The sequence below is a fragment of the Neocloeon triangulifer genome, unplaced genomic scaffold, assembly GCF_031216515.1.
Source record: "Neocloeon triangulifer isolate White Clay Creek 2 clone unplaced genomic scaffold, ASM3121651v1 ptg000008l, whole genome shotgun sequence".
Classification (NCBI taxonomy): domain Eukaryota; kingdom Metazoa; phylum Arthropoda; class Insecta; order Ephemeroptera; family Baetidae; genus Neocloeon; species Neocloeon triangulifer.
The window spans coordinates 2,451,022-3,604,454 of record NW_026775550.1 but is presented as its reverse complement, the minus strand read 5'-3'; the positions used below and the strand labels follow the sequence as shown (position 1 = coordinate 3,604,454).

Here is a 1,153,433-nt window from a genome sequence, read left to right as displayed (position 1 = left end):
TATAGTGAAAAATTTGGACTTTATTTTTGTGATTCAAAAAAGTAATAATAATTATTATTCAACATTGGTATAATTACAAATTTATAAAATTAATTAAAAAAAAATTAATAAATTGTTAAAAATATTAATAAGAATAAAATATTAACTTTAAAGACTTAATTAGTAATTTAAAAAGCTTATAACTATTTTGTTTTATTTTATTTTTAATTAATTTATATTTAAGCTAGATAAATGAAATAATCTTAATATATTTTTAAAAGCTATCTAAACAGCATCCAAATTATAATGACAAAACCAACGTGCATTGAGTTCCATAAATTATTTTTTTTATATTATGATATGATTTAAAACTAATTATAATTCTGCATATCATGTGAAAGTATATTTATTTGCAAAAAATTTAATTATAATTAAATTTAGAACGTTTCTTATTCCATAATTATCTTATGATAATGAAAATCCTATAAGTACCTCTTGAAGAATCACCTGCTTTTTAAATTAATATGTATAAATGGTAAATGTAAAAAAAACTGTGCCATTTATTCAAATCTAAGTTTTTAATTATATCCTCAATCTTCATATACAAAAATTTATTTGATTTTATTTTGGCCGAATAGACGAGCGTAAATACGATCTGACTTATTTCTTTCATCTATAGGAAAAGTGAGCACACAATATGAGAAATGTGAGTACATTGATTTTTATTCACAATACAAACACACCCTTGTGCACACATTAACAATACAAAACATTTGTATGTATCTTGAGCGCAGTCAGCTTCCCAATACCTTCTTCCTTCGCATGCGTTTTGCATTATGCGCCGAGTCACCGCGCGCCATATCGATGTGCGTGGCCGGCGTTTGAAGCCTCTAATATTCCGTGCTTGATAATTTTTATTACAAAAGATTAAAGCCAAGCCCTGCAAACACCTCGCCCTTCCGCCAATACACCGACCGTATAATAATGTGGAATATTATTATTATTAAACACGGCCGAGGAGCCAATGGGAATTGTGCCGAGTCACACATGCTGCGGGAAAAATATATTCATCGGAAGCTCCTTTCCTTTTTGTGCCGCAATGCATCACGCGCGCGAATGGAATAAGAAAGGCTCTCGTTCTGCCCTTTAATTTTGACGCCTTATTGAAAAATGCTCGTGAGCGATTTTCGCGTGTGTGAGGCGAGCCAGCGAGAGGATCTGACTCGGCGGAAGGAAATAATCGTGGCAGGCTCAGCGTTTCACATAATTCACAAAATCCCTTATCGCTTTTTGTGCAGGGGCCTTTTGCTGATGCGCTCGATTTTTTCCCCTTTTGCACTGCCGCTGTCATATAAAATAAAGCAGATATTTCATAGGGGAATCAATAGATCGGCAGACCTTGGTCTATAACTGCAGTTTCCACGCAATGCACACTCGAGCACCGCCACGCCTCATGTTTACACAAAAAAAAAGTGGAGGTTTTACGATTAAATAATAAATGAAAATCAATTATGATTTTCTTGTAAATCATTTATTCAATTAATATATTTATTCTCACTCAACAAAAATGAGATTGAAAATATGCTTTAATAAAATAAAAAATAAAAGAAAATAAATTTATTGATGAGTTTATAAAAAACAGATTTTTTTAATTGAAAGTTCGAAAAATGAATGTTTTGATTTGAATTGAAAATCGACTTTTCCTCGATGGGTTTTTGTGAGTTGTTTATTGCTTCAGAAAAACAATATCCTGCTCTACATGTTTCAGCTGCGGGCTGCAGCCATAATTCATGAGCTGCGAAAACATTTTGACAAAAATAAATCTTTTTTCAAAAATGATTTTTCTTTCAAATTGACAATTTTCTGCGAAGAATTATTTAAATTAACATTTCTTCACAAAATAAATTCTGAAACAATAAATAACTCACAAAAGCCCATTGAGGAAAAGCCGATTTTATAAAATTCAAATCAACATGAATCAACCCTCTATCGTGAAATTCTACCACAAAAAAAAAATGATAAATGAAGTTAAGAAATAAAATTACATGAAAATAAAAAATATACCAAATAAAATGATTAGAGCTAGTAGATTTAGCTTACAGTTGAGAAGCATTTTTGTCCCTGAAGAAATTGTGGCTTTTCTGAGAGCGCCTGGAAGTTAGGCAGCCTTGTGAAACATCCATGCAGTTCTGTTGCATAAAACTTAAAACGGAGGACATAAAAAATAAAGAGGAAATTACTAAATTAAATTGTCTGTTGTAAACTTCACAGGGCTGATTTTAATGTTGAACATTTCAATGGATGATGGATTTTTCCAAACCTGTCAAGGCAGACAACGAATGTAATCACGTGTCCAGCCAAATTGATGATGCACACGCACCATTATCTATTCCGAAGACATAATACTCCGGGAGGCAAAAACGCGTCAAGCGAAAATGCAGAGCTGGGGATTAAAGGATCGGGTTTCACGTTAGGAAAACATCCCAAAACCATATCCTCGTCTATTCCTTCTCGCAGCCACACATGCTGCTTTTATATAAAATATAAGGGAATGAGCGAGAGTTCCATATACCGTGCGAGATGCTGATGAGGCGGGCGGGCGGGCGAGCGTGGCAACAAAGGCAGTAGAGATCTAATGTTACCAAACCGCCCCCAATAAGAGGGCTCTTGCCATGCTTCGGAAATTTGACACTTTTTAAACATCGCGTTTTACACACATAGAGGAAAAAGAGGAACGTCACTCAGCCGGGCCTCTCACAAATTATGCGCCCATTTCATATATTCGACGAGGGGCTCAATTAATCGAGTTTTTTTTTTAATTTGTGATAAAAAAAATGAAATGAATTTTATCTGCACTCCTCGTTTGAATTCACCTTCGTTAACAGTACGCGCGACGCAAAGAATCATTAAAAAAGCCGCGGCGGGGGGTGCAAAGCCGTATACCTGCGCGTGGCTCCTCTGTTTGTTGATGAATAAGTTTGCCAATAATTAATTTAATTAAAGCGGGGATAATAATCATCATCTTGCCGTGGCCGTGCGTTTTATTAATTTAGGAGAGAGAGAAAGGAGAAAATAAAGAATATCGGTTTTCAACTCATTTTTGTTTGGTAAGCAAAAATCGTCATTAGCGCAGCCAGAGACTTTTCATTCCGGTGAGTGTCAAGTTTCCAAATATTTTGCTCAGATGCTCTTGAGGTGCTTTTTAAAATGGGAAAGAATCAAAACATAAATTACAACGAGCATATTTTAAGGAATTAAATATGAGAATAATGACAATAATAATGAAAAATCTGCGCAACTTTTCAATGATGTATTTTTATTACTATTTAATATTTAATATAATATGCATTAATTACCTGCTATAAAGTGAATATAAAAATTCTAAATTAATTTATTTCAAAATAAATACAACTGTAGAGATTTAATTTTTTAATTTAAAATAGTAAAAAAAATACATAATATTAATATCATATTTAATTAATATTTAATAAAAGTGAAAATAATAATTATTAAAATCAAAATGGAATGACAACACGATAAAATTATTTTATTTATATATACATTTTAATAAAAAGATAACGCGTTAGCTTTTGAAAGTATATAAAGCAGCATAAAGGTTCTTTGATTTGCCGCAAACGGATGTATGAACGGGTGGACAATAACCTCAAAGAATATATATAAAAATATTTAAAAACCTAAACCAGGAGTCACACCTGAGCATATAACACGCAGCGAGTATTAAATTTTTCGACTCGGAGAGATGACGTTTGGCCGCCGCCGCCGCCGCAGCCTCCAATGAACACGGTTTGGCTTTTAGCAAACAAATGGCTGGTGGTCCAGCTACCTTTGTTCTAACTTAATGGCGTTATCGATCAACGTGCCACGCATTGCGGCACAATATCAATTCGAATTCCCTCTCGCCCGGCAGCACCGCCTGTAATACACCTCGGCGGATCGAGGAAAATTATATTCGTAGGCAGCTCTTTTAATTTCACGCCGAGGTCAGCCTCCGCGCGACCCTGCCAACGATTTCACGATCGGCTCGCGGAATCCAGCTCCATTGTCTTCTTATCGGCAGACGACACGCGATTGATGCTGCATTACCTCGCGAATAAAGTTTTGAAAAAAAGAAAACGACTCCAGCTGCTGCGCCTAGAATACATTTTAAGCCAGCTTTAATTCTTTCTTGGTTTTTTCAAATTCAAATAATGTTTTTGGTTAAACCATTCAATTTTTGATTAAATATTGATTATTGGTGTGTGTAATGCAAATTGCTCAGCAGCAAAATTAAATTATTTACTAAATTTCACCCTCTAATTTTTAATTAGTTTCTAACCATCAGGTTGTGCCAATAAAACATTTTCTCAAAGAAAAATCCTTCCAAAATTATCAAAACCCATAAAAAATTAAATCATATCAATGTTCTCCATGCTGAGTGAAGATTTTAAGAATTTGCGTCACAGGTTGCATATCCAATCCAAAATCAAAAATGTAGAGAAAAATTAGACTTTGAAAGTGAAAAAAAAATAAACAATTTTCTTAATTCTCAGATAATTGTTGTTCGTGAGTGCGGAGGTGCAGACGAAACATTCAGGTCTGCTGATGAGCCCTGGAATTGGGCGAAATCGCGATCCAGACCAGTTATGTTGCTCTGTTTACCCTAATTTTCCGAGTTTTAATTGAAATTTTGAATTTTTGTGACTCAAAAATATTACTTTTTGGGAAATTTTTAAAAATTAATTTTGCAATTTAAAATCAAAATTTTGGTTTGTATATTCCATTCTTTAAAGCCAAGTGTTTCTCGCACAGTTTCAGTAAATCCACGGAAAAACCTCTTAAAAACTTTTCTTAATGTTGAGATGGTTGCATAAAACTATTCAAAATGCAATTCAAAATTGTTCCAGATATAAAAGTTATATATATATTATATTAAATCAAATTATGTTGATTAATTACAAACAGGTTCTAAAAAGATAAAAATTAAATAAAATTTAAAAAAAAAATCATATTTTCTCCTCGTCAAATTAGTTTTTATAGAAATCTAGACCGAATTCAACATAATTTTCATCTTTAAACATTCAATTTTTGTATTTGATTCTCTGTTCCTCATTTGAATCAAACTTTTTGTTATTTTGAGGAAAGAATTGCACGCAAGGGTTCTGTATTTCTGTAAGTTCTGTTCCAGCTGGAGAGATGCGAGCAGCAAATTTCGATTTGCTCGTCGGCAGCCCCCAAGGCAAACTTTGGCTGTGTTTGTTTTGCTGCAGCCATGGCGATGGGGTGAATGATATAGACGGGGTGGATGGTGCGGGGGTGGCGAGGGAGGCTCTTCCCATTTACTGGTGTCGGGTTACCATCATCATAACAGCAGCCCTGACTCTTTACATGCTTTTGTCTTTATGTATACCTTGCCTATGTATGTTTTCTCTCCGCGGGCATTAAAAGGGAAATGAAAACTGCAAAATGCGCGGCCTAAAAGAATATAATAAGTGCTGAGTAATACAAAAATTAAAGAGAGCAAAAAATGTTGAAATTCAATTTAATTCAACTTTCATCGGAGAGATCAATGATGGAAAAATTATTTCATAAAATCATTAAAATTCATTTTTTTATGAAATTTTCTTATAGTTTTATATTTATGATGAATGTAATTTTATATAATTAATTACATATTTACATACAAAAATTTAATTTCAATACATCTGACAAGATCATTTTGGAATGATAATTCATTTTCACCCAAAGTCCGCCCTTAAAACCATCAAAACCATTCAAGGTGTGTTGTAACGAAAATATGAATTTTTAAATATTCTATTGGTTCTCAGAAAGGGGAAGTCGTCCCTGCGCGTTTTTAATGACTCTCTTTGTTGAAACAAATTCACTGCTGTGTTGGATGGCCATTAAAATGCGGCGGCGGCGGCCCCATTAAATTATTACATTATCCTGTGTGCGCCATGCCGCGGATAAAGAAATTGCCATAATTGATAGCTCATGGGTACGAGGCGGAACCGCGCAGCACAAGAAAATAATACACGTCATTATTACCGTCATTACTCGCTTCGGATGTGTGTGTGTTTGCAGCTAGTGCGCGCACGCCTGCCTCGCCGAACCGAAAAAGCAAAGGGGAATAGATAATTAGAAAAGGAAAATGGGTTGTTCCAAAAAGGCACCTCTCAATTCGAAATTTAAATAAATGAATTTAATATCGATTTATACATTCAGTTGTCCAAAACCATTAACAATTTTCTTTCTATACTAAACGAATCAAGCTATAGACAAAATTAGCAAGATATTAAATATTAATATTTCAATCCCATTGTTTAAATTCAGTTACTGAGAGCTCATAAAATAGAAACAAACTGCAGGACTTTTGTGAGTTAATTGGAAACCAATTAAAAAATAATAATAATAATGATAGGAATTACAAGACTGTTGCAGCAGAAAATTGCGAAAATTGCTCCTTGCATGTGAGCTAGGGTTGTTAAAATAATAATTGCAAGATTTGCAGGATCCATATTTTTAATCAAAAAATCATTGAACGCCATAATCAAATAAGTTGTAAACAATTCAATATCTTTATTATTTAATGTGAATAAAATTTTATTTGTTAGTGCTAGGCCATATCTCAGGACATTTAATAAATAGCCAGTCAAATTATTGAAAATGCATGTAAAACTTACAGACATCAAAAAAAGGGGTTTGTTTTTAAAAAACGTTTAAAATTAGAAATAAACAAAATAATGAAAATAAAATTTAAATAAAAGTTTATTTAAAAATTTAAAGAATATTTTAAAAAATGTGTTAAATTAAAATAAAAACGTATAATATTTTATTCTCTGCCATCAAAACGTCCTCTTTCTATAAAATTTTTGCCCATTCTTATTCGTCTCTCACTCCTCTTCGCTTCTGCTGCGACTTCCTTTTATTAACAATGTTTGCCAGAGCAGATTTGACACAAAAGGCGGCACAATGGTCATTGAAAGAGAGAGTCAGCTTTGATAAATAATAAACTCGCGCCGCTTCACAAAGGTGAGCTGCTGACTGCCAGCAGCATCAAAGAGAGGAGCTGCAGCGCATTGTGTGATATTACACGCTTGTCATCTCGCCATTTATTATCGAGCGCTGCGAGCACAGCAGAATAGGCCTAATTTCCACAGCTTCGCACTAACTCCTGTCATGATGCAGGGAAGCTGCGCACCCCAAGTTTCCGCTCTTGTTTCAATTGTGTCTTCCAAAAGTCTGTTCTTCAGATAAGTGGATTTGATGCAACTATATTAAGATGCCCTATATTTACAAAAATACACTTTGAACGCTTTGACGCGATTTTAATGTTTAAATTTCAATTATTTTAAAATTTAATACCAGTCAATTGAAGATCATAGACGTACAACACTTTTATATCAAATAACATTTTAATTAAGAAAAGTTTATATGATCTCAAATATTATTTATACATTAAGTTAATTAGAATTAATTTTTTTCTCCTTTCTATTTATTTATTATTTAGTTGGTTTTATATTTTAGTTCTGATTTCTTGGTGGATAGCTTAAAAAAAACTAATTGTCATGATAAAAGTAAAATTTCAGATTAATTAATTTATATTATTATTTATATATTGTGAGAATTACCATATGGCTCATATTATGTTGAAAGAAAATTCGTAAGCTACGGTATCTTGAAAAATTGTGTAATTAAAATCACCAATAATTAGGTAGTTTAATTATTTGATTATATGAAACCTGATGTAACAAAAATTATAAAAATATTAAAGACCCGAGTTTATATTCAGCAACCCCAAATCACTCGGAGAGGAGCAAATTTTCTGCCTTAATTCCAGTAAAAAAAAATCTGAACAGATATTATAAGGAAACAACGATTGTGTATGGCAGCCAAGTTGAATAATCTCTCTCCATTTCTGTCACTCGCGGAGTCAATTAACCGCTCCATTCAACGATCCGCGCACAGATGCGCGAGTCAATAAAACGAGAAACTGCACGCGCGTACCTGGAGGGGTCTTTGGCGCGAACAAAAGTATCTATTTTGTGTGTTTTGTCCGCTGCTTTTCGGAGTGATTTTCCACAAAAATATTTATGACTTGCCTCTTTCCCCAAAGCTGCGCTAACAAGATTGTGGTTTGTCAAAAGAAACGCGGAGGGACACGTTGTATTATGTTATAAAAGTTGTACTTTCGTGTGAAATGATCTCTGCTCTCACGCCTATTTTGCACCACTTGACAGCTCGGTTTGAGGTTTTCATTTGGAAATGATTAAGTGAGAAAAATATACACGCAAAAGTTTTGAAATTTCATCTCATTAAAAACAAAAAAAATGCAGTGAGTTCTCAGCTTTTCGCAATTCGTTGGACGATCAAACTCGCCTCATTCAACTGCGATTATTAATAAAGCTATTAACTTTAAACAAAAACTGACTTCAGATTCGTGTTCCTGGATGTCAAAAACATAGGAAACGACATCAATAACACAAACATTGGACATATTTAAAATTAACCCCAAAACCCACCCCCAGGGGTAGGGGTGGATTTCAAAATCGACTCTGATCGTAGAATTGCATTATATATGATAGTACCTCATTCCTGAAGTGTATTTGCTTAATTTTATGGTATATCTAGCAAAATTAGAGGCGTTTAAAATTTTACGACCTCAAAAGAGGGCCAAAAAACTACGTTTTTTTAACTTCCCCTGTAGATATCTCAAAAACAAAGAAAAAACATGTCACCAAAATTTGTACACCAAAGTAAAATTAAATTTGGAACATTTTTCCTGTGAAAAAAATTTAAATATTTTTGGTCCTTCAATATCTGGTGGCGTTTTTAAAATTTCATCAAAATTTTAGTGACCTTGAACTTTGACCTGCGACCTTGACGCTTATATCCGAATTCAAGTTCATTTAATTGGCTTTCAAACGATGTCAATTTTTTTGAAATTGTTTCACTAGAACCCAAGATAATTGAGATTAAAGGAAACTTTATTTTTGCGAAAATCGCCACTTTGAGCCCCTGTAAAATAGGCAATGTTGGGATACTGGACTAACGATATACCTTAGGTTGACCACCTACCCTAAGAGTATCACCATGCCAAGTTTCATCCAAATCCAACAACCCATGCCAAACACTGGTCAGATTGATTTGGAAATGGCCATTATTATATTATTTTTGGACTTCATCACGACGTTGAAATACTCACTGTGACATGATTAAAGGAAGGCAAAGAAAGAGAAAAACAAAGATTATTACAAAAAAAAATCACGAATTGAAAAAAACTTTAACAAAAAGATGTATTAAAAATTGAACTGAATAAAGCTGCAGTCATCAAAAAACATGTTGATATTTTTTTGTTTAAAACAGAAGATCGCATGATCAATGTTGTTTTCTACGGTTTCCTGTATTAGTTGATTTTTTGTTGTTTTTTTTTACACGATATCACTTTTTAGATTTATTCGTAGGCACACACCGCATATATATACATTTATGGTTAGTCCGTAAAAGTAGCCACGTTGTTCCGCCTCATGAGTGAACACATTAGTCAAGCACAATGCTTTTAAGATAACCAATCCAGCGGCAGCCACAGAGAGAATCTCCTTTCTTTTTATTCACAAACAGAGCACAATTTATTTCATCCAGCAGCACGACAGATGCTGCGCGCGCGTTAAGCACATAAATTTGTCTCCGCTTTTTGCTCAGCAAATTCCATATAATAAAATATCAAGTGTGCATAAGGACACGAGTTTTCACAAATGTTGTTTGCGAGGAAAGAAGCTTTATTTTCATATAATTGAGATTAATTTTGTACGCATACTTTTCATTGAGAGGAATTCCATCATGACTTCACTTGAGAGTATAAATAGTAGATAAAGTTCAGTTGTATCAAGTGAATTACACAGAATCAATTTGCAAATTAATTTCAAAATGCAATCTTAGTACTGCTGAAACTGTCCACTGAGGTTTTTTTCCAAATTTTCACCAAGACAAAAACTCCTCTGCAATCTGAATATAATAATGATAATTTATTTGCGAGTAAGAATTTCACAATTGCGAAAACCTCTTGAAGCGGAAAATATGTTAATTTTTAACCACATCAAAAATGGGAAAATGCAACCTGCATGACTTTCGTGTCTATAAAATTGCATAATACGAAAAAAAGTCTCACTTTTTTTATTAATTTGTAATTGAATGCAAATCGCATGTTTTGATTCTCATGAACAAGTTGTTCTACAATTTTTTCATCCTAAATCAATTACTTGCTAAAATTAAAAATCACAAAAAAAAATTTGCAAAATTTACGCATATTGTTACTGTCATCATTTTGAGGGATGAACTACAACATTATTATTTTTAATAATTAAAATAAATTAGTCAAATTAACCCAGTGTTTTATTTTTTATAATATTTATGTTGGCACAAACCTTATTTTATTAAAAATTTCTTAATTATTTAAAAAATAATAAATTATAATTTTATTTTAATTTAATTAATTTGTTTTACTATATTTTTTTCCATTTTTTATTTTATGCCATTCTATTGTATTCTGTTTTATTTTTATAAATTGTTTAAATATATTTATTTTTCATCCTGTTATATTTAATTTTGCTTTAACTATTTCATTTTATTTTCCCTTTCAACTCGCTACACAAAAAATGAAAAATAGGGCAATATTTTTTTTTAATTTACATTAACCAAAAAGACCTTGGGAAAATGTCACATGGCAGCAGTATAAGTAGTCAAGAGTGTAAGGCCATCCACTGGGTATAAAGTAATCTTGCGGTTAGACCGACAAACATCGCGCGCGGTGCATGAGCGCTCGATTTATCGGCGGCAGCCAACTTTCAGCGCTTTTCCTCCCGTGCCCTATAATTCGCATCTCTTTCACTCTCTCTGTAAATAAATTCAATTATTGAAGCTACCGCCGAGACTGTGTGGAGAGAGAGAGAGGCGGAAAAAATCATTCAGGAGACAAATGGTGGTTGCAATTAATTCTTGCTCTGATTACTTTTCCACCGCATCGCGCGCAGAGGTGGTTTCGGCCCGCTGGAATGCATGGGAACTGTGTTTGCTCAACTGTCTGTGCAGCCGGCGCGCGAGATTTGATACGTGTGTGTGCGCAGTGCATCCAAAGGCTTCACTGCCGCCGCCGCCGCCTCCGATCTCAACCCACGAACACTGCCTCATTTCACTTCGCATATTTGCACGAAGGGGCTGCGAACAATGAATATGTGTATAAAAAAAAATCAAAATTGATCTGTCACACAATTATACATTAATTATACTCATTTTTGTTGTTTACTTGTCCAAATTTTTACAAAAAAAAAACTTTCATGTTGAAAGAAAAATTTTTTTTGATGGCAGCATTGCAATGCTGGAAAAAATGCAAATCAATAATAATTTTCTATTAAATTCACATTTTTTAGTGTTTTTTAGGGTCAGGTCAATTCAAAGTCTCGTTGGCCTATGTGCTCTTTAGTGAATGGGTGTGCAGAAGGCACAACCCCCCATATTTTATTCAATTTCGTTTCAAAATCATCATTTTCGCTGGCCTATCCTTTTTTGATGATTTACGCGATGATGACGAATAAAGGAGAGAAAAAATATTAAAAATTGCGATGATTGGAGTTGGGAAAATTCGGATTTTGATCATTTTGATGTTTAAAAAGAAATTAACTGCATATTTTTGTTGTGCTCAGTTTTATTGTATGTGCTATGTAAATTAAAAATAATTTTTCTTTTAAATACATTTTTTAGTATTTATTTTTGCTAAAACTTCCAAGATGAAACAGATTCAAATCCGTTGCAGCGATCAGCCTTGATTATCGACTTCTGAAAATTTCATATTTTTTTTTATCCAATTCTAGCGAGAATGTTCTAAATGAAAAATTTAAATGCAGCAAATCCTATTTTTAGTATATTGAATAAATTTTATAATGTACTTTTATGAATTCTTATTGCGTTGTTAAGAAATATTGTAAAATAATAAAAGATGTTTATAGTAAAGTTTTTATTTTATAAAAATTATTTTTTTACAGTCATTATTCTTATATTAATTTAAATTTTAAATTTATTTATAATACTTTTTATCAGAATTTTAATTTTAAAACACTAAATTTTAATTATTCTAAATAAACATTTTTTTAATATTATTTAATCAAATTGTTTTTAAACAGCAAGAATATAAATTCTGAGCGCTCGTCTGATAATTGAATTGAATTTTCATTACTCAGAATCCATCACCGATTTGCATTTCATCTTTAAATACCTAATTATTGAATTATTATAAAAAAAAAAGTCGCAAAATCCTCCCCCTGACGGTTCATTGTGATGCACAATGAAACGCGCTGTGCTCTCTCATCGAGTTACACTAAACAGACTGCAGCAGTCCCAGATGGACGGCAGTGACGAAACGCGATCCCCGGCCGCGCTGGCGACATTAAAAAACCACAACATTAAACCTAATACTCATTTGGACGAGCTGCTGTTGATTCATTCTCGTCTCTGCGATGATAATATCGAGGGGCGTTTTATACCATTTAGTGTGAGGCCCGCTGGTGTGTTGCATTGTGTGAAAAGCATTCGGCAGATCTCGTGTATCACAAATGAAACTGAAGTCTGGGCTATTAGTTCGTGATTGTGATACCTTTTCATAGCAAGAGTGAGAGAAAGAGAACGTGACACCTCTCGTTCGTACCACTCTTTTTCCTCTAATTAATTCCGATTAATTCACAAACCACCTGAATGATATTGCTTCTGCCATCGATTTTGTTTTGCCTTTGGCTACTTTTATAGAGAGTGACAGAGATAATTCCAAATTATAATTTAATTTTAAAGATCCTCTTCGGGCAAGTGTATTGCTCTCTATTTTGAAAGATTGCTAAATTTCGAGTATATCTTATGAAAACACTATTTGAATATTCCAAACCGTTGCGTCTCAATCAAAAGAAAACCTAAATACGAGTGATTCGCGCGAAAAACGTGTGAGAATTGAGTAGCCAATCATATCCATCAGTTTTGTACAAAAACTACAGAATTTGGTCCCATTGGCGCTGCGATCGCTGATTTTTCCAAGTTTTCCGCAGCGCCGTGGGGCATTAGTGGCAAAATCAGCGATCGCAGCGCCAATGTGACCAAATCCTGCAGTTTTTTTAACAAACTGATGGATCTGATTGGCTTCTCAATTCTCACACGTTTTTTGCGCGAATCACTCGTTTTTAGGTTTTCTTTTGACTGAGACGCAACGGTTTGGAATTTTCAATTAGTGTTTTCACAAGATATGCTCGAAATATAGCAATATTTCAGAATAAAGAGCAATACACTTTACCGGAGAGGATCTTTAAGTTGCTCTTCATCTTTTTCCATTCAGTGAATTTTAGATTTTCTCTAATTGTTTTTTTTTTTTTTGATAAAATAATAAATATTTTTATATTTTACTTCATTTTTCATGTTTTTTTTTCCTTTTAAAGTAAACCATTTTTATTTCTAACCAAATGAAAACGTGAAATCATAATTTGAATTCTCAAAAGACATTTTTTTTTCTTTTTTTTTTCATTAAATTTGTCAAATTCATGAGTTTTTTGCTCCTGTTTTGGATAAACTTGATTTCCAGTTTCCAAGGGTATAGAATAATGGATGGGCGTCGCAGCTGAATTAATAATAGCGAAACCGGCCTAGGGGGACCACCCACATCAGGTGGCAGCAACATTGTGGTCTAAACTGTGTCAAAAATAATTTACAAGGAAATTTCTGCGCTCCATGAGACATTTTCCTTTGTTTTTCTCACACGAGAAGAGGCATATAGTGGGTTGCCTGTGATCTGGTTTTTGACTTGGCAGCCACACTACACATATTTCCGGTTGAGAGAGACACAAACTGGGATGACGAGTTGACGAGAGCGCGGAGGTGTCGAGTTTCCAGGGGTGGCTTCAAATTACAATTCTTTTTACCACCTCCCTCGACGCGTCTCTCTCTTTTTTCTCCGCCAGAGAGAATAAAGAATACTCACGCTTTCAGAGAGTCGAGAGCTCATTCAATTTGCCTGGACCAATATAATGTTATTGCATGGCTAATGAGTAAATTATGCACCACTGATTGTCCCCAACACCCCTCTCGATAAATTCATTGCAATGGTTCGAAGCTTAAATTGCTCGCATTTTGATAAGGTTAACATGAGTTTTAAACATAAAATGGTTGTTAAATAAAAATTGGAATTCTTAACTCTACCATTATTTTCAATTTTATGTAAAATAACAAGAAAAAAATTAAAATAGCTGTACAAAAAATATCAGTTCATTTCAGTGTTTTTACAGGATTTGCAGTTTTAAATAATTATACATTTTTTTTTCAATTTTGAATCTGGCATGTTCAAGTGCTCAATACGATTTGTTAACGCAAACCTGCTCACGGCTTCTAAAAATAAATATATATTTTGATATAATTTCACCCAAGCACCGACTTTCTGATTAGTTTCGTTATTATTTGCCACCGCCATCAGATCAGCGGGCACGTCAGTCATCACCGCTCGGCTGAAACCACCCTCAAAACCACCAGTCAGGATCAGGTTTCCCGGGCGCGTCGAAGGATTCTTTTTGTTATTATTACTTTTCCAGAGCAGCAAACTCGCGCCCACTGTTTTTGCTCACTTTCGAATACATTCAGGGAGAAGGTTTTGAATTTAAGTGAAATTTCTCGCACTAATCTTATAGTTTTTTCCCTTTGCCCTAAGCAACGGGTTTTTTTCTAAATTTTAATCTTAGACCTGACATGTTCTTGTCTAACAGAACAACAATAAAATTGAATTGAATTGTTTTGAGAGTGAAAAATATGATCACATTTTCAAATTGTGATAGAAAATGAGTGAAAAATTAAATGTGCCAATCTTTTGATTTGTAAGAGAAAATGCGGTATCAAAACAAGTGTATTGGCAACTTTTATAAACTTAAAAACGAAAAAAAAATTGTAAAAACCTTTTTTAATACAAATTTTTTCTCCACTTTATCAAGAACGCCTTCTTGAGTGACAACATTTTCTACTCTAGTATTAAAATTTATTTCAATAGTTATGTTTATGTGGAAATATCAATTTTGAACATCTCGGGATATTTCTTGATGCCTTTTTGAAGTTGCAACTCGGAGTGATAATTGAACTGTTTCTCTTTCCTGAGCTCAACAAAAGCACCCCCGCAGGAGATTTGGCTTTTAAAAGTCATTGTAAGAAAATGAGCACGAGCAGATGATTTTGTTCAATAGTGCAGCGTACAATGCACCAGACGCTCTGCGGAAAGCAGCTGCATCGATTTTCAGTTGGGAAAAAGTTGCGCACATCACGGTCTTGTTATAAAGTCTTTTTGTCTGTTCTGTCGTCACTGCATTTTTAATAAATAAAAAATGAAATTATCATATTGTTTAAAATATTGAACAATAAATTCTCTAAGGAAATTAGTTGCAAATTGTGTTTATTGATATTTCACAAAGGCAATTGCTACCCATAACGGGATACATCATTCATACATTCAAAATTATACAAATTCAATACAATTGAGAGAAAAGATGAGAGTTTTAAAAACAAAGTTTAACATGCGAAATTTCACAAACAAAATTTTCCAATTACAAATTATGCAGTCAATATGGTCTGAATTATTTTTGAAAATTAAAAATAATTAACCATTAAAAAAAAGACAATGATATAAAATTGAGTTGATAGAACCTTGAATTGTAACTTTAAAAACTAATTAAAACATATTATGATTTATTTTGTTTTTGAATATTTTTTATTTTTTTATAGCTTAATATTACAAATAAAATTAATTTATTTTAATTACCAAACTATTTTTTATTGCCACAATCTGAAAAAATAAACTCATGCATAAATGGCCTGTTTTAATTTTATTAATAAGAAAATACAAAATTATATAATGTCCACTATGCTGGATGATGGAGACCATTACTTTGTTTAAGAATTTATAACTGGGGCGATCGAAGTGGTATTTTTTATACACTTATATTAATTGTTATGTAGTTTCCATTGAATATAATGAAAATGTTTTTGAATTTTAAAAAAATCCTATCTGAAATTTGCATTAAAAATTATAGACCAGTTGAACAATAAAAGGACATTTTAGGAAATTGGCTGGTACCTTGAAAACCTGTTTCGTGTGCATTTGCGAATGTTTTATTTTCCTCTTACCCAAATTCCCTCTAGAAAACCTTTTACGTGTCACTTTTTATGAGTCACTTGACATTTTCATAAAATATCCATGATATTTTATACATCATTTCGTTTTTGTTAATTATTTTTTATTATTGTTTTAGAGTTTCACCACTTTTCACTCGATAGGTTCAGGGCTGTTGAAGAAAGTATAAAACAATGGCCAAAATTATGGCCTAACAGTCTCTGAAAGTGCAGAAAGATTGGTATCTGCATAATTATTCGCATAACACAATGTGTACTTTGTACTAAATGCAGTGCGCGGTCTCTGTTTATTTTGCGGTGCTTTATCGAGAAGCGGGCAGCGTGCATATCCGAAAAACGCGACCGTGCATTCCGAACAATGGCCAAATAATGAAAATATTAATCAGCACTGATCATTAATTATAAACGAGGAGGCAGAGCGCGAGGTGTTACACGCAGAGAGCGGCGTGTTTTGCGCCTCGCTCGACCATTGTTCCATTGAGACTATTAGGATGCGATCACTTATCTCTCTCTCTCTCGGCTGTGTACAGGCCCACACCAATGTATTCACATTTATTTGATGCTAATGTTTCCTGGCGTGCACGCCGCGAACTCCCATACGGCAGCTGCATTAGCATAAGCAGTTGCGACTTTTTCACTGGTATTCATGCGTCTACAATAATTTAATACAAAACAAAATAAGTAAATTTTTAATTTTTAGGTTTTCTGTTTGCATTTTATAAGTAATATTATAATTATATTTTAAAATTTTTATTTATTGATTTATATATATTGAGAATTTATAAATATTTGTGTGAATTTTATAAGCTTTTCATATTATATTATTCTACTTTCTTATTGTTAGTGTTATTATATTATGAATCATTTTAATTTTACAATAAAAAATATTATATAATTTTATGACACATAGCAAAATATAATCCTATAAATAGACATAAATCATCGAGCATATCTGGTCCCTATTTTAATTTATTATTCACATTTACACAATCCTTGGCCATCCTCATACAAATTTTGTAGTAATTGTATAATAATATGTCAAATATAACACAAAAACAAAAGTATTAAAAATTATAAAAGCAGCACAAATTGCAGCCAATCCCAAACAACCAAAAGTCATCACAATCTGAACTTCCCCGACCCAAAATTGAATTAAAAATCTCTGAATTTCTGAATTTATTTTTCCTTTGCTTGCCATGCAGACCCTCTACAAAAATAACAAATAATAGAAATTAATAATTTGTATGGTAAACGTTGGAACGCAATCCATCTTTAAACAGTCTAAATTTATAAACAAATTTGTAATCAAAATTTAAAATTTCTGTTTTAGCAGAAACGTGTGCTTTTTCCATCACAAGTGGGCTCGGGTGCAAGTTTTATGAAATACGAATTCTATTAGCTTGTCCATATTTCATCGCACAACAATGAGAGACCGATAAAAACACACATATATTTCCAACACCTCCGAACAAGGCGCGATAAAGCCGGAGCACAACGAACGGTGTTCCGCTCTCTTATTTAATTATCACACGGCAAACAATTCGTTCGTAATTTATCATCTCTCGTGCGCCGAAAGGTGCGGGCAAAGACTTGGTCTGAATTAATATTCAAATTGAGTCGACGAGTTTTCTTTCGAGAGAGGCGCGAGATTCGGCTCGTTAATAATTATTGACGCCGCGTGAAGGATAATTATCCCTCTTGGTTTTCCTTTCAAAAATATGCCATTTTCCGCCGAGCTCGATTATTCAAGCCACAGGCGCTCAATCAATCTGCTTATTATGCGCTCTCGAATTTGCACGCCTCTTAACAATTCAATCGCTGTCGCGTTAAATCATCTCTCTGGCTTTGACCGTCGCAGCCAGCAGATTATGGCAGCAATTTTTCTCGACAGGACGTGATGAAAATTTTTGATTTGTTATTAAAAATAATTGTTTTAAATAAAGAAGTGGTGGCAAAAAAAAATTTGAATTTAAAAACTAGTTATACTCTGATTACAAATTTTGATGCGCAGGAATTATTTCAATTCATAATCGCAAAAATAAAATTATTTTGTAGCAAAATTTTTCCAGATCAAATAGAAATCAAATTATGAAAATTGTAAATAAATAAAACTTTGACTGTCTGAAATTTCTAAAACGCTTCTTTTATCCATAATTTGGTTAAAAATTAATGTGGATTATAAAAATAATCCTTTTTGGAGAAAATCATTCGGCGCAACAATATTTAGATCTTTGATTTTTGATCGCAAAATCGAATACTATTATTCTGATCACCAAATATCACGCAAACAAAATGTTGAATCATTTTTTTCCCTCGTTTGCATCACGTCGTCATGATGTCTGTGGGGGATTCCACCCCCTACACAATACCCTCTATAATAGCAATAACTATTATCTTGATATATTTTTATAAACGTTCCGGAAAAGAGAGATTTCATGGTTTTTCCTCGGTCGTGAGCGGGAGTGTCTCTATACATCAAATGAGACTTTTTCTGCCTAGATGAAATTACATTTTCTCCATTTCTTTGGCTTTTATTATATAAAGTTGTGCCAACATTCTTTTAAATTGCATTGCCATGACGCACGCGAACTCGTTTCCCGCTGCTCTTTTCTGAAGGAGAAAAAGTCCGGGGAAAATGCCATCTTTTAATCTCTCCGAAAAGTCGTAAAACGCAATTTGAAGCAGCCATAATTCTTTTTGCTATTTTTCTGCATTCACGCCACCTATATAAAATAACTTTTCTCTGCAGCTTTTGTAACGTCCTCCTAAGAAACTATGGTAAATTTGTTTTTCTTGAAAAAAATCATGCTAATTTTGAATTTAAATTCATTCCAAAAGAGCACAAATTATGGTGTAATGATTTTATTTTGATAAAAATAAAATTTACTATGATTATTTTGCCAGAATTGTGAAATTTATTTACCACTTGAATTAAAAAATTTGCAAAGAAAAACTGAAGTGAAATTAAATAAATGAAATAAAAAATTCTTCTTGTCTATGAATAAGCTTGTGACACAATTTTTTTGTAATAATTCTGTACTGTGTATGTTATTTGCATAGCTGGCGAGCCTACCATTGATAAATTTATAAACAAGACAAAAATATTTAAGCGTTTTATGAAATTTATATATTTTGAATACAATTATCAAATTATTTTTAAATACTTTTATTTTTTAACTTTATTTAATTTTTATAATAAATATTATTTTTCAAAAAGATTGATCAACTTTATATTTTTGTTTGCCAAAGTACTCTAAAAAAATTATGGCTAAAATAGATCATAATATAATTAATTTAATCTCATGATCTAAATAACCTTCAATAATTCTTATCATAAGATTCTTCTTCATGTCTGCTTGTTGTTATTAGGTTACTAAATTATAAAAATGCAATGCGGTCATCACAATTATAAATATGGAATAAATCTACTAATATTAAAAAGGCAATCCTGCAAGTTATTTAATCACGTTTGAAACATGCCCTTAGCAAATATTTATATATTTAAAAGCGACGCCGCTTTTTTCTTGGACTCGAAGCGAAATAATTGAGCCGGGCGATAGCGGCCCCATTTGCTTTGCTAATAAGGCATCACTCTCGCGCGCAGGAGGTGTGTGTTTGTACCAACAGCAATATTATTTTTATCCGCGCTCACCATCTCTGTTTATAGAAAAATCCGAGAGCCGAGGCCCGTTATTAAATACGAACAAGATCGTGAGTGCGCGTATGAATGGCCGCCGCCGCCGCAGCCGAAAGATTAAAAAATTAATAACGCGCGCGGCGAGGAGAGCAGCGGTCGTGTGTGTTATTAGCAGCAGTTTAAAAAAACTACACGCCGCCAGACAAGATATCAAAATTTATTTGCGCTGTTAAAATATTTTCGCACCTTTTAATAAAAACCCGACGAACCACTTGACGGTCCCGAGCAGATAATCGCCAGGGTGACTGACAGGGCATCCATCATCGTCGCGCGGCGCGTGAAAATTCATATTTTATTTCTCGCTAAACACATCATAGCTCGTGCAGCGCCACGGTGAAAGCTATATGCATTTTTTTTTTGCAATAATCGGACAGACCCGCGGCGGCTAATTTTTAGAGAGATGCGCGCTCTCGTCAACCAATCAATTCAATTTATTCAGCGCTCTCCTAATCTAAGAGATCGATGCTTAATAAGACTCTCGACGACCAGATGGGAAACTAGCCGATTATTTACAGGATGGGCCACCTGCGTGTTTATTATAGAAATTGTAGCCTACTTTGAAAAGAGGATTTATTATTTTTTATTGCAAAAATATAAAAATTTCAGACGCTAGAGGAAATTTTGATACATGAATTTTATTGATAAAACGATAATTTTTGGTATTTAATGTTATGAATTTAGTAAACTTCAGATAACTACAATTAAAAATCAACTTGTATATTTTTTCTTAATTAATTATAAGCATTTAACTTTTATTTTATTATTAAATCTATTTTATTTATTAATAAAATAGTTAACCTGTTATTAATTTTTAGTTAAATATTTATTAAAATAATAACTGTTTTATTAATAAAATAATAAGAATTATGTTTGACTGGGAACAAAGTAAATATTTTTCGAAAAGAATAATACTAATGTCACTTCTGGTACGTCGTAATTGTTTGCATAGTCAATCATTCAATTTATTAATTTGATTAATATCATAACTATAGCGTAGGGGCTATGATGACTTCTGTAAACGGCTCCAGCTCGGCGATTAGGTTAATTTGGAAATACTTTTGCTTTCAAAATTGGGCCTATTTACGTTTTTGCCCATTTGTAACCTTTCCATTTCTTGGAAGATTTGTTGCGCGAGAGAGTAAAAATGAATTGAATTTCCGAAAATGGAAGTGCGGTTCTCTTCAAAAACATATTGAAGAAAATTAACATTTATACTTCATGACTTAATTTAACATTGACCCATAACATTATTTATTTAATTTAAAAACAAATCTAACAATTAAATCACCTTAGAATTTGGCTAATTGATAATTCCAATTTTTCATGAAATCCACCTCGAGTGTTGGTATTCAATTTCAGATTATTGTTTAAATTTTTTTAAATAATTTCCATTGGAACCAAAATATCATTATTTTCTTTATATAAAAACTCTCTAAACATTATGATAAATATCTCTCTCAATTCACCGTTTTTGAAGGGCTCTTTTATAATTTTCTTCTCTTATTAAAAAATTTACCTACATTCTTAAAAAACTTTTAGTTCAAAAGCTTTAAATATATATTGTAAATAAAAAATTTCATAGGTTTTCTAGCCAATATATTTTGCATCAGTTGCACCTCAACAATGTTGGAAACGAATTTATGTATCGCACTTTCATGGGTGAAACGCGGCATAAGTTTTGAGCTATTGTTTTTGGATGCCACGCCGCGCTTTTGTTTTACTCGTGATTTGTCACCTGACAGGACGCTTGGCAGGCGTAATCCTCGCGCGGTGGCACCGCCAGGGTGCGGGTCCCTGTGGGGGTTCGTCGCCATGCAGGGAGCCCCGCGAGAACTCAGGGTGTCCACGCCTCGCATTGTCTTGCTCGCTGCCATGAGTAAGCACCTTCAGGTGGGAGCTCCTTTGGCTGCTCCCCTGCCCTTGCAGGCCCACGCTGCTGATCTTGCACCGCGTCTCAGCTGTATTTTATATCTTTTCAAATTGTAGTCCGACTATTTGCATCAATCAAATGATGCTATTTTTTATTTTGATTCATTTAAAGTATTATCTAAAATATTTTTGTGTATATTTATATTATTATGTTATTAAAATAAACTTCTAATTTACTTTAAAATAAATTATAATATATTTAGTTTAATTTTTTATAATTATATATTTTACGTATTTCAGAAATTTATATTTGTTTATACCAATTTTTACATATTAAACTATTATTTGTGTTTATTTGGTTATTACAATTTAAAATAAGAATTGTAATTAAGAATGAATTTAAATGCAATTTACAATCTACTTTTTTTTAATAAAATAATATTTTTTTAAATAGAGCATGCTCTAGATTTAGCATACAGATTATTAAATGGTAAATTCATCCTCGTGAACCGGCTCACGTTTTTGTCAACTAATAATTTAGGTTCAAAAGTTATTCAATTCTGATATTAATTCAACATAAATCTATTGTGTAGTCATTAATTCTTCATTCCTATTTGCATATAGCAAAAATAATGAATAGATCATGAACCATGATGGTATTTTAAAACATGTACAAATATAAAACAATAAATTAATAATTAGTACTGAGACTAATCGCCTTGACGTGGAATTACGTTCCGAGACATAGAGATATTTTGAGACAAAGCCGGTGTAAAAAGTTAGAAAATTCCTGTTGTGATAATAAACAATTTTAATTGAGGGCGAGGAATTTGATTTGCTAGGCAAAGTGCTGCTGATGAGGCTTCAATAGCCGAAACAGCTGTCCAGGCACAAAACAATAGGAACAGATTGGGGTGGTTTTGAAGAAATTTAATTTTGGAAAATTTTCGCCCTCAATTAAAATTGTTTATTATCACAACAGGAATTTTTCTAACTTTTTTACACCGGCTTTGTCTCAAAATATCTCGTTGTCTCGGAAAGTAATTCCACGTCAAGGCGATTAGTCTCAGTACTAATTAATTATTTCCCGTTTCGAGTGGTTTTTTTGGGTTTTAAATTCTCAAAAAATAAAATAATAACTTATTCCTTATTTCATTTTAAATTTATTTATTCTGCATAAGATCAAAATATTTAGTGATCCTTGAAATGAGTAAAATTGTAAATCTATTAAATTAAAATAGCGCCCTCAAAATTACGTAAATTCTCATTTTTTTTTTAGCTTTATAATAGAGCTTCTTACATTGAATACATAACCTTTCATTATTTGTAAACGTATAAAAGTATTTATTTATGTTCTCCAAAAAATGGACGCATCTTGCAGCACGCAGAGAGAAAATAAATCGCGTTTGCGGCGAGCGAAAATAGTTCTGCTCCATTAATTTCGAGCATGGCGCGCGCGCTGCTGACAATGGGCCGCCGGCGTTCAGCCTTGCGAGTTATGCACCCCGCTGGGCAGGGTGGTTGGTGACACGGGAGACATCCCCTTATTTAATGACATGCTCCTCGAGCAGCGGGGCGCGTAATTCGTGGAAATTTAGAGGCTGCGCTCTGCCGTTTATATGTGACGCGCGTAATTCGCCGCTTTGTCCGCGGACAAACTTCGCTGGCCGCCCCCGCGCCCCCCCGCGGCCTCCGCCCGTCTTTGTGTCCGGTCTTCCTTTTTCGCCGCTCCGACGACATACGTTTGTGCACACTTTTGTGTCGCACGAGTTGGTGAGAAAATTTAAGCTGTGTGTTGAGTTTTTCTTGGCTTTTCGATTGGCAAAGGGGTGCGGACAGGTGGAAAATTAATACGTTTCGTTTCCAGGAACGTGCCCTTTCGTCAAAGGGGTTTGTTGGTTAATCTATTTGGTTTCTGGGAAGCGTCCTTTGAAATTCGAGTTTTCGTCGAGCTTTCACTTATTTCGACCTGCCTCTTTTTTTGTTAATTCTTCAAAAGAAAGTCGAATTAATGAATTTCAAATTTGTTTAGCGTTCACATGAATTTAAAGGCAAATAAATTGATTGAGTTAAAAACGCATTCAAGGTGTTAAAAATACTTATCTTTAGAATGTCAAATTGAAAATTTTAAGAAATTCCCAGTTTTCGTGTCAAAATTTGAAATCAGTTTAAAGTGAGAAATGGCCACATTTCACCAACCATTTTACCATTTTTAAATTCTTTTTCAATAACCAAATTATATCAATGCGATGAATCTACTGCAACAATTTATTGTTCAAATGGAGTTCAATGAATTTTTCAGGTCAAAAACGGTAAATTAAATTTTGCCATCAGAAAATAAAATGATGGTTAAAATGTAGACGAATTTATAATGTTGTTTGACAGAAGTGAGCGATGAAATTTCCATAACAAAAAAAATGCCACGTGCAGACACACCGTCGGCGTGACCAATGCAAAATGCGCGTGAAATGAGGGCGTATTCATCCTCAACTTCACCTGCCGCGAACATCCAAAGCGAATCGCGAATGACCTGATAAGTGAGACCGGTAGCCGCCGTGGCAAATCATGCTTTTTTTCAATGACTGCAATGTCGTTTTACAACCATTAAAATGCAAATGATGTTTATTATAATAATATTCAACAAAGTAATAAAAATTAATTGTATTAATTAAAATTGATATGAAGAAAATCTCGTGGTGATAGATGCACGCCTGGCTAACTCTCCTAATTGTTGCTAAAAGTGCGGCGATTTTTCCCACGGTATTTTACAGGTAAATATAATAAAGAGGTGCGACAGACACAGCCGCGTAATCCTCTCGACAAAAGCTGATTAGCGGCGAGCTCGCTCGGTCAAAATAAAATCGGAGCGTGTCGGCTTGTGTTGGGGTCATCATGTTTTGTTTGATTGAGCCGCAGCAGGGATTAACACCAGCAATTTCGGGAAGTTATAAACTTACAAATTTTGCCACGGTTGTGGAATTTATTGCCACTCGAATTAAAAAATTTACAAAGCAAGACGGAAGTGAAATTGAAAATAAAAAAAATTGTACTTGTCCATGGATTAGCTTGTGACACACTTGTTTGTAATAATTCTGTGCATATTTTGTTAGTTGTATTGCTGGCGAGCAAATTGCTCGTCAATTAGCGTGAGCACCAGCCGATAAGCTTTCGAGCTTGGTTGGACTTGTATCATAAAAAAAAAATACCTTTAATAAAAATAAAAAAAGTCGAAGCTTGTTATAATTCTAGTATAGAAAATTTGGTAAAATGAGAAATTGGTATTGATTTCGGAATTATAAACGGTGGAAATTCCCTTTGATTTTGCATCGATTTTTTTCTGGGTATACCATTTGTATTCTTCTTCAAAGTATCATATCCGCAGCATTACGCAACAAAAGCCACAACTTAATTGAGTTTGTAATCCATTAAATTTTATTATTTCGTCAAACTTTTTACGATTATCGTTTAAAACTTTTAACTTTTCAAGCACAAAAATGTTTATTGGAATCACATCATTTTGTTTTCATTTACATATATAGGATTTCTAATCTTTTTATATAATTTTTCTTGGTCTCAATCAAATTTTTTCCATACTAAAAATTATGTACACGTGTTGACCGAGTCGCTGCTCAGCATAGGCCGCCAGAGATGAATGTTATTCATCTGAAGATTAATGCATAATGATGTTGGTTGTTATCAATATATATATTTTAACTAAAACTATTAAATAATTTACAAATTCCAACGCGTGTTTTAATTTTGAATATTTATTTATAATATTACATTAATATCAAAAATTATAAAAATTATACTTTAAAACATAAATTATAAACTTTAAATAAAATTTAATATTCGTATTAAATTTAAGTTTTTAGATTTAAAAAATTTTAAAAAGTTAATAAGATCAATTGCCAATTTAAATTATACTTGCTATAAAAAAATTATTGAAAAACACCAAGAAATAAATTATAATTATGTATTTATGCTTCATTATTGGCTTTGAGAGACATGTTATATTACAAACACCCCACGGCTTTGTGTTTTGAACACAGCGGGGGAGTTTTTGCCATTGTTACTCCCTCCTTGCTGATGGATGAATAATCAACACACCACCGCTGTATAATACGCCGTGCATGTGATAATTTCGTATTGAATTAATGTGCACGCGGCGGCGGCGGCGAAACGAGCCGGGCCGTTCTCGGTGTCGCGTTTCAATTGACAAAATAATACGCCTCCTCGCGCAAATCCACTCGACGCGCGATACCTTTGACGCTGCATTCGGCTTGGTTTTCAACGAGCAACCCCCTCCGACGCGGTTGGAAATTGAAAAGACCAACAGCCGAAAGTAGAGTTGTTTGGCGGAAAATCAATCCGCTGGTGTGTGTGTGCGTGAAACGCGACTCCTTGATACGGTATTCGTTTCCTTTCGTACAAAACACCACCATAGTCAACATTGTGTGGCAACAACGAAACCCGTGTCCTGGTGAGAGAGGTCTTAATTAATCGCTTTTGGGAAATAGGAGCGAGCGGCGCTTATTGAGTTTCTTCTCTTTAGCAAAGTTTTCCGAGAACCCGTTCAATCCCACGTCAAATTTAATACATCTTGAACGGGAAATTGCGACTTGGTGATTGATTTTTTCCTTTAATTGATTGAAACAAAACAATTTTATGTAATGTTTATTCTATTTTATTGATTTATGATTTTATGGAAATTAACATTATATTTTAAATAAAAAATTGACCTGAATGTTTTTCATGATCTTATTAGAATAAACAATAAAAAAAAATAGTAGCATTTGCCCTTATCATCGGCGTCTAAGGAATCGTTAATTGCTATTCAAAACCACTCTAAAACCTTCACAAATAAATAATAACAAGAAATTTAAAGAAGGCTGTTAAAAAAAAATATTCAAAAAAATGAATTTAACAAGAGCAATCCCAATAATGCTCCCTGACTGTTTATTCTATTTAAATCAAGATTTTTTGTTTACTTTTATCTTCATGACTCACTTTTTCTATCAAAAAATAATAATGTTTAAGACTTGACAATACAGATAAATAAAAAGCAAATGCATGATTTTATTTCATATAATATAATATATTTTTTTTAATTTAAGCTATTAGCCTCAATCCATACTTGAAAACCTTTTTCTTAAACATTTCCTATCTAGAAATGAAAATTGCGCTCTTATATTTATGAACTCGAGTTTGGTTGGTAAATAGCACGTCTTTATGGCTTATAATTAAAATTAAATCATGCCGCGGCCTCGATTAAGCATATGTGTGGAAACGTGCTGATATAAAAAAAAATGAATACTTAATAGACCCACCAGAATATTTTTAATCAAGCTTGGCCGTTACTTTTGACTTTTAAGTTTGGCGAGAGTGAGAAAAAAAATCATCACCTGCTCTTTTACCTCACACCTCGTTTTCTTGTTACGAGTGCCGCGGGGGTCACGCGGCTGCTTTTCAATTTGGGAATTAAGCCGTGCTGACAGCCGAGAATATAAGAACTATGAATCCATATTCCAGAGCCTCCTCCTCCTCGACTGCACATATAAATGCACACCCTATCATTAACGCAGAGAGAGCCTCAAAGATCTCTCAACTCTCCTCATTTCAAATCACTTAAATTATTATCAGCCGCAAGCCAAATTTCGAAAAAAAAGTATGAGAAATTTTTTACATAATACGCTACTTTAGAGAGAATTTAAGAATTGATTAATTAATTAATTAATTATCTAAATATTTTTTAAAACAAATTCTAACTGCGTTTAATTATTTATGCTAAATATTCTTTTGTGTCTCAAGATTATCTTTATAGTAACAAAATCAAAAATTTATGCAATGCAGATTTTTTCACCGTACTAAAAATTATTAATATACAAAAGAATTAAAGAGATAACTTCCAATTGACAAATCCGAGCAACGTCAACAAATAATTCATCAACTCTAAACCAATTAAGCTAATTCTCTCAAAAAATTTGAAATAATTCTTCCTCAAAATTTCAGTAGTTGTAAATCATCCACAATCGGCATGATTCTTATAAACATAATTTGAAGAATAGATTAATATGTCCATGTTGAGAATTACAGTGTGTTTAAAAGTTAAAAATCTTCTTGGAATGTGCATGTCGCTAGTCATGGACCACAGTGAATAAGGATGTTTTTATTCCTTTGAAGAATACATAATGTAAACATATCTTTTAAAATAAAAACGTTAGCAATGAAAGACAATAATAAATGAATGCCAAGTTGGAAATTTAAGAAGACGTTTTGAACTGTCGTCGAGAAAAAGAATCAAACTTAATTACAATCGACAATCAGTTGGTTTTGATTGCGCCGAGAGACGGGGTCTGCGGAGACGAAAGAAGGCAGTTTGCGTGATATGCGTGCGGTAGCTTTGTTGGCTGAAATCAATTAGCTCTTGTGGCTGGTATTGTTATTTATGGACGGGCCTCCCACCCAGCATGCTAATGTATTCCGGCACGATGACGGTGCTAACTAGAGAAGAGGTTGTGCTGTATCACCGACCATATTATATACAATTTTTTTTTTATTTTAACAGGGTGTCGAACACCTCTCTCGCCCGGCGTACAAATATCATCCGCGATACCTGTCCGTGATAAATGAATAGCTTTCATGGTAATTAAAAGAGAAACAGATACACACCACCGACAAAAAAGCTGCATGCTTCTTTTTCCACCAGCGTTTTTCTTTTTTTCGCTCCCCCTCTGCTTTTCATAATAATAATTCTTTCCTTCGCATGCGGCGGCGGCACCAGACAAGCGATCGCTTATCTTTTAAATTAACCAGGCGAAATTACATACAATAATAATCTGGCCGGGCGCCCATTTATTTTATCTATCGCGACCGTTTACGCGTAAAATCTTGTTCGTCACGCAGTCTCTCGTTTCTCGACTGTGCAGCTTCCATACCGACGGGTGTGTAGGCAACCTGCGCGGCTTGTGTGTCGCCGGAACAGCATAAATACGTGATTCCTGAATCACTGAATTTTCATGCTCTTGATCGCGTGCACCGCCATTTAAATGATAATTTTGGAGACTAAATTTTGTTTAAAAAATCGCTTCGGATTTCCACATTCAATCTGGATTAATGATAAAAAAAATTTTCAAATATATCTTCGTGTACTTTTGAGCGCCGGCAGAAACATTTATGCAAATCATCGACCAGCTTATTCCGAAACTCAATTTAAATTTCACTCGTTTTCCTAATCCAATTTCAACGAGACCGCATCGTACACATAATTTATAGTGATTTTATTCATTACAATCACTTAACCGAGCGCCGAGCCGAGCTGAGCCAAATTGAAAGCCATTTTCCCATCAGTGGTTGGTGTTAGTTTAAAATATTGCCTGGCGCATCCCGCCGCAGAGAACAACAATTATACCGATTATTTATTATCGAGCGTCCATAATTCATGGGCCAAAATCGTTAATTAAGCGCAAAACCTGCCGAGCCGGTACAGAGAGCGGCGCACTGACAGAATACACGTTAAAATTCGAAGAGGTCACTGAGAGAGAAGAATTCAATACTTGTGTATATAATTTTCCGAGACGTGTGGGATTTCAAAGATTTGTCCAAACTTTTTAATTCACGAGTTTTCACTCTTTGTATAATGTGAAGTGTGTGAGAGAGAGATGCGCCGGGTGTGATGTGCGCCCGGCTCTCTCGTTGAGGGCGGTCCTAATAAATAAATACATGAGAGAGGTGTTTGGTTATTATTTTATATGCCCGCGCGCGGTGTGAGATATTTATCCGAGATGCTGTTGTGAGGTCTCTCGCCTTGTATCTTACAATATGACTAAACATGGAGAGAGATATGCACACGTGGTTGTTTATTAAAGAGATCTTTTGCCGTCAAAATAAAACCCCGAGGCGCCACTTTTGAGAGGAAAAAAATGGTAATTTGAGCAAAGCCGTTTGTATTCAAGTATTTAATTTAGTAAATGCGCAGTCAAATATAATTCCCGGTGCCCGATTGTTTGAAAGTTTGTTTATTTTTCTTACAAAATATTAAAACACTTTTAGATAAGAAAACAATTGAGACTAAATAAAATAAATTTAAAAAATTATTCAAATTTTTAGAAAATTTAAAAATAAAACACTTCATTTAGTTAAAAAAAAATAAAAATCAAGAACTAGTTTAGGTCCCTAAATATTTTACTTTGATAATTTTTTGAAGATTTTGAATGAAGAAGGAAAAAAAGTCTTGCAATAAGCAAAGCACAACGTTAATATATAAGTTAAATTTATTAAATTAAATTCAAAATTAAGTTAAGATTGCCCATGATAATTTTTAAGGCTATTGACAATTTAAGCAGTTTTTTTATAAATATATTTTATTTGATGCGATTTAATTAAAGGAGTGAAGAATTAATTAATTAAATCAAGCAGTTTTAACAAAAAAGGATATGTTTTTAAAGATTTAAAAAACTCCTATTTTTTTAAACAAATTCTGGATCCGTCAATTGTCATGTTAAATTTTAAGATCGATTTTAGTGCTGAAAGTAACATTTAAAAATTGAATTTAAATCACGTACATGCTCTTTTTTAGCTCTATTATGATCTATACAGCTGCGAGATATTGATTTTTGATATTTCTTTTAGTGTGAGGAAAACGTGCAGCTAATCTCAAATTTTGATTGTTTGGGAAACGAAAAGCGAGGAAAATTGCCGAGCAGCATGAGTGAGAGATCGGAGCTCTTTATTTATAAGTTAAGGTGTCGATTATTGCGCCGTTTACTCGAAGATGAATACTCGCGATAAGTGGAACACACAGCGCGAGGCTGACCGAAATCTGTGTTTGTTGAGCTCTGCAATTATGGGTGGCAACACCGAAATATCAAAAACGGAGAAGAGAACTCGCATTAAAAAAGCATCAATTGAAATGTGCTTCAATGGAAAGACGAGGAACGGCGAGACGGATGAGGTGTTGATTTTTCACCTGATGATGATAAAAGAGTCGCGGGAGTAAAAGTATTTATATGATGTGAGGAATAACTAATAACTTTTGAACAATAAAAAGAAGATCAAATCTCTCGGACTCATGCTTTTAGAAAAAAGAGGGGCGTAAGAAAACGTGCATCTCGGAATTGTAAAATGTATGGAGGTGTTTATGTTGGAACACATCAGATTAATTCTAAAAGTGGAGATTAATTCATTAGTCGTTTAATACCGACAGAATTTTTAATTTTAAATATGAAAACTCATTATACAGCTTCATTGATCTTGCATGATAATCTTTGCAATGTTCATAAAATTAAATATTTGCCCGCCGTCTAGAGGAATTTATATTATTTTAGTTAAATCAAATCTTTCTCTTTGAAGATTCGGGCTTTTCCTCGTTGCAAAAAATTGTTTTTATTAAAAAAACAAACGGCTCTACCAGTTTCGGTCACGGTCTGCGACCCTATTTCATGGTAGAGCCGTTTGTTTTTTTAATAAAAACAATTTTTTGCAACGAGGAAAAGCCCGAATCTTCATTTCCATGATCATCTCCTCGAGTGTCAACTTCTTCAAACTTTCTCTTTAAGTATGATAAATCGGAAAAAATAAAATGATTTTTTGAATGAATAAATAAATTTGTCGAAATATGTTTAAATACAATTAAACATTAACTTAATCTGTTTTGAAAAGAATTAAAGTTGAAATTTGGACATTTTAAATCGTTTTCATGAGCATTGGTTTTCTCGCTCAGTTTCTGAATCCACGTAAAAAATTTTGAAAAAAGTTAAAATTTTTGTGAAAATTTTAAAAGCCTTATTATATTTTCAAGGCAGAAATTGACGGGAAACCAGGAAAGTGTGCATGGATCGTGTAATAGTCAAGCAAGCGGTGCATTGCAGGTAATCAGTATTTAGGCGTCGGGTGTGCGCGGACGTGATCTCGAGTCGGTCAGCGATCGAGCTTTACTATATTTAATTCTTCTCGTGGCGCAAAAACACAAAAGGACGCGCGGTCGGCGGCTTTTAATAACAATGATCAGTGCGCGGCTAAACAATGGAGGTGTGATAATAACAGCAGCGCCGGCCGGGACAACCCTTTGCTTTGTATTTTGATTCCAAATTACAGACTCGAGCTTGTTTGCTTCGATCGGGCTCTTCGTGCACCGCGTGTATGAAATTCCCATCGCTCTCAGCATTGGAATTTAATAATAAAATTGTTTGCTTCTTGTTATTTGTCCCGTAAGCTCTACACGTCAAATTAGGGATTATACCTGCGTTCAGGTATTCGTTATCTGCAGGCAGGTGCCATTTAATAATCATAACAAATCGAACTGAAATTTTAGGGAAAAACCTGTGAGATCGAAGATCACATTTTTTATGCTATTTTTTTCAATCAGCTTAAATATTGTAAAATTATTCCCTATTTAAAATTAAAGTTTCGAGTAAATATTTAAAAATAAAAAATTTATTGAATAAAGGAACGGGGGTCTTTCAAAATGTTTTTGCCTGAGATTTGTTAATATTAAAAATTTGCATAAAAAAGAGGAAGAATAATTTTGATATAACAAGTTTAAAAATTATATTACAGCGCAGATCGAACTCACGTTTAGTCAATTGAAATTCAATTACAAGCTATGAGGTTTTTTTATAGCTATGGCTTCACAAAATATGTCGGTCTCATTATAAATATGGTTATGCGGATGGTGGATAATTTTGGCTCGCACCAGTGCGAATAACGAGTGTGTGCATCACGCCGGGTAATAAATCGCAGTGCTAATTGCAGTAATGGTGCTCGCAAGGGTCACGACCGGCCGGCACACTCACATGCTTATTTTATGCTTGTATTATTTATTGATGAATATATATGCAGGCGCGAGGAGAGAGCAGAGGAGAGTGTTTTATAATTCGGAGATGAGATTCTCTCTCGCGCGCAGCCCTTAATAGCCCCCGCGCTCTGTATTTACATGTGCCGTGGGGCGGTGCTCGATCACAAGACCAATTGATTTATTTGACGTAAATTACGACCATCTTCGCGTTTGTACGCTCTCTGTAATTTACAAAAAAAAAGGTGCATGAATAATGCCCGTGACCGTCGCCACTTTTTCGCACCCACAGAGACAGCGGCACATATCTAAACAGGAAGTGGAACCAAAACATTTAGAAATTCTCATTGCACTTGTAGTTTTGTAGTGTCTCAATACTCTCAATATATATTTGAATTTTTATTTTTCATTTGGAAACTTGAGCATAAAAAATGGCAAAATTTCAAATGAATCCTGCGAAGCAATTAGCGCATGGAAGCTGACATTTAAAACATTTTAAAACTTTTCACGAATTGTAAGTAATTTGATCAGCGCGTGAGAAGCTAAATATTTTACTTTTTATAATTTTTCATTCCGAAACTTGATCGAGCTCAGAAAATATGGCCAAATTTCAAATTAATCCAGCGAAGCAATTAACGCATGCTGGAAACTGATATTTATAAAAATTTAAGATATTTCAGCATTCAGCACCAACACCAAGTGATATGATCACACTCAAGGAGAGGAGATGATGATCATGGAAGTGTAGAACTCAGGCTTTTTCCTCTTTGTTCAATATGGAAAAGCCCAAATTCTTCAAATGAATAATTTGCTGTATAATAAATAATTTTTAATTTTTTTATATTATGTAAATAATATAAATTAGTATGAATCGTCAGAAATATTAATACTTAAGCTAACTTATTGGCTAATTTTTTATTAAAGAGCTTTTCTTGACATTCGGCTTTGGCCCAGGCCCCAAATGCTAAAAAGAGGATTTTGTATTAACAATCTGGGCCAATCTAGTCTGGGCGTACAACTGGGCTTAGTGGGATTAAATTGTTTTGTTCTTGTTGATATAAATTTAGGCTCTGGTGTAGACTGTAGACCATCCAGTGTAGCTGTTATGTTATCTATGAGATGAGATATCTAAATTTTCAGATAAAACAACCGCAACTTGGCCTGTAGCTGCCAAAAAAATTCAAATTCCGACGGCCGACCAATCATATTGCATCATAGAGAAAGGCATAGGCAACAGGCCACGCCCCCCTTGAATTTGGCTCTGCTGCCTAAAACTAGAGTCCTAAAACAAAAGACGCCATCCTTACATAAATGAACGCCGATCGAGAAAAATGTTGCGAATTTTCGGTTTTGTAAAGAAATAAGAAGACAATTTGGAAAAAGAGGTGAGTCCTGAGAGCGAGAAAACGTCAGGTACCAGCAGCTCATCGCAAGGAAGACAAATATCTAATCAAATTCTCGCATGAATACGGCAAGAATTTTGAAAACCGCATTGGTTTTGTCGTCTTTGAATGTTCCATGCATTGCTAATTATGCATCATTCTTTTATTACGGGTGAAAGAAGTGAAACTCGCTGAAATTTCGTAAGAATATTGGTTGATGAATTCTTTACAAGTATAATATAATTCTTGAAAGTTGCATCCGCGGGCAAGAATTGCACACAGAATTCTTCAAAAGACGGAGGATGACCGAGCCGACGCCGACATAATGGGCAGAGATTTCTTGGTTTTAAAATCGCTAAATAATGATAGTTCTTTTAAATTTTCATTTCCTCGGATAATAAATTTCTTATTTTTACTAAACTGCATAAATTTCGATCAGAAAATTCGCCCGAAATTCGTCATAAAGCCACGTCGTGTGTTTCAGCCCCACCAGGCCCACGGAAACGCATAATTATTTAGAATTCGATCCGATCTTTAATTGTTTCGGAAATCGTCGTCTAGCTGTTCTCAGTGGCATGTTAAGACGGAGAATCAAGATTCTCTTTGATCTGGATTTTATTGGTGTTTAAAAGTTTCATTTTGCAGACACGTCAACCAACGGAGAGAGTTTTTCGTGCCGAAGTTCGCCCTGGTTGACGTGGTAATCACAGTTGAGGAACTTGCTGAATGAGAAATCGAGGACCCAGCAAGCGCCGAAAACTGGCTGAAAATGTTGAACATTTCATGTTCGGACATTCCGTTTTTAGCTTATTCGGACAAAATGTGGGACCCCGTTTTATATTTTAAAAATGAAACCCAACAATTTTATGAATTTCTTCGAGCAGTGGCGTCTGCAATGACTTCTTTTGCTCAAAGCCACTAGAAATTTAAGTATGGAGTGAAGATCCATTTAAAACTTTTTATTTCTTCAGATGATTTTCAAATTTGAACCCAAAAGAGATTCATGCCAATCCCTCATATGTACACAATATGAGATTTTCTATAACAGATGTTGCTGAAAAAAATCCTTTTTCAAAATCTGATGCACGAATATTTACTTTTTGTCTTTTATTACAATGGGGGCTATTCTCTTGACTTAGTTCTACCGGTCTAAAAGTTATCCCGGGATAAATCCAAAGGGATAAATTTTAACCCCCTGACCCGGACTAAATATTTTTTTTATCCCGCCTTAAATTTTTTGATCGAGATAACTTTTTCTTAACCCCGCGTCGGCGGGATAAATATTTAGCCCGCGCTATAATCGAATCAGCTGTTTTTATTAAACGACTCGTGAACTTTTTAAATTTTGGCCTATTGCAACAAACAAAAAACTTTCTCAGATCAGAATTTTGCGAGGATCATGAAAATGATGGCAAAATTGATATCCAAAGCGAACATAAAAATCTGTGTGCAATTGAATTTGAAATTTTGTTCATAACAAACAAATATTTAATGAACTTTTCATCAAAGCAAAAAGAGGTGAATTAATTTATTTTTACTTTGAAATTTTATGAGTGTAAAATTTCCGGACTCGATCAAATAATGAAACTCTCAAGTTTTCATTCGTAAGATGTAAAGAAAGAAGTTTGCACTCGTTCGGTGTAATGTGTGTGTGTGTGTGTGTGTTTTTTTTAATTAGTTAATTTTTTTATAGTTTTGTGACACCCAATAGTCTAAAAAAAAATTAGAATGTAAAATATCAAATTAAAAAAAAACTCAAGAATTTGATTTCATTTTCCAACAATCTTCACGATATTTTGCGTTAAAAAAAAATGAATGATCAAAGTGGGGTTTTTTTTTTTAATTTAGGGTTGATTGAGTACTTACGAGAAGTATTTTATGGGTGGGTCCGAATATCAGAGAAACGATTCTAGAAACGATTCTAGAGAAACGTTTCTCGAGGAAAGATTCTCGCGCAAAGATTCTCCAGGATCGTGTCTGCCTTTAAAATTCAACTAAAGAATCGTTCCTTGAGAATCCTGCGCGAGAATCTTTTCTCGAGAAACGTTTCTCAAGAATCGTTTCTAGAATCGTTTCTCTGATATTCGGACCCACCCTATGTTTGTGTTGTTGAGTGTAATTTCAGTTTCAGGGTTTATTTTTTAAAGAACGATTTTTACTTGGAACATTGAAAATGTGCGAGAGAACCAAGAAAAATTTTGCGTCCACTTACCTCCCTCGGCACCTTTGTCTAATTACTGAGAGGTACACGCGAGTAAATAACAAGAAAAGCACGAATCGCTTTTCTTGGTTCTCTTCTTGAAATTTTACATGAACAGGAAATCTTGATCAAAAGGGGGGGGGGGAATTGCAAAACTTCAGTTTTTTACTAATTTGTATATATCTATTTTATGATGATTAAAAAATTTTTGATGTGAAGTATTTATAAAAAGATTTATATAAGACGTAAAATTTAAAGCGGTGGGGGGGGGGGGGGGGCGAAACATCTTGAAGATGGGTGGAGATCAAAAACTTGTTTTCTTCTTCTTCTTCTTTTATTTAATTTGTTACGTTATAATTTTTGTTGACTCTTTTGGTTTTGGAAAGCAATTAAAAAAAATTAGCTTATTAAATTTCACTACAAAAAAAAAATAAACTTGAGAATTTTTTTGGAGCCCGGAAATTTTACAAGCATAAAATTTTGAAGAAAAAATAAATTAATTCACCTATTTTCGCTTTGATGAAAAGTTCATTAAATATTTGTTAGTAAAATATGAACAAAATTTTAAATTCAATTGCAAACAGATTTTTATGTTCGCTTTGGATATCAATTTTGCCATCATTTTCATGATCCTCGCAAAATTCTGATCTGAGAAAGTTTTTTGTTTGTTGCAATAGGCCAAAATTTAAAAAGTTCACGAGTCGTTTAATAAAAACAGCTGATTCGATTATAGCGCGGGCTAAATATTTATCCCGCCGACGCGGGGTTAAGAAAAAGTTATCTCGATCAAAAAATTTAAGGCGGGATAAAAAAAATATTTAGTCCGGGTCAGGGGGTTAAAATTTATCCCTTTGGATTTATCCCGGGATAACTTTTAGACCGGGAGAACTAAGTCAAGAGAATAGCGCCCAATGTGTTTTGATGACAGTGTGTGCCGCAAAAGACTCCACTGCCGCTGCTGTTCGTCCATCGCAAACTCAAGGATCAGCGGGCCCTGCCGGCCCTGTGACCAATTTGCACTTTGCACTTGCCAAACCTGCAGCTTCAAGGCACTAGTCAAGGTACTAAAATTCATATTATATTGTTTTTCTTGAGATTTCAGCTAGACGAGCTGGGTATTTATAAAAACAAAGTGGTCCTGAAATGCGCTTGGCTATCCGAGCCAAATTTCTCTTTCAAGCCTCTGAGAATTTATGCGATTGAAATGCAGACTTTGGGCCTTTTATCTCCTTATGCATTTTCTTTGATCTTTCAAAAGAATATTCAACAGTGAAATTTTATTTTTATCATCTTGACAGACCTAAGATTCCAGATTCTTTTTGTAAAGAGGACAATTTTTATATTAATAAACGATTGCCAGGGCTTCAAATTTTATTTATTTAAATCTATTGCTATTATCATTTTACCATTTGAAAAACTCTCCTTGGTAATAATTCAAAAGCTGGCGTTTTTTGTACATCTTCATTCCGAACACAAAGTCAAAGAAAATCCCATTTTTTACTCCTTTTGGAGCAATAAATAATTTTTAAATTCTTTAAAATAATCTTGTCTTTTGGTTAAAAAGGTTAAATATAATATGGCAGATTAACAAACAAAGGTAATATTTACCTTGTGTTCAGCAGCAGGTGGGGCGGCTGCTGGGAGGAGTAGATTTGGTTCAGACCAAAAAGCCACTGAAAACGAACAAAAATCCAATCAATTTTAATTTTATTCTAATATAAAAAGCAGATAAAAAAAATAAAACAATGGTCTTCTTGCAATGAAGCAAATTTGGTGTAATATTTCCAAACAGATCTCACTTATACCTGTCTGGAATTTTTTTCACAACTGAAACAATCTGCGTGATAGTAATAATAATTATTCATTCTTGGCAGTTGTTTTCCGAGGCTGCCAATGACAAATTAAAAAAAGTAAAATAATTTTTTTCTTATCTCCACTTCCTTTCTGTGGCTCTGTTTGTTAATCTGCCATATTATATTTAACCTTTTTAACCAAAAGGCAAGATTATTTTAAAGAATTTAAAAATTATTTTTTGCTCCACTTTTGCCCTACTTTTGTTGAATCTGCATCCATTTTGCATGATTTAAAATTTTTCAAATAATATTTTAACTGATATATTTCATTGGCTTTTTTTAGCGAATCAGAGTCAAAGATTTGCCATCTGATCTGAGACGTGCTCTTTTGGACCCGAAATGTGGCCGAGAATTCTACCAAAAGCAGAGTGTGGCCAAATTATTGCAAATCTTGGAGGTCAACAAAGTGGAAGTGCCGCGGCACGCAAGTGAGTTCTTAGACATTGCATTATTATTAAAAATATACCATGGAACCATTTAATTGTTACAGGCAAGGCCATCTTGGTCCAAATGGTGCTGGACCTTGTTTCGTCGTGTGTCCGCGAGCCAGTTCAGGAGGATGACCGAAGATGCCTTGCCAGAGGCTGCAGGAACCTCTCGAAGATCATGCACACCCACTGCCAGCACAGCATCATGTGCAAGCCATGCTGGGAAGAGACCCTCTGGCACGAGCGTGTCATCCCGTGCCCTGTTTGCTGCTTCCACCTCTATCAGGAAGAAGTCATGGAAATTTTGTACCGAAAATGCCTTGCCTGGGCCTTAGCACTTCCTGCCAACCGCCTGAGTCGTTTCCCCCCCCGTTAGATGTTACAACCAAGTGCGCCCCTCACTAAAAGCACATAATTTGACATTGATTGTTTAAAATATTCCCTATTCATTATTATTCTTCATAATTATCAATTGTTCGCATGATTATAACTGTGTATGCTTAATTAAGAACTTGTAGCTAAACTTTAAAATTAAAAACCTTAAAAGCAGCTTTAAAGTTTTCCCCTTTGAATTATTTTTGCTCTGACAATTGTTTTCACCTGAATTTGATAGAATGAATCTGAACTTGTTTGAAACCCTTGCTTTTGGTCAAGAGTATGTTGCCTGCGCTCCTTTTTATCTTGCTGTCCCGATGCAGCTCATGTCGACCGCCGAGCAGCGACAGCAATTTAAAGACCAAATTTTCCGCAACGGCCGCCTGTGACAAAAATGCCCTGTTGGCCCTGCTGGATCTCGTGTTTTGCTGACCTAGTTCACCTTATCCAGCTGCTTCACCCCTACCCTCCCCAGGTGACTGAACAAACCCTTGCCCAGGAGAGCGGAAGAGGTAGACGAGCAGCCCTCAGGGTGGAGAGATTCAAAATACGGAGCTGAAAATGAAGCAGTACCATCTGGAGTGGCAGCGCTCCCTTTTTAATTGTGACTATTTTCATATAAATTAGTGGATTTTTTGGTGGCTCTTTAACAACCAACCGCGGGGGCTGACATAGGTTATTGGTGGGCTTCACTAAGTTCACAACTTATTTAAAAAATAATATCCATATCCCTTAATTTCCGTCAATCTGATTTTTTTATCTGCCAAGCTCCAATATTATCATCAATAATTCGCGCATTATTTTATCAAAATGAATTTTAGATGTGAAAAGTTCTTATTGTAGCCGCAGGAGGCTCTTCTAAGCGGAAACTCTAGTCGAAGGGGCTATTTTATTTTTTGCTCAACAGATGTCGCGGTCGCTGCATTTTTGCACGCATGGCGTACTTTGTGTTGTTTTAGATTTTAGAGTTGTTTACTGCTCTTCACATACCGGCTTTCTCACTGAATTTCCTCTTCTGCATGGTGATTTCGTGATTACGGCTTCGCAATGACTGCTGGGAAGCAGCAGACGGACAAAAATGCCACCCCGGCGAAAGGAAAAGGCCCAGCGCCCACTGTGGAGCAAATCAACGCCGACAGAATCACACAGGTTTGATCTTTGCTAAAATGCCCTGTAAACGTGATTTTCCTCATTTTTATTTTCCAGCTGGCAAATCAGTACTGGGCACCGTATGCGGCGGAAAAAAGACTTCCTTTTGACCCCAAGGTTGTGGACGAAATTTACTCCAAAGAAATCAAAGAATCCAAGTTCGTACATAAAATACAGTTTTAGTTTTTCTCATTAAATAGTAACTTTCTCCGTCATGTTACAGCTTCGCTGTGAGGCGAATCATGATGTTGGAGTTCAGTCAGTACGTGGAGAATTTTCTTTGGCCCAACTTCACTCCGCAGACCAAAAGTTTAGCCCACATCATGTCAATAGTGGTCATGATCAATGAGAAGTTTCGAGAACGAGTACCGGCTTGGGAGGTGCGGTTAAATTAATGCATTATTTCCAAATAATTATAAGCTCAAATCTTTCAGAGTTTCAAGTCAAAACCTGAGCACTTTCCTGCATTCTTCCGAGCGCTCCTCGAAGCCTGTTTGTCCGACAACGCTTCTCTGAAAGAGCAAACCTCTCTGCTTGTGTTTCTGAACCACTGCTTCAACAGCATGGAGGAGGACCTCATCCGAGACCAGGCCAAGAGACTAGTTTCACTCTCCATGTGGGTCTCACTTCAACCAGTACGTAATTTCAACTCCAAACCCACTCTTTGATAATCATAAATTTTGTTGTCATTCAGGATCGCCGAGAGCGAGAGTTGAAACAAAACTCAAAGTGGCGCAAATACTGGAAATCGCTGCAGAAAAAAGAGACTCCGGAGCAACGACAAGCGCAGCAGTGGGATCGAACCTTCCTGCATAACCTCATGATAAAGTTCTTCAGATTGTTGGACACCATCACTGACAACGGTGACGTGTCCCAGGACAAAGTTCACTACTGTGAGCGTTTTCTCGAGCTCATGATCGACCTCGAGGCCCTGCTGCCGACAAGGCGCTTTTTCAACACAGTCTTGGACGACTGTCATCTCGTCACGAGGTGCAAACTGTCCAACCTTTGCAGGCGAGAGGACGGCCAGCTCTTTTCGCAGGTAGGGAAAAAATTTGACAACTCTTATTTTTAATCTTTACTAAAGAAAAAAGCTTGATTTTACTGTGACAAATTTATCGGTCCAATTTCTTATGATTTTATGTCGCATCATTCAGAGTTTTTTTTTTTAATTTATTGCATAGTATAATGGCCTAATATTTTTAACAATATTCGCTCAATTAAATTTTAAAAAACTTGCAAAATATGAAATCATTTTCATCAATATTATTTTGATTAATTTGTATTTGAATCTAATCTATTAAAAATTTAAAAAAAAATTACCGTAATTGCCAATCTCACCAGGCAGAACGAGATTAAGTCTAAGAAAATTAAATTGGAGTCCTTAAAATAGCCTTTTCATAGGAATAATTTGTCAACAACTCTTTGCTTTTAAAATAATAGTCTGCAGTCAAAATCAATTAATTTAGGCCAAGGTAAACGAGATTATTTTATCAAAGACTAAATTTAACTGCACTGATCTGAGCCTTTCGATTGATAATGAGGAAAATTTTAAGTTATACACAGTCTGGAACTTCCAATAATGATGATAAATATCATTTTTATTCGGCCAAGAATGAAGGAAAAAATATCACTATCTTTTTCCTAGAAAGATGTCATCTCTTCTTTGATATGCTTAGTACAATGAAACAATCAAATTTTAACAACTCTAAATAAAATTGATTGCTTTTGGCCTAAGTAAAAAAAAAAATGAGTCGCAGAATATTAAAATTATTTCGCATCATCAAGCGCAGCGAAGAGAAATACAATCATATTTTGTATGGGTGTCAAGGCATGACACAGATTTTATTTTTAAATCGCCACTGTAGGAATTTTAATTTACTCGGTTTGGAAATTTCGGTGTGCCCAGTAATGGAGCTCCTTCGTCATTATAACATTTATAACCGACACAACAGGATTGAACCTTAAAACCATTGACGTCATTCAAGGAAGGTCAGAGACACTCGATAAAATCAGGTTTCAAACTGGTCGGACGGGCTGAAAGAGGAACGGCAGCTCCCACTGTGAAAAGCACACATTTTACTAAATAATTCACAAGTATTTTTATTCAAAAAATTTTACTCGACACGAGAGTGAGATTCCGACACTGCTGTAAGAAGTTTTTTTGTTACGATCCTATCAAGTAGCAACACTAATGACGCAGCACACTAGTCGTGACGCAAACAAAGGTTCAGGGAAACCCGCGGCACATTTAACACTAAAAGAGGAACGAGCATTTCAAGACTTAGCATTAATTTGACTGCACCAACGCGCGGTTCCGTTGAACGACCAAGACCTCGAATTTGTTGTCCGGGGGAAATTTATGCAAAGGTGAATCGCGCAGGAGCTTTTGAAGTGCAGTTGTGGATTAAAATGTCCTGCGTCATGGCAGCACTAATTCCAGCTTAAGGCTCCGAAATCACAGCAGATATTATTTAAAATATATATATATATATATATATATATATATATATATATTTGAATTAATTCTAATTTCTCTTTCACACAGTTTAATGAGTTTAATACTTGGTAGTAATTTCCTGAACTAAATGAACATCATTTCTGCTGCATATAATAACTTGTGCGACCTAGATTCGCTATAATCTCATAATATTATGGAGGCTCTTTCAATATGGGCCCAGATAAGCTCTATTTGCCGCACAAACGCGCTCGACTGACTCAGTTGACATTGATTGAATCGCAGAATTTCCAACTCATTTCACGGCGGAGTTTGCAAGTTCGGCGACTTCGGCGTTGTCCACCACCTCGTTGTCCGAGTCGAGCTCTTCGGGCGTGCCTTGGAAGCGATCGCCGAACATTTTGTAGCCCCAAGGCCGCGCGCAAATAATTCGCAGCACTCGCTGCCGGCAAATCAAAATGAGGAAGAAGAAAAGTCCCTGAAGACAGTTCAGGACGTCCGTTATGTACCTGAAAATGTTTTGAGCATTTTGAATGAAAATAGCGTGCGAAATTTACCAAAACCAAGACTTGCTGCCCTCGGCGAACGAGGCCACCTCGAAAATCCAGGTTATGCCCATGACAATGAACAGTTTCAGGTAAAGCATCCATCTGAAATATTAGCACGGAATTATTTTGAAAAAAAAAGATCGTCCGAATAATTACTTGAACCTTCTCGATTGGAATTGCGTTCCGTTGTTGCCGTCTTGGATGCGCCAAATGTGCAGGGCAGAAGAAACGAAGAAGTAAATGTTTGCACAAATTATCAGGGAAATGGGCCCGTAGAAGTAAAGCCACGTCTCCTCGGGGCCTGAAATATGTGCACAATTTACTGTTGACTTGCATAATTAGCATTATTGGAGGCGACGCTGAGTCAGGCTCGAAATGTTTGCGTGACACAACACCATCAATAATCCACGCCGTCACGTCTTAATTGAACAAAAAGTATCTGCAAAGCCCTTGTAAATGTGAATTTATGGTGTCTTTATTGGCTCGCATCTGTTTTGTTTGCAGTGGGCCTAGAAAAATGCGTTGCAATAAAAAAGACTGAGCAGCTAAAGTTTGCAAAACGCGCCTCTGTATTAATGAACTTTTCAGACACATTGCCGCTCGTTAAAATTTCTGCCGCCATTAAAAAAACGGAGGAAAACGCGATGATTGGAGTGCATTGGAGAGGCTCAACGCACTTTCCCATTGAGTTTTACGAGCGTTCCGAAATTAAAGCTCTGAGATCAGCAACTCTGCATAATATAGTGTTGCAAAATAGACAGAGTGATCCAAATCTAGAAATAGAATATATGCTCGTGTGAAAATGTGTTGTTTTAGGAGGCGTAAGTGAATGAATCAGGGTGGTCTGTTTATTTGAAAGTGGAATTCAACAGCGCCCACTTATTATTATTATATTATGAAATATCCCCAGTTTTAAATTTACAGCTGTATTGATTTTTCAGTCATTCGAAAACAATTTTTTCAATTATGTATGTGTTGCTAACGGCTCAGCCAAAAATTTTAAAAATATAAACATTGAATCTTCAAAATTTCAGTTTTTTGTTCAGATCGCACATTTTTAAAGGGCAGATTAATTTACTTTTTAACTTTTGCTTAACTGAAACTTTTGATTATCTCAGAAACGAGCGAAATGCAAAAAAAAACGCGTTTTCTAACTTTCAATTTAACTCTTAAAAATGTAGCTGCTGAAATCCTCTTAAACCCTTTGAAAAAATTACAATGTGGCCAATCTGCTTGATTGAAAAGTCTTACATATTCATTGATTACTCCAACTTTTGCCAAGCTTACTGCGCATTAATGCCAAGCCCATTGTCTGAGCAATCAAGGTTGGTGCACCTTCACCGACTCCACCCCGAATGCAAGTTAGTTTTGCGTCCACGCCCACGCTCAGTATAATATTTGAATTCTTAATTGAGGAAAGCAAAAGTTATTTATACATATTTACCGTGGAACCAGCAACTGCTATGGCCAAATCTAGGTCTGTAAAGGGACTTGTAGTCTTCGGGCGCATAATGGGCCGCGACGATCACCAAAAGCAAAATTAGCGGACCTCCCCATCCGTAGAGTGTGTAGGCGATGAACTTGCGTTTACCACTTGGATTGCAGCAGCCTCGGGACGAATTCCTTGAAAAAATTCCAAAATTTTCTTATAAATAATTGTATTAATTATGCGTATATCATCATTATTTTATTTGAACTCGATTTGATTTATTTATTTATCTTCAAAATTTTCCTTGCATCAAAAATTGCTTTACCGTGCACAAAATTGCGGATTTGAATTTTTAATAATTTAATTAATTGCTTGAATTACTCAAAATTTATATTTTTATTATTTTAATTTGGGCCAAAAATATTTTCCAAATTTCAAGGAAGGACAAAATCGCAAAAAGGAAGTCGATCTCGTGCGATCACAGAAAACAAGTTTTATGCTAAATCTGCTGTCATTTTTAGATAAATAAATTTCTTAAACAAAGTACATTTTTGTTAGGACTCTTCGTTCTGAAACCCGAATTGGTTAATAATAAAAAATCGTTCCGAAATTTGAGATCGCGTGCATTCCTGTAAAATTTTACGCAGTTTTTCGTTGGTTCGAAAGATTGGGTTACGTAAGCTATTTTGATATTCCAAGCATTTGCGAAAGTCGTGGTTGGAATTTAAATTTTTGCTGACTCGTGATAAATGAGATGGTTTGTAATTTCCCACATGCTGGTGTTTAAAATTCCAGACGTTTTCCGCGCAACATTATATTTGACGCTCGTCTGAGAGTCACAAAAGTGCTGCGTTGCATTTTCAAAAGCAGCTTGATCCCTTTCTCACATTTCACTCAGCGTTCATGTACGGTACTTTTGACACAAACAAACTCCCATTGTGATGGTTTCAGACCAAGCCTCTTTCCATTCCAAGTTTTTATTGTTTGTGAATCTAAATTACTTGCATACTCAATAAATTCTTGGAAAATACGTCTACGCGATAATATGTCGTTTTCCTGTCCTTAATTGCACTTCAGGTATGAGAAGGAAAAACGCCATAAAAACTGCGTAATTCTTCTATCGCGTCTCATTTTCATTAAAATGCTTGTGCAAACTGCAAAGCAATCTTGTGGTCGCACGTGAGATGCAATTCGAATTTGCTTTGCATCAGACCAAACTGCGGTATTATCTGAACTGAATCCATATATTAAAAAAATAAACTTTGAAAGTTTTCTTCAGCTCAATTAATAAAAAAAAATATAATTCTTGAAAATAGTAATTTTTGGTACTCAAATTTTTATCTAATAATTTGACGTTTAAAATGCGATTGAATTTCTATATATAGAGATTTTGATTTTTAATACTTACACAATATTCCTCCAGACGTTGAAAGAGACAACGCCGAGCCAAAAGAAGGCAGACAACAGCCAGTAATACAAAAAGAACGCTGAAATTTTAAAAGAAATTTTAAAATATCCTCCGCATTTCTTTTAAAATAATTATCCCAGCATTATTTTGCATGTTGTTGAATAAAGTGGTTTTTGCGTGGGAATTTATATAAAAATTTATAAAAAAATCTTCACTCTTAAAGAGAAATGAAGACCTTTCTCATGAGCTTGAAATAAAACGCTCTTCTCGTAAACTTTGAAGCAAATTTCCGTCAGAAGCAAGCCATGCTAATTACCTGAAAAGACGCAAGCATCGTCGTCCATGCTTTCGCCAAATAGTTGTATAATGGACAGCATAAAATAGCCAAAGATCAAGCTGAGGATGTTTGCCATCAGACAGAGGCCTTGTGTGTCCCGCAGTTCGGGCAGAACGACGTAAACTGCCAGGGTCAGTGCGAAAAAAATGCACGAAATGAAAATGCAAATTCCGTAAACAACGTGGACTGCTCCAGATGAGTATTCAGTTTCATCCTCGAAACACACGAGAGCCACTGTCAAATTGCCAAGCCTGGGAAGCGGGTTTGCGGCACACCATCTGCAAATAATGAATGCCATTTTTTTTCAGAACTGTTGGCTTGGGACTTTTTTTTAATTGCACTGGTATCAAAACCATTAATACGATTTATCATTTCCGAGCGAGATTGAGAGGGCACTGGACAAAAAAATTAACCTTATCTTATTTTACAAAGGTGGATGTCTAGAGTGACCTCCTCGCCTTGAGACCTCAAAAAAGACGATGATGGCCCCCTCCGATTTTTTTGGTGGTACAGGAAAAAATGTAGCCCGTCAAATTTTACGTCATCCCTGTCATTTTCAGAATTGCTATTTTTGCCGTTTTTGAGAAAATACTGGTTTAATAAAAAAAAGTGATTTTCGTCGGTATTGTCAAAAATTTTAAAAACCTGAAACATCAATCAAAACCATGATATGTCCTACAATCAAGTTATTTTGCCCCGAAGAAACATAAATAACTTCATGTTAATGGTTTTTTTAGTAAATTAATTGAACAAAGAAACTTAAGTAACAATTTATTTGCAATTTAAGAAAACGTAATAAGCAAATTTTAATATTTTGCTGTACATTTTTTTCCTACGATTAATTCAACAATATCGCAAGTAACTAACTTACTAAGTGCAATTTTCTGTCGAAGTAAATTGTTGCTTCTTTTTTCAAGTTATTCTGATTAGATTAAAATGAAATATGTAAGCGTCGAGCATGCAAATGGACTAATTGATGGAACAAAATATTAAAAACATCTCAAACAAATGATGTTAATTGCTAAGGAAAGACACTCAAGGCTCTTATCAACGTATCACTTGAAGATCTTCTTTGTTTGCTAACACTTTTATCTTTTTGCAAGGCTCAAACACCATAAAAGCTCAATAAATTATGTTCATTTTGTAAAACTTTCCGTGTGGAATTACCATTACAGAAGTTTAAAAAATGGAGCACGCGTGCTTTTGAACCCTATCAAAATTGAATTCAACTTGAGCCTTGAACCCAATCTGACTCTCGATCAATTTTATCAATTGCAAAAATTGATCCAATCCATTTCCCATTAGCTTTGACCGTAAAACTTTTCCTTCCTCTTGTCAATAAATACATACGTCCCATTCATGACCGGGTCGTCGACCTCTTCGGACAGAAGCTCCAAAAGCTCCAGATCCCCCGTTTCACTTCTCTCGGTAAATAAGTCTTCCAAGTTGACGTTTGGGTTCAATAAATACATTCCGTGGTTGCAATCCGGTCTGTAAATTTTTGTCCCGGTCTCTGTCTCATCCGCTCGAACGCATTTTGTATTGTCGTGTCCGAGGTACTCGCCGATCGGACAGCACCTCGAGCTAAAATGCTCCAGTGGATCTTGAGATAATGAATTTGCCGCCAACAAGGTGAGCACGCCGACTAAACACAGCAACCTCATGTCCTTAAATTTCACGCTCACTTTACACACACGCAAGAAAACGACGCATCGAGCTAACTGTCCTTTACGAGTGCTGAAAGCAAACTGATGAATTGTATTGTAGTGGCGCTCAAAGCAGGCTTACGGTTATTTGAGTTTGCTTGTAGATCTTGGTAGCAGAGGGCGCGTTAGACCATGCTGAAGAATAAATTTAAAAAAAAAGTATTTAATATTTAATATTAAATTAAAAAAAAACTTTTGTATCTTTTCGGTTTGAATGCCAAATTTCAATTAATTTTTTTGCTGGTTCTTGTTATACTTTTTTTTTATAATTTGTTGGTTTTTGCAATAATCTTATGATGGGTTAATTTTTAATGTTTCAGTTGCTGGAGATGCTGGAATTCTACGCCAACTTTGAGATAAACGATGAAACCGGAGACCCGTTAACAGACCACGATATGACCCAAATTCACTACTCCAGAATTACCTCATTGCAGGTATTATTATTTTGGTTTTGATTTATTCAATTTTTTTCATTTTATTTTTGAAAATAATTTTAGTCTCCGAATTTCAATTACATAAAAATGAATTGTTTGCAGAAAGCCGCTTTTGCCAAATTCCCAGATCTACGGGACTTTGCTCTGTCCAATGTTGCAAATGTGGACACAAGAGAGGCGCTCCTGAAGCACTTCAAACCTCTTGAGTAAGCAAACTTTGATCAATTGAGTTGGCTCAAAATAACAAATATGCCTAACAAATATTTATTTTCTTACAGGGAAAACATGTTGCAGCAAATTGCAAACCACTTGAACCTGACCCCAATAAAGTTGACCGGTGATAATGACTGGATGCGATTAGATCAAAAGTTTCTTCTTGAGCTTCTTGTGAGTAGTAAAGATGACTTTGATTCATACAAGGTTACATTCTGAGCTAAATTTAGGTCTCGCGCAATGAGCGACGTTCTTCTCAACTTCAAGCGCTAAATGAAATGCCGCTTTACCCAACCGAAGATGTGATCTGGAATGAAAACATCGTTCCGACGGAATACTTCTCCGGAGAGGGCTGCTTAGCCTTGCCAAAGCTAAACTTGCAATTTCTTACGCTGCATGACTATTTGCTGAGGAATTTTAATCTATTCCGTCTTGAGTCAACATGTGAGAAACTAATCCTGATGAAATTAAAATAACACATGTTAATGAAAGAACTGTTTGTAGATGAGATCAGACAAGACATTGAGGATGCCGTGTCAAGACTTAGTCCATGGTAATCTTATCAAATGATTTTATTAGAGCTTAAGCTTACAGATATTTTATTTGTTAACCAGGCAATCGGAAGATGGCGGAGTGTATTTTGGTGGCTGGGCTCGAATGGCACAACCAATCATTGGCTTTACTGTAGTTGAAGTTGCCAGACCAAATATAGGTAAACAGCGTTGTTTGCACAATTGCGCTTTCTCTTAATAAGTATTGATTATAGGCGAGAAACGACCAGCCCGTGTCCGAGCTGATGTGACGGTTCATTTGAACGTCAGGCGCGAGATCAAAAGCGAATGGGAAAATCTGAGGAAGCACGATGCTTGCTTCTTGGTCTGTGTGCAGCCAACAAATACAATTGGTTTGTTCAAGTTTCTCTTTCAATAATTATTTACCATGGACAACACAGGTACAAAAATAACACACACTCAACCATTTATTCCGCAAGTTGGATTGAAATATGTGAGAGGCTGCGAGATAGAAGGCATGCTCGATGAAAACGGACGAATCATCGAGGATGGGCCAGAACCGAAACCTGAACTACAGGGTGACAAAAGAACCTTCAGAGTGTGGCTCGACTGCAATCAGTACCGCATCGATACTGATGTTGCAAACGATAATGAGGAGGTGAAAACAAAATCATTTATTTATTAATAATCAAATTATAATTCATTCATATGTAGGACGTATATCAGTGTTTCAATATTTTAATGAGAAGAAAACCAAAAGAGAACAACTTCAAAGCAGTACTGGAGACAATCCGCGAGTTGATGAACACAGAATGTGTAGTGCCAGACTGGCTGCATGACATTATTCTCGGCTATGGCGACCCTGGTGCTGCTCACTACTCCAGAATGCCCAACGAGATACCAACTTTGGACTTCAACGATACATTCCTCGACATGGATCACTTGAAATCCAGCTTTCCCGACTATACAATCAAAGTCAAGACGGACGAACCTCAAAAATTAGTTCCTCCTTTTAAGTAAGCAATCTTCAAAAATTGTATATCAGATAGGAAAACGTCTTTTCTATTGACAGATTAACATTTGAGGATGTGAATATTAAGAGACAGGCATTAGAGAAAGACGAAGAGCCACCACGCAAAAGGAGCAATGTCGTCACCGTCGAGCCACACAAAATTCCGAACAGAGGACCTTACCCCTCCAGCAAAGTTAAAAAGTATTTGGAGTTTTGGTATTTGATGTGAATAATTACCTAATATAAAATTTAAGAAATGCGATTCCATTCACTGCCACACAAGTAGAAGCAATTCGCTCGGGAATGCAACCAGGTTTGACTATGGTGGTCGGACCTCCTGGCACGGGCAAAACGGACGTTGCAGTGCAGATCATCTCCAATATTTACCACAACTTCCCATCACAACGCACTCTCATCGTCACCCACTCTAACCAGGCGTTGAATCAGCTGTTTGAAAAAATCATGGCCCTCGACGTTGACGAAAGACATCTTCTTCGTCTTGGTCACGGTGAAGAGGCTCTTGAAACGGAAAAAGATTTCAGCAGGTAATTTGAAATTTAAACTTTATTAGTTCCACTTTGAAAAATTATTCTTGCAGATATGGTCGTGTAAATTACGTGCTGGCAAAGAGATTGGAGCTATTGAAGGATGTGCAGATGCTGCAAGAGAGCTTGAATGTTCCTGGTGACGTAGCGTACACTTGTGAGACTGCTGGGTATTTCTTTTTGTACCACGTCCTGGCTCGTTGGGAGGAGTTTCTCAGCAAAGTCAAGCACACTGATGGAAAAGTATTAATGGTTTAATCTGTCAAGCAAACTCTTCGAATGAAAAGTTTCAGGTTGTTGCTGTTGGCGCAATCAAGGACGAGTTTCCTTTCACCAGGTTTTTCCACGATGTTCCAAATTTATTCAAGGGAGAGTCGTACGAAGAGGACATGGACATAGCTGAGGGCTGCTTCAGATACATTGAGAAGATCTTTACCCAACTCGACGAGTTCCGGGCATTTGAGTTGCTGAGAAGTGGATTGGACCGTTCAAAATATTTGCTCGTCAAGGAGGCAAAAATTATTGCCATGACTTGTACTCATGCTGCCCTCAAACGAAAAGAGCTTGTGGATTTAGGTAAAATTTAAATACCTTTTTTAACTCTCAGGGTTAAATCATAAATTAATATTTTTCCCAGGCTTCAAGTATGATAACATTTTGATGGAGGAGTCTGCTCAAATCTTGGAGATCGAGACTTTCATTCCGCTGCTTCTGCAGAATCCAGCTGATGGCTTTAGCCGATTGAAACGTTGGATCATGATTGGTGATCACCATCAGCTGCCCCCTGTCATCAAGAACATGGCGTTCCAGAAGTATTCAAACATGGAGCAGTCTCTGTTTACCAGAATAGTCCGACTTGGGGTGCCCACAGTTGACTTGGATGGCCAGGGTCGCTCAAGACCGAGGTAAGAATTGCCAGGCAAAATTTAACTTGTTTTCAATGATGTTTTGTTTCAGCATTTGTAATTTGTACAACTGGAGGTACAAAAAACTTGGAAACCTTCCTCATGTCCTGAACTCTAAAGAGTACAAATTGGCAAACCCTGGCTTTTATTACGACTTCCAACTCATCAACGTTGACGACTTCAATGGTGTTGGAGAATCAGAACCAAGCCCATATTTCTACCAGGTATTTTTTAAATTTTGACTTTTTTATAATTACTTTCAAATTAACTAAGTTATTAATTTAATGTCAACTAATTCACAGAATTTGGCTGAGGCTGAATACGTCGTGGCCACATACATGTACATGCGCCTGATTGGATACCCTGCTGAAAAAATCTCCATCCTAACCACCTACAATGGACAAAAGCACTTGATTCGAGATGTTATCAATCAACGATGTGCTGATAATCCATTGATTGGACGTCCTTACAAGGTATGAATTTATTTTTTAGAGAATTAAATAATATCATCTTTTTTAAACAGGTGACAACAGTGGACAAGTATCAGGGACAACAGAACGACTTCATTTTACTTTCGTTGGTTCGGACAAAGGCTGTGGGCCACTTGAGGGACGTCCGCCGTCTGGTCGTCGCCATGTCCAGAGCTCGGCTTGGCCTCTACGTCTTTGCTCGCGTTTCTCTGTTCAGGAATTGCTTCGAACTTGCACCGGCGTTCAAACAAGTATGAGGTTCTATGAAAATATTTAAGCAGTTAATGAAATTGTCATTTGTAGCTGATGGCCAGGCCGCAGCAGTTGTATCTCGCTCCTCAAGAGACCTACAAAACAGAGCGTCCGGCTGACCAGCAACCAGAAGGATCGGCGCAGCTTGCAGAGGACATGCCTCAAATGGCTGCATTCGTCTATGACTTCTACATCCACAAAGTGCAGCAACTTAAGTCAGCCATGGAGGTAGCATTATTACGTTTTAAACCATGAAGATTTTTAACATGAATTATTTTAACAGGAGGCCCAGAAAGAGTGGCAGAAACCAGGAACTGTGGTGGGTCACACGCCTGACCACTTTGTGCCGGCACACCCTGGAGGGGAGTCTGATAGTGAGGAGGAGGTTGCAGAGGAGGAAAGCGAGGCTGAAAGTCGGAAAAGAAAGCTTGAAGCTGACCTGTTGCCTGCCAAGAAAGTGGCAAAAAAAGATGATGATGATGTTGATACGGATGACGAGATGGCAGCAACCGAAGACAAACCTGTCAAAGAAGATTCAGACTAGGAATTTATGGAAGTAACCACTTTTATTTAAAATTAAAACAACTTTTATAATTATAAACCTGTTTGCTTTCTTAATCTCATCATCTGTGTGGTTATTATATTATCAGAAAATGATAAAAATCTTCTATTTATCATTAAAAAGCTAATTTTGTGCAATTGAAATAGGATGGATAATTAATTTAAAAGGCAATTCTTTGCAATACAAATTTATTTATTCATCAATCGTAAAAATTATGACAGAATGTAAAAAGCTTATTTGATCATACAGGTCAGTTTCAATTATACTTGATTGGTCGTGAGGTCTTGACCCTGCCCTTTGAGTTGTACTGCTTGGAAGGGTCCAGATCAGGGAACAAGGGTGGAACAATTGTTAGGGTTGCATCACACTCGCTACATATTTTGGTTGTATTCTGTGGGCCAAATTCCAAGTTTCCACACTTTCCACATTTCTGCCAAAGCAACCTTTGCCTTGCCATAATATCCTCAGGGAGATTGACCTCTTTTGAAGACTCAACCTTCCTTTTCAAGTCAAGCAGAAGGGCTGCAAAGTCCCTGATATTCTGGTTACATAATTTTGAATATCCCCCAAGCATTTTAATGATGAAATCAACTTCAGACTTTACAGCAGCAAAACTTTTGCGGGACGCTGATTTGAAAATTTCTAGCATGGCTTCAAAAATATCCACCTTTTTCTTAATCACAGGCAATTGATGGCTGACAAACATGTAACTTGGTCCAGTTTGACGACTTCCACTTTTGTTGTTTCTACTTCCTCCTTCTAGGCCTCTAAGTAATTCCAAGTGCATTTGCCTCCCAAAATCAAACAATGGGCCAGCTGCAACTAAATGATTGAACAATAATTATACAAAATAAACTTTTTATTTCAAAAAGAGCATTATTTACTTTCAACACATTGGTCCCCCAGTCGGTAGGATCGTTCCATCAATTCCTTGGCGTCAATGTGGTCTTCTTTGTTCGATTCATCACAAATTCTGATAAAGTCCACAAATGGTTCCCAAATTTCCTTCTTGTACTGCACAAGTCGTGCCGAAATCTTTTCCTTGCACAAGGGGCAACTTTTTATTTCAAGCTGTGACGACTGCCACTTTAACCACGCTTCCAGGGCTCCTGCCTCAATAGTATGATGGCAATCGGGGAGTAAAACAAATCTTAAATCAAATCAAATACACGAGTGAAGTATTTCTATTAAAATATTAAAAAAATATGGCATACTTTGCATTCTCAGGAATCTCGGCTCCCAACGGGAATGCATGCTGAAGCAATTCTTCCTTGTCGCACTCCCAACACAGGCCAGGGCAAGGGCTTCCACAGAATCCGCAGCAAGGGTGCTTGCATGGCAGTGTTTTGGTGCACTTTTTCTCACACCTGCTGTAATTGCAATCCAATCCACACTTCCTGGTACATTTATTTCCATGGTCGCATTTAGCAGAACATATTTGCTGGAAAAATTTTAATGAGCATTTCGTAAATAACTAGTCTGTTAAGATCAATACAATACCTTGCAGAATTTATTTCTTAGCTTTCCACAAGTAATCTCATGAGATTCATTGTGGTCACAGACAATGTGGTTCTTCATTTGGCATGGTGGACATGGCTCACTGCACTTGGAAGGACACCTATGAATAATAAGAAATTATCAACTGTTGCACAGTACACTCAATTATAAATTACTTATGACCACAAATGAACTCTTTGGAGCACTTCTGCTTGCAAGGCACGTGGAATCTGCCTTGGAGACAAGTCCTGCACGTTCCTCCGCATGTGTGTCCGCATTCTAGCACAGTATTGCATTTAGCTGTGCATCTCATCACATCAGCCTTCAAACCTGTGTGTAATAAGAAAATTTAATAATTGAATTCAAAGTAAATAAGCATTGCTAGCCTTTAGTCTTCTCCAGACAGAGCGTTTTGATTTTATGTCCACACCCTCCAACACTCGGTTCCACAACCTCCCGGCAATTGGGGGTGCATTCTTCGGAGCACTTGGCTTTGCAAGCGTGTCCGCAAGAAAGAAGCTTCTTGCACTGCTCTGCGCAATCTTCTTTGGTTGCTTCTCGACCGCAAGGCACCTTTGCAGAGTGGCCACACTCTGAAATGACCTTTCCCACTAGCTGAGTGCAGGGCGAGCATTCAATGTTGCACTTTTTTAAGCAATGGTGTCCACAGTCGAGCATTTTTGCACACCATTCGCGACACTTAATTCTCTCGGGGTCAATGTGACATTTTAAGTTAAACTGATGGCCACAGCTCCTCTTTGCTAACACCTGATAAAAGATTATTTTTTTTTCATTACAATTATTATTTATATTATTTTTTTCAAATATTTTAAAATGGCAACTAATCAGGTTTAATTCATGTAAACCCTGATATTAAATGCAAGATATTAACAATAAATGCACTCAAGATCGCAATACCTGGATTTCGCAAACACTGCATTCCTCCCAGCATTTCTTATTGCACGGATGATTTGATCTGCAGTCCTTGTTCATCTTTATGCATGGCTTGGTACAATTGTATTGAAGGTGGTCGGGATCAGAGTCCGTGTGGCACTTCCTGGTGCAGCTGTGACCGCAAGGTGCCTGCATGTCGCAGGGTTGAGGACACCTCTTGCAAGAACATGCAACCTCTGCCTCGTGGTTGCACTCAGGGAATTTCTTTGTCACGATTTCTGTGCAGGAGAAATGTTCTTCATCCGCATGACATCTCAACATTGCCTGGTGACCGCACGGAAGGTTCTTTTGAACCATTTCCATGCAACTTGATCCACACTTAACGAAGCACTTTTGCTTGCATGAGTGAAGCCCAGCGTCACATTTCCTCTCACAGGGTTCATCGCACTTGATTTCTTCATGCTTGATTTGCATCAAGTGACAAACAGTCTTGCAAGGATGACCACAGTTAAGCTGGCCCTCGCAAATCTGGTTGCAGCCGCCATAAGGAGAAAGTGTTTGGAAGTCTATTGCGCTTGACACTTTGAATTTTTTATCTGGATGAACCTCACACCTATAATTATTATTCGAAGATTATTCAGTATTTTTTCCAATTTATTTTCCATTTAACATTTAAAAGTCACAATTTCATTATATTTAATAAAGCGTATTTCCTGAATTATATTGTTAAGCTCATAGTAGAAGACTGGAAAAAATGTACCTGATGTTCAGAAAGGAATGTAAAGCACACTGTTCCTCAATGGATCTGCGTACAGCTGTCCAGATTTGACTTTTTTCTGAGAGAATTTCCATGTTTCCAATCATGACAAAGCCTTGTTTGGCCCTCGACAAAGCTACGCAGACTCTGTTCTCAGTTGCTAAAAATCCAATTCTTCCCTCTGCATTGCTCCTGACAAGGGAGAGGAGGATGATGTCATTTTCTTCGCCTTGAAAGTCATCCACCACAGACACTCTCACATCAATCAATCCTTTCTCTTTAGAGGAATCAGTTTTAATTGATTTGATCATCTAAATTTAAGCTCATTAATAATTTTTCTTTGTGATGTGATTTATACAAGGGTACCTGTTTGATCAGAAACATTTGTCCCTTGTATGTAGCCAAGATGGTGATTTGATTTGCTGTGTATCCTTGTTTCAGCAAATGTTGGCAAAGAGAAATTAGATAGGAAGCTTCATGTGGATTTGTTCTACTAAAGTTTTCCCTGTCCTGAAAAATCTTTGATAGAGGCATATAGTTTGTATTTTGTATAAAATACTTGATGTTCAGGTTCAGAATGGGTGACAAATGAAAGCCTTTGTGTCAAGCTTTTCAATTTGGGCCTGTCAAAGACACTTTGGTGGTTCTCAAGGGTTTTGTAGATTGTTGGCACAATGAGTTTGGCCATCTCGGGTGCCATTCTGTGTTGAACTTGCAAGGTGATGCACCCTTCTCTGTTGATGACCATTCTTTCGAAGAGAGACACGTCAAAATTGTAGAACTTTCCCAGCTCGTACTCAGAAATCTTAGGACGCAGCTGCTTGTGGTCACCTTTAATTGTTAAAAAATGCAGGAAAAATAAAATTTTTATATTTACAAACATTTTACCAATCAAAATTAGATGTTTGCATCTTTTAGAGAGACAGGACACAATGTGTGGTTCCATTACTTCAGCTGCTTCTTCAATGATAGCTAAAAAAAAATCACTTCAATTTTAGTAGATAAAAAAAATTGTCTTAACAAATTTTACCAATTTCACAACCCAAAGAATTTAGCATGGAATGAAGCCTTGCAGCACCATTGGTTGTAAGACCAATAACATCCTTAGTTCTCAATTCATTAACATTTTCCATGCTCCTCAACTCTTCCAGCATTTTGCTCTTCTCAGTGATCTCATCAACAAGCATTCCTCTTTTCCTCTTGTGTTTCAACAACTCATTTTGCAGCTCAAAGTAATGAAGCTCTAATAGGTCAACCATGTTCATGTTGTTCCATTTCCTCCAATCTTCTGCAAGTTCCTTTCCTCGATGCAAACCAACAACCTCTACTTCAGCAGCACTGAACTCCAAATTCTCAATCTCATCGGTAAAGTACCGGCCTTTTTCTCTGATAAACTGAACGTGGAACTGTTTTTCCTCCCAAGAAAGATCCTTGTATGCTTCATGTTTTTCAATATCTCTCAAGTTTCCATCAATCCAGTGCCAAACTCTTTCTCGTATGTCCTTGAATGAAACATATTTTAAGCTTTCAGAGAACTCGTCCAACATGAGATCTCTTGCAGTACTAGAATTCAGTACACTGGGAATCGCTCGGGTATTATTTGTAGGAATGACAAATCCTTTCCTCAATTCAATGGCCACATTCAAGTCAGCAATTTCCTTGTCAAGTTCAGCCAGCTTTAAGTAAGCCTTAGAGAGAGCATCTCGAATGTCATATTGCTTTTGCGAACGTGGGAGGCGCATTTTCTTCATATTGTATGCATCCAACTCTTCACATTTTGATTGACCACCAATGCGCACCAAACGCTTGGTAAACTTCAGCATTCCAACCAAAAACTGGTCAAGCGCGTGATTTGTGAGACAAACGACTAGAATGGGAGTTTTTCTATTCATGACCTTTCTGTTCTGGATCAGGATTTCCGCAATTTTCAGAGCCATAAAAGTCTTGCCAGTGCCAGGCGGTCCTTGGATTACTGCAAACTCTTTTGTCAAAGCGGCTTTCAAAGCATTGTACTGGGAGTTATCCAAACCCAGTTGGTCGGAACTTGGCCAAGTTGCTTCCTTCAAGATGGTTAGCTTGCATGAACCTTTCATGCCTTTAACTTCAATCTCCACAGGTTTTTCACCATCAAGCAAATATGCTGGAGGTGCATCATCTTTTTGCACATCAATGAAGTATTTTGGGAATGGAAAGTTCAGATCATTCAGATTCTTCAGAGTTCCAAGAACCTGTAAAATATTTAATTTTACATTTACACAAAAAATAATACAAATGTTATTGCAAGTCACCTGGTAATAAGGCTCAAAGAAAACTTCACTCTCAATCATGGTGTATTTGGCATTCTTATCGTAAATGTTTTCATCGTACTTCTCGCAAAAGGTCACCAAGATTTGCTTCTGCCTAAGAAACTTCACATCTCGGCTGCTGACTGTGGCAAAGAGAAGTGTCTGGAAGCAGTTTCGAGTGAAACAGAGCAGGGCGCCGTGCATGAACTTCTTGGTTTGCTCCCAGTTGGTCCTCTCGAAACGTCTGCTATTTGTTGATGTATCAAAACACAGCAAAGTGCCTTCATTCAGCACTCTTGTGCCATCAATTTCCTTCACATATTTGATGAACTGCACATCCTTGTATACTCTGACCGACAGTGACTCGCACTTCTTGCTGTCGGTGCCTTTGAGAATGTCCTGCACTCCCTCTCGAAGAGGCCGGACAAAATCTTCTCGCAGCAGACGGTACTGTGTGTCCAGGTAGTGTTCAACATCAAAGTACGGACCGTTGATCACGTTCGGCCTCAGGAAGGGCCGCTGAGGGTTGATGACATCTTCAAAGGTGGGATAAATGCTGATTTCCCTGAAGTCGTTCGGCGGCTGCTCGTACTTCATTTTCTCCACTTGTTCCATTCGCCGGTCGTGCCAAGTTGGCTTCTTTGGGGCGTTCACCTGCAGAGCTTCTACGTGACCGACCAAACCCTGGTATTTTTGCAGCAACTCGGGTGCAACCTGGACACAGTCTTGACTACTGCTGATGCCATTCAGACTGACAAAGCAGCATTCGACGGTTTTCTTCAGCCCTGCTGCTGTGATTGGCAACATCTCCACCAAGGTTGTGAAGAACAGCGCAATGTTTTCTGCCACTTGAGTAAAGGTTGCGTGGTCTTTCATCGAACCGTTCAGCAGCATTGTTGGAAAGCAATTCATGAAGTCAGGGTGGCATGTTTGGTTGACCAGCATGGCCTTGTGTTGGTCAAAATCTGATTCGCAGACCTTTCGAATGATGCGAAGAACAAGTTGAAAGTCAGAAAGATTCATCTCACTCTTGACAAAGGCATCCCACTGGTCACTTCTCTCAGCAAGCTGTTTTACAACCTGAAGTATAAAACATAAGAATCATGCATTATAAAACCCATTGCAAGCATAAAATAAAAAATTAAAAAATTGCTAAATTTTGTAATATTTTAAACCCCTGTCAAAATAATTAATACAAACCCGCACAACACATGTGCCTAGCAGGTTGCATGATTTACAGTTTACAATCAATATTTACCTGAAAGCTCTGTAGATCCACTAGTTCCTGCAGAGTTTCAGCAAAGTTTTTTTCCTTCTGCCTTGCCTCCTGAACATTGTGTCTCCCAACATCAGATCTGTTTCTTGACATTGATCCACTAACTAAAAAAAGTGTGGAGTGTGAATATTTTAAGCTGAATTATTACAAAATTTGTGATTATTCCTTTAAATTTTAATAAATATCACTTTCACATGCTATTATTTTTAATTCGCATCTGTATAAAAGTTACTATGCCAGTTTTTACGCAGGAAGCTCCACAACTTAATAATAATGTTGGTACAAAACATACTTCAGTGGCTCTTTTTATACTAAAATTGAAGTTGCTCTAAAATACCAATATATTTGTGAAAACATTTGCTAAGTTTTGCTTTATTTTCAAATTTAATTTACCATTAAATTCAAAATGCAATGTTTAAGTAATTCAGACAGCTTCCTTTTACTATAAGACATGTGATCGTTCATCATATATCAAATTATTTTTCTGTTTATATTTTTAAAGTTTTTTCATAACATTTTACAAATATATGTTTTCATTTTATTCTTACCTAATCCTCCAGAACTGCGAGCAGACTGGTGAGGGCGACTGGATGCGGATGCTCCACTCCAGGGTGTTGATGTTTTCAGATTGTGAGCAGCCAGAGCTGCTGCCTGAGTTTTCCAAACTGCTGATGAATTATTTCTTTCCACCCGGCGCCGCTTGGCCGGCGGTGGCAAATTCGGCTTCTCACTTTCCTCCATTGTCAATCTGTTGGAATAAAATATTTTACATTCTGTCTGCCATGAAGGTTATTATTAGAAAAATTATTGTGCTCCTGATTGTGGAGCTCAAGTTTTAAAGAATATTAGAAAAAGAAAATATTATGGAGAAAAACTAAATACACATCGACAACGCATGACAAATTTGTTATTTATTTCATAAATTTGCATTCTAAAATTTATAAAGGGGAGAATGGAAAATTGATTATTACTAAAATATATTTGCATGAAATTATAGATTTTTTTTGTAATAAAATGGATGAATAAAGAGTTTAAATTGCCAATTTGCCAGACGATGGTCCAAATTTGGGAGAGCGATGGGATATGGGATGGGATAGCATTTTGGTGAAAAACCAACTTTGTAGTTTGTAAACAACATGCTAGGCATCAATGAACGAGGCATCCAAGAACGAGGAAACCACTTTCTTGAGGTTTCGATACAATAAATAAAACGTAATTGCACATAATTCCTCTAATATCAACTCTAAATTAGTAAAATTAATGCAATTCTCTTGTGCACGCGCTCCAAGCAATAATTAAAACATATATGGAGTGACGTTTAGATGCGGATTAAGATCGTGAAATAACCTGATGTGTCGAACACGAGAGGTCGAGCATAATTTCAGTGAAAAAAAGTTACAACCACATTATTTATGTAAATTGGATGTATGATGTATGTACAATTTGTACGAGGTACATACTAGCTCTAGCTCGCCTTAACGTTTGAATATAATATTAGTCCAAATTAGAAAGAATTCAGTCTAAACGATTCTCACGCACCTCTTTATTTTTGCAAATTATCTTTAATGGTAGAGTTTAAATTTGATATGTATGAATTAATTACCTGAAATCCTAGCTATAGAGCGCTCGTCTGTTGATATGCTCAATTGTTTTCTACAAACTGCAGCATTTTGCTTGATGATCGCGGCAGCTCGGCACTTTTTACGTCTTTCTATGTACTTCCCTGCTAAAAATGGATGAACGCAATAATATAAAATGAAGAGAGAACGCTTTGTTTTGCTTTTTCTTGGGGCGCTATAAGGTTGTCGACTGTCGATTCTGGTCGCAATAAATCCAACTCCGTGAGTCCGTGTCGAATGCCGAGTTACTGGAGACGGCTTTTGACGATTTTTGCCAGAGTCCGGCGTCGCAGATCAGCAGAGAGTGGAGCTCGGGTTGCGGGACGCGATGTTGCCAATGTCAGGTCGACGTTGCATTTTTCTGATCGATCTTCTATCTCGGCATTTTTTTGTTTTACTATTGTTTTGTTTGTGTTCATGGAAGTGAAGAGATCGGGCTTTTCTTCGTTTTAAAAATTCTTACTATATGTATTAACAATGCAAAAAAATTTATTAAACCATTAAACGGCTCTACCTTGCAAATTATGCATGTCGGTCTGCGATCTGCGACCCCATTTCTAAAAATGTTTTTTCAGCCAGGTATGTAATTTGAGATTGAAACTTTATTAGTTCCACTTATCCACTTTGAAAAAATATTCTTGCAGATATGGTCGCGTGAATTACGTGCTGGCAAAGAGATTGGAGCTATTGAAGGATGTGCAGATGCTGCAAGAGAGCTTGAATGTTCCTGGTGACGTAGCGTACACTTGTGAGACTGCTGGGTATTTCTTTTTGTACCACGTCCTGGCTCGTTGGGAGGAGTTTCTCAGCAAAGTCAAGCACACTGACGGAAAAGTATGAATGGTTTAATCTGTCAAGCAAACTCTTCGAATGAAAATTTCAGGTTGTTGCTGTTGGCGCAATCAAGGACGAGTTTCCTTTCACCAGGTTTTTCAACGACGTTCCAAATTTATTCAAGGGAGAGTCGTACGAAGAGGACATGGACATAGCTGAGGGCTGCTTCAGATACATTGAGAAGATCTTTACTCAACTCGACGAGTTCCGGGCATTTGAGTTGCTGAGAAGTGGATTAGACCGTTCAAAATATTTGCTCGTCAAGGAGGCAAAAATTATTGCCATGACTTGTACTCATGCTGCCCTCAAACGAAAAGAGCTTGTGGATTTAGGTAAAATTTAAATACCTTTTTTAACTCTCAGGGTTAAATCATAAATTAATATTTTTCCCAGGCTTCAAGTATGATAACATTTTGATGGAGGAGTCTGCTCAAATCTTGGAAATCGAGACTTTCATTCCGCTGCTTCTGCAGAATCCAGCTGATGGCTTTAGCCGTCTGAAACGTTGGATCATGATCGGTGATCACCATCAGCTGCCCCCTGTCATCAAGAACATGGCGTTCCAGAAGTATTCAAACATGGAGCAGTCTCTGTTTACCAGAATAGTCCGACTTGGAGTGCCCACAGTTGACTTGGATGGCCAGGGTCGCTCAAGACCGAGGTAAGAATTGCCAGGCAAAATTTAACTTGTTTTCAATGATGTTTTGTTTCAGCATTTGTAATTTGTACAACTGGAGGTACAAAAAACTTGGAAACCTTCCTCATGTCCTGAACTCTAAAGAGTATAAATTGGCAAACCCTGGCTTCTATTACGTCTTCCTACTCATCAACGTTGACGACTTCAATGGTGTTGGAGAATCAGAACCAAGCCCATATTTCTACCAGGTATTTTTTAAATTTTGACTTTTTTATAATCGAATTAACTAAGTTATTAATTTAATGTCAACTAATTCACAGAATTTGGCTGAGGCTGAATACGTCGTGGCCACATACATGTACATGCGCCTGATTGGATACCCAGCTGAAAAAATCTCCATCCTAACCACCTACAATGGACAAAAGCACTTGATTCGAGATGTTATCAATCAACGATGTGCTGATAATCCATTGATTGGACGTCCTTACAAGGTATGAATTTATTTTTTAGAGAATTAAATAATATCATCTTTTTTAAACAGGTGACAACAGTGGACAAGTATCAGGGACAACAGAACAACTTCATTTTACTCTCCTTGGTTCGGACAAAGGCTGTGGGCCACTTGAGGGACGTCCGCCGTCTGGTCGTCGCCATGTCCAGAGCTCGGCTTGGCCTCTACGTCTTTGCACGCGTTTCTCTGTTCAGGAATTGCTTCGAACTTGCACCGGCGTTCAAACAAGTATGTGGTTCTATGAAAATATTTGATCAGTTAATGAAATTGTCATTTGTAGCTGATGGCCAGGCCACAGCAGTTGTATCTCGCTCCTCAAGAGACCTACAAAACAGAGCGTCCGGCTGACCAGCAACCAGAAGGATCGGCGCAGCTTGCAGAGGACATGCCTCAAATGGCTGCATTCGTCTACGACTTCTACATCCACAAAGTGCAGCAACTTAAGTCAGCCATGGAGGTAGCATTATTACTTTTAAACCATGAAGATTTTTAACATTATTTTAACAGGAGGCCCAGAAAGAGTGGCAGAAACCAGGCACTGTCGTGGGTCACACGCCTGACCACTTTGTGCCGGCACACCCTGGAGGGGAGTCTGATAGTGAGGAGGAAGTTGCGGAGGAGGAAAGCGAGGCTGAAAGTCGGAAAAGAAAGCTTGAAGCTGACCTGTTGCCTGCCAAGAAAGTGGCAAAAAAAGATGATGATGATGTTGATACGGATGACGAGATGGCAGCAACCGAAGACAAGCCCGTCAAAGAAGATTCAGACTAAGAATTTCTGGAAGTAACCACTCCTATTTAAAATTAAAACAACTTTTATAAATATAAATCTGTTTGCTTTCTAAATCCCATCATGTTTTATTGTTATATGATCAGAAAATGATGAAAATCTTCTTTTTTTCATTGAAAAGCAATTTTGGTGCAATTGAAATAGGATGGATAATTAATTTAAAAGGCACTTCTTTGCATTACAAATTTATTTATTCATCAATCATAAAAATTATGACAGAATGTAGAACAAAAGCTTATTTGATCATACAGGTCAGTTTAAATTATACTTAATTGGTCGTGAGGTCTTGACCCTGCCCTTTGAGTTGTACTGCTTGGAAGGGTCCAGATCAGGAAACAAGGGTGGATCTATTTTCAGGGTGGCATCACACTCGCTACATATTTTGGTTGTATTCTGTGGGCCAAATTCCAAGTTTCCACACTTTCCACATTTCTGCCAAAGCAACCTTTGCCTTGCCATAATATCCTCAGGGAGATTGACCTCTTTTGAAGACTCAACCTTCCTTTTCAAGTCAAGCAGAAGGGCTGCAAAGTCCCTGATATTCTGGTTACATAATTTTGAATATCCCTCGAGCATTTTAATGATGAAATCAACTTCAGACTTCACAGCAGCAAAATTTTTGCAGGACGCTGAATTGAAAATTTCTAACATGGCTTCAAAAACATCCATCTTTTTCTTAATCACAGGCAATTGATGGCTGATGAACATGTAGCTTGGTCCAGTTTGACGACTTCCACTTTTATTTGCTTCTACTTCCTCCCTCTAGGCCTCTAAGTAATTCCAAGTGCATTTGCCTCCCAAAATCAAACAATGGGCCAGCTGCAACTAAATGATTGAACAATAATTATAAATAATATACTTTCTATTTCAAAAAGAGCATTATTTACTTTCAACACATTGGTCCCCCAGTCGGTAGGATCATTCCATCAATTCCTTGGCGTCAATGTGGTCTTCTTTGTTTGATTTATCACAAATTCTGATAAAGTCCACAAATGATTCCCAAATTTCCTTCTTGTACTGCACAAGTTGTGCCGAAATCTTTTTCTTGCACAAGGGGCAACTTTTTATTTCAAGCTGTGACGACTGCCACTTGAACCACGCTTCCAGGGCTCCTGCCTCAATAGTATGATGGCAATCGGGGAGTAAAACAAATCTTAAATCAAATCAAATACACGAGTGAAGTATTTCTATTAAAATATTAAAAAAATATGGCATACTTTGCATTCTCAGGAATCTCGGCTCCAAAAGGGAATGCGTGCTGAAGCAATTCTTCCTTGTCACACTCCCAACACAGGCCAGGGCAAGGGCTTCCACAGAATCCGCAGCAAGGGTGCTTGCATGGCAGTGTTTTGGTGCACTTTTCCTCACACCTGCTGTAGTTGCAATCCAATCCACACTTCCTGGTACATTTATTTCCATGGTCACATTTAGCAGAACATTTTTGCTGGAAAAATTAAGTTTCAATGAGCATTTTTTTAAATAATTAGTCTGTTAAGATCAATACAATACCTTGCAGAATTTATTTCTTGGCTGTCCGCAAGTAATTTCATGAGATTCATTATGGTCACAGACAATATGGTACTTCTTTTGGCATGGTGGACATGGCTCACTGCACTCAGAAGGAAACCTAAGAAAAATGAGAAAAATTATCACTTGCAATTTCAATGCACAAAACTCAATTATAAATTACTTATGACCACAAAGGAATTCTTTGGTGCACTTCTGCTTACACGGCACGTGGAATCTACCTTGGAGACAAGTCCTGCACGTTCCTCCGCATGTGTGTCCGCATTCTAGCACTGTATTGCATTTGGCTGTGCATCTCATCACATCAGCCTTCAAACCTGTGTGTGTAATAAGAAAATTTAATAACTGAATTCAAAGTAAATAAGCATTGCTAGCCTTTAGTCTTCTCCAGACAGAGCGTTTTGATTTTATGTCCACACCCTCCAACACTCGGTTCCACAACCTCCCGGCAATTGGGGGTGCATTCTTCGGAGCACTTGGCTTTGCAAGCGTGTCCGCAAGAAAGAAGCTTCTTGCACTGCTCTGCGCAATCTTCTTTGGTTGCTTCTCGACCGCAAGGCACCTTTGCAGAGTGGCCACACTCCGAAATGACCTTTCCCACTAGCTGAGTGCAGGGCAAGCATTCAATGTTGCACTTCTTTAGGCAACGATGACCACAGTCAAGCAATTTTGCACACTTGTTGCGACATTCGATTCCTTCTGGATCGATGTAGCATTTTAAAACAAATTGATGGCCACAGCTCCTCTTTACCTTCACCTGATAAAAGATCATTATCAATCATTATTTTTTACATTAATATTATCTTTTACTCATAATGACAAAACCAAAATAAGGTTTAATTTAAATTAATTAACCTTTTAATTAAATGCAAGATACTAACAATAAATGCACTCAAGATCGCAATACCTGGATTTCGCAAACACTGCATTCCTCCCAGCATTTCTTATTGCACGGATGATTTGATTGGCAGTCCTTGTTCATCTTTATGCATGGCTTGGTACAATTGTATTGAAGGTGGTCGGGATCAGAGTCCGTGTGGCACTTCCTGGTGCAGCTGTGACCGCAAGGTGCCTTCATATCGCAGGGTTGAGGACACCTCTTGCAAGAACATGCAACCTCTGCCTCGTGGTTGCACTCGGGGAATTTCTTTGTCACGATTTCTGTGCAGAAGAAATGTTCTTCATCGGCGTGACACCTCATCATTGCCTGGTGACCGCAGGGAAGGTTCTTTTGCACCATTTCCATGCAACTTGATCCACACTTAACGAAGCACTTTTGCTTGCATGAGTGAAGCCCAGCGTCACATTTCCTCTCACAGGGTTCATTGCACTTGATTTTTGTATGCTCGATTTGCATCAAGTGACAAACAGTCTTGCAAGGGTGACCACAGCTGAGCTGGTCTTCACAAATCTGGTTGCAGCCGCCATAAGGAGAAACTGTTTGGAAGTCTATTGGGCTTGACACTTTAAATTTGTAGTCAGCATGACCTTCACTGCCTTCACATCTGAATTAAAAGCATTTAAGTGAAATTTAGGCATGTGTTATATAAAGAGGTACATAATGTCTTTACGTTACAAAAAAAAAGAGGTTTAGAGCATTCACTAAATGCATGATTTAAAATAAATATTTGCATTTACCTGAGAGTTAGAGAAGAATCCAGTGCGTTCCGATCTTCGATTTGGTGGTTCCCAAGGGTTTTGTAGATTGTTGGAACAATGAGTTTGGCCATCTCAGGTGCCATTCTGTGTTGAACTTGCAAGGTGATGCACCCTTCTCTGTTGATGACCATTCTTTCAAAGAGAGATACATCAGTCATTTTATCACGCAGCGGCAACTTCTTTTTAACAACTGTTGAATCGGAAGAGGATTTTGTGGTCAACGTTCTTGATCTTGTCTCTCTTCTTTCAGGTGTTTGTTCCTTCAGATCCTTCTTTTTTTGACCTCCCTTTTCATCAGTTCGAGCTTAACAAGAAGGCATAATTTTAACCATTTTATTATTTGGATCTATATCCTTGCAAAAAGTAAACTGTTTCTAAGGAAAATTTTAACAGCTAAATGTAAAATAAAATGTAGTAAATTTTTAATCGCGCCTGCTTTACAAGCTTACTATTAGATTGTTACTTACGTTTCTCATCTTCTATCTTGCCTTGTTCATCTTTGCTTTCTGAAATCGCACTTTTTGGAACGAAGTAAAGGTACTGAATTGTGTATCTAGTTCCCTGTGTCTCAACAAACTCTTTCTCGTCAAAGCTGGTGCTTACGGATGCGTCACAGATTCTTCTGTCTTTTCCGTCTTTACTTAAGATAAAGAAGTTGTGTGAAGAGGCGCGGCTCTGTTGGCATGCTTCTTCTTCCTCTTCTTTGCTCTCGTTGCGTAAGGGAGGCTCTCCAATGTTATATTTGACGGCGGAAACCAATTTCGCCTCGTTGTATTGAGAGGAAACATGGTCATCCGGCCACCCATCTCTAATGTACGGTTCAGTTTCCGCGATTTCGTCAACCACTACAATGCAATTTTTTCAATAAAAAATGGCATTTAATCCTGTTAAATTTTAAATTACCAGCTCCAAACTTCACATATTCCTGATCATGCATCCAGAAGTTGTCTCGGAGAAGTCCTTTCTGTGTGGCCTCCTGGAGTGTCGGTAACCCCATTGAACTTCCAGGGTGGCTGAAGTCCAACGCAATAACAGATTCCGACAGGACAATTCTGGCTTTAATTTGGCCTTTCGCCTGCATTGGAAGTCGGATCAAAAATTTGAAATAGTAAATGCACGCAAAAAAAATTCTTACGCCGCATTCTCGGCAAGTCTTTGAAGGGTCCAGTCCAGCCTTTTCTCCCGCCACAACTACTAATGCCTCTTCTGGACTGAGGTGCGGTGGCCCAGACGAAATTTGTTGAACATCCTCACACATGACACAAACCTCTTCTCTTAGAAGGACGGTCTGGGAAGAAAAAAAAATCTCCTCCCAGGCCGCATTCGTGTCCCAGTTGTTTAAATAGACATGTGGATAACTGGGAAAATAATGTCTCTTGTGAAAAAAATCGCTGAATTGAATTAAGATTTTACCTGCAAAAGATTGTCCAATGGCGCAAGTTCTCTGCTTCTTGGGACCATTTTCCATTCGTGAGCACAAGACATTCAAGGAGGTCTCTCAGGGGACCAAACATTGCCTTGTATGCCAGGAGAGTGGCTGCCTTGATGTGCTAAAAAATATTTCAGTCAATGCTTTTCAAAAAATGTCCTCGCTAAAAATGTTGCAACAGGAAATGGCTTGCCATTTAAAAGGATCACTACAAATAAAAAAATATAATACGTATTTAAATAATCATAAAAATTTCATGCTAATTAAATATCTGAATAGGAATAATGGAATATGTAAAACAGAAAATCTGCATTTACCCCCTCCTTGCACAGGGCTTGAATTAAGAAGAGCTTCGCATTCAGAGCGCAATTTCCTTTCGACCAGGTTTCATCAGGATAGGGAAAACCCTCGATCTTCTTGCAAGTATTCAAAGGCTTTAGCTTTTCTTTGCCTGATTTGGTAAGTAGAGCTAGAAATCAAAAGAAATGAGATATTTTCATTTGAATAGTTGAAAAAAAAAATTTAAAAAATTATTATTCGTCAAGTGAGGTATTGGACAATCATTAAAACTTTTAAGAATAAAATTTTTAAATTAAACTTACAGGTAACTCTGACTGGTTTCTCTGGCTTCAGGTTGTTCATTGCAGGGTAAAGAAAAACTGGAGAGGAATAGATAAAATGCATTGAGACAATATATCAATCAATGAATCAATGTACGTTTTGAACAATAAATATGTTTAACTATGGCAAATTGTAAACAGCCAAGGAGCGTTAATTAATTATCTTAATTTATGAAGGAGACACATGGATACCTGTTAAAGAAGGGTATTCAATTTGTCTGTCAGAAAAGGCAGGTTGATCAAATACTCTGTACACAGAGTGTCTTGCGGCAGCTTGAATCACATGCTTGAACTTAAGAACAGCACTTTTGAATTCAGCAGCAGCTAGTGATAAATTAAAATTAATGAAGTCAGTCAAAATAACCTTTGAAATATAATACCATAATGGGCACCTGCATAAAAGTTAGGGATGCTGACGTGCGCCGTCTCGACCAAATTTTCAGCTTCTTCATGTGTCAACAGAGGCCTTAGCTCAGACACAAGGCTTTTTAATTCTATGGGTGACAAAATTTCTGCAACCTTTGGCTTCTTTTGAAATAATTGCTCGATAACCGTTGACGGCTGCATTCGCAAGGCGTCTCCTACAGCAGCAACGATTGTTGCTTTTGCCTCTAGGGATAAAAGCTGTTGATTTTCCGTCATCCTGTAAAAAATAAAAATAAATGAATTTTTTATAGTATTTCAGGACAATGTACTCAAAAGATCTTATGTAAAATTTAAATATTTAATTAGTCCTTCACAACATAGTTTCTATCAATATAATTCCATAAGCAACATTTGTATAACAAATATATGCAAGCTGAATGGCGTGCAGTGGCTTCTAAACTCAAATTAAAGAACAAGCCCGCTTTTTTTTCAATTCAATGATCGTCTCTACATGTGAGTTGTTGAGTATTCATTTCATTGTTATTTTTCTGTCGACTGCAGCCAGCAAATTTCCCTTAAATTATACGCCCGAAAATTGCTGTGCTTCGAGTCAAACTTTGGAAAACTGCATTTTCACGGATTGATATGAAAAAGTAGGCAACCGTGTGGACGCCAGAGACACGCAGGTTGCGTCGCAACGAGACCAAGCGAAATGCGACTCGCACATGTCGGTTTTATGAGAGAACAGAAAGAACGCTGTCGACGAACTTTGCGATTCAAGCGATTTATTTAAAGAATTTTGGTTTTTTGTATCTACTTTCATATCTTTCGTGCAATAAAGTACAGAATAAAGTACAAGATTCAAGGACAAATTAGCTGCCATTTTTGAACCGGTGAAGATATTACGAGTTTTCTTGACGGCAGAATGAAGTTTGTTGGGGTCTAATTCTGCTAGAATGGTTCAATTTCCATTTCTTTTTATTTAAGCCGTTGGCTGCCGCGAATCGTGACCTTGATTATCATGTTAATTGTATTCTGCGACTCATCATTTTCTTTGGAAAGGGAAATTTGAATTTATTAAATTGTCGTGTGTTAATTTTTGCTATGATCGAGTGTTCCACACTGATTTTAGCGAAACAAATCATGCATGTTTTAATTTTTCACAAAATTATCAAATTTAACAGGGTTTTGATAAATTTGCCAAAAGGAAGACACAAATTTTTGTTCTCGCTCTCGGTCTTGAAGACATCAACTACTTATTTTATTTTCAAGAGAATTCTTAAATAAATTTAAATATCCGTGCATGAAAAAGGGGAAATTTACTTCTTTTTTATTGTGAATTTGGAAATGTAGCATAAATTGTTGTATTTTAATAAATTAACCGTTATTTTCATCGTTTTCAATTTTGGTATAATTTTGAAAGTCACAATTGTCTCTGTGTAAAATTCTCATTGTTTATTTAAGAACTCTAGTGAGCAGTATTGTTGGCACAAGTTTTTTTACTGCAACAATGCAAAATTTGGCAAACGGTAAAGACAAGGGTTCACTAGAGTGCAACAAGAAGCCACGACATTCCCATTGTTGATTTGAAATCGAAGCCATGACCAGATCGATCAAGTCGCAAGCTCCGAAACTCAGAAGGATGACCGGGTACAATTTGTACATCAAGATTATGCGGCGAAAGATTTTTGGTTTGAGCCCTCAGGAGCACTTCAGAATCATCAGCAGGTCCTGGAGAGCGCTGACACCGCAAGAGAAAGAGAATTACAACAATTCGGCGGCGAAGTACATAAAAAGGGTGAGTTGAAGCTTTATCGAAAATCGGTTTTATCAAGTTGCGACAGGAAATTTAGCATCAAAAATTAATATTTTAGCGAACGTTTAAAGTAAATTGTCAAAATGATTAGATTAGATTAGATGGGTACAAAAATGCCCTAAAGATGGTCGCCAGATTTACTTAATTAGTAAATCTAAAGACTTATTTCGGTTCAAATAATTTCAAGTGTAATATCTCAAAAACAATCGACAAATATCTTTTTTTATTTATGATATATTCAAGCTTAAAAAACTCTTTTAAAAAGTCGGGACAGTGGTGGCCCATGACCAACAATAAAAAAAAATCATGAATTTTTCGGAGAAAATTCTTATTATTGCATCAACTACAGTTTAGCAATAATGCAATGAGAACTTAAATAACTACTTTGGCAACGAAAGAACGCAGGTTCCTATAATGATAATCAATTCAGTTATGAATTTCACGCCTAACATGTTGGTTGAATACTTTGATAATTTTTCTGCTTGCTTTTTTTATTAAGAACATTTGAGTCTTGAGCTTATGGAGTGTCACCGGGAATCGCGAGTTGCCCCCCGATCGAGATGCACCCATTTGCAAGACAGTCAGAGCGTGTTTGCCTCGCCACTGAGGACTCGCAATTGCAACGCTGTGCATTCGCCACATACCAATATGCCCGGCTGGAAAGGTTGAAACCAGCCGGCAGCGAGTCGACGCAGATTGCTCTGCATCTCCCGGATTCCACTGGCGAGTGTCCGGCTCACACACAACTTTTTGCTATCGCAATGCAAACAAATTTCAAGGCTCGAACACACGCCAGCCGAGCTCAGAATGCAAGCACACTAACCACTCTGCCACTGGCGCCGGTTCTATGTTCTAAAAAAAATCTATGCTGTCGCTGTTAGAACATTTATTTCTATTGTGGAAAAGCGATTTTTCAGTGTTTTTTAATATCCGTTAAAATTTTACTCAAAATTTTCCCCGACTACTTTTTTTGAACAAATAAACTTCAAAACCTATTCCATATTATTTGAAAATGTAGCCTGAATTATACCATACTTTGGTAATTTGAGGTTGATTTTCTTTGACACTTCAGAATGGCCCACCTCCTGGCGTGAAAGCTGTGTGCCGAACGAGCGGCCTCAATTTGTTTGTGCAAGAGAGCTTTGAGAAGGCAAAGGTAGCTGGGGTCACCCCTCAAGCGACCTTCTCAAAGCTCATCAAGAAGTGGAAGAGGCTGGAGAAGAAGAAGAAGGAAAGCTACAAGGGACGAGCCAAAGAAATCCGCCGGCGCTTTAGAGATGAAAACTAAGTTGTATACCATAGCATGTTGACATATTATTAACCGTTTATATTTCTTTTTGCCTTTATTGCTAATTCTTTTCTTATTTAATGTGGCCGCCTGACCCTTGGGTTCGTCGCCTTCCTGGAAGACGGTCGCTCCAACTTCAAGACTCTTGGACAAAAACGGCCCTTTTCAGGGCCAAAAACCGGCCCTTTTCAGGGCCAAAAACCGGCCCTTTTCAGGGCCACCCAAAATTGATCAAGTTTGATCGCGAGCAATGTTGAAAAAAAAATTTAAGTTTGGGACCAGTTTACGGCTGCAAAATTTTTAAGCATTTTAAAGTAAGAAATAAAAGCAGCAACTTTCAGGGCCACCAACGTGGGAATTTAAAATTAAGTAAAAGAGAAAATTCTTCGTTAAGGGCTCACGAGAGGTTATATTAACTGATAAATGAAAAAAGTTGTTCACCTTTGATTACTTAAGAAAGAAAAAAGGAAAGTTAAAGTTAAGACTTTTTTATATTTAATTAATAGATAATTAGAAAAGTAGCGTTTCATTATATATTATATTTTTTTTTACGTTTTTATTCGAGAGACCTCTGTAAAAATTATGGTTACAATGCAATGTAAAACACTCTTTGCTTTTTAAGGCTTACGAGAGGAAATATTATTCGCCCTTTTTCACGGCAACGCACGTGAGGAATTCATTAAGGCTTTCACTCTTTTGGGCATTTTCCATGAATAAAATTAAATAGAGGGAATTTGGCTGGAGGCGCAGCGAGGTCGATGACGGACGTGGGGAAGGCCCCGCGCGCAGCGCGAGGGCAATAGGGCGGCTCATTTACTTTGACACCGTCATTAATCAATTGCCTGAGGTTGAAGGTTTCACACTTTTGTCAGCTTAACCAAAAGAAGCGACAACTCGGCAGGTCCTATCAAGGGTCCGATAGGCCCCTCAGCATTAAAGGACGAGCGGTTCTTTCTCAATCTGCCCAACTTGCAGTGGCAGTAGAAAATGCACAAGGGCCAGAAATTGCCCTTTCAATATTGTTTCTCTCTGCAGGCAACGATTCCGACAACTGAGAAGGTGGTTGACTGTGAGAGGGAAGTGGGCCATGCCTTAAAAAGGCAGTAACTTTTGTGATAAATCATATCAAATTTTCAGAGACTCGATCCACGATAATAAAAAAAACAGAAGATATATATTTAAAAATAAAATTGTGAATTGTGGAATTAAAATGCCACTTTGCCACTTTCAATTTTACATGATCTGACTGATTGTGAATAAATTAATTGGTGATTATTTTTTAAATCAAATTTAACAAATGTGGACGAACTTCAAAATTATAGAGTTTCAAAGTCTTGCAATGAGGTCAAAGTTTAACGTTATATAGCTTCTATTGAAAGGTTTATAAAGTTTGTCGCCGAGAGGAATATTTTCATTAAAACCCTGCGAATTTTGGATTCGGTGAAGTTTGATATAAGAAAATTTGCAAAATTTATTTCTGGGCCGATTGCATTCATCATGAATCAAATATCACAAGGAAATCGAAACTTGTAGCAAACAAAATTGCATTCCGCCTGGCCACGGCTTCTTGCCCACATCACTTGGTTAATGGACAACATTTCATAAAATAATATCATTGCCCCTTTCCCATGCTATTCCGATTTAGATGGTGAGCAACGAGTAAAAATAAAATAAAAATACTGGCCGCAGTGTTAGCCAACTCAGGTGAGCATCTCGAGAGGTAAGATCTTGCTCGTATAACTTTGATTGGTCTGTTCCATTGACTAAATGTAAGCATAAATGCACTTGAAAATAATTATACGCACATAACTATATTCGACTGTTTTCTTCATAAAATTTTACAAAAAAAGAATAATTATTTTAATGATCTATTTCTTCAACGGTTTTTGGAACAATTGGAAATTCGGCCAAAATTAATCGTTTTCGACGCTTGAGTACATTGTCAGTGAGTGTAATCCACGTTAATTTGTCATGATTCACAAAAAAATTTAAATATAAAATGATAATTTGCGGCGCCATAGAATTTAAATTTCCAATTCCAAAATTACTTAGAGTACATATCAAGGCAAATAAATAATAAGAAAAAACTTACGTTTTGCCGCAATTATACTCAAAGCCGAGGAGTGTGAGCTCGTATTTGGCTTTCAGACTTTCCAGAGGCACTCAATCGTGACGGTGTAGGTCGTCCATACAAAAGACACCTGCAAAAGAATCATTTCAGCTTTGAGTATTACCGTATTACAAAAATATCTGAAAATGGAAAATGGAAATCGGTGAAGTTTTATATAAGAAAATATGCAAAATTTATTTCTGGGCAGATTGCATTCGTCATGAATCAAATATCACAAGAAAATTGAAAGTTGCAGCAAACAAAATTGCATTCCGCTTCTTGCCCGCATCACTTGGTTAATGGACAACATTTCTTAAAATAATATCATTATTGTTTCATTAGTTGGAAGGCTAGGCGCGTTTAAAAGCCTGCACGAGGCACGTAAGCCGCCTGCCCGCTTAGAAACAAACGCCGCACTAGCCCGGCCGTTTCGCCCACCTTTCTTATATTTCAGAGTTCCCGAATCATACGGCTGCAGCCGCAGCGGCCGTCGAGTAATTCGACCGCGAATTATTAATTAATTCAGAATAAAGTTCATCTTTTTCGCCAACCCTTAAAACCCTAGACACACCCCAGATCCAGCGTTTCATTGTCCCAAGGCCAATCATTTTAAGGGCCAGACAACTTTTGAAAATTTAAGATTTAATTCGCGGCGTTCAGTGGGTTAGCCGTAACGAAAATAAAACGGTTTTTAGAAATTGTTCTTCATTTAATAAAATTAACTTGCTATTTTTTTATTGCATGGTGTGCAAAATAATATTATTCTTTTTTTCCAGAAAATACTGATATGAAATATGAGTAAACCACACTTGTGCAGAGCAGTGCATTTTCGTCAAATAACCAGGTTTTTTCTGATCCCCATCGGAATTTAATTCAAATTAAATTTGTCAATAAAATGTAAAGTTTATTTCAATTTAGGTAATTTATAGTACCTGTGGTATCGAATTCAGCAAGTTTTATTTTTGTAATTTGTAAAAATCTAAAATTATTATTATTATTGTGAGAAAGCTTTATGACTGCTCTGCCCAGCATCGTATGGCAAAAAAAAAATGTAGATTTTTTTTCTCTTCGGAGTAAAATTGATTTCAGAAAAGAAACGGGCAGAAAGTTCAAGAGAAATGAAAAAGCTGACCGCGACTTATTGTTGTGAGGAGATCAGGGTGCGAGCAGCAGTGGTGGCCGAGAGCCGCGAGATGCGTAAACAATTATGAGTAAAAATAGAGCTGACAAATTTCTGAATGCGCAGCCAGTATTTCTAAAGAAAAATGATAATTTTATGCATGAGTGAGCAGCCAAACACAAAAGGTCCCTCTTGAGCCGCAGTAGCCAAAATTCTGCGATCACAGACAATAACTCGACTGGTTGGAATTTATAATTTTTCGTTTTTTCAAATGGATATTTGGCCGCAGAGAATTATTTGTCTTTTGCATGTTTAATTTGAACCTTGTAATTAAAGGAGACGTTTAATGAATGTAAATAAATTCACGTGAAAATAATTGTCTGGCTAAATTAGGAAAAAATAAGCTTGAATTGTGGCATTTTAATAAGAAATAAATCAAGATGAGAAAATTAAGATCAATTGTAGAATTTTGAAGATCAATTTAAAGTAACAAATGTGGAAATTAAAGTTGATTATTGTAATTGAAAACAGGGGAAATTTAGCCACAGAAATCGCCGCGCGGGCCTGTTGCTTGTGGGCCAGCAAAGAACACGGCCGCGACACACACACGTGTGTGCCCGTGTGTCTCTTTCTCTCGTTCGCCTGATCAAATGCAGCGGCTGCCGCGCTCACGCTCTTCTTGTAATTATTTAAAAAGGGTGATTGGACTTTTAGAACTAGAAAAATGGAATGAAGATTGCATTAATAATTTAATAATTAGGTGTTTATATCAGATTGTTCTTTTTTTTACGATAGTGTGGGTTCACGCGGTGGCCTATCTCTTTTTGATGTCGGGCGTTTTAGCAGACCTCTGCTAGTTGTGATACCCTTTCTGCTCATTTTTTTTTTTTTTTTGAAATCAATTATTTTTTCATGTATGACTTGAGTAGAATAAACAACAATAAGATGCGGAAAATTCGGAAAATCTCACAAGCAAACCAATGTTTTTCATGAAATAAAACGTTTCTTCATTTCAAGTTTTTTTTTTAAATGAAGTATATTTATTTGAAAGAAGTTACAAGTCCAGCCAACTCCAAACGGAGTTATCGGCCGGTGATTTCTATCAATTTAGATTTGAGCCTCCAAGTGAAATTAGGAATCAATCAATTTTGTTCCAAGTCTTAAAGTTAATTACAAAGAGAGGAATTAATTAAAAAATGCGAATATAAGATCTGCACTGGAGTCACCTGGTGTTCGTTATAATGCACCTGACGTATTAGATTTTTGCATCTAAATAATTCAGAGGAAAATAACTCAAATCAAAGACGAAGCCCGTTTTTTTTTCAATTCAATGATCGTCTCTTCATGTGCCAATTTCTTTTGTTGAGTATTCATTTCATTGTTATTTTTCTGTCGACAGCAGCCAGCAAATTTCCCATCAATTATTCGCCCGAAAATTGCTGTGCTTCCAGTCAAAGGGTCGCCGGATTTAGTCCGAAAGGAATTAGTCCGAAAGGAATTAGTTCGAAAGTGCCTTTTTGGACTTTATCCGAAAATTTGGAAATAGTCCGAAAAAATCGGAATTAATCCGAAAACCGGCTATGAAAATAATATACCGTTTTTTTTTTATCAATCAACTGTATTAGGAGTTGAACATAAACAAGTTTGAGATAAACGGAAATGGCACTTCTTATACCTGGCAAAAAGTTTGGAAAAACTGTGTGGTTTTGTGATGCGGCAACAAGTTACAGCAGACAAAACTTACCGGACAAAGCGACACAAGCGCACGTCACGTGACACATTTTTCTCAGCATATATTGGGACACAAGTTACACGTGGAAATTTTCAATTTTCAGTAAGTCATTCCTAAGGTAATTGGCATTTTTAAGGCATTGTTATAAAATAATTATAATTTTTAATTATCCAACTAAAACTTTGCCAACATCAAGCTCAATGCCATAATTTAAAAAGAATCTTATATATTACCATTTTTATTTTTATGCCACAAATTTATCAGATGGAACAGAATTTATACTTTTCTAATCACATTAATAAAAGAACATATGAAAATATCAAAAATTTATTTAATTCCCCAGTGACGGATAACTCGGATGAAGTCCGAAAAGGCATTTTCGGCCTATTTCCTTTCCGATGAATTCCGATTTTTTTCGGCCTATTTCCTTTCGGATAAATTCCGATTTTTTTCGGACTATTTCCAAATTTTCGGATGAAGTCCGAAAAGGCATTTTCGGACAAATTCCTTTCGGATGAAAGGCGGTCCACCCAGTCAAAGTTTGGAAAACTGCATTTTAACGGATTGAAATGAAAAAGTAGGCAACCGTGTGGACGCCAGAGACACGCAGGTTGCGTCGCAACGAGACCAAAGCGAAATGCGACTCGCACATGTCGGTTTTATGAGAGAACAGAAAGAACGCTGTCGACGAACTTTGCGATTCAAGCGATTTCTTTAAAGAATTTTGGTTTTTTGTTTCTACTTTCATATCTTTCGTGCAATAAAGTACAGAATAAAGTACAAGATTCAAGGACAAATTAGCTGCCATTTTTGAACCGGTGAAGATATTACGAGTTTTCTTGACGGCAGAATGAAGTTTGTTGGGGTCTAATTCTGCTAGAATGGTTCAATTTCCATTTCTTTTTATTTAAGCCGTTGGCTGCCGCGAATCGTGACCTTGATTATCATGTTAATTGTATTCTGCGACTCATCATTTTCTTTGGAAAGGGAAATTTGAATTTATTAAATTGTCGTGTGTTAATTTTTGCTATGATCGAGTGTTCCACACTGATTTTAGCGAAACAAATCATGCATGTTTTAATTTTTCACAAAATTATCAAATTTAACAGGGTTTTGATAAATTTGCCAAAAGGAAGACACAAATTTTTGTTCTCGCTCTCGGTCTTGAAGACATCAACTACTTATTTTATTTTCAAGAGAATTCTTAAATAAATTTAAATATCCGTGCATGAAAAAGGGGAAATTTACTTCTTTTTTATTGTGAATTTGGAAATGTAGCATAAATTGTTGTATTTTAATAAATTAACCGTTATTTTCATCGTTTTCAATTTTGGTATAATTTTGAAAGTCACAATTGTCTCTGTGTAAAATTCTCATTGTTTATTTAAGAACTCTAGTGAGCAGTATTGTTGGCACAAGTTTTTTTACTGCAACAATGCAAAATTTGGCAAACGGTAAAGACAAGGGTTCACTAGAGTGCAACAAGAAGCCACGACATTCCCATTGTTGATTTGAAATCGAAGCCATGACCAGATCGATCAAGTCGCAAGCTCCGAAACTCAGAAGGATGACCGGGTACAATTTGTACATCAAGATTATGCGGCGAAAGATTTTTGGTTTGAGCCCTCAGGAGCACTTCAGAATCATCAGCAGGTCCTGGAGAGCGCTGACACCGCAAGAGAAAGAGAATTACAACAATTCGGCGGCGAAGTACATAAAAAGGGTGAGTTGAAGCTTTATCGAAAATCGGTTTTATCAAGTTGCGACAGGAAATTTAGCATCAAAAATTAATATTTTAGCGAACGTTTAAAGTAAATTGTCAAAATGATTAGATTAGATTAGATGGGTACAAAAATGCCCTAAAGATGGTCGCCAGATTTACTTAATTAGTAAATCTAAAGACTTATTTCGGTTCAAATAATTTCAAGTGTAATATCTCAAAAACAATCGACAAATATCTTTTTTTATTTATGATATATTCAAGCTTAAAAAACTCTTTTAAAAAGTCGGGACAGTGGTGGCCCATGACCAACAATAAAAAAAAATCATGAATTTTTCGGAGAAAATTCTTATTATTGCATCAACTACAGTTTAGCAATAATGCAATGAGAACTTAAATAACTACTTTGGCAACGAAAGAACGCAGGTTCCTATAATGATAATCAATTCAGTTATGAATTTCACGCCTAACATGTTGGTTGAATACTTTGATAATTTTTCTGCTTGCTTTTTTTATTAAGAACATTTGAGTCTTGAGCTTATGGAGTGTCACCGGGAATCGCGAGTTGCCCCCCGATCGAGATGCACCCATTTGCAAGACAGTCAGAGCGTGTTTGCCTCGCCACTGAGGACTCGCAATTGCAACGCTGTGCATTCGCCACATACCAATATGCCCGGCTGGAAAGGTTGAAACCAGCCGGCAGCGAGTCGACGCAGATTGCTCTGCATCTCCCGGATTCCACTGGCGAGTGTCCGGCTCACACACAACTTTTTGCTATCGCAATGCAAACAAATTTCAAGGCTCGAACACACGCCAGCCGAGCTCAGAATGCAAGCACACTAACCACTCTGCCACTGGCGCCGGTTCTATGTTCTAAAAAAAATCTATGCTGTCGCTGTTAGAACATTTATTTCTATTGTGGAAAAGCGATTTTTCAGTGTTTTTTAATATCCGTTAAAATTTTACTCAAAATTTTCCCCGACTACTTTTTTTGAACAAATAAACTTCAAAACCTATTCCATATTATTTGAAAATGTAGCCTGAATTATACCATACTTTGGTAATTTGAGGTTGATTTTCTTTGACACTTCAGAATGGCCCACCTCCTGGCGTGAAAGCTGTGTGCCGAACGAGCGGCCTCAATTTGTTTGTGCAAGAGAGCTTTGAGAAGGCAAAGGTAGCTGGGGTCACCCCTCAAGCGACCTTCTCAAAGCTCATCAAGAAGTGGAAGAGGCTGGAGAAGAAGAAGAAGGAAAGCTACAAGGGACGAGCCAAAGAAATCCGCCGGCGCTTTAGAGATGAAAACTAAGTTGTATACCATAGCATGTTGACATATTATTAACCGTTTATATTTCTTTTTGCCTTTATTGCTAATTCTTTTCTTATTTAATGTGGCCGCCTGACCCTTGGGTTCGTCGCCTTCCTGGAAGACGGTCGCTCCAACTTCAAGACTCTTGGACAAAAACGGCCCTTTTCAGGGCCAAAAACCGGCCCTTTTCAGGGCCACCCAAAATTGATCAAGTTTGATCGCGAGCAATGTTGAAAAAAAAATTTAAGTTTGGGACCAGTTTACGGCTGCAAAATTTTTAAGCATTTTAAAGTAAGAAATAAAAGCAGCAACTTTCAGGGCCACCAACGTGGGAATTTAAAATTAAGTAAAAGAGAAAATTCTTCGTTAAGGGCTCACGAGAGGTTATATTAACTGATAAATGAAAAAAGTTGTTCACCTTTGATTACTTAAGAAAGAAAAAAGGAAAGTTAAAGTTAAGACTTTTTTATATTTAATTAATAGATAATTAGAAAAGTAGCGTTTCATTATATATTATATTTTTTTTTACGTTTTTATTCGAGAGACCTCTGTAAAAATTATGGTTACAATGCAATGTAAAACACTCTTTGCTTTTTAAGGCTTACGAGAGGAAATATTATTCGCCCTTTTTCACGGCAACGCACGTGAGGAATTCATTAAGGCTTTCACTCTTTTGGGCATTTTCCATGAATAAAATTAAATAGAGGGAATTTGGCTGGAGGCGCAGCGAGGTCGATGACGGACGTGGGGAAGGCCCCGCGCGCAGCGCGAGGGCAATAGGGCGGCTCATTTACTTTGACACCGTCATTAATCAATTGCCTGAGGTTGAAGGTTTCACACTTTTGTCAGCTTAACCAAAAGAAGCGACAACTCGGCAGGTCCTATCAAGGGTCCGATAGGCCCCTCAGCATTAAAGGACGAGCGGTTCTTTCTCAATCTGCCCAACTTGCAGTGGCAGTAGAAAATGCACAAGGGCCAGAAATTGCCCTTTCAATATTGTTTCTCTCTGCAGGCAACGATTCCGACAACTGAGAAGGTGGTTGACTGTGAGAGGGAAGTGGGCCATGCCTTAAAAAGGCAGTAACTTTTGTGATAAATCATATCAAATTTTCAGAGACTCGATCCACGATAATAAAAAAAACAGAAGATATATATTTAAAAATAAAATTGTGAATTGTGGAATTAAAATGCCACTTTGCCACTTTCAATTTTACATGATCTGACTGATTGTGAATAAATTAATTGGTGATTATTTTTTAAATCAAATTTAACAAATGTGGACGAACTTCAAAATTATAGAGTTTCAAAGTCTTGCAATGAGGTCAAAGTTTAACGTTATATAGCTTCTATTGAAAGGTTTATAAAGTTTGTCGCCGAGAGGAATATTTTCATTAAAACCCTGCGAATTTTGGATTCGGTGAAGTTTGATATAAGAAAATTTGCAAAATTTATTTCTGGGCCGATTGCATTCATCATGAATCAAATATCACAAGGAAATCGAAACTTGTAGCAAACAAAATTGCATTCCGCCTGGCCACGGCTTCTTGCCCACATCACTTGGTTAATGGACAACATTTCATAAAATAATATCATTGCCCCTTTCCCATGCTATTCCGATTTAGATGGTGAGCAACGAGTAAAAATAAAATAAAAATACTGGCCGCAGTGTTAGCCAACTCAGGTGAGCATCTCGAGAGGTAAGATCTTGCTCGTATAACTTTGATTGGTCTGTTCCATTGACTAAATGTAAGCATAAATGCACTTGAAAATAATTATACGCACATAACTATATTCGACTGTTTTCTTCATAAAATTTTACAAAAAAAGAATAATTATTTTAATGATCTATTTCTTCAACGGTTTTTGGAACAATTGGAAATTCGGCCAAAATTAATCGTTTTCGACGCTTGAGTACATTGTCAGTGAGTGTAATCCACGTTAATTTGTCATGATTCACAAAAAAATTTAAATATAAAATGATAATTTGCGGCGCCATAGAATTTAAATTTCCAATTCCAAAATTACTTAGAGTACATATCAAGGCAAATAAATAATAAGAAAAAACTTACGTTTTGCCGCAATTATACTCAAAGCCGAGGAGTGTGAGCTCGTATTTGGCTTTCAGACTTTCCAGAGGCACTCAATCGTGACGGTGTAGGTCGTCCATACAAAAGACACCTGCAAAAGAATCATTTCAGCTTTGAGTATTACCGTATTACAAAAATATCTGAAAATGGAAAATGGAAATCGGTGAAGTTTTATATAAGAAAATATGCAAAATTTATTTCTGGGCAGATTGCATTCGTCATGAATCAAATATCACAAGAAAATTGAAAGTTGCAGCAAACAAAATTGCATTCCGCTTCTTGCCCGCATCACTTGGTTAATGGACAACATTTCTTAAAATAATATCATTATTGTTTCATTAGTTGGAAGGCTAGGCGCGTTTAAAAGCCTGCACGAGGCACGTAAGCCGCCTGCCCGCTTAGAAACAAACGCCGCACTAGCCCGGCCGTTTCGCCCACCTTTCTTATATTTCAGAGTTCCCGAATCATACGGCTGCAGCCGCAGCGGCCGTCGAGTAATTCGACCGCGAATTATTAATTAATTCAGAATAAAGTTCATCTTTTTCGCCAACCCTTAAAACCCTAGACACACCCCAGATCCAGCGTTTCATTGTCCCAAGGCCAATCATTTTAAGGGCCAGACAACTTTTGAAAATTTAAGATTTAATTCGCGGCGTTCAGTGGGTTAGCCGTAACGAAAATAAAACGGTTTTTAGAAATTGTTCTTCATTTAATAAAATTAACTTGCTATTTTTTTATTGCATGGTGTGCAAAATAATATTATTCTTTTTTTCCAGAAAATACTGATATGAAATATGAGTAAACCACACTTGTGCAGAGCAGTGCATTTTCGTCAAATAACCAGGTTTTTTCTGATCCCCATCGGAATTTAATTCAAATTAAATTTGTCAATAAAATGTAAAGTTTATTTCAATTTAGGTAATTTATAGTACCTGTGGTATCGAATTCAGCAAGTTTTATTTTTGTAATTTGTAAAAATCTAAAATTATTATTATTATTGTGAGAAAGCTTTATGACTGCTCTGCCCAGCATCGTATGGCAAAAAAAAAATGTAGATTTTTTTTCTCTTCGGAGTAAAATTGATTTCAGAAAAGAAACGGGCAGAAAGTTCAAGAGAAATGAAAAAGCTGACCGCGACTTATTGTTGTGAGGAGATCAGGGTGCGAGCAGCAGTGGTGGCCGAGAGCCGCGAGATGCGTAAACAATTATGAGTAAAAATAGAGCTGACAAATTTCTGAATGCGCAGCCAGTATTTCTAAAGAAAAATGATAATTTTATGCATGAGTGAGCAGCCAAACACAAAAGGTCCCTCTTGAGCCGCAGTAGCCAAAATTCTGCGATCACAGACAATAACTCGACTGGTTGGAATTTATAATTTTTCGTTTTTTCAAATGGATATTTGGCCGCAGAGAATTATTTGTCTTTTGCATGTTTAATTTGAACCTTGTAATTAAAGGAGACGTTTAATGAATGTAAATAATTTCACGTGAAAATAATTGTCTGGCTAAATTAGGAAAAAATAAGCTTGAATTGTGGCATTTTAATAAGAAATAAATCAAGATGAGAAAATTAAGATCAATTGTAGAATTTTGAAGATCAATTTAAAGTAACAAATGTGGAAATTAAAGTTGATTATTGTAATTGAAAACAGGGGAAATTTAGCCACAGAAATCGCCGCGCGGGCCTGTTGCTTGTGGGCCAGCAAAGAACACGGCCGCGACACACACACGTGTGTGCCCGTGTGTCTCTTTCTCTCGTTCGCCTGATCAAATGCAGCGGCTGCCGCGCTCACGCTCTTCTTGTAATTATTTAAAAAGGGTGATTGGACTTTTAGAACTAGAAAAATGGAATGAAGATTGCATTAATAATTTAATAATTAGGTGTTTATATCAGATTGTTCTTTTTTTTACGATAGTGTGGGTTCACGCGGTGGCCTATCTCTTTTTGATGTCGGGCGTTTTAGCAGACCTCTGCTAGTTGTGATACCCTTTCTGCTCATTTTTTTTTTTTTTTTGAAATCAATTATTTTTTCATGTATGACTTGAGTAGAATAAACAACAATAAGATGCGGAAAATTCGGAAAATCTCACAAGCAAACCAATGTTTTTCATGAAATAAAACGTTTCTTCATTTCAAGTTTTTTTTTTAAATGAAGTATATTTATTTGAAAGAAGTTACAAGTCCAGCCAACTCCAAACGGAGTTATCGGCCGGTGATTTCTATCAATTTAGATTTGAGCCTCCAAGTGAAATTAGGAATCAATCAATTTTGTTCCAAGTCTTAAAGTTAATTACAAAGAGAGGAATTAATTAAAAAATGCGAATATAAGATCTGCACTGGAGTCACCTGGTGTTCGTTATAATGCACCTGACGTATTAGATTTTTGCATCTAAATAATTCAGAGGAAAATAACTCAAATCAAAGACGAAGCCCGTTTTTTTTTCAATTCAATGATCGTCTCTTCATGTGCCAATTTCTTTTGTTGAGTATTCATTTCATTGTTATTTTTCTGTCGACAGCAGCCAGCAAATTTCCCATCAATTATTCGCCCGAAAATTGCTGTGCTTCCAGTCAAAGGGTCGCCGGATTTAGTCCGAAAGGAATTAGTCCGAAAGGAATTAGTTCGAAAGTGCCTTTTTGGACTTTATCCGAAAATTTGGAAATAGTCCGAAAAAATCGGAATTAATCCGAAAACCGGCTATGAAAATAATATACCGTTTTTTTTTTATCAATCAACTGTATTAGGAGTTGAACATAAACAAGTTTGAGATAAACGGAAATGGCACTTCTTATACCTGGCAAAAAGTTTGGAAAAACTGTGTGGTTTTGTGATGCGGCAACAAGTTACAGCAGACAAAACTTACCGGACAAAGCGACACAAGCGCACGTCACGTGACACATTTTTCTCAGCATATATTGGGACACAAGTTACACGTGGAAATTTTCAATTTTCAGTAAGTCATTCCTAAGGTAATTGGCATTTTTAAGGCATTGTTATAAAATAATTATAATTTTTAATTATCCAACTAAAACTTTGCCAACATCAAGCTCAATGCCATAATTTAAAAAGAATCTTATATATTACCATTTTTATTTTTATGCCACAAATTTATCAGATGGAACAGAATTTATACTTTTCTAATCACATTAATAAAAGAACATATGAAAATATCAAAAATTTATTTAATTCCCCAGTGACGGATAACTCGGATGAAGTCCGAAAAGGCATTTTCGGCCTATTTCCTTTCCGATGAATTCCGATTTTTTTCGGCCTATTTCCTTTCGGATAAATTCCGATTTTTTTCGGACTATTTCCAAATTTTCGGATGAAGTCCGAAAAGGCATTTTCGGACAAATTCCTTTCGGATGAAAGGCGGTCCACCCAGTCAAAGTTTGGAAAACTGCATTTTAACGGATTGAAATGAAAAAGTAGGCAACCGTGTGGACGCCAGAGACACGCAGGTTGCGTCGCAACGAGACCAAAGCGAAATGCGACTCGCACATGTCGGTTTTATGAGAGAACAGAAAGAACGCTGTCGACGAACTTTGCGATTCAAGCGATTTCTTTAAAGAATTTTGGTTTTTTGTTTCTACTTTCATATCTTTCGTGCAATAAAGTACAGAATAAAGTACAAGATTCAAGGACAAATTAGCTGCCATTTTTGAACCGGTGAAGATATTACGAGTTTTCTTGACGGCAGAATGAAGTTTGTTGGGGTCTAATTCTGCTAGAATGGTTCAATTTCCATTTCTTTTTATTTAAGCCGTTGGCTGCCGCGAATCGTGACCTTGATTATCATGTTAATTGTATTCTGCGACTCATCATTTTCTTTGGAAAGGGAAATTTGAATTTATTAAATTGTCGTGTGTTAATTTTTGCTATGATCGAGTGTTCCACACTGATTTTAGCGAAACAAATCATGCATGTTTTAATTTTTCACAAAATTATCAAATTTAACAGGGTTTTGATAAATTTGCCAAAAGGAAGACACAAATTTTTGTTCTCGCTCTCGGTCTTGAAGACATCAACTACTTATTTTATTTTCAAGAGAATTCTTAAATAAATTTAAATATCCGTGCATGAAAAAGGGGAAATTTACTTCTTTTTTATTGTGAATTTGGAAATGTAGCATAAATTGTTGTATTTTAATAAATTAACCGTTATTTTCATCGTTTTCAATTTTGGTATAATTTTGAAAGTCACAATTGTCTCTGTGTAAAATTCTCATTGTTTATTTAAGAACTCTAGTGAGCAGTATTGTTGGCACAAGTTTTTTTACTGCAACAATGCAAAATTTGGCAAACGGTAAAGACAAGGGTTCACTAGAGTGCAACAAGAAGCCACGACATTCCCATTGTTGATTTGAAATCGAAGCCATGACCAGATCGATCAAGTCGCAAGCTCCGAAACTCAGAAGGATGACCGGGTACAATTTGTACATCAAGATTATGCGGCGAAAGATTTTTGGTTTGAGCCCTCAGGAGCACTTCAGAATCATCAGCAGGTCCTGGAGAGCGCTGACACCGCAAGAGAAAGAGAATTACAACAATTCGGCGGCGAAGTACATAAAAAGGGTGAGTTGAAGCTTTATCGAAAATCGGTTTTATCAAGTTGCGACAGGAAATTTAGCATCAAAAATTAATATTTTAGCGAACGTTTAAAGTAAATTGTCAAAATGATTAGATTAGATTAGATGGGTACAAAAATGCCCTAAAGATGGTCGCCAGATTTACTTAATTAGTAAATCTAAAGACTTATTTCGGTTCAAATAATTTCAAGTGTAATATCTCAAAAACAATCGACAAATATCTTTTTTTATTTATGATATATTCAAGCTTAAAAAACTCTTTTAAAAAGTCGGGACAGTGGTGGCCCATGACCAACAATAAAAAAAAATCATGAATTTTTCGGAGAAAATTCTTATTATTGCATCAACTACAGTTTAGCAATAATGCAATGAGAACTTAAATAACTACTTTGGCAACGAAAGAACGCAGGTTCCTATAATGATAATCAATTCAGTTATGAATTTCACGCCTAACATGTTGGTTGAATACTTTGATAATTTTTCTGCTTGCTTTTTTTATTAAGAACATTTGAGTCTTGAGCTTATGGAGTGTCACCGGGAATCGCGAGTTGCCCCCCGATCGAGATGCACCCATTTGCAAGACAGTCAGAGCGTGTTTGCCTCGCCACCGAGGACTCGCAATTGCAACGCTGTGCATTCGCCACATACCAATATGCCCGGCTGGAAAGGTTGAAACCAGCCGGCAGCGAGTCGACGCAGATTGCTCTGCATCTCCCGGATTCCACTGGCGAGTGTCCGGCTCACACACAACTTTTTGCTATCGCAATGCAAACAAATTTCAAGGCTCGAACACACGCCAGCCGAGCTCAGAATGCAAGCACACTAACCACTCTGCCACTGGCGCCGGTTCTATGTTCTAAAAAAAATCTATGCTGTCGCTGTTAGAACATTTATTTCTATTGTGGAAAAGCGATTTTTCAGTGTTTTTTAATATCCGTTAAAATTTTACTCAAAATTTTCCCCGACTACTTTTTTTGAACAAATAAACTTCAAAACCTATTCCATATTATTTGAAAATGTAGCCTGAATTATACCATACTTTGGTAATTTGAGGTTGATTTTCTTTGACACTTCAGAATGGCCCACCTCCTGGCGTGAAAGCTGTGTGCCGAACGAGCGGCCTCAATTTGTTTGTGCAAGAGAGCTTTGAGAAGGCAAAGGTAGCTGGGGTCACCCCTCAAGCGACCTTCTCAAAGCTCATCAAGAAGTGGAAGAGGCTGGAGAAGAAGAAGAAGGAAAGCTACAAGGGACGAGCCAAAGAAATCCGCCGGCGCTTTAGAGATGAAAACTAAGTTGTATACCATAGCATGTTGACATATTATTAACCGTTTATATTTCTTTTTGCCTTTATTGCTAATTCTTTTCTTATTTAATGTGGCCGCCTGACCCTTGGGTTCGTCGCCTTCCTGGAAGACGGTCGCTCCAACTTCAAGACTCTTGGACAAAAACGGCCCTTTTCAGGGCCAAAAACCGGCCCTTTTCAGGGCCACCCAAAATTGATCAAGTTTGATCGCGAGCAATGTTGAAAAAAAAATTTAAGTTTGGGACCAGTTTACGGCTGCAAAATTTTTAAGCATTTTAAAGTAAGAAATAAAAGCAGCAACTTTCAGGGCCACCAACGTGGGAATTTAAAATTAAGTAAAAGAGAAAATTCTTCGTTAAGGGCTCACGAGAGGTTATATTAACTGATAAATGAAAAAAGTTGTTCACCTTTGATTACTTAAGAAAGAAAAAAGGAAAGTTAAAGTTAAGACTTTTTTATATTTAATTAATAGATAATTAGAAAAGTAGCGTTTCATTATATATTATATTTTTTTTTACGTTTTTATTCGAGAGACCTCTGTAAAAATTATGGTTACAATGCAATGTAAAACACTCTTTGCTTTTTAAGGCTTACGAGAGGAAATATTATTCGCCCTTTTTCACGGCAACGCACGTGAGGAATTCATTAAGGCTTTCACTCTTTTGGGCATTTTCCATGAATAAAATTAATAGAGGGAATTTGGCTGGAGGCGCAGCGAGGTCGATGACGGACGTGGGGAAGGCCCCGCGCGCAGCGCGAGGGCAATAGGGCGGCTCATTTACTTTGACACCGTCATTAATCAATTGCCTGAGGTTGAAGGTTTCACACTTTTGTCAGCTTAACCAAAAGAAGCGACAACTCGGCAGGTCCTATCAAGGGTCCGATAGGCCCCTCAGCATTAAAGGACGAGCGGTTCTTTCTCAATCTGCCCAACTTGCAGTGGCAGTAGAAAATGCACAAGGGCCAGAAATTGCCCTTTCAATATTGTTTCTCTCTGCAGGCAACGATTCCGACAACTGAGAAGGTGGTTGACTGTGAGAGGGAAGTGGGCCATGCCTTAAAAAGGCAGTAACTTTTGTGATAAATCATATCAAATTTTCAGAGACTCGATCCACGATAATAAAAAAAACAGAAGATATATATTTAAAAATAAAATTGTGAATTGTGGAATTAAAATGCCACTTTGCCACTTTCAATTTTACATGATCTGACTGATTGTGAATAAATTAATTGGTGATTATTTTTTAAATCAAATTTAACAAATGTGGACGAACTTCAAAATTATAGAGTTTCAAAGTCTTGCAATGAGGTCAAAGTTTAACGTTATATAGCTTCTATTGAAAGGTTTATAAAGTTTGTCGCCGAGAGGAATATTTTCATTAAAACCCTGCGAATTTTGGATTCGGTGAAGTTTGATATAAGAAAATTTGCAAAATTTATTTCTGGGCCGATTGCATTCATCATGAATCAAATATCACAAGGAAATCGAAACTTGTAGCAAACAAAATTGCATTCCGCCTGGCCACGGCTTCTTGCCCACATCACTTGGTTAATGGACAACATTTCATAAAATAATATCATTGCCCCTTTCCCATGCTATTCCGATTTAGATGGTGAGCAACGAGTAAAAATAAAATAAAAATACTGGCCGCAGTGTTAGCCAACTCAGGTGAGCATCTCGAGAGGTAAGATCTTGCTCGTATAACTTTGATTGGTCTGTTCCATTGACTAAATGTAAGCATAAATGCACTTGAAAATAATTATACGCACATAACTATATTCGACTGTTTTCTTCATAAAATTTTACAAAAAAAGAATAATTATTTTAATGATCTATTTCTTCAACGGTTTTTGGAACAATTGGAAATTCGGCCAAAATTAATCGTTTTCGACGCTTGAGTACATTGTCAGTGAGTGTAATCCACGTTAATTTGTCATGATTCACAAAAAAATTTAAATATAAAATGATAATTTGCGGCGCCATAGAATTTAAATTTCCAATTCCAAAATTACTTAGAGTACATATCAAGGCAAATAAATAATAAGAAAAAACTTACGTTTTGCCGCAATTATACTCAAAGCCGAGGAGTGTGAGCTCGTATTTGGCTTTCAGACTTTCCAGAGGCACTCAATCGTGACGGTGTAGGTCGTCCATACAAAAGACACCTGCAAAAGAATCATTTCAGCTTTGAGTATTACCGTATTACAAAAATATCTGAAAATGGAAAATGGAAATCGGTGAAGTTTTATATAAGAAAATATGCAAAATTTATTTCTGGGCAGATTGCATTCGTCATGAATCAAATATCACAAGAAAATTGAAAGTTGCAGCAAACAAAATTGCATTCCGCTTCTTGCCCGCATCACTTGGTTAATGGACAACATTTCTTAAAATAATATCATTATTGTTTCATTAGTTGGAAGGCTAGGCGCGTTTAAAAGCCTGCACGAGGCACGTAAGCCGCCTGCCCGCTTAGAAACAAACGCCGCACTAGCCCGGCCGTTTCGCCCACCTTTCTTATATTTCAGAGTTCCCGAATCATACGGCTGCAGCCGCAGCGGCCGTCGAGTAATTCGACCGCGAATTATTAATTAATTCAGAATAAAGTTCATCTTTTTCGCCAACCCTTAAAACCCTAGACACACCCCAGATCCAGCGTTTCATTGTCCCAAGGCCAATCATTTTAAGGGCCAGACAACTTTTGAAAATTTAAGATTTAATTCGCGGCGTTCAGTGGGTTAGCCGTAACGAAAATAAAACGGTTTTTAGAAATTGTTCTTCATTTAATAAAATTAACTTGCTATTTTTTTATTGCATGGTGTGCAAAATAATATTATTCTTTTTTTCCAGAAAATACTGATATGAAATATGAGTAAACCACACTTGTGCAGAGCAGTGCATTTTCGTCAAATAACCAGGTTTTTTCTGATCCCCATCGGAATTTAATTCAAATTAAATTTGTCAATAAAATGTAAAGTTTATTTCAATTTAGGTAATTTATAGTACCTGTGGTATCGAATTCAGCAAGTTTTATTTTTGTAATTTGTAAAAATCTAAAATTATTATTATTATTGTGAGAAAGCTTTATGACTGCTCTGCCCAGCATCGTATGGCAAAAAAAAAATGTAGATTTTTTTTCTCTTCGGAGTAAAATTGATTTCAGAAAAGAAACGGGCAGAAAGTTCAAGAGAAATGAAAAAGCTGACCGCGACTTATTGTTGTGAGGAGATCAGGGTGCGAGCAGCAGTGGTGGCCGAGAGCCGCGAGATGCGTAAACAATTATGAGTAAAAATAGAGCTGACAAATTTCTGAATGCGCAGCCAGTATTTCTAAAGAAAAATGATAATTTTATGCATGAGTGAGCAGCCAAACACAAAAGGTCCCTCTTGAGCCGCAGTAGCCAAAATTCTGCGATCACAGACAATAACTCGACTGGTTGGAATTTATAATTTTTCGTTTTTTCAAATGGATATTTGGCCGCAGAGAATTATTTGTCTTTTGCATGTTTAATTTGAACCTTGTAATTAAAGGAGACGTTTAATGAATGTAAATAATTTCACGTGAAAATAATTGTCTGGCTAAATTAGGAAAAAATAAGCTTGAATTGTGGCATTTTAATAAGAAATAAATCAAGATGAGAAAATTAAGATCAATTGTAGAATTTTGAAGATCAATTTAAAGTAACAAATGTGGAAATTAAAGTTGATTATTGTAATTGAAAACAGGGGAAATTTAGCCACAGAAATCGCCGCGCGGGCCTGTTGCTTGTGGGCCAGCAAAGAACACGGCCGCGACACACACACGTGTGTGCCCGTGTGTCTCTTTCTCTCGTTCGCCTGATCAAATGCAGCGGCTGCCGCGCTCACGCTCTTCTTGTAATTATTTAAAAAGGGTGATTGGACTTTTAGAACTAGAAAAATGGAATGAAGATTGCATTAATAATTTAATAATTAGGTGTTTATATCAGATTGTTCTTTTTTTTACGATAGTGTGGGTTCACGCGGTGGCCTATCTCTTTTTGATGTCGGGCGTTTTAGCAGACCTCTGCTAGTTGTGATACCCTTTCTGCTCATTTTTTTTTTTTTTTTGAAATCAATTATTTTTTCATGTATGACTTGAGTAGAATAAACAACAATAAGATGCGGAAAATTCGGAAAATCTCACAAGCAAACCAATGTTTTTCATGAAATAAAACGTTTCTTCATTTCAAGTTTTTTTTTTAAATGAAGTATATTTATTTGAAAGAAGTTACAAGTCCAGCCAACTCCAAACGGAGTTATCGGCCGGTGATTTCTATCAATTTAGATTTGAGCCTCCAAGTGAAATTAGGAATCAATCAATTTTGTTCCAAGTCTTAAAGTTAATTACAAAGAGAGGAATTAATTAAAAAATGCGAATATAAGATCTGCACTGGAGTCACCTGGTGTTCGTTATAATGCACCTGACGTATTAGATTTTTGCATCTAAATAATTCAGAGGAAAATAACTCAAATCAAAGACGAAGCCCGTTTTTTTTTCAATTCAATGATCGTCTCTTCATGTGCCAATTTCTTTTGTTGAGTATTCATTTCATTGTTATTTTTCTGTCGACAGCAGCCAGCAAATTTCCCATCAATTATTCGCCCGAAAATTGCTGTGCTTCCAGTCAAAGGGTCGCCGGATTTAGTCCGAAAGGAATTAGTCCGAAAGGAATTAGTTCGAAAGTGCCTTTTTGGACTTTATCCGAAAATTTGGAAATAGTCCGAAAAAATCGGAATTAATCCGAAAACCGGCTATGAAAATAATATACCGTTTTTTTTTTATCAATCAACTGTATTAGGAGTTGAACATAAACAAGTTTGAGATAAACGGAAATGGCACTTCTTATACCTGGCAAAAAGTTTGGAAAAACTGTGTGGTTTTGTGATGCGGCAACAAGTTACAGCAGACAAAACTTACCGGACAAAGCGACACAAGCGCACGTCACGTGACACATTTTTCTCAGCATATATTGGGACACAAGTTACACGTGGAAATTTTCAATTTTCAGTAAGTCATTCCTAAGGTAATTGGCATTTTTAAGGCATTGTTATAAAATAATTATAATTTTTAATTATCCAACTAAAACTTTGCCAACATCAAGCTCAATGCCATAATTTAAAAAGAATCTTATATATTACCATTTTTATTTTTATGCCACAAATTTATCAGATGGAACAGAATTTATACTTTTCTAATCACATTAATAAAAGAACATATGAAAATATCAAAAATTTATTTAATTCCCCAGTGACGGATAACTCGGATGAAGTCCGAAAAGGCATTTTCGGCCTATTTCCTTTCCGATGAATTCCGATTTTTTTCGGCCTATTTCCTTTCGGATAAATTCCGATTTTTTTCGGACTATTTCCAAATTTTCGGATGAAGTCCGAAAAGGCATTTTCGGACAAATTCCTTTCGGATGAAAGGCGGTCCACCCAGTCAAAGTTTGGAAAACTGCATTTTAACGGATTGAAATGAAAAAGTAGGCAACCGTGTGGACGCCAGAGACACGCAGGTTGCGTCGCAACGAGACCAAAGCGAAATGCGACTCGCACATGTCGGTTTTATGAGAGAACAGAAAGAACGCTGTCGACGAACTTTGCGATTCAAGCGATTTCTTTAAAGAATTTTGGTTTTTTGTTTCTACTTTCATATCTTTCGTGCAATAAAGTACAGAATAAAGTACAAGATTCAAGGACAAATTAGCTGCCATTTTTGAACCGGTGAAGATATTACGAGTTTTCTTGACGGCAGAATGAAGTTTGTTGGGGTCTAATTCTGCTAGAATGGTTCAATTTCCATTTCTTTTTATTTAAGCCGTTGGCTGCCGCGAATCGTGACCTTGATTATCATGTTAATTGTATTCTGCGACTCATCATTTTCTTTGGAAAGGGAAATTTGAATTTATTAAATTGTCGTGTGTTAATTTTTGCTATGATCGAGTGTTCCACACTGATTTTAGCGAAACAAATCATGCATGTTTTAATTTTTCACAAAATTATCAAATTTAACAGGGTTTTGATAAATTTGCCAAAAGGAAGACACAAATTTTTGTTCTCGCTCTCGGTCTTGAAGACATCAACTACTTATTTTATTTTCAAGAGAATTCTTAAATAAATTTAAATATCCGTGCATGAAAAAGGGGAAATTTACTTCTTTTTTATTGTGAATTTGGAAATGTAGCATAAATTGTTGTATTTTAATAAATTAACCGTTATTTTCATCGTTTTCAATTTTGGTATAATTTTGAAAGTCACAATTGTCTCTGTGTAAAATTCTCATTGTTTATTTAAGAACTCTAGTGAGCAGTATTGTTGGCACAAGTTTTTTTACTGCAACAATGCAAAATTTGGCAAACGGTAAAGACAAGGGTTCACTAGAGTGCAACAAGAAGCCACGACATTCCCATTGTTGATTTGAAATCGAAGCCATGACCAGATCGATCAAGTCGCAAGCTCCGAAACTCAGAAGGATGACCGGGTACAATTTGTACATCAAGATTATGCGGCGAAAGATTTTTGGTTTGAGCCCTCAGGAGCACTTCAGAATCATCAGCAGGTCCTGGAGAGCGCTGACACCGCAAGAGAAAGAGAATTACAACAATTCGGCGGCGAAGTACATAAAAAGGGTGAGTTGAAGCTTTATCGAAAATCGGTTTTATCAAGTTGCGACAGGAAATTTAGCATCAAAAATTAATATTTTAGCGAACGTTTAAAGTAAATTGTCAAAATGATTAGATTAGATTAGATGGGTACAAAAATGCCCTAAAGATGGTCGCCAGATTTACTTAATTAGTAAATCTAAAGACTTATTTCGGTTCAAATAATTTCAAGTGTAATATCTCAAAAACAATCGACAAATATCTTTTTTTATTTATGATATATTCAAGCTTAAAAAACTCTTTTAAAAAGTCGGGACAGTGGTGGCCCATGACCAACAATAAAAAAAAAATCATGAATTTTTCGGAGAAAATTCTTATTATTGCATCAACTACAGTTTAGCAATAATGCAATGAGAACTTAAATAACTACTTTGGCAACGAAAGAACGCAGGTTCCTATAATGATAATCAATTCAGTTATGAATTTCACGCCTAACATGTTGGTTGAATACTTTGATAATTTTTCTGCTTGCTTTTTTTATTAAGAACATTTGAGTCTTGAGCTTATGGAGTGTCACCGGGAATCGCGAGTTGCCCCCCGATCGAGATGCACCCATTTGCAAGACAGTCAGAGCGTGTTTGCCTCGCCACTGAGGACTCGCAATTGCAACGCTGTGCATTCGCCACATACCAATATGCCCGGCTGGAAAGGTTGAAACCAGCCGGCAGCGAGTCGACGCAGATTGCTCTGCATCTCCCGGATTCCACTGGCGAGTGTCCGGCTCACACACAACTTTTTGCTATCGCAATGCAAACAAATTTCAAGGCTCGAACACACGCCAGCCGAGCTCAGAATGCAAGCACACTAACCACTCTGCCACTGGCGCCGGTTCTATGTTCTAAAAAAAATCTATGCTATCGCTGTTAGAACATTTATTTCTATTGTGGAAAAGCGATTTTTCAGTGTTTTTTAATATTCGTTAAAATTTTACTCAAAATTTTCCCCGACTACTTTTTTTGAACAAATAAACTTCAAAACCTATTCCATATTATTTGAAAATGTAGCCTGAATTATACCATACTTTGGTAATTTGAGGTTGATTTTCTTTGACACTTCAGAATGGCCCACCTCCTGGCGTGAAAGCTGTGTGCCGAACGAGCGGCCTCAATTTGTTTGTGCAAGAGAGCTTTGAGAAGGCAAAGGTAGCTGGGGTCACCCCTCAAGCGACCTTCTCAAAGCTCATCAAGAAGTGGAAGAGGCTGGAGAAGAAGAAGAAGGAAAGCTACAAGGGACGAGCCAAAGAAATCCGCCGGCGCTTTAGAGATGAAAACTAAGTTGTATACCATAGCATGTTGACATATTATTAACCGTTTATATTTCTTTTTGCCTTTATTGCTAATTCTTTTCTTATTTAATGTGGCCGCCTGACCCTTGGGTTCGTCGCCTTCCTGGAAGACGGTCGCTCCAACTTCAAGACTCTTGGACAAAAACGGCCCTTTTCAGGGCCAAAAACCGGCCCTTTTCAGGGCCAAAAACCGGCCCTTTTCAGGGCCACCCAAAATTGATCAAGTTTGATCGCGAGCAATGTTGAAAAAAAAATTTAAGTTTGGGACCAGTTTACGGCTGCAAAATTTTTAAGCATTTTAAAGTAAGAAATAAAAGCAGCAACTTTCAGGGCCACCAACGTGGGAATTTAAAATTAAGTAAAAGAGAAAATTCTTCGTTAAGGGCTCACGAGAGGTTATATTAACTGATAAATGAAAAAAGTTGTTCACCTTTGATTACTTAAGAAAGAAAAAAGGAAAGTTAAAGTTAAGACTTTTTTATATTTAATTAATAGATAATTAGAAAAGTAGCGTTTCATTATATATTATATTTTTTTTTACGTTTTTATTCGAGAGACCTCTGTAAAAATTATGGTTACAATGCAATGTAAAACACTCTTTGCTTTTTAAGGCTTACGAGAGGAAATATTATTCGCCCTTTTTCACGGCAACGCACGTGAGGAATTCATTAAGGCTTTCACTCTTTTGGGCATTTTCCATGAATAAAATTAAATAGAGGGAATTTGGCTGGAGGCGCAGCGAGGTCGATGACGGACGTGGGGAAGGCCCCGCGCGCAGCGCGAGGGCAATAGGGCGGCTCATTTACTTTGACACCGTCATTAATCAATTGCCTGAGGTTGAAGGTTTCACACTTTTGTCAGCTTAACCAAAAGAAGCGACAACTCGGCAGGTCCTATCAAGGGTCCGATAGGCCCCTCAGCATTAAAGGACGAGCGGTTCTTTCTCAATCTGCCCAACTTGCAGTGGCAGTAGAAAATGCACAAGGGCCAGAAATTGCCCTTTCAATATTGTTTCTCTCTGCAGGCAACGATTCCGACAACTGAGAAGGTGGTTGACTGTGAGAGGGAAGTGGGCCATGCCTTAAAAAGGCAGTAACTTTTGTGATAAATCATATCAAATTTTCAGAGACTCGATCCACGATAATAAAAAAAACAGAAGATATATATTTAAAAATAAAATTGTGAATTGTGGAATTAAAATGCCACTTTGCCACTTTCAATTTTACATGATCTGACTGATTGTGAATAAATTAATTGGTGATTATTTTTTAAATCAAATTTAACAAATGTGGACGAACTTCAAAATTATAGAGTTTCAAAGTCTTGCAATGAGGTCAAAGTTTAACGTTATATAGCTTCTATTGAAAGGTTTATAAAGTTTGTCGCCGAGAGGAATATTTTCATTAAAACCCTGCGAATTTTGGATTCGGTGAAGTTTGATATAAGAAAATTTGCAAAATTTATTTCTGGGCCGATTGCATTCATCATGAATCAAATATCACAAGGAAATCGAAACTTGTAGCAAACAAAATTGCATTCCGCCTGGCCACGGCTTCTTGCCCACATCACTTGGTTAATGGACAACATTTCATAAAATAATATCATTGCCCCTTTCCCATGCTATTCCGATTTAGATGGTGAGCAACGAGTAAAAATAAAATAAAAATACTGGCCGCAGTGTTAGCCAACTCAGGTGAGCATCTCGAGAGGTAAGATCTTGCTCGTATAACTTTGATTGGTCTGTTCCATTGACTAAATGTAAGCATAAATGCACTTGAAAATAATTATACGCACATAACTATATTCGACTGTTTTCTTCATAAAATTTTACAAAAAAAGAATAATTATTTTAATGATCTATTTCTTCAACGGTTTTTGGAACAATTGGAAATTCGGCCAAAATTAATCGTTTTCGACGCTTGAGTACATTGTCAGTGAGTGTAATCCACGTTAATTTGTCATGATTCACAAAAAAATTTAAATATAAAATGATAATTTGCGGCGCCATAGAATTTAAATTTCCAATTCCAAAATTACTTAGAGTACATATCAAGGCAAATAAATAATAAGAAAAAACTTACGTTTTGCCGCAATTATACTCAAAGCCGAGGAGTGTGAGCTCGTATTTGGCTTTCAGACTTTCCAGAGGCACTCAATCGTGACGGTGTAGGTCGTCCATACAAAAGACACCTGCAAAAGAATCATTTCAGCTTTGAGTATTACCGTATTACAAAAATATCTGTTTACTTTCAATTCTAGAACAAACTTGCAAATAATTGGTCAAATATTTTTAATTTGAGAACTACTCTTGTTATCCGTTATTTGGTTTTGCATGCAGACTGTTATTTTACTTAGTGCTGAGGATGCTGAAATCGGAAAAATGAGCAGAAAGGGTATCACGACTAGCAGAGGTCTGCTAAAACGCCTGACATCAAAAGAGACGCGGCCGCTGCGGCGAACCCACACTAAGACCAATGAATTAAAAAAAAATTTAAAATACTATATAAAACCTTGAAAGTAAAAATTACACAATTTAATATTTGCAAACGTTTTTAAATTGTTTAAAAATCTTTTTATAGCACAAAAAAAATTAAAATTTCAAAACAGTTTCATAATATTAGCTCCAGTGATGCTCTCATTAAATTAAATTATAATTACAAAAACTTTAATTACATTGGGTCTTATGGGAAAATGGGGTGATATGGTGAGAAGTCGCCCGAGACCGTCCGAGGTTGATGGACACATTCAAGGCCAATCGAGACCGAGGGGCAACCGTTACCCTTAAATATGTAGCCATTATGTCAAAATATGAGGTCGTCGGTTTGAGACCGTCGGAGGTCGTACTTGAGGTCGTTCGCGACCATGCATGGTCTCGTTTTTAGAAAAGTATTTCCTTGCGATTCTGGGATTTATTAAATTTATTATGAATATATTATGATATTCTCAGACCTCAGGCTCGTTCAAAGGATTTTGAAACGCGATACAGCGGTCACATAACCGACCCCTGCCTAATAACATTTTAACCACGGATTTCTTGTTATAATAAAAAAGCGTTGTGCACATTTTGAGTCAAAATGATGACAATACCAGACCAAACAAACCGGCAATCGAGTTCATTTAAATTATATTGACTACATAGTGGTCTCGCGGTGCCCTTTTTCCTTTTTTGGCTGAATTCATTTTAAGGCGTTATGGTCCGCCATGTTGATTTAATTGAAATTTAGATGAATTTTTAACATAAATCTAAAATAAATGGAGAAGACGTAAAATCACAAGAAAGTAATACCTCTGAGATATAGCTGCTATGAATGAGTTCGACTTTCCGCGATCAAACTTCCGCAAACTTCACCAAAGTGTCTGGATTTTGTTCTGGCTGCTCAAATGTCTTGGAGTCTCGGTGGTGCGGCCACATCGAAGGCCATCCAACGTTCTTGATCGGTCGAACGGCTCTGAACAGAGAGTTTCGCGAACTGATTAGAAAACGCACTTCGGGGGGTACTTCACAGAGTTCACAGTTTTATGTCTGCAAAAGTGCAGTGTCCGAAAATTGCATCCACTAGTCACGTCACAATTTTTGCGAATCACCCCGACACACGTTCTTCGCTGCCTTGTTTGTTGTGACTGACTGGACACTGGACTTTGGCCGCCAGTGGCGCCAGTGATCCAAGATCCAATCAGAAGAGGCAAATGGGCAAATCGCTTCCCAACCGCATTTGATTGGCGCTTACCGAGGAATTATTTGAATTGTTCGCGCGAAAACTCAGCAGTGTTGAGCAAAATAATTCCAATATTCCAAGACTTCCAAGAGGCCGAAATGAAATATTATATTAGTATGCCGTGATACTGTCGCTGTCTGATATTATTTCATTGCTATACTCAAAATAATTATGTAGATTAATCTACATAATTACATCATATCAAATATGAAAGATCCAAAAAACAGAAATAATAATTGCAATAATTGATCATATTTATTGAAACATTTTGCAACCTGCAAAATTCCCAAAATTCAAAGTATAAAATTAAATATATTTTCTTCTTGTTAATATTAAATTTGTTTAATTTATCAAATCGGTAAATTCGTCTTGCATTTATTGGTCGTTTTTAGTTTTTCACTACTCTTTTTATTTTCTTGACGTCTTGGGCTTTTTATAACAAATATAATATTTTGAAATTTTTATTACAGAGCACTTACTCTACTATGGTTCCACTCAATCCACCCCTGCAATTAGATTGAAATTATAAAACAGCATTATGTTTTGCAAACGCCTAATACCTTTATATGAATCCTCCTTTAATAAAACAGATAATACACACAATTAAAAATCAGATAAATAACTTATGGATAGTGTTGCACGATTTTTGAATTCAAAGAGTGTAACATTTTCGTCATGAATCGTTTGGAATTCACAAGCCGTGGTGGCCAGGTTGAGGGACCCAAGACCCAACCGACCTGCAACTGGCTCAAAAAGTCAAAATATAATTTTTTTCTCAACGATCAAGATTTTTTAGAATTAATTCAAGGTAGCTTATCCAAAAGAAAATCAAGCCGTTTTCAAATTGTAAATTATTCTTTAATGTGCTTTAATGGTACCATAAACTTTCAACATTGACAAGAAGTGCGCTTATTAGAAATCAAGCAATCATTTCAAAATTAACATCCAGCAGTAACATTTTTTGATGGAAAATTATTTTTGGAATCAAAATTAAAGTTCCAGTTCCCATTGGCTATTTTGAAAAGAAAAAATATATAGTAAAATTTAAATCTAAAGGTAATAGACATTCAGCATTAAGTAAGTAGTTTAAAAATAAATTATGAAGTCGTCACAGTAATGAAAGAAATTATAGTGCATTTAATTGGCTACATTTTTCCTAAAAGTTTTTCTTTTAGATATATATATTTTCTACATTGATAATGAAATGAAAAAAATACCAAAATATGATTTTATCCATAAGAAAATAAAATTTTAAGATTATTTCCCAAGATGTCCCTTGACAGTGTGCAGAATTACGGTGGACCACAGCCCTCGGCCGCCATCGAATGAACGACTTGCACTGCCGTTCATACTTTTGTTGTTTTTTCCAAAAAAGATGCTAATCTCCCATGATTCCAAAAATAAAAATTTCCATCTAACATCCTGATCAAAAATTAAGAGAAGGGATGAAGCAAAGCCATTCTTTGAGCTACAGCAGTGCAAATATCTTACAGATCTATATACAAAAGTGGTAGGTGAATGAGAGAAGGTCAATTGGCCTTCGTGTGGGGGCAAGGGTTATCGTTGTGGTGCTCAAACTGCTTCAATCAGTCCACTACAGAGCACCGTTAGGATCTCGGATGACGTTGACGAACCACTTGATGCAGCTTTTACTCAACCACTTTAAATTAATTGCACTCTGTCTATGACATTAAGAATGTCTTGTACTCGATCACTCTCAAGTTGGACAGGTAGTGTTCAACATCAAAGTACGGACCGTTGATCACGTTCGGCCTCAGAAAGGGCCGCTGAGGGTTGACGACATCTTCAAAGGTGGGATAAATGCTGATTTCCCGGAAGTCGTTCGGCGGCTGCTCGTACTTCATTTTCTCCACTTGTTCCATCCGCCGGTCATGCCAAGTTGGCTTCTTCGGGGCATTCACCTGCAGAGCTTCTACGTGGCCAACCAAACTCTTGTATTTTTGCAGCAACTCAGGTGCAACCTGGACACAGTCTTGACTACTGCTGATGCCATTCAGACTGACAAAGCAGCATTCGACGGTTTTCTTCAGCCCTGCTGCTGTGATTGGCAACATCTCCACCAAGGTTGTGAAGAACAGCGCAATGTTTTCTGCCACTTGAGTAAAGGTTGCGTGGTCTTTCATCGAACCGTTCAGCAGCATTGTTGGAAAGCAGTTCATGAAGTCAGGGTGGCATGTTTGATTGACCAGCATGGCCTTGTGCTTGTCGTATTCCGACTCGCAGACTTTCCGCAGAACGCAAAGAACAAGTTGAAAGTCGGAAAGATTTAACTCGCCCTTCACAAGTTCATCCCACTGGTCGCTTCTCGCAGCAAGCTGTTTTACCATCTGAAATAGAAAAAATGTAAAAAAAACATGTGTTCATAAATAAAAACAAATAAAAAATTGCAAGAATAACATATAGCTGTGTTGGTTAATTAAGATAATTAAATCCAACGTAATAAATATTACCATGAGCCCACACAACACAAGCACCAAGCAAGTTGCATAATTTACAGTTTTAAATCGATATTTACCTGAAAGCTCTGTAGATCCACCAGTTGCTAGAGAGTTTCAGCAAAGATTTTTCCCTGTTTTCTTGCCTTTGAAAATAGAGTCTCCCAACATGATTGCCATGAGAACCACCTCTTGGAACTGATCTGCTACTTGACATTGATCCACCTAACTAAAAAAAGTATGAATTATGTTATACTAAATTATTACATATAACTAAATTCCTGATATTTTTTTATTTTGTATAATTAGCAACAATATATGTTATTATATTAAACTTATATGTCAAATTGAAATGCTAATTTTAACTATCCATTTTTGGGCAGGAGAAGCACCACAATGAAGTTTTATATAATAAAAACAGATTCAAGTGGCTTGTGCTATTTGCGAATGATGAAGGTGTTCTTAAAATATCAAGTACTATTTTTTTTTTTTAAATATGTAATTTTCATTTTTTTTCTAATTCACGAAAACTGCCCTAAAAATTGGAAAATTGATCCGATTATGGTAAAAATTTATTTCTAGCACCTCCTTGATGTGTCTACTCGAATGATGTATCGCACATACATGCCTTTCCGGAATAGTTTTGTTTTTCTCAAAAGGGGTCGGGAAAATCGGCGATTGCGGAAAAACGGCTGAAGGAAAAGTTTTGAAATTTTAGGGGTGTCTTGCCAAAGAACCAAGCTACATTTTGGCTATTCAGACTTTCTTTTGCGGGTTAAAATCCCTGTGAAAAATAATAAGGCAATTTTTTACTTCACTTTGCCGGAAAATCAGCTAGTGTTGGAAAGTTAATATCCACAAAATAAAGATAGGAAATTTAATCGGCTTTTAGAATCACTTCAAGTTTTGTTACTAGCTCCCATAGAAGTTGAGAAATGGACCAAAATGTGGACCCCTTGTGAAAATGGGCAATTTTCCAGAAAATAACAAGTTTGAAAAAATTACGCTGTTGTTATGTTCAAGATCCACCCCTCCAGCAATTTGCAGATTTTTATCTTCAAGCGATCATTTTTTTGATCACTTTTTGCAAATAATAAATTGGTCAAGAAAAAAATTAGAAGGAAGCAAAATTTTGAGAATCTGGCCACGTCACGGTGTTCAGGGAGGTCGTTTACCCCTAAAAACATGTTTCACACTTCTACCCTCGAACACTCATTTTCCACTACATGGGAGCTCCCATAAAAGGCAACTTGGCACTATTTAGTTTTCCTGTAAAATCTATTGGATTTTCAAATATGCGAAAGTTCTCATTGTGCCCGCCAAAAACTTGTGAAGTTGGGCTTTCAGAATCTGCCGAGAAAATTAAATTTCGTCCAGCCGTTCGTTCGTGGCGGGCGTTTAAAAACCACGGATTACTTATGGGCCACCATGTGTGTTCATCTTTTCTCTATTCATATACTCTTAATTTATTTTTTAATTCATACATTTTTTGTTTCCATCCTCCAGAACTGCCAGCAGACTGGTGAGGGCGACTGGATCCATCTCTCCAAGATGTGGAAGCTATCAGATTGCGAGCAATTAACCAGAGCTCCATCCTGCTGAAATTATTTCTTTCCGCTTGGCCGGTGGCAAAATCTCCTTGGCATGAGTGTCCGCATTTCTAGCTGTGTGTATCTCATGACAAGCCTGTGTGCAATAAGAAAATTAAATTATTGCAATCAAAATACATACCAATTTCAGCTAGCCATTGGTTTTTTCCAAACAGAGCCATTTGATTTCGTGTCCACACTCTCCAACTTGCAATTCCACTACCTCCCGGCACTTTGTCGTGCATCCACAGGAGCACTTGGCTTTGCAAGTGTGTCCACAAGAAAGAAGCTTCTTGCACTGCTCTGCACAATCTTCCTTGGTTGCTTCTCGGCCGCAAGGCACCTTTGCAGAGTGGCCACACTCCGAAATGACCTTTTCCACCAACTGAGTGCAAGGAGAGCATTCGGTGGTGCACTTCTTTAAGCAACGGTGACCACAGACGAGCATTTTGGCACACATGTTGCGACACTCGATTCCCTCAGGGTCGATGTGACATTTTAAGTCAAATTGATGGCCACAGCTCCTCTTTACCTTCACCTGATAAAAGATCATTATTTTTTACATTAATTTTATCTATTAAATGACGAAACATAAATAAGGTTTAATTTAAATTAATTAACCTTTAAATTAAATGCAAGATACTAACAATAAATGCACTCAAGATCGCAATACCTGGATTTCGCAAACACCACATTCCTCCCAGCATTTCTTATTGCACGGATGATTTGATTGGCAGTCCTTGTTCATCTTTATGCATGGCTTGGTACAATTGTATTGAAGGTGGTCGGGATCAGAGTCCGTGTGGCACTTGCTGGTGCAGCTGTGACCGCAAGGTGCCTGCATGTCGCAGGGTTGAGGACACCTCTTGCAAGAACATGCAACCTCTGCCTCGTGGTTGCACTCGGGGAATTTCTTTGTCACGAATTCTGTGCAGGAGAAATGTTCTTCATCCGCATGACATCTCAACATTGCCTGGTGACCGCAGGGAAGATTTTTTTGCACCATTTCCATGCAACTTGATCCACACTTAACGAAGCACTTTTGCTTGCATGAGTGAAGCCCAGCGTCACATTTCCTCTCACAGGGTTCATCGCACTTGATTTCTTCATGCTTGATTTGCATCAAGTGGAAAAAATGCTTGCAAGTGTGGCCACAGTTGAGCAGGTTTTCACAAATCTTGTTGCAGCCGCCTTAAGGAGAAGGTGTCCTTTAGGCTCGACACTTTAAATTTTTATTCAGGATGAACTTCACATCTGAATTAAAAGTATATTGAAATTTAGGCTTATTTAAGATATTAAGAGGTTAATAATGTGATACTCTTTAAGTTGCAATAAAAAAAAGAGATTTAAAGCATTCTCCAAATGTATGATTTAAAATAATTATTTGCATATTTACCTATGAGTTAGAGAGGAATCCAGTGCGTTCTGATCTTCGATTGATTTTCGAACAGCCTTCCATGTCGAATTGATTGCAGAAAGAATTTCCGTGTCTCCCTAATCCAACTCTTCACATATTGATTGACCACCAATGCGCACTAAACTCTTGGTAAACCAGCATATTCCAACCAAAAACTGGTCCAGCCCGTGATTTGTGAGACAAACGACAAGAATGGGAGTTTTTCTTTTCATAGCTTGTTGGTTTCCGATCAGGATTTATGCAATTTTCAAAGCCATGAAAGTCTTGCCAGTGCCAGGCGGTCCTTGGATAACAGCAAGTTCTTTGGTCAAAGCAGCTTTCAGGGCTTTGTACTGAGAGCTATCTAGGCCCAGTTGTTCAGCATCAGGCCACGATGCATCATTCAAGATTGTCAGCTGGTATGAACCTCTTGTTCCTTTGATTTTAATCTGCACAGGTCCAGCATCGAGCAAATATGCTGGAGGTGCATCATCCTTTTGCACATCGATGAAGTATTTTGGGAATGGAAAGTTCCGATCATTCAAATTCTTCAGAGACCTGCGAAAAATTTAATTTTACATTACACAAAAATAATACAAATAGCTAATGCAAGTCACCTGGTTATAGGGATCAAAGAAAACTTCACTCTCAATCATGGTGTATTTGGCATTCTTATCGTAAATGTTTTCATCGTACTTCTCGCAAAAGGTCACCAAGATTTGCTTCTGCCTAAGAAACTTCACATCTCGGCTGCTGACTGTGGCAAAGAGAAGTGTCTGGAAGCAGTTTCGAGTGAAACAGAGCAGGGCGCCGTGCATGAACTTCTTGGTTTGCTCCCAGTTGGTCCTCTGGAATCGTCTGCTATTTGTTGACGTATCAAAACACAGCAATGTGCCTTCGTTCAGCACTCTTGTGCCTTCAATTTCCCTCACATATTTGATGAACTGCACATCGTTGTATACTCTGACTGACAGCGACTCGCACTTCTTGCTGTCGGTGCCCTTGAGAATGTCCTGCACTCCTTCTCGAAGAGGTCGAACAAAATCTTCTCGCAGCAGACGGTACTGCGTGTCCAGGTTGTGTTCAACATCAAAGTACGGACCGTTGATCACGTTGGGCCTCAGAAAGGGCCGCTGAGGGTTGACAACATCTTCAAAGGTGGGATAAATGCTGATTTCCCTGAAGTCGTTCGGCGGCTGCTCATACTTCATTTTCTCCACTTGTTCCATTCGCCGGTCGTGCCAAGTTGGCTTCTTCGGGGCATTCACCTGCAGAGCTTCTACGTGTCCGACCAAACCCTGGTATTTTTGCAGCAACTCGGGTGCAACCTGGACACAGTCTTGACTACTGCTGATGCCATTCAGACTGACAAAGCAGCATTCGACGGTTTTCTTCAGCCCTGCTGCTGTGATTGGCAACATCTCCACCAAGGTTGTGAAGAACAGCGCAATGTTTTCCGCCACTTGAGTAAATGTCGAGTGGTCTTTCATCGAACCGTTCAGCAGCATTGTTGGAACGCAGTTCATGAAGTCAGGGTGGCATGTTTGGTTGACCAGCATGGCCTTGTGTTGGTCAAAATCTGATTCGCAGACCTTTCGAATGATGCGAAGAACAAGTTGAAAGTCGGAAAGATTCAACTCACTCTTGACAAAGGCATCCCACTGGTCACTTCTCTCAGCAAGCTGTTTTACAACCTGAAGTATAAAAAAAAAGAATTCATGCATTAATATTTAAAACCCATTGCAAGAAATAGTTGTGTTGGTAAATTAAGATATTAAACCCCTGACATAATAAAGAATACAAACCCGCACAACATAAGCACCAAGCGAGTTGCATAATTTACAGTTTTAAATTGATAATTATTTACCTGAAAGCTCTGTAGATCCACCAGTTCCTGCAGAGTTTCAGCAAAGTTTTTTCCCTGTTTTGCCTTCTGAAATTTGTGTTTTCGAACATCATTGCCATAATTGAGTGTAGTCTGCTTGCCACGTGAATCACCTCTTGGAACTGATCTGCTACTCGGCATTGATCCAGTAACTATAAAAAAAAGTATGAATTACGTCAAATCAAATTCTGAAATTTTTAATTTTTATAACTAGCAAAGATGTTATTTTATTAAATTTAAATGTCCATAAAAGTACCTATCACTGTGTCTTTTCAATTTGGCTAAATACCTGGTTGGTCAGCGTGCAAAGTAGCTAAATGCCAAAATGTCCAAATGCCATACTTTTTTTGAGAATTTTAAAACCCAAAGAAACCACTCAAAAGGCGTTTAGTCATAAGTACTAAATGCCATACTGATTTGACCAAAATCAATCCCGCCGTGAAAATGGGCTCCTGGTGAGTTATTTCAACCCAAGAAAATGTGGCATAAATATATTTTTGTGGAAAAGTTATTTAAATTTTTCATTAATATAATGTAGCCCTGCAAGCAAAGGCATCTTAACACTGCATATGGATATATTAGGAAATAATCAGAATTGATGATGAAACCAATTTGAATTTTTTTAAAAATTTTGTTCATGATGGGGCTTTTTTCCATTAAACATGCATTTTCAGGGTCAAAAAAATTTTAAATCAATTATATGAAGTTGAATACAAGGGTTTATTTCGAGACCCATATCCCACATCTCAGCAGCAGATCAAATATTTAAAAAATTGCTCAAAAGTCAATTTTCGTTTTTTAAGTTAAAAAATCAATTAATAACACGTTTTGTTTGAATTTTATATTTTTTTTATGAATTTTTTTCAAGTAGATATTTAGAAAACCAATAAATTTTGAATTCAAACAACTCATTTTTCTAAAAGAACATATTTTGGCGGTCATTTTCACTATTTAGTTTTTGATTTTGGACTTTTAGTTACCGAGACACAGACCTAATTACAATACTTCACTCAACATAAACTTTCGGCAAAAGAACATTAATTTTGGCCTAGAAAATTAAATTTTCATATATTTATATTTTCAAAATCAAATTCTTGCGTCATAAATATGAACAAAGGTATTTTTTTAAATTATTTTTTATTTTGATGATATTTTTGTATCCTAAAAATATTAGTTTCTCTTCACTTTCATTGGCTTTAACATATTAAAGTTTAATTTAAGTATCCATTAGTAATTTTTCATCAGCATTTTTTCAATAGGCAAGCGCCAGACACTCAAAATTAAGTTTAAGGATCTCGCTCCGCATTTTCCCTCTCCTGTAAAATCGAGTTTGATGTATTTAGGCAATTTGCACGCTGACCAGCCAGGTATTTAGCTATTTTGCTTTTGCCAAACTAAGTATTTAGCCAGATTGAAAGGACTTCCAGCGCTTTCCATTTTAGGGCACGAAGCACCACAATGAAGTTTTAATATAAACATATTTGAGTGGCTCGTGCTATTTGCGAATTATGAAGTTGTTCTTAAAATACAACAATTTTTTTTTTTTAAATATGTTGTTGATTATTTGCCAACATTTTTATTACCAACATAGTTAAATTTTTATGTAAATTTTCACAACGCTTTCCTAATAAGTGTGTTCATCTCTTTCTCTATTTAAAATCTTAATATTTTTCTTTAATTCATACATTTTTTTTGTATCCATCATATTCATACCTAATCCTCCAGAAATACGAGTAGACTGGTGAGGGCGACTGGATGCTCCACTCCAGGGTGTTGATGTATTCAGATTGCGAGCAGCCAGAGCTGCTGCCTGAGTTTTCCACGAGCCCGCTGATGAATTATTTCTTTCCGCCCGGGGCCGCTTGGCCGGTGGCAAAATCTTTGGCTTCTCACCTTCCTCCATAGTCAATCTGTGGAAGGAATTGATTTTTTTTTATAATTTTAATCAAAATATTTTATATTATCAGAAAAATTATTACTGATTTTTGAACCAAAGTTGTAAAAAATAGAAGAAACAGTAAATATGGAGAATATAACTACATTATTATCTCTGGACAACGCAAAACGTTGAAAAATATGTTATTTATTTCATAAATTAGCATCGCTATATTTAGACTATTTTGTTAAAAAAAAGGGGGGAAATATAATTATCAATATTTCAAAGGCCGCGCATCAGCTCTATTATGTTGGCCAAAAAAAAGATGTCTTCAGCCCGAGCCATAAGGCCCCATGGCTCTGACGGCAGCCGTGTACCAACATAATTTTGGGATGCGCGGCCTTTGCAATATTTTAGCAAAATATAATCTTGCATAAAAGAAATAAAATTATAAAAATTTATTGAGATAAAATGGATGAATTACGAGTTAGAATTTCCTGACGATGGATCAAAATTAGGAGGCACATGTGATCGCGCATTTGGTGAAAAACCAATTTTTAAGTTATGGTGCGGGGTCACATTCTAGAGCGTTTGATACAAAATTACAAATTTGCCGCCAACCGGACATTAAATAAAACGTAATTGCACAAATAATTACTCTATTATTCACTCTAAATAGCATAATTAATGCAATTCTCTACGCTCAAGCAAAATTTAATACATAATTATGGTGCGACACGTTAGATGCGGATAAGGAAATGTTCGCAAACCCTGTGTCGACTCGTCGACTACTGAGAGGGCGAGTGTAATTTCAATTTCAGTGAAAATTACAATTAAAATTATGTACATTTTACAAGGTACTGCGGCTTAGCTCACGCCTTAAAACGTTGAATAATAAGTTCAAATTAGAAAGAATTTATAGTCTAAAAGATTCTCACGCACTTCTTTGCAAATAAAATCTTTGACGGCAGAGTTTAAATTTGATATGCATGAAATTAATTACCCCTACGAAATCCTAGCTAGAGCTCTCGTCCGTTCTGCTCAAGTGTTTTCTGCAGACTGCATTGCTTGATGATCGGCTCGTCGCCAATTCTTACGTCCCTTTCTTGCTACTTTCCTGCTAAAAACGGGGATGAACGGAGTAGAGATAGAGAATGATTGTTTTGCTTTTCCTTGGGGCGCTATTTGGCTGTCGAGTCTGGTCTGGTCGCAATCCCCAATCCCGAGTCGAGACACTGGAGACGCAGGCAGATTTGCCGCCGCCCGGCGAGATCAACGAGAGTGGGGGGTCGGGTTGCGGGACGCGCTGTTGCCTATGTCAGGTCGACGTTGCATTTTGCATTTTTTTTCTGCTCGATCTCGGTTTTGTATTGTTTTGTCGTCGTTTTAAAATTTGTTTCTATTGAAAAAAAATGTAACGGCTCTACTATTCATTATGTCTATTCGGGCACGGTCTGCGTCTGCGACCCCATTTCATGAAAGGAAAAATACAAAATATGCAAAATATTGCTTTAGGCCAATAAATACCACCACATTGATATTATCATGTTAAATTATTTACATAAATATTAATACATAATATTATACATACTAATGTTTTCTTTTTATTCCGGGTTTTCTTCCTTATCATCATGAGAATAAATCTACAAAATCTTGATGGAAATTTATTTTATTTTTTAGGCTAAATATATTTGTAAATCAACACCAGCGTGTTCATAGACGTAAGGCAAAAAAACTATTTAAAATGAAATTAATCTTTGAAATTATCAAACAATTTGGTTCAAAACACAGCGTATAATTCATGAGATAAGACAGAGTTCCGCAAATTTTAGTCTATCCTGATAAATACTACCTAATTATCAATTTTTAGCGTGTTGATAGACGAGAAGTAAAAACCCAAAAAAATTATTATTAAGAAAACAATAATATTGAATATTATTGTACCGAACAGTCATGTATCGCTTGCTAATACGCAAGAGCCTAAAACATAGCAATATTTCTGATTAAAAGTTTAAAAAAATGATAATTCTATCACAGGTCTAATCAACACCAGCGTGTTTATAGACGTAAGGCAAAAAAACTATTTAAAATCAAACAAATCTTTGAAATTATCAAACAGTTTGGTTAAAAACACAGCGTATAATTCATGGGAGAAGAAATTGTTCCGCAAATTTTAGTCTATCCTGATAAATACAACCTAATTATCAATTTTTAGCGTGTTGATAGACGAGAAGAAAAAACCCTCACCCCTAATTATCAATTTTTAACGTGTTGATAGACAAGAAGCAAAACCCCTAAAATTTCATTATAAAGAAAACAATAATATTGAATATTATTGTACCAAACAGTCATGTATCGCTTGCAAATACGCAAGAGCCTAAAACATAGCAATATTTCTGATTAAAAGTTTAAAAAAATGATAATTCTATCACAGGTCTAATCAACACCAGCGTGTTCATAGACGTAAGGCAAAAAAACTATTTAAAATCAAATAAATCTTTGCAATTATCAATTAGTTTGGTTAAAAACACAGCGTATAATTCATGAGAGAAGAAATAGTTCCGCAAATTTTAGTCTATCCTGATAAATACAACCTAATTTTCAATTTTTAGCGTGTTGATAGACGAGAAGCAAAAACCCAAAAAATTATTATTAAGAAAACAATAATATTGAATATTATTGTACCGAAAAGTCATGTATCGCTTGCAAATACGCAAGAGCCCATAATAGAGCAATATTTCTGATTAAAAGTGTAAAAAAATGATAATTCTATCACAGGTCTAATCAACACCAGCGTGTTCATAGACGTAAGGCAAAAAAACTATTTAAAATCAAATAAATCTTTGAAATTATCAATTAGTTTGGTTCAAAACACAGCGTATAATTCATGAGAGAAGAAATAGTTCCGCAAATTTTAGTCTATCCTGATAAATAAAACCTAATTATCAATTTTTAGCGTGTTGATAGACGAGAAGCAAAAACCCTAAAATTGCATTATTAAGAAAGCAATAATATTGAATATTATTGTACCGAACAGTCATGTATCGCTTGCAAATACGCAAGAGCCTAAAACATAGCAATATTTCTGATTAAAAGTTTAAAAAAATGATAATTCTATCACAGGTCTAATCAACACCAGCGTGTTCATAGACGTAAGGCAAAAAAACTCTTTAAGATCAAATAAATCTTTGAAATTATCAAACAGTTTGGTTAAAAACACAGCGTATAAGTCTTGAGAGAAGGAATTGTTCCGCAAATTTTAGTCTTTCCTGATAAATACAACCTAATTATCAATTTTTAGCGTGTTGATAGACGAGAAAATAAAACCCAAAAATATTATTATTAAGAAAACAAAAATATTGAATTTTAATTTACCGAACAGTCATGTATCGCTTGCTTATACGCAAGAGCCCATAATAGAGCAATATTTCTGATTAAATTTTAAAAAAATGATAATTCTAACACAGGTCAAATCAACCCCAGCGTGTTCATAGACGTGAGGCCAAAAAACTATTTAAATTCAAGAAAATCTTGAAAAATATCAAAGAGTTTGGTTCAAATTACAGCGTGTAATTCATAAAAGAAGAAAAAGTTCCGCAAATTTTAAAGACAAACCTTTAATATCCGGATAAATTTGACCTAATCATCAATTTTTAGCTTGTTAATAGACGAGAAAATAAAACTGCACAAATATTTAATAAGAAAAACTTAAAATTAAAAATTATCGTACCGAACTGTCACGGATCGCTTGCAAATACACAAGAGCCTAAAATATAGCAAAAATTCTAACAAAAAGTTAATAAAACTGATCAATCTAACACAGGTCAAATCAACCCCAGCGTGTTTTTAGACGTAACGCATAAAATCTATTTAAAATCAAATAAATCTTTGAAATTATCAAACAGTTTGGTTCAAAACACAGCGTATAATTCATAAGAGAAGAAAAAGTTCCGCAAATTTTAATGAAAAACCTTTAATATTCGGATAAATTTGACCTAATCATCAATTTTTAGCTTGTTAATAGACGAGAAAATAAAACCGCACAAATATTTAATAAGAAAAACTTTACATTAAAAATTATCGTACCGAACTGTCACGGATCGCTTGCAAATACAAAAGAGCCTAAAATATAGCAAAAATTCTAACTAAAAGTTAATAAAACTGATCAATCTAACACAGGTCAAATCAACCCCAGCGTGTTCATAGACGTGAGGCAAAAAACTATTTAAATTCAAGAAAATCTTTAAAAATATCAAAGAGTTTGGTTCAAATTACAGCGTGTAATTCATAAAAGAAGAAAAAGTTCCGCAAATTTTAAAGACAAACCTTTAATATCCGGATAAATTTGACCTAATCATCAATTTTTAGCTTGTTAATAGACGAGAAAATAAAACCGCACAAATATTTAATAAGAAAAACTTCACATTAAAAATTATCGTACCGAACTGTCACGGATCGCTTGCAAATACACAAGAGCCTAAAATATAGCAAAAAATTTAACTAAAAGTTAATAAAACTGATCAATCTAACACAGGTCAAATCAACCCCAGCGTGATCATAGACGTGAGGCAAAAAAACTATTAAAATTCAAGAAAATCTTTAATAATATCAAACAGTTTGGTTCAAAACACAGCGTATAATTCATGAGAGAAGAAATATTTCCGCAAATTTTAGTCTATCCTGATAAATACAACCTAATTATCAATTTTTAACGTGTTGATAGACGAGAAGCAAAAACCCAAAAAATTATTATTAAGAAAACAATAATATTGAATATTATTGTACCGAAAAGTCATGTATCGCTTGCAAATACGCAAGAGCCCATAATAGAGCAATATTTCTGATTAAAAGTGTAAAAAAATGATAATTCTATCACAGGTCTAATCAACACCAGCGTGTTCATAGACGTAAGGCAAAAAAACTATTTAAAATCAAATAAATCTTTGAAATTATCAATTAGTTTGGTTCAAAACACAGCGTATAATTCATGAGAGAAGAAATAGTTCCGCAAATTTTAGTCTATCCTGATAAATAAAACCTAATTATCAATTTTTAGCGTGTTGATAGACGAGAAGCAAAAACCCTAAAATTGCATTATTAAGAAAGCAATAATATTGAATATTATTGTACCGAACAGTCATGTATCGCTTGCAAATACGCAAGAGCCTAAAACATAGCAATATTTCTGATTAAAAGTTTAAAAAAATGATAATTCTATCACAGGTCTAATCAACACCAGCGTGTTCATAGACGTAAGGCAAAAAAACTCGTTAAGATCAAATAAATCTTTGAAATTATCAAACAGTTTGGTTAAAAACACAGCGTATAAGTCTTGAGAGAAGGAATTGTTCCGCAAATTTTAGTCTTTCCTGATAAATACAACCTAATTATCAATTTTTAGCGTGTTGATAGACGAGAAAATAAAACCCAAAAATATTATTATTAAGAAAACAAAAATATTGAATTTTATTGTACCGAACAGTCATGTATCGCTTGCTTATACGCAAGAGCCCATAATAGAGCAATATTTCTGATTAAATTTAAAAAAAATGATAATTCTAACACAGGTCAAATCAACCCCAGCGTGTTCATAGACGTGAGGCCAAAAAACTATTTAAATTCAAGAAAATCTTTAAAAATATCAAAGAGTTTGGTTCAAATTACAGCGTGTAATTCATAAAAGAAGAAAAAGTTCCGCAAATTTTAAAGACAAACCTTTAATATCCGGATAAATTTGACCTAATCATCAATTTTTAGCTTGTTAATAGACGAGAAAATAAAACTGCACAAATATTTAATAAGAAAAACTTAAAATTAAAAATTATCGTACCGAACTGTCACGGATCGCTTGCAAATACACAAGAGCCTAAAATATAGCAAAAATTCTAACAAAAAGTTAATAAAACTGATCAATCTAACACAGGTCAAATCAACCCCAGCGTGTTCATAGACGTGAGGCAAAAAAACTATTTAAATTCAAGAAAATCTTTAAAAATATCAAAGAGTTTGGTTCAAATTACAGCGTGTAATTCATAAAAGAAGAAAAAGTTCCGCAAATTTTAAAGACAAACCTTTAATATCCGGATAAATTTGACCTAATCATCAATTTTTAGCTTGTTAATAGACGAGAAAATAAAACCGCACAAATATTTAATAAGAAAAACTTTACATTAAAAATTATCGTACCGAACTGTCACGGATCGCTTGCAAATACACAAGAGCCTAAAATATAGCAAAAAATTTAACTAAAAGTTAATAAAACTGATCAATCTAACACAGGTCAAATCAACCCCAGCGTGTTCATAGACGTGAGGCAAAAAAACTATTAAAATTCAAGAAAATCTTTAATAATATCAAACAGTTTGGTTCAAAACACAGCGTATAATTCATGAGAGAAGAAATAGTTCCGCAAATTTTAGTCTATCCTGATAAATACAACCTAATTATCAATTTTTAACGTGTTGATAGACAAGAAGCAAAACCCCTAAAATTTCATTATAAAGAAAACAATAATATTGAATATTATTGTACCGAACAGTCATGTATCGCTTGCAAATACGCAAGAGCCTAAAACATAGCAATATTTCTGATTAAAAGTTTAAAAAAATGATAATTCTATCACAGGTCTAATCAACACCAGCGTGTTCATAGACGTAAGGCAAAAAAACTATTTAAAATCAAATAAATCTTTGCAATTATCAATTAGTTTGGTTAAAAACACAGCGTATAATTCATGAGAGAAGAAATAGTTCCGCAAATTTTAGTCTATCCTGATAAATACAACCTAATTTTCAATTTTTAGCGTGTTGATAGACGAGAAGCAAAAACCCAAAAAATTATTATTAAGAAAACAATAATATTGAATATTATTGTACCGAACAGTCATGTATCGCTTGCAAATACGCAAGAGCCCATAATAGAGCAATATTTCTGATTAAAAGTGTAAAAAAATGATAATTCTATCACAGGTCTAATCAACACCAGCGTGTTCATAGACGTAAGGCAAAAAAAACTATTTAAAATCAAATAAATCTTTGAAATTATCAAACAGTTTGGTTCAAAACACAGCGTATAATTCATGAGAGAAGAAATAGTTCCGCAAATTTTAGTCTATCCTGATAAATACAACCTAATTATCAATTTTTAGCGTGTTGATAGACGAGAAAATAAAACCCAAAAATATTATTATTAAGAAAACAAAAATATTGAATTTTATTGTACCGAACAGTCATGTATCGCTTGCTAATACGCAAGAGCCCATAATAGAGCAATATTTCTGATTAAAAGTTTAAAAAAATGATAAATCTATCACAGGTCTAATCAACACCAGCGTGTTCATAGACGTAAGGCATAAAATCTATTTAAAATCAAATAAATCTTTGAAATTATCAAACAGTTTGGTTCAAAACACAGCGTATAATTCATGAGAGAAGAAAAAGTTCCGCAAATTTTAATGAAAAACCTTTAATATCCGGATAAATTTGACCTAATCATCAATTTTTAGCTTGTTAATAGACGAGAAAATAAACCGCACAAATTTTTAATAAGAAAAACCTTACATTAAAAATTATCGTACCGAACTGTCACGGATCGCTTGCAAATACACAAGAGCCTAAAATATAGCAAAAATTCTAACTAAAAGTTAATAAAACTGATCAATCTAACACAGGTCAAATCAACCCCAGCGTGTTCATAGACGTGAGGCCAAAAAACTATTTAAATTCAAGAAAATCTTTAAAAATATCAAATAGTTTGGTTCAAATTACAGCGTGTAATTCATAAGAGAAGAAAAAGTTCCGCAAATTTTAATGAAAAATCTTTAATATCCGGATAAATTTGACCTAATCATCAATTTTTAGCTTGTTAATAGACGAGAAAATAAAACCGCACAAATATTTCATAAGAAAAACTTTACATTAAAAATTATCGTACCGAACTGTCACGGATCGCTTGCAAATACAAAAGAGCCTAAAATATAGCAAAAATTCTAACTAAAAGTTAATAAAACTGATCAATCTAACACAGGTCAAATCAACCCCAGCGTGTTCATAGACGTGAGGCAAAAAAACTATTTAAATTCAAGAAAATCTTTAATAATATCAAACAGTTTGGTTCAAAACACAGCGTATAATTCATGAGAGAAGAAATAGTTCCGCAAATTTTAGTCTATCCTGATAAATACAACCTAATTATAAATTTTTAACGTGTTGATAGACAAGAAGCAAAACCCCTAAAATTTCATTATAAAGAAAACAATAATATTGATTATTATTGTACCAAACAGTCATGTATCGCTTGCAAATACGCAAGAGCCTAAAACATAGCAATATTTCTGATTAAAAGTTTAAAAAAATGATAATTCTCTCACAGGTCTAATCAACACCAGCGTGTTCATAGACGTAAGGCAAAAAAACTATTTAAAATCAAATAAATCTTTGCAATTATCAATTAGTTTGGTTAAAAACACAGCGTATAATTCATGAGAGAAGAAATAGTTCCGCAAATTTTAGTCTATCCTGATAAATACAACCTAATTTTCAATTTTTAGCGTGTTGATAGACGAGAAGCAAAAACCCAAAAAATTATTATTAAGAAAACAATAATATTGAATATTATTGTACCGAAAAGTCATGTATCGCTTGCAAATACGCAAGAGCCCATAATAGAGCAATATTTCTGATTAAAAGTGTAAAAAAATGATAATTCTATCACAGGTCTAATCAACACCAGCGTGTTCATAGACGTAAGGCAAAAAAACTATTTAAAATCAAATAAATCTTTGAAATTATCAATTAGTTTGGTTCAAAACACAGCGTATAATTCATGAGAGAAGAAATAGTTCCGCAAATTTTAGTCTATCCTGATAAATAAAACCTAATTATCAATTTTTAGCGTGTTGATAGACGAGAAGCAAAAACCCTAAAATTGCATTATTAAGAAAGCAATAATATTGAATATTATTGTACCGAACAGTCATGTATCGCTTGCAAATACGCAAGAGCCTAAAACATAGCAATATTTCTGATTAAAAGTTTAAAAAAATGATAATTCTATCACAGGTCTAATCAACACCAGCGTGTTCATAGACGTAAGGCAAAAAAACTCGTTAAGATCAAATAAATCTTTGAAATTATCAAACAGTTTGGTTAAAAACACAGCGTATAAGTCTTGAGAGAAGGAATTGTTCCGCAAATTTTAGTCTTTCCTGATAAATACAACCTAATTATCAATTTTTAGCGTGTTGATAGACGAGAAAATAAAACCCAAAAATATTATTATTAAGAAAACAAAAATATTGAATTTTATTGTACCGAACAGTCATGTATCGCTTGCTTATACGCAAGAGCCCATAATAGAGCAATATTTCTGATTAAATTTAAAAAAAATGATAATTCTAACACAGGTCAAATCAACCCCAGCGTGTTCATAGACGTGAGGCCAAAAAACTATTTAAATTCAAGAAAATCTTTAAAAATATCAAAGAGTTTGGTTCAAATTACAGCGTGTAATTCATAAAAGAAGAAAAAGTTCCGCAAATTTTAAAGACAAACCTTTAATATCCGGATAAATTTGACCTAATCATCAATTTTTAGCTTGTTAATAGACGAGAAAATAAAACTGCACAAATATTTAATAAGAAAAACTTAAAATTAAAAATTATCGTACCGAACTGTCACGGATCGCTTGCAAATACACAAGAGCCTAAAATATAGCAAAAATTCTAACAAAAAGTTAATAAAACTGATCAATCTAACACAGGTCAAATCAACCCCAGCGTGTTCATAGACGTGAGGCAAAAAAACTATTTAAATTCAAGAAAATCTTTAAAAATATCAAAGAGTTTGGTTCAAATTACAGCGTGTAATTCATAAAAGAAGAAAAAGTTCCGCAAATTTTAAAGACAAACCTTTAATATCCGGATAAATTTGACCTAATCATCAATTTTTAGCTTGTTAATAGACGAGAAAATAAAACCGCACAAATATTTAATAAGAAAAACTTTACATTAAAAATTATCGTACCGAACTGTCACGGATCGCTTGCAAATACACAAGAGCCTAAAATATAGCAAAAAATTTAACTAAAAGTTAATAAAACTGATCAATCTAACACAGGTCAAATCAACCCCAGCGTGTTCATAGACGTGAGGCAAAAAAACTATTAAAATTCAAGAAAATCTTTAATAATATCAAACAGTTTGGTTCAAAACACAGCGTATAATTCATGAGAGAAGAAATAGTTCCGCAAATTTTAGTCTATCCTGATAAATACAACCTAATTATCAATTTTTAACGTGTTGATAGACAAGAAGCAAAACCTTTAAAATTTCATTATAAAGAAAACAATAATATTGAATATTATTGTACCGAACAGTCATGTATCGCTTGCAAATACGCAAGAGCCTAAAACATAGCAATATTTCTGATTAAAAGTTTAAAAAAATGATAATTCTATCACAGGTCTAATCAACACCAGCGTGTTCATAGACGTAAGGCAAAAAAACTATTTAAAATCAAATAAATCTTTGCAATTATCAATTAGTTTGGTTAAAAACACAGCGTATAATTCATGAGAGAAGAAATAGTTCCGCAAATTTTAGTCTATCCTGATAAATACAACCTAATTTTCAATTTTTAGCGTGTTGATAGACGAGAAGCAAAAACCCAAAAAATTATTATTAAGAAAACAATAATATTGAATATTATTGTACCGAACAGTCATGTATCGCTTGCAAATACGCAAGAGCCCATAATAGAGCAATATTTCTGATTAAAAGTGTAAAAAAATTATAATTCTATCACAGGTCTAATCAACACCAGCGTGTTCATAGACGTAAGGCAAAAAAAACTATTTAAAATCAAATAAATCTTTGAAATTATCAAACAGTTTGGTTCAAAACACAGCGTATAATTCATGAGAGAAGAAATAGTTCCGCAAATTTTAGTCTATCCTGATAAATACAACCTAATTATCAATTTTTAGCGTGTTGATAGACGAGAAAATAAAACCCAAAAATATTATTATTAAGAAAACAAAAATATTGAATTTTATTGTACCGAACAGTCATGTATCGCTTGCTAATACGCAAGAGCCCATAATAGAGCAATATTTCTGATTAAAAGTTTAAAAAAATGATAATTCTATCACAGGTCTAATCAACACCAGCGTGTTCATAGACGTAAGGCATAAAATCTATTTAAAATCAAATAAATCTTTGAAATTATCAAACAGTTTGGTTCAAAACACAGCGTATAATTCATGAGAGAAGAAAAAGTTCCGCAAATTTTAATGAAAAACCTTTAATATCCGGATAAATTTGACCTAATCATCAATTTTTAGCTTGTTAATAGACGAGAAAATAAACCGCACAAATTTTTAATAAGAAAAACCTTACATTAAAAATTATCGTACCGAACTGTCACGGATCGCTTGCAAATACACAAGAGCCTAAAATATAGCAAAAATTCTAACTAAAAGTTAATAAAACTGATCAATCTAACACAGGTCAAATCAACCCCAGCGTGTTCATAGACGTGAGGCCAAAAAACTATTTAAATTCAAGAAAATCTTTAAAAATATCAAATAGTTTGGTTCAAATTACAGCGTGTAATTCATAAGAGAAGAAAAAGTTCCGCAAATTTTAATGAAAAATCTTTAATATCCGGATAAATTTGACCTAATCATCAATTTTTAGCTTGTTAATAGACGAGAAAATAAAACCGCACAAATATTTCATAAGAAAAACTTTACATTAAAAATTATCGTACCGAACTGTCACGGATCGCTTGCAAATACAAAAGAGCCTAAAATATAGCAAAAATTCTAACTAAAAGTTAATAAAACTGATCAATCTAACACAGGTCAAATCAACCCCAGCGTGTTCATAGACGTGAGGCAAAAAAACTATTTAAATTCAAGAAAATCTTTAATAATATCAAACAGTTTGGTTCAAAACACAGCGTATAATTCATGAGAGAAGAAATAGTTCCGCAAATTTTAGTCTATCCTGATAAATACAACCTAATTATCAATTTTTAACGTGTTGATAGACAAGAAGCAAAACCCCTAAAATTTCATTATAAAGAAAACAATAATATTGATTATTATTGTACCGAACAGTCATGTATCGCTTGCAAATACGCAAGAGCCTAAAACATAGCAATATTTCTGATTAAAAGTTTAAAAAAATGATAATTCTCTCACAGGTCTAATCAACACCAGCGTGTTCATAGACGTAAGGCAAAAAAACTATTTAAAATCAAATAAATCTTTGCAATTATCAATTAGTTTGGTTAAAAACACAGCGTATAATTCATGAGAGAAGAAATAGTTCCGCAAATTTTAGTCTATCCTGATAAATACAACCTAATTTTCAATTTTTAGCGTGTTGATAGACGAGAAGCAAAAACCCAAAAAATTATTATTAAGAAAACAATAATATTGAATATTATTGTACCGAAAAGTCATGTATCGCTTGCAAATACGCAAGAGCCCATAATAGAGCAATATTTCTGATTAAAAGTGTAAAAAAATGATAATTCTATCACAGGTCTAATCAACACCAGCGTGTTCATAGACGTAAGGCAAAAAAACTATTTAAAATCAAATAAATCTTTGAAATTATCAATTAGTTTGGTTCAAAACACAGCGTATAATTCATGAGAGAAGAAATATTTCCGCAAATTTTAGTCTATCCTGATAAATACAACCTAATTATCAATTTTTAACGTGTTGATAGACGAGAAGCAAAACCCCTAAAATTTCATTATTAAGAAAACAATAATATTGAATATTATTGTACCGAACAGTCATGTATCGCTTGCAAATACGCAAGAGCCTAAAACATAGCAATATTTCTGATTAAAAGTTTAAAAAAATGATAATTCTATCACAGGTCTAATCAACACCAGCGTGTTCATAGACGTAAGGCAAAAAAACTCTTTAAGATCAAATAAATCTTTGAAATTATCAAACAGTTTGGTTAAAAACACAGCGTATAAGTCATGAGAGAAGAAATTGTTCCGCAAATTTTAGTCTATCCTGATAAATACAACCTAATTATCAATTTTTAGCGTGTTGATAGACGAGAAAATAAAACCCAAAAATATTATTATTAAGAAAACAAAAATATTGAATTTTATTGTACCGAACAGTCATGTATCGCTTGCAAATACGCAAGAGCCCATAATAGAGCAATATTTCTGATTAAAAGTTTAAAAAAATGTTAATTCTATCACAGGTCTAATCAACACCAGCGTGTTCATAGACGTAAGGGATAAAATCTATTTAAAATCAAATATATCTTTGAAATTATCAAACAGTTTGGTTCAAAACACAGCGTATAATTCATGAGAGAAGAAAAAGTTCCGCAAATTTTAATGAAAAACCTTTAATATCCGGATAAATTTGACCTAATCATCAATTTTTAGCTTGTTAATAGACGAGAAAATAAACCGCACAAATTTTTAATAAGAAAAACTTTACATTAAAAATTATCGTACCGAACTGTCACGGATCGCTTGCAAATACACAAGAGCCTAAAATATAGCAAAAATTCTAACTAAAAGTTAATAAAACTGATCAATCTAACACAGGTCAAATCAACCCCAGCGTGTTCATAGACGTGAGGCCAAAAAACTATTTAAATTCAAGAAAATCTTTAAAAATATCAAATACTTTGGTTCAAATTACAGCGTGTAATTCATAAGAGAAGAAAAAGTTCCGCAAATTTTAATGAAAAACCTTTAATATCCGGATAAATTTGACCTAATCATCAATTTTTAGCTTGTTAATAGACGAGAAAATAAAACCGCACAAATATTTAATAAGAAAAACTTTACATTAAAAATTATCGTACCGAACTGTCACGGATCGCTTGCAAATACACAAGAGCCTAAAATATAGCAAAAAATTTAACTAAAAGTTAATAAAACTGATCAATCTAACACAGGTCAAATCAACCCCAGCGTGTTCATAGACGTGAGGCAAAAAAACTATTTAAATTCAAGAAAATCTTTAATAATATCAAACAGTTTGGTTCAAAACACAGCGTATAATTCATGAGAGAAGAAATAGTTCCGCAAATTTTAGTCTATCCTGATAAATACAACCTAATTATCAATTTTTAACGTGTTGATAGACAAGAAGCAAAACCCCTAAAATTTCATTATTAAGAAAACAATAATATTGAATATTATTGTACCGAACAGTCATGTAGAGCTTGCTTATACGCAAGAGCCCATAATAGAGCAATATTTCTGATTAAAAGTGTAAAAAAATGATAATTCTATCACAGGTCTAATCAACACCAGTGTGTTCATAGACGTAAGGCAAAAAAACTATTTAAAATCAAATAAATCTTTGAAATTATCAAACAGTTTGGTTCAAAACACAGCGTATAATTCATGAGAGAAGAAATAGTTCCGCAAATTTTAGTCTATCCTGATAAATAAAACCTAATTATCAATTTTTAGCGTGTTGATAGACGAGAAGCAAAAACCCTAAAATTTCATTATTAAGAAAACAATAATATTGAATATTATTGTACTGAACAGTCATGTATCGCTTGCAAATACGCAAGAGCCTAAAACATAGCAATATTTCTGATTAAAAGTTTAAAAAAATGATAATTCTATCACAGGTCTAATCAACACCAGCGTGTTCATAGACGTAAGGCAAAAAAACTCTTTAAGATCAAATAAATCTTTGAAATTATCAAACAGTTTGGTTAAAAACACAGCGTATAATTCATGAGAGAAGAAATTGTTCCGCAAATTTTAGTCTTTCCTGATAAATACAACCTAATTATCAATTTTTAGCGTGTTGATAGACGAGAAGAAAAAACCCAAAAATATTATTATTAAGAAAACAAAAATATTGAATTTTATTGTACCGAACAGTCATGTATCGCTTGCCCTAAATATTTAATATCCGGATAAATTTGACCTAATCATCAATTTTTAGCTTGTTAATAGACGAGAAAATAAAACCGCACAAATATTTAATAAGAAAAACTTTACATTAAAAATTATCGTACCGAAATGTCACGGATCGCTTGCAAATACACAAGAGCCTAAAATATAGCAAAAATTCTAGCTAAAAGTTAATAAACCTGATCAATCTAACACAGGTCAAATCAACCCCAGCGTGTTCATAGACGTGAGGCAAAAAAACTATTTAAATTCAAGAAAATCTTTAAAAATATCAAAGAGTTTGGTTCAAATAACAGCGTATAATTCATGAGAGAAGGAAAAGTTCCGCAAATTTTAATGAAAAACCCTTAATATCCGGATAAATTGGACCTAATCATCAATTTTTAGCTTGTTAATAGACGAGAAAATAAAACCGCACAAATTTTTAATAAGAAAAACTTTACATTAAAAATTATCGTACCGAACTGTCACGGATCGCTTGCAAATACACAAGAGCCTAAAATATAGCAAAAATTCTAACTAAAAGTTAATAAAACTGATCAATCTAACACAGGTCAAATCAACCCCAGCGTGTTAATAGACGTGAGGCAAAAAAACCATTTAAAATATAATAAATCTATAAAATTATCAAACAGTTTGATTCAAGTTACAGCGTGTAATTCATAAGAGAAGAAAAAGTTCCGCAAATTTTATAGACAGACCCTTAATATCCGGATAAATATGACCTAATCATCAATTTTTAGCGTGTTGATAGACGATAAACAAAAACCGCGCAAATGTTTAATAAGAAAAACATAATATTGAAAGTTATCGTTCCGAACAGTCATGTATCGCTTGCAAATACGCAAGAGCATAAAATATAGCAATAATTCTGATTAAAAATTTTAAAAAATGATAAATCTTTCGCAGGTCAAATCATTACCAGCGTGTTCATAGTCCTGAGGCAAAAAACCATTTAAATTCAAGATAATCTTAAAAAATATTAAGCAGTTTGGTTCAAAACACAGTGTATAGTACATGAGAAGAGAAATAGTTCCGCAAAATTTAGTCTCTAGGCCTAAATATCTGGATAAATTCAACCTAGTCAGCTAATTTTAGCGTCATGATAGACGATTAACTTTAACCGCACAAATTTTTAATTAGTTAAACTTAGAAACAAATAATGAAGGACAGGACTGTTAAACACCGGACGCAAAAACACGAGAGCCGAAAATAATGTTTTTTTTTCTAATAAGAAGTTAATTAAACTGAAGATTCTAACACCGGTCAAATCAATACAGCGTGTTGATAGACGTTACGCGAAAAAACCATTTAAAGTCTAATAATATTAAAAAACATCAATCAATTAGGTTCAAAATACAACAGTTATCTCAGGAGAGAAGTTTAATCTCCGTAAATTTTATATACAAGCTTCTTATATCCCGATAAATACAACATAATCAGATAATTTTAGCGTTATGATAGACGATAAACTTTAACCGCACAAATTTATAATCAGTTAAACTTAGAAACAAATAATGAAGGACAGGACTGTTAAACACCGGACGCAAAAACACGAGAGCCAAAAATAATATGTTTTTTCTAATAAGAAGTTAATTAAACTGATGATTCTAACACCGGTCAAATCAATACAGCGTGTTGATAGACGTTATGCGAAAAAACCATTTAAAGTCTCAAAAATATTAAAAAACATCAATCAATTAGGTTCAAAATACAACAGGTATCTCAGGAGAGAAGTTTAATCTCCGTAAATTTTATATACAAGCTTCTTACATCCCGATAAATACAACATAATCAGCTAATTTTAGCGTCATGATAGACGATAAACATTAACCGCACAAATTTATAATTAGTTAAACTTAGAAACAAATAATGAAGAATAGGAATGATTAACACCGGACGCAAAAACACGAGAGCCAAAAATAATGTGTTTTTTTAAAAAGAAGTTAATTAAACTGATGATTCTAACACCGGTCAAACGAATACAGCGAGTTGATAGACGTTACGCGAAAAAACCATTTAAAGTCTCAATAATAATAAAAAACATCAATCAATTCGGTTCAAAATACAACAGTTATCTCAGGAGAGAAGTTTAATCTCCGAAAATTTTATATACAAGCTTCTTATATCCCGATAAATACAACATAATCAGTTAATTTTAGCGTCATGATAGACGATAAACTTTAACCGCACAAATTTATAATTAGTTAAACTTAGAAACAAATAATGAAGGAGGGGAATGTTAAACACCGGACGCAAAAACACGAGAGCCGAAAATAATGTGTTTTTTTAATAAGAAGTTAATTAAACTGATGATTACACCGGTCAAATCAATGCAGCGAGTTGATAGACGTTACGCGAAAAAACCATTTAAAGTCTCAATAATATTAAAAAACATCAATCAATTAGGTTCAAAATACAACAGGTATCTCAGGAGAGAAGTTTAATCTCCGAAAATTTTATATACAAGCTTCTTATATCCCGATAAATACAACATAATCAGTTAATTTTAGCGTCATGATAGACGATAAACTTTAACCGCACAAATTTATAATTATTTAAACTTAGAAACAAATAATGAAGGACAGGACTGTTAAACACTGGACGCAAATACACGAGAGCCGAAAATAATGTGTTTTTTTTAATAAGAAGTTAATTAAACTGATGATTCTAACACCGGTCAAATCAATACAGCGTGTTGATAGACGTTACGCGAAAAAATCATTTAAAGTCTCAATAATATTAAAAAACATCAATCAATTAGGTTCAAAATACAACAGGTATCTCAGGAGAGAAGTTTAATCTCCGTAAATTTTATATACAAGCTTCTTACATCCCGATAAATACAACATAATCAGCTAATTTTAGCGTCATGATAGACGATAAACTTTAACCGCACAAATTTATAATTAGTTAAACATAGAAACCAATAATGATGGACAGGACTGTTAAACACCGGACGCAAAAACACGAGAGCCGAAAATAATGTGTTTTTTCTAATAAGAAGTTAATTAAACTGATGATTCTACCACCGGTCAAATCAATACAGCGAGTTGATAGACGTTACGCGAAAAAACCATTTAAAGTCTCAATAATATTTACAAACATCAATCAATTCGGTTCAAAATACAACAGTTATCTCAGGAGAGAAGTTAAATCTCCGTAAATTTTATATACAAGCTTCTTATATCCCGATAAATACAACATAATCAGATAATTTTAGCGTCATGATAGACGATAAACTTTAACCGCACAAATTTATAATCAGTTAAACTTAGAAACAAATAATGAAGGACAGGACTGTTAAACACTGGACGCAAATACACGAGAGCCGAAAATAATGTGTTTTTTTTTAATAAGAAGTTAATTAAACTGATGATTCTAACACCGGTCAAATCAATACAGCGTGTTGATAGACGTTACGCGAAAAAACCATTTAAAGTCTAATAATATTAAAAAACATCAATCAATTAGGTTCAAAATACAACAGTTATCTCAGGAGAGAAGTTTAATCTCCGTAAATTTTATATACAAGCTTCTTATATCCCGATAAATACAACATAATCAGCTAATTTTAGCGTCATGATGGACGATAAACTTTAACCGCACAAATTTATAATTAGTTAAACTTAGAAACAAATAATGAAGGATAGGACTGTTTAACACCGGACGCAAAAACACGAGAGCCGAAAATAATGTGTTTTTTTTAATAAGAAGTTAATTAAACTGATGATTCTACCACCGGTCAAATCAATACAGTGAGTTGATAGACGTTACGCGAAAAAACCATTTAAAGTCTCAATAATATTTAAAAACATCAATCAATTCGGTTCAAAATACAACAGTTATCTCAGGAGAGAAGTTTAATCTCCGTAAATTTTATATACAAGCTTCTTATATCCCGATAAATACAACATAATCAGATAATTTTAGCGTCATGATAGACGATAAACTTTAACCGCACAAATTTATAATTAGTTAAACATAGAAACAAATAATGAAGGACAGGACTGTTAAACACCGGACGCCAAAACACGAGAGCCGAAAAAAATGTGTTTTTTCTAATAAGAAGTTGATTAAACTGATGATTCTAACACCGGTCAAATCAATACAGCGTGTTGATAGACGTTACGCGAAAAAACCATTTAAAGTCTCAATAATATTAAAAAACATCAATCAATTAGGTTCAAAATACAACAGGTATCTCAGGAGAGAAGTTTAATCTCCGTAAATTTTATATATAAGCTTCTTATATCCCGATAAATACAACATAATCAGATAATTTTAGCGTCATGATAGACGATAAACTTTAACCGCACAAATTTAGAATTATTTAAACTTAGAAACAAACTATGAAGGACAGGACTGTTAAACACCGGACGCAAAAACACGAGAGCCGAAAATAATGTTTTTTTTTAATAAGAAGTTAATTAAACTGATGATTCTAACACCGGTCAAATCAATACAGCGTGTTGATAGACGTTACGCGAAAAAACCATTTAAAGTCTCAATAATATTAAAAAACATCAATCAATTAGGTTCAAAATACAACAGGTATCTCAGGAGAGAAGTATAATCTCCGTAAATTTTATATACAAGCTTCTTACATCCCGATAAATACAACATAATCAGCTAATTTTAGCGTCATGAGAGACGATAAACATTAACCGCACAAATTTATAATTAGTTTAACTTAGAAACAAATAATGAAGAACAGGACTGTTAAACACCGGACGCCAAAACACGAGAGCCGAAAAAAATGTGTTTTTTCTAATAAGAAGTTGATTAAACTGATGATTCTAACACCGGTCAAATCAATACAGCGTGTTGATAGACGTTACGCGAAAAAACCATTTAAAGTCTCAATAATATTAAAAAACATCAATCAATTAGGTTCAAAATACAACAGGTATCTCAGGAGAGAAGTTTAATCTCCGTAAATTTTATATATAAGCTTCTTATATCCCGATAAATACAACATAATCAGATAATTTTAGCGTCATGATAGACGATAAACTTTAACCGCACAAATTTATAATTAGTTAATTTTAGAAACAAATAATGAAGGACAGGAATGTTAAACACCGGAAGCAAAAATACGAGAGCGAAAAATAATGTGTTTTTTTAATAAGAAGTTAATTAAACTGATGATTCTAACACCGGTCAAATCAATACAGCGTGTTGATAGACGTTACGCGAAAAAACCATTTAAAGTCTCAATAATATTAAAAAACATCAATCAATTAGGTTCAAAATACAACAGGTATCTCAGGAGAGAAGTTTAATCTCCGTAAATTTTATATACAAGGTTCTTATATCCCGATAAATACAACATAATCTGATAATTTTAGCGTTATGATAGACGATAAACTTTAACCGCACAAATTTATAATTAGTTAAACTTAGAAACAAATAATGAAGGACAGGACTGTTAAACACCGGACGCAAAAACACGAGAGCCGAAAATAATGTTTTTTTTTCTAATAAGAAGTTAATTAAACTGAAGATTCTAACACCGGTCAAATCAATACAGCGTGTTGATAGACGTTACGCGAAAAAACCATTTAAAGTCTCAATAATATTAAAAAACATCAATCAATTAGGTTCAAAATACAACAGGTATCTCAGGAGAGAAGTTTAATCTCCGTAAATTTTATATACAAGCTTCTTACATCCCGATAAATACAACATAATCAGCTAATTTTAGCGTCATGATAGACGATAAACTTTAACCGCACAAATTTATAATTAGTTAAACATAGAAACAAATAATGAAGGACAGGACTGTTATACACCGGACGCAAAAACACGAGAGCCGAAAATAATGTTTTTTTTTCTAATAAGAAGTTAATTAAACTGAAGATTCTAACACCGGTCAAATCAATACAGCGTGTTGATAGACGTTACGCGAAAAAACCGATTAAAGTCTCAATAATATTAAAAAACATCAATCAATTAGGTTCAAAATACAACAGGTATCTCAGGAGAGAAGTTTAATCTCCGTAAATTTTATATACAAGCTTCTTACATCCCGATAAATACAACATAATCAGCTAATTTTAGCGTCATGATAGACGATAAACTTTAACCGCACAAATTTATAATTAGTTAAACATAGAAACAAATAATGAAGGACAGGACTGTTAAACACCGGACGCAAAAACACGAGAGCCGAAAATAATGTTTTTTTTTTAATAAGAAGTTAATTAAACTGATGATTCTAACACCGGTCAAATCAATACAGCGTGTTGATAGACGTTACGCGAAAAAACCATTTAAAGTCTCAATAATATTAAAAAACATCAATCAATTAGGTTCAAAATACAACAGGTATCTCAGGAGAGAAGTTTAATCTCCGTAAATTTTATATACAAGCTTCTTATATCCCGATAAATACAACATAATCAGATAATTTTAGCGTCATGATAGACGATAAACTTTAACCGCACAAATTTATAATAAGTTAATTTTAGAAACAAATAATGAAGGATAGGAATGTTAAACACCGGAAGCAAAAATACGAGAGCGAAAAATAATGTGTTTTTTTAATAAGAAGTTAATTAAACTGATGATTCTAACACCGGTCAAATCAATACAGCGTGTTGATAGACGTTACGCGAAAAAACCATTTAAAGTCTCAATAATAATAAAAAACATCAATCAATTAGGTTCAAAATACAACAGGTATCTCAGGAGAGAAGTTTAATCTCCGTAAATTTTATATACAAGGTTCTTATATCCCGATAAATACAACATAATCTGATAATTTTAGCGTTATGATAGACGATAAACTTTAACCGCACAAATTTAGAATTATTTAAACTTAGAAACAAATAATGAAGGACAGGACTGTTAAACACCGGACGCAAAAACACGAGAGCCGAAAATAATGTTTTTTTTCTAATAAGAAGTTAATTAAACTGAAGATTCTAACACCGGTCAAATCAATACAGCGTGTTGATAGACGTTACGCGAAAAAACCATTTAAAGTCTCAATAATATTAAAAAACATCAATCAATTAGGTTCAAAATACAACAGGTATCTCAGGAGAGAAGTTTAATCTCCGTAAATTTTATATACAAGCTTCTAACATCCCGATAAATACAACATAATCAGCTAATTTTAGCGTCATGATAGACGATAAACTTTAACCGCACAAATTTATAATTAGTTAAACATAGAAACAAATAATGAAGAACAGGACTGTTAAACACCGGACGCCAAAACACGAGAGCCGAAAAAAATGTGTTTTTTCTAATAAGAAGTTGATTAAACTGATGATTCTAACACCGGTCAAATCAATACAGCGTGTTGATAGACGTTACGCGAAAAAACCATTTAAAGTCTCAATAATATTAAAAAACATCAATCAATTAGGTTCAAAATACAACAGGTATCTCAGGAGAGAAGTTTAATCTCCGTAAATTTTATATACAAGCTTCTTATATCCCGATAAATACAACATAATCAGATAATTTTAGCGTCATGATAGACGATAAACTTTAACCGCACAAATTTATAATTAGTTAATTTTAGAAACAAATAATGAAGGATAGGAATGTTAAACACCGGAAGCAAAAATACGAGAGCGAAAAATAATGTGTTTTTTTAATAAGAAGTTAATTAAACTGATGATACTAACACCGGTCAAATCAATACAGCGTGTTGATAGACGTTACGCGAAAAAACCATTTAAAGTCTCAATAATATTAAAAAACATCAATCAATTAGGTTCAAAATACAACAGGTATCTCAGGAGAGAAGTTTAATCTCCGTAAATTTTATATACAAGGTTCTTATATCCCGATAAATACAACATAATCTGATAATTTTAGCGTTATGATAGACGATAAACTTTAACCGCACAAATTTAGAATTATTTAAACTTAGAAACAAATAATGAAGGACAGGACTGTTAAACACCGGACGCAAAAACACGAGAGCCGAAAATAATGTTTTTTTTCTAATAAGAAGTTAATTAAACTGAAGATTCTAACACCGGTCAAATCAATACAGCGTGTTGATAGACGTTACGCGAAAAAACCATTTAAAGTCTCAATAATATTAAAAAACATCAATCAATTAGGTTCAAAATACAACAGGTATCTCAGGAGAGAAGTTTAATCTCCGTAAATTTTATATACAAGCTTCTAACATCCCGATAAATACAACATAATCAGCTAATTTTAGCGTCATGATAGACGATAAACTTTAACCGCACAAATTTATAATTAGTTAAACATAGAAACAAATAATGAAGGAGAGGACTGTTAAACACCGGACGCAAAAACACGAGAGCCGAAAATAATGTTTTTTTTTTAATAAGAAGTTAATTAAACTGATGATTCTAACACCGGTCAAATCAATACAGCGTGTTGATAGACGTTACGCGAAAAAACCATTTAAAGTCTCAATAATATTAAAAAACATCAATCAATTAGGTTCAAAATACAACAGGTATCTCAGGAGAGAAGTATAATCTCCGTAAATTTTATATACAAGCTTCTTACATCCCGATAAATACAACATAATCAGCTAATTTTAGCGTCATGAGAGACGATAAACATTAACCGCACAAATTTATAATTAGTTTAACTTAGAAACAAATAATGAAGAACAGGACTGTTAAACACCGGACGCCAAAACACGAGAGCCGAAAAAAATGTGTTTTTTCTAATAAGAAGTTGATTAAACTGATGATTCTAACACCGGTCAAATCAATACAGCGTGTTGATAGACGTTACGCGAAAAAACCATTTAAAGTCTCAATAATATTAAAAAACATCAATCAATTAGGTTCAAAATACAACAGGTATCTCAGGAGAGAAGTTTAATCTCCGTAAATTTTATATATAAGCTTCTTATATCCCGATAAATACAACATAATCAGATAATTTTAGCGTCATGATAGACGATAAACTTTAACCGCACAAATTTATAATTAGTTAATTTTAGAAACAAATAATGAAGGATAGGAATGTTAAACACCGGAAGCAAAAATACGAGAGCGAAAAATAATGTGTTTTTTTAATAAGAAGTTAATTAAACTGATGATTCTAACACCGGTCAAATCAATACAGCGTGTTGATAGACGTTACGCGAAAAAACCATTTAAAGTCTCAATAATATTAAAAAACATCAATCAATTAGGTTCAAAATACAACAGGTATCTCAGGAGAGAAGTTTAATCTCCGTAAATTTTATATACAAGGTTCTTATATCCCGATAAATACAACATAATCTGATAATTTTAGCGTTATGATAGACGATAAACTTTAACCGCACAAATTTATAATTAGTTAAACTTAGAAACAAATAATGAAGGACAGGACTGTTAAACACCGGACGCAAAAACACGAGAGCCGAAAATAATGTTTTTTTTCTAATAAGAAGTTAATTAAACTGATAGATTCTAACACCGGTCAAATCAATACAGCGTGTTGATAGACGTTACGCGAAAAAACCATTTAAAGTCTCAATAATATTAAAAAACATCAATCAATTAGGTTCAAAATACAACAGGTATCTCAGGAGAGAAGTTTAATCTCCGTAAATTTTATATACAAGCTTCTTATATCCCGATAAATACAACATAATCAGCTAATTTTAGCGTCATGATAGACGATAAACTTTAACCGCACAAATTTATAATTAGTTAAACATAGAAACAAATAATGAAGGACAGGACTGTTAAACACCGGACGCAAAAACACGAGAGCCGAAAATAATGTTTTTTTTTTAATAAGAAGTTAATTAAACTGATGATTCTAACACCGGTCAAATCAATACAGCGTGTTGATAGACGTTACGCGAAAAAACCATTTAAAGTCTCAATAATATTAAAAAACATCAATCAATTAGGTTCAAAATACAACAGGTATCTCAGGAGAGAAGTATAATCTCCGTAAATTTTATATACAAGCTTCTTACATCCCGATAAATACAACATAATCAGCTAATTTTAGCGTCATGAGAGACGATAAACATTAACCGCACAAATTTATAATTAGTTTAACTTAGAAACAAATAATGAAGAACAGGACTGTTAAACACCGGACGCCAAAACACGAGAGCCGAAAAAAATGTGTTTTTTCTAATAAGAAGTTGATTAAACTGATGATTCTAACACCGGTCAAATCAATACAGCGTGTTGATAGACGTTACGCGAAAAAACCATTTAAAGTCTCAATAATATTAAAAAACATCAATCAATTAGGTTCAAAATACAACAGGTATCTCAGGAGAGAAGTTTAATCTCCGTAAATTTTATATATAAGCTTCTTATATCCCGATAAATACAACATAATCAGATAATTTTAGCGTCATGATAGACGATAAACTTTAACCGCACAAATTTAGAATTATTTAAACTTAGAAACAAACTATGAAGGACAGGACTGTTAAACACCGGACGCAAAAACACGAGAGCCGAAAATAATGTTTTTTTTTAATAAGAAGTTAATTAAACTGATGATTCTAACACCGGTCAAATCAATACAGCGTGTTGATAGACGTTACGCGAAAAAACCATTTAAAGTCTCAATAATATTAAAAAACATCAATCAATTAGGTTCAAAATACAACAGGTATCTCAGGAGAGAAGTATAATCTCCGTAAATTTTATATACAAGCTTCTTACATCCCGATAAATACAACATAATCAGCTAATTTTAGCGTCATGAGAGACGATAAACATTAACCGCACAAATTTATAATTAGTTTAACTTAGAAACAAATAATGAAGAACAGGACTGTTAAACACCGGACGCCAAAACACGAGAGCCGAAAAAAATGTGTTTTTTCTAATAAGAAGTTGATTAAACTGATGATTCTAACACCGGTCAAATCAATACAGCGTGTTGATAGACGTTACGCGAAAAAACCATTTAAAGTCTCAATAATATTAAAAAACATCAATCAATTAGGTTCAAAATACAACAGGTATCTCAGGAGAGAAGTTTAATCTCCGTAAATTTTATATATAAGCTTCTTATATCCCGATAAATACAACATAATCAGATAATTTTAGCGTCATGATAGACGATAAACTTTAACCGCACAAATTTATAATTAGTTAATTTTAGAAACAAATAATGAAGGACAGGAATGTTAAACACCGGAAGCAAAAATACGAGAGCGAAAAATAATGTGTTTTTTTAATAAGAAGTTAATTAAACTGATGATTCTAACACCGGTCAAATCAATACAGCGTGTTGATAGACGTTACGCGAAAAAACCATTTAAAGTCTCAATAATATTAAAAAACATCAATCAATTAGGTTCAAAATACAACAGGTATCTCAGGAGAGAAGTTTAATCTCCGTAAATTTTATATACAAGGTTCTTATATCCCGATAAATACAACATAATCTGATAATTTTAGCGTTATGATAGACGATAAACTTTAACCGCACAAATTTATAATTAGTTAAACTTAGAAACAAATAATGAAGGACAGGACTGTTAAACACCGGACGCAAAAACACGAGAGCCGAAAATAATGTTTTTTTTTCTAATAAGAAGTTAATTAAACTGAAGATTCTAACACCGGTCAAATCAATACAGCGTGTTGATAGACGTTACGCGAAAAAACCATTTAAAGTCTCAATAATATTAAAAAACATCAATCAATTAGGTTCAAAATACAACAGGTATCTCAGGAGAGAAGTTTAATCTCCGTAAATTTTATATACAAGCTTCTTACATCCCGATAAATACAACATAATCAGCTAATTTTAGCGTCATGATAGACGATAAACTTTAACCGCACAAATTTATAATTAGTTAAACATAGAAACAAATAATGAAGGACAGGACTGTTATACACCGGACGCAAAAACACGAGAGCCGAAAATAATGTTTTTTTTTCTAATAAGAAGTTAATTAAACTGAAGATTCTAACACCGGTCAAATCAATACAGCGTGTTGATAGACGTTACGCGAAAAAACCGATTAAAGTCTCAATAATATTAAAAAACATCAATCAATTAGGTTCAAAATACAACAGGTATCTCAGGAGAGAAGTTTAATCTCCGTAAATTTTATATACAAGCTTCTTACATCCCGATAAATACAACATAATCAGCTAATTTTAGCGTCATGATAGACGATAAACTTTAACCGCACAAATTTATAATTAGTTAAACATAGAAACAAATAATGAAGGACAGGACTGTTAAACACCGGACGCAAAAACACGAGAGCCGAAAATAATGTTTTTTTTTTAATAAGAAGTTAATTAAACTGATGATTCTAACACCGGTCAAATCAATACAGCGTGTTGATAGACGTTACGCGAAAAAACCATTTAAAGTCTCAATAATATTAAAAAACATCAATCAATTAGGTTCAAAATACAACAGGTATCTCAGGAGAGAAGTTTAATCTCCGTAAATTTTATATACAAGCTTCTTATATCCCGATAAATACAACATAATCAGATAATTTTAGCGTCATGATAGACGATAAACTTTAACCGCACAAATTTATAATAAGTTAATTTTAGAAACAAATAATGAAGGATAGGAATGTTAAACACCGGAAGCAAAAATACGAGAGCGAAAAATAATGTGTTTTTTTAATAAGAAGTTAATTAAACTGATGATTCTAACACCGGTCAAATCAATACAGCGTGTTGATAGACGTTACGCGAAAAAACCATTTAAAGTCTCAATAATAATAAAAAACATCAATCAATTAGGTTCAAAATACAACAGGTATCTCAGGAGAGAAGTTTAATCTCCGTAAATTTTATATACAAGGTTCTTATATCCCGATAAATACAACATAATCTGATAATTTTAGCGTTATGATAGACGATAAACTTTAACCGCACAAATTTAGAATTATTTAAACTTAGAAACAAATAATGAAGGACAGGACTGTTAAACACCGGACGCAAAAACACGAGAGCCGAAAATAATGTTTTTTTTCTAATAAGAAGTTAATTAAACTGAAGATTCTAACACCGGTCAAATCAATACAGCGTGTTGATAGACGTTACGCGAAAAAACCATTTAAAGTCTCAATAATATTAAAAAACATCAATCAATTAGGTTCAAAATACAACAGGTATCTCAGGAGAGAAGTTTAATCTCCGTAAATTTTATATACAAGCTTCTAACATCCCGATAAATACAACATAATCAGCTAATTTTAGCGTCATGATAGACGATAAACTTTAACCGCACAAATTTATAATTAGTTAAACATAGAAACAAATAATGAAGAACAGGACTGTTAAACACCGGACGCCAAAACACGAGAGCCGAAAAAAATGTGTTTTTTCTAATAAGAAGTTGATTAAACTGATGATTCTAACACCGGTCAAATCAATACAGCGTGTTGATAGACGTTACGCGAAAAAACCATTTAAAGTCTCAATAATATTAAAAAACATCAATCAATTAGGTTCAAAATACAACAGGTATCTCAGGAGAGAAGTTTAATCTCCGTAAATTTTATATACAAGCTTCTTATATCCCGATAAATACAACATAATCAGATAATTTTAGCGTCATGATAGACGATAAACTTTAACCGCACAAATTTATAATTAGTTAATTTTAGAAACAAATAATGAAGGATAGGAATGTTAAACACCGGAAGCAAAAATACGAGAGCGAAAAATAATGTGTTTTTTTAATAAGAAGTTAATTAAACTGATGATTCTAACACCGGTCAAATCAATACAGCGTGTTGATAGACGTTACGCGAAAAAACCATTTAAAGTCTCAATAATATTAAAAAACATCAATCAATTAGGTTCAAAATACAACAGGTATCTCAGGAGAGAAGTTTAATCTCCGTAAATTTTATATACAAGGTTCTTATATCCCGATAACAAATTTATAATTAGTTTAACTTAGAAACAAATAATGAAGAACAGGACTGTTAAACACCGGACGCCAAAACACGAGAGCCGAAAAAAATGTGTTTTTTCTAATAAGAAGTTGATTAAACTGATGATTCTAACACCGGTCAAATCAATACAGCGTGTTGATAGACGTTACGCGAAAAAACCATTTAAAGTCTCAATAATATTAAAAAACATCAATCAATTAGGTTCAAAATACAACAGGTATCTCAGGAGAGAAGTTTAATCTCCGTAAATTTTATATATAAGCTTCTTATATCCCGATAAATACAACATAATCAGATAATTTTAGCGTCATGATAGACGATAAACTTTAACCGCACAAATTTATAATTAGTTAATTTTAGAAACAAATAATGAAGGACAGGAATGTTAAACACCGGAAGCAAAAATACGAGAGCGAAAAATAATGTGTTTTTTTAATAAGAAGTTAATTAAACTGATGATTCTAACACCGGTCAAATCAATACAGCGTGTTGATAGACGTTACGCGAAAAAACCATTTAAAGTCTCAATAATATTAAAAAACATCAATCAATTAGGTTCAAAATACAACAGGTATCTCAGGAGAGAAGTTTAATCTCCGTAAATTTTATATACAAGGTTCTTATATCCCGATAAATACAACATAATCTGATAATTTTAGCGTTATGATAGACGATAAACTTTAACCGCACAAATTTATAATTAGTTAAACTTAGAAACAAATAATGAAGGACAGGACTGTTAAACACCGGACGCAAAAACACGAGAGCCGAAAATAATGTTTTTTTTTCTAATAAGAAGTTAATTAAACTGAAGATTCTAACACCGGTCAAATCAATACAGCGTGTTGATAGACGTTACGCGAAAAAACCATTTAAAGTCTCAATAATATTAAAAAACATCAATCAATTAGGTTCAAAATACAACAGGTATCTCAGGAGAGAAGTTTAATCTCCGTAAATTTTATATACAAGCTTCTTACATCCCGATAAATACAACATAATCAGCTAATTTTAGCGTCATGATAGACGATAAACTTTAACCGCACAAATTTATAATTAGTTAAACATAGAAACAAATAATGAAGGACAGGACTGTTATACACCGGACGCAAAAACACGAGAGCCGAAAATAATGTTTTTTTTTCTAATAAGAAGTTAATTAAACTGAAGATTCTAACACCGGTCAAATCAATACAGCGTGTTGATAGACGTTACGCGAAAAAACCGATTAAAGTCTCAATAATATTAAAAAACATCAATCAATTAGGTTCAAAATACAACAGGTATCTCAGGAGAGAAGTTTAATCTCCGTAAATTTTATATACAAGCTTCTTACATCCCGATAAATACAACATAATCAGCTAATTTTAGCGTCATGATAGACGATAAACTTTAACCGCACAAATTTATAATTAGTTAAACATAGAAACAAATAATGAAGGACAGGACTGTTAAACACCGGACGCAAAAACACGAGAGCCGAAAATAATGTTTTTTTTTTAATAAGAAGTTAATTAAACTGATGATTCTAACACCGGTCAAATCAATACAGCGTGTTGATAGACGTTACGCGAAAAAACCATTTAAAGTCTCAATAATATTAAAAAACATCAATCAATTAGGTTCAAAATACAACAGGTATCTCAGGAGAGAAGTTTAATCTCCGTAAATTTTATATACAAGCTTCTTATATCCCGATAAATACAACATAATCAGATAATTTTAGCGTCATGATAGACGATAAACTTTAACCGCACAAATTTATAATAAGTTAATTTTAGAAACAAATAATGAAGGATAGGAATGTTAAACACCGGAAGCAAAAATACGAGAGCGAAAAATAATGTGTTTTTTTAATAAGAAGTTAATTAAACTGATGATTCTAACACCGGTCAAATCAATACAGCGTGTTGATAGACGTTACGCGAAAAAACCATTTAAAGTCTCAATAATAATAAAAAACATCAATCAATTAGGTTCAAAATACAACAGGTATCTCAGGAGAGAAGTTTAATCTCCGTAAATTTTATATACAAGGTTCTTATATCCCGATAAATACAACATAATCTGATAATTTTAGCGTTATGATAGACGATAAACTTTAACCGCACAAATTTAGAATTATTTAAACTTAGAAACAAATAATGAAGGACAGGACTGTTAAACACCGGACGCAAAAACACGAGAGCCGAAAATAATGTTTTTTTTCTAATAAGAAGTTAATTAAACTGAAGATTCTAACACCGGTCAAATCAATACAGCGTGTTGATAGACGTTACGCGAAAAAACCATTTAAAGTCTCAATAATATTAAAAAACATCAATCAATTAGGTTCAAAATACAACAGGTATCTCAGGAGAGAAGTTTAATCTCCGTAAATTTTATATACAAGCTTCTAACATCCCGATAAATACAACATAATCAGCTAATTTTAGCGTCATGATAGACGATAAACTTTAACCGCACAAATTTATAATTAGTTAAACATAGAAACAAATAATGAAGAACAGGACTGTTAAACACCGGACGCCAAAACACGAGAGCCGAAAAAAATGTGTTTTTTCTAATAAGAAGTTGATTAAACTGATGATTCTAACACCGGTCAAATCAATACAGCGTGTTGATAGACGTTACGCGAAAAAACCATTTAAAGTCTCAATAATATTAAAAAACATCAATCAATTAGGTTCAAAATACAACAGGTATCTCAGGAGAGAAGTTTAATCTCCGTAAATTTTATATACAAGCTTCTTATATCCCGATAAATACAACATAATCAGATAATTTTAGCGTCATGATAGACGATAAACTTTAACCGCACAAATTTATAATTAGTTAATTTTAGAAACAAATAATGAAGGATAGGAATGTTAAACACCGGAAGCAAAAATACGAGAGCGAAAAATAATGTGTTTTTTTAATAAGAAGTTAATTAAACTGATGATACTAACACCGGTCAAATCAATACAGCGTGTTGATAGACGTTACGCGAAAAAACCATTTAAAGTCTCAATAATATTAAAAAACATCAATCAATTAGGTTCAAAATACAACAGGTATCTCAGGAGAGAAGTTTAATCTCCGTAAATTTTATATACAAGGTTCTTATATCCCGATAAATACAACATAATCTGATAATTTTAGCGTTATGATAGACGATAAACTTTAACCGCACAAATTTAGAATTATTTAAACTTAGAAACAAATAATGAAGGACAGGACTGTTAAACACCGGACGCAAAAACACGAGAGCCGAAAATAATGTTTTTTTTCTAATAAGAAGTTAATTAAACTGAAGATTCTAACACCGGTCAAATCAATACAGCGTGTTGATAGACGTTACGCGAAAAAACCATTTAAAGTCTCAATAATATTAAAAAACATCAATCAATTAGGTTCAAAATACAACAGGTATCTCAGGAGAGAAGTTTAATCTCCGTAAATTTTATATACAAGCTTCTAACATCCCGATAAATACAACATAATCAGCTAATTTTAGCGTCATGATAGACGATAAACTTTAACCGCACAAATTTATAATTAGTTAAACATAGAAACAAATAATGAAGGAGAGGACTGTTAAACACCGGACGCAAAAACACGAGAGCCGAAAATAATGTTTTTTTTTTAATAAGAAGTTAATTAAACTGATGATTCTAACACCGGTCAAATCAATACAGCGTGTTGATAGACGTTACGCGAAAAAACCATTTAAAGTCTCAATAATATTAAAAAACATCAATCAATTAGGTTCAAAATACAACAGGTATCTCAGGAGAGAAGTTTAATCTCCGTAAATTTTATATACAAGCTTCTTATATCCCGATAAATACAACATAATCAGCTAATTTTAGCGTCATGATAGACGATAAACTTTAACCGCACAAATTTATAATTAGTTAAACATAGAAACAAATAATGAAGGACAGGACTGTTAAACACCGGACGCAAAAACACGAGAGCCGAAAATAATGTTTTTTTTTTAATAAGAAGTTAATTAAACTGATGATTCTAACACCGGTCAAATCAATACAGCGTGTTGATAGACGTTACGCGAAAAAACCATTTAAAGTCTCAATAATATTAAAAAACATCAATCAATTAGGTTCAAAATACAACAGGTATCTCAGGAGAGAAGTATAATCTCCGTAAATTTTATATACAAGCTTCTTACATCCCGATAAATACAACATAATCAGCTAATTTTAGCGTCATGAGAGACGATAAACATTAACCGCACAAATTTATAATTAGTTTAACTTAGAAACAAATAATGAAGAACAGGACTGTTAAACACCGGACGCCAAAACACGAGAGCCGAAAAAAATGTGTTTTTTCTAATAAGAAGTTGATTAAACTGATGATTCTAACACCGGTCAAATCAATACAGCGTGTTGATAGACGTTACGCGAAAAAACCATTTAAAGTCTCAATAATATTAAAAAACATCAATCAATTAGGTTCAAAATACAACAGGTATCTCAGGAGAGAAGTTTAATCTCCGTAAATTTTATATATAAGCTTCTTATATCCCGATAAATACAACATAATCAGATAATTTTAGCGTCATGATAGACGATAAACTTTAACCGCACAAATTTAGAATTATTTAAACTTAGAAACAAACTATGAAGGACAGGACTGTTAAACACCGGACGCAAAAACACGAGAGCCGAAAATAATGTTTTTTTTTAATAAGAAGTTAATTAAACTGATGATTCTAACACCGGTCAAATCAATACAGCGTGTTGATAGACGTTACGCGAAAAAACCATTTAAAGTCTCAATAATATTAAAAAACATCAATCAATTAGGTTCAAAATACAACAGGTATCTCAGGAGAGAAGTATAATCTCCGTAAATTTTATATACAAGCTTCTTACATCCCGATAAATACAACATAATCAGCTAATTTTAGCGTCATGAGAGACGATAAACATTAACCGCACAAATTTATAATTAGTTTAACTTAGAAACAAATAATGAAGAACAGGACTGTTAAACACCGGACGCCAAAACACGAGAGCCGAAAAAAATGTGTTTTTTCTAATAAGAAGTTGATTAAACTGATGATTCTAACACCGGTCAAATCAATACAGCGTGTTGATAGACGTTACGCGAAAAAACCATTTAAAGTCTCAATAATATTAAAAAACATCAATCAATTAGGTTCAAAATACAACAGGTATCTCAGGAGAGAAGTTTAATCTCCGTAAATTTTATATATAAGCTTCTTATATCCCGATAAATACAACATAATCAGATAATTTTAGCGTCATGATAGACGATAAACTTTAACCGCACAAATTTATAATTAGTTAATTTTAGAAACAAATAATGAAGGACAGGAATGTTAAACACCGGAAGCAAAAATACGAGAGCGAAAAATAATGTGTTTTTTTAATAAGAAGTTAATTAAACTGATGATTCTAACACCGGTCAAATCAATACAGCGTGTTGATAGACGTTACGCGAAAAAACCATTTAAAGTCTCAATAATATTAAAAAACATCAATCAATTAGGTTCAAAATACAACAGGTATCTCAGGAGAGAAGTTTAATCTCCGTAAATTTTATATACAAGGTTCTTATATCCCGATAAATACAACATAATCTGATAATTTTAGCGTTATGATAGACGATAAACTTTAACCGCACAAATTTATAATTAGTTAAACTTAGAAACAAATAATGAAGGACAGGACTGTTAAACACCGGACGCAAAAACACGAGAGCCGAAAATAATGTTTTTTTTTCTAATAAGAAGTTAATTAAACTGAAGATTCTAACACCGGTCAAATCAATACAGCGTGTTGATAGACGTTACGCGAAAAAACCATTTAAAGTCTCAATAATATTAAAAAACATCAATCAATTAGGTTCAAAATACAACAGGTATCTCAGGAGAGAAGTTTAATCTCCGTAAATTTTATATACAAGCTTCTTACATCCCGATAAATACAACATAATCAGCTAATTTTAGCGTCATGATAGACGATAAACTTTAACCGCACAAATTTATAATTAGTTAAACATAGAAACAAATAATGAAGGACAGGACTGTTATACACCGGACGCAAAAACACGAGAGCCGAAAATAATGTTTTTTTTTCTAATAAGAAGTTAATTAAACTGAAGATTCTAACACCGGTCAAATCAATACAGCGTGTTGATAGACGTTACGCGAAAAAACCGATTAAAGTCTCAATAATATTAAAAAACATCAATCAATTAGGTTCAAAATACAACAGGTATCTCAGGAGAGAAGTTTAATCTCCGTAAATTTTATATACAAGCTTCTTACATCCCGATAAATACAACATAATCAGCTAATTTTAGCGTCATGATAGACGATAAACTTTAACCGCACAAATTTATAATTAGTTAAACATAGAAACAAATAATGAAGGACAGGACTGTTAAACACCGGACGCAAAAACACGAGAGCCGAAAATAATGTTTTTTTTTTAATAAGAAGTTAATTAAACTGATGATTCTAACACCGGTCAAATCAATACAGCGTGTTGATAGACGTTACGCGAAAAAACCATTTAAAGTCTCAATAATATTAAAAAACATCAATCAATTAGGTTCAAAATACAACAGGTATCTCAGGAGAGAAGTTTAATCTCCGTAAATTTTATATACAAGCTTCTTATATCCCGATAAATACAACATAATCAGATAATTTTAGCGTCATGATAGACGATAAACTTTAACCGCACAAATTTATAATAAGTTAATTTTAGAAACAAATAATGAAGGATAGGAATGTTAAACACCGGAAGCAAAAATACGAGAGCGAAAAATAATGTGTTTTTTTAATAAGAAGTTAATTAAACTGATGATTCTAACACCGGTCAAATCAATACAGCGTGTTGATAGACGTTACGCGAAAAAACCATTTAAAGTCTCAATAATAATAAAAAACATCAATCAATTAGGTTCAAAATACAACAGGTATCTCAGGAGAGAAGTTTAATCTCCGTAAATTTTATATACAAGGTTCTTATATCCCGATAAATACAACATAATCTGATAATTTTAGCGTTATGATAGACGATAAACTTTAACCGCACAAATTTAGAATTATTTAAACTTAGAAACAAATAATGAAGGACAGGACTGTTAAACACCGGACGCAAAAACACGAGAGCCGAAAATAATGTTTTTTTTCTAATAAGAAGTTAATTAAACTGAAGATTCTAACACCGGTCAAATCAATACAGCGTGTTGATAGACGTTACGCGAAAAAACCATTTAAAGTCTCAATAATATTAAAAAACATCAATCAATTAGGTTCAAAATACAACAGGTATCTCAGGAGAGAAGTTTAATCTCCGTAAATTTTATATACAAGCTTCTAACATCCCGATAAATACAACATAATCAGCTAATTTTAGCGTCATGATAGACGATAAACTTTAACCGCACAAATTTATAATTAGTTAAACATAGAAACAAATAATGAAGAACAGGACTGTTAAACACCGGACGCCAAAACACGAGAGCCGAAAAAAATGTGTTTTTTCTAATAAGAAGTTGATTAAACTGATGATTCTAACACCGGTCAAATCAATACAGCGTGTTGATAGACGTTACGCGAAAAAACCATTTAAAGTCTCAATAATATTAAAAAACATCAATCAATTAGGTTCAAAATACAACAGGTATCTCAGGAGAGAAGTTTAATCTCCGTAAATTTTATATACAAGCTTCTTATATCCCGATAAATACAACATAATCAGATAATTTTAGCGTCATGATAGACGATAAACTTTAACCGCACAAATTTATAATTAGTTAATTTTAGAAACAAATAATGAAGGATAGGAATGTTAAACACCGGAAGCAAAAATACGAGAGCGAAAAATAATGTGTTTTTTTAATAAGAAGTTAATTAAACTGATGATTCTAACACCGGTCAAATCAATACAGCGTGTTGATAGACGTTACGCGAAAAAACCATTTAAAGTCTCAATAATATTAAAAAACATCAATCAATTAGGTTCAAAATACAACAGGTATCTCAGGAGAGAAGTTTAATCTCCGTAAATTTTATATACAAGGTTCTTATATCCCGATAAATACAACATAATCTGATAATTTTAGCGTTATGATAGACGATAAACTTTAACCGCACAAATTTAGAATTATTTAAACTTAGAAACAAATAATGAAGGACAGGACTGTTAAACACCGGACGCAAAAACACGAGAGCCGAAAATAATGTTTTTTTTCTAATAAGAAGTTAATTAAACTGAAGATTCTAACACCGGTCAAATCAATACAGCGTGTTGATAGACGTTACGCGAAAAAACCATTTAAAGTCTCAATAATATTAAAAAACATCAATCAATTAGGTTCAAAATACAACAGGTATCTCAGGAGAGAAGTTTAATCTCCGTAAATTTTATATACAAGCTTCTAACATCCCGATAAATACAACATAATCAGCTAATTTTAGCGTCATGATAGACGATAAACTTTAACCGCACAAATTTATAATTAGTTAAACATAGAAACAAATAATGAAGGAGAGGACTGTTAAACACCGGACGCAAAAACACGAGAGCCGAAAATAATGTTTTTTTTTTAATAAGAAGTTAATTAAACTGATGATTCTAACACCGGTCAAATCAATACAGCGTGTTGATAGACGTTACGCGAAAAAACCATTTAAAGTCTCAATAATATTAAAAAACATCAATCAATTAGGTTCAAAATACAACAGGTATCTCAGGAGAGAAGTATAATCTCCGTAAATTTTATATACAAGCTTCTTACATCCCGATAAATACAACATAATCAGCTAATTTTAGCGTCATGAGAGACGATAAACATTAACCGCACAAATTTATAATTAGTTTAACTTAGAAACAAATAATGAAGAACAGGACTGTTAAACACCGGACGCCAAAACACGAGAGCCGAAAAAAATGTGTTTTTTCTAATAAGAAGTTGATTAAACTGATGATTCTAACACCGGTCAAATCAATACAGCGTGTTGATAGACGTTACGCGAAAAAACCATTTAAAGTCTCAATAATATTAAAAAACATCAATCAATTAGGTTCAAAATACAACAGGTATCTCAGGAGAGAAGTTTAATCTCCGTAAATTTTATATATAAGCTTCTTATATCCCGATAAATACAACATAATCAGATAATTTTAGCGTCATGATAGACGATAAACTTTAACCGCACAAATTTATAATTAGTTAATTTTAGAAACAAATAATGAAGGATAGGAATGTTAAACACCGGAAGCAAAAATACGAGAGCGAAAAATAATGTGTTTTTTTAATAAGAAGTTAATTAAACTGATGATTCTAACACCGGTCAAATCAATACAGCGTGTTGATAGACGTTACGCGAAAAAACCATTTAAAGTCTCAATAATATTAAAAAACATCAATCAATTAGGTTCAAAATACAACAGGTATCTCAGGAGAGAAGTTTAATCTCCGTAAATTTTATATACAAGGTTCTTATATCCCGATAAATACAACATAATCTGATAATTTTAGCGTTATGATAGACGATAAACTTTAACCGCACAAATTTATAATTAGTTAAACTTAGAAACAAATAATGAAGGACAGGACTGTTAAACACCGGACGCAAAAACACGAGAGCCGAAAATAATGTTTTTTTTCTAATAAGAAGTTAATTAAACTGATAGATTCTAACACCGGTCAAATCAATACAGCGTGTTGATAGACGTTACGCGAAAAAACCATTTAAAGTCTCAATAATATTAAAAAACATCAATCAATTAGGTTCAAAATACAACAGGTATCTCAGGAGAGAAGTTTAATCTCCGTAAATTTTATATACAAGCTTCTTATATCCCGATAAATACAACATAATCAGCTAATTTTAGCGTCATGATAGACGATAAACTTTAACCGCACAAATTTATAATTAGTTAAACATAGAAACAAATAATGAAGGACAGGACTGTTAAACACCGGACGCAAAAACACGAGAGCCGAAAATAATGTTTTTTTTTTAATAAGAAGTTAATTAAACTGATGATTCTAACACCGGTCAAATCAATACAGCGTGTTGATAGACGTTACGCGAAAAAACCATTTAAAGTCTCAATAATATTAAAAAACATCAATCAATTAGGTTCAAAATACAACAGGTATCTCAGGAGAGAAGTTTAATCTCCGTAAATTTTATATACAAGCTTCTAACATCCCGATAAATACAACATAATCAGCTAATTTTAGCGTCATGATAGACGATAAACTTTAACCGCACAAATTTATAATTAGTTAAACATAGAAACAAATAATGAAGAACAGGACTGTTAAACACCGGACGCCAAAACACGAGAGCCGAAAAAAATGTGTTTTTTCTAATAAGAAGTTGATTAAACTGATGATTCTAACACCGGTCAAATCAATACAGCGTGTTGATAGACGTTACGCGAAAAAACCATTTAAAGTCTCAATAATATTAAAAAACATCAATCAATTAGGTTCAAAATACAACAGGTATCTCAGGAGAGAAGTTTAATCTCCGTAAATTTTATATACAAGCTTCTTATATCCCGATAAATACAACATAATCAGATAATTTTAGCGTCATGATAGACGATAAACTTTAACCGCACAAATTTATAATTAGTTAATTTTAGAAACAAATAATGAAGGATAGGAATGTTAAACACCGGAAGCAAAAATACGAGAGCGAAAAATAATGTGTTTTTTTAATAAGAAGTTAATTAAACTGATGATTCTAACACCGGTCAAATCAATACAGCGTGTTGATAGACGTTACGCGAAAAAACCATTTAAAGTCTCAATAATATTAAAAAACATCAATCAATTAGGTTCAAAATACAACAGGTATCTCAGGAGAGAAGTTTAATCTCCGTAAATTTTATATACAAGGTTCTTATATCCCGATAAATACAACATAATCTGATAATTTTAGCGTTATGATAGACGATAAACTTTAACCGCACAAATTTAGAATTATTTAAACTTAGAAACAAATAATGAAGGACAGGACTGTTAAACACCGGACGCAAAAACACGAGAGCCGAAAATAATGTTTTTTTTCTAATAAGAAGTTAATTAAACTGAAGATTCTAACACCGGTCAAATCAATACAGCGTGTTGATAGACGTTACGCGAAAAAACCATTTAAAGTCTCAATAATATTAAAAAACATCAATCAATTAGGTTCAAAATACAACAGGTATCTCAGGAGAGAAGTTTAATCTCCGTAAATTTTATATACAAGCTTCTAACATCCCGATAAATACAACATAATCAGCTAATTTTAGCGTCATGATAGACGATAAACTTTAACCGCACAAATTTATAATTAGTTAAACATAGAAACAAATAATGAAGGAGAGGACTGTTAAACACCGGACGCAAAAACACGAGAGCCGAAAATAATGTTTTTTTTTTAATAAGAAGTTAATTAAACTGATGATTCTAACACCGGTCAAATCAATACAGCGTGTTGATAGACGTTACGCGAAAAAACCATTTAAAGTCTCAATAATATTAAAAAACATCAATCAATTAGGTTCAAAATACAACAGGTATCTCAGGAGAGAAGTATAATCTCCGTAAATTTTATATACAAGCTTCTTACATCCCGATAAATACAACATAATCAGCTAATTTTAGCGTCATGAGAGACGATAAACATTAACCGCACAAATTTATAATTAGTTTAACTTAGAAACAAATAATGAAGAACAGGACTGTTAAACACCGGACGCCAAAACACGAGAGCCGAAAAAAATGTGTTTTTTCTAATAAGAAGTTGATTAAACTGATGATTCTAACACCGGTCAAATCAATACAGCGTGTTGATAGACGTTACGCGAAAAAACCATTTAAAGTCTCAATAATATTAAAAAACATCAATCAATTAGGTTCAAAATACAACAGGTATCTCAGGAGAGAAGTTTAATCTCCGTAAATTTTATATATAAGCTTCTTATATCCCGATAAATACAACATAATCAGATAATTTTAGCGTCATGATAGACGATAAACTTTAACCGCACAAATTTATAATTAGTTAATTTTAGAAACAAATAATGAAGGATAGGAATGTTAAACACCGGAAGCAAAAATACGAGAGCGAAAAATAATGTGTTTTTTTAATAAGAAGTTAATTAAACTGATGATTCTAACACCGGTCAAATCAATACAGCGTGTTGATAGACGTTACGCGAAAAAACCATTTAAAGTCTCAATAATATTAAAAAACATCAATCAATTAGGTTCAAAATACAACAGGTATCTCAGGAGAGAAGTTTAATCTCCGTAAATTTTATATACAAGGTTCTTATATCCCGATAAATACAACATAATCTGATAATTTTAGCGTTATGATAGACGATAAACTTTAACCGCACAAATTTATAATTAGTTAAACTTAGAAACAAATAATGAAGGACAGGACTGTTAAACACCGGACGCTAAAACACGAGAGCCGAAAATAATGTTTTTTTTCTAATAAGAAGTTAATTAAACTGATAGATTCTAACACCGGTCAAATCAATACAGCGTGTTGATAGACGTTACGCGAAAAAACCATTTAAAGTCTCAATAATATTAAAAAACATCAATCAATTAGGTTCAAAATACAACAGGTATCTCAGGAGAGAAGTTTAATCTCCGTAAATTTTATATACAAGCTTCTTATATCCCGATAAATACAACATAATCAGCTAATTTTAGCGTCATGATAGACGATAAACTTTAACCGCACAAATTTATAATTAGTTAAACATAGAAACAAATAATGAAGGACAGGACTGTTAAACACCGGACGCAAAAACACGAGAGCCGAAAATAATGTTTTTTTTTTAATAAGAAGTTAATTAAACTGATGATTCTAACACCGGTCAAATCAATACAGCGTGTTGATAGACGTTACGCGAAAAAACCATTTAAAGTCTCAATAATATTAAAAAACATCAATCAATTAGGTTCAAAATACAACAGGTATCTCAGGAGAGAAGTATAATCTCCGTAAATTTTATATACAAGCTTCTTACATCCCGATAAATACAACATAATCAGCTAATTTTAGCGTCATGAGAGACGATAAACATTAACCGCACAAATTTATAATTAGTTTAACTTAGAAACAAATAATGAAGAACAGGACTGTTAAACACCGGACGCCAAAACACGAGAGCCGAAAAAAATGTGTTTTTTCTAATAAGAAGTTGATTAAACTGATGATTCTAACACCGGTCAAATCAATACAGCGTGTTGATAGACGTTACGCGAAAAAACCATTTAAAGTCTCAATAATATTAAAAAACATCAATCAATTAGGTTCAAAATACAACAGGTATCTCAGGAGAGAAGTTTAATCTCCGTAAATTTTATATACAAGCTTCTAACATCCCGATAAATACAACATAATCAGCTAATTTTAGCGTCATGATAGACGATAAACTTTAACCGCACAAATTTATAATTAGTTAAACATAGAAACAAATAATGAAGAACAGGACTGTTAAACACCGGACGCCAAAACACGAGAGCCGAAAAAAATGTGTTTTTTCTAATAAGAAGTTGATTAAACTGATGATTCTAACACCGGTCAAATCAATACAGCGTGTTGATAGACGTTACGCGAAAAAACCATTTAAAGTCTCAATAATATTAAAAAACATCAATCAATTAGGTTCAAAATACAACAGGTATCTCAGGAGAGAAGTTTAATCTCCGTAAATTTTATATACAAGCTTCTTATATCCCGATAAATACAACATAATCAGATAATTTTAGCGTCATGATAGACGATAAACTTTAACCGCACAAATTTATAATTAGTTAATTTTAGAAACAAATAATGAAGGATAGGAATGTTAAACACCGGAAGCAAAAATACGAGAGCGAAAAATAATGTGTTTTTTTAATAAGAAGTTAATTAAACTGATGATTCTAACACCGGTCAAATCAATACAGCGTGTTGATAGACGTTACGCGAAAAAACCATTTAAAGTCTCAATAATATTAAAAAACATCAATCAATTAGGTTCAAAATACAACAGGTATCTCAGGAGAGAAGTTTAATCTCCGTAAATTTTATATACAAGGTTCTTATATCCCGATAAATACAACATAATCTGATAATTTTAGCGTTATGATAGACGATAAACTTTAACCGCACAAATTTAGAATTATTTAAACTTAGAAACAAATAATGAAGGACAGGACTGTTAAACACCAGACGCAAAAACACGAGAGCCGAAAATAATGTTTTTTTTCTAATAAGAAGTTAATTAAACTGAAGATTCTAACACCGGTCAAATCAATACAGCGTGTTGATAGACGTTACGCGAAAAAACCATTTAAAGTCTCAATAATATTAAAAAACATCAATCAATTAGGTTCAAAATACAACAGGTATCTCAGGAGAGAAGTTTAATCTCCGTAAATTTTATATACAAGCTTCTAACATCCCGATAAATACAACATAATCAGCTAATTTTAGCGTCATGATAGACGATAAACTTTAACCGCACAAATTTATAATTAGTTAAACATAGAAACAAATAATGAAGGACAGGACTGTTAAACACCGGACGCCAAAACACGAGAGCCGAAAAAAATGTGTTTTTTCTAATAAGAAGTTGATTAAACTGATGATTCTAACACCGGTCAAATCAATACAGCGTGTTGATAGACGTTACGCGAAAAAACCATTTAAAGTCTCAATAATATTAAAAAACATCAATCAATTAGGTTCAAAATACAACAGGTATCTCAGGAGAGAAGTATAATCTCCGTAAATTTTATATACAAGCTTCTAACATCCCGATAAATACAACATAATCAGCTAATTTTAGCGTCATGATAGACGATAAACTTTAACCGCACAAATTTATAATTAGTTAAACATAGAAACAAATAATGAAGGACAGGACTGTTAAACACCGGACGCAAAAACACGAGAGCCGAAAATAATGTTTTTTTTTTAATAAGAAGTTGATTAAACTGATGATTCTAACACCGGTCAAATCAATACAGCGTGTTGATAGACGTTACGCGAAAAAACCATTTAAAGTCTCAATAATATTAAAAAACATCAATCAATTAGGTTCAAAATACAACAGGTATCTCAGGAGAGAAGTATAATCTCCGTAAATTTTATATACAAGCTTCTTACATCCCGATAAATACAACATAATCAGCTAATTTTAGCGTCATGAAGGACGATAAACATTAACCGCACAAATTTATAATTAGTTTAACTTAGAAACAAATAATGAAGAACAGGACTGTTAAACACCGGACGCCAAAACACGAGAGCCGAAAAAAATGTGTTTTTTCTAATAAGAAGTTGATTAAACTGATGATTCTAACACCGGTCAAATCAATACAGCGTGTTGATAGACGTTACGCGAAAAAACCATTTAAAGTCTCAATAATATTAAAAAACATCAATCAATTAGGTTCAAAATACAACAGGTATCTCAGGAGAGAAGTTTAATCTCCGTAAATTTTATATATAAGCTTCTTATATCCCGATAAATACAACATAATCAGATAATTTTAGCGTCATGATAGACGATAAACTTTAACCGCACAAATTTATAATTAGTTAATTTTAGAAACAAATAATGAAGGACAGGACTGTTAAACACCGGACGCAAAAACACGAGAGCCGAAAATAATGTTTTTTTTCTAATAAGAAGTTAATTAAACTGATAGATTCTAACACCGGTCAAATCAATACAGCGTGTTGATAGACGTTACGCGAAAAAACCATTTAAAGTCTCAATAATATTAAAAAACATCAATCAATTAGGTTCAAAATACAACAGGTATCTCAGGAGAGAAGTTTAATCTCCGTAAATTTTATATACAAGGTTCTTATATCCCGATAAATACAACATAATCTGATAATTTTAGCGTTATGATAGACGATAAACTTTAACCGCACAAATTTATAATTAGTTAAACTTAGAAACAAATAATGAAGGACAGGACTGTTAAACACCGGACGCAAAAACACGAGAGCCGAAAATAATGTTTTTTTTCTAATAAGAAGTTAATTAAACTGATAGATTCTAACACCGGTCAAATTAATACAGCGTGTTGATAGACGTTACGCGAAAAAACCATTTAAAGTCTCAATAATATTAAAAAACATCAATCAATTAGGTTCAAAATACAACAGGTATCTCAGGAGAGAAGTTTAATCTCCGTAAATTTTATATACAAGCTTCTTACATCCCGATAAATACAACATAATCAGCTAATTTTAGCGTCATGATAGACGATAAACTTTAACCGCACAAATTTATAATTAGTTAAACATAGAAACAAATAATGAAGGACAGGACTGTTAAACACCGGACGCAAAAACACGAGAGCCGAAAATAATGTTTTTTTTTTAATAAGAAGTTAATTAAACTGATGATTCTAACACCGGTCAAATCAATACAGCGTGTTGATAGACGTTACGCGAAAAAACCATTTAAAGTCTCAATAATATTAAAAAACATCAATCAATTAGGTTCAAAATACAACAGGTATCTCAGGAGAGAAGTATAATCTCCGTAAATTTTATATACAAGCTTCTTACATCCCGATAAATACAACATAATCAGCTAATTTTAGCGTCATGAGAGACGATAAACATTAACCGCACAAATTTATAATTAGTTTAACTTAGAAACAAATAATGAAGAACAGGACTGTTAAACACCGGACGCCAAAACACGAGAGCCGAAAAAAATGTGTTTTTTCTAATAAGAAGTTGATTAAACTGATGATTCTAACACCGGTCAAATCAATACAGCGTGTTGATAGACGTTACGCGAAAAAACCATTTAAAGTCTCAATAATATTAAAAAACATCAATCAATTAGGTTCAAAATACAACAGGTATCTCAGGAGAGAAGTTTAATCTCCGTAAATTTTATATATAAGCTTCTTATATCCCGATAAATACAACATAATCAGATAATTTTAGCGTCATGATAGACGATAAACTTTAACCGCACAAATTTATAATTAGTTAATTTTAGAAACAAATAATGAAGGATAGGAATGTTAAACACCGGAAGCAAAAATACGAGAGCGAAAAATAATGTGTTTTTTTAATAAGAAGTTAATTAAACTGATGATTCTAACACCGGTCAAATCAATACAGCGTGTTGATAGACGTTACGCGAAAAAACCATTTAAAGTCTCAATAATATTAAAAAACATCAATCAATTAGGTTCAAAATACAACAGGTATCTCAGGAGAGAAGTTTAATCTCCGTAAATTTTATATACAAGGTTCTTATATCCCGATAAATACAACATAATCTGATAATTTTAGCGTTATGATAGACGATAAACTTTAACCGCACAAATTTATAATTAGTTAAACTTAGAAACAAATAATGAAGGACAGGACTGTTAAACACCGGACGCAAAAACACGAGAGCCGAAAATAATGTTTTTTTTCTAATAAGAAGTTAATTTAACTGATAGATTCTAACACCGGTCAAATCAATACAGCGTGTTGATAGACGTTACGCGAAAAAACCATTTAAAGTCTCAATAATATTAAAAAACATCAATCAATTAGGTTCAAAATACAACAGGTATCTCAGGAGAGAAGTTTAATCTCCGTAAATTTTATATACAAGCTTCTTACATCCCGATAAATACAACATAATCAGCTAATTTTAGCGTCATGATAGACGATAAACTTTAACCGCACAAATTTATAATTAGTTAAACATAGAAACAAATAATGAAGGACAGGACAGTTAAACACCGGACGCAAAAACACGAGAGCCGAAAATAATGTTTTTTTTTTAATAAGAAGTTAATTAAACTGATGATTCTAACACCGGTCAAATCAATACAGCGTGTTGATCGACGTTACGCGAAAAAACCATTTAAAGTCTCAATAATATTAAAATCATCAATCAATTAGGTTCAAAATACAACAGGTATCTCAGGAGAGAAGTTTAATCTCCGTAAATTTTATATACAAGCTTCTTACATCCCGATAAATACAACATAATCAGCTAATTTTAGCGTCATGATAGACGATAAACTTTAACCGCACAAATTTATAATTAGATAAACATAGAAACAAATAATGAAGGACAGGACTGTTAAACACCGGACGCAAAAACACGAGAGCCGAAAATAATGTTTTTTTTTTAATAAGAAGTTAATTAAACTGATGATTCTAACACCGGTCAAATCAATGCAGCGTGTTGATAGACGTTACGCGAAAAAACCATTTAAAGTCTCAATAATATTAAAAAACATCAATCAATTAGGTTCAAAATACAACAGGTATCTCAGGAGAGAAGTTTAATCTCCGTAAATTTTATATACAAGCTTCTTACATCCCGATAAATACAACATAATCAGCTAATTTTAGCGTCATGATAGACGATAAACATTAACCGCACAAATTTATAATTAGTTTAACTTAGAAACAAATAATGAAGGACAGGACTGTTAAACATCGGACGCAAAAACACGAGAGCCGAAAATAATGTGTTTTTTCTAATAAGAAGTTGATTAAACTGATGATTCTAACACCTGTCAAATCAATACAGCGTGTTGATAGACGTTACGCGAAAAAACCATTTAAAGTCTCAATAATATTAAAAAACATCAATCAATTAGGTTCAAAATACAACAGGTATCTCAGGAGAGAAGTTTAATCTCCGTAAATTTTATATACAAGCTTCTTACATCCCGATAAATACAACATAATCAGCTAATTTTAACGTCATGATAGACGATAAACTTTAACCGCACAAATTTATAATTAGTTAAACTTAGAAACAAATAATGAAGGACAGGACTGTTAAACACCGGACGCAAAAACACGAGAGCCGAAAATAATGTTTTTTTTCTAATAAGAAGTTAATTAAACTGAAGATTCTAACACCGGTCAAATCAATACAGCGTGTTGATAGACGTTACGCGAAAAAACCATTTAAAGTCTCAATAATATTAAAAAACATCAATCAATTAGGTTCAAAATACAACAGGTATCTCAGGAGAGAAGTTTAATCTCCGTAAATTTTATATACAAGCTTCTTATATCCCGATAAATACAACATAATAAGCTAATTTTAGCGTCATGATAGACGATAAACTTTAACCGCACAAATTTATAATTAGTTAAACTTAGAAACAAATAATGAAGGACAGGACTGTTAAACACCGGACGCAAAAACACGAGAGCCGAAAATAATGTTTTTTTTCTAATAAGAAGTTAATTAAACTGAAGATTCTAACACCGGTCAAATCAATACAGCGTGTTGATAGACGTTACGCGAAAAAACCATTTAAAGTCTCAATAATATTAAAAAACATCAATCAATTAGGTTCAAAATACAACAGGTATCTCAGGAGAGAAGTTTAATCTCCGTAAATTTTATATACAAGCTTCTAACATCCCGATAAATACAACATAATCAGCTAATTTTAGCGTCATGATAGACGATAAACTTTAACCGCACAAATTTATAATTAGTTAAACATAGAAACAAATAATGAAGAACAGGACTGTTAAACACCGGACGCCAAAACACGAGAGCCGAAAAAAATGTGTTTTTTCTAATAAGAAGTTGATTAAACTGATGATTCTAACACCGGTCAAATCAATACAGCGTGTTGATAGACGTTACGCGAAAAAACCATTTAAAGTCTCAATAATATTAAAAAACATCAATCAATTAGGTTCAAAATACAACAGGTATCTCAGGAGAGAAGTTTAATCTCCGTAAATTTTATATACAAGCTTCTTATATCCCGATAAATACAACATAATCAGATAATTTTAGCGTCATGATAGACGATAAACTTTAACCGCACAAATTTATAATTAGTTAATTTTAGAAACAAATAATGAAGGATAGGAATGTTAAACACCGGAAGCAAAAATACGAGAGCGAAAAATAATGTGTTTTTTTAATAAGAAGTTAATTAAACTGATGATTCTAACACCGGTCAAATCAATACAGCGTGTTGATAGACGTTACGCGAAAAAACCATTTAAAGTCTCAATAATATTAAAAAACATCAATCAATTAGGTTCAAAATACAACAGGTATCTCAGGAGAGAAGTTTAATCTCCGTAAATTTTATATACAAGGTTCTTATATCCCGATAAATACAACATAATCTGATAATTTTAGCGTTATGATAGACGATAAACTTTAACCGCACAAATTTAGAATTATTTAAACTTAGAAACAAATAATGAAGGACAGGACTGTTAAACACCAGACGCAAAAACACGAGAGCCGAAAATAATGTTTTTTTTCTAATAAGAAGTTAATTAAACTGAAGATTCTAACACCGGTCAAATCAATACAGCGTGTTGATAGACGTTACGCGAAAAAACCATTTAAAGTCTCAATAATATTAAAAAACATCAATCAATTAGGTTCAAAATACAACAGGTATCTCAGGAGAGAAGTTTAATCTCCGTAAATTTTATATACAAGCTTCTAACATCCCGATAAATACAACATAATCAGCTAATTTTAGCGTCATGATAGACGATAAACTTTAACCGCACAAATTTATAATTAGTTAAACATAGAAACAAATAATGAAGGACAGGACTGTTAAACACCGGACGCCAAAACACGAGAGCCGAAAAAAATGTGTTTTTTCTAATAAGAAGTTGATTAAACTGATGATTCTAACACCGGTCAAATCAATACAGCGTGTTGATAGACGTTACGCGAAAAAACCATTTAAAGTCTCAATAATATTAAAAAACATCAATCAATTAGGTTCAAAATACAACAGGTATCTCAGGAGAGAAGTATAATCTCCGTAAATTTTATATACAAGCTTCTAACATCCCGATAAATACAACATAATCAGCTAATTTTAGCGTCATGATAGACGATAAACTTTAACCGCACAAATTTATAATTAGTTAAACATAGAAACAAATAATGAAGGACAGGACTGTTAAACACCGGACGCAAAAACACGAGAGCCGAAAATAATGTTTTTTTTTTAATAAGAAGTTGATTAAACTGATGATTCTAACACCGGTCAAATCAATACAGCGTGTTGATAGACGTTACGCGAAAAAACCATTTAAAGTCTCAATAATATTAAAAAACATCAATCAATTAGGTTCAAAATACAACAGGTATCTCAGGAGAGAAGTATAATCTCCGTAAATTTTATATACAAGCTTCTTACATCCCGATAAATACAACATAATCAGCTAATTTTAGCGTCATGAAGGACGATAAACATTAACCGCACAAATTTATAATTAGTTTAACTTAGAAACAAATAATGAAGAACAGGACTGTTAAACACCGGACGCCAAAACACGAGAGCCGAAAAAAATGTGTTTTTTCTAATAAGAAGTTGATTAAACTGATGATTCTAACACCGGTCAAATCAATACAGCGTGTTGATAGACGTTACGCGAAAAAACCATTTAAAGTCTCAATAATATTAAAAAACATCAATCAATTAGGTTCAAAATACAACAGGTATCTCAGGAGAGAAGTTTAATCTCCGTAAATTTTATATATAAGCTTCTTATATCCCGATAAATACAACATAATCAGATAATTTTAGCGTCATGATAGACGATAAACTTTAACCGCACAAATTTATAATTAGTTAATTTTAGAAACAAATAATGAAGGACAGGACTGTTAAACACCGGACGCAAAAACACGAGAGCCGAAAATAATGTTTTTTTTCTAATAAGAAGTTAATTAAACTGATAGATTCTAACACCGGTCAAATCAATACAGCGTGTTGATAGACGTTACGCGAAAAAACCATTTAAAGTCTCAATAATATTAAAAAACATCAATCAATTAGGTTCAAAATACAACAGGTATCTCAGGAGAGAAGTTTAATCTCCGTAAATTTTATATACAAGGTTCTTATATCCCGATAAATACAACATAATCTGATAATTTTAGCGTTATGATAGACGATAAACTTTAACCGCACAAATTTATAATTAGTTAAACTTAGAAACAAATAATGAAGGACAGGACTGTTAAACACCGGACGCAAAAACACGAGAGCCGAAAATAATGTTTTTTTTCTAATAAGAAGTTAATTAAACTGATAGATTCTAACACCGGTCAAATTAATACAGCGTGTTGATAGACGTTACGCGAAAAAACCATTTAAAGTCTCAATAATATTAAAAAACATCAATCAATTAGGTTCAAAATACAACAGGTATCTCAGGAGAGAAGTTTAATCTCCGTAAATTTTATATACAAGCTTCTTACATCCCGATAAATACAACATAATCAGCTAATTTTAGCGTCATGATAGACGATAAACTTTAACCGCACAAATTTATAATTAGTTAAACATAGAAACAAATAATGAAGGACAGGACTGTTAAACACCGGACGCAAAAACACGAGAGCCGAAAATAATGTTTTTTTTTTAATAAGAAGTTAATTAAACTGATGATTCTAACACCGGTCAAATCAATACAGCGTGTTGATAGACGTTACGCGAAAAAACCATTTAAAGTCTCAATAATATTAAAAAACATCAATCAATTAGGTTCAAAATACAACAGGTATCTCAGGAGAGAAGTATAATCTCCGTAAATTTTATATACAAGCTTCTTACATCCCGATAAATACAACATAATCAGCTAATTTTAGCGTCATGAGAGACGATAAACATTAACCGCACAAATTTATAATTAGTTTAACTTAGAAACAAATAATGAAGAACAGGACTGTTAAACACCGGACGCCAAAACACGAGAGCCGAAAAAAATGTGTTTTTTCTAATAAGAAGTTGATTAAACTGATGATTCTAACACCGGTCAAATCAATACAGCGTGTTGATAGACGTTACGCGAAAAAACCATTTAAAGTCTCAATAATATTAAAAAACATCAATCAATTAGGTTCAAAATACAACAGGTATCTCAGGAGAGAAGTTTAATCTCCGTAAATTTTATATATAAGCTTCTTATATCCCGATAAATACAACATAATCAGATAATTTTAGCGTCATGATAGACGATAAACTTTAACCGCACAAATTTATAATTAGTTAATTTTAGAAACAAATAATGAAGGATAGGAATGTTAAACACCGGAAGCAAAAATACGAGAGCGAAAAATAATGTGTTTTTTTAATAAGAAGTTAATTAAACTGATGATTCTAACACCGGTCAAATCAATACAGCGTGTTGATAGACGTTACGCGAAAAAACCATTTAAAGTCTCAATAATATTAAAAAACATCAATCAATTAGGTTCAAAATACAACAGGTATCTCAGGAGAGAAGTTTAATCTCCGTAAATTTTATATACAAGGTTCTTATATCCCGATAAATACAACATAATCTGATAATTTTAGCGTTATGATAGACGATAAACTTTAACCGCACAAATTTATAATTAGTTAAACTTAGAAACAAATAATGAAGGACAGGACTGTTAAACACCGGACGCAAAAACACGAGAGCCGAAAATAATGTTTTTTTTCTAATAAGAAGTTAATTTAACTGATAGATTCTAACACCGGTCAAATCAATACAGCGTGTTGATAGACGTTACGCGAAAAAACCATTTAAAGTCTCAATAATATTAAAAAACATCAATCAATTAGGTTCAAAATACAACAGGTATCTCAGGAGAGAAGTTTAATCTCCGTAAATTTTATATACAAGCTTCTTACATCCCGATAAATACAACATAATCAGCTAATTTTAGCGTCATGATAGACGATAAACTTTAACCGCACAAATTTATAATTAGTTAAACATAGAAACAAATAATGAAGGACAGGACAGTTAAACACCGGACGCAAAAACACGAGAGCCGAAAATAATGTTTTTTTTTTAATAAGAAGTTAATTAAACTGATGATTCTAACACCGGTCAAATCAATACAGCGTGTTGATCGACGTTACGCGAAAAAACCATTTAAAGTCTCAATAATATTAAAATCATCAATCAATTAGGTTCAAAATACAACAGGTATCTCAGGAGAGAAGTTTAATCTCCGTAAATTTTATATACAAGCTTCTTACATCCCGATAAATACAACATAATCAGCTAATTTTAGCGTCATGATAGACGATAAACTTTAACCGCACAAATTTATAATTAGATAAACATAGAAACAAATAATGAAGGACAGGACTGTTAAACACCGGACGCAAAAACACGAGAGCCGAAAATAATGTTTTTTTTTTAATAAGAAGTTAATTAAACTGATGATTCTAACACCGGTCAAATCAATGCAGCGTGTTGATAGACGTTACGCGAAAAAACCATTTAAAGTCTCAATAATATTAAAAAACATCAATCAATTAGGTTCAAAATACAACAGGTATCTCAGGAGAGAAGTTTAATCTCCGTAAATTTTATATACAAGCTTCTTACATCCCGATAAATACAACATAATCAGCTAATTTTAGCGTCATGATAGACGATAAACATTAACCGCACAAATTTATAATTAGTTTAACTTAGAAACAAATAATGAAGGACAGGACTGTTAAACATCGGACGCAAAAACACGAGAGCCGAAAATAATGTGTTTTTTCTAATAAGAAGTTGATTAAACTGATGATTCTAACACCTGTCAAATCAATACAGCGTGTTGATAGACGTTACGCGAAAAAACCATTTAAAGTCTCAATAATATTAAAAAACATCAATCAATTAGGTTCAAAATACAACAGGTATCTCAGGAGAGAAGTTTAATCTCCGTAAATTTTATATACAAGCTTCTTACATCCCGATAAATACAACATAATCAGCTAATTTTAACGTCATGATAGACGATAAACTTTAACCGCACAAATTTATAATTAGTTAAACTTAGAAACAAATAATGAAGGACAGGACTGTTAAACACCGGACGCAAAAACACGAGAGCCGAAAATAATGTTTTTTTTCTAATAAGAAGTTAATTAAACTGAAGATTCTAACACCGGTCAAATCAATACAGCGTGTTGATAGACGTTACGCGAAAAAACCATTTAAAGTCTCAATAATATTAAAAAACATCAATCAATTAGGTTCAAAATACAACAGGTATCTCAGGAGAGAAGTTTAATCTCCGTAAATTTTATATACAAGCTTCTTATATCCCGATAAATACAACATAATAAGCTAATTTTAGCGTCATGATAGACGATAAACTTTAACCGCACAAATTTATAATTAGTTAAACTTAGAAACAAATAATGAAGGACAGGACTGTTAAACACCGGACGCAAAAACACGAGAGCCGAAAATAATGTTTTTTTTCTAATAAGAAGTTAATTAAACTGAAGATTCTAACACCGGTCAAATCAATACAGCGTGTTGATAGACGTTACGCGAAAAAACCATTTAAAGTCTCAATAATATTAAAAAACATCAATCAATTAGGTTCAAAATACAACAGGTATCTCAGGAGAGAAGTTTAATCTCCGTAAATTTTATATACAAGCTTCTTACATCCCGATAAATACAACATAATCAGCTAATTTTAGCGTCATGATAGACGATAAACTTTAACCGCACAAATTTATAATTAGTTAAACATAGAAACAAATAATGAAGGACAGGACTGTTATACACCGGACGCAAAAACACGAGAGCCGAAAATAATGTTTTTTTTCTAATAAGAAGTTAATTAAACTGAAGATTCTAACACCGGTCAAATCAATACAGCGTGTTGATAGACGTTACGCGAAAAAACCGATTAAAGTCTCAATAATATTAAAAAACATCAATCAATTAGGTTCAAAATACAACAGGTATCTCAGGAGAGAAGTTTAATCTCCGTAAATTTTATATACAAGCTTCTTACATCCCGATAAATACAACATAATCAGATAATTTTAGCGTCATGATAGACGATAAACTTTAACCGCACAAATTTATAATTAGTTAATTTTAGAAACAAATAATGAAGGATAGGAATGTTAAACACCGGAAGCAAAAATACGAGAGCGAAAAATAATGTGTTTTTTTAATAAGAAGTTAATTAAACTGATGATTCTAACACCGGTCAAATCAATACAGCGTGTTGATAGACGTTACGCGAAAAAACCATTTAAAGTCTCAATAATATTAAAAAACATCAATCAATTAGGTTCAAAATACAACAGGTATCTCAGGAGAGAAGTTTAATCTCCGTAAATTTTATATACAAGGTTCTTATATCCCGATAAATACAACATAATCTGATAATTTTAGCGTTATGATAGACGATAAACTTTAACCGCACAAATTTATAATTAGTTAAACTTAGAAACAAATAATGAAGGACAGGACTGTTAAACACCGGACGCAAAAACACGAGAGCCGAAAATAATGTTTTTTTTCTAATAAGAAGTTAATTAAACTGATAGATTCTAACACCGGTCAAATCAATACAGCGTGTTGATAGACGTTACGCGAAAAAACCATTTAAAGTCTCAATAATATTAAAAAACATCAATCAATTAGGTTCAAAATACAACAGGTATCTCAGGAGAGAAGTTTAATCTCCGTAAATTTTATATACAAGCTTCTTACATCCCGATAAATACAACATAATCAGATAATTTTAGCGTCATGATAGACGATAAACTTTAACCGCACAAATTTATAATTAGTTAATTTTAGAAACAAATAATGAAGGATAGGAATGTTAAACACCGGAAGCAAAAATACGAGAGCGAAAAATAATGTGTTTTTTTAATAAGAAGTTAATTAAACTGATGATTCTAACACCGGTCAAATCAATACAGCGTGTTGATAGACGTTACGCGAAAAAACCATTTAAAGTCTCAATAATATTAAAAAACATCAATCAATTAGGTTCAAAATACAACAGGTATCTCAGGAGAGAAGTTTAATCTCCGTAAATTTTATATACAAGGTTCTTATATCCCGATAAATACAACATAATCTGATAATTTTAGCGTTATGATAGACGATAAACTTTAACCGCACAAATTTATAATTAGTTAAACTTAGAAACAAATAATGAAGGACAGGACTGTTAAACACCGGACGCAAAAACACGAGAGCCGAAAATAATGTTTTTTTTCTAATAAGAAGTTAATTAAACTGATAGATTCTAACACCGGTCAAATCAATACAGCGTGTTGATAGACGTTACGCGAAAAAACCATTTAAAGTCTCAATAATATTAAAAAACATCAATCAATTAGGTTCAAAATACAACAGGTATCTCAGGAGAGAAGTTTAATCTCCGTAAATTTTATATACAAGCTTCTTACATCCCGATAAATACAACATAATCAGCTAATTTTAGCGTCATGATAGACGATAAACTTTAACCGCACAAATTTATAATTAGTTAAACATAGAAACAAATAATGAAGGACAGGACTGTTAAACACCGGACGCAAAAACACGAGAGCCGAAAATAATGTTTTTTTTTTAATAAGAAGTTAATTAAACTGATGATTCTAACACCGGTCAAATCAATACAGCGTGTTGATCGACGTTACGCGAAAAAACCATTTAAAGTCTCAATAATATTAAAATCATCAATCAATTAGGTTCAAAATACAACAGGTATCTCAGGAGAGAAGTTTAATCTCCGTAAATTTTATATACAAGCTTCTTACATCCCGATAAATACAACATAATCAGCTAATTTTAGCGTCATGATAGACGATAAACTTTAACCGCACAAATTTATAATTAGATAAACATAGAAACAAATAATGAAGGACAGGACTGTTAAACATCGGACGCAAAAACACGAGAGCCGAAAATAATGTGTTTTTTCTAATAAGAAGTTGATTAAACTGATGATTCTAACACCGGTCAAATCAATACAGCGTGTTGATAGACGTTACGCGAAAAAACCATTTAAAGTCTCAATAATATTAAAAAACATCAATCAATTAGGTTCAAAATACAACAGGTATCTCAGGAGAGAAGTTTAATCTCCGTAAATTTTATATACAAGCTTCTTACATCCCGATAAATACAACATAATCAGCTAATTTTAACGTCATGATAGACGATAAACTTTAACCGCACAAATTTATAATTAGTTAAACTTAGAAACAAATAATGAAGGACAGGACTGTTAAACACCGGACGCAAAAACACGAGAGCCGAAAATAATGTTTTTTTTCTAATAAGAAGTTAATTAAACTGAAGATTCTAACACCGGTCAAATCAATACAGCGTGTTGATAGACGTTACGCGAAAAAACCATTTAAAGTCTCAATAATATTAAAAAACATCAATCAATTAGGTTCAAAATACAACAGGTATCTCAGGAGAGAAGTTTAATCTCCGTAAATTTTATATACAAGCTTCTTATATCCCGATAAATACAACATAATAAGCTAATTTTAGCGTCATGATAGACGATAAACTTTAACCGCACAAATTTATAATTAGTTAAACTTAGAAACAAATAATGAAGGACAGGACTGTTAAACACCGGACGCAAAAACACGAGAGCCGAAAATAATGTTTTTTTTCTAATAAGAAGTTAATTAAACTGAAGATTCTAACACCGGTCAAATCAATACAGCGTGTTGATAGACGTTACGCGAAAAAACCATTTAAAGTCTCAATAATATTAAAAAACATCAATCAATTAGGTTCAAAATACAACAGGTATCTCAGGAGAGAAGTTTAATCTCCGTAAATTTTATATACAAGCTTCTTATATCCCGATAAATACAACATAATAAGCTAATTTTAGCGTCATGATAGACGATAAACTTTAACCGCACAAATTTATAATTAGTTAAACTTAGAAACAAATAATGAAGGACAGGACTGTTAAACACCGGACGCAAAAACACGAGAGCCGAAAATAATGTTTTTTTTCTAATAAGAAGTTAATTAAACTGAAGATTCTAACACCGGTCAAATCAATACAGCGTGTTGATAGACGTTACGCGAAAAAACCATTTAAAGTCTCAATAATATTAAAAAACATCAATCAATTAGGTTCAAAATACAACAGGTATCTCAGGAGAGAAGTTTAATCTCCGTAAATTTTATATACAAGCTTCTTACATCCCGATAAATACAACATAATCAGCTAATTTTAGCGTCATGATAGACGATAAACTTTAACCGCACAAATTTATAATTAGTTAAACATAGAAACAAATAATGAAGGACAGGACTGTTATACACCGGACGCAAAAACACGAGAGCCGAAAATAATGTTTTTTTTCTAATAAGAAGTTAATTAAACTGAAGATTCTAACACCGGTCAAATCAATACAGCGTGTTGATAGACGTTACGCGAAAAAACCGATTAAAGTCTCAATAATATTAAAAAACATCAATCAATTAGGTTCAAAATACAACAGGTATCTCAGGAGAGAAGTTTAATCTCCGTAAATTTTATATACAAGCTTCTTACATCCCGATAAATACAACATAATCAGCTAATTTTAGCGTCATGATAGACGATAAACTTTAACCGCACAAATTTTTAATTAGTTAAACATAGAAACAAATAATGAAGGACAGGACTGTTAAACACCGGACGCAAAAACACGAGAGCCGAAAATAATGTTTTTTTTTTAATAAGAAGTTAATTAAACTGATGATTCTAACACCGGTCAAATCAATACAGCGTGTTGATAGACGTTACGCGAAAAAACCATTTAAAGTCTCAATAATATTAAAAAACATCAATCAATTAGGTTCAAAATACAACAGGTATCTCAGGAGAGAAGTTTAATCTCCGTAAATTTTATATACAAGCTTCTTATATCCCGATAAATACAACATAATCAGATAATTTTAGCGTCATGATAGACGATAAACTTTAACCGCAAAAATTTATAATAAGTTAATTTTAGAAACAAATAATGAAGGATAGGAATGTTAAACACCGGAAGCAAAAATACGAGAGCGAAAAATAATGTGTTTTTTTAATAAGAAGTTAATTAAACTGATGATTCTAACACCGGTCAAATCAATACAGCGTGTTGATAGACGTTACGCGAAAAAACCATTTAAAGTCTCAATAATAATAAAAAACATCAATCAATTAGGTTCAAAATACAACAGGTATCTCAGGAGAGAAGTTTAATCTCCGTAAATTTTATATACAAGGTTCTTATATCCCGATAAATACAACATAATCTGATAATTTTAGCGTTATGATAGACGATAAACTTTAACCGCACAAATTTAGAATTATTTAAACTTAGAAACAAATAATGAAGGACAGGACTGTTAAACACCGGACGCAAAAACACGAGAGCCAAAAATAATGTGTTTTTTCTAATAGGAAGTTAATTAAACTGATGATTCTAACACCGGTCAAATCAATACAGCGTGTTGATAGACGTTACGCGAAAAAACCATTTAAAGTCTCAATTATATTAAAAAACATCAATCAATTAGGTTCAAAATACAACAGGTATCTCAGGAGAGAAGTTTAATCTCCGTAAATTTTATATACAAGCTTCTTACATCCCGATAAATACAACATAATCAGCTAATTTTAGCGTCATGATAGACGATAAACATTAACCGCACAAATTTATAATTAGTTTAACTTAGAAACAAATAATGAAGGACAGGACTGTTAAACACCGGACGCAAAAACACGAGAGCCGAAAATAAAGTGTTTTTTCTAATAAGAAGTTGATTAAACTGATGATTCTAACACCGGTCAAATCAATACAGCGTGTTGATAGACGTCACGCGAAAAAACCATTTCAAGTCTCAATAATATTAAAAAACATCAATCAATTAGGTTCAAAATACAACAGGTATCTCAGGAGAGAAGTTTAATCTCCGTAAATTTTATACACAAGCTTCTTACATCCCGATAAATACAACATAATCAGCTAATTTTAGCGTCATGATAGACGATAAACATTAACCGCACAAATTTATAATTAGTTTAACTTAGAAACAAATAATGAAGGACAGGACTGTTAAACACCGGACGCAAAAACACGAGAGCCGAAAATAAAGTGTTTTTTCTAATAAGAAGTTAATTAAACTGAAGATTCTAACACCGGTCAAATCAATACAGCGTGTTGATAGACGTTACGCGAAAAAACCATTTAAAGTCTCAATAATATTAAAAAACATCAATCAATTAGGTTCAAAATACAACAGGTATCTCAGGAGAGAAGTTTAATCTCCGTAAATTTTATATAGAAGCTTCTTACATCCCGATAAATACAACATAATCAGATAATTTTAGCGTCATGATAGACGATAAACTTTAACCGCACAAATTTATAATTAGTTTAACTTAGAAACAAATAATGAAGGACAGGACTGTTAAACACCGGACGCAAAAACACGAGAGCCGAAAATAATGTTTTTTTTCTAATAAGAAGTTAATTAAACTGAAGATTCTAACACCGGTCAAATCAATACAGCGTGTTGATAGACGTTACGCGAAAAAACCATTTAAAGTCTCAATAATATTAAAAAACATCAATCAATTAGGTTCAAAATACAACAGTTATCTCAGGAGAGAAGTTTATACTCCGTAAATTTTATATACAAGCTTCTTATATCCCGATAAATACAACATAATCAGCTAATTTTAGCGTCATGATAGACGATAAACTTTAACCGCACAAATTTATAATTAGTTAAACTTAGAAACAAATAATGAAGGACAGGACTGTTAAACACCGGACGCAAAAACACGAGAGCCGAAAATAATGTGTTTTTTCTAATAAGAAGTTAATTAAACTGATGATTCTAACACCGGTCAAATCAATACAGCGTGTTGATCGACGTTACGCGAAAAAACCATTTAAAGTCTCAATAATATTAAAATCATCAATCAATTAGGTTCAAAATACAACAGGTATCTCAGGAGAGAAGTTTAATCTCCGTAAATTTTATATACAAGCTTCTTACATCCCGATAAATACAACATAATCAGCTAATTTTAGCGTCATGATAGACGATAAACTTTAACCGCACAAATTTATAATTAGATAAACATAGAAACAAATAATGAAGGACAGGACTGTTAAACACCGGACGCAAAAACACGAGAGCCGAAAATAATGTTTTTTTTTTAATAAGAAGTTAATTAAACTGATGATTCTAACACCGGTCAAATCAATACAGCGTGTTGATAGACGTTACGCGAAAAAACCATTTAAAGTCTCAATAATATTAAAAAACATCAATCAATTAGGTTCAAAATACAACAGGTATCTCAGGAGAGAAGTTTAATCTCCGTAAATTTTATATACAAGCTTCTTACATCCCGATAAATACAACATAATCAGCTTATTTTAGCGTCATGATAGACGATAAACATTAACCGCACAAATTTATAATTAGTTTAACTTAGAAACAAATAATGAAGGACAGGACTGTTAAACATCGGACGCAAAAACACGAGAGCCGAAAATAATGTGTTTTTTCTAATAAGAAGTTGATTAAACTGATGATTCTAACACCGGTCAAATCAATACAGCGTGTTGATAGACGTTACGCGAAAAAACCATTTAAAGTCTCAATAATATTAAAAAACATCAATCAATTAGGTTCAAAATACAACAGGTATCTCAGGAGAGAAGTTTAATCTCCGTAAATTTTATATACAAGCTTCTTACATCCCGATAAATACAACATAATCAGCTAATTTTAACGTCATGATAGACGATAAACTTTAACCGCACAAATTTATAATTAGTTAAACTTAGAAACAAATAATGAAGGACAGGACTGTTAAACACCGGACGCAAAAACACGAGAGCCGAAAATAATGTTTTTTTTCTAATAAGAAGTTAATTAAACTGAAGATTCTAACACCGGTCAAATCAATACAGCGTGTTGATAGACGTTACGCGAAAAAACCATTTAAAGTCTCAATAATATTAAAAAACATCAATCAATTAGGTTCAAAATACAACAGGTATCTCAGGAGAGAAGTTTAATCTCCGTAAATTTTATATACAAGCTTCTTATATCCCGATAAATACAACATAATAAGCTAATTTTAGCGTCATGATAGACGATAAACTTTAACCGCACAAATTTATAATTAGTTAAACTTAGAAACAAATAATGAAGGACAGGACTGTTAAACACCGGACGCAAAAACACGAGAGCCGAAAATAATGTTTTTTTTCTAATAAGAAGTTAATTAAACTGAAGATTCTAACACCGGTCAAATCAATACAGCGTGTTGATAGACGTTACGCGAAAAAACCATTTAAAGTCTCAATAATATTAAAAAACATCAATCAATTAGGTTCAAAATACAACAGGTATCTCAGGAGAGAAGTTTAATCTCCGTAAATTTTATATACAAGCTTCTTATATCCCGATAAATACAACATAATAAGCTAATTTTAGCGTCATGATAGACGATAAACTTTAACCGCACAAATTTATAATTAGTTAAACTTAGAAACAAATAATGAAGGACAGGACTGTTAAACACCGGACGCAAAAACACGAGAGCCGAAAATAATGTTTTTTTTCTAATAAGAAGTTAATTAAACTGAAGATTCTAACACCGGTCAAATCAATACAGCGTGTTGATAGACGTTACGCGAAAAAACCATTTAAAGTCTCAATAATATTAAAAAACATCAATCAATTAGGTTCAAAATACAACAGGTATCTCAGGAGAGAAGTTTAATCTCCGTAAATTTTATATACAAGCTTCTTACATCCCGATAAATACAACATAATCAGCTAATTTTAGCGTCATGATAGACGATAAACTTTAACCGCACAAATTTATAATTAGTTAAACATAGAAACAAATAATGAAGGACAGGACTGTTATACACCGGACGCAAAAACACGAGAGCCGAAAATAATGTTTTTTTTCTAATAAGAAGTTAATTAAACTGAAGATTCTAACACCGGTCAAATCAATACAGCGTGTTGATAGACGTTACGCGAAAAAACCGATTAAAGTCTCAATAATATTAAAAAACATCAATCAATTAGGTTCAAAATACAACAGGTATCTCAGGAGAGAAGTTTAATCTCCGTAAATTTTATATACAAGCTTCTTACATCCCGATAAATACAACATAATCAGCTAATTTTAGCGTCATGATAGACGATAAACTTTAACCGCACAAATTTTTAATTAGTTAAACATAGAAACAAATAATGAAGGACAGGACTGTTAAACACCGGACGCAAAAACACGAGAGCCGAAAATAATGTTTTTTTTTTAATAAGAAGTTAATTAAACTGATGATTCTAACACCGGTCAAATCAATACAGCGTGTTGATAGACGTTACGCGAAAAAACCATTTAAAGTCTCAATAATATTAAAAAACATCAATCAATTAGGTTCAAAATACAACAGGTATCTCAGGAGAGAAGTTTAATCTCCGTAAATTTTATATACAAGCTTCTTATATCCCGATAAATACAACATAATCAGATAATTTTAGCGTCATGATAGACGATAAACTTTAACCGCAAAAATTTATAATAAGTTAATTTTAGAAACAAATAATGAAGGATAGGAATGTTAAACACCGGAAGCAAAAATACGAGAGCGAAAAATAATGTGTTTTTTTAATAAGAAGTTAATTAAACTGATGATTCTAACACCGGTCAAATCAATACAGCGTGTTGATAGACGTTACGCGAAAAAACCATTTAAAGTCTCAATAATAATAAAAAACATCAATCAATTAGGTTCAAAATACAACAGGTATCTCAGGAGAGAAGTTTAATCTCCGTAAATTTTATATACAAGGTTCTTATATCCCGATAAATACAACATAATCTGATAATTTTAGCGTTATGATAGACGATAAACTTTAACCGCACAAATTTAGAATTATTTAAACTTAGAAACAAATAATGAAGGACAGGACTGTTAAACACCGGACGCAAAAACACGAGAGCCAAAAATAATGTGTTTTTTCTAATAGGAAGTTAATTAAACTGATGATTCTAACACCGGTCAAATCAATACAGCGTGTTGATAGACGTTACGCGAAAAAACCATTTAAAGTCTCAATTATATTAAAAAACATCAATCAATTAGGTTCAAAATACAACAGGTATCTCAGGAGAGAAGTTTAATCTCCGTAAATTTTATATACAAGCTTCTTACATCCCGATAAATACAACATAATCAGCTAATTTTAGCGTCATGATAGACGATAAACATTAACCGCACAAATTTATAATTAGTTTAACTTAGAAACAAATAATGAAGGACAGGACTGTTAAACACCGGACGCAAAAACACGAGAGCCGAAAATAAAGTGTTTTTTCTAATAAGAAGTTGATTAAACTGATGATTCTAACACCGGTCAAATCAATACAGCGTGTTGATAGACGTCACGCGAAAAAACCATTTCAAGTCTCAATAATATTAAAAAACATCAATCAATTAGGTTCAAAATACAACAGGTATCTCAGGAGAGAAGTTTAATCTCCGTAAATTTTATACACAAGCTTCTTACATCCCGATAAATACAACATAATCAGCTAATTTTAGCGTCATGATAGACGATAAACATTAACCGCACAAATTTATAATTAGTTTAACTTAGAAACAAATAATGAAGGACAGGACTGTTAAACACCGGACGCAAAAACACGAGAGCCGAAAATAAAGTGTTTTTTCTAATAAGAAGTTGATTAAACTGATGATTCTAACACCGGTCAAATCAATACAGCGTGTTGATAGACGTCACGCGAAAAAACCATTTCAAGTCTCAATAATATAAAAAAACATCAATCAATTAGGTTCAAAATACAACAGGTATCTCAGGAGAGAAGTTTAATCTCCGTAAATTTTATATACAAGCTTCTTACATCCCGATAAATACAACATAATCAGCTAATTTTAGCGTCATGATAGACGATAAACTTTAACCGCACAAATTTATAATTAGTTAAACATAGAAACAAATAATGAAGGACAGGACTGTTAAACACCGGACGCAAAAACACGAGAGCCGAAAATAATGTTTTTTTTCTAATAAGAAGTTAATTAAACTGAAGATTCTAACACCGGTCAAATCAATACAGCGTGTTGATAGACGTTACGCGAAAAAACCATTTAAAGTCTCAATAATATTAAAAAACATCAATCAATTAGGTTCAAAATACAACAGGTATCTCAGGAGAGAAGTTTAATCTCCGTAAATTTTATATAGAAGCTTCTTACATCCCGATAAATACAACATAATCAGATAATTTTAGCGTCATGATAGACGATAAACTTTAACCGCACAAATTTATAATTAGTTTAACTTAGAAACAAATAATGAAGGACAGGACTGTTAAACACCGGACGCAAAAACACGAGAGCCGAAAATAATGTTTTTTTTCTAATAAGAAGTTAATTAAACTGAAGATTCTAACACCGGTCAAATCAATACAGCGTGTTGATAGACGTTACGCGAAAAAACCATTTAAAGTCTCAATAATATTAAAAAACATCAATCAATTAGGTTCAAAATACAACAGTTATCTCAGGAGAGAAGTTTATACTCCGTAAATTTTATATACAAGCTTCTTATATCCCGATAAATACAACATAATCAGCTAATTTTAGCGTCATGATAGACGATAAACTTTAACCGCACAAATTTATAATTAGTTAAACTTAGAAACAAATAATGAAGAACAAGACTGTTAAACACCGGACGCAAAAACACGAGAGCCAAAAATAATGTGTTTTTTTAATAAGAAGTTAATTAAACTGATGATTACACTGGTTAAATCAATACAGCGAGTTGATAGACGTTACGCGAAAAAACCATTTAAAGTCTCAATTATATTAAAAAACATCAATCAATTAGGTTCAAAATACAACAGGTATCTCAGGAGAGAAGTTTAATCTCCGTAAATTTTATATACAAGCTTCTTATATCCCGATAAATACAACATAATCAGATAATTTTAGCGTTATGATAGACGATTAACTTTAACCGCACAAATTTATAATTAGTTAAACTTAGAAACAAATAATGAAGGACAGGACTGTTAAACACCGGACGCAAAAACACGAGAGCCGAAAATAATGTGTTTTTTCTAATAAGAAGTTAATTAAACTGATGATTCTAACACCGGTCAAATCAATACAGCGTGTTGATAGACGTTACGCGAAAAAACCATTTAAAGTCTCAATAATATTAAAAAACATCAATCAATTAGCTTCAAAATACAACAGGTATCTCAGGAGAGAAGTTTAATCTCCGTAAATTTTATATACAAGCTTCTTATATCCCGATAAATACAACATAATCAGATAATTTTAGCGTTATGATAGACGATAAACTTTAACCGCACAAATTTATAATTAGTTAAACTTAGAAACAAATAATGAAGGACAGGACTGTTAAACACCGGACGCAAAAACACGAGAGCCAAAAATAATGTGTTTTTTCTAATAAGTAGTTAATTAAACTGATGATTCTAACACCGGTCAAATCAATACAGCGTGTTGATAGACGTTACGCGAAATAACCATTTAAAGTCTCAATAATATTAAAAAATATCAATCAATTAGGTTCAAAATACAACAGGTATCTCAGGAGAGAAGTTTAATCTCCGTAAATTTTATATACAAGCTTCTTATATCCCGATAAATACAACATAATCAGATAATTTTAGCGTTATGATAGACGATAAACTTTAACCGCACAAATTTATAATTAGTTAAACTTAGAAACAAATAATGAAGGACAGGACTGTTAAACACCGGACGCAAAAACACGAGAGCGGAAAATAATGTGTTTTTTCTAATAAGAAGTTAATTAAACTGATGATTCTAACACCGGTCAAATCAATACAGCGTGTTGATAGACGTTACGCGAAAAAACCATTTAAAGTCTCAATTATATTAAAAAACATCAATCAATTAGGTTCAAAATACAACAGGTATCTCAGGAGAGAAGTTTAATCTCCGTAAATTTTATATACAAGCTTCTTATATCCCGATAAATACAACATAATCAGATAATTTTAGCGTTATGATAGACGATTAACTTTAACCGCACAAATTTATAATTAGTTAAACTTAGAAACAAATAATGAAGGACAGGACTGTTAAACACCGGACGCAAAAACACGACAGCCGAAAATAATGTGTTTTTTCTAATAAGAAGTTAATTAAACTGATGATTCTAACACCGGTCAAATCAATACAGCGTGTTGATAGACGTTACGCGAAAAAACCATTTAAAGTCTCAATAATATTAAAAAACATCAATCAATTAGCTTCAAAATACAACAGGTATCTCAGGAGAGAAGTTTAATCTCCGTAAATTTTATATACAAGCTTCTTATATCCCGATAAATACAACATAATCAGATAATTTTAGCGTCATGATAGACGATAAACTTTAACCGCACAAATTTATAATTAGTTAAACTTAGAAACAAATAATGAAGGACAGGACTGTTAAACACCGGACGCAAAAACACGAGAGCCAAAAATAATGTGTTTTTTCTAATAAGTAGTTAATTAAACTGATGATTCTAACACCGGTCAAATCAATACAGCGTGTTGATAGACGTTACGCGAAATAACCATTTAAAGTCTCAATAATATTAAAAAACATCAATCAATTAGGTTCAAAATACAACAGGTATCTCAGGAGAAAAGTTTAATCTCCGTAAATTTTATATACAAGCTTCTTATATCCCGATAAATACAACATAATCAGATAATTTTAGCGTTATGATAGACGATAAACTTTAACCGCACAAATTTATAATTAGTTAAACTTAGAAACAAATAATGAAGGACAGGACTGTTAAACACCGGACGCAAAAACACGAGAGCGGAAAATAATGTGTTTTTTCTAATAAGAAGTTAATTAAACTGATGATTCTAACACCGGTCAAATCAATACAGCGTGTTGATAGACGTTACGCGAAAAAACCATTTAAAGTCTCAATAATAATAATAAACATCAATCAATTAGGTTCAAAATACAACAGGTATCTCAGGAGAGAAGTTTAATCTCCGTAAATTTTATATACAAGGTTCTTTTATCCCGATAAATACAACATAATCTGATAATTTTAGCGTTATGATAGACGATAAACTTTAACCGCACAAATTTAGAATTATTTAAACTTAGAAACAAATAATGAAGGACAGGACTGTTAAACACCGGACGCAAAAACACGAGAGCCAAAAATAATGTGTTTTTTCTAATAGGAAGTTAATTAAACTGATGATTCTAACACCGGTCAAATCAATACAGCGTGTTGATAGACGTTACGCGAAAAAACCATTTAAAGTCTCAATTATATTAAAAAACATCAATCAATTAGGTTCAAAATACAACAGGTATCTCAGGAGAGAAGTTTAATCTCCGTAAATTTTATATACAAGCTTCTTACATCCCGATAAATACAACATAATCAGCTAATTTTAGCGTCATGATAGACGATAAACATTAACCGCACAAATTTATAATTAGTTTAACTTAGAAACAAATAATGAAGGACAGGACTGTTAAACACCGGACGCAAAAACACGAGAGCCGAAAATAAAGTGTTTTTTTAATAAGAAGTTAATTAAACTGATGATTCTAACACCGGTCAAATCAATACAGCGTGTTGATAGACGTTACGCGAAATAACCATTTAAAGTCTCAATAATATTAAAAAATATCAATCAATTAGGTTCAAAATACAACAGGTATCTCAGGAGAGAAGTTTAATCTCCGTAAATTTTATATACAAGCTTCTTATATCCCGATAAATACAACATAATCAGATAATTTTAGCGTTATGATAGACGATAAACTTTAACCGCACAAATTTATAATTAGTTAAACTTAGAAACAAATAATGAAGGACAGGACTGTTAAACACCGGACGCAAAAACACGAGAGCGGAAAATAATGTGTTTTTTCTAATAAGAAGTTAATTAAACTGATGATTCTAACACCGGTCAAATCAATACAGCGTGTTGATAGACGTTACGCGAAAAAACCATTTAAAGTCTCAATTATATTAAAAAACATCAATCAATTAGGTTCAAAATACAACAGGTATCTCAGGAGAGAAGTTTAATCTCCGTAAATTTTATATACAAGCTTCTTATATCCCGATAAATACAACATAATCAGCTAATTTTAGCGTCATGATAGACGATAAACTTTAACCGCACAAATTTATAATTAGTTAAACTTAGAAACAAATAATGAAGAACAAGACTGTTAAACACCGGACGCAAAAACACGAGAGCCAAAAATAATGTGTTTTTTTAATAAGAAGTTAATTAAACTGATGATTACACTGGTTAAATCAATACAGCGAGTTGATAGACGTTACGCGAAAAAACCATTTAAAGTCTCAATTATATTAAAAAACATCAATCAATTAGGTTCAAAATACAACAGGTATCCCAGGAGAGAAGTTTAATCTCCGTAAATTTTATATACAAGCTTCTTATATCCCGATAAATACAACATAATCAGATAATTTTAGCGTTATGATAGACGATTAACTTTAACCGCACAAATTTATAATTAGTTAGACTTAGAAACAAATAATGAAGGACAGGACTGTTAAACACCGGACGCAAAAACACGAGAGCCGAAAATAATGTGTTTTTTCTAATAAGAAGTTAATTAAACTGATGATTCTAACACCGGTCAAATCAATACAGCGTGTTGATAGACGTTACGCGAAAAAACCATTTAAAGTCTCAATAATATTAAAAAACATCAATCAATTAGCTTCAAAATACAACAGGTATCTCAGGAGAGAAGTTTAATCTCCGTAAATTTTATATACAAGCTTCTTATATCCCGATAAATACAACATAATCAGATAATTTTAGCGTTATGATAGACGATAAACTTTAACCGCACAAATTTATAATTAGTTAAACTTAGAAACAAATAATGAAGGACAGGACTGTTAAACACCGGACGCAAAAACACGAGAGCCAAAAATAATGTGTTTTTTCTAATAAGTAGTTAATTAAACTGATGATTCTAACACCGGTCAAATCAATACAGCGTGTTGATAGACGTTACGCGAAATAACCATTTAAAGTCTCAATAATATTAAAAAATATCAATCAATTAGGTTCAAAATACAACAGGTATCTCAGGAGAGAAGTTTAATCTCCGTAAATTTTATATACAAGCTTCTTATATCCCGATAAATACAACATAATCAGATAATTTTAGCGTTATGATAGACGATAAACTTTAACCGCACAAATTTATAATTAGTTAAACTTAGAAACAAATAATGAAGGACAGGACTGTTAAACACCGGACGCAAAAACACGAGAGCGGAAAATAATGTGTTTTTTCTAATAAGAAGTTAATTAAACTGATGATTCTAACACCGGTCAAATCAATACAGCGTGTTGATAGACGTTACGCGAAAAAACCATTTAAAGTCTCAATTATATTAAAAAACATCAATCAATTAGGTTCAAAATACAACAGGTATCTCAGGAGAGAAGTTTAATCTCCGTAAATTTTATATACAAGCTTCTTATATCCCGATAAATACAACATAATCAGATAATTTTAGCGTTATGATAGACGATTAACTTTAACCGCACAAATTTATAATTAGTTAAACTTAGAAACAAATAATGAAGGACAGGACTGTTAAACACCGGACGCAAAAACACGAGAGCCGAAAATAATGTGTTTTTTCTAATAAGAAGTTAATTAAACTGATGATTCTAACACCGGTCAAATCAATACAGCGTGTTGATAGACGTTACGCGAAAAAACCATTTAAAGTCTCAATAATATTAAAAAACATCAATCAATTAGCTTCAAAATACAACAGGTATCTCAGGAGAGAAGTTTAATCTCCGTAAATTTTATATACAAGCTTCTTATATCCCGATAAATACAACATAATCAGATAATTTTAGCGTTATGATAGACGATAAACTTTAACCGCACAAATTTATAATTAGTTAAACTTAGAAACAAATAATGAAGGACAGGACTGTTAAACACCGGACGCAAAAACACGAGAGCCAAAAATAATGTGTTTTTTCTAATAAGTAGTTAATTAAACTGATGATTCTAACACCGGTCAAATCAATACAGCGTGTTGATAGACGTTACGCGAAATAACCATTTAAAGTCTCAATAATATTAAAAAACATCAATCAATTAGGTTCAAAATACAACAGGTATCTCAGGAGAAAAGTTTAATCTCCGTAAATTTTATATACAAGCTTCTTATATCCCGATAAATACAACATAATCAGATAATTTTAGCGTTATGATAGACGATAAACTTTAACCGCACAAATTTATAATTAGTTAAACTTAGAAACAAATAATGAAGGACAGGACTGTTAAACACCGGACGCAAAAACACGAGAGCGGAAAATAATGTGTTTTTTCTAATAAGAAGTTAATTAAACTGATGATTCTAACACCGGTCAAATCAATACAGCGTGTTGATAGACGTTACGCGAAAAAACCATTTAAAGTCTCAATAATAATAAAAAACATCAATCAATTAGGTTCAAAATACAACAGGTATCTCAGGAGAGAAGTTTAATCTCCGTAAATTTTATATACAAGGTTCTTTTATCCCGATAAATACAACATAATCTGATAATTTTAGCGTTATGATAGACGATAAACTTTAACCGCACAAATTTAGAATTATTTAAACTTAGAAACAAATAATGAAGGACAGGACTGTTAAACACCGGACGCAAAAACACGAGAGCCAAAAATAATGTGTTTTTTCTAATAGGAAGTTAATTAAACTGATGATTCTAACACCGGTCAAATCAATACAGCGTGTTGATAGACGTTACGCGAAAAAACCATTTAAAGTCTCAATTATATTAAAAAACATCAATCAATTAGGTTCAAAATACAACAGGTATCTCAGGAGAGAAGTTTAATCTCCGTAAATTTTATATACAAGCTTCTTACATCCCGATAAATACAACATAATCAGCTAATTTTAGCGTCATGATAGACGATAAACATTAACCGCACAAATTTATAATTAGTTTAACTTAGAAACAAATAATGAAGGACAGGACTGTTAAACACCGGACGCAAAAACACGAGAGCCGAAAATAAAGTGTTTTTTCTAATAAGAAGTTGATTAAACTGATGATTCTAACACCGGTCAAATCAATACAGCGTGTTGATAGACGTCACGCGAAAAAACCATTTCAAGTCTCAATAATATTAAAAAACATCAATCAATTAGGTTCAAAATACAACAGGTATCTCAGGAGAGAAGTTTAATCTCCGTAAATTTTATATACAAGCTTCTTACATCCCGATAAATACAACATAATCAGCTAATTTTAGCGTCATGATAGACGATAAACATTAACCGCACAAATTTATAATTAGTTTAACTTAGAAACAAATAATGAAGGACAGGACTGTTAAACACCGGACGCAAAAACACGAGAGCCGAAAATAAAGTGTTTTTTCTAATAAGAAGTTGATTAAACTGATGATTCTAACACCGGTCAAATCAATACAGCGTGTTGATAGACGTCACGCGAAAAAACCATTTCAAGTCTCAATAATATAAAAAAACATCAATCAATTAGGTTCAAAATACAACAGGTATCTCAGGAGAGAAGTTTAATCTCCGTAAATTTTATATACAAGCTTCTTACATCCCGATAAATACAACATAATCAGCTAATTTTAGCGTCATGATAGACGATAAACTTTAACCGCACAAATTTATAATTAGTTAAACATAGAAACAAATAATGAAGGACAGGACTGTTAAACACCGGACGCAAAAACACGAGAGCCGAAAATAATGTTTTTTTTCTAATAAGAAGTTAATTAAACTGAAGATTCTAACACCGGTCAAATCAATACAGCGTGTTGATAGACGTTACGCGAAAAAACCATTTAAAGTCTCAATAATATTAAAAAACATCAATCAATTAGGTTCAAAATACAACAGGTATCTCAGGAGAGAAGTTTAATCTCCGTAAATTTTATATAGAAGCTTCTTACATCCCGATAAATACAACATAATCAGATAATTTTAGCGTCATGATAGACGATAAACTTTAACCGCACAAATTTATAATTAGTTTAACTTAGAAACAAATAATGAAGGACAGGACTGTTAAACACCGGACGCAAAAACACGAGAGCCGAAAATAATGTTTTTTTTTCTAATAAGAAGTTAATTAAACTGAAGATTCTAACACCGGTCAAATCAATACAGCGTGTTGATAGACGTTACGCGAAAAAACCATTTAAAGTCTCAATAATATTAAAAAACATCAATCAATTAGGTTCAAAATACAACAGTTATCTCAGGAGAGAAGTTTATACTCCGTAAATTTTATATACAAGCTTCTTATATCCCGATAAATACAACATAATCAGCTAATTTTAGCGTCATGATAGACGATAAACTTTAACCGCACAAATTTATAATTAGTTAAACTTAGAAACAAATAATGAAGAACAAGACTGTTAAACACCGGACGCAAAAACACGAGAGCCAAAAATAATGTGTTTTTTTAATAAGAAGTTAATTAAACTGATGATTACACCGGTTAAATCAATACAGCGAGTTGATAGACGTTACGCGAAAAAACCATTTAAAGTCTCAATTATATTAAAAAACATCAATCAATTAGGTTCAAAATACAACAGGTATCTCAGGAGAGAAGTTTAATCTCCGTAAATTTTATATACAAGCTTCTTATATCCCGATAAATACAACATAATCAGCTAATTTTAGCGTCATGATAGACGATAAACTTTAACCGCACAAATTTATAATTAGTTAAACTTAGAAACAAATAATGAAGAACAAGACTGTTAAACACCGGACGCAAAAACACGAGAGCCGAAAATAATGTGTTTTTTCTAATAAGAAGTTAATTAAACTGATGATTCTAACACCGGTCAAATCAATACAGCGTGTTGATAGACGTTACGCGAAAAAACCATTTAAAGTCTCAATAATATTAAAAAACATCAATCAATTAGCTTCAAAATACAACAGGTATCTCAGGAGAGAAGTTTAATCTCCGTAAATTTTATATACAAGCTTCTTATATCCCGATAAATACAACATAATCAGATAATTTTAGCGTTATGATAGACGATAAACTTTAACCGCACAAATTTATAATTAGTTAAACTTAGAAACAAATAATGAAGGACAGGACTGTTAAACACCGGACGCAAAAACACGAGAGCCAAAAATAATGTGTTTTTTCTAATAAGTAGTTAATTAAACTGATGATTCTAACACCGGTCAAATCAATACAGCGTGTTGATAGACGTTACGCGAAATAACCATTTAAAGTCTCAATAATATTAAAAAACATCAATCAATTAGGTTCAAAATACAACAGGTATCTCAGGAGAGAAGTTTATACTCCGTAAATTTTATATACAAGCTTCTTATATCCCGATAAATACAACATAATCAGCTAATTTTAGCGTCATGATAGACGATAAACTTTAACCGCACAAATTTATAATTAGTTAAACTTAGAAACAAATAATGAAGAACAAGACTGTTAAACACCGGACGCAAAAACACGAGAGCCAAAAATAATGTGTTTTTTTAATAAGAAGTTAATTAAACTGATGATTACACCGGTTAAATCAATACAGCGAGTTGATAGACGTTACGCGAAAAAACCATTTAAAGTCTCAATTATATTAAAAAACATCAATCAATTAGGTTCAAAATACAACAGGTATCTCAGGAGAGAAGTTTAATCTCCGTAAATTTTATATACAAGCTTCTTATATCCCGATAAATACAACATAATCAGCTAATTTTAGCGTCATGATAGACGATAAACTTTAACCGCACAAATTTATAATTAGTTAAACTTAGAAACAAATAATGAAGAACAAGACTGTTAAACACCGGACGCAAAAACACGAGAGCCGAAAATAATGTGTTTTTTCTAATAAGAAGTTAATTAAACTGATGATTCTAACACCGGTCAAATCAATACAGCGTGTTGATAGACGTTACGCGAAAAAACCATTTAAAGTCTCAATAATATTAAAAAACATCAATCAATTAGCTTCAAAATACAACAGGTATCTCAGGAGAGAAGTTTAATCTCCGTAAATTTTATATACAAGCTTCTTATATCCCGATAAATACAACATAATCAGATAATTTTAGCGTTATGATAGACGATAAACTTTAACCGCACAAATTTATAATTAGTTAAACTTAGAAACAAATAATGAAGGACAGGACTGTTAAACACCGGACGCAAAAACACGAGAGCCAAAAATAATGTGTTTTTTCTAATAAGTAGTTAATTAAACTGATGATTCTAACACCGGTCAAATCAATACAGCGTGTTGATAGACGTTACGCGAAATAACCATTTAAAGTCTCAATAATATTAAAAAACATCAATCAATTAGGTTCAAAATACAACAGGTATCTCAGGAGAGAAGTTTAATCTCCGTAAATTTTATATACAAGCTTCTTATATCCCGATAAATACAACATAATCAGATAATTTTAGCGTTATGATAGACGATAAACTTTAACCGCACAAATTTATAATTAGTTAAACTTAGAAACAAATAATGAAGGACAGGACTGTTAAACACCGGACGCAAAAACACGAGAGCGGAAAATAATGTGTTTTTTCTAATAAGAAGTTAATTAAACTGATGATTCTAACACCGGTCAAATCAATACAGCGTGTTGATAGACGTTACGCGAAAAAACCATTTAAAGTCTCAATTATATTAAAAAACATCAATCAATTAGGTTCAAAATACAACAGGTATCTCAGGAGAGAAGTTTAATCTCCGTAAATTTTATATACAAGCTTCTTATATCCCGATAAATACAACATAATCAGATAATTTTAGCGTTATGATAGACGATTAACTTTAACCGCACAAATTTATAATTAGTTAAACTTAGAAACAAATAATGAAGGACAGGACTGTTAAACACCGGACGCAAAAACACGAGAGCCGAAAATAATGTGTTTTTTCTAATAAGAAGTTAATTAAACTGATGATTCTAACACCGGTCAAATCAATACAGCGTGTTGATAGACGTTACGCGAAAAAACCATTTAAAGTCTCAATAATATTAAAAAACATCAATCAATTAGCTTCAAAATACAACAGGTATCTCAGGAGAGAAGTTTAATCTCCGTAAATTTTATATACAAGCTTCTTATATCCCGATAAATACAACATAATCAGATAATTTTAGCGTTATGATAGACGATAAACTTTAACCGCACAAATTTATAATTAGTTAAACTTAGAAACAAATAATGAAGGACAGGACTGTTAAACACCGGACGCAAAAACACGAGAGCCAAAAATAATGTGTTTTTTCTAATAAGTAGTTAATTAAACTGATGATTCTAACACCGGTCAAATCAATACAGCGTGTTGATAGACGTTACGCGAAATAACCATTTAAAGTCTCAATAATATTAAAAAACATCAATCAATTAGGTTCAAAATACAACAGGTATCTCAGGAGAGAAGTTTAATCTCCGTAAATTTTATATACAAGCTTCTTACATCCCGATAAATACAACATAATCAGCTAATTTTAGCGTCATGATAGACGATAAACATTAACCGCACAAATTTATAATTAGTTTAACTTAGAAACAAATAATGAAGGACAGGACTGTTAAACACCGGACGCAAAAACACGAGAGCCGAAAATAAAGTGTTTTTTCTAATAAGAAGTTGATTAAACTGATGATTCTAACACCGGTCAAATCAATACAGCGTGTTGATAGACGTCACGCGAAAAAACCATTTCAAGTCTCAATAATATTAAAAAACATCAATCAATTAGGTTCAAAATACAACAGGTATCTCAGGAGAGAAGTTTAATCTCCGTAAATTTTATATACAAGCTTCTTACATCCCGATAAATACAACATAATCAGCTAATTTTAGCGTCATGATAGACGATAAACATTAACCGCACAAATTTATAATTAGTTTAACTTAGAAACAAATAATGAAGGACAGGACTGTTAAACACCGGACGCAAAAACACGAGAGCCGAAAATAAAGTGTTTTTTCTAATAAGAAGTTGATTAAACTGATGATTCTAACACCGGTCAAATCAATACAGCGTGTTGATAGACGTCACGCGAAAAAACCATTTCAAGTCTCAATAATATAAAAAAACATCAATCAATTAGGTTCAAAATACAACAGGTATCTCAGGAGAGAAGTTTAATCTCCGTAAATTTTATATACAAGCTTCTTACATCCCGATAAATACAACATAATCAGCTAATTTTAGCGTCATGATAGACGATAAACTTTAACCGCACAAATTTATAATTAGTTAAACATAGAAACAAATAATGAAGGACAGGACTGTTAAACACCGGACGCAAAAACACGAGAGCCGAAAATAATGTTTTTTTTCTAATAAGAAGTTAATTAAACTGAAGATTCTAACACCGGTCAAATCAATACAGCGTGTTGATAGACGTTACGCGAAAAAACCATTTAAAGTCTCAATAATATTAAAAAACATCAATCAATTAGGTTCAAAATACAACAGGTATCTCAGGAGAGAAGTTTAATCTCCGTAAATTTTATATAGAAGCTTCTTACATCCCGATAAATACAACATAATCAGATAATTTTAGCGTCATGATAGACGATAAACTTTAACCGCACAAATTTATAATTAGTTTAACTTAGAAACAAATAATGAAGGACAGGACTGTTAAACACCGGACGCAAAAACACGAGAGCCGAAAATAATGTTTTTTTTTCTAATAAGAAGTTAATTAAACTGAAGATTCTAACACCGGTCAAATCAATACAGCGTGTTGATAGACGTTACGCGAAAAAACCATTTAAAGTCTCAATAATATTAAAAAACATCAATCAATTAGGTTCAAAATACAACAGTTATCTCAGGAGAGAAGTTTATACTCCGTAAATTTTATATACAAGCTTCTTATATCCCGATAAATACAACATAATCAGCTAATTTTAGCGTCATGATAGACGATAAACTTTAACCGCACAAATTTATAATTAGTTAAACTTAGAAACAAATAATGAAGAACAAGACTGTTAAACACCGGACGCAAAAACACGAGAGCCAAAAATAATGTGTTTTTTTAATAAGAAGTTAATTAAACTGATGATTACACCGGTTAAATCAATACAGCGAGTTGATAGACGTTACGCGAAAAAACCATTTAAAGTCTCAATTATATTAAAAAACATCAATCAATTAGGTTCAAAATACAACAGGTATCTCAGGAGAGAAGTTTAATCTCCGTAAATTTTATATACAAGCTTCTTATATCCCGATAAATACAACATAATCAGATAATTTTAGCGTTATGATAGACGATAAACTTTAACCGCACAAATTTATAATTAGTTAAACTTAGAAACAAATAATGAAGGACAAGACTGTTAAACACCGGACGCAAAAACACGAGAGCCAAAAATAATGTGTTTTTTCTAATAAGTAGTTAATTAAACTGATGATTCTAACACCGGTCAAATCAATACAGCGTGTTGATAGACGTTACGCGAAATAACCATTTAAAGTCTCAATAATATTAAAAAACATCAATCAATTAGGTTCAAAATACAACAGTTATCTCAGGAGAGAAGTTTATACTCCGTAAATTTTATATACAAGCTTCTTATATCCCGATAAATACAACATAATCAGCTAATTTTAGCGTCATGATAGACGATAAACTTTAACCGCACAAATTTATAATTAGTTAAACTTAGAAACAAATAATGAAGAACAAGACTGTTAAACACCGGACGCAAAAACACGAGAGCCAAAAATAATGTGTTTTTTTAATAAGAAGTTAATTAAACTGATGATTACACCGGTTAAATCAATACAGCGAGTTGATAGACGTTACGCGAAAAAACCATTTAAAGTCTCAATTATATTAAAAAACATCAATCAATTAGGTTCAAAATACAACAGGTATCTCAGGAGAGAAGTTTAATCTCCGTAAATTTTATATACAAGCTTCTTATATCCCGATAAATACAACATAATCAGCTAATTTTAGCGTCATGATAGACGATAAACTTTAACCGCACAAATTTATAATTAGTTAAACTTAGAAACAAATAATGAAGAACAAGACTGTTAAACACCGGACGCAAAAACACGAGAGCCGAAAATAATGTGTTTTTTCTAATAAGAAGTTAATTAAACTGATGATTCTAACACCGGTCAAATCAATACAGCGTGTTGATAGACGTTACGCGAAAAAACCATTTAAAGTCTCAATAATATTAAAAAACATCAATCAATTAGCTTCAAAATACAACAGGTATCTCAGGAGAGAAGTTTAATCTCCGTAAATTTTATATACAAGCTTCTTATATCCCGATAAATACAACATAATCAGATAATTTTAGCGTTATGATAGACGATAAACTTTAACCGCACAAATTTATAATTAGTTAAACTTAGAAACAAATAATGAAGAACAAGACTGTTAAACACCGGACGCAAAAACACGAGAGCCGAAAATAATGTGTTTTTTCTAATAAGAAGTTAATTAAACTGATGATTCTAACACCGGTCAAATCAATACAGCGTGTTGATAGACGTTACGCGAAAAAACCATTTAAAGTCTCAATAATATTAAAAAACATCAATCAATTAGCTTCAAAATACAACAGGTATCTCAGGAGAGAAGTTTAATCTCCGTAAATTTTATATACAAGCTTCTTATATCCCGATAAATACAACATAATCAGATAATTTTAGCGTTATGATAGACGATAAACTTTAACCGCACAAATTTATAATTAGTTAAACTTAGAAACAAATAATGAAGGACAGGACTGTTAAACACCGGACGCAAAAACACGAGAGCCAAAAATAATGTGTTTTTTCTAATAAGTAGTTAATTAAACTGATGATTCTAACACCGGTCAAATCAATACAGCGTGTTGATAGACGTTACGCGAAAAAACCATTTAAAGTCTCAATTATATTAAAAAACATCAATCAATTAGGTTCAAAATACAACAGGTATCTCAGGAGAGAAGTTTAATCTCCGTAAATTTTATATACAAGCTTCTTATATCCCGATAAATACAACATAATCAGCTAATTTTAGCGTCATGATAGACGATAAACTTTAACCGCACAAATTTATAATTAGTTAAACTTAGAAACAAATAATGAAGAACAAGACTGTTAAACACCGGACGCAAAAACACGAGAGCCGAAAATAATGTGTTTTTTCTAATAAGAAGTTAATTAAACTGATGATTCTAACACCGGTCAAATCAATACAGCGTGTTGATAGACGTTACGCGAAAAAACCATTTAAAGTCTCAATAATATTAAAAAACATCAATCAATTAGCTTCAAAATACAACAGGTATCTCAGGAGAGAAGTTTAATCTCCGTAAATTTTATATACAAGCTTCTTATATCCCGATAAATACAACATAATCAGATAATTTTAGCGTTATGATAGACGATAAACTTTAACCGCACAAATTTATAATTAGTTAAACTTAGAAACAAATAATGAAGGACAGGACTGTTAAACACCGGACGCAAAAACACGAGAGCCAAAAATAATGTGTTTTTTCTAATAAGTAGTTAATTAAACTGATGATTCTAACACCGGTCAAATCAATACAGCGTGTTGATAGACGTTACGCGAAATAACCATTTAAAGTCTCAATAATATTAAAAAACATCAATCAATTAGGTTCAAAATACAACAGGTATCTCAGGAGAGAAGTTTATACTCCGTAAATTTTATATACAAGCTTCTTATATCCCGATAAATACAACATAATCAGCTAATTTTAGCGTCATGATAGACGATAAACTTTAACCGCACAAATTTATAATTAGTTAAACTTAGAAACAAATAATGAAGAACAAGACTGTTAAACACCGGACGCAAAAACACGAGAGCCAAAAATAATGTGTTTTTTTAATAAGAAGTTAATTAAACTGATGATTACACCGGTTAAATCAATACAGCGAGTTGATAGACGTTACGCGAAAAAACCATTTAAAGTCTCAATTATATTAAAAAACATCAATCAATTAGGTTCAAAATACAACAGGTATCTCAGGAGAGAAGTTTAATCTCCGTAAATTTTATATACAAGCTTCTTATATCCCGATAAATACAACATAATCAGCTAATTTTAGCGTCATGATAGACGATAAACTTTAACCGCACAAATTTATAATTAGTTAAACTTAGAAACAAATAATGAAGAACAAGACTGTTAAACACCGGACGCAAAAACACGAGAGCCGAAAATAATGTGTTTTTTCTAATAAGAAGTTAATTAAACTGATGATTCTAACACCGGTCAAATCAATACAGCGTGTTGATAGACGTTACGCGAAAAAACCATTTAAAGTCTCAATAATATTAAAAAACATCAATCAATTAGCTTCAAAATACAACAGGTATCTCAGGAGAGAAGTTTAATCTCCGTAAATTTTATATACAAGCTTCTTATATCCCGATAAATACAACATAATCAGATAATTTTAGCGTTATGATAGACGATAAACTTTAACCGCACAAATTTATAATTAGTTAAACTTAGAAACAAATAATGAAGGACAGGACTGTTAAACACCGGACGCAAAAACACGAGAGCCAAAAATAATGTGTTTTTTCTAATAAGTAGTTAATTAAACTGATGATTCTAACACCGGTCAAATCAATACAGCGTGTTGATAGACGTTACGCGAAATAACCATTTAAAGTCTCAATAATATTAAAAAACATCAATCAATTAGGTTCAAAATACAACAGGTATCTCAGGAGAGAAGTTTAATCTCCGTAAATTTTATATACAAGCTTCTTATATCCCGATAAATACAACATAATCAGATAATTTTAGCGTTATGATAGACGATAAACTTTAACCGCACAAATTTATAATTAGTTAAACTTAGAAACAAATAATGAAGGACAGGACTGTTAAACACCGGACGCAAAAACACGAGAGCGGAAAATAATGTGTTTTTTCTAATAAGAAGTTAATTAAACTGATGATTCTAACACCGGTCAAATCAATACAGCGTGTTGATAGACGTTACGCGAAAAAACCATTTAAAGTCTCAATTATATTAAAAAACATCAATCAATTAGGTTCAAAATACAACAGGTATCTCAGGAGAGAAGTTTAATCTCCGTAAATTTTATATACAAGCTTCTTATATCCCGATAAATACAACATAATCAGATAATTTTAGCGTTATGATAGACGATTAACTTTAACCGCACAAATTTATAATTAGTTAAACTTAGAAACAAATAATGAAGGACAGGACTGTTAAACACCGGACGCAAAAACACGAGAGCCGAAAATAATGTGTTTTTTCTAATAAGAAGTTAATTAAACTGATGATTCTAACACCGGTCAAATCAATACAGCGTGTTGATAGACGTTACGCGAAAAAACCATTTAAAGTCTCAATAATATTAAAAAACATCAATCAATTAGCTTCAAAATACAACAGGTATCTCAGGAGAGAAGTTTAATCTCCGTAAATTTTATATACAAGCTTCTTATATCCCGATAAATACAACATAATCAGATAATTTTAGCGTTATGATAGACGATAAACTTTAACCGCACAAATTTATAATTAGTTAAACTTAGAAACAAATAATGAAGGACAGGACTGTTAAACACCGGACGCAAAAACACGAGAGCCAAAAATAATGTGTTTTTTCTAATAAGTAGTTAATTAAACTGATGATTCTAACACCGGTCAAATCAATACAGCGTGTTGATAGACGTTACGCGAAATAACCATTTAAAGTCTCAATAATATTAAAAAACATCAATCAATTAGGTTCAAAATACAACAGGTATCTCAGGAGAGAAGTTTAATCTCCGTAAATTTTATATACAAGCTTCTTACATCCCGATAAATACAACATAATCAGCTAATTTTAGCGTCATGATAGACGATAAACATTAACCGCACAAATTTATAATTAGTTTAACTTAGAAACAAATAATGAAGGACAGGACTGTTAAACACCGGACGCAAAAACACGAGAGCCGAAAATAAAGTGTTTTTTCTAATAAGAAGTTGATTAAACTGATGATTCTAACACCGGTCAAATCAATACAGCGTGTTGATAGACGTCACGCGAAAAAACCATTTCAAGTCTCAATAATATTAAAAAACATCAATCAATTAGGTTCAAAATACAACAGGTATCTCAGGAGAGAAGTTTAATCTCCGTAAATTTTATATACAAGCTTCTTACATCCCGATAAATACAACATAATCAGCTAATTTTAGCGTCATGATAGACGATAAACATTAACCGCACAAATTTATAATTAGTTTAACTTAGAAACAAATAATGAAGGACAGGACTGTTAAACACCGGACGCAAAAACACGAGAGCCGAAAATAAAGTGTTTTTTCTAATAAGAAGTTGATTAAACTGATGATTCTAACACCGGTCAAATCAATACAGCGTGTTGATAGACGTCACGCGAAAAAACCATTTCAAGTCTCAATAATATAAAAAAACATCAATCAATTAGGTTCAAAATACAACAGGTATCTCAGGAGAGAAGTTTAATCTCCGTAAATTTTATATACAAGCTTCTTACATCCCGATAAATACAACATAATCAGCTAATTTTAGCGTCATGATAGACGATAAACTTTAACCGCACAAATTTATAATTAGTTAAACATAGAAACAAATAATGAAGGACAGGACTGTTAAACACCGGACGCAAAAACACGAGAGCCGAAAATAATGTTTTTTTTCTAATAAGAAGTTAATTAAACTGAAGATTCTAACACCGGTCAAATCAATACAGCGTGTTGATAGACGTTACGCGAAAAAACCATTTAAAGTCTCAATAATATTAAAAAACATCAATCAATTAGGTTCAAAATACAACAGGTATCTCAGGAGAGAAGTTTAATCTCCGTAAATTTTATATAGAAGCTTCTTACATCCCGATAAATACAACATAATCAGATAATTTTAGCGTCATGATAGACGATAAACTTTAACCGCACAAATTTATAATTAGTTTAACTTAGAAACAAATAATGAAGGACAGGACTGTTAAACACCGGACGCAAAAACACGAGAGCCGAAAATAATGTTTTTTTTTCTAATAAGAAGTTAATTAAACTGAAGATTCTAACACCGGTCAAATCAATACAGCGTGTTGATAGACGTTACGCGAAAAAACCATTTAAAGTCTCAATAATATTAAAAAACATCAATCAATTAGGTTCAAAATACAACAGTTATCTCAGGAGAGAAGTTTATACTCCGTAAATTTTATATACAAGCTTCTTATATCCCGATAAATACAACATAATCAGCTAATTTTAGCGTCATGATAGACGATAAACTTTAACCGCACAAATTTATAATTAGTTAAACTTAGAAACAAATAATGAAGAACAAGACTGTTAAACACCGGACGCAAAAACACGAGAGCCAAAAATAATGTGTTTTTTTAATAAGAAGTTAATTAAACTGATGATTACACCGGTTAAATCAATACAGCGAGTTGATAGACGTTACGCGAAAAAACCATTTAAAGTCTCAATTATATTAAAAAACATCAATCAATTAGGTTCAAAATACAACAGGTATCTCAGGAGAGAAGTTTAATCTCCGTAAATTTTATATACAAGCTTCTTATATCCCGATAAATACAACATAATCAGATAATTTTAGCGTTATGATAGACGATAAACTTTAACCGCACAAATTTATAATTAGTTAAACTTAGAAACAAATAATGAAGGACAAGACTGTTAAACACCGGACGCAAAAACACGAGAGCCAAAAATAATGTGTTTTTTCTAATAAGTAGTTAATTAAACTGATGATTCTAACACCGGTCAAATCAATACAGCGTGTTGATAGACGTTACGCGAAATAACCATTTAAAGTCTCAATAATATTAAAAAACATCAATCAATTAGGTTCAAAATACAACAGTTATCTCAGGAGAGAAGTTTATACTCCGTAAATTTTATATACAAGCTTCTTATATCCCGATAAATACAACATAATCAGCTAATTTTAGCGTCATGATAGACGATAAACTTTAACCGCACAAATTTATAATTAGTTAAACTTAGAAACAAATAATGAAGAACAAGACTGTTAAACACCGGACGCAAAAACACGAGAGCCAAAAATAATGTGTTTTTTTAATAAGAAGTTAATTAAACTGATGATTACACCGGTTAAATCAATACAGCGAGTTGATAGACGTTACGCGAAAAAACCATTTAAAGTCTCAATTATATTAAAAAACATCAATCAATTAGGTTCAAAATACAACAGGTATCTCAGGAGAGAAGTTTAATCTCCGTAAATTTTATATACAAGCTTCTTATATCCCGATAAATACAACATAATCAGCTAATTTTAGCGTCATGATAGACGATAAACTTTAACCGCACAAATTTATAATTAGTTAAACTTAGAAACAAATAATGAAGAACAAGACTGTTAAACACCGGACGCAAAAACACGAGAGCCGAAAATAATGTGTTTTTTCTAATAAGAAGTTAATTAAACTGATGATTCTAACACCGGTCAAATCAATACAGCGTGTTGATAGACGTTACGCGAAAAAACCATTTAAAGTCTCAATAATATTAAAAAACATCAATCAATTAGCTTCAAAATACAACAGGTATCTCAGGAGAGAAGTTTAATCTCCGTAAATTTTATATACAAGCTTCTTATATCCCGATAAATACAACATAATCAGATAATTTTAGCGTTATGATAGACGATAAACTTTAACCGCACAAATTTATAATTAGTTAAACTTAGAAACAAATAATGAAGGACAGGACTGTTAAACACCGGACGCAAAAACACGAGAGCCAAAAATAATGTGTTTTTTCTAATAAGTAGTTAATTAAACTGATGATTCTAACACCGGTCAAATCAATACAGCGTGTTGATAGACGTTACGCGAAAAAACCATTTAAAGTCTCAATAATATTAAAAAACATCAATCAATTAGGTTCAAAATACAACAGGTATCTCAGGAGAGAAGTTTAATCTCCGTAAATTTTATATACAAGCTTCTTATATCCCGATAAATACAACATAATCAGATAATTTTAGCGTTATGATAGACGATAAACTTTAACCGCACAAATTTATAATTAGTTAAACTTAGAAACAAATAATGAAGGACAGGACTGTTAAACACCGGACGCAAAAACACGAGAGCGGAAAATAATGTGTTTTTTCTAATAAGAAGTTAATTAAACTGATGATTCTAACACCGGTCAAATCAATACAGCGTGTTGATAGACGTTACGCGAAAAAACCATTTAAAGTCTCAATTATATTAAAAAACATCAATCAATTAGGTTCAAAATACAACAGGTATCTCAGGAGAGAAGTTTAATCTCCGTAAATTTTATATACAAGCTTCTTATATCCCGATAAATACAACATAATCAGATAATTTTAGCGTTATGATAGACGATTAACTTTAACCGCACAAATTTATAATTAGTTAAACTTAGAAACAAATAATGAAGGACAGGACTGTTAAACACCGGACGCAAAAACACGAGAGCCGAAAATAATGTGTTTTTTCTAATAAGAAGTTAATTAAACTGATGATTCTAACACCGGTCAAATCAATACAGCGTGTTGATAGACGTTACGCGAAAAAACCATTTAAAGTCTCAATAATATTAAAAAACATCAATCAATTAGCTTCAAAATACAACAGGTATCTCAGGAGAGAAGTTTAATCTCCGTAAATTTTATATACAAGCTTCTTATATCCCGATAAATACAACATAATCAGATAATTTTAGCGTTATGATAGACGATAAACTTTAACCGCACAAATTTATAATTAGTTAAACTTAGAAACAAATAATGAAGGACAGGACTGTTAAACACCGGACGCAAAAACACGAGAGCCAAAAATAATGTGTTTTTTCTAATAAGTAGTTAATTAAACTGATGATTCTAACACCGGTCAAATCAATACAGCGTGTTGATAGACGTTACGCGAAATAACCATTTAAAGTCTCAATAATATTAAAAAACATCAATCAATTAGGTTCAAAATACAACAGGTATCTCAGGAGAGAAGTTTAATCTCCGTAAATTTTATATACAAGCTTCTTATATCCCGATAAATACAACATAATCAGATAATTTTAGCGTTATGATAGACGATAAACTTTAACCGCACAAATTTATAATTAGTTAAACTTAGAAACAAATAATGAAGGACAGGACTGTTAAACACCGGACGCAAAAACACGAGAGCGGAAAATAATGTGTTTTTTCTAATAAGAAGTTAATTAAACTGATGATTCTAACACCGGTCAAATCAATACAGCGTGTTGATAGACGTTACGCGAAAAAACCATTTAAAGTCTCAATTATATTAAAAAACATCAATCAATTAGGTTCAAAATACAACAGGTATCTCAGGAGAGAAGTTTAATCTCCGTAAATTTTATATACAAGCTTCTTATATCCCGATAAATACAACATAATCAGATAATTTTAGCGTTATGATAGACGATAAACTTTAACCGCACAAATTTATAATTAGTTAAACTTAGAAACAAATAATGAAGGACAAGACTGTTAAACACCGGACGCAAAAACACGAGAGCCAAAAATAATGTGTTTTTTCTAATAAGTAGTTAATTAAACTGATGATTCTAACACCGGTCAAATCAATACAGCGTGTTGATAGACGTTACGCGAAATAACCATTTAAAGTCTCAATAATATTAAAAAACATCAATCAATTAGGTTCAAAATACAACAGTTATCTCAGGAGAGAAGTTTATACTCCGTAAATTTTATATACAAGCTTCTTATATCCCGATAAATACAACATAATCAGCTAATTTTAGCGTCATGATAGACGATAAACTTTAACCGCACAAATTTATAATTAGTTAAACTTAGAAACAAATAATGAAGAACAAGACTGTTAAACACCGGACGCAAAAACACGAGAGCCAAAAATAATGTGTTTTTTTAATAAGAAGTTAATTAAACTGATGATTACACCGGTTAAATCAATACAGCGAGTTGATAGACGTTACGCGAAAAAACCATTTAAAGTCTCAATTATATTAAAAAACATCAATCAATTAGGTTCAAAATACAACAGGTATCTCAGGAGAGAAGTTTAATCTCCGTAAATTTTATATACAAGCTTCTTATATCCCGATAAATACAACATAATCAGCTAATTTTAGCGTCATGATAGACGATAAACTTTAACCGCACAAATTTATAATTAGTTAAACTTAGAAACAAATAATGAAGAACAAGACTGTTAAACACCGGACGCAAAAACACGAGAGCCGAAAATAATGTGTTTTTTCTAATAAGAAGTTAATTAAACTGATGATTCTAACACCGGTCAAATCAATACAGCGTGTTGATAGACGTTACGCGAAAAAACCATTTAAAGTCTCAATAATATTAAAAAACATCAATCAATTAGCTTCAAAATACAACAGGTATCTCAGGAGAGAAGTTTAATCTCCGTAAATTTTATATACAAGCTTCTTATATCCCGATAAATACAACATAATCAGATAATTTTAGCGTTATGATAGACGATAAACTTTAACCGCACAAATTTATAATTAGTTAAACTTAGAAACAAATAATGAAGGACAGGACTGTTAAACACCGGACGCAAAAACACGAGAGCCAAAAATAATGTGTTTTTTCTAATAAGTAGTTAATTAAACTGATGATTCTAACACCGGTCAAATCAATACAGCGTGTTGATAGACGTTACGCGAAAAAACCATTTAAAGTCTCAATAATATTAAAAAACATCAATCAATTAGGTTCAAAATACAACAGGTATCTCAGGAGAGAAGTTTAATCTCCGTAAATTTTATATACAAGCTTCTTATATCCCGATAAATACAACATAATCAGATAATTTTAGCGTTATGATAGACGATAAACTTTAACCGCACAAATTTATAATTAGTTAAACTTAGAAACAAATAATGAAGGACAGGACTGTTAAACACCGGACGCAAAAACACGAGAGCGGAAAATAATGTGTTTTTTCTAATAAGAAGTTAATTAAACTGATGATTCTAACACCGGTCAAATCAATACAGCGTGTTGATAGACGTTACGCGAAAAAACCATTTAAAGTCTCAATTATATTAAAAAACATCAATCAATTAGGTTCAAAATACAACAGGTATCTCAGGAGAGAAGTTTAATCTCCGTAAATTTTATATACAAGCTTCTTATATCCCGATAAATACAACATAATCAGATAATTTTAGCGTTATGATAGACGATTAACTTTAACCGCACAAATTTATAATTAGTTAAACTTAGAAACAAATAATGAAGGACAGGACTGTTAAACACCGGACGCAAAAACACGAGAGCCGAAAATAATGTGTTTTTTCTAATAAGAAGTTAATTAAACTGATGATTCTAACACCGGTCAAATCAATACAGCGTGTTGATAGACGTTACGCGAAAAAACCATTTAAAGTCTCAATAATATTAAAAAACATCAATCAATTAGCTTCAAAATACAACAGGTATCTCAGGAGAGAAGTTTAATCTCCGTAAATTTTATATACAAGCTTCTTATATCCCGATAAATACAACATAATCAGATAATTTTAGCGTTATGATAGACGATAAACTTTAACCGCACAAATTTATAATTAGTTAAACTTAGAAACAAATAATGAAGGACAGGACTGTTAAACACCGGACGCAAAAACACGAGAGCCAAAAATAATGTGTTTTTTCTAATAAGTAGTTAATTAAACTGATGATTCTAACACCGGTCAAATCAATACAGCGTGTTGATAGACGTTACGCGAAATAACCATTTAAAGTCTCAATAATATTAAAAAACATCAATCAATTAGGTTCAAAATACAACAGGTATCTCAGGAGAGAAGTTTAATCTCCGTAAATTTTATATACAAGCTTCTTATATCCCGATAAATACAACATAATCAGATAATTTTAGCGTTATGATAGACGATAAACTTTAACCGCACAAATTTATAATTAGTTAAACTTAGAAACAAATAATGAAGGACAGGACTGTTAAACACCGGACGCAAAAACACGAGAGCGGAAAATAATGTGTTTTTTCTAATAAGAAGTTAATTAAACTGATGATTCTAACACCGGTCAAATCAATACAGCGTGTTGATAGACGTTACGCGAAAAAACCATTTAAAGTCTCAATAATATTAAAAAACATCAATCAATTAGGTTCAAAATACAACAGGTATCTCAGGAGAGAAGTTTAATCTCCGTAAATTTTATATACAAGCTTCTTATATCCCGATAAATACAACATAATCAGATAATTTTAGCGTTATGATAGACGATTAACTTTAACCGCACAAATTTATAATTAGTTAAACTTAGAAACAAATAATGAAGGACAGGACTGTTAAACACCGGACGCAAAAACACGAGAGCCGAAAATAATGTGTTTTTTCTAATAAGAAGTTAATTAAACTGATGATTCTAACACCGGTCAAATCAATACAGCGTGTTGATAGACGTTACGCGAAAAAACCATTTAAAGTCTCAATAATATTAAAAAACATCAATCAATTAGCTTCAAAATACAACAGGTATCTCAGGAGAGAAGTTTAATCTCCGTAAATTTTATATACAAGCTTCTTATATCCCGATAAATACAACATAATCAGATAATTTTAGCGTTATGATAGACGATAAACTTTAACCGCACAAATTTATAATTAGTTAAACTTAGAAACAAATAATGAAGGACAGGACTGTTAAACACCGGACGCAAAAACACGAGAGCCAAAAATAATGTGTTTTTTCTAATAAGTAGTTAATTAAACTGATGATTCTAACACCGGTCAAATCAATACAGCGTGTTGATAGACGTTACGCGAAATAACCATTTAAAGTCTCAATAATATTAAAAAACATCAATCAATTAGGTTCAAAATACAACAGGTATCTCAGGAGAGAAGTTTAATCTCCGTAAATTTTATATACAAGCTTCTTATATCCCGATAAATACAACATAATCAGATAATTTTAGCGTTATGATAGACGATAAACTTTAACCGCACAAATTTATAATTAGTTAAACTTAGAAACAAATAATGAAGGACAGGACTGTTAAACACCGGACGCAAAAACACGAGAGCGGAAAATAATGTGTTTTTTCTAATAAGAAGTTAATTAAACTGATGATTCTAACACCGGTCAAATCAATACAGCGTGTTGATAGACGTTACGCGAAAAAACCATTTAAAGTCTCAATTATATTAAAAAACATCAATCAATTAGGTTCAAAATACAACAGGTATCTCAGGAGAGAAGTTTAATCTCCGTAAATTTTATATACAAGCTTCTTATATCCCGATAAATACAACATAATCAGATAATTTTAGCGTTATGATAGACGATTAACTTTAACCGCACAAATTTATAATTAGTTAAACTTAGAAACAAATAATGAAGGACAGGACTGTTAAACACCGGACGCAAAAACACGAGAGCCAAAAATAATGTGTTTTTTCTAATAAGTAGTTAATTAAACTGATGATTCTAACACCGGTCAAATCAATACAGCGTGTTGATAGACGTTACGCGAAATAACCATTTAAAGTCTCAATAATATTAAAAAACATCAATCAATTAGGTTCAAAATACAACAGGTATCTCAGGAGAGAAGTTTAATCTCCGTAAATTTTATATACAAGCTTCTTATATCCCGATAAATACAACATAATCAGATAATTTTAGCGTTATGATAGACGATAAACTTTAACCGCACAAATTTATAATTAGTTAAACTTAGAAACAAATAATGAAGGACAGGACTGTTAAACACCGGACGCAAAAACACGAGAGCGGAAAATAATGTGTTTTTTCTAATAAGAAGTTAATTAAACTGATGATTCTAACACCGGTCAAATCAATACAGCGTGTTGATAGACGTTACGCGAAAAAACCATTTAAAGTCTCAATAATATTAAAAAACATCAATCAATTAGGTTCAAAATACAACAGGTATCTCAGGAGAGAAGTTTAATCTCCGTAAATTTTATATACAAGCTTCTTACATCCCGATAAATACAACATAATCAGCTAATTTTAGCGTCATGATAGACGATAAACTTTAACCGCACAAATTTATAATTAGTTAAACTTAGAAACAAATAATGAAGGACAGGACTGTTAAACACCGGACGCAAAAACACGAGAGCCGAAAATAATGTGTTTTTTCTAATAAGAAGTTAATTAAACTGATGATTCTAACACCGGTCAAATCAATACAGCGTGTTGATAGACGTTACGCGAAAAAACCATTTAAAGTCTCAATAATATTAAAAAACATCAATCAATTAGCTTCAAAATACAACAGGTATCTCAGGAGAGAAGTTTAATCTCCGTAAATTTTATATACAAGCTTCTTATATCCCGATAAATACAACATAATCAGATAATTTTAGCGTTATGATAGACGATAAACTTTAACCGCACAAATTTATAATTAGTTAAACTTAGAAACAAATAATGAAGGACAGGACTGTTAAACACCGGACGCAAAAACACGAGAGCGGAAAATAATGTGTTTTTTCTAATAAGAAGTTAATTAAACTGATGATTCTAACACCGGTCAAATCAATACAGCGTGTTGATAGACGTTACGCGAAAAAACCATTTAAAGTCTCAATAATATTAAAAAACATCAATCAATTAGGTTCAAAATACAACAGGTATCTCAGGAGAGAAGTTAAATCTCCGTAAATTTTATATACAAGCTTCTTACATCCCGATAAATACAACATAATCAGCTAATTTTAGCGTCATGATAGACGATAAACTTTAACCGCACAAATTTATAATTAGTTAAACATAGAAACAAATAATGAAGGACAGGACTGTTAAACACCGGACGCAAAAACACGAGAGCCGAAAATAATGTTTTTTTTCTAATAAGAAGTTAATTAAACTGAAGATTCTAACACCGGTCAAATCAATACAGCGTGTTGATAGACGTTACGCGAAAAAACCATTTAAAGTCTCAATAATATTAAAAAACATCAATCAATTAGGTTCAAAATACAACAGGTATCTCAGGAGAGAAGTTTAATCTCCGTAAATTTTATATACAAGCTTCTTACATCCCGATAAATACAACATAATCAGCTAATTTTAGCGTCATGATAGACGATAAACATTAACCGCACAAATTTATAATTAGTTTAACTTAGAAACAAATAATGAAGGACAGGACTGTTAAACACCGGACGCAAAAACACGAGAGCCGAAAATAAAGTGTTTTTTCTAATAAGAAGTTGATTAAACTGATGATTCTAACACCGGTCAAATCAATACAGCGTGTTGATAGACGTCACGCGAAAAAACCATTTAAAGTCTCAATAATATTAAAAAACATCAATCAATTAGGTTCAAAATACAACAGGTATCTCAGGAGAGAAGTTTAATCTCCGTAAATTTTATATACAAGCTTCTTACATCCCGATAAATACAACATAATCAGCTAATTTTAGCGTCATGATAGACGATAAACTTTAACCGCACAAATTTATAATTAGTTAAACATAGAAACAAATAATGAAGGACAGGACTGTTAAACACCGGACGCAAAAACACGAGAGCCGAAAATAATGTTTTTTTTCTAATAAGAAGTTAATTAAACTGAAGATTCTAACACCGGTCAAATCAATACAGCGTGTTGATAGACGTTACGCGAAAAAACCATTTAAAGTCTCAATAATATTAAAAATCAATCAATTAGGTTCAAAATACAACAGGTATCTCAGGAGAGAAGTTTAATCTCCGTAAATTTTATATACAAGCTTCTTACATCCCGATAAATACAACATAATCAGCTAATTTTAGCGTCATGATAGACGATAAACATTAACCGCACAAATTTATAATTAGTTTAACTTAGAAACAAATAATGAAGGACAGGACTGTTAAACACCGGACGCAAAAACACGAGAGCCGAAAATAAAGTGTTTTTTCTAATAAGAAGTTGATTAAACTGATGATTCTAACACCGGTCAAATCAATACAGCGTGTTGATAGACGTCACGCGAAAAAACCATTTCAAGTCTCAATAATATTAAAAAACATCAATCAATTAGGTTCAAAATACAACAGGTATCTCAGGAGAGAAGTTTAATCTCCGTAAATTTTGTACACAAGCTTCTTACATCCCGATAAATACAACATAATCAGCTAATTTTAGCGTCATGATAGACGATAAACATTAACCGCACAAATTTATAATTAGTTTAACTTAGAAACAAATAATGAAGGACAGGACTGTTAAACACCGGACGCAAAAACACGAGAGCCGAAAATAATGTTTTTTTTCTAATAAGAAGATAATTAAACTTAAGATTCTAACACCGGTCAAATCAATACAGCGTGTTGATAGACGTTACGCGAAAAAACCATTTAAAGTCTCAATAATATTAAAAAACATCAATCAATTGAGTTCAAAATACAACAGGTATCTCAGGAGAGAAGTTTAATCTCCGTAAATTTTATATACAAGCTTCTTACATCCGGATAAATACAACATAATCAGCTAATTTAAGCGTCATGATAGACGATAAACTTTAACCGCACAAATTTATAATTAGTTAAACATAGAAACAAATAATGAAGGACAGGACTGTTAAACACCGGACGCAAAAACACGAGAGCCGAAAATAATGTTTTTTTTCTAATAAGAAGTTAATTAAACTGAAGATTCTAACACCGGTCAAATCAATACAGCGTGTTGATAGACGTTACGCGAAAAAACCATTTAAAGTCTCAATTATATTAAAAAACATCAATCAATTAGGTTCAAAATACAACAGGTATCTCAGGAGAGAAGTTTAATCTCCGTAAATTTTATATACAAGCTTCTTACATCCCGATAAATACAACATAATCAGCTAATTTTAGCGTCATGATAGACGATAAACATTAACCGCACAAATTTATAATTAGTTTAACTTAGAAACAAATAATGAAGGACAGGACTGTTAAACACCGGACGCAAAAACACGAGAGCCGAAAATAAAGTGTTTTTTCTAATAAGAAGTTGATTAAACTGATGATTCTAACACCGGTCAAATCAATACAGCGTGTTGATAGACGTCACGCGAAAAAACCATTTAAAGTCTCAATAATATTAAAAAACATCAATCAATTAGGTTCAAAATACAACAGGTATCTCAGGAGAGAAGTTTAATCTCCGTAAATTTTATATACAAGCTTCTTACATCCCGATAAATACAACATAATCAGCTAATTTTAGCGTCATGATAGACGATAAACTTTAACCGCACAAATTTATAATTAGTTAAACATAGAAACAAATAATGAAGGACAGGACTGTTAAACACCGGACGCAAAAACACGAGAGCCGAAAATAATGTTTTTTTTCTAATAAGAAGTTAATTAAACTGAAGATTCTAACACCGGTCAAATCAATACAGCGTGTTGATAGACGTTACGCGAAAAAACCATTTAAAGTCTCAATAATATTAAAAATCAATCAATTAGGTTCAAAATACAACAGGTATCTCAGGAGAGAAGTTTAATCTCCGTAAATTTTATATACAAGCTTCTTACATCCCGATAAATACAACATAATCAGCTAATTTTAGCGTCATGATAGACGATAAACATTAACCGCACAAATTTATAATTAGTTTAACTTAGAAACAAATAATGAAGGACAGGACTGTTAAACACCGGACGCAAAAACACGAGAGCCGAAAATAAAGTGTTTTTTCTAATAAGAAGTTGATTAAACTGATGATTCTAACACCGGTCAAATCAATACAGCGTGTTGATAGACGTCACGCGAAAAAACCATTTCAAGTCTCAATAATATTAAAAAACATCAATCAATTAGGTTCAAAATACAACAGGTATCTCAGGAGAGAAGTTTAATCTCCGTAAATTTTGTATACAAGCTTCTTACATCCCGATAAATACAACATAATCAGCTAATTTTAGCGTCATGATAGACGATAAACATTAACCGCACAAATTTATAATTAGTTTAACTTAGAAACAAATAATGAAGGACAGGACTGTTAAACACCGGACGCAAAAACACGAGAGCCGAAAATAATGTTTTTTTTCTAATAAGAAGATAATTAAACTGAAGATTCTAACACCGGTCAAATCAATACAGCGTGTTGATAGACGTTACGCGAAAAAACCATTTAAAGTCTCAATAATATTAAAAAACATCAATCAATTGAGTTCAAAATACAACAGGTATCTCAGGAGAGAAGTTTAATCTCCGTAAATTTTATATACAAGCTTCTTACATCCGGATATATACAACATAATCAGCTAATTTTAGCGTCATGATAGACGATAAACTTTAACCGCACAAATTAATAATTAGTTAAACATAGAAACAAATAATGAAGGACAGGACTGTTAAACACCGGACGCAAAAACACGAGAGCCGAAAATAATGTGTTTTTTCTAATAAGAAGTTGATTAAACTGATGATTCTAACACCGGTCAAAACAATACAGCGTGTTCATAGACGTTACGCGAAAAAACCATTTAAAGTCTCAATAATATTAAAAAACATCAATCAATTAGGTTCAAAATACAACAGGTATCTCAGGAGAGAAGTTTAATCTCCGTAAATTTTATATACAAGCTTCTTATATCCCGATAAATACAACATAATCAAATAATTTTAGCGTCATGATAGACGCTAAACATTAACCGCACAAATTTATAATTAGTTTAACTTAGAAACAAATAATGAAGGACAGGACTGTTAAACACCGGACGCAAAAACACGAGAGCCAAAAATAATGTTATTTTTTCTAATAAGAAGTTAATTAAACCTAAGATTCTAACACCGGTCAAATCAATACAGCGTGTTGATAGACGTTACGCGAAAAAACCATTTAAAGTCTCAATAATATTAAAAAAAATCAATCAATTCGGTTCAAAATACAACAGGTATCTCAGGAGAGAAGTTTAATCTCCGTAAATTTTATATACAAGCTTCTTATATCCCGATAAATACAACATAATCAGATAATTTTAGCGTCATGATAGACGATAAACTTTAACCGCACAAATTTATAATTAGTTAATTTTAGAAACAAATAATGAAGGATAGGAATGTTAAACACCGGACGCAAAAACACGAGAGCCGAAAATAATGTTTTTTTTCTAATAAGAAGTTAATTAAACTGAAGATTCTAACACCGGTCAAATCAATACAGCGTGTTGATAGACGTTACGCGAAAAAACCATTTAAAGTCTCAATAATATTAAAAAACATCAATCAATTAGGTTCAAAATACAACAGGTATCTCAGGAGAGAAGTTTAATCTCCGTAAATTTTATATACAAGCTTCTTACATCCCGATAAATACAACATAATCAGCTAATTTTAGCGTCATGATAGACGATAAACTTTAACCGCACAAATTTATAATTAGTTAAACATAGAAACAAATAATGAAGGACAGGACTGTTAAACACCGGACGAAAAAACACGAGAGCCGAAAATAATGTTTTTTTTTTAATAAGAAGTTAATTAAACTGAAGATTCTAACACCGGTCAAATCAATACAGCGTGTTGATAGACGTTACGCGAAAAAACCATTTAAAGTCTCAATAATATTAAAAAACATCAATCAATTAGGTTCAAAATACAACAGGTATCTCAGGAGAGAAGTTTAATCTCCGTAAATTTTATATACAAGCTTCTTACATCCCGATAAATACAACATAATCAGCTAATTTTAGCGTCATGATAGACGATAAACATTAACCGCACAAATTTATAATTAGTTTAACTTAGAAACAAATAATGAAGGACAGGACTGTTAAACACCGGACGCAAAAACACGAGAGCCGAAAATAAAGTGTTTTTTCTAATAAGAAGTTGATTAAACTGATGATTCTAACACCGGTCAAATCAATACAGCGTGTTGATAGACGTCACGCGAAAAAACCATTTAAAGTCTCAATAATATTAAAAAACATCAATCAATTAGGTTCAAAATACAACAGGTATCTCAGGAGAGAAGTTTAATCTCCGTAAATTTTATATACAAGCTTCTTACATCCCGATAAATACAACATAATCAGCTAATTTTAGCGTCATGATAGACGATAAACATTAACCGCACAAATTTAAAATTAGTTTAACTTAGAAACAAATAATGAAGGACAGGACTGTTAAACACCGGACGCAAAGACACGAGAGCCAAAAATAAAGTGTTTTTTCTAATAAGAAGTTGATTAAACTGATGATTCTAACACCGGTCAAATCAATACAGCGTGTTGATAGACGTCACGCGAAAAAACCATTTAAAGTCTCAATAATATTAAAAAACATCAATCAATTAGGTTCAAAATACAACAGGTATCTCAGGAGAGAAGTTTAATCTCCGTAAATTTTATATACAAGCTTCTTACATCCCGATAAATACAACATAATCAGCTAATTTTAGCGTCATGATAGACGATAAACTTTAACCGCACAAATTTATAATTAGTTAAACTTAGAAACAAATAATGAAGAACAAGACTGTTAAACACCGGACGCAAAAACACGAGAGCCGAAAATAAAGTGTTTTTTCTAATAAGAAGTTGATTAAACTGATGATTCTAACACCGGTCAAATCAATACAGCGTGTTGATAGACGTTACGCGAAAAAACCATTTAAAGTCTCAATAATATTAAAAAACATCAATCAATTAGGTTCAAAATACAACAGGTATCTCAGGAGAGAAGTTTAATCTCCGTAAATTTTATATACAAGCTTCTTACATCCCGATAAATACAACATAATCAGCTAATTTTAGCGTCATGATAGACGATAAACTTTAACCGCACAAATTTATAATTAGTTAAACATAGAAACAAATAATGAAGGACAGGACTGTTAAACACCGGACGCAAAAACACGAGAGCCGAAAATAATGTTTTTTTTTAATAAGAAGTTAATTAAACTGAAGATTCTAACACCGGTCAAATCAATACAGCGTGTTGATAGACGTTACGCGAAAAAACCATTTAAAGTCTCAATAATATTAAAAAACATCAATCAATTAGGTTCAAAATACAACAGGTATCTCAGGAGAGAAGTTTAATCTCCGTAAATTTTATATACAAGCTTCTTACATCCCGATAAATACAACATAATCAGCTAATTTTAGCGTCATGATAGACGATAAACTTTAACCGCACAAATTTATAATTAGATAAACTTAGAAACAAATAATGAAGAACAAGACTGTTAAACACCGGACGCAAAAACACGAGAGCCAAAAATAATGTGTTTTTTTTAATAAGAAGTTAATTAAACTGATGATTACACCGGTTAAATCAATACAGCGAGTTGATAGACGTTACGCGAAAAAACCATTTAAAGTCTCAATTATATTAAAAAACATCAATCAATTAGGTTCAAAATACAACAGGTATCTCAGGAGAGAAGTTTAATCTCCGTAAATTTTATATACAAGCTTCTTATATCCCGATAAATACAACATAATCAGATAATTTTAGCGTTATGATAGACGATAAACTTTAACCGCACAAATTTATAATTAGTTAAACTTAGAAACAAATAATGAAGGACAGGACTGTTAAACACCGGACGCAAAAACACGAGAGCGGAAAATAATGTGTTTTTTCTAATAAGAAGTTAATTAAACTGATGATTCTAACACCGGTCAAATCAATACAGCGTGTTGATAGACGTTACGCAAAAAAACCATTTAAAGTCTCAATAATATTAAAAAACATCAATCAATTAGGTTCAAAATACAACAGGTATCTCAGGAGAGAAGTTAAATCTCCGTAAATTTTATATACAAGCTTCTTACATCCCGATAAATACAACATAATCAGCTAATTTTAGCGTCATGATAGACGATAAACTTTAACCGCACAAATTTATAATTAGTTAAACATAGAAACAAATAATGAAGGACAGGACTGTTAAACACCGGACGCAAAAACACGAGAGCCGAAAATAATGTTTTTTTTTTAATAAGAAGTTAATTAAACTGATGATTCTAACACCGGTCAAATCAATACAGCGTGTTGATCGACGTTACGCGAAAAAACCATTTAAAGTCTCAATAATATTAAAATCATCAATCAATTAGGTTCAAAATACAACAGGTATCTCAGGAGAGAAGTTTAATCTCCGTAAATTTTATATACAAGCTTCTTACATCCCGATAAATACAACATAATCAGCTAATTTTAGCGTCATGATAGACGATAAACTTTAACCGCACAAATTTATAATTAGATAAACTTAGAAACAAATAATGAAGAACAAGACTGTTAAACACCGGACGCAAAAACACGAGAGCCAAAAATAATGTGTTTTTTTTAATAAGAAGTTAATTAAACTGATGATTACACCGGTTAAATCAATACAGCGAGTTGATAGACGTTACGCGAAAAAACCATTTAAAGTCTCAATTATATTAAAAAACATCAATCAATTAGGTTCAAAATACAACAGGTATCTCAGGAGAGAAGTTTAATCTCCGTAAATTTTATATACAAGCTTCTTATATCCCGATAAATACAACATAATCAGATAATTTTAGCGTTATGATAGACGATAAACTTTAACCGCACAAATTTATAATTAGTTAAACTTAGAAACAAATAATGAAGGACAGGACTGTTAAACACCGGACGCAAAAACACGAGAGCCAAAAATAATGTGTTTTTTCTAATAAGTGTAGTAAATTAAACTGATGATTCTAACACCGGTCAAATCAATACAGCGTGTTGATAGACGTTACGCGAAATAACCATTTAAAGTCTCAATAATATTAAAAAACATCAATCAATTAGGTTCAAAATACAACAGGTATCTCAGGAGAGAAGTTTAATCTCCGTAAATTTTATATACAAGCTTCTTATATCCCGATAAATACAACATATTCAGCTAATTTTAGCGTCATGATAGACGATAAACTTTAACCGCACAAATTTATAATTAGTTAAACTTAGAAACAAATAATGAAGAACAAGACTGTTAAACACCGGACGCAAAAACACGAGAGCCGAAAATAAAGTGTTTTTTCTAATAAGAAGTTGATTAAACTGATGATTCTAACACCGGTCAAATCAATACAGCGTGTTGATAGACGTCACGCGAAAAAACCATTTAAAGTCTCAATAATATTAAAAAACATCAATCAATTAGGTTCAAAATACAACAGGTATCTCAGGAGAGAAGTTTAATCTCCGTAAATTTTATATACAAGCTTCTTACATCCCGATAAATACAACATAATCAGCTAATTTTAGCGTCATGATAGACGATAAACTTTAACCGCACAAATTTATAATTAGATAAACTTAGAAACAAATAATGAAGAACAAGACTGTTAAACACCGGACGCAAAAACACGAGAGCCAAAAATAATGTGTTTTTTTTAATAAGAAGTTAATTAAACTGATGATTACACCGGTTAAATCAATACAGCGAGTTGATAGACGTTACGCGAAAAAACCATTTAAAGTCTCAATTATATTAAAAAACATCAATCAATTAGGTTCAAAATACAACAGGTATCTCAGGAGAGAAGTTTAATCTCCGTAAATTTTATATACAAGCTTCTTACATCCCGATAAATACAACATAATCAGCTAATTTTAGCGTCATGATAGACGATAAACATTAACCGCACAAATTTAAAATTAGTTTAACTTAGAAACAAATAATGAAGGACAGGACTGTTAAACACCGGACGCAAAAACACGAGAGCCGAAAATAAAGTGTTTTTTCTAATAAGAAGTTGATTAAACTGATGATTCTAACACCGGTCAAATCAATACAGCGTGTTGATAGACGTCACGCGAAAAAACCATTTAAAGTCTCAATAATATTAAAAAACATCAATCAATTAGGTTCAAAATACAACAGGTATCTCAGGAGAGAAGTTTAATCTCCGTAAATTTTATATACAAGCTTCTTACATCCCGATAAATACAACATAATCAGCTAATTTTAGCGTCATGATAGACGATAAACATTAACCGCACAAATTTAAAATTAGTTTAACTTAGAAACAAATAATGAAGGACAGGACTGTTAAACACCGGACGCAAAAACACGAGAGCCGAAAATAAAGTGTTTTTTCTAATAAGAAGTTGATTAAACTGATGATTCTAACACCGGTCAAATCAATACAGCGTGTTGATAGACGTCACGCGAAAAAACCATTTAAAGTCTCAATAATATTAAAAAACATCAATCAATTAGGTTCAAAATACAACAGGTATCTCAGGAGAGAAGTTTAATCTCCGTAAATTTTATATACAAGCTTCTTACATCCCGATAAATACAACATAATCAGCTAATTTTAGCGTCATGATAGACGATAAACTTTAACCGCACAAATTTATAATTAGATAAACTTAGAAACAAATAATGAAGAACAAGACTGTTAAACACCGGACGCAAAAACACGAGAGCCAAAAATAATGTGTTTTTTTTAATAAGAAGTTAATTAAACTGATGATTACACCGGTTAAATCAATACAGCGAGTTGATAGACGTTACGCGAAAAAACCATTTAAAGTCTCAATTATATTAAAAAACATCAATCAATTAGGTTCAAAATACAACAGGTATCTCAGGAGAGAAGTTTAATCTCCGTAAATTTTATATACAAGCTTCTTATATCCCGATAAATACAACATAATCAGATAATTTTAGCGTTATGATAGACGATAAACTTTAACCGCACAAATTTATAATTAGTTAAACTTAGAAACAAATAATGAAGGACAGGACTGTTAAACACCGGACGCAAAAACACGAGAGCCAAAAATAATGTGTTTTTTCTAATAAGTGTATTTAATTAAACTGATGATTCTAACACCGGTCAAATCAATACAGCGTGTTGATAGACGTTACGCGAAATAACCATTTAAAGTCTCAATAATATTAAAAAACATCAATCAATTAGGTTCAAAATACAACAGGTATCTCAGGAGAGAAGTTTAATCTCCGTAAATTTTATATACAAGCTTCTTACATCCCGATAAATACAACATAATCAGCTAATTTTAGCGTCATGATAGACGATAAACTTTAACCGCACAAATTTATAATTAGTTAAACTTAGAAACAAATAATGAAGAACAAGACTGTTAAACACCGGACGCAAAAACACGAGAGCCGAAAATAAAGTGTTTTTTCTAATAAGAAGTTGATTAAACTGATGATTCTAACACCGGTCAAATCAATACAGCGTGTTGATAGACGTCACGCGAAAAAACCATTTAAAGTCTCAATAATATTAAAAAACATCAATCAATTAGGTTCAAAATACAACAGGTATCTCAGGAGAGAAGTTTAATCTCCGTAAATTTTATATACAAGCTTCTTACATCCCGATAAATACAACATAATCAGCTAATTTTAGCGTCATGATAGACGATAAACATTAACCGCACAAATTTAAAATTAGTTTAACTTAGAAACAAATAATGAAGGACAGGACTGTTAAACACCGGACGCAAAAACACGAGAGCCGAAAATAAAGTGTTTTTTCTAATAAGAAGTTGATTAAACTGATGATTCTAACACCGGTCAAATCAATACAGCGTGTTGATAGACGTCACGCGAAAAAACCATTTAAAGTCTCAATAATATTAAAAAACATCAATCAATTAGGTTCAAAATACAACAGGTATCTCAGGAGAGAAGTTTAATCTCCGTAAATTTTATATACAAGCTTCTTACATCCCGATAAATACAACATAATCAGCTAATTTTAGCGTCATGATAGACGATAAACTTTAACCGCACAAATTTATAATTAGTTAAACATAGAAACAAATAATGAAGGACAGGACTGTTAAACACCGGACGCAAAAACACGAGAGCCGAAAATAATGTTTTTTTTCTAATAAGAAGTTAATTAAACTGAAGATTCTAACACCGATCAAATCAATACAGCGTGTTGATAGACGTTACGCGAAAAAACCATTTAAAGTCTCAATAATATTAAAAAACATCAATCAATTAGGTTCAAAATACAACAGGTATCTCAGGAGAGAAGTTTAATCTCCGTAAATTTTATATACAAGCTTCTTACATCCCGATAAATACAACATAATCAGCTAATTTTAGCGTCATGATAGACGATAAACTTTAACCGCACAAATTTATAATTAGTTAAACATAGAAACAAATAATGAAGGACAGGACTGTTAAACACCGGACGCAAAAACACGAGAGCCGAAAATAATGTTTTTTTTTTAATAAGAAGTTAATTAACCTGATGATTCTAACACCGGTCAAATCAATACAGCGTGTTGATCGACGTTACGCGAAAAAACCATTTAAAGTCTCAATAATATTAAAATCATCAATCAATTAGGTTCAAAATACAACAGGTATCTCAGGAGAGAAGTTTAATCTCCGTAAATTTTATATACAAGCTTCTTACATCCCGATAAATACAACATAATCAGCTAATTTTAGCGTCATGATAGACGATAAACATTAACCGCACAAATTTATGATTAGTGTAACTTAGAAACAAATAATGAAGGACAGGACTGTTAAACACCGGACGCAAAAACACGAGAGCCGAAAATAAAGTGTTTTTTCTAATAAGAAGTTGATTAAACTGATGATTCTAACACCGGTCAAATCAATACAGCGTGTTGATAGACGTCACGCGAAAAAACCATTTAAAGTCTCAATAATATTAAAAAACATCAATCAATTAGGTTCAAAATACAACAGGTATCTCAGGAGAGAAGTTTAATCTCCGTAAATTAAATATACAAGCTTCTTACATCCCGATAAATACAACATAATCAGCTAATTTTAGCGTCATGATAGACGATAAACATTAACCGCACAAATTTATAATTAGTTTAACTTAGAAACAAATAATGAAGGACAGGACTGTTAAACACCGGACGCAAAAACACGAGAGCCGAAAATAATGTGATTTTTCTAATAAGAAGTTGATTAAACTGATGATTCTAACACCGGTCAAATCAATACAGCGTGTTGAAAGACGTTACGCGAAAAAACCATTTAAAGTCTCAATAATATTAAAAAACATCAATCAATTAGGTTCAAAATACAACAGGTATCTCAGGAGAGACGTTTAATCTCCGTAAATTTTATATACAAGCTTCTTATATCCCGATAAATACAACATAATCAGCTAATTTTAGCGTCATGATAGACGATAAACTTTAACCGCACAAATTTATAATAAGTTAAACATAGAAACAAATAATGAAGGACAGGACTGTTAAACACCGGACGCAAAAACACGAGAGCCGAAAATAATGTTTTTTTTCTAATAAGAAGTTAATTAAACTGATGATTCTAACACCGGTCAAATCAATACAGCGTGTTGATAGACGTTACGCGAAAAAACCATTTAAAGTCTCAATAATATTAAAAAACATCAATCAATTAGGTTCAAAATACAACAGGTATCTCAGGAGAGAAGTTTAATCTCCGTAAATTTTATATACAAGCTTCTTACATCCCGATAAATACAACATAATCAGCTAATTTTAGCGTCATGATAGACGATAAACTTTAACCGCACAAATTTATAATTAGTTAAACATAGAAACAAATAATGAAGGACAGGACTGTTAAACACCGGACGCAAAAACAAGAGAGCCGAAAATAATGTTTTTTTTTTTTAATAAGAAGTTAATTAAACTGATGATTCTAACACCGGTCAAATCAATACAGCGTGTTGATAGACGTTACGCGAAAAAACCATTTAAAGTCTCAATAATATTAAAAAACATCAATCAATTAGGTTCAAAATACAACAGGTATCTCAGGAGAGAAGTTTAATCTCCGTAAATTTTATATACAAGCTTCTTACATCCCGATAAATACAACATAATCAGCTAATTTTAGCGTCATGATAGACGATAAACATTAACCGCACAAATTTATAATTAGTTTAACTTAGAAACAAATAATGAAGGACAGGACTGTTAAACACCGGACGCAAAAACACGAGAGCCGAAAATAATGTTTTTTTTTCTAATAAGAAGTTAATTAAACTGAAGATTCTAACACCGGTCAAATCAATACAGCGTGTTGATAGACGTTACGCGAAAAAACCATTTAAAGTCTCAATAATATTAAAAAACATCAATCAATTAGGTTCAAAATACAACAGGTATCACAGGAGAGAAGTTTAATCTCCGTAAATTTTATATACAAGCTTCTTACATCCCGATAAATACAACATAATCAGCTAATTTTAGCGTCATGATAGACGATAAACTTTAACCGCACAAATTTATAAATAGTTAAACATAGAAACAAATAATGAAGGACAGGACTGTTAAACACCGGACGCAAAAACACGAGAGCCGAAAATAATGTTTTTTTTCTAATAAGAAGTTAATTAAACTGAAGATTCTAACACCGGTCAAATCAATACAGCGTGTTGATAGACGTTACGCGAAAAAACCATTTAAAGTCTCAATAATATTAAAAAACATCAATCAATTAGGTTCAAAATACAACAGGTATCTCAGGAGAGAAGTTTAATCTCCGTAAATTTTATATACAAGCTTCTTACATCCCGATAAATACAACATAATCAGCTAATTTTAGCGTCATGATAGACGATAAACTTTAACCGCACAAATTTATAATTAGTTAAACATAGAAACAATTAATGAAGGACAGGACTGTTAAACACCGGACGCAAAAACACGAGAGCCGAAAATAATGTGTTTTTTCTAATAAGAAGTTGATTAAACTGATGATTCTAACACCGGTCAAATCAATACAGCGTGTTGATAGACGTTACGCGAAAAAACCATTTAAAGTCTCAATAATATTAAAAAACATCAATCAATTAGGTTCAAAATACAACAGGTATCTCAGGAGAGAAGTTTAATCTCCGTAAATTTTATATACAAGCTTCTTACATCCCGATAAATACAACATAATCAGCTAATTTTAGCGTCATGATAGACGATAAACATTAACCGCACAAATTTATAATTAGTTTAACTTAGAAACAAATAATGAAGGACAGGACTGTTAAACACCGGACGCAAAAACACGAGAGCCGAAAATAATGTGTTTTTTCTAATAAGAAGTTGATTAAACTGATGATTCTAACACCGGTCAAATCAATACAGCGTGTTGATAGACGTTACGCGAAAAAACCATTTAAAGTCTCAATAATATTAAAAAACATCAATCAATTAGGTTCAAAATACAACAGGTATCTCAGGAGAGAAGTTTAATCTCCGTAAATTTTATATACAAGCTTCTTATATCCCGATAAATACAACATAATCAGATAATTTTAGCGTCATGATAGACGATAAACTTTAACCGCACAAATTTATAATTATTTAATTTTAGAAACAAATAATGAAGGATAGGAATGTTAAGCACCGGAAGCAAAAATACGAGAGCGAAAAATAATGTGTTTTTTTAATAAGAAGTTAATTAAACTGATGATTCTAACACCGGTCAAATCAATACAGCGTGTTGATAGACGTTACGCGAAAAAACCATTTAAAGTCTCAATAATATTAAAAAACATATATCAATTAGGTTCAAAATACAACAGGTATCTCAGGAGAGAAGTTTAATCTCCGTAAATTTTATATACAAGCTTCTTACATCCCGATAAATACAACATAATCAGCTAATTTTAGCGTCATGATAGACGATAAACATTAACCGCACAAATTTATAATTAGTTTAACTTAGAAACAAATAATGAAGGACAGGACTGTTAAACACCGGACGCAAAAACACGAGAGCCGAAAATAATGTGTTTTTTCTAATAAGAAGTTGATTAAACTGATGATTCTAACACCGGTCAAATCAATACAGCGTGTTGATAGACGTTACGCGAAAAAACCATTTAAAGTCTCAATAATATTAAAAAACATCAATCAATTAGGTTCAAAATACAACAGGTATCTCAGGAGAGAAGTTTAATCTCCGTAAATTTTATATACAAGCTTCTTACATCCCGATAAATACAACATAATCAGCTAATTTTAGCCTCATGATAGACGATAAACTTTAACCGCACAAATTTATAATAAGTTAAACATAGAAACAAATAATGAAGGACAGGACTGTTAAACACCGGACGCAAAAACACGAGAGCCGAAAATAATGTTTTTTTTCTAATAAGAAGATAATTAAACTGAAGATTCTAACACCGGTCAAATCAATACAGCGTGTTGATAGACGTTACGCGAAAAAACCATTTAAAGTCTCAATAATATTAAAAAACATCAATCAATTAGGTTCAAAATACAACAGGTATCTCAGGAGAGAAGTTTAATCTCCGTAAAATTTATATACAAGCTTCTTACATCCCGATAAATACAACATAATTAGCTAATTTTAGCGTCATGATAGACGATAAACTTTAACCGCACAAATTTATAATTAGTTAAACATAGAAACAAATAATGAAGGACAGGACTGTTAAACACCGGACGCAAAAACACGAGAGCCGAAAATAATGTTTTTTTTCTAATAAGAAGTTAATTAAACTGAAGATTCTAACACCGGTCAAATCAATACAGCGTGTTGATAGACGTTACGCGAAAAAACCATTTAAAGTCTCAATAATATTAAAAAACATCAATCAATTAGGTTCAAAATACAACAGGTATCTCAGGAGAGAAGTTTAATCTCCGTAAATTTTATATACAAGCTTCTTACATCCCGATAAATACAACATAATCAGCTAATTTTAGCGTCATGATAGACGATAAACTTTAACCGCACAAATTTATAATTAGTTAAACATAGAAACAAATAATGAAGGACAGGACTGTTAAACACCGGACGCAAAAACACGAGAGCCGAAAATAATGTTTTTTTTCTAATAAGAAGTTAATTAAACTGAAGATTCTAACACCGGTCAAATCAATACAGCGTGTTGATAGACGTTACGCGAAAAAACCATTTAAAGTCTCAATAATATTAAAAAACATCAATCAATTAGGTTCAAAATACAACAGGTATCTCAGGAGAGAAGTTTAATCTCCGTAAATTTTATATACAAGCTTATTACATCCCGATAAATACAACATAATCAGCTAATTTTAGCGTCATGATAGACGATAAACATTAACCGCACAAATTTATAATTAGTTTAACTTAGAAACAAATAATGAAGGACAGGACTGTTAAACACCGGACGCAAAAACACGAGAGCCGAAAATAATGTTTTTTTTCTAATAAGAAGTTAATTAAACTGAAGATTATAACACCGGTCAAATCAATACAGCGTGTTGATAGACGTTACGCGAAAAAACCATTTAAAGTCTCAATAATATTAAAAAACATCAATCAATTAGGTTCAAAATACAACAGGTATCACAGGAGAGAAGTTTAATCTCCGTAAATTTTATATACAAGCTTCTTACATCCCGATAAATACAACATAATCAGCTAATTTTAGCGTCATGATAGACGATAAACTTTAACCGCACAAATTTATAAATAGTTAAACATAGAAACAAATAATGAAGGACAGGACTGTTAAACACCGGACGCAAAAACACGAGAGCCGAAAATAATGTTTTTTTTCAAATAAGAAGTTAATTAAACTGAAGATTCTAACACCGGTCAAATCAATACACCGTGTTGATAGACGTTACGCGAAAAAACCATTAAAAGTCTCAATAATATTAAAAAACATCAATCAATTAGGTTCAAAATACAACAGGTATCTCAGGAGAGAAGTTTAATCTCCGTAAATTTTATATACAAGCTTCTTACATCCCGATAAATACAACATAATCAGCTAATTTTAGCGTCATGATAGACGATAAACTTTAACCGCACAAATTTATAATTAGTTAAACATAGAAACAAATAATGAAGGACAGGACTGTTAAACACCGGACGCAAAAACACGAGAGCCGAAAATAATGTTTTTTTTTTAATAAGAAGTTAATTAAACTGATGATTCTAACACCGGTCAAATCAATACAGCGTGTTGATAGACGTTACGCGAAAAAACCATTTAAAGTCTCAATAATATTAAAAAACATCAATCAATTAGGTTCAAAATACAACAGGTATCTCAGGAGAGAAGTTTAATCTCCGTAAATTTTATATACAAGCTTCTTACATCCCGATAAATACAACATAATCAGCTAATTTTAGCGTCATGATAGACGATAAACATTAACCGCACAAATTTATAATTAGTTTAACTTAGAAACAAATAATGAAGGACAGGACTGTTAAACACCGGACGCAAAAACACGAAAGCCGAAAATAATGTTTTTTTTCTAATAAGAAGTTAATTAAACTGAAGATTCTAACACCGGTCAAATCAATACAGCGTGTTGATAGACGTTACGCGAAAAAACCATTTAAAGTCTCAATAATATTAAAAAGCATCAATCAATTAGGTTCAAAATACAACAGGTATCACAGGAGAGAAGTTTAATCTCCGTAAATTTTATATACAAGCTTCTTACATCCCGACAAATACAACATAATCAGCTAATTTTAGCGTCATGATAGACGATAAACTTTAACCGCACAAATTTATAAATAGTTAAACATAGAAACAAATAATGAAGGACAGGACTGTTAAACACCGGACGCAAAAACACGAGAGCCAAAAATAATGTTTTTTTTCTAATAAGAAGTTAATTAAACTGAAGATTCTAACACCGGTCAAATCAATACAGCGTGTTGATAGACGTTACGCGAAAAAACCATTTAAAGTCTCAATAATATTAAAAAACATCAATCAATTAGGTTCAAAATACAACAGGTATCTCAGGAGAGAACTTTTATCTCCGTAAATTTTATATACAAGCTTCTTACATCCCGATAAATACAACATAATCAGCTAATTTTAGCGTCATGATAGACGATAAACATTAACCGCACAAATTTATAATTAGTTAAACATAAAAACAAATAATGAAGGACAGGACTGTTAAACACCGGACGCAAAAACAGGAGAGCCGAAAATAATGTTTATTTTTTAATAAGAAGTTAATTAAACTGAAGATTATAACACCGGTCAAATCAATACAGCGTGTTGATAGACGTTACGCGAAAAAACCATTTAAAGTCTCAATAATATTAAAAAACATCAATCAATTAGGTTCAAAATACAACAGGTATCACAGGAGAGAAGTTTAATCTCCGTAAATTTTATATACAAGCTTCTTACATCCCGATAAATACAACATAATCAGCTAATTTTAGCGTCATGATAGACGATAAACTTTAACCGCACAAATTTATAAATAGTTAAACACAGAAACAAATAATGAAGGACAGGACTGTTAAACACCGGACGCAAAACCACGAGAGCCGAAAATAATGTTTTTTTTCAAATAAGAAGTTAATTAAACTGAAGATTCTAACACCGGTCAAATCAATACACCGTGTTGATAGACGTTACGCGAAAAAACCATTAAAAGTCTCAATAATATTAAAAAACATCAATCAATTAGGTTCAAAATACAACAGGTATCTCAGGAGAGAAGTTTAATCTCCGTAAATTTTATATACAAGCTTCTTACATCCCGATAAATACAACATAATCAGCTAATTTTAGCGTCATGATAGACGATAAACTTTAACCGCACAAATTTATAATTAGTTAAACATAGAAACAAATAATGAAGGACAGGACTGTTAAACACCGGACGCAAAAACACGAGAGCCGAAAATAATGTTTTTTTTTTAATAAGAAGTTAATTAAACTGATGATTCTAACACCGGTCAAATCAATACAGCGTGTTGATAGACGTTACGCGAAAAAACCATTTAAAGTCTCAATAATATTAAAAAACATCAATCAATTAGGTTCAAAATACAACAGGTATCTCAGGAGAGAAGTTTAATCTCCGTAAATTTTATATACAAGCTTCTTACATCCCGATAAATACAACATAATCAGCTAATTTTAGCGTCATGATAGACGATAAACATTAACCGCACAAATTTATAATTAGTTTAACTTAGAAACAAATAATGAAGGACAGGACTGTTAAACACCGGACGCAAAAACACGAAAGCCGAAAATAATGTTTTTTTTCTAATAAGAAGTTAATTAAACTGAAGATTCTAACACCGGTCAAATCAATACAGCGTGTTGATAGACGTTACGCGAAAAAACCATTTAAAGTCTCAATAATATTAAAAAGCATCAATCAATTAGGTTCAAAATACAACAGGTATCACAGGAGAGAAGTTTAATCTCCGTAAATTTTATATACAAGCTTCTTACATCCCGACAAATACAACATAATCAGCTAATTTTAGCGTCATGATAGACGATAAACTTTAACCGCACAAATTTATAAATAGTTAAACATAGAAACAAATAATGAAGGACAGGACTGTTAAACACCGGACGCAAAAACACGAGAGCCAAAAATAATGTTTTTTTTCTAATAAGAAGTTAATTAAACTGAAGATTCTAACACCGGTCAAATCAATACAGCGTGTTGATAGACGTTACGCGAAAAAACCATTTAAAGTCTCAATAATATTAAAAAACATCAATCAATTAGGTTCAAAATACAACAGGTATCTCAGGAGAGAACTTTTATCTCCGTAAATTTTATATACAAGCTTCTTACATCCCGATAAATACAACATAATCAGCTAATTTTAGCGTCATGATAGACGATAAACATTAACCGCACAAATTTATAATTAGTTAAACATAAAAACAAATAATGAAGGACAGGACTGTTAAACACCGGACGCAAAAACAGGAGAGCCGAAAATAATGTTTATTTTTTAATAAGAAGTTAATTAAACTGATGATTCTAACACCGGTCAAATCAATACAGCGTGTTGATAGACGTTACGCGAAAAAACCATTTAAAGTCTCAATAATATTAAAAAACATCAATCAATTAGGTTCAAAATACAACAGGTATCTCAGGAGAGAAGTTTAATCTCCGTAAATTTTATATACAAGCTTCTTACATCTGGATAAATACAACATAATCAGCTAATTTTAGCGTCATGATAGACGAAAAACTTGAACCGCACAAATTAATAATTATTTAAACTTAGAAACAAATAATGAAGGACAGGACTGTTAAACACCGGACGCAAAAACACGAGAGCCGAAAATAATGTTTTTTTTCTAATAAGAAGTTAATTAAACTGATGATTCTAACACCGGTCAAATCAATACAGCGTGTTGATAGACGCTACGCGAAAAAACCATTTAAAGTCTCAATAATATTAAAAAACATCAATCAATTAGGTTCAAAATACAACAGGTATCTCAGGAGAGAAGTTTAATCTCCGTAAATTTTATATACAGGTTGGCCCATAAGTAGTCCGTGATCTTTGACAGCTCGCCACGGGCGAACCGTTGGTCGAATTTGAAAAATCTGCACAGATTCTGAAAGCCCAACTTTCTACAAATTTGCCTGGCATAGTAAGAATTTTGCCAGAGTTGAAATTGTAATTGTTTTAAAAGGAAAACTAAAAAATGAGAAAGTGCCTTATGGGACTTCCCATATAGCAGCATTATGAGTGTCGGAAGTTCAAAGTGAAAATCATGTTTTTTAGGTAAATCGACCCTCCTGAACACGAATCCGTGGTCGGTTTTTTGAAATTCTCATTATTTCTAATTTTTTCCCTCAATTTGCAAATATTTGCAAAATGTGCCAAAAAAACTAACACGTGGAGATAAAAATCTGAAAATTGCTGGAGGGGTGCATCTTGAACATAACAACAACGTAATTTTTCCATACTTGCTATTTTCCGGAAAATTGACCATTTTCACAAGGGGTCCACGTTTTGGTCTATTTCTCGATTTCTATGGGAGTTAAAAACAAAAGTTAAAGTGATTCTGAAAGCTGATTAAATTTCCTATCTTTCCTCTGTGAACATTAACTTTTCAACACTGGCTGCTTTTCCGGAAAATTGAAGGAAAAAATTAACTTATTTTTCCCCGAGAGTATGCAACCCGCAACAGAAAGTCTAAATAGCCAAAATGTAGCTTGGTTCTTTGGCAAGACACCCCTAAAATTTCAAAACTTTTCCTCCAGCCGTTTTTCCGCAATCGCCGATTTTCCCGACCTCTTTTGGGAAAAATAAAACTTTTCCGGAAAGGCATGTGTGATGAATCATTCGATTAGGCACGTCAAGGAGATGCTAGAAATGAATTTTTATCAAAATCGGATCATTTTTCAAATTTTCAGAGCAGTTTTTGTAAATTAAAAAAAGTTCATTTTTCAAACTGCTCTGAAAATTTGAAAAATGATCCGATTTTGATAAAAATTCATTTCTAGCATCTCCTTGACGTGCCTAATCGAATGATTCATCACACATGCCTTTCCGGAAAAGTTTTATTTTTCCCAAAAGGGGTCGGGAAAATCGGCGATTGCGGAAAAACGGCTGGAGGAAAAGTTTTGAAATTTTAGGGGTGTCTTGCCAAAGAACCAAGCTACATTTTGGCTATTTAGACTTTCTGTTGCGGGTTGCATACTCTCGGGGAAAAATAAGTTAATTTTTTCCTTCAATTTTCCGGAAAAGCAGCCAGTGTTGGAAAGTTAATGTTCACAGAGGAAAGATAGGAAAATTAATCAGCTTTCAGAATCACTTTAACTTTTGTTTTTAACTCCCATAGAAATCGAGAAATCGACCAAAATGTGGACCCCTTGTGAAAATGGTCAATTTTCCGGAAAATAGCAAGTATGGAAAAATTACGTTGTTGTTATGTTCAAGATGCACCCCTCCAGCAATTTTCAGATTTCTATCTCCACGTGTTAGTTTTTTTGGCACATTTTGCAAATATTTGCAAATTGAGGGAAAAAATTAGAAATAATGAGAATTTCAAAAAACCGACCACGGATTCGTGTTCAGGAGGGTCGATTTACCTAAAAAACATGATTTTCACTTTGAACTTCCGACACTCATAATGCTGCTATATGGGAAGTCCCATAAGGCACTTTCTCATTTTTTAGTTTTCCTTTTAAAACAATTACAATTTCAACTCTGGCAAAATTCTTACTATGCCAGGCAAATTTGTAGAAAGTTGGGCTTTCAGAATCTGTGCAGATTTTTCAAATTCGACCAACGGTTCGCCCGTGGCGAGCTGTCAAAGATCACGGACTACTTATGGGCCAACCTGTACAAGCTTCTTACATCCCGATAAATACAACATAATCAGCTAATTTTAGCGTCATGATAGACGATAAACTTTAACCGCACAAATTTATAATTAGTTAAACATAGAAACAAATAATGAAGGACAGGACTGTTAAACACCGGACGCAAAAACACGAGAGCCGAAAATAATGTTTTTTTTTTAATAAGAAGTTAATTAAACTGATGATTCTAACACCGGTCAAATCAATACAGCGTGTTGATAGACGTTACGCGAAAAAACCATTTAAAGTCTCAATAATATTAAAAAACATCAATCAATTAGGTTCAAAATACAACAGGTATCTCAGGAGAGAAGTTTAATCTCCGTAAATTTTATATACAAGCTTCTTATATCCCGATAAATACAAAATAATCAGATAATTTTAGCGTCATGATAGACGATAAACTTTAACCGCACAAATTTATAATTAGTTAATTTTAGAAACAAATAATGAAGGATAGGAATGTTAAACACCGGAAGCAAAAATACGAGAGCGAAAAATGATGTGTTTTTTTAATAAGAAGTTAATTAAACTGATGATTCTAACACCGGTCAAATCAATACAGCGTGTTGATAGACGTTACGCGAAAAAACCATTTAAAGTCTCAATAATATTTAAAAACATCAATCAATTCGGTTCAAAATACAACAGTTATCTCAGGAGAGAAGTTTAATCTCCGTAAATTTTATATACAAGCTTCTTATATCCCGATAAATACAACATAAATCAGCAAATATTTTTGATGTTGCTGATTAAAGATCTTTAGATATCTATATCTTCATTCTTTAAGATCAACTTCTATGTAAGTACATTTTTATCACAAAACGTCCAGATTCCAGCGGGTGAACTAAATTTGCATATGAATTTTACCACAGCCAACAGCGTTATTATTTTTTATTACATGGATTGATATGAACAAGACGGGTTTTAGCAATTTAACAACACTGAAAACTTTAGGAAGCTATAAAAAAAATAATAAAACCCTAATTTTTTTCTGTGAAAATGTTTTTGGCATTCAATAATAGTAATTATTAAATTGAAAATGGAAAAATATGGTTAAGGACTAAGGCCAAATTTCAAGCTCGGAGAATTTCATTTTGACTTATAAACACATTTTGTTAACGAATTTTGCTCAATAGAACAATTCACAAAATTGCTTCTAGCCGCGTTTCAATCAGAATTCATGGAATCTCAAAAATTACGCTGAATCAAGTTAGACACTTTTGCTTGATTTCATGGTTTGGTTATTTTGCTCCGATCATTTGTTCGATTAGGTTTAAAAGTAAAATAAACTGAATGAATTGAGGCGGACGCCGGTACAAGTAAGCCCTTAGATGGCCAATTTAGGTAACCGGCACAACGGGAGCGTCTAATTTCTTCCAAAGATAGCAGTCAATAATACAAGTTCAAATTTTCTGTAGTATTGAGAAAATGAAGTTGCCATAAAATGATCGCGTATCGCCAGGAGAGGAGAAACATTGGAACAAACTGCTTTGAATTTGTGACAATAGAAAAAAAAATATATTTTGGAAGGCAACGAATTGCTTAAAAATTGAACTTTGGCACTCACCTCAGTCGGCGTTCTCGAAAGTGACCAGGTTTGCTGGTTACAGCGGTGGATCATGGCCTTGGCAACTCTGCCTGGGCTGCGGGAGGGACTCCGTGGCTGGGGGGACCTTGCACTGGCGCCTCAGCCGACTCACAAGAGGATGCAGGGGCGGCCAACAACTAAAAGAAGACAAATGTTCACATTCATTTTTTCCTATCAATGAGTGAATTCAACCGAGTCTTGACTTTTTCACCACAATAAATACAAATTTAGCCACAAATTCCATACAATTCAACATTTATGTTTATAATGAAATATCACCCACCATGAATTGATTCCAATTGTGCAAAGAGGGTTGAAAAATTTATCGGTCCAACTAGCTGTGCTCATTTCTCTTCTGAACCAAGGTAAAATAAAAAGGTTCAGCTTATTTGCGGCAATAACATGATGGCGGTGTTTGAAAAACCAAGAAGGTGTGCAGGAGTAGAAAACCTTCTTACAATTTGAATGTGGGATATGTAAAATGCTGATGCAGATAGTGCTTAATCAGCCTCGCAATTTGATGAACAAGTTCATATACAGAATAGCTCTTCACTGCAGCAAAGCAGAGGCAAAAAAACTATTACAAAAAATTTAAAGTAACTTGTTTCAAAATATAATAACAGTAAACTGAATTGGAGTTTATTCATTAAAATCTAATTAAAATTTAATTGCAACCATGGTTAAGCTTAGTGAACAAGTTTAACTCGCTGGTCACTCTGGCTCGATAAAATCACAGAGACGACCTGCAAACTTATCAACAATTTTCAATTTTTCTGACACTTTTGGACTTGGTTGCAGCTGCAGTCATTCAAAGAGCTTAGTAAGACTTTTACTAATGCAAAGTGACTGATTAAGACACAAACTAATATTTTTTCCACTTGAACCTAACTTCTTCATTCCAACATTTGGTTTTTACTCTCAACAAATAACTAGTTGCATTTTTCCTTCCAAAACTCTACTGCTTATGATATTTCCAGTTATTAACAGTAGCAAATTTTTTTAAATAAAATATTCACAAGCAATTGAATAAAGCTAATTTGGCATTCACAGATATTTGTCAGGTGTCATTAGATAAAAGCAACCCAACCCCACCAATTGTCATTTAATTTCCGACAAGAGCGCACAAATTTTGATATACTTCAAATCACATTCTTAACTGTCAATTTTCTGTCCGGTGATTAAATTCAGTATGGAATTGCTTGAAATATAATTTTTGTCTTTGTTGAAATAATCAAATTTTATATATTGTTAAGGATGTGTATCGCTCCATCCGGTGAGATAATTTTTTTAATTGGAATTTTAATTAAGGAAAAAAAGATTCTGCAGGAATAATTATATACTTTCTATTGAATATTCCCCAAGAAGTGCCAGCAAAGCCTCCAGAGGAAAAACGTGTACATTGGTCCTTGGAAATTATATCCATGTTTCCACTTCTAGAACAAGAGAAGAATTAATTATTCTAGATTTGCGCATACCACCTTATTGGTATATTGTGTGAGATTCATAATCGACAAGAATTGACTTCCAAAGTGGTTTCTTTTTCAAAATTGTTTCACTTTCAAAAGTAAAAAATGATTAATGTGAAAATCGCTATTGATTATTAGACTGTTTTATCTCTTTGAAAAGGGCAACTTTTTTGGTGCCGAAATCTAGTTGAATTAATCCAAGTATAATTTTGAAGTGTAATTTAAAATTATATCAATACAGTACACAGCAACGCAATTAATATGAAGAAAATTTTTTCCTTGATATTAATATTCAAAATTAAATCTAAGGTTTTAAATGATTTAATTTTTATTTGAGCAAAAAAAAAATTAAAAAAATAAATTCCACAACCAGATTGAGCATATTTTGCTCATGAGCACCCCTGGGCAAAGGTCCATTGAGCATGAGCACATGCAAGTGAGCATGCACCCTCCGACGTCAGCATGCTCACGAGCAGACGTAGTCGAGCACTAAAAAGGTGATCATGCTCACGACCAAAATTAGATGAGCAGATGAAAATGCCCAGCTTTAAAAAAGAAATGTAAATTTTGGTAGCGAATTTTATTATCGAAAGGTGGCTATTGCAGAGCAAATTCTCATCGTTTCATACAACTTTAGCCAACAACAACATCAGTAAACTGTCGAAAAGAACTAGAATTTAAAATTGAGACGCATTACGGCAACACGTGATACTCACCATTTTAAAATGCGTTGTTTCTCCGATTAAGTCGATCATGCTCTCACCAAATTTCACAAAATTTAAGCCTCGTCGGTCATCGAGGCGAGAAGGGCCATCCATATATGTGCACATCGGCAGCTTGTTGTCGCGGGCGCGTACGACATGAAACAACAAACATATTCAAATACATTAACGGGGATGATAAACTACTCAGGGACATGCTGGGAGAAATTATTTAAAATAAATATAATCAACAATAAATTGTTTAAAGTGACAGAGAAAAACTGGCAAAATTTATATAGCAAAACCTTGCACCAAATGGTAACGTGGGAATTAAGGGAGAGGGAAAAAGACAAAATCTATACTTGTCAAGTCCGATTGGGCCCGGACACGAGGGCTCTGGTCCCTTAAAAGAAGCTAGCCCAGCACAAATACATATTGAATAACGCTTTTCTGTATTGCGGAAGGACAAGCCACACCGCAGTCAGAGAAAGCTAGCAACTCTGGTATGGCAATTAGTTCACATCGGGAGGCCGAAGCCAAACCGATGAGAAAAAGAGCGACCAGACCCGTGGCTTCTTCAAAAGAAGCCCCCGCCCACGTGCAAAAAAGGGCCCTTATTCTCGCGTTCAAGCCCGATCTCTACACATGTTTGGCCCCCCGGCTGTGATTAGTGCAGTTAATTATTCCCTTCGGAGTCAGAACGCCAAAAGAAAAAAAAACAAGGAATGGCGTAAAATGTGGTGGTTCTACATACTTGTGACGTCCGATTGGGCCCGAACACGAGGTCTCTCTCTGGTTCCCTTTGAAAACTAGCCCAGTATGAATATTTGCATATCGCTTTTCTGCATTGCGGAAGGACAAGCCACACCGCAGTCAGAGAAAGCTAGCAACTCTGGTGTGGCAATTAGTTCACATCGGGAGGCCGAAGCCAAACCGATGAGAAAAAGAGCGACCAGACCCGTGGCTTCTTCAAAAGAAGCCCCCGCCCACGTGCAAAAAAGGGCCCTTATTCTCGCGTTCAAGCCCGATCTCTACACATGTTTGGCCCCCCGGCTGTGATTAGTGCAGTTAATTATTCCCTTCATAATCAGAACGCCAAAAAAAAAAAAAAAAAAAAAAACAAGGAATGGTGTAAAATGTGGTGGTTCTACTTGTGACGTCCGATTGGGCCCGAACACGAGGGCTCTGGTCCCTTAAAAGAAGCTAGCCCAGCACGAATATTGAATATCGCTTTTCTGCATTGCGGAAGGACAAGCCACACCGCAGTCAGAGAAAGCTATAGCAACTCTGGTATGGCAATTAGTTCACATCGGGAGGCCGAAGCCAAACCGACGAGAAAAAGAGCGACCAGACCCGTGGCTTTCAAAAGAAGCCCCCGCCCACGTGTAAAAAAAGGACCCTTCTCGCGTTCAAGCCCGATTTCTACACATGTTTGGCCCCCCGGCTGTGATTAGTGCAGTTAATTATTCCCTTCATAGTCAGAACGCCAAAAGAAAAAAAAAAAAACAAGGAATATATGGCGTAAAATGTGGTGGTTCTACATACTTGTGACGTCCGATTGGGCCCGAACACGAGGTCTCTCTCTGGTTCCCTTTGAAAACTAGCCCAGTATGAATGTTGCATAACGCTTTTCTGCATTGCGGAAGGACAAGCCACACCGCAGAGCAGAGAAAGCGAGCAATTAACTGGTACGACATATCATCGGGAGGCCGAAGCCAAACCGATGAGAAAAAGATCGACCAGCCCCGTGGCTTTCAAAAGAAGCCCCGGCCCACGTGTAAAAAAGGGCCCTTCTCTCGCGTTCAAGCCTAATTGCACGTTTGGAACTCCCCGGCTACATTTTCTCTTCGGTTGAACTAAAAAAGAACTCACCCCCAAGAAGTCTCACCCCTTTCAAGGTTTCGTGTTAGCCTGTTGGGTCGCGTCTTCGTTGTCGGCGTCGCGTCCTTTCCCCAGATCACGAGAGGTGACCCTTGCCGCTGCCCGTCAAAACCAACATGGCCATCATTAAGGATAGTAATACATATAGCTAGAATATTCTACGGCATGTCCATTTTCACAAAGCGAGGAGAATCGGGCCGGGTGCAACAAATTGCTAAGAATGCTAAGGTGGATTTGGATTGGGTGGTTTCATGTTTTGATAATCATTGCGGGTGGGAGTGGATCATTCAAATCTGCTTTGAACTTCGCCCTCTTTGGTTCCCATTTTAAACCAAACAGCGCCACAAGAACACTTTGGCTTATTTCATGCATTTTAATGGCATGTGAATCAGCCAAGCCAGCCAATAAGTCTTCAGCCTTCTTGAGCCAGGCTGCTGCCTCTCTGTTATAATTATATTAAATTTCGCTGTCTGACCAGACCAAAGGAACCTAGCTTTTCCTCACTGATATAGTCAGCCTATAAAAATTGAAAAGTTTTGCTTCTCTACTCGGCGTCCGCATGCTGACTTAAAATTCATATTCACAAGTTTTAGGTTTTTATTTTTTTTATCACAGTGTACATACAATAATTATTTATCATACTTAACTTGTTTAATCTCGATCGTTTTAATTTTCGTTCAATATGATATATTGGAATTGTAAATCTAAAAATTACAGGGCACCAGAAAAATAATTCTTAAAAGTAAAAAGGGTTAAGAGAAATGAAATTAAAAAGTAAAACCCAAAGAAACCACTTGAAACAGGAAAAAATAATCAGTTTCTCCCGTCTCGAAACGTATTTCCACGTAAGAGGCGATTGGTCAAAAGTTACTAATTAAAAATTAAAGATTATCTCTACCCAATAAAGTTTTATAATAGATTTTTATTAATTCTTACAGAACAATAATATGCAATATTCATAATAATGTAGAAAAGCAAAAAACCAGAGCAAAATTAACAAATCTTTATGTTTTAGTCTCATGATGTGCATCAATTGAATGCCCATACAAAATTTTCAATTTAAGTGGCACTGATGACTCTGCCCTTATTATCGTGTTGTTTAGCATGGTCCAGGTCAGGAAACTGGATTGGGCCATCCGACAGAGCTGCTTGACACTTGCTGCATACCTTGGTTACCTTCTTAGAGCCATATTCAAAGTTTTTACACTCGCCACATTTCTGCCAGAGTGACTTAAGCCTCAGCAAAGTATCATCAGGAAGTTTAACTTCCCTTATTCTGCTGGTGGGGTTGATTTTCAAATTCAGGGCAGAGAGAAGACGCTCAAAATCTCTGGTATGCTGAGTCGACATTGATCTGCACCCTTTCAGCATTTCAACGATAAAATCAACTTCACTCTTCTTGTCATTGATTTGGAGAGCCTTATATCCAAACATCAATTTTGACTCCAATAGTTCTATTAGAACTTGAACAACGTCCATCTTTTTCTTCATCAAAGGCACTTGATTGATGAAAGCAAAACTTGGTCCACTCGTACGATTTCGTCCTTTCCGGCCTCTTCCAGCCTGGTTGGCACCTGCTTGAGCGTCTCCTTCATAGCCTTTTCTGGTTTCCAGGCACATCCTTGTCATAAAATCGGTCAATGAGTCAATTCCAACTAAAAAAGAATAATATATTATTTGAGAGGGTTGAAAAGAATAAAAAAATATAATACATTTTTCACACAATGGACCATGTCTAAGTGTTTGGGACATCAATTCCTTGGCCATCAGGTTTCCATTTGGTTGGGTTTTGTTGCGAATCTCTTTGAAGTCGTCAAATGGCTCCAAGATTTCTTTCTTATAACGCAATAGTTTGGCTGAAATTTGTTTCAGGCACAGTGGACATCTCTTGATTTCCAGTTGTGAAGATTGCCACTTAAACCATGCTTCCAGAGCACTTGCCTCAACTGTGTGGTGGCAGTCTGGGAGAAGGATGAACCTAGGAATTAAAAATGTATGCATATTTTTTTGAAGATTTTTAGACATTTTATTTCATACCTTGGGTCCTCTGGAATGTCAGCCAATGTGGGAAATGCATGATGCAGCAACTCTTCCTTATCACATTCCCAACATAGGCCAGGGCAAGGGCTGCCACAGAACCCAGCACAAGGGTGCGTGCATTTTAATGTTTTGGAGCATTTTTCGTCACATCTGGTAAAATTGCACTTCATTTCGCACTGGTTCGTGCATTTTCCATGCTCACATTTTACACTGCACTTTTTCTGCACATAGTTTAATATAAATATAAGAATTAAATTTTTCAATTCATGAATGTTATACCTTGCAAATGCTTTTATTCATTCCGCAAGGAAATTCTTGGGTTTCATGGGCACATGAAATGCTGGACTTCTGTGTGCATGGTGGACATGGTTCACTGCATTGAGAGGGGCACCTGTCAAATTTGAAGTGCACAAAATTAGCAAATAAATAAATTTCCTTCTCAACAAAAATTACCTGTGGCCGCAAATTAACTCCTTAAAGCACTTCTGCTTGCAAGGCACATGGAACCTTCCTTGGTGACAAGTCCTGCACGTTCCTCCGCATGCGTGTCCGCATTCTAGCAATGTATTGCATTTGGCTGTGCATCTCATCACATCAGCCTTTATCCCTGAGTAACAAGAAAATGTAATTATTGTATTAAAAATAGATAATCATTTTTGCTTGCCTTTGGTCTTCTCCAGACAGAGCCTTTTGATTTCATGTCCACACATTCCTATTTGCAGTTCCACAACCTCCCGGCAATTGGGGGTGCATTCTTCGGAGCACTTGGCTTTGCAAGTGTGTCCGCAAGAAAGAAGCTTCTTGCACTGCTCTGCACAATCTTCCTTGGTTGCTTCTCGGCCGCAAGGCACCTTTGCAGAGTGGCCACACTCCAAAATGACCTTTTCCACCAACTGAATGCAAGGAGAGCATTCAGTGTTGCACTTCTTTAAGCAACGGTGACCACAGTCGAGCATTTTGGCACACATGTTGCGACACTCGATTCCCTCAGGGTCGATGTGACATTTTAAGTCAAATTGATGGCCACAGCTCCTCTTAACTTTCACCTGATAAAAGACCAGCATTTTATTGTTATTAGTTTAAAAAAATATTTTTTCATTATTTTTCAATTATTTTACAATGACAAAACTAATCATGTTTAAAGTTTAATTCAATTTTACCATCAAATTAAATGCAAGATATAAACAATGAATGCACTCAAGAATGGATTATACCTTGACTTCGCAAACATCACATTCCTCCCAGCATTTCTTATTGCATGGATGATTTGATCGGCAGTCCTTGTTCATCTTTATGCATGACTTCGTACACTTGTATTGAAGGTGGTCGGGATCAGAGTCCGTGTGGCACTTGCTGGTGCAGCTGTGACCGCAAGGTGCCTGCATGTCGCAGGGTTGAGGACACCTCTTGCAAGAACATGCAACCTCTGCCTCGTGGTTGCACTCAGTGAATTTCTTTTTCACGATTTCTGTGCAGAAGAAATGTTCTTCGTCGGCGTGACATCTCATCATTGCCTGGTGACTGCAGGGAAGGTTCTTTTGCACCATTTCCATGCAATTCCAGCCACACTTGACGAAGCACTTTTGTTTGCACCTGTGAAGCCCAGCATTGCATTTTCTCTCGCAAGGTGCATTGCACTGAATTTCAGCATGCTTGATTTGCATCAAGTGGCAAACAGTCTTGCAAGGATGACCACAGTTGAGCTGGTCCTCACAAATCAGGTTGCAGCCACCATAAGGAGAAAGCGTTTGGAAGTCTTTTGGGGTCGACACTTTAAATTTGTAGTGAGGATGAACTTCACATCTAAATAAAAAGTATAGTGAAATTTAGGTGTGATAAAAGATGCCAAGTAAAAAACGTGAACTCTTTAGGTTACAATAAAAAGGAGATCAAGGCTTTCTCCAATTCTCTTTAATTAAAAATAATTATTTGCATTTACCTGAGGGTTAGAGAAGAATCCAGAGCGTTCTGATCTTCGATTGATTTTCGAACAGCCTTCCACGTCGAATTGTTTGCAGAAAGAATTCCCATATCTCCGATAATGATGAAGCCTTGCTTGGCTCTGGACAAAGCTACGCAGACTCTGTTCTCAGTTGCTAAAAATCCAATTCTTCCCTCTGCATTGCTCCTGACGAGGGAGAGGAGAATGATGTCATTTTCTTCACCTTGAAAGTCATCCACCACAGACACTCTCACACCTGCCAGTTCTTTTTCATCTTTTGATGAATTGGATAAGATGGATTTGAGCTTCTGAAAATAAAAATCGTATTTATTGTCTGTAATATTTCTCAATCAAAATAAATTACAAAATACAATATTTAAAATTAATAATACTCGTCTGAGATTTTTTAGTCTTTTTTACCTGTTTTATAAGAAACATTTGTCCCTTGTAAGTAGTCAGGATGGTGATTTGATTTGCTGTGTATCCTTGTTTCAACAAATGTTGACAAAGAGAAATCAAAAAGGATGCTTCGTGTGGATTAGTTCTGCTTGAGTTTTCTTTGTCCTGAAACAATAAGAATCAAATTGCATTATTTGCCTGAACGTGATTTAAAATATATTCCAATAAATTCATTTTAATCAAACATTAATAATATTTCTATTACCTGCTGCTCTGGTTCAGAATGTGTAACAAATGAAAGCCTTTGTGTCAAGCTTTTCAATTTGGGTCTCTCGAACACACTTTGATGGTTCTCAAGGGTTTTGTAGATTGTTGGCACAATGAGTTTGGCCATCTCGGGTGCCATTCTGTGTTGAACTTGCAAGGTGATGCACCCTTCTCTGTTGATGACCATTCTTTCGAAGAGAGACACGTCAAAATTGTAGAACTTTCCCAGCTCATACTCAGAAATCTTAGGACGCAGCTGCTTGTGGTCACCTACATGATAGATGCAAGAAATTGTTAATTGTTTAAAGAACATGCGCAAAGTTTAACATCATTACCAATCAAAATCAGATGTTTGCAACTTTTAGAGATGCAGGCCACAATGTGCGCTTCCATAACTTCAGCTGCTTCTTCAATGATAGCTGAAATTATTTCATTAATACTAAGCAACGTACGACAAGAAAATATTAGATATACCGATTTCACAGCCCAAAATGCTCAGCATAGAATGCAGTCTTGCTGCTCCATTTGTTGTTAAACCAATGACATCCTTTGATCTCAGTTCACTAACATTTTCCATGCTAAGGAGTTCATCCAAAGTTTTCTTCATCTGGATGATTTCTCCCATTATCAATTGCCTTTTCTCTTCAAGCTCCACCAAGTCCTTGCGAAGAATATAATAGTGAAGCTCTAGAAGATCAGCCATGTTCATGTTGCTGCGTCTTTTCCAAGTTTTTTCAAGAACCTCTCCTTGACTCAAATCAGCATCTACTTCAGCAGCGATTATCTCTAAACCTTCTATCACATTGGAAAAGTATGTGCCTTGCTCTTTGATCTGATAGGAAAAAAGCTGTTTCTCTTCAGGAGAAAGATGCTCATCCTCTTTAATATCTTCTAGATTGTCGAATGTCCAACGCCGAATCTTGTCTTCCAACTCTTTGAATGTAACAAAAATTTTATCAATGCGCCCTGTGAAGGGGTCAGAGGGCACATCCTGATCATGTAATTGAAGTGCTGAAGCAATGCTAGCATCGAGAACTGGTGGGATTGAGTGATCTCCAGGATTTGTAAGGAAAAACCCTTGCCTCAAATTGACGGCTTGATTCAGGGGAGCAATTTGTCGGTCAATTACCACAAGTCGATCGTAAGCTTCTCTGAGAGCATCTCGAACTTTATACTGTGCCTTCGACCGCTTGACATTAAGCTTCCTCAAATTGTATGCATCCAACTCTTCACATCTTGATTGACCACCAATGCGCACTAAACTCTCGGTAAAATTCAGCATTCCAACCAAAAATTGGTCCAGTGCGTGATTTGTGAGACAAACGACAAGAATGGGAGTTTTTCTTTTCATAGCTTGTTGGTTTCGGATCAGGATTTCTGCAATTTTCAAAGCCATGAAAGTCTTGCCAGTGCCAGGCGGTCCTTGGATAACAGCAAGTTCTTTGGTCAAAGCAGCTTTCAGGGCTTTGTACTGGGAGTTATCTAGGCCCAGTTGTTCAGCATCAGGCCACGATGCATCATTCAAGATTGTCAGCTGATATGAACCTCTTGTTCCTTTGATTTTAATCTGCACAGGTTCAACATCAAGCAAATATGCTGGAGGTTCATCATCCTTTTGCACGTTAATGAAGTATTTTGGGAAAGGAAAGTTCCGATCATTTAGATTCTTCAGTGTTCCAAGAACCTGTGAAATAAATTATTTTATATTATAATACAAATATAATGCAAACATTAATGCAAGTCACCTGGTAATAAGGCTCAAAGAAAACTTCACTCTCAATCATGGTGTATTTGGCATTCTTATCGTAAATGTTTTCATCATACTTCTCGCAAAAGGTCACCAAGATTTGCTTCTGCCTAAGATATTTCACATCTCGGCTGCTAACTGTGGCAAAGAGAAGTGTCTGGAAGCAGTTTCGAGTGAAACAGAGCAGGGCGCCGTGCATGAACTTCTTGGTTTGCTCCCAGTTGGTCCTCTGGAATCGTCTGCTATTTGTTGATGTATCAAAACACAGCAATGTGCCTTCGTTCAGCACTCTTGCGCCTTCAATTTCCCTCACATATTTGATGAACTGCACATCCTTGTATACTCTGACTGACAGCGACTCGCACTTCTTGCTGTCGGTGCCTTTGAGAATGTCCTGCACTCCTTCTCGAAGAGGTCGAACAAAATCTTCTCGCAGCAGACGGTACTGAGTGTCCAGGTAGTGTTCAACATCAAAGTAGGGACCGTTGATCACGTTCGGCCTCAGAAAGGGCCGCTGAGGGTTGACGACATCTTCAAAGGTGGGATAAATGCTGATTTCCCTGAAGTCGTTCGGCGGCTGCTCGTACTTCATTTTCTCCACTTGTTCCATTCGCCGGTCGTGCCAAGTTGGCTTCTTCGGGGCATTCACCTGCAGAGCTTCTACGTGGCCAACCAAACTCTTGTATTTTTGCAGCAACTCAGGTGCAACCTGCACACAGTCTTGACTACTGCTGATGCCATTCAGACTGACAAAGCAGCATTCGACGGTTTTCTTCAGCCCTGCTGCTGTGATTGGCAACATCTCCACCAAGGTTGTGAAGAACAGCGCAATGTTTTCTGCCACTTGAGTAAAGGTCAAGTGGTCTTTCATCGAACTGTTCAGCAGCATTGTTGGAAAACAATTCATGAAGTCAGGGTGGCATGTTTGATTGACCAGCATGGCCTTGTGCTTGTCGTATTCCGACTCGCAGACTTTCCGCAGAACGCAAAGAACAAGTTGAAAGTCTGACAGATTTAACTCGCCCTTCACAAGTTCATCCCACTGGTCGCTTCTCTCAGCAAGCTGTTTCACAACCTAAAAACAAAAGGATCGCTATTTTACTTAATTTAACAACCTTCAAATTTATTATCAGCCCCTGCTGAGCACGGCATACATACCCGCAAGGCAGAAGTGCTTTGCAGGTTGCATAATTCATTTCTCCACAAGTCGATGTTTCAAAAGAGTTGTATTTACCTGAAAGGGGTCTTCATCAACCAATCTTTGAAGAGCTGCGACAAAATTTAGATTCTTTTTGGCCTGATAGAAGTTGCCTCTACCATTTTGATTGGTCACATTAATGTGTGAATTTCCTCTTGGCACTGATGGTTCTCTGCAGAGTCTCCAGTTATCTCCATTAATATTTGCTATAAATAATAAATGAAAACAATACTTTGAAGAAGGAATAATGAAAAATATAGATTTTTTTAGAATTATTTCGCTTGTTGGAAAATTATTGTTTGTAATTCCACACCATGAATAAATAGCAATAATAATTAATTAAAAATGGTCATAGCATAGTTAATCGTTCTAAATTAATTTAATTATTGAATCAAAATTTGTACATAATTTTACAATTCATTCAGTTTCAAATTTCAATTTTCAGAGAATCCAATTTGTATAAGAAAAAAAATTACTAAATTATTTTCTGCTAGTATTTCCATTAGATAGATTAATAATCACAAATCACACAATTGTGGATTTATTTCGAAATTAAAAGAATTAACTTATAATTTTTGAAAATACCTCTAAATCCATGAGCAGGCTGCTGCGGGCGTCTGGACGCAGTGCCATGATGAGGGTTTTGTGTATTTTGGTTGCGAGCTGTCAAGGCTGCTGCCTGAGCTCTCCATCCTGCAGAATTATTTCCATCAATCCTCCTTCTTTGGGCTGGTGGCAAATACGTTGGCTTTTCATGCTCCTCCATTATCTATCTCTGCTGTCAAAACACCAACAAAAATTATCAATTAAGCGGGATTTTCATTAAAAAAATATTTCTGAAATCTTTTTTATATGAAATTGTTTTTTGCAAACCAAAATTGAAATGCTGCTTATATTGTAAAAAATATTAATTTAAATTTCAATATCAAAATTATTACTGTAAAAACTAACAATTCACAAAACAAAATCTTTTTTTTAATTAATTTTCTATTTATTATCTTCATGAAATGTAAACTGTCAACATCTAATGATTAAATGTTTCTGCAAATGAGGAATTCAGAGGAATGAATCATACCATATCAGCGTTAATTAGCTTTGGACATAGATAAAAAAATAATTATCCGGAATTATCGTCACTATTTATTAAGTGTCTGCTCATATACTCAATACGCCCAGAATACGCCCGACCAAAATTAATTTTAAATTTATGATACGCTTGGTTTTTGACTGGAACATAGAACATTAAATTTCTTATAATTAATGGATAATGAATAAAAATTAATGAGAATTTTATATTAAACGAAAATTGCTGTCAATCGCACCGAAATGATATTTTTTGGCAACGAAGAATAAGAAACAAAAGCTTCATACAAAATTATAATCATTTTCCTTACAGGACAACGTTTATTGGTTTTCCGGATTTTTTTAAGAATAGAATTTAAATCAATTTAATTTTAACTACGCGAAAATCCAAATTTAAAATATTCACATAATACATATATACGAAAAGAAAGGCAGCAAAGTGCAAAAATTCCATGTAATCTCCTTGCTCTCATGTTTAAAACTTAAAACAATGGAAGAAAGACCGCGCCTATTTTGTCCACGTTTAGGTTCAGCTTAGGTTAATTTGGGGAAGAACCAAAATGTGCGGTACACATTATTTCAATTTAAATTATTCTTCTAGGGCTTGGCAGAGCTTCACGTAGCATAATTTACAATTAAATTCGATGAAAACTTAAAAAAGTATCAGAATATCAAATGACAAAAACAATACCGACCAGGCTAGCTTGTGAGAAATGCAAACAAGATGCGACTTTTCTCTCGCGATCTCCAACCGGCAAAGCCGGCGCGCGCGTTTTCACTCTCGCTCTCAACGCAAAATCGCAAGCCAAACAAATTAATCGAACCTCAATAATTAAGAGAGCGTCAGAAACTTCGTGATCCATACCTTTTGCACTCGAATCATCCAGCGCAGACTGAAACTCAGTGCCTTTTAAATTTCCTCGTCGAAAAGAGAAGTACAGAAGTCTAGTCGACTTTTTTCGCTCGTACTCGTAACCCCTCCGGCCGCAGGCCGCATTCGGCGTTCTTTTTCCTTCTCCTCCCGCCGTGCTCTCGCTGCGCCACCGCACTTGTATGTACGTGTTGGTACTTGTATTAGCCTGCAAACGAGGAAAATATTATGTATATGTAGTGCGCCGTGCGGTGAGTCATCTTCCTACTCATCTTCTGCGAATTCTTCCTTCTTCCCACCCTCTGGCGGTGCTTGACAAAAATTATACAAAACCCTGCCGAATATTTCTCCTTTTGTTACGTCAAAACGTGAAGGTGAAGAACTATTATGTATCAAATTATTAATTTATTGCGGCTCACAATTAACAATCACAAGACAAAGTGGCATTTTGGTAAGAGCTGCATTTTGAACTTGTTTAGTCGGGAGATAATTTTGTGGTTTGATTAATTTTAATTTATGAATAAAAAATTTGCGGAAAAATTCATTGATACTTGTATGTGTACGAAATTAATTATGAATGGCTAATTTTTACAAAGGAGTCAAATTACAATTGATTTAAATTATTTATCTTTAAATTATAAATAGCTCTATTTTTCGCTATTTTTATTAATCAACATGAGATAATTATGTGATATATATCTATGGACATAAACGGTTTTGCACTATGTATTTATTATTTTACAAAATAACTTCAATTTGGACGTAAGCCTTTTTTTCTTTCCTTTTTCCCCGCAAAACATTTGGAAATAAAAAAATTGATCAAAGGTAATTTTTTGTTTATTTTGAAATAAATTTTCTAAATAATTATAAATTATGCTTCTTGTTATATCAGTTCATTTTTATTTTTATGCTACCTTTCTTTAGCACAAATTTGTACAAAGATTATTGGCGTCAAAAAATTGTAACTTCTAATAAAATGCAAAATGCAGTGATCTTATAGTGATGATTTAAAAAAAAATAATGATAAATAAAGTAATTAATTTTGGTCATTATATGATATAGATTAAAAACAAAAATTCAGAATTTTCTTCCGTATCAATTGTCAAATTAAAGCTTGCTTGAATTATGACTTCAACATGAATGCAGAAAAGGATTTTGCTTTTCTATAATAAATCACATAAATGCATGGTAAATTTATTTCAATTTGTCTTTAACTTAAGGGAAATAATTAATAAATTTAACGTAAAAGTGCTTCTATTCACCCTAATCATAAAATTAACATATTTAAAAACAAATTAGGAATGGACTAAAACAAATTAAATATATTTAATAAAACATGTAAATTTCCACAGTGGACATACACTTCGAAACGCCACCACTGGCAAAGACACAGCCTAGAATTATAAAATACTTTTCGGGGAAATGATTTAGGATAAATGCATTTTATGAAAATGAAAAAATTAATTTAGGACAAATATAGGGAAATATTTTAGGGCAAAGAATTTTTGAAACATTTAGGAGGTTTGAAATTAGGGGCAACGCGGGTCTCCGCATAAAACGCACTAAAAGAAAATAAAATATTACACAAAAATTTAAATTCATTGAAAAAACCAAACAATTTTTTCCTTGCAAAACAAAATTCAATTATTTTTTAATTATACATTATTATCATTGTGTCCCATGGGTCTTTGGTTTTCATGTTTTAAATTACTTTTTAAATAATATTTTCTTGATTTTCTCATATTTTAATTATTTATCAGAAAAAAAAACAGTTGAAAGTCTTATTAAAATTTTTAGGAATTTTTTTAAAGAAGCCCAAAATAAAAAATATTCACAATTTTTTTAAAATTTTTTGCTCAGTTTTAGATCAAAACATTATGTCATAATAATCATAATAATAATTAATAATTCTTTTTTTAAACGCGTTTGCGACATGCACTGCTGGAGCAGCACTACAAAAAGAACATTCATACACCAACTAGCGTTGGGAAGCACAAGCATACATTGGGAATGAATTAAATTTTTTACAAAGATAATTGATTATCATTCTTCATTCCACTCGCATATTATATTCATGCCGGTTTCGCGGCTCTTTTACTCAAAATCTTATTCCCCTTGCTCTCTCTTTCTCCCCCCACCCCCGCAGGAAATTAATCTCTCTCCCAACAAGCTCTCTCCTCTCCTGCTGTCCGTCGTCGACTCGCGACTCGCAATTGGAGAGAAAACGAAAACATCACATCAGGTCATCAGGTGCCAAAAGTTGCTTTGCCTGTCAAGTGGTCATCGTCGGAGCGGATTTGGGACGCGCGTCGCGGCCGATCAGGCGTCACGAGCCACCGGATTTGGCGGCCGAATTGCTGCGGACGACGAGTGTTCGGCCAGGCCGACTTGTTACCCATGTTATTATGCAGAAACCGAGCCCGAAAGTGGTGTCATGGCCGCTGAGATAATAAGCGATTCGTCGGGACACGAGAAAGAGTACGACTATCTGCTCAAATTCCTGCTCGTCGGCGACAGCGACGTCGGCAAGCAGGAAATCATCAGCGGACTCGAGGACGGCTCCACCGAGTCGCCCTATTGGAACGGATACGGTGAGCCCTATTTTCGGCCGGACCGAACGGCGCTTTGTTTACGCTCTGATATGCTCAAATGAGTCATAAATAACGCGCTTTGTCCACTTGTACCAAGTCGAGAGCCGAGAGAAATTTTAATTGTGTCTTCTCCGGTCACTGGACTTTTTGTTTTCCTTGCATCTGAGGCTCACTGCGGCGGATGGTGTTTTTTTTATAACATCGGAAGTCGTACTCAAATCTTTGCCAATTTTGGGGGTGTCTTTTTTTTATTCCCCACTTAACTTTTTTCGATTTCATAAAATTTTTGAATTTAAACAATTTGGATAAATTAAAACTAAAATAATCAAACCAATAGCAAAGTTTAAAAGAAAAAAACTTTTTTACAATTTTAATGTAAAATATTACACAAATTTTTTGTTTCTTTTATTTATTTATTTTGTCATTTTAGCCTACAAGACAACGACAATCCTGCTGGACGGAAAGCGAGTGAGGCTTCAAGTATGGGACACCTCCGGACAGGGTCGGTTCTGCACAATCATTCGATCCTACTCGAGAGGCGCCCAAGGAGTGCTTCTGGTCTACGATATTACCAGCAAGTGGTCATTTGATGGCATTGATCGATGGGTCAAAGAAGTGGAGGAGGTAATTAATTTCCTAAATTTTTTCCCCATACAATTAGTATTTTTTTTTTGTCATAATTATTTTCGCATTGCCACAAACTTAAGACACAACATAAATTTTGCAAGTTGAGGTAAAATAATGCTCTTTTATCCTCCTAATTATTTCCATTTGAATGTCTTATATTGGCATGTGGTATGTGTCAAAACAAGGGATTGTTTTTTTCCATCGTATTTTGTAGAACTTTCAACTAACACCTCATCTACAATTACAGCATGCGCCTGGAGTTCCAAAAGTTCTTGTAGGCAACAGACTGCACTTGGCATTCAAGCGGCAGGTCGGCCAGCGCGAGGCTGAGATGTACGCTGCCAAGAACCGGATGGCATTCTTCGAAGTCAGCCCACTGTGCAACTTTAATATAAGGGAGAGTTTTAGTGAATTGTCAAGAATGGCTCTTCACAGAAATGGGCTGGAAAGGCTGTGGAGATCAAATAAAGGTATATTATTGTTTAAATTTTAATCAAATTAATCAATTAAGTGAATCTATTTTTTGTTTCAGTTTTGAGTCTGCAAGAGTTGTGTTGTCGAGCCATTGTGCCTCGGACGACTGTCTATGGAATTGAGCAGCTACCATTGCCACCACCTATCAAGTCTCACCTCAAATCGTACGCCATGACGAGCTACACGGCTCGCTATGTTGCTGGTACATTATTGCGTCCGAGTACCGCTTCGCACAAGAAGCCAAAACTGATAGTTCCAACAGACGCATCACGTTCGAGCTGCGTCGGCAGGAACTCCTGCTCGATCTCCTGATAAGTCAAACCTTAGTGATAACAGAGAACTGATCATGCTTCCAGTAGAGGACACCTACTCACAGCCTCGACCAAGTTTTTGAACCCAAGTAATCAAAATCAATACTCTTGTGGTGCAATCTGTGACTTTCATTATTATTAACTAATCTACGGGCCACGAGCTGTTATTCACCTTTTTTGTTCTTTGCACAAATAATTTTCCAGTTTTTTTTCCCAATCCACTTATAAATTGTCAGTTATGTTGGCCCGTGACGAAAGATCTGGTGTTCGTAATGGACATTGTGATGGATTCAATATAATGCACTAACCTCTTTTAGGTTATCATTATTCTTTGCATTGCTTTCTTTCCGAGATTGGTAAAAAAAATACTCTTGAAGAAATACCTTTCAACAGATTCCCTTTGACATATATATGGCAATTCCAGTAGGATATTCATTTTGATCATGTATGTGGGCTCACGCACTGAAGCTTTTAAATGTGTTGTCCCTCCGTTCTTTGTGTAGAGTAGGTGATTTTGTAAGTGTTAATTCAAAATAATAATGTATAGCTGGATATTTTGACTGTATATTCCAATAAAAAAAATTGGAGAATAAATATTTGTTTTTAAGGAAATAAATCGAAGTAAAATCATTTACCCTACGTACCATAGTTTGACATTAAATAATAGTTGATTTCAGAATCAGCTTTAGTCAATCTTGCTGTAATGAGTTCCTTTTATTTCAAACAGGTCGTAATTTACAGATACAAATAGTTTCGAGCAAAAATAAAATTATCTTGCATCAGACAGCAGGTGTTCAGATCTGATACAGATGAAAAAATTTATAAGGTAAGGCAAGAAAGTCAAAATTTGAAATATGTCCACAATGGACCAGGGACAATTGCAGCTTTCCTGGTGGAAACTTAGGAGCAATCGCAAGAATTCAGCATCTTAATTAACTATTTCTTTATCATTTTATTCCAGTACAATGAGTTTACAAAACAGTTAATTTTATATGCCATATACATTATTTAACGCAATTTACTACGCGCCATGTTCTAACTTGACATCGGGATAAAAATATCTTCAATTAATCCAAAGTAAAGAAACATAATTATGTTACCTGCGGTAATATTTTGCAGCAACTTGCCAATCGATCAATTATTATTAGGCTATAATGGCATATTATTTGCTTAAAAGCATACAAAAATTATGAGTCTAAACCAGTGAGCATAAATAAGCATTAACCTTTAAAATGCCAACACCAAAACACTCAGTCCAATTGTGTCCAGTAATGATCGCATATCATATCATTTGGCGGTACAATATAATATTTGGCCATTTAAAAGCAAGGAGGTTGCTGGTATTACCTCAATTCTTTTCATATTTGTAGGCCAATCATTAACCAAACATGCTGATTTTTAATCTCATGTTGCATTGATATTTTTGAAACCTTACAAAAATATTTTAATTACAAGTACTCAAGATAACGTCATTAACACAACCGGCAGCACAAACCAACTGCGCTGAACAGAAAAATGTCAAACTAACAAAAAGATAAAACATAATTTTCTGTGTAAACTGTATAAGTCTACACATAACAATAATGATGTTTTGATAAAAAAAGACTTTACAATCAATCAAGATGTATAAAGGTTTTGCAAATAAAAGAACAATTTTCATAACTCTCGTTGTGTTGATCAACATTTGAAAATGAAAAAATAAAGCACAGCTCCAATCATGTTATTATGGTATTTAAATTTCTTGTTTTGTTGCAATCAGAGAAGGTGACCAGACTTTCTGCTGTGACACGAGGGCCAGTGCGGGCAGCAGACCCGCCCCCCGCTTTATCTTCACCTGAACTCATAAATTTGAATGCTGTGCTCGGGAACATGCTTTAGGGTCAAGGACTGGAACCTGAAAAAGAGTAATGGAAATTGTCAACTTTTTGGCTCATAGAAACAAAACAAAAAAATCAGTTACTTCTACAGAATTTTATACGCAGCTTTACAGCTAATCCTGTTCTGGCAAAGAACCAAGTCACAAATGCTTTGCTTTGAAACCAAAGAGAGCTATTTTGCAACTAGAAATTGCAAAATTCCCTTTGACGTAAATGCATGCTTAGATGTTTTGCAACGTTTTCCACAAATGCAGTAGTGTACACTTTACAAGATTTGCATTAGTAGAGAATCTTACCATTCCGAACTTCGGTGATAATAGTAGCCCTCGATGGTTGCTGTCGATTTTTGGAAGCAAATATAGTAAAAGCCAGCAAACGAGGCTCCATTGATATCCTTAATGGTGTGGTCAGGGACAAGGAAGTGCTCTTTCCAACGCATAAAAACATAATCAGTATCTTTCAGGCCTTCATAATCAAAATTATCCGAGTTGAAAGTCTTGGCATATTGCAGGAAGGAAGAAAATTTACTCTGTAAAAAAAAATTCATTAATCAGTAAAACATGAAAGACTTGTGAGGAAAAGTGTATATGTAATTCACGTTGAATTAATCTTAAAAAGCGATTTTAACAAAAAATCTGATGAAACAAAAAATAAAATATTATTCTTAACTCCTTGCAATTTGTATGTTTGCGATTATTAAGAATTTTGGACTGGATTATGTGCATAACATACCCAGTGCTTTTTATCGACATCTTCATCAGCATCCCATTTTCTGGTCAGAAATGGGTACTTCCTGCTGATGATTTCCCCGTCGAAAAAGGTGGTCATTGTTGGGAATTCTTCCGTGAGGCCCTTGATCTTGAGATAACCGCATAAGTAGGAGTTTTCCTCGTCAACGTGCTGTTCATGAAAAAATTGCACCGTATGCAATTAGCATGTAGGTGAAATTGAACTAATGATGTACCTGAAGGACAACCTCGACCTCGTAGCTGTTGCCCTTGGACTTCTGGTGGCCCTGGAATTTGGAGCCATTGTAAAGCAGCGAACCGGCGATTCCCGGTTGCCGAGAATTTGCAGGCAACGGCGGAACGACGTCAATCTTGACTGGCATCACTCAAGCGCGAATCAACATTAATTCTATGTTTGATTCTATCGAGAAAATTGTTGCTGAAGGCAAATTTGACGACGCAGTGACCAGTGCGGACCACACCTCCCTTTCTAAAAATAAAAATTTGGGAAATAATGGCGCACGAATCACAATAGGAAACCAAACTAATTTTAACTTTTTATATTTGGCGCCAAATTCAGTGTAAATAGTATGGGATAAAAGCTCTTTTTAGATAAATAATGCTAATTAAAATTTAAATTTTTTATATAATTGCATTGTAAGTAAAATATTAGAATTACCAAATAAACAATATGTAATCATTTTGTTTTGGTGGTAAAACAAGACGAATGATTGTGAATGTGAACCACAGACGTCACAGTAATGGCGGCTGTTTTGTGATTCATTGTTTTGTTTACTGAGGAAAATAATTCACACATTTCACCTTAAGAATGGCAAGTTCTGCAGGTGATGCAAAAATCGAATGCGACGAGACGATGAACTCGTGCAACCTTAGGACCACAAATCAGTGGGTGCGACTGAACGTGGGCGGCACATATTTCCTCACAACCAAGACCACACTTTGTCGAGATCCCAATTCATTTTTATTCCGGCTTTGCCAGGAAGACTCGGAGCTCATTTCTGACAGAGTATGCCATCTCGCTTCTTCTCAGGCAATAGATAACTTTTAATAATTCCCTTGTGGTGGTTTTTACAGGATGAAACTGGTGCATATCTCATTGACAGAGACCCGACCTATTTCAGTCCTGTTCTCAACTACCTGCGCCACGGCAAGCTGGTCATTAATAATGGTTTGGCCGAAGAAGGTAAGTTTTTTCTTCAAATGATTTATTTCAAGTCGATTTAAATTGACACTTTTAAAATCAGGAGTTTTGGAGGAAGCAGAATTTTACAACATCACTGAGCTGATAAGGCTGACAAAAGAGAGGATTTGCCAAAGAGACTCTCGACCACAGAGGGAGGCTAGGAAACATGTTTTCCGGGTTCTACAATGCCATGAAGATGAGCTAACACAAATGGTATCCACTCTCTCCGACGGCTGGAAATTCGAGCAGGTTTGAAGAATTATGTTCTTGTATAAAATGAGTTTAAATTTTAGTTCTTTATCAATGATTGTGGGCTCAAAAATAAAATTGATGTATGATTTATGATTTGATTTAGAGATCTAAATATATATTTCATATTTTTTGTTAGATGCAATTTTTTTAATACTACTTTTTAATTTTTTATTAAACAAACCTCTACTCATGTTGCAGCTCATTAACATCGGGTCTCAATACACATACGGCCATGACGAGCATGCTGAATTCCTTTGTGTCGTTTCCCGAGAATATGGTGCGACACTGAACAGCATGGAGACCGAACCAACAGACAGAGCAAAGGTAAGTTTAGTGTGACTTTTGATCTGCTCTACCGATGTTCCCCTTTGAAGTAACATCTACCTTGGCCCAAATGCATCCTTCTGTTCTCTCACATTAATTTTGAATGCTTTAGGTTCTGCAGCAGAAAGGCTCGCGGATGTGAACAAAAACACTCACTTGGGGATCTGTGGATCCACCAACTCTCTACTCCAGCATGAGTGAATCTCATTTTATGTTCTTTTGTACTGCGGCGCCTTGGAGCTGTCATCGTGATCTTGATGCAAAAAGGGGCCTTTTTGAACAGAGCCAGTTTGTATCGCAATTTCTACACCTCTCTACTCTCTTTTAAACCCCGTGACAAAACAATTAAACTATATAAACTGAAAACAACTTAATTCACTGTGGATATCTTTAGAAATATTTAGAGGTGCTGCACTGTGGTATTTATACGACGTTTATCAATCATTGAATCGGTCACTACGCCAGAATGCATATATTGTTAGCAGAGTAACTCGTGAAATTAATGGTGCCTGATAATAATTATTTCTGTCCCAAAGGGCGTGCAGCAGCAATTATTATACTCACTGTTCTCTGAACTGAAATCAGACTGTCTATTAAGAAAAGTATATAAAGGCATTTATGTGTATGTGTGTGTGTTTCGCATAGTCTGCGCTCGCTCGCACGCCCTTGCTCCTTTGACTGTTGTGGGATCACCAGCAATACACCAGTCATCACGTTTTTTATTGAACTCCCCTGGTCACGCATCAAATTGATAATCTGAATGAGTCTTACATGTTTTGATATTATTGACTATGAAAAAAATTATGAATGTGAAAAATTTAAATAAATGTTTAGCATCTTGAAAAATATGCATCAATTATTTACCTCGGTTTTTTTCCAATACGATAAAATAATAGTTCAAATATTAATTTAATTTGAGAAAAATATTGAAAGGTGCAGCATAATCATATTTTTGCATGCAATCATATTTTTACTTCCTCATTCGTGAACCAATCGTGACAGCCGCAGGCCATTCAACGAACCAATGGGAGATGGTGAAAGGGAAGGGGTATCCAGCTGTTGTGGGAGCCTTGCTCCGCCTGAAGAGAAAGAAACAAGGGCGAGGCGAGCATCTTTTCGTCGCCTCTCCTCGTTATGAAAAGTGAAATTTATTTTTGAAGATGCGTTCTGGTGAGTGTCCAAAGAGAAAAGATGCAGACCTCTCGGTGCAGGTGCACCTGCGACGATAAACATCTTCCCAAATTATTAGTCCGACGCCTACGTACATACTTGAGTAAAAACCGTGCACTTTATAATTTTGCAGGAGGCGCTCCAAGCTCAATGTGATTCAACCGTAGGATATCTGGTGGTGTGAAGCGGCAGCCTGTGACCCCAATGAAGCTGTAGAAGTGTCGGTGACCAGTGATAATAGCAATTGAGCAACGTATCAATAACACGATTGTCACTGGCCGAGCTGAGAAAAATGGCAAGCTTAATCATGAGCTCTCTCACCTCGTTCAACTGGAGGCAGATTTTTGATGTTATTAAGCAGTAAGTACATTTAAATTTCATACTGAACTGTAAAATCTAAAAAATGGACCATATTAAAAATTTTTAGGTGCCACTGGATGAACGAACGAGCGCCTCCAAATCGACCTTACACACCTACCACTGTGGAACACATAGCTAATGTTATAACTCATGGGGTAAAAAAAAAATTAGTTAAATTAGTTTTTAAATTAAATATATTATTTTTAAATTTTAAAAACCTGGCATGATTCTAATGTATTATTATTGTTTTTTATTTTTAGTTATGGATCCCTCCAAGTATCTGGGGTGCTGTCTCGTTGGTGCAACGATCTTCGAATTGGCAGCAATTTTGGTCTGGACTTATATACAGTGGATCTCTCATCTTGCTCTTCACTGTCTCAACTATTTTTCATTGCGTCTTTTTTTGCCATGGCCACGCGTGAGTGTATTAAAAATAGCTAAATTAGAATTTGGCACAGGGACCCCTTTACGTTGATATTCTTGGCCCCAAGTGCAATATTCCAACTGCATACCTTTTGCTTTATTAAATTTGATTCACCTGCACTTCAACTGTATTGTTGAAAAAAGTATTTTATCCTGTTTAAGGTAATGAATATCTGATGATGCAATCGGTGTCTCAAGCTGTATTGCTCGCTGATGATAAAAAATTATTTCGTCTTGATGATTAAAAATAAATCAGAGTCCAAGGTCCAAAGTTTTTTTTTATATTTATTGATTTAACTCCAATAGGAAAATAGTGCAAAAAAAAATTTTAAGCATATTTTCATTGATCTAATTTAATTTTCTGTTTTCCCTCTTTATTATTGAAATAAAATACCGTTTTCTCACTATTTTTTAGACCAATCAAAGATGTTCTGCATAGAAGCGACAGAGCCATGATCTACATCTTCATAGCCTCGTCTTACTTCCCATGGCTGACGTTAACTCCACTACCTGCAGACGGCTGGGCAGCTGAGCTATGGTGGCTCATTTGGATCCTTGCTTCAATGGGCATACTTTACCAACAAGCATTCCACGAACGATTCAAGTGGCTCGAAACTACCTTTTACTTATTTATCGGAGTTGCACCTGCTCTTGCCATAGTTTCCATTGTAAGTAATACCCTACCTGGAGTGACGGGTATAAATTTTAATTTAATCTTCGTTAGGACATTCCTGGGCTGTACGAGTTACAGCTCGGAGGAGTATGTTACCTAGCCGGAGTGATCTTTTTCAAGATGGATGGCAGGATCCCCTTTGCTCACGCAATCTGGCACCTCTTTGTGGCTTTTGCCGCCAGTGTTCACTACTTCGCCATCCTCGACAACTTGTACCCTGACAAGCCTCGTGACTCCATGTCTGGCATCACACTTAAGCATGACGACCTGTAGATTTTTGAAGATTTTTCTCGAACCGATTGATGCGATAGGTTTTGTGATTGCGTATTTTAAAAGTCTCGAACACTCAACAAGATGATACTCCAGTTGGTTGTGTCAAATTAGATGGAGAAGTTGCCAAACTTATTTATTGAAATTGTCAAATTGTTGCCAAGCATTGTGATAGATTGCTCTATTTTTGTTTTTGATTTGTGATTGTAATTTTTTTCAGAGTGTTTGGGAGACTAGGTCTTGTAGCTGTATCCCATGTTACCTCATTAATTTTTATGTTTAGATTTTCCCTTTCTCTGGAAGTATCAACTTATGCCACTCTATTTTATTAAGGTGCATATTGACTTTATTCCATTGTGAACAAAGTTGACAAATCCCCCATTTACAAATTTAATGTCTGCAGCTAGGAGGCGTAATTTTAATTTTGGACGACAAAAAATATGGGCTTGAAATGGCCCATAGGCAACTCACAAGGCTCTCAAGTCAAGGGATTGCCCCTTGTATCTTGAATCAAGATACTCGCCACTGCAGCGAAGACAAATTTTTATTGCAATTTTTTTTTAAACCTGAGAAAATTTGATTGCTCTCGTCAACCCGAAATGTACCTGGAATCATTTTAGTTTCCTGAGCTCTTGAACTCCACTACTATGATGCCTCCTTTACAGGGTTTACTTACATTACCAAACAATATTGGTAAAAAAAAATCAGTCATTGCCTTATTGAAGTCACAAAAATATGAATTCATTTGTTCTTAATTTTATTGTTTTAGACGCGCTGCTGGCAGCTAACATAAAATAAAGCTATTGTTAGTTGGTGTTTTATATATTAAGGATGCTAAAATGTTTTTAAATTGATATTTTGACACTTTTCATTTTGTTCTTGCGTTTTTGTTCAGGACTTCTTACATTTCTTGTTTATTAAATAATTTAGTTGTTCAAATGGTGTAGTAAAAATGAATTGTGTAAAACTGCCCTTTTATTCTTAACAAGGATGTAACGTGTGTTCAGCATAAAGTATTGTATGCTTTCCCCTTTTTGAATTTAAGAATCAAAATAGGCAGTTCAGATCAAATGTATTCAATAAAATACCTGAAAGATATCCAAGATATTATATTGAATTATCTTGTCAAAATAATACTATTTTCACCGATAACAAAGTAATATAAAATATTATTATACGTTTTCGTCTATGCATCTGTTTAGAAGTAAATCAAGGAAGTTTTTTTCGTCACAAACTTTTGGTTCAAAATGAAAAAAATTATTTTATATTTTAACATGTTTAAAACCGGGAGGGTAAAATTATGGATCGAGTTTTTATAATTATATTCTTGACACTTAAGGATGGATTCGAGCGTGTGTAATTTTATTAACCTGGATTTACTATTAAGTAATAAAAATTGATCACTGAAAGTTTTTTGTCCATCATCTAAAAATCCATCATCCATTATCTTCAATCTTACAGTCGGAAATCATATAAAACATAAAATTATAACAAACACTATTATTGAAGTTAGTTAAAACGCAAAATTTTGCATAATTAAATTGAGAAAAATTGATATTAATAATATGAATTATTTCTCCCAAACTTACAATATTTTTTTTTACCTAAGTATGTCAATATAAAATTTTCAAAAAAATCATAAGCATTAACAGTAAAAATTTTAAGAACGCAAGAGGAAATTTTTCAAGTTTTACTATCTATGTAATAATATTTTTTCTTAAATAAACGCGCATTTGTGTTACAGCATGCGCTGCTGGCATATCTCGCGCTTTTCGCGGGCTAACATTTCAAATGAAAAGTGAGTAGGGAGAGAGAACGCGAGAACGGGCAATGATTGGCTCCCCACAGTCCCCACCACGCAAACAGATTATTATTTTTGTTTACATCACATTTGCTCGAATGTTTTGCTTTGGTTTTGCTGCGCTTTTCGGACCAAAGAAAGCTAAAACAAACAGTTTTTGCAAAACATTTGAGCAAATTTAAGCGTTAATTAGAAGGTTAAAGTTTAGCATAACGCCAAGGTTATATTTAAGTATTGAATAAGCCTCCACTTAAAAGGAAAATGACCGTAGAAGATATGAAGGTGCTTGAAGCGGATCTTGAAAGAGAAGAGTTGGAGGTATGTTTATGGCTAATTATTCTAATTATTATCTTATTTTAGGTATTTAAACGTCCGATGTAATTATTTAATGAACATATGATATGTACACATACATACATTAAAACCCATTAATTTACGTAATAAGTTACTAACATGGCATTTAAATTATAATTGCAGGCTGCAATTGGAACTCCACTGCAGGCTCAGAAATACACACAACTTCTGGCCATATATCTTTACCACAATGACTTGTAAGTTTTTTTTATTATTGTTTGGAAAAAGACATTCATTGTTCTTCTGAAACAGATGCAATGCCAAAATGTTGTGGAAAAGGATTCCCGAGGCAGTCAAACTTGCAGACGAAGAATTGAATGCTGTGTGGAGAATAGGCCAGAGAATGTGGCAAAGGGACTTCTACTTGATGCATTTGGCTTTAGCCCAGACAGACAGCTGGACAGAGCCCGTCGCTCCTATCATGGATGCGTTGAAAGGTAATGTTTTGACTGCCCTTTTTTGCGAAAATAATAATGGAACTTGATTATTTTAAAGGTCAAGTCCGAAGCCGTGCGCTGGAGTTGATTGGTTCTGCTTACTCTTCCATCACAATCGAGTCACTGGCCAGACTTTTGGGCGAGACGCCTGCCCAAGCTGTGGCCTCTGCTGCTTCTCAACCTGGCTGGCAGATCGTGGAAGGAAACATGGTGTTGCCCAAGAAGCCGGCTCCAGCTCCAGGGCCACCTCTGACCAGCGAAGACCAACTAGACAAACTTACTGAATTTGTTTCTTTCCTTGAAAACTAAGCTTAATAATTCTATCATTAACAAAGGTATGTCAAATAAATTAAAAGTCAACAACGGAAACCTTAAGTTTTACATCTACGAAACCTCTACATGTTAATCTGATCTTACTATAATTTTATATTTTTTCCTTTGAGTTTCTAGAAAAATTATTCTTCGAAATATACAAATTGATATTAATTTGCATCAAGCTCTCCTTTTATAACGTGGATAATAAATAATAAACTCTCAAGGACTGAAACAAAGAACAACAGTAGACAGACATGTAATAAATGGATTAAGCTTTAAAACTTTGATAATATATAAGATAATGTAAGATTCTGGTAAAAAAAGTCCCAATCAAGGTCTCCTTAAGAGCTTAACTGAAGGTAGATATAGCCGAGCATTATTCTTTTCACGTACGCAGTCAACGTTGTTCTCAAGCACCTTCAGCTCTGAAAAAGACTTGAATCTGAAAATATTTTAAACATGGGGAAGAAGAAGGAACTAGGGAAAGAATCTGCAGATGGTATAATTATTTTTCATTTTATTGTTGCTGTAAAAAAATAAATAATTTTAGAGCCACATCTTGAGGCAATGCAGGGTCCGGTAAAAATTTAAAGTATAATTTTGAAACTTGCTGTGCTTATGTAAAATTTTTGTTAGACTTTGAAGTATCCAAAGGCTGTGTTCTTCATCATTTCAAATGAGTTTTGCGAGCGATTTTGTTACTACGGCATGAGAAGTAAAAATTAAATTTATCAATATATCATTTGACATGAAAAATTATCAGCAATTCTTTCTCTGTACTTGGTGCAATGGTTGATGTACTCGGAGGACACGGCTACTGTTGTGTACCACGCTTTTGCAGCATTCTGCTACTTCACTCCTATTATAGGAGCAATCATTGCAGACAGCTGGCTTGGAAGATTCAAGTTTGACAAAATAATTTTATTAATAATTGCAAAATCAACTATTTAAATTTGACAGGACGATATTGATTTTATCCATTGTCTATGCAATCGGCAGCATCTCCATCGCTTTGTCAGCCATACCTGATTTCATTCCTCCTGAGTATAATTGATACTTAATTTTATATTTAAAAATCAAAAAAGAAACTTTGCAGAGCTTTTACTTTCGTTGGCTTAGTGTTGATCGGACTTGGTACAGGAGGAATCAAGCCATGCGTCTCGGCATTTGGTGGCGACCAGTTCATTGTGCCAGCTCAGGAGGCTCAATTGCAGAAGTATTTCTCCGTCTTCTACCTATCGATCAATGGAGGCAGTCTCGTGTCCACTTTCATCACACCCATCCTTCGAGAAGATGTAAAATGTTTTGGACAAAACGGGTGCTATTCACTTGCTTTCGGAGTCCCTGCCATACTTATGGTTCTGTCGATTGGTAAATTAATATTCAACTTATTATATAAATTTCTTTAATAAAATTTTACCCAGTAATCTTCGTGGCTGGCAAGCCATTGTACAAAAGCAAGAAGCCTGAAGGAAATATTGTGCTCAGGGTGTGTCAATGCATTGGGGTAAAACAAGTTTTTTTTTTTAATTTTAATTTCATTATATTGAAATTAATCATTAAATCGACAGCGGGGCATAGTGATGAGGGTGAAAAACCGCAAGGGAGAGAAAAGAGAGCACTGGCTGGACCACGCTGAAGACAAATATGACAAGAAGTTAATTGCTGATGTAAAGATAACGCTGAACGTTTTGACAATGTTCTTGACAGTTCCAATTTTCTGGGCTTTGTACGACCAACAAGTATGCAAAATTTTGATACTTTTCGGCATTAATCGGAACAAAAATTCAGGGGTCCAGGTGGACGTTTCAGGCCACTCGAATGACAGGAGACATGGGAGGGTGGACCATCAAACCTGACCAAATGCAAGTCGTCAACCCCCTTTTGATTGTGATCATGATTCCCGTGTTTGAAGCCGTCATCTACCCTCTCTTCAAAAAGATCAATATTTTGCAAAAACCACTGACGAAAATGGGTGTTGGTGGAGTTTTAGCTGGCCTGTCCTTCGTCCTTTCAGCCCTCGTAGAGCTCTTCATCAAACCGACAGAGGCCATCATTCCCATGGGGGGAGAGGCGCAGCTCAGGGTGTTCAACACTTTGAACTGTCCTATTATAATATCAGCTACGGGCGATGTTGAAATTGACGCATTTGAAATCGAACCTCTACAAGCCTGGGAGAATTTGCACATCGCGGCTCAAAACAGCAAAACATTTAAAATAAAGGCCAAGCCAGGAGAGCGCTGCGACCCTCGCTTGTTGGAAACGGAGCTTGACGTCGGAGTCATCGAATGGACTGTGAGAATTATTTGACTTTTATAGACAAAAACTAAACCCCCGTGATATCTTTTACTAACAGGCCCAAAGTTACGCTCTACACGATGGTGTAGGGTCTTCTCCAATTATAAAAATATCCGAAACATCTATTGACTCACCACAAAAGTCTCAAAATGGAAATGGCAAAGTCAAGTAGGGCTGGTTAAAAATAATTAATTTTGGAGAAAATATTTGACCTAGGTTTTCTTTTCCAGAGTTTTAGTTAATGCGAAAGATGATGGAGATAATGTGGTGGAATTCAAAGGGAAAACTGCGCATACTTTTACTGTTACTGGCGAGGCGGCATTTTCGGACATATTTGAGTTTGAACCGGACAAGTAAAATCACTAAAATATGTTAATTGTTCCTAGAAATATAAAATTTTGCTGTTTCAGTTACGAGATTTTGCTGAATGGGCAAATTATTGACTCGAAATACGCGATTAAAGTTGGTGGCGTTTACACTTTTGTTATCAACGAAATGAACAATGAGGTGTGAAAAAGCGCAAGAGGAATAAGAAATTTAAATAAAATATTTTGCAGGTTTTTCAAATGACCATCACACCTGAGAGCTCGCTTAACATTCTGTGGCAGATACCTCAGTATTTTGTAATGACAGCTGGAGAAATTTTGTTTTCAGTGACGGGCCTAGAATTTGCATTTACACAAGTGATATTTTATAAAATTGATAAAAACGAGTTTTAAATAACAATAAATTTTCAGGCACCACTGAGTATGAAATCAGTTTTGGTTGCTGGGTGGTACATAGCTGTGGCTGTTGGTAACATGGTGGTGATCTTCGTGGCAGAGGCCAAAATTTTTAACGAACAAGTAATTTAAATTATTTTATAATGTTTTAACATAATCTCATTGTTGCTTTTTTATACAGATTTGGGAATACTTGTTATTTGCAGGCCTCGAGTTCATTGCTATGATTATATTATTCTTGCAAGCTTTGCTGTACAAATATGTCACTATAGCATCAGATGAAGATGCGGAAGAAGCGAAGCAGGAAAAAGTAATTTTAGAGAGCGAAAGATTATAAAGCAAAATAAATTTAAAAGTAATATATATTTTTAATTTGTTTAATATCACTGATAATAATATAATTTATTTTCGTAACAAAGATTTTATTTAATTGTTATTAAAATATCAGGTCCCAAGTTATTTTTGTCTCAAATTAAAAAATATTAAAGAAAAAAAAATAACCACGAATCTTGTTAAACGCAAAAGCGTCAACGCCGTCAGCGGTCCGAATTTTTTAATTCCTGCATTTTACCGAGGTAATAATATTATTCTTGCAATGCAAAATTTTTAGAGCTAGCCAAAGTAAAAAAAGCAAATTTTCTCTAAAAAAAACGTGTAATTAATAAAAATTACCGCATCTTCAATTGAAAACTTAAATCATCAAATTTAGAAACAGTTATTAAGTTTTTGATTAAAATTCATGATGAAATTCGCAAATTTTTATTGATTCGAACACTGCACTTGGCAATCACTACGCTCACGCTTGCCAATTCCAAAAATTGCCGTTATGAGCGCTTAACATGCTTGCTCTAGTATGAACATTTTGTTATCTACTGTTGCATATAAAATAACCAACAAAAGAAGTACTTAGATATTGAAAATTATATATTTTTATGTAAAAAAAGCAAATTTGTCATTGAATAGATTCTCAAAGGATTCAATCAAAAATCTTCTTACGCTTAGTCGGAAGAGTCACTATCAGCAAGGGCTTTCAGACGAGAGAACTTCTTCTTGACCTTTTCATCCTCGGATCCTGACGACTCTGCCTTACGCTTGACTGGTTCCACTTTGGGCTTGGTGGCAGGAGGAGCTTTGGACCTTGAGCTACGTGACGTTTTGCCTGGATAAAAATTAACATTAAGTTATTCACTTTGTTAACTGTTTTAAAAATATACCGTCATCAATAATATTGTCTAGATCAAGGGCCTCAACATCTTTCTTGATTTCCAGTTTCTTTTTTAGTTTCTGGCATTTTTTCAGAGTTGGGTTTCCTATAAATCATTAATGCTATTATTATTTGTAGTTGGAAATTAATTTAAATTTTGCCTTTCAGTCCTTTGTCATGTAACATTTTCAAAAGCTCATCAGCAAATTTTCTCTCATTTCCATTGCATTGCTGCAAAATCTTGCTGTAGTGTACAAAATTGAAGCCAGCCTCTTTTAAATATTTCTTGAGTTTGTCGATCTTCTTGGAGTACCTTGAAGGCTGTAAATATGCAACAATTTATATGGTTGAAAAAAATAAATCAAAGTATATATTTATTACCTTTTTACTTTCAGCAGCTTTGCCCTTTCCTTTTGATACTTCTCTTAGTGGTTTATCTTCTTCTGAATCAGATGAAGAATCACTACTTGACTGTTTCTCTGATTTTGTTCTTGGCTTCAGGGGCTTCTCGTCCTCCGAATCAGATGCATTTTTGCCGGCCTTGTTTTTTATCTTAGGCTTCAGGGGTTTGTCATCTTCAGAATCTGATGAGCTTTTTTCTGGTTTGACAGATTTCTTGGGAATCTTTAGCTTCTTTAAAGGTTTCTCGTCCTCTGAGCTGCTATCTCTATCTGCAATCTTTTCTGAGCTGCTCGACAAATTTTTCTTCACCGCAGACAAGGGCTTTTCATCATCAGAGTCACAACTTTTATTTTCATCAGTATCACTATCACTGTGCAACTTCCCTACCTCAGGAGTTTTGCTTTTCTTTGCAGGGCTGATTTTGGGAGAGGGTTTTCTCTTTCCAGCTGCACTTGTATTTGGCTTTTTCTTTTCTGCCGGTTTACTTTCTGATCCCGAGGAGCTGGTTTGCTTTCTAGCCTTCTTCGGCGCTGGATTAGATTTCAATACTTCTGCATCACTTTCCTCAGAATCATTCAAGCCTCTTTTGGTCAACTTGTCGGGAGAGCGGCTTTGGCTTTTTTCTTTCTGGAGATTTTTTAAAGGCTTGTCGTCGTCGTCATCATCATCGGAGTCGGAAAGTGAATGACGACTTTTCTGGGCAACCTTGGACTTTTTCCTGCTCTGAGGGAGCAGCTCTTCATCATCACTTGAATCAGACTCGAGCATTTTGGTTGCCGCCGGAGGCTGGCTTTGGCGCTTCTTTGCTCTGGGAGGTTTCGTTTCCAGTTCAGAGTCAGACGACGATATGTCGGAGGAAATCTTTTTCTTCTTGGCAGATTGCTTCTTTTCCTTCCTTTTGTCCTCTTCTTCCTCAGAGCTTTCCTCATCACTAGTATCTTCTGGTTGCTTGCGCCTCTTGTCCTTTTTGTCATCCTCATCGTCTCCTTCACTGCTGGAACCACTTTTCTTCTCACTGCCTGCAGGTTCATCCGATTCATGACCACTTTGTTCTTTGTCGCTGCTGTCACTTCCAGAGTCCCTTCTGTTTCCTTTCCTTTTGCCATCAGCGCCATCAACACAATCTTTCTGCTCACCTTTGAGTTTCTCTGGCAGGTCTAGAGAAATTTTTGAGCTCTTTTTGATATTTGCAAGAGGAATGTCCTCCTCACTGCTGATGTCTCCTCCAGTATTGGTTTTGGTCTTCAATGTCGCAAGAGGAATGTCCTCCTCACTGCTGATGTCTCCTCCAGTATTGGTTTTGGCCTTCAATGTCGCAAGAGGAATGTCCTCCTCACTTTCATCACCGATAGTCTTCTTTCTCTTCAAAAGCTGCAGTGGAATATTGTCTTCGTTCTCATCTACCACCTTTTTCAACTGCTTCTTCTTGGGAGATTTTTTGCCTTCTTTGTGCTGATTTTCTTTGCAAATACTTTCCAACTTTCTCATCCTTTTCCGCTTGGGCTTGACAGTGACCGGACTTCTAACCAGTGCAACATTCTTAATGTCTTGCAAAATGTTCTTTGCCTTTGGCTGCTGAGGCGAAACTTCAGGGCTTGTTGAGTAGTACAGTTTGAATTGACATTCCTCATGGTCAGAGAGGAGTGATTTTTCAGGGGACTCTAACTTCAAGAGGTCAACTGTTGGAATGTCTTTATCATCAATATCATCATCAGCCTCTTGGATCAAATCAGGCTCGGAAAAGTCCGAGAGAGGCCGGCAGAAGTCATCATCATCCTCCTCGTCCAGAATTGAAGTTATCTTCGATGGTGTGACAACATCATTTTTGGCAGGGACCAATTTCTTCTGCTTTGGACTGACTAGCTGCTTGAGAAGATCTTCCTTCTTTATTTGTTTTATGGGCTGAAATTCGAGGATCAACGAAGAATCAGACTCGTTTCCATCGTCACCACTGTTCGGCTTCTTCTCCAAGAAAGTAGTAATGTCACTCAAGTAATTTTCCTCGGAAATCATGTTCTATCCGCACCTGAAATTAAATAGTTTTAATAAAAAGGACGAAAAAATATGGACATTATTGATATATATATTAGGACTTATTCTGAATGATGAAGTTAAAAGTTTGATCCAATTTTGATCCATTGTGAATCATTGATAATGGATAAACTAAATTTTAAATGCATAAATACCTAAAACTATGAGTTACAGTGAAGAAAGGGATCTTCTCTGCTTATTTTTCTCGTTTTCCGAAGAAACCTTTAGTTAATTTGCAGACAATCTCGTTGTGTAGACAAAGTTTCGTTCGGTTTTGTCAAAATATTGCTTGAATGATAGTCGATTCCCGGCTAACACAATGAACACAGCATACGAAAAAGAAGTTTTTAGCGAGCAACGACTCAAACGATAAGGTCTAAAATTCCCTGCTTCGTTGAAATAAGCACAAACAAGTTACAGCTGGAGATTTGGCGGTATTTTTGATTATGGGAGGGAAAATCGAATCCAACATGGCCGCTTGCAAGATCGACCAATCAACGTTGTTGTTGTCAGTGACGTCATGGAAAAATCTCCAATCAGGTTTTCTATGATAAATGTCAACAGTTTACCAAATTCAAAAACGTGCTGAACTTGCGTCTGTTCGACGAAGTTGACGAGAATTTTATAAACAACTTCGCGTTAGCAGGTTTTGACGAGAAAGTAACATGTTCGACTTCTTTAAATGAAATTGATCGTGTTTGGCACCAAAAAGCGTTTTGTATCGAGGTGAAAATAAGGCGAAGGATTCGATTTTAACCGCATCAATTTGTTTGTTTTGAAAGCAAAATGGCCAGGGTTTGTACATAAATCATCAATATTTTTTGTCTATATTAATTTTATCTTTTTATTAATTCTGTATGTAATTAATGCATGTAATTTTATACAGTCAAAGACGAGGCGCTCATTTGTTGCGAATGAAGCTCAAGAGGACGACTTGAGCCAGGAAGACCTGAACGAAGATGTATGAATATTTTTTTTCAATCCACAACTTGTTTCACTTTACACCTTTAATTAAACCATTTCAATGCTCTATAGGAACACACGGATGAACTCCAAACGAGGCGCAGTATTACCAAAGCTGATCGAGGGGCAGTATTTAAGCGACCAGCACCACCAACTGCATCCACTGGTGCTGCGAGAGATTGCAACCAGGACTTCTTTCACTGCTTGAAGTTGGCTGCTGAAAACGTAATTTTATTGATTTTATTTTCATTTCAGTGTGATAAATAATTTTTTCCCCCACAGAAAATCAGTTCTAAAAATGCATTTGGACTGCAAATGATTGATATTCTCGGAGAACAAGTGGCTCAGAAGGATTCGTTCATCAGCAAGAATTTTCAAGTAAATCATTAATACTTTGGTTTATTCTCCAAATAATTTTATTTTCTGAAGCTGGCAAGCTGTTCTCTGGACGCCGGGACAAAAATTTTTGCCGCTCGAGTCGATTGCTTGGCAAAAGAAACCGACATCTTGCAAATGGTCATGAGTAAAAAGGGTGGAAATGGCGAGGAACCTGACGATGATGAGGCTCCTGGTGACAACGAGGAGGACGTTGTGCAAGCAAAGAAAAAACGAATCAAAAAGGTACATATTTTGCTGTGGTAAAATTATTCTTTTTGTAATAATTCGCAATTTAACAGTTGAGGAGAAATCAAGTGTTTGCCAAAGACTACAAAGATTTGCAGATGGACCTGACCAAAATCCACCGGGCGAACTCTCTATTTCCCATATTAGGCAATTTAATGAACGAGGACATCAACTCGTTTAATTTTACCGAGAGGAGTGAGCAAGGCGCCACTGAGCAACTCTTGCCAAGCAAGCTTGAGCGCTCCGAACCAAATACTCTGATGAAAATTCACCTTCAGCAACTGACAAGTTAGCTTAAGTTCATTTAACGTGCTCATTGATCTGATAATGTTCGTTTTCAGAGGAAATGTCGCTATGCCCCACACTTGAAAAGTTTGCTCTGGAGTTTGACTTGTCTGAAAATGCCAATGAGCTTTTTAATTCATCTGCAGCCAGCCTAAGCGGCAGTCCATTGATTTCGCTCAGGGACTTTAATGAGTCGTCTCTTGAGGATAATCCACCCCCTGAACCAGACAACAATTTCTTTGGTAATTTTTCATCATCGTCTAGTGTGAACTGTGCAGGAATATCTCTTGAAATTTTAGATGGGACAATCGTCGAAGAAGTTGCGGCTTGTCACCAAGGATTTGTAGACAGGTCTCCTTCAATGGTGGCCGACAGATCTGTGGCCACATTATCCTCTGTGCCTCTGGGCATGGTCAACAGCGGTCGCATGATCCAGCTGCAAGGCCCAGCCTTCTGGAAGTGGAAGAAACCTAGTTTCCCAAATCGTAAATAGAGAATATGTTTAAGAATTTCTTTCACATTTGCTTCTGTAGAAATGGCCAAAGCTGCAGTGAAGAAACGAGTTAAACCTAAGCACGAGCCTATTAATTTCACTGTCCAGATTGACCTCACAAACCTGTTGAAGAAAAAGACCAGGCTTGGCCTCCAGAGAGAAACCCTGTTGAGATGGAGTACTTCAAAAATCACCTTGCCATTTGAAGTGTCTGAATTAGATCCTGACAGTTTTGAATCAAACATGGACATCACAAAGTATACAAAACAATCATAATTAGTTTTCCTGTTATAACTCTAAATATAATAGGGGTATTCTCATTCCTCAAATTGCAATTCTCGGCATGGAGAAAGTTTTTGCTCCTGCTTCTGGGAACACTGTCCAAGATGATGCAGCTCCAAGGGAAGACTTTTTCAATGACGAGCACTTCCCGATCGACAACCCACTGGTCTTAAAAGTTTTTATTGTTATCTTCTACTTTAATTAAATTGTCATCTCAAAGGAGGATGTAAATCAGAACGACGACAGTGACGATGACCATGCAGAACCTATTTTAGGAGACGAGGAGTCTTTCAATCTGGATTTGGAGAATTTGTTCAAGAACTCGAATTTGAACAATGCCTCTGGCCGTGCCAGTTACATGACATACATAGGTTTAGACGAGAGCAACCTCATTTCGGCTCCGCAGGTACTGATATCCTAAATCTGCAGCAGAATAAAATGCTTGAAAGAAATGTCCAAATGACTCTAATATTTCTCTGGTCCAGATGGTGGATACTGTGATCCCAGAATGGAAGCCTGCTAAGAGGTTCAACATGAAAAAGCTGGAAGCGTTTCTTTGGGACCAGATTCATGTTGACAAGGATGGGGAGGTGGTGGATACTCAGCCGGATTTCCACGAGCTCTACCAAAACCTTCCTCAAAAATTACGAGATTCAGCCAGTGCAACGACAGTCTACTATGCCCTGCTGAATGTTGCCAACAAGAAAGGAATCACGATCAGATCCAAGAATTTGTTCGACTGTCAGGTTGAGCACCTTGCTAACATACCTGGTAATGCTATGCCTCACCCAGCCACAGAGATGACAAGTTTTGGCGAGTAACCAAAACAGCCTTTTATGATACAAAATAAAATCTATGAAGTCTGTTTGAATGAATATCTGGTAAATTTTATGCATTTTGCAAAGCATAAGTTGTTTTAAGAACTGGCAAGTTTGATTTCAACTATAATAATAGATGAGTGTATTTATGATGCAATAAAAAATAATATACCTTTATGTACCAGAAAATATATGTAATATTGATTTCTTTTAAGGAATAAAACATTCAAATTATCCTTCCTTATATAAAAATTAGCTGTTTTTATTGTAAATATTTGGCTGTAGTTTGTTCATCAGTTATTTTGGAGTAGAACCTTAGCTACAGTTTATTCATATTATTTGGAAGATAATGCCATCAACAAAGTCAAAAGTAATTCAATTAATATGCAGGACACTCGGAGCCTATGAAATAAATACAAATGCGCACATTTCCTTTTAATTGATAATTTAAATGTTTCCTTAAGTGGAAATAAGTATCAATCAACTTAACATCTTATCAGTGATATCACAGATCAGATCAATCTTTGTGATCTTCGAAAGCATCGTTGTCGACACTCTTTTTCTTCTCCATTGCCATATCATCATTTGAATCTTCGGTGGCGATGGTTACATATTTGTATTTAAGTGACATCAACCAGAAAATGACCATGGACACAGCCATAAGAACAGCAAAAAGAACAAATTCCCACATCTATAAAAAAAGATATTCATTTACATGATTTAATTCATTTTTATAAATAAAATATATTTTACCTGGTCACTGACAAACTTCACTTCAGCAATGATAATAACGAAGAAGTTGCCAAAAGCGACGCTCAAGTACCAACCAGCAACAATGACAGATTTCATGGTTAAAGGAGCCTATGATAAGTTTAGTTTTAAAATATTGACCTTTTAAACCAGCTTGAAATGAACTAACCTGAGTGAAGGCAAATTCAAGACCAGTAATAGAGAACATCACTTCTCCAGCAGTGATGACAAAGTACTGAGGAATCAGCCAAAGCATGTTTACTGAATTTTCTGGAGTAACTAATCTTCTGACAAACTGCATTTTTAAATTAATTAGAAAAAAATTATATATTAAAAATAAAATTATACCGCTTTAGTATTCTCATTAATGACATAAGTATAGACACCTCCGGCAACCACAGTTGTTGTTCCGATTTCTTCTCCGTTCAAAAAAATAGTGTAGCTGCAGAGAATACCAAAATATTATTTACAACAAACATTTTCAGTTGAGAAATTACTCATCGACATCCATCTCAAGCAAATCAGAAACTGCTGCTTCCCCAGTGAATGTTTTGAACTCGTAGTCAATTTTTCCATTAAATACAACTCGTTTTTCTCCAGTATTCGCAGAGTTGATAATAATTCTAAGGGAAAATATTTAACAGATACAAAATATAATTAAAATTCTATAAAACTCACTTTATCTTGCCATTGCCATTGCGAGATTTTTCAGGATCGTCAATTATCCTACCAGAGAGTTTGATTGTGGGCGTTGAATTGATTCCATCGTGAATAGCGTAGCTTTGAGCCTAAAAATGTTTTATCGACTACTGCAGCAATAAAATACGAGGAAAACTTACAGTGCCTTCTCTGATTTCTACTGGTGCTGTGACATCTGCCAAACTCTGATCACAAGTAGCACCTCGACGGATGTTCAAATTGAATAGCTTGTTTCCTTGTGCAGCCAAGTATAGATTCTCGTATGCCTTCAGAGGTTCGATTTCGAATTCGCCGATTGTCACTCCGTTGTCCTGAGCGGAAATAACCATCGGGCAGTTGAAGGTGTTGAAAATCCTCAACTGCGCTTCTCCTGCAGTCGGCACAATAGCTTCAGTGGGCTTGATGGACAACTCGACCAAGGCGGAAAGTACGAAGGCCACCGCAGCCAACATTCCACCAAAAGTCATCTTGGTCAACGGCTTTTGGAGAATGTTGAGCTTTTTGAACAAGGGGTAGACGGTCGCTTCGAAAACGGGAATGAGAATGATGATCAGCAAGGGGTTGATGACCTGCATCTGGTCAGGCTTGATATTCCATGCACCGATATCACCACTCATTCTTGTCGCTTGGAAAGTCCATCGAGAACCCTACAAAAAAATTGTCAAAATTTAATCAAGAAATTAAACATTTTTATTTTACTTGTTGGTCAAACAATGCCCAGAAAAGCAGGAGTGGAATAAACATGACTAAGACGTTGAGCGCAAGTTTGATGTCGTCAATCAACTTTCGGCTATATTTTCCCTCTGCGTGCTCCAGCCAATGTTCTTTCTTGACGTCCTTGTTCGTGAACCTCATCTTAATACCGTGCTAAATTAATCGTAAAAATTAATTTAAATCTTAACTGTTTTTCATAAACTTACGCCAATGCACTTGCAAACCTCCAACATAACATTTCCACCCGGCTTTTTGCTTTTGTACATGGGCTTGCCAGCAACAAAAATGACTGTCGAAAGAAATTTTTTTTAATACAAGCAAGGAAAGAAAAATCAGGACGTACTAATGGAGACGACCATGAGGATGGCGGGCACTCCAAACGCCAGGGAATAACAGTCGTCTCTCTCAAAGCACTTGACATCCTCACGCAGAATGGGAGTGAGGAAAGTGGAAACCAAACTGCCTCCGTTGACGGCAAAGTAGAAGATGGAGAAGAATTGCTGCAGCTGCCGCTCCTGCTCAGGTACAACGAATTGATCGCCGCCAAAGGCTGAGACGCAAGGCTTGATTCCTCCTGTGCCGAATCCAATGAGGATCAAGCCGAGGTAAGTGAAAGCTCTGCAAAACATTTCAGTATAAAAACAAAACCACAGAGTTGCAAAAAAATTAATTAATTTAAATAAATCACTAATACTCACTCAGGCGGAATAAAGTTGGGTATGGCCGAGAGCGAGATCGAGACACTTCCGATGGCGTACACTAATGACAGTATCAGAATGGTCCTGAGAGAACACGAGAGCGAGCGGATTAGAGAGTGAACGGGCCACTGATCTAATTACTTACTTAAACCTGCCGAGCCAACTGTCGGCAATGACGGCTCCGATCAGGGGGGTCAAGTAACAGAAAGACACAAATGCGTGGTAAACTACGGTTGCGTTGTCTTCGTTGTAGTTCAGGTACTGCACAAGGTACAGTGCCAGGATTGCTGAAATCAACAGGAATTTCAGTTATAAAATTTTGAGCAAATTCAATATGAAGTTTAATTGATCAAGAGATTAAAAATTGTATTTAACTCACTTCGCATCCCATAGAAACAGAATCTCTCGCAGAATTCATTGGTGACGATGAAGAAGACCGATTTTGGGTATTTGAGAGGCTGCAAAACGAAAATAATTTTTAATATTTATATTGAAGTTTGTTCTAAAACAATCACAAAATATTTGTTCTGAAAAGTATTTTTTTTTATATATCAAACTTTAATTTTAAATTTTTAAAGTAAACAAAATATGAAAAATTGAGAGCAATAAAAAAGCCTACAATTTTTTTCTGTCAACCTGACTTGGCGGCAGTGGCTGGTTCAAAATTAAATGAAGTTTAATAGAGATCTTAGTGGCCTTTCGGACCAAGCGACCCCTTTTTCTCTGCCCTTAAAAAAAATTTAGATTTGGTTTGTTCAATTTTTTATGATTATTATTCTATTATCATTTTCAAATCATTATGCCTGTTGGATAATCCGAATTCACAAAAAAAGTACACGACAAATAATTTTGGAAAAGAATTTTGCGTTGAAATAATTCAATCTTGAGATGGGAAGAAGAACTTCAAGATGCGTCAACATTGAATAATAATATAATTAAGCAAAGTCAATGAGATTATCTGCCGCAGCGACGTTGTTTCGTCAAGGTTGAAAAGATTAGTACGGTAGAATTTCCTAGGGGGTGCCAAAGCCAAACACCCCACACAAGAATACTTTGTATTATTTGCTGTAAACATAAATTTTGTAATAACTAAAAAGTCTTTTAATTAAAAACTTGACTTGTAATTGAAATGATAAATTGTCAGAAACTTCTTTCGAAAGATGATAAACCGAGCGCTTGCGCCTGAGCGTGTTTTCAGACCCAGACGCTCTACCTCGTCCAAAGGATGCATCCTAATTTGCATAAATATTTCTTCTATCCAGCTTAGCATCTCAAACACAATAAAATGTATATTATGCGGCCAGACATGTTTCTCTGTATTAGAAAATGCACAACCAAGAAAGAAAATAATTCTAAGAAGAAGTGGATGAGGCAAAGTTAAATTAGAAAATCGTGTATTCGCGTTAGATGGGCGCTGTGAGCGACTACAAATGCACCTGCAGGGGCGCCGAAAATGGTACCAGGGACGGTTTTAGAGTCACATTGCGAGACTGCATTCTTTCCGTTGCAGTGTGTGATTAATTTTCCAACAATTTCTGCGTAAGACATAGTAAAAAAAATCATAATAGAATGATTTGTTTGTTTAAATAAATAAATGAATTGCAAGTAGTAAGGAATAAATTATAATTTTGAATGAACCTTTTATCAATTATAAATTTATTTAAAAGATGATTTTAATTAATAAAACGAGTGAAAAGTCACAATTTATAAGCTAGAAAATTATTTCCTTTCCTTTTTTGCTGTATATTAAAATCTGATTAATTAAAATTATAAAGTTTTCGACGAATCAAGAATGTAAAATTTTTAATATAATTATAAATTATCAATCTGGCTTAAAATTTTTGTAAATTTTATCGATTGGTTTATTTATTTGTAGCAATAATTCACTATAATTAAAATAAAAAGCTACTGAAGTGAGATAAAGTGGATTTAAGCAAATATCTAAAATGAAAATATAACTTTATTTAAATAAAAAGTTAAAAATCAAAGAGCTAATAACTGGCGGAAACACCGCGTGACGTAAAATCCAACAATAAAATTTCACTTTCTGTTCGATTAATTGTGGAATTCCGTAAACAGAATAGAAATTGCGAACTACACAGATAAGCAGTAATAATGATTTATCATGACACGCCCGCGGGAAAGAGCGCGAAACAAAGTAGGCTATCGGCTTTGCACCCCGATCATTTATAACTTCTGCAAACGCCCGAGTAGAAAGTCTCTTCGTTTGTACAAATCGTAAATGGAAAATGAGCCTATATTAATGTCATGCGTTGTTACGTAGCAACGACGATTTAATCTCGCATTCAAAACATTCGAAATTTACAAAAATAAAAAATTACCCTCTTCTCGGCAGGCGTCATTTCGAAAGTCGAGTCCGACCGCGACATGGTAAGGGTGAGGCGCACTTGCGACAGGTACACTCGCGGTCACAGTGACCTGCACCGCACTCGGCTTATTCCGCGCGCACCACAACACAAGAAAGAAAATACACGCGGAGCGATGGAATGTGCCGCGTCCACCAACAGCTCTCGCGACCGACTGACTGATCAAGCGCGAGTGGCTCTCCGCAGGTCCCACAACTGTGAACCGACCGGCGCTCCCAGTCCCTCTACCAACACCGCTCTAAATAAATTAATACTTCAATAAATGCAATTCGTCCATTTTTCTCGTTGCGGATAAATATGAATTGTTTTAACTCAGGAATAATTTAAGTTAATAATTATTATCATTAATTGCTTTCGTACAATTTTTTAGTCTTTTATTTAAAAAAACTTAGATGAAAAAAATGGTAACAACTTTGATAATGTTTTTTAGGAAAAAGCAAATGTTACTTTGGATTATTCTAATTTTACAGGCGAATCCTATTTTTTTTTTTTTTTTTTTTTTAATTAAAAAAAGATAACGTTTTTAACTATATATTATGGAAATTTTGTTTGGCGTAACTTGACAGGGGTCTTTATCATTCTTTCAACCGCAATTTCGCGAGGTTGACCGCAGATTTCAAAACATGAATGATGAACAAAACAAATAAAAAATGAACTGACAGCAAATCTCGGTATTAGGCTGTGGAAAAATGAAGTAAATTTTAGGATAAAGACGTTAAAGTTTTAAAACTGATTGAGCGCTTTTTTTTAAAGATTACATTTTTATACTCACAGGTCCATTGTAGGGCAGTTTGACGTCAGATTGGGCTTCCTTTTCCTTCTCGGCGGCCTTTTCGCCCAGCAAAGCCGACGCTGAAACCAAAATTCGCATGAGTCGCAACTCCTCGATGGACGGCATTCATGCCGGAGTCAATTGCAAATCATAGATAAAACGACTTTTGGACTTTTAAAGGCAAAAGAGTAAAAGAAGAGATAACGCGGAATTGTTTATATCAGTGACGGCTACACCCATATGTATGCGTGCAGCGGAAAACGGAAGTCCTGAAACGGGAGCACAATCGGGAAGTTATCGGGCGACCAGCTGCACACATGGAAATTTAAACATATTTTCGGTTATAGAATGGAGCCGACCGAAAAAACGCCCTGGTAATTTTCTGCTCAGTGATCCCAGTTAAAAATACAAATTAACAAAATTAAGGTGGAGCCCGATTGTGCGTTAATTGTTCTTATTTTGAATGAAAACAGATTGATATGTCGAAATACCTTCCAAATATAATTCATCTTCGTCGTCCGAAGAACTTTCCAAAATATCCATGATTTGAACAATGAGGTGATATTAGTTTGGTGCAAACATCACAGACACAGCGAGCTATTCGACGAAAAGAGAAACAGACAGAAAAAGTGGATTAGCACGAGTTAATGCTCAACAAACATGATCATGGATAGGGAATCCCCATTGATGGATAAAAAAAATTGAAAAATGGAAAATTAAAATTGCTGAAAGACAAAACAAAAAGTCCAAAACATGTTTAAATGACATAAATTCTTATGGAAACCAATAAAAAAATTAAAAAGGTTAAATTTTAAGCAAACTTATTTAAAATAATTCACAGCTTCTGCTTATATACCCAAAAAATTTAAAGAAGTTTTTCCAGTTTTTTTCCAGTGAAACAAAATCTTTTAATGAAATACAAATTTTAATTCTAACATCACAAATCAACCATTGCTTGTGAAAAATAGATAAACAATTATGAAACATTTTTATTACTAACTCTTTTTATTTACTTCTATTTTGCATTTTTGGACATTTGCCCTTTTACTTTATTAGTTTTTCTAAACGTTTTAAATAATTTATCGATAAAGAGATTTTTGGAATATCATCATACATTTTGGTTTTATAATAAAAATAAATTTAATTCGCAGTTTCTATTTTTGCAATACAAGTTCATTAGCATATCAAACGCTTCAAATCACGATATCCATCTGGAATAACATAATTGCCGTGTAATCATGTTGCTATTTAGCCGAAGCGCTCGAATGACTGGCTGACGAAAATAAATGCTCTCTCGCGGTAAAAGCCAATTAAATTAGCTGCAATTCACTCAGACGGAAAGATGCGAGCTTGACACGCAAATGAATCTCGCTTGAAAAAACACCAACTTGATCCACCGGTGCAGGAATTTTATTTGTTTTGAGAGGCGCGATGTGTATATCTGATTAATAAAGAGGCTCAATTGACAAACGGCCTAGTTTGGCCGACCTGCGTGCGCGCGTTTAATCTTGCTCGTATATTGAGAATTTACAAATATCTAGGTCTTCAGATGACCGCGTCTTCGCAACGCACGAGATTTAATTTATTTGTTTGTAACGCTTGTAATTCACGCACACCGCCGCCGCTCTGTCACTTGAGAATAACACAAATGTCCAGACACGCAAAGCTCAACAAGAATTATAATAGCGCCTCATAAGGTTTTTAACTTAATTAATGCGTATTTGTTTCAGTTGCAAAACAACAACAACAATAATAAATATAATAATAAAAAATTACAATTAAATATTTATCTCTATATTAAATTTTTTAATGTTATTTAATTTTCATAATCAGCCTATTTTGTGCACAACAAATATATAGGAAAAAATGTTCAGCCTCTTCTTCTGTTTGAACCAGGAAAATAAAATTTAAAATTTATGTCTGATGATGAAATGCATGATGTTTTTATCAAACAAAAATATCACTTAAAACGTCGCATATAATTAAACATTAAAACCGTTGTGAGCTTTAAAGTGTCAAAGACGGATTTTTCCGAGACGAAAAGATAGTTTTTATTCAAAATCAAAGCGAATTTATTTCATGAGCAAGAAAAAATACCAAAAATCTGCTAATTAAAAAAAAATTACACGATCTTTAAAAAAAACTTTCAACCAGCAAAATGCATGTACAAACTTGTTTCCGTTACTGGATTGAGAAGAAAAATTAACAAGTTTTTGCAACGAGGACTTGCATGGTTGTCTCCTCGAGAGCCAATTTCTTCACTAAAGTATATTGACTTGAAAGTTTTTCAATAGAATAAAACACAATCAAACCTAATAAATGGCTGTAATTTTGCTTGTTATTTCTTATTCCTCTTCATTAATTTGCATTTAAAATTTTTTATCAAAAATTAAGTACAAGTAAGTATTAAACAAATGAAGATTTGCATCTCAGAGAGAGCAACATTATTTCACATTATTTAATCTTTTTTCAGAGAAGGAGTCAAGGTTCTGGGGCAAGGTCACTCTCACTCGTTTTTAGAATCGCGAGATTTCACGATGAGAGCTACAAATTTTTTTCTCACAGTGCACCAAGTTCTTAGGTCAGTTTTGTTTTCTATTTTGGCACAATGAACAGAACGAACGCCTTTGTTTGCTAATGTGACGTTGTGTGAAAGTTGCGTGGGTTGCGTCGACGGCAGCAGATTTAGAATTGGATTTCCACTTCCAATTTGCTGTTTTTAAAAATGCTTCTCAATGCTAATGATGTTGTAAGATTGAACTTCACTTGTGGATAAATTTTTTTCACTGACTTAAAAAAACGAGAGTAATGATTTTTAGGATTTTTAAATAAAAATAATTTAGATTTTGCTACAAAATGCACATAAAATAATATAATTATGACAAAATTGAAGAGATTTTAGGAATAAGTAAATCACTAAAACAATTACATTAATTTATTCTCAGAGCTTCATGGCATTTTCTATTTGTAAACTTTTGAGGCTGCTTTTCTGCGTGTGGTCCGATTTGAACTTCGAGAACAGATAAACGAGGTAATTAAATTATTTAAAAAAATCTAAGCAATAAAAAATAAATATTTTTTTATGGTTAAAAAACAAACAAGGAAGGCAACATTCAAAGTGATTCAAAGAATATATTTTGCAAAATGTAATCGATAATGTTTTGTCAAGTTGAATCAAAACAAAAACTTGACCGCTCTAATTAAGAAGAACCAATTAATCATTGAAGAAATCGGCGGCGATTCCATTATAATCCGAGGCTTTCATGTCCTGCGGTGAGATCAAAATTAAAGATGATAATTGGGGTCGCCGCCAAAGTACGAGAAAAAAAAGCAGCGAGCGATAAAAGCGTGTTAATGGGTTCAAGAGAATCAAAACAAGAGACCTTGGCCATCGCAATAACGATTTCCGTCCTCAAGTGAGTTTTTGCTTTCTGAACAGGTGATTTGAATGGCCGCGGATTCCAGCCCGTTACGCGACCCACATCGCGTCCGAGATGAGGCTCGTCCGTCCGTCCGCCAAAATAATTGCATCTGCACGACTGATTGCAAACAATTTCTAAGCAATTTGCCCCAGCCAGTCTCCGGAACGACTTTGCAACTTTTCGGACAAAATTGCAGCAGCTTCACTTTATATTTTCTCGCCAAAATTTTAAGGAATCGTGAATCGCGATGCTTGACCGCGTCAATTGAGCACTACACCGGCTTCAGAGCTCTTTTGTTGGACTTTATTTTAATTGAAATCAACAACAAATAATTAATAAATGTATAAACTACACTAAAAAATGGATGGAAAAGATGGGAATTAATTTAAACAAATTTCAAAATAATTATAATTTTTCCAACTTGACTGAAAATAAAATTATAAACTAAAAATTGGAAAAAAATATAATTTTTTTAAATATTAAATAAAAAAAATATACCCATCAATAAAAAGTTCTATTAAAAATAAAATAATTACTAAGCCAATATTGTTTATTGTAGGATTCGTAACCAAATTTAAGTTAAAAATGCCTTTAAAGATGTTAAAGCAAATTAAAATTATTTTAAAATGTTACACTTTGTTAAAAATTTAAATAATTTTCTATAAAAGAAATTAATCGTTTGTTTTAATTTATGATGCTTTTATGACGTTTAAATATGGAATTATGCTTCAAATAAATAATATATCATGTTATTGGAGCTGAAGAAAACAATATCACTTAATTTAGAGTGAAATGTGACACACACAAAAATTGATTCTCCTCTCAAATTGAACTTGAATTGAGTCAATTAAGGACGATGAAATAACTGTATTTATTAAAATTAATTTCAGCACTTATAAAACACGAAAGTAGCTCTTCAAATAAAAAGTGTACAACTAACGAAAAAAGCCGTTGCAGCACAACCTTTGAAGAAGATATTGGCGCTTGCATGGAAATCTCCATACAAATCGGCCTGGCCCAGATTTGAATTTCGAATATAGTGGGCGCTTTTTGGATGAGACCGCGGCACGCACGTTTGATTTTAGCGTCGATTTACGATGTGCTCGCGTATATGATGCAATGACACATTATTTCATGTATGTATGTCATTTCATTGCGAGAGGCAAACGTGCCAGCACGAGAGTTGACACAATTTTCACTTTGACAGCAGAGAGAGGAATCAAGACAAGTCAACGAGATGCATTGACACCGGCCAAATCGCCTCACGTAAATAAACAGTAATTTCTTGTGAGATAAAAAAATAAAGGATTTCAAAGTGTGTCCCTGTTTTTTTTTATCGTCAAATTTAAGCAATAATTTGACAAAATTGCAGTGATTCGCCCTCATAAAATAATTCATAGGTTGTTATAAAATAAAAAGATTTCAATTTCTGATGGTTGATGATATTGGAAAAAAATAGAAAGAAAAAAAATATAAAATAATAAAATGAATTAATAAATAAAGGTAAATAAGTATCAAGTATTAATAAGTTAATATTAATACATAATTAAATATAATATTTTATTACTTCTGTCCGCTTCTGTCACTGAATGAATTTTTTCAAGATAGATTTTCTTGACCTCATAAAAAGGGAATTTTAGGGCGATTGCATTTATATTTAGAAAATAGGTCTGTTGGCCTGTCAATTGGAAACAATAACGTGCTGTCAATCTTGATCTTCAGCCAGGGCTAGTTTTGTAAGTCGAATTGCCCCACAGTCAAAACAATGCAATAGTTTGAGCTTATTAAAAAATAATCAATTAATAAATGGAAAAGCCCGATCACTTCATTTCCATTATCTTCTCCTCGAGTGTCAATTTCTTCTCACAATCAATTCATTAATTTGTTGAGAAAAAACTCGAAAACCAAAATGAGATTAAATCATTATTAAAAATATTTTAATTAAATTGCTCAGTATAATTGTGAGTCAAAAATTAATAAATTAACGCTCAGACATTTTTTCATAACAAAAAAAAATTTTTTTAAAAATAATAATAAATCTTTCTAAAAAAAAAATAAGCAATCAACTTTTAAAAATTTGATGGAGATTTTTGGCACCGACAGTGTTGGCAAAGACAAAAAAATCGCAACCTGTAGAAAGTGGGCGCGAAGAAAAGGGCGACTCGTTTTTATTTTATTTATAATCGAAGTCGCGGCGCACGCCCGGCGCCTTAGCCGTTTTGTTGCATCACAACACCTGTGCTGCCTACTCGCGCCTTCTGACCACTTTCTACCTCAACCGAGAACAGGTTCACCGGCTGCGAGTGACCCGCCGCAATGACCCCGCACCAATCAAGGAAAAAAAATAATGGAAAGTTTTAAATGTCGCGATTTTTCTAACAATAAAAAAATGCGCAGTCTTTCCAATAGATGAAATTATAATTTCGAATAAAGAATTAAGAAATTTTTGAAGTTTGTTTTTTTATAATTTTAGTAGATGCTTAAAAACAAGATTAATAATAATTGATGTTACATAATTAAAAACGTTTCCTACAAAATATCTTTAAATTAATTTTCTTTTAAATTTCAAACTTTTTTTAAATTAGGCTCACTTCTGTGGATTGAATATTTTGAAACTTTTGTACTTACAGAGTTTCTTTTTGCCAATGTATTTAATTTATGCAAATAAACGGAACAAAAAAGGAATTTCATCAAATTTAAGGAAATTTCCATTCGTCTCTATTTTGGGAGTTTTGACAGCCGTGAATGCGACACAGAACATTAGTTTTCACGCCGGCGACACTTTCAAATGTCGCAATTTGCATTAATCAGAGCGGCGACGCGAAGCTGTTTTGCCCACGCGATTATGCGAGTGCAGATCTCGGCAAACTTGTTAAGTTGTGCAAACAAATCCAATTGTTTGCATAAATTATTTTTGCAACTCACCGGGTGGCACCTGCTTTTTCTCCATGGCAAAATTGATTCACGAGTAGAAGGCAAATGAGTGTCAACTCGGCAGGTTTCTTATTTATTCACAAGGAGCATTAATTCTTGTTTATTCATCTGCAGGCTTATCGAAAAAGCCGAGTTGCAGTTCTCAATCTTTCTTTGTTTATTTGGATTGAGAAGCAACTCTCTCTAATGCGATAAAATGGATTTTTATCACATAATGTTGTTCTAATTTGCAGTCAAACACCGCATACTTATTATTTTCTTCGTCATTTATAGTAATTTTTTTTAAATGTTAATGAAAAAAAATTTTATATTATATAAAAAAAACATTTTTTTTTATAAAATAGGATTTTTCTCATTTATATGTTGAAAATTTTATCAGCCTGAGAATTTTCACTGCAATAAATTTATGAATATTTGATTTTTCCTCCTGTTATTCGTTCCTATTATATTATTATTATTATTATATATTTTGGGGTTTTGACAGTGTCAATTAAAATGGTTTTCTCATTTGCAGAAAAAATGACGAAGAAATGGCAATTTCAATAGTAAAACTTATTATAATGAAATTTTATTGCGCATCAAAATATACCTTTTATAATTTTTTCTCAAAATCATTAAAATTAGAAAAATAAATCTTTTTTATTCTGACCTTTTGTCATGCGAATTAATAAATTAAATCATATAATAACGTTAAAATACAAAGAGGAACATAAATTTTTCCGACTCCGAATAGATTCTGCAGCAAAAGGTGCAAATGCCACCTGTCGTCGGTAAAGCCAATCTCTCAATCCATCCTTTAACCTTTGATCTTTTATTTACTTTCTAATTTTGCTATCAAATCCATATAATATAAACGCATAAAAAATTCCAAGCAATACAAGAGTAAAATAAATCCCTTAAAATGACATAAAATTTCGACAAAAGCATAATTATTGACTATACCTGTCACTGGCAAAAGGTCTTCGAACATCCTGGACGTACATTTCAAAAAATTCTGCTGGAAAGAGTCAGAATTTTACATTTTTTTAAATGAAATTCGCATTACTTTAGCTGTTGTCGATGGATCCTCCAAACAGGTGGGCGTGGCTTCAAAGATGAAAATTCCGATCTTCGACACTCGGCAGCACTGCCTAAGTTTAAATGTCATTTTCAAATTTACGCGCCACCGCTCTAACCTCCAACGGACGGACGAACGGACAACCTTCCCGTCCAAAGTTCACGCATGGAATTTTGTCGACTTTTCACGAAAAATAGCTGGTAAGTTCTTTAAATTTCCACCAAGGCGAGATATTTGAAAACTGTGATTCTCACTTGACATTTCGGTAGGAAAAATAGACTGACTTTGTGTCACGATTTCAGAGAATTTCGCTTTAGAAAGCCGGTCGTCCATTTAACGAGAGCAGTGTGTGTCCGGGCCGAGGACGATGGCAGCGAGTCTGCGAGGGAAAGAGAACCGAATCCGCATGGGGACTTCGTCTCGGCCGTTGAGTGCGTCGGCCGAAGCGGTCTCGAGTGTCTCGACGGCTGCGGCCCAACCTGTTCCCCGTCAGGCAGCAGCAGCAGCAAGCTTGGCTAGTGTGGGCAGCAACGTGCCTCGACCCTTGCCCAGGGCGAGGCCTCTCTCGGCTCCTCTGGTCATCAAAAAGACGGCGGCCGCTCCGTTGAAAACTGGAAGCACATCGCTGGCGACTTCGAACAGACCTGCGTCGACGTCCAGCACCAAACCTTACCCAGTTCCTGCACCTCGGTAAATAAGAGATTTTAATGAAGGAGGCTTTAAATTTTTCACTAATTATTTTTTTTAAAATTCAGAATAATTCCTAATTGTTTGGAAAACTAAAATTATAGGAAAAGTGTGCCCATCGTGAGCTCTACAAAATCAGCTGAAGCTCCATGCAGTGCCCCGAAGCCTTCGCAAGCACCTGAAGTGAAGGTTGAGACTCCGGGCACATTTATAAAGCCACCTGCTCCACCTGCTAAGAAACCGATTGGCCCAGCGGGAGACGCTCCAGTCTCGACCACAGCCAAAGCCTCTACCTCACAAGAAAGCTCGAAGAATGTCGAAGCTAAAAAGGAGCAGCCAGAAACCAAAAATGGGTAAATAATTTTCATATAATTTACAAATTCGGTATCTGATTTTTTTGTTTTGTTTCTTCTTCAGGAAACGTTGGAAGTTGGAGAACTTTGACATCGGCCGAGGTTTGGGCAAAGGAAAATTTGGCCAGGTGTACTTGGCGAGAGAGAAGGTGTCTCAGTTCGTTGTTGCCATCAAAGTGCTGTTCAAGTCGCAAATCAAAGAGGCCAAAGTTGATCACCAGCTGAAAAGAGAAATTGAAATTCAAACACATCTACGGTAGAATTCAGTGATTGCAAATTGCAGTTCCTAACTTTAATTTTTTCAGGCATCCAAACATCCTTCGCATGTTCGGCTACTTCCACGATGATGCTCGGGTGTATCTCATTCTTGAATATGCTCCTGGCGGAGAGTTGTATCGGTTTATGAAAAAGCAGCCCAATCAACGTTTTGAGGAGTCAATGTGAGTTTCCAATTAATACTTGAAACAATAAATAATTAATGATTTGAATTTTAATTGATGTATCTTTAGGGCTGCTAAGCTGATTTCGCAACTTGCTGATGCCCTGATTTACTGCCACTCGAAGAATGTGATCCATAGAGACATCAAACCTGAAAACCTGTTGCTTGGGGTTGACAACTCCTTAAAAATTGCTGATTTCGGCTGGTCCGTTCATGCGCCGTCTTCAAGGTATTAAAGCTTTGCTACTCTCCATTTCTATAATAATTTAAAAGACTTGTAATAATCTTATTTTACTTTTTATTATGTCTCTTTGAGTGCCCAATTAGTTTCGCATGGTCAGATTAATTGTATTTAATTATTACTTTCAGGCGAGACACTGTTTGCGGCACTCTGGACTACCTTCCTCCGGAAATGGTGGCCGGGCACACTCACGACGAAAAGGTTGACATTTGGAGTGTTGGAATATTGTGCTTCGAGTTCTTGGTTGGAAAGCCACCTTTCGAAGCCAAAGATTACGACGCCACCTACAACAACATTCTTCAAGCTCCTGTTCATTTCCCACCCCACGTCTCCGAATCAGCTCAAGATCTCATAATTAAAGTACCGAACTAAACAGCTTTTGTCGAGAAGTTCTAACAATTCTTTTTGCCAGGTGTTGCAGAGAAAACCAAGTCGGCGTCTGCCCCTTGCCGAGATCTTGAAGCATGAGTGGGTGGTGAAATATTCTCAGGAAAACAAGTCGACCACCAAAAATCCGTCGGCCCCGACGGCTGAAAATAAGTGAGATGCATAGGAAAGCTCAGATTGTAATTTATAGTAATAAGATCTATGCTTTATTGGACAATCAATACACTTAATTACTCTTACAGCAAATCAAGGATCACAATAACAAGAAAAATTAGCCTGATGATAACACTGAATACCAATGGTTGCGATGGTGGATGTTATAATATTTCAATATACATTTTTATTTTTCCTTTTATCACTGTCGATGATGTTGATGTCAAACCAACACAGCATTCACTCTTGTGTGTTCCGAACTGCAATTGTATCTGCATTTTAGCAGCAGCGTTCTTTAAATTTGCGTTAATCGTATATCATTTTAAAACTGACTTGTTAGAGAGAAAGAGGGTCGTCGATCTGCGTGAACAATTTTCTCCTCTTACGCTATGGTAGTTACACTTATTGTACATATGAGATGAAACAATGTGAGCTACAAGTATATTTTCAATAATTAATAAGACTTCTTTCTTACTTAAGTTACACACCATTGTATTTTGCTTTGCAAATTATTTGAAAAAGATAGATCTTTGGCACTCAAAAAGTAGTTTTTAGCTTGGAAAATGATAAACAAGCGAATGAAAAGCTGCGTGAATTGAAAGTTATTTGCAGGAGAATTGTTCCACCGAGAGTTATTGGAGGGTTGTTCCAAGAATCATGTAACATGCCACGTAATACGTGGTGACTTGTTCCACGCGAGTAAAAATTTATCAAATGCATATCCATAAAAGATGTAAATTTATTTTAATATTTTGTTTATTTTATTACCTTATTTCAATATTTTTTTTTTAAAGAAATCAAGATTTTCCTTCCCTGATTTCAATTTAGTTTCTAGTAGCAAAGGAAGTTTTTAGATTGTTTAACAATCTACATTTTGACAAATCGGAAAATTAAGTATTTAATTTAAACAAAACAACTGCAAAATAAATACATTTCATTGCTATACATTTTACATTTTTTTTGCAGTATAATTTATTGGAATTAATTTAGCAATATAATGAAAATGAGCATTGGAGTTTCTCGATTTTTTGTTTTTAAATTACATTCATTGAACAAAAATTAGTAAATATTAAGTTTAAATATATTATTTTCAATCTTCCACAAAAATTTAACTTGAAAATGTTTGGGTATTGTTGCAAATTTTGATGCCTCTAAAATAAATCTTTATAAAATTTTGTTAAAAAGCATTAATATTAAAACTTGCGATGAAATTTTCCACGCTTGGAACAAGTATCCATGGAACAATTCTCCGTACATCATTCGAGATAAGGCTATTGCCTCATCTCGTCTATATCTCTGCGGAAAATGAAAACAAAAATGCAATATCAATTGGTATAATTTTGTACTTGTTGCGTTTTAAAAATTAAGATTATAAAATATTGCATTTTGTACCAGCATGATTGTTTGATAAAAAAGTGAATTACTTGCGATAATTTTTATACAACATTCTCATGGATAAAACTCGAATCTTGTGTTTTTACTTTAAATAAATTACTAATATGATTCTTCTGAGAATTATAGTCTGCCACTTATTTACACTATTTTTCCATTAGCTCTCCTTGTACTAAATCCGAATGCGCTTGACGTAAACTTTACATATTCTACGTGTAGTTTCATCGTAAAAGGGTTATAACAGTTTGATATTTCATAGAGTGTGTGTATTAAATCGTCAGCGTCAAAAACATGAAATATGCGGTGCGCGTTTTGTGTGATCGTAATTAATGGAGGAAAAAAACAGGCCTGCAAGCAGTAATAATCAAATGTGTGCGTTTTGGAATTAATTTGCCCTCAAATATAAGCGACTTCAGGTCTATTTATCAGTGAAATGACCGCTCAGCAGTTATACAATATTTTAATGGTGGCCTCAAGATTTTTATTTTTGATACGAATATGTTAAGTCCTTGATTCGTGCGTGCCGTTTTGTGCTCTTATTTTTTATTTATACGAAAGAGATGAATTTTAAAAATATCTGATTTAATCAGACTGCTTTATTTTTATCTAAATAGAAAGAGATTTCAAAAGGCACTTTACTTTTCCCTTAAATAGAATTGATTTTTCTTTACATTGAACACATTCAATCAAAAATGCCTAAATGTCTTGTTTTTGCGCCTGAAGTTTTTTTTATCATTTTCTTTTGCTCTCATGACTGGTGGTATTAAAAATTAAAATGTCTATCGATAAGAAAATCAAAATTAAATCCACCAGTCTGTTGTCAAATTGCAGGTTGAGGCACCGAGCTCGAGCAAACTCTTAAATCCGCGCTTGTCGAAGCCGAAAGATGTTTTGCAATCTCTGCTGACTGGACCTGCGTGTTTTGGGGTGTCCGAAACGCTGGAAGGCCACTTTCAACATCGAAAACTCAACTCAGGGGTTGAAATTTACACAAATATGTCGCACTATGATATTATTATACGCATGACCATCCAACATTGAAACAACACAATTACGCGCCGTAATCTTTTTATATATTTTATAATGAAGTTTTAATTTATATATATATATATATAATTTATACACATTCACACATCATGAACTGCCGCGCCTAATACGTAGACTATTCGATTTTACAAAAAATTATATATTATATATACACTGAGAGCGAGTCTAAATTCTGTATCACAGGACCAAAACGATTTCGTGACTCACTCCCATCAAAACCTGGCCTTTTCTTTTATAATTTTGACGCTTCTTTTTAAAAAAGTATTTTAAAATTATCTATTATATTATGAAATTATAAAACAAGCCGCACTAATACCTCTGAGATTTTAGGAGTCTCTATAGTGTCGCTACCTTTAAATAATATATATTTTTTCATCATTGATTGAACAAAATTATACATTCACAGCCACAAATTATATGCAAAATTAAGTAGACACACAAATTAAATATGTGTGTGAATAACAAATCATTTGGCAGAATTTGCATCCAACTGCGTCATTATTTTCTATTTTTATGTGCATAAAATTTGGAATAATCGATTACAAGGGAAACTAAAGATGATGGGCACGTCATGAATTTTTAATGCCTTTTATGTTATAAATGCTGACACTGGACAAAGAAAAATGACCGCTTCCCACAGCCAAGGCTGTTCATTTTTGAGGAATTATGACTCCAATCGTGCATCGTGCCTAACAATCTTTCACATTTTATATGATCGGCAGTGATTTTAATTGCGAAACCACGAAGCCCAGATTGATGTTTCAATTTTTTTTTGGTACCAACCAAAAACAATTGTAAATCGCAAAAATATTATATATTTTACAAAAACTGTCTGGGTTTTACAGGTCCATAAAATTTTTCACCTCTGCAGCGGAAAATTTGCCTGGCTTTAGGTATTTTTAAAATATATAAAAATTGAATAAAATATATTATAAATCTATTAAAATTTAAATAAAATTTTAAAATAGCAAAATGTGGCGGCATTTTCTGAATTTCAAAGTCTGCACAATTAAGCATCGCGGACGTTCCTCTCTCTCACACCAAAGCTCGGTCAGTGCGGGGCCATCTACAACCTCGGCCTGACGCGAATACATTTACAATATTTGACACGTGCATTTATTCAAATAAATGCTCTGAATAAAACGCTCGGAAAGTCATTCACTCGACTCGGGCGTCGAGCACGGCCGCGTTTGTGCTGTCCATGGGCTTGACCTGCTGATGGTGCAGCCCGTCGTTTTCGTCGACGCCGTCCATCGGGTGGTGCTGGTGGTGATTGCTCTTGGCCTGTTCGTCCGCCGACTCGTGCTCCTGGTACATCACCTCGGACGGCCGCGTCTGCCCGAACAACGAGTGCTGCTTGTATTGGCTCAGGTTGGTCAGGGCGGCCATGCTGGCGGGGTGGCCGCGGAGGCCGCCGCCGCCGGTGCCGTTGTTCAGCAGCGCGTTCATCGTGTTGTTGTTGAGCGCGGTGGCCGCCGCCTGGTGCATGTTGTCGGCGGCGTCGCGGCCCAGCAGCGCAGAGGCCAGCGCGGCCACGGCCGCGCTCGACGGCCCTTGCTGGCCGCCGGCCTCGCTGCCGGGCGCGGCCAGACCGCACATTTGCTGCCTCAGGCCCTGGGCCACGGCGGCCACTGCGGCGGCCGCCGCAGAACTGGGCGTGGGCGTGACCGAACGGCCGCCGCCGTCGGGCATCGAACCGTTCGGGGCCAGGTTCGGAAAGGGTTGCTGCTGCTGCTGCTGTGACTGCGCCATTGGGTCTTGCATGCAGTACTGAAAAAACAAAATCAGGCGTCGATTTATATTTATTAATAATAAAAGAAATTAAAAAAAAGGAAAATATATTTGAATTAGTAATTTACTAATTATTTTCTAAATAAATTTTTTAATATTAAAATGCTAGTATTTTTAATTAACTGAATATATAATAATATGTAACAATTATCCGCTTGCAAAACTACCAATTTTCTTTAAAATAACTGTTAAAAGTTTGGCTGCTACAAAATTATTTATAAACATATAACACCTTAAAATAGAGAATAGATTATTTTATGATATGTTAGCTATTCTAAATCTGAAGAGTGGAAATACAAGAAATAAAATAAAATTATATAATTATAATTTATAAATACTAAAAAAAGAAAGAAATGAATTAAAAAAGTAATCTCAGAGTTTCATTTAAATAAAACATATACTATTAAATAATATATGTTTATTAATATTATTAGAAACTTAAAAATGTTTGCTATTGTACCTTTTAACTGAATGAAATTGCCAAAATTAAGGATTAAGAAAAAGTATACAAACTGGGTAAAAGTAACAATAAAATAATTTATTATAATATATATAAATTATTTAAAAAAATATGAAAACCAATTATTAAAGATTCTTATCAAAAAGAAAGAAATAAAATAATGAAAATAATTTTTCAACTTTATTTTTATAGAGAATATAAATAGGTAATTTCAATTTTTCTTACACTTAAATTTAAGGTTTGGAAAGACGATTAACATGACGAAAATATAGAAATTAATTTACCAGTCTAGCTAAAGTCTGGGCTTCTTCCTTTATGTGGGCCGGGTCGCGGAAAACGACGGCGCGAATCACACCGCGGATGTGCTCTTCCGGCCAAACGCCGAGCAAAATGCGTTGAGGACGACCTCGACCTTTCGGCCGCAAATCTGCAATTGACGAAAGAATTTCGCTTGAAACAATTTATATATTTACAAAAAACTTTAAAAACGGTATAGATGGAAATGAATCAAATTATTACATGGAATGAGGCGGCAAAAGAAATAAGGAGGCGAAAAACTGAAAATAAATCCAACTTGCCTAACCGACTCTCACCTGCACCGCCGTCGGCCGACGGGCCGAGCATGTTGTGCACCCTGTTGGCGTACAAGACGAACGTCGGGTACGGGATGTCGTACTTCCTGGCCGCCTGCGACAACGACAGGCCCTCCTTCAGCACCGAGAAGATGGCCTCGGCCATCGTCTCTGGCCGCCATGACTTGAGGGGGCCGCGCTCGCGGAAACGCAGGTTGTGCACCAGGCTCTGGTTTGTGTTCCAGCATTTCTGCCACATGCTCTGCAACTGGTACTGGTAACTGTCTGCAAAACACGAGAGAAGAAACAATTTGAATAAAAAGGAACTTACACACCTGGAGTTAATATATATTTTGGGCTACTAAAATAAAATTATCAAAAACTGCCAAAAACTATCAGCATCAATAATTTAACTTTTTGCATTGCGACAATGTTAATTTTTTTTAAACATTGAAATTTTTACTGTTAATTACTTCACAAATTAGACCATGGAAATCATTAATTACTTATCAATGATATTACGAATTAAATAAATAAAAAAAAAAAAACTGAAGGCTCATTTACGTTGGGCCCATGCATTTTAGACGATTTTACGGAAATTTAGTCGACTTCTTAGTTGGTTTTTGCCATAATCATCGTTCTATTTTATATAATTGGTATTTTTTGCAATGAAATACACAAAAACATAATTCTGGCCAAATTTTTAGAGATTAAATTTTAATCAATATAATTTCAGACCTCTTGAGGTCTTTAGTCAGGATTCACGCGCTGGCGCTTTTCAAAAGGGAGGTTCTTAAATAAATGGAATGACGAATAAAATTGTTTTATTTAATTCTAATTTCATTTGCTTGGAAAAAATACTTAGATTTTTTTAAATTATATTTTTTTTCTTTTTCAATATTATATCTTTTTTAACAGAAATTCGTAGGAATTTTGTTTGAAACTCTACAAAACCTTGCTTTCCACTTCATGTAAATTTAAAAAGTTGGTCACTTCAGTCTAAAATTAAAGAAAGAGTCGGTTTTAGTCGATTTTTAAATAGGGGCCAATATGAACTTTTTCTGAAGATTTTTTTTCAGGGGCAGCGGTAGAGTGAAAGAAAAACACAAAGTGGCCCTTCTCAAGAGTTCAATTGAATAATTAAATGTGCAGCACGCGGTGGCGCTGAATTCTCGATGGCTCGGCTCGCTCTCTTCTCTATTCCATTCTTCCTTAATTAGTTAGAGTGGCGGGCCAATTTGTGTATAATTAATAATGTACAGTATACGCGGCGTGGAATATACAATATTCATGTAGCTATAGACATGAGAATGAATGTAAATCCGAATTCACGAGGCGGCGGCGGCGGATCCGATGCAGCGCAAGTCAAATAGTAATTAGAAATTAAATATTTACAGTGAGAAATGAAGCCGAGTGTGGCAGCTAGGGTTGAATTAATATTAAATTGCGCGCCTCTCTCTCGCACACATCGCCGCTCTCCTCTCTCTCTCTCGTCCGACCCAGCCGACCATAGATGTTTAATAAATAGATTTGCGTGCGCGTCCTTGTTTATTAACAGACACAAATATACCGGCAGCGTCGCATCAATAACTCGATATTGGCGAATTATTGAATTACGCTCGGGCCCTGTCTGAAAATTCTCCAGCAGATTAGCACCAATCAATTCCGACGCGTTCTTAATGATGTGGGCATTTTATCGTTTCAGTTGTTTTCAAAATCAGTTCCAAGGCCGAGCAATAAAAATATAATAAAATTAATTGGCCGCTAATAAATTTTTGTGACGACATTAATATTGGAGACAACATTACACCGACGTCACTTTTATAATTATCAATTAAGTAGATAAGGAAGTTAATCATTTAATTTTTTGTAGATTTTGTTAGTGCAACCGAGTGGTTTTTTTTCGTGTTCGTGTAGAGTTGTGCCGAGCAGTTTCATTTTTAATTTTCCGAAAGTAATTTAATGTGGATTCAGAAACTCGGCGAGAAAACCAATGTTTGTAAAACGCTGAAATTTGGACATTTTAATTCGTTTTACAAACATAATTTTATTGTTTTTTTTTTCACTTAACTTCTGCATCCAACGTTTAATTTCTTTTAAGGATCATATAATTGATTTAATTAATTTAATATAAATTTTCTTTCATTAACATTTGATTATTATTATTATAATTATTAATTTTAAAGTGTAATCCAACCTTTTTTTATATAACTGATATTTATTTTTTATTATAAAATTTAAATTTATATTTATCTGTGTATTATTTTTTAATTTAATTTTTTGATTTTAATATAATTCTTATTAACAAGTTATTTTTCTTTTAATAAAAAGCATAAAAAATTCCGTTATTTTGATTTTTTAATATTCATTATTAATATTTTTGTAATGCCATGTAATACTGAACAATCCAAGTCATAAAATGGCTATAAAAGCCTAGTAGTGTAGCCTCTGCATGGAAACAAAGAAATGATGTTTGCCATATTTAAATAATTATTCACTTGAATACAATTTTCCGCCAAGATCGGACGGCACACTTGTTTCATTTCATTGCTCATTGTTTTCACTTAATTTCATATTCAAATAAATTGATAGAATATTCCGCTAATCGAAATAAAACGAGATAAAAAGATTACGGTCTATTTTTTATATTTTAATATTGATCTTAAAATGACCCCACACATAAAAATGTAGCAAGCATTTTTTAAACCGTTAAAGCAGAATTTGTTTTACCTCTCACAAAAAGCAAACAGTCTGAATATAAATGTAAAAATATTACATGACTTCTCCACTCATCATTCCTCTCATCTTCTGTTGCACGAAAAACTTTTTTTAAATATAAAGCCGATTCCACGAATGAATTAGCCGAGTTGGAAATTTGACGACTTTAATGATCTGCCTTGCTTTGAAATCAAAATGAAAAGCAGCTGTAATTACCCGATGCGAGCAGAGAGAGCACTAAAGGCCAATAATGCAAATAATTATTACTTTTCTGCCGCGCAGTTGAATTTATTATTTTGAATTGAGCCGCGCCACTGCTCATTACTCTCGCAAACGTAATGTGTAATTTAATAATTTTACAGCGGCAAACAAAATCGTTTATTCATAAGCTTGCCCCGCAGATACGCGTTAATAGTAAATCAATAAGAAATTCCTTGCGGTTTGCCGGCAAATCAGAAAATTGAGGCGTTTTGCTCAAGAATATAATGAGAGAGCGAAAAGCCTGCAGAAATAATGCCAATTAAGAGGCTGGTCAGGGACGCGGTAAAAATTCCCAAATGAAATCTTATTATTTTTAAACCGATTATTAAATAAATTTAACAGAAAGAAGAAAAATAATTTTATTCAGACTGGGTAAAATATAATTTATTTCGGTTCTAAAAATAACATGAAAATATATTTAAAAAATTAATAAAAAACGAGTTTTAAGAACGTTTGTGAACTTTAAAACAATTCTGTAATTTTTTTTTGTTGAACTGAATAATTTGTTTTCAACAATTGAATGTAAACAAACGTATTGTTTAACAAAGAAGCTTATAATTTTTAACTGTGAAAAACTTCTCGACCTTTTCTCGAATAAGGTCGAGATCTATGCAAATTTTTTATGTAGACTAAACTAATTTATTTTTGCTTTGGGGTGATATGAACGTGATTTGATGGAATTTTTATCAATTTTGGTGGCACCAATTTTAAGAAAAAAAAATTCCCATTAGAAACAATAATAAATTATTTAAAAATTTCATTTCTCTCAATAAATTCAATTATTCTTACTATGTCTCCTTGGAACTGAAAAACCAAGCAAAATTACCATCAAAATTAATAGGGTTTATTTATTTATTTTATTTTTCTCTTTTAAATGAATAATTATTGAAATTTGCCAAAGATTCCAAACTTGCATGTAAAATTAGGCTCGATTATCAAACACGATGTTACGGTGGCGGCAAAAGTGAGCTAACAACTCCGGAGACCGCGTTTCGCTTCATTGGGCTGCTTTGCAGGTGATCAATTAGTAATTATTGTTGAAAGGGCAAACTGTGCGTGTGATTGCGCGTTCGGCGTGCGTGCGTTCGTGTGACTCGAGGCCCTGAACTTCATTGATTATTCCGAGTACACGAGAGAGAGCGAATCTTGATTAAATTAACCCGGCCAAAACCTTACTCCGCCGGCCTGATCTGCAGCGCGAAACTCGTCCGCAGCCGCCGCCGCCGCTTTGTGCATATATCGCGATGAAAACGCGGCACGTGGTGTATTTTCAATTAGCTGCTTCACTTCAAGCTCTTTAAACGGTACTTGACTTTTATTTATAACAGTTAAAATTAATTTTTTGATGTAAAATTAAAAAAATGAAATTTTTAAAATTATTTTCAATTAAATTAAATTTATAAAGGCGAAAATATTAATAATTATTTCCTTTAAAAACCGCTCATGAATAGGATATATAAATTATGGAAATACCATAATACCGTAATTTTAATTGTGACCCCGTTTGCCAAAATTTAATTTTTTTTGTATATTAACCATCTGTAATTTTAACTGATTGGAGTAAATATTGCATAAAATATAATAATTATATATAAAATCAATATGTTTAAAAAAATTTGAACTAAATTAAAGAATAATATTAATATAATAATAATATTAATTAGGGTTAAAAATATTAAAAAAAGTAATTATTTAGAATAAAAATATAAATTATACTTATAAATTATAAATTAATTACATTTTACTTTCTCAGTCGCGTCATTTCAATCTAAACAAAACCAAATGTTTGTGTAAATTTTCATGCATAAAAATTTTAATAATTTATTTTTCCACTCCATCTTTACAAAAAATAGTAAAATGTCAATTATTCTACTTTTATTGATCACTTTTACAATAAAGAAGAAAAATGTTTTTACAAATTTTTCATACTTGTGTATTCTTCATTGAATTAATCACATCATGTACAGAATACATCATTTTGTTTATTTTCGGTCGGCAACCGCTGCTCACAATCAATCATTGCCAAATTTATCGACGGGCTTTTTATTTATTTTTTATTTATTTCCTACGGCTGCCGTGGCGCAAGAAAACTAAACACGGGCATTTTTATTTTATCAATAAAATATATAGAAACAAAAATAAATAAAAAGGAGACACACGACCATGCCTGCTGTTGTTGCTCTCGGTGAAAAATTGCTGGTGTGTTTTTGCTGCTGAGCGAGAGCGCGCGTTGTTTGCTTTAAAAATTATTATTATTTTTTGCCTCGCCGCTGCCATTTATTTGTTGTATTTTCGCTTCACAGTTAATTGGAAATGAAAAATTGGTCCGCATCAAAAACAAATAATATAGCCAATTTGCCGAATTTCCTCGAACGAGATTTTTCCCGGCACGTGCGGCATCAAATCCATGAAAACAAAATTATATTACTTTTTGTGTCAACACACGGCCGTAAATTTCACATCCTTGCTGCGGAGGCAATCAAAAATTTCCCTTATTTTGGCCACGTCAGATAATTTAAAAAAATTTATTATTCAGCGGAGAGGAAATGTTAATTTTACTTGCATTTACGCCATGATAATGAGTTAGAATATGAATTTACTGATTGGCAAATATGTTTTGAATTTATGGACTACATCGGAATTAATGACATGTAAATAATAAATAATGGCGACGCGAAACCAACGGCAGCGCAATTATTTATAATAATTCGTCAGCGAAACGAATCATCAGGGTTATTAATTTAATTGATCGATGCGATACGCAGACTTGGATATTAATTATAATAACTATGCTGCTCGTTAATTTGCAAAGGATAAAGGACATGAATATGAGACTGGGACACTCTGTGGAGAGTGCAGAACTTACCATTAATTGAAGAAGTTGAAGCTCCCAGCCAGGCGTGCGATGACTCGAGAAGTTTTGCCTGAAACACGGAAGAAGATTTTCAATAATTGATTTCTCAAGGAGTTTTGGAATGTGATAAAAGAGAATTTTTAATCATAGAAACAGTGGGGAAATCAAAATCTTCAGTTGATTTTTTGAAATTTAATCACACAAAAACAACAGTTTTTTCATTTCTATTGCTTGTGAATCATATTTTTAATGCAATATGCAAATTATTGAATCAAAATCAGATTAAAATTATTAATTGAATATATTTCTCGTAACAAAATATTGATGAGGACATTTATTACGAAATAAGGCAGAAAAAATTATGGAAATGAAGAGATCAGGTTCATCCTCGTTGCGATAATATTTTTATTCAAAAACAAAACGACCAGTTTCAGTCACGGTCTGCAACCCTATTTCATGAGCAAGAAAGAATACAAAAAGTCTGCAAAATTGAAAAAAAAACCCCATTTTAGCATAAAAATTGAAATTTTATTATAATTTATGTATGTAATTAATTTGTTTTATTAAAATGTGTTTTTTCCCTCCAATTTGTTGATTTTTTTTTTTTGTATTTTTCTTGCTCATGAAATAGGGTCGCAGACGTGAACAAAACTGGTAGAGCCATTTGTTTTTAAATAAAAAAAATAAAAAAATAGTTTTTGCAATGAAGAAAATCCTGATCTTTTTATTTCCATGATCATCTCATCGAGTGTCAATTTCTCCTAATTAAATTAATTTTTACCACCAAATAAAGATGAACAAATTCACAAAATTGCTTGAGAAAGGAAGGTGTCAATTTGCAAAGCGGTAAATTCCACCCCAATTCAATGAGCAACATAAATAGGTAATTTAAGGAGAAACTTGTTCCCATAAATTTGAATTTTACTCGCAATCATCCGCCATAGACCGAACGGCGTCCTTTTATTATTTCATTCGGCGTGTCAATTTTTACACTCGCCCGTAAATAAAAACGCCAATAAAAAATATTATATGTGAGATCGTTAAAAGCGTGCCGAACGAAGAAAATATAATACATTTAATGCGTTCGGTGGGGGATGAAAAATAAAATGCATCGTTTGTATTTTGTCTTTCGTATGGGCCGGCGGCGAGAACAAGAGTTTTAGTTTCTCCAGACGGTGGTCTCAATCGATATCGTCTTTAATTCATGGCTGGCCAACGCACACACACACACAGAGCGGAGAGATATCTGTGGGCCGCCTGAATAATGGATGGGCGCGCGCGAATTGCCTCTAATATCAAATTTTAATCACAATGGCCCCTTTGCAAAAGCGCCCGCGATGAAACATTTAATAAGCACGCGCGCGTGTGCAGCCAAAGTGTAAATATCATGAAATAATAAAATGTCGCCGTTGAATAATTAAGAAAGGAGAGAGAGAGAGAACTCGGCGGTGGCGAGGGCCATTCGCAAAACTACCCCCTCGCTCTCGCCGGCCGTCCGACGCGCTCATGAATTAAGCACCCGCGCGCTGCACACGAACGGATAAATGACTTTCTTTTCACGCGCGCCATCACTAATTCACACGCGTTTGAATTTGCAAAGTGCTTCCCGGATTTCCTTTCCAATTGAACTTTAGACAAAATTTTTCTCAATGGTTTTCCGGTTTCTGGCGAATTTCAACTTAATGGTTTGAATGATGTTAATTTGTTAGTGCGAGTGTTTTTCATCACATAATTTTTCTGTGTAGAGTTGCGTCAGGTTTGTGTTGTTAAAGTGTATTCCTGTTTTCGTTTTAAATTTTCTGTGCATTGCCGTTTGTCTTAATTTTTTGAATTGAAAGTGGATTTTTTTTTATTTGGAAACATAAATCCTAACCTGTTTATGAGAAGATTTAAAATTTCCAATTAAAAGTGGAAATTTGGACATTTTAATTAGTTTTCCGAGCATTGGTTTTCTCGCCCAATTTTTGAATTCTCTTAGAAAATTTAGAAATTTGAATTTAAAGTCGGTTTTGCCTTGATGTTTTGTTTCTGTGTTTAAGAAAAAACCAATATCCTGCTCTTCATGTTTTGACTGCGGGCTGCAGTTATAATCCATGAGCTGTGAAATCATATTTCGAGAAGAATTAGTAAAAAATCAATCTGTAAAAAAATATTTTCCATTAAATTAACATTTTTTGTGTGTGAAAAATATTATTTAAAGCTGCATTTTTACTTTTTTAACAAAACATTTTGTATAAAATGGTTTAAATTTGAAATGAATTCTCCCGAAGAAATTTACCAGGGATGAATTTTAGTAATATATGAAAGTTTTTAATGATGACCTGGTATATTTGAAGTTTTCCAAGAGAAAAATCCCAATTTTGGATGAAAGATTAGGCAAAAACTTTGTAAATTTCTAATGTTACATGTTGCCAAAAAGATCGGCTTTTAGCTTTGCTTAAATTCACAAGAAAAAAACATTAAAAAATTTAATAATAAAATCATCAAATGCAAAATATTGCATTTTAAATTAATTTTACATGAAAATTTGTAGCATTTGAGGATTTTGTTTTTAATTAAATTTATCATCTATTGTAAATATTAATTATATTTCTTTTTATCTCTTTCAATTGTCAATTTTTCGGCAAATTTTTATTCAATTCTTCTTAAAAACCTTGTCATTTTTCACATTTTCCACCCTAAAATGAATTTAACCGTGCAGAAAATCGGGCCGAAAAGAGGGATCGTCGGACAGATTTTGCGAGGGCGCGCCATTCAAAAGCGCTCGCTCTCTTCCACTTTCGCACGAGAGCAAAGGAGGGTTGGCTGGTAATTGTGATTACAAATTCATGGGGTCATAAAAATTTCAAGCAAGTGTCCTCTGTTTTGTTACTTCGTATGCATGTGTGTGTGTCTCTCTCTCATGTGCATGCGAAAACGAGCGGCTCCTGCGTCACGATGTTTAGATTATATTATAGAGGTCTTAAAAGCATTTCATTTCCCTCCTTTGCAATTAGGATTCGGCAAATCTCGAATCCACGGCGTTGAAAATAACAAGCGGAGTAATCGAGAGCGTTCGGAATAAAAAAACTACAACGGCGGCGCCTCTTTTATGAAACTGCAGAGGAAAACGACAGAAATATAATGATCGGTGAGAAAGAACGCGCGAGACAAATTCCGGTACAAGAGCTCGGATGTAACTAGCAAAAAAAGAAGCTGAATGAAAATCCGAGACGAAAGAACAACATCCTTTTCACAGCCAGAGAGATTTTGTCGCTCCCTGTTTGCAGTGCGCAATAATAATAATAATACGTGACTATCAGAAAAAAAGAACAAAATAAAACTCCGTCGGATAAAAAGACAGTATTTTTTAGAGTAATGTATTAAGCTAATATTAAAAAAAAATCAATTTTAAAATTGAACACATTTTATTTAAAGACTATTTTAAAGTATTTTCTAAAACAATTATTATTATAATTTAACAAAGTATATCTATTTAATGTTTAATATTATTTTAAGTATTTTTATTATTTTAGATTTAAAAGGATGTAAAATAATAAAAAGCAGAAATAACTAAAATTAATATGAATATTCAAGATGGAACTTTATGGCGAAGAATGAAGTTATAATACTAAAGTTATAATAAAACAATGTTTTTTCTACTGGTATTGTCTGTATTCCATAATTCCCTATTTATTAGTAATTATCCTTGGAAGAAAATTTGTATCCATACCAGAAAAAATTTAACCCTAAAATATTATTTTTTAATTATTTCATAAGTAAATCAATTATGGAATTAAGAAAAATTATGAATGGTGATTTGAATTTAAAATCGGCTTTTCCTCGATGGGTTTTTGTGAGTTGTTTATTGTTTCAGAAAAAACAATATCCTGCTCTACATGTTTCGGCTGCGGGCTGCAGCCATAATTCATGAAATTCAAATCACCATGAATCAACCCTCGATTGTGAAATTCTACCACAAAAATTATGAAGTTTAAAGAATGATTAGACCAACGATGAGATTTAATCCGACTGCCTCATCAAGTTGCAAATTTTCATAATATGCTCATCCGTTTCATTTCCCTCAACTGCCCTGTATATTGAGTCATAAAAATAGAGCCGCGTCCGAAACAATGCAATTCTGCTCATCACACACGACAATTGCTCTGCACAGTGGAGAGAGAAAAATTACTATTTTTTTTCGCCGACGCAAAGCTCTGGAAATAAATAAATGCAAAAGCAGGGTGCTGCGGGTGAAATTTCCTCTGCTTGTGCACACTTTATTATCTGGGGGCGTAAACACGCGGAATGGCAGCGTATTTCCTTTATTATGTCTCGAGCTTGTGCTTTTTTACTATTTAATTTCGTGTTTCCCGGCAGCCTTTTAATTTTCTTATCATTCTCCCTGAAGTAAAAACGGAGCTCACTATAAAACCTCGCACGTTTTATTTTATTTTTATATATATAAATTTCAAACGAGAGCACAAAAGCGGCCGCAATAAGTTATGATTTAAACGGGGAAATGTGCGCGCCGCATATTGCTCTGCTTTTTATTTTATTATTTATGCTCAAAGTTTACTTCGCTGCGCATTTTTACGACGGTAAAACTTTGCGGCACCCGTCATTACGACAAGCAAGTTGCTGCACGAGTTTCTGGCAGTAAAGCACATACTCGTGTAAAGTAATGAACAGAGAATAACACAGAAAACTGCTTTGATTGGAACTTGAAATTTTCTTAATAATGTTATGTTAAGATTTTTTGTATTTAAAAATTAAATCTTATTTAAATTGATGTTTAATTTCTTATTCTTTTTCAGTTTTGTTTAAAAAATTTGGACACTTGGAATTTCTGAACATGAAAATAAAACTTTTCCTATCGATTTAGATCAAAGAGGGAATATACCTGGAAAAGTGCCATGAAAGCTGAATTTTTTATTTCCACTCAAGAAGTGCAGAACTTTTAATTTCTGAATTAAATTTAAAAAGCCATAGTTTTGGTTCTAATTAACTTAATTACACGTTTTTTTCATGGTTCTGGAATCAAAGAAATATGGCCTGCGCAGGATAAAAATAGTAAGAAATCGTTCAAATCCCATTTAAGTACAAAGTATCGGTTAATAATTCAGAATAATTAATTAAAATAAAATGTTCAGTTCAATGGATTCGCAGCCGAGGACAATTATTTCACAAAAGAAAAAGTTAATTTCAAAAGTTGTAAGGGATTTAATTTTGAAAATTATTTGCATTTGCCACTTTCTTCTAAATTCAATGAAAAAAGCGCTTGAAAAGCAGGAATGTTGGAAATTGTGGTTTTCTTCAGATTTCTTTTTGGATGAAAATCAAACACGGGACTAGAAAACTCAAAATCACGTTAGGATGGTAATTCAGAGAGAAATCTTTTATAAGGAATACATAAATAAATAAACAAGGCTTTCAAGTTGTGGGGAAAAATTTAAATCTGTGTGTACTTTTCTTTTTCAGAAAAAAACTTGCAAAATTTATGCCTCCATCTTGCTATAAGAACTGCTGCTGACGTATTAATGTGAGTATGAAAATTTTTGTAAAGAATTTTTGAGAGATTAAAGAAGTGTAACAGTTTATTTGCATGAATCAAATTACGATACAAGACTCGGAATTCAATTTGGAAATTCAAATTATTTTATTTAATTTAATTCTCCGAACGCTTTTTGATCAAAATTTGCTTTCATCCTTGTAAAGATTTTTTTTTTAATTTTTAATATTCATCATTGTGGCAAAACAAAAATCAATTAACTTATATTACAATTAAATTAGTAAAGAAATTTTTGTAAGCGTTCAGTATTTTAATAAAATATAATTATAATTATCAAAAATAAAAAATGGGTACTTATTCCATTTTCTTAAATTTCTTTTTCTGGAAAAAAGTACGCAAGGTTAAAATCCGGGCCAGAGCAAAAACCAGAACGGCGCGGCACACAAAGCGGAACATTTTTGTGTCCAGTGGCTGCTCTAAAAACGTCTCATGCCCTCTCGGGGGTGTTTGGGGGTGGCGGCGGCGGTGCCAAAGGAAAGGATCAAGTGTATGTATGTGTGTGTGCGAGGGTTTAAAACGGCAGCCGCGCCACCCCAGAGCGGGTGCGAGAGAGGGTTGAGGTGCTTGAGCAGCTTGTCTTCCTCCCTCTCACAACAAGCAGCGCCCGAGTGGCGATGATGATGACAAAAAAATCCGCTCTTCGCCTCTCGCACTTTTAAAGATGAACACCGCATCAAAAGCGCACCGCTTTGCGCGATAGGCAGTGAATGCAGCAGCCAGAAAAGCCACCCCCGGCCGCCGAACCACCCTCTTCTCATTGTTGTGCAACACTTCCGTTCTTCGCCGCGGCTAATTGGGCTCTTTTGCGCGGCGTGCGAATTATTTGGGCCACGACAAAGAAAAGAAAAATGCTTTTCCGCGTGCCTTTTGCGCGCGATTTGTCGGTCAAGATGAGATATTTATGGTAGAGAAATGGATAAATGAGATAAAACATTTGATAAGTAGGCCATGCACCTCAGAATCAGAGCACCAGTTTCTATAAAGAAGTATTCTGGAAATTGGAGCGGCGAACAGATTATTATTTATATAATGATCTAAAATTGCCAAATTGTTGTACAGGAATTATTAAATGAAATTGGATTAAATTAATAAATAATTATAAATGTTTATTAAATTTAATAAAAAAATTTAATAAAAATAATAAAAAAATAATTTAAACACTTAATTTTTAACATTAACAAAATAGAGATTTATAATATTATTAATTTTTTAAATATAAAACTAAACTTTCTTTGCGTAAATATCGCTGATGCAGTCTCTGCAGCTATTTTAACGTTCTTTGTATCAAATTTATTTCAAAATACCGTTCTGCAGTCTTTTTTTTTAAATTCTAAAAAATTTGAAATTATTTATTTTTATTTAATTATTGACAAAATTATATTACGTATTTTGCTATTGCAATTTATGTCAAAATCTGAATGATGTTTTGCCACTTTCATCTGCCACCCCACTGTTCGCGTCCCCCGTAATTTAGCAACCCTCGGCAGCGTCACGAAATAACATTTTTTACGCTTCCACCCAAGGGACGCATTTTTATCAGCTGCCTTCGCATTCCCTTTTAATTGCACTCGAATCTAAATAATTAATTTTTTGTATTCCCGGCGAATTGGCGACACCGGACGTGACACACGCGCGAACAAATGAGCCGCTCGTGTGTGTGACACGGGTGAGAAATGGCCGCGCTCCGGCGATCCATCCGTTATATCGGCCAGATTGGGCTTTGCAGGCCGTTTCGCCGGCTATTTACCCTCTTGAGACCCCGAACGTGCACAGTGGTGGCGGCGGAGGGGTGATATTAATAATTCGCAGTTCGCCTCCAGTGCCGGCTGAGTACACCCGCCAAACATCGGGGAGCGTTTTGATAAATTTTGAACTGCACCAATCTTGAAAATCAATCCAGAAGTTTGAGGTTAAAAAATTGACTTCAAAGATTATGTTTTGGAATTTTTTTCTTCTTTTATCGTGAAATAACGCTGAGTAGAAGTTTGTTTAATTTTGCTTTAATACAGTTTTGGAAATATTTTTCAAAGGGAAATTGAGTTTCACTGACGTTTTTTGTAGTTTATTCCACGAGAAAAACTTCATATAAACTGTATTTTTTAATGCAATAATTTTTAATTTAATAAATTGCTCAACTAAAATAATAATTAATTTATAATTATAGGCTCCAATCAAATGAGTTGTTTCTCAACATGCTACTTAAATGGATTACTAAATTGATAAATTATAAAATATTTGTTGTAATAAAATTTCTAAAATAAGTGCAATTGGTAACTCTCTAACAGTAAATGACAAAATTACAAGAATGCAAAATGTATTTTAAAAAAACAAAGAAATAACGAAAATTATATTATATAATTGTTTTAATAAACTATAATTTTAATAAAATAAATGTAAATAAAAACTATTAAAACAAAGTTTTGCTAAACGTATTAATTTTAAAATAACTTAATCACACAATTTCAAACAAATTTTGCATTAGCTTCAACAATTCGCATTATTACAAATTAATTTTGCAGGCGTAACTTTGCTGCTGAAGAAATTCAAAATCAAATTATATATTTGTGAATTATTTATTTGTGAATTATGTGACAATCCGTGTGACCGATACCACCTGAAAAACTGCCCAGCACGAGTGAAATCTCTTGTGGACTATGCGAAAATGAAGAAGTTATAACCACAATTTCTTTATACTATTTCTTTAAAAATTTTTGTAAAAGTGTGCTTTAACATGTATGTATGGTGAATACTCATTGAGTAATAAATAAATTTTCAATCAAATTATATATTTAACGAAAATAATTTCATCTCAAATAAAGAAAACCCATATTTAAACATTTTTTGGCACGTTTCCTGATTTCAAAGCCTTGAGGAAAGTTTACCCGATACCTTGATGCGGAGGGCCTTTTTATTAATAACCAGAATAAATTCCCCAATTTTGAAAGACGCACATAAAGGGTTCGGCGTGCGGTCGTTGTAAATAAACAAGCGCGCCGGGGATTTTTTCGAATATAAAAAGGATCAATCATAAATTACAGACGGAGCGAATTGGAATAATAAACAAGCGCGGCCTTCTTTTTTCTTTTCCCTCAAAACACAGAGCATGAAGACGTATATAAAAGATCTCTTGCAATTGCTGCCGAGCTGCGCGCGATGCCGGCGAAAAAAGGGCGTCTGTTTTTTTTAAGTGAGCGCACACGAATATTTTAAACAGCCCAATTTAACTTTAATAAATAAATCGGCCTGGAGGTCGTATCATCGCGGCCCAGAATATACACACACGCGCCGCATGAGCACCGAGAGAGAGCAAAGAGTCGGAGAACAAGTGACGTCTTGCGCCGCGCATTTATTTATGGCGCAAAAATAAATTCGCGCCCGCCGCCCCTGCTCATCCCTCAAACGCAGCACGCGCGCCTCCTTTTTTTGTAAATAAATCAGACGGTAAAGAATTGCAGACGTTTCTCGGCGAGAACTTTTTGCGAGCGCACACGTTACATTACAAGCCGGAGTCAAAACAAATTTTATTGCGGCGGCTCCAAAATTTATCTACGATTTCAACAATTTCAAAACGATGAAAAGGAAATTGAAATTCGGAATAAAATTTCTGATTGTTTCTGTGCGTAACAAACATTTATTAAATTTGCTACTTGATAGAAACGGAAAAGTGTATTTTAAATTTTATAATCCAGACAAACCATGGAATTATTGTATTTTTTGTGGTCAATGTACTGAATTTATTGTTTAGAAAAATAAAATAATAAATATCTTTTTAATATTAAATATAAAAACCTTTGTACAAATTTTAAAAGCAATTTTATTTTAAAGAAGCATTAATGATATATTTTAAGCTTATTTATATTTTTATGATATTGTTTAAATTTAGCATTAAATTTTGATTTCAGTAAAGTTTCAGTCAATTTATGAAAATTAAGTTTGGTTAGGAATTTAAAAAAATATTTACTCATTCAAACCAATTTTGCGATCTGTCTTGAGTCTTTAAAGAAAATAAAGTACGCTGCTGCAGGTGAATTAATGTTATAAAATTGAATTTATATTTAATAGAAATTTTGAGGGACAAACTTCTATTTACTTAATAAAATTATACTATTTATCAATTGAAATTAATATAATAAATCATCATGGGCTTAAGCGGGCTTAAGCAACGGTAATTTATTTATTTATTTATTTTATTTATTTATTTATTTATTAATAGGTAATTAAGAGATGAAGATTTCTAACAATTAGCTTGAATTTTTTTATCAATTAAAAACAAAGGATGATTTGCGAAGTAATGAGAAATGTTTCGAGTGTACATCGAGTTGATGTTGGAGTGATGCAACGACAGAGAGTTTCGAGCACAGCTAGAGAATGCTAATTGAAGGCAATTCAGAGGAAAAATAATAATAAATTGCGCCAGCCTGCAGCAGGCAACAATGATAAAAATAAATTGTATATGTGGCGGCCGATGATCGACGAGAGATCAGATGCTATTATCGTGTCTGCAAGATATACAAAGCGCGCACAGCCTGTTCCATTATTCATCAAATCAATTGACTCGGCCATCACTCGGATATAAAATTTATTAATATTAATTCCAGCGTCGCGCATCAACATCCATCTCTCTCTCTTTTATTTCGCTGCCCTTCGCTCTCTACACGTAACATTTTCCAGCGGCAGTAAAAATAATAATAATAATAATACAACTGCCGTTTATTAATATTATTACTACTTCTCTTCTGGGTTTATCACTCTTTCGGCCCAGTGCAGTGCTCGGGATTAATTTAAAATGATGCCAGTCGGTTCGGCGAAAGGACCACACGCGTCGATTTATTATATAAATGCGAAAGGCAGGATCAAAAGCTAATTGCTGCTGGATATAATTGAAATCATGATATTCAATTACGATGGGGATTGATGTCTAAAAATTAAAAATAATTAGGAATAATTTGAAATATTTGCATTTTTCCTTGGATTTATTTCATAATTTTTATATCCAATTATCAAAATTAAATTTTCTACATTATTTCTTGATACAACTCATTTTAATCACAAAATTTGAGAATGTTGATTATGAATATGATCTTTTTTTTAATTCACTTGACTTATAATATCTGTCGTGAAAGTTTTATTACTTTGAAACAATGTTTTTTTTTAATTTAAATTTTTCTTCTATTCCTATTCATAATAATACATTCATATTATAATATTAATATTATTTATAATACTATTAAATTATTAATTAATATTTTAATAATGTTAATACCAAAATAATATACAGTAAAATGTATAAATTATTGTTTATAAATAAACAGTAAAAACTTAAGAAATCTTAATTAATATAAAGTAAATTATTTCCAAATCAGCTCTTGAGTTTATTCAGAAATAATTTCTGCATTACAGAAACCTTAATTAATAATTAAATTATTCCTGAATCAGCTCATGAGCTGATTCAGAAATAAATTCTGTTACAATTCCTGCAGGAATTACATATAACAGACGCAGAATTTCCAAACAAGATCGACGCGCGATTCGTGTTAATCGGAATAAACATTTCGACATGCAGGAGCAAATAACTCTCTTGCAAATAACGAAATCTGACTTTCAACTTTCGCCACGCGCACTTTGCAAGTCTCGGGTGCGAGCATTAAATTCGGCACAGAGAGTAACCGCGGCAGGGCATAAATCCAAGAATAGCCGCGCGCGCGCGAATGCGAGGAACCGCAGCAAAAATTTACTTTTCGCATTTGCAGCCGCAATTTGACGGCGAGTGACGCAAGAAGTGGAAGTGAGAAGAGCCATGCAGCAGTTGAAAAAAAAATTGCAACAATTGCGTCCGACGCTAAATAAAATGTAGTGCTGCGAAAATAGCAATCTTGATGCAAAAACCGGCGGCAAACATTATTATGATAATGTAATCAGAGACGAGCAAGCGGGCGCCCGTTTTCAAATGTAACGACTTTTGGCCTCTCTTTGCAAAACCAGAGTTTTCTCGAAGAATTTTTTAGTCGTACAGTTTCCAAGAAAAAAAAAAAACACAATAAACAATGTGATTTGTAAAAAGAAAATTAAATTGTATCTAATTTTTTAAACGTTTTCTCCATTCTAAAAGTTCTAAAAGTATTATTAAATTGGACGATTTTGTTAAATTAAATAATTTAAGTTTTAAAATAATATTTTTAATCGTTTTCCCAATAAAAGTGCAATTTTTCTTAAAAAATAATTGATGAATCAGATTTTCTTTTAATAAAAACAAGAAACTGCCAATAATTTAGCTATAAATTTTTATCAAACTAATTTCACAGCTTTGAAAAGGAATGAATTTTTTTCTTCTAATCAATCGAGGACGACTTTTAATTAAAAATTAATATCACAACTCAACCTTGGATAGTAAAATTACAAAATTTTATTAAGTTACATCTTTGACACTTTCCAGCAAAAGAATTTGATCAAATTGCGCAATATTTCATTTTTCGAATACTCGGTCGGCAAATTAAAAAGCTTGGGCTGCTCGATGGTTGGCGGGGGCGATTAAATGCATAAATGCGTGCGAGTGGAATGGAGCGCAGAATTAGCGGGCAAATACACACAAAATAACACACGACATCATAATTATCACAACACCAGTCATTCCACGCTTGACAGATTATGTCCCACACCTCGGCTAATGTGCTGAAACACGGCCTCACTCTCGCTCTCTCCGGCCGGTGGATGGGCAGTATTATTATATGTATCCGCGGTGGCTATTTATTTCGCTCACTGGAGGGATTTTCATGCGCTGCCGCCAGCCTATCGTGTGATGAATAATTTGCACGTCCTCTGATATATAGATACGCGCGCAATCACAAGTGCCGGCAAATATTAATTGCGTTTCTCTGAAATGCGGAGAGAGTAATTCAAATTTCATACGATTACAGTAAAAAAAGTAAATTAAAAATCAAGTAACTTGGAATTTATCTTAAATTGCAAGCTTAAATTTTAAAATTTTATGTATTCATCGAAACTATAGGTGAATATTTTATGCAAGTGAAGAACTCGGACCTTTTCCTTGTTGTAAAAAACTGTTTTTATTAAAAATTAAAACAGTTCTACCAGTTTCGGTCACGGTTTGCAACCCTGTTTCATGAGCAAGAAAAACACACAAAATCAGCAAATTGAAAAACCACATTTTACAACAAAAAATTCAAAATCTTTACACAAATTCAAGTAAGTTTGAATATTTTTGGTTTAAAAAAATGTGAATTTTCAATTTGCTGATTTCAATTCTTTTTCTTGCTCATGAAATAGGGTCGCAGACCGTGACCAAAACTGGTAGAACCGTTTTATATTTGAATAAGAAACAATTTTTGCAACGAGGAAAAAGCCTGAGTTCTTCACTTCCATGATCATCTCCTCGAATGTCAATTTGTTCAAACATATTATATAAATTGTATTTAAGTTTCACTTTTTAAACCATTAAAATATCAGTAATATTACTGAATTAAAATGAAAAAAATTTAATAGTGATGGTGCAATTTTATCCATAAAACAATTTTTATTATAAATAGTGTAGATAATGAGATTTGAGAATAGGATCAATAAACAACAATAACAAAACAAGCAGCATATAATTGAATTAAAATTAATTGCTTGCGATTTGAAAAAAAAGACATGAATTGTGAATCTAGTCGAAAAATTATTTGATGAAATTCAATTGGCGTACTTTAACGATTTCAGCTTCAAGCTTTTTTTTATTTTTAATGCACAAGTTATTAAAAAAGAGGTTTTATTCAGAACTACCATTTCGCTTTACAACGCCGTTGAAAGGAGGCCATCACGAGTTAGCGCTCGTCATTCTCTATACAACAAATTTAATAATATGCAGCTTTATTACTGCAGCTGATAAAATAAATGCTCGCCAGACATTTGGATTTACGAGAGCAGCGCTACGTGCAGGATAATTTTTGCGAGCAAAACTTTAATGTTTCCGAGAGAAATAGCTGTGCATGCATGTATGTATTAGACAGACACTTATATACATATAATAATTGTACAGTGGCGGCGGCAGTAACGTCATTGTCGGCTCACTTTCAAAAGTTTCTAACGCGGCGCGCACAAGTCGCTCTCGGGGCTGTTTTTATTATTATTTCTTCGCCAGCCAACCGAGCGGAGAGATTTGCCCCCGACCGCCCGCTTTTTCTCTAAATTCCATGCCGGAATAATAATAATAATAATAATGGTGATGATAATATTTATAACAATAACTATTACCGTTACCATTATCGTAAAAGGAAATTACAGAAATGCAGCGTCGCTGCCTCCCCCCGGCCCGAGCCGACCTTTTTCGCTCGTTTGCCCTCTGCTCTATTTCGCGCTCTGCATCAGCGCAGCCGAGGGCGACGTATTAAAATAAAAAATTATTATTTCATCATTGTTACGAATGGCCGCGGAGAACAAACGCCTCGCAGCAGCCAAATGGAAAAATCGACCAACACCATTTTTTCCCTCCATGCCAAGAAGCTTTACAGAATTTGTTGTATTTAGAATGGAATAAAATCCAAATTTTATGATTTTTGGAAATAATTCAAGTATTTCAAACAAATATGATATTTATGAATTTTAAGGATTTTAAAAATGTACGCAAGATAAATTCTGTTTAAACAAATAGAGTTTGCAAAACCATATAATAATTGAATTTTGTTATGAACTTTTTAGTTTTCATAAAAATTTACAAATTTATATGATTTTTAATTGTTATTGTAATTTTAGTCAATTTTATTTATTATACCACTTGTACTTAATGTTTGCTAAGAAAGTTAAAACCAACTTAAATGATTTTCAAGTAAATCAATAACCACATACAGTTTTTAATTCGTTTAGTAATAACATTATGGGTTAAGTACTGGTGAAGATTATTGCACAATTATTTTCATAATTGGTGTGTTTTTTACAGTTTGAAACCACACTGCAGGTGAAATTTCTTATCTATGATCCCCTCTAAATGAGTTTTAAAAGTAAATTAAATGCAACAAACAAGTAAATTGATGAAACAAGCTGAAAAAACAAATCAACAATCTGGAATAAAACAGATAATTTTGCTGAATAATTGACTGGAAACGGAATTCTAGAAGATATATAACAGATTTTAAACCCCATGGTATGCATGTATGATCACAAACAAACAAGTATTTCACGCGTGCATGCGAAATAATTTCCCTGAGGCGTTATAGCGGCATTAATTAGCTGTCGCTTTTCTTTCAGAGGCGAGATTATTAGCACGACGCGTTCCAAAATCAGCTCATTCAACAGTGGAATCCCCGTGGAATTGATTTTTGTTTTGCGATTTTTACCTTTATAAACCGGTATAAAATATGCATTGAAATAAATTAAATTCAAGGACACTTTGGTGATTAAAATTAGTCATCAATCAATTAACAAAAGAATTGAAAATGAGCTTTTTCTCTAATCATGCGACAAACAAGAGCGATAAATTATTACATATTATTCTGAATTGTCAGCGTCGTACAGAATCGATTTCCATTCCATACTGCGCATTTGCAATCTTCCTCTCGGTGCTGCACTAGCTAATAATAATTCAAATAAACCGATGTGGAACAACAAACGGCCTGCCGAGGGGATTATTAATTTATTTATTGGAATCGTGACTGAATTAATAAATAAATAAATTACAGTTGTTGCCGGTATGGCCGCGGCGCTGCCATTATTTATAATATTATTGACCTGCGCTATTTTTATGGGCATTAGGTTTTCGAGCCGTCACGACTTTGCATATAATATCAAAATCAGTGCCGCGCTCGCGCGCCATTTTCTGCTTTTATGCAAAGCAGCCCTGATTTGCTGGCAGGCGAACTAGATATTCAATTACGGCTCTGGAAGATAATAAAAGCTGCTTGCAGGCAACTCGTTTTCCTTCGTGTTTATTTTTATGATGAACTTTTGCAAAAGTTAGTTCTTGTATTGAAATTAAATTTTGCACTAATTTACAAGTTGTCTTTATTGCTTCTTCGTTTTAACAAAAAGGCCTCTTTTAATTAAATTTAAATATTCATAACTTATTGTGAAAAAAGTACAATTGAATTTATTAGAGAAGCGTATTAATGTAAACCATGAAGTTTTCCTTGAATTCAATCTTTTCAAAATTGCAAATTTTTGGCCAGTTTCTTCAGAAGCAACACGCCGGACACGAGTTACGTGCGGGTTGCATAACTTTGCAAAGTTCACACCTTTCGTAAAGGTGCGAAAAGTGACATTCGTTCGAAAACAAGTCAAACGAAATTAGTTAATTAATATTTTTTCTACTTTCAAATAAAAATTTGACATTTTTTTTCCTTACTTGGCGGAACGGGCACTTTTTGGAAAGGATTAGTGAGCGAAAGTAACTCGCAAGAGTGAAAGCGATTCGTCGTCACCTCACCGGCTACTTTGAAGCACGTCACGTTTTTGTTTTGAAAAAAGTAATTTTTTCAAAGCGGATCCCGAATTATCCAGTACGCAATTGCGCGCAATCGACGACGCCTTTGCGGGCGCTCGGCCGGAAGGGGAAGCTTTGAAAAAAATTGGCGATTATGTGCGATGATCAGTGGAGGCGCAACATAGGCATTTTATGTGACGCGCGTGCAAAAAAGCATATATTAGGCCTACGCGTGTGCGCGGCGCGCGCAGTGAATTATGAAATCGCCGCCGCAAATCACTAGAGCGCGAATTTGCGTGTGCATTTAAGTGCGCGCACCGAAATTAGCAGCTCTATGCACAATTCACGTCACACTGAATCCAAATAATCGCACACGCAGACGTACCACCATGTATTGTACTTGGCTCTACCATTTGACACCACCGCGGTTATCGATTGCAAAGGGTTTACAATAATACTGAAAATTTCAATTTTCTTCAATGATTTGCTGATAAATTATATCGTCGGCTACGCGGCCAAATGGCCGATCTGGTAAATACCCCTGTGGGGAAAATGGCTAGTGGCCACTTTCCCCGTTGGGGAAAATGGCAGATGAGCATTTCCGGACAAATTTTTTTTATTGTTCCAATGCATTCAGTGTACAAATCTGCATCAGAAATAACCATAAAAGTATCAACTTTCTCAGTAGATGTCTCACTATCGCGAGTTTGGGGAGCAAAAGTAAGGCAGTGCCACGCCCCCTATACCAAGATCCACAGCATTCCCGCTTGCTGAATAATGCCAAAATTGTTTTAAATGCAATAAATGTTAAAAATAATGAAAATATCGAAAATAAAAAAAATATAAAAATAAAATTTTAATAAATTTAATAAAATACCTAACATAAATTAAGAAGTAAAATATCAGAATAAGCTGTAGTTTCGTCAATATTGTATTCCAAAGTGACAGCTTTTTCATGCATTTTGCATGATAATGCAAAAAATTCTTTAAAATAGATATAATTTTAAAATCAAATAGATAGTAAAATATAGATTTTATTATTAAAATATTTAACATGCAACCAGAAGCTTAATGTTGTATCCGAGCTAGATTTTACTTTACTAATTATTGCAATTTATAGTAAGTATTAGTAAAACTATTCATGAGATTATAATTAGAAGTGACGCCGGGTCATGTGAAATAAGAAAAAAATGCTTTTAATGCCAAAATGGTTTACTATTGTTCAAATAAAAGAATAAAATTTAAATTAATTTAAATAAAATAAAATAATAAAAATATTGTAAAATACGATGAATTAATATAAAATTATATTATAAAATATTATTATCAAGTTAAATTGAACAAAGAAAAGCAGGAAATAATTGCATAAGTGGTTTAATTTCGATTGTATTGTACGTTTTACTCTTTCAGTGTGGAATTAATTCCCTTTAAATTTCTTACAACAGTTGTATATTAAGGTTTAAAAGAAAATTAAGTCTACCAAATTATCTGCAATAACATTCTGAACTTTGGTTCAAATTTTGAAATCTGAACATAGAAAATTAGAGCAGATAATCAGTTTTTTGCTTCTCCTGTAAAATTTAAAAAAAGGCTCATCTGCCATTTTCCCCAACGGGGAAAGTGGCTACTAGCCATTTTCCCCACAGGGGTAATTACCAGATCGGCCATTTGGCCGCGTAGCCGACGATATATATTAATGCGATCTTATGATGTGGTTATTAACCTGAATAATTAACATAAGCCATACTACAAAAAACAAGATGAAAGCTAAAGTTTTTTATTTACCAATATTATTGATTAATGTAAATGATTCATGAGTTATTTATAATTAATAATTAATTTACTCATATTTAAACAAACAAGAGTATCAAGTTAAAAAAGTATTATTTACATTTTATATCAAGGCATAGATCATATATTATTTTAAAATTGATAATAATCAATAATAAAAACAAATATTTTATTAAAATTAAAAATTATAAATAACACGTTTTAATATTATTAAAAAAATAAACTTTTATTATTATGACAACTAAAATCCTGGCCAGACACATTAAGACATGATTTCTTTTTTTCTATTCGAGTAAGCCACGAAATTAGTTCTTCGTCCGGCGCCAGCTGATTTTATTGAGCACAAATAAAAGGGGGTTTATTTTATTATTTCAAGAGCGCGTCTAGTCGGCGAGCAATCTGTTTGTGCAGTTGGACCGACGCAGCGCAATAATGGCGAAATTGCCCTCGCAAGATACACGAAAACAAGCATCAGCATCGTTTTCGCACGCAATCGATTAAGTCAACACCATATTTCGGATACGGCGAGACCGACGCGTCCAGACGCGCGGCAGACCGCACAACGATCGGCCAATTGGAATAAATGTCTGGTCTGGCTCGTTTGGCCGTGAGGCCGATTCGAGGACGAAAAAGGACAAAATTGGGGACCAAATACGGACTTTTGAATTTTACCAATTAACATTTTTTTACTTTAGTTGCTTAATTAATTTGAAGAAGTCCTTACAAAAAAGCTAATGACATTGAGGCCGATTTTGACATTGAAAATTATTCCGTAGGAGAAAAGTGATTTCGTCGGCTCCGCAAAATCGATTTGGTGAATAAAAGGAGAGCAGGTGTTGCCTCGCCACTGGACACATCCTTCACAGCACTAAGATTTATTCAATTTATTCCCATGGCAACCGTGCAATTTAATAAAAAATGGAATCCGCGAAATGGACAGCGCCGCTCAACTGATCTCATTTGCACCCCCGGGCTGATCGGCTTCACTCTCGCTCGATCCTCAATCCCGAGTACATAATCCAATTAAATGCTACACGAGAACTAATCAGATATTTCGCGTCAAAGTACGTTTCTTGTGCAGCGTTCAAATTCCAGCGTAGGAAATATGTCGAAATTGGTTTATTTCGGTAAAAAGTATATCAATCCAAAATTTATTAGACCAAAATTAAAAGGATTCACTATTGCAGTCCAAGGAAATATGCAAATTGAGTTGTGGAATTGTCTATTTATTTAATGAATTAATTTTTTATTCGTGGTGATTTTAATTTAAAGCCGGGTTTTGTGAGTTGTTCATTGTTTAAGCAAAAACATAATAATCAGCGCTACATTATTCGGCTTCAATTAAAAAAAAAAAATGTATAAATTTTTTTCCCCAAAAATTGTGTTCAAATTATTGATAAAATTTATTTGATGAAAAATTGTAGTTGAAAAGAATTTGGAAATGAAAAACTCGGGTATTTTCAGGAAGTTTAATAAAAAAATTGATTATTTTATGAAAACACTTTTGTAAAATTAATTTATGAACTAAATTTCTTCAGAATGATTTCACAGCTAATTAATTATTGTTTGTTATATTCTTAAACAATAAACTAGTCACGAAACCCATTGAGGAAAAGCTGACTTTAAATTCAAATCACCATAAATCAATCAATCGTTAAATGCTACTTAAATTTTATGCTTTTTTATTTTTTATTTCGGATAAATCTAGCTAAATTGTCCTTACAGGCATATTGAGTGTTTGTCCATTTTTGAAAATTTAATCGGCTTTACTTGGTTTTTAAATAAGCCAAATTGATGTTTAAATGGCGAATGAAAACTTTCAAAAAATAAATTCAACAGCAACAAACAAAAAGTATAATTTAGTGACAAAATTGCTATTAGAAGTGGAATTTAATGGATAATTTTATTCAATGTAGTTAAATTTAGCCAGTTTGTATGAAAATCTCATTTTTTCCTTGGTTTTATTCGATTTTTTTTTTTATAAAACTGCAAAAAATTTCAATGTAAATGACTTCTTTGCATGTTTTTCTTTTCCTTCATAATATGTATATATAAAATACTGCCATGTTTATTCAGAAATCTACATAATTTTGTTGGTTTTTGTCATGTACTCTGTTGTAATCAATTCATTCAACATCAGAATTTCAAATTAAAATCTCAGTATTCGTGCTCATTTGATCATTTTCCAAGTCTAAAACAAGCAGGAAAACCATTAAATCCTATTTCAAATTAAAAAAAAATGATTTTAACAAATAATTTATACTTTAATGTTGTTTTCAATTGAAACATTAACAAATGATTTGCAAAACTGTCGAATTTCACCCGATTTCTGGCAAAAGGCCACGGGCGGCTATTAAAAGAGAGGGAGGGAGGCTGAATATTTAATAATTATATATTCTCGGTTTGCTGCGGGCGGACGAAGCGCGCGCGGCGGTGGGTAGGCGGGCGGGCGGGCTGTTATTTGCACAATCGCCAAACAATATGTACTAGTGAGACTGACTGCCGGTATTAACGGCCGATTGAAGAAGTTTGCAAACAATCAGGGCGCGGCTTGCACATATAATATCTCTATTGTTTCATATTATAATACCTCGGAGAGCGAGCAAGTGCGTCCTCGCTTTTGCGCGCAAAGAGTCAATCGAAATTTGATGAGCACCCGGCGGCCCGCAAAAAAAAAACTCACTCCGGAGTAGAATTCGTTATTATTATCAAATCGGCGGGGGCCAAATTTTTAATGAGCCCTTGGGCTGCTGCTGCTGCGGCCAATATTGTTTCTATTTGATGAATTAGCGGCGCAGGTCGAGCGCCTCGGGCGACCGCATTGGTGCAGAAAAAAATTGCTCGAAAATCGAGAGTGGCCGCCGACGTTGTTCAACTGGAGCCGCTTTCTGTCATATTAATTGTGGCTGCAAGGTTGAATTCATCGTTCCAATAAACACACGCGCCCGTATAAACCAAGTAATGCTCATTTTGTCCAGCTGCTCTATTTTTTTTCGGCTCATGCACGCGCCTACGTAAACACACGTCATTTTTTTTTCGTAACAGTTTTGTTTGCTTCAATTATTATTTTTTCACCCGATTTGCAAATGAGCAGGGAGGCGTAAACGAATGTCAAAGGGCATTATTTGCCGTCACCTGAGGGCTCGTGCTGTCAATTAATTCGAAATTGAGTTATCTAATAAAAAAACCTTTTGAAACGCAATAATTGATTGGATTTGTGTAACATTTTTGTTCAATTTCAATGAAGAAATTCGCTATTGATTATTATAAATTATTTCATTACTTATTTCAAGAGGATCTTTTGACACAAAATTTAAAATTCCGTCGGTTTTTGGCAGTTTTTGGGAAGTTGTTCTGTGGAACTATTTTTACAGGGCTGCTGCTCAATGTTCAAAAAAACTTTTGACAAAACTTGATTCAAAAATAAAACTGAAAGATCAAAATATTGCAAAAAAAATTGATCTCTTTTGATTGTATTTATTATTTATTTTTCGAAATTCTTTAATTACGACGTTAAAATCTTGAATCCATCAATAATATTAATTTTAATTGGAATATTTATGAAACTGTGACAACGACTATTATTTCAAACTGTGGAAACCATGTAAAAGAATTCAATACTCTGACCAAAATTATAATAAAAACTAATTTGTTGGAAAAGTTTCGAATTCAATTTGTCAAATTTTGTGTTAAAAATTTGTTTTGTGTATAGTGTATAAAATGAAACCTTTGAATAATTCTTTCACGAAAAATTGTTAATTTTAAATAAAAATATTTAAAAAAAATTTGTTTTTGTAGTAATTCTTGTCAAAATGATTTCACAGTTCTTGAATTATGGCTGCAGTCGAGATATGTAGAGCAGGATATTGTTCTTTATTAAACAATAAAAAACTCAGAGAACCCATCAAGGAAAAGACGATTTTCAATTCAAATCCCCATGAATCAATCCTCAATCGTGAAATTCTACCACAAAATTACAAATTTGTCTTTACCACTAACTGGTTTTAATTCTAAATAATGAAATTAGTTTTAAAATTTTAGTCTGTATTTGAGAAAAACTGCGAATTAAGGAAAAAATTTATAAACTGAAAGCAAACACGAGGTGGATTTCATAAAATTTTAAAATAGGTCAATTTCACCGTCTTTTGTTTGTTGCTCTTTAGTTTTATTTTTAATTTTTTCTTTGCAATAAGGTTAGCCCAGTCTCAATTTTCCACTTAATTCCTCGTTCCACAGGCTCTATCAATTAATTAAAGAAGTCAGTGCAGTTCAAAAGTCGGGACGAGTGGCGAGCGGTGTGTCCGTCCCTCCTTCTTTTATTCCCGTGGCGCTCCAACAGGTTGACCGAGCGCCGCGGCGCATTCGTTTCGGCCGCGGCGATAATAAAGGCGGCGATGGCGTCTGTGCAAACAGCGACGAGGGAGGCCCTTTCGCTCGACACCTTTTTAATTAAGCGCCACCCAAGGTCGCGGCCGGGCGAATTTTATCCACGAGGAAATAATTTCGGGAGAAGTAGTGCGTTTTCAAGTAGCACGAGGCTTTATTGCCCGGTTCAATGTTGCGCGCTCGCTCTCGACTGGCATGGCAAGTTGTAAAATTTTCATCACCCTCGGGTCCGCCGGCAACCCCTTCGCAGCAGGACCTTCTTGAGAGTGGCTTTCGGGAATTGATACAATAAAAATTGAAAATCTCAAGCAATTTTTTTATGATATATTTACTTTGATTTTCCAATTATATTATTTCAAAATTAGTAGAATAGAAAGTGACAAAAATTTGATTAAAAGATATACAAAACTGTTTCCAAACTCCTACTATAGCTACATTTTATACCTTTTTTCAATTTTTTTTATTCCTTGTCCTAAAAAACTGTTAATTTATATTTTTATCTTTCTTTTTTTTCAAAATGTTATTTATTCACTTTAAAAAGCAAGTTTTTTTTTAATTTGAACAGGCCCACCAACGATTGGAGGCCGCGATTGCAACGAATTTGTTCCGCCGAATGTATATTATGCTCGTCGGCACGGAACCATAAATCCCTAATAAGTGCGCGCTAATTTAACTTAAATTAAAAGTCGGCGGGTGAAAATCTGCGCGTCTCGTTCAACACACGCGAGCGTTAATTTTTTTCCCGCGGCGTGTTTCATAAATGGTCTCGGTGCAGAAAGCAGCCGGGAAATGCGCAAGTTATTATTTTTATTTTTCAAGCCGCCGCCGCGGTTAATATTAAAAATTTAATAATAAAAAATATATGAAAAAAGTAGCGGAAAGTGCGGCTGTTGGAGATTGAAAAGTTGATTAGATTGTGCCGAGATGTTATTTGCAGAGCTCTCAGTCTCTCTGTTCTCTTGTGGCTGCGCTGCATGCGCCGGTCTCTCTTCCGTCCAACCGACAAACCACCCTCGCTCCCTTTCTCTCACCCCGCTTTGGCAGCAGCATTAAACACCCTTTTTATTTCTGCGTGCACTGTTTATTGTTGGTATTTTGGCATCGGAGCATTTTTAATATCAAATGAAGGCATTCATTGCGGAGAAAAAGAAAGAAAGCCTCTTTGAGCTTCGTTCTTTCTCTCTTGAAAAACGTACAAGCAAAAAGCGCTCAGCGTTATAAAGAAAAGTGCCAAAGAGATTGGTTGGTATTCACAAGTTTATGGTGCGCATTCTTTAGTTTTACTTCCAAATTTCTTTAGCAAAATTTTATATTCTCTTACTGAATCATAAATTAAATTAGATCTGAATTGAAATGGATTTTATGAGATTTTTATTTAAAATATTAATGTCCTTAATTTTTATTTAGGACGTACAAAAGAAATCGAAGCTTTTTGAAATTCCAGCTGCCCGTTTTCTGCCTTTTTAGTGAGTTGTTATTTTTTTCTCTCCAAAAATCGACGTCTGTTTTTGTACATATGGACTAAAAGGATACATTTCACGGATAAGAATAATATTAATTTTTACATTGCAAAATACTTAACAATTTAATTTCTCACAATTAAACATACTTATTAAATTTTGTAATTAAATATTTATTTTGATTTATAAATACGCAAAAATTTATTTGAACGCACCAAAAAAATTGATTAAAAATAAATATTGGCAAAATAGAAACTCGCTTTCAGCAAAATTAATTAATATTTTGCTTCAATCGTCCATTTATTATGAAAGAAAACATTTTTATAATTAAAATAAATAATTCCACAAAAATTCGTTACAACAATGACGAATACGCGAATCTGGAAGTGATTGTTGGCAGAATCCTATAAAAAGCGTAACGGTTTTCAGTGAGCACTCATTGTTGAATTGAACTCCGAGTGACAAACTTCACTTCAAATTCACCATGGAACAAATTTCCGACGCAGTGGTCAAGAAATTCCGCACCTCGGCTCGCAAACCGAATCGCCGTCCTCGTTCGGCCACTCCTCACCCCCGGCGACGTCTCCCTTGCCCACCGTGTCCTAAGGTCAAGATTCTCAAGAAACCTTCCAAAGTCACCAAAGACCTGCTGAAGATGGTCCTTCGCGAGCGGCCGACGAAGGAACCGTTGCGGTTTCCTGCTTTGAAGGAGCCTGAGAGGAAAATTGATAGGAAAAGGGTCCACAAGAAACAGTCCGGAGGTGGAAGGAAGAGGAGCCCTTCCTCGGCAAAAATGGAGTGCTAGGAATTTCGGACTTGCAAATAAACCTTAAATTACTGAACTTTTTTTGAATTTTTAACGACCTTCAGCGTAAAATTCTCTTTCTAAGGATTCATTTTTTTCTCGATTCATAGGTAAAATTCCTAAGAATTTTCAGATTCTTTATCGTTGAAATTTAACAGATTAAATATAAATAAATCGCATATCATTTATGAGAAAACTCTTGTCTCGAGAGGGAAGAATATTTGATATTTAAACTAGTTTTATTGTTACAGTTCATCAACGGTTTTTACGAAACGTGTAAAAGTCATGAAATTTTAAATTCTTTGACAATGATCTTTAATTTCAGCAATAATTTATTTATTGGTTTATCAGAATTTAAATTATAATTGTTTTGAACGCAGAATATAATGCGTTATTTTATATGGAAACTCAAATATTATTTCAAAACCGTTTTAAATAACAAGAGGAAGAATTTTGAAATTTTTGAGTCTTCCATTGTTATTGTTCAACGGTCTTTTGGATTTTAAATTTTCAAAAATTCTTCATAATATTTTTATGAAAATTGTAATTTCACTGATTTGAAGAATATTTCTTTGTGGCTCTCATTAATAATGAACGCAATTTCCGGCTATTTCAATGAAAAAACAAAATATTTCAAAAGGAATCTTTACTAGCAAATTCAAATTAAGAGTCTCCAACAATAGGAGTCATTCGAAAAGAATTGGAAATTTAACCACCCATTGTTGTAAAGACTTAAATACAATTCTTTTACTCTCTGAAAAAAGTAAAATCATCTTTTATTTGGATTTTTTTTCCTGATTAAATTGGTAAATTTTCGTCACTTGCTTTTCATTTGCCATTTTGGACGCTTTGCCACAGTTCTTGGCACGACGGATTGAACTCGCCACTTCTTCTTTTTCGCAAGAAAATGCATACACATTCCGGCGGCGGCTTTCTTGTTTGTAAGTGTTGTTGTTGTTGATGTTATTGTTGGCGGCGAGCGTCCAATAAATCCGGCTCAAGTCCAGTGGCGGCGGCAAAGTAATCCACCCACCCACAATCCCAAGCAATATTTCGTGCCAAAAGTAATTCGGGCCGAGCCAAGTTTTTAAAATAATAACAATAGAGCGAGCGAGGCCCGCCGGTCATTTCGCATATAATCCGTTTTAATATTTCCCAGGGACACACCCTTGATAAGTATTGCGCGCACAGCAGGCCCATTATTTAAATAGACCTGCTTTTCCCCTCGGACGCTACTTTTTTTCTCCTTTCTCTGATTCTATATTTTTAATTAATTAGCAAGTCGGACGCACGCGGACGAGACTTAATTAAGCCGTAACACGATGATGTTTATCTAATCTGCTCGGCGAATGATAATTAAAAATGCCGCCGAGCCCGCTTTTTATTGCATGACGTGCACCTCGGGACGAGTTTTAAATTTATTTATGTTGGCCGCGCACACAGCTCGGCAGGCCGACGATTTCGCGTGCACACTGGAAAGTGAATGTGCGCTGGACATGCCTCGAAAGGGTTTGCATTTTACCCCCTCGACGCTGATTTCACTTGCTTTAACAAAGCCAAACAGATTTAAAGAAACAAACATTAAATATTTCCAACTTCAGCTTTTTTATCAATTGAAACGATTTTTCTAGTTTGATATTTTTGGAGAAATAGGAAAATATCGTATTGTTAGGTTTTAAATTATAAATTAAATCGGGGAGGAAATTATTTAATTTTAGCAACTTAAAAAATTAAGGTGGCTTTTTTCACCTCAATTTTGGTAAAAACAAGTGAATTTTACTACATAAACTTCAATAAATATAAATTCGATTGTTATTTTCTTGGAAATGAAGAGATCGGGCTTTTTACTCGTTGCAGAAATTGTTTAAAGATTTTAATTTGTTATTTTAAAATGTGGTATTTTTGTCAATTTTACTGATTTTTTTAATTTTCTTGCTCATTAAATAGGGTCGCAGACCGTGACTGAAACTGGTAGAGCCATTTGTTTTTTGAATACAATAATTTTTTGCAACGAGGAAAAGCCCGAATCTTCATTTCCATGATCATCTCCTCGAGTGTCAACTTCTTCAAACAAGTTTTTCCTGAATTCGTAATTAATTTTAATTTGAATATTTTCAAATTGTCAAAAATCGAAACAACGAAAAATTACTGCGTTCTGGGTGCTTAGGACGGTTTTTGAACTTGCATTTATAAATAATTTTGGAATATTTTATTCAAAACTATTCCATCGCTCACACACGTGGACCTGCGATCACATTTTTCTGCCGCAGCACAGCTTTTTGCTTTGATATTTCATAACATTAAAATATTCTTATCCATTTTAATATATTTTAATACATATTTCATCGTCTCTAGCCGAGAATAATAACAAATGTATGCAAAGCAAATACGCAAAGCTTGATTTATTACATTTATTTAAAAGAAATCATCTCAAAGCTATAAATAAAATGGAAGAAATTGATAAAATTATTTATTTGGATCACTTCCTGCGTGCACTCGGCGGCTTTGATCGTTTTGTTTTTGTAAGTGGCGCGGCTGCATCTCACAGAGACCATCCATCCGTATAATGTATAAATGAAACTAAAATGAAAGAGAGTCCTTTGCCGATCGAGTTGAAGGGAAAACATCTTGCGCCGCGCGGCTGGTGTTGCTTCCAACTACTTTTATTTAGTCTAGGCGGTGTCTGCGTGACGCGCCGGCTCTGTGTATATTATCGCCCGCCGAGCTCTTATTTATTTTTATAAAATACATGCTCATGCACTTTCTGTTTACTGAGAAAGACGAGAGAGCTGAGATGTGAGCTCGCAAGACGCGCGTGGTGTGTGGTTTGTATTAAATTTAATTTTGGCTCTCGCGCACCGCGTGGGCATCATTTTTTCAACGACCTCGATTCTAATAAAATTTATAAAATTTTCATTTATACAATTATTTATGAGCAAAATTTCAATACTTTGGTCTAATATGTAAGGCTTTAAGATTTATAATAAAATTTCAGTCTAACATCATTTAAATGTATGAAATTGGAATTATTTTGAAACTATATCAAAAATATAAGTTCGTAATCATTTTTCATGAAATTTGAAGTACAATTCAGGAATACAAATTGCAAATTTTTCCTTGTTTATGGGTAAATTTGTCCTATAGTCTCTTTAATTTGAGTGAATTTAATATTTGATTTTACATTTTAATTAAGGAAAATTGTATTTTTTTTATACATTGCTATGTAAACAATGTATTTATTTTGTAAAAATGTTGCAAAATAAACAAAAACAGTAAAAAAGTGCGAAACTGTTTAAAATTTTCGGTAATGTTATAGTACGCGCGACGTGTTTTTTCATAAGTTGGCAGCACTTATGCTCCCATGTAAAAGTATCACGTCGCGCGTTCGATAGTGGTTTTACGTCGCGCATACAATAATGGTTTTACGTCGCGCGTACAATACTGGTGGCGGTGTAATTTTTAAGGAAACCGATTTTATTTCCCGATAACCACGGAAACCTCTATAGCACGCGCGACGCAATACTTTTCCTACAATCTTAATTAAGGGGACTGCTAGGAAGAATAGGGGCCCTTGGGATGGGTTCAGAATGGGGCAAGACGACCTTTGGAGGGCCGTGCGCACCCTTATAGCAGGCGCGACGTATCACTATGGGACGCGCGACGGTCGAAAAGCGAACTCCGGAGGGCGCTTTTCACCATCGTCAGAGGCGCGACGCATGGTTATAGGACGCGCGACGTATGCTTATAGTACGCGCGACGCACGGTTATAGTACGCGCGACGCATGCTTATAGTACGCGCGACGCATGCTTATAGTACGCGCGACACACGATTATAGGAGGCGCGACACGCGCGGAAAATTAATTGAAAGGTGTTGCACGCGGCCGGAGTTGTGGGCGCCCCACGAACCGGCAACTCGGAGGTGGGCAACCCCCAAGATTAATTTTTGCAGAAGCCGCGAGCGAGGGGTGGAGGCGCAGCGAGGTCGAGGACGTGGGGAAGGCCGTGCGGAGGGCGAGGACAAAAGGGCGGCTGTGTTCATGAGGGGGCTCCGCAGGAGCCCCCTCACGAACCCCGCCCTTTTGTCCCGCCCGGAGCCGGCCTTCACCACGTTCTCGGGCGAGCGCGCCTCCAGCCCGAAGCTCGCAAACCCACAACGGAGTTGCCCACAAAAGGTGTTGTCTGCAAAGGGAGTTGTGGGCACCACACTTTTTGCTTTCTAAGCCCTTTTTGCAGACAATTCCTTTTGTAAGCAACTCCGTTGTGGGTTTGCGAGCTTCGGGCTGGAGGCGCGCTCGCCCGAGAACGTGGTGAAGGCCGGCTCCGGGCGGGACAAAAGGGCGGGGTTCGTGAGGGGGCTCCGCAGGAGCCCCCTCATGAACACAGCCGCCCTTTTGTCCTCGCCCTCCGCACGGCCTTCCCCACGTCCTCGACCTCGCTGCGCCTCCACCCCTCGCTCGCGGCTTCTGCAAAAATTAATCTTGGGGGTTGCCCACCTCCGAGTTGCCGGTTCGTGGGGCGCCCACAACTCCGGCCGCGTGCAACACCTTTCAATTAATTTTCCGCGCGTGTCGCGCCTCCTATAATCGTGTGTCGCGCGTACTATAAGCATACGTCGCGCGTCCTATAACCATGCGTCGCGCCTCTGACGATGGTGAAAAGCGCCCTCCGGAGTTCGCTTTTTCGACCGTCGCGCGTCCCATAGTGATACGTCGCGCCTGCTATAAGGGTGCGCACGGCCCTCCAGAGGTCGTCTTGCCCCATTCTGAACCCATCCCAAGGGCCCCTATTCTTCCTAGCAGTCCCCTTAATTAAGATTGTAGGAAAAGAAACATGTTGTGGAGGTATCGATGGAATAATCGGTTTTCTTAAAAATTTTACCGCCACCAGTATTGAGCGCGCGACGTAAAACCATTATTGTATGCGCGACGTAAAACCACTATTAAACGCGCGACGTAATGCAAGTGATGCCAACTGAAATCAGGGATTTTGGGAAACACGTCGCGCGTACTATAACATTACCAAATTTTCTTTCAATTTTTTAAATACAAAATTAAAACTTACAAAATTAATTTCATATTTCAGAATAATGAAAATTCTATTTCCTCCGACAAAGCTGGAAGGTTCTTTTTTTAAATTTTGTTTCAATCCGGCTTGAGCAGAGGCGCGAAATGGAATAAAAAGAGCGGTGCTCAAACATGAAAAGGGTGATCTAATTATCCCCTCGGTCGGTTTTTCGCTCCTCGGTGTCTGCACACGCGGTCGTTTGGCGCGCGAAAGATGCTTGTGTTCCGAGAGGTGGTGATTGGCACCACAGAGGGATGTGTGACGAGGGGTGGACACGGGGTGCGAGTGAGTGGCTTGAGGGCGAGTCAAGAGAGCGAGCCTCTTTTGATATTGATCCGGCGAGAGCGAGAGAGAAAAGCAAGCGTCCGGCGCCACGTTCCTCAAAATCCCTCTTGTAAAATATACCGTGTGCCGTGCAAAGCTTCAAAATTTATTTTTATACGCATGAAGTCCCAAGATCTTCACTCAAGTAGGAGAAAAGATAGGACTTTTTAGAGCTAAATTTTGGCTGGGAAAAAAAACTCATTTATTATAATAATAATCCATAATAAATTTTGTCTTTTATTTTTGTTGATCCGTCGAAAATGGTTCAAAAATTTAAAATTCGAAGGAAAATTAACTTTGACACAAAACGGCACCACCACTAGAGCAAATATTTTGCTGAAACTCTTGAGCTTTGGTTTTGATTTTGTATTAATTAATTTTAAATTTTAGGAACAAAACTGGCAAACAAACCTTTTGATTCATAACTTTTAGTATCAAAACTTCAAAACTTCTTTAAACTGTCTCATTCAAAATCTTTAAACAATATTGTAACAAGTTATAGATACTATTATATGGTAAAATTAAATCTAATTATCTAAATTTTTAAAAAACAGTAAGTTAAAATTTTTTAACTTTTTTTAATTCTAGCTTCATTTTTATTGTTTTTATTATTAAATTTTATTTTTGTCTAATTAAATTATATTATTTATATTGTATTATTTCTAAAAAGTGATATATTGAGAATAAAACTATTTAATAGTTATATATAATTATAGCCTGTTCTGCTAGTTTTAACAATTTATATGACAGAAATAAGTTTTGTTGCATTAGTCGTAACCGGCAGATTGGATGCTAATTTATGCACATAGTTGATTACTTTAAAATGAAGGGTTGATAGAAATTAGAAAAATATGAGTTGAGGAACCTACCAATTTTTAACAAAAATTTTTGATCAGTACCAATAAAAATTATATTAACACAAAGTGGAAAAAAAAACAATAATAACAAAACAGCAAAAATACCAATTCCTTAATTAAAATCAGCCAAATTTCCATTTCGAGTGTATCCAAATGAAGGAAGGGGATCGACGCTGCTCGCACCACAATATTCCGCAACGTTCATTATATTGAATTACGCAGAAGCCTCTGTGCGAGATTGATGTTGGCGCGCGCACATTTTTAATGCGCGCGCTCCAAATAATATTACTCGAAATTAATTAAATTTTAATCAAGCGAATACATCTAGTATGCAATTAAGTTTTGCTGCGTATAAACTATGTATGCGCGGCATTACGGCTGCTGGCATAGATGGATGCGAGAGCCGCGTGTGCTCGTATAAACCCGTTCAAGAGCATGTATTGTGCATGTAATACATATGTACGTAGGCTACTGTATGTACTTGTCAGTGGGTATCTATGTACTTCAGTGTAGGCGCTGTCGGATGTTGTCATCCGCACTTGTACCTCGCATCAAAATTTGCAAAAGCACTAAGATATTTTGAAAATTGGGAAAAAAACGTTATAATAAAATGAATTGGTTTAAATTTCAATATAAGACTGTAAAATCAATAAATCCTTATTTAGTCCAGTCAAAATTATTCAATTTTTTTTTTCAATAAAATCGTTTTAACAATGTTTGTTTTATTAATTAATTGTTATTTTCATCGTTTCCGCAAAAATTAAAATGAAAAACGATTTTTCAGGTTTGCTGAATTTAAATTTTACCAAAAAACATTTCCAAATATTAACTCTAAAAATTAAAATTAGTGCCATAATTATAAGATGTTTTTAAAAATAAATATTATGGATTCATGTATTTATTTTTGAGCCATAAAAAATTATTTAGAACGATTATATTCAATTCCTTATTATTTGCATTTACACAGAAATATAAAAGATTTTACAGATTTTCAATGCAATCAGAGTCGAGTTGGCTTTTCGGAATCAAGTGTGGACCACAACCAGGGCGTTTTACACTCTGTGGTGTTTCTGTTGCTGCCTGGATTGATTTAGTTGTGTGTGTATATGTGCGCCACCGAGCACTCCAAACTAAATAGGGGTTGTTTCGGGGGTGGGTTGGGGGCGCAAATGCATAATAATATTCTCGGCGCGCGCTATTCTATAATTAACGCTGATTCCGCATCGATTGATGCACAGAGAGAGAGCCTGGATGTGTGCGGCTCGCGCTACTGCTAACCCCATGTGCAAGTCTGGCAATTTGAGCGGCGCCTCCAGCACGACCACCCTGATGGACTCTCAGATTGCAAACCTTGAGGCTTAGCCCGATGACCGCCGCCTCTAATTACTGTCTGTGCATCGGTGCAGCTTAATTTGGATTTAATCCCGATTTCTGCATCCAGACCAGTATAATTGCAATTTGATTGATATCCAAATTCAATTTGGCACTTAATTAAAAATTTAATTTGCGCATATTCTCAAAGGTTGTAATTTTGATGTAATTTATTGGTCTTTTCTGGAACTTTCAATCAAACTTTTGAAAATTTTTGAAAGAGTTTTAGGTAAAGTTTAGTTACAAATTAATATAAAAAAAATATTATTATTTTCCTCAAATAAAAGACAATTTTGTAATAATATTTGATTAAGACTCATCTATTAAAACTATTTAAAATTTTTACTTTTTATTATTTTCCTTATTTTAGATTTTACTATTATATTTTTCATCTTTAAATTTGAATTATTAACTATTTTTTTTTAAATTATTGTATTATTCCAGGCAAAACATTTTAATCTCATAAGTTCATTTTGTTATAATATTAATAATTTCAATTAAATCACTTTATATATTAAAATAAATAATTCCCTGGCTTTAATTATTGGAATGAAATTTTAACTGATAATTATGAACTGACGAAATTGACTTAAGTTTAATTTGGATTAACGAAATCATTGTAAATCAAGCATTTTGCTTGATTATTTGTGAGTTTCACGTTAAAAGTAACTCAAATAACTACTAATTACAAATAAATGATGACTTTTTTACTCGGAAACCCATTTTCTCCATTAATTTCAGAAACAAATACACTTTTAATTACGCGAACAAATGAGTCGGAAATCAGATCGTGTCGCAATTACAAACGTGCTAATCAGATTTTATTTCGGCGCGGCCGATTTATTCTGGATGGAGTCATCAATCACGGGCAGGTAATCAGGCTGAAAAGCGGCGATCGCGGTGTCGCGATAACAATAAAGTAAGGAAAAAGCAATGCATGCGTTCGGCATTAATCACTCTTTCGCGCGCGCGGCCGCGAGGGTGTTTTGTCGCCGCGCCAAACAATTAACTAATTCATTTTCCGTACCGGTGCACCCATTTTCCACCACATCCATTCTATGATACGGCGGCGGCGAATTAAAAAGCCAGAGCACTCTCTCTGCGGCCCTTTCTCTAACAAGCACACACATTTGTAAATACAAGCTCGGTCCTGTGGTCCGGCGGGCAGTGAAAATATGCCTAAATTTTTCAATCTAAAAAATACAAAATAAATTTTTATTAATAAAGTTAGTCATTAAAATTTTAAGATATTTATTCAAAATATAAAATAATTTTAGGTTTTTAAAATAATTTATACTTTTTAATTTATTTTTTACATTAATATTATAATTCAATTTTATTATATTTTAGGACAAATTTGATTGCAATTCTGTAATTGTCAAATTTTGATTTTTTAATAATATTTTTAAAAATATTGTTATATATTGAATTGTTTATCAATGGTTTTTTAATCTAATTAATTTAAAATAAAAATATGACGCAAAAACAATGTGCTTACTACAGGAATATGAGTTATTATCGTCTTATTTACTTAAAAATAAAAACAAATTACAGAAATATGAGATTTGAATTTGTACAGTAGTGGATTGATGCACTTCCCCCTTTGTCGGTGGTCGCGTGCCTCGCGCTATCAACAGCGTCCAGTATAAAACACACCAAAAGCGTCCGTCACCTTTGTGTGCGCGCGCGGCGCAAAACAATTCCCTCCCTCTCGTGGTCGCTCGCGCAGCTTTACATTTTAATACGCGTTTTGCGAATTTTGTTGTGTGCATTATGATGCTTATTAATAATAATCATTCGAAACACCGACGGCTCTCGATTGTTTTCCATCGCACCTTTCAGTGTGAGCAGCGAGCGGCTGTGGCGAGCGCGCCGACGATTTTATTATTATTATTATAGAGAGCAGCGAGGTGTTTTGTTTGCATAAATGAGACGGATTTATGGATTATAAATTTCATCCTTATAAATAAATCGATAAAATTTTTATTAGGATTGAAAATTGATCTTTTTTATGATATTATTAAAATTTTGATTGTTTATATTAAATTTGATTTGGTTTGTGTCTCTAGGTTATGAGGAAAAGTTGATCTGTTAATTTGGAGTTCAAAAATTCTGTTTATAGATAAAAAATATTAATTGGTTTGACCAATGCTCAAATAATCCAGTTAATGATTAAACATTAAATAGTCTCATTTTGAATTTTTACTCTTTTATTTGTAAGTAATGTGATATTTGCAGGTTTTTGTTAAAAAAATTTAGCAATTAAAATAAAAATAGTTCAAAATTCTTGTCGATATAAAATCTATTTAAACAGTTAGAACAAAAAAATGTGTACGTAACTAATTTTGCAGACATTTTGGCAATCCAAAATAAAGTCTGACACAAATATTTTACAATTTAAAAATTTTGTATTCCATGAATTTTTTACACAATTCCATTTAATTAATTTTACTTCTGAATTAGAATCGGTTTTGAGGTAAAAACATGTGGATAAAAAATAATTACGCAGAGAGCAACACGGTGTTGCACTTGAATGAAGCCGGAGTGAAAAGTTGTCTGCATCAATCACATCAAATAAATGATCCACTCGTTTTTCGCACACCAACGTGGTCACAAATCAGTGAGGAAATAAAAGCACCGCGCGCATTCTATATATATTTAATGCCGGGCAAAAAGTGAATTAAATTTTGAACGAGAGTGGCTCTTGCCGCCGGGGGGTGGGTGGGGGGGGGGGGCGATGTTTGGAGTCGGACAGCGGCGTGTCATCATTATTTGTTAATAAATGAAATATTGGATTGTAATCAATCTCTGGTAATTGGAATTAGCGCAGCGGCCGCGTGACATGTGTACCGCCGCTCGCTGCGAATTAGTCATGGTAATTTATATTTGAACGCGGCAGGCGAGAGTCGAACACGGACGAGCTCGCTTCTCGCTTTATTTTTATTGTTCGCACACCGACCGGACAGACAAGAGAGTTATGCGCGATCATCAGTTTCCCTGCGCACTATTTTTCGCAAGGGCACGTCACAGACCACGCTACTATAATCACAAATCGTAAACCCTTTGCAAAGCAGAACAAATACAAGTTGCAAGGAAAATAGTGAATCATATTTAAAAATGTGCAAATTTCTTGAATTTAAAACTAAAATTAATATAAAATTATTTAAAAAAATCAAAATTACAGATACTTTTGATTTTGTTTTCATTTTTTTCTTTAAATCAAAACAATCGATTGGTTGGCTACAATTTTTAACTGACTTTTTACGCTATTTTTGTATCTCTGAATTTTTAAAACGAAAAATCCATCAAATGAAATGCCTCTTTTGGAGACTTGCATTTAACAAATTATTCCTTTTTTTAGTACTTTTCATAATGGATCACTCTTTTTTTACTGTATTTCTAATTTCATTCAATTAAATTTTCATTTTGCACAATTGTTTCTCCCGCTTCGAATAGAATCCAATTCTATTTGATCATTAACCGTACTGAATGGAACATTTTTTCAAAGGTTAAAAAAAATTGTGATGGAAAAATTGATGAAGGCAGACAATCGAGCCAAATCTAATTTTCCTCCTTTTACTTTTTCATTTCATCTGCTCGCTGCGCCCGTGTCCACTCACCCTTTCAATCAGCCAATAAAATAAATTCATTTCTTTCTTTCTCTTGCCAAATTTACGTATGGAAAAACGAAATCCATATTTTTAGAGTCAAAAGTTGGCGAAAGCTAAAATTTTAGCCGTGGGATTTGTGTGTAATTGTGGCGAGAGTAACTTTTGGGTTCCGTGAGTGTTTTGAGCTGCCTGCAGGGGCGATTTAGCCGGCAAGCGTGCGCGCACCGCTCTGTGTGTGTGTTTCTGTCTCTCTCTTTTTTGCATGCCGGTTGGATATAGAAAATATCTCTTGAGGGACACTTGTTGGCATTTGTCGCCCATGCCGACGACCTCCATCCGATATTGCCAACTAGCTGGCTTGTTTTTAAAGCTGATAGCTCAGCCAGCACTTTATTCGCAAGAGAGAGAGAGGCTCAAAGTGATGGCATCGTCGCCAATCGGCTCGCTAAGCGCCTGCTTACTTATGCAACCAGTTGGACGCGAGACCACTGAACACGCACTTTGCCTGCCATTTATTTTTTCTTTTAAAAGTTCCATTTAAAAAAAAAGGAAAATAAGGAAAAAAGTAATTTTTTTTTCAGTGAATTGACTGGAAAAAGCGTCAAAGGGTTTAATTGCAGGAATAAAAGTGCGTGCAATTACGCCAATCTTCATGTACCAGCAGGGAGAGGGAAAGAGAGAGGGTTTGCGCTTGCTCAGCTACATTTAATTCACAGCAAGATGAAAGGGTAAGGTATTATTTATAATTAAATAAAATCAATCTCCTGCTCGTGTTCTCCTCTCTCTCCTGCCGCTGTATCAATTTAGAGGCGGGCATAAAAAGGGAGACTTGATACACGCAGGGGCAGTGATCAAAGTATTATAAAATGTGTTCTAAATTCCAAATATGCAACACTTTTGAACTTGAAAGATTGAAAAAACTTTTTAACTTAATCGTTTGAGATTCTGATAAATTTCTCCAGCCCATTCAAAGTAATAATTTATCTTATTATTAAATTTGTATAATTAATTATTATTATTTTTTCATTTAATAATTAATAAAATATTGCAATTGTTCAACTTTGAACAAACTCATATTTCTTGATTATTTAAATTAATTATTAAAATTAGTAAAAACAATATTATTTATTAAGAAATTCTCTTTTAATTAGAAAAAAAAATGATTATGCTTATTAAAAAAAATGACCAAACTCGTTTTATTTTAAAATTGTTCAATAATTTTGACTTTTCCTAGACTTTTCACTGCCCTAGTGAACTCCAGCATTTCCACATTCTATATACATAGGCTGGTGTATTTTAATATTTCTCATGTATTTGTTTTATACGCGCAGGCAGCTGCGCGAGCAGCTCAAGCAGCGAACGCGAGAGCGAGGAAGGCTGAAGTTCTTACAAAGTAATTAACTGGCTCTCTCTCTGCATTGTACTAACTGAGTTATGAATTGGGTGGTGGGCTCGAGGGGGGGCGTTTGATACAGCAAGGGTGGAAAATGGAATTAGTGGAGGAGAGAGAGGCGGGCGGGCGGGGGGCGGCGAGGGGGGCTCGCACTCGCTTTCACTCCATCTCGTTCAGATTGTAATTGTATTTTGACGTCACAAATATAAAATGAAATAAAAATATTAAACAAAAAGTATAGCGAGGGAGGCGAGCAGGAATGTCAATATGCCAGAGAAATATAAAAAAGAGACAAAAAACATCGGCGGCGGCAGCGGTGGCGGAGGAATAATGAAAAAAATAATATCACATGCATCAGCGGAGTCTCGAATTTTACATCGAGGCGCAGAGTAATAAAAGGAGGATATTTTTTTCTGCGCCATGGTGCCCGCTGATAATAATGCTGAGGCATATTTTTATGAATAAAATAAAGCTTAACAAGAATTTGAATACAGAGAGTGTCGAGAGAGCGAAATTTTTCTAAAAAAAAGGAGAGCAGGCGCACGAGAGAGAGCAGCGCCTGGATAAAATAAAATTTACATATTTTTGTGAAATGACATTAGGAAATTTTATAAGGAATATTACTTTTTATTCGTCGTCGTGCCCTCTGTATAAAGATTTCATCATTTTCCATCTCCTCCACTTTTCCTCTCTCTCTCTGAGCTGCTGCTGGGCGCTCTCTCAACAATAACAAGAGAGACGAGCTGGTTTACATAATTTATAAATAAACATTCATGTTACTGTGGTGGTTGTTTTGGGTCTCTCTCTGCTCTGCTCTCTCTTCTTTTCTTTTATTTCGGCAGCGCCATTCTTGTTGTTCGCATGCTGTTTTCCTAACATTTTACAGCCCTCTCGCCGCCGCCGCCGCACTTCTTGACCTTCTTTTCGGGTTAAAGATGCCAAATGATTTAATTTTATATTTCATAAAACTTTATCTCCGCCGACAATAAAAAACATCAAGATTTTATTGCGCCTCTGAGCGAGCGCCCTCTTAATAATTCATTAACCCCGCCGAGATGAAAACGCACAGAGAGCGGCTCAGAATTTGATTCCATCAACTTATTTCGACCGCACAAAAGGATGGAAACGGCTTTCAACAGTAAATTGTATTTTGAATTCGAAACTTTCCGTTTAATTATAACCAAAATAACACGCATGGAGATTTTATATACTTTCTAAAAATGACACGCGCTTCCGAAAGGGTTGAAACGGAAATAAGAATATTTTCTACTCACGAAGTCAATCGAAATTGCTTCCTCTCTCTGAAGCACGGTCGGAAAAATGTAGAGGAAAATGACTCACCTGAAACAATAGGAAAAACATTTTTGATTAGAAAATGACACATCTTGATGGGATTTTATTCTAAACACATGCATAACAATCAAGAATCAGGCGATCTCGGAAAAGCCACGTAATTAAATCCCCGTCCGAGACGCAAATAACACATTTTTCTATTTGGATTCGATGGTATCGCTTTGATTTTCGACTGACACCGCGAGATGGAAACTATTATAAATCGCATGCAACTCTTTCCGACCAAGGAAGGGTTATCGCACTTGAAATATTCAAGGGGTGATAAGAGAGCGGGCGAGGGCCGCAGACACGCACTTGTGGTGTTTTTCCCTTTTAATATGGCGCGTTGATCCGAACACGCTCTCCTTCGCCAATAAACCAGCATAATTTAAATAAATAGCGCAGCATACCGAAATTTTATAGAATAAGTAATAAAATTCGCCTGCATTGCGTGAAAGTAGAGAAATAAAATGCAGTATAACTTTTTATGATCCTGATAAAGTAATATTTTACACAATGCCCGCCCGCCGATTTTTGCTTTCGCAAAGTTTTTTTTTCAAATTAAAGGAAATCGTCAAATATACCAAAAAGAAATATCGCTCCTTTTTCCCCAACATTAATGTTCGTGACATTTACATTTTATGTTAAAAAACTCATTTCTTTCTTCGTATAAAAAGGTGCGCGCAGAAAAAAAGGAAAGCAGTAAAATCCTCAAATGGAAATGTCGCTTATTTTTCATTTGCGGATTTCTCCTTTTCGTTTCCGTTCCCTCTCGCCGCGGCAACAACTTTTGGTAAGTTTTTAATTTGCAATGATATATTACAAGTCATTTGTCACAATGAAGATGGCGTTGCGCGAAGGGGATGAAAAACTTTTCATGTAAAATATTTTTCTCCGCTTTATATGTTTCACATAGAGAAGAAGTACGCGCGGAAAGCAAAAAAGGTGAAAATTACGTTTTGAGAAGAAAAAAATATCCAACTCGGCGGCGGAGGAGAGAAGAAGACGAAGTGTGAGCCCGGCCAGAGAGAAAATGTTTGTGTGCGCAGTGCACAGGGAGCATTTCTTCGTTAACTCTTGGCAGGCCTGAGTATAATTTATTATTTCCGCCAAGCCTTTTTCTTATTTATTTTCTTTTTCTGCGCGCTGCTTTAATTTAGTTTAATATTTTAAAGGAGTAAACGAAGAAAAACAACGCCGAGAGCAGAAAACCTGCTTACATTCTCCTCGAGAGAGTGCAGAGCAACGCAGATTTTGATTTAATTTAATAACAACAACACAAGAAGGCGCTCGCTTGTTCGGCGGAAATTTATATAAATAAGAAGAAGAAGTGTTTGCGAAACGAGAGTTGACGAAAAGAAAACACAAAAGGAAAATTGCCTTGGAGTTTTCCCGAAAAATGTTATTTATTTTTGCAACCGTGATGAAATTTTTAAATATTTTTGAGACTCGACTCACTATATCTGCAAAAGGGGGTTTTCTGCACACCCGACGGCGCTTCAAGATCTCTGCGCCGGAGAATGGTGCTCGCGAGTCATATTTCAAAGGGGATTACCCAACTGCATTACACCACTCATTTCTCTTCCGCCTTATTAATATCATTTCTGACGACGTTTCTGCTTCCGCACGCGAGCGGCCAAATGCAGCGAGATTTGTCTTAGCGCAACCCTTTGTTTGGGCTCAGAAAATGCTCATTTCATGGCTTGAGTGTAACGCAAATAATGCAAGGTAAGTAAGGAAGGGAGGGACAAACTGATTTTTGTTTTCACAATTAAGGAGAAATAAAGGAAACGTTTGGTATTCATCTCATTATTAATGAAAATCGTCTCTACAAGTGTTTAGTTTTCTTTATTTTACATATTTTATTGAATTTTTAATCTTGCTCATTTTCATTTCATTTAAAGAAATCAATCAAAATATTCATCAGAGTTTACAATAATTATTCATTAGTTGCAAATTGTGTTTATTGATATATCACAAAGGCAATTGCTGCCCATAACGGGATACATCATTCATACATTCAAAATTAGTAATTATATAATTATAAATAAGAGACACAAGCTCGTCACCACTTTCGGCTTCATACCCTAAACGTAATTTGAATTATCAAGCTCTGGACATTCATAGAAATTTAGTCGTGGCAAGAAAAATGAGTAAAATTTTAAAGTATTTTTTAATTTTTTGATCAACTTTTGTAATCCAAAAGATATAATTGAATGCAACACAACAACAAATATAAATTTTTTTTAAATATTTTATTATTATAATTATTAAAAAATTGCAAGAACTTTTAAAAACTACATTAATATGAAATTTAAAAAAATTAAATAAATAAATTTATTATTTTACATAATAATATAATTAAGCAAAACCCTTGCTACTTAGCTTTGGGATGTGTGCTGGACCCACTTCATTTGAGACAAATTAATGACAGTGGCGTTAATTCTGGATCTCGTTAATTCCAGTACTCGGCGGCGAATAAATTGAAACGCTCGCTTGCTCTCTCTCTCTCCGGCTCGCGATTATTTAGTTGGGCGCGCGACACAGGTATTAATTGAAGAGATGGCGATAAATATGAAGCTGCGAGCGACGAGTAATCAGCGAGTGCGTGGCGGCAAAACGCCGCGTGTTTGTGCAGCCAGGGTTGTTTGGTGTGATTCGCAGCGAAATTTTGTCGCCCCCATCAAAGCGCCGCCGCCACACCATCCCATCACGCCTCATCAGAATCCGGACTAATTTAGCCAAATGGCTTTAATTTTCTATTACGGCTCTGATTACCTTACCATCCGTGAATTTAAATGTAATAACTCGACGCACGACTCCTCCCGCGTCTAAATATAGAAATATATCCGGCTGCGGCGTTGACAGATAATGAAAAAAGGTTGCAATAATTTAACTATAATTTATTTTGCACGCAGCTGAGAAAGTTTTTAGCATTCTAATCAATAATGATACTAATTAATGTCGCTTAAATTTAAGCCTCTTATTTCTTACCAAAATTATTATAAATGTTAACTTGTAAAAAATTTCTGAATGAACTTCAAGTTTGTTGTTAAATTTTTTGAGAGTAAAAATGTAGCTTTATATAAATGAAAACTGGTGATACAGACGAAAAATATTATTAAAAGATTGATTTTCGTACTAATTCTTGTCAACATAATTACGCATCGCATGAATTATGGCTGCAGCCGAAACATTTAGTTAATTTAGGATATTAACAATATAAACAACTCGAAAATCCCATCGGAGAAAAGCCGACATGAAATTCATAACACTCTAAATAAATTTCATTTCTTAACCACATCATTTTTGGATTTTTTGGGCAAGAATCAATAATAACAGTTCCAGCTACACGCAAGAAGCATAAAGTACTATTAATAACATTATCTTAATATTCAAAGGTCCTTACGAAAAAATGTAATACTTAATTAAAACTTATAAATGATAATATGGATGAAGAATTTAAAAAATATTTTACAATACGCTTTAAAATATGCATATAATACATTTCAATATTAAATATAAATTTCAAAATTATTTAAATAAAAAATATATCTTGTGTAAAAATAAAAATAAAATTTATATGATAAATTATTTATATTTATAATATAATATTTTACTATTAAAAGACACTTAAATATGTCTTAAGCTCAAGTTTTTAATGTTTGAAAGTAAATATTTCAAATACAATCTGTGCTCATGCATTTTTTTTTCAAGTTGTATTATATAAATGTTTGAGTGTTGAGAGTCAATTTATAATTTTTGGAAAATAAATAGATATTGCTGCAAATAATTATGTTACAATTTTTTGCAGATAATAACAAAAAATTATGGACGGGTTGGATAATGTATCATATATTTTTTTTATTTTTATGAACTCTTCAATTTAACATAAATGCTGATAAAATTTTTTGATCTCCAACTTAAAAACTGTAAAACCCAAAGTTAATTTTCTTATTAAACCCGAAATCATCACAGCTGCAGTTTGTGCAATTTTTACTTAATTTTCCCCGAGCGACAACCGCGAAAGTGTACACACGGGGTTGACGAGTCGGGCGCTTCGTTTCCACCCTATTAGCGTGTAATTTAAATGGAAACCGGTCGGCTGAGCGGCGGCGCGCGCGTCATAATTATCGATATTTTAATAGCTTTCCTAATTGTATTAAAAGAAATTTAATTCCTCTCTCGCGCGCGCTCTTTTAATCAACGCATGTTTTAATTACTAGCAGCAAAATCACCTCTGCGCGCGACTAATCAAACATTCATTGCTCCTCGCCAGCGACACCGGCGAGAGCAGAGAGAAGCGAAATTGACATCAAATCCGCGAGACCAGGCCAATTACCATTTTCCGCATGCTCGAGCGAAGTTTCGCAATTAAAAATTTCGCCGCTGTTTGGAGAGTGCTTAGCGCGAGAATGCGCTAAATAAAATGAGACTTGCGATATGAGTTGAAAACGCACATGCATGCATGCACGCCACGCTGGAATTTAATCCTGGCCAGCTTTTTATACACATTGTATACTTTGAGAGAATTTAATCTGCGATCGCCTCTCTCGTACTTTACAGCCTCAGCAAACGTATGTAATACTTGCGGGGAAAACGACTTGCAGCTCACAAGAGAAGAGATCAAACGAGGACAGTGAAGCAAAATTAATTCACCCCGTTTTTATATAAGGAAATTTAATGCCTTTTTCAGGATAAATACATATGTGAACTTTACAATTGATTATTTATTTGATTGTCTACTTTTTATTAATTAAAGGGAAAGTTCGTTTTGTGCATATAATTGTTGTAATATGAAGTAAAATTAATTAATATCAATTTTATAGAATGCCAAAATATGACCTTGAGATAAAGCTCTAGGCTTTTAATTATCCGTAAACCGTGAAAGTGTGACTCGTGCAACAACATATATAAAATAAAATAAATGTTGTATATTGTTTTAAATTTTGAATAAATTTGTAATTAAATAAAATATTCATATAATATACAAAATAAATATATATTTATGATTTAATCATTTTTTATATTATTTAAAATACTCTAAAAATTAATTTGTAAATTATTATCTTTAAATAAACATAATTTTTATTTGCAAAATTTAATTATTTACATCAAAACAAATTTGTTAGTGTGCATAAATTGATTTCCTTTATATTTTGTAAAAAAAATATTCATGAGACATTTTAGGTTTTAAATTACATAGACAAAATTGAAATAGATTCTACAAAATTATAGATTAAGTGAGAAGATTTTGAATTTAAAGATTTCCAAACAAATCACAATCAGTGTAGTTCGTAATAATTAATATGAAGTTAATTATTATTCTTTATTTCGGTTTGATGGAAAACAGAAATGAGAAATTTATTGAAAATTTGAGCACTGCCCTCCGTAAATGCTGCAAGAACAAAGTGCGCGCGACTGTGTATTACGCTACTTTTTCAAGTACAAAAAGTGCCTCGTGAAAGAACAATGGACGCGCGGGCTAAGTAGCAAATCTGTCCGCGTGTATGACTTTGGGATTAAAGACTTTGAGCGAAATCGATGGCCACATGCATAATCCCGCGACGTGCTCTTTCATCTTCCTTTTTATACTTTTCCATTTTTCCCTCCCTCGGAAAACTTGAAACATTTTGCAGCACAACTCGCTTTCGAAACTTTCCCAGTCGAGAATAAATTTACATCACGAGCATTAAAAATATATATAAAAATTTAGTAAAAAAAAAAACCAAGCATGAATAGCCATAAATATTTGAGAGAACGGAGAGACGTGCAGCCTTAAAATCTTCTCGTAAAATTAGATTTCCCCACACAACTTTTTATGAGCGGGTATGTACGTAATATTTATTTGATTAATATTTATATATTTCGTCGGAGAGAAGGGAGAGAGAGAGAGAAAAAGAGTTTGGCGTCAGCGCGCAGCTGACTGAGAAGAAAATATGACGAGAGAGGGAATAAATAAACAGACACGGCGTCGGAATATAATGCCAGGGCGGTTTCTTTGCGCTGCACTGTACATTTTTTTATATTATTTGATACAACTTAACATCGTACATTTATAATATATGAAACTTTTTTTATATACAATAATAAAAATAAATTGCTGCAGCCGCTTCGTAGGCGTGCTCAATTTAAATTTTAAATAAATCCTAAGATGGAAGGCCAGAAAAAGAAAGAATATATAAATGCTTTGAGCATTGCTTCATCAAGCAGTCGTTTCATTCTGCCGGGGAGCATGATTTTAAATTTTCATGGAAAAAACGCGACTCACTCTAGCCTTCTCTCGCCGCCAGACTGCTGCTTTCTCGACAGTGTATTTATAAATTTTTAATGCTCAAGGCACACGAAATATGATCATTTTCGTTCGTTAAATTTTTAAATTATGCTGCAGGATCGTTAATTCGTACCATGATTGCATTTTCTTTTAAATAAAAGGCCGTATTTGGTTTAATATCGACTGCCAGTTATCACTTTTTTCGTCGAGAAATGAAGAAAATGCATAAATTCTCGATTCGCCGTTTGGCCAACACAACAAAAATGCCCAAAAGTTAGCTCGTTTTCGGAATTTGGTAAATTTAATAAACTTTTCACGCTCGTGGCTTGATGAGAAATTAACTCTTTTGTGCGGCCCCAATCATTCTGCAAACGTTTTTTTTTTTGTACTTAAGATATCATCAACAGGCATGAAAATAACAAGAAGCGGTGAAACTCTCTGCTTGCAAAATTCAGAGGGAATTCTTGTGATAAAAGGAATTTTAAGAATTAATTAATTAATTTTTATATATATGATCTATAGAGATGTTATCTTCTGAATAAAAAAATAACGGTAGAGCCACAGTAAATTTATGGGCAATTAAGTTACCTTCAGCAATTTATACTGAGATACCTTTAAGATTTTGAGATTTAACACGACGTAATAACATACATACAGACTAAAACTTATTTTACAATGTTCTTTCTTTCATAATTTTTATCAAACAATCCAGAAGCTGATTTTTAAACAATTATTTACTATACTTCTTTATCTTCCAAAAAAAAGCAACAAGCAAACTTTTAGATTTGAGGAAAGGTTTGAAATAAATCTAAATATCACCATCGCGTTAATTAGTTTGTATTATATTGTGAGAGTGGTTTTAAATTCCTGAGAAAAGGGGGCTTTGAAAATTGAAAATTTCAATTTATTCTATATTTAGCCTTTCTAATGATTGATTTTTTTTATTTAATTGAACAAATTGCATGTAAACGTAGAAATGCAACAATTAAAACGTGAATAAATGTCATTTTTTTTTTGTAATTAGCGTAAATTTTCAGTTTTAATCCCTGAAATTGACCCAGAAAGTTGAAATCATAGAAATAAATGAGAACATTTGATAAAGAAAACTCAAGTTCAATATTATTTGTTGGCAGATATCATTTTGTTCTCTATTTCACTTCTAAAATCACTCAAAATCATGTTAATTCAAGGGAGTTGGGATTAAAAAATGATATTTATTTGTTGTTTAATATTTGAGCAATTTCTGAATCACACTGTTTATTGACGAATGATCAAGAAATATTATATAACCACTTAAGTTTTCAGAGGAGTTATATAACAAAAACAAATAGACACAACTTTGTACTTTTGAATTATTTGAATATTTGAGTATTTGGGCAGCGGTGCAATGTCAATAAACGCACTTCGCAATCAAGTTCAATAAGCTTCAAGTTTTATAAATAATATATAATCAAGCCCTCATCCATCTCAATTATCTGATCCCCTCTAATAATATATAAATTTCATGCTACTCAGAGTCCAAACGGGCCAAGATACCACCGAGTAAATAGAGATAAATATTTCATAGCGTTCGGCAACAGCAGTCGGCGTTGAACAATACATTAATATCGGCCATTAATTACACGAGGTGTTTGTTATTGTGGCAGTCTCGTGAATTATTATTAACAATGGGCAGCAACATGCATTATGCTGACGCCGGCATGATTACCTGAACAAACACCTCTGGGGATCGCCGCCGCCGCCGCAATGTGATATTACGCCAAGAGAGCGCGCCAAATAGGCCTATATCTATATTTGTATTATTACCGGCCGAGCACCACAATTATTAGATATGCATGTGTGTCAGCGAAATTATGCTAGAGCCGCTCTGAATAATATTAATAATTGTATATCGGCAGGTCGTGTTTGCTCTTGGTGCTCGTCAAAATTATATATTCGTGTCTTCAATTAAAATTAACGCTCTTCCTCATTTCCATTTCCATTTCTCTCCGGATTAAAAACTAAAAAACCAAATCCGGTGCACAGGGAAAGTCGATGCACCTAGAATAATTTATCATGCATAATTTTAGTGTGGCGCCGCTGACGTTTATATACAAAATCCTCAAATTTAGGATGAATTATGCTAAGGCATTATGCAGTCCGGCCGCCGAGAAGCACAATAAGTGGTTTTCAGTTGAAAGAGAGAAAAAAATATGCCGGTCTGCGGCTATCGCATGAATTAATTTCAAAGCGCTGCAGTTGCTGCATTTTTAAAGCAGGTCAGGCTTTGAATTTTTTCCCATTATGTTGCACGAAACAACATAAAAGCGGCACAGAGCGAATTTGAATTGTTTTAAAATTTTATCTCTCGGAACTGAAATCTTAATTCGAATCCTAAACATTTTTTTTTAGATTAAATTTAAATATTTAAGAACGAAAACCGATTTAAATACATAATGAATGAATTATTGTAAGAAATTCTGATATCTCAAGCCAATATAATTTGAAATTAAAAATAATTGAGATAATTGTGTTACTTTTATAAACACAAAATTTGCAGGTGAGAATTGTGCTCCAAAATTTATAATTTAGAGATTTCTAAGTATTTAATTTTTTTTACTATAAAATTATATTGAAATTAAAGATTATTAATTTTGAAACAAGATTTAAATTTGTTTGAAGAAATTGACAAATTGACACTCGAGGAGATGATCATGGATATGAAAATATTGGGCTTAATTTTCCTCGTTTCAAAAATTGTTTTTATTCTACAACAATAAATGGTTCTGGTAGACAGAATTAGTAAGAAATAAAAACTATTAACTATACTTGACTACTTGTGACAGGACTGAAGAATAAAATTATTTAAATACTTCCATATTTTGGTTGTACGTTTTTCTTTAAATTTATGAAGTTTTATCTTACAATTGAAAGGGTAGCAAAAATAATTGAAAATAATAATAAATAAACTTTTCTCACATCTGCAGACGCAATTTGTATGTATAAAAAATTAAATGTTGCAAAGTGCAAATTGCATGCAAGTTTTCTCATCCTCAACTATTTTCAAATTTTTAAATCTTATGGATATGAATAGATCGGGTTTTTCCTCGTTACAAAAAATTGTTTTTATTCAAAAAACAAAACGGCTCTACCTTTCTCGGTCATGGTCTGCGATCCTTTATCATGAGCAAGAAAAATACAAGAAAAAAAAACAGAAAAATAGAAAAACACCACATTTTAATATAAAATTTCAAATCTTGGGACTTGCCTTTGTTAATTTTAAGATTTTAATCATGGTAAAATGGGGTGTTTTTCAATTTTTCAGATATTTTGCTCATGAAATAGGGCGGCAGACCGTGACTGAAACTCACAATCCAGTGTCTTTTCTTTCAATCGTTATCATCAAAAATCTGTAGCAAGTTGGTTGCTTTAATTTGTACATGTATTTTTGTACATTTGAGAGACGCGGACGGATAGAGGAGAGTTTGTGAGCGCGCGTGATTGCTCCCCGGGCGCGTAATTGCCAATAATATTGCCGGTGTGCCTTTTGATAATTTGATTTTTCCGGTCATGCAGTGCGGAGCGCGCGCGATTTCCATCTCTTGGCCGTGCCAATGCGACACACCAAAAGAATTACTCTCACGTCACAAACGCAGGCAAAAAATCAATCAAACGCCGTGGATTACGCTCTCTGTCGCCATACCTCATGGGGAACACATAATCCTATATGAATAAATTTGCCTTTGAATGTACCGAGCGAAATTCAATTAAATTTTTTGAATATGTCATCTGATCCGCGCCATATTTTTAGTATAATCATATCCGACTGGATTTTCGCCGAAAAAAAAATTATTACCAGCAGCTCTTGGAAATTTTTTTGATTACATAACTCGATACTTTTTGTGTGCGGAGAGAGTGAAAAGCAGGGAGACTAGAAACGAACGCTATTGAATTTTTTATTTTATTATTTCTGCTGCCGAGCAAACATTCTCTAAATATATATATTTTATATCCGTACATATAAGCTGGGGGAAAAAAATAAATATATATCGAAACGGCGCGCTCAAAGAAAATACAAGCGAGGCACACAAAAGCAAATAGACGTCGGAGAAAATTATATTTATATATTATTTTCCGGCGGAGGAATGAATAAATAATGACGCGTCGGCTCGTCATGCTGCATAGAATGTATGAGAAATATGTATAATAATAATAATATACAAGGCAGCGGCACACACACGGGTCTATCTATCTACACTCGGCGCTCTCACATGTGTGTTTCTCTCTCCGTCTGTCTGCTGTGTACAGTATATATTATAAACAGAGGAATACATTAATAAATACATCTCATTGAATAAATACATATTATATGCATTCATCTGGTGCTGCGGCCGCGATGGATATTTCGCAACGAGGGGCACCGCTGGGGTACTCGTGCACCTTTCCTCTCATGCAATTCTAATGCAATCGCCCAAATTGCGGAAATATCTGATATATTATGTAGTATTTCTTTAATTTATCTTGAAACTTTTTGTAAAATGGAAATATTGAAAAGATTTATTTTCCTCCGCAATGAATTTTTATGAGTGATGTGATGATGTGAACTTATTAAATTATTCAAATTTGCAAAAAAAAAAATTGGATCTACAAAGTGTGTATGCTTTAAATGACAATGATATTTTTATACATCTCTCGCAATGTTAAACTCACACTGAATGAGATTAAAATAAATTTTTTTATTAAAAACAAAATTTGTTCAGTGAGTGGTATCCAAATACTCGAAAAATAAAAAATGTAATTGGAAAAGTATTTTTTTCCTTTAGAAATAAATAAATTGTTTTAAAGTAATTAAATATAAATAAATAAAAAAATTTCCTGTTAAAATAAATTTATATTAAATAAGATGGTATAAATATATTTTAAAATATTAATTTGAAACGTTAAGGCGTCTACAAATATTACCATTTTGATTATTTCCCGTTTCCAGTGGTTCGTTTGTATTTTAGATTCTCAAAGAAAAAATTCCCCACCTTAAAATATAAATAATACAATCAGATGTTCGGTTCATCTTAATTAAGATTCAAACAATCAGGTTTTAACTTTTTCCTTTTTCCATGATACGAAGTTTAAAATTCAATTTAAGAATTTAATTGAATGAAAACTGAATCAAAATATAAGGCTGGCAATATTTAAATTTTGTGGTAGAAATTCACAATCAAGGGTTGATTTACGGTGATTTGAATTTAAAGATGGCTTTCCCTCGATAGTTTTTTTGGTTGTTTATTGTTGAAGAAGAAAAAAACGTTTCGTCTGCCGCCATAATTCACGAGTGAAATTATTTTCAAAAAAATTAGTACATAGATTAATTTTATAAAGGTATTTTCATCTAATAATAAATTTTTTTAGTATTTTTTTCGATTTTTGCAGCCCGCAGCTGAAACACGTAGAGCAGGATATTGTTTTTCTTAAACTCTCAAAGATCTCGAGGAATAGCCGAATTTAAATTCGAATCACCATGAATATTTAAATTTGTAAATTTACAAAGTCTCTTTCGAAATAATGTATTTTCCTGGTATTTTCCTTTTTCATTTGAATTTGGTAATTGAATTATTTTTTTATGGTTACATTTATATTGCAGCGCCGTAGTCATTAATTGGCGCGTCTAGTTTGCGACTCTAGAGTGCTGGTTGGTTGGTCTGCGTGCGTCGTGTGTCTGTGGCAATATCTAAATTTAATACAGGCTTAGAGTGGCATATAAATAATTAGTAGTCCTCTCTCTAAAATGTAATTTATGCATGCTGCTCTCTCGCGCCTCCCCCGCGCGCGCACACACACGACTGTTTTAACACGAGGAGGTAATTAGATATATGGGCGCAAAGTTGTCGCGCGCGCGTATAACTTGAGTTACAGAACAATACTTCTTTCTATACATATATACAATTATTAACTTTGTACAACGTGCGCGCCCCAGACTAACTAACACAGCAGCACACGCTGCTCTGCTCCCGAATTAATTTAATTACAAACTGCCACTTCAGTTTTACTGCCGGCTGATGACGATCATTTATTTCAATATGCCTTTGCTTGCGAAAGCTGCGCCATTTCTGTTTTACACGATGCACATTATGTGCTGGAATAAATTTGTTTGACTCGGCGATGCCGAGCACTTTATTGATTTGCACTCACAGACGTTGTGAGAAGAGAAATAATTGTGTTTAAAACTGAGAAGCCTCTCTCTCTGTTCCGAGCTAGTTAAATAAACGGGAAGCGCTCTAGATATTTTCGCTGGCCTTCAAAATGTTACTCGTGTCTTTTACAATTATTGCAACGGATTCTTGTAATTGAAGTAATTTTTTCATTTAAAAATGGAAATTATTATCAATTTCATCCTATGACTGTGAAATTTAGTCGGTCTCTTTATTTCTGAGCTTCAAATCAGCACCAAATTAAGAAAGATTGTCTGGAAAATCATTTTTAAATGATTATAATAAAAAACTTTCAAATTTGTGGACGTTCCTTTTTTGAGATTATAAAAAATCTTTATAAGCTGCCAATTCTTGCCATTTTGAACAACACAATTTGAGTGATTTTTCCCCTCCCACACCTTGCAACCTCTGAAAACAACATCATTGGATCAATAAAAATTTTTGTATTGACCGAGAAGAATAAATAATAATAATAATAGTAATATCAAACGACCAAGAAATTGAAATTGATTAACTCTCAATTCAGGCTATATTTTCTTTAGTAGCTGGGGTGCCACCATTTGTCTGAAACTGTTAAGCGTCAGAATCGGTCAGAATTTTTAATGTCAGAAATAGAAATTTCCCTGGAGTAACAGAATTTTATAGAAAATTTTGATGAAATTTAGACAATCAAAGAATATAATATGCAAGTTTTACAATTCTTAGAGCGATTGTTAAATTCCTCTTTTTACTGCTCAATGTTATTTGAATACTTTTTAAATAATGCAAATATTTTATATTTTCCTAAACGATTCAGAAGAATAAGTGAAAGTTATGTTGGGAGAATTTGCTGTTTTTAAAAGATAAAACTGCCAGAAACCACCAAAAAATCTATTTTTGTTTAAAAAAATAATCTAAATAACATAGTCCTATTTTATTATTAATTTTTAATTTTAATTCTTTAAATTATAATTAAATGTGCTCATAGAAAGAGTTTATTGCATCATTAATCACCAAATGAAGCATCTGGAAAAGTTTAAGCTAGAATGGGAAAAGTTGTTGCGTCTTTTGTCATTGAATTGGAAAAACAGAAGTTGCTTGAGAAGCGCTGCTGCCGAGATGGAAAATAAAAATTAAATCTTTACTCCAAACGACAAACAGCAGGTTTAAATGTGAATGTCACTCCGTTTTCTCTTCTTCTCCTTTTTTTTACTTCCTGGTAAATCGAATCTTCTCGGGAGAGCGGCAGAATAATGCAATTTGCAAGCTGCAGATTTGCTGCTTTTTGGCTCTTATTTTTCGTCCCTTGTTGAATGCACTAATTCTGGGCGAGGCGCGCGCGTTTATCGCTCGGGCGCAAATAATAATTTTTCCGCCGGCAGCACAGCTAAGATGGCTTCCTCTCGCTAATTGTTCGTTCCACCCTCAAACCACGCCGAGGTTGCGCTAATTAATTCTTTCTTCACGCGCGTCTTCCCCCGACGCACGACCCCTTTTGCGGCGAAAGAGTAAAAAAGCAGAGGTAAAGCAAAAAATTAAAAAGATATTCAAACAAAAAACTGACCCGGAGGAGGATTTTTAGTATAAAAAAACTAATATTTCTTTAAAATAAAAATAAAAATATAATAATAGATTTTAGTATCAAATATTTAGTTTATAAATTATTTTTTGAATTTATATGCAATGTGCATTTTATTTATATTCTATTTATTTTGGTGTTTGAAATTAATATTTCCAATAAAAATATAAAGTGTGATTATTTGATAGCAAAATTAAAATTTATTATGGCTTTACAAAAATTTATAAATAAATTGAGTTGACTATATTTACAGGCACCATACATATAATTTCTTATAATCAGTTCAACTAGAAATTTTTTTATTATTTATTGGTGAATGTGTTGAATAAATTTCATTTAATAAAACAATTTAACAAAGATATTGTGTAACACACGATCTTCGATTTTTAAGGAATCACCGGGCAATTCTCTAAATAAATTAGAAAATACTGATAGCTTGAGTCTAGTTTTGGAATGCTGAATGAGGGCTAAAAACTGCATATTTATTAAATATCTCGGATAAAATAAGAACCAGAACAAAAGTTTCAAAACCGAAAAGTACTGAAAATTTAGTCATAATATTTATCTATGAATAAAAACTTTAGTGTGATCAAACATTTTAGTTTGAAATTTTTCTTAAATTTCAGTTATGAATTTAATTGATTAATAGATGAAAAGCAATACTGACTTGATTGATTTATTGCAACAAATTTCAACGATGAACTTTCTCTGAAAATCTGTTGCAGAGGGAAACTGTTTTCAGAAATGATCCACTTCGCTATATAGACTATAATTTCCGAGATGATTTAATTAAAAGCGCTAATTAGATCCAAACATAATTAAACGCAGAGATGAGAAATGCGATTGCGTTAGTGTTGACGCAGCGTGCGTTTAATTGCTCTTTTTCGAAAAATTCGGTGATTGCATTTGGCGGCGATCGGAAAAAAGCACACATAGTCGCGAGAATAAACAAACAAAAAAAAAGTATATAATTCTCGCGCAAATTTTCGCTGGCAGTTATTGGATGCGTCGCGCGCACAGAGTTTATTTCTTTTTAAACTTGTTATCGCAATTGTTTTATCAAAATAATAACAAATCACGGCGCACGAAAAAAGCGAATGGCAGAAAAATGAAACAGCCAATCTCTCATCGCAGTGATTTGATTACATCAGCAGCAGTCGAATGACGACGAAAAAAAAACGCGCGCTCGCGGAATCGTGCATGCAAATTGGATTAAATTAAAAATTATATTTCCGATATACATTCAATTTTTCGTCCAACAACAACAACAACAATTCACCGGGCGGGTACACACGATATTGAAATAATAATAAAAATTGCTTTTCATTGTAGCCGAGTGTGTGTGCGCGGATGGGAGAGAAATCAAATCAGCCGGGAAGCGTTCGCTCGCTCTGTACGCGCGGAAAAATACATATATAATAATAAATAAATGGAAAAAATCCAATCCTCTCGGACGCTGCTGCTGCTGACAATGGAATTATTAGTACGCGGCACAATAAAACACAAATGAATCAGCTTGATTAACATTATAATGAGAAATTATTGTGTGCTGCTGCCTTTTATTGTCCATCGGTCAGTTTTGCGTTCGCAGGGATGAATTTTTCACTCGGCGCGTCCGCCATAAAAATGCGATTGCCGCGGATTTTTGCAGCCCTCGACATTTTCCGCCAAATTTTGATTGCAGGGTATTGATGATGGCGATAAATTAACAATGCATTAAGAGTCGCCAGGAAATAATACGCACGTGCACGCACACATCCGTCCGTGCTCTTGTGTTGAACTTTTTTTGCGCAATTGTTGTCGGCCACTATATCATCCCCTTTTGATGGTGCGCCAAAATTGATATGTACAGGTGACAAAATCGGAAAATATCGCCGAAAAGGGTGAAATTTGACCAAATAATCTAAAAAAAGATAAATTTATTTTTAGGACGAGTGATGTGGAATTTAAATTTTAAATGCTGTTAATTATCACTTTAAAACTTTGCAGAACTTTGGGGACAGTAAACAGCTTGATGAATAATAGTTAGATTTAAAGACCCATCATTAGTTTGGTCAATGTAATGTTGATAATTACTATTATTTTATATTTATAAAATTATAAAATAATTTTTTTATTACATGTTTTAATTCTTTTAACTAATTTATATTTCTTGTAAAAAAATAATTAACACAATTATTATTCTTTTAATTAAAGTTTAATTTTCTGCTATGGTGCTGCAAATCACAACCATCAATAGCAATAGCAAATACAGGATTCATGTTAATTGTCGCACAATTTTTTATATTTTTTTTTTCAGTTCAATTGAAAGTACTTAAAAGAAATCAGATATTAATATCAATATTACAAAGCAGCAAGGCTAGATTATAAAATGTTTAATATCATATATCTTACTGAATATGCTATTGAGATGACACACTCCAATTTCAGTGAAAATTTGTGTTCAACTTCCACTGCCCCTTAATACACCAGAGCGGCCACAGAGTTTGGCCCAATTTTCCTTGTTTTAATTTTTGCCATTTAAAGTCCACGTAATATAAATTAAATTGGAGAAATCGAAAGTAGGCAGACGCTTTTGCATACCAACTTCCATCAAAATCGGGGAGTGTCATCTCCATAACATGCCTTTTGAAGAGCAACAAATAAAAAATTTTAAATACATATCTTCTGGATTTGATCACGGTCATCTCAGGAGGATAAATATGTCTCTGGTAATAAAATTTCTTTGTTACATTTTATAGAAGTGAACATAAAGATAATGTAATCTTAAAATTAACGTCATATAAGCATTCAAAATTGAATTAATTTGAATTTCTTTGTTCAATTTCATGTAAGTAGAATTGACCTTATTTGAAATGCATCAAATTTTAATTATCTAGTATCACTACAATCCTCATTTAGTTTCATTAAATGTTTACAAACTTAGCAAGAATATATTAGACGCGGTTCAAATTTAGAATGAGATTTGGCATTTTTGTTTGTAAGAAATGCTTAAATTTTACTTGCATTTTCACAAATTTTTGAACAAATTTCAGTTGTTTTTAAATTGCTCTTTTTTAAACAAAACTGATGCTCATATTTCGAAAATAAGCTCGTTAAATTAAAAATCATGCAGCAGAGGAGGAAAAATCAGATTAATTTTTTTTATCCCTCTCGGCTTGTTTTTGTTTTTAATTCCTCGTAAAAATATTGTTTATAGGGCGCAAATTCTGAGCTCTTTTGCAAATTGCAAATTCGCGAATTTGCGTCAGAATACAATGCCCCTGATTATTGTGTGTTTATCTCATGTTTTGTTGCGCCAAATGGCAAAGAGAGCTCTTTCGAGGGAGGAAGTGATCAGAGAGCGATTGGCGGCGGCAAAATTCACATCGGAAATTTCCTTCGAGCCTCGGGGGATTTCGCTCGCCGATACGATTCTCTGCTTTATTGATAAACAGCATCCGCATAAATTTAAGCTATTTAATGCACGCGCGGCCATTTGCGAGGGTAATTAAAAATTCACGGGCCCTCCTCAATGCGCCGGCAACAAAAAGGGCTAATGAGCGCCTGCCAATTTTTTTTTGTTCATTTCATTTTTCGCCAATGCAAGCGGCGGAGAGGGAGTCTGCACAGGGCCTCGAACTAACTAACGAGAAATCAATATGATAAATATAATATCCCCGGATACACCGCGGGGGCACATGAAACCATTATTATTAACTCCCTAGGTATGCAATCTATATTTCGCAAAACGCTCCCTCGCACTCGCTCTCTCTGCACGGAATTCACTGTGCGCTGTCTAATGAATTATTTCTCGGTTCACTTTTTCACGGCGGCAAAAAAATGGACAGTGCGCGATGCTGGGGAAAAAATCATGAGGAAAAATACGCCTCGCGGGGAGCAGCATATTTATTTTTATTTTCACTCACTCCGCTGTGTGATGACCGAAGGGTTGGTTCGTTCAAATTGACATTTTGCGTTGGCGAAAAATTGAAATTACTTCTCTTTATTCCGCAAATCTACCTCTCCACCCTAAAAGAGGCCTCCTTTTGATAAACGCGCAGTTCCAATTGGCACAAACGACTTCGACTGATGTCAGTTGAAATAAATATGAGACGGTCTCAATTTGAATGTTGGAAAAAAAATGGTTTCGCATAAAAGTCAATCATAAAAATTTAATTTGCAGTAGTTTGAATAAATTATTTGAAATAATGTCAGAATTAAAAAAAAACCTAAAACGAAAACAGACCAATTTTTTATTTTTGAAAATTTGAATTTTATATAAAAACAATCATAAGAGTTAAAAAGTCTATTTAATTGGCTTCAAAGAATTAATATTAATTTGCTTACAAATTCAATCAATATTTTTTTTCTTATTCATCAAACTGAGCTGAAATAAGAAAATAAACACTTCCTCACTAATTTCTCCATTTTAATGATTTTAATATAGAACCCTCTTGAACTTCAAGAGATGGATTAATTTTATATATTAACAGAAAATTTTGGAATTCTTCTAAACGATGTTTTTTTAAATTTTATTTATCGCTTTAAATGCGAAAATTAAATTATGTCCAGTAAACCACATTTAAGAGTTTTGCAGTCTCAGGAGGTTAAGAAGGAAAAAATTTCACATTGTGGCCGTGACTAAAATATTTTGAGAGCCGCGTGCTGCTTATTTGGCTCTTTTCTCACCGCGCAAAACATTTATATTTATTCACAAAAGCATGAAAATATGTATGGATGTGCCTGCTCATGCGGTTTTGTATATTTTTATATTTAATATTTTCCATATATTTCGCACGCGGCGGCGGCGGAGCAGTTTTTTCCTCGGCGGCGAGAGAAGTGCTCGCTCCCCTTGTTTCCATCGGTATTACACGCGGCAGGGGATCCTTGGGGAATGCAGCGCGCAGCTTTTTTGCCGAGTTGAAAAACTATTTGTATGGAAAATATCGCGCCTCTCTCTCGCTTTCTCGCTCACACATACGCACGCAAGTTCGTCCGCGGAAATGCGGCCACATTTGCTGCAAAAGTGGTTCGCATTTTTACTGAATTTTGCACACAAAAAAGTGGAAGATGGCAGAGGCAAATTGAAGCAGCCACGGACAACTTTTTGATTCGAACGGAGAAGTTATTGGAATTGGCAGATGCAAGTTTACCAAAAATGTGTTTTCAGGTTGAAAAGAAAAAAAATTGATTTGAAAAAAATTGAGAAAAATTAATAATTGAAATCATTTTATGAATTGGAATTACTTTGTTTCAAATTTAGAATCATTTCACAGGCCAAATTGCAAATGAATTAAACCCTTTCTTTATCAATTTAAAATAAACGGAAATTATGTTTATAAAATAATTAAATAAAATCCAAATTTAATGAAGAAAAAGTTTACTTGGTTCAGGAAATAAAATTGTAAATTAATATAACTAAAAATTATACCGTCGCAATTCGCATATAATAATAATTCAAATTTAATACATTTCCTTCCTATTCAATGTTCTACAACAAGAAATAAATACTTAAATAATTTCCATTATTGTAAACTACATAATATATTATTGAGCTGTCTCGAGGTCTGTGTTGTGTTGAGAAGGGTCCTTTTGTGTAACACAATTATTGGCAAGTGCGGAGACGCGTCAGCCAATTGAATGGCTCCTGTATCGGTTCAAAAGATCAGCCCACGAGGCACGTCACATTAATATTTGCCAACTGAATAAATCCCTCAATTAGCCATTGTGCCTCCAGTTTTCCTCTCGGAAGTGGCGAATTTTGCGCGTCAGCACCGCCTCGGCCCAAGTATACTTTTCACTTATATATTTTTTTTTTATAATTCGCACCCACCGATTTTGTAACTTGGGTTGTGCAATGAATGCGCCCCTTACGCAAATCGGTGGATATAATCGAAATAAAAGGCCGAATAATAATTGCGTAAGCATTTTTTCGATAAAAACCTGAGAGAGGCTAAATCTGGACGTACGCGGGTTGCGCAAGGGACGAAATAAAGCGAATTTGCCCCAAAACATAATCAATAGGTATTTACGTAAGAATTGTTGGTTGTTTTTCACAGTTCAGCCAAAATAAATTTGTAGATTTGTTCGACATTAAAAGAGCTTATTATAGGAAGGAGTGGAATAAAAACAAAGGGCTTGTTAAAGTCCATCTGAATACCATTCAAATATAAGAAATAATAGTAATATTACTATATTAATATATATATATAAAATATGTTGAATTCAATATTAATTATGGGACCGTTCATGAATGATTTAAGATGAATTGGACAGATTTTTTTTGTTACGAGCACCACTCTGATTTTTAGATATGTTGTTAGGGTTGATGAGAAACTACTTTGACCAAATTTTGGGACAAAAATTTTTAATACTTTTTGAAATATTCGGGTTTTTTGAAAAACTAAAAAATGCTTATATCTTTGCTCGTATTAATTTTGAAGTCATGAATTTTCACTCTAGTAGGTAACTTTTTGTTCTGAACAACTTTGCTGTTGACCAAAATGTCGTAGGTCAAAGGTCAAGGTCACTAAAATGCATTTTGAGTTTTTAAGGCCCATTTTCTCAAAAAAGTATATTTTTGATATTTTTTGTGTAAATGCAAAAAATGTAGGCCGTTAAATTCTACATCTGGTCAGCAAAATTCGCGATGGCGTTATTTTTAGTTTTTAAGATATTTTCATGTAAAATTAAAAAGATGCGTTTTGCCGATATGCCGTATTTTGATATTTTTCTGTTTTTTTCATTTCTAGGAGGACTAGAGCAATGCGGTTTTCACTGTTATACCCAATTTTTAATTCTGAACAACTTTTCTGTTGAATAAGAATACCTAGGTCAAAGGTTAAGGTCAGTAAAATGTATTTTTATTTTTCAAGGCCATTTTTCTTAAAGAAGCATACCTCGGATTTTTTCCGTGGTATAGGAAAAAATGTAGCCCATTAAATTCTACATCTGGTAGGTAAAATTTAGAATGGCGTTATTTTTAGTTCAAAAGATATTTTAATAAGTTTTCAAAAGAGCAAAAAAAAGTTAGAATTTACTATGGAAAATATGTACGGAAACGAACTTTTTAAATACTTATTGAAATATCTTTTGAACTAAAAATAACGCCATTCTGAATTTTACCTACCAGATGTAGAATTTAATGGGCTACATTTTTTCCTATACCACGGAAAAAATCCGAGGTATTCTTCTTTAAGAAAAATGGCCTTGAAAAATAAAAATACATTTTACTGACCTTAACCTTTGACCTAGGTATTTTTATTCAACAGAAAAGTTGTTCAAAATTAAAAATTGGGTATAACAGTGAAAACCGCATTGCTCTAGTCCTCCTAGAAATGAAAAAAACAGAAAAATATCAAAATACGGCATATCGGCAAAACGCATCTTTTTAATTTTACATGAAAATATCTTAAAAACTAAAAATAACGCCATCGCGAATTTTGCTGACCAGATGTAGAATTTAACGGCCTACATTTTTTGCATTTACACAAAAAATATCAAAAATATACTTTTTTGAGAAAATGGGCCTTAAAAACTCAAAATGCATTTTAGTGACCTTGACCTTTGACCTACGACATTTTGGTCAACAGCAAAGTTGTTCAGAACAAAAAGTTACCTACTAGAGTGAAAATTCATGACTTCAAAATTAATACGAGCAAAGATATAAGCATTTTTTAGTTTTTCAAAAAACCCGAATATTTCAAAAAGTATTAAAAATTTTTGACTCAAAATTTGGTCAAAGTAGTTTCTCATCAACCCTAACAACATATCTAAAAATCAGAGTGGTGCTCGTAACAAAAAAAAATCTGTCCAATTCATCTTAAATCATTCATGAACGGTCCCTTATCTATTTATCTAGTGGAGTTATGAAGTCGAAGAATGAATGTTGCCATGTTTAACTTTCAGTGATTGATTATGCCCTTAAATAATTATAATAAACAATCAACGAAAAAAAATTGCAAATGAGCACCAATACTACTTTGATTTGCTAAGAATAATTATTTAGAAATAAAAAGTATTGTTAATAATTTTATTCATTTTTATATAATTATATTTAATAAACTTAAATATTATTAAATACTTTAAATTTAATTCATTCATTTAAACTAACAGTAAATAATGATTGAAATTACAAATGTGGACTATATTTTGTAAACAAATTATAAACGATTCCATGTATTGTGAATTTTTATACCAAATTAAACATAATTATTGAGCCACGTTTTTCTTACATTCTAACGTCTTAAATCCACGTCTCCCTTTATTAAATTGAAAATCAAAACGAAAAATCTCAAAAGATAAATTTTAAACCTTATTGGAATCAACCGCAAAATAAAGAGCAGGACATTTGTTTTTCTCACGACTTGGAAAACTTAATGTCTGAGAAAAGCCATTAAAAAATAAATCCAAAAACTAAAAATCCTGCTTTGAACTTCTGCTATAAATGCATTTTACGAAAAATACAAATCTGAATGATTTATCAGCGTGCTCGGCAAATCCGCAAGCAGTTTTGTTGATTCGAAACGAATAATCCTTTGCTTTTCTTCCGAATATGAAGCTTTATTTGCAAATCCTGAGAGCTGCGGAGGGAAAATAATTGTCGCTTTTTTAATCTAGCTAAAGGCTGTTGAATATTACATAAATGCAGGAGTACGACTTTGGAGTGTTGTTTTGTTTTTAGAGCCGCGATGCATATTTAATTGGTCGTTTAAATATTAATGGGCGCGAATAAAGACGTAGCAGTTGCTCGGCTCGCTCTGCTCTCATCAAAAAGCATGCGTGCGCGACCATTTGGGCTGAAAAGCAGCCGCCGCCGCCGGCTCTGCTCTCTAAGGGGAGCAGATTTTAGTATCTTGTCTTGCCATTTGTATAACCTTTTTATATCCTCGCAATTCAGCGCGTTAATAAATAATCCAGCGCTAGGTTCCTGTGGGATATTTTTACTTTTTCATGCTCGCGCGCCCGCAAAACCTGCGGATTATCATTTTATTTCGCCGAGCCGCTGCGCACTCGTCCATTTTTAATCACTTAATTTCGGCCTATTTTAATATTATATGCGCCGAAATTCGGTTCAGCCTGCGAGGAAAAGCAGCTTTTTCCTTTTATTAGCCACCGGCTTCATCACAATAATAATACACTCGGTGCGCACGGCTGGACCAGCCTAATGTGCTTATTTCATTCCGTTATCAACCGCTCCCGGTTTTTCCTTTCGCCTCCGGAATAATTGCAAAAATCGTCAAAATTCTCATATTATCGTTGTTGATTTTTTCAATAAGTCTCACGTATGATTGCAAGTAACCAAAATAGAATGTTTAAAGTTTTTTGAATTATTGTCATAAAAATTATTTGGAAATGAAACAGTTTCTTCTATTCAAAGTAATTTTCTATAAGATATTAAATGACTGCAGTTGATTGAATTTATTTATAATCAGTTTAATGAGTAATTTTAAGTTGTAAAATTATTATGTGAAAAAATAGGAAGAAAATTATTAAGAAATTAAAAATACTGTTATTTTAAATCTAAAAAATAACATAATATATTATAAAATGATAAAAATAAATTTAACATTTGCCAAAATTTATTTTAATTATATTAAATTTTATATTACATAATGATTTGAAAAAATAAAACTATCATAAAATGATCTCTTTTTTCTTTAAAAGCCATTTAGAAGATTAGATTAATCAGATATCGTTTTAAATTTAGTAAAATCAGTAAAAATGAGCAACATATTGTTCATAACTATTTTTTTTGTAGGTGGTTTTAGAATGAACATAATATGTAGCAAAAAAGACTAAATAAATCTCGTCATTTAAAACTTTGTCTAACAAATTTAATATTGTTTACTTTTTAATTTAATTCAAATTTCAAAAACCCCGTTATTATAATTGCATTTGATCTAAATTTGTCATCAGCTGAAATGAGGCTCAATATTCTGGCGAGCTTTGTGATTTTAATCCACAAAAAGCAGCAAAATACAATTATTTATTTGGAAATTCTCAGAGCACATTGCATGGCAAAAAGTTTGAGGTAAGTTCAATATAATTTATTCAAACTACTGATAATAATCTGCCGTTTCTGCCATCAATTACAGAGAGTCAAACAACTACTTTCGGATATAATAGTTGATGCAGCAGCAATCAATGGTCCGATTTTGAATAGAATTAATATGAACGTGGCGTTTCCGCGAAATTGCGCCGCGCCGGGTTGAATATTAAATTCAAAATAAATGAGCACCCAATTAGCGGAATCAATATTGACAGAAATAAGTAAATTTTGCGACAGACTGGCGGCGCGCGGTGCTAATAAAATATTTATCAAATAGAGACAAATGCGGCGGCCACCGCTCTATTATGTAACAAAACGATGAATAGGGCACCGGAAATTTATATGTACAATACACATTCATCAGCCTCATGCAAATATAAATGTGTCCAGTGCACATAATAACATCATAAGAGACACACAGACGGACGGTTTGTCGTTTTGCGGTACATGTGTGTGTACCTGCATTATTACTGTCCGAAGCACACATTGGTGGGTGTGGTCGTCAAATACATGCATAATTTATAATATTCTATTGAAGCGCAGGGGTCCGCGGCGGAATCTGCCAATCCACCCCTAGATTCAAATCCGTCTGCTGCTGCAACTAAATCGCCGGGTGCGTGTTAGGACGTCTTTGACTCGGCCCCCCTGTTGAATTGTTCAACGTCACGAGAAGGACGAAGGGCAAATCTGCGGCCGGACCACTTGGCCATTACCCTCGTGACCTCAACACATTTCTTCTTATAGCTCCGAAGTCTCGTGCGGACGGGCCTTGCTTTACTTTTGCCAATTGTCTGAGCCAAAAGGAAATTGCTTAAGGGTTAAGGAAATTCAGAAAATTGATTCAGGACAGCACAAATGATTCTAGAAAGTTGTTTTTGTGTCTGAAAATTTTTAATAACAGTCCTGGTTTCGTGAATTCAATTTTTTTTTTAATAATTTTGAAACATTCAAGACTCTTGTTCGATTTAAAATTTTATTTCAATTATTGTTCTTCATATCTACTTTAATTCCAATAATTTCATTTGCCTAAAATAAAAATATAATAATTATTTTGGAGAGAATTTGATTTTGATTTTCGGGTAAAATTTCATGATCAAGGCTTGATTCGTGGTGATTTTAATTTGAAATCGCCTTTTCCGACGATGTGTTTTGTGAGTTGTTTATTGTTTAAAGAACAAACAAAACGATTTCACAGCTCATGAATTATGGTTGCAGCCGAAACATGTAGAGCAGGATATTTTTTCTTTAACAATAAAAAACTCACAAAAACACATCGTCGGAAAAGTTGATTTCAAATTTATATCACCATTTTAATTTTAATTGTTCTTAGTATTTTTCAACACTTTTCAGTCTCCAAAAACCTTTAGTTCAAACCAAACGCAAACATATATTAAAATGTTTTATTTTTGAATTTTTTTAAATCCTCACACTTTTAATGAATGTATTTTTTCCCATCAACAAAAGAGGATTATGTACACTTTTTTTGTCACAGTCGAATTGGAAAATCAAATTTTATTTATTTATTGCGTTATAAGCAAGTTTGCTTTTAAAAAATTATTCCCTTGCATCAAAAATTTAAAACTTTTTATTCAAAATTGTGCTTTTAGGCAAACGTTGGGCTCTCAATCCTCTGTAATCAGCACTAATAAGGGAATAAAAAAGCAATATCGAGTTTTTGCGCTATGCGCACTCACACAAAGCCGCGGCCATTTTTTACTTTGACATTTGAAAAATTGATAAAAGAGCCCTATAAATTTAGATCCAATATGAAATTGCTCCGCTCTGCTGGTTCTCTGGCGTATGCATATATTATATACGCGCATTTTTATATACGAGAGAGCGTATATGTATTATTTGTTTTTCGGGCGCTGCAGAGAGGCGCGTATATTTTGTATAAAATGTGTTCAACAACAGCAGCATTTTTAGCATTTATACACACAAAAAACACGCACACGCCCCGATGCATATTTAATCGCATCATAATTGCTAATTCATTATTAATCCGCAAAAAACAGAGGCACAGATCAATAAAATTCTAAAAAAGCCGCCAACGTCCAGTGCACGGATGTGAAAAATTTATATTAAAATACATAAATTATAATTGGCAGCGAGAGTAGCGCACAGAGAAAAATGTATAAAATAAATTAAAAAAAATATATATCCGCCTCTTTTGTTAGAGAGGGAAAAAGGGCTTTTTCGCTCGGCGCTCTGCTCTAATTAAATAAAAAATGCCCTGATAAAATTGAATTGCCGATGTATAATTAAATTAACATGCAAAAAGTAATTTTTTGTTTGCCACCCCATCGAGAGAAAAGGCAGGGCGCGCCAAATGGAATTATTAAAAAAAAAATGAAGCGCCAGCAATGACGAGAGAGCGAGGGCGAACGACTTCACTTTTCTCTCTTTTCCTCTTTCTCTGCGCAAAAAAAAGAAAAAAAATATAACATCTGAACGTAATTTAAAACTAATCGAATCTTTTGTGAATTTTGATGAAATTTCGCCGGTCCGCCATCAAAAATTGAATGCTCTCGCTTGTAAGTCGATATTGAAATGATGACTTTTTTGATATCTCCCTGCTCTGACAGCGCGCAAAACACATTCCGACGCACCACGATAAAATAATAAAATTGAGCGGCCGCTTTGATATTATTTTTCCTTTTTTTTTTATTTTGGTCCAAAACTGCAGCGTTTGGCGTGTTATTGTTATCCGAAGTTTGCTTTTTGCGCCGCTGTTTGTGCGCGCGGAATGACCGTTTTAATGGACTTCAGATAGTATTTTTACGAGTTAAAGATATCATACCATGGCGAATATTATTACATTTAGATGAGGCGCATTGCGACAAAATCGATGCGTGTTTTGTGTGCTCTTTTTTTTCGCCATACACACACTCGCTCGTCATTATATTTTGTTTGGCAAATAAAAATTTATACATTTTCCCCATCACAATATATACAAATATACGCTCGGCCTGCTTTTTATCATTTATGGTACTTTCCATAATGCACAAAACAGCGCAATATGTATATCTTTTTATTATATTATGGTAATATATTTTAAACACAAAAACGGCAGAACAGCGCGCAATATCCTCTCTGGTATATACGGAACGTTTTATCATTTTAATGTGGCTGGCATGCAATTTTTGTTTGTGCCGTATTTTATTTTATACACCGTATATTTTATTTTGTGTAAAAAGAGCGCCGTACAAATACATATTTTACTGCATTCCATTTCTATAACAGCACTTGAGCTCTTTTATTTTCATTTTTTTTTTCGCTTGGAAATGTATTGCTTTCTCTCGAGCCGCCGTGTGTGTATTTTCGCTTATAAATATGGATATGGCCGTGCGAGATATACACACATTTTTGTAATTTCGTTCGGCCAACTTGGAATATGTTTAGAGAAATTTATGGTTTTAAGTTATTGTTGGGCCGCTATTTCTAGATTCTCTTTCTTTCTTTCTCTCTCGTCGTGTGTTTTATTTCTATTGGCTGCGCGGGTGGAGATGAAAAGTGTGCATGTTTGTGCCGGAAAAGGCTCTGCTGGCAGTTAATGTTGTTTCTCGGTTATTTCTTGCCGGCGACGATCCTCCATCCAATCCACTCCAGAAATGGAAAGAGTATGGGAATGGAGGGGTCCAAATTCACAACAAAAACTTGAGTTTTCCCAGATATTAAAAAAAAAAAAAAAAAATTATTCGTGGTTTAGTAACAAATTTAGTCTTACAAAATAACAAATGAACATTTATTTGTAAGACCTTTTCGAATTGAAATCCCCAAAATCCCCTTTGCGCTTCATTGTTTCTTCCATTCTTTAAAAAACTGGTTCAAAGGTTCAAAAGCCTTCTAATTTAAGTTGAACATTTCAATTTCAGGAATTTTTAACTTGTTTTTATTCATTTTTTCTTCTCTGATGATTGCGCTGCTTATTTCGTATTTCATTTAAGCAGTAATTGCAGCGTAATTATTGAGTTTTTTTTTTTTTTAGCGTGGAGAAGGAATTTATAATAAAGAATCCTAAGTTTTAATTCTTTGTGTGACGAGTTACGTAAAAAATTTTAAACTCATTTATATGGCATTGGAACCTATTTGAGTCCACTAAAAACATTTGTACAACCCTTTGATAGAAAATCGGTATTTTAATAGAATTACTTTTGAAGGAATTGACACTCAAGGAGTTCGTAAATTAAAAGAACCTTGGATTATATCTTGTCTCTGATTGTGGAAGATACTAAACCGTTTAATCTAAAAAAAAACTTGCAAAACACAAATTATGATGCAGTTATTAAATTACACGCGAGTAACGTATGCATTTTAAAATTAAGATTCTTCTTGCAAACAAAAGTTAATAAGAAATTAGTATTGCAATAGCGCATTTAAAAGTCATATCTGTCATTTTTTCAACATTTGAATAAACTTAAGCCGATAACTCCATATGGCTTGGCCAACGTTTGGAAAAATTAAATAAGTAAAATTTTTAAACAAAGTAAATAAAACTAGTTTTATTAAATGTATTAAAATTTAAATTCTGCTAGCCTTAAAATTTTAACTTTATTTTTTTAATATTATCATTGTTTATTGCAAATAATATAACATTTGAACATTTATTTTAATACTAATTTCATATTTTTTTACTATTCTTACTTGTTTTTAATTGGCTCAAGAATATACAACAAAAAGTGAGGTAGAAAAATCGGACTAGAAAATATAAATATCCTGTGATAAACCAACTCCTGTCAAACACAGCTAAATAGCAAATAACGAACTCCTAGGGAAGATTTTGCTTAATTATTATTATTTTATTATTCTTAATGCTATCGTAATTATTACCGCATGTCAGCTGTGAACATTATGATGTGATATCTGAAATGAAATATCGCCATAGTAATCCACCCTATTAAAAATGGGCCAAGTGAAGAAAATAATTTATTTCCTATGGCCCCCTTGAGCTTATTAAGCTATTGGGTCGGTCTCTTGCCGAAGTCCAGCACCCTTAGCACTTTTTTGCTTCCCAACCAAAACTTGACCCTCGTTCAGAGGCTTTCTAGCAGATTTGGTGGTGCTCGCATGGGTCCCCACCTCCCTGGAGACCTTAAGAAAATAAATAATTTTATGTAATAGCGAAATAAAAAATTAAAAGTTATGGTATTTAATAAATTCAGAAGTCCATGTACGCGTTGCTTATCAGAGAAACTAGAAGAACCACGATTATTTTGCCAGTCGGGAAAGCTCGCTTGATTCAAGTTTCAAATGCTTTTGAAGTAAATTTAATTCTAATGTGTTTTATATTGTGAAACTGGCGAGGGGTTTTAATATGAGGGGATTGAGAGAGAGAGCGCGGAATATTAAACCATAAAACGCGAGTGCTCGGGCGAAATCTCATTATTGCCTCGGCGCGCCATCAACTTTTAATACAACTGCCGCACAAACAGTATTAAATAATGAGAGAGAGACGACGACTGTGTGTGTATAATTATCGCAGCCGGGGCAATTCCTCATCTCGCGTTTGATTTGGCGGCGCGGCGTGCGCATCAAAACTTATCGGCCCGTGTAAAATAATAAAAGCAAACGGCGAGGAGCTCTGTATGCAAATTTTAAGTGCAATACTCGGCCGCACAATAATACACATTAATGCGCTCGCTCGTCGGCCAATGGCTCGGAAAAGGGCAAACAGCCTGTTGTGCAGCCGCGCGCCGCAGACAAAACACACTTCCGACGCCGATAATCCCAATTATAATAATAAAACGGCGACAATCATTGGCACATCCGCACCACTGCTGCGGAAACGTTTTGTCGCAAAAACGGGTCGAGCCGTTTGCAATTTATTTGTTTTGACGCTCTTTGCGTGGTTTGGTGGCGAAAAAAGCACAAGTGGATTTATGAGAATCAATCACAACAACCACCGAAAAGCATTAACCCGTTCTTTATAGGCGGTGCAGATCTGATTCTGCGATTCCTGCAAAAATGTTTGCACTTTCCTAAATTTTAATTGTTGAATAAAAATTTTTAGTGGAAATTAAGTTTCGATTAAATTCTAAATAAGTCGGAAATGTACAAAATCTGTTATTAACTGTTCTAAAAAAATTTAAATTTAATGATTTAGTGACCATCTTTGCTTTAAATATTATTTCCCTTTCTCCGCTTCTCTTAATTAACCCCGAAAATAGATTAAATTACTTTATTTACATCATTGACTCCAATTGACGTAAAATTAGTCTAATTAAATTCAATTTCTATTGTGTTGCTGATTGTTCTCTGGTCTGAGGTCAAAATAATAAATAAATGCTTACTTTTTGTACTGAAGTTTGAAAATATTATTAAATCTCCCTTGTTAAAAGTGTTTTCTCTTCAATTTGAAACCCTTCCACGTTTCATCCCCGTCGCAGAACTTACTATTCTTGTAGTAAAAATGACTCCAACAAGAACGTCAAAATAAATATTGAATTCATATTCATTCTAGAGTTTGAACTAAAGGTTAATTTAAGCGAAAACTAGAGAAATTACGTTCTAAATTAAGTGGTAATCGCGTTCGTTTGTTTTTAAATCTAATAATAACTTTATATTTTTAAAAATTGCGCTTCATTCCAAATTGTAATTTTAAATAATGAAAAATGAAGAATTTAATATTTAGTAAATTAGAAATTTATCATTTGTTTGAGTAAATTTATGTGATTTCTCTTTTTTCACCAATGGAAACCGATCTTTTTCATGAAATGGCCCTTTATAGTTAACTATTTCTTTTTTGCAAAGAGGAATAAATTTGAGATTTTCAAATAAAAAAAGAGAATAAAAAGAAATTATTTCCCACAGAAGCAACAAAAGTGAGCTCGGCTCACTGAATCGCGCAGCATCAAAAAGGGCAAAAGTTGATTTTTTCAGCGATTGGTGTTGACTGCGCGTTTGTTTAATATTCACAGCATTCAAATGATGTGAGATGAAGCAAAACAGTCTCTCTCTCCTCTCGAAAATGGCGCAAGTTTGCCAAATAGATATACGCGTGCGGCACTTTTTTCATTTCCACACAGGTACGCACATTCAGCTTTATAAAATAAAAAAGAAATAATAAAGCCAAGGAGAGGAATAATCGAGCGCGCAGACAAACGTATGTATTGAATTGTGCGCTGCTCATTCAGCTGAAAATGGATATTATTTCGCGAAAGAAGACTTCAGCGGCAGCGGCGGCGGATTCAATCAATGACAAAATGAATGATGACGATTTCGAGAGGCGGATTTATTATTTTCCTGTGCGTGCTCCACTTTTTTTTTTCTTTTTAATTTAATATATATACACGCGCAGAGGCCGAAAGAGAAAGAAGAGACACATTGTCGTGTCGTTAAAGGGCCATTATTCACAATAAAAAGCTGCTCATTGTGCGAGCTGATTTTGCGTAATGCACACTTTTCGAGAGTCGAACCGCCGGAGCAATAATTGGACCCGATCGCACCTCGAAATTCTGCAGAGTGATCAACTTTGGGGACAATGCGAGGAGACGCGAGAAAATAAACAATGAAAACAACAAAATTGGCTGTTAAATTAAGAAAAGCGTTGGGATTTTTCTTCATTTGGAGATTTTCAAAATTAGTTTCAATTCATTATCTATTAATCTACAGAAAAAATCATTTATTTTTTTGTAATAATAAGTTAATAAATTTAAAATTAATATATTTATTTATAAAAGAGATTGTAAACACTATTCTGTACAATTACTGTTAAGTTCATTTAATATCTGTTTCGATTGAAGTCAATGCTTAAATAAAATTAATTTATTTTGTTGGTCTTTGTTTTATAAAAATTTAAAAGAAAACTTCATGGAAGGGTTTAATTGTAACATGCTCAATTGTTATTAAGATGAAATAAAATAGATTAATTTTTAATATTAAAACATTAACTAAATAATTTTTAAAAAAACATTAAAAATACTCTAACTAAATAAAATTTAAATAATAATTAAAAAAAATTATTGCAAGCTACCTTTTTTTAACTGTACAGCAAATGTCACCTAAAAACCGTGCGTGCAAATCCAATTCGGCAAAGAGCATCGGCGGGTGCGAATTGTAATATCCTGTTTGAGGCTTGCAATTAGAGAATTCGCGTTCGTCCGTGCAGAGTGCAAACCTATCTATCTATCTATCTGTGCTCTCTGACAAACGTATATTTTTGCCCGCCGAGTAATTGGTGCAGAGGTGAGGGTGGCGCCGCCGCCGCCACGCATCTCTCGCCCTACCTGCCGCGCTCGACGCAAACATTAATAAATACACGCGAGCCGGTTTGTTTGAAAGTAATTAAGCATTTATCAATGTTGCAAATACGCGAGACTGATTTATCGAGTTCGACATTAAATTATAGTCGACGCGTTCGGCGTCACCATTTGGACCGCGGCATGTCACCGCAAGCGTTATACATGCATACCGGTGTTTAAAACCTGTTTGCTAAATTACAGATTTTTTTAATTTGATTACCATACAGATTTTAAAAATATCTTAATTTAGTGAAAATGTACAAAAAAAATTTGAATTCCATTAAAATGATATGATTTTATTAGAAAGCTACATTAAATTTATTCAAACTTTGCTCTTTTTCTTCATGATTTCTTTTTGCGATTTAATTAAACAATCATTTACTAATTAGGAATGTCTTTTTCATGAAAAAATAAAGCAAACATAAAAATGGGACCTTAAATAGAAATCTTTATGCCAAAATATTAAATTTCATATGATTTTGTTTAAAAGTTAAAACAAACAAGGTTTTGCAGGTACAATTTTTTTATATTTTAAGAATTTGAAGGAAATATTCAATGGTTGTCTTAGTTAGCCCAGTTACAAGTTTCTCTGGCTTGAAAAAGGAATGATTAAGTGTTTAAAAGTAAAAATTTCACCCTTAAGAGAGAATTTTTCTTTTAAAGAGAGTAAAAATACGTTCAGGAAATTAGTTGGCATCTTTTTTTCTTGAAATCAATGAAATTTGCACTGGTTTCCACCTGATTTTTCCCCATCTGCTTCCAAAAATAAGTAACAATAGCAATGAAATTCATTCTATAGAAGACGAACTCATGCTGATTTTCAAATGACCTTTTCGCACAATGGTCCTTGGCTGAAAAACGCAAACTGCGAGAAATAATAAAACAACTAGAAAGCACCCTTGATGATTTCAAAACGCTACAACCTCTCACCCTCTCTGTCTAAATTGGTTTTCCCCTCTGGTATAGAATCGCATCAGTATGTGCGGCGACTTTTAAATTTTTCTCTAAATTCGACAGCGTTTTGTCGGCGGAAAATCACCACCTGCGGCTTTTCGATTGGCGCCCCAAGATGGCTTTTTATATTTGGATATTATTAGGGAGAGAGAGGGTGGGGGATGCGACGAGAGAGCGAGGGTGAAGGCAGGCTGACAGGAATTGCTGTTCCTGCAGGAGATGAGATGCACAGACGGACCAATCGAAACCCCATTTTATCTCCATTTTGTTGCGAAATTAAAGGAAATGGGATTTGAAATGAAATAGAAACGCGCCCTAGAAATAAATTGCCGCAAGTAAACCCCGCCTCGGATTGCCTCCGCCATTGGATGTCATTTCTCAAATTTGATTTCGAGCCACCATCCAATCGGAAAACGACGCCGACCGACGTCGCAAAATCACCGACGCGCGAAACAATAATCGCGGGCGTCGCTCATTTGCTTCCGAAATGAGAAATTTCTGCATCCAGACCGACAAATGACTTTTCTCAAGCGCAAAAATAGAAAATTCCATCTTTGAGAGTGAATAATTTTTACTCGCAGGTCGAAACGCAAAGCAAGCCAGCAAGGGGGTGTCATTGTAACGCAACCTGCCTCACCAGATTGCAGAGCACGTTGCATAACTTCGCACATGCAATTGGATAAAAGCTGCAGAATTAATTTCAATTTATTTAATTAGAAAAACTGAGCTAAGAGATGTTATTTAATAGGTTTAAATTTTAGGTTTTATTTTCAAGCCAACAATTAATTCAAAAAGTTTCTTTTGAATTATCTCTTTTTAAATAAGAATGTCAGGGGAGTGTTCCTGGGTTAAAATAACAATAAATTATTATTTATTTAAATTACTGTCATTAACAATTTGCTAAAATTTTTAAAAAAAGTAGAATTGAAAGATGGAAATCTTTGAGGATTAAAATATTGAATAAAATCTTTGCCTAATTTTATAAGCTTTTAGACATTGTGTTGAATTTAAACACAAAATTTTGCTCAAACATAACAAAATTCATGAAAATTTTCAGCTTTTTTTGTTGCTCTGAATTTTTTCTTTAATATTAATTCTTCATTAAATTTCAAACTTTTCGTTACTTTTCTCCCCCAACACATTTGCATACTTGAAAAAATTTCCAGTCCATCTGTCACCCTTTTTGTTGTGTGCGAAAAAGTACGCGTTTTCCCCTTTGATGGAAGAAAAAAATTAGTCACTCGCCGCGGATTGTTTCTGGCCACGCGTGGTGCCACTTTGCCCGCTAACAAGTGTCAAAATTGAGTTTTGAGCAAAATATTTCATGGCGGGGGGCAAATAGATGAAATAATAAACGGCAACACCACAGGGCATCTCCCGCCCGCTCTCTCTTATTTCTGGCGCGCACAAGGGGCTTTAATACGGCGAGAAGCGCGCAATGGGAGTTCATTAGGACTCTATTGACGGGGCCCACCGACCTCTTCAGCCCGCGCGTCCAACTCTATCCGACGAGGGCTCTGCAAAAAACAACCTGTCTCGCTCAAAATCTTTGAAACGCCTCAACAAAATTTAAAATTTAAAAAAAAATTCAATCTATTAAAAATGGGAAATGAAAAATCTGTAAACAAAACTCAAATGCAAATGTTATAAAAATAAAAAGATTAATTCGTGGATTTTTTTAATTAATAAAAATAAACAAATTGATTTTAAAAATCCACTCTTCATAATTTTTACAACTTATTTATAAATTTTCCCAACCTATACAAAAAATACTTTATTTCTTGAGCTTCTTTGTGTGTGTGAAAATGTGAATTCCAATTTCGAGCGCAAACCGCGACTCATTAAACACGTCATAATTAAAAGAGTGAAAAATCGCAGCCGAAAGTCGCGCTTTCTCTCTTGTTAATCCGCGAGCGTTGCACGGGCATAAAAAAAAGCAGAGGGCTGTTGTGTGGCGCGCGTGAAAATATAAAATATAAGGCAATTTTTTAGTCACTCAACAATGGAGTTGCGGCGCTCGCGAGAGCGCGAATTAAAAAATAAAAACAACGCTCGCCAACAATAGGGGCGTGAAATATTATTCGCATCAAGATCTGTGCGCCGCATTATCCCGCACGCAGGTTTTGTCTGCGGTATTTATTTTTTAATATTGCCCTCCTCGCATTCACACCACTTTCCAAATGCAGGTGGGTCGCGGATTTGAAACGAAATTTTTTTTGGAGGGATGAATTATTAATATTTATAAATTATTATTCTGCACTTGTAGAATTCTATACTTGAATTTCATGCGTATCTGCAAGTTTTATTATAGATATTTTCAATAATTTAATCCATTGGAACTAAATTCCTTACTCCTTAGCACAAAATGGATCCAATGAAATTATTTGTGAATAGTTAATGTAGATATATAAAGAACAACAGACTTCTGAATATTTATTTTTAAATCATTGATTGTAGTGAGCTGTAATATTGTTTAGGATGTATTTATTCTTTTCATTGAATGATTTAAAGTATAAAATTAAAAAAAAAATTAATATAAATAATTTAAAAATTAAAAAAAAACTTTATAAGTAATTATAGAAATAACATATTATAATTTCAAGATAAAAATATATATTAAAATTTGAAACAAAGTTTTTTAAAGAACAATTTGTTTCTTTCACGGTCCATAAATTCAGTTTTTGCATACAAGTCGGATTTAAACTGTAGTTAATTTCCACGACCCTAAACGTTGGCAAAAATTTGACATTGTCGCGGGTGGCGCGAAAAGCTAGCTCGCATTCACACGCGGATCAACAATAAAATATTTTCTCGCTTTGTCACAGCTCGAGCGGCTCAGCAGCGTGCGTAGTTATTATTATTTTCAGGGGTTGCTGGCAGGGTGGCTTTTCAAGCGAGCGCGCGCGCGATTTTTTTATTTTCATTTCGGCCATCAAAACCACTATATATTCGTGTCAACATGTGTTCACTGTCAGCACCTGCCGCTATTATTATTCACATCCAGCAGCATGATGATGATGGCTCCATTGTTACGTATTACAGATAAATAACAATAAGCCTCGTGTATCACACTCGCTCTGCAACTCCCGCCGACCGACTGAATGTATTTTTTATAATAATAAGCGGCGCAGCTCGCAGCCACCCTAATATCTCGCGCCGCGTTAAGCCGCGACACCTACCCTTATTATTGTGTGTGTGTCGCCATTGTGCGCCCCGATATATATTGCACACATGCATGTTTGTGCACGTCTGAATGTGCGTGATTAGTGCCTTTTCGCGCATTGTTTTGCTTTTTCACACCGCACCTCTCACTCCGACTCTCTCGGCGCGGATATATGGAAAAAAAACGCGCGATCCCGCCGCCCGCGGCACGTAGATCCCATGCCATGATCTTTTTTTTTTTTATCTCCCGCACTCAAAAAAAATATACACACAGACCTGCCCAACAAGAAAACAACACGTGTTGAGAGCATCACCTGATAACAGATTGGGAAGATGAGAAAAGCTTATCGGCTTAATGAGAAATCTCTTGAAAAATTGGGATCCAATAATTTTTCAGAAATTAAATTGATTTTTAATGGAACAAATCGTTCAAGAATTTCATGCTAAATTTAAATCGTGTTTAATTTTTTCTTAACTTTAAAAGAAAAATACGTTGCAAAAATAATAGTGAGAAATTTGCTTATTTTAATTCTTTTGTTTTGAAGAATATGCGAAATTTCTGAATGACTATTTGCAATTTACTATAGTTTGTATTGTAAATGAGTGGCACGTGAGCTTGCAATTGAATTAGAATTTTTCAGACTTCCTGCGTATGCTGAAAAACGTGAACCATATTACCAAAATGTGTATATTTTCTGTTACATAAAAAAATTAAAGGAGACAAAAAGGTATAAATCAATAATTATGAAGTTTAGCCGTTTGCGCCATATTACAACTGCATAGCAAGTCTTGGGGCAATTACATGAATTTGATGGGAGAAATAGGCGCCAATCTTGGTGATTTTTTTTCCTTTTTTGCTGAAATAGGAGGTGAATTTTTTTACATTACAATTATGTGTAAATGAAATGCAAATTGAGATGTTTTTAATGTGAAATTAAAAAAAAATTAAGATTTTGGTGGAATTTTAAAAATGAAACTAGGCGAAAAAGTAGGAAAATTAAAATGGGTGATTAAAATTGGTTGCTCTTTTCTCAAATGGGTGAAATATGGCTAAATAGGGGATTTTTTCATCAAATAGGTGATTTTAGATGTTTCAAAAGAGTTGACTTTTACTATTTTTACATAAAAATGATCAACATATTTTGTCTCTATTTATTTGAAGAAATTGACACTCGAGATGATCATGGAAATTGTCTTTATTAAAATATATTTTAGTTCAGTATCAACAAATAGGTGAAGATTAAGTGAAATTTTTTCCCATCCCTATACCACAGCTTTAGAGTTTTTCCTTTCTTCATTTTTCCCATTTTGATACTTCATAGTTCATGCTTCATGTATGTTTCACTGTTTTTATTTTTCTCCAAGGAAAGCATACATTAAATACCAATTGTTTGAAGGAATTCCCACGCCCGTCATGCTCCCTCTACGCATTCACAACCAATGCACTCAAGAAAAGCAGCAAATCGATGGGAAAAGGCTTGGAAAATCCTTGATTTGACGGAAAATCTGCGCGGTCAGAAACAAAAGGGTTCGGCGGCCATGTTGGAGCAGAAGGCAAAAAAACCTAAATGTAATTCCCGGACTGAAAAAAAAATGAATACGAACATGGCGCTTGGCAAAACAAGAGAGAGCCAGGATACAAAGGTATTAATTATGATTTCGCAATACGGCGTGTAGCGACAATTAGAGCATATAAAATAAAATTTTTATGAATAAAATCATGTGAATGCTAATTATATATCGGGCGCCGGGCTGAAAATATAATGAATAGCACTGTTCGGATCGAAAGAGAGGATGGAATATATAAAAAGAGCCAACCAACCGACCAGTCGGGCATTTATACAAATGCGCCCGAGCAGACGGAATATTATTATTGGAATTATATATAATTATCGCAAGCAATGACTCGGAGTTCATAAATTTAACATACAAAAAGCATTAAGCACTAATTTTAAAGACGAAAAATCCAGAGAGAGAATTATTCTTTTTTTTTTACTGCCTCTCGATATTTATGTGAGTGCGTATAATTCTAAATCGTGATATAAAACAATAATAATCTAGTACTCTCGGCGGCGGCGAGGATTTTATATTTTTATTCCATTCTCTTGTTTTTGCCGGACGCGCGCGAGAGAGAGAGAGTCTAAGAACCCCGTGATTATTCTCTCCTCCTCTCTCTCTGCAGTCGCTCGACGACGGCAATATAATTCCATATAATAATATTGTTATTATTTATATATTATTATGGAAGGCCCCCCTCCATCCCTCCGCAGCCGTTCCGACGCCGCCGCCGCCACAGCTCGTCCGTCTTCTCACAAATAATTTTATATCCTCTCTCGCTCGTGAACGCCGCAGCGAGAGAGGCTTTTTCAAATATAAATATATATTAAGTATATTTTATTGTGTAAATCCTCTCAAGTGAAGGTCACTTTGGCCAGTGGCGGAACCAGCGGGGTTGCTCCACGTACAATTAGTAATTTCGAATTTGTAGCGTCATTTTGGTACACGTTGTCATCAGTATAGCCTCCTTATCATTTCAATTTAGTGAAATTTGTGGAATTTATGAAAATTTTCATTCAAGTTATTTTCCATTTTCCATATTACATTTTTATTTATTTTATTAATATTATTATGATATAAAATTAACAAGTATTATTAAGGTATGATTTATTTATATATTTTTAACTAATATTAATTAAAATTTAACCAGTTTATTCTCCATTATATAGATGTAATTATAAATATTGGTTTTACAATATTATCATGAAATATTATTGCTGTTTTGCTCATTACATTTCATGATCTCTAATTAAATTCAAACAAAAAACATTATTATTACTTCCTTCTTGCAGCATTAATCATTTATTTTATAACCTGAAAATCTGAGCCCAACTTATGTTAACACGATTTTTAATTAAATAATTATTTTTAGAAACTTTCCACATATCACTATCATACACGATAAATAATCTGACCTAATACTTTCTACATCCGGCTCGAACCGCTTCTTAATACATTGAATTATCGATTTTGTACTGAATTTATCACAGCAAAAATTTACTAAAATCACAACTGTATATAATTAACTCAGCCAACTGTTTTGTGAAATAAAAGTAAATTAATCCTTTTCCAACTTTGTTATGCGGTCTGATAATAACACATTGTCAAACATTATTATTTCTCCTCTTCGTCTTTTTCTCCGCGGCTCTCTCTGCGGCGTGGATATTATTAAATATTTTTATATATACATATGTTTCCAGCTTTATTTTATTATTACTATTTCGAAATACATTATGTACTGTTCGTGTGTGCAGGGCATATAAGCATTTTTGAACATAACATACATGCATGCATGAGCACGGAATGATAATAATAATATTTAAGCCGCGCCGTGCCGGAGAAATATTATTTATTTTTCTGACGTGCTGGCCTGTTATTATAATAATACATATTTTAAACACAGCCCAGAGAGAGAGAAAGAGGGAACGAGCAAGACTTGGTTCGGCAGGGGTCATGCCTCCGCTAATTACCCGATGACGCAACACCATTGGCGTTATTATTTAGACCGACGCTATTAATTTCTAATATAAATATTGCGCGTCAGCATTAGCATAATTAAACCGCGAGTCATGCTCTCGTTTCGATAATTATATTTATATATTACGCCAGCATTGCTCGCGGTGGAAAATTATTTATATTATACGTTATTTTTTAAACGCGCCACTTTCTGCCGCGCTGTCAAAATAATAATAATCTCCGATTTTGTTGTGTCGCCGCATTTTTTTTCCTAAGCCGGTTTATGTTTGTGGCTCCGTGCTAAATAATTGTCTTAGCTAAACATTTTTAAAGTGAAAAACAAATTCGTGTGCAACGCCCTGGAGTTGAAGAGGTGAAGAAAAAGTATTTGAAAAATATGTATTCCTAAAAGTGAGACAATTGTGGATCGAAATAATAAAAAGAAATTAGTATGTTAAAAAATAAAGTTTTTACGAAATAAAATAATCTGTTTTGATTTATATTTAACTGATTTTCAATTATTTAAAAGTATATTATTCTGAACAATTTATAAATTTTTTAATTTTTTATTGTTTTGTAAAATTTTATTTTGTTTTAACATTCGTGTACAATTTTTTAGAATATAAATTAAAATTAATTCCACATTCGGCTTAATTGAACCATACAAAGTGAAAATTAAATGATATCCCATTCCCAGGAAGTAATTTTTCAGTAAGATTAACAAAAATAGCTTAATTGTTCGTTCAAATATAATGAATGGAAAATTATTTATGATTGCAATTATCAATCTTGACTTCTAAACAAATTGGAAAAACGTCATGAAGCTCATCAAACAATTAATCCATTGCAAATGTCAATGAATTTTTCAATTTTCAAAAGTCTTTTAACTTTTATATTGAGTACTGAAAATGCGGCACTTTTCAATTCGAACACATGAGAATTTCCAACATAATTTTCGGTCGCTTTCACGCTTTGAGCGGAAATTTGCACATTTCCCATCGCACACAAAACGTGCTCTCTGATGATGCGAAAGTAGGTTCTGCGCGTTTTCATTCCAGCGTACTTTGCAAAACACAGTAATGAGCATAATTACCAAGAATAATCAACGCAAAAGAAGCGAAAAATAAAGAATTGCACGATGCGCGCGCGCGAACAGAGCTTTTTGAGCCGAGCCGGCGGCGCAAAAATAGAAAATGCATTTGTGCTGGCGAAATCAAAGGCAGCGAAATATTTTTTGATGTTTTCCAACTAAAAAGCAGCGCCGTGTGATTATTGTAAGGAGGACGGCGAAAAAAAATATGTAAAAAGCAGGGAGAGAACGGCGCTGATGAGTAATGCAGCTACTTGCAGCTAATAGAGGGGCAGACACACGTAAAGCAAAGCAAAAGAGAGACTCCTTTTGTTCTTGGCAAAATGTAAAAAAAAAAAATGTGCTGCTGCATATATACATATAAATATCTTTCTCTCTCTTTTCTCTCTCTCTGTGTAAGGAGGCTGCTTTTTATTATTGTCAGCTCGGCTAATCCACACACGTCGATTTTAATAAGCACCCCAACACTCATGCAAGACTGCTCTCTCGCGATGCGCCCGTCGCCGCCGCCGCCGCGCGCCATTCTTTCATTCACAACATCATTGTTGCCCCGCCGGTGAGCGAAGAAGCGAGAGAGACTGCAAAAGTCTCTCTCTCTGCGGCCAAATTAGCCAATGGGGTGCGCACGCATTGTACTCTTGGCACTCAACAATGGGAGTGAAATTTTCCGCTAATTGGACGATCATGCTTATAAAACTTTTAAAAGAAAAATCTTATAAAAATTTAGTAAAACATTCAAAATTCGTGATGATTTTTTTATCGAATTTGTTTAAATTAAATCTAGCTTAAATTAATTAATTTTGAAGATAATATCAAATACTTTTTCAATTTGGACGTTTTCAAAATTTCGCTTATTTCGCCAAAGAAAATCTCCTATTTTTTCAAAGCCTATAATTGCTGTGTTTCTCATTTTTTTAATTTTTTTTCACTTTAGGCATTTTTTTTATGAATATGAATTATTGCTGAATTTCTCCTGCATAATGATTATTTTTATATATTATTTGGTAGTTTAAATTTCATTGCACTCACATACGGTTTAAATCTTTTGGAAAAAGGGCTATTCAAAATATATTTTGCTTTAATTCTTCTGGCATAATTTGACTTAAAAATAAAAAATTATTTATTTTCTTCCCTTATTTTTGCCATTTTTATCATAATATGAAATAAAATTTTGACTGATTTCCTTTTTGCACTCTGACAGTAATTAAAAAATTAATTTTGATGCGGTAAAATGTGATCTCATTTCATTTTTGTTGTAATAAAAAAAAAATGAAATTCATCGCAATTTATGACTCACTGGTAATTCCAGGCGAAAAGCTTTTCAAATGGAAATGGAGATAATAATCATATTATTTATTTTTCAAGGTCCTTAAGACCAATTATAATAAAAGTTATTAATCTCTGGGTCTATCTTTATAGATATTCAGATGAATTTGTTTTCGAAATAAATAACAAAGTGACTAATTGATTGACGAAAGAGGAGGACGCAGGTGTTAAAATTTTAGAGATAATAAAATTCGAAGATGACAACATTTATAATATTTAAGAAAATAAATGAATTGCAAAATTTAATGGACTTTGCACGGCAATTTAATTGGGTATTATAAACTAATTAAGATTTCATAGATAAAAAGTTAACCAATTTTAATCGTTTCTTTCCAAAACCTTAAAATTCAGAAAAATTGAATTGAAAATCAAAGATAAAAACATCAATAAACCGCTGATGATGTGAAGGAAACACTAAAATAGGGTGTTTTTCGTCTCACCACGCGTATGGTCTATTTTCATGAGATGTTCACTTTACACTCTTGAAACGGAGCGCGTGGGTCCTCGCACGATGCATCTCGGCCCCATTCGCCTTTGGGCGAGATAAGAGTTATGGTGATAGCATTTCGATGACAAATGTTATTATTATAATAGCGCGCGCGCCTTTACGATTGTTGCACCAGCTAGGAGCATCATCATCATTACCGATTGTTGGCGGCCTATCTCGTTTTCGGCGACGGGCGTGAAAAAAAAACGAGTTATCTTTTTACGAGACTGGCAAAAATCGAAGTTTGATTTAAATAGAAAATCAATACTTTTATTTAAATAAACTGGTGCCCGTGACATTATTTTTTATATTTATAAATATAAAATCTCGTGTCCTCAACATTACCAACATTATATTATTAAATTTTATCTTACACGCATTGCTGACGTTCGTATAATTTGAGAGTGCACGGTCGTGTTGTGTGTTGGGCGCATTACCTCGATTAAAATATTATGGCTTCTGAAAATAATAATAATAAAATTATATGACCAACAATAAGAAAGCCAAGGCTGCGCTCTCTGCGCAGCCTTCTTTTTCTTTTCTTATCTGAAAGTATATGCGCGCTGATAAAAGAGCCGAAATAAAATGTAATGATTTTCGCATTAAATTTTTTAGTACTCGGCGCAGCAAAATGATTATGTTTGCGCTGGTGTAGTTGCTTCGCGGCCTCGCCGGCGAATAAAAAATAAGCAGCTCACATATCTGGCAAAATAACACAAGTTGCAAACTTGTTTCCAACTTTCTTTTATATTACAGAGTGTAACGGAGAGTGGCGCTGTAATTTCTTTTGGCTGCAGAGAGAAATCGATCTTTCATTTTTGTTTGAAAATGAGTTTTTGGAGAACATGTTTGGCTCGATCAGACTTTGCGAAACTTTTTCTTCGAGCATAAAAAAAATGCAATATGGAGATAATTAAATAAAAATGCCATTGTTTTGATACAAAACAGAGATTTTTAACGCCAAAATGTTTTGGAATGGTATTGAAAGTTCAAAACTGAATTATTTATTGTTATTGTCTTTCCTCTCTTTGCGATGTCAGAAAAGATTTTGAAACATTTTGCAACAGTAAATTTTTATTCACTTTGAGGAAATAAAAATTGAAATCATTTTCCACGTAAAATTTTATTCCATTTTTATTGAAATTTTTCCCACGATTTCCATAATATTTTTTTGTTTTATCGCAATGGCAGTCGAATAAAATTATATAAAAATGATTATATTCCAGCCGGCAGCAATGCAGAACAAAAACGGTTTGAAAACAATGGGAACTTTTGTGTACGGCGCGGGCAGGCGCAGCGCATTGTGACACATCCACAGCAGATAATCATCGAGAGAGCGATTCTCATTTTTCAGTCAAATCCGAAATATTTTTTGCAGAACTGATTATTTTTTTTTATGCAAGCGAGTTTCGGCCTCGCTGTCTTTCTTTCTTTCTTGTTTACCATGAAAAATAAAAAAAAATAAAAAACATGCGAGAGAGAGAGTGTGGGAGCATAATGGCGCGGGGCGGATCTTCATCATTTCAAATGATGGTGATGACTTTGCAAAGGGTGCGTGAAAAAATAATGACATGCCCTAGCTCAAGCATATATGGCAAGAATATATGCCACGTCTGCATTTTTTGCATACATCCTGGCAAAGGAAAAAAAACGCATCTTGACGCTTTTGTTTATTTTTCACGGAAATCATTTTTTAGTTGAATCAATTTGATCACTTGAAAGATCGATGCAATTGATTGAAGCATGCCGTGTGTGTTGCGAACTGAAAATTTTTGACGTGAGTTTGAAAATGTGAAACGTGTTCTGACGAGTACAATTATTAAAACGCCTGTCTGAGCGACGACTGAATAATTATAATATTGCGCGCGAGTGCGAAACTCACACGTGTGTTTTAAATAGAGACAGCATAAGTATCGAGCGCTGCAGAATAATTATGCAGAGATGGTATCGCAGCAGCTTCGGTACTTTTCAATCAAAGTGATGCACGAATAATATTGTGAAATATATGTATATGTGTGAATATTAATATTTGACGCGCACTTTCCTGGGCTCCATACAATGGGAGGGGAAATAAAAATTCTTCAGGAACATTTCCATACCCAGAGTTATATAATTATGTAAAAATTTGTTTTCGTATTTTAGATAAATTTTACAATTATTGTTTGTTTAAATGTAATTTTTACCCCCCCCCCCCCATTTTTTCTATTTAATATATCCAACATTTGAATGTAATATTTTTAATATTTATTTTTACAATACTTTTTTGATCCAGATGAATTTAAACAAAATATTAATTTAATATTTTAGTTTTTATTTTAAAAAGTGTTTTTGTTTAATTTTAATACATATAATATATGCTTTATTTTTGCTCTAGAGAATACAAAATTTGTGTGATTAAACATGATTTTTTAAAACAAAACAAGAGTAAAATATAAATAAATATATACAGTATTTAAGTAAACTAGAAAGATTTTATGTGAAACTTTTCTTTTGAGACCTGATCTGGTATCTTGTAATCTTGTTTGATATTTTTAAAAATGGATATAAATTTAATAAAATTGAAAGCTAACACTTGAGGTTGGATTTAATGTTAAATAGAATTTCCAAAAATTTATTCTACCAAAATTATAAATTAGAATACTTTAAATTTTAAACAAAAAAAGGATTAATCCAAATTTAATTATAGAAATCAAAAATTATATCTTTGGACAACTTTATGCAAGTCTGTACAACTTTTGAAATAGAAATAGATGTAAAAGAAACGTATGCATCTCCAAATTTTGCTCCTTTTTCCATGGATTTGCTTCCTGCCCGAGATGATATTCGTGAACCGAGGTCCTTTTTCGCAGCGAGACATGAAACATGCATTCGCCAATTTCCGACACATTTTAAATATTAAAAACGTGTCCACGAAGGAAGCAGGGCCAAACTTTTTGCTTTTCGTGCGCGCCGCTTTTATTCTTAACCAATTCATATTTCACTCGGCAGCTCTTTTCCTTTCCGACGAGAGAGCAGCAAAACTTTTTAATTCATTTTCTAACGCTGCGCGCCCAAGTTTAAGCGTCGTTCAACACAGCTTAATTAAAGTTTTAATTATTCATCAATATAATAACAGCTAAATATTCGTCCGTTTTTCATATAAATTTCCACAGCACGCCGAGTCGAATTAGTTTTCATATATTTATAAAATAAAACGCCTTTTTCGAAATTTTCACTGCGCTTGTAAAAGCATAAAACTTTTGCCTGAAATTCTCTCTCAGAAAGTTTTCCCATCATAAATATTTAAAATCTAATTATGGAATTTCACTCTGCAAAAAAAATAATCGACTCGTCCTGCACGCTGCGCTTAAAAAAGAACAAAAGTTTTGCATAGAATACCGATAATTTTTTATATATGCAAAATGAAACAGCAGCACACGAGGGGGCAGAGGGGTGTGGAGAGGAGAGGCTCGCATGCATTATTAAAAAGAATGAATTTTTATATCGGGCGCTGTGTGCAATAAGATATTTATGAAATTATTAATAATGCAATCGGCAATGTAATTCGAGCTATAAATTTTTAATGTGGCTCAGACGATATAATAAATGGAAAATGCACGTCCATACACGGCGTGGGGATGAATAATTTAATGGCAGCACATAATATTACAGCGGAAGAGGATAAAATAAGTATAAAAAGATATGGCAGAGAGAAATTGAAGCAAAAGCGGGGAGAAACGAGCACACCATCCACGATACATAGAGTGATGCAACAAAATCAATGGTGCTTCTCACATCAAACCGACTGAGAAACTATACAACTTTTTGAGTTGATAAAACAAACCAAATGCAACAATTTTGATTTCAGAGGAATATTTTTACAATAAAGTATCGCAAGATTCAAAAGACCAAAATAATAAGGAGTTAAATTTATAAATAAATTGAAAACAAATGGTGATTTACAGACATTATTATACTTAATTTGCTTCAACCTAATTGCAGATCATTTTTATCTAATATAACGGTTTTTAGGGTTTCTTTTTTAGTACTTGCTGATTTAAAAAAAAATATATAATATAATATCGAAAATGCTCTCCAAGTCAAAAAGTGGAACTACATTATATATCCAATCAAGTGTTTTATGCATTTAAAAGGAGATCAATATTAATTATCTTGACTGGAGTAAAAATCAGTTCATCTTTCATACATATTCATAGAAATTATTCAAATGAATTAATCTTAATTGGATTTTATTGAATTACATCAATTTTACCATGTAATCAACAGCAATTGAAGAAAAAAGCGAAATAAGAACATCATATTACCAACTAATGCAGAGTAATTTCAAATTAAAGTTGGTGGAGTTTCACTGCAATTATATAAAAAAAAATTTTAAATTAAAATGTAAAACTTGTGACAGTTAATAAAAAAGTGATTTAAAAAAATTGCAGGATATTCACAATTAAAATTAAATTATTAATATTATTATTCACAAATGAAAAATAAATAAATATAATAATAATTTAATAAATATATTAAATATAAATAATTTACTGTAAAATATAAATTTAAATTGTTCAATTTGCAATGTTTTAATTATTTGTTACAATTCTAAACAAAATTTGACATTGAAAAATGAACAGCGGTTTTCTATAATAATGAAAAATGATAAAAGCGCTGTCGTTTCGTCATTGCAGTTTCCATCGCTTTTTTAAAATTGATAAAAATCAAATTTCGTGTTCAAAACACCTCGCCGGACAGGTGATGTGTCCAACAAGCACAAAAACAGTCCTAAACAGGGACGAGGGGAGCGATATATTTATGCTCGTCGTCGTCATAATGATCGCAGATTCTACTAGACTGCGTTTGTCGGAACGCGGCACAGGATTCCCCTGGCCCTTCGCGGAAATAATTAACTGGCGCGTTGCCGCCGCCGCCGCCGCGCTATTTCAAAACGAGCCAAGCAGCGAATTTTCACGCGCGCAGCATTTTATTGTGCTGTCAGTAACTCTTTGTACAACTCGACTGCAGTTCAACTTGTGTTGTTTTTGCCGCCAAAGGAAAACATTCTCGTGCAAAAAAAAAAACGCCGGCACGTTCAGGAAGGATTTGATTAATTAAAGGCCTGCAACGGATTAATTCTTGCTGCGAGAGAGACGCGAACGAACACTTCCTGTTGCATCTTTCCTCTTCATTTGCAAAAAAAAATGGAATCCTTTCAATAGACATTTGCATGAATTTTATATTTTTGTAGTTTCAGATGAATTCTTCTCATGAAACGCATGAAGAAATTTACAAAACTTTAAAAATGATCTATGAAATTGAATATTTCAATGTGAAGTTCTTCATAAAAAAAAACATTCCAACATTAATTATTTAACTCCAGATTTTTAAACCGAATTGTATTTAAGAGAAAACAATTATAAAGACAAAATTAGGAGTTCTCACACTTGATTTTAAATATTTGGATGACGTAACTCGTTATAGGCAGAGATTGCCTTTTAGTACACCTAATTTGCAACGGAAGTGACAAAACACATTAAAAGTTGTATTAAAAATGACATTATTTTAAGCTTATTTTCCACCATGTGTAAATATTAGGTATTCATACCAATAATATTTAATAACAAAGATAAATAATAATAATTAAGAAAGTAATTAAAATTTCAATTTTGAGGACATAAACATTGCCATACTTCCACATTGGTTCACTTCATTCAGTTTTCACCACAATGTGTGACATGAAGTTGCACAAACTTATTAATAAATAAATTGTGTTCTATATCAATAAAACAAGGAATCAGATTGTTTGTTTTGAAATAAATGAAATAATATATAAAAAAAACTTTAAATTTGGAAAATTATACAAAATATAAATTTTCCTTAATTTTAATGAACTTTAATCCTTTTTTCTTAATAAGTAAACTTATAAAAATATGATTTTAAATACAAAATTATCTCACATTTTGTATTTTGCTCTTTTCATAAATTCCCCGGAAAACAGAGCTGAAAATTTCTGTACTCACCCTTTCTTCCTCGAGGATCATCTCGGCGATGCCCGGCTTGATCTCGAGGTCATCTGAGACGGACTGGGGCGGCGGAGGCGGGTGGAGCGCCGGGGGCGGCAGGCCGACCATGGAGTCGGGGGTGCCCGACGGCTGGCGGCAGTGCTCCTGGGGCGAGAGGCCGGCGAGGGAGGCGGCCATTGCGGCGGCCACCGACGGCTCCATCATGCCGCCGGCCATCGACTCGAGCAGCTCGAGGTGCACGGTGGGGATGGCGGCCGGGTTTGCGGGGGCGCCCATGGCCCCGTCGTCGGGGCTGCCCGAGCTGCTGCAAGAACTCTTTTCGCCGCCGGACGCGCGGCGCCGCTTCTTGGGGCGCTGCTGCTGCATTTTCAGCGCCAGCGGCTCGTCGGCGATCGACGAGTTGCCGTCGGGGCTGCCGCATTTTTTCGGGGACGACTCCAGGGTGGGTCCTGGCGAGCGCAGGGCGGCCAGAGGGGGCGCGTGGTGCCCTTCCGGCTCACCGTTCACGTCGGCCAGGCCGCGGATTTTCAGCGTTTCTGCAACCTGAACAGCGAAAAACGAATTATGCATTTGATAGATTTTTATTTTTAATTTAATTCAAAATTATACCTTTTTATTTATAACAAAACCTCTTTAAATATTGGGACAAGCATTACATTTTCAATAACTATAAATTTTAACAATCGGTTCCGTTTTTAATCAATTTAATACTCTTAATTTTATTGCAAATTCATTAATTTAATTTAAGAGGTGGGGTATTTCCAAATAAAAATTAAATTGATTGAAAATTACGATGTGACGCAGATGTGACGTTTCATGGTGTCGAAAGTTTCATAGTAATGCATAGAAACATTTTGATAGGCGATAACATTTCCAAACTGAAATTTTCCCCACTCCGGCAACTTCCTCTTCCGATTTTCTAACTTTTGTGAATTTTTAATAAAGTCTAGCTGTTTTGGACACGTGTTAGACAATTTATTTTTTATGTTCTTTTCTAGGAATTGATCATCAAAATTTTCAGTTGCTTCCGTTTCAATGTTTTGAAGCGGAAAATGATTAAAACGTTTATAATAAAATTTCTACAGATTTTTTCCTTCAATTCTTGCCATAATTAAGGGTCTCTCTGTGTATCTAAATGTAGCAATCTGGGCTTCAAAAGACAGCTCAACTTTGTGTCTAGACCATCCTTTAGGGTTTTACAACTGTCGCGGCAAGTCTAACCAGTTTAACCTTCTTAATCAAATTTATCAAATACATATTTTGATTCGCAATTATTGCCTGTCATCTTTTGCAAGAGGCTAATAAACGCAATGAAATGCAGACGTGGAATTAGTTTAAAGAAAGTAAATGATATATAAAAACGGTAATAATTAGCATAATAATGACAGTAAATTAAATATTAAATATTTTAGTATCAACACCTGAATGACATTTATATTGAAGGTACGGGCAAAGACTAGTTTTTTATATATATAATTATATTTGTCTTAGAACAATACAATTGCATATGAGAAAAAAGCAATTTCATTGTAGAGGTTGAAGAAAAATTTTGCGATAACTTGTCATGGCACTCAAAATTGGACATTTATCAAAGATATAAATTACGGAAACAAATCCATTCATATAGATTATATCAATATTAATTAAGATAAGAAAGACGCAAATGGGAATCCCCCTATGTCAAGTGTTTTTAATAATCAACATAGTTTTCTGATACATATTAAAATCTAGAAGTTTCTAATTAATGTTATTTTTAATACTTTCAACATAAAAAATATTTATTTCATTTTTATCAAAATGACTCTAAGCAATTAATTCTCAAAAATGGTTTTCCAGTGGAAGTACCTAAAATTTAATACACAATTCTTTAATTAAGACAATTGTCTTGCAACAAAAACACTTATTAGAATTGTATATAATTAATTATATTGATTCTCAAGACTGACAGTTGAATAAAAGTAAACAACCGACGTCACATGTAAGATTTCTGAAATTAAAACCAAAAAAAGAGTTACAAGTACCTTGAGGAGAGGACCGATCTGCTCCTGGAGGACGTTGATCTCGCCCCGGTACATGAACTCGACGACGGCCTTGAGTTCGGGCCACTTGATGTCCTTGAGGATGACGATGGGGTGCTTGCAGGGGTTGTCGAAGAAGAGCGACTGGAAGTAGGGGCTGCAGGCGGACAGGACCATCTTGTGCGCCTTGACGGAGTGGCCGTCGCACGCGAGGGTCACGTCGACGAACACCTCGCTCTGCAGCAGTTGGTCGAAAACGGTGGTCAAATTGGTCTGGTAGTTGTTCCAGCGCAGGCAGAACTGCTGCGGCGGCGGGCCGGCGGCTGCGGCCATCGAGGCGGCCACGGAGGCGGCGGGGGCGGCCATCACTCGCAGCTGACTGGGGTCCACGTGAGTGCGTCGACGGGTGCGGCTCGGAGGTGTGGGTGCTCGCGCCTCGCACCGCGGTGCCCTTCTGTCTGCTCGCGACTCGCCGCGGCCGCCGTCGCGCTGCCCCTCCGCCGCCGCCGCCACGACGCCCCTCCGCGACGCCCCTGCCGCGCCGCAACTCGCCGCACGCCGACCTCGCTCTCGCCGACACCGCCGCAAGGACCACTTTGCCGTGCGTGCATTAATTTTCGTCTTCCAGCCCTTCGCGCGGTCCGTCAAATTTTAAGTGCTGCTAATTACGGACGAATTGGTTACCAAAAATAATCCAAAATATAGTCCAAGTCATGACAAGTTTTGAGCCGGAACAAATTATGTGAAAGCTGAATTTTTACCAGTCAAAGTTCATATCATGAGAAGCTGAAAATCATCTAGTCAGAATCTCAATTTTAATAATTTGGAAATTTAAATTTCTGAAATATCTTGAAGTGAAGTTCGGTAATCTTACCCCACAAACCGGCAACTCGGAGGTGGGCAACCCCCCAAGATTAATTTTTGCAAAAGCCGCGAGCGAGGGGTGGAGGCGCAGCGAGGTCGAGGACGTGGGGAAGGCCGGCTCTGGGCGGGACAAAAGGGCAGGGTTCGTGAGGGGGCTCCTGTAAATTAAAAATTAAAAATAAAACCTTGAGCGTTGAATTAAATTCAAGGTTATTCATATTCAATTTTTCTTTACACTTAATTACTCTTGTGGATTCTTCATTGAATAAAAATGCTCGAATAATAAAATTTGTTTACAAAAAACTTGGAAATTTTTAATCATTGAAGTAGGTTGCATTTTAATGAGAGATACTCAATTTTATAAGCCCCAGATAGTATTTTTAAGTGGTTGCAATTCAACTCTAAATTGCTTGATTTGTGCCAAATTTGATATGTTTTAGTGTAGCTTGCATTGCATGCACAAAATAGTCCGAAAACTAAAATTCTGATACTTGAAATATAAACATTCCATAATGCAATAAAGAAACAATAATATAATATAAAATGGAAATCTCACCATTTTTTTTTTCAAAGACGTCCATCTGGCTGTCGGTCACGGCATCTCCAGAGTTGTTGGGAAAATTCGAGAGTGCGAAGATGGCAAGCGTTCTCGCAAACTGTTTTTCCAAGGAGGCATCGCGGTCCCACCATTGGTGCTGAATCCAAAACCGCCCTTCAAGTTGACAAGCTCAGGCAGGATCTGTGGAAATAAACTAAAGAACTTCCAAAATTATTATCACACTTTAACGAAAAATCTAATAATATAAATGTGTTACCCAAACACACAAACTATTTCACATGCACTACTTTCAAACTACTGAACTATTCTCACTAGCACTTTTTTTCACTTTTAAAATTCTATTTTCACTATTTATAGTAACAGCATTCATTTTACCTACTTTATCTAACAAGAAATTATATTTCAGTTCGTTTGTAGAACACTTAGCCAATTGATTTGGTCACATTTGATATTTCGTGTACAAAGCATTACTATCATTTTTTCATGCGCCGTAGCTGCTCAAAATACTTGTAATTTTTAATCCTTGCATTCATATTCTACGATACAAAAGTAATGGCCAGAAAATTTGATGATGGAATTTAAAAAAAAAAAATTTATTTTTATAGTTTGCTCCATTCAGAGTCATTCGTTAGCTTGTAAACAGAAAACTTTCTGCATTATACAGTCCTATTGTAAACCATCTAAAATCAACTTTCGGAAAAATTACAGGAAAGCAATCTATACATTTGACTTTGCCAGTTAAATTAGATTATTCAATCATAATTTTTTTGTTACAAAAAAAAAACCACTTGCACTTCACTCACTGTTCATGCAAAAGCCGTCCTTAAAGTTCAAAGAAACATGCATTTAGTTTTAATAAGTTATTTGGCCATTTTTGAATAAAGAATTTTTAAAGTGGAGTGGTTTGACATCCCTTCAAACTTAAGCAGACATCCGCGGTACTGAGACTCACTTCCGGCTATTGTTCGGGGGCAGGGGCTCCCGGTTGCGCAACGTGGAAGGTGTTCGAGGAGGCAAGCCCGGCGTGACCAAAAATACTGGACTACACAAGGGTGCCAGCAACGAACCCAACCTCTTTCACGCCCATTGCCACACTCATGACAAGTCAATCTCATGAGTGCACCACGTCAGCATCAGTGTCATATGAATTCTCCGCACCTCCCATGCGTTCACACAGGACTTTAGTCGCAACCAAGCCCTGGACACCAAATCGTGTTCCCGCATGGCGAATGCAGAAGCCCAATGGGTGGTTGTGATGCCTCGGCATTATTCACACACAAGCCATTCAGACGACGCATTGCCAGCGGTGGCGGGCAACGTCCCCTGTTAGGGGCGGCCTTCAGCTGTTGTCCGCTCCGTTGGACCGGTATCTGTTGCGGGGGTGTCGCCACTCCATTACAAAAAGATAATTGGCACAAGTGCAGTTGCTTGATTCATACATTTTTTGTAGTAATAAGGACAAAATTCAACCAGTTGCCAATTCATTAACTTTTAAATTTAAATGTATTATTCGACAGTGTAATAAAAATGGAAACATTTGGCTCTCAGGCAAAACTGGTAAAAAAAGGATGTTGCGCCTATCCTTGGCACATGCACAACTCAACCTTGTCACTTTACTTGTCTTGATCGTCGCATGCAGAATTTATTTAAACCTACTTCAGGTCATAGGAGCTCTGCCTTCTGCAGGTTTCAAAACTTGACTAGCGGTGTCTGCCAAGTCCTCAAACTGCACTGTTGACGAGTGGCGTTTCTCTTCGACCTGATTGAATTCAATAATTCTAATTAATATTCCAATTATAAAATGCCGAGGATGCTGTTCTCATAAATAATATAATAATCTTGAATGTAATAAGGCTTGCATTTATTTTGATATACAATTTAGAATTTGTTTTATGATTCAATGAGATTTTTTTAAATTAAAATAGAATTGGAATCATGAAAATCATATCTTCAAATTTGAATTAGGTTTGATTGAAGGTGTGAGACTAATCTTTGGCCAAAGCGCTTCTATAAAATTTAAAAGGCAAAAAAACTCCTAATGCACTGACCTGGCTCACTGCTCTGCAACAACCTTGGGGAGATTTCGACTGGCATTGGTTCGCCTGATGACCGAACGGTGCATGATAGGACATCACAACCTCGAAAGGTTCACATTTTTCCATTTCTGCCGCTCAATGTTGTCATTGGATTGGTTTTGAGAGGCCTAAAGAATTGAGAATTTATTAAAATAAATTCAATTTAGAGTGTAAAATTTGGGCGAGTTCCCTTTTCTTATACTTTAAAATAAATAATTGCACTATAAACTTCCATGCAAAATATTAAATCCGCTTGAAACCCTTTTTATAATAAATAAAATATTTTATTTCAATTGCAGGAAAGCTGGTTGAAGATTTATTATTGATTGGCTATGCCCATTCAACATTATGCAAGAGAAAAATAACAAAACAATTAAATGATAAAAAATGATTTCAATGATCCTGTGATAGTTAAAAGGACAAATCTCACCAAAAAAAGTATTGTCGATGACCCTGGTTGCTGCCCATGGCGTCGTCGAAGTTGTTGGACAAAGCCGTCTGCGAGCGTTTTCCGAAGAAAGCCATTTTGTTCCAGCAAGGCTGAACGCTGAACACGCGGCCGCTGCCCACTTGTTGTGTTGTGGTCCGAGTGACCTGCTTAAAATTTTCAAAAATTAAAAATTTATTTTGAAGAGGAAACTAAATATGCATTACTCTCATCTTTTTGTGTTAAAACTACATTATAATGTACTTTTTTTATATTCAAATAAAAACAAGGAGACGCGCGGAGAGGGCAGGTATTTAAAGTTTTTGAAAATTCGAATTTAACGACCAAAATCAGAACTGAAATTGCGAAATTTTTGGAATAGCCGCGCTCCGTCAACGTAAAACTGGAAGTGATTTCACGAGCAAAGTTCAGGAATGATGAAACAAAGTTGATGAATCGAAAAGCAATTTTTCAACTGACAAACGCACGCGATTTATGAGACGGGGCGCCGTTGAAACAGTACCTTGGGGTCAGGGTGGGGTCAGGCCTCAATTTCCATGCGGTGGACAGGTCTGAAAAACCCTGAGAGAGCCGCTTTCGTGGAGAAAATGCCAGCGATCACGCGGATCACACAAGCGACAGCGCCGCCATGTCTGCGACTGCGGCCGGAAGCGCGAGCACCAAGAAAGGGGCGAGAGGGGATTACAGGTGAAGTAAAGGTGATGCTAATATTAATATTTCTCCACACTTATTTAATTAATTCCCCGATATTTAACGCGCTTAAAATAAATATTTTATCTTGCGGAAAAGCAAAGTGTCTTTAGTCCCCATTTGAGCTACGTTCATAGCGGTCTCGTGTCTCGTATACGCAGATTTACAAAAAAATTATTGCTGCCTGACAAAAACACGCGCGCCGTGCACATGGAAAAATGCATGCAATTCGATTAATTATGGGCCTCAATGGGACCTACCTTGGGTGAAGTCTTGAGCGCGGACTCGTCAGCGTGGTCTCCGCGGTGAGAAAATCCATTTTTCTTCGTGATTCGGTCGGCGAATGCGGTTTGATTTCTGTCAGTTTTGCCCGATTTTTCTTCAAGCGAGACTGGATCTGGTCTGGACTGTCTGGAATCTGGAACACGCCGGCGCTTGCTCTTGGCGATCGAGAAGGAAAAGAGGGAGGGTCGGAGGCGCTCGGCCGGTCGCCCACACACTCTCTCGCTTTTTGCATTCCTCTGCCTTTGTGTGCTCAACACACGACCTTGGAAAGGAAAAATGACAAGAAAGATGAAATTATTCAGGAATAATTGTGTTTATGAAATTGGGCCCATGAATCAACGCACTAACCACTCAAAGTAGTTGTCACGTAGCTATTAAAATTTTATATTTTAAATTCAATGTAATTTTTAGTAAATTTCAACATTAAAAATAAAACTTCGAGCTTTCAATTTAATTCAAGGTTATTTACAATATAGAAAAATTTTTTCATGGTTCTGGAAAGTAAAAAATGCGGCATATAAACGGAATAGTAAAAAATTAAGAAATATAGCATTTTTGTAAAATTTTATAAAGATTTTGGAAAATTTAGAGAATATTCGTCTTTAAGTTTTACTAAAATTAATTTTCCCTCCAGGGTAATTGATTTACAAATAAATGTTTGGAACAAAGCTTGTACGAAATTTAATTTACCTAATTTGAACTACACAATTGGCTATTTTAGGATTAGCAGCCAAAAGCAAATAAATTAATGTGGAATGTTTTAAATTCTTAGGGATAAGAAAAATATTTAAAAAGTTAAATGATCATCCTCAGCACACCTTATTTTAGGCAATTTTCATTCCGGCAATACACTCACGAAGCTCGTCAATTGATTGCTGATCAGTTAAATAAAAAGTTTAGACGTTTTAATTACAATGACGAAATAATTGCATGCATGTACAAATAATTTACTGATTGCCCAGAATATTTCTTTTTTAAGCAACCGTTTTTTTTTAAAGCAAAGAACATAATTAATAAAATAAATTTTTAGTCAAATGATAAAGAAATACTAATTAAAGCCATATTATATTAATTTTTTGTTTATTTTTTTAATTTATAAACAAATAATAATCTTTTTTAAATAAAAATCAATTATTAACTTTTATGACTATTTTAACATGCTATAATTAAATAAATATAAAGAATGTGTTAACACTGACAATCATAATTTGGAAAACAGCATTGACTCATCAAAAACTCTCCTTCTCTGAAGTCGTTATTTAAGCCTAAAAATATTTGAAATAATTCTAATCTAATAATTTAAACTATAAATTTTATTTTTTCTTGTATTAGTCAGCAAGAAGCGCGTATAGGGTCGCTGACCGTGACCGAAACTGATAGAGCCGATTTGTTTTTGAATAAAAATGATTTTTGCAACCAGGAAAAGCCCGATATCTTCATTTAAAATAAATACACTTTATTAAAAATAAAATCTATAAAATTATTATCAATGATTGAGAAACTTGAAACGTGCAAATAGACATAGAACTGCGTGCACTGAAGTCACCTGATGGATATTATACTTTAAGTTAGAGTCGATCATATACTTATTTATCTAACCCTATCACTATGAACGGACAAACTCGAAAAAGTCTCTCGCCTTGATCGTGATGCGCAAGACGTACGCCATGTAGAGACGAGAAATGGTATATTTCTGGACGTTTTCCCCAGAATTGTGAAACATTCATCCCAATTTCATAGATATACATCACGCGGGTGTGAAAGGAATATGCTTTTGGATGAATATTTCACGCGCCATTGATTTATAGATGAGCGAGCGAAGGCTGGTTTTTCTGGCTTAAGGAGTGTCTGTGCGGTGTGCGAGGAGCAAGAAGAGCACAAGACGCCGATCCTCGGCTCGCGCGCGCTTTTGTGCTTCATTTTTTATGGACGAAAAAAGAGAACAGGAAGATTGAGATCCGGCAAAGCTTGAGAATACACAACTCAAGCGCGGAGAACAAACTCCGAGACTGTTTCCTGATACGCATGCCGCTTCTACTTATGTCCAAAATAAATAATAATGAATAATAACAACTATTTTTAATTCAAGCAATAGAATGTTTCATGAAATACTTTAAATAGTCAACATTTAATATTATTTTATATAAATATAGATTTAATTTAATTATTTTCCAACAGTAGTTTTTGTGTTTATTTTATATTATTTACAATTTTTAATTTGGCTTATTTAACTATTTATAAATTTTTGAAATGAACATTAATTTCTAGGTATAACATACCATATAACTCACAGAAATAAATAATTCATAAATTTCTATAACAAGCAAAGGAATATATAAGCTTTACTCTGATAATCCTGGCCAATGACTATTGTAATTATTACACATGATTCATGCTGCTCTCTTCTGATTTTATCAAATGCTAAACTTAATATCGTAATTACATAAAATGTTAGCAATCATTAAAAGTAAAAAGCAAATTGAGGTTAATTCATTAAAAAAGGATTTAATATATTAAAAATACTAATATATAAATTTTGTGCGTGTAATTAAATTCAGGAGTGTCTCGTTAAAGCCTCCAAAAATAGAGAGATTTGAAGGTAATTTTTTGAACCACTTGAGAAAGGTATTTCTTTGTGTCAAAGTGTTTGCACGTCAATTAAAAATGCAGGCAGAAAACGCGGCGGATGAATAGAAAATGTGCAGCATGTGTGCGCGCATTAATTATTTAAATCTCGAGCGAGAAAATGAATCGATAAATATTGCACACACAGCCGAGGCCGCCGCCGCCTATGATAAAACATTAAATATTAAAATAAATAGCTTGAGTATTTGTATGTGGGGTGTTTGCTGTTAAAAACTCCCCCGACCAAGCAGGAGACAGACGGGTGCGGACAAAACTCACCCCTTCAAAGAGAGACACCCGTTCTTTTTATTGGTAATATAACATTATTACATTCCCTCTCGCTTTAATGTTTATTAATAAATTTATGTATTTGGAGAGAATTTCAGCGTCATCAAAAGCAAAGTGTGAGTCACGAGTATCAAAACCCGCGCGGCGCCATCAATTTTGCATCGCACTAACTCACTCGTGATGGGCTCGCCGCGTGTATTACATTTTATCCGGCGCGCAGCGACAAAACTATGATATGCATCGTTGTCATTTATTATCTGCGACATGACGAGACCGACACCGGCGCGTCCTCTACTTTTTTCCGTTTGCTGCTTGTTCAATTTGACCGAGTTAAGCATCAATCAAATTTCGGAGGTTCATTTCGATTCGGACACACCCTGGCTTGTTGCATAAATTTGAGTAAAAACTAAATGAGAACCGAACCTGGTTCAGGCCGACTGGACCGGCATATTCAAATTGAATAGTTTTTTATTTATAAATATGTAAGTTGATCTTTTTGATCGTCGTCATTATTTCCTGGTCTTAATAATTTTACAACGCAACATTTGAATAAGAAAATGCATTAAGATACAAGAATTGCGGTCAATTTTCCTCACAGGTCAGATGAAATATTTATTAGTTGAACCCAAAAAAAAAAAAAAAAAAATTAATTGGGTGGTGCCTTCTGTACCACCAATAAAGGGCACAGGCCGACAAGACTTTGTCTTGGCCTGACCCTAAAAAAAAAAAAAAATTAAATTGTAAAAATAAAATATATTTTAAATTAATCAATAAAAAGAATTACGAAAAATATTTTGCATAATTAATTTCTTAACAATATATTGCTATTATTTTACTATTAAAACATTTGAAGTATTTTTAAATACAAAAGTTACCTAAATTTAAATTATAAAATAATATCAATTGTCTAAATTTACAATAAATAAATTAAGCTGGTTCATTACTTGTAATTAAGTGTGCAACACATGGAAACTTAAATATTTGCTGTCGTTCCCATCCTCAGTTGAATTCCTTTCAATGAAAATTATTGGAGATAATTTGATAAATAACAATTCCAATAGATACAATTTAAATAATAATTATTCGGTTGTAAATGTATCTATTCTCAACTTTAATAATCCTTTTAGAGATTTTATTTTTTAATAAGATAAAGTCTGGTCGGCCTGTGCCGTTTATTAGTGAAGCAGAAGGCACTACCCAATTATTATTGTTACTATTTTTTATGCATGTTATTAATTTCTGGTTGAAAAATAGGAGAAAGGAGATCGATAGGAATGAAATTGAGTTCATTGATAAAAAATTTAACGGCAAATTTGATGAAAAATCATTATTTCGGGCGGCTTCCAATTATTTAATACAATTTCCATAAAATATTTTATGTATTCAGAGGAAACCAAATCGTTCAAAAAAGCATGTATAGAATAACTAAAAAAAACATCAAGATTTTGACTTATGCGTGAAAATTCGTGTTTATTCTAATTATTCATCGAGTGCAATGAGCAAACATTAAAGTTTATATAATTTAATTGTATATTTTAGGGTGTTTACCAAAATTTTAGCAATCTGATTGCCCTTTAGGAAAATAAATTGAAGCAAAATCTTGCGTTTTTTTATCAGTGTTAAATCAGAGCTAAATGTTTACAGGCAGACGTGCCGAGTCATATAACCACTTGATTCAATTCTGCGTCGAAATTTGGCAGCCATAAAATTTCGGCAGGTACGCGCCGGGCGGGCGGTCTACGTTGCAGGCGCGCTGCAAGCAGGTGTTTTAGAGAAGTCGCTGTTTTGCCGCTCCATAAGACATAATTCAGGGGGGTTGCCGCTTGAAATTAGTTTTGTATAGCTCGAGAGGGGAAATTTAATCTTTTAGCTTAAAGTGTGTTGGGATTGAGAAGTATAAAGGGTTGAAGTGGAGCGTATGCGAGAGAGCGAAACTCTTGCGCGAATTAATATATACGCGGCGGCGGAACACGGCCGACTGCTTAACTATATTTCTACCCGCCAACATATTCCACTACATAGGCCATGTATTAATTTATACTTGAGTAGACCAAAGATGTACGCGCATGCATATATTAATACAACATAGCGCCGGGCCCAAGAAAACCACCGCACGAACATCCATTTCCAACCGGCTAATTGGGTTAAGAAATTGGCGAGCGGTGCGTCGTTTGATAGAAAAGTTTGCCTTTGTACCAGGCAAGCCTTCCTTTTGCCACACTAAAGTATTCCTTGTTTGACTTTATGAGGGTGAACGTCTATTTTTTTTTTTCAAATTTGAATTAATCTGTTTCTGAGCAAGTTTATAATGATACAATTTGTTTTTTTTTTTTCTAATTTAACGCCTACAGAGTACAGATCACAAAATATAATTTTAAATTTGTATTCATACATTAAATCTTCTGCCATTCATTTGGAAATTTAAAGTCTCAAAGCGTCAAATAAATGTGTCTTTTTGATATGGGGAGTTTTAACAAAATCGTTTTGTGGCCCAATAATTCAATGTTTTCCTCCCAGCAATTACTTTGAATGTTAAATGTTTTGCTGAAATTGGGTAAAATAAACAAAGAATAATAATTTTTAATAGAAAACATGGAGAACATTTTTAGATTAAAACATTTTGATATATGAATTTTGATCACAGAAATATAATTATTATATAAGAGATTTGCAGATTCAGTAAACGAGTTTCTTGATTATCTCCATAACTTACAATTTTTTTTTCTACCAATTGTTTCTATTTCCTATTCAATCTTGCATTTGACCCGGTCGTTAATGAGTTGATTACGACAGAGAGAATATTATTTAATATCACTTATTACACAGTAAAGGCGAAGGAATGATTTAACAAAAATTATTACTTAAATTAATCACATTAATAAGTGCAGGGAGCCGCAGGGAACCAACTATACATACTATGATAGATTTTCTATCTCAATTTAATCACATTGAATTATGCTGGTTGCGCATATTTTAAAAATATTTTGCATGTTTATTTGAAAATTTTCAAGAAATTTTTTTAATCTAAACTTATTGAAATCATCATAATATAAAACTATTTTTAAATAAAAATTAATAACAAAAAATAAAAATTTTAATAAATAAAATTTAAATTTGTTAATATTTAAAATAACAAAAAAAAATTAAATTATAAAATAAACGTTGTTTTATATTTAAACAGGTCATTTCAGATCATAAAATGAATAAAAATCGATAGGGATTATGCATATAACAATATCATAAGTATTTAAGGGCTTGCAGCGACTCTCAAATGGATGCAAATAAGGGTTACAAATATTCATACCATCAAATCTTGCTCTACCATGAAAATTTTGATTGTACATGATCAAAATAGTGTAAGCATGGATAAGTGGAAGATGCATGATCTAAATAATTTTTTTCTTTTTCAGAATATTTCAAATAAATGTTATGACGTGTTAAAATGAAAATTATATCTATTTTGCAGTTTTCTACATAAACTGTTACATAACATATAGGACATATAGAAAGTTCTAGTTTGACCTTCTTGATTTCCATCGCGTGTGTCATATAAAAGTCAAAGTTAAAAAGTCTATGATGAATAACTTAATTTTGTTCATAGAGTGAAAAGATATTTACAAAAATTTAACGGATAATATAGCGGGTTTTATCTTAATCTGCTTTTTAGGAAACATAGAGCCAATATAAAGAGTTATTTTTAAACAAATTTCAAGTCCTCCTAATTTTTATTACTTAGTTGCACATCTGTATCTATCCGTAAAGCAATATTTAATTAACAAAAACTATTATTATATATATTCTAAACCACATTTTTTTATAATTAAAAACTTTATTAGGGTTTATTATACTAGTTTTATTAATAAAAAAATAAAAACACAGCTCAAAGAAAAATGGAAATTTCAGCCAGAATTTTTGACTACACTATGAATTAGCACACCTGTCAGTATTACATTTACTACAAAGGTTTGACGTGTCCGCAGAGCAAATTAACTTTAAACACGCGATGAATATTACAATTTAAACAAAGAAGATTATTGGAGGAAGAAGTGGTCGTCTCCATCATTTGCTCATTTTCTTGGTTTATGTTTCCGTGCAGAATTTGTCTGATAAAATCTGAGCCCTTTTGCATGATGAGGTGTTGGCACCCCGAGTTCCACTTGGCGTGTTCCCTGAAAGGGTCATCGCCGTGCGCCCAGTCCTTCAGGCCAAGGTTGCAGTGGAAACAAACAACTCGGTTTCCAGTTTTGGTGTAATAATATCCTGAATTTGCGAGATCTTCCGGCGTTTGGGAAAGTTCTTTAGGCCAATTCTTGAAAGTTTTTAGACGATCCAAAATTAAAATTTTTCCAGGGTGCTTCGGTGAAGTGCAGTTGTGGATATTCAAATTAGAGGCCGTGATAAAATGGCTGTCCAATTTTATTGCGACGGTTCTTCCATATTTTGATATTCTTCAAGCGACTTAACGTCGATTGGGTTTGTTCCAAGTTTGATTTGTCCAATGGAGTCGCAATTTTGTTCAATTAATTCCTCGCCAATTTTTATGTTGACGACGCCGCCTGGATTTCTCAAAAAGGGGCAGTTTTCATTCCACCGTTTGTGTTCGCCGTCGGGTGTGTCTCCCTTTTCCCATCCGCGCACCTCCAAATTGCAATAAATGCAGCGACAATTATCCTCTTGGCTGCTGTAGTAAAATCCCGATTTTGCCAAATCGACGGGCGTCACAAATCTCCAATCCTTCTTTTTCAGCGTCGAATAAAGTCGGTGAGATTCATATTTGTAATTCAAAACACTTTCAATGTTTCCCAATGGGACATTTTTAGATGATCTTTTGTTGATGACGCATTTCGGCGTCATTTTCAAAATTTCGTACGCAGTCTTTCCTCTCAAGCATGTTGTATCTTTGGTTACAAACTTACAAAAGTTGCACTTGATTGCTTCTTTATCTTGATCATAAAAAAGTCCAGCTTCTGCCAGTGGTTCAGGATCGATTTCAAAGTTTAAAGGGAAAGTGAACAGGCGGTGCAGTGCGATTTTTAAAATTAACTGTAATCCATCACAAAGAAAATTTTGCTGCTTTTCTCTCGATGTAGACGCATGTTGAAATTGCCTCCTTAAAGAGTCAAGTTGTCTTTAGTTTTAATTGGAAAAAATTATTTATTCAATTTGACTAACCTTTCAGGTATATTTCCTGATTGTGAGGCGGAGTGCTTACTGTCTACGTTTTGATGCTTAAACTTTTCCATCACTAGAATATATGTTTCACAAATGGCACAGTGGTGTGCGAAGGCTTTGGCTCTCTTTGGTAGAAGCACGCTGCTGCTGCATGACGTCATCTTCATCACTCTCCCTATATATAGTCGGCAAGTGTTAGACTTTTTTAGTCTAAATCTTTATAATAGTCTATACCTTTGCTCAAAGTCTTAGCTTTTATGTCATCGGCCTATTTCTGTTTACCAGAATTTTCCCAAGGTTATCATTTATTAATTCCGTATACATCATGTCAGATAAAGACGTAAACTATATAATTTAAAAAAATCATTTGCAATTAACAATATAAAAAGTTTAAATTTGTTCCAGGTTTCAGTTTCCAGATATTTAAAAGCAAAATATTGAAAATAAGATTTGAAAATTAACCAGCAAATTGAAACATTTATACCAAATTAATAATTATGTTACATATTTTTAATTGCAACCTTATTTAAGTTTGTAAACCGCATTAAAATTATTACTCCAAAAACACTAAATAACTCTTTATTGCAGTTTATTTATCGGGATTCTCTGCCATAGACTTATTATTAATTGGTCGAGAAAAAATCCATGTATTATATAGTATTTTACAAGCTCAATATACTTTAAATTATACAAATTGAATAAAAAATTATACAAAAACGTATTGCAAATTTAATAAAGTCGCTGAAAATTAACTGAAGTTTTTAATTAAATAATTTTTAAAACTTTAATTGATTTTCCCTCCCTTGGCAATTTCGAAGTGTTGGTGCTCTTTCCATTTGGTTAATTGCGTTGATTTTCGGCGGTGGCCAATTTAAACATTGAACGTTTTTACGTGATATTTTTACCGCTTTATCGGCTTTATCTACTTCTTAAACTTTTTAAATATGATGAAATATTTGGAAATATTATTGATTCATATTGCGCTTCATTGAAATTCAAAGGACATTAGTACTTGACAAAAAATCTCTCCCCATAATTAAAAAAAAAAAAAATTGAATTATGATTGTAAATTGACCAATAAAAATTACTTTTGCACAATTAATTAAATGGAATAATAAAAAAATATTTTTTTTAACAATACCACATAAATAGTTTGACTTTTTTGAACTTGTGGAACATTCTACTTTGGCCTTGTTGATGTTAATCGCGTGTGTCATAGAAAAGTTAAAAAGTCTATACATATCATTTACAACTATATAGAGTGCGTCTTAATTTTTTTTTTTATTAAAAGATTATAAAGTTTTTGTAAAATCTTTTCACGTGATACTTTTACCGCTTTATCGGCTTTATCTACATTTTGAAATTTTTCAAGATGAAATATTTGGAAATATTTAAATGATGAAATACTGGAGAAATAATTTGAAACATAGTTAAAAGTAATTTACAGTTTTTCAACACATGTCGGACACATTTTTGTGCGTTTAATTTGTAGGTTAGGAGTCGTCGTTGCACGTTGTTTTCATCACTTCCGCCTATCCTGAGCGCGCTCTCTGATCGTTGGCAATTCTGATTTTCGAGTCATGCATAAATTTCAGAGTGCACAAAACGCGTTGAACGGCAGCAAATACATAATATAAGACATTACATATGTGCACACAAACACAAGGCAAGAGTTGAAAAGCGGAGAGCGCTTGACGAGAGCGAACCAGTGAGCGAGCGAGCGAGCATTTGGTGGATAATGCATGTACAGAATGTATGTATAGTAATGAGAAGACGGGGCCATTGTGATGAATTATAAATTAAAAGTGTATGCACATTAGTAGGCATTGATGAAATATTAATGGATATAGATTTAGACCTCACTGAATTATTTGCGCTCGGCGCAGTCAGTTGAAGGCCAGATTAATAATTTATTTATCTTTCGGAATAAATTTTGAATGCTCGCCGGCAGCGCCAGGTAGATTTTGATTCAAGATTGGATAAATTATTTATATTATCCCGAATTGGATGCGTGAAAGGGGAAATCGGTGCTGCCTGGGAATTTTATTTATTTATAGCAAAAGCAGCTCTTGATTTTAATGATTTCGGAATGGCGGGCAAAAGTTTTTCATTAAAATCATAAATCGTGATAAAACTAATAACATAAAATGTATATATATATTTTTCACGCGTGCGGCAGAGAGGCATGGGTGCCGCGGAACAAAAACAACCCCCGCCTTCCTGCTGCGCGCACCCCTTTTTTATAATTTAAAAACAAAAGCCATTGAGCAGCGCCAAGTCTCGCGTTCTTTTTCTCCCCGACCGCCGAGCCAATATTTTAAAGAAACTTTTTTAATTCAGAGACCACCGTCGTTCTCTCTCGCTTGTGCAAAAGAAAAGCAGCAGTTTTTTTTTGTATATATAATTTGAAACAAGAATAAATTCGCTCCTCTCTGCTGTGGCAGCTAATTATTGCCGTGTATTGATTTTCCACCGCCGCGTTTATTCATATTTTTGTATATTTTCCGAGCGCGACAGCCGTTGCGACACCTTTTCAACTTTTATTATTATTTGTTATTTCATTTCGCACACCGCCTTTTATTCAGCGTCACAACTTCCACCAAGTTTCTTTTCCTGTTCGCAGAGCAAAACATAACAACATGTAATATAATATTTTCTACGGACAGAATATATAATGGATTTTGTGTATCGAATTTTGTAAAAGACGATATAGTGATAATATTACAAAATATTTTTTTTATAACCAAAAAAAAACATTGATAAAATGTCAGTTTTATCGTCAAAAGTGACCTCTGGAAATTTGGTATTTCTTTTGAACCCGGGAATCGATTAAGGATCAAAGCTAAATTTATCTCAAAATAGCCCTATTGAAATAAGCATTCTTAACCATTCAATTGACTTTGCTTCTGTATTTGTGCTTCATCGTTTTTTTTTTAATTATTATTATTATTATTATTATTATTATTATTATTATTATTATTATTATAACTTTTATATTAAATGTGTTACAATTGTTAGTCTCAATTTTGTGATGAGACAATTGACATTTAACAATTGTAATTGAGGGAAGTTGAAACTTTTTGATTTCGCAAAAGCACAAAATTTTTATGAGTTTTATCTTATCAATTTTACTATTTAAAATTCCTTATGTTACGATTAATAACTGCAACAAATGATAGAAAAGTATAAAATTTATGGTGAACTATCGCGGTGGATTTCCAGAAAATTGAAACTGTTGCCAAAAAAAGGACAACTGACCTTAAAAGGCGATCTGCTATCTGCTGACATTTTGAAAACCTAGGAAAATAAAACTAAATGGAAAGAACCTATAAAGAAAATTAAATTTAATAAACAAAACAAAAATGCAGAAACTAATTATGCTGTAACTTCATACTGTGAATTTTCCAGACATTTCCAGTGCAATAAACAGAAAGATGCATTTTTTTTTTTAAATTAAATTGAAATCATCTTATTCTATTTTGTTTTGAAGAAGTTGACACTCGAGGAGATGATCATGGAAAAGCCCGAATCTTCATTTCCATCTTATTCTATTATGAGTTTTTTTTTTTATAAACTCCTCCCACTTACTTCATTTTAGTTAAACCCTAAAACCCTAGGTTTTTAAAGTATCAGCAGACAGCAGGTCACCTTTGGGGTCAGTTGTCCTTTTATATTTTCAATTTGTCTTGGCCCGATTGCAATTTAAAGTATAAAAAAGTTGTCTTAGAAGAGAATGAAAATTATCAAGTGAAATAAAAATTTATTATTATTATTTTTAACATTGTTTAAATGCTCAAACTTTGCAATAATTAAATTTTTGATTGAAACCTTGATTTAATTTTTGAACTCTTCAAAACTGTTCTGAGCAAGTTAAAATGTGAATAGAAAACATCACATTATTTATATTTATTTCATCAAAGGCGCACGTGCCAAGAGAAACTGCCGTGGAAAACGAACCTCCCGAATGTGTGTGATTTTCATGTAATTCTGCATGAAAAATGAATCAGATGAATAAATTTGAAGAGGAACTCATTACCTTATGATGTACATATGTGACAATGTTTTGCTTTTTACATTTGAAAAGCAAATTTTAGAAATAAATTTTTCCTTTCCAACCGCAAAAATATATAATTTTCGGTGCCGAGCGAATTTTTATATAATGATAATTAATTGGGAAGAGCGAGTGAGAGAGAGAGAGAAGAGTCGCCGCGTATTTCAATTAAATACCAAGCCTCAATTAAACGCCTTAATTAATTGCCACTCCCATACGTGTGTGTGCGCGTGTTTTTTTTTTTTTTTTTGCAATTTTGAAAGCCGTCTCGTTTCTCCTTGATCTTTAATGCAGAATTGACGTGTTTCGCACAAAACCGGGAAGCGTGCACAGCCGAACTTGGTATCTCTCCGACGCGAAATTTCGCAGCGCTGAATAAGTGATTAATCGAGTTGATGAAAAAACGGCGGATGATTCATTCATGAGGATTCGGTGCGGCGCGCGTCGAGCTCGTCGGAAAAGTGCAGCGCCGCCAGCAGAGAAATGTAGCTGAATAATTGACGCGGGCAATTTTTATTTTCCTTTTTGCATTATAAATTGCACGCATCCACTCTTTATATACGTACGCGGCGAGTGTGTGTGTGTGCGCAGCAGTAATAATAAAACACGGAATGAGAGCGAAACGAACCAGCAAGTTGCGCGCGAGGCAGGCAGGCAGGGGTTATAATAGAATTTATGATTAAGACTAAATTGAATTAAAATCTAATCAAAAATTCAAGCAGCCAGAAGAAAATCGTGCCTGCGAGTTGAGTGAGCGAAAAGAGAGCCTGCAAAGATGAATGTAAAATTCAGCGCGCGGCACAACGGCTCTCATTTCGCTCTCTCTCTCCTCGGAAATTTATATTTTTCCAACCTCTTTTTGTATGAAAAAGGAAATGTAAACACCAAGAGCGGCTCTCGTCATAATTAAATAAATGAGCTAATTATAACTTACAGGCGGTGCGCGCGGAATATTTTATTACGTGAGAGAGAGAACGAAATATGCACACGCGCTCTCTTGTACGTACGCTTGGCCAGTTGCAAACAAGTAAAAGAACCGACGCGCATTATACACTCTCTCCTTTCTGTTGCTGCAAGTGCGTGTGTGTTTAATTAATATTTCACCGTAGATTCTTATTGAATGTATGAATGAGTACACACACAAGTACATTATACAAGTGTGCGCTGCTTTTCCGCGAATATGTATAAATAATACCAACCTGCATTCAGCCGCACTCACCAGCCTCGCTCTTTCCCATGCGAAAATTTTAAGGAATATCATAGTGAGAGGAAACCTCAATTTGCATGATTTTATTACATTTTTCAAATTCAAATTCTAAATTTTATTTATTTTGTTAAGCATTAAATTGCAATGGCAATTAATAATTTTTAAAATAAGTCAAAATACTTACATTATTTAAACGGTAGAATTCGTTCAAGTCATAGTATTGATTTTGCAGTACAAAAGCTTGCATAATTGTATGAAGTTAATATAAAAACATCATTTTTTTTTCACAATCTTAGCATATCGTCAATTTCCTTCCACATTATTTGAATGTTTTAATTTTAATTTTGATTACACTCCTGCTAATTAAGTAATTTTCAAACTTTCAATTTTCAATTATTATCTTTTTGCTTATTTGATTGATCATTTGGACTTGTTTGGAGAAAAATGAAATGAGATTTATCCAATTCAATTACAAAATATTGCATTTTTGTTTATGATAAATTAAAAATAATTTAAGGATGTAAATACTTCTTTGCAAATTAAATTATTTTAAGCAGATTTAAATAAATATGCAATTTAGCAATAGAATCAATTAGTTTTTTGGCGCTAAATCAAATGAAATATTGTTCCCTCTGTCTCTTGAAAGGATAATTTTCAGAATTTTTTGCTCATTAATTAAAGTCTATCATACTTAATTATAAAAGCTTAAAAGCGTGGGCTCGAAGAGGATCACTATTTTTGTTTTAAAACAGAAACAGACTCAAGGAGGTTAAAAATAAGTGTATCTGTAAGTAAGTGGTATTGGCCAACTAAAGTTTTATTAGTTGTTAATTAACTTTTTTGACAAAAAGGCAAACATTAAAAAAATTGTAAGATTAACAAACACAAAATCGTAATTTTTTGTAATCGTTTCTACAAACAAACAAGCAAAAAGCTTTTTAGTTGGATATTCTTTTAAATAGGATCAAAAAATGTCTAAAATCTTCTTACAAAATAAAAAATATGGTTTAGATAAACTTATATTCTCTCTTCAAACTCTTCATTGATTTAAAAAGTTAACTCAAAATTTGTAAATCTGAAATTTTCCATTGATGCTTGGCTACATTTTGAGATAATTTCATGAAAAAATATATTGGTATAAATCTTAAGTTGCAATTCTTTTTTGATCTTCTGAAGGTTAATTTTCGTTCTCAATTTATAATAAACAATTGGTTGATAATTTTAGAGAACATCTATAAACTGTAAAAACACGGATCCACAAAATAACATGTGAATGGCTAAATAAGTAAAAAAAATTATGGCCAAATTTTATTAAAAGCCTCTTTATAGTGAAATAATAAACGAAAATTTGGTTTGGTGGATCCTTATTTAAACTTATTTTAGACATTTTAACTTTTTTATTCTTTCCAAAAAATCTCCGTACACGCCGACCTTCCGTTCATGTATATTATTCATCGCAGTCGAGTTGAGCGAAGCAAACAGCGGCACCGGGTCTCGACGGTGCATGGGTGAACGTTCCTGAATAAATGTATTTAAAATTCAGTGTGTTCATTTATAAATTCAAGTTACATTCTCCATTTAAAACAACCACGAGTGCAACGTAAGCAGCAAGCTGAAGAACAAAGTAAAAGGGAAGAAAAACAATTCAACTCGCGAGGAGAGCAAAAAGGAAAAATATTAAATAAATATACGAAATATAAATTAAACAGCTTTTAAAGCGCGGATGGTATTTTTATAATTGTGCGCATACATGGCGCGGCGGCGGGCGAAGGAAAACAAAGGAAAAGATAAACAGACGCCGCGGAAAGCACAAGAGAGGGTGGAAATAAAACGAAAAAATAAAAAGGGCTGCTGCGAGGAGAGAACGATCATTTCCCAGACGTCTATCCAACTCGCACCCATACTCAGAGAAAACTAAAATTAGTCGCTGAATAATAAAAATAAAAAGTTTTAGGGTGGAACGCGCATAATATATTTTATTCCCAGCCGAGCCGAGTGAGAAAAATGAGGGAAAAAGAAAGCCAAGTGCCTGGCAAATGGCGTCGTATAAATAACTAAAAGCATAAAATTAAAGATATAAAAGATTTATATATTCGCCGAGCCTCAACTTTAGCTATTAAAACGAAATAAGCAGCCGAGAGAGAGAAGAAGAAGATTCTGTTCGGTGTGCGATAAAAAAAAATAAACTTTGCTCGAACAAAAAAAATATAATATGAAATACATTTCCGCCGTGTTATATATAAAATACACATTGTCGTAATTTGTAATGAAAAAAGATGAGGAGTTTCGGCCAAAGTTATTTCGCGCGGCCCTGCTCACCTAAATTTATTCCCGCCGCGCTGCCGTAGGTATTGCAAAAGTTTCGCCACGAGCAGTTGATTTTCAAGTTCTGAAATGCAAAATGGCAAAGGACCAAAAATGTTTCTAAACAGGAATATTTTACTGCGTGCCAATGTAGAAGAGCGGAAATATATATGTAAATCAAATCAGAATTCGAGCAATCAAGTGGAAACAAAACGCAGGATCTATAAAAAAAAACGAAAGCAAAAATTTCTTTAATATCAGAAACTTGCATTCCTAATTTTTTAACTATTTGTTTTCGAATTTAATTATGATCTGCAAAGTTTAGTTGCGTGATTGAGTTATCAAGAATGATTAAAATTAATCCATGTAAAATTAGAAACAATATTTATTGTTAAATACTAAATTAGTTACTAATATTTATGAAATATCATATTATTATGCTATTTATATTTATTTCTTAATTCAATTTCTTTGCAATAAAAAAATTTGTTAAATGAAATCAGAGTAGACAATACTCACCCTATGAATTGATTTGATTTGTAAACATTTTCCAATGATTTTATCTGTAATCCAGGTTGAATTAATATTTTATTTATTGTAAGTTAAATTTGCATTCGTTTAATTATCGTTAAGTATTTAGAGTTTAAAAAAGTAAACTTGATATTAACTTAAATTAATTTAAAACATTAAAATTATTAAAATATAATAAAATAATAAAAAAAAATTATAATAAAAAAATAAGGTTATAAATAATATAAACTATATTTTAAAATATATTTCTTATTAATATTAAAATTTTTTTAATTTATTAAACCAAATTTCAGCATATGATTGAAGTCTTGAAGCAACACTGAATGTTTATGCCGACACGTGATTCAAGGGAGGCACGGCGATTATCAGGCTGTGAGCTGGGTGTGGATGCAAATGCAAATTCCGGCCGGGAAAGTGTAAAGCCGTGCCAAACAACAAGTCCCAACATGCATGCACCCACACAACGCGGCGGTGCTTTAATCTGGGCGGCATTTTGGTTAATCGGTGATTGATATCCCGTGCACGGTTGATCGCCTGCTTAAATCTCCAGCCATTATTCCACCCCTGCGTTTCATCATCCCCGACTGGACATCAAACCATCTCTCTCACTCACTCGGCGTGTAATGCAGGCTGCATATTATATTTTAATCAATACACCCAGGCCTATCCTCCCCCAGCAAAGCATTATATTTGCTATCACAACTAAATAGAGGATACGCCACTTTGCTACGCAAATTTATACCCCGGCTGTGAGAGAGAGAGAGACGGGGCCTGTCTGTCGTCCGCTCCAGGCTTTCGCACTAACTGAATTTGCGCTAATTCACTGCCTAACCGTTCGCACCCTCAGCACAAACTGCACCAAATAGTTTTTACGTGTCCTGCTGACGAATGACACAGAATATCACACCGCGATAGTGAGAAGCTCTCATAGAGAATTTGGAAATTTCATAAATATTATTTTAATAATTTATTTCTTTGTTGCTATTTATTCTTTGCAGAACACACGAAAAAATTTAAAATCTTAAAAAGAGAAGAAAGGGTTATAATATATTAATAATGAACCGTAAATAAATCAAATTCAGACACATAACTTATTTTTCTGTACCTTGAAATTATTCCATGTTGAATTAAAATAATTTGTAAAATTTGAAAAAATTTCTTCTGGGTCTCTTATATTTGTAAATATTTTCTTTGCAAAACGAAATGGAAAATTTTTTGCTGCTTCTCCATATAGTTACATGAAAAAATTAATCAAGTCAATGCATGGAGTTTTTATTACTTATTACTGCATCCATAAGCCAGTAGTTTTTTTTTTTAATTAAGCTCTGCAAATTTTTATAATTCCAATAAAAATTCACCGGTATTTCTACATTTTTATTTTAACTTTGAGCATTTTTATTAACTTAAAGATAAAGATGCGACTTTAATCTTTAAATTACTTTATTTTTCAACTCTTTAATTCGCGACCTTCAAATATTTACGAAATGAGAGCACATTTATATTGAGTAGTTAATTCTTAATAATAAGATTATGGCAGTGTAAAGGCTATCTTATCAAGTCAATAGTCCCGCACAACGATGAAACGACAAGAAAATGCATTTTACTTTTTAAAAAATAATTCATTTAATGGTCCAGGATTATTTAAAAATATAAAGAAAATAATAACATAAAAATATAAATTATGAATTTAAAATAAAACTTTAAACATTTTATTGGCGCCCAAAAATTATACTTTTGCAAAATACTCGATTCATTATTTTAAGTATTTTACTTTAGAGATTTGACACACATAAAGGTTGGAATATTGAAGGATATAAAAAAAAGTAGTGAAAAACATTTTTCTGTTTTCAGCCTATTTTTATACCCTTTTATACATCCATCAATTTTATTACAATTGATTTATTTAAGCATAAATTCCACAGCTAGGTCTAAACATTGCACACGATGACGAAAAGTAGGTGTTGAATTAATATTTGCATTTATTATTACGAGCAAAAATTGTGTGCTTGCAAAAGGTAAGCGCAGAGGGCAATTAATTTTTATTCCGCAGCCAACCACGTCCGCAAAATTAGCGAAAAACGCCGAGGCAACAGCGTGGTGGCAACGTGCATGAGCAGAGAGAGAAGCGCTCGCTGCTTTTATTTGAATTTCACAACTTTTCCCGCATACTTGGGCCGCCGGGTGCTGTTTGTATAAAAGTAAAGGCGGTCGTAAATAACGTAACACGGTGGTAAGAAGAGCAAATATTATAAATTAGTCCGCACGCCATACTTTGGACGCGCATGTATGTAAAATATTAAAAAAAGGAGTAAAAAAACCAAACTTGTATACGTGCATAAAACTTAAACATCTTTAGCTTTTAGGCCTTGAAAAAAAGATAGTTGGAAACGAGCAAAAATTATTATTATACACATTTTTATTAAAAAAAATGGAATTTAATATTTATGAGAATATTATTACTTTGATTTTGATCAAATGCATTTTAGGTTATTTTTTGTTTTATATAAAATTTGGACATCTTAAATTCCCTTTAATTCAAAAATTGTCAGCAACAAATATTAACTTTTGCTTCTGTGTGTGTAATTTCGAGAGAATTTTTCAACTGGCGTGACACTCATTGTCAGGTTGACGCGGATTGGCATAAAATAAACACCAAGTAAAATTTTAAACAACCCAATGCTGACGGCATGCTTTATGTTTCTTGTTCCTTGATTTTTTATTTATATTTTTATCGTATTTCGTATTTGTTCAAGCAGCGCGTGCTGGGTCGAGTCGGACCGAGTTCAAAAAGTTAAATTCAAACAGGCAATATTTTATTACTTGTGTTTGTCGAGGGGCGATTTATTTTCCACCTGCGCGTACTGCACGGTTTGTTGATTTTGGAAACACGGTAAATTTGTTATCCTTATTTATTCACAAAAGTTGAAGGTTTTACGCAATATTTAAACACACACACAAGCAAGCTTTTACAGTAATTAAGGAAACTATTTTTCATTTAGCTCATCAAGTATGAGAAAAGTTATTTGATTAAGCTAACAATCTGCGATTATGCTTGGAGCAATTAATACAGATGAAATTGTAGGTATTGAAAGAAGAAAAAATTAAAATTTTCCACTTTGTTACATGTTTTTATTTTTTTTTTGTTATATTTTTTTTTTTTTTTTTATTAAATTTAACGCTTTTTAAAGAAAAAAAGGAGTAAAATTAAGCTTGTAAATGCAAAATTAAATGAAAATAGCTGAAAAGATTCTAATAATTACCAAGATTCCCTATTTTATAGAAATTTTTCTAATAAATTTAATGTAAGTCAATTTAAAAAAATGGTTCCTTCAGTTTCTTCCAAATAAATAAAAAAAAATTTACCATCGATAGCTCACAAAGCAATTGACGACAGCCGCGGACGCAAATATTGTTTCATTTTAGCATCAGAAAAATCGAGTTTATTTCATCAGAGCAGAATAAAAAACTTTCGCGCGTTGTCGATTGGCGACGATTAATCAATCGTGACAATCATCGAAAGCTCTCATCAATTTTTCGGGGGCGCGAGCGAACGATTAATGCAATAAAGAAGGGAAACTGCACTAATCTGCACGTGGTTCGAGCACCCGAATTATTAAAAAAGTCACGCGCACAGTCGCATTTATAAATTCCTCGCTCGCTCGCTCTCTCTGACAGGTTGATCAATTTCGTGTTTTTATCCTGTAATCAGTCAAAGTATTATATTCGGGCATGAATAATGAGCCCACATGATTAATCAATGCATTTACACTCGCACGCACAAGCGCGGGCCACCGACGGACAAACGCAATGGGAAAAAAACACCTGAGCAATTTGGACTGATTTGCTCGTCGCGGCCATTTATCCTCTGCGATCCGAAGTGCTGAATGTGCGAACACTCGCTGTGTCGTGCCTGCGCATTTTATAAAATATTCGCTCAAGGGTGTTGGAATTTAAACTATGGTTTGTAATAAATATATGGGCACTAAGAATAGGATTATTTAACATGATTAAAAATTAATTTTGCAATCTTATGAATTAATTCGACGCCAAGTCATTGATAAAAATATTAAGCCATGTTATAAGTTTACAGTTTCAATACTCAATTCCCAGACAGGAAATTAATTATGATCGGATAAATCTATTTTTTAGAGACATCTTCTCTAATAAAACCCATAATATTTGAGAAAGGACATTATATTGGCATCAAATTAAAAAATTTGCAATCCATAATCAGAGATTATTTCATTCTCATTTAATTATCAGTCCTTAATACAGGTCCAATTAAAATAATTTATTAAATCAGAATTAAAAAGTTTCCAATTAAACAAAATCAAATTGTAGTTATAAGTTTATTTTGGGTGGAGAAAAATTCGAATGTTTTAGACCATCTAAATAGTTATGCTTATGCAAATTTTAAAAATTTGGTTTGTCTTGTTGTCTTATAATTATTTTCAGTTCAGTTATTATCTTAGTTAAATTCATTAAATTCTATTGAATTTTTTATTTTATGGTCTAAGGTTGATATATTTTGGCAGAGAATGCGTGGAAATATTGCAATATACGTTATTGAAACTAATTATTTTAATATTGCACCGGTTAGAAGAAAAAAAACATATGAGATTAAAAAAATCCTGGCAAAATTTTTAGTAATGTATGGAAAATAAATAAATTGTTAAATCTTTATTCCAGAACCGTTTTTTTTAAGTTGAAATATGTAATGTCGATGTTTAAAATAAAATTTAGTGATAAATTCGGCAGAATATTAAAAAATTGCTTAAAGAATTCATACGGATTCCTCCCTCTTGAGCGAATCAAATCGAATTTATGCAACACTTTTAACGTGTGAAACGAGCAGGTTGCATAATTTCCCAACGCCAGGGGTTGATATTCTGGATAGCATGAAAAATAATCTTTGTAAACTTAAATCTTATTTTATAAATTAGGAAAATATAAGACACTTTATGGTGAGAAATATTAGAGTTTTTAAATTTTTTCAACAGATTAAGCAAGCTTACAAGTCGCGTGTTTGGTTCAGGATAAGCGACTCGGCACGTATATTGTCATATTACATGTGAATGATCAAACAAAAAATAATACATTTACGCGATTAATCAAAAAGCTGAGCCGTATGCGCTCGCCATTCCGGCCGGGATTATTGACACAAACACACACACACAGAAAGCACTGCTCCCAATCACCTTTTTCACTTGTCATCGCGGACGTCCAATTTGCATGCCGATTGTTTATTGGCAGCTATGAAAATAATGCTGCGAACCCTGTTTCCATCTGCACGCCCCCGGCAGCAAATTTTTCATCTGCCCACACGCACTGGGAGGACGAAATGAGGAAAAAAGATGAACCGTTTTATCACGAATAAATATGAAATTGGACAAAGAGCTCAGGTGAGTGGCAACGGTTGTATTCGGAAACAATTCCAATTAACGAAGATACATAATATTTGTAATATTTTTCGACCTTTTTATTTTTATTATTTATTTTTTTTGTCACAAAAAAATTCGTGATCATAAACATAGATCAAATGAAAGTTAGAATTATTTAAACTATGGTGAATTTAAATTATATTTTTGAAGTATAATCTGGGAATAAGAAAATTTTACTTTTAAACAAATTTAAATTTTAAATCATAACTAAATCAGCTAAATAATTTATATTTGACACCCTGAATGATTTAAAATTAATCAAATGAAAAGGACACGACCGTTTTTCCTCACTTCCATGATCGTCCTCTTCTTCAACCTTACAGAGATTCTTAAGTTAAATAATATTACAAAGTTATAAATCGATATTAATTTCTTATATTTTGATATTGCAAAGAATTTAATTTCGAGTGGCAGCTGGCGCCGTGAAATATTATGATGGCGGCGCCGTAGCTGCTGTTGCAGGTAATTTAATAAGAATTACCCGCCTTGTATTATTGTATTACGCTTTCGAGAGCGAGCCGAGTTTCTCTCGCGCGCGCGGCGCATGCTTCATTGCTTCATATATTATGCATTAAATATGAGGCATTAATCTAATTTAGAGGCACAAGTAATTATTTCATGCGAGGCAAGGGGGAAACTCCGGCTGGCTGGCAGCGGGTGGGTGTGGGTTGGGGCAAAATCAACAAGAACTTCTCCATATGAAAATAAATTACAACCCTTCCATTATAAATGCACACTCACCATGCACAGCGCGCAGTTATATTCACTCGCTCTCTGTTTATATGTGTGTGCGCTCGCGCTGTAAATTATATATTTTAGGGCATCTACGTAATGTCTGCTGCGTTATTTCTCTCAACATTCAAAGCTAAACATAGAAAGGCTCATTTCTTAGATTTTCCCTCTCACTATTTTCTGAAGGAGGAAATTAAGAAAAATTCACAAACTTTTACCTAAAATTTGTTTAAAATACAATGTTTAAGTAGATTTTGTGAATACTCAGACTCATTAGAATCTATTTATTAAAATCTTAACTTTTCCAGTAGAAAATTTTATAATTTATCACTAAATTCCATATTATTATTTAATTTTTTTCCAATTCAGGAAATTAAATATCATTTGTTTTTCTTTTTCATCATAAACCGCTTTAAATATTTTCAATTGATTAAAATGCAAACAATATTTAATTAGTTTTCTATGCGTATTTCAAATTGAACTGTTTTTCGAAATATTACAAAAAAAAAAAAAATGCGAAGAAATGCAGCTCACGATTTAACTAGATTGAGCACCAGGAACTTAAGAACGCGCCACGCCATCCATCGGATATTTAATTTTCAGGTAGATTATTTAAAGTGAAAATTTAGCATTTTATTTTAATCCTTTTTTTATTGCAAAAGTGAGTAATTTAAATTTATGGTTTCTTAAGTGAATTTAATGTTTTCAAATCGAAAAAGCGCGAAAAAGATTTCCAATAAAACGTGGATAAGCTTTGATGTGTGCTGAAGACTGCGCCTCCGATCCGATTTAATTTGATTGAGCACCAGCGACTAAAGACCGCGCCGCGCCATCCATCGGTTATTTGGTACACTCTCGCAAAAAGTCTTACGTCTGATTTTGGTGCTTCCCAAACATTTGCTTTCTAGTCTTAAAAAGTGGTTTTCCTCCTATCTTAGATAAAATTTCTCTGTTCTCGACTGATTTGATTTCGGTGCAGTGCACCAAAATCATCGACACCTACGCAGATTAGTCAAATGTGAACGCTCGGAGAGAAGCCAGCTCAGTTCACCTTCACTTAAAATACTCGTAAGCCGAACGCAGCAAGGAAAACTTTTACAAAAATCTAAATCTGTAACACATGTTAGCAGAAACTACAGCGCAATGGCCGAAAACATGGTTGAGGAGGCCATCGCACGACTGGACAGAATGACGAACGACGTCCGACCCGTGCTGACCATGGTAAACCAGGCACTCGAGGTCATCGTCGTGGTCACGGAGAACCTCGTTCAGCAGGGCTACATCGGGGTCGAGAGCGGACTAGGGAGGCTGCTGACCTTTTTGACAGACTCGAAAATTCTCTTCGAGTTCGGAGCCACCGTGGAACAACTCATTCTCGTTTTGCGTTTGTTCCTCGAGGGAGTCCGGCAGGCCATCAAGTTGTACCACATGTTCACGGAGTCCGAGCTGGGCAAGGCCATCATCAAGTTTTTCAAGGAATTGATGTCTTCCCAGCTTCCGAGATACGCTGCCATCGGTATCTGAACTTCAATTTATTCACGGGACTCTCTACTTCACATAAAAATCTGGTTGTTTGGACTTATTACTCAGACTTTTTATATTTTGCCTAGTGTGAGATCAGCATTAATTTATTTTTAGATTAATTAACTACAAAGAAAAATTTTCTTAGCTATGTTACAAAGAAATTTCGATATCATTTTCAACATTCCATATTGGAAGAAAATTCTAAATTAAATGTTAATCTGTTTCACTAAATAGATTTTTTATATTTATTAATTTTCTTAACTACCTTTCACGTTGAAGGACAAGTTGCAGCTATTTTACAAAATTTGATGTTTTTTTTCCATCAAAATGACAGTGATCACAAAAATGAGAAACTCTTTTCAATAATTTAATTCAAGATTTTTGTTAAAAAAAAAGGAGCAGACTACTTTACTATTGACTAATTATAAAGATCATATAGATTTTTAAATAAGCATCACAGGTATTTATTTTTTTTATTTTCTTGGTAGAATTTCTTCAAGGAATTTATTTAAATTATACAGATCATTATTATGACAATGCCTTGCATAACAAAACACAAATCAAATGTGTAATTGTTGATAATAAAAATTATTTAGAAAATAACAATAAATTCTATTGAATTTTATTTGAATTTCCTTCTCTTTTTATTGTAAACAATGTTATTTTTTGTTTTTCAAATTCCTAAATAAATTTGAAATATTTGAAATTGAATTTCTAGTTAAAAAAATAATTAAAAATTTACAAATATATAATTATAATGTCCATCTCTGGTAAAGATACAAGATATTCACATTAGTTGCTGGCAAAAGGGTTGGCCCATTAAATCATCGTCAACGGATGAGACTGTCCGCATAAAAATTCCCACATTAATACTGATAATAAAAATACACATGTGGACGAGAGGTCGTAAAATTCACTCAGTCGGACACACAAAGAAAGAAAGCAAAAATTCAGAAAATACGTATTCATTAGCCGACAGGGGACGCGCCACCGCGGCTTATTAATTAATTAGTCGGCGAAGCCACGACGGCAGTATTATTAAGTTATAACTCTCGGCATCATATTTTTTCACCGGAGAGACATAAAATAAAAAAATCCCCAAACAAGGCATGCGGTTTTGCTTTTACAAGTTGGCAACTTCGTTAGCCTTTCATGCACCGTGTTCGTATGTGTATCGGACGCGAGGGCAACTTTTCTCCTCTCTTTCCCGTACGTACGTGTAATGGATTTACTTAATTTATTGTGTGCTGTGTTCTCTCTCTCCTTTTTTTATGCGATTTTATATGAAAGCTGCTTTGCTTATTCGCATGTTTGTGTGCAGAGAGGCAGGAAAGAGAGTTGCTTTCAGGCCGACTAATTTGACTTTGGCTGGCGTTCTTTGTGCGCAATATTCCCAATATCCTGTCGCTCACACACACGGCAATATTTTATTATTTAATTTACTCTTCCTCTCCATTATTAAAATTATATTTTGCACGTATACGTGAAAAGGGCCTCTTGCAAAAGGGTCGTCGCCGCGACGAACAGCTTTTATACATTTTTACCAGGCTGATGCGGGGTAATTGAGTTTTCGAAAAATATCATCAAAGGATAATTTTTAATCAAGTTATGCGTGCGCACGGCGAGCAAATTCCACGACATGTGTGTTCGCCTCAGCACCGCCTCGCTTGTCTTCCGAGAATTATTATGAAAAATTTCATTATTAAATACTTTATTGACTTGAATTTTTTATAATTTACAGTAATCGTTAGAGTGATCGTGAGATTTTAAATGTAAATATTGCTGAATTTGTAATTATGCAAAAACAAAATTTATCAGGCAATGGAACACGCAAATTGGAATAATTGTTTAAGAAAAGTCAAAGTTTCATTCAAGTGATTGAATCTGAAATTTAAGATAAAATTGGTTTGTTCAAACTTTGCATTGTTGTTTCCTTTTGCTTATCTTTAAATTTTTCTGTTTACAAATGAAACCAGAATGGTACTTGAGGTGAAAAATTTTAATTGTCATTATAATAATAAATATGCATAGCTTAGGATTTCTCTTCTCTATTTTTAATTAAATTAATGTGAGGAATTTCATGTTGGTATTTAAATTTGCCTTGAAATTCTCAATGACGTGCAATCTGAATTATTATTAATATTTCATCTTGAATATAAAATTTTCAAGAATTACGAAAAGAGATCAAAAGATCATATTATGTAGAAACACCCGACGCCATAAATCCACACAATTGATAAAAAGAGCAAAAACGCTTCAAAATTGCAAAGGGAGGGAAAATCAAGTGAAATAATTTAACATGTAACTAAAGTTTTAAAAAGATTTTATAAATGAAAACTCCAAGTTAATTTTCTACGACTGTATTAGACATTTAATGAATTCTAAGTTCTTCGCTAAATTTTTTATTCAATAATCTGAATAATCTATTTGTAAAATAAAAAATATGTTTAGCTTGTAAAATACTAAAATACACAAGGATTTTTACTCGACCAATTATTAATACAAGTACAAGTCTATCGCAGAGAATCCCGATAAATAAACTTCAATAAATAATTAATTAATGTTTTTTGAGTGATAATTTATAATTTAAATGCGGTTCACAAACTTTAATAAGGCTAAATTAAAATGATGCAACATAATTATTATTTTGGTATAAATGGTTAAATTGCTGTTTAATTTACAAATCTTATATCTTATTTTCAATATTTTGCTTTTGAATATCTGGGAACTGAAATAAATTTAAACTTTTTATATTGTTATTGCAAATGATTTTTATTTTAATTAGTTTCAGTCTTTATCTGACATGATGTTTATGGAATTAATTAATCATAACCTTGGGAAAGTTCTGGTAAACAGAAATAGGCCGATGACAGAATAGCTGATTGTGAGTAAGACTTATTGTATTTAGACTTTGACTAAAAAGTCTAACGCTTGCCGACTATATGAGAGTAAAAATGATGACGTCATTCAGCAGCAGTGTGCTTCTACCAAAGAGAGCCGCAGCCTTCGCACCGCACACCACTGTACCGTTGGTGAAACATAATATGTTATATCTATGAGATGACCACTTCTTCCTCCAATAATCTTCTTTGTTCAAATTGTAATATTCATCGCTCCGAACGAGTAAATAGAGTTTTTGAAACTGTAATGAGATGTTTTATTCAAGATGATCATAGAGAGTGGGACAAATTTTTACCCCACATAGCTTTTGCCATGAATAGCAGCCGACATGAAACTACCACTTTTTCAGCCTATTTTTTGTTTATGGGCAGACAGCCAAGTTTTTCAGGTTCAAACGCAATTTCGTCCGAGTCAAATTTTGACGACCCAAATCAAGTTAAAAAATATGTAAATCGTTTTCCGAAATTGAAAAAGATCTGATTTAGTTAAGCAAAAAATTGCAGACGCTAATCAAAGAAATAAGCATTATTATGACTTGCGTAGACGACCTGGTGATTTTAAATTAGGCGATAAAGTGATGAAAAAGAATTTTGCAATTTCAAATAAAGGCTCAGGCATATCAGCTAAGTTGTTACCCTATTTTGTAGGTCCATTCATTTTGAAAGAGCAAATCGCAGAAAATATTTTTCGATTGGCAGATGAAATTGATGAAAAGAAGGATATAGGAATTTTTTCACGTCAAAGACCTTAAAAGGTGTCCAGCACAAAAATAATTTTCCTTCGTAAAATTATTTTAGTGGCGCGGGGAGATATAAGGAATATTGGGATATTTAATTAAAATTATGAAATACACAAATATATCCATCCCTAAAACACCCTGCCTTCCTTTTATTTTGCGTGTGATTTTATCATCATTTCACTCGAGTGCCGTGTGTAACTGCGAGAGCAGCAAGCAGAGAAGAAAAAAAAGCGGAGTGTGTGTGCCGGTGAGCGCCTGCATTTATGCAACCAGCTTCACTTCCAGAGCAGCACGACACACACACACACCTCCCACCTCTCAATCAGCAATACACCCAGCTGATAACAGCAGCATAGGTGCCAAGGGCAAAGGCCATTGGCCTCGTGCGGTTTTCGTGTCAGTCGCCTTGCAGACGTCAAGTCTCAAAAGTCGGCGCCGCTCGAGGAGCGTGCGACCGAAATCCTCTCGTCAATTGGAGGTTCCAAATGAATTGTTGGAGTTTCTAACGCGCCCTGCGGGGCCGTTCGATCACCATCAACTGGTCCGGCAACGCAGAGCCGTCCCGGCGTAATTGGGAGCGAAGTGCACGTCGTCCATTGCGTGACTTCTCGCTGCTCATCGGAGTCCGTCACCCTGACTCCCGAGGTCATTCTGCTGCACCCTGTGCAACCCCAGCCTGACTGCAAGCCAACGCAGTTCAGCTCTCTGCAAGATTTCTGCTCGTCTCTTCACATCATTAAAGCAAGTACAAAACCCCGAACCGAGTGCAAGAAATCGAACTTGTAATATTCGAGTGATTTTCTCCGAGTGCATTCAACCATTATTTTCAAATAATATGTAAATCAATTATTTTCCTACCCATCCTAATTCCTACCTACACAAACAATACAAATTTATAATATTCATGATTTGAATTAATTTACCGATTTTCCATTTTCCTCTAATTAAATAATTTTTGAACTGAATTTTCATCAAATAAAATCTTTCTTTAATTCTTTTCAAACTGCCGATTTTGATTTGTTTTTCATCTTGGAAAGATCTGAAATTAGTTTTTGAAGTTGTCTGAGTTAATTAAGTTGAGGAAATTAAGCCGAACCTGCGATTAATAGGATTTGATCTAACCCTGACATAGAGTCTAACAAGTCGTTGTTTACTTCAGTAAAGAGTTAATTAGTATTTTCGGAGTGATAATTTAAATGCGGTTAACAAAAACTTTAATAAGGCTGCAATTAAAAAGATGCAACATAATTATTATTTTGGTATAAATGTTTAAATTTGCTGTTTAATTTACAAATCTTATTTTCAATATTTTGCTTTTGAATATCTGGAAACTGGAACATATAATATATACTTTTTATATTGTTATTGCAAATGATTTTTTTTAGTCAGTGTCAGTCTTTATCTGACATGATGTATACGGAATTAATAAATGATAACCTTTGGGAAAGTTCTGGAAAACAGAAATAGGTCGATGACAGAACAGCTGATTGTGAGTAAGACTTATTGAGCAAATTAAGGTATTAATTTAGACCATGGGCGGCTCGTCCATACAAGTGTTGCAAGTGCCACTTAAGAAAAAAAAAAGGGAAAAGGTTTTTTTAGCAAAATCTAATTCGTTTTTAAAATTTTTCTATCGCGTTTTATTAGCACGCTCTCGCGATGTCTCCTTATGCGCCGGCAGCCGAGCGGCAGAGGCAGGAGAGGGGCGGGCTGAGCTCAGGGGCACGAAGCGAGGATCGGGTATCATCGGCTCAAGTGCTGGCGTTCGGCACTTGCATTTTACGTCACAAAAACAGGGGAGGGTGTCGCGAAATTGTCTACTTTACAGGGGCTCCCATAAGAACAATGTCAAGTGCAGGTCGGGTGAACTTTGCATGCGTTCCCCGCTCTTCCCGTGCCTTCAGCGGGGTGGGCGACCGCAGGCGCATGAGTTGTTTTGCATCAGCTGAATGCCTACCGCCAAAATGTTTCACGTTTGTTTACATTATTTTGGGCTAACTTTTAAGCAATTTTCGTTCGTATTTTGCACTTGATTTGTCAAGTAAGGTAAGAAATAATTCATATTTTTATTCTTACTCCGCAATCATTGCTTTTTTACGTATAAATTTGGTCTCGGCACTCGAAAGTAGAGCTGAGAAAAAAAGTTGATAAATTTTGTATCTTTTCTTTTAGTTTTTCATGGCATGCAAATTTCATCTAATTTTTTTTTTTTTTTTAATTTCGACTACGACTATATAGTTCGATTTGAAATCTTAAGGAAAATTTTTCTTTATTAGTCGTTTTGACGGGAAAAAACCCTAATCGTTTTAATTTTTTCTCCGATTGCGGAGTTCCATTCAAATAAAAAATAACAAAAATAATTTTTTATCAATTTGCCACATTCAGATTCAGATACAATTTCCGAGTGCATGCAATTTTTAATGATTTTTGTTTTTTGATAGTTTCTTAAACTTCTACAATAAATTTAGCATTTTTGTTTAGTTTAGGTTATTAATATTTTTTTATTCAGTTTTTAAAGTACTGAAGATTTATTTTGCGTCAACTTTTTCTCAACTCCAATTCAGAGGTATTGTGATATTTGTTGGGAAGCGGGACAACAAGGCAGTATGAAATCTGCGATCTCCATGTTTTTATAGCAATTTCCGTAACTTCATTTCTACCGATTTCCACGATTTGGACTAAAATAATATATTTTATAACTTATTACATTATTTATTATTATTTTTGTTTTAATAAGTTTATATAAAAATTAAAAATAAAAAGATTTCAACGTTAAAACATGCTGGGTGAAAGGTGAAATTTTCACGCATTATATTTTTAAATTTGTATAATTTTTAATTTGACAAATTAAATTAAAGAATCAGTCAATATATAATATTTGTTTGAAGAAGTTGGCTCTCCAGGAGATGATCGTGGAAACGAAGAAGTCGGGCTTGTCTTCGTTGTAAAAATTTTTCATTAAAAAAACAAATGGCTCTATCAGTTTCGGTCACGGTCTGCGAACCCATTTCATGAGCAAGAAAAATACATAAAATAAGCAAAATTGAAAAACACATTTAAAATAAAAATTAAAAATAATTAAATGTGGTGTTTTTTTTATAATTTGCTGATTTTTTGTATATCTCTTGCTCATGAAATAGGGTTGCAGACAGTGACCAAAATTGGTAGAGCCATTTGTTTTTTAAATAAAAACAATTTTTACTACGAGGACAAGCCAGACTTCTTCATTTCCAATATTCAATGTTATTTGTTTTTGCCATTGAAATTGAGTATCCGATTTATCCAATAATATTCAGTATTATTTGCTCATTGAAGTAAGCTTAATAAGGTCGTGTATTTTGATTTCCAACATTTTTAACAACGATAAATTTTGAGAATTTTTTTCCTCAATATAAATCTGTATTTTTTAGTCAATTCAAATTTCACTGGCCACCGTGAAAGTTTTAATTTACGATATTTTATTTCATGATTTTCATAAAATAAAATATTGTAAATTAAATGCATTCTTACTGAAAAAAAAAAAAAATAATGATTTACGGATACCTTCCCCTTATCAATTTAAAAAAAAAATCTAATTATATGAGCATTTCCAAGTGAATCTGAGGGGCGATTGGAGGATTTTGAAAATGGAATAACCTTACTTTGATTTTTACATATGTTCAAGAAGGTGTCTAGGGGTGTCCACTCACAAATTTTCAGACCCCTAAAAAGGGGCGTTCCCAAAAATTTTGATAGGTCAAAAATGGGCAAAAAATAATTTCAATTTGATTTAACTTTGGAACGGATAAAGCTATATTAACGGTTCTAACTGATTCTAGCCTAACTTTTTACGCTGAACAACTTTGCTGTTAACACCAAAGTTGTAGGTCAAAGGTCAAGGTCACTTTTTGGTGACCCTTGGTAAAAAAGTCAATTTTTGAAGATGATGGCCACCTTCGATGTTTTTCGTGGTATAGGAAAAAATGTAGCCCGTGAAATTTTGCATCACATATGTAAAATTTGGGAGGGTGTTATTTTTTGTTTTTGAGTAATTAACCCCTAAATACAAAAAAACGTGTCCGACGAAGATATAAATTATTGCAGTAATTGCCAAAAGCAAAGGGAAACAAAAGGAATCGTGCCAGTTTGGTTTCAATGCTTAAAAAACATCATATTAGGGTGAATACAACATACTTCTGACCCCAAGGGTCTTTCAGGGGTGCTTTTTACCCTTTCGATGGTCTTTTAAGCGTTCGGAAAGTTAATTATATAATTAAACTGTGTTTGATATCAATTCCTATGTTTTCCGGTGCGGTAAAGACGAATTTTAGGTCGATTACATCTCTAATTGTCATTTTGGATAAGAATTTAACATAATCATTAATAAATTTTAATTTACTAAAAAAGATTTTTTCATAAGATTTTGAGATGTTAAAATATATGGTCTAAATGATGACTAACGATGTAATTGACCTAAAATTCGTCTTTTCCGCACCGGAAAACAAAGGAATTGATATCAAATACAGTTTAATTATATAATTAACTTTCCGAACGCTTAAAAGACCATCGAAAGGGTAAAAAGCACCCCTGAAAGACCCTTGGGGTCAGATGTATGTTGTATTCACCCTAATATGATGTTTTTTAAGCATTGGAACCAAACTGGCACGATTCCTTTTGTTTCCTTTTGCTTTTGGCAATTATTGCAATAATTTATATCCTAGTCAGACACGTTTTTTTGTATTTAGGGGTTAATTACTCAAAAACAAAAAATAACACCCTCCCAAATTTTACGTATGTGATGCAAAATTTCACGGGCTACATTTTTTCCTATACCACGAAAAACATCGAAGGTGGCCATCATCTTCAAAAATTGACTTTTTTACCAAGGGTCACCAAAAAGTGACCTTGACCTTTGACCTACAACTTTGGTGTTAACAGCAAAGTTGTTCAGCGTAAAAAGTTAGGCTAGGATCAGTTAGAACCGTTAATATAGCTTTATCCGTTCCAAAGTTAAATCAAATTGAAATTATTTTTTGCCCATTTTTGACCTATCAAAATTTTTGGGAACGCCCCTTTTTAGGGGTCTGAAAATTTGTGAATGGATACCCCTAGACACCTTCTTGAACATATGTAAAAATCAAAGTAAGGTTATTCCATTTTCAAAATCCTCCAATCGCCCCTCAGATTCACTTGGAAATGCTCATATGACATGCAAAATTCAAAAGAGAAAATTTATTAAAATTAAACATATAATTACCCTCCGTGTCACATACGCTGTGCGAATTTTAAAATAGGAATATTATTCAGCAAGCTGGAAAATCTGCCATTATTTATTAACTAACATTATTTTTTTTAAAAAAAAAAATTAAAAAAAATTTTCATAAAAGAAATTTCAAAAAAAAAAAAATTTTTCAAAAAAAATATAGCAACTTGATTTTCCGGGGGGGGGGGGGGGGGGATTCTTTGGGCTGCACTTGCATCACTTGAAAAGTCACCGGCCGCCTATGATTTAGACTTACTTAGACTAAAAAGTCTAACACTTGCCGACTATAATAGGGAGAGTGATGATGATGACGTCATGCAGCAGCAGTGTGCGAGCCAAACCTTAGCACCGCACACCACTGTACCGTTGGTGAAACATATATTCTATCTATAGTGATGGAAAATTCTAAGCATCAAAATGCAGACAGTAAGCACTCCGCCTCACAATCAGGAAATATACCTGAAAGGTTAGTCAAATTGAATTGAATTTTTTCCAATTAAAACTAAAGACAACTTAGTTTTTTAAGGAGGCCATTTCAAGATGCGTCTTCATCGAGAGAAAAGCAGCAAAATTTGCTTTGTGATGGATTACAGTTAATTTTAAAAATCGCACTGCACCGCCTGTTCACTTTCCCTTTAAACTTTGAAATCGATCCTGAACCACTGGCAGAAGCTGGACTTTTTTATGATCGAGATAAAGAAGCAATCAAGTGCAACTTTTGCAAGTTTGAAACCAAAGATACGACGTGTTTGAGAGGTAAGACTGCGTATGAAATTTTGAAAATGACGCCGAATTGTGTCATCGACAAAAGATCATCTAAAAATGTCCCATTAGGAAACATTGAAAGTGTTTTGAATTACAAATATGAATCTCACCGACTGTATTCGACGCTAAAAAAGAAGGATTGGAGATTTGTGACGCCCGTCGATTTGGCAAAATCGGGATTTTACTACAGCGGCCAAGAGGACAATTGCTGCTGCATTTTTTGCAATTTGGAGGTGCGCGGATGGGAAATGGGAGACACACCCGACGGCGAGCACAAACGGTGGAATAAAAACTGCCCCTTTTTGATAAATCCAGGTGGCGTCGTCAACATAAAAATTGGCGAGGAATTAATTGAACAAAATTGCGACTCAATTGGAACAAACCCATTCAACGTTGAGCCGCTTGAAAAATATGGAAGCAACATCGCGATAAAATTGGACAGCCATTTTATCACGGCCTCTGATTTGAATATCCACAACTGCACTTCACCGAAGCACCCTGGAAAAATTTTAATTTCGGAACGTCTAAAAACTTTCAAGAATTGGCCCAAAGGACTTTCCCAAACGCCGGAAGTTCTCGCAAATTCAGGATTTTATTACACCAATACTGGAGACCGAGTTGTTTGTTTCCACTGCAACCTTGGCCTGAAGGACTGGGCGCACGGCGACGACCCTTTCAGGGAACACGCCAAGTGGAACTCGGGGTGCCAACACCTCATCATGCAAAAGGGATCAGATTTTATCAGACAAATTCTGCATGGAAACACATACCAAGAAAATGAGCAAATGATGGAGACGACCACTTCTTCCTCCAATAATCTTCTTTGTTCAAATTGTAATATTCATCGCGTTGCTAAAGTTAATTTGCCCTGCGGACACGTCAACCTTTGTAATCAATGTAATACTGACAGATGTGCTAATTCATCTTGTAGTCAAAAAATTTTGGCTGAAATTTCCATATTTCTTTGAGCTTTACTCTTATTTTTTTAATAATAAAACTAATATAATAAACCCTAATAAAGTTTTTAATTATAAAAAATGTGGTTTAGAATATAAAAAATAGTATTGCTAATTAAATATTGCTTTACGGATAGATAAGATGAGCAACTAAGGAGTAACAATGAGGAGGACTTGAAATTTGTTTCAAAATAACTCTTTATATTGGCTTTATGTTTCCTAAAAAGCAGATTAAGATAAAATCCTCTATATTATTCGTTAAATTTTTTTATATATTTTTTTATATATCTTTTCACTTAATGAAAAAAATTAAGTTATATTCATCATAGACTTTTTTACGTAGACTTTTCTATGACACACGCGAAGAAAATCAAGAAGGTCAAACTAAAAAGATAGTAAGACAATAATTATTTTTAGTGTTTTATATTAATTTTTGCGAATTGACTTGATGTAAGATTTTTTTGTATTTCATTGTACGAATGGAGTTATATAAATGAAAAGAATAAAACTAACTAACTTCATGTTACCATATTAATTTTTTTTGTTAAATTCAATTATCTTTGAAAAAATGAATTTTTTTATTAGTCAATTTATATTCAAGCGTGTCAAATTGTTCATTAAAGTGTGGCGAGAAATTTCCTTGAAATCGATTTTGAGGGCGCCAGCATTATTCACCGCGAGAAAAATTACAAAAAGAAAGTGGTGGCAGAATCAATGGCCATGGTGGCGATCGGCAATACAATCAGCCAGCCGAGTTTGACGGTTGAAAAAAACTGGTATAGCCCCCATCAAGGCGTCCAAGAATTATTTTAAAGAAAAAAGCAAGTGTTCGTGGCCGGCGCCGCCAAGAGGGAAGAGAAGAAAATCAGTCGCGGCAGAAGCCCTTCGCTCGTCAGGAGAAAATAGGAGAAAGAAAAAGAGTGCCGGCGCGCCTACTGAAAGTGCACAAAAGAGCAATAAACCCATCCGCACCCACAGGCATCAGCTTAGGCCGCGCACAAAATAAAGAAATATGCAGTGGCGAAGTGAAGACAATGCAATCCCAAAACATAATCATTTACCCGAAAAATAATTTAGTCTTCTTTCGACCACCGCCGAGAAAGGTACGCTCAAAACACACGTTTCAATATTCTGACAAAAATTATTTTAAGAAAATTTATTTAATTGTTTTTTAAAAAATATTTTGAATTAAATGTCAAATTTTGTGTTAAAAATTATTTTGTGAAGATATGTTATTTTAAATAATTTTTCACGGACAATTGTCAATTTGAAAGAAAAATAATTTTTGAACAAAATTGAAATCATCGTGAACTGCAAAGGCTTTGAACAATGCTAGACTAAAAAAAGTCTACTGTCTTAAAAGAGAGTAACGGCTGTGATGACAATTGAAAATATAAATTTAGTCGCAAGTTGAACAATTTTGAATTCACTTTTTTAAACAGAAGTTCTTAATTATTTGTGTAAAAGAAAGCAAATACTTCATTTTCCAAGTGTTTCCAAGAAGGGTGGTATCACTGGTATCATTTTGGTCATAAAAAAGATAAGTTTGTGCGGGGTTCTTGTTAAAAACCAAATTAACGTTAAGCAGAATTAATTTTGGTCAATTTATTTCCATTTCTTTGAATATTTTAACCTTCAATATCTTGATGTTTAAGCTACGACCATTCTGAATTTTAACTTTTGTATAGAAAGCATCAATTTGAACTCATTAAATTACTGAAACAAGCAAGTTTTGGTGCTGAGGTAAAACGTTCTGTTTGATCTCAGCCGCCTTCGCAGGATCAAATTATTTTGCGTTCGGCAGTTTGCGTAATGCGGCTAACTTTTGTGTACAAGCTTGCATTCAGCATTAATAAATTCATTTGTGCGAGTTTGTATTGTGTTATTTGCCGAGTCTGTCGGTCGAAATAATTTTACGGGCTCTGGTTAAGCACAACCTTCTATAGATTAATTAAGAGACCTCAAGCAAACAAAACTTTCTTGAGTTTGTGAACGTTTGAATGTTACCCACTCTAATTATGGATATACGACTATAATCAAAACAAAAACATATTATATTCAAATTATTTATTCACAAAAGATATCAATTTAATATGAAGACGCATATAAATTTGATAAATTTTTTCAATAACTTACCTTCTAATCCATGGTGTTGGAGTTATTCAAATAGTGTTGTTGCGATAATTCTTGGTTGAGCTTTGATATGCTCCTCTGATGATCTTGTAACTCAATGATTTCTACAACGGAGTAAACCTTTGGAATATTGAATGAGATTTGGTGTTTAAATAATGGTGGGAAAGGGAAAAATAAGTTTTATTATTGAATTATTGTGAGATAATAAAAAAATGTACTTATTTCAATAATCACAATAATCAAATATTTTATTTTATTTTATTTTGTCTGAGCAAGCTGACCTTTGCCTGATCAATCCGTTTCATCTGCAAAAAAACCTTCCATGAAAATCTACTTTACGCAGACACAAATGAAATTCAAGAAACGTTTCTTCTGCTTTAGATCAATATTGTAATTGTATTTACATCGACCATATAAGCTGTGAAACTTTTATCTAAAGAAAAATATTATTTTTTTTTGAATGGTTGAATAATTAATTAAGTTTCACTATTTACTTGAATTACCATGCAATGAGGCTTAACAGTTTGCTACTCATGAAATAAATTTTATATAATTCCAATGTGGGGCAAACAATTTGCCTTCACTAATTGTAAATACGGCCGTGCTGGCGGTTATTTGTTCAATATAATTCTGATTTTGTTTCCGTAATGATTTCCCGCAGAAGGGGCGGAAGGGGTGCAAACAAAGCTAATCACGCGTGTATGCAGCGCGAATTATTCATCGGTAATGCAATTATTGCTCGAGCAAAGCGGCAAGTTTACTTTTAATCTGGAAAAAGGCTGCGAAAGTGCGAGTGAGTTATTCCCTCTCTCTCTGCGAACAAACTGCAAAAATGCGCATACAGAAAAAAAAACTATACATACACGAACGAAACAAAAGAGAGTGAATGGGTGTGCGCTGAAAAAATAACTTGGACGCGAGAGGTAATTAGGATTTATTGTCGGCGCGATGATGAAGAGCCAATTTGGTCTCTTCCCCGTCGAGGAACACGCATGTTTGTTCCGAATGTACACAAAGCACACACATTTGATTTGTTTTTAGCGGCGCGCAGCACACACGACGCATTTTTCCTTTTGTGCGCTACATTTTTTATTGTTCTATTTAAATAAAAAATGCTCGCTGACGAATATTTACGTTCGCGAGAGAGGCAACTCGCGCGCGCTAACAAATTGGGCTGAAGGTAAACATTCGCGCACTCACATTAGTCTTGATGGAAAAGTCAATATATAAATACACAACACACATGAGCAGTGTGCAAAACGCGCGGCACACACACCAAAGACTAATTCAGCAGCGGCGCTCGCCATCGTTTAATCACACTTTATACATTTCTCGTCCTCTGCTGCGAGTGCCAATCACGCCGCCAATATAAACAGCACGCGAAAAACAAAACGCGAGAGCCAACCAACACCTTTTTCGCGCCATTGTCCTAAATTATTATACAACATTCGCGCTGCCTCTCGTGAATAATACCTGCCGCGCGATTCTGAGAGCGCTTTACATTTTGCAACAACATTATTCTGCCGCTGCTGTACGATGTTTGTTTTTCGGTATAAAAACGACACCGGTTGTTCTCTTTTCTCTGCGCGTCTCTGACAATGGAATAAATACATGCAGCATCCCCGTACGCGCCGCAACTGAACAACGACATTTGCGTCTGTCGGAAAAGTTGTTTTCGATGTGTGTGTTTGTCTGTTTTCGGGCCCGTTTCGTTTGATTAGAGCTCTCATTGTGAAAGGGATTTGGCAACTTTTGATGCAGATTTGTTTTTGATGTGAATCTTTAACTAAAACTACTTGTCAACAGTCAATTAATCAAAGTGTCCTTAATTTGTTATTTCTTAATATAGAGCTTGATTTTAATTTATAATTTTCAAATTTTTATTTCAACATATTTGATTTTTGTGAAATATATATTTTATACTTAAATTTTTTATAAAAAACACCTAATTTAAAAAATTTATTATAATCTAAAAATTATACTTTATATTATACGTTATATTACTAATATGATTGCAGTATTAATTTTATTATTTTTAATTATAATTTTATTTTACTTTTTTTTATATATATTTTTAAATAATATTGTAATATCTTTGTTTATCGTTGTATATTCATGTTACTATTTCTTTTTACAATAGTTTTAATTTACAAAATATATAACGTGGTTGAAAATACAAGACACAGCTCTCACTTTATAAAATTATAGTAATATAAATGATCGAATAGCGTCGCGTTTTGCTGCATATGTATACAAATTGGAATGATAATAATGACAGTATAATTTAAAAATCCATGAAAGCCTAAATGCAATATTCGTTATGGTATGGGAGAGCAGTCACTAGACATAGATATGTGTATCGATCACTCAACTTTACAGTTTTGCCTCAATCCGTTCCTATACAGATGACGAACACTGTACGCTTTTTTCCGTGCAAACGCGAATAATTCCACCATATACATGTGCCCTTAGCTGCTTTTGGCATTGAAAACGCAAGTTATATAACTACAATAATATTTACTACACATTGAGGTTCACCCTAGCGAGTGCATTTCATCAGTTCATTCCAGAATTGCGCCCGACATTTTATTTAAGTTTTTTTTTCAGTTTTTAATTGAAGTGGCACAATTGTGAGTTATACCTGAATCCAGCACAGAAAATGTTTATTTCAAAAAATATTTCAAAAGTAACATATTTTTAAAAGAAATTGTGGGTTAATTCGGTTCATTCACTATAGTTCAAAAATAATAATAAAAGAGAATTATTTGATAATTTTGATGTAACCAGTTGTTATCCCCTCTTGAGATGCAGATTTTATTTTGAGTATCTCTTTAAAATATTACAAAATTACTATACTATTAAGTTTTACTGAATTTGCTTGCCCTTCACAGTTCCTGGCAAGGGATATGGAAATTTATTTAAATTTTTACCCAACATTTTTTTAATTGCAATAATTAGTTTAAATCACTTTCATGTTTCTCAAAAAATATTTAAAGTCAAACATTTTTCCAAGAAATTTTTTTGATATAATATGAGAATTTTTATTCGTCTATCTTATTTTTAATAATTTCTGTTTCCACCATCCATCGCAAAGAAAAACTTGTTCGTTTATTACAATTTTTTTTTAACCGTCAAATTTTTCAGCGTTTTCGGCGATGCAATGTAGTGCCTTAAAAAAAAATATGAATATTCTCCCAGAATATGAAGGCCACGCTTGTATAATACACGTAGTAGGTTTTCACATCCAACCCAGCAGCACCCATGTGTGTGCGTCTGCACATGTAACTTCCTTTAAAATTCAAAAAGATAACAAAAACGTCGGGCCTTAAATTATAAATGAATGTTTACTTTCCTACGTAGAATATGAATAATATTGCTGGAGAGAAAGAGCGGAGGGCGCACGCGGAGTCGAGCGAGTTGCCTCGGCGTTTCGGAGAGTTCCAAATATATACAGCGAATAAAATTAGTTCTTAAAGTGCACATCGGTCCTTTATATAGAGTTGATCGACCCAGATTTGCGAGGGTCGCCTCAAAAGAACCCTTTTGCTTGGCTGAGGATTTGCGAAAGGAGAGAGCGAAGAGGACGCGTGCAAAATGTGGAGAGAGAGTCCACGATATACACTCATTAATCTTGCAGAGGCCCATTATAAATAACTCAAAACAGCAGTAGCATAATGTAGCCCTCCATCTGCAAAACGTTTCGTCATGTACACACACACACAGTACACGGTGTGTGCAAGAGAGAGAATTTTGCCGAGGAAAGGAGTGGATGTGCCGTGCTCACGACGCTCTCTCCGCCAAAACACACACCTACATACTTAATGCTGTATTATGCATGATGTGCATGAATAAGGAATTACACAAGATTGCCGTGCACGTCGTATAAGTGTACGTGTGTTTTGTGCACTTCTTGAATGCCGCCCTCCAGCAGCTCACCTCTTATTCCTAATGGAGACGATGATGCCGTTTTTCACAGGTGGCGTAAAATATGCAGCCCGCATTGCACTATAAAACCTCAAAAGTGTGCGGCATTAAAAAAAAAACATGTGTCTGTCAGATTTCAGTCAGGCAAAAAAAGGGTAAATATTAAAAGAAAAAAAATATGATGCATAGTGACGCAGAAGAATTTTATTTGCTTATAAAATCAATTTTACAAATTATCGTATCAAGACTGAATTTTTTTCTAAATATATAACATTTTTTTTCCTTAAAAAACGCTTGCGTATACAAAATTAGATATTTTTTTCATATGATGCTTTTCTTCAATAAACGCTGAAGTCTTTATAAAAATATTAAATATTAGATTAAAAAAATAAATCTTTAATTATTTTTATACAATTACGGTAATTTACAAATAAATTATATATAAAAACCTATTTGCTAGGAAAGAATTACTTAAATTACAATGAATTTTAACATTAGACTAAAATAATAATCTCCCAACAACGTTTTTTCAAAATTCACATCAAATATTAAAAACTTCTAAACTACACCATATGGACTTAAACATGTTTAATCCCCAACAGTGCGGCCGTAGATGTCGGTGTATGGACTTGTAAATTACCACTCATTTTATATTATAAGTCATTTAATAAGATATTTTTCAAAATTAAAAATTTTATTCACATGTTTCAAGTATTTTTTATAAATACCTCTTTATGATACAACAATTTTTAATTCAATTTTTAATTTATCAAAAACACAAATCAACTTTAAAAAGATAAACTTTATTTATTTTGAACAAATATTAATTATGCCAAGATCTCAAGTTTTTTAATTAAAGAAACTTCTTAAAACACATTAAAAACAGTTTTTTAATTGCTGGAGAAGAATGGTATTTTTTCTTAAAAAATAAACTATTATTCTCTAACCTTTTTTGGTCTGCTCTGTGTTTCCTTTAAAATATGTACGTTTTACGCGATGAAATGAGAGCTATGCGTGCGTTTTCCAAATTAGAATTTTAGCGCATTTTTCTCGTCAGAGAGCGGGAAGGAAGCAGAGCTGCGTGAATTATTTAATTTCTGCTCTCTTTTACTGCCAATTTCATTTTGAGCTGCGCCGAATAAAAACACAATAAAAAAAATCTGCTCGCGCTACCCTCTTCTCTGTAAACTTTGTGAGCGCGCGAGAGGGGCATAAATATAAAATACATAATCTCATATTCACACGAGGTTTTGAACACTTTTTATTGTGCGGCACAAACACCCGCACACACACACACAAATATCCATCACGCGCCGCAGCGTTGCGTCGTTTGGGAAAAATTTTATAATATTAATATTATATTTTATCACGGCATACTGTCGTAAAATTAATTCAGCAGTCTCAATTTCACCGCGGCGTCATATCCATATGAATGAGCGATGAATGAATTATCGTGCATTTCAATCTCTCTCTGCGCCACACCGGTGGTCTTTGTGTATAATAAAATAGTAACACTGCAGTCGAAAAATATAAAATTATAACGACTACCTGTCCGTATTACAGCTTGTCGTATTTTTGATAAGTTTTAGCAGCAACATTAGCCATGCAACAGAGTGCCTTCTCAATTTTAAAAACGAAACGCGCATGGGACAACGAAAACACTAATTATCAGTAATTATATGCTCTAAATTTTTGTTTTGTAAATGGTTACGTGCAATTAGTATACAGACTCTTGTTAATGATATGAGTACATAAATTTATTGACGAAGAGTCGAAGAGAAATAAAAAAAATATTTAAGATAAAACAATAAACTATTTTTAATATTGTATTTCAAAATTTTTTTTTCATACTAAAAAATTTATATAAAATTGGTTTGAATTTTTTGTTACAGGAAATTTAATTTTTTTGTTTCAAAATCCTACTCTAATTATAATTTAAATTTAAAAGAGATTTAGTTGAGAATTTCAACATTAAATGTTAATATTTTTTTTAGAGTATTTCTTAGGTATTTATTTTTTTACTTTTTAACCAGTTTTCTGTAGAAAGAATTTTAATAAAGCTTCATCAGTAACTGATCAGTAAGTTCAATAAGTCAGAAACAAGCTGCGTCAATGCACAGATTTTACAAAACGTAGACACAAGAACCGATTAAATTCGCAACAATTCGCAATAAATTTTCACAATCGCAACGTCGTATAATTTCGCACATTATAATTAGAAACAAATATGATTTACTCGATACGTGAAAAAAATGAACCTAGCAATTTTTCCTTTACCTTTTGTGAAACGGCCTGCGCGCGAGCATCAGAGTAAAAAGTATATTTGTGTGGCGCACTCGATAATTATAGGCATAAGGAAAAAATATACATTCCCACCACCGAGAGAGAGTCATTCTTGTTTGTGGCAAATTACACAGAAGGAGAGAATTTATGGTCGCATTTTGATATCACCCTAACTATTAATTAAACAATTTCAGAGGCGAATAACGCAATAAATAATCAGCGGCAGTCTGCGTGCACTGCACGTATAACTATTACTTACGTGTGTGTTTGCCGCCACGGTTATAAATTAAGGTCAAGGGTCGGGGTGTGTGCGCCGGTCGGCAGGGTGAAATGTGCATCCGTCCACTCTTTGTTTGACCACCTCTTATGGCCAATTATACGCGCTCCCTTAATTAACTTTAATCGCCGCGCTTTTGTTATTTACACAACTTCACACAATTTAACCTTGCCTTTTTGGCCACATTAGGAGACTTTCAATGAAGATATTGTCAAAAAAAAGATATGATAATAATAATAATTGAGAAGCAAGCTGATCTTGATTTTAAAATAATTTTTTAAGAAGAATTACCTCTTTATTTGAATCACAAATCTCTTATTGTATGCCCATTTTCTCTCATATTTAAAAAAAGGATATTATTATACATTATTTTACTAAAATCGAAATTCAGTTAGTATAAATTATGCACTTAAAAAGTACAGATTGAAAAATTTAGAATATGAAACGCACTTTGTCTAATTTGTTGAAGTTTTGATTGTTAAAAGCAATTAACGCATAATATTCATGTTTTGTTTTTATTAAATTCAAAATAACATTTGAAATAAAAAGCATAAAACAACATAATTGATTTTACTCCAAATTACCTGAATATTTGTTGCCCAAAACTAAATTAGTCAAATGCCGATGACAGTTAATCAATTATGCTAATTAATTATTTAAAAAAAAAATAATGTTCAGTAAGTAAAACACATTCAATGTAGTTATTTTAGTGACTTTTTTGTACCATCTTTTGTATGGCACTTGACTAGTCTGACTATATTTTAATTATAGAACGTGAAATCAGCATCGTGTTTGGTTTCATCGTGAAAATCTCCAAAATATCTATTTCCCGTTTGATTTAAAATATTCTTTTAATGTATATTGCTCTTATGTTTAAATAATTTATTAAAAAAATATTTATAATAATTCTTAAAGTTCTTAACTTTTTGTTTGTTTAATTTTCAAAATAAAAATGAAACGCAGCCCTCAAACTTGTTGTTAGATTATTATCTAATTTGCCAAATTTGGTTGAAATCAATTTTCTGCTGCATTGTCCTCAGGTCTTGGAGACGAAGGAGGAGCCGCAGGAACATCGGAATCAACACCGAGCCGCGGGGCCGAAACCTCATCCTCGTCCGAACTCTCCGCGATCGGAGACAAATACAAGGGATGGACGGTCAGCTCCTCAACGTCGACCTGGGACCCTTTGTCGTTGTCATCGTTTGGTTGTGGTTCACGAAGTTCATGTGAAGATAAGCTCTTGTGGAGGACCAGAGAGTGCCAGGTCTGGCGATGTTCCCAAGGAAGGTCACTGAGGTCAGCGAGTGAAGAGGCACGGTGGCTGAAAACGTCGTCGACCGTGTTGCAACGACGACGTTCGCCATTTGGCGCCAAACTCTTTGCGTCCTCCTCAGCAACATCGAGGCAACCGTCACATCCCGGAATTTTCGGAAGCGGCTGCGAATAAAAAAAATTATTTAAATAAAAAATTTCATCCATTTTAAAGAATGCTAGAAAATAATTTATTATAATAAATAAGCAATGCTTAAATTTCTCAGCAAATTAATCAAAATAAATATATAAAAAATAAGAAATAAAAAAATAGTGGTCTTCTATAATAAAAATAAAGGTTACAGGCGGGCAAGATTATCTTGAACTAAAATAAAAATAATAAATAAAATCCGATCAATTACTTTCTTGAGGCCACTCCTGAAGTAATTATCCAGACTCTCCTTCATGTAGTAGTCCAAAATGTGAGGTTTGATTGAGCTGGAAACTCTGGCCTCGTTTCCCTGGCCTCCTTCATTTTTAGGAGAGGCCTCTGAAGATGATAATTTACAAATTAAAAATCAATAAAAAAAAGGAATACTGATGGCTTCTTCAGTCCTGATCATGGCTTCCAACAAGCGCTGAATGAATGTGTAGCAGTCAGGGCCAGGTTTGAATCTAATAACCTGAAAGAATTTTTTTTTGTAAAGATTTAATAAAATAATTGAAATTTATGCCTCTGTGGCTATAATTTCCGAAAGGGCCACCAAGTCGTCAAGTTTGGACTCAATCATGAGCCGCATGCCCTCGGAACGCTTCTGCAGAATCAGTTCCTCGTTCATCTCTTACGAAATTTGAATCATGCAAGTTAAAACCGACACTTCAACAATGGTTTTCTATAACAATATGAATTTGTTTTAAACAATTGAATGTAAATAATTTGATGTAACTATTTGGAAAGAAAACAACAAAATAATAAAAGTTGGAAAAGTTGTTACAAATAAGCTCCGAGCTTCTATATCTCGTGCCGTTGGCGCCAAATTTTGAATGCAACTCGATCGATGGAGTTCTGAGGAAACTGACCAATCGGATCGGAGAACTCCAAACTTTCCAAATGTAAATAAAAACACATGTGTTTATTTCCACGTGAAGAAAATCTACATTTTCCGTACAATCTTCAAGTAAATTCCCCGGTAAGTGTTTTTTTAATGACGCAGAACATGTTTTGTAAAAAATTAAGGCATTAAAATCACAATTTCAATGATTTCCTTTGTGAAAAATCAGTGCTTAAAAATTTTTATTTCCGTCCTCGGCCTTTTGATATTCTTTTGCATTCTCATTCTTCATATTTTTCCTTTCAAGCAACGTAAACTAGATTAAAATTTCTTAGCTAATGTGAATAATTTCACTATTTACAGAGAAATATCCTGAAAACGAGCAAACTTCCGTCATGAGTACGCAGCGAGGAAACGGGTCTCGAACGCGAGCTCAAAAGTACAAAAACACGTCGGTCTTCAAGAACGACAAGTACGACAAAACGCCCAAGAACCTGCAGATCAACAGGCTGCAGGTGGTGAACGTGTGCGAGCACTGCAAGGGCGTCATCGAGTGGAAGATCAAGTACAAGAAGTACAAGCCGCTGACGGCCCCGGCCAAGTGTCCAAAGTGCCTGGAAAAGACCGTCAAGCACTCGTACCACACCTACTGCATTCCCTGCGCCAGAGAGGCCAAGATGTGTCCCAAGTGCGGCAAGAAGACTGCAATCGAAGAGGTTGAGGAGGACCAGACCAAGCTGGACAACGAGATGCAGCAGCTCTTGAAAACCCTGCCTGAGAGGAAACGGAGAACTTTTCTCCGATACTTGGCCAATAAGAAGAAAGGTATTATTTATTTTTTTTAAGTTTTATAGATTTTTTGCTGTTTTATTGGTCTTTTTTAAATGAATGTTTTTTATTTTAGAAATATCGGACGAACCGGACAAGAAACATGAGCATGTTAAGGACGATTTAGAGGCAAAATTAAATGAGCTGAAATTGGCGGCGAATAAAGAGGACGACGAAGACTTCAGTGATGATGACTTTGACTCTGATCTTGATGACTGTGATGAGGAGGAATCGGAAGATTAATAATATTTAAATGTTTTTTAAAGGCAAAAAAAAATTAAACTTTTTTCTAACCCTTGAAAAATATGGATTCTTTTATTCTCTAAGTAATTTATTTTGCAATTTTAATTGGATAGTGCAATTTTAAATGTATTTTAATAATCATTTAATTGATAGTTCATTAATAGAAATTAAATGAATTAAAATGAAAATAAATAATGTTCAATGAAAAGAAGAGATCTTGCGACAAAAATTTCTGCCCTAATTTTAAGCATTTTACCGATTAAATTTATTTTGATAAAATAATTAAAATTATTTGCATGAAAATCTGGATAAATTTTGCAAAACCTGGTGCACGAGCCGCCCATGGGCCAGGTGGGGTACCTCGGCCTTGGTGGTGGTTCCTGCCTCAACTCACAGATGTCGCGCACGTTGAAAATAAAAATGGCAACCCTAGTGTCAAATTTTGGGGTGCGCTCCGCAAATTGCTGATTAATCGCGGATTTCTGCATCGAAGAACCTAAAACTGGGTGAGTTTTATTCTCGGAATGTGCTTTTATCACTTTTTCGCCCGAATTTCACTCGTTCCAGCGGCTCGCACGTGCCCAGGTCGGTCTGTTTTGATGGGCGAATTTCACCCTTGGTTAAGTGACCATAAAAATACTGCAGTATTGAGCCTTTTCCATTATTCACGGCCAGTTTGTGGAGAAAAGGCCTCTTTTATTAAATTCTAACACTCCTCAAAGGTTAACCGGAAGTTCGCTGCGAGAGAATGGCGAGCGTTCGTGCCAATCGAGTCACTTTGAACGAGAAAAAAGACCAATCAATAACAACGTTTCATCGGCTCGCGAGTCCTGTCACTTATCAGGGGGTTGTTATTTGTTTTTTTGGTCTGCAGACTGAACATAATTTGCAAATAAAGTGTTATTTTTGCTACAATTCTTTAAAAATTGATTTTACAGTCAATGTATTAAAATCCGATAAAATCAAAATTGAATTCTGAGATTTATTAATAATATTTTTTTGATTATTTTTTATTTTGTATTGTGAAAGTAATAAAAGAAGAGATAGAGTAAATATTTCCCTGCTTTCACCCACTGTAATTTTTTTTGAGCAATTATTGTACCCTCGGTGATCAAAGAACTTCCACTGCCGACTCTTTTTTTTGTCAGCAATTGTTTGGCTTCTTTTTACTCATGTATGTGTTTTTTCAGCCCTGCCCCAAAGGCTGGCTAGTGAATTATTTGTGGGATAGATGAGCTCGGCCCTCGTCATGGAGAACAGGAATTGGGACCCAGGTAAAAACAGAATACGATCATTAAATTTTCATGGCCAGTATTCGCTATTGATTTGCTCTAAATACTGTCATGACTATAAGATTTTCAATAAAATACGCTTATTGATCTGATTTTAATTTGTACTCTTTGATTTCATAAAACAGATCTATATAAATATTTTTATTGAATTTTTGTCAAAACTAATTATTTGTTCTGCTGCAGCATTATCAAGTTTGCTGGTCACCCTTGAAGAATCTCGTGATGACCTTCCGTGCACCGAGGAGTTTGCCTTCCTGAGTGAGCTGCTGCAGAAGCCGGAGCTGCACTCCCTCGTGCACATCCACAACAAGGTGTTGGCCAGCACCAACAGCAGGGACGGCCGTTTCATTCCCGTCGTCAACAGCTCTGTGCAGGCGGCCCTCGAGGCGCTCGCCGACGTGCTGCCCCTGATTGAGCAGCCCAAGAAGTCTTGGGACAGCCGGCAGAACAGCCAAGAGTTGCTCACTTTGCTCCAAACACCACATGTACAGGTACAAATAAATTAAACTTATTTATAAATTTCCATGAGTAAAAAACTTTTGCCGTTTCCAGGGTCTGCTGTATGCTCATGATTGCATTGCACAGAAAGATTACTATCCTATTCTACCTGAAGTGCCGTTCGACATTGACGAGGAAGAGGAAACGATAAAGATAGTTCAACTCGTGAAGAGCAACGAACCACTGGTTAGTCGATTTTTAACCTTAAACATTGCTGTGCAATTGATATTTCAATAAGATAATGCAATACGGTTAAATTTTTATGTAAATAAAATTTGATCTTTGCTTTTGCTCAGGAGGGCGCTAAAAGCGCCGAGCCAATCGTGGTAAGTGCTAGCAGAATAAAGCAAGCACCTTTTTGTTGGCATGTCTGGAAGGAATCCAATAATAGACGGATGTGATGTTAGAGCAATTTTCTTAGGAAGTTTCCGCTTCTTTTCTTTGTGATCCGCACCTCTTTCTTCCTGTTGTCTTCATAGACCATCTCTCAGCCGAGTTTCTGTTTGATTTTTTAAGCAGCTCAACAAGAACATCTGTTGCACCTTTGGCTTTGACTGTTTTTAATTTTTTTTTCCTTTTTTGTGCTAAACTTAATCTTCGAACAAATTTGCTCAACTTATTGGAATTTTAGGGTGCCACGATTAAGACGGACGAGGAAACTGGCAAGATTGTGATTGCGAGAATCATGCATGGCGGAGCAGCGGACCGCTCCGGTTTGATCCACGTTGGCGACGAGGTCATCGAGGTCAACAACATGAGCACAGAGGGAAAAACTCCGAATGACGTCCTCCAAATATTGGTTTGTGGGAATCATGGAATTAATTCTAAATCTGACTTTTGTATTTGTTTAGCAAAATTCCGAAGGTACAATCACATTTAAACTGGTTCCTGCAGACGCCAAAGGCAACTTACGGGAGAGCAAGGTCAGGGTCCGGGCTCACTTTGACTACAGAGCTGCCACCGACCCTTACATCCCCTGCAAAGAAGCAGGCCTGGATTTTGATAAAGGAGATATTTTACACATTGTCAGCCAGGATGATGCTTATTGGTACTGTCACCTAAAAAAGAAATGTTAAATATAAAATGTTAAGATTTTTTCTTTTTAACAGGTGGCAAGCTCGAAAAGAAAATGACCGCAACATGCGAGCCGGTTTGATTCCGAGCAGAGCGCTTCAAGAAAAGAGAATCGTCCACGAGAGATCCTCAAAAGGAATCGATGTTGCCAACATTGGTAAGTGGAGTTTCGAGCACTCGTCTAGATGTTCCTGACTAACGATTATTTTATCTGATGAGTCAATTTTTGAGAGCATATAATGGTGTGGTGGTGGTGCCCCTTCAGCCTGCCCCTTTTTAGCAAAAACTTCTGCTCTGATTTCAGCAGTTGCAGTTTCAGCATGTCCTATACTTGTGTGTGTATAAAAATCATAAACAGCCAGGCAAGTTGCAGTCTCAGTAAATGAATCAAAACTGCTTTTTGCCAAAGTGTAATTTTTGTTTATTTACTCCACAGTAGCTTTTTTTACAAATATTATCACTTAACTAATGTCAGGGCGAACTTGTTTTTTTTTTTGTCCAGCCCAGTCAATGGGACACAACTTGTGCCTGAAGTAAATTATTTGATCTTTGAAGCTGAGGTGCTCTGCAGCATTACAACACAAAGCTTAATGAATTTGTGGAATGTTTCCTCCTGACTCTTCTTCTCTCAAGATTATACGTATATAGCACACGAGATTGTCATTTGATCAAAAATATCATTATTCATCAAGATACATTATTTTAATTATTGTCTAAACACCATAAAATCACAGCTTTTCTGGGCCATGATACTGATTACAGACAACACAAAACTCACAGAAAATCGAATCAAAGAATTTCCAGCATTCCATTGACACATCGCACATTTTTTATACATTTTGTCTTTTTTCAAAAAGTGATACATTCCTCACCCTCACTGCACAGAATCGCATGCGTTTTTTGATCTATCTCTCACCTTTGGGAATATATTATTCTTTGTGAATCCCGTTGCTAAAAGGTCTGCTTTCTTCTAGACTAAATGAGAAAGGAAGTTGGACAGACAGCAAACCCGAGCGCCGAGACAGAGACAGACTAATTTACAATGTACTAAATTTTCTTCCACAGGTCTGTGTTCTCTTTCAGTCCTGCCAGGATGTCAGTCCCCAAAATCCCCAAGGTGTGCCTCAAAACCCAGAACTAAAAAGATAATGTATGCAACTGCAGAGAACGACGACTTTGACCGGGAAGAAATCGCCACTTACGAAGAGGTCGCAAAACTGTACCCCAGACCGGGGCTGCATAGGCCGGTCGTTCTTGTCGGGCCGCCTGGGATTGGCCGCAACGAGTTGAAACGGAGACTCATGGCCCTCGATCCTGAAAAATTCAAAACTACCATACCATGTATGAAACGCAATTTGAAAAACATCAAATAAATTTTACTTAATTGCTTTAAATTTAATTCCAGTTACAACCAGACCAATCAAACATGGAGAAATCAATGGTAAAGAATACTACTTTGTGAGTCGAGAAAAAATGGAAGAAGATATTGCTGCGGGGAAATTCCTCGAGCACGGTGAATACAAAGGCAATCTTTATGGTACTTCCGCAGATAGTGTCAAATCTATAATAAATGCTGGCTACGTTTGCATACTGAACCCTCATTATCAGGTATATTTTACGTCATTTTTTAAAACAACCAGTTTTTACTAATTAAAATCTGAATTATAGGCTCTCAAGATGTTGAGAACTGCCGAGATCAAACCGTTTGTGGTTTATATTAAACCACCTTCATTCGATGTTCTCAAAGAAACGAGACACGAAGCATACGCCAGGTCAACGTTCGACGAAGCAAATTCGAGAGGATTCACGGTAAAATTAATGGACACGAATTTGATTATGCTTTAACAAGGATAATTTATTTTATCAGGACGAAGAATTTGAAGAAATCGAGCGCAGTGCAGCTAGGATTGAATTCCTGTACGGACATTGGTTTGACGAAGTCATCGAAAACGCCGACCTTTCTGTAGCCTTCGAACAAATGGTGCGTGCAGTCCAGACGCTAGAAACAGAGCCCCTGTGGGTGCCTGCGAGCTGGGTGCAGTAGAGGTAGTTAATTTATTTTTGACTTCCTTCCCTATTTTCATTTCCTTTCTCCTCCAGACTGTTGATCTCAACCGAATTGCATCACTGCCACTGGAAGCAAATCATGGCGTGACTTTGATCCTCCATTAATCCAAAGCAAGTGTCCAAGTGCTTTTTCTCTTGGCTTTAAACTAGACTGTTTTTGTTTACAACCTGTAATCGGTTCGCTTTAATTTTTTGTATAGGGCTTCTTCACTTTTGAGTCTCTGGTGTATCAGATTGATAAAATGTAAAGTCCATCCTCAAGGAGAGCATCAATAATTGTGGAAAATAATTAAAAAGTAGTTGAAAAAAGCACCTGCCGCTGGTGCAGCAAAACATAAATGACCTTTAGAGCCATGTGTGAATAAAAATCAGCAAATTTATGAATATATTTTGTAAACTGGTGGTATCAAACTTTTTTTGTTCAATCTATAGGAAATTCGAAGAAAACTGTAAGAAAATAGATTGGATCAATTCCTGTAAATTGGATTCCGAGCACTATGTGTTGACTCTATTTTCCTGTTGCTATTTTTCAAAACCTTGAGCGCTTAAAATTTGGTGCTGTCACCATTGAAATTATACCTGAAGTGTTAAGCAGATTGAATTTTGAATGAGCGAGCTGTTTTCGAGTCTTATTTCATGTAATCAGTAGTGTCCACAATGCTGTTTGTCAGTTAGCAACTGTGAAAGAGCCCATCGATCAGCGGCGCTCATTCCCGATTCTGCCCCGTCTTCTGTCACTTCGATACCAAGTGAGTAACTCTTTTTATAAATGAGTAGTCTTCCTGTTGAAAGAAAGAGAAACTTATTCGCAGAATCCAAAAATTGTAAAATAATAAATTATATTACTCCTAGTCCAAATGAGCGCTATTTAAAAAGTATTAACCAAAGATTTTGTGCATTTTTTGTGTTGGACTTTTGTCTTTGGTTGCCATTAACTGATGATTTACTAAACTAAATGGACATTCAGGAATTATAATCAACTAAAAGCTTTCCCTGTAATGAACGCGAAAAGGTATAAAAATAACGATGAACATAAAAACTCTAACGTGTAAAAATTACCATTTTTATAATCAAGTAAGACAAGCCCTAACGATAATTTGTTGCCTAAGTGTATCATATATTTTTGAATTGTTATAACAAGTCATGTTAATTAATTGTAAAATATGTAGACCATCTATATTTTATCGACATAAAGAGAGAGAGGAACAATCGTTGCTTAACAAAAAAGAAGTTTCCACAAGTAAATCCTTCTTACTCAATGTACACTCCGGAAATTTGAGAACAATTTGCTGTTCATCTTTTTCATCAGTACTGAATTTTTAGACGAGTTCTCGAGGAAATTCTGATGGGTCTGCATATTTGGCGCAAAAGTTGTATTTTGTGGAATCAAAACCGACAGCACTTTTGATTTCCAACGGTGCATTTTCAGAATCCGAGAGCTTCCAAATTGATCGCGAAAGTTAAACAAAAATTCCCTGAACTATTAAGTCTTTGTAAGCTGGAGTTGAATTAATAATGAACCATGTATTTAAAATTCCATATTTGATTTGTATTTAACAAAAAAAGACAAATGAAGATTACATTATAATATAATGATGCCAGAATAAACAAAAAGTCTTTGAATTTAAACTTGAAGAAAGTTTGTTTTGTAATTTTATCATATTGAAACCAAATTAATTTAATTTGAATCGTTTTTTTAATCTTTTAAAGTGCAGAAAATTACATATTGTATGAAATTCAAACAAAATTCATCATTATTTTACAAAAGACATATTTTCCGATAAATTTGCCAATGCTTAAAAATAAAAACTTGCGACTAAATATTAATTGTTTTCCACTAATATAAACAATTCGAAACATTTTTCACGAGCTAAGAACAGGTTTCGCCAAGCGTTAGTTACTTTTTATCTGTGGATTTTTTTTCGGTATAGTATTTTGCATTGCAGGAAATTTGGGGTGGTAAAGAGTGCGCGCGCGCCTGCTAGGGGTGGTTCTTGGTGCTCACGCCAGCAGGGCAACTTTTCGTTCCTCTCACATGTGTGTGGCGAAACAAATTGGGCACACGCGAGAGTCGCTCGTGGCTGACGAACGTAAGCGTTTTCTCCGCAGCGAATCGTGTTTTCCACCACCTCTGGAGGGAAGAACAAACTTCGATCCCTCGCGCGTGGTCTTTGGCACCAGATGAAAGTCACGTCGACACCCCAGCAGGCCGCGAGTTCATCGTCTCGTCATCATCAGACCGGCGGCCGAACGACGGCCTCTTCTGCCGAACGAACTCAAAGTCGTCAGCGTGGCTCGCAGCACCACGCAGTCTCGACCGCCCTTTCGGTAACATTAAGAATAATTCACTCTTTCAGGTGAAATTTGCCATGTCAGAATTAATTTAAAAGCGTTGCTTGTGAATTTGTTTTACTAATATTGTTAATCAAAATTTAAATTTTATTGTTTTGTTCATTTTTACAAACTAATTAAAGAATATAAAAAAGAAAAAATTAAAATTGTAACAAAAAAGTTTGAACCTCTTTAGATATTTAACGCGTTGCCTTCAGAAATCTACATAATAATTACTGGCAATCAAAAGTGAAAAATATTTGTAGTTAGTATTAATTCTTTATAAAAAATATAAACTTAATATTTAAAATACATTTTACATTAAATTAAAAACTTTTTAATTATAATTTACTTAAAAAATTATTAATAATATTTTAATAATTGAAAATTTTTAATTTAAAACATTCAACGTGGTATTTTTTATTTTGATATTAATATAAAATACAGAAATTGTTGGATTTACTTTTAAATATTTTTTAAAATCAAATTAAAATAAATAGATACAATATATTTTTTCGATTGGGTTTGTAGTTTTGTAAATTATAATTATCAATAATACTCTCCACGCTCTGTGTTTGCTTTTTTCTCTCGATAATTACAGAAAGATTTAAAAAAGTGGAATAATTAAAAAAAAATTAAGCTATTGAGAAGTTTGTATTGTTATTTGATCACTTTTTGCTTCTTTGTATTCCTTTATTCATATTTTTCCAAAGAAAGAAAAACGTTTGCGTGATTATGACTTATGACAGGTGTCACAGTAACACTGCAGAATTCATTTTTCCATATCTGAAGACGCCACGAAAAGAATTTGGCCATCAAGAGTTAAGAGAATTTCTTTTTATCACGCCAACGCTGAAAAAGTTTGGCAAAAATATTTCTTTTTCCCGAGCCGTGGGAAAAACAGTCGATGCAAATTGAAATAACCAGAAGGCACATTCAGGAATTTTTAAGATATTTTTATAATGGAAATAATTTCTATCTTGAAACAAATTAAATATTAATGCGATTCCCAAATCACACATCATTTAGTTACCAAGGGGCGGGCGGAAGTGCGAATGGAAAAGTACGGCTGATGAAAAAGATCAACAGATATTTTGCCCAATTAGAGCTTTAGAAAATCTGGCTACTTATTTAATTTGCACCTGGCAGAGAGAACAGTCCGCGATCACGCCACACCGGCTTTGACGTGTGTGTCCGGCAATAACAATAAGGGGCCAGAAATAAACAGATTTTGACGGGAGAGAGAATTTACTAAACGATTTCTTGAAATCAACTTCAAGCTGAGAATAATTTAAAGTAATTAAAACACTTTTAATATATTTTTGTTTAAATAGACAGAAGTTAAGAAATGAACGAAGAAAGTGTTAAAATTAATAGATATGCACAAAATATGTAAACAAAATTCAAGTCAATTTCAATTCGTTAATCTCTCTATATCTGAAGTTATAATTTTTTTTTATTCATAATTTTTTTCAATGCATATATTTAAATAATGGAAAATAAATTGATACACGTTTAACAATTTCAAAGATTTTTCTTCATTAAAGATTATCATAATTCATGAAAATTATCAGTGTTTTACTTTAATTGTTGATTTAATTTAATTTCTAGAACATCAACGTTTTCTCTAATTACGTGGCAATATCATTCTGTGTGCTCATGACCCAGCAACCGCAGCGTTCATTAGACATACTAGTCAAAACTATTCTAATTAGTTCTCGTGTATGGTGGGTGCCGCTAACGCCGTATATAATTTAATTAAAACTCGAGCAATGCGGCAAACATATCCACTGCTGCTTTGCAACGCGTGAAACAAACACACGTGCAGAATTATTCCTGTAACTTCTTCGTTTAAGCTTTTAGCATAAAATAAAAACCTAATTAATCCTATTTACTGCACGCGCGCGATTGTTTATTTTCAGGGTCTTCTGCAGCGAAAGTGCATCACACAGTTGCATACAATATTAGCAAAATAATCACGTTTTCCCCTCATTTACATGTCATTTTTATCAATTCATCGTGATTTTAGTAAATTATTCACACTGCTTAGACTCAAAATCATTTCAGAAGTTCTATTAGCTCCACATTTAGATGAATTATTCATAGGAGAATTTTTAAACTGATAAAGCAGGTTTATCCACACGTTGAGAAAAGTGTATAAGAGGGTTGGTGGCGATATTGTTGTAGCACGCAGCTCGGGGAAATTGAAATTCTCATCAGACAAATTTGCATTTTCATGCAGCTCTGTATGGATTTTACTGTCCAACCTATCGCATTTATGGTCTACGTATAATTCACTTAGAAAGACTCATAAAAAATTTCAGTCACCTTACTTTTTGGATGTAAAATAATTTTTCATTTGTGGTGGTGATTTGAATTGAAAATCGGCTTTTCCTCGATGGGTTTTTGTGAGTTGTTTATTGTTTCAGAAAAACAATATCCTGCTCTACATGTTTCGGCTGCAGCCATAATTTCGTGAGCTGTGAAAACATTTTGACAAAAATTAGTACAAAAATAAATCTTTTTTCAAAAATGATTTTTCTTTCAAATTGACAATTTTCCGTGAAAAATTATCTAAACTAACATTTCTTCAGAAAATAATTTTTAACACAAAATTTGACATTTAATTCTAAAATATTTTCAAAAAACATAAATTTTCTTACAATAAATTTGGTCAGAATATTTAAACGTGTGTTTTGAGCGTACCTTTCTTGGCGGTGGTCGAGAGAAGACTAAATTATTTTTCGGTTGGTTTTTCGGGTAAATGATATGTTTTGGGATTGCATCAAATCACCTTGAATCAACCCTCGATCGTGAAATTCAACCACAAAATTTTTCATTTCTTTAGAGACTAATTTTCAAACTAAATGCAGTTCTTAAAAAAAAAGAAAACTAGCCTTTAAAAAGTAATTTTTGTCTCATGGGAAGATTTTCAAATTTCCATAAATTTTAATCTTGTATGGAATTCGGTATTATTAACTCAATTTTGGTGACCAAACCGACATATCTGAGAATAAAATTTTGGTTAAATAATATATTTTAGTAAAAATATCCCTTTTTCTTATTTAAACTCATTTTTTTTTATCAAAATGACAAAGTGAGGAATTGTAACAGCAAATAAAATCGAAATTACTTGTTACGGTTTTAATTTTGTTTTGTTTCAGTCGCTCTCATTCGCAAACACATGTGTTTGGCAGCACTACGAGAGGGCCAGGTGCATGTTACGAGTCTTTTGAAGCTTTATCTCCGATCGTCAGGTCATTCAAGGTACGAGAAAATTATCTCACTTTTTATTCCCTAACCTTCCTTCTTTGCATGCTTCTCGTCGAACAAAAGGGTCGATTAGCGATTTTGCTGTATCGAAAACATAAAAAAACTGTGTTCGCAGCCCATCACAATGTCGCCGGCACCAAATCAAAATAATTCGGTGTGGAAGGCGAGGCCACGTGGCGCCATCAGCAGCGTCCAGGTCATCAGCGAACCCGCCATCAAAGAAGTGAGCACCAATTTTGCCATTACATGTGTTAATTCTGAGAGGGTGTCAAGGGCGAAATCTATAGAAAAGCTCTTTCTTTTCATCGTACGTCTGTCGCGTGACCGCACCACAAACAACTAAGCACGTGGAAAAGTACTCAGTGTTGAAAACACCACTTGCGCTCGGAGAAAGAAAGAAAGTTTTATCAATTTATTGGATTGATTGAGTCTTTCTCCTGTGAAACTTCTTTTCAACGATATTTTTCATATAAAAATAAGGAAACGGTGAACACGAATGAGTAATAAGAGGGAAAAAAGGAGTTTCCATTAACGTCGCGTTTCCGTGATGTTTTACTGCCCATTTGCTGATTGTGGCAATAAAAGGAGGAACAGATCATAAATAGCGCACGGCCTTGACGGCTGATGGAAAAGCGGCGGGCGTGAATTTTCCGTTCCATGAATGGGTTCGAGTGGAATTAGCACCTATTTATAGCCCCCCGCGGAGAGGAAACGCGCCTTCCGAATTGCGCGATGTTTTATTCAGCAGGTGCAAAACACGAACGTCTTGGACGAGTGAGAATTAAGAATGATAAAAACCAACCCTTGTTTTGCCTGAAGACAAATTACAGCTTAGAAATGTGGCAATTTTACTTACATATTTTACAAAATTTAAGCTTCAAGGCTTTTATTTCATTGTCTTCCTCCGTTTTTCCCAGACAGTTTATAATTTTTTGAGAATTTAAAACCCAAAGAAACCACTCAAAACGGCAAATAATTAAATTATTGTAATTACTAATCGCCTTGAGGTGGAATTACGTTCCGAGACAACATATTTGAGATATTTGAGACAAAGCCGGTGTAAAAAAGTTAGAAAAATTCCTGTTGTGATAATAAACAATTTTAATTGAGGGCGAAAATTGTTTATTATCACAACAGGAATTTTTCTAACTTTTTTACACCGGCTTTTTCTCAAATATCTCGTTATCTCGGAACGTAATTCCACGTCAGGGCGATTAGTCACAAGTACTAATTTAAGTTTCTAATTTGTTTTAAAGCAAAACATATAAAATAATTAATTTAGAAGAGCTGAATTTTTTCTACAATAATAACCGTAATAGTAATATCTATTATTTTAAACATGTGGAAATTTTTGACATTATTTGACATCCATTGAAGCGTCAAAAGTTTCTTAGATGCATTTTTTTTTTATCTCAAGATCGAAAGTACATTTTAAATTCATAATTCTTATTTCTCTCTTATATCTTCATTGTCAGTTCAGCTATTTCCCCCTTTTTTTTTAGGGAAAATCAAGTAAAAGAATCCGCGCTGCAACTAGGTCAACCCTTTTTCATCCCTTTGTTTTGAAAACAACTCGTCTATCTATTATGATCTAATATTACATTTTCCCCAGAGGACTCTATTTCTTCTTAAAACACTTAATAGACGCGCAATTAATAATTCCAGAATGCTAAAAGCCAATTTTAATCAAGTACTGTGTTCACCTCGGCAGTAAATTGAGTTTGATCCGTCGCAGACTTGATTTTCCATCCATTACAGGCGCGGTTGTGCCGAGGTCGCACGCGGGACCATCACATATAATATCATGTTTTGGTCTCAAAGCAGCGGCCAAGGAGTTTCCCAACACGCGCATTTGCACAAGAGGCTGAGAGGTGCGTGCTCGAAATATTGCTCTTTTTTTCCAGCAGACACGCATATACACATCTTTTCTTCCATATCAATCAAAAGTTTCCACCCGAAAACAAGTTGTCGCTTCGTCCTTGGCCAGAGTAAAATCCTTCCTTTTTGTACAAATATTGTCGCAGCTGCTTTTTCTGACTGAAATTGATTTTTTGCTGTGAATTTTCCGTGTGTTGAATGTCACGTGGATAAAAAATACAAAAATGTAGTAATACGGCCGTGCATGCAATATCATTACTCACAAATCCTCTCCCCATTTAAATCGACGACTTCCGCGGTTATAACTATAGTTATATAATTTGAAAAAGAAGGGGGAAGAATAAATAAAACGGCGCAAAAGGAGAATTGGACTTTGTGTGCCCCAGTTTGAAAAGTTTGCATCCGAGTCGTTAATTCTTTACTTTGCATGCTGAGCCATTGTTAGCATTAATGGTATGTTAAAGTAAAGAAGACGCGCTTCTGTCTTGTTAAAAGTTTGGATTAAACATAAAAATATCCAGTTTTGGAGGTATTTTTTGTCAATATTCATTCAAAATATAAGAAAATATTGTTTTTTTATGTTAGTGGCACTTCTTATTAAAATCAAATTTTGAAATTTGAAGTTAATTTGTTTCAGCCATAAAATAAACTCAATGACAACTTAAAAATCATGTCGTATTCAAATTGAACATAACAATTTTTTTCAATTAGTTAATAATTAAGGAGTGTTAAACAAATTAAATTCAATTGGATTGAAAATTTAATTATTTTAATCATATTTTAAACTTAATTAATACTCATAAAATGAATATTCTACATCCTTATCATTAAATTTTAGAGTTTTTACTTTTACTAAACTCTCATTTCATAAATTTTTGTGGGGTGTATTGACTTTTGCGTGAGCTGATCGTCGTCGGACTCAACTTTAAAAAGACACTCGTGGTATCAATTTTCAATGCAAATAGACACTTGACTAATGAGCAACCATTATATTTCAACGTTTCGCGTCTCCGAGGCAACGCGACCCTCAGGACAAACGCCAAAGGTCGAAACTTCTAATGAGTTCAAATACATCGTAAAAGAATTGCACAATTTTCTATCATGCGAATCATTTTGAAACTTGCGTGTCTGACGAACGAGAGGGCGCCATATAATAATTCCAAACTTTAGCGGCGCAAATTAATCCCCGCGCCTGATATGTGAGCGATTCATAAAACTTTATGATTTGCATCGCTGCGAAACGCTACGGCCAGACGACGCATTAACATATCTAGATTGACGTGCGAAATGTGCATGTGCCGCGCTTATTTTACAAGTTAACAGCACAACGGGCCATACGCCGAGAACAGCTGCCTGTCAGGACAATTTTAAAACAAAAACTTTCTGGAAACGGCCATTAAAAGTTGATTGCCTGGCAAGCTTAAAAATGGAATGACATTGAAATAAAACGATTAAGGACTGGCAAAAAAAAACTGCAATTTTGTTGAGGGGGTTATTAAACTTTTTAACATCTCAAACATTTTAAATTACACTAAAAAAAACCTTTTCAGCCAGTTTAATAGTTTTGAAGGATCTCTAACAAAAAGATGTTAATGATTTCTAGATCAAATATTTTTTTAGTTGCAAATTTATTTCAAATTATTTCATAATCGTAAGGAAATGATTAAAAGTCTCTATAATTTTGGAATATTTCATACAATCTTGATTTAATAATTAAATTTAAAATTCATATTTTTATAAATTTCATACAGATTTATTGCCTATTCTATTTGTTTACAATTTTAGAAGCAAGCTTTGTTCTCTTGACCAGAAGAACTTATGCAACCTGCTCGCCGTGCGTGATGGAAAATATGCCTATCTTGAAACAAGAAAGGTCGTGCCCGTCGGGAATTCTATTTTATAACAATATAAGTCAACGAAATTACTGAAATAACAAACCACTTTGCTATTTTTATTATAAAAAAAAGATGAATAAAAAAAGCATTTTGTAATGGGAAAAAGTTCGTAGAACATTTAATTAAACACGATAGACAAAAGAGAAGCCGCTTTTAAGTTGGGCGAAAAGTATAGGTGTCCGGCTGAATGGCTCTTGGCAGAGCGTCGCGGGTTGCTCGTCTCGTATAAAAGAGGCACTCGGCTTGCACGTACACTGCGGCGTTTGGCGGCGGCGCCTCCAGGTACCAGGCGCCAATTCAAGCCTAGCACTCCTGAAAGAACAGGTGTCCATTGCCTGATAAAGGCCGCCCACCAAATCGATTCCGGCTCACCCCGCACACATAAATCAAGCGGCCTCATTACTTGCGAATTATTAAATGGCTGCGCGTATAATAGCGTGCGCGCCTGAGCTTGGCGGCAAAAGTGTCGACAGAACGGGGCTAATGACCACTTGACACAGAGCGAAACTATTTTTTCACTGTCGCACTTTCAAGGTGAATATCAACTTTGATCATTACTGTGCAATAAAACGATTGATAGCGCAATTTTTAAATCAATTTTTAACTTCAAAAATTATTCAAGATTATTAAATTTGTTTCCTCCAATTCTTTTTGAACATTCAAAATCAAAAGCGTTTTGTACCATATAATAATTAAAATAAAATTGAAAATGATTGTAAAATATATTTGAGTTTTTTCAAATTTTTTATTTTCAATTTGAATGCATTCACAATTTGAGTTTTTATGAATCTAAAAATTACCATCAGACTATTTGTAAAAAGTTTTTTTATTGATATGGCAATGGGAATTCGGTCATGTACGTTCGTCAATTTAAAAATAACAATTTCTATATGACACCTTTCAAGCCAAAGCACAGGTCGGTTGGCAAGGGGTCGTGGATTTATTTGCAAAAAATCAGGTGAAAAGAACACAAAATTTGACGGATTTTGGCGTGGAAAAAACTCGGAAAAGTCAAAAGCTTTCCCGGAAAAACGCTACTGTAGTTTCAACTTAAAAATGGAATATCTCGGGTTCTAATTGAGATACAGAAATGCGGCTAGCACCAAAAATTTTCTTTTTACCTCCTCTTCAATCTTGAGGGGTCAAATAATCCAGAGGTCAAAGGTCAAGGTCATTTTTCAGGGGTCACACGTACAAAAAAAATTCTAGCAAAAATATGCCACCTTCGATTGGGCTGAAATTTTTTTCTAAGATAGTCCTAACATGTAGAAACAACATATTAAAAATTCAGAATGGCATATTTTTTAGATTTTTTATAAAAAAATCACAAAGGTAAAAAAACGTGAATTTTTCGCATTTTGCTCATGATCAAAAATTTATTTTGAGAAAGTACGTTTCTAAAATGGGTAAATTTATTTGTTTATTGACAAAAAATTCCTAAATTTTCAAAAAATTTCTTAAAAATTCCAAAAATCAATATCCGACCATTGGCAAAATACAAAAAATTCACGTTTTTTTACCTTTGTGATTTTTTTATAAAATAACTAAAAAATATGCCATTCTGAATTTTTAATATGTTGTCCCTACATGTTAGGACTATCTTAGAAAAAAATTTCAGCCCAATCAAAGGTGGCATATTTTTGCTAGAATTTTTTTTGTACTTGTGACCCCTGAAAAATGACCTTGACCTTTGACCTCTGGATTATTTGACCCCTCAGGATTGAAGAGGAGGTAAAAAGAAAATTTTTGGTGCTAGCCGCATTTCTGTATCTCAATTAGAACCCGAGATATTCCATTTTTAAGTTGAAACTACAGTAGCGTTTTTCCGGGAAAGCTTTTGACTTTTCCGAGTTTTTTCCACGCCAAAATCCGTCAAATTTTGTGTTCTTTTCACCTGATTTTTTGCAAATAAATCCACGACCCCTTGCCAACCGACCTGTGCTTTGGCTTGAAAGGTGTCATATCTCGTTTTTTAATTACAAAGTTTTCAACTTTTTGGTTTACTGATTGCATAAAAGTTTATCTTGCCTTTAAAAATTTCAAGAGGCGTGAATGTCAATATTTGAGCAGGTCGCTGGTCAAAAATAACAACACAACGCGCGCTCGTCTCGCTTATAGATAGCGACTTTTCTAAATTCGTTTCGCACGCCTGCCTTAATTATGAATGCGATTATTTTGCGTACGTTGACGTCACTGGCCTAGCTCAAAGGCGCAATTTCTAATACACCTTCTCGGCACACCAACAGCTTGATTAACGCTGCCTCTCGACTGATTTAGTTTGGAAACATATTATACTGCGTAATTTTCATTAGGTCGTTCCGCTTTGAGACCAGACTTGCGCGTATTCCACGAACTTTTCAAATCCCGAAGCGTTTCTGCTAAACTCATTGTTGAGTGACTTTGTCACAAAGGATGAGCTGCAAATACATACAAACAGCGTTCTCAGAATCGCGTGTGCTCTGAATTATTTGTAATTGAATAATACGTACAACCATCAGGGAAAGTGGAATTCTCAGATTTGATTTAGCTCGGGCTTTTGCAATACATAAGCCCAGCCTGTGCTCCTTTTGTACGTTGAAAGCTTAACATGGAAATTGGCTCTACATTGACGCGTTGCATAACTTTCCAAATACAAAATAGAACAAAAATGATTTGAATAACTTTTTCTTTATTATTAATTTACGATTTGTAAAATTTTAATAACTATTTTTTATTAATTTTTTGGGTTTTGTTGACCTGTGCTCTTTATTTAATATGAAGAGCTCTCTTTTTTATCTTTTTCTTGTGCAACTTAATACTTAATTTGAAAAATCATCATTTTAATTTGCTAGCTTATCCCTCTAATTGTAAGTGATGATCCACGCGATGATGCCATCAAAAGTTGAAAACTAAAAATGAAAGTATTAAGAGAGAGATCAGATTTTGATTTTATTAGAAGAAAGTTAGCAGCAATTTTGTATGCAAATTATTTTATCATTTTCAGTTCATATTGAATAATTAAATTTAAATTTAAAACCACAAAATGATCAAAGGAAAATATTGAAGATTATTTCGAGGATATTGCTTGCTTTTGGATAAATTCCAAGCGAGAGTGTCGTTTTCATGATGACCACTCACTTGACCTCTTGACCCGTTTAACTGTGCGAGGAATTTTCTCCTCGAGAAAGAGAAGACGTGTCCGAGAATGAATAATGCAAAATGAGTCGGCCGCTAAATGGAATCGACAAGTGGCTTTTTCGATATTTGCATAATTGCAGATGCAAAGCAGCTGCTTCCTGGACGAGTGTTCAGGGAAAGACTCTCTGGCTGCGATCACGAAAATGAAACAGAGCAAAAGCACAACACATAAGTGAAAGCCCCTTACGCAAGGTTAATACCCGTGAAAGTACATTATGTGACTTGTGCGGACCATTAATGCGACAAAGCACGCACCTAGCACAATATTTTCTAGATCAAGTAAAAGTTTGCATAACATCCTGGAAAATTTGAAGTCAGAATTGTGAACGACGCATTAAAAGAACTCAAAGATAAAAAGAGGAAATCGTCTTAAACCATAATAAGCAGCGCCTGTGGCTTACCGAAGTTGATAAAAGAGTAATTAAAATTTTTGAAAAGCCACAAATAATCTCACTACAACGCAACTGTCGCAACTTATCTCAAGAGGTATAAAACGGAATTTGAAAGTGTGGAACCATTATTAATTTTAAGGAGGCTTGTCAATTTGATAATCAAAATTAAATAAAAAACGGTTCAAATATTTTTATAGCAATAATTTGTAACATTTTATTGCATTTTTCAGATAATATTTCATTTGTTTAAATTAATTGATTTTATATTCAAATTATTGAATATATTTATATTTATTTTCTTTATATTATGTTACTTTAAAAATATGATTCAACTAAAGCCGTTTAAATGTAAAATAAACAAATTCATTTAAATAATTATTTTAAATATTCCTTGACTTTATTTTAAAATGTGTAATTTAATTTTAAACAATCATAGCTTGATGACTATAGTATCGTTATTATGTTTGAGATCTTATTTAACTTATTGTTAATTAAAATTCAAGTTTACTCTCTGAATCACGATTGTTACATTGTTATGTAATTTTCAAGTTGCAGATTTTGTACCCGGCGCACAAGAGCCCCTCGGAAATGTTCCTGCCGCGCACCCCACTGAAGGTGGCGCCCGTCGCCCCTCGCAGGGTGTACACGCGCAGCCTGACGACGCCCCCGGGGGCCGTGTCGGCGGCGGCGGCAGCGGCCGCTGCGGCGGTGCTGCCTTCGCGGCCGCCGCGCCGAGTCACGTTCGACCTTTCGTGTGGCACCACCGGTGGGGCGGCCGGCGAACTAGGCAACCAGCAGCACAACGGAGGCGGCACGCAGCAGCAGCAGCAGCAGCAGGCCGGCGCCAACAGTGTCTCCGACATCGCCGGAGTGTCCAACTGGCTCAGGAGTCGCCGCCACAACGCCAACAAGGAGAGCTTCAGGATTAAGATCGCCGTCAACAGGTTTGTCTCGCCTCCTCGTAAATATTTTAAAACTCAATTGAAAAGAAATATTTCATCAAATATTTAGCGCTAAAAATCTTTTCGTAATTACAGTGATGAGCACAAGGAAACATCTCGGTTGAAAGAAAAGCTCATTAAATTCAGAGGCTACTTTTTAAGTTTGCAAAAATTTTAATTACTATTTCAAATGAAAATGAAATTATTATAATGTTTTGCACCATAATTGGTTGACTTGTGGTGCTAGAATTTAAATTTGGCTTTTCCGCGTTGGGTATTTTGAGTCGATTATTGTTTTCTTCGAAATATTTAGAGGACTCAAAATAATCCGTTGAGGAAAAATGGAATTTCAACTGGTACTCAGCAAATTTAAAAGTTAATTGTTCCAATCCATATTTCATATTGTAGAATTAATTATTTTTTCTATTAATTTCCCAGTAGTGATAACATTTTGATTTTATTTTAAAGTTTACACGGTTTATTGTTAGACCAAGAACATGAGACCGTGGAAAAAATCAATTATAATAAATAAAAAAGTTTATATCGCAATGACACTGCTTCCTACGCATTTCCCATCCCGGTGTTTTCAATTAACTCAGAAACATGATCACGTTCACAAATCAGCTCATGACATGACTAGACTGCGAAACAGTAATTGAGAACAGCGCATCTCTCTTGCGGGGTTTTGATTGATAAAACGCGCCAGCGGTTCTGACGGCGCGCAGCTCTGCGGAAAGATCAAATTTACTAAAATTTACTTTGGAAATTGTGTGACCAAATTTTTATAAGGCAAGTCTCATAGATTTTGTGTACTTGCTCAATCTTTATTTATGCTGTTTATTCTCAAAAATATATATTAATGTTTTTTAATACTTTTTTTTATATATAATTTTAGTGTTCTGTTTTTAATCAAAAAACATAATTGCCTTACATTGTAAAATTTATTTGACAATATTTAAATTAATTTTACAATTAAATGCGTAGTTTTTGTTTAAAAAAAAATATATAAATAAATGAATAATATAATGACTGAAAGAATATTTATTCTTTTTTCTTCATGAAGCTATTAATTAATGTTAATCAAAATAAGTAATGATCTAATTGATTTATTAATTTTAGACCGTTTATAGTACCAAATTGTTTATATATTAAATTAAATAGCTCACAATTGAACGTCAAAAGTCAAAAGTTTTATGATTTTAATTGTTATTTTTTTTTTCAATTGAAGTTTTATAATTTATTTTCCGTTTCCCAACTCAAAACAAATAAATGGTAAATTCGAACATACAACATTTAAAACCTCAGCGTTGCTGATTTGCTCCGCAGACGCTTCTCGAGCGTGCACTGCTCGTTCAACAACAACATCAACAACCACATCTTGCAGCTGAGCAACGCCAACAACAAGGTATTTTCGGGCGTCGTGCAGCAGGCGAACGGCCTCCGCCGCTTTTCGAGCATCGCTGCCATCGACGCGAAAAAACTGCCGCCGACAGTGGGGCCGCCGCCGACTGCCTCCAATGGGGGCGGTTGCTTCGCGGCCACCTCGGCGGCCGCCATCTCGCTCGTCCGGTGTTGCCGCGAGGGCGACGAGGCCGCCCTGCAGGACCTCATGACCGGCGCCAACGGCCTCCAGCTGCAGCCCTCTGACGTTAACACCTACGACAACTCCGGAAGGGTGAGTCTGCCAAGTTTCTTTTATTTATACATACATTTTTTCAAAGCACCAACGAAATATGCAAATTGAAAGCGCTGTCTGACAGTGACGCATTGAATTCGGAAACTCGACGCTGCATACAATGACCCGCGGGCACATTTTACTTTTAAATTTGTTTCGTTCTTTGCGGAAGAACAATTTTTCTTTTGCATAAAATGTGCAAAAAGGTTCTTGATAAAAATTAATTAATGCTCATTTTTTGGATCTTATGTTAATCAGAGACATTAAAATGGCCTTAATTAATAATATCATGATTTGAATTAAACACAGGCCAAATTTGGCCCAGCCACAATTCTAAAATAAGGAAAATAAAGCAAAATTAAATTACGCAAAAATCGCAACGGAAAGATTAAAAGTATCTGAAAAATAATTCTTGTTATTTTCACCACTTTTTCAAAATATTTTTAATATTTTAGACTAAATAAATGTTTCTGTTTGGAAAAAAGGAGAGAAATTTTTTTAGCAATTCGATATATTTTCAAGACTATTTATAATTATTAAATTTTATATTTTTGTATATTTTGTAACGGGCATTTACTTTGCATTGATCTTGGTTCTTTGTATCATTGTGTTTAAAATTATTGCTTTTTAAATGCAATCAAGGAGTTTTTCTATTCACACTTATCAGTGCGAAGTCTCGTTGTAACAAAATATAATTATTCAGATGGTAATCACTGGAATTATAAATGAAAAATGATATAACTTCATTATATCCATCGTTAGATTGTTAACAAATCAACTATTTTGAATCTATTTATTGATAAATTTGCATCTTCTTTTTCCATTTTGACGTCGACATTGCTTTTCCTTGGGGCCATTTTTATGTTAAATGATTTATTTTTTACTTTTTAACAGTTTAAATAAAATAATATTGTTTATTTTACCATAATTATTTAACTATAAAATATAAAACTAAAATTTTTCATTTTCATAAAATATTATTATTTATATCTGTTATTAAATATAATAAATGACCCTTTATTATTTCTGTAAAATCAATCATCCTCATTCGTCATCATCATCACTATCGATTAACATAAAAAAATCTGGGTTTTTATCACCTTATCAAACTGGGTCGCCTGCGAGCTCCTTTCTCTCCTCTTGGCTTTTTATTTCATTAATAAGATTAGACGCCGAAAAACGCGCCTATTTTCTTCCAACGCTTTTTTTTCCATTACAACTATTCCTGGAAAAACTGTCTGCGCGGTAATAAAACTAGTCATATAGTGAACGCTTGAACGGACTGCTGTGCCCGCCCGCTAAAAATACTCTGCCGAGAGTTATAAAACTTGCCCATTTCAATGGTGCACCTTTTGTTAGAGCGCGCGCACAGAAGGAGGAAAAAGAGCAAAATTCACTGAAGTTGGTGCCAAGACAAATTTTACTGCCACTCTGTTTGACTTTGCAGCACAAGCTTTTGCTCTGCGTGAGCGACTTGTTAGCACACAAAAAAAAAAAAAATTCTCTCTGGTGGTCTTTTTCAATCTCTAGAATTCCCCAACTGGAAAATGGGAAAAAATCACTAAAATAAGCGCCGTTTAAATAAGAACGGTTTTATTAATTTGAATGGGAAGGATTTTTTTTTTTAAATTATTGATGCAAATTCTTTCTATTATGGGGTGATGCTCTCTGAAGCACAGGTGAAGTAAAGGTGAAGGAGTCTCAAACTCATTTGCTTGCAAAAATTAATATGATGCCCGGACAGATTTTCAGACAATCCTGTTGATGTGAAATTTTTAGAATGAAAAATTAGGGCAATACGTTGTGCGCTGGAAAACATACTTGATTATAATTTGTTTCAATTGAACTTTGAGAATCTCTAATTTATTATTTCAATTAATTTATCAACTGTACCCTTGTGCGAGTGAATAAAAAAAGTACATTGTACTGTTGAAAAATAAATGTCTTAACAATAAGTTCGATTAATTAATTTTTAACAAACTTTGTCCCATTTCAATCACACTTTTTTGTATACTTTGCTATCATTAAATTATACTTTTTAATATAATTTTCTCATTCTCTCTGCAAAAGTCTTAAGTTGATCCATTTTACTTTTGTTTTGTAATTTAACTAAATATAAAGTTTGCAGAAGTAACCGAGTTGCAAGTTGATTAACAACATTTGTTGCACTCTTTGAGCTTCCTGTGTCGTTATGTGTTTATGGGCATAAAAAAAGAATCGGGACACACGTGCGCGGAGCACCGAGGAATTAAATTACGACATGTGAAACCGCAGGGCATTCTGCGGAGCATCAAAAGCAGCAGGTAAAAGCATTCCTTGCCGACGTCACTCGGGGGTAATTGTAAATAAAATGCAACTCCCTGACGGGCGGAATTCGTGCTTCATGTTTGCAGCCCACTTCGCCCAACACGGAAAGGCTCTGCTTATGCACTATGAAAGGGTGGTTTTTTTATGAGAGAAACACGCTTGATGATCACGCGCAGCAGGGAGAGAGAGAAAAGGGATATATTTGCGATGGAGAGACAAAAGATCCGCGCACATGAAAGAAAGAACGGATAGAGATGGATGGATGGATGGGTTTTAAATTGAATGTAATTCGACTTTTTGCCACCTCAGGCAAAATAAATGGGAATGTCAAAGGGCCAAAGGGAGCATCGGTCTGCGCACACTCGCCTCTCCAGCCGGCCGCTTTTGATTTTGCTTAATTTGATGGCGACGGAGAGAAAGAGAGCCTCTCTCAAGCTCTTTTGCCAATTTGCCACATCCAAGCACTTTTCTCCGACTCGATCGATAAATTTTCGTCCAATTTAATTAAAAATCTATAGTTTAGAAAGCATCATTTACTATAAAACACATCAAAGGAAAAAACGTACTTCACCTAAAGATTAATTCTATATTCATGCTCCTATAACTTTTAAATACGCTAGGATAAATTACTTTCTTGATATCCAACGTATTTACAAAAATTAAAAAAATATATAATTTTCAATTATGAAATAACGAGAAGTTTTGAGCCGAATAAGTCACGGGTATTAAAAATTATTTCGTTTTGAAAGAAAGATTAATTTGTTTTAAATCGACTATAAAAAAATTTACAGTTATTCGATTAAAACTCATGTATTGCTGCGAAAAAATCACTTTACGACGTCCTATAATATTTATCAATATTCCGCAAATTTTATCAAATAACAAAATGAATAATGAATTATTAACAAATAAGGCAGAAATTAAACACTGATCATTTAATTTTGATGGTATAAAACGTTCAATTCACAATCCAACTCAATCACAATGATTCCTTACAATTTTCATGTAAGCAGATTTTGAAATTTTATTACTTTTTAAATATGAATATTCGAATTATTGTTGAAAAAATCATTGATTTAACATTAAGTTTGAATATGAACAGGTAAAATAAATAAAATAAATTCCATATATTATACTTTTGCAGCTCCATCATTTTTATGTGGTTAAATTAATTGTGAAATAAAAAACTCCCAGTGGAATAAAACAGGCGTTAATGACCATTAATAAAAAATTAATTCATTAATTTGTTATTTGTCAAAATTATTTTTGACTGCTTCAATTTTTTCTACTCATTGGAAAAGAGAAAATAAAAAACCTCCTCAATTTTTTGCATTAATTATTTATACGCAACACCAGCGCTAAAATAATCTTTTTTTGCTTCTTGACAAAATTTCCCTTTAAATTTCCACCGCAGAGATGGTCTAAAAATCGTGTCCCAACTGAAAATCCACATTAATTTTCCTTCGCATAATCCAAACAATAGCCGACGGTTCCATTAAATTCGGGTGGTCCTTTCGTCGAGAGAAATCTGGCGGGCGGAAAACGCAAATGGCTTTGTCGGTGCTCCAATCCGATTTTCCCCTCAATTGGCTGAAAAGATTTTGCAGGCGCGTGACTGTGCCATGATCGTTACAAAACGCGGACATTTCGTACATATCGCTTCGCAGAAGCAGCTCCAATCAGCGCACAAAACCGACAAGAGCGAAAACCGTTCGGTCCGAGAGTTATAATTGGATCGGGGACCCCGAGTTGTTTTGTTGACCGACCGCGTGCGCGCGCGAATAAATGAATGAATAAATTATAGACGGTCTCGCTCCCGCTGGGTGAATAATTGAAAGGCTGCGCGACCCCGACACGACCAACACCATATTATGCGACTAATTTCTGCTCCGAACCTTGGCCGAGACACATTGCGCGTTACGTGCACCAGTTCTTAATCCTTTTGGCCCGCTGCGTGTCTCCCTTGTCAAGTTACGTGGGCATTAACGCACACACTTTACATGCATACATACGCACCTGTCGCGTTGTTAATGCGGAAAAACAGCCTCCTAGGTGCAGGCATATATACGTGAAATCGAGGGGGAATTGCAAACAAAGCCATGTCTGATAATGTGACGTGCTTTTAGGATGACAAATTACTTAGACAAGCCGAAAATAAAAGGAGATTATTATGATAAAAATTATATATTTAAATCATTCTCCATCTCGTTAATTAATGTTTTAAGAGAACATATTTAATTTTTCACACTGATTGAACTAGTATAAAAAAGATCAAAATTTTAAGCATATGCAAATGTTTAAATTGGACATTATCGTGAGAATGAATAAAAAAAAATCGCAGGTGTCAAATTCTACTACAAATTTTTAGTATTTTTACAAAATGTTAGTAAGTAATTTTATTGAAATTTTAAAAATTGCATTAATTTTATAATAAAAGTGTACATTTGTCAAAATTTTTTCCATTTTCCTTTCTACAACAAATAAATTTCAAGCAGTCTATTTGAAAACCAATTAAAATATTAAATTTGATTTTTAAAATTTTGATAATTTTTCACTGAAATTACAAACAGAAACCAGATTGTGTGTGTTCAATTATTGACTGCGTCATTAGGAATTATAAAAGTACAAAACTGGTTATAAAACAATTCTGCAAAAGCTTCCAATGATAAAATAACTTGTAAATTTCCACTAAATTTAATATGGTTTCTGGTAAATATTTTTGTTCCACTTGCAAATGGGCGAGTTGCAGAGAAGTAATTATTATATAATATTACATCATCAGGCAACAACAGAGGTTTAACTCGGTTTTTTCCTGTTATTAAACAGAACTAACTATTTAACCGAATTATCATATTATCATATTTTTTATAATTTACTCTATTTATGCTATTTTTATTTTGTATTTAATACTTAAAATTACTACTTTTGTTTGAAGAAGTTGACACTCGAGGAGATGATCATGGAAATGAAGTGATCGAGCTTTTCCTCGTTGCAGAAAATTGCTTTTTTTAATTCTTGTTTTCTGCAACGAGGAAAAGCCCAATCGCTTCATTTTTATTACCACTTTAGTTATTATTAAAAATAATATAATTAATTTTTATTTAATTATATTATATTTTCTTTGATATTATGTTAATTTGTCTTTCGTTTTAACTCATTAAATTTTTATTATTTTTATTAATAAATTATTTATATTGTGCTTGATGAGAAATTTAGAAACGATTTATGTGAATTTAAGTTAATCACTTCATTGCAATACATCCTAAGAATGTATATATATAACATGATTTGAAAATATCTGAAAATTTGCCGAAGAGGTACGTGAAAACTTTCTTCAAAAAAATTTTTGATTGAATAAAAAGGAATCTATCTGAATTTTGAATTAAAAAAATTAGTAATACATTTATAATGTTATTTAATCCGGGATAATTAATTCTATAATATTTATCTGCGCATGTAAGAACATTTTAAGCTCCCAGCAGCAATGTAGAAAATAGATAAAAAAAAAATCAATTAAAAGCGCGTAACACTGTGAGCTGCGTTTTAAAGGCTGCGCCGTGGGTATTTCGCAATTGGGTCGCAACCTGTGGGGCGAGAGCTCATTCAGCAGATGCAACATTTAGTTCGTCTGCGCTCTATTTGCTCGCCAATATATAATATATTATTTTGCAGCGCTCGCACAATGTGCATGAACACATTTTTAACGAGCCCCCTTCATTGCGTTCATCTGCATGCGCACACACGAACCTGCAGATAGAATTGCAACTGCGAATGTTCATATAATGGGGCGCCGAGAGAATAAAAAAAACTCTCGGTCTGCATCACAATGCGAGCAGGGAATAAAAACGTGCACGATTATATTTGTAAAGAAACCCAAGGCTTAAATTGATTTTTACTACGAGATGCCGGCGACGGAAGGAACTGATAAGAAGCCTGTGGCTTATTTGGTGTGAGTTTTCTCCTTTTAACGTCTCCGTTGTTGCTATCCAAGGAGGCTCAAGAAATATTATTATCTTATAATATTAGAAATTTCCGTGCAGTATTTAAAATATAAATGGTTTAAATTGAGCTAAAATTTAACTGTCAATTTAATTATGATTAATATTGTTGTTCATTCTTCAAATTGTTTATATTCAATTTTGAAAACCATTTATTTGAATCAAAAAATTTGTACAAAATGTCACAACCATAATATCAGCTAGAATTTTTCTAAAACTTCCGTGATTAAAGAGACTCCATCTTTTAAAGAGAGCCTTACAATTAGTAAAACTTAAAAATTTCATTAAAATATAAATTTAATAATAATATCTCCAGATAAAGCGAAAAAAAATCACGATTCACTCACAGCCTAGATAGGAGTAATTTCAATAATTAACATATTTTTCTATTTTGTAATGCAATTTTATTATTTATTTTAATGCAGCTGAACTATTGTTATCAAAATAAATAATTCAGAAATCAGCAATTAAACGAGTTTTTAATTTAAATTATGACATTCTGAGCAGCGTCAAACAAAATTAACTGCACGAGTTTCTGAGTGTTAAATATATTTATAGCCCGCAATTAGCTCCATTTTTCAAATTATGTTACAAAAAAACGAGCAAGTGTATTCTTTGCATTAATTCGTTTTCTTAATAAAAGATATTAATAAAGTAGTTTTAACTAAGTTTAAAAGTATTTGCTAGCTAAATATTTTTTTTCCTTTAATAATTTTTCAACTATTTTATAATTTTTTTAGCATTCTGCATTATATTTTTAAAAAATTTTTAAATTTTTTTTTTGTTAACATTAAAACTATGTTTCGTGTTCTTTCAAATTGCCTCAACAAACAGACTTTTAAAGAAGTGTCTAAATTATTTAAATAATTCTTCGCATTTACAACAATATCCTTGGAAATTACTTTTAATAAGACCTAGTTTATATTGGGTGATAGAATTTAGTCAAGCATTGAAAATAAATTAATTTATTCTTTTCTCGTACACTCATTTTTTACTTCTCACTTGATTCTTAAAAAAATTGATGGAAACGAATGTTAATTAGTACTAAGGAAGGGGCTATAAAAATGCACCCTTCGCTCTCCTACCCCTCACTCTACACAGCTGCCGCAGTCTTAGTTCGTGAGTGCCGAGGTGCAGTCGAAACATTCAGGTCTGCTGATGAGCCCTAGAATTGGGCGAAATCGCAATCCAGACCAGTTATGTTGCTCTGTTTACCCTAATTTTCCGAGTTTTAATTGAAATTTTGATTTTTTGTGACTCAAAAATATTACTTTTTGAGACATTTTAAAAAAATTAATTTTTCAATTAAAAGTCAAAATTTTGGTTTGTATATTCCATTCTTTAAAGCCAAGTGTTTCTCGCACAGTTTCAGTAAATCCACGGAAAAAACCTCTTAAAAAATGTTAATTAGTACTTCGACTGCGACAAAATGAAATGTCTTGCGGACAAGAACAAAAAATTCAGTCTGAATTTTGGCAGCGCGACAAGAGAGTCGGTGGTTCGATTTTGCGCGTTCAAAGCGAGATCGCGGCGACTGGTTTTCGTCAAGTATCAGGCAACCGCGATGAAGATTCGCGCCCGCGAAGCCAAACAAACAGAAAAGCTCGGCGGTGGCGCGATGCACTTGGGCCGAAATTTTGTTTACACCGCCCCGGCTGACGCTCTTTCTCTCGGGGGCTGCGGTGGCGGCGGCGGCACATTCGAAAAATAATAATCAACCGACGTATATGTGGAAGGTGCGGCACGTGTTTAATATTGGGACCAAAGATCGTGGCTGGCACGCAGATAGAAACGCGAGGGAGCATCCAACGATGGCACATGATGATTTGCGTCACCCACATGATGCTCTTCTTCGGGATCAATAATTCATTATTCTGCACTTCTGAGTCTCGCTTGCGAAATCCAATCACTTTCTTAAGAAAAGCGTGAAGTTCCCACCTTGGAATCGAGCAAAGAGCAAAATCTGCACGTTGAAATAAAACAGTTTCTTAAAAAATAGAAGATGGATTTTTATAAATATTTGATAAGTAGGCGAATTTAAATATTTAATTTGAAACTGACACATAAAAAAAGTAAAATTAATTTAAATCAAATTTCAACAAACTCTTATTTGACACAAATTTCTGATATTCTAAGTAGAATAAACGAGTTTTTTTTCCTTTGAAATATATTTTCAATTTATAAATTAGATTTTTAAAAAATTTTGTCCTGGATTCAGAAACTGAGCGAGAAAACCAATGCTTGGAAGAAGAATTAAAATGTAAAAATTTCAAATTTTAATTAGAAATTTTAAGCATTTTTAAAACAAATAAAAATTTCTGTTTTAAAAATAAAGGTGGAAAATGCTAGCTGATGAGCTTTCAATAAGCGAAATCATGATCCTGGTCATGTTCAGGGTGTTGCCGCTTGTCACAATTTTTGAGTTATAAGTAGAAATATTAATTATTATTAAAGCAGAAATTTTAATCTGTTTTAAAAACAATTTAAATTTCCTATTAAAAGTTGAAATTTGGATATTTCAATTCGTTTTCCGAGCATTGGTTTTCTCGCTCAGTTTCTGAATCCAAGAAAAAATTCTTTTGAAAATTTAAAACAGAAACTGAAATACACTTAACAACGCAAACACGACACAACTCGACACTAAAATTTACAAAAAAAAAACACACACACACTCTTACTAACAAATTAACAACATACAGATTTTTGCTTTCAAATTTCAATTTCAAGTTTGTGCCACTAATTTTAGAACTTAAAAAAACTGGACATTTCAAGTCAAAAAGCAGAATTGTTGGCAAAATAGGCTACTTTAATTAGGTTTTTTTTACAGCTTTTCGTCTTCATTTCATATTCTTTAAGTTTTCAATGTTTCCAGGCTAATTTGAACGTTTCTCCCATAGGCTTCAAAATATTCGAATTAATATCCATTCTCTCTGAGAAAAGACAAAGTTATTCCGCGAGGATGATATTCGGCTTGAAGTTTCATACGACACGAAAGCCAGCCGCAGCAGCAGCTTTTCCCGCAGAGCTTAAGTTCCTTCTCAAGGACCATTAAGATTCAAGGACGGACGCGCCAAAAGAAAAGTCGTGACAAACTTAAAGATAAAAAACAAAACGTCCTCTCTGTTCTGCCAAAGTACGTTCATCCCGCTCTGGATCGCAAACGGACTCCGTGTGTTTCGCCCTCGACGTGGAAAAAAAACGGTCACGTGTCAAACGTGCATTTTCTGTCAAACTTTTCCTCCCCTGTTGAGAAGTACAGAATGAGAGAGAACAGAGGCCTGACAAGCTTGTCAAAAATTCCTTTTATTATTTAATATTTTCCCGTCGTTGTTCAATCTTCTTTTGCAAAACCGCTGAAACTTTTCAGCTTTTATTAAAAAAGTCAATTTTTTTTAAATTTACAGAGTCTGATGAAAACTTGTGAATGCATAATTTTTATTTCATTTTTATTAAATAATTAATTTTTTTATAATAATGTCAAAGCGGTTAACAAACTCAGCATTTTCACCTTTACTGTGTGCAAAATATCTCCTAACGCCAAAGAATGAATTTGTTAGAAAAGACGTGAAATTTTTTTTATTAAATTTGTCCAGTACAATTGAATTAAGTGATGCTGTTTTCTGGATTATTGTGAGTATTAATTACTCCATTTGATGATGAACGTGGGTAAAGAAGATAAAAGTGCCTCGTATGCTCATTCTTGTTTACCCTTTCTATACTTTTTGTGTCTTTTGATTTGACCGCTAAACAAAAACAAAATGCGAGTTCTATTTAAATTCAAAGAAAAAAATAATTAGTTTGAAATAAGAGAAAAAGATAAATGTTGAAGAATCTATGGATTAAAATTAATAGAATGAAAAATATGGAAGAATAGGAAATAGAGCTGGAAAGAAGATATTCTGTTAACAATATAATTATGTCGCAGGTTTAACCTCCTTTTTTTGTAAAAGTTTAATTATCAAACTAGTGTAAATATTGAATGCATAATATATTAATATCTAAAAACTGCGAAAACAAAATTGGAATGTATCATCACCTCTTTGAAATGCACTAAAAAATAAATGAGCCTGGCGAGGCTCGCTCGAAAAAACAAGAACAAGTAAATTATGTGTAAATTTTGTAGTAATTATCTAAGTACAAAACGGTGTTTGATAAAAAGTTTATATAAAAATAGGAAACGTTACATTTATATTTTCAATGAGCAATGAGTAAAAATGCGTAAACAAATTGAATTGTTGTCCAACTTTTAATGAAGTTTTATATAGTTCATTGAAAATACCTCGTCAGAGTACAATTCTTCAATATTTAAATTAATACAAGCGAAATTTGATAACAATTAAAATTTTAATTATTTAAACAAAAAATTTTTGAATTAATATTTTTAACTTTTCTTAAATTTTAATAACAGATTATTAAGTCATGTTTTGTCTTTTCCCATACGGGCGTAGTCGTTGATGGAAAGCACTCGGTTTTCACATTTCTCAAGGTGGTATTGGTCGCAGATTTTGTCGCATAATTTGCACACGCATCCTTCTCGGGCCGTATGGAAGGTTTTGTCTTTACAAATGAAGTGGTGAAATCCGTGGACTGCGAACCTCGTGTATACGTGGCGGGTCTTAAAAAGTGGCTGCTTCCAGACCTCTGAGCACATCGCCTGCGTTAATGAAATTTTCAGTTTAAATTTTAATTCTAAAAATGCCAATGTTCCCAAAAATATTCTCATTTCATTCATAATTTTTGTCACACTTTCTATAAATTGAGCGTTTTTACCAAAAATTTCGCACGAAAGAAGCTTGTTAAACAATTTATAAAACCACTTATAAGAATTTGAAACACAGTTTATTTTGAAATACTATTTTTTAAATGAAATAACTTTTTGCACCTAAATCCAATTGCACGAATGGCCTTTTAGGTTTGAATAAATTTTGTGACCTTCCGCTCGCAGCCTTTGTCCAACTGCAAAGAGGATTGCGTTGGAGCAGGTCGGATCCAAAAGTCTCTCTCGCTTTGAGTTTGGCTTTGGCACACATCAATTGCACATCAGCTAGAAAGATCCATCGGAGAGGCGCGCTCGCTCGCTCGCTCGCGTCAGCCCTGCTTGCTATTCGCAAACGCACGCCAGAGGGTCGGAAAGTCGTCACTGGAGCCAAAAATAAAATGCGCTTGCTTTTGCACCTGTGACACCATCAGCAGCCCACACTCTCTCGAGTTGCACGGCCTCGAGGCATTCGTCAACCGCCGTCGAACACAAGCGCGCCAGTTTTGCGAATCAAACGGGACCAAGAAAAGGGTTAATTTACGTTGACTCTCAAATTGGTGTGCGCTAAAAATTCTAAAATTATATTTATCGCAATGAGAAAATTGATCACGTCATAAAATTTTAGATTTTGTTTTAATTTTGCTTTCGAATGATAAATCAAATCAAATTTCATTGATAACATGCAGTACGTTGCCTGGCCTCCCCAAACAACGTTTATTACGATTCAATAGAAACGCAAAATATAAATATAATTATAAATAATTCTAATAAATTACAATTATGTATTCTGAAACTGAGACATTATTACCAAATGTTAACTTGGCAATAAGAACTTTTAAAATTAAATTATATTAAATTTTTTAATTTAATGAAAAATATAACTAAATTGTAAAAACAAAAAGAATATGTTTACAAATTACAAATAAATAAACATGTTTTAATTTAAATAAAACTATATTCTCTCAAATTCGTGAAGGAAAAGGGATAATTTACGTTGACTCTCAAATTGGTGTGCGCTAAAAATTCTAAAATTATATTTTAAGGAGAAAATTGATCACGACATAATATTTTGGATTTTGTTTTATTTTTGCTTTCGAATGGTAAATCAAATCAAATTTCATTGATAACATGCAGTATTGCCTTGGCTCGCTCAGGGCTCGCTCATCCCGCAAGCAACGTTTATTACGATTCATTATAATGCATCTGTAGAAACGCAAATTATAAATATAATAATAAATATAATTGTGTAAATGTTCAGGATGACGAGGGGTTAATTGTCTTAATTAAGCTGATTTTTATATTGAAATAATGCTTATTCTTAAATTAATTAAATCTGCTATTTTATTAATTCAAATATGAACTATAAAATCCACTTCTTTGGACTCTATATAAGAAATATAAAGATGTCAATATTGAGTGATCAGTTATTATTTGAATTCTATAATTGATTATAAATAAAATATTAAACTATTTGAGTAAATGAAAAGTTTTGTTTGTTATTAAAATGAATGATTTAATGTTCTTAAAGCGAGCGGGTTCTTTTCTGAGATTTTGAGCATAAAAAGAATTTTCCTTGTAATATAAAAATTAAATTTATTGATAAAAAGAATAGTAACAAAGATACATAATATATTATTAATAAAATGGTTGTCTGATTTAAAGTTTATCTCAAATTATTATATTGTCCTGCCTGATTATTGCTTTGATCTAATAATGTCATTTTTTATACGGAGTACAATTGTTGCGCGCGATTTATTGAGAGAGAGAATATTTGAGTGAAGCCTTATGATTATTTGATATTACCAAATTGTGGAACAGGGCAGTTGATTTGATGCTCAAGCCAGGTGAAATAATCGCCTATCGGAGTCCTACCGCGGGCCAATTACTTTGAGTTTGGGTTCAAAGTAATAAGCCAGTACACCTCGGTGACAAGAGCAGCAAAACAAAGTCGACCGTACATCTATACAGGAGATACCAGAGTGTCCTCTTTTTCCCGCGAACGCCCTAATTTTTTAACTCCACCCTCTAAGACATGTTAAGAGAGATCAGAGGGCGCTGTTTAGGAAATTGTATAATTTCTGACTTAGACCAAAGTGGGGCGCTGCATCCCTTAATTTCTGAGTGCAACACACATCCCCACATAGCCCAAAACATGTGGCATTGTGTCTTTTAAAAGATAAATCTTTGTATGGAATACAGAAACAATGATTTTGCGTTTTTAAATTAAAATTATATATATAAAGCGGCACACGATTCACATCCCTTTTCTTAAAATCGGATTAAAGGAGATTTTCGACCTTCCACTACCACCCCAAACATTCACATCCCTTTTCTTAAGTTCAACTTATGGTGATTTTCAAGGAAGAAAAGTGTGCGAAAAAAAATACAATAATTTTTGGCTGCAACATATAAATGGTCTTCTTCTTGATCCTCAAATCGAATGGTGTCTTCTTATGATGGATATTTTTTTGCAAGCAGCCACGTTCACAGTTATGGAAAGTCAAGTGCAATTTTTTTATAATTATTATCGAAATAATTCAATTATTACTATTATTTATTTGATTCTAGTTATACAAATAAAAATTGAAATAGGAAAAAAAACATAATGGGTATTAAAACTAGCAGAGGTTTGCTAAAACGCCCGAATCAAAAGAGACTCGGCCGCCGTGGTGAACCACATTCTATATAGCGAGAAAAAAAAATTTATAAACACTTTTCTATTAACAAGAAAAAAAAACCAAAATATATTTTCTCTTTATTATATAATATTTCCAAATATTAATTTGATTCTTTTTGAAAATGTTAAATTTGCATAAAAAATTTTACATTGAAATGATATTGTTGTTTATTGATTGCGAGATGCAAGTCAGCCTCAATTTGTAATATTTTCAAAGTTTCCCAAGAAAATATCCGTCCTGAAGAGGGAATCAAACCCTCTGTCTCACTCTATTACGTGGAGTAGTGCATTCCACGATTTTTCGAAGAGCGGAAACGGCGCATTCTGCAATTAGCCAGTGTTTAAATATGTGACACTCCATGTTCTGCCCAGGCAGAGTCACTTAGCAAACCCAATATCATTAGACATGATTAGATGGAAATTTTTTATACCATATTGAGATAACATTTTCAAAAAGTAAAATATCAAATATTAACAAGTAAATAACAAAAAAAAATATTTTTAAAAAAAATGTTGAAATGAAAATAAATAATAAAAATTTTAAGAAAAATTTTAAACATTTGAAACGAAATATTGATTGGATGATTGACCTTTTTTTTTAACAAAGGGAATTTATGTAACTTATTTAATAAATGTTAAGAAAAGAAATGCACTTGGCCCCAAAGTCATTACTATGCAGCTGTTTTGCTGGCTTCTTCTTGATCCTTAAAATTTGATGATCATCAGAAAAGGAATTTGTATAGGTCCTTCTTTTTTTTACAAAATGAGCAAATTTACATATTTGGTATTGTTGTAAATGAACCAGGAAAAATACAGAATAAATTTTGAAAAATTAATTATTACTAACAATTAATTGATAAATTTCAAATTACAATCCAAATAATTTTTTGATCTAAAATAAACTTACTTTTACTGATATAGTAAACTCTCTCGTTACACATAAAGGTTTTCTTCACTCTTTGTTTAAATAATATTTGTAAGAAAAATAAAAATATTCATTTAGTTTGTATGCAGTCTCTGTGAGTGTATTTTGTTAGTTGTTGTGTATGTAGCGTTGTGTATTGTTTTGCGTTTTTAAATTTTTAAGAATTTATTAAAATTACAATCCCCTGGGTAAAAAAAAAAATTTTTCATTTGAAAATTATTATTATTATTTTTTGATTTGACATTCAAAATAAGTTGAAGTTTTTTAATAAAAATATTGATTTTGTACGCAATTTTTTTTATATTTGCCTTTTTTTAAAAAAAAATTTTATAGATAGGATGTAAAAAAAAATATATATATATATATATACTTAAAGAAATAAACGTTACCTTGCATAATTATTTGAAATGTTATTTTTTTTCAAAGACAATGAAGTAAAAATATAAAATTAATTGAATAAATGTTTGCTTAATTTTGTTTATTTATTCAACAGAATTAATAAAAATTACAATCGGCAACAATAAAAAAAAAATGTTAATTTTTTTTTTTTTTTAATTTTTATAACAAGAATCAGGGGAAAAAACTTGGCAATTTCAATTTAAAATTAATTTTTAATATTAATAGTTTAATTATGCAAGAACTTTGAATACAAAAATCTGAAATTGAAATATATAGATTAGACATAATTATAATTTTGTAGCATTCAAATGGAACACACTGTCTGAAATATGTGAAAAAATTATAATCAACAAGTTATAAACGACTTGGAACTCGGCAGAAAAATCTAAATGAAGAATAATGATTAAAGTTGATTAAAATATAGTTCATGCATTATGCATTCGGTGCAAGTAAAACTTCATGCAAGCATACAAAACATGCATAAATACATCCTACAATTCTCTTTTTTATGCACACTTGGGCTCTGTTGCCATGTGAATCCCACAGTGAAGCGTCGTGCTGGGTGTTCTGTTTCCTAAAATTTCAAAAGACGCAGGCAGCTCTAATGCCTACCGAAAGCGTCCCATCCCTATACAATTTATCACTTCATTATTAACAGGGATGCGCTTTTTAAGAGCAAGCGACTCTTGCTTGTATACGACGGCTGACCGTGCGAGCACAGCGCGAGTGCACCCTAGTGCACATGTGGTTCTGTGTTTCCGGACGTGCATCTTTTGTACCTTGAACCTAACATTCTTTTAGCTGTTGCGTTGGACCAAATTTTCTCCGATAGCTCATGGAACCGTTTCCTGTTACAGTCGCGGCGCACATCTGTTTGTGCTTTTTGGTGACGACCACCCTCGCCCCTGTCATTATCGCTGTTTTTCTGTGCTTTGGAGCTTCTGCCTCAAAAATTGTTTCCGAGCACAGCACGCAAAAGAAAGACAAGAAGACGAATCTTGTTCATATCTAGCGGCGCCAAATAAATAAAATAGAAATAAATACACAAAAATATTTTTCCCTTTTTGAATCCGCCGTTTTAGCGCGATCAAATTGGATAAAAATTGTGCACTTTTCTTTGCAGACCTACAGTGGCACGCAATATCAAACTCCCTCATGCGAGGACGTAACCGGCTCAAGTGCAAGTACGCGAAACAAAATCGAGTAAGCAATCGCGAGGTTAAATTTTTTTTGCAAAAACTTATTTTAAACTAAGGCTTCATTCTCTCTCTCTTTTATATATATATTTTTTTATATATATTCATTTTCATCAATAAGTCAAATATTATGTTCCACTCCTGCCCTTTCCAAAAGAAAGTACATTTAGCTCAAGTGATTTCACCACTTTTGCTCTTTGGCTCGTATTATATTTCCTAAACTTTCCTTCTTAAACATTCTTGTTTTTGTTTTTAATATTTTTTTTTTTTTTTTAATTTTGAACAAAAAAAATTTTTTATTCAAGCTAAGATTTCAATCAAAGCTATGCCTCTTAGTGGCTGAAGGAAATGTATGGATTCTTTAAATAACTGAAGACACCGCGTCTTCAAAATCGAAAAAAAAATTATAATAATTATAATATTAAATAAAAAAAAAAAATATAATATATTCATGGCGGACTTTTCCACGCGAATCCCAATGTGATCAATTTAGTAAATATAATAGCCAGACATACCATACTTTCATTTGACTTTAAACTTTTTAACACTATAAATGTGTGCGGCTATATTAACGGAATGATTGGTGCAATTGTTGGTATCAACCCCAAACAAAGTAACCAGAACTGATCGACATTCAATTATGCATTTTGTAAAAAATGCACAATTGAGCATGGAAGGGAACCTCCGAGTAAACTCAGTTCTGAATGGTGCTAAACCACACCTCTGCCATTAAATTCGCTCCAGAACAATGGCAAAAAAAACAAATGATTCCTCATTTGTAACCCTTGATGCAAAACGCATAAGTGCCTTGCAAGGCGCTCCAAAGAACGCCTCACGACAAATCGAGAGAGATAAACGCACAAACGCCTTGGCCGCTAAGCCGAAACACCGCATCAAGAAATTGCACCGCACATTAATTAACTGGTCGACTGAGTAAATTTTAAGTGAAAATATCCTGATCTGCCTTTCCACTTTAGACAGATTGCCGTCTTATATCATTTTAAAAAAATGATAACCTATTTATTTTTAACCAGATAAAAAAAAAAAATACTTAAACATAATAATAGGATTTTTTTATAATATTTCTTCTAGCGCGACGCTTTGTTTTTTCTTTGCTTTACTTTTCTGCAGTTAATTTTAATATGTGTTGAACTGCCACAGAAAAAACACTTTCTTTTTGTTTTATAAATATTTTGTTTACAGTTTTTGGCCTCCTTGATATTCGTAGAGGTATATTGATTTATTTTCTCCTTGTGATTATTTTGCTGACATTTAATTACATTAATAGACTTTTCGTTTTGAGATTTATTTTCAAATGCTAATAATTCTGAAGTTACCGCATTTTTTATTTCAATGAATTTAGTGAAGCGAATAGCACTTTGTTCTTTTTCTGCAAGTTTAAAAACCTCTTCAAAATTGTTATAAATGTGATGGGAAATTAAGCGTTGACGTAACTCGGGATCAAATATACCATTAATGAAATTATTTAAAATGCAAGTGTTTTGGATGTAATCAAGAATTATTTCTTTTGAAGCTTGGTATTTTTCATCAATTTTAAACACCAATGAACTAGCTTTAAAAAGACGATGGCGAAAATCAACTAATTCTTCATTTTTTTCCTGTCTCAGAAAATTGAAGTCTAATTGTGCTTGTAATTGATTAATTTTATCTGAAAAATAGTTAATTGCAAGTTTCTTAAACTCATTATAATCTGTGCAATCGCGTAAAGGGACTATGGCTACAAAAACTTTGTGGAAGAAACGAGTCTTTGCTAAACAAATTTTGGTTGCATCATCAGTTATTTTTTTATAATCAAAATATAAATCTAAATCATAAAATAATTGATCTATTGTGTATTCATCAGATCCAGTAAACTCTTTTACAAATGTTGGAAAATCAAATGCTTGTGCCATGTTGTGAATGTGTATATATTAATTTAAAAATTTTTTTTTTCGTACTTACTTTATTTAATTTTTAATGTTGAACTTAATTTCATTTTCAGAGATATATATTTTGTAAAAAATAAAAAATAAATTTTGAACTGTTATTTGAAGTTAAAATAAATTTATTAGTTGACGGTGGTGGTGATTAAAAGAAATTAATTAAAAAGAAAAAAAAGTTTTTTTTTTTTTTTTTTTTTTTTTTAATTTCAAATGCAATTTTTTTTTCTAAGTGGAATTTTCTAATTAGCTCAAAACTACTGTCAATTTTTCTGACACCATGTAAATGTTCAGGATGACGAGGGGTTAATTGTCTTAATTAAGCTGATTTTTATATTGAAATAATGCTTATTCTTAAATTAATTAAATCTGCTATTTTATTAATTCAAATATGAACTATAAAATCCACTTCTTTGGACTCTATATAAGAAATATAAAGATGTCAATATTGAGTGATCAGTTATTATTTGAATTCTATAATTGATTATAAATAAAATATTAAACTATTTGAGTAAATGAAAAGTTTTGTTTGTTATTAAAATGAATGATTTAATGTTCTTAAAGCGAGCGGGTTCTTTTCTGAGATTTTGAGCATAAAAAGAATTTTCCTTGTAATATAAAAATTAAATTTATTGATAAAAAGAATAGTAACAAAGATACATAATATATTATTAATAAAATGGTTGTCTGATTTAAAGTTTATCTCAAATTATTATATTGTCCTGCCTGATTATTGCTTTGATCTAATAATGTCATTTTTTATACGGAGTACAATTGTTGCGCGCGATTTATTGAGAGAGAGAATATTTGAGTGAAGCCTTATGATTATTTGATATTACCAAATTGTGGAACAGGGCAGTTGATTTGATGCTCAAGCCAGGTGAAATAATCGCCTATCGGAGTCCTACCGCGGGCCAATTACTTTGAGTTTGGGTTCAAAGTAATAAGCCAGTACACCTCGGTGACAAGAGCAGCAAAACAAAGTCGACCGTACATCTATACAGGAGATACCAGAGTGTCCTCTTTTTCCCGCGAACGCCCTAATTTTTTAACTCCACCCTCTAAGACATGTTAAGAGAGATCAGAGGGCGCTGTTTAGGAAATTGTATAATTTCTGACTTAGACCAAAGTGGGGCGCTGCATCCCTTAATTTCTGAGTGCAACACACATCCCCACATAGCCCAAAACATGTGGCATTGTGTCTTTTAAAAGATAAATCTTTGTATGGAATACAGAAACAATGATTTTGCGTTTTTAAATTAAAATTATATATATAAAGCGGCACACGATTCACAATTGTAATTTATTAAGTTTTTATGTATTCTGAAACTGAGACATTATTACCAAACGTTAACTTGGCAATAACAACTTTAAAAATTAAATTAAATTTTAAATTTTTTAATTTATTGAAAAATAATTACATTATTAAAACAGTCATTTGGTTTGTATATTCCATTCTTTAAAACCAAGTGTTTCTCGCACAGTTTCAGTAAATCCACGTAAAAACCTCTTCAAAAAGAATATGTATACAAAATATAAATATATAAACATGTTTAAATTTAAAGTAAATATAAATTATATTTATTTAAAGAAGTTGACACTTGAGGTGATTATTAGGCTTTCCCTCGTAAAAATTGGTTTCATTCAAAAACAAATGGATCTACCAGTTTCCCGCGCTGCTCGCTGACTAATACAAGAATCAAAACTATTATAATTTTTATTTATAACAAATTATTATGTAATTGAAACTTAACATAATAACCTTTACTAGCTAATAATTTATCTTTTCTGCATTTATTTATTTCTTGTGTTAAGCAACTCAATATTTTAGTGAAGAAATTGAGGAGACAGTAATCGTAATGATGAAAATGGGCTTTGTTCTCATATTGAAATAAAAATCGTTTTTTATGAAAACAACAAATTGGCTCTTCTACCAGTTTTGGTCACGATCTATGACCTATGACCATTTATTTCATGAGCAAGAATACAAAATAAAAAATTTGAAAAAACGAAAAGCGCTTCTAACAAGTTTTCTGTCTTTGTTTTGTTTAATACTATTTTATTCAATATTTACAGTAAGGCAATGCACGCTTTCCTCTCTCTCTCTCTTAAATATTTTACTTATTTTAAGTGTAAGACGCGAAACAAAAAGGAAGTTACGTCCGCATACTCGAAAAGAGGCCGCGACTCGCCCTTGTTGACAGCCGGGGTCCGATAAAAAGGCTGGAATGGCTAAAACAAAAGACCAGCGTGAAATTAAGAATGACAATGCGAGTTTGCGCGGCCGGCGTTGTAATTTGAAAATGAGCTGGTTGCGCTAACGATCCTATCTCAGCAAATGAAACGTGCGCCTCATTTCTTGATTAAGCAAGAAAGAATGAGAATATAAACGATTTATATAAATGAAGAGTAAAAAAAAAACACAATGCAAAATGACATTCCGATTTGCGAAACAAGGCCGACTCTCGGTATAATTATTTATGTGATTGATAAAATCCTTAAATAAAAATGACAATTGGAAAGTTCAAAAATTCATTGTGATTATGAAGAATGTTGACTGAATTAAATTAAGATTATTATTGAAGTGAATGCTAAAGAATTCAAGCTGCTTAATAAATCTAATAAATAATTGTTGACCTTCAGTTTTGCTTATTTTGTGTTAAAGACCCACTCCGGTCATTTATATTGCTCTTTATTCTGAAAGATTGCTAAATTTCGAGTATATCTTGTGAAAACACTATTTAAAAATTCCAAACCTGATTGATTAGGTCTCAATCAAAAGAAAACCTAAATACGAGTGATTCGCGCGAAAAACGTGTGAGAATTGATTAGCCAATCAGATCCATAGATTTTGTACAAAAACTGCAGGATTTGGTCACATTGGCGCTGCGATCGCTGATTTTGGCAAGTTTTCTGCAGCGCCGTGGGGCATTATTGGCAAAATCAGCGATCGCAGCGCCAATGTGACCAAATTCTGTAGTTTTTGGAACAAACTGATGGATCTGATTGGCTACTCAATTCTCACACGTTTTTCGCGCGAATCACTCTTATTTCGATATTCTTTTGATTGCGACGCAACGGTTTGGAATTTTAAAATAGTGTTTTCACAAGATATACTCGAAATTTAGCAATCTTTTAGAATAAAGAGCAATACAAATGACCGGAGTGGGTCTTTAACTGAATTTTCTTTTTATAATTAGAGTGACAAATTAATATTTAATCTCGTAAGATTATGCTAAGGTGCAGATTAATTTGAGTTAAAAATCTATTTTTTAGATTATGTAATAGAAACAAAACCAAAACTACTAATCACGTAAGCTATACCTCCGAAAATCGGAATAAATATAATCGCGTTGGGTAACCTGTTGGAACATCGGTTTGGGACTGGAAACTTGATTCTATTAATTAGCAACTGCGCGTGTAACAATCGCGCGCGCCGCCCACGCTACACATTTGTATTATATCACAAGAATTAATTGACGAGGGGCGGCTTTGCGTCGCAACGGCGGCGGCGGCGGCTCGTGTCGCAATAAAATACCGCTCCTTGGTGTTATGTGACCCGCTCACACACAAAAGGAGACACACCTTGTGACGTCAGCACGCACCCTCTCATTAAGAAAGCACACACTTTTATTATTACTCGCCCGTCTTGTCTCTCGCAGCGCGCAGATTATACGAATTGGATCCTTGCGGGCCTTTATTATTCCGGGCCTTTTTCCAATTACCGCCGCACCGCCATCATTTCCGCACTCGCGCGAGTTTAATTAGGAGGAACAAACCTTGCGTAATCAAAAACAAAATTAATCCACAGTTGAATTTTGTAATTAAATATAATTGTCTTCCAAAAGCATTTTAGCTGCAAGTTTGTCAGATTCGTATTTCCTGACAAAAGGATGTCTATGCAAAGAAGAAAAAAAAATCGTTTTCCTTTTGTGATAAAATGTCATGACGCGTTTTTCTTGCGACGACTGTTTTTCTGGCATTGCTTCTAAAAATTGAAAGCAAAAATAAATTTTTGGTATTATTTTTTTCTTTTAAATAATATAGTTGCAAATTGTGTTTATTGATATATCACAAAGGCAATTGCTGCCCATAACGGGATACATCATTAATACATTCAAAATTATACAAGTTAATATAATTGAGAGAAAAGATGATAATTTTACATACAAATTATTACAATAACAAAATACAAAACAAAAAGAAAAATTAACAGTAATAAAGTTGTTTGGACATTTTTCTTTTTTTTCTGGATGCTGAAAGCTTCCATTTAGATGACTGCCTGATACTTCCGAATGCCGCTTTCTTTGTTCTTTTTTTTGCTCTTACTCCTGGCAAAAAACTGCAGCTCAAATTATGTTTAGTAATCAGGCTTTATTTTCGTCTTTGATTTTAGCCTCGCAATTCAGCTTTTATTATTCCAGATCAGTCATAGAACATATTATTGAACGGAAGAAATGTGTACATATACTATGAGAAATATAAACATTTTAACATATTTTATAATAAAAACATGATGTCTTTTTAAAATTTTTTTTCAATATAAATTGAAATTACTGTTTATTATCTTTATTTTTATTTTAAGCATTATTTTATTTAAATTTATTATTAACTTGTTAACGTGATTACGAGTTAAAAAATGTATGTTGTAAAATTAAATAGTTGAATTTATGTTAGTAAAATTAAAGAAATATGTATTAGATTCTTTCCAGATTAGAGATGTGTAGTTAACTCAAGTAAAATCCTCATCGAAGATCTGTTGTCAAAAATTGTTGGATTTATCAATTAATCCTAAGAATTATGAATAGTTAACTCAATTTTCAATTTTATAGCGCTTCATTTCGAATGTATTTTGTTACAGTTGGTTTATTTAATCCCTTGATTAATTCACTGTAACAACACAAATTAGAATGCAAAGGTAGAATTATAGAATTAATTACATCCGTCTAAAAAACCGGTTGGAGATGAATTTAAAACGACCACTCTTCAAATCGTTCCATAGAAGTGTAGGCTGTTCTAAAAATAGTATTTTTTGTATTTATTTCGTCAGATCAAACATAAACATTATGCATTTCATCCGCCCATTCCAAACGTTTACGAATCGCGAAAAGATCATCACTCTTATAACGGAACACTTTGGATATATTTACACGCATGCAATTCTACACATTTGGAGAACAAAAAACGGCCGCTGGAGAGATTTGAGTGGGCAGCCCCTTGTTCTATTTCGGGCGCTGACAGCCCAAGAAGCCGTCTCTGTTCTGGCCGCCAGTGCTAATTTACATATTGCCTATAAATACAAGGGCGATTTCAAACAAACACACTCGCATCACTATTTCGGGGCAAGCGATTTTCTGCCTCTTTGCGTCATTCTCGCCATTATTCGGCCCGAACTTACTCGAGGCAACAAAAAAAATTGAAAAGAGCCACAATCGGGACAGCAGAACTCGGAGAAAAGCTCGCGTACTCAATTTCGTAACAGCCGAGCCAAACGAAAAAGATGCTGAGAATTTGCTTGCCTGGCGATGACGAGAGGAAAGATTGAAACCACTCCAGATCTGCCACTGAAAGCGTTTTTCGTCCACTCGACCCGGTGATAGAAAATACATATATATGAGAAACTGAGGTCTTATTTAAACACGCATCAGAACGGCCGAAAAGGATCAAAATTGAATAAATGATCCGACGGAAAAAAACTAAAATATTTAATTTGTTTGAAGAAGTTGACACTCGAGGAGATGATCATGGAAATGAAGGAGTCGGGCTTTTTCTCGTTGCAAATTTTTTTTTTTTTCAAAAACAAATGGCTCTACCAGTTTCGGTCACGGTCTGCAACCCTATTTCATTAGCAAGAAAAATACAAAAAATCAGCAAAAATTGAAAAAACCACATTTTAACATAAAAATAAAAATCTTACTTGAATTTGTTAGTTTTCAGATTTTTATTTTTATGTAAAAATGTGGTTTTTTCAATTTTTGCTGATTTTTTGTATTTTTCTTGCTCATGAAATAGGGTCGCAGACCGTTACCGAAACTGGTACAGCCATTTGTTTTTGAATAAAAACAATTTTTTGCAACGAGGAAAAGCCCAACTCCTTCATTTCCTAAAATATTGAAGTTCATGTTAAGTTTTATTATGTGCGAAGTTTGTCGCTTTTTGTTTTTAAGTAAGTGAGATGGCAAATTAATTAGTGAGCACGCGTGAAAGGAAAAGTTACAAGAGCCAAAAGAGAGTGTTGGCCGAATTCCACAATATATAGCGAACAGTTGGACACGCCAAATTAACGCCGTGCTTCACAGAGGTGTTCGACTTTGAGCCGCAAAATTCCTTCGCACTACTCTTTGCTTGTTTTATTTTTTCAGTCAAACGTGCAATTTATATTCAACCTGCGTCTGACGAGATTCTCGATGCAAATCCATGCGCATATTTTTTTTAAACAAAACAAGCTTGCAGCCTTGCACTGGAGGGAAAATGGGAAAATAAAAGAGACTTTCATGAAATTTGACTATTTTTGTTGTTGTTTATTTTTCCAAAATGTTACATCACATTGATAAATATAAAGTCTTCCAAATGACATGGTGTTATTATTTGTAAAAGTAAAAGTTTAATTGTAAAGACATATTTTACACATATTTATTAATTAATACTATGTCATATGTCATAAAGCTACAGTAATAATAACATTGTGGATGCATAATAATTTATAAAAACCATTATTAAATATTATTAAATTAATAATAAGAAAAATCATTCAAAATTTATAAATTGATTATAATTTGCTTTTAATTACAAATAATATAAAAATGGAAAAGCATAAAAATTGTAATTTAAACTAGAACTATTTATAATAACAAAAAAATTGCTCACCATCATATATAAAAGCCAGGAATGCATTAGTTTAACTTCTTCTTCTCAAATGGATTTGATCATTGAAAAAGTTTGCTGCTAAATCACTGAAATAATATCCGTTTATAAATTACTTTGTTGAGAAAGTCAAAACCCGTTTTCAACGCTTGAAGGTGCGATTTGTCAAAGTTACACCAATACAATTTTTCATCTATTTAAATTTTAAACCCAAGGAAAAGTGTCACTTTTCAAATATCAAAATAATGATTCCGTTCGTATATTTAATTGTTCCACTCAACATTTTAATTATAATTCCATGATTTTGTACTTATTTTATGCTCTCATTGTCAGTTAAATAAAATTTTTGAGGTCAAGTTGCACCATTTCCTATCTATATTGCCGCACTCTAGGTTTTAGTGTTTCAAATTAGCTTTGCAAAAGGTTCAACAATTTCATGATGTTTTGAAAACATGCTCCATAATACAAGGATCATCGTGCAAGTAATTCAACAAACTCGTTTTGACCTGCAGCTTGCAAATTAAGCATGCAATCTTTTCATTGAGACGGTTAATTAAATCAGTCAGGCATTGGAGGAATTTCTTTTGTACTCGAGAAATCAATCTCTGCTCTCTTTCTTTCCTCAAAACCAATAAAATTTGTTCTCGAATCTGTTGCGCCGGGACCAAAAAAGCAAAACACGCGTATACTGCGCGATTGCGGGTGTTCAGTTAATGACGCAGTTTTTGTCGTATCTCCCTCTCGCTTCTCTCTCTCTCTCTCTCACTCGGCGCGGTGTGTTAAAAAAGCTATTTCTGTGTTGCACTCGAGAAAGACGAGAACGACGGAGGAACAAGAGTCGCTCGCTCGCTCGCTCGCACAACACTCAAAGCAACTTGTAATTAGTCCGCTCTGACTGGGTTTTCTCTCTTTCTCGTCGCCGCACACACAATTGTTCCATCTTTTCCTCTCCACCGCGAAAATAATATTTCTCTTTCCGACCGTGCAAAAGCTCTATTACAATTGATTGAACTGGCAGGTGCAGAAATTCCCGAATCAATCTGCCGTTATTACACATATAGGCAACGTGCTTTCCTTCGACGTTCAACGGGCTGCATAAATTTTCTTATAAGGGGATTAAACCTGCGTTCTAAGCGAAATCCACTTTGATGATAAAAAGCTGAATCCTTTACACATAAATAGACAAGATGTGGTCACCCATGAATTATGCAATTTGAAGTCACATTTTGTAAAACTACAGTTTTGTAATTTCCTGAATGAGTTTTGAGTTTTTGACGAAATTTCTAAAACCAATTTTGCATCAGCCAATTTATTGGAAAATTCAATTTTTGTAGCCTTTTTATTTGCAATAATTCCACTGCATTGTGAATTAGCTCCTTTCTATGCACATTGCAGCTTATTTTTATTAAATATTTCCAATTCGAATATTTTTTTTTTTGCTCTAATAAAAAGTTATTTATAAAATTTTATGCTCTCAAATTTTAAAATAAGAAACGTAAAGTTTACTTTTTCTCCATCCATCCGTCTGTGTTTGATTTTGCTTCATTATAACGCGGAAAGGGTTGGTTTTCCGTCGAGAAAGAAGAAAAGTCCTCCTCCGCTTACAACTCCAACGTGTACATTTTGTCAGGAGATTCGCAAATATTGGAGGCACACAGCGCTGACAATGGGAGAGCCACTTTAATAATAATAATTCCTGCGGCCGGGGAGGCACACATTCGCACACCTAGCTCAAGTTTTGATTCTCTTCTGCCGCCGCCGGAGCTTTTCTGCGAAACTGGAGCACCCGGCCCCGTGCAGAGTACACTTCTCTTGCACAGTAAAAAAAAAGTAAAACAATACGTCGACAAAGGAGGAAGCTTCCCGGTCGCCTCGCTTCTCGCCCTTGTTTTTAAATCAATCGAGCCGCAATCGAATTAATCGCTAAGAATTTATTCGTGAAACAAAAACCGCCGGGTGGTCTTTCTCGTCTCAAGGATCTCGCTCTTATCTAATTAGCACCGCAGCTTTCGATTGTTCCTCACTCAGCCCTCCCCAGGCGACTCACAACTTTTCCCTGCAGCTCTTATCTCGCCGCGGGTCGGCCGACAACTTTTCGTCAAATGAGAGCAGACTTCTTATTAACTCGTCAAATCGAATCTGCGAGAGCCAAGTTTGCGCGGAGAGAGTGCAGCGCTCGAATTTTTCGCCACCAGCGTAAAGTTGTCAACAACGAGCGCGAAATTGATGCAAATTAATGTAATCGAAAACGTGCTCTCTTGAGAAGTTGGAAACTTCATCACCGAGTATGCAACGGTGCTACTTAGGAACTCAAATTAGCGTGATTTTGATTATCGCACCGGTAATTGAATCAACCTGTCATTTTATGCACCAATTCACATTATAAAATTAAATAAAAATTGAGATAAAACTTGTAATCCTTTTTGATACAGTAGAAAAAGATGGCCGCGATTTTCTGTAATTTCTTAATTCGCTGCAATCACAATTGTAAATTATCACTATCGCAATACTTAAAAATTATTAAAGGTTAGTTATAATTCAAAAATAATTAACATAATAAATTAAGCATTAATCAACTAATTTGGTTTTTCTACATTTACAAAAAAAAAAAAAACTACATACAATGTAATGAATATAAAATTTAATGTGCAGTTAAATTACAAATCATCAATCATCATATTTAGAACTATGAAGAGCAATTGAGGCGATAAAAATTATGAAAGTTAAAAGAGGGATTATTTATTTAATGTTAATAATATCAAAATTTATTTAGATTCATTCAAAAAATCAAATCTTTTAGAGAAATTAAATTGTTAATTAAAATACTTAAGAATCTAGCTTTAAATTAAATCATGAAAAGTTGTGTTATTGAGAAACTAAAAAAAAACTGACTTGGTTATGTTTTGAGTTTTTTTCCAACAAAATTAAGCAAGCGGTTTTAATTTTTCAATGATAAACAGCAAAATTATTGCCTTTTTTATTAAATAAATAGCGAGGTTGCAATGAAAATGTTTTTTTTTTAATTATCTCAATACAATTGATAACAAAAATCCTGACTCCTCTTCCAGTGCTTATTTTCTTTCATAACCCTCTTTCTTGTTTGCGAACCATCAAAGAATGTGAAACCAACCGCAGTTTTGACCAGAATTAAAATCACAATATTAAATTTTAACTTCATTTGCATACTGAAAAAAATATATTCTTAATATTAAAAATCCAGAAAGTCAGTATAAAAAGCAAACAAAAAAGTGCAGAATCCAGCTTTGCTGTTTTAGTGAGCAGAAAAAACCGCAGCTTCACAAATATTGCGTTCTAGTGGCTAGACGGCGCCAGACAAAGGATTTTATTTTCGGCTGCGCCGCGCGTTTTTCCCATAATGAGCGTCGCTTTTCATGTGGCCGCGTGTGATTGCTTAATGGCTCACGCCCATGCTCTCGCCGCGCGAACACAGAGGCCGTTTTGACGCTCAAGGAGAGCCAAAAGCAGCGACCCACCGCACAGACGTCGCTCTTTTTATAAAAGTACTTTTGCCGGTGGGCTCTGTGCCGCGGCCCCGTCGGACGCTCGACGGTCTCGCGGCCCAACAAACGCGACCTAAATTTGAAAAAAAATGCACACCCACATCAAACGAGGGCCGCCGCCTTTTTTCTTATGACCCCCCGGATTAAAGCGGCCTCAACTTTTCCATTTGGAAATTAAGGGAAAATAAATGTATTTTTCTTTTGCTTTTGATCTTCTCGTGTTTGCACAGTTGCCAGTCCAATTTATCCTTTCTCATTTTAAATGATATAAATCCTGGCTAGAAATTTTTTACTCTGTAAGCCTCTTTATACATTATATACTCTCAGGGGATATTAAAAAACTTCCTGTAATGGTATGCAAATGCCCGGCAGTTTTCTTCTCTTTTTATTACAACACGTCTTACAATACTGAAGAGAAGATTATCAAGGCTCTCGCAGACTTGTGCGTTTTTAAGTTTTGCAATCAACTTTCTGGTTAGACCGACAAGGAAAAATGACATTCCAACCATCTAAAATTAAACATCAAATTAAATCTTTACTAAAATCATAAGCCTGCATCATGAAAATTTCATTCCTTGATATTGATGAATATTTTAAAATAAAGCTTCAAGCTTGTCCGGAATTCAATAAATGGAGAAAATTTTTTTCTTTAATAACGCTGGATAAATTTTTATTATAAATCACTTTAAAACACTCTCCTTACACATATTTCTTTAAGCCGTCGAAAAATAAAAAATAAATAAAAATTAACTGAATTTATTTAAATCATTTCAAAATTTCTTTCCCATTTATCAAACAAAATTGATGATAGGTGGCAAAATAATTGCAAACGGAGCTTCTGTTATCTTGTGATATAAAAATACCTAACATTTTAATTAATTTTTCTACAATCTCTTTTAATAGAAGTATTTGAAAATCTAATTTAAAGTGAGAATTAACGTAATAACTACCAAAAAATAATAATTTTAAATATAAAAATAATAAAACATTACAAATGAATGAGTTATTAAATGCATAAAAAAAAATTAGCTGAGCCAGGATAAAAAAAAAATTATATTTTATTTTTAAACTGATATTTAATTTAAGAACTTGCGTATTTTTTTAATGAGACATTTATGGATATTGGGGGTTTCAGACTGAAGTTTAATGAAACTTGCCTTTCATGAATAATTAGGCGCCTTTTTTGTTTATTGTTATAAATTTTTATAATTTAGCAATCTATTTTTATAATCTAGAAAAACGTTATAATAATCAATTCTTTATTCAAAATTGTCCGCACAGACACCTGTGAGCTACATCGCCTCGAGCGGCTCGTTAGCCATGCTTGAGGCCCTGGCCCAGTTTCCAGCCGTGGACTTCAACTACCCGGACAACGAGGGCAACACCCCGCTGCACTTCGCCGCCCAAGCCGGTAATTACCGCCATCCTCATTTTTTTAGCTTCTCTTTTCCCTCTTCGAAAATAGCCGCGCAGTTTGGCAGTCGGTCCGATCCACAGCAACTATGCAAACATTATGAAGAAGTGCCGCGCGCTCGTAAAATTTTACCAACTGCGCGCCGACATATTAATGTGCGCTTCTGCCGGTAGTGCGTGTTTTTTTGGCACACTCGTATATTTCTCGACCTTGTCGCAAATTGGATAATTGCTCGGTTGGAAAAAAAAATGAGAGACCAAGTGGCGTTAAATTTTTGCATCGTTTGATCTCTCGCCTGGTAAAGGAATTTTCAAAATTAGGGCGGGAGGAAAATTCCGCAAACGACACACCATCAAAAAAGTTTTATATTATATCACTTGCTCATCATTTCTCTTTGGCGTTTCAGGTCACGTTGAGGTGCTAAATCTGCTGCTGAGTCGATGCTCGGGGGTTGAAGTGGACGCGCGCAACTCGCTGGGATTCACCCCACTAATGAAAGCCGCTCTGCAGGGAAGGACCAAGTGCGCCAAACTGCTGCTTTTTGCAGGTATAATTGCTACCTTCATCAAAAAAAAGGGGAAATCAATCAAAAAAATAAAATTTGCAAGTTGAAAACATAGTTATGCGAAAATTGACAAAGCAATTTTGCTAAAATAATCTAGTATTAAAAAGTTTATTAATATTTTAATTATGTCTATTTAAAATTTTAATAAGATTTTACAATAAATTTAAACTTTTGATAAAATTTTAAAATTAGAGTTTCTAAATATAATTTGAACATTTAAATAATAATTTAATTAGTTCATCCCTAATAGTAGTCCCTGTTTAGTATTTAAATAGAATAACTTTACAATGTAATTGAATTAATAAATAAATATTTACATCTTTCTCCTTCTAATATTCTTCAGTTGTGAACAAAATTTTTTGAGTGGGGCAAAATTGTGACGAAACCTGAGCAGAATTTTAAATTTTCGAATAAAAAATAATTATAAAATTACTCAGCACAGTGAGATCAAAGTGGAAATTTTTATAAACACTCTTGAGGATTGATTCTATAAATTCAATAGCATAAATTTTGCTACATTTATTTTTACTGTTGGAAATAATTTTAGCTTGATTTAATTTTTTATCAACTACTCATATGTGTTTCTGTGTGTTTCAAATTTTTAATAATAATTTGAATATATTTTAAAATCATTTTAAATTTAAATCTAAAAAAAAAAAATGCCTTGTTTTATTGATGACGTAAATATAAGCGTCCAATCTGAGAGTGCAATCTTATATGATTTTATTTTCCAGGGGCATCTCCAGCGTTGAGGGACTTGGGCCGCGGCTACCGAGCGGAGCAGTGGGCCCGGTACTGCGGCCGCCACATGTGCGCCGAAGTGATTGACAAATTCTCGCGGCACCGCCTGCTGGAGCGGGCGGGGGCCACGCACCCCGGTGCGGCCGTGGGCGGCGGCCGCTGGGGCAGCGAGCCCGAGCTGACGGCCCAGGCGTGTCCGCCGCAGGCGGCCGCGCCCTCCTCCTCCGGCGGGGGCTCCTGGCTCAAGAGCAAGTTGAAACGGGCCTTCAAGTCGTCGCCGGCGAACCAAGACTCCCCTTCGAAGGCCTCCAAGCACCCTCCGCAGGAGGCGCCGGCGCCGCCACCGGCGCCGGTCGCCTCCCCTCCCCCTCTCACGCCGCGCGTCTTCATCGTGCCCAAGGTGCAGGTGACCCCGGCCGGGTCGTCGGCGGGACCCTCGGAGGCCGACGGCGCCGACCAGACGCGGACGGCGGCCAACGCGCGCCGGAAAAAATAGCAGCAGGAGGAGGAGTTTATTCGCTACCTCTTGTACGAATAAATTCCCACTTTGCATGGACACGGCAGTGCTCCCTTTGACGCGCAGTGTACATATTTAAAAAAAAAAATTGCATACAAATTAGAGCGTTATTTCTTATTCTGGCGAGGTCGATCGCAGCATGTGATTTGTATTAATTGACACGTTGGTGGGCTGTGCGGAATAAATTTGCAGAAGAAAACAACACACTTGAATTTGTAATGCGCCCGGATAATTTGCTCTTGTGTCGGAAATTCAAAGTGTGAAAGAAGATTTTATTTGATTAAATTTCATTGATTTTCCTTTCAAAATTGGCTGTTATACGGGTTTATATATAATTGCTACAGCTTTGAATTTTTTATTAAGCGTGGATATTTTTTGTACGGATGATTTGATTGAATAAGGGTGACACAGTAAAGCAGGCGCCCTTGCATAATGTATTCCCCGTGTGTGCAGGAACTGATAAGGACGGGAGGGGGGTGGTGTGATAAGCCAGGAATAGATATTAATTATTGCTGTCGTTTCAAGTCAACAAACTGTATATATACCAGCACCTCCGATGCACCGACAAAAATATGTCATTCGATCTGTAGCAGCACTTTACGAAAACCTTTTCTACCCTTAAGCAAGAAACACCAAAAATGTGTCAAATTGATAAAGATTTAATCTAAATAAGCGCAGCTTTTATTTTTGTGAATATTAAATTTGCAGAAATTTGAAACAGTCAAAGCTTTGTGCAGCTTTTGTTCCAGTCTTTGCTTTGGAGGAACTCAAAGTGGTCGACTTGGATAAGCTTTGATCTATTAAGAATAAAAATGGAATCATTTTTTTGTTTCCTAACAATATTGTGTCTTGCTCCAGTTTCATTTAAGATCAAAGACGTTACAGTTGCAATATCAAAAATGAGACAAGCAGAAAGAACACCACCAAGATCTACTGAAATCACCAAAATAATTTTCTGATGCATTTTTATACACCTGCTGGTTTTTCAATATTTGACGCTTGTTGGCTACAGACACAACTCTGCACTTTTGTCACTAGATGTTGTAAATTTGTCTTCCTTCTCTGATTTAATTAAATCTATGGCCAATGTGATTAAAATATACACGAATCAAGGTTACAAGTTGCATATTTGCTTTTATTTATGTAATCCTTTCTCATAAAATTTTTTTTAACAATTTCTGCCTGTCGCAGATTTTCATATACTTAAGGGAATGATCTAAGTTTAGGCCCACATTGTCTAATTAAATGTGCGGTGAACGATTCCAGCACCAACTCTTGTGTCCCAGGAAGACAATTAATTTGTGCAATTTTCAAAAACATTAAAGAATTGATGCCGGAGTCTCACTTGCTTAAAGAACATTCAGGTCACCAAAGTTGTCATCAACAATAAAATAAATGAGTACAAAATTAATCAACCATACAAAAATTCAGATTTCATCTCCAACATAAACAAGTACATAAAAATATATCTGTGACAATTGGTTTGATTGAAAAAGTGGTTAAATATTCCATTGTTCATGCATAAATTTGGCCTGCTTGATTAGTCAGAAGGAACTATCACAGAATAGAACCTGCAGATCTCAGTCAGTGAAGAGAATTAATCGACAGACTTTTTGTTCTTGGCCGTTCGCTTTGATCGCATCTTGGACAGAACCTCATACGCCTGCTGGATTTCCATGAATCTCTCCTGCGCTTTCCTCCGTTCGTTCTCGTCCTTGACCTTGTCTGGATGGAATTCCTTGGACAGGGCACGCCACTTGGCAGTGATCTCCGACTGTGTCGCCGTCTGGCCAACCCCCAGCACCTGTGCAAAAAAAATTCGTTAAAAAAATTTCAAACAAAAATCAAACTATTTTCAAACCTTGTGAGCATTGATTTCTCCGTGCGGATCGGACAAGTCTATTATTTGCTTCCAGACTTCGGCCCAACCGTGGTGCTGAGCAAAGGTCCAGGTGTCAACCAATGACTGTTTCAGATCCACCCACCATGGGGATGTGAAGAAGTGGTTGACGGCGTCCTGGAACTTGACCTCGTCACCTTCGCTGTCAGTGAGTTTGGCGTTGAAGTACAGATAGCTCGAGAAGAGGCCAAGGTAGAGCACGACGCACACACTCAGCACCAAAACTCTCCTGAAAAAGTAAGAAAATTATTCAAAATTCACATCGAATTATATTCTAAAGATCCTAATAAAGGAAAAAATGTTTCCTATCAATGTTTGTCAAAATAATTTAATATTGTCACACAAATTTGTAACATTTTTACAGTTTATTTAAGTAAATTTTATTCATTTTTGTCCAAAGCTAAAAAAAAATTTTTAGAGCAACCCCTCAGGTTCTTATTGCCAAAATTGATTATAAAATCTCTGTTGGTTCATTAAAGTTGAAGAAACTTTAATTTTGTATTTTATTTTCAATAAAAAAAAAAACAATATTTGGAATTTGGCAATTATTAAATTAAAAATATTTCATAAAAATTTGGAAATTTTAGGCACAAATTCAAATTCATGAACAGAATCTGCAAATATTCCGTACTTCTTTGTGGAAGATTTCTTTGGGTAGGTTCGTTTCCACTGCTTGGCCAGAGCGTCGAAGGCGAAAGCACTGCAGAAAGTCATGGCTGTGAACCAGTTTGAGTCGTCCCACATCCAGAGGACAGGAGTTGTGGCGAAGGCGATTCCCAGAGGCCACCAAATCGAGCCCTGCTCGCGGCCAACGTTTCCGACGGCCCAAACGCCTAAAAATGAGAATTTTTTTTAATTGAGCCAAACATAAATGGAAACTCTTACCAAGAGCGCATGGAATCGGTGTGAGGTACAGAAGAGGACGGAAGTTGATTCCGAAAACTTCGTCTTCGGGAATGGCCATCCAGAAGATGCTGGACCAGATGTACGACACCAGCACACTGCTCATGAATCGGATGCTTGAGAATGGAGGCTGAAATTTTTTGTTAAATTTAAAATTCAAAGTTCAGTACAAATATTAATTTATCATTTCTTTATAAAGTTGGCATACTGCATAGTATACAATTTGGGAATAATATTACAAAAGAATAAAATGGAAAATTTTAGGGTCATTTAAGTCATTTTATTTGCAGATATTAGCACTTTGGCCCTCTTTCTATGGCTGCGCATTGTACCAACAGTGAGATTGACTTCAAAATAAAATGTTTCACTTTTAATTTTACAGCAAGAAGTGCTCTTTTCAGCTCAGGAAAGGGCTTGTGGGCCACACAACTGAACCCTTTGCCATTTTTTTCTTTAAAAAAGAAGCGCCCAAATAATTAATTCTTGGTTCGCTTCAAATATAAGATCAGGAATACGAAGCAAAATCGGAATAAATGTGCTTTTCACTGTTTAAATTTACTTAAATTTTTAATTATCGTGGTCATAGAAAGAACATGTTTATGATAATTGTGGATCTCAATCATTCCACAAAACAGATTCACTGACAATTTTTAGATTTTAATATAAATTTTTCAGTTTTTCAATTTCAGTCAATTAAATGTACCATAATTCCGTACCATCAAATGTTAATTTTTGATTTAAATTGATTATGTAAGGTTCAAACGAATATATATTGAATTGAGATGAAATTGCATTTTGATAATTCATCAAAACGAGTAAAAACAATTTAATAAAATTAAATAATAAGTTAAAATTATTAAATAATGAAAATTAAAATTTTATAAAAATTTATTTAATAAGTCCACATTATTTAATATTGTTATTAAATAAAATGACAAAATTAATAACGTATTCATTGAATTCAAGAAAAAATAAGCATTTTATTATTAAGTTTGATGGAATTAACCGGAATTAACTTTAATAAAATGCCACCACGTAATGCACAATTTGCAGTCGAGCCATTCACAGCCGGCCTAGTGTAAATTAACGGTACCCGCGTCACGCTCAACGTGCGCGTTCATAAATGAAAGGTCAATTGATGATTAAAATTAAAGTTTAAAAATAAAAATTAATGAACCTTTTCGTTGGTCTTGAGCCTCTCGATGAACTTCTTCATGTACTGCTCGTCCTCATTGCAGTCGGCGACGTACTCGGGGATGCGGACGAGGTCCCTGAGCCAGCCGACGCCGAAGTAGCCGCCCACGGTGGACCAGGTGAGGAAGGCCTGCAGGTCCCTCCGCAGGTACAGGTGGTGCAGACCGAACCATCCCCCCAGCAGCCACAGCACGTACGTCACCAACACGCTCTTCGCCTCGGCCATCAGGGCTGCATCAGATCTGGTGCAACCTGGTCGGTGTCAGGGTCAACGACTTGGCGAACAAGACGAGGCACGATCACAGAAACCTCGAAGGATGTTATCCCGTTGTTTACCTTTCGATGCTCTTGGAGGAACGCGCCTCTCGCGGCAGCAATGCGAACCCACCCGACCGGCGCAAATCTTCTCTCGATGCGCTTTTATTCTGTTTTTGATTAAAAAATAAAATTGCCTTCGTATTTAATTTAAAATGCATAATAATACTTTCAATTTTTCAAAATCCATCGGTTCCTCTTTGATATTTTAACAGAATCTTAAATTTAAAAAATAATTATTAAGTACATCAATTCTTTTGATATAAAAAAAAAATAATAATATTCGGCCTTATTTAGCTTATTTAGTCCAAAAAAATTTTTATTTATAATTTTTAATAAAATGAAAAAAAAACAAGAACAATGATTAAAAAATGAAAGGTACAGCTTGGCAAATTAAAGTTCTAGGGATTTTTAAAGGTGCAGATGGCCGCGACGACTTTTCAGTGACCTTGTAATGTTATTCATATGCCCAAGGTCGCCTTGAGTCGCAACGATCAGCCCCTAGGTGGCAGCACCTGTGTGTTACCTACCTGGAATTCCTGGAAAAAAGTTGTTGACGTAGGGAGTCGGGAGCCGGCGTATTTCTTTGAGGAAAAGAAACGGAAAAGATGGTTCGCGGCGGTCGCGGCCCGCGGCCGCACTCTTGTTGCTCGGCGTGTCCACGGACAATTCGCGCGGATGCGGCCAAATTGGCTCTGCTGAAAATCGGCCGTCATCTCGGAGGTTATGTAAGTTGATTGTCCCAAGTTTGAATTTTTGGGAATGTATTTGGTGACGATTTTCGAAAACGGATTCTCCAGCGACAATTCTCCACCGCTGGAGAGAATCGTTGCGAGATTTATTTTGAAAATCGTTGCATAAATTGATTCTCAAGCAAAATTCTTGCATTCTCAATCAGGAAGTCTTGTGCAACGATTTTCGATCCCGAAAAGAAAATCGACGCCAAGAATTCTTGTTCTAGAATCTTTGCGGAAATTATTCTTGCTCCAAAATCTTTCCGTGAATTCTTGCATGAGAACTGTTTGAAAATCGTTTGCCTGATTTGAATTTATTCAATTCTCATGAAAGCAAAGATTCTGGAGCAAGAATTTCCTCGAAGATTCTAAAACAAGAATTCTTGGCGTCGATTCTCTTCTGGGATGGAGAATAGTTGGTTGCACAAAAATTTCTGCTTAAGTGTCTGTGCAAGAAATTGTGCCTGAGAATTTCGATTTGTGCAACGATTTTCTGCAGCGGTGGGAAATCGTTGCACAGCAATCCAATTTTGAATGTTTTTTGAGCCAATCGATTCTCTAACATTCGGCCGCAGACTTTTTTTTGTATTTAATTCATGCACATTAAAAGTTTCTAATTTCAAATCAATTTTTTGCAGAACGTGCAACACTCAAGACGAGCCCCCGTGCAAGATGCGGAAGGTGGACGTGCTGCTCGGCCAAGAGGACGAATTTCCCAAGGAGATGCATCCCAAGGTCCGCACTCCGGACAAACAGCCAGAGACTGAATCTCCTGAGGAGATGGAATCTTCGAGCGGCAACAAGAAGGCTAAGGCCAAATCTCCCGAGGAGATGCACCCCACGAACGGCACTCCGGACAAAAAGGCTGAGACTGAATCTCCTGAGGAAGTTGATATTTTGAACTGCTCTGCTGAGGAGCCTGCTAACTCATCCACTGCTGTCACTGCCAGTCTGCCGGACACCCAGCACTCCCTCGACCAAGAGGAACAAGCAGGTCAAGCCCAAGGTCACCCAGCTGCCTTTCAGACCAAAACTCCAATGCCTCTTGAGGTTTGCTACAATTTTACTCATTTTACGTAGCTAATTGATATAAGAAAACGTTTAAATTGGCAGATTTAATAAGTTCCTTTTTGAAAACTGAAACGATTGTGTTTAATCATTTCAACATTTATGCTAAGAGTTTATATTTATTCAAAATTAGTGAGGAGCTCATGGCAATCACAATGCAAATAAATTTACTGGCACAAAATTTACTTTTCTCAAGATCATTGAAAATTGAGGAAAATTGTTAATTTGTGATTTAAATTGATGCCTTATTAAGCCAACTTAACTAGGGTAAATTGAACTTTACATCGGCTAGTGTAAAGATAAACTCTGCGTTCGCAAAATTGTATTAAATTCAGAAACTTTTGCCCCAAAATCAATAGTATTTAGTAGTGGCAGTATTGATAGAAGCGCGCGCCTGGTTGGCGGCAAAAGGGCGGAGGGACCCCCTTCCTTGCCTGATCTCTCTGCATTTCAGCGGCAAAGTCCGTAACTCTAAAAATTCTCTAAGTCCGATCACTCGGAGAGTACCCAAGTTAACACTAGTACATTATCCGCGCGTGGGTGTTCTGAGTAGTTACCCTGTACTTGGTGCTTCCTGGTGGCCCGTTGAAATCAGAACTTCGTGCGAAAACTCGAGTTTTATTCCCCCTTATGGAGATGCTTGTGAATAGTGTGCCGGCCGCTTCGCCCTTGCTTCTCAGCTCTTGCTCACGGCCGAGACCGCAAAATAGCAAAGTGGTGCTGATCGATGCGACCCCAGGTCATGACCTTGGGCATATGAATAACATTATAAGGTCACTAAAAAGTCGTCGCGGCGATCTGCACCCTGGAAGCCGAATTGCGCGTGTCGCGTGATAATGAGAGCAAAGGGAGCCTCAGAATCAATGTTTTGTCTTCATCTTCACTTCACCAGAGAAAACGCGGGACTCTAAAATGTATTGCTTGCTTAACCCTTTTATTAAAAAACAGCGCATTTTAAAATATTACCAAGAAGTGTGTCACCCGCGTGACACGTTTGCAACTCCGGTTGCCTATCCATTAATTTATAGATATATGTATACAATTCGGCAGAAAGATAAACTGGCTGAAAAACCCTTTATTTTAATTTTAGCCAGAAGATTTTTAATTACACTATAAAATTGAAACCCTCTTTTATTTAAATTTTAACTAAAGATATTATTATTATTATTTTAAAATTGGAAAGTCTCTTAACCATTTAACAGGATGTTTTTATTTCTCAAAAATGCATCCAGGGGATGCAGGTTAAAGGTTGAAGTACTGTCATTTTGCACAATGGAGCCCACCCTTAAGGGTCGGCGCCTCTGCGCTCAATTTCTCGGCGCCGAGGAAGAAGCTCATTTCCCTAAGCAGTGCAACCGCAGAACTTTTCTTTCTTAATTTTTTATTTAATATTATTTTTAATAATTACTTTTAACTTGACCCGAATTCGATGAATGCCCCTAAATGGATCCCAATTTTTTTGGAGGGAAAATTGTTTTGAAGTATTTATTTTCCTTTTTAAATTATTATTTTTTTAACGCATAGAATGTGCGACAAACAAGACGAGCCCCCATGCAAGATGCTCGGCTAAGAGGACAAACAGGGCAAAGCTGAATCTCCTGAGGAAATCGATATTTTGAACCGCTCTGCTGAGGAGGCTGCAAACTCATCTGCTGCCCTGGCTATAACCTCCGCTGCTGTGGAGGCCCCAAACTCTGCTGCTGCCGTGGCTCGCTCCTCCGCTGCTGAGGAGGCTTTCAACTCTGCTGCTGCCCTTGGTAGCACCTCTACTGCTCTGGCGACCAACCCCATCTCTGCAGCTCCAATTCGTCCAACGCTGGAGCAAATCCCTCTGAAGAGCAACCTGAAGCGTGCCGGGAACGCGTTCCAGCTCTTTGCGGCCTTCAAGCGGTCTTTGGGCTCTAAGCTTTCTAATGCAGAACTGGCACAGGAATATGATAACTTGGACGACGAGACTTTGGAGCACTTCTTCTATTTATTCCGTGAAGAAAAAGAAAATTTCCATTGAATTCTATACAGTGTTAATTAAAGTTAATTAATTCGACTGAATGTGTTTAAAGTAATATATTTATACTTAAAACAATATTGTAATTGAGTGCAAAACATGAAAATTTAAAATTTTTAAGAGACAATATGGTAATTTTCGTTTTGTCGTTAATAATAATAAAAATAATTCACAGTTCATGAAAGACTTTTACTTCAAAAATTGATTGATTGATTGATGATGCAATCTAATCTTGTTGTCAACATTAAATATTCGTGGTTTTTATGTACTATACTACATTAGATTGCTATTACTAGCTTATTTAGTAAAATGATGTTTGTTCACGACAATGGAATCCACCTTTTGCAATTATTGCAAAAAGATTTTAAATTTTAACCACCATAACTAAATTGACTTTGCGTATCAGAAAACTTTAATGCTGTAATATTGCCAAATATTTCGCACTTCCTGCGATATTGTATCAATCTATTTTATTATCATTTATTTGTTGAACGCACAATAATGTTTTATGTAGCTGTTTGACTCAAATGCAGTACTGAATTATGTCAGTTATTATTATTACTTGTCAGTTGTTTATATTTATCAAGGCACAAAAATATACTGAGCTTGCTAGGCCCTTTGCATTTGGATTCAAGGCTTTATGCCTCTGCAACAGACGAAGCAATTGAACGCCGTCGACATTTACAAGTATCTTATGGCTGAGCAAAGAGGCGTAGAACCAGGCGGTGGCGGCCGGGTGCCTCGTCCGGGCGCTGCCCTTGAGTCTGGTGACGCCGCAGGCTGGCATACTGGACCAGCACTCGGTCACCCTCCATCGACAGCCAGCAGGGCTCACTGCAGCACCACACGACCGCCACCACTCACTTCGTCGCTACAAAAAGGTCTTAGGAGAAGACCTACCGCGAGAGCTCCAGTCCCAGAGGCACTTCCCCGACAGCAGAAGATCTCCGCTCTCCCCCAAAGAGTCCAAAGAGCTCATTCCGCGCGCGAATTAACTTCGGCAAAATTAACTTTTCTGCTCCAGGAGTCGGCAGCATAGCCGGTCGGGTCTAGGAAAACGGTGGTTCCTTTTTTAAGTTAATAAAATTAACATGGTCTACGTTTCACAAGGAGCAAAATTTCAGCGTCTCTCGGAGAGAATTTTCAATAAGCATATCAGGGAAAGCAGTGCGTATCTAATTGATTTCTGTGATCATTGAATAGACGATTGGTCTATAGACCCCTTTGAAGAAAATGATAAAAAAAATGAGCCTTCGCATTTGCCTATAGAGGTTTAATTTTTAAATTGAGATTAATAGACCGTTTTTATTTCATTAACACCTCTAAAAGAAGAATAATAACATCATTTACTTAAAGAAAAATATACTTATTTATGCATTTGGGATTCTCTACAATAATTCGCCACTAAATATTGCACAAATTGCTGCCGAGTGTTTCTGGTTGAAACATAATAATTGCCAAAAAATTATTAATAAAACAGAACATGTCATTTACCCTTTTAATATGAAAATATATTAGAAATAAAAACAACCCTCTTTATTATGAACTGTAAAATTGTCCTTTGAAATCAATTTTTTTTTATTAATTTTTTTAGGGTCTGGCCCAGACATAGTCTTGTCGGCCAGTGCCCTTTATTAGGTGCAGAAGGCATCACCCAATTTATTTTTATTTTGGGGTTCAACTTTATTATAAAATCTACATTTTTTTCTGGCATATCCTTAATTTTGGTCCATATGATGATGACTAACAAAGCTGAAAACTGAAAAATAGAGAAAAAGATTAGGTTGGGGAAGGTCAGTTTTTTTTTTTTTTAGGTGTTGACAGGATTTTATCTGCGTATTTTGTGTTAATTTATTTGTGTTTATTTTTATTTGTGCTGCAAAGTAAAATAGACTTGGTAGATATACTTTGCAGTTAATTGTTAAAATAAGGATAATTCCCGAGGTTTTTTCCACGGTTGAACTTAATTGTTTGCCTTTTTTCCTTGCACACCGGGAACCAGCGTGGAAGACCAATTGGTGCGCGCGTTAATGGGGGTTATTTATTGTGGGTGATCTGGCGGCCGAGCAGATGAAAACGTGCGCACGGGGCGCGCGCCTGCATCCACTCTCGAGCATCCATCTGCGATCCGAGTATAAATATGTAATCGCCGCTTCCTCCTAAACATCCTGCGCGGGCGTCGCATGCCGACGAGAGCCGCGGTGGAGCATTTAATTCACAGCTGGCAGCAAATGGCACTCTTTGTGGTCGCTGAAAACGATCGCCTTTTAAAAGTAAAAGATTTTGGCACCAAAAAAATCACTGTAGCTGGAAATTATCTTTATTGGTTGGTAATTTTAAAAAGTTAATAAATAAAATTTTAATTATGTTTCTGAAAATAATAAAATTTTTAGCTTATTTACCAAAATTTCCTTCATTTAGTTGAAGAAGAAAGAATATTTTTTCATAAAATATGAGATGATAAAATCACGTCTTCTTGCTGTAAAATAATTTTCACTTTTTTTTTTAAATTATGAAAAAATACCTCGATTTCTTGGTGGTGCTATTTAAAAGTTGTCGTCCTTCAACCGCACCAAAAACCAAACGAGCGGAAGCAGCACCGGTGCACTTGACTGCAGAGAACCAGACACACATCCGACTGACTCACATTAGGTGATCATCCTCCTAGTTTTTTGCTCGGACCATATATTGCTCCTCTAGGCCACATGTTGATGATGAAACGGTAGCGCGCGCTTAATGCAGTTAGCACGAATTCCACAGGAAGTCAACTGTGCTAGGGTGAAATCCTTATTTAATATATTATTTCAGTCCAGTCTACCTTTAAAAGCTTTACCTTTTTAAAAGACCTTCCAAACTTCACCATTCAATCAAAAACTAAATAAAATCATCAATTCGTCTTTTTTTTTAAATGTTGGGATTTTAAAATTATCATCACTATTGCTTTTTTTGTAATTAAACTGTAGTTTCATAATTTAATCAATGTAAATTTAAAAAAAAATATATATATTTTCCTGGAGGAATATACATTATAGGAGAAGGAAGTTGGAGCTCACCTTTCTAATTCCTCTCTGCTCGAGCTAGTGGTGGGAAAATATCGCTCCGTATTTAGAGAGTATTGGCCTCAAAGGGGTGCTGTGAGATCATCAGCATCCACATGCCCGCGATTATTAATAAGCGTGCACGTTTAGCCAGTATTTCCGCTTCCTGCTTAATTACGTTCACACCACCCTCTCAAATCTTCTTCCTTTGGTACTCCCACGAAAACATTTCTAACATTTCTAATCATTCAAGAACTTTTAACATTTATAAATAATAAATAACATTTACTAATAAAAAAAAAATTTACCTATATTTTTAAATTTTATTCAATTATTTTTTTGTACCAAACATTCATATCAATTTTCTTTAAAATAATTCATAATTTTATATTAAAAATTTTATTTTATTTAATTAAATTGTTTAACAAAGATATGAGACACGTTGACTGTTGTTGAAAATTTTCTATTTTTTTTTAAATAATTATAAATATATTTCACATCTTCAATATTCATTAGTGAATAATTAAATCAAGAATTTATTAAACAAGATCATCTTCTTTCGTGTCCATGATATATCATTAATTAAAAACAACTACAACTCGTTAATAGTTAAATAGCACAAAACTAAAAAATAATGAAAGGTCAAAGAGGAAATGCTTGCGAAAATTAAACGAAACGAGCAGCCAAGTGATTCACCGTCTACGAATCATCGCATATGAGCTCTTGCTCTGCCAAATTTTGTAACCAAAAGAAAAAAATTATTTATACATTGCAAAAACTTATTCTATTAATTGCAAGATATTTAATAATGAATTGAAATATAATAACAAATATGTGAAATTTATTAAAAGAGAAATGTTTTTCCTTTTTAGTGAAATCTGGGGAGAAATTAACAATCAAATATATTTTAAATGCTTTAAATACACGCAGATGGGTGAAAGACAAAAATAATTATGCAAAAGCGCAACAGCTGCTCTTGCTCTCATGGGGACAAATGAAAGGGGCGAGCTCGATTCTTTCCTCGTTCGCGTCTCGGACCAAAATAAAGTTAAAATGTGCACTTGCAAGCGGCGGCAACAAGTTCATCTCTCTCTCGGAACACGTGGCCGACGGCCGCCGTCTCGGTGAACAGGGCAAGTCCCCTGCGTGTCTCCGGGGCACAAAAGTGCAGCTGCACCCCGTTCATTTACAACCCCCGCCGTTCAAACAGAGGCACGTGCCACTAATGGCCTTCTGCAAACTTTGACTTAAAATACCGGCTGCGTCTTCCCTCCTTTCTTGTGTTTTCCTTTCAATGCACGTATCCTCAAATTGGTCCATTTTTAGCGTAAATCCGCAGTCTGGGGCCGGTCTGGCTCGAAACATCTGCAAGGTGCAATGCACACCCCACATTTGCATTGAAAAAATTAAAACTTCTTAAGTATAGAAAGGGAAAATTCAATGAAGCTTATTGTTTTATTGCTGAAAATCATTATTTTGTTTCAACCTCCGCTTTAATTATTTTTCTAATGTACAATATTTTAAAATTTTTGTGAATTATTAAAAAGAATATTCATTGCATATAACTTTAAGTAAATAAATTTAAAGTAAATGATAATAAAAGTTACAATTTATTTTGTTGCTTATTGAAATATCGTCAGAATTTTTTTATGAAAATGACAAATTTGTCACAATTATTAATGATAGAATATTTTCTGTTTGGGAAGATGGAAGAAAATCCAAATATAGAAAAATTATTATTATGTTATTTTACACTTTTTTTTTTTTTGTATTTGCTTGTTTTCAAAGCTATTAAAATCCGCAGTAGAGAAATCTGCAGCAGGAAAAGGCCAAAAATAGATAATGATTCCTCACTTCTTTCCGCCATCGCTTAGGAATTCCCAGCAATTGCTGAAATTTTTTCTTAGTGATCGCGTTTTTGGCAATTTAAAACTGCGCTTTATAAATTTAATTCATCGCAATTCAACAATTTTTTTATTTAGTAATTTCAACATGGAACTTTGTTATTTTTATTATAATTTCAATTTGGAATTGAGGACTTCTTGGAGAAAATAATATAAAATCATTTTAAAATCATTTTTGAATTGGCATCTCACAATTATAGCATAAGATAATATAATTATATAGCTTCAAAAAGTGACGCGCGTTATCTAAATATCTGATTGAGGCTTTTTATATCGTCAATCCTCAGCCTAAATAGAGGGAGATCGGCTCTTCCGACAACGTGAAGCAACAACATCCTTATCGCTAATTTTCAGAATCAAAAATTAATTTGGAAATATATAATTGCACTCTTGTAAATGAAAAACATATCCGAGAAACTTTTGACCAACAACAATTCTAAGAAAAATCCTCACTCAACTCATTTCTGATTCTCATGGGCGGCGCGGTTGATTAGATAACAAAGGTGTCGCACGTTCGCCTCTACGTTATCTCATGTATATTAAACTGAACAAACCACTCTGTTGTCAAATTATTCAGCTCATTTAATTCCAGCTTTCTGTGATTGCCACGATGGGATTGGAGGAATTTAAAATTTTGTTCGACAACCCGATGGCTGCTTACTTTGCAGGACAGACCGTGTCTGGAAGGATCGTCATCAGAAATGAAAAGCCGGAAAAATATCGAGGTTTGAAGACGATTTTTATTTTCTTTAACAACAAAAGGAGTTTGCGATTAGAAAAATTAAATATTTTAAAGAACGAGATCTTGAAGCAAAAATGTTTTTATTTTATTCATTTTAACGTAATAGTGCATAATGAATTATAACTAAAAAAAAAAAGTACAATTCTCATTGTGGCATTTTATTTTACCACTTTGAAGCAATCATATTGAAGTTGGCCGGAGAAGCAAAATGTACATGGAGTCAAGCTGCCGGTCAAAACTCGACTGTTCAATACATAGGCGACGAGACATGTTTTGACCAAACAATTATCCTAGCAGGAGGAAGTAAATCTTAAACATTTGAAATATTTTTCTGAATTAAATTAAATAATATTTAAAAGTAAATACCTCCGTCGACGCCGAAACGCTTGCTCCTGGCGAACACGAGTACACTTTCAGGCTCGATCTTCCCCCTGAAATCCCCTCGTCGTACGAGGGTGTTATCGGGGCTGTCAGGTACTACGTCAGTGTCGTGGTGGAACGACCGTGGAAGTTCGACCACGTAAACATTGCGTTCTTCACCGTCATCGCCCTTGTGGACTTGAACTCCGATCCACTGCTGACGGTAAAATGAAAATATTTCTTTATTTAAAAGGACCAGGCAATTTTAAAATTTTGAAAGTAGACCAAATTTCATGAAAAGCGATACAAAAAATTGCATCCCCTATACTTTGAACCATCGGAAACTCACTTTTCCCTCAAAATGAGGGCTAAAATCACCATTTTTATTTTTGGTTGAAAACAGAATATGCAAATTTCTTAGCATTTTATAATAATATTATCCTCCTCGGAAGTTTTGGCTTAAAATAAAGGTGAAACATGACATTTTAAACGCGTAAGAGTGTATATTTTTTTATTTCTACTTTTTGATTGAAAATTTTCTCCTATCATTTTAAATAAATAAATTCACCGGTGTTTGGTCTTTAAAATTGAAAATGGAATATTTAATTCAGGCACCAGTGAATCAACCAGCGACAAAGACGTTTTCCTGCGGTTCTGGTGCGGCCAGCATTGTCCTTTCTTTGCCGACATCGGGCGCCGTTCCTGGCGAGATCATTGTTCCCACCTTGAAGGTCGAAAACGACTCCAGGGCTGACTTGAATCGCATCAAACTTAGATTAGTGCAGGTAATAAAATATTTTCGATCAAAATTAAAAACTCAAAGTGAAAATTCAAAAAATAGTTCGTCACCTACAAGGTAAAGGACCAGATGAGAATTTTCACCAAGACCGTCGTCAAGGCTAGTCTAGACTCTGTCAAGTCTGGACAGTCAACCACCTTCAATCAGTACGGTCTGAAGATCCCACCTGTGGCGCCCTCAACCCTGAACAAGTGCCAAGTCATCCAGTTGACTTACTACATAATTGTTAATGTTCCCCCTTTAAGCTTGGCCGTAAATAATTTTTATTTTTAAATCTCCAGGCTTCCTTTTCACCATCGGCCTTCTTCAGACGCAAGTTCCACGTCCAAGCTCCTCTGGTGGTGGGAACCGTTCCTCTGCGGAGAAACGTTTTCGCCCTTGGACCCTCAGCACCTGATGCAAACCAGGGTAAGTCCGTCGCTACTTTTCGAGTTTTTTTTATGCGATATTTTATTATAGCTCCTCCATCCTACGAAGAGTGTGCGTTTGGTGGTCCAAACGTTGTCAAGAAAGCCCTCCTTGGGGAGAACTTTAAGCCCAAGTACCCTGTCTACCACGGCTAAAACTCGAGTCGACATGTTTGTGAATAATTTTTTTCTAAATTGCAATTATAAAAACAGTTTCCGGTGATATTTTTCAGTTAAGTATTATCAAAAAATATCAAAAAACAATGTGGACAAATAAACAGCAATAATAATATGTGATTAAAATTACGTAAAAGGCGATTACCCTACCCTATTAATATAATCATGTTATTTCAAGCACATTATTGGGTCACTTTTGCTTCTTATAACTTTACAGTATTTGATTAGAAACTTTTATGAAATAAAATATATTTTTATTAATTTTAATGCAGCACGCAGCAACAAAAAATACAAATAATATACACACGGTAAACAGGATTTTTGTTCTTTACAAACAATTAAGGCTAATTTTGTTTAAATTACATATTATTAATATTTAAATTCTGCGTGTCACCCAAAATACACCTAAGCATTGCTGATTGTCAAGAATTTAAAGTTAAATTAGAAAAAACAAAATTTATTTGTAAGCCATGTTATTTTGGAATTTTAATTATTGAGCTTGAAAATTTTAACTCATAAATGACTAAATTTCTAAATTTCCACCGTCTGTTATTTCTCGGTGCTGTTCAATTATGTCATGGTCTGATTGTATTGTTTTCCTCTTCTAATACGCTCCGCAGACAAAGGGTTATTTTGGGGATTTCGATAATTATGGCTTTAAAAGTGCGGCGCGTGGTGAAAGGGCAACAAAGCAGCGAAAAGTGGCCACTGCTGTGCACGTGACCCCACCCGGCTCGTCTGACGTCTGCCTCGCAGGTGTTCACCACGTGTCCTGCTCGTCCACCCCCTGGACGGTTGTCATTGACGAGTCGTCCTTATTTGGCAACTGTGAACAGAGCCGATGTTTCATTCAGGCACCTAAAAATACATGAATGAAGTGCTCAGTCCACGTCTCTTAACAAGTTCTGCGCAACCCTCTTTACTTTGTTCAAATAAATTGGTTAAAAATAAAAAATTGAGCCGTGGGGATAAATGCATTTTTAGTGTAGCAAAGTCAATAATTAACTTTCAATTTACGTAAGTTGAGTCATCTGTTCGAAAAATAATATAAAAACGTCGAGAAGTTGAATATGTTTTCAAGCTCAAATTATCAAGAATTATCTTTCCTTCTTTTTCCAAAATAAAACTAAAATTTTGTGTTCAATTCGAACAATTTTGGAAGAAAACCTGCATTACTTTATTTCAATATCGTAATGTACGTTTTTAATTAAGAAAAAACAGATTTCTTTTAATATAAATTATTGTGTCAATATGTGAAAAAAGATAGATTGCAATATCTCTTTTCCTGAGAAATTTAAATGCAAATTGAGCCAGCTGGCCTCAGAATGACGTTCATCTTCTAGCTCGACTCCCGTAAAAATTTTCAGTGTTCTCTTTTTCAAAATCCAACCTTGAGCAATTTGTCTCTTCCAAACCTCTTGCCATTGTGTCAATTGGAGCAAACAACGCAGCGGTCTTTCGACTTCCTCATTTTTTCTCTCAAGTTTTTAATTTAATTCAGAACCAATTTTCAAACTTTGGAAGAAAACCAAGCTTACTCTTTTTCTAAATTTTATTCATTGTGTTTCTAGTAAAAATTTTCCAATGAGGTTATTATATAATTGTGTCTCACTTAATAATATAGCTTTAATTGCTCAATGAGTCCCTTCAATTTAATTTTTAAAACCCACTCTATATGTTTATAATATTATTTTACATAGCTTATTTTTCTTTCTAGTGTAATTAACTTCTCTCACTCTTGATGGTGACTTGATTTGAAGAAAAAAACTTTAAAAAATGTACTATATTATCGAATTATTTTATACTTTTTATAACTAGAGGCAAATATTATTAAAAACTTTACTTTACTATACCTGTAAATTGCAATATTATAGTAAATTTTTATTTCTCACAGTAAGATTATCATTGAATGTTCCTTAATTTGCCCTAATTACCAACATTTGATCAAGAATAATGATATAAACTAGATTTAGAGAGAGAGAAAATCATCTTAATAATGCATTGTTGCCAACGGATTGCGGCGACGGCGACTAAAAAGGGCTGCGATTGGATGTGGGAACGTGTGTTGGCTGCTCGCAGCCACCAGTTGGTCTGCAACCTGCCCTCCCGGCTCCGCGTCTTCCTCTTCGCATCCACCCCACCTCGCGCGAGGGAGACTTTATTTAACGCTCTTTGCATCGCGCAGCCGGCGCTGGCTCACTCAGTCGGGCTTTGTCTGCTATCTCGCCACCATCTGCACCAGCAGCGCAGAGATATGCCGCGGGCCTTTCTCATCACGCACCGCAGGTACAACAACCACCCTGTCGAACAGAAAGGTAGGCTTTGAACAGATTTAAATAATCTCAAATAATTTTGGGCAAATGCCAGACTTTTGCCAAGGCCGCTTGCAGCATTCGCCGACACACTTGTTGCTTTTGCTCGCGGAAGGAAAACAATAATTTATTTTCCTTTCGAGAAATAGGAAATGGTTTTAAACTTTTAACTTTTCTTGTGTTTTCACCTTTTCTTCTCTTACAATATTTGATGCAACCGGCTTGAGCGGGGCGCCGAGCGGGTGGCCGACTTTTTGTCTTGCAGGCGCAGTCCATGCTTTGTCTCGCCTACGTTGCTTCCCAAGCATTGATATCACGTCTCAGTTTCACTTTTTCCATTCATCATTTGTCTAGAAATTCTCGCAGACGTCATTGGAACAATTTTTTGTCATGGGTCATTCTTATTCAAACGATTTAAAACATATTTTTCAAAATATTTTGCATTTTACTTTATAGTTAATTGAGCAATGTTTAAAAATATTATTATTGAAGAACTTTTGCAGAAAATAAGGGAAGACAAAGCTAGACATAAGTACTCAGAAAATTTTCCTCAAAAATAAAAATAAAAACATCCTCTTGTAATAAATAATAAATCATTTAATGATGTAAATCAAAAAAAGAGATTTCTTCATTTAAATTTAAGCAAAATTAATGCTTATTTCGCAGATAATAAAGCAAAATTTTAAATTTAATCCCTGTTTAATTGATTTCTTCCCTCTAGCAAGTTCTATTTTTCAAGAGAGTGTGCACGATTTTAATGATCAAACATGACACATAATTTGAAATCTTTATACAGAAATACCCCCATTCAAATTTCCGCAAATTTCAAATAAGTAATAAGTTCAATACCTTTCGATGTGTTGCGATCACATTTTTTGTCAAAATCTTTGCATCAACTGAAAATTAAAACCTAACAGAAAATGCTCATATCATTTTTTTATTACCAATAAAACGCAATTAAAAAGCAGATTTTGAATTTTTTTGACAATTTTTTTTATTAATTTTTGTAGTGAAGCTCACAAGAAACTGACATGCTGCAGAGAATTTTTTAATAATAGGAATGGTGAACTGAAAATTAAAGTCGTTCAAGAAGTGCAGACTTTGTTGGTTAAAATAAGAGTATGATAAACGTGTATGAACTTTCATCCTGCACCTTAGCTGGAATTGTGCTGACAAAAGGAACATAATATTTTTCAGGGTCTCAGAACTTGAACCCTGAATAGCTTTAACCTTTAACTCTCAAAACCAGAACTATTTTTTTTTTATTCTTTTGAATGACAATTGTTTAAATTTTTATTTAGCGCTAGTAAAAGTAAATTGGGTTTACAACTGCAATTCAAAATATCATCGGCAGTCTCAGCATTTTTAAAAATAATTTATGAATGCAATTCTAAATATAAAAGGCGATTGTCAGTTTAACTCAGAAATGAAAAATCGTGTGTCTCGTCTCTCATCTCGTAAAAGTAAATGATCGCTGTGCCTCTTTGAATGAGCCCCACACGCTCGCCTCGTCGGATTTCCTCTGGGGGAAGCGCCCGGCGCGATTTCAAGCAAGGGCGCAACACAGCACCCCTTTCAAAAGCGCGCAACACCTTGACAGGACGTGCTCGTGTGGTGTGCGCGCCATTTATTTTTCCTTCCAGAGCTGAATTTTCGTGGCGGCGAGAGTGAAATTCGGGGGGCTAAAGCTGACGTCATGCAAATGCGCCGTCCATGTGCCACATGTAAATCTCCTCCGAAGCACGGGGCACATTTCGTGACACGCGTGCCTCTCGCTATTCGACTCCATGCGATTATTTTTAGATAAGCACACACACCAGTCGCGCGCCGCGTTCGCCTGCAGCACAAGAGCAAATTAAAAATTGGGGGGAAAACGAGCCCCGAGGGGTGCCCTGCACACTTCTCTTGTCATCGGCGGCTCTTAGTGAGAGACACTTGAAAAACATTCAAAATAAGGCGGCCCAAAATGGATTGCATCCACTTGTGGATAGACTCGTGGAAATGATACTCCTCTTAAAAATTTTTCTAAATAGGTCTTTAGTAAATTAATAAAAAAATTAATATATTTCAGTGCTTAATTGATTTGATATTAATGTTAGGTTATTTACTTCAGGATTTGTGGAAATTTACACTTCATAATATTAAAAACTTAATATTTCGTAAATAATTTTGCATAGTTAAAAATATATTTAAACAATTTTAAAATTTAAACAGTTACATCAAATGTTAATTTAATACTTTATTTTAAATTGTAAATAAAACGTATTTAAATTATTTTAAATATTTAATACAATTATTTTGGATATTTCTGATGATATGTTCATTGGCGAGCTTTATCAAAAATTGTAAAGAGAAGCAAAATTTTAATTAAACAATGTTACAAAATTTACACGCTACATATTTGAAAATAGGTATTTAACAATAATTAATATTTGATTCTTCTGATCTTCTCCCCCTTTTCTGAATGCCGGACCATATTATGTATAATTTTGAATTCAACTTTGAAAATTCGTTCACATCTCTGATCTTCATATTTGAAACCCACTTAACTGAATTTCTCTGAAGGAAGCTGGCGGAAACTCGAGTCTAAATTTAGCTCTCGGTCTCGCATTATTTGAGGAATCCCAGCGTTGCGCGCATATAATCGAGTGAACGACACCACTTCGCTCGTGTTTTAATGTCTAGAATAACAAATGCCATAGCCTTACTTTTTTCGTGCAGCGCGCTTTATCGCCTGCCGATGCGTTTGACGCCCGCACCACCGCTTTTATTGCACTTTTCCCAGCGCCTAAGTGACTCTCAGCAAGGGCTGCGAGCGCCCCATAAAAAGCACCGAAATTTCGAATATTAAGCGGCTCTCGCAGGGGTGTCTCTTTCTTTACAACGTGGCGCGGCACACGATTTTTCACGCGGCGTAAAATCCTTGGCTGCGAAACTAATTATTTCTAGAGAGATTAGACGAAGGCATGACACTTACAGGGGAGAAAGGATCGCGAGGACAACATTTTCGGAGCGTGAGTCAAAACATTTTTAATCTAACGAGGTCAGAGAGCAATTATTTTTATAAATTTTACTATTATTTTATCTTTCCTGAATTTATGAAAAAATAATAAATTCAAAAAAATTTAGTTTTCATTTGACTTTTACTCTAGTTTTTTGTTAGAGATATTTAGAAACATGATTTATGAAAGAATATATGGAGTTTTCAAAATAAATTCTCTTTAAGATTTTGAAAAATTTCGTATCTTCGTTACAAATCTTGTCTATGACAGAAAATTTATTTTTAATTTCTGAAATTTATTCAGGAAAACTTACTCTTTCTATAACAAATAATAAATCAAAATTATAATGTGGATAGATATTAAAATTTAACTCGGGCCAAGTCAAAATTCTTGCCATTGTCTCTAGGGACCTAATTTTTCTTTAAAAAATATAAACTTAAAGCAACTAATATTTAAAATTTTTGAAATCATTTATTATACTACAAACGCATTTTTAAATGTTTTTACTTTATTAATAAAAATTTTTATAAGTTCAATTTTTTTCAAATTAAAGTAGATTTATTTTATTTAATTCATTTTTTTGTATAGTTATAAGGTTTCAAATTTTAATAAGACAGTAAATAAAACATATAATTTTTTTATATATTGCTCGATTCAAAAGGCTTTAAAAGCTGAAAGATTAAAAATAAATGTGAAAGAGGCAACAATTGGATTTCTAGTTATAATTTTTTTGATTCTTCAACTTCGAATAAGTTAAATATAAAAGAACTGATGAAATAAACAAATCACAAAATCAGGTGCCAGCTTTGAAAAATTTATGCTGCACGGTTCATTAAATTCCCTTGATGAGGCTCATTCATTGCGAGACCGGGCAGGATGAAAATGATGATGAGAGCCGAGCGCGAGTCACAATAATAATGCGCGTCGCGGACCAACAGGTGCAGCGGACAGACTCCAAGTGCCGGCGCGGCACACACCGAGAGAAAGAGCACTCGAGATTGGCGTTCGCGTCCCGAAATATCCATCAGTGGTGCATGGCTCACCAAGGTGTATTTCTGTCCAAGAGGGAAAAGCGACGAGTCAGGTGGCCGACGCCGCCGCCGTCTCATTCCTCCGTACTCGGTGGTCTATTTTGAGGCGCCTCTGCACATGGCTGCCGCGCGCAAGAGTAAAAAAAATACGACGCGACTCATATCTTGATACAAGAAGAAAATCCTGCGGCACTCGCTCGCTGAAATTCATTAGCGCACCAGAGAGAACTGCTGCCGCGCCTATCAAGATGCGGCGGTGCATTTTAATTAAAAATTCGGGAGCCGAGGGAAACGGACTGAGAATCTCAGGCCACGACGCACATGTGCTGCTGAAATTGCTACAAAGATCTCTCCGAAGGGAAGGCCCAAGAGACAGACTTTTGAGCTGAGAAAATCTCTTAATTTTAAGGGTTATCAAGCTGCTCTAAATTTTAATGAGAATTAACAATTATAATATTAAGTGTTACATAAAAACGCAACCCGCACAACAAATAATATTAATTTTTTTAATTTAAAGATTCTTCCTTGCACTTAATCTGAAACATTGTTGAATAATTTTGTTCAAATTTGGTTGATAAAGGGGAAGAATATGATTGTTTTATTTGAATAGGGCAGAAGTTTAGGCTTGAGGTTTTTTTTAATTAATAAATTAAGTGCAATTTATTAAGAACATGTTAATTTTGGACAGTCGTTTCATTGCTAGTTTTAATTCTTGGTCATACTGATGGAAAAAAGTAAGTTAAATATTAAAAACATCTCTTAAAGAAATTATTTTAATTTGTTATTAATTCGCTTTGCGCAATCATTGAATTTTTTTAACAAAATCCAGTTTTCCTAAATTATATTTATTTCAATATTTTATCATTAGCTTGTGTATGATTTGAACTAATCTTAATTTTTTGCAAAACTGGTCTCATCAGAATGAAGTGTATCAACTTTTCTCTCAGCAATTCTCGGTTCTCTCAGAGCTAGAAATTTGCGGTGCGCTCTTTATGGTGTTTATCGGCTGAGGCCACCGGTTAGCGCGAGGGTTGTTTCAAATGGCAGCGGCCCAAAAATGTAGACGCGCTGCCTTATTTTCAATCCACTTGTTGCCCGAGACGCGCAACTTGCTAGATCTTTCGTGGCACTTTGCCCAAAAGCCACCTTGCTAACTCAACAAATTCCAATTAGCTGCCGCGCTTTGGGCTCTGCTCTTGAGAGCGCCTACTGCGCGCCGAATTCACTGAGCACATGTGCTTAATCACGCGTTCTGACGCAATTTCTTGAGTCTATATTAAAATAAATCTAGGTTCGCACTACCTTGAGTTCCTTTATACAAAAATAATTATTTGAATTTTAAAAGTATCAAAAAAAGTTATACTTCGCGTGGAGAGAAAATATTCTCAAACATGACGGTTCGGTCTTGAATTTTGAAACCAGAGCTGTCTGTTTTATTTCAGGAAATGAACAAAACGGAGAAATTTGTTTACACGCGGTTGAGGATTGTTCTGTTATTTTACAATACCTGTGAGGGGATCTGGCGTGTCTTTACCGCATTTTCTAAGAAAGTGCGAACGAACCGGCCGTCTCGTGTCTCGAGGTCGAAATTCCCAAAGTTTATATCAAGTTCTATTTTTATGCCTAAGATGTAAACTAATGAGAAATTCCTGCCGCGCGCATAGCTTTCCTCTGTGAAGTCGCGGCTGCAGCCGGTGGTCGTTTTTGTTTTAACTTCAAAGAACGCTGTTTTTATGACAGACACACGCCGAAGGCTCCATTTTTTACATCATTGTTTTAAAATATTAAATTTCATCAAAAATTGTTGCAGAGTGCAGCCCCGAACGAACTGTCAGTCTTCCTGAGCAGGCCGCCCCTCATCTGCAACAACTGCCCCAACCTCTGTACCCTGAGCAGCCAGCCACCATGCCAGTGCTCCTCACCCCCCACCAGTCCGACTCATACCCCGACCTTCCCGAAGACCTTTCCAAGAGCTCGACGACGTCGACCCCAGCACCACCCCCTTCACCACCGTGCGTCGAGATTCCAAGGGTGCCGCTGAGAGACGACCCTGACAGTCTGTACAACTTGACGCAATTAGCCGAGGTCAGCCTTCTCCACCCCGACCTCCACGGATGCCCTGATTGTGGAAAAAGGTTAATAATTTTTTTCATTTTTATTTAAAAAGTAGTTTGAAAATTACTTTTTAGTTTTTATTCATAAAAATACACAAAATATAATTTTATTATTGCTTATTTTTTTTATCAAGATTTAATTTATGAGTGTAATAGATTTTATATTTTTACTAAGTTTAATTATTTTAAATTTTATTTAACGTTTTTTTTTATTATTTGTCATTTAAATTGTTTATAATTCGTATAAACCTATTTATTTTAATTTATTTAAATTTGATTCTTGGTACTTCTTCTCCATTATTTGTATTAATATATACTTTATTTTGGACATTTTTAATGCCGAATATAATTAATTTGCATTGGCCATATAATTTTTCAATTGATTTTAATGAAATCAAGTTATAAAAAATTTGACCATTTCAGTTTGGACAAGGAAGGGGCGACCTGGTGGTTCAATTTCAAATTTTTATCCTCATATGAATAGCTTTATTTTTCATTTAATAGCTAAAATTCATTAAAATGACATTTTAAAGAGATTATTTTTATTAATTTCTTACATATCTAGTTTGCGTGTAATTATATTGTGAAACTCTTTTAAGCAATATTTCTTTTCCTTTTGTGAAGATACAGCACTTCAAGCAACCTTGCCAGGCACCGTCAGACACACCGTTCTCTCGAGGACAAGAAAGCGAGGCGCTGTCCCCACTGCGACAAGGTTTACGTCTCCATGCCAGCTTATTCAATGCACGTGCGAACCCACAACCAGGGCTGCAAGTGTCCCTACTGCGGAAAGTGCTTTTCGAGGCCCTGGCTGCTTCAGGGCCACATCAGAACTCACACAGGTATTATTTTCAACATTTTATTTTAAAATAAACAAAATTTTAATTTCATTATTTCTAATTGTAAGTTTTTTTCCTCTTATAATTGAAAAAATAAAATTTATTATTTTAGGTGAGAAACCTTTCCGGTGCAACGTGTGCAGCAAGGCCTTTGCAGACAAGTCAAATCTCCGGGCGCACGTCCAGACCCACTCGAACACCAAACCCTTCATCTGCGGCCGGTGCGGAAAGGCCTTCGCCCTCAAGTCTTATCTCTACAAACACGAGGAGTCGTCTTGCATGAAGCTGAACAGGACCCACGAAGCGTCGAGCAGCAGCAGCGGATCGTCGCCGTCGTCGCCGCGCTCCGTAGATGCGTCCGAAATCTGCAGGGGTGGCGACACCCCCAGACCACCCTTCAATCATCACATTGGTCTTCACATGGTCGGCCAGGCCAGAAATGTTGGAATCATGGCTTAACCATGGAAAAGTCAATGAATAGAATAATGGCAAAAATTATAGTAAAATTTTTGATAAATCAAAATTTTTAGTTTTTCTATTTATTTAGTCAGAAAAAAATTAAATTGTGTCATGCAATTATATGTGACCATTGATTTTTGAATAACTCAAGTCTAAATGAAGCTGACTCTTCCTAAATATATAAATATTTTGTGTGTGACTAACTGCGTAATTTTAAGGAAAGAAAATTGGAATCAGATCCATGTGATGCTGGAAGCACAATAATTATTTTAATTAGTCTTGTATTGGAGGCAATGCGCCAAGAATTATACATTTTAGTATGAAAAACTTGAAGCAGAGGTGCTCGGGGACCACGACGGGTTTATATTTTTATATAAATACGAAAATAACACTTCTTCTGATACACCTGATAGATAGTGCGAGTTCTATTTTTTGCTTTTATTTAGAGCATAGTTTTTTGAGGAAGGATGGCTAATGACCAAAAAGTGCCTTAAACATGTGCCACAGAGAGCAATTAAATTGCTTTGTGTTAGTCATGATAATTTTAGAGTGTCGAAACGTGTAGATAATTAACCGTTTTCATTTTATTTTTGTGTGTTGATTGTTTTTATTTCGAAATTTGAAATTCTCAAACCACTCGTATGAGAATATCGCGGTAAACAGGTACTTAAATACTGTAGATAGGCAATTTGGATTACGTTTAAGTCGGGAAACAAAGGAAGCTTTTGCCCCACCCTTATTTAAACCCTCCGCTGTAAATGCTTTCAAAATACTTTACGATTAAATATTCTATTGGAGAGTGTACAGCTCTAGTCTCATTAGTTATTTTGTGTGCATCACTTTTGTAGAAAATTTAATGCATGTTTTAGTTAGTTTTCGATAGTCGAGTTTTTTTTTAATGGTTTTGTTTATATTTTAGATTTGGCCTAAAAAAAGGATGATTAGTGTAGTAGCTAGTCAATTGTATCATAAAAATATTGTAGAGGTTTGTTTTGCTCAAGCAGAACAAATCCGTAATGTTTTCGTTTTATTTTTCATCCTCTTCTCCAGACTGAATTGTATTAAAATCTATAAATGCGTTTCTTTAATTTTGTAATCTTGTCAAAGTGTATATTAAATGATATTAGAATTGTCCTCGAATAAAAATTTTGGTACCTCTTGACACGAAATTTGTTTTAATTAGAAATTTAATATAAAAAAACTTTTGCCTAAAAATAAATCCTGCTTTTTCGTGCTATCCAATGCGATTGACGCGGAACGGAGAGATTAAAATCTGACCTCTTTTGAACATCCAAAGAAGTCGTTTGTTTTTGGCCTGCAGAGTAAAAACTGCGATTGAGAGCGGATCCCCAATCAATTGTCAGCCAACAGTGCGTTTGATGAAATAACAAATGAGGGGGCGCCCCTCTTGCCCTCTGCCTATTGATTCGTTAATAGAAAAATCCACTCACTTCCTGAATCGAAAACAATCTAATTAGTTTTATTTTGTGTACAAATTTAATAAATATATTAATAATTTAAAAAATATGTAACCCAAGCAAGAGAGGAACAAGAAAAAATAAAATTAATGACGCCGGGAAAATATTAATTAATCAACGAAATTAGAGCGTCTTTTGCTGATGATCTTTGAGATAATTCTTGGCTGGAGTTTTTATGCACAAAATTAATTCGGAGCGTCTGTGTGCGAATGAATGGGTCTTTGTTATTTTGTTGTGGTGCGCAGCCGACGGCGAAAGAGAAGGGGTCGCAGGGGTCGCCGAGCATCAGCGAGGATCATTATGTGGCCGGAGACGATGCCGCCAAGTGCGGCAGTTCCGCTGCTGACCATCGTCACCTTGGCCCTTGGTGCTGTTGCAGTCAGCGTGAGTACTCTCGATATTTTCGGCACGTGTCCCTCTTAATTTCGCCTATTCCTAGGCGCGCGAATGGCCGGACCTTCAGCAGCTGGCCTTCCGCACTCCGGAAATAAAGAGCAGGGGTTACCACGGAAGTCACATCCATTCCCTCAGCGACTTCAAGTTTGTAAGTGAAAAATAAACTTTTTTTTAAATTTCGATTTTTATATTTGATTCTTTAGAAAATCATTGCGCATCGCGATGGCAAAGACAAAGCGTGCTACTTGCAGAGCATTGCTCCCGGAAATCTGAGACAAAATCTTGAGCTATACAAAAATATTCTTTATGAGAAAACCAATATTAAAAGGGCGCAAAATGCGTTTGTCACTGCTCCCGGATCGCTTTCAAAATCCCAGGTAAGGCGTGAGAATAATTTTTATAATTCAAATTAAGGAATTTCATGAACAGGTTCTTCATCTGGCCGGTAACAAAATTGCACGGTTCTGCAGGGGATTCACGACCATGATTCTTCTTCCTGGTCCACCCAATGTAATTGTAAATGATTTTCCTGAATCGGAAGAAAACAAAGAGAAAGAGCCAAAGTTGCCTAAATATCTCAAGGAGCAAATATTGATGAAACGTAAAAAACTAATTAATAAAATATTTAATTAAAAAATTTGACAATAAAATTTTCAGGACGGGAAAAAAGGAGCGCAAAAGGCAAAAAGAAGTATCAGGGTCAGACGCAAGTGCAAACTATATCCACGGGCGGTGACCAGCCCAACTTAGCGGAGGGCGTTTCGCAGAAAAATACGTCTATTGCGAAAGTTTGTAAGTTTCGAAGTGATTTTCTCTGGTAAATGCTAATTATTTGTCTCACAGCTACACACAGAGGCATGAGCCAAGCCCAAAGTCAAAGTGCTTATGAAGAGGATTGCGACACGTGCGGCGACAGGCACACACCACAGCGACAACCTTACCCTGATGCATTTGCACCAGGTTCGTATTCTCCTGGAGGCATACCACCTTCCAACGTTGCACATCAACCTGGATTCCAACAACGTGGGCAAACATTTGGCCCTGGTGGCCAGATCTACGGGCCTGATGGACGCCCGACGCAGCCAGCAGGCAGTCAGGGCTTGCGGCCTGGCGAATACCTTGGCCCTGATGGACAAATTTATGGTCCCGATGGGCGGCCGCTTGGTTCTAGAGGAAATGGGCAACGACCCGGAGGACAAGGTTATGGTCAAAATGGGCAGCAGGTTAGACCTGGAGGGCCAATACTGCGACCAGGAGAATATTTTGGGCCGGGAGGTCAAATTTATGGTCCTGATGGAAGACCAATAACTCCAGGGCAAGGACTGAGACCGGGGGAAAGAGGCGGACAAATATTTGGCCCCGACGGGAGACCAATTTATCCAGGGCAAGGTCAAAGACCTGACGCTTTAGGCCCTGGAGGACAAATTTATGGACCAGATGGAAGGCCTCGCACCTCAGAAGGTCAAGGATCACGACCTGGTGGTTCAGATGGACAACAACTTGGTCCTGCCGGTCAAGTATATGGCCCAGGCGGCCGACCAGTTGTGCCTGGTGGACAATATTTGCGCCCTGGGGAAACGCTTGGCCCTGGTGGTCAAATTTATGGTCCGGATGGTAGGCCTGATGTTTCAACAGGGCAAAGACCTGGCGAGGGAATAGCTCCTGGTGGACAAAGTTATGGGCCCGACGGGCGACCTCAGGTTCCGGGCGGGCAAGCTCTACGACCTGGTGAAACATATGGAACTGGCGGACAGCTATTCAGTCCTGACGGACGACCTCTTACTTCAGGAGGGCAAGGTACAGGTGGACAACAATTTGGGCCTGGAGGGCAAATATTCCAGCCAGGACAAATCTTGCGACCAGGAGAAACACTTGGCCCTGGAGGTCAAGTTTACGGACCTGATGGACGACCAACTATTAATGGTGGAAAAAGACCTGGAGAGAGCTTTATCCCTGGAGGGCCAGGTGGAAAACCTTTTGGAGAGACATTAGGTCCTGGTGGACAGATATTATTTAGACCAAGCGGACAACCAGCCTTTCCAGGGGGGCAGCAACCTGGTGGAGCATTTGGTCCTGACGGAAGACCGACCTCCTTGGGCAATTTGGGTGCGGCAGGTGGTGAGAAAATATATGGGCCAGATAGCCGGCAAATAACTCCACAAATTCCTGGGGGGCAACGCCCTGGAGAAAATATTGGTACTGATGGCCGGCCGCTTAGTCCTGGAGAACTGCAACAACAACCTGGCTTATCACATAGCCCCAGTGGACAAATTTATGGTCCTGATGGCCGACCTATTACTCAAGGAGGGCAAAAATTCCACCCAAATGGGCAGCCTTTCGATCCACAAGGACAGAGATTTCAACCTGGAGGACAAAACTGGCGTCCTGGAGAAACTGGCGGCCAAATATACGGTCCAGATGGACGCCCCATTATTAGTGGTGCTTCTGGTGGGCAAATTTTGGGACCTGATGGGCGACCATTAAGCATTGGGAATCAAGGGCTTCAACCGGTTGGCTCCCTGGGACCTGATGGAAGGCCATATTCAAATGGCCAAAATTTGCAGCCTGGTTATACTGTAACCAACGACCCAAGAAATCCCCTGTGTTTCATATATTGCAAAACAACAGGCCCTGATGGAAGAATAGCTCCAGGACAAGGACAAAGACCGGGCGACGGGTTAGGATCTTATGGAACAAGTTATGGTCCAGATGGGAGACCTATTTACTCGGGGCAAAAACCTTTCGGATCGATTGGTTCCGCTGGGCCAGGTGGTAGACCTAGTGAATCAGGAGAACTTCACCCTAGTAGAGGGATTTATGGACCAAGCGAACAACAAATTGGAACAGGCCAAAATGCCGGATCTAGAGGACAAAATTTGCGCCCCGGAGAAACTCTGAGACCTGGTGGACAAATTTACGGTCCAGATGGCCGGCCTGTAGGATCCGGGGGACAAAATTTGCGCCCTGGAGAAACTCTGGGACCTGGAGGCCAAATTTACGGCCCAGATGGCCGGCCTATAGGAACTGGGGGACAAAATTTGCGCCCTGGAGAAACTCTGGGACCTGGAGGCCAAATTTACGGCCCAGATGGCCGGCCTATAAGAACTGGGGGACAAACATTGCGGCCTGGAGAAACTCTGGGACCTGGAGGCCAAATTTACGGCCCAGATGGCCGGCCTGTAGGAACTGGGGGACAAACTTTGCGCCCTGGAGAAACTCTAGGACCTGGAGGCCAAATCTACGGCCCAGATGGCCGGCCTGTAGGAACTGGGGGACAAACTTTGCGCCCTGGAGAAACTCTGGGACCTGGAGGCCAAATTTACGGCCCAGATGGCCGGCCTGTAGGAACTGGGGGACAAACTTTGCGCCCTGGAGAAACTCTAGGACCTGGAGGCCAAATCTACGGCCCAGATGGCCGGCCTGTAGGAACTGGGGGACAAACTTTGCGCCCTGGAGAAACTCTGGGACCTGGAGGCCAAATTTACGGCCCAGATGGCCGCCCTGTAGGAACTGGGGGACAAAATTTGCGTCCTGGAGAAACTCTGAGACCTGGTGGAGAAAGTTACGGACCAGATGGACGCCCAATTGCTCCAGGTGGACAGGTTTATGGTGCTGATGGTCGCCCCCTTACTACAGGGGTATATAATGGAGGTCAACGAAATGGGAACTTTGGAAACGAAGATGGGCAGACTTTGTACCCTGGTAATGGTAGGCAGCAGTTAACAAATGGAGCAGGTGGAACTGGAAATCAGTTTCCATACCAGCCAGGCACCGGTGGACAACAGTTTGGAGCAAACGGTGGTCGGTATGGAAACGGAGCACCACCTCAGGGCATAGGGAGCCCCTATGGGCCAAACTATGGGCAAGGACAACAAAATATATACAACCCTCAATTAACTGGTCAGCAGTATAACCCAAATGGAAATCAATATGGTCTTAATGGGCAAGGCGTAAGCAATTATCCTGGAGGAGGGCAGCCTAACGGTCTATATAACCAAAATGGATATAATAATTTATCACCAGGCCTTCCAGGTGAGGTTGGGCAAAACGTGGGTCCAGATGGCAGACCGCTGATATACGGTAGTTCTACAGGCGCCAACCTTGGAACTCCAGGGGCGCAATCAGGTGGGACAGACGGCAGCCTTACACACGGCTCTCCTCTAGATCTCAATCGTTCCATACCTGGAGTGGACGACGATGGGCATTCACAAGTAGATGTCAGCGTAGTGCAAGAAAATAATGAAACAATAGCATCTTCATTATCGCAAGGAAGATTTGGTGGCGGAAAAACGCAGACAAGTGTCTCTGGCAGTTACAAAGGCGGCGGTTCATTTTCGGCTCAAGCACAAACAATAGACGGTAAAAGAGGCGCCCAAAGCCAAGTTGTAGGAGGAGACGATGGTGCGTCCAGCTCCGGACAAGCATTCGGTGGAAAAGGCCAGTCTCAGTCTCAAATCAGCCTCTCGACCGACACCGGTCTGACGTCTGCAAGTTCACAAACAACAGGAAACAATTACGGCACTCAAAGTGAGGTTCAAGCCGGCGAAACTGGAGGAAATTCTGTTGCTCAGGCGAGTGGAATTGGGAAAACATCAAGCCAGGCGCAAGTAAAATTTAAACCGTACGACAGCGCAACCGATGATGACAGCCAGAAGATTGTATTCCGAGGAGGTGGATCGGCAAGCGCTCAAACTGGTCCCCGCACAGGTGTTTCTCAAAGCAAAATTCACGGTTCGTTCAAACACGGAATTTCCTATTCTGGTGTAGCGCAGGCGTCATCAGGATCTAAAGATGAACTGGAAAGAGACGGTTTGAAGCCCTTGGACGTCATTAATCTAAATGCCACAAGCGACGCTCCTAACAAAGTTCCAGCACGTAGACAAAATTCGCCCCCACCAGCCACATCGCCTTCGACCACTACTACAACAAACGCCCCTTTAGTAACTTCTGACGATGACGACGATGATTATGATTCTGCTGAACAAGAGAGCCTGCCAGGTACAACTGAAGTTCCACGACGCACCGAAAGAGGCGACCAGCCTTCCACTCATCTGGAAAATAGTGATGACCTGGAGACGTCTCCAAGCCAGAGCGGGGTACAACCCTATCCGTATGTAACTCGAATCGACCTGCCACCAGGCGACCTTGAGCACGGTTATTTGCGACAAAGGCAGGAATCAGATGGGCGGAGAGATCACTCAGCTTTTTCAGTAAATAATTTCAAACAAGAACAATACCAGAGCAGGTTCCAGCAACAACCTTACCAAAGACAAACAGTTACAGTCGGAAAGCCCGTAGGTTCTGTCGCAAATCCGCAGGGCCAAAGTTCAGGTGGAAATCAGCCGTCTCAGAGTCAAAGTGTAATTTTGGGCGACTTGGGCAACACAGGCGTTCGCGTGATGCAAGATGCGGACGGAATGGGTCTCTCGAATGGAGAGGTTTTGCAACCGGGACAGTCCGTCCCTGGCAGAAATGGATATTCCATTCCAAGCGGTTTCCGCGGACGAGTTGTAGGCAGCTCTGCAGGGAATAACGGAGCCCGAGCGAGCAGTGACAGAGGGGGGCAGGCGCAGACCCAGACAGTAATTTTGACCCCTGAACCAGGAAAATTCGAGTACAAGGGGCCTAACGGGCTTGAAAATAAGGCGGCCGACAATGCAGACTATGATGAATACGAAGCGTCACAGGAAAGCGAGGAGGAAGAAAGGCAACCTCTGCAACCAAGGCAGAGAAATTATGGGGCTTTTCAAGCCCCTCCAACTAGTTTCGTATCTGTAACACAAAAAGTTTCAAGCCAAGCGCCGTATTCGTCTCCTAGAGAACTTGAGCACACTTACTACACTAAAGCTTCAAAATGTGGCTACTACACTTTCTCCTGTCAAATAGTGGAAGGATCAAATGGCAGAGCTAAAGTTTGTAAGCCAAAGTTTAACATGGATGACAAGAATTGCAACTAATTCAAATTGTTTAATTGAAAGGAATTATTAACTTCTATATTCTTAATAATCGTGCAAGTTCATTTAACAGTAATGAATCATTGTGTAGGAAAGTATTCTCAATTATCACAATAAAATTATTTCATTACATATTTTATTGGTTGACTGTTTTATTTGATTTCAGAATTCAAAGTGGATGACATTTAATTAAAGATAAAATGTGGCTTTAAATTACACGGAATGTCGAGAAATACAAATATACAATAATATAAAAGCAGTTACTTCATGAATTTAAGCACAATATACTTTGATAATGACTTTCTGCCAGAGTAAAATAAAATAAACGATGCCAAAATTTAGAAACTGCTGCAGGAAATGCGAATAAATAAAAATATGACACTTTACCTTTTAAGTCGGTCTATTGCTACTAGGACGAGTTAGAATTCATTGAGGTCATCATCACTGGGCTCTTCTTGCATCAAGTCTTTAGTACGCTGACTCAAAATCCCAGATGTGGAAGTGCGACACCTTTTTGAAAAGAAAAAACAATAAGCTTGATAAAAATAAGTTAACAAAAAAATAATTACTTCAAAATTAAAAGTACAAAGCGTGCGGTGTTTTTACACTTAAAAATGGTGCAGAAAAAAATGTAATAAAAAAAATACTAAGCATTTCACTAAGATACAGTCTACATTACTTAATAGTCTGAATGGTCTTACACGTCAGGGAGTGGGTGAAGGTGTGTTAGAGGGAGGGGGAGCTGAGGGCTCGTCTAATTGTGGTCTATCGTCACTGTTGATGAGTGATATGAAAACTTTATTATTTGACTCAAATGAAAAGTTTGGTGGCATACCTTGTTTCTAGATGCCTAACCTGAACCTGCATACTTTCAATCTGCTCTTGCAACTCTTCATTGGTCCTCTGCAGCTTTCTAAGGAAGATTAAAATGTATTAATAAAAAAATTCATTAAATTCTTATTATCAAACCGTATATTATTTGTTGCTGTGTCGGCCTCATCTTCAGCTGTGGCCAACTCTTTCTTGAGCTCTTCCACTCTGGTCCGTAATCGCTTCACCTCAGCTTCGTACTGCTCGGCCCTTCGGATGGCGTGGGAAAGCTCAGTAGATTTATCTTGGAGGACTTTCTTCAGTTTTGTGTGCGAATGCTTTAAATCTGTCAGCTCCTGTAACGTAAGTTATTAGTAAATTTGATGAGGGTGTTTGAATAAAATTACTTTTCCACGGTCTGACAACTCTTGCTGCACTTGACGAAGCTCAGCGTCTGCCGAGGGCATCGGTCGACCCCTGCGTTCTAGCCGCTCTTGCAAATCTCTGATTTCAGCTCTCAACTTTTTATTTTCCCTCTCCAAGCTCAGTTTTTCAGTTTCGAGACGCTCACGTTTGCCCCATTCTGTGGCATTTTCTGCCTGGAGACGCTCAAGCTACAAATGAAGATTGAATTAAATCAATTCTAAAAATAATCATAATTAAAACTAATGCTATTCATTCAAAAAAATAATCCCAACAATGCAATCATGTTAGAAAGCAGTTTTTTCGTCTTTCAAGCTTTTTAGAAGGAATTTCAATAAATGAGTGCCAAGCATGTGAAAGTGCTCGAAGGTGGAAAGGAATTCAGTTAGTCAAGACAGATGACAGACCGATGAAGAGTCACACCTCATGTTCAGAACCAAGACCAGGGGATAAATTGGAAGCAATAGCTCCCACCTCTGCTCTGAGGCCAGCCAGTCGTCTGTCCAAAGAGTCTCTCTGAGCTGCTTCGTCCCGCTTGTCCAGCTGGGCCAGGTGAGCAGCCTGCTGCTGGTTGGCCTGCAGATTGATTATTTCTTTGGCTGCCTCATGTCGGAGTCGGCTCAAGTCCTCAGCGGTTCCTTTGACATCAGCAAGCTCCACTTGCGCTTTTTCCAAAGACACTTTCAGCTGATTTCGCTCTCTGGAGAAAAAAATATGATTTAGAATTTTTTTTCATAAATGATTTAAAAATTATTTTCTCTGCTGCAGAGCATTCATTACATTAATTAAAAAAAAAAAAAAATAAATAAATAAAAAATAACTTGAATTTAGAAATACTTTTTTAAAATAATTAATTTTAAATTCATTAACGTAAAGGAATTTTAAAATTGGCTATTTTGGAAATAAAAAATTTAAAATCAAAGAAAAAATATCATTTAATATTGAAAAAAAATTAATAAATTAGTTCAACTAAAGTAATTGATTTAAATATTAAATTTCCCATTTTCCTTCAATTTATAAATTGCAGAAAATTACATTAACTTAAATTTTTTTCCCTCTTACTCTCTTTCAGCTTGCAGCATCTTTTGAGATTCGTCAAGGCGCAGCTGCAGCATGGACATTTTTTGGTGCAGATACTCCAAATCCCCAGAGAACTCATCATCGTTGTCCCCACTGTCCGGAGCGTCCCCGATCTTGCTGATGCTGTCGTGCTCCTCGACGAGGTCGTCCCCGTCGACAGCACTGTCTTTACCGGAGCTGCTGAAGCGTTCGATGGCGTGTTTGGGCACGGCGCCCTGCAGCACATACTCCTCCACGGCAAACTCCTTGTCCATCACACTGTCCAGCTCACTGTCGTCGCGGTTAGTCCGCAGAATGTTGTACACGTCGGCACTCACCACCTCGCTCTTCTTCTCACCACCCCCTTCCCAATCACGCAAAATCAGCTGCTGCATTCGGTCCAGCTCGTCGCGCAGCTTCACATTGATCGACTCGAGCTCCACCTTGTCCCTCTTGAAGGAATTGGTGTCCTTCAGCGCCGCCTCCAGTTTCGATCTCAAAATTTTTGCTTCCTCTCTCGACTTGTTTCGCTCGTTGCGGACCTGGAATTATTCAAATTTATGAAGTTTTATATTTGGAGGAAGGTGTTCTGTTTACTTTGCTCCACTTCTCTCTCCAATTAGCTGTACAGTCCGACCACCACCTCATGGTTTTCTCCATCTGCGCTGCCCTCGCTCGAGCTTCTTCCAGTTCTCTTTGCCGAGCAGCCTTTGCAATAAAATTTTGGTTAATTCCAAAATAGACATGATTATGAATATTTAAATACTTCTCTGGCTTCCCATTCCGTGTCATATCTGCTCGATCCTAAAGTATTAGAATCGTGATGGACATCCCTGTGCCGACGGGAAGAAGTCCCGCCTCCGGTGTTGGACTGTGCCATCGTTTATCTGAAATAAAAAAAGGTTGAAATTCGCAATGCTTTTAATTGTAGATACTTGAATATCCAAATTTTTTTATTTTAATGTAGATAAGACAAAATAAAACAGAAATTTAAAATCAGGTGGATTAAATGTCTTTGATACAATCCATACATAATTTTTGTTTCAAAGATATGAAAGATCTGATTTGAATTTCAGAAAAATATTTTTGCACTTTGTATGTAAATTTTGCTCCTCATAAAAAGTTTGCAACAGTTTTATCGTGTACGGAGGGTGAATAATACATTAAAGTATTGATTAAAATTACTGTCAATCAGCGTACAAATTCACTTTGCAGAATAACATCTTCCGAAGGCTCGAAAACACGAATACAATTTTGCCGATCACATACTCAACGCTGCGGGCTTATCCGTCACATCTCTGCGCGTCAGATTTCTGCAATATTGATCCGCCGCTCAATAAAAAAGTGTAAAAACAGCGATTTTTGTGCAATTCCGGCAAAAACTCCTCGGGCCGATGATTGTTTTGCTTGTTTTTGTTGGCGACAGAGCCACCTGCCGTCGGCGCACCGCAACATCAGCCCATCCTCCTCACATTTGCCGGCCGGCAAAAAACATTATGGCGTCGTAACAACAAAATATGTGCACGTGCTAACAATATTTGCGCAGATCTTCGGTGATTTCTCGATCTAGAAACGATGGAATTCGACTCGACCGTGCTCGACTTTCAGAGGAGACTCCACAGCCTGCAAAATGAGTTCGGAAACCTGCAGGAAGCTGAAATTCCGGCAGGTAATTAGAAATGGCGCGATTCGCCGGTTCCGTTGAATCAGTTTCCCTCCAACGGAAAAAACAAAATAAATACGCTCAAACCTTTATAAAATGAGCTATTTTTAGATTATTCAATTTTCAGTAATTTTTTAATTAATCATCGGACATTTGCAGAAAAACTGGCACCGGTTTTAGAAAAATGGAGTGCCGTCATAGAGAAGAAGGAAGAAGTCCTGAGACGAAAAATTCATCTCTACCTAGTCTTGAACACCAACTTTCCCTTTTGCAGTGGCGTCGAGGTGTCCGACGACGTGGCCCACCTCACTGGATCTGCTCCTCTTCTCAGTCCAAGACTTCTGATCGCTCTCGTGCGGGGCTGCCACCTGATGCCCTACGCCTACGAGACCATCAGTTTTGCAGATCCAGTCCTCGCCCTGCATTACTCGGATGTTGTCCTCCGCGAGAACAGTGGCCTGTCGGCTCTGGACACCTTGGATGAAGTTTTTTCTGTGATGAACTCCATTTTCATCCAGCTCGGCAGTTGCCGTACCCCAAATGTCCAGAACAAACTGGCGTCGGAGTTCATCAAAGTGAACAACTCTCTGTCTCAGATTCTCGTCAAGAAGCTGAAGGACTTGTCTAGCTTGGAGAAACTGGAGGCTGCAGGAATTACGGCCAAAAAGTTGATCGAGTTGGTGCTTTTGTGCATGCAGGTCATGCTCGAGGCTCCGAAAAATCCTGACGATTTTTACCTGAGAAACTTGTTTGCCACCTTTGACTATGGACAGTGGCCTGAGAGTGGAGACTTTGACTTGATGGGATGCTTTGATCGAGTGGTTGACCAGTGCGAGCGGAGTTTCAAGGCCATCGACGTAGACCGATGGATTAGCTGGGAGGCAGTCAAAGGTCAGACTGAAGGGAAAAACTTGCAGATGGAAATTGGAGAAGCAACCTATAGGTAAATTTTATTTCTTGTATTGAAATTTATTAATTTTACATTTCGAAGATAAAAATATGTTTTTTCAAATAAATTAATAACTTGTTAATTAAATTTCAGGTGTGTTGAATTTGAGCCCAAGCCGAGCAAAAGTGTGAAACAACTCTCGGCTATTCTGCTGGGATTCCAATTGAAGCCGGTCTCAGAATTCGACCTTGCCGATCTGGATAGGGTCATTTCAAAGCTAGAGGAACGCCCAAAAAAAGAGTGGCTTTCTGCGTTGCTGACAAAGAATGACGCTTTCAAAGATTATAGAACAGTGCAGATGATTGAAAAGCACTCTGAGCTCTGGGACTTTGAGATTGTGTCAAATATTCTCAAACTGGCCACTCACCCGGAAGCTTGTGATGCTGAAAAGCTCAAATCTGTAGTTTTGGAAGCTTTCAAAACTATCAACATTGAGGAGCAGAAAACACTGATCAACAGCTACTTTAAAGAATTTGGCATTGGAACACATTTCAAGGCCTCAAACTTTGATTCTCAGGTCACAACTGTTTTGAACAGGTCATCAAATTTTGAGACAATGAGAGAAAAGGTAAATTAATTTAAAATATTATTTTTAATATTTCATTTATGGATTTTTCTAATCAAATAAATTTTCAGTGGCTTCCTGAATTTCTCATCTTGAGTCTGCAATCTCCCAAAGAGCTGGTGGAAAAGTCTGTGGTGTCAGGCTACGCGAGCCGTGGTCAAGGAACCTTAGTGGCTCTCGCTCTCTCGGAGATAGCAAGTCTTTGCACCTTTCCTTGCGATGGAACAACAGTCCTCTTGAGTGCTCTCAAGTCTGCAATCTCGGACATCGATCCGTCAACATCCCACCTCACCCATTTTGTCCAGCAGCTGGAGGAAAGGGGGCTTATCAAATCTGTGGACTTCATCAAGTGCTGTGTGTTACCCACTCTCAAATCAGACCTCGGCTCTTATCGAGTGCCATATTTGCTTTTGTGGGTTCAACTTCTCAAGGTAAATATCATTTAAAAATCAAAGTACAATTTATTTTAATTACAAAATTTTAGCGCCTGCTGAAGGTTGACAGTGCAGAGCAGGTCGATTTGGACAGTAAATTGAGTTTGGCTGTGCTGCTGGCAGTGCTGGCTGAAATTCTACAGCGAGCATCTTGGGTGCTCGGAAAGTTCAAACATGCTGAGTCCCTGCTGCGAGCAGAGACCGTACTTTTAGTTAGACCCCTGGCATGCAGGTATGCCAACAGCATCACCAACCCTGAAGGTAAACAATTTCCACAAAAATTTATTCAGTGAAAATTTAACGGAAATAAATTTTCAATTTCAGACAAGGAGTTGTTGTGGCTCCGCACAGGGCTTTTAAGACTGACCTCCCACAACCGAGCTCACTTCAGTGCCATTTGGACCCACTTCAACCTGCCAGTACCTTCCATGAACATGGGCTCCTTGCTTTTGAGCAGGGAGGCCATGCACCAGCAGTCGGGCATGCCGCCAGGAGGCCCAGACCAGCTTCTCAGTCCACTGCTAATTGTACATTTTTGCTTGAAGAATTTAGAAAAATTACTATTATTATTTTTTTTACCAGCTGCTGCCATCGTGTTGCACCCCAGAGTGGCGCCTCCTCATCACAAGTCTTGCTAAAGTCCTCTCGAGCTACAACGTGTCCGACCAAGAGGTGGAAGATGCTGAAGAGAGGGACGAGATAAAAATGCTCCCAGACGCTATCAGACTGCTGGTCACTGCTCTGATGCTGCAGGCCTTGATGCTCAGCCAGCAACAACCTCCTGACGATGCAAATTACAGCAACGAGTGTGCCCTTGCGTGCCTGGAGAACAGCATAAGGAATCTCGGAATCATCATGAAGGTAATTTTTGCTATTGATATTTTTGAAAATTACACTTATTAAAATACTTCACCTTGGAAACAATGGAAGAATTCAAAATAAAAAAATAGTTTATTTTTATTTTTAAAAAAATTGATAGAAATAGCATTTAATTTGTGCTTCCTCTCAATAATAATATATTTATAACCACACAAGTACCAATAAATCTGCTATTACAAATAACATTATCTTATAAAACATAATACAATTTATTATTTCAAGTTTTTAACAACCAATTTATTGACTTTGATTTAATATTTCTCTTTAATTCTAGGAGGAATGGTTGCCTAAGTTGACGGACACGTCCGAGGTGGAGAATGGTGCTGGAGTGGTGCGGCAAGTTGCTCTTCTCTTGCGCTCGTTGCCCTCGTCAATCTCCTCGAGCTGCTCGTTGGCCCTCAGTGGCGTCCTGCAGCAGGCACACGAGGTGCTCCTTTTGCAGGCAGGCATGCAGACAGACTTGGCCACCTGGTGTGCCCAAGAACTGGCTCTCAGCCTTGCTTTGCTGCCTGATCGAGAGGCTAGGCAGTCGTTGGCCAGGAAACTACTCATTGAACCAGCCCTGGCCCAAGTTTGAATATACCCAAAGGATTGCTACTTAATTAATTTGATTCTCGCTCAAATGTTAGTTATTACATTCCGAAACTTCTTTTCATTTGCTCAGATTTTTGACTATGTGACTCGAGAGCCAGTGGAAATGATATCAAATGACTTTTTCTGATAAATTATTTGATTTGATTAAGAGGAAACTTGATTTGTTTGCTATTTAAAATAATACATAAAAAGCTGTTTATCAAAAAATAGCAATCTGCTAGCTATTGGAAATACTCATCAAATGTATTCTAGAGGATAATCAAAATATATAAAAAATGCCCTTACTAGGAAGATCAAACCGAAATCCAAATGAACTCTGTACCAAAAATGTGAAGAACATTATAATGCAAATAAAAACAATTGATTGAAATGAAATTTTTTTATTTCTATTGTTTTCTATGTTTATTTCCATGGATTTCTAACAAATTTTTGTATTCCTGTCATGACTTAAATTTGTTTGAAGAAATTGACACACGAGGAGATGATAATGTAAGCAAATAATAGAAAATAACTCTTATTAATAACATAATAATTAATTTTTAAAAATTTTTTTTTTAAAGAATGCAATTTTAAACATTTTCACATTAAATAAATACAATAATAAATAATAGTTTTTATTATAAAAAATTTTAACAAATAAAGAAACAGAAGAAAATTTCATAAAATTAATAAATCAACAAAATTAGGAACGAATAATACACAAATTTTAATTGTGCTTCTTACAACGAAAAAAGTCTGATCTCTTTAATTTTTCTGTTAAACTTGCTCTTCAAAAGAAGAAAACTGCTGATGTTAAGTGTGATTTGCGGGGAATGAGCTACAAAAATAACTTCCAGCAGTCCAGAGGCGCAACGAGAAATTAAAAATCCACACAAGCCAAAATAGCTTCGTGTCTGAAAATACACCCACAACATTGCAAGAAAACCCGGCGTTTTGATCAAGCTCCGAACTTCCGCCAGCCGGCGCATTTTTTCATATCAGATGATTTGCAGCAGGCGGCACCCTGACCCTGAATTCTCGACTCGGTAGGTGGAAGGAGATGGCGCAGGCCCGAGCGCGTCAGGTGAAGCGGCGGCGGCGGCGGCTCCCCTCGGCCAGCGCGCCGCCGGAGTGAGTCAGTCGGCTGAGCGCCGTCGTTGCCCACACAAGCACCAACACCGTCGCCGCAGCCTCGGCGTCGCCACCGAGACGAGTCTTGGACTCGCCGCTTCGCAAAAGATGCCCTTCTGCTGATTATCGTCGCCGTCCTTCCTTCAATTCGGCCCGAATCGCGTCCACACCGTCGGAATTCGTAAATTTTTCGGTGCGAACAGAGAAGAGTCGCGGGCGGTCCACAAAACGTACACCTGCGGAGGGTGGCCTTGAAAAGGAGCATCATCTGCCGCGGAGCCTCACACAGGGAGAATATTTTCATTCCCACTGAGAGCGACGCCGACTTCTTTATAATCTCTGCCGAGAATTTTGTTTTTCGTGTGCGAGTGAATTTTTGTGTTTTTATTTCGGACAAAAAGATCGAGGGAAAAATGCCTTCGAAAAAGCAGTACAATTTGGTGCAGAACGACGACTACGACACCCGGATACCTCTCCACCCTGATGAGGCCTATCACCATGGCATCACATTCCAGGCAAAGGTAAGACTTTTTTTCAAAATTTTATAATTTTGATTAATTTAAAATTTATTGCCGGGAAATTGAATTATAAATTTTTTTCATTAAAATTTAACTGATGTTAAAATTTTCTTGACTTTTGAGTTACGGAAATCGCGGATATTGTTTTTTCCTTCTTACTTTAAAAGTCAAACACGACACAAGGTGAGACCAACCGAGAGCGTTTTAATACCTTGTTGCGTGCTTTCGGTAATTTTCATATTTTTTTTTCACTGATTCTCGGAACCGAGCCCTTCGCCATAAACTACTCATTTGTTGAAACTCTAAGATCGCCAAAAGTTATAAAATTGTTTGTTTTGATTATTCTCTCTACTTAAATGCGGAAACGAATCGCACCTGCCCTCGAAATTTCTGCCCGAAAAGTTTTAATGGAAAAGTTGATAATTTTCCCGCAGTGTCACATCTCTCGTGCAAGCAATCCGATGACACGCAGCACGTTTTTTGCATTAATAAAAGCCGTGCACGAACAAAACACGAGACTGAAAACCGAGAGTGATTCAATCATCTCTGACTGACAGCAAGAAGTGCAAAAAAAGTCACAACGCTGAATCACGCCTGCAGGGCAAATCGCCCACGTCCCAGTACATACGAGTTTCGCGATTTATTCGAGAGCAGCTGGAGTGCGTGTCAAATAAGAAAAATTATCGTCTGGGCAAATAAAAAATATTTGATCAGCCAATTTTCCATGGGGAATTATTCTCCTCAAAATATTACTAAATACAATTTAAAATTTAGTTTGTTGATCAAATGTATTGATAATAAATAATTAGGTTTGATCAGGTTTTATTATATCTTTATTTTATTTATTTATAATTATAATTTTCTTTATTTATTTATATTTATATATTTTATTATTTAATAATTTTATTTATATTTATTCTCCATTCAATACATTGAAATTACAATTTAGCACCTTCCAATAATATGGTTGGTTTTTACAATGGTTTTCATAATAATAAATTTTGTTGCAAATTGTGTTCATTGATCTATCACGGAGGCAAAATCTGCTCATATATTATTACTAAAAGCGGGGTTTACTCTTATTTACCTTGAAAATATGTCAAGAAAACATAATTATTATATTTGACAGAATTTGAATGAATAAATTAATTATAGAACCACACACGTTTGCGACCAAATTTGCATAATCATTTTTTAATTAATAATGTTTTAAACTATAAAACTGAAACAATATTCAATTTGAATCATTTATTTCTTACTTAGTACTGCTTAGTACTTTACAATAGCAAATTTTAGTAAAGTCGCAAAATAAATGAAGTTTAATGAAAAAATTATCGCAAATAGAATGTGTTGAAATTGAAAACTTTATAAACTAATACAAAGAAATTAGACTTATTGTATTTTGATGTGTTCTTTTAAATTTATAACAATTTTCTTTATATAAATAAATTGACGTGACCTCTATGAATGAACGGTGACGTGAACACCGGCGAGAAGTGCTCACAGCCAATGATTGGTCCACTTGAGACTTTAGCCGTGTATAATAATTATTCTCGTCACTTTCACCGCGCGTCTCAAAAGAATTTCCACGAATCCAAACACTAATCCGCTGCGTCTATATAAAACAACCAATGATTAACATGTTGGTCAGCACGCTTAAATTATGCAAGATGTTTTTCTGCGCGATTGATCAGCGCCAAGTGACTCACTCTCGGCAGGAAAAAAACGTAGTTTTACTTCCGAGTCGTGTTGCTCTCCACAGGTGAATCATAACGGAACCTGGGCCGAGAGGCCGAAATTGCTCACCGCGTCATTAAAAGGTCAAGCCCCTGTTATTGCATTGTATTCAAATGAGTGTGCGTACTTTTCTTTTCGTTTAATTCTAGATTCTAGACGTACGATGCGTAGGCGTGTGCGCGGTTTTTTAAACTATAAAATGCAGCCGGCAATTTGTTCCGCTTGGGGTGGAGAATCGGGGGAGCCATTGTGCCGCCTCACTGAGCACCCCCGCGTGACGATTTCCAGCTAGGGGGTTCCAGAATGTTTTACGACTCAAACAAACTAACTAACTACCGAGTTGAAAATAAATTTAAGCTAGAATTTCCAACTAGAATAATGTTTCAGTTTCTCGTTTTTCTTGTCTTCATGGTGGAAAAAAAATTTAAAAAATCCTTTTCTTATTCTGATAATTAAAAAGAGTTTCAGTTCAAATTAATGCAAATTAGCCCAATGAACCTGATAATCAAACTAAAATCAGGGTTAAAATGGCAAGAGAGTTTTGATCAGAAAATGAACAAAATCTAATGAAATTCTATAAAAAATGTCTATTGTGGTTATTTGAGCTTATTAAAGCCAAAAACGTTTTCCATTTACTGCGATACGCATAATGAGAGGAGTGAATTTTAACAGAGCTCACAACTGAGTTTAATTTATTATACAAACCTATAATTAAATTATAAATTTTTTATAGTAAAATGAATCAAAAGGGAAAATTGCAATGAAGTTATTTTACAATATTTAATTATAATGACCAGAATCGACATTTTTTTCCTCCGATGTAGTGACGCAACTTTGTTAATGAAAAGAATGCGGAGATGAGAATCAGCATCTTTTTTCAAAGGTTGCGTGCGCAACTAATGCGGCGCCTCCATTCCACTCCTGCACCCGCCGTTACCTTGCACCTGATAATGCAACTCGCTCATATAAACAATGATCAACTCGCTGATCGTGATTCATTATTCCCCCGCCTGCTGGACTTGTGCGCATTTATTTATATTTTTTATCCGCGTCCAGGTGCATCTCCTTCTCATCAGCGCGAGCAAGGCCTTCCAGCTTCTTCTTTTCTTTCCCAACACAAAACACATTATTCGCAGTAAATTGGATGTACAAAGAACGCAATATTGGAAAAACGAAGAGACTCCTTTGGTTCAATTTGATCTTGACAGCAGCCAGCGAATATTATATTCATATCAGGTGCATGCTACAGACACCTTATTGAATTCGCTTTTTCAGAAAAAAAAATGGCAACTGTTTATGCAGAAAAGAAATTGCACGTCTCAGCATAATCATGAAATAAAGTATCATTTTTATTATATTGCAAAACCGTTACTGTCCAAGTTTTTTTGAGCTTGAAATGTACATTTTTAATTTTTTTAAATATTTTGAGTCATTTAAAAATTAATTTATCAATTAAAAGTAAAATTTTTGTTTCTATTCCATTCTTTAAAGCCAAAAGTTTTTCTTGCACAATTTCAGTAAAACCACGTAAAAACCGCTTGAACATGTAAAATTTTTGTTTAAAAAAAGTAAATCTATAATTGAATCAAAAACAAAATATTGATCGATAAATCAGTAAGCGAATTATTCCGCACAACTTTCAGTAATGAAAAGAAATTAAAAAAAAGCTCAAAAAATTCTATATTTCCCTTTTGGAAGAAGCAAAAAAGTCACGCTTCAAAGGGCAGCGGCTGACAAAATGCGCAGCCCACGGCACTAAAGCATATCAGCTCTATTTCCTCAACTGTGACGGACGCGGGGACGCACGAAACATTTTGAAAAAGGTGGGACCAGCATGAGCCGAGCGATCACACACTGGACGTTAAAAGGCCCTTTGTCTGAACTTTACACGCACTTTTCTGCGTGGCACGACACCGAAAAATCGGCCAGTTTTCTGTTTTTGATTCCGCCCGTGTTTGTTTTGCGATCGAACATTTCATTGCATTTCAAACAAACACATGCGCGTCAATCAATTTTGAAACAAAAACGCCGCTGGTCCCCCGAGACCCAAATTAGCCCGTCGCAGGGGACGTTGACCGTGCGTTTGTATTTAAATTCAGCGGTGTCGAATAAAAACCGGTGGCTAAATTTAATTTTCACCACGGATGCTGACGCTTGGCGCTCTCATCTCTCGAAAAGAAAAGACGAGAGATGCATCTGCGATGTCTCGAGAGCCGCCGATGATGGACGCTTCTAATGTGACCCGGTCTTTGTTGCTCAACCGGCAAGTGCAGCTAAAGCACCAACCCAGACGCCGAGTCGGATTGCACGTTCGAATTAAGGACGCTTTTTGTCTGATTGGATTTACTCTGTTTGCGAAATCAAGTGGGTTCAGTTTGTCAAACGGATTAATTTGCTAAACCTTTTCAATCAATTTACGAAAACGAGAAAAATAAGAAGTATTGTATTGTTTAACAATTTAAAGTAATATAAACATTTTTTTTTCTATAAATAGTTTCATTGATATTTGCTTTTTTTAGTTAATTTTATTTATTAATCTTATCATATATTATCATTAAATTTATTGATTTATTTTTTACATATAAATGCGATACAAATTTTCCTGAAATTTACAATTTGTTCCAGTTTCTCAAATAATTATAACTAAAAGCAATAAATTTAAAATTATATTGTTTTTAATCAGCGTGATATAATTTAACTTGCATGTGCGAATTAACTCTCCTTTGCTAACCACTTTTTTATGTGCCGTTTGCTCATTAATTCAATATTCGTATTTTACACAAATAGTTATTAATTTTCCACAATCAAATCAAAATACTTTCAGTAAATTAATTAACAAACCACGGTAGGTGCAAAGGAACTCCGTGATGTGTGCTGGTCGGAAATAAACGTTTTTACAGGAAACCAGCAGCAGAAATGCAATCACTTTTACGCTGTGTTGCATTTTACATTCGCTCGAAATGCAGAAACGTTGCAGAGAGGAAATGGTCCAGTCGAGCACTCACACTGGGAGCGAAAAAGCAAGAATCGATCACCACTCTGCAACTCTTGGGTTGCATTTTGCATCAGAAAATAAATCGCAGGACTGCAGTTTGAAGGAGCGATGAAGTGCCGGCGAGAAACTGTGTTCGCAGCTCCGTGGCAAAATGCATTTTTGCAGAATCTCGGTGATTTTTGCGTGCCTGCTGCAATTCATTTGGCGCGCGAGTTCCACTCCATTTAACCCTGGCTGTTGTGCGCGGGGTGGCGCCATTTGTGCCTCTGATGGTTGCCATTAATATGCACGGCCGAGTCATTTTTTTCCAGTCTTTTGCAAAAAGCAAACGAGCGGTGATTACGAAACGATGGGAATGAAAAATGAATCGGACGGCGGAATAATAATACCGTGCAAAATTCATCCCTTTTTTAAAGAGGAAAAGCCGTCCGGGCTTTTGTATTTGGCAAGTTAAGCATAAAACCCTCTCCTTGCCTTGTTGATGTCTGGTCGGATCTATTTGTAAATCACATCGTTATCTTGCTGCCGCACACACAGCTTGCGTTTGTGTACCTCAAACAAGAGGCAGTGCTTAAAATGTCCACCACCAAGCTTAAAGCTTGGGAAAATAACTATTTTTTCTCCTTTCCAAAAGTCTTTGAAATTATTGATAAAATCGCAATATATTTCAATTCAATTTATGTCATTTCAAATATATTTGTTATCTTAAAAAAAAACCATGCGAATGCACCCAAACCATATTAATAAAATTAATTTCAAATTATCATACTGGGTTTGATTTTTATTATTAATTCAAACTAAGAATTTTCTCTTCAATCATATTTTGTAATGCTCAAATTAAAAATAAAATGCTATAAAAATTAAAATAAAAAGAATTATATAGTATAAATTTAAATAAATAATATTATTTGATGAATTTTTATTTTAATTTAAAAGGATAATATTTTAAAATTAATGAGAAACTATTGTTGTTTTCTTGTTTTGTTTGTTAATTTAAAATTAAACAGTTTATGAACGCAACAACTTAAAAAAAATGCTCATGATTATTAAATTACGATTAAAAAGACTCAAATTTATGTTATTTAAGGTAATTTAAACAATGGGAAATTTATGCACACATCTTCCTTTTTCATCCTCCCTCAAGAATTTGGAATATTTACATTATTTTGAGCGCGTGCCAAAACGCGAAATTTATGCGCATAAAGTAGAAGCCCTGCTGCCCTGCCGCGTATTTCTCGTGTGTCTTGTATGGTTTGGAATTTTATGCGCTTTCTCTCCGCGGACGAATGTTCACGCATGCAAATGCTGCCTTATTTATATGAAATGCGCATCGCCGACCACCCTGCACGTGAGCAGCCCCATCATCGCCAAGATTTCATCTCAAAGTGCTCGTTCACCTGAAAAATGAGTCAGGCCGATTCCAATTCGGAAAAAAAGAAAATTGAAGGGTGCAGAAAATGACGTATGCAAATCAAATATCGACGCGTGTGTACGTTTCTCCGGAAATTTATTCGGGCGTATCCTTCTCTTTGATCATAGCATAAAATGCTGCTGATGGAAATCAAAAATTGACTCGATCCTGCTCCATCAATCAGAAAAAAAAAAATAAAAAAAACCTTTTCCATTTCGATAACGGAAAATGTGAAAATGCACTGCGGATCAGATTCCCGCAAATGGCGATTTTAATCTCTTTGAGCTGGGATTTGTTCGGGAAAGTATAAAAAAGTTGGAAACAATCAAACTCTTTCGGAACATGCAGCCCGTTTTATTACTTTATCCGACTATTTTCGTTTTATTGGCCTTTCGGAATACGGAGGCAGACAAAGTGCAGAGACGCAAAGGCTCGGTGGCCGTGTATTGTGTTATGAACTATGCGAGTGGATGCTCCTCGCTCCCAGCGGAACAACGCACACCAATAAATTAATGGAGAATGGTCTAATGGTCTAATTTGGCTGCTGGGGGGCGACATACATATCAGCCGGCCCCGCGAGCCCACCCTTCTCTCTCCATGTACACGAACGCAGGTGGCCACGACGCTTTTGCGAAACTGTTGTGTGTGCACGAGAGAGGGTTTTACCAAAACACCGGTAGCGAAACCGTACTGCTCGTTTTGCGTCAAATTTATTCTGCATTAATCGTTTTCTCGTTATTCATGAATGTAAAGTCGTTACAATCTGTATTGTTTTGTCGTTTTGCTACAATCATTTTTCTTTTTTCAAATTAAAAACAGTTTATAGAAAAATTTGGTAGCAAAATTAATGAAAATAACATTTAAAACAAACGGAAATGTTTTGATTTTAATATTTAAAAAGGATTGCAAGTCAATTAAATTTTATTTGTTTCTTCTTAAATTTGCAAATGTTGCTTACAGAGCATCTTCGATTTAAAAACAGGATAAATTGTTTAGTTAAAATGCTTCATTGATAAGAAAAGGAACAGGAAATATTTAAAATGTATTTTTCATCAACAAATTTGCAAACTAGGAATTTTTGAATTAGTGCAATTCAATGAAAATCTCTAACACATTCAATCATTTAATTGCTGTGACGCAAACTAACTGGAACTATATTTATTTTTGAAATTGAATTTATTGTTAGTTTTTAATTTATTTTGCAGTCATCAATGAGGGAATAATATGAAAAGATAAAAAAATAATAATTTTAACCAGATTTTTACTACGCCAAAATTATTTATATTTACTTCAAAATTCTTCTTTGAAATACTTAACCTTCAAAATTTAGCAACTAATTCCAATATTAACAAATAAACTTTTGACAAAACAGCCATTTTCGAGAAAAGTAATAATAAAATAAGCTGCTCATACAATCTTTTTCATAAATGAAAGGGGTGCTCTTTCAGACTCTCTCTCTATCAGAAATTTGCCTTCATATGATGGAAATAACGTGCCTGTATGAAGAGCGGCTTTGATACCCGCCCTTCAAATTTGCATACCGTAATAACCCTTTTTATTGCTCAAATATGATCCAACTCGGCAAAGTATATCGCAAAGCCCCCCTCGACGTGACTTTCGCCCCTGCGCGTCAGGCGCATTTTCGTGCTAAATTTGCTTTATTGCGAATCAGAGAGTTTCATTTTATTTTATTTTTCCTAGCTGCGTAAAAAATGATATCATAATCCACCTTTCATATAACTCGGCGGGGTCCATTCTCGCTCTCTTTCACACCCGCAGGCAGCGTCGTAAAGAAGCCGGGGCCATTTTTCACACATTACACGCGAAGCCAAAAGAACTGCTCGGATTATTACTCTTTCTGCGAGCGAAAAATTGCCTCCGCATGTGGAAATTTATCACAAAGCGCGCGTGTGATATTAAAAGGGGAGTGCCCTGGAAAATTCAATACGGGGCTCTCGCTAAACTTCAAAATTGCATTTTCTGCGCGAATTTTGTGTGGGTTTCAAATAATATACTCGGCAGGGGTTATTTATCATGCGGGACATCACTGTCCACGGCCCTCATTAATCTGACAATTTTCGCTTTCATTTCACATCGCCAAATTCTATAATGTCACCAAGTTTTGATGATGAACGCAGAAATGTAGCAAAGAATTATGACACAAACACATAGTTATTATAAATATTGATTTGATTATATTAATAATATATTTGCATCAATTTTTATGGAACTCAAATCAGTTGAATTAAATTATATGTTGTTAAATCTAATAAAATTGGTTAAAAAACACATAGTTTTAATTGTAAGAGCAAAAGCTCTTGATTTAAACCCAAATATAACTGAGTAATCTCTGCGTTCTGATTTGTTGTTCAAAATTATTAAATTAATCCTCGAAAGATTGCAAAATTCGTTATTCGCGGTTCTCAATCACTGATGGAAAGGTTTTAATTTTATTTAATTAGTTTTAATTTCAAAATTGAAGCGCATCAATAAAAATAACAATTGAATTCGATATAATTGCCATAAACCTTGAGAATTTGCGCTAGGTCTAATAATTTCAAAGAAAATATGAAAATATTTTACATAAAATTTGAAATGTTTTTCTAAACCAAAATATCTAGAAATGGAAATAAGTGAAGAATTATTACATATTGTCATAAAATTAATTGAGGTTCACTTGATTTTTTTTTTATCATATCGACAGGGGATTTTAAGGCCGACAATTCATTACATGCCACTGAATTTCAGCGGCGAGACCAAGATAAACTCTCGCGCTCGAAAACTTTTGCACAGCCAAATTCGCCTGTGGCGTGTGTGCGATTTAATAATGAAATACTTTATTTGCACTAGTCTGGTGCTTGAAATTCACTCGCCTCCTTTTCCATTTCCACGCGGCTCTGTGTTTTGTTTCCGAATAAAACAAACGAAGGAAATTGCGCCGAGTGCAGCAGAAATAAAACACAAAGCTGTCTCTAAATTGTGTCTCCGTGGAGCCATTATGTGTTTGAAAAGTGGCTAATTGCGGCATAATTGGAGCCTGTTGTTCGTGGAAAAAAGCCGCAGCAGCGCGCAGAGAAGCTCCCGGAGAGTGCATTACTATTCGGCCGAAACAAAAGGTCAGAGTCCTCGCGCGGCGTTAGGAAGTGACGTCATTCGGAGCCAGTCTTTTGGTGCACCAGCGTTTCGTAATTCGCGGCTCCGCTGCTTCATTAAAAAATAGCTACGCGTCTCCTTACGGCCAAAAAGATTCTGTTAGCTTTTGACGATGAACCGCGTCGTCAGATAATTATGCTGGGTAAACAAAAGAAGAAAATAATTGACTTGTAGGATTTTTAAAGCTTGATATACAAACTTCTTGAGTTAACGTTCTATGAAATATGATAAATGAGTTAAGAAACTAAACGGTTTCGAGTAAAATTAATTAATTAATAGTTCTTTCTTAATCATTCTTTTTAATATTCCGTTTAAACTCAATATCTTTAATCGTATCTTAATTTGAATTGTTAAGATTGATCAATAATACAAAATTTAGTAAAAAGAAAGTAATTTGAGAACATTATTATTTTGTAATTGTAACTAAATATATGGTAGAGCCATTATTATTTATATGATTTTTAATTAGTTGCTAGAATATACAAAATGTAAAGATTAATCAAATTTGTTAAACGGAATAAAATAAATTTTTAAATGTAATAAATATTTATATTTAATTAAATTATTATTTTAGAAAAAAAGGATATATCTATACAAAAAAGACGAATATATCAGTAATAATATTTAATCTGTTTTTAATTTATATATTTTTTTTTAATTAAGCTTGTGTACAAATTTTTTGAAGATAAATTGTTGATATTTCCACCGAATCTAGTGAATTTCAGAAAATGAAGTCCTCGCTCTTCTCTTTTGAAACTTCGCTTCAGCTAAAAAAGTGATTTCGCATCGCAGAACACAAAAATCACGTTTCACCAGCGCAGTAAAGAAAAGTCGCCGCTTCAAAGGGAGTGGCTGCTGGCAAGAAACCAGCCGAGCAGTTCTTACGCGATCTTTTGCTAAGGGAGCATAATTTGCAATAAAAAGGGCGGACGCTCGTCGTTCTGCACAAGCTTTTGACACAAGAGAGCACCCACTTAATGCGTTGTCCTCTTTCTTTCCTAGTCGCGGAGCAAGTGTAATTCTCGTCGTAAACTGAAAGCGAGAGCAATTTGCGCGCCAGCAATCTTTAATTAAATTTCAGCTCGTCGTGCGAAATTGATTGTAATTAAGCCGGCGATGATGGAAATTGGTTTTGACTGATCGATATGCACATCGAGAGCTCTGCTTTTGGGCCGCCGTAATTTTCACATTAATAATTTGCACGGAGAAAGAAAAGGTCGGTGCTCTATGGAGCTTGTATCTAATTCGGAGTATACAAGGTGCAAATCAATAAGATGGATATCTAAAGCATAATGAGAGCGTTATCTCGTCAGGCACTGACAATGTGAGCTGAATGGGAAATCAATAACACATTCCGTGCTCCGCTGCATTTCCCGATAAATATCTTGCGATCGTATATCATCGTATTAGTGCAGAGGGAGTTTATGGACAAAGTTAGTGCTAATAAATTTAATTTAATACTCCCAGCCATTATCGGCTCTCAGCTGATTAACTTAGAAACATGGACGTAATTTACTTTAAGTATAGAAACTACCATGCTTAATATTGATTAAAGCGCTTTTATTTTAATAACAAATTTTATAATTTATGAAGAAAAACTATAGTTGCAATACATTTCTTATCTTCTTTATTTGTTTAATTTGCTATATAAAGAAAATTACAAATTTTAAGACCGAATTTCATAATAATTCATTTGGGGAAAGTTATTATAATATTTGTTTTTAACTTTCATATTGGTTTAGATTTCATTTTGCAGTTTAAAAAAATTCTAAATCGTTAAGATGAGTTAATTGCTTTCTAATTAATAACCAGGTATCAGTTGTCATAGAAATTCTAGCTAATTAGCACATTGCAAATTGCACTAACGTGACTTATGCACTCAAAAAGAATAAAAAATTAGTTTGACATTAATTATTTGATTGAGGAAGAGTTTGTTCTCTTATAATAACTGTTTGCTCATTAGTTTCCTCGTTATTCTTCCGTCAACCAATTCCACTTTTTTTTTAATTCTTCAAGTTCTCTCATAATTATTTCATTTTTTTAATTGTCTTTTCTATACCAGTGCAGTCGGCTTGACTTTCTAGCTGCACAAGGGCGCGTTAGTAATTTTTTCCGTCAAATCCCTCTCGTGGCGCGTATTATACACGTTATTACGTGAGTGGCGATTATTCTCTCATTTCAGAGAGAGGTGCGCTATTATAATACACACGTGATATATTTCAGTATCACAACGCAATTACTGTGGCCGCATTATTTATTATTATGCAGCATCTGCCATGGCACACGTAGATTTGTGCGTGCGGCAAATTATTGTGGCAGCAGAGCAACGTGAATTATGCATAATTTGCCTCATTCCGCAGTTGTGGAATTCAGAATTGTGTGAAATAGAATAATTACATGGCTTGGATTGTTTTCGAGATTCAAACTTAAATCACAAAATCACTCATGAATAATACAAAAAAACTTTTAACAGGTCAAAATATCTTCAAAGTTTAAAAATATTCACGCAAAATTAAATTAAAACATTTTGTAGTTAAAAATGATTGATCAATAATCATTAATTGAAGTAAATATGAGCTGCTCATGTGTGAAATAATTAATTTTTACTGTTCAATGAATTTTTTTTGTAAGATTTCTCATAGGAAAACCAACTCCTGATCAAAATCCTATTTACAAAGAAAATCAAATTTAAGTAGAAACTTATTGACAAAATAAATGTATATTATTTCAAATTATTAAAAAAAGCATCAAAATCAATATTTCGAAGCGTTATTTTTATTTTCACATTTCCAACGTGCACTTTTTTTGTGTTCTTTCACACGCAAAATAATCGTAATCGTCCGCTCGTACAAAAAAACAATTTCCCCTGCGGTTTTATATGTAAAAGCGGAATGGTTTTCGCTTTTGCATTTCGTGAGCAATCGCTTGGGGATTAGTTGGGCCGATCCACGGGTGTGTGTAATAATAACGCGGACCTGCCGCCGCCGATTCCCAATTCCAGCGGCGCGGATCGTGAGCGGCGGCAGTGAGAGTCATTTTGGTGCTCCCAGCATCTCCTCGCCGGTTGTTTGGTCATTCCTCCGCCTCATCTACTGACCTTGATCGCCACACACACACAAGAGCCGCCTCTCGGGTTTTTTATTGCTCGCAGACAACAACACTTGACTAACCCATTCGACTGCGCGCGAGATTTTTGTATACCTGCGCTCGCGAGAAAGGGTTAAGAAAAAAAGCGAGAAAGATGCACTCCCCAATTCCAGCTCCGGAATCTCAAACAAAAAACCGGCAGCATTGCTTAAGGTTAAACATTATAGTACACAATCCTTTTGATAACAGTTTCATGATGATTTTATTTAATTTTCCTATGTTAATTTAAAAAAAAAAAATTGAACAACAGAATAAAAAGTTTGAATTTTTAAGCATTAGTTATTAAATTTTAAAATAATAATTTAATATAATTATTAAAATAAATAATAAAGTCTAACCTGGCCAAAGTTAATTTAACTCGTCATTAAAAATGTATTGTTACTTAGCCTTTGGGCCACATTAGGCTTTTAAATCGCCTTCAATTTAAATTTTTATAAAGAAATTTATTTTTATTTTTATTCTGCAGGGTAAATTTTGTGGAAATTTTAGCAGAGCAATTTTCAATTTTCGCCGATTATATTATATGGACATTAATTTCCGTTTATTGAAATCTAAAGCAGATTATATTGCCCTTCAAAAGATAAAAGAGATATTTCGCAGGCGGGGAAAATATTCATTTGAAGAGGCAATGTGCTGAACAGATGTCCGCGGCGTAGTTGGAACGGAAAGCGAAAAGACGTGCTGGGCTCTGCCATATATTTATTGATAAATATCAAACGGCGCCCAGGCACGTCGTGCACCATTTTTCGTCGCAGCTCTGCAACGTGTTCCATAAAAAATAATGGGGAAATCACTTCTTTCTCCGAGACTGCTGTCAGGAGCAGCATCGGAAGCTGCGAAAGGGGCAGAAGAGACGAATTTTATTCTCTCCTTTCGGCGACAGCGCACTCAAAAAGCAGACCGCAAAGAGGACGTCGAAGAACAATTCGGGCATGCCAAAATGATTGGCCTTTCCAATTTCCCCGGATGGAGAGATAGAGAAAAAGTGCACCTCTCTATATATATTTCTCCACAAGGGTTAACGTATCTGGTCGTCTGTGGCAGCAGAAAAATTGCCTCTTTGATTTGAGCCGGCAAATCCCCCATAAAAGAGCGGACATGCTTTTCTGCGGCCCAGAAAATGATCTATAGAACTTGTCTCTAACAAATACCAAAGTTGTACAACTTATTTCGGGTTGAAAAATGGGCACTCAATGAAATGGAAACTGGTTTTTGATTTTGAAAACGATTTCTTAAAAAAAATTTTAGCTTCTTCAATCTCCAAACTTCTCATTTTTATGTCCTCCAAAGTAGTAAATATAAAATTAATTAAATTAACTAATAATAATAAAATAATATGTACCCAAAATTGTGGGAGATAAAGTAATTTGTCCAAAATTTTGAAGCACTGATATGAGAATTACAAAAACAACTCGAAAAAAAAACTATTTACTATTTAGATTTTCTTAAGTTTCCATTTGTTACAAATTTAATGAAAATAATCTTAAATATAATAAATAATTTAAATAATTAACAAAGTCAGAATTTATTTTTAATTAAATCTTGTGGAAATTAGTGCTAGCGCTTCAAAATTGGCAAACATTACGGTTTCAGACCTTCATTAAGTAATTAGATCCAATTTCGCTCATCCTAGTCCTAGTTTTGCGCATGTAAACAAAAATTCCTCTCACGTTTCGTTTCAAAGGAAAATTTACCGCAAGCGGAAAGCAGTGCATAATTTTCCCAACGCAAAACACACACTCTGGCGCAGTGTGTCACCAAGGAGCCATAAATAATTACGCTCGTAATCATCAGGACCGTAAAATGAGATTCACATCACGTCATACCAGAGAGGAGCTCCCGGGGGCGATCTTCGATTATTCGCTGTGCCCAGCATCTCTCCGGCAAGCAAGTGATGCAACTTCTAAAAGGCAATTACACGGTCGTCCCTTTCGATTGACTCTCGCCCATGCACTTAGGAGGAAGAGAAGAAGTTTGAAAATCGAATAATTTGGTCCAGAGAATTTTTCTGCAATTCTTTTTATAACACGCACTTCTTCTTATTCTCGCTCTAGTGGGTATTGCGAAAATTCTGAGGATATAACGATCCGGATCCGCCGGCTGCAGACGCACAAGGAAATAATAACCCCTCATACGAGTAGTCTCTCGGCTGGCCAGCATCTCAAACCATCTCTTTATCGGGTGCAGAACAAACACGACGCACAAAAAACACACGAAAGAGAGAATTGGGCTTGGGAGATGATATTGCTTCAAAGGCGAAATTTGTGCGTGATTTGATCCCTCCCCAGCGAGTTTTGTTTGCTCTTGCAGAGGGAACAAGAAATCGCTCTTGGCCCAGCTGACCCCGCAATATCCCGCGCGTAATTCAATTCTGCTGACATTCTTGGTTCTTTATATTCGCTCACTTCGCATTGTTTCTTTCCTCTCTTGTGTGTGTGCTTGACGGAAAGGGCGCAGTCAGGATATTGACCTGCACCGATCTTTCCACGCTTATATTGATATTTGTCCACCGCGTGCGCACGTTTTGTTTGACATCCTATAGCAGCCATTACAGCCGGATTCGGTTTCAAACTCCGCTAAGTGAATTAGATTCACTTCAGCTAATTATTTTTTAATAAATTTAATTATAATTTAAAAAGCTTTCAAATATAATGAGATATTTCAAACTAATTTTATATGTTGTTTATAAAATAAAATATATTTTTACTTTATCATTTTTTATTATTATTTAGTTTTAAAATATTTTTTTAAAAATATATATTTAATTCATATTATCTACTGAAATTTACTACAACTGAAAGGAACTTAATAAATAAATACTAGAATTAATAAAATTATAAATTTATTTTCGCAAACAACAATTCATGTAAATCATATATCATTTAGGAATAAGCATTTCATAGTATTGGGTCAATGTAAACCTGTGTTCAGTGAGTCAATTATACAAAATTAACATGTATGTTCGAGAACAATCATTTCCTTCCCCAATAAGATAGAATGAAAGATAAACCTGCTCACTTTTTTCCCTATCAACATCAATTTATTTTTAAAATATCAATCAGTAGATAAAATTAAATGATATTAATATTGATGTTTTTCAACAGATACCCAAAAGTTCTTTTTGCTTCAATATTGATCGCAATTATTGCAATACACTGGATGAAATTTTGATGAGAACCATTAGAGTTCTGCACAACAATGAAAGCAAATATACGAAGGAACAATATATATGGTCATTATTGCGCTGCAAGTTTTCAGCGGTAAACACAGAGAGGATCCGTCAGCAGCAGGCGAGGAACAATGAACCTGCCGAGCGATTCATTGCTCCCAAAAACAAAAGAGCACGCCGTGAATGCAATCACAGAGAGTGAAATAAAACGAGCAGAGAAACCGCAGCAGCAGCGGCGGTGGCGGCAATTTGCGGAGCAAATAATGCACTTAATGGTCCGTCTCTCTCACTCGAGCAAACTTCGCAACACCGAGATCGAGTCACGGAAAGCAGCGGCGCTGTTTTGCCCTTATAAATTCTGTTTCGCCAATTCCCTTTGGTCGCAGCAGTCGTTCGCACTTATAAAGTGGTTTCATACGTCTTGTGTGAAGTAATTGGTCATGATAAGTGCAGGGAATTGGAAGCTTTATTCATAAAGTTTGCTCTCATATTAAAAAAAAACTTGGCAGGAAAAACTTGTATAATATTAATGACACTGTCTACAGAGATTGATATATTATTTAACTAAATCTTCTACTTCTTTTGCTCAAATTTTTTCAAATATTTATAGTAAGAGCTAAATCTTGAAGGAATTAGTCCAATGAGCCAATATATTATATTCTTCAGTTGAAAGTTAAATTAACTTAAGTTTGTGAATTGTAATATAAAAAATAGTTAATTTATAAACAAAATTATAATAATTAATATTTCAGTTTCTTTCACGTAAATTTTTAATTTAAATTTATAATTTTTGTTAAATTATTTATTTACATTTAAATATATCATTAGAATTTTTAGAATTACTATGTCCGCGTTTGTTTATAAACTGTCTTTATTATAACAGTTAAACTAGTTAATATTCAAAAATAAATCCATATTTTATATTTAGGCAAGCAGCCTTGACATGAGAATCATAAATTATTTCATAATAAATGGGTTTGAACGTAAATTCTTTTTTGATGGTATAATGATTATATAAATTTAATCGGTTAAAATGAATGCAAATAATAATTAAGTAATTTTAATAAGTAAATTAGGTTTTCATTAATAATTTACTGAATTTACTTATAATAGAAAATACAGTCACAAGCACAACTAACTCAAATAAAGCTTTTCTTGTTTTGCTGATCAAATATATTTGCATAATTGACCTCTGTCGCCCCTTTTTTTCGATTATACACCCTCTCATTTGATATGCCAAGATCAAAAAACCCCTCTTGACACGCACGCAGATTATTCTCCCTCATTGTCAGTCCCAAAACTCTTGTGTATTTTTCGAGTGAGTATTGATGGTGCATTATTTATGTGTCTCGTCGTTTGAAGGAGGAAGAGTTGGTCTCGTCCTGCTCCAGATATCTCGTTGAGAGGGAGCAACATGATCCGCGAATCACACGAGTATCACTCGCTCTCGCACCTTCGTCTCTTTTCTTGACAGTCCTCGCAGATCTCTGTGGGCGGAGCGGAATCGCGTGTCGGATTCTCGTAATAGATTCGCCATAATGCAGCTGAGCGGAAATTGCTTTGTGCTTTTATAAGTTCACTCTCTCGCAACAGTCGCAGTATAATGACAGGCACATATGCGTTTATATTATTATTACAGTGTTCAACGGGAATTTGCATAATTTAATTTAAGAATATTAGATTGAAGCGCAAAAAATTAATGGATTGTATTTTAAGCAGATGGGAGTAATAATTAATCTACTTCAACCAAAGCAAATAAAGGGGAATAAAAAAGGATTTGTATTTTAAACGCTTTTGCGTACAACTGGGGTGCAAAGTGCATCCTTGTCAAGTTGTCAACACGAAATCCTGGGATTCTTCTTCAGGTACAATGAACAATAAAAATAAATAAATGTTAAAATTAAATTAAAAAACAACGAATAAAATTAAAATCTTGCTACAACGCAATCCTACTTTAGGAGCTCCTTCTCAAGATACCATGAGATGTGAAATGATGCAAGGATCAAATTTTATAAAAATTATTTACCTTTCTATAAAACACAAAAAATCAAATCAAAGAGGATTAATAAAAAAATATATTTTAAATTGTAACTTTGAAAAAATTAGAATTATACAAAATAATAATAATATTATTATTATAATTATAATAATAGGAAATAATTAAAATAATATTAATATCTTAATAAAAAATATACAATTTATAAATTAAATTTTGCAACTTATTTTTGCTTTGTCCTATCATCAGATCAGTCAATTTTAAAATTGAGCATTGTATTTAACTCTTTTGAATTGTGAAAAAATTATTATTTTTATTTTTTAACAATTCAAAATTTCTTTCGGCATCTCTTCTTATTTCTTATGCTTCTGAAATAACGTTCCGTTCATTTTCTTTAAAAGGTCACGCATTTTGCCTCTCTTCCTCTTCCTCTCTAAAAATGCTTTTGACTGAAATTCCACATCGGAGAAAAGACGTTGAGCGGCGCACGTCTCGTCTTTTTTCCAGTATAGGAAGAAGTGGAGGAGGTTGATGATGATGCTGGGTGATGAGCAGCAGCGTGTTTTGTATCTCGGCTTGCCTACAACCGACGAACACACATATTTTCCTGGGAGTTGTTATGCGTGCGTGTGTAATTTAATGAAGAATGATGCCTGCCATCATCATCTTGTGGTTTTATGCATATGTTTCTTTCTGTGGCGAGTGAAGAGGGATGACGTGGTGCATTATTATATTTACGCGTATTCAAGGAGAGTTTCTTTCATGAAGATTCACAGCAAAGCTTCAACTGCGGAAGGATATTGAGATAATTATAATATAAAATTAATAACATAAATTAGAGATTATTAATGATTTTTGTATTATTTGTAAACATTAAACTAGAAATAATTTTCCTATTTTTTGTTTGTTAAATATTGCAGTTGTTCTTTGAATTGCTCTTGAATTTCAAATAATTCAATAAATAAAAAATTTTTTGGTCCCATTGATTCCAAAATAAATCATTTAGGGGAGAGGAAAAGATTGGATTTTACCTTTTTTGTACTAAAATAATTAAAATTTATAAGCTAATATTTTCATTGGTGATCAATTTTTTGGTTTTTGGTCAATGCTCTGAAAAACAGCTATTATTGCAAAGTTTTCCTCTTTGACCCTATCCATTTTTTTTTTGCGCGCTTTTGTACTTAATCAAATTCTCTTTTAATGAGTTTCCCAGAACAAATTCAGCATTGTAATTTCCTCTCTTGCCGGCCAGAGCAGGAAAAATGGACCGACATTTTTCAAGTGTTCATAAACGCCCTCAAATAAAGTGAAGAGCAAATTTGTAAAGCACCGCCGACGCTGCAGCTGCCAGAATTTCCTCGTTCCATTTTCTCTCTCGCGGTGGCGAAAAGCATATAAAAAAATCTACAGCAATTTCGCTTCTTGTGTCTTAAAGGAAATCAATGCCTAGATGGGAAAAGTGTGTACGTCAAGGGGGTGCTTTTTTCGCCAGACTCTTTCCGGACTAATTTCCTGTCTGGAATTAAAATTTGAGAGAAAAATGCTCGCCTGGAGATAAAAATTTATCGAGAGACGCACTGAATTTTTTAGAATGTGAACCGAAGCAGCTGTGCTGAAAAATTCATCTTCAAAATTCTCAAGGGCGTTCCGTGTGTTTAATAAGGAAGCGAACAAATTCGCCTTGACGCAGAATCCACTTTAAATTTTATCCCTTGTTTGAGTGCCAAAAGCGGTGGAAAAAATCCTCTCTCTTTTCTCCATTTTTATGAAAACACAACACGGTGCTGTGTACACACGTATCCTGTATCACCACTCGACCTTTTGGTGTTAATGCAATAAAAAATGCAGGCAAATGCACACACACCGCAGAGATAACACCGGAGAGAAAAGAATGTGGCCCATTGTTGCCGCACGGCTGTCTCGGTTCCGATGATGGATGCATTAGCGGCCCCTCCTTTAAAAAGAGCGTCCCTTGCTCAGCTCGCTTATGGTGCGTGCGATGCAAAGTGCTTCTTTATTCAATGTGTGGACAGAATAAAGGAAGGTTTCCTCGGAAAAGTGTTGCGTGCATGAATAATTTAAATCGATACGAATTGCTCCTCGAGAAACTTCTAAAACTTTTCTTTTGCTTCTGTTTCAGGTGAGAAACTTCTTCATTGTTACAATTTTCAAGGAAATTTCGTTCAGCAACCGTGAGTTTGAAACGTCTTAATAGTTTTGGGACAATTTTACTCTAAGTTATAATTTAAATTCAAATTTTTTAAAATATCCAGCTGGAAATAATAAAAAGCTAAGAAAAGCGCCCCATTTTCTGTGCAACCCTTATTGTACTTACGGGGTGCGTCATTGAAACTTAATGCTGCGTTGCGTAACGGAGAATTTGGTCCGCCCATCAATTTGGCGGTACTACTATATAGAATGATGCAAATTTCCTACCTCGGGCAGCATTTGCGGCGGGAATTTTTTCCAAGGGTCCTTTCTCGTTTGACAAAGCAAACAACAAACATGCATGAGCTGGCCCATGAATGAAGGCTAGGCCATAGAAAAGCGTACAGTTTCTTCCTCCAAAGGGACATGAGGGGTGGATTATAATCAGCGATGAAAAACACTATTTGCATTATTATAAAAAATTAAGTATTATCTGAAATTATTAAAGTTTGTACGAAAATTATGGCAAAAATTGAAATAAATCTGGGGCTTGACAATAATAATCTTCAATTTAATAAAAAAAAAAAAAAATCGGAAAAGTTCACAATTTTTTATAAATTCTTCAAAGTTTTCTTTTATTCAGTCATATTTTCATGGTTAATTAAAAAATTAAATTCATAATTATGATTTTAAAGTATGCAACTTGCAGGACCAAATCTTTAGAGCAATGTATCGCAAAAATTCATTTATTAATTTGTTTTAAGCAATATTGATGCGAAAAATAACGTTAAAATGGAAATACTGGCACCACAAAAGGTTTATTCGAAATAAATGAAATAAAATTAACAAAGTTAAAATTTCTGTGTTGAGCGGGTTGCCTATCACGTGAAGGACATTGTGCAGTTCTTTAATTATTTTAATGGGATAAAGAAAGCCCTTTCCCAGGGGTTTAAACTTCGCAACCCAGATCGTCTGAGGCACTTCGCAAGCGTCCCAGTTGGGCGCGTGAACAGAAACCCGCGCGGCAGGCTGCGTCATCGTCGTGTAACAAGAAAGAGCTTTCCTATTACAAGGCATAGAAAACGGATTCTTTTGAGCGCGCAGCCCCTAGAAAATAAGAACTGGCGCTGAGTGCGGAATAGGGGCGGAATAATGTATGTGTGCTGCGCCTTTTAAAAAACGGTGGCAAGAAAGAGACCCGAATCGGTCGCTGGACCAACTAGAATCGCTCTCGGCACTCTGGGGAAAAATGCAGCAAAAGAAAAGCAAGCGGAGAAAATTGTCGACCCTCGTCTTGGGCGGTGCTGCAAACAATGACTTGCGAGAAGGTGCAATTATTCAAATGCAGGAAGCCCTTTTGTCTTTTCGCCTTTTCGCGATTCTTTATTCGGGAAGGTGCACGTTAATATATACAAAAGCTTTGCATAAAAGAGAGAAAATTTATATCTCTTAAAACAGCAAAATAAAACTTATTAATATTAATTTTGTTTTAGCAGCAAGTTTTTTCCTTTATTTTAATTTATTATTCATGATATAACAATAAATAATATTCTATTAATTATGTCTTTTAAAAATTATGCATACTTATTTATGTGACTTTTATTGTAATATTTTGTGTCTATATTTAACTTTATTTGAAATAAGTATTATATAATCAAGGAAATGAGCTGAAATGATAAACTTTCCAAAAGTCATCTCTCTGCTGATCTGATGAATGCATTTATATAATATCAAAGTTTTAAATGATTTGGCTTTAGCTGCAAACGAATTATTTAAGAATATCATTATCGTAATGAATGAAAGTATTTATTGTACACCATTGGGTGTGCTACTAACAAAAATACAAAAATACATCAATAGAGAAATAAAAGATTGAGAATATTACAGAGTTTTCCAAGCTTTTGTTAGTTTCATTCATTCATCATTATTTTAATATTAAACATAGATTTATATTAATTATGAGTTAATGTGTGATTAAAATTTATACAAATTTTAATTGTAGAATGAAATAGCTGTTGAAACTCTCAGCTTACGCAATTTTCCAATGTCAATTTGTATAGGAGCCAAAGTGAATTTATTGATTTCTGTTACTCAAACTCGCCCCTTTAAAGCTTTATTGACTTGAAAGTCAGAGCGGCAGGATGAATTGTTTTCATCGTAGATTTTTTTTCTGTTTTGAGAAGCCCAAGTGGATGCAAATTTATCAAAGTGGCATTCGTCTGTGCGAGACGTTGGAAATTTATATTTGTGCTGTGGTTGGAGAGCGTAATATAGAAAGAATGCATTGTGCGTAGGCAGCGCGGCGAAAACCTGATTGTCATCTCGCGAAACCTGTCCGTCTGTCTGTCTGCTACTCTTTTGGCGCGTCACTCGTCGCCAATAACAAACCAGGCGGAACTAAAAAATAAACAGGCTCGAAACAATAGAAATTTATTTGACGAGATGTTATAGAGCAGTTTTAATGTAACACGTCGACGCGCACTTGGAGCTTTCAAAGAAAAGAGACCGCGCCATTTATTTATATTTTTTCTGTTATAAAGTCGGGCGTAGGAAATTTGCGGAGATGGAATCTCTTCTCCCCGCAGCATCTGTTCACCGACGTGAGATAGACGCAGGTGCACGGTCTGAAATTCACCTGTCCCCTCATGAATGGATGCGGCAACTCTTTCCAGCAAAATCAGAATCCTGTGTAAATATTTCAAAAAAGTCAGAGGGATGGAAAAATTGAAGGCAGTCTGCTTCGTTTGCTCTGCTGTCAGTAAATCCACACATAGAGTCAATCCACAGGACACGGATTGCTGCAAATTGAAAGCAAAAGCTTGAAAAAGTTAAACCAAGCACAGAGGCAGATAGTTTGCATTTGAGCATATTTAAATTTTATTAGAAAGATATTAGTTTCTACAGAATCCTTATCAAATTTACTATTTATTAAAATAATCGTTTTTTTCTTTCTGATATGGAATTGGTATTAATTTCTTATATATAATGATGACTGTTAACAATGGTCCCAGTAAAGCCAGAGATGCGCATTGAATGTAAACTATTAATGTTTGATATTTAAATTGTTATTATGGAAACACTGAATTTAATGTAAAATTAAAAAATTATATGACCCAACGTTTTTATATTTGAATGGAAAGTAAACATAAAATAACTATAAAATCAAAATACAAAAAGTAGCAAAAAATATTAATTTTAAAAATATATTCATAACTGTTAAAAATATAACTTTATTATTATTTTAATTTCAACGTTTCATAATTATATTAAATAAATAGTTATTATAATACATAATATTAAGTAAACTGTTTTATGATAAAATTTTGCAATTTTTTCATCCATTCATTGAAGAAATTTTAACCTTCCCTTTCCTTGTACCGAGATTTTGCCTCACTGAAATACATTTCTCAGAGCCAAGCCACTTAAAATATAAATCCTTGAATTTAAATAGGTTTATATTTAAAAAATAAAATTATTTATTTTACACAAACTTATTTACATCAATCATTGGTATGGAATTTAAGCTTCTAGATATTTCACTGGACCAATATTTGATGTTGACCGACAATAATCATTGCGGTCGAATGCCGAAGTTAATAGAGCATCCCTGGTCCGTCGACCACCAAAACAATCAACAATGCAATCAACCAAGGAAAATATTTACTGATGAGAAGCCACAGGCTGCTAGCTGGTATAAACCTCTGATTACTTGGTTCCCTAATGTAATAGACCATCGATATTTTGGGACTAAAAATTAATTCATCCCTGATTAATTAATAAACCAGTGGAAGTCCAATTATTATAAAAAATTCCCTTTCGAAATGGATATTTTTTTGCGAAACCAGCCCTAGTAAAAATTGAATACATGGTGAAGAATAATTTTATGATACTCTACGTAATCCTCTCGCATATAACAAACACGCTATGTACACATCCTGGTGGCGCATATTAAATTTCGATGACGAGAGAAATAATTACAGCATAATACGCGGGTAGAAAATAAGGCGTCGCGCAACCAGACGACGACGTACGCGCGTGTTGTGTTATTTCTGCATGATTATTTTCCACGACTTGGACTCGAATTACAAACATCCATCACCGAGCGTGAAGTTTCGCCAGCCGACAGAGTTTGCGACACGAAATAATCACTTTTGTTGGCTCATAAGGGTGAATTTCTTTGGCCGCGCGCGCCTGTTTTTGGCACATTAGTGCGCTGAAAAGCCAAAGTGCCTTGATGAGGGTTCGGGCAATTCCTGACAATTAGTGCTGCTGAGAACCGGGTTTGTTATTTCACATAGCGAGGCCGTATTCCGATGGGAAACGGCCGGTTTATTTGGGGAAAGGTCAATTAACATTTGCATGCAAGTGGTTCTGACCGAAAAGGGAAAACATTTGAAACACTCGCGTGAAATTAACACATTTTTGTGTATTAATTGCGCTATACACGCTTTTGTAAAAGGGATGATTGCCTGCGGCGAATTTTGCTCCCTCTTGTTTTACATTAATTTGCATAAAGCGAGCAAAAAATATTAAACAGATGAGCCGGCAATTTTTTTTTCGCAAAAAGCCTCGCTGGAAAATGTAATAATTGCTATAATATTTCAATTAGGAATATGAGCATTGGATATGATCAAATATTTTGAAATTAATAAAGCAGCGTTGTGGAAAATAATATATTATTCAAAAATTGAAGTTTTGTTTATTCAATTTGTAGATATTTTGACTTGTTTTCCGCAGCAAACAATGATGTAAATTGATCTCCTCCAAAAATCACTTATTTAAACAAAACAAGATTTCAAATTCGTAAAAAAAAACCCTTATTGAATATTAAATAACCTTGGAGTAAAAATTTCAGCTCCGTTACAATTCTACTTTTGTATAATTAAAATACTAACGAATTTTAATTTCTCTTGTCCAAACTAATGAAGTCTTCAAATTTTTTGATGTTTCATGCAACGTTCTCTTTTGTTGTTCAAAGTTTTAGGTTCATAATTTGAAAGATTAAACTCTCCCTGCGCGTTTCAATCTGCTAACAGCTCCCAAAGAGACCTTTGAAAGTGTCACTTCACTTTGGACTCGGCGGGTTCGGAGAATAAAAGGAAGTCATGCAAAACGCGAGTTCCGGCGGCTCGAGGACTCTCCGTGATTGAAAAATGCACCCAAGCACCGCGTTTAATATTGCAGAAAGCATTTATCCTTTTGTTCGGCGGCGAAGGCGCGAGTTGCTTTTTGTCTCGAGCCATGAGCAAGGCACACAGCCGAAAGCCCCTTGTGACATTTGCTGTGACGTCACGCGAGCAATTAAACAATTACACAAAGCGGCCCGTTTTGTTCGGCCCGAGAAACATACCCCGTGGTGCATTTCTTGTTTCTGTTCTCTTGTGCGAGAGGGTTGTGAAGGAATTCGAAACGAACGAAATTGGTCCTGCGCTGCGGTCCAGGCGAGATTCTCGTCTCGGAGGGAAAAACTGATTCGAGCACTGCGGTCATCTACGAACTTTGTGGTGGTTTTTTGATCTAAGGGAATTGGGAACAAATTTTTTTCCCGTGCTAAGCGCCTTTGCGAGAGTTTTTGCACTGCCCGTTGTACGTATCTTTTCTCATTTTCTGGCTTACGCCTTTTTCTCTCTCTCGCGGCGACGCCCCGAGCAGTTCAAAACAACTCGGCTGCGACAGTCGAACGGGCGACACAGAAATAGAATGCACGGCGCCCAATAAAAATCCGACCAAATCATCACCCTGCTAATGTGCCAGAGATAAATAAATACCCGCCTAAGTGTTTGGAATTCAAATAACTCGGGTCATTCAACGCCGCTTTTTTGAGCCCAAACAGAACAACTGGTGATATTTGGTGTAGACGAAAGCTAGAAGAAAACGTTTACAAATTTTAAATTTATTAAAACAAGTAAGTAAAGTTAAAAACAATTAAACTTATACTTTATTAGAGTTATCATTAATTCTTTTAATTATTATATATAAATTTATTAAATTGATTTTATTGTTCTATTTTTTTAGTAAACAGTTAATTTCACGTTTAAATCTATATCAATCTTGGTGGATTTATTTGCTATTTGACAACAAGGTTATTTAAATGAAATTAAATATAACGTTAAGGAATAGATCTTGTAAAGAAAACTTGTCATAATAGATAATTCTTTCTACACCGCCAACTTTTTTGTTAGATACAGCAAAATGATTACTATGTGATAAAATATTATATGAATTTTAATTTTCTGGCCACAATGTATTGTTTATCCATAAAAAATTGTTATGCAATACAAGCTTTATAAAACTGCTTGATGCAATCTTTTATAATATAAGAAAATATAAATAGTGCTAAATAATTTCCCTAACACTTTGATAAACTATTGCTAGGAGGGAAACATAAAAAAACTTGCCAATGTTAAATAATTGAGCATTAGAAGATGTGAATTATTTTACTTTAATTTTCAATCTTGATGAGATAAATTGAAACATTATTGTTTCTGTTTATTTGTCTCAACCGTTACCACACATTTTGAATGAATACTTCGACATGTATAAAGCTCGCGGCGAATTTTCAATGGGAAACCCAGCATTTGAATAAATAATTTTGCCGGAGGTGCGCCTTTTCAGCTCTCGGAATGAATAGTGAGACGCGGAGATGAATTCAACAAATGCACCCATGAACAAGCCGCACAATTCTCTTATTATGTGTCTCCGCACAACGGATGTGTGCCCGGCTGCTTGCTTTACTCTTTACTCAACGGGACATGTATGAACGAGACTGCTCGGGTCTGTTTTGCAAAGAGACATGTGAATTAATTAATTACACCTTTACTTTATACTCGCGGCCAGGTGCTAAACGCGCCTCCTTTAAACCGAAATTGTTGGCACGTGGGCTCGAATTTGAAGAGTAAACACGCGCCGAATCGAAAAACCCATCCGAAAGGCATTTGGGCTCGTTCATTGAGTGCACCTCTTTAGACGCATACAATGCCCGCTTTTGTGCCTGTGCGGGTTAGAGAGAGGCGGAATTATCCTCCAGTGGCAGATGTGGTCCCGCAAGTGCTTAAGTCTGCACTTTTCACGACCGCCGAGGAGGAAATTTAATAAAGAAAGGAAATAAGGGACTTTCTTCGCTCCCGCGAATTGTTGACTCAATTTGAAAGAACCGAACACGTGGATTTTCCCACAAAGGAATCCGACTTACTAATAAGTCTGAAAGCCTTTATTAGGCTTTAGAAAACAGTTAAAAACCGAGATGTGATTTTTTTAATGGTATGGGCGTGAATAATGAAAAACCCACCAGAGCAAATTTTGGGATTTTTCAATGTTCAATAATTTATTAGATTAGTTTTTCGGATTTCTCTTTTTAGAAATCCAATCTTTTTTCGTTTGTTTGCTAAATCTTTAAAATTTTTAGCTCAAAAATTAAATATTTCATGGTGATTTAATTTTACAGTTGGCTTTTCCTCGATGTTGTTTATTGCTAAAGAAAAACAATATCCTAATCTGAACATTGCTTTTCTTAAACAATAAAAAAAAAACTCACAAAAAACCCCATTGGGGAAAAGCCGATCAAATCACCATGAATCAACCCTCGATCATGAACTTCTACTACAGAACTTAAAATTGTTTACATTTTGATTTCTGCCATTAAAATTAATTCTTTTTAATAAATGTTGGTGTGAGAAAATGATCACGGATTTTAAAATTTAATGAATTTAACAAAAGATCTTGTTGGTTTTATGTATTCCTGAATTAACTCTTTAGAGGGGAGAAATGAATTTATCCAGCATATTCTGTTAATTTGTTAATTTCAGAATTTATTTCTCTAAAACTATAAAACCCAATCGTCGATCTATTCAAAACTAATTTCTTGTTCAACATAAATTATTTCCATTGATTTTGACCTGCCCACATGTAAATTTTTTTCATTCTTTGTATAATGAATAAAAAAATGTCTCCTTGTCGAGTCAAGAGAAATTTCAGAGTGGGTGTGTGTGTAATTTAGAATATAACTACTCCGCAACATCAAAGAAAGGCCTCACTTAGTTAATTTACACAAAAAAGCGTGCTTTTTTTCGCATATTTGAACAAGCTAGAGTCCAATTTGCAAAGAGCACGTAGCTGCGTACAGAAGTCGCTTTATGACTTTCCCGGTACACGCAGTTAGTGGAATCCGAGACCATAAAGTTTACGATCAACAAGCACTTTGGGGTATTAAGCGCAGCGAAATGTGGCAAAATATGATCATTTGTGTTTTGTTCTGTGTTTTTGCCGCTGTTAAATGACGTATAGAATAAAGGAAAGGAAGCCCAGATATACTGACTCATAAATATGCAGACCGATATTGGATTATGTCGATTTTGCTGCATCCCTTTTCAGCGATTCATGAGCACTTCTAAGGGTTCCATCCTCGTAAAAGCAAATTCGTTTTCCAAGCGGAATTTGCATATTTTTTTATGCTCTCGCGGCTTTTCAGATCAAGGAAAGCAGTGCTTTTTACGACTTCAGCCATAATCCAGAAAGTATTATTGTCAAACTGTTATGGCTAAAAAAAAAATACAATAAATAAAATTTAGAGCAGCTCGTTTTTACTCGAAACGTTCGTCTTTTTTTTATATACGCCAAAAGCTCTCTCAAAGTTTTCCAGCCAACTTTGCTTCTTCTTATTTAATCATAAATCAATTGAGATTCAGAGCCGACAGACCGCTATATGCGAGTGTGTAACGAAAAGTAAGTGAAAAGTTTCTATGCACACAAGGAAAGGCCTCGATTTTATTATTCCGAAAGTTGGAATTTCTCTCTCTCTCCACTTTGCATTTGAATCGGCGGCTGCAAACTAATCAAATATTTGCCCAGTGTATAAAAAAAACAGAGATAACTCACTTTGGAGAGCACCTGCCGTGAACCGAAATGAACAGCACAGGTCAAAGAGGAAAATTCGCGTGGGCAAGCACGAAAAAGAGTTGGACGGCGGCGGCGTTTATAAAGTGCCTCGGCCGCGTGTCCACGGCAGCGATGCATTTGTTCGCACAAAGGGCGGAAAAACACGACCAGAGAGACCCTAAAATTCCATTTGGCTGCCGAATGCACTGACAAATCATATTAAAGGCTCACCGTGTGTTTTTGCACTCGCTGATAATGAACTACGCCATTCGGAAAAACGTTTTGACGGCGTTGACGTGCGTGGGAATGAAAATGGTTTTGGCGGTTGAATTATCCGCGTGGTTGATTCGGCCAATTACCTAATTACCTTCTGTGCCATCACATTGTTCGCATGAATTTTGGCAAAATCGTTGTTGATTCATTGCTGGGAGGCAAATATTATGTACAATAGGATGAATATTTAATTTTTTTCTTCTCGTATTTGCATTTTTTTTTTAAAGTTTTCTTTATTACTGAAATTTGCCATGTATTAGTCGTATTAGTCAATTAATTGATTCACATTCAAGGAAAATTATATAAAAGACACTATTTTTCAATTTTTTGTTATACTTTTGTAATATAATAATTCAAATTTCCAATAGTATTTTATATCATAATCGAAATCTATAATTTTCAACTCAACGTTAAATAATGAACCTGCATTACCTGCAATCTGCATTAAGGGCAACTTTCAAATAAGATTATAAAAACATGTATGGAACTTTGGTTATAAATACAAAATATATGTATATAAAAAAAAAATACCAAGGAACTGCCAGTGAAAATATATAATAATTGATAATAAATTCAGTAAACAAAATTTTTATAAATGTTATAATAGTATTTAATGTGAAAACTTGACAAATTTAAAGTAATAATAAGGTAATATAACACTTTTTATTTAAAATAAAATTGAATTAGTAAATAAAAAGTAAAAAGCATTGTCAGCGCAACGATATTTGTCAGGTTAAATTTTTACATGATATCCACGTTGAGTGTTATTATCATTGTTTTTTACTTGACCACATTGTTACAATTACTATGTGAGTTTATAAATTGTTGTCATATTGTTTTCAGACGGTCAATTAGTTTTCAAAAAAATGTTTCCATTATTCCCACCTATTGCCTGATCAAAGACTTGTCATATTTATTTTAATGTTTTTGGATAGCTTTTTAGCTCGCGTTCCTCTATAATTCAATATTTTTTTGCTAGAATTCAATGCAGTTCACTACTAATTTTCAGTTTTCAACTCTCTAATAATAATAATTCTATCATATGCAGCAATGTTTAGAACAGAACAATCTAATTTTGGCTTGTTTTTCATTTAATTTATCAAAAAAACTTTTTGTTATTTGGAAGTCGCAATTTTCATCATTTTCTCTGCAGAACAGGCGCCGAGGGCGTATTCTCAGCCGGTTCTCATTGAGAAAGGCGACTTGTGCCAAGAAAAATGCGGCGGACCTGTTAGAATGGCTCGAAAATACATCACAGCATGCACCTCATATTCCTCTTCGGCGGCATTTTAAATTTAGCACGCGACTGCTCTCGTTGCTCCGCTCGCCGCTTTATCTCATTTTTCACGCGCGCTTCTTTTTTGTTAATGGCAAAGGCGGGTGCGGCGCTCGCGAGATAAAATTTTGCAAGAAGTGGTGCGGCTATTTCGAGAGAGGGTCTCTCTTACGAGGGTATATAAATGCGCCGGGTCCTGCGTCACCCGCTCGCCGGCTGTCACACATGCTCCTTGTAATCCTCCCGCACAATACACAAACACACCGTCAGGCCAAATATCAATTTGGCTCGCATCTCTCCACCGCAGCGTTAAATGAACGCCGCACGATAATAATTTGGCCGCCGGGGACCTTTGCAAGCAAATCAACTGGAAACCGCAGCCACACAATTAGTTCGATCAGACCCTTTGAGAGGGATTTTGCCATCAAAGATGATTAATTTCTCCAACGGGGAAGGGAAGGTTCCTTCAATTCTTCTTGCCAAAGTTTGCTCCTTGGTGAAATTTCCTTTGCCAAAAGAAAAAAAAACCGCCCTAAGGCTTTCTTGTGATCAGATTTGCTTCTTTAAATTTTTATCAATTCCTTTTAAATTTTGATTCAATTCATTTTAATAATATAACATATGATTTCTTTTTAATTATAAAAAACGGAAAAGCCGAGAAAATTTTAATTGCGATTTATTGCAAGAAAAATGGGCGATTTTTTAATAATTGCAGAATAGTTTCCACTTAGAATCAGAAAATGACTTGACAAAAAATTGTCATCAAGAACAAATATTTTTGTCAATGAAATCATGATAAAATTTTCTAATATTTTTAATTTTTACAGTAATTTAATGTTGCAAAAATTTTATATTTTATAATATAATTTTTACCTGTATTGCTTCAAGATTTATTTTAAATCAAAATATTTAATTGGCAACTCTCATTGGCCATTAATGTTGGTGAAAACAAATTATTCAATTCTTCATTTTGATTAGATTCTTCGAAAAAATATTATATTTGAAACATTTGATAGCTATTAAAGTTGTTATCTCATTTTAGATTTTAGTAATTATCAAATTTTGCTAGCTCTATTTTCAAAATCGTTTATATTTTGCCACCAACTACAAGATTAATTGGTATCATTTATTCGTCCCACTTTAATATGATGAGTTATCATGGATGAGCCTTTTCTAGCATACATTACTTTATTTATTTTTGCCAATATCATTGGTATTTGCAATTACTTCACTCCCTGACAGACAATTTTCCAGTGGCAGCCTGAAAAGAACGCACCACCGCAGAAAAATCCAATTACAAAACGAAAATGAAGCTCTCCGACTCTGGAGAGATGAGAATCAGCAAAATGCAATCCCATCTTTCGCCGCTGCATAGCCAATTTAAAGATCCGCACATCTGCATGGAACGAGCAAATTTTCCCAACGCAATTTTCCGTTTTGTAAGAGGCTTTCCTTGGTCTCTCTCCCTCTTTCTCGTCAGGGTTCTTTTCGCCGGCGAAGATGATTTATATATAGAGAGAGGCCGAGTACACCAATCATTATTATTTTCTCTTCATATTGGACTCTGCAAAGAAGAGGAATTTAATTTGTTCTCTCCCCTAGTGAGTGGCAAAAAAATATCATCCAAGTTACATAATGTGGACGTGGCAAGTGAGGCGGAAGGAATGAGATTGCGATTCGTTTGTTTTTGCAGAGAGAAAAAAAAACTGAATGACTCGCTGATGAAAATTTATTATGATTTCCGCCGAGATTCCATTTTGGATGTTAAGGGAATAATGAATTTATTTTTTCCATCAATAAAAATTGCACCCTAAAAGAAAATGAAATATGATGTGAAATTGACCTTGCATCAATTCTTTTTGTTACAAAGACAAATTATTTGTTTTCTAAACGAGTTGCCATTTTTTCCCTTTCCGAGAGTAAATGAGGCTTTTTGTCGCGAAATATAGCATCGCATCAATTTTCATGTGCGGAAATCCATTTCTTTGGCCGCAGCTGGCAAAAAGTTGGCCCAAGCTGTGGCTTGCGTTGGAGGGCAATAATTGAAATGAGTCGCGGCAGGAGGACGGTGACAGCTAATTTAAAAAGTGTCACTCGGAGACAATTGATGCAGCAGCCGCCAATGGATATCGCCAGCCGTTTTCTCTGCTGTGCACGCCAATGATTGATTAAAAACAGACGCGACCAAACGCACGGCTGGTGCGGTTTAATTGTAAACTAGCCCCGCAAGCCAATTCTGCTCAGTGTTGAAATTAAATAAGCAGCCCCGATTGTTTGACAATTTGCTTTGCATGCGGAATGCGAACGGTTTACACTTTAACTTGCGGTTGGATTGGCACTAATTGAGTTGCGAATCGCTACGAGGAGCTCAAATTCTAAATCTTGATCAAACAAGCAAACAAACTTAAAGTAAAAGCTGTGTTTTTTTTGTTTTTTTTCTTCTGTACTTATGGTTACCAATGCTCAGAGATTCTGATCATTATGTATCTCCTCCTTTTATAGTTTCGAAAGGTTGAAGAAATTTTACCTTTAAAGATTTTTAAATTATAATATGAATTTATAAAGTTGATAAAAATTTATGTTACTTTCAAATTTCATTTAATTGATTTTAACACTATTAATAAATACCGTGATGCTTAAAATTTAGGTAGCGTTACAAAACACCTTTTCATTACTTATCCATGGGATGCAAATTTTTTTATAATAAAATTTTTAACAATTTTAAGCAAATAACAATTTAGATTTAAAATCAATATTTTATAGGTTGAAAATTTGATTAATATGATTTCAAATTCATAAAAAATACACTTAAAATACTAAATATGAGTATTAGATAGGCATTTCAGTAATTTATACTTTTAAAATATATATTTATAAAAGTCTACTAACAATAAAAACTAAAAAATATAATTTATGGTTTTCAGTATATTTTATTAATTTTAAGTTATGATAATGTGAAATAAACAATCGTGATTTAGACAAAGAATAAAAAATCTGGAAAAAAAATAAATCATTTGGATTATAGTTTAAATGTAAGCATTTGAAACTTGCATTTGAAAACCAAAACATATTATCCGAAAAGAAAATTAAGTAAAATTAAAAAAATTACCAAAATTTATCCAACAGAGAACACGTGAAAACAACATTTATTTTGTTTTAACCCCAAACTTTCTGTAAAGTTTAATTTTGCAAACGTAGCAATTTTCGTAGTATTGTTATTACTGCTTTTTGCTGCAATCAACACTGCATCTGTTTGCCCCTTAATGAATATGCAATGCGCAGCGCTGGCAGAATATATAAAAAACGAAAAAAAGCTGCATTGGAAACGACGACAATCAGCACCGACGCAGCAGGTACAACACAAAACAAACACAGGACACACTGTTTATTTACATACAGACTCTCATCACGCCACGTGCATCTCAATTTCCTGCAAATCAGTTGACGGTTTGCGCGTGAATAATAATGAACTTTTGCCGACTCGAATTTGCATACGAAAATGAAACGAAAACAAGCAGAGAGAGATAAAAACTCGTGTCACGTGGCCGCACTTGCAATTTTATTGGCGCGTGTGTGTTTGTCAGTGAATCAGAGACGGAAAACCTTCGCCTTGACTTCAATTGCCGAGAGTGAGTTGCGAACTCTCACGTGGACCGCCTGCAGAAAATAAGCAGCTGAATTATATCAAGCCAATGATTTTTCACTCAGAATGAATTGCGAGTATCGAGTTTCGCGAGGGGGGCAAGAAGTAAAAAATGATTGTGTTCTTTGAGACGTGTAGGTCAAATTCGTGACGCAAAGTTTAATTGCCCTAATTGAAGAGCAAGGATTAACCAGGAAATTTCTTTAATTGACTAAACTTGTGCATCAAATTAGATTTTTATTCAATTTTGAAACATTGATCAATAAATTAATTGCACAGTATGTTATTTCCTCGATTACTCATGAAATTTTGATACGGACACAAAATTGAATGTGTCAAAATAATTTCTCAACTGTGCAAATTTGAGATATTGAAATGAAAACCACGAATGTATCAAAAGTTGTACCCAGATGGGTTTAATAAATAAATAAATAAAATTAATATTTTAATCGTTGATATAATATATATTTAAATAATGACTTATAGAAGGAAGCTATTCTGATGTATCAGAACAAGGACATTGTAACGGCAAATTTTAAAACACAAAAATTTATAATAAATATTTTATTTTAATAAAAATACATTTTAAATAAAAGTAACAATTAAAAATATCATTAAGCTATTTAAACTGTTATTTAAAAATTAAATTATAATATAAAATTTAATATAATAAATTAAAAAATATAAAGTATAAATATTTTTTAAATCACTTAATTATTAATAGTTTTAGTGGTTTATTGTATTATTTATTTATTGTTAACGCTTGGTAAATTTTTAACTATCAGTTAAATTATTAAACAAACACAAATTAAATTCAAAAGATCTATCAAAACTATTCCAAATTGTGCCAGTATAAAATTAAATTATTTTTCTGAAATAAAAAACAAACAAAAGAATTGTTTAGATTAGAGGTTCACTGTCTGGAATTAATGTGCACATATTTTTATCCTAAGAATGATCTTGTTGTGCAGCTTAATCTGTTTAGAATGTGGGTTAAAACTTGGAAGTGAGTCTGTTCTTATATATTCATCCTTAAGTGAGTTGAACTTCTCCATCTAAAAGTTTCGCAGCGAGGGCTTCTGAATTGACTCGGCAATGTGAGAGAGCGAGCAGCAGCTTCGACTACAAAACTTGTTAATTAATAATGTACGGAATACATAAAATGGGCGTGGCGTCCGTTCAAAAGACGAACGTATTCAACGTGCAGCAGGGCTGAGTCGCTAATCAAAGATTTATAAGGGAGGGAACGATTTGGCCGGGCAGCTAATTTGATTGTTAAACTGAAAGCACGCTCGACTGCAGTCGGAACGACGACTTTTACAGCCGTGATTCGCCCCTTTTTCGGGCAGTGAAAAACCAATTTTCTCATTTTAATTTAAATTAAATTGATTCAAAACGATAAAAAAAATTACAAATCTATATTTTTTATTAATTTTGAAAGTGGTGAACGTTTTAAACCTAAAATAATGGTTATTCTTCTTAAAAAATAGTAAAAATCGTGTTTGTTTCACTGCCCTTATCATTAAATCTGCATTAGTGGGTTGAGGGAGGCGAAAAGAGGCGCCTCGTGCTGTTTCGAGATGAGATTCCCAAGGCCGCAGTAAATTTTTCTTTCTTTCGCACTGCGCAAGAAAAGTAGGGGTCTGCCCTGCTTTATGCTCTTCAGAGAGATATGACGTTTTTATTTTTGTCCCGCAAGATACACATTTTCCAGAGAAATTCAGAGCGCGTCCCTCGCGCGCTGCACTAGAAGAAGAAGAATAACACGGCTGAAAAACTTTCGCATTTTCCTCGCCCTTGTGCTTTTTTAGGGCACATTTTCCGCGTCTTTTATGCCGTGTCTAGGGATTGTCTCAAGAAGTTTCCGCTTGTTCTGCCAACTGATGGAAAACTCAAAAGGAGAAAAAGGGACTCAATTTTCTTCCCTAACGCATTTTGAAATGGCTTTTTTGCAAAGCTAGTCTCTTTTCGGGCTAGTTTCTTTTCTTTATAAATAAGATGGGAAAAATTTCTTCATATTTCGAGTGTTTTTAGGTAAAAAATAGCCTTTTTAATAATGAAACGTACTTGCAAATAAAGATTTTGAAAGTACAATACAATTTTAATAATGGTGTTACTGCTGTTATAAGAATTTGATTATTTTTAAGGGCAGAAGTACTATAAAAAAACAAAACAAACGTCATTTTTCCCTTAAAATTTAATTTGTTCTGAATTTCAAAATTTGTGCTCTTCGCGATTATAAATAGAGGCTTTGAAGATTTAATCACATTTCCTTCCTGATCGATCAAATTTCCTCATTTTCATCATCTTTATTAGGAATTTTTGATGACTTGAATGAACTTGAAAATTATAACAAGTCTTAAAAAAAACCCATACAGGACGAGGGGGAACCAATCATTAAATTTTTTTAATTCTTAAATTAAAACTAATGGCGTTATGATTATTTATAATATATTTTCAAAAATTTTTAAATCATAATAAAACTACATTTTAAGTTTAAGGAGTTTAAATAAAAAAAACAATGACAAAAACACTTTTAACTGTAATATTTAAAATTAATATTTAATAATACAAAATTATTAACGTTAAATTAAATTTGCATTAATTATAAAATATAACTATGCATGTATCTTAATAATTTTTAATATCAAGATATTTTTTGACATAATTTTAATTATATGTTTTTGATTCAGATAGATTCCCTACAAGAATCAATTACCTTTAAATTAACATGGCTCTTCAAAATAAAACTTCGCTGTCCACTTTTAATAATTATTTCCCTACGCTTTTGAGATGCATAAAAAAAACTCAATGTCAAATTTCTAGTATTTATCTATCTGCTATTATAGAGGCATTGTTATGAAGCTCTCTCGACTCTGGACGCGCATCCTTCCAGTGCTGATGTCACATTTCCGGCATTTGGGTGCGGCACCTCTGAAAATCACATTCATCGGCCCCACTCCGCTTCGCCAGATGAATAACCAACTACACACACAAATAGCTTTTTCGAGGGGCCTTAATGTGTCCGAAATAATTGTGTCCGAAAGTTTTTTCTGGAATTTGTCCGAAAACTTTCATCCGAAAATTTGATCCGAAGTTAAAAATATAATATGTCCGAAAAACTTTTATCCGAACCAAAATTTGTCCGAATATCTTTCCTCCGAATCTTAATTTTTCCGAAAAACTTTCTCCGAAGTAATTCACTGTAGTTAGTCTCCCTCAAACGCACCAGAAACATGCGCACTCCTTTCCACGCACTCCCACCTGCTCCCTGGCCAGCCGCTGGTTATGGGTTTGTTTTGTGTTGGTTTGAGGTGAGTGAGACTGTAAATACAAAATGTCCAAAAACATAAAAAGGAAGTTCTTCTTCACAATGGATTCCTGCTGCATATCAACAGATCAGTGAAAACCCCGAAGGTGACAACAAAGTACCTGCAGTGCTCCAAATATCCTTCATGTACAGCGAGAGGCAAAAAGGTTGATGATGGTGAACCGCAGTGCTATCGATTAGACACAACCACAAGCATAGGACTAATAACAGCTTAGAGTCTTTCCACAAAAAGCTAATAGGGATTGTGAAGACTGCCCATCCAGGAATTTGGCCATACATTGCGGCACTGAAGGCATTGACAATGAAAGCACTCTCTGATTTGGAATCATTAAACGTTGCCTGCAAGGACAAGAAAACTTAAATACTTTCACCAAGACAGATTCATCAAGGAACAAACAAACAGACTTGCTGACGGGAGCATTAGCATCAGGCTTTACCTGGAGAGGATTTCATACAGAATGTACAATCCTTTTGAGGGTTGCAGAAAGACAGGAATTTATATCTATTTATTTATATATAACTTTTACCTTTTTTTAATTTTAACAAAACCCAGTCCAACATCAGAGGTCAAAGCGGCGTCAGGAAAACCAGCACGACTCTAACTCGGACTAGAGACCCTTGAACCTCGACTGAATCTGGAACTCTGTGACAAACGTTATTTTTAACGGGCTGTGAATTAAATAAATAAGAATACTATACATTACCATACTACTCAATTTCGGACAGTTTAATTTCGGATGAACCATTTTTCGGAGAAAAAAAATTCGGATGAAGTATTTTCGGAGAAAATTTGGAAAAAAATCGGACAAAAATATTTCGGACACATTATTTTCGGACACTTTATTTTTCCGGATTCGGACACAATTATTTCGGACATATTATGGGCCCCCGCTTTTTCACTCGATTATGTCGGCCATTACGTCTCTGCTCTCCGTGCTCAGTCTTAGGTTTGGTGAAATCATCGCTTGCTGCAGCTGGACCACTTTTTACTCACTTACAGGCCGTGACGTCACGTATTAAATAATCTCACGAGAGATTCAATTCCCAACGAGAATGACTCATTTGCTCCTCGTAATGGGCTAAGTGGAGTGTTAATCAAATTTTTAAAATGTTCCAGAAAGTCTCCTTTCTAAATGTTTTTAATCAAATTGCGTTGTACGAAAAAGTTACGAAAATATTTTTCTTCGAATTGTGATTTTTGACATCACCATTGTCGCTTCGTTGGAGGTGAGCTGAGAAAATTGCCCGAAACAAAATTAGTGTCCATTCAGTGAGCGGAAATTAAATAAAAAAAAAAGTTGCTGCCGGGATGATGAAAAAGCAGCGAGATGAAAAAGTATGCGAGAATGACTTTGAGGCTGCTCGAGAGCGCCGCACTCTCTGCAGTTGCGGATTTATGAAATTTTATGGCCACGGAATTCTGCACGACGGGTTGTGTGCGTGGGAAAAACAAAACGCCGCATGCGTCTGCCATAACGCCCTGTTTTCATTTTCAAATGTTTTGTTCCCTTCGGACTGCGTTTCAAATGATTTTATTTCCACGTGTTTCTCTTGGTCTGTTAAACTTCACTATTTCTGTAATAAAAAAGATCATAAAAAATCACGGTTAAAAAGGTTGAAAGTTATATTTTATTTTCAGAATCTCTTTGGTCTGTTGAATTCCGTTTTTTATAGGAAAAATAGTTGGAAAACGAGGATTTTGTGTAATTTTTTTATTATGCTTCAAATTTGTATTAAAAGTTCTAAAATAACCCTCAATAATTTATTTACAAAATGAAAAATAAAAAGGTGAATAATTTAAACATTCTTTTCAACTCAAAATTGCCTGAGCTTAAGATACTGAATGAATAGATTTTTTGTTTAAAGTTTTGAAACACTTAGAGGTAAAAGTGGAGATGGTATTTCAAGCAAAACATCCCTTTCCTGGCTAATTAACTCTTCAGTTGGTTTATCGGCTTGATAAGCAATTTCCCAAAACTTTCTGAACTCGAGGTCTTACGCCCGAGCAGTTTTCTTCCAAAAGTGCGTTATTTTCAATCCACATCCACGTAATGACGGCGAGGAATTATCATTGCAGAAATTCCAATCTTAATTAAAACTTTATATTATATATTTAATTTTAAATTATTTTTCTACACTCGTAATGAGTAAAATTTTTTATATAACATATATTATAAATGGATTTTTTATAATGAGACAAAACTGTTATGGTTTTTGAAAGGAATTTATTTTCTATTTTTTTTTTTTACCTTGTATGAGTAATAGATTTTAGATTTTTTAAGAACATTTTGTAATTGGAAGTTAAAAAGCATACTCATTTAGAATAAAGTGTTCATTGTGCGTCATATGAATCAATATTGCTGTTATTGTTTCAACAGTGCAAAGCTTTTTAATGAACAGTATATTGCGGCTTTCATCACTTGGGTGTTGTGAGCATTCCGTTAATATTTGCTTCAAACCTTCAAAATTTTGCGGTCATGCCACACTTGCCATGCGGTTTTGCCATCCACGTTTTTCACAACAGGATCAACGCCGTTTTGTAGAAGCCACTTGAATTTTTGATCATAATTTCCTTTCATAGCTGCGATGTGCAGTGCAGTTTCGTTTCTCTTTGTCGTTTTCACTATTAGTCCGGAATTTTTAGTTTTAATAAATTCCAAAATTTCTGAAACATAACTATAATCATTATTTGCCGTGAAGTGCACAACATTCCAGCCTTTGTTGTCTTCAGATTTTATGTCCAACTCAATTTCCTCAACCAACCATTTGAAAACTTTCTCGTCACTTAATTGCGCTGCGCAGTGGAGCACCGTTTTATTTGTCTTTGTTTTCTGCTTGACCAGTTTTCCACAAAGCGCATGCAGTACTTTTAATCCACCTACATCACAAATATTTGATGCCATCAAGTGCATCGCGTTCTCGCCGTCGTTCGTCACAGATTCAATTAGACCAGGATATTTCTCGTGAATGAACTTAATCTTTCCAATCCCCCCTTCACTCGCTGCAATGTGGAGAGCGTTCCATCCTTTTCTGTTTTTGTCACTTGGGTCCAAACCCTGTGCCAACAGCCATTCAATTGTTTCCAAGTCAATTTTGTCGCTTGTGCACGCGAGATGAAGCACCGTTTCTCCATCACTCGTTTTTTGCTCGATCAGTTCAGGTTTTTCCTTGTGCAGATACATAAGTATTTTTCCTCCTTTCCCAATCCAATTTTTAGCAGCACAGTGGACTGCATTCCACCCCTTGTCATCCTCGGCGTCCAAATCAACCCCATTTTCCACGAGCCACACGCACTCATCGAGATACCCCTCCTTTGCCGCCAAATGAAGCGCCGTTTCGCCTTCCTTCGTTATTTGCTTAATCAAATCGCCGTCTCGACCGTAAAGATATTCAATCATTGCTTTTCTTCTCCAATTAACTGCACAGTGAAGGAGGTTCTGGCCTTGAGTATCATCAATAACAGATTTGATGAGCGTAGGATCCTTTTCCAGGAAGTATTTCACCAATTCCAAATTTCCTCCTACAACTGCGTAATGCAAAGCGTTCCATCCTTTATCATCCTTGTCCCCGATTTTGAAGTCGCATTCTTCCACCAGCCACTGACACATTTCCAACGCGGCAGAGTGTTTGGACATTTCGTTTATCACTGCCACCACATGAAGGGCGGTCTTGCCGTCGTAAAAAACCAACTTCTCAATCCCCCCTCTGCATTCTTTCTGCAAAAATTTAGCCGCTTCAACACTGGTCCCTACAATAGCACGTTGAAACAGTCTGGGTGCAAGTTTTTCGGGCTTCTCGCTTTTGGTCCCAAGAAGTGCTCTCGCCGTCCCTATTTCCATATAAACATTTTTGTAACGATCAAAATTCAAACAGGCAGTAGGAAAGCCGTGCTGAATGAGAAGTTTAACGCACTCGACGCTGTTGTGATCCACAGCAGTTTGAAGTGCTCCAAACAACTCTCTTTGAAATACCAGCATCTCATGGTGATTCTTGTGAGGTGCTTTCCATCCAACATTACCATTCGCTTGGTATTCGTCAATTGAACTGTGCGCGGAACACTTAATTAGGAGCGCTGAAATAACACGCACAAAATTGTTCTGAATTGCACCTTCAAGTATATCTGTGATTTTTTCTATTTTTTGAAATTCCAAACTTTCAAATGCGCCAAGATCCAAAAGTTTCAGGGCAATTTCTTCGCTTTTCCAACAAGCCTCTTTTAAAATATCATGGGTATTTTCAAAATGAAATTTGACCTTGGCACCATTCTTGCCAAAGGTGATTCGGTTTTCAAAAAGAGAAAACATCGTCGACAGGTTTTCGTGGATAAGAACTTCAACAATATTCTCTCTCGTAAGGTTTTCGCTCAGAACAAATTTGAGAGATGATTTCAAAATTGGAGCTTCTTCATCTTGTGACTTGGATATTTTCATTTCCACGAATTTTCTAACTTGCTGATATTTATGTTCTAATAAATCGAATGGCATTTCATCAATTTTACATTTTTGTTCCTTTAGGCAGTCGATGTAACTTTGAGCAACGAGAAACTCGGCAAACGTTTGGTGTACGAAAACCACTTTTTTGTCAATCAGTGTCACGATTCCATTGCGGGTATATTGCAAGTCCTTCACACTCATGTTATTTAGATAAGAAAGTGAAATATTTTGCAGTTCGCTCTCACAATTTTCCCAATTTTCCTGGTATACATTACTTCCTTTAACATAATCGAGTACCAGCATGTCGTGCACTTTTTTAGTCACAATTTTCTCGTATATGTCAAACAAGTTTTGACAATCGTTTCCTGAAAATAGTTCCTCTAATTGAGCAATCATTGTCAAGTGAAGAGGATTGCTTAAGATATCGTCAGATCGGTTATGTTTGAATTTCATGAACAAACTCTGAAAGTCTCCGACATCCCTTTTTGAAGTCATCTTCAAAAGTTCAATTTGTTGTTTTTTTTTAAGAGGCAAAATTGTGGCTGTGCAGATTTTCTGACCACCCAGTTTCTTTGTAATCGCATCTTCTTCGTGCGGTCGCGTCGAAATCCAAACAGGAATTTCTCTTTCGACCGCTTTCAGAAGCAAATTCAGCACCGCATCCCTCCGAAATGGGCAAATCTCGTCAAATCCGTCAAACATCAAGATGATTCTTTTCTCCTTGATTAAAATTTCGATTTCTTTCTCGTCAACTCGAGTTGCCAAAGAAATCACAGTGACCAGTGAGGGAGAAAATTTTTTATTTGAAAGAAGACTTCTGACGTCTTGCAAAAGGCTGATATTGAAAACTTTGACACCGCAAAGTCTTCTTCGAAGTTCAAGAGCGATTTCAATCATCACGGTCGACTTTCCTGTGCCCGGAAGGGACGACAAAAGCCAAATCTGCTCTTCCTTCATTGCCTTTTCAATTAACTTTGCAAAATTTACATGCTTCTTTTCTTCAGATTCTTGGATTTTCACTTTGAAGTTTGGTTTGACGAAATTCTGCGGGAAATGCAGGAAGTGCGGCAAAGTGGAGACGAACATCGCTCGAGGAATAATTTGTTCCCTCTGTTCTTTTGATTGAATGAGCAGGTCACCCAGGCATTCCTGAAGACTCCGCTCACCCTTGATTTCTTTGCTCTCAAAAATCTTTAAAAGTTTTAGCAGAAGATCTGAAAAGTTTAAAAAAATATTCATCGTTTGTGGATTAAATTAATAAAATTCTTTCACGTTTGTTTCGGAGAATAAAAAGCATCCAGCCGCTATGACGGGTGGCCTGTAGAACTTCTATTTTCGGTTGACTGGGAGCTTTCTGAAAGTTAAAACAGTCAATTTAAGTTATATAATCAAAATATTTAGAATCAACCCCTGAAGCATCCTCAGTCGCTGTCCCTACGTCAATCAGGAAGAAGAGCTTCGGTTTTCCTCGCCACTCTTGTGACTCGGGGCCAAGCAGCGAGTGAATCAACTCGCCGATCGGCACTGGCTCATTATTACCACTCAGGTTGACGCAAACTTGATTTTCTTCCTCTGTGACATGAGCAAAAAAGAACGCTGCGAAGCATCCGTAATCGCTCCACGATTTTCCCTCTGAAATAATTTATTTTAGAAAATCAAATGACAATTTAAAAAATTTCCCACGCAAATCCTGGAAGTAGTGCTGCACAATGTCAGGGTGTAATTTAATTTTTTTAGTTTCAAATCCAAGATTTTCAATGAGATTGAACTCTAATTTTTTAATCGCGGCATTTTCTTGGATTCCGTCGTGAAATATCGCTGCGAGTTTTCCTCTGAATCTGGACTTTGTTTGCGGATTCATCCAATCAAAGTCCAGCGTTGATTGGCTCCGGCCTGATCTGAAATCTGCTGCTTCGCCACTAAAAATACAAGAAATTTAATAAAACAATATTTTGTGATTAAAATAAATTTCTGACCAGTTCTCCACTGCGGAAAAGGTAAAGTTTCTATCCAGCGGAAAGATTTTGGTCTCCATTGTTTGCTCCGTTGGCTTTCCAGTGAGAAAACTTGGCTGTGCTTTTATCGCCCATTCGTGAATTCTATTTTGCATTCCAGTGGAGAAATGAGCGATGCTCTCGTTTTCTATCATCAGGTTGAGTTGGTCGCACAAACACTGGACAAGCCAAGTCCCCTTGTTAAAATCTCTGCTCGCGGATGTAGCTAACAAAATTATCTTGATTACGTTTAAAATTTTAGGTAAAAATCCAAGTCACTTTCAACAGTCGAGCAGAAAATAATCGTGTTGTACATTTTCGGCTCAAACGAAACTTTGCTCGAGTAGTTTTTTGCCTCATTTTGGTTTCCTGTGGGATTTGCATCTCCAATTGTGAGTTCACATCTGCACGGCTGAAAGTGGGGTTAATTAAATTTCTATATTTTTTCTAAAACTAAAAATAATGAATTGTTCAAATTACCCCAAGGAAAATGAGCCTCAAAGATTTCTGAAACGTTTTTTCCAGGTTTGCAAAAAATTGCTTGGTGTTGAAGGAGTCGTAATCATTCGGTCCAGGGCCGATCTTTGTGTCTGTGTAAATCTTTCCCTCGGAACCTCCGTGCGACAAAATGATGAAAATGAAAACCGATGGCTCTGCGTCTGTTTTTACCGTTAGACCTTTTTTTATACGAACAAAATTTCTACCTTCAGAAGAAAAGAATCTCTTTAGTTTTTGCTCGGCGGCCAGCAGAGCAAAAAGAACCTCTTTCGTTGGCGACTGCAAATCTCTGAATCGGCAGTTTCTGTTTTCACCAAATGTTTTTCTCAGGTTCTCGACATCCTCGTCGTTTCCCCTACGAGGCCACGTCCCGGCACCACCCTTGAAGTCGTAGTGGGCCACGAGCACGAACACGCTTCAGAGTGAATAAATTTATTTAAAATATTTCTTTATTATGCTTGAAAAGGGGGATGGATAATTATACTTGTCTGCATTTTTTTCCCCGTTTGTTGTTTGGATAATCCCTAGTCTCGCACGTCCTTTGTGAGAAACTTGGTTCCAACCTTTTTGTACATGGAATTTTCAATCATCTCATGAATTGATAAATAAAACAATCACTCGGACCTTTTTTGATGGCTTCAGGCAATTCTACATTTTTATGCGACATTTTTTTCAACGGCGATTTCAAAACGGTAGAATTTTTTCATCTGAAAAAATAGCAGAAATGAAAATATTCCTAAATAAAAGTTATATGAAAAAATTTAAAATTTAATCTTTTCTTATCCAAGCTTTATTGATCGATGCACTAGACTTCTGAAGATTGAAACAAAAGAAAAATGCATTTTAAGGTCCTTTCCGTGATAATATGCTGATGAAATCTTACAAAAAAAAATTTTACTTTTTGAAACTTCACATATGCGCCGAACAAAAACCAGTTTTTTATGGCCGGCATCCTTTGCATATAACCGATTACCGGCAATCAATTGATTTTCTCAAAAATGGAAAATGCAAAAATAATTTCCTTTGGGGAAGTTTGTGCCTATGAGTGACGTCAAATTGTGGCTATCTCAGATTTATTTTTCCGGTTGCATACCTTCAGAGGCAGGCATCTAAATTATTTGACCCTGATATCAGGGTACTTAACCCTTTCATAGAAAAAAATTCTCAATGCAAAAAACATAGGAAATTTAATCAGCTTTCAGAATATATGCTGTTTTTTGTTGTTAATGAGATACAAGCGGAAAAGCAAACCCCTTAATAACTCAGCCATTTTCCAGAAAAGTCGGAAAATTTTTTCATAGAAGCTCTTCTAATGGCTAATTAAAAGCAAAAAATGGGTTGGAATTATTTTGTGGTCATTTTTTCAAATATTGGCAAATTTAGTAATTTAGTAATTTTTATTGGTAATTTAGTTACCTACGATTTTCACTGAAAGGACCTTAATGTTTTAAATAATATTTTCAGTATAGGGCATTTAGTTACTAACGTTGATACATTGTTTTTACATATATTCGTTCAATTTCATTATAATATGCTTCTGCAATTTACAATTTTCGTTCTTTTCTAAATTTGCATCACATTTGATAATTTCCCTATGAAAGTGTATTTATCTTCGCCATCAGAGCATCAGAAATGGTTTTTATTTCACAAAAATCTCGTTTAATCCTTCATGGTATCTGATTGTGAGTGGATTAAAAGAGAATAATCGATTAATCCCTGAAAAAGAATGAAAATAATTATAACTAATTGAATTGTAGGACCAGATTTCACTTGGGTTATAGATTTTACTTCCTAGATTTTCCAATTGTCATATCTTTTATTATTTGCATGACGAAAGTATTAATGAAGAGTATACAAATTTATCCTCCAAAAAATAGATGTTAGATTTTTTTTTAAATTTAAAACAAGATAAAAACAACCTTTTTGTTATAGATTTTTATTTTCTGTTGGCTCATAGCAATTTTATGAATCTGAAAATTGTAATTTGTCATGGCGGTTGAAATTTTGCTAGCAATTTCAAATGAATAAAATCATCTGAAATTACAATTTTTTTTATACTTCCATGGATATAAATACTTATTTCGAGATCTCTGCTCAATAAAAAAATTTTACAGCTTGAAAAATAACAAGATCAACAAGATTTTTTTTTTTTTTAAAACTAGTCGCTTTTCAGTTTCATTGTGTAAAAGTATTGAAGTGTTTTGAAAAAGACCCTAAAATATAATAGATGAATTTCATACGAGGACGCGCTAAAACTGCCGATCGAAATACAACATGGGTCGATAATTTTTTCAATGATAACCACCTGTCCATAGGTCACCCCCATGTGGTTAAAAAAAATCTTTCAGACAAATTTTGACTTTCACTGAAATTTTCGAAATGAACGCCCCCTTGGATCTTTTTGCAGCTATAGGGAAAAATGTAGCCCATCTAATTTTGAATCGATATGGTGATTTTCAAAAATATATTATTTTTATTTTTTCTTTATTTAAAAAGTGAATAAATAAAAATATTATATTTTGGGTTTCCTAGTGAGGAGTGAAATTTCGGAAGTTGCTTCGATCGACCGATTAATTCTCGCGCTAAAAATTAACTTGAAAATAGAACTTATCTAGACGTATTTTTAGTTTTCCAACAATTTTTCAATAGTGACCAAACGTGTACATACACGTTTAAGGCCACTTTTAGACAAATTTTGACTTTGACTTAAATTTTCAAAATGAACGCCCTCTTCGATTTTTTCGGTGGTATAGGAAAAATTGTAGCCCATCTAATTTTAAATCGGTATGGTAATTTTCAAATGTATATTATTTCTTGTTAAAATTATTTTAAAATTAAAGTAAACCAACTCCGACCATGAGCGTATTTTCAGCGCTTGAAACGCACAAAACCTAATGTTTTTATTTGTTCGCCTTTTAATTAAAGAAAAAAAAATAATAATTTACTTTTGAAAATCACCATATCGATTTAAAATTAGATGGGCTACATTTTTCCCTATACCTGCAAAATAATCCAATGGGGTTCATTTCGAAAATTTCAGTCAAAGTCAAAATTTGTCTGAAAGTGACCTTAAACGTGTTTGTACACGTTTGGTCAGCATTGAAAAGTTGTCGGGCGTTGCAAAATTAGTCTAGTAAAGTTGTTTAGAAGTTTTTATCTCTCATAGAAAAATTAAAAACTCAAATTTTGAGTTTTTTGAAAAAAAATTCTAAAAATTCGAAAAAAATTTTGGGATTTTTTTTAACCACATGGGGGGACCTATGGACAGGTGGTTATCATTGAAAAAATTATCGACCCATGTTGTATTTCGATCGGCAGTTTTAGCGCGTCCTCGTATGCAATTCATCAATAATAACTTACCACGTCAGTTTGGACTGGAAACCGCGGCCATCGAGTGTTCTGATCACTTCAGAACGCAGATTTTGTGCGACGCTGCCGATAGGAAGGAGAGTCAGTTGCGTTCTGATGGCGTCACGAGTAATAATCAGAAGATGAAGCAACTCAAGATGAAGACTTTTCACAAAGTCTAACTGCTTCATTATCATATTTGAAAGACCATATAATAAAGTTTTGATCAACCAAAAAGCATAATTTGATTCAAATCTACACAAAAGTGTAATAATTATTAAACCGTTAAATAAGTTGAAAAGTATTTTTTAATTTATGCGAATTTATATAAAATATTGCTAAAAAAAAAATGAGGTTTGTCCAATTCTTTCTGTTCTCACATACCCCGCCCCAAGTTGAAGATATCAATATGAGATTTACACCACTTGATCATCTTAGTTCCAAGGCAAGTTTCCTAAATTTTTATCAAAAAATTTTCAAAATTGCGGGTTTTATGGGACATTTTGAAAAAATCAAAAAACGCAATTATCTCGGCTTCTAGTGGTCGTAGAACAATTTTCCGGGTATGGTTGAGCTCGTCTCAGCAAGTTCTACAACTATTCTATAAAAAGCAAAATTGTAGGTCAAAGGTCAAGGTCAATTTTTGTGAACGTAAATTTTCAAACTCAAAATTGAAAACCAGCCGACCATTTTAAATTAATTTTGAGATAGCCAAACGATTCCTCGTGAAATTTTACGTAATATATGTCAAAACTGCGATGAGGTTATTTTTTGTTAAATTTAAAAATAAATAAGAATATTAAAAAACATGGTTTTTTGCAACTCCGAAGGCAGGGTCAACATTATAATCGCATTTAACTTCGTCCCTGATGATTTTAGGTAAAAATTGATAATGACCAAAGTTGATCCCCACGTCAAGACCAATCGAATGTTGTATAGGTCAATGACCTTTGGTGACCTTCAGGTCAAAGGTCACCCAGGTCGGTGACCTGAGGTCACCTGACCTAGATATATGATATGTTTTTGAAAAGGCCTTGTTGAGAAGATAATTTTGGTTACCATGTTTTGGTCTGTACCTCGACTACAAACCAAATGATTGTACTTTTGTTTAATGAAATGCACAATTTTATGAGAAGTGAATTTGAAAAGTACAATTATTCGGCTTGTAGTCGATGAACAGACCAAATCATGGTAACCAAAATTATCTTCTCAACAAGACCTTTTCAAAAACATATCATACATCTAGGTCAGGTGACCTCAGGTCACCGACCTGGGTGACCTTTGACCTGAAGGTCACCAAAGGTCATTGACCTATACATCATTCGATTGGTCTTGACGTGGGGATCAACTTTGGTCATTATCAATTTTTACCTAAAATCATCAGGGACAAAGTTAAATGCGATTATAATGTTGACCCTGCCTTCGGAGTTGCAAAAAACCATGTTTTTTAATATTCTTATTTATTTTTAAATTTAACAAACAATAACCTCATCGCAGTTTTGACATATATTACGTAAAATTTCACGAGGAATCGTTTGGCTATCTCAAAATTAATTTAAAATGGTCGGCTGGTTTTCAAATTTGAGTTTTAAAATTTGAAGGTCACCAAAGGTCATTGACCTATACATCATTCGATTGGTCTTGACGTGGGGATCAACTTTGGTTATTATCAATTTTTACCTAAAATCATCAGGGACGAAGTTAAATGCGATTATAATGTTGACCCTGCCTTCGGAGTTGCAAAAAACCATGTTTTTTAATATTCTTATTTATTTTTAAATTTAACAAAAAATAACCTCATCGCAGTTTTGACATATATTACGTAAAATTTCACGAGGAATCGTTTGGCTATCTCAAAATTAATTTAAAATGGTCGGCTGGTTTTCAATTTTGAGTTTGAAAATTTACGTTCACAAAAATTGACCTTGACCTTTGACCTACAATTTTGCTTTTTATAGAATAGTTGTAGAACTTGCTGAGACGAGCTCAACCATACCCGGAAAATTGTTCTACGACCACTAGAAGCCGAGATAATTGCGTTTTTTGATTTTTTCAAAATGTCCCATAAAACCCGCAATTTTGAAAATTTTTTGATAAAAATTTAGGAAACTTGCCTTGGAACTAAGATGATCAAGTGGTGTAAATCTCATATTGATATCTTCAACTTGGGGCGGGGTATGTGAGAACAGAAAGAATTGGACGTTTTGGAATTTTTGGCATCGACGCCAAATCGACGGACACAGAAGTGATTTTATTTGTCCACGGCAGAAAGTCCAGCCAGGCCTTCAAGCCCTCGGGAGAATATTTGAGGCCCCACGCTCGAAAATAGAATCGATTTCGTCGCTCGATAAACAAAAGGGATGGATCAAAAACTGGAATAATAATTATTACTTTGACTTTGGATGCTGGAAGGGTGAAAAAACCCTCATCCATCTTCTCTCGTACTTTCTCGCCTTGATTTATAAAAAAAAACCGCAGCCAAGAATTCTCTTGGCTTTTCTCGCCGGGTATATTTGGGACGTGCGAGTGTGTGTTGTGCTCTTTATTTTGATTAGGGGCGAGAGAAGCCAGCCGAGCTCCATCTAAACAGAATTAGGCGAAGTTCGCGCCAAATGCCACTTAATCCGCACGCCACACACACGCACGCGGTGGCCCATCAATTAATTTAATCGTGGCGTGCCAAAATCCCCTTTGCAGCAATTGATTTGAAAGGAGCGGGAAAGTCGCCGGGAAAGCTATCGGCCTCCTTTTTATAACGGCGGCCGGCTGCTGTTTGATGGGTTTTTCGAGCGTGATAAAAATTAACGACGCAAATTATTTTGCCCGGGACCAGATCTCCGGCGCCCTTTTCCAATTCAATATACACTCTCGGTATATCTGCAAAAGTCAGCAGACCAAAGTCGTAAAAACTGGGTGTTTTTCGGGAAATAGTAAAAGGAATGCGCCAAGAATTATGTTCAGGAAGGCACAATTTTTTTGTTATTATTAGTGAGGTATGCACATACGAGATGGAAAAAAAAACAAGCAAAGTAAATTTTATTAGACATCATGCAAAAAACAAAAACAAATGTAGATTATTGTTTTGCGGCTACGAAATAACCAATGAATTTGTATTATTTTGAAATATTTTATTTTTAATTCAAGCCTGGACGAACTATTTTGTTACTTTTGTAAGATTTTTATTTTAATTAATTGCTTTGAAAAGAACATTCATTTGTTCATTTGTTAAACTTTTTTTAATCAATTGATTAAATTTTTATAAATGAGTTACTTTGGTTTGAGAAATGATCATTTAAAAATAATTCACATTTCTTCTTTCCGATGACAATATGATCTATCCATGAGATTTTTATCCACAGAAAATATGAATTAGGAATTATGTAAAATTAAAATTAATATTTCAATCACACATAACGAGCTGAGAAGTAATATTTTATTGAAGCTTATTATGAAATGTTTGATGCAAGATCTATATATATTTTCTAATTAATTTATTAAAACGCACATATCAAATTGCAGTATTTAAGAAAAATCTATTGAAAATTTACAAAAAAATATGTTTTTAAATTAAAAAAAAAAAAAATATAAATATTTTCCTCTTAATAATTTAAAATATAATTTTTAAAATAAAAATGTGATCTAAGATAATAATTATAAATTTTAGACTTAATAATTTTGATCTGAAATTAACTCATTTAATTTGATTAGTACAGATAAGCAACAGGATGTTTGCTAGTGAAGATCCTTTACATAGATCCCATGTTAGTCGATAAATATTATTTAATTTAATCTGTAGTTAAGTAAAACATGAATATTTTTTCATGAAAATGTGGAAATAAATTTAAATTTTTTAATTTTCAAAGCTTTTCATTAAAATTTTTGACTTAAAATGTCCACTTTGCAACTAGATCATGTTCTTGCTCAACATACAGGCCGCAGTAAACTACAAACCTAAGAATAATGTATATTGAATTTTCGATTTCAAGAAGCCGCAGTTGAGCGAATTTATAGAAACGCTTGAGACATGCTCGTACCAGTTGAATAATAACATTAGCCTCTCTCGCTCAAGTTAATTTCCGCGCACCAGATGTTTTAAGGCCTCTCTCGCTGCTGGCGGATTCCCGAAGAAAATGCACTCGGCATAAATTGCCGCATTGGATTCTCGTCTGCGAGAGTGACGCTTGCGGCAGGGGAGAACCTCGGTTCAGCGAGTTCCAGCCCGCTTGTTTACAAAGCTGATTTTGCCAATTGGAGCAAATTAATGCGACCAAAATTCGAGAGAGTGGAAAATTCCGGCGCGCACTTTTTCTTTGGGCCTCTTTTGATGTTAATTCAACCAGCTTCATCGCCAACGCAGGGCACACAAGAGCTTTTTGCCGCCTCGCTTGTTTTTAATCAGGAAAGGATCCGGTGATTAGGAAAGTTTGCCGCCTTCGTGGGAAAAAAGTTATTCTCGGCGCAAAATTAGTTTCCGAGGCGTTTTGCTTGCATTGACTGAATGAAAAAAAATTGCCGGGTAGGCAAAATCTCGACGTGAACGTCGCGGGGGTTGCATAACTCGGACGTTTGCAGACACGTTCAAGCCGACCTTGACTGGCTGGGAACTTTATATTTAAAATTCAAATGAGTTTTTATTTGGTTTTCGGTGTAATGTCATTCCAATTGTTCCGACGCCCAAATTGCAAATGTTCGTCCTCAAGGTGCCCTTTAATTTCTCAAAACGGATGAAATTAATTGTTAATTTGCTTTGCAAACTTTAATTTGAAGCTATTAAACCACCAGAAATTTCTGCACTGTTCAGAATTAATGATATTTAAATTTAATAATAATTATTTGTGAGGAATAATGAAATGTAACAAGTAGTGAATAATAATTAATTCAGAAGCTGTTTTTTTGATAGTTTTTTAAAAACCATCCATCACGTTCACCGAGTTTTGCAAACTACGTAATTTCTCTGTTAAATATTTTTTTTTTTATTAATTATCTATAGTCTTTTTTTATATTTTAATATAAATTGAATTTCTTTTGGGAGTTTTCATGATTTAATTTGGTTCAGTAGGTTTAAATTCTTATAAGTGTACGACTGTTCCAAATTAGCAATTCTTGAAAGTTAAAAATTAAAATCAGGGATCTGTAATTTAATAAACAAAAAATTAAACTACTTGCAGACTGAAGGTCGCCATTTGGGGTCAGTTGTCCTTTTATTTTGTCATTTAATTGACCAATAATTGACAGACAGTTAAGTGAAAAACTAATTTTTTGCTTTCAATTTTATGTTTATTTATAATCTTTCTCACACTGAATGAAGATCATGATAAATATTCATGGAAATCCAAACTCTTGACTTTTTTTAACTTCTTCTTTAAATATAAAATAATTAATAATTATAATAAGTCTCGTTTTAAAAAATGATTAGTTAGAAGTCCAGAAAGTGATCAAATATTCTTATAGCACATTTATTTTTCAATATGTATGACAATTTATTTTACGTACAAAACTTTTCCACTAAAGGCGGCGAAAGAAACGCATTTGCAAACTTGTCTTCTCGGAAAAGTGGCACTAGAGGAACATGCTTGGCTTGCAGCTTTTTTTGCACCATTTTTCTATTTGGCAAACGCGAAATGTAAGCGGCAGACGAAGCAAAAAGGCACAGAGAGTGTCACTCTCGGCGGCGGGCGACTATTTTCCATTATAAACTCGGTGAATTACGAGAGGAAGCCGGGCAAAGGCGAATTAGAATTCCGCACACACGGCCGGAAAGGTTCTGCGTCTTCCTGCTTATATTCGGTGAATTCGGATTTGCTACTGCGAGAGAGAGACGATTCGAGCAGCCGCACTGCAGAAAGTAAATGGCTGCTCAGAATGCGCGTCACGCCCGTCGCCGGCAACGCGAGAACCCTTCCTATGATGATTGTTTATGTTATTTCTAATCCGCCAACTAACAATGGACTATGCTGGGGTCAAGGTCGGTCCCCATTTTGGACGTCCCATTTTATATTAATCTGCTGAAAGCCGCTTTTGTGGCGTATCGCGTGCTGTTCGTGTTTCCCTTCGGTGCACGACCGCAGATTGACTCGTTTCTTTCAAAACGCGACTGGAAATTCTAGATTTCCCCCGCTTCTTCTCTTTCCGACGAAACAGAGATTCTGCGGTCGCACTATAAACTATTATATATTCGAATGTAATGATTTGTGTCTCGTGTTTCGTGCGTGAAAAGTTAATGTTCCGAGACAAATTGGGCCAGTTTATGTAACTGAAAGTTGAAAGTTTGCCGTCGGTCATTTACTGCACACCCGAGAAGTTTTGATGGCGAGAAGCCTCAAAGTTTTCCTCCACAGTTTCTTTCGGCTAACGAAACAATTATTACTTGGAACGAAGCTTGGAACGTTGTTTTGGAAATTTAGCTTATTTAGTTGCCGTCAATGGAAACTTTCAAAGGTGTTTAATTCAACGGAGAGAGAGCCAAAGTTGCTTGAAAAACAAAGTATTTTATATTTCATCCAAAATCTTTGTACAAAGAACAGTTTTTGATAACGGATCTATATTTTTTTTTCTGAATCTGCAATTATACATTCAACCTATTTTGAATAAGTGATGAAAACGCTTTAGCAGTGATAGAGGAGAAGGACTATTTTGAAATTGTAAAAAGATAAAAGTTCATTCTAAGACCCTAGTCGTGGGAGTTTAACTCAACTTTCATGCATATGTACTATTTTTTTTATTAATAATTTCATTTATCAACAATTAGTGAATTTTTTGTAATTTTTTGGAGAAGACCAACAAGGCAAGGCAGAATTGTAGGAATACTTTCATGATAACTTAAGATTGTGGTCTGAAAATTTTATATTGTATTTTTCAACATAAGATTTGCCTTTTTTAACCGTAAATCAGTTAGAAAACTGAAATAAAAAAAGAAATATATTCAATTTCAAATAAAATAAATTTTTTAATAATATTATTTAAAAAATTTAAATTAAAATTTTAATGAAAATAATGACTATTGCTGAAGTATATTAAATTTGTGTTTATTACAAAATAAATTAAATTTTAAATGCAGGTTTTCACAATGCATTTTAAAAACATCATGCAGCATTTAAGTAAAAAAAAATATTTTCAGAATTATTTCAACGTCAAATATTTGAAATTTTTGCGCCACAATATTAATATTTTGCTTTTGCTAACCAGACACCGATGGTTTTGGTCTCACTCGGTTTGAGAGATGCAACTTTTTTTTAACTTTCCTCGTCACGAAATGGGAACCGCTGATCCAAAACCACAAAACTGCGAAAAGTATAGCGAGTCTGGTCGTCTCCACTTGACGGTCGTCCCTTTTTGTTCGCTCTTCGGTCAACCGGCAAGTAATAATGAATAAAAAACTTCCAGCAGAGCACTTTCTGCGCCAATGACCTCTCCAGATAAACGTTTTACCAAAAAATAATCTCCTTTTTCCCTCGTAAGAAACCGTTAAAAACTCTTTTCTCCACCGACAAAGCAACAAGAAGGACAAAAATAGACTTGACCATTGGGTGTTAACCTTTGACCCGGGGCCATTATGTGTGCCAATGCCAGCTGGAGGTCACGGTGTGTGCAACTGTGCAGTGAATCTGGCGCTTTGCTTTTACGAGTTTACGCAACGAAACGCAGACACGTTTTCATATTAATATTATAATGCCGCTCGGTGAGCTCGGTTTGTGTTCATTGTGCTCTTTGATTTGCTCACTGCGGATATCGAAATTCACTCACATACACAGCAGGCGATTTGCGCTGCGTTGAAATTGCGATAGGCCTCAAGCCATATATCGGATGCTTTGATGAGCTCTGAGAAAACTAATGGCCTTTTCATTGGAATGCTAAGGACGATCATCAAAATTTAATTCATATCTCATTTCATTTTCATTATAACAAATTGATTTTATCACTGTTTCTTTCATAGAAAAAAGAGCTGATTTTCAAAATGCAAAACAAAGAGATTTTCAAATAGAGTGTAAAGAAGTGTTTAAATTTTTGTTAGCGAAATAATAATATTTAATATAAGTGAAAATATTATTTGAAAAAATTTTAACAAAACTCACTGTTGAGGTTGGGTCTTTTTTTACTTAAAAATTTATAGCAAATCTTTGTTTGTGGTGAAATTTTGTTCAACAATTTAATATTGTGAGAGAAAACATAAAATTTAATGATTTCCTCCCAATAATTGTGCAAGATATTTCGTTTGCAGACAACATCGCAAAATAAAAAATTTAATCAACTGACCGAAATTTTTGTAAGACGGTCATAAAATAAAAGCAAAGTGAATTCAACACGTTTTTAGGATTTAAATTCTTGAAAACAATATGAATAAATTTAAGATTGCACGTGCAGATTATGTAGAATAAATACTGCAATTTTAGGGGGAAAAAATGAAACCAAAGACATATTCATTATTCTATCCTTAAAAAACTTACAATTAAATTTGTTTAAAATAATGTTTTTGTTTTAACTTGAAGAACAAGTGTATTTTTTCCTTCTTGAACTTATTTTATCTAAATTTAAATGAAATTTTTATTACATTGCTTGCCGTTGTACACTAAATTTCAACCAAAAACGATGTGAGTCTGCCAGCGGGAAAAACAGACTCAAAATTCAAATGAGACGAGTCTGAAATAATAGATGCGAGGCGCGAATTTCCAACCTCACACGGTGCATTTATTTATGTGAAATTTACATGACAACGGGGCCGGCGCACCGTCGGTTTCAAAGGCGCGCTTTGTGCAAAAGTCGACCCCGGCTTTGCCGTGATGCAAAAATGTCACCTGCTTTTCTTTTTGGCTGCAAAAGAGAGACACTCGTTAGCATTTGCCCTTTGACGCTTCAGATCTACAGCAAAGTGTATCATTTGCACAAAGAGCGGCAGCGAGATGCGACACCATCCTCCAAACTCAATATAGTGGTCACGCTGCAAACCACACGTGCACCAACAGGGGCTTCTCTAGCGCGCGGAAATTTTAATCAAAGCCCAATTAATTTCCGTGAGGCACTCACGACTCGTCGCTTTTGGCTTCCGAAGGCAATTTCGTCGGAAGAGCCCGTCAACATCGCAACTCGAGAGAGGAATTTCGCCTCTTCAAGTGCTACTTCTCCGAAGATAGCGCCTGTCGGATGTAATGAAATGTTCGACGAGCCGAAATGGGAACAATTATCTATGGCCAATTTCTCTCTAGGTTTGTAAGTTTTCCTGGAACATTGAAGGAAAGAATCCAATCGACTAGTGTTTCTGGATATTACTTTGATATTTCTAGTTAACTAGTTTTTCTCAGTTTTTCTAATCTAATAAACATTTTTGTTTACTGCCAAAATAAAAATATTATGTACTTCAAAAAAACGGGTTTATTCTTACAATTTCTAATAAACCAGTCCTAGAGAGATTCTGTAGCTATAAAAATATTGCGGACAAGCACTCTAATGTTAATTAATTTGACAGGATTTTAAACCTACACATAATTTTTTTCATCTTTTGGACAATTTTATGAATTTTAATATATTCCAGAATTTTGGCCTTGTCTATTCAATATTTTCATATTTATATTTTTCAAAAGACTTGAGTTTAAGTTTATTAATTCAGATGAACGTTCAAAGGCAAACGCTGCAAATTATGGTCTATAGTAACTTTTTGACATAAGGCATAAGTTTTTTTTATAAATATAGATAAAAATGACTATTGTGTTTGCATTGTCATCTTGGAAAGTGAGTGCCGTTATAAATTTTAGATCATAACTATAATATAAAATAGATATTGTATCTCATAGAAACTTTTTAGCAGTCGTAAATTATGATGCAGTACACAAATTATTGGCTTCATAATCATATAAATTCTTTTTCCATTATTAATTCTTTCACAAATAATCAAAGATAACCCAGTTCTTGATCTGACAAATCGTATAAGTTATTTGAACAAATCAATGTATATTGTGTTATGGATGTGCATAAATAAATATTTACTTGACATGACACGTAATGCAAATAAATAATATAGGAAGTTACTTTAAAATAATAATCAATTTTATAAATTTGCATTTAAATAATAAAAATATTGAAATATTTTTAAAATGCTATAAAATACATAATTGTAATGTACTTAATAAGTTAATTATAATTTCTATATATTGTAAATTTTTTATTTGTAATTTTAACTCTTAATATTTATTTTGCATCGCAGTGCGTTTGTCCCAAATGGAATGACACTCGTCGCTTAATAAGATTTATCGGCTCGCTCTGCCTCTACTCACACACATACGCACATCGGGTGGAGGATTTGGGAAGCAGATTAAGTCGAGTGAAGACTTAAGTTAAAATCCATTTCCCGTTCACTGGCTGCGTTCGTCAAAATCGCGTCGTCCTCGAATGAAAGGCTTCCCGCAAAAGCCGTCGCGTTTTGATCACTTTGGCTTGCTAATCCTCGAATTAAGCAACCCTTTTCTGCGACGCAGAGGATTTCATTTTCCTCTCGAAACCGACGCGGCGTTTTTCAACGCGCGCTCTTGACACAGTTGATGAAGTGAACCCTTCATTGAAAGTAAAGAGAGCCCATTCAAAACGGATTTTTTTACGTAGATAATTTTAAGTGGAAGCTAACGAGATCTCTTTTTGAATGGACCTGATCAGATCTTTTCCAAGGAGAGAAATTTCTCCAATTTGCATACAGTGGCAGGATTGGAGTGACAAAAGCTTATCTCTCATAGGCTATGTTTTTTAATATGAAAACCCAGATTTCCCACTGATAGGAAATTTAATTAATAGTTTTTATTAAAAGCAAAATTTTGAGCCGTTTTCCCCAAAAATAACACGTAAAATTCATATTAAAATTATTATCATTAAAATTCCAATAAACCTCTATTAGTGAAATCATTCATATTTTGAAATAAATTTGAAAAATTATCAAAAGCAACTGTCAAACTCAGTCAAACTTAATAATTTAAATCCTCCTCGTATTTTTTTGTAATGAATGGCCGCTTCGAAGTTGTAAAACGTATGCAACCTGCGAAACAAACATTGCTAAGTGAATGGCATTGCTCTTTTCCAATAGGCATTATTAAAATATTTAACATTCTTTGCAAATTAGTGAACATGTTTGGAGAATCAAAAAGTTAAAAATTTAGTACATCCTGAATATTTCGATTTGTTCAAAATATTTGAAATTTACTTATCATAGTTTTTTCGGTGTTTTGTCACAATCTCATTGGTTTATATTCTGTTGAAATGAAAGGCACAATAGCAAAATATTATTTAATAAAAGTTACTTGGTCGAAATTAATTTAAAGGATTTTAAGTTCTCCTAAATTATTAGGAAAATACATATATTAAAATAAAATCCGAGAATAAAAAACTTTAACCTTTCTCTTAATTATTGGGATAGTTTTTTTTTTAGCAAATAATGATCACTTTTTCTTGCATAAAACTAGTTCCTCCACTATTTTATTTGCTATATTTCCTGTATTTGATCGAATTAAAAAAAAGCAATAAAAATAATAATTATTATTATTATTGCAACTCTTTTATTGTCTTATAGCGTGATATTACAAATAGTGCACTCAGACGTAATTCACTTATTTACAATTGGGTCAAAAGAAGATAGGAGAAAGATTAAAAGAAATTTAAACATATTTACAAAAATTTACAAGTGTGTCATGAAATCAAGAAACTCCTGTTCCGTATAAAATTTATGCATGGACACAAAAGTTTTAAGCAAACTAACAAAACGATTGTAATTAAGGTTTATAATTTAAATTTGTTTCATTTAGACAACTTAAATTAATTCCATAACATTCCTCTTCAGTCTGCAAAATGAACTAAAAAATGCAGTACTAAAAAGACTCTTTGTATTTTGTAGTGGAAAAAGCAGATTAACTTTTTATGTGTTTGTATTCACAAAGGTCTCTGACAAAAGCTGCTGAAAGCGCGACAGCAGCCTTTAAAAACGCGCGCGTATATTTTTCACGCTTTTCGTTGCAGGGTCATTAATCTGTCCTTCCTGATTGCGAGTGCACTCATTCATTATGAATTCCGTTTGTTTCAGTTTATCGGGACATTGGACATTCCCCGTCCGACCAGCCGAGCGGAAATCGTGGCCGCCATGCGCCGCATTCGGGTGAGTCTCTATGTCGACGGCAACCAAACTCATACATATGTCTGCCTACCTTTGGCAAATGTACTATATCCGCAGATTTGCTGCCGTTGCGATAAATTCAGCCGCAGGCACGTTTCTCTTTGCTCTTCTCTGCGCCGCTTTCCTCCGCCTCTTTAATTCAATCCCGGTGCGCGCAGAATGGCAAGCGCGGAATTTAATATTAATATTGGAAAAGTGGCAGACTCAAATCCTATTTCGGCCGCAACCAGGAATGTTAATATAAACTCATATCTGAAGAAATGTAAGAAGTGCTTTTTTTAGAGATCAATTTATTTTTTATTTTTTTTAAATATTTAAATTAATTTTATATTTCTGTTTCTTTTCACTAAATAATTCCAATTTCAAATATATTTCATGTTTAACCTCAATAATTTAGAAAATGGTATGGAAGACTAATTAAGAATTCAATATATATTTTTTTTAATTCAATTCAATAATAAGAATTCCGTGCGTAATTTTGAAAAAAATTAAATGACAGAAGAAGAATGATTACTTGTAACTTTTTTAACAAAAAAAGTTTCAATTTTGGATTGAATGATTTAAATTTTCCGTCAATTTTATTAAAAAATGCAAGTACATGAAACCATCCAGGACAAACACTAAAATAGCCATTAAAATTATCTTTTGATAATAAATTTCACTGTCGAGTTTTCACTCTTTGAGTCTCCCCGTTCTTATGGACCGAGAACTCTTCAATCAGCTGCCTTTTGAGTGTCGCTCGAGTGAATGTGGACGATAATTCATCGTTAATGAAGCGGAAACTTTTCCGTTTTTTCCTTTGCACTCTCTCATCGGGCTGAATCGAGAGTGGAAAGAGAAAAGTTGCCACTCGGATTTTGCTCGCAGAATTTCAAAGTGAGGAGAGGAGTAATATATTCTAATTTGATATATGTCTCTGGTGTTGACAGTACGAATTCAAAGCGAAGTCGGTGAAGAAGAAGAAAGTCAACGTCGAGGTTTCCATCGAAGGTGTCAAAGTCAGTCTCAAGAGCAAAAAGAAAAAGGTAAGGAATGAAATCTGGAAGCTGTGGTTTATTCGGATATGCATGCAACAACTAAAATTTGCCTGTTAAAAATGGAAATTGAGTGAGAATTTTATTGCAAAATTCTGAAAGAGATTAAGTAAGAAAATTCAAAAAATAAATATCAAAAGTTATTTTATTTTTAAGCAGAATTATAAATTTCACCAGAAAATTGATCATTCTCTTAATTTTTATCATCAAAGAAAATAAATCTAGATAAATCTTTGAAGTGTTGATTAGGAACAAATATTTTATGTTTTGATGCTATTTAAAAAAAATGCAAGTAATTTTAACAACTTATTAATATTATAATGAATTCTACTAAAACAATTGAATTTTATTATTTTAAATTTTATTTTATATCTTTTTAACTTTTTTGTGCATTATTATTAAATCATTTATTAATAAAATTTTCAATGGTAGTTCTTTCTTGAACGTTGGCAAGTATACGACTTGTTAGCAACTTTAAATGTATAAATATAACCTTGCGTCAAGTATCAATTAACTGCATAAAACATAGATGAATATTTGTCACGTAGTTGTGGGTTTAATTTAAATAATACAATAATGGAAAGCTATATCATAGATTGCTACTCTTAAAATTTGACTATCCTAAATCCTTGGCGTTTCCTTAAATGCAACAACAAACAAAACCCCAAAACCCTTTGAATTATTCACTTTGATGTAAAATAATCAGAATCACTCTTCGTCTGCTCTGATCTTAATTAAAGCCTTAGTGTGCGCAGGGCACACACATCCGAATTTGCATTTTAAGTGGCTCGAACCCACAGCAGCCGCGCCCCGACCTTTCATCACGGGGCTGCTGTATTATTCACGCACGCGGCGCGCATCCTCAAAATTACAGCTCAAGGGTTTACTACTTTTTCGCAAATCTCCAGAGGCAGCCGGGAAAGTCGCGCCCGGAAGAAAATTTAAGGGCGGCGAAGAGTGAGCGATTCCTCCCTGGGAGATTCACCTTGGAAACAAAGAGCAAGGGTTTCATCGCAACTCACGCTTGCCCATTCCCACAAGGTCTAACCCACGCTTGTTATTCTCGTTGCAGAAAAATCAATGGATGGACGAAAGCAAACTGGTTCTCATGCACCACCCTATCTATAGGTGAGTCGGATTTGACTTTTATATTCAATTGAATAATAAAATACTATCAATTTCTGTATAAAATATTGTGGTGTTATGGAAAATTTCGATTTAAATTCAATATTTATTCCTTCCATGCTTTAAGTAGGTATGACGCTCTTACTTTGAAAATTAATTAATTCAATTTTTTATTTTATTTAAAAAAAAGTCAATGTTTTTTTAGTCATTACCTCATTTTCTGCAAACAATTTATTTTTGATAGAAAAAAATTATTAAATTTTTTTAATGCGGAAGATTTTACGTGATAATAATTCAACTTTGATCCAAATTTTCATTTAAACTTCGATATCAGCAAATTTACCATAAAATTTCCTGGTAATTTCTGAAATAAAAGAAAAATACAGTAGAAAATCTTGCATTTGTTTCAACAACCGAATCTCATCTAAAATATCAAATAAATAAATTATGAATTATGATATTAAAACATGTATTTAAGCTATACAAACCAGGAAATTGGAAGAAAAATGTGACTCTGAGTGAGTTTGTTGCAAAATTTGAACGATTTCACATCATTTCAAGCTTCTATAAACTATAAAAATTGACAAGAATCGCAAAAGGTAACAATAAAATGTCTAAAAATCCTGAAAAAGGTAAAATATTTTGGAGCTTAAACAAAATTAAAACTCATTTTTAATCAGTTTTATAAATAATGTTTGAACTTCTTCCTCTTTTGCAATATTTTTTTTTTTGTCAAAATTGGGCGTAGAGTCTACTCGCCGTGCGTCACTTTTTGCAGGATTCGTTTCTCTAAGCCCATTTCACTTGTCACATTTTTCCCATGGATTTTCCTTGCGAGATAAGAAACACACTTTCTCATGCACTTCCTTTTTTGCGCGCACGTTTGAAAAAAAAACGTGTCGCCCAACAAACAGACACACACACACCAAATAAAATAAATGCCTGAGCCGGCTTTTGGCAGAGAATCGGGCGAAAAACGCCTTTGTGCTTTCCTTGGTTTTATATCACTGTCTCGCATTCGTGGTGCGTGTTTGTTTAGTTGGTTCCTTTGAGGCGAATAAATCTCTCACGGCCGCGAGCCGTGTTGACTCTGCATTAATGAAGCCGGTGCTTTGTTAAATTAAAACAATATTTGCCGAATGGTAGCTTAGCGCGTTCGCACCAACAGCTAGACGGTGTGGCGCACAAAACCACCAAAATTAAACGCTTGTTTTAAAACACAAGTTGCATAATTCCTTCCGCTTTTCACACGCATTGACGTCAGAAATGATGATTTAGCACTTAAATCATTCAATATTTTTCAAATGGCAGATAAGATAAAACTTTTACGTGGAAATTCTTATTTGGAAATCTGCTGTTTTGAAATATTATTATTTTGTAATAAAGTTAGAATTCTCAAATTCAATTTTAAATGTTTGTTCTCTAAAAAGAAATTTAAGTATTTTACACCATTTTTAATTATTAATATATATTTAAAAATATATTTACATTAATTTCCGAGTTTAATTATATTAATATAAATTTAAACATTAACTTTGATTATTTGCAGCATAATTAAATTAAAACTTAATTTTCGGCCATTTGTCTCATAATGTAATTTTTAACTTTAAGGGGCCGAAAATTCAATATTTATTTCTAACCGTTGATATGAGACAGATCTACATTTTGTCTTTAAAGATATTATCTCGCCAACACATATCAACATTTATTCAGCTAGTACATGTTACAATAAGTACACAAATTAATTAAAAAAGTTAATTAGGATATTTAGTTTGCCTTTCAGAATTTGCTAGAAATTTATACAGCAATAATAAAAGGCTTAAAAAATATCCAGAGTAATTATGTTGAATCAAGTAAATGTAATACGTTTATTTAAGCTATTCCTTATCATTTGATTTAATTAACTAGACTTTAAATTTCAAAATTAAATATTAATTCTTCCATGAAACAATAATAATTTTCATATTTTTCCTCTTCCCATTTTCCAGACCATAATTAATTTGTATTTATTTGATTTTATTTCATTTTCAGAATATTCTACGTGTCGCACGACTCGCAGGACCTCAAAATCTTCTCGTACATCGCGCGAGATGGTGCTAGCAACGTATTCAAATGCAACGTGTTCAAGTCGACGAAAAAAGTAAGTGAATTTTTTTATTATTCCTCGATCGTTCAAGCTATAGTTTCTTCCATTCGGTTTGCGCGTTTTATGAAATTCATTCCGACACTGATTCCATTTTCACGATTTTTCATTTCATTCGCCACGAATGTGGAGCGAGTCGCGAGCTGTGATTCATTATTTTAATTATAACTGCAAGGCAACGACTCTGTTGGTTGTTCTCGGCAAAGCCAGACTGCGAGTGTGTCTGCAGCGCGAATTTACTGCTTTTGTTATCGGCCGATGCTGACTAAGCGCTCGAGGTGCGCAGTTTTGCTTGTTTATTTGTTTGTCTGCAGATTTTCGGCTCAATATTATTTCGAGCCGCAATAACTCAAATCCGCGCAGGCGATTAAAATTTGAACGGCGGCCAAAACCAACGAGTTTGTTGTCACGAAAACTCAGTCGGGGAAATTCGTGTTGAGACAAAACACTAAAGACAAATCGCAAGGCCTGGATTTAATTGCCGGCTTAAGTCGAAAAGTGTGTCTGACAATTCTGGTTCTTAAACTATCCACAGCTAAGGGGTTCTGAAAACATTAAAGAAACTTTTAATATGTTAATTACACTGATAAATCGTTCATAAAGATACAAAAAAAAAATAAAAGTTCCATTAAATTTTTGTCCAAAATCAATATTTTATAGCTAAAATTTTTAATATTTAACATTAATTAAAAATAAATAAGAAAAATTATGACTGTGTCGTCAAAATGGTATTCCAATTCTTCTGGAAATCAAAATCTACAACTAAAAAATTACTGTTTTGGCCAAATTTACCAGGACTTTGAGATTCTTATTCATCTGGCAGGAAAATTTGATCCATAGTTTGACCCTTGATTTGAAATTTATATCATTTTTTTTTAAATTAGATCAGATTTAAAAAAAACTATTGTGTGTCTTTAAATTTCGATTCAATTGAGATTCAAATTGTTTATTTTCAAAACCGGGATTCCCGGGTGCGTTTCGAGAAACCTTGACTGTCGGTGCAATTGCAGTGCATCACCTACGACTGCTATTCTGGGCGACTTTCCGCCGAAAGAAAAGAGAGAGCATTGTGGCAATCCGTGAAACCGAGCGTGTCTGTATTAAATTTAGTGTTTAGTCTCTACTCGCGCTTCACTTTTCTTGGCAGGCACCGGCGGCAGCGCCGGCCGATTGACGTCAGACGCCGCGACTATGGTGCATCCGTGCAGTGTTTGATCGGAACAAGCGGCCCGTTTATAAATAATGAGAGCGATTTTCCGTGTTGGTATTGTACACTCGTGTGTATAAATGGCCACGCACGTGTGTTGTTGATCCGGCCCGGCTTAGCTGCGGGACACGCTCGTCTCGCAGTTGTATTGGCTCAGGCCGATCAAACTCAAACATTCGCCGGAGAAGACCAATAAATCTCAGCCAGAGAAAAACGCGAAAATATTTGACAGAGATGATATATTTCCTTTCAAAAGCAAACAAAATGCATATTTCGACTTGAAATAAATTGAGAAAGGTTATAAATACTATATCTATATTCTTGTTAGAAAAAATTCAAAATCGAGTCGTGCTTTCGTAAATGGATGAAAATTTTAGTTATTTTTACAATTCACTGAATGAATTATCTAATAAATACTAAACGCACGATCAAAACATTTAATTTACACTTTTTATTAACTTAAGGTTGAGTTGGACGTTAATTTAAATTTACTTAATTTACACAAAATTACTATTACTATCTTAATCTTGTCTATTAAATGATGTCTTTAGAAATCAGTCCATCATGATTGATTTGCAGATGTGGAATTTGCTCATATTCTTAAAGGCACTAGATAAACATTTAATCATCGCATTTTGAACTGGAAAATTTAAATTTAACAATCAGGAACTAAAATTTGGCGACATAGCGCTGGGCTTTTAGACCTTTTAGACGATAAACTAAAGCAGACTCAGCTTTAATAATGTCTTTAGAAATCAGTCCATCATGATTGATTTGCAGATTTTGAAATCGCTCATATTCTTAAAGGCACTAGATAAACATTTAATCATCGCATTTTGAACTGGAAAATTTAAATTTAACAATTAGGAACCGAAATTTGGCGACATAGCGCTGGGCTTTTAGACCTTTTAGACGATAAACTAAAGCAGACTCAGCTTTAATAATGTCTTTAGAAATCAGTCCATCATGATTGATTTGCAGATCTTGAAATCGCTCATATGCTGAAAGGCACTAGATAAACATTTAATCATCGCATTTTGAACTGGAAAATTTAAATTTAACAATTAGGAACCATAATTTGGCGACATAGCGCTGGGCTTTTAGACCTTTTAGACGATACAATAAAGCAGCCTCTGCTTTAATAATGTCTTTAGAAATCAGTCCATCATGATTGATTTGCAGATTTTGAAATCGCTCATATTCTTAAAGGCACTAGATAAACATTTAATCATCGCATTTTGAACTGGAAAATTTAAATTTAACAATTAGGAACCGAAATTTGGCGACATAGCGCTGGGCTTTTAGACCTTTTAGACGATACAATAAAGCAGCCTCTGCTTTAATAATGTCTTTAGAAATCAGTCCATCATGATTGATTTGCAGATCTTGAAATCGCTCATAAGCTGAAAGGCACTAGATAAACTTTTAATCATCGCATTTTGAACTGGAAAATTTAAATTTAACAATTAGGAACCGAAATTTGGCGACATAGCGCTGGGCTTTTAGACCTTTTAGACGATACAATAAAGCAGCCTCTGCTTTAATAATGTCTTTAGAAATCAGTCCATCATGATTGATTTGCAGATCTTGAAATCGCTCATAAGCTGAAAGGCACTAGATAAACTTTTAATCATCGCATTTTGAACTGGAAAATTTAAATTTAACAATTAGGAACCATAATTTGGCGACATAGCGCTGGGCTTTTAGACCTTTTAGACGATACAATAAAGCAGCCTCTGCTTTAATAATGTCTTTAGAAATCAGTCCATCATGATTGATTTGCAGATCTTGAAATCGCTCATAAGCTGAAAGGCACTAGATTAACATTTAATCATAACAGTTTGAACTGGAAAATTTAAATTTAACAATTAGAAACCAAAATTTGGCGACATAGCGCAGGACTTTTAGACCTTTTAGTCGATGAACTAAAGCAGACTCTGCTTTAATAATGACTTTAGAAATCAGTCCATCATGATTGATTTGCAGATGTGGAATTTGCTCATATTCTTAAAGGCACTAGATAAACTTTTAATCATCGCATTTTGAACTGGAAAATTTAAATTTAACAATTAGGAACCGAAATTTGGCGACATAGCGCTGCGCTTTTAGACCTTTTAGACGATACAATAAAGCAGCCTCTGCTTTAATAATGTCTTTAGAAATCAGTCCATCATGATTGATTTGCAGATCTTGAAATCGCTCATAAGCTGAAAGGCACTAGATAAACTTTTAATCATCGCATTTTGAACTGGAAAATTTAAATTTAACAATTAGGAACCGAAATTTGGCGACATAGCGCTGGGCTTTTAGACCTTTTAGACGATACAATAAAGCAGCCTCTGCTTTAATAATGTCTTTAGAAATCAGTCCATCATGATTGATTTGCAGATCTTGAAATCGCTCATAAGCTGAAAGGCACTAGATAAACTTTTAATCATCGCATTTTGAACTGGAAAATTTAAATTTAACAATTAGGAACCATAATTTGGCGACATAGCGCTGGGCTTTTAGACCTTTTAGACGATACAATAAAGCAGCCTCTGCTTTAATAATGTCTTTAGAAATCAGTCCATCATGATTGATTTGCAGATCTTGAAATCGCTCATAAGCTGAAAGGCACTAGATTAACATTTAATCATAACAGTTTGAACTGGAAAATTTAAATTTAACAATTAGAAACCAAAATTTGGCGACATAGCGCAGGACTTTTAGACCTTTTAGTCGATGAACTAAAGCAGACTCTGCTTTAATAATGACTTTAGAAATCAGTCCATCATGATTGATTTGCAGATGTGGAATTTGCTCATATTCTTAAAGGCACTAGATAAACATTTAATCATCGCATTTTGAACTGGAAAATTTAAATTTAACAATTAGGAACCGAAATTTGGCGACATAGCGCTGGGCTTTTAGACCTTTTAGACGATACAATAAAGCAGCCTCTGCTTTAATAATGTCTTTAGAAATCAGTCCATCATGATTGATTTGCAGATTTTGAAATCGCTCATAAGCTGAAAGGCACTAGATTAACATTTAATCATAACAGTTTGAACTGGAAAATTTAAATTTAACAATTAGGAACCATAATTTGGCGACATAGCGCTGGGCTTTTAGACCTTTTAGACGATACAATAAAGCAGCCTCTACTTTAATGATGTCTTTAGAAATCAGTCCATCAAGATTGATTTGCAGATGTGGAATTTGCTCATATTCTTAAAGGCACTAGATAAACATTTAATCATCGCATTTTGAACTGGAAAATTTAAATTTAACAATTAGAAAACAAAATTTGGCGACATAGCGCAGGACTTTTAGACCTTTTAGACGATGAACTAAAGCAGACTCTGCTTTAATAATGACTTTAGAAATCAGTCCATCATGATTGATTTGCAGATGTGGAATTTGCTCATATTCTTAAAGGCACTAGATAAACATTTAATCATCGCATTTTGAACTGGAAAATTTAAATTTAACAATTAGGAACCGAAATTTGGCGACATAGCGCTGGGCTTTTAGACCTTTTAGACGATACAATAAAGCAGCCTCTGCTTTAATAATGTCTTTAGAAATCAGTCCATCATGATTGATTTGCAGATTTTGAAATCGCTCATAAGCTGAAAGGCACTAGATTAACATTTAATCATAACAGTTTGAACTGGAAAATTTAAATTTAACAATTAGGAACCATAATTTGGCGACATAGCGCTGGGCTTTTAGACCTTTTAGACGATACAATAAAGCAGCCTCTGCTTTAATAATGTCTTTAGAAATCAGTCCATCATGATTGATTTGCAGATCTTGAAATCGCTCATAAGCTGAAAGGCACTAGATTAACATTTAATCATAACAGTTTGAACTGGAAAATTTAAATTTAACAATTAGAAACCAAAATTTGGCGACATAGCGCAGGACTTTTAGACCTTTTAGTCGATGAACTAAAGCAGACTCTGCTTTAATAATGACTTTAGAAATCAGTCCATCATGATTGATTTGCAGATGTGGAATTTGCTCATATTCTTAAAGGCACTAGATAAACATTTAATCATCGCATTTTGAACTGGAAAATTTAAATTTAACAATTAGGAACCGAAATTTGGCGACATAGCGCTGGGCTTTTAGACCTTTTAGACGATACAATAAAGCAGCCTCTGCTTTAATAATGTCTTTAGAAATCAGTCCATCATGATTGATTTGCAGATTTTGAAATCGCTCATAAGCTGAAAGGCACTAGATTAACATTTAATCATAACAGTTTGAACTGGAAAATTTAAATTTAACAATTAGGAACCATAATTTGGCGACATAGCGCTGGGCTTTTAGACCTTTTAGACGATACAATAAAGCAGCCTCTACTTTAATGATGTCTTTAGAAATCAGTCCATCAAGATTGATTTGCAGATGTGGAATTTGCTCATATTCTTAAAGGCACTAGATAAACATTTAATCATCGCATTTTGAACTGGAAAATTTAAATTTAACAATTAGGAACCATAATTTGGCGACATAGCGCTGGGCTTTTAGACCTTTTAGACGATACAATAAAGCAGCCTCTGCTTTAATAATGTCTTTAGAAATCAGTCCATCATGATTGATTTGCAGATCTTGAAATCGCTCATAAGCTGAAAGGCACTAGATTAACATTTAATCATAACAGTTTGAACTGGAAAATTTAAATTTAACAATTAGAAACCAAAATTTGGCGACATAGCGCAGGACTTTTAGACCTTTTAGTCGATGAACTAAAGCAGACTCTGCTTTAATAATGACTTTAGAAATCAGTCCATCATGATTGATTTGCAGATGTGGAATTTGCTCATATTCTTAAAGGCACTAGATAAACATTTAATCATCGCATTTTGAACTGGAAAATTTAAATTTAACAATTAGGAACCGAAATTTGGCGACATAGCGCTGGGCTTTTAGACCTTTTAGACGATACAATAAAGCAGCCTCTACTTTAATGATGTCTTTAGAAATCAGTCCATCAAGATTGATTTGCAGATGTGGAATTTGCTCATATTCTTAAAGGCACTAGATAAACATTTAATCATCGCATTTTGAACTGGAAAATTTAAATTTAACAATTAGAAACCAAAATTTGGCGACATAGCGCAGGACTTTTAGACCTTTTAGACGATGAACTAAAGCAGACTCTGCTTTAATAATGACTTTAGAAATCAGTCCATCATGATTGATTTGCAGATGTGGAATTTGCTCATATTCTTAAAGGCACTAGATAAACATTTAATCATCGCATTTTGAACTGGAAAATTTAAATTTAACAATTAGGAACCGAAATTTGGCGACATAGCGCTGGGCTTTTAGACCTTTTAGACGATACAATAAAGCAGCCTCTGCTTTAATAATGTCTTTAGAAATCAGTCCATCATGATTGATTTGCAGATGTGGAATTTGCTCATATTCTTAAAGGCACTAGATAAACATTTAATCATCGCATTTTGAACTGGAAAATTTAAATTTAACAATTAGGAACCGAAATTTGGCGACATAGCGCTGGGCTTTTAGACCTTTTAGACGATACAATAAAGCAGCCTCTGCTTTAATAATGTCTTTAGAAATCAGTCCATCATGATTGATTTGCAGATCTTGAAATCGCTCATAAGCTGAAAGGCACTAGATTAACATTTAATCATAACAGTTTGAACTGGAAAATTTAAATTTAACAATTAGGAACCATAATTTGGCGACATAGCGCTGGGCTTTTAGACCTTTTAGACGATACAATAAAGCAGCCTCTGCTTTAATAATGTCTTTAGAAATCAGTCCATCATGATTGATTTGCAGATGTGGAATTTGCTCATATTCTTAAAGGCACTAGATAAACATTTAATCATCGCATTTTGAACTGGAAAATTTAAATTTAACAATTAGGAACCGAAATTTGGCGACATAGCGCTGGGCTTTTAGACCTTTTAGACGATACAATAAAGCAGCCTCTGCTTTAATAATGTCTTTAGAAATCAGTCCATCATGATTGATTTGCAGATGTGGAATTTGCTCATATTCTTAAAGGCACTAGATAAACATTTAATCATCGCATTTTGAACTGGAAAATTTAAATTTAACAATTAGGAACCGAAATTTGGCGACATAGCGCTGGGCTTTTAGACCTTTTAGACGATACAATAAAGCAGCCTCTGCTTTAATAATGTCTTTAGAAATCAGTCCATCATGATTGATTTGCAGATCTTGAAATCGCTCATAAGCTGAAAGGCACTAGATTAACATTTAATCATAACAGTTTGAACTGGAAAATTTAAATTTAACAATTAGGAACCATAATTTGGCGACATAGCGCTGGGCTTTTAGACATTTTAGACGATACAATAAAGCAGCCTCTGCTTTAATAATGTCTTTAGAAATCAGTCCATCATGATTGATTTGCAGATCTTGAAATCGCTCATAAGCTGAAAGGCACTAGATTAACATTTAATCATAACAGTTTGAACTGGAAAATTTAAATTTAACAATTAGGAACCAAAATTTGGCGACATAGCGCTGGGCTTTTAGATCTTTTAGACGATAAACTTACGCAGCAACTACGTGTATGATGTCTTTAGAAATCAGTCCATCAAGATTGATTTGCAGAATAGATGTTGTAAAACTTGAATGGTAGAAAAATGAACTGTATAAATAATAAAAATGCAAAATATTGAGATAAAAAATGTCATACAGTGTAAAAAAGCGACATAAGTAAATTTGATTTTATTTTTATATTAAATTTTTGTATTTCTATTAAAATAAAAGTTATTTACAATTTATGGCAGCTTTGAAGAAAATTCAGTTTCATGCTATTAAAAAAATAAACTTAAAAACTTTATCAGAGCTCAAAATGAGTGCCTTACAAGGTATGTATCAACTTGCAAAGTTGTTGCTCGCTCACGCCAGCTTGCAAGTTTGGCTTGATCGACGCCTGTCCATCTCCAGGTATGCAACCTGTTGGACGTGCACAACCTGCCAGTTGCCTAACTTTTGCTCGTCGCTTCACCGCCCGCGGCGTGTGGCCCCTTTTTCTTTTCCTCTGCACGGCTCAACCACCTCGGTCGAATTTATTTTCGCGTTTATTATCACGAAAAAAGGTCGCGCCGCGAACGAGCGAGCGAACGAGAGAGTTTTCTTTCTCTCATCCACGGCGAGCGAAACCTTGAGTGGCCCGGGCCAAGACTATGTTTGTCCTCACTCAGCTACTACTAGCTATAAATGAATGTGCCGCGCCGTCTTTCTGCCAACTTTTGTGATTATGATGTCACGCGATTTACGTCACGACCAGCCTTTTGATTTATATTTCGGAATTATTTCGGAGAGACCTTTCTGCTTGTCCTCGGCCGCTCGCAATTAATTGGCTAATTACTCTGATTTACAGAAAGTGGAGGTTCTGCTTTCAACGCGGAAATCTTGAAAACAAGTTCAAGACCTTCGAGAAAAGTTTTAATATTTGCATTGATACTGAATATTTTATAACAAAAGGATAAATTTTGGAAATCAAGAGATCGTTGCGAAAATTGTTTTTATTAAAAAACAAAAGGCAGTCACATAAGCAAGAAAAAAAATACAAAAAAAAATCAGCAAAATTGGAAGAAAAAAACCACATTTTGACATAAAATCTTAAAACTAAGTTAGTTTAACTAACAAATTCAAGTTCCAACTTATTTCACTAGCAAACGCGCTGCTCGCTGACAAATTTTTTTCCATATTATTATAACACATAATTATTTCTGATCAAAACATTTTAACTTTTCACTTTCTACTTTGAAAAGCCAATATTTCAATTTAAAATGTAAACAAGTTCAAACGAAATTTGATAATTAATAACAGACTTTCATCTTGAATAACACTCAACACATGTTCTCTAAATTCTCTCTTGTTTGTTTATTCCTTCTCCATCCGTGCTAATTACAAAGTTGCGAAGTGAAATAAGGGTGCTAATCAGAGCAGAAGGGGGACGAAATTGCAAAAGTAGTCCAACCTGAAACACGACTTTTTACTTTTCTCTTGCGCACTCCATCTATCTCTTCCCACCGGCCGAGAATGGAAAAGTTTTCTCATTTTTCCAATCCGGGGTGTGCAGATCATAAAGCAGCGGCGACAAAAAGGGCTTTGAGCAAAAACTTTACGGTCCGAAAGTAGCCTGGCTCGGCGTTATTATCCGAGTTGTAATTAAGTTGCGAGGTGGAAAATAACATCGCGCGTGGAAAGTTCCGAGCAGCTGTTCTATATCTCGCAGCAAAAACAAAACGCACTTCGTGTACTCTGTGCCCTGTGTAATATAACAACAGCATTCAAAATAATAATTTTGGTCAAATTTGTATGAGACTGCTTGAATTTTATTGCCGGAAGGGTTAATTTTTATGTTATTGACATAAGAAAACGGACGTATTGAAAAAGCCGAACTATAATTTGCTAAAATTATTCAAATTATTTTTATAACTCATCATATTTATTAGAAAAAATCTATTTAAAAGAAAATATTTTGGTGTTTCCAAAGATAAAATGACAAATAGTTCAAAACATTTTATGTAAAATTATTATTTAAATATGATTTATTGTTCTTCATATTAAAAAATAAGATATAAAATATTAACATTTAATTTAAAAAGCAAAAATAGTAAATAAATTATAAAATAATTAATTTTTGCATTTGCTATTATTTAAGATTACATTTTTAGACAAAGTGCTTCTGAATTTTAGTACTAAATTTTCAAAGTCGTCAATGAAAATAAAATAAATGCACAAAATCTCTAGTTGTTATCCATAATATGTAAAGATCTTTCTGTCCTAATTTGAAGCTTTAAAACTGAAGAATTGTTTTCCAACGATATCTAAAATATTAAATTTTCCAGCCGCTAGAACCTTCTATCTGAAGAACTATTTAAATATTTAATTAAAATTAACTCATAGTCCAATTTCAGACAAAACGAAAACACAATCTGATAATATCAACTTGAAAATAATTGAATATTTTGAATTAACTTTGGCTTTTTTAATGATTATAAGCGTAATTGTCCATATAAGGTGTTGGATGGGAGAGGCGCCGCGGGTGCCACGCGTTCCTCGCGTGAATTCGCGCGTAATGTGCGTGAGGCGCGCGATTGCGGGTGTGTTTGGCGGGTGGCCACGGATCGAGAGCACCTTGGGATCTGGCAGGCGCTCCCTCGTCGCAAATATCTTTCTTTCGCCGCTCTCGCACCTGAGCGGCTTGCGAGATTAAAATCTGTCGCGTTCAAAACACTCGCGGCCAACTTTATGGCCGAGGAAAATACACACGCACGCGCTGGGAAATCCTGCCCGAGAGCTATTTGCTCCACCAGACTGCTCTGGCACGTTGCAACACACGCGCTCGCTGTATTTTCAAAATACAAAAGTGTGACGAGGAAAGTCAAACAGTGATTATGGAAAATAGAAAAATTGGTGAATGAAAATTTCAGATGCGAGAGATTATTTTAAATTTGTGAAAAGTTTTTCGATCTGTTTATGTGGAAGGATTAAATTGGCCAATTTTTTTTCTTTTATAGTCACCCTATATTATTTTCCTCAGGTAAAAGATACAAAATACAATGCAAAGCTAATTGGAAACAATAAAATTGTTTATGTTTATCATTCAATGTTTTAAGATAACTAAAATCATATTTATTCATGTTATTAGGAATTCTTCAATAAAAATAATTAGATAATAATTTTGTAAAAAGTTGAAATTAATTTATCAAACGATATAAAAATTTGGACTACGCAAATGATTAGATTCTTTGTTTGTTTGTTATAAAGACTGAATCAAATTGAACAAAAGCCAAATGTAAAACTTGGTCTTAAATGGTTTCAATCTGACCCATAGAATAATAATTCAAAAAAATTTAATTTAATTTTCATATTTCGATTTGAAATTGGATTTGGAAAACATAAAAAACCAACCTCTATTTAAAGGGGTGGAAATTTATCACTTGACTATAATTTTTTTTAACTATTTTGTCGCTCATTTAATTAAATTTTGTGTCAATTCCTTGTTTTTGGTTCGTTTTCAACTTTGGCGTCGATCGTTACGAAAGCACACGCAGAAAATTTTCGCGAGCCGTGCCTCGTTTAAGAAGTCATTATCAGCGGCCCGGGAAAAAAGAAAGTTAATAGGGCGGAAGTCTCACAATGGCAACGAGGGAAAGAAGGAGCGAGCGGAGTAATCTCTCGCTCACTCCTCTCTTTATTTGCACCGACAAAGATCTTTTAATTAAAGAGCTGCCAGCGCTGCACGCCCCGCTCGATTTTAATTGGTCGCCCAACTTATTTACCTTTAATTTAAATTAAAAACCTGGCGTACTATTTGGCGCAGTGCGGATCCGCGCCAAACCAAGGTGGCCGCTTTAAAACCCTGCATTTGTGCGTTGTTCACACAACAAAGCCGCCGCAACACACCGAGTTTGACGACCATTATGCCGATGTCTAATAGGCCATTACCCGTTTCGCGTTTACAAGCATCCATTACGGGTAATGAAAAATACATGGACCGCGCCAAGCACATTTTATAATGTAGCTTTTGACGCAGCTAATTACTCTGTTAGGCTGAAAATTTGTCACTTATTGATGAAACCGAAAATCAAAGTTCCAATTACTAGTCTGCTAATTATCTGAAGTTATAATTTAGGAAATTGTTAAAGATTTTTTATGAATATCTTTCAAAGTAAAGATTCACGCTAATTCTTTCATTCAGTTTATACATAAATTAAAACTCCATCAATGTTGATAAAATGAAGAGAGTTAAAGGGTAAAATAAGAAATATAATTATGTTAAATGGATTCAATTACACTGAGAATTATCGAGGTTTCATGAAAACTTTGTAAATGTGTGTAAATATTACGCATTTTTGTGTGCATTTTTAATTTGCTACCAACCTAAAAATCAAAGGCCGCGCATCAGCTCTATTATGTTGGCCAAAAAAAAGATGTCTTCCGCCCGAGCCATAAGGCCCCATGGCTCTGACGGCAGCCGTGTACCAACATAATTTTGGGATGCGCAGCCTTTGCTAAAAATAAGTTGAAATGCGCAGCGCAACATCTGTAAATTCATGATATAAAATTGCAGTAATTTTTTAAATTTAATTCAATTTATTTAAAAATTTTTATAATTGGGGTACCATGATCAAAATGGTTGTATTGTAAAGACCAAGAAATGCAATACAGAATAAGATGTTACAAAAACTTCGAGCAATAGTAAATATTATTAAAAATTTGATGTTTAATGTTAACTTTTTTTAAGTGTTTCATTTAAAAAAAAAATCAAAATTTATTGAAAATTAATTTAATTTTTTAAGTGCAACACAAATGCTGCATTACTTATTGTTAAAATTAATATTAAATGAAATTTTGAATGTTCCATCCACCTTATTTGGTCAAAATTGATTTTATAGAGATAAAAGTTTGATCAACTTTATAATGTTCATTTTTTATTTACAAATAACTTGCTGTTGCTTGGCTTGGCTTGTTGATCTTCTTGGAATTGATAACGTTGCAATTTTTAATCAACTCATCGACATTATGGAATCATAAGAAAAAATTCTTAAAATTTTAAAATTTAATTCGATTTATATTAAATTTTTATGATTGGGGTACCATGATCAAAATAATTGTATTACGATTTTGGTAAAGACCAAGTCATGCAACGCAAAAGAGATTGATATAAAAATGTTTTAGCAAGAATATATATTATTTAAAATTTAATGTTTTATCATATCATTTTTAAAGTGTTTATTAATTAAAAAAATAGTTTATAAATTTATTTAAAATTGATTTTAAATTTTTTTAATGATACAAAGTTGCTGCATTACATATTTTTGAAATGAAAATCAAATGAAATATTGAATTTACTATCAAACTTATTTCATAATAATTAATTTCACATTATATATATAAATTGGATCAAATTTACTACATCATTCATTAATTGGTAATAAACTACTTCCCTCCCAGCTGCTTGTTTCTAATTTATAATCAATTCATCGATTTTATCAAATTTAAAGATTAAGGTAATCAAAATTTTCTCGCAATTTCTTTGCATTATTTATATGGGCTTTGTTTTCTCGCAACTCTACTTCTCTATCTGAAATTAAACTAAACATTAAATTTTCTCTACAAATTAATCAAAATCTGTACTTTTGATTTCAATTTGAAATTGCAAATGTGATATTTCCACTCGAAAATTTGCCAACAGAGACGTGCGTCATACGTGACAAAAGAGACAATTATTCAAGGCTCGGGCAAAAAGCGATTTTTCTGTACAGAAATTGCGTCGAAATAATTCATATATTCGCAGAAAGTGGAAAGTCCCGTGTGCAGATGTGCGCGCGCGGTAGTGTTTCTCAAGTCGTGTTTCTTTTGATGGTGTCCGCGTAAAATTAATGATGATTGCGGCCGACAAAGATGAGAGCAAAACGCTGCACAGCTTTTTGGTCCAGCGGCCAAGAAGTCTGCCCGCGCTGGCGATGAGTGTTGACTCGGCCCATTACAAATGGTTACTCCATGAGATATGAAATATTGTCCAGTGCCAAGCGTGGCCACCGGAATAAATCACCCCTTCATTTGGAACACCTTTTTCCTCTCGCGCCGCCGCCGCTCCAATTAACTCAAATTAAACTGCTGGAGTTTCGCTCGCCGCCTAAGACGAACCAAAATATTTAGACTTGCCCGGTGATAAACATCCAGAAATTCGATTTAAATTGCTGCCACTTTTCATCGGCCAATAAATTAAAAAATATGCGTGAATTTTCAGCTGATTCAGATTACACGGGATTGTCCATTTGGAGCGAGGCCAAGTCATTTCGACCGAGGCATGGATGGCCAATCTTTGTTTTAATTTGCCCTCCGAAACAAAGGCGTGTGTTTATATTTAGGCCAATAAATGAGAAGGACGCACGGAAATCGTGATTCACACTGACGAAAATGACTTTTAATTTTGTTGAAATATTTGCATATGTAATGGAATATTTTTAAATATTCAGATTCCATAATTTAAATGAGTAAACATAAAACATTGCCCTTATTTTCAATTTTCTCAAATCTCTAAAATTTTTAAAGATTTGCATTGAAAGTAAACAAAGTATTATGATTCTGCTAATTTAAAAAAAAAACGTTAAAATTTTACAATTTCTAAAATTTTGTACTAAATTATTTTATTTTTGTATTTAATTTTAATCATTTTAGATTAATTTTTATGTAATTTTAATTTATTTTTAATATTCATTTTATTTTAATTTATTTAATTATTTATTTTATGTCCTTTTTTACTTTTATCTTTTACTTTTTTATTTATTATTATTATTATTATTTTTTTTTTGTTGACTTTATTATTTTCAATATTTTTCTATCCAATTGTTGCAAGCGCTCGGATGGAACGAAACTCTTGACGTTTTCTTTTTCAAAACACGTGCTGAATATTAAAATACTTTTCCCTCTCTAAAATAAAATGCAAAAATATATTCGTCTCTGTGAAAAGAGCGAGAAGAAAAGAAAAAAATAAATAATTTGCCGCCGGCCGAGACACCTGTTGGGCGTTTCGCGGCAAAAATAGAGAGTGGCCGTCGTTCGCCGCCTAAATTTAGAACTAATAATAATATTTCCATCGGCCTGACAAGCATAATAAGTCGGGCATCTTTCTTTGAACTCGAGTGAGTGCCGTGTGTGTTCCGAAGCCACTCGTGCGGCTGGCGTGGGGCGCGGCAAACTCATTTCTTTTACGGCCGCGGCCACTCGTTTTGCAAAATTCGCGCCGTGTCGTAAAATTGAGGGTGCTGCGGCGAAAACACTCACAATTGGTGCGAAAAATAGACCAAAAGACAAACAGCTCCGGGGGGAACCTCTTGTTTATTTAAATGGGCGACACCAAAAATAAACTAGATTGAATGACTGACAATTTCTAGACATCTTAAACTTTTCCACTTTTAACAAAGTCAAAAAAAGGTTATTTTATATTTATACAGAATCAATTTAATTTGTATTCTAAAACGGATTAAAATTTATAGATTTCAGTTTCAAATTTGAATTTAATTAATGATTGAAATTTAAAACTTTTGTAAAAAAAAGATGAATTAACAGATTTATTATTTGAGGAAAGTCTTTTCTTTATTAGAAAATCGGCAAAATGTGTAAATTCTCACATTTCAAAAAGTGGCTGAAAATGTTTTATTTCTCTTCGCATCAATTGCGATTATCAGTCTAATTTTTCTTTTCACCTAATAACAATCCAAAATTATATTAGCTTTCCACTAAATGCATTTGTCATTTTGATTGAAATTCCATTTTCCGAAACTGATTCATCGTCATTTATTTAATTAAAGCGTGATACTGCGTCTTTTAATTATTATTTAAGTCCTTCTCACCCATTCTCCGTGCAGCGGATCCATTTTCAACTTTCTCGAAACATAAACGAACAAAATAATGATATGTGTAATCTCAGCCACCCTTTTTGGCTTGCTGTGAAATTATGAATTACATTGGGTGGGTCCGAATATCAGAGAAACGATTCTCAAGAAAAGATTCTGGAGCAAAGTTTCTCGAGAAAAGATTCTCGCGCAAGGATTCTCAAGGAACGATTCTTTTGTTGAGTTTTAAAGGCAGAAACGATCCTGGAGAATCTTTGCGCGAGAATCATTTCTCGAGAAACGTTTATCCAGAATATTTTCTCGAGAAACGTTTCTCAAGAATCGTTTCTAGATTTGTTTCTCTGATATTCGGACCCACCCATTGTAAAATTTCACTAATTTGTAGCCTATTAGTTTAATCCAGGTTTAATAATTAATTTCAACTTGCATTACAAGCATTTTAGTAGTCGTTGATATCAGATAAAATGTAAAATTTCAATGAAAACAACCCATTGTACGGTGCTTACAATAATTTTAAAATTAGATAATTCTAACAATCGTCAAATGTCAGGATTTATAAATAATACATTGTGTGTAAAAAAATAAGGCAAAACCATTCAAATACAAAAGTTAAAACAGAAAATAGTTTAAAATTCACAAATAAAATATGTTAATATTTATAATAATATTTTAGTATTAAAAATAATTAATATTTATATTAAAAAAACTATTTAAATGTTATAATTTTTTCAAATAACACGTTTAATAAAAAAATATTATTATAAAATTGTGTAAAGAATAATAGAAATGTTGTTTTGCCAAAAATGAATACCAAACGTCACGGACTCTGCATCTTTCAATGCCAAATTTTGAATTATTTGGTCCCGTGCGTTGGATGCATCTGGTGCAGAGAGCAGAAGACAAGGGGAAGAAAAGAAGAAAAAAAAAGTGCTGCTGGCGGTCTCGCGCGCGCTCGCGGTTTGTGTCGCGCGCTTCGGCGTTTGGCGGCGGCGAGCTAAAATTGTCCCTGGCAGAATGGCCGGCCGCCACCGAAATAGCCGGACAGGAGAAAGGATCGGAGCAGTCGCGTCCGAGCGTGCGGACGATCGCGGTGCGTGTCAGTGTCCGGAGCGGGTGGCGGCGGAGGCGTGATGCGCGGCGGCCCACCATGCTGAAGGGCAAGGAGGACGCGGCGCCGCGGCCCAACGCCAATGACAAGCCCAGGAAGAAACTGTCCTTCAGGGAGCCCGAGATCGTCGGACACATTCGCAAGCGTTTCGCCCAGAACTCGTCCACGCAAATCCTCCAGCAGCAGCAGCAGCAACAGCAGCAAACCACCATGGTGGTCGAGCGCAACAACAACAGGGTCTTCGGCAGGGCCACGCTGCACCCGGTAGGCGAGGTCGGAGAGGAATCGGAACTCGAGGTATTTCGCACGGCACCAATTTTCTTGAGATTTTATTTTAAAGAAAACTGTGCAAGAAATGCTTTATTGTGCTAAAATTTTATTTTATTAAGGAATTTAAAAAAATACGTATAAAAATTAAAAATGCAAGACAAACTGTAGTCCATCGAGTTTGTCAATTTCAAAGGAATTCAACAATGAAAATTAAAATACCAATTTTCAAATCATTTAACTTAATATTGGCATCAGTTTTAATTAATTTGTATAAATTGGTGAAATTCTAAACCATAATAATTATAATTTTAGCAGGAATTACTCACGATGAAATTTTATTTGAAATCTAAATTCTTCAAATTTCAGTGGAATAGACATAATTTAAATTGATTGAAACCAAATAATTGATCTGCAATTCAAAATTTATGAATTTAAATCGCTTCAGACAGTTAAAACTTTCGTCAAATGCACCGGAACGAATTTTTTGTTATTATTTTGAAACTCAATTAACAAAAGAGTTGTGCGGAAATATGTTAGTTAATTAGTTTTCCTTCAATAATTAAATTTTCTCACAATCAGTGCTATTTACTGGTATTTTACTTAATTAATAACTACATTAATCACCTTTACATGGAATTTCTTTGGGTATTAAATAAAAAAAAGACCTTTTTCTTGTCAGAAATAATTTTGTTATTTTTTTTTTTTTTTTTTTTTTTAAGTTGGAGTTTTATTAATTGAAGGATTTTAACTATTGGGATTATTTTGTATCGGATTTTTTTGAATTTTTTGATTGAAAAATTAATTGGCAGATATGATTTTGCAGCATACTAAGCGGAATTTACAAAGTACTTTGAATATTTAATATACAAAATTCCTTGGGAAACCAAAAAATACCAATTCAAATTGACTGTAGGAATAGAAATATTCTATTATTAATAATGACAATTTCTAGAAACATTAATTATGCAGTATCAAACAGAATAATTGAGCGATTTGTGTATGAAATCACCTTGTAATAATTTAATACACATAAACAATGTCAGTCTCTTATTACAAATAAGGAAAATTTAGTAGTGAAACGAACTATTAAATCGTTATAAAAATAATTGCAGAAGTTGATGCCAACTTGAAACTGAAACGATTCTAATTATATCTATAACAGCGGCTAATATGCAAGCATAATAATCAAAGCCAGATGTGGCACTTGCGGATTTAACGATTTTCTTATCGCTCTTTCCTGTTCGTCGGACGAGCCGTGCATGTGTGTAAACCGCGATCGCTCGCTCATTGAGGCTGGAGCGAGCAATGTGCAAATCGTCACGCACCATTCACACGGCCTGAACGGGTGCACCGAAAGTAAGTTTAAGGTCAAGGCCACCCGGGAATAAAAATATGAGTCTGCGCGGCTATTTCCGGCGACAACGCACACACGTTCTTTTTCACTCGAGCTGTCAAAGGCGGCCGCTTTTGTTAATCCTAGCATTTTTTAGGCAACAAAGAAAATAAAGCAGATTGCTAAATGCACAGTTTATGACACACCGATGAATTATATCAAGTCAAATTGACTTATTATAAAAATCGTTTTAAAGTAATAATTTAAAAAAAAGAATACAATAAATTGTTTGAAGATGTTGACACTCGAGGAGATGATCATAGAAATGAAGATTTGGGCTTTGCCTCATTGCAAAAATTGTTAAAAGGCTCGCTCAGTTTTGATCACAGTCTTTGATCCGATTTCATGAGCAAGAAAAAAATACAAAAATGTTAGCAAATTGAAAGAAACATCTCATTTTAACATGAATTTCAACATGAATTTTTATATGAAATTTTTTGGTGTTTTTTTCCTCGATTTCAAAAATAAAAATTATTTTTCTTGCTCATGAAATATGGTCGCATACCGTGACCGAAACTGGTAGAGCAATTTGTTTTTGCCATTTTTGCAACAAGAAGAAATTTTTTATAGTTAGTTTTGAAAGAATAATTATTTTAAAATGAAAAAGATGAGAATGTAACATGTTTATTTTATTATTAAGCTCATATTATCCATTTTATATTTAAATTATTAAATAAATAATTTTAAATTCATTCTGCTTTGTGCTGCATGCTGCAATTTTTCTTTAATTCATTAAAATTTGACAATTTACATACATTTATTTCTGATATTTTATGATTATGTGAATTATAAATAATCACAGTTAAAGTATATATTTTATGGTTAAAATGTATCACCACATTTAATTGACGAGGTTTCTTCGCGCTACATTTTACTAATTAATTATATTATTGAGATTAATTCTTTAATTTTACCTGCAATATGATGTAATTAAATAAATTATGATCAGCTGAAGACGCAGGAAATTATCACACTAATTAAACACTTAAGTTTGAAATATCCCAAACCTAATTATCACGTTAATACTGAGCAGTGGAAATTGCAATTATTGCGGCACTCAATTTGCGCGCGTTCAAGTGCCCTCGAGTGCAGCCGTTCGCTCAAAGTTTGCTCGTCGGACTGACGAAGTGCACACGTTCGTTTGAGCCATGCAAATGATTGTGTGTCAACAGCCGTTAATTCACACGCCCCGCACCCCCCTGCCGGCTCTAATTAGCAAAGTGTGTTGTTTTCACTCGGCGGCGGCGGCGGCGCCAGCCAGAGAGGGCAAAATAAAGAAAGCAAATTAAGCCTTGCGCGAGTGGCGAAGTGTGAATCGCGTTCGATTGCGAGTAATGAGGCCGACGAGGATCGACGGACACGTCCATCCATGCACCTCTCTCGGCTGATTAATTCGCTGCACGTCCATCCACTGCGGCACGTTCACAACGAACTGCAAACAATTGCAGATTTTAAAATTAATTGCACCATCAGGGGTATGAGACCTGCAAATTGTCACGTTTTACCAAAGAGAAATGGAAATTGTTTAGGCTACAGTTTCAGGTAAAGTAGTTTTTATGCGAAAGCCTTTTTAGCAAGAACTGAATTTGAAAACATACAAGACGCTTAAATTCAAAAGTCTTGATTTCTTCACAAATTTCTCTGAAAAAATAGGGTCCCAAAATTCAAAAAGGTCCAGAAGATTGAAAGACATTCAGGATGGTGAACAATTTCCAAAAAATGTTAATTTATTTATTTATTTTGAATTTAAAAAAAATTGTTTATTGTAGTAGGTCTCAACAAGGTATTAATATTTTTGATGCGTCTTGATTTTTAAAATATGATCGCATTCTTTTCATTTTTGCATGCGTTTTCGATTTAGTTATATTCTCGATACTATTTGAAACAACACAATCATTGACAACCCCTTAATTACCACTCTTTAATTTAAGACTACGTTTTAGTCCTAATTTACCAAAATTTTAATAGACCTGCTTGAAAATTTTCAAGTAGGACTACACGTTTAACAATAAGTCCTGATTTATGAAAGTTTTCTTAGACCTGCTTGCAAATTTTCAAGCAGAAATACGTTTAAGACCTAATCAACATCACCTTTTACATCGAACATTTATAAATCTTAATCAAATAAAATAATGCAATTGAAAGAAAAGTTAAACACGTAAGAAATGTAAAATAATTTTTTTAACTTAATAATAATTGTGTTACTTTTATTTCTATTATAAAATTAGAAAATAATTTTTAAGCTATGTTATCCAGTATTCTTATACAATCCTTTGGTTTTTTTTTTCATTTTGGGGCTGCAACAATTGCGTGCCGCAGGCTTAGTAGTTGCCGCTCCACCTGCTCCATCCGCCGTGCGCAGCTCATTGTTTTAGTTGAATTAGCAACGCAAATGGTGAATAATTAACGATCCGCCGCACAATGAGCAGATTTGGCGCACAATGAGCGAACACCTTGCTCGCGCAATTCCGATTAAAAACTTGATTCGCGCACGGCAGAGAGTAGATCTTGTTTCCATTGTTGTCTGCCGGCGTTTATGAATTTTTCATCAGCCCCTCGGCGAGATGCAGACAATGACGATGAAGAGGCATTTTTGTTTCGCTTAAAAGCTCTTAATGGAATATTTAATTGCTGCAAAGAAATCTCTTGCTTAATGGACGTGAATTTTACTTTACAAGATCTAGTGTCGAAAAATTATGTTTAATTTCGCATTAAAAATGGTTTCTATCGCCATTGTATTGAAAAACTTTGTATTACAATTTAAATTTTTTTTATAAATTCACTTATAAAAATAAAATAATACATCTGCTGCTTGGTTTCGCCAGTTGCATAAGCACCGTCTAAACCGTCTTTAACTCCAAATATACTTGTAATATATTTGAAATAAATGAACTTTTTTTTAAATGGAATTTACTTTTGATTTCAGAGCCAGGCGATGCGGATAGTACGCACGGTGGGCCAGGCTTTCGAGGTGTGCCACAAATTGTCGCTGAATGGACCGCCCAAGGAGGACGAACAAGAGGCGGAGGACCAGCTGATCTCAATTGACAACGCCAGCGACAGGGACAGCACCGACGCCTCGTTGGACAAGGCACTTACCAAAGGTCAGTTAAATCTTGTTAATTAACTTGAATAGATTAATAGAAAGTTGTTTCAAAAAATAAAATTAATTAAAAACCACATTTTTCCAGTATGAAATGCGTTGATATAATTTATATTATCTACTTTTAACTCTTTTAAGTCAAAACAGAGATAGTAAAATTAAGTTGTTAAATCGTTTTTAAGTCACTTATTGAGTTTATTGATAAACCAACGGGTATAATAAAACATTAAGTTATTAAAAGAATCAGAGTTATGAAACAAACTAAAGAGGGAGAAACTCCTTATTTGTTCATATCCGATTAAAATATCAGAAAAATTACAAAACATTACTGAAAACTCATACTTATTATGCAGAATATTTAATCTAGACTCCAATTTTTACTTTTAGTTTCCATGGTTCACACTCGAAAGAGAATTCCCAGAAATCAAATTTGACATTACTAAAGAGGCTAACAAATGTTAATTCGCAAGAATTGAATGTTGAGAATTTCAATTTTGACTTCCTCTTTTATCATTGAAAAACTCTAATTTTATTTAAATTTTTGTCCTTACTAATTTGGATGAAAAAATTTTAAATTAAAATTAAATAAAATATTAATAAAAATTAAAATATACATTTTTAAAATTTATATTTAAATTTTTGTATTTCAATTTTTAAATTTTATATAATTTTCAATTTAAATTAATTCTACTTGAGAGCCAAGATTTTTATAAACTTGAAAACTCCTGGTGTGGTTTGCCTGCCAAAGCCTGGGTATGCAACCGGCGCTTCGTGCTCAGCACGCGGCTTGCATAGTTTGCGACCGCGACGGAAGGCGGGCCATTATTACCGCCAGCGCGAGTCGACTGCTTTTTAATAACGTCGTTCAAATCGCAATCATCCACTACTCCCTTGTTCTGTGGGTTAAACGGTCGCGGAATTCGCTCTCCAGAACGTCTCATGAATTATTGATTGATTCGCTCGGCGTGATTGGGAGCCGCGATTTTTCGAGCCCCTTGCTTTATTGCCTTTTCAACGTCAATCGGCGTGGTGAGGGTTAATTTTGAAAAAGAAAACGTTTCTCTTGATTTGTACGGATAGGAGCGAAAAAGTTTCCGCAAAAATTTCCATATCGATCTTTTTCTTGATAAAAAAGAAGTTTGAACGGTTGATTTATAGGAAAGTAAAAGAAGCGTCCGTCCAATGCAGATGGCGATGCAAGTTTTCCTTCTCCGTGAACCTACTTTTTTATCATCCTTCCTTTGTGTCCGCGCTTTTATACTTGTTCGGAATTGTACAAAGGCGATGGAGGAAGGGAGCAAAAAGAACGATTCCTCGCGAGAGCCGCGACACATGTTGGTCGGGAGCGAATCTGACGTCAGCGCGTCGAGCCGTGGCCTATATTTCGGCAGATATAACGAATAGGGTGTCTGGAACTCCAGCGGATCGGTGATTTATGATTTGTGACGCGGCGGGGCAAACGCGATCGGCGCGCAGTGACGTTCTTGGAGTGCATCCAGCAGCCAACATAAATTTACGCGCTGTTTTCGCTTGTTGAAATTTTTAAGGCCGAGAGTCGCGCTCTGGTGATGAATGGACTGATTGGAACACTTGTCGTTCCTCCGCTTTTTCCCAGATTTTGCCGTTTTCTGACACACTAGCAAATTTTCTTTGACAATCAGCGATAAAAAGAATGCCTTTTGAGTTTAAATATATTTTGAGGAACAATTAATTAAGTATTAAAAGTAGCAGTGCAAATTAAAGTAAAATTTTTTAGTCAATATTTAATTATTTTGTTAGGATTTACAACTATGAGAAAGCTAAGCGTAATTTAAATCAAATTAATTATTTCTCTCTCCCTTTCTCTGCCTTTGCTGAAATTCAAAAGTTCACAAAGTTTTCTCAGCTTCAATTGGAAACAAAATAATAAAACAATCTACTTGAGCTTCTATATGTTGTACAAAATGGAGGAAAACTGAATGGCCTTCTTTTTCAAATAAACGATAATCAAGCTTCTGGTTTGAAATTATTATTATTGTTATTATTTTTTTTTTTTGAATTTTTCACTTTTTAAGAATTACATAATATGCGTTAAAAAGATGGCTAGAGCAATAATGTTTTCAGTAATAATAATTTAAAATTAAATATTTAAATTTACTTTCTAGTCATTTTAAAATTTTACTTTTAAGTTTATTTAATAAATAAATTATCTCATATTAAATTTTTATCATTATTTAAATAATTTTACTGTAACAAAACTTTTTTTATAATTATGGATATGGATACAACCTTATTTCAAGTTTGATCAAATCATTTAATTCTACGTATATAATTTAAACAGTAAACGTTAGACCGGAGTTTAATTTATTCTGTGTAAATGGTATATTTTAATTTCTTGATTCGTGATTTCCAACCAAAATGGTGATTTTCATTTCAGAATAATTTATTCATGAACCCTGCACTGGCTCCTAAAAACCTTAATCTTTCTCAAAAAAATATCTTTTATGCTTCCCAATGCTTTTAAACATTCATAAATGCAAATTAATTTAAATAATGGTGTGCTGAATTTCAGCAGATTTTTTTCTCAACTTGCAAAGCGGATTTCGTGCGTAATTTTAACCAGCCCTTGGAGGCTCGCGTGCCTGATTGATCGCAAAAGTTGCAGCGTCAAATTATCACAGATAATTAGAGCCAAAAGCGGGGCCGAGCGTCGCGACAGCTTCTCTGCAATTAATCCACGTCGAGGGCTCGCGAAAAATTGATGATGAATCTCGCCACTTTGGCTGCCTCCTTGCTTCGCGTGATTGATTGGCAACTTAAATAATAAGTCGCGGGCCTGCCAGATTTCCATTAACTCTTTAATGTATTTTGTCCGACAAGACTGATTAACTTTAATTAATTCAATCTTCATTTTTTCTTTTTTGCAGACGTGACAAATATGATCGGTGACCCGGTGAGCTGCGACACCTTGGCGGCCGATTCAGGCGTCCTGACGCAACTGATGGACTCGCCGAGCGACTCGGCGCCGACCCTGTCGCCGTCCGTCATCACTTCGCCACAAACTCCTCCGGCGCCGATGGCGCCGCAGCAGCAGCAGCACCAACAACCTTCCACGGCAGGGCTGAGACTCGACCTGGCGCCGCCGCAAATGACTCCGACGAATGGAAATAGCCGGAGATCTGCCACAGTTGTGAGTTCACTTGAAATTTTTTATACAATTTACACTTTGAACTAAATTCAAAACTTTTCAGTATTGATTTTAGTTAAGTTTAAATAAATAGAAAGTAATGAACCATTTTAAATTTTGATGAAAGTGATTTTTGAGCAGGCCAAAATAAATATATACAATTTTTTTATAAACTCCACTAACTTAAGTCAATAAATATCAATAATAATAATCAAAATTTACAAAAAACAAAATATATTATTAGACACAAGTGTGTACAACATACAAAAATGGTAATACGGTTACATAATTTATACAATAATTTACTTTTTACAAATTTTCCGATCAATAATCAAAATTTGGTTAAAACAGGTGAAATATTAAAATATTTTTTTATAATCTTTGTTTATATTACTTCATTTGATGTACATTTAGACAGTTTTAGGCTTCTTTTTAAAAAACTTTTTTTACAAAGAAGATATTGATAGTGGAAATAAATTAAACTTTAATATATTCATTTTTAAATGGTTTTTTCCTGAAGAACGTAATTGTTTGATGATTTTAATCGTCGACGCAAAATTTTTATCGCTAGAATTGCAAGTAATGCGTGTTTTATTAAAAAATTTTCGCAACTTTTCTTAAAGCTGCGCAAGTTCTGCAGTCATGTGAAGCGAGTCCGCATTTTACCGCGTATGATGAAACACTTTTGCGCGTTCCTTTGGGAACTTTATAACTCTCGGAATGGGCGCAGGTAGAAAGATCTAGAAATAAAAGGGCCGTATATGGCGCACCTTTTTATTCATGGCAAATATTGCAGCTTGCGAAAGTGCTCCCTTTACGCGTTCCTTGTGCGTCCACAATTATGCGCCGGTGGCCTATTTTCCAGGAGCTGTTTCCAGCGGCGAGCGACACGTTTTTGCGGCACTTTATTGGCTCTCAAGCGCCGAGTACATTATTAACGTGGCTCTATTGATATCGGGAACTTTAATTGAAATGCTCACTTGCATGGAAATCCGCCTGAGTCCCTTTTAAAAGCTATATATTGTTTTATTATTTTCGCAACCCTTCCATTTTTTTATGGCGTAAAATATAAAAATTTTTTATAATTTATTCTCCTTAGGTCAGCAACAAAAATTTTGATAAACAAAATTAAAATTGCATATAATTTCAAACAAATTCTTTGAAAGTAAATTTTTTTTTACTTTTAACATGAATTTTTATTAATAACATTTTTTTCTTTCAAAAATTGAGATTTTCAAGTTATCTTCTATTTTATTCTTACAAGATTATTATTATTATTATTATTATTTTTTTAATTTGACACCTCCAAATTGTGTTATTTTTGTGCCTGCGATTCCCATTTTTGTTATACAATGAAAAAATCAACGTCTATTTTTAATTAATATCAGAGAGTTGAAACAACAATCGAAAGAAATTTCTCATTGTTGTGACGCGCGAACCTACATCAGCCCGTCACCTCTTAAATACTGTCCGTTTTAACTCTGATTGTTGAGGATGGCGGTAGCTCAGTTGGGTAGAGAACCCGCACCTATGGAAGTTAGAGCATAGTGTGAGGTCAGCTTGAGACCCCAGTGCCCATCAGTCACTAGACCCCAGGGCCCGGAATCAGGCCGGGTTCAAAACCCAACTGGGCCATCCTTTTTCACATCTTTTTTTACGTTCTTTGCATTTCAATGGCACATTTCTTCGTAAAAAATCTTGCAAAATTCAGTTAAAACATATACAATTAATTAAAATTGCAAAAATAAATTTGATATTAACAAAACTTTTATTCTTTGTGCCCACTTTTTTCTATTATTGAATTTTATTTTTCCTGCTGGTCAATCTTTATAAATTTTTTTTTCAAGCAAATTTCCTCCGGGATTTCAAAGTGAAATTGACATGCACACATCGTTGGAATTATGGTCTATTTTCAATACCAGAGAGCTGAAACAACAATCGAAAAAAATTCTCATTGTTGTGACGCGCAAACCTACACCGGCCAGTCACCTCTTAAATACCGTCCGTTTTCACTCTGATTGCTAGGATGGCTGTTGGGTGGAGAACCCAAGCTCACACAACAGAGGGACATTCGATAGAGGGAAGGAGACCTCGGAGCCCCGACCTGGGCCGGGATACGGCTGGGTTCAAAACCCAACCCGGCCATCCTTTTTCACATCTTTTTTTACGTTCTTTGCATTACAATGGCACATTTCTTCGTGAAAAATCTTGCAAAATTCAAATGAAACATATAAATTAATTAAAATTGCAAAAATAAATTTGAAATTAACAAAACTTTTATTCTTTGTGCCCACTTTTTCTTTTATAGATTTTTATTTTCCCTGGTCATTTCAAAAAGTCTACGTTAAAAATTAGCATTTGCATTGTTTCTTACAAGAATCTTTTTGAAAATTTTCAAACACGAATTTCCACCAGAATTTCAAAGTGACAATGACATGCACACACCGTTGGAATTATGGTCTATTTTCAATACCAGAGACCTAAAACAACAATCGAAAAAATTTCTCATTGTTGTGACGCGCGAACCTAAATCAGGCCGTCACCTCTTACATATTGTCCATTTTAACTCTGATTGTTGAGGATGGTGGTAGCTCAGTTGGGTAGAGAACCCGCACCTATGGAAGTTAGAGCATAGTGTGAGGTCAGCTTGAGACCCCAGTGCCCATCAGTCACTAGACCCCAGGGCCCGGAATCAGGCCGGGTTCAAAACCCAACTGGGCCATCCTTTTTCACGTCTTTTTTTACGTTCTTTGCATTTCAATGGCACATTTCTTCGTAAAAAATCTTGCAAAATTCAAATAAAACATATAAAATTAAATAAAATTGCAAAAATAAATTTGACCTTAATTACACTTTTTTCTGCTATCGATTTTTATTTTTCCTGATCGTTTCAAAAAAGTCTACATTTAAAAATAACAATTTCATCAGGGCAACAAAATTAAAATTATTTCTTGATCTTTGTTTCAGAGTGGAAGTGGCGACGAAAGCTTCGGCATGGCCACCCAACATGAACTTCAACTTTTGCGCGAGCAACTGGAGCAGCAAAATCAGCAAACGCACGCCGCAGTGGCGCAAGTGCACCTGCTACGTGACCAGCTGGCAGCGGAAACGGCGGCGCGTCTTGAAGCGCAGGTGAGGAAGTGGTTTTCCATGCAGAACACGCGCCAAGTTATGAACTTAATGACGCTCCAGAGAGAGAGACGCAGATTCAAATCTCTCTGTGACACGAAATCTCATTATTATTCAAAAGCCATCATTATTTGCGGAAAGCAGGGGCGGGTGGATTTGCCAGCAAGTGCAGATGCTCAACTTGTTGGAAGTGCTTGTGGATTATTATGGAAATGATGAAGTCGGTGTGGCGTTTAAGCTTCGCCACGGAATTGAAAGCCGAGCCCATGAATTTAGTTTGATGCGGGTTTTCATCATTTATATTTTCCGTGTATTTTTTATTTTATTTTTAAAACAAAATCAAATAAACATAAAGTTAAAAGTTAAAACGAATACTTTTTTTTAAAAAAAAGTTTTGATTATTTTATTACATTGCGTTATTTTATTTTATTTTTAAATGTTTTACATATTTTAATAATGCGATGTATATAATATAATTTTTAATCTAGCAACAAATATTCAAAAAATGAAATAAATAAACAAAACATAAAATTAATAAATATTGATGAATGTGGCTTAAAATCTGGTTGTAATTGTTGCAAATTCAATGTACGTTTGACTTTTTTCTCCAAAGATTTTCATGTATTATTAATTGCATTTCAATGAAATAATTAAAATATAAATAATTCAGTACATTCTCTATGAAAATTAACCTAATTGAAGTTTTTTTTTTTTTACTTTAGTCGAGAACGCACCAGCTTTTGGTTCACAATAAAGAGCTACTGGAGCACATCCAAATGTTGGTTGTGCACCTTCAAGACATGGAGCGACAACAGGGCGGCGTCCCTCAACAACAGATCACCCCCAGTTCACCCCGCGTCACAATGGTACCTCAGGTAAGCACAAAACTCTTTCCGCACCCGACACCTGACGCCAGGCCCTCCGCTTTCCCCTCTCATCACACGCTCACCACTTCTGCCCTCTCGAGGGCTCCATAGTTGCATCTTGTTGCTAGCGCGCGCCTCTCTTAATTTTCCGCAGATGGCGGTGCTGTGCGAGGCGCAGACACCTGCCCTGGCACCTGTGTACCTTCCGCACGACCTTCAGGACGCACTGCTCAGCCAGCAACGCACCTCTCAGGCTCAGGCCAATGCCCTTTACACCTCCTACCAAAGCGCAGACCTCATCCAGAGGCTGCAGGCCCTCTACCGGACCCAGTCGCCGGCCCCCGCCCCCGCCTACTACCAGCCCGCCCCCACCACCTTCCGCACCTCCCCTTACTCAGGTTCCCCCGTCATGCCGCACCGGCTCGTTCCGTACCCCCCTCCGGAAAACTCGCCCTCGGCGCTTGCGCAGTCCGACCAGCCCCACTTCACCTTCACGGCCAGGGAGTTCGCGGCGGCCGTGGCCGCCGCTCAGGCTCCCCCCACCCCTCCGAAACTCGTCCCCTCCAACACCCCTGTCACGCCTCCGCAAACCACCCCCGGCACTACTGCCGCCGCCGCCGCCGAGCAGACGCAGTTCATCCGGCCCCTGTCGCAGGTCGGCACCCTGACCACCACGGACATGGAAGGCCGGGTCAAGGTCATCGTGCCCGTCGAGGACAACGCGACCTCCGACCGGCCGCAAGACCTGGTGGCCGCATTCGGGATGATGCGCGTGGCCGCGGGGCCTTCGTCGGACGAGGCGAGCCCCGCGATGCTGCGCAGGGGCAACGTGAGTGGTGTCCCGGTCATCACGCGCTCCACCAGCGAAAAGGTGCCCAACCGAAGCGAACTGATGTCGCAAGTGACGCGGGCGGCGTGGGCGAGGCACACGACCAAGTAAAAAAGCCACACGCCGAGCACAGAATGAACTTTGTTGCGGTTTCGTTATTGAAATGAAATGATTGCTGATTGGTTGAACTCTTCTTAATTTGGAATCTATAATAGGCTAGATGTGGCTACCTCAAATAGCAGTTTTGTCATTTTGCCTGGAGTTGAAGAGGGACTCATTGATTTAAATAGCAAAAATAAAATTGGCCCAGTCTTTCAGTTAAAAATTGCCTAAATTTTGGAGCTTAAAATTTTTAAATTAGATTGGATGATGTTGCCCCTAAAAATCAAAATTTCCAAGGGAAAAAACGATATTCTGTGGAGGAGAAATATTTTCTTTACAAATGTAAAAAGACGATCTTCTCTAATTTACAAATCTAAAGAACTAAAAAAGACTTAAAAACTTTCTTTGTAATGCGTTTGGAATAAGTGGCTGCTCCTTTATTTCCTCTCTTGAAATTAAATTAATCTTTTCAAGATCAAAATCGCTTATTTCCCGAAATTTTTGGAATTTAATATCATTTCATTTTACAAAATACTTTCATTCCTATTTTCTCTCTCAATTCTGATATGTTCCTATAGTTTAGAAATTTCATTTGTTACCAGCAAGTTCAATTTAAAAAATTAATAGCACTCCCAGTTTAGTAATCAAGCCAGGAATTAATCATTGACGAGTTTGAATTGCGTCCATTAGCAAGCAATTAGCCACTCTCATTAAAATTCAAATCAATTCGTGCTTCAGTTCCAACTATTCGCTTTAACTAGACGATGAAGTATTATAAAATGAAATTTCCGCGAGTGCCCTTCTCGACTCCAGTTAATTGAGTACCTTTTTGTGATACGAAAATACTGCCACTAATAAATGGAGTGTCCCTGCATTAATCAGCAACCTCCCTTCCTCACAGACACGTAAGAGCTAGACTGATAATAATTTGCCATTTGATTGAGTTCCCGCTAATCCATCTATTTAATTAATTAAAAACTCTGATTTTTAACTTTAAGCCCCCTGTTAACTATACATAAATTAGCAAAATTATAATATGTGTAAAATTATATAATTGTTAGATCTGAAATGTTAATTGCGATCGATGAGCTCGCGATTTGTTTGCTTGCGAACAGAAAACCAATGTGTATATTGGATTTTTTTAAACAATAAAGTACAATATTTTTTATAAAGACGCAAAACTCGCATGATGTTTGACTCGATGTAAACCGATTTTTATAGATAATTTTTTTTTTATCACAATCTCTCTCCCGTTCGCTCTCGCTCATATACAAACAGTTTCGCAGAGAAGCGGCGCCTCTCGAGTTTTGGCTCCAAGGTAAAAGCAGACTTCTCTCTTTCTCTCTGTTAGAAAACTGCTGTCTTTTGTACTCTTGCCAATAATGTCGTTGTTATTTTTGTAACAAATTAGATTCCTCAGATGAAGAGCGGAATAAAAAGTAGAAGGGAAAACGAAAGATATGCGTTGGCTAAAATTATATTTTCTATTCTGCCGCCGCCACTACTGCGGATGCTGCGGGGTGCCTTTTCGAAAAGCATTAATAGCGAAAAGCGCCGCCGAAAAATTTATCGCTGTTATTGCCATAAATTATAGTTTCCCCTGTTTTTGGCATGGTGTGCTGTTGTTTTCTCTCTCTGGCTCTGTGTGTGTGTTTATTTTTACATCTCTTTTGCTCCTTGTGGTTTTTATTGTGCAGAGACACTAAAAACGGAATTTTCATTAGTGCATTTTTTCGTCGTTGTTTCGGCATGTTATTGCGTCCCGAGAGCTCTTTAGCATGTTTGATATTATTTTTCCCCTGACCAAAATGTGGCCAGCAGCAATACTGCATAGTTTATTTTGGGAAAATTATTAAACAAACGAGCTGCTGTTTTTTTTGCTTTGTCCGCTCCAGCTACATTCGCTAGTGTACAAAGTTTTCCCATTAAAATTGCCAATTTTTGTAATTCATCATTTTCATTTTCCTGGAGAATTTTATACCTTTTTACAGTAGTCGTAGTTTTTAACCCATTTGATCACATTTAAAATAAAATTACTTTTCTAATTCCTCGTCCTGGTTTTCAGCTCACTTCACACGCTAAAGTGGACAGATGGTTCCAGCTGCGCGCCGAGAGTGGTTTCGTCGACGGTGACGAATTGGCCGCCGAACCTGCTGACGTGGCCACGGCCGAGGCCCTCCTGAAGAGACACAAGCGCAAGAAGCGGCGCGCAAAACTCAGCTTCCGCTTCGGCAGGTCCACGTTTTGAGAAAAATCATTTTTTGATGAACCACCAGCCGACGTGTTTCTTTCTCTCAGCTTCGATTTCTGAGCCATTCCAACTTCTGTTCACAAAGTAAATATTATTTTATCTAAAAAAAAAATAACAGACTTTTGAGAAAGAAAATATATAAAAGTCGATTAATTGCCTGGGCTTAGCCTTTAAGGTGCCTACGATGTATATAAGTAATATTTATTAAGCCACGTGTCTCTTTAGAGCTGATCTGAATAATTTTGGCGTCCACTTGCGCATTTTCGTATTTAGAAAATGTCTACCAGCAATGTGGTTGCGCTTATTTTTTTGATAGCTGTACGAACTAATTTTGTAAAAATGCGTCGCGATTTCTTCTAGTTTGACTTAAGTAAGCCATATTATAGAAAATGAACGAGTCTTATTATGTATAATATTTAATACGCGCCGAGTTCAGGAATAGTTAATAATGTTCTAATTTTAGACGAATTAAAATAAAGCATTGTGCATTAAAGTATATAAAAATCAATCCATCAGGCTTTTTGTTTCAACCTATAAACCTATTACTAGTTCGGAAACAACAAAAAACTACAGGCCGTTTTAATTTAATTTTTTTTTCTTATCATTTGTGTTTTTAATGAAAAAATAAATTATTTTAATGTTTGAATTTCAATTTTCAATTTAAAAAAAACTTCTTAAATTTCTTTTTTATCTTGAAGATGAATTAGGATTTTTTATTAAATTTGTTAACAAAAAATTTATAAATTAATTTTCAAAATGCAAATTACTCTCTCTTGTAACTAATCTCAAAAATTGAGTGATTAATGCAGGCTGCGTCGAGGAGAAGCGACTGCTCATCTTGATCGCGTCCAATAATTCAAGTGGGTTGACGTTCCTCTTGCTTTGCTCAAAGCTGCTTGCTTTTGTCTTCCAGATTAAAACGAGAAATTTCATTTTTTATTATGGTTTACTGAAAATAGTGAGAAACTTGCCATCCACAAATCTGTGTATCTATTATTTCATAATTCATGGTTTACAGAAACCGAATTTCTATTTCAAAATATTCTTCTGAAAAACTTTGGACTTTCCATCTCTGAATGTCAAAATAATCACCATCCGATTTTCAACACCAACAATCAAAATTTCACAACCTAACGATCAATTTGATATGTACATTGTTGTCAAAAATCGTTGCAGGAACCGATGAAATTTAAATTTTTTAGAAATCTCCGAAGAAATAAATTACGTTCTAATTAGAAAATTCTTGAGCCAAAAATCCATTAAACAAAATCAAACTTGACTGATTCTTTAAATTTTTTAAATTAAGATTTAAATCAACACAAGAATTTCAAACTCATTTCTGAACGTTTTGCACAAACTAGAACCCAAATAAATAGATAAAAAGATACTGTAGGAACTTCATTAATTTGAAATTTAACATTTCTCCACACTCATATAAGAGAAATACAGTGCCTAGAAGAATTATAAAGTAGCCAAACATTTCATTCAGATTTCAGCAAAATCAAACTGATCTAAGAATTCTTTGAATTCTTAAAAAAAAAATTAAATTTTAAAAAGATAACGAAATAAATTCCATAAAGCAATAACATTATGATGAACTTGACATTTTCAAAAAATTCTCCTTCGTTTTTCTACGTGAAAAATTCTTGAGCAGGAATTCAAACCAACAATCAAAATTTTAGGTCAAAATGACCGATATCATTATTTTATTTGTAGATTGTTGTCAAAAAACCGTTGCAGGATCCGATGAAATTTAAACTGTTTTTGTAATTCTGCAAGGAATTGCGATTTTATAGAGAATTCTTGAGCAAAAAATCGTATTTTTCAAAATATATATAAAACTGCTGCGAACTTGAAGAATTCTTTGAATTTTTAAATTCAATACAGTTAAAAACAACACGAGAATATCAATCTAATTTCTGATTGATTTAATCATATACAAATTATACAATAACCAAATAAATTGATGATTATAAGCAGATAATGCAGGAAATAATTAATTCATATGGAAGAAAAAAGTACCAAGAAGAATTGTTAAGCAACCAAACATACCGACAAAATCAAACTGAATCATCTAAAAAAATTAATCTTAGTCAATTCCATGAATCAAATTAACGATTTAATTAATAACACTAATGATGAACGGCCACTTCATCCTGGAGGACCTTAGTGGCGATTCTTGTTTTTCTCCTTCGCCAGTTCCCTGAACCTGCACTTCTGCTCCAGAGGAAGCGCCTTCCACTGCTTGGCCAGCTCAGAGAAGACGCCACGGGAAGTCATCCCAGGCTTCTTGATCTTCACATAGTCGTAAGCCATCTGCACGTATACGCTGTACCCACTGAGTTTCCTCTTGTGCCTACGGTGCGGCTTGCAGGGCACGCACTTACTCATTTTGCGCAAAAGTGTGAAGAGCTCCATGATGGTCAGAATGCCAATGAATTCAAATCGCAACCGTCGCTTCTGAATTCAAAACCAACAATCAAAATTTTCGGTCAAAAGGACCGATATCATTATTTTATTTGTAGATTGTTGTCAAAAACCGTTGCAGGATCCGATGAATTTTAAACTGTTTTTGTAATTCTGCAAAGAAATAAGAAATAAATAGCGATTTATAGAGAGTTCTTGAGCAAAAAATCAAATTTTATCAAAATATATATAAAACTGCTGCGAACTTGAAGAATTCTTTGAATTTTTAAATTCAATATAGTTATGACCGTTAAAAACAACACGAGAATATCAAGCTCATTTCTGAATGATTTAAATAATTAATTCATATCTAAATGAATAGATATAGAAGAAAAAGTACCAAGAATTATTATTAAGCAACCAAACATACCGATAAAATCAATCTGATCTAAGAATTCTTGGAATTATCTTAAAAAAATTGATCTTAGTTTAAAAAGAAAACGTAGTCAATTCCATGAATCAAATTAACGATTTAATTAATAACACTAATGATGAACGGCCACTTCATCCTGGAGGACTTTAGTGGCGCTTCTTGTTTTTCTTCTTCGCCAGTTGCCTGAACTTGCACTTCTCCTCCTGAGGAAGCACCTTCCACTGCTTGGCCAGCTCAGAGAAGACGCCACGGGAAGTCATCCCTGGCTTCATGATGCAGCCGAACTTCGAGTGCACGTACATGTTGTAGCCAGTGGGTTTCCTCTTCTGCGTGCGTCTCGGCTTGCAGGACGACATCCTTCCCATTTTGCAAACTGGTGTGAAGAGTTCGGTGGTCGGAATGCAAATGAATTCAAAACGCAACCGTCGCTTCTGAATTAAAAAACCAACAATCGGAAATTCGCAGGTCTGTTAAAACAACGGTCGTTCCCATGGAAACAACTTTTGCTTGTTGCGATAATTAAAGTGAAAAGAAAAAAATTAATTATAAAAATTGAGCATGAACAAAAAAATAAATTGTTCCATTAACGGCGAGGAATTTTTATTTAAAGGGTTAATTACACAAAACAAAGGAACTTTCGCTGTCTCTCGTAAACAAGGAAGGCGTGGTTTGCGGAAGCATCAGAAAAATTAAGCAAATTAGCCGGGCTTAATTGGAGGCAGGGGCGCGAGGGTGGGGTTGTTTTTAGCCACAATATATACATATAAACACGCAATTAAGCAGAACTCGCTCATTTGGGCGCGATGGGTGACGACGAGAGCAGGCACGTCGCCGGGGGACGCAGCCGGAGCCCGTCGATGGGGGTGGCGGCCCTCGGCAGCAAAAGCCCCGACCGCAGGGGCTCCAACCTGGGCATCCTCAGGCTGGACATCAACAAGCCGCGAAGGAGTTCCGGCTCGTCGGTCGAGTTCCGAGACCTACAGGTGGGTGCGGCCGTGATTTGTCAATTATATCCGTCGCAATTAAAATCAGCAAACGATTAATTAAGGATTCTGAATAATGATAACTTTTTCAGTTTTCTCACATGCATGTTTTGATTGGAAAAATGTTTAAATTAGAAACAATATGTCAAAATAATAATACTATTTTATCGTAATAAAAAATCACAATCAGAACAGGCAGAGCAACGTTTAGTAGAAACTAACAAAAAAATTATTTATTCATTTATTCTGCATTCAGATACAATAAAAACACAACATCTTAATTACGTCATGTAAAAAAGATTACAAATTAATTTAACCATTCTTATAACATTTATAATAAAGAATAATTTGTTATTTCTGTTGTTTAAAATTAATTTAAAATATTAATTTTTAAATTATTATATAATTTTAATTAAATTTATATAAATTGAAAACAACTGCATTAGATTCCGCCAGAATGAATTAAATTTATGAGATATAAGATAATTTTTTAACCAAAAAATAAATAAATTATACCAATTTGTAAAATGAGTTACCAATCAAAATTGACTCCTCTTCTATGTTCGTGATAGGTGAACTATTTTATAACATTTATTTTCTATAGTAAAAAAAAATAGCCACATTCCTGACATTACAAATTAGATTTCAGATTGAATTAGGAAACTGTCCGAGTCAAAATTAGCAAAAACTGTTGATCGTAGTTGGCTGCTGTGGTGCAACAACGCGGGAAGAATTAAGTGTGTCAAGAAATGCGATGCACGAGCAGGATTTATGCTGGCGCGCCTTAATGGCCTTTTCCGACTTTCCAAATTAGAGAAGCGCGCGGCCGAAATTGCGGCTAATATCCGGCCTCCGTGTATGTGCACTTTGGCCATTTTTTCCTCCTCCTCCTCGGCGCCGCCAACGCACGCCATTCCGGAGATTGGAAAGTAACACGCAGGGTGTGGTGCTGCCCGCCCGCGTCCTTTCTTTCTTTTCCATTCTTTCTTGAAAGGCGCGACCCCTCCTCGCGCTCCGGCTGGCTTTTGTGTGTGTTTTTCCAATTGCTCGGCGGTGACCACACATCGGTCCCGCAGCTCCTTCTAATCGCACACCACTTGCTAAATGGACCTGTTGGGGTCACCGAGCTAACACAGAGTGCTGACCCGTCGCCAGGGGTGAGTCCAGAAGGGGGAAAAAGCCACAAGTGACAGGCCCAGTATCAAGATTGCGAGCAAATATTTGTAGGTATTTCTTTCTCCCCTTGAAAGGAAGCTAAAATTTTGTTCTTTTTTTCTATATTGTAAGAAAAAAAATTGATCTAAATCTGTACTAAAACTTATAAGATATTAATTGATTTACATAGTTTCCAATTTTTTTTAGGAAAATGTTTTTTTCTGCGCATAATTGACACATTTTTCTTTCAAGAAAAGATTAAAAATTAGCAATTTGTTGAAAAAAAATTAAAAAAAGAATAAATTCTGAATAAAATTTTTAATTTTTAGGCAATTTCTGATAAAAATTATTCATTTCTAGACTAATGAAAAAAGTCGTGAAATCAATGAAATAAAATGATGGTTTATTTCGCATTATAAATTGTATGAAAATATACATATTCAAGATGTTGAAATTCCAAAGTCGATTTAATAAGCATATTTACATGAAGTTTTGACTGTTTTGAAATAGATTAATGGTTACATATTAAAATTTACAAAATTTAAAAATTAAAACAAAATATGCATTGTATCTTAAGTTTGTGCGGAAGTTAAATTTGTGAATTATTGAAATTTAATTATTTATTTAATTTTTTCATTGATTTAATTATATTTTTCTTATATATTGGCTTATTCTCTTCCATTCAAGTAACAAAATCCAGGTGTTTAAAAAGAAATTCCAAATAGTCGATTTTAGATTTTAGTTTAAATTAAATTTTTTACTTTCAAATTTTTTATTTTTTAGATCAATCACATTTCACAAAGATCCATTGTCATTGGCACCAGATTGTAGTTAATAACAAATTACAAAAATTGAAAACAACTTTTAAAGTATTTTCCTTTGCAAAAGAATTTGTTTTCAATTTATACGTTTTTGATTAGGTTTCTTTCGACTCGTTTGATGTTTTGCCAGCTTTTGAATATTTTGGTGCTCGAGCTTACAAGGGTGATTAATTATTTTCGAAAGCAAAAGCGAGTTGTGTCGTCCGCGAGCACACGCTGATTAATCTGCAAATCACGTTGTTTGTCGGTCTTGTGCTCATGTAGCATAACTGATTGCGAATTCGGGTAGTTCTCCTGGTTGGCGTGCGCTTGCGAGACCATAAATCACTTTTCCATGCAGCTCTGATGAAATTTTAATTCCATTACGCAGCGCCGCTCGCAGCTAATTATTTGTCAGCGTCCAGCAACAGCAAAAGCCACTGCGCTTTATAATTCTCTTTCAATCCACTTTGTCCCGATTAATTGAACCACAGAAAAAGCAAAAACTCGTATTTACATCTTTCAAGTTTTTGTGTTTGTTTCAATTGAAAAACTCAATTTAATTTAATGATATTTGAATATGTCTTAATTAATGTAAGCTGCTTAATTTCAAATTGAAAAAGGTAATATCAAACTAACCCTGAAATTTTCCAATCATTGTGAAACTCTGGTTTTCTGGATTTCATAATACTAGCAATAAAGTAAAAAAATTAATTTTTTATTTGTAATAATTTATTTAAAAAAATAAAATCAGTTTAAATATAAATATCTAAACCAAAATACAAATAGTTTTATAGTTAAAAAATTTTAAAAATATCAAATAATAAAGTTAAAATTAATTCAAATTTTAAAAGATATTAATGTAAAAAATTTTTTTTATAAAAAAATATATGTATATTCTTTTTATTAGATTATTTTTTAATGAACAACTTGAAATTTCTTTTGATATGCATAATATGTATTGGAAACCATTAAGTAAACCTTGATTAAAAGCCACCTCTCGTCAAGTACCAAGCATATCAAAGGGAAATGCACGCTTGGAAAGCAAAGTTGGAACAACTCTCGTTGAGAAAATCTGCGCCCTGAAGCAAACTTTGCTTTTATGCAAGACGCGCTCTAATTGCAAGATAAGAAGTGGCTGCATTCATTTGTGCAAAGCTGATGAAATTAATCTCGTCTTCCTCCAGCATAACCTTCTTCTTCTTTGTGCTATGCAACCTGCGTGACGTTTGTGCGCCACCAGGCTGCATACATACATAGCGCGGCCGCTCATTTCATTATCTATAGCGTTTCTGTAGCGTGTGCGCCGCCTTAATAAAACGACGAAACGAAACCACCGCACCTCTATATTCCCTTCTCGTGTTTATGAGCTCACGGCAAACTTGCTCGCTCGCTCCGAACAAATTAAAATTTCTGCTCTGCGGACTGTCTATATCTCTGCCGCAGTTTTCCCGTGTTACATTTGTTTAATTCTTCTTGTTTCCTCCTCGTATGACAAATAATACAATATTTATTTGAAACCGAGAAAACTGACTGAGTTTTGTGATACAATAATTATAAAGGATGGCATTTATAATTGCAAATTATAGCCTACAATTACTTAAAAAAATTGTTAAGTGTTTTATTATATGTTCAAATTGTTTATGATCAATTTTATTTTTGATGAAAATTTCTTTACAAGAAAGGAATTTTTTTAAGAAATCGCTAACACCTCTAGTAACCTTTTTGCTAATTGTAAGACGCAAGATAGAAAGAGTCTGAAAATTTTAAATTTCGTAGTAATTTTCAAATTTTATAGCCAAATCCAAGTGATTCAATTATACGAGTGGAAAATCGAAACGAATTTTTTATTATTGGTTTTGTAGCTGGAAGAAATTTTGTCTGCTTAATTGAGAATATTGGGAAGCTGGAATGGTCTCATTGTTGAATTGCAAAGAAGTACAAATCGTTAAAATAAATTGTTAAGAAAATAATTATTATATAAGATACAAACCATGAAAACTCTGTGACAGGCAAATTGAGGAAAACATGTCGCGCTTTACATTGCGCACATGTCCAGTTCTCATTTTTAAATTATTAAATACAATGTGTTCATATACCTGCGGTTATTTTTATGACAAACACAAGAATTAAAAAAGTTACTTCTAAGAGAGGTGTTTAATATTACAAAATTTTAATTGTGTTATTTAACATTTTAATGTTTTATATATGTACATACAAGAATTTTTACATAATATGTTTTTAATAAAAAAAAAATATAATATTATTTTTATTTATTTTATTTTTTAATTGAGAAAACCATTATCATTTGCAAGAAAAAAAAAATATGTAATGACAAATGCTCTAAGCCCGTAAAAATGGAAAATAAAATTTTAAATAATTTATATATAATTAAGCCTGTTTTTATTACAAATTATTTAATGCAAAGATTACTAATCTTACTTTTCTCAACCCTTATCGGGCTTGTCATTTTTCAATTGAAAGCCAAATATATTACATGACCATTATTAATAAAATTGAGCATTTCAGCGTTTTCTCATTGAATAATTCATTAATAATCCAAAAATATTAATTGTTTCACAATTTTTCTTGCACGGAATGTGCAGGTTGGGCCTTCGTCACCGCAGCCGTCGGTGGACCGACTGTCGGTGTCTTTTGCAGTTGGCGGCGTTGATGACTCGTGCGAGCAGCGCAGCGACCGGTCCGACACCTCGATCAAAGGGTTGCGAGGCCTCAGCCCGTACGACATGACCTCCGAGAGGGTGCACTTTGACAAAGAGCGCCACGGTGCGTATAAAGACTAATTGGGGCTCTTGAGCATTTTTTACTCCGCAGAGGACGATGCGGGCGAGGAGGGCGTCGAGGAGGACGACGATTACTCGGCCAGCATGAACGCGATCATCCAGCGACGAAACTCGTCGCGGCGGCCGAGCAAACGGAAAAGCCGCAGGACGTCGTCGCCCTTCGCGGCGGCCGACGCCGACAGCGGCCAGTCGCGCCGACGCTCCTCCGTTTTCACCACCAGCTCGGTCGAGTGAGTTTTCGCTTCTTGTTGATTCGGCGAACGTAATTGTGAGGTCATTTTACATTCGGATCACTCCTAGTGAGAGAAGCAAACAACAGGGATGAAAGGGTTAACTTGCCTGTTATTTAAATGTTAAGGGGAAGAAACTACAAAAATTGCTTTTTAAATTAAACTGGTAGTTATTTCTCAGCTCAACCAAAAAAGTATAAGCTATTTATTTTTATATTGAATTAAAATATCTGATTCAATGGGCTAAATCACTCTTTTTATTTTGACAACCGGAATTAATAAAACCGTTATCTTCTTTGGGTATATTCATTGCAATTATAGATATTGTCAGAAATTCAATGGATAGTCAATTTATTTATATCTTATAAAATAAAATAAAAATGTAATAATTAAAGTATTTAATGTTATTACTTAACTCGACTAAACATATTATTATTTTTATATTTTATTTATTATTTTTTTGTAAATATAAATATAATTTATTTAATATTTTTTTATTTAAATCTTATTAACATAAAATTTATACACTGCAAAAAAATTAGTAAATATCATAATTTATACTAACAATACAAAGTCAGATTGAATATTTTGTACATATGCATTCTTACAAATATAATAGAGCACTTTCACTTGGTGTTGGCTTCAGTATATTATAATGTATCTTAATGTATCTTATTGCTCTCAATAAATGTTACGAATGAGAGAAAATTCTGTGGTCAGGAAATAATCTCTTAATTCACACGATAATGAAAGAGGAACAACACGAGTTTGTTACTTTTTTTAGTTTATAAGCCAGAAAGAAATTATATATTTTTTGCTGACTGTAGTTTGAAAACCAAAAAGATTACTTTGAATTATTCACAATGTCAAATATCGTATCATTGAAGTTCACTAAATTTAATAAAAACTCTCTCGCAATCGTGGGCAAAAATTTAAAGCTAGAAAATTTATTTTTAAACTGAATTAACATCAACAACAAATCATGATATTAATTATGAAATGTTAAATACATTTGAATGATGCATGTGACCTACATTTTATGACTTAATTTGAGGATTTAATCTGATTTAATGAAAAATCTTTGTATTAAGTTCCTCGTGTTTTTACTTCAAGTTTATTTTAAATTTAGCTTGAATCGTACCCACAAAAATTATACATAATTTTGGATTAGGAAATACAATTTTCATATTACTTTTCATCTTAAATATTTTGTATCGATTTTTTTGCAAATTTTTTTAAGGACGGGTGTGAGTGGCGAAGATGGAAGCGGCGCGAACCAAGAGCAAATTTTCGAGCGGCTTCGTTTGCACAAGGAAGTTCTGCAAAGCGCTCGACACCAGCCGTGGCCGATGCGGCGAAAGATGAAGCTCGTGCGACAGGCAAAGGGTTACATTCGGCGGCACGAAGGTGCTTTGCAGGAGCGACTGGCCCACTCGAGGAACACCAGGGATTTGGCAGCCAGGGCGCAACTCCTCCTTCTCAAAGTAGGAAACTATAAAAAAAAAAATATTTTTATACAATTAATTAATTTAATAGAGACATTTCATTTTCATTTTAAATATGTAATATAGCTAACTTTAATGTATGTATAATAAAGTTCAAAATTCTATATTATCAGGGTATCAGGGATTATTACGTAAATCATGCATAACAACCAATTCAAGACTATTAACTATTGTTAAATTCATATCCCTTCTCCTAGTGTTAGTTAAAATTATACAAAAAAAAACTTAAATATTACAAAAACTAAATTTTTTTCTAACACCATCATTCACAACGATCTTATTAAAAATATTATTAAAACAAAACTGTATATAACATTAAAAATAATTCATAAAATATACAATTTATATCTAAAAAATATAATAATATAAATTTAAGCCAAATTATATTTTAGTTAATTTAAATTTAAAGTAGGATTTCCCTCAGTGGTTTTTGTGAGATGTTTATGGTTTTTCTTACCCTTGATTGTGAAATTCTACTACAAAAATATTTATTTGATTAGTTTTGGCAACATCTAAAGCGGGAGCTTGCAAACTTGCTGAACTACTTGGTGCCGTGGGAGTCGCGAATCAAAGAAATCGAGTCTCACTTTGGCTCGGCCGTCGCTTCCTACTTCACTTTCCTGCGATGGCTTTTCTGGGTTAATCTGATGATCACCATTCTGCTCACCACTTTTGTGGCGGTGCCCGAGGTGAGCACTTTTTTTCCCCATATTCGAGCAGTTTTCCCTAAAAAAAGGAGGAAAATGTAGGTTCTGGCGGCGGACAAGCGAGACGCGTTGGACGATCGTAAGGCGATGCTGCCGGAGGAAAAAGGCAACGCGACCGACATCGCCGTTCTGTGGGACTTTGAAGGGGTTTTGCGTTACTCGCCCATGTTTTACGGCTTTTACTCGAACCGGGTGAAGCAACCGAGCGGCTACAGACTGCCGTTTGCCTACTTCATGACCAGCCTGGCCGTTTACGTTTATAGCTTCGTCGCCACACTTCGGAGGTGAGCAAAACTCTTGATAAAATTTTATCACCTGCGCGTTCGCCCGCAAAATTTCTCCATTCCTGCTGAAAAGCAGTTTTACGGACTCGATATTCTTTTTGTTATTGCAGAAGTTGAATTGAGTTTTCTCGGAAAAAAGTATTTTGTGATCAAGTTGAAAGGTTTTGTACCAATTACACGTTATTTAAGAGCAAACTCAATTTACAGCTTTTGATTTGAGCCGACATTAGTTTTTTTTCCTTTTAAATCATTTTGGGAAAAAATGGTGATTATTGATTACATATAAAATCTTCAAATTTCGTCTGCATTAAAACTTCACATAAATTTTTTGCAAATTTTAGAAATAATTTTGAAAATGTTCGATTAAATTTTCCGTCAATCTAAATTGACTCTGACAAAGAATATTATTTGCAAATTTTTCCCTTATTCAGAAAATTTGATGTAGCTCTGAAGAATATTTCACGGCAAGGATGGACGCGATCTCAAATTTTTGCGATTGCGATCGCGATCTTGAAAATTAAAAATTGTGCGATTGCGATCGCGATCATGAAATTGAAAAATCGTGCGATCGCGATCAAAAACGTTGCGATCATTTGCGATCAAATATTTTTTTTTTTAAAATACATTTCCGAACGGTTTTTTATCAATTGTGATTTCTGAACAAGGAGTCCGAACAAAAATGAACTCCATAAATGGAAAGCCTTAGTTTAAGAAATTCGTCTGTCAAATTACCTGAAATTGACATTTTTTCTTCCAGATTTAACATTAAATTCGCCCAGATTAAGCATAAAAATTGCTTTCCTCGATCGCAAACGATCGCTTGCGATCAACCACCTTTTGCGATTGCGATCGCGATCATCTTTTAAAAAAATGGTGCGATCGCAGTCGCGGATCGCAGATCGCTTTTGCGATTTTGTCCATCCTTGTTTCACGGGAATGAATCTGGAGGATTAAAATTTTTTTAATTAATGATATATTTGAACAAAAGTACACTTGACTTTTCCGCTTCTTTTCTTTGAATATCATAAAATAGTTGTTGTCAAAAATAAAAAACATATATTTTAATTTTTAAAGAATAGATTATTTAGAAAACACTTTTGATGTAAAAAATTTAAATATTAGATGAAAAATACCTTTTTTTTCAATGATCTGATGAATTAAAAATATGTATTTAAATTAACTTTCAAATTGTAAATCACTTTAAAATATGTTTTAAAGAAAATGTTTCCAAAGAATGAAGTTTCTTTTTTACTTTATTCCTGCCTGGTGTTCGTAGAATGGCCAAGAACTCTCGCATGAGCAAACTCTCGGAAAAGGCGGACGAGTGCGTTTTCACTTGGAAATTATTCACCGGCTGGGACTACATGATCGGCAACAAGGAAACTGCGCACAACAGAACGGCTTCCATTGTTCTCGGTTTCAAAGAAGCCCTGCTCGAAGAGAGGGAAAAAGTCAAGGACTCGAGAAAGTAACCATCTTAATTACAAAAGTTTAATGAAAGAAAAACCCTCCACCTAGTTTTTGCACATTTTTTTTTAACAAAAGCTTTGCCCGTTTAATTGCAGCTGGAAACTGATCGCGATCCGCGTCATGGTGAACATTTTCGTGCTGCTGCTGCTCGGCGGGTCTGCCTACGCGGTCGTCGAAATGGTCAAGCGGTCCGAGGAGGCGCACGAGATTGATTCGTGGTGGCGCCAGAACGAGGTGTCGGTCGTTCTCTCCTTAATCACCTACACTTTTCCCACGCTCTTCGAGCTGCTCGGCCTCCTCGAGAATTATCACCCGCGCAAACAGCTCCGCTTGCAATTAGCAAGGTGATAAATGGGCCCCTCGATCGTGCCCGAATTAATGCGCTCACGCCCTCCTTTTCAGGATCATGGTGCTCAACTTGATGAACCTCTACTCGCTCATTCTCGCCCTCTTCGGCAAAATCAGCAAAATGGTCAGCGATTTTGTCGCTCCAATTTTCTTAATTTAAATTGTTTCCTTTTCCAAAATCAGACCGACGAACTGCAGAGTTTGAAGAAAAATGACTCTCTGGCGACTTTTTCAATGGCGATGACGACGACCAGTCCTTTCACGCTAACACCGACTATGGTGCCAATGATGTCCGAATCTGATAGCTCAACTTTAATCTTCGCTGCAGCGAACGTGACAACTCTTTTGTCGTTTTGCCCAGTTGATCTTGTAAAGGTCAGTTTAAAAAAAGAAATACTTTTAAATTTATTTTTGTACATCAGTTAAATGTTAAATTAATTATTATTAATGTTATTGTTGTTTATTTGTCCAAATTTTTAACTTATTTTGTGCAAATTTTTAATTTTTTTTGTTGAATTTAAATCATTTTATTTAAATTTATAATTTTATTATTTCATTTATTAGTAAATATTGCAAATCCTTCTAATTTTTGCATTCAACAATAAAAAGTTATTTTAGGTTGTAAATATAATAGTTCTCTTGCTAGGTTTAATGTATCTTAACAGGAAATATGCTTGCCAAATCTCTGTAGGTAATTTTAATTAATGCACAAATTAAATATAAGAAATAATATGACATTGTAATAATAAATTCACAAAGAATTAGCAACCAGCTCTAGTGAGCAAATTACCGAAACTCTCATGCGAAATATGCAATTAGTGAAATTGCGACCTTGAAAACAAGTAACTCTTTATAGGACGATAAATAATTATAAAAAAGCAAATTATGAAAAGACATGAAGTTAAAACACAAAAATACTTCAATAAAAATATGCATTTCTTTGAAGAAGTTGACCATGATCATGGTAATTATGAAGAAAAATGAGGACAAGCCCGATTTTCTTCATTTCTATAAAAATCTGTATTACATATTAAAAGGAAAAACAAGAAAAAAATATCAAGAAATAGTACAATAATGAGGGCGATCAAAGATCAAATCTATCTTACCTCTCTCATTTTGGTTTTAGATCACCCTCAATTATTATTCTTTATTTCTTTGTGCAAATTGATGAAAAGAACGAATAGATTCGAAATTAATTGACAGATTTTCGTCTTCTGAAATTATTCTTGCTATAACTGTTGGCATTAAAATTTTAAAATTTTCAAATAAAAATAGCCTGTTCAAATTTTTCTCCTGAAATATCCACCAACGCAAAGTTTAGTTAGAAAAATTTGAAACTCTTTATATAAAAAAAAAAATTAAATAAAGTTAAAAATTTCCAAATTAAAGAGTATTTTTCTTGCTCATGAAATAGGGTCGCAGACCGTGACCAAAACTGGTAGAGCCATTTGTGTTTTTTGAAAATAAAAAACAATTTTTCTGCAACGAGGAAAAGCCCAATCTCTTCATTTTCATGATCATCTCCTTGAGTGTCATCTTCTTCAAACAAAATTAAAGAGCTTTACAAAAAATAAAATTGATAGATTTTTAACATCAGGTTTATTTGATTAAAATTTTAGTTAAGTGTGTTGTTGGTTGTATATCAGAAGGCAATTACAGTCTAAATTTAAAATTTGAAATTTACACAGTTTGGATTAATAACTTCTTTTTCACTTTTTTCACTCCGTTTTGTAAATTACTATTTTCACTTATTAATAAACTAGTTCAAATTAACTTGAATAATGTCTACACGGAATCGTGGATTATCTCGACAATCAAAATGTTGCAGGTGCTGGTGGCGTGTACGAGCGCGACGAGTGGCGAAATGCCAACGAGCACCACTCGGCCGACCTCCTCCTCAAGGGGTGGCGACGCGCAAACCACAACAGCAGCGTTTCTCGAGTTCACCCTGCCCGACTCGTTGCGCGTGACGACCGCACAAGAGGGTGGCGAGGATGAGGACCAGCAGCGTCAGACCAACGCCACCACCGACGACGACGACGCCGGCAACAATTACAACTCCACTTGGCCGCAAACCTTCGCCAAGGGGTAATGCTCGTTGATGCCCACAACGCCGGCTTTGCATTAATTGGGGCGAAGCTTTGTTACTCTCTTCATTCCACTCCAAAGTTTCGCTGCGTTTGCTATGCAGATTAAACTATAAAACTCTCTGAAATTTTAATGAAAAATCCTCACACTATACACAAACGCTCAGTAGGAACGGTCCTTGATTAAAACAGATTAAAATAGCAATATAAAAAACTATAAAATATGAAGAAGAAAAATATATTATCATAATTGAAAATAAAAAAAGAAAGTAAGTTATCACATAAGGTGGATTTTAGGAAAAAAATGGGTCAAAATTTTTTGTGTCAATGCCAAATATTAATAAACGAGGGAGTAGAATTTATAAATTTTTATTTATTTTTTATTTACTTCTTCATTTTTTCCAAGTATTGTTGGTTTAAAAAAATGCTTCTATATTTATCAATAATGTATCAAATAATGGATAAAATATAATTTATTATAATAATAAGTTGTTGCTCGCCGACGGCGTTTAATTTATATAAAAAAAGCACTAAACTTATTAATAGGCTGTAATTTGAAATTAACTGATTAACTTCTCATTAAATTTCTTAAAATTGGGATATTTATTTTTGAGAACATTCTGTGATCTATAATAAAATCATAATTGTACATCAAATTGCAAATCAATGGATTATAGGCATGCATCAGTTAAATTGCAATATTACTTAGAATCATGTTCAATATAAATTTTATTTATAATAATCACTTATAAAAATATATTTTAATATTCTCTTGTGCTTAAAGTGAAAATACTTTTTACTAAAAAAATTTAATAAATAAAAATCATTATAAATAAATTTAGTTCTTATTTATAAAAAATTAAATAAAATTGAAATATTTTGTTTTCATGTATCTTAATTAAAAATATATTATATTAATTTTTAAAGTAAATAGTTTAAATAAAAAATTTGTCTTTCTTCATTGAAGGCCTGACGATGAGGGTGACTATTACACCGATTATCACAACTCGACAGTAAATGAGTACGAAAACGGAGGCCAACAGAACACATCAAATGTCACTATAGTGAGGACGACGTCGACGACGCCTCCATCGGTGAGTAAGGTCGACGTGGAATCATTTTTGACCGGCGTTTTGACGAGCTACATGAAGGCGCTGACCACGTACAAGTCAATTAAAGCCACAACCCCCGCTCAGGAAATGACGGCAGAAAACTACGATGAACTGGAGGAGACGAGCACTGTGTCTTGGTCAACAACACTGGTAAAATAATTTGAATTAATTATTTGACCTGTACCAAAAATAAAATAATTATTAAATTTCCAAATTATTCTAATTAGTTTTTCAGTTTTCTTAGATTTAATTAATTTACGTCGTCAAATGAAATTTAATTTGTTTTTCTTACAATAGATTATTATTTTAAATTCAAACAGAACGAGTTTCAAAATTATAAACATAAAACTCTGAAACTATTCTTGTTGTTATTCGCTGCTAATTAAGTTTATGGTCTCGTCATTACAAAGTAATTGTGTGCTCGCTTTTATGCTGTTCCAGGACGACGAGTCGTCAACATGGACCACTTTCGAGAGCTCTAGTTTCTCTGATGGCGGCAACGAGGAAAATTACTGCTACGAGTGGATTTGTCCGTTCCAAGAGGCAGAAACAACCACCGAGCCAGAAGACTTTCCCGACACTCTCGAGCCCCAGCTGGAAAGTGAAACCGAGCTCGAGCCAAACGAGCATGGAACGTCTTCAACGATGCCCACCACTGATAGCGATTTTGAATGCGAGGGTAATTGAGCTTGTGATCTTTCAACCTCTCATCTTAACTGCAAGTGTTCCTTTGAATTAAGAACAAGGGTTTGCAGCAGTGCAGATAATACAAAATTTAATTCAAATAGAACTATCGAATTTCACTTCCATTTTTTACTTCTTAACACAGAAAAGAAATTAAAAAGTGTGAATAAATGTTCATATTTCTATTTTTCCTATTTCCTATTTATTTAAAAAATAAAATATTGATTAACCTTAAGTTTCGTTAAATTGGTTCATTTTAATTTGCTGGTAAGAATGTGACAAATTTAGATTGTGAATTGAGTTTTCATGTTAGCTCTATAAAATTAAACAAATGAAGCAAAAATTTAATTGATATTAGATATTTTTACTGCTCTTATCATTTTAATTGAAAAAATCGAAAAAATATTTACGTAACTTCAACTTATATACAATTGAAATTAAAAATTTCATTTTGCCAACTTTTCAAGTTTTCATCTGCTTTTCAGGATCTCTAAAATGATAACAATTTTATGGGCTTCAGTTTCAGTCAATATTAAAATTACAAGGTTGTTGGTGATTGATAGGGCTGAGCGTTTTAGTCGATCAACTATTTTTTTCTGATCTTCGCAGGATGTTAGGGTTATGAAATGAGCATGAATCATGCAATTTCGAGTTGATTGAGCTAGGGGCAAAATCGACTAAATTGACAAAAATCGACTATTTCAACTAAAAACAGAGTAAAACCGACTAAAATAGCTGAAAAGTCTAAATTTTTTTCCAGAAATTTGAGCTCCAAGACATAAAAAAAATGGTTTTTGGCAATCATCTAAAAATTTCGGACAGACCATTTGGATCATTTCAAGCAAAATGTTTTGAAAAAAAATTCCTCCTTTCCTTAATTCTTAAATTAAATAAAAATCAACTAAATCAGGCTATTTTTGCTCGAAAATCGACTAGAGTCAACTGAATTTGGCCAAAAATCGACAATAAAAGTCGTCTATTTTGACCTTATAAATGGACTAAAACGCTCAGCCCTAGTGCTTGACAATCAATAGTAAAAATGAAAATGAAATTTAAAAATAAATAATTTAACTATATAAAATAATCTTAAAGCATCAATTTATCTCTGTGAAATCCGTTGTTTTCGTCAAATAATTTTACTTGTTGTGGAGTTTTAATTCAATCTTTCTCACACTTGAATTTTTAACTGTCAGATTTTTCCACGCTCTCGCCCGGGAGCGACACTTCTCGTCTGGCCGACCGTCGGAATTTGCGGCGCCTCTGCTGGGAGACCATGTTTGGCCAGGAGCTGGTCAAGCTGACAGTGATGGACTTGGCAAGTAGCGTCCGATAATAATTAACACGTCAAACCGTAATTATAGATGCTCGCGTGTGTTGCCTAATTAGTGCTTGCCCGACGCACACCCCTCGAGATATTACAGCGCACGTGCCTCCTGCTTTAATCCATTATGCGAGAGCGCGCAATATTATCGAATTAGACGCTCGCTCGCAGACGAAAATCATCTTCCTGTAACGCAATAATAATTTGCTGTTTACCCGCGGGCGCCGCCGATAATAATTTGCTCGCGAAACGATCGATCCGTGCAACTTTTAATGAAATGCACAAAACTTTGCAAAGCCCGCATAAAGTGTAAATTGGATTTGAAACGAATTTTTCTTCCAGCTTTCATTCCGTCTAAAAGTTTGATCTACTTTTCGTTTGATGCATGAAAAAACTTCGGTTGATTTGATTTAACACTTTTCTTGACACAAATTAAGCGTAATTTTGGACTTTATTTTTATTTATAATTATTAAATTATATTATGAAAGAAAATTAGATGCAATTGTACGGAACGCTTATAAGAAATTTCATAAATTGTATTAAAAAAACTAAGCTTATTTATCAAATAATGATAAATATTCAGAAATATTCAGATTTTGATACTTCGAAAGCTATTTCACAATTTAAAGAAATCAAAGTTATTATGATAATGATTTTTCCACAATCTTTCTTTCACTAAAAAGCCCAAATGATTTAAAAAAAATTAAAACTTTAATGTTTAATAAAGGTAATGACTGTGGTCACCGTTCTTCTGATCGACTTCTTCCGCGCAATCTTCGTCCGCTTCATGAACAGCTGCTGGTGTTGGGACTTGGAAAAGCAATTTCCGCAGTACGGTGACTTCAAAATTGCAGAAAACATACTACAGCTGGTGCACAACCAAGGAATGGTTTGGTGAGTGTCTGTCTGCCTTTATTTTTAATAGCACTTCTTCTTCTCGAAGAATAATCGTTAAATTAAAGCGCGAGCATAAAATAATTGGGGCACAAACACAAATTGGATAAAGTAATTAAGGAAAATAATTGTTATTACGACATCAAAGGAAATGTAAATAATTCTATAGAGGCTGCGTTGCCCTTTTGATGCAAGGCAACAGTCAAACAGGAAGGTTATGCAACCGGCGCTACTACTATGTCCATCTGGTTGCTCGCTCGCGCACTTCTCTGGCCCGAATCATAAGTTTTTGCTTCCAAATAATTTATATTTTAGTCTTTTTTATAATGTTCATTTTGAATAATAAGGAGCCACGTCAGATACCAATTAAAATCAAAAAGCATTTATTAATGAACAATATTAAAAATGCTAAAATACTGTTTGAAATTTTTTATTAGTTTAGAGATTAAATTCACCAATTTGAAATTCATCAGGTTTAATCAATTTTTAGAAAGATTGATTTAAGTTTATTATTTTGCTTTAAAGACAAGGAAAGGAAAAAACACAAATTTTATGAATATAGAAATAAAATAAATATTTATTTAAACATTTCTTTTAATTTTTTAGTTGAGGATAAATATAAAAACTACTTTTAATCAATTATTCAAATCAGGATGGGGATGTTTTTCTCGCCCGGTTTGCCGGCCCTGAACCTGGTGAAGCTTGTGATGATATTTTACCTTCGCTCGTGGGCCGTCTTGACCTGCAACGTCCCCCACGAGGTGCTCTTCAGGGCATCCAGGTCCAACAATTTCTACCTGGCGTTGCTCCTGACAATGCTGTTCCTTTGCGTGCTGCCCGTGAGCTTTGCTATTGTGTGGCTTGAGCCGTCGTGGCACTGCGGCCCTTTTTCGCAGTACCAACGCATCTACTACATTCTCACTGAGAACATCAAAGCTGCAACGCCAACGTACGTAAAAACCACACAAACTGAATTATTTCCTTTCCTTATAAAAAAGAAGAAAAAACACGAGAAAGAAAAATTGTGATCAAAACATTAATTTAAAAGAATTATAAATTATTTATACTATCAAAAATTTTGAATTCGAATTCATTTTCTCTAAATTTCTGAATTTAATTTTAAATATCTGCTAAAAACTATAAAAGATTACAAAGAAATAGAAACTTATTTTCTGATCATTTGAAATTAAAATTGCAATCGAGCACTTAAAATAAATTACTTTTAAAATATTTCTTTTGACAAAGCAATTTATTTTCATGATAATTTTAGCTAAGAAAAGGAACAATTTAAATCTTTATTTTCAATGATATTTTACTTTTTCCAGCAAATTCACAAAAAATTAAATTTGATTTTTAAAATAAAATCTCCCCACTTATGATTTTAATTTTTGTTTAACTATCCTCTAAATAATATAATCAGAAAAAATAAAAATATTTTCAAAGTATATTCATAAGCTATAAATTAGTAAAAATATTTTCCCTCTTTTTAGGAAATTGCATTTGGTTTTGGATTACGTGGCGTCACCAGGCATTGTGATTCCGATGCTGCTGCTGTTGGTGCTGATAATTTACTACCTGATGTCGCTGACGAGCGCCCTTCGCGAGGCCAACGTCGACCTGAAGATTCAGCTGCGTCGCGAGCGGACCGAGGAGCGGCGCAAGATGTTCCAGATGGTGGACCGAAAGGGTGACGGCGCCGCGCCCAACGGCGGCAACGACGCGCTGCTCTCGCGCTGGCGCAAAATTCTACCCGCAATTCCCAAACAGGCCAATCCGTTTGTGGCCGCCGCCGCAGCGGCCGCCGCGGCCTCCAGGCCGGACACCAAGGAACAAAGTCTCCTCAATGGCGGTGTCAACAAGCAGGGCACGCCTGAGAAAAGCAGCAAAACAGCAGGTGAATTTTTTCTGACAGATAAATTTATTATTAAAATACATATACATACATTTCCTGATCGATACAGGCCTCAAATTAAAAAATTTATTATTTTATCCACCTTTATTGTATTTTATAATATATTATACGCTTATAATGAGATCAAATCTTAGACTTAATAAAATCCTTTAATATTATGTTTTATTTTATATAAGAATAAATTATGAAATTTGATGTTTTAAAGTATGAAATTATGCAGACAATTTATAACCAATGCTATATTTTGAATTTATCATTCCAATCATTTGATTTGCCTTTTGAAAGTGAATATAAATTTTTATTTCAATCAACGTATCAGATAAAAATCGTTAACTATGAGACAAAAATTATGTTTATTCTTCTCAAATAAAAGATTTAAAATAAAACAAAATATATTATTTATTTTAAATTTTTAAATTAATAAAATATCTTGTTGTTAAATATTTTAATAAAACAGAAAAATATTAATTAATAAATATAATAAATTTAAAGTTTTTTTTTTTTAAATAGACATAAAAGATGATCATGACCTATTTTTCTGCCATTCCCATTTTTACTTAATTTTTATTTTTAACTTGATATTAGTTATTATGCTAAATAATAGTAAAAATCCGCTTATAAATTTTTTTTCGTTTCTCCAGAAAAAGGTGTCAAGGCTTTTCGGTCAACCCGGCGTCCGGCAGCGCGCACCGTGTCCGACGAGCAGGACAGCCACGCAGAGGGCACGGACGCCGAGCAGCCCGAGTCTCTGCCGGAAGACCCGTCGCAACAGGGCGGGTCTCGGGCGCCGCTTCGGCACCAGTCGACGATCAAATCGACGGCTTCGACCACTTCTTCAAACCGCGCCGAAATCCCAGTCATCACCATCAGCAAGACCGAGAGCCAGGACAGGTTGCTGGACGCGGCCGCCGAGCCTGGAAAAAGCGCGACTCCCAAAAAGGGGGATGAAGATGCTGAAGCGGAAAGAGAAAACGCAGAGGTTTCCAGAAGAAAGAAAGAAAAAGCTGCAGAGGAAGATGATGAACAGAAATAAGTCTATGATAAAATTGAATTGAAAACTAATATAATCAGGATAAAATTTTCAAAAATTTGTAGTTACGAGAGAGTTTCGAGTTTTGAATTAATATTTCAGGAAGATGATTGATCGGAAGACAAATTTTATAGATTTGATTATATAATTGGATGGAACCTTCTCACTTTCAGAGCAGAAAAACGTTCTCTAAAACTAATTTACGGACAAAATTGTCTGGATCATGTTAATAAAGGACAATATTAAGTTTCTGTGTAGTTTATCTGCATATTTAAATTTGAGGTGTAAAAACAAAATTTCTTGTTTTTTCCCAGGGTTTACAAAAAAAAACTACTTTTCTTGTGCATTAATTGATGATAAATATTTGAAAATAAAACTGATATTGAATTGATAATATAAATTAGGACCAAAAGAATGGACCTTATAATTTATAATAGTAAATCGATGAATCAAACATTTTGAAGTTAAAAATTTCAGGTATATTTAATTATTGATAATAGCATTTATACAATATTTTTTGCAATATTATCTGAATATGTTTTACAAATTTTTAATATTGATTTAAAATGTTGAAAAATTTAGGGCGTTGAAAAAGATAGAAGATTGAGATTTTCGATCCACTTTGACCAAAATATTGCAAAACTTTACTGCATAAATTAGAAGGTAATTGGGTCCAATTCTATGCTACACAAATTTCATAAAACAAAATAACATATTCAAATCCATGAAAATTTGATGTATAAGGTGATTCTCGTCTTACGGGGTTTTGGCCAAAACTAGAAATGCTGCAATGGATTCCAAATGATTCAGATTATAAGATTTGAACTATTGCGTGTTAATGTTTCAAGTATAAAAATGATTTATTATCGCCCCATCGCTTCTTTACAAGGGGCCAAAGTAATGTCCGAAGGTTGAAAACGGGTAAAAATCCACGTTTTTCTACCTTCTTATGCTCGTAACTTTCCATTTTGCAAAGTGAACTATAATTTTCTAGATAGCTTTCGATTCGCCAGAAGATGCAGTATCCAAAAAAAAGCAAAAAAGTATATCTCTTCTGTCATTTTATCACACCCTGAGAAATCAAATTTTTTTAATTTTAATGGCCCATTTATAAATGCTATATCTCTGAGGGTGATAAAATGACAGAAGAGTTATAATTTTGTTGCTTTTTTTCGATATGTACTTTAACATCTTTGAATCGAAAGCTATCTAGAAAATTATAGTTTACTTTGCGAAATGAAAAGTTACGAGTATGAGAAGGTATAGAAAAACGTTGATTTTTACCCGTTTTCGACCTTCGGACATTGCTTTCGGCCCTTGTAAAGAAGCGATGGGGCGAAAATAAATCATTTTTATACTTGAAAAATTAACACACAATAGTTCAAATCTTAAAATCTGAATCATTTGGAATCCATTGCAGCATTTCTAGTTTTGCCCAAAACCCCGTAGAAGAATCACCTTAATTTGAATTCTGTTGTCATGGAAGCAAAAAACTTAAATGCAATATTTATTTTCTGCTTGGTCTCATTGTCCGCACACATAATTGTCGCATTAACATATATAAGCATTAATGTCCGGCCAAGTTGTTTAGCATTATTATCACGCCTACGTCATACACATCATGTTTATGTCTGCAGTCAGTCTCTCTGTCTTTCTATGTAATTGAAGGATGGTCTTGTGTGTTCGTGTATACGATTATTTTATGTACACTGCACAGCACATGCCTGTTGTTTCCACTTTGTATCGCGCGCAGTGAGTTGAAGCGAGAAGCGCAGGCAGATGCATCTCCGTCAGTGTAATATATATTTTCGAAAGAGCGCACATCTGGAGATCCGAGGAGCAAAAAGACCAAAACCGACAGAGAGCCGCCTTGTGTGGTGCGCGCCTTTGAAAAAAAGAAAAAAAACATGAGAGCAGATCGACCGACGTGGGAAGGAAATGCGCTCACAGCTCACAAGAAACTCTTTTAATTATGTAATATCTAAGAATTGGAATTGGCCAAGAAACGTCACTAAAAAATTTAAATTACGAATTCAAAATTAATAATTAATTCTTGTTGTATTGTGAACGAAAAATAAAAAATTTGATAATTAATTGATCATGCTTGCAAATTAATTTTGGTGGTTTTATCCTAAAGAGACAGTTTCTTTATAAATTATTTAAAAAAAAAGTTTAAAATTTTTTAAAACATCACATCTTTATACCTTATCAGAGCTAAATGCATCAGTTTGTCGAAGCCTTTGCTCGGCGCTTCCTCGAATATTGAAAGCGGAAAGGCAACATCCTTTCACTCTTGATATGGAGCCTTAATTTAGAGGCCTTGCAATAGATTTCATTAAAAATATGGAATTCAGTCAAATTTAATTCAAAACTGTTATTAAATTTATTCTTCGTGGGCAATACAAAAAAAAATATAATTTGTAAAAAATAATTAAAAGTAGCATAATGTCTGTAATAACGCCTCCTGTTTAATATGAATTGATCCTAATTTGATCGTGCTAAATTTCATTGGTAATCTTGGGCTTTTTTTAAAAAACCTGCTACAGTAAATAAAACAGTGAAAAACTTTAATGAATTGAAACATGGCAACATTATTCAATGAATACATGAAATGAGTGTTTTTATTTAAATATTTAGAGCCGATTTTTCAATATTTTGAAATAAATTTCGTCATCAAATGCACATAAGATAATAAAATACTAATAAAATAAATGTAAAATTTACAAATAAAACAAATATAAAAAAAAAATCATATGAAAAAAATTAATTTCTCAAAACTAAACGAAAATTTTTTTTTTTATTTTTGTATATAATATTTATATTAAAACAAATTATAATGATGATTTTTGAGTTGAATAGTAAATTGGTTTGCGGCGCGAGGCGCAACAAGTGTGCTGCGGGTGGCAGCAGCGTCGTCGACGCGCTCTCATCTGTGGACCTCTCGAGGCCTCCAGTCGGTGGCGGGCAGGCGAAGCATGCGGAGTAGGTGGCGAGCAAGTGATTTTCCCGGCGGGTGCCTGGCCGTGGCCCTGGTGCTATGCACGTGTTTGACCGGCCCAGATGTGGCCTGGGCCCAAGTGAGGGCGCCCGGCACCGGAGCCACCAAGTGCTACGACGACCAAGGAAAAGCGCAGGTCAGTTTGCAAAATGAATTATTTTCTAAATTCATTATTTTTTTTCAATTCATAATGTAATCAAAAACTTCGTAAATTCGATCAATTCATTTGATTTTTCTAATTTAATTGGATTTTTCTAAGTATTAAATTTTTTTTCTGTATTAATATTCTCCGTTGGTACTTTCGTATGAAAAATAGCTTTGAATAAATTCCAAAGCTTTTTGGCAATTTGTCAGGAGAGAGAAAAATATGTGCACGCCCACCCTGAAGGCAAGTAAATTGATTCGCAATTTGCAAAACGATCAGACTTGAAACTGGACCGGCAGACGGCGGGCACATAAATATTTGACCTCGCGACCCCCTGCCAGAAACGATCTCGATCCTTATCAACCGGCGTCCCAAATCACGCGCTTCCTGGCAGCTCTCCTCAATTTTTCTCTCAAAAGTCCAAAACGTAACCTTGAATTAAAGATTTTTGGCTTCATTAAAAGAGCGATAAATTTCTCTAGCTGCAAATGAAGCGTTTAAAGAAAAGTCTCGGTGAATGAAGGAGGTGTTAAAAAGAGACCACCTGTGCTCGGCGAGTGGGCGTCCGACGTGTTCTGTTCAGGGGAAGGACACTTTTATGGCTCTTCATTCACGAAAAGTGCTGCTGCCACATTTGAATACAACCTCGTAAATTATGCGTTTCGCACACAAAACGAGAGACTCTTCCTAGTAAATGCGCTCGTTTCTTTTGTTGCGAAGCGTGAAATACGGACAACAATTAACATTTGAACTTGAACTGCGATTCATTCAAAGCGAGGTCTCGTCATTTTTATTCTGATTTTAAAATATTGTAAAATAGATTCAAATTTTAAATGAAAACTTACCGAAATTATTAAAGAATTAAATTTAATTTTTATTCTCTATCCGAATAAAATAGGAATTGAGAAATCACACTTTTATAAAACTAAAAATAAAAAAATAATGCGGATTTTAGAAAAAATTTAATTGCATAAAGAAAAACATGGGATTGTTTGTGTGAATTTTATTAATAAAATAATTAATCAACTTAATCCATCCCATCCTTTAATTCAACAACTCCTTAAATCGCCTCTCTGCTCCCTTTTGCAAATTTTTTCCGGCTGCCTAAAATTAAATTTATCTCTCTTTAGAGGCGTCGAGAGGAATCCACGTGGCCTTCTCTCTCTCTCTAGGGCTCCATAAATAAATCCGTTTTTCAAAGCTCTCCGACACTTTTGACACTTATATTTGCAGTCAATTTCGAGTCCGACGCTTAAAAATCGCAGCTCGCTCTAAAAGTCGAAAGGCCCGGCTAATAAATACCGCTCTTTAGTTAGGGCATGCGCAAGTGCAAAAATTTATTCGCTCTGCAGCCGTGCGCGATCTTTTCTCATCTCTCTGCTGCCGATGCTGCGAATGAATGGGCCTGTTGTTTTACTCTCGAGAAAAATGAGTGGGAGGACTTGATTCAGAGACGCGCTCTCCGGCCTCGGATGGAGTTTCATCGCGGCACAATCAGTCAGTCAGTCACCAATGTTTGCTCCTCAAATCCAACTTTGTTTAAAATCGAACTTTGGCCACGAAAACAGAAGCACTTTTGTTATTATGGACTGATTTTTCATTCTCATTTGAAATAATTTCCACGGAAAAAAATTTATATTAAATAAAAATTGACCAGAAAAAAATATATTTTGTTTAAATTTTTGGGAATAATTTAGATTTTTTTTTATTTGCAAACAAATTAAGAAAATTTAGAACAAAACTAATCAGGACATTTTAATTACCAAAAAAGATGAATTTTAAATTTTTTAAATAAAATTTTTTATAAGCTTGTCTCAACATAAATTTTGCTCTCACTAAGAAATCTTATCACTTCTTTGCTCAAGATGTTTTGCCATGAATGAACTCGAGCAATACAAGGAATCGAACGGTTTGCTCTCAATTTTAGCGTCGGTCGGAGAAAGAAAGAGATCTCTCTGTTATCTTTCGCCTCCCCCAACCTTCCGGGAGGAGAGTTATCAAAGAACACAGTCACGGCTTCCGCCCTGAAACTTGCACTTGATTTTTCTCAAAGGCAAGCTCAAGTCGATTAGCTTTGGGAACGTAGAATTCACTGATAAAAACTTCATTTTTATGAAAATCGTCAATATTAAAATAAGGCGTCGAAAGCCTTTCTCTTCAGAGCACACGAGCATGGACTTGAATGAATTTGATTAATTAATCTTAATTTTTGTTGATTTTATAAAATTCGTAAAATTGCAGAAACAATGAACAAATTTATACGCTTAATTCTGTGATTTACGGGGATTAAATTTTTTTGTTAAATGTTTTATCTCAGCATTTTCAGAATTTCGCTAAGAAATTGACCAAATATTTTTGCAATATTTAAAAAAAAAGACTACAATAAAATAATAGTTTTTACTTCTAGATTTACATTAAGAAACTCCAAGTTTTAAAGTGCAATTTTTTTAATTTTTTAACAACTGATTTGTGTTGTGGGAAAAACGTAGTCTGGAAAACGCTCTCACATCAAGATTTACTTCTGCTGCAAGTGCGCCGAGTTTGCGATACATTCAGTGATAAATGCTTAATTTTTTCTTGGAATACTTCCAGCAAGTGTTGCCAAAATAACAGCTTTCGGGCGTGCAAGCTCTGCACAATGTCATTGTCGCCAGCGATTCCTGGAACCTTCCTAAATCATAATTTCGGACGAGCATGTGGACGCAAAATCAGCAGCAAAAGCAGACGAAAGAAATTCAAAAATTATTTCGCTGAATTCTTTTTTGAGAATTTAAAACCCAAAGAAACCACTCGAAACGGGAAATAATTAAATTAGTACTTGTGACTAATCGCCCTGACGTGGAATTACGTTCCGAGACAACGAGATATTTGAGACAAAGCCGGTGTAAAAAAGTTAGAAAAATTCCTGTTGTGATAATAAACAATTTTAATTGAGGGCGAAAATTTCCCAAAATTAAAATTCTTTAAAACCACTCGTTGTCTCGGAACGTAATTCCACGTCAGGGCGATTAGTCACAAGTACTAATTTAATGAATTCTTTTTATTTGAAATTTTCTCAAAATTCAGAGAAATTTTTTAAAATGATTTTAAATAGAGATTTATTTCCATTCCTTCGTTGAAAATGTTCGTTTCTGTGAACATAAACATTTTTTCTCCAGCTGAACTTTGAAGCTGCATTTTTGCTTTTGTTGAGGGGATGAGAAGGGATCTTGTGGCCGAGACGAGAGAGCCGAAGTGGAAAGTGGAGGCAAAAACGCACATCTTGACACCAGATGTGATCGAAATACTGCATTCACAACTTCTTCTTTAGCTCTCCAAGGGCCTCTTTCTTTTACGAACATCTTTCGAAAAGATGCACGTTATTTTAACACAACCGAATCCCTCTTTGGCCTCCCTGGAAAGTTAAGAAAGAATTAGCTCCGTATAGGTCAGCGATTTCGATCAGTTCAATTTGCCTCGTTCTTTCCAATTTCAAATCTCGAAGGCGATAAATTTCGTCGGTGCTAAAGCACACGAGTGTATTTCATCGTTTCTATTACAATAGATGACATCTTAGATCTATTAATGGTGGCCGTGAAGTCGCTCTGACGTGACTTTCCGGAGATACAGATTTATTTCAGAGTCATTGGCGTGCTGCGGCTGTCAGACGTTAATAACATTAAAATTCAAGACCGAATGTGTCTGATACAAATCCAAATTTCATTTATATGGGAGTTCTCTATCGGACCCGAACGCAGACACAAAAAAAAACGTCTTAAATAAATATTAAATCTTATTACACATTATATTCATATAAACTATAACATAAAAAATTAAGTAACAGCTTAAAATATATAATGTAAATTTGATAATATTCTATTTTATATATTTAAACTATATCAAACAATATATATTATAAATAATTTTTTTTATAATTTTTAAATAATTTTAAAATGAAATTTTCACAGTTTTAAGCATATTTTGTTTTACAGTTAAGAGAATAGTAGTCTTATTTCTTATCATTAATCATTATTTTTTTTCAATCATATTGGTGAGTTCCCTCCTTAGATATTAAGTTATTCTTAATCAAGATATTTTGTGGGTGTTTCATTGCATTCCAATAATGAGAAACTCAAATTTGTATTATAGATAGAAGAAAAAGATTAATAAATAATTAGGAAAATGGGAACATGTTCAGTGGGTTTCTAGGAGTGCCCCTGCAACTTTTTTGTAAGAAAACTTAAAGTAGATCATAAACAAATTCACGTCCCGAAACATGCAAAATAAAAAAAATCAAACGTATAATAATAAATTTATAAAATGCATCTCTTTTAGCATATTTGGATGTACTGAAATTAATCTTATTTCAAACTTTTTATTGGCACATTAACCGTTGGAAAAATGTCTAAATGCTTTTTAACATGGCGTCTGTCACTTAATGTTGAGCGCATTCCAGAGTGTGATGGAAATTTTTTAAGGGCCACAAGCTGTTGTTGAGGGCGGCCTGACAACAGCTATATGGAAAGAATAATATCACACGAGCAGCGGAGTCGGCAATTAAACTCGGTGGCAGTAGCGAAGATGACATCAGACTTACGTCATGATAATAATTTGTACGCGGATGATACACTTCAAGCTATGATTGTTATCTCTCGAGACTATTAAAATTAAATGGTCTGCTCCTTTTTATAGATGCACAAAATGCCGCCAGCCGCGTATAACGTGAATTTGTGGCAGATATTTATAGCAAAAATATAATAAATTATTTCCGAAAATCTAAATTGAAATGCAAAAATGCATTAAATATTGAAGGTTCTTGATTGAAGAAGTTTTTCATGGTGATATGAATTTTTATAATGTTTGACACAGAAAAAACATACAAAACCCATCAACTTTTCGTGTAGTTATAAAATTTTTCTTCATGAACCATGGAATTGACTAAGATAGAATAGTTTAAAAAGAAATTATTTTAGATTAAAAATTTATACTTTTAATTAATTTTTTTATATAAAAATAGTGTTTTGTATTATGCTAATTAAACAAATTCTATTATAGCGTTTTATCGAAGCAAACAATTTGAAGTCATTCATACAAATCGAGGTTTTTCTATTAGTTGGCGATCGGCGCGGAGACGAAACTCGCTGCAGGCTCGAAACACATAATACCGCCGCTTGCTTTTTTGCTGCGAGAGATGACTTATCTGATAAAGTTTCCTCTTCCTACAACATGCTAGCGAGAAACGCTCATAAAACTTTACAGACAGTGATGCTTCATTGTTTGGTCACGGCTTTTCTCTTAAGGAAATAAATCAACGTCGGCGCACGGCCAGAAACACACACCAGAACTTCCAATGGCCTTTAAACTCTTTATTTTTTCTTCGGAACTCCAAATTTAGGCCGTTTTATTGTAGCAGAGAGATTCCTTTCTTCCAAAAGCTCCTTTCCGACAAGTATTGACAGCAGCTGTTTATTTGACTTTATTTGAATTCAACAATTAATGACTCTTTTATTTTAATTTATTTAATTTTAACTTATTATAATGTTAAGTTATTTTAATTTATTTTTATTTTAATAATAATATTATTGTTATTTAATAATAATAATTTGCTAAAAAATAATATATAATAAATTTGACTTGAAGGGTAACTTCAGGAAATCAAAATAATTAGTAGATTAATTTAAACCCTATTCTATAAATTGTTTGATATTGAACAAGTAGAATTTGGTTGAATTGAGAAATTCAATTGCTTCTGCATCGTCACAATTTGTGTTCTATAAAAAAAAACGTTAATTTTGAATATTCAATTTAAAGATTTGACGGTTTCATGGATATGATTAAATTCTGCAAGTTTTTCAAAACCGTTTAATTTTCATTTCGGTCTTAGGTGGTGGTAAAAATAATTCAAAATCGGCAGAGCACACTCTACTCGAATAATATAACCATTGTGTTTGGAGATGGAATGCAAGCGGGCTATTCATTTGAAACCATAAAGTGGTCATTCGGGTGTGATGGTCATTTAATCCTCTTACCTGCTACGCCTCCTCACAACCGAAAGAAACCTGATTCAAAGAGAGTTTCTTTCTGCTTGGCTCATTCTTCTTCCATTCAACCGCACGCTAATTACACTCGTTGCCAAAAGGGCGGGAAGGAGGAACACACACGCATTTCGACAAAGCCTGTTTTGTAGAAAATTAGAACGTGGCTAAAAAAATATATTGTACTTATTTTCCGAGGAATTTCTCCAAGTTTTAATTGCTGACGGCGAAAGACGGACGACCGCAATTTCAGCGAGATTAATTACTGAATAATGAACAAGTAATTAGAATAAAATGTATGCAACCGGGCTATTAAGAGAGAGGACAAAGCAATTACCGGTGCGGTGATCGGAGAGCTTTTTACGATATTTAAATTGCCTCTCGCTCGAGCCTTTTAAATCCTTTCTGCTCTCGAACGCGAATCGAATGTGGAAAAAGCAGGCAGGCATACGCGCGGCAACTTCAAAAGCAGGTGATAATGAAGAGATTACGTAGCTTTTTAAACAGCCTGCACGAGACTGCTGGCGTATTTATTTGCTAATAGCAATTTATCAGAGCCACGAAATAATTTAAAAAAGGGTGAATTATGCGGTCATATAGTGACAAATAGTTTGTTTTCATTTTTTAAATTCATTCATGAGCAAAAAAATTGTTTACAGTGATTTATTTTAAAATAATTTGCAAATTTCCCATGAATATTTTGTCCATTATTTTGTAAAATACTTAATTTCTGAGCTATTTTATTTCAAAATTTATTAATAAATTATAAATTATGTCTAATTCTATAAATTGCTGCTGATTTAAATAATAAAATGAATGTTTTTTTTTACAGCGATGCGTTCCGCAATTCGAAAACGCGGCTTTTGGAATGCCTGTGGAGGCGACCAACACTTGCGGCGAAAACAGCCGCGAGCCGAGCGAATACTGCATCCAGTCTGGCCACGCCAACGACAAGTCGTGCTTCAACTGCACCCGCTACCCACCCCACTCGCACGGTCCCGAATATCTGACTGACCTCAACAACGCCGATGACCTCACCTGGTGGCAGTCGGACACCATGTACGAGACTCTTGAGCAGGTCAACCTCACCCTGCACCTGCGTAAGTGTGCAATTTTATTTGAAAAAATCTAGATCTTTAGTTTAATTATAACAATTTATTTTATCGATTAAGAAGTTCGTGCCACTTAAAAATTGAAACCGATTTTTTTTTTGTGGAGCATCACTTGCGTTAATATTTAAAAATTTATCTTCATTTTTTTTCACGTAAAAATCACCGGACTTAAAAAAAAGTATATTTGCAAAAACACGTACAAGTTCTTAATCCCATTTTAATTGTTTAAATTTCATCTTAGAAATTTTCACTGACCGATTTTTAACTAATTTCCCAATAAAAATGAAACGGACATTTTCTTTTTTATTTTAATGAAAATATTATTGAAATTCAAGTTGATAGGTTTCTTATGGCTTGTACTTGACGCGTCTCCCACATCTCGGAGGCTTTAAATAAAGACTATTTGGGTGGTCACGGCGCGCGTCCAACAGTTTTAAATGAGGGCCCATGCCAATCATTCTCGCGGAGTCAGAAGTCAGAATATGATTATACACTAATGAAACAAATAATAATAATGGCCACAAATCATGCAGTTTAATTGAAAAATAAGAAACTATAAAGCCAAACTTATCCTGAAAATGATCAAATTTTGGCGGACTTTTGATTTAATTTGAGGAGGTGTTTAAAATGTTGATGAAATTCAATTCAATTAGCGTTACATATGATCAAAAATATTGCTTTTGTTAGACGTTTTACATTATTAAATTAGTTTCTTTCAATAATATCCATAATATCAATAATAACCTCAATACTCGCGACTCTTCGCGTATCTGATTCTGTTGTTATAGAGCTAAGTTTTGACATTGTCGATGACCAAGAATAGTAAATGTATATTTTTTTTTAATTATTATTTTTAAATAAAAAATCAAGGTTATACAAACAAATTAAATTATGAAAAATTCCACAATGGATATTATTAAAATAATATTAATTTAATTAAATACTTTTTAAAAAGTTTAATAAAATTCTTAACCAAAAATAAATTTTATAAAAAAAATATATATTTTAATAAAATTAATTGTAAAGCATAAGATTAATTGCAGATTTTAAAGTCAAGTGAAATATTTGCCTATTGCGGCGGCCATTCCTGTACCCTGAGACCGGGGAGCACTTTGATTAAAAAGTGAAACACGTTTGGCTTCCTGGGAGAGACATAGAAATGAATCGAGATAAATTTACAGTTTAATTCAAAAAGTTACAAACATATTGCACTCATTGCCGTCAGACAAATTTTTTGAAATAATTTAATAAAATTTTATACGAATACATAAAAATATAATTAACAGAAATACATAAATAATTTTTCACATTTTTATCAATTTATCACTAAATTTTATACAATTTGTAGCTTGCACATTTCAATTATACGGTTAATTGACCTTAACAAATTACTGGAAATTGTGTTGTTGCAATAAATTGTTTACCGGCCGGTATCGAGTTTCACCGTCGTTTTTTTTTGTGCCTGCTCATCCAAGTTAATTCTCGTCCGCAACAACCTGTGCGCTCTTTACAGTTATATAATTTATGAATCCGCGCTTCTAGCTTTTCCCCTTTACTCTCTCTCTATGCTTAATAATAATAATAATAAAACGGGCCGGCGGCGATTTTGCATAAAGCGCTTCACTGATTACGCGCTTTAATGCCGCGCGGTGCAAAGATTACTGCCTTCAGCGCGCACCTAATTGCTCGATCTCTGGCATGGCCCGCAGCGTCTCTGTTTGATTTATCGACCACTCTGACTGACAACTTGTCAAACCGAAAACAATTTTCAGCCGCAATTCGATCTGCTGGGCCGTTTCAACCTTTGCAGGCCGAAACTCGATCCGAGAAACCATCTCTCCACATTTCTAAATTGAATATAAATGTCTTGCAAACGTCACTCTTTGGTATGAAAAATATTATTTCGCTCAAATGGCCTGCGAGAAATATCCGATTTCCCAGCAGCTTAGTCCATTCGGACACTCCTTTTGCGGTTTTTCATGCCTCACTTGGGTCATGGAAACGGGCTTTGGATATAAACACAACTGCGAACGTGCGCGTTTTGAGAGGCGACAGAATTTTTTGTTGATCCCATTGAGACAATTTTTAGTCAATCAGACAATCAATCGTTTTCTATTTTAAATCAAATTAAACGCCCGAAAATAAAAGTCTGCCGTTGAAGATTTTGATTATATTTCATAATGAAACGTTTGTCGGTTTGTTGTTTGAATTAACTTTTGGAATTTAAAATAATAACAATTTAACTACAAAATCAATGAGGAGCATGCAAGAACTTACGAAAATTCCACTCATACACTCAAATTTTTATCAATTTCGTTATTTGAAGTCAAACTGCCGTGGACCAAAACTGCGTCAAATTTTTACCAAAATAATTAAAAAAAATGTCCAACTAAATTTTTTCCTCACATATAGGAACGCTTTTCTTGCAGGACTCTCTTGTTAAGAAAGGTTATTTTAGGAAAATTCTGTCTATTCAAGTCTTTTATGCTGTGATGAAATATATGACGTGTTAAGTAATTCTAATTTGATATTTTCAATGTTTATTTTTTACTTTTAAAATTAATTTAGCATTATAAGGTCAGCATAAGTGTAGAAGTTATTGCTTTATGAAATTGTAAATAAAATAATTAAGCAAAATATATAATTTTCTATATTTCAACGATTATTTTAATATCTTATTAATAAATTCAAATTATAATTTTTTTTTTGAAGAAGTTGACACTCGAGGAGATGATCATGGAAATGAAGAGATCGGGCTTTTCCTCGTTGCAGAAAAATTGTTTTTTCTTGTATTAGTCAGCGAGCAGCGCGTTTGCTCATGAAATAGGGTCGCAGACCGTGACCGAAACTGGTAGAGCCATTTGTTTTTGAATAAAAACAATTTTTCTGCAACGAGGAAAAGCCCGATCTCTTCATTTCCATTATAATTTTTATTTAAAATTTATAATATTTTTTAACATTTGTATTAAATGGCTAGTTTTTAGGTTTTTATTGTAAAACTCATTTCAGTACATCATCGTTATAACGTAATTAAGGGTAAAAAAATATTATATACAAGGCAGTGCAGTTATCAATGATATGGTAATTCAATTTTGTAGAAAATCTGTAGAGAACTGATGAACTGATTCTAATGTATATTAAAATATTGCGTTTTGGCATAACAATTATTTAAAATTTATTTCCAAAGCATATATACTCATATCGTCTTACATTCTAGACAATAGAGATAGATCCATTCTTTCGTTCCGCAAATTTAAACCATTTTATATTTCTTCGAGAGGGGCGAGTCCATCACGTGATGTCACAGTTTATCGCTCTTGCACCGGCCGACGTTTTGTATGCAAAAGTTGAGAAATCCATCACGCCCCTGCCGAGAGAGCGTGCACCGGCTATTTGCATATTATTTCCCAGCACTCCTCATTGACATGTCGCTCTCTGTGTTTTTTCGCTCGTTCCACCGTGCACGGTTAATACGTTGTTTATGCAAATTGATTATAGATTGAGAGCCTTCGCTTTGCTGGCCTTTTCAGGGGGAAATAATAACGCTTTATTATATTCTACACACGAGAGTCGCCTGCGCGTACTCTACACGAGCCGAATAAATATTAAAAATTGAGCCACACACGACGAGAAAAGGTTTAACCGGCGTGTGCGTTTTTCTCGTTAAATTTATAGCGCAGCGCACGCAGTTGATGTAGAGCGACTATCAAATTTGCCGAGGTTAATAATATATATTGACATTCCTCACAAATAAACTTCCTGCCATGCAGTTTTGAATAAGAAAATTCTGATACACGATGTTTTTCAAACAGTTGTCAAAGATTTTTAACTGAGATGTTGAAATTTTTTTATTTTTTGAGCATTAATACATTATAATTTTTAATCAATTCTTGGTAAACAAAAGATGAAATTAAATAATTGGAACAGACAGGTGAAGAAAAAAAATTAGTTTAAAAATCATAAATAATAATTAAAAACATTCAATTTAATTAAAAAATTAGTATTTTTATTAGCAGTTAATTTCTCTTTCAAATTATTTGTTATTAGGTCAAATTAGTTGCAATTTGTCATTGTTGAGCCGAAATAAAATGGTCGTTATAAGTCTTCTTTCTTCAATTCTACTTGAAAACATTACGAGAATTGCAACCCATATCAAATTATGGTAAAAACTTTAATAAAACCTCAAAACAATCTTTAAAATAAAAGAATAAGATGGTAGTTAAAAAACGTACACATGTTTAATCAGGATCAGTCCAATCATATCATTATATATTCAATATTTATTTGTGTACATTTTTTTAGCAAAAATTCTTGCAAAATTCAGATTAATGAAATCATTAATCAATGGGAATTCCATAAATGCTAAATCTTCTTTTAGTCCACTTAAGAATGTGTATAAAAGTATGAAGATGTTTTCAAAAAAATTTAATTTAAATTGAAGGAAACATATCTGTCTGTGTTAGCAATAATTTTGTATTTTAAAATAAAAAATTATTGCATACAGAGACAGATATGTTTTTTTTTAGAATTTAAATTAATTTTTTTTATTTAATATTATACAATTTTCTTTTAAACATTTTAAATTAAAATAAAAACACATTTAATATTAAGTAATTTTAAAATAAATAAATTATTATAATGTGTAGTTCTTTTTACGCTTTTTTTTATGATTACCAACGATTGAATAGTCAATTTTCCGCTGTTTGCGTTTGCTAATGATGCATCATCAAATTGATTATACACCTGACGATTTCCACAAAAAATCTCATGCGAATTAATGATGCTCTCAGCAGTTTTTTCTTTCTTTTGCATGGATTTTATTTTTGACGCGTACACTTCTTCTTTGAACGAGGCATATTTCTCCAAATATTCCGCTCAATTCCACTTGTCAAGTGTTATATTTTTTGTGGTTCTCTCTCTCGGCGCGGTGTCTGTTTCATTGAGCATCACCGCGGCACACAGGCGTAGAAAAGGGTTCAGGTGGTTTGTAGAAAATCACGACCGAAAATACGAAAAGGGCGCTATTTATCTGCGAGACGAAGACAAGTAGTGTCTCGAGTTAAAATTAACGGCGTGACTCATTCATTTATAAATTTGGACGCGCCAGCGCCGGCACGTAATATTTTTGCTCCGACGACGATAATTCATTTTGATTTATCGGCGAGCATGCGGCCGACCATTAGATTTTTCACTCGTTTTTATATCGGCCGCTTTGTACAACAATAATTCATAAAAGCCCGTGTGAATTTTATGCCTTTTATTGCGCGCACACCGGACTCGCACAATTTTATTTAAATGGGCAGAGATCATTAGATCATTGCGCGCGTCCCAGCTGCATATTTTCTTCTTTTATTGCTGTGTGCAGCTCGCAAGATGAATGATAAAATAATGGAACAATAAAGAATGGCGCCATAAATCGTCAGTTGCTCGTCGGTATGTGTGCATGTGTACATTTTCAATGCGATTTTCAACTTTGACTGAATGTATGTTTTTCTTCAAACTCTGCATTCTTTGCTCAAGTCTTTGAAAGTTGAATTAATTTAAAAGGAAATATTTCCTAAACAAAGGGAAAATGACAAGGAGCTGTTTGATTATTTTGGCACAAAAATTAACCACAAACTCAGATTTTGTAAGGAGAGGTGTTTTTTAATTTCAGTTATTGTTGTTTATTTTTCCTCATTGTTACAAAACACAACAAAAATACAATTGGCCTGTATGTAAGAGAATAAAAAAAAACCAATTGAACAATAACTAAAATTACACAACGCCTCATCTCCTTACAATATCTGAGTTTGTGGTTATAATTTTGTGTCAAAATAATCAAACTGCTCCTCAATGTCCCTTTGTTCAGAAAAGAATTTGTTTTTAATTAAAGTAACTTTCAAAGATCTGATCAAAGCATGCAGAATTTGAAGAAAAACACAATCAGGTCAAGTGCCAAGCCTTGAAAATTGCCCTATTATTTGATATTATCTTTATTATAATCTTTATTATTATTATTATTATTGTTTATTTCGTGAACATGACCCATGCTTTCTTCGCTTTATTCATATGAAAATTGTGCAAAATTAATTTTGAAACAAATATTGCAATTTTGTTGTTTTTAAATCACACGATTTTTCTTCATCATCTTTTTTTTTAATAAGTAAGTTATAGTTTTAAATTGTAGTTGATCAAAATTTTCACATTATATGATGCAATTTTATTTCTAAGAAAAACAGTCTCAAAAGAACGAATTAAAGATGCAATAATGAAATAATTCTTAGTTGATTTTTTTCTCAGTGAAATTTGCTGTGCTTAATTAATATTTTTTAAATTTTCAACAAAAAATCTAAATTTTAACTCGTAATGTGCAATATTTTATTTTTGCTTCAGCGTTTATATTGTTTACAATTTTTAATTCTCTTAACTATCAATATGAAAAAAGACAAAACAAATTGGGACCCTTTTGTAATCTCAACAAGGAATAAGATAAGATAAGAAAATTTACTCTAGGATTACTAGATTTTTAGTTGCGCACCTCTGAATACATTAAATTATTCTATTTTAAACTCATCATAAGAAAAAAGGAGCGTTCCAAAATCTTTCCCACATCCCTACCGAAAACCGCTTAGAAACGTTATTTTATTATTTCCAATTAAAAAAAAAATTACACCATTTATTTTAAATTAATCGTCATTAATTCCGTGAGCTGAATTTACTGCCGATTAAAATCACTGATTCCCATCAAAGTGTGTTAAATAATCTCGAGTGGTGTTCAAGCGGAAAGAATCGGCTGCGTTGTCTTCTCTCTGGAGAGTTGTTGGCACGGCGAGGGACACTTTGTATTTTATTAGCATTTAAGACTCGGCGCGTGAAAATAAAAGCCTATACATGGATGAAGGTTGATTGCGCGGCCGGCAGCCAAACACGTCTCTTGTTTTGCTCATTAGGCGTGAAATAAACGCCGGCGATGCATTGCATAAAATAAACACACTCCTGTAGCGTCTCTTTGCTTATTCACTCCTCTTCGGTGGAATTATCGCACCTCTCTCTCGCAAGGCAAAAAGCAGCAAGGTGCATTGAATACAAACAACAAATGACCGCCGGCTGATTTAAAGCGTTTACACCTTCGCTGCTGCCGTTTTACAATATATATTATTATTTTATAAATATAAAAATATCTTCTTGCAGCTGCACGGCTGCGTAACATAAACCAGAGAGAGTTATGCTAATTGCGTGCAAAAATGCAGACTCTCAATCGGAATCCAAACTTCATCTCATTATATATATTCCAGCTTTAAAAGTTTATATATATTGAATTGTGTTTCATTTTAAATTTGCAGAAAAATCTTTTGACATCACGTACGTCCGTATTGTCTTCTACTCGCCCAAGCCCGAGAGTTTTGCAATTTTCAAGCGGACGAAGGAAGACGGTCCTTGGGTGCCCTTCCAGTATTACAGGTAATTCTTTCTGCACTCCAGAGCTTCTTTAGGAAGTTTAAAGAAAATAAGAAGAGGCTCGTCTCCTTAAGCTTGGTACGCCAGCATCTCGAGAGGGAGCGTTCGAGCCGCAGACGATTGTTCTCCAAACTCCTGATCCACGCCACAGAGGGCGACTTCCAACTTCATTCAACCTGCAATTAAATTTTGACACTTTCCCTTATTATTCTAGAAAATTGAAATTGGGACAAGATTTCTTTTTAACTGACCAAAACTCAATATTTGTAGAGATAAACAAGTAAACATTAATTATTATTATTGAGATACATTTCTCTGTAAAAACACTATAGTTTTTATAAATTATAAAAATAATTATACATTTTATTTCGCTTTAATGTTTTTCATGCAACTTAATAATTAATTTTGTTTAATTTATTTTTATTTTGTATTAAAATTTTATAACAATTTGGCAGAGCAATAATTTTAAGTCTGACATTTAAATAATAATTTAAATAGTATTTTTATATAAAATACATTAAAGTTATATATTTACATACGTTTATATTTCTATCGTTGCATTTCTCTTGACAAAAGAAATCTGGACTGGATGAACGGTTTTGGGGTTAATTAAATTTAGAATATTTATTTCTGGTATTACTTTATTTTAAAAGAACTGGAGATGTTCCTTGAGGGAATATAATTAAGGTAGTGCAGACTAACTTAAGCTACCACCCGCTATGCTTTTTCAATGGCGGGGTAAATAAACTGAATAGCCAATTGATATGCCAGAGTATTTATTAATGAAACTAAACATAAACATAATTATATTTTTTTTTTTTACATTTTTTAACATCATGGTATTCTGTCAAATTTTAGTGCCACCTGTCGTGATACGTACGGTCGGACAGACGACAACTACATCAGTCGAAACGACGAGTCGAGGGCGGTCTGCACGTCAGAGTTCAGTGACATCTCACCCTTGACGGGCGGGAACGTCGCTTTTTCAACACTCGAAGGCAGACCTTCCGCCAAAAACTTTGACAACAGTGCAGAGTTGCAGGTATGTTTAATTTCACTCATTTATGCAATTATTTATGCAAATTTATCATTATTCAGGAATGGGTCACAGCCACAGACATTCGCATTACTTTGGACCGTTTGAACACGTTCGGTGATGAGGTTTTTGGAGATGAGAAGGTCTTGAAGTCATATTTCTACGCCATTTCTGAATTTGCCGTGGGTGCAAGGTATGTATGATTTAATTGCTGAATTCAAAATTTATATTAGATTTCAAATTTTAAAAATAATTAAAAAAGTTGAAAAAATACAAATCATTTTTGATTTAAAATCAATTTTGTGTTGCTAATTCTATAAATACTAAATAATTTTTAATATTTTTTTTTATTCTTCAAATCTACATTAACAGAAAATTTCAATATAATTGTAATCAATTAAAACCTAAAATTTCCAACATACCAAAAATTAAATTAAATTGGAAACAATAAAATTAGTTGTTATTAAAATTGAACTTAATAACAAAGTTTAACATTCTTGAAAGATTTAAACCGGGTGAACCTCATTGCAAAGAAAAAATGAAAAAATAAAGGACAACTAGTGCGGCAGATTACTTGTGATTTTGCCAGAAAAGTCTTTGGGTTCATTACCCTAGAAATTTCTGCCAAAATCACAGTATGAAGCTGTTGACTGACTCTTTTGCTTAATTAATTTCTGCATTTTTTTGTTTTTTTAAAATTAAATTCTCCCATTTTATTTTTAATTTTTATTTATTCCTCCCACTTAGTTTTAGTTGGGACCCTAGGTTTAAAAGTACCAGCAGACCGCAGGTTGCCTTTGGGGTCAGTTGTCCTTAATTTTTTCATTTTTTCTTTGCAACGAGGTTCGCCCAGTTTCAATCTTTCATGAAATCCACCTAGAGTGTTACCATTCAATTCAACATTCTTTTTTAAATTATTTTCAAATTTAAATTTCAGGTGCAAGTGCAACGGCCACGCTTCAGAATGTGACATTTCGACCAGCTCGGACGGCGCACAGAGGCGCGTGTGCATTTGCCAGCACAACACAGCAGGTCCCGACTGCAACGAATGTCTGCCCTTCTACAATGACCTGCCCTGGGCCAGGGCCTCTTCCTCCAACGCCCACGAATGCAAACGTGAGTACCCTTTCTGCTTTGTACGGGGAAGCGATTCTCCGAAGCCGGCTGATTCAATCCGCGCCACTTTTTTACCTTAATAGGCCCGAGCACTCTCCGAGAGCAAAAGTAATTATTGAAATCGGGTTTGGGCGTGGATCCTTATAGGGTGCTGCTGAAACTCCTAAATGGAAGTTGACCGTCACACACATTAAAAGCAAAAAATATTTAATGTTATAAAAAATATACAATATTATATGAGGAGAAAAAAATTAATTTAATTGGAGGTAATTATGACTAAAATTTACCAGATTTTCCTTTAATAAAAAGTTCCATAGTACATTTTTCTTCTCAAATCTTCACTCTTGAATGGGTTTGTAAATTATAAATGTGAAAGGTTTAGTCCAGTTTTTGTTCTTCAATATTGTAAAATTAATACAAAAATGAGAAAACGTAATGTGCGTGACACGCCTTTCCATCTTGTGTGATAATTAATTGAGATAAAATTAATTGAGCTATTAAGCGGAAAATGTACAAGCGATGGACATGAGCAAAAAAATTCTTCGCTGGACTACTTTGGGAGGAGAAATTGTGGGACGCGTGCGGCGCTGCAAATGCGATTGTTGCAAATATTGCTTTTAAAAAGGCCGCCCGCCAGAGAAATAAAAGCAGTTGCTGCTTTTCAACCTGAAATTAGTGCCTTAAATGGAGTTCCATTATGTATTAAGGCAATTACCTTTCTTGTGAAGAGCCGCCAGCAGGGACTGCTCTCGGGTCTTAATATAGGACGCACTTTTCCTTTGCGCCTGTTAACTTTAAACTTTTACTTCCCCTCAACATTTTTTTTTTGCAAAGAACCAAAAAAATTATATAAAATGAGCCGAATTTTTATAACTTTTCGAAAGTTTTATCTGCGGGTTTAATTTAAAATTTATGAGACCCTTAAAGAAAGGTTTTCTGTACGTAATCAGATTTAATCATCCCACATTTTGGTGGACACTTTTTTTATTTCCTCGAATCCATATAGGTGCGCGTTTCGTATGGCCTGACAACGAATGGTCAAGCGATCTCTGTTTGGAAATCAGAAGCCACGTGGGCCACATGCATAAGGAAACCTAAATGGCCCCTAGGAGGTTATTAAACCGTGCCAAAATAAAAAGTCTCGCACTTTTGCGAGAGGGTGCGTAGGAGTTTCACCGCACACACTCGCGCTGACCAAAACATATACTTTTTGCAGTCCGGACACATCAACAGAACGAGCAAAACCTCAAAACACGCACAGATAATTATAATAAATCGGGCGATTACTCTTTGTAGACATTTATATTAATTGCTACAAGAGGCGCACATTCCGAGTCGTAGGGAATTTTTTAAAGGAAAACTGTGCGGATCTTTGCCCAAAAATGGCAAAATACTTTTGCGGAGATAAATTTAATTTTTCTCTGCTACTAAGCGCGCGCCTGTTGCCGAGAAGCGATTATTTATTATCCTGCGGCAATTTGCATTTCAATTTGCACCTTGATTTATTCTCATCCTTTGAAAGATGTAAGAACCGAAAAACATATGACTTGGTGAACTCAACCGGTGACAGGTCGAGATTTCAGCTGGTAACACAGTGGCCGTCTTTTATCACATGCATATAATCAGAATTAAATTTATTTGGAGAGACTCGTTCTGCGTTGAGGGCACCATAAATTTTTAAGTGCTGTTTCGCAAAGGTGTTGATTGGCCGACAATAATTATCAGGTAATAAATTTCAAATCTGTGATGAACTCTGTTGCAATTATTTTACAAGAACAGATTTTATAAAAAACCAAATAAAATGTGACAGTTCTTAAAATATTTTAAATCTTTGTACGTAGACATTCAACTACTTGCCTGGAAAGGCCTATTTTGTTAATTTTGAACATTAAAGTTATTACATAGTTTATGCATACATAAAATTTGAGAAAGAGGACAAAACCCCGATGTTCGAATAAGTGGGAGATTAAAATGAATTGTCCGTACATGAAATTTATAGCGTAAACATATATATGGTGTTGATTTCCAGGGAAGACAAAATAGTCCTAAAATGTTCATTGAAATTTATGTATACAATAAATAACAATACAATATTTCAAATATCAAGCTTACATTAAAATATGCTATTCTGGATAGAGCACCGAATGCCAGATAAGATAACTTTATTTTATTTTGATAAAACCTTATTTCACAAGGGCTTAGATCATTTCTGATGATTTATATTTCATTAGATTAATTACATATAATGATTATTTTATTTTATAGAAATAATTATTGAACATAAATTTAAAATCAAATAAAAATTTTTAATAAAATAAAATATAATAAATAATTATTTAAATTTATTATTTTTAATAATTAATATCAAAAATTTATTTAAATGATATTTAAAAACAAATTAAAAATTTTATTTTAAGTTAATATTAAATACTTTTGTTAAAATTTTACTAAATTTGCAAAAATCACCAGCAGTCTTTACTTTACACGCGTTTGATGCCGTGGGCGCGGCGTTCTCGTCTTGCAAACGGAGACTTTTGTTGCTGCCTTGCATTACAGATCGAGCAGCGAGTGAGGCGAAATTGACGAGATTGTGCCCAGCGTGGGTGCAGCTGGAAGAAAAGATAAATCTGAATAAAAGCCAAGCGGCCATACCGTGTGTCCGATCGGGATACACACGCGGCACTAAAATCGTGCTTTGGCGCCACACATAAAGAGAGAAAAAGACTGACTGACTCACTATAACCGCGGCGCGCAATAATTAAGAGACGAGGTTGAGCCGGCAGAACCTTCGAAAGGTCAAACCGAGCAGACAGACGGAGACGACGCCTCCTTGACATTATATGCTCGCACACTTTTCACACTATTCTTGTTAGCACCTTTAAATTAATTTAATCCAAAAAATTAAAGAAAAATAGAAATTAATATAGACGTGGTGACAAAGGTTATTAAATTTTTATAATAAAATTTTAAATCATTTTAATTAAAATTCGGCTCTCCTCAAGGATTATTGAGTCGTTCATTGCTTTACAGAAAAGTAATATAATTATTTAATGCTCAAAAAGCTTAAATTAGTTCAATTAAACAAATATTAATCTGATCAGCCCTGGTGAAATTCCTCTATAAAAAACTTTTTGTGATGATTATTATGGCAATAAACTAGAAATTAAAAAAAAAACAAGACAAATACTGCTGTACGTACCACTGTAGGCAATTTAAAAAAAAAAGAGGAATAAAATACAATATAGAACAATAAAAACAATCCCTATTTTCACCTGAAATTAACTATTTTAAGATTCAAAACATATGAAAAGAACACACATTTGAAATCACTGTAAAGTAAACAATTTTCAGCTAAAAACACCAAATTTTCTGAAAAAAATAATTTCCTCTTTCAAATTTATTACAAAAATTAAATTTCCAATTCATGTGCAAATATTAAATTTTTAGGAACAGGCTTCCTTTTTTGTTTTTCTCTCTTTTAATTCAGAATTCCTCCACGCATTTAGTGCCACTGGATTTAGCGTGAGCGAATATAATAATTTGTACAAACGGAAAACAGCTTGTTCCTTATTTATAAACCCAACCTTATTGAAGTGACGTCATGTCACGCACCTGTTGTGCTTGGCCATTAAAATATTGTCCAAATATGGAGTGATCTGGCACGAATATTGATTCTTCACTCTCACGACTAATCAAAAATCCGACAATAAAGCAGTTTGATTTATCGCAGACTTAAGCCGGCAGGCTAGTTTAATTGGATTTATTTGCCTTTTTGATTTATTGCGGCGATTCGAGAGGATCTCGCATTCGTTTCGGTGCGAGACCTGCACTGACTTGTGAGAGGCGCAGAGCAAACAAAAGAGAGGATCTTCATTTTTCGACAGGCGGCTCCCTCTTAAAATTTATATCCTCAAGAGTTTTATGTATGTGCAGCCCGCGGTGACATTCTTCAGTTCTTTTTGTTCTTCCCTCTCTCACGCAACATCCTCGCCGCGGTCCAGCACAATGCGAGAGTACAAACGTCTCGAGAGAGAGACGCTCTCGCATTAAAAAGCTGCAGCGCCGGCTTTTCGGCACTAATTTGAATACAAACGCACAATGCTCTTACCCCTTTAATTGTTCCTTTCTTCTTCGGTTCACTTTATAATCCGAGTCGTCAATGACGTGTTGCATTTGCAGGGCTGAACTCTAAACTCGCTGGGAAAATTTAAGAAAAAAAAAGTGTTTTTCTGAAGTTTTTTTTTAATTAAAGTGGCCAAGGGGGTTTGTTTTTACTACGAAATTAATTGTAAAAGGGCTATTTTTCAAACATATGACCTATTTCAAATTATAGAAAAAAAAGAGCAAAGCAACATAAAATATGATTGTAAGTAAACACGCTGTAAAAAAGTATTATTATTATTTATTCTTCTCGGTCAATACAAAATTTTCAATTTGGAAAAAGGAAGAAAGGGTTTAAAATATTAAAACTATTAACAAATTATTTTAATAATTTTGTTTACAATACCAAATATAAATATTTTATTGCTATTTTATAATTTATTTTCCTAATATATCTATTTTTTTATTTTTTACTTTCAAAGAAATTGACATTTAAATTGCAGCACTGTTTTTTCATACTGTATTGCACCAGTATTGCACTAATATTAAAAATTTATATTTAATATAGATTGACTTCTCAGTCATATAATGCAAGTTTTCCGACGTATGCGTAATTAAATGGATTAGAATTAGGACTGTTCATTATAATAAATTCATATTACTCATATTCAAAACATAATTTTTATATAGTTTTTAAAATCATGTTTATTAATGTATCACTGCCATCACTGGGCATTCTCTGCCCCAAAACCTCTTCATCCATAAATTCAATATTATACATTTCTTTGGTTCCATCAATATTACCATTTTTAATATTTATTTCTAGGGCACACAACCAGTAATTCAGAAAAAAAAATTCAATATCAAATTTTTAATTTTTCCAATATTTAATGATTGTTTCGATTTTTTTTAATTAAGTGATAAATTCAGGTCAATTAACTTAACAAATCTGTGCATTTGATCTCAATTTTTTTGTCTACCACTTTGTCCCAGCTCGTTTTCCAGAGAGTTGTGGTTTAACAAGCACCTTAATAATGCGTGTCAAAAGGGATTTCGAACGACACGAATGTTTACTCTTTCCACACAAATCTCTTTTGGGCTAAATTTAATATAGGAACGCGTGCTCTTGCTCACGAGGGAATTATTATTTGTCTCCATACGCTTTACTTTTTTTTTCCAAAATGGGATTAGGCTGCTTTTGAGTTGGAATATAAGAGAGCGGCTTAATTCTGGTTGCCATCTCAGAGCGAGAGAGATGAGGCTCAAGTTCTGTTACTTGTCATTCTGATCGCATCTTGGGGCAGGTCTAATGCTTGAGAAAAGTACGTCGAGCCTTGTGTGAGAGAGAGAAAGAGATGCTCAACAAAAACCACCGAGAGAGAAGTCGAGCTCTAAATTGTGTAACGCGGCGTGTTATCCCGCGGCGGCCGAAGAGAAGTTGATGGACTCAAATGTACTTATCAGAAGACTCATTTGGTTCTGTAATTACTGTGCAGCCTTAATCACTAAGTCCTCGGGCTCTTGACTTTGAAATAGGATAATTAAAAAATGTGCTGAAAAACTTGCACTTTGATCTTAATAAATTAAATAATAATTCTGACATTTTTGCAATCGATCTATTTTTCATACTTAATATAGTCAAAGCATTTCGGAGTGGAATTATATTTTCATACAATTCTGGAATGTTAAGTCAAATTGCAAGATAGAATTTATAATATTTTGTAAATCGTTTTGTATTACTAAATTTATTAAAACATTATTAAAGTTGGCAAATGGTGTACATTAAGAAAAACATTTTGCTGATTACTTGATTTAATAAAATAAAATTAAATTTAAAAATATTATGTGGTAGAATTTCACGATCGAGGGTTGATTCATGGTGATTTGAATTTAAAATCGGCTTTTCCTCGATGGGTTTTTGTGAGTTGTTTATTGTTTCAGAAAAAAACAAAATCCTGCTCTACATGTTTCGGCTGCGGGCTGCAGCCATAATTCATGAGCTGCGAAAACATTTTGACTAAAATTAGTACAAAAATAAATAATTTTTAAAAAAAGATTTATTTTTGTACTAATTTTTGTCAACATGTTTTCGCAGCTCATGAATTATGGCTGCAGCCCGCAGCCGAAACACGTAGAGCAGGATATTGTTTTTTCTGAAACAATAAACAACTCACAAAAACCCATCAAGGAAAAGCCGATTTTAAATTCAAATCACCATTAAAAATTTTAAATTATTAAAGAATAAATAATAAATTAATACTAACAAAAACTTTTTAAATTAAATAAATTTATATTTATTATTTACTGTTTTAGCAATTAACTTATGATTCCAGCATAATGAAAATTGTGCTCTTTTCAATATTTTAATTCTTAACTGTCAAATTTTCATCCTAAAGTAATTTGAAAATTCAGAAAAACAAATTGAATTTGAGGTTGGTCAAAACTGGTTGAAATACACAGGTAGCAGCGGCGGAAATTTTCAGGTAAAACCTGTGAAAGAGCGTAAAAGGTCGTTTTTTTGTGTTGGTTGGGGCGCTTGCAGTGTGCGAGTGTACCTGGGGGCCAAACCTGGCCGACCCCCCTCTCCCCTTGCGCGGCGGCAGCCTCCGCCGAGAGGACTCGCTGCTTCTTCTCTTCTGATCTCGGTCGGCGGGGCCAGTCGTGCATTCGGACTCGGAGCAGAGGTGTGCGCCTCTCGGCCGTGTGTGGGTGTTCAAGGTGTGATATGTGATGATGGGGCCCTCGCTGTGCCTGCTGCTCGCCCTCGCACGCCTCGCCACTTTGGCCGCCGCCACCAAGTGGGACGGAATAACCCCGTGGTTCTCTGGTTCTTGTAAGTCAAGTCTGATTAACACACTGTAATTATCGCCGATCGTCAATAACATCGAGTCATCCTGATTTTTAATTGCACAGAAAAAAATTTGTAATTTATGGCAGAGTTCGCTGATCAAACAAAAAAAAAATGCCGTATCCACACTTTTATGAATTCACCTAATTAAAAAAAAAATCATCTGAATATTGACATTAAATTTTATTTCTATGTATTCAAATAAAATTTTGAAGATTGAATTTAAATTTTTCAGTTTTCGAGTGATTATTTCAAAGACTGAATTAGTTGAAAGGCACTAATTGCTACACTGAAACAAATGAAACAAAAAAATTAGACTTACTTCTGAATTAATATTAAAATATTTTTAATTTTTAATTTGCTTACAATTCTACACAAATATGAGGTTCAAATTTGAAAATTTATTTTATTTTTTTAGAGTTCAGGTGGGTTTTTTTCTGAGGTGAAAACAAGTCAAGCCAGCACGTTTTCTCCCTGCCTCTCCCGAACAAAGAAACTTTCAACAAACACTTCTTGCACTCAACCACCCCCATGTGCTAATTTACCCTGCGCATTCCTCTCGATCACAAAACGCTGTTCAAGGCTGCAGCCTACCTGTCTGAACGGAGAGGGTAATAAAAGCAAGAAACTCTAATTTGAATAAAAAATTGCCGTCTCATAAACGCCGGGCTAGACTTTTCGTGCGTGATTCGTGAGCATTATAATAATATTTTCTCTGCGCTGAGTAAAAAAAATGGTAACCATATATTTAAATTACGTACGAAAGAAACTTGTCTCTCTGAATGGACAGAGCGGATTATTAAAGCAGAACGAACACAAGAGGCTCATGCTGAATTATGTTTCAATTTAGGGTAATCAGAGCTCTCCTTTTATGAAATATTATAAAAGCTAACCGTGCTGGTTAAAAAAGCAGTTTTTGTTTCGCCACTGCCGGTTTTTACATACAAAAAGTATCCATCATCGGTGCCGGCGGCTGTGCGCAAATTTGCACGCGAAATTCCTTTAATGACCGCACATCGAGCGATTTATTTTAATCTCGCTCCTCAATTAATAATAACAACTGGTCTTTTGAAATATTTTTAATTGGTCTTTTGAATTAAAATTGCAGTAATAATACCAGCATGTTTACGATAAAAAAATAAAAACACTCGACCCTGAAAACAACCAGAAACACGCCAAACCACAAAGGACAACTTTTTTAAACTAGAAAGAATGCGAAATTCGATATTAATAAAAAATATAACAGAGCAGAATGTTCGTTTATCGGCTCGCCTAATTGAGGAGCTATGGCGAGATAAAACAAAACGAGAGCAGCAAAGGAAGAATCGTCATTATTTTTTATTTGCGCGACGCCTACAAATCATTGCGACCGGCCGGCCGGCGTGTGGGATAATATAAGTGCTGCACTTAATCTGTGACGTCACACTTACTCACACAGGCTGAACTTGAAATTTATGGCCGGACGATTCGCGCACCAACTTTTATTTCCATGAATGGAACTGTGTTGGCCGCCAGAATTGGGTATGGGATTGGACAAAGAAAAAAAAAGATATCAGGATGCGATTTGTAAGTATCTGCGAGGCGATATAATTTTGATTTTCTTTTTTCCGCATCAGGAGCAACCGGTCCTCGCACTCTTCATTTTTCTAAATGAGAAGATGTCAAAGTGGCCCAGTGTGGGTTTAATGTGACGGCCTTGTTATTATTGCAACTCTGTATGGAAACCGCACCCTATGAGCGTTTCTTCAGTTCCTTTCCGTTGTGTGTTCTTTGCATAATATACTTTTATAAGCGTGTGTGCCGATGCCCCCTACGTACATTTCGCATTGTGCCAAATCCATTCATTAAACAAGTGCTCATTATTACCATGGGATGATGGTCTTATGAAGGCCCTTAAGCTCCTTAGACTGACTGAATGACCCAGACTATATCACAAGAAAATTTCTTCATAATTTTTTATTGAATTGTAGACTTCATTTTAAATTTTATATTAATTTTGATATAGAATAAATTAATTATTAATTCTTTTGAATTAATTTAATTATTATAAATCTATTTATGTTTTGTTCCAAAATTTATCAAGTCTCACGTTCAAAAAATTCAATATTTTCTCTATAATTTCTTTATAATTATGCTTTTTAACATCGTTATTATTGAAAATTTGTAACTAAATATTTAGCAGGATTTGTAAATTAATGTATTATGTTTAAAAAGTATACAAATATAGTTTACATGAAAATTGAAGATATTGGGCAGAATAATCAAGAAAATTTAGAAGTATTTCTATTATCTCAGTTATTTATAGTCTATATTTTTCTTGAAGAATTAAATAAAAAAGGCCAATAGTCCCATCAGGTATTTTAAGGATTCCTTATTGACAGTCAAATCAAGTCTTTACAACATTAGAAATCATTTTTGGCAATTATAGGGAATTTAACAAACCATTGTTGCAAAGATTTGATTTGACTTTGTCAATAAGGAGTCATTAAATCAAAATTTAAAATATTCGCAAATATTCCAGAATTTACTTCAAAGCTTGCAATTTTTCATCAATTTTGACCTCTTGAAATTAGTATTTTTTTTATTCCAAATTTAGAAAATTGCTAATAGTGGCTTCAGGCTTGCATTTATAGCGTAATTAGTCTGCACACTATGTTTATTCAAGACGCAAGTGAGTCATATTATGTGTGTCCTTTGAGTCTCAGCCAAGATTTCTTTCCCCCTTTTTATTGAAGTTAACCAGAACAAGACACAAGTCATGTGCAAGTCGTCTGTGCGTCTCACCTCAAAAGAATCGACGCGCGCGGGCAACAGAAATAAATAGCGGCGGCGTCACTCGCCAACTCTTTTCCTCCACAAATGCATCTAATTGTTCTTGACGATTGACGTAATTGATGTAAAATGCCGCGCCGACCACGGCATTTACGGGAGAAAAGGAAATTCTTGGTTGTCTCGTGATGCTTTAGTCTGCACAATGAGAGCAATATTAAAAATTTTAGCAATTTATTTATAAGTATAAATTTATTTTTATTTTCTTTGGCAGAAGCTACTTTTTTATCATATTTTTTATAATATTATAAACAATTTTAAAATTTTTATTGACATTCCTAAGTGAAGTATTGTTTTTTATTGTTGTTAATCTGCGTGACTATTGCTCCTGAAAAATTAAAAAAAATTTAAAATGATTTTAAATATTTATATTCTATTACGCAACAGACTTGCAACAGATGATGTATAATTAAAATTAAGTTTGAATAGCCTTTGCGCTGTTATGTAAATTTTGGTGGAAAATAACTAAATAGCATTAAAAATTAAAATCATAAATTATCAAAATTAAATATGAAAATAATGTATCGTGCAGTTGGTAACAAAGAGTAAGTACAAAAAAATTATTAAAAATAGCACAAAAACTATTTGTGCTTTTTGGCAAAAAGCAATGGGAACATAATATAGGGAACATTAGAAATTATGGAAAGTCTTAAGCTGACTTAAAACGTGAAATTTAATTTTAGTAACATGAATTCTTTTAATTCTCCAAAAATTAAAAAAAAAAAACCTATCTCGGCGTGGACCTCTCTTGAGGCCCCGCGTTTTAGCAACTTGTTTGCCAAAGGTGTTGCTGTGTCTTCACATTTTTTAATTTGCTCTTTTATTTAGATTTGAATTGTGAAGCGTTATAATAGCAACAAGAAACGATCAAAATGGTTTATAAAAAATAAAAACAGGCGGTTGAATCATTTTCAGAGCTCAAAACTCTGATGACCTGCGGAACTGTTGTTAACCCTGATGAGGCGAAAAAAAGCGCCGATTCCATTTTGATATGACAACAAGTTTTGTGTAACAGATCCTTTTGCCTGGTTGGCAGGATAAAATCAGAGCGTCCTATGCCGAGTGACAGCCGCGCTCAGCAGGCAAAGAAAAGAAAATCCGTGCAGTATTTCGCCTTTTCTCCTGCGCGCGATTCATTCCAGGAATTCACTCCGCGAGCCGTATTACTTAATTACATCAAATGCTTATCTGCTGCTCTGCGATGATATTGCACTTTTGCCGGCCGCGGTCCAGCATAATATATAATCTAAAACTAGACTCTCTCACAGGTGAAATTTTGCTCCGCTGCAAGACTTTTACAGTTGTACACATTTTATGTATACTTTTTGTCTGGGCCGCACAATGAATGCTCCCTTTTTGTACGTTTTTATTGCCTAGCCGCGGCGAGATCTATTCACCGTCGTTAATTAAATCTTTTTATCACTGGAAAAAGCCGAAATTGCTGCACCCGTAATTTGGACAGCCGTCAAAGAACATCTCTCTCATTTTTTTCCATCACCTGAAAAGATGTATCATTTTGTCCTCGCACGAATAATGAGAAAAATGATAGGAAATTCTATATATGGCGGCTTCTTTTTTGAATGACTCTCAAGCACAGTTGGCTTTTATTGCTTTCATTCCTTGTAATTTCGCCGAGAGAGAGAAATTTGGCCACGCATCATTATTTAGATCACGTGACCCCCAGCACGGAATACGTTTAATCAACTTTTTCTTTTATTCCTTAAATTTTATTATTCTCGATATGGAGAATTGGCGTGGGAAACCTGCAAGGTGGAATTTCGTGAATGAGCCGACTAATAAAATTCAAATAGAGTTGTTCGTGATTGAAAAAGCAAACACCCGCGCAGTCGGGAAGAAAATCTGCTGGAACTGAAGCGGGACTTCAAAAGTTTCATGAATAAGTCTTTGGCTTAAAGTTTTATGGAGGGGCGATTAGCACCTCCTGAATAAAAAAAAACCAACCCATTGAGTAAAATGAATAGTATAATTTCCAATTATCACCTCTGGATTGCAGTATAGAAGGGTTTAAAATAAAAAAAGCTTTTACAAAATAAAATTTAAAAAAATATAATATAAAGAAAATCTATTTCATATAGTTGCTAGTTTTTTATTTATTTTTATTTATTAACTTTCTATAAATCGTTCTTCTGTTTTTATTTTATAATAATTTTATTAAATTTAATGAATTTTTTTTGATCAGTAAAAATTCTTCAGTGATATTAAAAAATAAGCTGATGCTATTAAAGTAAAATCTCTCCACTGAGCCACTGTTTCATTACTACTTGTAAAGATTATTTCGTATAGCATTGAACGTGAAATTTAAAACTGTCACGCACACCAAATAAATCGTTCGTGCCGGACAAGATCAAGGCTTAACAGGTGGTGCGTCGATCACCGATAAAATCCCTGGAATTAAAATCACGAGTCGTTCAAGACTCGCGCGACAAAAAGTGATCTGCGATGAGATCAAGCGACACGTGTTGTTTGATTTCGCGTTTGTCGCGGCCGCGCCGCGCGATTGGGAATTTCGGTCACAGCGCGACGCTCTCAGGTCTGCAAAAAATTAATTTCCAGCAAAGCCTCTTCTTGCGCTTCTCTTTCTCCGCGCGCAACGAGAGACGCGGAATAAGTTACGCACAAATAAGGACATGGTGGACAAGGTTTTGTTTATTACCGCTTTTATTATATGGAACCGCATTCCGCGGCCGCTAATGTCGCAGAACAATGGAAATAAAGAAAGCTTCCTTTAAAGGGCACGCTTTTTGCACCGAGCCGCCGCCGCAAGGGTTGATCACCTTCGAGCCGTGGGAAAAATGAACCGCTTATTTTATGTGTGCCGCGGCTAATTTAATTTCGGCGTTGGCACGACAAGTATTTCTGCAAAGAGCAATAATTATTATTCCGCCAGTTTTTATCTCTCGCGAGACAGAAACGCGACATTTTTCAGCTTTTTGTCCGGCCACAGCAAAGGGGGAGGTGGAAAGAGACACAAAACGATCCTTGCGGGGCTGAAAATTCTTGTTTTCCGTGAAACCAACCAAGCGGCAGCGCAGGTCATCCTTTCCCATTATCATTGTGCGTCACTCTTTTTACCTGCATTTTCAGGTAAAATGCCAACAGTTGGTGGATTCCACTGTTGCCATGTTGCTCACGTGATTTTTTTAATGTTATTTAAAAACTAAATTTTGAAATTTTTCATCTGGGCAAATCTTGAGATTAATTTACAAAAAAATAATTAAATAAATATATAAATATGTCACCGTATATCTGATGAATGCAACCCGCAAAGCCAAAACACCTTTCCATTGGATAATTATTTCAAATTTTCAAGTAAATTCAAGTGAATATTAAATTCAAAATAAAAAATGTATATTTCATTCAATTAGATAGAATATTATTCTCGTTTTATCAATAAAATTGGTACTAGTTCCAGTTATTAGCCCGGTTGGGCAGGACAATTTTATGGACTGGGATTAAGACTTTTTGCGTGGAGGAATTTTATAAACTAAATTAATTCAAAATTAATAAATATTTCAAGAAAATCGCACATTTTTCTGTAAATCTCATAATCGGAAATATTTTGATTTAAATATTTTTTAGCTATCCCAAATAACAACGCTTTACTTATCTAAATAAAAATAAACTATACTATTTACTAATTTTTCTATCAGTTAACTCAGAATAACTATTTTTAAAGTATTGATTACAGTTTAATGCAGAATAAATTTAAATCTTAAATCATTTTGCAATTTTTATAACAGGATTTTGTAGAAAAGAATCTTATCGTTAAAAAAAAGTCAAACATAATAAAGTTGGACGAATTTTATTAATTAAAGTGTTGTGCGATGATGCTCACGGGTTTAAATTTAACCCATCTCTGTAGCAAGAAGATAATTAATGAACGCAGACCATTCACCATCCCCATTTATCTCGGCCGCCGCTCACCCGTGGCGCGGTGCATGATGTTCCATTTTCTCATTCCGTAAAATGATAACTTATAAACGCCTGAGAATGGAATTAAATAATTTCGTTTAGCTGGACCACAACCCCGCCGAGGTTTTCTGGCTATCTTCTTTCTCTTTAATGCATTTGTGGCGCTGTAATAAATTTTGAAATGAAAACTATATATTCGCCGGATCAGACACCGATTATCTTTATTTTGGTTTTATTAATGGACGCTGAGAAAGCGTGTTAAACTATAAAAGCAGCCGGAGAGCAATATTATTGCCTTTTTATTGACATAAAATAAAAAATTTGTGCTAGTTGGATGCTGCGGCAAAAGTGAGCCAAGCAACAAAATAGGAAACTGCAAGATAAGACTTTTAATGGATTTTTATATCAAAGGAAGATTTATTACCTTGACCAGTTTATATAATTTTACTCTCCTGACTTCTTTTTTCTTTTAGATTTTTATTGATCATTTTAAACTCAGTAAATCGCGTGAATTTAATTCTTCCGTCTGCTTTTGTTTCCAGCCTGTAATTGCAATGGTTTTTCGAACCGTTGTTTCTTCGACCAGGAGTTGTACGCTAGGACGGGTCACGGTGGACACTGTCTCGACTGCACTGGAAATCGCGACGGTCCGAATTGCGAGCGATGCAAGGAGAACTTTTTCCAGAGGGAGGATGGTTATTGCATTCCTTGCAACTGCAACGAAGTTGGTGAGTGACATTTTATAATACTTTTAATAATTTATGAAGAAAAATACAAACAAAGAAATAGTTAATTTTAAAATTTTCTGTTCTTTTTTTAATGAGTTGCACAATTTAATCAGGATCGCGAAGCCTGCAGTGCAACAGTGAAGGCAAATGCCAATGTAAAGCGGGCGTCACTGGTGACAAGTGTGACAGATGCGACGCCAATTTCTTCGACTTCGGGCCTTTGGGCTGCAAACCTTGCGGATGCAGCGAAGCTGGTTCTTTCAGGAACAAGCCGCGCTGTGACCCCAACAGTGGCGTCTGCCACTGCAAACTGCATGTTGAAGGAAACAGATGCGACAGGTAAATAAATTTTAACTAAATTTCAAAATGAAATACCTGTTAAAAAAAATAACAATTTAAATATAGTTTTTAAATTATTTTACTTAAATAATTTACCATGCATGTATTAATTTAAAATGTTTATTTTAATATTTGTTATTTTTTACAGTATTTTTATCTTTAAATAGCAATTATTTTATTACATTGAATATTAATTTATTAGACTTATTAAAGCTACATTTATTTTTATAAATTTGATACATAGCTGTTAAAGGTTATATTAGTGTTTAATGCAAACTCTTCCTCCCGCCCATTGGCTTTGTGTGTGAATTACATGAATTTATCATAAGAAACTAATTGCAATTTTGGTGATTTTAATTCAAATCGATTATACGCTGAAAAATAACATACAGTTTCTATTAGAATTTTTATCATAAAATGTTTCCAAATTACAGGTGCAAGCCGAGCTTTTTCAACTTGGACCTAGAAAATGACTTTGGTTGCACTCCGTGCTTCTGCTATGGTCATTCTTCTGTCTGTCAATCAGCACCTGGATACTCTCAGGGTAAGAAATAAGTGTCATTATTAATAAATAAACCAATATTAATTATAATTTTAGTAAATCTTGAGAGCATGTTTGTCCGAGGACAAGACCGCTGGACAGCTCAGGAAGCAAGTGGACAATCGACTAGTTTGCAGTACAATGCTTTGACTCAGTCCATCGCTCTGAGTGCTGTGGGAAATGCCCCTGTGTACTTCATTGCCCCAGGTATTAAATTTTATTGCAATTTAAATTAATTATTAATAATTTAATTATATATTCAGATCGTTTTTTGGGTGATATGAGAGCAAGTTACAACAGAGATTTGTCCTTTAAATTGAGAATCGGTAGCGAAGGCCCATCTTCTTCGGTTGAAGACATCATTTTGGAGGGTGATGGTGAAAAAGTTGTGCAGACCATTTTCGGACAAGGAAACGATCTTCCCAAAACCTCAGTACTTTTTAAATGATGTAATTTAATCTGAAATTAAAATTTAATAATAATATTTATAGATTCGAGAGTACACATTCAGGCTGCATGAAGATTCTGAGTATGGATGGCAGCCGAGACTTTCGGCCCGAGAGTACATGAGGATCCTCTCTAATTTGACAGCGATCAAAATCAGGGGCACATACACTTATGATGGTAAAAAGAATTTAATTTATTTTTATGGAGCAACCTTTTTAATTGATAAAAAAAAAATATTTTAGGCGTTGGATATTTGAAGGACTTCAAGCTGCAAACTGCCCGAAGAGACACAGGAGGCAAACCAGCGAACTGGATTGAAATGTGCACATGTCCTGAAGGTTATGTTGGTCAGTTCTGCGAATCCTGCGCCCCTGGCTATCGCCACGAGCCCAACTACGGCGGCCGCTTTGCCCGCTGCGTGCCCTGCAACTGCAACGGACACGCCGACATTTGCGACGCTGACACCGGAAGATGCATTTGTCAGCACAACACGGCCGGCGAAAATTGCGAGCTGTGCGCCAGAGGCTTCTACGGAAACGCCCTGGCCGGAACGGACAGCGACTGCCAGCCCTGCCCGTGTCCCAACCAAAGTGCTTGTGTACAACTTTTGGACGAGACTGTTGTCTGCCTGGAGTGCCCGAAGGGTTACGGAGGTTTGCTTTAATTATTGAAAAGTAATTTTTTTTTAATATTTGTAATTTCAGGCCCTCGTTGTGACATTTGCAGCGACGGATACTTTGGAGATCCCGAGGGCCGCTTTGGTTCCTTCAGGTCAAAGTGTGAACCCTGTGACTGCAATTCCAACGTTGACCCTAATGGAATCGGAAACTGCAACAGGACCACAGGAGAGTGCCTCAAGTGCATTTACAACACCGGTGGCAGCCACTGTGAAGTCTGCCTACCAGGTAAGATTATTATAAAATTAAAAATTATTAATAATTAAATTGCAATATTCAAATAGGCTTCTTTGGTGATGCCCTGTCCTTGCCAAAGGGAGACTGCAAGACCTGTCAGTGCAACGGACTTGGTACTGAGCGAACAAAAGAAGGTCCGTTTGCCTGTGACCAGATTTCTGGCCAGTGTAGATGTAAACCGTATGTGACTGGAAAAAATTGTGACGTTTGCGAGGATGGATTTTACAACATCAATAGCGGAGAGGTAAAAAAATTTAAATATTAAATTATAAATTAAATTATTACATTGAAAGTCTCCTGTCCCAATCAATTGAGATTCATTGGGGAGCTTTTATTGAATTTGAGTTAAAATTTAAAATGATAAATAAAAAAATTCCATTTTTTTCATAATTCATTCCTTTCATCTTAAACTCAAATTAAATTGTAAATTTTTATCGATTCCTTCCAAAGTTTTTATCAATTTTTACTTTTATGGCATAAATTTTAATTTCTATAGGGTTGCCAAGCGTGCAATTGTGATCCAATCGGCTCTTTAGACGGAACTTGTGACATGACCACTGGTCAGTGTAAGTGCCGACCTGGAGTGACTGGCCTCAGGTGTGACGTTTGTGAAACGTTCCACTTTGGATTCTCAACAACCGGCTGCAAGCACTGCAACTGCGACGAGGTCGGCTCGAGAAATCTTCAGTGTGACGAATATGGCCAGTGTCCAGTAAGCGATTTAAATTTCAATGCCAACCATCGTTTTATGATAATTTAATTTTTTAAGTGTAATGAAAACGTGGAGGGCCTGACTTGCAATCAGTGCAAGGAAAACACGCACGACAAACAAAGGGGATGTGTGGACTGCGACGATTGCTACAATCTGGTCCAGGACGCAGTCAACGACCATCGCAGCAAACTCGACAAACTTCTTGAGCTATTGGCAAATATTACTGATACGCCAACGGTCATTGATGACGTTGACTTTGAGAGAAAGTTGACTGAAGTTCAGAAAAGTGTTGACCAGTTGTGGAATGATGCCAAAAAAGGCGCTGGATGTAAGAAAAAGTAAAAAATTTGTATTTTTTTTTCTAAATTAAAAAATTAAAGCTGGTGACAAGTCTCTTCTGGAGAAGCTCAAAGATTTGAAAAACAGACTGCAGTCTATTGGTGAAATTCATAAAAACATCACAATGTTCACTGAGACGGCTAGAGTTTTTACAACCCAGGGAGAAGCCAACGCAACTCAAGTCGAGGACACCATTGAAAGGGCCAGAGAAAGTTTAAAGGTATACTTAAATTTAAAACAAAGATAATATAATATAATGTTGATATATTCAGAATGCTGTCGATTATTTGCAAACTGAGGGTGCTGAAGCTCTGAAGGAGGCTGTGCAGCGATCAGAACAATTCGGCCAGCAGAGTGAAAAAATGTCCGATATTGCTCGGCAGGCGCGCCAGCTTGCTCAGGAGTAAGCAATTCCTTTGAATATTTTAAATTTTAATTAAAATTATATTTCATTTAGACAAGAAAAAGAAGCTGAGGAAATTAAGAAAATTGCTGAGGAGGCGGTAAAAACTTCATCTGACGCTTTCGACGTCGCCAAAAACGCCATCAACGAGCAAAAAACAACGAAGGACGAGCTGGGCAGACTGAGACACGAGCTGGAGGCGGTGGCCGACAGGCTGGACAAGACCAAAATCTTGGCCCAAACTGCCAAGGACAAGGCTTCGCAAATGCTGAATGAGTCCCTCGCCATTTACGCAGTGGTCTACGGTCTGAAGTTGCCTGAACCGGACGTTCCGAAGCTCAAGTCGGACGCCGAAGTCGCAGCTGAGGAGGCCCGAAAGCTCAAGAGTGAAGCAGACAAAGTTCTGGCTGATCACGGTGATCTTCTGGGAGATCTGGCTGAGCAGAGTGCTAACTTAAAGGAGCTCCTGCGGTTGGCCCAAGAACAACAGCAGACGGTCGACGAACTTCTGGCCGACGTGGACAACGCAGATTCGGAGGCACAGGAAGCCGTCAAGCTGGGAGACAAAACTTTGGCTGAGGCTCAGGAAACTCTAAAGACACTTCAAGGTGAATAATTAAACAAAATATTAATAAAACATTTTTTTATATAAATAAAAATTAATTTCAGAGTTTGATAAGGACGTTCAAAAGAGCAAAGACAAGGCGCAAGAGGCGCTGGATAAAATTGATGAAATTGAGGAGATGATCCAAAAGGCAAGGGTAACAACAGAGCAGGCAGCTGTGGCTTTGACAGACGCTGAGGACCACGCAAAGGCGGCCAAGGATGCAGCATTTGAGGCCCAGAATGATTACGCAGCTAAAGCTTCAGATGTAATATTTTTCATGCTTTTATTTTAAATTTTTAATATAATTTATAAAAATAGGAAGCTGATGAGATCAGAAATTCTGCTGACGCAACAAGAAAGAAAGCCGAAGGTTTAAGGGACGCAGCCGACAAACTTTCTTCTCAGGTGGCAACCACTGGTGGCAAAGTGCAACAACTGGAATTGCAGGCTAACACTGATGAAACCCTGACAAACGAGGTAATTCATTGAATTAAATTAAATATCCAAGAAAACTATTATTTAATTTGTCTAAAATAGGCCAAAGAGAAGGTTGGCCAGGCAAAGAGTAATTCGGCTGAAGCATCAAAGAGAGTGGAAAAAGCGCTTCAGGAGGTTGAGGACATAATGAAGGAGTTGCAGGATGTGACTGATATTGGTAATGCTAAATTTATTTTTATTTTTTGAGACAAAAGTTAAATTTTTTGTGCAGATGAGGACCAACTGAATATACTTGAAAAGAAACTGGCAGCTGCAGAAAAAGAATTCCAGGATGCAAATCTGGACCAAAGAATGGAAGAATTAAAAATGCTTAAAAACCAACAGGTAAATTCTTTGATCAGATAAATTTTTAATATCTTTTCTGACCAAATATTAATTTCCAGACTCAATGGATAAAGGATTACTCGGAGGAAGTAGCCAGGTTGAGGATCGAAGTGGACAACATTGACGAAATCCGCAAATCTTTACCCGACGGCTGCTGGAAGAGAGTGAAACTCGAGCCTTGAACAAATCAAGTCAGAGACGTTTTTGAAGCCAGTATATATGAAATGAGAAAAAGGACCTGCCGCAGTCTTTTCAATTCCTTGCATTGCATTTGTATCACACATTGTGTTCGTCGCATTACGTTTTAATTTAAACAGTTTTGTGTGTGAACGACGAGGGCGCCTGCTTGTTTTTTGCTCCGCATCTAATTGTAATGAATAATTCCTATTAAAAATTAGCCTGTAGATCATTCTAAGTTATGTAGCATTGATAGACATGCCAAAGACGCGCACTCTCTACTAAGCATTAGTAGCGTAAGAAAAAAAATCATTCAGTGCCAAATCCTGATTCTTCCACTTGATTGCAACGAGCCATACCAAAGATGTAATTGGGAGAATCATTTTTTTTTAGATCTGATGTAGTGTTGTAAAGCGTTAAGCTAAAAATATTCAAAAAGTAAATTTAAGCGTTCTTGTTGTTTTACGTCCTAGTCCTGTAATGATTCACTCGTGTCTGCACAGCTGTCAGTCCACAATCAAATTTTTTTTTCAATAAAGAGAAAATTTCAAATAAAAATTAGAAAGAATATTTTTGTAAGAGCATTTTTAACTCCAGCTATCAATTTATAAGTGCAGATCAGATTAGTTTTAAATAGTCACTAGCCAGACACTGCCATAAAGAGCCATCATATTTTGAAATTAATGCAAAATGGTGTCATTTTTTGTAAGTGCAAAATATGTATTATTTATAATCGATGTAAATTTCAGGTGTAATAAAATAATTCATATTAAGAAAATTAAAAAAAAAAATATAACTTTCACCGTTTTAATGCCTACTGTTTCTACCAAACTCGTTTTTTTAAACGGTTGACCTGGCCGGTCAGCAAGGCCGGACTGGATGGGGCTCCGCAACCCACAGGGCGATATTCATTGACAAAGCGCGGCCCAGTTCAGCGGCGCAGTCTACCTTTCCTCATAACACCAATGTTAAATTATTGATAATAGTGCAACGCGGCCCATCGGGGTTCGGCCCGACTGCCCGTGGGCCCAGTCCGGGCCTGCGGGTCAGAATGACTGTATGCTGGTGGACGCCGAATGGCCTGCTGAAAGGAAGCTGAAAGCTGAAGCAGGTAGACTCAGGAGCCAAGGTTCTCAGATAGAAAGATGGTCCTCGGATCAGACGACCAGTACGAGAGCGAGCGGATGAGTGAGTGAGTGAGTGCGAGAGCGAGCGAAATAGTGACTGAGTGAATGAGTTAGAGAGCGAGCGAGCGAGTGAGTGATTGAGTGAGTGCGAGAGTCTCACTCACTCACACACTATTTCGCTCGCTAACTCACACACTGTTGTGCTCGCTAACTCACACACACTGTTGTGCTCGCTAACTCACTCACTCACTCACTCACTCACTCACTCACTCACTCACTCACTCACTCACTCACTCACTCACTCACTCACTCACTCACTCACTCACTCACTCACTCACTCACTCACTCACTCACTCACTCACTCACTCACTCACTCACTCACTCACTCACTCACTCACTCACTCACTCACTCACTCACTCACTCACTCACTCACTCACTCACTCACTCACTCACTCACTCACTCACTCACTCACTCACTCACTCACTCACTCACTCACTCACTCACTCACTCACTCACTCACTCACTCACTCACTCACTCACTCACTCACTCACTCACTCACTCACTCACTCACTCACTCACTCACTCACTCACTCACTCACTCACTCACTCACTCACTCACTCACTCACTCACTCACTCACTCACTCACTCACTCACTCACTCACTCACTCACTCACTCACTCACTCACTCACTCACTCACTCACTCACTCACTCACTCACTCACTCACTCACTCACTCACTCACTCACTCACTCACTCACTCACTCACTCACTCACTCACTCACTCACTCACTCACTCACTCACTCACTCACTCACTCACTCACTCACTCACTCACTCACTCACTCACTCACTCACTCTCACTCACTCACTCACTCACTCACTCACTCACTCACTCACTCACTCACTCACTCACTCACTCACTCACTCACTCACTCACTCACTCACTCACTCACTCACTCACTCACTCACTCACTCACTCACTCACTCACTCACTCACTCACTCACTCACTCACTCACTCACTCACTCACTCACTCACTCACTCACTCACTCACTCACTCATCACTCACTCACTCACTCACTCACTCACTCACTCACTCACTCACTCACTCACTCACTCACTCACTCACTCACTCACTCACACACTCACTCACTCACTCACTCACTCACTCACTCACTCACTCACTCACTCACTCACTCACTCACTCACTCACTCACTCACTCACTCACTCACTCACCCTCACTCACCTCACTCACTCACTCACTCACTCACTCACTCACCTCACTCACTCACTCACTCACCTCACTCACTCACTCACTCACTCACTCACTCACTCACTCACTCACTCACTCACTCACTCACTCACCTCACTCACTCACTCACTCACTCACTCACTCACTCACTCACTCCAATCACTCACTCACTCACTCACTCACTCACTCACTACTCACTCACTCACTCACTCACTCACTCACTCACTCACTCACTCACTCACTCACTCACTCACTCACTCACTCACTCACTCACTCACTCACTCACTCACTCACTCACTCACTCACTCACTCACTCACTCACTCACTCACTCACTCACTCACTCACTCACTCACTCACTCACTCACTCACTCACTCACTCACTCACTCACTCACTCACTCACTCACTCACTCACTCACTCACTCACTCACTCACGACTCCGCTCAACCCTCGGCCTTTCAACGCTGACCGCTCAGCCTTTCAACGACCACCGCTTGGACTTTTAACGCTCACCGCTGACCTCTCAACGTCTTCTTTCAACCCTCAGCATTTCAACGCTGACGCATCCTTCTCCTCTGCCCCAATTTGCAATCCCTAAAGTTGATGGACTCCTTAAAATAAGTGTACAAAATTTTTGCAAATCTATCTCCTGGGCTGTGAAAGTTGTTGATCAGAAATAATGTTTAACTTTGTTGAATTGGAAAAATTAAATTTGGTTATACGCTCGGTTGTCAGTATTATAAACAATTATAAATATAAACAACTTATGAAACCTCGTAACTAATGCATTTAGTATTTTGTGCAATTTTCCTTTTTCAAATTCATTCAATATAATTCCATTTCCATCTAATCTACAACTTTTTTCGTTTTTCTTTCCTTATTATCTTCAGAATTTCTCAAATTTTTATTTTTTAAGTTTTCTTTTGTTAAAAATTTTAAAATTTACGGACAGGGAGGAGGAGGACTGGCATAATTTGAGGAATTTATTTTATTAAAGCAGAAATCATTAAAAATATAAATGCATAAAAAAAATAAATGAATTTTTTTCATCATTAAATTAGAAAAATTTAAAATGTGTGTAAGGAATTAATCATAAAAATTGCAATGGTGTCTATTTTTGAAAGGGCAAAATGCATTTTTTTTTTTATAAATTTTATAATTGATATAAATCATAGATGTGCAAAATAATTCATTTAATAAAAAATTGCCCAGTGTTTCTTTGAAGCGCAACATTACACACCGCGATATTTTACAATTTTCCATCAATTTCTTTTCTATTTTTTGGATTCAATCTTGAGCAAACACAATATTATCATTGGAAGCGACTTATCTACTGCACCAATTTTATCAACCTATCTTTATCAGCAAACACGCCTCAGTCGATTGCTAACAATCTTGTTTTCATTGAGCACTCGTCGCGATCAACACATATAGCCATTGGGCTTGGCCAGCACAGAAAAAATTAAAAAGAGTTAAAATTCTCATGAATACGGCAGTGCAAGTAAAACGAGAGACGCGAGCTTCTGACAAGCGAGATGTCGCGTATATGGAAAGATAGTATCACCAAATGTAGCCACAAGTAAACAAGTTCAATGAGTTTTTAATTTCATAAAAAAATTAATTTTGAACATAAAATTTGGTAATTAAAGTAATTAATTTTATTTTCTCTAAATTAGGACCTCCTTTTTTCATGCTCTATTATATTATATGGACCATTATTGTGTATTTTTGAAATTATTAGATCACGTTAATCTGGTTAATACTAAGAAAGGGACTGAATTTATCCATCTTTTTTTCATTTCAAAAAATAAATCTTGATTTAATTAATTTGATACAGAACAGACATTCCTTTTTTCCTTTCCCCTTTTTTATTCTTATAATTCGGAGGCTTACGCGCAAATGACTCAAAATTAGAGCCCAATTTAGTCTTAAGTCTACAAAAAAGGACACTTTTTGTAGGAATCCAGACACTGCAGTCTGCAGGAGTTTTCCCTTCGCGCGCTTTCCTGCAAATCTTTGCAAAGCTGGCTGCGGCCACGCCCACTGCCGCTGACCTTTGTTTTGTTCGATCAAGGGGGCGTGACGTCAGAAATGTCGATTCGTTCATGCAAAATGCAGGCCGCCGACGGACCTCGGCTCGTTTAAAAAGTGTCCGGCTCCAGCACCCGATCCGCAGTACGTACCGGTGGTGGGCCTTGCGAGGTGATGGCCAGAGGCGGCCGGCGTTCGTGGCCGCTCCTCTTTTGAACGGCGATCGCGCGACAAAACTCGACCGCGAATTTGACCCCGAACCCGCTTTCCGATAAACGCGTATGACATGACTTACGAAGACCCGTTCTTTGTGGTCAAAGAGTAAGTAGCCGCGACGGACACGGTCGGCGTCCGAAGCACCCTTTTTTCCGGGTCGGCGTAGATTTCGAATGCGTGCGCCCAAATCCGCTCGCTTCCTTCATGATTTTGCTCGCTCCTCGTCTCGTTCGTTGTTGTTTGTCCCGTAGCACGCAATAAGTTTTCACAATTAATTATTTATTCAAAATATTTCCACCATTTAATTTGTTGGAATCGTCTTCATTTTCTATGATTTAATAAATTTCCAATTTTATTTTTTAATTTTTTTTTTTTTTTTAGGGTCAGGCCAAGACAAAGTCTTGTCGGCCTGTGCCCTTTCATTTATATGCATTTATTTTATTTTCATCAAAATTATTATTTTTTTTTTTAATTTTAGACAATATGATAAAGGTGTTTTCGTATTTTTGCTAACAAGTTGTACATAGTATGTTATTAAGATAAATTAATTATACCTATTATTTATTTAGTCAATGTCATGATTATTTATTTATTGATATGAATCCGATAAATCAATATCCGCATGAAATATTAGTGACTAGTTGACAGGTAAATCAAAATCATAAATCATAAGAATTATTTATATAATAACTTTAGCTTTAATTTTTGCTAAGAACTCAAATCCATAATGAACTTTATAAAATAAATTTGCATGGCAATTTTAAATAAAAATCAATTCAAAATATTCTAGAGAAGTTTAAAATAAATAAATACATTTTATATTCACTTTTTTGAGCAATATATTTCCTAAATTCACAAGGATATAAATCAACTTAAAAAATTAAACAAGAAATTAATTAAAATCATAACGGAACTTTTTAAGCTCAAGTAAATTCCAGCTTATTCAATTATTTAATTTCAATTCAAATTGTACATAAAATTGATTAGTTTTTTTGTCCATTAAAAAGTTCTAACACAAAGCTTGTCATTGTGAATTTTCAGTGAAGTGTGCAAAGCGTTGAACAAGACGAGGGGCCTGTATCGGCGGTGGCTCGAATTACAAGATGAGACCGACGCTATTTCCAAGGACGAACTTGAATGGACCACCACTGAGTTGCGCAACTCTTTGAGGAGCATCGAGTGGGACTTGGAGGATCTCGAAGACACAATTGATATCCTTTTCACTAAACCTACAGCTATCACAAATTTTTTACTTTGGATTTAAACATTTTTAATTTTTTTGTTTACTGAAATAATAATTCAGTTCAAGGCAGTATTACAAGTTTGGTGGTCTTTTTTGTACTGCCGCAGGCGACTATGCTTCAATTACAGCCTCCAAATCCAGTTCTGCAAATTGTGGTTAATAACAGACTTGTTGTAATTTTCTGTTGAATTCAAATATTAAATTGCGAAATTGCCGTGTACTAATTTTCCTTGACCGCTGAAATACGAATCGTAGAGAAAAATCAGTCCAAATTCAAGATCGACAACCGAGAGCTCACGTCCAGGCGGAGTTTCATTGAGCAAACCAGGGAAGAAGTGAAGGTGAGAATGTAATTTGCAAATAAATTGCTTTCCAAGTTTGATAACCCAGCAATTACTTTCAAAGTTTCCGTATTTTATGATAATTATATTTGCTTTTTCAGTTGATGAAAGATAAAATGAACATTTCTCGAGGACGAGACAGAGACAGGACTGCCAGACAGGTACGGATAATTACTATTATTTGTAATTTTATTATTTTAAAAAGAATTATAAATTTGATTGATTCAAAAGTTGATTTTATTTTCACGGTTAAAGAAAATAATGAAAGGTTTCTAAAGTGCAAATAGTTCCGAACCAATTTATATCATGCCTCTAAATATGTCACAAGTGAAATAAAGATTAACTTTTTTACAGCCTTTGTTGGAGAGCAGTCCGCCCAGGGCACCCACCTCACACGGCACTACAAAGTATTCCAAGCTGGAGAACGAAATGGACAGTCCAAACCACACTTTTATGGACTCAGCCATTCAGCAGCAACAACACATGATCCACTCGCAGGATGAGCAGCTGGACGCGATCTCGGACTCGATAGGGACACTGAAGACGGTCTCGAGGCAGATCGGATCTGAGCTGGACGAACAGGCTGTGTATGTTGTTTTTTAAATATTATCTGGGGATATTTTGCTAATTTTTTAGCTTAGGATGCTTGATGAGTTCGGGCATGAGATGGAAAATACCGAGTCAAGGATCGACTCCACAGTCAAGAAAATGGCCAAAGTATTCCGTATTTCAAATGGTAACATGAATTATAAAAATCGAGGAAGGAGAATATTAATTTATTAAATAAAAAATTACAGATCGACGGCAGTGGTATGCAATTCTGGTTCTGTCCGTGATAATCTTCTTAATTATCATCCTATTTATTATCCTCTGATTGCCCTTGGACTGTACCTTTCTTATAGCTCTTGTTAGTGTGTCAGTGGTTTTCGAATTCCAGATTCCGGAATCAAGTCCGGCTTTTTGTGCCACAAAAAGATATTTTTAAACTAATCAGTCTCCAAATTAAAAGCCATAACTAATAGCGATGAAGCATAACCATAAATGTTAATTCTTAAGAGTTATGAAATGTTCCATTTTCAGTATTTACTAAATTAAAATAAAACTTATATAAAAGCTACTCTAATTGAGCTTTCCAGCTAGCTGCTTTGATTTGTGATGTTCTTTGTAATTGAATTAATCAATAGACTTGTTGTGAGCATGCTGAGTGCAGCTGAATGATTTATTTATTTTTATCACATATTATAAATTTGTGTTTCTGTAAATTTTTGTAAAATATCAACGTGAAGAAAGACAAAGTTTTGTTTGATTTACTTTTGAATCATCTTCTTACTGCTATCGTAAATATACTTTTTGAAGTTTAATATCACTTCGACTGGCTTTGTAGACGAGGTAGACTCCTTTTTGGCTGCCAAAATTTCTAGAGTTTTTTCCAGCAGTCCACCTAATAACAAACAAATTAATTCACTTAAATTTTTACTTTTTCTACCATTACCTGGAATGTTGATTTTAACTTTTCCACTTTGGCCAAAGCCGCTTTCGATGACTCCGTCCTCTCCAGACGAAAGTTTGACTCTCATATTGGCAAAGAGTTGCAAATTAGTCTCTTTCTTGAACATATTTTTCACAATCACACTTGAATTGTTCGGAGATCTCTCCACAATTCCACGTTTGGATTTATTCTTGTAAATTTTCAGCTTAGGCAGTTCATTAGTTGAGTACGATTTATCTTCCAAGTTGAGGATCAGTTTCCCCCAAAATGCCAGTCGACAGGTGCTAGTGTGAATGTCCATATCCAGTTTAGAGGCAATGACCAGAGAGTCGGGAATCGCAGTCACAGACTTCTCGAATTCAATCAAAGCAAAGTACGAAGGACCAGCAAGCTCGGATTCCTTTTCTTCAGACTCAATTTCCTCCACATATTCAAACTCATTCTTCAGGTCAAAAGGCTGTGACCCTTTAAACAAAGTCACTTTTCCAAGCACAGTCTCGTGTCCGATGCTCATGTGATACTTTGATTTAGTCTTTATCGAGCCGTGGAAAAAGCGAATTTTATTCAGGCTGACCACAGCAGCATAGATGGTTGGAATGAAGTTGGGGACAGAGACGAGGCCACGTTCCAGAAGTTTTGGGTCAAATTGAGTCACACAGATGCCAAGCCTGTCACCCTGGGCTGCTTTTTCCACAGGCCGTCGGAACATTTGCATTGATTTCACTTTTCTGGTTTCTTTTATCGCAGGGATTTCAACAACCTACAGTTTTTATGATTTTAAGTGTGACGAAACATTAGCGAATCAAAATCTTACATCATTTATCTTGACGACACCTTGAAGAACAGTGCCTGTCATTACTGTTCCCTGACCTTTGATTCCGAAGCAGTGATCAACTGAGAAGACAAATGGCAAACTTTCACTTCTTTCAGGTACATAGGCATTATTACAAAGACAGTCAACTAAACTTTGAAGCCCTGAAACAAAATTTCCATAAGAATTCAATTATATTTATTTATATTCTTTTCAATACCATGAGGTTTTGGAGAGTCAGTCTCCTGGCCACCGGGGTTGGCTGACACAGCAACAACTTCTGCATTTTTAAACACAGTATTCTGCAATGTCGCTTTCATTTTCTTTGTCATCTAGAAAAACAATCATTCATTAAAATTTCAATTTGTAAAAAAACGAAAATGAAAGATTAACCTTTTCAATCGTTGCCTGCTTTTTTTCCACTGGCAGCAAATCTGACTTGTTGAGGACGACAATCATCTTATTGCACGTGATTTCGCCAATGACTAGGCACTCTGCCGTCTGTGTTTGCATACCCTTGGTAACGTCAAGGACCAGGATGAACATGTCGATGATCTGTGAGCCACCGATGATTGTCCTGATGAGGGACGCATGGCCAGGACAGTCAACCAAGGTGAACTGAAGAGTGCTGCAGTTGGTCTCGCTTTTCAGACGCTCCGGCATGTCGACCTGTGCAAAATTAAATTAAAGCATAGATTTTAAGAAGATTATTTTTACTTGAAAAGAGCTGAAACCGAGGTCAATGGTGATTCCGCGTTCCTTGGACTGGGGATTTTTGTCAAAACACGCGGTGCTGGCCGTGGTGCTCAAAGCCTTGGCCAGCGACGTCTTCCCCGAGTCGACGTGGCCCAGCACACCGATGTTGATGTTTAAAATCGACGACATTCGGCCCGACAAAGTACTATAATCCGCTGAGAAAAATGTAATCGCACGTGCGAGTGTTTATGTTATTGTCACGCCCCCCTCTCAGGTGGAAAATTGACGAAGGAGAATGAAGAGGTTACTTTTTACTACTAATAAATCGCTAATAAATGACTTTAACTGATAAAACGAGGCTAAAAACTTATTATTTAAGTTCTTAAAACATATTTTACCAATTTAAACAGAGTTAAATTGAATTTAAACGAGAAAATTTGAAAAAGGATTTAGCTCCTGAGTAAACACCCTACTCATTTTCAAGATTAGGCGAATATTGCGTTGCATAACAGGTAGGGGCAGCACCGTCGCCCAAGGCCAGTCATCTGGGCGAGACCGACCGTCTTGTTGTGGTTTTATCGAGTGAATTGGGTTTTCCATGCGTTTTTCTCTCAGCCAAACTCGAATTTCAGCCTCAATTTGGTGAGTAGAGCTTGCAAATTTTATAGCCTTGCCCGGTTACTTTCGATGGACGGAATTATCACTCGGTTGGGCTCGCAAAGCCGGTGTGTTTTTTGGTCCAGCGGGAGATGGGTTAACGAACTTGAGATGATCACAGTGACAAGGCGGAGGAGAAGAGCGATATAAAATAATATTAAAAGCAATGGAATTCCGGCGCTATTAAAACGCGCACCTGGTGCCTGTTTTGGTGCTTTATGAATTGCTCCGGTACGTGACGTTGGAACAACCGTTAAAAATTTATTTTCGACCAGAGATTTTTGGTCCGCAAGATTGATTCGCGGACACGTATATGATATTGCTTCAGATATATGATATATCTTCAACAGTTGGATGGTCTTGAAATATTTTCGGGCCAATTCTGATTGAACGGAATACGCGTAATTTAAACCGCTGCTCTGCCCACCATCGGAAGGAAAAAAAATAAATTCAGTAGGAGAACAACTAACTCAACTGGCTTGCTTCACGCAGAGACCGTGACGGCGAGAAACTTCTTTTTTTATATAAGAAAATTAATTATTCATTCAGAGCGTTTTGCACCTTGTTGCGCTGAAAACACAGAAGTTGTCCCCGATCGTGAACTTACTGAACTTGACCGGCGGATTAAGTGAAGCACCTCGTGCATAATTCATTTGATATGCACCTGCTGAAAAAGAAGTTTCGAAAGCTCTCAATTGCGCCGATCAATTTTATATCGTGCGGTCACTGTGGTTTCGGAAATCATTAATAATTGTCTATATCAACGTATAAAAATCATACCGAGTAGATTTTATTCAATAGTTCGCTTCGATGATAATGCTGACAATGATTGATTTGTTTGCCGTTCGGAAACCAAAGAGATGTAAACTCAAACAATTGAAAATCAATCATAAAATGCTGAAAAAAATTAATATCTTTGTCTGAAAATTTTAATTCCAGTGGAGGGGATTCCAATTTTATTGAAAACTTCAGTTGAGAAGTTTTGATTTGACATCAATAATTTTCCTTCTTTAATTGAATTTGATAAAATGATCTGGCAAGGATCAGTCATTTGATAATTGATTGTGGTTTTTGTGGAATAGGATTTAATTTCAAGCGGTTAATCAATGGCAGAATTAAAGCCACACTGAATTCGTAAATAAGCTTTAAAATCGAATTAATATCACATGATTAAATATTTTTATTTATAGATACCATAAAAATACTATCTTTTCTGATTTAAAAAAAATATATAATTATGCAAATTTCATGAATTTAGAACGCAGATTTGTTGTTATTGATTTGATGTAAAATAAATCTTACAAATGAGCAACAGTGCAAATTAATTAAAATAATTAACGATTTTTGAGCTGGAAAAAATATTTATGTATTTCCTGGGAAATTGTAAAGAGGATGACTTTATTATTATTTATTGAAGATGAAAATTGGAGTAAATTAGGATAAGTTCAATTTTCAGTAAAAAATCTACTCATTTCGTCTATTTATTTTCAGTTTTGTTTTTTCATTTCATTTTAAATTATTGATTTTACGGAATAATATATGTTGTTTATTTAAATAATAGAAAAAAAATTATAATTAAATTTGTTTTTTTTTTATGGGGAAGAAAGATTTAGCTGAATTATCAAATATTAAAAAAATAATTAATGACACCGCATTACAATTCAAATCAACGTATTATTATAAACTTGTGTCGGCGCTAAATTTAGCATTCGTTTTGTGACATATTGTTTTGACATGCGCTAACTTGAGCAACACATTAAGCAGAAACCGCCGCTAGACGCGCACCGCTGCTTACTATTCCACGCTAGTTGTCGGTTATATTCCTACTTGGAAACCTTTTCTTCTTCTTCCGTAAATAGCGAGTGTCGCGCATTAATCAAGGCAGGCGTGAACAAATAAGGACCCAAAACGGAAACGTCCCCCTAGTGTCGCCGGAGTCAATCAATGCTTAGTTAATATAGCGATGAGCCAAAAAGCAATCTCGGCTCGGCAGCTGCGTCCGTGATTCTCAGAAAGCGATGAAAAGGTCAGTGTTTTTTGCACCACATCCTTACATTTGGCTGTTTTATTCATGCAATTGAGAGGGTAAAGCATTCTATGGCCACTTTTGGGACGGGTTGAACCGCACTTTGCATACGCGGCTTTGCTGAAGATGAGCCAAACTCAAGCGGGTCCAGCTGGCACACCGACTATTTTATTATGAATCGATATTTATTTTGATGTTGAATTCATGGAAATCGTTCTTGATCTAAATCAGCATTTTATCAACAACAAAAAAAACGTATATTTTTAAAGTCTTTATAAAGTAATAAAGCTTTAAACAGTTTAAAATTTAATAATAAATGCTCATGAATAATTTTAAAGTACTTTTCGTTTTTTGAAAACTAATTAGGTTTGTAAACAAATTTGGTAACAATTGCTTTGTGCAGTTGAAGAATTTACGGAAGTTATCAATATTTTTTATTTTTTTATTATTATTGTTGTTTATTTGTCCATATTGTTACAAATACATTTTTTATATTCAATTTCTTAGATTCATAAAATTCAATCAAGTTTTTAATTGTTGATTTTATAATTCATTCCAATTAAAATTTTATTTTATATAAAAGACAATTAAAAAGATTGAAACATTGAAAGAGACTATCAAAATGCACTTTTTATTTTAAAGTTTGAAATATTTTTTATTTATAATTAATTGCAAACAATTGAATTGTGATCTACAATTTTCTAAACCTATAATATAAGACATCATGTTTTGAATGCAGTAAAATCCTAATTATAATTCATGCTTGCATGATTCTTTCTGTTCTCACACCCCATGCCCAAATTTGAAGTTAGCCGATTGAGATTTTCACAGCATAACAACCATGACTTAAAAGCAACACCCCTAAATTTTTTTGAAAAAATTTCCAAAATTGCGGGTTTTATGGGACATTTTGAAAAAATTAAAAAACCTAATTTTCTCGCGTTCTATTGATCGTAGAACAAAAATCCGGGTATGGCTGAATTTGTCTTGACGATTTCTACAAGTTTGCTGTTGAGTAAAAAGTTGTAGGTCAAAGTTCAAGGTCATTTTTCATGACCTCAAATTTTCAAATTCAAATTTGAAAATGGGCCGCACGTTTTAAAAATTTTTTGAGATTGCCATTCGATTCCTCATGAAATTTTACATAAAATATGTCAAAACTGGAGTGACGTTTTTCTTTGTTAAATTTAAAAATAAAAAAGAATATTAAAAAACGTGGTTTTTAGTGCCTCCGCAGGCAGGGCCAACATTATGATCGCTTTTAACGTCGTCCCTGATCATTTTAGGTAAAAAGTGATAATGACAAAAGTTAATGCCCACGTCAAGCCAAATCGAATGGTGTATATATTGATGGCATTTGGTGACCTTCAGGTCAAAGGTCACCCAAGTCGGTGACCTGAGGTCACCTGATCTGGATGTGTGATATGTACTTAAAAAGGTCTCGTTAAGAGGATAATTTTGGTCACCAATTTTTGGTCTGTACCTCAACCACAAGCCGATTAATTATAATTTTAAAATTAATTGTGTTGAAAATTGTGCATTGAATTAATGAAAAACACAATTAATCGGTTTGTGGTTGAGGTACAGACCAAAATTTGGTGACCAAAATTATCCTCTCAACAAGACCTTTTTAAGTTCGTATCACACATCCAGGTCAGGTGACCTCAGGTCACCGACTTGGGTGACCTTTGACCTGAAGGTCACCAAATGCCATCAATATATACACCATTCGATTTGACTTGACGTGGGCATTAACTTTTGTCATTATCACTTTTTACCTAAAATGATCAGGGACGACGTTAAAAGCGATCATAATGTTGGCCCTGCCTGCGGAGGCACTAAAAACCACGTTTTTTAATATTCTTTTTTATTTTTAAATTTAACAAAGAAAAACGTCACTCCAGTTTTGACATATTTTATGTAAAATTTCATGAGGAATCGAATGGCAATCTCAAAAATTTTTTAAAACGTGCGGCCCATTTTCAAATTTGAATTTGAAAATTTGAGGTCATGAAAAATGACCTTGAACTTTGACCTACAACTTTTTACTCAACAGCAAACTTGTAGAAATCGTCAAGACAAATTCAACCATACCCGGATTTTTGTTCTACGATCAATAGAACGCGAGAAAATTAGGTTTTTTAATTTTTTCAAAATGTCCCATAAAACCCGCAATTTTGGAAATTTTTCAAAAAAATTTAGGGGTGTTGCTTTTAAGTCATGGTTGTTATGCTGTGAAAATCTCAATCGGCTAACTTCAAATTTGGGCATGGGGTGTGAGAACAGAAAGAATCGCACGCAAATGAAAGTAATGTAGAGCATGGAATGTCCAAATCCGATTAATGCTTGTTTCTTTAAAAGATAGAAGGTCAAGTAAGAATGCAAACTGTTGCCTCGACCTTTTTACCAGAAAATTATGCAAAGAGAAGACTGACAAATGCAACATGCTTCTTATTGTTAGGAGAAATAATTATTTGCTCAAATGCAAAAAGATCCACGGATTTTAATAAACTGAAATTTCGCTGCTTTCCATTTTCAAATTGTTCTTTGATTAATTAATTTTATAATCATTTTTGTTTTAAGTTTTATTTAGAATTGTTGAATCAAGTATTTTTAACAATTTCCAATATATTTGCAAAGATTGCTAAAATTGTCTTCTTCTGCTACTGGAATTTAATTTCAATATTCTAAAAGTGTAACTTAAATTTTTGCTACATGAAACACGAGCAAAAAAAGGAGAAACTTATCAGACGTTAACTACCTAATTTTTTTATATATCCAATTTAAATATTGCCCCAGGCTGGTGTCAATTAAACCCTTTTAAAAGTCGATTTATGAAGTCAAAATATGGCTCAGAGCGTCACAAAAAGTAAACGTCCACTTTCGATTTGGAATTCTCTCCCGAGGCATGAATCCGTTGAGCTCGAAACGCTTTAATCGCCTCTTTAAAAATACTGTTGTTGTTGTCGGCGGCGGGCAGGTGAGTTTGCTTCGATTGGAGCGAAATGAATGCAAGTGAGTCAAAGGCACCAGCAGCAAGGTCGATAAACTCGTTTTCTGCTTGGCATCTGCCGGCCCCCGTTCGCCGCCGCCGCCGACCATCCTTTTCACCGCGGCCCGTGCGTCCAATTTCTTTTTATCGCACCAACAATCGCGCCATCAAGCTTGAGCTTTTGGCAAAGACCAAACACTTCCTCACAATCAGCCATGCAAGAGAACCATAATTTTTTTCCACCAAACTTTTTTGTTAAATTGATAGCAGTTAATAAGTTCAGGATTGAAGATTTTCATCTCTGCTAATTTTTTTTTAATACAACAATGCAAATAATGTAAAATAAACGCTTGATGATTTTATATTTAATTAATTGTTTACCATTAAAATTAATTATTTTTTAATAGATTTTCACTTTATGGACATTTTTAACATTTTCATCTTTCTGCGGTCTCTGTTTTTCAAGTTTAAAAGAATAAATAATCATAATAGAAATTACAAATAAAATTTCTCTAAGAAAATCTTGAGTTTCTGATTACTGATATATGAACATTCGTGATAATAATACGGCGTGAAAAAGTAGCAATTAGGAAACCACAAACATGTAATTAACTGCCTGAAAACTGTTTCTTTGAGAAACGATTTTGAACTTTGGCAGCAAATCAGAATGTCACTTCTGAGAATTTCATCATTTTGTATTAAATTTTAAAGATGATTTTGAAATTTTCCAAAAAAATCTTGAACAAAATTTTAATCATTCGTCAAGTAATGAGTATGCAAAATAAATGAAGTGAAATCCATCCTTTTTAAATATAGTTTTTTCCATACCTGGACAAATCACCAAATGAGTTTCACATCTGTGGACTTTTTTTAGTTGCATAGTGCTGTTTTCCTTGTAAATAATTTGTTGAAGTTGGTTAGCGAAAAGCACTTGCTCATGATTTATTATGCTTATGCGTACTCCATTATGCAGTATGGCATTGTAATTTGGGGTGGATCAGAGCAGGCACGAGATCTTGTTTTTATGGCACAAAAGCGCCTTGTTCGTGCGATGGCCGGCGAGCGGTATTGGCCTGGTCCGACGCCTGTTTGTTCGGCCCGGCCTCTTTTTAAAAAATTTGATGTTTTGCCACTGTTTTCCATTTACTTGATTGAGGCTTGTAAATTTGTGCGTAAATACCCTCAGTATTTTGTTAAAACGCGAGATGTGCATGCCTATGAGACGCGCGAAAAGTTCGAGTTGTACGTGCCGGTCCAGACGTGTGCTATTTCGAGACAAAATCCGCTCATTTGCTTGTCGCGCTTGTATAATAATTTGCCTGTATCTATTCGATTGGAGTTGAGATTCCCTCAGTTTGTGGGCTTGTTAAAAAAGTTTGTTAGTTTTCACAAGTTCTATACTGAGGAGGAATATGTAAATTACAAAAATAACTTGTAAATATGTTAAATTTCTTTTTTCCCTGCTGTGTGTTTCATTTGACAAAATTGTAAATGGGTGGGTCGCACGGGAGACATTACATGTGATTACATTCCATAATACAATAAAGAACAATAATAATAATAATAATAAAATTCCTTTTATCTGAAGAAAGTTTTTCTTTGCCGCGAATAACATCAGAATTCTGTATATCAAGAGGAGATTGTGAAGCCAATAATATACAAATTATCTGGATGAGCAGTCCGGCGAAATTTTTGGCCCCAGTTTTTAATAGCGCGGCGAGAGGATAATTTTATTTGCTGAAAGTTGCCGGCCTAGATGCGATTAAAGGCGAGGATTTGGAAACGAATCTCAACCAAGATGATAATCTGACGGGGTCGAGAGAAATGAAATTCCAAACAACAAATGATAAGCCGTGTGAAGTAAAACGAGCAGAATTTCTGATGAAAAAGCCACCGAATTTGGAGCGTGATTAGAATTAGAAGTTATAAATTCTGAAGAGCAATGAAAATTTCTTTTTTTGTGTGAAATAAATTTGAGAAAGACGTGCATCATAATTTAAACCTGCGGCAGACACCTTTCAAATCATCAAACTCCGGTTTAAATTTTTTGTGCCAGGCCAAATTAAAATTTGAAAGTGGTTTAGTGCACCAATTACATCTTTCGCCTGTATAGGTGCATAAAAATATACTTTTTACTTTGATCTCTTTTGCCCAGCGAGCAAAGTAGTTTTCACCGCTATATGCGCGAGGCAGCGATTTTTTCACGCGTGCAAAAAAGCAACAGTTTTTCTTCATTTTTATAACATGTCTTCATGACGCTTGCAAATAAAACACTTTTATAGGCGTGCGCGGAATAAATGTGTAAAAACGGTCGGCTACAATTTTATGGTCGTAAACAGGCTAGTTGAAAAATGGGGAAGGAAAATTGTTATTGCAAGAATGCGTGATATTCATCTGGTATTTGCTAACGTAATATTTTATTCAAACTGTTTTAAATCAACAGATAATAACATTAAAATTTCCGTTTATATATGAGTTTTTATTTTTATTTCAAAAGGAACTTTTAATGTGTCTTATAAATTGGTAAGAATAGCAAATAGTCTCTTTTATCGTTTTATCTGAGCAAATTCTGAATAATTTTGTTATAAATAATTTTTAGAATTTTTTTCGAAATTCAAATTTTCTAATTTCAAACTGCTTTAAATCAGCAGATGAAAAAATTAAAATTTCCAATTACGTTTTTTTCCAAAAAGAACTTAAATTATGTGTTATAATTTGGCAGGAGGAGGAAAATAGTCCTTTTAACGTGAACAAATTCTATACATTTTTTTAAGGGTTTTTCAGAAAAATTATTTCAAACTACTTTTTCCTCTTTTATTGATTGTAAGTTTTCAAATTAATTGGATAACATAAAAATCTGATGTTAAATTTTTCTATGGAAAATTATTATTTCATCAGATCATAATTAAATTAAATTCATTTAAACAAGCTTATGTGACCAAAATTAACTTGTATTCTATTAAAATTAAATTAAATTTAACGCAATATTTAAATCTGAAATTTTTGGTCGCCAATTCACCTCTTAATTTGGCACACGATTAAATTTATGAAAAATTGAATCCTACATCTTAGTTAGACTTGATGAAAGCTGCTGCTCCTTTCGTTTCAACGACATTTCAGATTTCAAATTCAAATTAAGAGATCAACTTTTACGCAAGCATACCACTTTTTTTGAACAAAATTTCACTTTCGTCACTTCGTAAATTGCCAACCGAAAGCAAATAAAAAGCGATGATCCCGCAACAACTGCTCCTCCTCCCAACTCTCCCGCCCCACAGATTTCACTCTTTTCTAACTAATTGTAAACGACGCGGCCGGTCGGGCCGCAGTCTGGACCTCCGACTCCTCTACTTCGGACGAGAAATTCGCACTAATCTCGAATTCCTTCCCAACTAGGCCCAGCATAGTTCAAGTGCGGTGTGTGTTTCGCAGTGTCAAACCACTAGAGTGATATGTAAATTTTGATCTGCTGGACGCGAAAATATTCTACTTTGAAGGATGGTCGCGTGGTCGAGTGGAAACACCATAGACCGGTGAGTCGAGTTGGGAGTAGGAACAGGTTTTTCGAAATATCGCATTTTCTAGCATAGTGTTTGGTTCTTTTTAATGACTCCGGCGGTCGTTGACTTATCTGTGGTGATGCTACGCGTTTGCCGGCCCAAGAAAAATCTCCGAAGTATCTCAATAGTTAGGAAATCTAGTTCACAGATTTACAAACGTTCCTTTTTTTCAACTCGTGCAGAGTTTTTATTAGTTATTATTTGCATCTCAAATTTCACTTCCAAATTACTGGAATTGATAAATAATTTATGTTGAGAGATATGTTGAGTGTTTAAAATATTATAGATGGTAATTTATGCAGGATTTCGGAATTCCGAGAAATAATGGAAAATATGATAATCAGCTTTATTCTCACTACTCTTATTCTAATGTGATTAGGTAAACATTAGCTTCTTTGACCACAGTAGTTTATCATCAAGAAATTAATAAAAATGCCCAGCAGGTTCTCAGTGCTCTACTAAATTTGATAATTCTGAAAGTCTAAATGTAAGGGCGAAAAATCTAAAATAATATTTTTCGTTAATGCAATTTTCAGCTTAACTTATATTCAAATTAATTACATTTTCAATTATTTCATCAACAAGTCAATTTAAAATTAAAAAAAGAATCTAATAACAATTAATTATGTTGCAAAGTTTAAAAAGACAGTTTTTAAAAATTTATAAAATTTTTAGGTAAAAAGTGGAAGCAAATATATTTTAAATTTAACATTTTAAAAAACTTTTTGCACCGCATCTATTTGAATTAATCTGATTTGATTGATAGACTTTTTGCATTCGCATTAATTTCGCAACGTGATTTATTCAATCTCCCGACATGTTATTACGATTCAATATACATTCATTGCGGCTCCAAGGCATTGTTTTACTTCGGCGCCGGATAAATACACAGTGGGGCGCAGACAGCGAAATGAATTGGGCGCGGCCACCCATTGTTTTCGCTCTCGCGGGATCATCTCCGTCTCATTATCTAACCGAGCGTGAAAATAATACCAAGACCGTCTCATTGATTGTTCAAACTTTGTAGACACCGCAGCGCAAAAAGTTCGAATCTCAGAGTTTTGTTTAATTGTAAAGATGTTCACCAACCATGGTGTTGCGCAGAGCGATTCTTTCTACAATACGTGAGTAGATCTTTAAAAATTCAAGGTTGGAAGTGTGAAAATTTTTAATAATTTTCTAAATTTCGGAAGTACTGAAAATTATCATTGAAGAATTAATTGAAAATTTATATAAAAAAAATAACTATTTAACTATTCTAAATATGATTATGTCGTCGAAAAATTCACTGGTTGTTGAATTCTTATCAATAAGAACAATTATTTTTAGAAAAAAACTGACAGATTTTCAATCTTTTTTCCATTCTTATTTGTCAACTTGTAGAAATAGTAGTTTGTTTGACATGGACTTAACGATTGGCAACCTATCAAGTTGTAAAAGATTGGTTTCCCTTTTGTGCCACAACATTATTTTTTTTTGCTGATCCATTCGAGGGTTGGATATCCAGAGTAATCTTTCGGGACGACGCGAAGTATTAAAAATCCCTCCACCGAGCCAAAAGTTGCAATTTGGCTTCGGTGTCAATTCAGCACATCTCTCGGAAAGAAATCGCGATTTACGGCGCGACGCGTTTTCGTTCGTTCGCCACAAGGCAAACATATTTTCCAGGAAGATACATCGTGTGTTCCGAGTGCGCCGAGCAAACACTCGTCAAAGGGAAAAACGGGACGGAGGCTCTCATCAAACTCCATAAAAACCCTAAGCGAAACGTGCCCCTGCATGAAATCCGGCTCGTAATCTCAGCCCGATGCAAAATGGTGTTTTTCATCCCGCTTGAAAGCACTCGCGTCTCAAAGGGGGCAAATAATAATAGTGAAAAACATGTCTGAGAGCTTTGCTTGCATTTTTGACGAGCCTCGTAATGGCGATTCTGCACTTTTGACCTGCTGCACGTTTCTTACGAGAAAAGAGAGAAATTGTGCCACAGGTAGATGCTGGATGGACACAAAAGTGAGAAATGCCGGCGCGTTTTCTTTCTTTATCCAGATGGCGACGCAAAAAATAACAACTCGCTGCTGCATTATTCTTAACTAATGAGTGCTTTTTCTTTTGGCCTGAAAAGCGTTTGAACGAAGATAGGTTGCCTTTGAGTCTGTCATACATTTCATTTTCTATTTTATTGTCAGTCTATTTCTGAACAAAAATCAACAAAAATTTTTGTTGATTTGTTTGATTTTAAAATTATTTATTTTTATCAATTTGAAAATTTATTCAACTTATATAACAAAAGTTGTCAATTTTTTTTGGATCATTCGATTTGAATAAATTACCTTATTAAAAGAAAAAATATTTTTAGCCAATTTTGGCCGCAGCAGATCATAATTTTTATTTTTTATGAAATGCAACCTGCACTGCATGCTTGTCAAGATATTGCCTAATATCTAATTTTGTTGTGCATTTGTATTTTTCATGATTTTCTGCGACCTAACCATAATTATGAAAGAAAAATTTGAGAAGTGTTCTTCGTTAAGGCATTTTTAGTAATTAAAAACTATCACTTTTGATCACTTGATAAATTTAACATAATCAGGTGCTGTTAATAAATTATTTTTTTAACCAGCTTCTTTTTTGCCTTTCAGCTTTCTGGAGACTAATCTATTATTCATCCTGGCAAAATTAATTGAACTGTGCTTTCGCTGTGTTTTGACATAGGATTTTTCTAAGAAGAATTTATTTTCATTAAGAAGATCTTTTAAAGAAAGAAAATAATAGAAATATTATCCCCGTCAAATATAAAACTGCCTAAACCGGTACCAGACAAGCCTACTCTATAGCATTTGTCAGATTGTCTTTTTTATGCAAAGATCTTTCTGGCAAATATATCGAATGTAAATCATTGACGTCATAGCAAGATTAAAGAAAAATTTCCAAAATAGTCGCTTCTTTTTCGACCGTTATACTTAACTGACCCAACATATAGAGAAGAAAATGTCAAAACTTATTCGCATTTATCACCGTCGGTCGAAGTGAAAGAGAAAAAGAGACTCAAACGTTCAATCGCAGTTGTTCTTCTTCGAAGCGCCCGATGCACTTTCGAGAGCATTACATGGGCAGACACCAAGCAAGTACATGAAAAAGAAAGAACCAGCGACACTTTGAGCGGCATAATGTGCTGCTCAATGAGCATCTACCAGACCTACTGACATGAATAATTATCGCAGCTTTCATGTTTTGCATGCTCACTATTGCTTTTCACGTTGGTCAAAGAAGACGAGACACGGCGGCTATGCTAATTGTAAAGCCGACTCAATTTCGAGTGCTCCAATATGCACAGTTTGAATAATTTTCAATTTCACGATTTATGAAAACCAAAGACCGAAAATTATCAGAAAATTAAATTTAAATTCACGTGATTTTAAGTTGATTTAAATGAATTAGAATAAACCTAAATAAAATACATCTTATAAAAAGATTTTCAGTTTCAACCATTAATTTATGAAAATTGTAGATTTAAAAAAATATTCATTACTCTTTTACTGCTCTTAGATTTTTCAATTAATTAGAATTTACATAAAAATACATTCATTTCAAAATGAATTGAATTGAAAAAAATAAGCAATATTAATTTCACAAATCATATGGAACTTTAAATTTAGGCTCTTTTACAATCAAAATTTAGGAAACTTAAAATCAGCAACTCAACCAAAAAAATGAAAATCAATAAAATCATTAATTTATAAAATTTCCCAGTATTTATATTTTGGCATTTGAATTTTCTACACAAATGTAAATCACACAGGTTTTGAAATCGGCGGGAAATCGGACAACTGCGTCATAAAATGCATTTCCCACGCAAGAGATTTGTGCTTTTACTCGTTCCAACTCATCCGCTTTAATCCCTCAACGAGTCTTGTTCGCGGAACATAATTCGCAGCAACCGAGTTTGCTGAAGCAAATTGCGCGGCGTCTTTGTTCATATTCCGAGAAGGTGTTTGGACGAAGGGAGGCTGGAGCGAGAGAAGGGCGGTGGCGGCAAAACACCCATGCGCTCTCGAGGGTGGTTTTCGCTGCACAGATCCATACTCGCTCCCCAAAACTGACGATCGGGGTAGTTTCTCGCGGCATGTGAAACGGAGCGGATCGCTCTGCTAGTGCGGCCACACATGTTCCAACGCGGCGGAAAGATGCAAAGACCGGTCCGGAACCGAAGGTTGGTCGTAAAACTGCATGACCATCGAAATCGAGAGTAAGAAAATAGCACTTCTGCTCTTTAGCTTTCATTTAATTCTGTATAAAAATGTTTACATAATCATCAACAATTTTACTTCATGTCGATTTGTTTTTGTGTAAAAATTATAAATAATTTAAAAAAAGTAATCGTTAGTAAAACTATATTTGTAGAAAAATTGACCCAAAAAAGGGGACCTTATGGCACTAATATCTGGGATATCTTGTTTCCAAACTATCAATTTGGATGAGAAATTAGTGAAAATAATGGGTCAGGTTGTTGACTTCTATGAGTTTTTCAATTTTTTTTCAAGCTTTCATATTTTGTGAAATTGTCGGAGCTTTTTGAAGTATCAAACTGTATTCTTAATTTTATGGAAGTAATAATATGAAATGTGTACAAATTTAAAAGTTAAAATTTGTATTCAACAAATTTTTATCTCATCTTTATAAAATTTAATTTTAATTTGATTATATATTTTGATTTTCATCTACCCTTTATTATTTATAATATAACATCTTTAAAGTTATTTCTTAATTTTGTTATAAAAAATCTTTTAAGTTTAAATTCATATAATCTTGGAACCATAATAATGAATGAATAGTATTCCTCATTGTATTAATAATAAATAAAAAATCCAGTTCTACATAACATTTATGTTTTTAAATGAAATTTAAATGGAACGCTTTCCAGTAGGTATGTGGCGTAATGACCATAAATTTATATACTATCTTAAGAGTGATATCACTGTTATCATAATTAAATATATTCCTAATTTTGTGAACTTAAAATTTTGAAATTCCTGGCATTTATTTCAAAAAAATTGTATGTTTTATTCTTAACCACAAGTTTGTATAATTTAAACAAAAACTCATTTCAATTAAAAAAAGTATTATTTCACTGCAGCACAGCAGTGCGTATTTTTCAAATTTTCCACTCGTTGACCCGCGAGCCTTTATTTAAAATTTATTGTTTGTGTCAGGCCAGTGCGCAGATTGCAGGCCCGGCTGAGAAATTGATGAGCTGTCGTGAAGGAACGGCTTTACTTCGTTTGCACTTTGTAGAGATAAAAAAGCCAACGAGCCACATCCGAACATTCTGATCGCGAGTTGCGATTTAAAAGTGGTGCCGTTTCTTGTGGTGAAATATGGAATTCTGCAAACGAAGCTTTGCGGATCCGCAGAATGAGGATGAGAAGAACATTATTCGGTGACTAATTGTTTTATTTGTAAACATTCCTTTTAGGAAATGTGATATTTTTGTCGCTGAACATAAATCTGCATATAATTTCGCATTTACCGCGATTTATCTGCGGTGTTTTGACAAATCCGCCGAGTTTCCCAGCTCGTAAATCAACAGAAATTACAATTTATCGTGGGACGGAAAATAGCCGCGACGTGTCGTTTTGCTCGCTTCTGTCAATGCCGCTCGGCCGCAGGAACAAACTTTTGTCATTTTTCCGCTCGGGCAATTCCTAACTTTTAATCTGCCCGGCTCCATTTGTAATTAGTCGCCGATGCCCTGGAGTGCATGATATATTTTTAGACTTTGAGTCTGCACACAGCCTTTTTGCCACTTCCCAGAACACGATTCGCCTTTTGTGCGCACGGTGCTGTGTTTCACTCCCGTCGCCAGAGCACACACTTTTATATACACCTGGGGAAGTGCTCGAGAGACGATCTTGTTTTGATCTATCTTCACAAATGATGCATTTTTTTGAAAAAATTTATCGAAAAATGACATTTTTCTTGAAAGCCTCTTGCAAGAATAGCTAATATTCAAGCTTTATTTAAGTATTTTGATTTCATTGAAAGGATTTTTGCTGGTAATATCGTAATATTTCGTCCTAAAAATTTAAAACTTAATTTTCATGAAAGTCACATTTTCCTTGTGTCATCATTCAAGTAAAATTTTGAAATGCAGTTTGAAATGAAACGATTGCTTTTATAAAGTTAAAAAGTGTAATTTTTAGTAACGATTTATTATTTTATTTTTAATTATATTTTTTTTGCAGTTTAAATATTTTAATTTTAACGATATTAAAAAAAATGATTTCAATAATTTGCGTAACATATTCAACAAAGATTAGAGTCTGTGAGCCGTGGTGAATTCATTCCTTGAATTAATATTTATAATTTCATGACACAATTTATCTCAAGTCGAAAGACGTATGTCATTGGTATATGTGGTTTCTTTTCAATTAATTTGGTTTAATTCGGTTTTATTAAAGAGCTACCTAAGTATTAAATTAAATTATAAAAAAAATTAAATGTTACTCTAAATATATTGTAGGTATTCCTCAATTTCCTTTTCTCTCTGCATGATATAATAAAAAATATTTTTCTCAATTGCAAATGAGAAGCTTACGCTAGTGTGAGACAACAATGTAATATTACTAGTTATAAGCAACAATTAAATAAATTGAAAATTAACTTTAATGATAATAATTAACTCAGTTAAATAATTAGAATGAAATATTTAATAAAAAAAAATATAATGTTTATAATTGTAAAAGAATAACTTGTTTGCAGAAATTTTTCTAGCTCTTTTCCAAGAATTATTATTTTTTGAATAAAAAATTTGCACTTCATTTTGGTCTCACTGACTCAATTTTTTTGCACTTCCCCTGCATGAGCGTTGCATTCATTAATTTGCTTTTGGTCTTGTCCCGCCGACGATGACATTCGGAACACCTAGGCGGTCGTAGTTCATCTCGTCTACTGCGTCGTTCGCGCGCCCCGCCCTGCCTGCTAAAATATCGCCGGTGTGACCTTTCGGAACGGGGGTTGAAATTACACGGCAAATAATAATGTGGGTCGTCAAGGGCATTGTGCCGGCGCTGATAATGCAAGAGGCGAGGCAAAGCTAGCTTGGCCCACCGCATTCTCATCAATAAATCTGATCGATCTCATTAAATAAATGCTCTCCATGCAAATAAATATGTACATACATGTACTTTTATGTGTTCCCAAGTGGGGTTCACGAGATGCGCTTAGTCAACCTGCAATTAGTCAACCTCACAAGTCACTCAAAGTCCAATGAGTAAAATCGTTTGTCAAAAAAAAAGAGATCGAAAACATCAACGACCTTTTTAAAATAGAGTGATAATTCCTTTCCAAAATCATTATAATTTTAGTATTTAAAATTATAAAAAATCTTAAGATCGTTGTGAATTTTTACAAAAATTTTATTTTAATTTATTTTTTTGTCTAATTGTCTAAAATAAAGATGGATAAGTTTTTAAAGATGAAAATTCATTAATCTGAGTGTTTTTTCTTCTTCATTTTTCCAGATTAAGGGTGCGCTACGTGATGCCGTCGGCGCACCTGTCTCTCCGCGAGGAGGACGTGGTCCGTCTGGCCCTCGAGTTTCTGCACAACAGGGAGCTGCACATCTCGCAGCTGAGCCTGGAGCGCGAGACGGGTGTCATAAACGGCGTCTACAGCGACGATCTCCTCTTCCTCAGACAGGTGAGAATTCGCTGGAATTGCATTGCTTTGCGCCCGAGAGCGTGTGTAAGTGAGAAGGGGATAGAGTGCCTCGTACTATGGGAGATGAGATGGGTTTCGAGTGAGACGTAAAGTAGAATGTGATGGAAATCGAATGGGAAATAATGGTTCATGTGTGGGCTTTTATGAGTTTGATCCGTTTTCTATTACATTGGAAATTCTGATGATTTACTATGATTAAACAGGAAAAATTGTTGATCACCTTTTTATCCTAATAGTTGTAAAAAATGAACTTAAATAATAATATGCTACTAAAGGCAAAATATGTTATTCTCAATTTAAAATTGACGATTCAGAATCTCCTAAAATCACCTTATTTGATAAAAAAAAAAAACACATATTATTAATTATTTCAAATATTTTGCACCTAATTGAGTAAATTCCAACTTATTTGCCACTAAAATCAGCAATTTACCTATTTTTGAATTCCAAATTTCACTCAACATCACATATTTTTACAAAATAGTTCATTTAAAAAATTGACTAACAAAGTTCAATAAAAACACTTAAATAAAATCATCAATTATATCAGCCGTAAAAATAATCCAAAAAGGCGCCTATTGTGCCCATAAAATCACATAATTTCCCCCAATAAAAAAAATCAAGATTTAATCTAACATCTTGGTGTTATTTCCTTCAATGTTATATTAATTTTTACAAAGCGTGCTGAAAAGTACTCATTTTGAAGTAATAGTTTAATAATTTTTGAAAAATTTTCTGTCATTTTTTTTTTTAACTCTAAAATCTAGATTTATTTTACAATGAATTTTAAAAATCTCTAATTTTTCAGCTCATTCTTGACGGTCAATGGGACGATGTAATGGAATTTGTGCAGCCCTTGGAGGCCATTGACACCTTCAACCTGAAACTCTTCCGCTGGATCGTCCTGCGGCACAAGTATGTGGAGCTCCTCTGCATCAAGTCCGAGGCGGGCGTCACCACCAGCAACATGGACACGGCCGTCCAAGAGGTGGTCAAGGCGCTGGCCGAGCTGGAGGAGTGCGCGCCCACCAAGGAGGACTACTCGAACCTTTGTCTTCTGCTGACCTTGCCCAGGTTGACGGACCACCTTGCCTACAAAGACTGGAACCCGAGTGGCGCGCGCGTCCAGTGCTTCAAAGAGGTGCTCCCTCTTGTGGAAAAGTTTTTGCCCGGAGACAGGAAGGGAATGGGCGACGAGGCGGGGCCCCTTTCTGCTAAGAACGACCGTCTCATTCAACTCGTCATCAAAGGCATCCTCTACGAAAGCTGTGTTTCCTACTGCCAACAAAAAGCCACAAGCACTGGTAATTAATAATTTATTTAAAATTGGTAATTTACTGAAAAATGAAACTTTACAGGAAAAGATTCGATGAGCAGCTCTGGCAGCGAAATGCACTTCACTAGTCTGCTCAGTGGCACAGGCTTCAGCGACTCTGATCTCAGCTTGCTGTCGTGGCTGCAAAGTATCCCTGCGGACACATTCGCTTGCCCATTCGAGCAGAGGACCTTGAACGTAGACGTCGAGCGGCTCGACAAACCCTCTCTTGAAACCTCCTGGACTGAACATATGCTGATCACCCCTATAAAGCCCAAGACATTTCCCCATTCGGCGATGCCATTCACAAGACCAAGGTCGGCGGACATCATGTCGAGGTCACTGCTGCCCTCATTGGACGGATTGCCTTTCGGGCTTTCGTCTGGCGGGCGAGGCTCGATCGGTGCCATGACCATGTCAACAGGAGACATAAACAGCATGTCAAAAAGCTTTGCTAGTTTCCATTTAAGCAATAAGGTGTGAAAAATATCTTTAATTGGAAAGTTTATTATTTATAAAATATTTTCCCAAATATTGGGATCAGTTTAATTTAATTTTAGTAAATTTAAAAGTAATGAATTAAGAAAAAAGGCAATCTAAAAGTAAAAATTGCACCATTCAATAGATTCATATTTTTAATTTTTAATTAAAAATATGACATTTTTAATTTTTAATTAAAAATATGACAGTTATCTTAAAGTTTTGAAGACTAAAAACGGATCATTAATTTCCAGGAAAAGAAAATGATGAACACAAGTGTAGATCGGCTGTTTGAAAACGACGAGAACGTCTTCATGAGCTCGAGCTACAGCGAATTGCCTGCCATCCTCGAGAAAGTGGTTGCCGACGCCAAACTGGACCATCAAACCCCCGCAAGACCCCGCTCAAAAAGTCCCGACAGAAGCAGAGTCTCGGTCGCCTCTACTCCTGAGCACCGAGGCGCAAATGGCAACAAGCAAACACACCCGCAAAGTCCTCTTGTGCAGGATTCGCCTCGGTCGTCAAGACGCGACTCTCTCAGCGACCGCTCTGATGTTTACACACTCAGCTCACCCACGGGCGAAGGGGAGCTTTTTAAAGAGTACCAACGGCAAAAGCAGCGAGTGATCCAGGACAACCGAATCACAGAGCAGCTGCAACAACAGCAGCAACAAAGTCAGCCAAGGTAGACTCATTTTAAATTTGGCTTATTTCTGCACATCCACTTTTAAATAATTTCAAATTGAAAATTTGCAATAGGTTTCTTAAAGAGGAAAAGAAAAGCTTAAAAGTGGCATGTTTTGTGCACAATTCACTTTTGCTAAAGACAAAATAATTATTATTTGCAATTTTTTCCATTATTTTCTCATTTGGAAACTTTGCTTTGAAATATAAGAAAGAAATGAAAAAAATGAGAAGAAAAAAACAAAAACAAAAGGAATAGTTTTGAACAGTCAAATTTAGAAGTTAATATTGTCACTTTTTCTCTATAAATATGAAATTTTAAAAACATAAACAAAAATTTCAATGATTTTTAATATGAAAAATCTGCCGCAGCTGGATTTCTGCCCTTAAATTCATCAATTTAGCAGAAAATAAATTTTTCAGCGTGATATTCAGGAATAAAAAAAGCCAGAATTAAATTCAACAAGATAAATATAATTAATAAAAATACACACATAGCAATTTAATTGATGGAGGCAAATTTTGACCCCGGAACGTTTGATCTGTGCAAGGGCCTCAAAAGTAATTTTTAGGTGAAAAAATGAGCGTATTCAAAGATAAGTATGGCCAATTTGGTATCTATACATAAATTAATAATCGTTTTAAAAGAGTTTTTGGTTTGCGTGACGTGTTTGCTTTACCAGGAAAACATTTTTTTTTTATAATTCAATCCATTTTATGATTTTGGTTAAAATATTTCTCTAGATTTTTTATCTAAGAGTATGATAATGAAACATATTTGATCAAAAAGAGTGTGGATGGGTCTATCCCTTATAAATAAGTGCTCCATCTTCTTTAATGTCTCCGGTATATGCAAAGTGACACGAGCCAGTGACATTTTCCAGTAAAAATGTCAAGTTGTATAATATATCTCATGCCCGTCACAAGCAAATGGTACAAACGCTTTGCCTGTTGGTGAAGCTTTCTTTAAAACTAATCATTCTGCACCAGACATACAGAAAATGAGAGTTGGTCTTTCAACAATCTGAGCCAAACTTCCATATTTGCTGCTTCAGTTTTGTTTTTTCGCTCTAAACAAAATTAGTGCAAGTTCCGCCTGCCGGGGTTCAAGCAAGTTCAGTGCCTCGTAAACGGTGTGAGCTCGGCGAATTAAAACTAATTATATCAGAATAGCGGCTGGCGCACAAATTCCAGGAAAATACGTGGCAAAGCAAGCGCGGGTTAAAAGTTAATTCGATACACAAGTAAGTAGAGAAAAGGGTGCCTCTTGGATCTTTCCAGCACCTTGTGTGTCGGAATCAATATCACTTTATGTCCGTCCCGCCTTCAATTGCGGGCGAGCGAGAGAGAAAAGTTATCGCTGTGGTGCAAATATCTAGTTGCGGAGATGCTACACATGAGATCATTTCTTTACTCAGACAAGCTGGCTAACAAGGAAATATTTACTTTAATCAGTTTAATTAACAAGTAAAGAATGCATGTGAAGCTTATTGCGCAGTTAATGTTAATTATTTATAAATTATTTTCCATGCAAAACCTAGAAAGTTCCGAACCTCAAAATTTAAACTGTTATCAAAATCCTCGATTAATTTAATATGCAAATAATTAATCTGAAGATAGAAATAGATGAAATGTAAATAATCTACAGTTTCACAATCTAATTTATATAATTCTTTCTTGTCAAGGTTCTCATCTGTCATTATTTTTTTAAAAGCTATTTTGAGAACTTCCTGCTCTTTTCTCTCACAAATTATTCCACTGCACATCAATTTTTTTGCAAAAGAAGCGAGCGAAACCATGAGCAGCAGGTGTCGCGCTGCGGTTTTGGCTTTTACGCTTGCAGCGGGTGGACATCCAACCACTCTTGGCTGGCGTGACGAAAAAAATTAACTCAGCCGCGCGTCACATCCCGCGAATATCTCACTCGCGACTGTTATCAGTAGTGAGTGTGTCTTTGCCAGCGTGGGAGGAGGACATGTCGCTGCACGTCGCGAGGACGGTGCCCCGCGCCGGCAGGGCTCCCAGGAGCTCTTTGAGCCCCTCGAGTCCCTCTGGAAACAAGAAGACGTGTCCTATGCACGGGAGAATCGCACATTCGTACCAAACTAGCAAATCTTTTCGGTAAATAGCATTGTTTGCAATTTTCTCTAACCAATTTCTTTAAGTTACCAATAATTGAAATTCAGATCCAAAGTATAAATTTTATTTTTAAATTAAAAAGTTAATTTGGGTAACACAAGGCAATATACACCCATTACAAGATATAATTAATATATCATGATTAATTTAAAAAAAAAAATTAACTTGAAAATTTAATTTTTTAAAGTTATTTACAACATGTTTTGACTCATTTTGAACTAAATCATTTAAAAATTTTCAAGTGCTTATTTATTCTTATTCAACTCACTTAAAATAATATAAGTGAAAGAAAAAAAAATAATATTGATTATATTTTAGAAGCAGTCATATTAAAAACATTAATAACTTTTTTTTTTATTCTTTTTTAAATCAACAGTCCATTGAAGATCATTTTGAATTTTTATTTTCATGCTTAAAAAAATAATTTTAAAACATTTTTCACTTTTATTTCTATTGAATTTTAACTCATATAAAAATAATCTTTTTAAAAACATTTTTAACTTCTATTTTTTATTCATTTTTAACATTTTCTTCTTTTTTATGAGATTATAAGAGATAAGGAGATAATTTTTAATTAATCGTTTGCAATTTTAAGTCAACAAGCTCTCGTTTTAAGCTGTTAATCAGAACCGTAATTGTTTTGTAAATCTGACAGTAGGATGACCTTGGAGTTTTGTCCCTCCTTATCTTCATTAAAGACGTTTCTCTCTTTTTATACCTATTGCGAGGTTTTCAAATCAAATATAGACAAAGGCATACAATCTCGGATGTGTCTCAAGTGAACTTTTTGACAAACGCTCGCAGGTCAAGTTTGTTTAGGATTTGACATAATCCGAAGCAGACGACCAAACAATGCGTCTCCGATGAATTTTTTATCACCTCTTCGGTGTGACGTCAGTATGGGTCGCTTCAACAAAACTGTCACGCACTTGAGCAGCTACTTGTTTGGTAAATAAGGAGGCTTTTTTTTAGTGTGGCGAAAGAATCCAGTTTTGTTGACCAACTTATTCTGAGAACATTCCGTAGTACGATTCGTCCTTGCTCGATTGATTCATTGAACGAGCGAGAATATAAATGAAATAATCGTGTTACTTCATTTCCCACTTAATCACAGGCAACACCTTCTGTTTCCCTTGTTTTATTGCCTTCCTTCAATTAGATTGCAAATAAATAAATCGACGAGTGGGTTGGTGAAAAGCTCTGAGAAGTGCAACTCTGTGCAACAACAATAAATAAGCCTGAGTGCACCTTCGCCATTTCTTTTTATACTCAACTACGCCCGGCTCGCTGATCGAAATCTCATCATTTGTGCAAATCGGAAACACCCTACCTTTAATTCCTTCTCTCAGCGCATTAATTATAAATTATAAGGCTTGTGCATTTTAGTCGGTTTTTAGGTGTCAAAAAGTCGTTGGCTAATTTTGGTTGATTTTTTTTACAAGATTTCACGGAAATGTTGTTTGAAAATCGGAGGAACCCACTTTTAACAAAAAAAGGTCTGTAATTTTAGTCGGTAATTGAAGAAAAAGTCGGTTTTACTCGATTTTAAATATGTGTCAATAAAAATCGTATTAAATTATTTGATTATTGCAGAAAATGTATTTTCGTAACGTTCCGAGTGATATAGAAAAATTTGATCAACTAAAATACACGAGCCGAGTAATTATTTCGACGTCAGACGGAGAAGGACAAGAGCATTATTAATTACTGGGGTGGATTGGTGTAATCTAATAGTTGGTTCTAATTCAACCTCTGCACAAGTATGGAGGACACGCACTTATATTTTTACGCAATCAGGAGTGACAACCTATATAACGCCTCTGTTCCTCCTACTATTTTGATGTATTTATTACCTTCGCAAGTTCCAGTTGTAACGAGAGCAGTAGTTTTTGCTGCCAGATTTATAAATATTTTCAACTTTTCTGCGACGTGTTTCTTTACGGTTTCTTCTTCTTTGCAGTGTTAAGTTGACGAGGAAAGTTTAACTTTTGGTGTGACACAAAATTCGTCATCTTGAGCACTTCAACATGTGCGCGTCACGTTCTCCACTCGTGGCTTTACATTTAGCTCATAAATGTAAAAACAATCTTTTTGGGCGTTCAAATTCTACTGTCATTATCTCTAGTTTCTATAACAATGAATGATATTTATTTTTATATATTGAACCCTAAATTCATACAGTTCATATGGAATAATTTCGCTTCATATTTAAATGTTTAACCATCGTTATTTTATTTATATGTAATTATTTTGACTATTCCTTCATCTAGATTCTGTTTTAGGGGGAAAATAATATTTAAACAAAAATTTCAAATCTTCTATTGTAGAATCAAAAACGTTTCTCTTCTTTAAAAAAAAAAAATGAACTACGTTTCTGTATTTTTAAACAAGGTGAAAGATGCGCGAAATTTCTCCTCCATCCGTCTCTCCGTACAAGGAGCAAAATTTGACACGCGTGCGAGGCAGAATCTGCTTAGAAACCGCGAGTGGGCAGGTTTTTCATCGCTTTGCAGCTCATCAAAAATGAGCACGAACGTGGGCTCGGACGTCAACTTTTGCATTGAGCCCACGATTTTAATTCTTTCTCCGGTAAACAAAAACAAAGTCGCCGCCACGCTTAAATGCGCTCTTTCTTGTTTTGCCCCGCCGAGAGATTTGCAACTTTCGGAATCTTTGATCAGAGTAAGATGGGTCTTCAGTGACTGGCCAGTAAATTTAATGCTTAAAATGAGCCACCACCCAAAGCTTTGAAACTCATAAAGATCCTGAACCAGAGAAAACGTTTTTTGAAAACTATTTTTTTAATATGAACATATATCTAATTTAATAATTTTTAAGCTGTCTACCTTGAAAACTAAGCCAAGGAGTCGTTTCAATATTTTATTTATCATTTTTTAATTTTTAAAGCAATATTCTTCAATATCTATTATATCTTTCATTGTTTAAAACTAAAATAGCGAGCAGATGTTTTGATTCAATATTTGAATTATCTATTTTGATAATTTATCTTTGATAGTTTTTCTTACATAATGCAAATTATAAAAATACTTATTTCCTTGTCATATCTATTAAATCTATCTATTGAATTTTGCAAATGATTTACAATTATTAGAAATAAAAAATCCCATTCTTAGAATTTTGTATTTAATGTTGTTCATTTTTGGTTATATCTGATGCTAAATCTTTACTTTCTTGTGATTTTAGATCTGGAAGTGCCAGTTCAGCAAGCTCAACACTTAACTCTCGTGCTGGAGCTTTGGGACCAGCAAATGGTGCTCAACAACACTCTAATCTCAATGGTTCAAATGAAGTCAGCAGGTACGCGTCTTCTATGTAAGATTTACAATTACTTCAAATTATTAACAAAGATAAAAGCCTCGGTGTGCTCATTTTTTCAAGTGCCGCATGATTCATTAAAATTTGCATGCAGAAACACCAGTTTGTAAATTATGGTCCAACAGTCTAATAAAAAAATAACGCTCGTAAATCTGTCCAAGTAAATATACACGAGGAGCAGCACGTTTATAATTTTGTTTCACTTTTCGCAGGGGCCCGTCCGGGTCGTACATCTCGGACGCCAACGCAGGACCCGAATCGAGATACGAGACCATCAATGTGAGTACAAACAATCTTTACAAATTTATTGCGCCGAAGGACCGATTTGGGAAAAGTTGATTATCCGTCGGGACGATTAAATGATTGATGCGACGCGTGGTAGCGAATACACACTGCGCTACTTTCGATAAATTTATTCGCACACACGCGCCTCCCGGACATTTTTCCCTTCCTTTCTTAATTTATTCAACGCCGGACGATTTCGCAACCACGCCTGTCGCTAATTTGCCGCAACATCGGCGCAACGCTCGGAAACAATCCGCAAAGTAAAAACATCAAAGCGTATGACGCAATGCACAAAGTAACATCATTATTCGTGCCTTGATATTTACAGCCAGGCTCATGGTGGCACAGAAGAATGTGCAGATAAAAGCTCAAAGGTTTTCTGCCGGTAATAACAAAAGTACAAGACCGTTGTATATCAGCAAGGCAGTAATTGTGCTGAGTCAGCATACAATTTAATCTGCCTTAAAGGGTGGACCAAGATTTCATATTTTAGCTGAAAGGGATTCTGCAATATTTAAAACACTCTTGGTAACAGTTTAAATCTCAAAGTAAAGTAATGTATTCGAATTAACAAATTTTTAAATATTTATAATAAAAATTATTATTTTATTATTGTATATATTATTATATATTTTTGGTATTATTTTTTTTATCTTTATTATAGTTATTATAATATTATAAAATATTATAAAAATAAGTAGAGAAAATTCATTATTATTCTATAAAAATAAACAAAATCAAATTTTTTTAGCTTGAAAAAAAAATAAGTTTTATTTATTGAAACCTGTCATGACTACAGATTTAAATAGAAAATTCAAATTCAAATAATTCATTTCATATTCAAATTTTGAGATGCGAGTTAAATTTCTGAAAATTTTTTTTAAATATCTTCTAACAAAAATTAAAAAATTTTATGTCAAGAATTGAAACACAAAATAACTTGAATAATGCGTCTTAAAATAATTATGTAAATCACCTTTTTAATTAAATTAAAGAACATAAAATAATTAATTATAAATAAACAACAACAAAAGCTGGACTTGCCAAAATGGGCAACTGTTGCGTGGTAAAGAAAAAATCGATCGAGGTGGTTCCAATCAATTCCGATCGACGTCCGTTGCTAATTAACACCGCTAGTCGCATACCTGTGACGCGGTCAACCTCGGAGGCTGTGACCGAGCGGCGACAAAATGACCCAGAAAAAAGCAAGAGAGACAAATTTAGTGGCGGGGGCGGCGCCTAGGATCCATCTCTATCCAAAGGCGAAATGAGAAGAGAGCCGGCGGATCGAGGCAACTCCTTCCATCGCCAAACATGACCTCGACCACAAAGGAAAGACAACTCCAAGAAGAAAGAAACCACTCGCGGCTGAGTCAGTCAGTCAGTCGGTGGACCCGAAAGCGGCTGAGAAGGAAAAAAAGCGCTTGATTTTTGCTGCGCAATGACGAGCAGACGACGTCGCTCCTCGTCGCACAAAGAGGACGTGATGCACCGCCTGGAGGAGATGTTCCGCGGCGCTACCCTCTCCACCCCCGAGTACCACCAGCCCATCAAAGTGGAGGTGATGGACCCGCGGCGGTGCTCGGTGCACCAGGCCAAGTACGGCGCGAGGAGGGGCTCGATGCCCTCGCTGGCCATCCGCAGGGACTCGCTGCTCCAGCAGGCCCAGCAGCAGGCCCTCATGAACCGAAGGTCGTCGCTCGGGCCCGCCAAGTCCCACCAACAGTTGATCGGGCCCACTTTGATCCGCCGCGACTCGCTCTCCAAATCGCAAACGCTGGTGCCGCAAAGTGCCATCATTCGAAGGGATTCATTTGGAAGGTGTGATTTTATTAAATATATTATTATTCTTTAAAGTATTATTATATATTTAAAATTTTATTATTTTATATAAATTTTATATTATTTTTTAATTATTTATTTCTTTTTCATACAATTATTTTATATTTTGATCCTCCCTCTTAATTAAATTTTACATTTTCTTTTAATTTATATTTAAAAAACTTCTATTATAGTGTATAAATTGTCACACGTCATGTGTAAGAATTGTATCTGATCTTATAAATTTGCATGTGAATCACTGAGGTCTATTGTCTTAGTGCAAAATTAAAAGTTAATGGAATATAATTGATATTATGAATTTAACAACTATTTTGTAATTATAATTTTTGAATTTAATATGGATAAGTTAAGAGTCAGAGAAAGAGTTGAAAAAATTAAGATTGAATTGAACTTGCAGATTTAATTTGAACTTTGCGATTTTAGTTGAAAAATTATAAGTATTTAAACTTTTATTTTTACCGACCAAACTTCCAGTGTAAATATTTCATTGCACATTCTAATAATCATTCAATTAATTACGGTATTGCTGAGTTCATTAATATTTAATTTGCTTAGCAAAATGATTGAGAAATATGCAAATTTAATAACATTCTATGCATGTGCGTAAATTGCACCCAAATCATTAAAAAACGCGTTCTTATTTCATTTAAAATCTTATAACCTACTAAATTCAACAAAACAATCAATCAATTTGCACTTAAATATTTTATTATTTTTACTTCCTAAGATTAGCATCAATTTAAAATCTCCTTATTGCTTTGGTCATCCAGCAGCTCGAATTTATTCAACCGGCGGTTTTCGACCGACTCGCTGAGCTACGACCGGCGCAACTCGATCGACTCGGTCGGCCGCCGCAGCTCGACGTCCAGCTCGACCGGCGCCGACGACATTTTCGAAGAGGCCACCCGCTTCAGCAGAAAGGTCGGTCAGCCTCCATTTGTCCACTAACAATAATGATTAACATTCGAGTGGAAAGAAAGTCGCTTCCCAATAAGCACAACGAACGAAATTATCATTTTCTCGTGCACGTAGAGGAACGTGCTGTTGACCTCATAAGGCTAGTTGCGTGCCATAATCTCTCTCGACTGACTCACGGAGGAATCAAGTGATCCCTTTGTAGCAAAACCCGAGCCGGTTGCGTCACCCGAATGGAAAATAAAACGCTCTGTTTTTATTCAGTCGAACGCTAAATAAGCTCATTAGGCCGTGATTGATTTGTCCAGTTTTTTTTTCAAAGTCGACGTTAAAGGTCAAATTGAAATTTCAAGTCTGAAAGGCACGTTTGTTAAAAATGCTTGCGTCTTGTTAGAGTGAATTATTACCAGCTACTCACTTAACGTTTAAAATACTTGCTGGAACACACACGTAAATTATTGTTCGTAAGTTGGAAAGAAAGGGCGTCGCTTGTGCGCAAGAACAATGCTAGGGTCAATTTAATCTGCGAAAGTCATCGCCCTGGAACTCTCTCGTGAAAATCGAGCGTGCCGAGCAGCCGGAAATGCACCGCAATGGTCACTGAGTATTTTTTGCTACAGATTTAATTAGCCTTACGCTTAGAGAGAAGGAAAAAAACAACTCCGAGCAGCTGACAGAAATCTATTTTTCACGTTAGGTGAAGGGAATTGCAATGCATTATGAAATGAAAAATAATTGTGCCTCATCAAACTTGTATCAAATTATGGAAAGTATTTTGATAATCTTAATAAAGGTAAAAACTTCAAATGTTATAATTAAAATTTTAAATAAATTTATTTAAGTCGTATTTTATAATTTTTACTTTTTAACTTTAAAGATATTTTTAATTAATAATTTATATTTTAAAAATCATTTACAAATTATTACATATTTATAAATCATGAAAGTGGACATGTATGTAATTTTTGAGCCATAATTTATTCCATTATTTATAAATTACTTACCATCCACAACTTCAGTACAATGTTATTTTATTTAATTATGTATAAATTAACTCCGATTTTTTCTTGGTTCGCGTGACTTATTTTATTTTATAAAATTTTAATATAATCCAGTTGGTAAATAACGAGTCAGAATAATTTGATGCTCATTACAGTTTGAACTTGTGCAGTTGAATGCACATTATTTAATGTAATATAATTTGCTACATCATATTCGTTTGTTTTTAAATAATAATAATTATTATTCAGTTTTTGCCAAGGTTGGAATAATTTTTTTCTGTTAATCTTTTTTTGAAAATTTTCGGATCCTTTAAATAAATGTTTGCAACTCTTAAACAACTGACCTTTTTTAATTTAATATTTTTTTCGGCCCTTCTATAAACGCCTCCTCGAGTGCAAACTAAATAAATGATTATTTTATTATATTTTCTCCAATCAATATTTCATAACTGCGAACAGTAGCCGCAATAAAACACAGCAATCAGACCTACCTGCCAATAACAATCCGCATAAAACTCGATAAAAACAACAAGTTATTTTTGACTTGTCAGGTGGCGTTCCGCGACCTACGCGGTGAAAAAATGACGAGCACAATCTTGTGCGAAGAAGTAGTTGTGCCTATGAAGAATCAAGGTTCGCGACGCCCACGTGGCTGCTCTTTTATGGCCACGCGGACGGATGAATCTTTTCCCGCAACTACTCGCAAGATCAAGGTTTTTTTTACCCTTCGATCTTACGAAATTACACACCTCTTGCATAAATATGTTTTTTTTCTCTTCTGCGTGCGCACGCATAAAATAAACGACTGTTTGTTCGCGAATCGCCCAACGCTGAATTATGATGTCACACCTCATTTTCGGCTCTAATTTGCCGCTCGCCGTGGGTTTTTGGATGGGTGCAATTTGTTATATTTCCTCTCTGTTGACTCTGGAACCGCCGCTTTAGGAAACGCCGGTAATTAAGAAAACGCACAACGCCCATCGTAATCAAGCTATGCAAATATAAACAAACCGCTTTTTGCAAACAGAAAAATTTCAACCACGGCAAACGAAAAACGACGCAAAAAGGAGATAATTAAAAATGAGATGCATGCTCTGGAAAGTTCCGGAGTCGCTCAAAAGCCTGGTCGGTATGCAGCACGCTCGACTCGCAAACAGAACAGGTTGCTGAACCAGATGAAGCTATTTAAAACGCTCTCTCCTGCGAGCTAAATAAAAGTATCACTTTTCACTTCATGCGAAAGATAGTTTTTTTTTACATATGAATACTTGAACCCGGCTAGTACGTTCTTTGAAAATGGTATTAATTTAATTTTGAATTGACTTCGATAGAAAAATAAATTGATGGTTAAAAATGATTTCAATTTTTTAGATTAAAAGATACAAATTTTACGATCATAAAATGAATGAATCAAATGACGCACGATCAAACATCATAAATTCTTCTTTAGCTGAAAATAAGTTTACTTACGTCAATTCTGTTTCTTATAATTTTATTTTTGCTATAATTTAATGCTAACGCAGAATTATTTATAATAACATTAATTATTATATTATCTTGCAATATGTTGCATTAACTTTGTAAAATAATTCTTAAAATTTTATTAAATTTATATATTAAAAGTAATGAATTTTAAAAATTTATTATATTTAATTTTAAAATAACTTATAATTAAAACAATTAAAATAGTAGTTTAGGTCAAAATAACAACTAAAATCTAAATATTTTCCAGTTCTTTTTTACGATCCGCATTTGAAAGGCCACTTAAAACCCATGACGCCTAATTAGGCATAAATTCGCTCGCGGTGAGCAATAAAATTTTGTTGCTTTCGTCTTTCTTTCTCTCTCTTATCCAGCAAAAGAGCACACCAAAGAGTGACACTTTGAATGCTCCACACGCATCTTTTCTTTCTCCCAGAGCGCAGAGCCAAAAGTGATGCTGCCGCCGAAAAAAGTGTCACGTCAAGTTCTACTCTAGTTGGCAATCAATGCCGAGAGACTTCATTTTTCACGTGACGTTACTTTTTCACTCGAAGCGACGCACACGAGAATTCACTTTTCGGTTTCATCATGATTATTTTTTATCTCTTGAAAAATTAATCATCGTCATAAAATTTTCGCAGAGGAGGATCAAAATATGAGAACCGGAGATTTTATCTCTCGCCAACTGACTTTTGCAGTGTCAGCACTAACTTGTGTCCAATTACAAGTGTGCACGCTTTTGAATTAATTCAAGATGTGTTCTGCAGATATTGTGTGAAAAAGCAAGAGTGTTGCTCAACACACGTGCAAATTTACCATAAAACTTAATTTCCGAGCTGCCAAAATAAAAAGGAAACTCGAATAATTAAAGCGGTGGGCGCGTGACATGAAAATAGACAAATACAACCGTGTTCACTCCTACTTAGGCGAGGGATTGTGTTTTTCCCTGAAATTATTATTTCTGACATTTGAATCGACTTTGGCCTTCGTGCATTAGAACAGGAAACTAGAGCTCAAATAGAAAAAGCTTGTTCTATGCAAATTGAACACTGATTTATGGCACCTTTAGCGCAAGTTTTAGAGAAGAAGACCAAATAAAATGTGCATTAAATGTGGCGGTTTTACGAGCTCCTAGCGGAATTCGACCAGTTAGTCATTTATTGCCCAGAGTGAATTTCTTCTCTCGATTTCCTTTTGCTGCGCAGCCCACGCCCGAGATGTGTTTGATTTCACACCAGGATGATTCTGATTACATTTTCAATTATGGGTCAAGTTTAAAGCGCCAATACGTCAATAGACAAGAGCTTCATCAACTCGTATATAAATACAGCAGAAAATAAATCTTTTAGCACCTTGACACTCCAAATTTGGTCACTTCAGGGTGGCCGCTCCCAAATGTGAGATGCGTTTAGCGTGTTTTTCGTTATTGAAAATAAACACTACAAGGTAAAAACTTTGGAATTATTACGAAATTTTATTGAAATTTAATAAATTAAATGTTTAAAACAGTTTAAAATTTAAATTAAATAAAATATTTCATTGCTTGCTGGAAGAAAGAAAAATTACGTACTAAAATGTTTTATTTGTTTGTTATTAAAGGGATTGAAAAAAATACTCGATTTTAAAACTATTTGTAGGAAAAAAGCAGTAACAACAATTTGCAAGCTAAAATATCGAGTTTTTTCTAATCATCTACTAATTTTGTAAAAATAAAAATAATAAAGAAAGAACAACTATTTTTTTTTTACAAGTAAAGAGCGACTTGTTTAACCTGTTTTTAAGTCACAAAATAAAAATAAAAATCTCCTGTCTTAAAGTTTTTGACTGAATTTTGTCTGATAAAGAAATTCAGCTACAGAAATTAAATATTATATTTGGACTTAATCACTTAAAATCACTTAAACAATCTTTTTCATTAATTAAATTTTGGCCAACGAATCCAATTTAATACACTGCCACGGCTCACTTTGGCAAAACAGATGCGCTGTCAACGCTCAATGACGTAATTAATCGGTCCTAATTTAATGAACACATGACGCGCTGACAGCCTCCAGGCAATCCATCCATCCTGTCTGTACTTTCCGCTTTGGGGCTTAAATTGCCCGACAGATTGGCGTGATGCATTTGCGAAAATCTTACTTCACCAACACGAACGGCGGAAGGGAAATAATATAAGAGTTCGAACCACATTTTTGTTTTAAATTGAACTGCAAACATACATTTTTATTGTGCTCTTTTTTTGCTGTTTAGACACGCACAATAAAATAGACTTTGCTCCAAAGGGCGAAGATCAAGGTTGTGTGCGAATAAAATTGCTTTTGTAATTCCGCACAGGGTGACAGGGCGTGACTGATAGTGTCAGTTTATTTCATTTTGTCCGCCGTGCCTCGCCCCTCTCCGCCAACGAAATTGTTCAGAGATAAATTAATATATTATTGGACTCTCATTTAAAAAAAATATATTTTTTTTCCTCTCTATTTCTATTTGAATTAATAAAAAAAGCGTGCAAGTAGGACAGGAATTTGACAAGACTATGATTCTCTGTCTCATTTATTATTCAAAAGGATCGTTGCTTTTAGTCGGATTAGGCGGAAGAGCAGCGCAGACCCGTGGGAAAAGTTGTCCGTGCTTTCTCACCGCACTGGGCAAAATTCGCTTTTCTTTGCGGTTTTATCGGCAGAAATGCCAAAAAAATCAAAGTTCAACTCTCGAAAGGGAAATCAAAAGCGACTCTTCCGTATATTTCAAAGAAATTCCGACCGATTGAAAATAAATGAAATTGCAAACACCATTGTTTGAGGGCGCCAACTAGGGCAGGCACCGCGCTGTATATAATCAATTTTAATTGTTTGGGAGCGTTTTTTTTTCGCGACAGTGTGAGAAAATAATCGGGCCTATATATTGTTCAAAACGCATAACCCACTCTTGTTTCCTGATAACCCAAATCGCGCGCCAGACGAAATCGAGCATTTGAATATTAAAGTAGGAAGTGGTGCCGAGCTCTCGTTAATTATTCGCTCATTACAATGAGATTATCCAGTGTGGAGCAGACGCACGAAGGTCGTTGCCTGTTTTTGGCGCTAATTCCGATCCCCTGACTGTGAGAGTCGTTGTCGCCAAATACAAGAGAACGAAATCGAGCCGGCCTTGCGACGACTTGCTCGCACTTTGAGAGCATTAACGACCCACGCATTTAGCCCGATAGCGCTCCAGTTGTGGCATCTCGTCAGGCGACGACGCCTTTTCCTTAGTCGGAGGAGAACAAAAAATATACAAGTGCGCAATTACTTGATCGCTAAATGAATTCGTGCTAATGTTATGATGGTCGCCTCGGAGTAGAAAAAGGCATAATGAAGAAAAAATAAATGTACTTGAATTATCCGGTTCAGAAGTTTTTTGATTGCTGAATTTTGAATTTATTTAAACTACATTCTTAATCATTTTATTATATGTCTTTAACCATATTTCAATTTTAATAGATAAAAATTAAATTGAAAAATTGAAACTGGGTGAACTTCGTTGCAAAGGAAAACTGACAATTGACCCCAAAAGGTGACCTGCGGTCCGCTGGTTCTTTCAAAACCTATGGTTTTGTTGTGTCCAAACTAAAATAAAGTGGGAGGAATTTATAAAAAATTAAAAATTAAATGGGGAAAATTTAATTTTAATAAACAAAAAACTTTTTTGCAACAAGTTTCGTCGGTTCAATTTTTCATGATATCCACTTCGAGTGTTTCCATTCAATTTAAAAATAAAATAGTTTGAAACTCATTCAAGTAGTTGAAATTAAAATAATAGAAAGTCGAATATTTTTATCATAAATTAGATATATTAAAAACGGCCTTTATGGGTCTTCTATTTTTTCATAGACAAACATCTATCCACAAAATCTTTTGAATTCAATCAACTTGAACCAACGAATCGACCCAGGATTGGGAATAAATCAGTCTACAAAATATATTAGAAACAATTATTTTCAATTAAACAATAAATTCGTCTTTTTTTTGCACTTCTTTTTCTTTAAAGTAATAGTGTTTGAAGCAGGTTTTGGAGAGAAATAAAACTGAAAAGTTTTTGTTCCTACAATTTCAAACTAATTTAAACGGGAAAATTTCTCATTAACAATTTTTTCCTCAATGAGAAGCTGCTATTTATAAGCCTATTGCGAGAAGTGATGTTTAATATATCGACCGCGTTTCAGTCTCTCTCGCTTTACATTTCTCTCGTGCGCGCCGCTCTTGATAAAAAAAGTGGTTCTTCAAATGAAATTCTCGCTCCATCGTTCGCAGCAGGAAGTAATTTCAAGCGCAGACTCGTGTAAGCTTATTTCCAGCCTCCCCTTTTTGTGTATGAAAATAGATTGAGAAACACAGCCGTTGTTTCAAATAATTGGAAAAGTCTGCATGTGCTTTTTTTCGCACACGTCGCTTGTTTACTTTCGGGCTCTCTCCGAAGTTGCTAATTACTTTGAGATCACGCGAGCAGTGTCAACCGAGAACACCGACACGCGATTCGGCGTTTTTGCCAACGAGATAAACCCACGTCTGCCATCAGCAGCAATTTAATTACTTGCAAATTAGTCCACCCAGCACGTCGAAAGCCACCGGCTTGATTAACAAGATAATAATCTCGAAAAATCCTGAATTTTTTGTATCAAAATTTATTACTCCTTTGGATTTTCTAACGCTCTGACCACATTTTGGTAAATTATTGAAATTATATACAAAAACTCCGCCTTTCTCTCGTAGTAAATTACTCGGTCGTGCCCGAATCGTAAATTGCCCGTTTACGTCTGCGAGAGATGCAGATGCAGATGCAAGCGCCCCAGGAGCGTGTCCCGTGAATTTCTTCGCTCTAATTTGCTCAACGGACGGTCATCCGGCGCGTGACGAGCGCGAGAAGAATAAACACTTTTACCTCGAGTCTCTGCTTCTGGGGAAAAAAACAAACTCTCAACTCGAGAGACTCGCGAAACCTTTGGAATGATAATGACCAAATAAAAATGGGATCTGAACTACGGTGGCTCTCATTTGAGCCTTTTGCCAGATTATTTTTACGACGAACCGTCCAGTGAACCTTGAAGTTTGCGCCAAAAATGGAATTTTATGAGAATCTGACCTCCTTTTAAAAGCCCAAGTTTGTTATAATAAATTACGGATGTAATGATTTGCGACTTTAAAAAAAACGGCATTTTTTTACAATGAAATATTTCATCATTTTCACCGTTTGAAATTCTAAAAAGTTAATAATAATCAAATTTGAAAAATTAATGCGTAATTTAAATTTGTTAAATGCAAATTACAGATTTCGACGAGTGGATCTTTAATGTTTTGAATAAATTACATGTTGTATCAAGAACGCGATTAACGAGTTAATTATTTAATTACGGCCCATATGCTATTGGGCTCACTTTGTTGTTTGCTCTCGGCCGGCGCGTGATTGAGTGAGGTTGCGAGCGGTCAGTCGCGTGTGAAACGCCTCTTCAGCCAGATTTAACGGGACCCGTATGCGGAGATGCACTTCTGGTCTTCGCCGTGCCTCACTTGCAACGTCTGCACCAACACTCACGATTCAAGAGAGTTGCAGAACGCACTTTTAATTTATTCTTGTCAATCTTGACATAACTGCTGATTAATAGTTTCACGCAAACGCCGTTCGCATTATTTGTATGATGGATTGAGACGTCTTCATTAAAATTACTGTTTCTGTGTGGTTCGACTGGCTCGCTTAAAATGAAATTACCCTTTAAAATACAATCGAATTGAAGTAAAACTGTAAGAAAAATATAATTATGTATACGGGCTTATTATTTATAAACTTAAATAAATATTATAATATATTTTTATTATTTCGAAATATTTGTTAAAACGTTTTTTTACAATTAATGGTTATTAAAAATATTTAAATATATTTGTGTTTAAAAAATAAGTTTTACACAAATATTATCACTTTCAAATTAGATTCTTTTAATTAGTTTTTGTAAATTAAAATTAATATTCTAGTTTACCAATCAAAGGGCAATTTTATGGTAAACGCATGTAAATGTTATAATATGGATGCTGACAATAGTTTTTATAATTAATTCTAATAATTAATTTATTGTTCCATTTTTGCTTGGAATGTAAAAAAGTTGGTCGAAAAGGAAAAAGGAAAATATATTTTTTAGAGATGATTCTCAAATCTCAAGTATTATAATCTTTTCAATATTATATTTCTATTGTATGAAATTATCATTATAATCATTAGCCACTTGTTGCTTCCAAGTAAAAATTTCCAAAGCAACCAATAATTAACGAATCAGACCAAATTGTTTGAGAGAAAAGAAATCCGCAAAGGGTTCAAAAGGTTGCTCGGAGGTTTTGGATTCGGTCCGCAGGGGCGGCTGATGCTCGGCTCCTGGCGAGGTGGGGGCCTCGTTCGGTAGCATTTCTCCTTGGATGTAGGTCGTCCCTGAGCGCGTCTGTCAGTGAGTGCTTGGTTGGCCGCGAGTGCGAACGAAGAAGGTTTTGTCAAGATGCGCCGCCGCCGAGCTGGGGTCTAACGAGAGCAGTTTGTTCCCCGAGCCGCCGGCCCTCGCCCACGACAACTTTTTCTTCTGCACGCCCGAGTGCGTGGAGATGATGCGGGGGCGCGCGCCCCCGCCCCCGACGCACCTGCGGCAGTGCTGGCCGCCGCCGTGCATCGACAAGGGTCGCGAGTACTACCTCATGGCGCCCATGTTCCGCGACGTCCTGCCGCCGCCCCCGCAACTCCGGCGCGACCCCTTGCGCAGTGCCGCCCCCGCCGCCTCCTGCCACTGCAGCAGGAACAACAGGTCGCGCTCGGTCGAGGACCAGGGCCGCGTCAGGTGGCAACAGGCAAACTCGCCCTCGCCCGATCTCACCGGCGACTTCAGCTTCAATTTGGGCGGAAACAAGGAGAATTTGTTCAGACGAAAGTCGGTGGAGGATTTGCTCGCCGCGGAGGACCCCAAGGAGTCGAGGAAAAGCAGACCAGGAAGATTTCCACCGCCCAGGAGAAGGGTCAGTGTCTCATAATTGCTTTGTCTTAATGCAGGCCGCAGGTTTAATTTTATAAGTTCAACTGATCTAGCCCGAAAGTAAATTAAATTATACAAAAAAAGTGGTGTGGATTGGTGATTTGAGACTATTTTTAGTTACAATTTTTTTTTGCTTGTAATTCATAAATTGATTTACATTTTATTTTATAATTTTTCCATTAAATATTTTTTTTTTTCAAAATAACGCAAAAGTGATATTTTTTCCAAGTCTATTCAGGCTTTAAATTATTGAAAAATACGACAGATTTTTTAAATCTGAATGATTTTAAAAATTTAAATATTAACATTTATTTAATTATTATTATATGAATCACAATTTGATGCTAATAAATTTGCAATTTTATAAAAAATCTCTAGTTAATTTGTTTTAAAAGTATGTTTATCCTTTAAATTTCATTAAAATCATGTCTTTAAATAATTCCAAGACTTTCAATCAAAACCAAGAGATTCATGAAAATAACTTATGCTACTTTTTTATACAGTCATGTTTATTTAAAAAATAAAAACTTGTTTCACCTTGAAATTATTATAATATTATTTTTATAATATTTTTTTATTTAATAATGTTTATTAATATTTTCAAATATTATTTTGGTATTTCAGTACTTAATAATATATTACTTTTTACAATAATAATAGTTAGCCAGTCTTTTCTCGAAAAATTATATATTTCAGTGCTTGTCTGTGGTTCACCTTATAGTTGAGGATGACATTTCACTTCATCCGGGTGGTATGTTGGAAATTTTAACAATTCGTTGAAAATTTATTATTAAATAAATAAGAATCTGCAAATGGAAAATTATCTGTCAATTCCTGTGGATCAAACAATTTATGAATAATATTTTAGAAAATATTTCACTCTCTTAGAAATTGATGAATTCACAATTTTTACAAAAGTTATGCTTTTACACAATCGAACGCTCCACTTCATTCCAAACTTTCTTGTTGCAACACCCATCGCGCTTAAATCATGTAAATTATCAAATCCATGGGAACCGAACTTGGCGTCCAGCGGCCGTCAATTATTGCGAATTCATTTCGGCTCAATTGGTGCTTAGCGAGGGGGAACCGCGGCCGATTGCGGAAAAGCCGTAAAAGTAAAGTTATCTCATGACACGCGAGGAATAAATTGGGTGCATGTGCGCGAATAACACACACGATTCAATTAATAACTGTTCGCCTATACCGAGCAAATTAAGTGTAGCACACAAGTTGAAAAGTTGGCTCATCCGTGATCCAAGAAAAATGCTCGCATCATGCACCACATGCAAGGAAAACTAATTTACCGTAATATGGGCAACTGTTGTCCAAACATGCATACTTTTCTCAAATTGAATCATTGTCTTATTTTGTTGCCAATTATTAGCATGACAATGCTTTCTTTCGAAGCCATCAATTTGTTATTATTTGCAAGTCACTTTTTTCGCGATATCAATTTCTCTTTTTCGCCGCTTGCATTTTTTTATTCCGTCGCTCGCCAGCCGTGTTAAACGCTCACCTTGTATTGATATTTATTGATGAAGTCGTGAATTCTCGGTTCACTCGGCAACCTAGATGATTATTCAAAAGAACTTTCGACAGGAACGATTGTTCGCTGATCCAGTCGATTGGGAAACTTTGCAGACCGAGTGTGAATTATTATTGAAATTGAAAATGAACTGCACGATTGTTGCAGAGCAGTTTGCAGTTCGCTTACCATAATTTAAAAAAATAGCACTATTTTTACAATTTCAGAAATTGTTGTTAAATACCGTGTATGTTTCGCCAATTGTGGGTAAGAATAATTAAACTAAAGACGAAGACGACAATAGCCTAGAGAAATTTGTATGCAAAGAAGATTATGCAGCTCTGAACCATACCAGAATTTATATATTAGTTTATTTCCCATAAAATTGCTTACATTTTTAATTAAAAGTTAAATCGTTGACAAAATTAAAATTAAAATATTTTTAATAAATTATATAATTGCATTAAAATTCATAAATTTTCCGAAATTCATCTTAAAATAAAACATTAATTAAAAGGATAATATTGTTATTAAAAATATCTTTTTTATAATAATTTTACTTAGTTTTATAATCTATCGGATCTATTGTAATTATTATTAATACCCAAATTGGGTGTCTGTCACGCTTATGTACTTGGCAACAAATCAAGGATTTCGCACAAACTCACTTCATCACTGGGCTTCGTTTGTCTGACCGCATTCAGGATCAGATCTTGTCAGAATATTATTCAAACTTTTATAACAGGTTTTATTCCGTCCTTATTTTTTTTATTTGTGGTAGTTGTTGCCTTTACAAATGTGTTTCACTTACTCATATACACGAACTAGCAAACATGGAAAATTCTAGCACCTGCACAAGATAATCAGAGGTCTTGAATCCGCTTCAATATTTGCCAAACTAGATTGCTTATTGAGCCATAAAATTGGCCCCGCAGGTTTATGATCGTTTGAAATCTGCACACTTTTTTTCCTACGGGCTAATAGTGATAGCGGAACATTCTTAAAAAGAACACCGGTTGTTCCAGAGAGTTTTGGTTTTATTGCGACGGGCGCTCGTTTGAGGAAAACTATATTTGCATAATAATTTGGCATGTTTCTTGAAAGACTAGGTTTGGCTTGTTAAAATCAGGTTTATCAGGCATTACTGTTTTAAAAACTAATTAGATGCCTGACGTCAAATTCATTTTATTTCATCTTGCTTATTTAGAGGGAAAAAAACGGTGATGATTTGAAAATTACAAAATACAATGGATGGAATTTCAATTCAGTTTAATTAATATATTAATATAATTTTAAATATAAATTTAGCAATCCACTCAAAAAATCATATCAATTTCAAGAATTATTGTTTGTTTGAAACAATTTTCAATTTTAAATAAAGTCGTTCCAAATTGCAATTAAATTAAACATAAAAAATTCTTAAAAAAAAACTAGAGTTAATAATTAAATAAATTGAATGAATGAAAAACCACAGTTCATTGTCGACTGGTAAATAAACCGATTGAAATCGAATCAATCCTCTTATAAGGCTTCGTGCCCTTGTCTTCCTTCCATACACGGGTACATCACTTATGGTCTAGTGAACTAGATCGACAATAAAATTGTAAACTGCAGACTATTAATTATGTGTTCGTCCGAGACGCGTGTTTTGTGCTGCAATTAGCATCGCGTGGATTACCGACCTGATGACCGCGATTCTTGGCCATTTATTCACTCAAATTCAGCGTCATGACTGCCCACTTATCGTGCAGTGCGGGATAATAATTTATTCTCTGCGAGGACAGGTGGACGCCGGCCGGGAAAAGCAGAACGCGTGCCGAAAGAAAGAAGAAACGACGACGTGACAAGCGAATTGTGTCGTTTTGCGTCAGACTGCGTTTGAAAGTGGTGGCAAATTTAATCATTCTCTATAGAAAACTCTGATTTTAACTTATAGAAAGATAATTGCCATAATTAAGTTTTTACTTTCCTGCTTTAATAAAGTTGATAACTCTTTCCTCACTTGGGAGACCTAAAAAGCCGAGTTTTCTCGCCAGATTTTTATTATAGAGGCGTGACCCAGCATCTGTCCATGTTTGCAATCAAATATAATTATTTATAGGCGAGTGTGGAAGATCGGAGAATCTGTTTTTTATGGTTTTGTGAGGAAAAGTAGTGCGAACGAGTAGTTTATAATGAAGCGAAAGATTGCTCCACATTTCTACTCTCTTCGACCCTCTGGCGCTTTTCTTATATCTGTCTAGTTCTCCAAGTCCATATCAAAGTGTCATAAAATGTAATTTGAGAAATTATTAAATAGAAGTGGAATCTTCATTTAAAATTAGCATCTATTGAGAAGAAATTCCAAGGATTTGAATGAAGTTGGAATCTCTGCGATTTCCACGAAATTAATGCAATGGAAAAATTAAACTTGATCAATTACTTGTTTTTAATTTATGCTCTATTTTTGAAGAAATTTTAACCCTAAATAATTGCCAGTCTGAAAATGACATAGACCATTAAAACTCTGTCGTAGTTAGTCTGTTTTGCTGAAAAAAATTTAAAAACAAAACTAAAACATTGAGCTTATTTTCATTTTTCATACATGATTGTAAAGTTTTCTTGCATATTTTTCTAAATTTACGTCATATTCTAACAAAAAGTGAAATTTTGTGATAATTTTCAGACACATTTTGCTTATTAAGCTCATTTCAATTTGTTTTCACTTTTTTAAATATATATTTTGGTTCAATAAAAATTATCATTTTTTGCTGGAATATCCTTATTTGATGGTCCACGCGATGATGATAAAGCTAAAACTATAAATAAAAAGGAGAGAAAGAGGTTATAAAGTTTGGTTCAATTTATTATTATTGTTGTTTATTTGTCCAAATTGTTACAACACATTGTTTACATACAAATTTAAGTTTAAGTTCGGGGAAATTCAGATTTTGAAGTTTTTGGTGTTAACAGGAGTTTCAAGAATAATTCAGCATTTTTTGTTTTTATTTTCGCTGATGTTTTGTGCTACAAGTTAAAAATTTAATTTATGTCAATTTTTTGTATATGATATTCATATAATTTTTAATATTCATTTTAAAATAAACGAATTTCCTGATTTTTAATTACCTCCTTGACGTGTCTGTTGAAAGCTTGATGAACATTCCACCGCGACAATTATAATATGAAACTCTGCGTAACTTTAATTTCCGCAACGTGAACGTCACTTACTCCCTGTCCTGTTGGTTTTTCCTGATTTATTGTGTTAAAATAACGTTCGTGGTGTCGCAGCGAGGCCCCATTGTCTCTCGCATCTGCACCGAAATCTTGATTTCATTCTGCAGAAGCCGAGGACGTTCACCGCACTCGCGGCGTAAACAGAAAGCGAGACAGGTGCTCTATTGAGCGGCTCACAGATGAATTTCGTGCCAATCGCGATTCGAGAGCGCAAACAGTTAGAGCTTTTCAGCATCGGACGCCCCGTTGCGAGGTTTGCCAATTGACCAAAAGTGTCCAGTGTCCGCACCAGACAAACAAACAAAGCCAACACGCAGCGGCGAAATTTTACCGTGAAAAAATATAAACAAAGAATGTTCAGAGAAATTTGGAATAAATTTGTTATTTTTGTTTCAAGAAGTTGACACTCGAGGAGATGATCATGGAAATGAATGAATCGGGCTTTTTCCTCGTTGCAGAAAATTTCTGTACATATGTTGATCTATACGGAATAAATATTATCTGAATCTGAATCTGAAAAAACAAATCCAACTTAACCATACTGGGATTAATTCTTAACTTTACTTTTTATTATTATTTAATGTTAAATCCATTCAAACTCTTACAAATGAATATGTTGTTCATTTATCTGACCAAAGAGCAGCCCCTAAGGTTCGTAAAAGTTGTTCGATCTGCACGTTTCTGCTTTTCTCAAGCGTGCGTTTAACCTTTTCCCCGAGACAGACTTTCTTTCCTTTTGGCAAACGTGCGCCTCTGTCTGTGTGTTTTTCTGTTAGTGCTCTCTGGAGGGGCTGGAAATGAAAACAAATCATGCAACGGGCGCCACTTTGTCACTTTGGACCGGCAAATTTGTATTCTCGGCTCGTTGGTAATTTCCCCGAGTGCTTTTTTTCCACAGCTCCCCACTTTCTTGGCACCGCGGGGTGCCTTTAATCTGTTTACCCGCCGCAAATAATAATGGATCTGGTCCAGATACTTTGTTTTATCCGATTAGCCACGGGAGATGAACTAAAAGAACCAAATCTGGAAATTACTTTCACCAGAAAATGATTCGAAATCAAAATTTTATGGAAAAAAATTCCCAAATCGGTCCTGAAATAAATATGTGTATGAATCTGAAGAAATTTTGTACTAAAATTATTTAAATTTTGTTTTAGGCTGGACCAGCGGCTCCGAGCCCGCCGAGAGATTTGGAAAATGGTGCTGGACGGCCGAAATTTGTGGCCGTCACCAGTTTGGAAGATGTCCAGGCAGTGCGGTGTGCCGAGTTTCACCCGAGCGGCAGATTCTACGCTGTCGGTTCAAATTCCAAAACCCTCAGGATCTGCGGCTACCCCAAACTCAACGATCTTAGGTAAGGAATTATTACATAATAATAATTTAAAAAAATATTGAATGATTAAATTATTATTTAAAATTTTGACTTTTAATTTCTTTTAAACAATTTTTTCTTTTTACTTTTGTATACAAAGCTTTTTTTCAGCAACTTTCAACATAATTAAAAAAGAAATACCAATGTTGTTTAAATTAATTTGATTTAAAAAAAGAGCTATTTTATAATTTCAATAAGAGGTAAATTTAGTCTACAACTTGTCAATGATTTACAACAAATTAGTTAATTTTTTTAAACCAAAAATTATATTTATAGAACTTCAATATAATTTTATTTTGATTTAATTGTATCCCCAGAGAAGGAAAATAATAATGAAAAAAATCTTTTAATTATTAATTTTGGATTCCGGCAAAGGAAATATTAAAAGAAACGTTTTTAATTATTAATAAAAAAATTGCCATTTTGATGGGACGAACTCATTTTCAATTGATACAATGAGAGGCTGAGAGCCCGTTCGTTTAGTTTTGGTGCGAGATAAAATGAGTGTGTGTTTCTTAATCTTGATTTCATTGCTGATTATTTCGGGCACACTCACTTCCGGCCTTCAATGGTGACCCTAATTCCTTCCATTCCCAGCAAGGTGGGGCTGCAGGATAATTTGATTATCTCTCTGCAGCGCGTCACACTTGGCAGGCCTGGCTGCAATTACTGCATTAGCATTTCGCTGATTATCGCCTCCCATAGCCTTTGTTTCCCGCTGTGCCCCCAAAACGCGCCTGATGCAAAATAATTGTAATTATCAAGAACTTGCAGGGGTTTTTAAATGTTTTAAGGTCAAAATGAAGATTTTTTACTAAAAAAAATGAAAATATTTAATCAGTAATAAAATAGTTATAATATTTGTTTTATTTAATAGATTTAAAATATAAATATTTTAATCTTTGATCTAATTTTATTATTTTAAAATTTATACTAAAAAATTACAGTTTTGTTGCATTTGCCTTTGTTACTTTAATTTCTGTTGTATTTTTTATCATTATCAAAAAATATATAAAAATTTAATTTATATATTAAGCTTGCATGAAGTGCTAGAAGTAAATATTTTTAAATAAAATTAACTGATCTTTGTTTGTCTGTTTCACTTTATTAATTTTTTTTAAATTATTAATAATCACATGATAATAAAATAAAGTTCAAGCGCAGAAAATATAGCATCCGCTAAATTTTACAGCTCTAATAATAATTGATAAATTTAAAAAAAAAGTATATCCCTTCTAGAAAAATGACTGATTTAAGTATTAATTTGTTTGCAGAGAGGATCATCAAACACATCAGCCAACAGTGCTGTTCAAGCGCACCAAACACCACAAGGGCTCCATCTACTGCATGGCGTGGACCCCGATGGGTGACCTGATGGCCACCGGCAGCAACGACAAGACAGTCAAACTCATGCGCTTCAATGCAGAATCGTCAAATCTAGAAGGTAATTAAATTGGATTTTTCATTTGAGATCATTTTTCAAATTTTTTTTATTTCAGGTCAAGAAATTGAGCTGACGATGCACGATGGCACCGTGCGTGACTTGTGCTTCATCGAGGACTCGAGCAACAAATCCAGCCTTCTCATCAGTGGTGGTGCTGGGGATTGCAAGATTTATGTGACTGACTGCGCCACCGGCACTCCTTTCCAGGCCCTGAGTGGACATTCAGGTAAAAAAATTACTTTAATATAAAGTATAGAAATATAGAGTCAATAATAGTTAATTAAATAAAGGGACCATTTTGACTGATTTTTCATTTTAAATGCAAGAAAATTGATTATTACACTGAAATTTCCAATTGCGGCAATTGCAAATTATGAAAATGAAGTATTTATTTGAAATTTTTAAAAACAGAGGAAAAATGACGCAATAAGTGAAATTATTTGGAATTGTTCCTACATTTTTTTAATTTTTTTTCTTCTTACATTTCAGAATGCAGAAATTTTTTTTTTTTTTTTGTATAGTTTTATAAATTTATGGAAAATAATTATTCACTTAAAAACAATTTAAAATTTAAATCTGAGTCATCTTAAGTAATTGGAATAAATATTTTTGATCTTGTTCAATTATAACTAATTTCTTGTTTTTTATAGGTCACGTTCTTTCCTTGTACACATGGGGTGGTGCCATGTTTGTCAGTGGATCCCAAGACAAGACAGTCAGATTTTGGGACCTGAGGACGAGGGGCTGCGTAAACATGGTCACTCCGGCCACTGCACCAGGAAACAGGGTAAAAACCCAACTCAAATTTTACATCTTTAAATTTTCTCTTTTATTTTATAGTATTTTTAAATTTCCTTATCTTGAGCAATTCAATTATAAAATTAATTAATGACTTCAGGGTTCTCCCGTGGCTGCCATTTGCGTCGATCCCTCTGGTCGTCTGCTGGTTTCCGGACACGAAGACGCTTCTTGCGTTTTGTACGACATCAGGGGTGGTCGAAGCGTGCAGTGCTTCAAGCCGCACACATCAGACGTGCGTTCCATCAGGTTTTCACCCAGCGCCTACTACCTTCTCACAGGCGGATACGACAACAAACTTGTGCTCACTGACTTGCAAGGTAAAAATTGTTTGTTAAAATGATATAAAATTTAAAAAATCCAAAATTTTTTTGGAACTGATTTTAATTTATTTATTATTTTATTATTACTTTCATTTTCCTTAAAAATAAAAACATTTCTTGATACAAAATATTAATATTTTTTGATAAAAATATTTCTAAAAATTGTATTTGATATCAAAATTGCACACAATTTTTAAATTTGACATTTTGTACGATCATTTATTTCAATAAATGTTATTTTAGGCGACCTGACAACTCCCCTACCCAGTGTGGTGGTCGCGCAGCACCAAGACAAAGTCATCTCTGGCCGGTGGCATCCCTCGGAGTTTTCCTTCATCAGCACTGGTGCGGATAAAATGGCCACTCTCTGGGCTCTGCCGCCTGTCTAATGATAATTTAACACTTATTCTTACTCTTCCAAAACTGCATCATGCCTGTAAATAGAACTCATTACTCGTAACCATCAAAGCTACGCAAACAACTTTATCAATGCAATGAGTTGGCGGACTTTTTAATATATCGGAAATTAATGTACCCTGAGCAAAGTGATGTTTATTATTGAGCTTGTCACATCCAATCCGATGTACTCTCTTTTCTTTTAGTTCAAATTGTCTAAATCAAACTTTATTTCAAACATATGAGATCTGATTAAGATTAATGATGTGTTATATAGTTGACGATTAAACTGTGCCTCGTTGAATTTGCAAAAGTATATATAAATGTACTCATATTCAAACCCTTATGTATAGCATTTACATAACTACAAATTAGTACTATGGTGTAAAATAAATAATTACTCACAAAATGGAGCAATTCGACGTCATCCAATGTAATGTTTAATGTAAACTGATTCTTAATTTGACTGCACTGGAACAAGACATGTATTAAAATTAGCTTCGTGCCGCTGTTTCAAGGTTTTTATAGCGAATTCGTACTAATTCTTACGTAACCCTTTTTTACTCCTTGAGTCCCTGTACGCAGCTGATTATATTTTGACATCTAGTAACAAAAAAATATCACATAAAATGACTTGTGGTAAAAGTTTTAATAAAGAAGAAGGATGAACAATTGTAATTATTTGATTGGTTTGTCCTGTAATATTTTTTAATAAATACTTACTGGAATAATCAAAACCGTGCCTTTATTAAAAATGAAAACCAATGCGAATGATTGCAACATCATCAGCGAAATTGCATACATTGAAGCGTTAAAACGAGGGCGCAGAGAGGAAATCACTCTAGAGCTTAAATATTTGCTTTGGCCTGAGGGTGCAATATCGGCTGTAGTGTTATTTGTGTGCATTCGTTTGGTGCATGCAAAGGTAATTTCTGATGGATTATTTCACCAGTCAAAGTGACCGAAAATTTAGAGTCCGAAATCCATGATGGATGTAAACCGCTCTTTCAAGCAAACAAGTCTGGCAAATTAAATTGACTCTGAGCACGTGGAATATAAAATTTTGCGAGCAATTTGCGTCTGCTTTTTGAGCGATATTTGCTGTTCAGCAGCGCTGGCGATTTATTGAATTGGCCGTTTCCTTTTCCTGCTCGTAAAACCCTCTGCGCTGCTGGTCTGTTTGCATAAAATTTAATTCATTTGCATTCGCAAAAAAAGTTACTTTTGACTTGCAAATTGAATTTCAGCCAAAAAGTGAAAACTCGCGAGACCATCAGACGCACTCCCGTTTTTATTTGAATAAATTTCCCTGTCGTGTCCTTCCTTTGATTTCGGGTGCGACTTTGTTTACTTTGTACTTTGGCGGCGATGACCCCGCACGCACTTTTTGACAGAAAAACTCTCTCACGAGCTGAACAGGAAATAAAATATGGAAAAATGCACTTCATGTGGATTGGCCAGAAATATAATTAAAGTCGAGTTACAAAACGTACAAAACAAAAGTACTATAAAAGTATTTTTTTCCAACATAACTTTGGTAAAGATAACCATATTTAGCTGTATTTTTTACTAAAAAAATTTCAATACTTATCTATATATTTTTTCTCCTCGTGTTTTTGAGGTTTGAAATTAAAATTATCAATAAAATATTGGTTTTTGAATAGAAAGCAAACTAAAAATATAAATAACCCTTGACACCTTTCAAGCCAAAGCACAGGTCGGTTGGCAAGGGGTCGTGGATTTATTTGCAAAAAATCAGGTGAAAAGAACACAAAATTTGACGGATTTTGGCGTGGAAAAAACTCGGAAAAGTCAAAAGCTTTCCCGGAAAAACGCTACTGTAGTTTCAACTTAAAAATGGAATATCTCGGGTTCTAATTGAGATACAGAAATGCGGCTAGCACCAAAAATTTTCTTTTTACCTCCTCTTCAATCTTAAGGGGTCAAATAATCCAGAGGTCAAAGGTCAAGGTCATTTTTCAGGGGTCACACGTACAAAAAAAATTCTAGCAAAAATATGCCACCTTCGATTGGGCTGAAATTTTTTTCTAAGATAGTCCTAACATGTAGAAACAACATATTAAAAATTCAGAATGGCATATTTTTTAGATTTTTTATAAAAAAATCACAAAGGTAAAAAAACGTGAATTTTTCGCATTTTGCTCATGATCAAAAATTTATTTTGAGAAAGTACGTATCTAAAATGGGTAAATTTATTTGTTTATTGACAAAAAATTCCTAAATTTTCAAAAAATTTCTTAAAAATTCCAAAAATCAATATCCGACCATTGGCAAAATACGAAAAATTCACGTTTTTTTACCTTTGTGATTTTTTTATAAAATAACTAAAAAATATGCCATTCTGAATTTTTAATATGTTGTCCCTACATGTTAGGACTATCTTAGAAAAAAATTTCAGCCCAATCAAAGGTGGCATATTTTTGCTAGAATTTTTTTTGTACTTGTGACCCCTGAAAAATGACCTTGACCTTTGACCTCTGGATTATTTGACCCCTCAGGATTGAAGAGGAGGTAAAAAGAAAATTTTTGGTGCTAGCCGCATTTCTGTATCTCAATTAGAACCCGAGATATTCCATTTTTAAGTTGAAACTACAGTAGCGTTTTTCCGGGAAAGCTTTTGACTTTTCCGAGTTTTTTCCACGCCAAAATCCGTCAAATTTTGTGTTCTTTTCACCTGATTTTTGCAAATAAATCCACGACCCCTTGCCAACCGACCTGTGCTTTGGCTTGAAAGGTGTCCCTTATTACTTTTTAAACTTTTGTTCATCGCTCAATTGTTTTCTTATTTGTGCCAGTTAATTCAGTTTCATTCTACATCGGTTTTAATATAATTTTTAGTGTTAAAAAAATGTGTGAAGAAAGTGTTGGTCATTTTTTTCACTGTCGACCAAGGATAAATTTAAGTTATTGAAATGATGTGAATCGTTCAAGTCATAAATCAGTTTCTTACTTTGTGGTCTTCAACGATGAAAATCATAACAATTAAATTGAGTTTCTTCTCAGTTCTTTCTTATCACATAGTTTTTTTTAATAGTTTTTAAACTTTGCGCCTGATTGCTCACGTGGTTTATTTCAAAAATTTCAAAGCAAGTAGTTATTAACTTAATTTTTTACATTACAATTTTTTATCGTGATAACTAAATAATAATGGTATTTATTTTTATTTCTGATTGTGAGCCGTTTTGATTCTGAGCAAAAAAAAACTATTTTTTTCCAACAAGGATAAAACTCTTTCTTCTGACTTCCAATAAATTTGATAATAATAATTTACAAAAAACTTGCGACAGCGATTTGGGGAGTAAGAAATAATATCACAATTTATATGTCCTTATTTCTTTGACATATTATTTATTATATTTAAAAATCAAAAATAATATTTTCTTTTTACAATTGATGGGTTATATAACTAAATAATTTTTAATGCTTTAAAAAATGCAAAAATTTTATTTAAATAAAATTATTAATTATTTCATAAAAAAAAGATAAATATGAAAACTAAATGGTTAAATAATAATTGTTGATATCTTTCTTTTAAAAGTTTTTAAAAGTTATTTAAAACTATATAAATTAACACAATATTTGCTCTGCTTTTTGATAATTTTTATACCGTTTCATTCTTGTTTTTGCAATTTCTATAATAATTTAAAGAAGTGGCGTTTCTGAATAATATTTAAAATACTATATAATTTATAATTCCGTTGGCTCTACTTAAAGCTATGATTATTTAGCAATCAACAAATTGAACCACTCAGGGAGTCAAACACAAAGTTTGTTTAATTTCCCATGCAATGCACTCGCGGGCTCTTGTGTAATTGTTCATGATGCATTTTACAAAAGGCCGTCTTGCTTTGGTTTTGCTTTTTAATTTGGCGAACGTGTGTTTTACAACATTACGGAGCACAAATAGTGTCTCGAGGTAAAAAGCAAACAAAGGTGTCGGCGCGCGCGCGGCGGTTTTACTTTTCATTGCACAAACGGCAACAAGCCGCGCGGTGTATGTAATAAGTAGTGTAGAATGCACAATTACAGCTGCAGGAAGTGCACCAACAACTTGCATCAGGTCTCGACTTTTGCTCGCAGACTTCAGCAGGAAGAGTAAATGAGAAATGCACACGGGATTGCGCGCCCGTGCAAAACATTCGCACGCGCCTATTCTTTTCTCGGCACAGGCAGCACTGAAAAGTGCAAGTGAAGCGCAGCCTCGCTTTCCTTGACGCGGTTTTGTCCTCGCCTGTCAATTTGTTTTGCATATAAATGTGATGAATTCAAATTTCCGGTAGAAAACGCTTGTTGTGGAAAATAATGTACGGATTTTAATGGAAATCCCTGTGTATTTAAAAAACGTAAAACTCTTCTTAAGTTTTTAGTTGGGTTGTGAAACTTAGACGATCGACTATTTTTTTCTGGGCTTTGGTTTGGCCTGAATTCATCAAATGTGCACGAATCATGAAATTCCAAGACGATTGACACCCACTTAAAGTCGTCTAAAACCGTCTAAAAGCGTCTGAAAATCGACTAAAACAGTCTAAAAGTGTCTAAAACTCACTATTTCGTCTCCTGGTGCACAAAATATTCAAAAGTGAACCGATTTTTGTTTACCGCGCATTCTCGGGAGTCGGGACTTGAAAAAAAATTTCATGGTTTCTGGCGACCATCTACAAATCTCGGACAGGTCATTCTGAGCATTTCTAGCTAGTTTTTGTGAACAGTGATTTTTACCCCCTCACCCCTAGATCCACCCTCGGCGACTTCTTTTTACAAGCCAAATTTTCAACCTTGGAAAAACAGTCTAAAACCGTCTAAATTGGATAAAAACCGTCTAAAAACAGTCTTTTTCTATGAAAAAAGTGTCTAAAAAAAGTCGACTATTTTAGGCAAAAAACGCGTCTAAGTTTCACAACCCTAGTTTTTAGGAAAAAAAAATCTCAAAGCAAACCAGAAATTTGTGATAAAATCACATAATTTAGTTTGTAAATTTGAAATGTTTTCCACCAAAAGTCAAAATTCTGTATCAGAAAGAATAAATTTGAGGATAATTTTTTGATTGAATAAGCAAATATTAATGAAAAAAAATATCAGACTAAACAATCAATTCATTATTATCTGATTTTATAAAAAATCTTAAATTTGGAAATAAATTATCCTTTGTAAGAATTATCATTGAAATGTCTAAATTTTGTAAAATAAAAAATATTAAATAGAAGTTTTTGTAAATGAAGGCATTAATGCCTTTAATTGAGTTACTGCCTGATTTGATCGCATTTGCTGGAGGCAGCGACGTAATGTTTGTCTCATTTACATATTTATAAATGTTCCTGAAGCAGCGTCTGCCGACGGCAATCGGAATATAAAGAGAAAGATTGAGTAGGTCACAAGGCTGCCGCTGGCACTGCCGCTATTTTTAATTGTGCGCGATGCAGGAAGCGCTCCGTATTATCCATTTTGCATTATTTACCCGCTGATTATGGAAGACAGTTGTAAAATACGCCTCTGTTGATTCATGTGCCTTGAAATAAAATGCACTTGAATAATGTCAATTATTGGATACATCCGTGTTTTGTTTACACGTTTTGCTGACCCAGTTATTATTTTTATCGGCGTTATTGTGTCTATTTTTGATTATGGAATTGACGCTCAGTTATGACGATTTTAATTTCATTTTAATTCAGTAAATAACGTAAATAAGTATTTGTAATAAATTTTTTAACCTTATTTTGCCAATATTTGCTGTTGTCACAATCAGATAAAATTAATCTTCAAAAGAAAGAAATGTACCAAAAAATTGTCTCTCCCAATTTCTGCAAAATTCTAATTCAACTTAAAATTCATGATATTTTTCAAGTCATCTACTTTTTTATTATTCCTTCAAGGGATTTTAAACAATACTTTCACGTGTACCAAAGAAAGGCATTAAAAATATTATTTTTGTATGTGTTAATTATGTTTGTGTGATTGTATTTTGAATCATTAAACGCATTAATTGTTGGCTGGCCGCTTAATTGTTGCTAATTTAATTTAAATAAATTAAAAACGTTTACTAACACGTAGTATTAAAGCTTTTTATAGTCTTTTACTTTCTAATTTGCATCTTCTTCCTCTTAAATATCAAGAAAATAAATAGGTTTTCCGTCACTTTTGTATTCCAAGACTTTTGTTATGTAATTTCTTACACGGCAGCAGACACACTGTTTTGGAAAAGGAGCTATTTTTTTTCTCAGCTAAGTATACGTTTCAATGTGAATAATGGAGAGTGTGAAAACAAAGCAGCCCGAAATGATTCGGCAGAATAAATAAAGGGCCGCTTTTTTGCCCTGCGAGAGGAGCCCATTCAACACGTGTAATATTTTGTATCGACAACGGAAAAGAAAATATAATTGTGTACACGTTTTTGTGTCATTCTGGCACAAGGCCAAAAAATGTTCAGAACTTGCAAGTTAATTGCTTTTCTCGTTGCTAAATCCTAACCTATCCCCTTTGCATTGATATCTATTTATCTAATTTATGCAAATTGTGCAATTAATATTGTAGAATAAATTATTGCCTAATTTATTGGTTTTAAATCTCTTTATAAAAAATTAAATTCATTGATCTAGCAGATCACAAGGTTCATTATAGAAGATAAATAATTTTTGTCACAAATTATTATTATTTTATTGTTGTTTATTTGTCCAAATTATTACATCACATTGTTTACATACGTATTGTTGAAAAACATTTATTTTGGAGCAAAAAGAGATTGTTGGACAAAACGGCACCACCACTAGCAAGAATTTGGCTAAAACTTCCGAGGCCAAAAAGACCCCATCCGCCACAGTGAGCCTCGGTTGACCTTTTTTGTTCTTATTGTTTTAATATCACTTAAAACATAAAAAAGTTATTTAATTTTTCACTTATTTAAAAGTGTTTTACTGCTTAGTTATTTTTTACCAATTTATTTTATTTCTTTAGCCTATTTTATAGTTTATTTTATTGTTTTTATTTTTTAGCTTTTTTCTAGCTAAAGTAACACTACAACGATTATTATTAATTAAATTGTTGTGTAAAACAATTTTAATTAATGATTCATTTAATCGAAGCACATTTTTGATTACATATTAAACAAAATCAACAGCATTTTCTAATCTCTATTGTAATTATGTATCTGTGTCATGATGAATCTTAATGTTAAAAAATTAATCATATTATAAGATTTGTTCAAGCTAATGTTAATTTGAATTTTGTCACTTTATTTTAAAATATTCAAGGATGTTCAAAATTAGTATTAGCAGCAAAATAAAAAGTACTTCTCACATGCAGAGTGAATGGTAAAATTTGATTGAAAGTTTTTGCTCCGTGATTAATATGTTTACGTCTCTCGTACTTGTGCAAATTTAAATGCAACGTCACACCCGGAAAGCATAAAAAAGTTCACAAATTTCTCCGGGATACAATTAATAACAGCAAAAAAACACTTTCGTCTCAAGTGGGTGCCATCTGTCCAAAGTCCAAACAATAAAATTACTCTCCGCGTCAAACTACTATGAATGCACGCAAGAGCGTGAATTATTAAATGGTGAGTTATTCGACACTTTCTTCGCCGCGCTGTTAAATAACGCATTATTATTGCCCTGTACGGAGCAGTGTTGCGAAACCGCGACAAATTGCATCAGACGTGCATCGAGTGAGTCTGATATAGAAACTCATTTTTATTATTGTCCAACAGTGTGTCTGATATTCACGCAACGACTGCGGAAGAGGGCCCAGAGGAGAGAGACGTTTTAACAGATAATAAATAATTAATTAACGCCTCGAAATTAATACCTTAAAAAGTATAGTAAATTCTAATCAAATTAATAAATAATAATAAACTTTTCAACAAAAGAAAGAAAAGGAACTTTTTTTAAGAATATTTATTTTATTGATTTGTTAATTAATAAAAAAAAATTATGAATATATTAATTTTTCCGATAAATTTCTCTATATTTAACAGTCCAGGGAAGTGTTATTTAATGATTTTTGCGAGGAGGTGCGAGTTTGTTTGGTGGTGGTGTTTGCACGTCCAGCTGGAGGGCGTGACGTCACGCGTCGCCGTCAGGGTAGGCGCACGGAGGTTGGCCGACACCTGAGTGAGCGGACGAGTCTCAGTCGCCGAGAGTGCACTCACTGCTCTTGCAGACACCACCTCAGTGCTCCCAAAATACCCCGGAATCGCATCCACGAATACGGTAAGGAACTTTTGGACATTGTTTCAATCAGCACCTAATCTTTTCAAGTCAAAATATATTTATATTTGAATTAACAATGTATTTTTTTTTTATTCAATAAATACCGATTTGATTGGATAAATTTATTCAATTCTTAAAAAAATAATATTTAATTTTTGAAATAATTTTCTAATAAAGAATTCAAATTTGTACATAATTTCAATTTTCGGCCCCTGGCGTTTTTCTGCTGCTATTGAAAATAGTTAATCTTGCCAAGGATAAATAATTTTGATGATGCGCAACTATTGTTTCTAGCCACTTTTGTGTGCTGACACGAAATCTCTCTGACGACATTGAAATTTGAAGCACAGATAAGTAAGGTCGTCTTTGTTTTAACAACACGGAGAGGACCTTGCGATTCATGCACTTTGCCACAGCTCTAGGCTTTAACATCCAATTAATAACACTCGAATGAGCAGCACTTTTTCCGACCAACTAGCACTCAGCGCAGTTCAAATAGCGTCGAGTGCATTTGATTAAAAAGCTTTTGCAGTTAATGCGGTGCAGGTCAATCGGCAGCGAAATGCCATTGCCGAGCACTTGCTGATTGATTTGCTCATTCTAATGCATTCGGGCAAATGGAAATTGTATTTAATTACAGATTTTAATTGCAAATTTTTAAGTGTGTGTTAATTTTTAACCTGAAATCAACCAAAATTATTATTTTAACGTTTTAAACTTCACAAATATTTTTCATTATTCTTATTTTTAATGCTATTTATATTTATTTTATAATTTTGTATGTTAAATAAATTCTAAGTTGTACTTCAATCAAATTGTATTTTTTAAATTGGTTTTACATTATAAATTTTAATCGTGATCTAAAAGTGAAGATGAATCTTGTATAGATAACAAAAATCTTCTAAATTGGGACGAGCAACTATAATCATAATTTCATAACTCACTGGAACTATTACATGTCTTTTACATTCGATCAGAGTGATTTTGAGTTTAATGATTTATTGTGATTTATAAATATCATATCATCGTACATACACCTTTCTTTGAGCTTCTCAGACAACCGGCTTTGTGTATTTTACTAAAACTTCTCTTGTTACTCCATATATTATCTAATATTTTAATTATTTTATCCTCTTACAACAAGGGCACAAAATATGAAAGGAAACTCAAGCCAAAGTTAAAATAAATTAAGTGGGGAAAAATAAAATTATTCTCCCCTGGGCTAAAAATTTTGTTTTTTTTTCATTTACTTATTTAGAATTTACACAATACAGTAAATTTAATATTTCAATATTTTTGTGTTTTCCGGTCTCAAATTTGAGAAGATTTTGTCTATGATTTTTTCGTATAAGAAAGATGTATCGCAAATTGGGCGGATTGATGTTCTGAGGTTCATCGGAAAATGTAAAAGTTCAGAAATTTTGAAATATTTCCTTTGCCTTATTGAAAATAAATTAAATATCCACAGAATAAGCAATTTATTGCTCATAAAAACCATGAATAGTTTTAAAAGCCGTCTGCGTGAAGCGTTGCAAATTACGTTATGCAACAATAGGAAACGCATTGAACAAGAATTGCTGCCCTTTTCCCCCCGTTGAAATTCGCACACGTGCTTCGAACTGGCACCTTGGGCGAGTGTGTCGAGCGAATGGGAACACTTGCATGGGTATTGCACTGCAGCTCATTTAACAGTTGCATTCGCAGACGACGTGGATTTGAATAAAAATGCAAATAATTGCGGCTGGTCAAGCAAGAAACAAGAGATCAACAAGTGGAGAGAAAGCAGTGAAAGTAATTGCTCCAGAGAAAGTGCATCGAGTGTATTTGCTGTGATATAACAACTCATATATGCACGCGAGATGCACTTATTCGCTTACTTAACCTCACCACAATTAGGAAAATCTGCTTCCACCTCTCAAAGGCAGGAAAATTAAAATGTGTGTTTGTGAAGCGAAGGCTACTTTTTTTTATACTCCCGCTTGCGCAACCACCGCGCTTGACTCACGCATAATAAGCTTCTCAAATAAATAGTTCGACGGATAATTAAATTAGTATGAATTGATTTTTTCATGGAAAACCACAATATTAATCAATAGAGAATAATAAAAGTTGAGTTTCAAAAGTTTGCGCTTCTTCAAACCAATTTAAATCATTGTTTCAAGCATTCATTTAACCATGAAATAGTAAAAATCTATTTAAGTTTTTTTTTTTTTTTTTGACAAGAATTTCACCATGATGTTTTTCTACTAAACACAGCTACTGCTGAAAGTCAAAAGGTGCAAATTTGTCCGTAAATGCCCGAAATTTTCAAATGAAGCAGGCGAAAATAAAAGAATTTAAAAAAAAATAAATAAATAAAAAAACAGGCAGTTTGAGCCGTCTGATTGTATTTTAATCAAAAATGTAGAATATTTTTTTTTTGAGAATTAAAAACCCAAAGAAACCACTCAGAACGGGAAATAATTTAAATTAGTACTTTTGACTAAACACCTTTTACGTGGAATTACGTTCCGAGACGCGAGATACTGCGAAATACTGAGACATCAGTATCTCGCGTCTCGGAACGTAATTCCACGTAAAAGGTGTTTAGTCAAAAGTACTAATTTAAATGTAGAATATTACCTAAATTTCAGCTTAAAAATTTCAATCACAAATGAAAAAGAAATATTTATGAGTTGTTGGGCGACAAAATTTAGCTATAAGGAAGAACTTTTGTAGAACATTTTCATAAATTCAGGCACCTCGAAATAGAAAACTTGTGTCACTAACGAAGAATGTGGTTTTAGGGCAATTTAATTAAGGGGGTGTAACGGCATCTTTTGAATTTTGGGAAACCCTGGAAAACCAGCAGTGGGATCGTAGGATGTAGAATTAATATTCTTTTCATTAGTCGGAAAGTACAGAATTTTTGCTTGTGGCCAAAACTGGCAGAGCAGAACAAAGCAATTTTGTGGGTAGTAAAATACCGGCAATAAAATTAAAAATTTTTATTCAAATTTTCTTCTCATATTAATATATTAATTAAAAGTTATTAAGCAAATAACACTTTTAATCACCTATTTAAAAAAAATATTTAAAATTTAACACATGTTTTAATTTGGTTTATTATTATTAATAATTTTCTTTATAATATAATTTAACTATTTTTTAATAAATACTTTTAAAAATTATATTTTATTTATTTATATAAATCTGTGCATGCTTAATAAATTTTAAAGAATAGACTAATAGAGTCAAAAAACTAATAGATTTGGACTGCTGCGTTCGCTCCTATGTACATATAAATATTCATATATGACATAACATGTGATGCTCAATTTATTTAAAACACAAAATCTAGGAAACGAAAACTGATCCATGGCCTCAACTCATCAGCAATAAAAATGCCATTCAAGGTTAACCAAGCCAGCAAATGTTATTCCTTGACAAAATTAACAGTTTAACTTCACATTCAAGTGACTTTTTTATGAAAGTCATATGTGCGTCAATAAATGTCAACAGAGCCTAGTCGTGGCTTTGTGTATTTGCGTAGATATCAATTGTTCATTGGCCCGTGTTTGCTCAAGCTATAGAGAGACTAGACGGTCTCGTACTTCACGAAAAGGACAAATAAAAACTCAAGTACGCGCAAGAGAAAATGTCAATTATAAATGAATTCGTCGTCCGCAGCTCCAAGAATACAAAACTAGTCTTTGGACGGATTCTGTATTTAAAGAAAACACACACATGCACTGGCTGAACTACTAACTAACTGTTATTAGTGTGTCGGCGGCCCTTTTGTCGTTCGTTCACTTTTGTCCCTTTGCTAGTCCAAGGCCGGGTCAGCGCAATAAATAGCCGAGTCGCTGCTTTTGGCTTTTCACTCCCGCGGGACACACAATGCATTTCTTCAGACCATTAATGTTGCACCAAATTCACAAAGCCTGCAAATATCGCGTGAATTAATAATGGACTATTATTGGACTTTCATATTTATCTACGCAAGAGCAATTGCAAAGTTCAATTTTCCTTACAATATTAGTGCATAGGATATTTATGTTTATAATGAAGGTGGTGAAATAAAATTCTTGAGAAGATTTTTTTATTTTAATAATTCAGTAAGACTGATTGTATTCGAGGGATAGCAGAAAAGAAAAGATAATCAAAATTCATGAATTGAAAAATTTCCACGTTCAAGTATTAATTTGTTGTATTTATCAAAAATCAAAATAAACCTCTCTGATTGCCTTTGGTTAGTAATAAAAGACAAGTGTTTAAACGGAATTATTCAAATTAATTAATCAGTCAATTAAACTTTTAATTAAAAATGCCGAAGATTTTTTTGTCATCATGATCAATTTGTTTTTAGAATTTCTATTTTTGAAAGTATAATCTTACGTTACTTAGGTAATAAGCAGAAGTCGTTGAATTATAACAAATTGATAATGTTACTAGATAACAATTATTCTAAATTATAAATTGTGAACTATAACATATTTTTTCATTAAAATGTGAATGTAACTCTTAAATAGTTAATCTGATCATCCATTTCCGCAAATAATTGCATTTTCATTTTATTTTAGATTTTCATTAAATGTTTGTTCTCTTGCAGTGATGTCGACGACGCAGGTTCTGATCAGCGGTCCGCACGTGGGGCTGGGCCGTCTGCAGAGTCAGGTGCCCGACGGTGATTTTGGAGCCGAGCTGCCCGTGGAAACCCGCAGGGTGGCCCGCAAGCAGCTCAGGGAGGACGAACACGCGCGTCAACAGGCCCTGCAGCAATTCAGGGACTGGGCCTCGAAAAGCCAGGAAGTGCAAAACTGCCGATTGGGTAATTTGTCTGAATTGAAATAAAATTTCAATTTTTATTCTTCACCGGCGTCAAATCCTCAATTGAAAAATTAGCACCCTAGAGTTGAAACGTTTTTCCTCATTTGAATTTTGGAGAGTTAAAAATTTCCATGAGAATTACTTATAAAAAGTATTATAAATTTATATGCAACCAGCTTTCCTCATTTGACCAGTTCAGCCCCTAATAGGCTCATTTTTTCACTATTTCAATGTTTGTTTTTGTACACTTCTGGAATAAATTTTAACACATTTCACAGGTTTGGATCTAAAAATACTGTTGCTGTTTTACATTTATTTAAATTTACAAACGGTATTTAAGAAGAAGTCAGACAATCGCGCCTCAAATTATTTTACTTGAAACCGGCAAGCCCATTGCGGGTAATTGCCATTTGGAAATGCTCCGCTTTGTTGCCGAGTCAGAGACAAAAGAGCTCGCTTATTTTCCCGCTTTTCATTTCTGCGAACAAAAAGTGCGCGGCCTCTTCTCTTGAGAAAGGGCGGAAATCCCATCCACGCCGCCGCAACGCGTAATTAAAAATTCCTTTTCAACCTCAGCCATTCAACAGATGGTGGCGAGCAGAAGTTTCGAATCAGAGAGAGAAAGACGAGGCTTTTGTGAAATTTCATTCAGCTGCAAAATGAAATAAAGCATTTTTTCTTTCTGAATAAATTTAAAGATTTTTGTTAATTATATAAAACGACAACTTTCAGACGCCAACTTCATGTTGCGATTCTTGCGAGTGAAGAAGTTCAGCGTGCCGATGGCTCAGCAAACCCTTCTTAAGTACCTGAGTCTGCGCCAGACCCTGCCGCACCTTTGCAAGAGGCTCGACTATCTCGAGCCGTCAGTCAATCAATTGATCGCAGCTGGGTAAGTTAAAAATAAATAATACAAATGAATGTTTAAAAAATATAAATACAAAAAGTTTACAATACAATTTAATATAACACATTTTTTTGTCTTCATTTTATTTTTATTTATTAAAATAATAAAAGATTATTTTAAATATATTCAAATTGCTATCAAAAGTTGCTCTTTTGAGTACAAGATGAAAAGCTTGAATGTTTAACCTAATTTTTAATGTGTTGCAATAATATAAAATATACTCTTTTGCCAGCTTCTAAACAACATGTTACCAAGAATTACCTCTACTTTTAGAGTTTCAATTCTCGTGTATTGTGTCGTTAAAACCAGGCAATTAAATAAATGAAAATTCAGACAATTCAGTTAATTAACAAATGCAATTAGTTTTTAGTTCATTTTCTCATAACACTTGTTATAAAATTTTTATATTGAAAAAGAAAAACCGTTGACTTCGCTGTTGGACAAAAATACAATGACTTTGCTATAATTCCGATGGTCTTGAACTTCTAATTTTAGCAGAACACACTTTAATTCTCTCATTGTGAATTTTGAATCAAAATATCAAGATAGAAACACACAATTAATGATTTTATTTTAACATTTCACACAAAAATTCAAAAAGTTCACTGCTTTTGTAAAAAATTTGGTCATTTTTTGAATCATAATTGTTTCAAATAATAAATTTTATAATAATTTCAGCGTTTGCATTTTTGAGCAGAGCTAAAATTAACTATTTTTTCTGTTTATGTTGCTATATAATAATTTAATATTTCCATTTTCAGTTACATCTTCCCCCTTCTCGAGCGGGACAGCGAAGGAAGAAAGGTCATCTTCACTGCTGCCAGTAATTGTTGAACTCAAAATCGTGGTACTTTTCAAAATCAAATTAATTTTGCAGGCAAACTGGACCCGTACAAGTTCACGTGCGCAGACATGGCCAAGGCGCACTTCATCACGTACGAGGCCCTGATGGAGGACGAGCTGAACCAGGTGCACGGATTTTGTCACGTGAGCGACCTCTCGGGCGTCTCGGCCGCGCACGTCACGTTGTGGTCACCCTCAGAGTTCACGACCGCCGTCAAATGGGGCGAGGTGTGTGTAATTGGCCCTTTGTCACTAATTCGGTGCTAATTACCTGTTGCGCCCGCAGCAATCCATTCCGATGCGCCACCGCGAAATGAACTTCATCAACCTGCCCGCACCCGTCAGACTTGTCTACGACCTCGCCAGATCGACCTTCAGTGAAAAGATGAGGAAGAGATTCAAGGTCGGAAATTTTAAAATTTTCTTCAGCTTATTTTATGCTTAATTTGTGTCTTGTAAATTTTAGTCCATCAACTATTGAAAATTCTGGTAAATGGTTTACGCGGCCACGTGTACCATAAACCATAACTAGTGCTTTCATTAAATTTTCTGCTGCTTATTCTAGACGTCCAAAATCAATAAAATAACTAAAATTAATAAATTTGAAAAACAAAAAATAGCCCGAAGTGACTAATTTGGATGTTAATTCATTTTATTTACATTTCATATTTGCATATTGAAAATTTTCTTTATTTATGAAGAAATCCACATTTTACTTTGGATATAAAAGAAGTGCAAATTTTATTAATTAAATGCCAAAAAAAAATTAGGACATTTGGCTGAAAAATAAGTTTAGTTACAAAAATGACCGATTTCAAAATTACAAATAGTATTTTAAATAATTAAAAATTTACATTGTGCCACTTTAATTTTAAAAAGCAGCGAATACCGGCAAAACATTTTTTATTAAATTTAGGAAAATAAACTGCATTTTTTTCAGTTTTAAATCAAGAAATTCTTTATTGATGTGTCAGTATAGGCAACCTGTGCGACACCCGTGTGTTTCATTTCATCCACTTTTGGCGTTTTTGAAGCAAAGTTTTCATTGCATTGCAGGTTCACTCGAATCTGAAAGAGCTGCACAACAAGGTGGACGCCCAGATTTTGCCCAAGGAATACGGCGGAAAGGTGCCCATGCAGGAGATGATAGGTGAGTGCTCCAAGTTAATGGCAGGGCCTCCGACGTTTCTCTCTCGCTAATGAACGAGGCGTCGATCGCACAAAGGCGCCAGACGCGCTTTCATTAATTCTGCTTTAAATATCGACGATCGACGTGGCCTCGATTCGTCTTCGGCCATGACTTTGCACTGAAAAATTTATGCATCGAGCTTGGCAACAAAAATTAATTTTACTACGAAAAAAAATATACTTTACAATTAAATTTTATAAGTTTAAAACATAAATAATAAATACTTTTTAAATGAAATCCTTTTTTCCTTATTTTAATTATGTGTCTTTTCTCAGTTATTAACATTATTTTATTTATTAAAAATAATTTAAGTTTTCTTGACATTAAATTTTATTTAAGAGCTGTATGTCTTTATTTAAATATTTAAATGTATTTATTATTAATTTTTTTTTTTACATTCTAGTACATGGCATGATACTATTAATATTTGAATAATAATGGAGCAAAACAATTGCAGTCGGAGATCTTTATTCGTCTATCGCATTAATTTTAGTCACATAATTTTTATTAATTTAAAATGTAGATAATTTCATATCCTCCTTAATTCAGCAATTATCTGATTTCTATATTCAATCTTTAAATTACAAATTTAAATGTGTTAATTCATTTTGTTTGAAGAAGTTGACACTGGAGGAAATGATCTTGGAAATGAAGAAATCAGGCTTATCCTCGCTGCAATAATTGTTTTTGTTAAAAAACCAATGGCTCTACTAGTTTCGGTCACGGCCGGTCTTTGACTCAATCTGGTAAAAATAATTTTTACAGCGAGGATAAGCCTGATTTCTTCATATATAATTTTAATAAATTTGAAAATAAGTTATGAATACTTATTTTGCGTCTCAAAAGACGTTTATTTCGCACTTCTCCTTTCACTGCAAGCAACATTTTAAGCAAACTTTTAAATGAGGTTTTTGCGAGCAAAATTCTTGCGTCGACTGGAACGCGCGCGCATTCTTGTTTGGTGCCAAGATCAAAGAGAGGTGCCATTATGGACCTACGGCAAAAAGTACTTTTCTTGTTAGGCAGGCAGAAAGAAACGAGAGTTTGCTCTTGGCAGCTGCGAGAAGGTGCACCAAATTTATTTACGTGCCAAGGAGTGAGAGAGAGAAAGACTCAAAGCGAAACTGAAATTCGCCCCACTCACGTTTCCGCAAATTACGTGCCTTTTCAGCGTTTTCTTCTCCTTGTATACTTTTAAATTGAGGAATATTTTATGTTTCTTTTACATTAAAAAATTTGTATCAAACAAATTTCTTTCAAGTTTTAATTGCTAATTTTTGTATTATTTTTCTATGAACGGTTTCTTAAGTTGAGAGAGCAAAACTTTTTAAAGAAAATCTCAATTCCCTCTTACGCAGAAAACAGATTTTTTCACATTATTTAATAATCGAAATTATAAAAAATGACAAATCGAACATGCTGTTTGCTTTAAATTAAATTTATTTTATAATAAATTAATTCCCTTTAGATATTATTGGGATTTCTAATTCAAATTTGAAATTTTAATTAATTTAAATTTATTTTCTCATAGAGAATCGAAAATTTAATACAAAATGCAATTAAAATTTCCTATATTTTCCCTATTTTGAATGAAAATTTATTATCTTGTCATGGAAATGTTCTTCTCAATTTGGTACTAGAAAAGACCACACCCTGACTTCGCTAAGAGATGTAACGGAAAATTGATTTTCCAGCGCCATTTAAGTAGCACTTAAGAGCGGTTAAAGTGCATTAAGGTTCTTGGCGAAAAATTCGATGCGTGGAGATTCTCGTGCACCATTAGGCGCGCACCATCTAAAATAGCTCTTGATGATTTCACAGATGCGTGGATGCGCGAGCTGAAAGGAAAACGCGAGCGGCTGATGGCCCTGGACAAAATGTCCCTCACGTGCGTCTACAAGCCGCAACGCAATCGCAAATCCGGCAGCGGCGACTCGTCCCTCAAGTCCACCATCAACAGCCTGCCCGGCAGCTTCAGACGCCTCGAGGTCGATTAGCCCCTCAAGAGCCTCACCCCTTTCACATTTTGTAATATACACGTCGTCGTGCCCTCTGAGAGGGAAATCGTTTTGCTCATACAAACTTTGCACGGTGAGAGTAAACTTCAATTTTTTTCCTCAAAAGCCCTTTTTTCGTCCCGTCCTCAAAAGATTTTCAAGCGCGCCCTTTTTTTAGAATTCGGCAGGACTTCTCTCACAAAGTGGGCGAGATTTAATGTTAATTAATTGCACTAATTCACTCGTTTTTCTTCACCTCAACCGTGTACATAGTCCGCATCACAATTGAAATGGTCGTTTTTGAAGAAATCCCATTGTCCATCCATTTATACTCGTTATTATTTTGTACTTGTTATGCTATGTAAATAATCTCTGTGAATTATTTTGAAAAATAAAATATAAGACAAATTTAGTATCTTTGTTATTTAAAATCACCCTTTTTTTATTCGAATTCAAATAATTGCACTTCTTTTTATAAGTTTTTTATTCTTACACAGCATAAATTTAATCTCGTTGGTTATTGAAAGAAGTCTAAGGGTGGGTCCGAATATCAGAGAAACGATTCTAGAAACGATTATTGAGAAACGTTTCTCGAGAAAAGATTCTCGCGCAAAGATTCTCCAGGATCGTTTCTGCCTTTAAAACTCAACTAAAGAATCGTTCCTTGAGAATCCTTGCGCGAGAATCTTTTCTCGAGAAACGTTTCTCAAGAATCGTTTTTCTAGAATCGTTTCTCTAATATTCGGACCCACCCTAAATATTTTGATTTAAAATGTGTATTTAGGAAAATAAGTTTTCTCAATTTTCTTTTCCTTAAACGTTTATGAAGTATTTATGCTTTGTGAATCCTATAATAATTAATTTTACTGAACCGCAAAGTGCGCTAAAGTACCATTTTTTAATTAAAAAGCTGGACTTAAAAGAAAATAAATTTTAATTTGAACACAAAAGAACAAAATCCGTCTTTTGTATCATTTTTTTTTTAATCATCCCTCTTCATCGTACTGTAACTCATTGTCAGGCGTATTAACCCTTTTCTTTGAAGTTCATGCAGGATGTCTGCTTTATTTTCATTATGATGAAAGACGCCGCAAGAGAACATCTTTTCCTTTTCTGTTGCGAAGAGATGCTCATTCCATTCTATCACGCATTTCTCCTGCTTCTTGTCTTTTGGTTGAAAACAAGTAATTTCCAGCCACGGTCCTTTCTTTAATTAAGTGGATTTTTAACAGACAGGCGAAATTCCTTCCGTGACAGACCTGAAGGTTGGTTTAATTGCCTTTCTCTTATTTGCTTTTAAATAGTGGTATTGTTTTTACAGAAATAAGTGATTGATTTGGACACTTTTAACAAAAACAGTAAAAACTTCTTTCAGATAATTTCGAGAAATTTATATATTTGATGTAAAAAATAAATATATGCTATGTTAGATCAATTGCGTGGCGGTATTTTAAATAAAATTTATGAAAACCTACCTTCTAAAAAAAGACACCAATTAAAGTCAATTCTGCAAAATTTTCGCTTGATATTATTTTTAAGCATCTTAATAATAAAACTTCTCTATGATATATTTTCTTGAAGGAATTGTTCTTCGTCAGTGTTTTATTTTGAATAAATCACAACCCAAAGCTGATAGTAGGTTGTTCACGTTGCTGATGCAAATTCAAAACATTTTATAACTCCCAATTCTTGTTTTATGCAAATCGTGAGGGAGCATGTTTAAATCCAGTGGCGGAGACTTACTTTCGGCGCTATAAAAACTTGCCGCAGAGAGCGCGGGAGGTGTGTGTAGTATGTATATTCAGTGGTGTGGTATTTACACTGGCGCGGCGACGTTAAATCGAGTTACTCGAAACGCGGCGACAGAAGTTTTATTCGCTTAAGCGTGCATTCGAATACGAAATTAAGTTGTAAATTTCGTTAAGCGAGTCGCAGCAGCTGTCTCCAAGTCCATGCTCGAAAATATCTCTGCAAATGCCAGAAAATAAAACAAAAAGTGTTTAATAAAAAAATTACGCCTTATTTATTAATTAATTTTGAAATATTAAAGTTTATATTTTGCTACTTACGTAATTAAAATAATTTTATTCAGTTCTTATCATCTAGAACAATAAAGATACATAAATTAAAAAAAATTTAAATGAACTTTAATAAAATCATTTTAATTTTTGTTTAAAATAAAACGTCCATTAAATTTTTTTTCTTGATATTCGAAATTGTGTGTCATTTATTATATTTGTCATTAAAATGATATGATCTGGATAGCTATGACAAAAGATTTTTATTCAATACACGCTTTCATGGTGTTCTTCTCAGCGCTCTCTTCTCTGATAGTCGCTCCATAATAATTATTCATATTTTGTGTAATAAATTCAATGGAAGGATGATTATTTCGGCAGATATGATACATCAATAAACACAATTTGCAATTTGCAACTGAATTTTGTTGCCTCCCAACTAATAGAGGAAAATGAATAAATTTAAGTTTTTTTCTATACACAAACAAACATTTCAAGTACTTCATTTCACTTAAAAAACTCTCTGAAGCTGCAGTTTATAACATTATAAGACTTCTCAGAAATGGATTTGGTCATATAAAGCGTAAGTCGCAGAAAATTCAATTTTTAATTTTTGCTACGCCTTGTTTGCAGAACATAATGTAACAAAACTTCAAGTTATTCCTGCCACTTAAAAAAACCCTTGGAAGCTGTAGTTTACATGTAATTACAGGACTTCTCAGGAAAGGATTTGATCAATGCGTGATCGAGTTGCAAAAAAATTCACTTTTTAATTTTCGATGAATTGCTTGATTGCGGAAAGTGGCAAAATTTCAAGTTTTCAACACAAACTCATTATTTAATAAATGTCACTAGAATATTGTTAAAGAACATCATAGTAGGGAATCGGTATAGAGTGGCTGAAAGAGAGTACGACTCGATATTGTCTCTCTTGAAAATCCGCTTGGTATTTACAGTGCTAATTGCGACTGTTTTTCACCAAAACAGTTTACAATCTGTGATTTTTACGTTCGGTGCGATAAAATGAGGCGTACGGTGGCGTCGTTCGAAAATACAAGAGAGCTGCTCAGAAGAGGATTGCGCCAAAAAGGGAACAAGAAAAATAGAGGAAAATTTTTATAAATGAGCACCGAGCCTGCCGCTGAGCGCATCCAGACCGGCGCAAAACGAGGCAGACCATCTAAGGTGCACATTTTAGAAAATGCGGTAGAGGAGCTGAAGGAAACCAACGAGATGAATAAAGCTGTGCACACTAAACTTTATTCGACCTTCCAAACTTTGACCAAAGATTACATAGTGAAAATGGAAATGCAAATGTTGTCAAATGAATCTCGCATGCGAGACGCGAAAGAGAAACTGTCTGGCGTAAAAAATATAAACACCACCATCGGCTCCTGCACAGTCGACGATTGCACACACCATGAGCACCACCGCTGGCGCTTCTGCCCAAGCAGGCGTCAACTTTGGCGCCGGTCGCGTTTCTCAACATAATTATGGACGCAGCGCTGACCCGGGTCCGTCAAATAAATAAATAAATAACCTCCACCGCTAACAACATGGTTATAATGGCAGAATTCACTGGAATTGCCGCCGATAAACTGGCGATGCTTCCACAGAACGCGGACAAAAGAACAATGATGTCCACGTTTAATCAGGCAAGAGCAAAAACTTGTTGATATTACCAAATTTCTTGTTTATGGTAAAATTTAATATATATTTCTTTATTTGTGTGTTAGTAAAGAAAATATTTATTTTCAGTAATACCATATTAATTTTTAAATAATATCAATTTCTGTATTAATGAATTTGGCAAATTTGTTCTTCATTTTGCTCTAAATTCTAAATTTTCAATGTTACCAAATGGGAAACAATGATCAATTACAATATAAAAATAAATAAATTATCATTATTATAACAATGGAAAACCTTAATACCAAAGAATAGAAATAAATTGAACAAGGTATGACAGTTGGGATTTGTAATTTTGAGTAAAATTATTACTGTTTGCGATTATTTAGGAGGAATGCCTGACTTTTTTAATGACCGGCGCCAAAGTTGACGGCCGCTTGGGCAGAAGCGCCAGCGGTGGTGCTCACCGTATGTGCAATCGTCGACTGTGCAGGAGCCGATGGTGGTGTTTATATTTTTTACGCCAGACAGTTTCTCTTTCGCGTCTCGCATGCGAGATTCAATTGACAACTCAGCATTTTCAGTTTAACTACTCTTTTGGTCAAAGGTTGGAAGGTCGAATAAAGTTTAGTGTGGACCGCTTTATTCATCTCGTTGGTTTCCTTCAGATCCTGTACTGCATTTTCCAGTAAATGAACCTTAGAAGGTTGGCCTCGTTTTGCGCCGGTCTGGATGCGCTCTGCGGCAGACTCGGTGCTCATTTTAATAATGTTCCGATATTTTTCTTGTTCTCTTTTTGGCGCTTTTCTCTTTTACCTAAGCAGCACTCTTGTAATTTCAAACGCCACCACCCAGAGAATGCTTCAGAATCAGAAGAATTCGAGTCGTTGATTTTGACGAGGGCCTTCTTGGCTTCGACGTCGTCTTCGTCAGCCGGATGGTAGCTTTGGTTGGCACAACTCTTTGATTTAGAAGGTGATCCCTCGAGAAGTTCTTCTCGTGTACCACTGCAGCGCGTCTCGCATTCTACAAATAGATTGTGAAATTAAATTGTGCACAGTATAAAATTAATTTAATATCCTTTTTTTTTGCTTATGGCACCCGTGAGCTTATTACATTACGCTATTGGGTCGGTCTCTTGCCGTTTTTACAATAAAAACCATTCATTAATTGAATGAAAAAATATATTGATCTTTATCAAATCCCTTATTCAAAAATGTAGAAAATTGTTATAAAAAAAAAAATAATAATTTCAGCAAAAGGTTAATTTTTTTAAACTTTTCGAGTCTTTTTTTTAAAAGTCTAAAAGAAATTAAAATAACTCACTTTAATTATTGTTGTTGTCATCGTTGTCGTCAGCAGTTTTCGGCAGAGAGTGAAGCGTCTCCACAAAGATGCGTTGCAGATGTGGCTGGCAGACTAGCAAGAAGACAATTCGGATCCGCGCACAATTAAAAAAAAAAACACGCATAAATGTCATAAGATGATATATAAATGCAAATAGAGGGGCAAAGGGTTGGATCATTGGATAGCATACTTTGTAAGCCACTAGCTGTGGTGGAGGCGGAGGGGGAGAAGGAAGGCGATGACGATGAGGCGATGCGGCGTTGACACTTTTTCTCATTATTCAAACTTGCCAATTCATTGACGGATAAGAACTTTTATTATTTAATATTAACTATTTAATGACAGAATATTTAAAAATGTATGCACCACCTAATTGGTTAATTCAACGTTAAGAATTACCTCAAATACCTGCAAATAATAATAAAATAATTCATTTAAATAAGATTCAGTTACTGAAAAAATTATTTCTTTGTGAAAAGGTGTTCAACTGTTCAGCCTTCTTAACGATGAAACTCTTTTTTTTCATGACATTTATTAAAATCTCATATATATTCAAAAGAATAATAGGCGGTCAATAGCTCGAGATAAAAGTTGCAACATTTTTTTTTATCGACGGATGCAGCAGCGAGTGCACTGCGCACTTGCGCTATTTATCTTGCATTACACTGTCTCACACTCGCTTGCGGCTCGCAAAAAAACAACAGTGAGTTGATTTATCTCCGGAAACACTCTTTCAATCGCTCAAGCTCTCACGCGAAATTGATCTGGGAGGACGTCTTGTCAAGTTATAAAATGCTCCGCGAGGAGAGTCATTGACCGCTGGCCAAAAACTGATCTCTTTTGGTCAATAAATATAGTTTAATTATTTTTTAGCAAGCACAAAATACCTCCCCCTCCCCGCGGAGCAGACGTGCACAATAATTCGGTGCTCGGCAGATGCGTGCAAAAAAAAAAAAAAAAATTAAATGATATTTTCACGTCTGGCTTTTTTTATTTGTCTGATTTATCGGCAGCCGAGTACATACATAGACAGAAAGAGAGAGTAAATCCTTGCTGGGGGTGAAGCGCAGGAAAGACGAGTGCGAATTTTAATGGACACTAATTAAATCGAATTTCGGTTGAAATAAATATATATTTTATTACATATTTATTTTGTTTTCTTTGACTTTATATTTTAAATGAATTTAAATGTGTTATTTAATTTATTTTTTTATTTTTGTTGAAATAAAATCTGGCTTCCTCAGTGAAGATGAGCAACTTTATTGTTTCTGCAAATGGTACCGAAAATCCCTGCTCTACTAGTTTCGGTTGCGGGTTGCAACCCTAATTAATGAGCTGTTTAAATTAAATAAGTCGACATTTAACCAATTTTCATTACATTTTGATAAATTAACGTGCAAATTATATATTCAAAAAATTTTATTTGAGTAAATTACAATATTTTTCTCCTTAATTTTAAAATATAGAATATTTGGTTGAATTGAATTTTAAAGAATTTTAAAGAAGAAGAAGCAAATCAACAAAACTGACAAAATTGTGAAATGTGTGTGAAAAATTTCGTACCTCTTTTCTCGTCGGAAGACAAAACAAAACTGATTTGGAAATTTAAAAGTGGAATAGTTTGCTTTATTACTCAGGGGAAGGAGGGTGAAATTTCTACCTGCCGTGCATGTTTTATTTTCGCGTTGGTGGCGGCGGCGACGGCGTTTTCATTGATGGTGCATTATTGGTTTTATTGCACCCGGCGTGCGCGTCGTTCGCACTCGTCACGGCTGATTTCGTCATTATAATGTGTAAGTTTCTTCACATTAAATTTTTTGTTATTATATATCTGTAATTTCAGTCATTTACATTATTTTTTTTCTTGTTTTATTTTAGAAGAATTAATTGACACTTTCCAGGTAGAGATATTTATTTTAATAATTCAGGTCAAAACTTGTGAAATAAATAAAATAGATTATTAACTTTCAAGATTTTAAGGAAATGAGAAAAGAAAAAGAACAATACACATAATTCTCACAGCGCATATAGGGGCAATAAGTCGAAGCAATTGAGGGGAAGAGGGGAAGAGTCGCAAATTTGAAGGGAGAGGGAAGCTCAGCGCCGCTTGGTGCCGCTGCTGACAATTAAACGTAAACAAACGAAAACAAAGGCGTGCAAGTACATAAAAGTAAGCAGAAAAGCATCCGCGGATACCTCATTGTTGCGTTTTCTTCTCGCATTCTTGAATTTGAAATCGCCAAAATTCTTTGCAAATCCGTTGCGGCTCCAATTCGCAATGGAGGATCCAACTAGGTGAGCTTCAAATTTCAAATTTTCTGTGGTTTATTCTCGCCATGCATGAATTTGCGCCTTGAGAAGATCAGTTTTATTTTTTTAATTAATTTTATCCACTATTTTGCAGCGATTTGGTCACGTTTGCGACGCTTCGCGATGCATTGGCCATTGCCAAAGCGAAGAGGTCGAGAATTCAAAACTTTTTGCCTCTGAGGGAATTGGCCATGCGGAAAATCGTCAGCTACGACGTCCGCATCGAATCGTCACCTCTGATGCTGCACTTGCGTAAGTGCTTTTCAGTTGTTTTTCTTGCAATTCTAGCTTAAATTTTGTCTTCAGCTTCATGTTTGAAGTTGGAAATCTTGGATCGCATGCATGCCAAGGGTGTTGAAATGGAGAAGAAGCTCACCATGCCTGCAGTCAAAGACTTGATTTTTGGAATGCTTTACAGCCTGTTGGACGCTTCGACAAAGAAGTTCGACTTTGTTGTCTTTTCCACCCACCACAAGTCGGACAAGCAGCGTGATCTGGACATGTGGAAGCTGCTCGTCAGGAAGTGTCCGAACTTGGAGCAAATTTCCGACTCCCGAAAGCATGCTGAACCAGGTTCATGGCAGCCTGACGGAGTGGAGAAAGGAGTGGGCAAATTCAAGCTTCAAGATGTCAAGTACTTCCTGCTCCAGTTGCCCAATCTCCAGCACATGATCCTTGAGCAGTACGGGTGTGATGAAGAAGACATGGCATGGGTCGCTCAGCACTTCCCGAATTTGATCACCCTTGGAGTGTCCCTGAGCATCGTCTCTCCCTTCTTGTTTGACAACTTATTTCATCTGCAGAGATTGGAAGTACTGAAAATTCACTTTGGTTATAGGAATTTGAGTGAGGTTAGTTTATATTTTTATAATCTTTGGCACGCTTGCTATTTATTTAAATTTATTTTTTCTTTTAATAAGGAGGACCAAACAATGCAAGAGCTCTACTGGAGAAATTTTGGACTGGAGTATGTCAAGAGGTTCCCTCGACTGCGTATCTACAATTTTCATCCTGATTACTTTGTTTACGCCCAAAGTGGTGATGCGCTCTTTACCGAAGATCCAGGACAGCCCCATCCACTCGAGCGCATAACTACTAACCATTTTTTCGACTTCCGTCACACACCTAACTTGACAAATGTCAAGTTTACTGATGGAATAATTGGAAACCCAGCCTTCTGTGTCTTCTTGACCAACCTGAGAGTTTTGGATGTGAGTGATGACAGGGGAAATCTCATTTACCACATTTTGACTCTCTGTGGCAAGCAGTTGGAGGAGCTTGAACTGAACATTTGTGAAGGGGAAGACACGATGGACGTGTGTGACATTTTCCTGCTCTGCCCACGCCTGCACAAGCTGGGTTACTATTTGCATGATCCCTTCCATGAGTCAAAGCCATTCAACGACCAACTGGACGCCAGTCACTTCCGAAGCCTGAAGGAGTTCTCCTTGAACTGGAGGCTCAGCTACACCTACGCCTCTCGATTGATGGCCCTCGTCCTGACAGCTCCACTTCTTGAGCGTTTCACAATGAAGGAAAGTTTCACCATGACCCCTGAGGTTTGCACTCGATTGCACCGACCTTTGATCGAGGGGAAGATTCTGCAGAAACTCAGGGAGTTCCAGTTTGGCTCCCACCTTGAGCATCCTGCCGATTTGCTCCAATTTCTCCTGCTGCTGCCAGTCCACGCTCCCCGACTTCAAAGGATGGAGTATTTTGGTGCTCATCCTTCCTTCTTGCAAATGATACGGAAATCGCCAATGGAAGCACTCAATGCTGTTGAAAACTTTGTGTACACTATAGCCAGGAGCTGGTGTTAATTGATTTTGGAGATGACAGCGACCTTGGCTAATCATCTAAATTAGTTATGATTTAATTTGAAAATAAAATTTTTTTCTTTATCCTGTTAATCTTTAGCATTTATTTATCTTTACTATGCAACTTACTAATTTCTCATCTTATTGAGATCACAATAATTTAATTTTAATTGCTAATTATTATCCATTGTAATTCTCGTATGGAACACAATTAGATTTAATGTAAATGAGAAGCAATGCAATTTTTAAAAGTATGCAAATTTTGACAACAATTGCAGCGTTCAGCATTCAATTTTTTTCCTAGAACTGATTGGGAAAAATTTATATTTTGAAAAATAGTCTCAAATCTATTATAGAAGGATTATGGAATCATTCGTTAAAAAAAAAATAAAGAAAGTCTCAAATGAACAAATACAACACGTAATACATTCCTAATCTTGCTCTATTTATTTTTCTTCGTAATTTTCTAAGATTAAAGAGAGACAACAAACTATTGAACATTAAAATATTAAAAAAAAAATCATTTAGCATAATTTAATAATCTTTATTTAATCTTACCTTATGAATCAATATCAGAGGATATTCTAATTTCAGCTAGGTTTAAATTTTAACCTATCTATGGTTTATTTCAGGATTATTGTTTTATTGAATATTGGCAATTTGTTTTAAATCAAGTTGATAAAACTGATCATGCAAAACACTTAAGTTTTCATCATTAAAATATTATTTGCAATCAATTTTTACTTTTCATTGAAATCTGTAGTAAAATCCGTAAAATCCTCAACCCAACTTGCTAATTGTGCATCATTTTCATCTCTGCGAAAGAAAGTATTTTGCTGGAAAACTTTTAAGATCTCCTTCTTGCCTCCCTCTAATTTATATTTTTGCATTCCACGCAGCGTCTTCTTTATTCTCATCTGGGAATGCGAATTCAAGAGCTGCTGTGAGTGCTGCTTGGGGAGGTAAAATAATAAGAAGACTAAGAAGTTGACAGCAGCGCGAAAAACCGCACGACTGAATGGCCCATTCTCACTTTTCCCTTCTTCTTTCCAGCGCACAGCTTTATTTTCCCGTCTTAATGCGACGCTCAAAAATTTAGATCCTCATTAAAAAAAAAGTACTTCTTTCCGAGTAATTTAAAAATCTGTATGCATTTTGCACCAATTTTTTATCACTCAACAACGCTTTATTTTTTATTCTTGTAAAAAAAACGAGTGTGTTGATTATGAAATAGACTGTCGAAAATATCGACTGGTTGGCGGCGGCGCTTGTAATACTGCCTGGAATATAAAGAGAGATTGAGAGGCGACGCGCGCCTCTGCCGCCAATATGCAGGGGAATTCGCGGCAACGACTGCACGAGCGCCGAGCCCGTTGGTATTCAGCGGGGACTCACGCATTCCTGCCTTTCATTATTTGCGGCGCAAAAAATAAAAATAAAACACACCCTCTATTATGTATATTTGTAGCCGTGACGCGCCAAACAGTTTTCCATGCAGGAGCTTGTTTTCCCCCAGTGCCGACACTACCGACCCAGAGCCTGAGGAAAATTTAGCCAAATGGAATTATTTCCACTTTTGCTCTTAATGTTATAAAAATTTAAGAAATTGTTTAAAATTTTTGATACTTTTCCACTTTCAATAAATATTCAATATGAAAGACCGAATTTTTACGTATAATTATGATATTATGCAACTTGCAGAACATCAGAGTAGAGCAGGTTGCTGAATTGATTATTATTTTATTCTTTCCACACGAAAACAAAAAATTTCCACAAGACTTTTTATATTTTAATTTGATAACTAATTAATGCTTAAATTCAACTGAAATCTCAAACTTTATTTGACCTGCAAACTCCAACTGGTACCAAATTTTAGCAAAATATACAGGTCAAAATTTATTTCGCAGCAACCCTGAGAGAATACTTCAATAGCCAAAACCACCCAAAGCATGGATATTAAAATTATTAAATAAATCATGTTAATTGGCTAATTTGAATTTGCACCTCACGGCTCTCTTAATTAAATTTGAAATTCGCTGCCCGTGTAGAATATTTTGCAAGAGTTTTATTACAAAACAAATTTAATTGCTGATTTTGAAATAAAATCTCCAAAATACAGGCAGTAAATCTAATTATAAATTAAGTTTCACCACCTTGTACACCTAACTAAAAAAACGATTTATCCTATTTTCCTCTATATTTTCTCTTTTTTCATAGTTGAATAATAACAATTTTTTATTTTCCACCATTTAAGTTCTAAGTTACATAAAATAATACCAAACTTCACAATTTATTTCAGTAGAAAAGCAATTTCGTTAATTGATTCCTGTGCTTACTTTTGAAGTTTTAGTAAATTCAACGAAAAGTGGAATTCATCGTGTCATCTCTTGATATTGGCGTTCCAATAAAGAAGACACGACGCAAAGATGAGAAATCTCAATAAAGTGAATTTCGCAAAGTTGATTGATTGATTTGGGCGCTGCCTGGTCCATGTACGAGAAAAGTTTGACTCTCTCTCTCTCTAGCATTGCGAGCACATTCCTCGGCGCACACCGGGCCGGCATCAATCTTCCTTTCAAAGAGGATTTCGCACTATAAAAGATATAGCGCGGCGGCAGATGAAAAAAAATCCAATCGACAAGAAGAACTTCCGCATCTGATTATGCAAAAACTTTGGTTCGCCACGTGAGTGAATTTCAGCGATTAAAAAGTGGAGAATTGAGATTGAATATGTACAAAAATATTCCAATAATTTGACTTGATTAATGGGATCCCTCTCGTAACTTGTCAGCCAAATTGACGTGATTCAATTTCCGTCTGCAGCTGCAGGGCCTGCAGGTGCCACGAAAAGAGACATGAATTCGACTTGCTAATGATGCGCATCTCAAGTTTCATCACATTTCTCTTCTCTGCCAATGCAAATGCCGCGCCATCAAATCGGGGAAGTGAAATATGGCCCGATTGGCAATTCAAAGTGATGCCCAAAGCAAATTTGAAAAAATTTATTAATCAATCAGAACGAAAAGGTTAATCAATTTCGGAGGTGAAAGGTGAAAAATTCGATTTGTCTACAGAAAAAAACGCATAATTGACAAAAATTAATTCTAAATAATTCAGCATTTTAAATTTTTTTGTGATTTAAATAAATATTTTTATAAGTTTTGAATGAAATGATGAGTCATTTTGAAATATTCATTTCATCTGGCCAATGATTTTGAATTAAAAAGTTTTGTTCGTAATTATTTCTTTCAAAAATAATGCTTACAAAAAACAAACAAATTTAAACAATTGATTTATGTATAAATAATTAATAAAAATTGGAACAAAAGTAATAAAAACCATTAATATTATATTATATTATGTGTCTGTCTTTGCATTTTCAATAAAAAGTATTTCTTATCCTATTAACAAAGTTTTTTTGCCACAGTTTTAAAACCTCCAGAACTAATTTTTTTAAATTGTTTCAAACAATCCCAGCAATACATAGAAAATTTCAAAATTTGGAACATTTATAAAAAAATTTGAAATACAAAATAAAAATTATCTTTGGCCACAGTCAATTTTTCTCTCTGTTATATTAACGCCTTTTGAGATTCCGTTTAATTAAAGCGCCTTTTTTCGGTGAAGCAGGTTTTGATTTCACGCAATAAAATTTCACTGCCCCGGCTCACATGACACATTCGCGCGCAGCCTCGTATTAAATGTTAACTAAAACACGTGCGCGGAGGAATATATTTATTTCCACGTCGGAGCTGCGAGGAAACTGAACACCTTTGCCGCGGCTCGGGTTGCAAAATCTGAAAACGACGAGCTGCTCATCGTTCGTCATTTCGCCGCCGCCGCCACCGATGAGTATATTTGCGATTGAGATTTATTGGGGGTGGAAGCGCCGACTGTTGATTCGAAAGAGAGCGAAATCGCAGAAAGATGAGAGAGATCCGAGTTTCATCGCGAAACGACAACTGGAGCAGAAGAATTTCAATATCACTGTTGCACTGATGAACTCCCCCAACTATCACCGCGGATTTATTTAGATTTTCTTTGTGTTTGAGTAACAGAAATATGAGAATGCGGAGAGCTATGAGTTTCCTCTCTTCGAGTCGACGGAATTGTTGCTTTGAAATGCGAAACAAGTAAAGTAGCAATGGTGTTGTGAAATAAAACGCCTCTCTGAATATAAAGATGGCACTTTATTTAAAAAGTTGGAGGATTTTTTATTTTGTATTTGTGATTAAAATTTAAATATAATAGTTTTTTCACAAGTCAAGCAATTTTTTATTATTTATTTTTCTCACAGTTGATACGATTTGGAAATTTCATTATAATTCTGGTTGCGCAAAATAAAATACATTATCATAGATACCGCGTTATGGACAAGAATATTATTTTTGTCCAAATTATTACAAAAAAAAAAATTCACAGCACATTCTCTGCTAAAGGAGAGTGAACCGGCTGCGACCATTGCAGGACAAAAAAACGTAAAATAAATACTTATTTACATTAAATAATAAAATTTTATACCAAAAATGTTAATATTAATATTTATTGATTAAATTTTAAAGAATTATTCATTTCATTTATTTTTATATTTAGCTTATTTAACAAATTTGTATAAAATTTGATTTATAATTAAATATTTACTTTAGATGTTATAATAGAAAATATTTTACTTTGCGATTAAGAGATATATATAATTTTCACAACCCACATACATAAGTAACATAAACTCATTTTATCAAATTCTGTATTCAGTTTGATTCTTGAAACAAAAATATGTTATTAGGACTGCAGATGCAGATGTAAATAAAAAACTAGAATGATTTGCAAGAACTGTAAAATGAGGAATAAATAAATAATTTATGAAATTAGTTCTGGTATATTTTATGTGACCGATGTAACAAGTGTTTGCGTGTAATATTATATATTTTTGCTAATTTCACATACTTGAGGTTGGGCGTAATTCCAATCAAAAATTTTCGTTGTCTGATGTTTTAATTGCTTGAACTAATTTTCATGATTTAGATGATTTTTTTGTTAGTTGTCGATTTCCCTCTCTCAGGAAAGCAGTAGCAGTCGCAGGCCTGCTAAATCTGATGGGGGCGATCAGACGGTGACCTTTGGACCCACTTGAGGGGGGGGGTCAAGGGAGAATAGGTTTGTTTGTTGGGATTTCAAGGTTGAGGAAGGTGAGCGGCTGCGGCCTATGAATGGGAACTATGCCGGCATTTGACTGGAATGTCTGATATGGAAACTGCAGAAAACTGCCTGCAAATTCTTCCAAATCTGTGGCAGTGATCAATGATTATGTTTGACATATTTTTATTTATATAAAAATTTGATAAAATATTTATTATTGTGGACAAATAACCATAGCAATATTTGTAATGTATAAATTATATAATTTATTCAATTCAATTCAATTTATTTTTCTCCAAACAATTAAGTCAGAACAATCAATAATTTAGTAGTATTTTATAATTTGTTAATTCAATTTGCACACTTTCTTCTTTCATGCGAGGAGAGTTGGATTTTTGCAGCCATAATGTGATTTTGTATCCTGTTAATTTGTTTCTATCAACCACAACCACATTGCCTAGTGCATTTATAACTTTATAAATAATAGCAGTGCCACGCCATAAACATAGGTCAATAATAATAATATTTAATTTGTTTCTTCCTCATCAACGTTTTTCCATCAAATGTTTATCATACCGATTAATACTGAAAATTGTTGTTAGTGTTTTTCTGTTCTAATAAGTGAAGAGTAGTCTTTGCATGAGTTGTCAAGTGTAATGCGCAATGTCAAAGTTTATATTTTTAGAGGTTTTTTACGCGGTTTTACTGAAAGTTTGCAAAAAAATCTTGGCTGTATAGAACATTCCACAATTTTTATTTAAAAAAAAAAAGAAATTAATTTTTAATTGCCTTTAAAAATGTATCTTTATGAGTCTCAAAAATCGAATTTAAATGTGAAAAATTAGAGCAAACATGCTTAAAAGAATCGTGATTAAATTTTGTGTGCCCTTCAAAAGTTGGGAGTTGTTGACAGGTGGGTGAGGCGCGCATGTCAGGCGCGGCGGCGGTGGCGAGTCTTCGTACCCTCGACTCGGCTCGTTCACTTCAGTCAGTGGCAAGCGAGGAAGGGCTTCTCACCATCGAGAGGGCACACCACGTTCTCCAAGCCGAGTGCAAGAGCAAGGCGCATTTTCCCATCAGCGAAATCACCAAAATTAACCACAAAGGCCGGTAAGAACCATAAATTTTGTAATTTTATCACTCTTAAAGCAAAAAACTTTAACAACTTTGGTAAACAATTTAGAAATTACGATAACAATTCTTTCCTTATGATAATTTGCACTCATATAAAATTAAATTGAATTCTCCCTGTAAAATTTAGGATTTTTGTCGAATTTTTAGTGCAAATACTAAAAATTTACAAATTAAATCTTAATTTGAAGCGTAGATAATTTTTGTTTTTTACTATAAATTTGTAATCAGAGGAGCGTAATTTGAACCGGTTGACTTTTTTTGCCAAGCTACTAGTGTGATGAAATTAGAAGCCGGCACATGAATAATGTGCCGTGCCCTCCCCAGACGCCTAATAAAAAGCGCCGTAAAAAAGCATGCAGAGCTATTTTGTCAGCCGCGCTAACGAAAGCAAATGCGAGTGACGAGTTTTCGGCTGCTCTGTTGTCGTCGCGCTGCAAATTTACAGCGCGACGATCATCGCTTTTTACGGCGCCGCACGCACTTCACTCTCGCGCGATGATAAGAAGACGTTTTGACACGCTGACGACGCGCGTTCATGTTGCACACCGCCAGGCTAATTTTGTTCAGTGCGTGCGCCGAGCACGCAGGAAAAACGACAAAATCTCATCACGCTGAGATTTGCTGCACGATGGCAAATTGGCCCATCAGGAAGCACAATTTTCATCTTCTGAATTAAGAAAGTTCAAACCTCACATTTTTTCAATTCTTTAAATTAATTTTTCTAAGTGGGACAGCAAAGTACTTTACCTTTTTTTATTTTAAATTCAAGTTATTTCTATAAAAATATCACTTTCTAGCAATTCCCATATATTATTATACACTTGTTTTGAAGGATTATCGCAAATCAGCAATGGCAAAATGCAAACTAGATTTCATTTTTAGGTTTCCTCCAAAATTTTGCTTTATATAAAATTTGTTTGGTTCATAATTATTGTAATTAATGTAAAACAAGCAACAAAACAGTGGTTGCTATATTATTTAATCTTTTTCCTGTTTTGCTGAGAAATATCATTTTAAGAGCACATAGTATGGAAAAAAAAACAGTCAAGAAAAGGAATTTTGCTATAGGGAATTTAAATTTAAAATCGGATTTTCCTCAACGGATTATGTGAGTTGCTTATTTAAGGCCTGCTTATTGACATCTACAACTCCTGTTTGCGGCAAATCGGCCCGAAATTTTTGGACCCAGATTTTTTTATAGATTCCTACCTATCAGTAGAGTTGATTGCACAAAGAAAAATGGGGGGTAGCGCCGATTATTCTTGAAATATGATTTTTTGAATTTTTACATTGCGTCTTATGGAAATTTTTGTTTTTGGTGATTAAAAAAAAACTGCCCGAAATTTTTTGCTCAAAATTTCACAAAATGATAAGCGAATGACCCTAAACAGATTAGCAGAAAAAAATTTGAGGGTTCATGGGGCAAAAAAATAACATTGGGCATATGTGCGATCAAAAAAAACCTCCTTGGTACTCTTAGCATTGCAATAAGGAGTCCTTAACAATATTATTTTTTACTTAAAAAATAAGCAAACCACAAAATCCATCGAAGATAAGCCGATTTCTAATTCATATTACCATGAATCAACCCTCCATATGGAAATTCTATCTCAAAAAAGAGTTTGATTATTGATTGATTTGTGGCCGGCTAATTTTTTTGGACAATTATCGAGGGTTTAATGACTGTTCAGATCAACGTTAATTTTTCCAGTGGTATGCAGTGCATGTTAAAGATTGTTTATTTTGTGCTGATATCAATATAAATAAAAATTATCTGAACTCAATTAGATAGATTAAAAAATAATAATGCCCCGAATACAACATAAAAGATTTACCTCTTTTTTATTACTTTTAAATTTAATCATAAGTAGTAATTATAATAAAATTTAAAAATAAATTAAAAAAAACTTTTGTTAGAAAAAAATAGAATTTATTTGTTTAATTAAATGTTTTTGCTATTTAAAATTATTATTGACATAAATTTACAAAAAAATTTATTCTTTACAAAGTTATATTAAAAATTAGAGTAATTTCAGTTTTATTTAAATACAAAATTTTCATTAACAAATATGAATAAAAATAACCTGACATCATATAAATTATTAATACATAGATAACTAAAATCATCTTGAGGTTTTAGGAATTAGAATTTTTTTTTTATTAAACAGAGATCATAGATGAAATTGAAATTAAAAAACATTTAAATTGCATTTCTTACAGTTTTTCGTGTCTCGTCCTTTACAATTTAAATTGATTGTATGTCATGGTGTGGTTTCTTTCAAATATGGAAAAAATATTATATAACGTCCTGGCTTTGAAAGGAATCTAGGAATCTGTTACCAATTTGGAATTCGTCAATGTATAGAAAACTTGAAATTGTATTTGTGCCCACAGAGGGAAGGAAATTCTGTCGTCTTTAGTCGCGAATTAATTGTTTGAAGGGCACGCGGCATCAAAATTTTGGCACGTGACATCTGGGCGGGCGCGAGAGACGAGATTTCTCGCTTTTAATCACCGCGCTCGCTCGCTCCGCACCTGCCTCGGCGCGAAACAAGTGCTTTTCTAATGAGAGTCAAACGTAACTCGCACACAGACAGTCATTATGCAAAACACGACTCGTGTGTTTGTTCCACGTGAACGTTGCCGGCGGCGCATCTTTTATTCATCTGATTTTTTTTTTCAATCGTCCGTCACTCTGCGGACCAAAGAAGAAGAAATGGACCTTCTTGGATTGCTCCGACGCCATTAATGTAATTGCCTTCCGCGTGTATTTTTTTCCTCCTTGCTCTCTATTTCCAGACCGGGTTTTTGATCAATGGCCGCACGCATCCTATTAAATTATGCAACAACTTAGTGCGCTGCAACCCACGCCGGGGATTTGTTCAAGAGAGAAGGATTGTGTCGAGTTTCTAGAGGGGTTTCCATAGCTTTCGTGCCCACGGGATTATCGTCCTCATGTCCCCGGCCGACCTAATTAAAATTGCAAATCTAATGTGCAGCGATTTTCATAATGGCCGTGATGGGATCGGAAAAATGATAATATCGTCCCAGCACAGTCGTTTAAATATTCAATATTAAAGGTTTTTACAATGTCACACAGAAAATAATAATAAAAAAAGGGGTTTTCCCCAAGAACTACCAACTTAAAAAAATTTGGTTAAGTTTAACAGTAACAATTATAATCGTAATTTAAAGTACGTTTATCAAAATTTAATAAAATTAAACATATAATATTAAATTAACAATCCATTATTTCTATTTAAAATTTTAAAAAAAATTTAAATTTATTTTAAATACATAACACTGTTTTAACTATTTTATTGGTTTTATAATTTGTTTTTAAAGTAATTTAAAAGTTTTATTTAAAATTCAATAAATTTTCTTTGTACCAATGTTTCTACATTTAAGATAATGAAACATCATACTTTTAAGTACTTATTTCCAGAAGTGCTTGAGTAAAAATTATTGATTTTTATGGCAAAATAGTTTGATAAAAATTTCTAGCCTGATTTGTGATATTAAGCTGGGAGAACAACATGTAAAAAAAGTAGAAATTACGTGAAGATAATCTAGGAAAAGTATTTAAGTGAAGATCTACTTATGTTTAAGACATATTCAGACTTTCTGACATAATTAAGCTTCACAAATATAAATTATATTCTTCAATAACGCACTGATATTATTTATCAGCGTGCCTGGAGCTCTCGGAAATCTGTTCACGTACGTAATTGTAAGCATTTCCAATCTATTTTTTTTTGTTCCTACCTGAAGCCAGCAAGGATCAAGTTTGCCTGCCTTTTAATTGAAAATCCAATCGCGTCTTTTGCTGCTTATAACAGAGGCATTCAAATTAGTTTCGCCGGTAGCACCGAAACTCCATTAAGGAGACGCGCGGACAAAAAGCTTTTGCTCGGCTAATCCCCAAAGATTTTGCCAGCGACGAGAATTTTTCCAATGGATCTGTCTGTGTTGTATTTGTTGAGCGAGCAAGCAGGAAAAAAATTATTCATTTTACAACAAGAAAAAACCAGCTAATACAATTAAACAAATTTTTAAAATTAACTAAATGATGAATCAAAAATGAAGAAATCCTATGATTCAATTAATGATTTATTAATTCCAAGCTAATGAATAATTTTAAATTGTAATCATAAATAAGAGTTTTATTTCTTTTACTTTTTACCATGACATTTTTATATTTAAAGATGAAATTTTCCTTGACGGGTTTTTTGTAGATTTCATCTGAAATTAATTCACACAATATCTTTGAAATACATCAATTCTTCCTGATTCCTTTCTCACCGAGAAGATTTATTTGCACATTTCCTTTCCATCATCGCGACGATCGAAGTTAAATTCCCATCAAAAAGATTGATGGCTGCGTTTTTTTTCCTCTGCTGCTGAGATGTTTGTGTCAGCAGAGGCGCGAAAATAGCGACGGACTTTTCTTAAGAAAAGTAGCAACCCTCGACCAAATTGGGAGAGCTCTTTTTTTTTATTTTTCACCACGTCTCTCATTCTCCAACCTGGCGAGGAGAAATAAAAAAAAAAAGCGAAGAGAGAGAAATAAGAAGGAAAACAGAGGCGGCACTTCTTCATCTCGGCGTGACACTTTCTTGCCGAGCGAGCGACACACGCCGAAAGGGTTAAAAGCTTAAAAGAGGCGGGGAAAAAAATCCGGGCTCTCCGTGTATAGTCTCAGTCAGTTGTGCACGTCCTCCGAATTATCTCGACCGCGCCGCGACTTCAAAAGATTAGACTGGCTTGCACGAGAGGAAATACGTAAACGCCGAGCTAGTCTGCCGCTTTTTATCACCGCTCTTTGCTGATGATGTGCACTTCTTGAATCGCTAAAGCTGCCGGCCGGAATGCGAGCAATTGGATTTCCTTTGAGGCTCGCACAGCAAAACCTACGTCTCTTGCACACTTTATCCGTTCGTTCTTTATTTCTCGCAACTACTTCATAATAGCAGGAAAAAGCGCACATTCTTGCAAATCATTGATCGTTGTTTGCAGCAGCGCAAAAGAAAAAAAAATTATGACGTAGAATTAATTGAAACGCAATAATCAATAATATTGTTTGCTCGTCATTGTTATTTATATTTTTAATTCATGTTTTTTAAAGCTCTTTATCTTTATTATTGGTATAAAAGGCAGCCAAAGGTAAATAAAAATTAAATTTATTTTAAAACAGAATTACACTTACAGATTATAAGAATATTAATTATATTTTTTACAATTTTTAATTTTTAAAATATTTGATTCAATTATTTTTATTAATAATTATTGTTTTTTTGTTCAAAGTAAGGTGAATTTTGTCAAAATTGCATGGCCAAATATTTTATTCAACACTTAATTATAATATATATAAAAATCAATGACGTTGGTAGGTATGTGTAGAAAATATGAGTAATTAATTTTCAGTTTGTTTGCCTCTTTTGACACATTAAAGTAAGAATTAATTCACATGCCTGGTTTAATTAATCTCTCAAAACGAAATTAAAAGAAATATTCAAGCATCTTATACCATTTTAATTAAATACTTTTAGTTGTAAAATACAAACAATAAGACAATTTATTTAATACAGAAACAATCTTCACAATTTAGTGCACAATAGACACTTTTGATTTAGATATAAAGTTTATAGATTATAATTGATTTTATTTTAAAGCCTGACATAATTTCTGGGTTCTATGAAGTCCCAAAGACTATAATTTCTTAATTTGTGAAAGCCCTTAATCTATAAACAAAGGGGATCGTTATTTATAATCGTTTTTATGAGCCAGCAGAGAAAAATCTCAACGATCGTGAGAATTCAAAGAAAACTAAACAGGTAAACTTCGTGACAAAAGTGACAGACTGGAAACTAAATTAATTCTTGATATGCAGATTGCCGACAAATTATTGACATACAAAATTTTATTTCAAAAGGAAAAAAATATTCATTCTATTTCAAGGAAGATTTTTTAAACTTTTTTAATCTGTTTGTGAAATCCGAGACGTCACAAACATGAATGGCGTAGTTTTGCTCAAAAGCGACATCCTACAAAGCCATTCAGACAGACGTAATTTCTATTCGTTTCATCGTCACGCTTTAATTAATCCGATTGCAGGTGCTCGAGCGTGTGCGCCGGCAAACGTCTTAATTAAGCAGACGGCGAGGCAGTCCGTGTGTGAGTAAAAGTGTCTGCAGGATTGATGCAATGCGGCGCAGCGTATGTGTGTGTTTTCCGCCGGTTGATGCCGAGCTGCCGGCGCGCAATTAAATATCATCTCCTGCTCCGTCAGCCAGGCGCTCTGTCTGTGTTCCTAGTTCGCTCGAACGCAATTTGATTAACATAAATTTATCGGCGCATTGCCAGTTGAGCGGCTGTTTTAATGAAAGGCTTTGCAGCGCGATCGACGAGTTTTGACAAAGCCTGCCTGCGCTTCTCTCCTGCGCCCCCGCGGCAACTCTACCGCCAAATTGCCTAGCATTTTGGCCGCACCGCCTTTTAATTGCGTTGGGAATTGAGATGACTCGCCGTGAATTTATAGTAGTTTCTAATCAAAATTCACTCACATGTGAAAATTGGTTCACCAAGATTTTTTACACTAAATTTAAGAAAATCAAGTTCTGGTTTTTTTTTCATGCTGCTATCTTAAATTTTAATTTACTATTAAAAATACCAATTTTTGAATGTAAATGGTTCGTTTCTGTGGAAGCAAATTAGAATTTAAAACCTCTCTCGTCCATTTTCACTTTTTTTGCGAGTCACTTGCACAATTTTATTTTTTATTCAATGATTTTTTAAAAAAATAATTAAGTGTAATTTGTTTGTAATCTATTAATGTAGCTATTTTATTTTTAATTATTGACGTTTATTTGTAGTTTGCTTATTTTTTTTATTTAGATTTTATTATTATATTTTTAATTTTTATTTTCTTTCTTTATACAGAAATTATAATTTAGATAGCTTACTATTTTCTTTTTTGAATTAAAATATAATTTCTTTAAGAAATGAATAAAAAGAACTCTAAACTGCCGTTTATTAATCATGAAATATCAATATCACTAAATTTCGGGTTACGTTGTCAAAGCGGATTTATATAATTATAAAATGAATTATCATCAAAAGAAATATCTTATCAGACATTTATGTGATAGTGCCTTAAAATGAAAATTTTTAAGGATTCATTTATTAATATAAATGAACAAAGACACTTCAATTTGTTATGCTTTTAAATAATAAAACAATTGAAATTTGTAATAGAGACTATTAAGTTTAATTCCAAAAACTAAATACAAAGGAAGATACATATATAGAAAAGTATTTTATTTTATTTTTGTTCAAAAGCCAACTCGTAGGAAAGCATCCCAAAACTTGTCATCCTATGGAAAATGCTCATTAACTCCTACTAATGAACCAAAAGTGCTTGTGAATGAGAAACCTGGCTTTTCGAGGGCGACAGCACTTGCTAGACTCGAATCAGCACAAAAAAGAGCCCTCGACGGCGTGCAGCGTAATTTGCGCGACGACGAAACACACAAGAGTCGCGCTAAAAGTGATGATTATGCAGCCCGCTCGCCGCCTTTGTCAGGCGTGATGCATACCTGTCTTTCTTCAACAGCCTTTGTGTGCCGGGAAACGGCCCTTGACGGCGAAATCTGGGTCAACTAGGCCGCCGATTTGCAAATGGCAAACAACTTGAAAACACATACACAACACGTTGCCTTAATTAGCCGAGTAACTAACCGAGAAAGTGGGCAGGCAACCCCTTCAGCTCCTAGAGCTGCTTCAACTTTTGCAAATTCACACTTCTTAGTCAGACAGGGACAGGTGAGCAATTTTATGGCCTACATGTCACACGCGCTCAATCATGTCACCTAATTATTCTGCAGGAATAAAGTTCAATCAAAATTTCAAAATGTATAATAATAAAATAATTTAAGACCATTAATAAGTACTGCGACTAATCGCCTTGACTTGGAATTACGTTCCGAGACAACGAGATATTTGAGACAAAGCCGGTGTAAAAAAGTTAGAAAATTCCTGTTGTGATAATAAACAATTTTAATTGAGGGCGAAAATTTCCCAAAATTATTTTTACACCGGCTTTGTCTCAAATATCTCGTTGTCTCGGAACGTAATTCCACGTCAAGGCGATTAGTCGCAGTACTAATTGATTATTTCCCGTTTCGAGTGGTCTCTTTGGGTTTTAAATTCTCAAAAAATTTAAGACCAGTAAATTTGAAAAAAAGTTTGAAGTAAAATCGGAGTCAATTATGCGATCATAGAAAATTTACATTTAACAATATTTTTTCTACATAGAAATGAATAGAGGGTCAAGTCAACTAGATTTGTCTGAATATAATTAAAAAATCTAATCAAATATTTAAAGGTCTTGTACCTAAAAATATGTGATTTTGATATTTTTTTTATTCAATTGAAAAATCAATACTAACTTGGCTTTTATGGGAACTTTATGTTCATGATTCATTGCTTTTATGCTGGAAATTATTTTCTCCTTTAATCTAAATTATCATACTAATTGAAAATGAATGGAAAAAAAGAGTTTTTTTTATCAAATCATTATAAAATTTTGTGGGGAGCGAAATGAGAGACATTGCGAGTCGTCATGAATAATTGACGGTGGTGCTATTAGCCGGCAATGCAATTACCGGCAAATATGCGGCCGCTTTTTAAACGCCTGGCGCCGCACCACTATCAAGCGCCATTAAATTTGGAGGAGGACTAAATACGTGCTGTGCTGACTCGGCCGTATTAAAGCGGGTGGAATATGGCGCGGCTGGCAGAGCGATATGCGCCGCCGGGAGAAAGAGGAGGCGGACGTCGCCGAGAGCTTTCTTATCGCCACACAAAGCTACTTAGCAGATTAGGCGCTCCCTGATATGCACCACGAAACACACACACACTTACACCCTCCGTCAGTCCTGCAAACAACCCTTCGTGCAGGCCACCCTTCTGCTGAAACCACGCCCTTGTTTACGTTCGACTCGCACTCAAACATAATTCAGATTTTTTCCCATTGCTTTAGAGTTTCTTGCATTTATATAAAAAAAAAAATAGGAATTTTGGTTTGATAAAAATTGGTTTAATTTTGGCAAATCACGCTCTAATTTTGACTTTTTTCAGCTGATTTAGTTGAAAAATAAAGGAACTTTTTATATTTAACATACGCATGAAAACCTCTAAGGAAGATTAATGAAAAAAGCGGTATAGGCAAATATTTATGCTTGACACCTGACACGTCCTTGTTAACAACTCGGTACACACTCGCTGGAAACGTTTATTCTTAGTAAAAATTCATGCTTGAACTTTTAATTCTAGAAGATGATACTGATATGGATAAAAATACAATAATAAAACATAAAAAAAAAATTTAAAAAAAAACAAATTAGTTTACAAAATTTTACTATCATTTATTTATTCAATTTTAATTTTTTATTTTACATACTTTTAGATTATTACGATATTTATCATATTTTAATCAAGTTTGATATAATTTATTTTCAAAAATCAAGTAAAGTTGAATTCCATTAAAATCAAAACCATTCATTGTATTGTAAAAAATATTATATAATATATATAAAAAAGTAGTTGAAATATTGTTGATAAAACATTACACTGTAAATCTGAAACATCTGAACGTTTTGCATGTGTATAAATTAACATAATTTTTTAACTCGCTATTTATTTATGCATGATTGTCTGAATTTTACACTTACTTAGACTTGAGAGAAAAAGAACAATTTAAAAGTTTTGTATCTCCTGTTCTAATTCCCCATGAAAAAGCCGGTTCCAATAATTGATGTTGAAGGAAGCCGAACAAAAAAACGGCAGGAATCACAACTTTTGACGAGGAAGGAGAAACTTGCTGCTGAGAATGGGGTCGGCTGCAGCAAAAGGCGTTCATTTTCTGCCAGTTAGGGCGAGAGCAGGAAAACAAGCAGCCGCGCGAGTTAATGAGTTTGCAATCACAAACACACTCTTTTTGCTGCGCTAGGCGACAATGGGCGTGTTCGTGGGAGATTGCGCCACGTTCTGTGGGTTCAGCGAACTCGTCGTCGCTTCATTAGCCGCCCTAATGGCACGTTGCCTTCGACAATCATACACACCGCATGTCTGCCTCTTTATTTCGCTCCCTTGGTATAAGTGAAGCAACTCGAAGATAAGTAGCCTCGTTTCGCAACCCTCGGGGCCAGATCCTTGTCAACATACCCTGCGGCCCGGATCAATTCAATTGATTCGAAGCCGTTCTCGGGAAACTCAATACGTTGGACGAAAGTCTTCGATGATTAAATTTCCCTGAGCAAATTCGTTATTTACGTCGCAATTTGAGAATCAATGAGACTTACCCTGGAGAAATATCAATTCTAAGAAGTCGTGAATTTTTCTCCTCAATAAATGATTAATTAAAATTCATGTATTGATGAAATCAAAAGGAATTTAAAAGAGGAAGTAAAAAATCCAAATATTGATTAAATTAGCATTAAAAAAATATCTTTATTTATTTCGTAGGATAAAAAAAATCTCCAAAATTAAATTAAATTTGTATTTGTGTTCTTTTTTCATATATCCTGTACGTCGCAAATTGTTATCAAACAAAAAAAATGAAATTGTAATTTTCATTTTCTCTTTACAATGAATATTTTGGTAGAATTATTGACATTTTTTTCTCTAATTTCTTTTAAATTACTTATATAATGTTGTAATTGATGAAATTGTCATGAATTTTGCCGAATACCGCATTTTAATTTGATCGATTTTCCGTTTTTTTTTTACCATTTAAAATGCAAGCGTTTGATCATTGGAAATATATTTGATCATCTTTCACTGTGGAACGTTCACTGACTTTGGATATGAAATCGATATCATCGTTACCGTTTTCCTTTCGCCCCGGCAAAATTTACGAACGCGCACAACATTCGCGAGAGACGCCGAAATGAACAAAGCACACAACCCTTTTGCAGAAATCGACAAGAGCAGTGCACAACGACGGACGGATTTCGTCCTCATCAAAACTCGCAGTTTTGAGATTTACAGCGCTCGGCTCGCAAAACGCAAGCATTGTTTTTCAACAACTCTTCAAACCCGCGCGAACCATTGCGCTTGCTCGTAATTTAATGACATGCACACTCGTGTTCCCAAGTTTTTTTTAACATTTTGTAAGGAAAAGTTAATCAAATCCAACTTTAGGTGCGTCCACATTTTAATGGAACAATTTTATGCTCCTTAAATTTAAATTAATTAATTAATAACTTTCATGGGAAAAGTTTTCCTACCACAAATGAGTCGAATTTTTTTTTTTTGAATATCAAAACAATTTATAATGACCCTAGTTAATATTTATCCTTGCCCAAAGCGATGTTTTGTTTTCCTCTAAATTTTAATTTTAGATCCCACATAGACTCTACTGTTAATATTCTTATCTAACAGAACAAAATTAAATAGAATTGAATTGAAATTGCATTGGAAATTAAAAACTACACGGTCATGGCTTGCTTGAAATGTGATTGCGCTAAGTAATTTAAAAATTAACTGTGGTTTAATTATTTTTTAAAACATTTTTAAATAATATTATAATTATAATTATTTATTGCTTTTTAAAAGATATAATTTTAATGTTTTTTTTGTTACTATTTTATTTAATATCAACAATTTACAACAAATTTTGATACTTGTGAATATCGCTTTTCATGCAAAATTAAAATGATTTACTTATAAATCACACTTTTCTTTATAAATTTTTCACAATCTTTATGGCTAATTAAATTTTTAACTAAAAATATAGCTTGGATTCTGGTAAGGCATATTAATAGTTTCACATTGCATGGATTAATTAAATTTTTAAGCTAAACTTTTAAATACTAAATATATGAAGTTTACCTTTGGTCAATTTAAGATCAAATTTATGCATTTAAAAAATATTTTATTTTGCAAATCCATACGTCCATAATTAAATGAGTATGTACAGGGATGTCGCTCTAAAATGCATTAAATTACAAAATAACCGTAAATGTACAAAGTAAGAATCAGAAAATACAAACCAGTTTCGTCAAAACTATTTCACACACATTTTTTACAAAGGCATTGAAATTAAAACAATTCAAAATTGCAAAATGTATTCTGGAATAAAGATACCCTTTTATTTAATTTTTAAAATCTAATCACGATAGGGAAAAGTTGATCGTTCTCTTTTCCTCCCACTCTTTTTTTTACTTGGCGACTTGTTTCACCGAAACACAAAAGAGCACGGAGGCGGCGAGAGTTGGCCTCGTTCTCGAGCACCAAAGAAAATATGAGAAGCCAATTGCTCGAGTTTTATTTTCCGTGTGTTGATGCAACTCGGAGAACTCGGCTTATTTCAATCAGTGGCGCACTTTATTTCCTCTCTTTTTCTCTGCTCCCTCGCCATTGATTTGCAGCTGATACAAACATTGAAAGTTTTTGTGCGCGGCGAGGGTTTGTATGTGCGAGATCAAATCAAAGGCGTGATGGATGCGATAGGCCCTTTTTTACAACCCATGGTGCGGCCGGGAACGAGGACTTCTTCTTTCTCTCACCTGCTCTCCCTTCTTTGTGCTTCCGAGGTGCGAATTCGCGCGGCAGACATAACTTCCACGAGCACTTTGAAAACAAACATATCCGAGCGCGCTTTATGATGTGGACGCAAAACTTTGAATAAAGAGCCGCATAAATTCGAAAGGGATGATGCGCCTCGAGAGTAGCTTGCAAATTTCACTTCCGTTTGCACAGAAATTTCCGGCGCATGCCCAATAAATATAAGAGCAAATTTTGTGAAATAATAGGCAAAATTTATAAGTCGAAGAAAACCAAGGATTTCAATTTTTGAAACAATATTTATTGACAGTAGAAATGAGAATATTTCACTTTGTTCGTCATTTCAACGAGAGGAGTAACTCTATTGGCAATATTTTTGATCAAAATTATGCTATAATAAGTTAATTTTATTCAAACAGTAAAAAATAAAAAGTTAAATTGTTAAGTAAGAGGGAAAAATGCACAATCATTGTAATTTATATGCTCTTAACGAAAAAAAAATGATGATTTATTTTTAGTCGTTTTAATTAAAGGATTTTCATTTAATAAGAAATTCCACCCCTTTTAACCCATTCGTTTGCTACATAATTACAGAATATTAAAAATAACAATTTTTTATTTTTGTTTTTAATAAAATGTGGCTAATTTGATATCAGCTAATTTAATCAGGTCACTAAGCTTAAAAGTACAACACAACCTCTATAATTAAATTATTCACGCAAGAAAGATTTGCAAAACTTATATCCTTAGAATTATTACACTGGTGCAGAAAATTCAAGCTAGAGGGAAAAAAAGAGTGCAGGAATAAGAGCATGCAAAATTTCCAATGAGCGTTGTTTCACTGCAAAACGCATGGATGGATATGCGTGCAGATGGGTCAAGTACCCTAACAATTAATTTGTGCCTCGAATGAGAAACGCTCATTGAAAATTTATGCATGGCATATTCCCTAAGTAGGTTTTTATCGTGTTTGCAATGAATTTCTACACCGGTAAATACCCTTTGGGTGAAGTTAGCGCACTTTTATGCATTAATTATTTTCAATTCAATGCTTTTTTGCTCGTAAATTTATGGAGAGACAATTACTGTCCACCAATTTTAAGGGGAGAATTAATTTATTTGTTTATTAATAAAATTTGTGTTCATTGTTACTTAATTATTTATATTTACTAAATTTTCTATTTATTAATCGATACATTTCACCACAAGAAAGTAAACTGTAAAAAAAATCAGAATCGCGCATCAAATCAAAAAAGTACGAACTCATTAAAAAAAATGTGGATTCGATAATTTATGTACAATGCTGGAAATACGTTAGAAATAATGATTGATACACATTGCAAAACATAAATAATTTAACATTCATAAAACAAATTTCAAACTTCTTGGGGACATAATTTTGCATTTCTTATTCATTTTTAGTCTGCAAATAATAAGTATTTGTTTAATAACATTAGATTCGGGATTTTTTGATAACACAAAAATGATTTTTAATTTTAATTAGATCACAATATTGTTTTGAAATTTTCCTAAGATTAGTCCAAAAATTTATGATATAATTTTTAGCTTGAAACACTACTGAACTTTCATCATCATCAATAATCAAAGCGGAAATCAGACTATCACTGCAAAGTTTTGACATGGAGCTAATTTGCATTCGGATGTTTTGGCGCAACTGTATAATATATCACAAGCATAAATTCAATTTCAAGGCTCAATTGTTGTGTACATTATATACAGAGAGCGTCTCCTCCTCTCCATTATTATCAACGAAATGATCTCTGCGCTACGTCTTAACAGTGCGCAAAGGAATTCTGTGCAGCATTAAACTGCCAGGCTGTCTCGCACTAAAGCCCACATTAACCAACGAGAGAGGGAGGGAGAGAGACGGAGAGAACAAACAAAATTTGGCCCGTGCATTATAATCTCTTGTTTTTGGTACAAAATTTTTATAAATTTCAGTGCGGAAAATAAATTGGTCGCTAAATGGTAATTTTTTCAATTGGAAATTTTCACATTAAATGAGCTGAAATAGGATTTAACCGTTTTTTATTGTGAAAAGAATTCTTGAGACTCTATTGTTTAATATCAGTGCAAACTTATTTTTATTATTCACTGTTAAATCTTTATAGACAAATTTTTATTGCTTGGAAACAATTCTTTTACTTTACTAGTTGTGTTTTGGGGAAGTCATTCGTCATTCGTAATTTTATTCAAGTCACAAAACAAAATTATTTTTTTCTTCTTCTTTCTCTTGATTTATTCAATGCATGCACAAAATATTTTTTAATTATTTTCGTTTTTAAAGGGCAATTCAAAGTTTAAATTTAGCCCCACAAATATTTTTGATTGCTTTCCATGGCAATATTAAAAAAAAAAATTGACAAAAAGTCATTGAATTTTATTTCTATTAGTTTGATGAAAATGGAAGAAATAATTTTTTTGGAAATGAAGAGATCGGGCTTTTCCTTGTTGCAAAAAATTGTTTTTATTCAAAAACAAAACAATTTTTGCAACGAGGAAAAGCCCGATCTCTTCATTTCCATGAGTGTCAACTTCTTCAAACAAATATTTTTTTTTATTTTTTTTTTTTACTTCTTTTAATCACTCAATTTTCATAGAATCTCACTTTATTTGTGAAGGAAATGAACTCATTTGATGCCAAGTGACTAAAATCCACGAGCCCAGAGGGAACATTCAGATAAATAGGGACAAAATTACAACCTGGCGAGTTAACGCGAGTTGGCATCAGAGTGTGTTAATGAGTGGCAAAGTAACTCATTTACGCGCGTACAAAGAGACCGAGTAAATGAAGTGACGAGACTTTTCAGCTCTGCGCGGCCACTCTAAATATTTGCCCGTTTAATTTGGCGTAATGGAAACGGCAAACGGGCCTCGCGTGGTTTGCTCTCGCGGTCGCCGCGCCGTGTATTCGATCTATAAATTGTCGCGTGTGCGTCGCCCGCGCCGACAATATCATCAAATCTCGCGCCACCGCAGCCTCGTTTCCCGGCCACTTTTCGATCCTTGTCTCTTGCTCTCGGCTCGTCGCGTCCATAAATGCACCGTGGCCGTCCAATTACGATCGCATGCACGATTTACGTTCGGCCGTTGACGCTGCGCATAAAGCTAAATCAAGAGAGCCTCGATCAGGCCTGAAAATTTAAATTGGCATTAGTTTTTGTTACTGAAAATGGTCCTTTTTTATGCGGTTTCTTTGTGTTTTAATTTCCAAATGTACAAAATTCAATTGATCTATATGAATAAACGCCAATGGTGTGCAAAAGTAATGTTAATATTTAATTCCAATTTTTAGTAGAATTTTATACAATCGAGGGTTCAGTTCATTAATGGTGGCTGGTGACTTAAATTTCAATTTCATGGCTCATAGGTGTGCAGCAGGATATTGTTTTTCTGAAATAATAGAATACTCAACAACAATAAAACGCCGCCGAGGAAAAACTCAAATTTCAAAATTCAATTTTATAGTTATTCTGTTAGACAAAAACATGTCAGGTTCAAAATTAGAATACAGAGAAAAAAATTCCCGTTGCTCAATGCAAAGGGACAAAAACTATAAAGTAACCGCGAGAAATTTCACCTGTCAAAACTGCACATTCATTTGACCCGGTTTTAAATAAGTTGATTACGACGGATACATTATATGTATGTAATTATATCACTTATGATACAAGAAAAGAGAAGGAATTGACAATTAGTGGATGTTTTAAAAAAGTTGTGTGCATGTAGCATTTGTTTAAGTTTCACTGTGAATTCCTTCCATGGTGTTTTCATCCAAACATGGAAGATTAAAAACATTCAGGTCCGTTTTAATATCTTTCAATTGGTTAATTATTATCGGCTTTAAATCTTTTATATCAAATATCAAGCAATCAACGACGTTGATCCGGTCGATCCAGAGCAGCCATATGTCATATGGGTCATCCCATAGGTACTGTATTTTGCGTTGTTTCAGCTGCTTTTAATACTCTATAATAATTTCTCAATCAAATTTATTATATTTTTCTGCGATATTTGTGCATTTTATAATAAAATCTTTTTTTGTTTTAAAAATTTAAAATGATAAAATAAATAATATTAAAATATTATTAAGAAAATAATTTTTTAACAAAAAAAGTATAAAAAAACTTAATGTTTATTAAATGATATTTATTTTGTACCATGTCTAAATAACTATATAACTTTTTTATGTACATTTTTTTGTAAAAATAAATCTACAGAAACATAAAAAGACTAATCCAAAAAGCTATCATAGCCCTGAATTCAAATTCCATTTCATTTAGTAAGTCCAGACCAGATGAGGCTTGCGAATTTCTCTCAATGTAATGTAATGGGAGTTGAAGAGAAATTCAACAATTTTTCGTTATGAAATTTATGAATTCACAATAATTATAAAAAATCTTACAATTTTCCGTAATTTAAATTTTTTCGTTAAAACTAATTTAATTAGTTTTGCTTGTATTAATTTAAATATTGAAGAATTGTACTCTGATGAGGTATTTTCAATAAACTATATAATTAGTTTTCAAATCGGTAATCTCCGTATGAATGTGTAACACAAAATATAACCTCAAAGGATTTGCTGGTACCAAATTAGCATGTGAAAATATATCATTATTATTCATTTCCATTATTTCTGAGATAATAAATGTTAAAAACTGCATTTTGTTTTCAGTTTGAAGAATTTATGCTATACGTAATTAAAATTAACACAAAATGGATTATTTCGGTAGAAAATAAATCAATAAATATTCTACTATAAACAATATTTGTTCCAGAAAATATTCTAAAATAGCATAAGAAAATAATAAAAGGATATTTTTGCACAGCCAATAAAATTTGATTTTTATATGATTTAAATAAAAATCGATATCAGTGTCCGTATATTGTGCATATCGAGGATGTCAGATGCATTGGGGATTTGGTCCCCTGTGCAGGTGGTGAGTCGTTTGAGTCGTTTCGCGAGTGCAATTTATCGGGCGTTCACACTCATGACTGGTTCCCTTATTCGGGGCCGGTCGAATAAAAGAGCGCATTAGTAGCGTTCGCTGGCAATAAAATGAATTTTCACGAGGGCGTCCTCATTTTATTATTGCAGGGCCATGTTCCGCGCCTCCGGGATGGAAGTAGTGGCGGTGTTGCTGTTCCTTTTTTATCACCTGGCCGCGGCCCAAGGTGGAGCAGCCCCGTGTTATGAGTGCGACGACTTCAAGCAGCCCGCCCGCTCCACTTCCTACAACCAGCAGGACGAAGAGGTAGGTGTGCTGTGTGCGGTCGCGCTTCTTTCGAGTGGCCCTTTTTTCACCCTCGGCCGAACGCAACGCCGAGGGGAGAAAAAGTGTCAAATTCAGCACCCGGTGCAAATCAAAAAGTGGCTTAATTAGGCTTCCCGTGAAGCAAACAGCAGTAATTCTATTTCCTTTTATGATTTTCACTACTTTTTTTAACGAATATGATTTAGCCATACAATTTTTATGATAAATGAGCGCAATTCGCATCTATATAAATGCAGATAATTCAATTTTATGAATTTGCAACATTTCTTTGAATCTTATCCTTGAAGAAAAGTTCGAATAAGAATATCATATGATTGTAAGTTCGATAAACCTGAAAATTGGTTGGTGCCTTCACCACCGCCATAAAAGGGTACGGGCCAAAAACTAGCAAACATAAAATAAAAATTTAAAAAAAAAATAGTACTTTAACAATAAATTAAACAAAATAAAGTATTTTTTAATAGTTCTTACACATTAACTTTTTTATTTTTTTTTGTACATTAAGATTTTTTTAATTTTATTTAAAATTATATTAAAATCAATGCTATTTTATACATTATTTTAAACAATTTTTAACAAAAATTTTTAAATAAATTAATCCCTCGGTTTAAGCAGTTTTTCTACTCTAATTTACATTAAATAGGTCATGATGCTGGGCATTGAATATGTTTATGAAATATTATTCATTGTAGAAAATATAAAAAGGACAGATCACCGAAAACAAACTATATATTTGACTGTCAAAGAAAATTGAATATTAAAATAGATATTCTGTTTGAAAACGAGATATTTCAATTTCAATCAAAATCAACAAATTAAAAGAGAAAAATTTTTGCATTGATTCAATGATTGGTCACATTGATATGATATTATTTAAATTCAAATTTCCAAATCTCTGTGGAACCACAAAAATCCTCCAATAGCCTTAAGGACTCCTTATTGACATAGTCAAATCAAGTCTTCAAAACAATGTTTTATTAAATTTCCAATAATTACCACAAATGGCTGGTTTTGTTGTAAAGACTTGATTTGACTACGTCAATAAGAAGTCCTTAATTATTAAGATAATGAATGTATAAAAAAATTTTAAACCTTGTGCTAAAAGCCCCGCGTCCTCTGAATTCATCACATTTATATCATTGAGACTTAAATAAACTTAAGATTTTTTGTACAAATGATGTTTTTTAATATTTTTTTTCTGTATTTTTATTTTATGAGCGGTATGCATCATAATAATGGAACTTTTGATTTCTGAAAAGTGTGTTTAAAAGTTTCAAAATGGTAAAAACCTAACAAAAAAACGTTCCCTTTTATGGGAAAAGCATTCACCTAAGTTAGCCTCTCAGTCAGTACTTTTAATTCAATTTGCTAACCAGAACAAGCAGTCCACCCATTTCGTGTTTTTTATTTGATTACACAACTCTTGCGAAAAAGGACAATATTGAATCCGCAGAGAACAAAAAAAAACAACTAATGGAAAAGTTCTCTTTCCCGACTGTGGAGTTTTTTCCCTTTTCTCTCTGAATAATTGCCCCGGCCAGAGTACATTTTATATAAAATCTGCCTGCGCATATCGAGAGAGAGCGCAAACAAAATGTATAATGAAGAACAACGTGGGAAATTTATTCGACGCTTCTCGTGCCAGATTGCTCTGCTAAAGCAGCCAATTTCGCCTTGATTAAACAACGGGGCTGAAATTTTAATGAGAGGCGCGTGTGTGGGACGAGAGGGCACTTGAAAACTAGTCGCATTAGAATAATCACGGGCAGGCGCGATATCATCATTAAAAGTTATAGTTTTTGCGCTGCCAAGGAAGGAACGAAACCTTCGCACCTCGAGCAATTCGGCCGTGGGTCTCGTTTATTGCCTTTTGACCCTTGCGAGTGCCAGCGAGCGGGAATGAGTTTTCCAAATGAATTCCATCAGCCATTAAAATGGAGCTGCTAAATTGGAGGGTGAAAAGCAAGAGGCGGATTAGTTGCGCCCGAGGCGCTCCAAACTAAAATTACTTGGGCGTGTCTGCGATGGAAAAACAAAATTTCCTCCGATTTGATGATGCATGCATGTTTCGCCCTTTCACTCTCAGCGATCATTAACGAACTCTCTGTTAATTAGTTCAAATCGAATGGATTTTAAGCTTCCCTTTGTCCAACTTTGCCCTTTTCATGCGTCCCGAAACATCAATTAGTGATGGCGCTGTTTTTGCATTCAGACGCGTTCCTTCGCAGAAATCGACTTTTCGAACAAGGTTGTTTTGATTTGTTCAAGCAAGCATAAAATCGCTTCCTAATTAACTAATTGGCTCAAAACGATTAGCAAGAACTTGATGGCTTTTGAAGGAAGATTCTAGATTCGCACTTATGAAAGACACTCTCCTGTTATTTTTTAAATGTCTCAAAATTCCAATTAAATTTGCAGAGATGCCGATGTTTCCCTCAATAATAGGGGTGAAATACAGATAATATTTATTTCATTTAATAGGGAATGCTATATTCAGTTTTATTATCAGATTCAACGCAACGAATTCCACATTTTACACGATCCAAACGCCTCCTTGAAAAATTAAATTTTTACATATTTATGTAAACAATTTTATATTATTAGATTTTCTTTCTAGATGACCCTTGCAAATTCAAAATGAAATGTGTTTTTTTTTATTATTTTATTGATGAAATTAAATTAAATATGATAAATTTACTGAAAAAATATATCTGTATACAAATAATACAGCCTTGCAATTTCATTAAATAAAAATTAAGAGACTTTTAAGTAGTCTAGCTTTTAAAATCTTTTCAAAGCAAATAAATCAATATTAGTGTAAATAATGTAAGCTGCATATGAACTTTTTTTTACAAAAAAATGCATATTTTTGCCTACTTTATAAATGATTATTGTCATAAATTTGTAATAATTTGTGCTTATTTTATTTTAAATAATTTATGCTAGCAAAATAATAGTCAAATTACTAGAGGCGTCAATTATTCCCTTTAAATTTATTCACATTTGTAAAGACATCTCGGTGATCTAGTTGTGATGCCTCAACGTGGACGTGCTAAAGAGGAAGGAAGGCAAATTAATCAAAAGCGCTCCGAGTGCATGTGAAGCGAAAAGGGTTAGTTTATCTGGCAGTTTACGCCTCTTATGTGACTCGCATTTTAGTACAAAAGCAACGGAACCGGGGCGCAAACAAATGTTGCGAGAGCATATTTATTCGCGTGGACCGAGAGATAAGAGCAGATGGCAATTTCATTTGTTGCTCGCAGAATAAATGTGAGCCAGAGCTGCCTGCGGTTGGAAAAAAAAACTCGGCGCCGCACATATTTTATATTTTATTTGAAAATAAAAAAGTGCTCAAGCTGCTTCAATCGACTGGAAAAAACTTTCAAGCACTTAAAAAAAAAAAAACAGTACTTTAATGATTGGTGAAGTGCTTGAGTTGAAATTGAATGTGAATTTATTTGATCGACCAGGAAATCGCCTCATTATTTCTCCAGCAAAGTTTTGATAGAAATTAATTGGACCACGTTTTATCTCCGAAATTTGAAGGCTTCATTAATCTTCCCCCCACTGCAGACCATAGAGTCAATGGCCAAGCAGTGGAAAATTGGAGAGCAAGGTCGAGTTTGTCTGCAACTCAACCTCGTCCTGACCTGATCTGCATAAATTTGTTGAGAAATACGAGGTCCGTGGGCAGTGGAAAAGAGTTTTCTGGTCGGTGCTCTGTTTGCCTGGATAATTAGGCGGTCTAGTGAGCTGCTCTCGCAACACACGCACCCACTTTGTAATTGGCCGACGGCTTTTGCAACAACTCTCTCGTTGCTGAGCAGCAAAGTGGATTTATAATTATACGCTCGTAGTTCTAGTTCCAATTAAGCTGTACGAGCAACAAATAATTAGGCGAAATTCTGCGAATCTAATAAAATAGAACTTTTGTTGATAAATTAATCAAAATGATGTTCAGTCGCTGCAATTCGATTAATTGAAGTTTCCGTTTAATTGTACGCAAGAACTATTTTTACAGAGGTTGATGCTTTTATTAATTTTCAATAGAATGTCGGTTTTTCCTTGATGAGTTTTTGAGCTTGGGACTTTACTCTTTAAACAAAATTGACACAACAAATCCAATATTAATTTTTTAGTTCAATACTAGTGAATAAAATCTTGACCATTATCAATATTCTTAACATCATTGCGAACAAAGACCACATCACGTTTTGAAAGATATTAATTGAATTATGAATATTAATTTACATCTTACTGTTGGATACTGCGTGAATATATTTATTTAAAAAGCTTGCAATACTTTAAATATGAATTAAAGTTGTATTATAAAGTATTTGATTTGGAACGATATTTAAAATAAAATTATAAAATATTTTATATAAAAATAAAATAAATATAACACAAAATTAAAACATAAAATTAATCAATTTAAAATTCTAATGAAAAATAGTACATTTTATTAATATTATTATGTATTTATTAATATGTTTTAAACAATAAGTATTTTTGAAACTTCACAAATATATTAAGCGAAAGAAAAATGTTTTTGCAGATATTCACATCGTTTACTAATGTACAAGAATAGAAAAGTTACGAAATTTGAACTTGATTTAATACCATTTCTCAATTCAATTCAATTTATTTTTCTCCAAACAAGTCAGTACAATCAATTGTGAAAAAAAATGGTTGGGAGAAAAATAGGCACACAGTGCTAGTGAACAACTCACTGAAACTCATAACCGCGTATTTACCAAGAGGCGATAAATACCCGATTACTCGCCGCACTGCTGCCTAAACTACGGGGAAAAAATCAAATTTGTTTAACATGCTCTTTGCACAATTTTGGGAAATTATTTGACGCACACGATTGTATCACAGAAGGGAGGGAGTTCCATTGGGACGCGAGGCTTATTTCTTTTATTTTTTTTAATTATTGTCATGGCTCTCAGTGTAAAAATTATTTTTTTCAGAATAAATGCCGTAGGCGTGCAGCCGTGCAAATACACAAATGTAATTACAACAAATTCCTTCAATTTTTATTAACAGCAATTTTATATTATTCACTTCACTGTACTTTTTGCCGCGTTTTCCCAACAAAATAATTTATTTGATACTGGCCAAAACTTCTCCACAGAATTTGCATGTACAGTTTCCTATAGATTACCAATAATAAGCGCTACTTTTACAATAATTAAGAAAATGAAAATTTGACTAACGAAACTCGTGAATAATTGGTTTATCTTTTTATTATTATTGATATTTATTCATTTAAATTGCGCAACTCTGCATTTTTCTTTTGTTCATTGTTTCTGTATCGCAATTTTTTTTGCAAAAAATAAGTTTCTTCAACAATTGTTCACACATAAAAATTTTTCAAGTAAACAAAATTTCGCCTTGAAATTAAGGTAAATAATAAGTAGAAATTTCTTTTTATCCAGCTATACTTTTATCCTCTGCTTATTAATATTTTGTTTTTCAATCGTTAATTGACATTTATTATGAAGTTTGTCTTTGAAATGCACGACCGAAGTGGGCCAAATTCGTTGCAGTTCCTGCTTCTCTCAGCTGGCTGCGCCAATATGCCGTGTTTATCTTGCGACGACCTCAAAGAGCTTTGTGATGCCGGCATGAGATATTTTATGCAAAGCCGCGCATACTTTCCAGCAGCGATAAAAGACGCGGGCTCGGGCTCGGGCTGGCTGGCTGGGTTATCGCCCCGCCACCCTTCCTGCCACCCCCTTGGCTGATGGGTTGGCTCGCGATTCCGCACCTGCCTCGCTCCATGTCGGGCGACAGATAATAAACACGCAGTACAGCCTTATTTGTGCACGAAACGCGACCGTTAATATGCAATTTGCAAGTTTGCTTGCGAGATGGAGAAGTTTGCCAAATGCAAATTGGCTGCCGGGAAAACACTGGTTAATTGCGAAACTTGTATGCAGAACGTCCTAATTGATGTTTGACTTTATTGAATTCAAAGTTTATTATGATTATGCTCGGCACACGGTGCAAATTAGCGCGGCGGTGAAAAGGGATGCACTCGACTTTTTACCGCTTCTTTTAATTAGGTCGTACCCGGTTGCACTGCTTCTAGGAAAGGTTTGTTTTCCCCCTGAATTAAATAGAGAAGAATATTTTATTTTACAACGTTCTGCGTTAAATTCTTTTCAAAAACGCTATTCAATTTCAAAGGAATTTCTCAAAGTGAATATGACAGAGAAGAAAATTATTTGAAAATAAAATTTAAAGCAAATTGATTGAGTGCCTGGTACTGACTGATGTATTTGTCTCAAGACATTAATCAGAAATACAAGCGGGCAATTATTGTTTTCTTCTTTGAAACACAATAAATATGACTTAGGCAACCCATAAAGCTGAATTTAGAGATGTAAATTAATCACAGCCGTTTGGAGGCAAATATAACAGCTTAGTAAACTCTCTGTTAACTTAAATTTGAATTGAATATTAAAATAAAATATTTTTTTTTTTTGTAGTGAAATAAAGGTCTGGGTATTGATCATTTCCTTGCTTATTTGCCATACTACGAACAATTTACAAAAATATATTATTAATTTTTAACTAAATGTTTCAATAAATTAGCATCATTAAAATTTTAACAATCTAGTTAACAGAAGGGTCATTAGATAAAAAAAATTTAAATAAAAGTTACGAATCATCAATAAGAAACCTGTAAATTTCAGTCTTAATTGTTTTCTTTGAATGACGTGATCATTTTTATGCTCATTCTTTTGCTTCATATTTCTTTTAAGCAATTTTTTTACCTTTATTTGATTTTACTCGAAAATTTTCATCCTCATTTAACATTTTCCTTTGTCTTTCTTGCAGTTTTTGCGTCTTCCACGAATACATAACTTGGCGCTCACCTGTATAATATAGGTTGTGAGCGCGTTCCACACGATTTCGCACTCAGAAACTTGGCCGAATTTCATATCTCGACTGAGAAATGCAGAGAGACGGAATAAAAAACTCACTTTCCTCTCTTGCCGGATAAGGAGCTGTAACAACGTTAAGAGCTTTTAAAAAGTTGTTGCAGCCAAAGAGTGTGCGGAGAACGTTCCCCTTCTTCCTTCTCCTGGCCGGCATCACGGCCGAGGGCTAATTTTAATTCCCTGCACAAGCAAATTTTCCCCATTTTTAATTTCCATCGCCTTACGTATTCGCACCAAGTGGCTGAGAACTTTTTTAACGCGTCTCATTGAATTCCAAGTTTGCCAATCTCGTTTTAATTCGACCGAAAACTTTTCCCCGACAAGTCTCTTCTAATTATCTTTTCACCCCGCGACTAGAAAATCGCTGTTATGACAACGCAATCCATCAAAACGTCGCGATGAGTGAATTTTGTCATTTGTCACATCAATCACAGTTCCAAAATTGATCTCTCGGTGAATTTCTGATTTCAGGTGCGCTCGCACTGCAGCTACCCTTGCGAATGTCCCGACGAAACTCCAACCTGTCCGCAAGGCGTGTCTTTGATCAGGGACGGGTGCGGTTGTTGCGCTGTTTGTGCCCGGCAAGTGGACGAAACTTGCGATGGCACGGCCCTTTGTGACGAGAGACGCGGTCTCGTTTGCCAATATCCCTCGTCTGAAGCTCACCATGGTGCATGTCAAGGTAAGACAATTTTTTTTTAATTAATCTTAATTAACACTGAATAACAATACAAAAAAATTTGATCATATTATATTATTTCCTCTCATTATTAAAAATTAATTAATATTTATTTTATTTCTTACCATTGATAACATTTTTAAAAATTTAATAAGCATTTATATTGATTTTTCATTTTTAACGCTGTTTTTTAATACTTCGCATTGCGCATTGCTAAAAATTAAACAATAAATTTAAATCTTATAAATAAGGTTGAATTACAGATAATACCTAAAGATAGAATGTTTGTTAAAAATAATTTGTTTGACATGTAATTATATTGTGACCATCTATAAATTAATTGAATTCGTCATTATTTAGAGACCAGCTTGAACTGCACAGAAGTATGTCTGTACAAAATCAGGGGTTTGTCCTCACCGATTCATCTTCAATTCCAAACGAAATTTCACTTTATACTTACAATTAGTGACTAAAAATAAATTTTTTAATATTTTCAAGGATGCAGCTTTATTTAACAATTTTTTTCGCGGTTTTACATTTTATTTCACTTCTAGCACCATTTGAAATAGTATCATTTTTTTTTAAAGCATAATTATTTGCCATAAACCTTCCCGTTTTCCAATGAAGGAAGTTTATATGAATATATCAACCTCTCAAATGAAAAGTCAACACTGGTTGACTCATTAGTGTAATGACGTGTAATTGAAATAGTTTCCACGCCTTTAACAGTTAAACTCATGCGACACACTTGCAGCCTTTTCATTGCTTATGCATGCGTATCGCTACCTTGCTAGGCGCTGCTTCTTTTAAATTTGAATAAGTCTTTAATGGTGACATAACATGCAGATTTGTCGAATGCACTCTTCAAGCAGGTGCATTTTATTTATAATTCTATGCAGTGCAGACCAGAGAAGGGAAAACGATAAGCGACGATGTAGGCAGGATTTACTCGAGATTGACTTGCAAATGCTGCAGGCGAGACAAGTACTTTGCATTGAATGCTACATTGAAAGCAGGGATGCTACACAGCAACTTGAGCATTCTCAGAAATGAAGGCGGACGTACTTTTCATCTAGTCAGCTGTTTTCAGCTGCCCGTTTTTATAACAATTTTCTAGTCAAGTTTAAAATAAAACGGAAATATAATATTATGCGAAAAATATTTCGGGAAGTGTTTTATCTTGAAAGGAATAATTGAAATTTTTCTTCAATCGTCAAAATAAAATGTTTTTCTAATAAAGAGAGTTGCTCTTATAAATTAATCTAGAACATTATAATTTATGATGGTGCAAATATGAATTCCTGGCTATTTTTTTAATAAAAGTTACAAATTGTTTTGTAAACTTATTATTATAATTATACAAAATTCACCTTAACCAATTTATTTTTTCAAAACGAGAATGTAAAAAGCACTTTAAATATCATTCAGCTTCATGTAAGCAGAATTCATTGCAATGCAAAACTGTTCCACTGTCATCAGCAGGCTCGTTTCATTTCCAGCTCATGTATGTATGAAAAGGCAGTTTCTTTCTCTCTCTCTTTCTCCTCGGAAAAGAGAGAAAAAGAGTACATATAGACGTAGTTTATTTCCGCGCGCCTCTGCCGTAAAATGAATTTCTCCGCGCGCTCTGCTACTGTTGTTGACTCTTTTTATTTATCCTCGGGTGTGTATGTGGAGGCTACCGCCTCTGCACGTATAAGTATACAGACGTAGGTAAGATTTCCGCTGCGAGACGCTTGGTAAATGGATTTTTCGCCTCTGTTTATACAGCGACTCGTGTTAGCAGCGCATAAAAGGACTGAAAACACGATATATGGGAAAGCGGGAACTGTTAATTTTTAAAGCTGGCTGCGACTGTGAGTTGAAGTAGAGCAGCTGAAAATTGCAAGTCTGAAAAATGAATTATTTTTATGATTGAGTAGCTAAATATTCAAAGTAAATAATAATAAAATTAATTTAAACTTAAATTTTACATAATTTTAATTTTAAATTTTCTCAAACTATCTAGTAGTGAAACCCTTTCTGCTCATTTTTCAATTTTTTTTGTGCGACGTGAGTAGAATAAATAATAATAATATCTCTTAACAAGCTTCCAAAACACTGGATCAAATGATTTTATATGAAAATTTTGATGAATTTCAATTTTTCGAAATAATTACATGCACGTTAAACTCTGATAAGTTTGAGAGCTCCCTGAAAGAAATACATTCACTACATAATAATGTTTACATTTACAAAAAATTAATTTTCTTTTGGAAGATATAATTTATAAAAAAAAAAATATTATTAAAAATTTAGTGTTTGCACTAGAGCTTCTTTTAATGGTAAAAGACTGTTCTCAAAATATTATTTAAATTTTGATTGAATTATTTTGTTAAATTTTATAATTATTTTATTAAATTAAAATTATACATCTAATTTATTGTACTAAATAAAAAATATTTTATTATAAAAACTTTTAAATTACATAATAAACTATTATTTTTTACAGATCTTTTTGGACGTGGTTTATTTTGCCTTGGTACAAAAAATGGCAAGCGGCACTACATTTTATATAAAGGCGTTATGACGTAGAGATACTGGAGATGCGATTCGCCCTCGCGAATCACGCACATTAGATTCTATTTTTACGCGCGGCGCGGCTGCCGCTCTGGGTAGATGTATCTCGCCAGCATCCTTTTTATTTCGCCATCACACTCGGCCTTTTTAACTTACGACCTCAAATCAGTTCGCGCGGCGCCACCGTTGCTGCAGCGAGTATTTTCCTGCCACTTTTATTGTGGCGAATAAAATTGTAACAGCCGCCGAGCGTGCCATTCGATTCGCCGTTTTATGGCCTTTGACATGCCGTGTGCATCGCTAACCTTATCCTGGCCCCCGAGATGAGGCGCCGATTGAAACTATTTTAAAAGCAAAAAAAAAAAAAATCATCTTTAGAAGTGAATTCGTGATTCTTTTACCAAATAACGTGCAGTGAATTTAAATCGAGATCACCGAGCGCCTGCGATTTTTCAAGTATGCAACGTGCCGAGCAGTGCTGTCGTGCACGGTTGTCTAACTTCAATTGCGACTTTCACCTCTCACGTTAAATATAAAATTAAAAAAAGACAGTTAAATTATGATTATTGCAGAGATAGAAAAAATCTGGGTTCTAGATTTACTTTGAATCATCTAATTGATAAAAAAATCTCCTACTTAAAAATTTATCTCATTAGAAGCTTATTTTAACAATTTTACATATATTTTTCTTGACAGTAAACAATTTTAATTTATTTTTAGGTAATACGTAATGTATTTCAATATTTTATAACACTTTTTAAACATTATGGTGGATCAAAATACCTTAGAAATTCATATTTTCCGGCTTTATATTTAAACAGAAAATAATTTCTTAAAGTATTATTACAAATTAACTAATTTTGAACAAATATTTTAGCAAGATAAGCAGATGGAAGTTAATGGAAAGTCTGCAGCATTTCTGAAACCCGCAAGACACATTTTCCTTGAAGGAAATTAGCCGAAAACAATGCAGTGCGACTTGAGAGTGAGATAATTGAGTTTTTGGCCAAACTTGAGACAAAACTGGGCTTCCATTAGCCAGCTGCATTATTCAGACGGCAAGCGGGGGAACCTTAAATGCTGTGTAATTAACACAGTAATTCGCCGACTCAGTCTGGAGTGCGGTGTAATTGTTTAAATTAAACTTCATGCAGCACGGGATGTAATTAGTGCGGTTGAAATGACCCAGCCGTCTTTGCGAAACTGGGGCGAATCACTCTCGCGAGAGAAAATAATAACCACCGATGCAAATGAAAGTTGCTAATTAATTTGAAACGTGGCAAAGCTAACGAGAGAAATATGAAGTTTTTGCAATTTTGCGTCAATTTCCTTTTACAATGAACGTGATATTTAAATTTATTCATAATAGGGCACCTTTCTTTGAAGACTCTTCAAGCAAAGCAATAAATTTACACAAGATAAATAAAGTCCTGCTCCAATTTCCTGTAAAGAAAAGTTGTTGAGAAAAGCAATTTTTTATTCAAACTAGTTTCCAATTAAATTTTTTTCTACTTTTATTCATTTCAGGAGCGAAGAAGAGTAATAAATAAAAATGAATGATAATAAATAATAATAATAATATACATGAAATCAGTGTTTTTTTATGTTTTATGTTTGTATAAAAACAGAAGAGACGGCCAATAATTTCAGAATGATTTTTCTCAAAGGAAAAATTCCCTTTTGAACATTAAAGGAAAATTGTCCAATTCGCTTAATATTTTTATTCATGCTGGATTGGATAATATTGTCGCATCACTTAATCTGATGTTTTTTTTTATGCGAGGATTCGAAGGGATGTTTTGAATTATACGAAACTTAAGTCTTTTTCCCTTTAATTTCGATTTTCAACAACATTATGGTTGTTAGACAAATATTTGGAACTAGATTCATTTTCAACAATAAAAGATTCTCAAATAATATTTTAAATACTCTTAATAATTCATCCAAATTATAGGTATAATAAGCTATGGTGTCTACTTTTATGAAAATCAGTGCGTCTTAAAATAATTTAAATTGTAAACAGTGAATTTGGTGTGATTTAGCATAAATTTTTAAATATTGAATGAGATTTAAGGCATTATTTTAATCTGGGATACTTATTAAAATTATATGTTACTATTGTGGGAACAATTACATTAAATTCCATAGATTAATTTCGACCTTATTTCGGAGAATTGCATTTGAAAGGAGATAAAGTGAATTCTTCGCTTCGAGCCGACAGTAAGAAGAAGAAACTGCGGTTCCATTTGTGCTCAGGTGTGTTTACACGCTTAGTTAGAGTCTTGCTCTGGATCGTTACGAGGCGGCTCTCGTGTCTAGTGCTGGTAATTTGCATGTCCGAGTGCGGCTCGGAACTTCGGTCTCTGGTTTCGCCGAAAAGACGCCTCCCTCCGGGGATTAGACGCCGCCGAGCAGAAAGTTGATATCATCTCTTGGCGAGATGGTCAAGTGGTCGCTCGCTGCGCCTTACATTCGCACTCAGTCATTGGTACTTAGTCAAGCTTGAAAACTCTCTCCGCTAAAACCGTCAGATTTCCCAAGAGACGGACGGCAAGAGCCGCTGGCCGACGCACAAAAAGCCACCCCATGAATACCGATTCAATTCTTCTTTCCTCCGACTCTGCAGTTGTCAGCTTTAATTCAGCTCTTAATAAATGTGCCTGTTTTTCCACAACAAACAACCCAGAATAACAAAGAGATTTGGGTTTCAACATAATTTTTTCCGTCCTCTTTCTTTAATTAAAATTATACAACAAGCGAGAGTTTACAAATTGATTTTTTTTACAATAGTACTTGAATCAGCGTTCTTTACATAAAAAAATGCTCATTTGGTATTTACAGAGGAAAATCTTATATAGTCAAAGGATAAAAAATATTATTTAGGATTAAGTAATAACTAAAAATTATTAATTAAATTGTAGAGTTATTTCAATTTTAAAATCTCAACCACCAAACAAATTAATTGAAAAATGGGTGTTTCAGAGGGTCGTGCACTGTGTTTGATTACACGTCATTGATGTGCAATTTGAAAATATTGAAAAATTAATTTCATTAATTTCAGACATCTAGCAGAATTGATTTTATTTCTTATGGAGATATAAATGTAAATTCAAAAAATAATAGCACCCTTTTTTAGTTTTAATCTGCGCCGTCTATTTGCATTAAAATTTGCCCCGATAGCTACGTATGGCATTGAAGCCATTTGGCCACACCTAAAGTCTTGCGACTTTTTTATTTTGGAGAAATTAATGACAACTTTTTATAAAAAAGTACTAGGAACAGGAAAATACTGCAGAAACACGTTAATCTACCATTTAATTGCCGCCGAAGAATTTTTTGTCACAAGCACCATGAACAAATACAGCTTACCCCCCACTCCGGCATACGAAGAGTTTTTAATTAATATTGAAATTAGAGCTGAAAGGGAATTTGATTTAAACTTCTTTGAAACGCCAGCTATGATAAATGACTGCTGGAAGCAACCCCTTTTCAAAAATAGACACGCTTTTACTCGATATGCAATGACTGGGTTTCATTATCTAATTTGTAAAGACAAAAGTTTTCACTCCACTGCTGACGCGGACTGTGTGTGCGAGCTATGTGATGAAAAATGCACCCAATACCACCTTGAGTTCTGCAAGAAGAGACCACTCAATAAACTTTTACGCCACGATGAAGAAGAAATAGTGCAATTTAATTACTTGAAACTTATATCTGTATGAGTGAATCAAAAGTTGTACCCAGATGGGTTTAATAAATAAATAAATAAATAATTAATTGATTTACTTAAGATAGTCGTGCACTGTGTTTGGATAGACGTCATTGACGTGCATTGTGAAAATATTGAAAAATTAAATTTCACTAATTTCAGAAATCTAGCAGAATTTATTATATATTTTATGGAGATATAAATGTTATTTTGTTACTTTAACACTTAATATTATTCCCCGTTTTAATCCCTTAAATTTAAATTTAAATGCATATTTGTTGTTCAATTCTATTTTGAATTTAAACTATGCATTATTCATACAAAATTTTCGCTACTTTTCAATTTCAATTTGTCTTTATTTACAATTACGAAGGATCAAAAATTAATTTCATTTTTTCAAGGAAAGAGTTTTGTAAATATTGTTCAATATCATCTGTAGACCCATTATAATTACATTTTCGTCATTGCTTATAACTAACTGCGTTTTGTTTTTGTTATCAGCTCTCGTCAGCCAAACAAGCAACGAACCAACTAACTAAACAAACAAATTATTTACATTCCATATATAGGAACTTTAATGGCTGTAACAATAATTGTGCCTTTGCGTGTGTTCCAGTGATCAAAGGGCTGCCGTGCAGCGTGGACAACAAAACTTTTGACAACGGCGAAACGTTCATGCTGGACTGCAGGACGCAGTGTTCCTGCCAGGTGAGTGCGCGCGCCTTTTAATTAATTACGCCGGGCGATTTCCAGTGTCAAATGGCACGAAAGCAGTCATTTGTGCAAAGTCATGCGAGTGTTGTTTTTGAGAAAAGCCAGAAAGGATAACACACAAAACCGGGGCAGCACACAGACGGGAAAATGCAAAAATTTATTACACACGTTGCACTGCGAGCGGAATCCACGGTTGCCAGCGGGCAAAAGAACAGACCTGCTCGGCGGGCTGCATCATTTCCCTTTGTCTGCCACACACGCAAGCACTGAATAAAAAGGCAGGCAGTGTAAAAAAGAAAAAGTAAATAATAACGTTTAATATTTATTAAAGAATTGAATTTATTATTTAATTTTTTATACAATTTTAAAATATTATTGTATATATTTTAAAATATTATTAATTAAAATACGAATTATGAAAAGGAAATCACGGAGCAAGTTTTATTACGCTGCTTTTATAGTAAAAAATTTTATTATTTAATAATTCACTATTATTGTAGTATGAAAAATTTTAACATTTAATATGTGCCGATTCCGGTGAGGTAGAGTAATTATTTTCAAATAAATAGTTCATTTTCTTGCTAATGATTCCAATGGAATATAGAAGAATAAAAAGGTAAATTATAATTGGCAAAAATTCCTTCAGTATGAATTCCTTTTTAAAAGCTAGTCCTCTTACTCAAAATTTAACGCAATTAGACTAGTATCAAGGAATATAATTTTGATAGATGTTTCAGAATTTTTTGATTGAGTAATAAAATAATAATTTTCAATTGCGTTTACGTGGATATAATAAATACGATAAATACATTAGCAAACAGCACAACCAACTTTTTGCAATTGAGCGATAAAATAGTTTTTTTTTTAGCTTTCTGAATAGTTTAAAAATTGATATGAAGAGATCACAAAATTCTGTTTAAAAATTGAAAAATTAGCCACAATATTTTTTCACATTCTTACATTTTCAAAGCGAAAAGTAATCCGAAGTGGATAAAGCTTTTTCTGTATATTTCTGCACTGCCCCGGGCATAAAAAGCGGATTTTAGTCTGCGGCTGAATAAAACGACGGGCTGGTTCTCCTCCTGCACTGAACATTGGCTTAATACCGGCGGATAATAAAAATTGAGATAGAGCTCTCGGTGCTCTGCAGCCTCCTTTGTGCGCGCCGCCTGAAAAGAGAATCCCATTAAGTTCTCGCTTAGTTATATCATTGCTGTTTTAATTAAACGGGGCCTTTTCTCAGCCACGATCGGATCAGATTGCGAGCGCGAGAGTTATTATTTATTATAATAATCACAAATGAGCGGAACAAGCACTTGTTAAATTTCCCACCTGGTACAAAATCATTTTTTTTATTGTATGAAGCGTTTAATTATTTAATATTTTAAGAATAATTGAGTAATGAAAACAGCAATTTTTCACTAATTATTGTTTTGAAATTACTGGTAACGATAATTTTTAGTGGCGATAAATTTTTTTGTTGTGTTTTAAATAAAAATTAAATTTTGATTATTTGAAAATTAGTTCAAATGGCGTTGAAATTATTGAACTGCGAATATTTATCCCAGGCCGGTCCTGGCTCGGTATGGTCTCCTTAGCATGTGTTGGGTTTTCTAGCCAACTGAGCTAAAACTCACCCTAAACAATCAGTGAAAAATTCTGGAGGAAACTCGCATTTGAAAGAATTATCTTAAAGATTCTATTAAGAAACAATGGAAATGTTAATTTTTTATGTAGACTTTTTGAAATGATCAGGAAAAATAAAAATCAATAGCAGAAAAAAGTGTAATTAAGGACAAATATATTTTTGCAATTTTATTTAATTTTATATGTTTCATTTGAATTTTGCAAGATTTTTTACAAAGCAATGTGCCTTTGAAATGCAAAGAACGTAAAAAAAGATGTGAAAAAGGATGGCCGAGTTGGGGTTTGAACCCGGCCTGCTCCCAGCCTGCTCCTGGCTCAGGTCCTGGCTCCAAGGTCTCCCTCCCTCTATCGATAGTCCCTCTGGATGGTCTCCGAAGTGTGTGCTCGGGTTCTCCCCCAACAGCCATCCTAGCAATCAGAGAAAAAACGGACGGTATATAAGAGGTGACGGGCCAATGTAGGTTCGCGCGACACAACAATGAGAACTTTTTTCAATTGTTGTTTCGGCTCTCTGGTATTGAAAATAGACCCGCGTGCATGTCATTGTGAATTTGAAATTCTGTAGAAAATGCGTGTTTGAAAAAATTTTCAAAAAATTCTTGTAATAAACAATGCAAATGTTAATTTTTTTACCTAGATTTTTGAGATTATCATGAAAAATTAAAATCAATTATAGAAAAAGTGGGCACAAAGAATAAAAGTTTTGTTTATTTCTAATTTATTTTTGCAATTTTAATTAATTTTATATAACAGAATTTTGCAAGATTTTTTACGAAGAAATGTGCCATTGAAATGCAAAGAACGTAAAAAAAGATTTGAAAAAGGATGGCCGGGTTGGGTTTTGAACCCAGCCGTGTCCCGGCCCAGGTCGGGGCTCCGAGGTCTCCTTCCCTCTATCGAATGTCCCACTGTTGTGTGAGCTTGGGTTCTCCACCCAACAGCCATCCTAGCAATCAGAGTGAAAACGGACGGTATTTAAGGGGTGACTGGCCGATGTAGGTTTGCGCGTCACAACAATGAGAAATTTTTTTCGATTGTTGTTTTAGGTCTCTGGTATTGAAAATAGACCATAATTCCAACGATGTGTGCATGTCAATTTCACTTTGAAATTCCGGAGGAAATTTGCTTGAAAAAAAAAATTTATAAAGATTCTTACAATGCAAATGCTAATTTTTAACGCAGACTTTTAAAAATGACCAGCAGGAAAAATAAAATTCAATAATAGAAAAAAGTGGGCACAAAGAATAAAAGTTTTGTTAATATCAAGTTTATCTTTGAAATTTTATTTAATTTGATATGTTTTAACTGAATTTTGCAAGATTTTTTACGAAGAAATGAACCATTGAAGTGCAAAGAACGTAAAAAAAGATGTGAAAAAGGATGGCCCAGTTGGGTTTTGAACCCGGCCTGATTCCGGGCCCTGGGGTCTAGTGACTGATGGGCACTGGGGTCTCAAGCTGACCTCACACTATGCTCTAACTTCCATAGGTGCGGGTTCTCTACCCAACTGAGCTACCGCCATCCTCAACAATCAGAGCTAAAACGGACGGTATTTAAGAGGTGACGGGCTGATGTAGGTTCGCGCGTCACAACAATGAGAAATTTTTTCGATTGTTGTTTTCGGTCTCTGGTATTGAAAATAGACCCTAATTCCAACGGTGTGTGCGTGTCATTGTCAATTTGAAATTCTGGAGGAGATTCGCGTTTGAAAATAGTCAAATTTTCAAAAAGATTCTTTTAAGAGAAAACAATGCAAATGTTAATTTTTAATATAGACTATTTGAAATGACCAGGAAAAAAATCTATAACAGTAAAAAGTGTTTTATTAGAATCAAATTTATTTTTGCAATTTTATTCAATTTGATGTTTTATTTGAAATTTGCAAGATTACTTTCTAAGAAAGCTGCCATTGAAATGCAAAGAACCTTGAACGAAAATTGCAAGTTAAATTTGTTGTAAATTCTCCTTCATTTTTAAAGAGACTTTTTTAACGCCAGTCTAAATATGAACCAAAGTTCTACTACTTTTGACTCCGAATCGATTTTTACATTTGGTCGAGAAATGGCCTCTTTAAATCTCGCGTGCTCAACCCCATTTCAAATAAATCAATTTTCCGGAAGCTGCCATCATTAAATCTAGCACTTAAAGCGTTTTATTGCGATTTGGCCACTCAGCAAAACGCCTGTGCCCTGCTCGCTTTTTGCCCAAGCTTTTTTAAAGGTATATCGAGCTATTGATTATCCATAAATATTTCTCGCAGAATTTCCACGACGGCAGAGACCAGCGACCAGCCGGCTGGACATTTGACTTTCAGAGATTAAATCTTCCTCTCTTTTTGCGCGCCTTTGTGAGAGAGAAAATTTTTTGCTAGCTTTGTATTGATCCTTTGGGAAATGTTGCAATCTAGATGAAACTGGAATTCTTCTCTCGCAAGGTGAAACAGGAAATAACTATATAGAAAAAGCCAAGGCAAACAAATGCGAGCTCATTTCCGATTTCTCGCCGCCCCCAAGTAAATGAGTTTCATTTATTCTGGGTTGAAGGTGCTAATTTGAACCTTTTGAATCACGCTGAAGAAGGAAACAAGATAAAAATGACAAAATCTATATTGTTTCCTTTCTTAAAGAGGATTAAGGAAAATGTTGCATTGTTTTATTGATTGAAATAGTTTTATAGGAAATTGGTGTGTTTCTGATGTTTGATCAAAATTAACTGATATCACGTTTTACTTATGAATTCAGATTAATTTAATTCGAGCCCCCACCTTCTTGGGTAACAACCTCTGCATTTATTTTAAAATACACGTGTTATTCTAAGGAACCTGATTAAAATAATAATCTTCTCAGAGTTCTGATTTACATGTTAGTGGATATTCAAAACTTTTACAGTTTGAATTTCTATTTAAAAGGTATCATCAATTTTTCTCCTTTTTTTTTAGTTTTGTATATGTTTGGAAATGCAGGAGTTTAACTAAAACCTACATTTTTTTTAAGTTGTAAATTTACCAATCTTAAACCTAACTTAAACTTTATTTATTATATTATTAATAAAAGTTAACTAAAAACTTTTTTTATTAATAATAAAAATAAATGTTTTCTTTTTATTTTCATAGAAATTTATTAATCTTTATGTATTTTTAATTAAATATATTATATTTTTAATTTAAAAGTTATTTTTTTCAATAAAGCTTATTTCAAATGGTATTCTAAATACTGTTTTTGTTTAAAAATCAAATTTATAATTGTATGTAACTTAGAGAAATATATAAATCTAAAGTCGTTTCCATAACATTAATAATGGAGCTCAAGAAATTGAGTTTCTTATAGCCTTCCAGTCCTCTTTATTATTATGCTTATTTTTTTTTTAAATAAAAATTACCAACGATAAAGTAAAATCTTAGAATATATTCAATTGATATTACTTTTCAGCAGCAAACAATCTGCTCACTGCTCTCAAATTTATGAACTAAAAAGTTTTCATCTTCTGCGATTTTAATTTCTGATAATAGTCTCTTTGAAAAGTGAATAATTAATTAAAAAAATTCTTATGTCCAATTTCTTTTGTTAATCTTGCAGAACGGGACGTACGCGTGTTCGTCGCTGTGTCCTCAGGAGGCCCTTTCGCCCGATTGCAACCACCCTCGGCTGGTGGAGGTGCCGGGTCAGTGTTGCCGCGAGTGGATGTGCGACAGTGTCGAAGGTACGTGTGCATTTAGTTTAGACGATGCGGTGCCGCACCAAAAAACCGACACGGGCCCCAAATTAAGCGAGAAGTCCGCAGCCATAAAATAATTTCCGCCGCGCCGCACGCAATAAAAAAGTTAATTAAGAACAGCCACGCGGAACAAAGCCTTTCACTCAACACACGGCGCAAAAGTTGGCTCAAACGGGCGAGAGAAAAACGCGTGTTTATGGGTAAAAAAAATAGCATCATGGTTAATTTTTTTAACATAACTTAATTTCAGGCAATTATTGAAGGTAAAGTTAAAAAAAAAATTGGGGGAAAATTCTTTCAGGGCCGAGAGAATTGTACCTACATGACAACGTCCATCCCAAATCTATATATATTCATTTTTAGGTTTTCATCATAATTAAAAAAAAAAAAATTATAAAAATATTAAATCCTATATAATATGTTCGTTGGAAAAGAATCAATTTGTTCTTAAAATTTCACTAATGGATTAAATAAGTTTATTTATTCTATTTTGATTAAGATACTAAGCAGGAAATTAATTTTTACATAGATCGACTACTTTTTTTTTTTATAAAAAAGCTTTAATTTTTAATACTATAAAGCGACTGATGCATTTTTGAATTTTTTTTTCGCGCCGATTTTTTGTGTGGTTAAGCAGCTTGAAAGGACCCATGCACGTTCTTTAATTCACACATCGGTGGTTTGTGTAAAAAACAATTTGGATACTGAAAGGATGAGCATGCGAGTGCTCGCGACGGAATCCATTTCGCAGTGCGTCGTGAAATGAGACACTTTTAGCAATTCAAGTGTGAAAAACACGCTGCCTGCGAACCCAAAAAAAAGGCGGTGGATGAATTCGTTCGCGTGTGAGTGCTGAGCTCCAAAACATTGGAGAGAATGTTGTTAAAAATTCACGTCATTCATAGAAACCGAAGCTGCAGAAACGAGCGGCTCACCGCACTTGTTTTGCTCATTAATTTATTAATTACCTCTCGATCTGGATTATTCTCTCAGAGACATTTTGCTCTACAACTTATTAAATCGGATCTGTAAATTAAATGGGACTCAACCTTCAGAGGAATTAATCGCAAATGGTTAACAAAGTAGTGAACAAAATAAATTATTTTTTTTGTTTTAACATATTTTAACTAGTAAATATAAAATATTGATTTCTTAAAAAAGTTTATATTATAGTTTATTTAAAATTAAAGATTTTAAACTAAATTTTTTAAGTTAAATAATTTATTTTTTTTACATACATTGTAACCATAGTTTTGCCCAAAATAAAAAATGTTTTAGCATTAAAAAAAAAACACCATAAAATGTTATTAAATAAATTAATCTGCTGTTACCTATTAATTATTTAGATTCATTCACCAAAAAACAAATTTAAATAAAGTCTCTCGCTGCTAGTGTTTCAAATGTTTATTAAGATTCATTTTAAATTCGTAGATTCATCTTGCTGTTAATTAAGATAAAATGAAATTCCAAAAAAATATTTGCTATTCAAGTGAAGCAAATCTATATATTAGCAATTATTAAATAAAACCGAAGTGTAATATTGCTGCTGCAAAAGTAATATTATGCAAAATGCTGATTGAAAAGAGCAGATTGATATTGATGAACTCTAATAAATTAATAGCAAAATCCAATTGATACAAATGTGCATCGAGGAATATAAACCGCTGCAAATGCAGTGCCGGACGTTTAATTTGAATCGCACATATGTGTGCCATTTGCAATGCAGATGTTGATTCACGGATGCTGTGCAAACACGGGAGGTGCGAATGCCGTCGTCAGTGAGTAATTCTGCAATCAGCCGCAGCGATATTCTGCGGATGTGCAGCGACATACCTTTGCTACATAATTGACGATGTTTGCGCCTAATGGGTTTATGCATGTGTGCAAATTTGTAAGCTGATTACGCCTCGGGCGTGCAACTCAAATGGAGCAGAAGCACGTGTGTCGCCCCCTCGTATATTCGTCTGCCTGGAAGTTGTTTACTCCTCTGTCTTCCATAATAATTTCCACGCTGCAGATCACGTGCAGAATATCAAACCATCGCTGCGAAATCCGCTTTAATCAACGCTCGATTCACACTCTGGCTCAATCCAATAACGTCTGAGAAATAAATAATTCTTCCATTGAAAGTTGATTTGGTTCAATTATGACTTGAGATATAAATTAATTCCAACGCTCTTCTGTTAAGCAAAATATTTAATTAGTATTGGAAATATAATGAAATTTTGTTAGGGATTGGAAAATTAGATGAGATTAGCCAAAAATAATATAATATTATTGAATCGTTTAAATTGCACAATGAAGTTGCCACAATAAAATATAAATTTGTAAAAATCTGCACCAAAATTAAAAGATTTGTCGAAATCATTTAAATGTGTCAATATATCTAAAAATCGATTAAGTTTTTTGATAAATTTTTGCTTGACAAAGTAATTTTATATTTTGCAATGATAATTTTTGGATGCATCCAGAATTGAAGCTTTTTGAAGTTACAATATAAATATTGCGCAAAGGGATCCTAAATTTTACAATTTTAAATTAGGTTTTTTAATGTCAGTGAAAATTCAAAAAAGTTCTAATTAAAAAAAAAAACGGTATTGTGCTTCTCTTTTCAATATAATTGAAACAAGAGAAGATCTTATTTGTTTTAACTTTTCCGTTGTATTTAACCAAACGTTTACAAAATTGATGAATACATAATTATTTGAATGATCTTGGTTGTGATTTCAGCCCAGCGTCCGCCTGAATGCGAGCACCAATCGAGCGCCTGGAGCGAGTGTTCGGCGCTCGACTGCGGCCTCGGCGTGTCCAGAAGGGTTTCGAACGAGAACCCACGTTGCGTTCCCGAGGCGGAAGGTCGTCTTTGTCAGGTCAGAGCTTGTGAAGCTGAGGATAATGAAGTGGAGGCGGGACAGCACGGACACAAAATACGGGTAATTTAATTAATTAACACGATTAGTTGTTTATGAGTTGCCTATTCGCAAAGGGAAGGAATCCGAGGGGGTTTATTAACTCGCACCGGCCGGCGTAAAGGATGAATAAAGCTAAATTAAATTAAATTGTTATTTACGAAAAATTTCCAAAGTTGAAAAGTATCAAAACGCATGTTTCCTCGATTACTTTTTCTGTCTCTTTTTTAATGCAAAACAATTATGAGCAAAAATATCTCCAATTTAAATTGTTTTTCTCTAGTTAATGCTAAAATGTTAACCAGTAAAATTGCATTTTAATTTATCTTTCAACAAATCATTTGAAGTTATTATTCTACAAACAACGAAAATATAAAATGAAACAAAATGTTTCGTCATTTTTTGTTCAAAATTTTATCAATCACACTGTTCAATGTCGATAATCTCACATAATATAAATTCGTGCTTTCGTCGAAATGAGCAGGGACGGAAAAGTGGAGAAAATTGACTCAAGCTGGTTATTTGCATCGCCCCATTTGGAACGAGCCTCTTGTTTACGTAAACAGGGCTCTCGTTCGTTTACGAGTCTCCGCGAGCCGCGCAGCAAATAAATCCACCACACACGCAAATAAGGCAATTTCTCGCGGCATGACGTGCATGCATTATCATCAGCAATGCCCAAAAAGACGAATGTGAAAAGCGAAACGTGCGCGGCCCCTAATAAAGCTGCGCCGCTCTAAACTATTTTTTTGCCCCTATTTCCACAAATACTGCTTTTGGCACTTGTATATTTGTCTTTGATGAAAATAAGAGACTACATTGATCATTACATCGCAAATTGCTACATTCTATCAAAATTTGGATTTCTTAGTGTTCAGTATGGAAGTTTTTGCGGTCTCCATCTGTTTTGACAGTTGATGCGTTACAAGTTTCAAAAAGATTATGAAGTGTAATTTTTCTGAATTTTACATATTAAATAATTTACGAATACAGTCATAAAATATTGACCAATTGTAATTTTAATATAATTCAATTTCCTAATTTTATCTCATTGAATTTAAGTAATCACTAGTCATTAAATAAACTCTGGAAAAATCCGTCCCGAGAAATGCATTTTTTAGTAAGAACGGCTCGCTGAATTATAAAACTCCTTTCAACATTAAAAATAAATGCATAATATAGTATAGTCATATTTTAAAGATTAATTTGCACGTGCATCTATTTGAAAAGATATGTATTATAATAACTCTCATTTATCAGTTATGTATTTTATGATTCGTTTGATTAATCCGATTGTTCTAATATTATAACATAATAGAAATTCTGGAACGCCTTACCAATCACTTTTAAGTTGAGTTTAATCATTGGAATTTCACTGCAATCAACATGCTATCAGTTTTAATATATGTTTATTTTTAATATGGTTGAATATAAACAAATTTCATAGGGATCTGAGAAAAATTTATTTAATTACGGATATTTCACTTATTAAAAAAAAAACATTATTTTTATTATTATTTCAAAAAAATTTTATTTGATTTTAATATATTAAAATTTCATGCAAAAAAAGTAAAATTATGTTTTGAAACTTGACTTTAAGACTTAAATATTTCTTTTTTTTAAAATAATAAACTAAATTTAGTTGCAAATCATGTTTATCACCGGATATTCTCTGCCCAAACACATCATTAATAGATTCAATATTATAAATAAGTATTGCGAAATACTGACTTGTTAACGATATATCGATATTATAAAATGGATAAATAGAAATGGCTTGATTTTCACTTAATTGTTTGGTCTCAAATTGTGAGTTGTTTCTAAAAATTTTGTTCAATTTGTTTTCAACAGAAAGGTCACGAGTGCAAGGCAACGCAGAAGGTGCACCGTGCGGTGCGTCTGCGCGTGGGCGCGTGTTGGAGCCGAAAGATGTTCTGGCCCAAGTTCTGCGGCGAGTGTCGCACGTCGTGTTGCGAGCCTCAACTGAGCACCACCAAGCAGGTCGAATTCCTGTGTCCCGTGGCCGCGGCGGCGGCCACTCAGGCCGGCCTGCTGGAGCAGGCGGCCGCGGCGGCCGGCGGCCAGCTGTGGCACCGCAAGACGCAGCACCGGCGGTGGGACGACGCCGACGAGGAGGTGGCCGAGGCGGAGGCCGTGGCGGCGGCCGCCAACGGCACGGCCGTCGTCCGCCTCGCGGTCCAGTGGATTCTCAAGTGCGCGTGCAGTGCCGAGCCGCCGTGTCCCGAGCGTCTGCACCGCGTCCACCGCACCGCCGCCCTTTTGCCTTGAACCGAAAATACATAGAAAAATCAACCGGCACCCCCGCGCACTTTCACATCAATTCAGGGCAACGTTCGCTTAAATTAAGGGCTTAGACACAAATGAATAACGTTCGCCGTCCTCGCAGGCTTATCAACGGCTACAAGAGATTTTATTTTAATAAATTTTTGACTTGCAGATGGAAATTTTGGTGTCTCAATAATATATTTTAACTTGAGTATGAATATTGACTTCATATATAAGTAATTTTTTTATAATTTCAACCCTTTGATTCTCAGAAACAAACATGAATAGATGTAAAATTGCATTTACAAATATTTTAAAAATTTAATATATTTAAAAATATATATAAATTTTTTAATTTCTAAGAAATTAATAAAATTAAAGCATTTTTTTTTTTTTGGAAATTGAAAGATTTTCATAGTTCATCCAGACTTCAATTATCACATCTTAAAATTAAATTCTCTTATTGTAAAGTTATCCAAACCCTTGGAATAAGAATGTTACTATTTTATCAGTTATATGAGTTAGACAAATTAACTATCAGTCTTTCATTTTATTACAAATTGTATTAACTTTCCTATTTGATTTTCTCCCATTCTCATTGGAATAACAAAACTTAATTTTACACTACCCACTGATATTAACGTTTGCAAATCAAATTAAGTCAAAAATGTGGGCATCAAAGATCCTCTTCTGAAAACAATTTTACGTCAAGTTAATTTCATGAAAATTCCATCTACGATAGAATTGAATTGCAAATTTTTCAATTATTTTCTTGTTTGTGCTCTTTGAGTAAGAACTTACAAAGGCAATTGGCGCTTTCAACAATTTACATAAATTATTTATCATTTAATAACATTATCAAAAATTAATGGAAGTGAGGCATTTTTTGAACAACAAAATTCTGCTTTGATGCCAAAAATGAGCCTTTTTGTGGTGGACGGTACGGGGCAGGAAGGTAGTGCAGCCCCACATGAGCGAAATTGTAGTTTGCTCGGTGAACGTTGCCCGCCCGCCACTCTGCGATTGTAACGTGGATAATGGATAACGAACGATAAGCCCGCGCCGGAGCCGTGAGCTCCAACGATTGATTACCGCGCGCGTATAACACACAAGGGGTGTTGTTAAAATGGGGCCAGCTCTCTGATTTTGTTTCAACTCGCACTATAGGTTGCTTAGGTGAAGAAAGCCGACGACGAGAGGGTGAAAAGCACAAATTATATAGAAAGTTTTTTGTTATGAAAAAAATTGAATCTTTTTACAGCTGAACGCTTGTTTAAATTTTTATTTTAATGGAGTACATTTTTGTTCTGTCAGAGCTGATAAATTAGTAAAAATTTGCGCGATGATGCTTCATATTTACACTCTCAAATGGCTGATAATAATTCAACAAGTGATTAGAGATGAGATATCATATTTTTATATAGAATCAAAGGAGACCCTAAAGAAAGCGACGCTGCTGCACTAAAATGTTGGTTGTATTAAATTTTGTATAGATTAAGTTCAAATGTAAATTAGAATTTAATCATGAGATTCATCTTCCAAGGAATCAAATGAAAAATTCAGACAGAAATTCTGGTTTGAAGGTTTAAAGTATATATTATTGTGTTATTTGTTTTAGCCAATGTTCAAAAATTATCTGCTTTAATAAAATTTGATATAATCCTAGTCCTATAATTTAACTAAATTAACAGAATATTACATATATTTTTTTATTAATTAAATATTTTTTAAATTTAATATTTATTTTTAAAAAAAAAATTTAATCATACACAGCAGATTAAACTTATCTTGTAATTTTAATAATAATTTTAGTTTTAAAACATATATATATTTTAATTCAATCCACTTTCATTAACTCCAAGAAAGTCATTCAATTGAAAGTATGCATAGTCTTCTCAAGTTGTTATTAAAGGTTTCTTATTCTGTTATTAATATTTCAATCCAATTATAAATATAGTAATTGAAAAGTGATTTAACAGTAATTTGTCTCTTATGTACTGAAGATACGACCAACTCGTTTAACTTAAGTCAGATTGCGCTTTCAAACGTAAATGAGTTTGATTATTTTTTGTATTCATTTCCGTCCATTTTAAAACCACATGTCAAACAGCAAATTCCGCAGGAATTTTGGCGAATTTTTTTTTAGCCCTTTCTGCTTATATATGAAGTTTCTCATTTGGTATTTTTTTTTTACTTTCTTCAGCAGAATAAAAAATAGTAAAAAAAGTTACAATATCAAAAATTAAAGGGAATGGGTGGAAAAAAATTTGAATTTTTTATTCTGATTGTGATGTTTTCATTTGATTCCTTGTTAGTTATAGTGAATTGGGCGCATAGGCTAATAATGGTTGTAAGTAAAAATAAGAACAAAAATTTATGTTAAAAACAATTACTTAAATTAATAAAAGGGCTCCAACAAATGTGTTAAAATTTAAATCCGTTGCCTTGACGACTTTTGGCATTGGAGTTAATTGAAATTAAACTCTGAAACAATAGGGGGAAGAGCAACTTTGCGCACATATCCAGTCAACAGGTGACGTGTTAAGTGTTAAATGTGTAAAAATTTGTGTAATGAGAAATGCATTTTTGGTGAAAATATATCAAATTTTCTCTGTAAATACGTAAATAGCAGAAAAAGGGAACTGCCTGCATTTCATTTGTATGTACCAATGGATGGAATATTGGCTTTTTTCATTTGATGGTTGTTTTGTCAGTGGAAAAGCAGGTGTGCCACTCAAAGCCAAATAACCATCGTTTCAACTGTGTGTGTTTTGCGTGAGAGCGTGTGTTGTCCGATGATTTGTTGGCAAAAATAAACATGGTGTTTTATTGGAAAATCAGCAAAGCGTGGCCGCCCGAGTTTTATTCAATTTCTCTGCACCCCGCAGCACACACGTAAACAGCTCTTTCGAAATTATTTTGGCGTCTGCCGCTGGCACCGCAAGGCTCATCTAGGGGATTTGCATAAATTGATTTGATAATAACTTCGTGATTTAATCAGCGCGACACTAAATTAAATGAGAGCCGCCCACGCATCGCCGAAAACATCAACAAATCAGAATCTCAAGTCTATACCTCTTTTATAAATGACGAGACAGATATAAAATAAAATAATTTTAAGTTGTGATGTTTACTTGTAGGCTAAAAGCCATGACCAGGCAGTTTTTTCTTAAAGCAAAAAGCAAACTGAAGTCGATAAAAAGAGTTTAACAAAAGTATCCAAATTTATATAATGTGATAATTCAGACATATTTAAATAATCAATAAATTTTCTAGCTGAAGCAAACCGACTTGAAATATGCATGTTCTCTATATTTCAATTATTAGCATTTTAATAAAACAAATCAGACGAAACAGGGGCAAAATCTCATTGGACAAAAGTCCTTAACTAAAAAAGAAAAGACTATTTTGGATTAGAATGAATATATATTATAATTTTTTTGTCGAAAATATAAAAGAAAAAGTTTAAAGTAATGAAAACTATTTATTTCAAATAATAAATAAACAAAATTTAATTTAATGTAAAATTTGTTAAAATTATTTAAGAATTAAATATAAAATTATTTTAAATATAACTTGAGAAATATTTATAGAATTATAAAAATTAATATTAATTTAGTTAAATTGAATTTGTTTAATATTATATTAATTACATCATACATCTCTTTGCATCTCTCTTTTTAAATCTCTTAACAAAAATTATAAGTCGCTTCCAAAAGTTTTGAGACTGTGTTTTGACGCGCGTTCGTTATCAATACCTGGCCGGCAGCGTGCATCGGCAGCTCCGCAGCTTCTGACTCCAGCAGATCAAATCCCGAAAGTTTGCAAACTTTCCGCTGATTAAGTTGGGCTGCTTCCCTCTCCCATTCGCTGCATGTTGGTTTAATGATCGCCGGGCTGATAAGATAGAAATGCAATAGCGAGTGTGCTGCCGGCTAATGTGATTTCTGCTGGGTCGTCTTCTTCGATATTATTGGCTTTTTTCGCTCCACAAAGAGAGGAGCAAGATGTCGTCTGCCGGCCTGGACGTGGATTTTTGCTTCGAGGTTGCGCTTCCCTTGGTGAAACAAGCCGGGCAGGTAATTGGAAATTTCATTGGAATTTATTTAATTGCTTCTCAAATATGCCGGCAAAAAATATTCGTAATATAACTTAAAAAATAAGTTCTTCTTTCTTAAATCATTCATAATTTGTGTTTGACGAAATTAAATGTCAAAATAGCGGAGATAAAATAGGATCTTCCAAATTGAGCATTTATAAGTAGGAAAAATTTTGAAACAAATTGATAGAAACTCTTGTCTGCTACTTTTGTTGATCACATTTGATGAGATCAATTTATTGCAAATTTACCTGAACTTTCTAATTTAGCTGAAATGTAATTTTCAAATATTTTCACCTCACATATTGAGAACGCTTTCAAATAAAGAATAACCTAAAACAGCATATATTGTTGGACAGTGGCTCAATTTTAATTGAAAACATTTTTGGGTAAAAATTAACTTTGTCAAATAGTCATTTGTCATTTTATTTTATTTTAATGGTTCATATCATAATTAATTGGTTTGTTGGAGGGATAAAAATATGTTAATGTACAATATTTTGGCTAAATTTGGTAATTTTAATAAAAATCAATAACAAGCAGACTTTGATGTATTCTATAAAAATTTTATTTCCATAAAGTTTCAACAAATTTATCTGCTTCTACAAAATAAGTTCAATGAAAATCAAAAATTTAGTGAGGTCATAATTTCCATAAACCTACTCCAAGCAAAGTTTGTTTGGCCCAGTCGAAAAGCGACTCGCTCCGTTTGTCTGCTTCTTTTTATTATTTTTGTACAAAGTGCCGCGTGCTTGCCTACCATAATATCAACTTTGACAACGGCACATATTTTCTGGAGCAGCCGAGGCAGCCACTCTCTCGTGCCATTAATCTTATCAGCATGAATATAAATCACGCCGCCGCAAACACATAATGCAAAATCATTTGTAACCTTGCGTTGTTTTGCACTTCTTTTTTTATAATAAATTCAGCGCCAACCGACTTGATCCTCCGGTCTTTTGTATGATGTTTACCGCGTGTATTTATAACCATCAAGTGCTGAATGTTGAGTTTTAAATTAAAGTCACATTTATTGTAATTAAAACAAACAGCTCGTGCGTAAAAGTGCAAAAAAAACGTTTTAAATCTGCTATAATTTGATTTTGATAGATTTCCAATTATTAAAAATACGTATAAAGTAAAATGTTGCACTGAATTTCTATTAAATTTTGTTTTGTTTTTGCTCCCAAACACTTCAGGCAAAAATTCATTTGTAAAGCTGGACCAATCTCTGCGTCGTCTGCAGCTGCTCGCCTGATTGATGTCGCCAATTTATTTCGCGCACAAAATAAAAAATCGGCCACCATCATTCATATTAGCTTTTCCGTGGAAAATGCGCGACTACTTTGTTTGTATCGAGATATGAATGAAATGACCAACGCTTGTGTATTTCAAATTTACTCTCATTTGTCATTTTTGCGCAGGAAATTTTGGCCGCTTTTGAGAGAAAAGACAAAAAGGTGGAGTCAAAAAGTTTTGCAGATGATTTATTGACTGAAACTGACCGACGTGTGGAGGATTTACTCATCGCTGGACTTAAAGATAAATTTCCTAACCACAGGTATGTATATTTTTAAAAGTATTATTTAAAAAAAAAAAATCATATTTGAAAATTTTTATAAATTAAAGAAATTTTTCAAACATATTATTGTTATTTTTAATTATTTTTTGGTTTAAATTTTGTTACATTAAAATTTAATGATTTAATGATTAAATAATCATTGATTATCGACGAAAAATCTTCGTCAACAACAAGTTTTTTGCAGTAAATTATCATTCATACAAATTGAACTGTTAATAGATAACCCAACAAAACTCTCTTGAGTACTCGAGAACATCAGGCTCTACAGCCAGCAATGGTTTATTTTGTACAACTTCTTGTCAAATATAATATTTAATTGATTAAATTTAAAATCTAGTCCTTCATTGTAATGGAAAAAATTGAATATCTTTTGATGTGATGAAAAATTGTCGTTAAAACTGTTAAAAAATACATTCCTCTAAAAATGTATATTTTAGGACAAATAATATTAAGGACTCCTTATTGCAATGCTAAGAGTACCAAAGAGGTTTTTTGATCTCCCATATGCGCAATGTAAAATGTTTGCCCCATGAACCCCCAATTTAATTCTGCTTATCTGTTAAGGGTCATTCAATTATCATTTTGTGCAATTTTGAGCAAAAAATTTCGGGCAGATATTTTTCAATCGCCAAAAACAAAAATCTCCATAAAATGCCATGTTAAATTTAAAAAATCATATTTCAAGATTAATCCGCGCGACCCCCCATTTTTCTTTGTGCAATCAACTCCACTGGTGGGCAGGAATCTATAAAAAAATCTGGGTCCAAAAATTTCGGGCCGATTTTCAGCAAACAGAAGTTGTAGATGTCAATAAGGAGGCCTTAAGCACTAATTTAGTAGAAAATTTCTGCTACCCCTAATGGACACCTAAATTAACCCAATACCATAAAATAAACATATTAATAGCCAACTTTAGCAGGGATATAGTAAAAAATAAATTTGAAACAGGAGATATTGGATTATAAACTCTACTTAGAGACTTCCCACATAAAAACTAGCAATATTAGTGTATAATTTTTAATTCAAATCTATGAAAACTAAAATACAAAAAGTATACAAAAGTTGGCTGGACAAATTTTGTGATTTTTTTTAATGATTTAATAGACGGTAATTTTTTCCATCTAATTGTAAATTCATTATGTAACAGTTCAAATTATTAAAATTTGATAGTTTTGACCAATTATGAGGGGCTATTTAAATTTATAAGAATTGAAAATTTTAACTTATATTTTTATACTTTTAATAGCGTTTATGTTTTATTTTTTCAAACATTTTTATCTCAAAATGTGATGCTTTTCCGCAAATAGCTATCAGCGCGTAAAATCGATTAATTATCTCATATTGTTTTCGTGCTTGCCGCAGGTTCATCGCGGAGGAGCGCGTTTCCTCCGGGGGCGAGTTCGAGGCGAGCACCGTCGAGCCGACGTGGATCATCGACCCCATCGACGGCACGACCAACTTCGTGCACGGCTACCCGCAGGTTGGTGCCGATAAATAATTAATCGCGGCGCGATCCGGCACACAATGCGGCCGCAAAATACGATACAGACGCGAGGGCTGATAATGCACTGGAGTTGCCAAACGCAGCAACCAACCCACGCACTTCATTATTCTTGTTTAAAATTAATCGCTCGTAATACGAAAAGTTTCGGCTCAAAGCTAAAGAAGAGGGCGAGAGAAAAAAAATAACGCTGCCGACGAATCTGGCGGCCAAATGAAATTTTAATGCGCAAGTTTGGCCGCGTGTGAAAATTGCATGAGCAAGAAATGCCTCTTTTCCTCTTACAAACACGACGGGGGATGAAAAGGGGTGGCGAATAATTCATATTGTTGTGAAACTAAGACCGTTTTGGTGAAATAGTTGAATATTTTTGAGCGGATTCATGAAGGAAAAAGAGAGGATTTTCTTTTCAGGAGGAATTTTAAGATTTTATTGAAATTAAAAAAAAAAAAAAAAAAAAAAAAATGAAAGATCCAAGTTTAAAAATTGAAACTATTGGTGATAGTAAAATGTTTCCTTAAAGAAAAAAATGGCCAGAATCTACAACAGATCAAAAGTTAATTACAATTTCCGATTATTTATGGAAAAAATGATTCACCCTTTTAGACTTTTTATTCCTAGGGTTGGTAAAAATCACCAATTGGAAAGAGTTTGGAAATTATTTGAATTATTTTTCTGCGATTTCCACAATTTCTCTTTGGAAACAAAATTAATCAATTTCTCAAATAATTTCTAGGAGATTATTAGGGTCTTAATAATTTAAATTAATTAATTTTTTTTAAATATTCTTGAATTTTATGAGTGCAGATTTGGCAGATATAATATCAAGATCAATTTGCAACTTTCAAAACATCTGAAATTCCATAGGTTTTCTTTGTATAAAACGTAGAAGTGAGAGTTTCTTTTTGTTTCCGCAGGTATGCGTCAGCGTCGGCTTGTGGGCGCAAAATTGTCCCCAGCTGGCGTTTGTCTTTAATCCGGTGCTGGATCAACTCTTCACTGCCAAGAGGGGCCAAGGCGCCTTTCTCAATGGACGAAAGTTGAGCGTCTCCAAAACGACTGGTCCGTGCAGTGTTTTTGTGTAAATTAATGGCCCGCCATAACTCGCCCCACGCTTATTTCCTCTTGGTACTTTTCCGCACCCAGTAATCTCTCGGCTGCCACAGAAAGCATCCGAATGAAAAATCAGCCGCCTTGGCAGCGCGTCCGCGTTTCAAATGAAAATGCTTTTCGCTGAGACGCGATTAGTGCAGAACTTGTTTGTCGGAAAAACTTTTCTTCGTCGCTTTTATAAACGACTAAAAAGTTTTCTTTTCCTTCGGAGGCATTAGTGCTGGAGATTTTTTATTTAACCTCCTCATTAGCACAAATAATTGCAAAGATTGTTCATCAAATCAACGCTTCATTAGGTTTTTCTAAACGTTTCAATTGATGTGCTTATAATCTTTAATGGAAGCGTTAAATCTTGAAGTCTTTTTTTGGTATTGATTGATTGAAAATTATAAAATTCTCAGCAGATAGCGCGGATCAATAAAATGTAATAAAATTATAAAATTGTATAAAATAATAAATTAAAACTCACAAAAAAAAGAAATATTAAAACCAGATGTTTTCAATTATTAATAAAATCAATAAAATTTAAAATTTTCTCCGATTTCAGAATTAAGCGCTGCAATTGTTGGCGGTGACATTCTGTCTTATCAGAGCCAATTTGACCGGTTGGAGGTTTCGATCGCCAATGCCAAGAGCGTCAAAGCGGTGGCAAGAGCGTAAGTCTAAATTTACAAGGTATCAGAATTTACATTTTAAACCTATTTGATATTTATGGCAAAATAATTACATTCCCAATAATGCCTTATTCATCAGTTACAATTTTGCTTATAAAGCATCATTCTAAAATCATTACCTTTCAAACAAAACTTTTTCCAAAGAGTCTCTTTCCAATAAAAAATATTTCCAATCAATTTTTCCATGCCTATTAGTTCTGATTTATTAGTGTTTTATTAATTTATATTCTTATTTCAATTGAAACAATCACTTAACAAGAGCATGTAAAACAAATTTAAACTTTTTTTCCCGTAGTTTAGGCTGCAGTGCGGCGAGTAGTCGGGTATTTATCGCCTCTTGGTAAATACTCGGCTTTGAGTTTCAGTGAGTTGTTCACTAGCACTGTGTGCCTATTTTTCTCCCAACCAATTTTTCACAATTGATTGTTTGACTTGTTTGGAGTAAAATAAAATGAATTGAATTGAAAAAAAAACATTTTATTAGGGCATTTTCGCAAATAAAACATCTTTTTCCCAAGTCTATAGTTTCTGCAGATTTCACGTTTTCCCCTTTTTATCCCACATTGTTTGAAAACAAAAAAAAAAGGAGATTTCGCAAACTCGGGTGGAAAAATCCCCACAACTAAATCTTGCGATTTATCCGGGGCGGTTGGTCGGTCGGTCGGTCTGTACGTGCGCCTTTGTGCGTGCTGCTTTCAACACACCGCCGCACACGCGTGACACATGTATAATTTATTGTTTGCAGTTTCCGCATACCTGGATCCGTGGCGATTACATTAGCATATGTGGCGATGGGCGCGCTGGACGCGTATTTCGAGCAGGGGCCCAAGAGCTGGGATTTCGCGGCCGGCGTGCTGCTGGTGACGGAGGCGGGCGGCGTCGTTCGCAGCATCCTCGGTGAGCTGAGCACTACTTCTGTTGTACTCGACTGCGGATGCAAAACCCGCTGACGAAGCTTGTTCCGTCTTAAACTGCAAATTTATGCAAATCCCGAGAAGCGCGGATTTATCGCCGGTAACGAGATGTCCTTCCGAAGTTTCGGGGAGATTTGGTTTTGTGAATTCGTTCCCACGGGCCCGTCGAAAAGCAATTTCAAAGCAAGCAAATCGCTTAAAAAGCCAGAACTATTAATATTTATTAATTTTCATTCATATTGTGAATCACTTGTAATTAATTATTTATTAACAGATAATAGATGAAAAAGTTTAATACTTTCATTTTTTAATTTTAATTTAATTAAAAGTCACATCAGCCCCAATTTTAATATTAATTTTATATTTTCTTAAAATTTGATTCTTCAATTTACTTGCATTTTTCAAAACAATCGATTGACAGGATTTATCAAAAAATTAAGGCCGTAAATATACATGAATTTAGTATTTTAATTTTAAGAAAAAAAATTAATTATAAACAAAATTTATCACTTATCACTAAATTTTTTTTTTTTAAATGTGTAGTGATTTTTTAACGATTTTTTTCGCATCCATTGATACTTCTCTGAGTGAAAAAACATTTTCCTTGTCGAGTTCTCAACATCAAAGCAAAGTCTAAAAACCACTTTGTATATTGACCGAGTTTCTGCCTTTCAATTTTTCACGTTCTGGCTCTCTTTCCAGGAGAGCCGTTCGATTTGTTTGGCAGGACCGTGCTTGCGACGTCCACGGAAAATCTGGCAAAGCAACTTGCCGACACACTTCAGCCGTTCCCGTTCGAGAGGGAAGGTGGACCAGGCCCTTATAAATTCTAGAAAGAACTTACTCCATATCAAAAATCAGAAAGCAATAATCCCTGAGTGAATTCTGACTTAAGAAAATTAATTAAAGAGTGAACCAGACAAAATTTAATCAAATCTAATTATGAAAAGAATATTAAAAAAAAAAAATCTGTAATTTTTCTCTATAATTTTATATCTTCCTCGAGAAAGGTACCGTTAAGACAGATTTCCCTAGATGATGGGTTTGGTTGTACAAAATTTCAAGGATAATGAAGGTGAGCGGCCTATGAATTGGGAACTTTATGTTGGCATTTGCCAGAAATGTCGGATGGAATCCGCAGAAGAAAGCAGGGCTGACTGCAAAATCGTATAATAATTGCAGACCCCTGCAATTTCTCCCGATATCTGCCTGTCGCAGTGATTTTATGATTTCCAAAGCCTTGTGAAATCCGACTCAATATGTGCATACAAAGTTTACTCATTGAACAATTACAAAAGACTTTTTGAGATCTATGTCAGGATCTGTCAGTTTCAATTAACTCAAACTGACAATGAGAAATTAATTATTTCACAAATCACATTGTTTCTAACTGGAGTAGAAAACATGCTTAATATTTATGTTAATTATTATCATTGCAGCTATTATGTTATGTTATGGCCAAAAATTATTAAAAAGATACTCACAATCGGTCGTATCGTAATTCAATTGGGTCAAAGAAAAGAAGATCACAGTTGTAGATATACAAACGTATTAAATTAAATAAATTTAGTAAGTTTTTATTGTTTTGTAAATTTGAATTATTATATTTCTTAATATAAATTATGATTGCTTGTAAAAAAGCAGAAAAAGAAAATCAGTTTTTTTTTTTTAATTCATTTTAGAACGAATGCACGTGTTTTTGGCGGCAAAATTGAGACGAGTTCTCTGCTTTGGCGAGTGCGAGCTGGTTTAGTCAGATGGCAGTGCGCACCGAGGCACCACTCGTTCTCCCCACTTGGGCACTCGGGTCGGTGAGCACCAAAACCCGCGTGGATCCGTCGAGTTGATATTTTATCTGCGCGCGAGTATCGCTTCGGACCGCGGGTCGAGTGCACGCCTCTGTGATCTTTCGCCTTCGGTCAGCTCGAGAAAAATTGGACTTTTTCACAATGAATTAAGGTAGGTTTATCAAAAATTTTATTTTTAAATTGCTGCTTTTGAATACAAATCGGTACGAATAATTAACATGGGAATCAAAACAATAATTGAAAGATGGAAATATTAATTTTTTGTGACAAAAAAGCGAAAAAAGCAAAGATGTTGCAAAAACTTCTGAATTAAAGAAGACATCATCTTGAAACTTAAACGATTAAAACCATTAATTTTAAATTTCGAAAATAAATATCAGATTTTTTAGCACATTTGCACAAAAAGTATATATTTGTCCGTGTTGGTCTTGTCGCTTAAGGCCTATTTAATGAAGAGCTCTTCGTGGAACGACGAGTGTAATTTTCGATCCGACCGCACACCTTGACGGTGAAAAGTGCGATTTATTCCGCATTCATTAAGACTGATTCCCAGAGGGGCACCTGGAAACAATGCCCCTCTGCGCCTCTATTGGAACTTCTAATTTACATCGGCCGCTCGCACTCAGGTGTGCATTTTTATCTTTTATCACCACCGAGCGAAGCCTCTCCAAACACTCACGTGAATAATGAGCGCAAACACGCTGCTTTTTTATTGCCGCGCCGCCTAAGTCGGCATTTTCGTCCGTGCTTTATGCCCTGGAAATGATATTTTCTTTTCTCTCCCCGCCGGCGAACGAGATCTCTATTCATTATAAAGTGAGCGCTCATCTCTGACTGTGTTTTATTGCTCACTCCCAGAGAGGTTCCGATTCCGAGTTTTATTATATTACTTCGTGCAGGGATATTGTAGCTCACTCTTTTCAGGGCAGATTGAAATTCATAATAAACATACAACCATAAGCTGAACCAGCTAGTGAAAATTTCAGTTCAGACTTAGTAAATGGTATAAAATAATTAAAATTTTATTGATTTCTTTAAAATAAAATCTTGTTTTATATTTATATACGTGTCAATGTTTGTACTTCCAAGTTCTAAGGGAATTTTGAGTCAAAAACTTGTGCCTCGCAATCTTTTAAAATTATTTTAGTTAATTTTTAGAGCAAAACAACGCTGAAATTTATTGATGCACAGTTTAAGATTCAACAGGAATATATTTTTTGTATTTAATTTTTATATTAATTTTGGGGTATCAATATTTCATTGAAACTGTAGAAAGAAAGTAATGTTAATTTCTGATTTATAAAAAAAGTCACTGAATCTTAAAAGGAATGAAAAAAAAACTTTGGTTTAATATGTTAAATATAGAATGGATATTTTTTCCAAAAATTTACAAACTAAGGCATTTAAAAAAAATTAAACATGTCCCTTGTAAAGATGCCACAAAAATATTAAAAAAATCTTTTAAATTTACTATTAATGAAGATTAATTGCTAGATTTTCCGTTTATTTTTTTAGCGTAGAAGATTTCGGACAACCTGTTTTCAGAAGCAATTCAAAAAGACAACCGCTATTCTATTATTGTCAGTGAATACCATGCTAAACACAGCGCCACTTTTTACCGTATCTCCCAATAGAGCACCACGTGATGGCGAGCGAATTGTTGTTTGCAAGAAAACTTGTCCTGCCTCTGATCTCCGCTTGAGGTCCCTTCGCAAAAAAAATGGAATTATATAAAAAAAAAAACCAGCAAAGCTTTTGCCAAAACTGGTGCATAAAAAAAAATTAAGATCACCCTGTGGCGCCTCGGACAATTTTCAATAAATTTATTACCTCAAGTATGCGATCGGCTCAGATCCTGTGAATTTGATTAGCTCGTTTTCTATTCACTCTTCTAACACGAGCATCGCTTGTCAGAGAGAGAGAGAGAAGCGCGCTCTTCTCCCTTTTTTACATTTTGTGTGTACGCGCGGCCTTTTTACACCTCCGCACATTCTTGAGGGAATCAGAGGCAGCCGCGGCTCCTTCCTTAAATGGGCTGTCGCCATGTCAGGTATTTCGAATTCAGCCCGAGATTCTTAATGAATTTGCATCGGCAGGGAAAATTGTGCGCTTTTTACGAGATTGGCGCAGACTTTGCGCGAACCCGAGATATATAAATGGGGAAAATGTGGCGTGCAGGATGTGCCGAGAGAGAGATCTCGTTTCAGACAAACAAGCAAAACGCAATCAGCGTTTTCTCCTAATAAGGAAAGGCATTTAAAGAGAGGAACGAATGGACCACCTAATGAGACTCGAGACGTCTCGCGAATTTTCCGCCACACTTTGTCCCCCGTGTCCACTTTGCGAGTGAGGAATTTGTTTCAAGTCGGTGGTCAACTTGGAGTTTCGGCCGGTCCGAGTTGAGTGCCACTGGAAAATTGGCCAATTTTGCAATCAGCTGCGATTCGCGATGTTTGGACGGAACAGGTGCGTGCGACCGGCCGACGACTCTGATTATTGTGAGTTCGTTAATCATACGGCGTGGCAACGTTGCTATGCGTTTCTTTCTTTCTTTTGAGCTGCAACTGACTATTATTACTTGTCATGGAGCATCTCAAGGAGCGAAAAGTTATATCCCGAGGAAAGTTTTTACTCAGGAACGCCCTTACCAAATAGGGTTTCTAATAAACACTGGGTTGGAGGCGCACACATACGCAAAAATCTCACGTCTGTAAGGAATAATAATAATAATAAAAATTTTAATTCAAATGGAAATTAGAAACACTAAATTTGTATGAAAAATTGAAACCGGGTGAACCTCGTTGCTAAAAAAATATAGGACAGGACAACTGACCCCATGTTTATATATTTCTGAAATTTTTTAATTAAAATTAAATTCTCCTAATTTTTTTTTAATGAATTCCTCGCACTTAGCTGCCACTTACTTTTAGTTTTGACTCTACAAAACCCTAGGTTTTTAAAGTACCAGCAGACCGCACGTGGCCTTATGGGGTGTCGTTTATTTATTTATTATTTTTTTCATTATTTCTTTATTCTTTGCAACAAAGCTCGCCCGGTCTCAATTTTTCATAAAATTCTCCTCACGTGTTACCATTCAATTTATATTAAAATGGTACCGTTGAATTAAATTACTGCGATAGATCTATTTATTACGTTTTGAAGGCTTTTGCTAACTTTCAAAAATGGTTTTATTTAATTATTTATTTTTTGAAGACAAAAATTCAATTTTTAAAGTGATATAAATTTGCCACACATAATGCACCATTCAATTTTTCAAAACAATATCAAAAAGTGCCATTTCTAACAAGCTCGTTTGGATAGTTTTTGAATTTTGAAATTTATGTCAATTAAATTAAATTAATTCAATTAAAATTTTTGTATTGACCGAGAAAAATAAATAATAATAACAATGCGAAGTGATGCCTCCTTGATTAAGGATATTAAGGTACGCAGCTTCCTGTTCTGGCATTTGTTAAAAAAAAATAGGTTGATAAATTTTAATTTCTGTTTAAAAATAAACTGCGTTTTGCAAAGTTTTTTTTTTACATATAAATTTTATTTTGCAATAATCAAACAAAACCAAATAATAAATATTTATATTTTAGAAATTCCTTAATTAGTTGTTAATATATGAAACAAAATATTCATTGAAAACGGGAAAGCAATTAATTTTTAGTAAAAAGTAGCAAAAGCAATGATGGGGATCAGCCGGTAGAGGGAGGAGAGGATTCGCAAATTTTGAAACAAGCAAGAGGGGGGAAGTGAGGGGAAGATCGTTGCCTGCTGGATAGAAACAAAAACAAAACAACAGGAGTGAAATAATCCCGACTGTTGCCAGCGTTCTTCTAATTTTGAAATCGAAAATTCGTTGCGAATCCGTTGCGGCTCCTTCGCAATGGAAGAATCTTGGTGAGTTTCAAATTTTCTGGTTATAAATGCAAATGAATATGTCTCGAGAAAATGATTATTTAATTATATTCTTAAACTTTTGTATGTATGAATGGCGTTAATTTAAAATTTTCGATAACTGGAAATTGATCTGTTTATCACAAAAAATTTCAGCGATTTTGTAACGACCGAGACGTTTCCCAGGGCATTGGCGGTTGCCAAAATAAAGAGGTCAAGAATTGAAAATCTTGTGTCCCTGAGGGAATTGGCCATGCAGAAAATCATCAGCTACGACGTCCGCATCCAGTCGTCACCTCTGCTGCCACACTTGCGTAAGTTCTTTTTTCACAGTTGTTTTTGTTGCAATTGTAACTTAATTTTTGTCTTCAGCTTGTAATTTGAAACTGGAAATTTTGGACCGGATGGAAGCCAAGGGCATTGAAAGGGAGAAGCAGCTCACCATGCCTGCGGTCAAGGACTTGATTTTCAAAATGGTCAACAGCCTGTTGGACGCTAAGACCAAGAAGTTCGACTTTGTCATTTTCTCCACCTACCACAAGTCTGACCACCAGCGCGACCTGGACACTTGGAAACTGCTTGTCAAGAAGTGTCCGAATTTGGAGAAAATTTCAGACTCTCGGAAGCATCCTGCGCCACTTTCATATGAAACTAACCAAGTAGTGAAAGGAGTGGGCAAATTCAAGCTCCAAGTTGTCAATACCTTCCTGCTCCAGTTGCCCAATCTCCAGCACATGCTCCTTGAGCAGTACCAGTGTGACGAAAAAGACATGGCTTGGATTGTGCAGCGCTTCCCGAACTTGATCACCCTCGGTGTTTCCTTCAACATGGTCTCGCCCCCCTTGTTTGCCAGCTTATTTTGTCTGCAGAGGCTGGAAGACCTAAAAATTCACTGGGAAGCAAGATTGTGTAGGAAATTGAGTCAGGTTAGTCAAAAACATTAATTTTTAAATGGTTTTTGAAATTAATATTATTTATCTTCTAATAAAAGGAGGACCGAGAGAGGCAATGGAACTTCTTGAAGAATTTTGGTTTGGAGTGTGTCAAGAACTTGCCCCAATTGCGTGTGTGCTCTATTTATCCTGATTACATGAGTAGGATTCTCAGCCATGGGCAGGATCTCCCTGACGAAGATCCAAGACTGCCGCCCCTTCAACTTGAGCATGTATCGACGAACCATTTTTTCGACTTTCGTCGCACACCCTACTTGAGGCATGTCAAGTTTGTTGGAAACATTCTTGGAGACGTCTCACCAGCGCCCTGTGCCTTCTTGACCAACCTGAGGGTTTTGGAAATGGTATATGTTGAAAATGGAATCCTCATTTTTTCCAAATTTTGACCATCTGTGGCAAGCAGTTGGTGGAACTCATACTGAAGATTGAGGAAGAGCAGGTGGATGTTTGCGACATTTTCATGCTTTGCCCGCGCCTGTCAAAGTTAAAGTACGATTTTGGCATCTACATCAATGAGACAAAGCCTTTCAACGACCAACTGGACGCCAGTCACTTCCAAAACCTGAAGGAGTTCTCTTTGGACTGGAGGCTCAGCTTCGCCTACGCCTCTCAATTGATGGCCCTCGTCCTGACAGCTCCACTTCTTGAGTGCCTCATAATGTGGAACAGCTTTACCATGACCCCTGAGGTTTGCAATCGATTGCACCGGCCCTTGATTAAGGGAAAAATTCTGCAGCAACTCAAAAAGTTCAAGTTCGGCTCCCATCTTGAGCAGCCTGCCGAGTTGCTCCAATTTCTTCTGCTGCTTCCAGTCCATGCTCCCCGACTTGAAAAGATGGTGTGCTATGGTGCTAATGCTTCATTCAAGAAACAGATCCAGGAATCCCCACTGCAAGACCTCAATGCCATTGATCACTTTGAGTACACCGAAAGCAGAATTGTGCGTGAAAACTATGTAGATGAAATCGACGGATAAATACAAATAATTTAATTATTGTTGAAATGTGATGTTTTGTTTAAAAATACATTTTCCTCTCTATCCTGCTCATCCTTTGTATATTATTGCAAATTATTTCAAATTTATTGAGATCCCATTAATTTCATTATTATGATTTGTTAATTATTATCTTAATCTTATTCTTTTATTGAGATGCAACGCAGATTAAAACTATTATAAATTTTTATAATAAAAACTGAAGCGTTCAGCATTCACTGTTTCCGAGAAGCCGATTTTGGATAAACTGATATTCTTGCATTTTATTAAAAAGCATCTGTCACATATTTTTAATCATTATATTTTAATTTTTTAAATTATTTATCATTATCAATAGAAATTTTCATAAATATAATAAAAGTTTATTTGCAAATAATAATATTTCTATAGTTAATGAACCATAATTTTTTCGCAATAATGTGCCAAGTCAATAGTCGGGTAAAATACACGAAAGCAGACTCCACCCTTAACTCGCCCTTGAACAAATAGGTCAGTCGGCGTATCTGTGTCAGCCCTTGTGTGCGCATCGCTTAATAAATCTCGCTAAGCGTTTCGGCGTTTAATTTGCGCGTGTCCACCGCACTATAAAAGGCGCATCCCACCGAGGAGCCTCAACGCGCGCCGGCACGATAAATAAATCGATCATCGCCGGCGCCAAAAGTGCGCCTCCGCCTGCTTTTTTTTCAGAGAGCGTCGCCGACCTTGACCGCACGCTGACAGCTCGTGATACTTTTTATTATGTCAAGGGTTGGAAAAGTAAGTGTCAGGAAATTGAAGACTAGATAAGACATTTTCCTTGACAGCTTATTTGTTCGAAAAGCGCAGAATCACGAGAACACTTCTTGAAAATAAAAAAATTATGTTTCACAAAATTCTGAAAATTTAAATATGCTGGATCAATTAAATTGTTAAAATTTAAGTCGATACTTACGAATTAAATCAGGTACAAATTAAAAAAATATTAACTAAGGAAAAAGAAAATCTACGACGTCTCATAAGTCAATAAAGAATAATAATAATATTAAGGACAAATCATTTTTTTTTTAACAAAATATGAATTTAAAACGGAATTTTCTATTTTTTTTATTTATTTTTTTTTTTCACTAAATAATCATTAACATTTAAAAATACCTTAACATTTAAGAGCCTAAAACAGGCTAAAACTTGCACAAAAAAGCGTGCTGCATTTCGTGAATTCCATATCATAGATCATCTCATTGTATTTTTGTTTTAAAGTCATAACCAATTCAAAATTAATTTTAATTCAAGTCTTTAATTTAGCTAACAAATAAATTAATCAAATTATGATTTTTACTATTCTAATTCAAAATTTGATAATCAGGAGACGAACTGATATATATTTTCAATGCCATCACGTAAGAAGGAAACGCGTTGTTTTGAGATTCTTTCCGGCGATTCTCAGCAAAGAGTAAAAATTTCACAGTCGTGACTCTTTTTTTTGCTGCAAGAATGAGGTGGCACTATTATAATTCAGAGATACGCTCTTTCTCCCCAGAGAACATTAACGCCCTCGGTGATGTCATTTCAGAGTCCGCGACACAACAACAACCGACTCCTTTCATCTCGCGAAGTTTATTTTCCTCCTGACTGCATTTTATACGCAGTTGAGGAAATCTGGCGGAAAAGGGCCGAATCAGAATAAAGAAGCATTGACGAGCGGCGTCTCTTTTTGTACAAGAAGAAGTTCTCTCTGCGAGATGAGAAAAAGAGGGAATGAATTATTTATATCAAAGCAAGACGGCCGGCAGCTTCTTTTCGTCTCCCCGCCATGCTCGGGCTATTCGTCAAATTTAAATACCATTTCTGTATACTGCGTTTTAAAAGATTTGATTGATGACAGCCGCGATGAATTTATATTTATGGGCGGTCTCGCGCCGCATCATTCTTCCAAACACGTCCGAGACGAGACTTAACTTAGATTGCAATGAGAAATTTTATTCCTCCTTTAATGAAAAGAAACTGCTTTTTAATTTCACCAGCATTCCTCTTGAGGAAAAATAGATGAAAATGAAATTTAAAAAAAAAGGAAAAAATTTATAAAAATTAATTTAAGTTTCCTGGTGTTTAGAAACTTTTTACATTTTACTACAGTCTACAGTTTGATATAAAAATCATGGAACTTAAAACTTATAGCATATTTTTTTTTGTTCTTTAATTAACGTGGTTTTCACCAATTCAAGTATTTTTCTACTAAATTTCAAAGCAAATTATATTTTATTTTGTGGCAGAGTTGATTAGCGGAATTTGGAGAAAAAAAATTTAATTGGTATGAAAATTTCTAGTTCAATTTATTTCATGGAATTTAATTTGTGGCTACTTTTCCTTCGTTATTTATTTACCAAATTTCTCTATGATGAACATTTTCTTAAAATTTTTGATATAAATTATAGTTCTATAGTTAAATGACTATTTTACTGATTCTCACCTTTATTTAAACATTAACAGTTATTCTGTTATTGTTACTTCAATTTCAAGGCTTCAATTTAAATTGTACATTCATTTACGCTTGGGTGATGAATCAATAGTAATTAAAAATGGTTGAACATTGGAAATCCACTTATAAAATTAATCATTAATTTTATTGCATCAGTTTTGATTAAACTTTTTTACTCTTGAGGCTCTTGATAGTTTTCAGTCAATACTAAGTAAGAATGACTAGCGGCGGCTCGTGGGCGCTGCGTGGTTTAAAAAAAGTTGCGAAGAGAGCTGCAGCCGGCCAAAGAGGATGCTAAAAATAGACCCGTGGCGTAAATTAAAAACGCGCCATGTTTTGATTTTGCTCAAGAGTGTCTGCGTGTGTGTTGTGTGTATATATGAGATCACCCGCACCGCGCCGCCAGCACTCCCACAACACATTTTTATCAATCATGGTAATCAAACCCAACAGAAAAAAATCGTAAAAAAATCCATCTGGATAGATTATGTCATTTTTGATGATTTTTGTTATGATACGATTACATACGGATGAGTGACGAGTAACTTCTAAGATTCTCTTGATTATAATGGAATGATTAAAAAAGTTCAATGGCTCTAATTGCTCATCTTCTCATATATACAACAAAGAATATATATAACATTTGCTCTTTGTTATGACAATTAAAATTTAAATAATATAAAAATTGATAAAATAAAATTTTCTCTAATTTTCATGACAAAAATGATATAAAAATAATATTGTTGCCGTGCATAAACGAAATAAAATGTAATTTTCCATAAACCAATCATTAAGACATATCCTATAGCAACTATAATTTACAGACATATTTTCTTATTTCCACGTTGATTTTGTAACGGCCGCTCTTCATAATTACGCCACAGAGTCCAAAGCTGAGCTGCTATTTCTGGAATGACGAGTCCGCGCACCGCGATGTGTATAATTTTCTCAAGTGCAGTTTATAATTAGAGATGAGGAGAGGCTGGACGCGACAGCATCTGGAATTATTTCCATCAGCAAAACAAATAAAAATTACAGAAGGACTTGGATGTTAATTGTAATCCAACGGCAAAAAGGATGAAGGTGTATTGAATACCCTTTGCAGCGAATATAAATATTAATGACGGCTCATTGAAATTCCTGCTTCGCATTCAATTGCAGTTTAATGCAGCAGATTAAGCTCAAGTGAAGTAAATGACTCTATTTCCTGCTAACAATGGGATAAGGTCAGCAAAAATGCGTGGAAAAAAGCAGCAGGATGACAGGATGTGCATAAAATTAATTTATCCTATCTGCTTGGTGAGACTTGAAATAATACAAAATTAAAATTGAACTTTAAATGATCGCTCTAAAAACAGTAAAAAACCAAATAAAGCAATCTTATTTGACTTGATATATAACTAAAAATAGAAAATAGTTTCTTTTGTGCGTCGGTTCTGGTTGTAAATGGAAGCAACATTTCTGTAATTCTGTCAATTTCTTTGACAAATCGTGCAGCAGAAAGTTTTAAAAATAAAATTTTGAATTACATAAAAGAGTGAACAACACAACTTAAAATTTCAATCTCTTTTATATAATTGAAGCTTCAATTAAATTCGCCAAATTAAAAATTTAAAAAATCAATAACGCTTCAACGTGTATGTCTGATCTGCATTGAAAATTTAACAAGTCACTTATTTTTGCATGCAAAACAACCAATTGTTTTGTTCATATTTATCGATTGTCTGCAAATAGTTCCATTTTCTACTTGGCTGCTTGAATTGGCTTGTTAGCGGTTGGAGGAGAACAATGAGTCGACAATTGGCAACAAATCATGCGAGCAATAATTGGCCGCGCGCATTGAAAAACGATACCTTAAAAGGCATGCAAATTATCATTTATACACATCACACGGAAAGGAGCTTCCACATTTGGGCGCTCACTTGCGTATAGCGCAAAAAAAACAGACATAAAATATCTCAGCTAGGGCGGATCCGCGCTCATTTCATTGTTCAGCCTTTGCTGTCACAAAAGCAGAAATAACAAAAGTCGGTCGCCTTATCCGCTCAACCCGTTTTGTCCTTTTTTTTTGTTCTCCTGACATATTTTTACCTTGAGCTGACAACAAAAAGGCGACGTTGTTTGTCATTTTTTTACATTCAAGCTCAGAAGAAATAAAAATAAAATCTCCTACGGTTTAATTTTTGAAAAGCAATTGAATTATAGTGAATTTTTCTAATTGTTACTTTGTTAATTGTAATTCTACTACATAATTTTTATTCCGAACACGCGTCGCCTGCCCTTTAATATACTCTGTGTTGATGTCGCAGAACTGGTCTGGTCGGAGCTAAAACGCAAAAAAGAGACAAAAGAAGCAGCAGTTTTCTTTTGTGAGCTTCTGGTGCAAAATAAAATCACTCGCTGGCTCTGCTGGAGCCGCAAAATAAATCGACGCACTCGCAGCGAGTGACAGCACGAGCGCGCGGCACCATTAAAGAAATCGCCCTGAACGCAGCATGAATCACTCACAGGTCCCAAATCGATTTTGCTTAAGAGGACTGACCGCTTCCTTGAATAATCGATTTGACCTCTGCGCCTTGTCGGTGGAACCTGAAACGATAAAAGACGGACGCACCAGGAATTTTAATTGAATTCAAACTTGAAGCTTCCTGACAATCACTGCGCCAAAATTGATAAAAAGTGACATTTTGTTTGAATATTAATTTATTTTTTATTAATTTTTTTTTCAATTTATACATTTTACTTGAAGCTATCTATTAAAATTATTTTTTTTAAATCAATTCGATTGTAATAGTATAATTTTTATGATTATTGATCACAATTATATGCATTGAGGACAAATCGTGATTAAGTTGCAAGTGGGCTCTTCAAAATTTTCCTAAAACACTTAATCAGGGCGTAAAAATTAAAAAAATTCCTCTGAAAGAACAAAGTGGAAGAATTTTTTATGTAACTTATAATTACTAATTAATAATTATTGGTCTTGCGTTTGTGTCCATCAATTAAATGACGATTGATTTTAATCAAAATGTAAATTTTTGCAACAATTTGGAAGAATTTCCTATTCCAAAAATAATAATATCAAATATTATCAATTAAAATAATACAAAAATCAGAATCATCATTTGTTCTTGCTATAAAACCACATAAATTTTTGTTGTAATCTTTGATTCTAGCTATAAAATATCTTCCTTTTTAATTGTGTGCAAATTTCCACCGTAATTTATGACTTATTGTGACATTATAAATAACAGAAATTGCTGAACGTGGCAAAATTACAGGCTGCGTGCCGCTGAGAAGAGCTTTTTCCACGCTATCTCTTCCATCGGCTCATAAATTAGTCGCGCTTAAGCGGTAATTATTGTAAGAAAATATACTTGATGCTGTTCGAGATTCTCATTTGTCTGCGTTCAAATGATTGAGCACAATTTCCGCGCCAACTGTTTTGTACCTTTTTGTTTTGCGCGCCGGAGAAACAAAACGATCACCTCTGAACGGTCGAGAGATAAAATTTCCTTCGGCCCAAAAAACTCGTGCCATTATTTTTGTTCGATGTTTTGAATCGCGAGTTCACAACATTGCCGCGAAGAACAAAAAAAAAATCGTGACCGTGAACATGAGTTTTGCGATTGAGGAGTCGTAGACCTGGAGAGATAAAAACGTCGACCAAATGACTTCACAATGGACTCACGAATCTTGCGGTCGGCGCTCTTTTGTGCTCACAAAAAATATCATGTTGGCTAATCACACTTTACGCTTTAATTTTAAATGCAATAACACGTTATACATATTTAAGTTCAGCCTTCTGAACTTAAACAAAAAACGTCAGCAAACAATTAAACAGTATTTAATAAATTTTTTATAAAAGCGGCGTTTTTTAAAATTATAAATTGCATTGAGTGTTACCATTCAATATAAATTGCACTGTAAATAATTTTCTAAAATAAAAATTCAATTTTCGTATCATTATTTATTAAATGAAACTTTTATCAATGCTATGAATTGAATGAAAGATTTTATTGTTAAATAAATTTAAATTTTAAAAACGCTATAAATTTATTTCTTACAATTAGCATATTTTGAGTAACATGGCTTTTCATTAGTCACCCGGCAATACTACTAAATTAAACCATTTAATATGCAAATGCGTTTGTTATACCCGTGAGCAAGAGGCGCCTGAAATGTAATAAAAAGAGGCCAGAAACTAGATTTGAAACTATCCGAGGGAACGGCCGTGTTGTGGCATTTGGGCGTTTGCTCTTTGGGTAAAGGTCCCTTTTCGGAGTGTGATTTAATGATGTGCGCGGCGGCGGCCGCGGCATTTAATTCTTGATTCTAACTATTTTGTGTCCGGCAGGTTTCACGAGTGGGCGTCTCTCCCGTAAGCACCAAAACAACGAAAGGGCACCATGGCCAACGCAGGCCCGCCGGGTCCGGCCAAGAAGCGACGCGAGTCCGACTGCTGCAGCGTCGGCTTTCTTAAAAATGTCATGCACATCTACAACGTGGTTTTCATTGTAAGTGTCAAAAATGAAATAAGCTCTCAATTATTATGCATTGAATTATTATTGTTATTTATTCTTCTGGGGAAATACAAAAACAAATTTTAAATTGGAAAAAAGAGCAGAATGGGTTCACAATTTTTGGAAAAATTTCCAGATATCTTAATTTTATAAAATCAATTAAAAGGGTGATCCAAAAGCCCTTAACCTGATTCAGGCTAAATCAACCCACCTGCAAAATTGACCGTGGCTTAAATTAAATTAGCCCAGGCCGCAAGTTTGGCTTTTTGATCGTTCTCAATAAATTAGATTTGTAGAGTAAAATATAAGAACAAAATTATATTAATCATAAGAAAATGATTTATTGTAATTTTTTTATTAATTAATATAATTTTATAGTTTTTTTCTTTGTTCCATTAATTCTCAATTAATTTCATAGATATTTTTATCTAGTTTTGCTCGACTAGGATGTTAAAAATTCAGAAGATTTAATATAGACAGCTCCTTAATCTCCTTTGCCTTGTTAGATAAACAATTTTAACTGATTATTTTGTGGATTAAGAATTAGGAAATCTCTCAATTCATTACTTTTTTTAAATAAACCAAATTCTTAGAAATTTCCAAAAATAAAAATGAATCTTTTAATATTACGGTCGATTAATAAATTTTCATTTTATGAGTGTTTTTAACAGTCAGATTTGCATTCTCGAGAATAAAAATAATCGGTAAATTTGACTTTATGCTTTTTTGTTCACGGATCATCATCATTGGATGCCCATTTTAATATTTTTTCGTTCATTGTTCGCAGATCGCAGGGCTGATTGTGTTAGGCGTGGGCGTGTGGAGCGTTGTGGCCAAACACCAGTTTGTAGCCCTTTTGGCCACTTCCACCTACGCCCTCACCGCCTACACGCTGCTGCTGGCTGGGGGTCTGGTCGTCGTTGCCGGCGTCGCTGGCTGTGTGGCTCTGTGTCAGGAGAACAGGTGCCTCCTTCTTGTGGTGAGTTACAATTTTTCCAATAAAATAATATAAGTAAAAGCTGGCAAAAGCCCAAAATTCTTTTGATTCATAGATATTTTAAATGAATAAAATTAAAAAAAAAAATATGAAGCTTTTTTGTTTAAACCAATTAATTTCTCTTTCAAATTTCCATAAAGTTACTCTAAATTTTTTGTTTCACTAATTCCTTTTTATTTGAAATATAAATCTTGCAAAATTAATCTGTAATGTCGTTTAGTACTAGAACTATTCAATTAGTTCTAGAGATCATCTCCTTATTTGAGTGTCAACTTCTTCAAAAGTATAAACTTATATAATAGTTTTAATCTTTATTTAGCATTTTAATTCAATATCTTACCTTTTGCATTTCACTAACGCAATGTATTGTTAATTTTTGGATATTTGGATACATCGTTTACTTTTGACTTGTCTCATAAATAATCACCAACCGACCACCCAAGTTGGTTTTCTCTATTAATTGAGAGATGTTAAAAACTCATCTCTTTCAAAACAATATATGAATGCACTCGGAAATATAAAGAAACTTGTGCACTGGTCTCACCCCTCGAAAAATTTCACAGCACCTTTCTCATGTTCCCTTCGTTCTCTCCACGGCCCATAAATAACTTCTTGAAAGTCGAGCGATCATAAAATAGGAAAGGCGGGCGGGCCGCAGAGAAAATTCATGCTTATTATTAAAAAAAAAGAGGGAATAACTCTGGGTGGCGCACGCGGTCCCTGTTTTTTTTTCTCCGCAGCTCTTGAGATTATGGTGGATGCTCTGATATCGCGGCTATTTGTATTAAATGCAGAGCAGAGCTAGGTTCCCAGATAAGGTGTGACAATATTAGCTTTTTGTGGAGATGAAGGGGTGCGAGAGAACATTCGGGCCTCACAAAGGTTCGGTGAACTGATATGTATAAATTGGATTGGAAGTCCCCACGAAAGAATCAAGAAATTAATACTAAAAAAATTAAAAAAACATTAGAAAAATTATGAAAACAAAACAGCCTTATTATGTACAGACACCCCTTTCTGAGAGGCTAAAAAAAAAATTTGCAAAAAAAAATTTTAAAAAATTTTAATTAAAAAATTAATTATTAGAAATCACCTAGACTTATTTATTTATAATTGCTTCAAAATTGCTGAACGTTCTTTTTTGCTCTTGCCTTGCTGATTATTGTGACTTTAGACTGGGAGACTTATTTTTTTTTTTAATCAAAACAAGTTTTCAACGTGCATTATCCTTTTCTTTTTTTCACATTATTTCTCGCATCCTATTCACTGTATGGCTATTTAAAACTTTTGATTTGAGTTCATTTTGTCGAGGGGCGGAATTTTATGTACGTTAATAAGTAGCCATGTGGCTTCTGCGATGGAATTCCACAAGGCGCTTGAAAATAATTGAGTGGTAGAATTAATTCAGATAAGCCTGCACGCTTCTCATGATTAAGACGGAAACTAATGGCGATGCAGCTCGCGGCACTTTTTTAATTTGATTATATCCTTTTCTTTCTTTTAATCTGATGACGAAATCTTTCTCACGTCGCAACGCGCCAGACTAATTTATCGAGGGCGATAAACCTGACGACACGAAAATTTTGATTCTATAAAAGACACACGTTGATGAATAAAAATCCGAGAGAATAAAAAAATCATACTGAAAATCAAAGAATTTATAAATTTTAAGTAAACAAAACACGGAAACTAGCAACTTATTTTTACTATTTTCACTAAAAGAAAAGAAAAACTTTTCTGTTATTGACACACAGAAGCTGAAACCCACCGGAGACCCTTGTTTGATCACTTCACGTTATTTATGTATGCTCAGTCAGGCCATCCGCAGGAATGTAATGATAAAAAATGCGTGCTCGTTAAACAAGTGGTCCGGCCGCAGCCTCTCTTGAAAAGTCCTGTGACGCTCTCTGTTCAAACATTAGTGGCTGAATTATGCTCTCATGGCATCCTCGTTTCGTTCTTCCGCTAATGGATTCGGAGAACGAAAAAAGATATTCCGCGTACGGCCGCTGCTTTTGTTTCGGCACACTTGTTGATGGCTAATTATTTTTGTATTCTCGACCGCCGGCCACTGGATGGGGCCGCGCTTAATTAATGGATTGTGCCGTCGAGTAGCCATTATCTGCTAATTTGTAAGTGCTTTTCATATGTGGCGCATATTAATTGTAGAGCCACTCGCGGGAGCTGAGATGAGAAAGAAAAAATAACGTTGTATGATGAGAGAAAAATTGCATTTTTTTTATCTCCTTTAAATTTTGTGTCATTTTTTTTATCAATATAAACACAAATTAGAATAATGAATAATGTTTAAGATTTTAGCTTAAAATTTGTACACAGGCCAAAAATTATTTAATTTACTAAGGTTATGACATTTTTATAGAATTAACTATAAGATTAAAAAGTCATTATTAAAAATATATTGTATTTAATAATAATGGATATTTTTTAATGATCTAATTTGATATTCTTTTAATATATAATTTTATAAATTTTTTTTTTAGAGAATTTTTATTAATTATTCTTACTTAATTTCTAATATCCATATTTAAAAAAAAAATAGTATTTAGATAAAATATTATTTAAATTTTTGGTACATACTAATATAGAGGTTATTAAGAAAATTAACAATCGTTGATTGGGTAGCGATAGCAGACAAGTCTAGAGGCCATTGTATTAATATGAAATGCAATTAATTAAAATTCTTATGTTCTGAAAGAATTCCGAAATATAATTTAAATTACAAAAAAGTTTTCTTTTAAGTAAAAGTGGCTCCTTCTCATTCCAGTACATATTCACTCTTCTGCTGATCTTCCTCCTGGAGGCGATGGTGGGCATTTTGGCCTACATCTACGAGGGCCATGTGCAGAATGAACTCAGCGTCAGCCTGAACGAGACCTTCACTGACGGCTACCAAATCAACCCCGAGGTCACCAAGGCCATAGATCAGCTGCAGCTCGAGGTGCGTTTCATTGATAACTCAATCCAGGCCATAAAAATTAAGTGCCTTCTATTTGGTCCTTTTCCTTCCTATCAATTTTGAGATGCATACAATCAAATGTTAATTTTGGTTAATTTCATAGTTTAAATGCTGCGGAGCCGTGAGGTTTGAAGATTGGAAGTTTTCGCGCTGGCTGAAGGAAAACCCGAGCGTGAAAAATTTGGTGCCCGACTCGTGTTGCATCAGCAGGATTGAAAATTGCGGAGTTCGAGACCACCCTAGCAACATCTACTACAATGTAAACAATTTCTTAATAAAGTTAAATTAAAATAAATTTTATTTTTTAAACAGGGCTGCATTTACCGATTGGCAAACGAAATGAGCGAACACCTCAACATCCTCGGCGGAGTTGGTCTCGGGTTTAGTGTGGTGCAAATTTTTGGCCTGGTGCTGGCCTGCAGTCTCTACATCAGACTCAAGGACCCGCCGAGACAATCGCAAACAAACAACACGGGAACCACCAGCAGAACCTGAAAGTGTCCCTTGGAAGAAAATCTGTTCCTAAAATTAACTACTTTTATTTGTGTGTACCGTGGGTGAGCAAAACAATAATTAACCGCGCCACCTCTGATTTAACTTTAGTCGGAGAATTACTGTAAATATTTCAGGCATTTTAATTTATTTATTGTATAACGTAATTTATTATTAATAATTTTTTTTCATTAAACAAAATTTTCATTCATGTGTTTTACAAAAAAAAATTGTTCTTGGTCACTATATATCATTAAAATGTACAGCTTGAGGGGCGAATATCAATGCAAAATGTAAGATGTGTAAATGAGAATTGAAAAAAAACAATTTAAAATAATTAATTGTCATGCACAATTTAGGATGTGAGACTAGAAGTAAAAAAATAACGTTCAAAATTGAAATTTATTAAAAAAAAAGTAAATTGTAACTTAATTAACAGATTGAACATTTATTTCAGCACATGTTACTCATGTCTTTAGTTTTCTTCAACATTTTGAGCATCTCATTCAGATCTCATTGTACTTTTCTTCTCTGACAATGAGAGGATTGAAGTTTTTGCGCTGGCTGAAGGAAAACTTTTGAATGTGACAAATTTGATGCTGCATCTAGATGAGATTAAAAATTGCCGAGATAGAGAACACCCAAGCAACATCTGCAACATACAACAACAAAATCGCTGATGAATCTAAAGAAAAATTAAAATAAATTTGAGATTTAAACCAGCAGGGTCGTATTTGCATTTACCAATTGGCAAACGAAATGAGCAACCACCTCAACTTCCACTGCAGCAGAGGCGGTCAGTGGTCATGAAGTAGGTGTATGTGTTCAGCGTTCAGCCCGAAATAAAAAAGGGGTGTGGCATTTTGAGAAATTTCTGGTATATTTTTTTTCAAACTTTTGTCGCCTTTTTTTCGTTTTCTTAATTAATTCAAATTATGTAAGGCCATTTCCAAATCAATCTGAAGTGTTTGGCGAGGGTTGTTGGATCTGGATGAAACTTGGCATGGTGATACGTGATACCCTAACCCTAAGGGTAGGTGGTCAACCTATGGTATATAGTTAGTCCAATATCCCAAGATTGCCTATTTTACAGGGGCTCATAGTGGCGATTTTTGCGAAAATAGTGTTTTCTTTAATCTTAATTATCTCGGGTTCTAGTGGAGCAATTTCAAAAAACTTGACACCGTTTGAAAGCCACTTAAATGGAATTTAATTCGGCCCCAAGGGTCAAGGTCAAAGCTCAAGGTCACTAAAAATTTTATGAAATTTGAAAAACGCCGCCAGATATTGAAGGACCAAAAATATTTTTATCTCTTTTACATGAAAAATGTTTCAAATTTAATTTTACATCAGTGTACAAATTTTGGAGATATGTAATTTCTTCGTTTTCGAGATTTCTACTGAAGAAGTTCAAAAAACGTGGTTTTTTGGCCCTTTTTTGAGGTGGTAAAATTTTTATCGCCCCTAAATTTGCTAAATTTGCCATAAAATTAAGCAAATACATTCCAGGTATTGAGGACCCATCAAATTTGAAGAATTTCTATGATCAGGATCGATTTTTGAAACCACCCCTACCCCCGGGGGTGGGTTTTGGGGAAAATTTTAAAAGTGACCAATGTTTGTGATTTTGATTGTCGTTTCCTATATTTTCGACATCCAGGAACACGAATCCGAAGTCAGTATTTGGTTTTTTAAAGTCAATAGCTTCATAAATAATCGCAGTTGAATGCAGGGAGCTCACAGGCCTCAACACCTGAGATTTATAATGCTTATAACAGAGATCAGCGATAAAAAAAAAATTACTCAGGGCGCCGTCGTAAGCCAAGGCGTTGGTAGCGGCAAGGACGTAGAGCGCATAGAGGTTTCCATCAGCAGGCCGTCTTTGGATTGGCGTCTCTTAATTTGTCTCTGGGGGAGAAACTCGTAGCTCAAAGGCCCATCGTGAGGCTCAAACGTCACCCTCCTGATTCTGGCACCATTCTCGCGGGCCTGACGACGAAGGTGCACCACTTTTTTGGCAACTGTGTGTCGACCTGAGGAAATTAAGTAAATTTTTATGTTTAGACTTAAATTCATGATTTCTTGATAAATTTTCTTACGCTCGGTGTAAGTGACGTCCTGGTGGTTAAAGGCCAGCGTCAGGTACTGGCTCGCAGTAGTGTTCACGTGAGTTTGCACCACTGCTGTCCCGATGAGCTCGTTAACCATATCACATTGTTCGATCGCTGCCTCGGCGCGATCGGTTAGGTAAATCGGGATGATGAAGTCGTCCATATCTCTTGATCGCAGCTTAAGGGACCTTGGACTCGGCGGGTTAGACGAGAACTTTAGAAAATGTTGGGGAAAGGTTTGAAAAATAACGGCTGGACTGGCTGGACTCGATGCGATTTCGGACTTGTTCGGAAGAGATTTGAATTTGAAGTTCAACAATGAACAACAAAATATACGAAAAATAAGCGTTTTTTATTGGTGAGAGGCATGGATTTGGGATTGGCCAATTAGCAGCCTGAATTCTTGCGATTTCACGTGACGTCATCATGCGACTATAGCCGCGCCCCCAAACAGCTCGTTTGTTGTTGCGAACTTTTTCATTTCTTTTTTACTTTTGTACTGTCGGATCGCACGCAAAATGTAGGAAATACGGGAAATTTGAATTTATATTAATGTCATACACGTACTTCACTTCTCTTCTATTATGGGCATGTGTAGGTATTCAGAATTTAATTCCATTTTCGTGCACTGTTGACAGAGACAAAACCTGCAGAGAGAAGACGCAGACTAGGCCGATGAGACAAAGTGTACGTGGAATCATGGAACACGACAGCGGCCGGAGGCTATGGTTCGACGATCGACGACCTTTTGAATTCACTCAATTTGACGAAGCGCAACACTGCAAAGGAATTATTGGAGTTTTGTATTATAAAAATGTAATATAATTTTTTTTTTTGTTTAACAAAAATCTGAAAAGGAAATTGTGCAGTAATTTACAGTTGCACGAATTTGAATTGGAACACTCTTCAGAGTCTTCAGTCCAAACTGGAGTCAGTTATTGGGCGTAATTTTGTTGCACGGTATAAAAGCTTTCATTTGGTTTATTTACTGTTTTAAATTTTATAATTTTATGTGATAGAAAACAATAAGATCTTGAATTTTTACAGAACAAATGCGAGAGACCTGCTCAAGAAGGAAAAGACGCAGGTGCTGGATGGAAGAAATCCTGGGGCCGATCATATGCTCCCTGGAGACGCTGAATCCGCAGCTGGTTCGTCTGAAGGTGCTTACGGGCAGGTACGAGGAGACCCTGGAGACATGGCTGGCCATGAAATTTCTTGTCATCGAGTACAAAAGCACTGTGGAAGTCCATTGATGACGAATGTCCCACTTGGGACGCTTCAAACGTTTGGGACAACTCGCAACAACTCTTGCAATAGTAAATAGGCTGATTAAAATTGCTATTAAATTGATCAACTTAAAATTTTTTATCTTCAGAGTGTGAAGATCAGCTGCTGCTGCAGATTTGAATGTCCAGTCTAGAGTGGAATCGCTGGAAAAAGGGAGGCCTCACCTTGGTGCCCCTTGGCCCAAAATTGCTGAAACTTCAGCTCTTAATCAGTAAATTGACCTAAAATCAAGTTCCAAATTGGCTGTATCTGACAAAATACAAAGTATATATATCTTTTGAAGTTATAATTAAGAAGTATATTTATCTAAAATTTAAATGCAAAATATTTCAGAATATATAAGACTGAAGTTGAAAGCCTGGAAAAAGTTGAGAAGAAGTTTGCCAAAATTTGTAAAAACCTGGAGGAAGGGGAGAAGTATAAATTGAATCTAAACTAAATTTAAGTGTTATCGAATTTCAAATAATGATTTTCCAGATTTGGAAAAAGCGATCTCTGCTTGCGTGTTGGAGCATTAAGAAACAACCGTTGACCGCTTCTAATTTGCACATCTGGGAATTCTCTCCTGACACTCTAGCATTGTCTTATCAACCCCCTGAAGTTTCCTCACAAATAAGGACCGAAGCGACTGGAGAGAGTGCCTGACGGCGAGTCAGGAGGTGTCAAGGCGCTCAACCAATTCCACCATGCATGTGTGGAGGTTCTTGGGAGAGTCCGGCTGGTGCCTTCCTGGCCAAATGGTCTAGCTGGCGCACCACTTGCAAGATGTAGAGAAAAGACTTGTCAGTATTTGTAGTTTTGTATTATAAATCAGATTTACTTAAATCAGTCTACTATAGGTAGAGAAGCAAAGCAGCTAGATGAACTGGAGTTGGTCGTGCAGCAGCTGAAAAAGGTCAAAAAAGAAAAGAACCTTTTGCACCACGAATTGGCATGTAACAGGAAGATCGATCTTCTTGCAGATCTCCTTGAGAAGCTGGTCAATGAAAACCGCAGACGCTAAAGCAGCTCATAAGGTGTCCACCCGCTATCCGCAGAGCGAGGACCCTGTTGTGCAGGAACTTTTGCAAAAAAACCTTTTGTGCTAGAGCTCCAGCACCAGGCGAAACGAGTTTATTATTATATTGAAAAATATTTTTAAAACAAAAAAATATTTTTGATAATTATAAATAGATAAAAATAAAAATGCAATAATTAATTGATCGTGGATATGAGGTCTAATTATTAAGTAATTAAATCTTTTCATACATTCAAAGGTGCAAGCGCTCGAAAGGGTCGAGAAGAGGCTGCGCAGCACAAAGAACAGTCCTGCAGCATCACCAACAACCTGAACAATGCTATCAACTCGCTGGAGCAGATCGCTGTCATGTTCATTCTGCACGAGCGTACCGAACAGCAACTTGTTCTAGCTCAGTCCTATTGTGCAGAACGACCATCTTCAGGGCCTTGTTGGGATGCTCAATAAAGAGGACCTTTCTGTAAAGACCCCACTTTTTTTTTAAATTTTCATTTTAGAATATTTTTAATTTCTAAAAGGCACTGCAAGAGTCTCTGCAGAAAGGCAATCATGTGGACCAGGTTTTGTCTGACCTCGACCGCCAGCAGAGGGCCTCACCCTGACAGTGCCTTCCGTGCCCTGTTGCAGTAACTGGGCCCTGAGGGTCTCACTTTGGCCATCAGATCAGTTGCCTGCTAGTGCTTTTGCATCTGAAAATGATAATTTTGACAAAATGATCGCGAACAAAGAAGACGAATTGAAGGTAGATAAAGAGAAGAAAAAAAGCATGTTCGCTTACTACGCAGCCTTCAATGTCTTCGTTGGTCGTGAACTGCAGACCCTGAAGGGCCTGAAGAGAAGGAAAGAAGAGAGTGAGGAGAAATTGAAAGAGTTGGACAAGTTTGAAAGCATAAAGAGAAAAAGATTGGAAAATGAACACTAGGAGTTGGAGAAGATGGAAAAGTTCCTCAAGGAAGGATAATGTTTATTAGTGGAATAATTAAACTCTTGTTTAATATGTTACTTAAGTTTAATTGCATTTTATTTTGATCAACTTACATTGTTAGTTAATGTCATTTACTTTTTGATTTGTAAAGAAATTCTTATCCTAAATTATGGTTCCAAATTATTTTAACTCATTTTTATTAATTTCTTGCAGTTGCAATGAGATTTGCCCCTCATATGCTGCAATTTTCATAGAGGCGCCATGAAATGTTTTGATAACTATAATTATTAAATTATTTAGAAAAGATTGGAAAAGGGAAGGTTTAAGAATGAAAAATATACGTAAAAAAATTATGTTGTGGAATATAAAAATTTATTTTTTAAGTGAATAAGTCAAATAAAATTAACTAAAAATACCATGTTTAGAAAAATGGTTCAAAATTGGATCTCTTCTTAAATTCTAATTTTTAGCTTTGATCATTCCACATTTTCATATCCAACGTAGATACTAAAGCTCGGGGATTTTCCTCCATGAATCATGAAAGATTCTTTTCTTGTTCATTAATTTATTCTTGAATTCTTGCGTCCTTGGAGAGAAGCAGCGTTCTCCGAGAGATGTCGGGTGCAGGTAGATCTTCACACACCAGCAGAATAGCTGCGCGGGACTGATCAAAACCCGTGCGTGGCTTCAAACAACCTGTGCCTCTTTTTATCTTGGAGATCTTAAAGCTGAAGAACAAAAGATTTTTCTCCAAGAAAATTAAAAAAAAGCCAATAATTGAAAGAGAAGCGTCTTATTTATATGAGATGATTCACATATATTTCGCAGTGAGAGCGGATGCGGCGTCGATAAATTAAAAAGCGGGGCCGGTTGTGCGGCGGCGGCAGCTGCGCAATGCGTGGAGGCGGCTTTGGCGGCGATAGCGGGTCAAAGAGTCAGGCAGTTGGTGGCGAGGCGAGCACCATGCTCAGGGCGCGACGACTCTGATCATCTAACTACCCATAAAACAACGAGGCGAGAAGCAAACCATGGCGCTCGTGGTCAGACTCAGGGAGTTCTTCCTGCCCAAATGCAAGGGCGACAAGCTCGCCAAAATCGAGTTCAGAGGTAAGTCACTTGACACTTTTATTTTTTCTAATAATTTTAAGGTTGAAATAATATATAATGTTTTCAAAATTTCTATTGAAGTGCTAAAAGAAAGATCAGCATTTTGATCAAAATTAATTTTTTTCGTTCCCTAATTAAAAAGCTCAATTTATCAAAGCTTATGGAATGAAAAATGGATCCAAATATTTTTACTGTTATGAATCAAAATAATTTTCTTGATTTTCCGTCCCCCATGTTAAGGTAAATTAATTTAATTAATTTTATGGTACGTCTTAAAAGTTTCGTAACACTTTTCAAAGTGCATATCGTTTAAATTGCTTATCAGAAAAATTGTAAATTTGAATGTTCCTTTCAAATTTTCAAAAGAAAAAAATTATTGAAATTCCGAAGTTTAAAAATGCAAAATTATTTTACATGTGAATCTATTATTCTTTTTGCCCTAAACAATAAGAAAATTAGTCACACTTACAACACATATTAATTTACTTATTTTTAAAGAATAGAAAAATTAATTCATCTATAAGACTAACTGGTATATTCATATACGTTTTGAGTTAATGTTCTTATTGGACGCAAATCTATATAGATTTGATAATAAAAAATAGGAAACAAGAATTTGTTTGCGACTGTCTATTGAGATAAAGCACAAACGCGGAAAAGCTCTTTCCGCTGCTGAGCGGATCATTAACTAGCCTTTCCCTCCATCGTCTTATCTTTAATCTTTCGAGTGCTAAGTCGATTTAGTATTGTCTCCGAATTCTGCCAGCGGGAAGAAGGACGGAATTAAACACAATTGTTCCGAACTTAAATTTCCCCCGGGTCTGTGTGATAATAATAAATTCCGTATCTAGGCAGAAATTCGCCCGACTCGCAATGTGAAGGGCTTAATTTTAAAACAAATTTAGTACCGTGGCGCCGTAAAAATTCGTCGGTACGTACGCAACGTGTAACACCCGGTGCCATATCATTCCATATACACCCTCATTAACCCCTGGCGCAGCAGGGTGCGTACGGACGGAGGGACTTGAATGGCTGTAATAAAACGTGCACGCATAGCGGCTTCATTTCTGCACTTTTATTATCACAAACTGCTGTTAATAGTGAAACTCGAAAAAAAAAACATAACGCAAAAGAAAAGCTTTGAAAAGCCAAGAAAGGCAAAACTTAATTAGATTTTGTATTAACTCAGATTGTCTATCAGTCTCGTTACCAATACAAAGAAATTTACTTATTAAAGACTTCATTCATTTAATGATGGTAATTTTGTATGTGCAATTCAAATTCATGTAAGAACGTAAGAAGACTACAAGTTTGAAAATAAAAATTTTTGCTGCCATCTGACCTTATGCAAAAGACTTAACGCGCTATCAAAATTCAGCAGACGGATGTGGGAATGTCTTTTGCTTCAAGTACGCACAGAACGTGAAAATAAAACCGCAACATCACCACTAGCAACAAAAATTAGAAAACACAAATACATGTTTTTTATTATCGATTTATCAAATTATTTTAGTCTATTTAGTCTTTTTCTTTATTAAAATTAATTTTGTAATAATTAAGAAAACATGATTTTGGAGTATTTTAATCACATTTTTCTTCCTTTCATTCAAAGTGAGTACAGTGAAGTCAAGATGTTGTTGGAGTAAATGTAAAAAATTTTCAAAGTTAAAGGGGGTCAATTATTAAGATGATTTTTAAATTTCAGCTGCTCCAAACTTTCATATTTTTTTTTTTACAACTGACATCAAATTTTGATAAAGACAAATTTACACGAGAGCGCTTACTTTGATTTTATTTTCAATTGTATTAGTGTAATTTATCAAGTGGCCCAAGTTGCCGGAAGTTCTAAATAGTTAACTTTCATAATTAATTTAATAAAAAAGCAACAACACTTATTGCTTTATGGCATTAAAAATTCATAATCGTTTGCTTGTATTTATCAGCGCTCAATGCAAATGTTTTGCAATTTACACTCATCAAAGCAAGAGGCGCTTCACTGGAGTGAAGGGATGCTCAAATTTCCGCAGTTGGATGGCTCTTATTTTAGCCGCAGTGTTGCCACAAATTGGTTCTGAATTGCGGAGGTTAAACAGTAAAATTGAAACAGTTTATTTAGGATCGAAGGATGAAATTTGAAGCACTTATTTTGAATTTAATGCTTCTAATTTATTTTCAAACAAATTTTGCACCAAACTTTTAAGACACAGGCTCGGAAAAATAATAATTTCAACAAAATTGAAAATAATACACAATTTTATTTGAACAAAAACTTTTTTCTCACATGCGTTGTGAAATCTAAAAATCTATTTTTTTTTTACCAAAAAAACCTCTCCACTGTATATTTTGTAAACTATTTATTGATAAATTTGGAAAAATAATTAATATTTAATAAAATAAGCCACATTATTGATTTTATTGCTGATTCATCTTTACTTTTGCTCGCTTTCGATTAGAAAAATTAATTTCTCCAACCCTCCAAGCTCGCTTATTAGCATAAACGCCGCGGCTTTATTATTCGCATCCCCAAGAGTGAATGCGTGCGTTTCGTGTTTCGTTTGGCCAATACACGGTATAATGATAATAATACGCCAACTCACGCAAGGAACGTGAGGAGGGACGTGTCTGTCTTTGTGTCACTCGAGCATAAAGTTACTTTCCCGCCAGCAGAACATTCGGTCTCGCAGCAGTTCCACGCACTCAGGTGACACATTCACCACTATTGATCCCGGCGCGTGCTGCGTGTGTCCGCCGTGTTGCTCTCGGCCAAATGTTGCACCCCTCGCAACAGCCGCTCGTTAATGACAATTGAAATGCACAGAGTAACGAACGAGCTGATAATGGAAGCGCATTTTCCAACATGAATGGGCGAATGGCTCTTTGTGTTAATCATGGTCCAAAAATAGGCAGACCGGGCGGTGACTATTGTTCTAGACAGGCCGTGATTGAACTGAAATATTGACTTTGCAACTGCGACTGTTGAAATACAACTAAATTTAACGTATACCAGTTAATTTCAATGCAATGAATTTCATACGGGTGGAAATCATTCAGCAAATTTAAATATTAAATTAGAGATGTTGTTTCAATTGTTAATTTGTTTTGCTAGTGAAATAATTGTTGATTCAAAATTAATTTGTTTAAGTTGGTATTTTTACGAATGGCCGGAATCATTTTAATGTAAAACTTCCACGGTTTTTAGTAAATAAATTCTCAATTCCAAATTGCATTAGATTTTTAAATGAATTATACATATAATATGGGCTTTGAAAGTAATCAAACCGTTCCGATCGATACAAAAATAATTGGAGGTTTATAAAAATTACGTTTGTTTGTCCCAAGCAAGCCCAATCTCATGTCCTTTACAACAAAACTGATTTAATGAAATCTTAAATATGGTGAATAAATGAAGAAAACCTTTTTGTTTGATTCTACTTTGGAGAAAACAAAATTATGATTTATGATTTACAAATCCTTTCTTAGTTTGTATACTGGTAGTCTCAAAAGAAATTATAATAATAATCTATTTCTATTCCTACTCCTTTCCAAGCAGAAACGCATTTCTTTGAAAATCACATTTTCTTTGATATGCTTTTTTTCAATTAATCAAATAGCACGAGGCAATCGACTTGTGCTTTTTTTCCCCTTCATTTGATTTAACTTTTCTTGTGGAGCTCTATATATTTTTATTTACATGCTCCAGATGTATTTTTCCAGAAAAGTTTCAATAAAGCTCCTGCTGGTTATACTCACCTGCAGGGCATCGGTGTTGTGCGTGTAGTATAAATCAATGCTTCCGACTTGTTTCCATAATAATATTCTGAAATATTATACAAATATTTCCGCTACCAATTAATAAAGTTACAAAAGCAAAAGGTAATTCTGCTGAAGGTCGATCGATGGTACATTGAACGCCGGGAGTGAGCTGTGATTCGTTAATGGCATGTGTACACACACTTTTCCCGAACCACAAACATTTCGCTTTTGACTGATTTAATCGCTTTTTCCAAACCGGGGCTGCATTCATGTTTGTGTGCAGCGTGTAAAGCGAACACTTTGTGTGCGCCACCGTCATAAATTATTTAAATCGCACCAAGCCCAGCTTTTTGCGAAACAGTTTGTTTGCCTGCACAGGAAATTCCCAAGGCTGTGTGGATTTTTTTTCTCTACTTTCGAGATAACTTTAAGCTTTTTTTTGTTAAATTCTGATCAATCTGGGAATTACTTGGAAAAAAAGTGTTTCTAAAGCTCCAACGAGGAAAAAGGACTGGCGGTAAAATAATGGAGACCAATTTTCGGGAATAAGTTTTGCTCTCGTCACTTCTTATTGGATTTGGAGTTCGCGGAGTGGCGGACGGAAATTTTGAATTGTGATCCGACCGATACCTTAATCAAAATTGCCTCTCGGGGGCTTTCGCTCGTCTTCCCTCTGCGGGGAATGAGATCTGTATGACATTGGAAAGTTGATATTCCTCGCCGCCTGCAGCAGTGAAAGGAAAAGCAGAACTGAGAAATCTGCGTACGATTCACCTGTCGAGATTGAGAGCCAGAATTTTGTTTGAAAGGAAAGGAAAACTCACGCACGTGTGATTCGCAACAAAGTGGGACGAAACAATAATTATAAAACCTGATTTAAAAATTTCATATTTTGTATTATTAAGTGAGTTTTATTAAAGAAATTTGAAATTTTCTCTAACAAAATGGAAATTTGAATACAAAAAAATTGGAGTAGTTTTTTGGAAGATCATTAAATTAATAAGAAATTTCATTATATTTTAAGCAATTTTACTATGTAATTATTTTTCTAATCATTTTAAAATCCAACCACCATACGAAGAATAAATTCCCTGCAATTTGGTGTCTTGAAAACTCCAGCTATTGAAGACAACATGGGTGCGCCCAATCTTTATAATTGACCATCTCATCTTTTAATATTGGGATCGCTTTTGTATGGAATTAGGTGGAATTTGTGTCTTATTTGAGTGAATTACTGCACCTGCAGAACAGGAGCAAAGTTTCTTAGCCTCTTGGGGCGTTGATGATAATTTATGTACCAACAACGGGGGCATCATAAATATCCAAATTAGCGCACGATGAATTATAATATGAATTCTCATCATAAGCAGGCTGCATTGGGGATTTATGTTCGCATGCAAATAATTTTTTATCATAAATTTCTGAAATTCCCTTTTCTACGTAAAAGTAGAGCAATTTATTAAAGATGGAAATTAAAAGAACTTAATGAAATTTCATTCATAAGTGCTTCATCCAGATTTTCATTACAAATATATGAACCGCCAACTTTTTCAATTAATATGCACCATTTCATTTCAAATGCTGAAGGACTTTTCTCGTGGCAATTCCCTGATGAGCAATTTTCCGCCCGCAATTCATCCTCTCGGCGAAAAGCGGCGAACAAAAACCGCAGCTCCTTTGATGCGAAAACGAAAGGAGGTTGCGTGCGTTCGCGACGCAACAGCGTGTGTGCGTGTGTGTACTTTTCATTGTGAATAAAGTGCGAGAGAGAGAACGGAGTATACTGCATTGACGTCACGAGACATATCTCCTGAGACTGGTGCGGCCTCTCTCGTTTTGCAACTCTGCCTGTGCATATCATTTGCTTAATCTGCAGCCGAGTGCCAATCATGCACTCTATCTCTATTTCGACTTCCACCCTGTGCCCCTTTAAAGTGTTTTGGGAACGCTTTATCTGTTGAAAACTTGAAAAGTTTTGCAATAAGATAATATAAGGAGTAAGGGAGGAGGAAAATTTAGTATACAAAATGAAAAATAAATTTTTATGTAACAATAGACAGTAATTTTTTTTTATTGTTAATATTAATTTTCATGCTCATCATATTTTATGATAAAAGAAAACATTTTTTTATTAAACAATTTAATATAACATTATAATTAATTATTATGTAACGCTTTTTTTCACTTATAAGTTTTTGATTTTAAACAATATTATTTTCATCTTTGTAAGTTTATGACAGGTTTAAAAAAAATATACGCTTGTCTTCCGTAACTGTCATTCACATTGAACGCTAATTATGCACAATGGAGCTTGCATTAGAGGCTGCAGTCTTTAAAAAAATTATATAGTATTATTATTTGGGTAATATAATAATCAAAAAATCTCATGATCCGGTGTTGCTCAAATGAGTAACTAAATTGGAAACAAAATAGAATTAGATTGTACAAATTGGTCACTTTTAATTTCATCGAATCTTTTTAACCTGAATCATTTGAATTACAATAAAATTTTTGAATTAAATGTTGACAAATGCGAAATTTCATTATTGATTTTACTCTATAAAGGCTGCAGAATTCAAATTAATTGGAAAGGAAACTCTGAAATACTATCAATTTTCTGATTAAAAAAAAAATGTACAGAACCTTGTTGAGTTGAGGAGAATAGTTGAAATATTTCTAAAAACCGTGAGAAATGAGTGGAACGTAATCCACTGCAGTGAAAAGTCGTGGAGAACAACTCAACTTTTTATGAGAAAAAATAGACAAACATTGGCTCGCTGCTTCTTTTCTCTTTTTTATGCCCTCTGATGGCATTTCCAGCGCTGCGTCATTTCTCTCTGCTTGCTCTGGGGGTATAATGGGGGAGTCTCGCTTTTTAAAAGATGAGGCCGCGTTTTGGCGAGAGCTTTTTCACATACATACATTTTCATTCAGGGGGAGATCCGGCCAGCCTCTGCGGGAGCGCTGGACCGAGAGCATCTTGAAATTGAAACGCCACGAGAAATCGTACGTTTTCTGTAAAAATTCATTTCCATCCCAAACCACTCTATCTAATCAAACACTTCCCATTCGCCTGATTTTTAAAGCAAAAAGTATAGAAAATATAATAATTATACAGTAAAAGTGAAAACTATACCTTTTATAAGAGAATAAAAGAAAACAGTTTCTCTTTCTAATAGATACATTTTTTTTTTTAAATTATTAATTGTCAATATATTTTATATTTATAAAATTAAAAAATTGCCCCAAGACTTTCAATAACTGTTTTATGAGCAAGGAAAATTGAGGACGAATTCATTAATTAAATTTCTCTTCGCGTTATATACAATAAAAAAGACTTTTATTTCTCCATCAATTTATGGTCGTTCCTCATCTCAAATGAGAAAACTTTGATAGTGGATTTTTAAAACGGTACGAATTGATTTTATAGGCTGGAAACCTTCAATTTCCCTTTCCTTCTGTTCCTTTCTTATTTGATTCAAATAACGCCGTCTTTCCAGACGAGGGCAATTTCTTGTCTTTTTGGAAAGAAGAGAGTTGCTTGTTGAAGCATGCAGAGAGAAAGAGGGAATGCGTTTTTTATTTATTTATTTTCTCGAGAGCACGTGAAACAAGTGGAAAAGTGCTGGAAATCAATAAGAGCAAATTATCTGCCTCAGCAGGGGTCTTTGAGCGATTCGGGCTATTTGCAAACTCGATTTTTGTTTTCCACTTCATCAGAGGTGTTGATGGACTGCACAAGAAAAAAAAGAAAGTGTGCTGGTGGTGTGGAAATTTATTTTTATCGGTGAGGCCCAGCATTCCGGCTCGTGGAGCAACTTGTGGAAGAAAAATGACAGAGAGAAGAAGAAGGGATGAAAAAGTTTGTCCTGGAGTGTTTTCTGGGGTTTCTTTAGGTATAGAAGAAGATCTTGATAGTAAAGCAATTTACAATTGAGGTCTAGTTTTTCTTTCAATCAGATGAAACAAATTTAATTATCAAAGCTGGTTGAATATTTTTAATTACTATATAAATAAATTTGGTTTTTCTTGTTGTATTCGGATAAAATATTTAACTACATAATATCTTTTATAGCATATTTAAAATATAAAAAATATTATTTTGCTTCATAGAATTTATACTCCATCAACAATTTGAAAATTTTATATCCTTTTTATGTGCTACCAACTTTTATTTCTTTTTACTTGAGACCCGACGGATCCACGTAACTGCTTTTGTGGTTTTCTGCCAGCAGACTTAACTTGTCATTCGCAACACGTGGTTATTACTTACGGTAACGGGCTGGAACTGGGGTGCGTGGCTGTCGCCGCATTTGCATGCATTTGTTGCTCTCGTTCTCCCTTTTCGTGTTGTTATTTCGTCGTGGCGCGAGGGGTGCAGCCCTATATACACGTACGTCAAATTCCGAGTAATTGGTTGCTACGGCCGCGAATGCATGATTAATGTAAATGCGTGTTATTGACTGACAAATTGGCGAAACGCGGGGGACGAATTTTCCACACTGACGCGCACCGTGTCACGAAAGAGAGAGCGAAAAACGACAAACGAGACGTTGAGCGTTTTTTAACGGGTTCAAATGTGAGGAGAGAAAAACGCTTGAGGAATAAATTCAAGATGAAAATGGTTTATTCAGATTAAAAGCTATTTTGAGTAAAGATAGAATTTTAATTCAAGAAGGATTGTTTATACATAATTATATAATGATTCTAATTTTATAAATTAAATTTATTGTTTTGTTATATTTTACATATTTTGATAAAAATATACTTTATGTATGTACGTATAAAAAAATTAAAAATTATTATAATTAAAAAAAACTTGTAAATAATTAAAAATTAGCAATAATAAATTTGTGAATTAAAAACATGTACCACTTTATTAAAGCAAATAAAATTTAATTAACTCTTTTAATAACTAGTCAACATTGCTATAAATTCTACTTAATTTGCCTTCTATTTAAACCAACACATTTTTATTTTGCAAGAAATTAATAAAGAATAATTAATAAATAATTAAAAACAAATTAATTTGGCTTGAAACTACAAATCTGATTTGATTGAGTGTGTTTTTTTGTTCCCAGCGGGTATGTGTAAATCGTAAGCTGATTTGAGCGAATGCTGGTTTCAAACGTGTCTAATTATTCAACGCTCTGGACCAAAACCCGGTTTAAAGCCGCTCTTGCAGCAGGTCTGCGTCACATTTGTGAACATGTTTGTTGTGCGTTCCGGCGACAAAAAAGCAAAAACCACGCACGGAGCATTAGTCAGTCTACCTTGTTAATTGACGCTCTCCTGGGGAAAACAAGCGAGCAAATTTCGTCCATCCATCACCGACGTCGAAAAAAAAAACTAAAAGGAAAATCCTTGCATAGTCGTCAAGTTGTAAAAAAACCTGCGGAAAAAGTGAAGTTTGAGTTTTTCGTGAATGGAAAGAGAAGGAAAATGTAGTTTATTTTATTATGATGCAAAAAGGAAGCTTTGCGTGATGAAGTTTTCTAGCCCAGGGCTCGGCACCTCCGTTGGATTGTGGGAGCCTGGAAAGTAGACGAAAAGCAATTTCCTATGTATTCGACGGCAGAGTCTCTTCAAACGTGCTTTATCTTCATTATTTCACCTCTGTGTCGAGAGAAGGAACCGGAAAATTCCTTAGTAGCTTTTGTGCGACTGATTAAGAGCTCAATGTGAGAACGAAAAGGGTAATAGGATGAGTGAGAGGGTGTGTGCGTTGGAAGAAGGCCAAATTTATATATATTTCTATTAAATGTATTTCTCCGGAGGGACATTCCCAGCGTACGGGGAAATTTTCACTTAGCGAACGTTCAGGGACCCTAGTGAGTTTTAAAAAATTTCAAGATAAAATAAGTGATAAATTTACTATTGAATTCAAGAACAACTTCATGAAAATCTAATAAATTTACTTTTGAATTATGAAATAATTTTCAGACTAAAATTTTGTATTATATGTAAGGTTTCGTTCAGAATTTTGTAATAATAATTATATGAAGATCTGTTGACAAAGAAGATTAAAAAAAAACTCATGTTATTTTTGTTTAAAAATTATAATTTTTCAAGAAATTTGTCTTCCCCAATAAATATTTAGACAGCAAACAGTAACAAAATAGCGTTTTCAAGTCATTTTGATCACGATTAAAGAAGATCCTCTCCGGTCATTTGTATTGCTCTCGATTCTAAAAGATTGATAAATTTTGAGTATATCTTGTGAAAACACGATGCGAAAATTCCAAAACGTTACGTCGCTATCAAAAGAAAATCGAATTACGAGTGATTCGCGCGAAAAACGTGTGAGAATTGAGTAGCCAATCAGATCCATCAGTTTTGTACAAAACCTGCAGGATTTGGTCACATTGGCGCTGCGATCGCTGATTTTACCGTTTTCTGCACAGCGCCGTGCGGCATCAGTGGCAAAATCAGCGATCGCAGCGCCAATGTGACCAAATCCTGCAGGTTTTGTACAAAACTGATGGATCTGATTGGCTACTCAATTCTCACACGTTTTTCGCGCGAATCACTAGTATTTCGATTTTCTTTTGATTGCGACGCAACGTTTTGGAATTTTCACATCGTTTTCACAAGATAAACTCAAAATTTATCAATCTTTTAGAATCGAGAGCAATACAAATGACCGGAGAGGATCTTTAAATATTGGACTTTTTGAAATTGTTTGTCAAAAAATTTGAAGTTTTGAGGGGTAAAAATGATGAACCAGCAGAGCATTGCTTATTTTCGAGCAAGACGAGCTTCTTCAAATTTACGTGAGCTCTCAAAAGTCGCAATAATTTGCTATGCTCTGGAAATCTATTTGGCTGGAAGTTTGTTGTTGCCATTCGAAACCCTCTGTGCTCGTTCCATCCCCGTTTCAATCCCCCACGGAGATGGAGCTTGCGTTTGAGGCGAGCAAATACACGCTTCGCTAGTCATTCATGCAGCGTCTCTCGTCGCAGCGACCTTTTCCCCGTTCGGGGCTTTGTGCATCGAAATTCGCGCGCAACCTGCGCATCTGCAGTCCATCGCAAAGAATTGGAGCTGAAGCGGGGCAATTTACTCTCCGCTTCAACTGCTAAGCAACGGACACACAGATGTGGCTAATTGGCTGAATATTAATTAGGCCGCTGGATTCTCTTAAGAGGAACCGACTGGCTCTCGTGAAAGAGCAAAAAGCTTCACACCTCATTAGCTTATGGCAACAGCACATTCATACCATTTAGTACAACTGTAGGATCTGACAACTCGAGTAATTCAAGACTAATTTAAGCTGTAATTAATTAAATGTCCGGAGTCTGTTTTACATTGGCTTATTTTTACACGTAATTATTAATTGAAACTCTCAGAACTAGAAAATTCTTTTGTCGTTTTAAATCAAAACTAATCTGATTTTACACTTATTATTTGGTTCAAAAGTTGAAAACCATTTTTTCTAAATGCAATAATTTCGATATTGATGGGTTCAGTATAAATTATTCTCCTCTAGATAGAGTTATTTCTATAAATAAAAAAATTCCAAGACATATTTTATTTTAATTTAAACAAAATTTCAATAAAAAAATATAATGTAAACGAACATGATATTCCATAATTTTCGTGCAGGGTCTTGGAAGAAAAGCTTTACTGATTTCAGTCTGATTGCTCAATTTTGCAATAAAATCCAACTGCAACAGGTGATAATTTTGAGTAAAATTCAATCTTTTATTATCAGCAGTGAAATTTTCCACTTATGCAACCCGCGCAACAAAGACAATTTAATTTTTGTTTCATTTACGCATATGTTAGGGTAGAATCAAGGCCCATATTGTAATAGTTGCAATTAAATTAAAATAGTCTTGAAATTCTCTGCGCGTGCTGATTCTATTTTCGCAGGTTGCATAATTACTGAAGCTCTGAACCACGAATTCTTAATGGAAGGAAATGAATGCAATACTAAAGGAAAATCAATCTTTAAAGATAAAAACTTTGTATTTCGCTGCAAATTATTCACAAATAAATTTAAAATCGGGTATAGCCGGTTGCGTGCATAATTATAAAATTTACATCAAAGCTCAATTTCCACTTTGAAATAATTTTGACACGCAAACCTACCACAAAACACAATTTACTTAATATTATTTCCCGTGACGGCCAGACTGGGGTGACGCGTTCATTTCACAAAGGCCCAAGTTCAAAGGCTCATTTTTAAGCTCTCTTTTTCCGGGGTGAAAAAATAAACAAATCCCGCGGAAAAGCGAGTTGGTTTTGTCATGATTCTGAAGCGGCGTTGGTCTTTAATTAAAAGCCTCTTTTTGTTGCAGGAGTGGCGCACACCTCACGGCTCATGACCGACTCGGGCGACCTGCAAACTTTGGACCAGGTACGTTATATTCCAGCTCGAAATATAAAGTGACGTCACATTTCATCTCGCCCGCTCGACCTCTGCGCCTCTATTATTTACGAGAATTTCCGCGCGCGCTCCCCTTCGTGAATTATGGAAGGAAAGCCGTTTTAAAATCCTTCCTTGACGTCGTCCTCATCACGGTTCATAATTTGGCTTTGTTCTCACCGCCTGTCAAAAATGAGCCAATATTTATTCAAAATCAAGTAATTTCTCCGAGGGAAGAAATTGATTATAAAATGCAGCGTTTAAATTAAATTTTTTGTTAGTGAAAACCGATTTCCAGACATAAATCAGTTAAATTTTAATATTCGCCGCTAGCATTTTCTCATTAATATGCTTTCTTTCGATTAATATTGAAGTTTCAATCTATTGAGTTTTATTAAAATTCTTTTGTTTTTGTTTCTGAAATATCCTGATTTATTTTCTTTTTTCTAATTGTAAGACAATAGCTGTCGCAGATAATAATAAATAATAAAACAATTTATGGAAATGAAGCGATCATGCTTTTCCTCGTTGCAGAAAATTGTGAGGGGCCTTAATGTGTCCGAAATAATTTTGTCCCAAAGTAATAACATCGACTGAATCTGGAACTCTGTGACAAACGTTATTTTTAACGGGCTGTGAATGAAATAAATAAGAATACTATGCATTACCATACTACTCAATTTCGGACAGTTTAATTTCGGATGAACCATTTTTCGGAGAAAAAAATTCGGATGAAGTATTTTCAGAGAAAATTTTGAAAAAATTCGGACAAAAATATTTCGGACACATTATTTTCGGACACTTTATTTTTCCGGATTCGGACACAATTATTTCAGACATATTATGGGCCCCCAAAAATTGTTTTTATCTACCAGTTTCGGTCACGGAATAAAAACAATTTTCTGCATTGAGGAAAAGCCCGATCGCTTCATTTCCATGATCATCTCCTCGAGTGTCAACTTCTTAAAAAATTTTACTATTTTATTTTAAGTAGTTTCATTTCTGAACAATTTTAACATAATCTTTTAACTTTATCAACGTCATTGACGCCGTAAAAATTGCTTGTGTGGTGTTGACGTTGACTGGATTGGATTTTTAAAGCCTTTACAAAATCTGCTCTGCTAACGTAGCTCTTTTTTTCAAGAGAGTTCTGAAGAGCTTTGGACTTTCGGCGCTCATTAACACCACCAGTGCGCAGTCTTTTCGCAAGCTTGCAAGTAACGTTTTTATTGATTTTCCTTCTGTTTTGCCAAGAACGGACTAAAGAGAGGTTTTAAATCAGAGCACGAGTAAATTTTTAACACCGAAAGAAAGTATATATGCGATGTAAATTTGTATTATGGGCGCGTTCGGAGGTTCCGTTGAAGTTAATGTCTGCAGCTAGGGTAGTGTGAGGCAAAGTGAAAAGGAAGCTTTTCGCCCAGTCCCAAGCGGCCACACGGCCTTGCAGATTCAACAGGCAGGCCACGTAATGAATGGAAAATTTGTCACTCCTCAGGGAGCGATCCAATATAAGGCGACTGTGGCGGATCAAGATATTGCTTCATTAGTTAGGAAAAGGGGTAAATCTGATTCCTCTCAACATTACAAAGGTGATTGTTGAGAATTTTTATTGAAATGAAAATTATGAAGCAGCTCAAGTATAAAAAATTTATTTAAGTTACAAACAAAAAAATAAAAATTAAATATTTTTAAAATTATTAAAAATAATTATATTTTTTATAATATACATTTTTAATATTTTAACGCATTTCATATTATATTTCTGAATTTAAAACAATTACAGAAAAACATCTTAAATAAAATTTGTAATTAATAATATTGTTGATTTAAAAACTTCAAATGCTTTCATAATCAAAAATTAAATACACAAAGCTACACACCTTAGGCGTTTTAGTGTAAATTATAAATCTTCATCAAAAGAGTTTTATTTATTGAGAGATTGAAAAGGTTCCCAATCAAGAAAGACATCCGTGTTATTATAATTGAAAAAACGGCTAAATATTTCCATTAGTTCAACATCAGATGAAACACAGTGAAATTCCGATTGCAATAAATGGAATTTAAATTACTTTGTGAGCCGACGAAATAAATTGATTTAATTATTTGAAATGTTTCCTATCCCATTGGCGTTTGCAATTAGGTTTGCAAATCGAGTTAAAAAGCAAACACACTTGGCGAATTTTGGCGCTGGAATTGAGCTCGCGGCCTCAAATTAAATATTCCACGGCGCGTGTTGGTCGGTGGTGCTGTGCGCACCGCCTCGGGCACACTTTTGCTCCAACAGAGTCGTGGCAAAGATTTCCTTCCATGTGTTGTGTAACTCGTAACTCCTCACAGGGGCTCTCTCTCGCGTTCTTAAAACGACACCTTGTGCACGCTTCACGTCAACCCTCTTGTTCTTGCGGTTCGAATTAGCAGGCACAATTACGCACAAAGTAAAGAGAATGACAGAGAGGACCATGAGGTGAACTTTACTTACTTACAGGCATTGATTTTTTTTTTTTTTATTCTCAAGAGAAAATCTAATATTTATATCAGAGAAATTTACATCGGATTATAGAGGATTAAAAACAAAATCGATAAAATCATCAAATTTTACTGAATGTTGAACCAGCTCGTTCAAACTTAAAATAAGAAGCTACAAATTTGAAATTTTTAAAAAATTTGGTGCATTTTTTACAAACACAGCAAGTCATCTTAACCCAGATCTCAATGATTCTGATGAAGTGTGATGAAGTTTCATACAAATAAAATTTTCCAATTTTTATGTCTGAGTTTATAATTTTAATATATTTTACAGAAATTGCATTACACAAAATATGCAATCTAATTTAATTGTGTGATCAATTTTTATCAACTTATAATTTATTCCTTAAATTTTCTTTATATATTTGTTCGTGTCATGCATATTTACACAACTTACAAATTAACCAAATAATTTTTTTGAAGAAGTTGACATTCGGGAAGGTGATCATGGAAATGAAGAAATCGGGCTGTCTTCATTAAGCTGGTTTATTTTTGAATAAAAACAAGTTTTGCAACGAGGACAAGCCCGATTTCTTCATTTCCATAAACAAATCATGATTTATTAATACGAAAATATAACTCTAAATAATACATTTCCGACAAATCAAGAACTCATTTTTTGTGTTCCTAACACATGCTGAAATTTGAAAGCATTTGCGTGTTATTTTAGGCTGCAGACAAGATTAATTGATATTCGCAGCGAGACACGCCATGTGACATTTAATCAAACCTTTAAATTTCCCACCACAAAGATAGCAGATAACCCTTTTTAACGCAAACTTCCCACTCTCCTACATAACGATTAATAATTACCACCTAAACCAAAAGAACAAACTTTTCACATGTATAAATTCATTTATAAAACCCAGGATAATCCCCCAAAGGGAAACATCGCCATTTCTTGATTCCGTGCTCTCGTCTCTAATCCCGAGCAAGCAACTTTCTCGAAATTTGATTTGCTACTTTTCTTTTGCAGCTGTTCGAGTGGCCGATCGGGCGACCCATCGAGCCGGACGAGACGGTGAGCGTGGCTTTGGTGCTGCACAGCCGACTTTTGCCCGACCGCTCCATCGGCCACTACATCGTGCCCCTGCAAAAAGTGGTCAAGGAGGGCAAACTCTCATTAAGGGACTCGCTGCTTGATAACAACGCCAAAACCCTACCGGTGAGTAAACATACATCCCTGTTTCTGCTTTTCCGTGTTTACTGCGAAACTTTTTAAATTGGATTCTTCGCAAGGAAGACGAAGGTCTTATGAATCATGGTGTGGGTATAATTGGGTTTATACACTTGCACCGCAAAGTTGGACGGGAGCAAAATATTTTAACTGGATTACCAAAACTTTTCTTTATTGACGAACGAGGAAAATTTTCGTCTCGCCATATAAATTTAAGGCTTGTGCTTATATCAAAAATAAATATTCCTATTAGACTGGCTAAAATTCTTATTTTGACAAGGTGAATTTTTTGAAAATCAGTTGTGGCAAAATTTGTCCTGCAGTCAATTTTTTGAGAGAAATCTCGGAATTATATAATTAAATTTTTCTTTTTTGCTCAATTATATTATTATTGTCTTTATTAAACACAAATGTGTACAACGTCATGTATTGATCGATAAGTTATACATATAAAATATACCTAAAATTAAAATTAATATTAATGAAATTGAAAATTCAAGTTTTATCTTTATCTAGTGTAGCATATTCACTTTACTCTTTTCGAACAATTAAGGAGGTGATACTGGGAAATCTCCTTTTCATCACAAAGTTTACATACACAATTTGCTCTCGCAGTATGGAAAGTTTTATCTTTACAAATACAATGATGAAATCCGTGCATCGCAAACCGGGTCTGAACATGTCTATTTTTAAACAAAGGCTTTTTCCAATTATTATTTAACATTGCTGGTGTTTGGTATATTTCTTCATTGAAATCTCGTTCTTTTCATAATTGAATATGTGTCAGGAACTCATCATAAGCTCTATTACTACTTAAATTAAATGTGTTCTTAATTTTAGTTACAAAAGGCTCTTCATCGCCAATCAAAAGATACAAATATGAGCTTCTGGAAAATTTGCTTACTCCTAGAACTTTTTTGAAATATCTGGTCATTAAATTTTCGTAATTGACCAAGTCACAAATTTTTAAATACGGCCAAACTGCCAATTATATAACATATTAAAACACAAACTTTTAATACATTTAAATTTTATAATAAGACCAAACTTAATTTTAATTTTAAATAATATAACATACTTTTTAAATAAATATGCAATTTTTATGCAATTTGTTTGTTGAACATTACCAACTAGCATTATTTTAACTGCAACTGAATTGGCGGAAGAGGTTTTTTTTCCTTAAACTATTTTATAAATTTTGCAAAGAGCACAAATGAAAATGAATTGTCATAGAAATGACGTTTTTTGTTTGGAACTGTACGTCATTTTAATTTTTATTATTTGTATTAATAATTAAATCAAGTGACTTTTTACTGGTATAAAAAATTTATCACGTTAAAGGAAATTTTTAAATTTGCTTTTTTCCAAGATCTCTTTTCCTTGGAGACTTCAAGTTAATGCAGGGGAACGAATATCTAATTTGAAATTCATGTCAGACGCGAAAGTGGACTCTTATGAAAATATTACAAGGACGGGAGGGTGATTTGCAGCCGGGATTCCATTAACACACCAACAAAAGCTGCTGCGCTCTCAGCCCTTTTGGCCTGTTGCCGAGGCACGTGACAGCGACTGCAGCGAGCAAAAATGGTAAAAATGAGGGAGCATAATGGGGAAACAAGGGTGCGGTTCATCCCCCGAGGGTCCAACATTCGCATGTGAACGTTGCATACTAATTCCAGGAGGAAAAAAAGGAACTTGGCAGACGCAAAAAAAGTAACAAAAACACGAAACAATGCCAGGTACTGCGTGGTATTTGTTTTAAAATCTATTGTTCTGTTTCTACTTTTATGGAAGGAAAGAAAATTATTTGCAAGTTTTTCAAAACTGCGCTGGCAAGGGTTTTATAAAATTACAAATTAATTTATCCTTCAAAATATGTATATAGAATAATTTTAAGTTATTTTGCTTATTATTGGAAAATTTTCTCAATTTTTTAATATTATTCCTCAAGTTATTTGGAATAAAACCGCTTGCCAAGCATTGAAAACAATGAAATTCAAGCCTAAGGGACTTCAGAGATGTGGGGACTAAAATAAACTCCGGCGAGGGCGGATGCGGGGTGGTTTTCCAGAGTTTGTGTGAGTAATGACGGTGGCTTTGTGCAAGTAGTCCTCTTGTAGGGCACCTCATTAACTCGCTGCAAAGCAACACGGGGCGAAAGAGAGCCACGAGCAATATATGCGCCAATTTGTGGAGCCCAAAGCCCCAGATTACGGAAACCAAATCCACTTTTTGTTGGATTTCGATCGCTTGTTTGTAGAGAAAGCTTTACTTCTCAATAACAAGTGGTGCAAAAAAGTAAAGTGATGAGAAGAAAGGGTGGTGCAAAATTAGTAATTCTTTTCTTTGTGTCACGCGCTTCAATATTTGCTCGTACTTCTACCTTCTGCAATCAGATTGGGCGAGAAGAAGCCGGTTTTGTTCCATTCTGACACTCGTCGGGTCTCCAGAGGAGCTGAAAGAGAAAGGAAGAGCGTGTGTGTGTGCGAAAGAGCCAGTTTGCACGGCCGGTCGATAAATTTGCCCGCTCTGCCACACCGAATGTTTTGACGTTCGTCGACGCAACACCACTCCTCGCACACGTTTATTTTTTTTTTGTCTTGGGAATCCACGGTACATAATATGAAAAGTGGTGCAAAAAAGGGCCCAAAAGATAATAACGTTATCTCTCGAAATATGTACATATTGTGATGCGTGCGGATGTGCGTTGCGAAAAACAACCGCACAAAAATTGATGGAATTGTAGCAAAAGCTCTCTCGTATTGTTATGACGTGCGCTTGTTTAATGCAAAGTGTTTTTTTTTTTTTTACCATTATTGTGCCTCGCATCACACGAGCAAAGCTCCATTCATTTTCAGTGCGTAGAAAAATTTTACTCGCTGCTGGATATTTTTACCTGTACTTGCAGAGATGGTAGAGAGAATACATTTTTTTTTTTTTTCATATTTCTGTCTGGTTTTACCAGACCGTTATTTTTATGAGGGAATGTCAATTTTTTTTTATTTACTTGCTGCAGGTGTTGTGAGCCAGGCAGCCAGATTAATTGCGTGAGTTTTAAAAACTTTTCTTTTTTTAACAACCAATAAAGCAAACTCATTAAACTGATCTTCTTTTTAGCATAAAAAATTTGGCGAAAATTTGTAAAATATGTTAAACCACGACATGAAAAAGACGAGTTTTTTCTTACACAACCGCAACATCCATATGTTTAGAATAATTATGTCTACTTAATAGGCTTAATAGTGTAAAATAAATTTTTACTTGGAGATATTTTAAATTGAGGTTAAAACATTCTGCTTATTACTATAATTTTTTTTATTAAATATATTAAAATGATTTAATTTAAATATACAATTTCATTATTTTCAAAAGAAAATTCTTGTATAATATTAAATGATTACAAATAATGCTACAGTCAATTAAATTCTTGCAAAACAATTAAAATGCGAACGCGTTCAACAATCTATGTTGTATTCCTAATTTTTACAAAGCATTTTTGTGTGTCGGTAATGGTTATTCTTATAATTAATTTCTCATAAAAATTATTTTAATTAATATTGAAATCCTGTAATAATTGATTGAAATTAAACCTCCAGAAATATCTTTAGTACATTTCGGTACATTTTATTATTAACATAAAGTCAATTTGACCCTGCATAGCGCGAAAATTTTTGCAAGTAAAGTAAATTCTGCTTGTTTTCACGCACATGCGAATTCCTTTTGGATCGCTTAAGTTTTACGCATTATATAATCGCAGTAGTTTTGCGACCGAGAAAGATCTTCTCGGGGCTTGCCGAGCAATTCAGCCAATCTCCCAGGGCGACATTAAAGCGAATTGGGGGGTGAAATTCTTCTCGCCATAAAAACTCTCTTTTCTCTCCCATTCACGGTCCTCTGCCTTTTCTAATTTCGCGTGTTTAATAAAAGCAGCAGTAGCAGCGGAAGGAACTTTGGGTTTGCCTTTTGTTGCGGGTCTGGCGCAATTCCTTTACATATGCGTTGACAAAGACCGGTTATATGGGCTGGAAGATGTACCAAGATTACGACGACGACGACGAGTTTCTGGTCCTGCTGCTCAAGAGCACTTGATAATTGCCCGGGCACATAATCTCGAGGTTAAGTGGAACCGCACGATCTCCTTCCCGATGGCAAATTTGATCCGACCCACGTTGCTGGTTTGGAACACGCTGCATGTTTCCCAATTAAACGTTCCAAAAATAGAGGAGATTATTAACACGCAGTGCGAATTCAGAGGAAAAGCGAGCACGGAAAATGCGAAATACATATATTTAGTGAAGAACGTCCGAACACTAAATATTCATTTCGCAGCCGCAGCTGCAGAGGAATGGCCGGTGTTCTCTGAATGTATAATAAATTCATCGCCACACCAAGCGAGCGCAACAAATGGAAAAGCAGAAATGGAACAAAGACTCGTACGTGAGCGTTGAATATTCAAACTTGGTCCGACGCATTTTATTAGGAACTCGCAAGTGAATGGCGTGATTGTGGCTTTTGTCAGCTGACGACGTGTTTGTTTTCCTTTTTCATTTATTTTGGGTCTCGCTTGGTTGAATGAGAGAAAATGTTTTCAAGTTGGTGAGCAAATTGACCAAATTAAATTGTAATTCATGTTTTCCGCAGTTCTCTGTGCGAAAAATATGTATGTTTGATAAATTCAAATGTTTTTTTTTCCGGTTTAATGTAGTCATATAGCCCAGAGGCACATTTGAAAGTTTGTTATTTTACATCAGACGCACTCATCAGGAAAATATATATTTGTACTTACTTAGTTAATACTATTTAAAAGCGCATCTTTATTTGCATATAATTAATGTATATGCTGGAAAAAGGTTGTTTTTCCAAATTGCAATATTCATAAAATGTGAGCAGCGTGTATTTTTTCTTCTTCCATTATTTTTAAAAAAAAAACTGAACAAGAGAAGGACTTTATTTGTAATAAAGGTATGTTTATTGAATAGAAAAAAGAAAATAAAATACCCTATTAAATCAGTAATTAATCTGCATTTTCAGTTTTTAACTTCTTTAGATTTGACAAAATTACATATTTTTATTACTAAACTTGCGTTGTTTCAAATAATTTTATAATGTAAAGATGAGTACTGATCTGAACTAACTAAAATCGGCAACTGTCTAAACATCGTTGCTCTGCGGTTTGCATACATTTCTCTCCACATAGTAGGTTCAATAATTTCTATTCTGCTTGCAAAGAACCATGAAAGATTGAGTTTTACGTGAGAAAACATTTTTTTTCCTATTCTCCAGTTTTCTTCTCTGCCTTCCTCGTGATATTATATTTACTATAAAAAATTACCAGAATTTCTCTAGGAAAGTAAAAGTAAATTGCACACCAAGCTAAATAAATAGAGAAATGGCCGCGAATTTGCATATTCAAATAAGAACAAAACACGGCCATTCTCCGAATGGTTTAGCATTCATATGAGGTCCCTCGAGAGAAATTTGCGTGTGCTTCTCACCACACACGGTGCGTGTCTTCATCCACACAACATTCGCTAATTCGCTAGTCCGTTGCACGCGCGCGCGACACTTGAGTGCAAACAATCCAGTTTCGTGCTTTATCGCCAAAGAGATTATTCCGGGCTCTGCTATTGGGACCGACGACGGATGCTTGCACCGAGCTCCACGCGAATTAATATATGTAGACCGATGCAAAAAAAAAAAAAACGCATATTACACACGAGAGAGCGTAATATAGTGGAAACTGGGCGAACAAGGAAACATGGGAAATCGATTCGCGGCTCGTTAAATGCGCGCGCTCATAAAATTAGATGTAAAAATGCCAGGGGTGCGCACAGGGTTAGAAATTGCACCTCGCCTGATTTAACAACGTGGAATGTGCAGAGTAAAATTGTTCAATATATCGGAAAAGCCGCTGGAATTTCAATTAAAAATTTGATATTATATTATTGGTAATGAAATATCTTGAAAAAATGAACCTGTTTTTCAAGTTGTAAATGGATTAGCATAGAAATGATGAGAGGGACAAATTATTTATAACTCCTGATTTATTTCTTTGGAAAACGGGAAATATTTAGAAGGGATATTTATTCAATTTTTGACCATGGGTGAGAATTATCAATTATGAAATACCATGAAAATGTACTTCGTTGCAATAATTCGTAGAAAACTAAATTTTGTTTAATTTACCACCTCTGTAGTACCGTTTTTAAGGAAGACTTATGTACAAACTTTGCGATTAATTATTTGAGAATTCTTATATATTAATGGACATTTGATGCTAAACATAATCATCCGAAAAATCAAAGCAACAAAGATAACATCTCTCAAAGTAACATTTTCAGTTCACTCGTAATTCAATCTTCATCATTCTGGTTTCAATTATAAATTTACTTATACAATCTTCTCGAGTGAGAAATAAGAAGTTTTATATGTTAATTATCACTATTCAATGAATTTTAATAATAAACTAAAATTATAAAATTTGTTTTAATAAAAATTAAAATATTAAATAAGTAAAAAAAATTTAAACCAAATTTATAAATATATAAAATTAAGCAGAATTTATAGAAACCTTTTTATTAAAAGCAAAGTTTGGGCAAAGTTGCTGTCGATCTGAACCCAATTACAAACATTTTTGCAACTAAAGCAATATTAAATGCAATCAATAATATAAAATTACAATGCAGATCAATTTTGTCTCTCAGAATAATATAATAAACAGGTTTCGTTAAACAATAATGAAAGACGTGAAGGATTTGGTCTTTAAGGCTCAAGGTGTTACAACAACCATAGATTTCCGAGCAAGTGAGGTGAACCGGCCAATTACTCAGTCTGATGAACACGTTTTGGCCTCCGTCCTGGGCTTTCGGTCGGTCCAAATCCATTAGGAAGCGGGCAAGAAGATTTAACTCTTGCCGGGCAGAAGTAACAGGTAAACTTGCAAAGCTGGCCTCGGAGGCTCAACTCGCCAGGGAATTAGATTGCGTCTCACTCTATTACTGCAAAGAAAGCAGTCGAGTTTCGCGAGGCGAGGGTTGCGTCCAATTTGCGGGTCGAGATGACGTTCCTACCGACTCGATTACCCCCGAAATATGGAGAGATAAACAAAGTTGCGCCGGCAGCAGGCGCGGCGGCGCGCCAGCTGCACTCGTTCGTTTGCTTTCCGGTGAAAAATTCATTTTCTCGCTTTCGGCTGCCCAGGCAGCAGATTTGCCACCCTCGCCAAATATCAAACCGAGTCATGCGACCCGGTCCAAATTGACCCATCTGTTGACCAACGCGATTCTCTCTCTCGCTCGCTCCATTATTGTTTTCCCTCCGCCCAACCGGTCCCTCTTCTGCGTCTTTATAAATTATTTAGGGGATGCGGTGCAGGATCTCTTCTCCTCACAACAAACCGGTAACTGGTCTGGAAATGGCGCTTCTGGATGGAAAACGAACATTTTCCGGGAATACAAATGAAACGACTAAGGAAAAAGTCACAGGGAAAAAAGGAAATTCGGATTTTTCCCTCTTTGTAAAGAGCGGCCCGGCCAATTTAGCGTCGCCGCAGCTGCAGTTGGAAGAGAGGACTGTCCTTTATTGCACTTTGTAAAATGTAAGTGTGCAAGTAAAAATCGATTCGCAGCTCCACGGCCTCCGAGAAAAAAATCTGCTAAATTTGGCACAGCTTCAGTTCCACTGGCTGTTTTATTTGAAATATTATTTATTTTATTCGGATCGTTGAGAATAATTTGCTGCATATTATATAGTTTTGTCTGTATTATGTGTTATAGTTTAAGAGATATATTTGCGATGATTAAGTGTATATTATGGAATAAACATTGTCAAAGCATTTGAATTTTTCTTAGAAATTACTTAAGATCAATTATGTTTGGGATTAAGTGAGATGGTTTTTGTTCTTTTTCTTCTGGATGAAATTTGCATATTTTCAGGCCTTTTTTAAAGTTTTTCAAGTTAATAAATCTGCCACACTTGAAGGTATAAAATTTTAAAATTGATTGCATTTTACAGTAATTCTATAGTCTATAGCTAGAATCGAGATTTTCCTCTGTCAAACAATAATATAATCACATCAAAATTTATATATATTATTATTTATTTCCGTAATAATTTTCTTTCTAAATTAATTCAAGATAATAGTGAGGGGAAATTACTGCCAGTGTTCGAAAACGATTTGCTCTGTTAAGAAAAAAAAAGACTGATCGCCAATCCTCTTTTAAATCTGAGCAATTACTCAAGCGATTATCAGATCAAAAGATGAATTGCTCCATTTACGATGAATTACGAGTGGCTTTTAAAGCTCAACGACCTCCTTTTTTCCGCCAGCAAGCGAATTAAAACGGCGGCGCCTGCCACTTCCACGCCATGCAACCGGCAGATTGGAAACGCCGTGCACGTTGCATAATATGCGAGACTCCGTTAAAACGTACTTTATAGGCACCACTTACACAGTCTCTGTGTGCTTACGTGCCAGATTAACTATGAACCAGAGAGAGAGAGGAAAGTGCACACACGTAACGCGAATTTCCGAAATGCGCGTCGCCCGATATTAATTCGGAAGACGCGGGCACGCTTGATCAAAACCATCGTCGTGATTGCAAAACGGAGGATGCCGGAGAGGGATGAGGATTATTACTTCGTTTGTTTATGATTGCTGGGGCTGCTTGTTTGCATTTTGAAGTGAGTTGGAGCGAGGAGGAGATTCGCGCTATTGATTCAAACGCGAGACGAACGTTCGCCGTCTCCGTAGAGAGAGACGTGTTTTCAGTTGCTGACTCTCACGTCGATTGGTAATTTGTGCGATTGGTGACAAACAAACAGAGAAATGTTTGTTGAGGAGGGAGGCAACTTTTCAACCCAAGGGTTTACCAACAAACTCTTTCATTGATATATTGACACACAAAAATAGACATGCAGTCGTTTTTTTTTCAATGGTAATGTAATGTCAACGTGGAATTGATTTAATCGGGGATTGCGATTGGTCACGTGTGTCTAGTTTAACAATTAGATATGATTCATTATCGAATTCGTCTAATTCGTCAACGATAATTTGATGGCCATCATGGCAACATGGACTTTTTGTATTCCTATTCACTTTAATGGGACCACTTGTTGTCTGATAATGAGATCCATGAAAGTAAATTTTTAAATTTTTACAGCAACACAAGTTTAACGTATGTAATATATTTTTTTTTTAAGGAATTTAAAATATTATAATCTTAGTATTTTCAAGCAAACTTCTAATTTATAAGTTTAAAAAAAGGTATATATTTACTAAAAATTTTAAGATTTAGAAACATTTAAAACTAATATATATTTTATATTTTATTTTAAAATTACGTTTTATTAACAATTTTTATTAAAAACACTAATTCCTTTTCGTGTTTTTATATATTATTATTATTGTTAAAAACACATAATCTATATAATTATGTATAAATTACCCCAGTCTGCACAACGTTTCTGGTATATTTTTTTTTAAATGAAGTATTATTAAGGGATATTTTCATGTTTTGATATGTTTGATTTTGATGATGTTTATTAACATAGGATATTTGAAATGAAAAAATGCGAGTTATACAAATAATTATCGGCAGTCTTTAATGAATTCAGTCACATAAATTCTAAAATTTATATTTCCTCTTTACATTTAGTTAGTAAAATTCATAAATGAGGAATTTTGAAATTTAAAACCTTAAAAAAATGGGATATTTAATTAAACAATAAGCAATAATTTTACTTTACCAGGTTAAAGGTTTCATAGCAACACATTATTCGTGATAGTGTCAGAAATGAGTTTGATGATATTAATCAAATTTCAATCTATATTATTGAATTAAAGGGAAATTTATTGTTGCAATAATTAATACAGAATCATTTTTAAATTAACTTGCCAATCTAAAAACTTTTGATCAAAATTATTTCAAGTTTAGATTGAAAAGTTTTGAAGTCCCTAAACTGTGTTATTGTAAAACTAGCGCAAAAGTATTTTTTTCTGCCGAAAGGCAATCAATCCCTGACCAAACCAATATGCAAATTCAAAATATTATAAAAATTAACTAAAAGAAAAATTGAAAACAGAAAACGCATAAATTTTTGAAAACGTTTTCCAGAAAAAAAAATCACAATTTTAAAATAAATAAAAAATACTAGTTTCCTTTACATTTACTTAACTTGCTCTGGTTGTTCTAGGCCACGATTTCTCTCGAGATGCGTTACACGGTACCTGGGACGGACGACAGTATTGACGGCTGGTCACCGGACGAGGGCATGGACGAGGAGCGGCTGCTGGTGGACATTCAACAGAACATCGCCAACCTGGAGAAAACGTTGACAAGCAACGAGCGAAGGGCCTCTTGGAGTCACGAACAGGCCTCGACGAGCAGAACAATCGACAAAAGCCCCGCGCCAGGAAGGAAACGGTAGGAATAGAAACGCTAATTAGATAAGTTGCAAACTTTGACAAGAGCTGCTGTCGAAAAAACTATAAATCCGAAGAGAACGCCGCAGAAATTTAATATAGAGCGCGTCGGGTTTCAAATTTCCTGTGTTTGCGGAGCGAGTAATTTCTGGACGTTCTCATTTTGTGTGTTCTTTGGGGTTTTGTTGGGCGCCGCATAAATTTAGATTACTCCGTCAACAAACGCAGCCTTCCTCATTCTCCGTCAATTTGACCTCAGCCGTGTATAAATCTGTGCTCTCTGCGTTATATGTCTGTGAAATAATTAGGTGGATATTCCCTTTGACTGATTAAACTCGCGTCGCGCGCCCGTCGACCTGTTTGCCCTGCACGGAAGCAAATGCACATCAAAAGCGCTGCTCAGTTCCTCTCTAGGGCATAAAAGCACTTAGGAAATATACAAACCATACACGGTGTGCTGTTCGCTCAATTGACCATACATGCCCGTTTATTTCTTTTTTTGCTTCCTGAATGGACAATTTTCAATTAGGATTTACAAATGAAATGGAAACACGACATGGTTAATCCTCACACACGTTATTAAAAGTTCACATTCATGAACATTTGTGCTGTAATATTGGTATTTGTTTAATTCTGACAAAATGATTAATTGATTACGTTTGATTAAGTTTATTTGGATATCCGGATAATTATAATGGTAAAGCAGATAAAAATAAACTTCTTCAATTAATTAAAAAAAAAATATCAAATTATACAAATAAATAGTAAAAAAAACATCCCTAAATTTTAACACCATTGATTCATAATTAATTGGTATTTTGTATCTAATTTTTTGTTAACCAATTTTGATTGATTTTTATTTTTCTTAATAAATAAGTGTCACAACTGCAGAGAAATAAGGAATAATTAATTTTATCCCACCCTAAGAGCAAAATTTAAGAAAAAAATCCCATGCGTTTAGTTAAATTTAATCAGGCATATTTAGAAAGTTAAATTCAACTCATGATGAGAAAACATGCAAAACGTTTAAAAAAAAAAAATATCAAACTAACCTCTTAATTACCGCTCAATTTGTCAAATAAAAATTTCTTTAAATTCATAAATTTTATACAATTTTAACGCAATTACAATATCCAATGTGATTTTCAGTTAAATTTCCTTTTTTTTATCTGACTTTAGTTCTGCATTGCGAAGTATGCGCAGTTTGATCCGCCTGGGAAAACAGCGGCCGCCTCGGGACGTGTCATCGGAGGACGAGGAAAGGGCCCTGTTGCAAGGAGGCCGCAGCGGCTTGGACGGAATTGGCACCCCAGTCGGCGAACAGGCCTCCTCCAGGGCCGGAAGCCAGTCTTCCCTCGAGTCGGACAACGATAGTCTGCTCGACGCCAATTCACTCGACGTCACGAAGAAAAGGTCAGTTTCTCATTTACATTCTGCAATCGCTCGTGTGAGAGAGTTTTTCTTATGAGTAGAAGAAAAAAAATTAGTTTTTTCTTCTACTTTTGGGCGCGTTTGAAGAGATAGAAAAACAAGCAGTTTTTCTTTTGCACAGCGTGGAGCGGAAGAATAAACAGAATTTTCAATGAGTTTCCTTTTTCTCTGCAATGGGATTTGAGATTTTCCAACAGTTCCAACGGAGCAGGGCTTTACCGATGCCCATAAAAAAGATCCGCTGGAACTTTTCCCTCGCCGTTGCACGCACTTCATTATATTTTCCATTACCAGACTCTGCTGCAGAGTGCGTTGTGTGGTTGTAAATTGACTTATGAATTTAAAAGTGCTCTCTGCGATTGAAGCGCGAGGTGCCATTAAAAGAGCTTACAACATCCAGTTTTATAATGCGTTGTAAAGGATTAATTTGAGCTTGTTAATTACACCTGCGACATAATTTTATTTTTTAATTTTTGCTGTGGAGCCTCAAGATACGTAAAAAGTTTAAATGGAAAGGCCCATTTTAATTATATAATTCTCAACGCTGATTAAAACATGTTAATTACGTTTTATTTAATTTAAAAGTTACAGTTACGTTTCTTACAAATAATTTGACCAATCTAGGGAGTTGAAATGATTTCATTTTTATATTTTTTTATTGTTTTCTTGACATTAGCACGTATTATGAAAATATTTGCAAAAAAAAAAAACATTGGAAAATTAAAAAGATTTTATAATTTACATCCTTTACAACTATCGAGATATTTACTTATCTTATTTAAAAATGATAATTATAATTGATTTTAGCCCCCTTAAATTCATATAATTAGACTTATTAGAACCATTTTAATTGATATGAGATGAGTCGATCGGTACCAAATTTGACCTTAAATTAGAAGCATTATGAACGAGAAATATTTTAATTTGATGGTTTGAAAATGATTTCAGGCTGCGAGCATCGCACCATCAACGAACTCCGTCAAATTTGCTCAAGTCGCAAGATTTCCAGTTGTGCATCACCATCATCGAGGCGCGTCAACTGGCCGGTCTGAACATGGACCCCGTGGTCTGCGTCCAGGTGGGCGACCAGAAGAAATACACCAGCGTCAAAGAGAGCACCAACTGCCCCTATTACAATGAGGTGAGCACAAAATATTTGGATTAATTGCAAAACCTTACAAAAGTAGGAACGAAAACTCATAAAAATTCTTTTGATCCAACCACTCTATTTCCGTCTTGGGTTGCAATTAATCTCTGCGCCCAAAGGAACGCCGAGGAAAGGGGCGAGTTCATGAAATTGCAGGCCTTTAACTCATACGAGAAGCCTTCAAGATAGAGAAAAATTCGCCACGAGCCTTTCTTGCTTTATGTTTTTCTTTTTCCTTGGAGCAAAAATTCACGATGGCTGCTGCTGGGAATCGATAAGGAAAAAGAAGGACCGGATAGAATTTTCTCAGTGTTGAGCCGGGCCCTTTATTTATTTTCTCTTCTCCAATTGCACGTCCTTAAGGCGGCCATCCGAAAATTTCACCTGCAGTGCTCAATGGCTGAAAGAGACATCAGAGTGCGGCGTTGTCTATTTCTATTGATGGGGGTAGAGGCTATTGATACTTTGAGAGATACAAAAATATGTCTATTTTCAGAAAATGACAAAAAATGAAATAGTAAATGGCAGGGAAAAAATAACGATTGTAGTAAAATATTTAAATGATTATTAGAAAAATTAATTTATTAATTTAGTTAAAAAAACAATTTTAAAATTTTGAGTATTAATTGGATTTGTTGGTCTCATAACTTAACAGCATTACGCAATTTTTTAAGCTATAAAATTTGATCCGAAATTGAAAGTCCAATATCCATGATTGGATCGTTTAGAAAATATCTTGTAAGATTAGGATATCTATTCTCAATTTTTGAAAAATTGTGCTTAAAATCATTTTGAAAGACTAGTCAATTCCAGAAATTTTGATTTTCTAACTGTAGGATAAATTCCAAAGAGGAAAAGTGAGTTCAAATTGAATCAATTATCAATTCAACGTTCTTTTATTTAGCGCTCCACTTCTCGTCCACAAGTGCTTTTGTTTGCTTCCATTAAGTCTCTGAATGAATATTTATCAGGATCAGCTCCCGCGCGCAATGGAGCTTCTGAGAGTGAATCACAAATGTCCGTTCCTCTTTTTTCCTGGCGCAGCGTGGCAGATTAAAGAGCAACTTCACAAAGCTCGAAAAGCCTTTTTGCTCGAAAATAAAAGAGCAAGTTGGTCTCTTTTTTAATAAAAGGGTAGATTTAAAGATAAATTTAATTGTCTTTGAAAGGCTCCATTTCGGAAAGGTCAATTTTGATTTGCCGATAGTGGTGAAATTTCCAGAACACGCGTTTTTTCCTTGATAGGATTAATTTCAAAATAATCTCGCACAATTTCCTATTCAATGCGGCTCGCATAAACAAACCATCAAAGGCCGAGCTAATTAATTGAATCCGCCTGGCCTCGCCTCTGCAAGCAAAACCGCAGAGCCAAATTTAGGACCGAAAAGGGTTAATTGGCAGTCGAGAGCCTCGCATAACTTTAGGGATAACGGCAACAGTTTTGTCCCTTCGGAAATTTTACGGAAATGTAAATTTTGTTCCAGTATTTTGTGTTCGACTTCCACATGCCGCCAATGATGCTGTTCGACAAAATCATCACCCTTTCGGTAAGAAATTGCATTTTTAATAAACACCCAAATTAATCCTCTCGAATTTATTTTTAAAAAAAAGTAGGAGAAAAAAATCCCGCATGTCTGTAATAGTTATAAACAAGGAAATGCCAAGATGAGAGAGGATTTGTTGCTGCAACAAATTGATGAAATAATTCATATTTTGCTCTTCTTCTCGCCTCAGGTGTTGCACTCTAGAAAAATCTTTGCCAGCGGCACTCTAGTCGGTTTGTTCAAGATAGACTTGAAGACCGTCTTTGATGCTCCCGGTACTTAAACAAAGAAACTTATAAGAGTTTTTTGCTGCATCCTTAATACACACTTCGATTTTTTGCCCTCTCCTCCACTCTCCTTACAAATCTGTCTCTCTTTCTCTCTGTCTCACCTTTTCCATTTTGAGACGGCACTTTCTTTTATTCTCCTCTTTGATATTTAATTTACAGGTGCGAAAAGAACAACTACTTTGGATAAAAAATTTCATCCCTTAAACTATTGTAATTCTCTCTCATCCGAAACAAAATGTGCACAATATACTTGACACTACTTATTCTTTTTAAATATGATTTTTTTTAAAGAAAAAAAAAAATCATAGTCTTATTCTGGCTTGGATAATTTTTGAGTGTTTCTTTTTTGTTCTCTTGGAATGCCGCTGACTTTAGGTTCTCCAATCAAGGAATATTCTCAGGCATAACAAAATGTTGGGCAGCTTTAAACTTGATGTTGCTACAGTTTGGTCGCAACCAGGTATAGTTAATATTTTCCAAAAATAAAAACTGTACCCGGAGAAAAAAAAGCATAATTAAAACTAAATAATATACAAAGTAAAAAACAAAAAAAACGTGCTTGTAATACCATTGTATAGAGCTACTTACATTTTTGTGTACGTGTCTCTCTCTTTCTTTCTCTCATATATATTTCCATATTCATGACATTTGATGTTTTCACGCCGGACTGTAGTTTTGTTAATTTCTTTTCCCATTTTCAACTGTCTCTATGCTGTACTTTTCGTGGTCATGTCGAGCTGCCCAATTCTCTCTGCCCGTGCGTGTACAAAACTATAGCTAGACGATTTTCATTTCCATCATCATATTATATATTCATAGCTAATTTCCGCTTTGTTTGCTTGTTAATATTTAAAAAAAAAAGGGAATGCTCTCTATGTTTATTTATTTAGCTGTTGAAAAATTTCTTTAATTTTGAACCTCAAGTTTCTAGGTATGTTGCAGTTCAAGCTTCACCCTGATCTCTCTTTTCATTACATTGGCACTAGTTGAGAGAAAATTACAAATGCGTAGTTCCATATTCACCATAAATTATTCGCATTCCTGATCATCTTCATTCCGCAATGAATCGACCGTCCAATATATTAATATTCAATATGTTTTCCTTCACCACTCTCTTCTTGTTGTTGTTTGCATTTTTCATTGAAAAAGTGGCGGATAAAAGAATTTTTATTTATTTCCCGACACACCGTCATGAGATGATTATATATTTGCATAACTGTTTTCATTTATCTCTCTCACCTCAACACCTGGAAATTGCATGCGTTTTCCCTCGAGAGAAAATACCAATGCACCATGCAGTTGTTTTGTTTACAGCCAGTGGCGGTTGCAAGTTTAAGAATATAATACTAACAATATTATTATTTAAACTTTGACTGTTTTAATATTTTGTTTTATTATATAAATAATATCTTAATTTTTTTCTCGAAATTTAGACATTAACTTTTATTGCTTTTATTTATTTATTTTAATTAAATTTTCCAAGTAATTAGACCAATAATGTTTGATTATTACCCTTCAGAAATTTCATTAATACCAAAATATAAATTATATTTTCTGTCTGCTCAATTAAAAATGCTACAATTATTGATAATTTAAAATCTCTAAAATTCGCGCAAGGTTTTTTTAAATAAGTATTAAAATTTCTGACACTAAAATGCAATTGGAAAAGAAGACAACAAATTTATTTTACTATTCCATTCATACGACGGATTTGACAGACATTAAAGATTTTTCAGGCTCGCTTCTGATGCTTTGAAAGGTAAATTGATAATCGCCATCAAATGCTTTTCTCAAAATTGCAGTTGAGTTTGTCAGAAGCAAAAATACATTCCTCATAGTGAATCAAGTAATACGCATGCATGCTAGTCCAATTTTTATTGGCCGTTTTTTCGTCCCAGCACCGCCACTGGTTGCGGAAGTCTAAGTCACTCAACTCTTTTCCTCTCGCCAACATCACCCTGCAAATTGCACTCTCCCGTTTCGCGCACAATTGCATGAATGAATGGCTCTCGTGGAGGCCATAAATAATTTTGACGCGCCGAGCCTAATCCAGCGCGTGTCCCGCAGACCACCAGTTCTACCACAAGTGGGCCCTGCTGAGCGACCCCGACGACTTCGCCGGCGGCCCCAAGGGCTACCTGAAATGCGATATCAGCGTCATCGGCAAGGGAGACTCGGTCAAAGTGCCGCCCAAGAGCGAAAAGGACGAGGACGACATTGAGGCGTGAGTGCACAATTTCCACACTCATGCATTATTCTAAATTATTGAAACTAAATAAACATAAAAAGAATGATGAATAAAAAATATACTGTAGAAGAATTTTGAAAATATTTAGCCATAATTTAAGTGAAATATTAATTATTGATACTGGTTTGAATTCCATAATTTAAAAACAGAGGCTGTGAGGACGTCAATTTGAAAGGAGATTTAATTTCTCAAAAAAAAAAATATAGCAAGCATAAATTGAGTTATAAAAAAAACATTTTTATAGAACTTTGTTGATCTGATTTCCTTAATTAGTAACTCATTTTCCCATATTTTTGAACACGCGTAATTTTAGTTTTTTTTTTTCGATGGATTCAATTTACTGAAGAAAAATATAACACTCATTCTTGAAGTCTTTTTGTTATAAAGTAAATGATATTGATAAAAAGATTGGAAAACAAGAATGCTAATAATTAAAATTTTCTGAATTCTAGCAATTTTTCTGGCTAGAAAAATCAACAATTGTTTTCATTTATTGCCCAAAATTTGAATAAATCAAAAAAAGTCGATTGATTTTTCCAGACTTGTTAAAAAACATTAATTTTCTTTAATATCTATAAAATAATAATTTCATTTTATCATTTGTGCGAATTAAGAAACTACTAAGGAAATTATCTAATATTGAGATCTCAAAGTAAAAAGTAATTTCAAAGATAATCAAGATCTTCGGCAAGTGCGACTGTTTGCCGAATGTAATTTAAATGTCTCTGCTGTTCTCCCTTCTATGCCAATACCAAACCCTGCGTCATATGCCTTTGATCTTTTTGCTTTCCCTTCTGGCGAGAAGATTTTACGTGGGCGCGCATGGACCAGAGTAAGAATTCTAGCTGCCGAGAGAGCGCAACTAAATTAATTTTCATCCCTCATCATTAGCTCTCACTCTCAGGCTTTCTGCTTTTATTTTCCCGGCCCGGGACGCCGGTGTAATGAGCTGCTTCAGGAATGCTGAACGCATTTTCCGCGTTCTTTCACGCAATATTATCACATTGGCATCTTCATATTGCTCGTGAAAGAACACCTTAAGTGACTTAATTAGAAAAGCAACAACTTTTGATTAAATCAGCTCATTTAATGAATATTAATTTGTGAGAAACTAATAAGATTTAATTAATTTTTGACCAAACACTTTGTTTACTGCGTTTGATGTAGTTAGACACTCGCTTATGACTTGCAAATTTGAAGAAATAATACTAAAATAATGTTTTTTCCCGTAATTTTTGATAAGTAGAAGAATTGAAAAGAATCTCATTATTTGGAGGCAGTTTAATTAAACTGGTATGGAATTTTCAAAACAAAAGGAATAAAAAAAAAATTAGTTTTCCAAAATAGAATTCATTTTCTTAAAGATCCTCTCCGGTCATTTGTATTGCTCTCGATTCTAAAAGATTGATAAATTTTGAGTATATCTTGTGAAAACACGATGTGAAAATTCCAAAACGTTACGTCGCAATCAAAAGAAAATCGAAATACGAGTGATTCGCGCGAAAAACGTGAGAATTGAGTAGCCAATCAGATCAATCAGTTTTGTACAAAAACTGCAGGATTTGGTCACATTGGCGCTGCGATCGCTGATTTTGCCACTGATGCCCCACGGCGCTGTGCAGAAAACGGTAAAATCAGCGATCGCAGCGCCAATGTGACAAAATTCTGTAATTTTTGGAACAAACTGATGGATCTGATTGGCTACTCAATTCTCACACGTTTTTCGCGCGAATCACTCTTATTTCGAATTTCTTTTGATTGCGACGCAACGTTTTGGAATTTTCACATCGTGTTTTCACAAGATAAACTCAAAATTTATCAATCTTTTAGAATCGAGAGCAATACAAATGACCGGAGAGGATCTTTAAAGCTTTTATAACTTTGCCTTAAAAAGCCTGCAAGCCAAAAAAATTGGCTAAAGAAATTTACTGTGACTTTAAAAACTCTCTATAAAAAAAGTTAAAAAACATTTGCTCAAAACGCCACAAAATTATGAATTTTTTCCCCGCCAGGATTATTCCCGCTGAAGAGAAAATTTTCTTGCCAAAAATTCTTATTTTGTTTTCAATTCAAGCGTATTTTTTAAGCATTATATTTTTACTCAATATTCCATGATTAAAAATTAATAGCAAAATTTAAAGTTGGTAGCTGAATTTTGTTTTTAATTTCCAGAATTTGCAAGTCTAGACATTTGATCTTGAGCCTGCTATGTACTGTCGCAAATTATTATTCGTCGGTGATGAACGTGCATTAATTAGAATAATATGCTTGGAAATTAGGAACCTGCTGTTGCCCGAGGGAGTGCCGGTGGAGCGGCAACGGGCGCGTTTCATCGTCCGCGTCTACAGGGCGGACGGCCTGCCGAAAATGAACTCCTCCATCATGGCCAACGTGAAAAGGGCTTTCACCGGCGAGGTGAAGGATTTGGTTGACCCCTACGTGCAGGTTTCGTTCGCAGGCCTCACGGTGAGTTGGAGAAATACAATAAGATCGCACATTCCGCCAAAATCCGGCTGTCACGAACAAAAACAATTTGCACCGCTGTCAAGTAAAAGGAAGTTTCAATAGAAAATACATTTTTCTAGCTCAAAAGTATCAATAACAATTTCTTCATAAGAAATTAATTTCTGAGATAATTCTATCGAGTGTCTCTTGCTGAGAAAGGCGTAACTTGTCAAATTAATTGAATTTCACTCAAGAATAATCCTTGCGAGCTAATGAGATTATTCAAGTGAAAACATGACGCTTAATTAATGGAGCTCATACTTAATTTATCTTCGTATTTAAAGCCGGGAAGACGCTCTACTTATTCGTCATGAATGTAGAGATGTTTTTCTTTATTGCTTTTTTCCGCTGCAGCTCAAATTTAATACAACTGAATTTAACTGCATGAAATAATTTGCAATGATAAATTTGCATAATGAAGTTTATTTTAAAATATGCAAGAATCACTTTGCTTATCAAAATAATTTTAATAAAATTATTAAAAAGAAATCCACTGACATAAAAAGAAAATACGAAAATCCTTAATAATTGCGTGTTTGCTTTTTGCTGCAAATTAATTAAATTTACTTCAGACAAAATAAATGTCAGTATTTGTGAGAGATGGAAAATTAGTTTCTTTCGCTTTTAAACTATGAACAATATGGAAGTGAAGGAGTTCATTTTCCAGTTTTCTAAACAAAAGAGTGCATTTTATTCCTTCTCCGCTAGAGTTTCAAAACAATGGAAAGTTAATCCCACGCTCCACTAAGTTATTTCTCTACTTAAGGGTTAGTTTATAATTGGAAAGTCCTGCATTGTTATTCGCCGTTTGCAGAACGGAAGAGAAAAGCGAAAATGGTTTATTTCTCTACATACTCGCGTGTATGCCATTAATAATTCCCAGTGGGTTTACGCATTGTTCATATATCTTGAGAGGCTGCACGCTCTATATTCAGAAGCTCTCAAGTATAAAAAAAGCGTCCTAGTCTCGTTACGAAGAATGATCAAGTCAGTCGGTCGAGAGTTTCGCGTGATTTGACACAATGGCCGACGGCGACGCGCAAAAAAGAAACGAGAAATCGAAACTTCCTTCAAGGCGGTGGGTGGAATTTAATCGTTTTATTGCCCTTTCAGGGTAAGACGAGCGTGAAGAAAAATTGCTACGCACCAGTGTGGAACGAGCAGATCGTTTTTTCCGAGATGTTCCCGCCGCTGTGCCAAAGAATCAAAATCCAGCTGCGGGACAACGACCAAGTCAACAACACCATCATCGGCACGCACTTCATTGATCTGAAGACCATTTCAAATGACGGAGAAAAAGGTCGGGAAAATAAAGGATTATTCATATAGAGTTTTTAAAACAAAACTTTAAACTTAAATTTAAATCATAAATAAAATAAAATTTTATATATGTTATTTAAATTTCTTTATATATTTAATATTTTTGTTTATTTAAATATAAATAATATTAAATTACATTGCTCATCAGTGTTATTATTAACATTATTTTTGTTTATTCTCATACTTTGCCATTCAAATTATTTGCAGTAGATATTTAACTATTAAATTTAATCAGCAAGCTTATTAATGTTTGTAGATAATGTTGACAAAATATTTGGTGTAGGGGCATATTCGGCTGTGGTTCTATGAATATTCAACTAATATGATTATAATCTCACTTTTGCAACAAGTTTACACATTATTGTCCCATGATTGATCGACTTACATAGTTGTACTGGTAAAAAGTATTGGAATTATTGGAGTATCATTTGTGCGATTAAGTACGGTACAAATCCAAATGAAGCCACTCTATTAAAAGTCTTTATACGCTTGAAATTCGATATTTTCTTTTAAGTCAAGCAGCATAATTTAAAGAATAAGAACATTTTCCAGAAAAGCTTGATGTATATTTTTTACCTCTTTATTTGAAGTTATTTGAGCAGATTTTGCTTATTGTTGAAAAGAAAAAATTTAAAATTTAATAATATTGAATTGGATTGTAATATAATAAAATATTCTCAAGTTCTTAGGCAAATCTTTTATATCAACACTAAAAACCCAATAAAAAAAATATGTACAAAATTTAACACTTCATGATTACTGAATGTAGAAAATTTCATTTTTTTTTAGCTTGCAATTACAACTTTGCAATATTTTAATTTTAAATTTTAATTCTCCACAAAAGGTTTTCTGCCAACCTTCGGTCCTGCCTTCATCCACCTGTACGGCTCAACCCGAGATTACAGCCTGTTGGACGAACACGCCAGTCTCAACTCGGGGCTGGGCGAAGGCGTTTCGTACCGCGCGAGGCTGTTGGTGGCAATTCGCACCGAAATCACCGACAACATCGACATCGCGCCGTCCGGAGTCGAGGTCGAGCCTTCGTACCCAATCACCGAGGTCAGTGCACATCGTCCATTGCTAACAATTGCAATGATCATTTATTTATTCTAGTCCAATTACGGGAAGAACGAGGAGTATTTCTTGTTCGGCTCAATCATGGACGCGACGATGATTGATAAGAAACTGGGCGACAAGCCGCTCTTCTTTGAACTGAGCATCGGCAACGCGGGCAATTCCTTGGACGGTCACAATTCGTCTTCACAGGAGATTGATGAAGAGGAGGGGGATGACTACCTTGGTAGGTTGAAAAAAAAATGAAAAAGGGAAAAGAATATCTGAAATTCAAGGAATTTTATAATTTGTGAACTCAGAAATTACTAAAAAGATTTAATTATTTTTGTAAAATTAAATTTTCTCAATCAAAAGAGTTTCAATTGAAATTAAAAAACTTGTAAAATTGACCTATCACCATGGATATTTTACTTTGTAAAAGAATTTACAGGAAATTTAATTAATTTTTTTTTTCTATTGGACCTTTCAATCTTTTTGCAATAAATCAATCAATGTCAATTTTTGGTTGGTTCAAAATTATGACGAATTTCTGTAATTGACGATTTGGGCAGACAACGTGTCAGCGGAGAGCGCGTGCTGGCAGAGCACCACGCCACCTGTCAAGCCGATGACCCACGACCGGCTCTATCATTTCCTGCCCTACTGGGACGACAAGCCGTGCATGTACGTGCGCTCCGTGTGGCCAGACTACAGGCGCAGGATGTACAACTCCAACCTCATCATGCGGATAATTGAAAAACTTGTAAGTGCCCTTTTATTATCCCTTGCGGTACAAGAAAATCTTATTATCCATCATTAAACGTAGTCACATTTCATTATCATATGTCACCATTTTCTTTTATCAGGTTTCGAGAGAAAATTAAAGGATTTCTTTATTAAAAAAATATTTAGGGAAATTTAAAACAAAAATAGCAATAAAAATTTCATAGAGACAAATCTACAATTAAGGCAAAATCAGCAGAGGGAAATGAGATTTTGTTTAAATATTTTGTACCTTTTTAACACTTTTTTATTTATTCATTTTCAAAGATGCTGCTTTACTCTCTCTGAAAACTATAAAAAAGAGTATGAATTGAGATAGAAAATTCCGCCATAAAAATGCGCATCTCCCATTCCTTCTTCGTGTTCATGCTGCGGCAATAAAACATCTCCTTGATGTGTATCTGAATGGTTACATATGCAATCCCGCTCGACGCACATGTTGCGAACGTTGCCTACTTAAAAAACGCTTGGCTTTGCGTTCGTGAGGGAGTAACGAGCTGAACGAATTGCAGGAGGAGGGTCTTCTGGAAAGCCACCTGCAGATTGAGGCCGACAGCCCGAACATGGAAAAAACGCTGAAGCAGACGCTGGACGATTTGGCGTTTGGGTGCGGAAAGTACTTGTCCATCTCGCGATGCTACCTGCAGGGCACGGCGGCTGGAAAAACCAAGTTGGACCGCGAGCGCATGAAACTCTGCGTCAGAGAAATAGTAAAATCTTGTTCAATTTAATTGTTTTGAGTTTACTTTTATATTTTATTATTTAAATTTTAAATATTTTTATGAAAATTATGATAAAAAATTTTAAAATTTTATATTTATAAATTTTAATTTATTTAAAAATATTATTGTAATTCTTTTTTTCAGTTTTCACATTAACCTTATTAATGTTTGATGTCTTATTGGCTTAAAACGTATTATGAATATTTTTTGTAAAGATAATTATTAATTGTATTTACAAATTATTTGAGTCCTTACATCAGGAAGTTATATTAATAGTAAATTAACATTTAATGTTCCAAAGTAAGGGATAAACAGTAAGCGTTATGATCAATACCTGCAAAAATTATATTAAATAACTTACTCCCATGCAACGAAATAGAATTAATAATTATTATTTACATTAAAATAATCACAATATTTGATCCTTCTGTTGAATTTAATATTTTGAGAACTGAATGAATCATGTATCAACACGTTATTTTAATTCCTAGTCAGTCTTATTTCTTTTGATAATTTTAAGCAACTCTTTGATCTTATTGAGCCCCCGTTTAATTATGAAATCTCAGGAGCACATTGCGTCGCTGGCAAGGAACTTGAAGGCGCTGGTCGCCAAGCACACGATCAAAGAGCGATACAAGACTGCACAATCCTATCTTCAAAGACTGCGCTACTTGGCCGAAGACGTGAGTTTGCAGGCAAAGGAACGCGCAGAGTTTCTAATTAATACACCCGCAGCCGCAACACGCGCTGCCCGATATATTTCTGTGGCTGGTGAGCGGCGGAAAGAGGGTGGCTTATCAAAGACTTCAAGCCAAAGACCTCATATTTTCCGTGGTGGGCGAGGAGAGCGGCAAAGACTGTGGAAAGGTCCAGACCCTCTTGCTCAAGGTTAAAACAGTAATTGGATTTCGTTTTTCTGTCACTTATTAACGATAATTTCTTCCTGCTAGAGCTTTAGATTTACTTGGGTTTGATCATTTTCTTTATTATTTATTAGAAAAAAATTGATTTTCTTTACAAAAAATTGCAGCTTCCTGGCAAACGGGGAATCGGAGTGAGTGGTTGGGTCATTCAGGCCAAACTGCGCATCTACCTGTGGCTCGGCTTGACCAAGCACAAGAAAAACTTCGTCTCCGGCCTTCCAGCTGGTTACGAAGTGTCGCAAGAAATCAAAAGTGCAGAACGACCGCGTGCTCTGCCCCCATCTGTGATACACTTTACTGAAAAACACGTGAGTTTTATTCCCTTGAAACAATGCATGAAAATTCATTACAAAAATTAAAACCGAGTAAATTTTGTATTTTAAATTCTGAAACGTGATTAAAACTTCAAATCAGGGGTTCATCAAATGCTCAAATTTCCCTATTGGCGCTGAATTGAAATCAATAATTTTTTAACAGCAATTTTTTTATATTTTGGGCATGAAATTTTATCTTATTCCAGTTAACATAAATTTTTTTTGGTCTTTGGTCATAAATGCCAATTTTAAAATTTTACTTTTTAATTTCTAAATTATCTTCTACATTAAAAATTTATTATTTTTTATCAAGTACTTCCAACTTCGGGCTCACATGTACCAAGCGCGGTCTCTGATCGGTTCGGACGCGTCCGGACTGTCCGACCCGTACGCGCAGGTCGTGGCCGGGGAGTGGTGCAAGACGACGCAGGTGGTTGACGAGACGTTGAGCCCCACGTGGGACGAGCTACTTGTTTTTCCAGAGCTCATGGTGTGCGGATTGGGAGAGGAGATCAAAAAGGAGCCGCCAAACATCGTCATCGAGATTTTCGATCAGGACAAAGTTGTGAGATAATTTTCATTGGATTAGATTTTCTCAGATGCATGGTAAATTATTAACTATTTATTCATAACAAACAAACAAATTTCAAATCAAGTTATGAAAAATTAAAAAATACATTTTCATTCGAAAAAATATACTCATTTTTTTCATACAGTGAAAAGTTTGATTTTACCAAATAAAATCTTAAATTTACAAACTCTATTTAAATTTTCCTTTAAATTGATTATTTACAAAAGTTAAACTTTTTTTTAACTTTTTCTTCAGGGCAAGTCCGAGTTCATCGGCCGAGCGATGGCCAAGCCGCACGTCAAGCTACTGAGCGAGCCGTACGAGCCGCCCAAGTTTCCGCCGAAACTTGAGTGGTTTGACATCAACCGAGGCGTCGACCACGCCGGCGAGTTGCTCGCCATGTTCGAAATGCTTGAGGTACGGCGTCCAGATTTTAGACCGCGAAAAAAAGGTCGACAGAACGAGGTATGGCAATTTTAGCGCGACACCCTTTTTACGCCTGCTGATTGGTGGTGTCTTCGGTGTTTCTGCCTCCTCTGCTGCTCTCAAAACTCACCCTTTATTATTATCAATTTTATCATATTTATAGGGCTAGGAAATTTAGACGGTCTTTCAAAATTGTTTTTCGATTTCAAAATTGAAATAATTTTAGTTTTTACTCCTTATTTATTTATTTATTTTTATGTTGAACGATAACAAACTGATCGATTTGTCAAATTTAAATATAAATAATAATTTGTTTTTGAGGACAATACAAAAAGTGAACAAATTTTATGTCGGTTTTTTTTCAAAATTTTTGTAAATTGCAAATAGATTTTCTTTGTTTTCAAGTCAATTCAGAACGACCAGAAAAATATATATTTGATCGTCTAAATTTCACAATCCCATTTTATATTCTATACTCTCTGCCTGTTGTGAAGGACTTTTCACCTCGCAATATTATTCAAAATAATGTAATTTAGGTGTCAACTTCGATGTTCTTAATTAATTTAACTGGAAATAATTATTTCCTTCCACCCATTTGTAAAAAATTAAATGTGCTCAAGTTCCTCGTTAAATTTAAATGTTAAAAACGTGTAAAATATAGCACAAATTTTTCTCCGCACTTGTAAAAGCACCAGCTCTACTTTTTCTATACATCTTGGTGTGTTTCTTCGTAATTGATTGTTTTTTCAGCAAACTTTTACCACCCTTTTCAAAATAATTAAAAATTAAATTAATAAGGCATGCACTCTACTGAATCAATTTCTGAGTCATGTCTAGCAAAATTTTGCACTTGATCGAAATCCAATACGATTTTATATTAAAAAAAATAATTTTCTTGTCACTCCTTTGATAAAAAGACGTTTCTTTTGAAAATTAAGGTTGATCCAGGCCAACTCGAATTCGAGCTTCCAGCATTGCCGTCGCCCAAAGACTGCCTCATTCCAATCACACAAGACACTGGGCCCATTTTGCCAGTGCCGCCAGATATTAGGCCAACTTTGTCAAAATATAGGTAAGACTTTTTTATCTTTAAGTTTTTTATTTGTATTTTAATTAGCATCATAAAATACTAAAATAAAATTTTACTAAACATTCATATATTTAATACATATTATTTTCATTATATTTACAATAAATAAATTAAAATATAATATTAATTTTATTTTATTTCTTAAATGTCGACCTTCTTAATCTATAAATATAGATTAATTTTTAAATAATTGCTTATTTATATGGCATATGCATAAATCCATATAAGTCCATTAATTGAGAAAATATTCAAATATTGAACGCTTCTGTTTGGGCTTATTATTAAAAATATTATCCTGATATATGATTGAATTAATATCTAAGATTTTGTATGACGCTTCTAATCTATAATGAAACTCATTTTTACATTTTCGCCGATTGATGGCTTTTTGCTCTCTTGTCAGAATCGAAGTTTTGTTCTGGGGCTTGCGTGACGTGAAGCGCGTCCACCTGTTGACCGTGGACAAGCCGCGCGTCGACATCGAATGTGCCGGCCACATTTTGCACTCGTCTGTGATCACAAATGCAAGGAAAAACCCCAATTTCAGCACGCCCGTCAAATTCATTGATCTGGTTTAAAATGAAAAATTAAATTTTTCTTTTGAAAATGCAAATTGTGAAATTATTAGGAGTTGCCGGAGCAGGAGTTGTACTGCCCGCCGCTCACGGTCAGGGTGGTCGACTGTCGCAGTTTCGGCAGGTACACCCTGGTGGGCACGCACATGATCAACTCGATTCACCGATATTTGTTCAACCCCGTCACCAAAAAACAGCGCGAGGTGGAAGAGAGGAAAAAATCGCAGCAGCTCCAGCCAAATCACAGTAAAAAATGTTTATATTCTTACATAAAAAAAAAAAACAAAAAACGAAAATCTAATAAAATAAAATTGTAATTTTAAATATTTTATTTTAAATAAATATATAAATTTGATCAAAATGCATTAATATTATTTATAAAATTTCTGAACGGTATTTTTAATTTTTATCTTTTTTAAGAAAAAATTTTAAATGAAATAATATTTTTTTTATAATTACAATTTTTTTTAAATATTTTTTGTATATGGTTAATTTAATCAATTCGTATAAATTGTAAATATTATTTGCATTGCGTTAGTTTATATTTTATGTTAGTAACCAAATCAGTTTTATTGGTGAAAATCATCATTTAAGTGCTAATAAGAATTATTTGCTTAATTTGCTACCAATTTTCTTTTAATTGCAGAAAAGTTGCAATCAGATGCTACACTTTTTAATATTAAATAATATTCCTCGTATTAAATTATTGATATATTTTTTTTTCTATTATTAGCTGCTGCTGACCCCTGGGCAAATTCAATTTCCACCAGCAACTATATAATTCTTGACACTGATGAAACGGATGTTCAGCTACGCAAATTAGCAAATGTGAGAAACTTGAGTTAAAAATTTTACGCAAAATTTTTTCAAATAAATTATTTCACCAGTCGGGACCAGGTACATTACAAAGTAAGAGAGAAAAGACTGAATCAAATCGCAAGAGAAAAATGAGCATGGGTCACGCGGCCGACGACGACGAGGACAGCAAGGACTGGTGGACGAAGTACTTCGCGTCCGTCGAAGCGATGATAGAGGTGCGTGTTTTTTCTAGAGAGAAAAAATAACCTCCCAAATTTTTCCGAGTGAAAAAAAATACACTTTTTTGCAACAAAGACTGTATTTTTTTAACTCGACATTTTTCTTTGCCTCCTTTTTTTGGAACCAGGAAACGAAAAAAGCGAAAAATGAGGAGCAAGACAGAGAGAACCAGCAGAACGGGGCTTGCGGCCAAATGGCGGAGGGATCGAGCGGCGGTCACGAGGAAAAGAAGAAAATTAAACTCGGCTTTAAGTCTGCGGGGAACGCGGCGAAAATAGCCAACAAGTGGAGTCCCAAGGCGGCTAAGCATTTGAAGCCAAAAACGGCTCTTTTAAAAGTTAGCAATGATAAAAAAAATTATGTTTTTCTAACTTTTAATTCCTAGATATTCCCAAGCGAACTGGAAGCGCAGCCTGAGTTCAACGCCTTCAAAGAATGGCTGCAGACCTTTGACCTTTTGAGAGGAAAGAAAACTGGGGAGGAAACCGAGGACGACAGTCGAGTCGTTGGAAAGTTCAAGGTAATTATATAAACAAATTATAAAATAAATGGTTCCTTAATTAAAATTTTTGATGCGGTCTCTTTATAAAAAGAAGTTAAAATTTACACGTTGATAAGCAAATAAAAGTACCAAAAATTGTTTTTAAAATTCAATTAAATTGAAAAATAAAAAAATAATTCCATCTTTTTATTTGCCTCCTTGCCTTTTTTTCCTTATAAAACTGTAACAGGGTAATTTTTGGTCTTCAAAATATTTTCATTAAATTCAAGATTCTAATTTATAAAAAAAAATTCTGACTTGCTATTGTCGAACTGTAAAACTATTAAAAATTTGCCGAATTAATTGCGATTTAAAACATCTGAAAATAAATTAAAATTTTTTAATAAAGTGTCAAGTTTTTGTCAAAATTCTCTATGTGAATTATTTGATGTTCAGGGGAACATTAAAGTGTACAAGTGGCCTCTGCCGAAAGACATCGACGACCACACCATCATGGGCTTTGACCCTCAGTACGGCTTTTTCCAAGGCCTGCCCTCGAGTGACCCGATCCACGTGCTGGTTCGCGTGTACGTGGTCAAGGGCACTGACCTGCACCCGATGGACCTGAACGGCAAAGCTGATCCTTATGTCGTGCTGCAACTGGGCAGCAAGAGGATCAGCGACAAGGAACATTACATTTCCAAACAGCTGAACCCCGTTTTCGGCAGGTTTGTGTGGTTTTTTTTTTTCTTCAAATAATTGAAATAATAACCATTGGCTGATTTTTTTGGAGTATCATTTGATAAATGTAAAGAGAGTTTTTCAAAAAAAAAATTTGAATCAGGTGCTTTGAGTTTGAAGCAACCTTTCCGCAAGACTCGTTGCTCACTGTGCAAGTTTGGGACTGGGACCTTGTTGGTTCTGATGACCTCATCGGAGAGACCAGAATTGATCTGGAAAACCGTTTTTACACGCGGCACAGGGCCACTTGCGGTCTTCCAAGCAAATATGAAGAGTAAGTCCAGATTTATTGCATACAAATAAATATTAAATATGTAAAAATATCATACATGGGTGCGCTCAACAATTTTGCGCTCGCGCTCGCGCTCGCGATCACTGGCAACAGTGCGCTCGCGCTCTGCGCTCGCGATCAAGATTTTGAAAATGTTGCGCTCGCGCTCTGCGCTCGCGCTCAAATTTTTAGGAAGTCTTGCGCTCACGCGTTGCGCTCAAAAATATTTTTATCCGAGGAAAAAGTGCGACTTTTTAGACAATTTTTTAATATAACAAAAAATACATCGGCAATTGGAAATGATAAAGTTGAAGTTAAATCACCAAAATTGGGATCAGTTTTAAGTTTTTGGTATAAAAACACTGTTTTTCATTACAATTTTTGATCAAATTCGGGAATTTTTACTCTTGGTTTGAGCGCAAAATGAGCGCAATTGAGCGCTGCGCTCAGCGACCAATGCGCTCGCGCTCTGCGCTCGCGCTCACGATTTTGAAAATCGTGCGATCGCGCTCTGCGCTCGCGCTCATGAGCGCAGAGCGCGAGCGCAGATCGCAGAGCGCAAAGTGCGCTCTGCCCATGTATGAAAAATATAGCTTTGATGTTAATGTTTAACTAAACTCATATTAAAAGTTATTTTGTTTAAAAAAAATTTTAATTATAAATTTTTACAATTTTTTGTTAATTACATAAAATAATTGTTTCTTTTGGTTTATTTATTATATTTTCTCCACATTTCATAATATTATATTTTTTCCATTTTTTCAGGATATATTATGCTGTTTATAAAATATATTTTATAAGCAATTGGCTATAAAGTAGAATTAATTATAGTAAATCTAACCTCACTTCCTGCACTGTAGGAACTGTAGGATAGGAACTCTTCATGGATATTCTTTTGGGAAATTTTGCTTATATGATAATAAATTCTATTAAAATGCCACCACTTATATAATAAAAATATTTTTGTTTCATTTATTAAAATAAATAAAATATAGAGTGGATTGGATCTTCAATTTGGCCATATTAATTTGATTTCATAAATTTAGAGTAAAAATTATCACTTATATTAAAGATATGGTTACAACGCGTGGCGGGACCCGATGAAGCCAACACAAATTCTGGCAAAGCTTTGCAAAGAAGGAAAACTGGAGCCCCCGTCTTACTTCAACGGCAAAGTGAAAGTGGGAAACAAAACTTTTGGCCTCAACAACGACGACGTGGCTCTCACGAGAGGAGGCAAAAGTAAGCATTATTACTTTGCAAAACTTTTGATGAACTCGAGTTGTGTTTCTCTTTATGTACGTGCAGTGCTTGAGGAATATCTGGCGCTTGCAGTTCTGAAGCGTTGGGATGAATTTCCACGCATTGGCTGCAAACTTGTGCCCGAGCACGTCGAAACGAGACCCCTTTACAATGCAGAAAAGCCGGGAATTGAACAGGTACAAAATTAATTAAATTTATTTCTTCCGAAGGCAAAAATAAGTAAAAAATCAAATGTGTTAAAAACATAATAAATTTGACTTCCGCATTACTTAAATTTTTCTCTATTTTGATTTAATTAGGGTAAATTGGAATTGTGGGTGGACATGTTTCCGATGGACATGCCGTTGCCAGGGCCACCTCTTGATATCGCGCCTCGGAAACCAAAATCCTACGAGCTCCGAATCGTGATTTGGAACACAGACGAGGTTGTTCTCGAGGACGACGCGTTCTTCACTGGCGAGAAAATGTCAGACATTTACGTCAAAGGGTAATTTAAAATTTAAAAAAAATGTTGAGATTTTTAATTTTGAAATATTAAGATGGTTGAAGGGACCAGAGGATTGTCAATATACCGACATCCACTACAGATCCCTGACCGGCGAGGGAAATTTCAACTGGCGATTTATTTTCCCATTCGATTACCTCGTAGCCGAGGAGAAAATTGTAATTTCTCGGAAGGAGTCGCTGTTTTCCTGGGACGAGACTGAAAGCAAAATACCTGCCCGGTTGGAATTGCAAGTGTGGGACGCAGATCATTTCTCTGCTGACGACTTTTTAGGTATGAAAATGTTGAGAAATAAAAATAGAAAATTAAAATGAATAACAATAGGTGCAATTACTCTTGATTTAAATCGGTTTCCTCGAGGTGCGAAAAGCTCCAAACTCTGCACCCTGGACATGCTAAAGACGGACGGTTCTGTCCCCATGGTCAATATTTTCAAGCAGAAGAGATTGAAAGGCTGGTGGCCGTTTTACATCAAAAAAGAAAACGAGGAAATGGAACTCACGGTTATTAATATTTAATATATTAAAATAATTTTTTTATCTTAATAAAATTTTAGGGAAAAGTTGAGGCAGAAATTCATCTGCTGACTCACGAGGAGGCTGAAAAGAATCCAGCTGGAATGGGAAGAAATGAGCCCGACCCTCTAGACAAACCCAAGTACTTTCCAATTTTTTTATTTTTGTCAGTTTAAATAAAATCTCAAATTTTCAGCCGTCCTGACGCATCGTTCATGTGGTTCTTGAATCCATTCAAGTCGATCCGATACATTGTTTGGCACAATTACAAATGGACCATCATCAAGGGACTCATTTTCACAGCACTGGCCATCATGTTGTTGCTTTTCTTCTATTCCGTGCCCGGTTACTCGGTGAAAAAGTTGCTCGGCGCGTAAAATACTTCAAGTCTTTCTCTCATATATGAATGTCTATTTTAAGAAAAATTTAAGCAAAATCTTACAATATGAAGCATAGGTTATTATTTAGGCATTATAAAAACTATACTCAATCTACACATCATCTCTCTCACTACATACACCAATATACATTTATAATTTAACTTGTAATCGTTGTAATGTACATAAGATGCAATTTTACTGTTAATTGTTATTCAAAGGTAAAACGTTCAATGCATATCAATTGTGTGGCCTACCTTGATATATATTGCAACCATAAGAATATTTTCAACTCTCATCAACCGACCAACTTTCCTTCAAACTTAAAAAAAAAGAAGATAAATAAATCAAAATATGCAATTTTTACTTTAGGAAATTAGAATCTTAAATAATTGTTGAAAAAATGTTAAGTTTGGAACAAAATTAATGAATATATGTTAAATTTATAATCATCGTAAACATTTGTAGTAATTAAATGCGACAGATGTTTGTAAAATCGTGCAAAAATATTAAAAAATGTACTACGCATTCCATTTAAAAATAAGACGCTCTAAAAATTGTAAATATAAAAACGAAAATACTATATTATGCACTTGGCACTTCAAATAAACAAGAAAGACATTGTTATCTAAATAAACCTCAATAGTTTTTTTTTTTATTTCTCTTGTATTTCCACAAAAGTATAGCTCATTATATTGAGGACTAATTTTCATTAGCTGCTCTTAAATCCAGGGCATGAAACGTCTGGGAAACATTGACTCTAGAAGCACAATTTGGAAAATGAACTTAGAAATGATTTCTGAATTTATCCATTTTTAGAGATATACTTGTTATTAGGAGTATTTGATATAGAAAACATTGATGGGGAAATTTTGTTAAGTGTTCTGAAATGAAATAGCAAATGACGAAATTTTTTTGTTATCTTGCCAATGATAACAATAATTAATTTTTATGAACAATGATTCAAGCAGCGATAATTGATAAAAAGCTGATAAATGGTTTGCACATACACGAGCAATCAAAAAAGTCTAGCTGTGACAAAAGTAGAAAAATTAATCTGTTGAATCATCGTTTTGTGCCATTATTTGGTATAAAAAAGGCGAATAATACAAGGATTTAAGCATTTAATAAATATTATTATTATAATATTATTAAGAGTTGCAATAATAATAATAATGTTAGGAAACTAGCAACAAAAGTCCACAACCAGGATTGCAGTGTTTGAAACTGACAGACTTCAAAAGTGGGATTTGAGCACACTACATCGCGATGATCACTATTTAGTTAATTAAACACATTTACAAAATTGAAGTGGAATGAACGAAACATCAAGTATGTAGAGCTGCGGATCGGCAGAATAATATTTCATGGATGAATTTTTATTTAATTTAGAAATTTCCTTATGGTTTTGAAATTAGAAAATTATTAAAATGTCCACGACAGCTCAAAATTTTTGATAGTATTTACTTTGAAGTAATCAAGATTTTAATATAAATTTCAAGTTATCAATAAGGAGGGTTCTCATTTTACGTTAATTTAATCGCTTGGCAGTATCTAATAATTGTCTATCGGTCTGCTGATCAGGAGATACCCTTCTTAGAATTTTAAATCTAAAAAACTTGCCTGAAATATTTTTTTTTGGGGGGGGGGGGGGCGAACAAGCTGCAACAAATTATTCCGTTTTTTGCCTTAAAATGCAGTCCGAAATTTGGTCTGAGTAGAAATTGCTAAAAAAATCATGGAGTGACTAAAAGACCAAAGGTCTAACTGATATGATTATCTTGTTCTTTCCTATATAAATGCCGGTCGACTCTCATTCACTCTCTCAATTCCATTCGCTCCCGCGCTGATGATGCCATTATTGAATTAGAGTTTATGTGGTGAGTTCAATTTTTAGTTGCTATAGTAATATTGGAACTAATTTTTCGGTTTTTGCAAAAACACATGCTTGACTGTAATTTGAAAATATATAAGGATGCCCCGGGTCATCACGCCTCACATTTTTGCTCTTCGCTCCGCATTATTCCCCTATAGGAAATTTATTTTGTTTGCTCTCGAAAACCGACCTTGCTCATTCATGTAATGTAAAAAATTAATTTTTTTTTAACTTTTTATTTATATATTTTGTGATGCTCTTTTACACCACGAAATAGATAAAAAAAATATTATTATTCTTCATAAAGAAAATTAAAATTAATTTGAATTCTAATGACCTTTAAATTTTACCTACGAAATTTTATGTAGCACAATGTTGACCAAGCAAAAACGAATAAAGCATTTGGAAGCGATTATATGTAACTTAGCTTCAAACTGAACACAGTTTTCTTTTTTGTCAAAGCATGGAATTTTCTTAGAACAGATTATTCAATTAATCAGGAATGAAAATTCCAAGGACACAATGTGTGTGTGTAATCTTATAATAATTTTTAAAGTGCTATCTTAAAAGAAAATATTATGAAAATATTTTCTCGATCATATATTTTTAAATGAAGAAATATTTTCACAATTTATTTTTGCATAGAGCATTTTAAAATTGATGAAAGATCAAACATTATGTTTTTATAAATTTTGGCATTAAATTTCAGCTGGTGTTCAACCGGAGTTCACAATGACTAACAAGGAATTTTCTGAAATTGATCAATTGCTGGAGGTAATTACTATTTGCTTAGATTTTGGGTAAAAACTTTGAAACACCAAAATAATAAATTATTTTACTTTATTTCCAGGATGGTTACAAAGTTCCTAGCTTAAGAGACAAACGCAAAGTTATTGTTTTGGTTGGCAAAACAGGGGCTGGCAAGAGTACTTTGTCCAAGTTCATACGCAATGATAAAAGCCTTAAGATTTTTATCACTATTCAAGGTATGCTTGCATTTGCGGACGAAGAGGTAACCATCAATACCGAAAACCATACCAGATCTAAAACCTACAAACCCAACATTGATATAGATAATCAATCCGGTTTCTCGATGATTGATTGCGCAGGTTTCAGAGACACGAGAGGGCATAAGAAAGATATGGCCGTAGCTTTCATCAACAAGAACATTTTTGACTCGGTGATAGAAATGAGAATCGTACTTGTCACTGATTACAGCAATCTGCTATTAACCGGAGATAGAAGCGCTTTCCGCGAAAGTTTGCAGCATTTGGCGACTCTCATCAAAGACAACATTGATTCATTTAAAAACGCAATTGGACTCATTGCCACTAAATCTCCACAAACATCTCAACGTACTGATAATGAGGTGATGAACGATATCAAAGTTTATCTTCAGGAAACCAAGCGTCGACTTGAAGATGATGAGCACGAAGCCAAGGAGGAACAAGTTAAAAAAGAAATTGGCAGGCAAATTACAATTCTAGGATTAATTTTGGAAGGTGAAGGATATATTGGCTTTTTCCGTGTGCCTGAAAAAGATGTCATTCTTCCAAACACGAACTATGAACAGCTTAGAAAACTAGTTTTTAACGATTTGGAGTCTTCCTCTTTGTTCAAAAACAAATTTCATGTTACCGTGGCCCCAGAAACAGTTATTTATGTCAAAGACGTGGTACTACCTGATGCGAAAAAGAAGAGCAACACTATCCTGAAACAAACCAAGCACGTGATCATGAAATGCATTGCAAAGGAAATCATCAACAGATACAACAATATTAGTGAAAAATACAAGCAGACGATCGATTACTGTGGATCAGTAGAAAACACACTATTGAACTTCAAAAGTTTTGAGAATTACGAGGATCTAAAAAATTTTGGAATGGACCAGAAATTATGGGACACTTTAAACTTCCAATATAAGAAACTCCATTTTTTGCACGACATCGCTAATAAGGAGAGTTTGAACAAGTTCGAGAATGACGCTGCTGGTCTCTTCGGATTGAAAGAAAACATTTTGGCTTACGTCATGAGCACTGCACGCTTCCACAAATTTTTGATCAATCTTCTGGAGGATGACCAAACCTACTGCGCCAAACTCTCTGAATTGAAGAGATTCGACGTTTACACTTTCTGTTTGTTCCAAGCTGGATTGTCTGGACTAGGATTCAACGAAAAAACAATTTCGTCGGCCGCAAATTTGATACCGAATGAAAATCTGGTTGAGGAAATGAATCAAGTGCTTAAATTATGCGCTACACCCAATCCTGAAATGAAAACTGTTGACAAAACGACGATTTTCTTTGGCCAACGCATTGTGCTGAGTCATATTATTTCCGAGATTCGAAACCAAAGTAACAAAATTCATACAATCGCTATAGTGGCTGCAAGTTCCTTTTACATCGACTGTGACGTCAACCTTCAAAACACTCATTTCACCATCCTGGCTCCGCAAGTCATCGTTCACAAAAATCGCATTCTTCGTCTTAATGGCGAAGATGGGGCATTCCACCCGAAAGAAAAAACCGATTTCAAAATTAAGGCGCTACACGGGAATCCAGGTTTCAGCTCTGGTTCGTTCAGAATGTTTGCCAACTCCATTAAAAACTCGTCGCTATTGCATATAACCAGTGTTGGTGGGAACGGAAGTGATGGGCAAAATGGAAGCGATGGAAAAAACGCGGAAATAAAATCTGCCCCACATTTTACAGATGATTACGAAGGAGAGGAAGAAACAATTAAGAGTGAAATTGAAAAGCCGGGATATGAGGTAGTTATCAATGATGGTGACAAGAAAGAACCAATGCCAACATCCGCGAAAGTAGGGATCGTCGCTGGATCAATTCTTGCAGTAAGTTTAGGTGCGTTTGCACTACCAGTCGTAGTAGCAGTTGGAGCAACAGGAATGGCATGTGGAGCAACTGCTGTAGCTTCAACTGCAGTAGTTGCTGGCTCAGCAATAATTGAGACAGAAAGAGAACATTCAAAAACTCTAGAAGCTGTCTACAAAAACAAATCTGGACCCACAAATGGAGAAGATGGTGGTGACGCCGGCTCTGGAGCAAGAGCAGGTGAAATACAGATCGTGGCTAGTCATCAACATCAAATTATACTGGACAATCGGAGCGGAATATCTGGCAAGAGGGGTTCTGGTGGTAAGGCTGGTTCAAATGCACCTATGGACTTTCGAGCAACATGTGAATTGAAGGGGAAAAAGAAAAGCAGGTTTTATGGACTCTTTGGTGATTTCAAGTACAAAGCAGCTCGTGTGAAAAAAGAAAATGGAAAATGCTTTTCTGGTCCTATAAATGGTCGAAACGGAGCTGAGAAACAAGCTGAGCTGAAATACAAGTTTCCACAATTTCCCATTTACAAACTGGTGATAGAAATTTGCAATGCATCGCTAACCATAGTAAGCAGAGAACCGTCGATAGTGTCTCTTTTGCTTTTAATTTTCCCAGAAAACAATTTAATGAGCTCCGAGGGCAAGAAGTTCTTACAAGACAAAATGCGAAATGCCGAAGGAACCCAAAAAGTCAACTTAGAATTCCTCATTCGCTTTTGTACCATTCAGGGTCGTCAACAAAATTTGCTCCGTTAATATTAATTAACACGCTCAATAGGTGATTTAAAAATCATGAACTATATGATGAAAATTATGACGCTCCATTATCTGTAAATATAAATTGAAACTACATAATATATCCACATTATGCACTTCAAATAAACAGTCAAGACATCGTTATCTAATTAAAGCACGATAATTTATTTCTTTGTCACGGTTTCATAAAAAAAAGAAGATCATTACTTTGAGGACTTTTTCGCATCAGCATCAATGTGCTTGTAAATCCAGGGCAGGTAATTTTGGACGTTGGTGTAAACGCCAGGAAATCCCTTCGTGCCGCACTTGTCCGGACCGTACGACACAACGCCGATGACAAATGCAATGTACTGCCCGCTTTCGTCCTCCAAAATGGACTGGAAGTTTTTAAATGCGTGAATTTACTTGAATATAATTTGAATTTTAAACTCACGATAAGCGGAGACCCACTGTCTCCGTAGCAAGTGTCCTGCAATTCACCACCAGCACAAATTTGCGTCTGCTCGTTTATAGGCAAAGGACTTCGGCACAAATCTTTCGGAAGAAGCGGAAGTCGCGCATATTTAAGCCCATTCTTCCCAGCACCATCTGATTTTATTTAAAAATAATTAATTATTTAAACTATGAGAGAAACAATTAATTTGTATTTGACTCATTCGGGATGTCAAAATTATTAAATAATTGATCAACTCAACCCTTTGTAAGAATTATAAATTAACCTATTTTTGGATTATTTAATTTTTACCTATATTAACAATGCCCCAGCCGAGAGCAAAAGCGTATTTTTGGAAAAGATTCTCTCTGGAAATCGTCGGTAGACAAATAGTGGACACGGTACCTAAAATAATACATAATTTTTTTCGCCGCTAAATAAATTTCAAGTAAACCGTCTTTCATGTCCGCGGGTTGTTTCAGTTTAATTAGGCCGATGTCATCCTGGTAATTATTTTTAATGCCATTGTATTTGGGATAAGCGTAACCTCTTTCAACGCCGATAACTTGGGTGTGAGGGTGAGCGTCGTCGTAACCACCAAGCATTACAGAAACTCTGCAAAGTTTAAAATTTTTTCATTAAAAAAAAGAGGTTGGAAGGGCTTCTTTATTAATTTTTCCTTTTAATTAATTAAAAAAGCAAAATAAATTTAATGATTTTGTTAAAAAAAAATTTACTCTACCAAAGGTTGAAACAGGGGAGTTCTTTTCCCCCAAAAAAAGCATTATTTTAACTCTTAGAAACGTTTGTCTTTGGATGTTGCACTAAAAAATAAATCAAATAACAAGAAACTATTGCGGTAATTTTCATAAAATTTCAATATCTTCTTGGTGGAAAAATGTGAACCTTAAACGAACCCTTGTTTCAACCCTCACCAGTGCAAATTTTTCAATAAAAATTTCAATTCGTCACTTTTCTTCCGGACATTTTTTTTAAATCACGCAAATGAGTTACTAAATAAAAACCTCTCTGTAACATTAAATTGTACTCACAATTTTCCATTATTGCTTTTGAGACAATGGCAGGCGGTCAGGACCCACGAGGGGTGGATCAAGGCACCCCCGCAAAGTCGGTCAACGTGGTTTGAGTGAGGTCGGTCTGAAATTTCACTTTTTAGGGTCAAAGCGTACTTTGGATGATAAATAAATACAGATTGAACCGTATTGCAGACGAGCCACGAAATTGAACTGTCCGTCCATAGCAATGCCGCCGTAAAAGTTGGTCTTGTTCGTGTAATCCTTGAGCTCGTTTGTTTTTTCAATGATGACTCGCTCCTCGGAGGAGGTCGTGTTGATGCCCACCAAGAGTTTGTGCAGCGGATCTTCGTCCTCGTCAAAATGCTCGCGTTCGTCTTCGATGTCGCCGCCGTTTTCCACAGACATCTCCAAGTAATTTGCCACTTTATCTTTCACCAATTTCGGTACTTCGTATTTTGTGCCCACGAGCGAAACGCGGCCGCAGGTGCCCTGGTCAGGAATGGTTTCGCTCAGTTTGCCGATTGCCTCAAGCGCCTTAACTCGCTCCCGAGGGCAGCACATCTAAAATTAAAAAAAGAAAACTAAAATTTATTTTCATTTAGTTTCGTTTTGTGCTATGTTGCAATAAGTTATTAATTTGTATTGACGTTTTAAAAGTTTGAAAAACATAAATAATAATAACTATAGTTTTATGTTACAATAAAAATTTTAGTAGTCAAATTTTAATTTATAAACTATTAACATGTATTTTATTATTTTTATAATTTTTGCAAAATTAAAGACATTTTTCTAAATAAAAATTTTAACAAAATTTGTATTTCAATTATATTGCAAATGAAAAAAAAAATTAATTTATTTTTTACTGTATATTTTTATCTTCAATGACAGTGTAAGTATTAATTTATTTAATAAAAAATCTGAGATAATTTTCTGTGGTTGTTTTTGGAAATCTATATAGTTGAATAAATTAATGACTTATATTAAATTCTATATTATATCTCTTGATGAAAATTTCTCTCGTCACTCACCATGTTTGGAGATCGGCAATCGTGAACTTTTGTGAGCAGCGAAATGATCGGTTTCAACCTGGCCCCCATCAGGTCTGCATAGCCAGTAATGCACGCTTCGATTGGCACACAAACACTTTCTTCGCCAGTTAAAAGCACCGTGCAAGTCTCGTTACTCGGATATCCTAACATTTCCAGCAAAAATTTCTCATTTGCAATTTTAAACAATTTAAAAATCTTTTTAAAAGAACAAACCGTGAGTTGCTGCACACCAAAGAGCGAAAATCAAAACCAACATCCTTCTCCCCATTACACTGGACGAGTAAACAAGCGCAACTGCGGCGTGTTGACGATTACACCGATTTTATATTATCTGAAATTTGTGTATCAAGTGGTGCGTGCCCTTACACAAAACACACGCTTTGCCAAGTGCGAGCAGCCGTTTTTGGCGGGCAGATGACGAGATGATGCTAGTCGAGCCTAGGAAAATTGACACTTGTTTCGACGCACACGTGCCACTAATTGCGAAATTTATACATGGAAAGAAAAAAATTATAAAATGTTTTTATTCCATTTCTTACAACAAATTATTATTTCAATTATTTGACCTTCAAGATGGAAACAAGTGCATCTCCAGGTGTTGAATTCAAACTTATGAACAGTGAAAACAAGAAAAGTTTAATGCCTTCAAGAGTAATAAATTAAAATCAGCCAATGATTTAAGCATTACAAAATTTACATTCTTCATAAAATAATAAAACATTTTTTTTTGACATTTCCAATTTTTTTTTTCATGAAGTGGAAAATAAATTTTTTTACTGTCTTGTAATTTCTTATGCAACATTTTGCATCTAAAATGATACAATTTTATTTATAAGACTATCGCAACTTTGATTAAGCCACTTTTCTTGCTTGTTTTGGCAACATTCTCCGTCACAATCTAAACTTTACGCGTTACACACGGCTCTGTTTGCATGCCGCTCTCCCGCCATTTGTTCAAATCCGCGCTCGTCGGCCACGCCCACCAACAGCCTGGCCTTGTTTACGTGAGACAAAAAGCAGCCTTTGGCTTTTCCTCTGCAGTTTTTCCTCAAATTCGAGTGATTTTCCGCATTTTCATCTTCGTCACTGCGTCGACACCAACAAGGACGATGACGGCGAGTGGCCCTTCGACCTCAGGGTCGGGGTTCCTCAGCCAGATGAAGGAAAAGGAGAAATACCTCGAGGACTTCGACTTTCCCTTCTGCGACGAGGTCGGAAAGTACGAAAAAGTGGCCAAAATCGGACAGGGAACCTTTGGGTAGGAACTTTAATTACACTTTTATGATTTTGAATCATTCTTCGAAATTTCAGGGAGGTTTTCAAGGCAAGAGAAAAGAAAAACGTGAAGAAATTCGTCGCCCTGAAAAAAGTGCTCATGGAAAATGAAAAGGAAGGAGTAAGTTGATTAATGATTAAAAACCGAGGAATTTGAACTTCTTCGACTGATTCGGTGTTGATTTTACAGTTTCCTATAACGGCCTTGAGAGAACTGAAAATTCTTCAGCTGCTAAAACACGACAATGTTGTGCATTTAATCGAAATTTGCCGAACAAAGGGTGAGAGCAAATTTTGTGGCATCTTTCAGTGCTATTTAGATTTTTTTTTAATAAATTATTACTTCTTTTATTTATATTTATTATTCTAACAATTACAAGCTAATTTAAAATGTCAATTTGTTCCAAGTAAATGATTAATTCTATAATTTTGCAAATTTATGTATTTTCACTTTATTTCTATTTTTCAGCATCACAGTTCAACAGGTATAAATCCACATTCTACCTGGTGTTTGACTTCTGCGAACATGACTTGGCTGGACTGCTGTCCAACGTCAACGTTAAATTTAGCTTAGGGGAAATTAAAAAAGTTATGCAGCAATTACTGAATGGACTTTACTACATTCACAGCAACAAAGTAATTTTTTCAAATGAATTTAAATAATTTTTACGGTTTATTTTACTTCCAGATTTTGCACAGAGACATGAAGGCTGCCAACGTTCTGATAACCAAAAACGGAGTTCTCAAGTTGGCTGATTTTGGTCTGGCAAGAGCGTTTAGTGTTTCCAAAAGTGGACAACCGAATAGGTGAAATTTAGCTAAATAGTAATTTAAACTAAATAAAAATCGTGGAATTTCATCAGGTACACGAACAGAGTTGTGACCTTGTGGTACCGACCACCGGAGCTTTTGCTCGGAGACAGAAATTACGGACCTCCGGTTGATCTGTGGGGTGCTGGGTGTATTATGGCTGAAATGTGGACCAGGAGTCCCATTATGCAGGTAAATTTTTTGAAAACCAGAAGGATTTGAATATTCTAAATTTGAGAGGACCTAAAGAAATGTTATGAGCAATTTTTTTTTAACTTTTCATGTAACGATTCATATCCTATGCAGAAATTAAAAAAATTTGAAGATATTTGTTAAGAATCTAAGCAATGAATATAAAAAATTACAAATTTGGAAACTATTTTTTTCTCTCTGTGGCAGGATTTCACAATGTGATTTGAATTTAAAGTCTGCTTTTCCTCCATCGGTTTTGTGAGTTGTTTATTCTTTAAGAAAAAAAAAACAATATTCTGCTCTACATGTTTCAGCAGCAGCCATAATTCATGAGCTGTGAAATCATTTTGACAGTTAAAATTAATTTTAATAAATTATGGCAGTCGAAACATGTAGAGCAGGATATTGTTTATCTTAATCAATGAACAACCCATAAAACCCATCACGGAAAAGCTGATTTTAATTTTAAATCACAGTGTTTTATGCTTTTAAAAGATATTTTTATATTTGACTTTGAAGAATAATTAAAAATTATTTTTATTGAATAATTTTTCAGGGCAACACTGAGCAGCAACAGCTGACCTACATTTCTCAGCTTTGCGGTTCGATCTCGAAAGAAGTGTGGCCCGGAGTCGAGTCGCTCGAGCTCTACAACAAAATGGAACTTCCGAAGAACCAGAAGCGGAAAGTGAAGGAGCGTTTGAAGCCGTACGTCAAAGACCCGTACGCGTGTGATCTGCTGGACAAATTGCTGATGCTCGACCCAAAGAACCGAGCAGACAGCGATTCTGCCCTGAACCACGACTTCTTCTGGACGGATCCAATGCCGAGCGAACTGTCCAAGATGCTGGCCCAGCATTCGCAGAGCATGTTTGAGTACTTGGCGCCTCCCCGCAGGCCTGGGAACATGCGGGCCGCCCACTCGCAGCAGATGGCCCAGGCCAGACCAACCAGCACCTTGGACAGCGGCTTTCAGGACAGGGTCTTCTGATATTAGAGCTTTTTTAAATAAATATTAATGTATTTTATAATTACGCTTAAATAATTGTATTGATTTTTACATTCAAATCTTGCTGTTGCGGATATTTTGAAGAAGGAGGTAGCCCGTTATGGCAAGTCCACAAGCCTGGTTGAGATAAATTCAGACTTTTTATAAACAAAATTAAATAGGATTTTGCTTACGCGCAAGAAAAATTCCAATGAAAGGGTGTAGAGACCTGCGGTTAATTTTAGAGGCTTCTGATTGGCGTTGGACATCATCAGCATCATGTCGATCTCCTCTTGCTTCCAATCCTCCCAAGGCCAAAAGTAAATTTTCTTTAAAATTTCATAAGACTGAAAATTGCACGAATATTATTTTTTGTAAAAAAAAGTATTTAACATTTATACTTTGTGAATAATCTCTCCCCCGTATCTGCAGATCAGATATAGATAGATGAACTGAGTGTAGAACCCTTGCATGTACAGCACCTTTTCTTTTAAACTCAGGCCAGGCTGTTCAAAATGAATTTTTAGTCTTGAAAAAAAAAATTGCTAACACTTACAGCGGTGGCTCGAAACGATGAAATAACAAAAGTCATAGTTGACTGTGCAAATTGCACAAAGGCCACTTTAGAGAAAATCCTTCCAACATCCCTTGTAAATCTAAAAAAATATCCAATGAAATCAAAAAACCCAACTTGAATATTCACGATTGTTTCTTTTTAAATATAAATTATTTTTAAAAAATATGTGTGTATAATTAAAAATCATTTTTTTTTTTTAATATCAAATGGAAAAGAAAAAAAGCTTTGAATATTGATAAATTTATCATTGTCTTAGAGACCTGTCAATTTTAATTTTCAGTTGTGCGCAGTCCTTGACGCTTTCTTCGATATTCTCAGTCTGCGGCACTTTTTCCAGCTTCTCGATGAAGAAGGCAAGCAAATTGCTGACGAATATGATGAACGTCAAGAAGAGCAGGTTGCATCCGTGCGAGACCGTGCCTATCAGCATCACTGAAAACAGTTGGTGGACGTAAACCAAGCGGAAATTTAGGTCGCTGTCCAGGTCGAACGGGTACCACCCGTTGAGGGGTAGTTTTGATCGCTCGGGATGAGCGTCGACGAGCTTTTGGTCGGTCACTTTGGGCTCGGTCAGCCAGAAAGATCCACTGGCGATCAGTGACAGCGCGTATGCAAAATAAACTTTGCGAATTTCAGGCAGGGCTCTTGTAATTGCCAATCGAACACCTGCAATTTTTATTAAAAAATAATTTAGAAAATAAAAAATTCTAATACGGAATTTACCCTTTTCATCGTCCCAGAAGAAGTGCAGCGCTCTGATTTCTGTTCTGTTGTTAACGATGAAAATCGACTTGAGTATCATCGAGATTACCATGAGAGTTTGCAAAACCGTCGGAACGACAGATTCAAAAGATTTCTCTTCATCGAAAATCAGACTGAGGACCTGCGCTGCCAAGGCGAGGCAGAAGTGCAGAATGGAAATCCTGAAGAGATAAGCGCTGGCCCTGCGGTGTTTTCTGCCCATGGGCCACAAGCCCGTGATCTTGAGCAGCATCAAACTGTGTTTTGTGAATATGCCGACGACGCTTTCCTCCAAGGTGCCCATCGCTAATGGACAACTTTCGGCAATGCAGCCACTAAAAATGCCCATTTTTTTCTCACTTTAAATTATTCATCAAAGGATGAGAACACGATCGCACATCTGAGTTTTTGGGAAAAACTCACACGGGAAAAGCATGTGACCGAAAAAGACACAAACAGACGGTTATGAAAAATGCACAAAGTTTAATTATAATTTTCCCTTCCATTAACATTCACAGAGAGTGAAATAGTTAATATAAATATTACCCAATAATTTTAAAATTTTCTTAAAATTGAGGCCCTAGAAATTTTAATATATTTGCTATTTGCAAGCTGCTGAAATGTGGAAAATGTTCGCGGTGATAAATTCTGCCTCCGCGTGTTATTCAATTGGAGATGAAATGCTGTCAAAAACACTCGGCTGCACCAGTGGTTGCTCGCATTGTCAGGCGACAAGCGATATATTATTCTCAATTATTGCCCTCAGCCCACTCACGTGTTTTACAAAACCAAATGAATGAAATTGTTAAAAAATAATAAATATTTCCTAGAACAAAAGCAGCAAGTTTTTATTTACTAATAATTGTGAGAGCATTTCAAAGCAGCTTTCATGCGGATCCAGATTTTTATTCCTTCATTCAAAACACCATAATTTTCGTGACTAGAGATTTTTATCTGATGCAGTAAATAAATATGGGAAAATTGCGTTTAGAATAAGATACAAGAAGTACAATAAGCTTATTGAAGAGCACACGGCGCGCGGCCGATGGGCCAATTAAAATTTAAGATTTCAGATTCAAATATGTTTAGCTTAACTAAAGTTACAATATAAAAGTTGTAGATTATAATTTTACTATTTATAATTTTTATATTTTGTTTATCAGTTCACTATAGTTAATTATGATAATAAAATTTACATTTTTCTAATTTATTTGTTATTTATATTTATTATTTAATTTACCAGTTAAAATATCATTATTAAAATCATAATTATTCCTTATAATTATTTAATAAACTATTTAATATGATATACTAATATAACAAACATTTTATAATTAATTATCAAGCTTGTCTCCAATGCTATGAATTATGTAATATACATAGATCGCACATCTAATCTTGTTTACCCTAGCTCAGTCCCAATTTAAATTTAAGAAAATCATTATGCCATTATCATATTTTAAAATTTTAAATATTTACCTCGATAAACTTGAAATGTTTTTAACTCACATTCATTTAATAAAAAATGTGAAATTTAACGAAAATAATAATGATACCGCTTTAATAACAATATTTTTCAAGCACAAATTTATCTTTTCTCTTGACTTCTATTCCTCGTTGATAAAATTTCCCCTTCTAATGGCCACCTCACGTTATATTCCACCTCGGTCGCGATAATATGTAAATTTATGCCGCCCCACCACTGTGTCGTCTGGTGAACAACGGAACCCGCAGAAGTGATAAGAATATCCCCCCTCAAAAAAATAACAAGCGCGGCCGGAAAGCAGCGGAGTTAAAGAGTGTGTTGCTCTCTCTGCGCGATTCGAGATAAAAAATCAGCTGTCGGGGCGCGTCCGAGGGAAAATCAAGCAACTTGGAAATTCGCTTTTGCACTTTGCATGTGCGGCGGGGCGGGGGTTGAAAATGGTGCAGGGCGTGTAACAAGTGGCGAACGCGAACATGAATGACGTCGGCGGGGGCGCAGAACGCGTGCGCCGGGTGGCCTAACTAACGGAGAGCGAGCAGCAGCCGAGCAAGCAAGCGAGCGAGCCCAGATTACTCGGGCAGCCCCGCATGGAATGCAGGGTACAAATTTATCGATTCGCCGACGACACCATGGAGTAGGCGGCTCGACTGGCCGACGAGTGGTGCGCGCCTTCGGCAGCATGGTCGTGTCGGCACTGGCGATGGTGCTCATCTGCACCCTCCAACTCGCCCACGCCTCCGCCAGGGACCTTTACTCAGGTGAGCAGAGAACAAAAACACGACCCCGTCAAAAAAATCAGTCACGAGACTATAATTGGCTTCCAAACTACGCCGTCATTTCTCTAGCAACTTCTTTTTCCTTTTTTTTTTAAATTTTTCTTGCTTTTTTTCACGTTAATAGTTCCAGTTTCCGTGAGCTCATTTCCAGTTTCATTGACGGAAAAATCAGCGCAATCGCAGCACGTCTGATCGGTAATTTTTAATTGAAAAATAATTTTAAAAGGGGCATTGAAAATTTGTAAAGCATAAATTGGATGAAAAAAATTATATTCAACCCAAATTTAAAAAAAAAAAATCAAAATTGCAATTTATAAAATAACATAAATAAGTAGTTTGGATCAATTTCACACCAGTTATCAATCTTAATAATTAAAATCTATTTTTAATAATCAATTTAAATAAAAAAAAACTTTTCTTTACTTGCAGGGTTGAGGGGCTAAAGATACCCGGTCGGAGAATAGGGCGTTGAAATGCATATAATCTTTCCAGGATTTCTAGATATAGAAAAAATAACTGAAAAAGCGGCGATTAATTAAAAAAAAAAACTTTCTCTCTTTTAGACCTGAATTTACAATAATTAAGGATATTTATAGACGTTTTTAAGTGGCTGTAATATTTGTTAGAAATTTCATGACTTCAGAAGATTTAGGAGGTTCAGAAAAAAGTACCGAAAATAAAGTTTTAGTTAAGATTTCTTTATATTTTTCCCCTTGGACAAACAAACAACAATAATAAAATATCCAATCGTTTAGACAACAAGGAAAAAGCGGTTGGAGAGGAATTTTCATAAGAAGCTCTTATTTGCGCAAAACACACGATGCGAATGAAAAGGGCTCTCTGCTCTGCTTTGCAAGAGCAAAGTTCCTCTATCTTCGTCCTCTCTTTCTGATGCCGACTTATTTTGCTCCTTTTGTCAGTTTGCTCTCTTGCCAGCATTTTGCCGGTTCGAGTTTTCCCTTTTTGCTCGTCTGCGAATAATATGGGAGTGTTTTTTGAGTTGGGCTGCAGATGTTCCTTTAACTGGAAATGGCCGATACATCAAAACTGTCAACTTATGACTTTGAGTACATTACGTATTTTTCTGTTTTCATAAGAGACTTCTTATGTTTCCTGCCCACGCTTTGACATAATACATTTGACGGTGGTGATAAAAACGTTATTGAGGTTATCGCTCAGAGTGGAAAGAATAAAGAAAGCGCGACGCCTTGACTTTCTTCCCCGCAGCATTTCTCATGCATGCAATTTCAAAAAGCAAATTAGGTTGGATATTAACTAATTTTCCTTTTGTGCAAAGTAGAACGGCTTGTGAAAGAAGAAGTTTTAATGTTTCTCTTGACGAGAAGTTTACAATTTCCTGCTACGCATGCATATTTAAACTCTGGGAAAAACTTCGGAAAACAATCTCTCGGGGATATTCCATGAATGTTTATAATTATAATTAAATATTCATTCAATTCAAATTACGTACAAGGAAAAAACAGGTTTTTAATTACATCAGATAAATAAAGGATAATGTAAATTTATGACGTAACATCAATTTTCACACTGGCCTGTTCACAAACAAATTAAAAAAAGGTTTATTCAGCTTAAACAGCCCTAAAAGGTTTAATGTATTTTTCTTTATACAATTATAGTTTTGAATTTAATAATTAAAAATACACTAATTTGGCTCACAAACCTTACAAATGTATTAATTAAATGAAAACACACAGCAAACAAAATTAATTATTTTAGATATTTAAATTTAAATGAACTCAATTCTTATACTTATTGACGTTAGCAATCGGGAAATTGAAATGGAAAAAACGAAAGTCTTTTACAAAGAATATAATAATTTCTTTCAATAGAGCAAAATCGGATTACGTATGAGATTAAGCACGTGGATGGGAACAATAATGGGTGCGCGTGGCAAAACACGTATTTTTTCATTCCAACTTCACAACTCGTAATAATCAGGTGCACATTTAATTAGCCTTTTCTTTGGACTTTAACGGCGCCATCTTTCAATCTTTGTCTCTTGGGAGACGGCGAGAGTTGAATTAACAAGCACGGCTTTTGATGCGGGAATTTCTAGCGCAAGCTGGTTAATCAGCCTCTCTGCTCAACACAACAGCTGAGAGTCCTTGGGGATTGCGAAAAGGCTGCAAACTGAGCGAACATGCAACACAAGAGATGCAATAAATGCACCAGAGATGCTGCCGCTGCACCAGGCACACGACGCGCCCTATATTCTGCTCCACTTTGTCACTCACACAATCACAGTCAATCGACACACAAGTGAATATGCATGATTATCGTGTTTCCCCCCCCCCCCCCCCTAGAAATAAACAGAACTAAAAGGAAATAAAGCAATGCAATAAAAAAAGTTAAACTAATAACAAGCATTAATAAAAATTCCTAAAATCGGTTTGGATTTCCAAATTTTGATGTCATTCTTAATTTATTTTTTACCTTACAAGTTATATTATTTAATATTTCCGACAAAGGGAAGTCCGACGACGATTTCAGGGTTTTGGAAGATTACTTTTGTGGTTAGAAAATTTCCGACCTTGCGTATGAAATGAAACAACAGGGACATCCTTCCGGCGAGCGCTGTCTTTTATCAAAAAGTGGGAGCTTAACAAAAAAATTTAAATATTGCTTTCTTTTAAAATTTATTTATAAATTGTAATTCGACTTGCTTTAGCTGTGCATATTTTCCTCGATCAGTAAAATTACAACTCCATAATGTAATAAATATTAATTAAATGAAAGAAATAAGAATATCTTAAGTTTGAAGTTATCAAATACATTATATATCTCTTAGTGATAACCTGGTTAAAATAAATTATTAATTTTTTATAATTTTTCGCTGCTCATAGTATAAATCATATCAAATTGGAGCGATGAAATCAAAAGATAAGATATTCATTTTTTGAATAAAAAGTTAATTAAGTTTAAAACCAATTGAAATAAAAATAAGCATAAACAACTTCTAATATTTTGCGAGCATAAATTAAATTATTATTTTTGTTAACATCATATTTTTATAAACTCTTTAATTCACTGTTATTAAAAAACGTTTCTTTTCAAGAAACTAAGCAAATAATAGGATTAAATGAATTAAATATTATTTTAACTAACTTTTGCTAACACAAAACGCAAGTCAATGATCAGATAACTTTTATATTGTCAAAGTGCCAATCTTATGAGGGTACACGCGAATGTTCTTCTCGCCTGTCAAAGTGCAGTTTTTTTTTTTTAGGATTGATTTGCACGCGTGTGAGCTTCATTATCGCGGAAAGTAAGGTCAATAGCAAGTGAGAGGTTGGTTCGTCACTGCGCTCACGCAAAGCGAAGCCCCATATTAAAAACAGAGCGAGACACGGAGCAGGTGTTCTTGATTCCTCTCGCACGGTGAAATTAATTAAGTCGACGCTTCGGGGATTATCAGCATCTGCCTTTCAGCTTGAGTGATGTCAGAATTTGATTACTCGGAATGAAAAATTTTACAATCTCACATTCTTGAGGAAAAGAAACTCGATTTTTAATTAAACTCGATATCGCGGCCACTTTGATAAAAAATTTCCTCCGCAATGCAGTCTTGGGTCGTTTCCGGGAAGGATTTGTGCGAATCGGCGTCTCTCTGTGTAAACAATCTGCTGGCTTCCGTCCAGCAGATGGGGAAAAAGACATAAGAGTAGAATGGGCAAAAATAATACGCTCGAGACGATGGGGAGGCGCGGGGGCACTAATAATATTATTTAGCAAGAGGAACGTTGCCATAGAAACTTTGCTTCACTCTCAAGCTGGAGAGGCCTGCACGGTGCTGAAGGGGTTGCTAACATTAAGGAAAAAAACAGAGGCGTTCCAATTTGGATACAAGTTTTAAGCAAATTTAACTTTAAAGTATAGTTTTTAATTCTGTAAACTTAATTAAAATGCAAATTTTACTCTAATTTTGATAGACAAGCGTGTTTAAACTATGAAAACAATAAAATATTTGAAATAAATTCAATGTAATAATTTAAAATGATCTAAAATTAGACGTTTTCGCCAATTTTTAAATTTCACGTTGCTAATCTGGCAACATAAGATGTAGAAATAGTTAAATTTGCGTTTTTTTTTAATTACAGGTTGGAATTAAAAGTTGATCAAACAGTCAAAATTAATATTTAATTAAAAAAAAAATGGTTTTTATAAAAATTGAGTTCTATTTTTATATCAAATGTTTTCATCAAAATGAAAATAAACGAAACAATATTTGTTCCAATTAAAATTAATTGAAACCGTCAACATTGTTTGCGTAACTAAATTAAAATTGATTTAAATTCATTCCACGCGCTTCTAATTAATTAATATTTTCCTCAATGAGAAACATTTAGCATTTAAACTTTCATTCATACTTGAGAGGACGATTCGACTACATTTTTCGCCGCAGGCAGGCCGCGATCGATTTTTGCTAAAAGATGTAATTCATCTGGTGCGCTGCCGCTTTGACGTCATCGCCGACGGAGGCCCCCGCCCGCCCCCCGACCACCCCTGCTACTGCCTGAATAAGAGAGCAACAGTTTGCACCTCCCTTAAGCTTCCTCTTCTTCTTTCGCCTGTCGCGCTGATAATGCCGTTTTGGTGTGCGGGTGTAACAAAAAAACTTTGTTGATTGTTATTGTTATCTTTTTCCCGGCGAATATCGTAAAACAAAGAACATGTGTCTCTCGCACACGCCCAGGTGCTCTCGCAGTTTTGCCCCCAAACGATAAAGGCCAACTTCTGCAGATTTTTAAGGGTGGTAAATTAAGTTCTCAATTAATTTGCAAAGTAAGAGTCTTTTTAAGGATATTTTAATTATTGTAGCAATCTTTAAATTTAAAATAAAAATAAAATATTCTTTAAAACGAAGAATCAAATACTTTTGTTTTAATAATAATTTAAAAGAATAAAAGAAGAATCGTCAGAATTGCATATTTGAATTTTGAGAGAAATACATTTTAGAAATTATGATTTATTCCAATTTAAAACTGACCTTAAAACTTTCAACAAAATGCAGTTTTATTTTAAGATAAGATCAACTTCATCAAATGTAATCAGTAAACTTTCTTTATAAAATAAACATAAAATTCAGATTTTGATTTTTCTTTTATAACCACAGAACTGCGGCAGGGAAGTATAACAGCTATCGAATGTTCCGTTGTTGTTTTTATAATCACACAAAATGCACACACATGATAAGATTTTTTTTATATTGTTACAAATATTTCCGACTTTTTACTTTACGATATTTTCTATGGTGTTTTAATTGATGACGCAGTTAGTCGTGACATATTTTGAAATGCATTTAAGGATGTTTCAGTGCGAGACTGTGAAGAACTTTTACGTCTGCATTGTCGATCTCGTGACCCCTTTGTACCCCTCCCTAGGAGACAATGGACCCGAGAAGTTTAAACAACACAGAGCGAGACGAGAATGTAAAACAAAAGTGCCCGTCAGACGGCCTTTATATCCGCACGAGTGGAGCGCTTGACATAGAGCAAGAGGGTGCTTAAGAAATGCGCCTCTTCACCCTGCTACTTAGAACTCCATTATGGATAAGCAAGATGTGAATGGACCTGATCAAACTGATCTTCATTGACCAAGTCCGCTAACGCCCAATGCAGAAAATTGAATATTATTTCGTATGATTTTTAAATATTTTATTAAAATTTTAAAACAAAATTACTCAAGAAAGGTGTTTTCAAATCAATTAAATTTTCATTGTCTTGTATATTTTCTTTAAAATTAAAAAAAAGATTTATTTAAGGTTTTTTGCTCCAATTTATGTAGTGATTTTTTTAAACTGAAATTCAGCCAGGCAGAAAATTCAAGAATTATTGGGGTTATTTAACATTAAAATCCAATTTTATTTGTTGTGCATGCGTGTTGCCAATTATGCAAATCAGTTTGTTGCAATAAATTAATCTACATATTGCTAGTTTTGTCTTTGAGGCCAGCACTCGTGTTTTTATCGTGCTTTTTCCCCCTTTGTGCCAATCTTTAATATAAAAATACAGCTTACTTAATTATGCGTATTAGCAAGGGTTTATTGCAAATGTGATATGTAAGCAAGGTAAAAGCTATTCCAGCTCCCCTGAGGTATAAAAATGCATTATGAAACGCGTCTAAAGACCCAAGCCGGAGGAAGGAAGTGCGGTTCTCCATAATTTACTTTGTACAAATAATAATAATTATACACGCTGCGTGCGCAAAGTCATTAAAATGTACATGCGACTTATCAAGTTTTTTTTATAATTATCACGTTTTGAAATATTGTGACTAATTAAAAAAAAAACACTTTCGGCTTCATTTTCTTTGAATGAAGAAAATAACAAATATATTTATTTTAATTCACCCACGTTTCAAAACTCTTGTATTATTTTGCTCTTTAATGTGCAAGCGGAAACAAATTGCTAATGACACTTTTTGTGAAAGTATAATCAGGGTTCACAATAGAATAATTTTAATTAAAATAAAAATATATGAAATGCCAGATTTTTAGGAAGGAATTAGCTGAAACAAATATAAAGAATACTGGCATTTCATTTTGTCACGAGGTATAGACATGTGATTACATTCCATAAATAAATAAAGCCTTAATAATATTAATGATAAATAAATTTATAATTAAATACTGTGGAAATAATTGATCCAAAATACATTGCATTATAATAAGTAAATAAGAATATAAAATTGTTAAAAACGGGAAGGAAAACTCAATCCCTGCCGCTGTGATTTCAAGATAAATAAAAAAAATGTTAAATTACTCTTCTGAACTGCTGCTGTATCATAAAAAACATAATATACTTCCAACTTGTCAAGCCGAATCGCTGACATTCTCTCCGACGTCAATGCACACCCTCGTCAGTAGCGATTTGCATTCTTGTTTGGTGTTGAGCAAGGGTCTCTCTCGAATCCGCAATGTTGTCTGTGCTGGGGCAACTCGCACACATCGGTGATAACGCGTGCTTGGCCTGGGTGTCGGCGATAGGGTGGTCGGAGGGTCGGACGTGAACCCAGCTACGGGCACATCCAATTTGAATATTTTATTCGGCCGAGAGAGATGAGCTGGAGGCAGCAGCTTCTCGCTTCTACCAAGGCATGCAAAACTCGTTCCTTATTGATCCCCGTTGGCAAATGCAAATAAGGCGATACATGCTTAAAATGGCGTTCATATTCTTATAAAAAAAACTACTAATTTAACTTATATCAATCAAAAAAGGAATTAACGATATATTTATTAAATTTGTGAACTGGGTTTTGAAATAAATTGAGATTTTAAAACTCCATTTTTATTTTAATACAGCAAATTACAAGATATTTTTTCATCCAGTCAATATGAAAATTAAATGAAATTCAATTCAAAATATCAAATAAGGGATACGTAACTTGATATACAATATACATTACAAAGCCATAAAGAGAAAAAAACATGGAATTTAAAAAAATCTAAAATTTATAAAGACATTTTCTTGGTTTCCTCGATTGATTTATCAAAGAAAATCAATTCGGAGATATTGAAATATTGAATTAATTCATGTTTCTAGTATTTCTACCATTTTCATGCAATTTTTTGTTTCAGGAGATGTGACTCCTGAAGAACTGATGATCGACCAGGTGGCGGCCATCCTGCAACAGCGTCACCTGAGACAGCAGCAGCGCGAAGAGGCCGCCATGGAAGCGGCCATGCGTTTCTCGCCCGAGATCATGGGCCCCGGCGGCGAGTTTTCCTACCAATTCCAGCCTCTCCCTGGAGGCAGAGAGTCCCAGCACGAACCCTACTTCGCCGTCAACCCTTCCGACCCCAGGTACTACCTGCCCAAACCACCTGAACCTGAAGAGGAAGAGGACGGCGATGCCTACTTAGCAGAACGTAAGTCGCAAGGAATACTTTTCTTTCTATTAAACAGTTAAATTATCAATTAATTCTTGTTTGCTCCCATCTTATATTTAAGCAATTTTTTTTATATTGACAATTTTTATAATATCTATCAAAAAATGATGAAGAAAAGCACATGGTTCGAAAATGCTAGTATTTGTAAAACAAGATTTCATTTTTATGGCTTAAGATGCTTACAGATTTATTATTTATTAACCAAATAACTTTTAGCACAAACAAAAGTAATCATAGCAAGCATTCAATACTTTTAATAAAGTTCTAAAAAGGAAAATGAGAATATCAGGGAAATATTTATTTTTAATTATTTACTAAATTAAAATTTTAATTAAATTTTGTGAAATGTTGAAAATATAAAAATAAAATTTAAATAAAAATAAAATTATCATAAAATAGGTTTATAAAATTTATTTTAAAGTACATATTACTGCCAACAAAAATTGGTTGTTCCTCTGCATTGTTTATTTTTTTATGTGACTTGCAATATTTAATTATTTTTATCGGTTTTTATGTTGCTAATAGAGTTTACCAATTACTGTCGTTAGCAAACTTCTTGTTAAAACATTTTTCTCCTTTATTTTTCAACAGCAATTTGGAACGGAGCCAAGTACATGCCGCCAGACAATAACGACCTGACTGAAGACCGTCCCTTGCGAAACCGTGAAGCAGGAGGCGTCATGCAGAGGGGAGGAGGTCGGCCGGTTCCTCCCTCCAACCCCGAGCCACCCCTGATGGCCGATCCGCAGCCGAACCTGCCCAGGAACATGATCCTGCACCAGGCGCCCTCGAGAAAAAGTACACCAGCGCCCACACCCCCTCCCACCACCACGCACGAACCCCTGCCTGACCACCACGCCAGGGTGCTGCAGGAGCCGGCGCCGTCAGAACCAGACTCCGAAGTTTACTTTCTAGGTGAGGACATGAAACTTTGTAATCTTGATGGGCTTTAATTCCTTGTTGATGGAATTATGCAACTTGCACCAAATTTAAGTCACGCATGTTGCGTTCAATTATATTTAAAACCAAAAATAATTTTATTCATTTCTTATTTTCTTTATCCGCGATTGAAAATGTGTAAAACTGTCGCTCACCTTTTATTTAGGGTTTTTTTTTTTAATTCTTATTAATTAATTATGGTTTATTTTTTTAATTATAACGAGTTTATTTAAAGAAATAAGTTTGAAGTTATTATTTCCTCTGGAAACGTTTCCAGCCACTCCCTACGGAGTCTAAAAATATCTCTTATATGAAATAAATCAAACGAAACCCCTTCTATTCTTATCTTCTTCAGTTGAGAACGTCTTTGTTGTTATTGTTTCTTGGGTCAAAGAACCCAGCCGTTTTCTCACAATATGTGGCCGCCCTCTCTAGGGGTGTAATTGGATCATTATAAATCATGCGGCATTCTTTTGCACAATCCAACTTTGCGGGCCCCCCCTCCTCCCTTTTCTCCGCCAAAACGCACACAATAGGCGGCTTTTCCATTTGCCCTGTGTGACAGAACAAACGTCACATTATTTGCTCTCAGCAATAACGACTCGGCAAAGGTCAAAGTGGCAGCCCCGTTCGCTGGCTGAGCTTCGCACCCTCTGCCGCCCTTGCTTCCAACTAGGGGTGCCAATCGATTCGAAAGAAGTGTGGGGCTGCTTTTGTAGTTTCCAGCAATCGACTGTGGTGTCACTCCACTCTTGTATATAAATATTATAAAAGCCCAAAACAAAACTTTCACTGAATGCAGTAATTCTCACGCACCAAATTGATTAAATTACAAGGATTGAATTAATTAAATTCATATAAAATTGAAGAAATTTAATCACATGATTATTTAACCAATAAAAATGTGTGGAATTTAAAAAAAAAATGAAATTTTAATATTTTGATAAATTTCATTCATAAATCAAACTGACAATGAGATTAAATTTTGATTTTTTTTTAAAGATTAAACTAAAAAGTTTTTATCTTGAAATTTGATTTTAACCAGGTATTTTTCTCTTTTTAGCGATAATTGCGGGTTGCAGTGCTGCAGGGATCGTCGCTGTCATAGCAACCGGAATCTGCTGGTACAAGTGAGTGCTCAAACTTTTCCAATTTTCGACGCGTGTGTCGTTTAGGTGCCGTAATATCTCGCCATCACCGGCAAGGGCCTTGTATTAGCCGCCGTGAAAAATATGGGGACGCGAGGTAATCAAGCAGATTATCGAGTTTCTCAGAAAACCGGAACATGAAGCGGCAAAGATAATTTGATTATATTATCCAAGCGCAACATGCCTTGAAGCAAGGAAGATTCAATATATTTCGAAAGTGGTGAACTTTTTCCCTCTCATAAAATTTGCATCCTTGAAGGGACGCAGATAGACCTTCCTGTCACTTTTCAACCACGTTTCTAATCAATCACTGTCGCCTTGTTCAGCTTCGCATATCAAAGTTCAAAGAAGCAGCGCAAACACACTTTGAAGCTCATAAATGGAGATCGTTCATAAAATGCACGCAGCTGGGCCGCCCAAGGGATGGAATTAGCGTGATAAGCGTTCCACTTTCCAGCCTGATTTTCCGACTTATGAAGTCCAAATCCAGCTTAATTTCTTGCCAGAAAAGGGCGGAAATTATAATTAATTCCCGCTTGGGATTTTGTAACATTCAGAACATCTAAAACGTTAATAAATTGACGTTGTTTCATTGCAGGAAAGTAAAGAATAGCCATTTAACAAGAGAGGCAATGAAAAAGTTTGGTCCTGACTTTTGGCCGTTTGGTTGTCAGCGATTTTTTTGTTCATTTCTCTCTTTCGCAGTGTGATTCTGCTGAGAGAGTGCGTGTTTACCTGGTGAAAAATAACTCAATGTTGAACGGTCGAACTCTGATTAAATGCAAACTTCGCCGGCAATCAAATGTTTGCGAGCGGAAAACGCTGTTAATTGGTTTGGATCGAATTGCTTTGAATAAACACGACCGGCGTAAATTGAATCACCAAGTCAAAAACGAAATTGAGCGAAATTATAAATGAATCGTGAAATTTAATTAATCTGCACAATTTAATTATTAATTATTATTAATTCGCTCAATCAATTTTTTTTTATTTTTTTTTTTTTTTTTTGTATGGAAATTATCAAATAATTTTATTAAGGTCCAAATTTTACAAATATTAAATTATTTTAAGTGACATTTTATTCACCTGGAAGAGATTTTTAAGTCATATTTAAGTATTCAACACAGATATAAAATAATATTTTGATTTGCAAAATAAAATCACAAGTGCAAGTTCAAAGAGAGAAAATCGAGTGCGCTTGCGGGTTGCGGGGTTGATGTTGGTCTCTGTGCGAGGCAGTTGCAAAATTCGCGCGCAACAGCCAGCATGTCCTAGGGCGATGCTCAACACCATCAGGTCGCTCCTGGACGAGGTCTTTTTCAGGTTTTACAGCTTCAGGGACGATCTGTGAGTCTAATAATTGTAATCTCTGCGTTTGTTTGTCGCATTGCTTTTGATGTACAAACAGAAAAATCCAGAGCAGTTCTATTCAAATAGGGACGAGGAGACACGGGATTAGATTTTGCACTCGCAGATTACACTTGACGAGTTCTGAAAGGCTTGCAGTGTGTGTAGAAATAAATTGTATTAACGTGTGTCTGTGAAAGGGTCCCTTTGAGGAAAATTCAGGGGAATTTGATTAAACCGAAAACGTGATGAAATTTGACATTGAGTTAACAAAGTTCAAATTAATTTCCAGGACAAATTAGCATAATATGACTAAATTCAATTTAATTTGATGGTACAAAACGCAAAGACACATGAAAGTGGTTGGGAAACAAAAACAATAACGTAAAAAAGCTTCTGGTTGAAATGAGAAGGGGGGAAAGACACGCTAAAGAGCCCGCATCACGCATTTCAGGGCTCAAAAGATTCCGTCTGTTGTCTTTCTTTTCTCCCTTTGTCTGTAATTGAGCTCCACTCACTGAGAATGTGCATGTGGGGGGAAAATGCGGTTGTATAAAAGGAAAGATCCTCCCCAATCAATTTAGAGTCTTAACCATCCCTCTTAAGTGCATTGTTTTTTACCCTTCAAAGTGAAGAAGAATCAATGGGTTGAATAATTAAAAGCTAGCTTGGGAGACGCGACGCTCGAAAGAGGATCAATTGACGTGAATATTTGATGGCATTACGCCCGAGGCTTCCGTCGCCGGCGGAAAACACGTACGTTCGCTCCCAACGCTTATTGCCCAACGTGCAGTGGCGATGACATGTGTCATAAACAGCGGGACGCGTTTAAAATTTCATCTCGCTCGCTCCCGAAACCCTTTCAAACGAAAGGCGGCAGGGCGAAAACTAAATTGCTGGAATCGTAGAACATTTTAGACTCGCTTCAATTTTCCAGAAAAGAGCATTTCTGAAAACTTTATTGATCGGAAAATTGTTTATAATAAAAATGTTAAATTTTATATTTATTAAATAATAAATTATTTAAACGTTAGCATGGTAAATGTTTTGATTGGCTAGTTGAGCCTTAGATTAGTTTTTTCTGGTATCTTTTCAACTTGCTCCAATCTTACAAGTATTTAGTTTAATATAATTTATTTCACTGATTGTGAGATGCAGAGTCAAAATTTAGATTTAGTTTTGCATAAATTTAATATTTGCATTCTCCGGTTTCCAATATTTTAGCAAATATTTTACAGGCTAAAGTTCATATGAATAGAATACATAACAAAGGGCCGGTGTCGGAAATACAAAATAATCAAAGGTCAGAAGTCCATCAAAGTTAAAATTATAATTAAACAAATGGAGCATACAAAAATTGTAATGTAAATTTTCATTAGCAAAACGATTTTTATACCAAACGTGATCAAATTGATCAAACATTTTCATCAGTGTGGGAAGCCATTAGTGAACACAAATTGAAGGTTTCTATTCCCAAAAACTTCAAAAACCAACAACAATTCTATGTAGAACTCTATGAATCATGAATCATGAAGTTCAGTGTTTCTTTGATAAATTTTATGTATTAAAATATTTGAAAAAAATTTAAAATTTTACAAAAAAAAAACGCCTGAAACATTCAAATTAATTCGATTAATAATTTAAACAAAATTTCCAAAAAATATTCAATTTCTTAATTAAATAATAATTGCTAACAACAAACTATAAATTGACTAAAGATAATAGTTTTTTTTTTACATTTTCCTTCTTTGCATCTTAGGTTGCAGAGGAATGCAAAAGCGACGGCCGACGTCGAGTACCCTGCGTATGGAGTGACCGGTCCGAACAAGGACATTTCGCCGACCTCGGGGGACAGAAGGCTGGCCCAGTCCGCCCAGATGTACCACTACCAGCACCAGAAGCAGCAGATCATCGCCATGGAAAGGTGAGCCGTCGTTCCACATTAAATTTTGCGAAATGAAAATTTGCAGCATTCAATATTGGAAAGGATGCTTGATTTTGATTTGCAAACTTTTATATTGCAAGGAAAATCTCGCTTCGTTTGTCACCAAAGGGAAAAGAATATTTGAATTTTCTCTCTGAACTCTCTTTCCTGCCGTATTTTCTTTTGGTGGCAAAAAAAAACTAACTTAAGAGAGAGGAAAGGGTTCTTGGATAGCGCAGAGGGTGTTGTGAGAGTAAATAAATCATGGAAGGAGAGCCGAGCAGCTGCCGCGCTCCTAATGAAAATTCAATTTTTGCCATCCGCTGGCACTAACACATTTATCCGTTCTTTTTTATTCCGAGCTCCGGGATTCTTCAAAACATAATTTATTCAACGATAATAAGTCAAAACAATTAATTTTTAGCGATAAATGATAGCCAAATCTCTTCACATAGAATTCAATTACTTTCAACACAAATTTATTATCCTTGTCTTCATTAATATTTTTTTATACAATTTTTTTAATTGTAAAAGTAACAAATGTTTTCGTTTATTTTGAATGAAACAAACTAATAAAAAAAGAAAATTTAAATTTGAAATTGTATATAATATATTAGAACAAAACAATTAAAAAAAACCGCAAAATACATTTATACAGATTAATATATCAAATAATAACTTTAAAATGCTACTTGATAAAAAAAAAAACTTTAGCAATTGCATTAGTAAGCAAGCGCAGTACGTTATTCTCATAAAATAGAGACGCTAATCGTGACCAAAACTGGAAGAGCCATTCATTTTGTAATGAAAAAATTCATTAGTAAGTCCGTTTTTCTTCACAAATTTGGGTTGTCTTCATTTTTATGATATATCAAAGCAAGGAGAGGGGAAGAAAATTTATTATTAATTTTTTACCTTCGAAAATGAGTACTTTCTATTTATTCTGTATTGAATAGAAATATGGTCTACTTTTAGTTTTTAATTAATGTAGAGAGAATCGGATACGTACAATTTTATTTTATAGTTCATCATTTCCTTGGGAAACTCCTGCGAATCGATTTCGCTCTCTCAAAATGTTGTTCAGCCCATAGGTTAATGTGCAAATTTGCATTTCGGAAAGTTATATTATCGTGGTGTGTGTTGTGACGGGCCATTTATCAACCGCAATTAGTGCGGGCAGAATAAATCCACATATCGTGGCAAAACAATGGTCGTCACTTTTGCGGGCGACAAATGTTTCACGCCACGCAGGCAACTTTGTCCTCTGGGGATGTTTTGCCGACAAAGCACTTTTTGGTATATAAATATATGCGCTCGTTATGAATTTGATAAATTTTGCAGCAGGGCAGCAAATGAGCGGCGAGGGTCTCTGTCCGAAGCCGAAAGCGACGACGAAAACGACGAAGGTGACTACACGGTCTATGAATGTCCTGGACTCGCTTCGGTAAGGAATTTTTCTTATTAAAATTGACGTTTAAAAAAGTTTTCATCTCAGAGGAAAGCAAAAGTATGAAGAAAAAATAGAAAAAGATAATTTAAAAATTTTTCGCTAAAATATTTTTGATTTTTTTTTAATTTAGTTTTTTTTTATTAAACTAAAAATATCAGTCCAATGCCTTTTAATTTTTTTCATTAACAAAAAATAATTTGTCTAAAATAGCAAGTTCTTTTAATTTGAAAATATGCAAAATTTAATTAATTGTATCTCAGAAAAGGCAAGAGATTGGCAAAAATATGTTCTTCGGACTATATAAAATTAAAACTTAATTCATTCTGATTTCTGTTCAATTTTTTTCTCCTCATCAATAAAAATAAAGCTTAATTAATACATAAAATAAATTAAGAATTATTTTTCTTTCCACAAATATAGAAAAACTAATGAATGTGCAGTAGAAGTAGTTGAACTTTAGACAACCCTCTTCATGCGAATTTCACTTTCAGACTTGCGAAATGGAGGTGAAAAATCCGTTATTCCTGGACGACCCCACGCCCGCGACTCCGGTTACACCAGCAGGCAAGAGTGAAGACAAATCCTCGAACGCAACAGACTCGAGCAAAAGATCTTCCGCAGCCAGCGTCAAGTAACCAGATTAACAAGCATGCTTTTTCGGTCGCGAACGAACGAGTATAAAAGATATACATATATATTCTTTGAGGCCATATCTTTTTCTGTCCAAAGTAAAATGAGAAGAAAATTATATCCAATGAATGCTATCCAATCTGTGGTATTTAAGTCGGAAAAATATATTATTAATTGTAAAATAAAAGAAATTGTTCCTTTTTAAATTGGATAAATTTTATATATAAAAAATGATTAAAAAAATTGATTTCCTTGGCTGGACTGGAAGATTCTTGAACAAAGAAATAAACATGAATATATTATATCATTGTAGCATTACCACGTTTACTGATAATATTGAATGTTGCACGACAATTTTCCCAGCACACGATACAAGTTATTTTCCTACCTTCTCTCTATTGTGATCTTCCAAGCCTGCTCTTCTAAAGCTCTTTTGACCTTCATACAAATTTTAGCAAAATTTGATGTAGTATAATCCTAGAATATGTGAATGCATACTGAGTTAAAGAACCAATATTCCAATTAGATGCGTTTTTCCTTAGGTGTAGAGTAATTAAATTAAAAATTAAAACTGAATTTATCTAAAGCACATAGATCTCATCTCTGAAATCATATATATTACATATTATGCAATTAATATAAGTTATTGAGTGTTTAAAGAGCGTAGAATGATCTCTTCAAAGAGTATAAAACACACAAAAAATAATTAGTACCCAAAAATGCCAATTAACTACATGAAAATAAATTACAAAAGTTCCCATAAATTCAATGAGTAGACCCTGATAAAATAGTTCATAATAAAGGAGCTTTTAAATTTAAAACACACACAGGAAAAATCTTAAGTTCTAATTCCTATGAAAAAATCGACTTTCTAAATTATTTCAGAAAATACATGATAATGCGTATTCACAAAGCTGAATTGGCTGAGCTTGTTGTAAAAACTTTAAAACAGTGTCAATTAAACACGGTTTTGCAATTATATACCCGCTGCATGCCAGGCAACTCTTTAATACAAGATAAGAAAATTAATCAAAAGTCAATACATAGACAAACAAAAAAAGAACTGCTCCATTGTATTAAAACACAAACAAAATTCATAGATTTAGGAGGTCAAAGTTTTTTAAACGTTTGTTTTTGGCGCAAAGAGAATTCACAACTTTTACTATTTTAAAAAGTACTTTTGTCATTTAAACTTCCAACGCATTTTCTGCTTTAATTTTTCAAATTTCTCGACTGTAGCACGATGAAATATGCAATGCTGTATAATTATGAAATAATTGTGAATTTATAAAGACACAGGAACTGAATTGTGAAAAAAAATCTTTATATAACAGAAACTGTTTAACTATACTGTTGATAATTGGCTGAAAAGAGACAAATCTAAGTCACTGTATTGATATAATTGGAAGTAATGAAAATACATGAATATTTTTCTTGTTGTTATATTATAAAAATCTTCTAATAGCATAAATATTTGAATGTTCAAGTTACGTTTTTGTGTTAAGAGACTATAAAATGATTTGTGAATAGCGAAGTTTCCCTGGACAGAAGCGATTTATTTTCCTCATTTCGGAAAACTCCTAAAATTATGATGTTCATAATACAAACAATCCTTTTCAATTGTGTTAAAGAAGCAGACGTAGCCCTTTAACGTTGAGTAATAAAATATCCATCACATTATATTGTAGCTGTCTATCAAATTTAACCGCAGTGTGTGTTGAGTGGAGACGAGAAATGTATCTTTTGTGACGGAGGAAAACTACACCTACTCGCTATACACTGACAAAATGAGGTATATGATTATTCATACATATGTGTATATTTTCCCCAAAGAATAAACGAAAAATGTATTAAATAAATTTAATCTGCAATGAGCATCATTTTGATATCTCCTTTTCATTCACCTAGAAAATATTATAATAAATTAAAAATAATATAAATGAAAAAAAATTATGGAAATTTCCACTTTTTATGTTATGATGCTTTAGTTAATTACTTCCTGATTTGAGCGCTGATATGAAGAAAAAAATCACATTTATACGTGTCCATAGATAAAGGCAAATAAAAAAACAACCAAATTTTCTTTCTAATACTCATTTTTGTGGCTATATTACAATGTAAAAGCTCCAATGAGTCGGTTGAAATAAACCTATGAACTCAAATATTTTTAAGGCGCCAAAAGAGATTAAATAAAAAAAGGCCATCTTGTATTAAGTCATCAATAGAAATATATCTCCAATTTATGGGCGGTAATAATTGTTGATAAAGTCAACTAATGTATTAACTGGCTTTTGTATTTTGTTCATCGCATATTAATTTGCTGATAGCTTTATTCTTGTCAATATTTTTTGCTGCTTAACACAATTAAAAAAATAATAATTGCAGAAGAAAAATTTATATTTCTTCTTATACGTAACATACTTATTAAAATTGTAAAAAGAGCCTAGTAAATAATATTTATATAATAAATATTATATTTTTAAATGTTTTAATTAGATTAAAAATAATTGTTAAGTTAAATGTTAAAAATTAAATGTTAAAATTGAAAATTTATACACTAAAAAAGACAATTATTAATAAATTAATAATTAATAACTTAATTACTTAAATAAATGTTTTCATATATTGAACGTAAACAATGTATTTGTAACAACTTAAAAAAAAGCTATAATAATAAATAATCTTCTCTGACCTCCCAGAATACCAAGAAAATCTTATAAGATATATCTTTTTTTTAATATTATTATTTTATTGCAAAAAATAGACTATGTTAAAAAAGAGTAAACACGATTTTCGCCAGGTTATACAATAAATCGTGAAAATAATTAAAAGCAAACAGAGAGGGTAGTGGCGTGTTAGCCTCGGAGGGTGCACACCAGAGGCCAGCAGCGGATTTATTTGGCGCGAGCGCCGCTGGAGATGCTCGCGAGGGTTGAGAGGCCAAGTCGAACGCAACCGTGTCTCACTCACGCCGCCTCCGCTGGTACACGAAATATACAGAAGAGAGTCACTGGGACTAACGAAGCAAGAAAGGGGTTCGCGTGCACGTTCGCCTGCTTGGGCAATGTCAAGGTCGCATCTTGTGTGAGGAGCGAAGTAAGAGCGATGGCCGTAAGCACGCCAGTGTCTCCCGGCCCTCGCGAGCTCATGGAGAAGGAGGTCTGCCCGCCGCTGCCGCCGAGGTATCGCTTCAGGGACCTCATCATGGGCGACTACGCCTTCAACGACGACGGCGAAAGGTCAGTGCCCTTTCTTATTATTTTCAATACGGCAAGAAAAAATAACAAAGCAAACAATTTAATTTAAAAAAAAATTAATTACACAGTTTTTTTGTAATATGCGACCGTGACAAAATTAAATTTAATTTATTTATATATTTAAAAAGATGATGATTTGTCAACGATTTCTATTTTGACATGCAGGATGTAAATTATTTTCAATACGGCAAGAAAAAATGACAAAAGCAAACAATTTAATTTAAAAAAATTACACAGTGTGACAAAATAAATTTTCAATTCATTTTTAAAAACAGGGTGATTTGTCAACGATTTCTATTTTGACAGGCACGATATAAATTTTTTTCAATTCCAATATAATTTGTTTGTTTTCCTGTTAATTCTTTACTTTGTAGGATATCTTTGCAAATAAAATTCAATGGATAGAGTTTGATTCTCAAAAAGTGCGGGTTTGAAAAAAAATAAGAATTCAATTACTCATTTTTTTTCATGATGGTAGATTCTAAACTGAAAAAAAAACTGATCAGAATATACATATTTTGAAATTAGATCTTCTGACTTGAATGCAAATCTGGCAGGTGTAAAACGGAAAATCGTAGAAATTTGAATACTTTTGTCTACTTTTGTCCATGTTCAGCGGATCTTTATAGGTACTTAAGAGTTAAGATTATTCTAATTTTCAATGGTAGAAGAGAATTATAAACAAAAACGGATTATTTTAATAGAAATTAACACAATTAAAAAATTAAACAACTAGAATTTCTATCTCAAATTGTATTGAATAATTAAAAGCTTCCATCAAACACTGGTACGTAATTAATGTAATTATTACACACATGCAACATGAAATTATATTAATTGCAGAGAGCTTTGCTCTTTGTGCGCCAAAAAAACACCGCGCTGATGGCTCACGTGTAATTTATCTGATTCCCTCAGGTGCAAATATAAACGAAATATGAGAGAAAATGGAAATTTCAGATGTAATGAAAAAAAAATATGCCTGCCTTTGAATGTAAAATATGAATCCAAGGACTTGCTATACCCTCAGGAGAGTAAATAATAGGTCATTTTTAATGAAGTTTTCGCAACGATTCCATCCATTGCGCGTATCATGCGCTCGAAACTTGATATTATCATTTTCTCTTGACTTGAGCTTGGTGCGACTGCACGTGCGTTTCGCACACTAATGGGCACTTTACCTGCAAGCCTCGCGCACAAAGACTCCATTTGAATAATTTACGTGCTCAATATTAGCCGACAACAATAAAGGAGCAGGAAAGTCGCGTATAATGAGAGGTGCAATTTGAAACGCAAATTATTTCTCCTTTGTTGACGGACAAAACAATCTCTTGACTTTCCGAGTGGAAAATGCACTCCGCATTGCACAATTTGCCGGTGTGCTGGTTTCAATATCAATTAGTGCAGAGATCGAGAAGCGCCACCGGCGCTCTTGAGGGGTGCGTGTGGCGTTGGTGCACATTATTGTATCTTCGTCATCAACGTGTGTGTCTCCGGTGTCTGCACACACACGCATACAAAAAGACACACGCGGTATTGTACATATGTTTTATTGATTCTGGTGACCTCTCCCCGCGTCAGATCGTGACATCAACTTCCGACGAAAGCATTCACAGAAGAGACGCACACACCACTTTCACCAAAAATAAAGCAATTTTGATCAGACGGGCGCATTCTCGTGTTCTTCGTTTTACATTATTTTTGTATGACCGAGTTGATATTCAGATACATGCAGACTTTGCTCTAAAAATATATTTTTCCATTTTGATTTCATTGGTTAATATAATCGGCGGATCAGTGTTTCTTTTTTCCTAATACATTTAATTTTTATTAATTATTCAATTTGTTATTCCTGACACAAAAAATCTTGCATAATCAACGGGGGGGAATTTTCAATTCACCTAATTGTTACAATTATATTTAATCAAAATATATGAATACAAAATTATTTTATTCCAAGGTCCGCTCGTCAGAAAATTTCGATTGTTGTCGAGCTCTCTGATTGGGTACAACTTTACTTGTACCCAATCAGAGAGCTCAAACAACAATCAAATCTTTTTTCATTATTGCTGAAGCGTGGACCTTGTTATATTCTAACATAGATCATTTGACAAAAGAAATATTTGAAATCAAAATTAAATATAAAATAAGCAAAATAAAAAGTTAAAGTTCTTGATTAATTTCAATTGCCTTTTCCATAATTGAATCTAAACATGTGGTACATTAATAAACATAATTTAAGACTAAACATTGTTAACAAACAGCAGCAATGAAAATTACAGAAATAATTTAATCAAAAAAACTTGGACGTTTTGCGGATGATATAAATCAATAAAAACAGTTTAGCTTTTTTCATTAATTTTAATTATAAATGAAAAGTTTTATCGCATAAACTTTTTAATTTGCATTTTTAAGACACAAATGACAAATGAGTTCAGTGTTTGATTGATTAACTTGTTGTTATTTTAAACTCACTCATTTCACTACGCTGTGTTTTATTGAACTAAATTTATTTCAGTTTTAATGGTTGGTAAAAAATTTTCATTCATTTAACAGAAATGAAAATGCATTTTATCAAGAGAGAGAAAGAATATTTTAACAGTTTGATTACTTTGAGCACAGGAAACAAACAAACGTGTTAAAATCATCAAAGCACAGCAGCAAATTGCAAATTTACTAGCTGAAGATTGCCTTTGAAAAAGAACTTCAAAGTTTTATCAGCACACGATAGTGCATGAGCTTTAAGCCATTTGCTTGTAACTGAATCTCATTATGTACTTAAAAGCTTGGAAACTTAAATAGAACGATGTGTGTAGTCGAAGGAAAAGTCAAACAATTCAGTTTTTAAAGTAATTAGACTCCTTTTCCTGTTGCAATTTGGACCTGCACCTTCTTCATTGAAACCGGAGAATCTCGTTTGTGCAAAAAGTAATTTGCGTAGCGCAATTTTCAGTTCCACCGTTTGTAATAAACGTCTTGAGCGCGAGATTTTATCGCCGCCCAGGGGCTGATTTGGTGCTGTGGAGAGGGGTCGATTTACAGCCCCAACTGCACGCGGCGCACCTGATCAGGGAAGCTCTTCATTACACACACACCTTGTTGGTGTGTGTTGGCGCCGCTCATTATCCATTAAATAGGTGCTTCGCTGCTTGATAATGACGTCGGGTGCATGAACGCGAAAGAAGAAAAAAAAAACCGAGGAGGGCGTTTTATCGATCAGGATCGATTTCGTCATATTTCCAGCAGCTTGTTGCCAGATGAATTTTTAATTAATTACCCCGAATACGAGTAAGGGAAGGAAAGGGAGAGACTTGACTATACAGAAAGTGGTTAACAAGCAGATCGTCTTTCAACAGGCGACGAAGACTTTTTGAGCAATTCAAGCGCCTACTTTATTTTGTCCTGAAATTTTAATTTGTAAATTGGCAGTTTTCCTCTCATCTTGGTTCTTTAATACTTTTTGAATAAAATGAGTTAAATGAATGGTGAATTACATGCCAATTTTAATACAGTCAAAATGATAGTTCAAAAACACCCAAGAGATACTAACCAACATTTCGTCGTAGCTGAAAAATTTCATTATTATAGTTCACATAGCTTATTTATAAATCTATATTTATTTCATAATATTTTGATAATTTGTAGATAAAAATAATCCAACGCATGGTGACAAAATAATTTAGAAAAAATAATCAATATAATAAAAAGTTAAAAAATTTTTAATTATATAAATATCATTAAAATTTAAATTTAATGTTAAACATTGATAATGATAAAGGAAAATTTAAAGAAAAAAAATTGTATAAATTATTTTGTTATCAACTTAAGTATTTTTAGTATCTGCTTTTAACAATTTAATCCATTTATTATGAATATGATTTTAATTAATTGATCTCCTGTTCCTCTGATATGGATGCCCACGCTCATTTCAACTATTCGCCTCATTGTTGTGCTCAACTATTTTTCAGTTGAGCAGATACTAGAGTTTGACTTAGTTTATGCCAGGTTTTAATATTTTATCATTTTTTTCCAAATTCTTTCTAACACCTTTTGCATACGCCTAAATATTGATTATCTGCCAGCTGAGCTCTCTTTATTGAGGTTCAGTTGTACTAAAAATACCAATACAAACATCCAAGAGGAGTAAAATTAAATCTTCATTCGTCGATCAATCTTCAAAAGTTGCGACGAGAATTAAGCATAATCTACGACGATGAATACTAATGAAACCTTTCTAACATATCAGAGCCTATAGTAAATATATGTCAAAATCGTCAAATAAAAGGATCCATTTGGTGTTCTAAAAGCAGTTTATTTAATATTTTACAATAAAATCGTTTTTATCACAAATTATATTTTATAAATGGTTCTTATTTGAAAATAAAAATCGAGCGAATATATCAGAACTGGAATCAAATAATATTATATTCCTCTTTACAATTTTTAAATATGTTTGAAAAAAATAAGTAACCGTCAAAAATCTCCATGAAATTCATCACAACTAACTACCATTCCCGTTTGATCAATTAAAATGTTATTTTGTTAGTATTTCTGAAGCATTGAATAAAAACCATATTGTTTCGAGCCCTGTGCGCTACAAAAAAAGAAAAGATTTGGCCGTTGAGGGTACGAGGATGCCAGGAACTGGAAAAGAGTAAAAAAAATGTACTCATTTAGTTCATTTGTTTAGAAAATGTAAAACTAATAATTTATCACTACATTATTTATTAAAATTAAGTGCAGAACTTTTAGGAGATCATAATTTTACAGTTGACGAGATCCTTGATAGACCAAACTGGTCGAAGCTATTTTTTGCTCTCCTGAGTGGAAACCACTTTGCATTGGTCTTCTGGACAATTATTGCAATGTTTTGCCACTTACGAGTTTTAGAAACTTATATATAATTATATTGTTAATTTGGGGAAAATGAGCTTTCCAAAATCAACCTGATTATCTCTTCAAGTTGACTATGGATTTGTTAATAAGTCTCCACACACTAAACATTTAAATTTTAATTAGTGCAAAAGCAAATTTTTAATTTAATTAAATTATTTCCACGGAAATAGTCAGTTAAATTTTATCAACCATACCTAAATATATAGAATTGTCTATCCTTTGAAGGAATTCATGGGAGAAGTCCTGCGAAACGTTTATGAAGATGGACGTCGTCTTGGAGGACGCGGCTAAAAATAAGCAGAATAAGTTTCAAGCTCCGTAGAAAATTAAATTTGATTACCTTAGCAATGACGTTAAAAATTGAAAATCCGCCTGCGTCGTTCTCATTATTATCATTGCTTTCAGTGGTTGTGTCGTCTGCAGCCACCATCATCAAAAACAGAGCAGCGAAAATCGCGAAAATAAAGAAAATCTTCATCCTTGCAGAAGTGTCGATCTGCTCTGGTAAATAATTTGAACTGCCTTCAGTCTAGATACAACCAGTCATGTGATGCAAATTTTTCTTCATTCTGACCAGAGATTAAATTTATCTGCGCAGTGACCTTGCTCAAAGGTCGCTCGAACTAATTTTTTTCAGTAATCATTTTTCTTTAATAAATATCTAATTTGCGATTTAATTCTTCTAAATATATTTTTGTCCAAAATTTTAAGATAATTTTTATTATTATATGGCAGACAAGTAGAATAAAAATGAATTATTCTTGATTTTAACCTGTTTAATTATTTATTTCCCAACAAAATAATTATTATTATTGTTGTTTATGACTTGAGTAGAATAAACAACAATAATAATTATTATTTCGTTGGGCAATAAATAATTAAAGAGGTTAAAATCAAGAATAATTCATTTTTATTCTTCTTGTCTGCCAATAATAAAAATTATCTAAAAATTTAGGACAAAAACATTTTTAGAAGAATTAAATCGCAAATTTTATTGTAGTACAAATGAAAATTATTGCTACGTCAAACATGTTCAAATTTCTTTCTTTCTCATTGTTATACATTGTGTTTGCCTTCAGCGGGGACGCATACAATATAATTTTAATGATTCGGAATTCCCACTGCTCATCTAGTGACCCTGCTGACCCTGTCTTGTCTTTGACCCTATGACATTTTGCTCTTATCTGTTGTGCTTTGACGATTGAAACAGCGTGTTTATCGCCACATCCTTTTTTTTATAAATATTTTTTAAACTTATTAAAATACCTTTAATTTTTCTGTTATGCAATTGATTTAGCTTGATAATGTTGAAAAATTATGCAAAAACATTAATTGAATTCAAAACAGTTCAATTAAAACGTGCATTCATTTCTTCATATTTCATGGAATAAATAAGTTTAGCTTTAAGTTGACGTTAAAAATTAATCAAAATTGCAATGATAACTACGTGAAAAAATGCTTTCAGGTGACGAATTTCTTTGAAAAGTCTTATTTTAAATAATAATTAAAAGTTTTATCATGAATATTTAATTAAAATAGGTGACAGCAAGGGTTAATTTCCTGTCTGATACGTATGTGAGCCGACAGTATCGTGCCTGAAGTGTTTGGTGTTTGGTCTGGTTTCGAATCTCAACCTCAATTTGCTTATCGACTCTGCAGTTCAGACGAAGAGCGACGCTTGAAGCCTCGTCTGCTGAAATGGCTCTGAAGGGTCGAACCCGACGCAATCAACCAAATGGAATTTGCGTGAAGCATGAAACAAAACGACCGTCATCTCGCCACCATGGTTTTCAAAATACCCTCAAAGTGCGCGTCATTTTCCATCAGACCCGGCGTCGGCTCAAAACGGCATTGGGAGGTTTGCCAAAAGTTCCCAATGCGGAGGGATTTTATTTGCCGAACAGTAAAATCCAGAACAAAAAGGAACGATTTCAATCAGAATAATTTGCACGTGATTCACGTTTCTTCCATTAAAAATATTGCCATATTAACTCGAAATCGATTTCCAGAGTGAAAATTTTTTTAAAAAAATTGCCGACTCAGATTTCAAACAAAAAGAAGGGTAGCTTGGCATGATATTGCTGGATAAATATAATGGTGATTGATTTTCGTTTTGCTATTAAGTGGTTCAAAAGTGGCAGCTGGAGTGATTTGTTTGCATTAGACGTGAGACAGGACAGCAAAACGTCACAACAAAAAGACAAGCAAAAATAATCAATATACATTTTCTTCCAACTTGATATTTTTCATCTAGCAGCAAAATTGTCGCAAAAAATGTTTAGATAAATTAAATACTAAACAAACGCATTTTTCATTTTCTAATTTTATCATGTTAACGTAAAAAAATGTATTTAAAAAATTTAAATCTAAAATTATTGGAAACAAGAACTTTTTTAATTTAAAGATGTTAATATTTGTATGCAGCAAGTCCAGCAAATTTCCTAAATAAATATCAGTTTAGTGCTTTTTTTGACTAATTTGTTTGTGCAAATAATTCTGAAATGAATGGAAATTTATTACTATATAAATTGAATTTTCTCTTGCATTCAACAAATATTTTGCGTTAATCGTAAAAAAATTATGATTATGATTATTTTTTTTTTCATTTTTCCGCTGCTCTGTGTAATATGCAAATATCATGATTCTTGCTGACGTTTGTTTCCATGTCGATGAATACAGGATTTTCTAGTCTCGCGGTCCGCGTCATGGTACACACGCGGATGGAGAACAAGAAAAGTGAATTTTGCAGTTGCCTGATTCTATTCCGCCCACGTACGTCGTGTTTGCCTCTGCATCAAGTATGTGAAGGGGCTCGGATTTTATTGGAAAATTCTTTCTCCTTTATCTTCGGGCAAAGGAAATAAATCGCGAAGCGTGTTTATGCTCTCGGAATAATGCAGCGAGGTCTCTCGTAAATAAGCAGCGCGGCCCTAATCAAGACGCTTTTTTCCTGCCTCCGATAAAGTTGAATATATTATGCGCCCTTATCTGACATGCGCATATAATACCTTTATGCATGTAGATAACTCACAGTATGTTTACCAACCGCGTGCACGAAAATATGTGCATTTTTTAGAAGCAAAATAAAAAAATCCACGTGCAAACACCACCATAGTAAATCACGTGATGACCTAAATTTAAACTGATTATTCTTCCTCGGCGCCCCATCGTTTTTTGTGCTGAAACTGCTGAGTCACTTTAAGAGCACCGAAAGTCTATAAAAAGTGATTGGACTTTTATAGCAACTCGGCGACCAACGCCAGAGTCTATTAGAGAAAAATAAAGCCTTGCTTTTTCCAACAGAATTTCAACGAAATCCCTCAGTCAGTGATTATGAGATATTTTCATGGCAAATTTTGCTGAAAATTTTCACTGCAGTGTTCATTCTTTCACTCTGCGTTGTTATTTTTTTCGTTTTCTGCCAAGAGAAAACTCGGATCTCTAGAGGATCATGTAATTGAGACTCACTGGAGCAAGGAAGAGCGACCTAATTTTTTGTCTACATGTTATGGTAAAACGATCCATATAAAAATACATATATTCTGCAACTCCATTAGTTCCTATTGCTTGAGAGCATAAAATATTTTCTAGAAAAACGAACAAGACTTGTAAAAACGTTTTTGTTTAATTAAAATCTCAGCCTGAAGATGAAATATTAATTAATTAAATTGCTAACACAACAAGATTCACTTGCTCAAAATCAAATTTAACTGCCTAAACTTGTGGCAAAGTGTGTCTGTCGTAAAGTTTATAATTTACCACAGTAATTGTTTCAGGCACAACATCTTGTCATGGTGATTCTCAGAGTTGTATTGTTTGTTTGTGTTTCCACTCGAGTGTGTGGAATCGAGCCAAAAAGTTTTTTTTCGCACAACTTTGAGGCAAATGCAGGAATAAAGCGCCTCGGTGATAAATTATTACCGAGTTTCGCTGCTTGCATTATTCATATAGGAGTGAATATGCGTGCAAATTCTCTCTTCAATGCTCTCGGCTTTGTTCTGAAAGCCACTAATTGAATTTTTAATTACATGTGCCATTGCATGAAAAAACAAACGCACGCGAGCTGCGGACAAATTAAACATTTATATTTGGAAAAACGGCTTACACATTTTCTCATTTAATTCCGCAATGAAATTTGACATTGGCTAACATAAGTTTTTGTCCCGGAGATCATCACGGGTCATGCATTTATTATTGCAAAAGGTTACGGGCGCTGAGCAACTTTTGCTTTTCTTCAAACGACGTCACTGAATATAAAAGAAACAAACATACATACCAAATTTATTCACACAGGGAAATGTTTTGCGCTTTTGGTAAAAATGCAGGTCGGTCCCATTTTTACTGCTCGCTTGACACAAAAAAAAAAGACGGTAGTATTATGTAATATAATGGGGTTGGCACTGCGTATAAGGGTGGTTTTCCGCGCTTGTCGAGTGCTTTCTTGGTCGATGAAGCTCGCGCGCACAAAACGTGAACACGCATCTTAAGATCTGTGTGCGGCCCCAGACCGGAGACGGAGTGGAGGGCAGACGTACTTAGGGTGTAAATGGGAACTGTCTATTAGTCACGGTTATCTCTTCTGCAACGCGGAGCTCGTAGAAAAGAGAGTAACCATCAGGATTAAAATTTGGGTCAGTTGAGAATGGGCAAAGCTCTTTCCATTAACGAATCCTGAAGTTACAAAGAGCTCATAAGCTTTGCAAAGAACTTAAAATTAGGCCATAAAAAAACTACTTCACCAAGAAATCTCTATATTTTGTAATAATCTAAAAGAATCACTTAAATTCTTGCCAAAAATAACAATTCAATGGTAAATTTTACAACATTCAATTCATTCTTGTAATTTAACAGTAGAAAATTGGGATAAATGCTTAAAATTTTATAGTTTAGAAGCTACTGCAACTGCCGCAATTGAGTATCATAGTTATTATTTATTATATTTATTTTATTTTCTTTAAAAAAATATTATCGAAATAATTTGATTTCAATTATTAAATTTTTTTTTTTTTTTTTTTACTAATTAATGACTATGATTTCAAAATTTACACCAACAACTATTTATATGACAGAGCTGCTGGAAAATAAAATTATTATTGCGTTCATCAGGTTTAAAGATAAAAACTTCTAATCCTTATTTAACTTAAAGTTTAATGATAAAAGTTTGACTTAGTTAAAAGTTTTTAAGAAGAAATTTACTATCAACTAATTTTTTAGATGCAAGATCATAAATAGAGTTGAAAATTTAAGCTGGATTTGTAATTGTTTCAAACCTTAATAATTGAAGGTTCTCAAAATAAAAAATCTTTGGGAAAGATCATCATTTTCACTCTAACCATTTGTATAGGTTAAGAAAATGTTGGGGTGGATCTTGATTTATGGACCTAGACAAGTTCCAGCGTCGTTTATCACACGGCGCCAGCGATCAATACAATTCCACCTTTTACCTTTTTAAGCTGTCACGAGCATTTTGCGTTTATGTCACTGTCTGCTGATGTTCTTCTCATTTGTCAATAAAGTCGGACAAAGGGATCAAAAAACAATATAATCCGGAACGTGACGCGCAGCCGGTGCGCCGACATCATTTGGTGACGCTTTTGCAGCTGCTGCCGGCCGAAATTTGTCAAAAAATTTATGTCCCGGTGCCTCTAACGATCCACACACTTGGCGGGAAAAGGCTAAAATTTAATCCCGCAGGAAAAAGCCGCGTAATTCTACCCTCGTATGACGTCCAGTTTCATTATTCATTTACAACCACCGCAGAGTGTGTTGCTTCATTAAGCAGGATTGTTTTTGTTGGCTCGGAAAATGGCATTCGCCCGAATTTCGATTGCGAATATTTAAAGGGTTTCCTTTCTGCCTGCTCGGGTCTCCAAATTTATTTCGAGTTGAGGAAATTGAATATTTTGGTGCGTCTCGTCTTCTCTTTCTCTCGCGGGAGGATGGCTTTGAAATGCTCCACCACCCTTTCACGTCGGTGCGAAATCAGAAAGACGCACGGCCGTCGCATTTCAATTCCATAGAGTGCAGAGATTGGAACAAAAAGCCAGAAAATGTCTCCCTCGTTGCCGAATTGAACCATAACCATATCAGTAATAATAAGCTTGAGAAAATGGGATGAGAAAAAAGTCATCCAATCAGGGAAATCTACAATCTAAGTAGCAAAAAGAGATCCTTCTGGGTACAGAAAAATGTTATAAATTTTTAAAATGAAATTGAGGTGAAAATGATCTATGAGTTAAAAATTTTGTTTTGAACAAAGAGCGGTAAACATTTTTGGGAACAATTCAGATTAATCTTCGCGACTGATGGCAAAGTAGTTCTAAAATTTTCTTATTTTATTGAAATTGAAAAAATATTTTCAAAAAAATTTTATTTTATTTCAATTATAAAAGTAGACTTTATTTTATTTGTTTAGATTATTTACTGAAAATAAATTAATATAATTGCTATAAATTTACTCAAGCATCTGATGGAGCTGGAAATCAAAATTTGTATTGATTTCATCAAGATTAAATATGAAAACTTTTAATTCTCAATTATCAAGTAAATTTTCAGATGCAATATTATAAATAGGGTTAGAAATATAACATCTATTTTATTTTTTTTAGACCTTACAAATAATATCCCCAATCAAAATAATGCGCTACTTTAATTAAAACAGATATTTTTTAAGTTAAAGAATCAACAAGACTGAAATAATTGATCTGCTTTTTGATTAAGAAATATTAGAGAATCTTGCAAAAAAGAAAATGAGAAAAAAGCAAAATAAGTTTTACAAAAAGAAAGATGTAATTAAGCAAAATATCAATCCAGACTATCGACCGTGAAAGTTAAAAGACGCGGGACAAAACAGATTTTCTATAAAAATCTTATTTTCAAAAATATCTCCCAGTACTGCGTGTTAAAAACGAGTGATAAAAATCTCGTATTTTCAATAAAATGTTTCATATTTGCTTTGAACTTAAAAAAATTCAGAAAAGAACCCTAAAATAATAAAATTCACGCAATCAGCAGTTTTAAACTGATTGAAAAATTTTAAAAGTGTCTCTGTAATTTTTTTTTGGTATTTTTTACATGAAATATTGTGTTTCAGTGTTTTTGCATTCGTTGCAACAAAAAGATTTTCTAGAAATCCAGGGAATAAACAGAGAAAACAATCAAGAAAAGCGAAGTCATGAAAAATGCATTACGGCAGCGCTGTTATGTTTCACAAGAGAGTTATGCTTAGAGATATACAAGCGTTCCCAGAGCAATCTCGAGCACTCTGAAGATTTACCCTGTTTTCGCGCCGATAACTCTTCCCGATTTCACGCCGTAAAATCAAAACAGCGCTAGATATAAAATACATACCACGCTGTTCCACTTTTCGCGAAAGATAACACGGAGGGAAGTTTGCAGTTTTTCAAGAGTTGGGTCGTGCCGTGCCTCGTGCCGACCGAAACTTTTTGCGAAAAAAAAGAGCCATTTCTTTTCATTTGCGGCACGACGCTCGCGTCTATTTTGGAGCGAAATGTGATCCTCTGCTGATGGTGGTCTTGATTGATCCTCCGAGGAAAAGCAAAAGAAAGAGGAGAACTGCTGCGGCACAGACATTTTACGCGAAACAAGGATAGAGTTCTTTATTATTTCGTCTTTTTTTCCCGTCTCTTAATTAATATCGGCATTTATCTTGTTTTCCTTGTCCTAGAGCCTGCTCTTGTAACGAAACCAAAGACGTGGCCGGGAAAACTAATGAAGATTTCATTGATTTTCTGTCAAAAGAGCCATTAAATGTGATTTTTAACGATCCTTTAATTTGCATAACGTTTTAGTTCATGTTATGTAGTTATCCTAGTTATCATTATTGATAATATTTAATACAGTAGAATAAATAATTATTAATGCTTAAATATAAACAAGAACATTTTGTAATATTAGTTATAACTTTTTTATCTTTTTATAAAGCAAAATGATATTATTTATTTAACTTGTGATATTTTAAAAATATATTAATTAAAAATAATACACACCAAATTAGCATTTCCCAATATTTTTGTTAGATAAAAATATGAAATATTAACAAAAAATATTATAATAAATTTAATATAACCACTTTCACTCTTAATTGTAGATATTGTATTAGTAATATCATTGTTGACGTAGGATGTTGTATCACTAATAATAGATTGATAATCGTTTATAATAATTTATTGTCAAATTTACCAAACAAACATTACTCTCCCATTATTATTACTGCCTGATAAGAAGACCAACAAAATTAATTCAAAACTCCGTTTCTGAATACTGATTTCTTTCTGTTTAAAAAATTTTGCAGGAATCTCCCCAATCCCAATTAGCAGCGCCTTATATTATTCAAAACTTTGCATGCAACGTGCCACACTTGGCTGTCGTGCAGGTTGCCTAAGGATTTTAAGTGCGGGCATTCCTGACAACGGTGAAAGCTCCCCGCGTTGTGTGCGATTCCGAATTGCCACTTGAGCGCAGAAAGCATAAAAAACCGGGAAATGTGGTGCACGGGCACGAACCGAGAAAAACGAGTTGTGCGCGAACACAATGGCAATTTCGCGGCGGAAAAAAAATGAATGAAATCAAGAAAAGACGGAGGAGCATTTTTGCCGAATCACGCATCGCCTAACGATCTGCGTCCGTGACGAAATCCGAGTTAATCCAAAGTAATTTTTGCTTCGCACTCAATTTATTTGCTGCGGTCGCGGAACGCAGCGAATAATAAGGACAAAGGAAATGTGTATTTTCTTTTATATTCCGTGGCATTACGAGCGGCTTGGTCGAGAGCTTGTTAGTGCAAGCACCCTTCCTTTTGCCCTTCCTTGTTGGACAAATTCAGTGGGTCCGCTCGCTGTGAACAAAACCACCGCAGCCGCCGACGCGCACCATCCACTCATTATTTAGAAAGGTCAAATGCGGTTTCTACGGTGCCGTCCACGATACGGAAAAATATGTACCCTCGCCCCTAATGTACTTACATAAATATGTGGGCAGATGCGACCCGGCGAAGCCTTTTTCCCACTTTTGGGTGACAAAAAGAAAGTTTAATTAAAATGAATAATGAATTGTGTTTAATTGCTAGCGGTCCTTAATCATGGCAGGAGGGAAAATTTTAGTGCGTCGAAAAGTTAAATAATTAATTGACCACACATAATTTAAATGTATTAAGTCAGCAAGCAGAGCCACAATGCAACAGTCATTATATTATATAATTTACTACTTTAACAATTTCTTACTAGTTTTTACTTAAAATATATTATATGATATAATTATATTCTTTTATTTATTAAATATTATTTTGTTTTGTTATAATATTATTATTTTTGTATATTTTGCATATTTTTACAAAAATTAAATCGGTTTATAACTGAATTATTGGTAAACGTCAGGATATTGTTAACAATCATATAAAATAATTTAAACTCATACAGTCGAAAGATGATGATTAAGGAAGAAGTGAGAATTTCTTGGTATTTGCCTAGTGACCTTGAGTGTCCTATGTCCAATCACAGTTAATTGAATTATGTTGAATTACAAATCGATAATGAGCTTATTGTTATTACCTGAAAATTTATTGAAGATCAAAATGTTGAAGTAATTTTTTTTTTTTAATTTTCATGACAAAAGCAAACATAAGGGCTGAATGCATCTTTTTATTAATTTTATTATAAACTTCAAAATTTGAATTCAGGCTGTCGAGCTTGCTTTATAAATTTTTAAAATCCCATTAGTTAATTAATATTCTACCGGTTCCAAGAAGCGATGTTTTGTTCGTAGAGGCAATTTCCTCTTGAAAATCTTTTTATTTTTTTTATCTCTCTTTTCCGAGTGACTGAAAAGACGGAAAAGTGAAATACAACAAAGAAGGAAGAGATTCCTCGGAAAAGTTTATTTAGCGTGCTTGCTTTGCTGCCCGAAACAATGAACTTCACAGTCATGCATCAGATGATGGAAAAGCGTTTCGCGGCTCTGCGGGTTTGAGTCCGGGCGTGCCGAGTGGAAGCGCCCGAGGGTCCGATTTGTGTCTGCTTTTAGCAGCGGCTTGTCAGATCCGCCGGGGGTTATTCCCAGGGCGCCCACGCACCCATCAACAAAGACTTTCCACCTCGGGCCATTACGCTCAAATATAATGCTCGCGCCAACCTTTGAGATTTGCAGCTGGCAAACTTACTTTTGCTCTCTCAGAACTTGCGGCTAACTTCCTCGTCGTTGGTTATCGGGTGAGAAAGTTTTAATGGCCAATATAATTGGGGATTTGTGCGATGGCGGATTAATTATTATTTGGAAACGCCGATAGCGCTTCTCGATCCATCACTGATGGAACAAATTGCTGCGAGAAATTGATATATTCAGTTTGCTTTAAACAATATGGAAGAAGAAATTTTTAAAATATAATAGCACGTTCTAATTTTCTAATTACATAAAAACAAATAATTACTTCCCGTTTCCAATCAAATGAGTTCTTTTTTTAATTATCAGCTATATTATGCAATTTATTTTTATTTTTTGCAAAATTTAGAATTGAATCTGATTTTGAATCGCTATATTTAAGCTAACACCTATTTCTTTTCATAAATCATTACAAAATGAAAAAAAAACTATGGCTATAAATAAAGAATAAATTTTTTTGGAAGAAAAAATTCCAAATTTTACATTATTAAGCTAATAAATTGTGATTATTTGGGATGTGTTTTAAGTATTAATATTTAAATTATTGCTCATCCGCAACAGAGATTCATACCAGTTTCGTATACAACAAACTGTTTTGATTATAGTAATATGTAACATAAAATTGTTATTTTACCTCATTACCAAGCAGGGAAAAAAATTTTTCTGTCCATTCCATAAGCCGCTGTTGATTGACCATGTAAAGCTGATGGGATCAATATTGAGCCGGAAATTTGCAGAAGCACCCGAGCGAAATGACATGATATGAGCTCAGAATTGGCCTCCCGCATTGTTTTCAGGCCGAGCAAGAGCGAAGGGCGAAAACCCTCTCTGACCCGCACATGCTCTGCAGTCCACGTTTTATTTGTGTAGGATTGCGAACGGACCGTTTTAATCAAGTCGCACTCCTACGCACACAATCAGCAGCGAAATAATTACAGGTCAGTGCGTAACACGAGCCCAATTTAACGCGAGTGCACTCGGAGCTGTTTATTATAGAGTGAAAACCGACAGAGGCCAAAAGCCAGCCCGCTTTTCCGCAATTTTCGCACAGCTCGCACGCACTGGATTAACCGGCTGATTAATTAATGCGATGCCAAGCTTTCAACAACAAGTTCCAAAGTGCAATTAGCTGCTGGTGAAATTGGCAGGCACCGAAAAGCTCCTGACTGGTTTGTGGGATTAAGGCAGGTGCTGTAATATTTTTATTGAACAAAAAATAAAAATTGAAACTGTTTTAACTTTGATAAAAAATTATAGAGCAAATTGCGAAATTCTAGGTTTTTAATGCACCAATCGTACGCAGTTTGCTTTAATGGGTTTATTTATATTTTTATTTTTTCCAATGAGAGCTTAAGCCCACTTTAAATTTCAAGGATTTTTACATTTGTAAAGGTTAAAAATAATTTATTTATTTAAAAAAAGAAAAAAATAAAATATAAATGTAAGAAAATCCTGATTTTAATTGCCGCATTACCCTGCAATCTACATCTCTTATTTCGTTGAAGAAATTGTAATTTCCAATTCATGAACATGATTTTCCTTTAATAAGACTCAATAATACTGTATGTAAATAATAAAATAATGAAATCTTGTCTAATATGTATAAAAATTACATTATCCATTTAGTGGTCTTTCACTAATTGTGAATTAAAAATCTGCTTTTATGGATTCAACTCAACACAAATTTGTGCTGAGATTTGTGAGAAATTTCTTAATGTACTGAAAAGCGTTTTTTATTCCGGATCCAAACTTTTTATCAATTTCATGAAAGAAATTCTCCACTTTTAGCTCTATTTGAGCGCTCTAGTTCAAACAATGCGGAAATTTCATCCCATTTCACCTATAAATCTGCCGGAAAGTGGCGACGGCCGGCTCCATTTCTCTTTGCCAAGACACCTTTTTCCGCTCTCATTGGAAAAGAGCCAGCCAGAGCCATTTTCGCCTTTCCTAATCCCAATTCCCAACTCCACCGAGGGAACGAAATCGTAATAAGAACGTCGGAAGCGATGAATCTGCCTTCTTCAGCAAAAATTTCTTGCTTTTTAAAGAAAACTTTTGCAGACAAAAACACCTGCGAGCATTTTCTCGCGAAATAACATCAACAAGACGCAGCAGCTGCTGCCGTTGCAAATATCTCGCAACTTGTTTAAGCAGAATCACCTCTTCGCCTAGAGCATCATTCCTCATTGATTTTTATTGCAAGTTGAGAATTTGTCGCGTGACGCAAACACGACTTGCTGATAAACGATTTATCGCCTTATGAAAAAAAGGGAAATCTGTTTACTTCAAAAACATCACCTCAAGCCAATCTTTTTCTGCGAGAGGTGCTTCCTTTTTCCCTTTTCTGAGCTCTTTTTTTCATACAAGCAATTCTGAAAGCGGAATAAAAATATACTTTGGATAAAAAAACAAACCTTGATTTCTCTAAATTATTAGCAAAATTGAGTGATGATTTAAATGAAAACTAAAAGCTTATTCAGTAAAAATAATTAAATATAATGAAGTAAACATAAGCAGCGGTTTAAAATTTATGTAGTCTGTGATTTAAAATGTTATTACAATTATTCATCATAAACTTTCGAAAAATAAAGGAAGACATTGAAATTTTTTAATAATTTCCTGTTAATAATTTGAAATAAAAAACGAAATTTTCAAAATTTGTTTTGCTAGTTCCAAAACAAAGTACTGTGCACAGAGTAATTTTCTACAAAACTTACCGTTTTATTTTTTATCTCGTGATTAAACATAAAACTCATTATTAAAATCCTACATTCATTTTTTCTTTCTTTCTAACTTGGATGCCATACATTTTTATTATTTCATGAATTATCTATCATACATTACCAACACTATAATCATTAACGAGAAAAAAAAACGATGAAATGTATTAAATGACATTTTTGTACAATTAAAAAAATCAATTTTTTTTTTTTTTTTTTAGGGTCAGGCCAAGACAAAGTCTTGTCGGCCTGTGATCTTTTTAGTGGCGCAGAAGGCGCCATTAAATTTTGTCTTTTATTATTATTATTATTATTTTTTTTTTGTTCGTCTTTATTAAAATCAAGCATCATTTATTTTCGCTAGCATAAACTTATTTTAGCGGCGACTGATGATGCTGAAAAAGACAAACTGAAAAGTATTAGGAATTAGAAGTATAGGAAGTAGGATCTGGTTAAGATTTATTGATAATGATTAGGTGGGGATTTGTGCTGTAGTAAGGTTTTTTTGTAATTTTAATTAATTTTATTTTTTTTACAGTTTATGATTTTTATAAATCTGCAATTTATATTTTTTAAATGTTAAATTAAACCAGTCAATTAAATTTAATACCTTTTAAGTGCTCTTCTTGAATCCAGAATGATTTATCACATAATTCACTGTTGAAGGGAAGAGTTTTTTGCTGGTTGAATATGAAGTGTCGATGAATGTGTCGCATCCGTATTGTGATTGGGGTGACTTGAGGTACCATATTTATCCGTCCAATATTACATCCCCAAGCAACCGGGGGATGCGGTTTAGGGAGCGGAACGTGCCCAGCACAGCCGACAGCTTCGAGGATGCAGATTGAAAATCGATGGGCGCGCATCACTCACTCGCCCACTCAACAGGTATGTTGGTTGTTTCCGCCGCCGCCAGCACCAGCCAGCTCACGTGGGAATATGGATGGCATTTGCAATTTGAAGAGACGCTTTGCGTGGGGAATTTAATAAAGACAGCCGAGAGAGCTGTCGAAAAAGAACCCTCGACGGCGAGGTGGAGCGAGAACGGTGCAGGCGCCGAATTTGTGAGATGAGATTTGAGCAGATCATTTGCATGCAAATTGCTGAGATTCCCTTTGCTAAGTATCAAAACGCTTAAGGTGTATTTGAGTGACGAGACTAAGTGTTTGTGTTAAAATGTAAATTTTACATGCGTAGGAGGAGGAAGGTTGATGGGTTGTGTTCAAATTGTTTCAATGAACCATAATTTGTCACTCTATGTTTTCTACTTAACGTTTAATGGGACGGATAGAATAATTTTTTTCTATATCAAATTAACAAATAATATTATTAATTGCCATTGATACGAATATTTTGAGGCAGCAGAGATCTTATTAAAAATTAACATTAGATTGACTCTTGAAAATGTATTTTTTCACAAAATAATACATGCACATCATTTAAATCTCATATCTTTTATCATCAGAAATTTATTAAACACTGTCGTGCTATCTTTTATGTGATACAATTTAATATATCATTCATTATTAATTTATTTGTTTATCATTTATTGCTGTTACTTATTTAGTTTATAAAATTAATCAATTCCAGACATTCCAGCATGCCCAATTGTCAGCAGTAGCAAAAGAACAATTGAATTTATCAATTAATATCTATATTGTTTAATAATATGCATGGTCGATAAAAATTTATAGGATTTATTACAAATGTAATAAAAAAAAGTTTTGATGATTTATATAATCCTCGACAATTTTCATGGTACAGCTATTTAAAATTTTTGTAAATATAATTATATATGTTAAAACATATAAAATCAATTTAATAAAAAAAAACTTTAAATTTATTATAAAATCAGAAATATTATTTTGTTAAAAAGTGAAGCAATTTTTTTAATATTTTACAAATAACAATCTCACTAATCTTTCTTTTGTTACTACATATTATATTATTCATTTTCTGGTGAAGGGGAGAAAAGGCGCCTGCCTTTCTTTAGTTGTTTTCCGAGTAGGCTGCTTTTCAGTGTGCTTGGCACGTGGACGCAATTTCACGGAATTTACACCGTGCGAGCTAAGGGGCTTGAGAAGCGATTTGGGTGCGAGAGCACCTGGCCAGGAGAGATTTTGTTAGTTGGCAACTCTCACGCACCTGTCAACGCCGCTCTTATACGAATTTGACGGAACTCGGCTTTGAGAAATAAATGGAAAGGAGTTGTGGAAACTTTCAACCCTCAGCTCTGATAAACGAGGCTAATTTCGACGAGTGTCGAGAAGCGTGTGAAAAGAGCTTAATTTCGGTCGCGGAAAGTTTGCTGCCAAATTACACAAGGAGATTTATTCATTTCGTTGCTGGCGTTGGCAATTTGTCTCGAAAAGTGATGAAGGTGCTAAAATGTTTAGGTTAAATTGGATAAAAATGAGTCAGTTGAGACATAAAATTTTTTGACAGGAAATAAAATAATTGAAACTGCAGTATTTTATTCATCAGTTCAATGAATCAGCAAATTTCATTTAATTTTGGTGATTTAACTGATCACCGTTTTATATATTTATCTTTTTAATAAACAAAAGCAACTTCTCGATCTTTCCAAATTATAATTTTGTAAAGAAATGGTAGGATTAAAATATGGCTATGCACGCAGTGATAAAATGGTTATAAAAAAGACTGCGTTATAGTTGAAAATTTTGTTATTCTGTTTTTTGTTTAAATTTTGCAAGTATGTCTTTTAACTTTGATCTTTCCTGTTCATAAAACAAGAGATGAAACTAATGAAATAAACTGTTTGAATTTTGTTATTCAATAAAAAAAAACTTTTTCAATGAGGAAAAAGATAATTTTTCTTCACTTTATTTGAGCTTTCTTCGGGATCAAAATTCATTACAGAAAGTGTTACTAGAAGCCAGGTTAATGGCAGTTCAAGACGAGCCAAAATCAGTAGAATTCAACCATAAATTTTTAAACAAATAAATACCAGATAAATACTAAATAAAAATCAGCAGAACTTGAACTATTTTTACACAATTGAATTAAATTTTATGGGAAATAATTAATATTAAATAGAAAAATCAAGTTAGAAACGCTACTTGCTCACAACTCACAATATGCCAAAAATATTTTTTTTTTTTTACAGAGAATTAAACTCACACAAAGGAAGTTCACTCAGTGTAATATTTTTTTTTTACATTAACCCAAAAGTCAATTTATATTTTTTTGCTCGAACCAAAAACAATGCTACCCTTTCGTTCGGATTTAATGAATCCCGACGGAATGATGAATTCAACCGAGCAAAAAGGGCTCCTCTGTGAAATGTCAAAGGCCAAAAGCTAATTAATCGGCTTGTCGATTTGCCGGCTCTTCTTTATGCGTTCATCAAATAGCTGCGCCTCCGGATTTTCTTTTCCAGGGACGAACCCTTGCATGTTTGCTCTCGGCTCGTAATTAACTCTCGCAGCCCAATTTGACAAGCACCGACACAATCAATTATCACGTAATCACCTGAAGCAGCTACGAGGACTTGCCTCGGTAACACTGCTGAGGATGAGCTTTTCGTCATTGTAATGAATTTCGCCTCTGGCTCAACGTGTTGTGTGTTTATTGACGCGACCTCTGACATTTCCACTCTAAACTGGGGTGTTGAGGTTACTTTGCAACGACACGGTTTTTTATGAGAAAGAAAAAGCGCTTACAGGTTTATTGTTAACTACAAACAAACTTTTGTTTCAAAAAACTAATATTTTTATTTCTAACATACAAAATAACGCTTAAAGACACTTAAAGAACAGCGGTCTATACATTTGTTAAACTTTAAGCATCTGTAAAAGAGAGTGCGATAGGAAAATATTTATACTATAAAAAAAATTCACTTATATAAGCAGAAAGTATAAGATTTGTTAATTGATGGATGTTCAATATTTAATCATATTAAAATTTCAAACATTAAAATGATTAAAATTAAAAAATAGTTAAATTTAATAAATAAAGAGTAAATAAACAAAAAACATGTACTTTGTAAACAATGTATTTTAAAATACTGTAAATTTTTTTTACTTAGAATAATAAAATTATTTAAATTTTTGTTGTGTATAACTTCAAATTTTTATCATTTGAGTTAATTCAATATAATCTTCGTAGGAATCAAAGGTCGATTTGCAAAAACTAGGCGCGGATTTTTCTCAGGGTGCCCGCGTTTTATTGACTTTCTCACTTTAATATCAACTCTGTCTTGTTTTTATTTATAGACTTCATTTGTGAAAAATAAATATGAATGTTATTGCTTCTTGCAATATGTCATCACAAATTTTCAGCCTAGAGAAAAGCAAAAAGTATTGAATTTAAATAATTGCATACATATAGAGAGGTCAACTATTTTCTCTCAACGTCCATCCGGAAATCTCTATTTAAAGTCACTGTTCCATTTTCCATGCTTCTCACGGAACGGTTTTTAAAATTAATGACTCTATTGCAAAACTGCGTGCTTCACGAAACTCTTCACCTTTTGAATTTTGCATGCGATCCACCCGACCGTCTGAACTGCATTAAAAATTAACATAAATATTATTATTTTTTTTTTTTAAATTTCTCCTCACGCAAAAGACTAATTAAAAGTGAAAAGGGTGATAAGACTGGGCGCGACTGCCATAAAAAGCCCTGATAATTTCATTGCCGGAAAAGTTTTCGCGTTTCCCCACTGCTAATGAGCACCGAAAGGGAAATAATGTTTGCCAAACTTTCTCATCCCTTGTGTTTTAGTTGGGGAAATCCGCTCGAGATGGAGCCACTTTTACCGTGGCACTCGACTTTTCCGACGAGGAGGAAAAATGAAGACCATAGAGCGGCTTGAGGCAGTGACCAACTTTTGCGAGGAATTTTTTAATTACGCTTCTCGCACTACAACGCCGACTCTGCAAAATAATGGATGAGCCTTCTATTTGCTTAGGCCTTTTGTGTAATAATCTCTCTCCGTTCTCGCAATTACGAAAGTGGCCACGCGGCAGTACCACCCATATAATCATTTTAATTACGGGGTGCATGATGAGTGAAATATGGGCGTAATTGTGGTTTCCACAATTTGCGTAATTAAAGGTTAATTATCGCATTTTTCATTCGGCAATTATTTCAGTAATTGAGGATAATTTAGCATTTAGAGAGAAAATAACTCGCTTTTATAATTACACTAGAAATGCTAAAGAACACACAATTAACCGCAATTAACCAAGATTTATATCTTTTTTATTTTCCATGCTTTTTATTAATTAAATTTAACAAGCGCTTGTACTAATTTATGCTCTTTACAGCTGATCACAGATTTGTCCCTAGTTTTGACTAATTTTCTTTAATGCGCGTTTTTAATTGTATTATTGTTTGACTTTTTAAGCTTGTGTCTCATTCGATATTTATTTTGACAGTTGATTATTACAGCACCCCTTGGAACTTATGGATTTAAACAAAATTATAATAAAAATAATAATAAAAATTTCGTTATATTAGCAATTTTTATTCTATTTCTGAAACTTCCATTTCTTGAAACAATTAAGGAATATTTAATTTAGTATAATTTACTAGAATTTTTCTTCTAGTTAAATGGTTTCTATGAAAAAAAATATGTTTGCAGGAATTCCAACAAATCTTATAAATTAACTTTCATCTAGCGCTATTTCTTCATTTGAGGACTGAAGTGTCAGTCTGAAACTTTTCTCCTGACCCAGAGGTTATTTACGACCTCAAGTTTTACTGTTACTTCTTGTCATAAAGTGAGATTGTTCCAACGCATTTGGCTCCGGACTGTAAGAATTAATAACCAAGCGAGTTAGCGCAACTTCTTGGCATTTGGAGAATTTAATTTGGTTGAAACGCTCACGCGCGCATTGACGATAATTTTCAACAGCCCAGGGTCTTTCTCTTCTTTTCTGCCTTGTATATATTTCTCGATTCGCATCTCGCTGATTAAAACGCGCTTTGTCGGCGCCCAAGGCCTGCCGTCGAAATGTTTTTACGCCCGGGCCACGCTGCTTTTCTCCACAGCGGAGAGGGATGAACGAACCCGGCACACAACAGAAAATAGGCCGATCGATATGCTTGAATGATAAACAAAAGGGATATGATAAAGAATACTTCATCGGCAATAACTCTCATCATGCTCGGTTTGTTGATTAATTTTTTATTCACTCTGTAATATGATGACATATTGGAAATATTGGTATTCTTTGGTATTGGAAAAATAAATATAATTATTTTGATATTTGCGTTGGTAAAAGTGCAATGGGGATGAAAAATATATTCACCTCTAATTAAACAATTTATGCTTATAAAAAAGGACATTTTGAAGCACACAATTTATTACAAATTTATAGAATTATAAGTTATAAGGTATCTTGCGCTGCCAAAATGATTACATTATCCATTTTACTTTCAATATTTTTTACCTAATAAACTAGAAACTCTCCTTCCAAATAGATTAATTCAATTCTTTTATCGTTTCACATCACAACATTTTAAAAAAAAAAAGTGGGAAAAAAATAAAGCAAAAAATAGGGACGTTTTAAGTTTTTAAACTTTCCAACTATTAAGTATTACTATTATTTTTTACATTTTTGCCTAAAATTCACATTTTAAGCGTATTTTGAGCAAAAAAGAGCATCAGTTTCAGGAGATTGCAAGGTTTTTTTTTAAAGCGTAGCATTTGTTTATGTGTTTATTGTTCTTGTTTATATTTTTATCGCATTACATCACATAAAGTAAGTTTTTAGTACTAAATAAATAAAAAATGCAACAGTCACATTTCATCATTGTAAAAAGTGCCATAAAATATGCAGATATATAAATAAACTCACAACTCCAATGAGAGAAGAGCAGTTGCTATAATTTATTTAAATAAATATTTTTCCTATTAATCATCAGGAATTTATTAGACACTTTCGTGTACAACATAAACATACAGTATATCCAGATATAATACAATATAGAATTACATAAAATAATTTACTTTTCCTATTAAAAGAATTATTTTTCAAAATGTGTGTGTTTTTTTTTACAAAATTTGTTTTTCTTGTTACGAGTTGATGAATTATAACTTTTTAATTAAACTCACAAGCAGTTCCATAATTCATCCCTGCGCCTCTCGTAATAAATTCTAATCTCGATTAATGCGTCCTTGTCGCGTCGTTTCACTGCAACTTTGTCTGTTTTTGTGCGTGTCTCATGGCGGCAGTATACAGGTCACCAAGCACACCCCCATCCCCTCAGTCGTACACACTTTGGGCTCGGCTTTTTACGTCGGGCAATTCGCATGAGGTGACGTGCACACGCGCGCATGCAAAATTATACACATTTCGTTTTCCTCGACCAAAATCCCCTCCTCGGGGATAATCCGTCGTCAGCCGGATGCGAATAATTTGTACCAGGGTGGTTAGCACGGTCCAATTAATTAGGTCCCACACGACATTAATGTGCTGCGAAGGCACATTTGTGCGTTTTCGCGCTTGTCCGCAACAATTTATGCGCAATTGTTCGGCTAATGCTGCAGTGAACGAGCGACGCTTTGTCCGTGTCCGTGCAGCTGGATGACGTGGGTCTCTTTGGAGCTGTCGGACGTTGACATGACGAAGCGGATATTAATGGACTCGTGTTACGACCAAATGCACTGCGTGACCAAAGTGTTTGACAGATTTCATTTATGACATTTATCTGCTCTATGTGGTGCCAAAATAGAGCAATTTCTGAGAAAGTGAATTTTGTTAAATCAATTAAAGGGCTGGTTTGAATCAGTTTGAATGTTAGGAAAACATAAAATTCAAGATCATACATTATATCATCTTTTTCATAGAGTTAAAAAATCACGAGAAGTTTTTAGCTACAATGCTGGCGCAGATTATGCAGCCCAGCAAAATGGAGTGCAGAGGACGTTGAAAGTACACTTTTACGCAACAATAGCAAAAGAAAAAAAATTAGTTATTCAAGTCTGCAATGATTCAAAATTTGATGACCGAGCTAGAAAAAAGAAATAATGGCCTTAATGATTTAATAATTTTATTTTATTCAAAACTTATTCCTATTTTTTTTATTTTCTGATCATATTTAAAAAAAAATAACAACAATAATGATAAATAAAAAAGTTAGGCCGACGGAGACAAACTATTACTTGAGCCTCTAATTTGTATTGAATAATGTGAGAACAAAATAATTCTAATTTAAATTTCAGCTCTTTTAATTGCTTTGATTTTCTACAAATCCAATATAATATCAGCCTTTAATAATATATTTTATCACTTCTGAAAACAACACCTATAGAGTGATAGGAGAGTTGAATCGGATTCTTTATATATTTGAAGGATTGTTTAGGATTGATTGAAAAAAATTAAGCACACAAGAAAGTTATAAACAGTTTTATTGACAACGAGATAGACTTTTTTCTAACCACGTAAAAAGTGTCCTGAAGCGAAAAACTTGTCCCAATTCTCAGCACGCACTCGGTTATTGTTTGTCAATAAAAATCTCGATCGTATCACCAGACTTATTCAATTAAGCACTTCACCATCGCCAAACTTTGTATGATGGCAATTTGGCGAAGAGAGTGAAAAAGGCATTCGCAAAGTTGGACGAACAATCTGGATCTGCACCGGCGGGTCTGATTTTATGGAGAGAGAACAAAACGACGAGACCGCAAATAACCGTTTATACGATCGGTTTATTTTCGCGAAAATGCTTTAATGCCGCTTCAGCAGTCAACGCGGAAAATTCCGAATGATGTTGGCACAGAATAAACATGCGGTGGAAAATTTATTTGCAGACTAGAACAATTTCACAGGATAATCACTTACTGCGGTGGGAAAATTTATACCGAAATCTGTGCGTAGGCAAATCGCATTATATTCTCCCTGCAAGATGTTTCGCCCGCAGCTTTGAAAGGGGGACCTTCCCTTCCTTATCTCTACCCCAAAGTGTTGCTCGAAATATGAAGAGCAGCTCGCACTTTTAGGCCATTGTAATGTTATGGGAAGTCCCAAAAGCGGGGGTGCACATTATCTGCGGCAAAACTTGCAACGCTTTCGCACTACTTGTGTTTATCTTGAGCTGTTGCTTCTGCCGGACACTTTTTCATTCACTTCAAAAGGCAAGAAGCCGCTTTGCGACTGACACAAAATCACTCTGCCATAGTTGGATGGCTTTTGGACGCGCCCAACTTTGTCATCCGCTTAATGACTTGCGACAAATTTCTCTTTTTCCCTCTCTGGTCCTTGTGATAGTCGGGGATTTGATTGTGTTCCGCTATTATTTCTGAAAATAGCCTAAAGCTTTCAAGCTGGAATGTTTTGGGTAGCACAAAACTGTTATTTTAAAAGCAAAAACTCATCTGTAAAACAATTAAATAGCATTTTCCTTATTTTTAATGCTTTTATTTATTTATTTTTTTTTTTTAATGTCTTAATAAATAATATATAATAAATATTTTTACAACGGCCAAATTATTGCATTTTTAGTCTTCTTTTTCAGCGCATAGATGATAGAAATGGCATTATATGTAAATTAGTTTCTGATATAATTTAAGTTAAAACTAAACTCAAATCAAAGTGACAGGAATTCATACTTTAAAATTTTTCAAAGATAATATAATTTTATTACTTACAATTAGATCAATTTGCCAGTTTCTACAGATTTAAAACAATAATTAAAAATTTTTTGAGTAGATTAAATTATTTTATGTATGCGCTCCGCTCGCTCAATTGTGCACAGCCGGCTGCTGGGTCGCGAGGAAGACTGCATTGATTTTTGTAACTATAGCAATAAAACTTGAAAATTAGGCTAAAAAAAGTGATTTTTTTTACTAAAAATTACTTTAAAGCAATGCCGATGGCTGATAAGCACCCAAAAGACGCGCCAGTGTTCTTTGTTGAATTTCATGTTTATCAGCGAGGAGGAATGCATTGATTTTTATAACTAGGAAAAAAAACTTGAAAATTAGGCTAAAAAAAGCGCCACCCTTGGGCAACTATAAGTTTGGTCGCGGCGCTTTTTCCTTCAGGATAGTGAAGCCTTGGAACGACCTGCCACCTGCCCTTAAAAACTGTTCCTCAAGCAATTTTCCCTCCCTCTGCAAGTAGCATATGTGGCAATAATTCAAGAGTTAAAATTTTAAAGTGTTTGTGATATCGATCTTTTTTTCCGATAGTGTGGGTTTGCCGCGGCGCCTGTGTCACTTTTGATGTCGGTCGTTTTAGCAGACATCTGCTAGTTTTAAACCCTTTTTTCTCTTTTTTCCAATTTAAAATTTTTAATTGAAATTTAAAATAATAATAATTTAATGAATAAAATGATATTTTTTTCGTGAATTTATATAAAAAATATGTGATCCCTAATAACACGTAAATTTTATTTGAAATATTAGAGGTCTTTAGTTGAGATTAAATCAGGGAATACTAATAGTTGCAAAAGTAAAATAAAATTTAAATTGAATTAGAATATTGTTCATTTTATTCGATTTTTTTACTGTGCTAAATGATCTGCTAGCAACAAAAAATTTTATGACACGCAAGATGAAACTCCAAATGAATGTTAAAAAAACAAGCATATAAAAAGTAAACACGTTATCTATATTTTGGCTTGACCTGGAAATTCGAGACTCCCATATCCATAAATCATCTCCACCGGGGTCCGAAAAAGCTCATTTTGGAGCACCGAATTTCACTCTTTGGCCGAAGCAAAAACGCAAAAACATGCTCCTCTCGTTCTACCATAAAACACGGACCTGGGTTATTCGGCTCCCTGTAAAATTTTGTTGCTCTCCTCAAAAAGAGAGACGTGCAGTTGCTTTTTCTGTTTGTGTGCAAAAGCAGGCGCGTTGCTTCTGTGGTCTGTACCTGCAATTTGGGCATTTGGCCAAAACACGGAACAAAGCAGCGCGTGCTTTTCCTTCTGCTTTGATGATTTTGAAGGTTTGTTAGCAAAAGCTTTGGCCCGGCGCTGCTTACAGAACAGCACTCCGGCGCCGTTAGACGGATTTTAAAGACCTGTTTAATGGCGCATCAAAACGTGTTAAAACTGATGCGATAAAAACAGGCCGGGAAACCGCAAATCGCAGGAAGTGTGATGTTTTGTTATTGCATAATGTTTAGTTCATCAAGACGTAATTGACGGTTTATAATGTTTTTTAAGTTGTATTAAATGGTGGGGAAATTATGCACTTATAAAATTTAAAAATATTAAAACAAATATAGAAATTATAAAAAAATTATTCAAAATGATAATTTTCAAATAATTCAGGACAAACATGATAGGAGAAATAAATAATATTTTTAATTTCTAAAAAAATTCTTTAAATTATATCAGTTTTGTCACATTTAAGATTCTGGCAAACAAACAAATTCAAAAGTTGAAATTCTAATTGTTTTTTTTTTCTTTACATGTTTCTCTATTAAATTACAATTTTTGGCCAAATTTGTTACAATTAATGATAAGTTTTCAAAGCGAAGCTTTTTTCAGTTGGTTTTATGTCTGCCGCTGATGAGTTGGCTCTAATATTTGAATAAAAAAAACCTTTGAACTTGTACGAAATAAAGATCAATTAATAAAATTTCATAAAGTTTGAAAATTTGGAACCCTTCGCAAGAAGAATTTAAAAAGTTGTATATAATTTAATGGAAATTTCAACTTCTATCTGATCTTCAGTTTATTTCAAGATAATGACGGGAATATTAAGTTGAAACCATTCTTAAAAACGCCGTTTTTGTCTTTTTTTTATCACCCACTTAAAAAACACCATCACCATCAAGTGTCAAGTGGGATTCTTTGTCTCGGGGCCAACATAAAATTATAGAGGGCAACTTTTTATGGCTGGGGTTTACTTTTACAACACACGAGACACGAGGCAAGGCGGAAACGTTTTTCAGTGCACGGCACCTTTGACTCTCTCTTCTCCATTCGGCAAAACATCACGTTCGTCGCCCTTGAAAAGGACGGTTAGGCAGCCGGTTTAGCGTGCAAGTCTGGCGGGCTAGTCTAGAAAGTGATTCGCGGTTTGGTCGGCTGCGCAGAGCAGTTCGCGAGCAAATGAGCTGGATGAAAAATTAGGATCCGTCAGTCAGAAGCAGTTTTCGCTCCGTTTCTCTTTTAGAACGCAAAATGACACACAGTATGCTCTCCCTCTGAAAATTGATTTTCAGTGCGGACGTGCAAACGTCGGCCCAATTATAATTTGCCAGCGAAATAAACACAGACACGGGCTTTTTCATTTGCAAAGGCTGGTATTTGCGGTGTTGAAAAGAATATTAAATTCTATCATATTTTTCCTCCTGTTCGTTTTTTTTTATTTTTGTAAATTTGCCGTATATACATAAAATCCTTTTGGTACAAAGTTACAAACATAAAATGGAACGCACGAAAAACTACATGGATAATTTTGCTCTGTTTTTTATTGATGATTCCTATATTAGGTTCACTCAAGTTCACTTAATTTTTACATTGTAATTTTATTTTTACTAATATTCTTCTGCAAAATTTCTGAAGGATATTATATTAAATTTTAACTCATTGTGTTGGCATATCATAGTCAAATTCATTTACAAACACACGGAATGATGATATAGGTTTTTATCAAATTTCTAATAGAATTTAAACAGCCAACACTTAATTATTTATATATTTTTTATTTTAAATATAAATTAAATGATAATTTAAGTTAATACTTCATTTTACCATAAAATGATTGAGAAAATAATGTATATCAAATTTATTTTCATTTAAATTCATTTATTTAAAAATTAGTAAAAGTAAAATCTATAAAATGCTGGGCATAATTGTCAAAGCATTAAATAAATGCATTAGTTTTATTTTTTATAAATTGTTTATAAATATTTTAAACCTTTAGTGCATGTTTCAGAGTTTTGTCAGAACTTGGTGGAACATTAAAATAATTCACAGATCCCAAATTCTGTCCTCTTTGTTGGAAAAGGAATTAAAATTTTTATGCCAGGGAGAACAATTTAGCCATCACGTTCTCCGAGTTATTTCTCTTCAACGTTGCAATACAGTACACACTGTATTTCCCTTTCGCTGAAACCTATTTTTATTTTCGTTTATATTTTTTCCTTCCGATAATGCAAATCGATCTGGGTTCGTCTCGAGTGCGGAGAAATCCGTGCGTCCATTAAATCCACCGCAGAGCAGGTTCGTCCGATCTATTTCCAGCCACGCACATTATATCTTCGGCTTTTTTCGGCACACGCAGAATATCGGTGAGAAGCGGCGGCGGCGGCGGTTCGGGGGCGGCGCGCGGAGAGCACGTTTTGCGCGAGCTGCTGGGGCTGGTGCGGATCGATGGGGGGTGCAGGAGACGTGGTGGTGCAGAGCGGGCGGGCGGGCGCGTTGGCAGCCCTGATTTGGTGCTAAGCAAGGTCCACCTCGCGAGCCAGAGTGGGTCTGTCGCGTGCCGTGCTTCACGTCGTCTTCGCCCTCTCGATGACTCGAAGGCTCGTCCGAAGCCACTGAGGGCACCGAGGGCGTGTGCCGCGGGTTGCGTTCAACCGCGTCCGCCTGCAGACCACGTGACTTTGGTCTCACATTGCGGAGGACGATCGACTGTGTTGCGAAGTGAGAGTGGCGAGTACGCGTACGTGCGGTCCCCGTGAGTAGCTCTGGAAGAAAATTTTCAAGAAAATAATAATTTACCTAAAAAAATTGCGAAAAATATTTAAATTTTCTCCGATTTAATTTTTGAATATAATTCAAATGTTGAATTTGTCTTTGAATTTTACAGTAAATTTTCGTTTTAAAACCAGAGCAGGGACGTTGATTTGAAACTCTTTGAAACTTTCGTGAACTTTCTCGAAGAGAGAATTTTTTTTTTTAATTTTTTTTCTCTCTCCACCGGGCCAAGAAGTTTTCGCGGTCAGTGAGTGCATGAGCTCTTTGAGCGCAAGGACACCTTCTACTTCTTCTTCTTCTCTTCTCGCTCTTTGAAGCCGAGTTTGCGTTTGGGCCTCTTTGTGTCCGCTTAGCCTGATTAAGGGCAGCGTTGGCGGCCTACGAGGACGAGGGTTACCTCGCGGGGGTGGACGAACTGAATGGCGACGATGACGACGACGAGGCGGCATCGTCGCCGTCGCCCAGGGTCACCGTGACCGCCGCCCCCGAGGGGCCGCGCCGCGAGTACAAACTGAAGAAGGCGTGGGGCTGGTACAAGATGCTGAAGAACGCCGAGGAGGCGGCCGCCGCCTCCGACGGCCCCCGCGAGAGCAAACAGTACAGGGTCAGCTTTCAGCAGCACCTGCAGGGCATGTCGTCGCAGGCGCCGCTCAGGGCGCCGACGGGCAGGTCGCGCAGCATGAGCGCCTGGAGTGACATCAGCAGGGCCAGTTTTCGCATGGACGAAAGGTAATCACATTTTAATCAATCACTTTTCTTTGAATTGACATTATCGGGTTTGAATTTCGAAAAATAATTTCCAGTATAATTTTAATTGTGTTCAATCAAATTTGTTATCATTTTCACATTTTTCAATTGATATTAATTAATACCCATATATAGCAGATGAAATTCTAGTTTAAAATATGTTATCCAACTGCAATTTTGTGAGTAGATAATTTATTAATATTTAATTTAAAAAAGCAAATAACGAAAATGTATATTCCACCAACATTATTATCAACAATAAAATGTGGTGTGTATCTTGATATATAAATTATCTTTTAATAAAAACAATTAAAAATTATATTACAATAAATAGCATTAAACATAAAATTATAATATTAAAAAATTAAATATTGTTATTTATTATTATTTATAATGCAAATATATATTATTCATTTAATTTTACTTTGTCCATGAATATGGCTCAAGCAACATAATATGCCAATTTTACCCCTTTCATTTCAATAGTGGGGGCAGATAAAACTCGCGCCCGGTGGTTCTATCATTTTACGATTATTGCAAACGTTGCGGTTTACGTCACAAAACGCGGTTACAGTTAATTGTGTTTATGTGGAGTGTGTATTTCATTAAAATTTTATTTATGCAATCAATAAAAGCGCCGATGGAGACATCCCGGGAGTGTGATGAGCGCACAAATGCGAATTCCATCGGCGGCAGAACTGAATTTGATGAGTTCATGAATTGATTTCCTATCATCAAAGGCGGAAGATGCGGGGGCGTGAAATCCGACAGCTGCATAAATAACATTTAGACCGTGTTTGATTGGACCGTTCCGCGGGAAGGGATATGAAATTTCAGCAGAGACATTAGCCAACCCTTTATGTAGGCCTGTGCCGCGTGCAAAATTTCGCTCGTTATAAAATCAGCTTTGAAACGAGAGTAATTTCCAACGGGTAGGCTCTGATTACGTTTTGCAATTAATTTCAAAAATTTTGATGTTATATTCTTGTGAAATTTAATGAGATTTAAAACAAATGTAAAATATTCGTGCTACTTTATAAAAAAAAATCACTTTTTATTTAAAAATTAAAAAAACAGACATTTTTAACCTTTAAATATTTCAAGCATTTGTAAAAAAAATGTAATTTAATTTCACCTAGAGGATTAAATAAAATTAAAAACAAACGTATTCAGCTAATTGCTTTTTTTAATCTTCACGGGTTGAATTTAGGAGGTTTAAAAGTCCATTTCCGGGGATTTCCGCGTACCACAATTTTGATTAATGGAACCACTGATATTGTTTGCGGCCAATGTTGCAGGCCATTGCAAGTATCATTAGATGACATAAGCTGCTTAAAACGTGTGCCGAGACTTAATTGCACACGACGGGGCGCAAAATGCAAATTGAGTTTGATGAAAATCCAATTAACACACTCTCGGCTGCGGCGCCGCCCACAACGTTGATAAAGTTCCGCAACCGCGCACACGTTAATTCAAATCTCACCTGGGGAAAAATTTTAATTGTACATGCGCAACTCTCCGCGTGGTGAAAGTGTAATTTGAAAAAAAAAATTATATATATAAAATGGACTGTGTGAAAGAGCGTTGAATTCAAACAATTGTGTTGTTTGTTCTCCCGAGAGAAAAGGAAATGCTTTGAATATTAATGGAGTGGCGTCGTCTTGTGTTTATGTGTCACTCTGCAAATTCTATCAACGCTTCCGAGAACACATCTCACAATATTTGCTCACCGTTCGCGAGTAAAGCTTCTCACGCCTGCTTATCAAGTGTCTCGAAACTTGCATCTATTTTTCACTCGACACCCCGCAAAGCGGATTGCGCAAAGTGGAAAACGTTTTACCTCATCTTCTCTCCAGGGAACAACCCTAATATTCAGAAACAGTTTTTTTTCATACGCATAAATCTGTCGAGAAAAATAAAAGCAATAAGAACAACGTCTCTTTCTTCAAAAAACTATTACCCTTAAATTGACCCCAATTTTATGAAAAAAATTGCAAGTATTAACTTATTTGTGTAAATTTGCAAGTAAATTAATTTACAATTAAAAGTTTTATTTCGCTACTATTTTAAAATTATACTTATTTTTAGAGTAATATAATATTATTAATTTTTTAATATAATTATTATTTTACTTTAATTGTGCTTAAAATAAAGATTAACAATGAATTTAGTCTTGAAAAGCACCAAATTTTTTTCAAAACGATTGCAATTGTTTTGAGCTACTTTTAAGTTTCTGACAGAAAAAAATTGTTTATGAAATAAAAGTGGGAATAAATTTAATTGGTTTTCAAATGAAAAACACTTGCCTATTACTTCTGTAATTATTTATTCCCCCTAAAATTTTTATTACAATTCCTATGCAATTAGTTTTGCTATTAATATTATGATTACAACTGTGACGATTATTTGCTGTAAATGTTTCCACACGTTGCCAAAATTGATTATCCTAGTTACTGAAGATTATCGGCGTTCCCTTGTCAAAGGGTTTTTTTCTTCATAAATATCGCTGGTTTGTATTATTTTGATGATTATATTCCGTGAGGAATGAAATTATTACCCCAAGACATATTTTTTTGCCATGTCCCCAATGTCACGCTGCGACCATTAATCTTGAGCCAAGATATTAATCTCTACTTTTCAGCGAAAAGCTTTGCTCGCCTTTATGGTTAAATCTCGTGACACTTCACTCGCAGGGTCAGACCACCCGCCTTGCAAAAGCAACCCTTAATCAACATCTCAGTGTTAACGATAACAAAGGTGTTACATTTGTTGCACTCAACGACTTTTTGTATCGCAAGTCTCGCTGCTTCGTCCATTATTAAAATTTGTTTCCACCCAAGTGAGTGGATACGCAGCCGTTAATAATTCAACGGCGGACACGGAACGCCGTCGGATTGAATTAGGCTCAAGTGTGTTTGCCAAAGCAATTCAAACCCGAGCGCTTCTGCTGCCGGCAAAAGCAGAGAAACTGACTGAAAGAGCGGCTTCTTTGAACTTAATGACCTCTGAAATGCTTCTTTTTTGCTACTTTTGAAGCAAGTCCATCCTTCGTTAAAGGGGGTTTAAAAAAATTAGGAATGAAGAGGGTAAAAATCAACGCTCCTCAAAAGAGTTCGTTTGGACGGAAAAAACGGAGATTTAATCAGACATTTTAGTACTCATACCTCTCATTATTTTCCCTTTCTTGGAAAACGCGAGGGCTTGAAACACTTTGGAGAGAAAAAAGCTTTTAAAAATCTGTTTTAGGACATATTCCTCCCACCCAAAAAAGGTGTAAAAAGTGCAAATGGCAGTGAAATAGGACTTTCCTAAACATCACAAAACTTTTTAACACAAAAAAGGTTTTTCTCTATTGTTTTAGAGGATTTGCACCTACTGAAAAGTTTTATGCAAAATTTTGATAGATTTTTTATTTCAATTTTAATTTCTTATTTGGCAGCTTTCTAGGTAATGAATTATTAATTATATACTTTTAAATTTACCCTTAAATTTTTTCGCACCAGCATCAAGGGAAAAATAAAAATATCTTTGATTTTTTAATTAGTACTGCGACTAATCGCCATGACGTGGAATTACGTTCCGAGACAACGAGATATTTGAGACAAAGCCGGTGTAAAAAAGTTAGAAAAATTCCTGTTGTGATAATAAACAATTTTAATTGAGAGCGAAAGCGTAATTCCAAGTCAAGGCGATTAGTCGCAGTACTAATTAATTATTTCCCGTTTCGAGTGGTTTCTTTGGGTTTTAAATTCTCTAAAAACTTTTATTTTTTATTTAAAATAAAGATAATTAAAATAAGACGTTTTGAACGTCTTTCATTTGGGACTTTCCAACTATATTTTGAGCCTAGAAACGTATATTTATAAAATTTGTGTAAGAAATAAATTACTTTCTTATTTCTTCGCTGAAAATATAGTTTTCTTTGCCTTTTCGCAAAGCTCTTTTTATTATTTTTCCATCTATTTTTTCTGTTTCTATTGACAATCAACGATTATTTTTTGTTCTCCAGGTGAAAGAGTTGATTTTGCTCTTTTAACCTACTTTTATAACTTTCAAATCTCTTTATTAATCTGAATAAAAGAAAGGAAAAAAAAGTTGAGTGAGCAAAACTTTTGACCGTATCTTCTGCTGAGAGTCTTCCGTAACTTTCCAATAATCCAGCTTAACTTTGTAGATATAATACCTATTCATCCATTCGTTATCAGCAATTTCCATTCAAATGCCTCTTCATTCATCATCACATTATCATGCACGATCTATCACGTGCCATTATCTGTTTAATGAGCGGACTATTTGACGTACATCAAAGCTGAATAATGAATAAGTAGCTCGATCGATTCTAGAAAAAAATTGTACACTCGGAAATAAATTACATAATTAAAAGCTAAGCCGTTGTTTTAACACGAGTCTGGCGAAAAATTGATGGCGAACGCGGCTTAAACGCGCCAGCAAACAAACAACTCGGGCTTCACATAATGAGTCTCGGAGAGTTTCGGGCGGAACAAACTTTCGGATTGTGCGTTCAAGATTTAATATAAACACACGCGTTTGCGTCAGAGCCGTAAAATGCGCCTTTCCACTAATTAAACTCGTGAATTACAAGCAGAAATCCAAACACACATCGACTTGAAGGTGAATTTCAATTTTGAAGAAACAAACCGAGCGTCGACTGCGCTCTTCATTTTGGCCCTGCCGCCGCCGCAAATCCATCGGGATTTGAGCAGAATGAGATGATTCTTTTATTCTCGGCGACAACGCAATCATTTCGCTCTCGCCGCCAAATGGAGTCGACGAGAGAGAATTTTTTATCTTTGCTTCTTCGCTCGGAAACTGCTGTTCGCACTTCCTCGTATTTTTTTTATTCTTGCTGTACCGTCATATGGACTGACTCGCTGGAAATTTTTTTGAGTCCACTGTTTTTTCCGACTTTTATTGTTTGCGTGAGTGTGTTTCTGCCATGTCCGTTCTTATGCAAGATAAACAGTGACAGGCAACCGAAACCAAAGTTTGCTGCAACGTGTCAAGGTCGAAACGAGGAGACGAATTGCGTGACTGTTTTTATGTTAAAGGTACAAAAGATTCATCATAACATAATAAATCAAACCGGTTTTAAATTTAAAATGAAATGGTAGGAAATAAAAATTTTTTACCAAATTTTAGTTAAAGTTTATTTTTTTCTAAATATATAATTATTTTATTTTTTTTTTAATTTTTCCTTTTTTTCCTTTTTTAAATGCCGTAGTTAATAAGCATAATTTTTATTTGCAGATAGAGTAAAATAATACTCAAACATATAAGTATTCCTGAGATGTGTGAGTTTATTAGTTGTGACAAATTAAAATTTAGTTTTCTCGTCTCCCCTCCAATATGCATAGATTGGATATAAATAATTCATAAAACAAAAATTAACAAAGCAACTTTTATCGCAATGATGAAATTTAGGTCATCTAAGAAGATCAATTTAGATTTGATTTTTTTTTTCAAATGACTTGTTTTTTCGACAATGTGTCAAAGTTAGATAATGCAGGCCTTGCAACGTTATTTTTTCTTTGACAAATGTGATGTTTCCTTTTTTTAGTTTGCACAATGTTCTTATCCTATCCCAGTTGACCTAGATTTTTTTTGTTCAATCATAATTCATAATGTTAATTTGTGTTTTAAGAATAATTTGTATTCATTCTACAGATCAGTACTGGTCAAGAAACGAAGTAATGAAAAGTTTCTTTGGTGCAATTGCTTTAACACATCATCACCTGAACTTATTAATTAGAGAATTCTTTTTTTATATTTTTGAATAAAAATTGTGCTAATTAATAACGGTTTCTCAATAAGAAAAAATAAGATATAAAATCTTAAAATATAAACATATTTTATAACAACATAATAATATTTTTATAATGGAAAATAAGCTAAAAATTGATTTTTAAATTCAGCTTTTAAACAATTTTGTTGAATATTTTTTAATATTTTATTTGGCATTTTTTTTTTATGCAGAACTTTTATGCTCCTTGAATATCGCATTCTGAGCTGAATACTTCTTGCAAGGCCTACTTTTTACCGACTTGAATCTAATTAAACATTACTTCTTTGAGTTCTTTGCCGTATCGATTGCATGTAAAACGAGAGCACAGTTTTTTCTTCCTTCAACGGTCTCGGTACTCTCATGACAGAGTCATTAATCGATTGTGGGAAAAGAAACGTCTGCAAATGTTTTCCGTCACGACACATTCCACCCGTGTGCATTGTATCGGACAAGTAGTTTCTTCTTCACAGCAACAATGAAGCGCTGCGGCAACCCTCTCTCTCTCATTCTCCCCTCGCGAAAACAGCCCCAGCAACTGGTACCGTCTGGGCAAATCAGCATTTGGCCCAATGTTTTCTGGCAACACGCCAAAAAGCATAAAAAGGGGGAAAGTGCCCCGGGCCTGGTAATAATTTTCCACTCATGCTCTAATGATGATCCAGTGCGGGTCAAATTTTATAAAGTCAACAGGACGCGACGTTTTAATTGAATTCAGACAATGCGGGCTCGGCGTCGCGTGCTGACAAAATGTCATCAGCCACAAACATGGTCCGCCGCAAACTGACTGCATTGACCATCAACGTTCTCATGAATATTGAAGTCGTTCGGCTGCAGCGCATCCATCTTTCAAGTTGGAGCAAATTTGCATTTCGCTCTCGCCGTTCGATAAGGAGGAAAGAAACTGGCAGCTGCACCATTCGCATTCGATCTCGATTTTCGTCATGAATAAACATCCACTGCGATTGTTTGCCTTCACATTTTGTTTTTGTCCGGGTTCCAATGCGCATTTGTTTGGTATCAATAACAAATAGCTTGATCCTCTCTGCGTGGCCCATTTGCTATTCATGATGCGAACAACACCTTAGGCTTCCGGGATAGCACGCTATCATTTATATTTATGTACGAGAGTTTTCGCAGTCACCTTTTTTTGCTAAAATTCAATGTTTCTTTTTACTCTGCAAATTAATTGTGTGATTTGAACCTTTTTTGCAGCAATGGCTCATTTTTCCATCCAGCAACTAAACTAAGAAAATAAAATGAAATTATGCACAAATAAAATCCGTAAAAATTCTAGAAATGAAAGAGAATTTGATTTCGTCGATAAAAAAAATTGTAAACTTAGTTCAAAATATTCACTAAAAAATTATTTCTCTTTCATTGATTAATTAATTATGGGTCCAGAGCTAAATTAAATAGTTTGATTTTTAAATAAAGAAAGGAAACTTTCAATGAGGGCGAGGCAAGTGTTTTTCCGCATCTTGAACATAAATTTCTTTGCTCTTAACTCCATCAGTCCACTTATTTCGGCTTATTTTAATTATAATTTTTAAGATTTATTAAAAATCTTAGAATTTCATTTGATTGATTTTGAATAAAACTAAAATCCTCAGAAAAATATGTTTTCACTCTTCCAAAATTGAAAATACTGTTCATATTTCATCCCCATAGACGCACAACAGAAGTTTTACTCTGTAATAAAAAGTGACGCTTTTCCATCACGCATTTTAGTTCATTACAAAAATATTAATTCGCATGAATTCCCATTCAATTTAATTTGTTTAGCTCAATGTGTCTGGCTGAGCAATTAATTTCAATAAGACCGAGCGTGTTCGTTTGACGCCAGCTTAATGAGGAGTGATTTGCTTTGATGATGAGTCGGCGAGAATTTGCTGAAGGGGGCAACGCACTCAGAGCTCAATTGTTTGCGATTGACGTCGCCTCTAAAAATAGACAAGTCCTAGCCTCGGGCAATTAATTGAGTAAATGTTGTCCTTGTGGTTTTATTGTAGCTCATCTGCTGGCCAGACAATGAAACTAACGTTTACAGACGGATCAATAAACATTTTATGAGTGAAGCTCCAAAGAAGAAACGATATTTTGGGCAAACTTTCAACAAGCAGAGTTACTTTATCGAAATTGCCAGAAGATTTGGCGACGCATGAGATTTATTGCATCATCCTTCTGTTGAGTCCCGGCAGCCGTTTCCAGATTGCAGAGTGCAATTTTATTGTTATTGGTAACAGTTAAGGGTGATGAGTTATTTATACTCAATTTATGGGGAACCATAAACATTTACATTTACGGACGTTTTTCATAAAACTTGTAATAAATTTACTTCAAGAAAAATAAGACTTATCAATTAGAAATTTCAATAGCCACAAAACCATAACAATAATCATAAAAATTATCAAAAATCTGGAAGGAAAAATATATTTTTACTTGTTATAAATGATATCTTGACTTTTATCATCAACTGTCCCCCACATTTAATTAAAAAAATGAAGCTAAATTTCTCTCTATTTATGTAATTAAATTGTTTTATTTTTGTTGCATTAGCACCCTCTGGGATCAAAAAGAAAATATTAAATTTAATTGATTTATTTTTATCATTTCAATTGATTAATTTTTATGTTTATTCATCTTCCATAATTTTCAACAGACAATTTTAGTTTGAATGAAAATTGGATTGATTTTAACTTAAATTTTCAATCCTCAAACAGGTTTAGAAACTGTAGAAATTTTCCTTCCATGAGATGCACCAATGTTGTAGTTTGCATGAAAAGATATTTGTAATTTCAAAGAACACTTTTACAATTTTAAATCAGTGAATCACGCAAAATAAATCGTCTCCTTATTTGATTCTCTCTAGTCACGAACGAGAATTCAAATAATTCTGTGTGGCACAAGAAAAATTTATTGTGAGGCCGCATTCGATCCACTCCGAATACACTTTTCTTTCCACTGGTTTTGTGATGCAAAATCAAAATCCCATTTTCCTCTCGCTGCTCTTGACGATATGCATCAGTTGGCGCAGCCTGCTCGGTACTTCCAGCTCGGTACATATTGCGGCACAAGAAAGTGACGTTAAAATTTAGCAAAGAACTGTCAAGAACGTTTTCCCTCGCGCCAAGTAATTTGCATTTCCACCGAGAGTTGCGTGAAATCCCCCTTGCCACGGATGAACCTTTTGAATCCACCACACGCACCGGATTTTCTTGAGACATTAATTAATTCGGTGAGGTGCGCCTCAGGATTAGTCCCATTAGAGTACTTGCGGACTTGATGATGCTCTAAATATTGCATAAGGGGTAAATTTTCTTCGCAGACCCCAAAAAAGGTCAATAAAATATTTCACAAGGGAAATTAATAAGAAAATTGACGAATAAAAAATTTGTAAACTTCAATCTTAGTTTTTTGTTTATATTTTTTTTTATAATAAATAATAATGCTAAATTTTGATGATCTTTTTAATGCATCATCAAAATTCAATGATATTTACAAAATTTTGCTTTCTCCAGAAACTAAGATTTAAATTTAAAAGAAACCTTCTTAGAAAATTTAAAAAAAATATTAATTTGCAATCAATTTCCAATAAAAACTTTTTCTTTTTTAAGGATTTAATTGTCTTTCAAAATAAATAAATCATATAATTCTTCTAACAATAAGCATTGACAATAAAATAAATCAATTCCTCATCCTGTCGGAAACATCTGCCGATTTATTTTATTGCTTCAAACTTCCTCTTGCAACTTTCCCAAGCGGAAAACGATCGCGTAAATAAACTCGTAACGACGCGTCACATTAATAACGGAAAATCCCAGGGCTTTAGCGCACCAATTACTGCGAGAATTCTCACTGCTCCTCTCGAGACGAACGAAAAATTGCTTGGCCGTAATCTCAGGCAAATTTGTTTTCCGGTTGAAATTGCGGGCCTCCCTCGCTCTCGACCGTCTCGTGGAACGCACTGTGTCTATATATTGCTCCCGGGCCGTGGCGCTCGCTTTATTGCAGTGAAAATCGGGTCACGTTCTCCAGAGATGCGCCCGAGGAATATCAAAGCGTAACAAACGCCCGTGTGCTTTGTGCTGTGTGGATTCAGAGCCACCACTGGCCTACTTCCTTAACGGTGAATACAAATCCAGCATCGCCCCGGGCTCCAATTTGTCAGACGCGTTCATCACTTCGCACCATGTTCTGTCTGCCAGAGTCAGTAAATCGCACTTTTGAGTGTCAGTAGCGTGACCTCGAAATGGTCACACGATATCATGATGCATTGTCAACTCTTGTAAATCAATTTGAGCGTAATAGATCCACTTTTTCTAAAATATATATATTTTTTTTTGAGCATTTTTATTTATTACTTTAATTTCTAATTCGTATTTTGATAAATTATTCTTCTTAAACCTTTTCTCACAATAGTGTATGCAAATGAAATAAGTTACAAAGTAAAATTATTACTTTTAAATATATTTTACAAAAAATATCTACTTTTATTTATATTTATTTTAACTTATTTTAAAGTTTTTATGACTTTTACTAATAAATATTTTAAATATATTTTTAAAAAAAACTCGCTTTTTTATTTTCTTGCATCATTTACGCTTATTTACAGTTTGTTTGAAGATTCATTCTTTCCAATTTTTTTTTTATATTTGCACCACTATGAGATGAGTAGAAACAAATTATTAGAATTAAGTATTACTTCCTTGTCTTCTTATGTCGATTTAATCAATCATCAAAATATTTGTAAGACACATGCGTGTGCAACATATAAAAAAATGCGCAAAAATGGTTATACAATTAATATAATACAAGAATTTATTTCTAAATAAATAAAAAATTCTCTAAATTCAACTTTCTGTTTGCGAAATATATCAACTTCAATTCAACTACCGTGACCTGTGATTCATGACACAAATTGAATTAAAAGTTATGTTTTTCGTTCGAAGCTTACGAAGTTGAATTTTAATTTGGACGCTTGTTGTGCAAAAATATGAATTCGGTATTTTTGCCTGACAATATTGTGTATGTAAATTTTACGACCGCAACTCTCTCCGCAAAAATGTAAATAAACCGCTTGTTGCTTGTCGGCTCTTTCTTTTTTATTGCTTTCATCAATATTTACGCTGCAACGATGATATTTGTACCTAAAAAAGTATAATCCGCTTTTTTTGCTCTTGTAAATTAACAGAATTGCAAATAAATTTGCTTGTTTTTGGAGACAATTTTCAGGAAAGAGAGGCGAATTGCTTCATAAATTTGCCTGCCAGCTGAATGAGGAGAGCCGGGGAGGAATAAGGGCAAAAATCGCACGAAAACCAATATCGAGCGCACGTGACGCTTCGTTCTCTCTCCGAAGCCGAAAAGCTTTTTGTGGAGCACTAAAGCCGAGCCCTCACGACAATCCGTTATCGCGCAGAGTGCACGAGGACATTTATTTACAGTGCGGTAATTTCCATGCAAAATTCAGCACCTACTCTTGCGCGAAAGTCCATTAGGTGCGGCGAAGAGAAAAGATATTTGGCTAATCCCCGAGAACATTATTTCTTGCAAAAATCTGAATCATTTACTTTCGGGTTAAAAGCTTTTCTGAATATTTCCTCATTATTATTCTGGTCGTCTCGGCTGTGCAGCTCAATTCGCAACTCGATGTTGTGGCCTTGCGTTAAAATTTTCCCTACACGCCAACGCAGAAAGCTGAGATTTAATTAAATTAACGTGGCCTCTCTGTTGTTAACAGAAACGCGCCTCCAGCAGAGAGGGTAAAAAAGTAACATAACATTGAGTTCATCTTCTTTCGCTTAAGTTAATAATCAACATGAAAAGTAAATATAGAATAAAAAATATTCCACAAAAATTAACTAATTATGATAATAATAATTTATTCATAACAAAATGTGTTTGAAACTTAAGAATCGATTCAAAATTAGAATCGTGGCAAGATATTAGTTGGATTCAAACACGTTTTTTTATAAGAAATCAATTTTAAATACATATCCAAACAAAATATTTTTTTACAAATTGCATAAGTTATTGAATTATTTAATTGTTGAAGTAAAAAATATTTAAACAGGAGTATTACAATATTTAAAATAAGCATTAATTTGTAAATACAATGAGAGAGTTTGAATTTACCCAGCATTGATTTGTAAAATATGATTTATTAAAAATGATTTGAAAATTTGTTTCAAAATATTTTTTAATTTAAAGCAATTAAATTTATAGTAAAATAATTAAGATGTTTTATTCAGAAAACTTTTAACTCTAATTGTAAGTTAATTTTCACCAATTAAATAAAATTTATTCTCTTTTGTTCCAGGTAAGACTCTTGCTGCCTTCCTTGTTATGATTTGTGGACGAGGTAAGAAACTTTTTTTGACTCGGAGAATGGTTTTGAATTACAACGAAATTGCTCTTTAAAAACGAGCCTGTTGCAGACATTTTAATTTAAAAGTCAAAACACCATAAATTAGATTTATCTGCTTCGTTGCGTCAGATAACAACGCTGGGTAGGGACAAAATTGCTTTTTTTCTGTCTGAAATTTGAATGCGGAATGAAATACGCGCGGCCGTTTTACGCGTGCGAAATGTTCGTCGCAGTCCCAAATCGATTTCAGGCGACAGCGAGGGAGGAAATCAATTACAGCGTCTGCTCATTCCGCAGATTGTTAATTGAATTTCTAAAACGACGCTCCAAAAGTCGAAAGCAAATTACTTTTCCTTAATTTGTTTGAGCAAAAATGAGTTTGCAAACGACTAAAGATTCAGAAGAAATTTCAAATAAAATAGGAATTGAATGTAAATGAGAATTTCTTATTAAAGGTTTTGCAATATTTTCATGCACGGTGGGCTAATTTGCATGAATGTTGCTAATTTGTATACACACTAAAGATAGGCACCAATATTTTGAAATGGAAAAGAGCAACAGCTTCATCCAAAAGCTTATATTTCAGTTATTTTTTTAGTAACTGACAGCAGAATAGCATCGAAAAATGTGTTTTTTCAAATTCTATAAATTCAAATTTTCGGCTTTACTGTCTTTTCAATAGCAATAAATTATTACTATTGAAAATTGCTACTAAAAATTTGTCTACTTTAAAAGTTTTGATATTTTGCAATAATCCAATAAAATTTCCATACAATTCCTTATTATTTTTATTAGCTCCTCCGCCACTTAATCCTAAAAAAATTCACTAGAAAATTTCTAAACCTCACATTGAAGTTATTTATGATCTTTATCTTTAAATACAATTTATGAAAAGTGAATAAACTAACATCATTTTGTTAATTTATGGAGAATTTGTGTTGATCATGTACAATCTTTATAAGAATTTAAAAAAAATCATATTATTTGTAATATTTTTATGAATATTTAATAAAAGTTTTACCCAGATTTAGTTCAAATAAAAACCGACATGTTGAAAAAAATCCCAAATCAAATTTTCAAATATTTGATCAGTAAGCAATGAAAATGATGCAACTGTGCATAAATAAAACAGCCGAAACAAACAAAATTATTGAATGTTAGCATGTGATGTGGAAGGTCACACGTGTCACGAAAACATTCGCTCGTTAAAAGTATCGGCGCAAAAGCAAACTGCCCCCTTGGGCGAGACGGTAATTGCGGCCGTGTCTAATTTCACGGCCACACGTCAGCATACAGGCGAAATAACAGGGTGTGCACCAACCCCGGTGACCACGTGCTCCGTCGGGGGGTGGTGATTCGGCCCGTTGGCGCCAGAGCGCGATCGCATCCCCTCGGCGCTAGTTCCAGGCCCGTCCGAGGGGCAGCTCTTCTGCCACCGTTTCCAGCGCCGCTCAATTATTCATCAGAAAAGCGCCGGCGGATGGCTTTGCGATAATCTCCCTGGGTGAAATTTCGGCGAAAGGAGCAGAGATCATCATATTTATAAATGCACAAACAGACTCTGGGAGACAAACTTTCACAATGGCAGAAATGCTTGTTAATTTTTCCCTTTGAGAATTCAGATGCAAATTTGAGTAGCTGAAAATAAAAATGAAAGGGTGAAATAATTGGCTCTTGAATTAACAAAACAACAAGACTGAGAAGGATGTTTTGCATTTAGACTAAATTAATTTGTAGAAAATGAAAAGTAAAACCCTATATTTTTTTAATTACTGAAGCTTTTTTGCAATTTTCCTTTTAATACTTCCGTAGAATGATTTGAAAATAGATATTTAAAAAAAAAATCAATTATTTGAGTGTGCGTGGAGGTATTTTTGAAAAGGGTTGTTATTCAGCTATGAAATTTCCCAATATTCTAATTATGCCTCGGTGGCTGCACGAATAGACGCACCTCCTGGCAGAATTCATGACGATATTGTTTCGTAAATGCACGTGGCCTTGGTTGGGCCAACAATCAAATCCCCAGCGTGCATCGGAGCAATGCTCATGCAACCGGTTTCGCCGGTGAGTGACGCGGGTGGCAAACCGTGACAACAGCAGGCGTTCGATCGCTGCTGACGAGATTATTTCATTTTTCCTATCTTAATAAATATTTATCAAATGCAAATGTTTGTGGCGAGAGATAAGACGTGGATGAAAAAAAATAAAACGCAGGATAAAAGTGAGATTGTGTTGTTGGCGGCGTCTGCTGTCTTTCTTTCTTTCTCTCTGTCACGCTCCACTTTGCTCTCAGCTGTATTTTATTTGCGCACGGCGTCATACCTCGCCAACCTGTTTAGCCCGCAGCCCTGCTTGCTTCTCCGCTGGGGTGATTGCATTGTGCGCCGGTCCTTTGTCACAATTGGTCACAGGTTTTCATCCGGAAGAAGGCAAAAGCTGGGCCCCGCACAAAATTAGTCTTTTATTCTTGTATAAATATATTTCTTTATGTATTTTGCATTTTGAAAATAGAAATTATGAAAAAATAAACTGGCATTTAAAAGTAATTAATTTTTATTAAATAACCAATAATATTATAAATTGAGCTTGTATAATAGTTTATGGATCCAGAGGCTATTTTTTTTATAATTTGTAACGTTTCGAGTAGGTGAGAAAAGACATAAAAGTAATTATTTTAAGCATCAAAATCTTTTGCTTGAGGTTGTGTTTAGTGAAAATATGTAAAATTAAAATTCTCACTTAATTAAATAATTAAAAATGGGTGATAGAAGGTTAAAAATTAACTAGATAACTAAATCTACAAAAAATTTTCAATGATTTAAAACCTTAATTATAATAGAAAATGGAATGTTTGTGTTCAATATTTTTACATTTTTGCTATTTTCTATTAAATTAAAATTAGCTGACAAAGCATTCTTATGTGGAAATATTAATGTCATAACAATAAATGTCACACAAACCAGAATTCAGCAAAAAATCGGTTTTGAAACGCATATCATTAAATATTAAATTATACTTTTTTTATTAATACATTTATTTTTAATCAAATTTATACATTTATATTAAATTGAAAAATTTCTAGTTAATTTTATTCGCAAGCGGTAGATTCAAATCGGCGTGAAATCTTTGGTGTTTCCGCAAAGTTCATTCTGACGGAGTGGATTCAAATTGGGACCAATTTAGAATTCCTTTGTACGCGTCACACTCAATGGGCAGGTTTAGCAAAGAATTTCATTTATCAGGCCCTTTGCACCCCATAAATAAAGGACGTGACGCCGACGAAAAAGAAATAAAGCACAGAAGGGAGGCAGGAAAGACGAATAAGTCTTCGATCGCAGCAAGTCACTCAGATTGCTCCCCGCGGGCAAGAGTTGAAAGGACCTGCTTTTTTAATCAATTCTGCCAATCACAACTCGAGGAAAACTTTTCCGCCGCGCGTTAAATGATTTACCAAACGCGCCAAACTTTCATTTCTTCAAAGAATCAAGATTATGGAGAAATAAATCCTTTCTCAATTATCTCCGCGAGCTCTAAAGCAAATAATAATCTGGCTGTAAAAATAATTCCAATCAATCGGCGACAAAGTTGTTATTTATCCAATTAAATTTCTAGATGAGCAGCTGCGATCCAATCCGGTGCTGGATTAATTGAAGCATTCGGGAAAATTAAACGCGTTGTGCCGAGCAAACAAGGGAAAAGCGCAGTTGGCGGAGAGTGTGTTATTTTTTTCTCGATTTTCCACGCCAGTGGCCAAAGGTCGTGTCCAATCAGAACGATTACGGATCATATTTTCCGCAAGATGCGTGACCGTTGGCAGCTTTTGTCTTTGAAGATGATCCGTCGAGTGACGCAATCTGACGATCCGGTTGCCTCTCTCCAGGGTGATATTATTTATTTGGGCCTCGCATTTTGTTGGTCGTGAAAGCGAGTTTTCACATTCGGCGTGCAAGAAATTTTACGACTTCTGCGAAATAATAATTTCCTCCTGTCGTGTTTGACATTAGCATTCATAATAACAATTATATTGTTATTCCGTGGATTGCTTTTCATAGGGAAAGTTTGGTGTTGAAGCTTTGCACGTGCCGTCGGTTTTCCTTATTGGGTGTTTTCACGAAGGCAGCCAAATTACGGCTGACTGTGAAAGGGAAGGGGACTATTTTCAGATTTGAGCTCGCCCGGGTGAAATTGACTTTCGCTTCAATTGCTTATGTTTGATCCAAATCAAGTCGAGATTTTCATTTCCAAATGTAAACTTATTTTTTTGCAGAGAACTTTCTACTTGAGGCACAAGTTGAAGAAAAAAAAGCAATTCTTCATTTCAGCCTAATGGAACTCAATTCCCATTAAAATAAAATTCAAACAAATTATCGTTATTGAATAGGGGATTGTGATATTTTGTAATGGTAAAGAATACAAATTTTGGTTCTTTTTTCAAACATATATTTAAATTAATTAATTATTATTATTCGAACTATTGGAACAACAACTACTTTTTTCACACAAAATTAGTTTCCCATTCTAAAATTTTCTACTAAAATTAAAAGAATATCGTTAGTTCTGCCATTCTCCATCAAAATTTTGAAAACTTATTTCTTCATTCATTAATTTATAAATTACTGAATTTGCGTTTAATAAATTAAACTAATTAAAATTATGTTCCATTTTCGGATGGTATTTGAATTCATCTTAAAAATGGTTAAGAATAGCTAATTTTAATTCTTTTCAACCAATTTTTTATATGAAATGCTTCATTTTCCTTGACTGAAGTCATCGTTCAATTGGTATAATTTCATATTTTTAAGAAAATCTCTCAAAAAATTTATCAAGACATTTTATTTGTGTGACAATTTTTTTGTTTCATAAATAGAATCATCTCATCAGGTAATCAAGAGTTTTTTTTATCAGAGGAGATCAATTTATTACTAATTCATATTGAAGATTAAAAATCTCTCAAAATCAATAACTGATCTTTGAAAATATTGAGGTTGACGGACCTGAAAAATTGACACTGATCTTTTCAAAAACTTCAAGGTAATCATAATTCTAGTTTGCAGTTACGAGGAATCAGTGATTAACTTTATAAATTGGACGTTTTCCTTCACGATTTATTATGTATGAACGATTTTCATTAATATCCAGTCTACTTAATTATTATGAGAGAGAGCACAGAAAATATTGAAAGCAGCACATGTCAGTTCAGATCGAAGCAAATCGATGTTGAAGGTGACGCGCGGATCTGCAGATTGAAGGTTTTCCGTACACGATATTTGCATTACGTGTTGCCATGAACCGGCTTTTAGGGCGGAATAATGTGGCGGTAAAAGCCTCCTGCAACTTTATTTAGTTATCAAAATCCTATTCACAAACGAGCACCTTTAGTACAAACAAAATTCCAATACCAAATCGGCCAAATTTTATGTATCGAATTATGCTGTTAAAAAAAGCAAAAACAAATTAGATGATTGAGATTTTTTCAGAAAAATTTAAATGAAAAAATCCGGTTTCCATTAAATTGAAAGCAATAATTTATGGCAGCGACAATAATTAAGTAAAATCCACAAATAAAATATTCAAATATTCAAATAAAATATTCAATCACTTTCCTGTTTTTGTGAAAGATAGTATTCAAACCGCTCAATTTGAACAGCTTGTTAAAATAATTTATTTTTTATATGACAGATACGAATTTTTTGGACATAGATTTAATTAGATTTAATTTTTAATTAGTAAAGTAATGACTTTGACGTGTTCTAAGAGCAACATTAACCTGTTAGGTGGTATTATTGGGCTTGTTAATGACTGTATATTTTATTTATTTTGTGCTCAAATGAATGAATAAAAATATCAAATCAAATTAAATTGAATCAAATATATTTATTGTTAATATAAATTAGAATTTTATATAGAAAGTATCAGGATATATGACTGATTTAGAAATCAAAATAGCTTTTCCTTACAATTAGATAAAAAACAAACTTTTTTCCATGTTGAAAAAAGTATTTGTATTTTTCAATCAATAATTTAATTCATATTTAAACTTTACAGGAGAAAACTCAGCAAAAAGTGAAAAACCTTATGAAAAATCTAGGTATTTTTACCAGCTTCTTTTCTAATTATGAATTGAACGAATATTCCATAAAGCTCTGGTGTGGACATTTTTTCCAACAGAAAAGTAAATTCAAATTTTGGCAGTAAGCTCTGGGAAGGGTGACAGGCTGGTGAAGAGGAGCTTTTATCCCGAGCAGTTTCTGACGAAGTGGCGTGCTCGAATTGGATTATGCATGAGGCGCGGTTTTCCGTCTCACCGATGGGAATTGCGGCGCCGTGACACGCCCGTAAACAAGCTGCAGTTCCTCTCTGCGAAGAGACACATCTCATGCACTTGTTTTCGCTTCTAATTAGTCACTAAATGTTGGGTCTGCACAAACAAGCGCTCGAGGATGAGCTTCAATCTCCAGAGAAATCGTTTGTTTGCTCTCGGACGAAATGAAAAAGCAGGCGTGAGATTTGTGGCCGCCGAAAAACAAAGTGTCAACGGCACTGAAATTAATTGACCGGCACCTCTGCTTGCTCGAAATCCTCCGTGTTTGCTCTCGGCAGATGAGGAAGGCTGTTTGGATAAGATTTTGATTAGTTTTTTTATTCGGTGAACGTGTTGTTTCATCCTCTCCAGGGGAGAACGCATTGGGAAATATAAGCATTTTTTTCTTAATACACCAATCAAACTTTTTTAATAAAAGAAGCTTATCTAAAAAATGGTTAAAAAATGCAAAAAAAAAAATCCCTTCTTTTTCATCGTCACCAATGTTTGGTATACAATTTATGAAATCTACGCATAGATTAAAATAATCGAGAGCAATAGACAGATTTAATTATTATTCTGGATGATTTTTTTTTATAATAAAACAAAAGCTGATGAAGTGAATATCCACCGCTATTTTTCATTTTAAATTGTTTACTGACCGTTTTAGCTGATATAATAAGCATTTAAAAATTTCACTAAAGTGAAATAAATATAACATCTTATAAACATGTACTTCAAGCATGCCTACAGTATTTAAAAAAAATATCATAAAAATATATATTTTTAATTAATGTTAACGTAATAATTACAAAAAGACAATTTTTTATAATTTTTTAAGTTTTTTTTAAAGTATTTTCAATTACTTTTAAGATTTATTTTATTATTATTTTAATTTATTTTTAATTTTTATTGCCCTATTGTTCAATATAATAATACTTGATGACCTTCTGATATAATATCACGTCATACACGATAAATTGTAATAATAATAAACAATAATCATCACCAGGCCATGTATTAGATCATGAACAATTTTCAAATTATTGAAATCCAAGTATCCCGCTGTTGTGTCTTCTTCTTAATGATATTATTAGACTCATTTTTTATGTGGAAAATATTCCACTAAAATATGTGTTTAAAAGTAGAAAACGAGAGTGTCAAACTATTTTGGAAACTAAATGTTCCTGCGTTGCCGTTTTCCAAAAAGTATTCCCAACAATATATTTTTCTTTCTGTATGTGAACTGATTTTATCAAGGTGATTGTAATTTAAATTCGGATTTTCCTCCATGGGTTTTTGTGTGTTTTATTGTTTAATAGAAAAAACATGTTTCGGCTGCAGGCAATTTTGAACCAAAATTTGAACCATGGTGATTATTTCTAAATCCTTTTTCAAAAGTTACAAAATTGCCCAGCATTGCACAAGGCAAGTTAGTTTTCTTTTAAATAAAGCTAGAGATATAATTATGTAAATTGTTTTTTTTTTAACCTACATATTGACTCACGATGTGTGTACATATTTTGCACAAAATTTTTATTTTTCCTCTCAGGAAATGTGACAATTTTGCATCTCTGGAAGTGATGATGACGATAATAATGCATCTCGTTATCTTCATTGCATCAAAAGTGTACTATTTTTCAATAAAAACAAGACTCTGGCACGCAAACAAGAGATCATCTTTGTTCGACACGGCAGGCGCGCGCGCGCAATTTCAGACGGCAAAACATCTTGTAATTTACAAGGCTGATTGGCCCCGGCAAATAAATGGAGTCGAGCGGAAATTGGAGCAAACAAGCGTGTGCGTCTGCCTCTGTTATTCTCCGTGATTGCGAGAGACCGACTCCGCGTATACCTTTTCCTTCGGAAAAACATCCGAGCAGCCGCTCAAGTGTGCTTTTGCATTCGCACACGCCACTGCCGATCACAAGTTTTGCTCGTGATTGACGCTCCCAGTCCCGTGGTTTCAAATTTCAATTAAATAAGTCAAATCAATCAAACGCTTCAAGCGAAAAACTAGTGATTTGCAATTGGCAATCAGGTTGAAAATTGTTTTTTGCACAATGTTTGTTTTATTCGTTTTATTCCTTTTTTTTGTATTTATAAATTAAGAAGATACGAAATATAAAATAAAATTGGTTTTAACCTGAAAATTAATCATGTAGAAATAGTTTTTTCGTGTTTCTGATCGACGTGCACAATTCATGTTGATGATATTTTCATATTTTAACAAATTAATCAAAATAAATGTAATAAAATATAAAATTATTTAAATTTGTATTTATAATTGAGTTATTGAAATTATTTTGAAAGATACCAATCAAGTCATTCTAATTAAAAAAAGCATGGCAAAAATAACGTCATTCCATTATAAAGATTTGACTTATTGTTTGGCTAATTTTACTTGATATTTTAAGTTCTCTGCTAAATTTAGGCAGTTCGTATTTCATTTTCTTGTTGCTCCGCGGTCTGTTTCTCTTCAGCCGGCTCGTTGCTGCAAGTCGCGTAATAAAATATGAACTTTTCATAATGGAAACTGTTGGTGGAGAGAGTGCGCCCCGGCCTGGCTTTCATGAATTATTACGCACGTCTTATTAGCTGCGGTGGCTGGCTTTTGGCATTTTCGGTTTTCAAAGGATCGCTCGCGTTCTTTTCGTGACCTTTTTCACATCACGCGGGGTAAATAATGGCCGCGACCGCAGGGCCACCAATAACAACAAAATTTTAACTCAATTTTATTTTTAATTTATATCAAAAATTTATTGAAACATAATACAAATTAAACAAAGAGTTTATTTATTGAGCAAGTAAATAAAATGTATCTAATCGTTACGATAAATCAAACAATATTTAAAAAGATATTGATTGAAGTCTGCCTATTAAGGAAAGATATGACAAATAAAACCAAAATAATACTTAATTCATCACTAAATTTTAAATAATAAAATAAACATCAAATCAATGCTGTTTATTTGCTCTAAAATATAGTACAAGTTTCAATTTGCTCATTTTTCTCGAACTTGTTGCTTTTATTGTTGAATTTATTAAATAGTGAAGCAATTTTTTTTGTATAATCTTCATTTTTAAATTAAAAAATAAAAATCAATCAAATATATATTTAAATCCATGTCGATTTTAATTGGTGATTAAATTTGTTCCTGTCCTGAATAAGAACTTCATAATATTTCGTTGTTTATACTTATTTTTGGGTATATTATAGAGGCTCAGGGATGTTCACCGTATCAGGTATCGAATTTTTTCGGCTAGATTTAACGAACCGTGGCTAAAAAACAAACAAAATCTCGAGTTTCATTGAGCATAAGGAAAGAGGCCCGATGCAAATGAGGACAAATAACCTTAGCGAGTTTTCCTCGTCATCCGCTATTCGCTGCGTTATTTGCTTTGCGCTCCAAAGTCATCTGATATGCAAATTCAACGACGCCATACGGATGCAGGGCCCTCTTGTTTCGCCTCTGGTGCGCGGAAAAGTCTTTATGATCGACGCGAAAGCGATCCTGCTGAGGAACCCAGCCCGTTTCCTCTCAAAAGACGCCGCACCAGAACTACCAGAAGCTTAAATTCAACACCCAAGACGGCCAGAAAAACTGGATAATATAAAACCAGTCAGCATAAAAAAGATATTTGCAGGCTATTCGTCCAAAATTTGCACCACATTCAACAGGTTCGACAAAAGGAAAACTACATGACATGTGAAATAATTTAAAAATAGAAATGAAAGAAATTCAGGCTGAGGTAGAAAATAGAAAGTTACTGAAAATCTATTATTTTACATCAAATAATAATTACAATTTATAATTTAAATAAATTTGTCAAGTTTGGTAATTTATGAAATTTATTTTATGCATATTATTTTATCTCTAAATTTGAAAAAAAAAATCTGTTGAGAAAAGGTTTCACAAATTTGAAGTGAGTTAATTTAAAATTTGTTTAGCTTTATATTTTTGCTAAATTTTATATTTCTCGTTAAATTTTGAATTTTTTAAATCAGGATAACTTAATTGTTATCGTTTTTTCATGAAAATTTCAGGTACTTCGCATTAATATTTAAACTAGTATTATTATTTTAATTTGTAATTTGTAACTGAATTAAGGGTTGGATTAAAAATCTGCAGTTTTTTATAACATTATTTAATTTCAAATCTCCCGGCTAACGGAAATTCAATAAAAATTAGTTTTTAAAAATTCCACACTAGTGTTTTGAGGAGACGAGTTGAACACGGCAGAGATTTACGTAATCTGAAAATAGAGTCAGCAATATAAGGAAATGATGAAGTCAACACACTTCCAGGAATTAAATTACGCCTGAAAGCAGAGGATGCACTCGCACAATTAAACTGCAGCCAGAGCGGGCGGGCACCGACCTTTGGGGAGCGCTTATTTATTTTGCGTGCGTCACTCGTCGCTTCCATATTCATAATTAACTCGCACACACAACCGACCCTTGTTGAAATGAATGCAGATTAATTAACCCAGATGCATGTTTGTGCACCTTGTGTGTTGCCTGCATGGTAAATCAACTTGGTGGCGCGCTTTGGAAAACTTGAATTCTTAAGTACGGCGTTGACTTTCAAAGTGGTTAAATAATTTCGTAGGTTTCCTTTTCGTTTTAATTAACTTCTTAACAAAACCCTTTCACATGAGACCTTCTTTCATTCTTCAATTTAATATTCCATGTTTTTTTAATGATTTCCAAAATGGAATTTAAAATTCAAACGATTCCCAATTACTTCTTTAAATTCTCAAGGCGGAACTTGTTCCAAACTTCCATATGAATAAATTCAAATAATACATTTTTATTGTTAAAATTTATACTTTTCTAGAGTAAATTTTTGCAGCTTAAAGATAATATTAAACTTTCAATTGAAAAGAAAAAAAACGCGGAGGCTTGGAAAAAATTACTTAATTTTTAAATAAGAAGTATGTTTATTGCATATTTTCATAAAAAAAATTATAATTATAAATAAAAATCTGAATATATCCAAGAATGGATGTTGTTCCTCTCTTTCTTCTTCAAAACATTTGTTTGAAAAATGATAAAATCAAAATGAATGCCATTATCTTGAAGAATAATTTGTAAAAAAAAAAAAATATTAATTCAGACTTCAAACCCATTGAAACATTTATGAGCCAAGCTACTAGATTAAATAATTGAAATAATTTATAATTGTCGTTTTGGTTCTGCCAAAAATTTCCGTCGTTTTCCCCTGCAAATAGGATTTATGTGTATGGGACGCTTTGTCCGTATTTTCACCTAAAGTTTCTATAATTCCACTCGGGGCATGTGTGTCTTGAATATTTCACTGCCCGACTTGCAATCCAGGTCCGCATTTTGGCCAAATGGCGTCGCACCGGCTGAAAAATGATATCGCGGCCTCCCCCGAGTTTTGGCTGCCGCCTTGGTCGTGAATTATTCACCAGGTTGCGCGAGTACGAATTTGCACGGTGAATAATTGAGCCGGGCGCACGCGAACAAGACCCCAAAGCGCGACACTCGGCCTGGGAGTTGAAATTGTTTTCACATAATATAGAGTGAGCTTGATTTCCGCTGTAATATTGTCTGCTGTTTGAGCAGGATGATATGGCTGATTTTTCGATTGAGTGCAAATATTTGACGGCCGAAAACAATCCGACGGTTTCGGCTCTTGTTTGACTTGTAGAGTGGTTTTGTTTTTCAGGCGCGCGGAGAAGAAATGATTGATATGCATCGCCGAAATGAATGTAGCTGTCAAGATCAGATTTCGTTGTGGTTTTGTTTATTTGATTTGAAGACGACTCGACGCATTTGTTTAACCTTTGTTTTTTTAAACGGGAGAAATCAGATAAAAATTTAGTTATGTGTATTAAGATTTTTTTTAAATAGTTGTTTAATTAATATATTTTGTTTGAAGAAATTGACACTTGAGGAAATGAAGCGATCGGGCTTTTCCTCGTTGTGAAAATTGTTTATATTCAAAAGCAATTGGCTCAATTTAGATAATTATTTTTATTTTATGGGTGAGAAATGGAAATTTAGAAGCATCAACTATCATGATTATTATTCAGTGGAAATTGGTAAAATTTGCATGTAAAATAGTAATTGATTTTATTTAATTAACGAGATCAAAGCCCTTTTCAATAAGATATGAACGTGTCTTCAGATGCCAACTATTTCAACTGCTATGATAGTTTATGTTATCAATGGTCACTTTTTTCGTTGATTTCCTATCCTATATTTAATCAATTAGTCTTAATTTGCATATATTCATATCGTAAAATAAATACTTATTTCTACAATTGAATGTAAACAATGTGATATATCAATTTGGACAAATAAACTACAAAAATAATAATGAAGAAAAAATTCTCGGTAGCAATGGATGATAATTTTGTCATCAATGACAATTCTTTCCGCGCCCTTAAACTTTATGTTTTTGCCCAATTATATTTATTGTTACAAGAAAATAAACACTTTGTATTCCGTTTTATTTAATACAATTAAAAAGTGACAATAATATAAAAAATAAATAATTTTTAGTTTGTTTTATATAAACATTGTCAAAAATTATAAAAAAAATTATGATAAATAAGGTGTTATACAAAAATTGGACTACGTAATGCACAAAAAATTAATATGTAATAAAATATAGAACCAAGCATTCTCTCTCAACTTCAATGAAGAAGATTTAAAGTTCTATTTATCTTCTCTCAAAGTCTCTTTGAAAAATCGATACAATCTTAAGGTATTATCAATTAATAATAATTATTCATCATATCACCTGTCCAGAAGCTCTGGATTAAATTTTTGAAACATTTTAATGCAATAATTACTCACCAATAAATGTTTTGTCAACGAGATTAAAAATCAATATATAAATTTTGTATCCGTGATCGCACCTCCAATTCAAATCATCTGCATGATGTGCATTAAAACGTAATCACACCGGCCGTCGCTGGCGAACTTCAATTAATCATCCGTCGGTGAGCCGCAAACACACGTTCATTAAATTTTAACGGCTTGATTATCCCACACATAAAAAGTAATGCGGCGTGTACTGTTACCGGTGCCATATCCAGGGTAATAACCCGACGCGCCAGATAAATTTCCCCAAATTACCATTTCTAAACCAAAACTCTCTCGTGAAAAGGGGCCGTAAAATCGACACACATCACGACAAATTCCACTTAAGAGGTCATTCTGGTCAAATCGGAGGAAAAGTTAAAGATCCACTCCGCTCATTTTTATTGCTCTTTATTATGAAAGATTGCTAAATTTCGGGTATATCTTTTGAAAACACTATTTGAAAATTCCAAACCGTCTCAATCAAAAGAAAACCTAAATACGAGTGATTCGCGCGAAAAACGTGTGAGAATTGAGTAGCCAATCAGATCCATTAGTTTGTTCCAAAAACTACAGAATTTTGTCACATTGGCGCTGCGATCGCCGAATATTGCCAAGTTTTCTGCAGCGCCGTGGGGCATTTGTGGCAAAATCAGCGATCGCAGCGCCAATGTGACCAAATTCTGTAGTTTTAGGAACAAACTGATGGATCTGATTGGCTACTCAATTCTCACACGTTTTTCGCGCGAATCACTCGTATATAGGTTTTCTTTTGATTGAGACGCAACGGTTTGGAATTTTCAAATAGTGTTTTCACAAGATATACCCGAAATTTAGCAATCTTTCAGAATAGAGAGCAATACACTTGACCGGAGAGGATCTTTAAATACATCTCGCTTGAAAGGCTTTTTAGTAATCCAACACCAGCCACGGGTGCTAATCAGAGAAATCTGAAGCAGCACGTTGTCTCGTTAGCGAACCGAGCTTCCGACAATCATAATTGAACCCGACTCTCGATCACGCTCGGCCGTCATCTCAATATCAATTTACGACGTGAAGAGGGCACGAGGCTGCGAAAACACTGCACAAACCTCCTCAATAATAATAAGCCTTGTTAGCGAAAGCCTCGGCCTGCCCAAAACTATATATGGCGCCGTAATGAGGGCGCATCTTGACGCCGCCGCCGGCATTTTTAGAGAGAGTCGAGGGCGAATCTGGCGAAATAACAATGCCGGCCACAACGGTCCTTCACCTTTTGCAAGATTTTCTTTTTCGCAAAAACTTTGTACTTAAAGTGGCAGTTTTAGTTCTGCATACATATTTAAAGTTGAAACGTAGCTGGAGGACACTTGAGATGGCTTTTCGTGATTATTCAAACTCTAAAGTTGGCTTGCGTCAGAAATGAGCAGAGAAAATGGTTTCTTTAGACATGGAAACTAGTGACACAATCAAAACTTTTGAAAGTAAATATGTATTTAAACATTGTTAATAAAAGATTTACAATTTATTTAAATATGTGAAATAGTTTCGGAACTAAACTCGATGGCTCGTTTTATGCGTGACCAAATTATCCCTTTTTCGTGTGCCCTCGGGTATAAAGGAGTGGCCAAAGTTTCCCTTGATTAATCCCTCCTGAAGTGGGGATTCAATTTATTTCAGAGCAGAAACGCAAATTTTATCATGGTGAAATTATAAATCATTCGTCTGTTGCTAATGAGCTTTGATAACAAAATTTGTTGAATATTTACCTTCGCAACGATTTGATATCAAAACATTTCATATTTTGGTATTTTCACAAATTGTGTTCTTTTCTTATCAGTTCAATTTAATGACTGAATTTTTCCCGCATTGTAAATTTTTTTTTATTTCCAAAGTGCAAAAGAAAGAAAGCAAGAAACTAATTTATTCTGTCAAATTTTATTTCTCTAAAACAGTTTAAAAGATACCTATGACGCTCAAAAAGAAGTCCACATAATTATTTCTGCCAATAACTCATTCGGATAAGAGCGCCCCTCAATCAAAGTGATTTTGCCACCGTGTCCCAAATCCATCGCTCTCCCATCAAAACAAACAATTTCGAGAAATGCAATTTGGCCTTTAATCGAAATTGATGACGTTCCGAGGACAGGCGCGAGATCCGCCCCTGGCTTCCGAAGGGGGCGACCTGGAGACGCTTGTCATCAAAAGTCCGTGGGCCAATTTTGGCGGTCGACCGCGCCAATTACGGCGCTAATTCGATTGCCAGAGCCAGTGTTTCGGGATTCGGCGAGCGACGGTGCGCATCCTCTGGCGAGCCCCCTCTCGTCGGCGCAGAGGGCGCCCGAGAGCGGGGCGCGCGAGAGAGAGCCGAAGAGCGTCTCCTCCTCACTCGCACCAGACTTCGTCAACAGGATAGAGGGTAGGCACCCCCGACCACCATTCGCCGCCTCGTGTATTTTTCTACTTAATATAAAAGAGACTAAAAAACGAAACGCTCTGAGCCGAATATCAAATTCATTCGCAACCTGTGGACCAATTTTTCTCTCACCGCCAAAAAAAAAAAATTCGAGGCATCTTGATTGATTTCGGCGGGGCCTGACCGACTATCCTGCTGTCACGAGGTTTGTCGCCAACGACAAGACACGTTTCTCCTCCTTCTCTCACGTGAGTTTTGATGAATTTTTTATCAATCGACCTATATTTATCCAATTTGTTTGATATCGAAGAGAATGAATGTGCTGGTGCCTGACCTTGAATGTTTGTGTTTTTCGGCAGCGCCATCTTTAATTTGGCGGACGAAACTCATATTTTCATCCGAACAACTCCACCCTTTCGCAAAAACTTTAGTCTCGAATTTATCAGGGTTTTTTTGTGTACAAAATATTGCAGACTTGGGCAGGATATTATTCTTTGAAACGGATGCACGGCGTGTTATTATTGCTCGCTCCATTTGTTCTACTGAGAAAAGGCAACTTTTCCGCCACGACGCTCCAGGCGTATTATTAAAATTTGCTGTGTGCGGCGCCTTCGCGGCAAAGAGCAAAAAAGGGATATTATTTAGTATACGTGCATAAATTCCTTGCGGCGTTTGTGCACGTACGGGGATATTAAAATTGGTCCATTCCTTATAATTTATTACACAATAAGAGTAGAATCCTTAAATTAAAATTTTAAACTATCTATGTGTACGCCTCTATTTTCCTTATTTTGGTTAAAATTTGAATATAATTTATAATTTTGTCATTCTTATCCTAAAATATAATAATAAGATTTAAATTAAAACTACTATTTTGAAATAGATTTTTTTAATTTATTATGTTTTATTTAGAAATTAAATATATTTATTATTCGTTAATTTGTTAATTTTTTATAAATTTCACGATTTAATTTACAAAATACAGTAGTAACATGAATAATCGTTTTAAATATTTTATTTCTAAATGATTAAAATTTTAAATATGAAGCTTGCTGACAAACAAATTGCATTAATGTACATAATGTTTCATTTAGGTTTTCCAATCTATTTTTGGTACGCATCATATCATTTGTAAACCTAATAAATTATAAATATCACACAAATAAAGGGTGAGAAGGAGGAATCATAATTAAATAAATAATAATAATAAACAAAGATAAACATACATTATATAAATGGTGGTGTCGTCATGATACTAAAAGTAACACATAATAGAAACATATATCCAATAATTTAAAGAACTATTCTCTCGAAATGAAGCGATCGGGCTTTTCCTCGTTGCAGAAAATTGTTTTTATTCAATTATGTAAATTTGAATAACGAGGAAAAGCCCGATCGCTTCATTTCCATGATCATCTCCTCGAGTGTCAACTTCTTCAAACAACTATTCTCTCATTATAAGGCCAAAATCCTGTTAATTTTCATGCTCTAGCTCAATTTTTCAGAAGCTCTTGAGCATTAAAAGATAAAAGCTTAATGGTCTGGGCGATTGTGTCACGTGAAATTTATTACTTCTCTCCTATCAATGATAGTCACAGGTAAAGTTTTATTTTATTGGAGATCAATACAGATCAAAGTCAAAATTTGAAAGAGCTGTTTCTGTTTACTAATAAATCACAGCGGATTGAAAATCAAACAGACCCTTTCGAAACAAACGGTGACGAGGCAAAATAAATTTTTGCCCTGCGCCAAGAGCGAATTTGTTTGCTCGCTCGAGTGTTTGTTTGTTTTCACGTCGTGCGCCCTTCAAATGTAAACGCGAGGGTGGCGATTCCTCTCTCGGCCAGTTCATTTTCGTGCCGAAAATAATTACCTTGGCTTCATCATCGTTATTTTATAAATGGAAGGACGGCTTGTTTTGGTCGGGCCGAGAGAATAATTGCATTATTGTTCGTTTCCGCGGCCACCCCGCGCTGGCAGCACCGTGCTGCCCTCAACAACTCATGAATTGCAAACGAAAACGCCGGGCAGGTGCGTAATTTATGCACAGATTTTAATGTGGAGCCGTCGGGCGAATTTCCGAGTCTGTTCTCCAATCTGGATTCGGGGATCTTGTTAAATATTCAACAAGTTTATTTTGGTATCTCATGTCTGCAAATTCACCGTTAATCAAAACAACGGAATTAATTAAAATTATTGATTACATTTTCATGTTTACTTTATAAAAGGGATGAATTTAGTTGCAAAGTGTTTTTATTGATTTATCATTAGGCAATTATTGCCCAAATACATATCAATTGAGGAAAATAATTTAAAATAATCCTTTTACAGTTGGATTTAGAGATAAAATTTGCAATATTTTTCGTGATAAAACAGTAGAAAATTCAAAATAAATAAATTTTTTTCTTATTCACTGCTTTAAAACATTTAAAAGTTGTTTAGGAACAAATATTTCGTAATTTTATCTGTTTCAGTCAAAATACGTATGCAATTTTATAATAAAAAAACATTGGGATTTCTTTTTATATTATTCAAATTGTTTCAATCATTCTTGATTTTTCATGCCAGTGAACTTCCTGTTTAATATCTGAAAACCTTTTGTTGATTGTAGTTTTTATTTCAATTTAGTGTTTTTTCTCGCATTAAAAAATTATATTTTAATTTATTAATTTCCCCTTTTTTAATAACATAATTTAAATGAATGAGGAGGAAAAAGCCTGTTTTTTCATAAAAATTGCCTTTTTTCCATAATTTATGTGCACACTTTAGTTCAAAGGCAAATACAATAACTGATTCAAATTTTGATTGCTTTTTTTCAATATAAATTTCACTCTTAATAACATAAAAAATGGAAGAAAACCTTACATGTTTTTAAAGTAGAACAATATCAAAATTTTAAATTAAAAAAGTTTCCTGCTCAAAAAGTGTGATTGACAGGACGTATAAAACGAGACATATTATTCTCCTTTTCGGGACAGTCAACGTGCCTCCCTTTGTGGTCAAAAAGGCTGGCTGGTCTGTCAGACTTTCCTGGCTTCCATATCAGTAAAGGAACATAATGGAGTCCTCAAACACCGCAGACGAACTTCGGGGAATTCGACAAACTTGTTTATTAATTCACCTCTCTGGTGACAGACATTTTCCTGCTGCCAGCCAAGTTCAGCCACGTGTATTTGCACCGAGCGGACTTGATGATAAAAGGCACGGTCATCCGTAATAAAATTTTCCCTCCATTTCCACGGTAGGATTTATATATAATAATCGTAATTCCGCAACGGCCGAGATGAACACGAACTCGGGGAGGCACGCGCTCAAGAGCAGCAGCTATTTTTAGCAGTAATGAGCTTTTCGTAACAAGCGACTGGAAAAAATGATGAAAAATGATGCGCGCGCCCAAATGTTCGTACATATATTTTAGCTTTGTTGAAATGCACGTGCGGCTGAAAAAAAGGATTATTTCTCCTTTATTTCGAGATCCGCCCTACGATAGTAATTGGACTCTGATCATCCGGCCTAATGTTGAGGATATTACGTTGGACTGACATGTGATGCACCTTTACTCGGCCTTTGCCATTTTTTTTTTCATTCCCCGCTACGGATTCGAATCGACTCTCTTCTTTTTAATCAAAGCTGTACAATATACATGTGGCCTCGGAATCCTTTTGGTTTCGATTCTTTGTGCTGCATGCGCGGCGTAAAGTGATATTATCAAACGCGAGGATTCAATTTTACCACAAAAGTGAGGCAAAAATTTTCAATGAAATAAAGAGTGAAAAGTCATTCCGGACGTTTTGATGAAGAGGCTTTGGTAATTAAACAGAAATAAATTAATTTTGAGCAGAAAGAGAGACAGAAATATTGCAAATATTCAAGCTTTTCATTTAATTAAAAATTATTGATGAAAATACTTTTTGAAAAATTACACGTTTTTATTTTCAAAGAAAAAGGAAAGTGTTTTAAAGCTTCCAATTTTTAAGGAGAGTTTGTTTTTAAATTTTTTTTAACCTCAAATTGTGATTTCCTTCACATGATATAATATTGAATTTTAATTAATTCTAACAAGACAGTCAATTTTAGCATACATGAAATTCAAGAAAATTTAATTAACAAATTTGCAGGGATTCTTCTTCTTACGAAATGTGAGCTATCAACATCAAACTTTGGGTGCGCCCATCTTCAAGGAGAAGCGTAACTTGCTGAGAAAGCATTTTTGAAAGGTGGATTTCCAGCAGCAGAAGCTCATTAGGCAGGGGAGGAGTGAGTGCATTAAGTGGCACTTTAATGGTCTCGCTCAAGAGCCGGCGTGAAAATAGGCCAGAGATGAAAAATCAGCATTAATTTGGAATCGATACCGAGGTCTGCTTTTTTTCTCTCGTCTTTGAAAAAGATTCCTTTGCGTCGAGCTAATTAAATAATTGAAGAAGAGACCTGTTGAAAGATCAAACTGAAAGGAATGCTGCAGTTGCGAGCTTGAAAGTAGTTCTTTCATTGCGAGAAGAAAAAAAATCGTGTTTGCTTTAAGCCTTAATGTGACAACTAAGCTTGTGTATTTTTTGTGTCGGTTGATATTTTTTCTTTATTCCCAAAATGAATTTTCTAAATTCTAAACTAATCATTAACTTCATGTTAATTGGCATTAATTAAAAATTTACACAACGTTTCTTTTCATTCAATATTTTACATACAATGAGGTGACTTAAAAAGACAAAATTCAAAATCGTTTACAGTGAAAACGTTTCATAGCAAATTTAAAGTCTAATAAAATGTAAAAAATTATGGTGTTTCAATAAAATAGTAGTAAAAGCTTTTACCTGTTATCATGTTAAAAACGGTTTCTACTTCCGCAGATAATTTTTTTTATAATAATTATTGTTTCTAATCATCTTCAAGTCAATAGATAAAATGATTTTCTGAGCTCTTTTTCGAAAATAATCTTTTCTTTCCAGTTTTTGTTGTAACTATAAAAAGATAATGAATTGTTTTAGAACAGATTCAATCATAAAAATGAGAACAAATTTTTTTAAATTTATATATTTCTTAGCAGTGGAATTTTCCCAATAAAGAAATTTGAATTAACTCTTTTTCTTTAAAAACTTATTATAAAAAAATTATGTTCTTTCGACTGAAAATAGTTGACTTTCTCCCCTACTAAGAACCGACTAAGATACACAAGCCTGAATGATGACATATTGAATTTCACATGTTGAAGGCTGCAAACGTGGCAATAGATAAACGATGCTTTGTTTTTGAAGTTGACGTCCGCTATTTGCTTTTGAGCATCAGTCCGGCCAAGCAGACTTGACACGCTTTGCTCTCGGCCCCCGTCGATTTCCCGAGGGAAATGGTCTCCTTCTATTTCTCTCGAGCCACTTGACCTTTTGTCCACCCCGAATCAAAGCAGGGTGTTTTGTCGGCGGCGATGGATATTGATGTGCCGCGCTGGATGCGAAAGCCCCTTGTTCGCGCCGAGGTATGCAATATGCCGGACACACGCGCTCAAATGGAAGCCTACCCTCGCCACCGTGACAGTCGATTTTTTTTGCGTCCCAAATGCGGTCCAACCTCATCCGCTCGCTCTCTGATTTGTGGCCTCGGCCTTCCTGTGCGGCTAAATTGGGTGCACAGCTTTTTATGCCTCGTCACTGTCAGAACTCAATTTTGGGCGGCAAGTTGAATATTTTGCGGTTGAATGGTTCTTTGAAGTGTTAAGGCACTTTTCTGACTTGGACACGGCTGAGGATATTTTATAGGAGGAATTTGATTAAGTTTTTTTAAGCAACCAAAAAAAGCTTAAACTTTCACAGTGAAATTAAAAACTGCAGTTATTACTGAAAATTATATTTGTAGAAGGTGATTCTCAAAATATAGAAAAGATCCGATCACAAAAGATTTTGTCAATGATCCTATGATTTTAATAGATTTTTTTATTTAGTTATAAAAAGTTAAGATTCGTCAAAAAATATGATAGAAAGCATTAAAATCAATCATGTTATTTATTTTTTCCCCTTGATTTAATACTACAGTTATTAGTTCAGAAACCAATTGAACAAAAAATTGCTTCATTTTTCAAAAAATATATTTCAATCTGGAGTCGTTCAAAGATAATTTAAATTTAAATAATCGGTGATCAAAGAAGAACACATTTTTATTGAAATTGTCTTACTTTTCAAATACTCAGATTGGCATTAATTTGAGGTCTCAGGCAGGTCTGTTTTTATTTTTTCTTTTTCTAAAATTAAAATTATTAGTTTAATCAATGAAATATTTTTATCATGATGGAAAAATACAAATTATGATCGACGGTTGACATTGATCGTTCTGGGTCAAACTATTGTAAGTTGAAAAGTACAATATTGGAAATGGAATTAGTGGCAACACGCTGTGCAAACTTCTTCGAACATGACCACCATATGTTGACATAATGTTTTTCCTCCACATTAAACTTCTGTCAAGTTGACGGATGTGCTCTAATCACTCTTCTTAAATCAATGCCAAGTTGGAAACAAGAAGTTGCCTGGAACGAACTTTAAGTTGGCAAACTGCAATTTTCTCACGCTGCATCAGCTTTCATTTGAATTATGCAGATTGCGTGCGTCGTCAATTGGGGAAAAGTATAAATTTCGCTCCGCCGCGATGTCGCAAAGCGAAATCAATATTTTAATGCTTAATTTCGGTTCCTTTTCCATGGGATCAATAATTCAGACTTGGCCTTCTTCCCACACGTGGAGCAATCACGAGAGGCAACAATTGGACTCGACCGACTTAAAATGCCCGCAGAGTGTTCTTGTGAATGAGCGAACACCGATTTAGCTTTTCGCAGAAGCAAACCCTTCTCGGTGTCAAAGTTGCTTGTGACGGGAAATCAATTCGTGCGCCAAATGACGCGCATATTGTTCCAAATTGCACAATCCGCCTGGCCTCGCTCGTCTCGACTGACGTGTGAGAGACGCGGTGATAAATAAAAGAAAGAGAAGAGACGGCGCTGACTCGCACCTGCATTTTTCCTCGTCGTCTGCACGCGAAAGGAAAAATTAATCCAAAGTTCAAGGATATCCAAACTTAAAAATAAAAACCAGCAAGAGATTAATTATATTTGAATAAAATAAAATATAAGTATAACTAAATTTTAAAATTATCAATAATTAGTTTTGATATTAAAAATATTTTTATACTATTATAGTTTCTTATTAAATATAGTATTATTTTTTTTGTATTATAGTTTATTTTTTGTTATTTTTAAATATTTTTTTTGCGATTATACTAACAAACTTACAACGACAAGATATAATAAATTTAGCATATCATTTTTTTTATATATATTTAGCCTCTAGCTGATATGGCAATTATTACAATTAATTGTCATTTTTAAGAAATCTAGATGGCATGTGCTTGTTCTTTTTGATAATGTCAGTGTTTCAGGTTTCAGTCATAAAAAAATTGGATCAATAATGAAATTGATCAAAGCGTTGACTTAATTATTATTACCTACAAAATGTTTACCATACCATCATGATGTTCATCGATACAATTAGGAAAATTAATATTTCAGTTTCCATGCAAATATGTTTTATTTAAAAAAATAAATAAAAATATCAATCAAATATCGAATTAAAAAAAACCTCTAGGCTCACTGTGCTATTTTATTTGGAAACTTTATCAAATCTTTGCTAGTCATGGTCGTGCATTCTAGTTCAATAATTAACCATTTTTAAATTCAAACTGTGAAAAAACATGAATTCGCACAACAACAAAAACTTTTACTGCAACATATCATACACTTCTTTTTTGCCTAAAAAAGTCACTTTGTACAAAAAGGTGATTTGTATATTCTGGTTATTGAAATATTGATTTGACTGTTGATCGTGTCATTCGTCGAAGTGAGCAACAAGCTCCTGATTCCACTCTATCGATTCGCGTCAGCACTCGCCGCCGGCAGCAGTCAATTGAATCTTGCACTTCGCAGGATGAGGCGAGAGTAATTTGTTGGCTGCTCCCGAGACTACGAACTATACGAAGAAAAAAATAGCGAAACTATTTCGTCGGGCGTGAGTCTGGCTCGAATGGAGGAGCCTCGAGGCCGAACGTCAAACTATCTCTAGTCTCGAGATAATTAGATTCTGAACTTGGCGTCTTCCTCGAAATCGAGCAAGATCGCTGCAAGAAGCATTCTTGGAAATCGGTTTTTGTGTACGTGTGCCGTAATCTGTTATTGTTATACAGAAGTCGGATGAGATGCGAGCTCCGTTGTGAGCTAAAATAAAGGCACGTCTATTGTTTTTGTTTCCTCCATGCAGACATATTACGAAAAGTCGTTTTTTATATTGTTTTTATTAAAGGAATGAATTTTTAATCCCTGTAATTTCAAAATTTGTCAATTCTTGCAGATTTTTTTCATTAAAATACAGAAATGGCAGAAACTAGGGAGTTATATTCAATTTTGAAAGGTCCAGAAACCCACACAGTACTCATTTTTTAGTATGTATGATTTTTATCAACTAATTTTGAATCAAAACCTCGAAAAATTATATAAAAAGAAAGGCTTGTATTTAATTTGCGTCCCTTCCACATAAACTGAATTATTTCTTGCTGAACTCCCAGCTCAAAAAGCCCTTTCAATTCTTACCTCGGAGAAAAGTATTCCATCGCATTATGTTTATGTAAATAATTTTATTTTCATTCCGCACGTGCTAAGATTGCAGCACCACTGCTTATTCCGCCCTTTCACAAAAGGAAAGGTGCTGCTGGGGGTGACCAAGGAAAAATTGTGTCACAATTTGCATGTGAAGAGCCGTGAGAAGTCTCGCAGCCGAGTTGCCTTTGTGTCGCAGGAGGCAAACAAGAAAAGGACCCGAGGCGGCGAGACCGGCCACGAAACAAACACGCTCTCGAGTGGCTCGCTTGCGCTAATAATTCCGCAAACAACCGCGCCCTTGCGAAATTTCCTCGTTTCAAAATCGGAAAATCAACCTGCCGAACTGGAAGTCCCGACCGGGCTTTGTTTGAGCTGGGTGCGTTTTAATCTACTGAACGGATTTAATAATGGACTCTGTTTGAGTTTTCCAAGCGTGCATGCTTCGGCCTATTTGGTTTTTGACCAATCATGCTTACCACCGGTCTTTTGTGATGAAACGTCGGAAGTCATGTATGCAGACGGCTGATTTCCCCCTTTTGTTAAAATTAAATTTTACTTTTTGGCCTTTGTTTGGGTCGATCCATTCATCGTATAACGCTTTTGTTGCCCTCCATATTAAGGCGTTTTGTTAATTAATTTTTGAATTTTTTACAACAGCCATCATTAATTAATTGTTTTTTTTCTGTTGGAATGGCATCAGTCCTGGAAGTCTGATTACAAAAACAATTACCAATAATGAGTTACAATAAAATAATTATCAGTCGCATTATTCTGAATAACTGTCTAACAGTCTGAATACATTAAAAAATACTTCTCAAAATTAAAATTAACCCATTTACTTTACAACATATTATGCAATAAAAATTGATCTCTAGTCATAAATTAAGTTTAATTTTTATATTCATTTTTAAAATAAAACGTGTTAAAAACTTTTTATCATAAATATCATATAATATTGAAAGACACTAATTATCTTTTATTATTTTTTTTTATTTTACCTATTTTAACCAATTTTTTATGTTATTTTTTAATATGATTTGACCAAAAATCATTTGTCTTTATCATAAAGAAACATTTGTGATGCTGCATGCAAAATTTAAAAAAAAAGTTTATATATTTTGATGACCTGAACAAATGATTTCATTCCCAGAATTAGTTCCAGTACTGCCATCACATTTGCTATCAATTTTGATATTCAATTAATTTAATTATCATCAACATTATTTTCACTATAAAAACATAAATTAAAAATAATTATTCATTATTAAAAAGATAAAATCAGACACTCAAAGTCAGCGAAAAAAATATTCGGATGTTAATATCTCGACCAAATATTTTCTATCATGGACAAAGTCGGATCCGCGGCAGAAACTCGCTTGGATTTAGTTGAAATATAGTTTCCAGGAAATATTTTAAAACATTTTTGCTGAAGAATGAAGATTATTTGGTGAGTTAAAATATTCTCTTTTTTACTCTTGCCAACCTAAGCTCGCTTGTTTTTTTTTTTGTATCACTGGACAATTCCTCTCCCGTCAGCATTGTAACAAGTCATGTGGCAAATTCTTAAAAGCCTCGGATAAATCTCGCGTTGGCCTCTGGACGGCGATAAATCTGGCCATTTGTTCCAGCCGACTGCAATTTTTGACCTCGGCGGAAGCATTTGCCGGAGAAAAGGGAGATTTTGCGAGTTGCCACTAATTTGCGCCTCGGGACTTAACCCAGCTTTATGGCGCCCGCGGCCGCATCTTCTTTGTGCGCGGACACCGGGAATGGTCCATTAAGAATGATCGTTGCCTCGATGTCTCAGCGTCGTTTGTCACGCGAGAGCCACAAACGGACGGGAACAGCCAGACACGTGCCTCTTAATTTCAAATGGCGCGGCGTCTGCGAGTTTAATTCCCAGCACTCGGGCAAACAAAAATAAAGGAAAGGCGACTTTTTAATTATTGCGCAGACTTGCGAGATAGAATTGCTGTTTTCTTTGTGCTTTCTAATTAAAGCCAAGTCAGCAAAGGTTTACTTTACTGCTTTTTATTAAATTTTTACTGTATATAAACAGTTAAAAATGTCTTAAACAAACCTAAATTTTAATAAAAGAAACAGATTAATACTTCATCGTTGCCTTCTTTTAAGTAAAGAAGATTTTTTCCTATACAATAATTAACTGCATAAAATATGAGAATTTAATAAGCATGCATTTTCATATATTTAATTATATTCTGAAAAGTGAAATTTACCATTTGCTGGTGTTATTTATAAATTATTTTAGAGTTAAACATTAAACTTAAACATTCAACATTTTTACAACAAACCTCATTTAGTTGCAAAACCTATTCAGATTGAGGTGGTATCGATAATTTTGTTTTTTTTTTTTTTAACCGTTTATGTGAAAAATTTGATCCCAATTAACCAATTGAGGATTATTAATAATTATAACTTTGGCAAATCTAAGCAGTCTAAAAATAATAATAATAAAAATCATAGCACTAGATTTAAAAATTTAATCATTACATATTTTAACTGCAACTCTTATTATGTATTTTCTTAACAATTATATTTCTTAGTCATAATAAATCGCCAAAATCTATACTTTTATATTATACAAGAGCAAAAAAATGTAATCGTAATTTTATAAATTGAACAATAATGGCGATCATACCAATTCTAACGGCATCTAAGATAAAAGTGACAAATAAAACAAAAATAATAAATGTTAATCAAGCAAAAGGCGAAATAAAGAAATCACGAGTGGTCTTACAAAAGAAGAGGATTTGAGCGTAAATGGCCAAAATAAATAAAAATTGTAATATCTAGTAAATTTCTTCAAACCATTGTTTCCACTGAATCATCAAATCGATCTGAAATATACTCATTTTTTTCTAAAGTTGACTTTACTAATACAGTTAACTAAAAAAATTTGAAAAAAAAACACAGGTACTTAAAACTGAAAATTAACTAAAATTATTCAACTTTTTAGAATCCAAATGTAAAAAAGTCAACTTTATCTTCAATACTTAGCAAAATATGTTTATTTTACCTTCTAAAAGTAGTAAAAAATGTGTACATATCATTAATTTTTCCTGGTTAAAAACCTAGGTTAAAAAATGTCAAATACGCGCGAAAATTGCCTAAATTTGAATATGACCTGCACTTCAGCGAAAGAGTAAAAAGTGCCTTTACAAGTTTGCAAGGTCAACGCAGAGTGTTAAAAAGGTTTGTGGCGCCCGATCCATTATGCAGGGGCTCGTTTTTGCGACAAGGTGTGGAGTTTCGGGGCGAAAAATGGCTTTTGTCACGGCCAATAGTGGCGGCGGAATTTTTGCCGAGAGCGCGTGCTGATGTTTTTGATGATGTTTTGTGTCAAGTGCAGTGCCTGTGTGTGAGTGTGTTGGAGAGCAAATGTGGCTGTCTGACGAGCGAGGGAGCGAGAGAGAGATTATTATTACCTGGCAGCAATTTCTCTTTTGAGGAGAAGTGCTTTGAGCTGCCGTTTGAATTCGGGGCCGAAATTAAATCTGCCCCTGTGTGGCGCTTTGTGTGCAAATTATTGTTATTCTCTCGCAGATCGCACAGACGACGATGTCGATGTTTTTCTTCCGGCTGCACAACCTGCGGCGCGAGGAGGAAAAGAAAAACCGCCGGCGCAAGTTCAACAAGCGCGGCGGCGGCGGCGGCTGCTCCGGGGGCGGCAGCGAGACCCCCAGCATCGCCGGCGGCCGCTACGACGGCGGCTCCTCCACCCTCAACATCGCCAGCAGCAAACTCTTCGAAAAGCCGCTCCTCGCACCTTCCGACAGTCTTGACGAGGAGGCACTCAAAATTCCGAGGTTACTAAAACATCAAAATAATCTCCACAAATTATTAAATTACAATCAAATTTATTTTGCTTTTCAACTCATGTCTGAAAGTTTTATAAACAAATTATTTTTTTTATAAGTGAGAGACTTAAAAATTACGGAATTAAAATCTTATTCATAAAGATTCGATTTTCTCACTCAATTGGAATTTATTGAATTATTTTGTAAGTTTAGCCCCACTTTTTTTTTTTTTAAATTTTTTTTTTACATATTTCATTGAAAAAACGTATAACTAAACCTAGAATATAATTATTTAGCATTACATTCTCTACAAATGAGAGATCATTGCAAGAAAATTTCTTTAAAAAAATTAACTTATAAAATAATATTAGCAATATTATTATTTTTTAAATAACATTAATTATTATATTTTGAAGTTTTTTTAATTTTTTTTTCTATAACAACAATTTAAAATATAATTTGTTTCATTTTATTATGAAATCATAAGTTGTCTGAGAAAAGTTTTATTGACGCTAGCAATTTTTGATATTTATTTTTTTATTTTAACGAATTAAATAATGTGTTAGTTTGGTTAATTGATACTTAAATGGGAACTTTATAACTAGCTTCAATTTATGTAGATTGAATATAATAATCATGAGTTTTATAAACTTTAAAATCTTGAATAATAATCACATATCATATTAGATAATTGTTGAAATTATCAATTTCAACGTATCGTATGATGTTTGATTGAAATTGTAAATTTCTTGATTTATATTGAAAATATGAAATTTAACAATTATTCTTCTTGATTTCAAATATTTTAGTTAGATTTAGGGCTTAAGTTGCAGATATAGAAATCGTTCTTATACCACAGGATATCAGCACTCAAAAAAATTATGAAATGGTGTATCATGAATAAATCAAAATTTTCATACAACCTGCAAAACTTATCATAAATTTAAAGCATGCCATGATCATCTACTTGGATCTAATTCTACTATTTTTCCACTCAATTAATTATATTTCTAATTTTTACCACAAAATTTTATTAATTTGAGACATCGAATAAAAAATTGACGCTTTCAGTCAACAATTTTTAAATAAGATCTTCAATTTGTTTGAAGAAGTTGACACTAGAGGAGATGATCATGGAAATCCCGATATCATAATTTCCAAGATCTTTAATCTAAATTTCTTAATTAGAAAATAATACATGTATATTTAAATTAGAGTCCAACAATTTATTGTCCACGTAACTTTTCCATAAAAAATTCTACTTTTTTTTAGAATATGCGGGAAAATTTAAAATTGGTCCATAGTAAATAGAACCAAAATTTAAGAATTTCGGGAGCACTCTGATGAGTTGATCAAGCGAGTCATTTTCAATCAAATCACCTCTTGTAAGGAACACAATATCTGATCGACCGGTTCATTCCGGGCTTCTGTGCTTTGAGCACGTTTTAATTAGATGGCTGCCCAGGTAAGTGTGAAATTACATACAACACACACGGGTCGGCTCAATTGAAGTTGAAAAGCAAGCGGTCGTCCATCCGTCCGTCCGTCGCCGCCACACGGCGACTCGACTGACAGGGGACGAGTTTGATCTCTGACCTTTGCCCTCAATTCGGGTAACGCACATATGCACGTCTCGTGTAGTAATGAGAGCGGCTATGAACGCCCCGACACGTTTTTCATTTGTCACCCATCAATGTGAGCAAATGCGCGACAGGGTTAATTTGATTTCCGAGTGTTTCTGTTTATTAGCAATTATTGTTTAGAGTCAGACTTAAATGAAAATTTTTACACAAAGAAATATGCGTTTTACTTTTAGCTTTTGTAAACAAAAAAATCTTTTATTGAAAGTTAAAAATAATTTTCAATTTTTATGAGATAAATTTTATAATTTTATTTTTATTTTTGTTATATTTTTCTTTTATAATAATTTGGCATTTTAAAAATATTTATAATTAACAATAACTTTTCAATAACGTGAAACCATTTTACTTTATAATTATTAAAAAATGAATTTATTTATTATAAATAATTTTGCAAATCACTTTACATTCTTTAACATTGGAAACTAAAATTCGTTACTCCCAGATTGTGATGTGCCTTTTGTGACATAATCGATTTGATAAGGTTATTGGAATAGAATAAATTGAATTTGAATACCACAATTCATTGAATTGAACCGCCACATTGTAAAAACGCTAATATAACCTAAATTATTAAATTTAATCTCAATAAAAATTAAATTAAAATAAATAAATAAAAATTTCAGCATTGGCCGATCTCTTTTTGATGTCGGGCGTTTTAGCTGATCTCTGCTTAGTTGTGATACCCTTTCTGCTCATTTTTCCAATTTAATTTTTTCATGTATCACTTGAGTAGAATATACAACAATAAATAAATGAATAAATATGAATAATAATTTTGACAAACATCACCTTTTAAGAGTTTTAAGAGTTTTTTTAAGAGTTAAGATTTTAAAGTGTTGTGATATCGTTCTTTTTTTTCCGATAGTGTGGGTTTACCGCGGCGGCCGTGTCTCTTTTGATGTCGGGCGTTTTAGCAGACATCTGCTAGTTGTAAACCCTTTCTTCTCTTTTTTCCAATTTAAATTTTTGTATTGACCGAGAAGAATAAATAATAATAACCTCATCATTTTTCATTTTTTGTTCTTTATAATGAACTTAATTTCAATTATTATTGATACAGATTTTAATTATAACTTAGAAAGTTTGTGTTTCATGAAACATGACTTACTGCAATGAACTGAACTCAAATAATAAACGTGTCAGTTTATGAGATGAAGAACATAAAATTTCAAATTTTATAAAAAAAACTCGAAAATTGGGATAGAAAATTACTGATTATGTAAAACGATTTTCTTGAAGAATTTTGTAATTTAATATAGATTAAATTTGATTGATTTTTGTAAAGATAAAAGTTTTGTTATTCATAAATTTTTTTTTTACTTTTCCACTTTTATGATGAGTAAAATAAATAAAAATTGATAATGTAAAATCCAAGTCTGCGAGATTATTATTATTATTTTTTTTTAATTCGGTACGAGCAAAACAAGATTGATAAGCTTGTAAGTTTTTATGCAAATCAAGTTGTCAATTCTGCATATTTTCTGCATTTTTTGTTTAGTTTTGCACTTCGTGAGTAATGAAGTGGAGAAATTCTCGCTACTTTGCAGTCGAAATTTTCTGCAATCGTGCTAATGGACGTGGGGTTCAATGAAGTATCTCAATTTTGCGGAGAATGATCGACGGCACGCGCATTATTTCTCTCTTCTTTCGTCGCCGAAAGGCCGCAGAGCTGCTCTCGGCTGTGCGCGAACAATAGTGGGCCGCCCGAGCAGCTCCTCAATATTTACTTTTAATTAGGGCGAAACTTTTCTATTGTTTGAGTTCTCGCCAGGTGTGTAACAAAAGCAGCAGCCTCCTCGACGCCCTCCTCCTTCAGCACAACCCGCCGATCCTGGAAAAAAGAAATTCCCCTGCTAAAGTTTCGAAAAAAGAAAAAAATCCACTCGCTTTCGATATGAAAATGTTTTTCAGTTTTCTGCGCGCAAACTTCTGTTGATTTAAAGTTCGACTGGTATCGATTGGTTGTGAGGCAGGAGAAAAGTTTTCGGTCACGTTGCTTCTCAAGACCACTCAATTTGCGCTGATTAATCAAGATTAATGGCACTCGCTGGCTCCTTCGTGTATCGAGTACCAGAGAGAGATATTAATTCTAGAAATGTTAAGATCTTTCAGAGATATAGGAAAATTCCGCTGCTGTAAAAAAAAAAGTAGAGCGATTAAGATAGATTAAAACATTAATTTTTAAGATAAATAAGGTTTTGATTGATCAACTGAATTATTGGATTATTTATTGAATCAATTGATTGGCTGTTTTTATCTATGAGAATATAATTGGAATAAAAAATTAATGAAATTTTAAACTTACTTAACGGAATTTATTTAGAGGTACGAATATTTTGAAATATTTATTAAGTAAAAATTTCATTATCACATCAGATCATTTCAAAGTTTTTTAGAATTCAAAATATGTCATTAATGAGTAAATCATTTTGGTAAAATAACGTAAGAAATTTATAGCGCTTAAATCATGTTAAACAAAAAATTTTGATTTTACATACGTTTTTAATTTTTGTTTTTTTTTAATATGTTAAAATTTATTATAACATTTAAATATTTACATATAATTATTTGTTTTAAATATTTTCTTTATTAAAACAAATCTTTTATTCCATATATATTTTACACAATTAGATAATATTGTAATAACTTAAAAGCTACAAAACATTTATAAATTATATATCCATTTCTCGTGACTCAAATTCTAAATGCTTAAAATGTAAATTAACTCTACACTTTGGATATTGTTTTCATATAAGTTTTTTTTATTATTGATTATCAACTTACATAAATAAATCATCATGACACTGCAGAGGCAAATTGAATTAAAGAGTAAAAGATTTTTATTTTTTCAAAAGGGAAACAAAAGAGCACAAAAATAAAAGCGGCAGTCACGCAAAATTGAATCAGCAGGTTTTTCGGTTGCGCTGCACGAATAACACAGGTGCGAGGCCAAACAAAAACAGTCGGGTTTTTTTCCCTCGTAAGCAACTCGCGACTAGGAGCGCCTTTTTTGAACTTCCCCGTCATTGTTATTTTTTGGGAAAATAGCAGCATTTTCGTTTTTTGCGCCTGGGAAAACTACAAATATTTGAATGTTTAAAATTTCGCGTGGCGCACCCTGCTGAATAATGCATACATCAGGCCGCCCTTTTGTGGCTCGGAAACAAAACTCTTGAAAAGGGTGCAGATTGTGACGCGGGCTCTAATCATCACAATTTATTCAGCGCCGCGACGGACTCATTTAATCGCGAGAGTCAACTTTTGCCGAGAAGAAAAATTTGCGTCTCTCTCGCGAGTGCTGTGTTTATCTTATTTCACGTTGGCCGTAATAGAATTTAGCGCCGAGGAGCGAAAATAAATAACGAAAACTCGGTTACGCCGCGCGGAGAAGAGAATTTTCGCGACGCTGAAAAGCAATAAGAAGGGAATATGACAGAGCGGGGTGAAAAAGTCACGCGGGCCTTAAATTTTATACATGCATGCAAAGGAGGAGGTAGTGCTGCTGCCAGAATCAATTTTGCGTCCTTTTCGGGCGGAAAAGTGAACCAAAGTGCTGGCAAATAATGGCACCACGACTCAAGGTGTATAGACGCGGAAAAGTGGAGAGGCTTAAAAAAGCTTTAAAAGGTACTTCAGAAACGTTTAAGGCCAGAGGTGAAAAGGTGAAATATACGATAATTTCACAAATATTTAAGGAAAATAAATCGTATTAAACTTTTCAAAGAGCAAAAAATATGGTGGATTGAATTTAAATTCGGCTTTTCCTCGATGGGTTTTTGTGAGTTTTTATTGTTTAAGAAAAATAATGAGTTATGGCTGCAGCCCACAGCCGAAACATGTAGAGCAGGATATTGTTTTTCTTAAACAACAAAAACTCACAAAAACCTATTGAGGAAAAGCCGAATTTAAATTCAATCCACCATGAATCAACCCTCGATCATGAACTTCTACTACAAAAGCAAAAAATATAATTAAAATATTTATAGAAGGTTATCAAAAATTGGATATTTCTCGGTGGGTTTTGTGAGTTTTTTATTGCTGAAGAAAATATCCTGCTCTGCATTTTACGGCTGCAAGCTGCAGCCATTATTCATGAGCGGTGAAATTAATTTGACAAAAACTTGTACATTAATTAATTTTATAGATTAATTTTATAAATTTTTTTTTTAATTGAATGCAAATCATTATGAATTAACTCTCGATCGTGAACTCCTGCTACAATATTTTCAAAAATTATTGCTTTTAATGACATTCAAATACCACACAATCTGCAAATATTTTAAAAAGTAATTTATTTGTATTTTATATTCCAAATCAAAAATAATTTTATAAAATTTGAAAGGGAGTTAAATATTGTGTTATTTCACTAAGTTGGACGCATTTCCTCATAAATGATAAATGACTTTTTAATACTTTAATCCCCGCATTCAATTTGACGGAAATCTTGAGAGTTGGGCTGGGTCTTCCTGTTTAATTTAAATTTTAAATATTAATATATGCTTTGAAAAGTGGCATTAAAATTGAATTTTATCCCTTTTTTGAGGCGTTTGAATCATTTTTCTATTTCTGTATAAGAACACAAAAAGTTCAACTTATAATTTCATTTATTACATTATTTATTGTTCAAATTGATTTTTTTTTATTACTTGTAATAACAATATTTTGACCCCTGCATTTGTCCTCTCGAAGGACGGCTGTGACGCACAGACGTGCTGAAAAAAGTATAATTCACAGCTGCAGAGAAGCTCTATGATCACGAGTACCATAGAAAACGGCTTTTGATTAGCATAGAGTAATTGAAAGGGAAAATAGAACTAATGGAAGCTACTAATATAAAAATTGTCTATCAAAACAAAATCCAGCTCGTTACGTTGATGAAAGGGAAATTAAAATTGCGCAATCAACAAATGCGTCCGTAGAAAAATGTTTTCCTTGGTATAAAAATGGAAAAAAAATTAAGGCTTTGCGGACCCCTTTAAAGTGGCACGTTCACAGAAAGGCTTCCGACCTTCTCCTTTCAAATGTTGCTGTGATAAAAAGCAGCGCAGTAGAGTCGGCAAAGGAAACTGGAGCACAAAGAAGAGGATCGGCTTATGTGAGGCAGAGAGGGCTCTCGGTGTATAGGAAGCACGTGCCACCTGTCTTCGTCGGCACCAAGCTGTTTCCACAGCGATACACTTGCCACGCGAATTGCCTCCTTTCTTGTTCCGCTATCATGAAATTCACATCAAATGTTATTTTGAAATATTTTCAGCTAAAAATCTTACATAATTTAAATTTTGCAATATTTTCTGTTACCCACAAAAACAAATTAAGTAATGACCTTTTTCTAAAAAAAAGGAGAGAAATTTCGGCTGAAAAATTTTCAAACTTTTGCTCCAGTCTGATCAAAGTTTTCGAGAGGTCTTTCCTTTCACTTGAAAGTTTTCAGCTCTTGGGACAGAAAGTTGCAGCCGAAAGGGAAGCCGACGAGCATTATTTTCTAAAAAGGATCCATCACAAGCATTGACATCGGTGGTTTCAAACGATGCCTCAAATTTTCTAAGTAAAATGACTGGAACTTTCTTTTGAGGGCTTTTGCGTCTCGTTCTTTTGACAAAGGATTGAAAGGCCTTTTCCGTTCTGGAAAATTGCTTTCTTTGTAAAAAAAGAAGCTCGCGTTGTCAATTTTTGTCTTGAGCAAACATTTTCGCAATTGAATTGGCATTGAGTGGCGCTCCGTGATCTCTGTCGAGTTATTCTTCGCAAAGGGCAAGTGTAAATTTTAATTAAATTGTGTAGCGTTGCCTCTGCTGGTATGGATGCGCGTCTCATGAGAGATTAATTAACTGATTGCACATAAATATACACAACGTATACTTGTGAAAAGTTAAATTCGTCTTTCCTCTCGTTTAAATACAACACCGATATTTTTGCTCCAGTTTTGTGAACTCTTAGCCTTGACCTTAAATTTTCAATTCAAAACATGCATGCTTTGTGGAAACTTCATCATTTTGCAACAAGTAAATTAAGTGATTTAGTAATTCAAATACTTATTTTAGAATAAATCTTGACTGAAAAATATTTGATTAAATTTCCAATAGTGCCGATCATGTTGAAATAAAGAAGAAACGCCAACTAGACTTTTCTTATTGAAAAACACTCTAAATAATTTGCTGGTAATTAATTTTTAATTTAACTAGCAATCAACAATTTAAAAACTAAACATTTTTATCCAAACGTAACTTGAAATAGGGCTGTACACTAGTAAGATCTTGGTAAGATTTTTCATTTAACATGGTTTCAATGAATTAAAAAGGGAAAAGTCTTTGTACTTTCATTCATTTGAAACCTATTCTGTTTCGTTTTACTTAATTCTGGGTATAAATGTTTTGAAAAAAGCGTATTTTACTGTTGCATTTAAAAAGTGTTAAAAAGCACATTTTTCATAAAGATATTTAAACATTTATGAATGCATAGTGATGTTTTTAATTGCAAAATTAATACAATATTAATTATTTTAGCTCAAATTTTCAATACTAAAAAATGTTTAAAAAAGTTTTTTTTTCTACTGAAATTTGGCAATTTTCATGGAATTATATTTTACAAAGATTGCTGATTATATGGTTTTTAAGTGAAACTTGATTTACATGTTGAAAACGGCAAAAGTTTTCAAAATTTCCTAATTTAATTTTAAATTTTTTTATAATATTTTGCAAAATAGGTATTTGTTTTTCTTTAAACACAATAAAAAAATTAGAAGTTTAAAGCCTATAACAAATTTAGGCCAGTAGAATGTACTAAATTTTGTTTTCCATGTACATATATATCAGCAATTGTTTATTTCAATGGATCTTTCTTTATTGTATAATTTTTTTTTTAACAAAGTTTTGTCTTAACCTAAATTTCATTTGCGTTGGATCAAAATTTTGAAATTTGCGGTTCGACTATAATAAAAAGTAAAAGAGGAGCTCCGTGTTGACGCAAAAAAAATAATATTAATTAATCCGCTAATTATATTAGCGTGAAATTTTTGAGCTCGAAGAGGCGGGAGGAGGTTGGGGACGGGGCGGGCGGCGGCGCGCGCTGTTGGGTCGGTGGGTCGGCGGCGGCGGCGGCCGGCGAGAGTGAGTTTCAGTCAGTCCAGTCAGTAAGCCTTGCGCCGCCGACATCGCGTCCAGCCGAGAGGACGTCGTGCGCAGGAGGACCATGCCTGCCGCCCCCGCGCCCCCTCGCTGACCATTTTTACTCCTCAGTGTCCTCATTTTTTTTTGTACCAAAAATTTCCGGCGAGTTCGTGTGCGCGCGACAAGTGTGTGATATATTTAGTGTGCGATGGGGTCGTCCGTCAAGTACAGTTCGTACAACTGCCTCAACACTTGGGACAGCTACGATCGAATACCCAGGTAAATTATTTATCAACCCCCGAGCCCCGTGTGTTGCTCTATTATTGCTTATTTGTGTGACGCAATATGCGATTGATTGGTTTCGCCGCCACCGCCGACTCCCCCACATCCATATTTCTATCTATTTTTCATTTTATTTTACATTTTGATTAAAGTCAAATGAAAATTTGTCAATTCGAAATATTGCTTAAAGTATTATAAACGTGGCTTAAAATTCAGAAAAATTGGAAATGAAAAACAATGTCTGAAAAATAGTTCGTTTAACACATTTTGTCAATTTTCAATGCTTGTATACATACCATTTTTAATATCAAACAGGGTTACAAACCGATAATAAAACTATTAAAGTTTTTAACTATAATTAAATTTATTTATGCACAAAATTAAAGCCTTTTTTAATTTAATCCCAATAAAACTGTTTTTATATTTATTAAATATTTTTTGTTTTCATTTTTAATGCTAATTATTGAATATTTATTTGTATTTATTTTGAAAAAGTAAAAAAAACTTTTTAATTTTAAACAGTTTTAAATTGAAATTTTCAAATTTTATTAATAAATTGCAGCAGCACTATAGAATTGTAACTATTCAATAAATTGTAATTCTCTGGCTACATGAAAACTTCTCTCCCAGGTATAATTAACACCCCTTTGTGAAATTTGAATTTAAATTAATTATTTATTATCAATTGTAAAGCAGCAAATTTTGGTCGGAGCTTCTGATCAAAATAATAACAATGCATGAATTTTCTGAGTTTAATGCGTTGAGCTGCTGTCAGACATCTCAATTATTTAAATACGCAACATTCTCCTGCACATTTCTCGACATTTTCTGACACTGTGAGTAAATTTTGATCATAATTCCCCTGTTCGCTACCTGAATTAATTACTACCTTCTGAGCGCACTGAACCCGCATAATTGCTCACCTTGCGCAACATTCTATGCCTGTCGCACCACAAACCGAGTGGATATTTTCCTCTCTTGTGATGGATTGATGCTCAACCCAATAAATTGTAACGCACCGAGACACAAATAATAATGACCGGTGTCGAGGAAATTGCATTCCCGTTTTGATTACTCGAGTGAGATACAAAATAAAATCGGCTTTTCTTTCTCGCTCCGAAATGAAATGAAACCGATTTTGTTGTGACGCGCGGCGCCGACGGCCACCGACTTGTACTGTTATTATATTGAACTCTCTTTCCGAGTAATGCAAGATGATTACAGTAACTCACCGCGAGTACATACATAATATAAAAGAGTGAAGGAATTACTTCCGAGAATATGAGCTACACGCGCTTCGTCAATTTCGAGATATGCCCCAGTTATTTTGCATAAAAGGTGCAACATTCGATCTCATTTACTTGTTTTGTGATAATTTTTATTGAATTATTGGGAATTAAAAAGGTTCGTTTGTTTTTATTCATCAAATCTACTATATATGAAACAAAAATTGTCTTATAATATCAGCTTTATTTATAAATTTATAAAATTTCTTCTGAAATTTATACATTTTTAATTAGGCAGTACTTTTTACAATTAGATCTATTTATAATAATTCATAACTACTCATCACTTTTAACACCAAATTTTTCTTTTTTTTTGCTTTAGAAATTTGTGGAAATTTAAAATTTGATTTACTTTTATTCACTTTTTTGTTTGAAGAAGTTGACACTCGAGGAGATGATCATGGAAATGAAGCGATCGGGCTTTTCCTCGTTGCAGAAAAATTGTTTTTATTCAAAAACAAATGGCTCTACCAGTTTCGGTCACGGTCTGCGACCCTATTTCATGAGCAAGAAAAAATACAAAAAATCAGCAAATTTAAAAACCACATTTTAACATAAAAATAAAAATCTTAAAACTAACAAATTCAAGTACCAACCTATTTCATGAGCAAATGTGGTTTTTAAATTTGCTGATTTTTTGTATTTTTTCTTGCTCATGAAATAGGGTCGCAGACCGTGACCGAAACTGGTAGAGCCATTTGTTTTAGAATAAAAACAATTTTTCTGCAACGAGGAAAAGCCCGATCGCTTCATTTCCACTTTTATTCACATAAATTGAATTTTCAAAAGAAGAAATTTATTATAAAGCAACTGATAAGATAAAACCTAATAAAATATAATTAAATTCGCAGACTATCAAGAATGAAATGGATATTTATGCCTAAAAGGAGGACTGAACTGATATTCTGTGCATTTTAAAGTTAAATAAATTAAATTAAAATTCACGTCTCAGAGGAAATTGGGCACGCGAAGTTCACTCGCGATGAAATGAAAAACGGGCGTAGGCTCGTCCTGCTTTTCCCATTTTTAAAAATAAAAGAAACGCATAAAATCAACAGCTCAACTATAGCTTTCATCGTCAGTACAAAAAGGACAGAAAATTTTATCAACAAAAATAGCGAGCGAAAAGGAAAAAAATGCTTGTATCTGTTTTTCTCAAATCCTCTATTTGCATTTGTGTGCCTCATAACTTGCCTACTTTTCTAGAAGCAAATCGAAACTATTTATTCAATTTTCTAGAATGTAAAACTGCCAAAAATTGCTTGATTTAAAATCAAATTTCAATAACGCCAGTTTTCAAATTTATTTTTCATTAAAATAATGCATTTTGCCAATTACAAGCAATAAATATGTTTATTTGGAAACTGAAATAAATAATAATTCCAATATGACTTCAATAGAGACTAATGTTAAAAAGAAATTAAGAATTAAATTAAATGATTTTCTGAAACCCTCTCTGGAAATAAATTATTACATCGAAATATTGTTAAAATTGCTTAATCTTTACTAATATCAAGCCACAATTTATTTTAAATTATACAAAATGTCGCTTTGCAGTTCAATATTTAATTATTTTAGCCTTTATGTGGAACGCGATAGCACAAAAATACTTATATTCCAAAAATAATAAGAAAATATAAACGTCAAGCCGAATCCCTCTGTTGATACGACGTAGGCAAACCGATCAAGACGTCAAGGGACAAATCGACCTTCCAAAGATAGACTCGCATTTTTTCCGGTCGTTTGCGCAACAGTCGCGCAATTTCGTCCCTCTTTTTTTTGGTTCGTTGGCCACTTGAGGGTGCACACCCGACTTTTGTGATGTATTATTCACTCGGCTGGCGTAAAAAAACTTAACCGTTCGTGCGCGAAAACGCGACTGCACCGCGAACCGCAATTAGCGCTTTGTGCAGCAATTGTGCGGGTCCTGGAAAGGTCAAGAGATGCTTTCCGACTTTAATGAGCGCCGCTTGCGTAAGTTTAATTAGAAATAGCGAGAGACGTGTGCGTGATCTTCTTCTCTGGAAGCTTCTTCATTCATCGCCGAGCTTCCTGTCTACGTTAATTATGGCATGACATCAAAACATTAAGAAAACGCGCGCGCGAGAAAGAATTAAATGCGATCGACAATGGGAGAATTTTTATCTTTTATATTTCTTTGGATTTCCATAAAATATAATCTCGTATATATTTCACCGCTGGAATTGCATCGGTCACGCGTCCTTTGCGTCTTTCTTCGGCTTCGGAATGCAAACATTCTTTTCAAATAGGTAAATCTTTGGTAGAAAATTTTTCAAATAATAATAATAATTATTATTGATCAAATTGATTCAGGCTAAGATAATTCATTTTATTTATAAATTATATTAATAATTATCCGCTTTTCACGACATAAAACAGGATTTACATGCTCAATGCTAAAATCATCTATGCTTCAAATTTAAATTTCTTCATTACATTTAAGTTTCTTTTGCTCATATTTAAATTTATAATCAATATTATTCATTGCGTGGCGTCTTTTTTTTAATTTTTGACGCCGGTATAATTTTTAAAAAAATGTGTAAGAAAATGTGATTTTAAAATATTGAAAAATATCAAAAAATGTGTAAAAATACTATAATATTTGTATTAAACGATTTAAAAATAAAGCAAAGAAAAATGCTTTTATTAATTACATCTTACAAAATGTTTTAATACATTTTAACAAATTTTATTATTATTATTTTTTTTTAATTAAAACTTTCAAATTTTTCGCATAAATATATCGACAAATCATCTCAACTTCCTTGACTAGACTTATCAAGTTGTCAAACTTGTGTCCACCACAGATTTTGCCGCAACCTCACATAACACACACAATGCGAACAAAGCGGCGTGTTTCACATCAATGCAAATTATCTCTGCGTTTGAGCAGAAAACGGGCAGCAACAGTTTTTTCCTCCGCCGTCGCGACCCGCCGAGGGAGATACGGGCCGTTTTCCAAAGTCCATTGTTTCGCCTAACTCAAGCAGACATCTCTATCCCTCTATGTGCTCACGTAATATCAAACCAACCCCTTTTTATTTAATCTTCGGACCCGACATTTTTGCTCACGGCAAACACAACGTGGCGTGCGATCATCTATTTCCCGCGCCCGGCCGCCGGTATTATGTGCACACACAAGCCTTTTGCCAACCAGACGACTTCATCATCAACGTACAGACATCCCCTTCCATTAATTTCGCCCGCTACACTTTTTTACAAGGGGCACTTCATTTGCCATCGCTTAATTGAATTTGACCTTTTCACGAGTACACATGAAATTTGACACTAGTACCTAAATTTATAATTATTTTGTATTTTAAATAAAAAAACCAAAACAAAAAATTAATTTGATTGAAGAATTTGCAATCAAGGAGAGGATCATGGAAGTGAAGAAAAAGGACTTTTTCCTCGTTTAAAAAAAAAATTGTATTAAACGGCTCTCTATCCTTTTTTGGTAAAATGTGTATTGCAATTTGCTGATTTATTTTTGTATCATTTCCTGTTCATGAAATATGATTGCAGACCGTGATTGAAACTGGTGGAGCCGTTTTGTTTTTTCAAGAAAAAGAATAAATTTTTTTCAACACGAACAAAGTCTGTTTTTCTTCAATTTTAAAACTTAATTCTACAATAATGTCATTTGATTGCAAAATGGAAATATTTCTAAAGAAAAAATTAAAACGTAACTACATTAAAAAATAAAGTTCTAATCTTACTTCATATAAATAACAAAATAATACAAATTAACATTTTATCATGTCACAATGCTCTCTATCAAATAAAAAAAATCAAAATAAATTATCAAAATAATTGCCAACTGAAATTTTTTTCCAATATTTTCAGCGCCCTTCTCATATAGTCCTTTCGCTCTAAGAACATCCCACATTCATATTCATTTGTTTGTTGGCGCCCAGGTCGCCACCTGCAGAAAAGGATAGGAAAGGAGCGGGGCGGGGCGTAAGAAACAAATGAAGCTTCGGTCGGGCTGTTCTAAGAGCGAAACGTTTTTCGCTTTTATTTTTTTAGTTTTTCCTTTTTAATACAATTAAATAATGAAACCGCATCATATTATGGAGATTGCATATTAATATTATGATTCATGAGCTTAGCACAGTGGAAAATTTAATTTAAAATGAGAGAGCAACAAAATGACATCAAGTTCTTGTGGGTCAAATTTCCTAAATTATTCAATTTTAAGAGTTTTGTTATCAATTTACTCAAAATAAATTTTCCAGAAATTTCTCTGGAAAAATTTATACAATCAAGCGCCACAATCGATTTGCTCATATTTTTCACCTACTTCTCTTTATTTATTTTCACTTTATTCAAATTACCCAATAAAATAAATTTTGGAAGACATTAATTGAATCAGATTTCTGTGACCTCGGCTGAAACTTTTATTTAGAAAGTAAAACGATAACTTTTATGAAGAAAGGCACCAAATTTTATTAATATTCTGGCTGGGGTTAAGTGTTGGTTCACAAATGAGAATATATACATCGAGTTGTGAAGTGAGAAGGAAAGATATCGTGAGCCACACACTATACGCGAGCATATTGCGCAGCCCCCTATCGATTTTGCCTACTTTACAGTGGCCATCATTTTTATTAATGATTCAGGAGCAGCGATAACACGGTTGGGCCGCTCCCCCTTCCACCCGCGCGTCTTTATCAATCAAAATCCATTATTTCGCTGCCACGAGCATAAACCTCCTAACCACTGCTCATTTATCTCGCTTCAGCTTTTGATGTCCTAATAAACGCGCGCTTCATATTTTCCTCGACGACGGCGACGAAAAGCCGCCTTGAGCCCTCTATTTAATCACCATCTGCACTACTTAACGAAGAGGAAGAAGATTTGCATGCGTTGATGAGATGAATTATTTTCTTGTGCGCGTCGATAAAGTTTCAGAGATAAGCTAGAAAATTATATAGTTTTCATTAGTCTAGAAGGCAAAACAACAAGAAACAGAAACAAACTTGCGTGTGGGTCGCTTTGCTTTTCAACTTTAATTTCCAAAAGCGCAAGAAGTTTTAACACACAAAGGCGACAACTTCAACGTATGTTAAAGTTCCTTTCTTTGAAGTTGAAATATTTGTTAAATCTTACTTCTGAAATTTACAACTTTCTGTTCTCTATAATCGTCAGAAAAATCCCAGAATCATAAAGCGTTCTGCGAAATAAAAAAAAAAACTATATAAAGGGGCGAATTTTTTTGCCAAAAAAGTCATAAGTTACAAAAAAAAACTCTTTTCGGGGATTTCTTTCTTTGATTGTTCTCTTCTTTTACCAATTAAAATGTTTGTATCGACTGAGAAGAATTATAATAATTAAGAGAACAAACTTAAAGCCAATATTCTTCATCAGAATATAATCAATAAACTACAAACTTGTCATTTGTAACTCACTCATCTCCATAATGTCTTGAAACTCTCGAGTAAAGTGTGGATCGAACGCTATTATAAGTTTAATTATTGACCCTGAAAGTACCCCTTCAACATTTTGATTGAGTATTTCCTTGAAACACTTTAAGCTTCCTTTTCAAGTTGCCAGTCCATTACCGCGGTTTTAATCCCCACTCCAACAACTTAATTCGGTTCAAGTTATCATTTATCAATGTAAATAGTTTCGAGTTTTACTTCCATTTACATTTTTTAAATTAAAACCATCGCGATCATATTTGTAAGGCTTTCTGTAGTAATGATTTATATAGTATATAATTAGATTTATAATGTTATATCCTGGATAGCGCACTCAAAAATATTGTTTAAAATGGTAATTAATTATTAATTTTACCTGTAGTTGAATTTATTAATTAAATTTATTATTTATTTTATATAAATTATTATATCATTGTAGTACAAGAAGATCACATTTGAGCCATAAAACTGAAAAATTTTTAATTCAAAAGTAAACTGATAATAACAATAAATATATAACCAAGAAATAATTATAATATAACTAATAAATTAAAAATGTAAAAAAATATTTAATTTTTAAGAATTCAGTAAACTATTTTTATTCTTATAAATTTTATGCTCTCAATTACTAGCCGTCTAACCTTGCCTTGACCCTACAATAATTGAACCGCTTCTTTTGTTCTCATTCAAAATTTAACTGTAGCGTGCGTTTATCCGCCCCTGAAAGCTTCAATTCCCATTTTGCATGTTTTCATTCCAACCGCCGTGTTGGTCTTGTGATTTTTAAATGGAAAAGCGGCTGATTATAATTAATGAGACGCAGCCTAGGGCAAGAAGGGTCTTGTTATGGGCTGACCCAGATTTGCGGTGAATCCCCGGCGACTTCAGCGCGCAAACCCCTTTGCCTGACAATGGCGACCACCCTCAGCAATTGCTCACGGGCAAGGGTCACTTTCTTTCTTTCTTTCTATCTGATCCTTCCATCTTTTCCTTCCTCGGCACTCCAAAGCGAAACAAAAAAGCACGATGACGACATTTGTCTCCCTTTCTCATTTCGTTTACATCCCTGAGAGTCCTTTGGGGCGGACGATGGCGAAAAATTATTGCTGCAAAAAACAACAACTACTGTTGTCTCGACACGCGGCGAATCTGGAACGTCCCCTTGGGACTGTGGATGTTAATTTTTCATGTTTCAATTTAAAATGCTCCAGTTGCAAATTAAAATTGCCTGTTGAAAACTTAATACGTTTTTGCGTTACAATTCCAAGGCATGATGGTAATTTTTCAGAAAAAAATAGTACATTTTATAAATAAAAAATTGACATTTTTACTACTCGTTTGTGAATTAATTATTAAAGTATTCTTTATCAGGAGGATTAATTAAAAAAAGAGGGGATTTCTATTTTACAAGAGTTTTCAAACTGATAGAAATTTAAAAGTAATTCTTGCATTGTGAATGAAGACTGAAGAGATGTTGAAATTTCTTGTCATCTAACTTGATACTGTTATTGTGCAATAACACCTTTCGTGTTTTATTGAAATATTAAAAATGTAACAAAGTAAAGAGAATCAGAAATTTTCAATTTGAAATATGGTATTTGTTTGAAGAAATTGACACTTGATGAGATATGATCATGGAAGTGAAGAACTCGGGCTTTTTCCTCGCTGTAGAAAAAAAATTTGCGGTCTTCTTTTTTAATAAAAAAATTTCTTTGAGGAAAGAGCCAAAGTTCTTCTCACTTCCATTAAATAAAATAATTTGGAGAGGCTTTCAGTGACATATTTCAAATATTTATTAGATTCTTGAACTTGATTTAAGAAAGTAGGAATTTCTTGAAGATCTAAATTTGGGTGATCATTCAAAATACATATTTAATTTAAAGTTTACATTTATATTGATTTCTGTTTTAACTGTTTAAATTTACTCCTTTGACTGATAGTCTACAGAGCCACTAAATTTTATTTGTATTTTCTTTAATAATCAAAAATAATTTATTATAATTAATTGATTTTAATTTTATAATTTCTTAAGATTAATTCTTATTTTTTTTAATGATATTAAATAATTATTTTATTTTATTAGTAAATTTTAATTTATCCTTTTAATAACATAATTGATTTTTAAACTATATACGTGCAACCTTTGTGCTTTTAAGTTCATTTTAAAATTCAATATTGTATTGCCTTGCCATTAGCAAAATTATAAATCTCCCTATACTATAACTATTAATTCATTATTACCTACTAAAGATCGAAACATAATTGAATTTTGAATTTCTCAGCCATTGGACAGTATTAAGTCAAAAATTTGAAATTTTTATGAATATTTCATATTTTAAAGATCAAAGCCTAGGCTCGCTATGATTCAAACTTGTTTTCAAGTAAAAACATTTTGAAGAGACACCTGTGAGGAAGCTTGAAATTTGAAATACGTCTGCATTGTCCTTGTTACAATCAACAGTTTTTATTTCAAGTAGTATTATTTGCCGAGGAAAATCTTTTCTCAGTGAGGCAGAGTGACAAAGTATAATCCTGACCTGTTTTTTTTTTCTTCTCTTTTTACAACTTCAAAGGGTCTCTTTGCAAAACATCGGTGTGCCCAGTCGCGACGTTACCCGCTGACCCAAATTCGCTCACTCGAATTTCTATTCGAATGCGGCAAAGTGAAATATTTAAGTGGCGCCGCGAAATGATAAAAGTGAATCGCAAAGCGCTGCATACATTACACGCCGGCTGCACATGAACATTGAACATGCCAATTTGCAAACTGTGTTGCTCTGCAGTGCGGCGGCTTAAGTCAGAAATCCGGGCGAAGACACGACCCTTTTTGCTCGTCCCGCAAACACAAATTGTTCGCTGGTGATAAATTTAATACGATTAGTATTATTTTGCAACAGAGTTTCCGCCAGATCTGTTGATGCGAATCGCAAAGCAAATATTAATGGAGCTAAACGTTGATTTTGTTACGGTGCTGGACACGTTCGTCCCAATCGCACATTTTGAGTGCAAAATCAACAAAACTCTTTCATCCGAATAGCAAAAAATGATGTGTATTTGATAAAATATAGATTAAATATTAAAACGTATTGACATTAAACCAAAAAATAAGTGGGATCCACAAGGAAAAACCTCGTCAAAATAATTTAAACTTTGTAAAATAAAGAGATCGGGCTTTCCTTGTTGCAAAATGTTGTTTTTATTCAAAAACAAATGTCTCTGCCAGTTTGGGTCACGATAATTATGCGACCCTATTTTACGAACCAGAAAAATATAAAAAATTCAGAAAATCGGAGAACACCACATTTTAACGTACAAATTAAAATCTTAAAACCAACAAACATAACTGGTAGAGTCAATTTTTTTTTAATTAAAACAGTTTTTGCAACGAGGAAAAGCCTAATCTTTGTTTATTCAAAATCATTTTCTTGAGTATCAATTTCTTCAAACAAAGTTGTAAAATAAGTTTTTAATTATTATTTCGTTTCTTAATTTAGTAAGAAATATGTATTTTATTAAACATTTAAATTTTATATTATATGAATTTTTTATAATTATTTGATATTTTTTAAATAAAATATTAATTTTAACTTATACTATTATTTGAATTTATATAGATACTTGTAGGAGTAGGCAAGTTTTACTTTAATCTGAAATAACTTTTCATTAAGAAATCTTTTTTCATCTTAATTGCTCAAGGTATTCAATTAAATTTTAGATCAATACAAATTTAACGTTATAAAGTTATAAAAATCAACTCTTACTTTGGTTTGCCTTGAATTCATTTTTTATCTGAGAGGTATTATTTTTTTCCAACCTTGGTGCTCTCTAAATAAAGCTACTTTTAATTTTTATCAGAATTATTTCGTATCTAAAAGGCATCCTGATTTTGATGTTGAACGTTGAACCTTGCTTTATAGGGCTCAAAATAATGCTGTTGTTTTAGTCAGTTTAATTTTCGGCACTTTTGACACACAAAGGGTGCGGTTTTGACGAAGAAAACGAAAGCAGCCCTCGTTCCGCAGTTGATTAGCCGCGGCCGCTATTGAATAATTAGTTGGACAGGCACACAATGCACGCCGAGGGCCGCATGAATATTTCACAAATTAATTTGTCATAATGCGCAGGGCGCACAACAAAACACGCATACATTCTCGTATTTTAATAGAGAGGCAGGTTTGCCCGAATGAAATATAATGAAACGTGCCGCAATCCCAAACACACACCGCCAGTTCGCTACTCTTGCTCGGAATTTAAATAATTATTATTATTGCGGGGAATTGTGGAGGAAGGTGAGTGAGTGAGAGAGAGAGCAGTGGTGTTGCCACTGGAGCCGCCCGCAGTCGGTCTCTTGTCACTCACACACCATTTTTGTCTCGAGCGCCGCTGCTGCTTTTTGTTTTTTCAAAGATTTCGCGGAAATTCCCGGCACTTTTGTTTTCCCCGACCAAGAGTGACGGGACAGGTTTTGCTAAAAAAAAAAACTACACAGTCGGGATATTTATCAAAAGGAAAAGTTAAAGTTTAATTTAAATATTTTTACCGATTTTTTTTCTTCGCTTTTATATAAAGCGAAGCGGCAGCGGTGCTTCTTTTTCGAGCCATGTTCTCCGAGTCAGAGTGAGTGCCGCGCTGTGTAATTACTGGATTAATTGGTTTATTGTTGTTGACGGCGTCTGTCTTTTGTGTGATTGCAGAGTGCGGGTGGAATACTACGTGAACGAGAATACCTTTAAGGAGAGACTGCAACTCTATTTTATCAAGAATCAACGCTCAAGTAAGTGCAATTTTCTACACAATCATTCGCCTTAATTGCATGAGAAATTGCGACGAGGAATTTCCACCTGCACTGCAGACGCGCCGTGTTATTTTATTGTTTCTTTTTTTTTATAATACATCCGCTTGAAAATTGCACGGATCACAGGCTGTAAATTTTAATTCTGCGAAAATTATTTGCAACACGATCTCTGATCCGAGGGCTCTGATTAACAATTTTAATTGTAATTTATAATAAAATTCCTGGATTTATTATTAAGTTTTATTTATTAAAGTTTTATTTTTAAGCTTATTGCATAGACATTTTTTTTTATTAAATTTATTTTATAAAATGTTAGTTTACAATTTTTACTCTAATTTAATTCTATTGTACAATGGTTTTGCCAACATTTTAATCAAATTCAAGTTTTTATTTATTATATAGTTCATTCATTGCTCTACAATTTTGCAATACATCAGTATACAAAAGTATCATCTCAGAAACAAACATGCCGGAATGAAGAGATGAATTTATCATTATTTATATCATATATCAAATTTTTAAAACACTTTTATGAACTATGAGTGCTTAAATTTTATAACTTTTAAAGAAATTTAATTAATAAATTAATTAAATTTTTATTCTATTAACCCTCTTAACCAAGAGAATGATATTGAGGAGAACGTTGATTGACATAGTTCATGCCAGAATTATTGAAAGGCCATTCAAAGCAATTCACAAGCAGAGGCGAGCTCAAGACAAGAGTCAACTATTATTGCAATTATCATTATTGAGCCATTGTGAAGAATTTTGTTGAAATACTGCAATGACAATTGAATCAATTAAAGTCCTTCATAATTGCTCTAATTACTCTCACTTTATATCATGTTACTGATGCTCTGAACTCCTTTGCAGATGATTGGAAATTAAATTTTATTACTTTTTTAAGTAAATTATCTTGTAAAATATGAATTTATGTAAAAATAAACTATTGCTATTAAATTTAGGATTATTTTAATATGAAATTTACTATAAAATTTTATATTTGTATTAAATTTATATTTGTATAATAAAATTTATTATTTATTCCACCTTTTATAATAAATAATTACTTTTTTGTAGTATCTATAATTTTTATTTTGTAAAAAAATATAAATAAATTTAAGGGGGTTTTAAATGAAGTTTTAAAATAAAACGCAAACGTTAGTAAATTAATCCTTGGTATGATGAATTATTGATGTGCTATTGGCTGATTTGATGCACCCCATTAATCACATTGTTAATTCAGAACAGGTAGCTTGACGCGCGAGTAATTACAGAAACGTCAAGCGTTGATAACATGCACGTGTTTTTAAAGGGTTGCGCGCGCGTTCCGTTTTACTATTTCCTAACTTTGCTCTCTCAAGAGGGGCAGATTCTCAATTAGCAAAAACGGCTCCTCCTGTGGAATAAAAAGCGCTGTCTGCTTAATTCGCTGCCAATTAAGAGATCGCAAGAGAGCGAAATTGCTGCTCCCTCTCTCGTGCAGCTGCGTTCGGCACTTGATTACTTTGTTTTCGACTTCCAACAAGAGTCGAAAATCGTTCGCCAAACTTCTCGTTCCAATAATTAGTATTTCAATTGAGCAGTCCGGCAAGAGTTCATGCAAAATTGTTTAGTAATTCTTTAGTAAGTTTTGTAAAATTTTACTAACCGGGCCACGAATTACTATCATTTTACTATGTATATAAGTCATATGTAAGTAAAGTTGGAACAACTGGGATGTCAAAAAAAAAACTCTTGCTATTAAACTTCCAAGAAACTATAACATAAAATTTATTTTAATTTTGTATAATATCAATTAAATTTTATATTTTAAGGTCCTTTCCGTGATAATATGCTGATGAAATTTTACAAAAAAAATTTACTTTTTGAAACTTCACATATGCGCCGAACGAAAACCGGTTTTTTATGGCCGGTATCCTTTGCATATAACCGATTACTGGCAATCAAAGTAAAAACGAAAAATGCTCATATTTTTCCACTGAGGAATGAAAGTAGTACGAATAAGGTATTTTTCGATCCCAAATTTAACCTGGAACCATTATTTATGCTGCTTATATTTTTTGCATTGGAAAAAGTTAAAAATTTTAAGAAATTATAATTAGCGTTTAGGTTATTTTGCCAAAATAACCGGTTTAACTTTTTAACGGCATGAAATAATTGAAAATTTTTCGTGCGAAAGTGAAGTTAGCCACTATGGTTCTCTATTTCCAACATAAAAACACTTTGGAACGCGGCTACTTTTTGTGTGGCAAGCTTTAAAAAGCATTATTTGTAAATTTTCCTGCTTCGGAGATAGGGCTATTTTAGTAAATCAGCTGTAACTTTTGATTGGTATGAAAAAAAGTTTTGAAATTTTAAACACTTCTTAAGGACATGATGACAAATCGTTCAATGTGCCACATGACCAACCTTTCCTGGCTTTCCCACATTTTCCAACCCTATTTGACCCTTGTTGGGAAATTTTTGATTTTCTCAAAAATGGAAAATGCAAAAATAATTTCCTTTGGGGAAGTTTGTGCCTATGAGTGACGTCAAATTTTGGCTATCTCAGATTTAATTTTCCGCTTGCATACCTTCAGGGGCAGGCATCAAAATTTTTTGACCCTGATTTCAGGGTACTTAACCCTTTCATAGAAAAAAATTGTCAATGCAAAAAACATAGGAAATTTAATCAGCTTTCAGAATATATGCTGTTTTTTGTTGTAGGACTTATACTTAATGAGATACAAGTGGAAAAGCAAACCCCTTTATAACTCAGCCATTTTCCGGAAAAGTCGGAAAATTTTTTCATAGAAGCTCTTATAATGGCTAAATAAAAGCAAAAAATGGGTTGCAATTATTTTGTGGTCATTTTTTCAAATATTGGCAAATTTAGTGGGCGTAACCTTCGATTTTCACTGAAAGGACCTTAATACTAAAATTTATTATTTCTTCCATTTTTTACAATAAATATTTCCTTGTTTATAGTTTCTATAATTTTTATTTTGTAACAAATATAAATAAATTTAAGGGGGTTTTAAGTGAACTTATAAGGCTTACGTTAGTAAATTAATCCATGCGGAAGTCAGTTTGTCGTGTTTTTGGATATTCATTATTTAATTCGTATATCGCGTAAATATTATTATAATTTTGTTTATTCTTTAAAAATCAGGAAATACAGTAAGAAAAAAATATTAATTTCATTTTTAAAACATCTCAAGGAGTTTTGCAACCGAGACGAATTGATAAATAAAGGAGATTGACAGATAAAAAAATATATTAATTATTAAATACGTTTAGTTCAAAAAGTCAGTTTTTTTATTAATAAATCATTCCTTCACATGAAAGAATAACCTTGCTTTTTAATAAAACCAACACTATATAATGTAATATTTTTTTTTCATATATTTATACAACGTTGGTATTTTTCATGAAAAACAAAATTCTCTGGAAAATTCACGGTTGCCGATCTGACAATAAACACAAATAATTCAAGTCAGCAGAGCTGCGCACTGGTTTGGCCTTTGCAATCTCTCTAGGGGTGCATGAAATATTACATTTGACTCTGAAAATCAAATTTTGTGATGAAAAATGTTTAAATTATTCTCAAATCTAAGGATAAATAATTAATAACTGCTCTTTTCTCTGTTACAAAGAAAAAATTACACAAAAAGGTTACTTCATAAATTAGAAAGATGCCGTTTTTCAACTTTAATTAATTTAATAATTAAATAATTGTAATTTATAAAACCTAGATTACTTTTTACCTGAATTATATTCGTGAACAACAACGATTGTGACATGAAAACTTCTTTTATCCAATAAATATGTTAACCAAGCACGTTGGCTCTCATTAGCGCTAATCTCAAGATCAATATATTAATCAAGCGGGACTTAATCTCGCTTTCAAGTGCTGCATTTTTACTCTTCAGAACATATGGTCGGTGGCTTTGTATGCACATAAACCCACTTACGTGCTTGTTGGGCAATCTACATATGAACATGGCCATTTTTCGATTCGAAAAGTGAACAGGTGTGTCGGGGTAAAACCGGCACTTCCTCGCGCGACCACTGATGGTGCTTGCTGCACCATTCGTGGCCGCAGCTGAGAGACAGACAGGGCATCAGGTGACAGAGCAGCAACATTGATAGATGAGTCTTTTATGTGAAGCCAAGTGACACAGTTGCGTTTTGTAATATGTGCAAAGAATAAGGCCAAATAATTACATCAAACCTTTGAAAGTAAGTAAAAATTGTGTGTCTATTAATTCTAATTACCCCAACCAAAATGATTATGAATTAAATAATTAATCTTAGCATCAGGGATTATTCGTTTCCCGACAAATGGCGCCCAACTAACAGCCCCCCCGACCTATGATGTAGTTATCTTCATCCCCCGTGACCCATGCTGTAGATTTTTTTATCCCCCACAACCCCGCTGATCGGATGCATTTTATCCGTTCACCCCGCGACGCGCGTGAAACCCCAGCATCCGCCGAATAGTCCCCATTTAGCCCATCAGCCAGACGCCCAAGCGTCGGTCATTTGACGCCCCTGTTTGCATGTGCAATGTGAGCCGTACTTGCAACGGTTTTTCTGCTGCACAATGCCACCGAATAAGACAACGATACCCCTGCTCCCCGATAATTTCCATGGCACTCCACATGAAAATGCTCGCGGTCATGTCAGTATGTTCAAAAAATGCCGAAACATAGCTGAGTGGTCCGACCGTAAAGCTCTTGCGTATTTCCTGTTCACACTTCGTGACGATGCTGGCGACTGGGCCGATTTCTATTTGGCCAACCCTGCCAATGCAAACAAAACTTTAGACGAAATTTACGCCGATTTCATTGCGCGTTTTTCACTCACTTCAAAATTGCACGCAGAGCACTACCTGTCGAACCGCAAACATCAGCCAGACGAACGCCCGGAATTTTACATCCATGACATGGTCCGCTACGCTCAGAAAATTGACCCGAATTTCCCCGAATCTGCCTTGGTCCTGCGAATAATTCATAATTTGCAACCAAGTCTCCTCCGCCAACTTGGCGCTCCACTCCCGAAAACGATTACCGAATTGCTTGACCGAACCACAACTATTCATGGCTTAAATCAATTGGCCAATGGCACATTCGGAAATCCCAACAAGAAAAAGGTTCACTTTCAAGACGAGCCGTGCGAGCCGGTGGAACCTGACCCCGTCGAGAAAAAGCGAGCCCGTTGCTCCCACAACGCGCAGCTCTCTTCAGTAGCTCTGGATGACACTTCTTTAAATTCGTCACAAAAATCCGAAACTCCGACGAATGAATTTTCGGCTCAACTTTCCACTTTAACTCAACAAGTGACAAGTCTCCAAAATTTGCTCCAGGTCCAGAGCAGCCAAAACTTTCAGCTTTGCGCCTTCTGCGCCCAATTCGGCCACACTGAAGAGCACTGCTTTTCTCAAAAATTTGCAGCAATGCAAGACGAAAATAAAAAGCTGCACGCGATGTTGGAAAACTGATAAGGAGGTCTGCCGATCAACCCCCAACGACAGACCTCCCAAATCAGCAACCCTCTCTGATCATGACGTCAACTCAACCAGTCACACCCTCTTTTCTTACCCCCGACGAATCAGTGGGTAAAAAATCACTCTACCTATCCCCTTCTCCTACCCCTCTCCTTGCCGAGGATGCTGTGCACCCCACTGCGTCGAGTTTATCATCCGGACCCCAGACACCTCAATTTGGCCAAAAATGTCTGGTATCTCCGTCACAAACTCCTCGCCGTATGGTTAACCGTCCGAACGCAACCACCCAATACCAATACCCTAAATCACCAAAAATCAACCGATCAATTTTTGGGCATCAATCTGGACCCCTGGCAGCTGAAAATTGCCATGTATCTCCAGCCAATACAGCCCTGAATTGTGTTTCACTTCCTATCAACATTTCCCAAACTTCCATACCAAAAATTGACCACCTGAATGATTCTCTCACAAATGAAACTCCGCAGCGCACAATACCGCGCTTCTTTGAGGCGACCGATAGGCCTCCCCCCTCCGCCAAAAAAACCCCCAAAATTTTGACTCCAAGTGCACATCTCATTGACCACCGCAATAAAAATGACTCTTACGCCACCGATAAGCCATCTCCACGCATACTTGAGACAAGTGCACTTCCAATTTCACAACAAACAACAACCGCGATCTTAATGAATGACAAACTGAAAAATGATTACTGCTCCACTCAAGCTTCCAGCGCCTCCGATGCGCGCTTGCCGTGGCCGTTTTGTGCCACTGATCGACCACCACCTTCTCCTCACGAGAATGCAAGAAGAAAATAAATGCTGGATTTATTTCCAATTAGAATAGTGGGAATTTTATTGCTGCCTGAGAATTAATCAGTCATTTTCAATAATAAAATCAGTAGCAACTCAATCCTAGAACCAAAAAAAAAAAATAATAATAATAAAAAAAAGAAAGGAACACAAAAAACAAAAACTCCATGCAATCAAATGATTAAAAAAAAAAAAAAAAAAAAACTTGTAACTGATGTTTTCCGCAGTTACCATTATAGTCCCGGGAGTAGCAAATTTAGGTTTAGAAAAAAAAATTTCTTCCTTATCCACAATATCCCCAAGAAAAAAATACGTTGTTGCTAATCGAATTTTCATTCCAGAATTTTGCCAATTGCCAATGACGTTGTATGACTGTGACCCTTCGACAGAGATGCCGCACGCAATACCGCACTGGCGTGCCTTTAATAAAAAAATCTAACTTTCAGCCTCAATAGCGCCTTATGCGCCCACGGCTCCCTCTGAGCTCCCCCTAAATTAAACGTCTTAATATGTCTGAGGGTTATGAGCACTTTAAATCCCTTTTTTAGATTTAAACACATTATATTTTAAGATTAAATCAATCACACAATACACAATAAAACACAAAACCATCATTCAAAATTCACGAACAAACTGTACTTTCGGCAAATCCAAAAATTAAAATGTAAAACAACACAAACAAATGCATGACACAAATTTATTTTCAACTCGCTCAAATCATTGCTTTGCGCACAAAATTGGAGTTCAGTCCTTCTCAATTTTGGTTCTCAAAACCACATTTCATTCCTCCACTACAAAAAAAAAAAAAAATGCATCTCCAACTCGTAGGTATATCTGCTTCTGTTGTCCCGGGGGGGAAAAGCCAGTTTGCTTCGGGGCCTCGTCCACCCCATTTAAGCAATGCCTGCCCTGGGTAGCAGCGGAAGTAGAGAAAACTGCTGAGAAACAACTCCTATTTCTTGCGCAACGCACCCCAAGAATACGACAATTAAAATTTTAACTTCACAAACCAATTAAATTGAACAACAAAAAATTAACTTCTCAAAATTAATTCAACACAAATACCCTCCAGTGCTCAATTGAAAAATGTATCTTTACTTTTAAGTTGTGCTCAATTGAAAATGTATCTTTCAATTTATGTGTTCTATTGAAAATGTGTATCTTTGAAAAATTAAATTGTTGTCCTCATGTCACCGATGATCTTGTCTCCTCTCAGCCGGGGAGGTGTCGGGGTAAAACCGGCACTTCCTCGCGCGACCACTGATGGTGCTTGCTGCACCATTCGTGGCCGCAGCTGAGAGACAGACAGGGCATCAGGTGACAGAGCAGCAACATTGATAGATGAGTCTTTTATGTGAAGCCAAGTGACACAGTTGCGTTTTGTAATATGTGCAAAGAATAAGGCCAAATAATTACATCAAACCTTTGAAAGTAAGTAAAAATTGTGTGTCTATTAATTCTAATTACCCCAACCAAAATGATTATGAATTAAATAATTAATCTTAGCATCAGGGATTATTCGTTTCCCGACAAGGTGTTCACAGAAAAGTCAGCTGTTGCAATTAAAACGATTAAAACGGTGCTCGCGCCGACAGATTTCGAGCTGCACTGCGAGTGTCAAGACATATATGCGCGCACACGATTTTTTTTTTAAATATAAACGCCGAGCATGCAATGAGAATATTACAGAAGCTATCTCGGCTCGAATCTTGTTTTACTGCCGGGCCGAAAATTGACGTGTCAGGCTGATAAACGAACTTGTGAATAAATGTACACACATGTGTGATGAATTTTCAGAGATATTTCGACCGAAAAGCACTTTTTGCTGTGTAGGTTTATCAGGGAATTATGCCACGAGAGCACGGTTTAATGCTTTTTATTAGAATCTTGACTGCGGCCTAAACGCTAGCAATTATCCTCGATAACTATCCAACAGCTTTATGGACATAATATTATATTAGAAGTCGAATTTTGTAATGTTTGTATTACATATTTTTAACCAATTCCATCCCCACTCCCATGATACATTTTGTGTATACATTACTTCAGTATATAATCATATTTCTCAATTTTATTTATTAATTTAGTTTCCCAATGCGTTAATTTTTATTTTAATTAGTTCATAATATTTAATAATTTTACTTTTATGCCTTATTAAGATTGAAAATAGAGTAAAAAATAATATTATAAACTAAAATTATGTAAAAATACCATACATGGGCAGAGCGCACTTTGCGCTCTGCGATCTGCGCTCTGCGCTCATGAGCGCGATCGCAGAGCGCGAGCGCATTGGTCGCTGAGCGCAGCGCTCAATTGCGCTCATTTTGCGCTCAAACCAAAAGTAAAAATCCCCGAATTTGATTAAAAATTGTAATGAAAAACAGTGTTTTTATACCAGAAACTTCAAAACTGATCCCAATTTTGATGATTTAACTTCAACTTTATCATTTCCAATTGCCGATGTATTTTTTGTTTTATTAAAAAATTGTCTAAAAAGTCGCACTTTTTCATCGGATAAAAATATTTTTGAGCGCAACGCGTGAGCGCAAGACTTTTTAAAAATTTGAGCGCGAGCGCAACATTTTCAAAATCTTGAGCGCGAGCGCAGAGCGCGAGCGCAAAATTGTTGAGCGCACCCATGTATGAAAAATACAAACATTTTGAAGTATTTAAAATCATTATTTTAATTGAGATATTTTTTTTTTTTAATTCTCATAAATATAATGTTAAAACCTTTTCAATTGTAATGCAGGTTGCCAACTTTGTGGCCTAATTGGAACACAATCCTTCCTTTCAATTTAATTATAACTATTTCCCTTGTAGTTATTACTCCAAAAATAGACTGTCCACCTCTATTTCTGACAAACATTAATAGCCGCTTTGGCCTTTTGCTTTCAGGTCTTCGTATAAGAATAGCGAACCTCTTTTTTAAGCTACTGACATGCATCCTGTACATAGTGCGTGTAATCACCGACTCGGACCCCAACTTTGCTGCGTGGTGAGTTTTGTTTTGCTTCATCAAAGTTTCACGCCGGTTTTGATCGAGTTTTGCCTGCTCGGCCATACCTGTTTTCGCCGAATGGATTCGTCTGCTAATCCGTCGATATATTTCCACCAAAATGTGTATTTTTATATATTTGCTCTGACATAATGCAAAGGCTTGGTTCTCCCTTTTCATTGTCGGTCGATACCAAATTGATTTCTAATAATGCTCTGCGGTCGTCCGTCATGGGCACATCATTTCCCTCGAGGGCCCGCGGCGCTTCCCGACTCTCGGTGCCGCCGCGTTTTTCTCGAAAACGACCCAGTTGCATTCACGAGTGTTTCAAAAAATGTCGCTTGCCTTTTCGTCCTTAACATTCAAAACGTCCTTCAATAAATCCTATTCAATCCGATCGAATTATACGAAAATAAAAATGGAAAGAAAGTCTCAATTCAAACTAAAAAAAATCGAATTTTTTCAAAATATGTATGAAACATTTTGTGCAAGCCGAATTTTTTTTCTTCTCAACAATATTTGCTAATTTGAAGAAGAAAAATAACAATTAATTTCATAGACTTTTCCTTTTTATTTAATTACATTGAAATGAAATTCAAAATATTTGCAATAATTGTTATTCGCCAAAATATTTTATTATTAGAAAATTGAATTTAAAAATAAGTAGAAAGCCTACTTTTTCTTGTTAAAAAAAAATAGTTTCACTGTATAAAAATTAACTCTGCGAGTTTTGATCATGATCTGCACCTTGTTTCATGATGAGCAAGAAAACTAAAAAATAAATTTGAATTGACAGAAAGAAAACTAAGTAAATTAACCATTTCCTTCTCTTATCAAACATAATTTCAAATGTTTATTAAAGAATTAAACTAACGAAATTTTACTTATAAAAAGTATTATTATAAAATTAATTCTTTTTTATTTAACTCTATTTATACCATTTTCCCAAGCTGTTTGAGCTTTTTAAAGAAACTTGTCCCATATTGTTTGTCTAAACATTAACTCGGTGAAGTCGAGCATTATTGGCTAAACCAAGAGCAGAATCCTTTTGTGCGACAAAGCAAATAAACAAAAGGCTTGTTAGACGAGCAATTGATTTGTTAGCCGCCATAGAGATCTTTGATTTCACTCGGCTTCTCCAATTTCCAGCTACGGCTGCACCCCGGGGAACAAAACACTTTACATCCTCGCGAGCAACTTGACAGACGAAAAGTTCCAAGAAAATCCAATCATCAACTGGGACGCAATCCTCTGGGTCAACAGGCCGCTCGAGTTGTGGGTCGTGCAGGTCATCCTTGCCATGATCAGCCTGGCCGAGGCTCTGCTGCTCGCCTATCTCGGATACAAGGTGCATTTTTGGGGGGCAATAAATTTTTATTCGTTTTTATTGAAGCTCTGTTTTTATTGATTTTTTGAAATTGAAATAATAAGAGGGTTGCTAATGTTAAAACAATTAAATGTTTGGAATATATTTAGAACCTTTTTTGAAGACTAAAGACAAAATCAGAATATTATTTCAATTTTGTAGGGCAAAAATAATGTTTCGTGATTTTGATAATTTCATGTCAATCATGTTCTTGCCGTGAATTTAACTTAATATTTTGATATTAAAGATTACAAGTAAAAATTCAACTTTATTTCAGAAACAGACACATTTTTAATTAATTATACAATGCAAATCATGATAAATTTTACAGTTTTTTTGTTTATTTTCCAAAAAAAGCTTTCGACTTGTTGATGGAAAAAATTACATCAAGTATTATTTTCAATTGAAGCTCTTAGCAAAATGAAATTTTATCAAATTCGCCACATCATATTTCCAAATAATCTTAATAATTGTTTTTTAATAATATTTTTACCACAGTGACTATAATTATCTATTTTGTATACAATTTTTACTACAACTGATGCGTTTTTTGTTTACAAAGTTAACTTTTGGGTGGTCTTTGTAAGAATCAAATTCGTTTTTGTCGCATAATTTTTAACATCATTGCAAATTTTAATTTGATTTGAGCCGGGGAGGAAATTAGATGTCAAAGGCTGATGAAAGCAAGTTTCAAATTAGTTTAAACGTGCAGCTTTGAAGTTGCATTCTCGCTCTCGTCAACCCTCGCATTTCGCAAGAGACCCACTTTGCAGCTTAAGTGAATTAATATAATAATTTTCTTAATTTCCAGGGCAACATTTGGCAGCAGCTGCTATCCTTCCATTTTATACTAGAGCTTGTTAACACAATTCCCTTCATGCTTACGGTGAGTGTGCACTTTCTTTTGATGTGAAATTCTCTGCTCCACGGCATCAGAGCATAGAACGTGTAATTGCAATTTTAATAATTCACCCCTGAACTCTGCGATTGCAGCTCCTATGGCCACCCCTGCGCCATTTGTTCATCCCAGTTTTCCTCAACTGCTGGCTCGCGAAACACTCTTTGGAGAACATGTTTGTAAGTAAAAATAGTTTATTTAAAAAAATATAAATTAAATTTAAAATTACTTTATAATTTGTTAACTTTAAACTTATATTTTTTTTTATTCTACAAAATATTTTACATCTTTAATGTATTTAAACATTTTTTATATAATTTTTGTCACTCAAATTTGAATTAATTTAAATCGAAATTTTTCAAATTAAAATAGCACAGTATTTTTTTATAAATACTTTGCATTGACCTGGTCTAACTTGGAGATAAATTTAGATAATTATTACAGCCCAGGCATATTCTTCGTTAATTAACAAATTATTATATATTAATATTTGTAGGAGGTCAATACAATAATTTGCAAAAGTTCAAGTGTCAACTTGATGAATAATTAATTTTATAAAAAAAATCAATTGAGAAGTGAAACTAAAATAGCTCAACCTTTCGATTTGCAGAATGATCTGCACCGCGCCATGCAAAAGTCCCAATCGGCCCTATCGCAGCAGCTGACGATTCTTTCCGCCACGCTCCTCTGCCTAGTGTTCACAAGGTAAGAAATAATTCAGCGCGAAAGACGAGGGTGTGGCTATAAATAAGCTCGCTTTTCCGCGCCATATCGATCCGCGATCACTCGCCTTAATTAGTCATATTTCCCGCTCTCTTTTTATTTTTGGCAGCGTGTGCGGCGTGCAGCATTTCCAGCGGGCGGGTCACCGACATCTCAACCTGTTCCAGTCCATGTACTACGTGGTGGTCACCTTTTCCACCGTAGGCTACGGCGACTTCGTGCCCGACATCTGGCCCTCGCAACTCTACATGGTCATCATGATCTGCGTCGCACTTATTGTTCTGCCTACGCAAGTGAGTGCTTTTTTTTCAATAAGAATTTCATCAATTCTAAGAGGGAATTTTAAAAAATGACAAATATTGACAAATAAATTTTTATGAATTCTGTGCAATTTTGAAGAAAAAATCAAGGATTTGCTACGCATTTAATATGATTTATTTGCAGAATATAGAATATTTTATCTGATTTTTATAAAGCTTGGAATTTTTATTAAAGTATTTATGTTATTATTTTATTATAGATTAGATAGTAAAATGATTGATTCATTTTTTCAAGCAATTCTTGCTTAAAAAATCTTTCAGGATCTTTGCAACTCGAGTCATCTGACAATGAGTCTACACTAGCATTTTTGAGATTTTTTAGTATTTTTGATCATTGTGTGACAATTTGTTTGATTTTTTCTTAATTTAGAAGCAATTTATTATGTTTTTCAATATTTTAAATATTGGATTTTATATAATGTTATAAAATTATTTGTTTTTTTTTCAAGTAAAAATAAGTTTAAATCAAATTTTAACACTCATATTAACTGTTTTATTTAAATAAAATATAAATCGATATAGTTTAGTACCCAATGATAATATTCAATATTTATTTCTATATTAATATATTTTTTTATTTTTTATTTATAATTTGCTTATGCAACCGTGGCATGTGGTAAGAATTTCCGGTTGTTATGGAACTAACATCGTGTTGTTTTGATTGGACACATAGAAATAATTATCTGCAATTTGAAATATAATGTAAATTAATTAATTATTTTGATGATATCAATTTTTTAGAGTCTGCAAGGAAATGAATAAGAATATTTAATTACAACTTTTAAGGTTATGCTCAAATGATTTTCATCCAAAGCTGTGCGTGAGCAAACTTTCGAACGCAACCGCAAAGTCCATCAAGCAATTTGCCCTTTTGCCCAAGAAATAAACCACTCTGGCGCTTTGTTGCGAGCTCTTTTCGCTCTGAAATTGCGACCGAAATTGAATTTTCTTCTTGTGTGTGCTTGGCAGTTTGAGCAGCTGGCTTTCACGTGGATGGAGCGGCAGAAGCTGGGCGGCTCGTATTCCTCGCACAGGGCGCAGAGCGAGAAGCACGTGGTCGTGTGCAGCACCACCCTGCACGCGGACACCATCATGGACTTCCTCAACGAATTCTACGCACATCCCCTGCTTCAGGTATTTTAGCCTTTCAGACCCAATTTTTTGCTTTCACCCACCGCACTTTACAAAAAGAAGAAAAACTTCTCGCGCTGAAGAGATAAGAATTAGCATGCAGAGTAGGATAAGGGAATAAAGTGGAACTTCTCTTGCAAAGAAAGTGTCCCAGAGGAATATGGTATTCGTTTAAGCGAATGGCCTATTTCGTGCACAAAAGGGAGTTAGTTTTACTTTTACGATAACAAAAAATTCCTGCTAAAGTTGAAGAGAGAGTATCGCAGCACAGAAAAGGGTGGTTTTCATTTTCTGGACAATGAAGCCAAATTTAATGTAAATTTATCTGGCATTAATCATTCTTCTTTTTTTTCTTTTTTTTTTTCTTTCTTTGCTTCACTGACCGTACATATTTTCCATGAAAATAATTGTTGCTATTTAAAAATAAAATTTGGATGAAAATTTACATCGAAAGGAAATTAAGATAGAGGAATTACAGAATCACCAATTGTTTTTTTTTTTATCCTTTAATTTTAGGAAATATGCCAGATGAAATGAAGTGACTTTGAGTGGAAAGAACTCAATAAACGCTGCTTAAAGACACCATGCTTTCCTGGAAAATCTTGTGTGTTATAATTGGAAGTAGGATGAAACCAACAGAGGGATATCAGTGATGATTAATACCTTGTCTTGTGGAAGTTCTACGTGTGAAAGTTAGTTTAAATTAAACCAAAAGCTTTTTAAATACCCCCTGAGCAGATTTCTACTTGCCATTTTTACGGAGGGATAAATATAAAGGGTGTACTTTTCAATAATTGGAAATGGGATAAAACCAACAGAGGGATAAGTCTTAATCCAGTGATTGTGATCATTAATTGATAGAGTTTGTGGAAGTGCCACGAGGGCATTTCTCTCGATCCCTTATTTCAAAAAGTACTTTCGCGTGGGAATTTTTGAAAAAAATTTAGACACATATTTGAAATCTGCATAAAAAGATGAAATTAGCACAGTTTGATTCATATTCCGAGCTACTTTTGTGCATCCTTCAAATTATTCCAATGTTCAGGAAAATTCTATTATTTTATCCTTTTTCATTAAAAAATCAGTAGCGATCAATTTCAAATGTACACTATATACTTTTTTATTATATCAAATTTCTCCCCTACCTAGTAAATTCTTCTTTTATTCCGCTCCACAAACCACCACTTTATGCACCACTCACTTTCTGCATTACGAGATCGGATCTGCAGAATGGCGTGTCCGTGTTTGAAAGAACGGAACGAGATTTGCATGCAATTGTACCTGTCGGGGGGCGCAACAAGAGCCGCCATCGCTGCCGCATCCATCAACGTCGCGCGTCGTTATTGTGTCACCTGTAGTACGTGTCACTTTTTACGACTCTGTCCAATTCATGTGTCATTTTAATACGCGGCCACTCGTTTATTATTCGGCTCGGGCGCATTTCGACACGCTGCCAATAAAGCGGCGCGGAATGGGACACGGACGCTCCATTTGCCCGGTAATAAAATGCGGACAGACGCTGCTGACAATGGACAGCACACAGCAGACCTGCGGCTGACAGATAATTAACTCGATGATGCTTTCCTCAAATTCTGAGGGTGGATTTGCTTATAAATATAATTTAAGGAAAAATCTGTTTGTTTATACCTCATGATTCTTTATCCACGGCGTAATTATATAATAAACATCTTAATTGTTTTCATAAAATTTAAATTTCATTTATATTTATGATAGCAGTACTTTGAATTTTATTTTTAACTGCGATTCAGTTGCCACTGCACTGTAAATCTTGTTTTACAATTAGATGCATGCAACAAATAAATCAATCAAACGCGTTGGAAAACGGTTTTTTTTTCATTTCAATTCAATTCTTTATTGCTTCTTTATTTACTTTAATCTTCAAGTAAATTTTTTTTTAAATACTTTTATAATGACTAAACAACAATTAATAATATAAATTTAAATAAAAGTAAAGAATTATTAAAATATTTGCAACATATTTTACAATTAAAATATTTTAATGTCTTTTTTTATTTTAAATTTATTGTTTATGTTATAAATCAATAAACACTTAATTTCTAATTGAAATATAATTTTTTGACACCAAATTAATTATTATATTTAAATACTCATCCTGCATACATTGTTTGAAGTATATTTGCTATAGGTAATAAATTAAAATAATGTTTAGGTGGTCAATCAGTTGCGAATTGGGCAGCGTTTATTTATTTATTTACCATTCAGACACATTAAAAGTCACACAAAGTTTTACATAAAAACGGACGGTGATAAAAGTTTGAATAGACACGTACCTTTCAAGCCAAAGCACACGTCAGTTGGCAAAGGGTCGTGGATTTCTTACAAAAAATCTGGGATGAAAATTTGACGGATATTGGCGCGGAAAATATTTCGAAATGACAAAAAGTTTCCCGAATAAACGCAATATTGTTGAAATTCAAATAAAAATTTAATATCTCACATTCTTCTGAGAAACAAAAATGTGGCTACAAGAACCAAAGATTTACTTTTTGTCTCCTCTTTATCCTGAAGAATTTGGAGGTCATTTTCTAGAAGTTCAATTCCTTTGTTAATCTCTAAAATATTTTTTATCTAGAACTTTATTAAATAAAAACATTTGGAAAATTTGTCTATTAAATTTCAATTTCATTTAAAACCTATAATAGCAACTCTATGTATTGAAAATAAAATAAAAATTTAGTAATTCAGTTCAGTTGCTACTGCACTGTGAACTCTATTTTAACTATAAGTTGCATGAAACAAAAAAACCATTGGAATGAGTACCATTCTGTATTTAAAAAAGTTAATGTAAAGAATAATACAACATTAAATATTATAAAACTTTTTAATACAATTTAATTTTAAAATTTTTACTGCAATTGAATTATTTTTATTTCTTATAAAAATAATTTTACTTATTTTATTTTAAGTTTATATTTTGTACTATTATCAATTTATATTCTTTAAAGAATAAAATTAAAATATGCAGCTGTTTGCACTAATTTAATTATTATATATTTGCACAGTCTGCAATTTGATAACCATGTTAAGATATGAAATTATCACTCTTACGCTGCGTTGCAATTGTTTATTAATTTGCTATAATATTTATTAAGAAACATTGGAAGTAACAAAATATTTTACATCAAAATTGGTGGAGATAAAAATTTGAATTTACTCCTCTTTGCAAAATGCTAAATAACTTTCAACTTCAGTGTATTTCCTCAAAGATAATCAAACAAAACTGCAGACTTTTTGTCCTTGCAAGGCGAGTCTGCAGAGAGATAAACGCGGTTTATTATTTTTTTTCTCGACTCTGAAGAGAAACTTGACGGCAGCGGGGGATGCAAAAACCGCCCCGGCCCAACTGCCGCTGCTGTTTTATCTTTTGCGTCAAAGCCGAGCTCATTAGTGCAATAAAAGATGGAAGAGGGCCTGCGAGGGTGAATAATTGAATGAGAATGGCGGCGCCGCCGCGAGGTGTGCTTGCTCAGTGTATATGTTTATCTCGGCCAAAGCACTTCTCGCTGAAAAACGAGACGCGAGAGAGAAAAAGAAACACGGAGAATGAATAAGAGTTGCACACGCGCCCGTCCGAAAGAGCAGAAAGGGTTTTTTTAATTTAATGAACCTCCCTCACCTGTTTCTTTTCTGTGTGGCATTTGACTTTTCAAAAGGGGATGAAAGTTTGCCCTCTCTGAAAAGCTGCCAATTCAAGCCCTTAAACTAATTTACTCTTTCGTCGTTTCTCCGGAAAGTGAATTTTCAGAACGGAAAAATTATATATTTATAAGATTTTTGTCGGGGTCTTTTTTACAGGACTTTTACGTGGTGCTCCTGTCCCCGATGGAGTTAGACACGACGATGCGGATGATCTTGCAAGTACCAATTTGGGCCCAGAGGGTGATTTACATCCAGGGCTCGTGCCTCAAGGACGCCGACCTGGCCAGGGCGCGCATGAACGAGGCCGAAGCGTGTTTTGTTTTGGCGGCCAGAAATTACGCTGACAAAACTGCAGCGGTGAGTAACTAATTAATAAGAAGATTTTAATCTTTTATAACAAATTTCAAATAAAAAATAGAATGAAAAAAAACTCTGCCAGAAAGAAACATCAATTGATGGAAACAAATTAATATCAAATTGATTTGACACGAAATATAAAATTTAAAATAAAAATAGATAACCAAGTTACAAAATTTTACCCATTGAACTAAGTTAAAAAAAAAATTTGTGGTTTCATTAATGTATTTAAAAATTTAAAAGATTTTAAACAAAATATTCTACAAATTGTAAATATTACATAAAACTAAATATTATTAATCCTTTATTAAAAAAGTAATGCTTTGATAAAGCATTTTTTAATATTATATTCTTATTTTTAAATAAATTTTAATTTGGTGACAAAATCTGAAATCCGTTTTTTAACTTTTTTGTTAGGACGAACACACCATCCTCCGTTCGTGGGCGGTGAAGGACTTCGCGCCGAATGTGCCGCAGTACGTGCAGATTTTCCGGCCGGAGAACAAACTGCACGTGAAATTCGCCGAGCACGTTGTGTGCGAGGACGAGTTCAAATACGCCCTTTTGGCCAACAACTGCACGTGTCCTGGCACCTCCACTCTGGTCACCCTTCTGCTCCACACCTCCAGAGGACAGTACGTGTTGCAACTTCAGTATATTATTGCATCCATTTTTTTTTATTGAACTTCCTCGTAAATTGCCAGGATTTTAATTAAAATGACCTCGTGTAAAGTTTGATGAAAGAATTACGCCACAAAACGCCAATCAAGAGGCGAGGTTGTTGCGAAAAGTTTCCATATATTGCAGAGACACGTGTCTCGGTTTGTCCCACTTTGTATATTGATGGATGTGAGGAGGAAGTGATCTAAGGCAATCTGTGTTGGTGCAGGGAGGGCCAAACGTCCCACGAGGAGTGGCACCGTCTCTACGGGAAATGCTCAGGAAATGAAATCTACCACATTGTGCTGGGTGACAGCAGGTTCTTCGGCGAGTATGAGGGCAAAAGCTTCACCTACGCAAGTTTCCACTCGCACAGAAAGTAAGTAATCAGTGTTCCACTTTCCGCACAGTATGTAAAAAATCAATGGTATCGAAGCAAAAAATACTTAAATAATATTGTATTAAATATTAAATTTTAGTTCCTTTTTTCTAGAAAAAGTGTTATTAAAAATACTTTTTGATTTATAAGGAGAAATTTTCAAAATTGAATGATTGAGCCAAATTTTTGGTACTTAAACTGAATATTGCCAAATAAAATCTTCGCATCCTAATTAAATTTTAAGCCAAATTAGCAACAATTTTAATTATTAAATCGTTTAATAATTTTTTAAAATTTTTTATTTAACTAAGTTAGATAGAATTCCTGTTTTTTACTGATTTAAATTAGAGGGAAAAATCAGATTTGTAATTACAAAAGTTAATTTTATGTAAATTATGACGGAAGAGAAATTTATTACTTCCAAAATAAAAATCAATTAAGAAATTAAATTCAAGCATTTGAAAAAAAACCAAATTTTCTATGAACATTATAATTTAATTTATATTAAACTTTTTTTTTTAAATCATTCTCCACTCTAACTGACAAAATCCTTTTCTTAAAACAATAGTTTCCAAAAAGAACTGTCAACAGAAATTTCATTTGAAAAAAATGTTTATTTTATTAAGTTTCTTGCTCTTTACTACGCTTTACTAAATAAATTATTGAAACTAAAAATTGTCGCAAATATTTTTTTATTTCATTTTTAATTTGGTCAATTTGCGATTCAGGTACGGGGTGGCTTTGGTGGGGGTGCGACCGTCGGAGCTGCCCGAGTTCTACGAGGAGACCATCCTGCTGAACCCGGGGCCGCGGCACATCATGAAGAAGACGGACACGTGCTTCTACCTGAGCATCACCAAAGAGGAGAACTCTGCGTTCATCGTGGCCAACAACGCGACCTCGCCCGAAAAGGAGCAGGTGGCCGGGGCTGTGCCCGGCAGTGCTGCAGGCTGTGAGGCGGGTGCGGGCGCCGACAAGTCCCTGCAACAAACCGCCAACTCAATTATGAGTAAGCCCAATCATTGATTTGGACTGCCAATTTCCAATTTCCGCCCAACTGTTTCCAATTTCCACTTCGGAACTTATACGAACGAGTTGTTAAAATTTCAGCTACCATTACGGATGCGAGTGTTTGTGATTCTTTTGAGCAACTTCAAGAAACTCCCATTGGACCAAATCACTTAGGACTTCCAGTCGTAGACAATAATCCTAACTTTTTAAGTCCGGACACCTTAAGCCAAAGAAGAGGTCGAAAAACATTCAATTTTCAATTATCTTTAGTGAATATTTTCTTGTATTCAGGCAGTAGACGACCTAGTATTTTACCTGTACCAGACATGGTGACGAGTTCGACCCTGAACATCTCGACAGGCCCTCAGGACGAACCTGACGAAAGTGAAGACGAGCTGGACGACGACGTCCCTTGGAGGTCGCCGAGCGAGAAAATCACGTGAGTGCCGCTCGAGAAAATTGATAAAAACAATAAAAAGGCTAAAAGATTTTCACGCTTATTGGTGACTCGGAAAGATCTTGAAAGTTAAGCTCACCAACCACGCAGAGTAGCACAGAAACTGTGTCGTTTATAGCAATTAACTTTTCACACAATAATAGCTCTTCAATTGAGAAAAAAATTAAGACTACTTTAAGTGTCTGTCCTGTGTAACTCGTCCTATGTACATTCAGTGTAAAGTGTTCTTCCTTCGTTGGCTTGTCTCTCACTTCAGAAAATAATCCAAAATTTCTGCATGTTTTCGTACGTAATCTACGCTTTTTGTAAATAACAGTAAATATGATCTGAAATTTTCAACTGAATCACAAGTTCTTGCTAGAATATATATTTCTATTCCCAATTCTCTTGCAGCACTGCACTTTTGAGACTTTCTAAATTTTTTACTCTATATTTAGAATTTAAAACACATACACACACCCCAAAAAAATAAAGTAGCACTTTTTAACCAAGTAAATTCTAACCTTGTGTTCCCTTAAACACGAGCAACTCTAGTTGTTCCTCCGCTCTCAGTAGAGCAGACACGTACAAAATAAATAGCACGCTTATGTGATGGTCTCGTCAGATGGTTTGGTCACGATCTCGGAGACGATGATGTCTTCGAAGACGAGGAAACCGCCAACGAAGACGAAGAGAAGCCAATCTGGCATGACGAGTACAAGAGGTAAGCGCAACATACACGCTAGCCAAGTCCATCATCCTCCGTAGTGGATAAAAAACACATTTATAGAGAACACAAAAGCGACGAGACTTTATCAATATAAACTGCAACCCGATCATATATTATATATTTTTCTCTCTTTCTCTTATATCCGTCTGTGAAAATGAATGCAGTGTGCCCATTTTTGTTTTGCTGTGCATGTCGACACACACGCCTCACTCAAAAAGTTTTAAATTTTGTCTGCTGTATTTAAAAAAAAAAAAAATACACACCAAATCGTTGTGTGTGATTTTCATGTTTTCGCCAAATTGAGCACAAATTTTATTTTTGGGACTGTTTTTTTTTTTATTATTATTTTGTCTTGGGATTGTATTTAAAAAAAAAGAAAAAACGAATGAAATAATTCAAGCTTATTAAATGAGAATGAAAATTCTGATTGAAAGAATAGAAGCATTTTGTGAGTCAATTAAATATTCACGCTTTATTAAAATAGCACTGATGGTGAGCATATAAATGAAATTATTGAAATTTGAAAAGCATATCAACCGCACTTCTGGCTTTTTATATTCATGAATTTATTTTGAATTAAATTTTAATGAACTCACGTAAATATACCTTTCAAGACAGGCTGACTGCAAATATATGAACAATAATTCTGCTGCAAAAAAAATAGAGCAAGATAATATAATTCTTTATTAATGCTTTCGTGCAAAAGTTCATTTTGAAAACTTAATTTCAGTATTGTGAAAGGCTTTCCGCCAGTTTCTCCGTACATCGGGGTGAGTCCGACGCTGTGTTACCTTCTCAAAGAGAAGAAGCCGCTGTGCTGTTTGCAGCTGGCGCAGGTAAATTTAATTAAAATTAACTTTATTTAGAAAAAATATTGAATTCCGTGGCAGATTTGCGAGCACTGCAGCTATAGAAACGCCAAGGAGTACAACTGGCAGAACCAGACGGTGATTTTGGCCGCCGACTACGCGTCCAACGGCATCTACAACTTCATCATCCCCCTGAGGGCGCACTTCAGACAAAAAACCTCCCTCAACCCGATCATCCTGCTGCTCGAACGCCGTCCCGACATTGCCTTTTTGGACGCAATCTCATACTTTCCTCTAGTCTATTGGATGCTCGGATCAATTGACTGGTTCGTTCAAATTTTGTTTATTATATTGATGGTTGTGTTAATTATTTATCATTAATTTAAAAAACCATGTCCCAAAAAATGGTGAGAATTTTTATTAAAAATTACAATCCATGAGGAACTATGACTAAGGAATGTAAATTAAATAACAAATTAGAATTAACAATTTAAAACTTTTAACAAAGTAAGTCAATTACAAAATTAATTTCAAAATTTAGATAAATATAAAAATAAATATTTAAAAAATAAAACTAATTAAAGTATTATTTTAATTCATTATAATTTATATTTTGTTTTTAATTATGTCAATTTTATTTTGTACTTATAAAACTTAATTTTTATTTTAAAATTGTAATTTTTTGTAATTAGCCTGGATGATTTGCTGCGGGCCGGCATTACCTTGGCTGAAAATGTGGTTGTGGTGAACAAAGAGCTGTCCAACTCTGCAGAAGAGGATACCCTTGCTGACTGCAACACAATTGTGGCTGTGCAGACAATGTTCAAGTACGTAATTGATTACGACAATTTATGAATTAATTATTACGATCACAAAAAAGCGACCGGAACGAAATATAAATTCAAGCGCTTTGTTTTCCATCAGTAAAAATTAGTCGCTTTTAAACAAAATCATGAATGCTTTTCGAAAAAGGAATTTTAAGAGGAGAATCTTTCATATTTGTAGATGTAGAGTTTAAAAAAGGCAAAAAGTTGCTTTTGCAGTCGTTGAAATTTCTCGGCTCGTTCGTTCGTTCGTTGAAGTCACTGTAGGCTTCTTGCTGGAATGGCTGATTTTGCTCGCTCGGTGCAGGTTCTTCCCAAGCATCAAAAGCATCACGGAGCTGTCGCAGAGTTCCAACATGAGATTCATGCAGTTCCGGGCGCACGACAAGTACGCGCTTCACCTCTCCAAAATGGAAAAGGTATTGAAGGGCAGCCAGCTAGTCCCAAGCCAGCTCCTCACGCCAGATGACGCTGCTGGTTACAGGGTACAAATACCAAATAATATACCATATTTATCTGACCGAGAATTCTCTTTTTTACTCAGTACTATATACTTTTTATATTATTTTTCCCGTTTGTATCTCTCATATGCAATTTTTTTTACTATAAATACAAATCTTACGAGGATAGTTTTTGTCTCAGCAGTTTTTCATTTTGTTTCTGCATCTCTATCTCTTGGATTTTTAGATTTTTCGTTTCGTATATATTATACACGTTTGACGATTTTCTTCCAAACCCGCCTTGCATTCTGGACAAGCGGAAGAAAATGCTATTTTTTCGCCCAGATCTTAAATGAGAGGCCGTTTTATCCTTTTTTTTAAACAAAAAAACGTTAAATAATCTGTACTCTGCGCATGAGGGGCTGGTAAAGTATTTGTGTAATTGAATTTCCGTCCTATATATGCTTCTTGTGAGGAGAGTTTTTGTTTCTTGCTATTAAATTATATACATGTGAGTCAATTGTCACTACCAAAAAGTAGGTGAATTACTTTCTTACTCCTGACCCTTTATTAATTAAGCTCTCATTCACTTACTAAAACCAAAATCATTCACATTCTTGCATTTCATATTCATTTCATTTCGAATAAAGATAACCAATTCGTTTCATTTCAACAACAAAAACTATTAACAATTATTAATACAGCTAAATTAAAACAAATTTTTATTAAATATTAAAAAGGACATTTTTCTATTTCCACAAATTAACTCTGAACGCCCTTTTGTCTTGAAATATTTTTAACAAACACAAGTGCACATATAATTAATAGTTATTCCTTACTTTACTAAAATCTTTTAAGCCAGGCAGCTTTCTTGCTCCATTGTTTTCACTCACAATCCACAAATGGCAAGACCACTGACTCGCAAACAAGTACCATAATTCAGCCAACAGAGATTTATTTAGCAATAGTGGAATGCGTGCATTTTGTTTTTTGTTCGTTTTTATATATCGTAGTGCGTGTCACTGCTGCTTGCGATTTTTATAAATCGGTAGAGTGTGCCTCTTTTTTTTATTTTCATCTCAGCACTTCTTTTTTACTTCCTCTTGTCACTGAAATTTCTTCGTCCGAGGGACGCGCCTTTTGCAATAATTACACACGCGCCTTCGTTTTTGTCCGCAGCAAGAGAAGGAGAGGGGCTCGCACATTTCCTACATGTTCCGACTTCCGTTCGCCGCCGGCTCCGTCTTCAGCGCCAGCATGCTGGACACTCTGCTGTACCAGGCCTTCGTCAAGGACTACGTCATCACTTTTGTCCGCCTCTTGCTCGGCGTCGATCAAGCTCCTGGCTCTGGATTTCTCGCTTCGGTGAGAATAGATAATATGTTTTTTTTCCCCATTTTTTATTTGTACTGAAAAAAAATCTTCTAATGATACAAGACAGTTTGTTCAAATAACTTATTGTTTGGTTCTTTGACATGTTTTTAGTTATAAAAATGAATTTGATTGATTTTAATTAACATTTACCATTAACCATGATAGTAAAGTGCACATTAAATTTTCATTTAAACAATAAGATAGGAGATTGCTGGGTTACATTTAATATTTTTCAATAATAAATGTAAGTTTACAAGCAGAATATTACAAACTAAACTAATTTATAAATATCATAAGAACGTCTTAATAAAAATACTGTAAAAAAATTAAACATTAAAATCAATTTTAATGATCTTAATATTTTTAATTTGAAAATAACTCTTTAAACAAAGAAATATTAATGCTTAAATTAATTACTTATTAAAACTAAAAGCTAAGAAAATTTAAAACAATTATGAGTTTAATAATTTTATACATGCAATTGTTATTTAAAGCGTTTACCACTACAGAGACGCTTTCTTTTAATTGCGACACAAGTAAGTAGAAAATATCTGTGGATTTTTTCGCAGATGAAAATCACAAAAGAAGACATGTGGATCCGGACGTACGGCCGCTTGTACCAGAAACTTTGCTCCACCACCTGTGAGGTGCCCATCGGCATCTACCGGACCCAAGACACTTCCCTTTGTGACACCAATTCTCAGGTAATTATTATTATAAAAATATAAATTATTCAGTTCGCGGAAAAAAATACGCCACTCGTAACAATTCTTGCAATTATTCGTCAGATAAAAAGCACAGTGCAATAAAAAAAATTTAAAGATCCACTTCAGGTAGAAATTTTGCAATCATTCAGAATAAATAAAAATAAAAGTGGGTCTTTAAATGATATAGTAAGGAAAAAACGAGTGAACGCAACAATTTTGATATTTTTTGTCAATTTATTCGGTTCTTGTTTCTTGATTATTTTGATCGCCTCAAATCCGGGTAAGGGTCTTTGACGCCGACGATCGCGCCTTGAAACAGATCCATCAGGGACGACCCTTTCTGCACTCGGCTGTTGAGTTTTTCGCTTCGGGCGGACAGAGATTCCTGCTGCGATCGGAACTCGTTGATTCCCTCTTGGATCTCGGCCATTGTTGCTTTGATGCTCTCCAGCTCAAGTTTGTCCTCTTCGGTGAAACAAGCGGCGTTGTTTTCAATTTCGGACGCTTTCAATTCCTCGTCCAGACTGACGTGTCTCTTGAGCAGCTCCTCTTTGGCGGCAGTTTTTCGCTCCAATTCGCGCTCCAGAGAATTGACAGAGGCGTTTGTGTAGCTCGAGCGATTGCTGCTGGACCCTTCGAGGGTCGCCTCGTCCGGCTCCGAGTTGCCCACCAAGATGCTGTGCCGCTTCAGGTATTCGCTGAAGTGGGATCGGATGTGGTCCACAACCGGTTGCAGAATTTCAGGCGGCGCCACTCTGGTGATGCCTGCAAGAAGAAGCAAGAAATTTCCTTTTTAGTAACAAATATAATGGAATTTATAAAAGTGTTTTAGAATTAAAATTTTATCTGACACGAAATCTTCAATACCCATTTCAATGATATTGAGATGAAATAATCAGGATCAGGAGTTCAAATTCAGTTCAAATTAATTAGAAAAAATTTGTTATTTATAGAACAAAAGTACTAAATTTTATTAAAATACAAAATATATCTTTTACAAATTATTTAGACTATATATTATATTTTTTATTTTATCTATTTTAAATAAAAAATTTTTTTAATAATTTAAATTTTAAATCTCGTTAAAAGAGTAACTCTTTTGCTATTATTAAACTTTATAAAAAAGTTTAAACAAAATTTATCTTTAAAATAATTATTAAACTTGTGATGCGCAAAGCCATGTCCTTGTAATGTTAAGTAATGAAAAATAAATTCCATGCAGCCAAGCCAGAGTGCAACTTTCCTTTTAATGAGCAAGTAAAAATTAGATGAATAAACACACATAGATACTGAAAATTGAGTAATTAGTGTTGTTAAGTTCAATTACCAGATTCTGAAAGAGTTGTTAAATTTTAATTAATTTAAAAAATTTCGCTGAATTTTAATTTTTTTTCTTTCTCATAAAAAACGGTTGCAGAACTTGACCGAAATTTGGTAGAAGGCTTGTTTCTGTGAAAAAAAAACTCATAACTGCTTTTCTCTTGTTGAATGTCTCCTCAAGTGCCTTCTTCTCATTTTTTTTTCTTTTTTAGAATATATACATTTAAAAAAATTAATGTAAAATTCAGTGTTCTATAAGTTGGATTATTTTTAAAATAATTAACTTTTGTATGATTATGAAAACGTTAATTTTAATAAGCCGATTTCTTAGCACACCCATACCTCCAATCAGGGTGTCCAGCACCTCCTTGACCTGGTAGTCGACGTCGTTTGTCCGCGACGAGTCTGCAAACACGAGTTTGGTCATCTCCCTGCTGACCCGGCGTTTCTCCTCCTGCAGTTTGCGCAGCGCCTTCCTCGACTCGGTGAAGTCGGCCAGCATCTTGTTCTTGACGCCGTTCAGGGTCTCCTGCGACTCCTTCTGGTGCTCCTTGCACAGCTGCAGCAGCCGCTGCGACTCCTCCAGGTCGTGCTTGGTGGCCGCCAGGGCCTGGTTCAACTGGACCTTTCGCTCGACGGTCCTGCGCAGCTCCGTCTGCGCCTCGCGCAGCCCGTGCTTGGCCTCCATGTGCTCCTGCAGGGTGGAACTGGTGTCCGCCTTCAGACGCACCAGGTCCTCCTTGGACATCTCGACCTGCCGCTTGACCTCGTCGATGGCCTCGCGCTCCTCGGCCAGGGCGTCCAACTCGCACAATTTCTCCTCTTTGGCGTTGGCCAGTTGTCCTCGGATCTTGTCCAGATCCTCCTCGGCTTGGGCCAATTGTCCCTCGGCTTGCCTCCGCACGGCCAGCAGGGCTTCCCTTTCCTTCACAAGTTCCTCCTCGCCCAGGTGGATTTCGCTCAGAGACTCTTTGACGCGCTCCAGCTCTTGTCTCTTGACCACCATGTACTCGTTGCTGGCGTACAACTCCGTCTCCAGGTTGTCCTTGGCCTCGGTCAACTGCCTCAGCTCATCTTCCAGCTCGGCCACGGTCTCTCTGGTGCTGAACAGGTCACTCTGAACCTGGTAGGCGTAGTTTTTGGAGTGCAGATCTTTGATCTCAGCCTATAAAATAAATTAAAATTTGCAAAATTATGATTCTAAAAGTAATTAATCAAATTTTGAAACCATCTTGTGGTAAAAATATTTCTATTTTCTGAGTTTTTACTTTTTATAAAAATGTTGAAAATAATTAAAAGAGTTTTGAATCCAAAATTTAACGTTTTTATTTTTTAATTAAAAATAATTATTGATTGTCACTTGAATTAATCAAACAGTTCTGTCACAATTTAAAAAAATAAAAATCAGATTTTACCCTAAATTAATTTCAAATTATTTTTAATCATTAACCTGCAGATCTTTGATTCTCTCCGTTTCAATCTCTTTCTTGGCCATCGCGTTCCTTTTCTCTCGCACCACCGATTCGAAAGCTTCCTTCACCTCTTGGACCTGCCGCTGCTCCTGTTCCAACATTCGTACCGATCTCGCCGTTTCCTGACGCAGCAGCAGCAGTTCCTCCTCGGTCGAGTGCAGGAAACTCTCCTCGGTGCGCAGGTCGTCGCTGACCCGCACCACCTTTTCGCGCAGCTTGTTGAGCCGCGCCGAGCGTCGGTCCAGGGTTTGCTGCAGACTCGTCTCCATCGACGGCAGGTCTTTCTGGCAGTGGAAACAAACCGTGACCCTGACCAGCGCCAACTGGTCCAGCAGGATCATTTTGTCCCGCTGCGCCTGCACCAGCTGCTGGCGCAGAATTTTCTCCTCCGAGTTGCGACGCGAATCCATAATTTCCAGACTGAAAAAGCTTCTTGAAAATGAAACAATGAACCGAATTTTTCTTCAATTGTTGCGGTTATTGGATTGTTTGATACGCAATTTTTATTTCAACAATCAAATATGGTCAAAAAAACACTAACAAGTTTTGAATATTCAGCGAGTCTAAAAGTCTAAATTGTTGCGTTCACCAGCAAAAGCACTGTAAAAATGCATTGTTGAAATAATTTCAGACATAATTACATTACATCTTTCCCTATCCAAAATTCAAACCGGCATGGGACTATATAAATGCAACCCGCCAATTTTTTTTCATAATTAGATTAAAACTTTTGAAATTTAACTCTAATACTTTCAATAGCTTCCTCAACTGCAGCTAGATAGTTAGAATTTGTCTATTAAAACAACGTGGCATGCCCTCTAAGCCTCTTTGTCACTTATTATATATGCAAAGCATGCAACTCTCATTACATGGAAAGTGCATTTATATACTACACGCATTTTCATAATTATGTACAATCGAGTGCGCTTTAAAATACTTCATTCTAATGCTGAGTACTCTCGTCAAAAGGCCCATCCGCGATTCATGAAATTGCTCATTGATCATTGGCACGACCTGAGCCATAAATTCAAACACCACAACAAGGTTTGTCTCCACGCAAAGTGTTCTTTTTTTTCATTAAAATATTTGAGTGGTGAAGGACGCTTTCTTTTAGTTCAGGAGGTTGAGGCCAATAAATCAATTATGAAAACTAACCCTTTTAAATAGATTAAAACGTGTGGATAAAAAAAAATAAAGAAAAAATGCTTGAAATCGCACGTGTATCTTGGCACTTGTGTATAGTTCGGAGATGACGAAGCAAACGGTGGCGGCCAACAACAGCCCACTTCCGGTGAACAAGGGGTCGGAACGTCTTACAAGCCGGCAAAGAGCGAAAAAGGCGGTGCAGGCGCTTACTGCCTTGGCTGCACTTACGACCGGGGGTCCTCGGTAAGGATCACTCACTCGGTGTCTCAGTGTCGCATACAATTTATTCGTTCAGCCAGATTATATTATTATTATTACCACCCATTGGTGTACACACACGTGTGCGAGTTTGCCCATGTGAATCACGCGTGTTCTCGTTTCCAGTACTTTTATTTCAAACAGGGTGTTGTTGTTGGGATTTGTTGAGATACTTTTTTACGGAGAAAAAAAAAATACAAATTCAAGTCGATGGATTGGGCTTTTCATTTTCTGCCTATACCCCTCATTCTTTTCTTTCTCATTAATCGCATGGATTGCACTGCTTGAACTTTTGCACGTTTTGATATACTAACTTTGTTTTCGTGTTGAACTTTCAGCTCTGTAAGAGCTTCCTAAGATGTAAGAAAGTTTGAAAAGATTACGGGGATGTCAAAATTATGCAACATGCAGTGCATAAATGCAGAGCTTGTTGCATAACCTGACCCACGTGATCTATAAAAGTTTGAGAAAAAGTCACGTTTAAAAAAAAAAAATTAGTAAAAATTTGTGCATTTTTCCCTTTAGAAATTCGCTTTTTTTTTTCAAAATATAGAACAAGAAAAATACTTTTTCAGTTCGTTGATTGTTCTTAGGAAGCTCAATTTCAAATCTTGCCATCTTATTCTTATTCAAATCTCTTGTGCGTCTCTTTCCAGCATTTTTCCGTCCTGCTCTTGATTGTAAAAACTTGAAACTTTTCTAACATTTTGGTCCCAACTCTTTTTTTCTTGAATAAAAAATTAATATTTATATTTTATCGTGCATTTGTTGTCGTTTTTCTGATCTCGTGTTTTTTCTCTTTTGTCTGTCCGCCCGCAATCCACCACTTCTGCCTCCACCTCACCCGCTTTTGTCATGTGCGCATGGTGTTGATCTCCTCTTTTGCCGCTGATGCACCCGTCTCTCCGTCTCGACTCTGTCTGTCTCTCTCTCGCACCCACCCTAACCAGGAGGATGTCTCCTTGCTGATGTCTCAGTATTCTGTCAACCTGGTCGATGAGGCGCGCGACAACCACACGCAGATGATCGAGCGCGCCGAGATCGCCAACCTGGTGCGCTCGCGCATGGAGTCGCTCAACCTGTCCGGCATCGACTACATGGACGTCAGCGAGAAGAGGAACAGCCTCTCGTACGTCATCATCAACCCCAGCTGCGACCTCAAACTCGAGGAGGGAGATATCATGTATGTTTCAAATGTATCTTTATAATAATGAAATACTTTTTTTAAATTGATGCAAGACAATTTGAATTAATAATTTAGCTCCATATCTTTGAAGATTTTGGTGACATTTTATTTCCAAATTTTTTTTTTTTTTAAAGGACCGAAACATTTTATTAAATTTAAACAATATTTTTATAAATAAAAGGTAAATTTAATAATTATGTCTTTTTCCCTTGATCTGCTGAAAAGGATTTGATTAAAATTTCACCAAATCAACTTCATATTTATTAGCCCTTAAACCCCAAAAATTCGGCATAATTGAATCGCGAAAAAGCTTAAACTTAAAATTTACATTGAAAATTTTTAAACGTTTCGCACCTGCCTATCTCTGTGTAAGGTTTTCATTTTTAAGGAATATTAAAAAAAAATAGCATATGTATATAAGTTTTATTTATTTTCAAGCAAATTTAATTTATAAATAACTTTTAGTTTAATAATTTTATAGCTTTTTAATATTTTTTTTAATTTTGAAATTAATATTTTTATATCTAATTCCAAATTTAATATTTAAACACAGAAATTTAATCGTTTTATGTATTTTAGAGCAATGGAATGATATAAATATATTTGCTTCATCCCCAATTTAACACAATTGTTGACATTGTAACAGAAGTTATCTCGTGCGCTAATGCTTGTTGTGTCATCTAAAATGTTCTAAGAATTTTATTAATAATTATAATTTTATAGAATTGACCGTGGTCCTAATTTTTTTAAATGGTTTAAAATAAGATTAACCAGTGATAAACATCCTTTTTTTAATTTAAAATCGAGTTTTTATAATCATGGAAAATCACTTTCAAGAACTAATTTGCACCAACTAAAAATTATTTTGAAAGTTTTCCCGCGGTTCCATCTATTTTTTAATTATAAAACATTCCACCTCAATCAACTAATTTACAGAAAAATATTCTGTTAAAAAAACTTCAACCCACTAAAAGCCTTTCAAACAAATTTTTTTCATGTTTTTCACCACTTCACCATTTCGATTTTTTATAGATTACAGCTAAAAAAATAATAAAATATCTTGCAAAAAATTAGTCTTTTTTACAATAAAAAAAATAGTAAAAAACATACATGTTCACAATGTTCTCATCTTTAATTTGCAGCTACCTGATCCGGCCGAGTCCGTTTTCGGCGCAGAAGACGTTCGAGCGGCACAACAGCCGGCGCAAGTCCAACATCAGCTTCTGCGGCCCACCCCCGGGCGGGAGCACGATCGGCGCCCCCGTGTTTCCGTCGCGGGCGCCGCCGCTGGGGTCCAAGTCGAATTCGCTGTCGCTGCCGGAGAGTCCGACGCTGCAGCCGTCGCGGCTGTGCCGCAGCCGCTCCAACTCGCTGCGCATCACCGACGACATCCTGCTGCGAAGGTCCAACTCGCTGCGCCAGGGCCTGTCGACGGCCGGCCTGGCGCGACAGCAGCGCCGCAAGAGCAGCCTCGAGGACGTGGGGCTGGCGCTGCTGCGGCCGCCGGCGCCGAAAATCGCGCTCAACGGCAGCATCGGCCTGGAGGTGACGCCGCCGGACGACTCGGAGCAGCAGTTCGCGTCGTCGTCGCGCTCGCTGGCCGAACCGTCCAACTACGCGGGCGGCGACCCGCAACACCTGCAGGGCACGATTGTATGATATCACCTCATGTGGGGGCGGCGCAGAAGTGGCACAGCGCAACGGAGCCTCTGGCTCTGAACGCATTTCACTTGTAGCTCTCACATCGTCTCATTGCTGTTCACCCACTCGATGTTGCGCCCCTAGGATCACACTCTAGACTTCCTTTTCGACATTTAATTGTAATATATCCGAATCTAGCCGCCGTACTCGTGTACATACATTTTGCGAACTGCTTTTCGATCAAAGGGAAAATCATAATAATATTTGTTGTTGAAAGGAAATTCATTCTAGCTGAATCGAACAAGTGCTTCTTGATGCCTGGTATTTTCTGAAATTCGCGGCGAAAATTTTGCAAATATCTCCCTTGTGAATTTTAGTATTTTGGAAAATGACAAAACCATTTAATGAAAATAGGAAAAATAGATTAGATCAAAATTTTCACCTTCATAATACAATTTTGATTCAAATCCGAGATTTTGGAATTACCTGATTGATGAAAAATCACAAATTTCAATTATTTGAGTAAATTACAACCTATTTTGGAATTATCCGCTTTCAATTAACAATTTCAAGTTAAAAAATTTCACCTATCTATAATTAATTTTTCCATTATTTTCATTACAATCGCCTATTTCAAACACTATTTTCCAATCTGAAGAAAATCATTTATAACTTCACAAAAAAATACCCCATATTTTTCTTTCACCTCTACTATTTTCAATCATAATTGACTTTTGATTAAATTTGGATGACATTTTTACTAAAATTCACAATACAAAAAATCTAAAATCGATGACCAAAACTTTTCAAATCATAGCATTGCCATCTCCTCATTAGGAAATCGCATTGTCTCATATTTAAAAAATCTGACGAAAATGTTGAAAAAAAAATACAAAATCTAGAAAACTAACAGGCAAACACACATATTATGACTGGTTCCGTATTTTTATAAACGTCTCTCGCATGTGAACTGGTGATTTTGTGTGAGCCTGGGAATTGAAAAAAAAATCAAAATCATAAATATATTGAAATTTACTTTTATGCCAAAAATACAGAATGCTGGTCCAAAGATCAATTATCAGATGCGAAAGATCGTCGAAGTGCAGAGTTTTTGAGGGAGTGTCGTGTTGTTTGGCAATCAAAATTGTTACAAAAAAAATCCTGCAGTGCATCTTGAGACTGATATATCAGTGACTAATTCGTTTATCTGTGATTTGTATCTCTGTTATTGGCTGGAAACCGCCGCTGTAATCTTTTTGTCAGAAGCTCTCTCCGTTTGCTGACACAAGAGATGAGACGAAAAAAAATTATTATAAAATGTTGTCATCGACCTGGAGTGTGTAATGTACTCTCTTTTTCCCAATTAAAACAGTTGGATAAATCTTGGACATTTCGAAAAGCTTTAGATTTGTGATGACGTCAGATTATAGTAAAAAGATCAATTAATTGAGAAGAGAAAAATACATTGAATCATATAATTATTATATAATAAAATGAATATGGAATCGCCTTTCTAGAATGGGGAAGTAGCTCTTCGTAATTTCTATTTAATAAGAAAATACACTAGTGAAGACGCAGCATAATATCCATTAATTACCTACCAATGACGAGGCATTGCATTATTTGCTCCTGCTTTATTAAATTTATAAAGCAAGAGACTAACGAGATTTATTATTAAAAATAGTATTTATACTAATAGACATCTAACAATACTGAAAGAAATTTTGCTTGTTCACAAAAGTGGTTGCATATTCCTAGGGATAAAAAGTAAGTGATATAAAAAGCATCTTATTAAAAACTAATTGTTATTGTATAGGATAATAATTATTCCAACTTAAAATAATTGGGTTTCCTAAGATCTGAAAACTTTATTGCAATCATTAGTTTATTAGAACTTGAGCCATCAAAAACAGTAGAAACTGTCTAGATCAATTAAAAAAAAATCGCTCAATGCAATCAAGTCTAAATTAATTCTTTTATTAAAATTAAGGCGCAATTTTAAATTTTAATCAAAGAAGCTCTCTTTAATTTTCACCACGCCACTATTAATGCATATTTTACATATCATTCTTTATACAGCTGGACTAAATTTGAATATAAATCGCGTTGTACATAACCTGAGGTTGGATGCGCAAGCGGCATTTGTGTCACTTTTATCCCATATATTGTATCATTAAAAAAAAAATTGTATTTCTCTCGTATAGATACGTGTGTGTTTTCATTGATCCAGATAATTATCAAAAAGTTTAAACACAAATGCAAGGTAACTTTATGCTTTAAGTGAGAAGGAAAAATCTTGTTTTCTAATTAGAAATCAAGTCGCAGTTCGGGAGAGACTATCTTTATCAGCAGATTCGCAACAAACACACAAATCGATCAAATGCTATATTTTTGTAATCGCGCCTTGTTGGGATGAAAAGCTCTCCCGCTTTTTGAGTGTGTCAATATTACACGCACAGAACCAAAAATCCACTTAAATGCCAGCGACACTAATCTGGCGCTTTTCTGCGTAATCTTGTGTAAATAAGAAAATTATCAAAAAACAGTTATGTACTCATCAAAAGTTTAATATCAAGTGATTAATAAAAACTATAAATGAAATTATGCATTTGAATATTGAGAGCAGAGTTCTTTTAATTGTTCTGACGTGAAAATGAAAGGAATTGTGAATATATTTATAATTTGTTGACGGCTTTTGTTACTCAAGTAGCGTGGAACGTGCAAAAAAAAGCGAACCACGCCTTTGCCATTTTTTTGATTAGCGACTCCCTTTGATAAGCCATTTGTGACGTGGCGCCAAACCTTTTTTGGTATAAATATTATAATGAGCGCGAAATTGTATATTGAGTGATTTAAAGTCGTGCATGAATAAAATCTATTATTAACTTTGAAAGCAGCATATGCCAGCCAAAAAGTGAATTTCATTTCGCAAAACCTTTAAAAATAGTGCAATTTAAAAAATAAAAATAAATTTATAAAAACGTTGAATTTATTATTTCAGTGTCTGCTAAGAGAAGAAGATCTGTGGTTTACCAAAAATAATTTTTTTTAAATTTAAAAAAAAAAACATTAATAAGAAGACATTAAAAATAATTTAAGTAAAAAAATACTCAAATTACCAATCTATCTAATTATTTTGTAAACTAATATTTTTTCCCCAAAATATATTGGGTGTTCTGACCGACGTGTGACGAGAATTGCTTCTTGCTAAATATCAGCTATGAGTTTCTTTGTCAGTGAGACTATTTTATGTTGACTTGTTGAAATGAATTAAATAGTAAGAAGTTTAATTTTAATGCCATTCCTGAACAGCTGTGGCGTGTTTTTACGAGCGCCTTTTAAATCTTTTTCTTTTTAAAATTCCTCTCTGATAATTTTAAATTCAATGCTTAAATTTGCCATTCAAATTGAATTTAAATTTAATTTAGGATTACACACAACTTCTTATTTGATTGGAATTTCTAAAAAAGGAATTTATTTTTTAATTTTATGAGATTTTTTTAGAATTCAAGGCTTCTTGTCAATTTTCCCGAAAATACAAATCTATACCTCAAATAAATTCAGGTCTGGCATTGCAGCCTTTTTAAAGATCAAGATCAATAAATATGAACAAATGAAAACCACTCCTCTATGGCTAATTTGAAAAATATGTTGATTATGAACACTCTACCTAGAATAATAATTATTTTGGTGTCTCGCGATTTGAAACCAACCATTGGAGCAAAGTACAAAAATTAATGATTTGATAATTAATAACTTAGCTGGAACTGCAACATTTCAAAGGTTGTAATTGTGGTGAAGTTGCATAACATTTAATCAAAAAGGCAATACTCGAGCCACGCACCAATGTTATTTTTATTAAGATTCAATTGGTTTGATTGATAAGCCATGCGGCGCCAGATAACCCTTACGTTTAAGTAAGAAAGTTTTAATTTTATTATTATTGTGTTTAAAATCGCTTCAAAACTGAATAAAAACATGAAAAGTTAAGGAAATCATAAATTAAAAAATTAAAAATAGTTTTCTTTTGTCTTTGGCACACTTTAATATATAAATATAGCCTTTTATTTTACAATCACAATCAGAAGTGAGAAAAATTCAGAATTTCCACAAAAAATTATCTTCAATTCCTCAACTTGCAGCACCGCAATGATGCATTAAATGTAAAAAATCAAAAGGTGAATAAATCATGAAAAATGATTTTCCTCATCACGCACACTAGATCTCGCATTCGTTTTCCTAACAACTACGGCAGCTTAGAAGCACTTTCTGTGCACAATGGATGGGCCGGACTCGTCGTACTCCTGCTTGGAGATCCACATTTGCTGGAAGGTGGACAGGGAGGCGAGGATGGAACCGCCGATCCAGACGGAGTATTTCCTCTCCGGCGGAGCAATGATCTTGATCTTCATCGTGCTGGGGGCGAGGGCGGTGATTTCCTTCTGCAGACGGTCGGCGATGCCAGGGTACATGGAGGAGCCTCCGGACAGGACGATGTTGGCGTACAGGTCCTTGCGGATGTCCAGGTCGCAGCGCATGATGGAGCTGTAGGTGGTCTCGTGGACACCCTGCGCTTCCATGCCGAGGAAGGACGGCTGGAAAAGGGCCTCAGGGCAGCGGAAACGCTCGTTGCCGATGGTGATGATTTGGCCGTCGGGCAACTCGTACGACTTTTCCAAAGTGCTGGAGGACGCGGCTGTGGCCATTTCCTGCTCAAAGTCCAGGGCGACGTAGCAAAGTTTCTCTTTGACGTCGCGCACGATTTCTCGCTCGGCGGTGGTGGTGAAGGTGTAGCCGCGCTCGGTCAGGATCTTCATCAGGTAGTCGGTGAGGTCACGACCAGCGAGATCCAGACGTTGGATGGCATGGGGAAGGGCATAACCTGAACAAAAAGAAAAAATTTCATCAGTCAAAGTTGAAATAAGCAAAATACATGTTCTAATGAACTTATATCGACTTTAATTAGTGTAAAAAAATTTTAAATTATGTTAAAAATTAATTTTATTTTTTTAAGTTAAACTAAATGAACTCATTAAAATAATATTAAATAAAATACAATTTATAAATAATAAAATATTATATAAATAATTTATAATAAGTATAAAATAATTAATAATTTTATAATAAATGTGATAAATATAATACAATGTAAAATTATATTTTTATAATTATTATTTTATAATTAAACTTAAAATTAAATAAAAGCTCTTTCATGGAACTCGATTTTTGGGAAAGACTTTGTAATAATTTTTATCTAAAATAGAATTTAAATTATACCTTCATAGATGGGAACAGTGTGGGAAACGCCGTCACCAGAGTCCATGACGATACCAGTTGTACGACCTGAGGCGTACAGGGACAGGACAGCCTGGATGTTGACGTACATCGCAGGGGTGTTGAACGTTTCAAACATGATCTGAGTCATCTTTTCGCGGTTGGCCTTAGGGTTGAGCGGCGCCTCGGTGAGCAGCACAGGGTGCTCCTCAGGGGCCACCCTGAGTTCGTTGTAGAAGGTGTGGTGCCAGATCTTCTCCATGTCGTCCCAGTTGGTGACGATTCCGTGTTCAATGGGGTACTTAAGGGTCAGGATACCACGCTTGGACTGCGCTTCGTCACCCACGTACGAATCCTTTTGACCCATACCGACCATCACACCCTAAAATAATAAAAAGACCGAAGATTTTAATTTTTTTTAGCACAAACATAGGTGAATAAAAATTAAATTAAATGAAGAAATCAGTTAATTCAATTGAATAATTCCGCTAGCAAATTTAAATATTTAATAAACTTTTATCTGAAGAGCTTTTCCCTTGATGTAAAAAAATTGTTTTAATTAAAAAGCAAGATGCCTTTACTAGTTTCAGTCACGGTCTGCGACCCTATTTCAAGATTTTGATTTTTTTTTTAATGATAGAGGTTTTTTGTATTTTTTTTTCTCATGAAATGGGGTTGCAGATTGTGACCAAAACTGGGAGAGCCGTCTTATTTTTTAATAAAAACAAATTTTCACAATATTTGCTTATAGATAAATAAATAAACAACGAGGAAAAAGCCCGTTCTTCACTTCCATGATCATCTCCTCGAGTATGATCGAATTTCTTCATTATTAAGAAATTGATTTGATTAATTTAATTTACAAATAAAACTTATTTATATTTAATTTAACTGAAAATTGATCAACTGCAATAGGTCATCCATCAGGATTTCTATTGAATTTTATAAATTTTTGTAATTAAGTACTAAGATTTTTACGCACCACATGTCTGGGGCGGCCGACGATGGACGGGAAGACGGCGCGGGGAGCGTCGTCGCCGGCGAAACCGGCCTTGCACATGCCAGATCCATTGTCCACAACGAGGGCAGCAACTTCGTCGTCACACATCTTGCTTTGCTTCTTGATCGAGGGAGTTTGTGGACGGGGCGCCGGACGAGAATTAAATAGACAGAGTTTTTGTATCCCTTTCCTTATATGGCGGCCGCACCGAAAGCCTAATTTGCCATATAAGGTAATGCACGGCGCTTCGTCAATACTATTGGTGAGTTGACGCGATTAGATAAGCCGCCGTGCGATGGCCACGCGATCGGAGCAGGAGATGAGTAAATTGCTCCCGAAAGATAACGCCTGATGAATTTTGATGCCAATGTGCAATGTTGAAAACACTTTTCGTGTGACGGAGGAATTAAGACTAAAAACGATAAGACAAGTGGAATTCTTTTGGGTTCACCTGATGGGAAAATTGCCTAATCGTGATTCCGCAAAAAAAGTGATTTGGGTAGAATGCTTGACGACAAATCGATAATTTGGCTCACCACTTCAGTTTCCTCAAGGGGAAATTTCTTGCAAAAAAATTGATAAATAATTACTACTCCAATTTCCGCTTAAACCAAATTGATTTTATTTTAGTTAAAAACTCCAAATTGCAATTTGAAATCATTTTTTATTTCTCAGCAAATTTGCTGGAGCCTTTAGAGGCCTTTTCATTGTCCGGAGACGATTCTGCGGGCACATCAGGACAATCCTCGCAACCATTAGGACGTGGTGGGCATGCAAAACAGTCCGCAGGTGGACGAGGTGGACAGTCGTCGCAGTTAAAAGATTGCACTAATGGATGATTTTTAGAGCAACGATCGGGGATAAAAGTAATTTTACCTGTGCCCCAATTCATGGTCTTTTAAATAAATTGGTACAAAATTAATTATCAGAGTAAAGAAATAAATGATAATATTATTAATACCATCACCACGGTAAAAAGCGCAAAAAGAAATAGTTCTCTGAGAGCCATACTAGGTTTATGAACCTTGCACAAGCGGATACAACTTCCAACTACTGGAAAATTCAAAATCCAGCCAAGGTTGTCGCAACAAACATGGCCGTTTTCACTTCCTCTGTGTCGACAAGAGGAAGTAGTGACGTTTATAAAAAAAAAAGTGTAAAATTCAGTGTTCAAAAAAACCATTTTAATAAAAAAAAATTCTTGTCAGACCTTTTTAAATCTTGAAATAAAAAATCCGATGGAATCACTGCATTCTTCAGCGTTGTCCGTAGGTGGTCCGAACCGTTGAACCTTGGAATAAATTTCCTCTGGCACATTCTTCAAAGGAATGACCTGATAAAAATTTAATTTTATTCTCAATTTAATAATTTTAAGATTGTGAATACAAACTTGGGTTACTCTTTTCCTCGGGCTTTGCAAAACCAAAATATTTTGGAATTCTTGCATGGCCCAGTTGATCAGACCCTCGTTTTCATCAAAAGTTGTCGAGCATGTGCAGTAGACCAACTCGCCACCTGGTTTGAGTAGATTTACAGCCTGGGAAATGTTAATATAATGAAGTTTTTTATTTCTTATTAATTTTACTTACTGTTCGGAAAAGTCTTTTCTGTAGAAGAGGATTTGACTTGATTTGCCCGGCACTGATTTTGTTTAAAAGCTGCGGCCTCTGCCCCAGGGCACTGCACGGCGCATCCAAAAGAATCTGATCAAAATTAAAAAAATTAATAAATAAAAAAGACAAAATTTTTAATGAAACTAACTTTGTCAAAACTGTTTTGGGAAAAAGGTGGTCCTTCCTCAATAACCCTTTCCACGTTGTCCTGACAGGCCTTTGTTGAGTCGTAACAAAAAACCAAACTCTTAGCACCAAACTTTTCACAGGTTTGCCTCACCAGGTCACATTTCTTTTCAGTTCGATCAATTGCAATTAACGTTCCCTTCAAATCAATGTTTATTTAAAAAAAAAATGGTTAAATTACTTTTGAAAAAAAAAATACCTCATTTTGCATTAAAGCAGCCAAGTGAGAGGTTTTATTGCCAGGAGAAGCGCACATGTCCAGGACTGAGTCTCCTGGCCGAGGGTTCAATTCCCAAGAAGCAGCAGACGAAGGCAAATTTTGCAGCTGGCCCAAAGCCGAGGGAAAATTAAATGTTAAAATTCCCTGCGGAGTCCATTTTATTCTCACAGCAACACCTCTGAGAACCAAACAGAAAATTTATTAGATTTTTTACAGTAAAAAATTAAATTAAATACTTTGCTCGATCTGATGAGTCGTTGAATAAGGCGTCTCGAGCAAGTTCTACTAATCCCTTGCCAACAAGCTTCTTCCTACCCTGGTAAGAAGTTGATCCTTGCAGACATTTGCCGTCCAAATCAGCAAAAACCGAAACTTTTTGACCTACTTCCATACCTAGAATAATACAAATTATATTATAATAACATGTAATGTAAAAATTGTAAAATTACCTCTTGACATGGACAAAACGCCAGGGGCAAATAAGTGGGCGCCTCGAAGTATCGCAGCTCCACATGATGCGTCAACAACGACTTCTTCATCTGCTTTGCTAATTTTCTCGCCGGTCGGTTTTTCCACAAAATTAGGTACACGATTCCAGCTTCCAATAATAAAGACGTCATCTACGAGGGAACAGCTTTGAACGGCGGGTCGACCTGTGAAGCCGTTTTGATCTGCAACCTGGAAAAGTTTGTTAAAAAAATTTATTTTAAATCCATTTTTATAATTTACTTAAAAAATAATTAAAAAACATAAAATAATTGTCATTTATTTTAATTTTTTTTAGATGAATTTAGTTTTTACAAAAAATTCAGCATGATATGTACATAACTTTGAAAAAAAAAACACCCACCTCGTCCAAACTCTTCTCAATTATGCCTTGGGCTTCCTCTTTTGAGTACTTCAAAGAATTTACACGAAAAGTGCTGCAGTCTGGAGGCTCCTGGATCCAATTTAGAAATCTGTCAAAGTCGAGACCCATCGCCTGAAAACGATACGCACGAGAATAAATTAAAAAACATTTCCTTTTTTGCCATAAAATCTTACCGAATGTTCTTGCTGAAGGAACTCCGTGGTGGAAGGATCTTTAAAAAGGACCGACATTGGATTTTCAAAGAAGCGACGAGTGGAAGAGAATTACGAGAAATTACCATCGAAAAACCAGACTAACAAAGAAAAATTAAGACTGGAAACTGAAAATCCAAGACGGCTTCCATCTCACTGATCTCACCCATGTGTGTTTGTTTATTTTTGTTCTGCTTCTCCTCTGACGAGAGGTGGTGGGGAGATTCGTGAGGAGAGGGAACGTTTTGCTTTGCGCCGACCACTTGTAACTCAGGTGAGGTCATTGCCCGCAGAACTGAAACTTTGTGTCAAAAAAATTTTGATTTGATCAACCAGAAATAAATATTTGCAAATAATTATTAATAAAACTCATTTTAAAACTAAATATATAATTTTTTTTAGTATTTCATGAGTTAAAAAAATTTCAGGTTTAGTATGAAAATAAATGTATCTCCACTGAATTAAAATGCAAGAATAATGGACATTTTATTAAACAATGCAAGACAAGTGGTACGTGTTTGGCCGATGCGGTCTATTGAAACAAAATTGAGAGTCAGTAATGCTGATACATTAATTAAAATAAAGATTATCATTTTAGTCTTTGCACTAGCAAGAAGACACTTGAGTTGGCTGCTCTGTTGATTCTTCCATGGCTTGCACCTCTGCAGCCGCTTCAGTCACAACAGTCTCTGCACCATTTGCGGCAGAGACTTTTCCCTCCTCGACCAAGTCTTTTTCCGGAGAAGCCAACGGAGCCGGAGTTTTGTTTTCAACCTGGAGATTCTGCTCTGTTTCGACAGCAAGTTGAGGTTCTTTGACTTCTTCTGAACTGGTTTTCACTTCTTCCTTCTCAGCGGGCTTTTCTGCCGGTTCCTGGGGTGCATTTTCAGGTTGGGGCTCTTCGGTGATCTCTTTGCTTTGGGGTTCCGTAGAAGGTTCCTCGGAGCCGTTCAATGTCTCCTGAGGAACTTCTTCTTCCATAGGGGTGGATGTTTCTTGTAGCTCTGTTGAAAGAAAATTGTTATTAAAATTATTACATCAAGATTTTAGTAAATTATTTGAAAAAAAAAATCAAAGTGAAGCAAAATTTAATTGTAAAGATTTTTATATTGAACTTATTAAAACCAATAATCGTTTGGTTTAAACTTAAATACCTTAAGATAAATCAATATAAAAATTAACTTAATTTTAACTATATTTTGACAATAAAACCCACCAGTCTTCTCTTCAGTCTGGGCTTTGATTTCTTCTGCAGATGTTGCTCCTTCTTCTTCTTCAAGCTCGGTGCGTGGACGCTTTACTTCAGGGGCCTCAGGAGACTCGACGCCATTGGTGGTTATCATTGGTACTTCCACAGAGGGCTGGACAGAAACTTCATCTGCAGAGGACGTTGTGCCGTTGGTGATCGGCTGCCGTTCGCGGCCGCTCACGACGAGGACGTTCTTCTCAATGGCGCGCATGAACTTGTCCGTCTGGTTGTACTCGCTTCGGGGCGTCGTCAGCAACTCGGACAATCTCTGGACAGTGAATGGACACCTGGAATGGAAATTGTAAGTAATTTCTTTACGAAATTTTGTCTTGATTTATTTACGCGTCGAACGAATCGAGGCGGCGGACGAGACGCGTTCGCATGGCCTCGGCGTCGAAAGTGTCCGGGGTGCGGCACTCGGGACTTTGCAGGAAGTCGTCGATGACCAGGGCCAGTTTGCGCTGGAATAACGGCTTCACCGCGGCCCACGGCAGAACAGGGTCGCCGGTGCGGGCGACGCTGCGAAGATACTCGTCCAGTGGACGCGGCAGAGGCCCCGAAGGCGCACTGGACAGTTCTTGCAGCGCGGCCAGAACAGCATCGCTCTCCATCTGTCCGAAATTTGGCGTCCAAGACCTGTTGATTTGCTGTTTATTTTGCCTCGTCGTGTCGGCCAGCAACAGCAACAACAAGTCAAGGAAAGGGGAAGTGGAAATTTCGTCACGCCCACTTTGAATGAAATTCAAACCAAAAAAGCGCCAACGTCGCGAGGAATCTTCCCACCAGCAGCTCAGCCGCTCATGTTTGTACGCAGACGCCTCTAATAAAAGAATTCAAAGAATTATTATTGCGTTTAAGGTTTCATATTTATGGAAATAACTTTACATGGCACACCACAATTAGGGTACATTGGACCATAAAAGAAAGAATTTTTGTAAAATGAAAAAGGATCTGAATTTTTCTCCAGCTCAGCCAATCCTGAATGACCAATAAGCATTTTGAAAAAAAAATAGTCAAAATCAGGAAAATCTGTGGATAATTTATTAAAAATTAAAAATTGTCTTCTTTATATTATTAATATTATCATAATGTTAATTATTATAATTATTTTTATTACTATTATAATTAAAAATAATATATTATTGTCATTATGGACGCAATGTTTATTAAACAGCGAAGGTGTACAACATTAAGATACACAAGGTTTACTATTTAATAACACGTTTTTCCGCCGCAGCACTTAATTATCGTCTGGCGTTTGTTCGCAGCTCTTGATTGTGCTACATTTTAAAGGATATATATAAGTTTAAAGTTTGAACTTTGTCCGATCGATTTTCTTACGTCCCTGTCCATTTTTACGAGTAGCAACTCCCTAACAAATAAAAATTTCGGTGATTTTTATGGATAAATATTAATTTACTCACTCTAGGATTGGCCTGAATTCCTTGAATCACGACTAAAAGTAAAATTAGGGGCAGAAAAACGTCTAACGAGTGTGGCATGTCAATTCTAACTGCACGCAAGATTGGTCATTTTCGTCTCATCACGATGCGACTGTTTGGCACAACGGGCGAAACAGGAAAATTTTCGTCCTCTGACGTCGCCGTTGAGTCACATCCTGCGAGCGTTTAAAATTTCTAAACAGACATAATTTTGAGCCAAAAATTTCTAATTTTCCTTTGAAAAAAAATAGTTTTTTAGTCGAAGTTTGAAGTTTAAAGGATTAATTTTTAAGCAACTGGCTTTTCCTTGAATATTTTCTGCAAGTGATTATTAATAGAATGCATACAGTATAAAGACATACATTGGAGCTTGGAATGATATATTAAAATATTAAATAATAAACAAAAATTATGATAAAACATTTATCTTGTGCATAAACATTTTCTTAGTAGTTTCAGCTTTGTGTCTTGCGCATTTCCGAAAAACTGGTTGCATTCTCCGGCTATGGAACAAAAATATAAATTAAAAATTAAACAAGACTAAAAGAAGTTTAAACCATTTATCACGCTAAAATTCATTATGCTGTGCTTACATTCAATTATTTGAGACGAAATAATAGTAACAAATAAAAATTGAATTAGAACAAACAGAGAGTTTAATCGTATTCAAAGTTGGTTTAGTTCTTATTTAAACTTAAAGAAAAAATAGCATATTATATGAAGTAGGAAAAAGCAGATAATTAAAAATAAAGTGTCTATATTTATGAGAGTAAATAATTTTGAAATAGATTTTGTATTATATAAATAATTTATTTTCATGCGGCGCAAAATACCTGGAATTTGATTAGTCCGCATCCCGCACGACATCAACGTCTCGCAGGCTGCATAGTTTTCTTTTTTTACATAATTATTTCAGCAACAACAAGAGCACAACAAATTGAAAGAACTCCGATACTCTCTAGGACAAGAATTGAGGGTGACAGGAAGGTAGCGCGTTTAGATTTATTTGGATTTAAATCTTTTGTGGCAACTTTAGAAGCACATTATTGATTAAGTCTTCTCATAATTTGTGAGTAAAAGCAGTTTTTTTTCCAAAATTAATAATTTTTATTATATCGCATGGCTTTAAGGCCAGCAATAACCGGAAAAACCTTCATCCGTAAATTATAAAGAAAGTAAAAGTAAACAAAGTCTCTCTTCTACCGCATAAAAGTTTGAAATGTCTCGTTTAATAATTACTTTTAAGGCCACAAGAGACCTGAAAATTGATTGTTCAGCAACCCGCGCGACATCAGCGTTTCGCAAGGCGCAAAGCTATCTTTTTCAGATTCGACTCTGATTCAATCGTATAGCAGCTAAATGGTACTTATGAAATTTACATTTTCCAGTGTGGTGAAAGTTCTGGAAATAAACTCGAAATGATCCCTGAATGGAAGAATAAAAAAGTCATTACAATGGAAGCCATCTAATAAAACCTATAATTAGGGATTTGGGAAAACAATATAATAAATGGCCTTTTCTATATTATTTATAAATTAAGAGGAATTTAAAAGATAACAGCAAAATTTTTACTTGATTCAGTCGATTGGCAAATTCAAGATTTAAATTGAATGAAACGATAAACGTAATACATTAATATTAATAAGTAAAACCAATTAAATAATGAGAGGTTTCAAGGTTTTCAAAACTGATGCAGTTAAAAATCTCAAATTTACAGCAATTTTTATTATGTTAATTCCACAATTAAAAAATCTCCTCGCATATGAAAGGTTGTTTGGAGATGGCAGAGCCAAAATGGAACTTCGGCGGCGCCGAATAGTCAAGGAGGACAACCATATTCTGCGTGCCACCATCATACGCGCCTCTCGGATTATAATCCATTTGGAAACCGGGATTAAGATTTTGCGGCAGATAATCTGTTTGCGTTTCACAATCATAGCTGAATCCGCTCGTCACGTCAACAACGAGAGAGTTTGTCATCGTCCAAAAGCGATTTGAGTACGGATGATTAATAACTTTTGCAACTTCAAAGAGGATAACATTAGATTAAATTGATGTGGCATATTTAGGGAAAACTCACTTCCCGCCGCCTGCATGCATTTTGCAGCTGCAAAAAAATTGGCCGTCCTCAACATTCGCATCCCGCGCTCGCAACAAAACTTGAGTGCTTCTAGGTAATCGTAGTACTGCGTTGAAAAGGTGAAATAAAATTGTTAATTTCTCTTACTTATTATTTCTTTTTTGAAAGGCTTACCCATCCGTTTTGATATTTCATATAGTACATCTTCAAATTACTGCATTTGCAAACCCACTCTCCATTAATATAATTGACGCATGTTGAAGCATCTAAAAGATCAAATTAAATTGATTCTTTTACGTTTTGAATTAATCACACGTACTCAGATTCAACGAGGTCAGATTGTCCCTTGCAACTACCTGCATTAAAATCATTCAAATCGGTGGATTTAATTAACCGAATTTCATACGTCAATGGTGCAGTTTGACGAATTACCACATCCATACGACTTAGAAACCAGTTCATCATTCTGTAAATAAAAATTAAATATTAACAAAGAAATTAAAGAATAAAAAATTTATATTTCAATCACGTCTGCCTCCTTTTTATCCAAGTCCTTGATCATTTGGTCAAAAACCTCCGGCGACTTGTCCCTGGCGCACTTGGTCAACTGGTACGCCTTGTCGCACTCGTCCATTCCCACTTTACATTTTTATTTATTGATAAATTATTAAATAAGTTCTTTTAAAATTATCTTTCAATTTACAAGTTTTATTGTTGCACTCGTCAACGATGGCCATGTTTTTCATCAGCTCGTCCGCGTTTTTCAGATTCATACTCTCAAGCATTGCGAAAACCTCGCTCGCCACAAAATTCCCGCCGACCAGCTTTTTTCAGTTGAAAAATAAAATACAGAATTTTGTTAAAAATTTATACCAGGCCCACAGCGTCTCCAACACAATGCAAAAAACACTGAAAGAAATTATGTATATTTTTTTTTAAATTTTTTATTATCCAAATAAAGAATAACCTTGATCCGTAAGTCAAATTTCGTCATGTTTCGCAGCAAATCGATTTCGGCTAAATTAATTAATTTTAATAATTTACTAAAATCGAATATTATTATTTAGACTGGAAGTGACATTGAAAATAATTGAACATTCGTCCACCATAGCTTGCTTTCCACTCTTTGTCTGAGGGTTGCCTAATTTCTAATTTAAATTTTCAGTGAAGTATTACTATACTTAGCTCTAAAAAATTTTAAACCTCGCAAATGTATCTGAATTTCGTCTGTCCTTCGTAATCAGCGAGCAGAACTTGTCCCTTTTGACGCCAAATGTGGACTGCAACGTAGTTTTCTTTTCCTCGAGCGTTGTCCGGCTGTCCAGGCAGCCACTGGGCCTCGCCGCGGAACAATCTTTTGGCCGAACAGAATCCAAAAACAGACTCGCAGCCCTCATCCGACCCCGAAGTCCAGAAGGTCAAATTTTGAGCCTCTAAATATATTCAAAATAAAGTAAATAATAAAAAATATCTCTCTCTTGCCTTTGCTCATTTCGCTGATGTTGCCGATGGTGGCCAAAGCGTCGTACTTGCGTGGCGAGTCCAAGCTCAGCAGGGACATGCCCAGATCACAACACGCTTTCGTCGCTTCTAAATACTTATCAAAGAAATTATTTTTAATTTCACAGAAAGTCGCTAATTTAAATTATACAGTTCTGGTGTCGCTACTGTAGCTGAAGAGATAGTTGCGCAGCCTGTATGTGAACAATTTTCCATGCAAGGAAATGTCTGAAAACATTTAATCACAAATATTGACAGGGATTTTTAAAACGATGCGATGCTACCATTTGTGACCTCCATCAACAATTTTTTTCAATGTAAATATCAGAAGTAAAAATTCAAATATGTCAACAATTAATTTTAAATTGAAATATAACAGGTAAATATTTAATAATTAGTTAAATACAGTGTCATCGTAAGATGATCTTGATCTTTGATTGAGATTGAATGATCTAATTAAATTAGAAATAAATCAAGCAAATCAAAAGCTGGAAATTATGATTGCAAGAAGTTTTGAAATCCATTACAAATTCTTCTTAATAAATTCCAAAATTCACAAGTGCATCATTGACATAACTCAAATTAAAGGCCTAATGTGCCTTGAAGTCAATTATTTGAACAATAATTATGAATGAAATGAATAATAAATACTTTTTAGAACCATTGATTTTCTATTGGCCGTCAAAGTGAAAAGCAGAGGCTGCATATTATGGAAATATTTAATGTAATTAAGTGAGAAAGGGACTTTTAAAATTTTTACATCTTTTTGGCAGGTGATGTTTGGACAAACAGGACTTGCGCACTTCGGTCCTTTCGTCGGTGGACCCTGATTCCAATGCTTTTATTAATTTTCACTTCCAAATTATATTGCAATTTTGAACCTGGCAGGCGAAAATGGTTCTGTCCGAACAACGCTTGCCGCTGATCGAAACAGAGCCGTTTGCTTTGGAAATTTGCATCTGGACGCAATTCTGGTCCTTTGCAGGGTTGGCCAAGGGCAGGACGTCCTGCCAGGGCGCGGAGCCGTTGGCCGAGCACCACCCAAAGGTGCCGCTCGCCAGATTCTTCGCGCCGCCCGTCCAGTAATTCATGTTAAATTTCCAGCTCTTTGCTATAAATAAAATTTGATTTTCATTAAAAAAATTAAATAAATAAATAAATTGAACCTTGGAGTTTCATGCACTCGAGCTTCTCTTTGCTTTCGATAGCAAACGGCTTCATTTTCAGGCCAAAGCACTTGTCTGAGTTTTCGTGCCAAGTGCCCTGAGTGAAAATTTATTTAAAAAAAAAATATTATTATAGGAATTTATTGAGACCAGAGATTTTCCTAATAAAATTGTTTGGCCGCACGCGTCCAGCCAGAATCCGTGCAAGTCTGGATCTAATTTAATAAAATTACTATTGATATTAAAATGTTAGTAAAAAGCGTGAACCAGCAATCTCTCCATTAGTTGCAAAAAGGGACCGCTGTTATTATTACATATAGGAACGTCAATTTTTAGAGTAAAGAAATAATTTTTATGATTGCATACGTTGACTGCAGCAATTTCGTTCGTCGAGCATTTTCCTACCAGAGCTGGCTACATCGACAAGGTAAAAAACATCGGTAATAATTAAACCAGGAAGCAAAATTAGAGCGCGTGGCGTACGTTGATGGTCGTTGAAGTCGTTTTAGTAGTTGGAATTGTCGTAGCAGTGGTTTGAATTTGTGTAGGGGTTGAGAGCAAAATTTTTGATTCCGTCGTTTCAGTTGAGATTTGAGTTGCCGTTTCGGGAAGAATAGTCGTTGAACCAGAGTCTAGTTTTGTTTTTTCACTCGGAAAATCAGCTGCTGAAGTGTTAGAAATTGTGGTTTCTGAATTCTGGAGTGCAATTGATACAGATGGAGTGGCTTTTTTCAAAGTAGAAGATGAACTCGGCATTTGCACATCCAAGGCGGTTGAAATTGATTTTGAGGAAGACGGACTTTCTTGGAAAAACTGCATATATAATTTAAAATTCATAAATTTTCAAACACTTTATTTTTCAAATAAATTTTAATTACTTCCAATGTGGACTTATCGCTCAAATTTGGGCTGGCATCGATAAACGTTGACATAGGCAAATCACTAGATTCGGCATCACTGTTGTCGACAACGTTCACCTGTGTGGTGCTCAGTTTTTCAGAGAATGATAATCCTGAGGTTTGCAGATTTCCCAGTTTAGTCAGGTTTAATTCTTTATTCTGAACGGGATTTCAAAAATTATCATTGTAACTTTTTTTTTATTAATCATGTAAAACAAAGAATGCACTACCAGGACGGGTTGTGAGCGGCGTTTGGTCGAACCACCACTGACAGCAGAACATTTGTTTGGGCCGCAACACTTGATTATGGTTTGGCGTTTATTAGCAGCTCTGGATGCTAATAAATGAAAATTGCACGGTTTATGAAAGTCGTCAGACATTCGCCTACTTTTCTTACTTCCTTGTCCTTTGTTACGAGCAACAACCCCCTAATGAGCATACTTTTAAGCGATTTTATTGAAATAAAATTTAATTTACTCACTCTAGAATTGGCCTGGCTCGTCTCTTGAATCAAGACTAAAAGTAAAATTGAAGACAGAAAAACGTCAAATCTGAGTGGCATTTTGATTTTAACTGCACGCAGGCTTGGTCATTTTCACCTATCACGATTCCACTGTTTGGCACAACAGGAAAACATTTTCAGTTTGACGTATCGTGCAGTCACTTCCTGTGGACCATTAAAATTTCCATGTAAAATAGCAAAGAACACAATAAACAAAAAATAAATATAAGAGCAATAATAAAATTTCTGATTTAATTTATAAATTTATCAGTTTTCTTACTTTCAATGAAGATAAATTAAAAGTAGCTTTTTTGCGCATCTATTGCTTGTCACTATATACCTTGAATATTTTCCACAATCCGAATGGAGGGGGAATATTTCAAAATAAATCATCTGCTTACAGACTGCATTTTAGTGCATATCCCATAAACAGGTTAAATCAATATCATGAGTGGTTAATTGAATGAGAAAAAAAATCAATATATTTCACAAGCTCACAGTGATTATGTCATGCGTATACATATATACACTTAAATTTGAGACTTTAATTGATTATATGAAAACCAAAATTAGTTTAAAGGCAGAAGATTTAATTACATCAAATAGTGCGGACATAAGTGGCATTTAATAGTTAAATTAAGTCTAAGAAAATTATAAAGGAAGGGAAACCAAACAAATTAAATATAAAATATAAATCCTTTTTCTAGAGCATTTAAGTTTGAAGTTGTTGGTTCCTTAGTAATTAATTACTCTCACTGCAACAAGATACCACCAAAAATTTATTTTTCGGCAGCCCGCACGACATCATTGTCACGCAGGTTGCAGAGCTATCATTTTTTAGATTTGACTCTAATTCGATCGTACAGCAGCGAAATAGTACATAATGTCCATAATATCATTTACATTTATTTTCTTTTTCGGCGTAGTGAAATAGTAGGAATGAATAAATTTGATATGAGCTCTCCAGAAGAATTAATATGTATATAAAAATAATAATAAATTATTAATTTATGGTAGCCATCTCAGCCATCTGAAAACCCCTTCATTAGCCAATATTTAAGGTATCCCCAAAGCTCAATTGATATATTTTCTTTTTAATTTGTTCGTTTCCCCAACCCTGCTTGTTTATGCAGATTTTTTTTTAAAAAAATACCTAATTCGGGGGGGGGGGGAAATGGGGATTGAAAGAAATACAAAATGTATAGATCACTCGTCCTTCTCTGCCTCAACTTCAGTCTTGCTCTGCTTCACGATTTTTCCGAGAGAAAATGCTTTAAGATTTTCTGATTTACTGGGGGAAAGCACTTATGAATATGCGGTGGTGACAGTTGGCAAATTTAATAAACTTATAAAGGAGTTATTGTTATTATTATTACAATCAAAACACACACTGCGGCAAAGATATAAGAATTTTTGCAGCATTTTTAATGATAATGATTTGCGAGAGAACAAATGAATTGAATTGATTGATTGGATTGCATTATGTATATATTCTGAGACACGTTTATGAGAGACCAATCTAGAAAATAATGAAAAAAAGGTGCCAAATGGAGATTTGAATTTCTTTTCTTTTTTTTATTTAAAATATATTATAAATTTAAAACTAAATTAAATTTTCTTTGTTGGTTATCAATTAAGAGAAATTTAAGAAAAAGCAGTTGAAAGTTTAGTTGATTGGCAAATCTAAAATAGAAGATTAACATTATTTTTATGATACTATTTTAATTTTTATTAATTTAACTGAATACAATAATTTGACGTTTTAAGGTTTAAAAAAGTGCCGAGGAAAAACATAAAAATTAACTTCAGAAATTTTTATTCCACAATTAAAAAATCCCTTCGCACATGAAAGATTGTTTGGAGTTTGCAGGAGAAAATTTGAACTTCGGCGGCGCCGCATAGTCAAGGTAAACATGCATGTTCTGCGTGCTACCATCATACGCGCCTTTTGGATCATAACTCATTTGGAAACCGGGATTAAGATTTTGCGGCAGATAATCTGTTTGCGTTTCACAATCATAGCTGAATCCGCTCGTCACGTCAACGACGAGAGAGTTTGTCATTGTCCAAAAGCGATTTGAGAACGGATGATTAATAACATTTGCAACTTCAAAGAGGATAACATTAGATTAAATTGATGTGGCAAATTTAGGGAAAACTCACTTCCCGCCGCCTGCATGCATTTTGCAGCTGCAAAAAAATTGGACGTTCTCATCAATAGCATCCCGCGCTCGCAACAAAACTTTACTGCTTCTAGGTAATCGTAGTACTGCGTTGAAAAGGTGAAATAAAATTATTATTTTCACTTCTTTATTTATAAATAAAATGAATTTTTAAAGGCTTACAAAACCAAATTGATACTTCATATAGTACACCTTCAAATTACTGCATTTGCAAACCCAATCTCCGTTAATGTAGTTGACGCAAGTTGAAGCATCTTTAAGAACAATGTTAATTTATTCTTTGCATTTTAAATTAAAATTAATCACACGTACTCAGATTCAACGAGGTCAGATTGTCCCTTGCAACTACCTGCATTAAAATCATTCAAATCGGTGGATTTAATTAACCGAATTTCATACGTCAATGGTGCAGTTTGACGAATTACCACATCCATACGACTTAGAAACCAGTTCATCATTCTGTAAATAAAAATTAAATATTAACAAAGAAATTAAAGAATAAAAAATTTATATTTCAATCACGTCTGACTCCTTTTTATCCAAGTCCTTGATCATTTGGTCAAAAACCTCCGGCGACTTGTCCCTGGCGCACTTGGTCAACTGGTACGCCTTGTCGCACTCGTCCATTCCCACTTTACATTTTTTTTATTAATAAATTATTAAATAAGTTATTTTAAAATTATCCTTCAATTTACAAGTTTTATTGTTGCACTCGTCCACGATGGCCATGTTTTTCATCAGCTCGTCCGCGTTTTTCAGATTCATACTCTCAAGCATTGCGAAAACCTCGCTCGCCACAAAATTCCCGCCAACCAGCTATTTTCAGTTCAAAAATAAATTAAGAAAGAATTTTGTTAAAAACTTATACCAGGCCGACAGCGTCTCCAACACATTGCAAAAAACACTAAAATTATTAACATATTAATAAATTATCTAAATAACAAAGAAACCTTGATCCGTAAGTCAAATTTTGTCATATTTCGCAGCAAGTCAATTTCGGCTAAATCAATTAATTTTAATAATTTACTATAATCAAATATTATTGTTTAGACTGGAGTTGACATTGAAAATAATTGAACATTCGTCCACCATCGCTTGCTTTCCACTCTTCGACTGAGGGTTGCCTAATTTCTTAAATAAAAAAATTAAATTGAATTATTCTTTCTACGAGTTAATTATGATTTTTTTTTAACCTCACAAATGTATCTGAATTTCATCTGTCCTTCGTAATCAGCGAGCAGAACTTGTCTCTTTTCGCGGAAAATATGGACCGCAACGTAGTTTTCTTTTCCTCGAGCGTTGTCCGGCTGTCCGGGCAGCCACTGGGCCTCGCCGCGGAACAACCTTTTGGCTGAACAGAATCCGAAAACAGATTCGCAGCCCTCATCCGACCCCGAAGTCCAGAAGGTCAAATTTTGAGCCTCTAAATATTTTCAAAGTGAAGTTAATAATAAAAAATTTCTCCCTCTTGCCATTGCTCATTTCGCCGAGGTTGCCGATGGTGGCCAAAGCGTCGTACTTGCGTGGCGAGTCCAAGCTCAGCAGAGACATACCCAGAGCACAACACGCTTTCGTCGCTTCTAAATACTTTGCAAAGACAGCAATTTTATTTCGACTAAAACAGTCGTGGATTTTTTATACAGTCCTGGTGTCACTACTGTAGCTGAAGAGGTAGTTACGCAGTCTGTAGGTGAACAATTTTCCATGCGATGAAACGTCCGAAATCGACAAATTTAAAGAAAAAAATTGGAAGGGAAATTTCGTACAGAGTGACGTCAAAATTTCCCACCAATGTTTTATTTCAATTAGGTAGAACATTTTTAAAATGATTAGACTATCAAAGATTAAAATATAAAAAAATAATAATAAAATTAATTTTTTATTATGACGCAAACCAATTTTAAAACACCAAATTATTCCATATCAATCAAGAATTTAATTATTTAATTGAATTGATCTAAATGTTACAAAATGTTGGTTGAGTTTAAGTTTAAAAAAAATGCGTACAAAAGTTTATTTATTTTAATTATTGTAAGTAAATTATAATTGTTAGATATAAAAAACCAATATCCATGGGCAGGTTAATTAATTTTAAAATAAATTAAATTTAAGCTTCAATAGCTTCATGTGCCTTAAAGTGAATTTATAAACATTATGTCATACTTTTTAGAACCATTGATTTCCCATTAGCCGTTGAAGTAAAAAGCATTGGCTGCATTGTTAAGGAAATTAATAATGCCAACAAAAGTGGAGAATGGGTATTCTAACATCTCTCTGGCATGTGACGTTTGGGCAAACAGGACTTGCGCACTTGGGACCTTTCGTCGGCGGACCCTGATTTTAATACATTAATCAATTTTCTATCCAAAATTATTGTTGCAATTATGCAATTTTGAACCTGGCAGGCGAAAATGGTTCTGTCTGAACAACGCTTGCCGCTGATCGAAACAGAGCCGTTTGCTTTGGAAATTTGCATCTGGACGCAATTCTGGTCCTTTGCAGGGTTGGCCAAGGGCAGGACGTCCAGCCAGGGCGCGGAACCGTTGGCCGAGCACCACCCAAAGGTGCCGCTCGCCAGGTCCTTCGCGCCGCCCGTCCAGTAATTCATGTTAAATTTCCAGCTCTTTGCTATAAATAAAATTTGATTTTCATTAAAAAAAAAAAATAAATAAATTGAACCTTGGAGTTTCATGCACTCGAGCTTCTCTTTGCTTTCGATAGCAAACGGCTTCATTTTCAGGCCAAAGCACTTGTCAGAGTTTTCGTGCCAAGTGCCCTGAAAATAAATTTAAAGAAAAAATTAAGTCATACAGGAATTTATTGAGACCAGAGATTTTCCTAGTAAAATTGATTGGCCGCACGCGTCCAGCCAGAATCCGTGCAAGTCCGGATCTATTTTTAATAAAAATACTATTGGAATAAAAATTTAAGTAAAAAGTGCGAACCAGCAAGCTCTCCATTAGTTGCAAAAAGGGACCGCTGTTATTATTACATATAGGAACGTCAATTTTTAGAGTAAAGAAATAATTTTTATGATTGCATACGTTGACTGCAGCAATTTCGTTTGTCGAGCATTTTCCTACCAGAGCTGGCTACATCGACAAGGTAAAAAACATCGGTAATAATTAAACCAGGAAGCAAAATTAGAGCGCGAGTGGCGTACGTTGATGGTCGTTGAAGTCGTTTTAGTAGTTGGAATTGTCGTAGTAGTGGTTTGAATTTGTGTAGGGGTTGAGAGCAAAATTTTTGATTCCGTCGTTTCAGTTGAGATTTGAGTTGCCGTTTCGGGAAGAATAGTCGTTGAACCAGAGTCTAGTTTTGTTTTTCACTCGGAAAATCAGCTGCTGAAGTGTTAGAAATTGTGGTTTCTGAATTCTGAATTGCAATTGATACAGATGGAGTGGCTTTTTTCAAAGTAGAAGATGAACTCGGCATTTGCACATTCAAGGCGGTTGAAATTGATTTCGAGGAAGGTGGAGTTTCTTGGGAAGACTGCATTAAAGAATTTAATTTTCGTTTATTTTCCACTCTTTATTTTCCGTATAAATTTGAATTACTTCCAATGTGGACTTATCGCTCAAATTTGGGCTGGCATCGATAAACGTTGACATAGGCAAATCACTCGATTCGGCATCACTGTTGTCGACAATGTTAATTTGTGTGGTGCTCAGTTTTTCAGAGAGTGATGATCCTGAGGTTTGTAGATCTCCCAGTTTAGTCAGGTTTAATTCTTTATTCTAAACGGGATTTCAAACCAGAACATTTATTATTGTAAATTTTTTTTAGCAGTGATGTAAAACAAAGAATGCACTACCAGGACGGGTTGTGAGCGGCGTTTGGTCGAACCACCACTGACAGCAGAGCATTTGTTTGGGCCGCAACACTTGATTATGGTTTGGCGTTTATTAGCAGCTCTGGATGCTAATAAATGAAAATTGCACGGTTTATGAAAGTCGTCAGACATTCGCCTACTTTTCTTACTTCCTTGTCCTTTGTTACGAGCAACAACCCCCTAACGTGAATACTTTTTAGCGATTTTATTGAAATGAAATTTAATATACTCACTCTAGAATTGGCCTGGCTCGTCTCTTGAATCAAGGCTAAAAGTAAAATTGAAGACAGAAAAACGTCAAATCTGAGTGGCATTTTGATTTTAACTGCACGCAGGTTTGGTAATTTTCACCTATCACGAATCCACTGTTTGGCACAACAGGAAACATTTTCAGTTTGACGTATCGTGCAGTCGCTTCCTGTGGACCATTAAAATTTCCATGTAAAATAGCAAAGAACACAACAGACAAAAATAAATATAAGAGCAAAAATTCATGATATAAGGTTTTTAATTTATCAGTTTTTCTCAGTTTACATGAAAATCAATTAAAAGTGGCTTTTTGAACCTTGAATATTTTCCACAATCCCAATGGAGGGGGAATATTTCAAAATAAATCATCTGCTTACAGACTGCATTTTAGTGCATATCCCATAAACAGGTTAAATCAATATCATGAGTGGTTAATTGAATGAGAAAAAAATCAATATATTTCACAAGCTCACAGTGATTATGTCATGCGTATACATATATACACTTAAATTTGAGACTTTTTAATTGATTATATGAAAACCAAAATTAGTTTAAAGGCAGAAGATTTAATTACATCAAAAAGTGGCATAAGTGCCATTTAATAGTTAAATTATGACTAAGAAAATTATAAAGGAAGAAAAACCAAACAAAGTAAATATAAAATATAAATCCTTTTTTCTAGAGCATTAAAGTTTGAAGTTATTGGTTTATTGGTAATTAATTACATTCACTACTGAAACAAGATACCACCAAAAATATATTGTTCGGCAGCCCGCACGACATCAACGTCTTGCAGGTTGCAGAGCTATCTTTTTTTTAGATTTGACTCTAATTCGATCGTACAGCAGTGAAATAGTACATAATGTCCATAATATCATTTACATTTATTTTCTTTTTCGGCGTAGTGAAATTGTGGTAATGAATAAATTTGAAATGAGCTCTCCGGAAGAATTAAAATGTCAATTATTATAATAATATATTATTAATTTGGTAGCCTTCTCAGCCATCTGAAAACCCCTTATTTAGCCAATATTTAAGGTCAATCGATTTATTTTCTATTAAATACGTTCGTTTCCCACACCTGCTAGTTTATTATTATTGTTGTTTATTTGTCCACAGTGTTACAAATACAAATACATTGTTTACATTCAATTTTTGAAAAACAAATATATATGCGGATTTTTCAAAAAATTCCTAATTTGGGGGGAAAATGGGGATTGAAAGAACAATAAGATGTATAGATCACTCGTCCTTCACTGCCTCAACTTGTCTTGTTCGCTTCACGATTTTACCGTGAGAAAATGCTTTAAGATTTTCTGATTTGCTGGGGGGAAAGCACGTATGAATATGCGGTGACAGTGTGGCAGAGTTAATAAACTTATGAAGGAGTAATTATTATTACAATCAAAACAAAACTGCGGCGAAGAGATAACAATTTTTGCCACATTTTTAATGATAACAATAACAGATTGGATTATTTGGATTGCATACAAAATATTTATGCTCTGAGACCAGTTTCTGAGAGACAAATGTAGAAAATAATGAAAATAATAGGAAAATGCCAAAGAGCACATTATAATATTTTTATAAAAAGAAAATTATAACAGTCTTTTCTTTGTAAGTTATCAATTAGGAGAGATTTAATTAAAAGCAGTCGAAATTGTTTCGAAAACGTCAAATTGAAGGTAAACATTTTTAGATAAATTAATTTTTGTTAATAAAACCGATAAAAATAATGAGGGCGATCCAAATGGCTAACTTGACCCAGGCTGAATTAACCTGGCCCGGGCTAATTTAACCCGCCATTAAATTTTGCTGGCTGGCCCGGGGCTAAGTCAAGTTAGCCTGGGCCAGGTTAGGCTTTTGGATCGCCCTAAATAAAAGGTTATTGAGGTTTAAAAATCCGCTGAGGATAAACGTCCAAAATTAACTTCATAAATTTTTATTCTAATTAAGAAATCTCCTCGCATATTAAAGGTTGGTTGGAGTTTGCAGGAGAAAATTTGAATCTCGGCGGCGCCGCATAGTCAAGGTAAACATTCATATTCAGAGTGCCACCATCATACGCGCCTCTTGGATCATAATCCATTTGGAAACCGGGATTAAGATTTTGCGGCAGATAATCTGTTTGCGTTTCACAATCATAGCTGATTCCGCTCGTCAAGTCAACGACGAGAGAGTTTGTCATCGTCCAAAAGCGATCTGAGTACCGCTGATTAATAACTTTAGCAACTTCAAAGAGGATAAAATTAGAGAATTGATGTTGCAAAATTTCATAAAACGTACTCCCGGCCGCCTGCATGCATTTTGCAGCTGCAAAAAAATTGGACGTCCTTATCAATCGCATCCCGCGCTCGCAACAAAACTTGAGTGCTTGTACGTAATTATAAATCTATGCATCATAAAAGGTGAATTAAAATTATTATTTTCTCACTCTATTTATTTATTATAAACAAATGAATTTTTAAAGGCTTACCAATCCATTTTGATATCTCATATTGTACATCTTTGAATTACTGCATTTGCAAACCCACTCTCCGTCGGTGTAGTTGACGCAAGTTGAAGCATCTTAAACAACAATGTACTTTATTCATTTTACGTTTAAAATTAATCGCACGTACTCAGATTTAATGAGGTCAGATTGTTCCTTGCAACTACCTGCATTAAAATCATTCAAATCGGTGGATTTCATAAACCAAATTTCATACGTCAATGGTGCAGTTGGACGAATTTCCACATCCGTACGACTTAGAAACCAGTTCATCATTCTGTAAATAAAAATTAAATGTTAACGAAGAATAAATAGTTTCAAATCAAATTGATCACGTCTGCCTCCTTCTTATCCAAGTCCTTGATCATTTGGTCAAAAACCTCCGGCGACTTGTCCCTGGCGCACTTGGTCAACTGATACGCCTTGTCGCACTCGTCCATTCCCACTTTACATTTTTATTTATTGATAAATTATTAAATAAGTTCTTTTAAAATTATCTTTCAATTTACAAGTTTTATTGTTGCACTCGTCAACGATGGCCATGTTTTTCATCAGCTCGTCCGCGTTTTTCAGATTCATACTCTCAAGCATTGCGAAAACCTCGCTCGCCACAAAATTCCCGCCGACCAGCTTTTTTCAGTTGAAAAATAAAATACAGAATTTTGTTAAAAATTTATACCAGGCCCACAGCGTCTCCAACACAATGCAAAAAACACTGAAATAAATTATGTATATTTTTTTTTAAATTTTTTATTATCCAAATAAAGAATAACCTTGATCCGTAAGTCAAATTTCGTCATGTTTCGCAGCAAATCGATTTCGGCTAAATTAATTAATTTTAATAATTTACTAAAATCGAATATTATTATTTAGACTGGAAGTGACATTGAAAATAATTGAACATTCGTCCACCATAGCTTGCTTTCCACTCTTTGTCTGAGGGTTGCCTAATTTCTAATTTAAATTTTCAGTGAAGTATTACTATACTTAGCTCTAAAAAATTTTAAACCTCGCAAATGTATCTGAATTTCGTCTGTCCTTCGTAATCAGCGAGCAGAACTTGTCCCTTTTGACGCCAAATGTGGACTGCAACGTAGTTTTCTTTTCCTCGAGCGTTGTCCGGCTGTCCAGGCAGCCACTGGGCCTCGCCGCGGAACAATCTTTTGGCCGAACAGAATCCAAAAACAGACTCGCAGCCCTCATCCGACCCCGAAGTCCAGAAGGTCAAATTTTGAGCCTCTAAATATATTCAAAATAAAGTAAATAATAAAAAATATCTCTCTCTTGCCTTTGCTCATTTCGCTGATGTTGCCGATGGTGGCCAAAGCGTCGTACTTGCGTGGCGAGTCCAAGCTCAGCAGGGACATGCCCAGATCACAACACGCTTTCATCGCTTCTAAATACTTTTACAAAGAGAGCGTTTTTATTTTGGCATGTAGTTGAGAGAATTGTTTACAGTCCTGGTGTCACTTTTGAAGCTGAAAAGATAGTTGCGCAGCCTGTAGGTAAACAATTTTCCATAGGAAGAAACGTCTGAAATACATAAATTTAAAAAGATTGAAGGGAATTTTTGACGACATAATTTCCGAACAATGTTTTAATCCAAATAAGAATTAAAATGCAGAAAAACTACAATTATTAGTCATTATAATATAAAAAAAATAATATAACGTAAACTTTTTATTGTTTAGTTTGATGCAGTCCAATTTTGAATTTTAATATTTTATTTAATTTGAGAATTTTATTATTCCATAGATATGAAATACACACGTTAGGAACAATTTTTGGGGTTTTATTAAACTATAAAAAAAAATTGTGAAAATTCATTAATTTAATTCTAAATAGGTTCTTAAGATATGTCGTCACAAGCCAAAATCCATGGGCTTGGGCTTAACTTTAGGCCTAATGTGCCTTAAAGTCAAAAAATTTAAATATAATATAATTATCATGTCTTGTGTAATGTTACATTACACAACACATGGTAATGTGTAACATACTTTTTAAAACCATTGATTTTCCATTAGCCGTTGAAGTAAAAAGCATAGGCTGCATATTTAAGGAAATTAAATAAACTAAAAAAAGTTGAAAAGGGGTATTCCAACATCTCTCTGGCAGGTGATGTTTGGGCAAACAGGACTTGCGCACTTGGGACCTTTCGTCGGCGGACCCTTTTTTCAAGATGTTTATTATAAATTTTCACTTCAAAATTAATGCTAAAATTTTCAACCTGGCAGGCGAAAATTGTTTTGTCCGAGCAACGCCTGCCGCTGATCGAAACCGAGCCGTTTGCTTTGGAAATTTGCATCTGGACGCAATTCTGGTCCTTGGCAGGGTTGGACAAGGGCAGGACGTCCTGCCAGGGCACGGAACCGTTGGCCGAGCACCACCCAAAGGTGCCGCTCGCCAGATCCTTCGCGCCGCCCGTCCAGTAATTCATGTTAAATTTCCAGCTCTTTGCTATGAATAAAATTTGATTTTCATTAAAATAAAAAATTAATAAATAAATTGAACCTTGGAGTTTCATGCATTCAAGCTTCTCTTTACTCTCAAAGGCAAACGGCTTCATTTTCAGGCCAAAGCACTTGTCAGAGTTTTCGTGCCAAGTACCCTGAAAATTAATATTAGGAAGGAAGTAAATAATAAAAATATTAATTTATTAAGACCAGAGATTTTCCTAATAAAATTGTTTGTCCACACGCGTCCAGCCAGAATCCATGCAAGTCTGGATCTATTTTTAATAAAATTACTATTGATATTAAAATGTTAGTAAAAAGCGTGAACCAGCAAGCTCTCCATTAGTTGCAAAAAGGGACCGCTGTTATCATCAAACATTATTACATATTGGAAAGTTTATTATTATCATGCAAATAATTTTTATGATTTCATACGTTGACTGCAGCAATTTCGTTCGTCGAACATTTCCCGAGCAGAGCTGGCTACATTGACATGCAAATGCAAAGTACAAAAATTATAATTGGAAAAATAAAAACAGGAAGTAAAATTAGAGCGCGTGTGGCGTACGTTGATGGTCGTTGAAGTCGTTTCAGTAGTTGGAATTGTTGTAGTAGTGGTTTGAATTTGTGTAGGGTTTGAAGTTGAGAGCAAAATTTTTGATTCCGTCGTTTCAGTTAAGATCTGAGTTGCCGTTTCGGAAAGAATAGTCGTTGGTCCAGAGTCTAATTTTGTTTCACTCGGGACATCAACCGCTGAAGTGCTAGAAATAGTGGTTTCTGAATTCTGGAGTGCGATTGATACAGATGGAGTGTCTTTTTTCAAAGTAGAAGATGAACTCGGCATTTGTACATCCAAGGCGGTTGAAATTGATTTTGAGGAAGACTGATTTTCTCGGAAAAACTGCATATATAATTTAAAATTCATCAATTTTCCAACACTTTATTTTTCAAATAAATTTGAATTACTTCCAATGTGGACTTATCGCTCAAATTTGGGCTGGTATCGATAAACGTTGACAAAGGCAAATCACTGGATTCGGTATCACTATTGCCGACAATGTTAATCTGTGTGGTGCTCATTTGTTCAGATAGTGCAATTTCTGAAGTTCTTGGACTTCTCAGTTTAGTAAAGTTTTCATCAGTTTTCTAAACGTTTGTTTTTAAGAATTTCGTTTATCTTGATAAAGAAGAAGAAAAGAATCTGTTAAGACAAAAAATTATGCGATACCAGTACGGATTGAGAGCGACTTTTTGTCGAGTTGAAATTGAGAGCAGAACACTTTTTTCCGCCGCAGCACTTGATTATTGTCTGGCGTTTGCTCGCAGCTCTTGTTGTTGCTAAACCAAAAGATAATTTTTTTGTTTAGTTTACGTCATTTTATCTTACCCCCGTGTCCATTGTTACGAGCAACAGCTCCCTAATTTATGATCGTTTTGGTGATTTTATGGATTTAAAAAAAAGTTCGTTTACTCACTCTAGAATTGGCCTGACTCACTTGAATCAAGACTGCAATTAAAATTATTGATAGGAAAACGTCAAACCAGAGTGGCATGTCAATTCCATCTGCACGCAGGTTTGGCCGTTTTCACCTCATCACGATCCGACTGTTTGGCACAACAGGAAAACAATTTCAGCCAAACAGAGACGGTCACATCCTGCGTGCTGGTGAAATGCCAAAATAAAATAGAACATAGCATAGCATGGCACACAACAAATCAACAAAAATCTTGGGCCTGAAAATTATTTTATACATTAGGACATTTATAATATTTATATTTTATAGATTATTATTTTAGTTTTAATAAGAATTTTAATTTTGGTCTAAATTTAAGTTTTTGAATAGACAAAATGTAGGACTAAAAAGTTAAGTTTTTTAAAGATTAATTTTTGGGATATTTTTTTAATGCATAAATTATGGAAACTTGCTTTACCTTGATATTTTCTGCTGGTGATTATTAATTATATAGAAGAGCCTACAATATTATAATGATATAATGAATTTATAAAACAAGCTTACATTGATTATACCATGTGACCATTTGACCGTGTGAGTCGTTTTATAATTATATATAATAATGGCAAATAAATAATTTTATAACGAAAGTTAATTTACATCAAATATGGCTTGAGTCGCATTCAAAAGTTTCATTCAAATAAAAGATAAAAGTATTATAAATGAAAAAAAGGGATGAAAAAATTTTAAAATTAATTATCACTCTTTTTCAACGGCTATAAGCTTGAAATAGTGTCTTGGTTAAATAATTTACTTTTATGTGGATCGCAAGATACCTGGAATATTGATGGGTTCGCAACCCGCGGGACATCAGCGTCTTACAGGTTGCAGAATTTTCTTTTAACATAATTATATTATTTAAAGAAATAGAGGAGTCGGCAAGATTTGAAAGTTAACCAAAGTTTGATAAGCTGACACAAATTCCAAGCCGTCATTAAAAATTAGCAAGATTTACTAAAAATTCCTCATACGAGCTTAAGGACTTGAGCACTTGGGACCTTTTGTCGGCGCGGGCCCTGATTACAATACATTAATCAATTTTCACTTCAAAATTATTGTATTGCAATTTTTAACCTGGCAGGCGAAAATGGTTTTGTCCGAGCAACGCCTGCCGCTGATCGAAACAGAGCCGTTTGCTTTGGAAATTTGCATCTGGACGCAATTCTGGTCCTTTGCAGGGTTGGCCAAGAGCAGGACGTCCTGCCAGGGCGCAGAGCCAGAGCCATTGCCCGAGCAACTCCCAAAGGTGCCGCTCGTCCAGTAATTTATGTTTAAAATCCAGCTCTTTGCTATTACATAAAATTTGATTATTATTTCACATGAAAAAATAAATAAATGAACCTTGGAATTGAATTGTAAATAATATAACCCTATAAAACCATTAAATAATTATTCTTATTGATATGTAAATTGTTTTTAAAACTTTTTTAAAGTGTTAACGTCAAATCTTATGAAATACTTGAAAAAAATCAATATTTAATATAGAATGGATAAATCAAAGCGATTCAATAACACGGAGTAAACGAAAACTTTTTCTTACGAAGCAATTTATTTTTATAAAATGCTGAAAGGAGAATAATATTAAATTAAAATATAAAAGACAAATTTGATTCTTTAATTATTTACCAATTCTATAATGTTTTACGACTCTGTTCTAATCGGTAGAAAAAGAACAAAAGATGCTCAAAATACATGTTATTATATCAGATGAAAAAAATGTAAACAGTACAGTACAATACAATACATAACACACAAAAAAAAAACATTTTTAATTTTCATTGTGTTAAAAGGGAAAGGGGAGAGGGCTGTGGATAGAATGGTATATATTGCATGTTTGAAACAGAATTGAACAGAAACTAGACACAAACATCTTGTGGGGCGCAGGCGGATTCTTGATTCGTTTCGAGTCATAACCTGCGCAAATCCTGTTCATGACTTGCTAAAGAGGGGAGAATTAAGGAGGAAGAGATAGGATAGACGGATAGAGCAAAAATAAGACAGAAAACAGAGAACAGAACACAGAACATTCCAATTCCATATAGAGCCGCAAGTTGAGCTCAAAGTGAGATTGAATTAACGTCGGTGGTCGGCAAGAACACAAATTCGGAGCACTCAAGGACTAGAAACTCTGAGAGAAGGTGACGCTTTTCACGCTTTTGTAGAAATATTTGACAGACATAATAATTATAATTGTTACGGTGACAGAAATAACAAATAATTATTTTATTTATACCTTTGTTGTCCTGCGTAACAACGTTTTAGGTTCAAAGCAGTTTTCCAAAATGAAACGTGGATATTATGACGAGTATGGTTCGGATTCGGAGTATTCGGACTACGAGATGTACGACAGTGATGGCCTCCCTGAAGACTTTGATGATGATAATTCCAACGACGTTGACGTAGCCTTTGACCGATTGTATGGAGACAGCAGAATTGGGTACGAAATTTATGTCTTTTATACAAATAAAACAGCTAACCACTTTTCTGGATTTTCTTTGTACCTAAATAGAAATTCCAGCACTGTGGAGGAAGTCCATTTGAAGACACGTGAAATGCTGTTCAACTCATCTCTGAAGAACATGTGCCTCAATGTGCTGATTGAAAATTTGAGAAACCCAGTAGGATCCAAAAATAAGAAGCCAGTTTTGCTTGAAAACAATCAAACTCATGCAGTTGCCACTCTACGTAAGTAGAATTATTTTATGATAACTTTTCTCCTGAAAAAAAGTTGAAGTTTTTGACGCCAGAATTGGAAAATTTTCATTATTTTTAATTTTTTAAGAACAGGAGCACACTCAATTATACCTATAATTAAAAAGTAAAAACGGTTTGAATCTTCTACATCATATTTTGATTTTATCTTTCATACAGTAATTACTGAGTTGATTTTTTCTCTCCAAATATAATTTTCTCATTAAATTAAATAGTGACTTTTTAATAATATAAATTCCTAATTTGATTATTTCATGAAATATTATAATTTTTCATAGCAATATTGTTACATTCATGCGCAATCAATCCTGTTCAATTGTTTTAATCATATATTTTATCACAGCTCCAAATTTGAAGCAAATGCTCCTGAAAAAGCTGATGAAGGCAAATTACGGAGCAAGTGTGAGCTTCAAATACCAATACTGGTCTAATGAGACGGTGAAAGCCATCAGCACTCATGACATATGCAGCATGATTTGCGAACTGCTTGGGCCTCGCATCTCTGAATTCAGTTTTGAGTGGATGGGCGGCAAAATCCAAACCTCACACAATCACCATGTTGAAAAGGTATAAAGTTTTAAATTAAATTAATATTATGATTATCAGTCCGAAACTGAAAAAGACATAAATTATCCTTATTATCCGAAAGTGCATGATATATTTAAATTTGTACATGCACCTCTGTATTTATTTCGTTTCCTCTTGTTTTAGTTATACAGACTGCTGGCTTCCAAGTATCGTGACTGCTTGTACCACCTAATTCAGGGCAAAGAGGGCAACATTTCCAAGCGTTATGATTACGAATTAAGCCTTGCCAATCTCCAGTCCGTCACTCACCTGAAAAATCTTCAGCATTTGGAGTTGCATGAAAATGCCTTGAATGATTTGGACTTCAGACGCATTTGTCGCAAACTGCCCAACCTCCAATACTTGAGCTGTGAACTACTAGATGTGACCCAGGCTGTGCTAAATGAAGCCCTGGGGAGTCTCAGTAGGCTGGAAGTGTTCATTTTCAAAGGCTGGGCGCGCAAAGTGGACGTCAGTCTGCAATCCCTGGAAGAGGTCGACACAGCCAAGCTCAATGGCTTCTGCCTGGACAAGTTCCCCCAACTGAAAATCATTGGTGCACAAGTTGGTGGTGAACGCTTTTTCGAAAAGCAGACACGTATCACTTTCCACCAACTGAAAAAGAATGAACTTTCTACTGGAGGGCCTCATCAGCTGCAGCACCTCTCAATCAAAAGCCCTCTCGCCGTTGAACAAGCCCTACGGTTGCCTCATGTCACTTCTCTGAGAGTAATTTTTCAAACCTTAAATGATGGAAGCATTTTATCTAATTCTTCCTATTAATTTCTTTTTAGGTTTCTTTGGGCGATAAAGAGTTTGACTCGACCAACATTGGTGCCCTGCTGAAGTTTGACAAGCTCCGCGTCCTGACTGTTATGTGGCCAGCTGAAAACTCGACTATTGACAAAAATTTGCTTCTGCAACTTCTGCAGATCTATGGTTTGCAGCTAGAGAGCTTGACCCTAATCACCTACCCCCGTCATGACCTTGATGTTATCGTTTCACTTGAGCTCAGCATGGACGAAATCCATGCCCTTTGTCCTAATCTTGAAAGACTCAGTTTGGACCACGATTTCACAAGAGGATTTGACTACAGGTCCATTCTGCATCCCAACACTATCAAAAATCTGACCAAAATCAGCATCACTGCCTGGGATGATACGTAAGATAATTTTTTTATTAAGAATATTTTTATACGTATATTTCCAAATTTTATATAATTACAGTTGGAGCATGAAAGTCTTGTCCCAGCTCTTCACTGCACCAGTGCTTGAAAGTCTGTGCTTGTGGGAGTTGAGGTTGTCCGAGTGGAAGGTCAAGGATTTGGTGGAAAACAAAAAGGTGCCTGAATGTATTTCACCTAAGCTCAGGGAGTTTCGAGGATCTATACATCATTCTAGACACCTGAGTAAATGGAACAAGAGGATTTTGGCACACTACTGGTGCTTGCACGTAGACCTGATTTGTGCCACAGCCCCAGCTTTTATGACTGTTGACTTCGACTATGGTGACAAGTTCTTCAAGAAAGGGCCTTCGAAAATCACTCAGCTGATGCAAAAAAGGGCCCGAATACTGTAGTACAAGGGATTTACTTAAATTACATAATAATATGTATGGCGTGTAATCCTCAATTATTAAATTTTAAGAAATAATAAAAGATTTAATCCAATTTTATTACATTTCTTCATCAATACCAAATATTGAAATTTTTAATTTCTATTTATTTTATCTTATTTCAATCAAAAAATTATGTTATTTTTGCATTAAGCGCATTCTTGTATTTTTTTTTTATATTGTTCATATAATTTTGACATTCAGCAAAATATAGTTCTTAAATATCAATGCTGTTGATATTATTTGAACTTAAAAAACACTGTCCAAAAAAATTTAACATTATTTTCCTTTAAAAGGAGTTTAAGTGGTGGTAAAAATTTAATAAAAAAATGCTTTTCACCGCTTTTGGCATTATGTTAAAAAAAAATGGGTGGTGCCTTTTGCACCACTAATAAATAAGGGCACAGGCCGACAAGACTTTGTCTTGGCCTGACCCTAAAAAAAAATTCAATAAAAATTTCAAATTACACTGAAAAATTATCATTGGGTTAAGTAATTTGATAAGAAATATTTAATTTTTTTGAGATAAATAAGTTTAATTAACTCAAAACAAACTTCCAGAGAAGAGACTCGACAGAGCTTTTTGCACTTTTGGATCGTCCATGATAGGCGCGGCAGGTTTCGGAGGTTCCGTCTTGCCCAACTTTTGCTCCATAATGCTCATGATTCTCTTCTGCAACTGCTCCGCTTGAGATTCACCTGCTGAGGGCGCACTGACACCAAGAGAAACTGGTTTGGACTCGATAGCTGCAATCGGACAAAATAATGAAAAAATAAAAATATAAACTTACAAATTCAACAACTCACTTTGAGTGTTTCCAAGCTCGAGTTTGACTTGGACTTCCCTCTTTAGCGCGAGGAACTTAATGAGGGCTTCGTATTGCATGACGGTGAGTGGTTTGCTCTGTGCCAAAAGATTCAGCATGTTTTCAATGCCCTCGGGAAGGCCGCTGGCCGTGGTCACTTCGCCCTGTCTTTTTCCTCCAGAAGCCACGTAGCGCTCAAAGTCTCGACCAACCATAGCAATGGCCTTGTCGATGGGCATGTTTCGGTGCTCCTCGGGATCTTCCCCATGCAAAATGTTCAGCGTCATACTTGCTTTCAACTCATGTTGAGGACTTACCTGGAAAGGTAAACAAATTTTAAAAATAATTTTTTCATATAATATTTTTGTACTTTGAATTTTAACTACAACTCTACATTCAGCTACACATTTTAATCTCAAAATGACAGATTTTATCAAATATAAGTGGATGAATTTGATCAAAATCTTTTTTTATAGGGTAACACACAAAAATCCAAAATTCATTGGAAATCATAATAATATAATTTACGTGGATTCCTGTTTTATCCAAAACTAAATTTTATAATTTAATATTTTGCTTTCATTAAAAAATAAATTGAAAATAATTAAAATACTGCCTTACACTAATGGCATAGAGAGTTCCTCTGGATGCAATTGTGCTCAGCAAGGTGAGGATCGGAATGGTTTCGTTGGGGAAAAGCAAGTCAACCGCAAGGCCCATCTTCTTCAGATTCCGCTCGATCATCTCTGCGTACGCCCTTTGGCTGCGGTCGTGCACAATAATTTCGCAGTCGTTGGCTCTCTCGTTTTCGCTGCAAGCCAGTTTCATATTTATTGCGGGTCCGGACGAAAGTGGAGGCCCCGCAGATTCCCTTTCGTATCCTCTGTGGGGAGGCTCTGGGCTTCTATTCTGCATCTGCAGTTCCCGGGGCAGTCTGCGTTCATCAGGCTGACGAGCCTTGAACACCTTGATGACCTGGCCTTTGTAGTAAGTCATGTGCTGCGCTCGGACGGCGTGGTCGGCCTGCGATGGCGAGTCGAACTGGATGAACGCAAAGTCGGATTGGTAGTTTATTCCCAGAACCTATTGTACAAATTTACTTATTTCAAGAAGTAAGTTTGATTGAAGAGAAATTCGAACCTTTCCGAATTGAGAAAAATGTTCGTGAAGTTCCAGCCGGCTCAAGCCTGTGGTTGGCAGGTTCTTTACGAAAATACGAGACGGAGTCAGTTTTGGGTCCAGCAAGACTGGCGTGTATGGATCCATCGTCTGGAAAATACAAATTTTGGTCATATTTTCGTTAAGCTCAAATTAAAAGCTAAAATCTATATGCCTTAAATTGTGTTTTGTATGTACTTGAGAAATCCAGCAGAGTCTGCGACGTTTGGTTTATGATTGCACTGAATATACAAAAACTTCACATGCCACTTATTATTGCAAAATTATTGGAATTAAAAGCTTGAGTTGTGAGCTATGCTATTAAGTCCTCACGTCTTCTATTTATGTACTTAAAAAAGGAAAAAATTGAGAGGTTTACAAATTTGGTTCGATTTTCGCTTCAAGAATTCTTGTTTTGTTTTGCTGCCAACCTAACAAATGAGCAAATGTCATGTCAATGCCAACATGACAGTTCCATAACAAAATAAACAAAAAGCACAAACAATTTTGATCTAGAGATTATGATTTTGTGATTGAAAGCTTTGCTCATTTTGTTTTCTGATGACGGAATTTCAAGTGGTGATGGACATGGACTGTTGGAAACTGATCTGATCGACCGGACACACAAAAGTAACTTTGACCGGATCGTGGAATCAAAGACTCAAGACGGGATAATATTATGTATTATACATGAAAGGTGAGTTTTTCGTTTTATTTCCAAAAATTATGACCACTTTTCACCCCCAAAATTCACATGAAATCACATCAAATTTAATTTTTTTGGCTGCCAATTTTTGAACATATAACATGAGAAGCTCTTTTTAATGATAATTTAAATTAACTAATTTGAAACTCTGGAAACAGTCTTGAAGCCTTAAAGCCGTTAACATTTTTACGTAAGAATACTTATTACTTTTCCAGATTCTTCAATATTTTTTAGAAGAGTGATGTAATTTTTCTATACACTTTCTAGGATTCGTCACACATTTAATTTGTTTACTGAAATGGATCTGCTGAAGAATTACGGTTCGTCCGCGAGTAGCGAATCTGAAGAGGAAGAAAAAGTGGAGAAAGAAGTTGACAACAAACCCACAAGACTCGAAGTGCCGTCCAGCATAAAATCGTTATTTGGTGACGCTGGAGGACAACACCAGGATGACCCCTCTCTGCACCAAGGCCGAGTTAGAATAAAATTAATTCCATAAATTCATATTCTAATTTAATTTCATTTATAAAATTTATCAGGTTCGAGGTTTTGCTCACGAACGAGGATTGTGGGCAGGTTTGGTGAGCATCGAAGTTGGACCTCCATTGGAAGACTGGACGCGTCTATTGAATCAATTGTCTGATGTCAGTCCTTGTCCGGAACCACTTCACGTAAGCCTGAGTCGACCTTTGCAACTGCGGCATCTCTGGATCTCCTCCCTGGTGGCCGATTTGCGCAAACGTGCTTCCAAGCTCTTACATTTTGAGGTATCTGAATAAAAAAATTTATTTAAAATATTTTTAAACATTTTTCCTGCAGATAATTTTCGGAGACGTTACCGTTTTGGTGAACGAAGAGCGAACCAGGACATTTGTTTGTGTTGATGCCGTGGGCAGTGGACTGGAGACGGCCTGTTCTTTAGCAGAAGCCGCCGGTGCTGAATATCGACTGCCTCCGTATTACGAGGGCCGTCGATTCCACGTCAGCATAGGATGGGCCCTCGGAGATCAAGAGACTCGACTGAAAGCTGCCTTGGCCAATTTGGTGCTGCCCTCGCCTGCCTCCTTCGCAGTGACGCAACTGCAGCTCAAAGCTGGCAACCAGCAGTACCAAATTCCACTTCAGCATCGATAGGTGAGACAATTTAATTGGTTAAAAAGTGATAATTAAAATGAGATGAACAATAATATGCAATGAAAAAATATACTTTTTCGTAAAAAATTACATCAAAAAAATGTTTTTTAGTGGAAACAAATAATTTGTATATTATTTGCTAAATTTATGCAAAAACAAATGGATCTTTTTACATTTTAATTTTTTTTACAAAGCGTTCATAAAATAAACTTCCCTCCGAAATCTCTGAATGAAAAGTGCCAGTTTCCCGCTCAAATTCAAACCGGTCGTCTCCGTCGCTCCAGCTGGCAGAGCAAAACATTTCAAAACTCCCAAGTCGATTAAATATTTGTGAGGTGAGAAGTGACCCTTTTTCTTCCGGCAAAATGGGCAATTCGAACGTCCGGCCGCGCACTCTGAGCATCGATAATGACTTGTCCGCACCTTCCGCCGCTGCGCCTGCAACCGCCCCAAAGGTATATTTAATTTAATGACAATTTTTAACTCAGTTTATGCTCAAACAATGGTTATTTAGGCTGTGACCCCAGAACCGATCTCGGAAAGCGTCTTCGACCCTCAGGGTGACCCTTCGGCGCAACTCGAGGCTGCCCTGGCGCCGTTCAATCGAAGACTCTCTCGGGACGCCGCTGCACCCCTTCCACCCCAACTCGGCGAGCTCTCGCAATGTCTGCGAGGAAAGTCTGCAGGCCTTTACTGTCTCCAACCTGCCCATGACTTTGCAGAGGTGTCACACATCTCACCTGCCACCCCTTGATTTAGAAATTTAGAATTTAAGAAATTATCGCTGATTGTGACAATGTAAATATTTGAATAAAAAGTGTTACACTTGATCTGTTGAAATAGAAAAAAAATTCATTTTTTCATTTTAAAAAATACAAAATTGACACTTCATGGATTTATTTTATTTTAAGTTCGTTTTTAATTTCATCTTTGTAATATAATTTTATGTTTTGCTATTTATTTCTAGGATCATAAATATTGAATGCAATAAGATTATTTATAATTTTATAATTCAAAAAATTTTAAATTTTTTACTTCGAACAAAAATTAGTTATTTTATATTGCATTGCATTTTAAAGTTCATTTTATTTATTATTTCGCAGAATTTGTTTTTTTTTCTGTCTAATAGGTAAGATTTTTTATATTTATCATAATTTCAAAAGACATGAGTGTTCTCATTAGACCTCAAAATTATGTATTTGGTGTACTTAGTGCGCCTTTCCAGGTTCGGATTGAGATAATTTAACATCTTGAAGACATTTAGATCAGTTTTGTTTTTATTAAATTTTCTAAATTTTTACACTTCAACGGTAACTTTTTAAGCCTTTTGCAATGTCTGCAGGATTATTATCAATGAAAGTTGTCAGTCCATATGTATTGTAAAATTAAATTTACATCAGGTCGCGACGACGTTACTTACTTTTAGACGTTGGAATATAATTAACGGCGCGAGAGAGCGGATTTGAAATGCAAACATCACAAGTCGGGGCCCCGCGTCGTCAAGGCGAAAAAAAAATAATGCGTTTAGTTATGTTATGGGTTAGTTCAGAAGAGGCCCCGCTTCGAAACGGGAGCAAATTTATACGCTTTCAGCAAAGGGAAGATGTCCTGCATTGTTTGGCGCGTCCTCAACAAAAAGTGCAGCAAGGCGCGGCAACTCCTCAGAAATGGTCTTCAAATCGCTCATTTTGTCAGTGTGAATATTCTTTTGCGTCTAATTTAATTTATCGCTAATAAATTAAATTTCAAAGGGTCTGAATCGTGTAATATAGGGGTTGATCTCCCGCAGTTTTTTTCATCTTCCCCAATACTTTTGATTTACGTCCGGTTCGTGATTGCACTTTGAGCATTAGTTATGAAATTCGCGAGGAGAAAAATAATTTATTGCCACTTTTATTGCTGGTTTTGTTTGTGCCGAGGGAGGGGATTGCACGTGCACTCGGGGGGTGCACGTGTCGCCCCTCCAAATACAAACACTCGTCTCTTGACCGCGGCACAATAAAAAGCATCTTGATTTATGCATCCCTTTAATTATTTCTTTTTTATTCGAATTCTCTTTTTTTTTCTCCCCAAAAGAGTGAAACGTTTTGCGTTGAGATTTGAGGACGAGTCAAAATTTTATCTGCGCGGCGGCTGGGAACGCAAATAGAGCGAAGGGGTTGTTGTAAATTATTTGGAGGCGCCGACAAGCGCGCAAACACTTTTATCTCTCGGCATGAAAAAGTGACGTCAGCGCACTGCATCTCGCTCTCAAAAGTGCGGCCTCTCTCAGTACCAATTGTTGCGCCTCGGGGCTCTTTATTAATTGAGGGTTTCGATTTTAATTGAGCCAAAATTCGGACTTTTAAGGTTTTATGCTGATAGTGCAAAACTTTGATTAGGATTTAAAAAAAAAAATACTTTTGTTAACAGGCATGTGTGGTGCAATTGGAGCAGAGGCGGCGCTGCCTCTTGCCAGCCGTAGATGCACCCCCAAAGAAGCCCGCAGCACCCCCGAAAAAGGTAAAATCGGTTTAAAAAAAATCGTAATTGTTGTAATTATAAAATTATGCAACAACTTCAATGAAAATTGAAAATTCGGAGGGAAATATGAAGTTATTTTAATTCTAACGTGGAAGAAATTTATATTTTAAATCATAATTTATTAAAATTGCTATCAAACAAATTAATTTAAAAGTGTTAATAATTTCTTAATAATTGAATAGTTTTTTAAATAACAAGAGGCTTTATTTTTTTTAATAATATCAGAGTTTTATTACAACATCGGACAACATCAAATTTTTTATCACTTGAGTGAGTTGTCAAGTAAATTTGACATAAAAAGTTTACAAGTTATGTAATATTTATTCAAAGTGATAATTTTGTATGTGATAAAAAGGCGGTTCCTGTTGCATTCCTTGTTTGCAATTCCACAATCCAGATTAGCTTCAATATTCTCACAAGATATGATCGCAATTTATGAGTCATTATGCGAAAACTCATGAAATAAATTCCATTTATCAAAAGCGCAAGTTGCAAATTGGCGCCGAGGAAAGCGAGTGGATCCAATTATAAAATCGAAAAAGATAATGAATTTGCGGAAGGCGGCGCTTTTCTTTCATATATTTTGCGCGCCGATTTGATTAAATATTTTCCCCTTGCTTTGTTTGCGTTGAGAAGAACAAAAGGAGAGTGTGGGAGCGACACTGCGCACGAGAGCCGCTCTCAGAGAAAGCAGCAAAAGTCTCTGTAGCCCTTTTATCTCGGCCCGATCGAAATGTGAAACCGATCATGCAGATGAATCGCCGCGCCGAGAGTCGTGATCGCACAATGCATCTCGCCAAATGCCAGCGACGCGACTTATTATATATATTTTTCATATTTTGACCCGCGCGTTTGCAAGGCGACCGATTTTCGAATCGATTTCACGCGCCATCTGCTGCAATAATTCTTTCTCGTCAAACCAAATCCGCCAATTTTTTTGGCTATTCTACGAAATTTGTTCTATTTATTATATATTATTTTATAGATAAAAGTTAACATAATCGATTCACTTGCAAGCTCTACTTTCTAAATTTGTTCTTTAGATATTTTATCAAATTAAAATAACAAGTTCTGCATTTTGTTCCAATTTATGCGTCAACCCCCTACTTAAGCTTAAAAGCTTTGAAGCACCCCCTTTTGTCACGGGGTTTTCAGCAATGCCAATTATGATTTATTAGCTCCATATCCTGATCCTGCTCTTAGCCAGAAATCAGAAAGAACTTCCGATTTGGCAAATCAAAAGCATTATTGTTTGGTGCAACAATGACGTATTATGCGATCTTCTTTCCAGAGCTTTTTGCATCTGTTATTCATTTGAGCAATTGCTCGTCTCTCTCTTTTATGATTTCAGGATTTGGCTGATCTCCTTTCATCGTACTTGGCGCCGTTTTTCGCATTTTACGACGCACTTGAGCCTGTTCTGGAGGCGGAGGCGCGAATTTTGTGTAAAACTCATTTCGGGGGAGATCTGGATGCATTTGAAACCCTTTTTCTGCGGCCTGCCGCACAACTTCTCCATCAGAAACCAAAGGTAAGTAAATTTTCTCTAAGTTGTTTGGATGCATATTATGTTTTTTAAACATGATTTGGTAATATTGGTAGGACAGAAAATAATATTTAAGATAAGAAGTTATAATAGAAGTAATTTAAAATTAATTAATATCGACAAAAAAAACGCTAAGATTCATACAAAAATTACATTATTTATAGAAACAAATATTTTTTAATTTAATTTAAAAGTCTTCTTAATCTATTAAGAATGGTAAAATTAAGGTCATGAGCATAATTATTTTTGAAAATAATCACTAAACACATACAGAAGCCAGGGAGGTACTTCGAAATTAATTTTCAATTCAACTTCAACCAATTTTAAGAGAAACCACAAACCTATTAATTTTAAAATTTAAAAAGAAATGTATTAGTTTTTCATTTTTTTAGAGCTAAAAATATTAAAAATAGATTTTGAAAATTTAAATTTTAACTTGCAATTCATAAAAAAAAATTAAATGACAAATTGATTTATCATTTTATTAATAAAAATTAAAATAATATATATTTAAAAAAAGTATTAAACCAACAATGAACAAATAAAATAATTTTGCGAAAATATTTTAAACTTGAAAAAAAATATTGACAAAAATTTGAAGATTTTATTAATATTTAAGCTTCTTTTTTCTATGGTTTAGAATCATTCATTATAAAATGAAGAATTTTATTATTTAAATTCTGTACACGCTTAAATTACTACAGGATTTAGTAAAAATATTTTCTTCGAAGTTCTTTACATAATCAGAGAACTTCTTATAAGTTTTTAAGATTTTTAGAAATAACATTCTTAAGGAACACTATTTTATTATTTTTTTCGGGTACTCTTTTCAAGTTGCACACTCGAGATCATTTGTCAATGGTCACATTGTTGAAAGATGTTTTGACTCGCGAGGCGGCATCTGTTCCGCGCGACTTCTGGGAGTATCAGATGAAGAAGTAAAAGGGTTATGAGAGAGTTAGGATAGAAAATTAAGAACGCAGCACTCCCCTAGACCTTTGGTTTGCTCTAGGGGCGTTTTCGCCTTTTGTTTGCCCTGGTGCGCGTTTGCTCTCCTCCGCAGGCCAAACAAACACGGAATTAAAAGCACACTCGCGTAATAATAAAAGAGAAGAAGAATAAAAAGCGCCTCTCAAACACGCCAGGCTGTGTGATAAACAAATAATAAATTTGTGCTCCGAGAGTGCAGCGAAAGAATGTCTCGGATACTTTACGGCTTTTTAATTCATTCAAGAATCTCTTCGTGTATTTTTTCTCTGTCCAGCCTCAACCGCGGTGACGCTCGGGTGGTCTCCTTTATATTTTTTCCGTGATTTCGATCTTGCGCCTATTTATTTATATTCGTCTCCGGACCTCTTTTCTTTTTAAAGAGACATCGATGCACTTGTAAACTCGTCCTCTTGATTCCCCTTCGTCTCGTCTCCGGCCCGAAATTTATTTTATTCAAATTGAGCACGCGCATAAATCTGTCCCCAAAATGAAAATTAACGACGTCGGCCCTTAATTGCTTCCCTCTAGACATGCATCTTTTGTTTTTCTTCTTTCTCCTTTTTATCTCCAATCTTCTTATTTGTTTTACAACAAGATCGTCATGCAATTTTAATTTTTTTCATCGTACTTGTCCTTTGCAAAATTAAGTGCGGGCTGGGCGCAACAAATGTCTGTGAGAGCGAAACGAAACGCGCCTCTTCCGCCCGCATATTATACAAACTCGCCGGGCCGCCCTCATCAACTCCAATTTGAGCCCCTTTCTTTTCTTAATATGGGCCACCAGCAGGCCACCCCCGACGAGTGAATTTTTCTCACACACGCTCCCAAGATCGAATAAAAAATTTAAACTGACACGGCTCAAATGTTAAACTTCCTTATTTATCTAATTTAATTCAATTTGATAATAAATTTTTCAGAACAAGAGGCTGAGTATTTTGTCTTTTGTTTGCGCAGACTGATAATGAAAGACATAAATTTCGCTCTTTTGGGGTTGCTGGGTCAGCAGGGGAGGAAGCGTGATGCCGACCGCAATCAACCCCCAACCGCTTTGCAATATTTGCATAATTTTGTTTATTTTTCCTCCTCGATTGAGAGTTTGCTGAATCTGATTGATTTCTCGTCGGGACTGCACTAGGCAGGTGGAAATAAAAGTTAACCCCACCTTATTTTTGAGGGCGAGTAATTATTTCCACCCCCACGTGCGCGCACCCCGTGTAATTGAAGCCTGTATTGTTTGCAATCAAAGCTTTCAGAATTATAAAAGCCTTTTTGATCACAAACTGTTCATTTTCTCTATTGTTGGCACAAAAGCAGCGTGCCCAATTAAGCCATTATATATTTGCCAATGTGGGGGTGAAAATTTTACAACCTGCAATCAACTCGACAGAGCTTATTAATCACGACTTCAAGTAGCTCTAATTTGACTTTTTTATCTCTATATGGAGAGATTTTCCACTTTTATTTTAATTTAGATCCTCCCCGTTGATAAATCTCCCGGATCGGGGCGTCAGATTGATGGTGTCCGTATAATGCAGGTATCTCCTCTCCTGGATGAAAACCTTCTTCTTCTCAGGGAACGAAAAGTTAATTGAGCGATGATTTGTGTTTTCTTCTCTATTTCCACGGCGACGAGCGGCTGTCAATTAAATTAATTGAACGCGCGGCCAATCAAAGGGAAAAGAACACTGCAGCGGCCGAGATGAAAAACAATTCTTTTTTATATGCATCGAGGCGAGGGAGGAAAGGAATTTTAGCCTGCGCCTCTTCTCAGAGTTAAGAGGAATATATTAAAAAAGCATTATCTTGATTACACGGTGAGGAAATTAAGGAGAAATTATTTAGCAAAATTTATATACATATTTTTTTTTTAATTGATAAAACCGATGGAGATGATAATAATTTTTATTTATAAATAATTCCAGATTTGAACAATTTCAACCTTTTGCGTTCAGTTCACAATTGTCTTATATGAATTGTAAAAAAAAAAAAATTTATTATAAATTATTATTTCAACTTTAAATAATTTATTAAATTTATTTTTCTTTTTTTAATATATTTGTTTATTATTTATTTATAAATTTTCTTTTTTTTACCTTTTGATCATAATAAATTTTCCTCACAAAGTATATCTCATGTGCAATCACAGGCAAGAAAAAAATTGTATATTTATCCAAATCACTACATTTGGTAACAAAATACTTGATTCAAAACTCAATTATTTAATCTTTGCTGTGGTCCCTGGTTCTGAAATTTAAATTACCCATTTTCCCTCATCACCGATTCATTTTAATTTCAAATAATTTTTATTAAAATATCACAGAAGCAATCGCCGCCCATATCGAGAAACATTGATCGCAATTCCAAAGTAATTACATTTTATTCACATAAATTAAGAGAGTAAAAATCATGTATCTTTAAACTTAGTAGCAAATTTATTGCGCGGTTTTTTAGGTTTTCTCAGACTTAATGCTGTAAAATAATCGAGAAATTTGAGATTTTTATGTTTATTTTGGAGTGAAAGAAGCTTTTCTTATCTTCTTGATTTGAGTTGTTTTTTTATTGGAAACAAACGCGGCTCCTTGTTGTGAATGAACCGAGAAAGGAATTCGAGAGGAGGGGAGCGCGCGAGGGGAGGGGTCGTCGGCGCAAGTGGTGCTGGTGGCGGCCAGACAGTTGTCGGCCGGCGGCCAAAACACGGTCCTCGCGAACTCGGTGCGGCTCGATCAAAGGGAGAACGAATCGCGTGCGAGAAATCAGTGGATTGCCAATTCGGGAGCGAACAACAGTGCGAGAGTGAAAAGTGTGCGAAGGAGCAAAAAGATCAGGTGAGAAAGAAAAAAAACTTTGTTTTCGCTAATTGAGCGTCCACCGGGGAAAATAATAGAAACCGTTTAGTCGAGCAATTAAATCTCGGCAATAATTAATTTCTGGGAACGATTCTAAGGTGGACCATATAGAAAAAGAAAGAATGCGGTTGTGAAATTTGTGTAAATTATTTTTTCTTTCAAAGTTGATTGACCTGGCGAAGAAAAATTATAAGTTTTTTTTATGAATGACGGATTATAAATAATAATAATTCATAAATTTTAATTGCTGCACATGAAGATGAACGACCGTGTTTGGATGTTTTCAATTGTCGGAGCGTCTCTCTCGGAGTTTCCGTCTCCGTTGTTATTATTTAACACACGGGCCGCGTGCATTTATTACGAACGCAGGCGGCGATTAATTAAACGATTTGATTTATTCCCAGGTGCACGCGGGGAAAATGAAATAAAGAAAAAAACTAACGCTGCTGAGCCAGCGAGCGAGCGGCAACATACAAAAGTAACAGTACCCTCCGTTGCTGGCCAGGGAACGCGTATTATACATAAACGTGCACACACGAGGAATAGGCTCCTCTAGCTCGGATTTTGCTTTCGCAGCATCTGCGACGAGGAGTCGTATTATTGTTTTTGAAATCTTCTGCTTACACTTTGTTAACGTTGCACGCCACATGAGTTTATTCTAACTGATGTAATTTTTCAGTTAAAAATTTGAAACTAAAGTTGTGCAATTAATTCAAAACCAATTAATGAAATAAGCGTTCAAACAAAATTACAATTAAGCAGCGGGAAATTAACTTTGATTAATTTAAATTTTGCTTTAACTCCATTGCAAACGAGTAGGTGGTACAAATATTATACTACGTTGTAGAAAGTGTAGAAGCAATAAAGATTGAATTGAATTAAAATTTCAAATCTTTTAAATAATGGACGTTAAGACTTTGGGTTTGGGGTCAATTTCAATATAAAATTGAAACTGGAATTAACCTCATTGAAACATTTAAAAGAATAAGAGCAATATTGTTTCAAAATTGAACAATTTTATTTATTTTTTTAATCCTGCCATTCTCCCTTTATTTGAAATTTTTTTAGTATTTATTACACAAGAAAGCTTAAAGGTTTTCAACTACAAGTATGGCCATTTTTTTTTAAACAAGTATCAATTTTTTTAAATTGTTTTCTTTTTTTTTTAAACCTTGAATAATTTCAGTAGTTTCAATTTATATATTTTCTGTTATAAGCAAAATTTAATATAGTTTAAATGCTATTTTCTCTTTTTTACAAACATTGAATTCGTTTTTTTAAGAGAGCTTCTACGTGAATTACTGAAGCTTTGCAAAAAAGACAAATAAGATACTTTTGCCAGTGTTTCAAATTTGAAACAAAATCCAATTTTCCAGAAGCAGAAATTGCTTATATACTTTCTGGAAGACTGAAATTTTCTAAAATAAACTCATCAGTTTGGTATACAACAGCAATACAATGGTCAAGATTGATTTCGCCTAATTCCAAAGTTCATCATTTGACCTGGTGTTTCACGTTCTCATTTTTTTTTTAAAGTAAACAATGTGATCATAAAAATTGGACGAATGAAAACGAAATTCTCAAATGCTCGGAAGCACGTTTTGAAAAATAATGCAACCTGCTGGACACGCTTTTTAGAATTTGCATAAATTGCTTAAAATATTGCTTGATTTCTAATTCTTTTTTCTTATACCAAATCCTTAGTTAGGTCAAACTGTTCTATTTAAATCTTGAGCCAAATGGATCAAGACACGTTAATTTGGTGGTCCAGACCTGTCAGAAATCAGACAGTTTTTTAGAGTTGAGTAAAAAAAATCTGACAGAAAATTTCCATAATTGTTTGCCTGCATCAGGTAAAGTGCGCCTACGCAAATTTTTCCAATGCTCCGAAGCGAAACGAGGTGTTTTTTCCATCAAGAAGCGTCCATTATGTCATCGGCGCATAAATTCATTTGCATGCGAGGCAATTAAACGAGAAGAAGTCCATTGTTTGTCGCCGCCGCATGAGATCACATGTATGCAATTTCATTGTTGGCTGCTGCTGAGTGCACTTTGAAGTCGTGGGCGATTTTTCTTTCCTTTTTTAAATTCCCTCACGTCCCCCTTTTCAAGAGCTAGAGCAATAAATAAATAAATAAAATTTTCAATAAGCCTCGCGTCTCTAAAACAAAATTCGACGAGCTCGGCTGCGCAGGTTAATTGGCCACGAAACGAGGGAAAATCGAATCGACGAGGCGCGGGTCAATTCGCGGACATATTTATGAAAGAGTCGCTTCCTGTTTCCGGCGGCGCTTTATCCCTTTATGATTGATTTATTGTTGATTGCGCAATTGCGCATACTTGCACATCTCTTCTCCTTGCCTGCGATCTTTCACGGAGAGGAGTAGAGAATTCCTTATCTCTTGCGTCTAATCAACAAACTCGCCAAGCTTGTAACTGTTCCTACGGAATAAATTAAAACAGCAGCTTTTTTATGGTTTTATATTAATTATCATAAATAACGTAGGCAGCATTGTTTTTAATAATATAAAATCATTCTATTAATATTTATTAAATTATAACAAATAAAATTTGGAACACAATTGCAAATATCATGAGAACAAAATGCAAAACATTTGTTATGTAACAATATGTACTAAAATGCCGTTTTTTTTTCAAGTAAATTAACATCATGAAAGTGGTGAGGATATTTAAAAATTTAATGTCACACATATATCATAACCTTTCCAATTAAGGAATCCCCCGATCGACCATTTTTGTGAAATCATTAATTATGTTTTAGAATTGTTTAATAGTTATACGTTTTATAAATTCCAATTTCTATTTTATTCCTTATTTATATTTTGTTTATGCTAAACGAGAAAGTTTGCATCATGTAAATAAATTAATTTTTTAAATTTATAAAAATTATAAATTAAAATGTTTTAAATAAGAAACAAAATTAAAGCAAAAATTATAAAATATAATTTTAAATATAAAATGCATAATTACTTGTTTTATATGTTACAAATTTTTCATTTATGTTTATTCTTCCAGACTGTTACAAACATTTTACATTGACAGATAGGAAAAATATTTGTTGAGATGGAAATTTTTATGATCTCTGTAAGGCAAATTTTACTCTAACCACTGAAGATTCAGAAGACCCCATCCGCCTCAGTCGCCCCTCACTCCTCACTTTCGGTGTCTTAAAAAAGTCTGTTCAGGGAATACAAATGAATTAATTAATTTTATCTCACATTTCTATATATATTTTTCTTTTATGAAATGAAAATCGAGCAATTCTTAATTTGTTTATACCAAAATATTATGTATTTATTTTCAAATTTATCATTTTTTTAGCATGGATTTTACATGAAATTTTGCTACAGAGGAAATTCAGTTTCAAAAAACTCAAATCTTAGTTCAATCTTTAAAAAAATTTTAAAATTACATTTCTTTTTTCCTCAAAAAGTTACAAGTTCTCTACAAGATTTGAGTTTTCAATCTGCATCCTGAAACAGCTTTCGAAAGATTTTGATTATTTTCCATCGCTCGTGTTGGTTTATTGGTCTTTGAACTTATTATTTGTTAATAGATCGCGTGCACAAACCTGACTCACAAAACGGCTCGGCATGCGAACGAAAACAAAACAATTTCAAAAGTGTGTAGGTGATGAAATTGTGTTTCTTCCTCTTGGCGTGCGCGTTTTTGTTTTTACGAAGGAAATTCGGTTTGGAAGATGCATCTGGCCGGAAGCGAAAAAAGACGAGATGCACTTTTGACTCTCACGAGAAGTCTCAAATTCGCCCCAGCTGCACGTCGTCTCAGCTTGAAAATCTCCACTCGCGCGCGTTATGGTTTATTTCGGAAATTGGGTCGTTAGGAGGAATTTGTTTGCTTGAAATCTTTCTACTTGTTCTGTCGAAACGACCGATAAGAGGAAACGAGCGATAAAATTATTTGAGCTTTGGCTGGCGCAATAATAACTAAGAGAGAACTCTTGCATCTTCTTCCTTTCGGTTTGTTTACATTTGCAGTCAATAAAAGCCAGCAGAGCGAAATCGAGTCGTAATAGAAAACCAGCGTCGTGTGCGATTTTTATTGGAGTTGAACGACCGAAACTGCTGCTTCTGGAGGAATTTTTCGATCCGGTGGACAAAGGAGATTTATTTGTTTTCTCTTTTGTTGGTCACTCGGTCTTGCTTGTCCGTCCGGAATAAATTATAACTTTTTTCGCCGAAGAAAGCACGAGACAGAGAGAGAAACGAGTTTTCCGGAGAGATTTGATTTGGTTTAATCCACTTTTGGTTCGCTTTTCTCTCTATTCATTTGACGGACGAAAAGCAAACAGAGAAGATGCAATTGAAAAGATCCGCCCCCGCACGTGGGAAGGGAGCTTTCCTTCTTTGTCTGTTGATTTGTTTGATCAGCTGCAGTTGAGCATCGAGTAAATTGACTTCGTGTGCACCTGATTTCAATCAACGGGTCGAATTTCACTCCAGACCGCACCGAGTGCTGAAAAAAAAACGAAATTCTTCTTTGTTGTCGAACGAGATTAATAAAAGCAGAGAGACTGACAGATGCTTTTCAATTAAAGAAGAAGCTAAAGCGCGTGTGTGTCTGATTGATATGGAATTTCTGAAAGTGGTACAAATTATTTGTGAGAGGTGCAAATTCCAAAGAAGAAGACAACATTTTTCCTTTTCAAATTTATGCAGAAATGTTGTTTAAATTGGATTACGTTCATTCTGTATGTTTTTATTTGGTAAAAAATACGAAAGAAATTTTATTTTCTAAATTTTCTCATCAATTATTCATCAAATTAATTAATCAATTCAATTGATATAATGGCGTGGTTGAAGTTCGAAGGGATTCATCTCTAGGAGAGAGATAACTCAATTTTATTTCACTTTCAATTCTGCCTAGATTGCAATTTGAAACATTTTTATTTCATCACACCTCAAAACCTTAAGAGGAACAGATTATATAAAATTAAACTCAAAATTGTTAATTATAATATTTACTAATTATCACAAAACTTTATTTGATGACTTTTCAAAACGAGAGACATTTCGATCCATTTAAATAATTAATTTGAATGAATTTCAGAATTATTTATAAAATTTCTATAGGTGTTTCTAATTTATTTTTTGTTGATATCAAATTTTGAAACATAATAATTATTTATTCTATATTTTAAATAATTCATATGAGCAAATCTTATTTTAAAAACTTAAAAAAAATTCACCATTCATTTCATTTCAATAATAATTAACTTTAAATCCTTTGAATATGTTGCATAAATATTGCAATTTCTTTAAGTAAATTAAGTTATTTTCACCAACTTGAACCATTTTATTGTTGTGATTTCAGTGGTTGGCGCCGCTGGAAGCCACTCTTGGCGGCGTCGCAGTCATTTTGGTGCACATCGGTGAGGCTCCGGACGCGAGTTTCGCGACCGGCGCCCTTCACTGCTGCCTCCGGCCTTCTTCCTTCGGGGGCGTGGAGGCGTCGCTCACGTGGCGGGGGCCGCTCGGGCAGCTGCGGAGGCGGCCCGCCGGCCCCCTCGCTCCCATGACGGCCCCGACCGACTCGGCCGTCCTGCTCGTCGCCGCGTCCGGCTCTGCGGGAAACGTGGCAATCCGTCCGGCGCCGCTGCACCTCTTGGAGCGCATCCCGCACATCGACTCGGACGACGACGAGCCGCCCCCGCATACGCCACCTCCACCGCCTCAAAATACGGGTAAGTCTTTACCGAAACAATATTATGTGTCAATGGAAAACTGCATTTTTTTTTAGTTTTTTGTAAACACTTTTTCGGCACGATTTAAAAAAAAAAATCTTTTTTATCTTTTTTACTCTACGATTTTCTTTAAGTTGAAGAAACTGATTTTGTAGGTTTATACACGGAATGATAATAATCACAATGCAAATAGATGTGTAATAATTGAATTTCACGCGGGATTTTCTATTTGGTGTTGTGCTTGGGTTAAATACAAATTATTCTTTTTATATTCGGATCTTTTTAAACTTATATTTCCCTATTTGAGTATCTTATCAATAGATTAACTTTTAAAGTAAACAAATTAATAGCAAAAAGTAATAACTTTTAATAAATATCCACTTGAAATTAATAATAATAACTAATCTTTAAAGAAATATATGTATATTTTTGTTTAATTTTATTATTTTTTAAATAAAAAAATAAATATTGTCATTTGTGTTATTTATAAGATTAAAACTTTTTAAATTATTTATTATACTATAAAAGTAATTATAACTAACAATAAGTTTTCATTCACGTTTGCAACATTAATTAATTTTCCTAAAATGTAAATGCGTTCTTCCTATCACGCTTTGGGTTTAATGAAATTAAGATGTAATTATTATATTGATACTTCAGATTATATTATCCAACGAAAAGATCTCATTGACAGGTTATCCATTTACTAACACTGTATAAGTTGGCCATACATGTGTTCTTTTAAATATTTATATAGAAATTTAATTTTTAAAATTTGTAAACTTACATTTGTTTCCTTCTTTAACTCAAATTCATCACTTTTTGGTATCTTATTGATAAATCTTCTTAAAAACTAAACCAAAAATAAATATATTTGATAAATTTTGACGGTAATAATTCATCTTCTTTTCTTTAAATAAAACAAAATTATCTAAAATTCGGTTTCAAATTTAAAAACATTTAGTTCAAAGAGGATTATTTACTTTACTTTTTTATTCAGATAAAGTTAAACGTTTTTAAATTAACTTTTATGCCATAACAATCATTATAATTAATATAAAATTTGATTTCAAATTCACAACTTAAACTCTTCAATAGTTTGTTTCCAAAGATATTTTTCTGAAATTCAGATGTTATTTCAATTCCAATCCACCAGATTAAATTTCGTAACGAAAGGATCGTAAATTGGCAGGTCGTGTATACATTATTTACAAATACTTATAAAGGAGAGCCATCTGTGCGATGGACGCATTGAAAGCGCGCGGCTCTGCGCATTATGCATTCATCTGGGCTCAAAAATGTAATTAATAGAAAAATCGCGCGGCTGCATTTGAATACAATTGCAGTGCGTCGGAATGATCTCGCACCGAAAGAAAGAAAGACCTGGCGCTGGAGAAAGAGATGCAGAGAAATGAAAATGAGCGGCTCGATTTCTCTCTCGCTGCTCATTGTGCACAACAAGAAAAAGAAAGAGAAGCGGCCGAGCTCTTCTTTTCGTGATTAATTGGCCGCCCGACTCCCAGGCGGATCGAATTTCGCGTTGCTAACTCGCCACGCTAATTGCCTCGGAAGATTCAATTTGACGCAGAATTGCACGCAGCTGACGTCTGCGCAATGCTCCGGGGAAAAAATAAAACTTAATTTTGGCGCTTCTGAGAAGAAAAAAAATACGAACCGTGAAGTATTTGTTTCATCCATAATTCATGAGTTGTGCCGCGGAGGAAGTTTTATTTGATGAATTATTTTTCCACTCGAAATTTATCTCGATCGTGCGTGATGGATATGGATGGACGTGTACGGCTGTTTGGGATTCGGGAGCCGCCCTTCCTGGCCAGACGAAAAAGGCCCCGAGAGCATCCCTCTCGCAATAGGGGGTGAGATTTGGAGACGAGTGTGCTCGGGAACGCCTGCTACGGAAGCGATTTTTACAGTTGACTATTAATAACAAAACACAAATCGCACCCTCGTCTGGAGTTTTAAAATAAGCTGATTATCTCCCAGATCAGGAATTAAATTAATTTTTAAATCTTTCTAATAATTATCTTGTAAATTTATTTTTAAAAACGAAATACACCAAACTTTTTTTTCTATTTTATTTATCTTTTTTTACCGATCAATGATGAAAAAAATAAAAAGCAACTTTAAACAAAATAAAATTGAAATTTTCAGAATTAATTATTTTAAGAGAGAATTTATCTTACAATAAATATCATCAATATATACAAAAAAAAATTTAAATCTCCATTTTTTTAAATAGTAATTTTCCTGATATTTTTATATACTTCAATTATAAAACTACATTAAAAGCAAAATTAATCTCTTTCTCCGTTGGAGATATCGTGGGACTTTTTCCTCCTTCAGCACCGTGCGTTGAATTCCCCTGCTGCGGCGGATGGCGTATCCGTATTAATTTTGCTCGTTCGCGAATTGAAATTCTCGTGCGCGACTTCCTTTGCTTGTTCGCTTCTTCAATGAATCGATCCGCGTGCGTGACTCACACGTGGACGCTGCAAAAACGCGCGGCGCCTCTTTGTGCTGAATGAGTGACCTTCAATGACCATATTTATTTTGCAGGCGACGACCAGCCGCCCCCTGCAGCCCCAACAGCCGCCTCTCAGCTGCCTGCAGGACTGCTCAGCTCGGGCTTCTTTGCACTCGCAGGTAAAATTTTCATCTTATTCTGCTTTGTACTCATTAAAAACGTGTGTTTTTATATTTAAATTAACTTTTGGAAAAAAAATGTTAAATTAATCTCCAAGTTTAAATTTTATGGAAGTTTACAGTAGAATGGTTTGTTTTAAACTTTATGGAAAAAAACATAGCATGCAACCCATCTTATCATTCTATCTGGTCCAAGTTATTATTATTATTTATTATTTGTTTTTTTAATTTTTGATGCAATATGCTTATTATTTGAAATATTGAAACTGGAATTCTGGTTGCCAAGAGAAAAAATAAAAGAACATCTGACCCTTAAAATCGACCTGCTGACCTTAAAAAACCTAAGATTTTGTCGAAGGAAATTTATTTATAAATAAAAATTAAAAATTTAGAGAATTTTATTTAATATATGAATTTTTTATTTTGAAGAATAAATAAATGGAATTAATCAATATATAAAATAAAATAAAAATACAGAAGTGCGGCAGATTATTGTGATTTTGCCAGAAAATATTTTCAGTTTATTGCCCTGGAAAATTCTGGCTTTTTGTAAGTCACAATATGTAGGTATTTTCTGACTCAGTTGCTCAATTAATTTCTGCATGTTTTATTTATTAAATTAAATTCTTCCAATTTTATTTTTAATTTTTACAAGTTCCTCCCACTTAATAGTTTGGACATGATAAAACTTTGGGTTTTAACAGTACCAGCACATTGCTTTAGGGTCAAATATCATATAATTTTTTTCGTTTTTACTTTCAATTTTTCATGAAATACACCACAATGCACTACATTAGTTATTATTGAAAAATGATTTCAAATTATTAATTTAATTCCATTTTATAACATTTTAATTTTTATATGTATATTGTTCCTGAATAGAGTCTTAGTCAAATATCTTTACTGGTAAAATGTTGCAGCGATATTTTTTATTAATTATCAAAACTTCAGGCTTAAAAGTTGAAACTATTGTTATCTTAAAAATTTAAATATGTGCCTTGAAAAAAGAGCAGTAAATTTTGCATAAAAACCTATTTAAAAAGAAAAATTAAAAATATAATTAAAAACTAAATTTAAAGCAAAATAATTAAATATTATTTTAAATAACCTATATTTAAAGAAGTTGTATAATTTTTTTTAAAGAAACTGCAGGCTCAAGAAACCCACAACGGAGTAAACGTTCGAAACGCGCACAATATTATCAAAACAACTAACAATCAGACCCTCATCGTTAGTGCGCGTTTGTACAATTGTTTTTATAAACACACGAGAAGTGAGCAATTAGCCGAAACACACATTACGCGAAGGGGGTTGCCGTGGTTTTGTTTGCCGCCCGCACCCGTGATTAGGGACTGAACAAAACTCTCTATTCATTTATTACTTTTCTTCTATGCATGCGTAATTTTTCTGCACGGCCGCCCTCAAAAGGAAATGAAAAGTCTCTCTGTGTCCTTAATTCGCCGGACCGAGCCAAGATCTCGTCAATTATTGAAAAGCTTTCGTTTCTATTCTTTTGATTTCGTCTCCATTTCGATTTTCTCCGTTCATATATGTTATTTTTTCTATTATTGCTCGGCGCATTGATAATGGCAAATCGGCGTGGCGAATGCGACCGGGGCACGCGCGAGGTCACCTCGGGTCACCGGGGCGCCTGATTTCTCCCACGACATATATGAGAAATAATGAAAAATGACATTTTCTGTTATTTTCCAGACACGGAGGACTGCGAAGGCGCCGCCGTCGTGGTCGCCGGCGGCTCCCGCGAACCCTATCCTGCCCCTCGCCAAGCCGGCCAACTTCTGACCTACCTAGCTTTGCTCGTCGAGAGGTTTGTATTCATTAATTAATTGCTCATTAATTTTGCAGTTTAAATTTATTTGAAGAAAGAAAATTTTTAATTGGAAAAAATATAAGGACCTAAAATAGCTAAAAGATTTACTAATTAATTAATTTACTTTGCAAGAAAATCGCTAAAGTTATTATTTTATTAGCAAAACATCCATATTTTTGCTTTTAATTCAAAAGAAATTATGCTTTTATGTCTGTTTAATATACAATTTTTTACTGATCTGATTCTATTTTTTTTTTTCTAAATTAAATTTTTGTTAAGCGATTTTTTTTTAATCTCTACACGTTTTTAATTTACTTGAGAGGGCAGAAAATAATTAGAGTCACCAAAAATTGATCTTTATTTAATATTGTTTTATGTTATTTATTGTTAAATCCATTTTATTTAAAAATTTTGAATTATTTTTACTATTTAATTTCAAGATTTCATCATAAAAATACCGTACAATATTGTTATGTATTTTATTGTTCAAATAAAATTAATGATAACATCGATTAATTTTAATCAGGCTGATAATATTACAATTTTATTTGAATTCTGCCTCAGGGGTTCGGCAAAGTGACCCTGGATAGGGCCGTATTTGCCTATGCAGTCACAAGCTTAATTATTTAAACTGTGAAATTTTATTAAATTATTTATCATTAATCATTACGATGCATGTTATTTTGATGAAACTTACAATATGATAAAAAATTGTCAAATTTATAAATTAGTTCTCATTATTAAAATTTTTTCCAATGCAATAATTATTTTTATTATTTTCATTCATTGAATTTTGAATAAATTATCTGTGACACTAAAAACACTTTCACGAATTTCCCCAGGAGATGGAAATTTGAAGATAATGAGAGCAATCCACCCCCACTCACCCTTTATGTGCCACGGTTGGAGTCGACGGCGGTGCTCGACCTGATCGATCGCTCGTTGTTTGCCGCTCAGGTATGTTTTCGTTCGTGCAACAGAGGTCTTTGGCCTTCTCCTTTTTGTGTTTGACGGACGCGAAGGGCGACTTTTCCCAACTCATTATTCGAACTCGTAATTTATGCGCTGATAAAGATCTTTCAAGAAGAAGATCGGAATTTTGAAAGCTGTAAGATTTTCAAGATTTCGGCCCCCGGGCCGCCCGGCGCATCTTTTTTTAATGAGCCGTAATTTGTGACCGGTGGCCGCGCATTCTAATCAGATCGAGCTTTCCCTTTTTATTGAAAAAATACATAAACGATGCTGTTCACATGAATGACTTGACGCCTTTTTGACAAATGCGCAGGGATACGGAACTCGTGTCGAGAGGGTGGTTGTCAGACGTCAGCCTGGAGGAGCTCCGGCCAAATCGAGGAGAATTCTGCCAATTAGCAAAGTCAAGGTAATTATTCTTTACAAAATATGAAAGAAAAATTTTATAGATAACATTTTTTTTCTTTCATCACAAATTACTTTTGTGTTGCAGGAGAAATTTTTATCATCCTTTTCGAACAAAATAAACTCTTTAAAACTAACCAACAAATAAAACTTTCCAATCTTTCCATTCATTCTTTTTATTATTATTATTCATTTCTTTTTTTTTAATCAAAGTGAAAAACTTTTGATAATTTTGTTATAATGTTTGCGTGTTTTCTTGCAGTTGCATGTTGTTGGAGGCGACGGATCAGCCCTGCGTCGATTCTTCCCCGACGGTTCGCCCCCAGTTCCTGCCTACCCTGAGCGTCCGCACCTGTGGGCGCAACTGCTGCAGGTGAGCGAGATTCTCATCCCCTTAATTTTATCTCCTGAGAAAGCAAACACATTCTCCTTTTAGCTTTTAATGTTTCCTCGTAAAGTTTAGGGAGATATTAAAAATAAAGAAAGAGGATTATCTCTCTTTGTTCTTTCTACAAAGTCTTTGTTCTTTCCAGGAGGCGGAGGAGGTGGAGGCGGCGTGTTCGGGGGCGGACCGCCTCCAGACGGCCTCCGAATTGCAACAGCGGCTGTCCCAGATCGAGCTCAGGGCCCAGAACGAAGCCTGTCCCTTCCTGAGGTAATTAAAAAAATACTTCAGAAATTTCAACTTGCAGCAGCTGAGCGCACGTGTGCACTTGTTGTTGTGATGATTGTTGCTCGAGATCAAGTGCAACAATTAAATGCTGCGCCGGCAGCTGCTGCTGAAGCGTCTTTTATTTCCCACTTCCTCTCGAGCGCCGGCAGTCGAGACTCGGCTCTCGAGGAGAAACAAAGTAGACTTGACTCTGTTGTGAATAAGCTCACCTTGTTCTTCTTCTTTCCCAGGATTGGCCTCAAGAGAGCGGCCGCCGCCGTGGCCGCCGTCAGACAGGCAGAACGGCCAGAGGCCGTAAAGAGACTACAACAGGTTGGTGATAAAACTTCAAAGTTTTGCATAAAAAAAATTATTAAACAGTAAAAAAAAAGATTGAAACTTCCAGTAAATTCTATACTTTTTTATTAAAATATATATTACTTAAAAAAATGTGATTTTAAACCAATTTTTAGAAATTTGTCACATTCTTTTATTGATTTTAATACGTAAATTGAAATTTTGTTAAGAAAAACAATTGGGAAAAGCCAAAAACGTTATAATATAATTTTTAATTTCATCTAAAAATTTTATTTTAAACAAACTTCTCAGATGATTTTTCTGATATTAAATATGAATCATTAAATTTTAAATTTATTCCATTTTTAACAAATTCAAAATAATTTTGAATTATTATCTATTTTCAACCAAAATTTTCTCAACGATTTATTTCAGTTCAATATTATTGTCTATACCTGCCATCAAAATTTTTTTAAAAATTGTGCGCTTGAAAAGTCCTTGGGTGCGTTTTCCGTGACCTCCGAGTCAATTATCATTGTTGAGGCGAACCATAATTATTGGTCGCTTCTGGGAATCTCTCTGTAAGATTCCCTTTTGTCTACCTGTCTGTCCGTAAACCCCGTCACAATACGTTTTTTTTTCTGTTTCACTTTCGTTTTCCTTCTCAATGCTGCAACTACCCTGAACGAATCGCGCGAATAGCCAAAGAGGTGCGAACGAAGAAGAGTTAAAATAATTTACGACGACGGCGGCGAGGAATTTTTATTTCCTCTCTCGGCAGAGAAATAGTTTTACGGGCGCAATAAACTCGCCTTTTTTCCCGCGAGGAGGGAAAAAGAAGTCGACGCACGCACATACAAAGGGACATGAATTTATTATAAATAAGAAAATGCGTTTGCTTTATGACGGAGGAAGTTGCGGACGTTTTTCTCTTCCACCAGCTCTCCCCGGGAAAATATTTAATGAATATATCATTTTATGGACAAGCAATCCCGATTCGATTGTGCGCGCACTGAGAAGAAGAGATTTATTTTCAACTCTCTGTGAATAGAAGAATTGCGCACGAAAAATTTTAATGATCAATTCTAGGAAAATTTGAACCAGACAAAGACTAAATGTACTCTTTTAGAATAACAATACGCTTGATTCTTAAATTTTAAACAGAGGGACTTGGATTTATTCTCACGGTATCACATTTATAAAAATTATTTTCTGATTTAATTTTCTTGATTTAACGAAATTGATTGAATATTAAAAATATTCTTTAAAAAATGTATTTAAATGCAGAATTTTTGCGTTTAATATGGATAATTCAGGAGCTAATTTTAATTTGACATTACAAGAAATTACTGGCAACAAATTTTACTCTAGAAAAGATGACTTAATTGGATTGGATTAATGTGTTGTCGGAGAAATTTTTAATTGATTTCAATCTGGCAAGTTTTGAGCAAAATTGTATTTTAAAAAATTCCCTTTAGGAGAAATTTTTATTTTCAAAATTCATCCCTAAAAATTTATTTAATTTATTATTTTTAAATATTAAAAATACTAATATTATTGTTATAATTATGTAATTATTATAAATTATAAGTATTTTAAAAAATGACAAAATAAAAATTAGCGGGTAAAAAAATTATCAATGATTTAAATTTATGCACATTTTTTTTCTTCTAAAATCCCCCTCTTATCTAAAGTGGAATTTCTCTATAATAAAATAAACTTTTTATTTAATTGATTCATAAACAAAGTGAAACTGAACGAGATGATGTAGTCGCGGTCTAAATTTATATAAAAATGAAACGTAACACTTGGGGCGACAATTATTTCTCTTCTTCCTTTCATTCATCCACAATCTATCGAGGGATCTCTCGATTATTAGGCCAATTAAAAACCGCCAGTCATGTTATATTGAAAACCTTTGTCCTCTCCGCGGGGATATTATATTATAAAATATAAATTTGGCTAATTTGCAGTGAATGAAAGCGCGTGTATAATTACATTTTTCGGCGGCAATTAGTTTGATTGATTTGCATTTTTTTCACTTTCGACGACGGAATCTCGCCGCCGGCCAAAGAGAGAACGTCGAAATTAAAAACGAATCGCGCTAATTGTCCTCTTCTTTGCACGCGCGGCGATCCCCGTCCCAAAGTTGCATCTGGAGGAAGAACTCGCAGGCCATCTGCGTTTGGTCCTCGAGAGGCCGCGCGCGGTGGTCGAGAAATGAAAACACTCGTAATTGGGGCGGCGAATGGAAAACAGACGCCGCCGCCGTAAAAATAAACAATCGGGTGCATTTTTATTTCGGATGCACTCAAAATGCACCGACCAAGAGAGATACGAGCACCCCTTCTTCCCGCGACGCCCGTGCCAACAAATACACACGAGAAAAATTAAGACGAAGCTCACTTTGAACCGAGCTTGTAATAAAATTTGAGCGATAAAAAGAAGGCGCGTGAAGAGGCATAATTTATCAATGGGATATTTTAAATGCATCCTCGGAACGTCTCTTAATTTATGCATGTTTCATAAAATGATCAAAGGCGCGACACAAATTTAATTATGAGGGGGAAAATGCTGCTTTGTTGTTATTTATGTTGAGGAAAGGTTTTATGTGAAAATCTGGTTTATTTAAAATATCCATCGATGGTGGAAAACAAATTATTGTAAAAAAAATCATTCATGATGAACATGCATATATTTCTTTGTAAATTCATTTGCATTTTCTGTTCTTAGATTTAAGGTCTTTGCAGGCTCTTGGCGTTTTATTAAATAAATCTTCAATTTAAAACAAAAATCCGTTTTATGTTTGAAGAAATTGACACTCGAGGAGATGATTATGAAAAAGAGATCTTTTCCTCGTTGTAAAATTTATTTTTATTCAAAAACAAAAAGGCTCTACCAGTTTTGGTCACGGTCTGCAACCCTATTTTATATGGTAGAAAATACATTAAATCAGAAAAATTGAAAAAACACCACATTTTTGCATCAAGGAAAAGCCCAATCACTTCCTTTAATTCCAAGAATTTATGGCCAATTTAATGAAAAACTGGGTCTTTTTACTTCAGAATTTAGGATTATTTACATGAGCTATTAAATTTGTAATAAAAAGTAGTTAAATATTTATTTAGTAATGTATTTTATCAGATTCATTTATAATGCTGCAGTGAAGTTTTATTAATTTTCAACATAACTGAATTAAGAAAATTAAAATTGATTTAAAAAAACAACCCTGGAACTGTTTTACTTTTAACGACACTAACAACTAGTTCAAGAATAATTTATTAAGTTTATTATAAATATTAATTTAATTTTTTAGATTGACAAATTTATATTAACAAAGTAATTATTAAATACTTGTTAATTTTGTATTTTTTTTAATTTTACAATTTAGCTCAGAAGTATTAGTGTTTCAAATGATTTAATGGCAAAATTATACAAAATTTTATCCCAAACTAATTTTATAATGAAATTTCAATTTTTTTTCTTTTTTATATGATTGTTTAATTTTAAGCTCTGCAATAAATTTACTGTTCCAGGAATTGTCATGGTTTGACAGCGAAGGTGAAAGGTCACTGGCAGACCTTTTGGCCGCTGCTGAGGGACCACCAGAAGGGCCTCCGGACCCTCTCGGCGGAAACCGATTCCACCTGCTCTACCTCGAAGCCCTGGTGAGTAAAATCTTTATTATATTCACAGACCCTGAGCTCAGGTCGCGGCAGGTGCCGCCACCTGACGACGAACCTGCCGAAGCCCAGTAACCCAGAAATACGCATTCTTTCCTTTTCATGCCGATTGTGCATTACATTATATTATAGTGAATGCTGCACTTGTCGTTGGAATTTCTCTGCCACTCTCGCGCGTCCAAGGCGAACAGGCAGTTTCAATTTATTATCTTTTTATAATGTACATTTTCCGCCCGCGCCACACTCCTCGCACCAGAGCAGAGGCGAAAACAAAAGCGTCGAGTTGCGAGATTCCAAGGAATGGAATATTATATTTAAAATGAAAAGAGAGACGCGCGTCTGCAGAATCCGCTTACGGTGCTCATTTTCTGCAGAGCCAAATGAACTACTGTTTTAAATTTTGCGTGATAAGTAATGTGACTAATATGTGCGTGAAGGTATGAAAAACAATTTTATTAAGGAATAAAAGATCCTCGAGCTTAAATGAGAACGACAACAATATAAAATAAAAATTTAAAAATTTGTTCTCATCTTTGAAGTCCGTTTGATTTTTTTCATTTGCTCAAAAATTCACAAAGAAAAATTAATTCATTCTCATTCACAATACTTGGGACTGATAAAACAACTGTTTTGGATAATTCGCATAAAAAATTAAAAGATTTAAATTCAAAATTTAGAGTATTCCTGGATATGTCGAAAGATTTAAATGAATTTTTTTTACAGAAATCCAATTTCCATGTTTGCAAAATTTGGTAAACTTTTTCATATAAAAATTTACTGTCAAGTTAAAGATTATTTTTGAAAATATCTTCTTTTAAGAACATTCTATTTAAAATATCAAGGGCAAATCTGTCTTTTTTCTTCACATTTGCAAAAAGTGTAAAAATATCTCAATATTTTATTTTAAATTTTATTTTAAATAAAAATTGTATTCATCAGTCTATTATAAATCAATAGCTCGAAATTTAAAATAAAATTTATTCATGCAGTTTAAGTAACTTTGACTCTGCAATTTTCTTGTCCCACTTTATTATTTGTACACATACATTTTTAAAGACCATTTCCATCCTATAAGTGCCTATAAATTATTCGATTAATCTCACTTTTTTTAATGAAAATTTAACTTACATTTTCGGAACAGATTAAGAAGAATTAAAAAAAAAATGCCCCAAAGAAGATTCAGCAAAAAAATGTAGGATGAGGAATTTGTACTTTGAAACAAAAAATGTATCAATTTTATTATAATAAATTAATGTTTTTTTTAAAAAACACATAATATACATCTTATACTTATTAAAAGTAATTGTTAGCAATAAATCAACGGCGAGGTGATCTAGTTTTGTTTTTGAGACCGGAGAAAAACAATTAAGAATTTGTGAGGAATGCTTTTGATAAAACACCGCACGATGCACCACAAAAAATGTCATTCTTGACAGTTAATTTTTTATTGTTGCGGAGAGAGAATAGAAGAGAAAAATGCGTTCCAGTTTTCGAGTCTGGTGCGTGACTCTTGTACATATTCCGATCGCGTCGTCCGTCGCCAAACGAAAATAAATATACAAGCGAAGGTCGTGACTGCCGAAAATCAGCGCAAGCCAATTACTAATTTCTTCATTATACCCGTTTTCTTTTCGTGAGAAGAGAGACTGACAAACAAAGGGAAATTCGTTGCCGCTACTGTGCTGATGTGGGAAGAGCAATTTTATTATGATCTGCCGAAAACCGTTTTTAAAATTGAAGTTTCAAAAACGGTGCTACACATTATTATATGACAAAGTCGGTTGCGCAACGAAATCCGAGATTCATTTGCGCTCCGTCGTGCTGAAAACGAGATCGCGCGCTCATTAGTGAATAATACTCTCATTGCACGTTTTATGTAGGAGAAAAAATCCTACTGAGCAAACTGGTTTCACAGCACACCTGCGCCATACCCTTTTGCATAACAAATTGAATCAAATTTATTCATAATATTTGGGCTATTTCCTCATATTTTAGCTCAAGCGTTGAAAGGAATAAAATAACATTTTGATCAAAGGAATTTATTTAGAACATTTCAATTCATTTACAATTATTTGTTTCAAGCGAATCTGCAATTAATTTATGATGCAAGAAAAAGGTGATTTATTAAAGGCTGCTAATTTTTTTCTACTAAATTTCCCAATCAATGTAATTAATTTCCTGGAAATAATTAATTCTGACTATATTTTTTATTAAAACAAAACATTTTAATTCCACCTTTTTTCAGTTTTTAATTAATGTTGTAAGTTCATAACATCCTGAATTACTTCAAATAATTTCTGATTTTCTTAAATTGACAAAAATATGAAACATACTACATAATTATGGCTTCATTATCTATTTAAAATGAGATGATATCATAATTTATATTTATTAAAAAGTATGCAAATTTATGATGTAATTTAATACAAATAAAATTAAATCGAATTAATAAAATAAAATAATATTATAATTAATGAAACAAAGAATAAAACATAAATAAATTGAAAAGAATTGAAAATAAATATTTTTATTTCATATTTTACTAAAACGTTTGTCGTTTGATTTGTGCTTATAATTAAAAATAAAATTCATGTCATGGACATCCTTTTTTTAAACTTTAAGTTAAAATTTCATCATTTTTCTATTCTTTCTTCTAAATACTTTTCTTGGAACTTTCATCAGGTTTACCTAATCCGATTAATACGGGATTAGCTAATTTTTACTACAAACACGCGCAGAAAGTTGAGGCAAAAAATCTAATACGATTCTTTAGGTTTACGAGCTGAAAGTTTTGCCAGCGCAGAGAGATGAAAACTGGTCCTTTGCTGCGAACGACGTGATAATTGGCCAAAACTTGTTCTTAAAATGAACGTTTCCGCCGCTGTCAGCAGCAGACACAAAGCAATGAGAGAAAAACTTTCTTTTGCCCTTAAGTGAGTTGATTATGCCAAATTTGGAACCGTGTCTAATTGCGAAAATGCAAATTAATAGCAAAACAAACATACATTTAATATCAATTAAAAAATAATGCAAAGTAAAGTCGCAATTTTTATTTGTAAAAGTTATAAAATTGTCAAGTTTAAGGTAGTTTAATTGTATTATTATTATTATTTATACTGTACGTTGATAGAAAAAGCAATAATTGTTGGAAAGGATTGGAAACTTTGATTTTTTTGTACAAAAATGCAGCAAAAGATATTTTGCTATAACTTCTGGAGATAAATTTTTAATATAAATTTGATTCTGTTCTTTAAAGGATAGAAGAGAGAAGCACATTTACTGAAATTTATGTATACGTAGCAAGTTTTAGAACAATAATAATTTCTCTCTTATTTTCAAAATTCTTTTCTAAAAATTATTTAGCTTTTGGTCGAAGCCTCGGAATTTAATAATAAAAATAATTAAAATTAATTAATAAAAAAAACTGTAAATGAAAAGTGAACAAATCTGAATCCACGGAAGTGACTTGAACGCCTGCTAATAACAAGCATCGCGACTTTATTAGTGTTTTATTTTCGATCGAAAACCGCTGCAAGGGAGAAAGTGCGCGCGCAGCTCTCGGAGTCGAGGGCCGCCGCTTTCCTCCTCGCAGTCGCAGTTTGTTTTCGGCCGCCGTCGCGAGAACAGTGAGAAGGTCTATCAAAATCGGCACCGCACGGGGCGGAAAATGGGAAAGTTCGGCTAGTGCATGAGCACCGAGGAAAATCCGTAGCGATGGACGTGGCCGCCGAGGAGGGCGAGGGGCGGGGGTGCCGCCTCGTGCGCGTCACGCCCCTGGCGCGCGGCCGCCCCCGAGCCGCCCCCGCTCCTCAGCCGCCCCACCGAACCCGAAGGGCGCTTTCTGCACACTCAAGGGCGCAACAGGTAGAGTGAAATTTTCTAAATTATTTAAACTCACTTTAAATGTAATAAAATTAAAATTATTATTTAGTTTTCATTCGATTGAGCACTGAATTTGCGTTAAATATTTATTTTCTTTTTAATCAATTTCAACAAACTTTAAATATAAAATAAATATACTTTTTACCTTCCAATTCATGATGCAGCCTTATTAATTTTGCAATTAGTGTTGATGAAAGTCTATGCCATACATTTTATTTAAAAAAAATCTTCAAATCAAAAATTTCTAGAATGCAAAAATATTTACAATTTAATAAAGTCATATTAATAAGACTATAAATACTATAATATGAAAATTAATTTATCATGTAAATAATTTTTATTTATAAATTAGTTAAAATACACTTTAATAAAAGGATACAAATTTCAAATAAGAACAAATACAAACGTTAAATTAAGGACAAGGAACAATTATTGTCAAGGTTTGCGTTGGGTGTTGCATAAAAAGATCTAAATTTGAATCCCACAGTCTCATCAATATTCATCCGGCATTTCAGGCTAGCTTTTGCTGTGCACCAGTTGATTTGATTCTTTTATTATATTCGCAATTATCGAGTCTGCTGACCAAACTGGTCGCGAGCCTCTGCATGCTGATTTGAAATTTTATTCAAGGTTGGCAGGGCAGGCGGAGACGCCGAGCAAAAAAGGCGAAGGCTTCCTCTTGGGCGCGTGGGAATCGAAATCGTAATAAATAATAAAATAATAATAATTCATGAGAGTCCGTTTCCTCCGAGCCGCGACTTTTCGACCCAAAAGCGTGCTGGCCGCGGAAATGGGAATAATTGGCAAGCAACGCGCGCTCCGTACAGTTAGTCATTAAATCTATCGTTATAGTTGGAAAGGAACAAACACGCGGGCATGTCATTCTTTGGCGTGGCCACTCATCGAAATGCGAACCGCGTGGCACACCCGACCACCTCCAAATTGGGCAGAATTGTGAAAAAATTAAATAGTCAAACGTGCCAATTGGAATTTCGTAATTCATTTTTTTTCTAATACTTTTAGGTTGCTAAATTTAAATTGGTCCTGGATTCAATTTGCTTTAGAATTTCTAAAAGGATGACAAACTAAATAATTTAAATTGATTAAGAGAAAATTAAATGAATGCAAGATAAATTTTTTTTTTGAGAATTTAAAACCCAAAAAAACCACTGCAAACGGGAAATGATTAAATAAGTAACTTTTGACTAACGGACAGATGAATGTGGTTTTAAAAAATGTTGATTTAGGGAAATTATTGCCCTCGAATAACTTTTTTATTATCACATCAGGAATTTTCTAATTTTTTACACCTGTTTTGTCTCAAATATCTAGTGTCATGGAACGTAATTCCACGTAAAGGCGAATAGTCAAAAGCTACTAATTTAAATAAGATTTATAGTTAAAATCAATCAGATTTGAGGATTACCTTACTTTTTCAAGTTATTGTAAATTTTTTTTCACTCTTTCTTCATTAATTGACAGTCCAAACGACAAACAGCGAAACAGCGGTCTTATAATTATAACAATATAATGACTATTGGGGTTCAGGACTCTTGTATGGCTTATGTAGGTTTAAATTTTAAAAATTTCATTTCATTTTTGAATTTTGAAAGACTAGACTCTTAATTCAAATTTGTAATTATGTTTTAAAGGCGTAAATAAACAAAAGAATTTTGTTTTTATTTAAGATATAATAAAAAATAAATATATTGCTTATAAAATTAAGAAATATAAATTATATTTATTAAATAATATGGTTATTTTAAAAACTCAATCAAGAACAATGTTTAGCTTGCATTAAATTGAGATGATCAGGAGATGAATTAAAAATTACAATAATTATTTATACCTGTGGTTGTAATTTTGTTTCAGCTTTTAAATTTAACAAACATTTTCGAGAGCACTTATAACCGAGCAAGATATTTTCATTCAAAATCTTTTAATTTTTAATTAACTTTCCTGGATTTATTTTCCGAAACCGCCACGTTTTTTTTAATTACTTGCACAAATTTATATTTTATAATAATGTTTACTTTTTTGGGACAAGTTTAAAAATTTATGAGTTCCCATTTCATTTTTTCGCACTAATTGTAAGTTATTTTGCCTGCGGGTGAAGTAATTGCCTACATCGGTAGGTGTACCGCGTCGTAAAGCGATCAAACAATTATTTGTCCCCGTTCGAAAGCGGATGCACTTTGAAATTAACTTCTTATTTACTCTCATATCGACGTGGTGCGCGTAAATAAAGTGCTTTATAAAATAATCTTCCATCTCTTCCACACATTCGAGTGTAATTTTCTTTTCTAACGCATCATCATCATCACGATCACCAGGAAGTCTCGGGCTAATTTATTGTGAGCTCTCTCGGTACGACAATCGAACTGAATTCTAATTCGATTGAATAACAATTTCGCTTTCTCCTTTTCGATCGAAAAGTTTTAAAATTCCAACTGCGTCGCAATTTCGCTGCGTGAAGCTATGAAAATAAAGAAAGGGTGTGCAGCTGGGGTGCATTTTTTCATCGGTCGTCGCCGCCCCGTTTTACTTTTCAATCGACAACTTCCTGTCTAAAGAGAGACTTAAACAGTGAATGAACAAGCACGTGTTCAGATGTATGGGCGAATCGAATGAAAAGTGTAATTATGCGTCGAGAGACTCTCTTTGTGACAAATTTTATTATTTGCAACTGGCAAAGAGACGGACAGACCCGGCTGAGGATCGTGTTTCATTGGCAGACTTCAAAATTTACACAATGCAGGGGGACTCGGAAGGGAATCAGACTGAAAATAAGGTCGGGGGATTTTCTTTTTCCCTCGGAGGTCAGGTATCAAAATCAATAGTTGGGAATCAAAAATAAATTACCATAAAAAAAATTAATATGCAATTATTAATACATAAAATTTTTAATTAAATATAAAGTTTATTTTATTTAATTTTCTTGGACATTTTTCAAACTTTTTTTAATTTATTTATTTTATTTATTTTATTTTTATAATTACAAATAATATTTACTTGAAACTTTCAAACAACTAAAAAGTTAGCATCAGAAAATTAAAATAAATTTTTTTTAATTCTTATATTATGTTAGGTGTTCGATTTACTATTAATTACTTGATCAACATAGAATCAATTCGGATGACCGTTGTGGGCCGTTTAAATTTGATTATGTTTATATTTTTTCCCTCATTTTCCAATGATTTCTCATAATTTTTCTGTAAAAATAGAGTGAATTTATTTTCCACATTAATAAAGTACTTTTTTGTAGTATTAAAGTCAGGAAAAATTTCGCTAATAAATTGAAACCCTTCCAATCTAGATCATATTAATCGATTTTTGAAAGTATGCCACCAATTTGTTCATTGCATCTGCTGGTAGGAAAATGTTCACTTGCAATTATAGTCTGCGCGCCTTTATTTGTCTCATTGTCAGCACCAGCAGCCTAATATTGAATATTATTTTGGTCATGCCGAATCGTGAGGGTATTGTTTTTGCCTGCAAAATTTTGCAACTGCACTTTCTTATAATATCGAATTCAGATAAATCGTAACTTTCTATGACTTACTTTTAATTTCTGCAAATCTGTCCCACTAAAAATCGTTTAATCAAATATTCCGAAATTGAACTCATTCTTCAAAGGTCGGTCTCGAAGAAGATTAATCACAATAATCTTCTCGAAGGTTTTGTTTGCTCACGGTGAGTTTGAGTGAAATTCGTCCAGATCCCACAAATTAGATAAAATTATAATGCAAATCAGGCCGGCGGCGCAGAATCGAAACCAAAAGCGCAGAAGCTGCCATAGTCGCTTTCTATGCCGTGCTTTTTTTAATACATATTCAGAGGACACACGAATTTATTGTTTCGTCGACGGGATTTTTTCCATAACTGCGCCGGCGGCGGGGCCAAGAGACTCGAAAGAAGAAGTTTCACTCTCGTCGAGAGCTCGAGATGCTGCATCTCGTTTGGGTCCCTCGATGGCCGCTCCAATTATTCATTTTCTCTCTCCCAAGCTAAGCAGCGCGTTTCACCTTTGGGGTAATTAAAAGGCGGCTCGCGCGCGCCGTAATCGCAATTAAGAAAGAAGTCTTTGGGCCCCGCGGGGCGAAAATCGAAAGTCTTGCATTTCTCACGGAGGGCGGCAAAAAAATGTGTTTTTGCTCTTTGAATGTATTTAAATGCAGCTGTCAAAATACTGTCAAAGAAATTGATCATCGGTATAATTTTATGATTTTTTTTCTTCGGGTATAAATCACAAAAATTTCACTCGGCCGTTCAACCTTTCCATTCATCAAGGATGAGAGACTTTGAAACCTGAAACGTCCAATATTTTACAACTTTATTCAAACAAAAGTCTTCATTAGTGAAGACACTTTTTAAAAATGCAGAAAAGGAAAAAGAAAAAGTTTTGCAATTATAGATTTTTTTGTTTAACTGTAAAATTTGATATGACTCAATCACAGAACCGGTTTTTTTAAGCCATAAATTGTAGCGTTATTGATCTATTTGAATTTATTTAAAAAGCATTTTTAAAGAGGAAAAGTTATCATTTCATACCAATCAAAACTTTCAGCTTTTGACAATTTTTAATTAAAATATTTGATACCTTCAACAATTTATTCGGCATTTTTGCTTTAAAAAGCAACTCTTTTAGATTTGTTTGAAGAAATTGACACTCGAGGAGATGATCATGGAAGTGAAAAACTCTGGCATTTTCCTTGTTGTAAAAATTGTTTTTTTCAGAGAAAAAAAAACGGCTCAACCAGTTTCTGTCAGTTTCTGCGACCCTATTTCATGAGCAAGAAAAATACAAAAATAATCAGCAAATTGAAGAAAGAAATTTTAATTTAAAAATTCCAATTTTAAAACTTAATACAAATTGAAGCTAAAGATTTTTTTGTTTAAAATGTGGGCAAGTAATAAGAATACTTTTAATAAATAACTTCTTGAAACGCTTTTGCCTGGTACTTTTTGAACTAACCTTAAAAATTTATCAACAAAAAAAGACGATACTTAAGAAAATTCTAATTTCTGCAAGCATCGTTTTATTGTTCAGATGATATATTGGCTGAATATATGTCAGAAGTCATGAAAGTTTTCATTATATTTATAATATTGGCCATGAAATATCCAATTCTGGAAGAAACGTTTAATCTCTTTGCCTGTTTTTCAATAAATTTAATTTTTCATTCAATTTTCTCCTTTTAAGGATTGACTGCAAACTCAATGAAGGGTTTGTTTGCGTTCAATTTGGCGAGGTCGACAGACCAATAATGAGCACCGGTTGTTATTTTTAATAAATTTTCGCCCTCTCACCTGGCGCCGCGCGGCATTGCTCGGCTATTTTTTTCTGATTCTGGGTCACGCTCGGCAAATATGGTCAAAGCGCAATGACGCAATTGCAAATCATCTCGCCGCAGCTGCTTCTTTTCAGTTGCCCAACCTCGGCACCGGCCACACACATGGCGCGGATTTTCTGCAGAAATTCCGCTTTTTTACTCGGGGAAACGGAAAATATAAAAAGTGCCGCTGACAAATCATTTTTATATTGCAAAGGTTATGCAAAAGAGAAGGGCTGAGGAATTCGTCGTGTCCTTTTCATTGCACTCACGTCACTTTTACATGCGCGCCCACGAGTGAAAAAAAGCGACCGAGCTGGATCGCGGCCAACGCAGCTCTCGACACACCAGCATTTTATTATTTTCGCAGCTCTTCACACTATAACACAACAAGTGTAACTGTTCATTCCGCGTGTGCCACATTTCTTTCTTTTAAAATACATTTTCGTTGTTTTATTCTCGAAACTTATCGCCTCCTCCATATAAATGATCTCTTATCAGCTCCTTCTTTTTGTTTCCCATCTTGAGCTTTTTTTTTAACTGCCGCGGCGCGCGCGAAAGTCACAAAAAAAATCCCATTCCGACGAGAGAGACGTTCCGGAATGCGATTTGATATCGCCGAGTCTTTCTCTAGTTTTAATTTTTATGAATTCTCGTCTCGTCTCCCTCTCGACTTATAATATAACAATCGCTCGTTTTCGAATTCACATCTCATCGGCGCGCACTTACAAGAGAAGACCGAATTAAGGTTGGGCCTGCTTTACTTAAAAAACCGCCATGTACGGCTTCCTTGTGGTCGCCACTGGCACTTACTGCGGAGTGACAATTTATTTTAGAAGGCTATTCAATTTTATATTAACAAAATTTAGTCAAAATCCTTCAAATTAGTTCAAATGATGCATCTTTCTATTTTCAAATTAATAATAAATCATATGTTTTCACATTAAAAAAGTCAGCAGATGTTTAACGTAAAAAAATTTAATAAGTTAATAAATAAAGAAAGTATTTTTAATTTATTTTTACGTTTAAATTTTTATCTATTTCTGATTAAATTCTTATTTTTTAATATTTAGTTTAAATTAAATTTAATAAATGGTTTTCACTGATTTAAAACTTAATTAGAGATAAAATTTTAATAGCAATTAAAACAAAAAAGCAATTTGAATTTAAATAAGAGCACATGTGAGCTGTAACTTAATAATTTTGTAATACAAAAATAATGTAATTGCTGATGCGCTTAATTTTCATGTAACATATAAAAACCTGCAATATTTGAAACAATAAATATCTTTTTCCAATAAAAAAAAAAAAAAAGTACTAATCAGGACAAATGGTTAATGATATACAACGGGTCCAGATCGTGATTTCGCCTATCCCAAGGTCCATCAGCACTTCTTTAAACGTCAGTGCCGCTGATTTTGTGATAGCTCGAGAATATAAAAACTTAATTACTGTAAAGAAACTTTATCTAGATATAATTAAATAATAAAAATTAAGTTCGAAGCTTATTTTTTCCTCTTTTTCAAATTACTGAAAATGCATATTTCAATCAATTTGTGTTAAATTTAAAAATTGTTTTTCATCTCCAAACCATTTGCAAATTATTATTTTGTTTTCAGTATTAAATTATTTTTCAAACTTATTCCTGAGGATCAAACTGTGTTAAATGGAGTGCAAATTTTTTTAAATTAATTAAAAATTATTTTTACACAACTTTCCAATATTTTTTTAACATGACACCAATTTTCTTGCAGCTTTAATTTTTTTTAAACCCTCAGCCTCTCTTGAATGATGGTTTGTGTAAAAGTCCTCAATCATCCTGCAAAATACAAATGAATAGCCCTCATGATTTTCAATTCCGACCAAATCCTTCCAGTGTAATCTGACACACTTGGCCCACATGAGCAGAGTTTGACGCGCAAACCCACAAGCGTTGCAAATAAATACGCAGAGAGTCCAACTTAAAGTGTTTCAAACGCCCATTCCAATTTGTTGGAGTGCAGCGTGTCCGACTGATTACTTCGGACGGGCCGTCTGCACCGCGTCATTCATCTTTCCACTCCAAAAGAACAAAATAAAGTAAATGTCAGTTATTTTTACTTTCAAAGCAATTTTTATCTACCCTGTTGAATTATTTTAATTAAATATCTGGAGTAATTTTGTTAATAAATCCAAACCAGAATTGAGTCTTACCTGCAATTTTAAATTAGTAAATTACAAACTAATCGCTGTTAATATTCCTGGAGTTTTTCAACTTGAAAAATATTTATTTTTAATTATCATTCTTCATTTTTTGACTATTATCACAAATTGTTTGCATTTTATGAGGAGAATATAATTTTTTTTGAGGGAAATATTGAATTGTCAGACAAAACGGCACCACCACTTGCGAAATGTTTTCCAAAAATAAATATCCATCTTGTATAAAATTATTTTATCTAATATAAAATTTTTACAAAACAATTGAATTTTTTGATAACAAATTTCTAACAAGTTTAAAAAAAAACGCTTCTTCCAATTTGTTGGATTGCAGCGTGTCTGACTGATCACTTCGGACCCGCGGCCGTCTGCACCGTGTCATCATTTTTCCTCACTCGCTTGTCCGTTCCGAAAAACAAGATGCGTTTTTAACACTGTATTTTTATATACATTTGATCACACGGGGCGGCCAAAGTGCATCGACTCTCGGTGCTGCTGGAGAGAAAGAAAGAGCCAGAGCAGGTGCATTCCGACCGAAAATAGCCGAGCCGAGGAAATTTGTTGTTTTATTTTTTCCTCGTCATGTGAGTCTGTAAACTAGACCAGGCAGGGAGGCTGCATGGCGAGCCAAGTGAAAGTGATTTATTAATAAATACATTCTGGAGCATTTTGTTGAATTATTATTGTTATTGGAATAGAAAGAACGCCCTCGACCGATTCGGCACACATGTTTGTGTTTGCTCGGCGCGCACTTTTATTTATATTATTGGTGCAGCGGGAGGGGCCCCTTCGGTAAATGGTTCTTTTTGTTCGAAATTGGCGGAATGCGCAGCTGTCCGTCGATTTGGTTAATGCAACACCCCATCGAGCGCAAGCGAAAATGGAATAATTGCCATTGTTGCAGCCACAAAAGGTGGCTTTTCTCTCCGCCGAGGGTTCGATCCGAGAGCTGCAGCTTTGCGTTTGTTATTGGGTGCGAATTCATTTCGCGTTCTATGCAATTCCGCCGCAAAACTCATCTCGCTGAGAAAACAAAACAAGAGGGACGAGCCAATTTTGCGGTTCTGCTCTGCGGACAATCACGGTCCACTTTGCGCTTTTCTCAGATGAAATCATCGCTCGGAAAGGATATATAGAGGATCTCATTATGATTTGTTTTCATTCATTTCTATTTCAAGCTGTGACCAATAAATAGAAGTGAAACTATCTCATAATTTAGATTGTTTTCAATTATACAAATACCAATGAAGTCAATCAAATTATTGAAACAGCACAATTTATTTGCATTTTGAAACAATTTTCTTCTTAATTTTAAATAACTTTTTTATTTCTTGTTACTAATTTAACTTTTGTTTGAGCCGTTTATTTTTGAATAAAAACAATTTTTAACGAGGAAAAGCCCGATCTCTTCATTTCCACAATTCAACGTTTTTACATAATTTCCAGTATTTTCAATCGAAATTTGCTAATAAATTTTGAGGGATTAATTGAAAAGTTAAATAAGTAAAAAAATAATAATGTAGGTTACAAAATTATAAGTATTTCTGAATATTATTTGTGGATCTTAGACGGAAGCGCTTGCTGGTTTGTCGGAAATCCCTGACGTTCCTTAAATAACGGGTCGATTTATAGACAAAGTACATCAGGATTTCCAGTAATAATAACAATATTTTTAGAATAATCAAAGGTGTCTATTTTTATTATATATTAAGTATGAAATTTAATGGAAATACTGAATTTGCATATTTACAGTGAAATTTTGAAACAAAATAACCAATTGTGTATTAATTAAGTTGAATTTTAAAAAAAATACAACGTTAAATTTTTGAATTTTATTAGTTTCATTAAACCAAATCTTTTCATTTCTACAGAGCACAATAGCATATCAAGCCAAAGCTCTCAAATTGACTGCGGTTGAAAATGACGCATCAACAATTTTTTATTGTTGTTTATTCATCTCAATTCTATAGAAAAAATTAGCAAAAAAGAAATCTAGCAGAGGAATGCTAAAAAGAGAAACGAATGAATAAAAAATTTCATAGAAATAAAAGTACCAAATCCAACAGCAATTCCCATTTTCTTAATATCATTTTATTCGAATTGTTAAATATTATCTATTTTTCAATCAAAAATTTGCAAATTAACAATATTTTATAAATTTTGTTATCATTATTTTTGTTAGAGTTTTGATTTTCTTCTTACATAATTCTATTTTAAAGTCTTCTCCTGCAATTCGATTTTTATTACATCCGATCGAGAGTGTTGCCGACGAAGTCAGGCGCGAATTGCGTATGAAAACGCAGGTGTGTCTCGTACAATAACATAATAAAGCACCCACCGTAGTTCAACGCAGCTGCCGACAATCGTCGTCGATTGCAGCTTTCATTATAAAGGTTCGGCCACCCCGATTGTTGCAGCTTTTCTCTCTCTTTTGCGTTTTGTTTGCGATGGGCGTGCTAGAGCGGAAGTATGCAAATGAATCGAGTCAAAATAAGACGCGGCGGAGTCGCGCTCAATCTGCTTTGTGGGCCGCGAGCGAGCGTTTTCTTCTTGTGTGCGCCACTTTGATCGATTAATTAATCAGCGATTAATACTCGGCAGCGCGTTATGTCATTCGCACTCCACTTAACACACATGCGTGCTCTCGACACAATATTATGCTCTCGATTCGCTGCTTCCGTCTTCAGAACAATATAATATGAAATTTCCATCCAAACATGCTTCCTTTCGTCGGTCTTGAGACGAAAGCCCTTGACTTTTGCCAGTTTGCTCCTTTCGTTTTATGACGTTCACCTCTTTGTAATTCAAATGAATGCAAATATATGATGCACAACCTTAAAAGGAAATTTGCAGGAATTTTCCTTTTACATTTGTTCTTCTTGTAATCATTTTTTAATAAAACTTGTAAAAAAAATTATCTTAAATAATTAATATAATTATAATTTCTTTATTAATTTTTTAACAATTATTAAATTAATGAAATAACTTGGATTTTATCAAAAATTTAGAGAATATTTAAATGAATTTTGAAATAATACAAAAGTATTGGTGGTAATAAGCAAAATTGTGTTGATTTCATTTAAATTAATAGGAAAATTTGTGAAAAATGCCAATTTTATTATTTATTTTCTTCAATTCCTCGTCACAATTTTGACACACATATATGAAACTGTCAAACAGCAATTTTTTTGAACATTGTTAATATTTAAGTTGAATATATAAATTAAAAATATTCTGTCCTGCTTATTTTTTATCAATGAATTTGACTGGAACAATTTTTTTATATTTTTTATTATTTTTTTGCCAGTATTTTCAACTATTTCTGTCGTGTTTGCTTTCAGCGGCACATGGAGCGCGCGTCCGACCTGGCAGAGGAGGCGGCCGGAGGTCACTCGGACGCTGGGGGCGGCACACTTTCAACTCTGGCCCGCTCCCTGAAACAGCACCTCCGAGGTTTCGGCGGCCGCTTGGAGGAGGCGCGCGAACGCTTCGAGGACGCGCATCGCTGTCTTGCTCTCGTGGCAAAGGTAAAAATTATTATACATGATTTGTTTGACTCCATTTTCGGAGAAAAATTGGCTCCAATCAACACGAGAGGTCAATGTCAGGTCAATTCATTTCACAGACAAATAGGTGTTTCTATTTTTAAATTTGGAAAGTATCTTCCGTTTAATTTGGCACCATTTATAATTTAAATGAAACCAATTAATTCATTAATTAATTTTCCTTTATTTCATTTAAATGAATTTTTATTCAAAAGCAACACAAATTTATATGCTGGCTTGATTTATGTTTTTTTTTTTCATTAAATTTTTCTTGTAATCTTTCTTGCAGGCGGAAGAATGGGCAGCTGAAGCGGACAGTCGGTTGCGCGAGGCGGACGAAAAAGCTTTGCGCCTTCACGTGATGGCCCACCCGGCCCCCTGCACCTCACACCTTGCAGAAATGGCGCAACTGGCGAGGAAGCTCAGAAACGCGAAATTAGCGGATCACTGCCTTGTAATTGAAAACGAAAACAAATCGTGTTCCTCTTTATTTAAATTTTTAATTTAGGACGCGGAATCGCGATGTCTGGCGACGATGGAGACGGTTCGCAATCGTCTCTCGGGGGCAGCGCCTTTTTCCGCCAACTGCTCCTGCTGGCCCGAACCGCAAACACCAGCGTGGCCTGACGAGGAGGGCAGCAGCAGTGTCGCATCCGTCGCCTCCGACGACCAAAAGCAGTGAGTGCCGAGTTTAAAATAATTTTATCAAAAATTAGAAAATTTTTTGAAAACATTCTGAAGTTTGATCCTATTATAAATAATTTATTCTGAATTTTCTCTTGATAGTTTTTAAAGGGGGACTTGTGAGTCAAATGAGGACCATTGTTTGTTCGTGTCTCATTGTTATGCTTTGTAGTCAAAAGTGCTACTTTATATGGATTGCTCCAAAAATGGGCAAGCAGACCCTTTTTTTTTCTCCGCACCAAAATTGTACTTCTGCCATATTAGCAAAATTGGTCAAGATATTATTTAGTTTTTTCGTTATTTTAGTTTCAGTTATTTTAAAAGTATTTTTTATTTCCTCAAAAATGAAATGTTTCACCCACTTTTTTAAATTTTTCATCAATTTATATAAATTAACACCAAGAATATTGACAAAAAATGAAAAACTGAAACCGGGCTTTTCATTGGAAAGTAAAAAAAAAATGAAAAATTAAAAGGAGATAACTTCAGAAGATGTAACAATTGGACAAATAAACAGTAATATAATAATTCCAAATTGTATTTCATTAAAAAAAGTTATTTTCATCACATTATAGATCGGATCAAAGGATTGAACTTGATTACAAATTTGCATATTTTTTTTTCAGCAGTGAATGTACAAAGGAGGAAGAAGTGGACGCAGCGGTTGAGAGAAGCCCGCTGACTCCGAATGCTCATCTCGAGCAGCTACAGACACCACCCCTAGAGGCCATCGACCCTGCCGCAGATCCAAATGTGGCAAAAACGCAAAGGTTTGTTTTAAAAACAACGTGATTTTTAAATTTTTATGTATTTTTTTTCAGTAGCATTTTAAGAAGAAAAAAAACTAGTATTATTAATATTTTTTATTCTCAAGTAAAAAAATTAATAATAATATTAAATTTCCAGAACTTTGCTTTTGATCATGAGGGAAATGATCCAGACTGAAAGAGACTATGTCAGGGCGCTCGAGTATGTGATCGAGGTAAATTTCATTTAAATTATTCATACTTCCTAGATAAATGTAACTTTTGGTTTTTATTATTTTTACAGCACTACATACCAGAGCTGTTGCGTGACGACATCCCTCAGGCGCTGCGTGGCCAGCGAAACGTGGTCTTTGGCAACATCGAGAAGATCTGCGAGTTTCACCGACACTTTTTCCTGCTTGAGTTGGAGAAGTGCGAGAAGAGACCTCTTGCAGTGGCCAACATTTTCCTCAAATATGTGAGTTTTTTAATTTCAAACCATCAAAAATATCCAATTAATTTGCTTTCAACTCATTTCAGGAGGACAAATTTTACCTGTACGCGCTGTACAACAAAAACAAGCCCAAGTCGGACTGTCTCTTAATTGACTACGGCGCTGCTTTCTTCAGGGTAGGAACCGTTTTATTTATTAATTTGATCTATTTATAATTTTAATTTTTTTTTAAGGCTAAGCAGCTCGAGTTGGGTGACAAAATGGACCTGGCGAGTTACCTGCTGAAGCCAGTCCAGCGAATGGGCAAATACGCCCTTCTCCTGCAGCAAATGCTCAAACAGGCTGCCGGAGGCCAAGCGGCCGATCTGGCCGCTGCAGAGGCCATGGTGCGCTTCCAGCTGAGACACGGAAACGACCTGCTTGCCATGGATTCACTCACAAACTGTGATGTAAGCGATTTTTTTTATAAAATTTTTTTTAAATATTAAAATTTTAAAAGAAGGAAAAAATTGCTCCTGAAATTCCAATTGAACAAAATGATTATCTGGCAAAATTTAAAATTCATTTAAGAAAGGAAATATGAAGAATAATTATTTCCAAAATTAGGGAAATTATCATTTCAAGGAATGATGAAATTAGAATTTAAACGCTTATTTCAATTACATTTGAATCATTTTTAATTATATGTCCAAAAAGGAACCAGTTTAATAAGGAATATTTAAAAATTTATTATCTAATTCAACTTGTTTGTCAATCATTAAATTCTGTTTTGAATTAATTCAACTTTTGTGTACTTTTCAGGTAAATCTGAAGGAGCAGGGTCGCTTGCTGCGCCAAAATGAATTCATCGTCAACCAGGGACCTCGAGGCCGAAAGTGTGTTCGGCATGTTTTCCTTTTTGAGGAACTCATCCTCTTCAGCAAAGCTCGCAAGTTCCCTGATCGAAAGGTACGTTTTATTATAATCTCAGCTTCTGTTTCTAACAAAAAATGTCTTCAGAACTTGGACCTTTTTGTCTACAAGAGCAGCATAAAAATGACGGACATCGGCTTGACTGCGTTGGTGGCGGATGCGCCAAACAAATTCGAAATCTGGTTCCGTAAACGGAAGCCCAGTGACACTTTTACTCTCTATACATCCTCGTCTGACATCAAAGCCGCGTGGACTAAAGAAATCTCTACCCTCCTTTGGAAACAGGCACTCAGAAACAGAGGTAATTTTCCTAGACAAGAATAATATATTTTTAAATTTTTATAAAATAAGATAAATTTCATTGAATGATATTCATATTAAATTTTACATTAATTGGATAATTTGGCCGTATTCAAATAATATTTTAATTAATTCAATATATCTTAAATCTTGCAGAAGTGCGACTTGCAGAAATGTCAAGCATGGGAATAGGCAACAAGCCTTGTCTGGACATCCGACCCAGTGGAGACCAGATTTCGGACAGGTCAATCGGCCTTACACAGCTGGCAAAAGGTAATTTTTTCTAAATAAATTTATTTCTGTACTTTTAAATCCAGAAAATTTTGCACCATTTCTTTAAAATTATTTCCCAAAAAACAAATAATTTAGGATGATATTTAATTCCTTCAACTGTACCTAATTATATTTTAAATTGCTATTAATTTGTTACAGCTGGAGCTCGATTTCGAAGCTCAGTGGCGCTAAGTTCGGCCGAAAGGAGGCCACGGAGGCCCCACTCGGTTGTGTCGGTGGCCTCGTCATCGTCCTCCTCTGCAGGATCCAACTACGGTTCAGGCGAGAATTCCACCATGCGTTCAAACACCCTCAACAGCCACTCATCTCTTGGTAATTTTAATTACAATTTAATTGTTTATTACGTCCATAATAAAAACAAAAAATACAAATAGCCAAATAGGAGAAAATCAAAAGCAAACAAATCTAACAAAAAGGAATTGGAAATCTGGCATATTTTTAAATTAATACCATCTTTTCTCCACATGATTTTTTTTATTGTATAGTCATTTAAAGAATTATTTTGCTGATTTAAATTTGAATTTCAGAAAGCGGCATCATCTCTGATTTGAGTGCCAGCTTGGAGGAGTCGTGGCCTCCAGAGGCGGCTTCTGCAGCCACTCCGTGACCTTCACACGACACACCAGTCGAAACCAGTCGTTTACCAATGAAGTCCAATCAAATCGCGAGCCAACTTTTTAATAACTAGCGGTTAAGATTTACACTTTATAACAATAAAAAAACACAAAGATTATATTCTCTTTCTTGTAAGTGAGAGTTTCTCAGTCGTAATTTGTATTTATATGTATTTGTACATTTTTTCTGAAAGTGAGTGACTGTATTTAATAAATAAAGAGGTATTAATAAATAAGATTAAAGATTCTTTTAATTTTTTTAATAAATACCAGATCTTTATTGTTTTGCTCCAACAATTTTTGAGATTTTGGGCAGATTCAACTGGGAATACATCAGTTTTCATTTTTATACAAGTTTAAACATTGCCTCAGTCTAAAATTTAAAAAAAAAAAACTTATTTCTTCTGTGGAAAAGGACGCGCATTTTCATTGACCCACGGCACCAAGTCCTGAGCCACAACAGCCGCACAGTGCAAAAGGGCCATGACGTCACCCTCTGCGGAATGAAGCGCCGTCGCCTGGAATTCCGGAACGAGGCGATCGACCACGTCGCCCAAGCGGTAGGACGTGCGTCGTTGAGGAGTTTGTTCCTGAACTGCAGCCAACTGCGAAGGGGTCGCTGGGATGGGCTTGTCTGATTTCTGGAACGAAAGCTCCACCGCATCGGCAATTGCGGAAAGTTCGGCGTCCAATTCAGTCGAGTCAAAATCGTCCAGATTTGACTTTTTGGGACTTTGCTGGAAAAAAAGAATAATTTTTAAAAGAGATTTCTTCAGGAGAGTATTTTTTCTAACCTTGTTTGGCGTCTTCTGCTGGGTCAGTTGAGTTGATTCACCAAAATTCAGGCGTCTTATGGCTTTGGTTGGTTTTGAGGGACCTCCATTGAGCGCCTGCCTGAAGTAGTGAAGGGTGTCGGCGCAAAGCATGTCATTGGGAAATGGCTGGAATGAGAATAAGTTCAAAAAAATTACATAAAATTTGTTAAAAATTCAAAATCAAACGGAATTATTCAGTGGAATCCAATATGGAATGAAATTTCGTTTAAAAATTAAATATACAAGTTATGATTTTCATCATATTAAATAAAATAATAAAGAAAGTATTTTTAAAAAAAGTTTTCTCCTTCATGGCATTTAATTGGAATCTTAGTTTTTTTGTCCGGTGCAATAAAGGCCAAAAATTTCACTGCCTTGTTTCTAAACAACTTTGTCAGAGCAGTAAAAATTAGACTGGCTCTTCCTTCTATTATTATTTTGAATAATTTTCAATTTCATTCTTTTTTGTAAACGATTTTCATTCTTCAAATGATTTTTCTAAATTTCAATTTGAAATTTTTCCTAAAATTAAAAAAAAAACTAAATCTATATGTCTCATTTTCATTATATAAGAAAAAAAGAGAATAATTATTTATTTAATAAATATTATAAATTATTATTGAAAATTTGTTTTGTAAAAAAACTAAAATTCCATTTAAGTTCTTTTTAATTCAACTCATTTTTAATCAACCCTGAGCCCTTTTGCGATATAAATTAATTTTAGTTTTATTTAAAATAAATATTTTGGAATTTCAGTGTTTCAACCAACCCTATTCAAAGTCTTGAACTCTTTGGCGAGCATGGGGAAGTCGAAGATGTGCCCATTGTGCGCGAGAAGACACACCGGATGCTGCAGCCGTCCGAGGAAGGTCTCCAGGGTGGCGCAGGTCGTCTCGTCGAAATAGGGTTGACCTTCGAGCAGGAAGTTGTCCAGGCCGGTCAGTTTGGAGGCCGTCGGGTGGATGGGCAGGCGAGGGTCGACGCAGAGGGTCACTTTGTGCTGGACGCGTGGCGGCCTGGGTCGGGCGGCCAAAAGGTCCGCCGTGGACACGGCCACGACGGCCACTTCGGTGACGCGGACTCGGGACGCTGCGTGCGGAAGATCCGTCGTCTCCAAGTCCATGAACGCCAGCGTCCGGATTCCTGATGAACGTCCACTGGCCTGGGACGCCATCCGGACAAGCTGCGGAAAAAAATTATGCTTCAATTTTTTTCAAATTTAGTTTATTTATAAAATTAAAAATCTTGCAAATGATAAGTAAAAGCATTCAATTTTTTTTTAAATTAATAATAGTTTTTATATTTCAATTAATTTTGTTTAAAAATTATATCAATTTTAGAACAAAATGGGACAAACCTTTGAGAGGTGCAGTTTGGTTGGAAACTTTTTCACTGCCTTTTATAATTTTTCCTTTCAAACACGCTGTGTATAATTTCAAGTCTATCTCGTTTTATAATTTAATCAGCAATAATTATAAATAAATTTTAAGCGAATTGTTTCACTGGGGTGGAATTTTTGTTCTTTGTTCTATGATTTGAAGAAAAATGCGACGATTTAAAAGTAAATATGGAATATCACTTGGAATTGTAGCAAGTTTTGCGTTGATTTTTCCCTGATTTTTCCTATCCTTCGTCAATTAATAAAATAAAAAGTGAGAAAATAGTTAAAACTTCGACTGGCGAGACTAGCCCATGTTGCTGGCAAATAATAACTTCAAATTTAAATTTCACTTGAGTTTTCCTGCTTCGCGTGCAAAATGAAAACAATAATAACTTTAGTTGGTCACCATGGTCAAGTGCACCAACTTTGCAAAACATTATGTTGAAAAAGTTCAGGTTGTGGCCAGTAGATGGCTAATGTAGCGTCGACAATTTTAATCCACACAGAACATTCGCGCAACACAGAGAACGAGCATGGGAAAAAAAGAGCAGGCGGATCGTAAAAAAAACGCGAATGAAACATGATGGTTAAAAAGCTTTAATTAATTTATTAATAAATGTAGTGCGTATTTTTTTTCTTGATTGCTGAAGAAGTAAATTTGATCAGAACATCCTAGAATTCTTAGATACCTATGTTCATTGAAAATAATCGTTTAATTAGTCTAGGTTAGGGTGAAAACAAAGAGACAAACTGGCCGCTTGAAAATATAATTACTTACCAAATTATCTTTTACAGATAATTTTCTATATAATTTCGTTGGTTATACGATAACTATGATATGTTCTTATTCTGAAAATATTTGACTGTAAGTTTTTGGAAATTACTTAATATTTTTAGGAAATTCCAGTTTAATACAAATAAAGCCGAAAAAATCAGCTTTACATTATCTACATTTCCTCTCTTTAAAAGAACTTAATTTTTAAGGAAAGACATTAAATTTAGAAATGGTGACAAAAAATTCCTCTATTTGATTTGAAAGAGAATTTTATATTTAAATACAAACCAAAATATAGGTGATTTTCATCTTCAAATGCTCAATTAAAATTTTTTTGTTTAATTTCATTGTGACAAAGTTATAGGTTCTTAAATATTTGTAAAAATTAATGAATAGAAGCTTGGCAAAAATTACTAATAAAAAAATTATTATGTAGAAGTCTAAATAAGTAGCTTAATTGTTATCTTAAACGTTCATTTCCTTCTTTTATTCATTCAAAATTTTGAAATTTTAACTAAATTATTATCTGCTTTAATATTTCATGTTTTTCTTTCGTAAAACAATCACTTAAATAAACCCCCATGGATTTAAAACTCGATTCCCCTATCCACAAATTAACATTCGATAGTGAAATTCTTCTAGAAAAAAATGAAGTTAAAATTGGGACTTTTCAACGTATTCTTGGAATTTGAAATCATATAATATAACATAGTTTAAATTTTTTATCGGAAGCAAATTTAATTGAAAATAAGTCAGTTTTTTTTAAATCCAAAAATAATATGAATAAACCAAAGCTTCGTGAAGGTCTATTTTTCGCATCGCAAATTTTTTGTGCGTCGAGCGCCTGCAAAAGAGCGATTTATGCAACGCCGCTCGACGTGCGCCTCCGCCGTGTTGCCTACCCGGCCGGGCGCTCGGGCAATGAAATTATTTGCGTCAGTGGCAGGTGAGCGAGCGAAAATAAAATTGTCCGATTCACCTTGCGAGTGACGGACGCGAATCAATGCCAGAAAACTGACCACCCGGTCGCGACATGCAACCCTTGTCTCGCGAAAACACGCACGTCCGAAACACTCTTGGCCGCGGCGACCCCTAATAATAATTACACCCCCATAACAACACTGCGGTGTGCAACACATGAGAAGAGGTTCTCGTTAATTATGAAATTCAAAATATAAAAAAATCGGCCTTCGAGGAAGAAAAGGAAAAAGGAGAAAGTTCAAGCTTTTCTTTTCTAACTCGGAGATGCACTCGCGCGGGGTCGTCGACTCTTTTCCTCCAAGGTTGCTCTACACGATTACGCGTCGCTTATTCTCTTTTGACGACAAAGAGCAAAGACCGCGCGCCGCATTGTTGTTTGTTGGTTTAACAGATTTCTATTTAATACAGCACGAAACCGCTTTTTTATTTTTAATACACAAAAAGAAGAAAAACTAGAAAAGCAATGGAAATCAATTGTGATAAATTTACCTTCTCGGATATAAAAATGGATCATTTTGAAATGAAATCTTCATTTTTTCGTAACTTTTAAAATTTGAAGCTAATTTGGATAAAAAAAATTTGATCAAAAAGAAAATCAAGAACCCTAAAAAAATTAATAATTTTGAAATGTTTAAAAAATTTAATTACAATAAGTGACTTATACACGCATTAGCTATGCTCTATGCTCCAATCTTTTTATAATTTGCTAATTCCTTGGAAACTTAGATTTTTATTATGAAAAACGCATCATAATTAAGGCTTGAAGATTTTGTTTACACAAATAATTTTTAATTTCAGATATTTTTCACATTTCACAAGTGCAAGCAAAAAGAACAGTAAGTTTTTATGAGCTAAATGTTGACGTTGACTTATTTGAATGAATTCTAATTTTAATCTGTGAATAGAAAATACAAAGTTTACGAAGAAAGACAAAAAGCACTAAAACTCTCGGAAATAATACCATTAGAAAACGTTTTTACATCTTTGAAAAACATACAAAAATTGTTTAAGTTCAAATTCTTTCATCAATTGAGCACTTTTACAGTGAAACCTGAGTTGAAGAAAAACTGTTCCTATGAAAAAAGAACTTTTATTTCAAAAAACGTTAAAAACTTAAAAGTAAAATAATGAAAGCTTTATAAACTTTGATTTTGCTTTTTTTATAATAATTTTATGGTTTTCCAAAAATTTGATGATTTTTTTGTACTTATTCTTGCTCAAAAAGAATTTGTTAATATTTAAACAATCACAAATCCGACAGTTTAAGAAAAACCAACTTAGGTCAAAAATTACGAAATCGGCCTATCACTCTGCACAGGCTTGGCAAGGCAATATAACCGGCTTCGTGTTGCGCAAAATGGATTCGCTTCTCCGCTCTCTCAACGCGGGCCCCCTTGGATTTTCGTTTGTAGCTCAATTTTCGGCGCTGCACTCGAACACACGACTGCACTCTGCGCCGTGTGCATAGGGAGCAGAGTGCATTGCCCTCGCGCGGCCGCAGCGCGTTCGCTCGGTTGCATCACCGCCAAAATTCAGGTCGGCCAAACACGCACTTTGTTGCTGCAGCCGCCCATCCAAAATGGTCATTTGCTTTTGTAATGCGATAAAAAAAAAGAGGAGAAGAGGAGGAAGCCGCCCATGCAGCCGATCTGGATTTATAATTAACAAAAAACAAACTGCAGCTGCTGCTTTTCTATTATTTATTGTACGCGTAGCTGATCTGAATAAACATAAAAGTCGATCTCACAGAGCTCCAAGTTGAAAGTAAAAAATAAACTGTAATAAGAGTTGTATTTTATTTTTGTATTTAATATTTATAAGTTAATTTCAATTGTTTTTATACTTTTTTAGTGAAGGTAATTTAATTTATTGTTGAAAATAAATGTTATTATAAATGTTTATTTAGGGCAGTTGGAGCCAAAATAATTTGAAATTTCTAAAGATTCTCAAGGTGTCAGATTTCTCTGGTGCAGCACGGTTTTGGCTTCGCGGGGTCAACGCATCCGAGCGCCGCCCAAAACTATAAAAATACATAAGTAGCGCTTTTTATGCGGTCAATCCGAATTCTGCGCCTCCTAGAACAACGAACCTGAGAAAGCGACCCAAAAGTCAACGAACGCAGATGCATCCGAGGCCATTTTCGACTGCAGCTCACTAATTTCGAGATTCACATTGCAAGAGAGAGAGATTATAAATGTGTGAATTGACTGAGGCTTCGTTTCTTCTTGGCCGACCGGATCTGTTTGAACTTTCTGCACACAGATTTCATTGAGCTCCTGAATAAAGTTTTCTTTAATTGATTTTGAGGTTCTTTAATGGAAGAAAATGTTATTTAGATCAAACCTTTGAATTGTTCTGAAATTTTAAAAGAAATGAGTACATAATTTTCTTTTATTATTCAAATTTTCTAGAATTTTCCTCAAAATAATTTTTAGTTATTAATAAATCTCATCTATAGTATAATAAATTAAAGTTTCGATTAAAATGATTTTGGATTTTTTAAATTACAAAATCCATGCTAGGGAGAGAAATAGAGCGAACAATTTGTATGATCTCAATCATGATTATATGCGTCATTGTTATTATTCAAAAGACTTGATTGCAGTCGCTGCAGCGAATAAAAATAAATGCATCATCGTACTTGGCGAGGAAAAAAGCGGGAAATGCAATGACTCAACGATGCTGTACATAAGCAATGCGGCAATCTCGAATTTCCATCTCTCAGGGAGAGAGCGAGAGCAATTCCCGTCGTATATCAAGGAACCCCCTGGCTCTCTGTCTTGTGTTTTGCGGCGCAGTTTCGGGAAACGGATGGTCGAGGTCGGCAGCGAGCGAGCGCGTTCAACGACCTCTTTCACGTGGGGCTTTGCAACGACACGTGCCTGCAAACTGGGAGCTTTCTCCGCACCCATGACGTCACCGACCTTTCTCTCTGGTTTGCACAGGCCCCAAAGGTCATCGAACCTTCCAAAGATCCAAAATCGTCTTCGAACAACCCTTCTGAAGAGTTTCCGAGTTCATTCCGGGCTCAGGGTGGGCCCTGACAACCCTTTCGGCGGTCGGGTTGTTCGGAGAAAGCGGGTGTGCGGTCGACGACCGCTGAGAAGAACGCGGAGGGGCAGAGCGAGGGGACGCGCGCGGATCCACTGTGGGGAAGGCCTGCGTGCACACGTGGGGTGCCATAGAAGCGGGTTGAGGAGGGGCCCCTTTTCAGCTCTCTCGCGACACCGAAGCTTCTCTTGACCCCCGTGCGCCCCCCAACTGCCTGGCAACAGCAAAACTCAAATGCAATACCAGTTTTTCAAGCTTCTTTCTTTCGGGGGGAGCTCGATTTTCTAAAACGTTGTTCTCATGAAAGTAAGCAGACTTTTCAATTGAGGAACGTCAAAATTAAATGCCTTGTATTTACTTCAAAACTTGTTGCAGAGGTCTGAATTTAAATCACTGACAAAACGAAAGTTGAAAAGAGTTAAATCTGCGGTGTAAATAAAAATAAATTTATTATAATTTTTCCAAAATAAATGCACAAAAATTGCTCTTGTACTAAAGTTTTTAGTTTTTTGAGACACAAAAGTATTTTGGTTCTTCAGAGAGTTAATTTCTGAATTTTAAGTTAAAACTTTTAGGCTTTGTATGCCTTTAAAGCAAAGTTTAACTAAACCCTTTCACCCTTTTACACAAACAAAGACACTCAACTACACTTATTAGAACAGACAAAACACGTGCACTGACAACTATCTGACAATTTTTTAAGAGTTTTTGGGATTTTTAAACAAAATTATTAAAGAAACAAACGTTTCTCTTTTAAATCCAAAGAATTTTTACAATATTTAGTTTTTTTTTTATTTATTTTTCATTTGTAAGAAATTTTAGCACCTGAAATTTTCTTTTAATTTCTTTTATGACAATTTTTGACTGTTTCTTTTTCAACAAGATAGTAAACAAAACAAGAATTTTATTGTGGTTTATGTTAGTCCAGCAACGATAAGAATATTAACAAGACTTTTTTGTTGTCCCTCTTCTTTCCGCTTTCGCTTTTCCACAACGAACTGCGGTAATAACGTTTGAAGGGAAAATGCATCTCTCACCAAAAAAAAAGACGCCGGAAAGATTCTTCTTCTCAGACTCGAGGGAATCGTTTTCCTTCGTTCGTTTTTCAGGGGTTGTTGTACCGCGCTGGGGTGTGTTTTGGTGTGAGTCATGCCGGCATCGATCGCTGCCAGAGAGCGACACGTGTCGACACGCGAGGCCAACGACCTCGCCTGCGCGCATAGTACGCACAATGCGAGCTAAATAGAGAGAGACTCTCTCTCCCTGAGAGCTTTTTAATAATTTCTCAAAGCGCCGCGTGCATTCTGCAGTTCGCGTTGATGCACTTTTTCGTTCGAGAGAGCGACGGGTTTCGCTCAACAAACCGCGACCTGACGAAAAGTTTGCCTAATTCGCTTGCAACATCAACAAGGAGAAATTCTCGATTGTAGGGCAATGCAGCCTTTGTTGCTTTCGGATGCACACGCCAAATTTTGTGCATCCACGCACGTATGCAGTTTCGTAATGAAATTTTTTGCTGATTGACGCGATCAGCATTTTATTAAATAATAAAACAGATGAAATGTGAATGATAAGCGAAATGGGATGAGTTAAATTGTTATTTGCATTCAGTTAAATTAAAAGCTATATTTTCACGAAGTGATTTAAATTATAGGAGACTTAAAAAAACATAATGAGCAATTTTTACTAAAATGATTTAATTCATTTTTCGGTTTTTAATTAATGCTCCAAAATAATAGTAAAAATTAACATCTAAACAAAAATAATCTTAAAACCATTAACTAAATCAACAAATTGTATTAGTAAGAATTAAAAATTTAATAGAGAGAACTTTTAAAATTAAATTTCAAAATTTTCTTTACAAATTTGTAGAAAAATCTCTTAAAATATTGGCAATAATCTTCATTTAAGATTATGTTTTGGCAAAAATTAACCCGTTTGGAGCCTCTCGCAGATCCCAAACGGAGCCCCTCGCCTGCATTAATTTTTGGAGCGCCCCTTTCGGAGCCTCTCCCTCTAGAATTCTGCGCGTACGTGTGCGATCGAACGTTGCTTGGTGCGCGGTTTTCGGTTGACACGTGTCGGAGGCGCGGGGTTGGCGACCGCTAAGCAGGTCGGCACGCAACGCAATCTCAAAATGCGTTTTCCCAGCAGCAGCAGCAGCAGCGGCTATAGCAGGAGCGCGCGCAGTAAATCCGCCTTGTCCCTATTCAGTGCGGGCCGAGCGGAGCTCAATTCCCTTTCGCATGCACCTTTTCGGCAGCGCGCCATTCCACGCAAACCGAAAACCTTTAAACTTTGGCGTTCACAAGTTACAGACAGCTCAATAATTTTTCCTCAAAAATTTTTATTAGTCAAATATGGTGCGAAATTTGTTTCTTTGCCGTTCGTTTTCAAAAATCTAAGAAAAGGGGATTGAAAATATTTTTATAAAATTTTAATTCTTCCAATATTGCTCCCCTAATTTAATTTCAATCAACAAATTGAATTAATTCTAATTATGAAGAGATTTTATGCTTGAAAATAACTGGAGAAATAAAAAAAAAAAATGTTTCACAAATAAATCTGCGGCAAAACAATATTAAATGGGTCTCCTTTTCTAAAATCTAAACTTTGGTGCAAATAAATCAGAAAGGAAACTTGAAAATCCAAAGCGATTGTTTATATTTGTCATTTGAGAAGCAGATGATAAAAAAGCTGAAGCACTTGACAAAACTGGAATATTTTTTGTTTGTGTTGATGGCAGTTGTGCCATCAGGGTTTTTTTTCATACATTCACAAGCGCTCTCGTCAAGAATAAAAGATTGATATATATTTTCTCGTCCTAGCTCTCGCGCGGATCAGTCTTTTTTACTATTTGTTCCGCTTGTGGGAATGTTCGTGTGCGAGAGAGGAAGGATGATAGGGAAAGTGAAACCGGGAGAAATGGGTCAGAGCGGGGTCGACGACCGCCGCACGTGGAACCGCCTCCGACACGTGTGGTGCCAACAGCCCAACCAAGGCCCCTATCGCTTTCCACCGTGTCGGTTTCGATCGTGCCCGGGACCTCCTGCGCACAACAATTTCGTCGCTTTTGGTCTCAACTAAAAGGATGAAAACCCGAGACCATTTTGCTTTCGAATCTTTCAATCAGATTCTTATTGCGGAACTGACTTATGAAAAGCTGCAATGAAACGTGTATCAAAAATTAGAATTTAATTGATAGAAAAAGCTGCTTAATCAATTTTAAAACTTTTTAAATTATAGATCTTGATTCTATATTATTAAAACGTTTTATTCTCCTGGGAAAAGCATTTTGCTTCTAACATCCCAGGAGGATATCTCGAGAGATGAACGTCGCCCAGTTTTGTTTGCTCTTCACATAAATCAAGACAAAAATCTAAATGTTTCACTTTCAGGCAAACAAGGCGCTAAAACGCGTGGTCTCAAGAGAGATTCGAGCCAAAGTGGGACATCACATTTGAGACTGAACCAGTTATTCTTATTCCTGCAAGTTTTCAGAATTTGTGGAAAATATAAAGAGCCCAAATTTAAAATTGAATGCAACCAGCAACACCTTGATTATGCTATTAGAAAGCAAAGTAACAAGTAATGAGCAATAAAAATTAATTTTAGTTTTTCTTTGAGCATAATGTTGATTATTAAATTTTGAATTGTTTCAGTTTAAAAACATTTTTTAGAATTTGGCCCTAAAATTTTATTACTTTGGAGAAGACGAAACAACAAATTTGTTATCTAATGAAGAAAATCAACATTAATAAATATTTAACATAAATTAATATTCTAAATAAATGTGGATTAATTTAAAATGTTTGTTTGTAGATGGAAATTTGAGGTCAGCTGTTTGGTGGTAAAGCTTCAATTTTTTTTCTTGCGGTCTGAACTCTTGCAGATAAAATAAGTGTCAAAGTATTAAAGATATAAATTAAAAGTCTATGCTGTAAAATTTAAATAAAGAAATGTATGATATAGCATAACATTATGAAATCAATTAAGTTAAAAAAATCAGTATTTGTGTTGAACCTTTGATCCCTTAAATACTTACAAGTCACATATTCAATCTCCGGCGTGGGAAATTGTGTGACAGATTCTCATCAGGCGAAAACGTCATTGGCCATTGCCCTTTAGCTTTGATCAACATGCGGCAGACGGTTTACTCGCATAACGCACTATCAGCATTTTTTTAATTCCTTATATCGCACGAGTGGTTTGTTATCTTTAATTTTTAAGGCTTGATAAAAACACTAAAATTTTATCTGATTTTAAATTCACTTCAGTTCAAAAGTTAAATGCGCCTGTATTATTGTTTACTTTTTAAGTTTTTAATTATACATAAAATAATATGTTGTTGATAAAAAGAGGCCTTTCTTGCCCTTTCTATCCACAAATGGCCTAGTTATGTCAAGTCAAAACACAACATTTAATTATTTTATAATAATAAAAGTGGCTCAATTTTTTCAGAGCAACCAAGCTTATATTTGTAGCTTTGCTTGAATAATTAAAGAAATGCTATTTGTAAAAATAGTTTGAATTCCGTCGAAAAAAAATTATACTGATTCTCATTTTAGCAATTGTATGAAAATTACTAGGCTGCTGGCGTTAGATAAAAAATATTTGCCTCAAAGAAGGTGCGCTAAATCGATTATTTATTTGTTGCACGCTCAAGGCGTCTGATCAATAAAATAATTATACACCACGTAGCGGCTTCTTATTCTGTGTGTGGGAACTTGAAATAAAATTCAATGCCCTACAAGTATAGGTGGTCCTATCCAAAAAGCAATGACCGCGCACACTTGTGCAAATATATAAAAAGTTATTCAAACAGAAAATACAAACTTGTTTTTCTTGTTCCTGTGTAAAAAAAAATAATAGTACTGACCATTATCAATTATAAATAAAGCATTAAGTAAAGTTCAAGCAACTGTTGCGGAGGAATCAAGTATCAATTTAACAAAATTCGTTTATTTCGTATTAAACCGTATTAAAACCATTTTATAGTTGATAATATTTTTGAGACAAGTTTTCTTATAACTTCGCACATCTGTTTAAGCTATTTCTTGTTGTAATTTAATATTTATAAGAAAATTAGATTTTATTTTTAGTTGTAAATAATGGCACCAGCACTGCTTTTAGGTAGAAAAATACGCAAAAGTTTAAAAAAAAAATTAGGACTAATATTGAAATAAAATTTTGTCAAGGCAAACGTAAATAAAATCTTTATTATACAATGAACTGAATAAAATATTCTTACTGTATCTTCACTTTTCTATAAAATTGTTGCAATCGTTGTTACTAAAATCAAATTATTTTCAAAATTTTAATTTGGTATTTTTTACTTTTTTTTCATTGTCAGACAATTTCAGGCTTTTATACGTTTTGCTTGCAGGTTGCTCATGGTTTATCGCTCTAATTGAGTTTATTGTATTATTTCTTTTTCAAGTAAGAGTGCGCTTGATAAAAAAAATTGTTACCACAAATATTAGCCCACGACAAAAGACGCGTGACGCATTATAATTTCGGTGATAATGGACGTTTCGAGAAGCGCGTGCACAACAAAGGCGCGGCGCGCGATTTCGCAACGCATTTGCACGGGCCGCGGGTTTTTTTTGTTAACCGCGGCGGCGGCGGCGGCGGCGGCGGCACCGCTCGCGCCTGCAAGCAAGATTGGCGAATGCAGCCTAGGCCAACGCTAGACGCGTAGAGAGGCCGGCGGTGGGCGACGGACGACTGCACCACAGCTTCGGTGTTGAGCTGTTATCGCGAAAAGCGGCAGAAAAGAGCCAAGGCCAGCGATTGCCAGCGCAGAAGGTCATGTGACTCGCGCTCAAGGGCACCGCGGCCGCGCCAACCGTCCCGACCCTAGCCCTGCTCTGTGCACCGCACGTGTGCTCCGAAACCGACGCCGCTCCATAGGACACAAAAGCACTTCTTTGCCTTTTCTGCGATTTGTTTATTATTAAACACCGCGAGCGACTTCTTGCCTGTATCGCGCTTTGTTCCTGCTGATTAGTGCGGAAATGATATTTAACACCGTTGCTAATTTTAATTCACTCACCATCATTTAATATTTGTTTAAAATTGGATTTCATTACCAAAATTTTAGCTGGTATAGCAATTTTTTTATATTACGCTGATATAGATATAAAATTTTA

At 34.6% G+C, this 1,153,433-nt stretch overlaps 65 protein-coding genes and 2 long non-coding RNA genes across 144 annotated transcripts; 38 read left to right on the top strand and 29 right to left on the bottom strand.

The window, feature by feature from the left end:
* The first annotated feature begins 39,703 nt into the window (after positions 1 to 39,703).
* Positions 39,704 to 52,762, top strand: LOC132195009 (RNA helicase aquarius). Its single transcript, XM_059616691.1, has 24 exons — positions 39,704 to 39,915; positions 39,973 to 40,073; positions 40,139 to 40,295; positions 40,350 to 40,550; positions 40,610 to 40,957; positions 48,122 to 48,235; positions 48,338 to 48,441; positions 48,514 to 48,622; positions 48,679 to 48,892; positions 48,953 to 49,001; positions 49,063 to 49,160; positions 49,215 to 49,352; positions 49,401 to 49,618; positions 49,675 to 49,976; positions 50,033 to 50,173; positions 50,227 to 50,517; positions 50,571 to 50,760; positions 50,811 to 51,093; positions 51,155 to 51,422; positions 51,475 to 51,646; positions 51,725 to 51,895; positions 51,946 to 52,143; positions 52,196 to 52,372; positions 52,428 to 52,762. Exons 1-24 carry the CDS (start codon positions 39,814 to 39,816, stop codon positions 52,686 to 52,688), a joined length of 4,407 nt encoding a protein of 1,468 aa, XP_059472674.1. The 5' UTR covers positions 39,704 to 39,813; the 3' UTR covers positions 52,689 to 52,762.
* LOC132194789 (G-protein coupled receptor Mth2-like) lies at positions 41,490 to 47,861 on the bottom strand. The gene is made up of 7 exons (XM_059616287.1): positions 47,446 to 47,861; positions 46,075 to 46,373; positions 45,759 to 45,837; positions 44,366 to 44,544; positions 43,078 to 43,222; positions 42,931 to 43,023; positions 41,490 to 42,882 (listed from the first exon to the last, which is right to left on the bottom strand). Exons 1-7 carry the CDS (start codon positions 47,757 to 47,759, stop codon positions 42,669 to 42,671), a joined length of 1,323 nt encoding a protein of 440 aa, XP_059472270.1. The 5' UTR covers positions 47,760 to 47,861; the 3' UTR covers positions 41,490 to 42,668.
* Positions 52,763 to 52,890: 128 nt separating the features above from the next.
* LOC132195008 (NFX1-type zinc finger-containing protein 1-like) lies at positions 52,891 to 61,311 on the bottom strand. The gene is made up of 16 exons (XM_059616690.1): positions 61,019 to 61,311; positions 59,964 to 60,163; positions 59,398 to 59,519; positions 58,143 to 59,219; positions 56,885 to 58,082; positions 56,743 to 56,826; positions 56,414 to 56,685; positions 56,221 to 56,364; positions 55,858 to 56,165; positions 55,122 to 55,710; positions 54,590 to 54,971; positions 54,380 to 54,533; positions 54,207 to 54,324; positions 53,921 to 54,147; positions 53,591 to 53,856; positions 52,891 to 53,528 (listed from the first exon to the last, which is right to left on the bottom strand). Exons 2-16 carry the CDS (start codon positions 60,154 to 60,156, stop codon positions 52,963 to 52,965), a joined length of 5,700 nt encoding a protein of 1,899 aa, XP_059472673.1. The 5' UTR covers positions 60,157 to 60,163; positions 61,019 to 61,311; the 3' UTR covers positions 52,891 to 52,962.
* A 90-nt stretch (positions 61,312 to 61,401) lies between these two features.
* On the top strand, positions 61,402 to 63,818 carry LOC132195010 (RNA helicase aquarius-like). Its single transcript, XM_059616692.1, has 9 exons — positions 61,402 to 61,613; positions 61,679 to 61,868; positions 61,918 to 62,200; positions 62,262 to 62,529; positions 62,582 to 62,753; positions 62,826 to 62,996; positions 63,047 to 63,244; positions 63,297 to 63,473; positions 63,524 to 63,818. Exons 2-9 carry the CDS (start codon positions 61,737 to 61,739, stop codon positions 63,782 to 63,784), a joined length of 1,662 nt encoding a protein of 553 aa, XP_059472675.1. The 5' UTR covers positions 61,402 to 61,613; positions 61,679 to 61,736; the 3' UTR covers positions 63,785 to 63,818.
* A 161-nt stretch (positions 63,819 to 63,979) lies between these two features.
* Positions 63,980 to 82,586, bottom strand: LOC132194601 (uncharacterized). 2 transcript variants are annotated; one of them, XM_059615980.1, is made up of 18 exons: positions 82,568 to 82,586; positions 74,600 to 74,708; positions 69,418 to 69,680; positions 69,230 to 69,361; positions 69,020 to 69,076; positions 68,735 to 68,886; positions 68,402 to 68,538; positions 68,124 to 68,346; positions 67,892 to 68,063; positions 67,456 to 67,833; positions 66,968 to 67,292; positions 66,237 to 66,834; positions 65,705 to 66,086; positions 65,493 to 65,646; positions 65,312 to 65,429; positions 65,020 to 65,246; positions 64,690 to 64,955; positions 63,980 to 64,627 (listed from the first exon to the last, which is right to left on the bottom strand). In XM_059615980.1, the coding sequence occupies exons 3-17, from the start codon at positions 69,677 to 69,679 to the stop codon at positions 64,721 to 64,723; spliced, it is 3,552 nt and encodes a 1,183-aa protein (XP_059471963.1). In that variant the 5' UTR covers position 69,680; positions 74,600 to 74,708; positions 82,568 to 82,586; the 3' UTR covers positions 63,980 to 64,627; positions 64,690 to 64,720. The 2 variants fall into 2 exon arrangements, with proteins under 2 accessions (XP_059471963.1, XP_059471964.1); XM_059615981.1 differs by having other exon boundaries at positions 69,430 to 69,680; positions 82,568 to 82,585.
* Positions 82,587 to 101,000: 18,414 nt separating this feature from the next.
* LOC132194603 (NFX1-type zinc finger-containing protein 1-like) lies at positions 101,001 to 104,297 on the bottom strand. Its single transcript, XM_059615985.1, has 3 exons — positions 104,102 to 104,297; positions 102,698 to 102,846; positions 101,001 to 102,509 (listed from the first exon to the last, which is right to left on the bottom strand). The coding sequence occupies exon 3, from the start codon at positions 102,507 to 102,509 to the stop codon at positions 101,844 to 101,846; it is 666 nt and encodes a 221-aa protein (XP_059471968.1). The 5' UTR covers positions 102,698 to 102,846; positions 104,102 to 104,297; the 3' UTR covers positions 101,001 to 101,843.
* A 771-nt stretch (positions 104,298 to 105,068) lies between these two features.
* Positions 105,069 to 229,144, bottom strand: LOC132194602 (NFX1-type zinc finger-containing protein 1-like). Of its 3 annotated transcripts, XM_059615982.1 has the most exons (8): positions 228,107 to 229,144; positions 227,265 to 227,357; positions 225,904 to 226,061; positions 109,201 to 109,397; positions 107,470 to 107,639; positions 106,220 to 107,296; positions 105,603 to 106,160; positions 105,069 to 105,460 (listed from the first exon to the last, which is right to left on the bottom strand). In XM_059615982.1, exons 4-7 carry the CDS (start codon positions 109,388 to 109,390, stop codon positions 106,140 to 106,142), a joined length of 1,458 nt encoding a protein of 485 aa, XP_059471965.1. In that variant the 5' UTR covers positions 109,391 to 109,397; positions 225,904 to 226,061; positions 227,265 to 227,357; positions 228,107 to 229,144; the 3' UTR covers positions 105,069 to 105,460; positions 105,603 to 106,139. The 3 variants fall into 3 exon arrangements, with proteins under 3 accessions (XP_059471965.1, XP_059471966.1, XP_059471967.1); XM_059615983.1 differs by lacking the exon at positions 227,265 to 227,357; XM_059615984.1 differs by lacking the exons at positions 225,904 to 226,061; positions 227,265 to 227,357; positions 228,107 to 229,144 and adding an exon at positions 110,367 to 110,582.
* Positions 229,145 to 230,874: 1,730 nt separating this feature from the next.
* On the bottom strand, positions 230,875 to 239,655 carry LOC132194640 (NFX1-type zinc finger-containing protein 1-like). 2 transcript variants are annotated; one of them, XM_059616054.1, is made up of 16 exons: positions 239,514 to 239,655; positions 238,151 to 238,343; positions 237,602 to 237,771; positions 236,366 to 237,442; positions 235,095 to 236,304; positions 234,956 to 235,039; positions 234,619 to 234,890; positions 234,375 to 234,518; positions 233,952 to 234,262; positions 233,227 to 233,815; positions 232,677 to 233,058; positions 232,466 to 232,619; positions 232,292 to 232,403; positions 232,010 to 232,233; positions 231,685 to 231,950; positions 230,875 to 231,627 (listed from the first exon to the last, which is right to left on the bottom strand). In XM_059616054.1, exons 2-16 carry the CDS (start codon positions 238,329 to 238,331, stop codon positions 231,032 to 231,034), a joined length of 5,772 nt encoding a protein of 1,923 aa, XP_059472037.1. In that variant the 5' UTR covers positions 238,332 to 238,343; positions 239,514 to 239,655; the 3' UTR covers positions 230,875 to 231,031. The 2 variants fall into 2 exon arrangements, with proteins under 2 accessions (XP_059472037.1, XP_059472038.1); XM_059616055.1 differs by having other exon boundaries at positions 238,151 to 238,340; positions 239,514 to 239,644.
* Positions 239,656 to 241,716: 2,061 nt separating this feature from the next.
* Positions 241,717 to 244,133, top strand: LOC132194766 (ras-related protein Rab-40C). Its single transcript, XM_059616255.1, has 4 exons — positions 241,717 to 242,110; positions 242,541 to 242,734; positions 242,985 to 243,207; positions 243,270 to 244,133. The coding sequence occupies exons 1-4, from the start codon at positions 241,954 to 241,956 to the stop codon at positions 243,521 to 243,523; spliced, it is 828 nt and encodes a 275-aa protein (XP_059472238.1). The 5' UTR covers positions 241,717 to 241,953; the 3' UTR covers positions 243,524 to 244,133.
* Positions 244,134 to 244,450: 317 nt separating this feature from the next.
* LOC132194767 (glucose-induced degradation protein 4 homolog) lies at positions 244,451 to 246,619 on the bottom strand. The gene is made up of 4 exons (XM_059616256.1): positions 246,364 to 246,619; positions 246,132 to 246,299; positions 245,696 to 245,928; positions 244,451 to 245,416 (listed from the first exon to the last, which is right to left on the bottom strand). The coding sequence occupies exons 1-4, from the start codon at positions 246,508 to 246,510 to the stop codon at positions 245,353 to 245,355; spliced, it is 612 nt and encodes a 203-aa protein (XP_059472239.1). The 5' UTR covers positions 246,511 to 246,619; the 3' UTR covers positions 244,451 to 245,352.
* Positions 246,620 to 246,865: 246 nt separating this feature from the next.
* On the top strand, positions 246,866 to 248,756 carry LOC132194785 (BTB/POZ domain-containing protein KCTD5). Its single transcript, XM_059616280.1, has 5 exons — positions 246,866 to 247,154; positions 247,223 to 247,331; positions 247,393 to 247,580; positions 247,782 to 247,907; positions 248,020 to 248,756. Exons 1-5 carry the CDS (start codon positions 246,957 to 246,959, stop codon positions 248,047 to 248,049), a joined length of 651 nt encoding a protein of 216 aa, XP_059472263.1. The 5' UTR covers positions 246,866 to 246,956; the 3' UTR covers positions 248,050 to 248,756.
* A 174-nt stretch (positions 248,757 to 248,930) lies between these two features.
* Positions 248,931 to 252,212, top strand: LOC132194784 (monocyte to macrophage differentiation factor 2-like). The gene is made up of 6 exons (XM_059616279.1): positions 248,931 to 249,077; positions 249,211 to 249,437; positions 249,505 to 249,592; positions 249,698 to 249,855; positions 250,276 to 250,528; positions 250,585 to 252,212. The coding sequence occupies exons 2-6, from the start codon at positions 249,370 to 249,372 to the stop codon at positions 250,804 to 250,806; spliced, it is 789 nt and encodes a 262-aa protein (XP_059472262.1). The 5' UTR covers positions 248,931 to 249,077; positions 249,211 to 249,369; the 3' UTR covers positions 250,807 to 252,212.
* A 470-nt stretch (positions 252,213 to 252,682) lies between these two features.
* LOC132194823 (COP9 signalosome complex subunit 8) lies at positions 252,683 to 253,782 on the top strand. Its single transcript, XM_059616353.1, has 4 exons — positions 252,683 to 252,922; positions 253,082 to 253,155; positions 253,211 to 253,395; positions 253,454 to 253,782. The coding sequence occupies exons 1-4, from the start codon at positions 252,866 to 252,868 to the stop codon at positions 253,702 to 253,704; spliced, it is 567 nt and encodes a 188-aa protein (XP_059472336.1). The 5' UTR covers positions 252,683 to 252,865; the 3' UTR covers positions 253,705 to 253,782.
* Positions 253,783 to 253,911: 129 nt separating this feature from the next.
* Positions 253,912 to 257,119, top strand: LOC132194819 (peptide transporter family 1-like). The gene is made up of 15 exons (XM_059616337.1): positions 253,912 to 254,209; positions 254,261 to 254,289; positions 254,347 to 254,425; positions 254,474 to 254,615; positions 254,671 to 254,754; positions 254,807 to 255,081; positions 255,135 to 255,217; positions 255,282 to 255,452; positions 255,502 to 256,005; positions 256,067 to 256,176; positions 256,239 to 256,361; positions 256,419 to 256,515; positions 256,566 to 256,691; positions 256,746 to 256,853; positions 256,912 to 257,119. Exons 1-15 carry the CDS (start codon positions 254,170 to 254,172, stop codon positions 257,065 to 257,067), a joined length of 2,127 nt encoding a protein of 708 aa, XP_059472320.1. The 5' UTR covers positions 253,912 to 254,169; the 3' UTR covers positions 257,068 to 257,119.
* Positions 257,120 to 257,461: 342 nt separating this feature from the next.
* On the bottom strand, positions 257,462 to 260,729 carry LOC132194817 (nucleolar protein dao-5-like). Its single transcript, XM_059616332.1, has 5 exons — positions 260,523 to 260,729; positions 258,316 to 260,362; positions 258,096 to 258,255; positions 257,945 to 258,040; positions 257,462 to 257,889 (listed from the first exon to the last, which is right to left on the bottom strand). Exons 2-5 carry the CDS (start codon positions 260,347 to 260,349, stop codon positions 257,729 to 257,731), a joined length of 2,451 nt encoding a protein of 816 aa, XP_059472315.1. The 5' UTR covers positions 260,350 to 260,362; positions 260,523 to 260,729; the 3' UTR covers positions 257,462 to 257,728.
* Positions 260,730 to 260,917: 188 nt separating this feature from the next.
* On the top strand, positions 260,918 to 264,061 carry LOC132194820 (condensin complex subunit 2-like). The gene is made up of 12 exons (XM_059616338.1): positions 260,918 to 261,162; positions 261,254 to 261,328; positions 261,403 to 261,555; positions 261,613 to 261,708; positions 261,760 to 261,951; positions 262,008 to 262,242; positions 262,296 to 262,481; positions 262,539 to 262,724; positions 262,773 to 262,989; positions 263,042 to 263,180; positions 263,235 to 263,420; positions 263,500 to 264,061. The coding sequence occupies exons 1-12, from the start codon at positions 261,154 to 261,156 to the stop codon at positions 263,833 to 263,835; spliced, it is 2,010 nt and encodes a 669-aa protein (XP_059472321.1). The 5' UTR covers positions 260,918 to 261,153; the 3' UTR covers positions 263,836 to 264,061.
* Positions 264,062 to 264,069: 8 nt separating this feature from the next.
* LOC132194818 (solute carrier family 15 member 1-like) lies at positions 264,070 to 277,291 on the bottom strand. 4 transcript variants are annotated; one of them, XM_059616333.1, is made up of 17 exons: positions 277,254 to 277,269; positions 277,151 to 277,202; positions 270,344 to 270,449; positions 269,853 to 269,932; positions 267,073 to 267,151; positions 266,839 to 266,980; positions 266,694 to 266,777; positions 266,339 to 266,613; positions 266,202 to 266,284; positions 265,981 to 266,148; positions 265,422 to 265,928; positions 265,261 to 265,370; positions 265,080 to 265,205; positions 264,931 to 265,024; positions 264,752 to 264,877; positions 264,586 to 264,693; positions 264,070 to 264,523 (listed from the first exon to the last, which is right to left on the bottom strand). In XM_059616333.1, the coding sequence occupies exons 3-17, from the start codon at positions 270,393 to 270,395 to the stop codon at positions 264,350 to 264,352; spliced, it is 2,208 nt and encodes a 735-aa protein (XP_059472316.1). In that variant the 5' UTR covers positions 270,396 to 270,449; positions 277,151 to 277,202; positions 277,254 to 277,269; the 3' UTR covers positions 264,070 to 264,349. The 4 variants fall into 4 exon arrangements, with proteins under 4 accessions (XP_059472316.1, XP_059472317.1, XP_059472318.1 ...); XM_059616334.1 differs by having other exon boundaries at positions 277,151 to 277,291; XM_059616335.1 differs by lacking the exon at positions 270,344 to 270,449 and having other exon boundaries at positions 277,151 to 277,285.
* A 52-nt stretch (positions 277,292 to 277,343) lies between these two features.
* On the top strand, positions 277,344 to 280,315 carry LOC132194822 (aurora kinase C-like). Of its 3 annotated transcripts, none has more exons than XM_059616350.1 (8): positions 277,344 to 277,465; positions 277,568 to 277,955; positions 278,057 to 278,305; positions 278,370 to 278,561; positions 278,611 to 278,745; positions 278,815 to 278,973; positions 279,114 to 279,345; positions 279,398 to 280,315. In XM_059616350.1, exons 2-8 carry the CDS (start codon positions 277,633 to 277,635, stop codon positions 279,527 to 279,529), a joined length of 1,422 nt encoding a protein of 473 aa, XP_059472333.1. In that variant the 5' UTR covers positions 277,344 to 277,465; positions 277,568 to 277,632; the 3' UTR covers positions 279,530 to 280,315. The 3 variants fall into 3 exon arrangements, with proteins under 3 accessions (XP_059472333.1, XP_059472334.1, XP_059472335.1); XM_059616351.1 differs by having other exon boundaries at positions 277,418 to 277,508; XM_059616352.1 differs by lacking the exon at positions 277,344 to 277,465 and having other exon boundaries at positions 277,515 to 277,955; positions 279,398 to 279,561; positions 279,615 to 280,315.
* A 1,264-nt stretch (positions 280,316 to 281,579) lies between these two features.
* On the bottom strand, positions 281,580 to 384,896 carry LOC132194821 (protein bric-a-brac 1-like). Of its 9 annotated transcripts, none has more exons than XM_059616343.1 (12): positions 384,719 to 384,896; positions 383,751 to 383,917; positions 383,294 to 383,448; positions 382,902 to 383,004; positions 381,243 to 381,438; positions 380,697 to 380,844; positions 379,826 to 380,483; positions 377,802 to 378,347; positions 290,633 to 290,690; positions 284,794 to 285,072; positions 284,500 to 284,642; positions 281,580 to 283,734 (listed from the first exon to the last, which is right to left on the bottom strand). In XM_059616343.1, exons 7-12 carry the CDS (start codon positions 380,186 to 380,188, stop codon positions 283,123 to 283,125), a joined length of 2,001 nt encoding a protein of 666 aa, XP_059472326.1. In that variant the 5' UTR covers positions 380,189 to 380,483; positions 380,697 to 380,844; positions 381,243 to 381,438; positions 382,902 to 383,004; positions 383,294 to 383,448; positions 383,751 to 383,917; positions 384,719 to 384,896; the 3' UTR covers positions 281,580 to 283,122. The 9 variants fall into 9 exon arrangements, with proteins under 9 accessions (XP_059472326.1, XP_059472328.1, XP_059472323.1 ...); XM_059616345.1 differs by having other exon boundaries at positions 379,826 to 380,480; XM_059616340.1 differs by having other exon boundaries at positions 379,826 to 380,844.
* A 5,969-nt stretch (positions 384,897 to 390,865) lies between these two features.
* On the bottom strand, positions 390,866 to 392,965 carry LOC132194714 (death-associated inhibitor of apoptosis 2-like). The gene is made up of 2 exons (XM_059616171.1): positions 392,829 to 392,965; positions 390,866 to 392,766 (listed from the first exon to the last, which is right to left on the bottom strand). Exons 1-2 carry the CDS (start codon positions 392,897 to 392,899, stop codon positions 392,073 to 392,075), a joined length of 765 nt encoding a protein of 254 aa, XP_059472154.1. The 5' UTR covers positions 392,900 to 392,965; the 3' UTR covers positions 390,866 to 392,072.
* A 14,991-nt stretch (positions 392,966 to 407,956) lies between these two features.
* LOC132194696 (uncharacterized) lies at positions 407,957 to 409,228 on the top strand. 2 transcript variants are annotated; one of them, XM_059616138.1, is made up of 2 exons: positions 407,957 to 408,162; positions 408,225 to 409,228. In XM_059616138.1, the coding sequence occupies exon 2, from the start codon at positions 408,238 to 408,240 to the stop codon at positions 408,616 to 408,618; it is 381 nt and encodes a 126-aa protein (XP_059472121.1). In that variant the 5' UTR covers positions 407,957 to 408,162; positions 408,225 to 408,237; the 3' UTR covers positions 408,619 to 409,228. The 2 variants fall into 2 exon arrangements, with proteins under 2 accessions (XP_059472121.1, XP_059472122.1); XM_059616139.1 differs by having other exon boundaries at positions 408,222 to 409,228.
* Positions 409,229 to 417,832: 8,604 nt separating this feature from the next.
* LOC132194587 (baculoviral IAP repeat-containing protein 3-like) lies at positions 417,833 to 419,270 on the top strand. The gene is made up of 3 exons (XM_059615957.1): positions 417,833 to 417,966; positions 418,009 to 418,256; positions 418,335 to 419,270. The coding sequence occupies exons 1-3, from the start codon at positions 417,896 to 417,898 to the stop codon at positions 419,231 to 419,233; spliced, it is 1,218 nt and encodes a 405-aa protein (XP_059471940.1). The 5' UTR covers positions 417,833 to 417,895; the 3' UTR covers positions 419,234 to 419,270.
* A 10,855-nt stretch (positions 419,271 to 430,125) lies between these two features.
* Positions 430,126 to 431,282, top strand: LOC132194855 (uncharacterized protein C9orf85 homolog). Its single transcript, XM_059616419.1, has 3 exons — positions 430,126 to 430,279; positions 430,505 to 430,966; positions 431,046 to 431,282. The coding sequence occupies exons 2-3, from the start codon at positions 430,537 to 430,539 to the stop codon at positions 431,210 to 431,212; spliced, it is 597 nt and encodes a 198-aa protein (XP_059472402.1). The 5' UTR covers positions 430,126 to 430,279; positions 430,505 to 430,536; the 3' UTR covers positions 431,213 to 431,282.
* A 314-nt stretch (positions 431,283 to 431,596) lies between these two features.
* On the top strand, positions 431,597 to 437,352 carry LOC132194777 (MAGUK p55 subfamily member 7). Of its 2 annotated transcripts, none has more exons than XM_059616271.1 (12): positions 431,597 to 431,718; positions 432,403 to 432,486; positions 432,688 to 432,995; positions 433,057 to 433,188; positions 433,634 to 433,801; positions 433,854 to 434,050; positions 434,112 to 434,233; positions 435,241 to 435,417; positions 435,482 to 435,684; positions 435,745 to 435,885; positions 435,944 to 436,122; positions 436,177 to 437,352. In XM_059616271.1, the coding sequence occupies exons 2-11, from the start codon at positions 432,444 to 432,446 to the stop codon at positions 436,118 to 436,120; spliced, it is 1,668 nt and encodes a 555-aa protein (XP_059472254.1). In that variant the 5' UTR covers positions 431,597 to 431,718; positions 432,403 to 432,443; the 3' UTR covers positions 436,121 to 436,122; positions 436,177 to 437,352. The 2 variants fall into 2 exon arrangements, with proteins under 2 accessions (XP_059472254.1, XP_059472253.1); XM_059616270.1 differs by having other exon boundaries at positions 435,142 to 435,417.
* Positions 437,353 to 438,385: 1,033 nt separating this feature from the next.
* Positions 438,386 to 484,719, top strand: LOC132194779 (espin-like). Its single transcript, XM_059616273.1, has 8 exons — positions 438,386 to 438,471; positions 441,639 to 441,741; positions 441,863 to 441,970; positions 449,639 to 450,033; positions 451,336 to 451,705; positions 481,573 to 481,702; positions 482,112 to 482,252; positions 483,005 to 484,719. The coding sequence occupies exons 3-8, from the start codon at positions 441,872 to 441,874 to the stop codon at positions 483,505 to 483,507; spliced, it is 1,638 nt and encodes a 545-aa protein (XP_059472256.1). The 5' UTR covers positions 438,386 to 438,471; positions 441,639 to 441,741; positions 441,863 to 441,871; the 3' UTR covers positions 483,508 to 484,719.
* Positions 484,627 to 487,889, bottom strand: LOC132194780 (dnaJ homolog subfamily C member 22). The gene is made up of 5 exons (XM_059616275.1): positions 487,509 to 487,889; positions 486,314 to 486,461; positions 486,060 to 486,261; positions 485,390 to 485,657; positions 484,627 to 485,332 (listed from the first exon to the last, which is right to left on the bottom strand). Exons 1-5 carry the CDS (start codon positions 487,749 to 487,751, stop codon positions 485,126 to 485,128), a joined length of 1,068 nt encoding a protein of 355 aa, XP_059472258.1. The 5' UTR covers positions 487,752 to 487,889; the 3' UTR covers positions 484,627 to 485,125.
* A 558-nt stretch (positions 487,890 to 488,447) lies between these two features.
* LOC132194633 (arrestin domain-containing protein 17-like) lies at positions 488,448 to 500,038 on the top strand. Its single transcript, XM_059616043.1, has 9 exons — positions 488,448 to 488,568; positions 489,213 to 489,624; positions 497,182 to 497,314; positions 497,509 to 497,634; positions 497,691 to 497,914; positions 498,303 to 498,476; positions 498,533 to 498,715; positions 498,772 to 498,898; positions 498,950 to 500,038. The coding sequence occupies exons 2-9, from the start codon at positions 489,247 to 489,249 to the stop codon at positions 499,051 to 499,053; spliced, it is 1,449 nt and encodes a 482-aa protein (XP_059472026.1). The 5' UTR covers positions 488,448 to 488,568; positions 489,213 to 489,246; the 3' UTR covers positions 499,054 to 500,038.
* Positions 500,039 to 501,226: 1,188 nt separating this feature from the next.
* LOC132194618 (zinc finger protein SNAI2-like) lies at positions 501,227 to 509,993 on the top strand. Of its 2 annotated transcripts, none has more exons than XM_059616015.1 (4): positions 501,227 to 501,389; positions 507,230 to 507,554; positions 508,164 to 508,375; positions 508,485 to 509,993. In XM_059616015.1, exons 1-4 carry the CDS (start codon positions 501,329 to 501,331, stop codon positions 508,829 to 508,831), a joined length of 945 nt encoding a protein of 314 aa, XP_059471998.1. In that variant the 5' UTR covers positions 501,227 to 501,328; the 3' UTR covers positions 508,832 to 509,993. The 2 variants fall into 2 exon arrangements, with proteins under 2 accessions (XP_059471998.1, XP_059471997.1); XM_059616014.1 differs by having other exon boundaries at positions 501,231 to 501,389; positions 508,158 to 508,375.
* A 573-nt stretch (positions 509,994 to 510,566) lies between these two features.
* LOC132195040 (collagen alpha-1(III) chain-like) lies at positions 510,567 to 516,804 on the top strand. Its single transcript, XM_059616744.1, has 6 exons — positions 510,567 to 510,693; positions 510,749 to 510,853; positions 510,909 to 511,082; positions 511,135 to 511,306; positions 511,363 to 511,497; positions 511,549 to 516,804. The coding sequence occupies exons 1-6, from the start codon at positions 510,610 to 510,612 to the stop codon at positions 516,660 to 516,662; spliced, it is 5,784 nt and encodes a 1,927-aa protein (XP_059472727.1). The 5' UTR covers positions 510,567 to 510,609; the 3' UTR covers positions 516,663 to 516,804.
* Positions 516,786 to 520,380, bottom strand: LOC132195042 (coiled-coil domain-containing protein 102A-like). Of its 5 annotated transcripts, XM_059616749.1 has the most exons (10): positions 520,152 to 520,379; positions 519,718 to 519,838; positions 519,549 to 519,659; positions 518,955 to 519,493; positions 518,316 to 518,592; positions 517,877 to 518,083; positions 517,629 to 517,825; positions 517,495 to 517,572; positions 517,361 to 517,433; positions 516,786 to 517,169 (listed from the first exon to the last, which is right to left on the bottom strand). In XM_059616749.1, exons 2-9 carry the CDS (start codon positions 519,829 to 519,831, stop codon positions 517,364 to 517,366), a joined length of 1,593 nt encoding a protein of 530 aa, XP_059472732.1. In that variant the 5' UTR covers positions 519,832 to 519,838; positions 520,152 to 520,379; the 3' UTR covers positions 516,786 to 517,169; positions 517,361 to 517,363. The 5 variants fall into 5 exon arrangements, with proteins under 5 accessions (XP_059472732.1, XP_059472730.1, XP_059472731.1 ...); XM_059616747.1 differs by lacking the exon at positions 517,361 to 517,433 and having other exon boundaries at positions 520,221 to 520,380; XM_059616748.1 differs by lacking the exon at positions 517,361 to 517,433 and having other exon boundaries at positions 520,137 to 520,379.
* A 37-nt stretch (positions 520,381 to 520,417) lies between these two features.
* LOC132195041 (uncharacterized) lies at positions 520,418 to 524,400 on the top strand. The gene is made up of 8 exons (XM_059616745.1): positions 520,418 to 520,620; positions 520,774 to 521,557; positions 521,657 to 522,131; positions 522,200 to 522,559; positions 522,613 to 522,823; positions 522,887 to 523,089; positions 523,145 to 523,423; positions 523,716 to 524,400. Exons 1-8 carry the CDS (start codon positions 520,527 to 520,529, stop codon positions 524,016 to 524,018), a joined length of 2,709 nt encoding a protein of 902 aa, XP_059472728.1. The 5' UTR covers positions 520,418 to 520,526; the 3' UTR covers positions 524,019 to 524,400.
* Positions 524,401 to 525,158: 758 nt separating this feature from the next.
* Positions 525,159 to 621,846, top strand: LOC132194786 (carboxyl-terminal PDZ ligand of neuronal nitric oxide synthase protein). 3 transcript variants are annotated; one of them, XM_059616282.1, is made up of 11 exons: positions 525,159 to 525,666; positions 585,142 to 585,213; positions 586,161 to 586,256; positions 587,338 to 587,393; positions 589,422 to 589,530; positions 610,819 to 610,996; positions 613,902 to 614,164; positions 617,129 to 617,293; positions 618,013 to 618,165; positions 618,311 to 619,092; positions 621,153 to 621,846. In XM_059616282.1, exons 1-11 carry the CDS (start codon positions 525,559 to 525,561, stop codon positions 621,268 to 621,270), a joined length of 2,100 nt encoding a protein of 699 aa, XP_059472265.1. In that variant the 5' UTR covers positions 525,159 to 525,558; the 3' UTR covers positions 621,271 to 621,846. The 3 variants fall into 3 exon arrangements, with proteins under 3 accessions (XP_059472265.1, XP_059472266.1, XP_059472267.1); XM_059616283.1 differs by lacking the exon at positions 621,153 to 621,846 and having other exon boundaries at positions 618,311 to 621,146; XM_059616284.1 differs by lacking the exons at positions 525,159 to 525,666; positions 585,142 to 585,213; positions 586,161 to 586,256; positions 587,338 to 587,393; positions 589,422 to 589,530 and adding an exon at positions 606,177 to 606,526.
* Positions 565,036 to 573,302, bottom strand: LOC132194836 (uncharacterized). The gene is made up of 11 exons (XM_059616387.1): positions 573,102 to 573,302; positions 570,366 to 570,448; positions 570,226 to 570,304; positions 569,948 to 570,156; positions 569,724 to 569,902; positions 569,523 to 569,655; positions 569,226 to 569,469; positions 568,933 to 569,168; positions 568,658 to 568,881; positions 568,522 to 568,603; positions 565,036 to 568,463 (listed from the first exon to the last, which is right to left on the bottom strand). Exons 2-11 carry the CDS (start codon positions 570,406 to 570,408, stop codon positions 565,270 to 565,272), a joined length of 4,623 nt encoding a protein of 1,540 aa, XP_059472370.1. The 5' UTR covers positions 570,409 to 570,448; positions 573,102 to 573,302; the 3' UTR covers positions 565,036 to 565,269.
* Positions 621,847 to 624,992: 3,146 nt separating the features above from the next.
* Positions 624,993 to 645,547, top strand: LOC132194665 (transmembrane channel-like protein). 2 transcript variants are annotated; one of them, XM_059616091.1, is made up of 18 exons: positions 624,993 to 625,160; positions 629,722 to 629,902; positions 629,951 to 630,149; positions 631,390 to 631,633; positions 632,155 to 632,343; positions 632,404 to 632,645; positions 633,922 to 634,113; positions 634,211 to 634,459; positions 634,518 to 634,587; positions 634,647 to 634,838; positions 636,292 to 636,551; positions 637,518 to 637,812; positions 638,104 to 638,341; positions 639,540 to 639,661; positions 640,396 to 640,562; positions 641,215 to 641,511; positions 642,053 to 642,456; positions 643,116 to 645,547. In XM_059616091.1, the coding sequence occupies exons 1-18, from the start codon at positions 625,035 to 625,037 to the stop codon at positions 643,505 to 643,507; spliced, it is 4,059 nt and encodes a 1,352-aa protein (XP_059472074.1). In that variant the 5' UTR covers positions 624,993 to 625,034; the 3' UTR covers positions 643,508 to 645,547. The 2 variants fall into 2 exon arrangements, with proteins under 2 accessions (XP_059472074.1, XP_059472075.1); XM_059616092.1 differs by lacking the exon at positions 624,993 to 625,160 and adding an exon at positions 626,273 to 626,383.
* Positions 645,548 to 646,469: 922 nt separating this feature from the next.
* LOC132194697 (laminin subunit gamma-1) lies at positions 646,470 to 683,885 on the top strand. 2 transcript variants are annotated; one of them, XM_059616140.1, is made up of 25 exons: positions 646,470 to 646,638; positions 653,494 to 653,761; positions 661,099 to 661,216; positions 662,072 to 662,255; positions 662,312 to 662,442; positions 663,187 to 663,365; positions 677,619 to 677,804; positions 677,918 to 678,143; positions 678,578 to 678,687; positions 678,742 to 678,891; positions 678,948 to 679,117; positions 679,176 to 679,308; positions 679,374 to 679,784; positions 679,836 to 680,036; positions 680,093 to 680,289; positions 680,542 to 680,757; positions 680,815 to 681,085; positions 681,138 to 681,316; positions 681,369 to 681,499; positions 681,554 to 682,107; positions 682,169 to 682,371; positions 682,425 to 682,583; positions 682,644 to 682,761; positions 682,816 to 682,928; positions 682,988 to 683,885. In XM_059616140.1, exons 1-25 carry the CDS (start codon positions 646,480 to 646,482, stop codon positions 683,108 to 683,110), a joined length of 4,890 nt encoding a protein of 1,629 aa, XP_059472123.1. In that variant the 5' UTR covers positions 646,470 to 646,479; the 3' UTR covers positions 683,111 to 683,885. The 2 variants fall into 2 exon arrangements, with proteins under 2 accessions (XP_059472123.1, XP_059472124.1); XM_059616141.1 differs by lacking the exons at positions 646,470 to 646,638; positions 653,494 to 653,761; positions 661,099 to 661,216; ... (1 more) ...; positions 662,312 to 662,442; positions 663,187 to 663,365 and adding an exon at positions 670,131 to 670,299 and having other exon boundaries at positions 682,988 to 683,883.
* Positions 683,886 to 687,573: 3,688 nt separating this feature from the next.
* Positions 687,574 to 690,624, top strand: LOC132194840 (syntaxin-6). The gene is made up of 7 exons (XM_059616390.1): positions 687,574 to 687,838; positions 688,775 to 688,944; positions 689,223 to 689,317; positions 689,419 to 689,478; positions 689,672 to 689,904; positions 689,959 to 690,053; positions 690,115 to 690,624. Exons 1-7 carry the CDS (start codon positions 687,804 to 687,806, stop codon positions 690,189 to 690,191), a joined length of 765 nt encoding a protein of 254 aa, XP_059472373.1. The 5' UTR covers positions 687,574 to 687,803; the 3' UTR covers positions 690,192 to 690,624.
* Positions 690,509 to 692,567, bottom strand: LOC132194839 (selenocysteine-specific elongation factor). Its single transcript, XM_059616389.1, has 6 exons — positions 692,335 to 692,567; positions 692,011 to 692,286; positions 691,838 to 691,949; positions 691,621 to 691,781; positions 690,810 to 691,566; positions 690,509 to 690,758 (listed from the first exon to the last, which is right to left on the bottom strand). The coding sequence occupies exons 1-6, from the start codon at positions 692,500 to 692,502 to the stop codon at positions 690,625 to 690,627; spliced, it is 1,608 nt and encodes a 535-aa protein (XP_059472372.1). The 5' UTR covers positions 692,503 to 692,567; the 3' UTR covers positions 690,509 to 690,624.
* Positions 692,568 to 692,822: 255 nt separating this feature from the next.
* On the top strand, positions 692,823 to 739,599 carry LOC132194735 (WD repeat-containing protein 47). Of its 11 annotated transcripts, none has more exons than XM_059616206.1 (13): positions 692,823 to 692,955; positions 709,069 to 709,246; positions 710,076 to 710,571; positions 710,626 to 711,059; positions 711,317 to 711,747; positions 717,090 to 717,218; positions 717,434 to 717,500; positions 735,687 to 735,883; positions 737,176 to 737,345; positions 737,401 to 737,571; positions 737,996 to 738,132; positions 738,244 to 738,463; positions 738,710 to 739,599. In XM_059616206.1, exons 2-13 carry the CDS (start codon positions 709,088 to 709,090, stop codon positions 738,853 to 738,855), a joined length of 2,757 nt encoding a protein of 918 aa, XP_059472189.1. In that variant the 5' UTR covers positions 692,823 to 692,955; positions 709,069 to 709,087; the 3' UTR covers positions 738,856 to 739,599. The 11 variants fall into 11 exon arrangements, with proteins under 11 accessions (XP_059472189.1, XP_059472188.1, XP_059472187.1 ...); XM_059616205.1 differs by lacking the exon at positions 692,823 to 692,955 and adding an exon at positions 694,888 to 694,996; XM_059616204.1 differs by lacking the exon at positions 692,823 to 692,955 and adding an exon at positions 701,330 to 701,521.
* A 7,374-nt stretch (positions 739,600 to 746,973) lies between these two features.
* On the top strand, positions 746,974 to 757,261 carry LOC132194674 (clavesin-2). The gene is made up of 8 exons (XM_059616108.1): positions 746,974 to 747,087; positions 751,679 to 751,897; positions 752,629 to 752,788; positions 753,565 to 753,626; positions 753,681 to 753,874; positions 753,933 to 754,049; positions 754,703 to 754,796; positions 756,657 to 757,261. Exons 2-8 carry the CDS (start codon positions 751,681 to 751,683, stop codon positions 756,830 to 756,832), a joined length of 1,020 nt encoding a protein of 339 aa, XP_059472091.1. The 5' UTR covers positions 746,974 to 747,087; positions 751,679 to 751,680; the 3' UTR covers positions 756,833 to 757,261.
* A 6,672-nt stretch (positions 757,262 to 763,933) lies between these two features.
* Positions 763,934 to 766,046, top strand: LOC132194639 (uncharacterized). The gene is made up of 4 exons (XM_059616053.1): positions 763,934 to 764,121; positions 764,231 to 764,388; positions 764,443 to 764,987; positions 765,057 to 766,046. Exons 1-4 carry the CDS (start codon positions 764,105 to 764,107, stop codon positions 765,954 to 765,956), a joined length of 1,620 nt encoding a protein of 539 aa, XP_059472036.1. The 5' UTR covers positions 763,934 to 764,104; the 3' UTR covers positions 765,957 to 766,046.
* A 6,029-nt stretch (positions 766,047 to 772,075) lies between these two features.
* LOC132194600 (CCN family member 2) lies at positions 772,076 to 815,686 on the top strand. Its single transcript, XM_059615979.1, has 7 exons — positions 772,076 to 772,199; positions 789,910 to 790,066; positions 797,512 to 797,722; positions 804,604 to 804,695; positions 809,924 to 810,047; positions 812,793 to 812,995; positions 814,823 to 815,686. The coding sequence occupies exons 2-7, from the start codon at positions 789,914 to 789,916 to the stop codon at positions 815,258 to 815,260; spliced, it is 1,221 nt and encodes a 406-aa protein (XP_059471962.1). The 5' UTR covers positions 772,076 to 772,199; positions 789,910 to 789,913; the 3' UTR covers positions 815,261 to 815,686.
* A 3,492-nt stretch (positions 815,687 to 819,178) lies between these two features.
* Positions 819,179 to 826,667, top strand: LOC132194710 (inositol monophosphatase 2-like). Its single transcript, XM_059616162.1, has 7 exons — positions 819,179 to 819,336; positions 820,781 to 820,917; positions 822,301 to 822,418; positions 823,357 to 823,501; positions 824,100 to 824,208; positions 824,972 to 825,123; positions 825,843 to 826,667. The coding sequence occupies exons 1-7, from the start codon at positions 819,265 to 819,267 to the stop codon at positions 825,971 to 825,973; spliced, it is 864 nt and encodes a 287-aa protein (XP_059472145.1). The 5' UTR covers positions 819,179 to 819,264; the 3' UTR covers positions 825,974 to 826,667.
* A 272-nt stretch (positions 826,668 to 826,939) lies between these two features.
* LOC132194741 (CD151 antigen-like) lies at positions 826,940 to 845,109 on the top strand. The gene is made up of 6 exons (XM_059616219.1): positions 826,940 to 827,099; positions 839,614 to 839,773; positions 840,567 to 840,758; positions 843,562 to 843,735; positions 843,857 to 844,012; positions 844,066 to 845,109. The coding sequence occupies exons 2-6, from the start codon at positions 839,666 to 839,668 to the stop codon at positions 844,246 to 844,248; spliced, it is 813 nt and encodes a 270-aa protein (XP_059472202.1). The 5' UTR covers positions 826,940 to 827,099; positions 839,614 to 839,665; the 3' UTR covers positions 844,249 to 845,109.
* Positions 830,685 to 833,075, top strand: LOC132194753 (uncharacterized). Its single transcript, XM_059616235.1, has 5 exons — positions 830,685 to 830,857; positions 831,011 to 831,168; positions 831,227 to 831,780; positions 831,846 to 832,151; positions 832,211 to 833,075. The coding sequence occupies exons 1-5, from the start codon at positions 830,844 to 830,846 to the stop codon at positions 832,781 to 832,783; spliced, it is 1,605 nt and encodes a 534-aa protein (XP_059472218.1). The 5' UTR covers positions 830,685 to 830,843; the 3' UTR covers positions 832,784 to 833,075.
* Positions 844,423 to 846,727, bottom strand: LOC132194742 (uncharacterized). 5 transcript variants are annotated; one of them, XR_009441573.1, is made up of 4 exons: positions 846,345 to 846,727; positions 846,049 to 846,278; positions 844,990 to 845,327; positions 844,423 to 844,930 (listed from the first exon to the last, which is right to left on the bottom strand). XR_009441573.1 is itself a non-coding variant. In XM_059616220.1 (3 exons), the coding sequence occupies exons 1-2, from the start codon at positions 846,517 to 846,519 to the stop codon at positions 846,049 to 846,051; spliced, it is 405 nt and encodes a 134-aa protein (XP_059472203.1). In that variant the 5' UTR covers positions 846,520 to 846,723; the 3' UTR covers positions 844,423 to 845,327. The 5 variants fall into 5 exon arrangements, 4 of the variants coding, with proteins under 4 accessions (XP_059472203.1, XP_059472205.1, XP_059472204.1 ...); XM_059616220.1 differs by having other exon boundaries at positions 844,423 to 845,327; positions 846,345 to 846,723; XM_059616222.1 differs by having other exon boundaries at positions 844,423 to 845,291; positions 846,345 to 846,723.
* Positions 846,130 to 849,671, top strand: LOC132194744 (uncharacterized). 5 transcript variants are annotated; one of them, XR_009441578.1, is made up of 10 exons: positions 846,130 to 846,291; positions 846,995 to 847,172; positions 847,226 to 847,316; positions 847,404 to 847,675; positions 847,735 to 847,857; positions 847,980 to 848,063; positions 848,124 to 848,428; positions 848,486 to 848,662; positions 848,903 to 849,124; positions 849,183 to 849,671. It is a non-coding gene; the product is annotated as an uncharacterized LOC132194744 (long non-coding RNA). The 5 variants fall into 5 exon arrangements; XR_009441574.1 differs by having other exon boundaries at positions 846,131 to 846,291; positions 847,735 to 847,910; XR_009441575.1 differs by lacking the exon at positions 846,130 to 846,291 and adding an exon at positions 846,298 to 846,876 and having other exon boundaries at positions 847,735 to 847,910.
* Positions 849,672 to 850,534: 863 nt separating this feature from the next.
* Positions 850,535 to 899,710, top strand: LOC132194806 (otoferlin). Of its 6 annotated transcripts, none has more exons than XM_059616315.1 (36): positions 850,535 to 850,696; positions 862,753 to 862,811; positions 866,326 to 866,514; positions 876,721 to 876,950; positions 878,129 to 878,362; positions 879,329 to 879,521; positions 881,012 to 881,074; positions 881,737 to 881,821; positions 883,429 to 883,585; positions 885,889 to 886,075; positions 887,228 to 887,414; positions 888,279 to 888,493; positions 888,548 to 888,734; positions 889,060 to 889,250; positions 889,783 to 889,980; positions 890,559 to 890,675; positions 890,728 to 890,880; positions 891,023 to 891,223; positions 891,543 to 891,794; positions 892,056 to 892,265; positions 893,165 to 893,298; positions 893,720 to 893,888; positions 893,945 to 894,137; positions 894,625 to 894,719; positions 894,779 to 894,925; positions 895,057 to 895,266; positions 895,315 to 895,449; positions 895,867 to 896,138; positions 896,255 to 896,425; positions 897,495 to 897,664; positions 897,731 to 897,861; positions 897,985 to 898,172; positions 898,225 to 898,463; positions 898,515 to 898,693; positions 898,747 to 898,847; positions 898,902 to 899,710. In XM_059616315.1, exons 1-36 carry the CDS (start codon positions 850,618 to 850,620, stop codon positions 899,080 to 899,082), a joined length of 6,102 nt encoding a protein of 2,033 aa, XP_059472298.1. In that variant the 5' UTR covers positions 850,535 to 850,617; the 3' UTR covers positions 899,083 to 899,710. The 6 variants fall into 6 exon arrangements, with proteins under 6 accessions (XP_059472298.1, XP_059472297.1, XP_059472295.1 ...); XM_059616314.1 differs by having other exon boundaries at positions 890,728 to 890,889; XM_059616312.1 differs by having other exon boundaries at positions 897,495 to 897,861.
* A 1,187-nt stretch (positions 899,711 to 900,897) lies between these two features.
* Positions 900,898 to 906,766, top strand: LOC132194655 (uncharacterized). Of its 4 annotated transcripts, none has more exons than XR_009441563.1 (4): positions 900,898 to 900,962; positions 901,668 to 901,732; positions 901,809 to 906,144; positions 906,222 to 906,763. XR_009441563.1 is itself a non-coding variant. In XM_059616074.1 (4 exons), exons 2-4 carry the CDS (start codon positions 901,691 to 901,693, stop codon positions 904,557 to 904,559), a joined length of 2,670 nt encoding a protein of 889 aa, XP_059472057.1. In that variant the 5' UTR covers positions 900,898 to 900,962; positions 901,668 to 901,690; the 3' UTR covers positions 904,560 to 906,766. The 4 variants fall into 4 exon arrangements, 2 of the variants coding, with proteins under 2 accessions (XP_059472057.1, XP_059472056.1); XR_009441564.1 differs by having other exon boundaries at positions 906,205 to 906,763; XM_059616074.1 differs by having other exon boundaries at positions 901,809 to 901,944; positions 902,068 to 906,766.
* Positions 904,704 to 907,377, bottom strand: LOC132194656 (coagulation factor IX-like). 2 transcript variants are annotated; one of them, XM_059616076.1, is made up of 8 exons: positions 907,292 to 907,377; positions 907,058 to 907,221; positions 906,203 to 906,590; positions 906,045 to 906,150; positions 905,447 to 905,607; positions 905,305 to 905,397; positions 904,993 to 905,147; positions 904,704 to 904,936 (listed from the first exon to the last, which is right to left on the bottom strand). In XM_059616076.1, exons 1-8 carry the CDS (start codon positions 907,344 to 907,346, stop codon positions 904,763 to 904,765), a joined length of 1,296 nt encoding a protein of 431 aa, XP_059472059.1. In that variant the 5' UTR covers positions 907,347 to 907,377; the 3' UTR covers positions 904,704 to 904,762. The 2 variants fall into 2 exon arrangements, with proteins under 2 accessions (XP_059472059.1, XP_059472058.1); XM_059616075.1 differs by having other exon boundaries at positions 904,704 to 905,147.
* A 675-nt stretch (positions 907,378 to 908,052) lies between these two features.
* LOC132194634 (cyclin-dependent kinase 9) lies at positions 908,053 to 910,914 on the top strand. Its single transcript, XM_059616044.1, has 7 exons — positions 908,053 to 908,336; positions 908,390 to 908,474; positions 908,544 to 908,634; positions 908,823 to 908,989; positions 909,042 to 909,160; positions 909,217 to 909,355; positions 909,912 to 910,914. The coding sequence occupies exons 1-7, from the start codon at positions 908,188 to 908,190 to the stop codon at positions 910,344 to 910,346; spliced, it is 1,185 nt and encodes a 394-aa protein (XP_059472027.1). The 5' UTR covers positions 908,053 to 908,187; the 3' UTR covers positions 910,347 to 910,914.
* On the bottom strand, positions 910,419 to 913,267 carry LOC132194911 (odorant receptor 46a-like). Its single transcript, XM_059616503.1, has 7 exons — positions 913,141 to 913,267; positions 911,644 to 911,996; positions 911,181 to 911,586; positions 910,900 to 910,999; positions 910,745 to 910,849; positions 910,538 to 910,690; positions 910,419 to 910,481 (listed from the first exon to the last, which is right to left on the bottom strand). The coding sequence occupies exons 2-7, from the start codon at positions 911,963 to 911,965 to the stop codon at positions 910,419 to 910,421; spliced, it is 1,149 nt and encodes a 382-aa protein (XP_059472486.1). The 5' UTR covers positions 911,966 to 911,996; positions 913,141 to 913,267.
* A 179-nt stretch (positions 913,268 to 913,446) lies between these two features.
* LOC132194799 (uncharacterized) lies at positions 913,447 to 931,648 on the top strand. Of its 2 annotated transcripts, none has more exons than XM_059616302.1 (7): positions 913,447 to 913,905; positions 921,521 to 921,811; positions 922,424 to 922,747; positions 923,835 to 923,901; positions 927,026 to 927,190; positions 928,535 to 928,634; positions 929,132 to 931,648. In XM_059616302.1, the coding sequence occupies exons 1-7, from the start codon at positions 913,740 to 913,742 to the stop codon at positions 929,273 to 929,275; spliced, it is 1,257 nt and encodes a 418-aa protein (XP_059472285.1). In that variant the 5' UTR covers positions 913,447 to 913,739; the 3' UTR covers positions 929,276 to 931,648. The 2 variants fall into 2 exon arrangements, with proteins under 2 accessions (XP_059472285.1, XP_059472284.1); XM_059616301.1 differs by having other exon boundaries at positions 913,449 to 913,905; positions 928,532 to 928,634; positions 929,132 to 931,197.
* Positions 931,649 to 932,237: 589 nt separating this feature from the next.
* On the top strand, positions 932,238 to 1,060,475 carry LOC132194999 (potassium channel subfamily T member 2). 18 transcript variants are annotated; one of them, XM_059616664.1, is made up of 27 exons: positions 992,420 to 992,647; positions 1,004,596 to 1,004,858; positions 1,025,305 to 1,025,384; positions 1,034,604 to 1,034,703; positions 1,035,853 to 1,036,051; positions 1,036,881 to 1,036,955; positions 1,037,063 to 1,037,146; positions 1,037,578 to 1,037,672; positions 1,037,800 to 1,037,983; positions 1,038,980 to 1,039,144; positions 1,042,979 to 1,043,179; positions 1,043,597 to 1,043,814; positions 1,044,069 to 1,044,218; positions 1,044,947 to 1,045,227; positions 1,045,329 to 1,045,466; positions 1,045,521 to 1,045,668; positions 1,046,291 to 1,046,389; positions 1,047,126 to 1,047,231; positions 1,047,286 to 1,047,530; positions 1,047,897 to 1,048,031; positions 1,048,336 to 1,048,513; positions 1,049,648 to 1,049,833; positions 1,050,412 to 1,050,546; positions 1,054,311 to 1,054,385; positions 1,054,584 to 1,054,730; positions 1,055,723 to 1,055,928; positions 1,057,074 to 1,060,475. In XM_059616664.1, the coding sequence occupies exons 2-27, from the start codon at positions 1,004,611 to 1,004,613 to the stop codon at positions 1,057,588 to 1,057,590; spliced, it is 4,395 nt and encodes a 1,464-aa protein (XP_059472647.1). In that variant the 5' UTR covers positions 992,420 to 992,647; positions 1,004,596 to 1,004,610; the 3' UTR covers positions 1,057,591 to 1,060,475. The 18 variants fall into 18 exon arrangements, with proteins under 18 accessions (XP_059472653.1, XP_059472663.1, XP_059472648.1 ...); XM_059616663.1 differs by having other exon boundaries at positions 1,055,696 to 1,055,928; XM_059616666.1 differs by having other exon boundaries at positions 992,422 to 992,647; positions 1,048,336 to 1,048,447; positions 1,055,696 to 1,055,928.
* LOC132194720 (uncharacterized) lies at positions 936,816 to 937,961 on the bottom strand. Its single transcript, XR_009441570.1, has 3 exons — positions 937,761 to 937,961; positions 937,615 to 937,707; positions 936,816 to 937,168 (listed from the first exon to the last, which is right to left on the bottom strand). It is a non-coding gene; the product is annotated as an uncharacterized LOC132194720 (long non-coding RNA).
* LOC132195001 (uncharacterized) lies at positions 1,050,784 to 1,052,375 on the bottom strand. Its single transcript, XM_059616683.1, has 2 exons — positions 1,052,212 to 1,052,375; positions 1,050,784 to 1,051,314 (listed from the first exon to the last, which is right to left on the bottom strand). The coding sequence occupies exons 1-2, from the start codon at positions 1,052,369 to 1,052,371 to the stop codon at positions 1,050,806 to 1,050,808; spliced, it is 669 nt and encodes a 222-aa protein (XP_059472666.1). The 5' UTR covers positions 1,052,372 to 1,052,375; the 3' UTR covers positions 1,050,784 to 1,050,805.
* Positions 1,060,476 to 1,061,589: 1,114 nt separating the features above from the next.
* On the bottom strand, positions 1,061,590 to 1,064,019 carry LOC132194563 (actin, cytoplasmic A3a-like). Its single transcript, XM_059615906.1, has 3 exons — positions 1,063,829 to 1,064,019; positions 1,062,850 to 1,063,228; positions 1,061,590 to 1,062,454 (listed from the first exon to the last, which is right to left on the bottom strand). Exons 1-3 carry the CDS (start codon positions 1,063,952 to 1,063,954, stop codon positions 1,061,829 to 1,061,831), a joined length of 1,131 nt encoding a protein of 376 aa, XP_059471889.1. The 5' UTR covers positions 1,063,955 to 1,064,019; the 3' UTR covers positions 1,061,590 to 1,061,828.
* Positions 1,064,020 to 1,064,451: 432 nt separating this feature from the next.
* Positions 1,064,452 to 1,067,096, bottom strand: LOC132194677 (tRNA (cytosine(72)-C(5))-methyltransferase NSUN6-like). 2 transcript variants are annotated; one of them, XM_059616113.1, is made up of 12 exons: positions 1,067,014 to 1,067,093; positions 1,066,910 to 1,066,947; positions 1,066,716 to 1,066,847; positions 1,066,315 to 1,066,543; positions 1,066,102 to 1,066,258; positions 1,065,845 to 1,066,043; positions 1,065,608 to 1,065,784; positions 1,065,436 to 1,065,549; positions 1,065,237 to 1,065,383; positions 1,064,808 to 1,065,179; positions 1,064,723 to 1,064,741; positions 1,064,452 to 1,064,674 (listed from the first exon to the last, which is right to left on the bottom strand). In XM_059616113.1, the coding sequence occupies exons 3-10, from the start codon at positions 1,066,842 to 1,066,844 to the stop codon at positions 1,065,051 to 1,065,053; spliced, it is 1,281 nt and encodes a 426-aa protein (XP_059472096.1). In that variant the 5' UTR covers positions 1,066,845 to 1,066,847; positions 1,066,910 to 1,066,947; positions 1,067,014 to 1,067,093; the 3' UTR covers positions 1,064,452 to 1,064,674; positions 1,064,723 to 1,064,741; positions 1,064,808 to 1,065,050. The 2 variants fall into 2 exon arrangements, with proteins under 2 accessions (XP_059472096.1, XP_059472095.1); XM_059616112.1 differs by having other exon boundaries at positions 1,066,910 to 1,067,096.
* A 288-nt stretch (positions 1,067,097 to 1,067,384) lies between these two features.
* On the bottom strand, positions 1,067,385 to 1,068,867 carry LOC132194678 (serine/threonine-protein phosphatase 4 regulatory subunit 2-like). The gene is made up of 3 exons (XM_059616114.1): positions 1,068,519 to 1,068,867; positions 1,068,144 to 1,068,463; positions 1,067,385 to 1,067,931 (listed from the first exon to the last, which is right to left on the bottom strand). The coding sequence occupies exons 1-3, from the start codon at positions 1,068,785 to 1,068,787 to the stop codon at positions 1,067,534 to 1,067,536; spliced, it is 987 nt and encodes a 328-aa protein (XP_059472097.1). The 5' UTR covers positions 1,068,788 to 1,068,867; the 3' UTR covers positions 1,067,385 to 1,067,533.
* A 2,466-nt stretch (positions 1,068,868 to 1,071,333) lies between these two features.
* On the bottom strand, positions 1,071,334 to 1,075,882 carry LOC132194673 (uncharacterized). Its single transcript, XM_059616107.1, has 25 exons — positions 1,075,745 to 1,075,882; positions 1,075,661 to 1,075,691; positions 1,075,494 to 1,075,600; positions 1,075,243 to 1,075,422; positions 1,074,848 to 1,075,177; positions 1,074,731 to 1,074,778; positions 1,074,632 to 1,074,665; positions 1,074,515 to 1,074,579; positions 1,074,365 to 1,074,461; positions 1,074,080 to 1,074,309; positions 1,073,959 to 1,074,024; positions 1,073,850 to 1,073,898; positions 1,073,350 to 1,073,426; positions 1,073,181 to 1,073,295; positions 1,072,902 to 1,073,131; positions 1,072,768 to 1,072,846; positions 1,072,666 to 1,072,715; positions 1,072,572 to 1,072,607; positions 1,072,402 to 1,072,522; positions 1,072,228 to 1,072,337; positions 1,072,105 to 1,072,164; positions 1,072,018 to 1,072,054; positions 1,071,873 to 1,071,964; positions 1,071,699 to 1,071,804; positions 1,071,334 to 1,071,642 (listed from the first exon to the last, which is right to left on the bottom strand). The coding sequence occupies exons 1-25, from the start codon at positions 1,075,823 to 1,075,825 to the stop codon at positions 1,071,362 to 1,071,364; spliced, it is 2,712 nt and encodes a 903-aa protein (XP_059472090.1). The 5' UTR covers positions 1,075,826 to 1,075,882; the 3' UTR covers positions 1,071,334 to 1,071,361.
* A 1,707-nt stretch (positions 1,075,883 to 1,077,589) lies between these two features.
* LOC132194811 (uncharacterized) lies at positions 1,077,590 to 1,079,363 on the bottom strand. Its single transcript, XM_059616323.1, has 11 exons — positions 1,079,142 to 1,079,363; positions 1,079,001 to 1,079,079; positions 1,078,899 to 1,078,948; positions 1,078,817 to 1,078,852; positions 1,078,644 to 1,078,764; positions 1,078,471 to 1,078,580; positions 1,078,348 to 1,078,407; positions 1,078,261 to 1,078,297; positions 1,078,111 to 1,078,202; positions 1,077,929 to 1,078,034; positions 1,077,590 to 1,077,872 (listed from the first exon to the last, which is right to left on the bottom strand). The coding sequence occupies exons 1-11, from the start codon at positions 1,079,163 to 1,079,165 to the stop codon at positions 1,077,592 to 1,077,594; spliced, it is 996 nt and encodes a 331-aa protein (XP_059472306.1). The 5' UTR covers positions 1,079,166 to 1,079,363; the 3' UTR covers positions 1,077,590 to 1,077,591.
* A 737-nt stretch (positions 1,079,364 to 1,080,100) lies between these two features.
* Positions 1,080,101 to 1,081,268, bottom strand: LOC132194910 (uncharacterized). Its single transcript, XM_059616502.1, has 8 exons — positions 1,081,112 to 1,081,268; positions 1,080,993 to 1,081,040; positions 1,080,894 to 1,080,927; positions 1,080,776 to 1,080,840; positions 1,080,628 to 1,080,724; positions 1,080,347 to 1,080,576; positions 1,080,217 to 1,080,282; positions 1,080,101 to 1,080,160 (listed from the first exon to the last, which is right to left on the bottom strand). The coding sequence occupies exons 5-8, from the start codon at positions 1,080,680 to 1,080,682 to the stop codon at positions 1,080,101 to 1,080,103; spliced, it is 411 nt and encodes a 136-aa protein (XP_059472485.1). The 5' UTR covers positions 1,080,683 to 1,080,724; positions 1,080,776 to 1,080,840; positions 1,080,894 to 1,080,927; positions 1,080,993 to 1,081,040; positions 1,081,112 to 1,081,268.
* Positions 1,081,269 to 1,083,223: 1,955 nt separating this feature from the next.
* LOC132194730 (uncharacterized) lies at positions 1,083,224 to 1,088,557 on the bottom strand. Its single transcript, XM_059616194.1, has 25 exons — positions 1,088,449 to 1,088,557; positions 1,088,361 to 1,088,391; positions 1,088,202 to 1,088,311; positions 1,087,940 to 1,088,119; positions 1,087,542 to 1,087,874; positions 1,087,409 to 1,087,456; positions 1,087,302 to 1,087,335; positions 1,087,184 to 1,087,248; positions 1,087,032 to 1,087,128; positions 1,086,748 to 1,086,977; positions 1,086,623 to 1,086,688; positions 1,086,518 to 1,086,566; positions 1,085,977 to 1,086,053; positions 1,085,809 to 1,085,923; positions 1,085,530 to 1,085,759; positions 1,085,396 to 1,085,474; positions 1,085,294 to 1,085,343; positions 1,085,200 to 1,085,235; positions 1,085,030 to 1,085,150; positions 1,084,856 to 1,084,965; positions 1,084,738 to 1,084,797; positions 1,084,651 to 1,084,687; positions 1,084,506 to 1,084,597; positions 1,084,316 to 1,084,421; positions 1,083,224 to 1,084,261 (listed from the first exon to the last, which is right to left on the bottom strand). Exons 1-25 carry the CDS (start codon positions 1,088,524 to 1,088,526, stop codon positions 1,083,981 to 1,083,983), a joined length of 2,715 nt encoding a protein of 904 aa, XP_059472177.1. The 5' UTR covers positions 1,088,527 to 1,088,557; the 3' UTR covers positions 1,083,224 to 1,083,980.
* A 1,992-nt stretch (positions 1,088,558 to 1,090,549) lies between these two features.
* Positions 1,090,550 to 1,093,346, top strand: LOC132194824 (uncharacterized). Its single transcript, XM_059616354.1, has 7 exons — positions 1,090,550 to 1,090,625; positions 1,090,750 to 1,090,924; positions 1,090,997 to 1,091,172; positions 1,091,543 to 1,091,766; positions 1,091,911 to 1,092,495; positions 1,092,561 to 1,092,928; positions 1,092,993 to 1,093,346. Exons 2-7 carry the CDS (start codon positions 1,090,770 to 1,090,772, stop codon positions 1,093,342 to 1,093,344), a joined length of 1,860 nt encoding a protein of 619 aa, XP_059472337.1. The 5' UTR covers positions 1,090,550 to 1,090,625; positions 1,090,750 to 1,090,769; the 3' UTR covers positions 1,093,345 to 1,093,346.
* A 528-nt stretch (positions 1,093,347 to 1,093,874) lies between these two features.
* Positions 1,093,875 to 1,095,777, bottom strand: LOC132194623 (nuclear receptor coactivator 5-like). Of its 2 annotated transcripts, none has more exons than XM_059616026.1 (5): positions 1,095,520 to 1,095,777; positions 1,095,327 to 1,095,455; positions 1,094,808 to 1,095,269; positions 1,094,188 to 1,094,503; positions 1,093,875 to 1,094,127 (listed from the first exon to the last, which is right to left on the bottom strand). In XM_059616026.1, the coding sequence occupies exons 2-5, from the start codon at positions 1,095,450 to 1,095,452 to the stop codon at positions 1,093,925 to 1,093,927; spliced, it is 1,107 nt and encodes a 368-aa protein (XP_059472009.1). In that variant the 5' UTR covers positions 1,095,453 to 1,095,455; positions 1,095,520 to 1,095,777; the 3' UTR covers positions 1,093,875 to 1,093,924. The 2 variants fall into 2 exon arrangements, with proteins under 2 accessions (XP_059472009.1, XP_059472008.1); XM_059616025.1 differs by having other exon boundaries at positions 1,095,543 to 1,095,777.
* A 42-nt stretch (positions 1,095,778 to 1,095,819) lies between these two features.
* Positions 1,095,820 to 1,098,028, top strand: LOC132194625 (U6 snRNA phosphodiesterase 1). 2 transcript variants are annotated; one of them, XR_009441562.1, is made up of 6 exons: positions 1,095,820 to 1,096,041; positions 1,096,318 to 1,096,525; positions 1,096,590 to 1,096,817; positions 1,096,870 to 1,097,184; positions 1,097,379 to 1,097,639; positions 1,097,699 to 1,098,028. XR_009441562.1 is itself a non-coding variant. In XM_059616028.1 (4 exons), the coding sequence occupies exons 2-4, from the start codon at positions 1,096,349 to 1,096,351 to the stop codon at positions 1,097,182 to 1,097,184; spliced, it is 720 nt and encodes a 239-aa protein (XP_059472011.1). In that variant the 5' UTR covers positions 1,095,820 to 1,096,041; positions 1,096,318 to 1,096,348; the 3' UTR covers positions 1,097,185 to 1,097,279. The 2 variants fall into 2 exon arrangements, 1 of the variants encoding a protein (XP_059472011.1); XM_059616028.1 differs by lacking the exons at positions 1,097,379 to 1,097,639; positions 1,097,699 to 1,098,028 and having other exon boundaries at positions 1,096,870 to 1,097,279.
* Positions 1,098,029 to 1,098,738: 710 nt separating this feature from the next.
* LOC132194622 (puratrophin-1-like) lies at positions 1,098,739 to 1,140,520 on the top strand. Of its 2 annotated transcripts, none has more exons than XM_059616024.1 (25): positions 1,098,739 to 1,098,874; positions 1,099,597 to 1,099,686; positions 1,101,059 to 1,101,238; positions 1,110,445 to 1,110,814; positions 1,113,389 to 1,113,475; positions 1,115,189 to 1,115,303; positions 1,116,149 to 1,116,263; positions 1,116,592 to 1,116,687; positions 1,116,946 to 1,117,056; positions 1,117,217 to 1,117,338; positions 1,117,587 to 1,117,668; positions 1,121,169 to 1,121,300; positions 1,136,071 to 1,136,256; positions 1,136,564 to 1,136,728; positions 1,136,783 to 1,136,952; positions 1,137,588 to 1,137,728; positions 1,137,865 to 1,137,940; positions 1,138,009 to 1,138,182; positions 1,138,245 to 1,138,334; positions 1,138,392 to 1,138,607; positions 1,138,960 to 1,139,106; positions 1,139,158 to 1,139,371; positions 1,139,527 to 1,139,643; positions 1,139,803 to 1,139,976; positions 1,140,192 to 1,140,520. In XM_059616024.1, the coding sequence occupies exons 1-25, from the start codon at positions 1,098,788 to 1,098,790 to the stop codon at positions 1,140,269 to 1,140,271; spliced, it is 3,537 nt and encodes a 1,178-aa protein (XP_059472007.1). In that variant the 5' UTR covers positions 1,098,739 to 1,098,787; the 3' UTR covers positions 1,140,272 to 1,140,520. The 2 variants fall into 2 exon arrangements, with proteins under 2 accessions (XP_059472007.1, XP_059472006.1); XM_059616023.1 differs by having other exon boundaries at positions 1,137,585 to 1,137,728.
* Positions 1,140,521 to 1,140,523: 3 nt separating this feature from the next.
* Positions 1,140,524 to 1,142,860, bottom strand: LOC132194624 (three-prime repair exonuclease 1). The gene is made up of 4 exons (XM_059616027.1): positions 1,142,451 to 1,142,860; positions 1,141,863 to 1,142,276; positions 1,141,073 to 1,141,219; positions 1,140,524 to 1,141,015 (listed from the first exon to the last, which is right to left on the bottom strand). Exons 2-4 carry the CDS (start codon positions 1,142,265 to 1,142,267, stop codon positions 1,140,674 to 1,140,676), a joined length of 894 nt encoding a protein of 297 aa, XP_059472010.1. The 5' UTR covers positions 1,142,268 to 1,142,276; positions 1,142,451 to 1,142,860; the 3' UTR covers positions 1,140,524 to 1,140,673.
* Between the last annotated feature and the right edge of the window lie 10,573 nt (positions 1,142,861 to 1,153,433).

What these genes read in the sequence shown, in the direction of transcription:
- LOC132195009 (XM_059616691.1), top strand. Translation starts at nt 39,814, where the DNA reads ATGACTGCTGGGAAGCAGCAGACGGACAAAAATGCCACCCCGGCGAAA. An exon ending in AGTTTCTTCTTGAGCTTCTT is followed by an intron (nt 48,623 to 48,678) that starts GTGAGTAGTAAA and finishes AGCTAAATTTAG; the next exon opens with GTCTCGCGCAATGAGCGACG. An exon ending in CCCTCCAGCAAAGTTAAAAA is followed by an intron (nt 50,174 to 50,226) that starts GTATTTGGAGTT and finishes ATAAAATTTAAG; the next exon opens with AAATGCGATTCCATTCACTG.
- LOC132194789 (XM_059616287.1), bottom strand. Translation starts at nt 47,759, where the DNA reads ATGAGGTTGCTGTGTTTAGTCGGCGTGCTCACCTTGTTGGCGGCAAAT. An exon ending in AACGTCTGGAGGAATATTGT is followed by an intron (nt 44,545 to 45,758) that starts GTAAGTATTAAA and finishes AATTTTTTCAAG; the next exon opens with GAATTCGTCCCGAGGCTGCT. An exon ending in TAGCAGTTGCTGGTTCCACG is followed by an intron (nt 43,223 to 44,365) that starts GTAAATATGTAT and finishes CACATATTTCAG; the next exon opens with GCCCCGAGGAGACGTGGCTT.
- LOC132195008 (XM_059616690.1), bottom strand. Translation starts at nt 60,156, where the DNA reads ATGGAGGAAAGTGAGAAGCCGAATTTGCCACCGCCGGCCAAGCGGCGC. An exon ending in TCGCAGTTCTGGAGGATTAG is followed by an intron (nt 59,520 to 59,963) that starts GTAAGAATAAAA and finishes CACTTTTTTTAG; the next exon opens with TTAGTGGATCAATGTCAAGA. An exon ending in CTGTCTGGAGAAGACTAAAG is followed by an intron (nt 54,534 to 54,589) that starts GCTAGCAATGCT and finishes TATTACACACAG; the next exon opens with GTTTGAAGGCTGATGTGATG.
- LOC132195010 (XM_059616692.1), top strand. Translation starts at nt 61,737, where the DNA reads ATGCTGCAAGAGAGCTTGAATGTTCCTGGTGACGTAGCGTACACTTGT. An exon ending in CAGGGTCGCTCAAGACCGAG is followed by an intron (nt 62,530 to 62,581) that starts GTAAGAATTGCC and finishes GTTTTGTTTCAG; the next exon opens with CATTTGTAATTTGTACAACT. An exon ending in TGATTGGACGTCCTTACAAG is followed by an intron (nt 62,997 to 63,046) that starts GTATGAATTTAT and finishes TTTTTTAAACAG; the next exon opens with GTGACAACAGTGGACAAGTA.
- LOC132194601 (XM_059615980.1), bottom strand. Translation starts at nt 69,679, where the DNA reads ATGACGGAAAATCAACAGCTTTTATCCCTAGAGGCAAAAGCAACAATC. An exon ending in GAAACCAGTCAGAGTTACCT is followed by an intron (nt 68,887 to 69,019) that starts GTAAGTTTAATT and finishes TTTGATTTCTAG; the next exon opens with CTCTACTTACCAAATCAGGC. An exon ending in GATTCTTCTCTAACTCTCAG is followed by an intron (nt 66,835 to 66,967) that starts GTAAATGCAAAT and finishes CTTTTAATTCAG; the next exon opens with ATGTGAAGGCAGTGAAGGTC.
- LOC132194603 (XM_059615985.1), bottom strand. Translation starts at nt 102,509, where the DNA reads ATGGTAAAACAGCTTGCTGCGAGAAGCGACCAGTGGGATGAACTTGTG.
- LOC132194602 (XM_059615982.1), bottom strand. Translation starts at nt 109,390, where the DNA reads ATGGAGGAAGGTGAGAAGCCAAAGATTTTGCCACCGGCCAAGCGGCCC. An exon ending in TCGTATTTCTGGAGGATTAG is followed by an intron (nt 107,640 to 109,200) that starts GTATGAATATGA and finishes TTTTTTTTATAG; the next exon opens with TTACTGGATCAATGCCGAGT. An exon ending in TCTTTGATCCCTATAACCAG is followed by an intron (nt 106,161 to 106,219) that starts GTGACTTGCATT and finishes AATTTTTCGCAG; the next exon opens with GTCTCTGAAGAATTTGAATG.
- LOC132194640 (XM_059616054.1), bottom strand. Translation starts at nt 238,331, where the DNA reads ATGGAGGAGCATGAAAAGCCAACGTATTTGCCACCAGCCCAAAGAAGG. An exon ending in AAATGTTTCTTATAAAACAG is followed by an intron (nt 234,263 to 234,374) that starts GTAAAAAAGACT and finishes TTTTATTTTCAG; the next exon opens with AAGCTCAAATCCATCTTATC. An exon ending in TGAATAAAAGCATTTGCAAG is followed by an intron (nt 232,234 to 232,291) that starts GTATAACATTCA and finishes AACTATGTGCAG; the next exon opens with AAAAAGTGCAGTGTAAAATG.
- LOC132194766 (XM_059616255.1), top strand. Translation starts at nt 241,954, where the DNA reads ATGGCCGCTGAGATAATAAGCGATTCGTCGGGACACGAGAAAGAGTAC. An exon ending in GGGTCAAAGAAGTGGAGGAG is followed by an intron (nt 242,735 to 242,984) that starts GTAATTAATTTC and finishes CTACAATTACAG; the next exon opens with CATGCGCCTGGAGTTCCAAA. An exon ending in GCTGTGGAGATCAAATAAAG is followed by an intron (nt 243,208 to 243,269) that starts GTATATTATTGT and finishes TTTTTGTTTCAG; the next exon opens with TTTTGAGTCTGCAAGAGTTG.
- LOC132194767 (XM_059616256.1), bottom strand. Translation starts at nt 246,510, where the DNA reads ATGCCAGTCAAGATTGACGTCGTTCCGCCGTTGCCTGCAAATTCTCGG. An exon ending in AGGTCGAGGTTGTCCTTCAG is followed by an intron (nt 246,300 to 246,363) that starts GTACATCATTAG and finishes TTTCATGAACAG; the next exon opens with CACGTTGACGAGGAAAACTC. An exon ending in TATCACCGAAGTTCGGAATG is followed by an intron (nt 245,417 to 245,695) that starts GTAAGATTCTCT and finishes ACTCTTTTTCAG; the next exon opens with GTTCCAGTCCTTGACCCTAA.
- LOC132194785 (XM_059616280.1), top strand. Translation starts at nt 246,957, where the DNA reads ATGGCAAGTTCTGCAGGTGATGCAAAAATCGAATGCGACGAGACGATG. An exon ending in TAATGGTTTGGCCGAAGAAG is followed by an intron (nt 247,332 to 247,392) that starts GTAAGTTTTTTC and finishes TTTTAAAATCAG; the next exon opens with GAGTTTTGGAGGAAGCAGAA. An exon ending in ACGGCTGGAAATTCGAGCAG is followed by an intron (nt 247,581 to 247,781) that starts GTTTGAAGAATT and finishes CTCATGTTGCAG; the next exon opens with CTCATTAACATCGGGTCTCA.
- LOC132194784 (XM_059616279.1), top strand. Translation starts at nt 249,370, where the DNA reads ATGGCAAGCTTAATCATGAGCTCTCTCACCTCGTTCAACTGGAGGCAG. An exon ending in ATTTTTGATGTTATTAAGCA is followed by an intron (nt 249,438 to 249,504) that starts GTAAGTACATTT and finishes AAAAATTTTTAG; the next exon opens with GTGCCACTGGATGAACGAAC. An exon ending in CTCTTGCCATAGTTTCCATT is followed by an intron (nt 250,529 to 250,584) that starts GTAAGTAATACC and finishes AATCTTCGTTAG; the next exon opens with GACATTCCTGGGCTGTACGA.
- LOC132194823 (XM_059616353.1), top strand. Translation starts at nt 252,866, where the DNA reads ATGACCGTAGAAGATATGAAGGTGCTTGAAGCGGATCTTGAAAGAGAA. An exon ending in TTGAAAGAGAAGAGTTGGAG is followed by an intron (nt 252,923 to 253,081) that starts GTATGTTTATGG and finishes TTATAATTGCAG; the next exon opens with GCTGCAATTGGAACTCCACT. An exon ending in TATCATGGATGCGTTGAAAG is followed by an intron (nt 253,396 to 253,453) that starts GTAATGTTTTGA and finishes ATTATTTTAAAG; the next exon opens with GTCAAGTCCGAAGCCGTGCG.
- LOC132194819 (XM_059616337.1), top strand. Translation starts at nt 254,170, where the DNA reads ATGGGGAAGAAGAAGGAACTAGGGAAAGAATCTGCAGATG. An exon ending in TTGTTACTACGGCATGAGAA is followed by an intron (nt 254,426 to 254,473) that starts GTAAAAATTAAA and finishes AAAAATTATCAG; the next exon opens with CAATTCTTTCTCTGTACTTG. An exon ending in TAGAATTTGCATTTACACAA is followed by an intron (nt 256,692 to 256,745) that starts GTGATATTTTAT and finishes ATAAATTTTCAG; the next exon opens with GCACCACTGAGTATGAAATC.
- LOC132194817 (XM_059616332.1), bottom strand. Translation starts at nt 260,349, where the DNA reads ATGATTTCCGAGGAAAATTACTTGAGTGACATTACTACTTTCTTGGAG. An exon ending in AAGCTGCTGAAAGTAAAAAG is followed by an intron (nt 258,256 to 258,315) that starts GTAATAAATATA and finishes GCATATTTACAG; the next exon opens with CCTTCAAGGTACTCCAAGAA. An exon ending in AGACAATATTATTGATGACG is followed by an intron (nt 257,890 to 257,944) that starts GTATATTTTTAA and finishes ATTTTTATCCAG; the next exon opens with GCAAAACGTCACGTAGCTCA.
- LOC132194820 (XM_059616338.1), top strand. An exon ending in TCCCGATCGACAACCCACTG is followed by an intron (nt 263,181 to 263,234) that starts GTCTTAAAAGTT and finishes GTCATCTCAAAG; the next exon opens with GAGGATGTAAATCAGAACGA. An exon ending in ACCTCATTTCGGCTCCGCAG is followed by an intron (nt 263,421 to 263,499) that starts GTACTGATATCC and finishes TCTCTGGTCCAG; the next exon opens with ATGGTGGATACTGTGATCCC.
- LOC132194818 (XM_059616334.1), bottom strand. Translation starts at nt 270,395, where the DNA reads ATGGATATTTTGGAAAGTTCTTCGGACGACGAAGATGAATTATATTTG. An exon ending in CCCAACTTTATTCCGCCTGA is followed by an intron (nt 266,614 to 266,693) that starts GTGAGTATTAGT and finishes AATGTTTTGCAG; the next exon opens with AGCTTTCACTTACCTCGGCT. An exon ending in TGAAGTTTGTCAGTGACCAG is followed by an intron (nt 264,524 to 264,585) that starts GTAAAATATATT and finishes CTTTTTTTATAG; the next exon opens with ATGTGGGAATTTGTTCTTTT.
- LOC132194822 (XM_059616350.1), top strand. Translation starts at nt 277,633, where the DNA reads ATGGCAGCGAGTCTGCGAGGGAAAGAGAACCGAATCCGCATGGGGACT. An exon ending in GAAATTCAAACACATCTACG is followed by an intron (nt 278,562 to 278,610) that starts GTAGAATTCAGT and finishes TAATTTTTTCAG; the next exon opens with GCATCCAAACATCCTTCGCA. An exon ending in GTTCATGCGCCGTCTTCAAG is followed by an intron (nt 278,974 to 279,113) that starts GTATTAAAGCTT and finishes TATTACTTTCAG; the next exon opens with GCGAGACACTGTTTGCGGCA.
- LOC132194821 (XM_059616340.1), bottom strand. Translation starts at nt 380,188, where the DNA reads ATGGCCGCCCCCGCCGCCTCCGTGGCCGCCTCGATGGCCGCAGCCGCC. An exon ending in TGCAGGTGAGAGTCGGTTAG is followed by an intron (nt 284,643 to 284,793) that starts GCAAGTTGGATT and finishes CGTCAATTGCAG; the next exon opens with ATTTGCGGCCGAAAGGTCGA. An exon ending in CCCAGACTTTAGCTAGACTG is followed by an intron (nt 283,735 to 284,499) that starts GTAAATTAATTT and finishes TTGTTTTTTCAG; the next exon opens with TACTGCATGCAAGACCCAAT.
- LOC132194714 (XM_059616171.1), bottom strand. Translation starts at nt 392,899, where the DNA reads ATGGAAAAGTTTAAGCATCAAAACGTAGACAGTAAGCACTCCGCCTCA. An exon ending in TCAGGAAATATACCTGAAAG is followed by an intron (nt 392,767 to 392,828) that starts GTTAGTCAAATT and finishes TGACTCTTTAAG; the next exon opens with GAGGCAATTTCAACATGCGT.
- LOC132194696 (XM_059616138.1), top strand. Translation starts at nt 408,238, where the DNA reads ATGGCCGAAAACATGGTTGAGGAGGCCATCGCACGACTGGACAGAATG.
- LOC132194587 (XM_059615957.1), top strand. Translation starts at nt 417,896, where the DNA reads ATGGAAAATTCTAAGCATCAAAATGCAGACAGTAAGCACTCCGCCTCA. An exon ending in TCAGGAAATATACCTGAAAG is followed by an intron (nt 417,967 to 418,008) that starts GTTAGTCAAATT and finishes TTAAAACTAAAG; the next exon opens with ACAACTTAGTTTTTTAAGGA. An exon ending in AGATACGACGTGTTTGAGAG is followed by an intron (nt 418,257 to 418,334) that starts GTAAGACTGCGT and finishes ATGTCCCATTAG; the next exon opens with GAAACATTGAAAGTGTTTTG.
- LOC132194855 (XM_059616419.1), top strand. Translation starts at nt 430,537, where the DNA reads ATGAGTACGCAGCGAGGAAACGGGTCTCGAACGCGAGCTCAAAAGTAC. An exon ending in CTTGGCCAATAAGAAGAAAG is followed by an intron (nt 430,967 to 431,045) that starts GTATTATTTATT and finishes TTTTTATTTTAG; the next exon opens with AAATATCGGACGAACCGGAC.
- LOC132194777 (XM_059616270.1), top strand. Translation starts at nt 432,444, where the DNA reads ATGAGCTCGGCCCTCGTCATGGAGAACAGGAATTGGGACCCAG. An exon ending in TCCAAACACCACATGTACAG is followed by an intron (nt 432,996 to 433,056) that starts GTACAAATAAAT and finishes TGCCGTTTCCAG; the next exon opens with GGTCTGCTGTATGCTCATGA. An exon ending in AATCGATGTTGCCAACATTG is followed by an intron (nt 434,234 to 435,141) that starts GTAAGTGGAGTT and finishes TTTCTTCCACAG; the next exon opens with GTCTGTGTTCTCTTTCAGTC.
- LOC132194779 (XM_059616273.1), top strand. Translation starts at nt 441,872, where the DNA reads ATGTCGCCGGCACCAAATCAAAATAATTCGGTGTGGAAGGCGAGGCCA. An exon ending in GCACTTCGCCGCCCAAGCCG is followed by an intron (nt 481,703 to 482,111) that starts GTAATTACCGCC and finishes TTGGCGTTTCAG; the next exon opens with GTCACGTTGAGGTGCTAAAT. An exon ending in CAAACTGCTGCTTTTTGCAG is followed by an intron (nt 482,253 to 483,004) that starts GTATAATTGCTA and finishes TTTATTTTCCAG; the next exon opens with GGGCATCTCCAGCGTTGAGG.
- LOC132194780 (XM_059616275.1), bottom strand. Translation starts at nt 487,751, where the DNA reads ATGGCCGAGGCGAAGAGCGTGTTGGTGACGTACGTGCTGTGGCTGCTG. An exon ending in GGCTCAAGACCAACGAAAAG is followed by an intron (nt 486,462 to 487,508) that starts GTTCATTAATTT and finishes AAAAAATTTCAG; the next exon opens with CCTCCATTCTCAAGCATCCG. An exon ending in AAGAAATCTTCCACAAAGAA is followed by an intron (nt 485,658 to 486,059) that starts GTACGGAATATT and finishes TTACTTTTTCAG; the next exon opens with GAGAGTTTTGGTGCTGAGTG.
- LOC132194633 (XM_059616043.1), top strand. Translation starts at nt 489,247, where the DNA reads ATGCGGAAGGTGGACGTGCTGCTCGGCCAAGAGGACGAATTTCCCAAG. An exon ending in AAAGCCGGAAAAATATCGAG is followed by an intron (nt 497,315 to 497,508) that starts GTTTGAAGACGA and finishes ACCACTTTGAAG; the next exon opens with CAATCATATTGAAGTTGGCC. An exon ending in TCAAACTTAGATTAGTGCAG is followed by an intron (nt 498,477 to 498,532) that starts GTAATAAAATAT and finishes TTCAAAAAATAG; the next exon opens with TTCGTCACCTACAAGGTAAA.
- LOC132194618 (XM_059616014.1), top strand. Translation starts at nt 501,329, where the DNA reads ATGCCGCGGGCCTTTCTCATCACGCACCGCAGGTACAACAACCACCCT. An exon ending in CCACCCTGTCGAACAGAAAG is followed by an intron (nt 501,390 to 507,229) that starts GTAGGCTTTGAA and finishes AAATTGTTGCAG; the next exon opens with AGTGCAGCCCCGAACGAACT. An exon ending in CCACATCAGAACTCACACAG is followed by an intron (nt 508,376 to 508,484) that starts GTATTATTTTCA and finishes TTATTATTTTAG; the next exon opens with GTGAGAAACCTTTCCGGTGC.
- LOC132195040 (XM_059616744.1), top strand. Translation starts at nt 510,610, where the DNA reads ATGTGGCCGGAGACGATGCCGCCAAGTGCGGCAGTTCCGCTGCTGACC. An exon ending in TTGGTGCTGTTGCAGTCAGC is followed by an intron (nt 510,694 to 510,748) that starts GTGAGTACTCTC and finishes GCCTATTCCTAG; the next exon opens with GCGCGCGAATGGCCGGACCT. An exon ending in CCCTCAGCGACTTCAAGTTT is followed by an intron (nt 510,854 to 510,908) that starts GTAAGTGAAAAA and finishes TTGATTCTTTAG; the next exon opens with AAAATCATTGCGCATCGCGA.
- LOC132195042 (XM_059616747.1), bottom strand. Translation starts at nt 519,831, where the DNA reads ATGGCACAGTCCAACACCGGAGGCGGGACTTCTTCCCGTCGGCACAGG. An exon ending in ATGCTGCAAGCTGAAAGAGA is followed by an intron (nt 518,593 to 518,954) that starts GTAAGAGGGAAA and finishes TTTTTTCTCCAG; the next exon opens with AGAGCGAAATCAGCTGAAAG. An exon ending in AGTTGTCAGACCGTGGAAAA is followed by an intron (nt 517,826 to 517,876) that starts GTAATTTTATTC and finishes CTTACGTTACAG; the next exon opens with GAGCTGACAGATTTAAAGCA.
- LOC132195041 (XM_059616745.1), top strand. Translation starts at nt 520,527, where the DNA reads ATGGAATTCGACTCGACCGTGCTCGACTTTCAGAGGAGACTCCACAGC. An exon ending in TTCTCAGTCCACTGCTAATT is followed by an intron (nt 523,090 to 523,144) that starts GTACATTTTTGC and finishes TTTTTTTACCAG; the next exon opens with CTGCTGCCATCGTGTTGCAC. An exon ending in ATCTCGGAATCATCATGAAG is followed by an intron (nt 523,424 to 523,715) that starts GTAATTTTTGCT and finishes CTTTAATTCTAG; the next exon opens with GAGGAATGGTTGCCTAAGTT.
- LOC132194786 (XM_059616282.1), top strand. Translation starts at nt 525,559, where the DNA reads ATGCCTTCGAAAAAGCAGTACAATTTGGTGCAGAACGACGACTACGAC. An exon ending in TGTTCAAGTCGACGAAAAAA is followed by an intron (nt 589,531 to 610,818) that starts GTAAGTGAATTT and finishes TTTTGATTTCAG; the next exon opens with AGCCAGGCGATGCGGATAGT. An exon ending in TGGGCGAGGCACACGACCAA is followed by an intron (nt 619,093 to 621,152) that starts GTAAAAAAGCCA and finishes CCTGGTTTTCAG; the next exon opens with CTCACTTCACACGCTAAAGT.
- LOC132194836 (XM_059616387.1), bottom strand. Translation starts at nt 570,408, where the DNA reads ATGTCGCATAAAAATGTAGAATTGCCTGAAGCCATCAAAAAAG. An exon ending in GCCTGAAGCCATCAAAAAAG is followed by an intron (nt 570,305 to 570,365) that starts GTCCGAGTGATT and finishes ATGTACAAAAAG; the next exon opens with GTTGGAACCAAGTTTCTCAC. An exon ending in CGACTGAGGATGCTTCAGGG is followed by an intron (nt 568,604 to 568,657) that starts GTTGATTCTAAA and finishes TTTAACTTTCAG; the next exon opens with AAAGCTCCCAGTCAACCGAA.
- LOC132194665 (XM_059616091.1), top strand. Translation starts at nt 625,035, where the DNA reads ATGGGGGTGGCGGCCCTCGGCAGCAAAAGCCCCGACCGCAGGGGCTCC. An exon ending in CCGCAAACCTTCGCCAAGGG is followed by an intron (nt 636,552 to 637,517) that starts GTAATGCTCGTT and finishes TCTTCATTGAAG; the next exon opens with GCCTGACGATGAGGGTGACT. An exon ending in GAAAAGCAGCAAAACAGCAG is followed by an intron (nt 642,457 to 643,115) that starts GTGAATTTTTTC and finishes TCGTTTCTCCAG; the next exon opens with AAAAAGGTGTCAAGGCTTTT.
- LOC132194697 (XM_059616140.1), top strand. Translation starts at nt 646,480, where the DNA reads ATGCGGAGTAGGTGGCGAGCAAGTGATTTTCCCGGCGGGTGCCTGGCC. An exon ending in CTGTGAAGTCTGCCTACCAG is followed by an intron (nt 680,037 to 680,092) that starts GTAAGATTATTA and finishes ATATTCAAATAG; the next exon opens with GCTTCTTTGGTGATGCCCTG. An exon ending in ACGAATATGGCCAGTGTCCA is followed by an intron (nt 680,758 to 680,814) that starts GTAAGCGATTTA and finishes TAATTTTTTAAG; the next exon opens with TGTAATGAAAACGTGGAGGG.
- LOC132194840 (XM_059616390.1), top strand. Translation starts at nt 687,804, where the DNA reads ATGACTTACGAAGACCCGTTCTTTGTGGTCAAAGA. An exon ending in CCGTTCTTTGTGGTCAAAGA is followed by an intron (nt 687,839 to 688,774) that starts GTAAGTAGCCGC and finishes GTGAATTTTCAG; the next exon opens with TGAAGTGTGCAAAGCGTTGA. An exon ending in GAGCTGGACGAACAGGCTGT is followed by an intron (nt 689,905 to 689,958) that starts GTATGTTGTTTT and finishes TTTTTAGCTTAG; the next exon opens with GATGCTTGATGAGTTCGGGC.
- LOC132194839 (XM_059616389.1), bottom strand. Translation starts at nt 692,502, where the DNA reads ATGTCGTCGATTTTAAACATCAACATCGGTGTGCTGGGCCACGTCGAC. An exon ending in AGCAGGCAACGATTGAAAAG is followed by an intron (nt 691,950 to 692,010) that starts GTTAATCTTTCA and finishes TTGTTTTTCTAG; the next exon opens with ATGACAAAGAAAATGAAAGC. An exon ending in AGTTAAAATCAACATTCCAG is followed by an intron (nt 690,759 to 690,809) that starts GTAATGGTAGAA and finishes GTTTGTTATTAG; the next exon opens with GTGGACTGCTGGAAAAAACT.
- LOC132194735 (XM_059616201.1), top strand. Translation starts at nt 705,712, where the DNA reads ATGTTCCAACGCGGCGGAAAGATGCAAAGACCGGTCCGGAACCGAAGG. An exon ending in CAGCAACAAAGTCAGCCAAG is followed by an intron (nt 711,748 to 717,089) that starts GTAGACTCATTT and finishes TTGTGATTTTAG; the next exon opens with ATCTGGAAGTGCCAGTTCAG. An exon ending in AGAATCGTCAAATCTAGAAG is followed by an intron (nt 737,346 to 737,400) that starts GTAATTAAATTG and finishes TTTTTATTTCAG; the next exon opens with GTCAAGAAATTGAGCTGACG.
- LOC132194674 (XM_059616108.1), top strand. Translation starts at nt 751,681, where the DNA reads ATGTCGACGACGCAGGTTCTGATCAGCGGTCCGCACGTGGGGCTGGGC. An exon ending in GGTCATCTTCACTGCTGCCA is followed by an intron (nt 753,627 to 753,680) that starts GTAATTGTTGAA and finishes TTAATTTTGCAG; the next exon opens with GCAAACTGGACCCGTACAAG. An exon ending in AGATGAGGAAGAGATTCAAG is followed by an intron (nt 754,050 to 754,702) that starts GTCGGAAATTTT and finishes ATTGCATTGCAG; the next exon opens with GTTCACTCGAATCTGAAAGA.
- LOC132194639 (XM_059616053.1), top strand. An exon ending in ACCTCTGATGCTGCACTTGC is followed by an intron (nt 764,389 to 764,442) that starts GTAAGTGCTTTT and finishes TTTTGTCTTCAG; the next exon opens with CTTCATGTTTGAAGTTGGAA. An exon ending in GTTATAGGAATTTGAGTGAG is followed by an intron (nt 764,988 to 765,056) that starts GTTAGTTTATAT and finishes TCTTTTAATAAG; the next exon opens with GAGGACCAAACAATGCAAGA.
- LOC132194600 (XM_059615979.1), top strand. Translation starts at nt 789,914, where the DNA reads ATGTTCCGCGCCTCCGGGATGGAAGTAGTGGCGGTGTTGCTGTTCCTT. An exon ending in TCACCATGGTGCATGTCAAG is followed by an intron (nt 797,723 to 804,603) that starts GTAAGACAATTT and finishes CGTGTGTTCCAG; the next exon opens with TGATCAAAGGGCTGCCGTGC. An exon ending in GATGTGCGACAGTGTCGAAG is followed by an intron (nt 810,048 to 812,792) that starts GTACGTGTGCAT and finishes TTGTGATTTCAG; the next exon opens with CCCAGCGTCCGCCTGAATGC.
- LOC132194710 (XM_059616162.1), top strand. Translation starts at nt 819,265, where the DNA reads ATGTCGTCTGCCGGCCTGGACGTGGATTTTTGCTTCGAGGTTGCGCTT. An exon ending in TCGTGCACGGCTACCCGCAG is followed by an intron (nt 822,419 to 823,356) that starts GTTGGTGCCGAT and finishes TTGTTTCCGCAG; the next exon opens with GTATGCGTCAGCGTCGGCTT. An exon ending in CGTCGTTCGCAGCATCCTCG is followed by an intron (nt 825,124 to 825,842) that starts GTGAGCTGAGCA and finishes CTCTCTTTCCAG; the next exon opens with GAGAGCCGTTCGATTTGTTT.
- LOC132194753 (XM_059616235.1), top strand. An exon ending in ACCTCTGCTGCCACACTTGC is followed by an intron (nt 831,169 to 831,226) that starts GTAAGTTCTTTT and finishes TTTTGTCTTCAG; the next exon opens with CTTGTAATTTGAAACTGGAA. An exon ending in ACCTGAGGGTTTTGGAAATG is followed by an intron (nt 832,152 to 832,210) that starts GTATATGTTGAA and finishes TGTGGCAAGCAG; the next exon opens with TTGGTGGAACTCATACTGAA.
- LOC132194741 (XM_059616219.1), top strand. Translation starts at nt 839,666, where the DNA reads ATGGCCAACGCAGGCCCGCCGGGTCCGGCCAAGAAGCGACGCGAGTCC. An exon ending in TCTACAACGTGGTTTTCATT is followed by an intron (nt 839,774 to 840,566) that starts GTAAGTGTCAAA and finishes CATTGTTCGCAG; the next exon opens with ATCGCAGGGCTGATTGTGTT. An exon ending in ACAGGTGCCTCCTTCTTGTG is followed by an intron (nt 840,759 to 843,561) that starts GTGAGTTACAAT and finishes TTCTCATTCCAG; the next exon opens with TACATATTCACTCTTCTGCT.
- LOC132194742 (XM_059616220.1), bottom strand. Translation starts at nt 846,519, where the DNA reads ATGGACGACTTCATCATCCCGATTTACCTAACCGATCGCGCCGAGGCA. An exon ending in GGACGTCACTTACACCGAGC is followed by an intron (nt 846,279 to 846,344) that starts GTAAGAAAATTT and finishes TAATTTCCTCAG; the next exon opens with GTCGACACACAGTTGCCAAA.
- LOC132194806 (XM_059616310.1), top strand. Translation starts at nt 850,618, where the DNA reads ATGGCGCTCGTGGTCAGACTCAGGGAGTTCTTCCTGCCCAAATGCAAG. An exon ending in CCGTCAAATTCATTGATCTG is followed by an intron (nt 893,889 to 893,944) that starts GTTTAAAATGAA and finishes TGAAATTATTAG; the next exon opens with GAGTTGCCGGAGCAGGAGTT. An exon ending in CAAAAACGGCTCTTTTAAAA is followed by an intron (nt 895,267 to 895,314) that starts GTTAGCAATGAT and finishes TTTAATTCCTAG; the next exon opens with ATATTCCCAAGCGAACTGGA.
- LOC132194655 (XM_059616073.1), top strand. Translation starts at nt 901,691, where the DNA reads ATGACTAACAAGGAATTTTCTGAAATTGATCAATTGCTGGAG. An exon ending in AAATTGATCAATTGCTGGAG is followed by an intron (nt 901,733 to 901,808) that starts GTAATTACTATT and finishes CTTTATTTCCAG; the next exon opens with GATGGTTACAAAGTTCCTAG.
- LOC132194656 (XM_059616075.1), bottom strand. Translation starts at nt 907,346, where the DNA reads ATGGGGAGAAGGATGTTGGTTTTGATTTTCGCTCTTTGGTGTGCAGCA. An exon ending in TTGGTGTGCAGCAACTCACG is followed by an intron (nt 907,222 to 907,291) that starts GTTTGTTCTTTT and finishes TGGAAATGTTAG; the next exon opens with GATATCCGAGTAACGAGACT. An exon ending in CTGGGGCATTGTTAATATAG is followed by an intron (nt 905,148 to 905,304) that starts GTAAAAATTAAA and finishes AAATAAAATCAG; the next exon opens with ATGGTGCTGGGAAGAATGGG.
- LOC132194634 (XM_059616044.1), top strand. Translation starts at nt 908,188, where the DNA reads ATGACGGCGAGTGGCCCTTCGACCTCAGGGTCGGGGTTCCTCAGCCAG. An exon ending in ATCGGACAGGGAACCTTTGG is followed by an intron (nt 908,337 to 908,389) that starts GTAGGAACTTTA and finishes TCGAAATTTCAG; the next exon opens with GGAGGTTTTCAAGGCAAGAG. An exon ending in TGGAAAATGAAAAGGAAGGA is followed by an intron (nt 908,475 to 908,543) that starts GTAAGTTGATTA and finishes TTGATTTTACAG; the next exon opens with TTTCCTATAACGGCCTTGAG.
- LOC132194911 (XM_059616503.1), bottom strand. Translation starts at nt 911,965, where the DNA reads ATGGGCACCTTGGAGGAAAGCGTCGTCGGCATATTCACAAAACACAGT. An exon ending in CTTCTGGGACGATGAAAAGG is followed by an intron (nt 911,587 to 911,643) that starts GTAAATTCCGTA and finishes TAAAAATTGCAG; the next exon opens with GTGTTCGATTGGCAATTACA. An exon ending in CATTGGAATTTTTCTTGCGC is followed by an intron (nt 910,482 to 910,537) that starts GTAAGCAAAATC and finishes TATCTCAACCAG; the next exon opens with GCTTGTGGACTTGCCATAAC.
- LOC132194799 (XM_059616301.1), top strand. Translation starts at nt 913,740, where the DNA reads ATGCAGGGTACAAATTTATCGATTCGCCGACGACACCATGGAGTAGGC. An exon ending in CAGATCATCGCCATGGAAAG is followed by an intron (nt 927,191 to 928,531) that starts GTGAGCCGTCGT and finishes TAAATTTTGCAG; the next exon opens with CAGGGCAGCAAATGAGCGGC. An exon ending in AATGTCCTGGACTCGCTTCG is followed by an intron (nt 928,635 to 929,131) that starts GTAAGGAATTTT and finishes TTTCACTTTCAG; the next exon opens with ACTTGCGAAATGGAGGTGAA.
- LOC132194999 (XM_059616663.1), top strand. Translation starts at nt 1,004,611, where the DNA reads ATGTCGATGTTTTTCTTCCGGCTGCACAACCTGCGGCGCGAGGAGGAA. An exon ending in CACCTTAAGCCAAAGAAGAG is followed by an intron (nt 1,045,467 to 1,045,520) that starts GTCGAAAAACAT and finishes TCTTGTATTCAG; the next exon opens with GCAGTAGACGACCTAGTATT. An exon ending in CTTACGACCGGGGGTCCTCG is followed by an intron (nt 1,054,731 to 1,055,695) that starts GTAAGGATCACT and finishes CACCCTAACCAG; the next exon opens with GAGGATGTCTCCTTGCTGAT.
- LOC132195001 (XM_059616683.1), bottom strand. Translation starts at nt 1,052,371, where the DNA reads ATGCTGGCCGACTTCACCGAGTCGAGGAAGGCGCTGCGCAAACTGCAG. An exon ending in GCTGGACACCCTGATTGGAG is followed by an intron (nt 1,051,315 to 1,052,211) that starts GTATGGGTGTGC and finishes TTCTTCTTGCAG; the next exon opens with GCATCACCAGAGTGGCGCCG.
- LOC132194563 (XM_059615906.1), bottom strand. Translation starts at nt 1,063,954, where the DNA reads ATGTGTGACGACGAAGTTGCTGCCCTCGTTGTGGACAATGGATCTGGC. An exon ending in TCGGCCGCCCCAGACATGTG is followed by an intron (nt 1,063,229 to 1,063,828) that starts GTGCGTAAAAAT and finishes TTATTATTTTAG; the next exon opens with GGTGTGATGGTCGGTATGGG. An exon ending in CACTGTTCCCATCTATGAAG is followed by an intron (nt 1,062,455 to 1,062,849) that starts GTATAATTTAAA and finishes CTTTTTGTTCAG; the next exon opens with GTTATGCCCTTCCCCATGCC.
- LOC132194677 (XM_059616112.1), bottom strand. Translation starts at nt 1,066,966, where the DNA reads ATGTCGGTCCTTTTTAAAGATCCTTCCACCACGGAGTTCCTTCAGCAA. An exon ending in CTGCTTTAATGCAAAATGAG is followed by an intron (nt 1,065,785 to 1,065,844) that starts GTATTTTTTTTT and finishes ATTGATTTGAAG; the next exon opens with GGAACGTTAATTGCAATTGA. An exon ending in CCCAAAACAGTTTTGACAAA is followed by an intron (nt 1,065,550 to 1,065,607) that starts GTTAGTTTCATT and finishes AATTTTGATCAG; the next exon opens with ATTCTTTTGGATGCGCCGTG.
- LOC132194678 (XM_059616114.1), bottom strand. Translation starts at nt 1,068,787, where the DNA reads ATGGAGAGCGATGCTGTTCTGGCCGCGCTGCAAGAACTGTCCAGTGCG. An exon ending in CGCCTCGATTCGTTCGACGC is followed by an intron (nt 1,068,464 to 1,068,518) that starts GTAAATAAATCA and finishes TTTCCATTCCAG; the next exon opens with GTGTCCATTCACTGTCCAGA. An exon ending in CCAGACTGAAGAGAAGACTG is followed by an intron (nt 1,067,932 to 1,068,143) that starts GTGGGTTTTATT and finishes TTCTTTCAACAG; the next exon opens with AGCTACAAGAAACATCCACC.
- LOC132194673 (XM_059616107.1), bottom strand. Translation starts at nt 1,075,825, where the DNA reads ATGCCACTCAGATTTGACGTTTTTCTGTCTTCAATTTTACTTTTAGTC. An exon ending in TCGTAACAAAGGACAAGGAA is followed by an intron (nt 1,075,601 to 1,075,660) that starts GTAAGAAAAGTA and finishes TTCATTTATTAG; the next exon opens with CATCCAGAGCTGCTAATAAA. An exon ending in TATTTTCAATGTCACTTCCA is followed by an intron (nt 1,072,716 to 1,072,767) that starts GTCTAAATAATA and finishes TAATTAATTTAG; the next exon opens with CCGAAATCGATTTGCTGCGA.
- LOC132194811 (XM_059616323.1), bottom strand. Translation starts at nt 1,079,165, where the DNA reads ATGAAATTCAGATACATTTGTGAG. An exon ending in TATTTTCAATGTCAACTCCA is followed by an intron (nt 1,078,949 to 1,079,000) that starts GTCTAAACAATA and finishes TAATTGATTTAG; the next exon opens with CCGAAATTGACTTGCTGCGA. An exon ending in TGAAGTATCAATTTGGTTTT is followed by an intron (nt 1,078,035 to 1,078,110) that starts GTAAGCCTTTAA and finishes TTTTCAACGCAG; the next exon opens with TACTACGATTACCTAGAAGC.
- LOC132194910 (XM_059616502.1), bottom strand. Translation starts at nt 1,080,682, where the DNA reads ATGAAGCCGTTTGCTATCGAAAGCAAAGAGAAGCTCGAGTGCATGAAA. An exon ending in GAACCATTTTCGCCTGCCAG is followed by an intron (nt 1,080,283 to 1,080,346) that starts GTTCAAAATTGC and finishes TATTAAAATCAG; the next exon opens with GGTCCGCCGACGAAAGGTCC. An exon ending in ACGTCACATGCCAGAGAGAT is followed by an intron (nt 1,080,161 to 1,080,216) that starts GTTAGAATACCC and finishes TTAACAATGCAG; the next exon opens with CCAATGCTTTTTACTTCAAC.
- LOC132194730 (XM_059616194.1), bottom strand. Translation starts at nt 1,088,526, where the DNA reads ATGCCACTCTGGTTTGACGTTTTCCTATCAATAATTTTAATTGCAGTC. An exon ending in AAACAATTTTCGCCTGCCAG is followed by an intron (nt 1,086,689 to 1,086,747) that starts GTTGAAAATTTT and finishes TCTTGAAAAAAG; the next exon opens with GGTCCGCCGACGAAAGGTCC. An exon ending in TGGATAAGAAGGAGGCAGAC is followed by an intron (nt 1,084,798 to 1,084,855) that starts GTGATCAATTTG and finishes TTTTATTTACAG; the next exon opens with AATGATGAACTGGTTTCTAA.
- LOC132194824 (XM_059616354.1), top strand. Translation starts at nt 1,090,770, where the DNA reads ATGAAACGTGGATATTATGACGAGTATGGTTCGGATTCGGAGTATTCG. An exon ending in TATGGAGACAGCAGAATTGG is followed by an intron (nt 1,090,925 to 1,090,996) that starts GTACGAAATTTA and finishes GTACCTAAATAG; the next exon opens with AAATTCCAGCACTGTGGAGG. An exon ending in ACAATCACCATGTTGAAAAG is followed by an intron (nt 1,091,767 to 1,091,910) that starts GTATAAAGTTTT and finishes CTCTTGTTTTAG; the next exon opens with TTATACAGACTGCTGGCTTC.
- LOC132194623 (XM_059616026.1), bottom strand. Translation starts at nt 1,095,452, where the DNA reads ATGGATCCATACACGCCAGTCTTGCTGGACCCAAAACTGACTCCGTCT. An exon ending in ATTTTTCTCAATTCGGAAAG is followed by an intron (nt 1,095,270 to 1,095,326) that starts GTTCGAATTTCT and finishes TTTGTACAATAG; the next exon opens with GTTCTGGGAATAAACTACCA. An exon ending in GAACTCTCTATGCCATTAGT is followed by an intron (nt 1,094,504 to 1,094,807) that starts GTAAGGCAGTAT and finishes TTACCTTTCCAG; the next exon opens with GTAAGTCCTCAACATGAGTT.
- LOC132194625 (XM_059616028.1), top strand. Translation starts at nt 1,096,349, where the DNA reads ATGGATCTGCTGAAGAATTACGGTTCGTCCGCGAGTAGCGAATCTGAA. An exon ending in CCTCTCTGCACCAAGGCCGA is followed by an intron (nt 1,096,526 to 1,096,589) that starts GTTAGAATAAAA and finishes AAAATTTATCAG; the next exon opens with GTTCGAGGTTTTGCTCACGA. An exon ending in CCAAGCTCTTACATTTTGAG is followed by an intron (nt 1,096,818 to 1,096,869) that starts GTATCTGAATAA and finishes TTTTTCCTGCAG; the next exon opens with ATAATTTTCGGAGACGTTAC.
- LOC132194622 (XM_059616023.1), top strand. Translation starts at nt 1,098,788, where the DNA reads ATGTCCTGCATTGTTTGGCGCGTCCTCAACAAAAAGTGCAGCAAGGCG. An exon ending in TGCTCTACCTCGAAGCCCTG is followed by an intron (nt 1,121,301 to 1,136,070) that starts GTGAGTAAAATC and finishes GTTTGCTTTCAG; the next exon opens with CGGCACATGGAGCGCGCGTC. An exon ending in ACGGCGCTGCTTTCTTCAGG is followed by an intron (nt 1,138,335 to 1,138,391) that starts GTAGGAACCGTT and finishes TTTTTTTTTAAG; the next exon opens with GCTAAGCAGCTCGAGTTGGG.
- LOC132194624 (XM_059616027.1), bottom strand. Translation starts at nt 1,142,267, where the DNA reads ATGGCGTCCCAGGCCAGTGGACGTTCATCAGGAATCCGGACGCTGGCG. An exon ending in AGTTCAAGACTTTGAATAGG is followed by an intron (nt 1,141,220 to 1,141,862) that starts GTTGGTTGAAAC and finishes TTCTCATTCCAG; the next exon opens with CCATTTCCCAATGACATGCT. An exon ending in AGCAGAAGACGCCAAACAAG is followed by an intron (nt 1,141,016 to 1,141,072) that starts GTTAGAAAAAAT and finishes CTTTTTTTCCAG; the next exon opens with CAAAGTCCCAAAAAGTCAAA.